The sequence below is a fragment of the Microcebus murinus genome, chromosome 8, assembly GCF_040939455.1.
Source record: "Microcebus murinus isolate Inina chromosome 8, M.murinus_Inina_mat1.0, whole genome shotgun sequence".
NCBI classification, from domain to species: Eukaryota; Metazoa; Chordata; class Mammalia; order Primates; family Cheirogaleidae; genus Microcebus; species Microcebus murinus.
In genome coordinates, this window is record NC_134111.1 from 19,879,186 (window position 1) to 21,030,200 (window position 1,151,015).

General features: G+C 37.5%; 1 protein-coding gene and 1 pseudogene across 1 annotated transcript; one reads left to right on the forward strand and one right to left on the reverse strand.

Moving 5' to 3' along the window:
* Window positions 1–33,580: 33,580 nt before the first annotated feature.
* Window positions 33,581–886,394, forward strand: THSD7B (thrombospondin type 1 domain containing 7B). Its single transcript, XM_076005495.1, has 29 exons — window positions 33,581–33,743; window positions 151,914–152,087; window positions 306,277–307,087; window positions 348,621–348,869; window positions 364,821–364,990; window positions 412,535–412,690; window positions 421,228–421,425; window positions 488,683–488,874; window positions 490,495–490,729; window positions 499,118–499,233; window positions 531,499–531,628; window positions 534,451–534,554; window positions 658,483–658,677; window positions 665,274–665,537; window positions 696,705–696,883; window positions 772,279–772,284; window positions 791,079–791,212; window positions 797,735–797,885; window positions 832,344–832,485; window positions 834,561–834,676; window positions 836,851–836,968; window positions 850,012–850,157; window positions 866,298–866,457; window positions 867,766–867,939; window positions 868,041–868,136; window positions 870,472–870,554; window positions 872,788–872,980; window positions 876,775–876,862; window positions 885,208–886,394. Exons 2-29 carry the CDS (start codon window positions 151,949–151,951, stop codon window positions 885,287–885,289), a joined length of 4,827 nt encoding a protein of 1,608 aa, XP_075861610.1. The 5' UTR covers window positions 33,581–33,743; window positions 151,914–151,948; the 3' UTR covers window positions 885,290–886,394.
* A 57,128-nt stretch (window positions 886,395–943,522) lies between these two features.
* LOC105857616 (hepatitis A virus cellular receptor 1 pseudogene) lies at window positions 943,523–944,478 on the reverse strand (annotated as a pseudogene).
* Between the last annotated feature and the right edge of the window lie 206,537 nt (window positions 944,479–1,151,015).

Genomic DNA, 1,151,015 nt, shown 5'->3' on the forward strand with positions numbered 1-1,151,015 from the left:
TAACAGTCTTTCAAGCTATATTTTGGAAGGAGTGGCTTGTAAACTTATGCTATTTAAGTAATGACATATACATCTGAATTAATAGCCATTTCAGATACATAAGTCAATACCTGATTATAGACCATCCCCACCATTCTTGCACCTCAGCAGGTCTGCCTCTCCTGGCCTCTTTGTTAGGAGCATCCCTGCGGATGGCTGCTTGACTTCCGAGCCCTGAATGACTGCAGAGTATTCTTCCACCAAGAGATAGAATTAGTCATCAGAATTGTTTCAGGGTTCCTCTCATTCAGATAACACTTGCCTAAAACAGAAAAATTAAAGTTAGGACTGCATTTTTCATTTTGTAAGACAAAGAGCATCAAGTTACATTTCGGTTGTAAAAATAATTGAATAACAATATATTTTTTAAAAAGCACAAAACGCTAAAAAACACATCTCCCAACAGCACTTGCTATTAAAGAATCTGCATATCTGCTTGTTTTTATCCAACAAGCTCAGTAGTTTAGTATATTCTGCTAAGAGAATGTTTAAATTTTTAACAATTTGTATAGTTACCTCATGGTCTACATAATCCTCCTCTTACTATGCCAATAGGTATTATAAAAGCATATCAACTGTAAATTAGAATTAGTCATAAATGAAATCTGATTTGTCACCTAATAGGCACTAAAAACATAATTTTCATGTAATTCTGGGCCCTAATGTCATAACAGCCACCAACTAAACCAATCAACATTTTCACAGGGATATTGCCTACAGAGATACCATCTAAAAACTTGCCTATTGTTGAAGACAACTGGATGGTGGACATTTTTTAAAATTAAAAGATAAAATAATGAGTAAGGCTTTTTGTTATTGTTGTTTAAGAATGAACACACGCACTTGGGAATGCATGAAATTGCTTTGAGGGATCTGAGATTCAGGACAAACCTCTCATAACACCCTTGATTTCTCATGGTTCAGCTGTTCTCTCTCCTTTTCTTGTGTGTAAATAAACAAATATTCATCCAAACAAGGACAAACAGAGGTTATTTACTCAGAGCTTGCTATAGGAAAAGAGTCAGCCACCATCACTTGTGTTTCGTAGAGACTCAAAGGCAGGAAGAACGGTGGGAAAACTTTATGGTGGAAAAAAAGAGATGATTTCAGGTATGCTCTGATTAGAAGTTGTTGGCTTGAGGAAGTTTATGGTGAGCAAAGTAAAAGTAGAGTATCTTATGTGATAGGTTTGAGGAGCATATTTGGCTCTTTCTGGTTAGTTCTGTGTCAGAAGAGGGAACAAAACATAGGAAAACCAGCAGTCATTGGTCAAGTCCTGACCAGCCTGGGCTGACTCCTGCAGAGGATGTAGTTTGGCTTTCTGAACTTTTTGCTGTAGAAGCTTTGAATGTCTTGCATGGAAGGTGAGGCTCATCTCTTTCCCTACACAGAGTGGCAGCATTCCTACAGCAGAGAGCCACAAAGCTGTCTGTTTGGGGGTGAGGAAAAAGGTTCTATCTTGAGCCCATTTTGGTAGAGAGCCACAGGGCAGGAATTTTCCACTGCCCTCAGCTACATTGTGGGCTGGAGGTAAATGACAGCGTGTAAACTGAAAGTCACCAGCCCCAGGACAGGGGTGTGGTAGGGAGGTGGATCATATTTATGCCTACCCAGGTTGTGGAGCTGGTGCAGTCTCCTCATCCCACCCTGGCAGAGACCGCAGCACATTTCACCGTGAGCTCCTCCCATGATGGATAACAGACTTAAACCTAAGGCATGAAACCATAAGAATTTTAGCAGAAAATGTTGGAAAAACTCTTATAGACACAGCCTAGGCAAAGAATTTATGAAGAAGACCCCAAAAGCAATCATTCCATTTCTTTTCTAAGATACCTCTTGAAATATTTTGTCCAACTCAAATGTTTCCCAGAGTGTCCACTGAAGGCGCAAATCGTCTTGGTCAAGTTATGCCTTTTAGAAAGGCAGGTGTAAGGATTAGGATTATAAGGAGAGTATGTTTAGGAAGGAGCACTTTTTCCTGGAAGAGGAGAAGATTTAGTTTTAGACAACCTGATGAGACTGGCAATAGTTGGAAGAAAAGCGATGCTTGTGCACTATGCCTAGGGCACCCAACATGATGGTTGTCCTCCTTCAAATGCAGCCCCAGCAACCCATGCCCCAGCCAGCAGAAAACCAGAAATAATGATCTATCTGGATCAAAGCCAGGGTCTCAGGACAAAAAAAATATCAACAAAAGGAGAATCTCATCTGGTTTCTTTGGTGATGCACAGCAAAGATTGCCCACATTGGTGCCAGTCAGGTGAGAGCCAAACACATCGCAGCCTGTGAGACCAGTTCAAACAACACAGGCTCATGGAGCCTACTCCTGTGTCTTAGATTGCAATTCTCCTTCTTATAAAAAACAGCAGTTTTAGACAGTGTGACATCTGGAAGTACAAAAGAGAGCAAAAGGGGTGAAAACACATGTCCTGATTCCAGGAAGGATACCAAACAAATGGCAACCATAACAAAACCCTGCTACCAAAAGGAGAATAAATAGCTGAGGGACAATGTTTAAAGAACAATGTTGGGTTCTCTGCCCTGTTTTCTTAAAGGACTAAACACCACACATTCTCTAGCTCGTCGATATTTATGAGGTGTATACACTTTATTCTGGATCATCAATTTTTCCTGCTCTACTGGATCATTCCAATCAGCAGATAAACATGTGACAATATTTCCCATATTTTAAGAAGTCCTGAAATGTATATTACACACACACTCCCATAGTAGAATTCCATTCTTCTGTTCCTTGAAAAAAAATCATCAAAGTATGTTGCATCTCCCAACTTTTTCCCTACTCAACTTTAATCACACTCCTTCCCTATCTCTTGAACCCATTCTAACCCAGCTTCCTTCTGCACCACTTCTGCAAGTCTACCTTTGTCAGGGTCACCAGTGACCTCCATGTTGCTAGATCCAATCTTAAAGCCTCCCTTTGCTCCACCTCTCAGCAGGATTTGGCCCAGCTGATCAGTTTTTCCTTCTTGAAACTCTTTCATAAACTTTCAACAAACCTTTCTTTCTTAGTTCTTCTATCTCCTAGTACTTCTTGTTCTTACTTGTTTTCTTCTTAGCTGTCAGACATTTAAATAAATATGGCCCCAGGGCTTGGTCTTTTCTCATCCCCTATCTAGCTATACTTGCAACCTGAAATGATCTCGTTGGTCTTAATGGCTTAAAATAACATTATATACTATTGTCTCTCACATTGGTATTTATTGTCTGTACCTCTGTATCTAACAATAGGTGGATACTTAATCATTTTTATGTGCAATTGGCACCAAAAACTAAACATGAACAAAAGATTTCAGTAATAGGCTTTCTTCCTTGAATGTGCTTCTCCCACACATTTCCCCAGATCAGCCAAGGACAAGCTTATCCTAGCCACTCAAACCAGAAACTTCAGCATCCTCCTTGATGCACTTGTTCTCCCACTCCACCCCAAACTCATAAGCAAATCCTGTTGGCTCTATCTCTGAAATATATACAGAACCAGACACTTATCATCATCTCCACTGTTACTACCTGGACAGTGGCAGCAGCCTCCAACCTGGTCTTTCTACTTCCATTCTTGCCTCCTTACAATCTAGTTTTCATTCAACAGCCAGAATGATTGTATGAAATCTAAATCAGATTATGCCACTCCCCTCAGAAAGCTCAGAAAAGGCTCCTCAGCTCACTAAGAATAAAAGCCAAAGTCCTTACAGTGGCTCATAGTCTGGTCACCAGGCCATTTTGACCTCATCACCTAGAACTCTACTCTTACTTACTCCACTCCAAACACTCTGCATGCTTTGATGTTCTTTAAACGTGCTAGGCACGACCTAACCTCAGGGCCTTTGCACTTGCTCTCTCAACTTAAAATATTCTTCTACCAGATATCTGCATGCTTTATATCTCTGCTTCCTTCAGATCTCTCCACAAATGTCACCTTGTCAACAAAGCCTTTCCTGTCTAATCTGCTTAAAATAGTGACTACTCCCATCTCCACTGCTCTGAATCACTCTCTATTTTATAAGGCTATACACTTCTCTGATTAGTTTCCCCAGTAGAACTTCTCACCATTTGTCATACTGGCTATTTGCCTCATTTATGTTTGTCTTCCATCCCTAGAATGTAAGCTCCATGAAGGCATGGATGTTGGTATGTTTTGTGCTACATCTCTATGCTCACAACAGTCTCTGGTACAGAGCAGGTGTTTGACTTTTATTAAATGAGTTAATGGAAACATTATCTAAATAAAAGTATTTAATAAGTGCCTGTTAGGCGACACTGTTATTATGTCAAATATTCTGGCAGATCCAAAAGGAATAGAAACAGTCAGTGTAGAATTGTCAAAAAAATTTTTTTCAAGGCTAGGGAATGATTGAGCCTTAGCTTGACTACAAATGCTGTAGAAATTCAGAGGAAGAAAATATTTTAAAGCTTAGCTTAGTCAAGAAGGACTTTACAGAGGGTGGAAAAGGGGCCGGACAAGTATCTCGATGTTGAGGGAGAGGAGACCAACAGAGATAGAAAATATCTGCCATGATCAGCCATCCGGAGTGATTAAGACCTAAAATTGGATAGGCAGGGATTCGGTGGAGGCATGGAGCCACAGTCCTTAATAGTCGAAAGCTTTGGCTTTAGCATTCACAGGGTAAACAGTAAAGGCTTCTTCTCTGAGTCATTCTTTGTTAATTCATTTGTTCATTCTCCCTAGTAATTTACTGAATATTTATTGTTTATTCAGTATTATGCATATATCGAAAATAGTATGATTTTTGGAAGCTTTTACAAGCCAATTGGAGAGAGAGAGAAAAAATCATACGCTTGTAAGGCAGTCTAGTAAAAGCACAAGGTGGCTTATAATTACATGCCTAATGACTAGCTAGTCAACATCTATCTGTTTCTGGTTCAAGTGTCTTATGGTTCACTGTGTTATTAACAGAGATAACATTGCCTGCATCACAGTACTTCTGTGGCTTACATGAACCATCATATAACAAAGTACTGTGTATACTGTGAAATGCTACTCAAAAGTTTATTAATGCTACCTGGAAGTGCAGGGAGGGTAAATGATGTCAGAGCTTATATGAAAAATTATGAAGCTTGAGAATCATTAATATGAAGATTTTTAGAGTTAACCAATTTAAAACTGTGGAGGAAAGGTAGAAAATACAGAATTTGTACATTTCAGAAAGGGCAAATAGAACATTTCAAACTGAGAAGCCAGTGAAATTCTACCCCTTTTTTTGAGTAATTTTGGAGAAAATGCGTTATTTAAAGTCCTCCCATGATATCACAGTCAATAGGTTCCATTATTTTTAAAAAGCCTGTTAAGCAAAATTGCTATTGGTGCAGCACTTCTTAGTTATTTTCTCCCTTCTCTGCTAGAAGGGAGTTTAGTTGCTAGTGTCATCCTCCTGGCTGAACTTGGGCTTCCCCTAAGCTGCTACCTTTCTGATGGCACCTTCTTCCAAAATGCATATATTTGCAAGAATTACCCCTCAGGGGAAATTGTCATTACCTGAGAGAGCAAGCTATGGGAACCCATTTTCTCTTTTTTATCAACAAAGTTAGATTGCATAGATTTTTTTTTCATTTTCAAGAATTGATGAAATAGGAAAAAAGAAGCACTTAAATTTTAGGAGAAAGAAATAGAATAAAACTTTTTAAAGCTTGAGAAAGTTCAAAGCGGAAAAGGGTAGGGGCATTATGACACATACTCTTTTAAAGTATTGATTTTTCTTTTTCTAAATTGATCTGAAAGCATGACAAACGTTTACTCCAACACACAATACGGTATTAAAAAACTCAAATGTCAGGATGAAAGTCTGATGGGCTGCAACCTTGGTGGAAGGAAGGATAAAATATATCATGTGACCCGGGACTCCTGAAAATGCCTTATTTTTCTCTTTTTGCCTTTTTTGTCTTCATTTATTCACTTCAATTCCATTCACCCAGAGAAGAGGAAGAAAGAAGCCATTTCTACTATTAACATTGCAAACAAAACTTTGCTACCCTTCAGTAAGGGAATTCTTTTTTCTCTTTGTTTAAGTAGGAATGAACAAACTTGTTAATATTGTACCTTAATTACTCTTTCAGTAATAGATGTTCAATCATCAGGCATCTACTTAAAGGTGATGATTCAGCACTCTGTGGAATCAAAGGGCAGCCATGCCATGCTAAATAGTTTCTCTTGCAGACCTCACAAAGGTTCTTTGCACCCCAGAATGTATTGATTTCCTTAGATGTGCTAATTTAGCAGTTCTCTGGTTTAAAGACCATAATTACAACACAATGCACGACCTGTGGATACAGGCTTATTGCAAGGAGAAAAACTTTTGCTCTCAATTTATTATCAGCAAATGTACACATTTTTTTCTGCAAATGTTAGTTATAAATCTCCCTTATGAACCCACAGCCTCTGTTATTATAGTCTTTTATTAATAAACTGAACAATTTTATATACTGTTAATGAGTTAGAGCTTATCTCTTGCTCTTTTTTATGGTTAAAATGTGCTAGAGACCTGGACAATTTATCTAAGCATGTGAGTGACTAAGGTACATGGTACTTTTAGTAATTAGGTTCCATCTATCTCTATTTTCACTGATGAGAAAATGTTACACTTGATTTTCTCATTTTCATAGCTGCATCAGAGTTCAGAGAAAACAAATCAAACATAGTAATATGATAATAGAGCTGAATTATAGAGCATCTTCACTATAAGTGGATTTTTACTGCATTCTGTGTACACTGTGTTTTTGAAACACTTACTAAGACGTGAGGAATAAATTAGGTTGTTTTTTGTTTTCTTTTGGAATACTAATTTTATTTATGGCACATCTGCCTGTTTGGAAATGTTTGCTCCCTTGCCACTCTATGTCTATTTTTTTTTTTTAAGAATCAATTGCATACCTATCACATACTGTATACTGTGCAAAGAACTTCCACTTTATCTTATCTATTTAACTACATCATAAAGTGGTACAAGGGTGCTCATGGAGGGTGTGTGTGTGTGTGTGTGTGTGTGTGTGTGTGTGTGTATGTGTGTGTGTGTGCTGCCCTCTACTGGACTTGATTTCTAAACATTGTAAGTATTTAGGAGATTTTTTTTTTTGGTGGGGGAGAAAGGTGAAAGAAACTCCAGGGAGGACTACATTTGTTTATATTACCTATAAATTCCTTGGGAGTTGGCATTGGACTTTATATGGCCCAGGAATCCCAGAGTCCAGTACAGCACCTTCTACACAGCAGGTGATCAATAACTGTTAAGTAAATAAGTTAAGTAACTTATCAGAATTTCTTTTTTCCCTGATAGATGCCTCTACAGGTATTTAACCTAAAGAACATTGCCTCAATCTTAGAATCTATAATAGACTTGAAAAGAAAAGTAACATAGATTATTAGAGACAGGGTAGGTAGGTACGTAGATAAAACCCCACATTTTGAATAACTAACTTCCTTTGTCAAATGTCGAAATTAATAATTTGGTAACCTACAGTTAGGGATCCAAAGGCAGGAGGAAGGATAGCTGCTTAAGATTTCCCCCAAGTGAACAAGAACTTGAGACATGGATTTGTCTATGAGTAAAGAAAATATATCAAGGGGAGAGATTGGCCTTTCATCAAATACCTTGCACTTCAATCATTTGGCATTTTTCACCTTCTAAAACCCAGCCAACAGACAAGTAAGAGGAAAGGTCATTTAAGGGTATGCTCTAGGAGAAAAAAGAACAGTGTAGGAGAGATGGCTATTTGCCTACTGAAATCCATTTGTAGCATTCATATTATGAGATTTTTAGCTGGAAAATAGCTACCCAGCCAGGGACTGAATTTCCCAATCCTCCTTGCATCTCAGTATGGTCTTCTGGCTATGCCAGTCACAAACTGGAATGCGAATGAAAGTGACCAGTGCCACCTCTGACCCAAGACACTAACCTTGTGCATCCCTTCCCCCCATTCTTTCCCTTTCCACTGGTGGGAGCTGAGAGCATCAAGGCACAAGCCATAAGGAGTCTAGCAACCTACCTACTGCCCTCCAGCAGCAGAAGAAACCCTAGTGAAAAAGAAACTTTTTTGTATTAAGCCTCAGGATTTGTTTGTTACCGCAGCTGGCATTGCTCACTAATACCAACCGACGTAAATTCAATATATTCTTCCAGATTAACAAGGCAGAAACATACATCTTTTAGGAGGAGGGCCAAATAAAATACTTAAAACTAAAACAACCACTTTGCTGACTTATCCTGAAGACACATACCTTAGGGGTTTCTAACAGCTAGGATAGCCCTGCGGCCTGGACTGGGCATTCATTTGGTCTGTCACTCAAGTAGTGATGGCTGCAAACAGAAAGGGCAGAGTCTATGGACACACAAAATATATGACGTGGATACACCAGTGCCTTGCTTGGTCCTAACAACAGGAAGGCAGATGGGGAGGGCAGGTGGAACTCACAAGAGACAAGTGGGAAATTAATGCTCTATTTTTATGCTAATTCATTGCAGAAAAGCTAGGTTTTACTATCCTTAGATAGCTGACTCTCCACAAAAAATTCAGCACCTTTATCTTCAATGGACAACACACCAGTTGTTTTCAGTACAGTCTTGATTAATTATTTAATTAGTTCATTTGTTATCTTCATCCATTTGTAGTAAATGACCATATTTGATTATGTATTATAATAGACCTAATACTGTGAGAAAAACCTGATACTGTGCTTGGCCGAATGTAGCTGAGGGGTCTCAGAGGAGATGTCTGGACCCAGGCTGTATGCAAAACAGCACCTAATAATGAGCTAGATTATAATGGAGTTTGGATGTTTGCACTTTAGGTCCTGCTGTTATCATCCTATTTTCATAAATGATCTTTGCATTTTTTAATGGAAAAAAGTGTACATAAAAACTCACTTGTTGGGTTAGAAGGTGCTCAAAGGTATTATCTTTCTCTTCCTCTTCTTGTTCATGTTTTATTGTACATTTGCCCAGGGGCTATTGAACAAGATCATGTTTATTAATCCAATAAAGAAGTATGTGTAATGATGATCATTTACTCCTGACCTATAAGAAATAGGTACTTACTTTATTGGTGTAATGAAGTTTTATAGTTTCAGAATTTCTTTGCTCTTTAATTCCTCTTAGAGTCCTGAGTTTTCAGTTTTAAAAAATAAAAAGAGCACATTGATACAAATCCACACTTCCAGCATCTTGGCCTTTGCATAGCTTTTTGAAATTCTCCTCCTGTTTGTGTTTTCATTTTCTGGCTCACTAAGATGTTTCTTGTTGGAATTTTGCTTTATCAAACACTGCTTGAGATAAACTGGCCAATTGCTAGATCAGAGGAATCTTTTTATCATTTGTAGATCTGAATTATCATGGGTTATAATAAGATTTGACCTGTAGACACAGGCAGAAATGTGTTCATGATAGCTTTGTTGTAGTTCTGCCTGGAGGCAAAGTTATAAACCAGATAACCTCCTGAGGTTCCCTATAACTCCATAATTCCACCATCCTAATCTCCTTGAGTGAATCCAACATTTTTATTCCTCTTTGAAGATACTAGTGTTCTGTGCTTTGAAAATATGTTTCTCTTTGTTCTTTTGACGCTTCTCTGGTATCAACCAAAGAACAAAGTAGAAAGTTTTAGGAAATTTGTGAGCATGAGGCCTGTGTTATTTTTCTGAAAAGAAGTGGGAAGATGGAATGGATCTGTGGTTTCCAAAATTTATTCCAATTGGATTTAATTCGATGAACAAATATTGAGTCTATTTGGCAGGCACCGTACTAGGATGCGATATATCAACTACAAAACTGGGGAAATAGGGTCTGGCTTATTTCACAGGTTTGTTGAAAAGATGAAATGTGATCACAAGTATATCCAGCACTTGGCACATAGAACGCCTTCAATAAACAGCAGCTAGTCTTGTCAGTATTAGGAAGTATCTGGGCAATCTGAAAGCACTTTGAAATGTAATGCTTTGTTAATGTCAGGTTTTTAATGCCTTACAGAGTGCTGTTCTGAACAGTTGAACAGCACTGCATGGAAGATAATGCTGACAGTCTCCAGCAGGTTTGGGTTGGAATCCTACTTATATGGTCACTACATCACTCTGTCGATTTTCTCATGTAGGACTGTTACTTTTCTAAGTGAAGTAACTAGCTCATGGCAGGCTTGCATTCAAAGGTTATGATTATTCATGGTTATGATTATTATATGATTATATGATTATTATAGTCTAGATGTCTTAGGCTGAGTCCTCTTCAAAGCAGCTGGAGTCAGTGTGGAGTACAGGTAGATGATTTGGAAAGTGACTTCAGGCAGTAAGAGTGGGGGATGGGAAAATGGAAGAGAGAAGCAGGGAAACAAATAAAAGTGACTGAGCTGGCCACTGCTACAAGTGACATGTTTCCTCTCACCAGAACCTTCTGGAGACCCTTGTGAAGTATGTCTTAAAATTGAGACTGGGGCTTGGGCTTGCACTGAAGGCATGGCATTGGCGTAGTCAGGTTGCACCCAAAGGAAGCAAACTGGTCAGAAGACCAGTTGTCACAGTGGCCAAAGCAAGTGGTGGGATCCAGAGAATAAGCAGTGTGGGTGGAGGTGTCATATAGGTTGAGGGACATACGAGAGATGAACAAGGCAGTCACATTGCTTGCCAAGCTGGGAAGATCACACACACACATGCAGAATATAAAATGCATTTACAGGAATTGATAACTATATTTCAAGTGCAAATTCAGGCATCAGTTGGGCATAGTAGGCATGTTTCATTTGTTTTTGCTGCACATTCTTTGAACTCTGTTCTCATATCGCACCAGCTGTTGGAGTTTGGGGAAATAAAAAGAACACACAGAAGGTTCCCAACTTTGAAATTTAATAAAAACTGTGGGAGTAGATCATTTTTGCTGTCTCTCCCCACTTTCTAATATTGTATAAACCATTCTCCTAAAGCAGAATTCCAAGAACAGAATGTCTTGGATTTAAGTTGGTGAGCAAGTCTTTAACTAGAGGAAAATGAAATATAGATGTCTTGAATTGTAGCTATATTCAGAATAGAGCTCTCTTTACAACTTTTTTGAACCAAAAGATTGTTTAATCTTTACCATCTAATGGAAAATGATTTTGGAGAGAGAGAGGGAGAGATGTCTTCTATTCTATTCCCCATAGTTATTAGAGTTCACATTTATAACATTTTTTTTCCTTTCCAGAAAAAAAAACTTTTATTCACCTGTAAGAATAACCAGTTCAATATTAGCCTCAGCAGGTTTCCTGGTAAGCTGCTATAAAGAACTTCTATATTTCTATAAAGTCTATGAGTGTGCTGGCAGGTACTTTGGGCACTGGAAACAGCATCCTCAATGAGGGAAAATTTGAGACTGTCATGCAACTGTAATTCAGCTTTGTTTTGAACATAATATAAAATGAGTAAAGATTCACTCTAATAAGATATGCTCATCATTTAGGGAACAATATATTCAAACATATGATTACAGATGGCCCCCTATTTATGTGATGGTTCAACTTATGCTTTTTGGACTTTACGATGGTGCAAAAGTGTGATGCATTCAGTAGAAATGGTACTTCTAATTTTGAATTTTGATCTTTTCCCAGGCTAGTGATACATGGCATGATAACTCTCTTGCAATGCTGGAAAGAGGAAAAGCCATTCTGTTTTTCACTTTCAACACACTATTCAACAAATCACAAGAGATATTTAACACTTTGTTACTAATATAAAATAAGGTTTATATTAGATGATTTTGCTCAACTGTAGGCTAAAGTAAGTATTCTGAGCATGTTTAAGGTAGGCTAGCCTAAGCTATGATGTTCAATAGGTTAGGGGTATTAAATGTGCTTTTGACTTATGATATTTTCAACTTCTGATGGATTTTGGGGACATAACCCCATCATAAGTTGAGAGGCATCTGAATACCTCTGAGTAGGCAGTATATGTGACCTAAACAATTAAAAAGTCACGGTCCTTTATCACTTAGTGAAAATTTTAAAGTGACAAGTTATTATTTAGTGAGAATTTAAGAACTCAGGATTGGCTGAAAATAGTGAATGAAAACTTTCATTTATTTTTTAAATGTTTTGTCACAATTTAAATGGTATTTTTAGTAACATAAGCAACAAAAGGAAAGGAAATTGTGATTTCAAGATACCTAATTCTTGAGTTATTTTGTGACTTATGTATCACTAATTTAGACAATGTTTTTATCAAGAAATCATATGTATGTGTTAAAGATAACATGCTTTACTTTTACAGCATTCATTTATGCTTAATTTAAAGTTAAAATTTCTATATATTCATATTTAATCAAAATATCTATGAGTATCATTGCCATATATTAATGAATAAGAGTTTTTCTTTTTTAAACTGATTATGATTGAAGATTCTAATTTCCACTAAATGTCTGTACTTAAAAAAAATCTGCCATGACAAGATTATAGTTAATATTTTAGAGATTCTTTCCCCAAAATATATAAAAATCATCAATCATATCATAGGTTTTCTTTGACTAAGATGAGGGATTGAGCTATCAAAAAAGATGGGTATAAATTAACTCTTAATTAGGAAGATACTAATTTAAATTCTATAGTTGTGTTAATGGAAAACTGATAGAACACATTTAACTTAAGCAATTGGGTCTTGTCTATACCAAGTCATCTTTTGTCTTTCTCCTAATTACTAGAATCCCCATGCAAAACTCAGAAATTAAATCAGAAGATGAAATACTGAAATAAGTCTTTTATTGTTGTGGCTTGAAAAGGGGAAACAGTTTTCCGATTCTTGCAATAATGAGTCAGAATCCTTATTTTAAGAAGATGAAATGAAATATTTTGAATAAAATGCTGACTGAATTAATGCCATTTCTTGAGTTAATCAACAGTGCCCATGTCAGCACAGAATTATCTGTTTATCTCTTTTAACTGAAATAATTTGTCACTTCTTCCAACAACAGATTTAAGGGATTTTTAAGGTCAAAATGATGAAAGACAAATCTTGTATATATTCATTATATAACCATTGGCACTGAATTTTCCACTGTATTGACTAACTGACCTAATTAACAGCTAGGTTTCGAATTTTGCCTACATAGGGTGACCTTCCAAGTACAGTCCATACATGGAGAATGAAAGGCCGGGCAGTGTCCCAAGACATTTACTTTATGTGAGGACATGGTCCTATTTTGGTGGAAAGCTAGATCCTTTCCTTTAATGTCGCTAATTGTGTCTAAGATTGTGTTCTCCTTTTATTTTGGAAACATTGCTGCTTGTTATGTATCTATAAACACCTGGGAAATGACATTTTTACAAATAAGAATTACACTCCCTTGGGAGATAAAGATTGGTCAGAAAACCTTTCACTCCTATCATTTTGGAGTGAAGCCTGAGTGTACCGTTAGCCTCATTTCAAGGGCTGTGTCTCTACATGTGAGGATAGCAAATAAAATATTTAAATGGTATTTTTGGAGACTTTCACATATTTTAATATTTTTTTTATCTCTTCTTTCAGACAAAACATCTGAACCAATGAATGCAGATGCTCTCTTAAATTGGGCCAATTTAGAAGCTGAGCCACATAGTTTCGCAGTGAACTTATAGATTAAAAGAAGTACAGTATTGTGTTTTCCTCTGGCACTACTTGTAGAGGTTTCATCTCCCTTCAGACCCATGTCTACGTGTCAGGAATTGGGTATCAGTTGGCTGTTATCAACTCTCTTAGAAGGATTCATTAATTTTATAACACAACATCCTTTACAATGAATAGTTCTGCAAACAGGGAGCTTCGTTATTTTGTTGGGCTCGAGCCTGCTTGGCATGCTGCAGGATTCTTTGGGAATAGAGTTTTGCAGGACGAGACGATTCCCATTTTCAATAACCCATGCATCTGTTCGTGCAGCGTCATCAGTAAAGCAAATAATAAACCACTCTCAAGAAAACCTATAAAAGGCTCTCCTCCCCATCCCGAGTTGAAGAATAATCCTCCCAAAGATCCACTCTTATCTGGCCCCGTAAAACAGTGCAAGTAAATTATTGTGGCTATTAACCAGTCAAATCATAGAAGGAGAATTGAAAAAGATGCCTGAGCTGACACATTTGGGGAGACTTGGCTTTAAATCCTAAATGTTGGAAATGTTATTTAATTTCTCTGAACCATAGTTTCCATGTCAGTAAAATAGGGACAATAATGGCTTCCTAGTAGAACTGACATAAAATTTGCATGAGATAATATATGTAATGCGTCAATATACACTATCAATTATTGCTTGATATTGCAGTCAGTAGTTTTATCAGTTAGAATACTTACTGCTTTAAGTAATGAAAATCCAATTTGAATGGCTTAATAAGATAATTTATATGTCACATAACAAGAAGTCTGTAGGCACAGTGGGCCCAAGGTTGGTGATTTCAATGGGACAGTCATGCCCAAAGAGATCCAGGTCCTTCCAATTTTCCCCTCAACCATTCTGAATATTCTCCTTGGGCTAACTTCCTTCACAGATCACAGGTGGTTTGTTTAGTTTAAGGTTTTATATCTTCATCAAGAAATGTCCACAGCCATAAAATGGGGCTTTTTAGCCTAGTATCATCTCTTGTAATTGTTCAGAAACCCATGTAGGAGCCATCCAGCTCCCTCATCAGTAATGTGACTAGAATAATGTCCCATGTTATATCTCTGCCCCCCAGTCACTGGAAAGACGATGGAATCATCATGATTAGTGTAGACGAGGCATGATAATTGGTATAGACCAGACATGATTTGTCCCCTGGTTCTGGTGCTGGAGATGGGGTAGGCACCTGGACATACCTACCCGATGGAAATCTGGGTACTATTAGCAATACTTAAAGAGAAATAGTTGGTAGACAGGCAACCAACAGTGTCTGTTACACCATTATTATCCTAAACTTCACCCTAGACTTTTCCTGGTAGCAAACGCTGAGAGAACATAAAAGTTGCTCCTTGTAAGGTGTAAGTTGCATTGGAGGAGAAGAGATTGGAAGCAGACTCTAACAAAGTCTTACATGGCATACAGCAGTGCTTCTCAAACTTTAATGTGCATGCAAAAATCACTTGGGGGTCTTATTAAAATGCAAATTCTAATACAGTGGTCTGGGGTAGTGCTGAGGCTCTGCATTTCTAGAAGCTTTCAGACAATGCTGCTAATGTTGTTATGAAGATCACACTTTGGGTAGTAAAGGCACAGACCGCATGTGATGCTAGATGTGTAGGAAGAGTGAAATCTGGATCATTCTGGAGTGCTGCCCAGAGGTGGCAGGATACTGTGTGGGCCCTCAAGCTTGTAGGATTTAGATAGATACAGAAGACAAAATATAATACGTTTTGGGATCTTTTATGAAAACACATTTGTTAAATTGATAATGCAAGTAAAATAATGTGGCTACAGATCCACACCTAAGGATGCGGTTCATGCTCTCTGGGGGATGGGCGTGCTTGTCTGGCGGCCCAAAGGCAATTTATGTAACCAAAGCATTTGTACCCCTGTAATACTCTCAGATAAAAAAAAATAAACAAATAAGTAAAAAATAAATTTGAAAAAATAAATAAATAAATAAAAATTAAAAAAAAAAAACCACATATCAAAACAGAGTGTAAGTTTTCTGGATTAAATATCAGGCACACTGTGCCAGAAAGCCATGGCTCTTAGGGTTACCTACTCTTCTTTTCTTTGCTTTAATGCATGAGAAAAGAAGAGACATGGTGACAGTACATCTGTGTCCCAGAGCAGAATAGCAAGCTAAAAGAAGTGGCCGGGATTTGGATATATTTTCACAAATGGGAGTCGGCTTTTGCCTAAAAATAGATTAATCTCTTTGGGTTTTTTTTTTTATATTCTTTACTCCTATAATCAAACAATCAAAACAAAACTATATCCCTATCTTAATGGTTGCACTTTTCCTTTCTTAATGCTATTTGTTTTGTGGATTAGTCAAGTGAGTTCTTAGAAAATCAAGAATGCATTGAGGAAAACTGAAGAAAATAAGGGATATGTTCCTAGAAAGTATGCATGTACATACATGGATAAAAATATGATTATAACAGTAGCTGTTGACCAGTCAATAGGGCCATTGAGGCAGCATGTTGATATTCCTGAGTTATAATGATGTGATTTTTCTTTTGGGGGTGTAACTGGAGATTCCCTGAGAGCTCAAGAACAATAAAGCTATAAAAAATTAAAAGGGAGAGAAGACAATTATGGAATGTCATTGATTACACAGCTAATTTGCAGACTATTACTTGAGAAGCATTCCTATCTTCCCTGCGAAGGGCGAAAGGCTGGTGGTTAGGAATATCAGGGATGATATTTCATTTTTACATGGATGAAAATGAACAGCAATAAGGAGTGAAGAGATCCTAGCCCCAAATTTTGGATTCTTCTGCATTTGGTGGCTTGTACTCTGGAACACTACATTTTACTATTATGCAATGCTGTTGATCAGATGAACAAAGAATAGGATTGGGTAATCAAAATAAATTGAGCATGAGGAAGGGGATGCTAGCTCAGGCAATACTATGAATTAACAATCTGGTTCTCTGGTTCTTGGACCCACCTAATTCCTGGGGGTGGGGTGGGCTCAGGAATGGAGCCCAGGGAATATGCACCTTTAAAAGCCTTCCTGGCTGATTCTCATAGAGCCCTCTCTCCCCAAGTTGGAGGACATCACATTTGGAAACACTGGGAACCATCTTTTAAGATCCAATTCAACTCCCAGATCGTATGATTTTAATACAACAGTTAGGGCGGTGATTTAGGAATAGCGAATGATTGAAAGGAAAATTATTTAGATAACCATAACAATAATATTCTTCAATTATTAGTTTACTGTTAAATGGTTTTCACAGTGGTTGGGCTCAAGGATTTGCCTCAATCTTACTACAGCTCACCTTTGCCTTTGGGAATGGCCACCCATCAGCGCAAAGCTGATGTGGAGGCATAGAGGAGAGAGAAACCACTTTATTTGCACTCACAGATCCTGGTCTGCGTTTATTCAAGCACAATTAAAAACAGTAGGGTTTCGCTGTTAACATTTGGTAAAGCTCACAAAAGATTGTTATTTTGTTTATTGCTTTGAAAAGTCTGTGGGGGAGGAAGCATGTTTTGATGAAAGCATTGTCTTAAATCTCCAAATGTGAAATTGTGTGTGGCTTATGCATCAGAGTGTTGGTTCTGAAGCACTTTGTGGTCAACTCTGAGGGCCAGCTGGGAGTAGGAACTCTTTTTTCACCTCTTGTTCATTAGACGCTGTACATGTGTTTCTTGAAAGGATGGAAGTCTTTTCTTAAAAGATGTTGTTGAAGTCTTGCATTTTGGTGGTGCTTTTGCCTTATGGACTGATAAAAAAGTGTTCTAGAAGTTTGAATTTAGGAAAATCCATGCAAATCTCATCAGGTGGGTGAGCTTTCTCTATACTTGTGCCTTTAAACCAGGCCAATCCCTGGTCCACACAGCTGGCACCCAGATGCAAGGAGGTTGGCTGTCCTGGCTGGTTTATGTTTGTGACAATTATCCTATTCCCCACCCTCCAGCCCGGCCCTCCCATCCCAGGTGTGTTAACTCCTTTCCCCTCTACACCATGCCTGTATTTACCTGGCCGTGTGCCTTCTGCCTGTGTCTTCCACTCTTCATTTTGAGGACTGAGTTAGAATTAGAATTTGTTTTTTCCCCTCTTTTTTAGACCCAGATTGTGCTTGCCTTCTGATTGTATCTGCTACTCCAGATGACCATCTACTGAAGAAAATTCCGGTCCCTAATATTATGTCACTGCTGTGTCTGTCCTTCTTCCTCCCTCCCCTGCCAACCCCCAAACACCTTCCTAACATTTTCTCCCTGTGCCTGTGCCTGAAGACTAGACTGGTTTCTGGGATCCGTCTTATTGAAAACCTCTCACAGGGTGGTAGAGTTAACGGTATAACTCACTACCTCTCAAACTTCAATGTGCAGATGACTCACCTGGGGACCTTATTAAAATGCAGATTCTATTCCAGTAGATCTGGGGAGGGGGCTTTTCTAAGAAGCTCCTAGGTGATGCGGTGCTGCTGGCCTGCAGACCACATTTTATGTAGCAAGGTATAAGTGATCCCAGAGGCAATATAATATAGAGCAGGGGGTTTTAACCTTTGTGCTGTTGACAACCAAGGGTGGGTTATTCTTTGTTGTGGGGGGCTGTTTTGTGCATTATAGGGTGCTTAGTAATATCCCTGGCTTCTACCTGCTACATGCCAGTAGTATTCTTCTCTCCCAGCTTTGACGACCAAAACTATCTTCAGACATTGCCAAACATCCCCTGGGGGGTAAAACCACTCTAGGGGTTTATAACCACTGGTACAGAGATTGTCATCAGGGACTCTGGATTAGAATGCTTGGATTCAAATTCTGGCTCACCAACTTACTGGATGTGTAGCCTTCGGCAATTTGCTTTTCCCTGCCTTAGTTTTCTCCTATAAAATGGGGCTAGTAATATCTACATTAGATATTTATCGGGTTACTGAGAGGATTAAATGATTAAATATTCACGAAGTGCTTAGAGATATATGCAGGTGAGTACCTGGAAATCAATAAACATTATCAACATTTTACTCTGTACTGGCCTTTTCATTAAAGGATACTAATTTACTGTCTGCTAATATACTTTGATCAATCAAAAGAAAATACATTTTACATATTCATGAATTAATGCAAGGTAGTTTATTTACTTATCTAGATAAAGAATGGAAAAATAGCTCATTAAAAACGCATCTTGGCATTTTGTATTGACTCAATTTAGTTAATTACAATCCAATATTCAACACCTAATTAATTCCACTTGAACCTTATATAACAATGGAGTGTGGGAAGGTGTAGCATGCCTATGTATCTGACTCCTACCGGAGCAGCATCTAATCTCCATCCAATTCAAGGAATTCTGAGACCTGGATAATAGAACCACATCCCGCAAACCTTCTCCTAAGATTGGGCATTAGTTATTTCTGTAAAGTCTTAGGGTTTAACATCTTGGGGTGTATTTGATTGTTTTTTGCTTCTGTGGTGGGAGAAGGGGATATAAAAAAAAAAAAGACCATAAATTTTTGCTACATTGGGACTAAAGCTACCCAATGAAGACCCAAGGAGATTCAGACTAGTGGCCGGAAGATAGGGGTGAAACCAGCCTGCCAGACGTAGCATTTCAAATTTGAGATATATGGCCTGTAGGTTGGTCTGAAACCCAAAGACCCTGCAGAGGAATATGGCAGGGTTAACAGAGCTGGCCTCGAGTTAGCTGGATTTTAGTCTCAAGTATACCTCTAACAAATCTGTGACCTCTAACGAGTTTGTGACAAGTCCCCAAACCTCTCTGGGCCACCTCATGGCTGCTCCAGTATAAATTAATCCTTCCAGTGACCTGGAACCTGTCGGACACAGAGCTTCCCTGCCCCTCACCCCCGTAGGACTGAATAAGCCCTGCTGAGTGTTGACTTGCCCCCTGGCCCGTCTCTCAGAGCCCGCTGCCCACACCCCTTCTAGTTACCATAAGTATAATCATATTTTCCAAGTTCATAGGGGTATGATTTATTTCATCATGACCCTATGTGCAGCGCCTAATTAATGCCACCTGTCTGCTTGGTGGGATTTTTTTTTTTTTTAGGAAGAATCTTGCTTCTAATTGTCAATGCTTTTGCCAGGATGGCAAATAGTTCACTTTGAATAACACTATCAATTATGATATTCGGATTATTTCCTCTTAATCATATGCTATCATTGGCTTTGTGCATAGCTTTCCGAGTAAGAGTTGTTTAGACTTTACAGGTCTCTGTGAGACAGCTAGGCTTATGGAATGAGAAAGCGCAGCATTATGACCGTACTTATGCTTAGAGCATTTCTATGTGGTGATAGAATAGCTGGTCATTTCAGTGGAAAAAGTCCACTGGTATTTGGTTTTATGTGAATCAAAACAAACAGATGAATAGATAAAATTTGAAATTGTTGATTGAATTTTTCACTCGATGTCACTGCATTGGATGTCTAAGCAAAACTGAAGTGAGCTTCACAGCAGTCTTCTTTGTTGTCCGGTCATATTCACGTCCAGCCAACAGCTGCTAAGTGCTTACAGTGTCCTGAGCACTGTGGTAGGCACATTTTGTGCATTATCTTGACTTGGTCCTCATTCCAAAACAGTATATTCGTATTCTCCCCTCCTCATTTTGTTGCTGAGTAAATAGAGGTCTAGAGAGATTTAGCATCTTGTCCAGGGTCACAGGGCTAGTAAGCAATGGAGCCAATGTTAAAACTAAGTAGACTTCAGAGCTCTTACTCATGACGCTATCTCTTATCAAGATTTATGCATAATTTTATTTTAAAACATTCTCAGTATTCACACTCTAGATGACACTAGCTACATTCTGAATGTGTTAAATGGAATTTCCCTGGTACTTTTGGTTGAAGAATTATACAATTCACATAAGAAACAAATAAACACATTTTGCTTGTATATCACTGGCACATTGCCCAATCTCATTATCTGTTGACATTTTGGACTTATCTTTCTTTAATAGAATACTATGCTTGCTATCTGTTTTCATTGTTACAGCAAGAGAAGACCAATTTGCTACTCTACCGACTACTTTTTTTTTTTTTTCTTACTTATTAAAATGACTGTAAATCCAGAGCTGGTAAAACGTGTCAGATTGATAGCACTGCTCTAGGAAGCCACAGAAAGGAAGTGTAAATTCTTTCCTCACTTCCTGCCAATAATCTCCCACTAAAACCTGGAGGGTGCATTTTTAGAAAGGAGAGACTAATTCATGGTCTGAGGCCATTACTCTAAAATTTCTTTGAAAGCTCCAGTAAGGAAGTGAAGCGTCCACTAAAGTAAAGTGGAGTTAAATCCTTTAGACTTGTAACGATGAAAAGAGAAAGCACATTGGGAAACATGGCTTCGTATTTATTAATCAGCGTGGTGAGTATATTTTTACCTTTAAGACTAGTGGTAGTGTCATGAAGAGTTTCTTAAGGCTTGAGAGGAGTTAACCAGGATGGAGAGCCATTCTCAGATCACTGTGATTTGGACTGTAAGAAGTAAGGATGTTTGTACTGAAGAAGAGAATACCGGGGGATCTATCATAATTATCCTAAAATATTTGAAGATCTATCATGTTAATAATGATGATATTACTAATGAAATCTACTCTTTATTGGCACCTCCAGGTGCTCGTTGCACACTATCACACGCAATTGCCACAACAACCTGAAGCATTATGTACTATTTCCATCCCCATTTTACAGATGAGGAAATAGAGTTTCAGAGATTGAGAACCTGGTCCCAAGTTCACAATGCTGGTTTGTGGTGGAGTCAGGACCTAAAGAAGCTCTGTCTGCTTTTTGAGCCCTTTCTCTCAACCACCACACATAGTCTCTTTGTGAACGAAGGCTTAGGTTGATTCTTATTCCATTCAGCTTGTCAGAGCACATCCATGACTAATGGGTAAAAGTTACAGGATGGCATATTTAAGCTCACTATATCTAAATTTAAAGTGAGTACATTTGCAGCCATCTATTTTCCACGTTAAAGGATGTGGAATTTATTCTCTGGGCAGTAGTAGTAAGTCACAGGAGGGCTTTTAAGTAAGAGTGTATTTGATTTGGAGAAGGTGGGGAAAATAAGATATGATTATTATCTTACCACAAGATCGTTGTAATAGTCTAGGCAAAAGATGATGGAATCTGGACTTTGGGCAGAGGATGAAGGGACAGTGTATGGGAAACATATTTCAGAGGCAGCTGAGAGGTAGGCAGGAGGGACTGCTGATCAGCTGGATGTGATGGGTGAGGCAAAGAAAGAGTCAGGGGCGATTCTGAGATTTCAGCTTAGGCAATGGAGGGAGTGCCCAGTGACACTATTAACCCACATATGTTATAAAGGAGAGACTGATTCAGGGTCCTGGAGAAGAAGTAACGCATTGACTTGCTGAGTTTGAGGTGCCTGTGCAGCATGGAGGCAAAGATACAGCTTGGGAAGTTAGAAATGAGTCTAAAGTTCAAGGGAAAGGTCAGAGCCAGAGATAAAGTTTGGGCCACTCAAGTTAGAGCTGTGGGATGGATGGACACTCCCAAGGGGCATGTGGAGCCAGAAGACTGGAGGGACAAGGAGGACCATTCACAGAGTTGTTGTGTCTGTTCCAACCATTTAGCAGGTGGTTGCTGGTGGAGGAGAACCACAAAGAGAAAATTAGATAATCAAGCCTCAAATCACAAGAGAACATGTTGGGTGTTTTTTTTTTTTTTTTTTTTTTTGAGATTATCTGCTAAATAACACAATCTGTGGGCAGCTGAACATTTCCAGTCTTCTTATACAAAAGGCTCCCAATAGGACAGAATCCTTAGAAACTGGTTCCAGGAACCACAATGTGGGCTGGTATTCTTAAGACCTCTTCCCTTCCCCTCCCACTGCTTCCCACCATTCTTCACTCTGACCATTTGGGAACTGACCCACTTTTCAAATTATGGTTTGCTAACATTCTTACATTCTCAACAACTTTCCTGTGCTAATACCATGCTTGAAGTGTGATAAAATACATTGAGAAGGCATTAGATTTTTGTAGGGTGTTTTTGCTTTTGTTTATATAAGAGGCCGAAACCATTTCTTTTTCCTTTTATCTTCTTACTCACTTTTCTTCAACGACAGGTGGAACGGTAAAAGGGCCATCTCACATGTTTTCTTCCCTTTTCTATTTCATGACAATCTGTGTGACCTTGTATAAGACACTTCAGCTGTCTGGGGGTCAACTTTCCTTATCTTTTAAATACAGGAATTGGACTATATTTTCTCTGAAGTCCCTTTCAGCTCAAAAATTTTGTGATTCCATAATTCAAGCTCTGCACATAAATGCCATTTAAATGTCATTGGTTAGATCACCAAAAGGCTAATAATTGTATAATCAAGGATAGATCAAATACCATTGCAATAAGGTTCCTCAAAGATTGAAATAGTCCTCTTTAGAGGAATGAAATCAAAAGAATTTTTTTTCCTGAGGTCAAAATCTCCATCTTGGTGTGAGCTTTAATTAAATTAAATCCTGAGAAATTTAGACTGGAAACATAGAATGGACCCCTCCCTCCCCTGGCTGACTCTAAAGGTTACAAAATAATAGAACATGTTCTTTGGAAAATGTATAGATTTTACGAAAGGCGAATAACTAACTTGATGAGAAGGTTGTAGCCCTAAGCTACCACTTAAAGTGGATGAATCTAGCTAGAGAGTCTATTTTGACAAATAAAGACACAGAGGTTGGCCTGGACGGGATAGGATGTTGTCCTTAAACGGCTGACAGCAGTTTTACCTGAGAGATGGACCAGGCCATGGTTGACATGGAAAGCAAATTGTCTAAGTAAGAAAATCAATGCTGAGTGACACTCCTGGTGAGAGGGCTAAAGGAAGGCCATCAACAAGAAGTCAAATCAAAGGGTCAGTGATGGGGAGAATCAGGGGCAAGTTGAGACGCAAGGTGTGGGAATATTTGCAGGGAAAGCCATGCTGCACAAAGGTTGGTACACCATGAGGGCCTTTCTTTGTATGGCTGCAGCCACCTGTCTTGAGAAGCCATCCAGAGCCAGACTCCAGAAGATAAACTGGGCTCTTCAGGGCTCTGGGTACCCTCGGTTTAGGGAGAGGAGGATGCTAAGGAAATTGAAGTCTTTCCCTCTTTGAGGGCTCTAGAAATTGGGCCAATGGTGCATACGGGTGACATGATGTGTGATATTGAGATGTACGTATACATTACAGCACCTGAACTTTCTATGTGTTTTGGTGGACTTGGAAACAGACCCTCAGGTCAATCCTGTCTTCCATCTTGTCACTTCCCTGCCCTCCCCAACACACCTTGGGTGAGTCATCTCCTTCCAGAACAGTGACAGCCATCACCAAAATTGAGAACTCAGTGTGACAAAAGGGCTGTTTTCCCAGTTCTCTGGCAACATAATATAAAAGTTCACCACATCAGGCACATCATCTTAATCACCAGGATCAAAAGAACCTTTACGTGTGACAAGTAGCTGCCTCCTGAGTTAACTTCTTCCTTCTGATTGGCAAGGAGAAGACTGCAAATCACCAACACTCAGATGATCACTTCACTGCTTTATTTCTTCAGATATGTCTCCATGTGTTGCAAATACAGATTTCAGCAAGAGTCTTTTGTGCTAAAAGGATATATGAAAGGAAGCCAATGCTCACTCTTAAAATAAAGGTGAGAACGAGCAAGAGTGCCAGGGTTTGGAAGAGAATGTGTTTCTTTGGTCCGGGTTTATTAAGCACCTACTCTGTGCCTGGCACCGTTTCTTTAGACACTGGGGGTACAAGAGTGGACACGCACACAAAGTGTGGCTCTAATTGAGCTTATGGTCGAGTGGATAAATAAATGCAGAAATAGAAAAATGTCACGCAGTGACAAGTATCATACAAAGAACCAAGGAGGGGGATGTGATAGAGAGTGACTGGAGGCTAACTTATTTAGGTGTCTAGAAATAGACACCTCTCTGATACAATGACATTAACTCTGAGGTCTGAATGATGAAAGAGAGGAAGCTGCATGCAGGTTTGGGGGTGAGTGGTCCAGGCACAGCACAGAGTTGGTGCGAAGGCCCTAAAGCCACCTCGAAATCGGCATGCAACTGCCGGGCGCGGTGGCTCACGCCTGTAATCCTAGCTCTTTGGGAGGCTGAGGCGGGTGGATCATTTGAGCTCAGGAGTTCGAAACCAGCCTGAGCAAGAGCGAGACCCCGTCTCTACTATAAATAGAAAGAAATTAATTGGCCAATTAATATATATAGAAAAAAATTAGCCGGGCATGGTGGTGCATGCCTGTAGTCCCTGCTACTCGGGAGGCTGAGGCAGCAGGATTGCTTGAGCCCAGGAGTTTGAGGTTGCTGTGAGCCAGGCTGATGCCACGGCACTCACTCTAGCCTGGCAACAAAGTGAGACTCTGTCTCAAAAAAAAAAAAAAAAAAAAAGAAAGAAATTGGCATGCAAGGCTGTAGTTCAGCGATGACAGAGTAGAGAAGTAGATGACTTATCTGAGAAAAATAAGGGCCAGATCACATAATTTGGAATTTATTCTAAGTTTATTTATTCTAAGTGGGAAATCATTGGAGGGTTTTAAGCAAGAAAATGAATTTATCCAATATACACTTTGAAAAGATCACTCTGGCTGCCACTTGGAAAATGGATTGCATAAGGACAGGACTATAAGAAAGGATGTAAGTTACTGCTACCACCCACCATGAACGATGACCATGGCTTAGATCAGAGCAGTGGCAATAGAAATAGAGAGAAGTGGATGCATGTGGGATTTATTTTGGGGGTAGATCTAACAGAACTAGTTATGTCCATGTGGGTAGACTGATAGAAAGAAAGCATGATGTGCAATTCCTGGAGTTTGAGGTTGAGCAGAATAAGTGTTCAGTTTGAAGTATATGTGTGATGTCAAAAAAGACATCAAGCAAGTACCTGGTTATAGAGTTGGAGCACAGAGGAATGCCCAGTCCTGGTGTGGCAGAGACAGTTACTGCTCACTGCATATCCACATGGTCTCTCATATTTGTAACCACCCTGCATTTTGGTGGAGTCACATGACTAGTTCTGGCCAATGGGCTATGTGCCACTTTGGACTGAAGCATAGTAAAAGGAATTTGAGATTTTCTATGATCTCTCTGCTACCACAGAGACCAGCGATATCCCAGATGGCAAAACCCTTTCAACCTAGGTCCCTGAATAGGTTATGTGAAGCAAAGTCATAATTTCCTCTGCTATCCTGTGTTAGTCATACAGGATGAAAGAGAAATAAACTTTCTGTGTTATGCCACTGAGATTTGGGGGATTAATTTGTTACTGTAGCACAACTTAGCTTATACTGATTACTATAGCCTCAGAAATGGATTAGGTATTGTCTATAGAAGGATATTCCCTAAAATCATGGGAATGGTTATATTCATTTAAGGAAAAAGTGTGCATGGAGAGGAAAGGAGAACCCAGCCTAGAACTCTAATGTGCTCTAACACTAAAGTTGGTCAGAAGAGAAAAGGAAGGGTTGTGTGATGGCTGGAAAGCTAAGAGAAGATGAGGTGTAAGAACAGGATTCTCAGTGTTGAAGTGCTGAGTTATTTGCGCAGATGGGATGATTCTATAGCATGCATGGATGTCACAATTGCAGTTGTGTTTTCCCTACACTATAGTTGTGAGAGACTTAGAATTAAGTCATGACTGGAGCACAACATGCCAAAAATGGGACATTTATAAATAAACTATTTCAAGCCACCAAGTCACAGAAACCTGAGGAAGTTTTTTTTTTTTTTTTTTTTTCTGGCTTTGAATTCAGACATATGCAGACAGGTTCAACCTGTCAAGCTTTTTCTGATTTACTCCAGTCTAGGTTAGATGCTCCTCCTTGGGTCTTCTACCATGTTCAGAGGATGCCTCTAAGGCTTGTGGTATATTGCAATTTAAGTGTCTGTTTCCTCAGATAATAATCTCCTTCAGGACTCTCCCCAGCATTTACAGTGGTGTCTGCCACAAAGCAGATTCTTAGTCAGTGTTTGTTCAATGAGCAAACAGTCTTGCCTGGCACCTGGCAAGATCACCTCCCACAAACATAAGGTGATAAGTGTTTCTATTAACATCACATGACCAAAGGAAGCCTATATCTCTTGTTCAGATTCTTTGCACATCACGGTCTATCCACAAGTACTTACTGAGTGCCTGCTGGGTACCAAAAGTTGTGGCACTGGAAGAAAAAAAGGAAGTATCTATCTTAGTCTCTACCTTCAAGGAACTAGCAATGCAGTTAAGAGGACTAGGCTAATGGCTATGAAACCATTAGAGAACGGTAGGAGATGGTGTACCATTAATTGAAAAGCTGAATGGTGCAAACAATGAGCATTAAAGGAATTTGATAAAGAGAAGACATAGACAAATTTGAAATAAAATGAGATCTAGGAAAATGTTTTAGAGGAGGTGGGACTTTGATGGGAGGTAAGATCTGCAAGGCTGGGGAGAGAGACAAGATGAGGACCTGAATCAGAGCTCACTGACTGTGAGGGGGCAGTGAGGGGACTCCTGAGACCAGAGCACCGGGCATTTATTGTGCAGTGATGACAGACATCCATGGGAAGGTATGGTGGGGCCAGATTAGGAAGGATCCCAAAACTCAGTGTGGCAGTAACTTATGCTGTTCACTCATTCATTCAATCATTCGATGTTTATTGAGAGCTCACAATATGCCAGGCACTGTTGTAAGTACTGAGGGTGTGTGTGTGTGTGTGTGTGTGTTTGTGTGTAGAGCCCTGCCCTCATGGGGCTTATATTCTTGATAAGAGGTTGGATGGTAAACATTGAAACAATTACATAGCAAAATTTCAGATTGTAATAAATGCTATGAAAAAACTAAGACAAAGAGATACATAGAGATGGAACATTCTATTTTCTCCAAGGGGAAGTCAGGGAAGGTTTTTCTGTGGAGCTGATGTTTATGAATGGACTCACATAAAGTGACCAGATGAAGACAATTGTAGGTTCCTGGAAATCAAAGCGATATGACAGAGTATTTTAGGAAAATGATGCATAATATAGAGAATGGTAGAGAGTCAATGAGGTAGCAGCAAGAAAAATGGCATAATTCAGAATCTAAGAAGAATATATAGAAAGCTTCAGTTACAAGGGTTTCTTTTATATGTTTTCTTTTCAACATCAAATACATTGGGTTTTCCCCCTTAGATAATTGAGTACTATAGTTTAAATGATTAAGAAGAGGCCGGGCGCGGTGGCTCACGCCTGTCATCCTAGCACTCTTGGAGGCCGAGGCGGGAGGATCGCTCAAGGTCAGGAGTTCGAAACCAGCCTGAGCAAGACCCCGTCTCTACCATAAAAATAGAAAGAAATTAATTGGCCAACAAATATATATAATATAAAAATGAGCTGGGCATGGTGGTTCGTGCCTGTAGTCCCAGCTACTCGGGAGGCTGGGGCAGGAGGATCGCTTGAGCCCAGGAGTTGGAGGTTGCTGTGAGCGAGGCTGACGCCACGGCACTCACTCTAGCCTGGGCAAGAAAGCGAGACTCTGTCTCAAAAAAAAAAAAAAATTAAATGATTAAGAAATAAAACTTTAAAAAGGATCTTCTCTTTGTTCCACCCTTCATACCTCACTCATGACACGGTAGCTTGCGATCCATTGACAACAGCATCGTTTTTTAATGTTTCCTATCCTTTGTACCCGTGAAGGAAACTGCTGTCCATCAGATAGGCTGGTGTCCTTGGAAAACAGAGAAACGGAATATACAGGCTCTCTTGCTCATCTCATCAAAGTCAGGCCTATGAGAATTGTGTGGCTTTGTTCCCAGTAGAAGAGGATTAAGGTTGCCAAATCTTTGGATAATAACAAGCTCCAATCTACATAACACCTGGTCTTTACAAACCAAGTCATTATGAATGCAATCCAAGTTGTCACTCCAGGGGTTTTATTATTTCCACATTAGTTGGAGTGTCTTACATATATGGAAGTTGCCTGCCCATGTTCCCTTACATCGTGTGGATTGAGTGATTGCCTCTCCTTTCTTTGCTTTGGTTTGGTAACGTTAGAGAGCAGTGGGGAAGAAGGGATCATTGCACTCCAGATCTCCTGGTCAGTAACTATTATTGGAGGATGAGCATTAAAATAACTTAGATAACGCCGGGCATTGCAGAAGGAGTGGGAATTTTTAGGACAGGGATCAGAGGAAAAGGTCCCGGAGCTGGTCAAATGGGGGCTCATCACCGTTCATCCTCTCCACATGCTATTATGACAAGAAGACAGAGCCAGGATCCACTGGCTGAGATAAAGAATTTAGGATCTGGGACCTTGAGGTACATAACTGGTTGGTCAAACCTGGGGAGAGGTGGGAAGGCAAAAGTGGAAATGAAGGAATGACCAGGGCTCCTAAATATCCACCAGGCCCCTCTGGTTCTCTCCCTTTCCATTAAGCCACCATCATTTCTTGCCTGGATCATGGGTCTCCCTTTTACATTTTTGCCATTTTCTTGGTTTCTACACAGCACTAGGGTGATCTTTCAGAAGTCTAAATCAGATCCTGTTGCTCAGAGAGTTGAAACCACCCACTGGCTCACAAGGACTTGCCACTCTGCCCCTGCCTGTCTTTCTTACCGTGCTTCATGGCCGTCTTCCCCAGGCTCACCACTCTTTGGCTAAGTTGGCCCCTGATGGATTCCTTACGTGCCAAGCTCTCCCAGCCACAGGGTCTTTGGTCATATATCCATCTTCTCCCCCTTTCTTAGATGATGCCTACTTATATGATATGCACCATATCTCAGTAGTTAAAAACGCACACACTAGTGCCAGACTGCCTGGCCAAATTTCTAGCTTTTCTACTTATCAGCTATGTGACTTTGAATAAGTTGCTTAAACTCTATTCCTCATTTGTCAAATGGAGTTGATAACAGTGTCTGCCTTGTGGGGTAGTTATGAGGATTAAGTTACATGTATAAAGGATTTAGCCCATTGCCTAATATCTAGAAAAATCTCAGTCAGTGTTACGTCTCATCATCCTTTGGGTCTCAGCCTAAATATCTGAGAGATCATGCCTGACTTTGACCCTTCGTTCCCCCTCCCCTCTCCTGAATTCCTTTTTCAAAGAACTCATTTTTTTTTTCTTTTCATGCTATATGTTTATAATCATTTGAACACCTCTTTGTTTATCATTCCCTATTAGACCATAAACTTCACGAGGGCAAAGACTCCGTCCACGGTATCACTGAATAACCAACAGCGAGTGCAAAGCCAGGCACAATTGGGCTGATGGTTCAGAACTAAGTTTGTGAGAGCTGCTGAGAGTCTGCTGGGAAAACATTGACGCCTCACAGGGACTGAGCTGGCCAGAAGCCAACGGAGTTCCACTATACTACTTTGCAAGACATTATCTTTACGTTGTATTTTAAGATGTTGACACATCAAAATCAAATTACTGGACCAAGCTCAAAACTTACATTTATGTGCCAGGTTTAAATGCTCTTTTTTGGCAGAAAAGAAAAAAACGTTCAGATTTACCATAGAATCTCATCCAACCTGGAACTGGCCTGAATGAATTGTGTAAATGAGACAATCATGGTTCTTTTTCTTCTTTCCCCTTTTTCCTTTTTTTTTTTTTTTGTCACCCAAAGTGACTGAATATTTGACTCAATTCACTGCTTCAGTAGATGGGCTATTGCAGATCTGGGCAGTGACTTCCTGGTGGCAAGTCCAAGATAGTGGATCATGTTTGCATTTCTCACTCCTGTTTTCAATTGGGCTTCATTATCTACATGCCTTCTTTAGCTCTTATTTGTTTAATGCTACTGCTTGTTTATTTCATTTCCATAACATTTTCCTATCCAAGCTTGTTAGATTGTATGAGGAACATTGTGCTCAGACAGAGCAATGGCAAACACACACGACAGCAACAAAAAAATGAAAATTTAAACTCCAACAGTACTTGGCTAGCATAGGGTTACTTTCCTCTGTGGTTTTCCTTTGGTTCCCACTAGAGACCTAATCCCAACAGAATTTCTCCTCCCACCCTCTCTCCTCTTCCCATGTACTTTTGTTTTGTTCATACTCATTGGAAGTGTGGTGGTGATTGGGGCCTTTGCCGTCTGTTTGTGCAGGGTAATGGGAATTTCTAATCTCTAGCATATTTTCTATCCCTGAAGCATTAATCTATTCCTTACACATAATGATGCCACCTATTTTTGAAGGTTGCCTTCTTCCAAATCCTTTCTTTGTTCATTTATTTTGTAAAATTTCTGTCCTCCTCTTACAGTCTTCATTATCAACACCTCTTTCCCTGCCTATGTTGCCCTTTTAATGTTTCTAACCTAATCTAGATTTTTAAGGGCAGTGCTTTTATTAAGAAGCAAAGCTGATAAGCAACTAATATTATCAGCAAAATATGCATTTAAAACATAAATTGGGAGTTTGAGCTAGGACTAGAAATAGAAAGTGAGAAGAATGAGTCTTATGCCTGCATTTTCCTTCTACCATTTTTGTATGTAATTGCATGACGTCAGATAAAGTTCAGACATCTGACACACCTTGACTATACTGAAATACTTGTTATTGGCAGTGCCTTAGTAAAAAGTGACTGTTCTGTATTTTAAAGTAGTCAAATGTACCAATGCTTATTATTCAAGATTCTTTGTATTTTAGAAATTATTTAGATTTCATTCTTAACAATTACTACTTTTTTATTTTAAGAAGCCCAATGTATAGAACATAATTGCCATGTAACTATTATCTCATATCCTAGATTCAAAAACTAGGAGACCAAATATAAACAATACCTCAGAAGAGAAAAGTTGTGTTTTAAGAGTCAAAGTATTCTAATGAATATAAGTGATCACTGACATAGAGCAAGGCATTAATGAGAATGGACCAGCAAACAAAATCAGAATGCATGTTGAAATCAAATTGCCAGCCAAAAAAAAAAAAAAAATATATATATATATATACACACACACATATATATCATTGTCTCTGAAGAGTTAGTAACTACCAACATGTCCATAAGTGACATACTGACAAGTTGTCCTTGATATCTTCTTTCCAGATGGATTGCAAACACAAGTCTTTCCACCATATGGATGTATGTGCCTGGGATGCAGCCTGAAAATGCAGCATTGATTCTGGGCAAACTGAAACCTGGGAAGCGTGGGTGTAACAGTCAGGAAAACAGCAATATTCTTCTTTGGCTGTTGTTCCTAAAGTTACTTAAACGAGACTCATTGGCTATTGATCTGTATATATTGAGATTACAATAAAACATAATGGACCTGTTTCTCTTTCCCCAGACTTACAGAATTGGCATTATATCTCTGGGGAGTAATAAATCATGTTCTTAGATTTGGGGAAATATTCTGGGATCTGGATGGCAGCTGACTTATTTTTAAGACAGTGATGTCAGAAAGAAAAGCATAGCCCAGAATGTGACTGCAGTGCTCACTGGGAGAATAGTGGCTGGTGTTTAAAATATTAAGCAAGGCTTTCCCGCTTTCAGAACCCATCCTACAGCAAGCTGGGTTGCAGCCCCTCACCAACGCATACATTTTCCTTTACAATGACACTTAAATTCTTTTGAATTTTTTTTTTCTGTGACAGATCCTAGCTGCTCTATTTATCTCTTTAGTCTGATTTGTGCTATGACATCAAGCTTTAATTTTGTCATTATTATTTTGCTTCTTTGTAAGCACCCATAGTGTGCCAGACATTGGATAAAATAGAAAAGATACAATCTCTGCCGTCGCTGGGCTCACGCATTTAAAGAGATATGACAGGCAAAATATCCTGTAATTGGCAATAGATAGTCCTCCTGCTTTCTTCCCTTCTCCCTTTTGAAGCAACTTCATCTCTCTGAACAAGCCTAAGAAGTTCCCTTGATCAAAGGTGTCGAAAACCAGTAGGGTTTGGAACAAGTGTCAGAGAGTAAGCAAATGACTTTGTGAGCTGTGATTCTGCTCCTCGTCTGCCCACGTGCTCTCTGAGTGCTCCGTGCACTCCAGCCTCACCTGGGCGGACTTGGACTCTTCACCTCCTGCACAGCCTCTGGCATCAGCTACCCGGGAGCCTAAGGCGCTCTTTCCCGCACCTCCCCACCCCCTCGCCCCAGGACTGCAGAACCCTAAAACAAGAGTCCCCAGAGCTAGGGGCTTTTCTAGACTCTGGCCGGCGAGGGCTGATAGCCACTGGGAGTCCCTCAACAGGGGGATGTCCAGGCAGGTACGGACCGAGCTCCCGGTTTTCCGGAGTCAAACCAATGTCTCCCTTTCTCTCTGCCCCACACATCCCGCTAGGATCTTCTTTGTCTTTTTTCCTAGTAACACCGAAGCCCTGTCGTGCCCGGGGACTGCAGAGGAACGCCTGGTCATCCGGACCGCGCGGGATGGCCCAGGGTGTGCGTGCTTTATGGTACGTGTCCGAGTGTTCTCGCGCGTGTGCGTGCGTGCCGGGGAGGCTTGTAAAACGGGGGCCTAGAGCACCCCCAACCTCTCTTCCGCTTTTTCTCCCAACACTTCGTGGACCCCTGGGGTGCTCGCCCCTCTCCGCAGCACTCGGCGGCTTGGGTACCCCAGACTCAGCTCAGCTGGGCAGTCCCCCTCACCCAGGCCGCACTCGCACCCCGAAGCTTCAAAGTTGCGGCAAACAGTTGCGGGGAGCCGGGGAGCGGAGGTCGAGGCCAGCGCGCCCGCGGCTGCTCGCGGCGGAGCCGGCAGAGCCCGGGGGTCCGGCGGCGCGCGCCGAGGCGGGGGAGACGGCGGGGCGGGGGAGGGGAGGGGAGGGGACGGGAGGGGAGGGGAAGGGGAGTGGAAGGGAGGGGCGCCGGGGAGCAGCTGCCGGGGGAGGCGAGGCGCAAGGTGGCTCCCCGCGGCCCCGAGCCCCGCGGCTCCGGGGACGCACCAGGCAGCCAATGGCTGCGCAGAGGTGTACAGCAGATGGCGTCCGACTGCGCGGTTCCTTCCTCCTCCTCCTCCTCTTCCTCCTCCTCCTCCTCCTCCTCCTCCTTCAGTGCTGAGGAGCCAGAGTCGCCGCCGGGTTGCCAGACGCTGGAATGGGTGGTCTCCCGACACGCACCACCATCTTTCTTGCGCTCGGGAAGCTCGGGGCTCGGCGGCTCCCAGAGGCTCCGGCGGCAGCTCCGGCGAGGCGGGTGAGTGCGACCGCGCCGAGCCCCGGGCGGGCGACGCGGGGCCCCCTGGCCGGCGGCGAGGGCGCGAGGTGGCGGCGGCCGGGGCTGGGGGCGCGCCACCCGCACAGACTTTGCTCTTTCCTGGCCGGGCAGCCTCCGTCGCCCCTTCTCCCAGCCAGACGCGAGAACTTGGGAGCGGAGCTTCGCGGACGCCTCTGGCTTGGGGCTGCGGGGAGCGGAGGCTGCCCGGGGCGCAGTGTGCGGAGACCCTCCGGGCGGCCGGGGGACACCCCACACGGCGACTTGGGCAGGGACCTCGGGCAGCCAGACTGAGCCTTGGGGTCGGGGCGGCAGGAGCGCCGTTCCTTCCACCTCCAGCTTGCTTTGCGGGGTGCTGCTGACGGGAGGCAGGGGTCCCCCATCCTGTGCGGGGAGTCTCGCAGGAGGAGCCCGAGACCGGAGGGCGGGGAGTTCTGCGGGCTTTGCAAACAGGTTGACGGAGGGGTCCCTTTCGGTAGCGCTGATGGCGAGATCTGCGCGTGGGCGCCCAGTGCCCGTGGAGGATAGCTGAGCAAGCCTAGAAGTTTTGCAGCTTCCCCTGATTTATCAGTGAAGTGTCAGGAGGCTGCAGCAACAGTTTAAATTTTCACTGCCCCTGAGGAGGGCGAGGGGCGAGCTGGGAAGAATGGGACTCGCGGGTCGGACGTGGCATCAGGCTGTTTATCAAGAGAAAACTGGGAGCAGGGCATGAGAGTCCGAGGGGCAAAGAGGAGGACGCTCGTATTTTCTAAGGCTTCGCTCATCGGCACCTGTCACCTTTCCTCTTACCTGTCCCTCACTATTAAAGTTATTCGAATATGCAAATGAACCCTTGCTCTTTGGCAACCGCGTATTTTGAGTTTTTGAAGTTGGAAAACTTGGGGGTCAGGTGTTCAGGAGGGGACGTTAAATTCTGTCACTCTCTTTTTAAATACAGGCAAATAAAAACATTTTTTTTTTAAAGTGGAGTGGCATATGATCTAATGGTACTTTCCTTTTTCTTTTTGGAATCCCTGAGCTCTGTGAGCATCCCATAAGATGGGATCCAATTACCATTGCATAAGATGCGATTCAATTTTGTACAGTCAAGGTGGAGTTCTACTAACATTGTGGGACGCTGGCGTATTCCGTGGAAGACACTAGAGTTCTTTGGTGCTCTGTTCATTTGCTGGGGTGGTCTACTGGTAGCCTCCTCCTTTAAGTCCATTCGTGTTCTTTAAATGACAGTCTGACCGGAGGAGGCTGCCTGGTGTTTCTCAGCTGTTCACCTATGGGTGCTCTGTTATCATGGAAATGGTAACCCATGCAGGCAGGGCTCATGCCAACCAGGCTGTGGGGTGTGTGTGTGTGTGTGTGTGTGTGTGTGTGTGTTTGGAGTTTCCTTTTGACAGAGAGTCTTTGGATGTCAGAGTGGTCCAGTTATCTCCCTGGCAGCGTGCAGGCAATCTGGGTTTGTTAAGTTACAGGAAGGAGGTGATCTCCAGGGAAGTTTTTTTTTGTGCTCTTGACTATAATACTCAGCAGTTGGGTAAGGCTTCCTGAAAGCCATTTAGGGTGTTACTAACCAAAAATCAAGTCCTGTTCAGTGGTGAGTGGAAGCTCATGTCTTTGTGGGATAAAAAGCTATATAAAAAGTCCCAGTCTTGAGGCCTCAGTTTGATGCACTGCTGTTTTTAAATCTCAATGCCATTAATAATGGGAGCCTTCTTTTAAAACTTATTGTGGCAAGTTCTCTGTTTTCTGTGGGTGGATGAGCCAACCGTTTAGATTCCTTGGAATTGGCTTCTTTCTTTCCTTGGGCATTTTGGTTTTTTATCTACCTGCTGAGAGTTGAAGATTGAAAACTCTTTTACATGTAAATTTAAGTGAAAAAAGAATTATGAAGGTAATTCTTCTGACCCTGTAGCAACATACCTGGAGACTTCTAGAATAATTTGTAATTGTTAGCTTTAAAAATGTGGGGTAGTCTTGCACATCAGCACAGGAGGTCCAGCAGCCCTGAACACCTACAAACCAGAGTTCTGGAAATTCGAGATTAAAGGGTTGGAGATGTGTGGTCCATACAAGGGCTGTCTACTGCTAGTGGACTTTGATGGTCTGTTTTGAGGGCTCATAATACAATGGGCTCACTTTATTTCTACTTTAATATGTAAATCAATACTAGAAAAATGATCTTTAGCATGTTTCTTAATCCCCCCCCTCACTACCCCAGTTTTTTTTTTTTTTTTTACCAAAGTTGCTGTGCTTGTTAAAGAGTTGAAAAGCTAAGAAACAGGAACACTGTCAGACAGGTAGAAAATAATTACTGATCATAAAAACAGTATAAACACAGACTCTGCTGTTTGAGAATTGACATTAATAAATTGGTAAGGAGCGGTATGTTTCTGTTCTCTGCTGAGTGTGCCTTTTGAGAGAAAGTCAAGGAAATAAAGAAAAATGGTACTGCTAAAATGTACTTCATCAGAAAGGCTATTAAGGACCTTGCCTACTTGCTGCAGATACTATTTCTGAAGGAATAATTCTTTTATTAATATCTGCAAAAAAGTTTGTCCTTAAATAATAGACTAAAAAAGCAGAATAAAAAGACAGGAGTTAAGTTAATAAAAGAAGAGTGTCCAAACAAGAAAAATTTTAAGGCATGTCAACTTATTTTAATTATACTTCACAAATTGAAGCTGGAGTCATATGATTCCTTCAAAGAAAAAAAATCTTGCCTAAACTGCAATTTTGCTGTTCTGTACACCTTTAGAAAGATTAGACATTAAAGTAATAACATTGCTTCAAAAGTTTGAATAGAATGATGAAGAATAGTTGACTGGTCCTATTGAATTAAAAGTCAAAATGACAAATGATACAATATATTAAGTACACAATTAAGACAAACAGTTTAAAGGATTCTAACTAGTGCCAACTATAGCATTTGATGGGGAAAGAAAGAACAGCACCATTAACAACAAAGATTGAGAGATGTTCTACAGACAAAGTGTTGAAGGATGGGGCTTTGAATAACTGTTGGGTGTTACAGTATCAAAAACTATTTACATGAGTTACTTAGATATGTTTTTGGATATTTGAGTATAGATTGCACATAAATGCTTTATGTTTTCAAAAGAAGGCATTGCCCAGTGTATAACTATAATAGAAGCTGCTGCATTTACTTTAACACCAGGCAGCTCCCTATATATATATAACACAGGTCCTTAATTTAGAGCTGTTAACGAGATTAATATCTAAGTGATAATTAACACATTAAACCTGTGAACGCAAAAGGATTTTCAACTCCACTTTTAATTCTAGAAATTTACTATTGTGAGTCTGAGTGGGATCTGTAGTTTAGCAGGTCTGAAATCAGAGCCACCCTTGCTTCAAGATGATAAACGTTTTATTCAGCCTTTAAAATTTCCCCATTAATTGAGATTGTTTTGTTGATGTTTCTAGTAGGATGTTCATGGGTGGTTATTCGTAATGCCTGACAGTGGCAACTGATGAAACCAAGCTAAGGAGGATTAGGTACAATTTCCCGTCGTATGTTATGTGTTTCCAGACTGAGAAGGAAATAGGAATCTCAGGCATTGAATTTCAATACTAATGCTTTCATTCTGAGATGTGTTATCTGGAGTGGGCTAGTTATACATAATATAGATACATAGTTATTTTTCCAGTGCCCAGTCCACCAGTGATTTATTATGAGCATTCTGTAGCTACTAGATGAAACATTTCATTTGAAAGGGAAAACAGAATATTAGTGAAATCCGATCATTCTATATTTTCTGGTAAAATTTCGAAACCAACTCTAGAGATGTTGTAGAATAGAGTTTTACTGCTGGTGGGGACTCAGTTTTATTGCAGGTGGAGACTTGAATATAAGCTTGGTTTGTAAGCAGAACAATTAGACCATCTGACACATACAGGAACTATTAATACTACATTCTAAGAGTGTGTATTTGCTGTTGTGAAGAATGAAACAGTACATTTAAAAGCATCACTAAATTCATATTAGCTTTTGGTTACTAGGTATTTTTTTAATTAATGGATTTTAAAAGTACAACTCAGCTGTGATGTGGAAATCAGTAGAATTTTTTGAAGTTAAAAAAAGAGAACCTCATACTAGTAAAGGGTAGACATTGACCTAGATGTGGGGATCCGTGAAAATGTGAAAATCTTTCCTCTATGGGAAGAAAAAAAAAGCTATCATTGTTTAACTTAGGTATTTTGCAGCAAGGGACACGATGCTTGCTTTTGATTTTGCCTCTCTAGGCATATTTTAATTATGAGCCTCTTGTAATTAAATATGCTGTAGCTAAAAACAGAATCCTAAGTAACTAATGCACAAACAATTCTTCAATGCCTTGACTGGGAAGAAGCTCGTTGCTGTGTTCCACTTGCCTGCATGAGGGTTGGCTGCTGATTTGTGTCCTAGTGTTATGTTAGCGAACAGCTCATTACTTCTGGAAGAATCACAACATTGAGGAAAGCTCTAAACTTCGTGGTGGTTAGGCACGATTGCCTTGGTCTTAGATTGTAGTTTTGTAGTAATGCATATGTTAATTTTGGGTCCTTTCAGATGCTTATTTTTAAAAGCATACCATGTAGTCTGCATACATGAAAGATTTTAATTATAAGAAGACTAAGGCTTGCAGTAATCTCCTCTTGCAGAGTTTGCTTCTGGGCTCTCCTCTATTGATTTCTGCCTTTTGTGCTTACGTTAGACATATTCAGGGAAATTTGGCCAGTGTGCATTGATGTAGACTTGGTGGTGAAAATATTGAAATATTTGTGTACTAATAGGTAAGTGGGTATTGTTCTGAGCTCCCTGAAGGTCTCACTATCACCCCAGTTTTATAGGCCATTCCCCCGATACCCCTTAGATCACATCTCAGTATAGCCACTAAGTGTCACCTACCTGCTATGGCAAGGGGGCCTTGGGACTCACTCTAGGGATCTTGATAGAAGCTGTTCTGATTGGTTTGTGCCTGAGCCCTAGTAGTTGTAAATATTTTTGATATTATCCCTTGATATTTTTATTTATAACAAGAATGGATGAAACCATTGGCATTATCAAGTAGTTGAACTTGAGATCTGCTTACATTTACATTTTGATTTTCTCTAATATTCATATCTGTTAAAAACACTTAAATATTATTATGTTTATATTACTTAAGAGTCCAAAAGGTATTAAGATGCTTTTCCACTGAGTCGTCAATTCGTATAAAGCCATTCTACCTTCAGTTTAATTATTTTCTTAGAAAATATAAAATAAGAATATTTAGTCATAGTACTGGTAAAAAGCAGAGCCCAAATTTCTAACCCAGGTCATCTGCCACAACTATGAATTCTACCCCACAACTGTCTCAGACCACATAATTAAAATGCATGTATGTGGGAGTAGTTCAGCAAGGATTTTTCTTTAGGGGAGAAAGTAATTATTTTTTTTCCATCTCCATTTCTAGTTTTCAGAATTAACTCAATTTATTTCATATCGACTTCCATTCGTTTTTGTGATTAAATATTGTTAATAGGGCTTCATTTCATCTGAACGGACCCATTCTATGACCTGGAATATCTTCTGGCTAACTACAGGGAGGCATGTTGATGACTTCTGCAGACTCTTTGAGGAAAATTCTTTGGTGCTTTCTTCTGTATCTCTTCTAGCTAAAACTAAACCCAAGCACTACTTGCTTCGCCTTGAGAAACACAACTTAAATTATGCTTCTTTCAGTCGGGCATGGTGGCTCATGCCTGTAATCCTAGCACTCTTGGGAGGCCGAGACTGGCAGATCACTTGAGCACAGGGGTTCCAGACCAGGCTGAGCAAGAGTGAGACCCTGTTTCTACTAAAAATAGAAAAATATTAGCTGGGTATGGTGACACACAGCTGTAGTCCCAGCTACTCAGGAGGTTGAGGCAGGAGGATCACTTGAACCCAGGAGTTTGAGGCTGCTGTGAGCTAGGCTTATCCCATGGCACTCTAGCCCAGGCAACAGAGCAAGACTGTCTCAAAAAAAAAAAAAATGCCTCTTTCTTGAACAGAAAAAATAGTATTCCAGATCCTACATCAGTTTAACTTATGCCTGTCATTAATTTCTTTTTATCTACCTTTTTCTTCTATCAGGCCTATCTCTTTAAATTCACCCACAGGACTCACACCTATTTAAAGTGGCCAAAAATGCAGCTTTCTTCACCTCCTCTGTCCCCAGTTATCCACATTCTATTAGTCAAGATCCAGTTCTAATTATACTTCCACTGAGCTTTCTCTGATTATGCCAAATCACAAAGCCCTCTCTCTGTCCGAACAACTCAGGTGGTAAATTCTAATTTTAATGTTTGATTGAATCTATTTTCTTATTAGCATCTACATGTAGAGTTCTGATGGTAAAGGATTTGGCGGGGTGCAGTGGCTCACATCTGTAATCTCAACATGTTGGGAGGATGAGGCGGGAGGATCGCATGAGCCCAGAGTTCAAGACAAGCCTAGGCAAAATATTGAGACCCCATCTCTACAAAAAATTAAAAAAAGATTTAGCCAGGTGTGGTGGTGTGTACCTGTAGTCCCTGCTACTCAGGAGGCTGAGGCAAGAGGGTCTCTTGAGCTAGAGTTCAAGGTTGCGGTGAGCTCTAATTGCACCACTGCACTCCAGCCTGGGTAACAGAGTGAGACCCTGCCTCTAAAAATAAAGGATTTTAACAGGAAAGGGTACCACTTTCTACTGAGAATCCTGGAAAATATTGGAGAGGAGTTGATGGGGATTAGGGGCCTGGGTTATAACAGTTGTTCAGAGGTCTGTAAGGTAAGGCTTAACAGTATTCAGGGAGGCAATAAAAACGACTACTAATTATTGATTCCTACAACATGCTGCATACAAAGGTAGGTGCATTAGAACTAGTAAGTCTAATCCTCATGATAATGTTGCAAAATGAGTACTTTTATTTATTCCTATTTTTTATACTAGAAAACAGAGGCTGAGGGACCTCCATACCTTGTCTAAGGCTGATGCATCTGGTAAAGCACAGAGCCAAGGTCTATATCCAGTCTCTTGGACTGTAAGGCCCGTTCTGCTTCTGTTAAATCAGACTGCCCTAGAGCCTGAAGTTTTGGTCAGCGATTTCACTCTTAAACTCTGCTGGACTTTCTCCAAAATGGAAGAGCACACACACTCCCCTACTGCCAGAAACTCTACAGACAATGGAGGTGACTGACAGGAAGAGGATTGCTGAGTCATTTCTACTGGGTAGAAGTGTCATTTGGAAATATGGAAAAAGCTGCATTTTGCATTGGCACAGACCTTGTGTGTGAAGATTACAATATCTTAGAATTGTAAAGAGCCTGACATATTCACGTATAAAAGTGTTGGCTTCCTGAGGAACCACTGGAAGATTCAGAACATTCAGACATGTATAGGAAATTCACATCTTGTTTCTTTTTATTAATGGCTTATCACTGGGACAGAACTCTTCTGCCAACTAGGCAAAGCATTAGCTTTTGAAATTGGCATGAGGAGCAGGAAAAGGGGAAAATTAGTTTTTGGATGTGAGTGGGGGTTGATTGGTGGTGGCCTTGGTTACACTGCTACCCAGTTGGGTGGGTGGCCTTGTCTGTCCTCTTTGCTCCCTGTGTATACCAACAGGAAATGTTCTTGGTCAAAGGGGACAACTTTTTCAAGACGAGAAGGGCTGTTCTTCGGTCAAGCATGTGTGAGAAATCACATTTCTGAAGATCTGTGTTTTAAAAAGTGTTTTCATGGGTCGGCAGGAAGTCTCTTGACATGAACTTCCATGGGAGTGTATCATAAACCCATTTCTTAACAATTTCTATAGAGATAGAGTGCTGGAATCTGACCAGTTCTCTCTTTGCCTCAGGCAGAATCATATAGAAAGCAGCTCAGAAGAGTCTAAGTCATAAAGAGATTTTTACTCATTCCAGGAATGAACTTTTTCACGTTCAGGGCTGTCTAGAAATGCGATAGGCTGTCTCAAGGAAATGTGAGTTCCCTGTCTTTGGGAGTATGCAAGCAGAGGGTGAGCAACTGTATGTCAGGGTGTTCTGCAAAGAGGATGTGTGCTTTGGATATTAATAGCTGAGATTTATTGAACATATACTATGTGCCAGATATGCTGTTCTACGTGGATTAACTTATGAAATCCTCTCAGAAAGCTTATGAAGTTGGTTGTATTCTTATTTTCACTTTACAGATGCAGAAGCAGTAAGTGACTTGTCCCTGGTCAGGATCTGCATCCAGACAGTCTGATTCTAGCTGAGCACTGCTCAATAGAAACAGAACGTGAACCACAGACACAAGTCATATATACAATCTTATATTTTCTAGTATCTGCATTAAAGAAGAAAAAAATTGAAATTAATTTCAATAATCTATCTTATTAACCCAATGTATCTAGAATATTGTCATTTCAATATGTATTGATTATGAAAAGTTATTAATGTGATGTTTTAGATCTTTGATGTATTATGTTTCTGAAGCCCCATTTGTATTTTCCCCTTACAACCCCATCTCATGGCATCTCAGACTAGCCATGTTTCAAGTGCTCGATAGCCACACATGGCAGGTGGCCACCGTGTTGGACATGTCTAGAATCCAGACTATTCACAATTCTACCTCCTCTATTGACAAAAGAAGGTTTACTTCCAATGTTTACACTGTTAGTCTTTGCATACGTGAGGCCATTCATCTACTTGTTAATTTTGCCCTTAAATCCCAGCATGAATAATCTCTTTAAAAAGCTTAAAACACTTCCATGACTTCTCTCAGGAGCACATTTACTTTCAAAACCTGTAAGACAGGAAGATTTGTCTGTGTCTCATCTATTCAAAACTGACTCCCGTATACCTTTCATTTGTGAAGATAAAGGACATCTGGCTTTCTTCCACTTTATAATTATTTGTGCACATTATAAACTCACCTCACCCTTGTTGTTTCCAGGCCAAGTAATCCAAGTTTCTTTTATCTTTCTATTTTTTATATTTATTGGTTTTGCTAGTGTGTATGTGTAGCCTGATGCGTATGAAATGGACATATCTCAGAATCTGCTTATCTCCGGTGAGCATGAGAAGGGAAACAGAAATAACCTTTAACTAAGATGAAATCTAACCAATTTTTCTAATTTACACTTGATGTGTATTTCTCAGCTGTCTTTTACTATATGCTTGTCATGAAGACTGTGGTCAGAAATGACATGCAGCCCACCAAAGTGATATTTCTGATCAAATGGTAGTAATTTTTTGGTAGGTTTGATTCCTTCTTGGCAGGTAGCATTCTTAGTGACCTGAAGGGCTTTTCTCAAGTTGAATTTCTGACAGTAACCGACCCTCTGGGCTGTGACATGTTTCAATTGAAAAAACAGAATGTGACAAGCCTTGCATTGCGTGGAACATATAAAAAAAAAACTTCTGTGTTTCCTTTGTGAATGCAACCTCTATTCAGCTATACATGACAATGTGAAACATTTTAATAATTTCCAGTCTCTTTTGGTGGGGGGCATATTACACAGGTAGCTTAAATCTGGCTTTAGTTACTTATTTAAAAAATATTAAGAACAAGGCTTCTGTTAGAAAGAAAAATTCTAAGCTTTACTGGGAGGAATTTCCTTGTGGAAACTGACTGTAAGGATATGTCATCTAATGCTGTGTGCATGATTATTAGATATTTCGCTTGGATTACAGAGAGTTGGTGGAATAAAAACATAATGCAGTGGGCATGATACAGTCCCAGTGAAGCGCTTCTTGTAGTTTTTTTTTTTTTTTTTTTTTTTAATCACTAAGCAGTTTTCACACACAGCAAGAAAGACAAACTAATGTAAAGTGCAAGATGCATTTGTTTGTAAGCTATATGAATAAATTCATAGAGTATTTATTGAGCACCTACTGTGTCCATGGCATAGAGTAGATAAAAGCAAGTATAGGATATCATCCCCAATTTCTAGGAATTTACGGTTTACCTGAGGATATGTGAAATGTACATCCTCTGCCTTTGGCAAAGCCAAATCACTTTATTTATATACGTCTATCTCTCTTACGAAGTATCAGCTTCATAAAAGCAGAGAATGCATCTTGCTCATATGAGGAGCTTCTCTTACAGAGACTGACTATACAACAGATAATGTGTTGAATTAAATGAAAGAGGTATGTTAATTTTATTTACACATGTGGATTAAAACATAGATGTAGTGCCATATTTACTGTGAGACCATCTATGTAAAATTTACATTTTTAATAGTGAAGACAAATAGAATCTAATCCCAATCCTTTTTCTACTCTACTGGCTGGATTGACTCTGCTCCCTCCATTTGGTGACTTCTAACATCCCAGCTGCACTAGAAAAAGATTATGTTCACCTGAAGGGAGGAAGAGAATGTGGACCTCTGTTGTCAACATGCCAGGGTCCTATTGGGATTTGCCCTTAGTCACAAACTCCTTCGGTATAAAAACAAATTGATTTGGTTCAGTGGGTGAAGAACCTTATCATTCAGTCACACTAAGTAATCCTTGGAAGTATGCATATGGGAGGTGGGGAGCGCAGCTGGATAAAAGTGTGTTTGCATATGCCTGCATAGGACTCCCAATGTCTCCTGAAGAATACAGTGCTAAACAATACCAGGACGACCACTTAATACTGGTGAGCAAAAACAATCAGCTAAAAATGAGCCAAGTTATGTAACCTGCAGAGGTGGAGCCCCCTTTGAATGCTCCATCAAGTGCATAGAATATGCTGCATTGCTAGTTTGGCTATTGGAGCCAGTTACAGAAGAGTGGACATAAACAGTGAGGGCAGCAGATCATCAGGAAGGTATTTCTTTAGCATTTTACAGGCAAGAAGTTCAATATACTTCGATAGATAAATCTTTCTAGCCCACTGGGTTCCCCAAGGCAAATTTAGCCAATGGTTATTATGTACTGCTTGTCTACAGTGTGCAGTATATGCACCATGTCTGACCCAGTCAGGGTGCACAGGAATACCCAAGAATTGGCCATGCCCTTAGGAATTTTCATGGAGTTTCTGTGGACATACAAGAAAAGCAGAAGGATGCTTCAGGGGTAAAAATGGAATCTGTAGAGTTTTATAGGTGAGTAGATTCAGTAGGGAAAGGATCTGGGCTCCCTGTCTACCTGTTTGTTTCTGACCCACTTTTCCCAACATTGTTTCTGATGCTGGGTGATATGCTAGTTTTTAAAATGGGTTATTTATATTCTCTATAATATAAGATCTCATTTCTTGTAGTGTTTCGAAGTCTCAGTCTTAAGAAACCTCTTCAAGTGTAATTAAAAACAACAGCAGCAGCAGCAATAACAACACCTTCTACAGCCTGGCAGTGCAGGCATCTCTGGTTTACTGGTCCACATAAAACTTGATAGCATTCTCAAACTCTGTGTTTTGAAAACTTGTGATGCTCACAGCACAGGCTAAATAAAGAGAGACCCAAAGCCTTATAATCCAAGGTAAACAGTTTTGTCCTGGCATGTGGCAGTGTGTGGTGGGGAAATGTACACAGGGACAGAATTATCCATTGATTTGGCAATGAGGTTGGCAAGCGTAGATGTTTAGTAAATGCCTACAAGATGAAAGCACCTGAAATAGCAAAGCAGTTATTCAGCCCCAACAACTGAAAGCTAAGAGAGGCTCAGAATAGTATAAAATCATTTATGCTGTGAAGGCGTAGGAAGTGAATAAAGGCTGGTGGAAATTTGGGAGGGCATACACGTGCGCGTGTGCACACGTACACACAACACACACACACATACACAAACCAAAAGAACACATATATTTGAATGATAGGAAAGTGAATCCAAGATGAGAAATAACAGGAAAAGAGGAATGAAGAGGAGGCAAACAATTCATCTGAAAGGGAAAAAACATTCTTAGCTGTTGGTACTAGACTTGTGTGCAGAAATATCATTTTTGAAACCAAAAATATAAGATGATTAAAAGGAGTAGAGGGAAAGAAAACACGTTGCTCCCCAAGTTTAATCAGTTGCAAAAGTGGGAGAGATCTGTATAACTCAATCTGATTGTCCATTCTCTTGGATTTAGAGAAACTTTATGAACAAGAGCAAGAACAAATGAGAGAGAAATGAAACAGTAGGTGATAGATAGTGAAATTTAATACTATTTATAATGTACCGTCAGAAGTTCATGCATAGTACATGCAAGCCCAAGACTTTCCCATTTAAAACAAAGCATCTGCTACTGACTTCCTTTCCAGTTACTTCTTCATCTCTTTCCTTACTTTCAAATTCGAGCTTCTGAAACTAGTAGAACTTTGTCAGGGTCTCCAGTTTGCACAAACTCTTAGTGCACCCAGGCTGGATTCTTTCATAAACTGTTCCAGCTAAAATGGTTCTGACCAAAGTCACGAATTGCTTCTCAGTTGTCAAATCCAATGGACATTTTTCAGTCTCTATTTACTGTGATGATTAAAAGAAGAATCTTAGTATATTAGAGGAGCCAAGAATTGATTGGCAAAGTTCCTGTGATTCTACCATTTTGATTCTCTCTGTTAAAGCTGCCAAAATAACTACTGATGATTTAGACAAGGAAAATGAGTAATTTTGGACTAAATTTAAACTGAAAAAGATTGGAATATATGACAAATTTTTGCCAAAAAGGATAGCTCCATGATAAAGTGGAAATTGGAATATTGGCCTTTGGAAATGGGGTAAACATAGGGGTAAATAAAGGGAAATTTAATTAAGATTTATTAGGAGAAAATATAACAATGCTTTATGGAAGATACCCTGTTAACTCTGTAGGGAATCAGGGGAAATGTTGCCTGGAATGCAGACACGTTCTTCTACCTAGAGGACTTTGGAGCCAAAAAGTTAAAAGTGGCGAAGTTTTAAAGAAGTTCATAAAGATGAACCTGCACTCAGACACAGATGCCCTTATGAGCACCAAACATTTACTGATCCAGAGTGTGAAGAGAATGAAGGGTGTGCTTGTAGAATATTCTGGTTGACAGCATTACCACTGAAATCATCTTTCCAAGAGCACCTGGAAATTTCCAAGAGGATTATCTTTGAATAGTTCTACATTTCTTTGCTTTCACTCTCCTCATTTTGCCAGATTAATCTGCTTCCTTCACCTTGCTTTACTGCTCAGACTCTGTCATTAAGTCCGCATAGTCTAGACTGGCATTCAGAGTCTTATACTTTGAGCGCTCGTTACTTCTCGTACTTAAGTTTTCTACCGTTTTCTTCTATAGCCCCCTTCCATAGATCATCCGTGGCAGCTACACTTGACCCTGGAACACAGTCTGTGTGCTTCCTCCTCCTGTGACTCACTTCAAGTTCTGGTGTCTCTTCTGCCCTTCACTGTAGCTAATTCATTCCATCCTAGCTGAACGCCCAGGCTCCCACCCCACCCACCCATGGGAGATCCAGCCTTCCACAACTTTTCTCCAAGAATCCATCAATTTTCTGCCCAGGAACTCATACCAAAGCCAAGCCAAGCCAGAGGCTCTGCAGTTCTGTGAGAAATGTTCTGATGTACCTTTTAAAAAACCTCTGTCACCTATCTAAAAAATGCTGCTTGGGTTTCTCAGTTAAATTCTTAGATGTTTACAGACTCGAGGTTTATTCCATATTAAATTTTATTTTTTTAGTTTGGTCACAAACTGCCACTTTAAGGAAATTCAAGAGATGGGAGAGGCTTGGCGCAGTGGCTCATGCCAGGATTACAGTAATCCTAGCACTCTGGGAGGCCGAGGTAGGAGGATCACTTGAGCTCAGGAGTTCGAGACCAGCCTGACCAAGAGTGAGACCCTGTCTCTACTAAAGATAGAAAAATTAGCTGGGTATGGTGGCGAACACCTATGGTCCCAGTTACTCTGGAGGCTGAAGCAGGAGCGTCATTTGAGCCCAGGAGTTTGAGGTTGCTGTGAGCTAGGCTGATGCCATGACACTCTAGCCCAGGCAACAGAGCCAGACTCTTGTCTCAGAAAACAAAGAAAAAAAAATAAAAAAATAAAAATAAAAAAATAAAGAAAAAAGAGAAAAAAAAAGAGATTGGAGAGACTGAAGTGGAGAAATGGTAGGTCAGTCCTTTTAAAAGAGAAAAGATGCACTAATGTCACTACAGCCATTAGGAACAGACATTTATTAAACACCTGCCCTGGGCCTTTAAGTCAGCTCTAAGATCAGAGATGAATCCGGATGCTCTGCAGGGAGATTTATCTGGAGAAAAAGAACGCATCAGCTCATTTTTAAAAGAGACTCGGGCCATCAAAATCATCCCCAAAGTACCCTTTCAAATCCAACAAGTCAAGCAAAACTATGGTTAATGATATACTTGTGTTTATCAGAGCTGGCATTAAGTAAAATTTATAATACTTTCGAGTTTATATTTGAGTTTTATTTTTGTGCTGTGTATATAGACTTGAGTATATTGGATCCCATTACATGATTCTACATAATTATTATTTCTTGTTAAGGATACTTCTGTTATATTAAATGGCTACCAGGGTTTCTTGTGATTTGTGTTTGTTTTGTGATATGTTATTGATTGTATGTGTGTGTGTATAGATGTTTGGGTGTGTGTTCATTTGAATGCCAAGTCCTTGATCAAGAAAACAACCTCTAATTATAATTTATAATACTTTCCCTTTGGGAAATATAATCTAATTTATGACCCAGTTTCTCAGGACACTTTAGAGCAGAAAGAAAAGTGTCTTTGTTGGTATGTGGCATTTCTATAAATATTGTTATATCGTAGCTTAATTTATGTTCTGCTATTTCTTATGAGTATTGTAACTGCTTTAAGGCCCCAATTGTATTATATTTGGATTGTCTCCATTATGCTCAGCACATTACTATGTATACAGTAGGAGTTAATTTAAGCATTTTAAAAATGAATCATATTAGAGTAAGAAAAAAAATCTTGGAAACTTCACTGAATAGAGGTTAATCTTGCTTTGATGATTTAGAGTTCCTTTAGGAACTTGGGAGTAGTCCCAGAAACACTAAGAAAATCAATTACCATTGAATGGCACTATAAATTCTGTTTGTTTAACTTTTCTGGGGTTTTAGACATGTAATAAATGGGATTTTACTATAAATAGGAATAGATACACATACACACTGACTCATTCAGCCTACAACAATCCTATGGAAGAATGCAAATAAACTGGTTATTGATGCAAATAGGTCTAGTCCTGTAGAGTAGTTGATGTCAAGCCTGCTGAAAAAGGTCTTGTATTTAGAATACAATGCACAGAAGTTATGGGCGAGAAAAGGAGTCTGACCTGAATCTTGGTAAAATTTAAAGGCCAGAGGTGAAGGAAGGAATTGGCCAAGGCTGCAGATTGGCTGTCCACCACGGATATGGAGGGCTTTGTGTGTGTGTGTGTGTGTGTGTGTGTGTACGCGCACGTTTCTTTGCCTTAGTCTGCTTTGTGTTGCTAGAGCAGAATACAACAGACTGGGTAATTATAGAGAACAGGAAGTTATTGTCTCACAGTGCCAGAGTCTGTGAAGTGCAATATCTGGCAGGTTCGGTCTTTGGTTCCAGGATGGCGCCTCATTGCTGTGTCCTCTGGGAGGAGGAGAATAGTGGCCTCATATGGCAGAAGAGCAGGAGAGAGAACTCACCCCTGAAAGCCCTTTTTATAGCAGCACCCATTCATTCATGAAGGCTCTGCCCTTATGCCCTAAACACCTCCCAATAAGGCCCTGCCTCTAAATACTGTCATATTAGAGGTTAGGATTTCAGCATATGAATTTTGGGGAGACACAGTCATTCACGCCATAAGGAAATGAGTATGTCTGTGTGTGTGTGTGGGGGGGGACTTTTCTCTTTTTACCTTCGGTCTCCCCCTAATTAAATTTCATTTCCTTTATGTAGAGTGAGCAGATTGCAGTTTTCACCAGTGATCACCTTTCTCTAGTGTCTACATTTGACTTGCTTTTCATTTCCACTTTATATGTGTCTTTCAAATACGTACTTTTTGAATCAAGTGCTTAAACAAGTCTTTTAGATCATCCAAAATCTGATCTCTTTATATGGGCATTTAAATACAGAGGCATTTATTGCTTTTTATGCTATTCATTGAACAATAATCCAGGTGGCAGTTTATTAGTGCTCCTCAAAATTCCAGAGAGGTGCAAAATAGGTCCACACTTCTACCTATAATTAAAGAGTTAAATAATTAGAAAAGGGGGGGGGTAGCCATTCTGAAAGTTAACATTGATGCCCCTATGCACATGATGAATATGAATGGACATATAAAGAGTGTGAGTAAAATGCTTCATGAAATGTGTGTATATAAAAAAGCAATATTTTAAAATCACCCTATGATTTCTTGCACTGTGATTTTAAATATGCATGTGTAAAGATTAATAACTTAAATTTTTATAAGTAGATGTTTTCAACCTGGTAAATATTGTCAAAAAGTGTGTGTGTCTGTGTGTAGCTATTTGAGTTGGCCCTACATAATTTAATTTGCATTTGATCAGTGAGAAAAACGGGCCTTGTGTTATATTTGCCCTCCTTATCACTTTCTCTGGAGACTTGTCTACATGTCTAGCTGGCTCCCGCTAGTCTACTGTGGCCCCTCACCCCTTCCCATGCCTGGCAGGCTCTCCAGGCAGCCCCTGCCTACCACTCTAGCCCTCTGGCCTCCTCTCAGCCTCACTCCTGTCTCTCAGTTCTCCCGCTGCCCCACTCTGGCCTTCCTGCAGTTCCTTCAAACTAGGCCCTGCCCCCTCTAGCCCACCATTCTTCTCTCCTAATATATGGTGTCATAGAGCCATTGCTCTTTCCTTCAGTGTTTGTTTTGTTACAATGTGACATATGCCTTTTTGAAAACCACCATGCTATGCAAAATTGCACAATGAAATACACAGGGCAATGGGAAAAGGGGGTAGAGGACGCAGCCTTCACAGTCTTCCCCAGGGACACATTAAATAAAAGAACGGGAACTAATACAAAATGGTAGTCTGTTTTTTGCACATGTAAAACAGTTAAGAAATGCCTAACTACATCAATAAATAAACGTGGTATTTTATCTCGAAAAAGATCTGAAGTGCGTTAGTGGAAGTGGGCTTTGGAAAAGCTGCTTGTGAGTTGGGAAGTGGTGGGGGAGGCTTATCTGAAATGTGTGCCAGGGTTGTAGCACCAGCTGGGTGTGGCTCAAGGTGAACCGAGGTCCCAGAAGAGGTATGTGCTTCTGTTCCATTTGTGTATTAATATCTGGCTCTGTTCAGCCGGATGCAGATTTTTGTGTGTTTTTTGTGTGTTTCACCTGGGAGATTTTCCCAGGTGAAATTGCTGCATAAGCAAACATGAAATCATATTATGCTCTAGAAGTAAAGAGTAGAATAGTGGCTACCAGAGGCTGGGGTGGCTAGAAAGGAGGAGGAGATGGGGAGATGTTGGTCAAAGGATACATAATCACAGTTTGAAAGGAGGGATAAATTTCAAGAGATCTGTTATACACCAAGGGGACTATAGTTCCTAATGATATATTTGTCTTGTTGAAAAATGTAAAGAGAGTGGATGTTATGTGCTCTTACCACAAAAGTGATAACTATGAGAGGTTATAAATGCATTTGTTAATTAATTAGATTTAACCATTCCACAATGTATAGGTACTTCAAAACATCATGCAGTACATGATAAAAACATGCAATGTTATTTGTCAATTTAAAAAGAAAGAAAAACGACAGAAAATAGAGGAATGATAACATTCCACAGAGAAAAAAAATCATATTATGCTCAAACTGTTGCCTAATATATCAATTTCATGTTTTCAAAACAAGTTCCCTAGCAGAACTGACTGCACACTGTTGTAAACCTGCACTCGTTTTCGTGATATTCCATGAATGCCTGTCTTCCCTGTTAGACTTAGACACTGTGAAGGCCACTTTTGCCTTTGGTTGTCTTTGTAGCCTAATCATCTAGCACGCTGTCTGGCACTTGAAAAATGAATGAATGAATCTTTGTGTCCATTCTGAACTCATCTGTTGTCTCAGGACCCCTTCTGCTTGCTGCATATACACTGTGAGTGAAAGGGCTAATGGCTGGTTATGGCTTAGTGTATTGTGTACCTAGAGAATAAAATCTTGGGGTGGTTTCTTCATGAATTATCCACGTGGCCCCTGAATCAGGCAGAATTGAGCTGGGAAAACAGAGTACTTGCCAAGTCGTTCAGTGAAGGGAATTCGAGATGGGTACTCGTTCCAAAGGTGTTTTTGAGAATTGAAAAGCCCAGAGGTGATGGCGAAGCAATTCAGGGTTCAGCTACAGCAGGAAGCTGCCACCGCTCTGGGGCTGGAGAGACCAGCGAAGGAGGTGGCATTACCAGAGCCCAAGGCGGGGAACCCTCAAGAGGGACCTGGAAGGAAGGAACCATGAAGGGGTCACAACAACTGCTGCAAAATGCTGCCCTAAGAGAGCGAGAGAGGCTGAAATACATGAGCTTCCCCTGCCCTCCCACCCCCAGTCTCCTGCCAGGACCCTCCCATTGGAAGAACTTAATCAGAAGCCAGTTTTAGCAGGAGAGTGTGGGCACTGAAGATTGCAGGAATCCTCCCACAGAGGGGCCACTCTGTTTCATCACCTCCTTTTCAACAAATCAGCTAATCCATGGTGTCAGTGCTGCTGTAAGAACCACTCTGGGACAGGCTTCTTCATCAGTTTGATAAGAGAAATGCATGGCAGTTAGGACTTTAATTAGAGTTTTCTTGAGAGAACTTACTGGTTAATGGGTTATTTATGTTAAAAGTGTGAAGTGTAGGCCACCTAGAGCCAGTGAACCGGAGGGGGTGTTCCGAGAATGTGTGTCATGAGGGAACTTCTTTTCCTAATGAGTCATAATGTGAAATATTTTCTTTTTTTTTTAAAAGTGAAGTCTCTCTCAAGCTTCAAGCCACAGCGGCAATGTGGTGCGTCTCACCTTTACCCTAGCTTATTTTCCTTGTGGTTTTTAGGCGATTTTGTCATCCAGAAATTATATTTCCAGCTGAATATTAAAGTATTCTCCAGGGCAAAACAAAAGTAATCAAAACAGAGCTTTTACAAATAATGATTTTGATCACTGATTCTGCCTGAAATGGAGAACATCTTTCTACTTGGACTGCCTTTTTATTTGCTTCATTCCTTGTATCTTTTAGCTTAACAATGCTACAGAAATGGCTAGCACAGTTTTTTTCTTTGTAAGATATTAAAGGGCTTAGGTTATTAAAAAATATCTATATTGTAGGCTCCATTCTTTGTTATCATTTTTGTAAAATATGTGGAAGAAAATTTAAGATGAATAAATAAGAGGCTTTTAAATCATTGGCTAATTCATTCTTTCAAGGAGAAAGTGTTTATTATAATACAAAATGAAATTTATTTTTAATAAATGTATCTTAAATTTCTAAAAATTTGATTTTTTTCCTATCTACTAATATTTAATTCTGAACTTCAAAGGCATTGTATGCAAGATACTTTTTTATCCTTAGTCTATAAAACTGTCATCATGATGAAATACTTGTTAACCTCTCCTCTGTTAGTAGTACTTGAAGTACAATTTACAAGGCAAGTTACAGTGACATGCACTGGCTCTGTAAACAGGGATAAATTATTATACTAGCTACAATATTTTTAAGCCACATACTTAAGAGTGCCAATAGGTAAATTTCTTAATTTTTTCTCTTGTATATCAATCTCTATTTTTGTAATGCCATTCAGCCTAATGGCAGAAAATGTAATCTGAGCTAATTATAGATTAACTTCATCACTTTTTTTTTTTTTTCTCTTTCAGTTCTGAATATCACTCTCACCTTTCTCCCCTGGATAACAGCTGTTGTGGGCGAGGTCTCTGGCCCTGTGCAGTCTGCCGTGGCCCAGCTGGCATCCTATGGGGTGGAAAAGCCTTTGCTGGTCCTTGCACATTGCTAGCCTTCCCTGTCCTGACCTCTGCAGCATATCACAGTCCCCACTGGCGCTCTCTTCATTACGTCCACCTCGCCCTGCCTGTGGCACCCCCCCCCCTGTCGCTGGGAGACCCTTTCCCTGTGCATCACAGCCCTGCCCCTCCTGGTAGCTCCCCTGCTTCCTCAGGTGGGAGCTGGTGAGGCAGTGTAGCCCTTCTCTGCTTAGCCCCTTGTTGCTGTCACTTCCCTGCCATGTGGCCCAGGGCAGCATGGAGACAGGGAGATGTGGTGACAGGGTCCATTCACTACTTCTGAAGGCCCAGAAAGAAGGCAAGACATGGCTCTGATTGCTCTCCACCACCCCCTCTCTCAGAAACCCTTTAAACTTGTCCACTCTGTTTCAAACACTCATATAAGACCAATTTGTCAACTCAAAAGTCAAGGACTTGAGATTTCTGTTTTCTGATTATCTTAGGAACTTCCCCTTGAGGCAATGAGCAATTCATTCAGTAGAGGTCCTGGGGGGTGGGGGGGAAGACCTCACTGTCCAAGTTCAGGTAATCAACAAAGCTGGATGAGGATGCCTCAGTCAATACTCAGTACACTCCTAAAATGATATAGTGTAAACTCCTGGGAGCCCACTTTCTCATCTGCAGAAAAGAATTTATAATATCCAGTTTGTAAGGTTATTGTGATGATTAAATGCAACAGATTAGGTCAAGTGCCAAGCCTGACGACCATTCTCCAAAATTAGTCCTTTTCCCTATACTTCTCCCCTCTCCTCTGTAGCTTAGATGCAGAAGTTGTTTTAACTGAGGTAGATACACAGGATAAAATAAAATTGGTTAACCAACTCAAGACTGTAATTCAAAGTATTACCCCTGTAACCACATTGAAGCAAAGCCATTAAAAAAACAGTCTTGTATTATTACAGAGGCAGTACATATGCAGTGCAGAAAATTAGACAATACTGATAAGTAGAAATAAGAAAAAAAAATAGTTGTATTCCAACATGTAGAGATAGCAGTTTTAAAACTTTAGTGTATATTCACTTGATCTCTCTCTTTCTGCCTGTATATGTATATGGATGTGTAAATTTATAAATTAAATTTTCATCTCATTTAGTACCAAAGTATATTCACATTTCCCTAGTTGTTCCCAAAATGTCTTTTTCCCTGGTTGTTCCCAAAATGTCTTTCACTGCTGTTTATCCCAACTAGCATCCAAAAAAGGACTGCTTCTGTTTGTTACGTCCCTTAACATTTCTTTTCACCAAGAACTACTTATTTCTTAGTATTGTTGCCTTGTCGAAGAGACCTGTCTGGTTGTCCTGTTGAAATATCTCAACCTGGTTTTGTTTGATTGCTTTTTCAACGCATTGTTTGGATTGCTCCTTTTTTATTTACGGATTTTGTTAACTGGATGTTTTACTTAAAATGTTTATCCACAAAAATCTGGGGCTGGAGTGCGTCATTGGCAATTCTGTACACTTCGATTGCTTCATGTCAGAATATGCACAGTCTTGGTGATAGCACTCTAATGCTTCCATTGTGCAGTTAACATACTTCCCCTCTGTCTAGAAAGTAATGCATTGCAGGGTTATTTTGGTTATTACATGAATATCTAATTTCTTGTCAACCATTCACCTATAGTTTTAGCACCAATTAAAATAGAGAAAGGTATTTTGGATTAAAAAATGGTTAAGTATATTATAGGGACGGACATTGGCATGGCATATTTTAAAATGGGGGTGGCTATATTAGCTTTGTCTGTTCAGGTTAGCAAGGTGGTCAGATTTTAGTCATCTTTGCATGAGGCATATCTTGGTGGCCAAGACACACAGGATTGCCAGAAGTATCAAGAACTGAGCCTAAAGTTCAGAAGAAAGTGTAGGATGATTTTAACAAAGAATACTTTTGAGTCTGTGTCTGAGATGAGTGTAAGGGGGAGAGTTAAAGTTTAAAAATGGTAGAATTCATAATCCAGTGTTACTCAGAAAATTTAAAGCACCCTAAAGATGAAATCCAAGAAGCTTCAAAAATTGAAGTTGGAGGACTTTTTTTTTCAAGGAAAGTCTTGAGTTGGAATATTTTTTCCTTTATATCTGTATAGTATACTTTTGATTAAGTACCCGAATTTTATGAGCTCTGACAATTTTTTCATAAGCCCTCTCTTTTTAGCTCTCTAGGTGTAAATTATTCTTTTCTGTTCGCCAGGAGTAAATTACCCTGTGCTCTGGCACAGTGACTATTTCTGAGACTGCTGGGAGGATTAGATGGTAGTGGATTCTTAAAGAATTTCAAGGTCTGGTTTTTAGAAACAGGTTGCTTTGTAATGTTGCCTAGAGTGTAAGTTTACAAAAGGTACCTTACTTGGCTGGTCTGTTTGTCCCCTCATATGTCAAGATTCAAAATCCCTTGGAGAATTGGAGTGGAATCTGAAGTTTGCCCTGGCAAATATAAATATTTGTGGTTTTAGAGGGTATGATAGATTGTATTCTTACCTTATCATTCATTGATTATTAGAAATATATTACTGTCCCTTGTTCGAGGAGCCTCCTGTACAGAGCTTGGCCTGTGACTTCCTTTATCTTATGAAATGTGAGTGATCTTTCCAAGCGGAAGTTCTCGGAGCCATTGCGTGGTTCTACTAATGCTTTTTTCCTCTTCTTCCCTGAGACTCGCGTGTCTAAGAAAGAGCCTGTGCTTTTTCAACCTGGCTCTCAGATTTGTGATGGATGTGTAGCCTATGTGAGGAATGAAAATGTGGTTGAAAGCCACTATGATTTTATTTTATTCATTAATGCAGCATAACTTAACCTAAACTGACTGAAACAGAGGACAAATGAGATATGGGAAGATAAGGCAGGGTTGTGCTGAAGCCAACTGGAAGGTAAGGTTCAGAAATTGAAGGCACTAGGATTTTCATTTCAATTTTGTGATTCGATGAAGTAAGCTGCCAAACCAGTATGGGGTTAAAATGCGCATTGGGAGAGATCTTAAGCTACTTGAGTTATGCCTGACACTACACATCACAATTGATTGTAAGAATGAGAAACGATTTCCTCTAATGTGGAGCATGGTTCTTCTTTGAAGTTAATACTAGTGGTCTGTTGGAATAGTTAGCCAAAAGTGAGCTGGGACTTTTTAATTATTTTTCTTCCAGATATGCTATTTGAGATAGTTATGCGAATTGCAATGTCACATTGTGAAATAACACAATCTGTTGCTTTTATAGTCACACAAATTAATTTTCAACTGAAATATAAATGTCAGATGATGTATGTCTTATTCAGCTTAGGAAAAAAAAATCCTTTATATTTGATTTTTTTTTTCCTTAGGAGAAAACATGCTTAAAATAAACGGTGAGAGCTATGAATTGAGAGGAGAAACCATTCTCTCTTCAATCAAATTAATTTCTCAGAACAGAAGCAGGGTAAATACTCCTGCTGAAGTGTGTGCCTTAATTACAAACCTTAAGTTTTATGGCTCAGTTTAAGCATCTAAACCTGTGCAGCATGCCTCAAGTTAGCTGAGTTATCTACTAGGTGATTGTAAATCATTATTTTGCATAAGGGTAGTTTATATAAAAATTAAAAATTAGAGACACGTCCCTTACTGCCTCTCCTGGTTAAATGAAATTGATCTTCAAAAGGATGTTCTTTTCAGCAGATCATTTGCTATGTGTTGGCAGTTTCTAGATACAGGTTCTTCAGGCAATCAAGAAACAGAGAAGAGGGTCTATAATTCATAATTCAAATTTAGCCTTTAGATTAACTTCATTAGTATGCAGTTGATTAGGAGGTATGTGTTTATTAGATGAAATGACCTCTAGATTTGCATATTCAGTACAAAATTAGGTTCTTGGAGACGTAAGGATGTTTAAAATCACTATTTAAAGGGATATTATTGCCAAGATTGAATAATTAAAATTATAACAGTTTGGTTTTAAAAGTTTTTATAGTTTTTGAAATTGCTTCCAGGCCATTTCTTTCTATATTTCTGTCCTCAGCAAAAAGTAATCTTTTTAACATTAAAAAAAAGGTGAATGCAAATTTCCTAATCCTAAAGAACTGATGATCACTACTTAGTTTTGTTTTTAATTTTTTTTTTTTTTTAGTTTTTATCAATACATAAGAGATGTACAAATTTTCGGGTTACCTGTGACAATTTAATGCATTAATATAACATGCAAAGATCAAATCAGAAAAAAAAGATCAAATCAGAGTAACTGAAATATCCATCACCTTAAATATTTATTTTTTCTTTATGCTAGGAACATTTGAATTGTTCTCTTTTAGCTATTTTGAAATGTACAATAAATAATTTCAGTTTAGTTCCCTAAGCACCTTCTGTGTGTCAGTCACTGGTGACGCAAAGATTAAAAGATTCGCTCTTGGCCGGGCGCGGTGGCTCACGCCTGTAATCCTAGCTCTCTGGGAGGCCGAGGCGGGCGGATTGCTCGAGGTCAGGAGTTCAAAACCAGCCTGAGCAAGAGCGAGACCCCGTCTCTACTATAAATAGAAAGAAATTAATTGGCCAACTAATATATATACAAAAAATTAGCCGGGCATGGTGGTGCATGCCTGTAGTCCCAGCTACTTGGGAGGCTGAGGCAGGAGGATCACTTGAGCCCAGGAGTTTGAGGTTGCTGTGAGCTAGGCTGACGCCACGGCACTCACTCTAGCCTGTGCAACAAAGCGAGACTCTGTCTCAAAAAAAAAAAAAAAAAAAAAAAAAAGATTCGCTCTTTACCCTCAGCAGGCTTAAAACCTAATCAAGGAGATAGTTGCTTTAAAAATAAGCAAGGTAGCTTGGTATGTGACATTACGGGAGTATTATAGAGGAGAGGGCAATTAATTCTATTATGAGGAATTAAGGAAAGATGAATAAAATATTGTGAAAACTAATTTTAATTCCAAGATGGGCTTTTGTGTCTAAGCAGCAACACAGTTAAGGTGGACATCATAAAAAACTTTGTCTAGGGGATAGTTTAGAGAATGAGGAATATGTTACTTCTTAAATTCCCAGTCCTTATAGCATGTGATGTTGTGTGAACAAGAGATCCTTCAGTTTTAAGTGACAGAAAGGATAGGGCCCTCTGCAGAGGTATCTTAGTCTCTTTTAAATTTCCCAGATGTCCTGGCAAAGGGATGTAACATTGTTTTCAGGGCCTTACCAAATTCCTGTCCAACCCTCTGTGTTTCGGGGTGTGTGTGTGTGTGTGTGTGTGTGTGTGTATTATACATTCCCCTTGCTCTGGGTTTCTTTGGGATTAGGCTTTTGAAACTCAGCTCCCCTTTCTCACTCCTCATTTTTGATAAATTATAAATTCCCCACAGGTAATAAACTCTATGGGCTTAATGGGAGAAAGAGTAGAGAACAGAAGAAAATGTAGAAGGGAAAAAAAACCTCTTACTTAATATCTCAAAATATTAAAATAGTATCTGGCCTCTTTTATTGAACTAGATATTAAAGATCCAGATTTCAATTCTATAACATATCATATTTGTTCATCAAGTTGCAGTGAAACCCTGCCTTCTTTATGAGGCTTTTATTAATAATTTAAGTCACAATGATCTCCACTTCTATTGCAAATTTTTATGACATTTACATGTCATTGCAGGTAATAGAGCTTTCAATTATATATTGCCTTCTATCTTGTTTTCCTGTTATTTGTGTTAAAACATTTTCTCCCACAAAAACATGAAAGTCCATGGAGATTTCAAGGACTGAGATTTATACTTATCTCCACTATGATAGCATATTGGTAATGGTAAAAATGCTACTTAGCGCATCTATTAATAGCTTTACATTGGATAATCTATCTACCTAAATCCAGATCTATCCGTAGGTCTTCCAAAGACAGAATACGGATCAACAAAAAGAGCAAATAAAACCACAGCAAAACAGAGGGACCAAGGGCACTACAAACTCCAAATTGCCTCTAAATAGAGAAACACAGAAAAGAGGACAAAGGAAACAGGATGGTTGATGGAAACACAGAAAATACTCACTTACAAGAGAGAAAGTATCCCATTGATTGGAGGGCTTAGGAGGAGTTCTGAGACTTGGTAGACCAGAGTGCTGGGTACCGGAGAATTAACCCTTTGCACTCTCTTTCTTTTTTCTCAATTCCTCTATTCTACTCAGGATTTAATTTTTTAATTACCCCAGATTTTACAAAGCGCAGCAGTAGAATAAAAAACTACAGTTTATTTTTATACAAACTTATTTATTTGGATTTTTTAATATTTCAAATTATTGATACATTCAAAGAGTAATTTTAATCTCTATAATTTTTGCTAACCGTGTCGAGTCACACTCGACATCCAAGTGCAAAGGGTTAAAAGGGAACGAACTTGAATGGTTGTGAGACCTGACCCGGCCAACCCAAGAAAGCATTACAAAAACTGGTGGGGAAGGGTGACTGGGCTAGTAGAGCTCCCATTGGATCCTTGGTGATATTGGGAGAGAAAGAAGAAAGAGGGTAAAAATGAAGGATCCTACAGAAACAAAAGAAAATCATAAAATCAAAAGATGTAGCAACTCCTAGGTTCCTCTGCCTCCCTCCAAAAAAACTCCACTTCTTCATGCCAGTAGACAGTGCAGAAACCTGATAAGGTGTAGTCATACAACCATCTCCATAATTCAGTTATTTTAACTATATCAAAACAGCAGGTTTATTGTTTTTGTAATATAACAATTTTGTTGAGATGCAGTTCACATACTACTCAGTTCACCCATTTAAACTGTACAATTCAGTAGTTTTTAGTATATTCACAAAGTTGTGCAGCCGTCAACACAATAAATTTTAAAACATTTTCATCACCTAAAAGGAAACCCCATGCTCATTAACAGTCACTCCTCATTTCTCCCCAACCCCTCCCTGATTCCCATCCCTGGGTAACCCTAATCTACTTTCTGTTCCTATAGATTTGCCTATTCTGGACATTTCATATAAATAGAATTATACCATTTATGATCTTTTGTGACTGACTTCTTTCACTTAGCATAATGTTTTCAAGGTAGATCTGTGTTCATCCGTATGTATCAGTACTTCATTGCTTTTTAGTGTCCAGTAATATTCCATTGCATTAATATACCAGTTTTTTTTTTCATTGGTTGATGGACATTTGGTTGTTTCTGCTTTCTTGGTTATTATGAATAATGCTGCTAGCAACATTCATACACAGTCTTTGTGTGGACATGTTTTCATTTTTCTTGGGTATATACCTAGGAGTGCAATTGCTGAATCATATGGTAACTGTATATTTAATCTTCTGAAGAATTGTTAGACTGTTTTCCAGAGCACCTTTGCATCTCCCCCAGCGGTATACCAAGGTTTCAGTTTCCCTACATCCTTGTCAATCTTTGTTTTTATGTGTCTTTTTGATCCTAGTGGGTATGAAGTGGTATCTTACTTGCTTTTGATTTGTACTTTCCTGATGTCTTATGATATTGAATGTCTTTGCATGTCACAGCTTAGGGTTGGAACACTTCCATTACCCCTCAAACGTTCCTTTGCAAGGAACTGAAAAAGCAACACAGTGAATTATTCCAACTATATGACATTTGGGAAAAGCAAAGTAATGGAGACAGTAAAAAGATCAGTGGTTGCCAGGGTAGGCGCTGGGGGAGGAGGCAGGGATTAGTAGATGGGACCAGAAAATTCTTAGGGCAGTGAAACTACTGGCTCTGAAACTGTAATGGTGGATACCTGCCATCATACATTTGTAAAAACCCATGAAATGTTTCCATATCTTTGCAGTTGTGAATTGTGCTGCTGTAAACATTCGAGTGCAGATGTCTTTTTTATAGAACGTCTTTTAGTGCTTTTGGGCAGATGCCCAGTAATGAGGTTGCTGAATCAAATGGTAGACCTACTTGTATCTCTTTGAGGTGTCTCCATATTGCTTTCCACAGAGGTTGTACTAGTTTGCAGTCCCACTGGCAGTGTATGAATGTTCCTATCTCTTTGCATCCACGCCAACATTTATTGTTTGGGGACTTTTTGATAAAGGCCATTCTCACTGGAGATAAGTGATATCTCATTGTGGTTTTGATTTGCATTTCCCTGATGATTAGAGATGTTAAACATTTTCTCATATGTTTGTTAGTCATTAGTCTATCTTCTTTTGAAAAGTTTCTGTTCATGTCCTTTGCCCACTGGTGATCTAGCACCTCTTGTATTATCCCGGATAGAGCTGGAACCCATTCTACTGAGTGAAGTATCCCGAGGATGGAGAAACAAGCACCACATGTGCTCACCATCAGATTGGTTTTAACTGATCAACAATTAAGAGGACATATAGTAATAACATTCATCAGCTGTCGGGCAGATGGGAGGGGAGGAGGGGATAGGTATATACATATATAATGAGTGCGGTGTGCACTGTCTGGGGGACGGACATGCTTGAAGCTCTGACTTGGGTGGGGCAAAGGGCAATATACGCGTAACCTAAACATTATACTCCCGTAATGTGCTGAAATTTTAAAAAAAAACTCATGAAATGTATAACTCCACGAGTGAACCCTAATGTAAACTAAGTACTTTGAGTGATAAGGATGTGTCACTCTAAGTTCATCGATGTTGACAAATGTACCACTGTAGGTGCAATGTTGATAGTGGGGTGTCTGTTCTGTGCTTGTGTGGAGGCAGCAGATATATGGAAACTCTGTACTTTTCCCTCAATTGCTGTGAATCTAAGACTTCTCTAAAAAATAAAGTCTATTTTAAAAAAGTTCCTCTATGCTTATTTTCCAAATTAATCCCTCTCTGTGTTTATTTTATTTCATATTTTTATTTCGGCATATTATGGGGGTACAAATTTTAAGCTTTCAAAAAATGCCCTTTCCCCCCTCCCCTCACAAGTCTGAGTTTCCAGCCTCTTTGTGTTTATAAATCTCCATTTCAAACCCAAGCAAACATCAATCTTTTGCCTATCTCCATAGTAATACTGTCTATCCTGAAAATCTTATATCAATGGAATCATATGTTTGAAACATAGTGTTTTGTGTCAGACTTCTTTTTCTTATCAGTATGTTTTTGAAATTTATCCATGTTACTGCATGTATCGGTAGTAAATTCCTTTGTATTGCCGAATAGTATTCCATTATGTGGCTTTATCACATTTGATCATGCTTTCACCATTTAAAAGCCATTGAATGCAAACTAGTACAGCCTTTGTGGAAAGTAATATGGAGATACCTCAAAGAACTACAAGTAGAACTAACTACCATTTGATATAGCAGTCCCATTACTGGGCATCTACCCAAAAGAACAAAAGACATTCTATAAAAGAAATCTGCACTAGAATGTTTATAGTAGCACATTTCGCAATTGCAAAGATGTGGAAAGTGCCTGTCAATACATGAGTGGATTAATAAAATGTGGCATATGTATAGCATGGAGTTCTATTTAGCCACAAAAGACAGTGGTGATCCAGCACCTTTTGTATTATCCCGGATAGAGCTGGAACCCATTCTACTAAGTGAAGTATCACAAGAATGGAAAACCAAGCACCACATGTACTCACCATCAAATTGGTAATAACTGACTTAACTGACCAACACTTAAGTGCACGTATAGTAGTAGTAACACTCATTGGGTGTCCGCAGGTGGGAATGGAGAGAAGGAGATGGGTATATTCACACCTAATGGATGCGGTGCGCACTGTCTAGGGGATGGACACGCTTGAAGCTCTGGTGGGGCAAAGGCAATATATGTAACCTAAACATTTATACCCCCGTAATATGCTGAAATAAAAAAAAAAAGCCATTTGGATCGTTTCCAGTTCTTGACTACTGTGAGTAATGCTGGTATAAACATTTGGGTATAAGTCTTTTTGTGTGGGCATATATTTTCATTTCCCTTGAGTAAGTATATCAGTGGAATTGCTGTATTTTAGGGTAGCGTATGTTTAACTTTTAAGCAACTGCTAAACTCCTTACTAAAGTAGCAGTCCTATTTTGCATTCTTACCAGTAATGTATGGAGTTTTCCCTTTCCCTGTATCCTTGCCAATACTTGCTAATGTCCATCATTTTGATATTAGTCATTCTTGTGGGTAGGTAGTGGTATCTTATTTTGGTTTTAATTTACATTTTCTTGGTGACTAATGATGTTGAGCATCTTTTCATGTGCTCATTTTCTACTTGTATATTTACTTTTATAAAGTGTTTATTCAAATCTTTTGCCCATTTTAAAAGTTGTTTGTACTTTTATTATATATTTACAAGAGTTTATATATCACCAATAGAGGTCCTTTAAAACATACCTATTTCATAAATTTTTTCCCAGTATGTGATTTATCTTTTCCTTTGCTTTACAGTATCTTTTGAAGAGGAAATTATTTAACTTTGATACACTAAAGCTCACAAATTTTGTCTTTTTCATGTTACATTGATTGACTGTTAAATGTTAGATCAGTCTTGCATCACTGGAACAATGTTGTATCATCCATTTTTATATATTGCTGCATTTCATTTGCTGATATTTTCTTTAGAATTTTTGTCTTTATGTTCATGAGGGATAATTGTCTGTAATTTTTTTTCTTGTAATATCCTTTTAGTTATCAAGATTATCCTAGCCTCATAAAATAAATTGGAAGGTATTTTCACTTTATTTATTCCATAAGGGAATATATTTAAATTTGATATTGTTTCTTTCTTAAATGTTTGGGGGTACTCATTTGTAAAGCCTTTTGGACTTGTGGAAAGATTTTTAATTATGGATTGAGATTTTTATTATATTTTCATAAATTCTGATAATTTGTATTTTTTAGTGAATTTATCCCTTTCATTTAAGTTGACAGATTTATTGCTATACATTTGCTCCTAATATTCTCTTATCATCTTTTTGTGTGTAGTGATGACCTCACTAATTCCTGATATGTGTGCTTTGTGTTTTCTTTCTCTTATTCAGTTTTGCTAAGCAAGACTATGAAAATATTTTACAAATCTTTTCAAAGAAAGTCTTTGACTATATTGAATTGTATATATCCGGCTTTCAGTTTCATTAATTTTTATCTTATCTTTCTTATTTCCTTTTTATACTTTCTCAAGCTTCAATTTTCTGTTCTTTTCCATTAGACAGAAGCTTAGATAACTGATCTTCCACCTTTATACTTTTCTAATATATATATGTAAGGCTAAAATTTCCCTCTTAGCACTGCTTTAGCTACATTCTATAAGTTTTGGTTTTCATTCACTTAAAATGTTTTGTAATTTCCATTGTTTTCCTATTTTCCCTTTTAGAAGTATATTATTCAATTTTCAAATAGTTGGTAGATTTTTCTAGATATCTTTCTGCTTTTTATATCTAACTTAATTCCACTCGGGTCAGAGTACATAATCTATATAATTCAGTACATTGGAATTTGTTGAGTTTTGTTTTATGACCAAATACATAATTTATTTTGGAAAAGTTCGATATGCACTTGAAAAGAGTGCTGATTCCGCAATTATTGGGTATTATTATTGTATATACTTTTTACTGGGTCAGTTAAGCTAATCATGTTCTTCAGATCTTCTACATCTTTATAGATTTTTTGTCTGACATTCTTTCAATTCTTGAGAGAAGGTTGTTACAGTCTGTAATGAAGGCAGTGGATTTGTCTAGTTCTCTTATTTCTCACAACAAAAAATTTAGGGCTTCCATGTCTTCCAGTTAAACTGACACTTTTATACTTATAAAACATCCCTATTAACCTATAGTAAAAGTGCTTGTCAAAGAGTCTATTTTGTCTAGTATTAATATAGCCACACATACTTTCTTTTGGTTAATATTTGCTTGATGTGTCTTTTACCATCCTTTACCTTTAAGTTACTTTTTATTCTTATATTTAAGATGTTTTTCTTAAACTCAACTGCATTAGCTTCATATTGCTGCTGTAACAAACTATTACAACATGCTGGCTTAAAATAGCATAAATTTATTTTCTTACAGTACTAGAGGTTAAGATTACAAAATGGGTCTCACTGGGCTAAAGTCAAGGTGGCAGCAGGGTTGTATTCCTTTTGGTGTCTCAAGGGGAGAATCTGTTTTCTTGCATTTTACGACTTCTAGAGGCTGTCTATGTTCCTTGGCTCATGTCTTAGCCAGTTGAGTCTTCTCATGCTGCATCAATCTGTTGCTGACTCTCTTGCATCCCTCTTTCACTAATAAGAACTCTTATAATTACATTGGTTCCACCTGGATAATCCAAGATAATCTTCCTGTTTGAAGACCCTTAAATTTAATCACACCTGCAAAGTCCCATTTGCCATGTGAAGTAACATATTCACAGGTTCTGGGAATTAGGACATGGGCATCTTAGTGGGTGCCATTACCTTGCCTACCCACACCAGCGCATAATTAGATATTGTTATTTTTATCTACTCTGACAATTTTTGGCTTTTAATTTGATTGTCTGTTCATTTACGTATAATACAATTAATGGCACAGATGAGTTCACATCTACCATCTTTATTTTATGTTTGATGTATTTGTTATTTATTCTCCTCTAAACCTCTCTCTCCTGCCTTTCTGTGGATTAAACAAGTATTTTATTATTCTATTTTTTCTCTTGTAATCTTTTTAGTTATATGCATAGTTTTATGATTTTTTTGTGGTTACCTTAGAGATTTCAGTATGCACACTTATTATAGTACATTTTGAATTGTTTTTGTCACCTACATTTTTTAAACTCCTTGTATGCTAACTCTAATACCTGGATCATATGTGAGTCTGCTTCTATTTGTTCTCCCTCTGATTATCAGTCTCATTTACATATTGAATACACACACATAATATCTTACTCTCATTTACTCTCATCTTGCCTTGAAAGTGTTCTTTCCTGTCTGAAATTTCAGTTCTTGTAGGCTTTACTGCTTCTACAGGTTTTTGATGCTTTTCAAAGTATGATTTCTGAAATTTATCCCTCTTTTTTTTTAAGTCATTTCAGTAGGACCTCTACAGGTTGCCATGACTACTACAACCATCCTAAAAGCACACCACAGGAAATGTTATTTATGAGGGAGAAAAGTTAAAGAAACTGGCATAGAGCAAGGCAGGCAGATTGTTAGGGACACTGGCCCAACCTGAGAAGTGGCATTCACTGGTTTTTAAAGGCACTTTGCCTTTTGTTTTTCCATGATTCTAGTCATTCATTCATGGCAAGGTTTGTGAAGTTTGACATTGTATGGAACCTATTGGGGACTGTGGAGCTTTAACTGTAGATTATATGCTCATCTAATTCACTCAACTCTGAGGGGTTCTGGTTGGAGACTAGCCTAGTTCTACCAAGGTCCCATTTAAATCTTTGCAAAACAAGTTATGAAAGCTGGGTGTTACCTATAGATGGCAGTAGAGAGTCATTCAGGTGTGATCAAATCTAATTCTGGATTTTAAGAGATTAATTTCTGAATTATGGAATCAAATATTCCCCAGTATTTCAGCCTCTGTGCTTCTTATAAAATTTGGGATTTTTGAGTTTCTTTGAAGTCAATGTTTATTTAGGTTTGGAAAGAGTACCTTTGAAGTTATAGGCATGTCATAATATAAATTCCATCAAGACTGAGGTCATGAACTTATCTTTCTCCTTAAAAAGCTTCTTTTTTTTTCTTATAGTAATTTAACATCATAAATAGAACTTTGCTTCTATATTTAAATAAATATAAGTATCTGCATATGGTAGTGAGTACTTGGCAATGTCATTTCCTTGTGAGAAGGTGTTGATGCTTTGAAACAAGCATCCCTTGGTATCAGGCTAAATGCCCTTGTTTGAATGAAAAAAACTGAAGGAGAAAGATAAATGAAGAGCAAATAATGAAATGTCCTCCTGTGCAGGACATTTATGAAGAAACCATAGGTAAACTTTGGAAGAGTTTGGCAGAATATAACATTATCCATTTTACTGGCCAAGACATTGATACTGTATTTGATGACACACACACACACAGACACAAAGGAACTGAAGACTCATTTTTTTAAAGAAACAATAATTAGCAATAAGTGAAATGTCTGGTAAATTTTGTTTACTTGGACCTTTCATGGATAATGCAGTGGTGCTTCTATGTGTCACTAACCTTCAGATACTGCAACCGGTTATCGAGAGAAGGTGAGAAATTTTGTTTTTGGGAAATTATTCAAGTCTTGGATGGTTGGTTTATATACTTTTCATCCCCTTCTGCTCCTCAGTCAAGGGAAAGATTTAAATAAACACTTTAACTCTCTCAAGGCCATGAGTCACTAACGCACACAAATTAAATAACCTTTCTACGTTTTGAGTGAATGGACTTAAAAACATTTGGAGAGGGCATAAGTCTTTCCAGAGGCAACTCCATGTGAATGAATAAACTCAGAGCAGATGTCTGCCTACTGAAGTCTTAATAGTGCAAGTGAAACTCCACGGAAAGACCATGGAATAGGGCTTAGTCAAAATGAGCTTGCTCATGTGTTGAAAACGTTCAGGCCATTGATTAGACACAGCGCTTGTTCATGATCTTTCTGAGACTGGTGAGATGGAAAGCAATACAATTTTGCACACATTTTAATCATTTTTATTGAGTGTTGGCACTTGCATTTTCCTGAACCGTTAGGGGGGCATTTCATGGTTTACTTTGTCTTTTCATTTGTCTTTCCCCTTCATTTTTTTCATTCATACAAGGCATTTAGCCTGATACCAAGGGATGCTTGTTTCAAAGCATCAACCCCTTCTTATAAGGAAATGCCATTGCCAAGTACTCCCTACCATATGAAAATACTTGTAGTTATTTAAACTTAAAACTTTTACATAGGGTTTGTTGCATTCGTGCATCAAGTGGCCTGGTGGATTTTCTGTTATGTTTGGATTTTCTGTCATCTCCAAACTTTTGTTTGGAGATGATTTATATATAAAACAAATTACTTCCTTGCTATTACGATTATAGACAACTTATCCAGCCAAATTATACATTCCAGTAGATTTATTCTTTCTCCCCTATGACCATTTCCTACTAGAATTATCATTTCTTGGGGCCCTATCTGATACTCAAGGATGCCTATTGGTTGACACAGTACACTGAGCTCTGAAATTATGCTTTTCCTCCAAGTGCGATTTATTCAGTTTGACTATTTTCCCTCCCTCCCTATTAGAATAACAGGATTCACAGTCTGGATACCTCAATCTTGCATGTTTTTTCTTCTTCCTTATTATATATATTAGAATTTGCCTGGATTTCTTTTGATGGCAGAATGGGTTTTACTGGCTCCTAACCACTTGGGAACAGTTCCTTGAAAACTTTGTGTTCAGTTCTTTGGTTTCTTTGCAGGGTTACAATGTGATAGGGATTGCTTTAGATGCCATAGATTGGATTCTGAAGCGGGGGGATGTGGTAGGTAGGGAAAGATCTCAGTGTTCCTTATTAGAGTCACTAAGAGCATGTGGGTGGGACAGGTCTTCTTGTAATAAGGCTATTTTGCATATTACAGAATGGTTAATATCCTTGTCACCTCCCTATGTTCTAAATGATAGTTTCTACCTTTTCTCAATCAAAAACGACTACACATATTTCCAAAAGGTCCCCTCAAGAGGTGGCACTGTTTCAGATTGAGAACCACTGACATGGTGTCAACACTGTACCAAAACCAAAACCAAAACCAAAACCAAACTAAACCCACCAAACTGGCCAGTAAACATTTTTACTCTTTTGCAAAATCATTACTGATTAAAGCCACACATACTATAACTACTCTCTGTGGAACTTAGTTAAAACAACATAATTATTTGAATGCTATTTACCCAGCCAATTTCCTTTGAAAACTCAAATTTCCATAAACATTGACCAAAGAGGCAATAGAACCAGTTAATAATGCCTTCTTTTTGATTTTGTAGTCTACGCACACTTTCTAACTTCTTTTAGGCCTTGCCTAGAGACTAACTTGCCAATTTTTGGCATCTTGCCCTAGTAGAGTTTCATATAGCTGCTTTCATAGTGAATCTATAGATTTTTCTGGATTCATCAGAAGACTCCCTTTGCAGGCTTAATGCTGCCTTTCCTGATGAGAGAACTGTTTTTTTCTGCCTTCCTTTACTAACTGGTAATAATATCTTCCATCTAGACTTGCCATGTACATTAGTTCTCAATACCCCTCTGTTAGCTGAATAAGAAACATGTTAGCTCTGAATAAGAAAAATGATTTATTTTCCTATAGCAAAAAAAAAAAAATGTTGGCTGGCCGTGGGCTTTTACTCTAATGTCATTACTGCTTTACACTGCAATAATCCATTTTCCTAGCACAAAATGCATTTTGGAAATGTTTTGGGAGATTGAAAAAATAATCTTAACATTTAAGTTTCACAAATTTTAAAAATATTTCTTTTTGAACATTTATTTATTTTATTTTGGTGATAAAAATATCTTTATATGTTCATCGATAGTTTCTATAGATTGCACTGTTTTTGTAATCTGATTTCACCTTCAAATCCATTGACCTGTGTTCCAAGCATGACTATAATTTAATTCAGGTCATTTCAGTTACATTACAAGTCATTACCTCCTTTCTAGTCAATCGGCATTTGATTTTTTGAAGTCAATTTGTAATTGCAAAGGGTGTTTGACTATACACACACACACACGCAGATATGCAAACACACATTTATGTGTATACCACACATTCATTCTTTTGTCACTGTGAGGTGCTGCCCCTGAATCAGTGTTACTTTGAAAGAAATAGAACTTTCAGGGATTTGAATATCACCTTTTCAGTGGGATCAATATGAAATTTTATATGAATTATTCTGAAGATGCACTTTCTTATTTTACATATCTTATACATACAAGGGCATCACCATTATTCTGTATCCCAAGAAGGGTCACTTTGGTTTTACTTCCGCCCTCAGTAACATGGACATGATTGAATAATTATGCACATGAAGTAGCTATTTCAATATCCCTGTAAGTAAGTCATTGAAATAGGAACACCTATTATCTATCCCCTTGAGATATGTGTTCACTCTAGGTGCAATAAGAAATATTCTGATTTGTAGTGGTCCACAGAAAATTGATTGCATTTGAAAAAACAATTTTATATACTGCGATTTAAGGAAACCTGAACCTGTCAGTATCTGAACTCTCACATTATTTCTAGTATTGATTAGATTCTATAATACTTTACATAGTATATACTTAAAATAGTTTTCGACTTCAGGACCGCCAAAATTAGTCCAGTTGTGATATTTGCATCAGCTTCAAGTATTTTTACAATAACTCTATTTTGTGACTTCCTCCTTTTGGCAGGTAGTTAAGCATCACATTAAGGGACATTGGCTCTTGGCTTAGGCTACCTGGATTTGAAATTTATCTGTATCATCTCATGGCTTATTGCACCTCTTTATGACTTACATTCAGTATCTATCAGTAGGTGATGACTATGTTACGGTATGTTCCCTGCAAAGTGAGTTGTAGTGTAGTATGACTTGTGGCTGCCAAATCTGAATAGAAAGCTTAAAACTAGCAACCAAAGCACCCATTCTGGATGCTTTTATCTGCTAATCAGTACAGCCAAGAGAAATGTATTATTCAACTTGTATCAAACCTGCTAACATTGTTATATTTTATGAAATAAAATGTTTTCAGGATGAGTCATTTTTCAAGTACATGCATATTTGTGTAGGCTTCCATAATTTTTTCTTGTGATAGTATCTTGACATTGGGGATGAGAGATCAGGTGTTTTTGGGAGCTGTAAGAGAGAAAGAGAGACAAGACAGAGAGAGAGAGAGAGGGCCGAGAGAGAGAGAAAGACTGAGAAATCAACTTTCCAGATTTTCTTCTCCTAAACTTTCTTGCTTTCCAGATAGCCCAGAACTTTTGTGGATCTGGAAGATTTTCCTTGTTCCTATTTTTGTTTTTGCCTAAGTGGTTTCCAGGGCTGATCACCAGCTCACCATTAAAACTCGTATTTATCCTTTAAAACAACCCATCGAGAGCCACCTCTATCATGAAGCCTTTTCTGACTTTCCCAGGTAGACCTAGAGTTTTTCCTCTTAGTCCTCCTTCACCCTCTGAACATACGTCTGTTCTAAGAATAGTCCTAAGTCTTGGTGGTTTGCATATTTGCCTCCCCAAATAATTTATCACCTGGAAGGCAGAGATGTTTATTCTGGTGAATGATGTAACTTGCAGTACAATTGGCCATGACCCCTGAGCATCAGGGACACAAAAATTTTAGATCTAAAAGAAATCTTAAATTTTTTTTTCAGTTAAGATTTCTTATTTTACATATGAGAAAAACTGAGGACCTCTAATGTTCTATTTCCATTTTGTAGACTTGGTTGTGTGTAGAATCCTTTGAGATGGCATTGGATAGATATGTTTAGGATAGAATCCATTTCAAGAAAGAGAGATGGTAGGGGTAGTCTGGCTCATCCCCAAGCTTCTTAGTAAGGCCTATTATGGCCCCAGCCTGATGTGGTTGTGACTCTCTCTTTAAACAAGGTTCAGACAGTTCATTCTTCCTCCTTCCACTCTCTGTTCCAATATGTTTTGATTAGCATGTATATTAGAAGAAAAATGGTGGTAGATCAAGGGAAGGGCCCATTAAAGAGGCTCTAACAAGTGTAAGAGAGTGTTTTGAAAATGAGGAGGATGGTTTGAATAGTATTGGAATGCAGTTGGCAAGCCAGTGGAGTTGTGTCTGAGGGCAGGATGTGATTGTGCAGCTGTGAGTGGCTAAAACGAAGGCAGTAATTTTCAGCACATGCTGTGATCTGGAGTGCTAGAACTAAGAGGAGACTTCAGGGAAGGAGATGATAGCATCTTAAACCAGAGCGTTATTTCATTCCGGTTGCATAATGTAGACATGGCGGTTAAACTGTTATTGTAGAGAGATGGCTTATGCATATTTAGCAAGCTGCTTATATTGAAATGAGTGGTTGTTACAATGATACAAATGCATGTGTGGCTTCTGAACAGTTAATAATTGTTTAATAAGCAATTCCTTGTAAATCTCCCCAAGTCATTGTAATTCTGGTAGAGATGGATTATTCTTCCCCATTATTAGGGACAGAATAAGAAATAACTAGTAATGAGGAAAACACTTTAAATATAAGGGGAACATTAATGGGGTAAACTGCCAATTAGCATCACAAGAAATTTTCAAAGCTGACAGAAATGTACCGTGAGAATAGCAGAGGCAATATAATCCCATGGATCCTTGGAGAATTAACTTCCTTTTATTTCCAAATAGATTTTTAGCAATATATGTACAGTGAAGGCAAACAGGAAAGCTACACTGTAGAAAGGGAGCCAGAAGATTTTGGCTGAAGTACTGAATTCTTTTATATTGTAACATGAGCAGTGAACATAGCTTCTCTTGACTGCAGAAATGTACAGAGCAGGCATAAAAGTGAACCTGTCCCCCAGTCATTTCTCCTAAAAGGATAACAAAATAGTCAACAAACAAAATGCTGTAACTGCTTTTAGATAACCTGATGTTGTAGTCCTTCTGGTATCCCTACATATGTAATATTGACTATAATGCCTTTAAAATGATTTATGAATCACACTTATATATGTGTGTGAGTATTTGATCAAAGCTTTTGCACCCAAGAGTGGGCAAAACCTACTATAATTTGTCTACAATGAAATATTAAGCAGCCCACTAAATATTTAATTCCCCTGCTGAACTATACAAGAGAATGGTTTAGAAATGTGAGACCTTCTACACTTAGAGGGACACTTGCTATATAACCAAATGAATTATTAACACCATTATTACATTATTATTTAGATCTTTATTATCACCTAATGATGGGTAGGCTAGGAAAATTTTGTCTGCAACAAATAGAGCTAATATCTAACAACAGAGTCAATAATATTTTTCAAAGAGTAAATCTAAGCTCATAAAAATTCTGAGCCACGGTGGAGATCAAGGAAAAGATGCTTATTTATAAAAACATTTGATAAATTCTCCAGTAACATTTCGATATTATGGATTCCCTTGTATGGATCAAGTCATATTCCTCAAATATAAATACATATATATATATATATATATATATATATAAACAATATCAAATTAAAGCAAACAATTCTCTGTTGATTTGTTCTGTCCAAATTTTCTGTAAGTATATGATAAATTAACAGAAGGAACATTCAAGATGACAAAAAGAAAGAAGCAACAAATTCACTACCAAAAACCTAATACAGCTATTGTGATTGAATCTTAAACTTGATGCTGACTTTCCCAGCAATCAAGGCCAGGAGGCATATTAGGATTGGTTGCAAAATTCTTGTTATCAGGAAGAAGGGAACATGTCAATTTTTTAAAGGTAAATATCTGCACTAAATTCTAAAAGAAATTTTTACATAGGACTATGGGTAGAGAACTTTGGGGATTATGAAAGTTAAATGTCCACCATGGCTATTTTATAGAAAAAGCAGAGGCAAGTTTTACCTGGCTGTCTAACAGAGAATAAGAAAATTATAGATAAAATATAGATAAAATATTAAAGGTTAGCTTATAATATAAGATTATATATTTATAGTAAACAAAGTTCTCCAGAGAAACAGAACCAATAGGATATATCTATGTCTATATCTATACCTACAACTATTTGTATCTATATCTATCTATATCTAAGAAGAGATTTATTATAGGAGTTGGTTTATGTAGTTTTGGAGGCCGAAAAGTCTAACAATCTGCCATCAGCAAGCTGAAGGACATGCAAAGCTAGAGGTGTAATTCACTTTGAATCCATAGGCCTGAGAATTGGGAGGCAATGGTGTAAGGCCCAGTCTAAGTTTGAAAACCCAAGAACCAGGATTGCCAGTGTCTGAGGGCAGGATAAGATGGATGTCTCAACTCAAGCTGAGAGCAAATTCACCCTTCTATTGTCTTTTTGTTCTATTCAGGCCTGTGTTAATCCATTTTGCACTGGGCAATTTATAAACAAAAGAGGTATATTTGGCCCATGGTTCTACGGCCTGCACAGGGAGTATGGCACCAGCATCTGCTCCTGGTGAGAACTTCAGGGAGCTTCCAATCAAGGCAGAAGGTGAAGGAGGAGCAGGCGTGTCACATGGTGAGAGGAGCAAGAGGTGGAGGAGGTGGTGCCAGGCTCTTTTAAACAACCAGCTCTTGAGTGAACCAATCATGTGAGAACTCACTCATTATCTTGGGGAGGGCACCAAGCTATTCATTAGGGATCTGCCCCTCCTCCCATGACCCAAACACCTCCCACCAGGTCCCATTTCTACCACTAGAGATCAAATTTCAACGTGAGATTGGGAGGAGCCAAATATCCAAATCACATCAAGGCCCTCAGTGGACTGGATGATGCCCACTGACAATGGTAAAGACCATTTACCTTGTTCAGCTCCTCAATTCAAATGCTAGTCTCTTGTGGAAACACCCTCACAGGCATACCCAGAAATAATGCTTTCCGGGGCATCTCTTAGCCCAATCAAGTTGACACACAAAATCAACATCAAAATCCTGCTATGTAAAGCTGGATATGATATGGTCCCTGAAGGAAATGTGGTGCATTGGAAAGAGCTTGTTCTGTGAACACTGCTTTGGTTATTTATAGCTGTGTGATCTTCAGCAGTGCAAGTATCTTTCTATGTTTGGTTTCCTCACCTGCAAAAATCTTCCACTTAGAGTTATTATCAAGGTGTAGTGAATTAATGTGTACGTGTAGAGGCTGAAGCTTAATTTAAGGTTAATTCATTTTTTCATTCTTGAGCACCAATGCTATAAATGAATGTACTGCCACTCTCTCACACACACATACACACATGCACATACACCTTTTTCATTTGAGATTTCTCCTTAAAGATGTTAGTGCTGGAGAAAATGGAGCTTTTTTTTTTTAAATTAAGTTTAAGGCATGAAGATCAGTATGAATATAAAAAGTTAGTTTAGGGGCAGTTTCAGTAACATTATGGTGTTTTGTACGGTCGTCAGCCAGAGTGTGAAGATCTCGGGCATTGTTCTCTGAAAGACTGTATGGAAGAGGAGGGTCTGGGTCATATTTCCAACATACAACGTGGAGCTCCTAAGTTATCTGCATTCTGTTTCTTTTATTTATTTATTTATTTATTATTTTTTATTTTAGCGTATTATAGGGGTACAAGTGTTAAGGTTACTTATATTGCCCATGCCCCACTCTCCCCTAGAGTAAGAGCTTCAAGCATGTCCATCCCCCAAACGTTGCACATCATACTTGTTGTGGTTGTATATACCCATCCCCTCCTCCCCCCTCTCACCGTCCCGACACCTGATAAATGTTACTCCTATGTGTCCACTTAAGTGTTGATCTGTTAATATCAATTTGCTGGTGAGTACTTGTGGTGCTTCTTGAAGTAACTTTTTTGGTTTGGGTGCTTCAAAAACCTCCTTTAAAAAAAAACTTTGCTTCATCATTAAGATCGGGTCATGTTGCTTCTAGAGAGTAATAAGTGTAACTCTTTTGGGGCCTTGGGATCACATCACATTTTACTTTTTGTTCTAGGGAAATGGTGCCCCCTACAGTCACTAAGCGGAAATGGTGGTCTTGGAGTTGAGCAGTGCAAGTCCTCTTTTGGGCTAGTGGCTAAACAAACTTAAGTTAGAACTGGATGATGTCCACACAGCAGACTGTTAAACTGAGCTAGACCTTCACGGACTTAGGACACGATTGCTCTTCTTTTTTTTATATTTCAGGAAATTATGGAGGTACAAACATTTTGATTGCTCTTCTTTTCCTCACCCTGAAGGCTGAAAATATGTGTGATTCCATGCAGTCCTTATCTTTATTGCTCTTGGGAGGGACTGATCAATTAACAAGCATTGTCTGTTATCAGTCTTCTTCAACTGATAAAACTTCTATTGGAGTAGACTTCTGTATATGTGGCAGTTAGACAAATCAATGACCACACTTCAATCTTCTTCATGTTCATTTTTATTATAATCAGAGGGGAAAACACAGCACGTAAAAACAGCATTTGTATGTCTCCAACTATGGGATGGGAGAGAGGATCTGTTTTGTGCCTCTGAATGGAGACAGCCCATAATGGCCACGGTGAGAATGGACCGTCCTGAGTCCAGCTCAGAGTCAGTTGTAGTTGTGTGTGGGAGGACCAGCTAGTCAGTTTCCCTTTGGCATTGAAGAGCTGTTGCTAGCTTCTCCTAATCCCTTCTTCCCTCTCATTTATCTTGTTATGAGATCTGGGAAACAGAACCATATTGGCTGTATCTTTAGGTTTTTTGCCCATCGGCTTCTGATTGGGTTTGGCCAGTGCGGGCTGGTGTGCTGTGAGAAAAGTAAAAGTTGGAGTCTCTTAATTCCCCTAACTTTCTCCCTGTGGGGTCTATAGCTTCTGCTAAGTGGCTGTCTTCACCTCGTTCTTTTTATAAGCCTTTGGCTCTGTCTTCTGGTCCCTTGGGTCATAGCAAAAGCTCTGCTGCTACTAGTTTCAGGGTACTGCACTATTCTTTGTGGCTTTTTCACACCCAGCCAGCACCTTTGTAAATAATACCTTTACTGCACTCTCTTCATATTGCCCAATTAGAGTATGCCATCTGTTTCTGCCAGGACCTTGGACTGCTGTAGTTATTTAGTGCTGGTGCCCACTTAGAGGGTGGGAGCCCCCGAGGGAGATTCAGGCTGCTAATAAATATGTCTAAATATAACTTGGCCAAAGCATGGCAAAAGTTGACTCTTGTTCTCTTGCAGGTCATAATGCTGAAACTACTTCTTCAGGATTGTGGGATTAAATGTTTTTAAAAATCTTTTTCAGCTCATGATATTTTAGACTTTAGGAATGATATCATGGGAGTTAGAACAGTGTACTAGATAGAGTGTGGGCTAGGAAAACACAGGTTTAAATTTCACCCCCTCCCCCCCCACCACCCCCTGCCACCCAGATGCGTGGCTCTAGGCACATTATATAATCTTTACTTCTTTGTCTGTAAAATATGAAAATAACACTTGACTCTTAGGGCTGTTATGAGGCTCAAAAAGACAAAATATGGAAACTACCAAGTGTAGCATGTGTACGTTTAGGAGAATTAATAAATGATAATGAGAGACGACACAGCTTAGCAAGAGGACAGAGAAATATTTTATATTTAGTTTTGTTATTTTTTAAATAAACTTTAATTTTAGAATAGTTTTAGAGTTATAGAAGAGATGCAGAGATAGTACAAAGAATTCCCATATGCCCAGCACCCAGTTTTCCCTACTGGGACAGCTTGTGTCACTGTGGTACATTTATGACAACTAATGAACAAATACCAATCTACTATTTATTAACTAAATTCTATACTTTATTCTTATTTCATTAGTTGTTTCCTAATGTCCTTTTCCTGTTCCAGGATCCCATCTGGGATATCATATTACATTTAGTCTTCTTGTCTAACGGGTGGTGACAGTTTCTCAGACTTTCCTTGTTTTTGATGATCTTGACAATTTTGAGGAGTTAATAGAGATTTTGTAGAATGTTTTTTATTTTGGGTTTGCCTGATATTTTCCTCGTGGTTAGACTGGGGTTTTTGGGAGGAAGACCACAGAGATGAAGTGCTCTTCTCAGCACAATATACAAGGGTATGTACACTGTCAATATGGCTCATTCTGCTGGTGTTTGCCTTTTAACCTCCACGACTTGCTGAGGGAGTGTTTCCCAGGTTTCTCCATTGTAAAGTAACTGCCTTTATTTCCTCCTTTTCTAGACTGTGCTGTTTGGTCAAGGCACTAAGCATAGCCCAGACTTAAGGGCTTAAAAGTTATGCTCCATCTCCCGGAGAAGAGGAAAATTTACATAAATTATTTGGAATTTTTCTGTACAGTTTTTTTCTTCTCCCTCACTTATTTATTTATTCTAACATTTATTTACATCAGTATGAAGTCATAACTATTTACCTTATCCTTTGGGTTATTATACAATAGTGTGTTATTTACTTTTTGTTCACATTATTCCAACTTTGGCCATTGGGTGTTCTTTCAGTTGGCTTCTCCTGTGTGCTCTGACATACCCGGGTCATTTTGGTTTTGAGCATTTCCTTGTTTTCTGGCACTGTAAGATGTTTCTAGCACATCTTGTATATTTCCTGGCCTAGTTCTAGGACCAGCCATTTCTCCTGGAAACCCTTGTTCCTACTGTTGGAAAACAGTATTGGAAACTAAGTTCTGGACACTAGATATGCTCTTTGCCACTGTGGTGTCATTGCTTCTGGACCCTCTGCATAGAGTTATACAGTTATGCATAGAGTTATGCATAGTTATGCATATATGCATAGAGTGCATAGAGTTAGGAAATATATGTATGTATATACTATCCATAGTAAGCTATACATGATTTCCTCCTGATATCTACAGTTCTGACCTGTGACCTCATGTTTTATTCCAGCCTCCTCCTTTGCTTTCCTGTAATCTCCTACTCCAGTAATGAGAAGCCATCCAGGTACTTACTTGTTCAATCCAGTTACACAGGTACGGTGCTTTTAGCATCATCAACTTGCACCCCCATAAGAAGCAACTTTCCCACTGTGATACGACACTGTGCTTATGTGCAGGCCCTTCTGTCTTTAGTCTTCTAGTTTTCAGTCATTTCTAAAGTTACTATGGTCAGTGCTTCTTTATCCCCACATTGTTCAGTGAGGTTATGAACTATGTTTGTAATAGAGTTAGGTTCTTTTGTCCATCTCATTCTGGGTTACCACCCCCTCCTGATTTATTTTTTTTCTTTTTTTCCCTGTGCATTTAGTTTCACTCTTTGTACTGTAAAGTTATATAGGTTTCTGTAAATGTATAGTTTTGTGGATCCACCATTCCAGTTTTAGTTCCACTGCTCTAAAACCCTCCCTGTGTTCCCCTTATTCTTCAAGTTTCTAGCTTCTCCCTCACAAATCCCTGGCAGCCTCTGATCTGTTTCTGCCTATAGTTTTTGCCTTCACTAGCATGTCTTATAAATGAAATTGTAGAGTATATGTCCTTCCCGGACTGGATTCTTTCATTTAGCAGTGTGCATTCAAAATTCATCCACATTGTTGCACTCGTTCATAGCTTGTTTCTTTTCATCACTATGGTATCATCCATTGTATGGATGGACTGTAGTTTGTTTATTGAAGATGTGTGTCCTTCACCTATGGCAGGACATCTAGGTTGCATCTAGGTTTTGGGTGATTATTAATAAAGCCATTATAAATTTTTCTGTGCAGGTTTTTGTGGGACGTATGTTTTCAAATCAATTGGGTAAATGGCTAGGCATGTAACTTTCCAAGTGGCTGTATCATCTTGCATTCCCACTGGCAGTGAATGAGAGTTCTTGTTGCTCCACCTCCTCATTAGCACTTGTAATTACTGATTCTTTTCATCCCTAGAAATACAAATATCTAAATTTAAACACATGTAATTTTTATGTTTAAACTATTCTATAGCTTCTGGCAACAGTTAAAGCTACCTAGGAGCATTTGGTCTTTTACAGCTCTGTCCCCGCATGCTGGAGGCTTGCCAGGTTACTTGTCAACTAGGGCTCATTTTCTTTCAGAAGTGAGAAGTGTGTAAATTATCTTTTTAAGGTCCATAAAAACAAGTTTGGATACTTGCCTAAGCCACTGTTCATTAGAAGCACCAGTTTCATATATTCACTTGTTCATCAAATATTTATTGAATACCTACGACATGCTGGGCTTGGGGACGGAGCAGTGAAATAAATAAATGACAGTCTCCTTGCAGTTATGGAGCTTCCATTTGTAGGGGAGAGCATTTTTTTCATATTAAAATATAATATGACATAATGCGATGTGATATAATATATAAAGTAGTGATAAATATCATGATCAAATCAAAGCAGGGTCTAGGCATCTCGAGAACAGGAGTTGCAAGGGAGAGTGGGAGTGATCAGGGAAGGGCTAAGAAGATGGTGAGCAGGGATCTGAATAGGGTGAGGGAATGAGCCAGGGAGATGTCCCAGGGGATAAACATTGCAGATAGAGGGAAGAGTCGCGGTGGATGCCCTGAAGTGGCAGTGTGCTTGCCATATTTGAGGAACAATGAGAAGCCCAGTGGCTGGAGCTGAGTAAGTGAGGGTGGTCGAATATGAGGCTAGAGAGAGGGTCGGAGCTCTGTCTTGTTGGAGTTGGCCCACCAGTGCTTTTCAAACTGTAATGTGCCTAGACCTCACATGGGAATCTTGTTACAGTGCAGACTCTGATTCCCTAGGTCTGGGGAGGCCATGAGATTCTGCATTTCTAATAAGCTCATGGGTGATAGAACTACTGCTGGTCTGTGGATCACATGGTGAATAGCAACGTTGGAGACTCTGGTCAGGGTTTTATTCTGAATGAGACTAAATGTCTTAGGAGGATTCTTAGCCTGGGAATGATATGATGGGACTGAAAATTTTTAAGGCTATCATGTAGAGAATCCTCGGTGTAAGTGAGGAAGAAAGTGCAGAGAATGGCTAGGAGCCTACTGTTGCAGTCTTGGTGAAAGATTTGGGTGTTTGGACTTGGATGGTGGTGTTGACAGTAATAAGAAAAGTGCCAGCCGGCACAGTTGCATAGTTTGTGCACTGCCCAAGGTGCTCACAGAGTAGGCACAATGAACTGGCAATCTAGCTACATTCCACTTGCTAAGCCATTCATTTTATGATTCATCAGCCCAGAAGGGGTGCTGTTTTTGCAATTCCTCCTCCCAGAAGCTAAGGAGTCACTTTTTATAATTATGCAAAGGCAGGGTGCATGCTGGCTGGGCACTGGGTAGGAAGTGGTTGGATTTAGTTTAGGAGACTGGGTAGTTAACATGTAGAGAAGGCAAGTGTGACAAATGCCTTTCTGTCTCAGTTTTCACTTGCGCTGTCATGTGCTGCTGCCTGAGTTCATGGCCCATGAAAGCTTTTCCTGGAAAGTCGTGCAGCCACAGAGGAGCTGAGCTGAACTTTGAATTTTCCAGAGAGTAGTCTTTCAAAGAAATTGCTCTTGCCAGAGGAGATGGAAAACAGACCTAAGTCATTTGTTTTCAGGCTTCTCTCTGTGAACAGATAGAAGTGAAATTTCTTTTAAAATGTCTCTACACAACTATAAAAGTGGTCACTAAGTGTAAAAAGAGAGAGTCATAGATACCTCTGCCAGTTCCCAAACTGAATCTGGTAGTTAATCTCCCTCTCCCCATTGCAAAAATGGTCTGAAGATATGTTGTGTCCGAAAAGTGAAACTATAACATAAAAAAGATATATGTTCTGTAGCTGCTGAAATGGTGTGGTTTCTCTGAGAATGTCTTAATCAAGCTGGTTCTTGGATGTGGGTTGGGTTTCTTTACTAAATGTTGCTTTAACCTTATGGGTTTTCTGGTGTGCAGTGGCCTCCATACATGAATGTTTAGTTGCTATGTCCTTAGGCACTCTATGCTATAATTAGCTTGTATGCTGCTTTTACTTACTGATGTTAACATAGTCAATTCCTTGTGGACCAGGCATTGGCATGGTGCCAAACCTATTTGAAAGATATAGAAATAAAATATGATGACCTTGGGCTGGTCATGCTCCTGGCATGGATTGAGTTCCTTTATGGGGAATCATATTGGACTTGTACCCCTACATTAAACATGGGGTGATAGAGCTTGCTGATAGGCTAGTGAGCTATATTTATCAGCCCTGAACCCTTGGTTTTATTTTATTTATTTATTTACTTATTTCTTGGTAATTTTTTTTTTTTTTTGGTAGAGATGGGATCTTGCTATGTTGCCCAGGCTGGTCTTGAACTCCTGGCCTGAAGCTATCCTCCTGCCTTGGCCTCCCAGAGTGCTGGGATTACAGGTGTGACCTACCACGCCTGGCCAACACATGGTTTTTAAAAAAAACAGTTGAATAAATGGAAACCAGCTCAACAGAAGTTGGCGATGCAGTGAGTTCTTGATGGCGGGAGTCATAGCGAGTCTCATTCACAGCTTGAGGCCCCTGAGGAGGATGTGTTCAGGCTCTGCACAAGAACGAGGGGTGCTGATAGCCTCCTCCACGGTGTTCCCCATGGCTGAATCTTTCAGATCTGGTCTGGACTCTGGGATTTCCCTTCATTGGACTAGACTATCTTCTTTTGGTTGAAAGTGAGGAATTTATTTTAAAAACTCACTAAATGGATGTAGAGAGTAGCACTTACCCCATTTTTGAACCCCCAGGCCTTAGAATAAGTGTACAGTACCCGGTAGGTAAAAAACTGTCAAGTAAAATAGTAGAGAAATGAGGGTGAGAACTTAATTCCCTTCTTACTTTGGAGCTCTGCCCTCTGTCTTCTTGGAATGGTTTATTATCTAGATCATAGACCATTCGTTTACTACTTTAGATTATAAATTAATTAGGAATTATTTATTTATTGTGAACACTTATTTTCCTCAACTCTCTTCTGGCTCATTAGCTTATCATTATTGTGAAAACATTTTATTTTGAAGAAAGCAGGATATTCATACACTAAGGTTAAGCTTGGAATAAACATTTCAGTGGCTGAACAATGTTTAAAATCTTCCATCATTGAAACATCAGGAAATTTTACGCAAGGCTTATGTTTTCTGTGTCTGTTGAAATGTTTCCAGATGACAACACAGGGGCCTCATTTGCACATGGTGACCATCAGCATGTGCTCAGTAGTAGCTGTCCTTTCTGGAAAGATGTGTGCTCTTCAAGTTCCCACCGTCCTCTGTACTCATTGATGTTACCTGCTTGATCTCCATAGATGTTGAATTTAGAGTCCTCTGATCTGAACAATGAATTCCTCCAAGACTGTGTTTGCAGTCCAGAATTTAGTTCCAACTCCAATCTGAATTAACATAAAATGAAATATTAAGTGCAATAGAAAGCAAATTACTTGATTAGAGCAATATTTCTCAAACTACTTAGGATCATGTGAATCATGTTTGAGTGATTAATTCATTCCAACCAATAAGTAATTTTGCCTTTAAAATAAAAATTCGAAAGCTCATTCTGGTTGCTGGAGCACACGTTGAATACACTAGGTTATTTCAGCCTAGAAATGGTGATTTTGTTTTCTCGTTTAATTGCCCAGCATCTTGCCATATTGTTTGCATAATGATTGTCATGAAACATTTTAATTGTATATCCAGTAAATTATCTAAAAAGAATATAAAAAATTTACAGTATTAATTCTTAGTTGACCTGAAGCTTGATAATTAACAATAAGCTATCATATTGGGTTCTTTGTATTAATAATATTAAAAGCACATTATGATTCTCTAGCTTATGTTATTCTGATAAGACTTTGGTAAGGTAGTTGTATGCTAAAGCTTAGAAGCTGAGCAAAATAGCAATGGAAATAATAATAATCATTACTATTAATATTTATTGATAAGTCTCCATGTGCCAGCATAATGCTAAATACTTCGTATACATTATCTTACTACTCATCAAAACAATTTAAAGAAATAGCCACTAATATGTTCACTTTCTAGATAAAGAGACTGATAAAGAGACTTTAAGCAATCTGCAGTAGGTCACACACAAATAGACGGCAGAGTTGAATTTAGCCTCAGGCCTGTCTCACTTAGAGGTTGCCACAGTAAGCATTCTAAGTATAAACTATGAATAAATAACAGTACTAGGCTCCACAGCCAAACATAATTAAGGATACCATTGTTTTTAGGACTGTAGTAAGCTTTGCTCTAAAAGCACATTATTTTTGGAAGTTCACATAGGCAGTCGTTGCTGGGCAAATATTAACCTGTCTACATATATCTGGTGACACAAATGAGCAATACTACTTTGCATTTGTCCAGCAGTAAGTTAAATTCTTCCACCTATTGTTAAATCATTTGATTTACAAGATAAAATAATATGATTGGATCAAAGTAATAAGCATGTCTTATTTACCACATTTTCTTCTGTTTAATTACTTTTCTTCTTTTTAATTAATATCCTTTCTGAGTTCTCATACTTTTTTTGCTTCTGTTTGATGAATATGCAATGATTTTTTCCCAGCATGGCTACATCAATCTGGAGGAAAAATATTGACCTATATGTCAAATAATCTTTCTTTTTTATTATTACTCTTAATTAAAGCCATTTAACCTGACCTCGGACCTGCTGTGACTTACTTAGACACCGCTGTGCATTCAAACCCTTTGGATTAGCCCCACAGTGTGACTACAAAGCTCATGTTGGCTGGAAAGTTAATGATGGGTACTTCTTATTTCCCAAGAGAAGGAAAAATGGAGTGACTGCTCTTTGAGATGACTTAAACACACACGCAGAATTGACAAATGGCTTGACTGTGTTTACACTGATATTAGTTAGCAAACCACCGAAGATTTTCAGCTACTAATTTCAAGTTTGAACCCCCACAGCTTTGAACTTCAACTACAAAATTGCAAATAAAAATTATGAAAATGCCATAATTCAATGTACTTGATATTCTGTCATTTTTTTTCAGTGAGCTCCACGAATCAATACAATTTCTCAGAATGATGTTTTGTTGTTTCCAGAAACACAGTAGGAAATGATAGCCATGTTCTTTAAAGTCAGATTGCCGGCTGTATTATTTAATGAGGATGATTAGGTTAGTTCTCCGCTTCTGACTCTGTACAATTTCTCTTTCAGATTTCATTAATTTTTGTGTTATCTTTCTCAGTTTAGAGAGGGTTTTTCTCTTTTGAATCTCAAAAATTTTGAGTTAAGTGATCCGATTTTACATATGAAGAACTATGTCTCAGCGAAGTAACACAGTGACCTGCTTTCCTAGCTTCACAGTGGCTGTCTGGTGACCTCAGGATTTCTGACTCAGGCTCTTGTAAGTTTCAGTATCTCCCAGTGTTCTGTTGCATGAACCACCTGTCAGGAACTTTGACTTTTATTTTTCCTGGATCTTTGAACTCGGTCAGAATTCCCTTAGAGTAATTACTGAGTAACCATTACACAAACTACATAAATTGCTTCGTTCCTGGATGAAGATATCTAAATTCCCATAGAAAATGAAAACAGGCTTTTAATGGGAAGTAGTGGAAAACTTAGCTTCAGAATGGACTGGCTGGTAATTACGCACGTGTAATTAAATGACACCATTACAGTTCTGTTTATATCTCTTTCTTAAAACATTGTTTTTTGATAAGATTCATGTTTTTATTGCCCTAGTAAGTAATTTTTTTTTTGTATATACAAAGAAATCTTCAGGGGAAAATAGTATCAACACTTGGATCTTTGATCATTGGTTTATATGGCAGCAGTAAAATTGCCAACTGTGATGGTCTAAAACAGGGGTTGGCAAACTATGGATGGTGGCCATATGTGGCCTACTACCTGTTTTTATATGGCTCTTGTTTTTACAGTGTTTTTTATACTTCCAGATAGTTGAAGAGAAATCAAAAGAAGAATAATACTTTTTGACATGTGAAATTACATCACATTCACATTTTAGTGTTCATGAATACAGTTTTATTGGAATACAGCCACATTCATTCATTTATGTATCATATGGCTATTTTTGCATTAGAATGACAGCGTTAAGTTGTTGTGACAGATGGTATGGCCCAACAAATCCCAAAATATTTGCTCTCTGGCTCTCTACAATAAAAGTTTGCTGACTCTTGCTCTAAAGGAAACTTACAGGAAAGCATAACTGTATTGTTTTAAATATACCTTTTATTATCCAAATAAATGGCTGTTGCCTTTTGCATTTTGGAGAGAAGCAGTGTAGGATTTATCGATCTAGAATGAGAATTGACTTGTGTAGGCCAGTCAGGCAAAGGGATGGTAAACTTTTGGCCTCTTCCAAAATATGCTTCTCATCCAGCCTTCCATGATTCTTGGTACTTGATTTGGGTTAAGACATTGTTTTTCTTGATAGACTATGTTAAACAATACCCAGATCACCTATCAGCGTGCATTAAGCTGGCATTTCCCATGTGTTTCCTATCAGAATCGATAACAATGGTATAAATAGATGAGATAGTTTGTTAAGTGCTTTTTTTCCTCCTTTGATATGTATTCATTTTAAGGTATATCAGAAAAAATAATTAGAATATTAAACCCATGATTTCATGGATGAGCCTAAAATACTAAAATAAAAACATGAGCTAATATAACAAAGAAACAGAGTAATAGACAATATAAAAGTTGGCAAATATCATGAACTTAATAAGCAAATTACAAAAGTTTGGAACACACTACTTAAATTCAAACCAATGAGCTTATGAGTTGAGTTAGAAGATCCGGGGCATGTCAAAGACACACAGAGGTAAATTTTGACGAAAGTGATGAGATGAGGACATGCCCACCTGAAAGTGAGGTTCTTATATCCAGTGTGGAGAGAGCCTCCAGGAGGGATTTAAGGATTTGGTTTGGAATTATTGGAATGTGGGAAAAGCATTTTTTCTGCCTCATACTCTTTAGAGTTTTTTTCAGACAGGTATTATGTGCAGTCCTTACATTATGGGAATTTGAGAAACTTGGAAAGTATCTTCTGATAAGTGTCTGTTACATACATACACATTTTATGAAGTGGAGAATATTCTACTTTTTTATTTGGTATACTGCTTTAATAGTATATTGTTTAAGGCTGTTTTAAGATGATTTCATAGTCTTGAAAACTATGTTTTTTTTATTTTAAAAAGTTTAAGGACTACAAGTAAGTTTTTTTATGTGGATGAATTGTATCATGCTGAAATCAGGGTTTTCAGTGCACCCATCACCAGAATAGTGTATGTTGTAAGTAGATTTTTATCCCCCACCCACCTCTTACCCTTCTTCCTTCTTAGTTTCCAATGTCCATTGCAGCTCTTTATGACCATATATATCCTTTGTTTAGCTCCCACTTATAAGTGAGAACATATGGTATCCGTTTTTCCATTTCTGAGATAGTTCACTTAGGATAATGGTCTCCAGTTCCATCCAAGTTACTGTAAAAGACATTATTTCGTTCCTTTTTTATGGCTGAATAGTATACATGTGCATGTATGTGTATACATGTGCATGTATGTGTGTGTGTGTATACATATATACACCACATTTTCTTTATCCACTCATTAGTTGATGAGCACTTAGGTTGATTCCATATCTTTGCAATTGTGCATTGTGCTGTGATAAACACTTTGGTGCAGGTATCTTTTTAATAAAATGACTTCTTTTCCTTTGGGTAGATACCCAGTAGCGAGATTGATGGATTGAATGGTAAGTTTACTTGTAGTTCTTTGAGGAATTTCCATACTGCTTTCCATGGTGGTTGAATAAATTTATGTTCCCACCAATAGTGTATATGCATTCCCTTTTCACTGTAGCCATATCAACAACTATTGTTTTTTGACTTTTTGATAATGACAGTTCTGACAAGCGTAAGTTGATATGTCATTGTGATTTTAATTTGGATTTCTCTGATAGTGATGTTGAGCATTTTTTATGTTTATTGGCCGTTTCTCTCTATTTTTCTGAGAAGAGTCTATTCATGCTGTTTGCTCACTTTTTGATGGGATCATTTTAATTCTTGCTGAGTTGTTTGAGTTCTTTGTACATTCTGGATGTTAGCCCTTTGTTGGATGTATAGTTTTCAAATATTTTCTCTCATTCTGTAGATTGTCTGTTTACTGTGTTGATTATTTTCTTTCCTGTGAAGTAACTTTTTATTTTAATTAAGACCCACTTATTTATTTTTGTTGTTGCTGTATTTGCTTTTGGAGTCTTACTCATACATTCTTTGCCTAGGCCAATGTCTAGAAGAATATTTCTTATATTTCTTTTAGAACTTTTATAGTTTCAGGTCTTACATTTAAGTCTGTAATACATCTTGAGTTAATTTTTGTATATGGTTAGAGTTAGGGATCCTGTTGCATTCTCCTGCATGTGGCTACCTGATTGTCCTAGCAGCATTTATTGAATGGACATTCTGTTCCCAGTATATGTTTTTGTTTGCCTTTTTAAAAATCAGGTATCATAGCTATATGGTTTTATTTGTGGTTTCTCTATTCAGTTCCATTGGTCTGTGTCTACCTTTATAGAAGCTATATGGTTTTATTTGTGGTTTCTCTATTCAGTTCCATTGGTCTGTGTCTACCTTTATAGAAGTACCATGCTGTTTGGGTTACGATAGCCTTGTAGCATAATTTGAAGTCAGGTAATATGATACATCCACATTTATTGTTTTTGGTTAGGATTGCTTTGGATATTTGGGGTCTTTTTTGATTTCATCTGTAATTTAGGATTTTTTTTTAGATCTGTGAGATGTTTCTAATTTTCATGGGAATTGTATTGAATCTGTAAATCACTTTGGGCAGTAGACATTTTAACAATATTGATTCTTCTAATCCATGGGATGTTTTTGCATTTTTTTGTGTCATTTATGATTTCTTTCATTCAGCTTTTATAATTCTTCTTGTAGAAATCTTTCACCTCCTTGTTTAAGTATATTCCTAGGTATTTTATTTTCTTGGTTATTATTATAAGTGGTATTGAGTTCTTGATTTGTTGTTGCTGTTGGGAGAGTTCTTATTAATGTTTTGATCTTATTAGTCTTTATTGGTCTGTTCAGGGTTTCTATTTCTTTGTCATTCAGACTTGAGAGTTATGTGTTTCCAAAATTTACTCATTTCCTCTAGATTTTCTAATTTGGGTGCATAGAGATTTTCATTGTAATTATAGAGATATTTTGTATTTCTGTGATATCAGTTGTAATGTCTCCTTTTGCATTTCTGATTGAGCTTATTTGAGTCCTTTCTCTTCTTTTTTTGGTTAATCTAGCTAGAAGTCTATTGATTTTATTTATCTTTTCAAAGAATTTACTTTTTTGTTTCATTGATGCTTTGTAATTTTTTTTGTTTCCATTTTGTTTACTTTTGTTCTGAGCTTTGTTCTTTCTTTTCTTCTGATAGCTTTTTCTAGTTCCTTGAGTTGTGACATTAGGTTATTAATTTGAGATCTTTCTGTCTTTTTGATGTAAGCATTAAGGCTATGAACTTGCCTCTTAACATTTTTTATCTGCATCTCATAGATTTTTGGATGTTTGTGTTATGTTTATTGTTCAGTTTGAGAAATCTTTTGGTTTCCATTTTAATTTTTTCATTGACCCCAGGACTGTCCACCAATAGGTTGTTTAATTTTCATGACTTTGCGTACATTTGAAAGTTCCTCTTAGAATTGATTGCTGGTTGTATTCCACTGTGATCTGAGAAGATACATAGAATGATTGCAGTTTTTCTGAATTTGCTGATACTTCTTTTATAGGCTAACATATGATCTATCTTGGAAAATATCCCATGTGCTGATGAGAAGAATGGATATCCTATAGTTTTTGGCTAGGATGTTCTATAGATATCTGTTAGGTCCATTTGTTCTGGAATCCCAATTATGTCCAGTGTTTCTTTGTTGATCTTCTGCCTGATTGGTCCAGTTCTGTCAATGGAATATTGAAAGGCTGGCAATTATGATGCTGCTGTTTATATCTTTGCTTAGGTCTAGTAGAATTTGTTTTATGAATCTAAGACCTCCTCTGTTTGGCGTATATATATTTAGGATTGTTATATCTTCTTGCTGAATTGCTCCCCTTATCATTATATAATGACCATCTATTTTTTATCATTGTTGATGTAAAGTCTATTTTTTTCTGATAAGAGATGGCTACTCCTGCTTGCTTTTGGTTTCCATATTTTTTCCCATCTTTTTATTTTGAGTCTATAAGAATCTTTGTGAGTTAGGTGGGTTTCTTGATGACAGCATATAATGCAGGTGTGTTTTTTCATTCATTCAGCCAGTCTATACCTTTTAAATGAAACACTGAGACCATTTACATTCAATGTTAATATTGATGTGTGAGATACCACTCTGTTCATCACGTTGAATGATGCTTAGTTGCTTTGTTTTTTCCCTTGTGTTACTGTTTTATAAGAGTTGTGAACATTAACTATTTGGTGTTTTTACATTGGTAGGTGTTGATTTTTCTGTTCTGTGTATAGAGTGCTTTTAAGCATTTTCTTTAAGGGTATGTTTAGTGGTGACAAATTCCCTTTAGTCTTTGCTTGTCTGGGAAAGACTTTATTTCTTCTTCATTTATGAAACATAGTTTTGCAGGATACAGAATTCTTGTTGGGCAGTTATTCTGTTTAAGAAGACTAAAAATGGGACCCCAATCTCTTCTGGTTTGAAAGGTCTCTGCTGAGAAGTCTGCTGTTAGTCTAATGCATTTTCCTTTGTAAGTAGCTTATTGCTTTCATCTCACAGCTTGTAGGCTTTTCTCCTTCACTTTGACTTTGGTCAGGTTGATGACTGCATATCCTGATAATGTCCTGTTTGGTGAATGTTCTAGGTGTTTGATAATCACCTTGTATCTGGATGTCTCAACCTCTAACAATACCACGGTAGTTTTCCTCTTTTATTTTCTTAAATAGGTTTTCCGTGCTTATTGCTTTTTCTCCTTCCTCAGGCATACCTATAATTCTTACCTTAGTTGTGTAATACCATATTTCTCGCAGTGATTGCTCATTCCTATTTCTTCTTTTCCCCACATTTTTTATTGACTGAATTACATTGAAATCTTTGTCTTCAAGCTCTGAAATTCTTTCTTCTGCTTGGTCTAATCTATTGCTAAAGCTTTCTGCTATATTTTGAAATTCCCTAAATGACTCTTTCATTTCTTTAAACTCTGTTATCTCTTTTATAATGTTATATATCTCTTTATTGAATTTTGTATTCATGTCCTGAATTATCTTTTTAGTTTATTTGAGATGATTTTCTACCCTCTCCTCAATTCCATTCATATTACTTGCCATCCATAATCTGAATTCCATATCTGTCATTTCAACAATTTCCTTTTGGTTGGAATTTATTACTGGAGAGCTATTGATCCTTTGTGGGTGTCTAGAAAGCCTGTTTTTTTTCATGTTGCCAGAGTTGTTATACCGGTTCCTTCTCATCTGAGTTCTCTTCTCTTGGCTGTAAACAGATAGCAGTTATGGTACACCTGTTCTCCTCTGCTGGGACCTCTGTTGCTCGGTGAAGATAGGGGTGGGTCCCTGGATGGCATGTTTGGGTCCTACTCCAGAAGCTTGACCAAGCAGGAGAGGTGCAGATGCATCATGAGCCTTTAACACTGCTGCTGTGCTGTGTCTCCACTGTTCGCCTGTGGTTGTCATCAAGCAGCTGTGGCAGGGCCAGCCCCTTGTACAAGGTGCACATTCAAGGTTGGGCTACCTGGCAGGAAAGGGCCTGCATGGAGGATGGAGGAGGTCCACTTGGGCAAACATGGGGCTGGACGTGTGGTTGGGGCAAAGTAAGTGCAGGGCATAGAGGGCCTGTAGGGTAGTGTGGGCCTGAAGAGTGGGCCCATGGGGTCACATCTCATGCTCATGGTGGAGAAGGACCTTAGGATAGAGTGGACCTGCGGGGCAGGTACCTTTGTGGGATGGAGCAGGTCCACAGAGTGCGATGCTCATGTGGGCAGACCAGGGCAGCTGTGGTGCTAGGCACATTGGCAGGGCAGGGTGTGATGCCTGGGGTGCTTGTGTGGGATGGTGCAGGTCTCTGGCGTGTAATCTGCCTGGATCCAAAGGTGTGCTGTGCTGGTATCCCCGCTTAGGGCCTCCCAGGTGGCAGTGGTGTCCAGATACCTCGACAGTGAGTGACAGGTGCCAAGGGCTGTGGGCACACAGGAGGTGCAGTTGAGTGGGATCACCCAGGCCACAGTTGCTGATGCTGAGCCCATGGTTTTCTGTTCTGCCCAGGTCCATCAGTGGCGCTGTGGGTGCACGTCATTTTCCCATGGGACATGCAGGAGCACCAGGCGTCCCCGCACCTTCCCCTCCTGGCATTGGCAGGGGAGATGGCAGAAGTAGTGTTCCAGGATTGGGGGTTACAGTGGCACCAGCCACAGTACCCAGGGCTTGCAAGCCAGCTGTCCCTTGTCTCTGGATGCAGCTGTACAGCCTCCAGTCAGGTCTCTATATTAATCTAGAGGCCTGTTGAGGTGGAGAGATCCTTTCATCAGTCTAGTTGCCATATCATCAGGAAAAGCATGGAGCCTGTGATTCTCTCCTCTGTCCCTTTCCATGTGTGGGTACCTTCCCTAAGTACCTCTGGTCCTGCTGAGCAGGTCGTCCTACTTCCCGGCTCTTCACTTCACTCCCGCCTCCTCCCCATGGATTCCTGGTGCGCTCGCTCAGGTGTTCGATCTCGGGTGGGTGTCTATTACCACTTTCAATGCTCTGTGCAAGAGCTGCATTGTTTTGGCCCTCCCCTCTTAAAAACTGTGATTTTAATAGCTGCATAGGATTCCATTGCATGAGGTGCTATATAGTTAACCAGTTCTCTATTCTTGAATATTGTTTTGTTTGGCTATTATAAATAACACTGGGATAAACAACCTTCATCCTTGGTTACATTTCTGACAATTTCCTTAGGATAGATATTTACAGAGTCCTTTGGGTTAAAGAGTATACATGTTAGTAAGACTTACTATGTAATAGCAATTGAGCTCCAGAAAGATTGCACAAATTTACATTTCTACTGGGAATGTACGTGAATGCTGTGCTTATTTGTTTGCTTATTTATTTATTCTTATATCTATATTCTTATGCCCCTAAAAATTTTATAATTTTTTAAATATAGGACTAGCACATTTCCGATGAATATTTTACTCAAAGATTTAATTATCTGTTTGTGTGGTGAATAGGAATCTTTATTCCATTGTTTTCCATAAGGTATTGCTGACATATCAAGAAAGCATCATTTTTAATAAATTTCCTATATGACCATATTGGTGAACTCTTATTCTAAAAGTATGTCAATTGATTCTTTTAGTTTGCATTTAGACAACAGAGAGGTTAGAGTAGAATCTAGGTGTGAAAATCTTTAATTTTCCTCATTGTATGTGAAGATGCACATAAAAGCCTCTATTGGTCCATTCTTATCTGAGCCAAAAAACAACATGCTAAAAAGACCTAATTTGGATAAATAAAACTGAATTAATCTGCCAGTTTGAATGCTTCCTTTTAAGAGTAGAACTTTTAGAAATACTAAGGTTTTTGTTTGGTGTTACTTGTCAAATTTGTTTTTAAAAAAGAGAGTAATGTGTTTTACTAGAAAAAAATGCAGAAGAATTGTGTTCAGCATTACAAAGAACCTGAAATGGGTTTGGAAATGACTACAATCCTTTGCTTCTTTTAGCTTAAAACAGAATTTATGTTTTAATTTAGTTCTTCAGCCTCTATGTGAAATTGTTTAACATGAACGTTAAGGCCAATGGTATAATAAAATGCCACTGATTCCTCATTTCTAATTTTTTTTTCATTTAGCAATGTCCATTGGCTTTCAAATAAGTTGATTTTTAGGGAACTGGATTTGGCTTCTTATGGCTGTAATAAAATTATGCTGTTATAAAGGAGAATTGTCATTTTAGGTACTATCAGACTTTTATGTTCTCAATATCCTGGCATCTCAGTGGAGAATTAGGTATTTATGCCCGGGTGAAAGCAGATTTAATGAACATGAAAACCACTGCCTTTACTCTTTCAACGCTTTCTCCATATTTGTCATGTAAAACCCACTGAGAAACTGTGTGTTTAATACTTTTTTTTTGTTGTTGTTGCTTATTTCATCTCAATCCTCCAGTGTCAGCACTGGGAACAAAAGGATCCAAGCTAGTGTCCTTGAAAAAATTTATAATGGACCAAAAAAACAACAACAAAAAAAATTCAGACAAATTATCATTTATCAGGGGGTTTTAAAAGTCAAGATCATTATCATTTTTTTTAAGGAAACAAAGTATGATTATGTAAACACAGTAATAGTGCGTATCGATTATTTTTTCTGCTTGTTACATCTTCTTCCTTTCTTCAGAATTAGCATATTTGGAGATCATTTCCCTTCTTCAGAATTAGCATATTTGGAGATCATTTCCTCGTTGTGTCTTGGGGTGGGATTGCGTGTGTCAGGGTGGATTTGTGATCCAGACCTTGTCAACCCAAACACCCTCCTCCCTCTTCCCCCCAGCCTCCATCCCTAGGGATTTACTCAGGCATAGTAGACAGGAGCCGGGCAATGTCCAGGAACCTTGTTCTCAGGACTTGTTCTCAATCTCTTGGGGAAGAAGCACTTGCTTTCCCTGGGATGACTAGAGACTGGACCTGCCCTGGCCATCTGAGTCACCACCTGGGGAGAAGAGCTGGAAAGGTACCTGGAACCTTGCTTTCACCCCCCCCCCCCCCACCCTCTAATACAGTTGAGCCTGAAATGAGCTCTATTATTGATGTCAAATTATACCGACCAAAACATTTTCTTCCACTTTCCCCACTTTTAAATTCACTTTAGTTTGGGGAGTGTTTTGGTCAGCTGTAAAGGAAAGAATCCTGAGAAATCTACTTTCCTCTTTGCACATTTCAGCTCTAGCCACACTGGCTCTTTGATGTCTCTTAAACATAACAGGCACCTCCGGCCACTTGCATGTACTAGGCTTTCTGTCTGGAAAGCTCTTCCCTTCCCCGAGTTCTGGCACTTACCTCTTTAAATCCTAGCTCAAATGTCCACTCCTCAATGAGGCATTTCCTGACTATCCTATTTAAAATGGAAGCACACCCACCCACCCATAAGCTCTCTTCAACTTCCTTCTGGAACACTAAATACTTTATTTTCTGTTCATTGTCAGTATTCCTCTGCCACTGCTCAATCCTTGGAGGAAGAGTTTCTGTGATATTCCTGGCACCTCAAATAGTGCTGGACAGGGTGGGAGCTCAGTTAATATTTGTTGAACTGTATATAAAAGTGGTAGCTAATTTCTCCAGGGATTACTTATTTACAAGGGGGAAAATGATAACTTATGCAGTAAAATAACCCGGAGGACACCATCTCAACCCAGTGATGGAAGTCAGTACTCGTAACAGTGGGGCAAAGTGATATCACATACCTGCTGATGTGAGGCGCTGAGAAGAATACAGCATGACTTCCGTTATCTTGCCACAAAATGCAAGGAAACATGAGAATATATCTCATAAGTCCAACACAAGGGATAGTCTACAAAGTAACTGTCTTGTTATTCGTCAAGAATACTGATAATATAAATGAAAAAGAAAGGCTGATGGGCATGGTGGTGCATACCTGTAGTCCCAGCTACTCAGGAGAGGTTGCAGTGAGCGATGATGATGCCACTGCACTCTAGCCTGGGTGACAGAGCAAGATTCTGTCTCAAAAAACAAAAACAAAAACAAAAAAAACAAAAACAAAAAAGCAAAAAACCAAGGCTGAGAAACTTTCTGGATTAAAGGAAACAGAAGAAACATGGTAAACAAATAAAACATGTGATCCTGGATTAGAAAAAATTGCTATGAAGGTCATTATTGGGATAATTGAAAGAATTTGAATATGGACTGTATATTAAATAACAAGAGCATATCAATGTCAAATTCCTGAATTTGAAAATAATGCTGGGATTATATAAGATAATATCCTTGTTCTTATAAAGTACATGTTGAAGGTTTTGAAGGAAAACATGATGCAACTTTCAAAAATTTTGGCACTAATACATCTGCACCCGAATGTTTATGGCAGCACAATTCACTATTGCAAGGACGTGGAAACAACCCAAGTGCCTGTCAATTCATGAGTGGATTATTAAAATTTGGTATATGTTTACAATGGAATATTACTCAATTCTAAGAAACGACAGTGAGCTAGCACTGCTTATATTATCTTGGATTGAGCTTAAGCCCATTATCCAAAGTGAGGTGACACAAGATCGGAAGAATGGGCTCCACATGGACTCGCCATCAAATTGGTACTGACTGATTAACACTATGGGGCTCACATGGTGGTGGTGTTCACCAGGGATTCGGGGGTTGGGAGGGTAGACCCATATCTAAGGGATGTGGTGAGCATTGTGGAGGGGGAGGGCATACCTCTGACCCTAGCTAGGAAGAGGCAAAGATATAAAATGCAACCAAAATGTTTGTACTCTCATATTCTCTTGAAATAAAAGAAAATTTTGGCAGTATTTATATTTGTGTCTGTATATATATCTATATCTCTATTTGTGTTTGTATCTATAAGAGAGGGAGAGAGAGGCAAAAAAGCAAATGCTGCAACATATTAGTAAATAGAGAATTTAGGCAAAGGGTAAATGAAAATTCATTTCATTAAAAAAACAACTTACAGATAAATTGTAAGAATAATATTAAGTGGGACCATATGAAATTACCAATACTTGACCATTTTCATTTAAAAAAAATGACAATTTTGTATGCTTCATCTAATAATATTGTAACTTTTCTATAAATTTGATTTTTTAAATGAAAAATTTTTTAAAAAGAAAGCAAATGTGGTAGATATGAATGGACAATCTTTGCTGAGTAATGTGTTTATGTGGATCATTTTTTTTCCCAATAATTTTTATCAGCTCAACTTTTTAAACTCCCATTCCAGTGTACTTGCTGAGGGAAAGAAAGAAAGAGGATGCAAAGTTGCCAGTTAGTGGCTTCTCAGTGTCTCCTGATCATTTTGTCATATTTGATATTCGTTTATCATCAGTTTGAGACTCCAAAGTCCATCCTGTGTAGTAGTTCAGAGCTCCCTGGGCGTGGCTGCTCAAGAGTGTGTCTGCTGAGACCGGCCCACGTGGACTACGTTCTCTCCCCGCTCTCTCTCTTCCCTGTCCAGTTTCTGAAACAGCTTGTGGCTGGCTAGGGTAGGAGGTAATCATGGCTGATGAGTGGGGAAAGCATCCTTTTTTGTGATTGACAAGCACAGCAGCTGGAATTGGTGGAGCAGGTCCCTTTCTTGATCATCACTTGCTTCTCTGGCTGGTGCTGGAGGTCCACGGCCTTGGCCTCTGCCAAGTCTCCTTGCTCTGTTTGGCTGGTGTCTACTGTGAGCTTCTCCTGCCTTGGAGTTCTCAGCACAGGCAATGTGTGTGCTCTACTCTAGCTCCAAACTCAGTGGCCTCTGAGGGAGCCTTCACATCCTTTTAAAACCTTCTACCAGTGACATGTGCCACAGCCCAACTTTGACTATGAATTTGTGTTGCAAACTTTAGGAAGGCAGAACCTTGCAGGGTGCATAGGACCTGGCAAGACTTCAGTGAATGTGTGTTGTCTACAGAGAACACAACAAATTATATGAGGACATGAATGACCAGGAACATAGTGAGATGGGGGCAGGGTGCTCTGGATCATGGCTCAAGACTAATCACCCTACTTACAAGCTCCTCTGAAGTGGAGAATGAACCATAGTCCCACTAGACAGGACAGAGTAACTAGAGCATAATTGGAGGATGACTTGGGAGTCACAAAGGAAGTTCAGCCGTCTTCCTTTTTGTATTTCTCTAAATGATGTAGAGACCTGTGCACTTCCATTCTCAGCGAGTTGATTGCTCAGAGTTATGGGGACTGTCACACTGAGAACTCCTCCAGACTGGTCTCCGGGAAACACACTTTTATTTCAGCAAAGAATCCCCTAGGCTGTGTGTGTACTGAAATATAAAAGCCAAGGCGTATCACTACTTCTGGAAGTTATTGTAGGCCTATGCTGAGACTGAGTCCTGTTGCTGCTGGTGTTGTGAGACCACCTTGGCAAAAACTCCTGGTCTCTCTCTGAAGGACAGATGAGTATAAATCACTCCTTTAAGCACCAAACACTGAGTCCCAAGATCAGCAAAGCAAACTTGTGAAATAGGCATTATTTCTCCATTTTACAGATGAAGAAACTGAGACTTAGAGAAGTCAGTTGTCTAATTACCTTCTATGGCAGGGTTTTGACTCTGGCTGTGATTGATTCCAAGTCGTTTGCTTTTAAGCCCAGTCTCCAAATATGCATAATTATGTCTAATAACGGAAGGGGGCAATGTCCTGTGGAAGGAACTAGCGGAAGATGGCTCAGGGCACATGTTTTCCTGTGCCTGACATCACTGTGGAGCATGTTTAAAAGGGAGACACCTACTTCCCTTCCACACATCGTGATTCAGTGGATGGAATGGAGAATCTAACATTTTTAAAAGCACCCCATATAATTCTGATGTCCTACCTGGTCCTAGAAAGTTAACTGGATTTAGCTATAAACATTAATGAAATTGTTTATTCTAAGTAAACATATGAATTCTAACTTATTTTTTGGAGTGCTGATGGGGACCTTTCCTTGATGAAGTTTGGGGTTTAATTACAAGACGGTTATTATCAGTAAGCACCTGTTTTATATTTCTTTTATGACTTGGGTAGTATTTAGAGCAGTGATAGGCATAATACATGCTTTCTGGTTAGTTGGTTATTTAATGTGGAAGAGATGTGTTATCATCTGGAAGAGGGACATTAACATGTAGGATATTCTTACATAAGATGATTTTTCAAAGATAAAGGCAAAGAGATAATGAATAACCAAGGAGAATGGGGCTTTTAGTACTAACATCCGGAAATTCCTCGACTATTCCACGACGTGGACCATTAAAGTTCTGATTTGAAGACATCCAGCTGCTAAAGAACAGTTTAGTACTTTCTCCCTCAATTTTGGTTCCATTTTCTTTTTTCTTGTGACAGATGGCACTTGCTTTGGTTAGCAGAAAATAGATGATATTTGTTTTAAAAGGCCTAGCTGATGACACAAGACCACCTCCTTGCAATGATCAGTTAACCTCTTTCTCATCTCTTTTTTTGCTTCATCAGGTCTTCTGTGTCTTTTGCCAATAACATCTTTTAATTTTTTTTTCATTGTTTAAACTTGTGTCTCCACATATTTGCTTCTATATATTTAAAATCTGGCCTAATTTTTACTTTTCACGGTATTCCCATTTACTCTTAATTCTCCACAAAGATCTCATCTTAGCCAATTTATTACTTGGGCAAAATTTTCTTTTCTAAAATTCATTTTTACTATCTTCCCGATTTTTCTCTTCATTTTCTTGGCATTTAGCGTCAGTTACTGTGTTGTTGCTTCTAAAGAACCAAAGTTGCGTGTATATACCAAAGAAATTCCTCTGTGATTCTTAGCTAAATTAACTAAGAATGTTAGGGTAAGTCCCTTCCTTTGAATGTCCCTGTTGTTAGGAAACTGACCAAGACACAGCAAAAATAGATCTGATGAACTGTGGCTGGATTCTCTATCAGATTTTATGGTAAGATGTTTCTGCCACGAGCATGATGATCATAGTTGAAAAAAGTAATTGCTACTATGTATCAGTACCTACTATGACTCAGACATGGTACTAAACATTTTACACCTGTTACTCCTTTATTCCTTGCAACAATGTACTGAGCTTAGTACTCATTTGTTCCTGTTTTACAGGTGAGGAAACTGAGGTCCAAAGAAATTAAGAAACCTTCCCAAAGTTACAAAAGCAGTAAGTGGTGTAGCAAAATTTGAATGTAGACAAATGCTTTTGTCCTTTCTCCACCTAAAAAAATGTTTTCTAAATAATATTTTTGGAATTTGTATTCTTTTGTCATTTATATAAGCTTCCTTTGATTATTTGATATTTTCTGAGGTTAAGAGCCTTTTTTTGTTCGTATCCTCAAAATGATTGTCTGTTATGTTAGCTAGGAAGCTCAGTTTTGGATCCATTTAACATATAAACCCGAAAGTTATCTTTTTTTTTAAAGGACTGTTCCGGGAATGTTGACAAATCATTTTATGTGGCTGGGCTTCAGTATTTTAAGTGTACCAAATATAATCAGTGTTTGACTGATTAAATATGTTACTTGCAAAATATTTTATTAAGTTTGCAAACTCTAATACATGGCCTGCTGTCCTGTTTCTGATGGCTGAGGGTGGATGTGGAAACTTTTAATACATGGAGTGTCTTTTCTTTGCTGATAGATGTTTCTGTAAAAAATGGAGAAGGTGATGAGATCAGAATCAACTGTGTTTCTTATGCAGAACCAGTGCTTGAGATGCATGCTAAATCCCCAGCTATGCATCTCATTAACTTGCCTAGCAGTTGGAGATCTGCATACTGACTTTGAGAATATTTCATTACTGTATTTTTCTAAGGGAGGCTTTACATTTGCCAAAGAACTGACAAGATATGTGTCTCTGTAACTCAACTAGTTTTATATTATGATCAATATGAAAGATTGCTTCTGATTACCTGGGGATGTCATGAAACTGTTCAGATGTATTAAGTTTCTGGTTTATTTTCTAATTGACTGGATCCTGTAAAATTTAGGAAAAGGAAGTACATTGAAGAAAATTTTAAAATGCTGTTTCTTTTTACTCAGTTTTTTTTTCCTTTAAAAAAATCTATGTCCAGTATTGCCATGTAATGTTTGTAACAATTTAGAAGAAAAATGAAAAGACAATTCTCCTCATTTTACAGTTGACAAAATATAAAGGAAAACAAGATAGTTTTCTATTGCTGCTATAACAAATTACCGCACATTTAATGGCTTAAAACAAATTTATTATCTTACAGGAAAATCATGGTGTTAGCAGGACTCTGTTCCTTTCTAGAGACCCTGGAGGAGAATCTCTTATTTTTTCCACGTTCTAGAGGCTGTTTGTATTCTTTGGCGCGTGGGCCCTTCCTCCATCTTCAAAGCTTGCAACAATAGTCTCATCCCTCCCATACTTTCGATCTCTCTTTTTTCTTTCCTCTCATCTTTTTAACCCAGCTAGGAGGAGTTCTCTGCTTTTAAGGACTCATTTATTAGATTGAGCTCGCTTTGATTATCCAAGATGATCTCCCCATCTCAAAGTCTTTCGCCTCCTTAGCATGTGTACTGTTTTTTTCTGCCATTAAGGTCACATATTCACGGGTTCTGGGGATTAGGATGTTGACATCTTTTGAGAGGTGGGGGCACTGTTGTGCCTACCACAGGTTCTCCAATGTCATGATTGAAAAAGGGCTCATTATACCTAAGTGTTAGTCTCACCCTTGTCATTAAGAAATTATGTACTCTGAAGTAGACTTTCTGAAATATGAAATAGTTCATAATTATTTAATTGGACATAGGTTTCCAGAAATGGCAGATATGAAATAAGGAGTCTCTGTTTAATAAGAAACTGGGTCCCTGGGGTTCCTGTTTGGGGGATTTGTTATTGCCCTCTGTGGTTTAACCCTGTTTTATGCCTTTGGTATAGCTCCCGAATAAACTGTAAGCATCTTGAAAGAGGTAAATCTGACTTGTCTTCTCTTCCCTAAAGTGTTCTGCTCAGTGCTCAGTCTGTGGTTTCCTGTTCATTTGTTGATTGCTGTTAAAAACGCTCTTTGATTCCTGAGTAATTCCAATTGGACTGGCTCAAGGAACATTGGTTAAAGGCTCAGCTTGCATTTTCCAGCTTCAGCTTCTTTCTTCCTCTCTCCCATTCCAGGTCACACCGCCCCTTCTGTCCTCCCATGGAAGGTACAGGGAGGCTTTTGTCCTAACAAGATCTGCTGTTAAATTCTTCACTCATGATGCCTGGCAAAATGTGTTTATTTGCATTCTATTGGTCATTAAAGCCACCAAAGAGAGAGGTGATGAAATTTCAGATGCAACTAGTAAATAAAAGGAATTTCTTCACATTAAGGCCTTCCTGGTGGTCCCCAAATCACACTCCACTTACCTCTTTTCTCCACACTGGAAGATGTCTCTGTCTCCATATGATCAGTGATGAAGCAAGAGTGATCTGACATATTTCAGCAATAGTGTTGAGCATAGACTCTAACTCTGGGTGGACTTAGTGATTAGTTGGTTAATTATATATTTATATCCCCACTTCTTTGAGGATAGGATTTCTGACTTTTCCTATAAAAGAGCACTGATGAATATAAACATAAAATTAGAAAACCAGAACAAATGCAGGAAGAGAAAATATGCTAAATATTAATGTAGTCCATATAGTTCCTATGCTTAGCAATCTGATTTGACCTTATGGTCACCACAGCAAAAAGAGAATCACTGAGGTCACTGGTTCCTCTGGCAATGTTGGGTCAGCTCCAGACTCTTGCAGAATTTCTGACCCAGTGATTTTTTTTTTTTTTTTTTTTGAATCTCTCATTGACGTAGAATACTCGGCATAACATAGAGTGTGTACAATATCCAAGATAGTTAGAAAACTCACATTTAGGGTATTCTGGTGTCCAGTCTAGGTAGGTCAGCATCCTGAAAAGAAGGATGAGTAGGTAGTTCTGACCTGTGTGGGACAAACAGAGAACAAGACCATGTATGGCTTTAGGCAGCAAGGAGAGAGAAACTTGAGTTTAGTTCTTTCGGCCAGGGCGACAATTCATCTGTACACTAGAGGATGAAAGTGAAGTCTCATTTGAGGAAAGAATAACTCAGTGTCTCTCAGATGGCTGCCTCTCTTGACACAGTACCACTGCAGTTTAGTGGAGCTTGATAGTGGGGTGACAAAAGCCAGAAAGGACTTCCCAGCCTCAGACAGTGAAATGAAAACAAAGGCAAAAGCTCTCACGGTGCTATGGGCATGTCCTGGTCTGCTTGCTTTAGAGGAAGATACAGGTACATTTCCTGAGTTGATACTTATAAAGGTGTAGCCATTAGTTATCAGTAGAAAGACATGAGACAGTTATGGTAAAAGGGGTGTGTGTTTGTGTGTGTGAAAGAGAGAGAGAGACAGAGACAGAGAGAGAGAGAGAGAGAGAGAGAGAGAGAGAGAGAGAGAGAGAGAGAGAGAAAGAGAAAGAGGAAGAGAGAGAGAGAGATTGGTTAAAGGGGCAAAAGAAGCAGCTTATTTTGTGCTTTATTTCAGATTTCAAGAATTGGATTTAGCTCATTTCCTACCTTGATTATTGAGAGACAGTTTTAGTAAATGATCTGAAGGGTGTGTGTGTGTATTTTGTTTGTGGATATAACATAAGAGCCATGAAAATGCTACCAGCTGAGTGGGGATTGACACGCACTTGTACTCTACTGTCTTCCTCCCTTGACCTCCAGGTCTTCATTCTACTCTTATCTTTCACCTGGCTCCTCATTCCACCTACAGTAATTTCGAGGTCTCCCATAATCTTCATGTTTCTAAACTCAAAAGTCCTCATCATATTTAACCTGTCAAGAGCATTCCCTTATCCTGCTCTGAATAGCCTTTTCTGTGTTCCCTTTTCAGTAAATGGCACCATCATTCCTTCTGTTATGCAAATCAGAAACCTAGGAGCTATTCTTGACCACTACTTTTTCCTGGGACCCATATCCATTACTCCAGCAAATGTGGTCATCTTTCCCTCCTGCCTCCCCACATCTACCACCCTAGCTGAACATGTCATCATTTCTTACTTGATCCGTGCAGCTGTCTCTGAGATATCTCCCCGTGTACATTCCCGTCTTGCTCTATTCTCTTCCCCACACAGTGGACAGAAATGTACATATGGCGAGATATTGTTTCAAACTGAGACTGCTACCATGGCCTATAAGGCCTTGCATGTCTGGTCTTGCTTTTTCTCAAGCATCATCCTGTGCTCCTTGTTATTTGCATTCTAGCCACATGGCCTTCTTTCAATTCCTCAGACTTGAGAAGCACATAATTGCCACAGGGCCTTTGCACATACTGCACACTCAGACTGCAGTATTCTTTCCTTTTCTCTTTCACCTGGATAATGCCTTTTTGTCCTTAGATTTTAGCATGAATGTAACTTCTTCTGGGACGTTTCCTCTGAGATTTTTTTTTTTTTACTAGGTTCTTTGCTTCTTTTATCTCTCACATAGCAGCATGGGCCTCTCCTGTCCATGCCTGTCTCCTACCAGACTATAAGCTAAATGAGAGCAGGAATTATGCTTGTTTTTGCACCTCGTACAGAGTATGTACTCAGTAAATATTTTTTGAATGAGCATAATCCTACTTTCTCTCTATAAGCTATTCAGACCTGCATGAAACTCTCCTTTTTCAAGGCTACTCTAGCATTCATCACTTACGTGTGAGTATTCCTTTGTTCTCTTTCTTGTTGTGTTTTAGTGTTTTCTTCTTACTAGATAGTAAGTTCGGTAAGGGCAGATTGTAAGTTCTTTGAGGACAAGGAGCATTTTTATGCTTTAAAAAGGTCCTTTGGAGTGCTCAGAATGCTTTTGAGCACATAGCAGGTTTCGAACCAAGACTCGAGGATCAATTTACTTTTGTTCATACGTATGTGGAAGTTCAACCATAACCTTTTGCACATGGCATCTCTTTTCTGGGCTTTTTCCTCCAGCCTACTCAGATATGAAACAGGTTGGGACAGATGAGAGGTGGAAGTAGAACGGAACCCTAGAGAACATAAGCTTCAACTCCTTACCTGTCATATCAGGAAATTGAGACCCAGAAAGGAGAGACTCTCCCATTACACAGGGCAGGTGTGCAGTCAGTTGTACCAGGCTGCACAAACTAATTAGAAGAAAAGCTGTGGCCATCAATTTTCTCCCCTGACTCCAGGCCCATTGTTCTTTGTTGGGTTGTCTCATTTAAATTGGGGGAAGAAAGATTAAGCACTCGTTAATATGATGCGGAGCATGTGCTGGGAATCAAAATTAATAGGGGCAGGGAAAGCCAGGAAGATCCTGAGAGGAAATATGGGTCTGTGGGTGAAGCCAGGTGGAGCAGGGATGTGTTATATATTTGGCTAAAACCATTATCTAGAATTTATTTTTGTTTCAAGCATATACATTGTCTCTATTTTCCTTATGCCTTCCTGCTTTAATCTTTATAAAATAATTATACATTAAAACATCCCTTTAAAAAATATCCTTTTCCCTCCTTTTATCTTTTTTGTATTTTTATTATATAAGCTCTAAGTTGTGACCCTCCAGGGTATCGTGGTCTGTAACTGTGAGCAGTGGGGTGTGTGGCTTAGTTTATGTTCGTACACAAGTCTGGTGGCTTTTCCTCACAGTCCTCATACTTGTACTTTTCCTGGGTGCCAGATGTCATGTTCCTTCTCTGTGCCCCAATGTGTGCACGTGCACAGACGCACACCTGAATGTGCACAAACAAAGGCTGAACCGAAGAGAAATACTGTGACATATGGTACCTGGAAAACCAGTCTCAATAACAGATCTGTAATCAAGGGTGCAGATGTTTAGTATTTGACAAATGAAGTTTTTTATGTAAAACTGTTTTAGTACATTAAGTTAAAAGATGGAAAATTAGCTGCATACTGTAATGAACATTTTCTTCCATTGGAAAGGAATAAAATGAGAAACTTAACCAAACAAATAAGTTAGGCCCCCAGTGATCCTCTGAATATGTTTTTCCGAGTACTCAGATTTCATTTTTATTGCCTCCTGGGGGTTCTTTTCTTCTACCTTCATTATTTAGCATACACAGATAGTGCATTAAGGTGTTCTGAGTTTTGTTAACCTTAAAGTATTTGGAAATAGAGTTTCTATAGGAGCCTGTAATGTTTTCTTTCTCTAATGTTGAACTTTACTAGAAATATAAATTTTTTTCTTCTCTCTACTTTTTCAGACTTTTCTGTTACCCATTTTCTCCTAGTTTCTAGAACCTCTTTCCCCTTCTAAACACCTTTACTTAGATATTTCAAATGGATAATGGCCTATTCTTCAAATATGTTTCATTGTCTATATCACTGTCATTAAATTTAGTTCTATATACAATTTGGCACTTAGTTATCCCCTGTCCAGAATTGCTCCTTGTTTAATGTGTGCTATTCTTTTACTCCACCTAGATTGTAAATCCCTTGAAATTAGGAGTTAGATTATAGGGTACGTGATCCATAAATACCCCTTGATTCCTTTTAGATTGTTTTTAGAAAAGGAAGGAGGTGCACTGCTTAGCAGAAGATGACATATGTGGATCAATTATAAGTACATAAAATGATAATCAACTGGTAATTGCCATCAATAAAATGATTTGGTACTTCTCTCAATCTTTTGGAACTGGGCCATCTATATCCTAGTTTGCCTTATTTTGTTGGTGCTCTGGAGTTCTTGGCCTGCAGAATAATATTCTTTTGCCATATTCACTTTACCAATGGATTTTTTTTGTCCTCTTTTCATTAGAGGCAACTCAAAATGTATTTCCTAATAGTATCTTTGTATTAAGGAGAAATAGGATCTGAGTTAAAGATGATTATATTTAGTATTTAATATTTGTACAATATTTTCTTTCATCTTCTTATTTGACCCTGACAACAACCTGATCTCATAGTAGGCAGGCATTTATAGTCTTAGTTCACGAGTGAGGCATATAGGTGTTGAATAGCAAAGCTTGAGCTCCAGTCCAGTCATTTGGTGTCAGATCCGCTGGGCTTCCCACATACATTGTGTCTTTGGTAGAGTAACTAATGTGTAAGTGGACACTGTTGTGTTTGAAGCTGTATAAAGAAGTAATCTCCAAAGTACATGACGAAGGCATTTCTTTATGGTGAAGACATGCACCGTTACAATATTTTGTCTAGTGGCACAAATTTGATCAGAAAGACATGGACATCAGCTGTTTGAGGATTTGCCAAAGGGTGTTGTACCAAGGAAAGGCCCAGGAGTTAGAGCCAAATGATTTTGGAAGCTCTAAGAAAATTTAAGGCCCTACCAGATATTACCCTTTGGGAGTATGCTCGTTGATCTTGGCAAATGATCCTCGCTATACCACTTTCTTATTCTGCCCTAGCCCACTTATATAAAGCTTATCCTTCCTTGAGGCCTAGCGCAGTCCTCCTGTATGGGCTTCTTTTGTGTTTCTCAGAACACTGGGATCTCTTCTTTTCAGGAAACTCCTACAATAGTTGTCTGCCATGCTCATTTATCACTTAGCAAATGTGTTAGCTTAATTTTTTTTTTTTAATAAATGCTCTGCTTCCTCAACTAGATGTAAGGTCTCTTGAGGATGGAACCATGCTTATTCTTTTTTGTATTGCCAGTTTGACCGCAGTTCCTTATACATACTGGGCTATAATAAATACTGGTATATAATAAATACTGGTATATACTAGGCTATAATACATACTGAGATATGTATTAGTCAGGGTTCTCCAGAGAGAAACAGAACCAATAGAATATCTGTATATCTATCATCTATCTGGGAACATGAAGTTGCTCCCATGGCTAATATATACATACATACAAAGAGAGAGGGAGAGAGAGAGAGAGAAAGAGAGAGAGAGAAAAAATTGATTTATTATGACATTGGCTCACTTTATTATAGAGAATGAGAAGTTCCATCTGCAAGCTGGAGACCTGAGAAAGCTGGTGATATAGCTTAGTCTGAGTCTGAAAGCCGGAGAACGAGGGGAGCTGTTGGGGTAAGTCTCAGTCTGAGGGCAGGAGAAGACCGATGTCCCAGCTCATGCACTCAGGCAGAAGGGTGCACTCTCCCTTTTTCTGCCTTTTCTTCTACTCAGGACCTCAATGGATTGGAGGATGCCCACCCGTGTTGCAGAGGCCAGTCTACTTTACTAAACCCACTGATGTAAATGCTAATCCTGTCCAGAAGCACCCTCACAGACATATCCAGAAATAACGTTTAAATTGGGCACCCATGTCCCAGTCAAATTGACACATAAGATTATCACAAGATGGTGCTGTTCCTAGTGGCCTTAATCACTTTGCTTTTGGCCATCCCAGTTATTGATACCATGTTTAAAAAATAAATATCATTTGCCTTGCATATAGCCTATGACAGGTGCTGTGCTGGTTTCCTGTGGTACTAGGAAGTTAAATAGCTTGCCTGAAGTTACCAAGTAAGTAGCAGAGTTGGGATGCATTCTTTCTTCTGCCATACTGAGTCTTGAGCCTGGCCTGTGTTCATCCTCTAGATATACTTTAGTCTCGGATTTGCTTTTGCCATTTGCCTGGGAATATTGATAGCCAGACAAAAATTTGTAGCGTTTCCAGATAAAACTATCACTCTTCTAAAGATCTCTTAATGGACTTTGTTTGTAGTGGGTAGTTGTCATACTGGTAGAAATTAATACCCTAATAAGTTTAAAAGTAAAGGGCAATTATGTGCCTAGATCTTGATTATTACTAGGAACTTTTTTTTTTTTTAACAATTAGCAATTTGATACTTTTGATGACATATCTCTTTCCTTTTTATATTTAAGGTAATAAATAGAGCTGATCTCAGCTGGGTGAACTATGACAGGTCTTATGTTTAAAGTGTGGGTCTTATGATTTAAAGAAATTTGTATTGAATATCATCAAACATATTCTACTTTGTTGTGTTACTTTTGTGTATACAAGGTCACATTTCTGAAAACTGCCGATTTGGAGCCTAGTTTATAGAAGGGGTTGTTTTTCACTCAGGAAAAGTGCAAAAGGCCAAGTAGAATAATTTTGACCATCATTCAGCATCTTTCCTTCTCATATGCCATAGGTCTCCTCTCTCAGTTCTTGATAAAGGCAAGGAAATGAAAAAGGTTTGAGATCAGAGGGGAAGAAGTTTGTTTAGATGTGGATAATCACTTTAGCTCGTAAAATCATAAAATTCATTAAAATTAAAATAATAAAAATATTCAGTAAAATTTTTACTTGTCTAAACTGCATAGCATAGCCTCTAAATTCCCAGAGATTTGTTTTTTATGAGGTTTATTTGTGAAATTTTGGAGTTTAATAGTTTAGCCAGAACCCCTATCAGAACTTTTTCCTGTTGAGAAGTTGTTCCTTTGACTGAAATGTAGCCAGTAAATAGCAGTGAAAATATTGAAATATTTTCATATTGGTTGGTAAATGTCACTACCCTGACCTGCTGAAATGTCTCATAATCCAAGGTTAATATCTAGTGCAGTAGAGGCCACCAAGAACCCTGCTCCTGGGCAGCATCCATCCTATTGGTGGTGAAGTGTTCTGGGTGTCACCTTTGGCTGTTCCTGCACAGTCTCTCTGCCATCAAATGGGCAAAGTTGGGTAGCTCAAGTGGCTGTGACACTTTGTCAAGCTGAGAGCTGACTTTTGAGTGCTATTTGACAGATATGCTCCAATTTAAATTAGTAGTGGAGTCTTCTAATTTGTAAATACCATTCCTTCCAAACACCCCATTTATCTAGGCAACAGTCAATGGGACAATGCTTGTTTTTGCTTTCTTGTTTTGTTACTAGCATTGTTTCCCAAGGATATGCATAAAGGTTGCTTATGACTGTGTGAGGTAAGGGTGGAGTTCTCAGAATTTTAAGCTGGAGGTGTCTAGGATTGAGGAATAGAGGCTTGGTGTCTGAGCGTAGGTAGCAACACAGGCCATAAATTGTGAAGTGCTTTGACTCCAGGATTTATTAAAAGAAGTTGTTCGTGTGATACAAGTACAATAGTAGTAATTGCGGTAGGAACAGTAGCAGGTAGCACTGATTGGCTTATAGTGCATGCACAATTGGCCTCTGGAAAATGCCAAATTGATGTCTACTAATAAATCTATTTACCTTCTGCATTTTATGTAATCATAAAATGTTTTAAATAATTAATGAAACAAGGTTGGATATAAATTAATGTTCAAATGTACCCATTGTCTAATTTTATCCTCATAAAACTAATGAGAAAGGTCCTACTCCCTGTATTTTACAAAGATTAAGTGGCTTGTTAGAAGCCAGATGCATCTGAGTGGTGGAGCTAAAGCTTAGGCTTTGATCTGCCTCTAAAGCCCTTGTATAACTCCGTCCACTTCTGCTCTCATGCTAGGATACCTTCCAGTTGTCAGGACCCCATCTCCATGCAGAGCTTAATTTTAAATGAGACTTTTTATTTTTTAAAATTTATTTATTTAAGATGTATTTTGAGAGAGAGTCTCCCTGTGTTACCCAGCTAGAGTATAGTGGTGTGATCATAGCTCACAGCAACCTCAAACTCCTATGCTCAAGTGATCCTCCTGCCTCAGCCCCTTCAGTAGCTGGGACTACAGGCATGTGCCACCATGCCTGGCTAATTTTTCTAGCTTTTGTAGAGACGGGGGTCTCACCCTTGCTCAGGCTGGTCTTGAACTCCTCATCTCAAGGGATCCTCCCACCTAAGCCTCCCAGAGTGCTAGGATTATAGGTATAAGCCCACTGCACCCTGGCCCTAAATAAGAGACTTCTAAAGTTACAGAAGATTTCCAGGTCCTGAAACAAACCAAAACAAAACACCTCTTTAAATATAAAAAATGAAGACTATATTTGCTGTGTTTTCTCATTGTTCATAAAATGAGAGAGGAGGAGTAGGATGATATTTTGAGCTTTTTAATTGAGTTCAGGTATAAGTCTCTGGTGACTGCTAAGCTATATTTTCCTTAGTTATTGAAATGAGATTGTTAACATTAGCTTGCCTCATAGGAGATGTTATTGAATGTTGAGAAACTTTTAAATTAGGAATATTGATGATATAAATTATCGTGATGCAGAATGTGAATGCATTACATTTTGCAGCTCTGAGGAGGCTCTGGCTGTAATATCTGTCCCTCCATTGATGTCAGGAGTAGATTAGGCTCTTTGGCAAGTTGACTTGTGACCCATTCTCCCTTTTCACTCTGTGGGAAACCTTTTGAGTTATATCCTTAGTTTTCTTCGGGAGTAACTCTTTAATCTGTAATTTATTTTAGCATCTTCATGCTAAGTTATGAAGAATAGCTAAAATACTATCTCTTAGCCTTTCTGTTTCTCCACAAACAGTGGAGAGATAAAAGACTCAGATACATTATTCCTTGTTGAAAAAAATACTGTGCTTCCTGAATGTTCCATGCTCCAAGAAGAGAAACTGGTGCACATTTTGGTTGTTAGATAAAGGACTGAATCTGTCCCTGATATTGATAAAAGTACACAGAGGTTTGAGTTGCATAAGCACAGAGAAAATAACTGAGAATTAATGTCTGTTTATCTTTGCTTTCGGGGAAGAAATTAAACTAATCTCATCAAAGTTATTTAGGAAGTTTCTGACTGTACTCTTTAATCTTTGTTTCAGAAAACAGCATACTGCATTATTAGAAAGGAGATCATTGCATGTGGGAAGAACATTCAGCTGGTGTCTGTTTTCAAATATGAAATTAAAGAATTTGAAGTTAATTTCAGAGCTGAAGAAAACTGCTAGTCAAAACAGCGTAGGCCATTTTGGAAATGTTATTGCATTGTTTAAAACATATTTATTGAAAAATGTGTATATGAGCTTCTGTACATCCTATGAGTGTAATCACACACGAAAATTTCACTGATGCTGAGCTCCAGCTTCAAACTGGACAAAGGGACTTGAGGGTGTTAATTTAATCTCCTTTTTGTAGTTGGTCCATACCCAACTCTTGCTAGAGTTGGGAAGAGAGAGTCGAGAAGTCTTTTTCCATCTTCACTGTCAAGAGGTGCACATGTATGCACACACCCCTGTGGTATTTTAGCTTCGTATTGTCTAGTCCTGTGGCTAGGAGAGATGAGATTCATTAGTGTGTATGGAGTCCATTTTTGAATATATTACAATAATTAGTAAAACCGCTCTGCAACCTAATATCCTTCCTATGTTGACCTCTGAACATTTAAGTGTTCCAGGGCTCAGTTCTTGGACCACTCCATTTACCTAACTACACTCATAGCACTCACTCCTTGGGTGACTTCATCCAGTCCCAGGGCTTGAAATGCCATCTGCATGCTGAGAATGTCCATATTTTTATTTTCAGTCTCAGTAGCTCTTGAATTTCAGACTTTTGTGTCTACTGTCTACTGTCTCTCTTTGAGTGTCTAAAGTCATCTCACACCTAGTACGCCTGAAATGATAGCTATTGATTTCTAACCCCCACACACCCTCCCTGTTCTTGCTCCTCTCTCAACTTCCCCATTTTTCCAGTGGTGCTACCATTTATCCAGTTGCCCAGGCCAAAAAACCTTGGGATTATTCTTGAACTTTCTCATTTTCTTCCATTTCACTTTGATCCATTAGCAAGTCCTGTCAGCTGCACTTTCAAAATATATTCCAAATGTATCCCAAAATAAATCCCCAAAAGTCCACTGCTATCTTCCTAGATTCTACTGGGTTCATCTTTCCAAAGGCTCTCTGTGTCCACTCTCAAACCCAATGATGGCCTGTATTCCATGCTTTGTATTCAGAGTGAATCATTGAAAATACATAACCAATCTTGCTAACTCCTGTCTTCTAAAGGTTTCCTGTCTCTCTAAGAATTAAATCTTAAGAGCTTCCTATGGCCTGCATGGTCTGCCATGGTCTGGTCATTCACTGCCTGTGGCTCTTGCTTCATTTTCTACCACTCTTCTACACCCACCTCATTCACTCTGCTCTAGCAATAGCTGCCCTCTGGCCAACCGGGGGCCTCAGGGCCTCTGCTTATAAGGCTCTTTTATCTAGATATAGGCATAGCTCACTCCTTCCCCTCATTTAGAAATCTGTACTCTTCTTCCCAATTCCTGCAAGCCTTCCTTTCTAATGTCATTCAGAGTAACTCACTCTATCTGAAATAGCAACTCTGCCGCTCTCTATTCTTGCTTAAAGTTTCATAGCACTTCTCATTACCTGGAGCGATATTGGTTATTTCACTTGTTCATTCATTATCTGTGTCCTTGACAAGTGTGGAAGCTCCATTTGGACGTGGCATTGTGTGTGTTATTCACTGCTGTCTCCAGAAATGTCTAGCATATGACGAGTGAATGAATAAATGATGCAATTACATTCACATTTTCCCTTTATATCCTTACCCAGTCTCCAGTCTTCATCTTGTGATGGTTTAAACTGTTTCTTTATATCCATCTTACATTGCTGTGAATACTCAACAGTATCCTGGTCCTTTTAGAATAAAGGATGTGTTACTTAGGAAGCAGTCAAAAGAGCAAAATGGACTCAGGCATAGGGCTTGGAAAGAGACAAATGTGGGTTAAATGCTGGCTGTCTGATTGCTAACTTTGTGATTTTTTTTGGAATATTTGTTTCATTTTTCTTGATCTCATTTTCCTCATTTGTAAACTGAGGATAATGGCATCACACCATATGTTTGTTATGAAGAGTAGATAAAATCACATATGTAGAGCTCTTCGTTTAGAATTAATGATCAGATATGGTATTAGCTTTCATCCTAAATAATTATGTAAACTGATTTTTTGGTGATAAAAACATTGATATCAAGTGACCACATTTGTCCATCTTTTTTGTCTGATGATCTGGATGTGATTCTGGTTTTCTTAGGATTCTTGGGATGGGATTCTAATTTGGGTACAGAGGGAAAGAAGGGGCACAGTTTGCTTGGCCATCCCTGAATGAGAAGAGTCATGTTTTGGGTTTAGGGACACTAAGGGAAGTTTCTCTTTTATCATTTAAATATGTGTTAATAGCAGGGTCAATATTTAAGCCACTACAAATGAAGCTGTGCAATAAATGTCGATTTGGAATTTTCTATAATTGATCTCATCTTGCTCGCAAGTGTTGCTCCACTGGGCACTAGGGGCCTGGGGGAACATAAACTTACTATTAACAATTAAGGGCACAATAGTGTCTTTGGTAAAAAAAAAAAGACATATTTTGGGCATTTAATTTTTTTGCTTATAAATATCCAGCTTTCCAGAGTTTCTCTCTCTTCCCTGTCCTCCTTCCCAAGATTGGGTCCTTGAATAAAGAGAAACTAAGAGGTTGACAAACTAACGTCCAGGTCTTTGTTGGTGTCTTGATGGGGTGTGGCCGTTTTGGTCTGACCCTGAATGTCAGGCACTGTACCTGTACAGGTGTTCTAGGCCTGACCTTCAAGTTTTTGGGCACCATGCTGGCACTCACTGCCGAAATCTATTTTTTTCTCAATTATAAAATCTCAATATGTTGCTTGAAGTCTCTACATGCACAGCTACCTTGTTCTTCAAGCCCAGGTTTCTTTAGTTTTCTGCATTCTCTTCAGTACCTGGAAAGCCTTGCGTGGTGGGGAGTATATTAATTAGGACCTGCCAGCTGCTTTTGCTTCCTCTTGCTGGATGGTCAGAGCTCAGGGAGAGAATGCTGTAGTCCACCGCCTAGAAACCTTTGTCATATATGTCTAAACTACCCTTGAAGCAGTATCACACGCTCCTGTTCCATATTGGACAGAGCAGTCGACAAGGGCATTTGCAGACTTTCCTTGACTATGCTTTGAGGGGCAAAGATCCAGCCACCCTCACACTGGGCTTTTCTCATAAACGCGAGGGTTTCTACCACACCTACCTCTTCTCTACTGCCTGAGGGTCACTGTGGCTGAGAGGATGCTCTTTCTATGACTTGCTTCTCTCGCGCACTCGCTCTCTCCTAGCCTCTGCTAATGAGCAATGGGAGAGAACTTCTGCTTCTTGGCCGGTGGGAGCTTCATATCCTCCATCCCCAGCATGCCGTGGCTTATAGGAAAACTCTACGATCTGGGTTCAACATGCTTACTTTAGATATATAAATAGGGAGTATTATAGTAATAATAATTATGATTTTTTTAAAAAAAGAAACCACCTCAGAGCTTTTTCTTTAGCTACAAACTCTGACCTTCCAGATTATTGTCTCACTAGGTTCTCATTAACTTTAGGCTTTGAGACCCAGAGTCTAGCATTGACCTCTTTTGCTTTAGGCACAACCTCCCCCCCACAGCCCCCCGTCCCCAGTCCAGGAGACACCTGACCATCACAGTGGAGGGTGTAAAGGGAAAAGACTTTCCAAGAGAAAACCAATGTCTCTCTTTAACCTATTGCTAACATTATTGCATTGAAATGTTTTACAGTTCCCTTTTCCTGCTGGTGTGTTGGGGCCTGATGTTCGTCTAGATCATGCCTGTTTATGTTGGTCTTGCTAATTCATGATTTTTATCCAAGAAATCAAGCAACCCTGGACAGAGACATGTGCTTGAGTTGAGGCAATGGGCTCTGAAGTGGTATCCCTTATATACCATTTCAAGGTTATGGATTCAATAGGCATTTACTGAATACCAGCTACGTGCCTGACATTTTATAATGGTCTAGGAATATTAAATTGAAATGACATAGATTTTTGCCTTAAGGAGAACCCAGTTTAGTAAAGGAAACAGAAAAATAAGTACAAGACAAATTGATATCATATAACTGTAGGAGGATATGAAAGAATACAGAGGAGGAAATTGCCAGTTCTCTTGGGTGGTTGCAGAGCAGGTCAGGGAAGGGTCTCTGAGGAAGTTACCACCACTGAGCTGGGGGTCAAAGAACAGCTTGGCAGCCAAGCAGAAGGAGAGTGCACCAGCAAAGGCATTGAGGCAAACCTCGTGTGCCACAAAAGATGTATGTGGTCGGGAATTGGAAGTTTCAGGAATTGGCTGAAAATCAGATTGTCAAAGTAAACAGAGTCCAGATCAACAAAGGCCTTCGATGTTTTGAAAAAGAGCTTGAATTTTATCCCAAAGATGGGGGTCATTGGAGGATTTTAAACACAGAAGGGGTATGATACAAACTCTATTCCAGGGAACTTGCTCTGGATGTTGAGTGGAGAATTGATTAGAAGGAAACGAGCCTGCTGGAAACCAAGTAGGTTCTGGCAAAAGATGATGGGGGAAAGAGAAAATATATTAATATATAAAGTCAAGAGGCTTACGCTAAGCAGAGTGACAGGACAGGTGATTAGGGTTGTGGGGAATGGGAGGGAAAATATGGAATGACTCCAGATTTTTTGGTTTATCTGACTGGGTAGTTGGTGGTGCTACCAAAGGAGAGGAATATGGCAAGAAGAGTTTCCTGAACTATCTTCAGTGCAGCTAGCATTTACTGAGCACTTGTCATGTGCCACGCTCTTTGCATTCACTACCCTTAGGTAATGCTTCCAGCAGCTCCGTGAGATAAGAATCATCACTACCCTCATTTTACATACCAGGAAGTGGAGCTCCCAGAGGATAGATCTTTGTCCACAATCACACAGTGGGGGGTGTCTGAGCCAAGACTTGAACCCGGTCTGTCTGACTCCATAGTCTGCTTACAATATATTTTAAATTTATACATTTAATGTTTAATATAATTCAACTTTATGTGTAATATGCATTCATTATAGAAATGAAAAAAGATATAAAAGCAGGAAAAGAAGAAATGTTGATCAGAGTCTTACCACACAAAAAGCCAAGTCTTGACTTTATTGTGCTGGTAAACTTGAACTTCCAAGTGGGGCTGGGGGAGTTGGAGACGTCTACAGGTTACACAGCTGGGGATATTCTAGATGGTTGCTTATGAGTCAGACTAGCAGTCAGAGCTAGAGTTCACATATTTGGGAATCATCAGTGGATAGGTGATAAGTAAACTGTAGAAATGAAGAAAAGAAAACCAAACTTAATTATTGCAACTGTGTGGATCTTGACCTTACACAAAGAAAATAAAAATTTTCCATTTTGGTTGAAGAAATGAAAGGCTGAGTTGTATGTAAGCAGATTTGCACAGAATCTTATATATACTAGCGTGAGAACAAACTATTAGTGATTCTGGAAATTTCTCCTCTTTTCTTCACCATGTTTGCTTGTTGTTACTATGTCAATGTCTTCTGCTTTACCAATAATGAGACCTAAGTCCTCCTAGCAGGCTAATTGAACTATAAAAATGACACTCTGAGGCAGCTGAGTCTGTGGAAACATGAATTTATCAAATAAAGGGATTTAAAGACAATTGTTTTTAAAGAATATCTTGCACTCTGTGTTATCACTTACTTTTTCATCCGAACGATCTCTGCGTTCTTGGGAAAATACTAGCATTTATCATTGTTAAGTTGGAAAAAAGAACTGCACTGGGTCATTTTATAGGTGTCAAAAGCTACACAGGAAGTAGAGAACACCATGAGGTACTAACAGTGTGAAACAGTATGTGTTCCTTGTACCTTGTCCAAAAATAATTGACTCATTAATCTCAACTACATCAATCTGGCCCCATTATGAGGGTCAAAGATAGGTTAATTCTAATAAGTAGATGAGTATCAGCTCACAGATAGGCATGCATTTAACAGATATTATCTTAGCAAGAGAGCAATAATTAGAAAAATTATTTAGTGAGGTGAACTCAGGAAAATGCCATTGCGAAAGCCTTCGTTTCCACCTCAGGTTTATCAGGAGGAAAAAAAAAAAGCAAAAAACCTGAGCTATGTTCTGAAAACTGACATTTAGAAGTAAAGCACAAAGTGAATTTCTTTTCACTTTGGGAAAACGTTTTATGAAGATTATAAACAAAACACTTTCATTAAGGAGCAGTAATTTCACCTAAACCACAGAACAGTTGGGGTGAAGAAATGCAAGGATTTGACATGAGAGTGCTGTGGCTTTGATTCCTGACTCTGTCACTTCACTATTTGACTTTGAGCAAGGAAGTTAATCTTTACAGATTTCTGTCTCTTTCTTTGTGAAGTGGGACAACAATCTATTTCTCAGACTTATTTTAGGAGTCGAACAATAAAATGTATGTGAAAGCATCAAAAACAATTCTTCATGTGCTGTAATTGTTCCGTAAATGTTCTCCTCTTCTGAATAATGAAGTCTAATCAGGTACTGACTGGTATAGTCTTCCTTTCCAGAAAAACGTTATTGTAATTTTGAAGTTGAGCAAAATAACTGCTCACTCATACCAAGTGGTTTCTTTCTTTTTGCTTCTTTCCTTTGCTTCTGACTAAGACATTGCTTTCTTTTTCTTTCATTTAACTTAACAGATAAAAGCACTGTTTATACTTCCATTGTCAAGGGTAATCATTCATTTGAAGTAAGGCAATGTCCCATTGTTATAGTTATTGGTGTCTATTGGGGGGAAAGTTAGAATTTTATTAAGTCTGCTCAAACATTACATTTCTTACATTTCCCAAGAGGAATCCTAGCTTATCTAAAATTCGCTCTGATGATATTTATATTAAGATGCTTATCCCTCATCATGGAATCATATTCATGAATGCCCCATTGTTCATTTCTCTTGCATCATAACCATTCCATATTCATGGAGAAGCCATAAAAAAGAAGAAAAAATATTAAATAAAACCATCTGAACCTTCAAGAGAAAAGCATAGTAATGAGAATCTACCATATGCCGTGTACTTTCTTAGGGGTGGAATGTGATAAATAAGACAGTCACTGTCATACCCTGTGGAAAAGATAGGCATGTGAAGAACCAGTGGTGAACCCACTCCTATCCTGGAGGCAAGCATCTATTTTGATAATCCATGTGCAGTAGCTTATTACTTGGTTTGCAGATAAAAGGTGCATATTTTAGTAAGGCTGTTTCTCTGTACTGGGAAGGTGAGGAAGGGTCCCAAATAGAGCACCCTGAGAGTTTCGAGGTGGCTGCTTCTCCGATGTAGTGTAAAATGGTTGGGTTCTGAGATACCCTTTGTAGTTCTCCTAGGTGCACCCTATCCTTTGAACACTGGGGATTTATTTCAGCTTGCATGATTTCACGATCCAACAGCTAGTCACTGTCCCCAGCTGTGGGGGCAATGTGTGCCATAGTAATGGAGAGTCCTCCACTGTGGATTTCAAACCGTGCGTTGAGGGGCCAGAGGCCTCTCTGGAGCAGAAAGCACTGTGCTTCCACCCCCTTTGGGCAGAGCTCCATGATTTTGATCTTTTTTTTTTTTTTACATATTGGGCTTCTGCATGTGGTTATGTTCCTGAGAGTTCAGTCAGGCAAACCAGAATCATTCTAGATACTTCAAATGGAGGGAATTTAACACAGGGGTTGTGAACATAGGTGATGCAAGAGCTCAGAAGCCAAACACGGGACAGCGTGGTAACTATGGGGTAACAGCTGAAAGCTACTGCCATTCCTAGGCCTGGAGGAACAAGGGAGGGAGAGGTGTTGACACAGCCCAGGAACTGGGGTCACCTGTTGGAAGTGGAATGACAGCTGGCCTGCCTATTCCTGCCTATTGGGTGCTGAATCTACACAGGGAAGGAGTTTTGCCCCAAGGGAAAGGCCACCCAACAGAGAGCTGGGGAGAGAGACATTTCCCGGCTTCTCCCTTCTCCTGCTCTCTAAACTTCTTTTGGCGCCTCCTAGTGGCCATAGCTAGCAAAGGAATCAGACTTGTGAAAGATCACTTGAAGGAGAAGGGCTGAGATTGGATTTGAGTGCAAACAGGTGGTGACCACTGAGGCAGACATGGAGATGAGCCCTCCTTCAATAGGAGGGATTAGCAGGATGCTGTTGACAAATAGCCTCCAGCTTTCAGCTCCTTTGATCTGTCTCAGGTACTGCTTCCTTGAGGTCATGCCCGATTCAGGGCAGCCCACCTCTGGTGACTGAGCTAGGAGAACGTATAAAATTCTGGCCATCGGAGTGCAAGGTGGCACCACTCTAACAAGCAGTATTCGCCCCAAAGCTCCAAGGTGAGTTGGCCAAGACTTGACAAGCCTGAATTGCAGTTCACCTTCTCTTTCTGCCCTCTTCCCCCTTCTTCCTTTCACAAGTGTTGATACCTAGTGAATGTCTTGCACCACAAACTCCATTTCAGCATCTTTTTCTGGATAACTTGGAGTTGGACAGAGACACGCTTATCAACTCAAACCTGGACATGATCCAGGGCAGAGAGAGAAAAGAACATGCTTTGGATCTGAGAGAGGATACAGGATTATAATTCTTTTTACAGGTTAGAGAAAAGGCAGAGACCCTTGTGCATAGAGCAGCTGGGCATGTCATCACAGAGTAGGTGAAGCATTGGGAGATTTGAATAGTGGGTAGCAGCGAAGGGTGGATTCTGGAAGAGATGGAGAGCTTAATCAAAGATGTAACATGGGAATTATGCCCAGTGGAAGAGGTAGTGCAAAAATTTAGGACCTGGCCTTGATACTACATTCCATTCCAGGGAGGGACGAGAAGCCTTGATAAGTGAAAGAAGTTTTTCTTTTTAACTTTGCAGCATCTGGGAAACATATTTCTCAGTGTGGTGGAAAGAGGCATACAGATTTTTAAATAAGCTTTCTAACAAGATTCTGTATCCTGGGTCATTTTTTTTGTGCCCTGTAAAAACCTTTAATCACAAAAGCATAATTGAGCCAAGTAGAAGTCAGTGCTTAAATACAAATTCTTTTTATTTTCTGGAGTTTAGAATTAGAAAGGTAGAACATCAGAAAGGCCCTATTATAAGCAGTGACAGGATGGAAGGCTCTGTGTTTGACCTATTGTGAACTTTGGTTTAAAAAGCAGTTGAGGTAAGAGGCGCTTTTTTGTTTCTTCTAGATTAGATTTAGGCAGTCTGTCAACATGAATTTGAAGAGAGAAGTGTCATCAAAAGTTATTTCTGAACATTTGGAAGCTTAAATTGAAAGTTCTCACTAATTTCTTTGCCGATTATGTAGCTCCTATGACATGTTGTTTACATGAAAGGAGTATTAACCATTCCTGTTATTGGCCACAGTGTAGTATGAATGGCCTGATAAGAGGACCCTGGTAAGTGGAGGAGGTAGTCAGACCTCTTCCTGTCGCTGCCTCTCACCTGGGCTCAGGGATGACTCTTTAGACTTCCTGAGACCAACTAGGAATTTCCTGTTTTTGTTGATGAGGGATGCTTAACACTAGGGGCCAAATCAAGAGTGAAGGGTCTTCCTGATGAAATGAGGCCTTTGTTGCATTTTTCAACGGCCACATCCATGGTGATCTGGCTTGAGACATTGGGCTTCCCAAGTCACTGCCTCTTCTGAGAAGGCTCTGAATATGATGGCTAAGGAGAAACCGGGTACTGAGCAAATGTCTGAAAGCCACTCTTTTTTTTTTTTTTTTTTTTGAGACAGAGTCTCGCTTTGTTGTCCAGGCTAGAGTGAGTGCCGTGGCGTCAGCCTAGCTCACAGCAACCTCAAACTCCTGGGCTCGAGTGATCCTTCTGCCTCAGCCTCCCGAGTAGCTGGGACTACAGGCATGCGCCACCATGCCCGGCTAATTTTTTATATATATATCAGTTGGCCAATTAATTTCTTTCTATTTTTATAGTAGAGACGGGGTCTCGCTCTTGCTCAGGCTGGTTTTGAACTCCTGACCTTGAGCAATCCGCCCGCCTCGGCCTCCCAAGAGCTAGGATTACAGGCGTGAGCCACAGCGCCCGGCCGAGCCACTCTTAAGATTCTGTCTCATGCTTAGTGTTATGTGGGAGAGGAGCCATAACTAGGAAATGTGATCATTCCGTTCGTTAAAGAAAAGAAAACACTTTCTGATGCAGTAATTTGATAATAAAATTTATATATTGCAAGAAGCAGGAGCAACACCCCAATACCTACCTGATTTTCTTTAGTTATAAGGCTGATGCTAAATAATTAACATGAGAATTGTTTATAGATGCCCTTATTTTATTGAAAAGCACTCTGTGATTTCATTTTAACCTTACTTAGTAATTCACACAGAGTGCAAGCAACAAAGGCATCATCATAATTATACATTGAAAATTGCCCTACTAGGATATAATGTTTTTGCTCATATAACAGAATTCAGCAAGAACATGACCAGAACTTGGTATGTGGAGAAGAAAATGACCCGTTGAAGCACCATATGGGTTTTACGATACACAGATTTCTATATTAACTTTAGGACAGCATTAGAATTTACTAGCAACTCTCTTTCCTAGGATATCCTATTGATGTGCAATAAATATCAACAATAAAAATAATGGTGAAAAGCTGAGAGTTCATCTTTATACCTGCTGCTGGGTCTGTATGTCATCATATGGGTTATTTAGAGTTTATGTAAACCTTTGCTCTGGACTTGAGAGACATATTTGAAAATCTTTCATTGAACATAATTTTTATATATTTTTTTCCTGTGTAGAAGAATTTTACTGCTGGATTAAAGGTGGGAATGAAGGTGTCTTGTGAACACATCTTCATTTGGATGGCAATAAATGGAATCACTTTGATTTGAAATAAATTCTCCAAATAAACTTGGAAGGCTGCTACTCTATTCTGCTATTGACCAAGGTGCCACTCTGTTAGTAAAGTCTTGAAGAAGTGAGAATAAGCACAGAATGAGAAAGTCTGAGTTGGTCAGTGAGATCTGAGAGTGGCAAACTTTCCATGATGGAAAAGAACATGCATTGAGGATTGATTGATTTCAGTTCCATCTAGAACTCTCTGCAAAGCAGTCCTTGGAACCAGGAAGCCTCTTTCTGCTGGGAAGGGACTATAGTTTCAGAGGGGAAAAGATATGCTGGAGGGTTTGGGGGTGATTTCTGTCTCCTGGAGCAAAGGGAATGGGCATTCTTGGGATGGGCACCATGAATTTCTGAGAAAGTCTTGAGTAGCCAGAAAGAGGTGAATATACGAGGTCTGTCCAATAATTATCCAGCCATGTAATAGGAAAAATAGAGACATTTATTTAAGCAGATATAAGATACAAGAAACACTGTACACAAGACAATGACACCTCAGTCCCCTTCAAAGTAGGCACCTTGGGACCTCACCCAGTTCTCCCGGAGTCTCTCAACTTAACCTGTACACATTCAACATTTTCAGGTGTTCTGCTCGTTGAGGCCTTCCAGAACATGGATCATTTTCAATAGCTCCTTGACTATCTTTGAAGTGTTGTGCCACACTTTTATTTGCACTGCACCACATTGCATCATCACTGAAAGTCTTCTGAATCATCTGAATAGTTTCCATGGAGGAATGTTCAAGCTTATTGCAAAATTTGATGCAGATTCGTTGCTCTGCTTGCACAGTCATTTTGGCTGCAATGGCCACACAGTACACATGCTCACTCAATAGCGTCTAGCGCCCCACGGATTAGTACAGTGATGTTGTCATTGTTCACGCATGCATATTACAGTACACTCGCCTTGGCTGCCAGGTTACTTTGATGTCCTGCAAACCATTCTTGTTATATTAACAATGGCTGTATACTTTCTGGGCAGACCTCGTATGTCTGGGATTAGTGTTAACTTGGAAATGGTTAAAATATACAGTTGTGGTTTTTCATATGCAGTATATTAATGTTTCTTTAAGAGATTTCTCTCTAGTCACTCTGAAGAAGAGATGAATGTATGTGATTGTTGGCTGATTGTCAGTAGTGACAAAGAATCCTTGAGCATGATGAGGTCTCTGTGTCAGTGCTCACCAAGTCTCGCCCTTCAAAACCAGGTCAAAGACCATGGAAGCAGATCTTTGGTTTTTGAGATTCTCACGTATTTCTTTTATTTTTACCTTATACTTTGGTAGGGTTCTATCTCTACTTCGAGCTTTTATTTAGTTTGAGTAAATACATTAGAAGCAAAAGATGTGGAATTCTAAAACCATGCATCACAACTTAGCTTTATTCCTCTCTTGGTACAGGAAAACCTTTGCTAAGATTCCAGTTGTGTATTCATCTCACCCTACACTGTCTATCACTTTTGAGGTGGAGGGGACCAAAAAGATCTTCATGTGGAACCTCCTCCTCTGTGTTTTGAAGCACTTTGTGCAAATCCAGAGACGATTATTTCTAGCATCACAGATATAAGGGACCTTAGAGGTTTTTGATATAGGCTGCCAGCCAATGTACAGATTCCTTACTTGTACAGTGCCCCTCTGCCAGGTATGGTCAGAACACTGGGCTCTTCTCAAGATTTGGAAACTGTGGATTTACTGTTGTGCAACCCAGTGTATCTCAGATTTTTGCATGCATTTGAATCACCTGGAAGGCTGTGCAACACAGATTGCTGGGCTTCACTTCTGAAGTTTTAGATTCAGTAGGTTTGGGATGGGGCCCTAGAATTTGCATTTCTAACAAGTTTCCAGGTGGTGTTGTTATGCTGCAGATCCAGAGACCATACTTTGACAATCAGTGATATAATCTGTAGTTTTGGATGGTTTCTGAGATTTGAAAACTAACCAAAGAACATATAATAAAAAGACAGATGCTAAATTAAGTATACAATATAAATTCTAATAACTTTTTCAAGATGCTTCTCATTTGAAAAATCTTAATTTTAGGTTTTATTATGATTCTCTGAATGTATTTGTTGAGGGCAATGAAGACTTAAGACCTAAGCATTTATTGTTTCTTTTTATTCAGTTTTTGCCCAGAAGTGAGTAAGTCTGTCAATCATTTTGAGAAAGCTGTAGGGGTTTTAGTTATGCAAAGTTTTATTGAGAGTGAAATGTTCTTATTCTCTTGAAAGTTTGTGCAGAGACACATTAGATTTAACAAGACTTGAAGTGTTTTTAAAATTCATAATTAATTTCTTACTCTGTGATCATAAATTCCCAATTTCTTCTCCTCTTCTCTTTTTTTCCTCTCAGTTTTTAGAGATAGATAATATTGACAATAACAATAACAACAACAATAGAAGCTACTGTTCATTGAGTGCCTGTTTAGGCCAAGCACTTTAATTTATGATATCTCTGAGTCTTCCAATAACTTTGCAAGTTATGTTTTGTTATTCCCACTTCCCAGATGGAGGAGATTGATGCTGAGAAATGTCACCTGATTAATTCAAAGCTATGTGCAATATGCTATTTTAGGTTGTAAAGACTTGCATTTTCTTCATTACAAAATACATTTCTCTCCACCACAGATGATATATCTGGTTTTGAAGCATTTTGTCTTTGTATACATCAATATTGCTTGAAGGAAGTTTAAGGGACTAATATATCGAGTGCCCACTAGGTACCATGCATTTTATATATGTTATTTCATTTATTCCCCACTATACTCTCCATGTGAAGTATTATTGACCTCTCATTATTAGGATGAGAATTTTAAAACTTTGAGAAGGTGAAGGAACTTATCTAAATAACTCGGGTTGGAATATTTAAACCCAAGACTTTCTGCCTCTTAAGACTTTACTCTGTTCAAGACACCAAAATGCTTCCCTAAGCCTTGAAATGGTCTTATCTTAAATGCTATTAAAGTTGATAATTGTTGTGGTTCCCCTAACCATGGTCAGACTTACTCTTAGGCAGAACAGAGAGACTTCTTGCTAGAGAAACTTGAGGTGTACAAGGAAGTCCTGCCCTCACTCTAGCTCCCTAGTAAAACATGTTGGGGCTGGGGAGCCCGATATTTGCCCATTAGTGTTTCATAACTACAAATACAGCCTCCATTTCTCCAATTGTCTTCTGCAAATGTGTCCACCCCTGGGTGGGAATAATGCACTAAAACACTCTCCCAGATTGCATTTCATTCTCTACAGAAATAAGCAGAATGAGCTTTAAAAAATTGTTTGCATATTTTTTGTTATAGAATATTAGATACATACAGAAAGGTAAAGCAAATGCTTTAACTTCTATGTATATACCACTTAGCTTTATCAAATCTTTAGTTTTTTAAATATTTGCTTTAAAAGTTTTTTTTTTAATATCCTAATATTTCTTTTTCACTGGAAGCCTCTTATATTCTTTGTCTCAAACCCATTCTTCCCCACCTCTCTGCTGAGTTAAGCACTAGCCTTTATTTGGTGTTTTTAATAATTCTAATATGTATTTTAATACTATCACTGCTTATATACATTTATAAAATATATCATATTGGTCGATGTTTTTAAAGTTTACTTAAATGGTTTGATACTTTATGTATCATTCTGCAACTTGTTTCTTTACTCAATCTTATATATTTTTTGAGATTTGTCTGTGTTGATAAATGTAATTTTAGCTTATTGATTTTTACAGCTATATAATGCTGTATTGTATAAGTACGCTAAAAATGATTTATCCCTTCTCTTTAGTGGTCATTTAGGCTGTTTCCATATTATGCTATGGAAACTGTGTGTGTATGTGTTTGTGAATATTCTGGTACATACTTCCCAGAAACAAAGACACTGTCTTTTTTTTGCTACTCTACCTCCTTTATAATCAGAAAATCAACATTGATACACTATTATCCATCTTACTAACCTCACTCAAATTTCACCATCTGTCCTATCAATGTCTCTTATTCCTTTGTGGTCCAGATGCAATCTAGGATCATGTGTTGCATTTAGATGTCAGGTCTCAGTAGTCTCTTTCAATTTGGAACAGTTCCTCCATCTTTCTCTCTTTCTAACATCCTTGAGAGAGTTTTAAAGAGTACAGGCCTTTATTCTGTAGGATAATCCTTAATGTGGGCATATCCAGTGCTTACCCATGAGCAAACTCAGGCCACAAATTCTTGGCAGGATACCATAGAAATGATTCTACGTTCTTCTCACTGCATAACATCAGAAAGTACACACTGACCCATTAAACATGGTGATCAAGATGGTATCTCTGAGTTTCCTACCTCTAAAATGACCTCTTTTTCTTTGTGTCTGAATAACATTCTGTGGGGAGATATTACTATATTATGCCAAACCTATACTTATCAGGCTTGGCATTCATTGATGCCTCCTCCTTGTATTAACGACTACTCTCCTGATTGCCAAATGATTATCCAGTTCCATCACTCTTTCTAAATTTGCAGATTAGCATTCTGCTGTGAGAAAGAATTCTCCCTTCTCCTGCATCATTTATTTAATTATATCAGCATGGACTCACGGATTCCTATTTTATTCAACAGGGTGTAATCTCTGTCCCACCCACTCTTTGAGTACTTCCTTACTTTCTGGCATAACTACATGCTGTAGGCTCATCTTATCATTTTGTACCATTCCTAACCCAGCTTGGAATCAGATCAGCTATTTTTCCTGGAGCATGGTATTTCAAGACCACATCAGGTTACTTAATGTGTTCATTTGCTCATTGCTATGGGAATGTCATAGCTTCTAGTTTTTCTTAGGAAATAGAGTAGGGGGAACTACACACACAGACATCACACATACACTCCCATGTGTACCTACATCTATAACTATATATATATATATATGTATATATATGTATAATATCCTATGAATTTGTACCAACACTCTCAATTCCAATTGATACTTCAGGATTCTTTGTAGTCTTCCTTTTATTTATGTTTGTAAATCCCTTCATAGATAGTGAGAAATGGCTGTCATTATCTTTCATATATTCACTTCTTTGCTCAGTTAACACATTTGTTCAATTACTCACCTTTCTAGCCCCTTTTCTCCCCCATCAGGTGACATTCTCATGTGTCCCCTCCTCTGCCTTGTCCCACTTGACCTGTACACATCACCACGGCCTCAGCATAGCACCCACTCTCCCACGGCTCTGTTTGCCAAGGCTGTAGGGATAGGAAGGAAAGATGGGGAGTTGGAAAAGGAAGATGTGAAAGAAAAGGCAGCTAGATTACTTTTACTGAGAAGTAGTTCAACAGTTTTTTTCCTCTTTCTTTACATACTCCTCTCTGCCCAGGGTTTTATTTTGACATTTTGTGCTCTCAGCTCATGATGGCATTGTGGATGTGAGATATTTAGCCATGGATGCAGGGGGCACCTGGTTTTAGTTCTTGGTTGCTGGTATCTGTATCATCTCTCTTCTCTGTGTATGTATTTTTTATATATGTTTTCTATAAGCCATTTGCCCAGGTGATGGTCAGCAGAAGTGTTTGTTTTGTTTTTTAAATTTCTTTTTTAAGTATAGGAAGCTCTTTCTTAGGCACTGGCTTCATATAATTAGGCTCAGTGTGGTCTGCTGTATTATGTAAAATATTTTTAGTTTCCCTTCTGCATCTGATGAACTTGTGGCTGCTTCTGCCTACTTCCTAAGATGTCGTGGCCCATTTACAGGATGGAGGATGAACACAGAACATAAAACACAAATGCAGAACACAAAGAAAAACGCAGACACACGTACAAATGGTTGACTCAAGTAATAATACACCGGGTCAGTTTTATTTTTGTACTCTAAAAAGATTAAAGTTAGTTCCTTGTGTGTAACCACCCAGGCGTGGCAGCGATAGCCATAAATTCCAGAATCCATAGCCTTAGGGAAGCAGATATCCCCTGACTCAGAATTTCAAGGTGGTTGCTCTAGGAACTAGGCATAGATAAAGGATCGAGATTAGCAAGGATGGGCAAGGTGAGCCACAGGGGGCATTTCTCATCCCCAGCTTTTCTTAGGATAATCCCCTAAGATCTTTGGATGAACCCCGGCCACTGTGCCTGGCTTAGGTCGCCCCTCCCTTGAGGGTTCTTACCCGTCATTGACTAACCAGCCATCTTATGGGGTGTTTATCGTGTGGCCTCCAGACCCCTAATGCTGTGGGCCGGGGTGGCTCAGCTTGCTTACTTGCAGCTCAGGTCCTTTGTTATGCCTCTAGGCAACACCTCTAGGTCCTTATCACAAGGACCTTGTCTGGAACAGATTACTTTCAAACACTCTGGGCAGAACGCCTACATTACTCACTAACTTTAATTCTTAAACTAGGAAAATATATGTCAGTCCTGTACACTAAGATGGGACTCAGAATGCTGATGACTTTAGCCTTTCTCACTGTTCACTTATTGAGGTATGTCTCTTTGAATTTTTGCGTATTTATTTGTGTATTTTTCCTATTTGGATTTTATTTATATGTATATAGTGAAGAGTTGGTGCATCTTGACTAAAATTTTGAGTATATTTTTCTCCATTATACATCTTATAGATAGATCATATCATCTTCCTCCCATCCCCCCACAATCCTATCACTTAAAATCTTGGAATGACTTCCTATTATCTTAGAAGAAATCCAAACTACTTACCATGACTTTAAATGACCTATATGATCTGGCACCTGCCTCTTTCCATTTACCCTTCTTTCATTACTCTCTCCATCATTCATTACAATCCAACCTCAATGAGCACCTTTTTGCTCTCACAGACCCCACGCGCAGACTCTCCTTGTGGCCTTGGCAATAGCTTAACTCTCCCCTCTGCCTGGATTACCCCTCTCCCTTCCCCAGATCTTCACATGGCTGGTTCCTTCTTATCATTCAAGTCCCAACTCAAATGCCACCTTCTCAAGGGAGTTTTTCCCATATACCTCCTAAGTCCAAACTCCCATCATCACTTTTTGTTGCATCACCCTCATATTTCTTTCAGAAATAATTTATCATTTATCACTTTCAGAAAGAATTTTGCATATTTGTTCACTTCTTAATCTCTTCCATGTCACTGAAGGGCAGGGCACTTCTGTTCTTGGACTGTCACTGACATACTGTAGACTCAGGCTTGTTGAGTGAATGAATGAATGAATGATTCCCACATTACGAAGAGGGAACCAGATGAATGAACATGAGCATTTAGAGAGCTGGGAGGGCTCATTTGTAAGGAGAGCTTGAGGGGTCTTTCAAAACATACCCGACTGCCTTTTTAACAGGCTGGGGCCAGCTCTTGCTTATTATATCTCACCAAAGGGCTCTTATTATTGCATTCAGTGTCATGATTCTTTTTCAGATTTTCTTTAAAATGACTTTTAATGTTAATGCTAAATCCTCTCTTGAACTTAGGTCAATTTACTTAGTTCTTGATGAGAAATTTCACTCAATTATAATGAGCTAGATGTTTGAGTGGGGTTCAGACTTCCTGTTAATTGTTTTTTTTTGAATCTTCATTTTAATATTTTCTTCTCTTCAGAGAGAGAAAGAAAAGGAGAGATCTAAGATCCAAGATTTTAGAAATGACCTTTCTGAAATGTACTTAATTTTACTCTTCTTACTTTTCATTCTTTTAGAATAGAGACCTAGATTGGCTTCTATAGGTGATGGTTTCAACAGTTTTCATTTCATTTTGACTATTTGCATTTCAACGGTATCAGAAATGTGGTTTAGCCGCTATAAAAAAAAATCATTTGGTGTATAACCATTAAATTAAAACTTAAATTGGCATTATTGATTTTACAGTGCCACCAATTTGGAAATGTGAGTTCATGCAATTATGCGATCAAGTTTAACAACGAGCAAAATGACATGCCCTTGTATTGCTAGGGTCAGGCTCTCTGTGTGACACTCGGCATGTCCGCTCTGGGCTCAGGCATGGGCTGGATCCCATTGGGCCCATCCTCCCAAGGCAGACCTCGTGCTTATGTTTCCACCAGTGCAGCAGTAGGTGGCTGAAAGTGGCAGCAGCTTGTACTGCTTTGTTCCATAACCCTGAAAGTGTTAAAACAGACATCCATTTTCCAAGTTGTTTAGGCACCTTACGTTTTTCTTCCCCCTTTGTTTAATTTTGCCGTGGGATCTATCCTACTGAATGCCTCTAATGTGTTTCTATAGCTTTGTAAAATTTGATAATTTATATCACTCATTGTTTATATGAGTGAATTTAAGCTTACTTAAAACAAATACAGTGCTATCAAGTGGAAACAGAAACATGTATCTGGAGGAGTGATTCGAAGGTCCAGATCTGGGTTGCTAAATTCGCGTAAGATGAGTCCAACAATATCTCACATAATGCCAGCTGCTCGGGAGGCTGAGGTGGGAGGATTGCTTGAGGTCAGGAGTTCAAGAACAGCCTGGGCAAAACATAGCAAGACCTCATCTCTAAAAAAAAATGATAAAAATTAGGCATGGTGGCATGACCATGTAGTTCCAGTTACTGGGGAGGCTGAGGCAGAAGGTTTGCTTGAGCCTAGGAGTTGGAGACTAGAGTAGCTATGATTGTGCCACAGCACCCCAGCCTGTGTGACAGTGCAAAACCCAGTCTCTAAAAACAAACAGTGAAATAAACCGATGGGATTCATGTCTTTCATGACAATTGTTTTCTATTGTTGAACATTGCTATATCATCTTCCCTCTGTCTAAACTAAATCCTGTCTCCTGTACCTGCAGTTTAAACTATTTCTTGTTCTTCTAGCATCTGTAGAGAATAGCTGTTTGCTTCCTTTGTCTGTCAACTACCCATTGTATTGCTGGAAGGTTTATATTTATGCCCTGGCTGCCTTTTTTAAATTCTGAAATATTTGTAGTTTCTGTAGTCTTTCTTCTTAAGCCTAGTAACTGAACTCTTTATTTTGGATGGGAGGAAGCATTACAAACAGATGTCTTAAAACCATAATTGAACACAGTGTTAGAGGAAAATAATTAAGGATGCAAGTGAACAGAGATTAGTTATTTAGATATGTTAATTAAAATAATTTTAAAGTGATTATTAAATGAATATCGTTCTAGTTTTGGGCACTGCATTTTCACTAAGATTTCAAAATCTTTCCTTTTGGAGATTGAAAATGGCTAGTTAGACAAAAATGAACAAATAAGATCCATTTAAAACAGGATCTATAGGTCTATCCAGTGTGGGAGTTGTAGATCTGCTGGAATGTGGTGCATTCCAGGCTTTTCTCGAGTTATTATTGCTGTTGTCTATTCATTCCACACGATATAAGGCTAATGGTCCTTCACATTTTTGTCCATTTCCAGATCATCCTTGGGCATCCTGTGAAATACTTAGGTAATACATCAAAAATATGTTCTTTTACACAATATACACTGTTTAGATAGTGATACTTTGTTTGACAGTAGCTCCTGCCAGCACCGTATTTTATTTATATGATATAAAATAGTGATGCCATTGTGAACACATAGTTTCAAAAGTCCAATCCATTTGTGTTATTATTTTTATATTCCTTTCAAATATGTATTGGAATGCTACACTGGGAAATTGACCTAATATTTCCAGGTGATCAAGTACTCTTTTCCCTCCCATTATCCGAATTGCTCTTGCCACCCGGTGTGAAAATGGAGAAAACTTACACTGACGTTCCATAATATCTTCCCATGGTGCGCTGTTATTGAATTATTTCCAGGTGGATGGGACAGATGTTCATCAAGTCGCTCCTGGCTTGCACTGTTAATTGAACCATAATGGGAGTGACAGCAGGGAAGGACAAATTACCCGGAGTAGAAATACAATTTGAACTCTGGGTTCCCATGACCTTTCTGGAAATGTTGTTGGGCTGGTAATTCCTGTTTCATTCTCATACAATGGAAGGGATATGAGATTGTTTCTACAATGATATATAAACAAACTAATGTCTTCTGAAATTAGTTGTATCTTACTCTTGACACCTGTTATCAATCAGCTTGTTATCTCTTTAACTGCGAAGTGTTAACAGGTTACTAAATCAGGAGTCATAAGTCCTAACTATGAATCATGTCTTTAGAGAAGTCATTTAATCTTGATGAGCCATCATTTCATCATTTGCAAAAGGCGCAAACATTACCAATTTTAAAGTGTCTAAAAATGAGGCCTTTTACTTGCCCATGAATATTTTTTTTTTTGCAAGGAGATAAGTACTATGCATGTACAAGGCCACTAGTTAAGGGACTGTTTTAAATGTTGCTTAACTAGAATTAAAAATTTTAAATAATTTAATTTGATGCAGAGAAGATGGACTGGAAGTTGGCCAAGTTTAACAAGCCTCTGATGTGCTAATTAATAGATGAGGACTACGGTAACCAACAGTTAAAGAAGAAGCTACTCTAAGAATAGAAGAATTTGCAAAGTTCCCAGAGATGAGTTCTGAGGAAGAGTGAGTGGCAGCCATCAAATAAGACAGGCTATAAAGGCACTGAGTGGAGCAGTGGCATGGCTGGGAAGGCAAGCCCCTGTCTGTGTGTATCATCCAAGAAGGAAGACTGAGTGTTCAAGTATGTGTGGCCACAGGGTGTTCTGTGTTCATTAGAAACAGCCTTCCCACAAGTCCTTTGCCATTTTTTTAAGAGGAGTGTTATAGCCCCAAAAGAAAGTCCAGAACTACAAGTGTCAGGAAAGAAGGGAAGGAAGAGCTGAGGTACGTTAGCTGAACACTAGTGGGATGTGACTGCAGGACTGACTGTCAGTCTCCCACGGTGTGTCAGCCAGTGAAGGGAGCAGAGAGCAGCCGAGCCATTCCAGAAACTAGTATTGGAAGAGGTAAGTGTGGAGCCCCGTTTAAGATTGGAGTGGGTTGGAGAAGACAATTTGTGCTTTATTTGAGGAGTCGAGGGCAGCAGCGTGGAAGGCCAGGGAAGTGGAGTGAGGGAGAACTCAAAGGAGACAGAGGTGTGAGAGGAGGACACATGTTTGTTGATGGTGGTGCAGCCCTTGGTCTCCTCTAGTCACGTTCATACCACCTCATCAACCTCAGACTCCTTGTTGGTAATGCCTCCCAAATTTACCTCACCAGCTCAGTGCTTTCCCCTGAACTACAGACTTGTTGATACAATTTCCTACCTGCTGTTTCTACTTGGGTGCATTATAATACATTGAATATATATATGATGAAATGTATATATATACACATTTCAACCTTAATATCCGAAACTGAACTCCTGCCATCCCTCCTTCCTCAAATGTGTTCCTCTTACTTGACAGCCTTCCCCACCTGTTAAATTGCTTATGTCTAGAATCTCAAAGTGATCCTTGATTCTTTTTTCTTACTCACATCTCATCCATTCAGCAAATCTTGTTGTTACTGCCTTGAAAATATTTCTAGAACTTTAATAATTCTTCCCATTGCCATTCATAATTGCATCATATTCAGGCTCTTGGTGTCTATATTTTCCCCTTCTAAGTCTATTCTTAGCACAACAGACAAAGAGATCCTGCTAAAATGTAAGTCACATGATGTCACTCTTCTGTTCAACATAGTCCAGTAGCTCCCCATCTTACTTAGAGTAAAAGCCGCAGTTATTATAGTGGTCTGTAAGGGCCTTAGGTCTACTTTGTGGCTTTTCTGAAATCCTTATTTCTGTTTCTCTTCTTGTTCTCACTGGCTTCCCTGCCTCAGGACCTGGGCACTAATTGTCACTTCCTCCTGGAACAGTTTCCCAGATAGCTGCACAGCGCACCCCTTATCCGTGTCAAGTTTATTTTGTTTACTGCTGTATTCTTTGCAACAAAAACAATACTTGGTATATAGGAGGCACTGACTAAAGGTGTATTGAGAGAATTAATTACCTCGAATTAGAATGTGGGCCAGAAGGCTGGCAATGTGGGTAGCATGGGCAGGGTTTGGCGAAGAAGTGAGATGGACCTATTATTTTGTGTGAGGCGAAAGTCTAATTTTAGGATTTCATTATTTTGTGGTTCACCCTCTATAATAGTTTATTCCACTTATTTCTTAGCCTTATAATCTGGTGTCTCTGAACTTTCTTTAGATTCTTAGTTCAATTCATAGTTACTGAGCATCTACCATGTGTCAGATATTGTGGTGAGTGCTTAAGATTTTTTATCTCATTTAGGACAACTCCACAATAAATGTTTGTATTAGGCATTACATTCTCATTTTGCAGTGGGAGCCAGCAGAGTTTCAGAAGGATGTGCCCAGAGTCACAGAGCAAGCCTAGGGAAGATGAAGACTTGAATTTCGTTCTTGTAGTTTTGCATCTGATTTGCTCCATGCTGCAGTCTTTAATCCACCAGCACAATACTGAAGTGTCTATTCTGTAGGAGTCACCATTATTGACTGTCCCCTTTTACCTTCTTCCTTTTGGGAAGGACATCTAGAGAAATTGAAAGAACCTAAGTGTAAACCTCAGTCGTTTACTCTTGTCTAACAAATTATTCCAGAATTTAGTAGCTTAAAAGAACAATAAGCATTTGTTATCTCACAGAGTCTCTGTGGGTCTGCAGGCTGGGAGCTGCTTGGCTGGGTGGTTCTGCCTCAGGGTGTCTCATGAGGTGCAACGCAGACATCAGCCTGGGCTGCAGTCTTCTGATGGCGTGATCAAGGCTGGAGGATGTCCTTCCAAGGGGACTCACACACAAGCCTGGCGCATTGGTGCTGGTTGTTGGCAGGAGGCCTCAGTTCTCTGCCATGTGGACTCAGTAGGGTTGCTGGAGTATCCTCGGGACATGGCAGCTGGTGTTCCTCGGAGTGAGTGATCCAGAGAGTGGGAGGCAAAAGCTGGAATATCGTTTATGACCACACAAGGTGTAGGTATTGGGAGCTGGGGATGGTCAGAAGCCATGCAGGTGGCTGGCCACTGTAGTCTGCCATGTTCCCCGTCACCCTGAGCTTTCCCACTTGCACGTGCACTTCTGGCCCTCCAGGGTCTCAGCATGTAGCATCAGCTGGATGTCTAGAATCCCATCATCTAAATCAGGTCTGGCTATTATTACTTTTATTTCACAAAATCTTGCTGTTTTACAACCATTGCTACCTATAAAGTCATTTTTTCCTCTACTTTGCTGGACACTGGGCATCTAATAAGTATTGATTAAGTGTCTCTCTGTGTGAGGCACAGAGCTAGGAGTATGGAAAGAATGATAAGGCAGGATGTTGAGCATCATGGACCTCACAGTCCAAAGGGTGAAAGGGATGCATAAATGATTATCACACAACTTACTTTAGGATCCTGAATTGGGGAGTGAATAACTCTGTCCCGATGAGCTAGAGGAACCCCCATACATGAGATGCTGTTTATACCAGTCCTCCCTAGAAGAGATAGCATGAGCAAAATCTGCTTCTTTCTCGTGGATGTGAACAGGCTACTCTTAGCCTCCCACTCTTTCTGCATCACATTCTCTCACATAGAGAACGTACCCTATTTTCTACTGCCATGGACTTAACTACCAACTTAATAGGCCTGTTTTCCAAATCCATTGCTTACTGAGTAAAATCAGAAGCTTTCACATTTCAGATCTTTTACCATGTGGCCTCAATCTACATTTAAAGCTTGATCTCTGACTTCAGCATTTTAATCCATGCCATTCCCTTGCTTGCTCTTCCATGTGTTTTCCCATGCCCCAACCTTGCCTAACATCTCCTCCTCTTTCAGAGTCTTTTCCTTGAAATCATTCTAGGAGTACGTAGGACACCCACGCTCTGTTGTGGGAAATTGGCACTTACGTAGGCTACTTTGTGAATTAAATCTTGACTTATTGCATGTCTGGTGATGGGCAGTTAGTTGGCAAGCACCCTGACATGAGGGGCTTGTGCAGTCTTTCTTGTTTACACCTGAGCCCGGCACTCTAGTTTGTCTCTGTATTCCTGCTTTTTAACTATTTGATGGTGGCAATGGGTGATATGACATATAATATTAGAGGAGGAGCATCATGAGATTCTGTTCACTGTGTTGCTGAGACTTAATATCATGCAGTTAGGTGTGTGGCAGATTTTAACTGCATCCAAGGGACCATCCAGATCTTTTTCACTGGAAATTCATCTAATATTAAATGAAATCAGCTGGCAGTTAGCTGGTGCAGGGACTACCACTGTGCTAGAATTTGGCCTCCGTTCTTAGAATGAACAGCCAATTGGAGCAGAGAATATTGGGAGGAGAAGGTATCACAATGGCTTTTGGTTGGTTTAGCGTCTTAGGAAGAGGGTTCCATGGCTGGCACAGCTATCAGGGGTGGCAAAGGAAGGCAGAGAGGGGTAGACATCTCCATCTCCATTCGAACTGAAGCTTTCATTATTGAACACGGGAGCAGCTTCAATAAAAATAAATCAAACTGATAGTAACTTCTTGAAAGGGGCAAACCATTTACATTTATTTTAATTTTCATGATAAAAGACATAAAAGTTATACGGCAACATGCCTTGATTATTTATGTGGGACCATGAAACCCAGGGTCTGCTTCCTGTGCAGCTGCAGGCATTGCCATTACAAGCTGATGGTGACACCATGCTTAGACGAGCTTTTAGGAGAACAGCGAAGCGGGAAGCCAGTCCCCTCTTTGCTACTTGGAAAAGAAATGGCTACATGGGGAAACAACACTATTTTTACAGTAGTCATTAAAGTTTCTTTTGCAGCAGATTATTTTCCTTCCTGGGAAAAACATCATTTCGCTGACAAATTGCCAAAATCCACACAGTGCAGTGAAATGGCCTTGCTGAGTTGGCTTCTCCAAGCAGGCGGCAGATGCTTCTTAAGGGCTCAATATGTACTCAGAACTGTGCCCCATTTGGTGTTGGGACACACAGTGTGTTCTCTAGGTTTTCTTTTAAAAGAAAAAAAAAAATCTGTAAAATAAAAGTAGTCTGAATTGCACATGGTAATTAAAAAAATTTTTGAAGCTTGGAAAAGTAAGAGGAAGAAGAATAAAATGTCTTGTATTTCTATCATGCAAATACAACTAACTTTTTTTTGTATATTTCTTCCAAAAATTTTAATATATAGATTCTGCTCATAATTTAAGTAAAATATGATATTGAGGTTTTATTCAACTTGTCATAATCCATTTCTTAAAATCCTGTTCCACGTTTTTATAATCTTTGTAACTGCATAATATGGCTACAGAATACTTAATTGAGAAGACACAACAAAATCATTTTCTTACAATAGACATTTAGGTTACTGCCTTGCTATTAATAATTAATATTATAATGTGTTTAATTAAAATTAATAATAAGCCCTGATATGAACACTTGTGTGCACAGGTTTTTATTTATTTATTTTCTTTCTGAATTTGAGATTATCTTTAGGGCAGTCAGCAGTTATTGCTCTGTCCAAATCCTCTTTACCTGGCCAGGTACTGTGGAGGCTGACTGCTGGTGGCCCATAGCCTCACCCTCCTCAGAGAACTGCCCGTTGTGTCCTGGAGGTGTGTTTGGGAAACGGGCCATTTTGGTGAAGGATATGGAAGGCATGCTCAGTGGAGAATGGTTGAGATAGCTGGACGTGTTTAGCCCGTAAAAAGGGAGACTTGGAGTTTCAGCATGTGGCAGAAAGATGAGACATACTGTAGCTGTAATTATAAAGAGAAGAGTTAGGATCAAAGGCTTTAGACTAAGAAAGGAAAACAGTTATTTCAATTTGAGATGTGCATGCTAATATTTGAAACTATCCAAAACTAGAATGGGCTTCTTTGTGGGGCATTGAATTAATTCCTTGTCATTGGAAGGAAGAGAATTCAATTAGAGTACTAGAGAGTATTCAATTAGAGTATTAGAGAAACTTTGAGTTATAGAGGCCTCTTCCAACAGTCTTTTAATTCCTTGATCCTTCAAGTGTTTGTGTCAGTGCTATCAGTATTCTCTTTTATGTTTCAACACTGACCTCAACATTCATTTCTTCTTGTGCTTGTGAGTTACAAGACTCATAAAGAGTTTCTCTAGAGGAAGAGGAGGAAGGTTTAGAAAAACAATGGCATGAACTGAAAATGGTTGAGGAGAAGATAACATCCTCAGTTAGGAAGATATCCCTGGAAGTTGACATCACCAGTTAAAGATGGTGTTTTCTCATGAGACCATTGATCCTCTGTAAGGATCACTGTACTGCATTTTTTAAAAATAATGACAAAGATGTGTTGGAGTGCATCATCCCTCTTTGTCTAAGACTGTTCAGCACTCCCACTCCGAGAGTGGGAGTGACAAGCATTTTTAAAGCAGGTGGAGGATTAAGGTGCAGCTGTAGCCACAAAACAAAGTCAGAAATGACCGACCAGGTGACATATTGTGTTACTTTTTGTCCCATAAATTTACAATTCCATTCAAGTGTGATTTGATCGGCTTGGATGAGGCACTTTACCTCTGGTTCCCCAAAAGTATTATCAACACCTATGAAGTGGGTGTGATTATCAATTTGCCAGAGTTGTACCCAATGTGGGAACAAGTAAGATTTCTTTTTTTAAACACTTGTGAGAGTGTCTGTTTCACTCTTGTCATTTACCTAGTTCTCCATAAGCTTACTTGGTGTTTATGCTAATTCGCTTAGATTGTGTTATTTTTGTTTTAATGCTTTTAAGAAGTTTCTGATATTTCTTTCTTCTCTCTCAGACTCACTCCTTTGTTTCCACGGATATCTCTTCCTGACCTTCAGACCTCTGAGCATTATTTTTCTTCTCCTAACTGACAGAGGTCATGTCAGTATTCCTGTTAATAAAATATCATGTCTGTAGGAAGTCCTAATTTGAACTTTAGTAGAAAATGACTATATTACAGCATGTTGTTTTTAATGGCCCAGGTCCTTTGAAACCATCCTGAAATTCATTCACTCTTAATTCTGAAAAAAAAATGAGTGATTATTTGAAGAAATTGTAAGGCATCTGACATTCTAATACTGTTAGTCTAGGGAATATGACTGATTTATTTTCTTTAAGAACTTTGCCTAATCATTAATTAAGGCTTACTTACCAACACATCTGCTTGGCATTTCATTTTTCATGTGCTGCCACAGTTAGAAAAGTATTCTTCTCTTCTGAAGCCTTAAGAGATCTTCCAGCACCGTGCTTATTGGTGCTCACTTTAGTTTTGGAATTAGCAACAGTCCACAAAGTGTTTGCTACAAAAGGTGTAATGTTGATAGGGTGAATAGAAAAAAGTTAAGTATCTAAAAAAATCTGTGGGAAATGGAATTTTGCAATGTTTTGGGAGGAACATAATTGGTAATCGATTTTCCGTATGTGTTTGAGGTTTCTAGCTTTCCTAGGCCAATTCTCTTTTGTTCATTGTTATGTTATGATATCATGATCTATTATTAGAATAAAATTTATCTTGCTCTACCTATTCACTTCATTCAATCCTTCACTTATTAAACATCTACTGGGTTTTGATGTTGGGCCTCAGGCCTCGAATACAAGATGCAGAGAATACAGCCCCTGACTTCTGGGAACAGGTTCTTATTTAGACTCTGCAGAGCCCACAGGAATATTGTTGAGGCTTTGAAAATGCACGTCTTTCACATGGTAGTATCCCAGGTAAATAATTGTGTTCATGCCAGGAATAAAGTTGCAGACAAACTATTCCCTTGGCTATCCCTGGTGAACTACTGCTAATTCAGTGGACACTGTGATCGTCGCTGTTGGCTTCTTCACCTTCTTCTGAAGCTGGTGGGTTTCCACGAAGTGTGGAGCTACCTACTTCAAGTGTGGCTCGCCAAGGACAGCATGCAAACAAATAAATGCTTTTCAGTTCTCCACAGTTCTTCAGTGGACCTTCCTTCTCCTTCATACCCATTTTATTTTATTTTATTTTTTTGCCCTCATACCTGAGAGTGAAAGGTTTAAACATACTTTGCAGAGTGGAATAGTTTCAAAGAATATATTGTATAGTAAATAGTTTTAATGAACTGAGGGTAACTGTAATATCATTTCACAGAAGAGATCCATCCTACTGCTGTTTAATTAAAATCTTTCTGCTGATGGAAAGTTCTCTCTCTGGTGTTTTCTTTAATGCATTCATGATGCATCTGTCTGGGATCCCTTGCTAGAGATATCTTTCATTATAATCCACTTATCTAAGTTTGTAATTAAACATCTAAATGTAAAATTTCCAGTGGTAAATGCCAGGATACCCGGTGAAATTTTCTTCTTTCTTTGAGAGGAATCACTCTTTGAAAATTTTGATTTTGTGTTTTGGCCAGTGTATCATTTTAAAAGTATTTGTGTGTATACACACATTTTACTAGTGTGATATAGTAATGAAGATGAAGAGTGGATTTTTTAATTTAGTATCATTAATTTTTGCCTGTTTCTGTAAAACGGGAAGTAGGTAGTATTGATTGAATGAATGTATTGCCATTTTTTTTTTTTTTTTCATTTAAGGTATACACTTTAATTTTAAACTATTTTGAGAATATTACTATGTAAAATGAAAGTTAAAACACTGGAGTAGAATAATGATGAATGAGTCTGTGCTTCCCCATAAATAACATGCATCCTGTCTCTGCACCAACAAAAACTGGACCTGGTGGGTCACAGTCAACGACGAGGCAGCCCGATGTTTCAGATCAACGGAGGCACTTCAGGGTTATCTTCAAAGTCTGGGTCTTCATCACCGGGTATAATTTTGGGTTCAGATACCAATCTTTTGTGTGTGTGTTTTTTCTCTTGAACGATGTTAGTCACATCAGGAAATGAATGCTTGCTAGGATCCACTTCTAGTTTTTCAATGCGTTTGCTTCTTGAGCTTGTATTGCCATTTTTAAAGGTAGAAAAATGGTAAATGAAATACACTTCAAGATAACTGTCTTCAGGCTTTGTTGATCTATTTAAAACATACAGACACACATACACACCACACACACACACAACCTTAAAGAAGTTAGTGGAAAGGATAATATAATCTATTTTCCATTGGCCAAACATGTTCTTGTAACTTTCCTCGGAATTTATGCAATAAAAAAAGAATCTGAAAATATCTTTTGCATTTCAACTTAATTTGGAGTGTTCTCTTTCAGATAGCATTCCATTCTTTTGGGTAGAAGAGATAACACAGAATGAAGGTAAATTCTATCGAATCTCCTGGGCAACTTATTAATGGTCAGTGTCTAGCCATAATAAATGAAAACTTATAAAAGATAATAGAAGAGACTGCTAAAAAATTGTATGAGCTAATAAACATGTTATTATTTTCATGTCAACTGCGGATATATTTTTCAATAAGTTTCTTTGCAACAGTAGATGCATAATTAATCAAGAGAACGCAAAGCTCTATTTACAGTTTAACCAGATAATTCTCCTGACATTAAATATTTAGAATCTTACATTGAAGAAAATATTAATGAGTAATTAAGTATTTTTTTTAATTTTAAAGGTTAACAGCATTTGAGAAGAGAATGTTTTCTTGTTAACACATTCTGGTTATTCTGAATTCTTATAAAGCTCTTTAGATTACTGTTAAATATAAGCCCACATGAAATCACTCTGCCTCTCTACATCATTCGTGTGTGTGTGTGTGTGTGTGTGTGTGTGTGTGTAGTTTTGGTAAAAAGAGGTTATCTGACTCTTTCCTGCACCTTCAAGCAGAAAGGACTGTAGACTAAGATCATTAGGTATCTATTTTTTTTTTTTCTGAAAATATCTACAGAAAGTGATTGGGTCAATTTTATTGCTGTTTCTAGAAGTTAAGGTTTTCAAATGGAATGCATTTTCTTTTTATAATTAACCAAAGCTCCTCAAAACAGGATATTATATAGGTTCTATTTTTTTCTTTAGTGATTGCTTTTTTTTTTTCTCTTCTTTTTGATGAGGCGGGGATGGGTCTCACTGTTTTGCTCATGCTGGTCACAAACTCCAGGGCTCTAACGATCCTTTTGCCTCAGCCTCCTGAGTAACTGGGATTACAGGTGCATGCCACCACACCAGGCTTTATGTTATGTTTTTTCATATTATTTCTATTAAACAATTTAACTTACATTTTTTCTACTTTTTAAAAAGAGAGCCTCTCACTTGAGGATTTTTAAAGTATAAACCATGTATAACTTTCTCTATTTTTCTGATCTTTTGGGGGTGGTGGAGTGGGATGTTTGTAACTTATTTATAAGAGGGAGAAATGTTTTTTTTATTTCCCATACAGTGGCATACGTACTAAATTAACTTTACAAAGTGCAAAGCAGAGAATTCAGAGACTTAAACCAAGAGAAGTTTCTGTAGTTATTAGAAGTTTACTATGAGCCTGTGCAAAACTTCATTTAAATGCTATTTAAGAGATAACCTACTGCTGTTCTCAATTTAAATACTTTCTACTTTTCTGTAAACTGAATAAATTATAGTGGCCATTAAAGTTAAAATGCCAAAAACACATTTTAGTCAATGTGGTTTTTTTTTTACCCTAAATGCAAAGATTAGGAACCTGACAACGACTTTTATTGAAGCAGAACAGCATTCGGTAGTGACAGTAGCTACCCTTGAATGATAACGCAAAGAAGGTCCTAAGATGAGAAGTAGGAAGTCACACATTTTAGAAACCATTCTTTTTGAGTGAATTTTGCTTTCCTTGATTCCGTAATTTTATTCCTTTCCCACAAGAGGCATATCATTTGGTATGTGGGAGCCATTTTGTGCTTTAAAAAGTAAATAGTAAATTGTCCCTTGTAAAACACTTGGAAATATATTCTTTATAAAATGGACATCAGCACCTTCAGCTGTATCTTACATCATAGCAGATACTGATAGTTCTGAGTGTTGAATTAAGACCCCATTACCTTCGCGTTTGGATTTACTACCTATGTTCCCAGCGTTAAGATTATAGAAATGATTTTTCAAATGTTTTGAAATAGTCTAATTTTTCAGGTTGATGGGCCTTTCTACCCATTTCCTCCCATTGTATGCTAAAGCTTCTTCATTAAAAGTATGGCCCAACATCAAGAAAACTTAACTAGAAAAAAAATTTTTTTAAGTTGACTCAGTAATCCTTGCATTTGTTTAGCAAATCTTTATCAAACATCTGTTTTCCAGGCAATAGACTAGGCACTGGGCATGTCACCGTAAACAAGATAAAGCGCTTAGCTGCTACTAGAGGACATGAAAATAAACAAATGAGCCAATAGATATACACTGAATTGTTGGATATTGACCTTTTGTAAGTGTTACAAACAAAAAACAACAAACAAATGTGAAGGGGACAGGGGGATCTCACCTGTGCAGAAGAGAGGGTCTGGGAAGGCCTTTGAGCAGGGTGAAGTGAGAAGCAAGCCACGTGGACAGGAAGAACAGCAGTGCAAGGTCCCCCGGGAATGTGCGTCTTCCAGGAACAAGAAAGAGGCCTGCATGTCTGGGGCAGAGGAGTGAGTGGAGGATGATAAGAAAGAGGAAGGAGAAGGGGCAAAATCCAACCAGCAGAAGTTTTTATATTTTATTCTGTGATCAGAAGCCACTAGGAAATGTCGAGGAGGAAAATATATTTTTTTCCATCCTAAAGATTACTCTGGATTTTCTGCAGAGCATGCATAGGACGAGACCAAGAGTAGAAGCAGGACAAGCAGATAGGAGGCTGTTAGAGCAGCTCAGGTGAGAAATGATGTGGTTTGCACTAGAAAGGTCGTGGCTTGAAACCAGGTAGCTTGTCAACCAGTTTTGCGCATGGATTGATTTTCAGATGTGACAGAGAGAAAGGATTTCAGGAAGACTGCTGGGCTTCTGGCCTGGTGAAGTGGGATGCCACTGTTAGGATGGGGTCGCTGAGGGGAGATCTGGGCCGTGGGCTCTGCAGGGGGATGAAGAGCTCTGTTCCATGTGTTACATGTGGGTGCCGATCAGACAGGGCGTGGAGAGGTCCGGGGGTAAGTTGGATGTATGTGTTCAGGGGAGAGATCAGGGCTGGAGATAAGCAAATGGCTACAGAAAAATGGGAATCATAAAGTATGTTACCGTGTTTCCCCGAAAATAAGACAAGGTCTTATATTTATTTTTCCTCAAGAAGACACCCTAGGGCTTATTTTCAGGGGATGAGTTATTTTTTTAAGTACGGTACAACAATCTACATTTATTCAAATATAGTTAAATCATTTTCTTCTGGAACATCATTATAACTCTCCAAACCCTGAATTCCACCCTGAATTTCTTGCAACTCTATTTCCTTTAGAACCATTGGCCCCGATCTGTCATGTCGAGCAATAGAGCTCTCATGGGGCAGATGAGAAGGGCTGCTCGTCTTCTCTGCTGCTCCCGGGAGGAAATGCATGGGTTGTGCAGATACGCTGCGTAGCCACGCCCATCACTAGGGCTTATTTTCAGGGTAGGACTTATATTGCGCAAATGCTTAGAAATCCTGCTAGGGCTTATTTTATGGGTAGGTCTTATTTTCGGGGAAATACGGTACTTAAAACTGTGGGATTACATAGCTTCATCTGGACAGTGAAACAGTACTAGAAAAAGAAAAAAGAAGGAGTCTGAAGACAGAGTCAGAGCTACACCAATGTGGAGTCAACATGAGAAGGGCACAGGAAATGGAGGCTGGGAAGAAGTGGCCAGTGAGAAATAAAACAAAATGACCAGAGGCTGATGTGTCCATCCCAAGTGAAGAAAGTGATGAAGAAGGAGAGAGCAGGGGAAGATTTGAGCAACAGCTGGGAACACTAGGGAGTAAGGGGGAGGTGATTTCTTAGAAGTGATGACAAGGTGGGTCTAACACTGTACGAATGTGTCTGTGATACCTTCCGAATCAGGGAGGGCTTGGCAACTGCAGAGAAGGAAGCTGCATAAATATGTTCTTACTTTAGACTGTCAAATGAACAGATTCGTTCTCATTGGGGGAGCTGAGGCAGTTTACCAGCATAATTACTACTTTTCTCTGGTAAGCGGCCTCAGATCCCCTAATGAGATCAAGCCTGTCCATATAATTGACTTCTATGTAATTGCCATCATAAATGAAACACCCCTTTCTTCACTGGAATGACACTTATGAAAAGTGACAAGAGATGCAGATACTGTGTTTTTCTTTGAGTGAGACTTGTGTTGCCTGAAGAAGCCAATATGGGGAACAAACCAACCTCGCCTTCGTGGAAACAGGACTGTCTGTATCCAGGTTCAGCAGGGTGCTAGAGGAACGCCTAGCTCACGCGGCTCACACAAACACACACAGATGTTTATAAATAGACCCGCTGCACCTAGTGACATCAATATTGTGGGACTTAGAGTAGCTTTTTGCTCATGTAGCAGAAAGCACATAAACATGGCTTAGAAACAAAGTGGTTTATTTTTATCACAAAACAGAAAGTTCGGAAGTTGACAATCTAGACAGTTGCTGCAGCTCTGTGATGGTGTCTCTGAGTCTCAGGTTTCCTCTGTGTCCCCACACCCCGTCCTTAGTGAGTGGCATTCACCCTCATGGTTTCAGATGGATCTGGCACTTCCAGCTATGGTATTTATGCCAATGAGGTCAATGGCAAGAGGTCACACTTTCTTTCTGGGGGGTTTGTATTTTTATTGGATAAGGGAAATTTCCACACTCCTGACGCTTCTGCCTACAAACCATTGGCCAGAATCGTGTCATATGGCTGCTCTAGCTGCAAGGGGATTTGTGATTTTTCTTTCTTTTTAAAAAATCAGGGCAATGTGGACATCATAAAAAAAAATAGCATTTCTAGAAGTCAGGAAGAATCTAGCAATATCATAGCTACCAAATTGTAGTTTTGAAGGTTTCACAAAACCTATTTCAACCCCTCTTTCTATCTGTTGGGTCCTGTGGCAAAAGTTTGTTAAAATTTTTTTAATAAAATTTTAACAAAAGGTCGGTAAAATATTTGTGAGGACTTCTGGCACAATTTTCTGTCGCTTCACTACACGATGCAAAGCTACTGCAATTATTAATACAGCAAACCAAAAACCATGTGAGTGTATATTTTTACTTCACGTGTTCACACACCATGTGCTGACATTTGACACAATTTAGAATTCGTCAGTTTCCTGCAGAAAAAGGTAAAGCTGGGGTCTGCAGAGGGAGGTGCGTAGTGGAAGAGGCTGGTGATTCAAAGGCCCGATAAAGTTATGAAACTTCGTGTCATCTCGAGGCCAGAGGTTACTTTCTCATAAAATAGAGATGATAATACCTATTTTCTCCTTCACAGGGTCAGTGTGAATCTTTAATGGGGCTTTTGGTACAGAGAGCTTTTAGCTCTTCAGAAATACGGCACCAAGTCACAAGATTGGGAGGCTGAAAAATCATCTTCCATTCCTTGCTGCAGGGCAGGATTGCATTCCAACCCTTCCTTAAATATTGTTGGAGTAGGGTTTTTCTGACTTTTGGGAGAACAATGACAAGAGTAACAATGACAACCCTTCGGTGAGCTGTCAGGATACAGGGGCAGGCACTCATCTATGCACTTCTCACCCATTATTTTGTTCCACTCTTAGCCCCTAAGGGTTACTGAATCACTGTCCTCTTCCTTTTGTAGATGAGGACCCTCAGGCTCTAAAGTCAGTAACCTACTAGGGTTCACAGAATGCTGTAATAAGCAGATGGGCTTGTGGCATCAGGACTGTTTTGTGACCACGTTTTGACACTTGCTGAGGTGACGATGGAATACTGATGTAACATCCTCAGTGATCAGTGTCTTTTACATCCGAAAACTGGGAATATTTGCTCATTGTGAGGATTAAGCGAAATGATATGCTATAAATTGCTTTGTACAGGATGCTGAAAGAACCCACATAAGATTGTAAAGAATCTACACTTCCCAGGATATGAAAAATGGGTCGTGTTGATCAAGTTACAATGCTCATCTCTCTTGTTTCAGAGAAAGACCACTGAGGTCACTTGCAAACAATTTACTTCCTTTGTGACCTTGGCTTGTCACCGAATGCTCCATGCCTCAGTTTCCTCATCTTTAAAGTGGGGCATGATATGAACAACTACTTTATAAGGCTGCAGTGAGCATTAAATGAAGTACTTGTCAATATTTCGTGTATAGTAGCATATAGTAAACAGATTACGGAAGACGAAACGGAATGCAGACTGTTGCAATAAGACATCATTATTAGCCCATTGACCGCCCATCGTTACTGCGCCATTGTCTCCGTGGGGTTACCGTGAGATGGCACCATGAGGACGCGCATCATAGCAGTTGCCTTTTCTCCCACTCATTGCTGTTCCTTCAGGCTGAAAGCAAATTGGAACGATTTTTATTTTATTTTTTAAGTTTTGTACCTTTTAAATATTCAAGGGCTTCAACAAGAATGCATTTAAGAGAAAATGAAATGCATATGAAGTGTAAGGCACATTTTTCATTGTTTGAATGGCCTTTCAATGATTAGAAAACTGAGGCTAAAAGGAGAAACTGTGTTTTTTATTTCTCTCAGTATTCATCAGTTTAGAGCTCACCTTGCAAATACATTTTGGATGCTGAGATATATAGTAAATAAGAGGATTTGGAAACTCAACGACCTTCACGATATAAATTATTCATACCATCGTGGGTAGCACATGTTGCCTGCATAATATATTTTTTTATCGTAGTTATAGCACTTTCATTTGTGTTATACAAACAGAGGAGTGGAATCTCTAATTGTTTCTTGTCCTCTCATTTTGTTTATAATGAACTCTTGGGTGGCTTCCCAAGTTATAGATACAAGAATGACTCCCAGTATCTAACAAGGCATAATTTAGTGAGTTTCAGGCATTTGGGGGAAAGAGAGGCAGCATGGAGAAGAGAAAGACAAACCTGTGTTCAGATTCCATCCTGTACTTTTCATGAGAGTCTCATTTTATGTACTGAGTAAAGTGTGCAGTGTGACTGATGGCGGAAGCTTCATCAAAGCCAGTTTCCTATTCTCTGCCATCAAATTTCTTAGAAAAAACAAAATAATGAGTTATAAAGGTTATAGGTAATGCAAATACCAAAAATGTGTGGAATTGTTATTTTAGGAGTAAGATTGCTAAGGCATTCTAAATTGAGATGCTTTCGATCATTCTCTAAGGTCTGTATTCCAGATTGTTTTTGATCAAGATCAGTGTTAGGTTTCTTACTGGCTCTTTGCCTTGTTAGTCAGTGAGAGCCATGAGATATGGTGACCACAGGAGTCCAGTAGGTTCTCCAAGCCATTTTGAGTGTTGCATCCTAGCTTAGGTAAGCACAGAAGGAGACTTAAAGGCATGAGGTCACTTTGCAGAGTCAATAGGTGGCTTTAAATGCTGAGGGTGCCTTACAGGAGCAACTGTAGGCACATTCATAGGAACCTTTGCTAAGACAATATCAGCGTGGTGATTGCAATTAATTGTTGTTGCAATTAAGATATAAAGATTGATGTGAAATTAAAAGTATGTATGAACCCTTGGCTAATCATTCTGCCTCATGTATGGTCTGTTTGGAACTCATAATCCCTTTACATTTCTTTTTGGCTTCCCACTTCTAGCCATTTGGAGTAGAGCAAATATGCTTTTGGTCTTCCTTTTCTTTTTACATTTCAATGACTTGAATATGTTTTTAGATATGCTGCATGCTTGTCTCCCACTAGTGTGGATGCGCAAAATCATCTCCTGCATCCTAGTGATTTTGTGTCATGGAAAAGAGTGGTCTCAGTAGAAAACTGGTCCTGTTAGCTATTACCTTACTAACTTCAGAAATAATAGCTTAGGATTAACTACCCTACAATATAATGATGACTTAAAAGTCATCATTATATTGTAGGGTAGTTAATCCTAAGCTATTATTTCTTCTAACACACAATTGACTTAGACCCATTGTTATATAGAAGGCTGTCTCGTTTGCTCCAAGTGGTATATTTTTCAACTAATTTGCTTCGTAGGAAGTTATTTTGCTTTGGAGGAACTTTCACCAGAAAGTTATATTGTTTTATGTGGACATTATGTAGATATTTTTCAACTGCCATAATGGAATAATTGATAATAAGGTCTTTTGTAAAATGTCCGGACTAAAGACTTTGTATTGAATCTATATAATGCAGAACTAGTCACCCATTTGTGTGTGAGTGTGTGTGTGTGTGTGTGTGTATGTAGAAAATAATAGCCTGGCTTCAGTCCCCTTTCAGCAGAAGTGTAGTGACCATCCATTGAGAGAAAAAAAATGAGACAGACTTTAAAGTATCATGATACAATTGTTAGTCCATTTCCTGTTGTATTATATCATAAAGTATGTGAACTTGGCATTGTCAATGTGAGATATCCATAGTTTAATGTGTGTGTATATGTATGTGTGCACAGAAGTGTCTCATTTAACGGGCCTTAATTCACATCATAAGCAGATACCAACATCCATGGGAGCATGAGAGTGGGAGTTGAAGTTTCAGCGCTTCTAGCTAGAAGAGGGGCATCTTCCTACAAAAACCCACACCTGACCCCGTGGGCTTGTTTACTCAGCAGAGTAGTCACTGGGAAACACATATGCCGGTGGCTGCAGTCTGTCCCTGTGCACCCTGCATGGTGGAGCTCTTCCGCAGCTCTCACTCTGACTGTGGCTCCATCTCCTCACCTGGAGAATGAGAGGAGGGTGCAGAGTGTGCTTTGTGCTGGAGATGTGTGTGTCTGTGAATCTGCACACGTGCACATGGGCTAGAGTGGGCCCGTATGTATGCACAGCCAGATCTGCTGTCCAGTGGGGTTCTGAGAAAGGACTCATGGCCAGAACAATTCAGGTTCTATCATAGTATAGTAACTTAAAAATATTTTTACGTGAGAAGGGGCTACCTCTGTCTGCTTCACACGAAAATATCTTATGAGCTAGTAATGGCCTTAGAATAAACTCTAATTTAGTTTCCATGTTGCACAACCTTTTAGCAAAAGCACAGTTGTGGTAAATCCTATTCTTGGATGGTTGCTCCAAGGAAATGTGGCCAGTTCAGTTCTCTAGGCAAGAGGTTTTATAATTGTGTGTAGTATTGCCCCAAGGGTTCCATGGAATTATTTAACAGGCTGCTCTTGGAGAGAAACACTCAAGCAATTTGAGCCTTACCCTATTTCAGCTAGAGCACTCCACTGTTAGTCTTCTCACTATTGGTGTGCAATGTAGAAGTTTGGAGAAAAGTTTTGGGTTGATTTTCAAAGTATTTTCTTCGTCCTTAGATTAAGGCAGGCCATAGGAGAGCTAGGTATGAAACTTCATTGCTTGACTCCTTGTCGAATAACTTTTACTGATTTGTACTTTGCCACTGTATCCTTGGGGCATTCTAGAAGTACCATGAGACTCTGCTGCAGACAATTTGCTGTTGTCTGTTTTATTTTATGAAGTACCATGTTCATTGCTCAGCACATCATCTGTATTTATGAGGACTCCTGGGCTAAATTCCATCAGTGCTTGAGAGCAGGGCAACAGCTTCTCCTGGAAAAGAAAAAAAAAAAAAAAAGAAGGTATAATTTAATCTTATGCACATGGGGATTACAGTAGCTATTTCTTTTCTTTGGCCATTAGGAAGCTCATAGTCAGATTTACCATCCACCTTTAGCAATTTTGTGGGTATATATTTAGGGGCAATAACTTCTACCCTTGAGATTCTTTTCACTGTTCCATACTTTTACCCCCTTGGAACTACATCTTTTATATTTTTCATAATAAATATATTGTAGCGAGTTATTTCAGATATCTTTCATTCCAGGAAGAATTTTCTTATTATCTTTTTGGAAAATGTACCTGGATATCTGGTGGGCACAACAGACTTAATTTATTCTAAAGTAAATTCTTTTTGTCTTCCTTTTCAAACATGCCATCTCCCTGTTTCCCATCATTGGTAAAGGGGGCTTATCAGTTCAGGCATCTGAGCTTGCATTCTTGATGTCATTTTCATCTTCTTCCCTTACATAGCACATCTAACTGGTAACCAAATCCTTTTAATCTTGCCTCTGCATCACTCTCAAATCTCCCGTGATCCTTTCAGTCACCAATACTTGCCTAGGCAACTATTTCACTTGCTTCCTAACTGGCCTCAATTTCTCTAGCATCATCTATTAGTAAACCATTATGCACACTGATCCCAGTTTTTTAAGTCTTTTACTCCTCTGTGATTCTTATTGTTACTATTTACAGTGAAGTATTTACACGAGAAGCCCAAATCCCCTATATGACGTTCAAAGTTCTTCATAATTTAGCCCCCAATTTATGTATTAAATCTCATCTCCATCCATTCCTCCCTCCCCTTTCTGTCCTTCACAGCAATCACTGGTCCCCAAACACAAAATGCATTTCAACGCCTCGTTGGTCTCTCTGCCTGAAATGCCCTTCTTGACTCCTTACAGTCCTTATATTCCCCCAAGGCTCCTCTCCAATATTATCCTGTGTGAGGTTTTCCTCTCTTTTTTCTTAGGACTAAGGAACTAATTGCCTTGCCCTCAATCTTTCCTTCCCACTTTCTTAATATCACTATTAGAGCATTCCATGCCCTATTTTGGACTTTGTTATGTGTGTGTATCTCTTTCCCCAAATCATAAGCTCCTCAAGGAATTTGGCTGAGTAGAAGGGAGGCAATATACCAGGCATCTGCCACTCTGCTTTTAAAAATAAGAGTAAACTGACTGAGGGACTTTGACATCTGTAGAATTGATGATGCCTTCAGTGGGTAAGGATTGAAAATGTGGCTAATTAACTGCTGACCTGCAAATGTTAAAATTATATGTACTATCTTCATGGTAATGGAAAATGGTCAATACCATCATAAAAAAGGTTCTAGCAGTCAAAGTGAGTTTTTATCATTTTTGTACAGAAGAAACTTACCTGATTTTCTTCTTCTTCTTCTTTTTTTTTTTTCTTTTAGGTGTAGGCAAGTTAAAAGGCTGAAAAATCTGAAGAATGTTTCCAAAGAGTACTCTTGCTGTCACTTGCTGGGTATGGAGGAGCATGAGGAAGCTATTTCTATTGCTGTCTCTTTTGCTGCCCCATGCAGCTCATTTGGAAGGCAAAAAGGATAATCAGTTCACCTGGAAACCAGGTAGGAATGCCCTGGCTGTTCCTTTGTCCCGTTTTCATTAATGAGAAGAATATTCTTTATCTCCTTGTTCTTATTTGTGGAGTAGTGGGAAACATCTAGAGAGGAAAAATAGGCTGTCTTTATTATGCAGTGTACATGTGATTCTCACTCTTGCATAATTGTCTCTCCCATCCGTGATGCTTGTTATCCTCCTGAATTTTCATGTTGTTGTCAATTAAAGTTATGATTTCCATAGTTACATCTACTTGTCCTTTGTCAAATATTTCACCACTGTGCAGCACACTTGTAGCAAAAATGACATCTGAATTTAGCTTGTATCCTCAGGCTAAGAATGCTTTGGACCCGTTTTGTATGTCTCTTTCTTTCAGGGTTCAAAATACTTAGCTATATGCAGCATAGATCTTGTGTATCTAGGTTTGGGGGCATGAAAAATTATCCTAAGCACTTTGCTCATTAGTTGTGACTAAGAAGTTGCCTTAATGTATTTTGAGACCCTTAGTTACCTCATATGCGATCCCTTTATGTATAAGAGTAATTTGAGCTGAGGTTTGGCGGCTTATGTATAACATACGTTCCTCTCTAAATACTTCCTTAATTTGGCTGTGGAAAAGATCTGTTAAATTTACTTTCAAAGTCTAATAATTTATTAACTTAAATTATGAACCTTGAACATCTTGGCTCTTTGTATCACTGATGCTTTTCTTTGCTCTGGATTTTAATTTTCTTAAAGTTTCAGAATCAGATCATTTAAAATATTTATTACTGTTTCAAGAGTCCTTTCTTGCAAATACAGATAACTTATGCACTTAATATCTTGGAGTTGGAAAATGTGATGTTGTAGAAGATCTATGGTCCTCAAAGAGTTTTCATTTTGGTCTCATCATCTGTAAATTAAATAGACTGCAAACGTATTGTGTCACCATGGAAATATGTACAAAAGCGATATTTGTAATATTTAAATGACTGCAAAAATGAAAGTGAATTATGCTCTAAAGTATATTAAGTGAAAAAACCCAGCACCATTAGAGATACAGTCTGGAGGAAATTTAATTGCATTAAAGCCCCTATAAATTAATTTAATTGTGAGCTCCAATATCACATAAGGGATTTGCATTTTTTTTCCTCACAGTAGTTTTAAGAAGCTTTGGAGATAGTCCTGAAAGTGAATGTTTCATTTCTGCGTTGCGGTTATTTTGTTTTCATCACAAAAGACAAACATTTTATCAAGTCAAAATAAGCACATTTTTATGACTATCCTCTTGTCTAGCGTTCCCCCTTAAAATGCAATTAATATGGCAAGTAGCAAAATTGAAGCACAGTGAGATGTATTAGGAAAATGGGCTTATTTTGAAGTGAACTTATAAATAAGAATGCTTTTCTAAAAATAGGTCATTGGGACAAGATGGTGAGAACCAACTCTGTAGTTGTAAAAGTGAGAATCCTTTTCATCATGTATATCCCATGGTTTAAAATGAGCATTAAATCACTACTCTCATTTCCCCTGGTATTCATTGCTTCGTTCCCTCTTTACAATGCCTTTGAAAAGGTAATAATATACATTTTTCCCATTTAGTTTTGCTATTAAACCAAACTACTTGTATATGACCTATACTTTGAAAGTAGAAAAAAATTTAAAGGCACAAAATTAAAAGCAGAAGTCCAGATGTATTTCACTTTCCAATCCCTGTTGTATCCTTCAGAAATTTTTCTTGTACATATAAGAGCACCTTTATACTTATTTGCGTACATAAATCACACACAGTACACATACATATCCACATATAATTATGGTTATTAATTAGGTTTTGCAAAGAAAGAAATGGCACATGCAAAGTAGGTAATTGAGAGTTTAATAAAAGGACTATTTACGAAAGTGGGCAAATGGGAGCAGGGCTTAGGGACAGCAGCAAGGGACTGTGCCAGTGCCTCTGGGTGAAATCAGTTGGGAGTCTTCACAGCTCCTAGGCTGGTAGGACCCAGGAGAAAGACTGGTTCCTGGAGTGGGAAAGACAACTTGATGCATAGGATGCATGATAGATGCAGTGACCTTTAGAGGGATACAACTGCCAGCAGTGAAAAATAGGAAGGGGGCCAGGGGAATGAAAGGCCCCACCCTACTTCCCTTCTGTCCTCAGGTCTCCTGCCAGGGCTCCCATTGGGTAAATCCAACCCAAAGCCACAAGGCAAGGGAGTGCATTGTTATATCAAGACAGGTGAACTTCTTGGGCAGTAAGCAGGTTGGAGAATGATGGATCTGAAAATATTTACTTTATTCCTATATGCACGTATGTATATATACACACACACATGTTTCCTATAGGTGGAATCATACTCTGCATTCTTTTTTGCAGCTCGCTCTTATCATATAATGATGTCTTGATGAATATTACATTTTAGTGAACATAGGTCAACTGCATGTTTTAATGATGGCATAGTATTCTTTTGTACTTTTATTCAATAATTTATTTAACTAGTCCCCCATTGCTTTATCTTTTCTTCCCCTATTGCTTGGCATTTCAGCGGTTTCTAGTTTTTTTGTTTTGTTTTGTTTTGTTTTTTTTGCTATTATAAATAATGCTGGCATGAATGCAACATTATTTTAAAGGTAAGCAACAGATCGATTTGAGGATCATATCCCTTGAGGCAACTCTGGGCCATCACCTTCAAAGACAACCTCAACATCTTAGATCTGTTTATTTATGGATGAGTTTATTACGTTTTATTTTTTTAACCATATTGCAGTTGAAATGAGCTGTATTTTGAGAGTGTGTTATTAAATCCAGTGATTCAGGTCCACCTTAATCTGGAATTTGAACAGATTTCCATGGAGACCCGGAGAACTATACTTTATTTTAGAAACCCAGAAACCATTCTGTAGGTTTAGATTGTAGTTGCCAATCACTGAAGCTCTTTTGCTGGTCTCTATTGCTTTCCCCCCTGATTCAGTAAGTTACATGTTTGTCAACCTCTTGTGAAGCAGAAGCATTTCCAGGTGAGTCCTGGCATTGGAAAAACAATGGATTGAAAGATAATAAGTGAACGACATATTAAGTTTCTAAGGATTTCTGCACAGAGAGAGTGTCTGGTGAATGGGGTAGTTGATCTGGCAAGGCTGTTGAATGCCTGTCATTGTGATAAGATCCTCCAGTCTATATTTAGGGTCAGGCAGTCTGTCATCTACGCCAAGAAAGACGGACCTGTCGGCAAGGTTACGAGATAAGGAATAGTGTTGTTTGTTGTTCAGAGTTTAAATATGTGGCCGTTCATGCCTGTCTGTTTTGTAGAGGTGAACAGATCATGATCTCTGACACCGCAGTAATTAGTGGGAATCTCTTAAAAAATTCCTCAGTTTTGGTTTTAAGAGGTTCACTCATTCTAATGAGGCTCACTGAGTTCTTCCTCTGTGCCAGGCATGGTGACAAGCCTGTGAGGTACATTGTTTGAGAATAAAGCAGGCAAATCCTCGGTCCTCCTAGAGAGGCAAATAAACATGAACAGTAGTTAGACGGAGAGTATGTTACATGGTGGCCCATGCTGGGGAGGAGAGACATGGCCAGGGAGAGGGATATACACTGGTAGGGTGAGACTAGAAGTTTAAGGAGCTTGTTCACAGGATGCCTCATTGAGGAAGTACATTTGAGTAAAGACCTGAAGAAAGGAAGGGCGCCAGCCATGGGGATATTGAGGTAAAGAACATTCCAGGTAAGGGGAACAGGAAGGGCAAAGGGCCTGAGGCAGGAGTGTGTGGGGCATGCTTGAGGACCAGAGTGGGGACTAGCATGTGGAACAGAGTGAACATGGGAAGGAGATAGGAGGGAGGTCAGAGAGGCAACATGGCTCACACCAGGTATGTCCTCATAGGTTGAAATAAGATTTTGGCATTTACTCCATGTGAGTTTGGATACCACTGGCACTTTTGGAGAGAGACATGATCTGACTTTCTTTTCAACAAGGTTTGAAGAGGACCCTTGCAGATGGCCAGTTGAGAAGAGCATGGCAGGGAGGCCAGTTAGAAGGCTCCTGCAGAAATAAAGAGGAGGGTGATGACAATAGCTTGAATCAAGGTCATGGCAGGGAAGGTGGGAGAAGGGGTTGAGTTGTGGATGTATTTAAGAGTGACCTTGCCCTGCAGTGGATATTTGGCAATGTCTGGAGACATTTATCGTTGTCACAGTAGGGGGTGCTACTGCAATCTGTTGGGTAGAAGCCAGTGATGCTACTAAATATCCTAAAATGCACAGGATAGCTCCCTACAACAAAAAATTATCAAGTCCCCAAATGTCAGTAGTGCCTAGATTGAGAAACCCTGATGTCAGGTAAAGCCATCAGGATTTCCTGATATGAGGTGGGAGGGAAAGAGACACAAGGAGATGCTGACTTAGCCCTGAGCAGATGGAAGAGGAACTGCCATCATTTAAGATGGGCTGACTGTCAGGAAGCTGGGATAGAGGGAGTGTTAGGAGGTCAGTATTGGGCACGCTAAATTTTCGATCCTGATAGGAATTCATGTGGAAGTGTTGTTGAAAAAGTTGGACACATGGGATCTGAATTCAGGAGAGAGATTTCTGCTAGAGATATAAATTTGGGAGCCACTACCAAGGAGGTAGAATTTACATAGGTAGCCTTAGAGATCAAGAGGTGGGCTTGAAATTTGCGATCCTGAATATGTAGAGGATACAATTCTAATATACTTCCTTTTGTGAGCCAAATGACATTTTAAAAAATTATTGTGATAAACTACACATAACATAAACTTTGCCATTTTATCCATTTTAAAGGATGCAATTTAGTGATATTGAGTACACCATAGTGTGGTAGAGCCATCATCACTATCTAGTTCTGGAACATATTTTAGCACCCTCAAATTACATTTTGCAAAAGAGGTTATAAAAAGATTGGAAAACAAGTTTTGTTTTGAATAATAAGGCATGAAAGAAAAAAAAAACCTTCATGTTTGTTTCTTCATAACAGGCTTTTTTAATAGCCTTAAGTCATCCTAAGAGATCACTGTAGCATGGTAGAAAGAGCTAAAGCTTTGGACACAGGTAGACCTACATTCAAATCCTTCATGCCTAAGGGTACGAAGTTATTTATCCTTATTTTTGAGCCTTATATATTCATCTGAAAATAAAGCTAATAATACACGTGTTTTGAGAATTAAGTTACACAATATATTGAAATGCCTAATGTGTAGTGGCTACTCAATAACTCTTCGCTACTATTTCTATCATTATTATATAATAATTTCATGTTTAAAATATTTATTTTTGCTTTTATGTTATATGATTTTTGTTTGTTTGTTTGTTTGTTTTCAGACAGAGTCTTGCTCTTTTGCCAGGGCTAGAGTGCAGTGGCATCATCAGAGCTCACTGCAACCTCCAACTCTTGGTCTCAAGCGATCCTGCTGCCTCAGCCTCCACGCCTGGCTAATTTTTTCTATTTTTAGTGGAGATGGGATCTTGCTCTTGCTGAAGCTGGTCTCAAACTCCTGACCTCAAGTGATCCTGTCGCCTTGGCCTCCCAGAGTGCTAAGATCATAGGCATGAGCCACTAGAACCTGGCCTCAATTTTTTTTATACTTTTCTTCCTTAGAAGAAAGGAAAGATGGGGAGAATGTTTGACAGCTATATGAACTTTATTAATAAATGGTCATAAATTATTTTACTGACTTTTTAGGTCTATAACTTTCTTTCTATATGCCAGACTCTTGGAAAGTTTCAATTTCAGTAGCTCCTGCTCGATGAATAGAAAGAGTGAGAATAATGATCTATGTTCTAAGAACTAAGTAGATAAGTTGGAATTAATCTTTCAGGAAAAAAGAGATTATGAAAATTGCATTGCATAAGGAATAAAGTATCTTACATATGTTAATATTTAATTGTAGCTTAAATAATAATGTTTCCAGTATTGAAAGTACCTTAAGGAAAAATTGCATTATATTTATTATACATATATATTAAAGTTTAAGAATTTTAGAGAAAATAAAATTTTCCTAGGAAAGAACTATTTTTTAAAATATGTGCTAGAAGTCCACAAACTATTTCTTCTGGGAATTTGATTATATTGAACTCATTTTAATTACTTCTATGGATATTAGTTTATCTAAGAGGCATGTGTGTAATATACTCTCAATAGTGTTAAATCTGTGATATCAAAGAGTATAGACATATATGGCATGGGGATCACTACTAAAATTTTAATTATTTTTTCTTAGAGACCACAAGCACTAATTTTATAATGCTCCCAATAAGTCAGAGAAAAATCTGTGTTACCTAAATAACACAAAATAAATTACTCTGCTATTGTTTTTTCTAAATTGTCCTAAAATGTAGGCTTATAAGGACAGGGTACTTTGCTGGTTCTTTCACTGAATATATTCCAAATACCTAGAACATAAATAACTTTTGCATGATATTAATATATCCCCAGCACATTAAGTAAAATGTGGGAGAGGGGTGCTGTCTTTGGGTGTGTTTGTGTGTGTGCACATGTGTTTAGGGGGATTGAGAAGTGAGAAGATGAAAAAGTATGACCCATGTTATTCTAGAGCTTGATGTATATGTTGAGAGAATATAAAATGACTGAAAACCAAAGTCAAACAAATAAGTAAGGGATTCATATTTTCATGTTGCTTGGTCATGGTACTATTGCTGATCCTTGTTGGAAAGATATTGAACTCATTTTTTAAGAGACAGAATAGGTACACAGTTAAAAATTTAAATATTATTCCAGTCCTTATGATGAGATATTATAGTTTGATTACACCTCCCAGTTTGATTCTACTGAGGCAACCAGTTTTAAGTCTTTTTGCTGTTTATTATAAATATTCACCTTCATATTTCTGAGTAATATGCTCATATGCTCATTGTGGATATTTTCTTGATTTATATATATATATTAGTTTCTATTGAGTTTCTGTTATGTTAGTTGAGGATTTATCTCTCATCTGTTTGCCCCTCCTCTTCTAAAGAATTTTAAACGTCTTGCTCTATTGTGTTATAGCTTCCAGTGTTGTTACTGAGAAGTTTGATGTTATTCTGATCTCATCAATTTGCATGACTCCCAAGCCTTCCAGAGTATAAATTGCATAGTTGTATAAATTGCAAGCATGAATTGGGATTTTGTTGCTGTTACTATACTATTCTGTAGGCACCTAATCTTCAGCTTCCTTTACATTGCCAAGTGGCTAAGAGCACCTTTGTCTGCTCTTCATATTGCAAAATTTGTCTCTTGTCTTCTTCACTTCTACCTCTTATCTTATTGTTCTCTTGTCTTTTTACACCTCTTATTGAGTTATATCTTTTAATGGCTTTGCTATCATTTCAGTAGAGTATTAGGAGGGAGTGAAAATATATACACACTAATGGGAAATCTTCTCCTTTACTTTTTTTAATCACTTCTACCAGATGGTATTTTTTTTTTTTTGTATGTGTGGAATAGAATAGCATGTTGACGTGGGTTCATTTTGTGGTGATTGATTCAGTTATTTTCTTTGAGAACATGCTACAAAATCCATCCATAATACAATTATAATAAAATCTGTCCATAATAAACTTATGGCCACCACACTTTGCCTGCTTTAAAACTTTAAAAACCCTGATGCAAATGTTCATTGGCTATAAATGATTGGGGGTTGAATTGAGCTACTAGATTGGCCATTGAGGTATGGGAAAGATTTCTGTCTGGTGATTAGAATATCGACGGAGAAATTCCTCTATGGCACCTGGATTATCTGCCTTCACTTTTTTCTTCCATGGTTGGATTTTGATATGTAACTTAAGTTTGAATTATAATTAACCAGGAAATATAGGTCTCTATGCAAAGAAGTAAGACAGTTAAAGTTCAAAACAAGTCAGAACTATGCAAGTGGGATTGAAACATGAATTGAAGACTAAATGACAGTATTATGAATTCATAAAGCAACCTGAAAAGTTTACCTTGTAAACATCCTTATGGTCATGACTTTAGGTGCTATTATAAAGCACAGTCAATCTTGATTGGAATCAATTTTTTAAAAAAAATACACCTTCCCATGGGTTCCTTATGGGTTTATTCTTTTCATTCAGTTATTTTGATATTTCAACAAAGTTCCCAAAACTTCATAGCTACAGATGACATCTGTTCTATAGACATTAGTGCCACAGATGATATCTGAGAGTCAAAACAGAAATAGTTCAAAAGGTATATACATTTAACACCACTCACATTTACTTTCTTTCAATAATATGTACTATTAAAGCTTATTTTCTTAGCAAACCTATAAATATGAGTTAGCCATCTCATCCTTTTGTTTCTTTTCTTTTAGAGTTACTATGGGAAAAACTGTGGATCTTGTAGAAAATCTGTGATATTATTGCCCCCTTACATTGATAATCCCCCCCCCCCAAATGCATAGTTTTATCTTCCAATAGTAGATTTGATTCATGAATACACTTGACAGCAAAAGTAACACAATAGATGGTAAGAATAACATATGGAATTTTTTTTTGTACAGTTTTCCCTCTGGGTTAATAATTTTTTCATTGAATGCAGCTGCTCAAAGATTTCTATTGCTAAGTATGCATACTATGTTGAAAAGGAGTGCTGCATTTTTAATATTTTTTAGAAAACTACTTTGAGACTTAATCACTTAGCTGTATTTGTACAGAACTTTGGACCATTTTCAAATGCTGATGCTTGTAAATAATAAAGGAGCTGACACTACATACGGGGTAAGGTGGTAGAGTAGTTTGGAACGTACTCTGAAATCAGACTGTCTGGGTTTTAAGCCAAGATGTGTGTGACTTTGAGCAAGTTCTTTAACTTTATGCCTCTACCTTCTCATCAGGAAAATGGGAACAAAGGAGAAAAACTATGTAAAACCTAGTTGATATTCTATAGAATATACTCAAACTAAATTTTCCATACTCAAAGTACACATTCCATGCTCAAAGTCAGATCAAGCACTTAAATAATGCTACTTTATATCACTGATAAATGGGTGTTACTTGAAGAGACTTATTCTCTGTCCCTCCACCTTCTGACATATAGACCATAATGCAGTTTGGATATTATAAGCATATGCTTAATAATAATTTTATCAGTTTTTACAGAGTCATTAAATATTCTTTTTGGGCACTTTAAAGTTTATTTTCTAAGAAAAGTATTTTTAAAATTTCTATCTTATTACATATTTCTAGTGGTATTCTTCATGTACCTTAGCTATTTCAAATATTGGACCTCTAATGTTTTCCCCTGATATTTTCATTCATAAAACTCTACTTTCTTGTTTTCAAAGCAAGAGCTATGGGATTATATCTAGATATAATCCCATATAATCCCACGTTACCAGGCAGGATGTAGTCTCCAAGATTTCTTAGAGCTGGCCTGCTTGATCAAACTCAGGTTTGAGCTTAGATGGGCACATACCATTGACTTCTTCCATTTTAAGCTTGAAATGCAGGGAAAAAAAGAGTGTAACATCTTTATATTTGGTAATAAGTTCAAAAATTACTATGTTACAGTAACTTTTATTTAGCCTACATGGGCCTCACAATGGTCCTGGGATGTTGTAGGTAGGACAGGGATCTTAATTTATATTACAATTGAAGAAACTGAGTTTGAATAGCATGGATATGTGATAGAACTAACACTTGGCTAGTGTCGTTTCACTGCTTGAGTTTTCATTATGACAGGTCTTAGGTTTTTCTCTTTTGAAGCTATGAATTTAGAACTGCTTATGATGTTGCCATTCTCCAAAGAGAATCTCAGGAGCCAAAAAGGTTATCACTTTTTATGTTTCCTTAGATTTCATGTTAATTGGTTACCATTTTGGGTGCCTGATGATCCAGATGAACAAATGTTTTGTGCCAAGTGGGGAGACTCCTCTTTTATGGCATTCTACACTGACACCCTCTAGTAATTGTTAGCCTGAAAGACTGGCTATTTTTTAAACAACTTTATTAATTTATAATTTATATACACATACACACACATACACACACACACACACACACATATATATATATATATGTATATACAATTTGCTCATTTAAAATGTATAATTCATTTGTTTTTGATACACTTACCAAGTTGTGCAACTCATCACCATAATCTAATTTTAAATAATTTTCGTCACCTTAATGAAATCCTGCATGCCCATTTATATTTAATCCTTGGTCCCACCTCCAGCTCAGGCAACCACTATTCTATTTTCTGTCTTTATAAATTGCCATCTCTGGATATTTCATTTAAAGAAAATGATACAGTATTGGTCTTTTGTGACTGGCTTCTTTCATTTCACATAATGCTTTTGAGGTCATCCATATTAGAGCATATATTAGTGTTTAATTCCTTTGTATTATTGATTAGTATTCCATTGTATAGATATAGCAGATTTTAAAAAACCCATTCACAAGTTGATGGACAGTTGTATTGCTTTTACTTTTTGTCTACTACTGATAATGCTGTTATGAGCATACTGTAAAAATTTTGGTATAGACATGTGCTTTCATTTTTCTTGGGAGTGAAATTGTTGGGGTTTATGGCAAAAAAACCACATGTTTAACTTTTTAAGAAATGCAAACTATTTTTCAACGTGGCTGAACCATTTGACATTTTCACCAGCAATATATAAGAGTCCTTTTTCTCCATATTCTTGCTAACATTTGTTATTGTTTGTCTTTTTTATTATAGTTATTTTAATGGGTGTAAAATAGTTTCTCATTATGGATTTGATTTGCCTTTCACTAATGACTATATCTTTACAAGTATGTATTAAACACTTGTATATTTTCTTTGGTGAAATATCTATGCAAATATTTTTGCATCTTTATATTAGATTCTTTGTCTTCTTATTAGTGAATTTCAAGAGTTCTTTGAATGTTCTGGATGTAAGTCCTGTATTGGTTGAGAGTTTTGAAAATATTTTCTCTCAGTATGTAATTTGTCTTTTCAGTTTTTATGGTGTTTTCTGAACTACAAAAGTTTTGTATTCTGATGTAGTCCAGTTTACCAATCTGAAAATGTATGAATTATATTTTTGGTCCTATGTCTAAGAAATCTTTGCCTTATTCTAGGTCTCAAAGATTTTCTCCCATGTTTTTTTCTAAAATTTTCATAGTTTTAGATCTTACATTTAAGTCTGTGATCTATTTTTAATTAATTTTTTTTATGGTATGAATAAAGGTCTAAGTTCAATTTTTTTGCATGTGGATATTCAATTGTACCAGGATAATCTGTTATAAAACTATGGAAATTTCTCATTGAATTGTCTTGGCAACTTTGTTGAAAATCAGTTGACCATAAATATAGGGGCTTGTTTCTGAACTGTCTATTCTGTTCCATTGATCTCTTCATCTATCCTTCAGCCAGTATTATACTGTCCTGATAACTGTAGCATTATAAGAAGTTTGAAATTGGGAAGTGAAATTCCTCTGACTTCATTCTTTTTTAAAAAGTTTCTTTTGCTACTTTCTTTTTCATTTCCATTTCCATTTTAGGATGTCACAATTTCTGTGTAAAAGTCTGATGAAATGTTAATAGGGATTGTGTTAAATCTGTAGATCAATTTAGAGAGAATTACTCTCTTAATGATTTTGAGTCTTTAAGTCCATGAACATGGAATGTCTTACCATTTCTTTAATTTCTCCCAGCAATGTTTTGTAATTTTCAGAATGCAAACCTTGAAGTTCTTTTGTTAAATTTATTCATAAGTATTTTTAGTCATCTTGCATGGAGTTGTTTTCTTAATTTCCTTTTTAGTTTTTTGATTTCTGTAGCAAAGAAATGTAATAAATTTTTAAAAACATAGATCTTGTATCTTGCAATGATTAGTTATTAAGTTTATCATTCAGCGATTAAGCTAGTCTATGCTTAAAATTGATATTTGGGAGATTTGTAGATTTTTCTGGACTTTTTGAATATTAAATGTAGGAGTAAAACTTAATTCCAGTACTCTCTGCCTAATTGAAACTGGCAGTGTGCTAAAACTCACTTGAAATGTAAAATGGGAAACTGAGACTTTTAATAATCATTGCTACCTCTTATGTCCAGAAGGCCACTCCTAGACCCTTATCATGGCAAGAGACATTTTTTCCAGCACAAAAATCAATATAGCAAATACCATTTAAAGTACCAGTGAACTATAAGAAAAATACCCTTAGTTAAATGAACAGACTATTAAGAGATAGCAGGAGCTGGCCAGGGTCTTTTAGCTTATATTGTTGAGAGTACCTGGTTCAAATACGAACGAGGTATTGCTTTTCTATTTCTTAAAATCTTTGTTTAGAGATAAATCCTGTAGCCTATCACTAGTGCTCACAAATTCTAAGCCCTTGGGATTTAAATGTCTTGTTTTTCTTTTAATATTATTTGTATTGTCTATTATTATATGCTTAAGTAGCTACTAGTTATCATTCAGCTATAAGGTGCATGATAAATGCCTATTGTATCCTTAAATGTGATTTTAAAATGGTATTTTTACACTGTAACTTTTCGTCTGGGAGCACATATCCGATTTTATAAGGCAAGTCAATTGGACAATGTATTTTAGTTAACATAAGTGGGTTTTGTACTTTAGTTTCCAGTGAAGCACAGCTATATTTAGCTCCCCTAAATGGTGCAAGGTTTCATAAAGTTCAAAAAGTTACAAGTAGATGGGACTCTTGTTCATTGCATTTCAGAGTGTTTATGTTACAGTTTTTGTAAGTGGGGTTCCTAAAATTAGTGGTGGGAAAATTTAAGGATTATAAATGGGCATTCATGTGTATGATACTTACCAGCATTTATGTTAATTTAAGTTCAGAGAACCAGATGGATTCTGATACTGCTACCCAGAATATTTATGTCAAGTATTACAAGCTGATTTTAAGATTCAATCAAAGAATAATTTAAGCAAAGTATAAATTTTGTAGTTGTTAACATGCTGATAATATGCCAGTGTATACTTAGCTGGCAGCTTTGGTAGTGCAGCCTCCTGCTCATAGCATGTCTTGTTTGGCTAGTCATGAAAAATCACTTTTCAAATTAGAACTTAATAAAAACTTCCCTGCTCTGAACACTAAGTTCCACTCCCTGTGCGATTAGTGGTTTCATTTCTTTCTCAGCAGTTGGGTAATGATTATGGTTCCAGATGCAGCGAGAGTGATAAAGAGATTGATTAATTTCACTTGAAAGGGCATATGTTCAAAGAGAATCCAATTGGAACACCATGAATGAGGCTCTGACATCTTTGCAGCCCAGAGTCGTAGGTACGCTTACTGGGAGTCCGACTGATGCTGAGAGTAGGCTCTTTGCACCAATGCTACTGATCCACTTGGTCCATAAAATACTGGGTCGTGCTCATACCCAGTGTGTACATGTATGAGTGTGTGTGTGTGCTCTTGTTGCTTCTCTCTTTGTAGTAAGTTATTTGTGACAGCTAAAAGGGTTCCTTTGGATCCTTTACCTTAGGGATGCTTTCAAGATATGTCTTGTCATTGATCAATAGAACCAAAGTCGCCTCTGAATCATGGCTTAATTTAGAATACATTACACACACACACACACACACACACACACACGCACACAGCATATATCCACACGACAAAACAAAACCTCTATTTTAGTTTGAAAAAAACATTTTAAGTATTATAGCAAAGTGAACATATAGAAAGACTTTCTATTACATTTTATAAAAGACAAAAAAAAGGATCTTCTGTTTTCTACGTTTAATGCTTTATCAGCTTACATTTATTTGGTACTTCATATTTGCAGGGAACACTTTTTATCATAAATGTTTTTTTTAATGTACCACTCCCTTTCATTTTTGTGCATTATGTAACCTTTACAACAAATATTTTATGACAATTTTGAAGTGATTCAAAACTTACTTTTTCAGACAAAAATGTTAATATCCATAAAAAATGATGGGCTTCATTTTGATGAAAGAAAGATAAGGATGCACAGCCAATTTTAGTGTGAAGCTTGAACTTAGTGAATTTTGCTTGTGAGTCTATAAATGAGTGGATGGGTATATGTTCCTAAATAAACAAAATTCATGTACCTTCCATTTGGAAAGTGTCTCATGTACAAATCTCTATTGTCAAGTGTGAGGTTAGAAAATTACATAAATATATTATATTTAGAAAACTGTCATCATAACCGTTCTCTTGGTTTTTCTGTAATCCAGAAAAATGTTCTTAGTCCTTGGATTTTCTGATTGTTTTACTAGAAAAGAGAAGTTTTGATCTGAAAAATGTCTTAGGTTCTTTTTCCTGCCTTCATCCTGGAATCTTAAGATTCTATTCGTGTAGCAAATAGTACTTGGGTGGTTATTCTATGTCACATGCTGTTCTGCTTCTGTTTCCAAGTAGGAGGGCTGTCCTATAATAGTCCAAGTAGACCATGGCCCATGAAGACCTGTTCTTAAAGAGCACCAAGAAGAATTTCCCTCTACATTATATTGATGGAAACCTTAGATGTTTTAAAAATATTTTCTTTCCTCAATGCTTCTAAGTCTTTAAACCTCTAGAACACTATCAGAGAAAGCCCATGTGCTCCTAATCGTTAAATTCTGAAGTAGACAATAAGATCACTAGAGGCTGGTAATGAGATGAATGGAGAGGAGAAGTTTGAGAAGAATTTCATAGCTATTTAAACACTCCTCACCCGCTTAGGTCAAATTTTTAAAAATGATTGGGGGAAGTGACTTTAACTCCTTTAACTCCTTTTGATATTTTGAAGACATTTCCATTAGAGTGAACTTTGACACGGAGAAATTCCCCCAGAGAGTTTTATTTATAACAAACAAAAAAGGAACTATGTGTTCTCACTGGGGTTTTTTACAAATCAAGGGTACTTTTAAAAAGTTTTTTTTTTTTTTTTTTTTTTTGAGAAGCATCTTGTATTCGGTATAAAAGCCAAAGATGCGTTAAAATGTAGGCTTCACCCTCTCTTACTTGTCTTTGTTAGACTTTCTGATTTGTTTGCCCTTGATTGATTTTGAAATAGACAAGCCAGCTTTCAAACCAGAGAATGATTTAATTATTACAGAACCCAAGGCCTAAAAATCAGATTTGAGGGTATGTCGAAACAGTGTTCAGAACGAATTAGTGAATGAATAGATGCAGAGTAATATGGCACCGATACCTGACACTCCTATCTGGCCTAACAGCAGTGCATTTTCCTGAAGGTCTTCACCTCTGAATGTCAGAGGGTTAAATTTAATGATGCCACTTAATCTGGGGTGAGTACACTTAAGTCGCGTAATGCAAGTGCGGAGATTGTTAAAGAGTCTAAAAGCTTAGAAAATGGAGGAAAGGACAAATGCAGGATATATTGAATTTTATCGGCTAGATAGGGACCGTGTTTTAAGGGTGATTCAAGTCGCAATCTGAACTTTGATGCCAGGACGGACACCAGAGATCGGCGAAAGTGCAATTTATTTTTGAACAGTTTCAAAGGCCATTATAATTGTTTGGATCATTATGAAAGAGATGTTTAAGCCAGTGGTTTCATGGGATTTTCAAGCTGGAAGAGCCCTTGAGATCGGTAAACATGGCCTCTTCATTAACGAGGGCCAGGAAGGCAGTTCGGAGGACAGAGACAAGACTGGAACATGTGCCCTCTGAGTGTACCCTTCCCTCCCTGCTCCAAGTGCAGTTCACTTCCTGTTTCTACATAGGCTGATGGTCGCAGGGCTGGGGGCGCAGAGCCTGGCAGGAGGGAGCTGGTGGTGGGCTTTCATGGCACACATTCCACTTTTTGTAATCTAAAGAGTAGAAGGTCATTAAAAAATGGGAGCCAACATCAAGATGCTTAGGAGAGGTCTCAGTCAAGAGAAAGAACAGATAAAAAAAATACAGCAGAGATGTCCACAGTGACCTGCCAGAAGGTCAGGATTCCTGAGCCCTCATTGGATACAGGAGAAGCACCTGAGAGTCTGGACCAGCACCCGCAGCAGCTCTGGAACCTGGTACAAAGAAGCAGACACTCCAGTATATTTAGACGGGAGAAAACTTCATTTTAAAATCAGCGCCAAGAATGACCAACATTACAAGTTAGTCCAGCAGGGAGGCATTTTGAGGTTGAATGAAAGTGGCACGTGTCCAGCTTTGTTCTTGCCCGTGTGTGAGGTTAGGTGGTTGGTTGTGCGTCCTCTCTGGGCCCTAGTGCATTACATCCCTTCCCTCACTCATTTGGTGGACATTAACATTGCATTTATTATGACCCTTGCCACATAATGGAAAATAGGGTTACTGATAGCTACTCCAGGAGGTGTTTTTGTAAAATATGAAATTAGATAACATATTAAAACACTTAGTACTGTGCCTGGCATATGTTAACTGCTCTGTAGCAGATAGAATTGTTGCTGGTGTTGAACTGCTGGCACAGGGAGACCATGTGTCTAGCTGGGGGAAATGAGTAAGGCAATCTGGCATGAAAAAGGGGGGGGGAAAGAAATGGTTATGGGGAGATAACATGGTTTTGAAAGTAGTCTTTCCCTGATACTGGGAGGTAATTTTTTGGCTTTGTATTGTTTTTGTTATTTGCTTTCTTGCCTTTGGAATACTTTTTAGTTTTTAATTGAAGAAGAGAGTAAAGTATCTTAAAATACATTTCCTTCATGTCCATCTCAAAGGTGGTGCAGCTACAGAGCTGGGCTATGGACAGGGTGGACATCTTTCACCCCACTCCACCCCAGCCCTCCCTCCTGGGTGACAGAGGCACATGGAAGGCCAGCACCCCACCTCCACCCATACACACACTGATCTAAAGGGTCAGTGATTCTGAGTTGCAAAAATGGAAGGAGCCTGGCCTCCAGCTCATATCACAGGGCTGGTGTGCTGGGCTGGTGCCTCCAGCAAGGTTGGGCATATTTGTTAAGAAAACAATAAGGCATGAGGCCTCCCCTATGCTCCCAGCACAGTGGCCTGGGCCACCACCTTACACAAGACCCTGTACCCACTTGTTGGGTCTTAGGATGGGTGGCAGAAGGAACAGGAACTTTCAAAGGACTTCTCAGTATCCAGTAAAGTCTCTCTGTGGTATATATGTGTGTGTGTGTGTGTGTGTGTGTGTCTGAGCAGAGCCAGCAGCATGATTTTTGGAAGCCTTAAAGCCAATGACCCAACCTGCAGTCCTGGTTATGTCCCCACATGGTCCCAAAGGATGGGGATGGTAAGAATAAGCATTTTATGGGAGAGAAAACATGTTTCCCTCTCCTGTAATTCAATACCATTTGGTATGGGGTGAGAGTACCAGGCAGCCTCAGCAGAGGTGGGAAGAGGGGAAAGTGGTACCATGGAGTGAAGGCACATGCCTGGGGCCTCCTGCCAGAGGCAGAGGAAACCCGTACTGGGGCTGGCCTGAGTGGTACGAGGAGGTGTCTGAATGAATGGACCATGGTGATTCTTGAGATGGAGGCAGGTGCAGAGAAGGGGAGCCAGTGGCCGAACTCGGTGGGTCAGCAGTAGTGTGCAGTGCTGAGGGTTCTTTCCCACCTCTGCTCTGGAAGAGTTCACACTCAGATGTCCTTCCTGGGATGGCTCTGGTGGAGATGGGGAATGATCTGGTATGGCCACAGAAGGGCTTCCTCTTCCTCTGCCTTGAGTGGCTGCAGACGTATTATGGGCTAAGGGGCTGTGGGAAAACCCCATGCTCACAAGGATTGGAGCCAATGTGCTTGGGGGCTGGCCGAGGCATCCTGTCTCATGCCAGGTGCCATATCTTCCCTGGTCAGGACACTGAGGGGACAGACAGCTGGTATGAGGCCATGATGGTGCATCCCAGTTGGGCAGAAGCAATGAGTGGTATGGAGACCACCAGGAACATCCATGGTCTCACTGGGAGATAATTTTGAAAGAAATGAAATAAGTTGGACAAAGGAGATAGAGAAGGCTGAGAGTTAGTAAAAAAAGAGAGAGAAAAATAAGAAAATTGTTTGCTTCTAGAAGTGTTGCATGTCCCATTGGGTGTAACTTTTTGTTGTTTATATTTATCTGAGAATTTCAGTGTCTGTTCCACACACTCATACAAAGCTGGAGCTGGTGTAGTCTCCCGTTTTTCAACTGAGGAAAATGAATCTGTAGGAGGGGAATTGAATCATTCATTGGCTACATCTTTGGCCTTCACCTTCACATTTACTATCCAACGTGATCCTCATAGGAACCCCATGGGCTATGTAAGGATCTTACTCTCCTTGTGCATGTGAGTTGCTTAAGACAACACAGGAAATAATTGGTAAAAGTCAAATTAGAATCCAGCTTTCTAGATAATTAGTTGAGCACTTTTATTATCATTCTACTTAGTTTAGTAGTGCAATCTTGCCAAACTTCACTCTGCCTTCATTTTTTCAATCGACGGTCAGATATTTATGAAGCATTTTCCATGTTACTTACCGTGTCTTAGGCCTTGAGGATACAGTGATGATTCCCTCTTTCTCCACTCAGGGACTTTACTATACAGTTAGTAAGGCAGCACAGAAATAGGCAGTCACAGAGAGGAAAACTAATAGAGATATCTCAAAAGCATTAGAATACAAAGATTATATGAGAAATATTGTTTTGAACAATGAGAAGGAACTGTAATAGCTTTGTATAGCAAGTGTTCCATTAAGTGCTATGCTGTTTATGTATTGGAAAGACCATGACATTGGTTCTAAATTAATAGGCAGATTTGTAGTCATCCTCTTTAATTATAATAGTGCTTATTCTCATCGCTAAGCTTTGGTAGAATGTTCTGGTATCTAATACAATATTGTATGTCAGGAATAGTGTATCACTTTTGGTTGTAGGCGGATACACCAATGATAACCAACAATTCAAGGCAAGTACATCATTAGACTTGGAGACAAATGGTCATTATGGATAATCTAAAATTGAGGGAGCATGTGGTCTTGTGTGAAAACAGAACCCCAGAGACAGTGAGATGGAAGAAGACAGTTGGGGCTAGCATTGGAGCCTCTGCTTATATTGTGGAGCGTTGTGGCTCTGAGTCTTGAATACCTGGTGGGGGTACTCACAGTTTACAGCTGAATCAGCTGTGATGTTTTGCTTGCCCCGGCAGCCCCAGGAGTATAGATGGGTTCTTAGCGGTGAAATAACGTAGTCTCAACATTCCAACCATTCAACCTGGTCTTCTCTGTCTTTCAGGCCATCTGCTTTGCTTTCTGTGATCCCTTTTCTTGTTTTCTCTGCGTTTCTTAATAGGGTCCTTGAAAAATATTCCATATTTCCTACTTTATTCTGTTTGCTTTGTTTGGAGTGAATTTTTAAGGTAATCTGAGGTTCAGAGTGAGCTGTTAGTGTGCAGCCACAGGCAGATAACCCTTTATGAGAGGTTCCTAACTTTAGAATACCTACTCTTACAAAGTGAGTTTTGAATAATGCTTAGAAAGAAAGAGAATATAGGTGTTTGTGTTTTAGTATATATGTGTGTGTTATGTATGTGTGGTGTGTGCATCTATTTCTTATCTATATCTATCTACCTATTGAGAGAAAATAAGAGGGGGAAGAGGAAATGCACACCTTAATTTAATATTTTTGTACTTAACAAAACTTCCCTAGTGGAATATAAGGATTTACTGGAGAGCAGGGTGGGATCAAATAAAAGAAACTTGAGTTTCTTAAGGTCATTTTTATATTTTTAAATTTGTTGATTATGCTAACAGAAAAGCAAGAGAATGAATACACCGAAATAGTAATTTTGTATAATGATATATTTGACTTGGAAGTTCTAATGTCACTTTTTCAGAGTCCTTCACTGTTTTCTGTTTAGGAAATAAAAAATTAAAAGGTTACTCTGCATATATAATAGAAGAGAGGAATAAATATGGCATGAATAATAGTGATCCTTTCAGTGATCTTTTTAATCTTTCTATCAAATAATTACAAAAGTAATCTATGGCATTGTTAGTTTAGTTTTAAAATGAAAATAAAATAATGTTAAAATTATTATTAGACTTTGTAGAGAGCATCAAACTGAACAAACTATTGTATACAATTAAAAGTAAGTTAAATACTTATGGATTCCTTACACTTTAAGGCATCATTTTTAGAGATGTTTTCTCAATAAGAAATTATTCGTTAAAAATTGACACTAAAGGAGACATGGTGCAAAATCAGTCACCAATGTCTATTTACTAAATCAGTTACAAAGTAGAAACTATTGTGTTTCAAATTTTAAGTGAAAATTTAAATTTTATTATTTTCTAATCTGTACAGATGGGTACGATTCAGTCTACCTACATTGGATGAAAGAAATTTGATAACCAAGAGACAACATATAAAACAAAACCAGAATATGATAAATAAAAACCATGAAATAGCTAATTGATTTAATGTCTAAACGATTAAAACTGTTATTATCTTAATAATATTTATACATCATCCATTTAGTTCCATTAACTGTTTTAGGCATGTATTAAAAATCTCCTACTTCTTCAAGTGTGAGACTTTTTATTTTGTTTCGTTTAAGAGAAACTAGAGTAATAATTATGGTCTTGGATACTGACGAATTGGTTTTCTCTCCTTTTGAAAAGGCAACTGCTGTATATTACTGGCCTACAAAGATTTCAATTTGAAGGTTTGTGTTTTTCCTTCTCAAGCTGAAAAATACATGTCACCAACATTAAACAGTAGGATGTTTCCTTTGGTGCAGTATTTTAGGTGATAGTGATGACACTAATAGCAGAGGAAATTTGACATAGACAGCTATAACAGATGAAAAAAACATTTATCTGAAGTTTTTATATTTGCCTGAAGTTTTAGTATCTTAAAGTTCTTAAAATTGAGTGATTTACATTTCATTTAATCTTTTTGGGGAATTTATTTGACAGCTTTGATTTAAAAACACTTCATGTTTTTTAATAGTTTTAATATTTTTGTAGAGCAATGTTGAGTATGGCTGCCACAATTTGCTTCCTAGAGCTTATTTTAAATCTCAAGAGCTACATTAAGATACTGTGTCATGTGCAAAATTAGTAGATAAAACAAATCTTATTAAAAATTCTCACATGATGTGCTAGAAATAATAGCAGCAATGACAATATTTATGTTTGTTGACCAGTACTTAGATTCCTGATTGCTTTTACATTCTTTATTTCACTGAATCTTCACAAAAAACCATGAGGTTATTATTGTCACATTACATCTGAGGAAACTGAGTCACATAGTGATGTGAGTAGCAGAAGTGGAATTTGAACTAGAATACCATTGGTAATAGACTTGTGTTCCTACACAATTGCTTTACAAAATGGGATACTGAGTATCCAGGTGGGATTTAATATGACTGGAGTCCATCAGGTACCTTGGAATCTCATTTAGAGGAGACGGCATTCCTTGGGAGCCCATGTCTATACATCAGCCATCTTCATTAGAGTTTGCACACTCTTGCATTCATTATTGAATGGACAGTTAAAGGAAAACAGAATTTTGAATGAATATAATCACAGCTCAGGTAATTGGGTTGACTACATCAACAACTAGCTGCAGACTGAGTGAATTTGAGTTTTCTTTATGTGGAAGAAGTAGGACATTTTGAGGCATAGTTATTGAGGATTATGTTTTCTGAGTAAATAAAAGTAAAACAAAGTTTAACAAGTAAACTTATGGGAACAATAGGGCAGATTAATTAAAAGTGGCCTACCCTAGAAAGTCTACTAGAATTGTCACTTTCAGCTTGTGACACCCGAGACAAGGACTGGAATGAGATGTGGAGCTCTAGATGCCTGAAATGGCAAGAGGGAAGGGAAGATGTTGGAAAAATGAGGGGTGCAGCATGAGAAATGAGGCAGAGGAAAGGACTTGGGGCAACAGCAGAGAAGTTTCCTTGCTTTATGGATCACTGATGATGGCTTGTGCTCTATTGTTGGTACTTCTAGAATGGAAGCCCTCTGAGGCCAAGGCCATTTCTTATTCATCTTTGTATGTTTTTCCCTCAAAGTTTTGATTCCAGAGTCTCGCTTAGTTTTGAGCTCCATAAATGTATAGTAAATAGAGGAATGAATGCATGGCAAAATACACAGTTGACTTTTGAAAATCCAACTTGAGCTTCTGTTTATCTGAGAAACCCAGAATACTAATCAGGATGTATCTAAAATATAGTCCAAGATTATATTGGAGATAAAGGAGAAAAGTGGATGGGATTGTTAATTGAGGGCCTGTGAACATGCCCCAAACGATGTTCAAAATGACAAAATTGGTAGACTCCACATGATGCTTCAGTATTTGTGATGTGGCCAAACTACTTATATAATTTTCTTTTGTTGTTGATTGTTTTGTTTTGGTTTCTGTTATTGCTACTGTTCAGTTTTCTTTACTATTTCCTTGGGGGTGAGCACAAATTATTGGCATAATGGGATGACATGCTGAGAACCCTGAGAGTAGAGTAGCACAGGAATGTGGTTGGCAAACAGAGAAGAAAGAGTGATTTTACATATATATATTTAGAATATATACAGACTGTGGGGCCCTTCTGGGGTGTGTGGGGAGATCTCCCCTGGTTTGAGCTCCTTTCAAGAAGATGTGCACTGTCTGGGGGATGGTCACACTTGAAGCTCTGACTTGAGGGGAGAGGGGGGCAAGGGCATTATACATAACCTTAAAACTTGTACCCCCATAATATGCTGAAATAAATTAAAAAAAAAGAATGGCACTTAGGTTAGGTTTCAGGAATCTTGGAGCAGTTTCATGGAGACAGAGGAGTGTGATAGCGTGTCATCTGTCTATGGAGTGACTCTGCCAGTAGGGAGAAAACAGCTTGGACGACAGGCAGCTGGAACTGGGTAGAGACAGAGCACCATGCTAAGAACACCCTGTTAAACAAAAGGGCCGAGCAGGAGAGGAGCCCAGAAAGAATGAAGAAGGTTCAGAGAAGGGCTGAGAAAGGTCAGCATATGGATGGTTCTGGAAGTGGCCCTGTCCATAGTAGTGTCATTCTCGAGAGTAGCACACTTTTAGGAACCGGGGGCTGTGTTCTGAGAGGGCTTAGTCACCCTCATGTGGGATTTTATGATATCGTATAAAGTTGGGAATCTACAGTAATTAAGTTGAAACTCAAGAATGTTTTCTTATTTAAAAAATGTCTTGTTTCCTAACATGCACACGGATTTTGCGGTCATTGATTTCGTATGGACATAACAATTAAGCCTGAAAATTCATGGCCTGAAGGCATTAGTGAATATCATGAAAATATTTATTTATTCAAAAGCTTTTCTTAAGACATGGAGGAGAATCAAAGCACTTTGCATATATGAGCAATTCAGGGGTTATGAGTATGGATTTTGTAAACATTCAAATGTGAATTTGAATGCTGGTTCTGCCATTTGTTAATTATGCAGTTTGGGGCCCGTTTTCTAATTTCCCTAAGCCTTACTTTATGTATAAAATCAGGCTTTAAGGTACCTTAATTAGAAGGGAATTATGAAGATCAAGTGAGATAATACATAGATCATCATGCTTTTGTTCAGTAGCTATTTCATACTAAGGCATGATGCTGAAATTGCTTGGGAGATATTAATTTTGGTCAGCAAAGGCAACTTTAAGGTCGCCTTTTGGCCAAGGCACATATTACTCCTTCCTCTAACAGCAGACAAATTCATGTTTTGCTCTTGGAAATCTTTAATGTTTATAACCACTGAGAACATTTGGAGTGATGATTATGTTGATATGACCCATATTCACATTTAAATTGCTCTTTAAATGCCATTCATTAATAATTCTTTGATCATCTTTGTGTTTAACAAAATTGATAAAATTGCTTTCACTGTTTCTTTCTAATACAAACCTTTTGGCGTTCCTCTGGAGATTTTATTGATAAACTCTCCCTTAAGCATACATCCAAATTAAATGTGAGAACCTGCAGCTAAAAGAAATTGCTTTAAGGCAGTGATTCACTAGGATGAAAAATCAATAGCAGTTTCATTAAGCAAGGAAAGATAGTTTAGACATCCTCCTACCTAGCCTTCTTCATATTGAAAAAAAAAAGGATCAATTGTTGATGATGTCTTTCCTTTTAGATATAATGTTCATATCTTAGTTACATGGCTGCTGTATAGCAAGATTGTACGTGGCCCTTCAAATCCGCTGAGTTCCTTGAATAGAGCTAGTCTTTGCATTTTGAAATATTGACACTCATTCAAAGCACAATGTCTTTAAAAATGCATGCCATGCAGAGCCTGCTACAAGTGAGCACTTTACAGCCACAAAATCCTACTAATATATTCAAATTAGTTAAATTGCAAACTTTTTTCTAAATATATGCTTCAATTCATTCTTCCTTTCCATCTACTGCTTGGTTGATAGCTAGATAGGAGGATGAACAGATGGTTGGATGGGTGGATTGATGGACATAGGTGGAAGGCAGGAAGGGAGAGAGGAAGGAGGAAACAGAGAAAGGAATTAAAGAGTTTAGCACAGTGATACTTGTGTGTCTAGTAGTATGCCTTACAGCTGTATGACTCTGGGAAGTTGATTCAAGCTATCTCTGCCTCAGTTTTATCACCTGTAAAAAGGTTCTAATAATAGTTACTGCCTCTGAAGACTGTGGAAATTCAAATGAGTTAAGTGAAAGGTTGAGATCGGTATCTGACACACGATAAGTACTATGTAACTATATAATTTTGAGCTATATTATTAGTAACATTATTGAAAAAAGATAAAGATATAGGTAAGGTAAATACAATGAAAATTTTAAGATGACATTTTAGACTAGAACAATTCAAGATAAAAATAATTGCATTTTTTTTTTTTTTTTTTTTTAATTATTTTTTTTTATTTTGGCATATTATGGGGGTACAGATTTTAAGGTTTCAATAAATGCCCATTTCCCCCCCTCCCCCCAAAAGTCTGAGTCTCCATCATGACCATCCCCCAGATGGTGCACATCTCACTCACTATGTATGTATATACCCGCCCCCCTCCCCCCTCCCACCTGCCCAATACCCTATTACTGTAGCACCTATGTGTCCACTTAGGTGCTACTCAGTTAATACCAGTTTGCTGGAGAATATATCTGGTGCTTGTTTTTCCATTCTTGGGATACTTCACTTAGTAGTATGGGTTCCAGCTCTAACCAGGAAAATATAAGGTGTGCTATATCACCATTGTTTCTTAGAGCTGAATAGTACTCCATGGTGTACATATACCACATTTTATTAATCCATTCTTTGATTGATGGGCACTTGGGCTGTTTCCAAAGCCTTGCAATTATGAATTGTGCTGCTATAAACATTCGAGTGCAGGTGTCTTTTTTGTAGAGTGTCACTGGATCATTTGGGTAGATGCCCAGCAATGGGATTGCTGGATCAAATGGTAGATTCACTTGTATCGCTTTAAGGTATCTCCATATTGCTTTCCACAGAGGTTGAACTAGTTTGCAGTCCCACCAGCAGTGTAGGAGTGTTCCTCTCTCTCCGCAACCACGCCAGCATTTATTGTTTGGAGATTTTTTGATAAAGGCCATTCTCACTGGGGTTAAGTGATATCTCATTGTGGTTTTGATTTGCATTTCCCTGATGATTAGAGATGTTGAGCATTTCTTCATATGTTTGTTGGCCATCCTTCTGTCTTCTTTAGAAAAATTTCTGTTCAAGTCCTTTGCCCACTTTTTAATGGGGTTATTTGATTTTTTCTTCCTAATTTTCGTGAGTTCTAAGTATATTCTAGTTATCAGTCCCTTATCGGATGCATAGGATGCAAAAATTTTCTCCCATTCTGTAGGTTGTCTGTTTACTTTCATGACTATTTCTTTGGCTGTGCAGAAGCTTTGTAGTTTGATCATGTCCCATTTATTTATTTTTGTTGCTGCTGTGATTGCCTTTGGGGACTTCTTCATAAACTCTTTGCCCAGGCCGATGTCTAGGAGAGTGTTTCCAACTTTTTCCTCTAGAGTTCTAATAGTTTCATATCTTAGGTTTAAGTCTGTTATCCAGCGTGAGTTGGTTTTTGTGAGAGGTGAAAGGTGTGGGTCCTGTTTTAGCCTTCTACAGGTGGCTATCCAGTTTTCCCAGCACCATTTATTGAAGAGGGATTCTTTTCCCCAGCGTATGTTTTTGTCTGCTTTGTCAAAGATGAGACGGCTATATGAGATTGGTTTTATATCAGGATTCTCACATCTGTTCCACTGGTCAATATTCCTGTTTTTGTGCCAATACCATATTGTTTTAATTACTACAGCTTTGTAGTATAGTTTAATATCTGGCATATTAATGCCTCCCATTTTGTTTTTGTTGCCTAGAATTGCTCTTGATATTCGGGGTCTTCTTTGGTTCCATACGAAGTGTAAAATTATTTTTTCTATATCTGTGAAGAATGCTGATGGGATTTTAATAGGTATTGCATTGAATCTGTAGATCAGTTTGGGTAGTATAGACATTTTGACGATATTGAGTCTGCCGATCCACGAGCATGGTATGGATTTCCATCTGTTTACATCCTCTGCTATTTCCTTCCTCAGTGTTTCATAGTTCTCCCTGTAGAGGTCTTTTACCTCTTTGGTTAAATATATTCCTAGGTACTTTAATTTCTTTGTTGCTATTGTGAAGGGAATTGAGTCTTTGATTTGGTTCTCAATTAGATTGTTGTTGGCGTATATGAATGCCTCTGATTTCTGTGTATTAATTTTGTATCCTGAGACTTTACTAAATTCATTGATCAGTTCCAGGAGTTTCTTGGTTGAATCCTTGGGGTTTTCTAGATACAATATCATATCATCAGCAAACAGTGAAAGTTTGATCTCTTCTGCCCCTATTTGGATACCTTTGATTCCATTTTCCTGTCTGATTGCTGTAGCCAAGACTTCCAGCACTATGTTGAATAGAAGTGGAGATAGTGGGCAGCCTTGTCTGGTTCCAGTTCTAAGTGGGAATGATTTCAGTCTTTCCCCATTCAGTATGATGTTGGCTACGGGTCTGTCATATATGGCTTGTATCATTTTTAGGTATGTCCCTTCTATGCCTATTTTCTTAAGTGTTCGTATCATGAAAGGGTGTTGAATTTTGTCAAAAGCTTTTTCTGCATCTATTGAAAGAATCATGTGGTCTTTGTTTTTGCTTCTGTTGATGTGGTGAATTGCATTTATAGATTTACGTATGTTGAACCATCCCTGCATCCCTGGGATGAAGCCCACTTGGTCGTGGTGGATTATTTTTTTGATAAGTGTCTGGATTCGGTTAGCTAAGATTTTGTTGAAAATTTTTGCATCTATATTCATTAGGGATATTGGTCTGTAGTTTTCTTTTTTTGTTGCATCCTTTCCTGGTTTTGGTATCAGAGTAATATTCGCTTCATAAAAGGTGTCGGGGAGGTTTCCGTTCTTCTCGATGTTGTGGAATAGTTTCTGCAAGATAGGTACTAGTTCTTCTTTGTAAGTATGGTAAAATTCAGGTGTGAAGCCATCTGGACCGGGACTTTTCTTTTTAGGGAGATTTTTAATTGCTATTTCTATTTCAGCTGTTGAGATTGGTCTGTTCAGGGAATCTATTTCTTCCTGGTTGAGCCTAGGGAGGCTGTGTGTTTCTAGAAATTTGTCCATTTCCTCCACATTTTCCAGTTTGTGTGCATAAAGATTTTTGTAGTATTCATAAATTGTATCTTGTATCTCTTTGGGATCAGTTGTGATATCTCCTTTTTCATTCCTGATGGAGCTTATTAGAGATTTCTCTTTTCTGCTTTTCGTTAGCTTAGCCAATGGCGTGTCAATTTTGTTTATTTTTTCAAAGAACCAACTTTTTGTTTTATTAATCTCCTGAATAGCTTTCCTGTTTTCAATTTCGTTTAGTTCTGATTTGATCTTGTTGATTTCACTTCTTCTGCTGGGTTTGGGGTTGGTCTGTTCTTCTTTTTCCAGCTCTTTGAGTCGTTTCATTAGATTGTCTATTTGTGATCTTCTTGCCTTTTGGTTATAGGCATTTATGGAGATAAACTTTCCTCTCAGAACTGCTTTAGCTGTGTCCCAGAGGAGTTGATAACTTGTCTCACCATTGTCGTTTTCTTCATAGAAGTTTTTTATTTCCGTCTTGATTTCTTCATTTACGAAGTAATCATTTAGTAGGAGGTTGTTTAATTTCCACGTTTTTGTGTAGAAATGTGAGTTTCTGTTAGGGTTGATTTCTAGTTTTATTCCACTGTGATCTGAGAAAGTACATGGTATGATTTCTATTTTTTTAAATTTCTTGAGATTTTCTTTATGTCCTAGGATATGGTCAATCTTAGAGAATGTCCCGTGAGCTGATGAGAAGAACGTATATTCAGTGGATTTTGGGTAGAATGTTCTGTAGATGTCTGTCAGACCCAATTGTTCTAGAGTTTTGTTTAAGTCCATTATTTCTTTATGAATTTTCTGTTTGGAGGATCTGTCTCGTGCCGTCAGTGGGGTGTTGAAATCTCCGGCGATTATGGAGTTGCTATTAATCCATTTGCTTAGCTCCAGTAAGGTTTGCTTTATGAATCTGGGTGCACCTAAGTTGGGTGCATATATATTTAAAATTGTTATCTCCTCTTGTTGGACTGTGCCCTTCACCATTATATAATGACCCTCTTTGTCTTTTACTACTTTTGTTGGTTTAAAAACTAAATCGTCTGAAATTAGAACTGCCACACCAGCCTTCTTTTGGTTTCTATTTGCTTGGAATATTGATCTCCACCCTTTTATTTTTAGTCTATGTGCATCCTTGCAGGTTAAATGTGTTTCCTGAAGACAGCATATACTTGGCCTGTATTTTCTTATCCATTCAGCCAGCCTATGTCTCTTGAGTGGAGAGTTTAAGCCATTCACATTTATTGAGAGAACTGATAGGTAAGGTAGATTACTGATCATTCTGTTGGGTTGGATGTTGTTGCTATGATTTCTGTCTTGAGCCATTGTAATATCTGGCCTTTAATATCTTTGGGTTTTGGTTGTTTTTATATCCGTGGATTATTATTATGATGTTCCGTGCGTAACGCTGTTTTAAGTACTTCTTGTAGGGCTGGTCTTGTCTTGGTGAATTCTCTGAGCCTTTGCTTGTCTGAGAATGTTTTTATTTCTCCTTCATATATGAAGCTTAGTTTTGCAGGGAATAATATTCTAGGCTGGGCATTGTTTTGTTTCAAAAGAGTGAGAATGGGGCCCCAGTCTCTCCTTGCTTGTAAAGTCTCATTAGAGAAGTCTGATGTTATTCGAATTGGCTTTCCCTTGTATGTCACTTGCTTCTTTTGTCTTACAGCTCTTAGAAGGGCCTCTTTAGTTGATACTTTGGTCAGTCTGATGACTGCATGACGTGACGTCTTCCTGTTTGCATTGAATCTCCCAGGGGTCCTCTGGGCTTCTTGAACTTGTATATCGAGATTTTGAGCAAGGCCTGGGAAATTTTCCTCTATTATATCTTCAAAAAGCTTGTCCAGCCCTTGAGTGTTGTCTTCCTCCCCTTCGGCTAAACCTATGACCCTCACGTTAGGTTTTTTCACATAATCCCACAGCTCTTGTAGGCTTTGGTCTTTTCTCTTGTTTCTCTGCTGTATTTCTGTGACTGATTTATTTAATTGGAAGGTGTTATCTTCAAGCTCTGAGATTCTTTCTTCTGCTTGATCTACCCTGTTCTTGAGACTTTCCACAGTATTTTGTAGTTCTCTGAGTTGATTCTTCATCTCCAGGACTTCGGTTAAAGTTTTCTTCACTGTGTCAATCTCTTTGTTGAACCTTTGTTCCATTTCTTGGAGGTTTTTTGTGTTTTCTTGGTGTTGGTTATTGAGTTGTTGTTGCAGCTGGGTGAGTGTTCTTATGATCCACATACGAAATTCCTTTTCTGTCATATTGGTTGCCTGATTTTGGTCGGTGTCTGTTTCTAGGGGGCTGGTGCTCCTCCTTGGGGGTGTGTTTTCCGTTTGGTTCTTCATATTTCCTGAGTTCTTTCGCTGACTTCTTCCCATGTCGATCAGTTGTTGTTTCTTTCCTTAGGTTATTGTTTGGGTATTCGCACACCTTGTTTAGTTTCTGAGGCGTTAGGTGGTGCCTGTGGGTGAAATTGGACCACTCCCTGTATATTGAGTCAGTGGATGCCGTGGAAAGGCTGTGCAAGATGCCGCCCCTGTCAGTAGGTGGCGTTTGCTTGGAGGAACAGGCTATGGTGTTGATTTTGAGTCCTGTTATCAGCTCTCGTTCTGGGCGGAGCTGGGTTGGGTAAGCCTGCCCTCAGGCCGTTAGCAGGGGTCAAAGTTCTGTTCTCAGCTTACAGGGAAAGCTGTCAGGGCAGGGCTGGAATGGTCCCACTCAGCCAGAAAGTCTGGAGGTGGGGGTGGGGCTGTCTGAGACCCGCAGTCTGCAGCAGGCCTCGCTTCTTTCCACCCTCCCCAACTCTGCAGCTACTCCTGGGCCTCTGCCAGCAGGCCAGACCACAAGCCACCAGGCCTCCCCGGACTGTGGTGCCGGCGGGGAGGTTCCCTGCACAGGAACGCCACCTGGGTTGGGCGCACGGCCTCCTCCTGGGAGGAGGGTTGCCCTCTAGGACGCTGATCCGCCCCTGGAGGCACACAGCCCTCAGTAGGCTGTTCGCGTATAATCCTTCTGTGCCCGGGGCAATGCTAGCCCTCGGTGCAGGGGATCTGGTCTGCAGGTCCGACCTCTGGGTCCCAGAGTTCAAACTGTATTCCCACCAGGGAGAGGATTTCCGGTCCTAATTCACCCACAGGGAGCCCAAGCTGGATCTATGTCTCTCAGCCTCTGAGTCGGCACCGTTTTCCTGGGAACACGGTGCCAGCAGCACCTGGGAGGGCGGGCGGGGTCCCAAACGGGAAGGTCCCGTTCCCTGGAGGTGCCTCCGGCTGGTGGCTGTATTGTCTCTCTGGGCAGCCGCGGGTAGGGTCGGCGGAGGGGAGGAGGAGGCAATATGGCGCCTGCCGCGCGGCTCGGGTCTGTGCACAAGGAGGTGCCCGGAGGAAGTTGGGAACCTGGTGCCACGTCTGCTACAGGCTCACCGTTGGCAAGCGGCGGCAGTCTCTGGGCTGATGTCCGCAGGTCTCTCCACCCACTGGGGAGCCCACCAGCAGTCCCGAATGCAGGAGAGGGGAAACGGCAATTCCACCTACCCTTGCCGCTGGTCTCCGGGCTGCTCCGGTGGTCTCAGCCTCCAGTTCTCCTCCGCAGCCTCCTCCCGTGGAGTCTCCCGGGGTCTCAGGTACCCCTCCTTCCGGCCCTTGTCCGCTGTATGCTCGTCTTCTTGCTTCTTTCCTCTAGTTTCTGCTAGAATTGGTCTTTTCTGTAGAGACCCTCTGTCTGGCGGTGTTATTCCAAAATAATTGCATTTTTAGCTGGAAAAAGCATAAAGGTGGCCTTTGAGTTATCTTAGATGGGGGTTGAACTGTTTGAGCAATGAAATACCCTAAACAGAAAGTGGTTTTATCTATGAGGGAGGATCTTAGGCAGAGTGGGACCATATTCATGCAATAGAGCGAGATACCACCCTTTTCAAGGTATTTTGGTATTCATGATTGCTCTGAAATGAGTTAAGGGACTTAAAAAGAAGTCTTTCCAAAGCAAGGTGAAATGGTTTTTGACAATGTAGAAATAATCAGGGGACTCAGTCCAAAGATAGAGACAGAACTTTATCATAAATTGCTGCACCTCCTGTATCAGGTGTAAATGTGGTTCTGTGATGTTATTTCTCCTGTGATAGCAGTGGCAGCATAAGTATGCAAGAGTTTTCCAGAAACTTTTTTATAAAATACTATTTCAAACTGTCAAGAGTTTAACTAGCCCCACCAGCCTTTACTTACCCCATTTCCCTCTAGACCTGTGAGATTCATTCAGTAATACCTAAGCACAATTGCTAATATTGGCTAATTTTTCTTAACATGCAGGCAGTGTTTCCAAATGCTTTTTATGGATTTGTGTATTCTTTTGCCACACGTGGATTGTTAAGAGGTTGGTGCTGTTAGTGTTTCAGTTTTATATGAAGACACTGAAGCACAGAGAGCTTAAGTACCTAGCCCAAAGTTATACAGCAAGTTGGTGGCAGATCCAAGGTTCAAACCCTTTCTGATTCCAGAGCCTGAGTCCTAAACCAGTGCCTTATACATTAAGTGCTTAATATTTTTGAATGATTATAATGTATTATAGTATTAAATATAGCAAAGAAAAGAGAAAGATTTCTACTTAACCTGACAGTTCATTTCCAGGTTTTCAGGTTTGTGTTAAGTGCCTGTACTTGAAGTATGTTTTAAAACAACTGTAGAGATAACTGATCATCACATTTCCTTCATGAGATGGAAAGGAGATGAAGTTGCTTTCTTTACTAATTTCTTAATTGCTTTTTGTTTTTTGAATCCACTTAAAGTTACCAAAAAAGGGGAAAAAAGTGCTGGAAGAGAGTTTTTCAGTGTGTTTATTACTTTATTAGATGTGGGAATGTTTTGATTGTCTGTGGCCCATGGGGAATTGAGTGGCGAGTAGGGGAAGAGCATGTGCTAACCTCTACCATGATCAACAATGCATATATTTGTGTTTGCTGGTACAAATTGAACTTTTTGGCCTTTAAAGGACTTGGTGGCTGCATGCAGCAGACATGGTAAAAATAGTGTCATTCATGGAGTGCCCACCAGGCCAGATAGACTTGTTAAATTACATCCACTCATTTCCTCACAACAGCAATGCAAAGGAAACTTGCTTACTCCTGGTATCTCTGGTGAGAAGAGCCAGGCATTAAGAAGTTCAGAATTTTGCTCAAAGTCAAACACAGCTTGTGAGCAACTGCACTCAGGCTTGAACTCCTGTCTCTGGGCCTTCTGCCCATTTTCCACCATCCACAGGGGGGGATTATTGTAGTCCAAGTGTGTGATCTAGAAAATCCCCACTGCTTCTCTCTGGCCATGAAATGCAGCTTCCAGATGGTGTAGTTTTTTGGAGTCTCTTACTTTCCCCTTGCTGCCTTTTTGACCCAGGGAGATAGGTGAACAGAATGAAGAGTGCTTGGCCACCGCACCTGCCTCTGCTTCTGTTCTCGTAGGTCAGGAGGGAAGAGGCAAATAACACATAGTGGCTTACAGTGTAAAAGGACCTGAATCTTGATAGTAGTTGTCTTGAGTCAATAGTTGCATTCTTTAGTCATGACACTGCACTTCTCTGAATAGACCTCAGGACCCTATGTATAAAAGAGACAGTTAGAGCTACTCAGCCTATGTCACAGACAGCATTATTGTGAGGCTCTAAAAAGAAAGCGTGTAAAAATATCTAGAAAAACAGCATTCAAATTAACACTGGTTTTATTGGTCTCATATAGGAGCCAGTTTATTTGGGTAAATAATTACTCTGAGGAACATTTTTGCCGACGATGTGATTTTTACAAATGATGAAATTATCCAATCTCGAACTTTGCAGCACAAAAACCAACCCCCCCCCCCCGTTAAATTGGTATGAAATCTTCAGCTTGGAATGTTGGTATTACCATTCGCCTAGCTCCAGTTAGTAAATGGAAGTAGACTCACACTGCAGCAGCATCTGTAAATATCATTTAGTTTATCAAAATAGCATACTTTACTGGGTTCTTTCGGCAGGAATGGGCAGAGCTGATTTCTGCGTGGTTTTGTCTGTGGACTCACAAAGCCAGCTCTTGTCTAATTGAGTCAGTGAGTCAGCTTACGTTTATTGAGCTCCCAGCTGGGGGTGGGGTAGAACGAGGCATTTTAACCAGAATTGAGCATCTGCTCAGTGCTTAAGTAGCATGAGCCTCCAGACTCTGGCTGGCCTAATGGACTCTCTACCGCATCTCTGCTATTGAACAGTGATTAGTATACAGATTGGGACATATTTGGTTTCAGTTCAGTCTGTTTCCACAGATGAGGCCCGTGTATGATCACATCATATAAATTATTTAAGGTGCAGAGTCTATGTAACCTGAGCCATAAGTAAAAGTTGGCCCACCGTCTGTTCTGTCACCCTGGAGGACTCTTTATTTTCCAAAGGAAATAGTCCATCTTGTGAACTGACATCATTAGAGTCATAAAAATTCAAATGCGCCTTGAGCGATTTCTTTACTTTGGCATAAAGTCTCAAGTACAATATCCAAAAGCTTAACATCTTTTAACTGAAATATAATGGCTTAGGGTTAGGGAAAGACATTTCTAGAACACTAATTGCAGTTCCAGAACTGTATGATTAGTTGTAATAGGAAGAAATGTGAGCCTGTAAATTGCATTAATTTTCACTGACTCTGAAAAGTTTTTTTTTTTTTTTGCATTTGTGAATTTGGTTTGATTATAAATACATTTTGTCCTGGATTTTGGAGGGAGGGCATGAAATGGACTACAAAGTTATTCTGGTACATTCCTTTTAGTTTGTATGTGAAGAGTATCAGGTCTAGAAATAAAATTGACATCTTAGAAGACTGCATAGTTACAATTAGAACCCAGGTCACCTGGCTTCTGATGGAGAAACCTTTCTGTTTCATAATCTCCTGCCACACAATCCTATTTTAGTAAAGAATCAAAGCCTAAGTCTCTTTCATTTTCATTTGCCCACTCTGGTTTCAGTGAGTTGGAAATGGAAAAGCAAAAGGAGAACTCAATCCATCTCTCCTTTCCTCTTGTTGAATCACCTTGCCAAATATAGTTGCTACGTACTGTCTATTCTTATCCTTGTCTGGGTAAGACCTGTTCCCTGAGCCTGTCCTTCTTATTTTTCCTGAATGCATGTAATGAAGACGTTGGGGCAAGCTGTGGCAAGCGACAGCATCCCTGGAGTTAAAAGTCTGATAGTTACAGACCCGCTGCTAAAGGATTTGTAACGAGGGAAGGATAACAACAGAAAGTGCCCAGAACTTCCTTATTCTTCTCTGTGACAGGAGATCGGAATTAGAGCTGCCAGCCCAGACTGGCTTTTCCAATGTCAGGAAGGAACCTGGCCTCTTCAGTGATTTTCCAGAAGTGCAAGTTTAAATTGGCTACCCCATTTGAGAAAAATATCTAGATTCGATCAATGGAGTTAAAGGGGGCATTAGTTTCTTCAATTTGATGTCTTTGCTTTCTCTCTATATACGGTGCTATTCCTTAGATCTGGGTGAGTAAAGTAGACAGTTCCTCTGAGCCCTGGGAGCCCTGGGCATGAACAGCGAGAGTGATGCTGATGGGGAGACTTGCCATTCTCTTCGTGGATGCGTTTGCTCCCCTGGTCTTCCCCGTTAGGCACTCAATTTAGAACTCCTTTAAAAAGTGGCCTTAGTTCTAGCTCCTTAAAGTGGTGCTCCCCAAGCCCCAAAGCGAAACAATTTCCAAAATGATGAATTCCTTAGAAATGCATGTCGTTTAAGAGAGCAGCAGTAAATAATTGGCAATTCAGTAGCTTTAGACCTTTTCACTGTCTCAAAGCTCTTGACTAAAGATGGCAATCATATAAAACAACCACGAAAGAAATAGGTGCCTAAAACACTAATGCCATGGAGTGTATTTTTTCTTCTTCCAGAATATATTCTTGATTATTCCTTGGTAATGAGGACTAGCCTCAGGCGATCCTGAAGCAGGCAATATTTTTTCTAGTGTTTCTCTCCCTTTCTTGTCCACCGTTCTTACCTTGCAGTGATCTGCTTTTTGGGAGACCGACTTGCTTCATTCTGATGACCCAGATCAAATTATGTTAATGACTCTTTACAATCTCAGTTGCTTCTCATAGAAATGTTTACCTTCCAATAGATTTATTCTAAATGTGTAACATCTTAGCCCAAACGACTAAATCTATGATTGTGGCAGGCAGTCCTGTCCAAGAAGTTTAGGGGACTTTTCCCTCTGGACACCCACAAAGAATATCACATTTGCAGGCCTCTTACTATGCTTATGTACAAACCTACTTCTGTAAATATAGTGGGTTTTATTTTCTTCTATAGTTGAGCCATAGGCTAGGTAAGATATGCTAAACTAAGGTAGGTAGATAACACAGTGTGATTATGAAGCAGGTAGGATGCTTGGTGTTTGTTCCAGATACTACTATTTTTTGTTTTAGAGATAATTTATTGCTCTGTTAGCCAGGTTGGAGTGCAGTGGTGTGATCCAACTCCTGGGCTCAAGTGATCCTTTAGCCTCAGCCCCCTAAGTAGCTAGGGCTACGGATGCCTACCACCACACCTGGTTAATGTTACTTATTTTTTGTGTAGAGATGAGGTCTCACTATGTTGCCCAGGCTGGTGTTGAACTCTTGGCCTCAAGCTATCCTTCTGCCTTGGCTACCCAAAAAGCTGGGATTACAGGTGTGAACCACTGCCTGCAGCCCCAGATGTTACTAACTATTGACAGTACTGCCTTAAGGAGTAGTTGGGAATTTCAATTTAGCATTCCCTTGATTTTTAGGGTTTTTTTAGATTCGTAACATTTCCTTTAATTATATAATTAATTAGCATGTTAATGGAAAAATCATTAGATGGTAGAATTCATAAAGCCTCTGTTGTTGCAAATAATCATTTGCAAAACACAGTACTGTCGTTTTAATTACAGTCAGCGGAGCAATTGGGCCAAACTGCACTCTGTCCCTAGATTGCAAGAGCTCAGATGTCGCCTGTCTTTCTGACTGGTTATCACTTTGCACAGAGGTGGCTAATTTCCTTAGAAACGTCCCAAGCCATAAAGATAGGTCAGAGAAGATAGAGCCTGGGATTGCTTTTGTGCTTTTTAGCATTCATTTCTCCTTAGTTTTTACTGTCTAACCTCAGGTATGCTTTTTCTAAACATTAGCAAAGGAATAAAACGCCCTAGTGTTCTCTGAAATGTCCTCTTATTTGCTCTTTGCTGTTTGGCCTCATGATTCTCTACTGCCTGCCTCCACCTCGTGCACATGAGTACCCAAGCCCAAGGTGACTGTGCCTAGAGTCAGCTTTAACTTAATTCCCGCTTAGCTGCCTGTCCCACCATGGGAACCCAGTATGGATAGTCACTGTAGCCATCTTCCCTGACCAGAGGGGATTTATGCCCACAATATTACATCATATCATATAATTATATATTATAATTTTTGCCCCTTCTTTTCCCACCTGATTCTCCTGAAAACAAGCCCTGCCTACCCAGCCCCCCTTGATCAATTTCTCTTGGCTGGATATCTTGCTATTTCCATCTTTCTGAAGGTCATGGAAAGAGGAAGGGAGGTGTGTTTAAAAAGCCACATAATGTTGGAGGGAGCATACAGTTGACCATGGTGTAATTTCCCATTGATAATCCTTTCAGTCTAGCAACCAGACATTGTACCTGAAAAATGCAATATGCCTCCTCTTCTCCACGTTACCATTTTCAGCTTCTCCAAGGAGTTGGAAATGCAGATATGAGACATATATTCAGTTTGTTGTTCTTGACTGATGAAGTCTTGTTTGCTGTATTTCACTTTTAACGTAGATAATCTTGATAAAATTATATGTTCCTGTAAAATAAAACCCCATAAAATAAAATAAAATAATAAAATAAAAAACTCTTTTCCATGACTAATCTCTATTTCAGTCAAACTAACTATAGCTCATTTTTTTCTATAAAAACAACAAAGCCAAACATTCACCCCTGTTATTCTCATGTCAGAGACCAGTGATGCCCTGCAACACTTTCTTCATCTCCAAGTGCCATTCCTCTGTAAGCTCGTGCAGTTTATGTGCATGTGGATATGCAATTGTGTTGTTTTTCCAATCGTTTTTATTGTGGTGAAAATAATATTAAATTTAAATATTAAATTTACTGTCTTAACAATTTCTAAGTGTATATTTCAGTAGTGTTAAGTATATTCACATCGTTATGCACCAGATCTCTAGAACTTTTCCATCTTGTAACCCTGAAACTCTTTACCCACTAAACACTAATTCTCCCTCTTACCTCCCCCAAGACCTGGGTAACCAACTTTCCACTTTTTTTTTTTTAATTTTTTTCTTTTTTCTTTTAGCATATTATGGAGGTATAAATGTTTAGGTTATGTATTTTGCCCTTGTCCCACCGGAGTCAGAGCTTCAAGCGTGTCTGTATCCCAGATGGTGTGCATCGCATTCATTATGTATGTATATATTCATCCTGTCCTCCTACCTCTCGTCTGCCCAACACCTGATGAATGTTATTACTGTATGTGCGCTTAAATGTTGATCAGTTAAAACCAATTTGATGGTGAGTACATGTGGTGCTTGTTTTTCCATTCTTGTGATTAGTAGAATGGGTTCCAGCTCTATCCAGGATAATGCAAGAGGTGTTATATCACCATTGTTTCTTATGGCTGAGTAGAACTCCATGGTATACATACACCACATTTATTAATCCACTCATGTATTGATGGGCACTTGGGTTGATTGTACATCTTTGCAATTGTGAATTGTGCTGCTATAAACATTCTAGTGCAGATGTCATTTTTATAGAATGTCTTTTGTTCTTTTGGGTAGATGCCCAGTAATGGGACTGCTATATCAAATGATAGTTCTACCTGTATCTCTTTGAGGTATCTCCATATTACTTTCCACAGAGGCTGTACTAGTTTGCAGTCCCACCAGCAGTGTATGAGTGTTCCTATATCCCCTCATCTACCCTAACATTTATTGTTTTGGGACTTTTGTTTCTACAATTATGACTACTTTAGATACTTCATATGGGTGAATTCATATAATATGTGTCCCTTTTGACTGGCTCTTTTGTCCTTTTTGATGCTATGATAAATGGAATTGTTTTCTTAATTTCCTTTTTAAATTGATCTTTGTTAGTGCATAGAAATGCAACTGATTTTTGCATGTTGATTTTGTATCTTGCAACTTTGATGAAATCATTTATTAGTTATACAGTTTTTTTATAGAGTCTTTAGGCCTTTCTATTAAATAAATACACAATAATGTCATCTGAAAACAGAGACAATTTTACTTCTTCTTTTATAATTTGTGTATTTTATTACTTTTTCTTGCCAATTGGCTGGCTGGTACTTCCGGTACTATGTTGAATAGTAGTGGTGAGAATGAGCATCCTTGCTTTCTTCCTGACCTTAGAGTAAATGTTTTCAATCTTTAACCACTGAGTATGATATCAGCAGTGGACTTTTTATTTGTGGCTTTTATTATGTTGAGGTTCTTTCCTTCTATTCCTATTATAGTTTGTTGAGTATTTTTAATCATAAAAGGATGTTGAATTTTTTCAAATGCTTTTCCTGCATCAATTGAAATGATCATGTGTTGTTTGTCCTTTATTCTGTTAATATGGTTTATTACATTGATTGATTTTTCATGTGTTGAACCATCCTTGCATTATAGATGTAAATACCTCTTGGTCATGGTGTATTATCCTTTTAATGTTCTGCTGAAGTTGGTTTGCTAGTATTTTTCTCATAATTTTGCATTGATATTAATAAAGGATATTAGTTTGCAGCTTTCTTCTTTTGTTGTGTGTCTGCCTAATTTTGATTTCACAGTAAATTAGCTTCATAAAATGAGTTCTAAGTATTCCCTTCTCTTTAATTACTTGGAAAAGTTTGAGGAGGATTGGTGTCAATTTTCTTTTAAGTATTTTTTTTTTTTTTTTTTTTTGAGACAGTGTCTCGCTTTCTTGCCTAGGCTAGAGTGAGTGCCGTGGCGTCAGCCTAGCTCACAGCAACCTCAAACTCCTGGGCTCAAGTGATCCTCCTGCCTCAGCCTCCCGAGTAGCTGGGACTACAGGCACAAGCCACCATGCCCGGCTGATTTTTATATATATATATATATATATTAGTTGGCCAATTAATTTCTTTCTATTTTTATGGTAGAGACGGGGTCTCGCTCAGGTTGGTTTTGAACTCCTGACCTCGAGCAATCCGCCCGCCTCGGCCTCCCAGAGTGCTAGGATTACAGGCGTGAGCCACCACGCCCGGCCTCTTTTAAGTATTTTTCTTTAAGTATTTTGGAGAATTCTTCAGTGAAGCCATTTGGTCCAGGGCTTTACTTAGTTGGACAATTTTTAATTACTATTTCAGTCTCCTTACTAGTTATGCAATTGTTTATATTAGTGACAAAATTTTCTAAATATTTTAGAAACACACATATTTTACTGATACTATCAGTGAAAGAAATTATATGACAATATTTCTCTAAAAGTATAAAATAATTTAGGAATGCTATGCAGAATATTGCAAGTTTCTTCTAGTACTATCTCTCTTTCCTCCTCTCTGCAAAAATCTTCTTGATCAACTTTACCAAGAAGACAACAAACAACCACAGCACAAATCAGGCAAAACTTCCCTTCACCCTCACAGTTTCCTTGCCAGTGCATTTTCTGAATATGCATTCTTCCCTGCTTTCTCCCATGTCTGGGGCAGATCCCTCATACAGTTTGGATCTCATTCCTTTCCCTGGATTCTCCATCCCTTCTTGGTTAACTTGCTCCAATAAGTAGTCTTACTTTCTTCTTATATTGGCTTTCTCTCTCTGTCTCTCTCCCTCTTTCCCTGTTTGTCTCTCAGCTTATCCTCTTCATCTCTTATTAAAATGCTTTTCTTGTCCACCTTAATTTGCCTCTATTTTCCTGCTGGTCTTTCTGCAGTCAAACTGTGAAAGGCTGTGGTAGAAAGTGCAAGCTGGTGGCGTGGTTCTAGAACAGTATGGATTCAATAGTTTGCTCCAGCACTCCCTTGCCATGGGATGTTAGGAAGTTAATATAAACCTCTGTAGTCTTTGTTTTTTCCTTTCAAATAAGGATAGTGACAATAAGAACAATAATGATAATACTTCCCTTGTAAGGTGGGGATTGCAAAGATTATAAAACATACATGTGGGTCTTTATCTTCTTTGATTTTTATGATGCGTTGGACGTTTTTCTTCCTGAAATTGTTTCATCTCTTGAAAATATTTTTTTCTAATTTTCTTCCTACATTTCTGGCCACTTCTTCTTTCCTCTTGGTGAGCTCCTTTCTTTCACCTGCCCTTTAGTGCTTTTATTCCTCAGGGGTTTGTCATCAATGCTTTTCTTCTCCCTGTGCCCATGTTATTTAAATTCTCTCTCACTCTGAAGCACAGTTGTATTTTTGATCTTCGTTTGGGTTATAGAATGTATACATGGGAGATACACATACACACACACACACACAGTCCCAAATTTCTTCTGAAATCAAAATGTTCTTGTGGCCTGCGGATCTCCCTGGGTGTTGCATAGTGACCTTGAATTCAACTGGTGTCGCAGCAGCTCCAAAATGCTTTTCTGTCCACTGTACTCACTATTTCTGTGATTGCTATGAAATCCCTTGAGCCAGGCTGGTTGTATAAATAGACAGTTCATCACCCCAGCTACCACTCACTTTGCCCCTTCCCCTGGTCTGCGTCTTATACGGTCCTGTAATTTCTCCATGGTTTTCAAGTGAATTTCTATCTTATTGCTTTTAGATGGTCTTCTTGTCTCCAACTTTGGAATCAGTTCAGTTATCTTATAATATATAAACTTGTTTCTGTTCTCTGTTTAAAATCCTTTAGTAATTCTCTATCAGTTTTAGGATATAATCTGAATTCCTTTGTGCACCAAAAAGACTCTGTGATTTGTCTTTTGCCTCAGCTTTATATTCTGTCTTCTGTCACATACAGTTTTGAGCAATATAGAACTACTTGTCCCCCCAGGAAAGTGCATCTCTCTTCCTTGCCAGTTTTTTTTTTCCTGTCCTTCCCTCCCATTCTCTCCTCCCTGTCTTGCTCCCTCCTTTCCTGTCTCTTTCTCTCTTTCTTTCTGACTTTCTCTTTATCTTTATGTAATTAACTTGTTTTAGTCTTTTAAGAACAGCCAAAACATCACCCGCCAAGTGAGTTCTTTCTTCTTCCCTCGCCTCACACTCACACACACACACACACACACACACACACACACACACACACACTGGGTTGCAATAGGCCTGCCTCAGTGGGGCAGGCAGATCTGCTGACCTCCAGGGCAGTTGTCTTTTCATTGTTGTGCACCCTAAGGAATGGTTTGAGTTCCAGGCAAATTGACTTTTGGAATACTAACAAGAGAATTTTCCTCTGCTGCCACACCACTAGAACATACATCTTTTGACATTTAGATAATGTTGTGGATTTCTTATTAAATAATTGGCTTCAGGGATGAAGCTCTTGTTCAGTATTGAACAGATAAGGTCACTTGTGTACCTAGCGAAGAGCCTAATTTTATCAAACGGCAGGACATTTAGTTAGCATTTCTGAGGAATGGGTGTTTCCTTCTGAGAAAGGTTGGCATGAACTAAAGTAAATTTTACCTCTGGGGAATGAAATCCTCTTTAGTTCAAGCTGGTATTCTATTGGCTGATGACAGGTATTGATAAAAGAAAAACAGTGCCTAGGAGTGCAAGAATGTTAACAAGGGTGAAGATTTTCCTGCTCAATTTTTGACACCAGATATATCACAATTGTTTCTCCTTAAGGGATGGTCACCAAGTTAAAGCCTTTTGATTATCTGTCAAGACACATTAGATTATATCCATTCTTAACATGATTGGTCTCTCCAGGTCTGGAAGTCAGGAGGCAGAAAGGTAGGAAAGGGACACAGGAGAACGTGTTTTTACCTATGAAAGTCAGCTTCGATCTGATATTTTCACAATTTAGCTTAAAAATAGTTGTATAGTTTTTTTTTAATACAGATGCTCTTCAACTTACAGTGAGGTCATTAAAGGTTGAAAATAGTGTAAGCTGAAAATGTGTACCCTTAAGCTACTGAACATCATTGCTTAGCCTAGCCCTAAATGTACTCAGAAGGCTTATGTTAGCCTATAGTTCGTCAAAATCACCTATTCTAATGCCTATTTTATAATAAAGTGTTGAATAGCTCATGTAATTTATTGAACCCTGTACCAAAAGTGAAAAACAGAATGGTTGTATGGGACGCAAAGTACAGTTTCTACTATATATGTATTACTTTTGCACCATCCTCAAGTTGAAGAAATCATAAATCATCCTAACTGTAGATCTCTGTATTTTTAAGCATTTGTATAGCATTTGTTTTATAAGTTTAACCCATTGCATCCTGCGTTTGACATTATTGTAATCCAATTTTAATCGTATGTTAACAAGATTATGCGACTGTATCCCTCCTAGACCCTAAAGGATACATATTTAATAGTGTAGGTTTGAAGAGGTGATCTTGATATGAAAGGGTGATCATTTCTTTTGGTTATTGATTTATACAGAAAATAATCATATTTTGCATACAAATTTAAATACCCAGAATTCATAATTGAATTACATGCTTCTTATTTTTATTTGAGGAAGTCTAACATAAAAGATTCATACGGAAGAAAACACTAAAATATTTTTTAAAAGAAACCATAAAAACAAGTTTATTACATATTTTTAGGAACCCATCTCAAATATATCTACAGAGTGGATTGTTAGAAGAGTCATAGACTATAATACATGTGTAAAGAGAAAAAAAAGCTATTGAAAAAATCATACTTCTCCTTTTTCTCTTTATTTTAATTATAAAAAATCATGAAAATTGTTCTATAAACATGAGCGAGTTAAAAAATAGTACCAGAGTATTAGTTACTAGAGAAACAGAAATGAAATTTGAGGATAAGATTTATCATCTTCTCACTTTAATTTGTACTCCTGCTGTACTGTAAATGTAATAACCATCAACATGAAAAATGTAACAGATTGATAATACCATTGAGTTTTAATTAAACCACTGAAATGAAAAGGAACCAGATGGATAACTGGGAAATGTAGTTATCCTTTATGCAATGTGCAGGATTGCCCGTTTGTTCTGTTTCTTATAAATTAAATACTCTGCCCAAAATAGTGCCACATCAGAAGATTTACTAAAAATTAATCATTTAAGTTTGTAAAACAGATGGTTGTTTTAGTTTATCCAATTTAGTCTTAAGACACTTATCACTCTAAATCAGCATCAGTGATTGTTCCCTTCCTGTCCCTGTCCACTATGACTTCCCTTTTCTGTGGCTTTATACGTAAATAAATCAGTAGTACTAAAGTATGTACATCTACAAAATCATTGGTCTGGTGTATTGGCTTCAAAATGTTAGGTTTTGCCATGTCTTTTCTTAGTAGGCTTTAGGTTCTGTGAATTCATAAGTTTAAAAAAAAATGAAGTAGTACTCTTAGAAACCATTCAGGTGGAAAGTTTTCGTCACTCCTCAAAATAACCACCACTGACATCAGCTCAGTTAAGGCGTGGAGAAGTGGTACTATTTTCTTATCAACTTGATGGAAGGCTGAATTGGCTACTTAAGATGCAGGAGTTAAGATGTTCAGATGTTTTAGGAGATGGTTGCTGGTGTCCACGGCTGCAGACTGCTGGCTTATTTGTGAACCAGAACACCAGGTCTCCCCTACGGGACAGTTGCATGCAATGAAACTGTTGTAAACATGTGTACATTTCCAATTTCTGACTCCTGTGTCACATGACCATGCGAAAATGACCTTTACCCAGTAGCCGAACGGGACTTAAATGTTGAATTAGAAACATAACATTTTCATGACAGCTACAGAGAAATGAGACAGATGAGTTTAATCACCAAGAAATTCTGTTTGTTTTTATACTAGGGTTAACTATTTAGGGTATGGAGGGAGATGGTTCTTGGACAGCAAAAAACATGAAAATCAAGTGTTTGTTGTTAAGTGTGCATTATGACTGGCACTGGGAGGAAGAGATTTCTAAAACATTTCTGTACTTTCTAGGTATTTATGGAGAAATGGAGAAATGGCAGAACAAATAGGAAATGATAAATTATTATATAATTGATTCCTCTGGATACTATAAGAATTCAAAGAAGGGAGAGAATTTATAAAAACAAGACAGAATTGGAGCATTAGACTGCAATGAATTATTGGTATTTGGAGCAGACAGAGTAGACCATTTTAGGTAATAAGATTGGCATAATCAGAGGCCTGGAGGAGAATGATTATGACATGATCAGAGAATATTAAGTATCCTGGAAGAATGCTTCATCTTAAGGAATAGTAGCAGGTAAGGTTGTCCAGATAAGGGAGGGCCAGCCATTGAAGGAGGTTTAAGGCTAAATGACAGAGGTTTGATCTCTTTTGACAGGCCACACAAAACCATTTTTGGTTCTTGAGCCTAAAAGTGAAAAGATAGTGGTGAGAAAATGAATACAAAGGTGGTACCTAGCTCAAAAATGATTGCAGCGTCTGGACTGATAGATTTAGTTGAGAAATGAATAATGATTTGTGACTTGAGAGACATGTTGGAGTGTATCAGTTCTGGAGAGTGAAGAATCTAAGATGCTGATGTGGTCTTGTATAAGCAGGTATCTGTGTCTACTTAGGCTGCCTGCCCAGCCTCTTGGGCTGAGACCTGTGCCCTTCAGTCCTGGCTCAGGCTGGCTCAGTATAGCACTGCATTCCCTAGAGCAATTTGTCTAGCAATGAGTGTTTAACGGTGGGCCAATAAGAGTGCTGTCTCAGAAATTTTTTTGGTTGTTTTGGTTAGAAAGAGTCCTGTTTTTCCAGTGGTCATGAAGCCATGAAGCTGTAAGACCAGATCTGTCTGCCACGATTGTTACAGCTTCATGGGGCAGCCAGCCTAAGAGAGTGAAGCCTGAATGGAAAAACATGCAGTGATCAGATCAACAACTAAGGAGTTGGAGGGAAATATATGCATACATGTGTGTTTGAATATCTATGTGTGCATACATACATGCATGCTTTGGTAGAGCCCTAGATTATAAGTCTGACGAACCACATTTTACAGATGAGAAAATTATTGCTCAGGAAATCCAGCAATACGGTTCAAGGTTAAGTAGCTACTTACAAGGCGGATTAGGAATCAAAACCTAAGTTGGTTTGGTTCCAAACCAGTGCTCTTTTCTCTTTATGAGCTTGCCTCTCGTCATGGTGGTGGTAGAGGATCTTGTTCCACGTTTGGGGTAATGCCAATTATATTAATTGCACTTTCTTAATCTTTGCTTTCATGCTGGGAGGCTGTATTCTTGGCAAACACAGCCAATGTAGCTCTGCTCTGTGCTGTGGGAAAATGACCTTTTTTCCTTCATGTCCATGTGATTCTCAGTTGTATGAAGTATGGAAAGCTTTACCTCCTAGTAAAAGTGTCACAAAGAGTGTTTAGTCAAACACTAGCCAATAAAAATCTATATAACCCATATTATAGTCCATAATATAATCCATGTTAACAACGAAAAAACTAGACAGTTATTGTTGCCGAAAGAAAGAAGCAGGAAAGTGAAACTAGGACTAGAGTTTAATTTATAACACTTCTAATATATAGGCACATTTGGTTACAAGGTTTTAATAAATAGGAGGAAACAGTTGTGGAGATTTCAAATGATATTTTAGGCCACTTTTCAAATAATGTAATGTAAACAGTAATAGTTCTGATATTTTTTCAATTCCATTTCACTGGATATAACATTTTTAAAATTACTTGTAATATAGATACACCTGGTTCTGATATTTATTTCGATTACATTGGTGGCTTTCCTTTTTCTTGGTATTGTTAGAGCCCATTTTAAGCCTCTTTGGTATAATTTTCTATAGCCCTACCATTAGAAATAGTGATAACACTTATCACTATTGATAAGAATTATCAATAGTAATTATTGGTGATTTACCTGAACTTGAGCCCTAAACTCAACAGCTGATTTTTAGCTCATCGTAGAGATTGAAGAGTGAGATGGAAAGAAGAAAGGTAAGGAAAGAGGTAGATGTTTATTTTCCTAAAAAAAATTACTGGAAGGTGGAAGAGATATAAAATAATTAAAAAAATGGATAGTTAGACATGTGAATTAATCTGAAAATGGATCCTTGAGGTGGAAGTACTTGAGTCAGGGCAGGAAATTATGGAAACAGCGAAAATACAGTTTGCCCTTAAAAAAACCCAGGGTTAGGAATGCCAGCCCCCTGCAAAGTTGAAAGTCCACGCGTAACTTCTGACTCCCCCCAAACTTAATTACTAATAGTCTGCTGTTGACTGGAAGCCTTACCTATAACATAACAGTCAATTATCACATATTTTGTATGTTGGATGTATTATATCCTGTATTCTTATAATAAAGTAAGCTAGAGAAAAGAAAACATGAATAAAATCATAAGGAAGAAAAAAATGTATTTATTATCCATCGAATGGAAGTGGATCATCATAGAGGTCTTCATCCTTTTCTGCACATTGAATAAATAGGCTGAGGAGCATGAAGGTGGGTGTTGGTCTTGCTGTCTCGTGGGAGGCAGAGGTGGAAGAAAATAAGTGGACCTGCAGGGTTCAAATCCATGTTGCTCAAGGGTCAATTGTATAGTGTGAATTTGTGGAGTGGGAGGAGAAATACAATGAAAAGAATGCACGGGGTGCAGTAGTCCCCTTTTCTGGCCACAAGGAGTTGGTAATGTCCCAGAGAAGACTGAAAGGCATCAGAGGCAGTAGGGAAGACTCGGGTGTAGATAAAGCATTCGTCGTCATCATTGAGAATGGTTAAAAGAAAGGAAGGTGATATTTATAAATCTGGTTTCTGCTCTTCGGGGAGTATCTAACATCAGACTTTATTCAGGGGGTGATTTCTCCATCTTTAATACACAGCTTTACATAGATTCTTTTCCTTTTCTTCCTTTTTTTCTTTTTTGTTCACCATTTGACTGTTTCATTGTTCTTTAATACATTCTCAAGTAGGTTGGCCTTGGAAAATAAAAGATAATCCAGACCTGCTCACTCTGTTGCCTCTGGGCTAGAGTGCCATTGGCTTTAGCCTAGCTCACAGCAACCTCAAACTCCTGGGCTTAAGCAATCCTACTGCCTTAGCTTCCTGAGTAGCTGGGACTACAGGCATGCGCCACCATGCCCAGCTAATTTTTTCTATATATCTATTAGTTGGCCAATTAATTTCTTTCTATTTATAGTAGAGACAGGGTCTCACTCTTGCTCAGGCTGGTTTTGAACTCCTGACCTGGAGCAATCCGCCTGCCTCAGCCTCCCAGAGTGCTAGGATTACAGGCCTGAGCCACCACGCCCGGCCCAACTGGCTTTTTTTTTTTTTTTAATTGATGATCTTAATTACATCATTGTCTTTCTGTGATCAGTTTCTTTCTCTCTTCTTGTCTCTCCCTTGGTTTGCTCCCTACTCCTGTCTTTCAGGATTATCACAGAAATGAAGATTTTACTCTACTCTCTTTTCGTATTCTAATGCTGAATTGTCTTAACCTAGTTGATATTGAACCTTACTGAACATTTTAACCAGTTCCTAATCTCTTCTACTGATCTAAAGTGGCAGGTAAATAAGAAACAAGTGTGAAACCACATGGACCCTTCAAATCCATAGCTATTTAGGTTGTGCTATTAACTGAGGCTCCCAAGCCAGAAGTGTATTCATTTCCCCTCTTTGGAGATTCATCAATTCAGAAACTCAGACAGTTTGTCAGGCAGCCTTTCTCTCCAAGCCCTGTTCACACAAAAGGCATTAGTCTAATTAAATTAGGGGCTATTAAATCCACAAATTAGCATACAAAGTTGGAAAAATCAATATCTTATTAGTTTCAAAACCTTTTATCTAACTCCTTTTGAGTTTTCTTCAGAAAGTTTTTGTAGTAAATGACATGAAAATTGATTTAAAGCTTTCCAAAAATCAGTGATCAATAATTGTTTTCTAGTCACGGAGAAATTCATTAACTTCTATGCTTATTGGATTGCCACATATTCTTATTGAACTCTCTTCTAATCACCACATTATTCTTGGCCGAAAACACATTAGCTATAAAAATTCATGAAATGAAAAACATAACGTTATAAAGACTTTGTTTAGGTATAGTAGTTAATGGATTGTGCAGAACAGTGGAACACTCTCTCATTTCCAGTAAAAATAAATTTATATCTTCCATTGTTTTATACTTAAACATGGATAACTTCACTGCTTTATCATTGCATAAACAAATTGTTGCCAAATGAATTTGTAGACACACAGTATTTCTATTTGTTTGACAAGATGTAGGAAGCTCAGCACCTTCTGTAGAGGGAGATAGACAACAATTGTATATGCACTAGGGGACCTGTATTTTTATTTTTTAAATTTTTATTTATTATTTATTATTATTTCAAAATATTAAGAGGGTACAGATGTTTTAGGTTACATGGATCACTTTTGTAATGCTTAAGTCCCACCTATAGGTATGCCCATCATCCAAATAGTGTTCATTGTACCCATTAGATAGATTTTTGCCTCCCCCTTCCCCCTCTCCCCTGCTTGATTTCCACTGAGATTTACTTCCCTCTGTGTACATGTGTGCTCATTGGTTAGTTCCAGTTTAATAGTGAGTACATCTGGCATTAGCTTTTCCATTCTTGAGATACTTCACTTAGGAAAATGGTCTCAAGTTCTATCCAGATTGTTGCAAAAGGTGTTTATTCATCTTTTTAATGGATGAGTAGTACTCCATGGTATACATATACCACATTTTATCAATCCACTCATGAATTGATGGGCACTTGGGTTGATTCTTCATCTTTGCAATTGTGCATTGTGCTGCTATAAACATTCAAGTGCAGGTGTCTTTTTGATGACAAGTCCTCTTTTCCTTTGGGTAGATATCCAATAGTTGCTAGATAGAATGGTAGGTCTACCTTTAGTTTTTTGAGAAATCTCCCTACTCTTTTCCAAAAGGGTTATACTATTTTGCAGTGCCACCAACAGTGTATAAGTGTTTCTTTCTCTCTGCATGCATGGCAACATGTATTGTTTTTGGATTTTTTAATAAAAGCCATTCTAACTGAGGTAAGGTGATAACTCATTGTGGTTTAATTTACATTTTCCTGATAATTAATGGGACATTGAATATTTTTTCATATGTTTATTGGCCATTTGTCTTTCTTCTTTTGAGAAACTTCTGTTCATGTCTTTTAATCACTTTTTAATAGGGTTATTTGTTTTTTTCTCTCTGATTTGGTTGAGCTCTTTGTAAATTCTGGATATTAACTCTTTATCAGATGCGTAGCTTGTGAATATTTTCTCCCATTCTGTAGATTGTCTGCACTGTTGTTTCCTTAGCTGTGCAGAAGCTTTTTAGTTTAATCAAATGCCATTTATTCATTTTTGTTGTTGCCATGATTGCCACTGGGTTCTTAGTCATAAATTCTTTGCCTAGGCCAATATCTAGAAGTTTTTCCTACATTGTCCTTTTGAATTCTTATGGTTTCATGCCTTAGATTTAAGTTTTTATCGATCTTGAATTACTTTTTGTGAGTAATGATAGGTAGAGGTTTCATTCTTTTGCATGTGGCTATGCAATTTTGCTAGCACCATTTTTAGAACAGGACTTCTTTTCCCCAGTGTACATTATTGTCTGCTTTATCGAAGATTGGTTGGTTGTAGGCAGATAGTTTTATATCTGTTCCATTCCATCGGTCTATGTCTCTATTTTCGTATGAACACCATGTTATTTTGGTTATTATAGCCTTGTAAAGAAATTATTGGTCAGCACTAATTTTAGAAAATAAATGTACTCTAGCAGCAAGAAATTAGGCATACCTAACGCATTTTGGCATATAATTTTCCTTTTTTTAAATGTATTTAAAATTTTAATCATTTTAACTGATAACAAAATTTCTATCATTTAATTTGTAAAAATTTTATGTTATTTGTATTAAAATTTCGGTTTTCTAAATCACGTCAGAGTTTTAGCTAGTGAATAGATATATTAATACTAATTTATAATTCTTTAATTCTAAAGCATTTAAGAAACTTTTAAAATTAAGGTAAATGAGGTAAATGTAAAAGTTGTTTGCATTTTTACAAGATAAAACTGCAGTATTTATGAGGAATATGATCATGAGGATAGGTTTATAGATTGCAAGGCAATTAGAAGTTGATATTTAGACTTAAAAGTATCTAGGGACTTTTAAGAAATGATTCAGTTATAAAACTGTCTTCTTTTCTGTGTTCTAACTTCAGTTAATATTTGTATTTATGTAGAACTCTACTTTTTATTTCTTTAACCTTTCTTGATTGGCTTTTGAATCAAATAGACTTGTTTGAATGTTGATTTCACTAGTTTCCAAGGGTAGGGAACGTTACTACACTTTTCTCAGCCTTAGCTTTTTTGTGTACATGATACATACGGGTCATTAAATCTTCAACATGGTATTATAGTGAGTAGTCAATGAAGGGAATCTGTAGGGGGTGTTTAGCATGTGCTAATGCAGAATAGTTAAGTTATTATTATTTTGTCATTTTTATTCTCCATCATGCAGGGAATAAAACTGGATAGAATATATAGAGTATATCCTAAGATCCACCCATTGCTACTTACTTTAAGCCATTTGTGTATCAACAGAATGGGTAGGTTTCAGAACAAGTGTTTTTTAACTTGATGAAAAAATTTCATGGGTTAAAAGATAATTAGATACATTGTGAACCAAGTGTTATTTCTCCAGTATGAGGACATCAGATTGTGACTAGTATCATTCACTCTTTCCAGAGCCATGATGACTGCATACCAAGTCTGTCACACTCTGGAGGCACCTAAGAACATGGCGGAAGAGAAGAAAGAGTGTGCTTTGTGAAGAATGCCAGTGGGGGGTGTGGTGGGGTGCAGAGTCTAGAGACAGTGATGGCCAGGTGTTTTTTGGGTATATGCTAACTTATTTATTAGATCTAAGAATCATTATATAAAAGATAATTTTGAAGACCCTTTTGTGACAATAATGGTCAATGCCCTCTTCCATCATTTTTTTTAAACAAGTTTATTGATATAAAATTTATATACCATAAAATTTACCTACATAAAATAGTCAATTCAATGGTTTTCACAAAATTCACAAAGTTATACAACCATATTTTAATTTGAGAATTTTCCTAACAAAAAAGCAACCTCATACTTATTAGCAGTCATACCCTGTTCTCTCCAAACTGCAGGCTTGGATAACCACTAATCCACTTTCTATCACTTCCCTCACTTTTAAGCCTTTCTTCTCAATTTCCTCGGATTAGAATTTCTACTCGAGCCACTCTGGTTGACTGAGGTTCTCTAGTACGTGTGTTTTACTTGGGCATTTCTGCCTTTTCATCCCATCATCTGCTTCCCCCACCCCTGACTTGCTAACTCTGCCTTTCTCATGTTCTACCTGTGCAGACCCAATGAATCTCGGCTCAAATCACATCTTCTCTATGTTGTTGCTGACGTCTCAGGTGAAATTGTTGCTGACATCTCAGGTGAATTGCTGAACTTGGATTGCCCTGTTGACAAGCATACTTTGTACTGTGTTTTGTCAACTGTTCTTCTGTCTTAAACTGAAATCTTACTTAGTTATTCATGTGTTGACATTATCTTCCCAGATTAATTACGGGATACTTGACCCGCATGTATCCTACTGAGTATTGAACAGTGACTTGTACAGAGTTGATATTTAATAAAATTTTGTTGATTTTTATCTCAAAGCATGAATTAACATTTTTGTTTCTTTACAAATTTGAGAATATTATGAGGGTGCAAATATTTTGATTGCATGTGTTGCCTTTGCATTGCCTAAGTCAGAGCTACAAGTGTGCCAGTCCCCTAGACAGTGTGCTCCATACTCATTGGTTGTGAATATACCCATCCTCTCCACTCCCCTCCACCCTCCCCTTCCTGGCACCCAACGAATATTACTTCCATGTGAGTACCTAAGTATTGATCAGTTAGTACCAATTTGATGACGAGTACATGTGGTGCTTGCTTTTCCATTCTTGTGATTCTTCACTTTGAAGAATGGGCTCTAGCTCCATCCAGGACAATACAAGAGGTATTTGTTCACCATTCTTTTTATGGTTGAGTAGTGTACTACATGGTATACACATACCACATTTTATTAATCTACTCATGTGTTGATGGACACTTGGTATGTTCCCACATCTTTGCAATTGTGAATTGTGCTGCTATAAACATCTAAGTGTCGATGTCATTTATAAAATGACTTTTCCCCCTTTGGGTACATGTCGGGTAGTGGGATTGCTGGATCAAATGGTAGTTCTATTTTTAGTTCTTTGAGGTATCTACATATTACTTTTCATAGAGGTTGTAATAATTTGCAGCCCCACCAGCAGTGTAAGAGTGTTCTTATCTTTGTATGGAAACAGAGAAGACCCCATATAGTCAACACAATCTTAAGCAAAAACAATAAATTGGGAGGCATCAGTCTATCAGACTTCAAGCTATACTACAAGGCTATAGTAAGTAAAACAGCATTTCAATGGCACAAGAACAGATATATAAACATTTGGAAGAGGACTGAGAACCTAGATCTAAAACCATCCTCATATTGTCATCTAATCTTTGACAAAGCAGACAAAATATACATTGGGGAAAAGAATTCCTATTTAATAGATGGTGCTGGGAAAATTGTATAGCCACACGCAGAAGATTGAAACTGGATCTGCATCTCTCACTTCTCACAAAAATCAACTCAGTGGATTGGATAACAGACTTAAACCTAAGACATGAAACCATAAGAATTCTAGAAGAAAATGTTGGAAAAACTTTTACAGAGATCGGTCTAGACAAAGAATTTATGAAGAAGACTCCAAAAGCAATCACAGCAGCAATAAAAATAAATGAATGGGACCCAATCAAATTAAAAACTTCAGCATAGCCAAGGAAACTATCATTAGAGCGAATAGACAACCTACAGAATGGGAGAAAGTGTTTGCATGCTACACATCAGATACAGGGCTGATAACTAGAATCTATATAGAACTTAGGAAAACCAAGAAAAAATCAAACAACCCTATCAAAAGTGGACAAGGATATGAACAGAAACTTCACAAAAGAAGGCAGAATAATGGCCAATAAACATATAAAAAATTGATCAACATCTCTGATCATCAGGGGAATGCAAATCAAAACCACAATGAAATATCACTTAACTCCAGTGAGAATGGCTTTTATCAAAAAGTCCCAAAACAACAAATGCTGGCGTACATGAATTACTATCAATTGTCATTTCTATTCACTTATCTGCTTGATACAGTTGCCAAAATTTGGCTGAAAGTCATCTTCACTTTCTTGTCATGAAAGATCTGCTTCTTGGACATATGGTGAATACTTCTTGTGCAGAAAGAGCTATGTCCTCCTTTGCAATTGAAGAGATCTTGAGTTGAACTGGAATACATAGTTGAGTACAGCAATTTTTTTATTTTGTATTGAATAAATCAAATACTTTCCATGGTTAAGTGTGTGATCTTAGGTAGGTGCAACTCACCTGAGTAGGGCTTGTCTTAGGATATACTCTTCTTATATCACATTTTTGTACAGGTTCTATCAGGGTGAAGGAGAATAAGAACACTTTGAGAAGTATAGGAAGTCCAACAAAGAGTAGGGGGTACAAGAAGAGGGTGAGAAATCTAACTTCATTTGACTTAAGCTGTGCCTTGGAATTGGCATCTTTGTGCACACTGCAGAGGATGCTGTTGCAGGTTGTTTTTAGATCACACCTGGAGAAAAAGTGCCCATCCTTTCTAAATAGCTGATTGTCAGATTTTTAAGGGAGTCAATGCTGAAAGGAAGGAAAATAAGCCTGGGTCACTGAACAACCAAGAACGCTAAGGTAGGAGGGGAAGAGAAAGGGAAAAATGTAAAACCCAGATACTGAGGAGCTGGAGATAAGTGACATAAATTAGTTTATGTTTATCCTGAATTGGGGAAGGGTGATCAATTGTGTTTCCTGCCCCCCTTGTTTTAAAACACTAAAATCTTAACAGTGAGCCTTTCCCATTCCACCCCAAATATAATATCTTTATTTATTTCCCTATATTCTGTGTATATATCTATATTTCATGTGTTTAGATTTTATTCAGATACTTGTATTACATAATATCTGAAAAAGAATAATATTTTCTTTTAGTTGGAGTCGATGATAATATAATGTTCTGTGCTTTTGTTGTAGCAGAGATTAGAATGTGTATTGGGACACATTTTCCCTTTTTGTACCACACTGCAACCCTGGAGAAGTTGCATTTCACGCTGTAATGTGTGGACAGAGCTTTTGAAAGGAAAAACCAGATGAGGACCCAATTGACAATGTCCCCTTTGTGTCTATATCTGTGTTAGAGTAATTTCATGAATAAACCAATCTTGAATTTGTGTAGTATCACAGCAGTGACTGCCAAAATAGAATATTTGTTCTCATGTAGACTCTAGAATTAATGGAGGAAAAAAGGAAAATAATACAACCCTCACTGCTGTAGAAATTAAGATATATTATGTAACGTGAACATAGTAATGACAGGGGACTTACATAACTCCTTTGCTACTTGTTGAGTCTCTCTTGTCTGCTAGCCTACCTGGCCGTGCAAAACAAGATCCTATGGCATCTGTCCTAAGCATATCTTTCTTTCAAGCAGATTTCAATAAAAGCAAATTCCCCATCCCTTTCATTGGTTGCATCATTTGTCTGGATTTGTGGGCCTGTATTTCTGTTTCATCTGGCCTTGACTTGGTTCCCTTGTTCACTCCCCAAGTCCAATCCATCATTAGTTATGTAGAGAATTTCTTCAAATTACCTTTACGTTCCCATTGCTCCCACCCTAGCAACAGCCTCCAATTTATTCTCTGCTCTCTTGATATGTTCTTCTCCATCAATGCTGAAATGAATGATCTTGGATTAACTTTCCCCGAAAACACAGAAGCTAACATGTCAGCATGCTACGGGAATTTAATTTTTTTTCTTCATTACTTGTAATAAATAATTCCATTTACCATCACCTGACATACTGGCCTTTACAGCCTTATTATCTTATGACCATGTTTTCTAGTATAATTCCTTCTCGGGTTGGATTTTCCTTTCACCATGAGTATGCTGTACATATTCCCAATCAGGAATCATTCCCTGAGCCTTTGCTCATCTTGTCTCCTCCATGAAGCCTTCTTTTTTTCTATGACCCACAGCAATAGATTTTTCTCTTTTCTGAATGGTGTATATATTATCCTTTTACTATAACTCTTATTAAGTGTTGTATTTGCATATCACCCCTAAACACTTTGTTTCACTCTCTTTGCTTCACAGGCATGAATTATATCCTTAACACTGGAATCCACGTTTTGAATGTGCACCATCTATCACTAGGAATCTCTAGGCGAAAGAATTCTGATTCTCTCTAAACCTCCCCACTTCCCCCTACCCCACCACAACCTCAAGTACCCAGTGGTAACACAGAGTATTTATTTTCATATACAAGAGGCAGCACTTTTTAATAAGTGTAACCACTATTTTAGCTAGGAAGTCTTTCCTTCTGTATCATAAATAGGATCTGTAAAAGTAACCTCCAACTAAGTTTTTTTTTTTTTTTGATACATTCTTAATGTTGGTGATTATATGTAGCTAAGAGGAAATCTTTCTTCTACCAGGGGAAGTATTTGAGGCTTTGTTGCTTTCTATTTATTGTTGTGTTTTCAGGTTTTCCCTTGTTCTCTCTCTTTGTTTAAAGGCAAAGAGAGAGAGAGTGAGGGATGGCATAGACATGATGGGTAGTTGGAAATATTCGGTTAATTGAGGTGTTTGATGAATTATTGAGATTATGTTCTTCTCATAGTGTGTAGCCTCTGATGTATTAAATATATATTTTTTACTTCCTTAAGCACATAAGTATAAGGGAAGCACATTTCAAATGATTTTCCAAATGTATAAAAATGCTTTCATAAGCAATGCTACCTTTTATAACAACAGCAACAAAAATCTGTCAAATGCCAGTCAGGGGTTGAGTTGCCATTTAGGTTACCTGTGGTGGATAGATTCCCCGGAGAACAGAAAGCTTAATCTAAGGATGTGTGATGACAGGCCACCCTGACCAGAGATTATCCAATTTTCAGATTATTTTAGTTTATCTCTCTCTTTTCTGTCTGTCATTGCCCCTGGTCACTTCCCTGAGAAGAAACTCTTCCATCTAATACAGGTGAGGTCTCACAGGTTGTGGATCCTAAGGTGCATATAAAGTAGGTATCAGATTAATTTCTGTAGATCTCGTGGGACTTCTGTAGATTGTTTTTACATTATTTTGACTCTGCATTTAATAATTGAAGCTTCTTGTTTTTTCTTGAGACTGTAAATTTGGAAACTTAATATTCCAACGTAGATCATTCCCAAGTATATCTCCCCCTGCTGTGCTCCAACTTGCAGAGCAGGTGTCTGTGTCATCTGTATGGGGGTGTCCTGCAGGCACTTCACACTGACATATCTGCAGTGGGCCTGTCACCTTCACACCTGACCGTCCCGTCTTTCCACGTCAACAGTGACACCATCCGCTTTCTGCGTTTAGATGAGTATCTTCTTCTTCCTTGTAAAATAAGCCTTATTACCTAACAAGTGCTCCTGTTACCTTAAAAAAAAAGTTTTTTATTCTTTTAATGACAAACTAGCATGGTATGGGTCACAAACCGTTGATTGAATGTATGAAATCCATCATTACTGCCTACTTGCCATAGATTGACTTTTTTTGAAAATGTAAGTTGCACATGTCAGGCACCTGCTCACAAACCTTGAGTGACTCTCATTCATTGTCTGTAGAAAAATTGAGATTCCTTGCTTGGCAAGCAAGGCTCTTAAAATCTAGAACCATGTAGTATTCTTATGTCTTGTTACTGTCTCATTAGACAAAATTGACTCTCATGGTTGACGGAATGGGACTCCACTGCCTGTACCTCCTTCTCTTGGCTCCTATACCATATTGCCATATGTGTATATGCATATATATGACATACACATTAAAAATTGGGGGAAAATGCCATGGAAATAAAGGTAAGAAAAACATTATTTCTAGCTTGGTGATATTAGGAAAGTTTACTGAAAAAAACCAGTATTTGCATATGACATATATATGAATATATACACATAATATCCATACATGTACCTGCATATACATGTACATACATATATATGCATGCATGTATATATGCATAATAAAAACAGGTTACATTTGGAAGATTAATTGAGCACTTATGATATATTTCACTCAATGCTAAGAGCTTTGCAGACGTTTTTCTAATTTAATCATCACAAAAATTCTAAGGCAACATGTGGATTACTTTTTATGTGAAAAGATATGTTCCAGATCTATGAAAACATGGAGAAAACATGGAGAATTTAAGACTATTCCTGTAAAACCTTGTAGGTTTTTTTTTTTACTATGTTGTAATAGTATAGATATAACTTAGAATTCACTGAGTCTGTTGGCTTGGAAATTATTTTGTTTTGCTAAAAATATTTGGATGGTTCATATTACTTGGATATTTTGAACATTCTAAGACCTTATTGTACTCTTTCATTTACATAATTCGACTTAGCACAGATACCTATCGCTACTGGACTGTAGTAGTAACTGAATGTAATTTGAGTGGGTGGAAAAGAATCAGGAACACATCCTCTCATGTTCTGTAGAATCACAGTGGAGTCACATCATGTGTGAATTTAGCTTATGCCAGGTCAAGCATACAGTCTTCGTGACAAAAACTTTACAGGGAAAAATAGCAGATTAAGCAGTACATGCAATTCTGCTAACCCTTCCCTTCTGTGATCATATATCCTGGACTAAACTTGAGAAAGAAAGTTTGATTCTGCTGTGCTGCATTGCTCTTCATCACTTCGCCTCTCTTGATGGGATCTTATATTAACAGATAATGCATTTCTGCTTAACGGGGCCCAGAAGCAGAATCGACTATTTCATGTGTTGCTTAACTGAAGAAATAGAGATCTGTTCCCCAAATGGAGGAAAAGCTAGCTATTTTGGACTTACTGAAATCTACTGTGTGAATAATGTGTCACTGTGGTAGCTTTTAAATTCATTTTCCAAAGTTGCGTTTTGCTAGACATTATTTCTGCCTTACGCACTAGTTTTAGAACCTTGTTCCTTCATAAGATGCAATATCTATCACTGCATGTCTGGTTGTCAGGGGATTTGGCCTGTGTCCATTTCTGAGGGGCTTCCTAAACCTTACCTCTTCTCAGTCAGAAAGGGATTTGGAAAGCTAGAAGCAAGCTGGTGGACTATTATGGTCATTATTAGAGCCAACTGCCAAAGATTCCTCACTGTCTGCCACTCTGCCTTCCACGCTTTTGTGACCCTTTGGAAGTGAGTGTGGCTCTGAGACTTGCCTTTTCCACAAAATGCAAGTCTCAGCAGGGGAAAAGCTTTAAGAGTAATTGTGTGATTTTCTAAATTATTATTTTTTTTCTGCTTTAGCCTTTATGTGAGAATAGACTCAGGGTCCCTCTCAGCCTGGTTCCTTTGTTAAGAATGATGTAAAAGAAAGCCTCAGATTAAATGCACGTCAGACCACTTAGATTTGTCGTTTTAAGTCACTGAGACTTGGAGGGTTGTTTGTTGCTGCAGCATACCCTATACTACCCTGACTGATAGACCTAGGTTCTGCAGTTCACTACCTTCCAAGGTGGCTGCTGTAGTGCTCTGTGCTTCTCACTCCCACTTCTGTTAGTCACACTAGGAGTTCCCAATATTGGCTCATGTTAGAATCACCAGTGGAATTAAAAATGTTCTACAGGGGCAACAACGTCAGGGTTTCCAATGTAATTGGCCTTTGATGAGGCCTGAGAATCTGCATTTTTATTTTTACACTTTTTATTCAGAATACTATGGGGGTACAAATGTTTTGGTTACATGGGTTGTTTATGCACTGCTTGAGGCAAAATTATAAGTGTGCTCATCATGCAGTGTACATCCGTGGTCCCCAACCCCAAGACCACAACCAGTACCAGTCCATGGTCTCTTAGGGACCAGGCTGCAGAACTCCACTGCCCCTTACACCCCCGTTGGAGGAAAAATGGTCTTCCATGAAACTTAGAATATGGGGTGGGTGGAAGGGGAGCACAGCAGAAGGTGAGCAGTCGGCGAGTAAGCACACAAGTAAAGCTTTATCTGTATTTACAGCTACTCTTCATTGCTGGCACCACCACTTGAGCTCTGCCTCCTTCACCCCACCCCCATCTGTGGAAAAAATTGCCTTCCAGGAAACTGGTCCCTGGTGCCAAAATGTTGGGGACCACTGGTGTACATGGTACCCATTAGGTATGATTTCACCCATTCCATCCACCCCTCTCCTACTTGCTTGATTTCCATTGAGTTTTGCTTCCATCTGTGGACATAAGTGTTGTTCAGTTAAGTTCCAATTTAATAGTGAGTAAATGTGGTGTTTGTTTCTCCATTCTTATGATACTTCACTTAAAACAGGGGTCCTCAAACTTTTTAAACAGGGGGCCAGTTCACTGTCCCTCAGGCTGTTGGAGAGTGCGCACTGTGGGCCTGGGATGAGTTGGCTGCTAAGCAGGATAGGCAGCGGGGGCAAAAATACCTGGAGGGCCGGATAAATGTGCTAGGTGGCCCTCATGTGGCCTGTGGGCCGTAGTTTGAGGATGCCTGACTTAAAAGGATGGTCTCCAATTCCATCCAGGTTGTTATTGTATTAGTTCACCATATTTTTTTTTAATGCTTGGCTTGTACTCCGTGGTATACATACACCACATTTTATTAGTCCACTGATGAATTGATGGGCACTTGGGTTGATTCCACATCTTTGCAATTGTGAATTGTGCTGCTGTAAACATTCAAGTGCAGATGTCTTTTTGATAAAATGACCTTTTTTCCTTTGGGTAAATACCCAGTAGTGGGATTGCTGGATCAAATGGTAGGCCTACTTTTAGTTCTTTGCGGTATCTCCATACTACTCTCCATAGAGGTTGTTCTAGTTGTAGTCCCACCAAGTGCATAAATGTTCCTTTCTCTCCACATCCATGCCAACATCTATTATTTTGGGACTTTTTGATAAAAGACATTCTCACTGGGGTTAGATGATATCTCATTGTGGTTTTGATTTGCATTTCCCTGATGATTAGTGATGGTGAACATTTTTTGATATGTTTACTGGCCATTAATCTATCTTCATTTGAAAAGTTTCTGTTCTTGTCTTTTGCCGAGCTTTTAATAGGGTTATTTGTTTTTTTCTTGCTTATTTGCTTAAGTTCTTTGTAAATTCCAGATATTAGCTCTTTATCATATGTGTAGCCTACGAATATTTTTCTCCCATTCTGTAGGTTGTCTGTTTGCTCTGTTGATTGTTTCCTTAGCTGTGCAGAAGCTTTTTAGATTGAGCAAATCCCATTTATTAATTTTTCTTGCTGCCATGATTGCTAATTTCTTTAGTGAATTTTTCATTCATTTCCTATGTTATTATTGTGGTTTCTTTGTGTTGGTTTTCCATTTTGCCTTGTATGTCATTAAGCTTCCTTATAATTCAAATTTGGAATTCTGAAATAACCTGTCATTTCAATATTTTCATTTTGGTTGTTGTCCCTTGGTAAAGAGTTGTTGTTTCTTTTCAGGCATGACTTTTCACTCTGATTTTTCATACTTCTAGAGTTCTTTTGCTGATTCCTTCCCATCTGGCCTTTTGATCCAGTCCTGAATAAGTGGGCCTGGCTTGCAGACCTGCCCCCAGGTCCTCAAAGATCAAGTACTTGACTGTTCCAGAGAGAAGAGTGCTGGTTATGAGTTGCCTATGGGATGCTCATGCAGGTTTGATGATCCTCTTGGGTTGCCTTTGTGCTGCTGTCTTCACCTCTTCCCAGCAGTGTGAATTGTGTTAGGTCCCCCAGATTAATCTCCAATATGGGGGATGGTACTTCTGAGTATGAATCAGTCATCCCTTGTTTGCTTGAGTTGGGTGACAGTAGGATGCACCATAGAGTTGTTCTCCCTGTCATTGGTTAATGTTTGTAGGGTAGAGCCAGCTGCTGAGATGTTCTTTTTTGCCCATGGCAGACTCTGGTCCCCTGGATGAAGTACTTGAGTGTCCCTAGCTTTAGGAGGAGAAACTGCGAAGCTCCCAAGGGGTTGCTTGGTCTCCACCACCACTGAGATGGAGGAAGGGGCAAGGCAGATCATGGCTAGAATGTGGGAACCTGAAAGGCTTTGCAAAGCCTCTGCAGGCTCAAAAAATGCTTCCCTAGTCACTCGGGGAGCTGCTGGTAGGAGGGTCTGGATGGGCTCACCAACCAGGAGGGCTGATCAGGGGGAGGGGCCTGAATGCTGAGTGCTAAGGCACCAGGCTGGGATCCTTCCTCCCTTATCCAGTAGCATAGTTTTTCTGTAAGAAGGGATGGGTGCTCCCTCAAATTGTGACTCCATGGACCACTTCAGCACACTCTTGTCAGTTTAGTCCACATGTTCCCCATCACCACTTGAGTCCAGCTCTCAAACCTGCCCCTGGTGTGTATGTCTGACCCAGTAGTGTGCATTGCCATGAAACGCTGGTGGGCAGAGAGTTCCAAAGTTGTGCACCCTTGTTTTACAGCCAGTTTTTGGAGGAAGAGCTGTGGATCCTTCTTTCTATCTGAGTACATTTGTCTGTAGCATGTGCCTGCTGAAAAAAAAATGGCCACTCATGAATTTCTTGGCACAAACTGCTCTCCCTGTTGTAATGAATGGGGAAGGGGTCACAGCAACAGGTCAGCTGGTGCCTGAGTATGAGGTGTTCAGTTGCCATGGAACCAAGAAAGGCTGTTGCTCTCCAAATGCCACACCCTTATCCAATATGGCAGTTCTCCAATGTGGGGAGGAGTGGGTGGGCATGTTCCCAGATCCCTGTTCCTCAGCACCCCACTGCACACTCCCATTGAATATGTCCACTTCCTTGCCACCTGAGTCCAGCTTCCAGTCTTCTCTCCTGTGTCCCCCTGAACCCATCTCATGTCCAGGGTAAACTGAGGCTGGCTTGCCTTTCTGAGCTGCCAGTGTGTGAGCCTGCAGGATGTTTCCAAATTGTTCACCCTTGTTCCTTCACAAGATCTCAACAGGAAAAGGTGTGGGTCTACTTTCTGAGGAAACCTCAGCCTGCGATGTTTGCCCATCAGAGAGGAGAGGCAGCTCTTCGCAAACTTTTTGGCTCTAACTACACCCTCAGTTGTACTGGGTGGGGCTACTGCTCCTGGACAGCGTGAGCTCATACTGCTTTCTCAGTTGCAGTGCTTAGAGAATGTGGGGTGGGGAGGGTGTCTGGATGGGAGAAAGCTGGCCTCTTGTGGCACTCTGCCCCCAGGGCTGTCCCACTTGGGCTGCCCAAAGTCCTGGGATTCACTAGTTCACCCCACTATTCCATATTTGCCACTGTGTCTGGGCTTGGTAGAAAATACTTCAGTATGCTTAGTGTCCTGCTGTTCACTGAAGGCATTTATGAGGAGGAGGGGAATCCCCCCTTACCGTTTCCCTGGGCTCCGAGCTTCTCTGGGTTTCATCCCTGCTGATATCTTCTCCTTTTTCTCTTCTTACTTCTTGGCTTCATAGTTTTCTCCTTTAAGTCCCCAGCCATTTCTGACTTCTCTCTCTGTGGTCCACAGCTGAGCTGCAACTCTTCTCCCCTGTCCTCTGTCCAATATCCTGTCTCTGTTGTGATGATCCGACAAGCACTGTTTGCAGTAGGCCATCTTGCCCAAATCTTCCTGATATTTCTTGAGAATCTGCATTTTTAAAAGCTCCCCAAGATGATGCTAATATTCTGGCAGAGTTGGGATCCACTGGTCCAAAAGTAGGCTGCTTTACTAGACTTTCTGCTTTACTGTCTATCCTTGTGATGAAAGTACTTGAAGTCTGATTCTTAATATTATAATTAAGCTCAGAGGTGGTAAATTTACCTTTGATGATATCTGAATTATTTAATTAATCAGTAAAACTACTCGTGGAAGGTCTCACCCCCACCCTACTATCACCATTAAAAAAAGATGATTGGATTCGAAGGATCAAGTGGATGGAAAGGATGAAATCTTCAAGTGCAAATGGTGGTGTTCACTACTACTGTTTTGCATGTTCCCATCAATTATTTTCAAAGTTCCTTTCAGGGACACTGAAAAAAGACTTCTGTCCCATGGTTGTGTGATATTCTCTTAATGTTGAAGAAGGGAACGAATCCATAACTCCTTTTTTTGTTTCTTATGAGAGTATGTCATGTTTTAGGCAGGAGATGGGGAGGGATACATAGAGGTTGCACTTATGTTAAAAGCTCCCATATGTGGTGGCTGCACTGAAAACTACTTTAGAAAAACTCCCTGTTTAGATAATTGAGAGGTTCCCACCAATGGTTCACTTTTCAGTGCTTGCACCTACAGACCTGGGAGGGTCAGGAGAGGATGAGGTGCAGGTAGAAAGCCCGGTAGGTGTTTATTAAAGCAGGTGTAAATATAGCAGGTGTCATGGAACCCTATTGAGAATCTATCTACCTGGTGGTGAAGCATGCATTTGAGAGCTGGCCTTCCAGAGATAAATCTATTGAATAATTTAAGGCTGAGAAACACCAAGAATATTCTCTCTCTCTCTCTCTTTCCTCCATCCCCTTTCTTCTCATTTGTTTACCCCATGCACACACACACTTGCACATATGCCCACCCCCTCCATTTAACTAGTTTTATGATTATTGTTTCCTAAATATTTATTTAGGTAAAAATATAAGTATACTTCTAATGTAACAAACTCTACTGAACTATCTAATTTTTTAAAATCAGGAGATGTTATTAAATTTCATTTGTTTAATCTAAACTCCATTCGTAGCCAGTAGATCTGGGAAAAACCAGCTAACGTCTAGCTCCTTTTGTAGTGAATAAACTAGAAGGAAAATGTTACATGACTCCAAAAGGAGAGGAGAGGATTTATTTAAATTTTCTTACTCAACTTTCTCTCTGACTTATATCCTTCATATTTTTCCACTACTACCAGAGATAGAGAATGATTTTATATTGGGGGAGATAGTTGAATACTTTTGATGGGTTTTTGTGTTGAGATTTTTAAGATAGGGTAGTCATGAACATTATAGTTACTAGCTCTTGGTCAGAAAAATGAACTTTCAAAATGGTCAATCTAATAACAAACCAGCTTTCTGTGCCATCTACAAGGTAGGTAATTTATCATCAACATATATGCTTTTAACATCTAATGTGTTTTAAATGAAAAGGGACTCAAAAAATAAAACAAAATCACTTGTATTGAACTCATTGAAATCACATCAATAAAACGTATTTCACTAGGTCATGGTATGGAAATAGCTTTGGAATTTAGATTATACTTTGTCAAGTTAATTGTTTTAATGAGATTCTTCCTGCACTTTAATATGAGCAGTGTATTGTGTAGCTTCCATTTCTCAGTTTCCATCAAAAATATAAATGCAGTGAAAGACATAGTCTGGGCAGAAGACTTTCTTGTGTGTGTGTGTTGTTTTCTTGCTAGTGTAGATTATTGAATCTCATTTTCCTAGAAATATCTGAGATAATGAGCACAGGCTTGTTCAGTTGCAGAGGACTTATCTTTGGATAATTTTTTTAATCCCAATAATTACAGTAAATCATCTAAGAGATCCAAACTCATTTTAATATTTTTAATCTTTGTGAATTACTATGTAATATGCATGATTTACAAGCACCTCTAAAGTGGTTCTCAAAGCACCTATAATTTATATTGTGTTTTATGTTGAGTATGGTAACAAAAGCTATTATTCTTTTAATGTCTTGACTGGTCCTCTACAGTCAGGTACAAAGATCTTGAACCCATTTCACATTTGACCTTGGTTCTCTAGCGACACTCTTGAAGGACATTAAGATAGTGGGTTACCTTCCCTCATGTATATCTGATATTTGCTATTAATGGTAATAAAAATTCATAAACCACTTAGAATTACAGTTTCACATGGATTCTTTCAAAGCAAATGCGTATGGTAATTTATACCCTCACCCAAATGGTATATGACCCATGTGATAAATTCTCAGGAAAATAAATAAAGACTAAGGTAAAAAAAATAAGTATGTAAAGTTATGTTGGTTACAGGGCAAGAGACACCATTTGTTACTGATTCAATAAAAAGTAGCAGAATATTTTGTAGAATAATATCTACATACGAAAGTATGTAGATAAAAAAACTAAAATAAACATAGTCATTGACTTTCATTTATCGTTTTTAACTTGTACTTTGAGAACAAATGAATGGACACAGGGGTGTCTCCTTATAGAGATGAAAATTTACTCTTAGGCTAATTCTGTAGGGAAGACAAACTGGTTTATTGGGCTTCAAGGCTAGCTGTCTCCTTTGAAGACACTGTTGCTTAATCCGATTATTAGTTTCAAAGGACACATTAAGCTATTTTAAAGAACAACTATTTTCATCTTCAAGACTTCTCCGCAGATGAGGCTACAGTATTTACTACCTAAGTAATAAAGGACTCAAACAGAGAAACAGTAAGAAGGAATTATCTATCTTTATACTTAAGCTTTTCTTCTACATGCAGAGATTATTTCTAGGGTTATTTCATTATTATGCCACTTATGTACAAATGTGTGAAAGCCATTAAGAAGGGTTCACGTGGGTCAAGTTTAAATGGAGCATCACAATGGAAAGAGAAATGACCCCAGAGTTACTCCACCATCTTCATGCATTAACGGAACATCACCTCCCTCACAAATTAATCTCATCAGTCCTAAAACACGTGCAAACAAAATGTCTGCCAATAAGTATCTATTCCTAAAACACCAGTAAGTCCTAATCCTTAAATAGCTTTTTTATTCTCCTCTGAGAGTCTCAATGGACATTTTCTTGTTTACCATGCTCACTCCTCTATCAGGGACTGAGAGTTACTAAACTTGCCCAGATTTCTAAAGTTCAAATTGAAGAGTATAAGCTATTTGCTTAATGACAAATGTGTCAGGAATTACAGCCTCACCCTCCAGTCATCTGAATGGTAATATGCCCCGAGATTTCATTTTAGAATCACATTCTAGGTAATGAGAGGAGTTAGGTGGTTCATTCACTCAAAAATTACTTATTGGATTATTTATTGACACTGCTAGGTGCTGGGGACATGGGCAGGATCCCTGAAGTCATTGAGTTTGCAATAGAGTAATCAGTTATTTAAAAAAATCATTATACTATTCATTATGAGTCTCAATTGTGCTCCCAAAGAGAAAAAAATGGGCTACTGTAGAAGTTTAATGGGAGATAGTGATCTGGTTTGGAAGTCTGGAAGAATTCCCTAAGGAGGTGATGTTTAAGCTGAGATTTGAAGAAACCCATCAAAGAGTAGCCAGGTGAGAAAAGGTAAAGTGTTTTGTAAATCTTCCTTGGCCATCTCATCTCATAGTGATTTTCCTCTCCATTTGATGTATTGACCAGTTAGTTAGTGTCTCTGCCTTGTTTTTAAGACATCACACAAGAGCATTTCTGTTTTTTGTCTTTTATTGTTTCTCTTGACTCCTGTCGTAGGCTGTAAGAGAATGAATTTCTGGGTTCTTAGGCTTCAACTTGCAGTGTCCATATATACGGTCTCTCTCTTTCTCTCTCTCTCTTTCTCTCTATGTGTGTGCATATGTGTATTCATTTACTTTGCTGAGTATTTGCATATGGGTGTCTTGTAGTACTTGTTTATTTCGACAGTCTCTGGAGTTAAAATATTTTACTTTTTATCAATAGATTGTAATCTTGCTTTCTTAACTGTTTGGATCCCTTGAGTCTACATATTTGAGTTGAATTTTATCAGAGGGATCCCAGGAGACTGTAACGGAGGTGAAGAAAAGACCAGTCACACTGATGACATAGAAATGATGGATTACTACTCAGCCGTAACAAACAATGGGGAACTAGCACCTCTTATGATAATATCCCGGATGGAGCTGGAGCCCATTTTCAAAGTGAAGTATCACAAGAATGGAAAAACGAACATCACATGCACTCACTATTAAAATAATACTAATTGATCAACACTAATGTGCATATAATGGGAAGTAACATTCATAGGGTGTCAGGCTGGTGGGAGGGGAGAGGAAAGAGATGGGTAAATTCACACCTAATGGATGTGGTGCACACTTTCTGGGGTATGGACACACTTGTATCTCTGACTTGGGTGGTGCGAAGTTAATATATGTAACCAAAGTGTTTGTATCCCCGTAATATTCTGAAATAAAATAAGAAAGAAAGAAAAAAGAAATGAGGATCACTCTTGACCTTAACTGAGCCACAGTTTGGGGTACTGTGCCTTGGTTTAAAATCAAAGACTTAGCAATAAAATTGTGTGCAATTTAAAGTGATTTCCAGATAGCTCTTATATATTGGGTCACCTTGATAGAGCTGGTGTATAAATGGAAATTTAGAGAACTGTTGTTTGCCCAGATCTTTAACTGAGCAAGTTTCAGCCCATAATATCAAATAGTTGTAACTTAATTTAGAAAATCACCTGGCTAAATTAGCCTCACTCCAGAGGAGAATTGGATTTGATATGACTAACATAATCTATTCCGTATAGATTCTTCCTATGTGTTAATAATAGCTTCTCAAGCTCCTTAAAAAGCAAATTCTCAGAGAAACAGATATGCCACTTTAGGAAATTTAGTCACAGACTCAGCCATCAGAGTTCTTTTAAAGTTGTAGTTTTCTATTTTTTTAAAAAAAGAGTTAATATCAATTTCGTTTAGGGTGTGAGTTTTCTTATATTTTAATCTGAATTTTCAGATTCTAAATTGGTGTAGAAATTTCTAGAAGGTTTTGTATGGAGTATGTGAACGTAAAAGCAGGGCAAAAGTGAAGGCATTTCATCCACAGAGGCAGCAGAAGAAAGGAATATAGCAACTACATGTTTTCTTTCTTTCATCAAAAAAGTTAGGGCTCTTACTCTCAGGCAGTAGAAATTTAATAAATCAGGCATGGAGTAAGATTAAATTTGCCCTAAATTCTTTAAATATGTAAGGAGGCCAGCCTCATGAGTCCTGAACTAAACCTTTGATCTCAAAGGCACTTTGGAAAGCAGACATGACTGATTTTTAACTTTGTGTCAGCAAAATAAATTATTTAGCAGCCTGCAATGCCAGTTTGGCCCTGAGTGAGAATGGATCTTACTCTGGCTGAAATGGAAAATGTGGTGGCAGTGTTTTGTAAATCTGGGAGAGACCCCTTGCCTGTTTGTGCCTGGAAGCATGACAAGTTTTTTTTCTGTAGGTCTGGGCAGCAGCCCCACCTCTCTCTTTTACCTAGCAAAGTGCTCTTCCATGGTTAGTGTCCCATAAATATTTTATTCGGCTTATTTAGTGGCCATCTGAGGTCTGGCCCATCCAGTATCCATTGCCTCTTCCTCTGGTGACAGTGGCTCAAACTGCCACTGCTTTCCTCAGATTGTGTTCCAGAAGGGCTCCCCTCCTGGGTCCAGGGTTGGAGGCAAGTGCCTATGCCTGGCCAATCAGTGCCTTTGGGTCCCCTTATTGGTTCATTTAGTTATTCTGGGGCCTTGAGTTGATGTCACCAGAGAGAGACTTGTTTTTCCCATCAAGGATTGATTCTGAGGAGGACACAGGGCGATGGCTGCCGGCAGCCATCTTGCTGCCACATGTAGCCCAAGACTGAGCCAACATGGAGGGGAGCGGGGCTGACAGATGATGCCCTCAGGGCACTAGATTAACCCAGAGTCCTGCTGCAGCCATTTAGCCATTTCATTTCATAAGGCAATATTATCTTTTTTTCTCTTAAATTGCCTTGACTAGTTTAATTATCATTATTAGCATCATTTTCTTTTTTAAAGTTGTAGCAGGAAGAGCCCTGACAAGTGCAGTTTCACTCTGTGGCTGAAGCATTTCGTTTTCTTTGTTGTTGTATTCAATGAAACCTCCTGAGTTTTGTGTTTTGTATCTCAATTAAAGCACTCTGCATAATGTGGTAGAAATAATCTGGTCGTGTACACATTTTAGTACTTCATTTGGTATCATAGCTTATCGCTTTGTAGATAAAAGTGTGAAAAATTTGAGACACATGATAGTTGACAGCTAGAGGGACTCTTGACTAATTGAAAGACTGTACTCAAATTGTGAGGATTAAAGTTGCAATGTTAACATGATACTATTAATAGCTGCTCACAGTGCCTTAGTATCCGAAAGCTGGTCAGCGTTTTCCTTGGCCTCTTGAAGTTAGCATTAATGGAGGTATTTATTAGTTGGACACAAAGCTGAACGTGGTGATTAATATTTTGCATATTTAAATAAGGCTATGCAAAGGTCTCCAATAACTGGAATAATTGTATGTAACAGGATGGAATTTAGAAGACTTCTCCTTTTCTATAATGGCACATACTGATAAGATTTGTCAAGCCTATTTTTCTTTTTAATTGTATGACTTTTAATACATTGACCAAAACAAATTAATATTCCTATCTTAATTAATTTACTTTGTGGAAACAAGTTCAAATGTAGAAGTAATGAATAAGGAGATAAGAAGAGATAGGAATAAAGATATTTTGAAGTTTATCAAAATGCAAATATTGGAAACTCATTTTTTTTTAACAAAAAGCCAAAAAAAAAGGTAACTTTAAAGATTTCTATAAGTAAGGATCTATAGTTGTGTCCTTCAAATAAACTTCCACGTACATGAGCGCAGGATGAGGGATGTGTGGTTATCAGGGCACTAGGAAAGCAATTTAGTGGTTTTAATTGATTGCAAGCAAATATGATTTAACAACCTGGTGTACCAGAAAATATGATTTAACAACCTGGTGTACCAGCCAAAATGGTTAATTTGAACACATTGATTCAGATGTAGGCCAGTTTAATCCAGATAGAAAACTCCAAACGCAGGAGGTAATAGTCAACTTTTATTCTGAGATGACATGGCCACATCTCAAGAATCAGATTGCTTTTGGCACGTACTTGAGGGATACTAACAACAGGGTAGGTTTCAGAGGAAAGGGGAACAAGGGTGAGAAGACCTGCCACTATTCTGGGGGAACTGGGGAGGTTTGCTTTAGAGGAAGAAAGACTCCAGACTATTGGAATGACATTTCTGTGGGCGAGCGAGTTACTGTTTTCTGAGCAGTGTTGGAGAGCACTCCTGGGCCTGGTTTGAGGGAGGCAGATTTCAGCTTATTAGACCAAACTTATTAGCTCAAACAGCTTATTTGACCTCTACTGCCATCGGACAACTTATTAGACCAAGCAGTCTAATAGTCAGAACTGCCCCAAAGTGGGCTGAATTTTATCTAGAGAGGCACTTTCAGACCTCTGAGTTCCTTGTTCACTCTTAAATGGAATCCACTTCTTAGAAATGGGACAGAGGGGGCTCAGACAGATGACCCTCAGAGAGGACAGTAAAGGCGGTGGGTGGGGGGTGGGGGTGGTGGAGAGGGAAAGCGTGCCTGACTTTCAGGATTCTCTCCAGCCTGGGATTCCAAGGGTTTCAGTGTGTAATTGGTTCCAAGTGGTGCTAGAGGCAGAGCCACAAGGACACTTCAGAGACTAGGCACTACCCGGGGAGCACAAGCCATCCTAGAGCCAGGAGCTACTTGGTGTAATACAGTTCCAACAAGTTTGCTTCTGTCATGATGACTTTCTTAATAATTTCCTGCTTCTTTGTCTGATAGTGCAGCATTTGTGGATGTCGATTGTGAAACGGCACTCACGTCCTTCCTATTTTTTCTTGTCATAGAATTTCTTATTCTGTGAATTTACAATTTCACTTTTGCCCCGAAACCCAGCTTCTGTAGAAACTTAATACTTTCCACATCCTCTGACAGTCACCTGGTTATCAAAGCCCTCATTTCATGAACTTTTTTAAATATCACATTTGGTTTGATCAGAGAAATCATCTTGAATTTCCTTGTTGATTTTTTTTTTTTTTAAGCAGGGTTGGCTGAATTTCCAATTAGTTAAAGTCTTTATTCCTCCTTAGCCAAATGTTTTTCAGCCTAAAATCTGGGCGACTAGAAATAGAATAGAAATCTAAGGGCTGGGTGTTTATGCCCACCCTATACCTCCAGAGATATATAGCCAAGATCATTAGGGGGGATTCCTTTTCCTATTTGGTTAAAATAATTGTGATATTTATCCTCAACTAGAGCTGAGAACTGGCAAAATAGAGACACCCCGGAGGGAGACTTCAGAGATAGGAATCAGAGAGTGAGTTGAAAGGGAAGAACCAGGGCACTAGACAGGAGGAATGAGTGCTGGAATCAGAGTTACAATGCACACCTGGATTCAGAATTAAGAGCTTAACTACTCAAAGTTCAAAGTTAGGGAGTTCTGGGTTGTTTGTGTTTGGAGCAATAGTGCTGGGAGTGAAAGGCCCATCTCTCGGGTGCTCAATGGGAATGTTCTTGTGGTGGATCAGGCCTGGAGTGCAGTCGTCTCTAAAGTCTCTTCCAAACATAAAGTTTCTGTAGTCTTTGTTCATCATTGACAGTGACCGTGGGATAACTTTGGGAGGGGAACATGCGCATGGGCTTGTTTAGCTTCACTCCATTCTTTGAAATGGATAACCTCAAAGTTGTTTCTAAGAAGTGTTTTTCAAACAACCTCTTTAACATGCAGGCGCTAGTGTCACTCCTTCCCTATCCAACAAGGTTCCTGTGTTGAATCTCCTTATATAGAGAAGTTCTGGAGCTGCCACTGTCACTTATGGTCTTATAGAGAGAAGAATGGGGCATGAAATGTGGGCTTTCAGGGAAAGAAAAACACTGATGTTTGAAAATGTGAGACCAGGAACATTTTAGACAGTTTTCAGGTAAAAGTGAAGATTTCGGTTTCTGATGGAAAGCTTTTATATTAACTTTCAGGTATAATTGGTGTATATATATATTTTTCAATTAAGATAGTAACACTGTGAGGGAATGCTTAGAATGGATCATTCCTGCCTGGGCTCTGTGCCCCGTGCTATGGAGGGCTTCATGCATATGCATGCCCAACTGGAAACCAGGAGGAACTTATTTTCATGAATTTATTGCTTCTTTAGCTTAAAGAAGATAAATTACCACAGAGAAGCAGAGTCATATGGGCTCCGCATGAACAAGGGAATGTGATGGTCTCTGGAATAGTGGAAGAGAGTAGAAGCCTCATGCAACTTTAAGTTACTTACCATATCAGCAAGGGAATTGGGAACTAAGGAAAATGACCTTAAGAGCATAAAATGATTTCTTAGATTTCGTAATATTCGCATCTGTGGTAGGCAGACTAATGCCTCCCATCACCACCAAAGATGCCCACATCCTAATGCCCAGAACTTAAAAATATGTTGGATTACATTCAAAAGTGAATTGAGGTTGCTAATCAACTGACCCTGAGATGAAGATTACCCTGGATTTTGTGGATGGGCCCAGTGTAGTACCCAGGGGCCCCTTAGGAGTGGAAGAGGGAGGCAGAGCGTCAGAATCATGCAGCCCAAGACAGACTTGCCAGGCTGCCGCTGGCTTTGCATATGGAAAAGAGCCACAAGCCAAAGAATGCAGGTGGCCTCTAAGATGCTGGAAAAGGCAAGGAAACAGATTCTATTTTAGAGCCTCCGGAAGGAATGCAGCCCTGCCAACACCTTGAGTTCAGCCCAGTGAGACCCATTGCAGACTTTTGACCTCTAGAACTGGAAGCTAATACATTTGTCTTGTTTTAAGGCACACGTTTTGTAGTAATTGGTTACAGAGGCAATAGGAAATTAATACACTTGTATGTAAATCTGTTGTTTCTTCAAAATCATGGCAATAAACATTCTAAAAGTGAAGAAGACCTTGCTTTGGGAAGGAGTTGGGCTGGCAATACCCTCCTCCACCATCTGCCTGGATGGAAAGGAGAAGGGAAGTGTCTCCAAAGCACCTGGCTCACGTCCACCCCTGTGAACGGAGAAAACAGTTTCTGAGGACAGGTGGGTAGAAGAAAGGGATGATATCGCACTTTAGAAACTACTCTGAGTCTTTAGTGTAGAGTTATACAAAAAATGTCAGTAAAATGATTTCAAGTACTGGAGAAAATGATACATATTTTGCTGAGGAATATACTTCATAAAGATAAGGGATCTATTGCTTTTCTTATGGGAATAAAAGTTTGTGGGGTCCTTTTTTTCCCCAGTTGTAAAACATATGTACAGTTTGAAAGAAGGAAAATAAAACCTAAGATTTCAATTTTGACCATGAAATATTTATTTCGAAATCTAAGTTTTTGTTGTTTGTTTAGATAAGAGGATCAAAGGAAAAGTCCAAATGAAATGGCACATGTAGATTACATTTCTGTTTCTAAATATTATATATACTCCAGAGATGGATGCAATAGGTCAAAATACTGCATTTTGATGAGTAAGAACTACACAATTAAAACTATAGTCAGGCCAGGGGTGATGGCTTATTCTTGTAATCCCAGCAGTTTGGGAAGTCAAGGCAAGAAGATAGCTTGAGGCCAGGAGTTTGAGACCAGTCTGGGCAACATAATGAGACCCCATCTCTACAATAAAATTTAAAAATTAGCAGGTTGTGATGGTGCACACCTGTAGTCCCAGCTATACGGGAGGCTGAGGCAGGAGGATGGCTTTTTGAGCCCAGGAGTTTGAGGTTGCAGTGAGCTACAATCATGCCATTGTATTCCAGCCTGGGCGACAGACAGAGACCCTGTCTTAAAACAACAACAACAATGAACTATGTACAGAGACAAATATATGAATAGTCAAATATTCACCATCTCTTTCCTGGCTCTACTCTCTGGAAAAATTTGGGTTGGCTTGTTTGGCACTGAATACTTTCTAACTGTACCTTTCCTGCCCCCTACCCTTCCAACTCATTTTGCAGAAGAATGGGAGAAGACATGATGGGCAATTTGCATTGGAAAGGCTCATTGATTACTCCAAAGGAGTGGAAAAAATATAGAAAACAGAAGAGGGAAATTAAAAGGAGAAAGCAGAGCCCATGTCATGAAAAAATTTTGACTGGGAGAGTTGTGAGCAGTACATTGTGCTGAAAAGTTTCAGGGGATTCTCTGGGTGAGAGAGTTAGTGAGAAGAAAGAGAAAGTGGCATTTCTGTGTTTTGAACTGGATCTCCCTGAATGTCCGTTAAGAGACAAACCATTCCTTTCCATAATTAGACTTTATGTGTGTGTTTTTTAATGAGCTAAAATCATGAGACTATGCCACATGAAACCCTGCTATTTATTTGGGTTACAACTCCATGCAGCGGTGTGTGATCACTTGGTAGAAAACATTGCTAGTCATATTGGTTAAACCCAACTCTTCATCCACCATACAGTTGCACCATTGCAACTTAGCATAGCTGGGGAAGATTGTACAACTTCATTGCTGAATGTTGTTACTTTAAACTCCTTATCACAAATTTCCCATAGGTATGTAGTAGTACCTAGAGATTCTGTCACATTTCCTTAGTAAATTCACATTTTCATGCCCCAGACAATTGTTTCACATATCCACCCTTAAATCTTCAGCAGACTCAATGATCCTTTCGTTAAGAGATGAGTAAGAGAGAATTTTGCCTTATCTTCAGCCAATGAGCATCTATACTAGGCCCCCTGCCTTTCACAATGGGGGAACCATCTTTAATTCTTTCTAGGGTTGTTCCCAACCTAGTGCACCAGAATTTGTGCACACACACCCCTGGACTTCTCAAGAGAATTACTTCACTAACTACCCCCTTCTTTGTTATTATCAACATCTTTCCCTCTGATATATCTCCCATCTCAAAACAAAACAATAACAGAAACATCTCTCCAGCTATCATCCCATTTCTCTTCTCCTGTATATAGCAAATGTCCCTATAAGGGTTGTTCATACTTGCCATCTAATCGAAACCCCCTCCCTACCCACTAAAAGTTTTATCCGGTTCGTTTCCCCCCCCCACACACTGCTTATTTAAAATTGCTCTTGCGAAGCTCATCTTCCAAAATCCAGTTGTCAGGTGTCTGTCCTTATATTATCTCAGCTTTCATGTAGCACCGTTAATAATGCACCCTTTCCACTTGGTTTTCAGGACATCCCCCTATATCAACCCTATTCTAGGCACTGGAGCTCAGAACAAATAAATAGACATATATCCTCTCTCTCATGGAGTTTACATCTAGACAGATAATAAGCAAATATAAATGAGTAACACATAGAGTGAAGTGATGGGTTTTAATAGAACCTGGGGATGGAAAAAGAGTTCTGAGGGTCACAATTTTGAATAGGAGGTTAGAGAAGATGGCATTGGAAGGAAGACCTTGTAGGAGAGGATGGAGCAAGCCATGAGGGGAGGAGTGTTCTGGGTAGAGGGGACAAGTGCAGAGCTCTTGCCTCCCAATGTGTCTTCACACACTCTGTGTTAATAAAACTGCTTTCCTGAAGTTCACCAGTGACTTTGATTGTCAATGGAGTTTCCAAGGCCCTTTCTCTTTTCGTTTCTCCTTGACTTCTCTGTTGCATTGAGCTCTATTAGTCTTTTTTCAATTATTTGTTTTTCTTACTGTCCAGTTGAGATAATCTGTTTTTTTCTTTTGTTTCTGACTTTTTATTGTGTTGTCATTTTTGAATAGTTCCTTTTCTTCCCACCTATAACTTGTGATTTGTTATGCTTTCCTTTATAATTCTTTTTCTGTCTTCTTAAGTCAAAGTGCCTGTTGCGGTATATCACATGTGGTAGGTGCGCTCAATACATGTTTTTTTTTTTTTTTATAAATTCTTTAGAAATCTTATCTAGTTCCAGTTCTCACTTCTCTGCACACACATATTAGTTCTTCTGCTGACCTTTTTTCCTGAGTAAATGCTCTGATTTTCCAAGACCATATTGGGCTTCTTTGCTTGATTAGTCAGCTTCTGTCTTACCTTCCCAGTGCTTAAAATTGAACTTATGCCTCTCCCCCGATGTCCCCATCCTGGCTACCTTCTTTCTCCCAGTGGTGTCAAGGATCTTGCTGTCTAGACTTCAAACCTCAGAGCTGGTTTTAGCTTTTTCCTCTCCCTCCAATCCATTTAATATTAATTCTTCCTAAACAACATTTCTTGAATCAGTTTCTTCATTTTTATTTCTACTGCCACATTTTAGATCATGCCTTTATCTCTTTTGTGTGTTGACCACTATGGAGGCATGGTCTCTCAGCCCTGTTCTTTATCTTTTGTTTGTTTCCTTAGCTCCTATTCACTGATGAAAATATCTGGCTCCATTCTGTGCTGCCTTTGCTGTTCTTCTTATTCTACCCAGACTAGTCTGTTTGCTGTTCTCTGAATATACTATTTATATTAAGCACTTTCCCTGACTGGAAATACTTTTTTTCCTTTCTAAGTCCTATATGTGTTCGAAGACACAGACAAAAGAAAGACTAGTTGGGAATGGCTCTCTCTTATGTTTCTTTCCTTTCTTTCCTTTCTTCCCTTTCTTCCCTTTCTTTCCTTTCTTTCCTTTCTTCCCTTTCTTCCCTTTCTTCCCTTTCTTCCCTTCCCTTCCCTTCCCTTCCCTTCCCTTCCCTTCCCTTCCCTTCCCTTCCCTTCCCTTCCCTTCCCTTCCCTTCCCTTCCCTTCCCTTCCCTTCCCTTCCCTTCCCTTCCCTTCCCTTCCCTTCCCTTCCCTTCCCTTCCCTTCCCTTCCCTTCCCTTCCCTTCCCTTCCCTTCCCTTCCCTTCCCTTCCCTTCCCTCCCCTCCCCTCCCCTCCCCTCCCCTCCCCTCCCCTCCCCTCCCCTCCCCTCCCCTCCCCTCCCCTCCCCCCCTTTCTCTCTCTCTCTCTCTCTCTCTCTCTCCTCTCTCTATCTCTCCTCCTTCCTCCTCCCCTACTAAAGTCTGTATCATTCATCATCTTTGCAACTGATTCAGCCTTGCCTTTTATTTAGCTGCCATTCCATTTAGGTGCCTGGTATCTTCAGTTAAATTGTAAGCTTCCTAGGGAAGAGAAGGCTGCCTATATCTTACTGTGTCCTCTGCAGTGCTAGTGCTCAGTATGGTACCTTGCAGGTGGGAGGCCCTGAGAAGAGCATTTCTTGGTTGGCTGTTTGAAATAAACAGTTGCCATGATATTAAATTCTGAGCAAGTATTTCAGGCCTGTTGGATGTCTCTACATGGATGGCACAGAGAGGTGTTAAACTCAAAATGGCCAGCCGTTCCTATCATCTTCCCTGCCTTTTTCCTGCTAGACTCGCTCACCTTCCTCTGTTGTCACTCTCTGTTAAATGGTGTATTTATCTTACCAGTTGCCTGAATAAAATCTTGAAGACATCTTCATTTCTTCCTCTTCTATTTTTTTATGCCATCCAATCACTCACCAAATTCTATTAATTCTACCTCCGCTGTGCCAACTCTCAGTCCTGTTCTGTCCTGCCCCTCTGCCACTGTTGCAGACTCATGTCCTTTCTCCAGAGTTGTTGAGATAGCCTCTCCCTCTGCTTGGGAGATGTTTTTTTCTCCCAGTCTTTTGCCATATTCATGCATTTCAAAATATTTATGTATTTACTTTATTTTATGTTGGTAGATATACTTACAAAAAATACATAGAGATGCAATTTTGAATAATAATTGTAAAGTGAGCCCCGATCCAACAGCCTGGGCTTAGAAATAGCATATTGCCTGTACTCCCAACGTATCTCTTCTTTGTCACAATCTATTCCATCTTACCCCGAGGAAAGCACTTTCCCTGATGTTTGTAGTAATGTCTTCATTTCTTTTCTTTACAGTTATTGCTGATGGATGCCTCCCCCAAAGAAAATAGCTTAGTTTTGAACTTTATGTAAACTTTATGTAAATGAAATTATACTGTAGATGGATCTTCCCTGATTTGCTTCTTTCACTCCACATTGTGTTTCTTAGACTCATCCATATAGTGTCATGTTGTGGTGTGTTTTTATTGCTGTAGAGCCTTCTATTGAATGAATATTTCACAATTTGTTTATCCATTCTGTTATTAATGGACATTTGGATTGTTTCCATTTTTATTATTACAGACACTGCTGCTCTGAACATTTTATGAATGTACCATAATGTGGATATGCATGAGATAGTGTGGGATTTGTATCTAGGAGTGGATTGGTTGGGCATAGATACCTTCAATCCACTATTAATGACAAGCTCTTTTCCAAAGTGATGAAAACAGTTTGCATTCCCATTAGCATTATATGAGTGTATATATTATTCCATATCCTAATTGTATGTGCTATCATTAGGCTTTTAAAAAATTTTGTTTTTGCTGTTGTTGTTGTGTGTGTATGTATTTATGTATGTTTAAAGGTATCTTAGTAATTTTAATTTGAATTTTTAAAATTACACATGTGGTAGGTGTGGTTGAGGATAGTGAGGTTGAGGATCTTTTCATATTTATTGTCCATTTAGATTTCCTTTTTGTTAAATGCCTGTTCAAGCCTTTTTGTCCTTCTTTATTTTGTTTTCTCTTTATTTCTTATTGGTTGGTAGGGATCCTAATACATTCCTTGGATGAATCCTCCATTGGTTAGGAATGATGCAAGTGTATATTCTTGCTATGTCTGTATTTTCATTTTCTTTGTGATGTCTTCTAAAAATAGAAGTTCTTAATTTGAATGTTTACAACATCCATAATTTATAGTCAGTGCTCTTAGGATCTCATTTAAGAAATCCTCTCCTACCCTGAGGTTATACAGACATTTTCCTATATTATTTTCTAAGAGGTTTTAATATTTGGATCTTTATTCCCTCTTTGGTATTTGTTTATGCTGTTAGAAGGCAATAGCTTTTTAACTCTTTTAAAAGGTTTTCTCTTTAGTTTCTCTCCCCTCCCATTTATCTAACACTTTGAAACCCAAATCACATCCCTAAAACACAACTTGGATAGTTAGCAAATGAAAAGTATGTAGCATGTTACCCAGCACACAGTAAGAATTAACTAACTAAATAAAAAAATATTAATAGTACTCAACTGCCTAGAGAAAGCATTTCAGCATTTTTATCCTAAAATTTAAGATATTGCTTGGGTGAACCCAATCTACATTTGCAAAATTTTCACTCATCTTTTGAGCTCATACAACATGTCAGCTATGGGTCTGCTTGCCATTGTACTAACGACTCTTGTTTTGATCTCCTTACCTCTATGCTTTAGACTTCTTGGACTTTTCTTTGGAAGCTCTCCTTAACCTGTTTTTCTATCCAATTCTGAAATTCTAAAGTCCTTTACCTTTTGTAAAATCTAGTTCATTCTCAAAGTGCACTAAGCTCACAGTACTTTGTTTTTTATCTTAGCATATGGTTAATGGTGTATCTCTATTGCTAGACTTACCTCTTGGTAATACCATGAAACATAGATCTTTCATTAACATTAATTATGCCTGTGTCTCTCTCTTCAGTACATTATGAACTATTTTGGAGCAAGTATTTAATCTTAATAATTTTTGAATTTTACAAAGCATCAAACATAAAATCTAAAACTATTTTTGAATCATTTTGTTTATCGATTCATCCTTTATTTTTCTTTTTAAAGATGGCTTTAAACTCTTTTAAAGCTGTCAACTAATTTAAGAGTAGGTTTTTGCAAAAATAATGAAAGCATAAAGAAAGAAATGAAAACTCTGAGTTCTAACTTGTTCCTTTGCTTTTGGAACACATCAGACAAGAGATAGAAGATTTTTCTTTATAGAAACTGAATGATTTCAGAAGACATAGAAGTACCAGTTTGTGGGGACCTTAAGCCTCCCTTAAAAAGCTACTACCTGATCACCATAAGTGAAGGCCACCAATTTACAAGCTTCCAATCAGCTCTTCAGTGTTTCATGAGTAATCTAATTAGATAAATAAGGATCACCATACATTTGATGGAGGCCTCCAATATGAAAGTCATAAACTAGAACAAAAAAAAAACCCCATATATCTACAAATGGAACTTGAAGGAAATAGAGCCAATGCTGTAAGAAAGAAAATATTAAAAAATAATTTCTTGAGAAAAATAAGAGAAAATATTTCATCTATTAAACAAGGTCAGGATGCTTTAAAAATATGGACACTGTGAAGATATCAATGTGCTCTAGAAAATTAAAAATAAAATAGAGGAAAAAATATCAAATGAAAGTTTGGATGAATTTGAAGACTGCTCAGAACCAAATAAACAAAAAACAAAGAAAAAGACAGAAAAGAAAAGGAAGAATCTAAGAAAGTATATTAATTTATAATATAAGAAATATATGAACATTAAAATATCAATATGAAAGGGCCAACATTTGATAAGCAGTATTTTCAGAAACACAGAACAGAAAAAGAAGATAGAAACATAATCAAATAAATAATATAAAAAATTCCCAGAATTGAAATGCATCAATATTGAAAGATTCTACCAAGGTCTAGCTCAGTAAATGAAAAGAAACAAATCTATTCTTCAGTACAAATCATAATTTACAGAATATCAAAAACAAAGAAAACATCGTAGAATTTTTCAGAGAGAGAGAGAGAAAACCCAGCTTATGTACAAAGTACTGGGAATAAAGATGATGTTGGATTTCTGGATAACAAGTTTGGAAGTTGTAAGGTATGCATCAAGTCTTTTAAAATTCTAAGCAGATGGTTAATCAGCCTTAAATGTGGATTAAAGACATTATCATACTTCCATATTTTGAGAATTAACTTTTTCTAGGAAGCAATTAAACAATGTGTTCCAACAAAACAGTAGAATAGACCAAGAAAGCAGAGACTACTAGAAAATATTTTCTACCTAAATAAAGAGAAAAACATGAAATCCAGACACAAAGGATCTAAAATAGGCAGGAATAAGACAAAGGGAGTTTCCAGGAGATCTGTGATGGGAAGTTACAGAACTGTAAATGTGCAGCAGGCCTGCAAAAGAAAGGAGAACCCCAAGAGGGAGCTCCTTAATTTAAAAATGCATTGATCGATTATTAGATTTATTTATGGAGACTGTACATCTTAGTTTTCTGAGTACAGTCCTGATTTATGCATATGGTTCTGGCATAATCATTGATAACACATACTTTCATTCTCAGAAGTAGCACAGGTAGAATATTAAATTACACAGTCACCCTGGACATGTTGTGCCATGTGAAAAATTGCATTGAAATGTTGCATTGAAAGTCTCCTATGGTGTAACAAGGAATAACTATAGGCAGAAAGCAATCTAAGCAAATGAAAAACGAGGCACATTTTTAATTCCAAGGAGCACTAAATATTATGTAGAAAAGCAAATGTAATTATTGTTTATCACTGAAAGAACTTACATAGATACAGAACACAAACAATGAATCATTGATTTAACCAAAAAATACATATATACATAATATATAATAAAATTATATTGGATGGTAGAGAAAATAACTGAGGGCTTTTAAAGATATATTCAACTACAACAGGAAATGCCAACTGAATTTAAATATAAATGTTATATCATATCTTACATAATAAGAAGTTTAGAGATAGGAAGCTGCAGCCACAGTGCTGGCAGGGCTTGGGCTCCACATCTATATGAATATTTAGCTGTTCTTTCTGCTCATTTGGCTTATCCTCAAGCAGAAGACAAGATAGCTGTAGAAGTTCCAATATTTCATGCTGTTATGATAAAATCTAGACAGAGAAAGCAAATCAACTCTTCTAATATCTCTGTCTTATTATGTAGGAAACCTTTCCCAGTAGCTCTCCAGCTGACTTTCCTCAAGTCTCTATGATGAGGGTTAGTTACATACCTACTCCTAAAACCAATCCCTGTCAAGGAAAATGGACTACCATGATGGTCTTAGACCAAGGGTGGATGTTGGGTAGGCTGCCAACAAGTTCTAAGCTTGGGATAGGAAGTGTTCAGGAGCAGTGATAGATATGTTCTCATCCACCTAAGAAGTTAGTAGATCATGTCTAATACTGATGAGTCAGAATATAGAAATATAAGTATATTATTTAGAAAGTGGTGGTTAATAACAGCAGAGATTAAAAACAAGGCAAAAGCGGTTGCTCTGGCTAACACAGAGGAAGTGGAGAAACAAGGTTTTAACTTTCATTATATTAATATCTTTCAGCGTTATTTGATGTTTTAAACAATGTACATGTATTCGTTAAAATATTATTTACAAAATAAAATCATGCATTTTAAATCTAATTTCATGTTTTAAAGTAAGAGCACTATATTCCATAATAGTTTTCACATACATTTAGTCAACTCTTTATTTTACATAATTTATACATTTAGTTTGTTGAAAATTTTTACTGTTGCAAATCAGGAAGGGTAATCCTTGATTCATTTAAAATGCTTAGACATACTTATAAATAGGACAGAAACTTGGGTTTAAGGCAGGTTATTATCAGGAAGTGCTAAAGGATTGAAATGCTGGCTCTCAAATGTTGCATCACGTATGAATCACCTGGAGTGGTTTTATAAAATCTCAATGCTTAGACTGTACCCCAGACCAGCTAAGTCAAAACATTTTTGTGGGGGTGGGGCAGCTACACAATCTTGGGTTTACCTGGAAAACTCTTCCAGTGATCTAGTGGATACCAAAGTTTGAAAATCATTGGATTCAGAAAGGTTCTTTTCCTTCCCTCCACACCCTCCAAAAATTAAACCATGATTTAAAAACAGTTGATATGTTTATAGTGTACATTTAATCAAGATTAGAATTATATCATTTCTCATAGTTATGATTCTCCTCTTAACAGCTTTCATTTCCAGTGTTGCCTTGTCTCTCACTCCCTTACTCCCTGCTCCTGTGCCTCTGGACAAGGAATTTTAGGAAGCACAGAGGTTATCATTGGGGGATATTGTTTCTTTCTTCTTTCCTTACTTTGTATTATAACCAGCCTTCTCATTCTTCTGCAGGAGCACAGGATGTACTGCCTTCTACTGTTCATTCTGAATTGTGTGCATACTTAAGTGACCTTGCTTTCCTTTCAAATGTATAATTAATATCTCATCTACTTTTATACTGTTCGTATTTGGAGTTCTTTCACTTAGTCTAATGACTCTTGCTTTTCAATCTGGAAGATTTTTTTTTTTTTTACTTTTACATTCTACTTCAGCAAATAGGTTAAGTTTAGAGACTAAATGTCTTTGGTTTTCTTTTTCTCCACTTTTTTTCTTATAATGGAGTTTTATTTTAAATCAGTATTTGTCATTATAGGAGAAGGAAAATTCATCATTTTCAAAAATTATTTGTGAAAATGGATTTCTAAGTCTTCAATGTATTCCTTCTATGATTGTACCAGTAAGAAAAGTGTATTCAATTTACTTTTTTGATCAAAACCAAACTTGACGAATACATTGCACTGCTATGCCATCTGTAGCAAGCTGTCGTAATTACCCATCTGTTTCAAATTGCTGTTTTGCTAGTACATTCTTGTATTTGGTGTTTTGCATAATTAAGTTCATTAAAGTAAAACCCTTGAGTTTTAATATTTAGGGTAATATTTTTGAACTCTGGTGTTTTGGAGAGTACAAGTCAGTGTGTGGAGTTTTAATGAAAGCATATATTTTTTTCTCACTAACTTAAATTAATTTGAGACATAGTTTTTAAAAACTAAACTATCATGAGATAATGCATTATATAACCTCATACTTCAAAAGATTTTATACTTGTAATGAAAGTTAGGCTAAAAGCAACTGATTAAGTAATGATGGTTTAGATTATGCTTTTTCTCATTATGCTTTATGTGAGAATTTTAATGAACGTTCATCTGACTATGACATTTATTTTCATCTTGTTATTGATAATTGCTTCCTGCATGGCATATTGTTAATATCTATACTATTTCAGTATTCTTAGGACTCTAAAATGTTTTATATATCAATAGTTTGTGCCAAAATGTAGTGTTTTACTTTTATAAAAATTTTTCTACATTACAGTTTGCATTGGGATAATATGTAAAAGAGTGAACTTAATTTTCTTAGGTAAAATTTGCTGGTTAAGGAACTTGAGATTCTAAAGTTCATTCAGAATGGAGATTTTATAGTTGATAGATGACTCTCTCTTGGTGGCCTTAGCTTGTGAATGATGCCAAGTGCTGGGGCTGAGGCTTCTATGGTGACCCCTCCTTCCCGTCCCAAACATAGGTTGCTGAGATGATGAAAGGGAGCAGGATACTGGACAAGGAGAGAGCAGCACTACATGCTGCTCGGGGTCCTGTGCTGTGTGCCTGGTAGTTGTGAGGGCTCGCCCTCCACCTTAACTTTGGTATTTGGTAATTTAAATAATCTGCACGAATGTGTTTTTTATTGTTTTTTTTTTTTTTTCTTTTGCTTCATTATTAACCTGGCTGGTCTCTTCATTTTATTTTATTTTATTTATTTATTTATTTTTTTTGAGACAGAGTCTCACTTTGTTGCCCAGGCTAGAGTGAGTGCCGTGGCATCAGCCTGGCTCACAGCAACCTCAATCTCCGGGGCTCAGCGATCCTACTGCCTCAGCCTCCCGAGTAGCTGGGACTACAGGCATGCGCCACCATGCCCGGCTAATTTTTTGTATATATATATTTTAGTTGGTCAATTAATTTATTTCTATTTTTGGTAGAGACGGGGTCTCGCTCAGGTTGGTTTCGAACTCCTGACCTTGAGCAATCCGCCCGCCTCGGCCTCCCAAAGTGCTAGGATTACAGGCGTGAGCCACCACGCCCGGCCGTCCCTTCATTTTTTAGTTTAATTCTATTCTCACCATCTCTGCTTTGAGGGTAGGTATGTGTCCTCTCCCTGGGTACTCTTAGGCCTGGAGTGTTCTCATCCACCCTGCGGTTTGGCCTGCAGAGGCCTGGGTTCCACATTAGTACCGCCATCCCTGCCACATCTTATGCTTATACTTCAGTGAATCTCGACTGAGTGCCTTTTTTAAATTCACTGTACAAGTTTCCTCTTCATTGTCACCTTCTCTGGAAAACCCCATCTGACTCCCCCAGGCTGAGTAGGGACCCTCTGCCCGCTCAAGTCTGCACATCACACCCATGTGACAGCACTTTCCACCCCATCTTGTAATCACTGGCTTACCAACCTCTCTTGCTGATCGGCCTGTGATCCCCCTCCCTGGGAGGACTTGGTGTTGCCTGTTTGCTGTCTAGTGTCATCACACTGCCGGGCTCTGGAAGAGCGCTTGCTTGAGAACCACTGTGCAGGAGGCCCTGGGTGAATTTCTAGGGAGACCAGGACGAATGTGATGCTGTTTTGCCCTCAAGGAACTCACAGCCTCCTTAGGGAGAAAGACACACAAACCACAGACTGTGACAGCTATTCGTTTAAAAGCTGTAGCCAAGAAATGTGCCATGGTAGAGTGAATAAATAGCATGTTGTATACATGATGTAGTGGGTGGAATGTGGTAAATCCTTCCTTTCGGAAACTTGCAGTTTTCTGACCTGGACTTCATGAGGGTGGTTAGTGTATGAGGGCTGTCCAGAAAAAAATTACATTAACGATGGCTGGGTACTTTCTGGACAGCCCTTGTATATCATAGCCATATGGAGTGGGAAATTTCTGGACATTCCAAACCCTTCAATCAATGAAATCGATGAAGATTAATTGAGCACTGAATAGACAGGCTGGAGTGTTTTGCAAGATGCAAAGTATAAGCATAGTTTCTGCCCTTATGGTAGTAACCGTCAGATGGGAAGATACGACATGAAGGCCAGAAAGTAAGATTTAAAAAAGGAGAGAGAGGGAGAAAATGTTTGATAAGCACCAACAAGGAAGTCTGTGATGAATTACCAAGTGGACAATAGTGCTATAAGGTTCATACTCTCCCATTTCAGTAGTTCTTATCTGTCCATTCCCATCTTACGGAATGGTCTAGCTATAAAGTATGTAACATGAACAAGCATGTAGAAAAGCAAATACCATGGGCCTCTACATGTAGAGCTAGCTGGGATGTTTCACCTGGGCTTCTTAAGAAAACGTCAAGCAGCACTGGTGTTGCCATGATTTTTTTCAGAATCCGATTAGTGTTCATTATCTGAGAACATGAATCACAGGACAGATAACCATACCTGCCAATAGTGACAACTGTGCCTTTGTAAACTATCATCCCTGAAAGTTTATTTCTGTCACTCTGTCGGCTCCCGCTGGTAAGGAAGTGTGACTCTAAGGACAGCTTATAATTCTGGAAACAGAACCAGTGCTGTTTCACTGTCCTGACAATTTGTTTAGTGGGTTTTGGGAATAACTTGGTGCCATCTCAGAGTCCTGCAGAGATGTTGGTGACAGCAGAAGTGTTGATTAGGAGTTATTCAGCCACCTCAGATTCGGCACCTAATCTGTGACAGCACCATGGTGCTATCTAATCTCACTATCTTTTGGCAACACTGAGAGGTAGTTATCAATACCTCTAATTTGCAGATGAGGACACTCAGACTCCCAAGCATTCAAGCGGCATTCCAATATGTCTCATATCTAGATTTGTCACAGCTGTCACATACATGCTAGCAAATAAAATAGATCCCTTCTTTTGATTGTGCAGAGTTGTTTAGCCAGGGCAGAGGACTGTGACTTACTTGGGAAAGTATATCACATCTATAGTCATTCTGTGGTGGAAAGCCATGGGGGTTGTTGTTCTTTTCTTTACTGCATTGATGAATGACATGCTTTTAACGACATAAAGAATAGAATGAAAACAATAATAAAAAAAGTTATCCATAAATGGGACAGGAACAACATAGAAAAGAAGTCAGGCATGAAAGGATGGATTCAAGGTGAGAAATAATGGCCACATTTTCACTACAGGAAGAGAGGGATGAGGCAGCTGTGGAGATTGAAAATGTGATGTTAGGAAGGGGGTGACTGAGAAAGGCCAGAGCACTGTGCTTAAGGAAGCCCCTCCTTCTCCCCAGCCTTTCTTGCTGCAAGACATAGACTCCGACTGTTGCTTCAGACCGGTGTCATTTTGACTTGGCTTGGATTATTCTCTCAGTAGTTCACATAACCTAGTACTTGGGTCCTTTTACATTTGGCCAAGTGCTAAAGTTTGTGCCAAAGATTTTATATCTAGTCACTCTTTCTGTTTGACAAAAAGGATGAAAGAAGTAATGACACATTATTTTTGGTGTGAACACTACCCTTCTGGGAGCTTTCGGTAGTATTATCAAGCCAAGAATCCTCCACATCTTTAGATTAAGAAGAAGAAGGAAGAGAAAAAATACAATTTTTATATGGAATTTCACCTTGAAACTGAACGCCAGAGGAAATCAGATTAAGTCCAAAGATTTCACTTAACAAAACTAAGCTTTACTGAGATATAATTTGCAATCCATAAAATTCATCCAATTTGATAATATTTAATAGATTTACTGAGTTGTTCAAACATCTCTACAATCCATTTTTAAAATACATCCATCCCCCTTTACTATAGAATTTACTATAGAGTTGTTCAAACATCTCTACAATCCATTCTTAAAATATATCCATCCCCCTTAACTATAAAAGGGCACCAGGGATGCCCTTTTATAGTTAACCCTCTTTCTCACCTTCAGCTTCGAGCAACCAGTAATTTACTTTAGATCTTTGTGGATTTGCCAAAGACTTTATTTTAAGAAAAGCAAGTTGGGCCATGAAATTCTTAGGTTGGATTTTGGTGTCTTTGGCGTCAGAGGTGGGGTATGTATGCTAATATGAGCTCAGGTACTTCAGCCTGAAATTTGTCTTTTGATTTTTACTAATTATTGAAGAAAGTGACCTTGGCAGTAGAAGAAGTGACCTGAAGTCACTTCCAGATCTGCCAGAGAGAGTTGAATTATTTTTTAAAAGTAGTTTGAAATGGTTTTATCCTTTTTCTGACCATTGCGTGACCTCAGGTGGTCTTATGTGGGAAGATTGGCCCCCACTGATGTGTAAGTAAACTGGTTCCATGTGTGAGGAGTTTCCAGTGAAGACTGTCATTAGAGTGGTTACATGCTGGAGTTTTCTCCTCACCCTCTGAAAATATTTCTATTTTCCAAAGAAATATGTTCATTATTTGGAGAAGCCTCTCATGGATTTCCAACTCTGGGTGTTTGAGTTTTTACCACCAGCAATACCTTGTTTTTTGTTTTCCATTCCAAATCTGCTCCATTCCTGCTAAGTCAAGATCAAGTCTGTCATTTACAATGTCCAAGGAGGCTTCACTGCCCAGGTAACTCCACCTTCGCTCACTCCTCCATTGCACTAGCATTTGTCATTTTGAGCTTGGTTCTAAGGATAAGAATACAGGTGTGAATAAGAAATACAATGTCTGTTCCTCAAAATTTTACATTTTCGTAGGGAGAGAGAAATAATAAAGCAAAAAATAAGGTAAGTTCAGACAGATAAGTCGATGATAATTAAAGCAGGTTGTTGTGGTAGGAATGATTGGTGTGGTTAATATAGATCGGGTGATAAGGAGAAAGTCCCTATGGGGAGATGGACATGTCCTCTGAGACTTGAGTCACACAACGGAGTCAGCCATGTGATAATTCGTTAGACAGGTATTCCAAGTGCAGGACACAGCAAGTGCCAAGGCAGGAGGAAATGGGCATGAGCATGATGTGTTTGAATGACAGCAATGTCAGCATGGCTGCATTTCAGGAAGGGGGAAGTGATCCAAGATGAGGTCAGAGAGGCTGAGACCCATGCAAGGGCATTTGGAATTTATTCTAAGTGCAGTAGGCAGCCAATGAGGGAAGAGGTAGTGATATGATCAGACATCCACTTAATTCAGATGACTGTAAGTGCTGGGAGTAAAACCAAGGTGTGTGGGAGGAAGCTGGGGGATCCATTTGGAGGTGCTAATGACAGTGGCTATTACTAGGACCTTAATGCATCTCAGTGGTTTCACACATGTTAATTCTTAACTGGATGCTTTCTTTCATTACTCTTTGTGCATCTGTCCTCCTAGTGATGTGTTTTCTGCTTTCTTTCCTTTTTTTTTTTTTTAATAGTCCCTGTTGAATTTTCTAACCTAAGTGATGTTGACTTTAAATCATCAAATTAGAAATGTCCTTAGAAATAATTTAGTGCAATCCCCTCATTTTAAAACAGAGGCAACGGAGGTCAAGCGGGAAATCAGCGACATTTTTGAGTTTACACATCTAGCGAATGGCAGAGCCAGAGTAGAACTCAGAACTCTTCATCGATTGCTTTTTCCACTAATGTCCTGCCTGGTTTATGAACTTGTTTTTTTGTCTTCTGTAATGTGAGGGGCAGATATCCTGTCAGATAGATTGGCTGTTGGGAAAAGTGGCTGGAGCTAATAGAACAAGGTGGAGTCGATCATCATGTCAGCCCAAGGTGATCAAGACGCCTACGCAGGGGTGGCAGAGAGTCAGGAAATCGACAGGACTTTAAAAGGTCAGAGTGATGAAGACAGCAGATGGACAGAGCTGTAGGGGGGATCGCCAGGCAGGGAGCAGATGAACCTGAGACTGTTTGCGGGCATCACAGGACAGTCAGCAGATGGGCTGTGCCGCCATGTGGGGTGAGAAGTACTGTCATTGACACTAATTACTCATGATGGAGGTGCTTTGCAAAACATGGGGGGAAATGGCCTTATTTCATAGGACAGTCACTGTAACAGCGGACAAGCTCACAACAGCTTTCTACATTAAATACACTAAATGGAGGAACCAGGGAAATATTTGCAGTTTGCTCTTTTCCTTCCCTAATACCTTGTTTGAGATGAAGATACTGATTAGGACACGCCACAGTGCCCGGCCAATGGCATTTCTTCTGAGCACTGAGCATTTTCACAAATTAAAATTCCCCTTGCAAGTAAAATATTCAGAAGTGAAGCAATGCATAACATAACAGATGAGGTGGTTTTGTAGCACAAATCAGCAGGTAAACCAGGAGAATATGTCGGAAAGACATCAAAACTGTCACATAGTCTCTGCTATCTGCTAGCATAGTTGCATACCTCACCCCCACACCCCGGAAAAAAAAAAGAAAAAAAAAAGAAAGCAAAATGGTTATATGTTAAATAAAAGGGGTCCAAAAAATGAGGTTGAAGGTTTAATAGGAAGGCTATACATTTTGGCCTCATCAGAAAGTACTAGGTAGATAATTTAGCATTTTAAGTAAAGAGGGTTTTTTTTGTTTGTTTTTTTTTCTTTTTTCTTTTTGCAGCAATTATGTGTCATACACAGTGCTGGGTTTGGTGCTGGAACATTGAGCAAGACAGGATCTCAAATCTCAAATAGCTCACCATTTAGTCAGAGAGCATGCATGCAAAATGATTCTAACATAACTGCTATTGTGGAGGGAAGTAAAAAGAGCTTTGATGACATGAATGATAAGCTTCAAGATGTGATGATAAGAAGAATAAGAAATTAAATAAAAATATGAAGGTCAACCATGATTTAGAGAAAGATATATTGGCTAAATGATATATTTGGAGGAATAAAAGGTCTGTACTTTGGTTATTTTTGTGTTGGGAGTCACTGACACTCACGAGTGTGCATTGGGGAGGGGGATATTTCTCCCGGCTTCTGAAAGAGTGTCACTTTGGCTGCAGTGTAGCAAAACATTAAATGTTAGCTGGGTGCTTCCCAAAGCATCTGAGTAGCCAGAGAGTTGGGTAAATAGAGTGCCGTACGTCAATTTGCTTGTAAGTTCTTTCGTTTGCTGTTCATTTATAAAGACAACAAGAATTAGGGATTCTTCATAGCTTTATTGTTTGCATTCTGTCCTCATAGCCAATTCTTTCATCCCATTAATTTTTCTTCTGCTTCGCTTCTTTTCTTCATATTCTTTTATTTCCTCACCACTGCCCCAAGGCTAAATTAAATTTGTCAAGAGTATTTTGCAGTGTAACTCAGGTTCATAAACTTTGAGTGCCAAACTGCAACTGTTTGGTTTTCACAATTTTCAGAAGCTTGTCTGGCCCTGAAACAAGACTTCTTATTTGGTTTTTGGCTTTCTCCATTCGTCACTTTCCCATAATAAAAATTACAGAGTCCCCTACAGCAGTCACATAAGCTACAGAGTCACATTCATGAAAACAAATTAAAATTTTATCCTCATTGTCTCTCTTGCCCAACATGCCAATATATAACTTTATTTCAGAGTTGGAAAAAATAATTTAGTTGATTGATATAGCAATAAAGAGGCATTTCAGATCAACCAAGATACAAAGCTTGACTAAACTGTCTTTGTTTCACAATAATCTTTCTCCTGAAGTTACGAAGACCTTAATTAAGTGACTGAAGTATGGTACATAACATTTTTTTTCTTTTAGAAAAACTTGGACTGATCGAAGCCTGTTACTGATTTGAAGGAGTTTCTATCTTAAAATGTCATTTTGGTTTTGTGGAAATCACGGGAACCAATTTAGCTGTTTGTTCTTGTTATTCCAGATGTATGTGTGTCCTGTTGTGAGTTCCCCCAGGAACAGATCCAAAGACCTTGAGTGCAAAGTGTTTACTTGGAAAGTACAGGAAAAACCTATCGGGGATGAAGAAGTGATGCACAAGAGAAAAAGCAGCCAAAAGGGTGAACCATTAAACCAGCATTACAGTGGGGGCCTGGAGCTTGGCTCAGAGGGCAGACTCTGGGAAACAATGGAGAGAATACACAGCTGAGGCACAAAGGAGGGAGGACAGTTGTACACAAGTATCAGATGTTGGTTGAAAACTACCCTGTCCCTGGTTGAGTCTTTGGCACTTGTGGCCTGCCCTGTAGTAGAACATCCTGGCAACTCACCTGTCCATCATTCCAAGAACAAAAAGCAGCTATTGGCAATTTTAAGTCAGCCTAACAACAGCACATATAATGATTCCACGACTGTCGATGGGCTTTTGTTACAATTTCTTTGTCCAACTTTATATTATCTGAAGAACCGAGGGACAGAGAGAACACAGTTAAATTCTACAATCTTTGCTCTCTTTTTCAGTTCTGTCTTTCCCCCTTGTCAATAGTCTAACCAAGAGATTTTAGTTCCCACATCTTTCTACTCATGTTCTTGCACCAAGAGAAATACTCAGACAATGAAATGGTGGACAGAATGAGGAGAAACAAAGCTACCTGAATGATTCATAAACTGGAGAAGACCATGAGTAATTAAGTGTTGTCAATGCAGGCCTTTGCAACCAAGAGGGTGCTTTAGACCTTTCGGATGTGTATGAAAACAAATCATCTAGTGCTTGTATCACTGTCATTATTAATGTCACACATTTAGTAGGCATCTCCATTTGGATATGACACTTTCAGGAAGTATAAAAGGCAAGTCAAACCGGTGTGCTCCTTTCCCCAGGAATCTAGAATCCAAAACAGACACAGAAATGGAAAGAAAATCATAGTCCAGAGTGTACAAAGTGAAATACTCCCAAGGGCTATGAAGGTAGAATGAATGAGAAAGGAAGCCAGGTGTACTATGACAAATAGTAAGTGACACTCAGCATTGTGGTCAAGAATACATTAAATAACAGTGAGTGGTAGAGCCTTCAGTAAAATGGAGAGCTGGAGCTGCACCTAGAGTGGAGAGGTTGGTCACCATGTGGGGATGCAGGCCCAGTGGTTGTGCATCAATCAGACTCTCCACGGTAGGCACATAGATGTTCATGTGACATTGTCAAATGTTTTAAATGAGTAGGTATTTCATACACGTTAAAACACTCTGTGACCCTAATCTATCAAAGCTAAATAAAACACATTTGCTGCCCGTATGCAGCATGTGGGCCAAGTTTGATTGGAGAACTCTTAACACAGTGAGATTATGAATACCAGATAAGTTCCATTGCCAAAGGTGGAGTTGTGTGTGTTTGTGTCTGTGTGCACATGTGTGCATGTCAGAGAGAGGGAGAGAGAGAGAGAGAGAGAGAGAGAGAGAGAGAGAGAGAGAGAGAATATCACCTGATGCTCTCATAATGAATACGAATATATATGCATTTATATATGTATATATATGCATATATATGTATTATGCAAAACAATGAGGAAAATATAGTTTCAGAGATGATGAGAGAGGAATAGTAGAGATATCTGTTTTTTATATACTTCAGCTATTTCATTTGTACTCTCTCTTTAAGGCCAACTACACTATTGCCACATCATCAACACCTTGCCTTTATAAGAAAAGATTGTTGCAGGAGAGATTTGCTTGGTAGATAGGTGGATATGGAGAGAAAGGCATGGTAAACTAGGGCTGGGGTAAGGTAAGAGATTTACACTGCTCATTTTGTAAGAGAGAGGGAAACAGAGAGGTTTGCAAGGACTTTGGATTGTAGCTTGAGAATCTAAGAAAGCATATACTGAATATTCCTAGGTGCTGAGTGCTGGGATAAGTGGTTTGCCTGTGTTATGTCATTTAACACCTACAAAACCTTGTGTGGTGTGAAGAAACCATTTTAGAAAAGAGAAAACATATCCCTTAACATATACATGTACACCAAGTTTAAATAACTTGCTCCACATTATATAGGTAATACACATCAGTACCCAGGTTCCAATACAGATCGCCCTTCTTAAAGTATGTATATATGACAGCCCTGGACATTAGGTTTTTAAGCAATTAATATAGTCTGCGCTTTTCTAAAAGTGGGAAAATAGATACTAACTTGCATTTGTGTGTGGTATTCCTATTGGAACCACAATTTGATAAGTATTACTTGATTTTGGGATCTGCAGATGGAGCATATGCCTTTCGTGATGACTGAGCTAGCCTGACTCTGCATTACTCCCACGATTCATTTCTCTCCTGTAATCTTTCTAAAAGGTTAGCTAAATTTCAGAGCAAGGCATTAATCCATCAAAACACACCTCAAGTGATTCAAAGCTGGCTCCTGGAGCAATAGAGGAGGATCAATCTTACCCAACCCAGAACTCCATGGCTAAGAACGGCTGTCTCAGAGCAAACGCAGGGGCTGGGACCAGAAAGTGGAAATGGAGGTTTGCCAGGAGATGCGGAATATGTTCTGCCAGCAAAGCAGGAAAACCTGAGATGGTGTGGAAGGAGTTGGGGCAAGGGAGATGGACAGATGGAGAGTCAGAATGCGTAAGACCACAGAGGGACTCAGGGACCAACCAACCAGCCTCCCTGAGACATCATAGAGAAAGCAATGAGACTTTCTCACTTCTTGCTTCTTTTGGATAAATTCTTCCTGCCTCTATTTCTATTCTATTTGCCTGATTCTTCCAATAGATGCCCGTTTTTAATTTAAAATAATCTGAGCATGTTTATATTCCTTGAAATGGAAAATCCCCCCATTAAGGGGGCATTTCTTGAGGAAGTATGATATGAATCAATATGGAAGGCATAATTTTTCTCTTGGAGACAGGGGAATAAGATGGACAAATAACTACTTCTGTTGACTTCCTCATCTTAAGGAGATAAAAATCTCACCCTGACCTCACCTAAGAGAGAGAGAGGTAGTTGTTACCTGCCTTTGTCCTTCTCATTTAAGAGAAAAAATGAGAAAAGTTTGTTGAAAATAGAATTCTAATGCCATATTGAAACATATTTCCCTGGGTTATTCATTTTCAATGCTAGGGCTTATTTATTGATGGGTGGAATGAGGACAGAGTATATACCATCGTTGAGCTCACAGTCAATAGCAGTGTGTCCTACAGTAGAATTTTTTTAACCTCATCCCTTGATCCACTAATGGATTTTTCTCCTAAAGGTTTTAAGGGATCGTCTTCATTTATTTTTACTTCATCTCACATAAAATTTTGTATCTCTTTATAGAGACATATAATTTAAAGAGGTAAGAGTGTTATTTGCAGTTATGCAAATTTTTTGTCTTAATCCTGTGTGTGTTGACACCTCCGCAGAGGTGCTGCTGTAGCAGTAATTTGTGTTTTCCCTGATCTGTCTGTGAGCATCAGGCTAGCAGACTGGAAGAAGTTACTCCACAATTTTATAGGTAATTGCAAAAGACATAGAAACCTATTTTGATTTACCAATAAATGAGTCAGACTGTGTTTTTAACATATGATTTAGAAACACACTAGAAACCCAAATTAGTACTTTTAATAAAATAATTTAATTATTAATCAATCAACGTGCATTGAGTACCCTTGGAAAGAGCATGCTGGATGCCAAAATAAATATATCTATCTGCAAGGAAGTATAAATAAATGATTGAGAGAGCTGTCTTTTAATTATCCTAATGAAATACTATATTGTCTTTGATGTTGGAGTGAATTGGAAACACTTATAAACTGTGGACTCGAGTGATTGGAGAGTCTTTTATCTTTATTGAATTCATTTTTAAGGGGTAATAGAAATTATTTTTTCTTAAATGCATATTGCCGAACATTTATATTATTTTGTCTATTCTTTATCAATGGAAACACAGTCCAATAATATAATTGATATCTCTTTGAATCTACGGCCTTCTTACAGTACCTCCAAATTAGTCCTAGTAGCATCAAAGATTATTATGAAGTTGAGGAAGAAATAGATTGTGCTGAGTCTGTATGGAGCTGGGAATAATTCCTGGTATGGAAAACCATTCCTTTTTTCTTCCTCCCCTTTCTTCTACTTAATCTCCTCCTAACCCTCCTTCTTCTTTTCTTCCTTCTTTAGTCAAAATCCTACTTGTGAAATTGTGGGGTTTTTTTGACATTTACTTTATTTTTATAGAATTAGGTTATAAATGTAAGGTAAAACAAACATGCTTGAGATATTTGTTCCATTGAGGATTAAAAGTATAAAATATCTTATACAAATTATATACTTGATTTTGTATAGATAATTGTATCTTAGAATTTATGGTGATAACATTTTAAAAATTTAAACCAAACACAATTTTTTTAAGTACCTTCATCCATTGATGCTCAAATTCAGCCATTTTGGAAAATGGAAAACAGGTACCACCGGAAGGGGGAAGAGGATGTGACAAAGCCCTTAAGTTTCTGAAAACAGAAGAATAGAGGTGAGAGAGACTGAGGAGGTAGAAGCAAGCCATCTTACACTTTTGTCGGACTTTCCTCCCTCCAGTTACAGCAGAGTTAAAAGTGCTTAGTGTTGGAGAGGGCATGAGTTAATGACTCCTTGCCTAGTCTGATTGCTTAATGTCATGGAAATGATTCAGAGGTTCCCTGTGATTTGGGGGGATGCAGAAGGAAGCTGAGCTGAAAGCCAGGAGCCCCACGGCATAGGCTGTCAGATGCTCCACTTGAGCCAGAGTTGAGTAGGGGGACATGGCTGAAACCCAAAGACTTCCTCATGCCAGGGAGGGCTGAGGCAGGGCAGAGTCTGCAAGGGAAGATAACCTGGCCTGGACTAACTTAGCGAAAAACCCAAGAATTCGCCAATTACACCATAACAGGCCACTGAGCAAGGATCAGGACACGATTAGACCAGCTGGAGACACTCTTCAAAGACACACTAAAAAACCAAAGACTCCACTTAATTGCCATGGCATCACCTAAGCTTTTTGCTACACTTAAGATGCCATTTTGGGGAGAGGAAGCATTAGAAACCCTGAAAGCCTATAATTTATCCTTAAAAGATAGAGTTTACCTCCTAAAGTAATCCTTTAAATGGAAGGAGACTAAAAGACCAGAAGAAAAAAAAAAGGAAGAAAAGACAAAAATACCTTTATTAGCAAATTTAAGTGTTTTTTTCCCCACTTGGTTTCAGTGGGGATAGGAATATGCTTTTCTGTACATTTGAGTATAGCAAAATAAATATCAACCCATGAGTCACACCAAAATTGATAAGGATGGCTGCTTCTTTGTTTCTTGTCTCATCTGTGGGAGGGATGGGAAGGGCATTACTGATGTCAGAGGCTGGAAGGTATTTGTAAAATTTTACTGAGGAATTAGACTTTAAGCATAAAGCTTCACAGTATCAAATTATGTAGAGCATTGGGCTTCACTAACACCCTTTTGAGAATGAAAGAATTTTCTAGCTGCAGAACAGAGAATGTCCTTGCAGAAATGTACAAATTTGCTTTCATTTAGTACTTAGATCACTCAAGAATACTGCAGGTGGTGGTTACTTTCCAGACGATGAGAATCTCAGATCTCAGGTTTTCAAGTTCTGAGTCTAAAGTTATTTCTAGAAGCATAAACATAAGCGTGAGAAACTTAAAAACACACTTGGAAAATGGGTAAGAGAAGTAATTAGAGGCATCTCTTTTCTCATCATCTGCTGTTTCATGCTCCTTGAAATAATACCTAGTACACACATGCAAACACACGCAAACACACACACACACACACACACACACACACACACACACACACACACACTTCTACTTTCCTTTTATCCAAGTCTCAAGCATGGGTGAAGATCCCGTTGAAGATTTGCCTCCTTGGGCCAGGTGCGGTGGCTCACACCTGTAATCCTAGCACTCTGGGAGGCCAAGGCGGGAGGATCGTGTGAGCTCAGGAGTTCGAGACCGGCTCCGAGCAAGAGGGAGACCCCATCTCTACCAAAAATAGAAAAAATTAGCTGGGCATGGTGGCACTTGCCTGGAGTCCCAGCTACTCGGGAGGCTGAGGCAGAAGGATTGCTTGAGCCCAGGAGTTTGAGGTTGCTGTGAGCTAGGCTGACGCCATGGCACTCTAGCTGGGACAACAGAGTGAGACTCTTTTTGTCTCAAAAAAAAAAAAAAAAAAAAAAAAAGATTTGCCTCCTTATTGAAGTTTTAGCCAAATACTCCCATCTCCTTCCTTTCAACACCTATTTTCTGGATTCCTTATTTAGAGACTACTTGTATTTTGCTTTTAATTATCAATAGTTTAATGAGAGCTTAGTGTTTCCTCAGGAAAGATTTTAAACCCCGTAAAGATAAGCAACCTTGGCTTGTGATCTTATCTTGCTCTTCCGGGTACAAAGGAGATAACTAATACTTAGTAACTAAACTGAAAGCCATGTAACTATTCCTAATAAATAGCACATTGTTTCAGAAATTTTTGCTGAATCCTTTTAGTCACGTCTGCTAAGTCATGGATTTCTTCATGTTCAGTGAAAGGCAGAAGATGATGAACTTGTGTGTTGACTGAAGAAAAGGAAAGCTAGGAAGGTTTGGGATAAAAATTGTGCAGAATGATAGATTTAAGTCAGAGATCTTTTATTTTTTCAAGCATGGTAGTGATTTTGATTTATCCCTTTTTTGCATCAATATGAACTTCACTGAACTCACTCTGGAAATTTTGAAAAATTATGGCAGCAGGTAAGGGATTAGTTAATTCCCTAAATCTAAAAGTCTGTTCCCTACCCTCCTAGCATATGATTTTGGCATCTGTCTCACCAGCAAGCTGCTATGAATCTGCAACATTGTGAGGAGAAACTCACAATATTTAAGAAATATGAACATACTGTTTAGGTTACATTTTTCAAATATTGCACCTCCCCCTTAATGTCTGACTAAAACCCAGCTGGAAAGTAATTTTGGTACAGTAGAAGTTGTAAGCCAATTTGTATTTTTCAAGTTTTGCTTTAAGGCTCAGTCAAGAGAATCCATCCTGAGCTAACGTGTTCAATTTGGCACTTTTTGGAAATGGATGGAGAGCCATTAGAGTTCCAAATCTAATTGAGTGAAATATTCCAGGCATTTTAGTGTGGATTCCAATTCCAATGGAGAAATTTCATTAGACAGTTCAAACGTTAAGAAAAATTACCTTTACTGCCTTTTCATAAATTGCAATAGGAATGTCTAACCGAAGATATTGGCTACCAGTTTCTCTCCAGGAGGGTTAAATCATTTCAAGGCTTATGGAGCAAACACAGAGTTAGGATATAAATATACAAAAGAAAAGTACAGTTGCTATTATGCTCTGAAATTTGCAAAGCAGCAATATTGACTAAGTCCCTCTTCCCTTTCCCTCCCTTGTTTTTTCCTAGGTTGAAGAAACCTTGCCTAACTGTTCAAAATTTAAGGGGACTATAACTGAATTTTATGTGATCTAAAATTGTAGATTTCCCATCACACAGAATTTAAGTGGGAAGCTGTGTTGACATTATAGAACCTACAGTGTCTTGAAGTCTTTTCATGCTTAATCTCATTAAGAAATCACATATTTTAATATGCATCTTAATTGTGATTGCATAAATATCTTTAGCATTTAAAAAGGAAAACTGAGCCCAGGGGGGTTCATTATTAACACTGTTATTATGTTCTTAGTGTACTCATGAAACTGTTTGGTAATGCACCCATAATTTATTTTTATTATATATTTTGGAAGCATTGTTAGAGGTTAATTGGCTCTATATTTTACAAGTTTGCATCACTAATACCAATAAAAATCTGTTTATATTGTTCTTTTGGGATTCTGATTGTGTTAGGGAATGATTAGTCTTAATTAAGTTCTGTAGACTGTACTAATTACAATCAAATACATCTTCACATAAAAATGTGAAATTGTGCCAAAGTAAATGCATTTTTGATCATTAATTGGAGAACTACTAGGCACACCTTTGCAGATGTTTTAATTTTATTTTTTTATTTTTAGTTACTAGAAGGCAACCTCACCAATAAGCCACTGCATTTCGAAAGGGTGCCTCTCACAGTTATAACAGAAGCCCTCTAGTTAATTATAAATTTGAGTGATGTTTCCTTCTTTTACTCCTCATGAGAACTGAAGTATCCTCAGCTGTTCCTCATCGACCCTCCAGGTAGTAATATTATGTTTACATTGTAGAATAAAAACAAGAGGCTGAAGGTTTTAAGAGCAGGTGTTCTATTATGTTGCCTCATTTAACTTTTATGCACTGCATTTTTTTTCATGTTTTACATTTCCCTGATTTCTTTTTAATGCTGTGGATTCATTTGGACCCTCTTGTGTGAGGTGATAATGATACTTCTCTCTGTACTTCCCTGGTGTGGCGATGACTGATGACCAGTATCCTTTGCCCTCAGCACCTAACTTTTTAATAGTCTCGCATACTAGTAGCACTGGATAAACAGGATAAAAGTCACAATTTCTGGGCACTTACATCTTTTTCTGCCCCCTTGTAGGAAGCACTAAATGAGATCATGCCTTTAAAACACAGTATGGTTCCTGATGCAAGGAAGGGTTCAGTAAATGTTAACTAAGATAATAATTATTGTTAGGATTGCATTGCATTTGGTACCTTTGGAAGTCCGTTTTTAGACCAATTAATTGGTTTTAAGCTCAGGAGGAAGAAAGTATTTCATCAAAATTCTCCAACAATTTCACTTCCTTTTCTACACTCATCCTGCTTGGAGATTCTTCGACTGTGGAAACTAGAACTATTGCAGAAGCCAAACTTTCTGGACTGTTTCAATGACCGTGAAATGCCCATTTTGATGCAGTACTAAAGGCCCCGATTCAGAAATAATGTTCAAATCTTTGACCATTTATCTATGTGTAGCTTCAACCTATTTTTTCTAACCCACCTACTCATTCGTTTTCTCACAGCCACTTACATTTCTCTCCTATTTATCAACCCAAGAGCTGTTTTTCTACTTTTCTGACTTTGAATTGGATTTCATTTTCTTTGTTCTCTTATGTTCAACTCTTTATCTTTTTGCCTTAAAAACTTTTTTTTGCTTACTCTTCAGATACTCTCTTCATGATTTTATTCCTATATAATTTTCTGGCTGTTGTCCTGTCTTCAGTTGAGCTACTGGTTTCCAAGACCCTACCTTCTTTCCCATCTCATTACTGACATTTCTCTCTGAGTCCACATTCCAGCCAAGCAGGTGGGAATTTTGCCTTAGACACATGACTCTTTTGTGTCTAGCTTTGGGGTTTTGTACACGACTTTTGCCTTGCCTGAAATTACTCTTTGATGATCTGTCAATAGTCCATTCATCTCCTTAGCTTTGAATTCCACATCAGAATTTCTTTCAAGAATCTTTTACACCCAGAGTATGGGGTATGCTTCCTCACCAAACTAGAATCATGGAGTACGCTAAGTATCACTAGCAGTGTGTAGTAAAGCTCCTTATGTTACAAGAGAGACAACTGAGGTCCAGAGTGGGTCACCTGAGCTGCCCAAGATTACAAGACCTTCAATGGCAGAGTAGGGGAGTAGGACCTGGGTGATTTCAAATCCCATGCTATTTACCTTGCACCTGTTCTATCTCAGCAAACAAAATTGGATTTCCCCTTTGATATCTTAGGAGTTTTTTAAAGAAAGCTTTCCTCATGTATGGGCCTTTTTACTCTCTCAGTTTTTAAATAAGAGCTTAGGAAACAGGGACCACATCTCCTTGCATTTACTCTTTGTATTCTATCATCATCTATAACATCTAACACAAATTGGATTCTCAACAGAGTTTCACGAATACTTGTTAAATATCATTGTCTACATCACTGTAGCATGTATATTTTCTGTTTCCTGTATTAATTTATATACATTTGATTTTATATCATTGTTCCCATTTCTTTTTCTTTTTTCTTTTATGTCTTACTTATTTCTCCACTTCCCATTACTATAAAAATTATATTTGTGTCATATTAATTTTCTCTTTTTTGCTCAATTTTTTCTTATACTTTTCATATCATAACTAGATTTTAGTTAGAAAAAATTACATAGTTAATGTCTATTTTTTTAGTGGTTAGGCAGCTAAAACCAATAAACAAGGGTGTCAATGATTGCTGAAGTCACTGAGCTTTATATAGTATCTGAATAAATTGACCCTGCAAATACTAACTCAAGTCTTTTATCCAGTTGACTGCAGTTACCTCATGAACTTTTCAAATGTTTGACACTTCACTGGGATATCGCTTCATTTATTATTAATAGTTTGTAGGTCAGTGAACATATATAGTTACATGGTGATCTGCCCCATGGGAGAAATTGAACTAGATGCTGCGTTTCTGTGTTGGTGGAATGGGAAGACCCACAGGTGACTTTTAAAAAATATATACCATACAATACTTAGAGGCATATTTTGATTGTTTGGAATCATACTCCTTTAAAGCAATTATGAAAGGAAGTGAAAATTTTGCTAAAGAAAGTGAGAATAACATTCCAGGATTGAGAAGGGGCATGATTAACTCTTCAGTGAGAAAGAAGCAGGTTACCAAATTTTTCCGCTTTTAACTAAAATTAGAGAGAGGATTATGGAGATTAGAGTGGTATAACAATAGAAGAGTTGCTGAAATACTTGAAGTCAGTGACTAAGAATCTTCCATTTGAAATAAAGAGGAAATTAAGGTGTGGCAGCTAGCCGTTGAGATGCAAACTCATTAAATGAAATGTCCCCTTCCTTTGCAGGGCTGGAAAGATTCTGACTTGCATATGAATCTCTTTAAAACATCTTCTCCTGATGACCATCTTCTCCTGGAAAGACTCTTTAAGAGCACCTAGCTACTGTGTACCTATCTGTGTTAAACCTGTCTTTGCATTTGTCAGCTCATCAGTCATCACAGCTAATTCTTAGGCAAACAGTATGAGTTTCGTCTTATACAGATAAGGGAAAAAGAGTCACAAAGTATTGAAGTAATGTGACCATAGTTATGCAATGCGGTAGATCCAGGATCCGAACCTGACATTTGTCTGACTTTATAGCACTTTAACGTTTCCTATACTATATTACTTCTTGATGTTAAAAATATTGTATGTATTTTATGAATTCTAATCACAAGACCCTAACCTGTCTGTCTTCTTCCACTGATGCCTAAGAAGTGCTCTTCCCTCCCCACCACTGCCTCCTGAAAGTAATTGAGCATTAAGTTGCAGAGTTACAACTCTGCCTTAGTGTCTTGATTATGAAAAGGTACAAAGTTTCTGAGAAAATCAATATTAATTGATAATTATGTATGAAATTATTTTTGTCATCAGTCAAAGAAAGAAATGTCATATGATGAGGATTCAGAGATGGCTTTTGTAAAATGAAAATTGTGTGCATTTATTCATTCATAGACAGGGCTGCTGACTTTTATCCACCTTCCTCCCCATTCCCCTGCTCTATGACACACACACACACACACACACACACACACACACACACACACACACACTCATCATTCCAGGAGAACATAAGATTATGTGACTAAAGCTCTTCATTCTATAAATCACATTGTTCTTAAAGAAACAGCTGCTTATTACTTTACAGGTTCATGGAGGTTACTAAAATCTTTCAATATGCCTCCTATGATTTAAAAAAGTCAGTGAAGTACAAAAGAACATACTGTCTTGTAGGAAAAAGTGCTTATCTGACTCAGATAATTTGTCTTTTCAAAATTATGGTCCTACACCACCAAAAATTGAAGAAATCTAGTTCTAAAATCACAATGACAGTCTTTTTTGTGTTTAGAGAAATGTTATGACAATGTCGATACTATCTTCAGATTCTGTTGAAATAACCAGCCAGCTATGTGGACAGTTTATTGAACTCAAATATTCGACTGAAATTTCTCCGTTTCCTTGAGAACGTTTACTCTCAACAATGTAGGGGTCTTCATTTTGTTAGCATTTTATAATGATTTGAAATATATTCATGAATTCGTGGAATTTTCATTGTAAAATATATTTCATCTTCTTTAGATCATTTCTATTCTAAATATCCATGAATAGTTAAACCATTGTTATTAGTCTATTTATTTTGAAGTTGGATATCGTATAAGGTACCATTTACTCATGCATGAATAAATTTCATAACTTCTCTTACTTTTTGTAAAATATTTTTATACAATATAAAGTCTTGTTACATAAATAAATGTAACTACTCCAGAAATCCTGATGAAATATGTACCTGTATTATATTTCAGAAGAGACCCTCTTCTGCCAGTCCTTTAAAACATTATTTGCTATAAACCTGGAGAGCTGGAATATTGGCAGGATTTTTAAATGAAAATGTGGTTTCAGTGCTCAACCAAGTTATTTTACCAATCATTTTCTTCTTGAGCCACCAAATGTTTGTGCATGAGTCAGCTGAGGGAGTTGAAAGGTTCTGAAATCTGCCATAGCATGTCTGTTGTTTTATGTTTCAATTCCCTAAGGAAAAGAAATGTAGGGTATGATACAGAAAATATCATCTGCTGTCTTTTCTCCCTGGGGAAATAGCTCTGCCTCGCCATCAGTGAAACTGCCCATCCTTTACTTTGTTTGACTGGCACCTTGTGACTTTTCCTATCAGTGGAGTTGTGAGATGTTATAATACTTGCAGATCAGACTGCATGTGTTAGTATGACTGTGGGAGGAAGTTAAGACATCTTAATAGAAGTAATTGTATACCTATATTGTCGGCTACTGTATGTCATAATTGCTTCTGCAGTTGCCAAGTTTCATGAATTTAACGTTAGCCAATTAATTTGGCTTCTATTGTAGAAAAAACTGAACCTAAAATCTAGACTTTTCAATTATACAAAGAAGAGGAAGAAAAGCTTATTTTTCTAGATTCTTTTGTATGTATTTCAAATAGCAGAGTCATTTTGCATTGTTAGGTGAAGTTTCATTTTCTAAAGATTTAATTTCTGTCTCTGCCTTAAAATTAAATTAAAAATAATAAGTCCTTGAATAAATCACATGGTTTTGGATATTACCAGAGTGAGGAGAGAACCCATTTAACATTTTATGTTTATATGTGCATATATAGAGAATATATATACGTGTGGGTATGTTTACATGCACACACCGTATTTACAGTAAATCATGACTGTTATATCTTTTCAAATTATTAAGAAGAGTGATCTGAACCAACAACAAAGTTGAGTAGAAAACCATTTTCATACGTTTAAATACTAAAGCAATCATAACTAACTCAAAACATGTGCAACCAGAAGTCCCATCTGAGCTGTTTTAATAACTGTAGGGGGTGTGTGAGAATTGTGTACATTTGGTTGTGACATGAGCTGGAATTTGTGTACAGGAGGTTAAAGAACTCGTTTTGTAATACTCTTTCTACTGGTTTGTTTGACATATCACATCCCTCCTATAGTGCCCATCCATCCTCCACTATCAATGCTGAAAGAGAAAATGTGGTTCATTTCCCTATATCCTCTTAAAATTAGCATGACATAGCTAAATAATTCAATATTTACCTCAACCTAGATTAACACTACAACAAATTTGAATTAACTGAATATTGTATATCTCATTTCATATTTGTTGAACATAACACATCTGGCAAAGTGTTTTCTTATGGAAAATACTCTCATACCAAGGGGCAAATTTTGCATTTTCTATTCTTTGATATTCTCTATATCCATACAGTTTTAAAATATTTCTCATCTTATCAGGGATTTGAATATTTTTGAACCAGTGCTAACATGTCACTCTATGAAACTATGATGTCAAAACTGGAACATAAAAAATTTAAAGAGAATTTTTCTATGATAAAAATGTAATTTTTTTCAATATTCAAATCAATATTGTGCAGAACACTTTCTCTCTAGCTACCTAGATGACAAGCAAATTAATCTTATGGTCTTTATAGTTTTGAAGGTATTGCATTCAAATCTATTAGGGTAACTAAAAAACTTCCATGTCACATCATTGTATATGACTAACAGTGGAAATTTGGATGCAAATAGACATTTCTGAGTGTAAATGAGTAGGCTGTCTCAGTTTTAAGATAGTAAATATTCATATTGTAAAAATAGACAGTAGTGAATGAAGCTATAGTTAAATCAAACATTTGTTGCTTTAAGGGAGAGGCTTTGTGGGCAGCTTAAATTATGCCAGAGAATATTTAGACAGCTAAAATATATACTAATTATCATAGGAATGTTTAAATTGCACTATGAAGCATTTTAGCAATTAAAAGTTTCCTGTGGATTTGAATCGCATTAACGTCTAATAGAGATAGATGACTGTCTAATGGAGAAATGAAGGCAGGAGCTCTGTGTGAAAAACCAGAGGTGCCTACTTTAATATATTTCTATAGCAGAGAATAAACAACTCAGGAAGAAAGTACAAGCTGATGGAAGATAGTTTGTAAAATTTGCGTCCGTGAGAGATAAATGAAGTTTGTGGCCTGGTCAGACCTAGATTCTATACTTGGACCATTAACTATTGCAAGGTTACAATGCAGTGAGGTAAGAATTGCAGAGATAGTCTTTTGCCATTTTGGTGGTAGCATAAACAAGCAGAAATTAGGGCATACACCAATAGTAATGTTTCTATAGAGATCCTGTTGCCAATGGAAAACTTGAGCAAAGAACTCTGTATGATGAATTCATTAGGCCAGAGTCTTTTTATTTAACTATGCATCATCTAACTACCACTTTAATTCCAGGTCAATTGATGTTATCATTAGTTCTTTGAATATCTATAAAACAAATATCCATCATGAAATATGGAATGATATGTGGACCGCTTTTCTGAGCATGATTGATATTAGTTGGCTCGGTTTCAGCACTAATTAGTTGGAGGATTCAGCTATGCAGATAAATTTTATATGATGTCAAGGCTATAAGACCTAACGGTTTCCTATCTTGTCTATTCTCTACTAGCAAAGGCCTGAATAAATGTTATATAATCAGAAAAAGACTGTATTCTAGGTTGGACTGGATCAGGAAAGTACCCTCTGGCCAAAATTTCCATTTGCGACAGGAAGCAAAAAGCCCTTTCTGAATTGTGCAGCCCTTGTAGTGCATTGTTAAACGGTTTAATGATAGAGGAGTGGATGGAAATGCGTCTTAATGAGAACGTCCTCTGGCACACCGTGAGTTGAACATGTGGAAACAAATTAATTTAAGAGGTCCTTTTTTTTTTTTTTTTGAAAAAAGTTAAATAAAAAAATAAGGAAATCAGTTTTAACTAAAGAGAAACTATAAAACAAATCATTCATCCTTAAGAGTACATTGTGTCTTCAGATGTCAGCCAGTAAAATATCTTCATTAGCTGTTATGAAAACGGAATTTATGACCTAATGGACAACCCAAAGTGTTTTGCATAGTTTTTTGGTGAAAGTAAGTTCTCTCAGAATAAGATTAAGTTTGACTATACTGTTGTGTTTTCTTTCATGTGGCTGATTTCTCGGGTATGTGTGTGAACATCTGTGTGTGTGTGTTTCCATTTAACGTAAAGAGATAAGGACTCCTGTTTTCTAGAAGTGTTTAATCTTATAGAAACCCTTATATTTCCATGGACATCACAATTTGTTGAACATTTTTCTTTTACATAAATGTGGAGAGTATAATAAGAAAAAATCCTTGTCTGTGAAGGAGATAGTGCCAGTTCATAAATTGTGCCTGTTGTTAACCACTTGGGGACGTAAGTGACCTTAAAGTGTTTTATTTTCATTCTTTCATTTTTGAATGAAGTCCTTTGTTCCACATACATGTACAGACTATGGTGTAATTTCTGTTATTTGAAACATCAGCTGGGTCTGTTCTGTAAAGGTTGACATAAAAATGCTTTGACAGTCTTTAAACCCAATTTGCCACGTGGGGCTCTTTTGTTCTGCAGACAGAAAGGAACGGAATAAATTAAAAATCATTGGGAGTAAATTCGCTAAGTCTTTGGGGCTATGTGATACCTGGCACCAACATTTAAAATACAGATTAATTACGACGTAAGATTGACACTGAGTGTCACAGAGTAAGGGTGGGGAACTGTGGTTGGCCTCTGGTGATGCTCTTACCCAGTGCTACTGGGGCATCTTAGACATTGTCCACTATGGCACTTACTGTGTTCCATTGTTACTGTTTGCCTGGTTTGAATCCTTGAGGGAAGGAATCCTTTTTGATCTTTAGGTCTACAGCAGTGTTTTTCAGTCTCAGTGCCATCGACTCTTTGAACCAGATAATTCTTCATGGTGGGAAGCTGTGTCATGCCTCTTAGCATGCTTGCAGCTCATCTGGTCTCTACCCACTAAATGCCACAAAATCCTCCTTCCTCAATTCATGTTAATCAAGAATGTCTCCAGACATTTTCAAATGTCCCCCGGTGGATCAACTCCATGTATGGCACACAACTGATATTTAGTAAACACTTTCTGAAGAAATATATGCAGCTACTGCTGCAGCATAAAATAATAAACATTAATAATACCTTTACCAGAAAATCTGGAAATGTGTCCTGGATTCAGATGGGTTCTGAAAGTGTTATTTGGTCATTTCCAAGTGGGAGAGCAGACCTATTTCCCAAACCTATTTCTGTTATTGAATTCTGAATACATTTCGGTGACTTCCCTTTCTCCCCCTACCCTCATGCCTCCCATCCTTCCCACACCTCAACTCTAGGACTTATAACTGTGCAGGGCTGGCTTACCACTGACAAAAACTCATCTCACTGTGTAGACACCTTCAGTTCATTTTGACTGGAGGAGATGTGTAATCCATTACGATCAGACACAGAGCCCTGCACGGAAGCCCTCACAGCCAGCAGAAGCAGAAGAAACCAGACATTGGCAGAGTGAGGACTGGGCTCCAGTTTTGTGTGTGTGCTGCAGTAGTCACACTGTGTTGTGTTAAACTTCATGATTAGGCAGTCTGTATATGCTTACAAGAATCTCATCACCTCTCAACTACATGACTTGGAACAATTCTGCTAAATTCTAGGACCTGCTGTTTTCTCACTGATAAAATTGAGATAACAGTACTATCTATCTCCCCTGACACTGTCATGGCTCTCTGCTGTGCTCTCCCCTCTTACTCTCAACATTGTGTATTGGAAGGCTGTCACACTCAGTTACAATTATTGTTTCCACTGCCTGCCATTCTTGGTTAGCCTGCCAGGTGTGCAGGGGGCAGGCTCATGTCTGTCTGTCTCACCGTGGCCTTCACCACAATGCCCACATGTTATTTTTCCAATGAAGGGACTGAAGTATTCTGTAATAGTGTACACTATACAAATGTGACCATCATTTATTTGTTCAATAAACATTTAATGAATGCCCATTTTTCAAAGCCCACTTGGGACACTCTCTGGATCCAAGAATACAGCAGGTAATAGATGAGACAAAGTCCCTTCCCTCAGGGAGCTGGCATTCTGGTGGGCCGGCCATTCAGTAAGAATTGGAATAGTTATCCATCTATCTATTTAATTTCAGGTAGTTGTAAGTGGGCAAATGTTATGAAAAAAATATAGCAGAGTGGCATGAGAGCGATGAAGAGTGTCAAGGAAAAGCCTCTCAGGAAGTAATTAACATCATAATTTTTATCATTATCATGATTAACATTATCATCAAGGTGATCTTATTAGCCTTTCATTAGTAGAATTCGTACTTTGATTCATCTTCCTAATAGTGATTCTGAACTATTTACATTCTCTGACCTGGTTCCCCTTGAGACTCATAGTGGGAAGTATAAGACTTCCTAGGGCTGGGGTTAGATCATTTTGCTTTGAAATAGAGATTTTGACACTACAGTGGATCAAACCCATGACCTTAATCCAGCCAGTCTGCACTTGAGCCCCTCTATAGGAAGGCTTTCTCTCTGAAGGCTTATATGTCATTTGTTTCCTAAATAGCCCCCTCTCCCCCTTTTATCTCTCTCAGTTGGTATAAAGAAAGCAACTTTAGTGAGCTATTTTAAATCCTTTTATAAGCTCTTCCTATAAGAGGGTTTGTCAACCTTAGCACTTTGGACATTTGGGGCTAGATAATTCTTTGTTGTGGGGGGCTGGTCTGTGTGTTGTCAGAAATTTAGCAGCATCGCTGACCTGTACCCACAAGATGCCAATAGCACCCCATCTCCAGCTGTAACAATCATGTCCCCAGACATCACTGAATGTTTCCTGGAGGGCAAAGTTGGCTCTGGCTGAAAACCTCTGCCTTCCCAGCCGTAGTGCAGTGTCTCCTACAGGTGTGTTTGCAGACCCCACCTGTGTCTGCTTGTGTGGCACCCAAGCTCTTCTCCAGTGGTTTGAATCCCATCCATCCTTTGGGACCCAGATAGACCCACGCCTATTGCATAAAGCCTCCTATAAGCACCAGAACCTCTTCCATCTCTTCCACTTATGAATTCATATCGGGATTCGTTAGTTTAAGCACTGCTGTCTTCATCCATTAGCTGAGCCCACTGTTGTTTATGGAAAGGACCACATCTTTCTATTTCGACTAGGTTATAAATTCTTCAAAAGGAGAAGCCATGCTTTGGCCACCATGTATCTTCATAGAGCACCTAGAAAATACTTGGAATAAGGACACTCATTAACTAAGTAATGGGTTAAATTTAGCACCGGCAATCCTAGTCACAAAAAAATTCACTGAAAGCCCCACCTTCAGTCAGGGGAAGTGATAGATGATATGAACTGTATAGCCTTCATAACAATCAGTCGTTTTGGAAAATTGTGTTTTTTATAAATGTACTTTATAATTCAATTGTAACTAATACCATGGAGGTTCAGTACTGATATTGGTGGAACTGAGTTTTATAGAACTACTTTTTCTAAAAGAAGACATCCTAAGGTGATCCAGAAGTTAGAGAATCAGACCACTTTAAGTATATAGTAGCAACAAGACTTCAGCAACAAGTCCCTTCAGCAGCAAGACTCTGCCTAATTGCTAGCTCTGTATGCGAAAGATGGTTACATAATCTCCTAAGATAAGACCCTGAACTTGATCGTTTTTGGTAACAAGGTCTTTTGAGGGGAATATATGGAAAGGGGCATTCATTCAGTTAAATCAAATATGTGTCTTTCTAGAAGTTGATGGCTTGGTTTAACGCTTGAAATGAAGTTTAATAGGTTAATAGAAAAGAATGCACATTGAATTCTTTCTCTGCCCAAATAACAACTTGTTATTCAGCGTGTATCTAGTTGTCCAGTAAGTTCAGTGCTCGTGTGGCATTCAGGCAATTATTGAACACTGGAGAACCAAATTCAAGGTCCTTTCAGTGACATTTGAGAAGTGTAGGATAACCACAGCTTTCTAACGTCACATGCCAGCAGCTCAGGTTTCCCTGTGTGTGTTCACTGCACTTATGCATAGCAATCTTTCTGCTTTTATTTGCACATTTAAAGGACTGCTCAGGGATTATGGAAACCTCGACCTGTCTCATGCTCTCTCAAAAATAATTTTTTTTAAATAGTAAAGCTGACTTTATTTTTTTTCCAAATATAATGATTGGATATAAACTACCTAGGGTATAGACTTATCTGAGAGATGGCTATTTGGTGAGGGATTCATGCATCAAACTCTACACTTATTCAGATACATTCATTTTAGTTGGTTAGGATAAATCCAGATGAAAAGAGTATTTATTAAATTCTTTGTGAGTTTACAGAGGTCATAACATATTGACTATCTTATATGCCACCTGCTCTACATGTAGCAAATGAATCCTGGACACAAGCTTTTATGAGATTTCGCTATAGAGAATACTCTTTTGGGGAACTGACACCCCCCAGACTGTTCTTTAAGGCCCATTCTCCATTCCCCACCCTCTGCCTGCCTCCAGGAGGGCTCCAGGAGCCAGGCTGGTGCATGTGACCTGCCTCCTCTGGGGCAGAAATGGGCCAACCCGGTGAGCTCCCAGGAGTTAGGAATCGAGAGCCACAGAAAGCAGTCAGGCTCTGCTAGTAACTAATGAAACGTACCCTGGGATTTGCGGGGAGCCACAGTCCATCACCTTCCTGCTGGAAAAGCAGAGGATGTGGAGGCAGGTGCGAGGCAGAGAGACACAGGCAAGGAGAGAGCGGTGGCTTTCTGCAGCTTTCTAGTTTCCGGCTTCCGTTCCCTTGGGAGACCTGACTGCACGTCCGACCATCAGGTTCTGCGTCATCCTGCTGACCCTTCATGTCATCCTCTTTTGCTTTTGTGCCAGTTGGCTGGATTTCTGTCACCAACAGAGCCTTGACCAAATAAATAAATAAATAAATAAATAAATAAATAAATAAATAAATAAATAAGTTTTGCCTGTTTTCCTGGTGAGAAAAATGGAGATCCAAGTCACTAGCAGCACACCCAGGATGGCGTAGCTAGGACGTGGTGGGGATGGGCTACTAAGCCGGGCGCTCAGCATTCATGTGTCTCTGCCACTGCTCGAGTGGTCTGGCTGCCATCAATCAGCACAGTGCGGCGACCTGTAACTAGTGTTCGCAGAATAAATGTGCTGTGAACGGTCTTGTGCTTGGGCATGTGTGTGATGGTGGCCCCTTCCTGGGTGCTGCTGTGTGTGTCTACAGCTGGGCTCGTGGCTTCAGCCTCATGTTTTCCACTTGCAGGCCGGGATTGACTACTCTCTGCTGCTTTTTTGCACAGCAGCTCGGAGCCGTGTCTGTTTACTCACAGCCGTTCCCTCAGCTTAGAGTTCTCGAGTTTTATCAACCAGGGAGTACTTTTATTTGGTCCATTAAAGTTTAAATACCTGTCTTAGTCAAGAGCCTCCGATCCAGGCTGCTCAGCATTGGCCTGTCGGGGGTTGGCCTGTTCTTCATGGCCCTGACCAACAGCTGCCTTGTCTCACCCATGAACTGCTCCACTGTTCGCTCAAGGATTGTCCCTCCACGGTGAGACCTCTGCCTCCCTCATATGTTCCTCGCAAGTCACTGCCTCTCTTGCTTTCTGTATACCTGCAGTTTCCTTCACCACGTCGTGAGGCTCCCTCTCCTTGTGTCTGTAGGTTTGAGCGTGCTGTTTCCCCAACCTGGAACACTTCCCCTCCGCCTCACCTGCCTGTCTCTTCCTCACTCCTGGGGATTCCTGTTTATCCTCGCTCCCTCTGAGAGGCCTGCCCCGGCCCCTCAGCTTGGTTCTGTCCCCTTGAATCCATTTTTGTCTCATAGTCCCTGCATCGTAACGCTTCTCACCACTTAGTAAAATTGCTTTTAAAGTGTCCGTATCCTTTATTAAACTATAGACTCCTGGGGGCAATGACCACATCTCTTCCTTACTCTTGTGTACCTGGAGCCCATCACAAATGGTGGTACAGAATAATAATAACGATAACTAACATAGAAGACATGAGTCTTAATCTAAGCGCCAGATATTCAAGAAATAAGGCCTTTATGTATTTCTATGAGTCAATATTATTTTATTTTATTTGTTTTATTTTATTTTATTATGTTACGTTATTGAGACAAGGTCCCTTGCTCTGTTGCCCAGGCTGGAGTGCAGTGGCACTAATGTAGCTCACGGCAGCTACATGAGTTGGGCTCAAGAGATTCTCTCACATCAGCCTCCTCAGTAGCTAAGACTACAAGCATGAGCTACCATGCCCAGCTAATTTTTTTTTTAAATTTTTTGTAGAGATGGGGTCTTGCTATGTTGCCCAGGCTGGTGTCTAACTACTGACCTCAAGCTTTCCTCCTACCTTAGCCTCCTAAAGCTATGAGATTCAGGCATGAACCACCCCACCCAGAGTAGTCAATATTATTTTTTGACTCTGACTTACTCTGGTGGACGGTTGAGAAATTCAACCTGATTAGCCTGGGGGGACTCTCTCCTACTTTGGTTGAGCCACAGTATTGGGGCCTTTCTAATAATTACTTCTGTGTCCACAGAGGTTACTGCTGAGATATCCATTGTCTCAGCAGCTTTCTGCAGCTTCAGGGGCGTGGATAGAACAAGATCACTGGGGAGGAGCGGCACCTCGAGGCTTCTGGGCCCATCTCCCTTGACATGATGTATTCACATTTCATGTGAAACTCCATGTGAATTTTATTCTGCCTTGACATACCCTATTTCATGCTTTGAAGGTGATACCTGCCTCTCTGGGTGCATCAGTGTTATATTTTGAAACCAAAGCCCTCTCCTCCAGCATCACCCCTTACTTTAAAGAGACTCTTTCTAAACTTGGGAAACTCCTTCTCACCTCCTGCTTTTCTGGCTGTTTATCTCTTGTCTAAACACAACTCTGTCTTTCGAAAGTAGACTTTCATGTCCTACAAATTTCAGAAGAGGAACTGGAGGCACATAGAACTCAGTTTCCCTTTCCTCGTGAGGAGGGAGGGTTTAATGAACAAAACCTCCCAGGAGTTGAAAAGAAATGGCAATATTTGGGTTCCTTTCTTCTAGTGCAGAAGTGAATGGTGAAAACAGAATAATTGAATTTGCATAATAAAAGAGTCTGAATGTTCCTATCTTGCTATGCTAACATTTGTTGAATGCTTACTATGTGTTAGACACTGTGCTAAATACTTCACATGGAAAAAAATACTTCACATTTCATCCTTACAAGAAAGAACACTTTGGGGTAGGCAATAATTTCATATATGAAGAAAAGGAGGCTAAGAGGAGTCAAGTCACATTGTAAGGTCACATATGAGGATTCCAGCCCAGCCAGCCTGACTTCAGAGCCTGCAGTCTCACTTCCTCTGCTGTTTCCCTCCCAAAGACTGATGGAGGTTTGTGGATGAATAATTAGGTAAAAGAAGAGACCCTTGAATGCTTTGCTAACCTAACAAATAATAAAGGTGAATTGTGGGAGATATTTTTGACAAATGTCATCTGCTGCTGTCTCTGTCAAACTGCATCTTTTAGAGGGCTGTGACTTTGAATAGTGGTGTGTATATTTTCACTCACTTGACTGTGGAACCTATTGCCACCGCACACACCTTTCTGTGAAGTCTGCTCCACAAAGCTCCTAGCAGGGGTCAGGCAGGTGATAGTTATTTTCTCATTCTATCTGTTGTTTAATTATCACAACAATTATCAAGGCTTATTTCCTTAAGACAACTTTCCATATATGAACCAGGATATACACTTTGAGAAAATTAAGTGGTTTATAAAGAGTATTAAATGTTAATGCACATGATTGTAGTACTGCAGTGTGAATTAGACCACAAATCTGTAGATGAACTTCTTAAGTAGGAAACCACTGGTGTTTCATAGCAGCCTCTGTATTAATCAAGTGCATAGTGTAAATACTTTTGCAAAGTGCTCTTAACTACTGAGATTGATAAGAAAGAGAGTGCAGGTTTATAATTGTTTGTCCAAAATTCCCTGGGGCCAAATCCTTTTCAAAATACAGATGCTTTACAGTTTTCCAAATGTAATATGGTGCATATATGTTGTATGCTACAGAACACCCCCAGTGCCGAATATAAGAATTTCCACTGCAGAATATAAGAATTTCCACTGCAGAATATAAAAATATTCACTCCAAGTGTCAATTTCTATGAGATTTAGCTACCAATGTAGATCAGGTTTTGCCCTCAAATGAGTTGCAAAAAATATATTTTTTTAATTTTTAGAGTTTTTTTTTTTTTTTTTTTTGTATTGTAGGTTTATCTACTATTCTTCATCAGAAGGAAAACAACAACAAAAACAGGATAGTAACTTGAGGTGGAACTGGAACTGGAGTTGGAAAAAGGAGCTTCTTTGTTCTCTCTTTTTCGGGAAAACTTAATTTGCAGGAGGTAGAACCAATTTTGGAAAGAGATTGAGAAAGAGACATGTGCCCTTTGAGAGAAGGGGAGGGAAAGGACCATTATCAGGCAGGACGAGGGGAGGAGAAGTTGGCTCCCGGGAGATGGAAAGGAGCCAGGGCATGGGCGTGCAGGTCTGGTGACCTGGTTTTCATGGCATCATGGAAGAAGCCAGTATCACCTGCTCAGTGTCTGTATTTGGGTTAGAAATGGCAAATGCAGATGTATGAAACAGACTTTCAAGCCAAAGTGAGAATGTAGCTGTAGCACAGACTCCTGACTTGCACTCTTTGGTGTCAGGAATGTCAGGACATCCTCTGTCCTCTGTCTCTCATGCCGGCTTCATTAGTCCTACAGGTTTGTGGGTCCTGGAATCAATGCCACCTGATGCCTTATTCTGTAAGAGGCTTCCTTGCGCTTTTCAATTCTAGTTTGAAAAGTTGTACAAAACCATTTGTAACTTTTTAAGATCTCATCAAAAAGAATACCCAGTTTCTTTTTATTTAAATTCTGAAAAATCAGTTTCAAAATTAGTTTGCACCATTATACAATTTCCAAAGGTTCTTTTATATAAGACATAATCAAAGAAATTATTAGCATCTGTGAGGCTGAGGGAACGACACCTTTTGTCTTGTTTTTATTTTAAGTTTCTTTGGAGTAGATCCTTCTCTTTTCTGAGTCGAGCTCTGATCTTTTTTTAGCACCTTTAGATGTACATTGCTTTTGCTGTGTGTTGAGAAAGCAAGTCTTCGATTTTTTTTTAAAGCCAATAATCTATCCTTAAATATAAGGAAAATATAAGGTAAATAAATTTTGTTTTATTTTAGAATGAAATATTAAATTCAAAAATAAATTATAGATATAATTTTAAACTTTAGAACAGATTTCAATCAGAAGTATATTGCAAAATAAGAGAACAAATTATAATTCCATGTAGACATAATAAAATTTTTAAGATTTCAAAATAATGATTTATTTGTTGGTAATGAGATTACAAAGATGTTAGCAAAGAAACCTAGTAAGAGCACAGAAGTACTGAGAACGAATTGAGATAATCTCTGTAAATGTACATATTTATATCCTAAACCTTGGAAAATTCTGGAAAAACACAAGGATTCACCAGCACATATTTCATTCACTCTCATAATTTGTTTGATACTGTTATTGAACAAAATATAGCTTCTGGAAACTCCACTGTACACTTATAAGTGCAACTTACAGATTTGCAGGAAATTCGATTTGCATAGCACAAGACATGCCGTGCAGCAAGAAAGCAAATAGAATAGGATCCATTATTTCTGTAAACTCAAACATATATTATTTTGGTAACTGAGATGACATCATATTGACCACTATTAGCTAACTAATTTAATCATTAATATTTAAAAAATAACAAAAGTACATCATTGTTATTTGGCATATTGCTATCCCATTTCCAATGTTTTCTTTCTATTCAGTTCTCTGTTTGTGAACTATTGGTGATTTCTTCTTATTGTTTATAAAACTCTACACAGACTCTTTCCTTTGCAAACTTACTGGGCTGTTTTTTTCTTTTTATGTTTCCATTATCTTGGCATTGCCATAAGCTCATCTGGCTAAACATTTTAGTCTAAGCCCAATTCTCTCTACTTCTTCCTTGTTTCTGTCCCCTCTTCCAGTAAGTCACTGAATATTTTATTCATTTTTAAGGAATACTTTTCAAATACATTCTTGTCATAGTTATGAAGTCCTGCTCCTTCTAGTGCATCCTCCATGTACCCTCTGCATGACATCTCCTCTGGGGACACCTGCCAGCTCCTGACACCCTCCACCTGCCTGTGTCCTAACCAGGGTTCCATCTTCGGTGCTCCCTAAAACCCTGCTGTGAGTTACAGTGTTTTTCTGTAGTTGTTGGCTTATTTGATGCTCTCCACCATTCTACTGAAAACTCTTATTTATGTCTGCAGTTTCAGTACAATGCTTGGTACTCAGTATACACTTGAATAAATGAAAGAGGTGCCCATGTAGTGTGATCATCATCTGCTTAAAAATCCTTTTGTGGCTCTCAGCACAGAATAACTTCCAGCTTCTGCATGTGACAGGGCAAACCCTTATAACCTGCCCTTGACTGTGTTTCTAGCATGCCACTGTACTATTCTGAACACTCTGTGGACTTTTATAATTCCTTGCCTTTGCACATGTGTTTGTTTCTGTCTAGAATTTATGGTCGCACATTCCCACATCTCCACCCCGGGCCTTTGTCCAGGCCCTTCCCACCTGGTAAGTTGCAAATCCACTGTAAGTACAGGATCTTTGTGAAAGCTGATAATTCTCTGTACATGTGTTAACCAAAGGCACTTATGGGATTTTATTGTGAGCACCTGTAATTTATTATCTATTATGTCCTTAGAGCCAAGCTCAGTGCCTGGCATCTATCAGATCTCTGTAAATGTGATTTGATTAAGTGGCTATGCCCTGAGTTAATAGAATAGTGTGGGGATAAAAGCACAGGTTCGGGAGACAGAAAAAAAAATAGTTTGAATACTGGCTCTGAAGGTTACCCTCTGTGTGACCTTTAAAAGCAGCTCTGATCCTCAGTTTACTTGTCTGTAAATAGGGATAATGATTCCTGCCCAAGGTTTGTCAGGCTTCAGTTAGGGTGCATGAAAATGCCAGGCACAGCAACATACAGTTGCCCAGTGAATGGCAGCTGTTATTATTAGCAGCTGGGGCAGTCCAGCAGCAGGTAAGATCGCTTACAGCCGGGTTGCATTTCCAGGCAGTATGGTTTTAACTGGATGATAAAGGGGGAATGAGACCCTAATAAAAATAAATGGAAGAAGTGTCATTCTAGGGGCAGAGGGAGTGGCAGAAGCGAGGGTATAGGGGCAATGCAAGCCCTGTTCTTACGGAATTGAGTGGATCAGTGTGAGTGTAGCATGGTGGCACATAAAGCCCAGAGTCAGAAAGGCCCGGATGCTGGAGTACTTGAATGCTAGACAGAGAGGCTGCTGACTTCTTTCCAGCCCCGCTAACCTGCTGCACTCCCTTTAGAAAATTGTTCCTGTTTGTTTTCTCCCAACCTGTTCCAGTCGTTCTCCATTTAAAAAAAAGCATAGCTCACCCAAGCCCTACTGGTGGGAGCATACATGCAAGTAGCACAGCAAACTGTGCCAGGAGCCCCATTATCTCACTGAGAAGCAAATCATAGCAGTCACGACTGGGAGCAGAACCCCCGGAACCCTGCACAGCCTTCCCCAGAGCGCCACTGGCAGAAAGTATCCCTACCTGCCTACGGTGACCCTTCTGTGCTCGGGAGGCAGCCAGAAGCACGAAGGAGTGCTGCAAGCACTCCTTCCCTTCGCCTCTGGGTTGTCTGCCTGTCTTCCAGTTTCATTTGTCAACTTGTCAAAGACAGGGGCTTTCTCTGCTGTGAACTGGGGCCATCACTGCTCATTATCATACTAAACTCCATTGTTCATACAGAAATAGAGGTTGGTAGGGAAAGCTGTAATCTAAAATTATTCACTTTTATTTATTTTATTCATTTTTTTTTTTAAAAAGAAGACAGTTTAAGAAGGAAATGTACATTTTATCCAGCAGACAACATCATGTTAATTGGCTGAGGAACTGTCTAGAGAACAATGCATCTCTATAAGCAGTTTGTCACAACTGGTTAGTTCTTAATACCATGGAGGCTTCATTACTACTTTTGGAACTGCAGAGTTTTTAGAGTAGAAATGTGTTTCTTTGTAGGAAGTGTGCTCTCTGGGAGTAGTTTTGTGTAGCCATTTTCTTGTCTAATGGCTCAAATTTAGCTATATTTTTAGCCATTCTGGCTCTAAAAGAGGACCGAAAGCTACTCTATCCAACGCTTCAGCCACTAGCCACATATGGCTATTGAGCACTTTTTGTGTGACGAGTATGACTAAGGATTGCATTTCTAGTTTTATGTAAGTTTAATTTGGATTTAAAAACTGTCATTTGGTTCAGTTACTGGAAAACTTTCAGTTATTGGAGAAAATTGGTTATTTGAATCTCCTTTAAAAAAATTAAACTCTCTTATAGATTTACATGCAATTATAAGAAATAATGCGGAGAGATTTCATGTATCTTTTGCCCAGTTTCTCTCCTGTTTCTATCTTGCAAAACTATAGTGCAGTGTCACTACCATGATATTGACATTGATATAGTGGGATCCAGGCATTTCCATCATTACAAGGATCCATCATGTGCCCTTTTATAGTCAAACCTGCATCCCCCATCCCTGACTCCTGGCAACCACCAATCTGTTCTCCATTTCTATAATTTTATCATTTCAGAAATGTTATATAAGTGGAATCATACAGTAGATATTTTTTTGAGCCTGGTTTCTTTTACTCAATGCATTTTAAATGCATCTGTGTTGTTATATGTATCAATAATTTGTTCTTCTTTATTGCTGAGTAATTTTCCATAGTATGTCTGGACCACAGTTGTTCAAATATTTATCTATTGAACAACATCTGTGTTTTATCTGGTTTGGGGCTATTGCCAATAAAACTATGATGAATGCTTGTGTACAGGTTTTTGCGTGAACTACATTTGTATTTAACCGGGATAAATTCCCAAGAGTGCAGTTGCTGCATCATATGATAGTTGCATGTTCAGCTTTATAAGAAACTGCCAAACTGTTTTTAGAGTGGCTGTACCACTTTGCATTTGCACCAGTAATGCATGAATGAACCAGTTTCTTTGCACCCTCACCAGCATTTAGTATTGTAACTATTTTTTGTTTTATCAATTCTGGTAGGTATGTAGTGTAAATCTAATTTTTCAACTGCAAATTTTATGAAATCTACACATAAGTATTTGTAATGAAAATTTGACATCCAAAATTAGATGTACTGTAAGTATAAAATACATACTGAGTTTTGAAGACATAATCAATAGTTTTTAATATTGGTAACATATTGAAGGGATTATAGAATACATTGGCTTAAATAAAATATATTTACTTTCACCTGTCCCTTTTTACTTTTTTCTTTTGATATGACTACTGGAAAATGTAAAATTACATATCAGATCGCACTGTATTCTATTGGGCAGTGCTGGTCTGGACTATAATGATCACTGAAACTAACGGGGCCTCTGGATAGGGGGCCTTGTTTTATTTAGTGCAGAAGACAGCAAACGTACTCTCTGGAAGGCCAGCAGCTCATAAATATTTTAGATTTTTGGGGCCATAAAGTTTCTGTTGCAACTACTCAACTCTGCTGTTGTAGCACAGAACCAACTGTACAATCTTAAATGAATGAGCATGGCTGCATTTCAAGAAAATTATTTACAAAAATGGGCAGCATGCCCAAGGTCCCTGGTTTGCCAATCCCTAGTATTATGAATATAAACGAACACACAAGCAAAAGTACACTTGGCTCTATCAGATTGGCTCTGTCAGATGTGCTCCAATCAATAAACAAGAAAACACTCCAGGTATTTCAACAGAAGGAATTTAATAGGGAATTGTTTACATAGAAGATGAAAAAGCTGAGAAGCTAAACAAGGGATGGTAAACCATCCAAGAAATTAACAGTCAGTAGAAGCTGCTATTATTCCTAGATTTAGAGGGACAATGAGAGGGAGCAGGGGTGTTTTTAGAGTTTATCTGGAGAGTCCTGTTGGAGACTGCCAGTCAGGGTCTGGGACTGCAGAAGGAATAGGTCCAGCGGGACCAGATGCTGGAGGAGTCCAGTAGCTGCCAGGATTTCTCTTTGCTTCCTGCTATTCAGTCTTCTGCCTGTGCCTTGAAGGGGATGAACCTATATTAGGAAGGGAATCTGGGAAATGTAGTTCTATGCAATTCAGAGCAGAGCCCAGAAAGCGTGGGGAAAAATCTGAGAGCAATGTCATTTTAGTCAACAGATTAAAGCTAAAGTTAAAGGGAAGCAAGGAACTTTCAGGTAGCCTGGTGGCCAAGAACAAAAGCATTTTGTGTAGTGTATCTCCTTCCTTTTACGGGGACTCTTTTTCAGTAGTTTTACCATTTAATCCCTCAGGGAAAAGGGTTAGTTAAAAAAGAATAAGATAAAAGGCCGGAGGACCAGAGTCCTCAGATGGAGTTATCAGTCCTGTCAGTGAATCATCAGGAGCATGGGAGATGTGGTGGCAGTGATGGAATGTTAGCTGGCAGTTTGCAGCTCCAGGAAGTGTGACATTTTTTCCCTCTGGGTATGAGCCACCTACATAATAAGAGATTGGAAAATGGGAAAACAAGATTTCACTTCAAATCCAACAAATGGACGAGACATTTTTCTCCCTTCTAGTTTTTTTTTTTTTTTTCTCTTCTTCTCTTTCTGTCTTTAAGGTAAAATCTCTATTTTGCTTCAATCTGTTCCTGAGTTCAAGGAGCTAGGTTGGAAGGTGTCAAAGAAAAGGTCCTTTATTATAAAACATTCTTGTCTTTGAAGTGACATTCATCCATTGAAAATTCCCTCCCTGGGTCCTTATTGTATCCTGTGTAGATGCTTTACAGACATTTATTTTATTTTATTTCTTTTTATTTCAAAATATTAAGGGGGTACAAATGTTTTGGTTACATGGATACATTGTATAATGCTGAAGTCAGGGCTTTTAGTGTGCCTGTCATCAGAATAGTGTTCATTGTACCAAAAAGGAACATTTTTACCCCTCAAACTCTCCCACCCTCCCCTCTTCTTGGTTTCCAAAGTCCTTTACAGGCCGGGCGTGGTGGCTTACGCCTGTAATCCTAACACTCTGTGAGGCCGAGGTGGGCAGATTGCTCAAGGTCAGGAGTTCGAAACCAGCCTGAGCAAGAGTGAGACCCCGTCTCTACCATAAATAGAAAGAAATTAATTGGCCAACTAATATATATAGAAAAAAATTAGCCGGGCATGGTGGTGCATGCCTGTAGTCCCAGCTACTCGGGATGCTGAGGCAGCAAGATCGCTTGAGCCCAGGATTTTGAGGTTGCTGTGAGCTAGGCTGACGCCACGGCACTCACTCTAGCCTGGGCAACAAAGGAGACTCTCTCAAAAAAAAAAAAAAAAACACCAAAAAACCCCACAAAGTCCTTTACACCTCTTTGTGCCCATGTGTGGCCATACCTTTTAGCTTTGGCTTAAGAGTGAGAACATGTGTTGTTTGTTTTTCCATTGCTGAGATACTTTACTTAGGGTAATGGTTTCCAGTTCCATCCAATTTTCTGCAAGAGACATTATTTCCGTCCTTTTTATGGCTGAGTAGTACTCTGTGGTATGTATATACCACATTTTCTTTATCCGTTCATTAGTTGATGGACACATAGAGTGACTCCACACCTTTGCAATTGTGAATTGTGCTGTGATAAACACTCTGGTGCAGGTGTCTTTTGGATAAAATGACTTCTCTTCCTTAGGGTCGGTACCCAGCAGCAGGATTGCTGGGTCAAATGGTAACTTCACTTTTATTTCTCTGAGGAATCTCCGTAGTGTTTTCCATAGATGTTGTACTAGTTTGCAGTCTCACCAACAGTGTGTAAGAGTTTCGTTTCTTCTGCATCCACACCAGCATCTATTATTTTTCATCTTTTTAATAATGGCCATCTGACAGCAGTATGGTGATATCTTGTTGTGGTATTAATTTTCATTTCTCTGATGTTGAACATTTCTATATGTTTATTGGACATTTATCTTTCTTTGAAAAACTTCTGTTTCTGTCTTTTGCCCGCTGTTTGATGGGATTGTTTTATTCTCGCTGATTTGTTTGAGTTCTTTGTAGATTCTGGATATCAGCCCTTTGTGAGATGTATAGCTTGCAATACTTTCTCACCTTCTGTAGATTGTCAGTTAATTCTGTTGATTAAAAAACTGTGCAGAAGCCTTTTAATTTAATTAAGTCTTATTTATTTATTTTTGTTGTTGCTGTATTTGCCTTTGGGGTCTTGGTCATAAATTCTTTGGGTAGGCCAGTGTCTTTAAGATTTTTTCCTACTTTTTTTCCTATACAATTATTTTTTTTCTAGATCTGTGAAATATGATGTTGGTATTTTGATAGAAAGTGCATTGAATCTTAAATCACTTTGGGCAGGATGGGCATTTTAATGATGTTGATTCTACCAGTCTATGAGCATGGGATGTTTTTCCATTTGTTTATGTCACCTGTGATTTCTTTCATCAGTGTTTTGTAGTTCTCCTTGTAGAGATCTATCACCTCCGCGGTTAAATATATTCCCAGGTATTTTATTTTCTTGGTAACCATTATAAATGGTATTGAGTCCTCGATTTGACTCTGAGCTTGAGTGTTATTAGAGTATAGAAATGCTACTGATTTATGTCCATCTGTTTTGTAACCTGATACTTTGCTGAATTTATTTATCAATTATAGTGGGGAGTCTTTAGGGTTTTCTAGATATAAGATCATATTGTCAGGAAACAGGGATAGTTTGACTTCCTCTTTCCTGATTTGGTCCTTTATGTCTTTCTGTTGGCTGATTGCTCTGGCTAGGACTTCTAGTACTATATTGAATTGAAGTGATGACAGTGGAACCCTTGTCTTTACAGACATTTCTAACATTTACTCATTTGTGTTTGTTGTATGAGAGAAACTCCTTTCCCTTTTCTTTATGTTTCTATGTGGGTAACATTCCTGGATTGAGGACCTGTCACCTTACTCCCTCCTCAGGAGAATATGCCAACCTTAACCGACTAATAATGCATTTGGGAGAAGAATCTATGCATGTGTGGCTTAGGCTGTGTAGATTCTTTCTCAGAAAGCATGTATTGGAATCTGCCCTCCATGATAGGCTTAGGGACTTCCTTACAGAGTTGGCATGCTTTTGTTCAAAGGTGCCTGTTGCAGGGAGGGAAGTGAGGATTATCATTATTAGTATTATTAGTATTACTTAGCTGAGGATGTACAATTCTATGATATAGTCAGCATTAGCAATTACAAAAGTAGTTTTTAGATCTCCTTACAACTGATTCCTGGATTTGTTTCACAGTTGATTTCAAATTTAGGAGAAGTGGGGTGTTATGTATTTATTCGGTCCCTCAAAAACCTTCAAAATTAGTATCTTCTCCCATTAGAATAGGGGCTACTGATATATATTAGCATATTTATATTAAAAATTGGTATTTAATACATAGTCCATGTCAAGTACTGTGATAAAAGTACACACACACACACGCGCGCACATGCACACAGTTTCTATTTTTCCTATACGTAGTCAACTTAATATCCCCCAGTTTTCCTCATTTCATCAAATAACACCTCTATCCACTTAGGTTTTCAGGCCAAATATATAAGTATCATTGGCCTTTTTTTTTTTTACCCATAATATCTCATCCATATGCAAAACCTTTCAGGTCTAGCACCAAGATATATCCCAATCTGACCACATATCAACATCTACACCCCTCCCTTCTAACCAGCCATGATTATGTCATTGCCAGAGTCCTGCAGTGGCCTCCCATCTGATCTCATTCTGACATCTTGCCTACCCAGAGTCATTCCTTATGCAGCAGCCAGCAGGATGAACCTGATCATTTATGCCACTGTTTTGCTTAGAAACTCTTCTTCTGAGAGTTTCCTGTTAGAGTTCAAACCTACCCAATCTTCTCACCAAGCCAGGAAAACCCAAATATCATTTCCTCCTGCCTCTCTCCCTTTTCTCACTATGCTGCCCTTACTCTGGCTGTTTTGCTTTTATAAAAAGCATAAAATTGGCCTGTATTGTAAGAGTTTTGTATGAGTTGTAATTTTTGCCCAAAATGCTTCTTCCACAAATTTTGCCAGACTTCTTTCTCAGCTGAAATGTAACTTCTTCAGAGAAGGCTTATTTGATCCTCCTGTCTCAGTGAATGATCCCAGCTCATTGGGCTATGGCTCTATCCATCACCCTGTTTCATTTTATTTCTGTTTCACTACTTGGAATCTTATGTGTTGGTGTGGGCTTTTTAGGGTAGGCTAGGTTGTGGTGACAAAATAGACAGATGCTCAAAGAGTCCACTAATTCTACTACCATAGAAGTTACTTATTGCTCATGTTCAGAATAAGTATTCTTAGTTGGCAGACAGCTCTCCTCCCCATGAGGATTCAGCATCCTAGATGCCTTTTAGCTTGTGCCTCTGCTATTCTCTAGAGTCTATAGTTAGCAGAAGGGGAAAATGAGTATGTAGGAAGAATGCTCACTTCTTAAAATCATTAGCCCAGAACCGATACGTATCACTTCTACTCAAATTCTTTTGGTAATAACTCATCATGCGGCTTCATCTACTTGCAAGAAGGTGGGGTTAATAGGGCATAGAATTCCTGACTGGCAGGCTACAAACCACCAATAATAATATACTATTGAAGGAGAGGAGCAGATTATGTTGGACACTGGCCATCTCTGCCTCATCTACTCTTCTGAATGCAAATTTCTGTGCATAACCTTTTTCATACATAAAGAACACACTGTCATCCTCCCCAACCGAGACAGCTAAAGTCCCATTCAGATGCTGCTTCCCTCTCAAAGTCCAGAATCTCTGAGTAATGCTCAGTCCTTTCCATGGGGTCCACTTGTGTGTGATTCCTTATGTTCTGATGACTCGATTACAAGATGAACTGTCATTCTTCCATTCCAACTGTCCATAAAATGACAGAACAGGGATAGCATGAGTACTGGACAATTCGCATTGGGAAAAGGGAACATTGAGAAACACATAGCTGTCAACAGTCCAGAGCAATGATGGAAACTTTGGGACAGGGATTGTGAAAACTCTCTGCTTTTCCAGTGGAGGAAATTCTTGATTAGAACCCAGTTCACATGTGGGAGGAACTCTGTGGTTCTTTGCTTTGCCCTCCAAGGAGTTATTTCTTGTATTCACACCCAGTGAAGTTTCCTTCACGGCCAAATCTGGAGTGAGCTTTGGGAAGTATTCTTCTTTGGAGGTTGTACGACTTCTGTACTTTGCTTCTTGCTCATGAAACTTTGGGATATGAAGGATTGCTTTAAGGATCTGGGAGTACAGGGCTTGTTTTTTCTTTCTAGGATCATGGTTTCTTTGGCAGTAAATTTTTTCTCAAAATTTATTAGATTTTTTGATCTGTTTGTTTCCTGTCAGTGTTGCATATTTATTCTCTTCTCCAGGTATTTCCCATACATCCCTCCTTTTGGGCCTCCTTTGCTTTTTTGCTCCCTCAAAGCCATGGCCCTCACCCTCCGCCTCGTGGCCTCATGGTCACCTGAAATAATATGTGGTGGTTGATAAGCAACACTCATAACTTTATTTTTGCTTCCAGCTAAATCTATTTGTTTAAATAATAATTTTTAATAAGCATTTGTCCTCATTTTTCAGTATTATCTCCTGATTTTTAGGATCATTGATCATTTGTATTTTCCATCCCATCAATTTCCTTAATTTCTGTCAACTTTTCCCTGAGCTTATCAGTGTTTTACAATACATTTGAAAAAGCAGCAGCTATAAGCCAACAAAAACTAATCCTCCAAAGTCAAACTCCCTGGAGCTATGGGTTCAGTATGTGCTTGGTCAGCCTTAACCGTTATTGTAGGCTATAGTGTTCCTAAATATTTTGTAACTGTATGAAGTGGATTTTCATATTTCTAGCCTGTGACCTATGTCCCATGCCGCTTACTTCTTGGCCATTAAATCAATGACACATACTTGTCATTGTATTCGTGGTAGCACCCAAATCAAGGTACAGCTTGTTGTATTCATGGTAGCACCCAAATCAAGGTACAGCTTTCTGTATTGTTTAGGATAGTGCTAGCTGCTATAACAAATAGATCTCAGTATATGGCAAAGCCCGTAGATGCCTATTTGGAACTCACAGAGAAGTCCAGGCAGGTCTTCCTAGTTGGCATGTGTCTTTTCTCCAAGTAGTGATTTGGAAACTCAAACATCCTCCATATGGATGCTCCTCTATTCTGTAGGACTTTATTATCATCTACGTCTAGGTCAAAGAAGGAGAAAGAAAAGAGGGATTACACCACACACTGATTCCTTGAAGCCTTTGCCCCCTCAAAATACAAATCTTTTTTTTTTTTTTTTTTTTTTGAGACAGAGTCTCACTTTGTTGCCCAGGCTAGAGTGAGTGCCATGGCGTCAGCCTAGCTCACAGCAACCTCAAACTCCTGGGCTCAAGCAATCCTGCTGCCTCAGCCTCCCAAGTAGCTGGGACTACAGGCATTCGCCACCATGCCCGGCTAATTTTTTGTATATATATTTTTAGTTGGCCAATTAATTTCTTTCTATTTATAGTAGAGACGGGGTCTCGCTCTTGCTCAGGCTGGTTTCGAACTCCTGACCTCGAGCAATCCGCCCGCCTCGGCCTCCCAGAGAGCTAGGATTACAGGCGTGAGCCACCGCGCCCGGCCAAAATACAAATCTTTTAAACTCACATTCTGTTGGCAAAAAGTGGTCACATGGCCATATCTACATGCATGCAGAGCTGTAGCAGAAATGTGTGTGTGTGCATGTGTGTGCTTAAGTTTCTATCTTAATTAAAATATAAGTTCTAAGATCCCAGGAACTGTTCTGCTCATTCACTGGCATATTCTTAGGGCATAGAGTAATGTCTTGCTTAGAGTAGGCACTCAATAAATATTTGTAGAATGAAGGACTGTATGATTAGTAATGAACACTCTGGGGTTCATAACCCTGACTTTGGCACTCATTGACCTTATAAACTCAGAATACTTGCCTCAATTTCCCCACCATCAAGGGAAAAATCATATTATCTATTTCATAAAGTGAGGGTTAAATGAGATAGTGTATGAATATTGCTTAGCAAAGTTCCCAGCAAATAGTGAGCATTCAACAAATGTTAGCTAATTTTCTTCTTATTATTCTGGTTATTATGCATATATGTCTACACATCTGCTCCATACTGTGAAATTTTGAGGATGATTATTATAAACAGAGTTTCACCTCTGGAATTTAAACCAGTTTCATCATTAACGTGGTTGTTTTTGGACCTAACTAGGAGTTTAATGTCAAAACAATTCACTGGTCTGGATTCATAAGCTTAGAGGATTGTATTCCATCCTGAGGCGAATGGAGAGACTGGAGCATATGTAACGTTATACACTGTGCTCAGACAGTCCTGCTGGTAGAATCATATGACAAATGTCAGGAATCCTTGTTATCCTGGAAACTGGGTGTGAAGGAAATGGCTCATGGATGAAATTTCATAGGAAATATAAATTATTGACAAGTTTATCAATGGAATCAGCTGCCTTAATAAAAGATGCCATAGAAGGGAAATTTCACTGATGTTCCAGAATGCAGATATTATGTTGTATCTGCCTCACTATGGGCAACACATTTAGGAAATGAGAAAACTTCCAAATTTTCAATTATTCAGTGAATGTTTATTTAACACCTCCCATTTTGCAGTCACTGAGCTAGGCACTGGGATTACAGCGATGAGCTGAACAGAGAGGTTACTGTCAATCAGATACATGAACAATTAAACGAGGCAGTGGCATGTCAGGGGATAAGTGTGCCATCACAGGAAGGAGCCCAGCGTGCCAGGGACTCTGGGCTCCAGGAGGGCACTGACCACAGCTGTGGGATCCTGGGGGTTTCCCAGGGACAATCGTACCTACGTTCTTCCTGGAAAAATAAATAGGAAGTAGTCAGGTTAAGGATGCTTTGGCTCTTTCTGATGACCCAACATTGATTTATTTGTTTTATATTTGGCTACATTAGAAGACATCGAAAAATTTATAGGTAAACATGTAAGTTTCCCATATCCCACCAACCAAAGAAAACCACTGTTAATATTCTAGTTTATTTTAAATCTTTGTAAAATTTTATATAATTGAATATATAAAGTGTATGTAAATATTTTTCTATTTTGTCACTTGGAATATAAGCGTTTTCCAGTGTCTTTGTAAGTATTGTTTTAATGGGTACAAGATATCCCATTTTTAGCATAGATCCAATCCTTACCCTATTGTTGTACATTTAGATTGTTTCCATTTTTCACATTTCAAATATCACTGGGAATTAATATTTTATCTTAAATACAAAGATATGCAAACATACTTGTGATAATATAATAAAGCCTACATCTCCTGAGGATAGCCTGAAAAGTGAAATTAAGGAAGAATTAATTTTCCTTGCCCACTGTAACTACAAAAGTAAAATCTTCTGATATTAGATCATCTCTCTAGATCACTCTTCCTAGAGTCAGTGTCCCAGTGAGTGTTCCCCTTATTAAGTGATCCAAGGGATTCTTAAAATTGCTGGTCAGTATTGAAACAGTTTACTGTGGGGTTTTTTCAGAGCCCTCCGTCTGCCAAGGTGCATAGTTTATCTACAAGAGAGGAGGTATATCACTATGTTGTGATTTCCAATGCTATTTGATCGTGGCACCCTGTTTATATAGAACTTCTGGTAGGACTAGTGTTCCATGGAGTATAACTTTAGAAATAATTGTTTTATTAATATTATAACTTTGAGTAGCTTGTCGCTGGTCGAAAGATCGTATTAACAGTAGCTAAGATGGGAAGAGGTATGTCTTAATTCAACTTATATTGGTCAAATGTTTTCTCCGTTTAATGATGCTACACCTCATGGGGCACATGGTGGAATATGAGAAAAAGTTCCTGTCCTCAAGGGTTTTTTAGTATGTCACATGTATCAAAGTAATGTGTGTGTGTATATAGGGGTGTGCATGCATTAGTGCTTGAGAGTAGAGAAGGGTGGGGAGTATAAATACAAATGCAAAATTTGTCTATATTTTATACAGACCACAATAAATAATAAATACTCCAAGAAAGGAACATGCAAGATACTTAGAGAAAGGAGATCTCACAGCTCACTGAAGGGCTTCGGAAAACATTTTATAACATACAAATAGGTGTAAGGATGTTTCCTTTGGAGTTCTTCATGTTTAAGGATATGAAATTTGAGGTAGGGCTTATCCGGAGTATATTCAGACATGAGTCAGCAGAGTGTGGCCTACTGGTCAGGAGTTTGGAAAGCTGTGGGTGTAGATCCGAACTCCACAATTCCGAAGCTGTGTGATCTTGAACGAATACTGTTACCTTGCCAGGTCCCAGCTGTCCACAAGGAGATGATCAGTGTGTTGTGAGGATTTAGTGATAATGTATTTTGAGGACTATACTCAATAAATACCAGGTTGTAGTTCTTGTCACTGCTCTTATTGGATTAATAGTTCATATTTATACTTGTGTACCTTACAAAACTAGAGTGAAATTTAAAGCAGCAAAAAACATAGGCATATCACTACCAATTCTCTGTAAGACTAGCCTCTTGTTTTTAGTGGACACCTTGTATTTTGTCATGCTTTGCCTCAGAGACAGTATGGCAGGGAGAAAACCAGACTGTAATCTGCATGAAGCCAACGACATGTAACTTTTGTTCACCAGCACATACCTAGTTGGCTAGCAAAGTACCTAGCTCCTAGCTTTGATACTGCCCTTGCTACTACATCACATTCCCTTACCCCTGTGTTATGTCACTGGCCAAGCATTGTATGCTTTTCAGTGAGCTTGGGGAGGATCTGAAAATCCTTCTTAACACGGCCCTCCAAGAGCACCCTGATAATAGAGTGAAGTTGGGGCATGAGGTCAAGAAGATATTTGCCATTTTTTGTTGATATTTAATTTAGTCAGGCCTTTTGTCTGGCATGCAGGTCCCTGACTTGGACATGCTGGTCTTCCAAAATAGATTACATTTCCTCAAGGACAGGGACCTTCCCTATCTTACCCATCTCTGTATATGTTAATACTTGCACCCAATACTGTGCCAGGCACATAACCGGTGCTCAGGAAGTATTCTTTGAGTCTGTAAGGGAATGAGTGGTTCCTAGTCAGTGACATAACCCATAATATTTGGTGTCAATCTCAGATATTCCCCCAAAAGGAAAAGGCATCTCCAGTGGATGTTCACCAACATTCCAGAGGTACCTTATGCTTTTATAGGGTGTGCCAAAAGTCGCCATACATAGGGAAAATGGGAAGTTGCAGCTAAATGTACCTTTATTTACAAAGTATTCATTACAAAATTTAAAAAAAAATGTTTCCTTTATATGGAGAGTTTTGGGACATCATGTACAACAGCCTCTTGACTACCTTGTATGTATTAGGACACAGTACAAGTAGCTTTTTCTCATAATTAATACAGAAGTTGTTCTAGGCAGGCCCTGGTTGGCCTCAAGTCCTGATAATAGTAGACCTGAGGTTTTTCTTATATAACATAAGTGATATATTTCTGAAAAATTGCTTGGAGGGTAGATTTCAAAAATCAGATTATAGTTTAAGTGAGTATTGGATCCATTTAATAGATCATTGACAGTAAATAAAAATATCATGTAGTATGTCCAGTACACCTTTAATTTGTTATTTTTATAATTCTGATTTTCATGTCTATTAAAATTAAGATCATGTTGCACCATTGGGGATAAACTACACAGGATAGCTGGAATTTTTAGAGGTTTTGAATTTTTTTCTCTTTATATACTTTTAACGGCCATTCAGATGGAAATGATTTTGAAATATCTTCATGCTTCTGTGCCTTGTTAAGCAGAAGATATTGTGCAGAATTTAATTTTTTTCCAGTGATTACAGTTCACTTTTATGTGGAACAGCTAATATTTGCTAAAATTTAATTGCCTCAGTTAGTTATCACTTGGTAACAAATACTCCCAAACTCAGTGGCCTAAAACAATAAAATTTTATTACTGTGTGCATGTCTACATGTCAGTTAGGTAGATCTGCTTATGTCTGTGGGGCCCCACTGAACTGGGTTGAATGTGCTCTCACAGCTCCGGGCAGCTAGGGTCTTCTAGAAGGTGGTTGCTCTAAGGTGATTGTGTTACAGCTAGTGTTACAACGAGTGGTCCTGGAGGACAAACCAAACGGCACACAGAGAGTCATAGAATCAAAGTTTATTCACCTGCAGGCTCACAGGGGCCTTGCCACCAAATTCTAAGCGCTGTCTACCTGACCTTTCCCACCTTTATTAAGTTGGGGTAGTTGGAAGGGTAGGATATCAGGTATAGGTTAGTTGATGTGTCAAGTGATAGGTTAATATTATGCTGATGCCAGGCAATAGACTAGTTGATGGGCCAAGTAACAGGTAAGTATTATGTTGATGTGGGTCTTCCATGAGGGGTGGGGGTCTCCGGAGCCTGATGGCCAAGTAATAGATGGGGGTTTCCCTTATCAGTTGTAACTTGTGTGATGCATCTCTGCTCCATGTGTTCTCTCATCCTCCAGCAGGCTAGCCCAGGCTGTTCCCATGGCAGTGGCAAGGTTCTAACACAGTGAGCAGGAGTGCACAGGTCTCTCGAAGCCTCTCTCAAAACTGACAAGACACTTACACTGCATACTTTTGACCAAATGAGTGAAGAGGTTGTTAGCCTCATTTCAGGGGATGGAGAAGTAGACTGCTCATCCTGATGGAATTGCTGCAAAGTCCCATTGCAAGGGGTGTAGCGCAGAAAGGGTTGACCATTTGGAGCTCTTTCTTGCAGACAATCTACTGCAACACCCTCAAGGAAGAAAGAGCTCCAGTACTCTCAGCCCCTGATGCTAATTAGTCTCAGACTGCTGGGAACTTTGAGCTCTATTGTTTGCCTTTTTTGGAGGTATGTGAGCCTCCTTTCTTATCCTCAGGCTATTTGTGTTATCTTTGCTGTTGATGTACCTGCTTCTAACAGCCCTTTAGCCATACTCTTCTCTCTTTTCCCATTTTACTTTGACTAATTTGCTTAGAATACAATCGACCAACATCTGTTAGGGATTGTGTAAAGTAATTCTCAGTAATTTCTGTGGCACAAGGAGCTTTCCTATTTGTGATGCATTTTTGTTGCTTGGAAACTTAATTTTTTGCTAGCAGAAGATATTGTTGAGACGTGTGTTTCCAGATGGCTAGAGTGAGGTTCTAGGTATGAGATATGTCACGATTTTGTTTTGTCATAAGTGACAGCATCTTGTGCTGTACATAGTAAGTTCCAAGGGAGAGGACAGGGATAGTGCTCCTAGTTTTTTTTTGTTTGTTTGTTTGTTTGTTTTTTGCCATTCTGTCCTCAGGTCCTAGCATCTCCTCACAATAGTTAGGATGAGTGAATAAATGCAATGATGATTTGTAGTAGCTCTAAACCCAGGAAGACTTGTGAAAATCCCCAGTGCTCTCTGTGTTCTAGAAAAGTAGTGCAGGCAATACTTTCCTGCCTCTGAGGGGTATTACAAGGATTAACTAATGTCAGGAAAGGGCTTTGATATGCCTAGATGAAGGGCATCCCATAACTATAATATTTTATTGTTATAATACTATAAAATGCTTTTTGGGACATATAGCTTACATATTTTCCATAAAATTAATCCATAAATCATGGACAAAATGTATCAAATCCAAAAGCAATAGCTTTGACCTTAGAATTGCTGCAGCGGTAGTTTGATGATATACTACCTACTACATCAGCAGTACTTTAAGGTACATAAAATGTGCTTCCATATATTCAAAATGTGCAAACACTTAAAACAAATGACTGGGTGCTTTAAAAAAAAAAGAAGATTAAATGAAAATGACTCAGAGTTTGTCATATGGAATATAAGTGTTTTTAAGACATTTTCATGAATGCTGCAATTTTTAGTTATTTTCACTAACTCACGTGAAATATTTGCTATTCATATCAAAATGTTCCGTAGAACTACTTTACAATTTCCTTCTTTGAAAGGTAATTTTTGTTTCCTCATGCTTCCTGCTTAATAGCCATATACAAATGTCTGCAGAGCTTTTAATGAAATGTCAGCGTACATAATCTTTTTGTTACATCTTTGTTTTATGTCACCATGGAAAATATAATACTTGCAAATTTTTTTTAAAAAAATACTCATTTCTTCTCAGTTATACTATTAAATTTATGAGTAACTATCTGCAAATGAGGGAACTGTTTTATCATTACCTTTGTTGCCAAAAACTGGTTGTACTTGAAGAAACTATTACAGCTTTATAAATAAGATTTTCAGAAGCATAAAAAGACATACCTGTCACAAGCAGATTCTTGCTTAAATAAGGCTGTTTTCAAATCCCTCCGTTTTTTCGTGGTGCCTGCAAAAGCACATTATTTTGCAAGCATTAAATCAGAATGGTGTGTGCATTCCTTTCTCAGAGGGATTTAGCCAAGTAGGGGAATATCACTGAAAGGGTATCTCTATCACAGATGTAAGGTAACCTTTAAATATTTGCATAGTGTAATACCAGGCATCAGGTTTAGAGGGGTGGTTACTCACCCCTGCTGGATTCCCAGTCTACCCTCACAGTGGCTACGCTGAACATGTCTGCTTATCTCCTATTTTATTGAGAAGGTCAAGGCCATTTGACATGAATTCCTTTAACTACTTTCTTCTCAGAAATTGCTCACATCACCCCCATTCTCTCCTCCTTCTCTGAGAAGAAAGTATAGTTATCAAACTCTGCTATCCAAGAAACATCCAGTTTTCTGATTCAGTATTTCTAAAGCCTTTGTATATTCACTGGCATAGCCAGTTTATAATTCTTTGCATTAATGGTATTTTTTACTAAGCCATCTTTTCCTAGGGGATTCTATGCAATCTGAGCAGAGATGCATCTTAAATATCTATATCTGCCATTTCTGTTATAATTCCGACATTGACGTTTTGTATGGAGTAGTTACTTAATACTGAATTGAACGAAGTTTATAGATGTTAGCACTGTTTTATAGTACTTAATATTGATTGAATATTTTGTATAGGTGGGTACTGTTCCAACTCTGAATATTTCATGCTTATATATTTAAATGATCTAAATATAAGCGGACACTAGATTCTTAGACTAGTGAAGAGCCATATGAAAATGGAGGTCATGGTTTTTGAACTGAGTATATATGTGTATGTACATATACATATTCATATACATGCACCCCCCTCACATACACATATATAGAGTTAGATTTTGATTAGGGCATGTTGTGAATACTGTACCTTTGTTTTAAAAATGCAGGCCTTTATGAATTTGGTTTATTTTTCCATGTAAATACAGTGTGCTGTTTTTATTTTTTCACACCTCTGTGTCTAAGAGAAGGTCTTATTTTTATTTCCCAACAGGTCTCAACCTGGGGAGAAAAAAATCACAGTTCTACTTTTTTTCTCTTTCTCTTCCTCTCTTAAGAAAATAAATATGGATTTATGTGGCTAAAGTACCTTCTGAGCTAACAAGTCATATCTTAAGATTGTTTTTTTTCTCACTTTTCTGATTGTGTGACAAGGTGGTATAAACAGTGTAGTTTGTATTAGCTGCTTGTCTTACAGAAAGTATGCAGAAAGGGTTTTGAGAGGACATTAAAAATAACTTTAGGAGCATTAAAAAGAATGTTTTAAGTCAGGGATGGTGGATAAATGGAATCAGTGTTGGTCATGTCAACTATGAAGAGGAGAATCCCAAATGTTCTTATTTATGTGCTAATATTATCATCTCATTTAAAGTTTAACAAAAATAAAAATGTTTTGTTAGTCTCTTCCTTTGGAGAACCAATGAGATTATCATTATCATTATTATTTGCTTGCAAAATTTTAACCCAAGATACAATGCTAATCCATGGTATTTCATTTCGCAATGCATATTCGGTCTAGTATAGTAGTTATCACTTTGTAATTTAAGGGTCTGTATGTCCTTAAAAATGTCCTCTTACAAGAATGTTTCTGATTTGTGAAGATCTAGGAGTGAAAAGTGAACTATTTGACATTTTCTCTAAGAGATTTTTAATCATCTTATTAAAACCTCTTCATTCAAAATAACTACACAAAAGGGGTTGAGTCACGTGAAATGGTCACGTTCAAACCTGTCTGATAAAAAAGAATGACTTCTCTGTGCTGTGCAGCAGGTCTTCACTGCCCTCTCATGGAAAATCCACACTGCTGATGACCCTGGTCTCTTTCCTTGGACAAGAGCCACCACTGCCCTTGGCCACTACCAGGCATCATTGCTGGACCCTTTTTCAAGGTCCTTCGGACTTAGACTAGATTGGGCAGCTGGGTTATGTTTAATTTGTATTAAATTAGTTGGGGAATTAAATTAGTTGTATTATTTTTAAGTTGTGTTTTGGTAGGGAAGATAAGATTAATCATTTTAAGGATGTTGATAAGCAGGGTCCATTTAATGGAGGGGAAGGCACCCTATTGCCTCTGGCAATGGCCCTGCAGAATAGGGTTAAGGAAGCAACGCTCACTCCACAACTACCATTTGTACTGTCCAGCCCTGCTCTGCATAGCAGGCTGCAGCTGGCTGTTAACGCCGTTGTGAAGGTGGCAGAATCTGCTTTGCTTCTCTGTAGGATATAAAGGTGAGAGTAAGTTATAAGCCTGGGGTCACCCAGCTAGAAAGTGGAACAGCCACAGTGCAAATCCAGGCTGTCTGATTCCAAAGTCTAGAGAACTGAATGAGGAAGGTAAAGTGGACTTTTATGAAGTAGCAGTGAAATGAACGAAGATGGATTGTTCTGAAAATTTGTTTATTTGAAGATTAATAAAAATGGAGGGTGGGTGAAACACAATTATATATGCATTACTTTGTGCAGCCAGGAGTTACAGTTAGCATGCTCAATATACATCAGTGGTACTTCTGTTCTTCTTTAAGATACACACTCTAAAGTTGTGGAACACAGGGTTGGGGGTTGAGCTTTTGAGTCACTGTCCTGGGTCTCCCCTGTATGACTGCTGGGTCCTGATAGGTCATGTGGGTTTTGTGTTATAGAATGGAAAAGTCACCCCCTCCTAGCCAGGATGAAATGATGTAGTGCTTATCGGTGGTTCTCAACTGTGGTGATTTTGTCCTGCAGGGGACACTTGGCAATAGCTGGAGACATTTTTGATTGCCATGACTGGGGACGGGTTTGGTGCTACTGCCATTGGAAGGGTGGGGCCAAGGTTGCTGCTAAACACCCTGCCATGCACAGGACATCTCTTTACAACAAGGAATTATCTGGCCCCCAATGTTAAAAGTGCCAAACTTGAGAAATTCTTGTGTAAATCAAGAGCCCAGCAACGGATACTTTTTTCCCACCTGGACCTGTTATTCATTCAGGACTCTCCATCTGCCAGACACTGTGTCGAGATCTTTCCTTACATCATCCTTGCCCCCACAAGCCTACAAGATGAAATGATTGAAGATCAGAGAAAAAAGTGTCTTGCTCAAGGTCACAGAGTGCTGAATGGCAAAATCAAGATTTGGACTAAAGCCTGCATAGCTCCAAAGCGCTTTCTACAAACTTGCCTTCTCTGTTTAAAGTATTTTCTGCCATTGATTCTTTGCTTTAGATATTTGGAAGAACAAATGAATGTAAGCATTTAAGGCTAATTCATCAGACACGGGGAGCAGAGCCTGCCGACTCTATTGTGTTTCTGTCCATAGTACTGTGCTCAGCTGGTCAGGGGGTGTTGGTTTCTGGTTGTAGCTGACTGCCGCTATCGAACCTGCGCTTCTTCCCTACTGCCTACTCAGGCCTGGCTTTCAGATCACTGACAAATGTTCGCATCCGTAATCATCACCCCCGTAGTTGAGCAAAAGGTTTGGCAGCACTGTGAGTGATGCTCTGCTTTCACTGCTCATTGTAATTGCCTCAAGGAAGAAGCAGGTCACAGAGGAATAGTGGAGTGTTTGATTCCCAAAGGAACTCTTCAGTGAGAACTACAAGGGCTGGACAATGCATACAAATGTGCTCCAATGGAAAGGCGGGCAGGAGCTGTGTGACAGCCAGCCCTCACAGGCTGAGTGTGAAAGCTGACTGTGATTCTTCCTTTCCTCCAGGGGAACAGTCCAAGAGGTAGCATTCCTTTTTTCTGGGACCCAGTAGGGGGGCACTCAGTGTACCCCATGCTTTGGATGGTCAGCCAGGAAAAAGTGGAGAAGAGAGAGAGACTTGCTGGAACTACACCTGTCTTGAACTTAGTAAAAGAAAACCTCGAGTAAATCCTCATATAGATTAGGAAGTGTGGACTTCAGTTACTTCAAAGTGGTATGAGCTTTGATAGTGTTTCATTGGGATAAGAATTATACGGTACTCAGGCTAATTCTCTGAAATCACAAGGGGAATAAATAGTTCTAACAGCATGTTACAGTAAGTTGGTACCCAGGGAGTAGAATGTTATGGTCAACATTAAATTTCCATAGCTGGACCATGATTTCAGTATTGATTTTTGGAGAACAAGGATATAATAGAGTATAGCTCACTCTAAAATAACAATGAGTGTAAGTTAATCTTTTTGTGGATGTTCCAGAAGTGTCTCTCTGTGTTTCATCAGTTTTTGCTCTGCGTGGTCTCTGGGTGGAGAAAGAACTAAAATTACTTAAATGTTGGATATCAGTGCCTTCCTGTTTTATTCAGAAGCACAGTATTTTAAGGAGAATAGTTGTCCATTTGTTTGTGTAGAAGGAGGAGAAGGAAGACTCCTTGAGGTTGTTGATGGGATGGAATAAGTAGATAAGCAGGATTTTTGGTCTTTAAGGTGATGCATATTAGAGGTGGCTATTGAGATGTATTAACAAAAATATACTAAGATGGAATACTATAATACTTTAAAACAGAATCGGCTGGCAACACACATATATGTATGCACACATCATATACATATATAATATATACTATGGTTATATAATATTTAACATACTGTATATATCATATTATATATCTATACATGAAATACATGATACATGTATAGTAATGTAAAAAGTATATGATACATAAGAAACAGAATTGACTTAAATATATGTAATGTATTAATATAATATTTATATTATACATTTAACATAATATATGATATAATTATATTAATATATAAGCCAATTGTACTTATTCTGTATTATTATAGAATACAGAATTCATGTAATGTTCTTGGGATAGCATACAGAGTTAGTAATGCTGTGTTCTAAAATTGGAATCGATGATTACATTGCTATAATTCACTAATGTGTGGCCGATAAAATACATCTTGTCATATCCTGAAGTGAAACCCCAGCACAGCACAAGCTATGTTTGAAATGATGTAGAAAATCTGAACTTAGACGTCGTGCTAGACTCTTTTATTTGTCTGTGAATTAGAGACATGTTCAAGGGTTGTTCCGAATTAGCTTGTGTCTTTACAACATTCAGCCTTGTCACTATTCTATGCAATTTGATCTTATGTCTCAGGGCCTTGAAAATTGCTCTGCTAACACCTAAGAAGCATGGTGAGCTCTGCTGGGCATTTTACATCCATCCTTCTTCATTGTGAACATGTGGCAGATCTCAAACTTCTTCTGTGTTCTTTGTTTTGTAGTTTTGTGTGTTCATATCCTGTGAAGGATGTAAGTGGATTGGAAGTTAGATGCTAACCTAAACTTACGAGATATGGACACCAAAATTAAAATTATATAAAAATGTTTTCATCTTATGTTATCTTTAATCATTGAGGTTAAAGAAAAAAGATCAACTACCTCATCTAAAACAGGAAAGCATCTTGCAGGCAAAATATTTTGTTGTTATTTGACCTCTAGTAAAAGCGTTACATAGGGAAACAAGTTTGTGAATCTTTGCACAGTAAGAATAAACTTTGAGGATCACAGTGTGTATTAAAAGCCTGGAGGAGTCCTTCAAAAAACAGAAACTTAAATTTAATTTAACCCTGTATTGTTCCCAAATTTATGTGACAACAGAGACGCTCCTTTCTTACTGATCTCAGAGGGTGCAGGGCTTCTATTGGAAGCATTTGGGGAAATCCCGAATGATGTCATGTTATCTTCTTGGGATAGGTTGAGATGATTCGTCCAGGAATGGCAGGGGACAGCGTACTACTCTCCTGTCCCCAAGAACTTCTAAAACCCAGCATTTTCTTTTCAATAGTCTGCGAGCTAACATTGAGTCTAGCAAGTGATTAATGCTACCTTATCATAATTATTATTTTCATTATGTAAATGTGGAGTCGCCGTATAGCTCAAATGACATTTCTTCAATTCACTTTCTTTGCAAGCTGGATTCTCACAAAGCACGCTGGTGAATTCCAATCATGCAGGGGCTAAAAGGAGTTCACACAGGCTGCAGGCCACTGCTGTGTGTCACCTAGCTAGCCAAGGGTAATGAGGATGGATTTTCTCAGTGCACTATTGAGCGAAGGCCTGCATGTCCCGTGGGGCTGTCAGCCCCTGGGCCGGTGGGGGATGCATTTATTATTGCAGCACTTCTCTTATTCCCTTTCATTATTACATGTAGTTGGGATTATTGTAGTGGGTACTCGTTGTAGCTAAAAAATGTTAAGTGTGCATAAAATATGATTTTCTTTGCTTTCCTTTAACTTAGCTTGATTATTTATTTTGAGCCCTTTCTACCACCAGGGTCACTGGTATTGCTTTCCTGTGGCTAGTCCACCTTTCTTTACTTGTCAGTTCACGCTGCTCACTGCTTAGAGGGCCCTTATTCCTGATGGGCTGGCTGGGGATTCTTCCAGAACTTCTGGGCCCCACTTGGTCTTTACGGTAATTTCTCACCATCCTGAGCCCTTGGATCCTACAGAGTGCTCAGTGGCCTTGGCCTGCTCTGCCTGGATGCCCGAGGCAGCCGTTCACTTTCTGAGGAAGCAGGTACAGGGCCTGTCACTGACAACGATGTCTCCATTCTTAGCACTTTTGCTCCGGGGACAAGAAGAGCAGAGCAGAGAGGAAGGGTTTTTTTTTTTTTAATTTTTTAAAGCTTTTATCATTTATTTATTTATTTATTTATTTTCTGATGAATGAGCCGGGAGGGAGGTATGAAGCAGGGGAGGAAGATCCTATCCTCAGAAATACCCAACAAAACCCACCTAATGGGCCAGGCTGCTGGCCGCACAACAGCCAGGGGCTTGCCCGGCTACGTTCACTTCTTGCCTTATTACATTTCTTTTATGAGAACACGAACATGGGACACAGATGAGCCACTTGAAAGGGGAAAGGGGGAAAGAGAACTAACTGCCTGGAGGAAGAAAATAATTGCATAGATTAATACTTTAAAAACGTCTCCCCACTGCCTTCTCCTAAGAAATATTTGTGTTTTTGTAAACAAAATATACTTCTTACACATGTTTCTGCGATCCTCCAAGCACGCATGAAGGTGGGTGCCCGGTCTCTGGCCCACACTCCACTCTTCAGAATAATAATCTCGCTGAAAGCCCCGCTAGGGTGTGAACGTGAAGACATCTTCTGCAGGATCTTCCAGGTTTTAGCTAGGAGCCTGCATCCTGGCAGATTTCTTGCTGCTGCTGCTGGGGTTGCCCTCAGCTTTGGATGTTTATTCATCAGGAAAGGAGGGCGTATATGAACAGCCTCAAAGCACATCTCTCCAGGCTCTCGCCTTCTTAGATATTTTCCTGGATATTGGAGAATGTGATCATGTTAACCATCTCTAAAAAGATTACATTCACCCTCTTTTCATTCCTTCTGACAATTTTCCTGAAAATATCCAGGGAGTTTGAGGCATCTGGGAATTCTTGTTAAGATGAATCTACTTTGTAAGGCTGCTTTAAGAATTACATGACATGATTGCTATAAAGTGTCCAGTATAATATTTGGTGCATTGCTGGTACTGTTATTATGACGAACGTGTGACCACCATAATAAATTCATCTCCTGCCACTTTTTAGTTTTGCTGGCACGGTAGTTATCCTTATCAGAAGGGGGATATATTCTAAGACTTCCAGTGGATGCCTGAAAGGGCAGATAGTACCAAACTCTATATATGCATTGTTTTTTTCCTATGCATACATAACTCTGATAAAGTTTAATTTATAAATTAGGCATAATAAGAGATTAACAACAATAGCTACTAATTAAAATAGAACAATTATAATAATATACTATAATAAAAGTTATGTTAATGTGGCCTCTCTTCCTCTCTCTCACAAAAGACCTTATTGTACTGTACTCGCCTTTCTTCTTGTGCTGATGCGAGATGATACACTGCCTACACATAAAGTGAGGTGAATGAAGAAGGCATTGTGATGTAGCATTTGGCTGCCATTGCCCCTCTGAATTTCAGAATCTGTGCAGTTATCCCTAGTAAATGGCTTGGTGGTGCTTGTTTCATGGGATCCCTTGCTGGAGGCTTCATATAGGCTCAGTGCTTTCTGGTACAATGTGCTGTTGTCATTAGAACACGTTTCTGTTCGTGTTTTCCACCCACAAATTTAATGACTTTCCCATCTCAAGTAAGCGCTTAACATGAACTATGGCCATAGCTTTTGCAGTTTGAGTTACGATAGCAAAACTAGCTTGAATTCTTTTCCTTTTCGCCAATTTTGTGGGTAGAAGATTTGGTTCCTACCATGGATCTGAGCAACCTCATCATATGATTTTCTTCCTTTCCTTATCGATTTGAGAACTTTCACCTTTTCACTTAAAGGGAGCACTTTATGGATTTTCTTTGGCATATCCAAATTACCGGCATCACCACTCTTGCACTTTGAGACTATTATGAAGTAAAATGAGGGTTACTTGAATACAAGCACTGTGAATCTGTGACAGTCAGTCTGACAATTGAGACAGCTACTAAGTGACTAACTGGCAGGTAGGACACACAAAGTGGATCCCCTGGACAAAGGGAGGATTCATGTTCCAGGCTGGGTGGTGTGGGATGGGGTGAGAATTTATCACACTACTTAGAACTTAAGAATTATTTAGTTCTGGAATTTTTCATTTGCTATCTTGGGATTGTAATTTACCACCAGGAACTGAAATCTTGGAAAGCAAAACCATGGATAAGAGCAGACTACTGTAGTAAGCTGCTGTAATAGAATCTGAAATGTAACTGTCATTTATTTACATTCTTTGAGAAAAAAAAAATAACATTTTCCTCTTTGAGTGAGGTTCCTGGATTGCTATGATTAGAGCTATGCCTGAGATGAAAGGTATTTGTGTAAACTTGGATACTTCAGTATAGTAACATGCTAGATATGAGAAGACTGGACACGCCCTCGCTGAATTCCATGGGTTTTATGGAGTCTGGCAAGAAAGGGTCCACAGAGTTACAACAAAGAGCAATGGCCATCGCAAATGGCCTTGTGAAAAATAGTATTTAAAAATTCTGTAAGGTACTGTTATTGGAGGTTTCTTCCTCTAAGTATAAGCTAAGGAAACACACAAAGGAAACTTTTTTTTTTTGAGACAGAGTCTCGCTTTGTTGTCCAGGCTAGAGTGAGTGCCGTGGCGTCAGCCTAGCTCACAGCAACCTCAAACTCCTGGGCTTGAGTGATCCTTCTGCCTCAGCCTCCCGAGTAGCTGGGACTACAGGCATGCGCCACCATGCCCGGCTAATTTTTTATATATATATCAGTTGGCCAATTAATTTCTTTCTATTTATAGTAGAGACGGGGTCTCGCTCTTGCTCAGGCTGGTTTTGAACTCCTGACCTTGAGCAATCCGCCCGCCTCGGCCTCCCAAGAGCTAGGATTACAGGCGTGAGCCACAGCGCCCGGCCTAAAGGAAACTTTTGTCTTTAACTTTTTCTTCATTTTGAAAAAAATTGTCAACCCATTAGTGTGGTGAGTTTCCAGTGTTAACATTACTCCTAACTATATTTGAACATAATTTTGCTTTCTACCATGCTGTTTGTTCTAGCTTCAGTAAGGTGCAATATTGATTAAATCTTTATTGTATGCCAAGCCTTGGGCTAGTGCTGGGAATAGAGTGGTGAACAGAACCAAAATGTTTCTGCCATCATAGAGTTTAAAGTCGGGTAGGAGAGATGAGCATTAAACAATGAATGATGCAGTTACATCTGAATTGCAAGAGTGAATGCTTTGTAGGAGAATAAAGTGCTGTCAGAGCATAGGGAAGAATTCCTTTATGGAAGTGCTCTAAGATCTGAAGGGTGAGTAGGAATTAACTTTATTGAGCTCAAAGGGGCAGCGGGTGTGACTTGGTTTAAGAGAGAGTCCACGTGGCTGCCCCAGAATGGGAGGAAGCGTGGCACACGGGAGGAACCACACCGTGGCCTACATGACAGGAGAGCAGCGAGTGAGGGTGGATGGCCCAGGCAGTCAGGATACTATGGGGTCCCAATCAGGTAGGCACTTGAATGTCATATTAAGAATTTTGTTTTTCTTCATTCTGAGAGAACAGGTAGCTCTTGGTGAGCTTTTAGCATGGAAATGACATGCAGATGACATGTTGTACTCAAAGTTATAGAAATTTGAATGATCGTAAGAGAAAGATGGTCTGGCCTAAGGTGAAGCATGGGCACGTTAGAATGATGTTTAGGAGGTAAAGCTGGTGGATGTCTGATTAGATTTGATCTTTGCAAATCTTCATGACAGCCTTCAGCACGCTCATTAGGCTATATGGGGTAAAGAGGTGCTGTTAGTTGTTTCTAGATAAAAAAGTAGCATTGCGATTATGCCACGATACTGCTGTTTCTCAGATTTTTAAAAAATAACTTGGAAGTTATTTTCCAGACAAGAGTGGAGTCTTCAAATAGTCTTAAAATTGCTATTTTAAACCAGAAATAATTGTTCCTTTGAAAAAAATAAGATGGACTAAATGTTCTGTCCACCAAAATGCGGCTAGTGCTTTGTTCCCTCTCACTGGTACATCATAGGAATCTCTGCTACAAGAAAGAGAGAAGTATTTGTAACTGTTATAATGATGGTTTTCTTGAAGTTAAGAAAAATATTATCTTGGGTATGCCTTTGTACAATTTTTAGCCCAGGCACAATTAATTCTTGAGTTGTTTAATGGTGAATGAAATGTTTGGATGCCATCCGCTCTTTTGTCTTATGTATTTTTAAAGCCTGTGTGCGTAGTCCCAACGTTCCTGCCTTTCCTTGACCTCTAGTAGACAACACAAAGGAAGGCCTCCTTTATCAAGCCCAACATTTATTGATCATTCGCTGTATAAATAGAACTTTATTCTCATTTTTTCATAAGGGACACAGCTTAAAACTTTTAGCCTCCCAAGCACGTGTTCCTGTTTGCTTTCTGTGTGATATAAAGGAAACCGATCTCTGGCCCTCCTGAAGTGTCTGTCGTCCATGCCTAGGCGCTCTGTAAGCTAGGGGAGAAAAGTCCTTCAGTGATATATTGTGAGATGCACCTGCTTTCTGTTTCTGGCTTGCTCACCATGGGCTTTTCCATTTAACTGATGCAAAACAACCAATGAATGATTTTCTTCCGCCTCTTCAGTGAATCCAGAAGGCTTAGCTGAAGCATTCATTGTAAGTAAAGTCAAAGTTGAGTGGAGCCATATATATGGGATGTGAACAGCCCATAAATATCTCTTGACAAGTAGCAGAGGCACAGGAGTTCTGAGGCCATTCTCTAAACCAGGCCACTGAGCTGGGACAGAGACAGAGGAAGGAGGTTTGGGTAGCAGAGGAGTGGCAGGGCCCTCAGCCTCTCCGCACTAGCTGCTCTCAAAACAGATTGCCTTCTAAATATATTTCATCTAATGGGCTTTCCAAGCCTCCATTTGCTCAAGGGATATCACAGCTAAAAATAGTTGAAGTGCAATTGTTGTGGAAAAGGTTTAGGGTAAGATAGAGCTGGAGAAGGCTTCTGAGCTGTTTATCTTGAGCAGGTTCTTTGATCTCACACATTGATGTTCTCATCTGGCAAAGCAGAACAATGTCAATAATGCATGTTTGGTATTGGGGAGATGATAGTAGGTGTCAAAAAAATGGCACCTGTTACTATAATTGCTATATTTATTATAGGGACACATAATTTCTGCTTGGTGCCTGGGGGTTCCTTGTTGTGTTACCTTGAACTTTGCAGGATGTATGTGAGCAGTAGCTTAGTCCATGTTCTCCAGCATGCAAAGACAGGACGCAGCCCATTTCACATAACAAATCGTGCAGGGCGCCTGGTGGCAGCTGTCCCGATGAGGCTGAAAAATCTCAGCATTAACAGGCAGTCTGTTGCTTGTGTTATATGAGTTTTTATGTAATTTCTACTTAGTTCATTCTGTCTTATCCTCTCTTCCCTCCCCCACACCTTATGTCGCAATCATTTACAGAGCCTTTATTCTTCCCTTGCAGTCTTAGAACTGTCATAATAGTGGCCAGTGTGATAAGTGTATCAAGATCACTGGTCTGGGTGTTGGGAAATGGAATTGTCTGATTTCTGCTCCATATGATTGTATGACCTTGGGCAAGTCATTGAGTTTTACTAGGCTTTATATTTTCCTGTGAAAACTGTAGGCTGTAAGATTCCCTTTCCACTCCTATATTCTAGAAGGGTAGCAGGATGTGGGTTTTAGTGATCCTAAAAGACCCACTTATGTCAGAGTGCCATGAAGCATATGAGGTTTTAGGCTTTAGACTCTTTAGAAAGTAGAATTCAAACCAGAAATATTGATAAACAATTTCTAAAGGGTGGTCTCCTGTCTCTGTGATGTTTGCATTAGCTGATGAGTTGTTCAGATATATTTCTAATCTGTCTTGCTGTTGAGCTACTTTTAATGGATGTTCTAGCCACTGGCGACTAATAATTTGTAATCGAAAATGATAAGTAACAGAGGCACTTTGCTTTTCAGTTAGAGGCATCTGTCCACAAAGATGAAATGGATTTACCATGTGCTATTAGTGCCAAGCAAAAACACAATCACACAGAAAGAGCTGGAAATGTTAGCAACAATGCTAACACTTAATCGAGGTATGAATATTATGTCCACACGCTCTGTGGTGGCTGTGTATGGCATCATGAAAATAAAATTGTATTTTGTAGCTCTTAACTTTTGCTGGTAAATTTTTCTAATTTTTTCTAAAGAGATTTATTGGAATACTTTAACACACAATATCCTTCAGGCCATGAATGTGTTTTTTGAAAAGAATTTAAGTATTAATGATGGATTATTTTTTATTATAAAAAGTGTAATGGAATTTTCCTAACAAAATGCAACAGAGTTCAAATTCCTTCTCATTTATTTTTTTTATTCTTTATGTTTTCTATATTTTTAAAAATATTATCTGGTGCTTAACTAAATAATGGATATATCTAATGAGCAGGTTTTCTTTGGGAGTTTAGAAAGTATTGAGTGGCTTTGTGCATCCTCCGATGTTTGAAGTTATTGATTATCATGATAGATTTATAAATATAGACTAGAAAACTCTCATTTCTTCTTGTTTCCATATGTGTGCCTGCCTCCAGGGCTCCTTCCCAACTTCTGCTTTGCTGTTTTAGATCTGGTAAGCTCCGGAAAGCCAAAGCATTAAGATTATTAATACTGTGTATAAAGTAAGTGTGGAAAGACCTAAAAAAGGAATCAAAGGCCCTCTTCTTGAGTAAAGTGGCATTATATTTAGTGCACAGATTTGGTAAGAGATATGTAATGCCTTATTTAGTTGTATTTTCCCAGGACCTAATACATTACCTCCCAAATAGCAGGTAATGGATAATTGTTGTTTTAAAGAATGAATGCTCAGATGCCATTTTTTATCTTTCCTTGGGTTCTGAGATATATTTTATTTTTAAGTTCTGAAAAAGAAATTTAATTGTTATGGATACATAACAGTTGTATATCTTTAGAGAGTACATGTGATGTTTCTATATAGGCATACAATGTGAATTAATCAAATCAGGGTATCCATTACCTCAGGCATTAATCATTTTTTTCTGTTAGGAGCATTCCAATTCTACTCTTTTAGTTATTTTAAAGTATACCTAACTTATTGCTGATTGTAGTTACTTTGTTGTGCTATCAAATATTGCTCATTCTAACTTTTTAGCTATATTCTTGTACCCATTAATTATCCTCACTTCATCCTCTCCTCCCCACTATACTTCCCATCCTCCAATAACCATCATTGTACTCGCTGTCTCCATGAGATCAATTGTTTGTAATTTACCTCCCACATATGAATGAGAACATGTGAAATTTGTCTTTCTGTGCCTGGCTTATTTCACTTAACATAATGTTCTCCAGTTCCATCCATGTTGATGCCAGTGGCAATATTTTATTTTTTTGTGGGTATATAATATTTCATTGTGTATATATGTACCACAACTTCTTTATCCATTTATCCATGTATAGACACCAAAGTTGATTCCAAATCTTGGCAATTATAAATAGTGCTGCAATAAACAAGGCAGTGCAGATATGTTTTCAATATACTGAATTCTCCTCCTTTGGATATATATATACCTAGCAGTGAGACTCCTGGGTCATTCAATTTCCAGTGTTTTGAGGAACCTCCATGCTGTTCTCTGTAGTGGTTGCACTAGTTTACATTCCCTCCAACAGTGTATAGGGGTTCCCCTTTCTCCACATCCTTTCTAGCATTTGTTATTCCCTATCTTTTTGGTAAAAGCCATTTGAACTGGGGTGAGATGGTATCTCATCATAGTTCTGATTTGAATTTCTCTGATGACTTACTGATGTTGAGCATTTTTTCATCTTAGATATATTTTATTTTATTTTATTTTATTTTATTTATTTATTTATTTATTTTTTTTTTGAGACAGAGTCTCACTTTGTTGCCCAGGCTAGAGTGAGTGCCGTGGCGTCAGCCTGGCTCACAGCAACCTCAATCTCCGGGGCTCAGTGATCCTTCTGCCTCAGCCTCCCGAGTAGCTGGGACTACAGGCATGTGCCACCATGCCCGGCTAATTTTTTTTTGTATATATATTTTTAGTTGGTCAATTACTTTCTTTCTATTTTTGGTATAGACGGGGTCTCACTCAGGCTGGTTTCGAACTCCTGACCTTGAGCAATCCGCCCCCCTTGGCCTCCCAAAGTGCTAGGATTACAGGCGTGAGCCACCGCGCCCGGCTATCTTAGATATATTTTAGAAAGTGAAGTTTCTTAGATAATTGTCTGCCATATACGAGAGGTATTACTTTAATTATTCCATAGTTGATGTGTAAACTTTTTGAGAAGTGAAAGTTACTACTACATCAATTTCTTGAAGGTGAGGCAACTTACAGGTAAGTCAATATGTTGTTTTAAATTAGATTTTGTAATTCTGAGGTTCATGAGTGCTGCGGTATAGTAATTACCCACAAATAATTTGCTTAAGTTGCTAAAGCTCTGCATTATTATTCATGTCATCCCTCAACCCTCTTGCCCAAGTTAAAAAGAAAACAATGTCAGGATAATAAAAGCTGTGCCTGGGAAAAATGTATAGTAAAGCAAACATCTCTTCCTATTGCATGGTATTAAATCAGAGTTGTCACTTCCAAAATTGGCCAGTACTGTGCAAAAACTATGGGGAGTGTGTCTATTCTCTCTGTCCTCCAGAGCCCCCTCCTTCTTTTGTTGTAGGCATCTTAGTGAACGCCACACCTAGAGTTCAGCCATCCAGCATGTTGTTGTAAATGTGATGATTTAAATTGGGTAATCCATTCATCTAAAGTAATCCAGTTAAGGGTAACTTAATTAAGAGAATAAAATCTGCCAGCGCTTTTCTGCTTCTAGAAGAATATTGCATTAGAGTGTTCACATATTCACACTTCCTGCAAAAAATACAGTCAGGGAAAAATGAGAAATCTCAGTCTTCAATTTGAATGTGACCTGAGAACTCATCAATGCTACCCTTCCGTGTCCAAAGAATTTACCTCTAAGACAAAACTTTAACCTGTTAGTTAAAACTGATATGGCACAGTGGTCCCCAACACTTTTGGCTCCAGGGACGACTGGTTTTATGGAAAACAATTTTTCCATGGGTGGGGTTGGGGGAGGCAGAGCTCAGGTGGTGATGCCAGGGGTGGAGAGCCCCTGTAAATACAAATGAGGCTTCGCTACCTAGTTTACCACTCACCTCCTGCTGTACGCCCCACCCCCCACCCCTTCCTAAGTTCCATGGAAAACAATTTTTCCATGGGTGGGGTGGGGGGAGGCAGAGCTCAGGTGGTGATGCCAGGGGTGGAGAGCCCCTGTAAATACAAATGAGGCTTCACTACCCAGTTTGCCACTCACCTCCTGCTGTGTGCCCCGCCCCCCACCTCTTCCTAAGTTCCATGGAAAACAATTTTTCCACTGACCAGGGTTGGGGGGCGGTGGTGGAGCCAGCTCTGTGGCCCAGTCCCTAACAGGGCCTGGACTTATACCAGTCCGAGGCCCTGGGAAAATACTTAGTTTATTTGAAAGCAACTGTATTTCTCTCACAGAATGTGTAGTACGTTGCAGATATTAATGGATGACATTTTTATTTAATGTTGGCCCAGGTAAACATACACAGAACAACTATTCTCGTTACATCAATGTTTTCCAAAATTACCGCCAGCATGAGTCTTAGTTTAGAGCTGCATTGCATGAGTAATTAAACTTTTATTCCTTCAGTTGTTCTAAATTTTGTTTTATTTTTATTACTTGGTGCCTGTTTTTCCGCGAGACATATAAAATGATTGTTATTTAAAAACATGGGTTTCTTATTTTTTTTAGATTATTTATTATATATTCTAAATATAATCAGCTTTTATGTATGTGGTAAATTTGAAGGTGATATTCTTTTTTATTCATGCAACTGCTCACATTTTTAATCCGTTCTTCTATTTTTGAATTTGAAAAAGGGATGTAAGATTTCTCAAAGTGCAGGTCACATTTGACTTCGATATGCATGTTTTTTTTTTTTTTGAAATGGCAAAACCCCTCAGGGCTGTGTGATTTTTCACTCATGTGTGTATCGAAAGTTCATCGACAAATACAACTACATAAATCATGGAATACATTTTCTTTCCATGCCTGAGAAATGCAAATTGTTATAGGTCAATTGTTGAAAGGTCTTGTCTCCATTTTGTACATCTTGTTTGTAATTTGTTTTTCATTTATTCCATGCCTACACAATTAACTTTTCATTTGATTGTTATTTATATGTTCTGTGTTTTTCAATTGTCCCCAAAGTTTGCTTTAATATGAAGAGGAACCATTCTCCCTTGACTGTGCCTTCCTAAAGGTATTAATTTCCTTAAATGAGCATGTGTCTTATTTCATAAGAGCTGCTGCCCTCAATTTCTAGAGGAACAGGGAGAGAAATTCATTGCTTACATGGCTATGTTCTACTGATGTCTGAAGGAATGCTAACCAACAAATAGGAGATCATGGTTAAGCTAAGAAACAGATCTGCAATGGCAGCAATTTTAATTTCTTAATTATTACACCTTGTATTCCAGTCATGAAGGAAAAATTTTGCTATTTCTTACAACCCTGCACTTGATCTTAATCAAAAAGCCTAGAAGCAATTATTTGATAAAATTCTGCGTAGATGGAGAATGCAAAAAACTAAAGGAAGAATAGTAATTTATAAAGTTTAAAATAGTAATGATTTCAAATAACAAAAACAAGTATCTTAACTATTTTGAAAGTAAGTGAAGAACACTATTAAAATAAGAAGAAAATGTCTTAATTAAATGCTTTAAAAGTAGAAACAGGATCACTTGGATAATTTTCTAAATGAATTAAATGTAAGATTAACTTTTGAAAATTGATTAGAAATCACTCAATTTTTCTGATCTTACTTTCTCTAATCCACACAAAAATCCTGAGTGGAAATTGTGTGTGTGTATAATACCTAAACAGATAGAGATAAACTGATAGCCATTATTAAAAAACCCACAGTGCTTTACAAAAAAGTTTCCTTTAGTTTTATGCAGTAACTATTTTATATAATTCAAGACTGATTTTAGATTTTTAGAAGTTTTCTGCAGTTGTATATGTTTTTGAGAAACAGTGTTATTTTTTTGGGGGGGGGGGTAATAAAAAAAAATTGCATGTATAGCCTGACATGAAGAACAGTGGATAAATGTCGCGCCCGCCTCGCCAGCAAGGAAGACGCGGCAACTGGAGTTCTTCTGACAGTGCTTTAATGGGGTTCCCTTTAGACTTACATGATGCGGAAGACCCAGCCCGGCAGCACGCAGGCTGCTATATACCCTAGAAGCACAACCCCTAAGCTGGGATAGGCCGCTCAGCTGTCGAGCCGCCAAAGCATTGGTCCATAGTAGGATCCTTCATTTGCATGCTTGCGCCACAGGGTAACCGACAATTGCGCGTGCGCTGAACTTGTTTACTGCTCTAGGCAAAGCCGGAAACAGGCGCCATCTTGAATGGCGTTGACACCGCGCCCCACAGATAAATACTTAAACAGCTCTGGAACATGCAATCTATTGCCAAGAATGCTGGGTTTATGCAACCAGAACAGGAATGTGCAGGACAACTGAGATGACCATGTACATTAGAACCAGAAACGAGTGTCCTGCTAAAGGGACAGATCTATATCGTGCCATGTGACCCCAAATACAGATACTTGCATCTGTGGCGATGCACGTGCCTCTTCCTAAGTGCATGTGACTGAGCACATGTCTGCTGTTTCTACAAATGTAAGGAATGGGGATGGAAATAGTTTCCTCAAAGTGATTAAATGGCATCTGGGGCAACTGATCAGATTTGGGGAAAGAGAGAGAGAAAGTACTTTATTTCTCTTGAATGTGTAAATTAATATACTTCCCAGTGTGTGAAGTGCCTTTATGATCGTCACAGTTGTGGTATACGGACCAAAGTTACCTAGTTAAGCTGATAAAAGTTATCAGATTACATATTTAAGTAAAGTGAAAGGGAGGAAACTTTTTTTTTTTTTTCATTGACACAAAATGTGATTATTTGCTGTCCTTGTGAAAAGATTTATGATCAACCTTCTGGATAAGGCCAGCTGGTGTGTCTGTAGAGTAGATGCAAAAAATGTGATAAACTTTAATGGGCAGCTCCCTCATCTGTCCATTTCTTGGAGTTTCCCTCCCCCCAAAAAAACCTATTTAGTTAATTAAAAGATTGGGCATATTACAGGCTAATGTTGGAAAACTTACCTGGAGTCAACACACATCAGAAAGCAAGCTGAGCACACTTTGAGGGCTCCAGGGGCAGAATTTCCATAGGCAGTTCGGTGCTGCCGCTTCTTTGACTACCTTACATTTTTTTTTCTGCATCAAATTTTCTTTTAATGAAATTTGCTCTAGAAGTACTAAACAAAACTGAGGAAAAATACTGGGAAAATGAAAATGAAGTTATGTTTTTAAACATGTTTCTCTTCTGAGCTTCTTAATGTATGAGCTGACGGATTGGAAATATGAGAAATCCTACTATATTAAAATCCTGGCTTTAGGAATTTTGTTTTAGATGAAACACTGCCTAAGTAGAAAGTGCTAATATTGAGTTAGATATGTAGGTTTGGGGACATACTAATTATAATGGTACTGACCATTTAACTGACCATTTATTAAATGTGTATTGTTTACTTGACACCACATTAGATCTCAGAACAACTTTACCAGTCAGCTTTACCTTATATATACATATACATATGTATATATGTATATATGTGTATATATATGTATATATATGTCTGTGTGTGTATATATATATATATATATATATATATATATGTAAAGAAGTAAGCCTTAGAAAGTCAAGGTAATTTGTTCAAGTTTTTATTGCTGGTAAGAGATAGAATGGGTATTTCAACAAAAGCAAACATTTTTTTCTTCTTCTTAGTTATATCTGAAGTATGAAGAGTCTGCATTCTTAACCATTAAATTATATTGTCTCTGTTCCATCAAAATTAGTACTTTTGTGCTGGTTGTGTTGGGAAGTGTGTTAATGCACCTTGTCATCTCTGAGTAATTGACATCCTTGTTTTTCCGCCTGTAGGTCCCTGGGGAAGGTGCACAGGAGACTGTGGGCCGGGAGGAGTCCAGAGCCGGGCAGTGTGGTGTTTTCACGTCGAAGGGTGGACAAGTCACCTGTCTAACTGTGATGAGAGCAACAGGCCTCCGAAGGAAAGAAGCTGCTTCCGAGTCTGCGACTGGCACAGTGACCTCTTCCGGTGGGAGGTGTCTGATTGGCACCGCTGCGTGCTGGTTCCTTACGCCCACGGCGAAGTGAAGCCTCGGACTGCAGAGTGCGTGATGGCTCAGCACGGCCTGCAGCACCGCACGGTGCACTGTGTTCAGAAGTTGAACAGAAGCATGGTTGCGAATGAAATATGCGAACACTTTGCCCCTCAGCCCCCTGCAGAACAAGCTTGCCTCATTCCTTGCCCCCGGGACTGCGTCGTGTCTGAGTTCTCACCGTGGTCCAAGTGTAGCAAGGGATGCGGCAGGAAACTGCAGCACAGAACGCGTGCGGTCATCGCTCCCCCGCTCTACGGGGGTTTGCAATGTCCCAATCTGACTGAGTCGAGAGCCTGTGATGCTCCCACGACCTGTCCTCTCGGGGAGGAGGAATATACTTTTAGCCTTAAAGTTGGACCGTGGAGTAAATGTAGACTGCCTCATCTTAAAGAAATTAACCTAAGTGGAAGAACTGTCCTGGATTTTAGCTCTGATTCAAATGAGCAAGTCACCTTTCGGCATCAGAGTTACAAAGCACATCACCATTCCAAGTCCTGGGCCATAGAGATAGGGTATCAAACTCGGCAGGTGTGGTGTACCAGGAGTGATGGACAAAATGCTGTGTTAAGGTAGGAGGACTTCCGTGCTTATATCTTTAATTTCCTTAAAATATTTTATAGTGAAATTTTATAAAACTTCTTTATGATTTTATACAAATGGAAAATTATAGTCGGGTTTGTAATTTGGGTTGTTAGAAGTTTATTTTTTAATTTCAGCATATTATAGGGATACAATGTTAAGGTTACGTATATTGCCCATGCCCCTCTCCCCCCTCGAGTCAGAGCTTCAAGCATGACCATCCCACAAATGTTGCACATCTCATTCATTATGTTTGTTTATACCCATCCCCTCCTCCCCCCCTCACCTGCCCGACACCCGATAAATGTTTATTCCTATATGCCCACTGAGGTGTTGATCTGTTAATACCAATTTGCTGGTGAGTACATGTGGTGCTTGTTTTTCCATTCTTGAGATACTTCACTTAGTAGAATGGGCTCCAGTTCTATACAGGAAAATACAAGAGGTGCTATATCACCATTGTTTCTTAAAGCTGAGTAGTACTCCATGGTATACATATACCACATTTTATTAATCCACTCATGTATTGTTGGGCACATGGGTTGTTTCCACAACTTTGCAATTGTGAATTGTGCTGCTATAAACATTTGAGTGCAGGTGTCTTTTTATAGAGTGTCATTTGATCTTTTGGGTAGATGCCCAGTAGTGGAATGGCTGGATCAAATGGTAGATCTACTTGTATCTCTTTGAGGTATCTCCATATTGCTTTCTACAGAGGTTGAACTAGTTTGCAGTCCCACCAGCAGTGTAGGAGTGTTCCTCTCTCTCTACATCCATGCCAACATTTATCGTTTGAGGACTTATTGATAAAGGTCATTCTTACTGGAGATAAGTGATATCTCACTGCAGTTTTGATTTGCATTTCCCTGATGATTAGAGATGTTGAGCATTTTTTCATATGTTTGTTGGCCTTTATTCTGTCTTCTTTTGAAAAATTTCTGTTCATGTCCTTTGCCCATTTTTTGATAAGGTTATTTGATTTTTCCTTGCTGATTTTCCTGAGTTCTAAATAAATTCTAGTTACCAGCCCTTTATCGGATGTGTAGCTTGCGAAAATTTTCTCCCATTCTGTGGGCTGTCTGTTTGCTCTCTTGACAGTTTCTTTGGGTGTGCAGAAGCTGTTTGATTTGATCAGGTCCCATTTATTTATTTTTGTTGCTGCTGTGATTGCCTTTGGGGTCTTCTTCATAAATTCTTTGCCTAGGCCAATGTCTAGAAGAGTATTTCCAACGTTTTCCTCTAGCATTCTAATAGTTTCACACCTAAGGTTCAAGTCTGTTACCCAGCATAAGTTGATTTTTATGAGAGATGAAAGATGTGGGTCCTGTTTCTACATGTGGTCCAGTCTTCTACATGTGGCTTTCCAGTTTTCCCAGCATCATTTATTGAATAAGGATTCTTTCCCCCAGTGTATGTTTTTGTCTGCTTTGTCAAAGATTAGTTGGCTATATGAGAATGGTTCTATATCTGGGTTCTCGGTTCTGTTCCACTGGTCAATGTCCCTGTTCTTGTGCCATTCACATGCTGTTTTAATTACTATAGCCTTGAGGTGTAGTTTGAAGTCTGGTAAATTGATACCTCCTATTTTGTTTTTATTGCCTAGGATTGATTTTGCTATACGGGGTCTTCTCTGGTTCCAAAGGAAGCATAAAATTATTTTTTCTATATCTGTGAAAAATGATGATGGTATTTTAATAGGAATTGCATTGACTCTGTAGGTCACTTTGGTTAGTATAGACAATTTAACAATGTTGACTCTGCCAACCCATGAGCATGGTATATTCTTCCACCTGTTTACATCCTCTGCTATTTCCTTCTTCAGTGTTTCATAGTTCCCCCTGTAGAGGTCTTTTACCTCCTTAGTTAAATATGTTCCTAGGTACTTTATTTTCTTTGTTGCTATTTTGAAGGGAATTGAGTCTTTGATTTGGGTCTCACTTTTACTGTTGTTGGCGTATATGAATGCCTCTGATTTCTGTGTATTGATTTTGTATCCCGAGACTTTACCAAATTCATTTATCAATTCAAGGAGTCTTTTGGTTGAATCTTTGGGGTTTCCTGGGTATAATATCATGTCATCAGCAAAGAGTAAGGGTTTGATCTCTATTTTGTTGAGCATTCTTATCATAAAAGGGTGTTGAATTTTGTTAAATGTTTTTTCTGCGTCTATTGAGAGGCTCATATGGTCTTTGTTTTTGCTTCTGTTTATGTGGTGAATTACATTTATAGATTTGCATATGTTGAACCATCCCTGCATCCCTGGGATGAAGCCCACTTGGTTGTGATGGATTTTTTTCTTGACAAGCACCTGGATTCGATTGGCTAGGATTTTGTTGAGAATTTTTCCATCTATATAACTAAGGGATATTGTTCTGTAGTTTTCTTTTTTTGTGGCATCCTTTCCTGGCTTTGGTATCAGGATTATGTTCACTTCATAAAATGTGTTAGAGAGGTTTCCATCCTTCTCTATGCTATGGAATAATTTCTGCAGGATAGTCACCAGTTCTTCTTTGTAGGTGTGGTAAAATTTGAGTGTGAAACCATCTGGTCCAGGACTTTTCGTTTTAGGAAGGTTTTTTATTGCTGTTTCAATTTCAGTACTTGATATTGGTCTGTTCAGGAATTTTATTTCTTCCTGGTTGAGCCTAGGGAGGCTGTGTGTTTCTAATAAATTGTCCATTTCCTCCACATTTCCAGTTTGTGTGCATAGAGGTTTTTGTAGTATTCATAAATTATATCTTGTATCTCTGTGCCATTCGTTATAATTTCTCCTTATTGTTCCTGATGGAGCTTATTAGAGATTTTTGTTTTCTCCTTTTCGTTAGTCTAGCCAAAAGTCTGTCAATTTTGTTTATTTTTTCAAAGAAACAACTTTTTGTTTTATTAATCTTCCATATAGTTTCCCTGTTGTCAATTTCGTTGAGTTCTGATTTATCTTAATGATTTCACTTCTTCTGCTGGGTTTCAGGTTGGTCTGTTCTTTGTTTTCCAGCTCTTTGAGATGATTCATTAGTTGTCTATTTGTGATCTTTTCAACTTTTGGATGTAGGCATTTATGGAAAGAAACTTTCCTCTCAGGACTGCTCAAGCTGTGTCCCATAGGTTTTGATAACTTGTGTCTCCTTTGTCATTTGGTTCAAAGAATCTTTTGATTTCCATCTTGATTTCATCATTTATGAAGTAAGTGATCATGCAGCAGAAGGTTGTTTAGTTTCCATGACTTTGTGTAGAAATGAGAGTTCCTGTTAGGGTTGATTTCTACATTTGTTCTATTTTGATCTGAAAAGATACATGGTATAATTTCTATTTTTTAAAATTGTTTGAGACATGCTTTGTGTCCTAGGATATGTTTAGTCTTAGAGCATGACCCATGAACTGATGGGAAGAACGTATATTCAGTGCTTTTAGGGCACAATGTTATCTCAATAAATGTGAGTGGCTTGAACTCCCCACTCAAGAGATATAGGCTGGCTGAATGGATAAAAAAAATACAAGCCAAGTATCTGCTGCCTTCAGGATACACATCTAACCTGCAAGGATGCAGTTAGATTAAAGGTAAAGGGGTGGAGAACAATATTTCAAGCAAACGGAAGCCAAAAGAAAGCTGGTATGGTGGTGCTGATTACAGATAACTTAGTTTTTAAATCAACAAAAGTAATAAAAGACAAAGAAGGTCACTATATAATGGTGAAGGGTACAGTTCAACAAGAAGAGATGACAATTCCAAATATATATGCACCCAACCTAGGTGCACCCAGATTCATAAAGCAAACTCTATTTGATCTAAACAAATGTATAAACAAAAACACCATAATAGTTGGAGACTTTAACATCCTACTGACAGCACAGGACAGATTCTCCAAATAGAAAATCAACAAAGAAATAATGGACTTAAACAGAACTCTAGAACAAATGGACCTGAATGACATTTAAATTGTAGTTCTTAAATGGGAGCATTGGTATATTTCTTAGTTTCTTCCAAATTAAGAAGCCTTTCAAAAGTATTTAAATTACCAAACAATATAATACTCATCTTTAGAATTAATCATTATCATCAGTTGCTGCTTTTTGGGATCCACAGCTGGCTGGGACATGCCCAGAAGACTACCACTGCTGTTTATGAACAAAGTAACATGATGATTGTTTTCTTTTTCCATTTGACTTCACAAATGAGCATGTTTTATCTTTGATGCTTCATTTTTATTTATGCCACATGCAATTGGCAATTCCATTGGACAGTGATTTGTGGCTTTTTATTGCCTACCTCTGTGATGCTTAAAAGATTAAGCAAATGATTTGTGCAATTTGTTTGAATGTGTGTGTGGGATTCTGTACAAACATTACTTTTTTTAAATATTCCATACTGTATTGCTGCGTTTAGCATTACATAGAATCTTTTCATTTCATTTTCTTTGCTTGTTTTTGCCATGTTACTCTTCTTTTCTTTAATAGACTTTATTTTTTAGATCAGTTTTAAGCTTACAGAAAAATCGAGGGAAGGTACAGAGTTTCCATATACCTACTCACTCTCCCCAACACACGGTTTCTCCTATTACTAACATCTTGCATTAATGCGGTACTTTTTAAATCCAGGCTGTCTTATTCACTCAATGTTTGTGTCCCCCTCCAAATTCGTATGTTGAAATTCTAACCCTGCATGTGATGTTATTAGAAGGCTTGAGGCCTTCAAGAGGTAATTGGGTCATGAAAGTGGAGTCCTCCCTTGTAAGAAGAGACTTGAGAACTTCCTCTCACTTTCTTTCCACTAAGTGAGGATACAATGTGAAGTCTGTGACCCCAAGGAGAGACCTCACCAGAATCAGACCATGCTGGTACCCTGGTCTCTGACTTCTAGCCCCCCAAAGGGTGAGAAATACATTTCTTTGGTTTCTAAGCCATCAGTCTATGGTGCTTTGTTACAGCAGCCCAGTTGACTAAGGCGACCTGTTATAAACTAAACAAAATGCCATAGATGAGGGCCTTAAACAAGAGAAATGCATTTCTACAGTTTTGGAGTCTGGAAAGTCCAAAATGAAGATGCAGGTTGATTTAATTCTTGATGAAGACTCTCTTCCTGGCTTGCAGATGGATATCTTCTTGCTTTGTCCTCACATGGTGGGAGAGGGGGAGAGAGCATATGCTGTTGTGTACCTTCTTACAAGGGCACTGATCCCCTCATGAGGGCTCCACTCCCATAACCTGAGTACATTTCAAAGCCCTATCTCCAAATTTGAGGTTAGAGTTTCAACATCTCAATTTTGGAGGAACACAATTCTGTCCACAGCAGTTATATTATTTACAATTGATGAATCAATGTTGTTACCATAGTTTACATTAGTATTCACTATTTGTATTGTACATTTTGAGTTTAATGAATGTCTGATGACATGCACCCACCATTTCAATATCATGCAGAATAGTTTCACTGCCATAAATAACCCTTGTGGTCCATCTACTGAGCCTTCTCTCCCTCCCCCAGAACTCCTGGCAACCACTGATAATTTTACAGGGACTTTCTCTAGAGTTTTGCCTTGTAACCCTTTGCACTCAGATGTCGAGTGTGACTCGATACGGTTAGCAAAAATTATAGAGATTAAAATTACTCTTTGAATGTATTAATAATTTGAAATATAAAAAAATCCAAATAAATAAGTTTGTATGAAAAGAAACTCCAGTTTTTTATTCTACTGCCACGCTTTGTAAAATCTGGGGTATTTAAAAAATTAAATCCCGAGTGAAAGGAATCGAGAAAAAAAGCAAGCGAGTGCAAAGGGTTAAAACATGCCATATAGAGTCATACAGTATGTAGCCTTTTCTGATTGACTTCTTTTACTTAGAAAAAAGCATTTAAGTTTCCTGCAAGTTTAACTTGATAGCTTATTTCTCTTTATCACTGAATAATATTCCATTTTGTGGTTATCTGTCCACAAAATGGAAATAATATTCCATTTTGTGTGTTATCTGACAGCTTATCTGTCCATCTATTGAGGAACATCTTGGCTGCTTCTAAGTTTTGACAATTATGAATAAAGCTTCTATGAAGATTCATGTGTATACTTTTTGTGAACTTAAGCTTTCAACTCATTTGGGTAAATATTAAGGAGTACAATGGCTATATCGTATGGTACGGGTGTGTTTAGTTTTTTAAGAAACTGCCAAAGTATCTCCAAAGTGGCTTGTACCATTTGCATTCCTACCAGCAATAAATAAGAATTTCTATTGCTGCACATCGCCAGCATTTGTTGTTGTCAGTGTTTTGGATTTTTGCCATTCTAATACTTGTGTAGTGGTATTTTGTTGATTTAAATTTTAATTCCTTAATGACATATCTTTTCATACACTTGTTTGTCATCTGCATGTCTTCGTTGATGAGATCTAATTAGATTTTTTGCCTATTTTTAATTGTTTTCTCATTGTTGAGTTTTAAGTGTTCTTTGATTATTTTTTTTTTTCAGTCTATGGTTTGTCTTTTTTTCTTAACAATGTCTTTCAAGAGAGAAGAAGTCTTTTTTTTTTTTTTTGCACTTATTTTTTTTTTTAATTATTTTTTTTATTTTGGCATATTATGGGGGTACAGAATTTAAGGTTTCAATAAATGCCCATTTCCCCCCTCCCCCCAAAAGTCTGAGTCTCCATCATGACCATCCCCCAGATGGTGCACATCTCACTCACTATGTATGTATATACCCGCCCCCTCCCCCCTCCCACCTGCCCAATACCCTATTACTGTAGCACCTATGTGTCCACTTAGGTGCTACTCAGTTAATACCAGTTTGCTGGAGAATATATCTGGTGCTTGTTTTTCCAATCTTGGGATACTTCACTTAGTAGTATGGGTTCCAGCTCTAACCAGGAAAATATAAGGTGTGCTATATCACCATTGTTTCTTAGAGCTGAATAGTACTCCATGGTATACATATACCACATTTTATTAATCCATTCTTTGATTGATGGGCACTTGGGCTGTTTCCACAGCCTTGCAATTATGAATTGTGCTGCTATAAACATTCGAGTGCAGGTGTCTTTTTTGTAGAGTGTCACTGGATCATTTGGGTAGATGCCCAGCAATGGGATTGCTGGATCAAATGGTAGATTCACTTGTATCGCTTTAAGGTATCTCCATATTGCTTTCCACAGAGGTTGAACTAGTTTGCAGTCCCACCAACAGTGTAGGAGTGTTCCTCTCTCTCCACAACCACGCCAGCATTTATTATTTGGAGATTTTTTGATAAAGGCCATTCTCACTGGGGTTAAGTGATATCTCATTGTGGTTTTGATTTGCATTTCCCTGATGATTAGGGATGTTGAGCATTTCTTCATATGTTTGTTGGCCATTCTTCTGTCTTCTTTAGAAAAATTTCTGTTCAAGTCCTTTGCCCACTTTTTAATGGGGTTATTTGATTTTTTCTTCCTAATTTTCGTGAGTTCTAAGTATATTCTAGTTATCAGTCCCTTATCGGATGCATAGGATGCAAAAATTTTCTCCCATTCTGTAGGTTGTCTGTTTACTTTCATGACTATTTCTTTGGCTGTGCAGAAGCTTTGTAGTTTGATCATGTCCCATTTATTTATTTTTGTTGCTGCTGTGATTGCCTTTGGGGACTTCTTCATAAACTCTTTGCCAAGGCCGATGTCTAGGAGAGTGTTTCCAACTTTTTCCTGTAGAGTTCTAATAGTTTCATATCTTAGGTTTAAGTCTGTTATCCAGCGTGAGTTGGTTTTTGTGAGAGGTGAAAGGTGTGGGTCCTGTTTTAGCCTTCTACAGGTGGCTATCCAGTTTTCCCAGCACCATTTATTGAAGAGGGATTCTTTTCCCCAGCGTATGTTTTTGTCTGCTTTGCCAAAGATGAGATGGCTATATGAGGATGGTTTTATATCAGGATTCTCACATCTGTTCCACTGGTCTATATTCCTGTTTTTGTGCCAATACCATATTGTTTTAATTACTACAGCTTTGTAGTATAGTTTGATATCTGGCATATTGATGCCTCCCATTTTGTTTTTGTTGCCTAGAATTGCTCTTGATATTCGGGGTCTTCTTTGGTTCCATACGAAGCGTAAAATTATTTTTTCTATATCTGTGAAGAATGTTGATGGGATTTTAATAGGTATTGCATTGAATCTGTAGATCAGTTTGGGTAGTATAGACATTTTGATGATATTGAGTCTGCCGATCCACGAGCATGGTATGGATTTCCATCTGTTTACATCCTCTGCTATTTCCTTCCTCAGTGTTTCATAGTTCTCCCTGTAGAGGTCTTTTACCTCTTTGGTTAAATATATTCCTAGGTACTTTAATTTCTTTGTTGCTATTGTGAAGGGAATTGAGTCTTTGATTTGGTTCTCAATTAGATTGTTGTTGGCGTATATGAATGCCTCTGATTTCTGTGTATTGATTTTGTATCCTGAGACTTTACTAAATTCATTGATCAGTTCCAGGAGTTTCTTGGTTGAATCCTTGGGGTTTTCTAGATACAATATCATATCATCAGCAAACAGTGAAAGTTTGATCTCTTCTGCCCCTATTTGGATACCTTTGATTCCATTTTCCTGTCTGATTGCTGTAGCCAAGACTTCCAGCACTATGTTGAACAGAAGTGGAGATAGTGGGCAGCCTTGTCTGGTTCCAGTTCTAAGTGGGAATGATTTCAATCTTTCCCCATTCAGTATGATGTTGGCTATGGGTCTGTCATATATGGCTTGTATCATTTTTAGGTATGTCCCTTCTATGCCTATTTTCTTAAGTGTTCGTATCATGAAAGGGTGTTGAATTTTGTCAAAAGCTTTTTCTGCATCTATTGAAAGAATCATGTGGTCTTTGTTTTTGCTTCTGTTTATGTGGTGAATTGCGTTTATAGATTTACGTATGTTGAACCATCCCTGCATCCCTGGGATGAAGCCCACTTGGTCGTGGTGGATTATTTTTTTGATAAGTGTCTGTATTCGGTTAGCTAAGATTTTGTTGAAAATTTTTGCATCTATATTCATTAGGGATATTGGTCTGTATTTTCTTTTTTTGTTGCATCCTTTCCTGGTTTTGGTATCAGAGTAATATTCGCTTCATAAAAGGTGTCGGGGAGGTTTCCGTTCTTCTCGATGTTGTGGAATAGTTTCTGCAAGATAGGTACTAGTTCTTCTTTGTAAGTATGGTAAAATTCAGGTGTGAAGCCATCTGGACCGGGACTTTTCTTTTTAGGGAGATTTTTAATTGCTGTTTCTATTTCAGCTGTTGAGATTGGTCTGTTCAGGGAATCTATTTCTTCCTGGTTGAGCCTAGGGAGGCTGTGTGTTTCTAGAAATTTGTCCATTTCCTCCACATTTTCCAGTTTGTGTGCATAAAGATTTTTGTAGTATTCATGAATTGTATCTTATATCTCTTTGGGATCAGTTGTGATATCACCTTTTTTATTCCTGATGGAGCTTATTAGAGATTTCTCTTTTCTGCTTTTCATTAGCTTAGCCAATGGCGTGTCAATCTTGTTTATTTTTTCAAAGAACCAACTTTTTGTTTTATTAATCTCCTGAATAGCTTTCCTGTTTTCAATTTCGTTTAGTTCTGATTTGATCTTGTTGATTTCGCTTCTTCTGCTGGGTTTGGGGTTGGTCTGTTCTTTTTTTTCCAGCTCTTTGAGTCGTTTCATTAGATTGTCTATTTGTGATCTTCTTGCCTTTTGGTTATAGGCATTTATGGAGATAAACTTTCCTCTCAGAACTGCTTTAGCTGTGTCCCAGAGGAGTTGATAACTTGTCTCTCCATTGTCGTTTTCTTCATAGAAGTTTTTTATTTCCGTCTTGATTTCTTCATTTACGAAGTAATCATTTAGTAGGAGGTTGTTTAATTTCCACGTTTTTGTGTAGAAATGTGAGTTTCTGTTAGGGTTGATTTCTAGTTTTATTCCACTGTGGTCTGAGAAGGTACATGGTATGATTTCTATTTTTTTAAATTTCTTGAGATTTTCTTTGTGTCCTAGGATATGGTCAATCTTAGAGAATGTCCCGTGAGCTGATGAGAAGAACGTATATTCAGTGGATTTTGGGTAGAATGTTCTGTAGATGTCTGTCAGACCCAATTGTTCTAGAGTTTTGTTTAAGTCCCTTATTTCTTTATTAATTTTCTGTTTGGAGGATCTGTCTCGTGCCGTCAGTGGGGTGTTGAAATCCCCGGCGATTATGGAGTTGCTATTAATCCATTTGCTTAGCTCCAGTAAGGTTTGCTTTATGAATCTGGGTGCACCTAAGTTGGGTGCATATATATTTAAAATTGTTATCTCTTCTTGTTGGACTGTGCCCTTCACCATTATATAATGACCCTCTTTGTCTTTTACTACTTTTGTTGGTTTAAAAACTACATCGTCTGAAATTAGAACTGCCACACCGGCCTTCTTTTGGCTTCTATTTGCTTGGAATATTGATCTCCACCCTTTTATTTTTAGTCTATGTGCATCCTTGCAGGTTAAATGTGTTTCCTGAAGACAGCATATACTTGGCCTGTATTTTCTTATCCATTCAGCCAGCCTATGTCTCTTGAGTGGAGAGTTTAAGCCATTCACATTTATTGAGGGAACTGATAGGTAAGGTAGATTACTGATCATTCTGTTGGGTTGGATGTTGTTGCTATGATTTCTGTCTTGAGCCATTGTAATATCTGGCCTTTAATATCTTTGGGTTTTGGTTGTTTTTATATCCGTGGATTATTATTTTGATGTTCCGTGCATAACGCTGTTTTAAGTACTTCTTGTAGGGCTGGTCTTGTCTTGGTGAATTCTCTGAGCCTTTGCTTGTCTGAGAATGTTTTTATTTCTCCTTCATATATGAAGCTCAGTTTTGCAGGGAATAATATTCTAGGCTGGGCATTGTTTTGTTTCAAAAGAGTGAGAATGGGGCCCCAGTCTCTCCTTGCTTGTAAAGTCTCATTAGAGAAGTCTGATGTTATTCGAATTGGCTTTCCCTTGTATGTCACTTGCTTCTTTTGTCTTACAGCTCTTAGAAGGGCCTCTTTAGTTGATACTTTGGTCAGTCTGATGACTGCATGACGTGACGTCTTCCTGTTTGCATTGAATCTCCCAGGGGTCCTCTGGGCTTCTTGAACTTGTATATCGTGATTTTGAGCAAGGCCTGGGAAATTTTCCTCTATTATATCTTCAAAAAGCTTGTCCAGCCCTTGAGTGTTGTCTTCCTCCCCTTCGGCTAAACCTATGACCCTCACGTTAGGTTTTTTCACATAATCCCACAGCTCTTGTAGGCTTTGGTCTTTTCTCTTGTTTCCCTGCTGTATTTCTGTGACCGATTTATTTAATTGGAAGGTGTTATCTTCAAGCTCTGAGATTCTTTCTTCTGCTTGATCTACCCTGTTCTTGAGACTTTCCACAGTATTTTGTAGTTCTCTGAGTTGATTCTTCATCTCCAGGACTTCGGTTAAAGTTTTCTTCACTGTGTCAATCTCTTTGTTGAACCTTTGTTCCATTTCTTGGAGGTTTTTTGTGTTTTCTTGGTGTTGGTTATTGAGTTGTTGTTGCAGCTGGGTGAGTGTTCTTATGATCCACATACGAAATTCCTTTTCTGTCATATTGGTTGCCTGATTTTGGTCGGTGTCCGTTTCTAGGGGGCTGGTGCTCCTCCTTGGGGGTGTGTTTTCCGTTTGGTTCTTCATATTTCCTGAGTTCTTACGCTGATTTCTTCCCATGTCGATCAGTTGTTGTTTCTTTCCTTAGGTTATTGTTTGGGTATTCACACACCTTGTTTAGTTTCTGAGGCGTTAGGTGGTGCCTGTGGGTGAAATTGGACCACTCCCTGTATATTGAGTCAGTGGATGCCGTGGAAAGGCTGTGCAAGATGCCGTCCCTGTCAGTAGGTGGCGTTTGCTTGGAGGAACAGGCTATGGTGTTGATTTTGAGTCCTGTTATCAGCTCTCGTTCTGGGCGGAGCTGGGTTGGATAAGCCTGCCCTCAGGCCGTTAGCAGGGGTCAAAGTTCTGATCTCAGCTTCCAGGAAAGCTGTCAGGGCGGGGCTGGAATGGTTCCGCTCAGCCAGAAAGTCTGGGTGTGGGGGTGGGGCTGTCTGAGACCCGCAGTCTGCAGCAGGCCTCGCTTCTTTCCACCCTCCCCAACTCTGCAGCTACTCCTGGGCCTCTGCCAGCAGGCCAGACCACAAGCCACCCGGCCTCCCCGGACTGTGGTGCCGGTGGGGAGGTTCCCTGCACAGGAATGCCACCTGGGTTGGGCGTAAGGCCTCCTCCTGGGAGGAGGGTTGCCCTCTAGGACGCCGATCCGCCCCTGGAGGCACACAGCCCTCAGTAGGCTGTTCACGTATAACCCTTCTGTGCCCCGGGCAATGCTAGCCCTCGGTGCAGGGGATCTGGTCTGCAGGTCTGACCTCTGGGTCCCAGAGTTCAAACTGTATTCCCACCAGGGAGAGGATTTCCGGTCCTAATTCACCCACAGGGAGCCCAAGCTGGGTCTATGTCTCTCAGCCTCTGAGTCGGCACCGTTTTCCTGGGAACACGGTGCCAGCAGCACCTGGGAGGGCGGGCGGGGTCCCAAACGGGAAGGTCCAGTTCCCTGGAGGTGCCTCCGGCTGGTGGCTGTATTGTCTCTCTGGGCAGCCGCGGGTAGGGTCGGCGGAGGGGAGGAGGAGGCAATATGGCGCCTGCCGCGCGGCTCGGGTCCGTGCACACGGAGGTGCCCGGAGGAAGTTGGGAACCTGGTGCCACGTCTGCTACAGGCTTACCGTTGGCAGGCGGCGGCAGTCTCTGGGCTGATGTCCGCAGGTCTCTCCACCCGCTGGGGAGCCCACCAGCAGTCCCGAATGCAGGGGAGGGGAAACAGCAGATCCACCTACACTTGCCGCTGGTCTCCGGGCTGCTCCGGTGGTCTCAGCCTCCAGTTCTCCTCCGCAGCCTCCTCCCGTGGAGTCTCCCGGGGTCTCAGGTACCCCTCCTTCCGGCCCTTGTCTGCTGTATGCTCGTCTTCTTGCTTCTTTCCTCTAGTTTCTGCTAGAATCGGTCTTTTCTGCAGAGACCCTCTGTCTGGCGGTGTTATTCGTCCGCCATCTTGCTCCGCCCCCCGAGAAGAAGTCTTTAATATTAATGAAGTACAGCTTCTCAATATGTCTCTGAAGGATCATTCTTTTGGTGTTGCATTTAGAAAAAAATAATCATCAAACCCAAAGTCAACTAGATTTTTCTCTTACATTTTCTTCTAGGGGTTTAATGGCTTTGTGTATTACGTTTAGGTCTATGATTCCTTTTGACATTTTGAGGTGTGTTTTTTTTTTTTTTTTTTTTTTGGTGAACAGTGGAAGATCTGTGTCTGTATTCTTTTATTTTTGCATCTGTGTGATATATCCAATTGTTCCAGCATCATTTATTGAAAAGAATGTCCTTTTTCTATTGAATTACCTATGCTCCTTTGCCAAAGATCAGTTGACTATGTTTATATGGGTCTATTTCTTTGCCTTCTACATTTAGGTTATTGATCTATCTAGCTATTCTTTGTCAGTAACACACCATTTTGAGCAATTGTAGCTTTATAGTAAATCTTAAAGTAGAATAGTTTCAGTCTTCCTAATTTGTTCTCTGTTATTGTGTTGGATGTTCTGTGTCTTTTGCCTTTTCATATGAACTTTAGAACTACTTTTTGATATCTGCAAAATAAATTGCCAAGGGTTTGATTGGGATTGCATATAATGTATAGATCAATTTGGAAAGAACTAATATTTTGATAATATTGAGTCTTCCTATTCAGGTACATGGATATCTCTCCATTTATTTAAATATTTTTAAAATTTTTAAAATTTTTTCTCAGAATCTTATAATTTTTTCATGTAGATCTTTTTATATACTATGTTAGATTTATATATCTAATTTTTTTGGTGCTAACATATATAGTATTGTGTTTTTAATTTTAAATTCCAATTGTTCATTGCTGGTATATAAGAAAACAACTTTCATGTATTAACTTTATGTCCTTCAACCTTATTATATTTGTTTATTATCCGTGGATTTTTGTTGCTTTTGTTGATTCTTTGGGATTATCTACATAAACAATCATGCAATCTGCAAAAAAAATAAGTTATTTCTTCCTTTCCAATCTGAATATGTTTTCTTTCCTTGAATTACTATATTAGCTAGGACGTCTAGTAAAATGTTGAATAGAAGGAGGAGTGTTGAGAAGGGACATTTCTTGCTTTGTACTGGGAAAGAATCTGGTCTATGGCCATTAAGTATAACATATTGCTAACTGTAGGGTTTCTTTGTGTATATTCTTTATTCTGTCAGGGAAGCCCCCCTCTACTTCTAGTTTGCTGAGAATTTTTATCATAAATAAATATTAGATTTTGTCATATACTTCACATCTATTGTTATGATTATATGATTTTTTCTTTAGCCTGTTGATTTGATGTTTTATGTTAACTGAATAACAAATATTGAACCAGGCTTATATTAAATATATATGGAGTAAATCCTGCTTGGTTGTGTTGTGTAATTCCATATAGTGTTGGATTTGATCTGCTAGTATTTAGTTAAGAATGTTTGCAACTATGTCTATGAGAGATGTTGATCTTATTTGTTCTTACTTGTAATGTTTTTGTCTGTTTGTGATATTTGGGTAATGCTGCCCTTATGGGATGAGTTGGGAAATGTCTTAGTTTTGCATTGCTATAAAGGAAAAACCTGAGGCTGGATAATTTATAAAGAAAATAAATTTATTTGGCTCATGGTTCTGCAGACTGTACAAGCATGGCACCAGCATCTTCTTCTGGTAGAAGGCTTTAGGGAGCTTCTAATCAAGGTGCAAGGTGAACGGGGAGTAGGTGTGTCACATGTCAAGAGAGGGAGCAAGAGAGAGTCCATGCTCTTTTAAACAACCGGCTCTCATGTGAACTAATAGAACAAGAACTCAAAAGTCCAAAGTCTCATCTGAGAATCAAGGCAAATTCCTTCTATGAGCCTGTAAAATCAAAAACAAGTTATTAATTTCTGAGACACAATGGTGGTACAGGCACTGGGTAAACACTCCCATTCCAAAAGGGACAAATTGGCCAAAAGAAAGGGGCAACAGGCCCCATGCAAGTCCAAACCTCAGCAGGGCAGACATTAAATCTTATAGCTCCAAAATAATCCCCCTTGACTCTATGTCCTGCATCTTAGGCACACTGGTGTGTTTGGGTAAGGGCTGCTTTGAAGCTTCAGGCAGCCTTGTCCCCATGGTTTTGCTGAGCACTGTCCGTGTGGCTTTTTTCATGGGTTGGAGTCGGGTGCTTGTAGCTTTTCCAGGCTGAAGGTGCATGCTGCTGGTGGCTCCACCATTGTGGGGTCCAGAAGGCAGTAATCCCTTCCTACAGCTCCTTTTAAGCAGTGTCACAGTGGGGACTTAATGTGAGAGCTCCAGTCCCACATTTCCCCTTGGCATTTCCTCAGTTGATTTTTCTCTGAGGGGTCTACACTCATGGCAAGCTTCTGCATGGGCACCCAGGCTTTCCCATGCATCCTCTGAAGTCTAGTTGGAAGTTGCCAAGCCTGCACCACTCTTGCATTCTGTGTACCTGCAAACCAAATACCACAAGGACACCACAAAGGCATATGGCTTGTGCCTTCTGAAGTGGTGGCCAGAGGTGTACTAGGGCCCTTTGAGGCAAGGTTGGAGCTGGGGCAGCTGGGATGGGGGGGCATAGCATTCCAAGGTGGTATTGGGTAGCAGTGCTCTGGACCTGGCACTTGAAACTGATCTGTCCTCCTAGGACTTTGGGGCTGTGACAGGAGGCATGGCCTGGAAAATTTCTGAAATGCCTTTGGAGACTTTTCTCTATAGCTTTGATTAGTACCTGGCTCCCTTTTAGTCATGCCAATCTCTCTAGGGAGTAGTTACTCCACAGCCTGCCGGGATTCCTCTCCTGAAAATGCTCTTTCCTTCTCTACCATGTGGCCAGGCTGTGAATTTCCCAAATTTTTACACTCTGCTTCTTTTTTAAATATAAGTTCCAACTTTAGGTCATTTCTTTGCCCCTATACCTGATCATAGGCTGTTAATAACAACATGCCGCTTCTCATTTCTTGAGTGCTTTGTTGCTTAGAAATTTCTTCCACCAGATACCCCGGGCCATTACTATTAATTTTTGGTCTACCACAAAGACTAGGGCATGGATTCAGACCTATTTGTATTATAGATTTCTTCTTGTGTGAGTTTGGTAGATTTTGGCTTTCAAGGAGTTGGTTCAGTTCCTCTAGGAGGTTATAATATTTTGAGGTTTATAGTTATTCCTAATATCCCTTTAGTATCATTTTAATATCTTTGAGATTATTAATGGTGACCCTTCTTTTATTTCTCATATTAATAATTTGTATCTTTTTTTTCGTTGTTAAGCTGACTAAAGTTTATCAATTTTATTGGTTTTTTCAAAGAATCAACTTTTGCTTTTGTTGATTTCCTTTATTGATTTCCTGTTTCCAATTTCATTGATTTTTGGCTCTAATTGTTATTATTTATTTTCTTCTATTTACTTTAGATGTAATTGCTCTTCTTTTTCTAGTTTCCTAAGGTAGAAACTTTGGATATTGATCTTATATATCTTTCTTGTTTTCTAATATATGCATTCAATGTTATAAATTTCCCCCAAGAACTACTTTCTCTGCATTCCATAAATTTTGATAATTTTCATTTTTATTTTCACTTAGTTAAAAATATTTTTCTATTTATCTTGAGATTTTTTTCTTTGACTTACATCTTATTTAGGAATATATTTTTTAATCTCTGTGTATTTTGGTATTCTCCATTTGTCTTTCTGTTATTGATTTTTAATTTAATTCCATTGTGTTTGGGAGAAATACTATTTCTTAGTTTTATCAAGGTGTGTTTTACACTCCATAAATGTGGTCAATCTTGATGAATATTTTATTGAAAAGAACATGCATTCTGCTGTTGTTGGATGAAGTATTCTATAAATGTCAATTAGATCCAGTTGATTGATGGTGCTGTTCAATTCAACTATGTTTTTACTGATTTTCTGCCTGATGGATCTGTCCATTACAGATAGAGAAGTGTTGAAGTCTCCAATTATAGTAAGGATTTGTCTCTTTCTCTTTGCAGTCATAATAGCATTTGCTTCATGGATTTTGACACTCTGTGTTGTTAGGTGTATATATATTAAGGATGGCTATAGAATGATACTGTTTATTATTAGGTACTGCCCCTCTTAATCCCTGACAGTTTTCTATGCTGTAAATTCTCCATTGTCTGGAATTGTCATAACTACTATAAGCTTTTCTTGATTAGTGTTAGCACAGTATATCTTTGTCTACCCCAGTGCTTTAAATTTGTCTGTGTATTTATAGTAAAAGTGGGTTTCTTATAGGCTAAATATAGTTGGATCTTGTTTTTTTACTTACTCTGACAGTCTATCTTTTAACTGGTGTATTTATACCCTTGACACTTAAAGTCATTATTTATGCAGTTGGATTAATAGCTACCCTGTTTACTACTACTATTTTTCATCCATTTCCCTTGTTTTGTGTTTCTTTTTTGCCTTCCTTTCTGATTTTAATTGAAAATTTTATATTAGCCCATTTTCTGTCTCTCTTAACATATCAATTATATACTTTTCTTAAACCTTTTTTGGTGGTTTCCCTTCAGTTTCAATATATATTTATAACTAATCAAAATCCACTTTCAAATAACACCATAAACTTTAAAGGAAGTGTAAGTACCTTACAATATAGTATTCCCAATCTGTTCCTCCCATCCCTATAACATTGTTATCATTAATTTTAGTTATCCATAACCTATAATCACCAAATACATTGTTGACATTATTATTTTTCAACAAATTATTATCTATTACCTCAAGAATACAAAAAAGTAAAAAAAAAAATAAATTCCTTCTTCAGTGGTAATTTTGTATATTTTTAGATCTAAATTTTTAGATCTAAATTACCTATATCATTTTTCTTCTCTCTGAAGGACTTAACATTTTTTTACAAAGCAAGTCTACTAGTGAACAATACCCTCAATTTTGTTTGATGAAGTCTTTATTTCTCCTTCAGTTTTGAAGGATAATTTCACTGGACATAGAATTGAGGTTGGTGGGTTTTTTTCTTTCAATACCATACTATCAGAGGGAAGAACACCACCAAGGCCATATAGAAACATCCAGTGATTGTCCCTCTGCAAGAACATCTAATTCAACAATTATCCATGAAAGGAAGCACCTTCAGAAGAACCAAAAATCGTTTGAACAATCATACTACCTGGTTTTAACGTTATGTCAGGAAAGAGGCACTAAAGAGAGCAAAAAAGACAGCCTGGCATTGCCTGTGCCACCCCTCCCCCATCTGCTGGGAGTGCTGTGCCAGCCTGTGGGGCAGAGAGAGAATCTATGTGCCCGTGGGAGGGAGAGTGAAGTGATTGTGGGGCTTTGAATCAAAACTCAGGGCCCCTGGCACAGGGGACCACAGCACAGGGCAGAATTCTGATGGTGCCCATGGAGGGAGCATTTTGACCAGCCTGGCCAGAGGGAAATTCTCTGCCCTGAAGCCTGAGTTTCCACCAGCCTCACCACCAGGAGACAAAAAATAGCAGCCTGGGGCCTGGACAAAATTCATAAGGCACTCATGCCACAAGGGCTGTAGTTTGTGCTCAATTTCTGTGACCATGCTGGCTTGGAGACAATGGACTTAGCGTGCACATGACACAGTGAGACACCAGTGATGGTGGCCAAGCCAGTACTTGTGTCATCCCTCCCCCAACTATAGGCATCATGGCTCAGGGAGAGTCTTCCACTTGAGGAAAGAGAAGAGCTCAGAGGACTTTGTTTTGCAACTTGGGTACCAACTGGGCCACAGTAAAATAAAGTACCAAACAGACTCCTGAGGTCCTTGTGTCCAGCCCTGAGTTCCTGGATGGTATTTCTGGATCCAAACTGGGCCAGAAGCAAGCATGCTGCTTTGAAGGGAAGGACCCAGTCCTGGCAGAATTGGCTATGAGGGAGTGTCCATGTTACTCCTCCACCAACTTCAGCAGTCCAGCACAGAGAGTAAGGAAAGAGAGTGAAAGACTTTGCCCAGTAATCCAGGGAATTCTCTTGTATCTTACCCAAGGACATCAAGGTGTTATCACCAGGAATCTGCAAGAGTCACAACATTACTGGATTTGGGGCACCCCTAACACTTAATACAGCTGCAGTGACCAGAGACATAGACCACGACACTTAATTCCCTTTGAGTATCTGGAAAGCTTTCTCAAGAACGACTGGTTCAAATAAGCCCAGATTGTAAAGATTCAAATAAATACCTAACTCTTTAGTGCCCAGACATCAATGAATATGCACGAGCAGCATCAAGAACATCTTGGAAGACATAACCTCACCAAAGGAACTAAATAAGGTACCAGTGACCAATCTTAGAGTGATGCAGATAGGTGACCTTTTAGACAAAGAATTCCTAATAGCTTTTTTGAACAAGCTCAATGAACTTCAAAATAACACAGAGAAGAAATTCAGAAACTTATCAAATAAATTTAACAAAGAGATTGAAATAACAACAAAAGAAATCAAGCAGAACTTCTATAGCTTAAGAATTCAGTTGACAAACTGAGAAATGCATCAGAGTCTCTCAACAGCAGAATTGACCAAGCAGAAGAAAGACTTAGTGAGCTGGAAGATAGGATATTTGAAAGAGTCAGAAGAAAAAAAGAAAAAAAGAATAAATAAGAATGAAACACACTTACAAGATCTAGAAAATAGTCCCCAAAAGCAAATCTAAGAGTTATTGGCGTTAAAGAAGAGGGATAGAGAGAGAGTGATTGGGGTAGAAAGTTTATTCAAAGAAATAATAATAGAGAACTTTCCAAACCTACAGAATGATATAAATATTCAGATATAGTAGGGACATAGAATATCAAGTAGATTTAACCCAAGAAAGGATACCTTAAGGCATTTAATAATCTCTCAGTGTTCACAGATAAAGAAAAGGTCCTAAGGAAAGCAAGAAAAAAGAAAAAAATATACCGTATAAAGGACCTCCTATACATCTGACAGCAGACTTCTTAGTGGAAACCTTACAGGCCAGGCAGAGTCACATGACATATTCAAAGTGCTGAAGGATAAAAACCTTAAGCCTAGAATATTATATACTGAAAAAATGCCCTTCAAACATGAATGAGAAATAAAGACTGTATCAGAAAAACGAAAGCTGGGGGATTTCATGAACACCAGACCTGTCCTGCGAGAAATGCTAAAAGGAGCTCCTCAATCTTAGTGAAAAGAACATTAATGAACAATAAGAAATCACTGAAGACATGCAACTCACTGGTAACAGTAAGGGCACAAATGCAGCATACTCTATTTCTGTAATTGTAGTGTATAAACCACTTATATCTTGAGTAGGAAGAGTAAAAGACAAACCTATCAAAATACAACAACTTTTTGAAAGATAGATAGTATAAAAAAGATATGGATAGAAAAACAAAAAGTTTAAAAGTGAGTAGGAATGGAGCTAAATGGTAGAATTTCTAGATTTCTCTTCACTTGTTTATTTGTTAATAAGCAGAGTTGTCATGTGTTTAAAATAATTGGTTATAAAATGTTTGTGCACATGTCATGGCAACCTCAAATCTAGAAACCTACAATAGATACATGTAAAATAAAAAGCAAGAAATTAAAACGCACTTCCAGAGAAAATTACTTTTAATGAAGGAAGACTGGAAGTAAGAAAGAAAGAGAGGACCACAAAACAACCAGAAATTTAATAACAACTTGGCAGTAGTAAAGTCCTTACTTACCAATAACAACATTGAATGTGAATGGACTAAACTCTCAAGCACTACATGTACTCACCAGCAAATTGGTATTAACGGATCAACACCTCAGTGGACATATAGGAACAACATTTATCGGGTGTTGGGCAGGTGGGAGGAGAGGGGAGGGGATGGGTATATATTAAACACAATGAGTGAGATGTGTGATGTTTGGAAGATGGTCATGCTTTAGGCTCTGACTAAAGGGGGGAAGGGGGGATGGGCAATATATGTAACCTTAACATTTTTACCCCCATAATACATTAAAATAAATTTAAAAAGACAGGGTGGCTGAATGGATAAAACAAGAGCCAATGATATGGTGTCTGCAAGAAACACATTTCACTTATAAAGAAACACAATTCATTTATAAAGAAACAAATAGACTGAAAATAAAGGTATGGAAAAAGATATTCCATGAAAATTAAAACAGAGCAGCAGTAGCTATACTTCTATCAGATAAAATAGATTTGAAGATAAAAACTATAAAAAGAGACAAAGAAGAAACCCAAAACCTGACTAAACCAATAACCAGTAATAATATAGAAGCAGCAATAAAAATTCTCCCATTGAAGAAAAGCCCACAATCTGGTGGCTTCACTGATAAATTCTACCAAACAGTCAAAACAACAACAACAACAACAACAACAACAACAAAAACAATACTAATACAAATACTACTTAAACTATTTTAAAAAACTGAGGAGGTAGGGATATTCCCAAGCTCATTCTAAAAGGCCTGTATCATCCTGATACTTTAACTAGACAAAGATACAAGTAATAAAGGAAACTGTAGTCCAATATCCCTAATGAACATAGATGCAAAAATTCCCAACAAAATACTAGCAAAGCAAATTCAACAATACATTAAAACATTGTTCATATGATCAAGTGGGATTCATCCCAGGGATACAAGGATGGTTCCACAGACACCAATCAATCAATGTGATACATCATATCAACAGAATAAAGGAGAAAAACTATGTGATCATTTCAATTGATGCTGAAAAAACACATTTGATAAAATTCAACATCCCTTCATGATAAAAATTCTCAAAAACTTGGGTAATGAAGGAACTTAGGTCAACACAATAAAAGCCATATCTGACAGACCCACAGCTAGTATCATACTGAATGGAGAAAAACTGAAAGCCTTTTTTCCGAGATCAGGAACAAGACAAGGACGCCCACTTTCACCACTGCTATTCAACATAGTACTGGATGTTCTAGCTAGAGCAATTAGATGAGAGAAAGAAATAATGGGCATTCAGATTGGAAAGGAAGAAATCAATGTATCCTTCTTTGCAGACAATATGATCTTATATTTAAAGAAACCTAAAGACTTCACCCAAAAAGCTATTACAACTGAAAAATTCAGTAAAGTTGCAAGATTCAATTCCATACTATCTTGCTGCTTGCATAGTTTCTGAAGAGAAGTCTAATGTAATTCTCATCCTTAGGAATAAGAAGCCATAGATAGGTTTTTTCCCCCGTTGGCTTCTTCACATTTTTTTTTGTCTTTGTGCAGTTTAAATATAATATGCCCAGAAGTAAATTCATTGATATTTACCCCTGAGCTATCTGTATCTGTTGTTTGGTGTCTACCATTAATTTGGGGGAATTCTCAGCCATTATTCCTTGAAGCATTTCTTTTTTTTTTTCCTCTCATTTTCTTTCTTTATTTCTTATTATATGTATCTCACACCATTTGTAATTGTACCACAGGTCTTCAATATTCTGGTCTTTCCATTGTTTTTTTTTTTTCCTTTTTGTATTTCAGTTTTAGTAGTTTCTATTAACATTTCTTCAAGCTCACTGGTTCTTTCCCAGTCTCTATCCAGTCTATTAATGAGCCCAACAGAAGTACTTTTCTTTCTGCTACAATGCTTTTGATTTCTATTATTTTCTTTTGATTCTTTCTTGGAGTTTCTGTCTCTTTACCATATCCATCTGTTCTTGCATATTGTCCACTTTTTCCATTGGAACCTTTAGTATATTAAGCATAATTATTTTACTTGCACAGTCTGACAATGCCAAAATCGGTGTCATATCTGAGTCTGGATTAGATGCTTATTCTGTCTTTTCAAGCTGTTTCTTGTTTGTATGTGTGTGCATGTGTGTGTATTATTTTGCTAAAATCTGGACACATTGCACTGGGCAATAGGAACTGAAGTAAATAGGCCTTTAGTGTGAAGTTGTACGTTCTCCTTACTTGCAGTTACGCTGTGTTTGCTATAATTAGAGGTGTCAGAGTCTAAACATTTTGTCTAGTGTCTGTTTTTGTTTGATTTTCTTGTATTTTTCCTTTTCTATTGTCTTTGCATTTCCTTAGAGACTTCTTTCTCAATAAAGCCAGAAACAAGCAATTCTTTCTGTGGTAAACCGCTTATATTATGCGGGAGCCCTATTAATAATGTGCTAAGTTTTGCAGTAGGGGCAAAATTCTTAGCCCTATGATTAGGTTCCAATATTTATGAAGCATGTGTCTCTTGATGGTGACCTTCATAAGTGCTTTTCAGTTTCTCCTTTCCCTTCACTCCTAACTTATGTAAGGCAAGAAGGTGAGAGGGGCTGGAGTTGGGTATTTTCCTTCTTCAGTGTCAGTTAGAGTTTAGTAAAATCCCAGTTGGCGAGGCTACGGTAAGATAGTAATAATTTCCTTAAAGGACAGGCCTTATTAAGGAAAACAGCATTCTTTTGGTATATTTCCAAATGTGTGCCTTCCCTTCCCATGCTTAAAGCATGACCTTCACTCTGAGGACCTGGCAGTGCTGCTGGAGGTATAACTCACAAAACTGCAGTCTCCTCCAGGGCTGCCTGCCTCACCCCTTAGAATTTTTAACTATTGAACTTGCCCACACTGAGCCTCCAGTAATTTTTCAATCATAGTTTAAGTTTTCCTACCCTGGCACTGGCTCTACTAGTGGTTTCTATACCTGCTTTTCTTTCACTAAGTTGTGATTCCATGTATCTGTCTGTTTGTCTCTCTGATTTTGGAGGTAGCCATGTGCCTTGTGACTTCAGTTCTCTGATAGGTCTAAGAAGAGTTACTGATTTTGAGTTTGTTTAGCTTTTTTCTTATTGTGAGGATAAGAGTGACAACTACGAAGCTTCTTATGTGCCACAGTGGAAAGCAGAAGTTGCCATGGTCCCTTTTTCATTTTAGACAGCATGTTGACCCCAAATACCTTTGTTTACATTGCTGTGTTGCATTGTCATGAAATCTATGAAGCTCATTCCATTTAGTCATCAAAAGGATTATGAAGTGATTCATATACTATTATGAAGTGACTCATTTACTATCATGAAATGATTAGGTTACTAGAAAAATATGGTGTTAAGTGGGGACATTTCCATTTCTGTTTCTCCAAGTTTAACTGCCAAAACCAAAATGTTGCTCTTTACGGCTGTGTGATCACATGGCTGACAATGTTGTCTCATTTCTATCTAACCTGATGAACTATGTTGGTATAGTCTACTAGGATTTTTGCTAAAAAGGCTCAAATTCATCTCTGAAAAGTGACATTTTCTTTTCGTGGATTTGATGCATTCAGAAAAACATTAATATCTTTGTGCATCTATGGATTTCTAGGGTGAAATTTAACGTTTCCCTTAATCATTATAATTTATCCTAAAGTGCAGATTCCTTTCACTGTGTATTTGTGTCTTACTGCAGACCTATTTCCTTTCGGTAGTCTCTGTGAGACTGTAGGGACCAGGGGCATTCTGTTGCCTCTGTTTTGATTGTGGCTGCTGTTGGTTGTCGTGTCATTTTGAGTAGGAAGAGCTTGCCTTTACTTCCATAATACAAGCCTCTGTTTGTGTCATGCTGAAAGTCACTTTCGCAATCTAGGACAGCACAGAGCTTTAATTAATGCCCTTTACTCACTATCGCATTGATTACTGTGACTTTTGATAATCACCTCAAGCGATTTTCCCTTCACAGTTATATCTGCAATGTGGTAGGCAGTTGTATTACTCTTGGTGCTGCTCTGCTCTCTCATCATCGATTTGCCTCTTGGGCTTAAAGATCTTTTGCTTTTACTTGTCTCATTGCACATCCTAATTTTTCTTTTATTTTGACAGGAGTTTCTCTGAGGTTCCATTATTACATTTAAAAATAGCTGTCAGACAGTCTGTTCATCATTCTTTCTCATATATCAATGATGCTGTCATTGACTTTTTATAATACCGTAACTTGTGAAATGAAATAGTCTTCTCTATTTAGCTTTTGTTTTTGTTTCACCTTGTTTCTTTTTTTTGTTTGTTTAGAGTCAAAGTGCATCTGAGTTAAGAAATCTGAGCTATAGACTAGGCAGGGTGTTCATATGAATAAGAAATTGATTCATATTTATTGCTTGGATGAGTAAAAATCAGATGAATAGGTTTTACATTTACTTGATTATACAGGAACATTTGGTGTGGGCAATCTTTTAAGACCTGTGATTACTTGGTACATGTTAACATGCTTTCAATTCTCAGACCAGTTTAGTTAAATAAATACACTGTGATTTCCCCATAAAGGCATACCTGAAGGTTAATAAATTTTAAGACTATAAAAAAAATCATCTCTATAGCTCACACCTTTTTGTTACTGTTTGTTTTTCATCTCAACTACTAAAGTAGATTTGGAAATAAATTTTACATTCTTATTCCTCCCCAAACAGAAATAAATGTAGACCCCCAAGCAATACAAATCTTTTTCATAATTTGTTCTTTGAAAATAGTAGAAAATATATATATTTTATATATATATATATATATATTTTTTTTTTCCTTAGGTTGGTGGAAATGGGAATAAAGGACATTTTCTCTTTCTTTTTCTGGTTCATTTCCAGATATAAATTTTATTTCACTCTTCTCAGCATATTGATTTAATTTTATGTTTGAAAGTATTATACATTAACATGTTTCTAAAAGTCAAATGCGTACATAGTTATACTCAGAGGACTGTCACTCCTTCCTCTATACCTGCATCCCATGCCTTCTACCCCTTGACAATCTCTAACCTTAACCAACTTCCTTATTTTCAAGTTTATCCTCATGCTTCTTTGTACTTTCTTATTTTCTCTTCTTTCTTACACAAGAGGTAGCACATCATATAATCTCTTTTGAATTTTTGCACTCGATATTATTTCCTTGAATTAGTTTATATCAATTACTCAGATTCTTCCTATTCTTTTTTACAATATCATAGTACTTGGTTGTGTGTGTGCAGCCATAGTTTATTTGAACAAATTCCTATGCTTGGATATTTAGGTAGTTGCCAATAATTTTCCATGGCAAATATTTTTTCAATGAATTAACATCTGCACTTGTATTTTGGTATTGTTGGAGGTATATCTTCAGGATAAATTCCCAGAAATGTGATGGCTGGATAAAAAGATAAATGCATACAAGTTTTATCAGATATTGCCAAATTCTCTTTCATGTTAGTGGTGAGAGAAATGGTATCATAGATTTTCAGGTGTGAGAAATGGTATCATAGATTTCCAAGTAGGCATTTCTTTTAATATATATGAATTTGAACATATGCTCATATATTTAGGGATCATATTTATAGGCCTTCTTGTGAATTGTTTATGTAGTTTTCCTGTATTTCTATAGGAAATTTTGTCTTTGCCTTTATTTTCAAATCTTTGTATTTAGAGACATCAGTCTGGTGTGATATATATTGCAAATATTTTTCTCAGTTGGGCATTTGTGTTTTGACTTTGCTTATGGAGATTTTTGCCATGTAGAAATTTTTAAATTAACTTTGTACATAATCAAATTTATAAATCATTTCTTTTATTGCCTTTGGAATTTTAATCATGGTTAGAAAGCCTTTTTCAACAGCCAGCTTAAGTTTATCCATACTTTCACCAAGTGTGTGCATAATTTTAGTTTTTACATTTGAATCTTTGATGAATTTGGACTGTGTGTGGTGTGAAGAATGGATCTAATCATATATTTTTTCTAAAAGTCTTTCCAGTGTGCCAGCCAATATCATAAATTACAAAGATTCTCTCTCTTTTCCCTGTGATTGCGATAACATCTTTATTACATATCAGATATCTATGTATATTTTGGTTTTGTTACTGCACTTTTATTCCATTTGCACCACTCTTTATGAGTTCCACACTATTGTAATTAGAGAGGTCTCACCAGTATATTTTATATTTTATAGGGCTAGTCCCTCCTAATAGCTACCCTTTACCTGCATTTCCTAGCTATTTTTGTAAGCTAATTTTTCCTTACAAAGTTTAGGATCAATTTGTCTAGCTCCATAAACAAGCTTATTGGAATTTTTTTGTGCTTACACTAAATTTATAAAAAAAAAAAACTTAGAAAAACTTAAAATCTTGATAATTTTGAGATGTCCTAACCCAAAAACAAGCTACTTATATTCATTTGTGTCTAGTCTATTTTGGGGCCTATTTGGAGTGTTGTATATTTTTCTTTATGGGGACCTTGAACACTTCTTATTGTTTTCTTAAGTATTTTATATTATTGTTGCTATTGTGGATGGGGTTTTATCATCAATTTTATTCTCTAAGTGGTTATTAGAGAACACTATTGATTTATGCATGCTGATTTTATAAAATGCTAATGTCTTCAATTCTTTTATTATTTGGGTTTTTATCATTTAGTCTTTAGTAATTTTCAAATACAATGTCATGTTAGAGAATAGAGAAGTTTTATTTCTTTTTTTACGATTCGTATGCCCCTAATTGTTTTCTCTAGTTTAATGCATTGAGTCCAGGAAAACATCAACTATTAGTGAAGACAGTGAACATTCTTACCTTTCCCCTCATAACACTGGAAATGCCTCCAGGGCTTCCCCATTAAGTAAAATTCTGGTTTTAGGATTGAGGTATTTATTAGTTTCCTATCACTGCTCTAAGAAATTGCCACAAATTTAGTGGCTCAAAACAACACATTTATTATCACATAGTTTCAGAAGTCTGGATTGCACTGAAATAAGATGGAGTTGTTTGCAGGGTTGCATTTATTTTGGAGGCTCCTGTGCAGAATCTGCTTCTTTGCCTTTTCTAGCTTCCCCAGGCTGTTGCATTCTTTGCCCAGCAGTGTGATTTCTTCAAATCTCTCTCTGATTCTGATCCTCCTCCTAAATCCCTCTTTCACTTAAAAGTAACTCTGTGATTACATTGGGCCCACCTGGATAATCCAGGATCACCTCCCATCTTAAAATCCTTAATCACATTTTCAAAGTACCTTTTGCCATTTAAAGTAACACCTTCACAGGTTGTGGGGATTAGACCTTTTGTGGGGTGGAAGGGAACAGTATTCTGCTTGTCATGATGTGTGTGTGTGTGTGTGTGTGTGTGTGTGTGTGTGTGTGTGTGTGTCTTTGATCATATTAAGGGAATATCCATCCATTCCTGTTTTGTTTTGTTCTTTTCAGAGTTTGTATTAAGAATGGATGTTGAATTTTATCAAAGGTTTTTTCAGCATCTTTGGAGATAATCACCTGATTTTTATCTTTCGACCATTAATATGGTGAATTACATCAACATCTTTTCTAATGGTGATCTGCATTTCTAATATATTCTCTGCTATGTTGTTTTCTTGTTGGTCTCTTTATCAGTTTGAGATATTATAATTATACTTGCATCATAAAAGGAACGTGGCCATTTTTCTTCACTTTCTTTGTCCAGAATAATTTATATAGCATTAGGACTATGTGGTTACTAAATATTCGGGAGAATTTTTTGTGTGTAATCATCTGGACCTAATGCATTTTTTTGGTGAAGTATTTCTTTGGGCACTCTCTATTCATGCTAATGTTAGTTTTGTTCTGTTTATGCTGGGGTAAGTTTTGGTCAACTATAATCTTAAGAGAAATGATTCATTTCCTCTAAATTTTCAAATTTATTTGGATTGATGTATATAATTTATCGAGTTTTAATCTACACTATTTTTTCATATATATTTATATATGTGTGTGTTTTTCTCTCCAGTTGTTTTTTAAAAGTATTTAGTAGTTTACCTATTTTGTTCATTTTTAACAAAATTTTGGTTTATTAATTTGGTTTTCTGTTTTTATGTTCTCTATATCATTAATTTCTGTATTTTTCCTTATCGTTTAGTTCTTTATGCTTCCTTTTTTATTTTATTCTTTTCCCAACTTTTTAAATTTAGGAGATTTTATTTATTTTCATTTTTACTAATATATGTATTTAGGGCCGTTAGTTTTTCTCTGATTACTGCTTTAAACAAATCCTCTAAATTCTTACGTTGTGTTTTATCATGCTTTTTTCAAAAATTCTGTAGTTTTTTTCCTTTTACACAAGATTTGTTTAATGCAGGCTATTTTGATTTCCAGATAGAAAGGCCATTTGTTATTTTTGTTTGTTTCATTTTTAGCTTCTGGTTTTATTGCATTATAAGCAAAAGTGTTGTTTATAATATTCATACTTTATAGAACCTACTGATTTTTTTGTGTTAGAATTTATGATCAATATTTGTAAATGTTGCATATACACTTGAGAAGAAGATGTATTCTCTAATTATTGGTGCAAATTGTTTAATATGTGTGTACATTATTGATTACTATCTATAGGTTTTTTATAATCTTTAATATTTTTTCATTAACTTGCCTTTTACTTAAAATAGTTGTTAAATTCACCTATTATTAGTGTGTTTCTATTTTTCCTACATCTTATATGTTTTTCTACACATGGTTATGTTTTATTTGGTGCATACTCAAAACCTCTATTTCTTCATTGTGAAATGTAAACTTTAACATTCTAAAGTGCTCTTACTCATCTCTTGCAATGCTTTTTGTCTTAAATTTTAATTTGTCTGATATTAGGATTGCATAACACACATTCTTATTCTTTTATATTTGCCTGATAAATAAAGTACTTAGGAAGTACCTAGGAATATATTTAACTAAGGAGGAAGAAGGAAATAGCAGAGGATGTAAACAGGTGGAAGAATATACCATGCTCATGGGTCTGCAGAATCAACATTGTTAAAATGTCTATACTACCCAAGGTGACCTACAGAGTCAGTGCAATCCCTATCAAAACACTATCATCATTTTTCACAGATATAGAAAAAATAATTTTGCGCTTTGTATGGAACCAGAGAAGACCCCATATAGCAAAATCAATCCTAGGCAATAAAAACAAAATAGGAGGTATCAATCTACCAGACTTCAAACTATACTACAAGGCTATAGTAATCAAAACATCTTGTGACTGGCACAAGAACAGGGACATTGACCAGTGGAACAGAACCGATAACCCAGATATAAAACCAAAAACATACACTGGGGGAAAGAATCCTTATTCAATAAATGGTGCTGGGAAAACTAGATAGCCACATGTAGAAGACTGAAACAAGACCCACACCTTTCACCTCTCATAAAAATCAACTCATGCTGGGTAACAGACTTGAACTTCAGGTGTGAAACTATGAGAATTCTAGAGGAAAATGTTGGAAATACTCTTCTAGACATGGGCCTAGGCAAAGAATTTATGAAGAAGACCCCAAAGGCAATCACAGCAGCAACAAAAATAAATAAATGGGACCTGATCAAATCAAAAAGCGTCTGCACAGCCAAATAAACTGTCAAGAGAGCAAACAGACAACCACAGAGAAAATTTTCGCAAGCTACACATCCGATAAAGGGCTGATAACTAGAATTTATTTAGAACTCAGGAAAATCAGCAAGGGAAAAATCAAACAACCCTATCGAAAAATGGGCAAAGGACATGAACAGAAATTTTTCAAAAGAAGACAGAATAAAGGCCAACAAACATATGAAAAAATCCTCAACATCTCTAATCATCAGGGAAATGCAAATCAAAACTGCAATGAGATATCACATATCTCCAGTAAGAATGGCCTTTATCAAAAAGTTCCTAAGCAATAAATGTTGGTGTGGATGCGGAGAGATAGGAACACTCCTACACTGCTGGTGGGACTGCAAACTAGTTCAGCCTCTGTGGAAAGCAATATGGAGATACCTGAAAGCGATACAAGTAGATCTACCGTTTGATCCAGAAATTCCACTACTGGGCATCTACCCAAAAGATCAAAAGTCACTTTATGAAAAAGACACCTGCACTTGAATGTTTATAGCAGCACAATTCACTATTGGAAAGTTGTGGAAACAACCCAAGTGTCCATCAATTCATGAGTGGATTATTAAAATGTGGTATATGTATACAATGGAGTACTATTCCAGCTTTAAGAAACAATGGTGATATAGCACCTCTGTATTTTCCTGGATAGAGCTGGAACCCATTCTACTAAGTGAAGTATCTCAAGAATGGAAAAAGAAGCACCACATGCACTCACCAGCAAATTAACAGATCAACACCTGAGTGGACATGTAGGAATAACATTTATCAGGTGTCGGGCAGTTGGGAGGGGGCAGGAGGAGATGGGTATTTACAAACACCATGAGTGAGATGTGCAACGTTTGCGGGATGGTCACACTTGAAGCTCTGACTCGAGGTGGGGGGTGCATGGGCAATATACGTAACCTTAACATTTGTACCCCCATAATATGCTGAAATAAAAAAAATCTTTGTCTATTTCTTTGGTTTTAGCTTTTTTGAACTACTACATTTTAGTTGTGTCTCTTATATTTGTTATAAGCATGGAGCTTACTTTATAAGTCAATATAGACACCAAATTTCATTTAATAAATGAATTAGCCTTATTTATATTTATTGATATAAATATCTTTGGTGTCAATTCTTTTATATTAGTTTATATTGTAGTTTATATTATATTACAGTGTGTATAATGTGATATTTACTAGTTTATTTGCTGTATACTTTTTGCTTTTTAAGGATTTAATTTTTTGGTATTTAGGAATGCTTACATCTATACTTTAGAAGTTACTTTCATAATTAACACAATTTATAGTTTCTTTAACTTCCTCACCTTTTCTAACCTAATGTATTACTATGTGTTATACCAGTTTTAAATGATTCCCACCTATTACTTATAATCTTATATTACCATTTCCATTATCTCTCTCTTCTACTTCCATATTGTAGGTGAATTCATTCTGCTTTGTCAGAGCATGTAATATTTACGTATTATTTTTCTACCCATGCCTCCATCCTTATTGTAATTTTAGATCTACAATTATATATTTCAAATGCTGTACTCATTTTGCCAAAATATCCCCAGTTGTTTTTGATTGAATGAAGATCACTTTCCAGTAGATTCTTCGGGAAAGTATTAACAACAATATATATTATTTCCTGAGTTTGGGAGATTCAAAACTGAAGAACTGTTTAGCTTGATAGAATATTCTTGGTTCACATTTTCTTTTTGTTTTTCTTAAAAATGCTACTCCATTGCAGCCTTGATTTGTATGCTGTTTTTGAGAAGATTGTTGTGAGTTTTTCAAGTTTTGCATTTTTAAGTTATTTCATTTTTTTTTTCTGAAAAACTTGTTTTTTTCCCTTAATTTTGAAATCTATTTGTTGTGTTAGTATATGCTATAGAGTTGATTGTTCTGGGTCATATTTCCATGGTATGTGGTAGGTCCTTTTTATGTATAAATTAAGGTCTGCTTTTCTTCTTGGAAATTTTGGGGGGTATTATATTTTTGAACAATACTTTGATCAAGTGTTTTGATACTCTTTATCAGGGAGATATACACACACATATATGTTGGGATATTTTTTATTTCATCTACTTTCTCTGAATCACCTTACTTTTTTCTTTATTTTACCTTATTTAACTTAGCATATTTTTCTACTTTTATTCAGTGTTTTCACTGAATTTGTTATGTTGTCATTTCAATCTGTTCATTCTTAGGCATCTTGTAATTCATAATTCTTTTTAGGATGATGTTTTCTTCTTTTTTTTCCTGAGTTCAATCAACTCATTTTATTTATTTCAGGTTTTTGCCCATTTTGACCTCAACTTTGAATTTCTTATTCAAGGTATTTTCCCCTCTTAACATCTTCACAATTGTGAATTGTGCTGCTATATACATTCTAGTGCAGATGTCTTTTTTATGGAATGTCTTTTCTTTGAATATATGATTATCTCCCAAATAAATGCTTCTCCATGACAGCCACTTCCATAACCATATACCTTCCAGGCTGTTCTCTGTATCTGTACTAAACTGTATTCTTCATTTTGAAGTTATTGATGAAATGATTACTTCTAGAAATGATTTTGTCTGTGCTTCCTGTAAGTCTTTTAGTCCTGTGTTTTCTTTTCGTGGAATCTCTTAACACTCTCTCCTTCTCTGCTTTCCACACCCACTGGGTTGCATCCATAATGGGTAATCCATTAGGTTTTTCCACTTACATATAATTTGAAGAGGAGTGTGTGTGTGTGTGTGTGTGTGTGTGTGTGTGTGTGTGTGTATGTGTGTGTGTGTGTTCATATTCTGTCTCCAGTTCATATTTTGGGGGGTCATAGTGACAGAGGAATTTCATGGTCAGGCAACTACCATTGTTTTCCAAATCTCAAGTTAAGATAGCTTTTTTTCTTTCGAATTGTAGCTGGGGGGCAGATCTTATAAATTTAAGTGTGTAACAAGCTGTAAATTTAATCTTGGCCGTTCTATAATTTTGCTGTGTAACCATTAGGAAATCGCTCGTCCTTTTTGGGCCTCAGTTTTCTTCCCTATAAAGTGAAGGTAGTGGCAAAGACCTTCAGATGATTGCTGGTATTGCTTTTATCTCTAAGCAGTTACACATGCATTCACAAATATGTACCTACATATCATTCTTAGTACTCTGTCTAAGAAATTTGGAGAAGATAAAATCTGTTTTATTTTGAGACTTGCACTGCATTTTAAATCTCTGTTGAATAATGTTTTCTAGTGACAGAAAATGATCATAATCCTAAAAACATTCCATTTTGATATAACATCACACTCAAGGATATTTCTTGTCAAGAATTTAATATCTCAGTATATCTGTGTGTTTATCTCTATATCTGTAGAACAATCTCTCTCTTGCACAGAAGCAGCTGAACAGCATATTTAAAACATAATTCCATACTGCTATTTTAGCTTTAGTACATGATGTTAGGTTTATTACCTATTGAAAAGTTTAAAATTGTATAAATCAAGATAAGAAATTAAGAGGCATTTTAATAGTGCAGTTTTATTTTGTTGAGAATGTGAAAGAAAAAGGGTATAAAACTCAAGCAGTAACTCCCCCACTCCCCCCAACTAGTCTTACATACTAACCTTAGGTAAACATTGTTTTTTGCCAAATAAGACATAAGTTACCTCAGGTTAATTTGGCCAAGAAAGGTTAGAGAGAAAAGGAAACTTGTATACTCTTTCAGTTAAATTTCTCAGTGATCCTTAATACTGTTTCTCAGTAATTTAAAATTGCTTTTAACGTTTCAAATCTTTCAGACAACACTTTAAAAACTCTGCTTATTCAAATATCTTTGCTAAATCTTATATTGCAATAAATGACAATGCTCATTTTTTCGTCTGGCTTCTAAAAAGTCAGGGGTTTTACATAAACCTTGATATATACATGTTTCCTTTCTTCAAATTATCATTCTCATAGTTTTTCCTGATTTTTCTGTTAGTATGACTGGTGGCAGACTGATGCTACTAGTTTGGAGTCAAAATCATTAAAAATAATAGTATACATTCTACCTGATTTCCCAAATAGATTCTCTTTTAAGTATATCTCAGTTTTGGTTCATTTCTCTTCATTTTTCCATTTGCATTTTATTCCTTGGTATTATTTTTGTGATGTGATCTTGCAAACATTCCTTGAGTTAGAATCTGTAAGCTCTACAAGCAATTGCTCCCTTATTATTATGCTGTAATTTGGGTAAGCTGCTACCATATGGATAGCAGTGTTTTTGTTAAATAATTGGAATAACCGTGATTTTAAATGGCCCACTGTTTTATTAAGAGTTTGCAAGGTACTTTCTTACTTGCAATTTCATTGCTATAAAAAGTTACTTTTTAAGTGTATAGTATATTTTGGAAGTATTAAGTTCTATGGACAAATATTACGTGATTTAGAACAAAATTAGTAGAAATGGAAATACATTCACAATTAAGGACTTTACTCATATGTTTTTAATTACTTCTAATTAGTATTTTCTGCATATGTATGACAGAGTTAGCTCTCTAGGAATATGTTAATTTATATATTGGATCATTATGTGGCTTTAGCAAACCTTTGTGTTACATAAATTTTCAGGTTTCCAGCTGAACATGGTAAAATGAACACAAACATTTATGTTTGTTGTATTCTGGAACACTGCTTAAATGACAGTAATTTTAAAAAGGCATAAACTATTAAGGAAAAACATAATGGGGACGTGTATAACAGCTGAAAGGAAAAGTAAACAAATTTGGATAACTGAAAAGCAGAGAAAGGAGTGATAATTCACCTAGCAGAGCGGAAAAAGTAGAAAGCTTTTCTTTAGTTGTAAGTTCTGCAAGAAACAATTCAATTTATATGGAAATAATTGGATTAGATACTAATCTATACATTTATCATGCTTTTGCTTCTTCCACGATACATTGGAAGATATTTCACTCTCTTCTTTGCAGTTACATTGGAGCTGTTTGACTGAGATCTGGCCAAAGGCATGTGGGCAGAAGAAACATAAGCCCCTTCTAGGCTAAAGTCATACATTACCTTGGGCTACCCTCCTGCCCTCTCTTTCCTTTTTAAATGTGAATTTATACGCCACATATTCTAGATAGTGAAACTATAAGGTGGACACAACCTGGATCCTTAAGTCTTCAGTTAGAGGATTGCCCTCTGGGAGATTTGAATAACTTTCATCACACTTTATGTAAAAGGAAAATAAACACTTATTTTGATAAAACATTGAGATTCCAGGATTTATTACCACAATATAGCCTATTCTATTCTGACAAATATAAAATTATTAGAAGGGTTAGGGATTAAATAGGTGGTTAAGTAACTGAACACAAATGTGTTCAATGGTCCTAAAATTTACCCCCTTACCTGCAGAAGATAGTGGAATTATGAAATATCATACTGTGACTTTCAGGTTAAGTGAAAACGCATGCAGAGTTTCTGAGAGGGCCCTGACAGCAGGTCCCTTTCTCGAGATCACAAAGCTACCATCCAGGTCTACACACATGAACCAATAGATAGGCTCCTTCTATCTTGGGAGAAAAGTAAACTAGCAAGTAAAGACTGATGGAGACCAGAATTTGAGGAGTTCCAGTAAAATGGCCTGGTCCTGGCATAATCAGCCAGTGATAATGTTTACCACAGGATGAGCCCCACCTGTGATCAAAGAGCTTCCTATCTGTGTTTGCGGTGCCTCACTCTAATCCCTGATAGCAAAGGATCATCTGGGATTTAAGCTAAATCCAACATGAAACAGTGAGACCAAAATAAACAGGAATCGGGAACTCAGAATAGAATGAGATAATGTGGGGAGCAAGAAATAAGGCTAACAAAAGTTTCAATTAATATTGTCAAAGACATGAGATGAAATATTGCAGTTATGAAATAAAACCAGGATAATATTTAAAAGGAGTAATGAATAACTGAAATTGTGGACATTAAAAAATCTGATTGTAAAATATGTTAAAAATCAATAAAATTTGGAAGATAATTTTGGGGAAATCACTTGGAAAGAAGAAAAAACACAAAAAATAGGGCACAGATATCAGACCATTATATAGGTTAAATATCTGACAGATGATGGTTCTATAAAAGGAGGACATAAAACACCATACATGAAAATGGGTATCAAACTGATGACTTAAATATGAAGTGGAAAAGTATACAATTTTCTGGTTGAAAAAGTATGAAAGTATAACTATGACATTGGAATAGGGGGAAAAATCTTAAGTGTGGCATTAAAAAATGCACACCATAAGGGGAAAGATTGAGCAAGAAATTTAAAAAATACGTACCACAAAAAGATACCATAAACAAAAGTAAAAATCAAATTATAAGAAAAGATTTGTATCATATAAAACCAACAGGTTACTGTTTAGGATCTAATATATATGCCTATATATCTATTTATTGTTGACATCTGTCTGTATATATATATATATATACACACACTATGTATGTGAGTGTACTTCTTAAACGCAATAGGGAAAAATACAGGTAAGAAGGCTAAAAGATAAAAAGTCTTGAAATAAGGAGAATTATTTTCTGTGATCTTTCTGGCAGCTCTAGAGGAGAAACCATTTCTTTGTCTTTTCCAGCTTCTAGAGTCTGTCCACACTTGTTGGTCTATGGCCTTGCTTCACTCCAATCTCCAAGCATCTGGCATTATGTTTCCTTCTCTGACTTGATACTTCTGCCTCCCTCTTATAAAGATGCTGTGATTACACTGAGTCTGCCTGGATACTCCAGAATCATCTCCCATCTCAGCATCCTTAATCACAATCTGCAAAGTCCCTTTTGCCATATAAGGCAGCACATTCATGGATTCCAAGGATTAGGATGTTGGCATCTTTAGGGGGTTCATTGCTTAGCACACCAAAATGGGCAAACATATGGGCTGATTTGCAGAATAGGAAATGTGAGTGGTCACTAAAGATGTGAAAAGAACATCAAGCTCTGTGGTAATCTGGGACATGAATGCATTATCTCAACAGTTTAAAAAAATAAGCCTGATGATACCAAGAGATGGAAGGATGTTGGAAAGGAGAAATTGGACACTACTCAACACAGTCACTTGTATAAATATTTGTGGCTCAAGTCTGGGCTGTAATACTAGGGGAAATCTCTCTTACATGTGTAACACACAGAGACATACATGTACAAGGAGGTTCAATATATGATCCCATGAAACTGCAAGAAGTTGAGCACAAAGGGCCTACTCACTGAGCAATGAATAAATAAATTATCATGTTCCCATATACCAGAATATTACACAGTAATAAAAATGAATGAATACTGTCTGCATTTATGGACATGGGTAGACCTAGGCATTACAATATTAAGTAAGGAAAATATTTTTCATAGGAATACATACAATAAAACAATATTTGAGTGAAATTAAAAATATATATATGTATAGAAAACAATGCTATGTACTGTATATATATACAAGTATACATCTTCAGTTAAAGTGTAAAACATTTATACTTTTATATATTATATTTCTTTTAAGTCTGAAATAATACGAATCAACTTGAGGATAGCAGCCGTGTCTGGGGAGAGAGAAATGAAATCAGTATTGCAAAAACACAGGAGATTTCACCTGCATGTGTAATTTTTTACTTATTTAAGGAAATCTGAACCAAATGTTAGTCTTTCCTAGGAAGGTATGGAGGTACTTATTATATTACCCTACTTTTCTGTATGTTTGACATATTTTATATCACTGTAAAGTAGTGGTAACTGAAGTGATAATGAATTGGAGGCACTTTACTGCTGAATTTTATTTTATAAGAGTTTCTGCCCTTATTTGGGAATAAAGAGACTTCCTTACATTTCCAGGGAAAGTAAGAATTTCTAGAATAATTTTTGAGTTCCAAAATTTCCCATTATAGTTGAATACTTGTGAAGTCATTTGTAAATGACAACATGCTCTATAAATGTCAAGGAGGTAAAATTACCACAGCATCTCGTTTTAAAAAGACAAATCAAGAGTACAGGTCTATTTCATTAAGAAGGCAAACCATCTTTTATGAAAGGATCAATTGCCATTTCTGCATGTGGGCAAAAATCTTTGCTGTGGGCGTTGGTTTGTAAGTTGATTCCATTTGCATTGAAGGTTGCCACAACTCGGGAGGGGGAGGAGTTGAGTAGATCACGTTTTATTATTATTTTTCTTTCTGCTGATAATGAAACTAAGCAGCCAAGAGATTAGGTTGTACTATTATATTGCGATGCCAAAATCAGGATCCAGATATTTCCGATTCACCCTTTAGTGTTCCCTCCACTACTACAGAAAATGGAATCTCACTGATCAAATTAGACCAGAGTCCAACGTGGTACCTTTTATTATTATTATTATTATTATTATTATTATTATTATTATTATTATTTTAACCAAGAAGGAGGGCTAGTGAAAATACTGTTGGAAATATTTAATCAATGGGACATAAGCCATTTCTTGGCAAGAAAACAAGAATTAGGAGCCTTTTCCAAGAATATAAAAGCCCTAATTAATCCCTGCAACTCGTGCTTTTACTGTTGGAGACTTATTATCTGTTGTCCTGGTCAGGTAGGGAAGGTCAGTGTGGGAAGGATGAGCAACATAGAGTGCAAGCTGGCAGATGGGGAGAAACCGACCACCACTTCACTTGTAGACAGAGAATGAAATGCCGTGGGGACATTCTTTACCAAGGGAAGAACAAAATCCATCTTGGAAATTAAAACTCATTTTCTGAAAGCATATACAAGTTGAAACACTTTATTAAATTTCTGTATTAGTTTGCTCCAGCTGCTTTGATGAGGTACCACAGACTAGATGACTCAAACAACAAAAATTTATTTCCTCACAGTCTGGAAACTGGAAATCCAAAATCAAAGTGTTGGCAGGGGTCCTTTTTTTTTTTTTTTTATCGAAGCCTCTCTCCTTGGTTTGTAGATGGCCTCCTTCTCCCTGTCTGGGCATGATCTTTCCTCTGTGTGTGCCTGTATGCCAGTTTCCTCTTATATGGACCAGTGGTACTGGATTAGGGCCTACCCTAATGCCTCCTATTAACCTAAGTGTATCTTTAAAGACCCTATTTCCAAATATAGTTGCATTCTGAGGTCCTGGGAGTTAGGACTTGACCGTACCAATTTTGGAAGGATGCAACTCAGCCCTTTCAAAAGGTCAAAATCTAGCAACTTCTTAATCCACAGCTTTCTGTTGTGTCACCCAACAGAAGGTTGTGGCCCCTCCCCTCCCCTCCTGCAATGAGGGTGGCATTGCATTCTGTATTAGGTGGGGTGTTTTCAGGAGAGGTTCCTCCTAGTGTGTTTTGATCCCAGGCCCCAAAATGCCACAGCGGATGGAACAATGATAATGATATACTGCCCTTTCCATTTTGAAGGGATCAATATGATCTAAATAGATTTGTTTTTTAAAAAATAAAATATTGGACCAAAGGTTTGTCTTATCTTAATTTATACTTTTCTCTATGAACACCACATTAACTCTCAGTGTGGGATGTAAATATTTAAATCTCACTATAAATTGAATCATCAATATGGCCAAATATGAGAATGTTTTATTGTCCACTGCACACTGTCTTCTATGAGTGGTAGCTCCCCTATCTATTAATACACATTTTTCCAAGTTAGAAACCTGGAGACAATTTAAGACGTCTCCCTTTTTTTTGACCACGTAGAGAGGAACCATTACCAAAGCCTAAGTCAGTATTTGAACATTGACCCTTTCTGTAGTTTACATTCCTATCAATATCATCCTTTTCCTCCCAAAGTAATGGGTGCCTTTGACTCAATAAAGGAAGGGCTGATAACAAAGAAGGGAAAAAAGAAAAGAATGCCAGTACATATTTGAAATGTTGTCTTCCAGTGTGTGTCTAACTGACTTCCTCCACTTGAAATTATTTAATACCCGATTAAAACCAACCTCCTTAGCCCATGACATGAAGCCTTTCCAGACCTACATTTGAAGAACCCATACACCTCATATCCATATACTTTCTTCTTCACACTTTCTGCTTCAGCCAAACAAATTGGCCTACACGTTTTCCCAGTGGTGTACTTCTTAAACATTTACCAAGTAGTTCTTAGGGGTCAGAGTGAGAGGGCTTGATTTGGAGTGTTTGCCAATTTCTGTAGTGTAAATACCCCCGTCTTGGCCAATTTTAAGCTTACCTGAAGTCAAGTTGCTTGCATATTCCTGAAAATGTAACTATTGGCTCTTGTGAGCCAGTACAGCTAATTCCAGTATACCACTGGTTCCCATCCCCAGGAGGTATTATTTCAAGGCTTTGGATATGCTATTCTTTTGACTTAGGATAATGTTCCCACTGTGCCTGAGAAGCTCCCATTAATTTTTTAAAAATGCAGCTCAGGTGTCCCTTTCTCTGAGCACCCACCTGCCTTCCCAGGTGATTCATCACTGCCTCATCAGTGCTTTTCCTCATCATTGTAAAAGCTCTGCTGTTTAGTTCATCACATTATCACATTATCTTATCTTTTTATTTATTTCCCTATTTCCCAATTAGACTGTGAGCACTTGATTGCACACACATTTTGCAGATGAGGAAATTGATGCTCAGAGCCTAACAAAGTGGGGAAACATAATATCACTTTTTTTTTTTATATAGCCCAGTTTTTACAAGACTGGCTAGGTTAATATACTAAAGCTTTCATTTGCCTTTGTTTGACACTAGATAAATGGTTTAGCCTTCCAGAGCTTAAGTTTTCTTACCTGCAAAGTAGAGATAATAAAATGTAAACGTATAAGCGTGTTGTGAGATAGTGTCTGTGAAGTGAAGCACAATTGTGCCACCTGGAAAACAGTCAAGAGATGGTAGTCGTAGGCTATATCATCGGTGACAGCACCCTAGAAGGACCTGCGTTATCTCCGATAATGCTGCTGCTGATGGACCCATCTTACGTGTGTGTCTTGCTAGAGTGAAACAGCTTCACTGTTTTAGATGAAATAGACTGCACATTCTTAAAATATTATGTCCTCCAATATTTTATCATGGTGTCTCTAAGATTTTTTAAAGTCTTATTTAATACTTAGATTTCAGGCTTTTTTTTTCTTATAGTAGACTCTTTCATATGTTGGTTGCATCCGCTAATCTATGGCCTCCTGTTTTCTACTTCTGTTCTTTCAGCCTTTGTATGCAAGACTCCTTCCCAGTGACTGTTCAGTCCTGCATCATGCCAAAAGACTGCGAAACCTCCGAGTGGTCTTCCTGGAGCCCCTGCTCCAAGACATGTCGTTCAGGGAATCTCATGCCAGGATTTAGGAGCAGGAGCCGGAATGTGAAGCACATGGCTATTGGAGGTGGAAAGGGGTGCCCTGAACTTCTTGAGAAAGAGGCCTGCATTATTGAAGAAGGACTTCTGCAGCAATGTCCCAGGTATTGCGCATTCTGTGGTATATTTTAATATATAACTGCATTTGATGTGATGAAAGAAATATTAACAGTAGTAAAAGTATCCATGACTCATATTTATTATATTTTCACTCAGTATAGAAGTTCTATGCTTAGCAGTATAGGATAGTGGGTTAAGATCATGGGCTTTGTCGACAACTCCCTGGGTTCAAGTCCTGTTTCTGTGACTTTCTAATTTTATGAATTCCATCAAATTACTTAATTCCAGTGTCTTAGTTTCCTAGAAGTGCTTACTTCATCCAGTGCTTGGCACATAGTAAATACTCAGTAACCATTAGTTATTATTACCTGACACAACATACTTACATTCTTACAGCAACCTAAGAAGCCACTGATAGAATTTTAATTTTGCAAATGAGGCCATAAATGCTCAAAGAGTATAAATACTTCCTGAAGTTATATAGGCACTGAGTGATAGTACCCTGATTCTAACTCAGCTCTGTCTTCACATTTCTCTGCCACTCTGTGGCATTGTTTCTATTCCAGACTTCCCAGGGAGCCAGAGAATATTGGAAAATGTGTTACCATCCATTAATAGCTGTATTTTAACATCTCGATATTGGTTATATTTTGCCCGGCTCTGTAGCCCCAGGTAAAAGCCTCCGGTGTATTTTCCTTTGTTGTTAGCTCACAGCAGGCCCAGTCTGATAATGACAGAAGTCTGTTAGCAATGAACTTGTGGCAATGAATGCTGGACAGCTGCCTTGAACTATATCAGATAAACCTGTAGCTATTTCAGATAGACATTTTCTATAGTCTCTCGGATCCTCTAAGAATACAGAATCATTTCCTCAGCAAAAAATAAATAAAATGAAGCAAAAAACAGTTTGTTGTATGAATCGATCATTTGGTGATGTGTGAGGAGTAGGTGGGTTGAAAATCCAACAGGTGTTGATGGGCTGAAGCCTGGCTCTTCCTGAATCCTGACACGATGTGTGTATTGGAAAGACAGGTTTCTGTTGTCAGATTTCTCACCACTCTCACTCCCCGACTCCATGACTGGATTGAAAACACTGCTTACATACCGATAATTCATTTTTTACTAAAATGACACCTTTAGCTTCTTATTCCTAACCTCCAAGGCAGAGAATATAAATACAGTTCATTGTCCTTTACACATTAACTCGCAGTCTCACCGAATCCTTCCTTGTTGTGTTAAATATGTGTCTAGTCTTACAAAACACTAATTTTGGAGCAAACAGAGGCCTGGAAATGACATAACTCTGGGGTCTCTGTCCCTTTTGACATTGGATATAACTGGACTAAAATTGTATCTCCTTCACTTAGTAGCTGTGTGACTTTGAACAAGCTGTACAACTCTAAGATATTTCCCTTTTCAGGAGAATGTGTCTAATAATACTGCCTGCGTTGCAAGATGGAATGGTGGGGTGCTGGGCATGTAAAATACCAGGCCCAGTGTATAGCATATAGGAGGCATTACAAGAACAATGGCCATGATTGTTGCTGTTTGCATGTGTTTGTTTCCTCCTGGAAGAGACTCCCTCCTTTCCTCGGCCAGCATACCAAAGTAATTTCATGGGGCAGAAATATCTCTTCTGGGTAATTTGGAAATATTTTTTTCCTATGGAAGTATACTTCAGAAGGGTTCTCAATGGTAGGCAGGAAGGACTCAAATCTGGGTTTCATGATGACCTTGACATTGGTTCCTTTGCCTTTCATTTTTTTTCATGGAATAGATAATAATCACTTCCTGATTTTTCCAAAAGTTTGTTGATTTATAGACATCCTTCTGTTTTCTTTGTTAATAACCATTAAAATACTCTTGGAAGTCAGGGTTGTATCTTCCTGAGAATGCTGAGAAAGTTGAGCTATATCTACGTTTGTTAAACAATGCCTACCACCTTTTATTATCTACCATTGGCCAATAATTATAAGAGAGTTATAAATTAACTAAATATAAAGAATATTTTGTTTTCTTTTTTTGTTGTGTCCTTTTCTGGCTTTGGTATCAAGGTGATACTGGCTTTGTAGAATGAGTTGGGAAGGATTCCATCCTTCTCAATGTTATGGAATAATTCTGCAATATGGGTACCAACTCTTCTTTGTAGGTCTGGTAAAATTCATCTGTGAATCCATCTGGTCCAGAGGTTTTTTGTTGGAAGATTTTTTTTATTACTGCTTCAATTTCATTCCTAGATATTGGTCTGTTCAGGAGTTTTATGTCTTCCTGATTGGGTCTTGGGAGGTTGTATATGTCTAGGAATTTGTCCATTTCCTCTACTTTTTTGAGTATATGTGCACAGAGATTTTAATAGTATTCACAGATGATATTTTGTATTTCTGTGGTAGCAGTTGTAATGTCTCCTTTTTCATTTCTGATTGAGCTCATTTGATTCCTTCTCTCCTACTCCTGGTTCATTTAGCAAGAGGCCTATCGATTTTGTTTATCTTTACAAAGAACCAACTTTCTGTTCATTGATCCTTTGTATTTCTTGTTTGTTTGTTTTTCATTTCATTTAGTTCTGCTCTGACCTTAGTTATTTCTTTTCTTCTGCTGGCTTTGGGTTTATTTTGCTCTTCCTTTTCTAGCTCCTTGAGATGTGTCATTAGATTGTTAATTTGTGATCTTTCTATCTTTTTGATGTAGGCAATTTAAGGCTATGAGTTTTCCCTTTATGATTGCTTTTACTGGATACCATAGATTTTGATAACCTGTGTTCCCTCTGTCATTCAGTTCAAGGAATCTTTTGATTTTCTTCTTAATTTCATCATTGAGCCAATAATCATTCAGAAGCAAGTTGTTTAATTTCCGTGACTTTGTGTAGAATTGAGTGTTTCTCTTGGAGTTTATTTCTAGTTTTATTACACTGTGGTCTGAGAAGATACATGGTATGATTTCAGTTTTTTTGAATTTTTTGCAACATGTTTTGTGGCCTAAAATATGAGCAATATTAGAGGATGTTTCACGTGCTGATGAGAAGAACGTATATTCAGTAGTTTGGGGGTAAAATGTTCTATAAAAGTCTGTCAGGCCCAATTGTTCTGGAGTCCAGTTTAAGTCCAGTGTTTCTTTTTTATTTTCTGCTTGGATGATTACGAATATAAATGCAAAAATCCTCAAAAAATACCAGCAAACTTAATTCAACAGCACATTTAAAAAATAATTCACCATGAACAAGTGGGTTTCATACCAGGGATTCCTTGATGGTTCAACATACATAAATCAATAAATGTGATTCACCACATAAACTGAAGCAAAAACAAAGACTGTATGATCATCTCAATAGATGCAGAAAAAGCATTTGACAAAATTCAGCACCTTTTCATGATAAAAACCCTCAACAAAATTGGCATAGAAGAAAAATATCTGAATATTATAAATGCCATATATGGCAAACCCACAGCCAAGATTATACTGAATGGGGAAAAGTTGAAAGCACTCCTACTAAGAACTGGAATAACATAACAATGCCCACTGTCACCACTCCTATTCAACATTGTTCTGGAAGTCCTAGCCAGAGCAGTCATGCAAGAGAAAGAAATAAAGTATATCTAAATTTGGAAAAAAGAGGTCAAACTATTGCTTTTTGCTGATGATATGATCATATGTCTAAAAAACCCCAAAGACTCTACCAAGAAACTCATGACTGATAAATTCAACAAAGTCTCAGGTTACAAACTCAGTGTACACAAATAGGTAGCATCCCTATACACCAATAATAAGCAAGCTGAGAGTCAAAGCAAAGACTCAATGCCATTCACAATAGCTACAAAGAAAATAAAATACCTAGGATTATATACTTAACCAATGGGATGAAGGATCTCTACAAAAAGAATGAGGAAAAACTGCAGAAAGAAAACACAGGTGACACAAACAAATGGAAAAATATATCATTCTCATGGATGGCAGAATCAACATTGTTAAAATGTCCATACTACCCAAAGTGATTTACAAATTCAATGCAATCTCCATTAAAGTACCATCATATTTCGCAGATATAGAAATAATAATTCTGTGCTTTATTTGGAACCAGAGAATAGCTGGAATGCCAAAGCAATCTTAAGCAAAAGAACAAATCTGGAGGTATCACATTACCAGACAGGGTAATTATCCTACAAGAGTATACTAACCAAAACAGCATTGTATTGGCACAAAAATAGAGACTTAGACCAATGGAACAGAACAGAGAATCCAGATATAAAACCATCCACATACAGCCAACTGATCTTTGACAAAGAAGGCAACAATATATCCTAGGAAAAGAAGCCCTATTTAATAAATGGTGCTTGGAAAATTGCATAGCCACATGCAGAAGAATGAAATAGGATCCATATCTCTCACCACTCATAAAAATTTATTCAAGATGGATAAATGTAAAGCATGAAACCATAAGAATTCTAGAAGTAAATGCTGGAAAAATTCTTCTAGATATAGGCCTAGGCAAAGAATTTATGAAGATGACCCCAAGGGCAATCACAGCATCAACAAAAATAAGTAAATGAGACTGGATTAAATTACAAAGCTTCTGCACAGTCAAGGAAAACAATCAACAGAGTGAATAGACAACCTACAGAATGGGAGTAAATATTTGTATGCTACACATCCGATAAAGGGTTAATAACCAGAATCTACAAAGAACTCAAGCAAATCATCAAGGTAAAAACAAACAACTTCATTAAAAAGTGGGCTAAACTCATGAACAGAAGCTTTTCAGAAGAAGAAAGGCTAATGGCCAATACACATATGAAAAAAATGCTCACTGTCAGTAATCATCTGGGAAATGCAAATTATAACACAATGAGATATCACCTTACCCCTCTTAAAATGGCTCTTATTAAAAAATCCAAGAACAAAAGATGTTATCATGCATGCAGAGTGAAAGGAACACGTAAGCGCTATTGATGGGACTTCAAATTAGTACAGCCTCTATGGAAAACAGCATGAGGATTCCTCAAAGAACTAAAAGTACACCTATCATTTGATCCAGCAGTTTCACTACTGGGTATTTACCCAAAGGAAAAGAAGCCATTTTTTTCCCAAAAGACACTTGCACACAAATGTTTATTTCAAACAATTCATAGTTGCAAAGGTGTGGAATCAACCCAAGTGCCCATCAGTGGATTAACAAAATATGGTATATGTGTACCATGAAATACTATTCCACCATGAAGAAGGATGAATTGAGGCCTTTTGCAACAATTTGGATTGAACCAGAGACTATTATCCTAAGTGAAGTATCTGAACAATGAAAAAAACAAACACCACGTGTACTCGCTATTAAATTGGAACTAACCAATGAGCACACCTGTGCAGAGAAGGAAATAAAACTCAGTGGAAATCAAGCAGGTGGGAGGGGGGATGGGTTACAACCTACCTAATGAGTACAATGAACACTATCTGGGTGATGGACACACTTAGAACCCTGACTGAAGCATAACGAAATTGATACAATTAAACAAAAACATTTGTACTCCCATAAAGTTTTGGAAATCATAAAAAAACCCTGAATACTTAGAGTACCTAGGGTTTGTCATTCACTTTTGAGAGTTAAATGGGTATAAATTGGTATTGTCAAGATTGAAACACAGGTTCACTCTGAATTCAATATTCTTTCCATTTCATTACACTGACTCTCATGATAGAAACAGTGAAGATATACACTATGATGAGGGTATATATATATATATATATACAAATACACATGCATTCACATGCATCATTTTTTTCTGGCAAAATAATGTGGCATAGTAATAATTCAAGATGTGTTTAAGATGAGTTTTTATATTGATCTTGATTGAACCTTAATGTCTGAAAATAGAGGCTGACAAACTTCATTGGCAATGAACACTACCCTTTATTTCTACTGTTGAAAATGTTGCTGAGTTTGACATTAAAAAAAAAAAAAAATTAAATGGTGACTCTGTAGGGAATAGGAGTCTTGGAGAATTCACGGAAATTCTAACCAATGTTTCCTAGAAAGAATGATGTGTTATAATGATTCCACTTGGTTGCGGGAAGGAGAATGAATAAATAACAGCAACTAAATTAACATCAGCTGACATTGTTATTTGTCTGAAATCTGGGCTGTGGCCTCTACCACAGGAAAGCATAAAGGTTATGTGCTAACTTTCATTTCTAATGTTATGTCTGTGATTAAAATTCATTGTGAACAAGGGAAATGGAAATAAAAATCTATTAGGGAACAAAAATGCCCCTTTCTCTTTTCCCAGAGCTCATGAGCAAATCATCCAGATCAAGCAATTTAGTTCACCTTATTTCTTCCCAGCAGGAGCTGTATACATTTCTGTGACCCTTCCTAGTGTTTTGTTTTTTAAACTTTTTAGACTACTGTTTGACTTTTACCCTTCCACCATTTCTGCTGTAGGCGCTGTGTTCATTCATTTAATAAATATATTAATACACTGAGCTCTTGCTATCTGTGAAACACTATGTTAAGCACTAGGGATACTTCAGCATACAAAACAGACCAAATTCTCCCCCCCCCCCCATGGAACCTAAATTTAAGTGAAAATACACCAGCTAAATAACATAAATAATTTATATACTTGGTGCATGAGCTTTGGAAAAAAATGATACATTAAAGCAAGGTAAAGGGGGAGGCCTCTGGAATGCTATGCTGGGGTGTCAGCACAGATTGCAGAATTAAACAGGATCATTAGAAAAACCTTCTTTGAACAAACATGATTTGAGGCGTGGGGTGTTTAAAGGAAGTGAGTAAATTAACTTTTCAGGGAAATAGGAGAAAAATATTTTATGAACAGAGTATAGATACAGTGTTCTAGTCCCTGTATACTATAATAATATTCTTTAGTTGCATAGCTTTGGGGACAACTTTCTTACCAGCAGAGTGCCACTGTCAAGGGAATTATTGCCAAGAGGAACCCATTCTAGAAACACTGCCTGGGATGATAACACTTTGGAAGGTGCCTTGGGGCAACTAACTTGACCTGAAAGCAGATAGAGACCAGTCTGTGTTAAGCTAACTTGGGAAATTTTAGAACTACCTGGGAGTTAGCATTTTGTAGCCTTAAGTTCGTTTCAAAGGTGTAGTTTATGACTAAGACACGTATAGACCCCAAGAAACTCCTTCTTTCATTCTACTTGTATTTTTGTGCCACTCCCTGACTCCAACATAACACTAACCACTCACAATGGATGTTATGGGGTGTGGAATGGGCATGGGAGAGACAGGATGAATCTGCTTGTCACTTGCCACCTTTGCCCTTGGTGTGGTCATCCCCTGTCACTGGGCATCATGAAGAGAGATAAGTTGCAGATATAAGATATCTTGTCCCTTGAGAACTTTCCTGTGTCCTGATTAACATCTAAAGTAATAGATCCTACATCTCAACAAAGGGGAAGGTAAAAAGCATTCTAACACCATAAGGGATGAGGCCACCCTGTTTACTAGAAGGACAAAGAAAGACAAAGGACACAGGGGCTGTGATATTGTAAATGCTTCATGTCAGGGAGCTGAGACACGACCTGCTTCTGCAGCGGCTATGAGTCAAGATCCTTTGTGCTTTAGTAGAGGGCCCCATTCTGGCGGAGAACACTGTAACACGCAAGGATATTGAAAAAACATCAACTGCAGACATCTTTCTTAGAAGTGACACCTCAGATGACCTGCCAGCAACTTCTACCACCCCACCGGGAGGCAACAGTTTTCATGTGAAAATGGCTGTTCTGTCTCTTAAATGATCGTTTAGAGTTTGAAATCGAATATAAGACAGCACTATTAAATGTTGGCAGTGACCATTGCAGAGTAAAATTCTTAAGAAAATCTCAAGGCAGAAGCTGCATGGCTGATAGTGTTACATAGTCTGTGTGATGTTGCTATACAGAAAAGCCAATTTGTAAAATATCGTTTCAATACTCTGGTCTGGCACTGAATAGATGGGCTCTTTTAATCCATCCCTCTTTTTGTTCTGAGATGTATGAATTTATTCTTATCATGGGTAGGCTAGAGATCTTTCACAAGAAGTCTGTGAACTCATGCTGAGAGATCTATCTGGGCACCCTGCCTCCCACTTTGATTTGCTTATACAACAAGCCCCTGACAGCAACCTGATTCTCCCTAAAATATTTTTGGAGGCATTGAACCCAATTTTAGATTTTTCTAGATATAATTCTTCTTCCTTGAGAAAATCCTCCGAATTAGTTGATGGATTTTTGTAGATGAATATTGAAGCCAGGGAAAGTGCTAAGGAAGAGGATGGTGGATGAACGCTTGGCTTGGTTGCTTGCTTCCTTTGCCTGTTGAAACAGAGTGATGTGTTGTGAAGGAATACTTGTCCAACACATGCTTTGGCCTGCCGCTGTGTTAACTACTGGATAACTCAAACAACAGAAGACTTACAGTCTGTGTTTGCTTAGTTTATTCATCTTAAGAATCTTGTGTAATATACTCTTTCAAAACCGGATCACCCAGAACACTATTACTATTCCTTCTAAGAGTGTTTAAGAGTTGGTAGTGTTCCCACGCATAGTCTCACACGTGTAGATGTGACTATTTTGTTTGTTTGGTTTTTCCTCTACTTTAGAGAGGGTAGCACCTAACAAAATGCCTGGCTTGTAGTAAATGCTCACTAAACATTGAGTGGATGGAGGAATGCATGCTCAGATGTAGGGCAGTTCCAGAACAGTATTATACACAGAGTACTTTATTCCACGCTCACACTTATTATGTAATGTAGGTGATGAATCAGAGGCATTTTTTTTTTTCATAAAGAGAAACTGAAATTGGCGCCATCTAAGAGATAAAATAATAACATCTACCCAAGGGCAGGAATGGATCCACAGAGCTTGCGATGGTCCTAAATAGTCACCATGCCCCTGCTAATACTGTGTCTGGTTTTCCAGATAAAAAGTCTCTGTTGTCATTGTTTATAGGGGTTGCTTCAAAAAGAGTGAGCAATAGGATCCCAGTCTGAATTTGTGAAAGTTTCCCTTTTAGCAGTCATGTCACCTATCATGTCTCTTAAATCTTCTCTCATTGATTTTCTATCACAGCCCCTAATGCACTACACATAGTAGGAACTCAAAAAATGGTTTTCAAATAAACTAACAGATCTTTAATTTTTTTTTTTAATTAAGCAAGTTTTCTTCAGCAAATTAGGAGCAAAGGGGTCGTCATGACCTTGAGCCCTCAGGGAAAATTGTTTTAGAAAAGAAGCAACAGTTTCAAAGATTCTGGAAATTGTTTCAAAAGGAAACTGATACCTTTATTTTGGGTCTGTCAGTTACTGGTGCATATTGTTTCATGAGTCCCCATTGTGCCACTTTAATTCTTCCTGGATGGAAGATTTGTCTCCCAGTTAGTGCAGAAAGTTAACGTACTGCTAAGTGCTGTGCGTAGCGATACAAGTCTATTAATAATACATATGTGGAGTTTGGCTAGCAAAGCCATCTGCTGAAGAGCAAAGAGCTTTGCACTTCAGCATAGCTTTCCATAATCAATAGTCCCACTCTATCCAATAAAAAATTACTAGAGCGTAAAATGTACAAAGCTTGATCAGTTCCCTTTATTTTGGTCATCTGTTCAGTGAAAAATGACAAGTTAATTCTTTTCTAAATGCATTTACAACTTTAAAGGGACAACAGACATTATCATAAATTAGCCATGCTGCAGTACGCTGATTTTTAATGTACACATGCATTTAATTTAAATACCTTGCACTAGGGTTTAAATTCCAAGAGTGTTTGCAAATCTATACATGCTCAGTCAAAACACGACTGTTAACTAATCCAATTATTCTTTCAATCTGTCATCATGAAATCACTTAAAATTCTATTTTATGTTGCTTTTCTTTAAATCTAAACCTTTAGAAGAAAGAGAAAAGAAACCCACACTTTATAAGCAAGTCTAAGCCTTATAAGGTGACAAAGCTTAGAAGCCAGATAATAGAGGGTGCTGTGAAGCCGTGATGGTCCTGGTTCTATTTTAAGAATAGTCACTAAATGTGTCCACTTCTCTAATCTTGGCTCTGCTAATTTAGGATATCTCTACTCATTGCTTTACAGCAATGAATTTTTCCCTCCTTTGTCTACCTTTCTTCCCACAATTTAGCGACCAGTTTAATTGTGGGATTCCTTAGATTGGACAAAGTTACTCTCAGGAAGCCAGCTACCTGAGTTATTTAATTCCAAGGCATAAAGCAAGCTTTTCTAATCCAAAATTTGTTTCCTGTCTTACTCGATGAGAATATATATAGTTCCACAGCTAGAAAATTCCTTTCTTTGATTTAATCTCAATTTCTTCTTTTAACCTCCATAAACCTCCTGAGAAGGATAACATGTTAAATCTTAATCTTTCTACCTTATGTGAGTACATTCAATGGCCATTTCCTAAAAGTGGACTTAAATTTTAGAGAAAACATGAAGAAATTTGGCAATGGCTCACAGGCTTGGGGAGAAAAGTTCTAAAAGTAGATTCTAGGAGGTAAATAAAGAAAAACTGAATGTCACAGTTACAATAATAACACATGGTTACCCTGATGTCTGGGATTTGGTCCCCTTTCCTGGGCTATCTCAGCTAGGAATTCAGTGCCAAGAAATTGTGATGCTCATACATGGGTCAAAAGAAAATATGGAATCTTTTATCACTCCTCTGTTTCTTTCATATCCCATGTCTAATCCATTGGAAGTTTGTCTCCGACTTCAAAATACATCCGGAATCTGATCACTTTTCACTACCTTCACTACAACTGCTGCCATTGAAGCCGCCATCATCTCTTCAACACTGGCAAAGGCCTCCAAACTTGTCTCACTCCTTTTACCTCCCCTACCATCCCTCAGCCGCCGGGGTGATCCTTTAAAACTTAAATTGCATCATCATTTTACCGCTCTTACCAAAACTTTTGAACAATTCGTCAGCACACTTGGGATAACACTCACAGTCCATACTCCAGTCTACATGGCTCCCTGTATCCTGGCTCTTGACGACTCCTATTTCCTATCTCTGCCTCCCCTCACCCCTGGATCCACCTGTGCCTAACCACGTTAGCTTCTGTGCTGTTCCTAGGCAGTACTGAACACTGTACCATTCTGGGACCTTTGAAAGCGCTATTCTTTAATGTCCCAGCAAGACTTCTTGTCCGCCTAGCCTAGTGCTCACTCCCTCATTTTCTTCAGGACTCTGAGAACTTTGCACCATGGCACTGAAATAGCTTTCTTTGTCCATGACTGCGATGTCGTGTCATGTATTGATGCATTTGTGTCTGTCTGTCCCACCGGAAAGTATTCTCCCGAGGTCAGGGGCTTTGTCTCGCTCTCTGCTGTGCGTATTTATTGTCTGAAATCATCCTGGGCACATCATAACAACTCAAGAGTTACCTGCTGATGGCAAGGATGAGTGGACGCATGGGTGAGGGAGTTGTTCACGTACCATTTGGGCAGGCCTATTTCTTTTTCTAGTGGCACCTACTGTTTAGCTCCCTTCTGGCTTCAATCTCTCATACATATCTTTATCTTAACTAAAATGTCCTTGTCGGAGTTTCTCCCTGTGAATTCGGTATTTCAGTTACTAGCACTCCCCTTCTCAGAGGTTTGGCTCTTCAGAGTGGCTGGCAGTGACTCTCTCACCAGTAGCAGGGACATCAGAGTTGTTTCTATGTGAATGGAGGGCAGGTGTTTCTAACGTTTAGAGCGGCTAGGGAACAATGTGGGGAATTCGATTTTTAGGTCTTAAAAAGGCATTCCTCTTCAAAAAGTTGTCTTCTGCACCTTTATTGGGAACTTGAATTTTCACAATTAGAGATTACTTGTCTTTTGTTTCTCTTTTAACTTGCAATCATAGTCATGTGCTGTATAACAAGGTTTCTGTCAAACATGGACTCCATATACAAGGGTCCCATAAGCTATAATACTGTATTTTTACTGTACCTTTTTTTTCCTGAAAACCCTTTAAGGTCCAATGCTGGACCTTTTTTATGTTTAAATATGTTTAGATACACAAATATCATTGTGTTACAATTGCCTACAGTATTTAATACAGTAACATGCTACATAGGTTTGTAGCTGATGAACGATAAATTATACCAACCAGTCTAGGTGTGTAGTAGGCTACCCAACTAGGTTTGTGTAAGTACTGTGCACTCTAGGATGTTTGCACAATGATGAAATTGCTTAATGACACATTTCTTTGAATGTGTCCCCTCCTCTTTCTCCTGAAAGTCCTAAGATTTGACCCTGTGTGACCACAGTGTTCTAATTATGAAAATATTCTCAACACATTTGTGTTTGTGATGGAGAAAAAAAAAGTTATTTTGGTAGCTTGAAATATTATTGGTCAGTTGTCACTGACAATATCACCGTCACTGACAATATCATCATCCCTAAGAGAGGAATGTTTTTGTTTCAGTCTACAACACATTTCCTCAGACCAAGACCAACATATACTTGTCCTTGTAATGGCTGGACAGGTAGCTACCTATTGTCTACTGAAATTGCATTTTATACCACCTGATCAAGCTTCAGATGTGTTTGCCATTTACTGTTTTAATCTACCAGAGTGTCATTTTATTAAGAAAAAATATGCTTTGGCATCTGATACAACTGGCTTTGTATCCTGCTCCTCCACTTACTTATATGATCTTGGAAGAGTTACTTGCTCTTTATGCCAATTCTTCCATCTGTAAAAGGAGAAATCATATTTTCTTTCTAGGGTTGTTGCACGATTACATGAAGCAATGCACCTCAATCCATCAGTGCAGCGCCTGGAATACGGTGAGCCAGCAGAACATGCTGGCTGATGGTTTTGCTACCTGGGAGATCTACCATGATACCCTATTAGCTCAGATAAATTAATGGCTTGTTTATTTTGTTTGACCAGGTCTTTGAAAAAGCAAATTGATTCTACACACTCACCTTGGTAAGGGGCTGTGAGCACTGACTTATTTCTTTCATTCCATGGGCATCTACTGGAGGCATTTCCACAGCCAGTTTTGAAGTGCTGCTGCCCCGTAAGAGGTACGACTCTGGCCTTTGAGACTCGCCACATTCCCCTCCTAAACGGGAGGACAAAATGAGGTTGTGTTGAAAGGAATCAGAGTTGGGAGACCAGGAGTTGAAAAGGCCTGGTCTTTGACGCGGGCTTAGCCATTAAAGCGAGTGTCTCAGGCATCAGGAAGCCAAGTTTTCCGGAGGCTGGAGGACTATCACTGTAACAACTTCTAAAGGAGAAAGGGAGCAGCGTTTAGCTTAGCAGCCTCCTTTGATTTGTTATTCTGTCAGATCCTACAGACACTTTCTCAGGTTGGTGCAGCTCAGGATGTTCAGATTTCATGGCTGCCGGGTGATTTGTGACTAAACATAGATAGGGCTTTTGAAAAAAAATAAAGAAAAAAAAAAGGATGAGCAAAGACTATGAAAAGACCCATATTTTTAAAAAGGAATATAGAAGTCCTTTATTGGTGTGCTTTTTCCCTCTGCCTCTAGCTGGGTTGGTGTTTTCTCTGAGGTGGTAAACAACAGCAATCATGATGAATGTCTTCCATTTCTTTAAACGATTTGTCATTTGCCTATGAATGAAAGTTGGGTGTTTTTGGTGAATGAGCTACCAACCAGACTTTTTGTACCTTATATAAAACTATAGTCATTAAACATTTCTTTTCTATTTTTCCCCATAATGACTTCCAAAATTCCTCCATTACTAATTCTTATAGGGTCATGATAAATTAATTGGCAAAAGCAATTTATACAGCATGGCCCATTCTTTTCAAACAAGCAAACCAATTACTGCGACTTGCCATAATTCTAAACTTTATGCGTCTTTTATGCTCTTTGCTGAACTTTGCTTGCTGGAACCTAGACTGTGGCGATCTTGGATCTCTAATATCAGGACTTTTGATGAAGTCAGTGAAATCCTCGTTGATAAACTGCTGTGTGTGTCCTTTGTCTGCAGTGGACAAAGGGCACATGCGGAAAGACATAAGCAGAAGGGGAATTGGAATTTAGTGAACATTTGTTATTCGGCAGGTTCAGTGTTTGGCATTGTTATCTCAATTGCACAGGTGGGAAAACTGACCTGGGCCAAAGTCTTACAGCTACAAAGAGGTGAGGCTGAGCTTCAAACCAGGTCGGCTTGACTGTAAAGCATCCTGTCATCTATGCCACACCACCCCCTTCTGCTTGTCTTATTTTCTAACTATATCATAGGAGTCTTTGAGTCAGCTATTCCATCTGATCCCTCTCCTTAATAGCAGGAGAGCTCTTCTCTTAGGGAGCCCTTGGAAGAAGAGGATTTGAAAGGAGTATTTGGTAACCATCTGCCCCAATTTGCCCCTACTTCATGATATTTTGCCATGGAATAGAGAACTACTTGTGCCCGGAGACTCAGAAACCAGAGGGCCAAGCCCTCTGCTTAAATGACTGCGGAGTATAGACTGGTGTGAGAAGAAAAGCTTTCAGAGCCTCTGCTCTGGAAAGGAACTCTGTCACTGAGGATAATTGAACTTCTCGCCATCTCTCATATTCAGGAATTAGGCACGTATTTTGTTGTCTACATTCCCCTGGCATGAGCAGCACCTGAACTCTGCACTCCAAACTCTTGCCTGGCCCACTGACTAATTTTTAAGCCTGGGGGGAAAAAAGCCAAGTGAAAATTAAGTAGTGAAGTCGAGGGAGAAAAATCGTGTTACAACAAACCCCAAAGGATTGTCCAAATCCTTTTTCTACAATGGGCTTTTCATGAGACTAATGATTCTCGGCTGATTCGTAGCTTGGGAGCTTTTAAAAATGATGACGTTCATTGTGAGGAATTTAGTCACTATTAGGTTTCTTAGAGATTTGCTTTCTTATTTTGGTGTCTATTACTTGATTTCGATTTTACTCTAGTTTCTATAAAGCTAGGGTCTTGGTAACATATGATTATTTTTTATTGCTGTTTTTTCTTTTTCTTTTAAATAATCACAATGCTGAGAGATTTTTTTTTTCAACACGAAATGGGAACAGCAGATATGAGAATGTTCTTAAGTTTTATTTGTTATTCCAGAAATTAATGAGTCTCTTGGTATTTGTGTGAATGCTGTAGGGTTATATTAATGCTGTGAGCTTAAGGAATGCTATAATCATGCACAAAAAGAAATTATATCTGAAATAATTCTGCAGGTATGCATGTAATGGTGTGATAGTTATTTTGTGTTCTGTAACATACATACAAACTCCATTGTGTTTCCCCCTCTTATTTGTGTGTGTGTGTGTATATGTGTGTGTATCTATGTGTATTAAAGTATTTCTTAACTAGCTATAAATAAGGAAGATGCATTCCTAAGTCAGTTAAATAACAGCATGGATGCGTATGTAAAAATGTATTAATCACTTAAATATAGTGTCACAGTGTTAAATCATTTTTAGTATGTATACTTTGATCCTAATGGCAAGGAGTCAAATGGACAGAAAGTTTTCTATATGAAGAAGATTGAAAAGTTGGAAGTCATCTCTGTCTACATAAAATAATAAATTTACAACTTAACACATTTATACACTATCCTACTATAGCTATCCTATTAAGAAAGGCAGACTTTCACACAAAGCCATCTGGAAGTCTGCGAAGTGAAACCCCATGACATGTTTGGCTGCCGTGAATTAAACTCCTTGGATTTCCAACTCCTTCCTCTAATCCTTCACTGTCCTCCAGCTTCAAGGCTAGACCCACCCACTGTTTATCCATGTCACCTTCCTCCACCCACTGTTTATCCATGTCACCTTCCTTCAGTCTGTTCATCCTGTCCTATCTAGTACCATCATGGGCTTCTGGGAGTTTTTCTAGGAAATAAAAGGGATTTAGTAATTCAAAACTAGTAGACTTCTTTATTCACAGGCAGTGATTTGCCCCTAGAAAGACAGATTGTCAATTGAGGTCATGACTTTAAGTTTTTTATAGAATTGTATATTTTCCTTACTTCTTCTTTTAAATAAATCAAATCACACAGGTATTCCTGGAGAACGTCCGAATGGAAAGAGTGCCAAGCCTCTCTCCTCCTGGAGCAGCACGACCCCCACTGGCATGTGACAGGACCCGTGTGTGGCGGTGGCATCCAGACCCGGGAGGTGTACTGTGCCCAGAGCAGACCAGCGGCTGCCACGCCGAGGGCCAAGGAAGGTAGGCAGCCGGTTCTGAGCCAGATGGTGTTGCTGGTTGGAAGGAAAACTACCTCCCGCTCTCCTCGTAGTCTTCTTGGTATAGCAGACACTTAGCGTTCACAGATTTAATATTAGTTCCGTCAATCATTTGCAAACCACCCCTAAGTTCCACTTTTAGCTTGTTGGGATAGTTAGAAAAAAAAGTTGTAGTAATAATAATATGTGTCTCCAAAGAGTCGCCGTGAAAGTTAAACAAGAAGATGTACCTAAGGTGTGTAGCACAACGAGTGCTCCAAGCCAAGGGTCTGATGTGCTGGAGTGAGCCTGTTAGTAATGAATGGATTGCATTCTTTGTGTGTGTGTGTTTTCTCAAAGGAGTTTTTGTATGGGAATTTGTGGATGTGGGGGATTTCTACAGACATATCCATTTTAAACAACAAGGATCCACTGTTTTATTGCCAAATTTTAATTTTTCTGAAGAAGAAGGATGAGGAGGAGAAAAAGATGGAGAAAGCAGCAGCTTCCCCCATGATAAGCTGTCTAGTGGACAGGCTCAGTCCCTGCATTGTCCATTTGTTTCGGGGTTTGGGACAGCGGTAGCATAGAGAGACGGGGGAACGCTCAGATTTATTTAAGTCGATCGACTGAAAGTCAGGAGTGGACAATAATGCTTCCACTCTAGAAGAGTCTGTGGCCTGTTCCAGCCACACTGGAGAACACACGCAGTGCCTGTTGCAGAAGCGGTAAAGGGTGCGTGTTTGCCTGGGCTGGCCAAGTGTGAGTGTGCATTTCTGCCGTGGCCTTTGGTTAGGAAGGCGAGATGCAAGTTATCTTGCTATGGTAATAGCATCTGTTTTATTCTGTAAAGCTTTTCAAGCTGGGTATCTTTGTTTGTGACATGGTTTCTCAGAGTTCCAGAGGCATCCATGTGACCCTAGCCTCAGATTGATGCACCTCATGGCATCATCTTTACAGGGTCCTTAGCATTTTGCTTCAACAACTGAAGTTAAAGGGATAGAATTTACAGGGGATAGAATTATTTTAAAAAGTAACAGTTAAATTTTCTTCTTTCTCTTTCTTCACTTTTGGAAAATGACAATTTATACACTTTCTGGATAAAATATGAGTATGTTTATGCCTCTTAATCGGGAGAAACAGAATTTAGGTAGAAATCTTCAGATTACACTTTCAAACCTTGGTGATCATTCCATCCCAGCTCCTCTCTTTTTCCCTTTTACTATGGTCTGCATTTCTAGGGTCTTCAGGGATCAGCAAATAAATAAACATTTTTATAGAATTGATGTATTATGATCTGCCTATTTTCAGCTTTAACTTTTAATTTTTCTATTGAAATTTTCATCTTTCTAAAGTTTCTTTTGTAAAAATAGCTTTTCTTAGGGATCACTTATTACTAAACTTTCTTTTCCTCAACCTTAAACTTTCCAGCTTTTGAAATAGAAATATACCAAGCAGGAAGATTGTAATTAGAAAGTAGAAAAAAGGTGTTCTAGAGTAGGGAAAGAATTAGAAGCTCCATGGTGAGGGGCGGGTAGATAGAGAATGGGTGTTAATTGCAGATTTAACAGCTTATTAAGCCCTGGTACAATCTGCTCCAAGCATCTGAAGAAAAGAAAAATGTCTTAGGCCAAGGCACACCTCAAAATTAATGCTTGAGTTCACAGGGAAACAGAAAATACTTAGCAAGTCCTAAGTCCGATAGCCCAGTTCTTGGCAGGGGGAGGCTAGAGACATGGGGTCAAGATGTAAACACACCTTTGTGTAGTGTGATCATGTATGTGCTGTTGTACAAAGCTGAATGTAGTGAGTAAAACTATGTTGGATAATATAGCCATATAGCACAGCCACCTTAAAGTCACGGGATAGCTTGCTACTTACTTTCGTAGTTGTTATGAAAGGTGGTTTTTGCTCTTGTGTGGAAGTGAACCAGCCGGATTGCTAACCCATTACTTTCCTTTCTTATAAATGCTTTCATTTCTTACTGTTATCTTTTATAGATATATCTTGACAATGAGAGTTTCTTCTTGGTCCTCATTAAAAACGAGAGAACAATTTAATTCCTATTGTAAGGGACCAGCCAGTGGTGTATGCCCAATTAATTTGGCCAAATTTAAATATTTCTAACATTTCTGCTGATACAGTAACAAAGGCCAAAATTGGTGACATTCTTTGCATTTCAGTTTCTGTGAACATCAGCTTTTTATTATGATGATGATGATGATGTTAGATATTTTGGAGGGAGAAGGCATTTTAGTAGCATTGATTTTGGAAATGCCTTTCTCGGTCACAATTGACTTTCTCGTAAGGTTAATTTTCCTTTAGACTCAAGGATCACTCTGTTCATTCTCTGGAGTGTAATTGCTTGAATTTGCTTTCCAGAAAAATCCCACCATCGCTGTGAGCTAACTGCTTTGCTCTCCAAGAATTTGATCTTATAGAAATTTACAATCTTGGGTGGGAGGGAAGCTTCATTTCCATGGATCATTCACACAATAGAATGCAATAGGATTTCTAGATGCCAGAATTGAAAAATTAACTAAATAAAAAGGATGCTAATTACCTCCCAAGGGACTCCAAATCTCCTGGCCTAGGCTGAATCCTGACATTGATGCTGTTCTGTTGATTCCTTACCTTTGGTGATATCCCATTCACCATTTGACTTCAATTCATGGTGTTGACAGGACAAGCATAATGACACCTGTGGCATATTTACCTGACACCGTTGTTCAATGTCCACGTGATATTTTAAAATGTAGCCAGTATAGTAATGTGACAGTCAACTTGAGAAGTATTACCAGTGATATTAGCCAACCGAATAGAATTGTGAGTGCAAATATAGGGGACTGTTTATGATTTTTGTTTAGCAGTTATTATTTTCAAGAGAATTGTGTTTCTCTTTTATATTTCAGAAGCATCAGCAAAAGCGATGCTTACTCGTCAATCCAAAAGCTTGGATGTGGTAAGGCTAATTTCTTCTTGTGCTTTTCTCAAATGTGATTAAAGCCACTAAACCTGAATTCAAGGGTCATGTCTCAGAAAGTAGGACATGAAACAAGGAAGGCAGCTTCAAAATCTAGTAAAGAGCAGGGAATATTTATTCCCTTTATTATAATGTAGCCCAAAGACTGGGGTATCAACAAATATGGAGTCAAACGACATAGAAGTAGAATGGATTCATATTGTGAAGCAAAAGAAAAATAAAAAAAACAACAAAGTCAAAAAATCAGAAAAAGGTTTTGGTGTCATGATATTTAAGCAGAACACTGCTTGTATTTTTTTTTAAAATATATATTGCAGATTCATTATTTGGCATCACATGGACACAGCTATGTTAAGAATGGGGCACAATTTAGGTTTTAATTGTTAAATTCTTTAGTTGCCCCCTCCACCCTATTAAGAATGTCTTTGTCATGCTCTTCCCAGAGCTGTCAATAAGAGGGAACATGAACAGATAAGGGAACATGTCCCAGAATGCCAAGTATTATAGTGGATGTAGGGAGACATAATATGTTTTGTGTTCTGGGTTTTAATTCTGGGTTGGAAACAACTTTGATAAACCACTTAAATGTTGTATCCATCTTCTAAATCATTAACTTGATTTAAAATATATTGCTTTAGTGAGTAAAAGTGGATGACAGTCAAACATTCCTTTTTTCTTTCTCAAAAATAGTTTATGTACCAGCTGTGGTTTAGCCTATGCACTAAGCACTCCTGTCATGAAGGTGTCCCTGATAATTTATAGTCTTTTAATTGGAAGAGTAATTGAACTAATAGTTATGCTATAGTGTCTTAAGTCTCGTGATCACTTCATATACAAAATGGTTCAATCCATGTAATGATGACCAGGAGTAATCTCCATAGAGAAAGTAATGCTTGAAGTGAGTTTGGGGTCAATAGCAAAACATATTCTATGTAAGTGGAACACATGGAGAGGAACAGCGAGGTTTGTGTTCAGTGGCAGCTTGTGCACTGGTTTGAGGAGAGCTCAGGAAATAAAGAAGTTACCTCTCGAGACACTGGAAAAGTAGGTCTTCCGTGATATTCTGAAGTTAAGACTTTCTTTTTGAGAGTATGAGTGTTCACTACAGCCTTTATTTCCCTACTGCAGGCTTTTAAGCAGAGAAGAAATCCTATATCTTTAGCTGTATATAAGAATGTAAAAATGTTAGTTCGATAAGAAAATTCTCATGAGTAATTATGTCCCATGTGCAGATGTATCTGATTACCTAAGCAGGTTTTGAGACATGAAATAAAGTAATTCACATTCTGAACAGATTAACAGGTTTCTTAAGGGGCAATTGGAGGAGATATTCCACCATCATTTGAGAGACTGGAAATGACATTTACCTGTCTTTAAAAACTGGTATTAAAATCAATAAACTCATTTGGGTGTGAGAATAAGGTGTCAGGAAAGTAGAGCACCGGGAACTTCCTTTAGTATCGAACATTAGAGGAGAAACGAGACTGTTTAAGTCAGGTTACAACATTTTCTCTTGCTTTCTGCTAACAGAGAAGCAGAGATAACTGAATAAAATAATCTTTGCTAATTAACAGCAAGATATTGGATGATAGTTCACATGAGACCAAGAGAGAGAAGGCCCTAGGCTTTTCATCTTTCTACCTTGGAAACATCTTCAATTACTAGAATCATAGGTGTAGGAGAAAGTCAGCAAAGGGTGGCAGAAGGTAGTCAACAGGCAGGTCTCTGGACACTTCACCTGCCATAACCAGAGATAGAAAGGAGTAGCAGGGGAGAGAATGGGGGGAGGAGGTGAGTGAAAGCAGCTGGTTGCTCCTATTTTTATCAATGAGGAGGAAAAGAAGAAGAAGGAGGAGGAGAAAAAGAAGAGGAAGAAGAGGAGAGGCAGAAGGAAGAAGAAGTAAAAGGAAACTTATTATTAAGTCAAACTTTTGGGGATCTTTCTGTTCCATCTGAACCTACAAACTGTGTAGGATAGAGTTTGGGATTTGAAAACACATTTGTCTGTAGGTTATAATACAGGATCCTAGATTTTACAGATGCTCCAGATCACTGGTATTGACTCCATCTCCTTTTCAAGTGAGAATGCCACACGGCCACCCAGGCTGGTTGTAGGAAACCTTGTTTACAAAATTGTTGTCTGTAGATGGAATGACCAAGGAGAGTTGGTGAAAGTCACAATGTGTATCTCATTTTTTAATCCCTACATTTTTGCAGAGGCAAACATAGATCATATAGGAATGTAGTTTAAATATTCTCCCTAAAAGTATAAAGCTGAGAAAAGTTTAGAAAAAGAAGAGAAGGAACAGTGAATACTTAGATACAACTAGGTTGAGAAAAGTTTAGACTGACATTGGTTTCTATTGGTTCTGTTTTATTGCATTTGTATCTCAGTTTAGTGATTTTTTAATCAACTGTAACAAACATCTTAGTGTGATATAGCAAATGTTTATTGAATTACTGTGCTTAGAAAAAATATTGAAGAGATCCTACTTTAAGTGTTCATTAAATCATCAGGCTGTTCTTGACATTAAAATTTTCCTAATTTATTTAGCTCATGGTATAATTCATATGATTTAAACAAGAGCAGAAGAGAGCTTCCCTGGATAAATGAGAGAGGGAGGGTATTTGAGGAGAAAGCCTTGCATCGTGTCAGGGTTACTCCTGGGAAAAATAAATGGTATTTATTTTTGTGTTAAAACAGCCTTTTTTGGATGATGTGTGGGTCCTTCTTAATGTGATCTCCTAAAGAGGAAGAACACATGCTCTTCTTTGTGCAATGTGTTATATATGTCTTCAGAATTAACATAACTAAATTGATAATTCAATACTGTGTGTTACTGAAGCCAAAGCATGTGACATCATGGAGGAAGATGATTGTGGAGGACCTAGATCTAGACATGAATTTGGATTTTCCCAATGGTTTTACCAGTATTGCTCCAGCTTTCCTAACGCTGTAGCACTAAGTCCACACTCCGGTAGCACATCACTTTCTGCCTGGTTTCTAGCCATTATTATCATTGTCTCTGTCACTCAGTAGGAGGTAGAGGCCCTTGAAGGTTGTGTTTGGAAATCTTTGTATTCCCAAGTGCCAGCGCCCATTAGGATAAAGGCAAATGGGAAATGCTTCTGGAATTGGAAACTCCTCAAATATGGAAAACGGAAATGTTGTTGAATTCTTCTTGCCTTTTGGATAGCATAGAGAAAGGAATTGTTTTACTATTGACCAAACCAGGATGATGTATTATCTGTATGCCAGCATTTCATGCCAAAGCCAGGAGGTCTAGAGGGTCTGGAATATGATCAGATAAACCAGGAGATGTGACAATCATGGAGTGATGAGATGGTATATGGAGAAAGACTGGGAGGAAGGCAAAGGAGAAAACAGCATTGGGGATGGGGGGCAGAGAGATCAGCTTGAGCTGAAAGGTAGCTTTGCCCTGGGGTCTGGGCCCATGACAATGCTGATTGATTTCTAAATAATTTCCGGAGTTAAATATTTCCATCTATTGTTCTCCAGAGAAAACCTGATCATAAAACTATGAATGGTTTCAAATTGTTCATTTCTGTCAATCTTACTTTGATCTCTTTAGCAGTTAAACAAATAACTACAGAAATAAGTTCCTCCAGAGAAAATGGAAATTTTAGGGAGGAACAGATTAAACCATTGGGCTGTGAGGGTTTCTGGAGAAGAAAGATTTTACCTGGGTCTTAAAAGAAGGGCTGTTTCATACAAGTGTTCATGCAATGGGGGCGGCATCTCAGGTGAAGCAATCCAGGTGAGAAAGTGGAAAATCATAGAACATAGTTGGAATAAAACTGATAATCGAGCTGGACATGAATACAGGGTGGACGAAGGAAAGGACTTAGGGCAGAGGGGTGGAATGGTAGGCTATGATCTTAGGCCTTATGATGATCAGATCATGAGGTTGTAGGAATGGAACTGTGAGCTCCTCCCTTCCTGTCCAACGCTCTGAGCTACAACAATACCAAACATCGTTTGCAGTCTGTGCCTTTGGAGCCCGTTTCTCTCTGCCCTCTGCCCCCTATCCTAAGGTCACTTTCATGTCCCCCACCCTCACTAACTTACCTCCAGCTCCGACCTGTCACCTTGATAATCCCTACTTAGAAACTGCCTCATCTGGGAACCCTTTGAGGTGACAAAAGTATCTCCACTCCTTAGATCCTATAGTGTTTTATCTCGCTGCATTGTAATTTATGTGTGTGTGTGTGCGTGTGTGTGCCACCTGTCAGGCTGCTGTGCAAGTTTATGAGGTCAGGGTCCACATCTCTATTATTTGCTACCATCTCTCCAGCACTTGGCATAGTATCTGGCACATAAAAGATGCTCATATTGAATTCAAGCCTTACGGACCTTCTCATATTCCTCTTTCCACCTTCTTTCTTTCTCTCTATCCATGCTCTGTGGTTTAACCATTTCATCTCCCCTCATAGACTATAAAGATGTTGCCAGTCCACTTCCAGACTTGGATGAAACACCGTGTTGTGCTACGTGGGGTCTGGGTCCTGCGTGGCAGCTGAGCAGCTGGATGCTGCAATCAGAAAGGCACAACCTGCAAGTGTGGGGGACTGGCTCACTATGGAGTGAACCTTGACCAGTGGAAAACAGGATTTGGGAGGGAGCCAGGCCATCCTCAGTGCACCTGTAGATACTCCCGCATGCAGTTTCTTCGTGCAGTCCTTCCAGAGAGATCCTGTTTGCCGGCAACACAGATCTGCGGAGTGTTTGCCGTATGTCTTTGTGGCTTTGATGTGAAACGGTTAGTCTGCCCAGTAGCACATCCCACGGCGTTGCTTCATCATTTCTTTGCTTTGTTCTTGTTGTTTCTCACTGTCACCGTCTCCAGGCCTTGCAACTTTCCAGTTAAGTATTATCACCCAAATTCTCATTATAGGCTTTACTTTCTAGAAGACTTCAGCACCAATGACATTTGGTGAATATGTGTTGAAAGAATGAGGCACATTGCTTTAAGGATTTATTGAAATCAATGAAACATAATATAGGCCTGAGGTCTGTGAACACTGTAAGCAACTCTTCTTTCTCTTCTTCCTTCATTCTCCTTCTCTTTTTTCGCCCTCAACCTTATTTTACCTCCATTTCTTTTATATATTTTCTCTTTCTCATCATCTCAATTTTTTTTTTTGTTTCTTTTCCCTCCTTACTCCTTTCATTTTGTATAAATTTGAGAGGAGAAAGAGTTTTAGTAATTGCGGTAGACTTCACAGCAGTTAGCACATTGCCTGGCAAAAAGCAGATATGAACATAATACATGTTTCTTGAACAAAAGAATATAAACCTCTGCATATAGTCTTACCATTTAGTCTTAGGCATTTCTTTTCACTTTGGGACAGCTTTCCTCTTCATTCCATTGTTCACATACACCTGCACTTCATTAAAGAACAGTTAAGTTCTTTTTTTCAGAGTAGAGATTGCACTGGAAAAACACGCCGAGACTACTGCATTTACAGTCTTTAGTTGAATGTCTTGCTCAACTTCATTTTGTCAGGTGGACTGGATTTTTCTCAAATATCAAGCCAAGAGGTAATGAGGTTCCTCTTGGCAGTGCAATTTCTGAAACAAAGTTATTGCTTCCAAACCTATTTCTCCAGCCCCGTTGAGTATGTGAATGCACCGGTAAGTAAGATACAGAAGAAATATCCACTTACTGCCCAGACCTTCCTGCAGAAAAGTTTCCGAACATTATCACCAACTTATTCTTGTATTTTGCATTTCTCCATGTTCTAGTTTAAATTTTTCATCAGGTTCTGTTCTCAAGAGGGAACAGTCACTGAGTAAGATCTCCATGTACTTATGAATAGTGAAATGACTGCTTGTGTCTTCTGGCCATTTTTGTCATGCACACTGGGGACAGGATTGATTCCTATGTCAAGAGAGAGGCCAGAAAACCAGCTGAACTGTGATGCCACCTCGAATTCCAAGATTCTGTGTGTCTCCATGGGGATATATACTTGTAGCTCATTTTATACTTCTAAGATCTGTTTTTCTTTTTTGAAAGTAAATGTTTACATACAAGTAAAACTGTATGTATTTATGATGTACAACATGATGTTTTGATATATGCATACATTGAGGAATGTCTAAAATAAGCTATTTTATATATATATATATATATATATATATATATCCTCATACCACATACTTCTCATTTTTTTGTGGTGAGAACATTTAAAACATGCTGTCTTAGCAATTTTCAAATATACAGTATATTTTTATTAACTATAGTCACCAGTTTACAATAGATATTTTTAACTTATTCCTCCTAAAATCTGCTTTTCTAAGACTTTAATTATATCTGTGACTCTTGGTGACCTTTACTTAAGTTATATCAATTCTTTCTAGGTTTGGAACTCAGTTCTGGAGATAGCTATTTCCGTTTGAATAATCTATAGGCATTTTAAATTCAATTTTCCTTGTATTGGACTCTTCATCATATTCTTCACACCCGTATCAGAGGCTTCTCTATTGTTCTAAAATTCAGGAAACCCCCTCTCTTCCTGCCAAGTGCTTAAGCTAGAAACCTAGGAAATGTCCAGTGTAATTCACTGTTCTTTTCCACTTTGCCCACATTTAATCTATCACCAAACTCTGTTAAATCCACCTCCAAATATAATGTGGTTATTCTATTTATTTATTTCCACTATCTCCACTTCTAGCACTATTTCTCGTATGTGCTACGATTATACTTTCCTAACTGATTTCCATCCTTCAACTCGTACCTCTTTTAAATAGAGGGGACATGATTCATGTGGTTCAGCACATGGGCTTTGCAGACAGACTACCTCTGTCCAGATCCTCACTCTTTCACTTACAAGCTGTGTAATCCTGGATGAGTTAATTAATCTCTTTTGCCTTCAGTTTCCTCATCTGTCAAATGAACATAATGATAATCCCTAGCTCATAGGGGTGCTGTGAGGATTAAATGAACACACACACACACACACACACACACACCAATTAGAACAGAGCCTTATATAATAAACACTTAATAATTATTAGCTGTTATTAGTTTTCTTCTTGACACTCCTGCCAAAGCAGTCTTACAAGAAAAATTATCTGAGTATATCATCCCCATGCAAAATGATTTCAGCAGTTTCTCCTGAACTCAAACTTTTTAACATTACTCACAAGGTTTTGTATGAGCTGGCCCTTGCCTACATATCCACAACAAACATTCTCCATTCTCCCTTACACTCATTCGAGCCACCCTGTGTGGCCTTGGGCAAGTTAGTTAAGCTTTCTGTGCATGAGTTTCCATTTGGTGGTTAGAAAGGTAGCCTTGCATCACCCAGGCAGCAGAAAGCTGACAATTATGGGCAAGAACTTGCATGTCTTGTTTCAAAACTGGCATACTTTGACAGTCCACTGAGGAGACTAGTCATTGTGGTCCAGTCTCAATGCAGAGGAGTGAGGGTAGGTAAGAGTTCTTGCAAAATGTGTCCCCTGGTTGGGCAGCCACTTTCCAGTAAGAACTTAACACTTTGGAAGGGAAGCACAGATTTTTGAGAGGCAGCTAGCTGTCTCTTCCACAGGCAGTATTTTCTGTTATACCTATGTATTGGTTTCCTATTGCTGTTGCATCAATTTGCCACTAACATAGGGCTTAAAACAACACAAATTCATTATCTTATACTTATGTAAATCAGAGGTCCAAAATGGACCTCCTTGGGCCAAAGTGAGGGTATTGTCAGGGCTGTGTTCCTTCTGGAAGCTCTGGGGGAGCATCTTTTCCTTGCCTGTCCAAACTTGAGAGGTTCCCTTATTCTTTGGCTCATGACTTCTTCCTCCAACATCAAAGTCAACAGCACAGCAGCTTCAAATCTCTTTCAGACTATAACTCTTCTGCCTCCCTCTTCCATTTACAAAGACCTTTAAGATTGCATTGGGGCCACCCAGATAATCCAGGACAGGGTAGTCTCCTTCTATGAAGGTCAAATTATTAACAACCTTCACTCTATCTGCAACTTAAATTCCCCATTGCCAGGTAACTCAACATATTTAAAGGTTCCAACAAGTAAGATGTGGACATTCTGGGTGGCCATTATTCTGCTTACCCAAATTTCTTTTCTTTCTTTTGAGAAGACAATGAATAGTTGGGGCTTATTAAAATTAAACAAGATGGTAGCCCTATGACTATATGGAATATGTGGTACGATGTGAAAGTCAAATACACAGGCCCAATAAGGTTAGTAATTAAGAGCATAGGCTCTGAAATGGGGATTCTCAGGGTTGAGTACTGGCTTCTCTATTTCCTGGTTGTGTGATGTTGGGCAAGTCATACAGCCTAAATTTCCAGTTTTCTCATCTCTAAAATGGAGATAACAATAGAGTTGTCAGGATTATATGAGACGATACATATTTAAGGGGAAAAATCATAGCATAATGCCTGACACATAGTAAGCAGTCAGTAAGCACAAGGTATCTCTCTTGGGGAGTAGGGAGCACTAAAGATTTTTTAATGTGCATTCACACATTTGTTGCAGCCCTGCCATAGACTAGACACTGTGCCAAAATTAGGGACAGAAAGAGGAACAAATCATCTGACACCTAAATGTCAGGAGGGCAAAATCAATTTTGAGAGAGAAACATACAAGGAATTACATGAGTGTAATATGATGAATGTTATATTCCAGGTGTGTGGAAAGTAGTTTTTCAAATGCAAGATTAAACAATAAGCAGCTGGAAGAGGGAAGAAATAGGACCTTTTAAAATTTCTGTTAAAATGAAAATACTTCAGTTTCTTTGTCTGGAAAATTAGGAAGTTAGAATATAATCCAATAGGTAAGTTTCTCTCAGTAATAAAATTATGTGATCTATTCCCTCTGGGAAGAGGGAAAATTAAAAATAGTTGAGCCGTTCGTTACTAGAGCATGGCCCAAGCACTGTCCTGGGCACGTTACTGCCTTGCATATGGTATGGGTGCAGATGAGGGCTCACTGCATATACTCTTTATCAGTTAACATCTACTTGAGATTAAGGGGCTACTTTATGAATCCTGAAACTGTGGTGTGCATTCAGAAGTGACTGATAACAGATTTGGTACTGTACTAAGAATTCATATATCAGCATCCCATTCAAAATATCCCAGATGATTTTACTGTAAGAAGTCCACAAACTACAATTTAAGAGACATTTTGATACAACAATTTGATAAAGAAAAAATGTAATAGGTGAAGCTTTTGGAATAGGTATAGTAGAGTATGTGGCTAAATTTTTGACTTTTTCAAAGAATTTCCCAGAGTTAAGTTATTTAATTGAAATGGTGAGTCACAAAATGACTCTCCAGGATTCCTTTGAACACAAATAGAGAGTTAAGAAACAGGCAATTCTAGGGAGTTATGCAAAGGCCATTGTAGGAAGAGCTGTTTGTAAGCTTATATATGAATAACTGTTACATACACATATTAACAACTATAGAGGGTCTAAGATATGTCCCTACTTGTAAGATAACATGTTAGTTAGCCTGGCAGTTTCAGCATTTCTAGTGGAAACTATGAGACTTGTTGATCAGAGACAAAGGACAGTTTATTACTCATAACAATCTCAATAGCCAAAGTATTATCATTTATACCAGTTTTGAGAGCCCTAGTTCCAACAGTAAAACACGATGAAGGCCATCACATGATGCCTGTGTATATAGTGCATTGGGTGACAAGAGAGGGGCAGTGAGTTTTAGAAACCCCAGTCTTCTATAAGGGAGCTGGGAGTAAACCTGAACAATCTTGGGCTCAGAGAGTAACATTATATCTCTCTTCCAAGACTATTTACTATACGAACATCCTTGAACAGATAATCTGGAGATACAATTGTCAATATCTCAGATCACAAAATATGTTGAAATATGACAGACTCATGGAGTTTTGTCTCCTAATGAACACACAAACACATATACACACATACATACACGTGTGTGTTAATGTATCCCTTTCCATGAAAAATGTAACTATCATAATTGTATCTAGTGAGTGATCTGCTGGTTTTTCAGTTATAATCAGGAACTGTTATCTCTACTATTAATATATGAAACAATAAAATACCCACATCTTTGAGTAAAATTGGTTTCCCACGTAAAGGAGTTTAGGTATTTCCTTCTAGTATTAATACACCAGAAGGCAATTATTATAACCAAACTATGAAAGCAAAAGATTATTTTATTTAGAAAGTGAGTACGCCCACTTCTTGGAAATTTGTTACATTTCCTTGAATCAAATGGATATTGCAGAGATGCTGAGATATGGATGTGTGGGTTCCTCTAAGAATTTATTAAGGGTAGAGAGATAAATATATAACAGATTGGCTTCTGCTGAGGAAACTCTTGAGGTGTGAAACAAAATGATCTTGCTGCAGTTTTTGGCCTGTAGAGCTGATATTCTGGAAATTCTACTGCAGATAATTTAAAGTTTGCATCTAAAGATGAATCACCTCCTATTGATCTCAAGGTAACTAAACTTTCCTTTTGTTTTAATCCCTGAGAATTTAGCAAAGGTTGCTAAATGGAACATATGTGCTCTTAGGAAATTATAATTATTTCATAGCATTTTAGAGTGTGGAAATTATGAGTAAATAAAAACAATTTCTATTATTATGAAGGTTTTTTTAAAGAGTAATTTTGTTGTTTTGGCTTTTTCCTGAGGAAAAGTTGTCCAAACAACCTAATTTCATATAACTCTGCTTTTTCTCATGGTCCTATTGCCTTTATTCTCTATAACTCTCAGTCGATACAGGCATACCCAAAGATGTTGTGGGTTGAGTTCCAGACCATTGCAATAAAGTGAATACTGCAAAGAATCAAGTCATATAAATTTTTTGGTTTCCCAGTGCATATAAAATTATGCTTACACTATACTATAGTCTATTAATGTGCCTGCTATGTCTTAAAAACAATTTGCATACCTTATTTCAAAAATACTTTATAGCTAAAAAATGCTAATGATTATCTGAGCCTTTAGAGAGTTTCAATCTTTTTTGCTGGTGGAGTTTTTTGCCTCCATGTTAATGGCTGGTGAATGATCAGGGGGAAGTTGCTGAAAGTTGGGGTGGCTGTGGCAATTCCACAAAGTAAGACAACAGGGAAATTTGGCATATTGATGGACTCTTCCTTTCATAAAAAGATTACTCTGTAGCATGCGACGCTGTTTGATAGCATTTTACCCACAGTAGAACTTTTTTCAAAATTGGAGTCAATCCTCTCAAACCCTGCCACTGCATTATCAACTAAGTTTATGTAATACTCTAAATCCTTTGTTGTCATTTTGACAGCATTCACAGCATCTTCACCAGGGACAACTTTCACTGCAAGAAACCACGTTCTTTGCTCATCCGTAAGAAGCAACTCCTCATCTGTGTAAGTTTTTTTCAGGAGATTGCTGCAATTCAGTTGTATCTTCAAGCTTTACTTCTAACTCTATTTCTATTGCTCTTTCCACCACATCTGCAGTTACTTCCTCCACTGAGGTCTTGAATTGTCATCCATGAAGGTTGGAATCCACTTCTTCCAAACTTCTGTTAATGCTGCGATTTTGACCTCCTTTCATCAATTACAAAGGTTCTTAAAGGGAACTAGAATGATAAAGCCTTTCTAGAAGGTTTTTCAAGTTACTTTTCCCAGATCCATCTGAAGAATCACCATCTATGACAGCTATAGCCTTACACAGTGTATTTCTTAAAAAAGACTTGAAAGTCAAAATTACTCCTTGATCTATGAGCTGCAGAATGGATGTTGTGCTAGCAAGCATGAAAACAACATTAACCTCCTTGTACATCTCTATCGTAGCTCTTTGGTGACTAGGTGTACTGTCAGTGAGCAGTGATATTTTGAGATGAATATTTTTTCTCAGTAGTAGGTCTCAAAAGTTGACTTAAAATATTCAGTGAAGCATGCTGTAAACAGATGTGCTGACATCCAAGCTTTGTTTTTCTCTTTAGAGTGACTAGGTAGAGTAGATTTAGCATAGTTCTTAAGGGCACTAGGATTTCCAGAACGGTAAATGAGCATTGGCTTCAACTTAACATCTACATCAGCTGCATTAGCCCCTAACAAAGAGTCAGCCTGCCCTTAGAAATTTTGAAGCCATGCATGGACTTCTCGTCTCTAGTAAGAAAGTCCTAGATGCATCTTCTTTCGCTATAAGGCTGTTTCATCTATATTGAAAATCTTTTGTTTCATGTATCCACCTTCAAAGCAATGATCTTAGCTATATCTTCTGGAAAAGTTACATATCAGCATTTGCTGCCTTATCTTGCACTTTTGTGTTATGGAGATGGCTTCTTTCCTTAAACCTCATGAACCCACCTCTGCTAGCTTCAAACTTTTCTTCTGCAGCTTCCTCACTCTCAGCCTTCATAGAATCGGGCCTTGCTCTGGATTAGTCTTATGCTTAATATGGGAATGTTGTGGTTGGTTTGATCTTCTATCCAAACAACTGAAACTTTCTCCATATCAGCAATAAGGCTGCTGCACTTTGTTATCATTCATGTGTTCACTGGAGTAGCACTTTTAATTTCCCTCAAAAACTTTTCCTTTGCTTTCACAACTTGGCTAATTGTTTGGCACAAGAGGCCTAACTTTCAGCTTATCTTGGCTTTCAACATGCCTTCCTTACTATGCTTAATCATTTCTAGCTTTTGATTTAAAGTAAGAGACGTGCAACACTCTTCCTTTCACTTGAACACTCAGAGGCCATTGTAGGGTTATTAATTGGCATAATTTTGATATTATTGTGTCTCAAGGAATAGAGAGGCCCAAGGAGAGAGAGAGAAATGGAGGAATGGCTGGTTGGTAAAGCAGTCAGAACACACACACATTTATAAAATTTGCCATTTTATTTGGGCATGGTTTATTGGACCCTAAAACAATTTTAATAGTAACATAAAGATCACTGATCATAGATCACTATAACAGACCTGACAATAATGAAAAAATGTGAAATATTGGAGGAATTATCAAAAGCTGACACAGAGACATGAAGTGAGCACATGCTGTTGGAAAAAATGGTGCTGAGAGACTTGTTTGACACAGGGTTGCCACGGACCTTCAATTTGTAAAAAATGCAATACCTGAGAAGTGCAACCTAGTGACGTGCAGTAAAATGAGATATACCTGTATTTAATGTCTGCTAGCTGTGCTGAGGAGGCTGGTATTTTAGTACATCAGCTGCATGCCCCAATTTGGTTCCAGTATTTTACGGGAGAAGAATATGCACACTAATTTATAGTGGACACACCATAAATACTGTTGCTGGTAACATATTTGGACACCTATTAGTTGTGGGTTAAGTAGAGATAATCATCATTACTTTCTGAGAAAATGAAATTAAGAAGGAAGAAACATAGTAATTAGGTGAATGGCATTGTAATTTTGTCTGTATTGCTCATGATGTTGCTTACCTTGTGTAGATAGGTGAGTTAACCCATTTTGGCTTCCAATTTGTCATTTTTGAAGGTGGGGTCATATAATGTATTTATTCTCATCTCATAGGTATATTAAACACCAGTTTACTTTATTAAGCACTAATTAATGCAGAGAAACATTGATATAAAGTAGTTACATTCTAAAGAAAATTTATGTAAATGTAATACTCTCTTTTCTTATTATTTGTAATGTTTTATTTTACTGGAATAGAATGGATTGGGAACAATACAGGTTCTTTATTTCCCCCAAATTCTATATCTGTAATTTTTTTGTTGTTGTTAGTTAGGATATATTGTCAAATTGATGAGACCCTTATGTGTATGGTAGAGTAGATAGAGCTTACAACCATATCTGTCATTTTTAAGACTAACTTCGACAAAATAAACTCTAATTATTTGTTGATTTAATAATATCTTTATTCATTTATCTACTTAGGTGAAGAGGAATTATTATTTCATCTAAGGTTTAAACAAATGGGATTTTAGAACTGAGGAGGATTTAAGTATCATTTAAGCAGCAATTATCAACAACGCTTGTGAAACCAATCGCCTATGCTATTTGCTAAACATATTACTTCCTGGGCTCCTCTCCTGGCAGTTCTTATTCAGCAAATTTAATATGCAGCCTGGAAATGTGAAAATTTGTATCACACAGCAGGCGATACTTACCAACCGGGAAGGTTAGGAAAGACTGACATAATCCAATATTTTTGTGACAAGATGTGCAAATTGAGACCTGTAGTAGTTGAAACTTGCCTACATTCTTAGTATTGGTCAGTTGCAGACCTAAAGTCCACGCCTTCAAGTAGTAACACCTGGGCCAGTTCTCTATTCATTTCCCTGACCTGAAAGTTAATGTGCTTACGAAACATGTACTGTCCCTACTAAATTGTACTGTTTTCCCCCTCCACACACACTAATTTACTCGATAGTCTAATTTCTTCCCCACTAAATTTGGCAACTATTCCAATTTTAGGGGTTGGAAGGCAGCTCCAGGAATCAAAAAAGTTCCTATAAGAACCTGTTTCCAAGGAAAATAACTTTAGTTGGCAGAGCTCAGTGTGGAGTCTGCAGCTTTAGTCTCAAAGCTTGTAATGACTTGCTAACACTAGACTTTCTGCATTTCTGTTTCCTTGTTGATTGTTATATATTATATAAGCCACATGCCTTTTCTTCATGACCTTGAAGAAAACTCCTATTGTGATAATTCTTTGTTAAAGATCCTTGAAAATCTGTAACCTTTTATAAAGACAAAAAATATTTATTATTTTTACTCAGCTTCCAAATTACATGGGTGGAATTAAAGCTTAAAAGATATGGTGGCTCTTAAGACTTTTCTCCTGATTTCTCTTTCCTCTTCCCTTAGCAGAGGGGACAATGCTGTACAGTGTCATTGCTGCAGTCAACATACTTCACTTATCTTTTCCTCTCAGATGTAGGACTTCTTCTTAAAGGAGCTTTATTTTCTTATTTTGCAAATCCTATTTCGAGTATCATGTAATACTTTTTAACTCAACCCCACACAGTGGTTTCCTTATACCATTTATAATTTTGGGCTTTTGTTACCTACCTTTTGAACCGTGTGTGTTATAGGGTGGGACGATCCTAGCAGAGGGCAGATAACAGAATATGTCTGGGAGCTTTGATGTTTATCCAGAGGATTGTCAAAGCCAGGAAAAACAGGTCCTTTTGAACTCAAGTAAGGAGCCACATAGGGAGGGACTGGGGACCGAGGGGAGGAGAGAACAAGGGCCCGGGGCACAGAACTGGCAGATGGGTGCTGCTCCTAACTAATTTGGGGTATGGGCACATGAGGTGGATTTAGAGGGCCTGGAATGGGACAGTCACTGAAAAGACATGTAATGCATGGCTACTTTGTTAACATGTTTTAATAATTAATGTAGCCCTACCCTATTTCTTCAAAGGGCTGTACTACATTATCATTTAATCTCCATAATTAGCACAATCCCCACTTTTTGCCCAACCCCACCTCCTTTTTTAAAGAATCCATGCACATGTTTGCTTTGGGGATTATTATTATTATTTTTTTGACAGGAGAGTAATGGAGTAGACCTTTTCTATTGGTAAAGTAAGGAAACTTTCTTATTTGTGTTAAGATATTATTAGTATTAGATATATCATTATACTGATATATCAATATATCAGTATTAGATATATTAATATTACATAGTATCAATATATTAACTTTGCCCATTAAGATATTAAGTAACTGTCTTTCAGTTCCAAAGTAACCCTTCTCTTCTCTATGGAGGTAAAAGCTAGAAGTCGAGGTATAACCGTAACACTGTCCTTGTGATCATTTCTGTTATCTTCACTAAGATAGTGGAATCATGTTGTCCACAATTTGAAAGAACTGGATTCTCTGGTGCAAACCCCTCTCAGACATAGTGATTTTCACTGGGAGAGTTCCAAATTTGTGGCTTCAAGTTACATGCTAGTGATGAGTAATTCATTATTCTACAAAGTTGCAATTATTACATAGACTTTTACCTTATAGAGAATTGCCTTTTTAAAATTTCCATCCTTTTCTCCCAGTTCTGTGCTTACAAGCTACATAAAATTTAACTATTTTTTTTGGTATAAAAACACTTCAAAAATGTAAAGGCATCTATGCTTTATACTTTACATTTTCTTTTTATACCAAACACATACAGTCTTCTACTTTTTTCTCATGGGTTATATTTTCATACTCTTTTACATAACGGATGATTAATGGCCTCTAATCATCTCATAATAAAGTATGATTTCCTTTTTCTGTGGTTACTGTCTATTTAAAAATACCCCATTGAATTTTGCCTGGGATTATTATCACACTGAATACACTGTGGAATCTAGCCTCTTTCCATTTTTGAATAACTGTGCAAAATTGGTTCATTTTCTCTCTCTACCTCCTTACCCCAAATTCCGTCTGTACTAAGGTTCCAAGAAATCTTTTTAAAACACCCTAAAGGGATGGAGTTCCTTTGTGTGAGGTTGAGGAGTGGGAATGTTAATGGGATTTATAGATATGCAAATTCTGAAAAAGAGGAGGTAGAGCAATTGGAACCCAAACTTCTCTATAAAGGAAAGTAAAAGGGAATTCCACCTCTGCCATGCAGATGTGGGAGGTGAACTGGTTTTTCCTCTAGAATATTTTCATGAGTATATAAATTATCCAGGAGTCTTTGAAAACGCAGATTCTGAGTCAATAAGTGTGAAGTCAAGACCCTGCATGTCTAATCAGCTCCCTGAAGATGCTCCAGTGTCGCTCCATGGACCACATTTTGAACTGTTACCATCCAGTAGAAACTGAATGTGAGCCACAGATGTGAGCTACATATGGAATTGTAAGTTTTCTAGCAGCCACATGAGAAAATGCAAAAAGATAAAAAGAAATAGGTGAAATTAATTCTTAAAATATATTTTCTTTAACCTAATATATGGTAATACATTATCATTTCAAGATTCAATCAATGTAAAAATAATTAATGACATATTGTTAATTTTTTTTAGAACTAAGTATTTGATATTTGTATATATTTTAAACTCATGGCCCATCTCCTATTGGACTAGCCACACTTCAGGGGCTCCAAAGCCACATGTGGCTCCACGGCTACTGGCTACCATACTGGACAGTGCAGCTCTAGGTCTGGAGATATGGCTCTCTCCAAACCTGAAAATAACACAAATAACTAAAATTCGTTGAGTGCTTAGTTTGTGCAAGGACTCCTATGAGATGTAAGTGCCGTATAAACGCTTCAGATAAATCATCTCATAAGATCCCTACAATATCACAGTCAAGTCTAAGCAACATTATTATGCCCATTATACACAGGGAGAAAGTGAGGCTTGGAGCTGGCAGTAACTGGCATGAAGTCACAGTGGCAGGGCCAGGATTCAGATCTAGAATCTGACCCTGGAGCCTATGCTGTTACCCACTGCTCCAGAGCAGAGGGCACTCTGAAGGAAGCAAGTCATTCCTGACCTTGAGTTTTAAATTTATTTTCATGCGATGCAGTTTTCTTATGGTATCTTTAAACATTTAGTACAGTTGATTTCTTCCTACAGTTCAGCAGCAGTGGCCTTGGATTGACAGTAATTTAGGTCGGTGGGGATGCGAGGGGTACTCTGTAAAAACCTGAAGTGGGCCCGAGTGTCACCAGGAGCAGCATCCAAAGGATGAAGAGGATGGAGAGTGCCTCAGGCCATGCACTGGCACTCTGGGGTATCTTCAAACACATCCCAAGGGGCGAGGGGTGAGGACTCAACAGATTTTGTTTGTATACCAAAGGGAAACAGCACGCCTGTGGCCTCCTTTCCTGTCTCAACAGTGGGTGGGGTATTGGTTATATAAAGTTCCTCTCTATTCTGGAGTATACATTCTCTGTAGCAAGAGGCTCAATTTTGGCTGGGCATGGTGGCTCATGCCTGTAATCCTAGAACTCTAGGAGGCCGAGGAGGGAGGATCACTTGAGTCCAGTAGTTCAAGACCAGCCTGAGCAAGAGTGAGACCCGTCTCTACTATAAATAGAAAAATTAGCTGGGCATAGTGGCACACATCTGTAGTCCCAGCTACTCGGGCCACTGAGGCAGAAGAAATGCTTGAGCCCAGGAGTTTGAGGTTTCTGTGAGCTAGGCTGATGCCACGGCACTCTCTCCCAGGTGACAGAGCAAGACTCCCTCTCCAAAAAAAAAAGAGGGGGCTCAATTTTATTTTGAAAAACTACGCAATCTCTTTGCCTACTTTAAATTTTGATTTCCTCCTATCCAAGTTGTTTGTATCCTTTTCAGATGTTTAACAGGATTTCAGTAATAGTAGCAACAAAGAGAGTCTGAAATGTAAATTACTGCCTGGTGCCTAAGAGGTCAGGCACAGAATTCTGCCCTCAGACTCTGCCGTGTCCCTGATAGCTGTGTGACCTAGACAAGGACACGTCCTCTATGAACCTCAGTTTCTTCTGAGCCTAGAGTAAGGCTGATAGTAGTACTGGCTTCACAAGGCTGTTGTAAGCATCATATAAAATAGTAAACATAAAATGCTTAGCTTAGCACCTTCCCTTTAAAAAATAATCAATAAACATTAACTCTTAAATTATTGTTGCCATTCTTGCCCTTATATCTCATTATTCTATTCACATAAGCTGAAGAGTCATCCAGTCCCTTTACTGATTTTTCTTACCATACACTTTTAAAGTGCCCCTTCCCCTCTCTTGTCTTTCTTTAGCATTTTTGCAGGTCCAATTCATTCTAAGCTTTAGCCCTTGTGCCATGATTACAGTGCCATTCTGAAGTCACTAATGTCTGCTCTTGGCTCTGTCTTCCTCTTTCTAAATATGTGCAATTCCTTGTGCTCATTAAAGAACTCCCTGTGCAGCCAATGAGCCATCCTTTCAAACTTCCTTCTATTCAATCCACTTTGGTATTCCTGCAAATTGGCGATCAAAATTCCTTTTGTGGGGAGGCTATATCTTAAATTCCTTCCTAAGTGATTTAGCCAATGGCTTTTCTCTGACCCTTTGGAACTTGCATTTGTAGTCTAGGATGCAAGTCTAGCTCAGCTCTGTGTGTCAAAAACCCCAAAGGAACTGAAAGAGAAACCAAGGAGAGGCTGAACCACCCATGGTTGGTCCCCACTCTTGACCCATTTCCATTCTGATAATAAAACTCATTTTATGAACGCAGTCTCCAAATACAGCTCCATGGACACAACAATTTCACAAGAAATGGAAGTTTTCCTAAAGATTTGAGGAAAGAAAGGAAGAGTTACATCCTACATCAAACAATTCACCTTAATAATATCCCTCACTAGGCCATCAGACACACGGTTCTTCCTCAATACCATCCTCCAAACCCCCATTTTCTGGTGGCCTCTTTATATCCTTTTCTTGTTTAAACTCAAAACTTTCTTCTTCTTTTTTTTTTTTTAGCCAATTCAACTCTTTTTATGTTAATAATACTACATTTAGCAATCAAAGTTTGAGAGTTAGAAAAACAGTGACTATATATTGTCAATAAGTAGGACTGCAGGGGACAGCATCTCAGTTAATCCCACTCAAATTGCTTTCTGCTAATGCTCTCATCATGTCTGTGTGATCGGCAGATAACTCTGCACTTGTTAGAATTTGTTTTATGATAGCAGCTCCTTTCCCTACTTGCTCTATAATGTCAGGTATAAATATTTCATCAATAGAATTTCCAGATGTTCTGCTTTTAGTTGAATGACATTTTTATAAAGTATCTGAACAGCTTAAATCCTCATTTTACCTTATTACCTTAATATTGTGTGATTTTTTTTATTGAGGTGTAATTTACAAACAGTAAAATGTTCAAATGCTAAGTACATATTTTGTTGGGTTCATATCAAGACTCAAATACTTGCAAACCCCAGAAAGTTTCCTTCTGCCCCTTTCCAGTTGTCCTATTTCTCCTCCATTCCCAACCTCCATCAGAAACATCCATTTGTCTCTTTTCTATTACCTTAGGTTAATTTAGCCTGTTCTAGGATTTTTCATAAATGGTATGTGAGGTCATGAGCTGCATAGTAAGTTTTAGTCAACGACAAACCACATATGTGATGGGGTCCCATAGGATTGATTATAATGCTGTATTTTTACTGTAACTTTTCAATGTTCAGATATACTTAAATACACCTGCAAATCTTGCTATTATTTACAGTATCCTACTTACCTTGTTTGTTACATTTCTACTTTCATTCTAAAGCATGTCATTTCCCATACTGTTCCCAAGTATTTACTCCTGTGTCTTGCTGAGCACATCTTACGATTGGAATTTTTCCTGTTCTATTTTTAGACATCCCTTTATCCATCTATTCCATTTTTTAAGTTTATATTGGTCTTTTTCTTTTCCTTCCTTTCACTGTCAGCTTGGAGTATATCCTATAATTATGTGATGAGTGTTAACTGCTGTGTTAATATGCAGCCTCTACTGAATGGACATGTTGTTGTCAATTGTGAGTCAGCAGGGTATGTGCATGGAATTATTTTCAAATGTTAATAATATTAAATAGATTGCACTTAGTCATCCCAATTCTCCTAGCAGAACATCTGAGAAGTTCTTCTGCTAATAAATTTCATCTCTGAAAACTCTGAGTAAACAATGAAAGGATCTGCGATTCTGGATCTAAAGGAACACTTTTATGAGGCAATTTGGATGTAGTGCAGAGCCAAAGCGATATGGACGTGAATCCACTCATTGGCTAGCGCTGCAGTGGGACCATGGAGGCTCCCAATCAAAGTAGGTATTAGGAAGATTAAGGAGAAGGAGAAAGAAGAGGATTTTTTTCTTTCTATTTTTAATCATTTGAATGCTGGATATAGATTCGTAAACTGTCCACACCAAGCCTGTAATGATTTGCCTGGCATCGGGCCAGAATTTTTGGATGGCAGGAGAATTAGATCCTTCAGACTATCCAGATATTGCATTTGCCTTCACGATCCACTGTGAGATGCTCTAGGCAGCCCTCTGCAGTAGCAACACTCCTGCTGAGATTCCGCCCCTGGCTATGTATTCCTTTGGCTTAAGAAAAACTGCCTTTAAATGCAGGTATCCCTAGTGAAAAGGTAACACATTCTGTCAAATGCTATCTGATATTTTGTGTCAATGATCTGAATTAGTTTAATGAGACTATCTTCCATATAGTTTTTACTTTTTCAATTGGCTTTTGTTCATAAAATGTTATTATAAAAATTTATATAGTGAATATGTAGTGCAAACATTAAAAAAAATAATTAGAGGCTGCTTCAAGAATCTCAGGGATAGTTCTTAAAAATAATTTAGCATTATAATTGTTATATAGTTATTGTATATGAATTGGCATAAATATTTTCTGGTCTAATTTTGTGCATATACCACACACACAGACACACCCTCCATACTTACATCTAAATATGCATGCAGTATATTTTTCTGCAACTTGCCTTTGTCACTTGATTTTCCATGATAGGATATATATATATATGTATATATATATATATATATATATATAGTATATATATGTACTATATATATATATACACTATATATATATCCCTCATTATAACAATTGCTGAATGTCCATGGTATAGATGAGTTTAATAAATTTAATCATCTTCCTTTAGAAGGACATTTTGAAAAATTTTTTCTTATAACAAATAATGTGTAGGAGAACAGCAAACTATCCTCAAATAATGTTAAGGTGAACATGATTCTATACCTTTGTTTAAATGATAGTATTTTAATGTGATTCCTTGAAGTAGCATTATTCAATTTGTGCACTTCAAATTTTAATAGATACTACCACAATTTCTTCCAAAAATGCAGTGCAATTTAAATTTCATTAACAGTGTCTGAGCATGCCAGTTTCTTCATTCCCCTGCCAGTACTACATATTTTCATTATTCTACATATTTTTGCCAACTGGATAAGAGAGAATGGGAATCTCACTCTTTAAAGTTTATTTCCAAGATCATTAGTGAGAACTTATTCATCCAACAAATATTTATTGAACTTCCACAGTATGCTAGGAACTGTTTTAGGTACTTGGAATATAGCAATAAACATAGCAGTCAAAGTCTCTTTTGTAGTATTGCATTCTGATGAGAAGAGAGAGAAAATGGATCATTTAACAAAAAGTAAATATCTAAAGCTGATAAGTGCTATGAAGAAAAATAAAGCAGGCTAAGAGAAGAGGTATTAATAAAGGAATGAGAGAGAAAATATACTGCTTCAAAAAGAGAAGTCAGAAAAGTTCTTTCTGAAGAGGTGATATTTGAGTAGAAACTTAAGTAAAGTAAGAGAGTGAAACCCTGACTGCCTGGGAAAGGAGTGTTGTAGGCAGAGAAAAAAATACAAATGCAAAGGCCCAGGACAAAAGTGTGCTTGGATTGTTCTCCAAAACAGCAAAGAATTTCCCACGTGGAGAAATATGAGGCAGGGAGGAGAGGAAGGAGGGGAGCCTGATAGTTGGCCCCTGACCAGAGCCAGATGACTCAGGGATGTGTTGGCCAAGGCTAGGATTTGAGATTTAGTTGAGTGACATAAGATGCCAGATTTCTCTGAGCATCACCACAGCCCAGTGGTGGACCAAGGGCAGGGCAATGCCAGCAGTAAGCCTGGGGGCAGGCACAGGGTGCATTGTCTATAGAGAATTTATAAACTATAATCAGACCAATCAGAAAAAATACAGAACAGATTAGTAACTGCCTGGGGTTAGTGATGGGAGGGGATGGGTGTAGCTGTAAAGAGGTAGCACAGAGAGCCCTGTGGTCATGGACCAGTTCTGTATCTTGGTTGGGGTACTGGTTACATGAATTTGCATAGGTCATAAAATTGCATGGAAACACATACACACACACACACTCATACACACACGCCTACACACACACACACGATTGCATGTACAATTGGTAAAAGTTGAATAAGCTCTCTAGATTGTACCAAAGTTAATTTCCTGGTTTAGGTACTCTACTCTGATTATGCGAGATATTATTATGTGGGAAACTTGGTGAAAAGTACAAGGGACCTTCATGCATTTTTTTTTCTAAGTTCCTATGAATCTGTAATTACTTCAAAATAAAAAGTAAAAAAAAAGAAAAATAAGTTGATACCATTTGCAGGCGATTCTTAATAAATCAGAGATAATATACTCCTCTTTTGGGGCAGGCCACTCTTAGTGCTCTATTCTTGGTGCTCACAGTTACAGCCTAGAATTTAAGTTTAATGTTTTTTGTTATCACTCTTATCTCCTAAACAGTGACATAGTAATTACAGTAAATTGAAGTTTCAACATAAATGAAGCCATAGGTTTGTTTTAACTATTACCCAAACCTCCCTACATATATGTAGTTGTTTTTACAGATGACACTCCATACTTTAATAAATAAGATTTCAACAGTATTCTTTGACCAGAGAAAGAATTGTTACAAAATGTAGTAGATAATTTTTTTAAGTAAACATAAAGGGCGTATCTTTCTTTTGTGCTGCTATAACAGAATACCACTGACTGTGCAATTTATAATAAGCTGAAATTTATTGTCTCACTGTCCTGGAGGCTGAGAAGTCCAATATTGAAGTGCCAACATCTAGTGAGTGTCATCTTGCTGTGGCACAAGATGACAGAACTTGGAGAAGGTATCACATGGCACAAGGGCAGAGACGGAGAGAGCACAAGGTGGGGCCACTCCCTACACAATGAACCACTCTTGTGATAATGACGTTAGTCTACTTACCTGTTAAAGATCCTACTTCTCAATACCATCACAATGACAATTACATTTTGGCATGAGTTTTGGAGGGGCAAGCATTCAAACCATACAGGAAGACTTTGAGAAATTAAAGATGATTTTAAGCCCATATTATACCATCTTATAAATTCTTACAGTTTTTATTTGGTGTTCTCAGATTTTCTAGATAATAATCATATATTAATATAAACATTAATGTTTACTTTTTCTTATTTAATATTTATAACTTTTATGTATTTTCCTAGGAAATGTGATTTCCTAGGAAATTTAGTATAACGTTAGGCCATAGCATGTTAGCTGGCATCCTTTCCTTGTTTGTAAGTTAAATATTTAGATTTTTTTCAATTCTAATTATGATTTGGTATGATTTATGTTTGATGGTATTTATTAAGAGGGTTTTTCTTTCCGTGTTTGTTTTGAAGATTTGGGTGTTTAATTACTAATGGCTGTGAAATTTATGTATGTAGGTATGTGTGTGTGTGTATCTATGTATCTATATATATTATGTATGTATATACACACATGCACACACAGAATGATGGAGATGAATTTTTGAATTTCTTCCCTCAATCTATTCATGTAGTAAGTTACATTAACAGATATCCTTGCATTTTTTGGGAAAAAAAATCTAGTGTCCTATCAAGGTATGTATAATTGCCAAAAAGCAGCAAAAAGATCCCGCATACCTGGGATCTTACAAAATGAGCCATGATATAAAAAAAAGCAAGAAGCAATTACATAATTCATGTTTATGTCCAGATTATTCCAGCCTCTTGCATATTACCTCACCATGCCCCTGATCTTTTTCTTCTGTGAATATTCACCTCATGCACAATTGGCACTATGCATGGTGACGCCTAGTTACATTCCTGCGTTTTAATACTGCCTAGATTTTATGTGTAAATCTAATTCTTCCATTCACATTATAAACTCACCAAGATGTGGGATCATGGAGTCTCTTCTCTGGGACTTTGTAACAGCGTCTAGAAAAAAGGGTGGTCGTTAAAACCTGCTTTGCCTTGAGGAACAGCAGTAGGTAGAAGGGGGATTTTGTAATTTGCCACTTTTATTACAATTGCGGCTCAGCTGACATGCCTTGGTCTGTGTTAGGGAGGTACTTTCTGCTTCCAGAATATTTCCTTTTATGAAGAATGTATTTTTTCCTTTCTAAATTACACTGCTTATTGCTAAGAGGTTACAAAAGGTAAGTGGCCTGATGTGGGCACTTTCACGCTGTTTCTATTTAAATTTTCGGAGTTTGGTGTCATTAACAAATACATTTAACTTTCTGACCTTTAATGCATACCTCTATTAACCTCATTCTTAGTTCCACCAGTCATTTTTCATTTTGTGTCTTAGTATCTCGTTTCTAATAAACTACACTGGTTAATCTCTGACCATAAGACTCTGTTACTGATTAGTTTTTCCATATACTGTGCTTCAATTGATGTGGGATGACTTTTTTTTTTCTTTTTTGACCAGTCACCTGAATTTTTTTATCTTTTATACACATCTGATGTATCTCTTAGTTTTTTTTCTTCGAAATGTTTAATTCACTTTAAAACAATTCACAGGAATTTATGACTTTGGATGGCTTCTAATTTGGAGATAGAACTTTTAAACCCACCTGACTCTACAGGTACTTACTGTTTAAGATTGTACATGGGCAGGACCACGGGCAGCATGGATTGAGTCAGTCATCAGATAAATTAGAAAACGTCACCCCTCTGTGGGGAGGTATTAGAAAGAGATGTCTTTCTGGGCATAGACTAGAGGGAACAGCTTGACAGAAGAGAAAGGGCTGGATTTTAGGCCTACCTTGCCCCATTGGTGAGGTGAACTTTTGCAGGTTGAACTCGTATGAACATATGTGGGACCCTGTATATCAGAATTTTCAGGCAGCTACAATAGTCTTTCAACTGTACATCAAATCTTTGCTACCAAACTCTTGTCTCTTTTATTTGGTATCAGGATTAAAAACTCACAACTAACAGATGCTGTGAGCTTTGTAGAGGGGACGGGCATGCCTCTAATCCTCGCTTGGGTGAGGCAAAGACATAAAATGTAACCAAAATGTTTGTACCCTCATAATATCCTGAAATAAAAATTTAAAAAAATGAATTCATACAACCACATTAATTAATTTATATATTTATTCAATATTGTTGAACGCTGACTGTCTGCTTGTCAGTATCAGAGGAGCTAGAGTTAAAATGTTTAGCAGGACAGAGAGAGTGTCTGATTCTAGATTACAGGGGAGATTTAATTTAATGCATGTGTTCTTATTTAAGTATCTACACAGTCTACATAGCCTTTCATTGTAGTTAGAATGTTTATTTCAAGCTGCTTATTGACAAAAAGTCTTGTCCTTTTTTTTTTTTTTTCTTGGTGACTGGAAACATGCTAATAAAGATTGTCTGACAGAAGTAAATAATCCAGTCTTAACAACAGGGTTTTTGTGCACTAATTGGGAGGGAGCAGAAATACCCATTTCATGAAGAAGAAAGTCATCATAAAGGATAAAATGAAAGAATATGAAGTATAGGAGTGATGGGGGTATAACAGGCTTAATCATGTTTGTTTTGTTTTTTTTTTTAATTTAACTAGAGGCAGCATAAATGAGTGAACTAAGCATCTAGATAGGGAATTTTAAGTTGATTTTAACACTATCTATTGATCTTGGATAAGTCATATGACCACTGTAGGACTTGATTTTCTCATCTGTAAAAATAGGATATTGTGTAAGATATAATTAAGATCATTCCATTCTAAGATTCCAGAGGGGAGCCCATCTCTGAGGGGAAAGGTAGGCCACCATTATATTTTGGGTCAGGCTACTCTTTGAAATGAGCTCTTTGAGACACAGAGATTCCTTAGACCATGCAAGTGTCAACTCAGAGAATTCTCTTTTTCCCTGAAAACGTAGCATTGCATGTCAATTTTGATCATTATAGACCTAAAATAAAATTATAGATGAAAGATGTCTCATATAATTAGTTGACAATCAGTGTTTAGTAGAGGGGCCAACGTTGATGATTCCCTGGTGGTCTGCAACATGGGGTCAAGTAAAGCAGGAATGGGAGTCTATGACCTGTTGGGCCAGATTGGAGGCCAGATGGTTGTGGGGAGGTGATGCTGATGGTTCTCACATGAAGTGCTTCATCGTTACATGCAACCCCTCACAGGCAGCCTCCAAGGGCTGGCTGACTTTTATGCCAAGTCGAGTTCTCCACTGTAAAGATCTTGAGCTGCCAAAGGTCTGAATATGATCTGAGCTTCATTGATTTGAACAAAACAGTAATTATTAGAGCACACGAATTAATAAAGTATAAATGTTAAAAAATAAAGTGATTGCTGCAGCTATATCTTTTTTTATGCCATAAAGAGTCTGTATTACTTTGAAAAATTCAATTCAGCTGCCCTTTTAAAATTAGGTAATAACACTTCCAGAATTAATGCTTATTTGCATTTAAAAACCTATAAATATATCCATGCTGGCTTTTAATATAAAATCATCAAACTGCATATTTAAATGATATAATTTTTATTGTCTCATTAGTTTCGATACTTGGCCTCTTAAGTGAAAACTTCAAGAAGACAATTGTAATATTTTAAAATATGCATAATTGTTCTCCTTACTTTATAACCTAATTTGCTCTGATAATTTACATTTATGTGAAACATTAAAGAGTATACAATTTCTCAAGACAGTCTTACAACACAACTGCTATTTGAGCGAAAGAAAAAATTTGAAAATGGTTGGCAGAAGATGGCTGACTAGAAAGACATCGGTTGCCAGGTTTTCTCAGAAAGAAGAAAAAGTTTTAGACAACAAAAAGGTAGATCAGGTGTTATTCTGAGAGAAAAGTGCCAGAACCTATCAGAGATTTCATGGGAAGAAGTTGCAGAGCAGAAAAAGAAGGAGTAAGATATGAGCAGAGATCAACTGGCCAGAAACTTGAAGCCCTGAGGAAACAGTACATGGGGGGTGTTGCTTCTTCTTGTCTCATATCTCTGGAAATCAGCAGGCTCCCAAGCTGCTAGAAAGTTTTTCTAGTGTGACAATCCCAAAAGCTACTGCCACCAGTGAACTGGAAGCTTTCTGAAAACAAAGCAACAGGCTGCCAGTTCCCTCAGGGTCACTCCCTGTCACCACAGACCTAAGCTGAAACTGCAGGCACCATATTGCATTCCTCTGTTCTCCCCAGGGAACTTCAGCTCTTCAGTTTTTGTGTTGTTTGTTTCCACACAAACATTTCCCAACTGTGGCCCAGATTACAAACTCCATAGGGGCTGGTGGGTCCCAGGGGATCTGTGTGATTCCCAAAGCTTGGACATTCTGGGTGGGCTGCCTTCTGGGGAGGACAGAGACAACCAGAGTGCCAGCTGACCTCCATCCAGATTCTATTCCTTCCCTGCCACTCTCCCACCCACTGCTGCCTAATGGCACGAGTGCCCCATGGGACCATTGAGCTGAGACTCCTGAGGTAGCTACTTCCCCTCTGTTGGTTCATCCACTACAGCAAGGCTCCTATAGAGAGTGGCACTCACACATTTCCTCTTAAACACCTGGGATAGACCAAAGAGTGCTCAGACTGTGAGCTCCCTGACCACCAGCTGTCCCCTGTGCTACTTGCTCAGCTGCTTCAGCAGAGCAGGGAATAGCCCAAAGGAGAGGAACATTAAACCTGCTTGAGCACTCCATGGACAACTCGGGACCAGCACATTTCTGCCTGGCACTATCAAAGATTGAACATGGGGGACCAGAGGACAGGCCCACAGGCCAGCTCTCTCATAGTCCCAGAACTTAATTGTGTTGCTTGGAGGCACAGTGGGGAGATTTGTAAACTAATCTTGGGAGGCAAGGGAGCTCACATGGGCAGAACTGAAATGAGAGTGCAATGTGGGTCCAAGCCACAGTGTACATGTGGAACACCCCTCCCTTCACAGGAAGGCGATGCTTTTGCACCAGGGTGGAATTCTAGACAGGAACGCTCCCAGCCTGCAGCACCATTGCTGGGGAGCTCAGCTAGTTCAAGCTCCTGACTGTGGCCATACAATGAAAGGAGACTTTAGGGAAGGGGAGGAGGGAAAAGAGCTAACCCATTGCACTCAGCTACACTATGAATCCCAGACAACCTATCTTCCATGAGCAAACCTTATGGTTTCAGATGTTTCAGCCCCTCCCTGGGGGCTTTCCCCAGAGGTCTGGGAGCAGACCCTCAAATCCTGCTGAGACAGCTCTTGTGCCTGCCTTTGTAGGGCCTGTCTTCAGCTCTGATCTAGCCCTGACTAGCTTCACTCCTCCACCCACATCTGTTGTGCTGGAGAATAAGAAGTCTTTTGGGAGCTCCAGGGCCCTGCCCCTCACCTAGGGCATTGAAGTACTGCTTCTGAGGGTCTAGAGCCTGTGACTACAGGCTCCAAAAAACAACACTGCAGTTGAGTCTTTCCAGTGAGTGCCACTTACTGACAGGGAGGAAACTTCTATAGCCCATTACAACATTTACTGACACAATCATACAGGTTGTGGCTGATTCTTATCCACAAGCACCACCTGCTGTCTCAGAGATTAAACTGTTATTAAACCTTTATATCCCAACATAATTCACAGTGTTAAGAATTGCGCAGGGCTGGAAAAATAAAGGATTTAAAATACCTCCATCTTTTCTCTTCAAAAAGAGACAGGGAATCTGCCCACATACATAATACCTCACCACTACAGCCTACAAATAACTAGTAATTGAAAAAACCACCACACCAAAGATATCTATAACCAAGGCATCCATCCAGAGCCTCGCCCCCCATGAAAGCACCCACAAACAAAGCCAAAGTTTTTTACCCAACATATGGTACAGACACATCCTTAAGAGTAAGGCAGTACATATCCCCATCTAAACAAAAGGAAATACAAAAACAAGAAGTAACAGCTGCTTTAGATGAGAAGAAATCAGAATTAAAACTCCAGAAATATGAAAAATCAGAGTGATAGCATACCCCCAAAGGAGCAGACCAGATCTCTATCAGTGCATTCCAAGAAAAATGAAAATATTGAAGTGATAGATAAAGAATTCCAAATATGGATTGTAAGGGAGCACAAAGAAATCCAAGAGAAAATGGAAAACCAACTCAAAGAAACCAGAAGTCAATTCAAGAAATGATTGAAAAATTCATTAAAGAGATTAACATATTACAAAAAAATAGAACTTGTCAAAATGAAAAATTTATTTCAGGAAATATAAAACACAGTAGAAAGCTTTCAGAATAGACTAGATCAGGTAGAAGAAAGCATTTTAGAGATTGAAGAGAACTCTTTCTATTTAATCCAGTCAGTCAAAAATAAAGAACAAAGAATCAAGAAGAATGAACAAAGTCTATGAGAAATACAGGAGTATGTAAACTAGCCAAATATAATAATCATAGACATCCCTGAGCATGAAGAAAAAAGCACAAGGTCTGGAAAACCTATTTGAGTGAATAATTGGGAAAAACTTTCCTGATCTTGCCAGAGACATTGAAGTACAAGAAAGTCCATGAACTCATGGAGATTCATCACCAAGACATATAGTCATAAGACTGGACAAAGTCAACACAAAGTAGGAACTCCTATGAGCTGTGAAGTGAAAACATCAAGTATCTTACAAAGTAAAACCCATCAGGCTAACTACAGACTTCCCAATGGAGAATTTATAAGCTAGAAGGGATTGGGGCCCCATCTTCAGTCTACTTTTAAATTTAAAAATATATATATATATATATTATTTTGAGATAGGGCCTCACTCTGTCACCTGGGCTAGAGTACAGTGGTGCCATCATAGCTCACTGCAACCTCTAACTCCTGGGCTCAAGGGATCCTCCTGCTTGAGTCTCCCCAGTAGCTGGGACTCTAGGCACATGCCACAACACCCAGCTATTTTTTTTTGTAGACACACACACATACACACACCTATGGATTACTACTCAGCCATAAAAATAAATAAAGTAATGTCTTTTGCAGCAATTTGATGGAATGACAGATAATTAGACTTGGTGAAATATCTCAAGAATGGAAAAACAAACATCACATACTCTCTGTAATAATTTGGATCTAATCAATGGTCACACATTAACACAGAAAGAAGTAAAAGTCACTGGAAATGAAGAAAGGGGGAGGAGAGGAGGTGAGGGATAAAAACTTACCTAACAGGTACAACGAACACTGTTTGGGTGATGGATACACTGATAGCCCTGACTCAAGCATTATAATACTATCCATGTTTCAAAACATTTGTGCCCCCTGAATCTTTTGACATAAAATAAAAATTCATAAGATCCTGTAGCATATCTTTTATTTATTTTTTTTTATTTTTTTTTTTACTTAAACTATATTTTAAAAATTATAATGTTTTTCACTTCAAAATAATGTGCCTAATATAATTTTATTTTATTTTTTTTAAGCTTTTTTTTTAATTTTTTTTATTTTGGCATATTATGGGGGTACAGATTTTAAGGTTTCAGTAAATGCCCATTTCCCCCCCTCCCCCCAAAAGTCTGAGTCTCCATCATGACCATCCCCCAGATGGTGCACATCTCACTCATTATGTATGTATATACCCGCCCCCCTCCCCCCTCCCACCTGCCCAATACCCTATTACTGTAGTACCTATGTGTCCACTTAGGTGCTACTCAGTTAATACCAGTTTGCTGGAGAATATATCTGGTGCTTGTTTTTCCATTCTTGGGATACTTCACTTAGTAGTATGGATTCCAGCTCTAACCAGGAAAATATAAGATGTGCTATATCACCATTGTTTCTTAGAGCTGAATAGTACTCCATGGTATACATATACCACATTTTATTAATCCATTCTTGGATGGATGGGCACTTGGGCTGTTTCCACAGCCTTACAATTATGAATTGTGCTGCTATAAACATTCGAGTGCAGGTGTCTTTTTTGTAGAGTGTCATTGGATCATTTGGGTAGATGCCCAGCAATGGGATTGCTGGATCAAATGGTAGATTCACTTGTATCGCTTTAAGGTATCTCCATATTGCTTTCCACAGAGGTTGAACTAGTTTGCAGTCCCACCAGCAGTGTAGGAGTGTTCCTCTCTCTCCGCAACCACGCCAGCATTTATTGTTTGGAGATTTTTTGATAAAGGCCATTCTCACTGGGGTTAAGTGATATCTCATTGTGGTTTTGATTTGCATTTCCCTGATGATTAGAGATGTTGAGCATTTCTTCATATGTTTGTTGGCCATTCTTCTGTCTTCTTTAGAAAAATTTCTGTTCAAGTCCTTTGCCCACTTTTTGATGGGGTTATTTGATTTTTTCTTCCTAATTTTCGTGAGTTCTAAGTATATTCTAGTTATCAGTCCCTTATCGGATGCATAGGATGCAAAAATTTTCTCCCATTCTGTAGGTTGTCTGTTTACTTTCATGACTATTTCTTTGGCTGTGCAGAAGCTTTGTAGTTTGATCATGTCCCATTTATTTATTTTTGTTGCTGCTGTGATTGCCTTTAATCATCCATATTCCTCACATACATTAGCATTACACCAAAATATAGTATATCTTATTGGCTAGTGTATTATATCCCATTTTTATTTCATTATAATAATAATAGCAGTATATATATTTCAACTTCAAGCAAAACACAGATATTGGCAATCACTGTGGTCAAATTAAAAAGCTTCCAGCCTACAGCCATGGTGATGCACAATGAATCCAAGAATTTCACATATTGAACTTGGAAGAATCTAACATGGTGATAAAGAGGGAAACCTGTCATCACAGTGTCTGGGTTTTAGTCTTGCCACTGCCAATTACAAATTATAGAACTTTGGACAGATTTGTTAAACTTTAATTGTTCCTTTGGAAACTGGAGATACTGGTAGTACTTATCTCTTACTGCTGTTTTACTAATTGAATTGGAATATACTTGGAAATTGCTCAGCACACCAAGTGTTCAATATGTGTTCAATTCCATGAGTTCTCAAATGGGGTGATGCCACCCCCAATGGGACAAAAATTTGTTCTTAGGGTGAAATAAAATCTTGTACTTTATATATATAAAGCACAAAGATACATACAGCACATATGCAGATATAGAGTATATTTGTAGTCTGAAAATGTCATGAAGAATGATGGGACAATTAGTGAAAGAATGTTTACAAAGAGTACTTAGCAGATAACGAAAGAAAGGTGAGAAACACTGTTATCAGATCTGTTTATTTCATTGAAGCTCAATTGCTAAGACATTCACCCAGTTTATATAGGTAGTGATAGACTCTCAGTGTAATGGCTTTTTAGTGATGATATTTTGCTAATTGTCTTTTAACAGTCATACTCCATAAATTATTCAGAAGACTGACTCCTCAGTCTGATAATGATAAGGATTTCAGAAAATATACATCCTGTCAGCTGTTCTATTCCACTGTCAGCTGTTCTATTCCAAGTTCTGACCCAGTGCCCCTGATGTGGGTCTGTGATAGGTTCCGTTGGTTTAGAAAGGTTGGAAGCTCCTAATTTAGAATATTGGCCTTGACATAGTGAAGAGCTATACAAAGTAGCACTTGTAATCTATGACTGGGCCAGGAAGGAAGGAGCTTCCATCCAGTTTTGCAATGCAGGGGTTATGTGTCTCCTCATACAAAAGAATGAACTAATCTGCATTTTTAATATCATGATGCAAGGTCACGTTCCTGTCACTGCTTAGGGACCTGGTGAATCCCATGAGCCTTTCTTTGAAGGTGAATTAACTTGTTCAGTCTAAAATGATTAGCAAATTCAAAGTAGCATATGCTAACAAGGACATCAAGTACAGTGAGGCTTTCAATTTCCCTTCCTTTAAAAACAAGATGGTGTGCATATGTATTTTAGAGACACATAGTTCTTTCTTGAACCTCCAAAATAATCACCCCACAACCCCTGCTCTCTGTTCTTTAGAAAAAGCTTTAAGCTTTGGAGTTTGATGCTGTTCTTGGAGAACTATGTTATTTTGGAGAATAAGGATTTCCCTTGTTACTATTATTAGAAATTTCCATTCAGTTATCACCAGGTTGAGTTACTCACATTCTAAAAGAACCTAGGTGAACATACATCTTGCTGGGTTCTCCCCCAGTGGGCTCAGAGGGCATCTTGTGATCTTGTGACCAAAACTGAAACCTGGGAGCTCCACCACTGCTCCTCAGCACTTTCTTCTTCATAGCTCTTTTTGATCCTATCCCCTCCTCCCAGACATCCCTATTTCAACCATGTCTTTGTATTTTTTTTCACTATGAAAATGCTTTAAGGTGGTGTCTGTACAGCATGTGATATCAAGACAGGAAGAACAGCAAGTGCACATGCAGTGAGACGTGGCTATCAGAACAGGCATCCTTCTTCAAGCATCCTTCTTCCTTCACATTCTTGCTCATTAGCCTTAGGGATGTTTTACTATCTCGCCTGGCCTTTCTCAGTTGATAAGAAGAAAGAATTTGTGCTGGTGAGAATACAGGCATACCCTGCTTAACAGTAGGGATCAGTTTTGAGAAATGCATTGTTAGGCTCTTTATTTGCTGTGTGAACATCACACAGACCTAGATGGTATAGCCTACTACACTCCTAGGCTATATCGTATAGCCTATTGCTCCTAGGCTGCAAACCTGTACAACATATTGCTCTGCTGAATACTGTAGGCAGCTGTAACACAGTGGTAAGTATTTATGTATCTAAACATACATCAAAAAATGTCATAACAGATAAAAAAAAATAGTACACCTGTATAGTTCACTTACCATGAATAGAGTTTGCAGGACTGGAAGTTATGCTAGGTGAGTCAGTGAGTGAGTGGTGAGTGAATGTCAAGGCCTAGGACATTACTGTACACTACTGTAGACTTTATGAACACTGTTACTTTTAGGTTACATTAAAGTTATAAAAATAATATTTTTATTTCTTCAATAATAAGTTAACCCTAGTTTACTATAAAATTTTCACATCATAAACTTTAATTTTTTTGAGTTTTTGATTTCTTCTTCCTAACACTTAGCTTAAAACCTAAACACATTGTATAGCTGTACAAAAATATTGTTTTTCTTTATATCCTAATTCTGTAAGATTTTTATATTTTTGAATTTAAATATTTTTTAACTTTTTAAAGTTTTTTATTGTTAAAAACTAAGACGCTAACACACAAATGTCAGCCTATGCCTACACAGGGTCAGGATCATGAATATCAGTGTCTTCCATGTTCATATCTTGGCCCACTGGAAAGTCTTCAGGGGCAATAACAGGTATGGACCTGTCAACTCCTATGATAACAATGACTTCTGGAATTACCTCCTGAAGGACCTGTCTGAGGCTGTTTTACAGTTCTTTTTATATATATAAGTAGAAAGAATACACTGTAAAATAAAACAATATAGTATAGTGCATACACTAACCAGTGACGTAGTATGGTTATAGTATGGTCACTGGTTAGTGACATAGGCATTTATTATCATTACAAACTGTTATTTACTATACATAATAATTGTGTGTGCTACACTTTTATATGCCTGGCAGCAGAGTAAGTTTGTTTACGAGCATCACACCAAAAACATGTGAGCAATGCATTGTGCTGTGACATTGCAATGGCTGTGATGTTAACAGGCAATAGGAATTTTTCAGCTCCTTTATTTTTGGGGGAGGGCAGGGGAGAATGCTCCTTTATATTCTTATGGGATCACCATCATATATGCAGTCTGTCATTTGGCACATGACTTTATTTGTACCTGGTGGAGATGGAGCTTTGCATCCAGTTGCTGCTCCTTCCCCAGTTCAAAGCTATCTTAATGGTTTCTTTGGTCATTCTTTGCACTTTAATTAAAACTTAAGGAGTTCAGTTGCTTATAATGAATTCTTTGTACATGTATAGGAATGGCCCTTAAACTAAATTTTAAAATGAAAATAGTTATTATAAAAGAATTTCATTCACTCTCTCAAACCTTTATAAATAATTGTAAGTACCTTTCAGAATTACCACAAAAATACTCACCTGGCTCCTTCTCTTCCTTTAACATCAGTTATACCTTTTCTGAGGTTTAGATTTTGGTGATATTTTTAAAACTATTTTTTCTATTTTATCTCTTTTCAATTTTTTTTTGAGACAAAGTCTCACTCTATTGCCTAGGCTAGAGTGCAGTGGCATCACCATAGCTCACTGCAACCCCAAACTCCTGGCCTTAAGCAATCATCCTGCCTCAGCATCCCAAGAAGCTGGGCCTATAGGAGATCGGCTCACCACCACCCCCAGATAATTTTTGCATTCTTTTTTCTTTCAAAATATTTAGGGGGTACAAACCATGTTTTGTACAACCATGTTTTTGGTTACATGGATTACTTTTGTAATAGTTAAGTCACAGCTATAAGTGTGCCCATCACCTAAATAGTGTTCACTGTACCCATAAGGGTCTCCCTCTTGCTCAGGCTGGTCTTGAATACCTGACTTCAAGTGATCCTCCCATCTTGGCCTACAAGAGTGCTAGGATTATACCATGAGCCACTGCACCCTGCCTCATTTCAGGTATTTTTTGAAAGTAGACATGAAGTTCAGTTATTTTTTCCTAATTAATTATTACTACAATAGCAGATGTTTTTTCTGTCTTAATTTTTCTTGTAAATAAAAAAATCATTGTGTAGCACATAGGCATTGTCTTCAAGCTCTGAGATTCTTTCCTCTGTGTGGCCCATCCTATTCTTAAGGGTTTCCACTTGGTTTTTAGTTCCCTGAAGGCCTCTTTCATTTCTGGTATTTCTGTTTGGTTCTTTTGTAATATTTCAATTTCTTTAGAGGATTTTTCCTGCATTGTTCTTGTGGTTTCTTTGCATTGGGTTTCTATTTTCTTTTCAATTCCATTGAGATTTCTTACAATCCATATTTGGAATTCTTCCTCCATCATTTGAATCATTTCATTTAAGTTGGTATCCGTTGCTGAGGATCTAATGATTTCTTTTGGGAGTGACTTGCACCACATGTACTCATCATCAAATGGTACTAACTGATCAACACTAAGATGTTTACATGATAGGAATATTCATTGGGTGCTGGTTAGGTGGGAGGGGGTTGGGGTGGGCAAACTCACAACTAATGGGTGTGGAGGACACTGTATGGGGGAAGGGCACACTTGTAGCCCTGGCTTGGGTGAGGCAAAGCCATTATACGTAACCAAAATGTTTGTACTCCCATAATAATTCTGGGGAAAAAAAAGCTGACAAAAGATTTCTTAAAATACAGAATTCTCTTTCTTAAAATACAGAAAACTCTTAGAAACAACTCTTAGAATGCACTATATTATATATAAATTATATCTCAATAAAGTTGATTTAAAAAAATAAATAGATGTATAAAATAATATTAAAGAATACAGGCTTTTAAGATACCCCAAATTTGTCATTTATGAGCCTTGTCATTTGAAGCAAGTAATTTATCCTCAGTTATCTCTTTTATAAAATGGGAATGATAATTGTACCTACCTCAGAGAGATTGTATGATTAAATGAGAAATCACATTCAAGGGCTTAGCATAGTACATAAAACCAAGTGGGTTTTCAATGAGTCTTAGCCATTATCACCAGCATTAGTTAGTTAAATAGGCATTTGTGGTCATTCCTGGGAACACTTGCTCTCATTTAGCTGTTGTCAATGTTTCTATGGAAAAAATGAATTCTGAGTTGCAAAGTGCTGAGTACAAGGAGGGCTCCTGGACTAATATAATACCCTTTTGAAAGCTGCACTTCCCTGACATTGTATATTTCTGCCCTTGACATCTCTGGAGATAACTCTTTTACCTGCCTGTCTGCCTTTTCACTTTTTTTCTTTGCCTGACCACTTCCCCGTCTCTCCCTTACCTCCTTTCCCTTCTGTCTCCTCAATCATGGTACTTTTAACTCTGCGAAGTGTAAAAGATGTCACTTAAAACAGTTATTCATTCCATATCCTCCTCTCAGCTCTGAGCCAAAAGTCTAAGAAATAATCAGAAAAAAAAAAATTCCAAAAAGGAACAAAGGATAGAACATATAATAATAGCAACAGCTGAATATAGGGTTGACGTCTATTTTTTGGTAATTATGTGAGTGTTAGTATGGATTCTGATTGCTTTCTAAAATTTTATGCATACTTCACTTATTTTGCTATCATTTTTCTTCTGAAGATTATTTTTCCATTTTTGTCTATAGTGTTGTTAGTCTGTGTCATTAGGAAAATCACTAGTTGGTATTCATTTTCTAATTGGCTATATGAAATGAATGAAATCTGGAAAACTTTTTGATATGTGGCCAAATTTCACATAATTATTTCTAATTGCAGGAATTATTTTTAGATATTAAATCTGCTGTACATACACACATATCCTCCTGCCAAATTGTATTGCACGGTACTTTGCCAAGAGAGTCACAATATGGCTAAAATTAAGCTTTATTAGGTATAACAGGATGAGATGTGATTTAATTCTTTAAGCTGCCTGTAAGTGCTAGAAGACAGATTTTATTCTACCCACTAAGTTAAAAGAATAATGAGTTAATTTGCGAATCCCAATGGCAAAAGGCAACAGAAATAATACATGAAGATTCCTGAAGGAAAATAGCCTTATGGGTAAAATTGTAATAGTATTTATCTTTGTCCTTCAACCATTTGACTCCTTCAGTCTGTGGAAGAGACCTATTTATTTTAGCAGTAGGTGGATTGAGTTTCTGCCAAGTCAGTGTACTCTCTAAATGAATATGTCAGAGGCAATATTGTTTCTCAAAAATCATATAGAAAGCAGCATTTTTGCATAAGTAGGCTCTTTCATTAGTTTTGAATGAAGTTTGAACAATTGCTGTTGCTATTATGGTTGTTTTTTGGAGAGCCCATGGAATGAAGAAGTCCTGAGTTCTTGAGTCAGGATTTCCTTTGGGGTTTATAGTGCCTGCATTTGATTTGGAAAATTGAAATGAATATAACTTCTTTATCTAACTCTTTTATGGAAGTTGATGTTATACTGGAAATTAAATATCTTATTTAAAAACTCAAGGAGAATGTTTTATTGTTAGGGTGACTTAGGTACCCATAAGATAGAAAGCAGGCAAAATGATCCAGGTTTTGGGGAGCCCAGGAAGTAGCATTACCTTTATTTTCTTTTCATCTCTACCTCCTTGAAAATGCCGAGAACAAAATCAATATCTGTAACTAATTCCTCTACCATCTTCAAGATACTTCTTCCTGTCCTAAAGGAAAGGTGAGCTCCATTATGCCATGGCAGAATTACCTCAAACACTTTCAGAATTTTGAAAGGATGGCTTGATTTTTCATACAATGATAGATATACTAAAAAATAAGAAAGTGCCAATGACGGTTGTAATAAGTCTTTTTTACTTGAAGCAAATATAACTCTTTGTTTATAAACTACAGAAGAATACATGGTTTTTAATTATAATTAATTAAATATTATTATTATGCAATTTCATTTTAATTTCTTTTTTTAAAAGTTAAAAAGCATTGAAATTTACACCTTACAAAATGGTCATCAGTGGATGTGGGGAATGATACACTCTTATTAGAATCTTTGGCAACTTAATTTATTTCTGGGTTAATTCAAATTAGTTTGGATTACAACTTGATTTAATTCCAAAGAATAAAATTTGAAGGTACTCATTTTTCTTTACAATGGCAGTCACATGCTAATGATCACAGCAGGCATTTTTCTTCTTAATTATAATTCATTTTGACTGAATTTGTATGCTCATCTGAAATCACCTTGTCATTAAGGAAAATCATGAACTTTGTTCATTTCAAGAATTAAGAACAGTTTTTTTTTTTTTTTAAACATTAAGCATACAACTCACCCTGCATATTTTTCCTCTTGTTAATTAACATTCTGTTCATGGGGTAATTCATTATTTAAGGCAACTTTGCAATCGTTACTAGCAGACTTTAACATTTCTTGTAACGCAGGTCAATTTAATAATTTCATATTGCAAATGAAAAATTCCAGGTCAGACACCAAAATATCCAATTAATGAGTATTGTGTATATATAATCACTTATAATACTGTGATATTTGTTAGCATTTAGAAAGATGCTGCTATGCCGTGATCTGGATTTGTCCAAATTGTATGTTATTTTGACTCTTTAACACCGTGGCCATGAGGAATCTCTACGGGGACTACTAACATTGTTGCCTAGAAAATCTGAACAGCCTCTGAGACCTTGGATAATAGCTTATCTAGTCAGGCAGTTGGTCAGTGCAGGAGTGGCAGGAGTGGCAGAAGGCTCCAAGGTGACATGGTCTAAGAGGCGTCTGGAGACAAGTACAGACCTGCACTGATTAGAGCAGGGACTCACTGCATTAGGGAAGACAGCGTTAATTCATACAAATAAAGTCGTTTCAGGCAGCAGTTTCAGAAGAAGGAGTGCAGGTGAATAGAAAAGCAGCAATTCTTACTATTCGTCATGGAGAGAGTTTGGCCGAGGAGAAACAAGGATTCATCAGAGAGTAAACTGCATACACCTTCCAACTCCAGGTGACTGAGGGAATCCTTCACACCACCTCCCTCCTGTGATAATGTTATTTCACGGTGAATAATCATAAACAAAAAAAGTAAATAGTCATTTGAAGTGTAACAAATTTTGATCTCACTACTTCTTTTTTGGTGGGGAAAGTCTGAGGAAGTGGTTGGAGTTTTGCACTAGCAAGGAAAGAGGGGAAAGATTTTCTTTTTTTTTTTTTTTTTTTTTTTTGTCTAAAGGTATGAAGGGTTTAATGGGTTAAATTTATTTAAAGGGACTGTAGGATTTATGGGCACTTTGGATCTGTCCTGTCCCTGGCTGCCTCCAGTTCTGGTCACTGTGATTCATGAACAAAATAGCCTTGGTACAAATTGCCTCATCTGTCCTGTCTGATGCTTTCATTCCATGGAAGCAGGACCAGGAAGGACAGGTGGAGGTGAGCTGGCCACTTGGGACAAGGCTCGCTCTTGCCCTGCTCTGGACTGGCTGAATGAACCACTTGAAGTCTTCGGAGCTTGATTTTTCAGTAAACTTGATGAAATAAGCTAAATTAGCTCTAAAGCTCCCTCTAGCTCTAACAGTCAATAGGTGTAGAAATATCCTGTGCTCACTCTTCTCAGGAAGGTGACTCACTAAGTGGTCTGAAGCTGGTAAGTGCTTTGTGACTTACTCATGATTTATTTCTAGAACCGATTTAGCCTGGGGTGGGAGTAGAGGGTCTGTGTTAGGGATAGGTTGACCCAGCACATCGATTCAGTGCCTAAGTGAAGCGTCTTAGACATGTCACCAGGGACAGGAAGAATTTATTGATATGGATTAAGATTCACTGTCCATCAAAGCAGCAGGTGCAGCGGAGACGTGACTGCTCTGACAAATGGTCTCTCTCCTACCCCTGGGTTGCCAATATGTCACTTAGTAGTCCCCAGAGAAGTCTCTCCCTGCTCATTTCCCACAAACCATGTCCTTCCTACTTTCCAGTCTGAGGAGTACCATTAGTTCTGATGTTCACCAGTCAGCTAATTGACAGTTAAGTATTTATCAAAGGGGACCTCGAGGGACTTAACCCCACAACCCTAGTAATCTTCAGAAGTCCTCCAAAAATAAGCCAAATAAGCATAATACCTTTGTCGAAACAGTGTCCTTGACGAATGCCACTTCAGGACACGTCCCCCAGTCTCTTTCTAGCTGCACTGCCACCTGGAATCCTTTTCTGCACAGGCATCCTGGGGGCATCAGATGAGCTTCCATGAGAGCCATTGTGTGCCTGGGAGTTGCGCTGGTGGGGCCGGTAGTTTTAACTGCAGGGTGCAACACCAAGCAGGGAGGTTGTGGCAGCAGCTGTCTGCTGTGTCATGGGGCTGAGAGGTTTGGGGTATCTTCTGAGCACTGGTCGCCAGGCTCTCAAGTCTGTGTCATGTTGGAGGGGAGACTGTCATGGCAAGGGACAAGGGACAGCAGTGTGGCTTTCTAGTCTTGTTAAGGCTCGTGGACTCGTCTATGATTAGTGTCAACTTGCGCGGGAGTATGGACTCCATGAGGGCAGAGACCTTGTGTGTTTTACTTGCTGTTGTGGCTTCAGCACCTGGCACAGTGTTGACACGTGGTTCCTGTGCACCAGTTACCAACCAGTCTGGATCCAGGGAGACAGGAGAGCAAGTTACATGGAGCACATTTATTACTTACAGATAGGCTGTATGGGACAACAGAAGCCTGGGATGCGTTGTGAGCTGGTCCCACCAAAGCACAGAAGGCTGCCCAGGGCAGGTGGGGGTTTCTGCTGTGCACACCCCACTTGCACCACAGATGAGGAACCCCGGAAAATGGCTCACCCTGAGTGATATACCTTGAGGGAAATGTGACATGCTGGGCTAAAGTGTTGAAGGGCATCTTGTTTGGAGGGGCTGGAATGGTGCCTTGGCTGTTTGGGCCAGCTTCCATTTGATCTCAGGATGTTGCATTTCTAGCTCATTCTATAGGTATTCTTGAGAACTACAAGAAAGAAAAAGGAGAGAACTGCCTGGGTCTGAGATTACCCAGAGAAGTGCCCTGCACGTGGTATGGGTGTAATATAGGTTGGATGACTAGTAAGGAGACCAGGTAGGGCTGTGTTTAAGAGGAAAGACTCCAGAGCCAGACTGCCTGGATCCAAATCCCAGGCCCACTACTTACTAGCTGGGGATGTGGTTATAGGAGCGAACATTTCTGTGCCTCAGTTTTCTCCTTTTAAAACTAGAGATAATAATAACACATATCTGAAAGGCAAATTATGCAGGCTAAATATATTAATGTTTATAAGATGGTTATAATATGCAATATATATTGCATATATGTATTATATATATTGCATATTATATATATATTGCATATATATTATATGCAATATAAATATTTAATAAATAACTAGATTAACCAGCTTACATATCACACTCCATCATTATCAAGGTTTAGTTTCTAGAACTGAAGTTAGAGTTTGTGAGAACATACGGTATGGGACCAGACCGAGACTCACTTTTGCCTTAAGACATCCAGTTATGCAGCTTTCTACCCATATGGAGCTCTGACACACCTCTTTCCATCAACCCTGTTAATATGCTACTTGACTTACCCTTTTAGACTGAGAGCTCCTTGTAACCAGACACCTCCCAAGAGTGCCTGATTTAGATGGATGCGCAGAGGTTTGGAGTGAATGCACACTTTGCTCAAGGAGTGGCTGTCTTGTGTGCCTTGTCTTCTTTACTCCTGGGGACCGGGTCACAAAACCCTCCCCATTGTTCAGGTCCTTCTTTATGGATGGTTCATCAGTTCATATGCACATCCCCAGTTCTGGTCACTCCAGCTCCTCATGCCACTCTTGTCATTTCTAGCACAATCTTTGTTTTCACATCCTGTCCTTAGCCTCCCTGGGCAACCCCTATGCTTTCCCTTAATATCTGTTCTCTCTTTCTTTCTCTGTCCCCCTCTGCATGGCTTGCAAAATTTAATATTTATGTTGGCAATCTTGCTTTGCCCTTGCCTATTTTAAGACAGGTCAAATCCTTTTGGTAAACTGGAACAGAATTAATTGTAAATAAAACATTATTATTATTATTTTCTTTCACGCTCTCTTTTTCTCTTCCCCCCCCATAAGCAGCTCAAGCTGCCTCATTGTTCATTAGAAACACGTTTTCCCCCCATGGGTTATGACTTTGTCATGACAACATTTTTTGATTTTGCTGTTGTTTTTGTTTGTGTTCAAAGTTCTGCTGGTCAGAGCTGCGAGTGACTGTCGCCTTTACCAGATTTGACCCTTACACATTTGTTGAGGGTGGGGAAGCAAAGTGGATGGTATGATTCACCTCCTTTCACACAAGTCTCCACCAGGGAGGCATTCCTAATCCGCTCAGCTGGATGGGAACAATATATAGGAAATATTTAGACAATAGTACAAGCTAGTCTGTAAGATGGTATCTTCTGGACTTTAACCATTTGATCAAAAACTCTGGATTGCTCCAAAGCCTTCTGAATATGGAGTCACTCTGTGCAACAGGAGTTAGTTATGCATTTGGCTGTTCATTGAGTGTGTCATTTTTAAGTATTGCTGTCCTAACTCCTAGTATGTTGTAATCTCCACAAGGTCAGGATTTTGTCTTCTCCTTCGTCTGTGTCATCTCGGGGTGCTCAGAATGGGTGTGCACACAGAGGACACTTGGTGCATGTCACTGATGGGGAGACACTTGCTGCCTCCTGAAGTGACCCCGCCCTGACCCCACTTTTGAGTGCAGGTGCACGCCAGAAAGAGTAGGGAGCTGCTAGTTTTGTCATCTCCAGGCGGAGCCTTGGGCCTCTGGATGGCGTCCCTAATGAGACTGATTTCCAGGGGCCGGTTCTGCGGTCACAGATCCTGAATTTTCTCCCCACTCTAAGAACCATTTTTCTTCTGCATCTCCGCCAGCTCCGCCCCTCCAGGGAGCCACAGCAGCAGATTGCTTATGTTAAACACTCCACCTCAGGGGTTCGATTTTGATTTTTTCACAGTGACCTAGTCATTTATACAGTCGAGATAGACTCATCTTGAAACTTCACAAAGCCGTTTAATTTTTTTTCAAAAAAGTCGTAACTCTAGATAATTTGTATCTGTGATATTTCCAGTTCTAGGATTCCCAGGGAATACTTCGGCGAAGCAGGAATTTTAAGTACCTGCCCTTTGCCTCTGTCTTCTTTGCCTTTCCTCACCCAAAATACTAACGGTGTGGAGCCAAGCAATGCATAGTAAGGGGTGTTGATATTTCACTTGCATACAAGTGAAATATCTTATCCATAAAGCTGGTGTGGGCAAAGGAGACATGCAAATAAAGACAGAAACAATGCTAAGGATGACACGGGCCATTTTCTCTGTGTCCTTCAGTCTCTAGACCTGTGGAACAGACATTGTGCGTGGGACCTGCCCCTGCAGCCTCTCAGCTCTGTAACGTCCCTTGCTCTACCGACTGCATAGTGTCGTCCTGGTCCGCGTGGGGCCCGTGCGTCCACGAAAACTGCCGTGATCCTCAGGGGAGAAAAGGTGAGTGCCCTGTTTGTGTGCTCTTCGTTTGCTTCCAGTGTACAAACATTTATTCTGGTTGCTAAGTCGCTGATTAAGCCTCCTTAAGACAATATTTGTTTGTGAAATTTAGATAAGCAGCTCAAGCCTGACAGTATTCGTTTGTTAGGGAGGCAACTGGGGACATTCCTGTGGAGCGCAGGATTCGACCTTGATTAGCCTTTAAGTTAGGCTCGTAGCTAATGAAGTGACTATTACTCTATTTGGCATAGCTTAGTGCTTTTATATATAATGGCTATACTGCGGAAATTAGACACGATTTCTACGATCACACCAGAATGCAACTGTTTTTGCATACCTATTTATTTGTAGATTTCCACATTTAACATCTGATGTTATGTTTTTGATTTTTACAAGGGACGTTATGTGTATTGTTTACTTTTTGATGTTGTCCTCGGCAGGCCTAAAGAAAAATCTTCAGCCTTATTATTCCTGTTTAATTTTGTAGGCCTCTGTGGCCTTGTTTTCTTTGGTTTGCGGTGAAGATGCACATTTTCATCTTCAAAAGTTTATTTCCAGTGATATCTTGTCTTCTCTTTCATTGACCCTTTAGTTTCTCCTGATATTGTGTTCCCTTAAATAACAGTGCCAAAAGGAAATATTTTCTTTACCAAGAGAAATGAAACCCAGGGATATTCTGGAAGCAAGGTTGTATTTGCCGAGCGATAATCCTAGTTACTGCATGCAGAGAAAGAATACATGGCCAAGCGCTCGATGCCACCATGCTGTCGTGCCCAGCACTCTGCTCACAGCTTAACGCCACATCCATCTGAAAACCCACATTTCAGTAATCCCCAGAGTGCTCGTATACACACATGGGGTCACACACCCATGTCCCTGGGCTTTTATTCTGACCCTTGTTCTAAGGTAGAAAGGAAGATGTGTGTTGAGTCTCAGGCCAGGAAGAAACTAACTTTCAGTCTTTTACTAAATCAGAAATCTGGATCTCAGCGGAGACCGGGGAGGATGGGGTGGCGCTTGTGCAGTTCTCTTATACAGTGTAACCAGAGCTCCTGTCCCCCAGGCCTCTTCAGTTTATGGACACAGATAAGTTCCCATTAAAACTAATACCCACAGTCTTGTGATCCACACATGTATAATCAGACCTCGGAAGTTGCTTGTCCTTGCCTATGAGACGCTCAGGGTGGCCTACATGTTCTTAGAACCAGTCCTCTTATGTTCCACCTGTGCCACTCCTGTTTATGTCACTGTCTGGAAAATCACATGAGGTTGGACAGAGGCTCCCAGTCACCGTGGCTGTGGCTGTCCAGGCTGCCACAGCGTTGGTGCATGAAGTGCTGCCTCCAAAGCTGTAGCACCCACACCAGACCAAGTTGACCTCATATTATTTGGGATACTTTTGGGCATAGGTGACATACAGCTAAAACAGAAGGGAAGATAGGACCACATCCAAAAGTATGAAAAAGGCCAAAATATGTCAGTCTCTTTCTCTCATTTTTCGTCCCCCTTTCCAATTCTCTCTCTCCAGCTCTTGATCCTACTTTTCACTGTATTAGGTTCCATTTAAGGCAATACATAAAGTAGACAGAAATGTCTTCCCCAATAGTTCCAAGAGGAGTCCTGGAATTGAATCTTACTGGCTGTTTTGTGCCATGTGCTCCTCCCCGAACCACCTGTTCCAACTGGCAGCAGGGGTGGGTACTATAAGAAAGTAGAAGCAGTTCTGAGGGAAGACTTAGTAGATGTTTATGGCATAGATGTTTATTAAATGCTTTTGTCCTCTTTTTTCTGAGCCAAAGGTTCTCTACAGCAATTCAGAGAATGCTCCTTTTCCCAATTTTGTGTTGCACTTTTGTCCATTAAGCCCAAAGTTTTACAAAACTCATGTGAAAAACTGCTCCTTTAAGTTTTGTTCTGTCTTCCTTTTCCATATAACTCAGAATTGGCCCATGGAACCCAACTAGGAAACTCACAACATTCTGCTCCTCCATTTGCCCCAAGTTGCTTTTATGCCAGACTTTCTCCTCATTGGCCCCTATTTCTCTACAGTACTAGTCAACTCTAGCAAATACACCTCAGTCTATCATTCATTATACACCACCTGTTGGGTGGTGTGCATTGTGTCCTCCAAAAAGATGCATTCAAATCCTAACCCTGGTGCCTGTGAATGTAACGTTACTTGGAAATAGGGTCATTGCAGAGGTAGTTAAGTGAAGATGGGGTCACACTAGATGAGGGTAGGCTCTGGTCCAGTGACTGATGTCCTTATAAGAAAAGAGGGATTTGAACACAGAGACATGCCCAGAGAGGAGGGTGCCATGTGAGGACACTGAGACGCAGAAGACAAAAGGAGAAGTCTATGTGAAGATGGCGGCAGACATTGGCAGAAATGCCCCTCCAAGAAGAGGAACGCCAAGGATCGCCAGCCACCACCAGAAATTAGGAGAGAGACCTGCAACTGATCCTTCCCTGAAGCCTTCACAGGGAGGATGGCCCTGGAGACATCTTGGTCTCAGTATTCCAGCCTACACAACTGTCAGGCAATACAATTCTAAAGTGCCCAGTTTGTGGCACTTTGTTACAGCAGCCCTAGGAAACCAATGCACCACCCAACTTGCCGTCAGCAGTTAGGCTCCATAAAGGATATGGTACTTCATAAAATGACACAAGTGTAAAGAAGTAAAGCAACTTGTGTAAACCCCCACACTGATTTAGTTGTGGCCAAGCCTGTACCAGGACAAGGTTTCCTATCTCCTCATTTCAGTGTGCCTCCAGACACTAGGCTTCCTTGGTTCATTTCCTCCATGGGCCTAAAGAAGTTTGGACCAAGGTGCAAGCCAGCCCTGTGTACCACCCTGGACAGTGTGAACTGTTACCTAAACCATTACCCTTGAGAGCAAATCATTGATCCGAAGTAGGAGAGCAGGAGTTGGGTGTCAGATACATCTTACTGCCAGTTCATCTCCATCAAAGAAGTGGGAAAGGAGACTGCAATTGTTGGAGTTGTGGGAGGGAGGGAGGGAGGTTGTGCCAAGAAACCCTTAAGAGCACCAGAATAGGGGAGGGGAGTGTTTTGCCCCCAACAACAATATTGTAAAGGGAGGCTCAGCCTATGGGGCCCAAGGAAAGGGTGGAGGCAGTAGAACCTCTTACCTGAGATGGTAGCGTCTCCACAGCCTCACATAGAGATTTGGGGCATGTTTGGATCGATAAGAGTCAGCCTCTGTTTTATAGAGACCACACTGAGGCTCAAGGCCCCACCCTCCACAACAAGTAGTCACAGGCAGTAGAGAAGGTAAGCTTCCATGATTGTTATTCAGGTCTGGGAGTTTGCTATTTTATAAACGCTTCCCAGGAGCAGAGAGAATTTTGGTGTTTAAGGTCTTGCTAAAACCTGTCAGTGCCACCTACCTAGAATCCCTCTTGGGAGGAATTAAGAGTAGAGTTTTCCCTCTAGAGAAATGATTCTGTGCCTACAAGGAGTCCAGGCGTGTTGTGATGATGATCAGTAATCTTGTTATTTCTACTGACGTATGAGCGTGAGGTCTGAGATCCCCTCAGAGTCACTGACTGGCGCAAACTAAATGTAGTTTAAGATTCCGTGGAGGCTGGGGTACACAGGCAAGTGCATTAAGCATTACAAAATTCTGGATGTAAGCAGGGGTGTTTATCCTCACGTTTGAATTTCTTACTCTCAAATACATTGATTGAACCCCCTAGCAGAAATCTAGGACATTTATACTTTCCTAAATATCTCATACTCTTAAAAAAAAAAAAATATATATATATATATATATATATATATATATATATATATATATATACACATACACAGACACACATACACACGCAAAGAAAAGTGAAGGAATGGGGGGAAATAAGCAAACAACAGCAAAATATAAATGTGGAAAGTTGGAGATAATTCCTTTTTCCTCCTCGTTAGTCATTCCCAGTTATCGTGTTATTACTTCAGTATGTTCCCTTTGTTAACGTACAAAAAAATAGTAGAGAGGAATGGGAAAGTAGGAAATGTTTTATTACCCAATAGGAGAAATTAGTTATTATGGAAATTGTCTTCACATGATTTTTATACTTAGAAACTCTTCAATCAGGCATGATCTAAGGCGTGTGGCTGTCAGCTACTCAGCACACATCAGAAAATCAGACAGGGCACACAATCCTCGCACCCTTCCATCGCGTTGGTGACAGCCAGACAAGGCGAACGGTGCTGGGCAGGTTTGTGCTTGTCAGGTGAAGCTGGAATACCTTTCAGAGGAATTTAAATTGGATCAGGTTTCATCCTTTATTGCTTTATCTTTGAGACACTCATAATTAGAGTCTATGAAAGAGAACTGGCCTTAAAAAAATCCAATAGACAAACTCTACTTATAGATGTGATGCATTTTTGAAAAATTCTTCTTGATACGTAGACACATATTTCTATGCCATCCTTGCCCCTTTCAGACATATTTTAGAAAAACAACCTTGCCCACATAAGTTGCTCTAAGGGGGGATTCGATGCCGTCTTCTCTAAGTGGTATCACAATAGCTGGCTGCTTACCTGGTAGGAATTCAAGGATTCCTTTCCTTTTCCAATACTGTATTGTCTTCAATCATAGCACCCAAGTTCCTAAACATTTCCATACAGGAAGACATTTTGAAACTGAGAACCATGATTATTGTTTGAAGGCAGTGTTTTCTGTTCTTAAATAAATTTAGATAACACGCTAACGTTGGAAAATATTGACATGTTTTTGATATTACATGATAATTAACAGGGAAGATTTCCATTTTCCAACTTTGCCTCCTAGAAAGGCTCCATGTTTAATGAGAAGTCTACAAAATCATTTTCCTTTAGTGATGATAATATGTATTTGAAGAGATAGTTTTTTCTTTTTCTTTTTTCCCCCCATGTCTCTGTGTTTTGGGGCAAGTAGGGGGTTGTGCCTACTTCTCATTCTGAGCATGGGGGGTTCTCATGCAGAAGTCACCCCATTGGTGTGTCTTTTTATTTCCTGTATTCACAGCAGGCTGCAAACTAATAACAATACCATACAATGCTCCCCCTGCAGGAATGGTTGTTGATTTCTAAAGAGTTGGAAGCAAAGTTTCAATCTGCTCAGGTTCTCTGACGGAGTTGTTACTCAGCATCCAGGGCCGCCAGAGAGGAAGAGCAAATGGGACTCATAAGCTGGAATAAGCTCCTGTCATCTTTGCTTAACCTGCCGGATATTCCTTAAGTCCGTCCCAGTGGAATCAGCATAAAGACACGACGTTGCCTGTGGATAGCTCTGTGCAAGCTCATGTGGGCACTTCCGTTCACTGACATTGCAGAAATGCTGTTCTCAGGCCTGGAAGAATCCTCCCGAGACTCCTTTAATTTTTCCATGGATTCAGTTAAAAACACTGACCCCTCTGCTGCCATCTGCTCTTTCTCCTTTTCTCTCCCTAACCCACTATTTGCTCTTTCCTAATTGTCTGCAGTAGAATTATACATTAAACCATAATTCCTGGGGTCCTAGGGGAAAAAAAAAAAGAATCCTTGCAGATAGTAGTTTCACTAAAGGTGAGTTGAATCTATGGCTAGAAAGTGATTATTATAACTCTCTTTTGCTACGCAGTGACTAAAATTTCAATATCTATTCTGTTTACCTTTAGTTTAAGGGGATGATCAAAGTGGTACCTTTCAGTTACCCTTTATAAAGTGGGGCTTAAGTGCAACATACACAGGGGCTGCCTTTAATCCTTTCTTGAGAGGAAGCAGTGACTCTATCAGACCTCTGCTGATTTTTACATCCATCGATTTAATCAGTGATGTGCTTTTGGAAAAATAATAAAGTGCCATCTTCATTTTCACATATGTAAAATGGGAATAGTAACTTTTGAAAATGTTTTGAGGATTTATTAATTTAGAATAGTAAAAATAAAGTGGCTGTCCCTGTCTTGGTAAAGGTAGATCCTTGGTTAACCAATGTGCCTTTTTCCTTTGCTGGGTTATACGTTCTGAGAAGGGGACATGTGTGCTTTCCCTTCCTCATGTGGCTTCCCACAGTATAGGACAGTGGTGTGCACATGGTGGTTAATGCTTTTGGAATGATACTCTCTGATTAATACGGAATTCAGTAAGTGAGGGTGAGTGGTTGGCTGGCCCAGCCACCGTGGACTTGGCTGTTGTATATCTTTCCAAACAGAAGCACCTGGAGGAAGCCTGATGCCTATTGCAGGCATCAATGCCAAATGCGTGATTAAAGTTAAGTGCTAGCAAGAGAATGCAAGATTTTTGTTTTATGCTGAGCTTGTGGTATGATTTGATCCCTGTTGGAGTCAGGACAAGGGCACTACAAATGAAAGACTGAAAGAATTTATTGATTGAGGAGATGTAATCTATAGATTTATGGCCAGATGGATGCAACTTGATTTACGGAGGGAAACTGTGCATACCCCTCAATGGCATTAACCTCCAGGTAAGGGAACACCCAGAATCCTTTGGTAAAGACTGCTAAGTTTCTGTGCTTAACTGTGAGTGGGGTTGTCAAACAATGTAAATCATGGGGATCCATCCCACATCTTGCTTAAAGATAAAATCTCAACAAGCACAAACGTAAGACGATAAATAAGCAGCATACAGATATTACATGTAACAATAGAGGCTATTTAAGTTGTGCAGCAGTGAGAACTCAGAGGTCATTGTAGTTTGGTGTTCATCAAGTGTAGTTTAGAGCCCTGTTTGTTCTCTGTCTCGCTTCTGAGGTGGCCAGAAAGAGATCTGAGCCCTCCTTTCTGTGAAATTTGACTAGTTAATGATGTAGACTTGGAGGTATGAAGCAGGGCTGAAGCCATCCTTTTTCTTTCTTTTTTTTAAATTGCCCCTGACCTTAACATTCCTGATACCATGAGAGTGCAGTCCCTGGGAAGAATGATGCCTTCCTATAAGTATCTGATCCTTACAGTAAGAGTCTAAGAGTCTCTTTTAAAGGAAGTCTGTGGTTTACCCTAGACCAAGAAAACACGAATAAAGCATGTAAGACCGTTAATATAAAATATTTGCCCATCCCTGAACTATTCTAAGCAAGCTCAGCTTGCTCTTGTGTCCAGAAACCATGAGTCCATTGTGTCCTAGGCTCCTTGGCTGTGCCCCTTAAGAGGAGCCAGTCTTTTTCCAGCTCCACTTTGAGGTGTGTAACCTTTTGTGTTGTTATCATCAGTGGCAAAACTGTAAGAGAGATGTTATCTCTCATGTTCCCTAACTTGTTCTTCTCCTCTCTCCTGTGGGAGCGATAGTGGGTATAGAACTCTCATTCTGGCAATTGAACGCTCTACTCTCCTATCAAAGTCTCTCCTTTTCTTTACTCAGTCCAAGGGATAAATGAATAATAATTCCTTAAAATCTTACTCATGCAAAAATATTGGTTTCATTAATAAAAAAAAAATACTTAAAGGAAATAAATCTGTTGATTGCATTTGGAGTATAAACAATGGGAGATAAGAGATGAGATCCATAGGAGGTAGACATAGCCTTTAGAAATGGTATGTCGTAAGGGCCAGAAATTGGGAACCCAGACTAAAGAGTTTAATCTGGTTCTATTTTAGGTCATTTGGTTTTTTAGAAACATAAATGAGTTTCTATCATTTAAAAATAGATTTTATATAAAAAACAAAACACAACTTAGATTTCTTGTTTCTTAGACCAAATTGGAAAGTCTGTTAACAGGGGTCCATGTTCTCTCATGGCAAATGTCAGTGGAAGCTGAAGAGCAGCCAAGCATTTCAGAGCAAGCCCACCTTTCACCACCGACCCCCTACAGTCAGTGGTTGGCCCATTGCCCTGGATGTCTACCTGCTGGACTCCTGTTCATTTGCGTTTGTGACACTGTAGGCCCATAGCATGTAAGACCCATTTATGTGCTTATTATGGTCTCTGGCTGATGGGACTTTGGGGCTTTAGTCCCACAGTAAATATATTTTTAATGAAATAACAGACCAGGGGCCCATGTCTAGCCAGGGTGGAGAATGAAGTCCAAAAGATATTGCCTTTATAGGGCAGGCTGATGTGTAAGTCTCAGTGAAGCGATGGAGGGAAATCTCAGAGTAGGAAGCTGTGAACTGTCAGGCATCAAGAATATACCAAAGTGTAGATGTATTTTCAACTTAGTGCAGTGAAACAAGAATGTCAAAAAAATAACGGCAAAAGAAAAATGCCTATTTATGCTTAGGCCATTTCTGTAGGTCTTCATGTATTTTTACTGGTTTATTGATACCATTGGACTTATACAACTTACTATTCCATTTAATTATGTTTGGCCTCCAAACCCTAGGTTGTAAACTCTTGGAAGCCATATTTCCTGCCCTCATTTTTCCCATTTTATTTCTTATTTTCTACTTCTCATGCCTTCACTTCACACAAAATAAAACACATCAAAATAATACATGCTTTAGAGCAATTCAAACTCAGATAAAACTTTCATCTCTTACCCACCTGTTACTTTTTTTTCCCTTTAGTGGCCAAGAATGGTGACTCTTGTTATCTTTTCCTTTAGGATTTAGATCCCGGCAGCGCCATGTCCTCATGGAATCCACGGGGCCTGCGGGGCACTGTCCTCATTTGGTGGAGTCAGTTCCTTGTGAGGATCCAATATGCTACCGGTGGCTGGCATCAGAAGGGATCTGTATCCCTGATCACGGAAAATGTGGCCTGGGACATCGCATATTGAAGGCCATCTGCCAGGATGACCGAGGTATGGCCCAGTGACACACTAGAGGTGTTAAGCCACGTCAACCAAATATCATATTGCTTATCTCTTAACAGGTCATTGTCATGAGGGAGAGAAACACAGCCCTTCCTATCCTGGAATATTTATGTTTAAGTCAAGTGACACATTGCTGAAAGACGATTGCCATAACTTAATATGGGGCCATGTACTCCATGACAGAATAACACTATTTGGTTGTGCCTGAATGTGATACAGCCAACCTAGAGATTTCTCGGGAGATTTTAATTTCTCAAGACAAATAGAAAACAAATCTCCTGGATAGTCTTCAACTTATCAATACAAAATGAGTTCAGGTCAATATATAATGTGACTTCATATACTACAAACAAAAACTACCTTGTAAATATTCTAGAGCTGCAACTCCATCAAGTTAAATAATAATTAAAAAAACTGTTATTTTTTCATTTATATAACATTGGATTAGCATCAGCTCTAGACATAATAGCAACATTTCGAAAGAACCATTTTATATGTAAGTTGTCAAGATTTACAAAACTAACAATGATGTCTTTCCTTGAACACCAACCATCTAGTATAATGGTTGTTTGAAATGAAGGGTGATTTAGAAAATATGTAAGTAACGTGGAAATGAGAATAGTGACATATAAAACCTTTATCCTAGAGTTTTAAAAAAATTCAGCCTCTTAGAAGAATATAGAGTGTGTCTATTAATCAGTTTTGGAACGAGAAACCCCATTTATAATGCTCTTGGTATGTGGGGTGAATGTTTTGACTTATGCAGCTAAGTAATCCATTGAACAGAAGGAAATTACAAAGCGAGTTCAGAATGGATAACAGCATTCACGCAGGGTTAGAATACAGCAAAGTATTTCCTTCCTTTTTCTTCCTCTCTCCCTCTCCCTCCTTTCCTCCTTCCTTCATTTCTTCTTTTCTTTTGTCTTTTTAATCACTACCACAATTAGGCAAATATAAATTTTATCAAGTGATACAACTGGTTACCTCTAGAAACCAGGTGGCTGTTTAATTAGAGGGCAATGACAGCTTGTATTAGCTACAGCAGATATTTAAAACTTCTAATACCGACTACTTCTAATATTAACAAATGATTTTTGAATTGTGCTAATATACATGCAATTTAGTAACAGAGATCAGTTTTGTATTACTTTTCTTTGTGTGATACTGTGATTTATAATAAGAAATATTTTTTTGATTTTTTTTTTTTTTTTGTCCCTGGTTCCTGGCCAGAGCTCCTAAAAACCTTGTCATTTCCAGAGCTATAGGGTTGCTAGGAGAATCTTTTGTTCTAATATTTGGTCTTTGATTCTGGTTCCTGACACAGGTCCTAAATCCCTTAGAATTTCCTGGGTGATAGAAGCATCTTTTCTTCTAATGAGGCAGCTCTTGGTGGGCTCCTATATGGGAGTTGGTCACCAGAAAGACCAAGCCATGATTAGAAGTTTGGAACTTTCAGGCCAGGCTTGGAGACTCACGCCTGTAATCCTAGCACTCTGGGAGGCTGAGGCAGGCGGATTGCTCGAGGTCAGGAGTTCGAAACCAGCCTGAGCAAGAGCGAGACCTCGTCTCTACTATAAATAGAAAGTAATTAATTGGCTAACTAATATATATATAGAAAAAATTAGCCGGGCATGGTGGCGTATGCTTGTAGTCCCAGCTACTCAAGAGGCTGAAGCAGAAGGATTGCTTGAGCCCAGGAGTTTGAGGTTGCTGTGAGTTAGGCTGACGCCAGGGCACTCACTCTAGCCTGGGCAACAAAGTGGAAACTCTGTCTCAAAAAAAAAAAAAAAAAAAAAAAAAGAAGTTTGGAACTTTCAGCCCCAGTTCTCATTCCATGGAAAGAAGACAGAAGACAGAGGTGGGAATTGAGTTAATAATTGGACATGCCTACATAATGAAGTCTTCATAAAAATTACTTAACTATGGGGTTCAGAGAGCTTCTGGGTTACTGAACATGTGGAGGTATCTGGAGGGTGGAATACCCTAGAAAGGGCATAGCAGCTCCATCCCCCATTCCCCATACTGTTTATCTGTCTTCTTTGTATTATCTTTTATAATAAACCAGTAAGCATAAGTCAAGTGTTTCCCTGAGTTCGTTAGATGTCCTAGCAAATTATGGAACCCGAGTAGGGTGTTGTAGGAACCCCAATTTATATCCATGGGTCTGAAGCACAGAAGACAACCTGGGGGTTATGATTGGCATCTGAAGTGAGGGGCATTCTTGCGGAACTGAGCCCTTAACCTACGGGATCTGATGTTAACTCCAGACAGAGTGAAAACTGAGTTAATCTGTAGGACATCCAGGTTGTGTTGGAGAATTGCTTGGTACAAGGAAAGATCTGCTCTTCTGGTCGCAGAAGTGTTATGTGTTGAGTGTGGTGCAATAAGTGAAGTACAGAGGTTTAAAAACATGAGACCTAGAGTCAGACAGTTTGGAATTTCAACTCTGCTACTCACCTGTTAGATGATCTCAGGACAATTATTTAATTTGTTTCCAGTTTAATAGCAAGTACATGTGGTGTTTGTTTTTCCATTCTTGGGATAATTCACTTAGGATAATGGTCTCCAGTTTCATCCAAATTTTTTCAAAAGGCATTATTAATACATCCTTTTTATGGCTGAGTAGTACTCCATGGTATACATATACCGCATTTTGTTAATCCACTCATGAAATGATTTGCACTTGAGATGATTCCAAAGTGCAGGTGTCTTTTTGATAAAAGGACTTTTTTATCATTTGAGAAGATACCCTATAGTGGGATTGTTGGATAGAATGATAGGTTTAGTTCTTTGAGGAATCTCCATGACGTTTTCCATAGAGGTTGTACTAATTTGCAGTCCCACCAATAGTGTATAAGTCTTCCTTTCTCTGTATCCACGCCAACATCTGTTGTTTTGAACTTTTTTATAAAAGCCATTCTAAAAGGGGTAGATGATATCTCATTGTGGTTTTAATTTGCAGTTCCCTGATGATTAGTCACATTGACCATTTTTTCATGTTTATTGACCATTTTTCTATCTTCTTTTAAAAAGCTTCTGTTCAGGTGTTTTGCCCACTTTGTAATGGGGTTGTTTTTATCTTTTCTTAATGATTTGCTTGAGTTTTTTGTAGATTCTGGGTATTAGCTCTTTAATAGAAGTATAGCTTGCAAATACTTCCCCCTATTCTGTAGGTTGTCTGTTTGCCCTGTTGATTGTTTCCTTAGCTATGCAGAAGCTTTTCAGTTTAATCAAATCCCATTTATTTATTTTTGTTGTTGCTGTGATTGTCATTGAGTCTTAGTATAAATTCTTTGCATAGGCTGATATCTTGAAGATTTTTCCCACATTTTCCTCTAGAATTTGACCTAACTGATGAGCACACATGTGCACAGAGAAGTGTAAAACTTAGTGGAAATCAAGGAGAAGGGAAGAGGGGAGGAGCAAAAACCTATTTAATGGTATAATGATCACTATTTGGGTGATGGGCACTCTTATAGCCATGGCTCAAGCATTACAAGAGAGATCCATCTAAGTAAAACCATGTGTACCCCCTTAATAAAAGAAATAAAAATGCTGAAATTAAAAAAAAAAGGCTGAGTGGGAAGAAAGAGATACTGTCCCTGATGTCAAGAAGTTTTGTAATGTCTTGTTTGCAGAGAGCTATGTAATCAAATAATCCCCTTACTAAATATGTAATTACAAAGAAAATTAAAAAAAATAACTTGGATGCATCCTTTCGTTCAGCTGTCAAGTGAAGTAGTAAAACCTGCCTCTCACTCTCAAGACTGTGAGAGTTAAATTATATAAAAGTGATTAGTGAAGTACCAGATACATAACCATTTAAAACAATCTATAAACTTATTTCACCTATATTTCACATTTATTATTGTACTGTGTCCTGAGAAAATTGTACAAAGAGCATTCTTTTACAAAATGAAAATAATAATGGGGGTTAGGAAAAACATAAGAACTTTTTCCTCCCAACCTCTAGCAGAGGAAGCAGGAAGATTATTTGTGCAGTTACCGTGTTTCCCCGAAAATAAGACAGGGTCTTATATTTATTTTTCCTCAAGAAGACACGCTAAGGCTTATTTTCAGGGGATGTGTTATTTTTTTTAAGTACGGTACAACATGCTACATTTATTCAAATATAGTTAAGTCGTCTTCTTCTGGAACATCATCATAACTCTCCAAACCTTGAATTCCATCCTGAATTTCTTGCAACTCTATTTCCTTTAGAACCATTGGCCCCACTCTCTCGTGTCGAGCAATAGAGCTGTCATGGGGCAGATGAGAAGGGCTGCTCATCTTTTTTACCGCTCCGCGACAAAATGCATGGGTTGTGCAGATACACTGTGTAGCCATGCTCATCACTAGGTCTTATCTTTCGGGGTAGGGCTTATATTGTGCAAATGCCTAGAAATCCTTCTAGGGCTTATTTTATGGGTAGGTCTTATTTTCAGGGAAACATGGTAGAACCCAGTGAGAAATGACTATCCTGCTCTGTCATCTCATAGCAGGTATTGGAAGGTTGTCACAATATATTATGTTCATTGGGCTAGGAACTTCTTTCACAATATATGCTGTGCTTTGTGCAATAATTATAGAAGTATCAACTTTACCATTTTATTTACTTTTTATTTTTTATTATTCTTACTTTTACTTTATTCTTATTTTATTTTATTTTATTTTTATTTCAGCATATTATGGGAATACAAATGTTAAGACATATTATGTTAAAATATATGTTACATATATTACCATTTTATAGTAGTTTTAAAGCTTTATTGCTTATTACCAGGAAATGACTACTTTTCAGTTATTGACCTACGTCATCGACTTCTGTGGGGAGAAGTACGAATTAATACTTGTCCTTATCAGCTCCGTGAAGTCTCTGTGGTAGTTAAATACCTGGGTGACCCCCGGGTTGGGCGTTGGGCAGCAGCTGCAGTTGTTAGTGCAGGATGTTGTCCTCATAATGGCTGCAACAGGCTTTTGTCCAGTGAGAAAGTGAAAATGTGGTCTGGTTGCACTTTGTGAGATTGAGCTTCTGTGTGATTCTGTGTGATTGATGATGTAGGTCTGGCAGAGAAGTGTTCCTGTTGAAGTGATCAGGGTCTTCCCATAGCTACAGAAATTGACCTAGCTGTGGACTCTCGTTGCAATGCCTGGAGAAAGAAAGTTTTGAGACATGCTCTCCTGTGACCTTTTTCTTATAACATTCAATAGGTTTTTTTGTGTTTTTTTTTTTCTTTATCACTCTGAGTTTATTAGTTGTTTCATAGGCCCTTTATTTAGAATTAAATGGATAAGGTCAAACAAAATATGCTATTTTTGATTTTTAAAAAATACCCTCATATTAAATCCAATCAGACTTGAGGCCTACTATAATTTGAAAGAGTGACTTGTTTTGTCTACCATTTTTAGGATTTTCCATGTTGACTGACTCCAGATATCCCACGTACAGATGTATTGGGAAACAGAACAAAACCAAACAAAAAAAAACATTTAACATCCCTGCAAAATATCATGTTCCCTTCAGATTGGGGAGCCAAGAGCTTTCTGTATAACCTGATCAGGATTCCGTAGACTTGACACTGTCTTGTTGGGTGTTCCTTTTGCTGTTAGGAAGACATATTTTTCTTTCCCAGAAGTTTGTTTGGACCATTATCTTGGAAACTTCAAAAATACATAATCTATGTCATATTGAAGCTGGGAAGTAACTGGAAACAGCAATTTTTGATATGCCTAAACCTTTGGATTAGTCTAAGCATGTGATCTTCTTTGGACTACCTGAGATACAAGTAGTCATCTACGAATTTCTATAGCTGTCTCTGCTTTGTTCTACTCTCTACTTTGATTTATTAGTGATATGTTCAATCAGTGCCACTGAAGCTCCTATTTCTTACTCAAGCCTGTGATTGTAGCAAACAACGTGCTAGTCAGTGATATTTATTTTGAGGAGGAAAATTGCATAATAAATTATATGAATGAGTATTCTGATTTGGAATCTGATTTTCAAGTCTCTGATCGGTGATCAGCTTTGATTTCTCTCCTCTGTACAACGTCTTATCATTGTGTGGGTCAATACACATTAGCTGAGCACAGGTTATTCCTGTCCCATTGGCAGGTCTGTTTCCTCATTTCAAAGGAAGCATTTGAAATGTAAATGGAGAGAGTAAAAAATTTGAGCCCAACATATTTTTCCTTTAGATTATCATTGTATTAGGTTTATTCATTGTATTTAAACTTTGATTCTCAAACATGTAAGTGGTTCATTGTTGCCAGGTTTCACAGGCAATTGATGAAGGTATACTAGTATGTGATATCCTCATGGAGCAGGTTGGGAAAGCCCCGCATAATAATGCTGGAGCAGTGGACAGTGATCCCGATGGATGGCAAGTGACCACTATGCATCATCTTTCATGGGTCCATAATGCACAATGGGCAGGGTCATTGGATAAACACCCATCTTCCTGCTGGAGCAGTCAGACCTCCAGCACTCACCACGTGCTTTGCCCCTTTATTTGCCCAATAGGCTATCTGGAGGGAAAAGTGTTTATTTCAGCAAACATCTTTATTCAGAGAGAATGCAGCACAGATTTTGTACTTATAGAAAGCAAATACCCACACTGGTGAAAAGTGTAAAAGATTGAGAAGAGCAAAGTTCACATGGAGATAGTGGAGTCAGAGTTCTCCAGCATTGCCACAAACACCCTCTTGCATACAAGGTTTCTTATTATAACAGTTGCACTATACTTTTTCTTTTTCTTTTTTTTTGAGACAGAGTCTCGTTTTGTTGCCCAGGCTAGAGTGAGTGCCGTGGCGTCAGCCTAGCTCACAGCAACCTCAAACTCCTGGGCTCAAGCCATCCTCCTGAGATCCTCCTGCCTCAGCCAGCCTCCCAAGTAGCTGAGACTACAGGCATCCACCACCATGCCCAGCTAATTTTTTCTATATATATTAGTTGGCCAATTAATTTCTTTCTATTTATAGTAGAGACGGGGGGGGGGGGGGTCTCGCTCTTGCTAATGCTGGTTTCGAACTCCTGACCTCGAGCAATATGCCCACCTCGGCCTCCCAGAGTGCTAAGATTACAGGCGTGAGCCACCACGCCCGGCCGTGCACTAGACATTTTCTATGCAAATATTTTCTTAAGTGCTGTATGTATTTGCACGGCATGAGGCATGATTTCCCATCATTAAGGTGACTTTGCTTTCATTTAAAGGGTATATTTCTAGGAGTACTTGTCTTGCATCATTAACCTCGAACAATACAAGAATGTTACCTTTAATCTTGGCTAAAATGGCATGCACTTGTAAGCTATAACAACTTAACTACCTTTTTAAGGAGAACTTCAGTTGGTGGAAAAGCCTGCTAGAATAATCACTTACCTGAGTTGGATTAAACATTATTTTAATATTTTTAAATCTATGATTGGAGTTAGAAGTTTTGTATTGTTTGTTTATTTTTAGATCTCAAAACATGTTCTTTGGCTTACCTGTGAGAATAATGTCAAACTCCATTGAAATAGAAATTATTTATTGGAATCTTTTGTGATTCACCAGAATTCTAAATAGAACCCCTTTTATGTTTATTTTCTAAACCTTTTGATTATGTTATATCTTGTGTTGTTAACAAGTGTTGCTTTACTTCTTCTCTGTATGTATTTTCTTTGCCTTATAAGACTTTTTATTAATAAATGCTATTTCAGCACAATATGTGATTTCTTATATTTGGGGAAGAAAGAGGAACAGATTATTCTTCATGTATTTCTTTTCCACATAAGTGTATTCCTACAGTGAATCAACTTATTAAAGACACAAACTTAGAGCCACCACTGAGGATACCAGAGGCTCTGAAATAAAGTTCAAATGCAGACTTTCTAAAAGTTTTGATCTTGGTTGAAATAAGCATGCAGTTTATTAAGATGTGCATTTTGGAAAGGATAATACTAATTGTTTTTTTTTTTTTTTAAAAAGAAAGTAACTATCATTTTTTTCTTATACTATCAATTTTTTATTTATTTCTATTTTGACTAGGAAAAAAAAAAAACACTTCCCTTTGCATAAGGATGGAAATCTTGTCTTGCCAACATCTTGCCAACTTTTGAGAGAGATCAGAGAAGGGAAGAATTAACATGGGCATGCATTTACATTATTTAGTGCAGATTCAGAGAAATGGCCTTTGGAATAGACTTAGTGGATTGTATAATAGCAGGCACTGTTGTTTCCTGCCCAGATCCCCTTGGCCATTTACAACTTCTGTGTGTGTCAACCTGAAATTCCAACTGACATCACCTGTGTCTCTTTGACTGAGGAATTTATCTGGCAACTACAGCCTTGCTAGGGAATTAACAGTGCCATGGAGCAGCTGTCAATCAATGATTGAGAATAGGTGTAAACATACCCACCTTCCCGCTTCTCAGTTGGAATAACCTTGGGCTATAAGTTCATTGCTGTTTCCTACTCTCCTAGTGAAATGAAGCTCCACTTCTCATGGTGATAACTTATTTGATTAAACACCCTTTATCAGCCTCCTCCCTTTCCTGTCTCACTTCCCCAGTCTTTTACTGGTTCCCTGGTATTACCTGTCCAAGAATCTTTATCACAGAGTTTCATTTTGATACAGCTCAAACTAAAACAAGGACGCTTGGAAAGGTATTTAGTTGATCCGCTCTTGTAGGTGATACAAGATCCAATTCAAATCATACCATATCCATTATAGTTTTTAAAGAATCTCCTCCCAAGGAAGAAATGATAAAATCATTCATGAGAGCTCATTCAGTATTTTGAACAACTCTCACTATTTATTAATTATTTGGCAATATCCAAAGGGCTTCAATATACTGATTCTGTCTTCCCTGTGAAAACATAAGAAATGTAATTGAAGCCCATTTATTTCCTATTAGGCAATCTAGGTAAAATACACCTTCATCCTGAATCTAGGTTTTTAGCAATTGAGTCATTTATGACCCTTCTGGGAGAGGACTAGGTTATTCATATTTTCATTTAGTATTCGATTCCAAGGTATATCAGAAGGTCTCTGAAGAACAAGAGAAATAGACCTCTTTTGGATGTTAAGGTGATTATTTATTAGTGTTAGGTGAATTGGATAGAAGTGTTGGGGGAACATGTAGCTCTAACTCATTTGTTCTAGATCAGTGGTTCTAAAATTACTAGATATCAGCATCACCTGGAGGCCTTGTGAAAACACACATTTCTGGCCCTCGCTCCAGAACTTCTGATCCAGTAAGTCTGGAATGGGTCTCAAGAATGTGTATTTCTGACAAGTTCCCAGGTGATGCTGATGGTCCTGGTCCAGGGACCAGACTTTGCGAAACACTGTTCCAGGCCATTGAGAGCAGATGGACAGGCTCACAATGCCACCTACAACAGGGGCAGCACTGGGCTAGGACAGTGCAATGCCTGCCTCACAATTAATCAAGATCAAGGGTCGCGTGGGTTCTGATTTGTTTCTTGTTTCCTGCTGGAGAAGTTATTCTTGAAATCCACAAAATATATCACTGAATTTCTAGAAGCAAGCAGCAGTGAGTAAATATTCCTTTATTTCTTTATTTTACCTTGATGGATTACTAAAAGATCAAATAGTGGAAAACAATAGTGTTCTCTTGCAGAAACAGAAGACATAATATGTGAGATGAGTTATTTAGGTTTAGAGGAGAGGATTTTCATTTTCAGCAAGCTGTCTTTTTCAGACCACCGACAGGTAGCAGTTTGGTATCAGTGTCCTTACTGAAGGAGGTATGGTGATGACAAATATGTTGTATTAAATTTTGAAATGAACCTGACATTGCAGTTGAAAGTGCCAATAAGATCAAGCTGTGCTATTCACGCTACAGGAATCAGACTGCAAAGGAGATTAAATTAGAAAGTTCCTGTGGCCAAGTTCCTCATTCCCTTTCATTTAGTTGTCTTGCAGTGAAATTAAAGATGAAACTCTAATAATGTTTGGCAATGAGGGAGACCAAAAGAGAAAAATAAAGACTCGTTCTAATCAGAGTTTCCCCATCCATGTTTGATGGGAAGGTGGGGAGTAGATGTAAACTGGTGAATCAATTTAAATGCTAAAGAGAGAGGAACTGCAATGCGGCTTTAAATATATTTACTGTATGTTGACTGTTGATAAACAGGTATTGTATTTTGAATTACTTTCTCTTTGCACCGTGCTGCATACCTAGACGTTATAAGATAGCTTTCCTCTTTTTTCTATTTTAAAAGGTTCCTAAATAAATGACTGTATTCCCATCACTACCCCACCAGTATTTCACAATCAGACTAAACATAGTCTGATTTTTCCAGGTTTTAATATTTAGAAATAGGTTAGAGTAAATTGCTTCCTGAATGTGCCTGTGTCTCTCATAGAAAGGCTGTCTCCCTTTTCTATCTCCTCTGAAATTCTTTTTAGGGCATTTTGGGCATTTTAGGCATTCCACACAATTTAAGAAGTAAAATGAGTCATAGATTGTACAAATACTTCAAAATGTAGCTCATGGGATTTAATGTTCTGCCTAACCTTTCAGTGGGACTTAATGTGAGATTTTTACCCTGCCATTACTTTCAACTCCCTCCCCTGCGGATGTGCTCGAAGTTTCCCTATTCCATTGTGTATTGCACTCTAATGTCAATAACAGGGATTAGTTATAGCGTTAGTCACAAGGATAAAATTTTGTTTTTTTTTATTCTGAAAACTATTTTAAAGTAGTATTTGGCTATTTCATATGACCTCTGGCTGATGTCTATTGTGATGGCATCTACCAATTTGCCCTCTATATAGGCATAGGAAAAGCAGAGAACACAGATTAAAACTCATTTCCAGTGTGAAGGTAATTTTCACTGTGAGAATGGCCAATATAACTAGATAAGCAATACCATCAGAAGCTCACCTGTGCTGTACCCATTTGAGTGTTTTTAGGAAAATAGAGTAAAATAAAACTCTCCTTGAAAGGCCCATCCATCCCATGAGAAATCAATTAGAAGAAAATTTTACTTAATTTGGTAATCAAATATGTTTAGAATTACTAAATCGAAGTAATACATACATATATCAAAATTGATTAATGAATCAAAATTAAGAATTCATAGTGTGTAACACTTTGTGCTGTGCTGTTCATTCCATACTTACTCAATTGAATGTCTGCTATGCTCAAAGAAATGTATAATCTTCTATGGAAAGATATCTAAGAAGTAGAAATTAATTTTTTCCTTAGATTAAATTATATATTTTCTTTCAAAGAAACATTAAGGGGAAAACATGAGTTGAATTATTAACAGTTAGGACTATCTTTTGACTATGATACTTCTCTTACTTCATAGGTAGGTTTCAACCAACAAGCACCTGGAAAATCCATAGCTCACAATAAGTACTGCCTCTGCCTGTTACCTCTATGATAATTTGCTTCCATAGTCAAGATCATGTTCCCCTGCGTGAGATGCTCATCCTCTTCTTCCTTTGCCTAATTCTTACTCATCATTTAAAATCTTGAATTGTCACACCTGTAATCCTAGCACTTTGGGAGGCTAAGGTGGGAGGATTGCTTGATGTGAGGAGTTCAAGACCAGTCTGGGCAACATAGCAAGACCCCATCTCTACAAAAAATGGAAAAACCCTAACCCTAACCCTAACCCAAACTGGACTGTGTGCCAGTGTGGTGGTGCACATCTATAGTCCCAGCTACCTGGGAGGCTGAAATAGGAGGATGGCTTGAGCCCAGAAGTTTGAGGTTGCAGTGAGCAATGATGTTGCCATTGCAGTCTAGCCAGGATAATAGAGCGAGACCCTATCTCAAAACAAACAAACAAACTTGGATCAGTGTCCTTCAGGAAGCTTCTCCTCTACTCTCACCCTGACTATTTTACACTGTTCTAGAATCTCAAGTTAATATTATGGTCACCCCCTGCCCTGGATTGTTTGTCCCAAACACTTATGATAATTCTATTTCCTTGATAGGTGATTAGTTCAGAAATGTGTAGGGTTAAATCTGTTCAGACCAACATGATGTGAGAAGAGGGACTTGGGCAAAGAAGGTTGTTGTTTTATCTACTGTGATCCATCTTATTGTCAACAGGATATGTGGCTTCAGGATGAAGGCAATATTGTGTATGGTAGGACAGAGATGGAAAGATACTCTAGGTCCTGGAAGACATTGTTGAGTCCCTTGTGGCCCGTTTACAGGATGGAGGATGAACACAGAACTTAAAACACAAACGCAGAACACAAAGAAAAACGCGGACACACAGACAGATGGTTGACTCGAGTAATAATACACCGGGTCAGTTTTATTTTTATACTCTAAAAGAGTAAAGTTAGTTCCTTGTACGTACCCACCCAAGAGTGGCAGCGATAGCTATAAATTCCAGAATGGGTAGCCTTAGGGAAGCAGACGTCCCCTGACTCAAAATTTCAAGGTGGTTGCTCTAGGCACTAGGCATAGATAAAGGACTGAGATTAGCAAGGATGGGCAAGGTGAGCCACAGGGGGCATTTCTCATCCCCAGCTTCTTTTAGGGTGACCCCCTAATATCTTTGGCTGAACCCCTGTGGCTGTGCTGGCTTAGGTCACCCCTCCCTTGAGGGGTCTTACCTGTCATTGACTAACCAGCCATCTTATGGGTTGTACGCAGCAATCACAGGAACAATATGTTTATCGTGTGGCCTCCAGACCCCTAGTGCCATGGAGCGGGGTAGCTCAGCTTGCTTACTTGCAGCTCAGGTCCTTTGTTATGCCTCTAGGCAATAGCCTTGTTTATCACAAGGACCTTGTCTGGAACAGATTACTTTCAAACACTCTGGGCAGAACACGTACATTACTCACTAACTTTAATTCTTAAACTAGAAAAATATGTCAGTCCCCTACAGTCCCTGAATCAACAGCACTGGCTGTTCTGTAAAACAATGCATTCCCTTACTGCTAAAGCCAGTCTCTCTATCAGAGTGTGTGTCAGCTGCTGCAGAAATCATCCTAATTGACAGAGTGCCCATCTTCTGTGTTCTCATAATACTTTGTAATTCAGTTATCAATAAATTTACCACATTTTATTGAAATTATCTGCTCACTTCTGTTTTTTCCTGTTTGACTCTTAGCTTCTCAAGAGCAAAAGCCTTCACTTATTCATGGTTTTATTCTTGGCATGATGTCAGAATGTCTGGTATATTAAGGTATATTCAATAAGTGTTTATAGAACTTAAGAGAGTTATTTCAATTGATTCACACAACAGCCCAATTGGGAATTGCCATTATTACTCCAGTTTTACTGATGAGAAAATTTTAGGCCAGAGATGTTGATGGCCTGGAGTCACTCGACTAGCAATTTCTGACTTCAGAAGCTTGAACTCCATTTCTAGGACTCCAAACCAATGTTTGTTCTACTTCATCAATGTCATTGAATGCCTATCATATGTAGTAACAACTACATTGATAGTTCCCTGTTGCAGACCCATGCAATAACTTTCATTTGTTAAGACGTTATTCTTTTAAGTCAGACTTAGCCTGAGATTCACCCTCAATGCAGCACAAAAGACAGTTATGCCAATTCACAGGCGTAGGCCAGTGAAGCCTATTCCTACCCCCACACTGAGCATGTTGCCTCTGTTTTCCCTAGTAGAAGCTATGAGCAAAAGAGAGCTCACCTGGTGCAATGAAAACATAAAGCCCACACACGTTTTCTCCTGGCACAGAGTGTATTCAAGTTAGATATATAGTCGTTATCTGGCTTTCCCTGGCAACTGTAGTTCTAATCTTGAACATACTCAGACAGCTAAGCAGCATACAAATTATTCATCAGACTGGATTGGGCGAGAGAAGCAGATTCTCCGAAAAAGGAGATATGCGAAATCATAAAGAAGGAGGTAGGAAACAGCTATTTAGGGACAAACAGCTTTCACTCCTTCATAGTAGGGGTATTCCTAGAGGGCAGGGATAGCAGAGCTGCCAATAACACCATACTGTGAAGTTTTAGGAATTTTGGTAAAAAGAAAGCAAAATTCTATGCACAAAAGTGGCCTTTCCTATTACATCAGAGTTTATTAAAATATACTTAAATAAAGGTTCATTGAGAAGGGGATGTAGTTTCTCCATATTATTCCAGAAGGCAAGCAAACAGGTGGAAATTAAAGCCTGACTAATGTTGGCCTAGCATGAGAATACATATTTTAGCTCTCCAGCAACAGTGAGTATTGAGCTCATGACATAGGAGGCATTTTCCCAGAGGTCCAGGAACAGCTCTGAGGGTTCTTACAGAATAATCGCCACACATATCCACAGATGTGGGTAGCTCTGCAGACTACGGTCGCCATTTTGAACAGGGCAATTCTTTATTGTTCTCCATCATCTTACAATTAAGGATATTTAGCATCTCCGCCTCTCTCCCTTGAATTGGCAGACATGTCCCCTCATCATCATGTCAGACAAAACGTCCCAACGTGTTTCAGTTGTCCCAGGAGGAGTGGCATTGCTCCTGATGAAAAATCACAGTCAAGGAGAGGTCCAGAGCCTCTCCTGACTTATCAAGTAAAGGTTATATTTTTTCAAATAATCACTTTTAGTAAATGTTAATAATCAAAATTAATTTAGAATTAATTAAGGAAATTTGCAGTATATTTCGAATGCGTGAAAATTCAAAGATAAAATAAGATCATGCTGCAAGTGAAGATTTGAGACTTCAGGTAAATAGAAAAACTCATTTATCTGGAAGGGCCACTCTGCAGCATCTTGACTGATAAGGTTTCTTTCTTTATAATGTATCAAAGAATATAAGAGCATGATATGAAAGAGGAAGGGTGACTTCCTCTTTAGAGGACTATTACAAACATACTGATGTTTGTTTATTGAGATAAGTAGGACCCTGTGCTTTAGGAACTTGGCAGGAAACATAGTCGCAAAATAATTTCCATCCAGTATTTATCACAAGCACAGCTGATAGAAACAATATAAGTCCAGATATTCTGAAATATTTCCTTAGGTTAATTCAGGCTGGAGAGACCTGTTTGCCTGAAGAACATGGTATTGACAACTTACAGAATTCCTTTTACAGAATTGTTTACTGCTGTGATGTCAGCTGCCTACAGTGTGTGAGGTTATAAGATTCTTCGATGACACTCATTGTCATTTCCTCAAAAGGTACAAGATTTAGGGTCTTTCCGTTGTGTGTTTCAGCATCCTGCATGACGATCGGTAGCAGAAACGCCAGTCACTCCAAGACTGAGCATACTTGCCCATACTTGCCCGTGTTCTGATCATTTAGCCGGCTTGGGTTGCATGCACTCTGAAATTGTACTGTTGAGTGGACTTCCAGACTGCATCCCTCCTGGATTCATTTTATGATCTTTCTCTTATTTCTGCCTACTTCCTGCAATACGAGTGTCATCTTGTATGTTGTGTATCATCTTTGTTTCACCACTTGCTGGTTGTGTGACATTGAGTAAGTTACTGATCTTGACATCTCACTTTTCTTGTGATAAATGGAAATTAGAATAGGACCTATGTTGTAAATTTGATGTAGATAATTGATTTAATCTATGTCAGGTTCTTAAAACACTTCCTTTCATATGATCACTGCTGTAAAAATGTTAGATGGTATCTTTGTAATTATTATCTTTCATTTTATAAAAATAAGCTTTCTCAAATGCTATATAATATAGATTGAATTTGTGGTATAAATTAATGAAAATGATAACTAACTTTAGGCAAATGATCGATCTCTCAGAGGCCTAGTTTCCAGACTCGTGGTTATAAGGATACTATTTTGTAAGACTTTAACTTTTTTTTTCCTTTTTTCTTTTAAAAACTTTAGACTTGCAGGGAAATCAAAGAGTCACAGAAACAGTACAAAGAGTTCCCTTGTACTTTACACACACTTTCCCAGTGTTAACAGCTCTCATAGCCATGGTTCAATGATCAAGAAGTAGAAACTAACACTGGTATGATAGAGCTTACTTTGAGGATTAAATAAGATAATATAGAAGCTTAGTGGAAGATCTGGCAGCTATTTTGATTTTCCTGGATCTTGATCTTTTCTGCAAGAGTAATGTCTGATAATCTTCAGTCAGTCTAGATGTTTGAAAGCATTATTTACAAATGATGATTGAAAAAGAATTAGGACTTTTGGACTGGAAGGTACAGGTATAGCCCAAGGTTTAGGCTTAGATCACATTCTTGAAAGGAATGATTTCTATTTTTTTAATTAATTAAAGAAAATGCCTTGGTAACAGCACAGTTACTATAAATCCTGGTATATGCTTCTGGTAATAGGGAGAAAACTTAATGGCCTCAGGCTCTGATAGTATTGTGAGCCAAGCAGCTATGTGATGGACCATAATTATAACCAATGTCAAAACAAGGGGCCCAAGCATTGATGGATATAGGTCTTTACATGCAATAGGAAAGAACGTCTATGGAAAATCAATTTCATTGCTGTGAAAAATGACTCATTGTCATTCCTAACATTTTACTTTGGGCTGATTTCATTTTTAGAGTTCAAATTTGTTTACGGTGTGCAATAAGGATGAAAAATGCTTGTGTTCTCTAGTTGTTTCGATTAAAGATAATGGAAACTACCATTTATATACTACTTTACACTTTCAAAACGCTTACTTTCACTTACATTATTTCATTTTACTCCTCGCAACAGCCCCGCATGGCAGTCAGGGATTGGGGCTCTCACAGTTCTGGAGGCTGGGAGTCCAAGGTCAAGGCACCAGCAGGTTCAAGGGCTGGTGTGGGGCAGTCTCTGCTTGTGAGATGGTGCCTTGTTGCTGCATGTCCTCACATGGCAAAGAGCAGAAGAGGAAACACGGGCAGAACTCTGCATGAAGCCTCTTTTATAAGAGCCTTAATCCCATCTGAGAAGGAGGAGCCCTCATAACCTAATCACCTCTTAAAGGCCCCACCTTTTAACACTATCACATTGGCCGTTAAGTTTCAACACAAGAAGTTTGGAGGGTACACAGTCAAACTACAGCAGTGGCTTACTCCCATTTTATGACAGAGGAGATTGAGGACAGATAGGTTATTAACCCTTTGCACTCACTTGCTTTTTTCTCGATTCCTTTATTCTACTAGGGATTTAATTTTTTAAATACCCCAGATTTTACAAAGCGTGGCAGTAGAGTAAAAAACTGGAGTTTTTTTTTTTCATACAAACTTATTTATTCGGATTTTTTTGTATTTCAAATTATTGATACATTCAAAGAGTAATTTTAATCTCTATAATTTTTGCTAACCCTGTCGAGTCACACTCGACATCCGAGTGCAAAGGGTTAAGACTTGCCTGAGGTCACAAGACAAGCACTTGTGCTGTCTTCTAACTCCTGAACTAGTATATTTGCAAGGTCTTAGCTACTGAATCCTGGCATTCTGTATAGAAACATGGCGTTGCGACAGCTACTATTCAACAATGCAATTTATGTATCTGAAAAATTGACTAATATTTCTATCCCATATGCAATTTAGGGCAAAAACTTTTAAATACACATCTATATATCCATCTATGTCTATACGATCTATATCTATGCTTATGTTTGTATCCATATTTAGCTACTGCTAAAACTCTGTTTCCCTGGACCAATATCTTCAAGAAAAGAAAGAAAAGTCAGGGAACCAAAGGAAAGGCAAAAGGGTAGTATGCCCTCTGCACTAGAAACCTATTGTTAAGGCGTAGATGAGTATCCATGGGCCAACACTAACTTGAAATTTATCTGGAGGTGATGATAGTCATTTGGGAATATGAGGCTTCATTCCACTTTCCCAATGTGAAATTATCGGGAAAAGTTTTTTATTCTCTTTTGAATTATGTGTACTTAGTTACAGTCACAGTTCAACAACTTTTACCTTTTTTTGTGTGTTTTTTGTGTGTTTTGTCATTCCCTCGTGGACTTGTATTGTAACAAATAGTGTGGAGCTACATTATGGAGAACAAAGATAACGTGAGCAATCAAATGCTTTAGGTATCCCCAAGAAGGAGCCCCAGAAATGGTTCCCCAAAAAGAAGCTCTAGAAATGGCAAAAAGAAATGTTCTTTTTACCTAGAAAATAACAAACTCCCTACAATAATATAGATATAAAAATAAAACTTTTTATGGAGAAAATCTATGGGGTCTTTCTAGCCTCAGGGCTGGCTGTGAAGTTTTATCTCTGGTGCCTTTTTAAAACTGTTTGGAAAAGCCAGGTGGCATAAGTGATTGGATAAAAAGAGTAGAAACATGCTTTCCTGTGTCATCTTCCTATTCTTTCACTAGGAGAGGGCATTTGAAGTCATTTTCGTCTCAGTGAAAGTGTGGTCAGTGCCAAACCTTTGACATTGGGTAGCTCTTGCCCCAAGGAACTGAGCTGTGAGGCCAGAGGCAACTGTGGGGACTGGTGGCCTGGCTTCTCCAGGGCTAAAATGAGCAGGGGGCTTGTGAACTAGCCGGAGTGTGGCTGTGCTGTGGGTCAGGAAGGAACGGCCTGCCTATTCCCCGGGAGATTTGTGTGTTGCACACAATGACCCACCAAACAGACCGCGATGTGCTGGTTTTGTACAAAGCTTAAGAGCAGCACTTCTTTTTTATGGTTTAGAGTGCAGGGAGCGTTTTGAATTCTCAATTACTTCCTTTTGGCTGAAGTTCTGTCCTGAAACTGTGATAGTAATCTTGAATAAATGTATTAGAACTGTGCACAATAAGCTTCACAGTTTAAGCAATCATATCCCTGATCCTTGTGTTATCGGAGGCTAGAAACCCAAGACCTGTCAATATTATTTTGGGAGGGCTGAGCAAAATGACCACCACTACTAGCACCACAGACAAGGCAAGAGAATCCTAAGGAAGGGAGTTGCCACTGTGGTGAAACAAGTATATTCTTGTTTATTTTGCATTATCTTCGATGATTAGATAATATCTTGTGTTGATCAGATTAGAGTGTTCAACCAGGATTTACTTTGCTGTGTAGTTCATTGCTTCTCAGTTTGGTTAATTTGTTTTAATTACCTTTAATTTTCTCTGAAATGTTTTCCCCATCTACATTCTCTCCTACCAGTATATATACTCTGAGATTTTAATGACAAATTTGAAAAGAAAAATACTTTGTTTGCTTCCCATGGGGAATCCTCAAGAGATGGAAAGACCAGCTGCAGACAGTACAAGACAGGTTTTACTGTTAATCCTGTGTGAACAAGGTAGCACAATGTCTGACACGTGGTAGGCACCCCGATATTTGTTGAATGAGCTAAAGGAGCTCTAAATCTACTTAAAAACAAGGTAGAAATTATAAGATTTAATAGCTGCAAGAAACTTAGGCATTGAATTTAACCCTGTAATTATCTTGAGATTCAATGGTGTTTGCTTTTTTTAAAGAGAGGTGGTGCTGAGACCAGAATCCATTCACCTTGCAGCCTGCCAAGTGCTCTTTCTCCCACTCCATTATCAGCAAATGGATATTCCATTTGTCAGAGCAGTGCCACCTTTAATGTGCCTGCTTCTATGAATTGGAGCACTCTGGGTAGACCCTGTATCTGGAAGTCTTCTATCCCATTCATTTAACAGAGCATTTCCCAAATTGCGTTCCATCGACATTAGTTCCAAGGATTCCTAATGAATACCCTGGGAAAATAGATCCTCTGGCTAAATAAAAATGGCAAATACTGCATACGTTATCTCTCTTATGGAAATCTATGATAGACATTACCATAGAAAGTACCCTAAGAAGAACACCTTTGAAGGAGCCTGCTTAATTGTGTTTCCTTGGGAGCTTCCTAGAATCAATTGAGCATTGAGTACTTTATTTGTAACATGCATACTGACACTTTGTAAGACAGTATTCCCAGGGATAATGGTTTAGGAATTGCTGTCATCTAACTTCCAGGTTCAGCCTAGTGTTACCCAACACTCTGCAGTCCTTGGGAGCTACCTCTGCTTTCCATGGTGTGATGAACCTGAAGACAGACATGGGCACTTGTTTTAAGTTACTGCAAAGACATGAGTTCTACCAGGCACTATCAGAAACATATATTGTACTGAAGTTTTCATAGGAAAGATGGAGACAGAGTTTTGCATAGAGCGATCATTCACCCTGTTTGGTCAGGAAAACTCAGTTTATTTAAATTGTCTTGCCATCATGAATGCCAATTCTTTTCAATCTCAGAAATGCCCTTGTCTGGACACATGGTCATTCTCCCCAGGCCATCTCTACCGTATTTCTCACTGTATTTCTCATCAACCACCGTATTCTCATCAGCCACCGTATTTCTCATCAACCCATTATCTCCTTTGGCAGCCAATTCCTATCTCATCTTCTTCATGTCCCCCAACACTACATTCAGTCCCAACTTCTTCTCCTGCTACTGCTTTGTTTTGCAGAGTTGTCCTCTATTTATGTGAAACCCAAGGAAGTTGAGAGGCAGGTCCTTGTTGCCAGAGGTGAGGTTTCAGAAATTCTTGACAGGGAGGTGGTTTCTCCCTACCAAAGAATTTTCATACTTGTTGCCAAGAACCTATGAGGGAAATAATCAGAGTGTTTAAAAAAAAAATCCTTTCTATAAATGGGTCCTGCAACTTAGTCCCCACCCTGTGCTTGTCCACACCCATTATGATGTCCACTCTAGGCCCTGCTCTTTCTCAGGGCCTGTAGGGTCACCATTTAGGAGACCACAAGGCCAACATCATTTGTGGCCTGAACCCTGCAGAGCTCAGGTTCAAGTCTGCTCCATCCACTGGGTCCTCAAGACTTTTCACACTGGCTTTCTGGTTGCTTCTCTCCCTCCTTCTATGTGCCATGGTACCATGTTCTGCATTGCAGGTAGAGCCTTCTCTGACTCTGCTGCTCCCTTCTCCTATTTCACAGCCACTTGTTACTACACAGCTTCACACTTACCTGCTCACCTGTGTATTCTAGGTTGAGCTTCCTTCTTCTAATATGTGCTCCTTGAAAATAGAAACTGTCTTAGTAATTCTAAATTGTCTTCCATGCCTAGCACATCGTAAGATCCGTACAAGGTATTTTAGGTATTATCTAGATTGGCCCTTAAACATGTTCAGTGACTTGTGGAAGGTCACCCATTTGTGAGAGGCCAATGCAGGTTTCCAGGAAGAATTGTTGGCTATTAATAATAAGAGGGGAGTGCCCTATAATTAAGGCTCTGCAGATCCAGATTATTACAGGCTTGTGCTGGGTTTGGCTAAGTAGGAAATTCCTGCCACTTATTTTATCCTCAGTGTTCCCCATAGGCAAGAGCATGGAGATGATGGCTTGACGTGAGGGTTACATGAGATGATGCATATGCCATGTGCTATTCAGAATCTGGGACATACCAGGCTCTTGGTTCATTATAGTTAGTCTCAATTGTTTTATTGCTGGTTTTCATTTCTTTTATGTTCAAATGGCTTGAATAACTGAAGCAAGCTGCCCGACTTTGGGCAGCTTATGCTGTAAAATCGGCATCATAACATCTGCTCTGAGTTGTCTCCAAGGAGAGTTGGGAGCATGGGATTGCCATGGCGACAAGGATTCTGCCAGACCCACCGGCAGCAAAGGCGCTTGCTCTTGTTCTGAACCCGCTGACTTTGATGACACTTGGCAAAAGTATCTTTGGCTGTTTGCAGCCTTAGTTTCTGTGCTGCATGGTCCCTCTGGTCATCTTTTCCTGGGCTTTCATGGGTCAGAGTGACAACGTCAGTATTGAATATTGGCTGAGCATCCCCATGTGCTGGTAAAAGCACATATGCATGCTTAACAACAGAATTCTGAAAAGGAAATGATTTGCAACTAAGAATGTCAGGTAAGCACATTTATGATAAGCATAGTTTTTTTTTTTTTTTTTTTCAGGGCTTTTAGGGGATTGTACCTTTTCCCTCATGTGGAGAGTTGATGGGACGTGCTCCCTGTCAGCTGTCACGGCTGCTCTGGGATACGGCTGCCCGGTGACAGCCTGGCGGCTGTTTGCTGGCAGCGGATTGCTGTATATCTCCGCAGGGCAGACCATTTATCACAGGGCTAAGCCAGGGGTGGGAGATCCTGCAAGTTCACAGCCACGCTGCTGCCGACAGGCCATCACCCAAGCCAAGCCGCCCTCTACAGTGTGCCCTTGCCCTTACCCAAGGCCCTGGGCCCAGGCATTCTTTCTATCTTGAAATGCCTCCAGCAGGGTCTGCCCAGTCTGCAGAGATGCCAACGATAACCCCTGCAGGTGACATCACTCTTCCCGAGAATGACAAGCAGGTATGAAAGCACAAAGATCGCTGCCCTTGGTACCTTTCCCAAGTATTTATTCAACAAAATACTTCTTGCCCTTTAGTGTCAGGATGTACCATTCCCTTCTTCACTTTATCCTCTCCACACCGGTTTGCTACTACAAAATGTCACTGTGTTTCTTCTATAGCCCATGTATAATTTTATTTTCAAAAGTTTATGTAAATGTCCTAGTTATTACTTGGCATTTCCATTGTTCCCTTTGCTGCATCCTCAAAACTCAGGTGGGATCTAAGTAAGGGGCTTAGACTGAGATTAGGGGCTGCCTGTCTGCTTGGAAATGGCCTGGTGCGAGAGTAGGAACCCAGCGATTGTCCAGTCCTGCTGCTTTTCTTACAAGATGTCTGGGTATAATGTTTGATAAGCTACTTGGGGTTCACTGAATTTATGCTTCCTCTTGCCTCTGGGCTTTTCCTCAACACTGTACCATCTGCCTGGAGCATACCCTATTCCACACCCCCCTGGCTGCCCACCCACCTTCACCCAGGCAGTCATTCACCTTACGGGCTGTCTCCTCCAGGAAGGTCTCTCTGACCCCTCACTGAATTGAGTATCCCCAAATATTCCCCCATCGCTACCAGTGCACAGTCTTACACAGCCCTGTTTATGCAGATATAGATTATGTTGTATACAATGGATACATTATAAATTATATTGTATATTGTATATGAATTATATTGTATACAATGGGCCTACCATTTTGTTATGGGCATTTTATGGATTTGTTCTGTGAAGTTTGGATTCAATCAAAAGGCCACACTCAGGGATCCAGAAGGCCACTTGTGGCCCCAAGGCCAGCTTAGCATGGGGTGGTAAATGTTCATTCACCCATCTACCCCTTGAGCCCCTTCAGAGTTCAGTCCTTCTCCCAGGACTTACTAGACCTATGCATTGTGCAGCAACTGCTGAGTCCTCATGTTGCCACGGGAGTTAAATATTTGGAATATCACACTTACGTGTGTGAATGTATGTAGGTGTGTGTGCGCACACACAATATACACACTCCTGACAATTCATAATTGTATAAATGTATGGAATACAAAGTGATGCTATAATTTATAAATACAATGTGGAATAATCAATCTAGTTAACATATCCATCACCTCATATACTTTACATTTTTTTTTGTGGTGAGAACATTTGAAATACACACTATTAGCAATTGTGGAATGTACAATACTCTGTTATTAAATTTATTCACCATGCATGAGAGAATGGTAAAGGTAGAAACAGAAGTGACAGGGAAAATCTAATTGGTAAGAAACTCTCTAGAGGTAGTAGACCCAGATTCTGTAGGAAATGAATGACTGCAGATGCTCTTGGCAGATACTCTGTTGCACATTGTGAGAAGCATTGGACTCTCAAAACAGGAGCAGATTCCTATAAATTCAAGAATTTGTTGTTTCCAGGAATGTTATTTTGTAAACTGAAAGATAAAAGTCAGACCAACAAGGATGCATACAAAACTTCTGACCTGCATGTCTTGAAGCTTTAATACTGTCTTAGACCTACACGGCAAGTCACAGAAATAAACTTGTGCATCCTAGATAATTCCAACTCTGGACTTCGGGTCCACTTCTGGTCCTCTTAGCTATTTGACATTAGATGTGAGTCTGAATTTTCAGTCTTAGGTTTCTCATGCAGAAATGGTCTCATCTCACAGGCTTCTTGTAAAGATTAAATGAGGCAATAGCCAAGGCCATCCATGTAGGCCATCTAAAATTGACACTCCCAACTTCTCCTCCAAACACAGTAAGGAAAGATGAGAGCAAATAAAAGTGCGTAAAATCCACTATCTCAGCATAAGTGGAAGACAGAGATGATGACCCAACTTCTACTTACATTAAGTAGAAAAATAAACACCAAATCCAGTGACCTATCTCTTGCACTCCCTTCCTCTAGAGAGTGAAAGGGTAGTTGCGTGGTGGGGAGAAGGGGTAACGCTGTAGCAAAGAGAGAGCAGGGAGCCAGCAGCAGCCCTAAAGTTGACCCAAAGCCACCCTAAGGGAAAAAAAAGGCCACCCTGCATACGAAGAGGCTTACCTAATAGTTTCTTGTGATGTTTTCATAATTCTTTCTGATTAAAGAGTTATTTTCTCCATGTTATTGCTTGTTTCTTATGTCACGGGTAAAAGGTTATCACTTTTAATATGAACTTTTTTAGAGTGAGGTAAAAGATAAGAAAAATCAATATAAAACTTGGAAAAAGCATGAACAGGTGATTCACAAAACAATTTATAAATGGGTTTTAAAAATGTAAAAATTTGTTCAGCTTTACTCATGATGAAAATGAAAACTACGCTGAGATGTGATTTCTCACCTATCAAACTGGCACATGTTAAAAAGGATGATAACACATTCTAGTGGGAAAACAAACATCTCTACACATTGAACAATAAATATTGGTATTGACCCGTTATGGGGTGAAATTTGGAAATATGCAGTGAAACTGTATATACTTTTGCATTTTGATTTGTCATTCCCATTTAGAGGTATTTATCCAGAAGATGCACCCCAACATTATGAAAAGAAATATACGTGAAGTTATTCATTGTGGCATTGTTTGTGATTGCAAAATATTGATAACTAAATGCTCGTACACAGAAGAGTGGTTGAAGGGAGAATGGTTGAATAAACTATGATACATCCACACACTAAATTACATTGCAGCTGTAGAAAAAGAACGAGGACGATCTTATGAACCAATATAGATTGATTTCCAGGATATATTGGTCAATGAAAAATACAAAATGCAAGAAAGTTACTATATTGTGCTACCTTTTATGCAGGAAACACTAAAAAAGCACAGAAAGAAAATCACAGAACTGAGTAGGATCGGATTCCTACAGTGTGTGAGTAGGAATTGGGTAGAAAGTGTAGAGGGAACTGGGGGAGAGGCAGTTGTAGTGAGTGACTTTGGTGAATGTACTTTTTTATAGGCCTGATTTTTAGAACCATGCTAATGTTTCACATGTACAAAAAAGAAAAGAAAGTTCATAAAGATGGAGGTGTGGCTGTTAAAAAAAAATAGAAATAAATAAGTGGAATGTATTTTAAATGAATAACCATAATCACAATGAAGTAAAGAGTGCAAAAGTAACCCAAGTAACTCTTCAACAGTATTTGAATTATATGGCCTCAAGCAAAAGGTGAACAAACAAACTAACAAACTGAAGATATATTGAACTCTGATTCCCTAATAAGAACTCTTCTTTGTGGGGGCATGAGTTAACGATTCTGTCACTACTTCTCATTCATTCTGTGAGCCAGATTTTGTACTGTTGAAGAAGTGAATTTGAAATATGGAAAGGGGAAATAATGAAATGAACCCTGTGGTTTTAGTTTAGGACTGGTGATATCTGTGAAATCATGGTGATAGATAAATAGTGTAAAAAATGCATACAGTGACTCCTGGCTTTGGCTCTAACATGTAAAGAGGTTAGAAGTCTTTACTCACATATTTAAAACAAAAAAGCTTGAAAAATTGAAAATCAGTGTGTTTTCTTGACCTATCAGAGAACTGAAGTCTTAGAGGAAATTGTCATTCTGACATCTAGAGAGACAGGTAAATCCACAGATACATAACAACACAGATACATAACAATGAGAACTGTGTACGGTGAGCAGAAACTGTTGGAGCTATAAACTAGTAGGAACATATAAATGTTAGGTCATTAAATATGAAATGTCCAATTTCAAATCAAAAGACTAATTTATTATCTCTCAAACAAGAAGCAGTACAATTAATCAAAGTATGTGCCTAAGCTATCAACACAGTTTTGACATCTTGATGGTAGCTTGTTTATGCCAGTAGCAAAGAAGCCTGGAGAGCAAGTGACGATGAAACATGAAAGGTGTTTTCCACAGCTTGTTGAGAATTGAATATTTTTCTTTGCAAGAAGTGGTCCAAAGCCTGGAAGAAGTGGTAGTCAGTTGGCTCAAGGTCTGGTGAATACAATGGATGACAGAGAGTTTCCAAGTCCAGCTTCTGTAGTTTGAGCAACATTGTTTGTGCAGCATGTGGTCTAGCATTGTCTTGCAAGAGGATTGGCCTGTCTCTGTTGACCAATATCATCTGTTAATAGCAATCATCCTCATCATTTTGCCTAGTTGGTTGCAGTAGACATCTGCTGTAATCGATTGACTAGGTTTCATGAAGCTGATAATACCAGCAATGGACCACCCAACAGATGCCATTAGCTTTTCTTGATAAATATTTGGTTTTAGATTGTGTTTTGTCACCTCGCTGGTATCCAGCCATTGTGACAAAAACTTGCAGTTGTCAAAAAGAATCCATTTTTCATCAAATGTAACAATATGGTGTAGAAATGGTTTGCCTTTATGTCATGACAGCAAAGAAAGGCAAGCTTTGAGGCTATTTCTCTTCAGGTTCTTGTTTAATTCATGTATAACCCGTCCAGCTTCTTTGCCCATTTATTTCAAATGGTCCGATATTGCTGGAATAGTAACATCAAACCTTGCTGCTAACTCATGTGTAGGTTGAGATGGATTCCGTTCCATTGCAACTTTCAGCTCGTCATCATCCACCTTCATCTCAGCTCGACCATATGGCTCATTTTCAAGATTAAAATTACCAGAACAGAATTTATGAAGCCATCGATGTCCTGTTTGTTCGTTAGCCACATCCTTGCCAAATACTTTGTTGATATTTTGAGCTGACTGTGCAGCATTGGTTCCATGATGAAACTCACATTTGAAAATAACACAGATTTTTGACTTATCCATGGTTTCACAAGAATTCCTCTAAAAAAAACTTTGAAAGATAATCCCAAGCAAAGCCACGTGTTTGAAAGAATGATATACCTTCACGATACAAATGAAACAAGAAATCTCAAAGTGAAATGTCAGAGATATCAACTGTCAAACTTATTACTTAAGGAAATTGGACCTTTCACACTTAATAACCCAAATAGTAATTTTGACAAATTGCTAGAGGCAGAGCATGGATGAGCTTGACAATGAGAAACTCCCAGGAGCCAATGTCTTACAGGCTGTGTGCACATTTTGATGGGCATTCCCTTCATGAACACTATGTTAGTCCATTTTATGTTGCTATAAAGGAAATGCCTGAAGTAACTTATAAAGAAAAGAAGTTTCGTTGGCTCACAATTCTTCAGTCTATACAAGAAGCATGGCACCAGCCTCTGCTTCTGATTAGGGATTTAGGGAGCTTCTAATCAAGGTGGAAGGTAAAAGGGGAGTAGGTGGCAAGAGAGGGAGCAGGAGCGAGATCTCACATGAACTAGTACAGTGAGAAGTCACCCATTATCATGGGGAGGGCACCACACCAAGCCATTCATGAAGGATCCACTCCCATGACCCAAGCACCTCCTGCTGTCCCCACCTTTAATATTGGGAATCAGGTTTCAACATGGGACTTGGAGAAGCCAAACATTCAAACCATATCAAACCCCATCAAAATCTCACAGTGAACATGTGAGAAAATTCCTCTCCTGGCTCTAAGACGAAGAGAGGTAGAATAACAATTGTTAAATGTCAAATATTCTTTATTACAAAGAGTTACTTTCCCTGGAAAAGGACTTTACTGTAGCGCAATTTTGAAATTTATCCCAACCAGGCAAAGGGAATCCCCCCTACTCTAGACCTGTCTCTTACCTAAGTGGAAAGTTTAAGATATGGGGCATAGTCAACAGAGGTCAGGGCTTCAAGGAAATACTTTGGGAATACTCAAGCCAGGGAAGAGGGAAGAGGATTGGTGGGGAGATACAGCTCTATAGAAGTACTGTGAAGGTCATCACACTCCCCAGCTACAGGACCATTATAAGATTGAGATCTAATTATTAGATTATGGAACACTGGCCCTCCTAGGGACCTTACCACTATACCAGCAGGGCTCCGGTATATTAAAAGTGGATCGTAAGTGAAAGAGATGCAAGACACAGACTCTCCGAGAAGGAGTCCATAGGAAAGTCCAAAGTCAAGAAGGGAGACTTGACAAAATCAAGAACACTGGAAGAAATTGAAGCCTTTGATATTTATACTTACCATCAAAATTAAACACAGCCCACTTTTATGCAGATTACATTAACCCCCATAACAAAATTCTCTTTACCTCATTTCTTATTTCCTGATACATTTCAAACTTTCAACAAAAATTACAAGTTATGACAAAAGCAAGGTAAAATCATACTCAGAAGAAGCAAAGCATCTATTAATTAGAACCAGTTCCAGATATGACACAGATGGTGGAATTATCAGACAGGGGATTTAAAGTAACAATGATTAAACTTTCAAGAGCTCTAGAGGAAAAAGTAGCAACTTGCAAGGACAGTTGAGCAATGTAAGAAAGGATCAAGTGGAAGTGCTGTAAATAATAAAACCACCATAAAAAAATGAAGAAGGAGCCTTTTGATGGGCTTATTAGTAGACTCGACACAGCCTAGTAAAAAATCCAGTTAGTTTAAAGATAAAGCAACAGAAAATTCCCAAAATGAAATGAAAAGAGAAAAAAGAATGAGAAAGGTGGAGCAAAACATCCAAAACTGTGTGACAGTTCCCAAAGGTATAACATCCATGTGATTGGGATAGCAGGAAGAGAAAAAGAAAAGGAAAAAAAAAAAAAATGGAGTAGTTTAGGAAGTTCAAGAACATGTCAGAATAAATACGAAAATAAACAACCACCACAACAACAAACAAACAAACAAACAAAAAATACACTTTGGCATATCATATATAAAGCGCCAAAAACTGAAAACAAGGAGAAAATCCATAGGAGAAACTTATTTTTAATTATTTAGGATCCTAGGTTAGAATTCAATCTGTGACAAAATAATCTAACTGTATTACAAATGTGTGTGATTACACCACTGAACAACATGAGGGGAACCTTGGAAATATTGGAAAATGTATAAGGGTAAAAGGAGCTGTACATAAGCAACTCCACGTTATAAGGTTGTTTCCTACATGTAGGAGTATAGGTTAACAATTCTGAAACCTATATGCATGTATACTAGTACTGGGACAACTAAGTGGATGATGGATGGTGGGCACTAAGTTTCTCACTGTTAGAGTGGAAGGTTATAGATAAGGAAGAAGAAAAGGCTAGTGTGATCCATGTGCTAATAGGTTAGAATTGGAGATCCTATTATAGTATGAACACATGCTTTGCTTAATATAGATACAGATGAATATGTGTGTGTGTGTATGTGTGTGTGTGTATGTATATATATATGTATATATATATATATATATATATATATATATATATATATATAAACATTTGTAGGTATGTGTATATACATGGGTTACTATAGACACATGTGTATCTTTGCCCTGTCAGCTAAGAGGACCTAGAAACGACAACATGGCAGCAGCAACGAGCATGCCTAGTACTCAGACCTTGGTTCTGATTACCATTATTCAATAAAAGGAACCAGGGCTCATTGGAAAAATGACTGATAATAAGAATGGGGTAGAAAATGTATACGATGACCCTTATAATGCTAGAATATAAGAAAGTGCTACACAGTCTCTTATGCACACATACACGCGCACACACGTATAATGTGGTTATGTCAAAGGGGCACAGACGCTAACTGAAAGAGCTCTCAATGGCCAATGTACTTTGAGCAACAAAATATATAAAGTAGTATGATATAATAAAAATGATAAATATCCATGTGTCTATACTAATATAATTAAGTGATTGAATTTATTTAAATGAGGGAGCACAGACCAGTCTCCTCTGCAGAAGAATTCCAAGTAACTTATGTAGACACTCTGCACTCCAGGAGGTGGTGCATACCTTCCCATCTCTCAAATGTGAGCTGTGTGCACATTGACTTTCTTCTAGAATATACTAGGGAAAGGGGGAAGATGAAAACTTTTCAGAGGAGAGACCTAAAAACCCTACCTTAGCCCTGCGATTGTGATTATGATCAACAGTAATAAGTTATATTGATAGTATTTATATACTGTTGATATGAGGTAATGAGCAGAACATTTGATCTCTGCCCATAAACTCTGCCCCAATCTTGAGGAAGAGATCAGACAAAACCAACTGGAAGAAAATTCTATAATATGCCTGGTTAGTATTCCTTAAAACTATCAAGGTCATGAGAAACACAGAAAGTCTGAGAACTGTTACAGCCAAAAGGAGCTACAAGAGACATAATAACTAAATATAATGTGCTACTTTGGATGGGATCCTGAATCCCTTAGGTAAAAACTAAGGGAATCTGGAAAAAAAATGTATGGACTTTATTTAATAAAGTATCAATATTGGTTCATTAAATTGTGTTAAATGTAAGTTGTGAATCATAAGGGAAATCGTTTATAGAGTGCGTGGTAACTCTTTAGGGAATTCACAACATTCTTTACATCTAAAATTCTCTTAAATAAAAACTTTATTTAAAAACTGTAAAAAGCAAAACACTGCATACGTATATGTATGTGTGTGTGTGTGTGTGTGTGCATGTGTATATGTGTGTCAAGCTATTTTTCAGCTCTCCCTGAGAAAGTCGAGAAACAGTGATACCTCAGTAGCAACAAGCATCCCTAAAGTCTCTCTCTTGGTTTCTAAATATCATTTGCCACTAAAATGACCCTGGGCTCCTTGGAAAAATAGCTGAGTCCAGGTGTGGGCTAGGGAAAGGAGAAGATAAAGAAAAGGTGAGCTTGGAACATCTTTACGTGCTAAAAATTAAGAAAATATTCAAAGAATGTTGAAGATATAACAAAAGGGTACTGAAGCCACTTTGAAGGAGTCTCTACTGGATAAATCTTGGACAATGTGAGCTTCAAAGAAATAATATTTAACTATTAAAATCCATTGAATAAAGTATAAATCTGCTTTGATATTAATATATAAATGAATAAATGACTAAATAAATGGGGAGAAGGGAAAGCTGGTGCTTGCATTAGAAAGGCAACTAATAAATATGGAATGAATGACAGTTAGAAAATCACTATTTGCAACCACCATGATTATTGAGTCAGGCAGGAATCATCAATGAATGTTAACACTAGTGGATAAATGTTTGAGGAGGAGCAAGATATTTACCTAATCTGAAAGGATATACCCAGAGGATATGTTTTAATAACAAAGGGTAGAATGGTAACTTCGCAAAGAGAAAGTTACCAGACAGTACTTTAACTGATACAGGTTAAGCATTTCAAAATTGAAAATCCAAAATCTGAAATGTTCCAAAATCTGAAAGTTTTTGAGTGCTGACAGATGAGGATGACTCTGTTAACACGGCAGAAAAAGTGCCCATAGAGAAAATGGTGAAAATATGTGATGGATTTAATGGAAGGACTAGAGGTGCACACATTCATAGCAGAATAAGAAATCATGTCAGTTTATAAAATCAAAGAGAGACTTCTGAGACAAAAAACATCATTAATGAAGCAGATGACTTTGGAGGAAACATTTTAAAAAGTCAGCCAATAGAACGCGTCCTCATCCCTAGAGAACCCACTTCTTGGTTCCTCAACTGCTTCTGATGTTTCTTCTCACCTAGAAAAATGAAATACAGTACACAGTAAACGTTTAATCAAAGCACAGCACTGTAGGTGGAGACTGGAAGCCTGCCATTGTTTTCTGTTGCTGTTTAACACCTGGCGATGCTACTGTGATGCTTAGTTACCTCAAACACTTTATTTTCTCACTGCATTAATGGTATGTCATCTTTGTTACTGTTAAGTATGTGTGAATAAATGTAATAAAATGATTGCTTGTTAGTAGCATAGCATATAAATTAAGTCAGGAATGATGGTGATGCTAAACAACCATGGACTGTCCACATGGGTGGCTGAGATAGTGACACCTTTGCTTTCTTTTGGCTCAAGGTACACACATTTTGTTTCATGCACAAAATTATTAAAATATTGTATAAAGTTATTGAGACTGTGTGTGTAAGCTATATATGAAACAGAAATGAATTTGGGTTTAGACTGGGTCCTATCCCCAAGACATTTCGTTATGTATATGCGCATATTCCAAGATTTACAAAAATCCCAAATTGGAAACACTTCTCGTCCCAGGCATTTGAAATAAGGGTTATTGAACCTGTGATCAAAGATCAGCAGTAAGGGGGCTACTGCACAGCACATTATTATGCACAGCACATTATTATTCCTCTTGTTATTATGCACTAAGAAGAACTCTGCATCAGTTCTGTGGCACTCCTGCCAAAGGTATGTGCGTACCTGATTCTGAATCTAATGATGAGGAAATATGTAATGTAATCATGAAGAAACATCGGACAAACCCAGATTGGGGGCATTGTGCAAAATAACTTCAAAAATGTCAGTCATGCAATACACAGAAAGACTGAGGGAGTCTTTCAGATTAAAGGAGAAAAAGGGCCATGGCAACTGAATGCAAATGATGACACATAATTTTGGGTTTGCCATAGAGGGTGTGATGGGATTAACTGACAAAATCTGAGAAAAGATGTGGAAATTGGATGCTAGTGTGGTTTTCAGTATTAAGTTCTATTGCTTACGTAGTAACTTAGGAGAAGGAGAGGGAGGACAGAAGAGGTTGGAGAAGAGAGAAATGTGAATAATCCCAGTTTACTGTGAGGTAAAATAAAACCTTCAGGCATCTTCTTGACTGATATTCAGGAATATTTTGTTTTATTCTTCCAACTTTTATATAGGTTTGAAATCAGGTAAAAATTAACAAAAAATAAGTTGAAATAAAGATTAAGTGAGGTGATCTGAATAAATCACCACCAGATGTGCCAATTAAAAGGCTTTTGTTAGAAGAAATAGACACCAGACTTGACGAGAGAAGTTGAGGTACTGTGAAACGGGGAGCTATCACAGGTTTGAATAGAAGATGCCAGAGTAAGTCCTAAGTTTTATGACGATGAAATGGAGAGGCATGAAGTAGTATAGTTGTCACTTCAGAAATGCTCTAACTGGAAGGGGCAGGAGGAATCTGTTCTTGGTGTTTGGGTGCTTAGAAATAACATGGAAACAGAATTGGCATTCTCTTCTCATAATCTTAGGGCATTAGCAGTTTATTCAGAGAGTTTAGTACACATTTTTGTGAAAGCTGAAACTTCATGATTCCCTTGAGTGTGGGAAATGCCCATTATAGCCATGAGAGTAAGACTTTGTCTTCAGGGTCATTGATGGACAGTCACATCCCTAATCAATCCAATGACCTGGGCCATTTCTCATTCAGCACACACTCATGCACACGAGTTGCTGAATTCAGTTTTTATTTTCAAAGTGTAGTAAGTACATCCTTCATGCCTCTGTTTCTACTCCATCTTTCTGCCTGCCTGGTCTTCAATTATTTAGCTCCAACTTTTCATTACTTCTTCACCAAAGGGGGAAAAAAAAAGAGAAACAGAAATACTAATGAGTCTATATAGTCATTTATCAGAAATTCTTCAGAGGCGTTATGGGTCTAGAAATCAATGGGATTGGTGAGTTTCTCTTGCCCTCATTTATTTTCTTCCTTCTGGGATTTCTCTCTCTGCTGCCTGCCTCCTTCCTCAATTTTAAAAAGAGAAGATGAGAGTTTTATTTTCTTTTTATCTTTCAATAGTATAACCTATAACGTCATCCTTTAACCTTTGAAGGGTAGAGCCCGACACTCAGAGAGGAGTGACTATGTTTAATTAAAATCTGTTTCCTGAGAGTAAATGTGAAAATGCTTTACTACAGTTTAACTTTTCCCCAGTTCCTCCCCAACGTAGAAACTGCACTTGGAAGACACTTTTTTAAGTAAAAGAGATTCAGGGGTTTTAACTACTAATTTTTAACCACCTGAATGGTGACCCAAAAACGTTCCCCTACCCCTTCACTGCATATGTGCATTGTGTGTGGTAAAAAATGTGGTTGGAAAAAAGCTGGGGGTGAGAACTCTACATGTATAAATGGGAATGTACATCCCGATTAACTTCTCATTTCTGTGGATTCTCATTAAATGGCTGTGTTTCTGATCACAAACCTTTATGCCATAATATATTGGTAAGTGATCAGTTAAACATAAAAATAATTGGAAGATATTTTGGTGGTTTTCTTCTTTTTTTCTTTGAGACCAATAATTTTAATTACCTTATTGTTACTCTTTTATTCCCATTATTTGAGTATTATGATACCTTTGGGGGGAGTATTATCATGGTTTTGCTTAAGATCTTTGAATAAGGGAACTTGAATATCTCGGATTTGAATTATTCCTATGAAATTAACAATCAGAAGAGTAGATGCTGTTAAGACTTCTTGCCACAAGTGTGGGGGGGGGGCAGAGCTGAACTACACAGCGTCTCCCTCAGAGTCCTTGTGTGTGAGCTGCAGTGTAATTGGGTAAATAATGGTGTTGCCCTTCCATTCTACAAGTAGGTTGGTTGTATTAAGTAATTTTCCATGTCTAATTTTTCACTGACAATGGTGAACAGGTTTTAAGACAACATGTTTTAAGAACAGTACTTTTCTCAGGCTATTTTCATTTCTTTTCTTCCATAGAAGATATATTAAAAGAGAATATGATGTGTGTGTGTGGGGGGGGTATGATTTTATAACTTTAAAATATGCAGTATAAAATTTATGTATATTGCAAATACTTTAATAATATTTATATAAAATATAAATAAGTTCTTTTCTCAAAGCCTCTTTCCACTTGCTCCCTCTCTCTAGTCCCAATAATTAATAAAGTTTGGGGTATTAATTTGATACTTTAAATCTTTTCATATATACATATAAATATACATTCATTTATGTATATTTGTCCTGTATTGAAATGCAGGGCATATTAGCTAATTCCTTTTAGTTGATCTCCAAGGATCTGATATATAATACTTGGTTTTAATAGTGCTCATCCTGAAATGACTGTGAAAGCTAATTCCAATTCTCATTTCATGAAGTGGAGAAAAAAAACACGCTATGATGAATATCTCTAAAATAATTTTGATAAAAAATGCCACATTGCATCCTTGCTTTTGATAAGCAAGGATAATTTATTTCCCCATATCGGATCTTTAAAATTATACTCTGTGTGCTGCTTAACTAAGAGAAATACACAAATATGAGAATTTTGCATTACACTTTTGAACTTTATTTCATAATGGGTTTTAATAGAGAAAATGAAAAATCTGAAGGTAGTGTAAAATATTTTCTAAAGTCTAGGTGGCTAGAATGATTAATGAGAAAACAATGCTGGTGGCCAACTATTTCCAGAGATGCCACTGAGATTTGAGAAGAAACAGCTTCAAAAACTGACTAGACTGTTGCAGAATCTTCACATAATTACGTCCTTTTAATTCCTCAAGGAGCACTGGAAACTTGAATATTTTTCAATCTTTAATGATTTTTCCTTTACTTAAATCCTTATATCTGTACCACCACATTCCTCCTTAGATATTTCAGACATATATATTTTTTTCTCTGTGAAGTCTATAAATTATTCAAGGGCATGGCTGTGCTTCTTATTCTTTTATATGCATATACCTTACTCATTCCCACCCAACTGGCATATGATATGAATGCTTTGTAAGTGCTTGTGGAATTAATAAAAGAAAGAAATCAGTTTAGATTTGAATCTCCACTTGAATACACTTTATTGTAGCATTATATACATAATTTATGTAAATACTTTAAATTTAATGTTTACGTTGTTTTAGACCAAATGTCACATTTTTTTTTTTTCTTGGTTTCTCAGGAACTGACTTATAAAATGAGTTTATCTTGTTTATTTTTAAAAAGCATTTTCATACAGTATAGTATGCATATGGAAATTGGCATAAATCATAAATTCATGGAAATAAATGGGACATTCCCAACTACCCAGGATCCCTCCTTCTGCCCTATTGCAGTCACATATACCAAGAAAACCACTCTTTTACCTTGTAACATCCTCGTCTGGTGTTGCCTGTTTTTGAACTTTACATAGATATAGTCTATTTTCACATAAGTTTGTTTCTAAGATTCGTTTATGTTGAATATTAGTGATGAAAGTATGTGCAGTTCTTTTTTATTGCTAATTGGCATTCCATTGTTTGAATGTAATAGATTTATTTATCAATTCCTTTTTGATGATGTTTTCTGTGTGTGTCTATGTTGCATTTACTCCTTAGTATGAAGGACAGTGTTCTTTCTTATTAAAGGCTATATTCTAGTGTGTGCGTGTGTGTGTGTGTGTGTGTGTGTGTGTGTGTATGCCACATTTTCTTTATTTATTGATCAATTGATGGACACTTAGCTTGCTTTTATATCTTGGCTATTGTGAATAATACTGCAATGAACATGGGAATGCAGGTATCTCCTGGAAGTACTGATTTCGATATCTTTGGATGTGTATCCAATAGTACTGAAGATTGCTGGATCATATGGTAATTTTGTTTGTTGATTTTTTTGAGGAATCTCCATAGTGTTTTCTATAATAGCTATGCTAATTTACATTTCTACCAACAATGTATGTATATAGATGTGTGTGTGTGTTTATCAAAACATCATGTTGTACCCCATCAATATATACAATCATTGGTCAATTTAAAAAAATTAGAAAATAAAAACAAACCTGCCGGGCGCGGTGGCTCACGCCTGTAATCCTAGCTCTCTGGGAGGCCGAGGCGGGCGGATTGCTCGAGGTCAGGAGTTCGAAACCAGCCTGAGCAAGAGCGAGACCCCGTCTCTACTATAAATAGAAAGAAATTAATTGGCCAACTAATATATATACAAAAAAATTAGCCGGGCATGGTGGCGAATGCCTGTAGTCCCAGCTACTTGGGAGGCTGAGGCAGGAGGATTGCTTGAGCCCAGGAGTTTGAGGTTGCTGTGAGCTAGGCTGACGCCACGGCACTCACTCTAGCCTGGGCAACAAAGCGAGACTCTGTCTCAAAAAAAAAAAAAAAAAAAAAACAAACCAAAACCATTTCTGAAGTGTCTGTACCAATTAAGACCGCACCCTGGTGGCAGTGCGTGAGAGCGTGAGGTGCCACACGCCATTTTCAGCCTTGGTGCTGTCCGTTTTTTTCCTTTTAGTCACTCAGGGTACGTGAGTAGCAGGATCTCATTTGTGATTTAACTGGAGTTTTTCTGATGACTAAAGGGACTGAACCCTTTTCATATCTTTATCAGCCATATGCATATCTCTTCTGTAATAGTCCTGCTCAAATGTTTGCCCAGTTTTCTGGTGTCTCTCTGCCTTTTTCTTGTTAATCTCTAAGAGTACTCGGTTCTCCATATATTCTTGATCTGGGTCCTTTGTTTCATACAATCTTTTCTTCTATTCTGTATTGTGCAATTTCACTTTCATAACAATATAGTTTAAGGAAGAGAAATGTTTTTATTTCCATATGGGAAAATAGCTATAATTTTCCTTGAAGGATTCTGATTTTCAGAGTGAGTGCATGCATGACTTTCTTTTTATTATCTTTCTTGGGCATTTTAATAGGTTGAAAAATGGTTTTCCAAAAGATGTCCACATCAAATCCTGAGAACCTGTGAATGTTATCTTATTTGGGAAAGGGGTGTTTGCAGATGTGATTAAGTATTTGAGATGAGAAGATAATTTTAGAACACAGCAAATAGGCTGTACCTGCCATCCCAAGAATCCTTGTAAGAGAGAAGAGGAAAAGACAGATACTCAGAAGAGAGGACACAAAAAGGAGAAGGTGATGTAAAAAGACAGGAGTGGAGCAAAGAAAGATGTGACCACAAGCGGGGAGTGAGGACCACTGCAGAAGCCGGGGGGAGGCAGGGAACAGATTCCTCCCCCCTGCAGCCCTGCCAACATCTCAATTTCAGACTCTGGTCTCCAGAACTGTGAGAAAATAAGGTTCTCTTGTTTTAAGCACCAAACTTGTAGTAATTTGTCATAGTCGCTCTAGGAAATAAATACATGTTTCATAGGGTTTCTTAAGTTGATGGCTTCATGAGTTTGGCCCAGATTCACACCAAGAATCAGCAAATGCCCTGTGGACAGAGAGGCAGCAGATTGTAGTCCAGTCTCTGCAATTTCATCTCTCTGGGGTCTTGATCTCCAGATTCCTATTTGACTCAACAATTTTCCTATATCTTCAGATAGATAAATTGATAGAGGGATTGATAAACAGCTGATGGGTAGATAATAGATAGAGGGATAGATAGATGATAAATATGCAGAGAGATGATAGAGATAGCTAAGTAGATTATGGATAGAGAAATAGGTATATAGATGATAGATGGGTAGATAGATGCATGATAGATAGTAGATGGATGGATGGACACACAGATATTGATAATGGATAGACAGACAGACAGCATTTTCTTTGACTTTTTTAGTTGTTCTCAGGGGGATTGTTGGTGTTTTTCAAGCTATTTCATCATAGCCCAAAGCAGAAGTCTGATATGAAGTTTGTTTTTTAATTGAGAATTTGCCTACATTTTTCCTAAATTTACTTTTTTTCTCTAAGTAAAGAGATAATAACTGTTCCTAAATCTTAGAGAAATTGCTCCCTGGTCTAGAGTATGAAGCAGTGAATAGAACAAGAAACACCCATCTTTCTTATTAGCATTTCAAAAGCCTGAAACAAAGTTGCTTTTTGTGATTTATTTTTTTCCTGAGTAAGACAATAGTAACTGTGCAAAATTTTCTGTCATTAACATACATGTAAGAGGGCAAGGGCAGCTAATTCAAATCTTTTTTTTAATTTTTTATATTTTTGAGACAGACTCTTACTCTGTTGCCCAGGCTAGAGTGCCTTGGCATCAGCCTAGCTCACAGCAACCTCAAACTCCTGGGCTCCAGTGATCTTCCTGCATGAGCCTCCCAAGTAGCTGGGACTACAGGCATGGACCACCATGCCCAGCTAATTTTATATGTGTGTGTGTGTGTGTGTGTGTGTGTGTGTGTGTGTGTATATATATATATATATATATATATATAGTTGTCCAGCTAATTCCTTTCTATTTTTTTAGTAGAGACAGGGTCTCGCTCTTGCTCAGGCTGGTCTTGAACTCCAGATCTTGAGCGATCCTCCCGCTTCGACTTCCCAGAGTGCTAGGATTACAGGCGTGAGCCACCACGCCTGGCCTAATTCAAATCTTAATGAACTACATTTCTTGAGATATCACTGGTGGAATGGCAAATAAATAATATCTAATTTTATTTACTTATTTATTTACACATGGAATAGACTTTATTCATGCATCTGGTTCTACCTAATACTCCATCTTTCTTTTATATTGAGAGAAGAGATAAGGGAGATTTTTTTTAAAAAATTCATTATTTTGTTAATAGTTGAAAATGTAATTTATTAGCAGTTGCAAGGTTTGCTTAATGTGCTTAAGAACTAAGTTAGCTGATAATGACATTGGGAGTTTTAAGACATATCAACAAGAAATAAAATGTGCTTGTGTGTGTGTTAAAAAGAATCTTTGAACTTTAGAAAATAGGATAATGTGCACTGTATTTCTCACTTTGAACTGCTGCTGATCGAACTCAAAATATTGAACAGGAACTTACAAACATTTATCATCACACACACATACACACACACACACACACACCCACACCCTTTAGTGTGAACTTTGCTCCTCAGAAAACTCTGAGGCATGATACCATATGTCTGTAATACATTACCACCCCTCACAGGCAACATTTTCCTTGTCAGGTGAGAGCATGCAGACTACTCAACGAGAAATATGAGTGTGTGAAAGAAACATAGCCATAGACAATCTCCAGGGGAAAGGAACAGTTTAAGCTGCAAAGAAATTAGCATCAAATGTTTCTCAGATTGACAAGGTGATGATTGCAATAGAATGACAGGTAAGAGGTCTGCTGTTCAGTCCTCTGGGGGTTCTATGAAAAGGCAATCTGTTGCATGGCACCTGAGGTAGGCACCATGGAAGTAAGTTCCCAATCTGTTAGAGTGGCACTTTTATTTAAAGGATAATAAAATAAAGAAGAAAAAAAAAAAACGTTGCTTCAGGGTTCTTCTAAATTAATTTAAGAAATGCATACATCAAACTCTTAATGAAAGGACAGAACATAAAAGTTGAGTTTTTCTTTTATTTACTTGTCTTTCAGTTGAGAATGTCAAGTTAGGATCAGGAAGATGGTGGTGTATATTATTTTCCCCTGATGGGGTAATCTTTAGATTTCTATATTTTCTGTGTTGCAGTAAATCTGTTAATTTTTATTAGGGCTCTATTGCACATCACTTTACCTGCTGTTCAGTTGTCTAAGTGTGACTGAGGTCTGAGATTAAAGACAAAGCCTTTTTGAGAAATTCCAGTTGACATTCAATAGTTGATTTTTTTAAAGAAAATCATTTCAGAAATGAGACATTTTCATTTAGAAATGCACATATATTAGTAATGTATATTTATATGAACATATATTTCTTTAGTATGTGTGTGGCTTTGTGAAGACATATTGCCTATGTGGAATATATCAAGAAGTCAAGAATAAACTATCTTAAGGAGTTATACTTGAAAAGTATCATTTTTCATAGATTCTGATGTAGCAATGTCATATAGATATTTAGCCAATTTAGTGAAAGAAAACAAATCACTAAAACATATTGGCATTTTTATGACTATGAAAAGATTAACAAAATTTGGAGTCTAGGAACATCAGTAAGCAGGTAACAAAAAGCTTCGTCATTGTGGACTACTGGATCTGAATATAACACCCAATTACTGTGTGACAGGCTATGTTAAAATACAGCCCAAATGGATAATCTAACAGGTGTCTTCTACCAACCTCATCTACGTCTTTGTTGACTCTGGGTAAACCCAGGCCAAATCTTCCATGTCTCAATTCCTGACGGAGGGAAGATAGCAGGATGCTTCCAAATACCATTTTCAAATGCCATTTTTATTGTTGGTTGAAGTATCAATGATGGTGAAAAAACTGTAGATTTTTTTTTAGAGAACATTCTTGGAAATTGTAAAAGTTGTCATTAGATATTTAAAAGACTGTCATGTAGAACATGTGTTAAACTTGTTCTCTATGTTCCCAAAGGAACTTCAGAAAATCCCAAAGATACTCTGACTATAAATGAATGGAATTTACAAGAAATTATTTTAGTCAACTTAGTTGAGATCTAAGTTCATTGCCACTGCGAAAGTTCAAGCAAGGACAGGCCACTTGCTGGGATGCTGTCAGGAAATTAATGAAACAAATGGTTAGATTCAATCCTTTAATTATGCAATTTTTGTTTTTTGTTTTGTTTTGTTTTTCTTTTTTTCTTTTGGAAAATAGGAAAGAGCTATTTCCTCGTTGTTATCACTGAGTTGAGTAGATGTGAGACCTCTACAATAAGACCCTTAACATCACTCTCCAATTTGGAAGCTCTACAATTTCCTCCAAGTTTGTCCCTTTCTACAAAAATGAGGGCGAATAGAAACAACTTTATATTTAAAGTTTCTAGGGCCCTGGAGAGCCCTACTTTTAACTTCAGATATTTTTGCATTTAACATCATGTGCATCTTAAGTCCCAGGGAAGTGATTCTACAACAGTTGCACATTTATGTTACAGTAGTTTGCATTAATTCAGACCCTACCTTCTCTTCTAATACATTATTTATCATTGTGTTAAGAATAAGAATAAGAATAAGGCCAGGCACGGTGGCTCACGCCTGTAATCCTAGCACTTTGGGAGGCCAAGACGGGCGGATTGCTCAAGGTCAGGAGTTCGAAACCAGCCTGAGTGAGACCCCATCTACCAAAAATAGAAAGAAATTAATTGGCCAACTAAAAAATATATATATACAAAAAATTAGCCGGGCATGGTGGCTCATGCCTGTAGTCCCAGCTACTTGGGAGTCTGAGGCAGTAGGATTGCTGAGCCCAGGAGTTTGAGGTTGCTGTGAGCCAGGCTGACGCTACGGCACTCACTCTAGCCTGGGCAACAAAGTGAGACTCTGTCTCAAAAAAAAAAAACAGGCCGGGCACGGTGGCTCACGCCTGTAATCCTAGCTCTTGGGAGGCTGAGGCGGGTGGATTGCTCAAGGTCAGGAGTTCAAAACCAGCCTGAGCAAGAGCGAGACCCCATCTCTACTATAAATAGAAAGAAATTAATTGGCCAACTGATATATATATAAAAAAATTAGCCGGGCATGGTGGCGCATGCCTGTAGTCCCAGCTACTCGGGAGGCTGAGGCAGAAGGATCGCTCGAGCCCAGGAGTTTGAGGTTGCTGTGAGCTAGGCTGACGCCACGGCACTCACTCTAGCCTGGGCAACAAACCGAGACTCTGTCTCAAAAAAAAAAAAAAAAAAAAAAAAAAACCAAAAAAAAAGAATAAGAATAATGTCAGTGATAAATTGTTGCAGCCTATTTCTACATATTGACACTATGGACTAACTTATTTCCTTCCATTATTTGAGTAAATTGACAATAAAAATCTGTGCTTCCTCTGACAAAAATAGTAGTTTATATTTCCAGCAAAAATCCTCCTTCTGTTTTTTTTTTATCTTCATGTCTCCTTCCCTCCCTCTTCCCTCCCTCCCTCCCTCCCTCCCTCCCTCCCTCCCTCCCTCCCTCCCTCCCTCCCTCCCTCCCTTCCTTCCTTCCTTCCTTCCTTCCTTCCTTCCTTCCTTCCTTCCTTCCTTCCCTCCCTCCCTTTTTGGAGGCAGAGTATTTTATTTTTAGTGGGTGATTCTTATACAACTGTTGAATTCTCAGTGTAGCCATCTTACAACTGTATCTTTTAATTCTTGACACTACTCTGGGAAGTAAGAGGACTCATTTTATTCTGGGGATCAGGACACTGTGGTTATGAGAGGTTAAATGACTTGCCTAAGGGCATGCATCTAGTATCTGGTACAAACTAAACAGGGAAATGGTCTTGACTTTCAACAATATAACTAATGGAGGAGAAACAATAAACTTAATTGAAATATGTTTAAAGTCACAAACACGTAATCATATGTAGCCAGCTGCCACTCAGAAGTTTTTAGCTCTGACTTCATATTAGAATTACTTGTCAAGCTTTTAAAAAAACATAAATGGGCTCTATGGCCAAACACTGATTTAACTGGATTTGGACTGAGTCTTATCATCAGGATTTTGTTTTAAAGATTTTCAGGTGACTCCAATATGCAAACAGGACTGAGAACCACTGCTCCCTGTGTAAGAACTGAACAAGCCATGCACGAATGGCATAAGATCATGGAGGGTTTTGCTTAGAAAAGTCACAGATGGGGAAAAGAGGCATGTTTTGCAGTAATGTATTTGAGTGAAGGCAATGATATGTTCTGTTTAACTTTATTAGAGAGTCACTATTCATAGACACACTGTTTGCTGAGACCAGGTATTTGAAATTAAATAATGCAAGCAGAATAATAAATGCAATTCCGTGGTTGGAACTGTGAATAAAAATTAATATATTGAAAGAAATAAAAGCAATTAGATAAGGAAGGATTTCATCTAATTAAAGCAAGAATGTGTACTCCTTGTGGGGTTTTAAAGAAGGATATGAATTGATCAGATGGGGAGGTTATCACTGTTTTTCTAGAAAGGAAAGTTCAGAGAGGAGAGAGGATGTTGATAACAGGAAATATTTTTTAAAAGTTATTTATTCATTCGGCCGGGCGCGGTGGCTCACGCCTGTAATCCTAGCTCTCTGGGAGGCCGAGGCGGGTGGATTGCTCGAGGTCGGGAGTTCGAAACCAGCCTGAGCAAGAGCGAGACCCCGTCTCTACTATAAATAGAAAGAAACTAATTGGCCAACTAATATATATAGAAAAAATTAGCCGGGCATGGTGGCTCATGCCTGTAGTCCCAGCTACTTGGGAGGCTGAGACAGAAGGATCGCTTGAGCCTCAGGAGTTTGAGGTTGCTGTGAGCTAGGCTGACGCCATGGCACTCACTCTAGCCTAGGCAACAAAGCGAGACTCTGTCTCAAAAAAAAAAAAAAAAAAAAAAAGTTATTTATTCATTTAAATTTCAGAATATTATGGGGGTACAAACATTTTGGTTACATAAGTTGCTTTTGTGCTATTTGAGTCAAGGTTTTAAGTGTGTCCATCCCCCAGATAGTGTGCATTGTACCCTTGAATCTGTTAGGTGTAAATTTATCCATACATTCCTCTCCTCTCACATTTGATTTCCTATGAATGTTATTTCCATATGTGCACATAAATGTTGATTGATTAGTTCCAATTTAATGGTGAGTACATGTGGTATTTGTTTTTCCATTCTTGTGATACTTCCCTTAGAAGATTGGTCTTCCTTTCCATCCAGGTTAATACAAAAGATATTAGTTCACCATTTATTTGTCTGGCATAGTAGTACTCCATGGTATAATATACCACATGTTATTAATCCATTTATGTATTGATGGGCACTTGAGTTGTTTCCACTTCTTTGCAATTGTGAATTGTGCTGCTAGAAACATTCAAGTGTAGATATCTTTTTTATAGAGCGTCTTTTTCCCCCCTTTGGGTAAATACTCAGTAGTGGGATTGCTGTATCAAATGGTGGTTCTACTTTTAGTTCTTTGAGGTATTTCCATACTAGTTTCCATAGATGTTGTACTAGTTTGCAGTCCCACCAGCAGTGTATGAGTGTTCGTATCTCTCCCTATCCACACCAACATTTGTTGTTTGGGGACTTTTTGATAAAAGCCATTTTCGCTGGAGTTAAGTGATATCTCATTGTGGTTTTGATTCGCATTTCCCTGACGATTAGAGACGTTAAGCATTTTTTCATATGTTTGTTGGCCATTAGTCTATTTTCTTTTTAATAGGCAATTTTGTACCATGTCTATAGGAATGAAGAGAAAACTATAAGATTTAAAAGTCAGTAGAGGCAATGCTGGAGAATACATCTACTATTCAGGGCCCCCTACTGTGTTCTCGATGCTTTTTATGTTAACAACTCAGTACATCTCAATAAAATCTATTTGAACATTTTATTACAATGAGGAAGCTGAGCTCAGAAAATTTAAATTATTTGCTCAAGGCCAGAAGATTGAAAATGTGCGACAATTTTGTAAATGTGTGATGTTGTTATTGCTCACATCTAGGTCTTTCTGGTCCAAAGCTTGGCACATTCACTACATCCCATTTCTGTCAAGCCCTGCTGCCATATTAAGGACATATGTTATAAAGAACCATCAGTTACTCAAGAGCTATTGAATTAATATAGGTGACACAACAGGTGGCAACAAATTTCTAGACACCATTTTGCTATTAATCTTTTGACCACCAGAGCATAAGTCAAAGAGTTTGCAGGAAGAAGACCATGTCATTAAAGCATGCAGCATAAAAACAGGTGGAAATAAGAGAAATGCAGTGACCTGTAAGGACAGGCAGTCAGCATGACTTCAGTAATGCACCTGAGAGAGGGCATCAGATTGAATCATTTGGACAGCTGGTGAGGGATGTCACTTAAATGGATAATGAGCAAAAACACAAGGGCAGAAACCTGGCCTGTATGTTTCTCCTGAGGTCAGTAAGTTCCTACTCATTCAAACCTCCCTTTCTTTTCCACCTCTTCCATGAAGCCTTTCCTGACCTCAGCTCACATTATTGATCACATTCTCCTTTATGCTATCATTAACACCTCTCAAATGCCTATGTTATAACATTGATCAAATAAATCTTTGCTTACGTAACCAACTCCACTAGATTCTGACCCTCTTCAAGAAAACAACCATGCTTTAATTATCCTTGAATCCATAGCTTCTGACATAGGATATTTTCTTCCATTAAAAATGAATGGATTAAAAAAGAGAAATAAATGGATTAATGAATGGCTTGAGTTCACTCTTTTCACTAGTGACCAGGTCCCACAGGGTGCCAGATTCATGGTCAAAAACACAGGTCAAAATAAAAAGTTTAAGATTTTATTTTTAATGGAAATTTCTTTTAATAAAGTATTTTAGCACGTAGCATTCATTCCAGATGGGAAAATTGGATAATGAGCAATTAAATGACCTAGCTAAGCATGCATGTTAAATTAACATTGAAAGTCAAATGATTAAACCAAGATTCTCCATTTCTTTAAAAAGAAAGAGCAAAAAAAATACAAGTAGCAATTACATTGCTTATCTGGAAATAATGTAATTACTGTTATATCTATGAATTTTTTTTTAAAAATGTGGTTATATTTGTGTTTATATATTGTAACCCCCTTTGTTTAATATTAAAATTTAAGAACTTATACCAGATACTATTGGATTTTGTCAAATGATCAAATTGCTACAATAAGGCTCAAACAATTTATTTGATTTACACACAATTCTAATTACTTGGAAGGTAGATAAATGACAAGGGATCAAGTATTTAAATGTAAGAAATGTGAACGTTACTGTAACTTGGCATGTGGTGTGGGCTGAATTGTGTTTCTTCAAAATTCCTATTTAGAAGTCATAACCTCTATTGCTTCAGAACGTGACCATATTTGGAAACTGGCCTTTAAAGGGTGATGAAGTTAAAATCAGGCTGTTAGAGTAAGCTTTATTTGAATCGAATCTGATTGGTGGCTTATAAATAGAGGGAGTTTAGAAACACAAAGGAGCACAGGGGTCAGGGGAGGGTTGCACACACAAGAAGAAAGGCCAGTGAGGATACACCAAAAGGTGGCCATCAGCAAGCCGTGGAGAGAGGTCTCAAGAGAAACCTAACCTGCCAACACTGACACCCTGATCTTGAACTTCCAGCCGCAGAACTGTAAGAAAATCAATTTAAACTACTCAGTATATAGACTTTTGTTATAACACCCATAGCAAACTAAGACAGAATGAGGTTAATTTTCCTTCTGAATGATGCTGCATAATCTAGGTTCTTCATTGTCCATTAAGCTTTCACTTTTTGGCATTTAAGTAGCTATTACCACTAAGTAATCAATAAACATAAGTAGATCATGCCTAACCTTGTAGACGTATAATATTAAAAATTCTGCCACATGTAGTTGGGAAAAATTGTTTAATTGGTTCAGAGATATATGAGGAAAACAAGTACTCTATAAAATTATGTTAAAACACATGCATTCATTTAAAATCACCTATTGAGGCTGATTGAGGCTCTTAATCATGTAGGAGCCTATATATTTTTTTCTATTCAACTTTAAACATTCCAAACATTCAAGGATAAATCTCTTTGTAAACTACCTATAAGTCACTGTCGAATCTTCACAAACTTTGGGAGAATTTTGTAAGAAATCACTAGGCCAACTTAGTATGATGTATAGTAATACATTTAAACTGCAATTAAGCAGAGATGAGAGGAATATCAAAGACTACAGCAATAAACATTCATTTCACCTGAAAGTGTTTAATATTTCTCTGGTACCACTTTCAGTTTCACTTTTGCATTATGCCATTTAATGAGATTGTGTTCTAGTTAAAGTTTAAAAAAAGTTATTTCAGAAGATAGAATTTAGCCCTCTAGGTATATCAGGCTTTTGAATGTCATATGGCTTTTGAACTCTTTATCTATCTTTCATTTATTCTGAATAATTGTTAGAATAAATCATTTGAGGAAAAAGGAGAACTTATTCATAATATAGTTGTTTCTTCCAAACTTTGATCCTTTGCAGGAATGTTAAATATTCTTTCCTAGTTACATTTTTTTGGCTTTTCCTTTTTCTGGAGTTTAGCATATTGTTAAAGTGAACATTCATTGAGAACCTATTGTTGCAAGACACTTTCCTGGCTCTAGTGTTTCAAAGACATCAGAGTGGCCTCAAATATCTTTCACTTCAGCTTAGGAGATGAGATTTACATAAGCTGAAATAGATAGTGGCCATGAGAAAGAGTATTTTGTGGTTTGACTGTCTGGTTATTTTGTTCACAGAATTAGACATTGAGCCATGAAGCATAGCCCATTTAAAATGAACCCAGATGACATGTGTATTACTTCACCAGACTCCATCCCTCCTACATATTCACATACACACACACTCACACACGCACACACACACACACACACATGAATATGTCATAGTTGTGCTCTCTCACTATCTCACACAAGATTTTCTCAATAGAGCCAGTGTTTTATATGAAAAATGAAAAAATATTAAATTATTTGAAAACTCTACATTGTATAATATTCATTTTCAATCAATTTATTTTAATATTATAATAATGTACCTTAACTCTTTAGCTAAATTTTAGTGTTGAATTTATAAATGATCACAGTACGAAGATCTGCGTATAATGGCTAACTGACTAGGAGCAACCCAGTTATTTTTCTCTTGCCTAAGATTCCTTGTCAAAATAAGACCACTAATGCCTCTAATAATACAATAGTGCTGATTGTTTGACTCAAGATATGTGAAATTGCTTGGTGAACAACTAAGTGTTCCATAAGTATGTATTTTTTTATTGTTGCCATTGCAATTATGATTTCCAAGTGGCTTTTATGTCATTTATGGAAGCAACTGCCTATTATTAGACTATGGAAAGAAAATCTAGGAATGAAAATCAGCTCCCTTTTTTCATTTACTGAATAAGTATTTATCAAGTGCATACTCTGAGCCAGGTTCAGTGCTGGGAGTGAGGATGCATACCATAATGAGAAAAAGAGGAACGATTCTGCCATCTGCCATCTCAGAGTTAAATAAACAAAGGAGTAATTCTAACATTAATCGGAACATTCATATATTCATGTAAAATCACACCAGTATTTGTGGTGATATCTTCTTATATGTTCTTGCAAAGTCAAAACTTTCATTAAATACTGAATTTTATTAAATATTTTTTAAATACTACATTTTATGTAAAACTATGGTACCTTTTGGGTTCAACACCTGTGGCTTCTCATATCTTTGATTAAGGTCAGTTTTCAGCTTTTGTTTGTTCTTTGCAGATACCGTAGTTTCATAGGTGGTTCATAGGAATTCACTTTATGATGAGTGGATTTTTTATTAATTATATTCTCAAAGTCATTGTCTCCAAAAACATTTCAGATCACCTCAATAGTACAGAATCACCTATCCCATCAGAATTATGAAAAGCCTTCCTAAGAAAACTCTTTACCAATATTGGTGAGATTTGACAGTGCTTGAAAATTATTCAAGGCTTAATTTGATTTGTCAAGATTTTTGTCCAACTGAGTACTTATACATGTGTCCAATAGAAATAGTATGCAGAATAACTTTAAAGCAAATTAAACCATGGCCAAATGGGGCTAATTGGCTTTCAAAGTGGGATGTATTGGGAGCTGATATACTTGAAGGTAGGCCCCATCTCTAAGGCATTTTCTTTATACAAAGAATGTCATTTTTGACCTGTAACTTACAGTTCAAGAATTTCATTGCTTTGGGCAATTCATAGTCAATCATGAAAATAAAGCATTTTTAGGATGAGGATTGCATCTGTTTAATAAGTAGAAAGATGCACTGAGTTTTAAGGATGGCTCCAGGGACATAACCAAAATGATATTAATATAAAGATTAGGGTGGGGAAAGGACAGCAATGGTGTGAAATCATGGCTCAGGAATCAAAATAAGAACTGGAACACTGTCTCTGAGAGTTGATACCTTGATAAAGGTTCAAGAACAGGAATGTATGTAGTTCAACTCAGTCCCAGATTGATGGCACCTGCCTAAGCAGCAGTTGTTCCAAATTCTTTAAGCTGATGTCTATATTCTTGAAAAAATGTTTCAGATAAACTTTATCAGGCATATAATGTTCTTGAAAGCCTGATTTGGAGGAAGCTGTGAGATAATTTGAAATACCTGAAGAATACTAAGTATATTGGGAGCACACTAGCATTTGTCCTTTGGCCTCAAAAGTTCAAGTGACTTTTAAAATGTATATTCCATTGTTAATTAGCTAGCTAGCTAGATATCAGATAGCTATCTGACACATCTTCAGTATATCTGATGTTATGTTTCACTAACTCCCACCATTTTCATATTTTACTATTAGCATATAATTATATATAATATGTTATTATGTTATGAAATAGGCATATATAATATATGCTTATATACCATATGTTGTATATATTTTCTACTATATACTATATTATGCTGTAGTGCCCATTATAAGATATATACTATATTTACTATTAGTTAATATAATTAGGTTTACCTATGTAATATATGGTTATATATATAATAGAATATTAAGTTATATTAATATTAGGTTATATATAGTATATAACATAATAAGCTATGTATAATAATTTATTTAGTAGTATATAGTATATATAGTTTTCATATATTAGCAGATAATAATATATACTTATTAATAATATAAATTATTATTTGTTAATAATTTAAAAAAAAAATAAGTGGCAAGGCAGAGAATTGATTCCTTATTCCCAATGTTCTCCAAGCAAGCTTGGGCTGCTAAAACACATGATAATGAACCCACTTTGAAATCTTGATTTTGGTCCTTGAAGCCTCAGGCAGCCTTGGGACCAGGAATTCTTCCCATGCTCATTTAAAGCAAAGTAGGTAACAGCTACTGGGTGCTGACAAATTGGCAGGTAGAATAGATCACAAAGCCAGGCCCTGAACACCCTGGTTAGGCCGGTTAGGCTCACCCTGGCCATTCCATTAACTGCATAATAATGTGATTTTATATTTCATGCACATGAAAGTTTTAGAATCTACTTACTGTGTTAGAGTGGAGCTTTAATGTTGATAAGCTGAGTTTGTGTTCTGTTTACTGTTTTAATGTCTAAGATCACAATTTATTTTATAGGATATAACAGAACTAAACTCAGTGCTATTCAAAATTAAATGAGATTGCATTTTCAACTTTCAAAAGTATATATAAAAGTCTCACCTCCTATTCAAATGTAATGTTTTCAAACTAAAACCTAAAGTTAAACCAAAAATTCTCAGCCCGTTTTATTTGCTCACACTTGTCACACAAACATAGTGTCTTAATTAAACAAATATATTAACACAGTTTAAAAATAGTTCTTTTTGTTGTGCATAATTACTATAATTGCATACATATAGATATATATGCATATAAGAACACATTTATATATTATCTAGATGTATATACTATACATCCTTTCAGAGAATGATGAAAGCCTTTGTTTAATATATTTTGCTTCCTAGAATGTATAGAAAATCAGGTTAGTTCCAATAGAAAGAAAAATGAGCAAGAATATTGACAATAATCTAACATTGAAAACTGTATTATATTTCTTAATGTTTCCTTTGTAGTAAAATTCAGAATGCCACATAATAATAATAATAATATGTTTTGTTCTGAGACTGAATTTGAATGTTTTAGGTGGGAGGAAAAGAGATACACTAATAAGTTGAATGTTCTGATTCTAGCTAATCACTCTATCCTATAGATTTCATGTGTTAATGGCAGTATATATGCTCTTCTCATATATGCTGTTTTCCTTTCTGAGAAATAAGAATCACTAAACACTGTCACTATACCTATTTATGTACTTTCACCTGGATTTTCCTTCTGTTTACTATCTTCCTTATGTTTAGAACATGAGGTTGCTGGTGTCCAGGTCCCATGGACCAAATGGAAAGAGAGCTATTAAAATAAGAATATGGGCTCTAATAAAGATCGCTAGCAAGGCATGTAATAAATAGGCAAATTATAAAAGTCATACTTTTGGTAGAAAGTAAAGAGAGATTTAAGCATTTTAACAGAAACTTTTCTTGTCCTTTTCTACAAAAGCTACAGATTCCAAAACAGGTTATATGGACTCTAAAACTGGGAAAGGAGTCATTTGAAATAAGCCATTCTGTGGGGAGCCGCATGCTTGCCTGGGGAGCTACCGCCATGGGAGGAAACCTGTTGATAGGGAAGTTAAGACATTGCAATAAATTGAAAAAATGATGATCTAATAAAGATGACTACCTAGACAATCTTTATTTATTTATTTATCTTGAAGACTACTTGGACTCATCTCTAAATTCTGCAGGGGGCCCACACATACACTTTGGAAGGATTGTATCAAGATATTGGTCATATTTGTTGTGTTCTTTTATATATTAATCATTATGAATGGGCTCTTTAACTGCCTTTGAACAAGTGGAAATGGTATTTCTGAATTTTGAATATGTCTTCCCTAAAATACTGAAAGTAATTTATCAGGAAAAGAGTCTAGGAAATTATGCATTCCTTAAATAGGTTTTTAGATTAAACTATGAGATAGGCTCAGAAGTACATAAAGATAGTGAAATTCTATTTGCAATGTCAGTGTTTCAATATTTTATGAAATTAGCAAAGCTTTATTGTATTTTCTGCCTGGGTACTCAATTGAATAAAAGGCATAATAAATAAGAATTCAAAGGCAGAATTTTGTTCGGGGGGAAAATAAATTAGAAACAGTAATGCAATCATGCTTATATATATTTTATGAATTTCATGCATTCTGTATTTGGAAGTTTGTCAAGATATGCTTGGGTTTTAAAATATAGATTAACACTGAAAGTTTTAATATTTTTCTGTTTACATAGTTATTCCTTTGCACACATAAGTATAAAAAAATCTGCCAGAAGCACTTGTCAGGATATTCTCCCCCATTATAATAACTGAATAGTAAAGAGAATTGAAGAATAGTTTCTAAGAAATATTCCTAAGAAACAATATTGCTTTCTCTAACTCTAGGGCTTTCTATATTTTCAGGCAAGTTTATTACACATACTCTTCTTCCATTTTTACATCTATGTTTGGAAGAATGGATTGAAATTATTTTTGACAGGCTTGAGATTTTAAGTAAAGCAATGAATAAGGAAAATAGAACAGATTTCCCTTTCCACATTGCTGAAATTTTATATATATGAAATTATAGGGACTTCCATAAAAACCTGGCTATAAACACTGTGTGATTACTTTTGAGTCTGAAAGAAGTGCTCCATGGTGCACACATGTGCAAGGATGAGTTTGGCACACTCAGCAAAGATCTCCTAAGTCAGCTCAGCTTTGGCTGGATGTACAAGATGGGAGGGTGATTAAGCTTTCACAGTTTGTGAAATTTCAAAGAGGAAAAAAATGTGGTTTCCTGAGCTTTGGCTGATCTCCAACCTAAAATAGGAAAGTCACCTGAGGCCAGGTCTGGAAGCAGAGTGATGCATGAGAGGCTCAGGCTGCCAATGCCAGTATTCGTATTTTTAAGAATGCTCAAATAACACTGTCTAGTTTACCTCTCCAATTGCCTTGGGGCAGGTTTCCTCCTGTATCTTCCCAGAGTATATATGTAAAGGGAATTTAGCTCCTTTGTGATTATTTGACTACCTTCTTCCTTGGCACTTTCAGTCATTTTTTGATAACCTACATGAGAACTCCTTTTGTAAAATGTTCCTTTTGCCATGGCCCTCCTCTGCCATCCAGCATTGCTTCTCACATCTCCCTCTGAGGAAATGCATGCTAATGTATATTACCCCAAGTGGTATAAGCTTACTGGACAGGTAAATCCACTGCCGAAACAAGCACATGGACAAATCAGAGGGTATTTTGCAAAGCTTTGCATAAAGCTTTTTGGTATGACCATGATTTTCTACATTCTTCCCTACTTCTCTCTTACGCTAGAATAGTCTCTGAGACTTGATTGTATTACCAATGAATTTATGGAAAATCTAAAGGCATTGAAAGATATTGGTAGACGTTTGTCATCATCATCACTAACCCATATTGAGTACTTACTATTTGCCTGTTACCATAATGTTGCTTCATGTAATCATGACATAATTCCTGTGATATATTGATAGGAATTGTTATTCACATATTTAGATGAGGAAGTCAACAGAGATGAAATAAGTTACCTAGAGACACGCAATTTGGAAGGGAAGACTAGAATTCAAACCCAGGTCTCCCTGCTTCTAAACCAATGTTTTTACCAACATGCATAGTAGCAGAACCTTCATGGAATATATTAATGTTAGTATATTCCTAAGGCATTTAACATTTTCCTCAATTTGTGCTAACTCTATGGAAGCCAAAAATACTAAAACATCTGTTCAGCTCAATTATGCTCATTTCGATTCAGTTGGGATTTATCGAGTACTTACTATGGCTGAGGTGCTCTTCCAGAAATTGAGGATCCGGGAATACATAAGATATATTATTTTCTCTAGCCAAGGAAGTAATATAATGGGTTAAAAACTTAAGACATTACACAACTTTAAATTTCTTAAGCAGATGTTTCTCTCCATTTATTATGTCTCAGGAAGGAATGCCTATGAACAAATAACCCAATAAGTGTTAGTTTAACTGCCTAGAAGGATTAGAAAAGTATTCTTTTAACCAGTAAGCCAGTTATAATAAGATAAATGATCAGAAATATCTAATGTTCTTAAATTGTTTCCAAAGAAACCATGCCTTGCAGGCAATAAATGTCAACATGATTATTAATGATATAATTAAGGATTTAACCTCCTAAGTAAAGAAGACATCTAATAAAATAGTATTTATTTCATAGAATAAGAACATCTTTCTGTTTCAATGCAGAAGAAAAAGGAGTACACAGATTTCAAACATCTGTATCCTTCCTCTTTTATTATGCTGAGCATACAACTTTAATTAAATGGCACTATTACTATTAGGAAGTGTTGGGTAGAACTTGACAAGAATATAAAGCAATGGCTGGAGTTTTGAAACCTTTGCTTAAGTTTACTCCTTGTGTTTTGAAATATCTCATCATACATTTTATTTATATTTAAATGTTTCCTAAGTTAAAATGTTGATTTTTTTTTCTGAATTATATAGAATTGACTAGAAAAATGGCAATGCCACTCTGAATTTAGTAATGAGTAAATCAGTTTGGAGAAGATAGACAAATAGAGATAGGGTTTATTCTTCTTTAGAATTCATTCAATCACAAAGAGTTATCAATATCAGTCTTAAGATAGTACTAATGACATATACTATGTAAAAGAAAATTACAGAAAAAAATATCTATATATTCATTGATGTCATCATTAATTTAGGTGTTATTATGTATGTAAATTTTCAATTAACGTAAGTTTAGAATAAATATGAACTTTAGGATCATTCCTTCAGTATTTATTCTTTTGCCATTCTATTTTTCTAATTATTATCTTTCTGACATTTATTTAGAGGGGTTTTATTATTTTTTTTTACATCTATCTTATATTACCAAAGACTGAACTAAGCTTTTAAAAGCTGTCTGTTTTCTGTTTGGATCTCAAATTCTGATGGCTAAGAAACATATTCTCAGCATTAGTTTATGTAATGCCTGGTCTACGGTATTGTAATCCTGTATCTGAACTTAATTTGTGAAACAAATTAGAAAAGCAGTATATATTCATTATTTCAGAATCTTAATTAGTTTTCAACATTTTGATGAGAAAATTATATGGCATGATTCTCCCCTAGTTCACCACTGCAAACTTTTCAGCGTAGCTATGTGGTTTGTTGTTTTTATTATGCCTCTTCAATATAGTACAAAACTAGTCATTAGACCCCTGCCATGTTCTGCAAAATTGAATAGGAACAGATGAATAGCCAGGGGATCAGGCATGGGAAAAAGACATCAACAACACTTTTTAAAGGGAAACACGATCGTTATCCTGTGAGAATTACACAATCAGTGATATTTGCCTGCTGTAAAGTGTTCTGTTTTTGTAGGTTTCTTCTTCAGTACAAGAATTCTTAGATGTTGGTGAACTCTACCTATTTTTCATAAATCCCCAAATGGGCAGGAACAAGAACTGGCAGTATCCTGATTGCTATAGTGGCAGGCACGAGATGTAGACAAAAAAAAAAAAAAAAAAAAAGAAGAAGAAGAAGAGGTACCTACCAAGTAAAGAAAAAGGCAAACTTATCTTGCCTTTCTTGTACTTTATTCAAAATCAAGCTTCCCAGAGGCCTGAGCTTAAAAATTTGTTAGAGTAAAAATAGTTTGCCATGGTCTGTAACTTTCAATATGTTACTATCACAATTTATGTCACAGAAACTATTATATTGACTCTCGTGTTGCAGCAGGCTCCTTTCTTAGGGTTTTACGTGTATCAGTTGGTTTAATTCCTACAATAACCTAGGGGAAGAGGAGTGCTATGAAATAGGTACTCTTGTCATCAGAGTCCCACCCTCTCGAGTAGAAGTCGTCACTGTACAGATGAAAACACTGGGACAGAGAGCAGTTAAATATTAGCAAATAATTGCTAGAGGCAGGATTAGAACCCAGGCAGTTTATCTTCAGAATCCATTATGTTTTACTGCCTCTTGGTTAATATTAGGGTTAGAAACTTGACCTGTAGGGATTAGGGAGGAATAATATGAAAGCATAAGATGATTTATTGCCTTAAGTAGACTAAGCATCTTTCCCTTTACTTTGCATTTACTTCTTCATTCAAAATTTCTGGGATCTACTGTGTGGCTGACATTGTGTCAGATGATTGATGCAATATTATAAAAAATCATGTCTCATCTTCATAGATGGTACATTATACTATATAGATACTATGTAAGTGTTTTAACCAGATGATTTCAATTGAATCATAAGTTGTCAGGATCTTACAATACTGAACTCTTAATTATTATACCAGTAAATATTTGCCATGGAAAAACTGTGCTTGAGAACCACATGTGAAAAACTAGTGTTGATGTCATATGCTAGCACACACTGTTTGGAAAATTCACTCTATTATCAAAAATTATAAAATTCTATGTCTTAATAAATTTCAACTTTTTTGTGGCAAGCAATGTATTTTCTGTTCTTTCCTGAATCTTTGTCTTTTTAAAAGCAAACTGAATATAGCACCAAAGTTCAATCCATAAAGGAAAAAATTTAGTGAAATTAAAACTTTTTCTCTGCAGAAAACACTGTTAAGAAAATGAAAAGAAAAACTATAGACTGTGAAAATACATTTCCAAATCACATGTGACAATTTCTTTCTAGAATATATAAAGAACTTTCAAAACTCAACAATTTAAAAAACAAACATCTCAATGGAAAAAAAAAAAAATAAGCCAAAGATTTGAAAAGAACCTTTGACAAAAATCTGTACAGATGAAACATAAGCACATGCAAAGTTGCTCAACATTATTACTCATCAATAAAATGCAAATTAAAAATACAGTGTAATATCACCAAACACCTATAAGAATGACAAAATTTCAATAAAGGACAAAAAGTCAATAAAAAACCAAAAATAAACTGGTTATACCAAGTACTGGTAAGGGTGCAGAACAAGTGGAACTTTCATATTTTGCTCATGGAAAGGCAAAATAATACAGTTTGGGAAACAGTTTGGCAGTTCTTACAAAAGCTACACTTACCAAATGACACAGCAATTTCACTCTTAGTTATTTACCCAAGAGAAATGAAAACTTATATTCACACCAAAGCCTGTTTAGCAGCTTTATGCATAATCACCAAAACCTGGAAACAACCCAAATGTCCTTCAGCAGGAGAATGGATAAACAAAATGCATCCATAAACATCCGTAGGATGCAACACTTCTCAACAACCAAAGGAATGAATTATTCATAGAGACAGCAACATGGACAAACCTAAAGTGCACTTTGTTAAGTGGAAGAAGTAAGACCCAAAAGGATGCAGACTGTATAATATTATATATGTGACATTCTGAGGGGAGAAAAGCAAAGCTATAGGGACAGAGAACAGCTCAGTGGTTACAACTGGGGCAAAGGATCAACTAGTGGAGCAGCACAAGGGAATTTTGGGGGTGACAGAATTGTCCTGTATCGTGATTTTGGTGGTGGATAAAAGACTGCATTTGGCAGAAACCATAGAACTATACAACATGAAAAGTGAATTGTATTAGAAAGCTACTGGCAATGATAAATAATATTGGGGAAAAGCCAATTGGCAACTGTTTTCTACCAAGAACCTCAGTCAAGTTTGTATCCCTCAACTTTGTTTTTCCATTTTTAGAAATTTATTCTTAGGAAGGTAATCAGTGATATGGTCAAGAATATTCTTTGTAGTATTATTTATTACAGAGAATTGAAAACATCTTAATTGTGCAATTATAGTGAAGTAGTTAAGTAAACTAGGATACATTGCCTATGTACCGAATAAAAAATGTTTCTGAAGATTAGTTATAGAGACAAATGACTATTCTTTAGTGATGCGTTATCAGTTTACTCTATTGACTTACCCAGTTTAACTTAAAAGTATTGATTTTTCAAATATTTAAGAAATTTATAGATACGTTTATCTTATCTAGATATACCTTTTCTGCAAAATCTTTGTCTGCATACTAGCTGGATAGCTAAATAGCTCAATGGAATGAGTAATATTATTTCTGACTTTGTAATCCTTTCAGTTCCTCTTATGTTTTTCTATCTAAGACAAAATTAGTGTAGAGAAGATAGATAGTATCTTTGACCCAAATAATTTTTCTATTTGGTATGTCCTTTACCCCCATTTTCGCCAATAATACAAAGCCACATTATATATAAATGGTACTTGCAATTTTCTAAATATTATTTTACATTAGCCTCTTTGATCTGTCATCAGTCCCAATAATATAGTCAGGGTTCAAACTACTGCAGCTCCTCTCACCTATTGCAGGTATCTTAAACCTAAAGAAGCTTAACAATTTTCCAAGGTCACATTTTGATAGGTGTCAAAGGCAGAACTGAAATCCAGATGTCACATCTCCTCATCAAATATTCTGTTATAATGCACTATTTATTTGTTCCAAGATTTCCCTTTTGAAGTAGTACTTCCTACATTACAAAGGTCACTTATTTATTCCATGATTATTATTCTGGATTCATCTTTTTAAAATTATACAGAGTCTCTTTATAAACCTCTCATGAGAAACAAAGTTTCCACATTTAAGTAGATGTCATCAGATCATATTTTGAGATATTACCAGTGTGCGTTTCTCTTCTATGCCTTCTTGGACAAGACTCCCTCCCCTTGTTGATTTCAGGGGCATTTGCTGTGTTTGAAAAAATTAAGATTATTTATTACACACCTCAAATACAGACAGAAAAGAGTCAGTGCCACAAAATGGAAACTTGAAGCTCTTGTCAGTAATAATAATCCCTAAAATCAGGCATTTATATGCAAGAGCCAGGCATACAGGAGAAAAGTGCTTTGTAAATTTTAAATAGCTTCCTTCAAATATCAAGAAGGAAGGGCAAAGGACTCAGAAGGCAGAGTGTTAGCCTAAGCCAGGATCTTACCTTGGCCAGCTTCCTGGGTCAGAAGAGAGGAGTCTGGGGAGGATGTAGAAAAGAGAGTAGTTGGTGATGGTCCTTGGCACCCCCTCATTCTCCCGGTGAAATACTGGGCTGAGAAAATGAAAACTATGGACATTTGGGTAGATTAAAGGAAAATGGACAGCAGAGAAAATGGTGTACTGTGTTTAGGCACAGACTGGGCCTGAGCTAGCTGCTACCCACCCTCCTAACCAAATTTCCTAGGCCCATTTATGATGTGGGGGCGATACTGTAATTGCTATATGCCCCGTGTGAGATGTTGAAGCGTTGACTGTCCCTGGCTGCTGGAACTGGCTTAGATTCAGGTATAGATGAGTGTAAAGTATGTGGACCAGAAAAGTACAAACTGTGTCATGGACCCTAGACATTAGCAGTGGAGGCAAGTGTACCTTCAAACTCTGGGGAATGACACACAAAGAGCAATTTGATGGAAATAGCTCTGTTAGAACCAGCAAAATTCACAGGAGAGTATGCAGTGGTGATATACACACATTTGTCTGACTTCCAGCTGCTGCACAAAGAGAAAGAAAGAGGCGAGGGGAGAAACATGGACACCCTGAGACTAACTCTGAAAAGATTTAGTTTTATCATGTGATGCTAAATTATTAATACTTTAAATTGATATCTTCTTACCCTACTGTCATCCGCCCCCAACTACCAAGCTGAAATCAGGGCTTGTGACCACGTCGATGTCATGTTTAGGAAAAACATTTTTTATTACACACTCAAGTCATAGTAAGTAATTTCAGACTTTTTACACACACATAAAATAGTGGTTACTTGTCCCTGGTGTGTATGACTGGACCTAGGGAAATGCAACATTTCGGCAGTAAGACATTTTGTTAAATTTTGCATGATTCTTTCTGAGCAACTATAGTTTGCTCTTAAATCGCAGTCTGTTTCTGTTCTTTTGCCTCTTCTCTCTCCCCGAATAACATGTAATATACAGTAGTTATGCAGTAAAGGTGTGAAAATTCATACAGTTATCTGCCTTTCCACTAGATGGAGCCTTACGTAGCCAGGTACAGCAGCTGTCCTGAGAAAGAAGAAGACACAAGGCACGAGTATCAATAGAGGATAGGGGATCATGATTAGGAAACAGGCTCTGGAGTTAGGTAGCTCATGTCCAAATCCAAGCTCCACCAATTACTTGTGTTTGTTTTTGCACAAGTTATTTAACTTATCCAAGACTCAGTGTCTTCATCCACAAAGTGGGCATAGTGATAGTTCCCACCCCATAAGACTGTTGTGAAGTTTAAATGAATTGATGCAGGTAACTAGTAGCAGGTAACTTGCAGCAGAAACTAGTATCTACTAGGTGTTATGTATGTGTTTACTGTTATTAATGCTTTGAGAGTTAGATGAGCTAATACTTGCAGACTATAACAATATCATGCTGGATACATTCTAGGTGATCAAAGTGTTAGCTGCTATTATCGTATTATCCTATGCTGAGGAACATGAGATAGCTGTTCAGTTCAATAAGCTCCTGAAACAAAAAGCTCATCTGCCACATAGATGCAATTTGTTCTAGCTTCTGGCCTTTATGGACATGTTTATCTTGGAAATATTGTTTTCTTTTTCTCAGCTGTTATTATTTGTTACCTGAAGTATTATATTTTTAGTGTTTCTCATGGGTTTTCCTACCATGTTCATTTTAGCTTTTACTGTCTTTTCTTTTATCAGCTCATCAGGAGTTTCATCGTTTGCCACTTTGTGAGCATCTTTATATCATTATTGTATTTTTTGCCAGTGTTTGTGGCATTTATCTCATCATACATTGTACTGTTGTTGCTGAATGTCCCTCCTTTGCTCTTCCCTATTTGGCCTTACGCTCTATCTGTCCTCTCCATCTCTCCATTCTAAACTCTTTTTGAACTGCTTATCTTTTCTATTTTTGTGAAGCATTGTCGGATTCTGTCTCATCCCATGATGTACTTCCAGGGTAATAAAGGTACCCACTCTTTTGGGCTTACTCCCTCCGATGCTAGATTTACTGATGAGCTGACAGTGAATTGTATAGAGTCCCTTCTTTGTGGTTTGGTATTAGCTAAAAGTAATGTAAATAGAAAGACATACGTAAGATACAAACCAGTAAGTGACACAACCCGTAATGGGTAAGAATGTAGCTTGTAACATCTTACGGATCTGTTTTCCAGGTAGAGCTTTGACAGGAGGTGTGTAAATAAACTTCCAACATGTTTTTTAACCTCTCCCTGCCTCAGGCATAACTATGGTGCCAAACTAATGATGTTAATATGAATATTCAATAAAACACTACATGTAATGTGGTTAGCTAGAATCTAGCCCACCGTAAGCTTTCCCAAATATCATTATTTTATTGCCAGCGATGTTGTTTTCGTTATTACTAATATAATACTTAACATCAAGTTTCTTTGTCTTCCTATATGTGTAACCCAAATGGACAAATAAGCTTCAAATTCTGACATGAGTAAGCAGAGACATTAATTGTGTCGCTGGCAATATTAGGCTGTTGTAAATAGCTTCTGTTTTGCCCTTAGCTTTTATACCGTATTTTATTGGTTTGGGTTTAAAATATAAACATTTTCTTAACTTATTAGGCTCTCAGTCCAGAAGTGGCCAGGGGCTGCTTGCATTTGAGGTAATATTTAGATTTTAAAAAATGGAATTAATGCATATGAATTCCACTAAATTTGCAATGTACTGTCTGTTGACATCTTACTCAGCTGTCGGCAAGCATTTAATCAACATTTATTGGCATTCTTTTCTGAGATTTAAATAGGACATAAAATTTTATGACATGTAGAGTATTTTCAATAACTGTTTCATTATTTTCCATAGATAGTGTAATAGTAAACAGGAGGAAATACCAATAAAGTACCCAGTATGCATTATTTTTGGAGGAGTAAGGTAGTTTGAAGTTTCTGTCATAACAAAATACTGGTTTACTTTTCAGATCATATTGTAGATTTGTGGATGTCTGGGTTTTTCTGTCTTTCTCTTTCTATTTTGACCATATCTTTATTTTCTCTTTTCTCTTTTAGGACATCTGTAGTCTAGTGTCAGAAACTAAAAATTATGGACTGTGTTGTTTGTTCATTGTTATAAAAGATATATGGTAGCTTATAATAATAAATTCTAGTTCTTTAGAGGTTGCAAGCAAAGCAATGCCACAGGATATAAAAAATAGCATATGCATGGGTTAAATATTAGTTTGATATAGAAAGCTTAATCTCTGATAATTGTATCAGTGTTCAATTTATGTGGTTGTTTGACCAGTGGCCACAGAGAATTTGTCATGAGCTATTTGTACCTTATTTTTAAGTAGTATAGACATTTGAACTGGTAAAAGAAACATTCTTAAAGAATCTTGAGTATAAGTTCAAGAATCTTTGTCTTGTCTAAGTACATTTTGTTTTAGCTGGGAATGGGGAGGTGTTGGAATCGTAGTGTGAACTGTAGCCAGGACCTCGTCATCTGGCTTTCTGTGCCACAGTCCCCAGAATCACAAGCAAACAAAATCGAGTGGTGAACATGACTCCAGAATTCCACTGCTAGGCACATTCTCAAAATAATTGACAACAGATACTCAAACAAGTACATGTGTAAGCATGTTCATAACAGCCCTATTCATAATAGCCAAAATACGGAAACAGCCCAAATGTCCATCCACAGATGAATAAACAAATTCTGGTTTATACATGTAGCGGAATGTTATCCAGTCATAAAATTGAATGCAGTTACTGAAACATGCTTCAGTGTGGAAGAACCTTCAAAATATTATGCTAAGCTAAAGAAGCCAGACACAAAAAGTCATGAATTATATGTTTTCCATTGACATGAAATATTCAAAAATAAATAAATCCATGGAGACAGTATGTAAATTGGTGGTTTACAGAGGCCGAGGGGAAGATGTAACAGGGATAAGCATTTAAATGGGTTCAGGGCTTTCCTTTGGCATGATTAAAATATGTTGTAACTAGACTGAGGGGGTAGTTCACCATAGTGTACTAGGCAGCATGGAAGTGCTCACTTTGGCTAACTTTATCTTAGGTGACTTTCACCATATTAAACTATTTAAACAAATACTAAGCGATGTGGTCAAAGCAGCTCCATATTCCTTGTTCCCAGAATCCCAACCAGTTTAAATGAATCTCCGCAAGGAGAGAACACGGAGTTTGCCTTGACTGATCCTAAGGAATCTGGTGAGGGCTGGGAGTAATGTTAGAGAGTCTTCTAAAAAGATGAATTCAATTTCCCTCTTAAATATATTCCATTTTATTATGACATTAGATTATCAGAGCTTGTGAAAATCATTTTTAATAGCTAAGCTCTTCTGTGCCACGTCCTGTTTTATTTTTCACGCTTGCCTGAGATTTCAGTTGGTCTCATTGACTCATCCAAGAAAATAAAAACGGGAAAGCGTAAATGCCCCTCTTTTGAGATGAGTTCTCTCTGTGCAGTGGGAAGGTAATTATACCAATGGAGACGGGCATATGAGGTTATTCAGGCTCAAATGCTTTATTTTTGGCTTTGAAATGGTTTAGGCTAGCCAACCATATCAATACAATGGTCTGGATAATGATAGATATTCTTTATATTTTATGTGAACCAATCTGTGAAGTTGTTTGTAAACAAATATGAATGTAACACAAGCGCTATCCATGGGTATGACATAAATATCTAGATTTTTTCAGATGAAGAAGGCTGTTAGTCTTCTGTTGTATATGTCTTTGCAAACAACATTTTTTAAGGTTGCTGTACATTGAGAGCCTGCTATATGTTAGATACCTTGATACTAATGTTGCATAAGCTATTTTGAATCCTTTGAATATTTCTGAAAGGTAAATGTTATTATTTCATTATTGCAAATGAGATAACTGAGGTTCAAAGAAGTTAAGTGATATCCTCAAGAGGGTAAGTGTTGGTGGCTAGGATCTTAAGACACTTAACCTTGCCTGACTAGGACACCTTCCAGCTAGGAACCCATCGTACAGCTTGTCTTTTGCAAGATTTCTTATAAAATAGCTCACCCCAAAATTGCAGGCTCTTCTTATGAGTATTAGTTTGATTTCCCTAAAGAATCCCTGAACTGTTTGGTCACTTTGCTGAATTAGCCTGTATAGACAAGCTGCCAAAATGTTGGTGGGAATATTGACGTTTAACTGCACCAAGGAAATAGGAATATCAGTTTGTATGAAAGTTTAGGTTTTAAAAAAGTATTCAGACACCAGAAATGGATACTGAGGGCACTGAATGTGTGATGATAGGGAGGATGTTAAATCTGGGTCATGGAAAATGAGAGCAAATGGGAATTTAAGGAAGGCAGAGATATAACAAAACTTGTGTTTTGTTATAATAATAATATAATAATAAATAATAATTTATTATATGTAATAATCTAGATCATTCAGGATTTGACATCAAATGACTCTTTCAACATGGGGTTTCTCTTATCATGCACCTTCAGTATTGTCTTCCAAATCCCTTGTACTTTCTTACCTATTCCTTTGTTGACCCTTCCATTGCCTGAAGTCCCCTCCATCACTGCCACCAATTTTCTCCTTTCCCTTTGTCGAAAGGTTCCATGCCATACCCCCAGAGATCCCTCTCTTCCCTGAACTACTACAGTATTTTCTATTTAAATCACCCAGTTGCAACTTAACATTTAGTTTTGGACTTGATTTTATTTTTATGTTTTAATATCTCATATCTATCATTAATCATGTGATCTAGGGAGATAAATAATAGTAACCTCATCTATTTTTATTCCATCATGTGAGTTGGACATAGTATGTGATTATCAAGTAGCAGTACTTGATAATTTTATAATTCTTTAAAAGAGGGTTTTCTCAAGCATATTCATAAAAATGCCATTTCTGGAAGTGAAATGCTCCACAAAAAGGATGGCCCTTGATCAAATAAGGCCGAAAAGCACTGTATCACATTTCTCTCCCAGGAAATTTACAGTATATATATTGGCATTTTCAATGCGCTGAAGGGTTCTTCAATAATGAGACCAGTTTTACTCTTTTTAACCTAGCACTACTCAACTTGCCCCTACTTTTATTCATAAGACCCCCTTGAATATCTTATTCCTCAAAATATCCTTTGCAAGACATTGCTTTGAAATGTTTTGTGTAACAATTATGCCAATAATATTCACAAGTGTGGAAATTAAATTTTGTTTAGGTGTAGGTTGGGCATTTTGTTTGGCCTGCCTGCTTCTATACTTAGAAAACTGATATCCTGTAGCTGTATTGTGTGTGTGTGTGTGTGTGTGTGTGTGTGTGTGTGTGTGTGTGTGTACGCAGTGTGGACTTAACCTGAAAATATATTGAAACTGAAAAGAGAATGATTGGAACTGGTCTTTCGGGTTGCTTATCTGCTAGAATCTCTATTACTTCTCATAATATGCTTGAAAAGTTTTATTTGTACCTCAAGGGCAATGAGCCTGGCCTCATTTACAAATATGAATGCAGATATTAGCCATGCACTATCTTCTCCTTCAGGCAGTCTTGCTGACTGTCAGCTTGTTTTATTTACTTCTTCTTCAGAAGAATATCCACCTCCTTGGAATTAGATACAGCATGGTTAATGGGAAAAGCAGAAGTTTTAGAGTCAGAGAATTTGGATTTGATCCCCAGATCAGGCCTGTGTGACCATGAGCAAGCTTTTCCTCTAAGCCTCTGACTCCTAGTCTCTGAGAAGAGATGGATCACATCTGCTATTGAGAGTTTCCTATGAGGACTCAATACCATATGCTGAACCTGAGTAATGTATGCACAACATGGTGCCCGGCACAAAGGCAATGCTTAATAAATACTAGTCCCCTTGCAGTTATTTTTTGCATCAGCCAGCTCACAACAGGAGAATTCCAAAGCCATAAAGTCATGCAGACAGAACTGCTTCTCTGCAGTCACTGCCATTCCACAATTTACATTGTTATTTCAAACGACAAATACTGTCGTTCTTCTTTGTGTCCTCTGATTTTATGAGCAGACTATGAATGGAGGGAATAGTAAGAGTAGAATTATTATCTATAAAGAAGAATATTTGAATTATAAAAATAGCAAATAAATAACCTCAAAAGAGAGTTTAAAAAAATAATTGTAATCATATGAGATTTGGAGAAGTATCTTCGAAATGATCCCTTTAGTCTTTACATCTGTTAATTATAAAAGACCATCCCTCATTTTTTTTTGTAGATTTTTCTTTTTGAAAAATATTATACTTTGATATGATATCAAGTGACTATAAATGGTATTTATAGAAAGGCACTAGGGCAAGAGCAAAATTAGGAATCCTTGATATACATGTGTGTTTGTGCCATATTTTTGAGTATACTTGTTTTTTGGCTCAGCATTTCATTAGACTGTTCCAAGGGGGAATAATAATTGTAGGAAACTTCAGACTAGATGCCAAATTTTATGTCAATGTATTATATAATTTTAGCCACAAGCCCATTTCAATTTTAGTTTTCAGTTATTTACCACTACACACAAAGAGCACAAAGAGTTATCATGTAATAATGCAGTTTAAGGGATGTGAATGCACCCAAAAGAAAATTAGAATGAAAAACATCCTTTTTTACAGGGTAGATAAGAATGTTCAAGATAAATTGTGTTTCTCAGGCCAACTACATTTCAATATATACTTGTTACATATGGCTGTCGAAAATATGTTGGTCATGACTATCTCCAACCACCCAAGGCAAATTGTCCAACCACCCTGGCCAACTTTGTCCTTATGAAGGATGGCAATTGGGAGTTTTGCTATAATATCTACCTTTCTAAATACCAAATTATCTTCTGGAAGTTTTTCTTGACATAAATATTATGAATGGATGAAGAAACCATCATTTTTTTGTACTTTGTTGGTTTAGACATCTGGTGAATTCTTCTAAGCTAACCTGAAATAATAGAGAAAGCAATGAATCTGAATGTTCCTTGGACTGGCCTCGATTATGCATTAATCAGCATCTGTCTTGATCTGGTTGATTACAGGAGAAGATGTCTCTGGGAGTCTCTGCCCAATACCTCCTCCTCCTGAACGAATGGTTTGTGAAATTCCCTGCCGGATGGATTGTGTGGTGAGCGAGTGGACAGAATGGTCATCCTGTTCCCAGTCCTGTTCAAGTAAAAACTCAGATGGGAAACAGACCCGGTCAAGAACTATCTTAGCATTGGCTGGAGAAGGTGAGTATCAGAAAAGGTTTCAACTGTGTATTCAATAGCTCAACTGTTGTCATTTTTCCGCCATAGGAGATGGAGAAGTTTATATTGCAAAAAGAGCCACACATAGGGGATATCTCTATTTCCTGAATCCAACTTAACAATTTCATTTCCATGCATACTATTTTTTTTTAACCATCTAGTTTATCTGGGCTGGGTTTACATATTCACATGAATTGCTCTAACTTGTACCTATGCATGGGCAATCGGATGCTATTTTTAATATACTTCTTAAAGAAGAAAGCAGAGTTTGGTTGATACACATCCAGTTTCAGATAGCTTGTGCAGTTGTGAACATAAGTGGAATATATCTGGTGAAAAGAGCTCCAAATTAGAAACCAGGAGACATGGCTTCTTGAGCAGAAGCTGCCACTAACGTCTTTCAGCTGTCGGATCTGTAAAACCTGGTTTCCTGTTCTGTCATGCGGGCATTCTGGAGGTGGGGGACGTGAAGCCTGTGAAGATGGCTTTGAAGAATCTAAAAAGTGCTTAGGGAATATAAGCAGGTGACATCAAAACAAATTAGAGGAGCAGCTGTTCCTATCATTTATAGTGATAGTCTCTGTCCCCAGTTGCGTATATAATTTCTTTCATGGCCTCCCTTGTCTCTGTCTGCCCTGGGCTCAGTTAGAACAGCAGGGCAGTGTGGTCACTGGCTGTGAGGAACTCCTTTTTAAATAGGATTCTCTTCTTTGATCCTGAGAAATGGGGGCAGGGTCAAGATAAATGAAGATTTTCATATTCTTAAAGGGTAGTCACTTCCCTCACTTGTCTTTTATATTTTTGAAAGGAGAAAAAAGTCAGTAGTATTTAAGTGAGAGGAAAAAATCAAGAATAACAAAACCAAGGTCACAAATCTTGGGCATCTGGCCCACTGAATAAAACATTATAGTGTGAAAGAGTAGAAAAAGGTCAATACTTTAGATAAATGCCACTTTTTGCATGGATACAAAAATGTGGGAAAAAAGGATAGTAATGAAATTTGATTGTCTGACTTACCCAAGAGTGTAAACATGCACATCTGTCTGGTCTCCCTGCCAGCGGATAGCACATTGCCAGGTATTATTTCAGAGTTTAAGGATGGGCTCTCTCCTGCCAAACTTTAATAGATATTTCTGGATTTCTCAAGTTGCAGTAAAATGCACTGCTTGATACAGGATGGGTGTCTTAAAATGGCTTTCTGAGAAAAAAATAATGCTTCTCTTACTAAAGGAAGTCTGTGTATAAGCAGAGTGTGTGTGTGTGTGTGTGTGTGTGTGAGTGAGTGCATATGTGTGTGTGTCTGTGCTCAATATAATAATCTCTTCAAAGTCATGGACTAATTATTTTTTTTTTTTTTTTTTTTTTTTTTTTTTTTTTTCTTTGCTAACTACAGTGAAAATGAAAGTCATGGACTAATTATATGTAGGCACAGCACCATTTTTTTAAAAGTAGATTTCTTTGGAGTTTGTCTCAGAGAGACATGCCCCAGAGACGAGCAGTAGTGTCAATTAATTTTATAATTTAAATGCATATATACCAAAAGCAAGAACAACAATAACAACATGAACAACTATGTGTTCTCTTTGATTTTATTCTTTGCAGGTGGAAAACCATGTCCCCCTAGTCAGGCCCTCCAAGAATATCGTTCATGCAATGACCATTCCTGTATGCAGCTTTACTGGGAGACATCACCGTGGGGCCCCTGCTCTGAAGACACATTTGTAACTGCCCTTAATGCGACCATTGGCTGGAATGGAGAAGCTACATGTGGTGTGGGCATTCAGACCCGGAAGGTCTTCTGTGTCAAGAGCCATGTCAGACAAGTGATGACCAAAAGGTATTATCTGTCTACCACTGAAAGTGCATTTGATTATTGCATAGTTGAATATTTTTAGTTGAAGGCATTCAATGAAACACCTGATACACATGGGTCTGTTGTTGTTTGATTCTAAAGACTAAAGTAAAGCATGCATCTCAAACAAAGATAAGCACAGTTATAGTATGTATCACTAGTGCATTTACAATATATGCATTAGTTAATGGATAAAAATAATGTCCACAAATATCAAATGCATTTGAATAATCAAACAAGTTGTCTAGTGCTGGTCACAGTAATTTTTAGTCTTCTCAAATTACATAAAGAATAGGTCAACATAAAGGTAGTTTCTGCACTTTGTATTATAGGACTGTATCTTACTGCTCGGTGGACTCCACAGGTAAGTGGAGTGAGCAGATAAATCCATACTACCACTTTAATTATACTAATTCATGACTTCAAGTAGGTTACAATATCATGCATGCTATACTGTCTGCACATGGAGATATAAATTTTTTTAAAGGAAGTAGAAAAATATGGTCATGGGATATGAAGATATAGATATCAAGAAGAGTCAAAAACAACTGCAAGTGAGCTGTGGGAGTTTCATCTCTAGAGCCAATGAGGAGCTCTGTCTCTTCCTGAAGTTTATAAGGGAATGCTTGCAAAAAGAAAACAAATGGGTTCTGTGCAGTATACAGAGATTGTTCTGTCCATAGGGATCGCCAGTGACCATTTTTGCAGGCTGCACCTTAGCGGTGGGTCACCAGGATGGGCTGGTGTAAGTTTTGATCTAGTGTCATAAGTTAGCCAACTTGGAGTCCTTCCCTAGGAATTCTCAAGCTGGAAGAATGAAATGCTCTCTCCCTTCTGCTCTCGATACTCCATGCATATGAGCTGAGAGTTGCTAAGACATGATCAGGGCTGGTGGAAAAAGCAAGAGGAGAGAATGAAGCTGATGCTCAGAAAGAAGCAGAAACAGAGTCATCACAAATCTTGGCAGTGTCAAGCACTAATCCCATCCCCTGTAACTATACCCTTGCCCTTTCTGGCAAAATAGGCAAATGCATTCACTCTTCTGCTTAACTCAATATAACATGCGTTTCTGTCGTGAGCAACTCAGATACCTCAATAATTTAATCTGGGAACCATGTTGAAGAGCTCTGGGTGTTTTCCACACTGCCATGGAAGCCACTCAGGCTGTGTATAAGGAAAGTCATAAAAACTCAGTCAAGGGAAATGAACTGCTTATGGCAGAAATGATGGGCAGACACTGCCCAGTGCTGGTGTTGGGATATCTGATGAGCCAATGGTTCTGCAAATACACATGAGGATAACTGTGACTGGGAGTCAAGCATAGCCAGGAAGACATCTCACCTCTCTCTCCTCCTAAATACAATTATCTTCATATGTATTTGCAAAATCATCTGCAAACACACTCTTTTGTGCAGTGTTTGACATGCTGTTTTCCATAAACATTTCTGGAATGTATGAATGAACTAGACTTGAGTGTGGGGGAAGTGATAGAGATTGACAAGGATTGAATATGAAGAGCGGAACAGAAAAAGCTGTTATTTATCTTTGCTTCAAGAAAAAATATTTAATCTTCCATGATAAATTTTGGTAAAGGGGACTATCTTGAAGAGTAATGAACAGATCATACATGTGATCTGCTCTTATTAATTCATAAATGTTGTTTCTGCTCTAACACCTGACTGTACGTTGGCTGTGATGTTTTTCAGAACATCAACTGTGTCAGTTGTATTTTTCAACATGCCCGGTACCCATAACACAACATGGACTGATTAGATCAATAAATAAATGGAAGTTATAGACAAATATGGATAATAACATTTTGCATCATGTGGTTCAGGTGGTAACTTAATTCATGAGATTATGGCAAAAATCCTAAAAAGTTTTATAAAGGTATTATGCAGACATGAGAACGCCTTTTTATTTGCAGCCTGGATAATGTTTATTTTTTTGACCTGAATTGTTAACTACTTAAAAATATGCATGAAATATTAGGGTCAATATAAAAGTAAAAATAAATATGGCCTAGGTGTAGGAGTAAAGTCTACATAAAATGCAGCAAACTATTATTATTTATAGTGATGAGAAAATTTAGCATGCCTGAAGTCTGATCTCTCTCCCACAAAATTTTTCAGCTCTGAACCACAATAGGAAAAATCTACCTGACATGGATATAATTTGTTTATTTCTCAACAAACGGGAATTAGAATTGAGACTGATGCACAGTGAATCAATTATCTCATTTTAAAGGGCTATTTGGTTAGAGAGAGTTACATGTTCAAATAGCCATCTAATTCCTCTTCTATCCTCATAATTACTTTCAATAACTAATTTTTCTAAAGGTCTCTGAGCACATCAGCTTACTCAAAGGTGAATTTAAAGATGTTTTGAGACCAAAAAAAAATAATAATAATAATCAAAATCACAGGACCAGAAGTTTGCAGTTTAAAGCATAATTCGTAAACTAATATGCATGTTTTTGAAAATTTACATAAAATATTACATCTTTTTCTTTGATGCAGTTTACCAGCACAGAAAAATCAATGGCACAGATGTTTTCCCTAACAAACACACACACAAACACACACACACACACATACACACATAAAGGTGCTGCTAATTACTTTAGGCACTATTAATGAGGCTGGAGACATAACAACCGAGTTTTAATTCTTACTGTATGTCTCCAAACAACCCGTCTAAACATGAGCAGGCTGCATTGACTTTAGTAAAGTTAATTAAAATTCTTGAGGTTAATGAGATTAATTGAGCTAAGAAAATAATTCTTTGTGTCCAGTGAAGCACCCAGGGAGATTATGAGCTATAGAAAGCACCCTTTGCTTTGGCCCACAACATATCTTTTTTTTCTTTGTCATGTGAAAATCATTCCAATGGGAAAAGATCCCTTGTCACATATGAAATTCTTGGGGTGGGAGTAGAAAAAAATAGAACCAGGAAAGGAAGAAGAAAATATCCTAAAGAAAGACTGGGCCTTCAGGATAGAGAGAAGGAAGCAGGTCTCCATGGAATGGGTGGGATAAAATAATGTATTTTATCTCTAAACCCACTACACTGAGATGCATAGAGTTTCCTGCTCGTTCTTGCATCCCTGGGTTGGTGCTTTGGTTTCCACTTAATTGTATAGGTGAGAATGTTACCATTGTACGAGTAATAGAACTGATCATATCAGAAAATGAGAACTAGCTAGGGCACAGCTGGACTAGAGTAAGAGCTTGTTGGGATATTCTTGGAGTTGTGTTTGTTTTTATTTCACTATTCAGTTTTTTCCCCCCTCAGTGGCAATGTACAGAACAAATAATAAAGATTGAGAACACACGACTCAAAGCCTTTCAAACTTCCTGATAAGGCACTTTCAGCCCTTAATATGAAAACACCTGGCATTTTGTGAGATATAGTAATAAATAGCTCCATTTAAACATTTAATGTTTAAAAAGTTGGCAGGTCTGCCCCATCTATCTGAGTGAGATGAATATGCCTGTTCCTGGGTCAGAAGACTGATCAAGGAGATGGAGCATTGTGTGTCTGAATCTTGATTATGGAGGCATAACTGAAGAATAGCAGGTCTTTGTAGCTCAATTTGATGCATTTCAGCACAGTGCTTATAAACAGCCGAAGCCTACTGTGTGGCCAAGAGACAAGAGTTATAGAACATTCCAGTGCAAGTCCAGGAAAATATATATACTGAGATAGAATGCATTCCCCTTTTATGGACAGCGTTGCCAATGCAAGATCACAGTGTTATGTGAAAAGCAGTAAGTTAAATTATGACAAAAGACAAAGAGCCATATATGCTTGCTAACTAAAATGTGAGTCTCTATGCTTCTCTGGGTTTCAAGGCTTCAATTTTGTTGTGGAAATGGCTGGAGAAATAAGCCTAATATCCCCCAGAGTTTGTCTTCAGGCCTCAATAACATGGAATACTATTCAATCATGCACTTACTGTTACTAAATATTTACACTGAGCTAAGATCTGGCATTTTTAAGTCACAATGTAAAATGAAATTCCACCAAAGCATTCAAAATAAGTGTGTGTACAGCATGTGCATTTGTGTACACACACAGACAACAAAACAGCAGCACAAAAAATGTCAAAGCCTTTTGTTGTCAGTGATAATATAGTGAGGCAGAAAACAAACCTCACGGTTTTTAGAAGTAGGGGAGCATGTAAGTTGCTAATATTCAAACACGGTATTTTTGAGACTAAGAGAACGTTTATTTAAATTGGAAATGAGATGATGCATGAAGAGGTAAACACATGTGGATAAATAGGAAGAGGAAGTCCAACCCCCGAGGACAAGGTAAACTTTGTTGGCAGAAGAAATGACAAAAAGACAATTTCACTGGCGAGAGAATATGTGGCCTTTATCAGACAAGAAATCACTAGCATTTCCAAGAAAGTCCTCAGTTCATTGCTTCTGTAAAAGCACTGTAACCTAAGCTTGACCTTTGTCATTGAGGAATGATACAGTTTCTCTCTGGTGGACTTAAGGGAAGAGCAGGAGAGAGAAAGGGGCCATACCATCCATGGGAGCTGGCATTATTCCCAGTGAGTGTTTATTGTGACTGATACTAATAAAGGGTCAATAAAGGAGGCATGACCAGTTCCTTTAAGGAAGTTCACACCTACTTACTCCTAATTGGAGTGGATCAAGTTCCTGCCATATGAGCAATCCTCTACAGAATGGCTGGAGTCTGGCACCACAGATATCCCTAGTCTGTTTTATGATTGCATGAGCGAGTGTTGGGGAGGGTCCGTGGGGTGGGGGTGGGGAGCATGCATGACCCACTGAGCACAGGGAAGTCGCCATCACTCAGGTTGTGCTTTCCTTTCCGGACACAGACCAGCAGAGGCTGGAGAGCAGTTAGAATAGATGACAGTTCAATTTATTTTTAGTAGACCTCAGAGTATAAATAAAGGACTTGGGGATGATTTTAGTGTCTTTTTTTCCCTTTTGTTATCTTGACTAAAGTATGGCATAAATTTTCCTGACCAGAGTAGCTTGTTTAAATAACACTATATCCTCATAAAGACACTCTTCTTTCTTTCTATTGTTATACTCACGTAATTGATCTGTTTGGTAGATGGTTTGTGTGTGTGTGTGTGTGTGTGTGTGTTAAGGATGGTTAATAATAGTGCCATTAATAAGAATTAATTTATTGAGTGTTTTTTCTGTGAGTATATACATTTTTCATTTTAATTAATTTCTTATCAAAGCATTGCATGTTCCACAGTAGAAATAAAATAATACACAGGGACTGGTGATGGAGAGCAGTTGGTTCCCAGTCATTCCCTGCTCCAATTCCCAAAGTCAGCTACTTTTTAACAGTTGCTGTGTTTTCTCTCTCTCTCTCTCTCTCTCTCTCTCAATCTTTTGACTGAGTAAGCTTTCACCTGGTTTATGTAATAATAAATAGGTGAACAATGAGAGCTTTAGTCTCTCACCCCTCCCTTCCTCCTACATCGTCACTGTCAACCACTTTATTGGTTTCTTTTTTTTTTTTAATTTCTTTTTTTGATTTTAGCATATTATGGGGGTAAAAATGTTTAGGTTACATATATTGCCTTTGCCCCACCCGAGTCAGAGCTTCAAGTGTGTCCATCCCCCAGATGGTGTGCACCACACCCATTAGGTGTGTGTATACCTATCCTCCCTCCCCCTCCCACCTGCCCTACACTTTATTGGTTTCTTATCCACCTCCACTGGATCTTTATGGCAATGGAAATGAACACAAGTATAAATGATTATCCTTTCTCCCTTTCTAGTGTTTACCTTGTAACTCTAAATGGTGTATATTTTCACACACCATTCATATATCTCTGCCTTCATCAATGTAAAATAGTCATTTTTTGACTTGCTCCCATGAAAGTATAAAGCTTATCTCATTTCCACTAACTCTTGCTGGCTTAGCCTCCTGAGTGTGACTAGGACTACAGGGGAACACCATCACACCCAGCCATTTTTTGTTTGTTTGTTTTTTCTTTTCTTTTTCTTTTTTTTTTCTGTAGAGGTGAGGTCTCCCTATGTTGCCCAGGCTGTCTTCTTGAACCTCTGGCCTCAAACGATCCTCCTACCTTGGTCTCTCAAAGTGTCTAGGATTACAGCCATGAGCCACTGTGCCCAGCCACATTAATATTAATACTTTTTAATTTTTCACACACAAATACTATATCATTTTATACTAATTTTTAAATTTTAATTAATATGGACACATGATAGTAGTATGTATTCATAGGGTACACATGATGTTCTGATATAGGCATACAGCATGTAACAATCAAATCAGGGTGGTTGGGATATCCATCACTTGAAACTTTTATCGTTAATACTTGTGACTAACATTCTTAGAACCTTTGTCTTAGTTCGAGTTGCTATAATAAGAATATCATAGACTGGGGGGCTTAAACAACATTTATCTCTCACTGTGCTGAAGGCTAGAAGTCCCAGGTCAGGGAGACTGCATGATTGGGGTCCAGTGAAGGCCTCTTCCTGGTTAGCTGATGACGGCTTCTTGCTGTATCTTCACACAGAGGAGAGCAGAGAGGAAGCCAGCTCCCTCATGTCTCCTCTCGTAAGGACAACAGTGACATTCATGAGCACTCCACCTCTGGATCTAATTACCTCCCGAAGGTCATTACATTGGGGGTTAGGTATCAACTTATGAATTTTCAGGGGAAACAAAAATCCTGTTCATAATGACATTGTTTCTAATTTCATTTGTTCAGATCAACTCTGTGAACACCTGCTTTGGTGGATGATGACAGTCTCCACCCTCTCTCCTTCCCCTTCCATCTTTCATCCTATACCCACTGCATCTTTATCTTACTGTGGCAAGAGTGATATTTTGTGCCAAAGCCAAATTCAGCCTCCCACCCTTTGCTTATGCTTTGTTTCTAAACTATTAAAATTATGAAAATGCCTTCATTTGCATATAAAATGTCTGATTATAAATTATAAAAACGTCTAATGACAGTCAGATTCTTCTCTCTTCTTAGATGCCCTATTTTTCTTCCCTTTTCCCCCAACTATTAGTAGTTTCTTCTCTACCTCTTTCTTTGGGTTTGAAATATAGACAATCCCTGTATTTGCAGTTGGTCAGTTTGTATACACTTGGTGGATTTTTTCACTGTGAATTGTCCTCCTTTTGTCAACTCTGTGATATTAGTCCATTATTTCCTTGTTAATTTTTTCTCCTTCCTTTTCTGTGTTTTGTCCTACTGGAAGTCTGTTATTTCCTATTTAAACTTGCTAGGCTGGTGTCTGTTGTATCATAATTATTTTCAAGTGCTCTGTTTCCATGTGGCTTTGTGTCCGTTACTTGTCATTTCTGTACTCAGTGTATCATCCGAGAATGAAGATAATCTGCTACAGGACTGACTGAAAGAATGTAGGCAAAACTTAGCTCGGCATTGGCTATCTGACTCAGAGCTCATGTCATCAAGCTTTATACAATGCATCTCCATTCTTTGTAAGAAACTTATGGGGAACAATTTAGAAACCAAATACACGCTGCAAAATGCTTCTTATTTTTCTTCTTATTGTATCACTGTTGTAGAAAATAATAAATGTGGTTTTTAGCCCTGTGTACTAATGAAAACAGGCATTCAAACAAACACAGAAAAACTTGCTTGCTATTTTCTGATACTTTAGTTCTTCCAAGTGCTTGTGAATCTGTTGACTATTTATATTGCTTTCCTCCCAAGTGTGGACATTGAGTTAATTAACAGCAAAATAGCAGAATTGATACCTTTCTCTTGTTAATCCTAGTTACTGTATTTGTTATTTTCAGGCTGTCATATTTTGCATACTCTAACTCATCAGTCTAAGTGTTCTTTAGAAATACCTGCCAATTATTTAGATGTTTTAGAGTTCTGTTAATGATCAAAGAGACATAATATTTTTAAATGAGCTTCAGTAATTTTTGTTTTCCAATATATCCATATATTACTTTTTATTGTCCTCTTCCTTCTGTAGGGTCTCACTAATTTTTATATTACTTCCAATAAAACTGTTTTAAAACAATTCTTCAGTTTGTTTATTTAAAAAAATGAAATGTTATTTGAATTGATGGTGAGACACTTTCTTGTCACTTGTCTTTCATCCGTTTTAGGGATCGTTTTTTTCTCTGGTCTCATGAAAAGTATTTTGGTCTCTGGATCAAAAGGGCTGGTCTGCTTCAGCCTCTCCTCTGGCTGTAAGCACTTGGGCAAGTAGCTTCATCTCCCTGGGTCTTTCTTCCCTCATCTATAAAAGGAACAGGAAGGTCTTGATATTTCCTGTTCTAAAATCCCATAGTTCTGTGTTAAACCACTTACTTTTTCCAAGAGGCATTGACATGGTCTCTTTACATTGGCAGATGTCCAGATTCTACTCGGCCCGAAACTGTGCGCCCCTGTTTCCTTCCGTGCAGAAGAGACTGTATTGTGACTGCTTTCAGTGAGTGGACGCCCTGCCCAAGGTTGTGCCAGGCAGGTAAGTGGATGCTGCTTTCTTAGTGCTTTCTTTCCTAACCATCTGATTACCTCTGCACCACTGAATAAGGGAGAGATTATGGAATGCGAGCACCCTTCTTTTCCATTTGCATGTCATCCTGGAAACAAGGTTGGCAAAAGTTTGTAAATGTAGTTGTGTATTTCCAGATCAATCAGAACTTGGAAGGGAGAACATATTCAGTTATTACATGTCATAATTTCACTGGTATGTATTGCAGGAGTACTCATCCTCTCTGTTGACTATTTTGAACATTCGTTCCAGGGTGATTCCTTATAAAGCATCATCACTACCACAGTTTCTATATGGCCTCCATGTGCTTGGAGTCTGATCCCAGGCACAGTCATTAGAATATAAAGCTTAAATACTATACTTACATCATTGAGACATACATATATATATATATATATATGTATATATACATATATATATATATATATATACACATAAGCATAAACACATGGGAAAACAAGAGTAGATACATTTTAAAAAGTTGAACAAATACAGAAATTAGCAAAATAAGATGTATATATTTTTTTCTTAATGGTGATGCTTTATGTACCTGGGTGTATTTGGAGGGCTATGATCCTAATACTTAACTTAATACTTAGGTCCTAGATGAACACACAGGGGTGCTTTAGCAAAGTGATCCTCTTTCTTGGAATAGATCTTTTTCCCCAAGAGTATTGCAATTTCTTGATGAACTAGTCCATGTGAAGATACAATTATACCTTGTCCCAAAATTCCATTTTGGCCTAAGATCCAGGGTGAATAACTTGCTCCCTCTTCCCTAGTCTCATATGCTAACATTGGGTCTTTGGGTCTTACCATTGCCATGGTAAATAAATAAATAAATAAATAACATTCCAGTGCTTTGAAAACATTTTGCTAAGTGAAAGGAGCCAGTCACAAAAAGATCACATATTTTATGCTTTCATTTACAGGAAACTTCCAAAATAGGCAAATATATAGATGCAGAAAGTAGACTAGTGGTTGCCCAGGACCAGGGGGATGGAAAGATAGATAAAGCAGTGATCTCTAAAGGGTGCTTTCTTTGTGAGATTATAAAAATATCCCTAAATCACCAATGGTGATGGCTGCACGTAAAACCATTGAGTTGTGTACTATAAACAAGTGGGTTGTATGACATGTGGATTATATCTCAATAATGCTATTTAAAAAGAAGAAAAAGCCAATCCAACAAAAGGAAGCTCTGCCTAGGGCAGGGCAAAGGTAATATTTGTAACCTAAACAGTTGTATCCCTGTAATATGCTGAAATAAAAAAAAAATTAAAAGTAAAATAAAAAAATTAAAAAAAAAGAATTTGAAAGAAAAAGAAGAGAAAAGAAAAAAGAAAAGAAAAGAAAAGGAAGGACAGAAAGAGTATTAACCCAGGTGCCCAGAGTTGAGTGGGTCCCATCCACTCCATCCTGGCCATCCCGCCATCTTTCAGTGGTCATGTCTCCAGCAGGGCATGGCTCTCTATTGCCCTATCAGTCTCTGGAAGAGAGGAGAAGGAAGAATGCAATTTCACAGAGGGAGAACCTGTCAGTTATTGGGAGCATTAGCACCTTTCCTTGAATAATTCCAGCTCTGTGTATCTAGGATCCCTCAAATTCCCTTTGACTCGCACATCTATATAGCATCACCTCGTCAGAAGGTATGGCAGGTATTGACACAGATCTGATAGTCATTCAAACTACCTCTCCATGATCGGAAACAGGGTAGTGGCAACTGTTGAAGATTATTATCACTGATGTCTTATATTACAATGGTGGGGCACCTGCATAAAGTTTTGTGACTGTGCCATGTCATCTTTCTAGTGATCTTTTGTCACATAATTAATATAGTGGCATCCAATGAGGTTTGCTTATGGATGGAGTCAGATATAAATATATTGAATAAGAAAAAGCTTTGAAAATACAGTGAGTTGTTTATCTGATCTTTTGAGGGATGTGAACAACAGTGTCTTCTAAAAACTTCCACATTTTTTTTTCTTGAGTGAAGATCCAAAGTCAATGTAATGGATGAACAGGGTCTGTTGAATAGCCGGGGTAATATCATTTCCAGACAGAGTAAGATATAAAAGCTACTGTCTACTGTCTCTATTCTGAACCATTTGAAAGACAATGTCTAAGAGGCTGAGTTTTAGAATTTTAATGGTAATATATGTAGAAAAAAATCAGGTTCTTAAATATTGAAAAAATGCAAGAGGATGATATAATCAGTAATGATGGAGTTTTATTGAGGTTCAGCTATTTCTTTTAGTTTCTTATTCACGAGTTCAGCATAAGTCCTCTGTTAAATGGTTATAAGAAAATAGAAGACTGAATTTTAAAGAATACCCTATTGTCAACCAGAACTTGGTTGGAGCTATTGAAGTCCCTTGATTCTTAGGCAAGCAGATTAGTTTTGTTGAGCTGGTGCACCTGGTGACCAGAGACTACTTCAGACACTGCTATTCTGTGTATTGTACATTCAAGAAAATTCTCTTTACTGCCTGAGAGTTTTTTACTAGCATTGGCTAAAGGTAGAGGAATCACAGGGCATGTAAAATAATTGCTCTTCAAACAACTTTAAATTTTACTCCAATTTCCAGAGATTCAATTAGTTGTTTAAACAGTTGGCATTGTTATGAAAATAGTTCTAAGTCTCTGTGGTCTTTTCTTGCCTCCAACTTTTCAAGCCTAGATAATTCTTTTCACAGCTTGGCAGCCAGGGACCTGGAGGAGTAAAGATTCAATTTTCAGATTTCTCCCAGCTTTCCACTTCAATCCTATTTACCCTCACATTTAGTTTATACCTCGAGAGCAAGATATTATTAAATAACCATGGGTTAATTAGGACGCACTATGCGAGGGGGAGGATTTTGGAGGCAATGGTACCTCTAAACCTATGGTTCTCAAACTTTATTGCATTCAAATCACCTGGAAGCATTTATTAATATTCAGATTTCCAGCTCCATGACTAGAAATTCTGATTCAATAGCCATGGGATCAATGGGTCCTAGAAATTTGCAGTTGTAAGAAGCTATAAGCCCTGAATGATGACCCTTTCTCCCTCATTCTGAAGGTAAAGGGCCATAGATCCATGCATAAACCTTGCTTTACCTCTGGGCATTTGGTCTTTTTATCAGCTCCTTGAATGCTTCATGTTCTACTTAGTTCAAGAGGCTATAGATTGGGGTGCAAGTACAGTGATGCTGGAGCCAGGTGGCTGAGGTTGGACTTCCAGGTTTGCCCTGTGACAGATATTACTTAATCTCTTTGCCTCAGTTTTCTCTTTTGTAAAATGGAGTTAATAAGAACACCTGCCTAGAGGAAAAGCCCTTACACCTCCTTCTGACACGGAGTAGGCACTGGGCAAGTGTCTGTCTAGGTGTTCAGAGCCTTTGCACCTGCTGTGTATGAGGCTGGCACTCTCTGCAACTGCCCCTCTTTCCTGGGCCCTCAGCCTTTGCATCTGCACAGACCTGCCTTTGCCCTGGAAGTCTGCTCTTATCTCCCAGACTACCCTCCCTCATCCACCCCGTTAAGTAGATCATTCCACGGCATCCTACACATCCCCTTTATGAACTCATCATACCTATCTTTATTGTTGTCCCTGCTAGATTTTAAGTCCACAAATGCAGGAACCACTTCTTCCATCTTCATTGATGCATCCTCTAAACCCAGCATAGTATGGGGCATATAATTGCCACTCAGCACATATTTTTTGAATGTACAGATGTGCTGTAAAGAGATAGAAGGGAGTGCATTTAAATGTAGGCAGTGGATATTCAGTTCTTGAGAGTGAACTTCAACAGATACTTTGTGAAATGGTGTTCCAGGACAGTACTTCTCAAACTTAAAAATGCATATAAGTCCCCTGGAGATCTTCTGCATCACAGATTCTAATTCAGTATGCCTGTATGGGGCCTGGAATGGTACCTTTCTATAAACTCCCAGGTGATACCTATATTTTGGGTATAAAGCTCTGGGTAGGGTGGGATTCATTAGAAATTTTGGAGCAAGGCAATGTCTATCAAAATTGTACAGTAAGAAGCATGAGTCAGGGACAAATCAGCAAGTGGGGACACAGTTGGGGTGGGGGTGGAGTGGAGAAATGTGGTTTAACCCAAACTGAGGGATTAGGAAAAATGTTCCAGAAGGAGGATGGGCCTGAACAAGTGGAAATCTCAACAAATGAGGACAGAGGGATGCTGTTTTTTTTTTTTTTTTTTTTGCATCAGTGGCTTCATTTTGGGTCTTCAGAGTTGAGAAGAATTTACATCCATGGTTCCCAAACATGGCTGCACAATGGTATCACTTGGAGATCTCTAAAATACACTGTTGTTTGGATTCTGCTCCCAGCCATTCTCATTTAATATATTGGTGGCATAACCAGGAAATCACAGGATTATGTAAATCCCAAACCAAATCCATTCTAAACCTCTCGGAAAGCCAAGCTGGTTCCGGGGGCCCAAGTGCACCAGCACTGATTTGTGCCTTAGCAATGGGTGAGCTGCGTCAGGTTTCACTTTGTCCCGGCTAGGTTCTTGAGCTAAATCCTAAGACTGAAAGGTATTTTTCAAGCCATGAACAATCTCTGGTTAGTAGCCAGCCATGTTGCTTGTCTTCTTCCTCTTCTTTTTCTGAGTCTCTCTTTAAAGGAATAAGATAATCCCACCTTTTTCTAAGCAAACCAAAGATCTAGCAAGCTTTGTCTCTGTTGTTACCGCTCTAATTTTTAAATCCCTGTAATAAATTAACCAAACGATCAAGAACCATTTCTTGACACTTTTTGTGCTATTTTCTCCTATTCTTTCTTTAGCCTGTAAAGCACATGCCTGCCTGAAGTATTGAATGTTGTTTGGTTACCAATAGCAGCAGTTTGCTTATTGCAATGTTTCTCAGCCCCGCTGAATTTTGTCAATGTACAGATGTCTGAGACTCATCCCAGCCCACCTCAGTTTGATGAATTTCAAACGGAATTTCATCAGTTTGAAAGGACATCTTCAATATTAAAACTCTCCATAGGTGACTCTTGTAAGTGGTAGAGAATGAGAAATACTCACTTAGAGCTTAATATTTTACGATATGTCTTCGCATACATTTTAACCTACTACAAGAGATCATTGATAATTGTTTGCCTGGGTAGCGTTGGAAATTAATGATCTTGGCCACTGCTTTCATCAGTATCATACTTCATGTTTTTATGTTAAGGTCACAAATCAATGCTATATTTTCAATATTTAATTATATGAAGTTTCAAACATATACATAAATCAACACAATGTTAACATGAAGTATTAATGATTAATGCAATATACTTTTGTATGGTGATGGCTACACAAAGCAAGTATCAACTCACAGACACTATCATCTTTTTTATACTAGCCGTTATCACCCCTTCCACCCTCAATGAACTAATTGAAGTAATTTCTATATATGTCTACTATTCATACTTTATGGGAAGGAAGAATATGACAGAGGTAAAGTTATTAGACTGAAGATAAAAAGTGGCATATTCAAAATAGAATATTCATCAGAATATTCCTAGGAGCCATGGAGCTAATGATTAATTATTTGTCAGTCTCAATAATTGGAGGCTGAGGGAGTTCCTTTAACTTTTATCTCTAAGGGGTGAGCTAGATAGCAGTGCTAAGGTAACAAAAAAGCCAATGGCAAACCGTTGCTGGGAATTGGTAGGAGACCTCATTTTGTGGTATCCATTTCCTCCTATGTCAACCCACCTGGTGTCATGCTTGAGTTTTCAGTATCAACAAGTCGTTTTTTTTTAAACACCTAGGTGTAGTGTAGAATAGATTCTTGAGTTTAGCGTCCTCGATTCAAATCTCATATTTTCATAGAATTCATTTTAAATTTGCTGTGTTTTCATTTCTTCCATTCCAAAATGAGATAACATTAGTATCCACTTCAAAGAGCTGTTATAAGGAGATTAGGATGCATGGAACTGTGCCAGGTACATAGAAATGGATGATGATGATGATGATGACGACGAGGACGATGACAATGGCAATGATATTAAGAGTTCCTTCAGGTCAGAGGACTTATATTATGTTGGTGTCCTTCAGTATGAACTCCTCCATATGTTGGTATTATGGCACTTGTTTCCATGTCCGTATTTTCCTTGTACACACTGTAATCTCTAGAGACTAGGAATCTTCAATTCCATTAATAAATGTCCAGTGCTTTAGACAGTGTCTGGCATATGAGGAGCATTCAGTAATTGTTGAATGAATGAATAAAGGGACGCTAAATCTTTTCCCCAATCACTTCTAATTCTTAAAGATTTTGGTTTCATGTAGATTAAATCATGGCATTAACAGATTTTTCCACAGATCCAGGACAATTAGGCAATTAGTCATTCCCAATATCAAAGAAGTCAAAAATAACCTGTCCTGGACATCAGAATTTTGCCCACTCAAATGCATACCAGCACCACCCTCCCTCTTTACTTTCCCTTTGCAAGCATACACGGCTCTCCTTCTCCCCACAGACCTATCTGCACCTTTGCCAATCTAGGCATTAAAAAATAAAAGGCTAATCCATTCCCAAATCATGAAGGATCTGCTGTATTTGAATAGCACAGTCTCTAAGCCTGGAATCTTGGCCCAAAAAATGATGTTGAAGGCAATCTTATGCCTTGTTCTTCCTTGAGAAAGTGACTTCACCTAAATCTCTTCTCTAAATTTTGGCTAATGTTGTATTTTCCAAAGTGTTTTTGAAAAATTAAATAAAGTAAGATGTAAAGCTCACATATATGTCTCTAGTCCCAACCCTGGTACATGAGTGCAGGTACCTTTGTCTTTTTTAGGTGACACTGGGTGTGATTTGCTTCCTTCAGTCTATAATTTAAAGTCCATAGATCACTACATGGACCTAGTACTCAATAAATATTCCCGATAATTTAGTAGGAGGAATGACAAACATTTGGGCTTGTAGAGATTACAGTTCTCAATCATATTCCTGCCAAACTGAAGAGTTCTGCTGATAAAATTCATATAAGTCACTTTCTTCCAATTCATAGGGGGGGGGGAAGTTAATGATTAAAATTCTCTCAATTAAAAATTCTTTTATTTTTTTTTTTCTCCAATGTGTTCTACTTAAATTATGGCATCCTCTTCCTATCTCTATTAAAACCCAGTAAAAGATGTTATCAGCTTTAGTTAAAAACAAACAAACAAGAAAGGACATACTATCAGAGTCCCATAACCATATCTGCTCATAGAACTCTTGGTTGGTGTGACTTACATTTCTCCTTCAGAGTAAATATTAATCCAAGTCATATCTGATGGAGCATTTTCAGTCCAAACTCCTTCCTCCCACCCCATTACTCTCTCTTCCTTCTGGAGCAGAAATTGATGTATATTCAGACAGATCTGGAGTCCACAATATCATTGGCTGAATTCTTCTTAACCTCCTACAGTGGCCCCAGGAGGTAAGTCCAATCACACATGACTAACAGGTGAGGAACGCCAGGCTCAGAAAGTTGAAGTAACTGCTCCAAGGATGCTCAGTATGTTAAAATCAGAGCAAGGCTGAAATCCAGGTTTCTCTGACTCTCACACTTCTGTTTTCATCCTATGACAACAAGCTACTTGCCAAGTCCATAGGCACAGATGATCTTTTTCATTCTCTATTAGTAAGTCAAGAATGCTAATGAAGCCCAGTACCTGTGAGGTAGGCTTTGCACGCTATAGATCACATATTACTTTGACATGTGAAATGTCATAGACTGTTCAGGATAGACTGATGATAAAGGAAAAATTGTTTTGTCAGTCCTGCTCCAGAGATGAGGCAACCGACTCCTCAGGGGAAGCAATTGTGCACGGGTGGCCCAAAAGGAGCAAAGACCAAGTCAGGAAACCCAGCATATAAACTTGCTAGCTACAGTGTACAGTTACAGAAAGGCAAGCTAGACAAGGTTAACTCTTATCACTGAAAGGCTTTAACTTCAACCTAGCTTTGCATCCTATCACATTTATAATATCTATAATTTATTGATACACATTACCCTATTTCATTCTTTTTATTTATTTTTAAAGTGTTATTTTTAGTTTTAAATGACAAATGATAATTTTATATATTTATGGGGTATAATGCAATATTTTGGTACTTATATACATGGTAGAATGAGTAAATCAAGCTATTTAACATATCTATGACTTCACCTGACTATTAATAATAATAATAGTAAATAATAATTAATAATAATGTGTATTTCAAAATTGCAAAAAGAGTAGATTTAAAATATTTTTACTGCCCTATGTAATTCCTATCTCAATCTTACATAGGAAGAACTATTACTCCATTTTACATTAGAGGAAATAAGAGGCTTAAAGATAGAGCCCAAGATTGCAAAACTGATGAATGTAAAAGCTATGTGGAATCCTAAGCTCTTAACCACTTGTTTAGCAACCAACATTTACTGAACGATCACTGGGTTCCAGGCACTGTGCTAGAGATGCCGCATGTATACACACAGAATGGTGCATGAAATCGACACACATCTCTCCAGTCCAGAGAGAGACCATCTAGCCAGGGAAGATAGAGGTAGTGAACACATAGCTAAGTGAACATACAGTTAAAAATGTAGTATGTGCTATGCAGAAGGTCAGGGTACTATGAGAAGGTAAGAAGAAAAATCTAATTTTCCCCTGTGCCTAGACTGTTTCTTTCTTTATCTCCCCTACTTGTCAAAATCTTACCAAGGCCTCAATCCTTGCCTCCTCTAGAATTAGTCCTGATCTTTCTGTGGGAAATAAGCACTTCTCCCTCTGAAGTCTCATAACTCAGTCTGAATTGTTTGTATTTTGGCTATTGTTAAAGTGTTTTGTGTCCCTCAGAAGGAAAGTGAACGCCTTGAGGGCTGAAACTTTGGCCTTTTCAGTTTTCGGTCCCTGAAGTACCCAGTAATAAACTTAAGACACAAATATTAATAGATGCTAGTGAGGACCAGTAGATGCTAGTAAGACCCATTGCTAAAAGGGCAGCTGGTCTACCTTCACAGCTCAGTTTCTCCCATAATAATCTGTGTCGCTCAAGGCAGTAACATATCATGATGACGCTGGCCACAGAATGTGTGGCACTTTGAGAATCCAGTCTCTGTGGTTTCCTGGCAAAGGTTGTCAAAAGGGAAATGTATTCCATCCTTTTAATTCATTTTTATTTACTTATTCATCCATCAGTCTATTATTTGCAATAAAATCATATGAATATCTCGGGGAAGCAAAGGCCATTTAGTTGTTAATTCTTTAAAGTCGTTTTTTCCCTGGAACTTCACGTTTCAACAGAGGTTACCAACTGAGGTACAGGTTACTGTTTCAGCAGTATCGATATAGGAAATGCAATACAGGGTTTCTTAGGATTTCTTTTTTGATAAATCCTAAGGCTATAAGGTCGAAATGGAAAATTGTGGTCATGTGCAATCTTTCACAGCCTTTTGCTGACCCAAGGGTGAAACTTAGAATAATTGGAACAGGTTTTTGAAAGTGTGGCCCAGAGACATTCAGCTCAGAACTACATTGTATGCTTGTTACAACCCTAAGAGACTCTGATTTCAAAATCTGAAATGCAGTCTGAAAACTGACATTTCTAAACAAATTTCCTAAGACACACTAAAGTATGAAAACCACTGTATAGGACAAACATTTAATAAGAAATGTGTGACAAGCACTTACTATATTATTCTAATTAAGTCTATTTTGGTTTTTAAGGGTCAAAGGCGTTTTAGGCACATTAGGTAAAAAGGGGTTTGTTGGGAGGTTGTAACAGGAGCTTTCTCTCACTGATCTCCAAACATAAGAAATAATAACCCATCTGGGCATTATGGGAATTGGAGCAGCCAACAGGAACTGAGGCTCCATTGTACATCTCTCAGGGCTTGTGTGGTTCCTCCTGTCTCTGCTTTTCTGCATCTGATGCCCTGCCCCTTCCCCTGCACTGCCTCAGAATCTCTCCACCCTTAAAACCAGCAGCAACAGAGCCCCAGAACAGCTGCCCAGTCCCTACTCTACAAAAGTTTTTAACTCAAGCGCTGAACATTGACAGAAACTTCCGTTGTTACTCTTTATTCAACTAACCAAGACAGAGAAACTGGTGGTGCCCCAGTTTGTACTTTTGTACCAGGTCCCTCGGTCCCTCAGCAACCTGGGAGTGCAGCTCCCCAGCTCAGAGAGCCTTCTGGAAGGGGAGGGCAGTGGTTCCTGAAGGCAGCAGGGCTTGAGCATGGAGCATCCCCGCAGAGAGGGCCTGGAGTTCAGGCGTGGAGGTTGGCCTTCCCAAGTCGCTCAAGCCCAGCTCTTTGGAGGGAGTTCAGAATCTGACTCATCCCTCTCTGGTCACCCTACCAGCCCTTGTGGGTGGTGAACTACTGGCAGAGACCAGTGTGTTTCTAACCAAAGGCCACCGTTTTGGCACTTCACAGCTTCGGTTTGGGAAAGAGCTGTTGTAAATTAAGTGGAAATATAGAAAAGGAAAATGAAGCTCCAGAGAATACAAACACAGTAGAATTAACACCTTCATTAGGAGTAGAAACTGAGAGGAGAGAGAAACCACTCACCCTGAGTATGTCCTGGCTCAGATATTTTACTTCAAACAAAATATGCAGTCTGTGCACTTAGATGTGTATCCAAATACCTTGGCTGTGATTCCTACCAATAGTCCGTGATAAAAAAATGTTGTCTTGGTTGTCTGATAAAATAAACCAACATACCAAACAAAACCAAACAAATACAAAAGAAGGCAAAAATAACCAAATGTAGGTAGGTTTAGTGTGTGGAGGTCTGTTCTTTATGCCTGAAAGCTCAGGTTATACCTTCTTAGTTTATATCGAATAGTTATTTTAAAGCACTATTAATTTCCTTCATTCAGTAGCCAACCTACATTATCGTAAATAAATTCTGTGGCACACATGGATATTCAGAGTGATTTATTGTTGGCAGTGGTGGCACAAATCTATGTTCCTTTGGATGTGAATGTTCTTTCTTTTCAAAATGCTTTTACTTCTGGCTGATTTCATTCTTATATCTCTAGAAATCTCTGTGGACAACACAATATGATCCTTATTTGTCTATAGAGGTAAATGAGTTGTTTTTCAGAAACCAAGGTATCAATTCTAATTAGGAGTTTATTTTTAGACTTTTGATATCCTTTCTAAGAGGAAATTGAATAAATTAGTTTTGATTTACCTGGGGTGTTTCTTTAAGTTTATGAAATAATCTTCTTCAATTAAAAAGCATAAATTAATTATTTTTTACTTCCTTGGCTTTGGTCCCATTTTAATATGATTTTAAATTAGAGTATGGTTTCCAGAGGTTTTTGACTCACTGGATTAGCTAATATGATGGTAGATTTATAAACTGTTTAATTTGTATTAATATAAAAAGCCTGGAGTTAGAAGTGGAGTTAAACGTTGGGATCTTAATATGTCAATTCAAAACTCCAGGTTTTATAAGAACAGCAAATAATTTATGTAAGGTAACTAATATATAGACGCTATTAAATTCATACTCAAAATGCAATAGATTGCTCATGGTTTAAACGAACAATTTTTAAGTGTCTCCTAATACAAAACTCAGCCCTGGATAGTCTGCCAATCTCTTGAAGTTGCTTCAAAATTAAGTTGTTACCTATAAATGGTTCAGATAGAATATCTATTGAGTGATATGTTTTCAGTGATAAGGAATAAAATATCCAAAAGTAAGTATGCTAGGAATGACAGACTCTCTTCCATTTTAAATCTTTCCAATTTGAATTTAATTTGCTGATACCTAAAGTATGCTTATCATAACTCTATTTTGAGATCTTACAGATATCCAAAGTAGAAATGCAGATCACACAAATGTGGTAACAGGTTCTGTTGGAAGTGTGATAATTTCTAAGTTGGCCAACAATGTCCTGTCTAATTGCTGAGTGACCACAATGGTTTCAAATGGTATTTGATTTTATTTACATAGCACTTAATTATATTCTGTCTTCACCTTCCCAGGTATAGTGGGATGAGCTTGACTTTGACCTCTAGAATCTAACAGACTGGTAATGGACTCCTGGTGTTGCCACTTTTTAGCTATGTGTTTTGAAATTTAGTTAACCTCTCTGAAACTCTATATGCTCAGTTGTAACATAGATATTACACCTGTATTGCCACATAGGTATAACATCTATAGGACAACTTACTTCGTAGGATTTTCTTATCCCTTGCCAGGAGGTTAGCTCAGCAACAGCTGCTCAATATGTGGTAGTTCCCTCCTTGTCCTCCATAATGTATTTTGTTTCTCTCAAATAAGTTTTAGGATCCACAAGTACTCAAGCTTAAGCCATAAACGTTGTGAATTTTAGAAACAGAATATGCTTAGAACTGTGTGTATATGGGGAGAGAGAATGAGTGAGAGAGAGAGAGATTCTTATTCTTATAGTGGAGCAATAATGGGAGCTTAGTAAATTTACATTGAAATAAATTACATGGAATATGAAATACATGACCAAGAGATCATACATGGACTTGGGCTTTGAAGAGTCTTTTAGCCACCCATCTTCCCTCCACTCAAAATCGGAAGCAACTGAGAGTTAATCGAACAGAAGGAGAACAAAATGTCAGCTGATTCTCAACCTCAGAATTAGACAGACTTTCCTAACTAGTCACAGCCCATGCTGGACGGCTATAAACTCTTCTTGTGTGATGACAGGTGAGAATAGAGCAGAGTATGCGCAACTTCTGAGCAGATGTACCCCAAAGAACGAAATGGAGAGAGAAATTAGAGCCACATGGATCCACTTCTTGCTGCCAAAGTCATGATTCAGATGCCACTCAGCCTTCCTGAAGGAGACGTAGGTGAGGGAGGTCGAGAGAGTCCAGGGATGAGGAAGACTATGGAATGCATCTCCTTGCACATCAGGAGGGCTCCATCCTCATTGTCTGGTGCTGTGCGACTTCGTGAATCCACTTCCTGCCTTCACTGCCTCCTTTCCTTCCCTCTAGCTATCCTGGCTTCCTTTCTGACCAAGCTTATTCCATCTTGTTCAGACTTTCACTTGCTGTATCTTCTTCCTGAAAAGCTCTCCTTCTAGCCCTTTGTTTGGGTGCCTTATGATCCAACACTTTGTTTTACGTTCAAACATGATCTCCTGAAAGAGCCTTTCTCTAAGAATGTTTTTGAAAATCCCTCCCTACTCCTTTCTCACTATGCTATATTATTTTCTCCTAACCCTTTCTCCTTACCATTATCCTGACTAGAATATAAACTTCATGTCTTTTTCACTGTTAAACGTGTTGAATAGGGGCTGCCACAAAGTAAGTGCTTCAATATTATTGAATGAATGATAATGATGAGTGTATCATTAATTCAGTAAACCATTTTGTAGGGCTTGCTATATACCAAGTTTTATGCCAACTGCTTGTTACATTATGATGAATAAAATGAGGTTACTTTAGTCAAGGGGCTTTTATATAGGGGATTCAGGTACGGAAACTCATGTTTTCTCTAACAGGAATGAGCACAGGGGATTATGGAGACAGAGAAGAGGGGGTCTTGTTCTAGCTAAGTGATTGGGGAAGATGTGATCAAAACAACAAGAGTTGGTAGACCAGGAGTTGCCAGGCAAACAAGGCATAGAAGTTTATAGGTAACAAGCTGCAGACGGGATGTGGGAGCAGAAGCTTGGTGGTGTGAGAGCACATTGTAATTGAATTAGTTACAGGCAGCCCGTAATGCTTGGGATGCATAACCCATATGGGGGAATGATAAGAAGTAAAGCTAGAGAGATATGCAACAGCCAGCTCATGATGGGATGTATGCCATTTGAGGAGTTTGGACCTTATCTGGAATTCTGGTGGAATTTAAATTTTAAGCATGGGTGTGATAAAATCACATTTGTGTTTTAGAAAAATAAAATAGGACAGGAAATATTGAGGTTAGATAACGTTGGAAACCAGTGAGAAAATTAGGGGACTATTCAATTATCTGGGCAAGAAGAATATTTCAGTTCAATTATCTGGGCAAGAAGAATGTTTTCTTGAATAGAAAAATATGAATCATAGGTGTCTTAGTCCATTTTCTGTTACTTATAACAGAATACTTTATAAGGTAATTTATGAAGAAATAAAATTGATTTCTTGCTGTTCTAGGGGCTATGAGGGCCCAGGTCTAAGGGGTCAATCTGGTGAGAGCCTTCTTGCTGATGGGGCCTCTTTGTATGCATAGTCCAAAGGTGGTGTGGGCCATCACACAGTGAGAGAGCTGAGTGTACTAGCTCAGGTCTCTCTTCCTATTTTTATGAAGCCACTGGTTATACTCCCATGATAATAGCCCACTAATTTATTAATTTATTAATCTATTAATCCATGAATGGATTGATCCATTTATGAGAGCAGAGTCCTCATGATCCAATTACTTCTAAATACTGCCACATTGAAGCTTAAAGTTCAGCATGAGTTTTGGAGGGGACAAATATTCAAACCATAGCAATAGGTAAGCACATCAATTACCATAACTCAACATTATTTAATGGTGTGTCTTCATGACCCAGACTGCACTGAGTTCTTCACCCATCTCGTGGAGTTCACATAACTGGATGAATATGCAAATGTTCTCTCTTTCTCAAGGGATTTAAGAGAAACAATAGTCAGCAATTGTCAGAAAGGTAGCAAGGCACAAACCCTTCTCAGTAACCTCTCCTGAGTATGTGCTTCCACGGAGTAAAATCATCCCGAAGACCCAAAGGATCTCACTAATCCCCCAAATTCCCGTGTATTCTTATCAGGATCAGTGACATAATTTGAGGGTCTTCTGTAAAATGAAAAGGTGGAGTCCCTTGATTAATAATAATTTCATGACAGGTGCCACAGAACCTGAAGCCTTCTGATTGCCTGCACAGATCACATTCTCATGGTGCTGCTCCAGTCCTCATTCACTTTCTTCAGGGGCCAGGATCCTAACTGGCTTTGGGTTGTGATTCCTGAGCAGAGTTGCCATATCCAGTGACCAGCACATTAACCCAGATTATTTGATTAGATTTCAATTCTTCAGCTGAGAACATCCAAGGACTGCAGGGAATAGGACTGAGGAGAGGTACATTTTGGTGATAGGCAATGAAGCAGAATGCACACTCTGGACTCAGACTGCTCAGGTGTCAAGCCCTCCCACCACTTACTGGATCCTGGGACAAAATACAAAACCTCTCCATGCCTTCATTTTATCCTACCTGCAAAACAGGAATGACAAGAGTAACTGTGTTCTATGGTGGGTATGAGGGAAAAATGAATTAATTCCTGCATGTAAAGCACTTGCTAAGTGGCTGAAACAGTTGAGTTGTTTTTCTTATTGTTTTTTTTTTTTTTTATTTTGGCATATTATGGGGGTACAGATTTTAAGGTTTCAATAAATGCCCATTCCCCCCGACATAATTTCTTATTGATTTGAAGATTATATTTTCCATATTAAACTTTGTTGGTTACATGTAGTACAATTATCACCATTCAGGGTGCAGTTTGTCATTTGATAAGCAGAAATGCTTAATTTTAATGTAGTTGAATTTATCATATTTTATGATTTTTATTTTTTGTATTCTAAGATACTTTTTCCTGTCCCAACGTTATAAAGATATTATCCCATCCTTTTCTCCTGAAACTTTTACATCTGTCTTTAAAAATCCATTTCTTAATATTTGGCATTAGGTAAGAATCCAGTTTATTTTCCTGTGTGGGAAAGCTCACCTCCTTGCCCCTCATTTCTTGTCTTCTCTCTCAGAGATGCAGACACTCTTGTCCCCTTTGCTCTATCTGGTGGAATTTGGCTATGGACTGTTTGCTATGCCTCAACCTCTCTTTCACTAGGTCTTACATAGATGACTCCCTACCTCCTTCAAGTTTTCACTCAGATATTCCCTCCTCATTGAGGCTTTTGAAGTTTAAAATTACAACACCCTTTCCCTCTCCACACAAATGCACACAAAAACACATACACACACCGGCACACATTCCATGCTCTTGTTTTATTTTTTTTTTTGTACAACATTTAATTACCACATGAAACACTAAATATTTCCCTTATTTATTTCAAATTGTCTTTCTCTCTCTCCTAGATGAAAGGTCCTTGAGGACAGGAATACTTTTTTTTTCTTATGTTTTGCTGTAGTCTCAATTTTTAGAACAGTATCTCCTCCTTAGAAGATTTCAATATTCTTCTTCCAGGACACCTATAAATAGTTTGTGTCTTGGGTTTTCTTCTTCCAAAGAGAACAATGTGAATTCCAACTCCACAGATATATTAATAAAAGATATCTGTCCAGGACGTCTTTGAGTGATGTCTCTCTTTTTTTCTGTTCCTCCTATAAGAGTCAAGGCCACGACAGACAAGCACCCCTACTGTTTCTCTCTGTTGGAGCAGGTTTTTTCCTAGTATACCCAGCAAGGGATTCAAGCTTTGTTTGTGTGTGTATGTGTTGAGTCTCTGACCAAACCCCACTCTGTGCTCTGGCCACAGGCCCTGCCTCCTGGTTCCTGACTTACCCTATCCATTAAAACCCAGGCTCTTGCCACCAGTAACAGAGAATTTTTCCCAAGGGCCAGTGCTCCAAAAATATTTCCTCACGTTCTTTCTTTTTTGGCCAAATATTTAGAAAATATTCTAGAAACATTTCAATGAGAATTGAAAGGGAAACAAAAATAAAAGGGAGAGGAAACTTTAGGACATGCCAACTAATTATAGTCCAAATGACAGTTGGGTATTTATTAATAATGAGAAGAATTGATATTAACATGTTACTGTGATACTATGTTTAAAAAAGATTGTTTTAAAAGGAGCCCTTATCTTTTAACTCTTTGTACTCGAATGTCAAGTGTGACTCGACACGGTTAGCAAAAATTATAGAGATTAAAATTACTCTTTGAATGTATCAATAATTTGAACTATAAAAAAATCCAAATAAATAAGTTCATATGAAAAGAAACTCCAGTTTTTTTCTTCTACTGCCATGCTTTGTAAAATCTGGGGTATTTAAAAAATTAAATCCCGAGTAGAATAAAGGAATCGAGAATAAAGCAAGCGAGTGCAAAGGGTTAAAAATCTATTCTGAAATGTTTACATAAGAATGACATGCTATTCTTTTAGCTCAGGGGTCCTCAAACTATGGCCTGCGGGCCACACACAGCTCCCTGAGGACATTTATCCAGCCCGCCCGGTGTTTTTGCCACTGCTGCCTGTCCTGCTTAGCAGCCGACAGGTCCAGGGCCCACAGTGCGCATGTGTGGAATGTGCGCCGCACTCTCCAACGGCCCTCCAAGGGTCTGCAGTGAACGGCCCACTGTTTAAAATGTTTGAGGACCCCTTTTTTGGCTGATCTGGATGTGTGTGAGTGGGTAGGGGTATAAAAGAAACAAGTTTGGCCACATGCTGATAATTATTGAAGCTGGAAGGCATGTACATTAAGTTCATTTGATATGTTTGGAAACTTCTAAAATTAAAAAATAAAAAACGTGATGAATTTTAAATTGAATTAAGAAACAAACTCCTTCAGCATTCTAATGGCCCTGTGTCAGGAGAGTTTCTCTAGGCATATAATCTTGTATATTGTTAGAGATGAATCTCTACATCTTCCCATTTGAGAAAAAAAAATGAGATAGCTCCATGTTCATTCAGTTATGATTTTCATTCCTTCATCCTTTTATTCACTCAGTAATTGTTCATGATTTATGATGCCTACTAAGTTTTCAGCACGAAGAGGCAAAAAGTCAGGTACAATGGTACACACCATGGCACAAACAATGGTACACATGGTACAAACAATGGTACACACCATGGCACTTTGTAGAGGAATAGGAACACTGGGAGAAGGCTGTTAGGCTGAGTGCAGGTGTGAAAAGATTTCTTGAAAGAGCAGACCCTCTGCTCAGTCTCAAAAAAGCAGAGGAGTTATCTAGGTGAAGAGAGAAGAAATGTGCTTAACCCACCCCTACACTAACCTGGACACCAACTTTTCCATACTTACTGGATGCCAAACTCTGAACTTGCAACTTTACATTCCGTTACCTAATTAGTCTCCCTCAAAGCCCCATAATAGGGTATTCTTATTATTGCCCTTTGAGGCATCAGGAAATAAGTAATTTTTCCAAGTTCACAGACCTTGGATTCCAGATTGACTGATTCTAAAAGCCATGTTATTACAACAACACTAACTAAGCCAAGAAAGGAATTTTGAAAGCTAGCCACTTTATGTTGAGGGTGCAAAAATAATGAGAGCAAGACACCAGGGATTCGGGGTGGGGAGGCCACATCTTAAGGATGTGGCGAGCATTGTGGAGGGGAAGGAAATACCTCTAACCCTTCTTAGGGAGAGGCAAAGAAATGCAATGTAACCAAAATGTCAAAAAACAACAAACATTTTATCGAGTGGGGGGCAGGTGGGAGGGGGGAGGAGGAGAAGGGGGTATGCTTACATACTTATATAATGGGTGTGGTGTGCACCAACTGGGGGTTGGACACGCTTGAAGCGCTGGCACAGAGGGGAGGAGAGGTGGCAGGGGCAATATATGTAACCCCAACAATATTTGTACCCCCATAATATAATGAAATAAAAGGAGTAAAAAAAAAAAAAGACAAGCGATAACATGTACCTCATGCATAAAAAGGATAATTGAGAGTCTTTATCTACTTTGTGCTAAAATTCATAGTTAATAATAAAAAAACCTCAATTCTAATTGGTTTATGTCCAAAGAGTTATTTCCTTTAACCATGTCTTACAACTATCTTCAAAACAAGACCTTTAGTGTCACAACCGGTATTTAATATCTGAGTGATTCACCATACCTCACATTCATGAAATCCAGCTTTTCCATGTAGGCATGTCCAGGAAGGACATTGAAAAATGTTTGCAGCAAAAGCCCAGGGTTTATGTGGTTGAGCCACGGTGAGTGATGGCGGGTTTAGAGCAAGGCAAGCTCCGTGACAGCAAGTGGCCAAAAGATAGATACACTTCACTCTCCCTTAAGAATTGAGGATCTGAGCATCCCAGTCTACTCCTGTGCCCTGTGTGAGTTGAGTCCTTACTCTACGATGACGCATAAGTTTGGAAGCCCTTCTGCCCTATAGCTATCAGCACAATGGTAGGCCTGAATAGCTTTCTTTTATGCCCTTGAAGCCATAAAGCTTTAATAGGGTTGGCCAACATGATTATTTTTAAAGAGTTTTTCTAATATATCATGCAGTATTTATATAAGCCTACTAATGATGACAGCGTCCTGAGCTTATATCTTGGGTGACATTTGGACCCCCCAAACCTGTCTGTCTACTGTGCAATTTGGTGTTCTGGTGTATTTTCAGTCTTAATGCTGTAGGAGAACTTTAAAGAGCCCTGTAACAGGCAGCCACTGGACACTTCCTCTGTTAAAATGAAAGGGAGTTGGGATGGGGGAAAAAATAAATCCCTGTCATTTCAGCACACATTGGCAAGAAGAAAAGACAAGTGCAACTCATCATTATAAATGACATTGTTAACCCTCTTTGTTTATAGTACACATTTCCAATTATACCCATTATGATGTACTTAACTAGAGGGCAAGCATTTTTGAAATGTGTTGAGAGCAGTAATGATTTAACTGGCGTCCATTTGTTTTCTGTTGCTTGGTTAAGCACGCTGCGTTGTCTTTTTCCTCTTGTACACATTGGATGAATGAGAGACACTGCTTTAATTGTGCTAAATTAGCGGTTCTTTGCCCTGGGGATTTTTAAAAATATACTATTATTGTTTGGCCATCACCCACTCGAGATTCTCATTTAATTAGTTTGGGTTGCAGGACATTAGGAGTTTGAAAAAGCATCCCTGAAATTCTGATATACAGCCTGGATTGAAGACAGTGAGATCAGCTATGTGTGACTTCAGTTGTGATATGTAGAGAGTGAGAGACAAGTTCATGCACAAAGAAGGTGACTATTCGATCACATTAGCTTTCTAAATTAGTGATGTTTTAGGAATAGCAATGGTTGGGGATAGAAAGAGAGTCAATTGGAAATAGCCTCTGGAAATTTAGAACCACACTCTAGGCTTCTACGAATGTGTTGTACCTATCATAGAGAGAAAATATTCATTTGTCTCTGTCTCTTATCTTGGATAGTTTATGCAGATATAAACACGAGTCGCTCCTTCTGAAGTCTATGTTAAGGGCCTGCATATAAAACATTTAAATGCACTGATATATATATATATATATCTCATTTGCAAAAATTTTAAATCCCATTTAATTAGGCATCCCTAACAGCTGTCCTGTGAATTGGCTCAGCAGTATTACCCACACAGGACAAGTAAGAAAATTGAAGCTCTAAAAGGTTAAGTGTATTGCCCAAGGTCATTCAGCAATTCAGTAATGAGCTGGGATTAGAAATCAGAGCCCTGGAGGTCTTGTCGGTTGCCAGATCCAGTAAATTTGGCTTCTGTTGCGAAATGAATGATGCGTTTGGGAATGTAAGTATGTAGAATACATATTCTTCAGGCCACATTTCAAGTCGAAAGAAGCATTTCGATATCCTGGAGCCTATTTTCAACATTCCTAGAAAGTTTAGCAGAAGAGCTTTGCAATTTTGCTCAATTTCATCAGCATAGAGATAGATAGTGTCTTTACCTCAGTGTTCATTTGGAAGTACTTCAAGTTCAGGCTGGGAGGGAATTCCAGGGGAGGATGCTGCTCTTGATGTATCTGCTGTTTATATGGAATACCAAGATGAATAGGAAGGAAGTTTATAAAAACTGGCTACTCATGGTCCTTCTAAGGCATTGCGTTTTTCACTACTTAGGCCTTCATTTCTCCTTGAACAAAGAGAGCATACTGGATTGATGGCCTTTGGATAGTAAATACAAAGTTTATAGTATCATTTATGAATGCTTATGAAACTATAAAGAACTTTTACATTATTATCTATCTGTCAAGTTTCACTTCTGCTGCACTGGGGAGATTTAATAATGCATGTATGTACATTTCAGTATAATACCCAGCTTCTAGGTAAGTTGCCTACATATAGCAGACACCTGATAAATATTTATTGATGATGACAACACTGTTTGTCGTAAATGCTTCCCTCTGAGAACTCAGAGTCACAGGTTTAAAGTTGAAGAAACTTGGGCTGCCTGATATAATACCATCTTTGTCTATCGCATTGATTGACTCAGAAACAGACTTCTTAATGACAGTTTGGAATTTTTGCCAAGTGCAAGTTGTTTTCCTCTCATGTTAGTGATCCTCTTTGAGTAAGCACTAGGTTTTTTTTTGTTGTTGTTATATAGCACCTATTTGTAATGTGTCTATCATAATAACATATATAAAGTAACTTTAGTCAGTTATCTTTATGTAGGCCCTAGCCCAGAGGTGGGGAATATTTTCATGCTGGAAGGCCACATTAATTTAGCTATGATCAAATAAGGCCGCATTCAAGAAACTTCAATTAGATATACTTAAAAAGGTACATTATTTTGTAAAAAAATCTACTACGTACTTAATAATTTTAAAAGATGAAAAGTATTTGTTAATTTTAAAGTTAACTAACCTTTTAATGACTTTATTGTGTCTGTATTTTGTTGGAAAGCATTTGAATATTTGGTTGCCTCATAGAGGTCCACAGTTTCAATTGATCCTCTAGCTGGGTACCAATCATTGGTGATTTTAAGCGTGTTTTGATTTGGGTTAGGTCAGATAATGTAGATTCACAGCAATAAGTGGTTGAAGAGAAAGAAAGCATTTTTCAGCCTTGTTGCTGAAGGCCTGGGTATTCTACTGCAGTTTTCCATATTTCAATTGGATCTTTCTTAGCATCAAGCAATGACTTTAAAATGTCCTGGATCGAGCTTAAGCCCATTATTCAAAGTGAGGTGACACAAGATCAGAATAATGGGCTCCACATGTACTCACCATCACATTGGTACTGGCTGATTATCACTGTGGTGCTCAAAGGGTGGTGGTGTTCACCAGAGATTCAGGGGGTGGGGGGATAGACCGACATCTGAGGGATGTGGCGAACATTGTGGAGGGGAAGGGCATACCTCTAAACTTTGCTAAGTAAAGGCAAAGTTATAAAATCTAACCAAAATGTTATAAAAAACCAAAACAAAACACATTTATCGGGTGTCTGGCAGGTGGGTGGGGAGGGGATGGGCTTATATATATACATTATAGGTGCATTGTGCATTGTCGGGGGCATGGGCATGCTTAAAGCTCTGACTCAAGGGGGGAAGGAAGGCAATAGCAATGTATGTAACCTTAACATTTGTACCCCCATATTATGTTGAAATAAAATAAATAGGAAAAAATATATATAGATGTGTGTCATATCACAGTTCTCTAATAAAATCCAAACTTAAATTTTTTTTTAAAAAAAAAACATTACCTACCGAGAGCTCAATCAATTCATCTGTAGTTCTTTAGGTGCCTTGGTGGTATCAACTAACGAGGCTGAAATGCTGATTTGTGTGTGATGTCGTGATTCTCAACATCAGTGAATCTTTTATTGTATTCTCCAATTAATAGGTCTATAATAGCTGCGTATTCTTTAAATGATTCACATATATCATCCTGCTTATCAATGACCTTTGCTAACTGGAGAAAATTTTCATCCAGATTGTCTTTTTGGAGAAATGCTTTGAAGAAAAAGATAGCTTTTTTTTTAATTGTTTTGATTTTTTGCCACATGTCATATATGGACTTAGTTTGCCTTGCAAAAAAATATTCAAGTCATTTTGATTTGACATGATATCACATAGAAATGCTGCATTCCTGTAGAAATCTTTCAATAATTCACATTGCTGATTCTGTTGTTTACAAAATTTAACTATCTGTTAAATTTCACTATTTGTTAAAATTTTATCTGATAAAATTTTGGCTAACAACTGTCCCTACAATAGCCAACACACTTTAGAATGGTATGACAAATTCACACTGAATAACTCATCTTTCAACTTTAGCATGTTATGAAACTGAGAATGCTGTGTTTCTTTTGCACAAATATAGTTAACAATACTTATAACTTGTCACAAAGTGTCACTTAAAGTAGTAGCTTTAGCACAGAGATTTTGCTGATGCCAAATACAATGAAAAAGAATGACAGTATGTTAATATCTGTGCAATAAACCCTTCGTATCTTCCTATCATGGAAGGTTCACCATCTGTATGTATACTCATTAAATTTACCAAATTCAGTCCAATTTCATGACATTTCTCTTGAGAGTTGTTGAAGATATCTATTCTGTTCTGTTCTCAAGAGTGCCCAAAGGGAGCAACTCTTCATAGCAAAGAAAATCTTCTGTTATGACCCAAATGAAGTATAAAACCTGTGCCATCAGTAGTATCCATTGATTCATCCAAAGTGATTGAATAATATGTATTTTCCTTTTGCATGAAGTTGTTCTGTTAAGTTGAAGACTAATTTATGCTGCCAAATCAGTTATGGTTCTCCTTGAAAAAGACAAGCTGTTTGTACTTTGAAATGTTATTGGGGTCTAAGCATCCTACAACTTGGACAATGCATTCATTCACAATTTCTGCATCACTAAAATTGGCTTCCGTTTTTCCCAAGCATATAAGCCACTTTACAAGTTGCTTCATTTGGCATTGTTTATAGGTCTTATTGCTGCTTGAAAAATTGCCTTTGCTTTTGCTTTTCATCTTTTATTTTTGCAATACAAACTTTCACACCTCTTCCTCTAATTTAAAATATTTGCGGTCCTTATGAGTGTTATAATGCTTGATAAGCACTGGATTTCCTTGATGTTGATATTTCAGTACCACAAAGCAAACAAATCATCTTATCTTTAGCAGGAACAAGATAATATTGCAATATTGCAAGATAATATTTAATTCTCATTAAAAAATCTGTTTTATTCCTTCAGCATTCTCTTGGTCTTCTTTGACATGATGGGCAGTTAAGCAGACAGAATTAAAAACTAATGTCAAGCTGTGCAACTATTCACAAATTCCACTTCAAACAGAAACACAGTGCACTGTTGTCAAAAGCTGATAACAGACTGGCGTACTTAACCCCCATAAACTCTCGCCAACCAGCCTCATGCAGTAGTGGCACCAGTCAGGCAGGGGGAGTTAGGAATAAATCATGAGCATAGCTGCTATCAATTTAGCACCTTATGGCTCACTAATGTTCTAATTGTGCTGGTCAGTCTGGAAGGATCATTTTGTTAAAACTTATTTTATTCTTTGGTGTTTTAAATATGTTCATTTGGAAAATAAAATAAAAATATAAAAGACAAAACGTATTAATCAAAATTGAAGGATTTGTTCTGTAAAATTTGGATTCAGTCAAAATGCCATACTTAAGGACCAAGAAGGCCTTAAGGCTGCAGGTTCTCCACTCTATCTTATACTCTCCTTTCCCTTTAATTTAATGATTTATGAGCAAGTGTGTTTGTGCACAAAACAGTCCTTTTCAGATACACGAATGGCTATCTCAAGCAGAATTCTGTGGCCATGAATAAAAGGGTCCAGTGATCAGATTGAAAAGAGTGATGGTATTTGTCTGAGTGATCATATAATTTTTCATATGAACTAAGACATTTCTGAGAGTGAATGAAGGAATTATTAATATTTAAGCCAGGATAACAGGCATTAACCAGGACTTCTCTGAGCAAACATGTCATTTTATTAGTCCATGTTCCTTTCCAATTATATGACAAGGTGGTTGTAGGTACTTATTGCCTTGCAATTTTAGTTTAATTAACCAGGAACATGGAATGGTTTTAAGCCACTAGTGTTTTACTCCAAGATGTACAGAGCATGAAAGAGACCCAGCTTTGAATGGAAGGCTGGTTTGTCAATTAAAAAAAAAAGAAAATAGAGAAGACTCAACTATTAAAACCTTTACTGTTATTTTTCTATTTTAAATTTTATTTTATTTTTAAATTGACCTATAATAATTGTGCGTATTTATGGAGTACATAGTGGTGTTTCCATATGTATAAAGTATAGTGATCAATATACCACATTTTCTTTTTCCATTCATCTGTTGTTGAATACCTAGGTTAATTCCATATCTTGGCTATTTTGAATAGTGCTGTAATAAACATGGGGATGCAGATGTCTCACAATATGTTGATGTCAAGTGCCTAGTAGTGGAATTTCTGGATTATATGATGGTTACATTTATAGATTTTTGAGAAACTACCATACTTTTCTTCATAGTGGTTGTACTAGTTTACATTCCTCCCAAATAGTGTATAAGAATTCCCTTTCTCCACATCCTCACTCTCATTTATTATTTATTTTATTTTTTGTTTTGTGATAATCACCATCTTAACTGGGGGGAGATGATACTTCATTGTGGTTTTGATTTGCATTTCCTTAATGATTAATGCTCTTGAGCATTTAAAAAAATATATTTGTTGGTCATTTGTATACCTTCTTTGGAGAACTGTCTGTTCAGATCATTTGCCTATTTTTTAAATCAGATTGTTTGTTTTTTCCTTTTGAGATGTTTGAGTATGTTGTGTATTCTGGATATTAATGGTCTGTCAAATGAATAGTTAATCTTTCTCTTCTTCTTCTTTCATAAACTCACATTACACCAGAGAAAATGTCCTTCATCATGCAGTGTGTACATGCTTTACATGCAGTATTGAGTGTAGTGCTCACAGCAATTATAAGAACTGGAAACTTTTCATTGGTCTGCTTTACAGCTTAGGCAGATACAGCTTAGTAAGGTTAAAGGAATGGCCTGAAGTCTGACAGGTATTAAGGTTGTAACTCAACCCCAGTAAATATTTAATGCATGGCTGTTTATAGGACATGAATCTTAAAATGCCATTGGTATCATCCTTTTGCTTCAAAAGTGAGTATAGAGGAATCACCGACAGAGGTTTAGTTTTGTTTTTGAATGATGAATTGGATGTATAAGTAGGGAGAAGGAACGAGAGCCCCAGGATGAGAACCAAGAATTACCAGATGATAAGCCTGGAAGAATATTGGTGTCCTGAAGCATAATATATCACTGAAGTCTAATCAGTAGTGGGGATATTTCAGAAACAACGGAAAGCCCTAGAGGTCAGTTTTTTAAGAATCTTCTAGTCAGAATTCTGTAGGTTGTTGCTAAAAAAACTGCCATGCATTGCTGATACAGAACCGTGCTTTATCTACTTAGCACATTTACTTTCCTCCTGGATCCCTCTCATCCCCCACCCGTGTACTTATCTCCAGCCGTGTTTCTTCTATAAACCAGTGCCTGTGTTCACCCCATTCTACCACACCTTTGCTTTTCACTTACTTTCACATTTTAGATCAGTTACAAACTTAGGGAGAGAATTCTTTATTCTAAATCATTCACTGAATAACTCTCAACACTCCTGACAGTTCAGGTCAGTGTGATGTGCCCCAGCTTACCTAGCTGCAAATCACCAAAGGTTCTCTTTACAAACTTATTTCTTCCACCTTTGCTACTGTCTTTCCGGGGAAGACTGATATATAGACTGACCTTCACACACACATACACACAAAAAATCTGTAAATACCTCTGGGTTTGTAGCCCACTCATATATATCCTGTGTTAAATATGGTTCTTAATTTTTAAATTGCCATCTTCTCCAAATGTTACTTCTTTCGACTATAATTAATAACTTAAGTTTAATTATGCCTGATGGCTTAGTGATGATAAAATATGCATAAATCAAAACTGAATTTAAAGTAGCTGTTTATTAGTCATAATCATGCTTGAGCAATCATTTATGTTTGCAAACAGGCACTTTAATTTATTGTTATTTTTCATAGGCCTAATAAAGATGGAAGCACCACCCACAAAACCCTACAGATGTGATGTGGTTTTGTTTTTTTTCTGTTTTTTTTGTTTGATTGTTTTGACACTGAAGCCTTCTGCAACAGGATGCTATTGAAGAAATGCTTAGAAAGGAAAAATCATTCCTTTGGAATAGCAAGAGCAACAGTGATGCAAACTCCTCCCCTTGGCATGCCCCTCTGTTTCTCTTCATCCTACCATAAAGTCTCTTTTAATTGAAATATCACGGGGTTTGATGTCTGTCTAGCACAATTTCATTGTAGGTAGGTGAGTTTGAGCAAATTATGCCACCCTCCGTTTTCTTATCTGTGAAATGGGAACAATAATAATACCAATTTCATAAGGCAATGTAATTAAAATGAAATAGCATACGTGAAATGCACAGAAGTGGATCTGGTATAGATTAAGGTGAAAATTTCTGGACACTTTTAATGTGCTTTACAGACACATGTGATCCAAATGTCTTCTACCTGCAAAGCCACTGACCTCCCCTCTTTATCTACTTTCCAGACATCATTTTTGTGTGTGTATTTAACAGAAAAGGAGGCGTTATTTCACATCACTTCCTGAGAAGTCCACTTGGCCTTTGTTCAGCCTCTCTTTTCTGGCTTCTTTTGTTGCTAGTTACTCTTTGATTTGTTGAATTTTTCTTATTCCTTAATAGAAAACTGCCACCCTCATGCTGGCTTCAAAGTTGAGTTGGAGTGAGAAGAGTACTGGCTGCTTCATCCCAACTGTGCATGCTGCCTGCCTTTGCGTTTCCCATAACACCACTAAATCAAGTCTGTCAGGGGTGACAGATTCTGCTGTCGGTTTGGCTATAATTTGAGGTACTTACATCACAGAGAAAGGAAAAATCCTTTAAGACCAAATGCTAAATATGACCATTGCATGTTCCAGGAAACACGCGCACACACACACAGAAACTCTTAATAGATATTTTACACACCCTGGCATTGTTTCCTTAGCTCAAGATCCTCCCTTAACTCCAGCTCTTTCTTCAAAAACATACACATTTTTCTTCATATCTGTATAGTACCAATCAGCTTCCCCTCTGGAAAATCTTACTTCAATGCTAAATGTTTATTTCACCATAGAATTCATCCTTGTTAACCTCGACCTAAACATCTGTAGGGCATAAAAATGAATGCAACTATTTTTCTCAAACTTTGCACTATTTGACCTGCAGTCACACCATAAAAGACAGAATACCTGTGTGTGTGACCGGGTATTGTGTGTGTATGGTATGTACATGCGTGTGCATGTGCAGGGTGTAAGAAAGAAGCATTGGTCCATGCTGTAGGTCTACTCCCTCTTTAGTGTCTCTCTCTTCATGTGAGGTGAAGGCACACCTTTCATTTTTTTCTATTGTCTTCAGTCTTTATTTACAGTCTTCTAAGATAATATTTAGACAGCACACACACACAAATTCACAGTCCTGTACACATTGTCAGGACACACAATAATTTTCAGAGTAAATACAGTGTAATTAAAATTAATTGGGAATGGGAAAAGGAACTTTTTCCTAAAGGCATAATTATTGTTCCTACCCAAATGAAGGTAGCTTTTTATTAATATATTATTATGCAGAATTATTTTCGTTATACTTTTTTTCTTTTTAAGCTCCTGTTTCTAATTTCCTCACAGACTCTTAACTACATTTTAAAAGGGAGCAATTTTAGCACTCCCTCTGCCGCATTGCAGCATCTCTTCTTTGACTTTATTGGTATGTCCTGGCAGGAAACAGGTGGCCCACTCCAATGAGACACCTGAGAAGAATTTAATGAAGGGACTATTTTCAAAGGAGTGAGCAGTGTTAAGGTGAATGAACAGGGGTCATGGTTCAGTGCCTGGGATAGTGACAATCAGGAACTTTGAAGTTGGTGGAGAAAGCAGCAGTTAATGAAACCAAAAGAAAGTAGCTGTAGGCAAGTGCCACTCCATCAGAACCGTGGCTTTTGTTTGAGGTAGGCAGACAACTGGAGGTGATCCAGGGAATCTAATTTGGTGGAATAAATACCCTCATCTCTTGTCCTCTCCTCTTGTGCTCTTTTTTCCTTCCATTGTGTGCCCCTTTTCCCCATTGGCCAAACCCAAACAGAAGCCAATGGGCAAGGGGCCCCCAGGGAGGTCCTTCAACAGGTAGTTTACTGGGTAGAAAGCAGTTGAAAGAAGGGCGAATAAGGGATCTGGGGAGCAAATAGATTAGACCTTGTATATCCATCTGCTCAACTTCTAGTTCAAGGCCTTGAGATATACAAAAGTGTTGCTCTCCCCTCCTTCTCAGGATCTCATAAAAAAAATCATAGAAAAGGAATTTTAAAAGCTCTAATTTATTCTCAAAAACCAAAAGAGAGGACTGTCGGTGCATGAGAAATGGTTTTTATGGAAGACAGACCATTAATGGATAAGAGTGAAGAGTAGAGAAATTTGTGCCATGGCATGGGGAACTGTGACCTAACTTAGCAGGAAGGTGCATGGCTATCAGAGAGAAATCTCATCCACCCAGGGGGATTCTGCAAGGTCATGGTGGCTGGTCTGGCAGAGGACAGAGGGAAGGAGTAGGACTAAAAAATATAGATTATTTAAAGACTTTAAATAACCGGTAGAAGTGTAAAAATAGCAACGCAATTACAGAAGACTGAAAGATTATGCAAAGTAAATTCTCATCATTATAGCAGAAAGTCAATAAATAATGTCTAAATTTCATAAATCAAGAAGTATTGACATAAGCACATTATCTATCGATCTGTAGGTAACCAGAGAAGAACTAAATACAGAAACAGGTAAAAGTGTTTCCTCTGAAAAGGAGGAAAGGGAGTAGAGGAACTTGGGTGGTGAGTCAGTTGCTTCTCACTGTAAGTCTCTAGTATTAATGATTTTCCAGAAACTATGTGCAAATAAAAATTTAATAAATCTTCTTTTTTCTCCTGTTGTTTTACTTCATTTAATTGACTGGCTTTTTCTATAATTTAACTTCTTTATGTGATCAGGGCCATTGCTTATCCCAAACCTACCAATTAATTCCACTTTCTCCTGTACTTTTCCTTCCTTTATAACCTTCACATTTCTCTCCCCTTCTCCCTCACCTCCCCATGTTCACACACCCAGAGCCACACTTCCACAACTGTCCTTCTGAGTGTAGCTACCTGTCTTTCTCTGTAATTCCTCACACTCTAATGTCTCAGTGCCTTTTCTCAAACTATTTCCTTGACCTGCAATGGCTTCATCATATATATATTTCTATCTTCATGAGCTCTCTTTGGTTTACAAAGTCAAAAATGAATACTCTTTCTTCTATACTCCCCCAACACTGCATCCCTGACACTGTTTACACTCTGCAATGTATTTTAACTAGTTCTGCTATATCTGCCTTTTCTTGCTGCTTAATTTTAAGTTCTGTTGGTAAGAGATTTGTATCTGCGCATCTAGTACAAATAGTATATCTTGCACATAGTGATGGAGATAGCAATTGGTTTGTGTTGCTGTTGTTGATGCAGAAGGCATCTAAAGATTGTGAAACGAGTACCCCAACACATTAAAGAAAACATCACCTTTTTGTTAATTGAGGTTTCTGTTAATACATCTACTTCTTAGCAAAATCATGAAGTAAAGAATATTTTGTTCTTTCCCAATTTTAGTGCCTCTTCCCTTATTCCAATTATTTATATATTGGTTATGAAGCTATGAGGAATAAGATATCTAATAAATTAATATCCATAGTTAATTAGGTTTACAGTGTATTAATTTTTATATATGTGCTTCCTTTATGAAAAGCAGAATAGAGAGGGTGGTGCCTTACTTAAAAGAGCAAAAGAGTGAATTGCTAATAATAAAACTCTAGGGCTTTCAGCTTTTGTTTGGGGATCAAAGTGGGTTTCTAGGGTCCCTCAGATCATTCTATAAAACTTTCATGCCATTGGTAATGTAGATTCTATTTAGGTTATTAAAAGTGGAATGTCAGATTTCCTTAAGTACTATTAATAAATTTGACAATTGATATCTCTGACATTTCACTTTGACACTTCTTGGATTTTAGTATCATTATTATTATTATTTATTGCGAACCTACGTCCTCATTCTTTCTAATGCACATTTTAGCTCGTGATTATCTTTCAAAATTTTCTGAGAGCAATTTTTGTGAAACCATGGAAAAGTAAAAAATTCATGTTATTTTGAATATGAGTTCCATTGTGGAACTAATGCAGCAGACAGCTCAAATTATCGACGAAGTGTTTGGGAAGGATTTGGCTAATGAATGCACAGTACATAGATGGTTTGAGAAGTTCCATTCTGGTGATTTTAATCTTGAAAATGAGCCATGTGCGTGACCTGAGACCAGAGTAGATAATGGTGAGCTAAAAACTGTCATGGAAGCGAATCCATCCCCACCTATGTGTGAATTAGCAGCAAGGTTTGACACTACTATTCCAACAATATTAGACTATTTGAAACAAATGGGCAAGGTAAATAAGCTGAATAGATTGGTATCGCATAGATTAAACAAGCATCAGAAGAGAAATTGTCTCGAAGCTTGCTTTTCTTTGCTGTCAGGACATAAAGATGGACCATTTCTACACCATATTGTGATGTGTGATGGAAAAATGGATTATTTTTGATAATTGCAAGCATTCAGGATAATGATTGGATACAGATTAAGTGCTGAAACAGTCCAAAACCTAATATTCATTTAAAAAAGCTAATGGGTGGTCCAGTGCTGGTATTACCCACTACAGCTTCATGAGACCTTGTCCATTGATTACAGCAGATGTCTACTGCAACCAGTAGGAGAAAACGATGAGGATGCTTATGATTAAGCCACTAATATTGGTCAATAGAGACAGACCAATCCTCTTGGAGATCATGTGTCACAAAAAACAATGCTGCTCCAGCTAGAAAGCTGGACTTGGAAACTCTGTGTCATCCACCATATTCACCACACCTTGTACCTACTGACTACCACTTCTTCCAGGCTTTGGACCACTTCTTTCAAGGAAAATAATCCAATTCTCAGCAGTCTTTGGAAAAGGCCTTTCGTGATTTCATCGCCACTTGCTCTCTAGGGTTCTTTGCTGCTGGCATAAACAAGCTACCGTTAAGATGGCAAAACTCTGTCCATAGTTTAGGCATCTACTTTGATTAATTGTACTGCTTCTTGTTTGAGATATAATAAAGATTTGATTCAAAATTGGATGTTTCATATTTAATGACCTAATAATCAACTTAAAACACATCATGACAGTGGGAAACAATTGTATTTGAAATCATAATCATTAAGTTTGGCGTGTTTATCTCACAAAGGTCAGATGGAGCACTAACTCTTGGTCTTTGCATGTTATTCTCATTTTGTAAGTTGTCTTTCCACATGTGCTTACTTTACCTCTTTTTTTCTCCATTTGCTGTTATTTGTAGATTTTGCTCTGCATCAACAGAAAGGGTCACAATAACTTTCTTTTTTTTTTAATTTCAGGAAATACCACAATAAAACAGTCTCGATACAGAATTATCATCCAAGAAGCAGCCAATGGTGGCCAAGAATGCCCAGATACCTTATTTGAAGAGAGAGAGTGTGAAGATGTCTCATTGTGCCCTATATATCGGTAATCAGTTACCTTTTAAAATTATCATTAGATTTTACTATAAATCGTATCCTATTTTCTTTCATATATTATATGGTTATTTAGTGAAAAATCAGAAGAGGTAATGTTGTATATCTTCAAATACTTCAATGTTTTCCCTTCTTAACTAGATTATATCTGGAAGGAATAAAGACTATGACAGTCTAATTAACAGGGGAAAACAAACAAACAAACATGTTTGACTGTAACTGGGCTGCTTGATTTATGTCACTTAGTCAATCGGAATGAGATCTTTACCCAGGGGGAGGATCACACATGGGCTCACACACACACACACACATACACACACACACACATACACACACACGCACACACAGGAGGTAACTTAGTCTCATTCTATTGCTCTCATTTTAAAACCTTTAATCAAGAATTAAGAACACAAATTTACTTCCTTAATAATGGTTTATTTTAATTAAAATGTCTTTGGTTTCCAATTTTTATCATATACACATTTTCAAGAACCTTCTAATTAAGAAAAAGTTTAATCAATGGATAAAATATTTAAAACAAAAAGAAAATGAGTAAATTTTAAACTATATATGTCTCCTATATATTCTCTCTTGGCAAATCAGTGACTGTTATTTATAAAAAACAATACCTGAGGTTTCTGTGATTAGTCATAAACTTCTATTTATTTAACATTTGGTAGTTTTAAATTTGACTGAAATATTGCTTAAAAGTATATTTGGATTAATTTCAGTCATTCTTGGGTTTTACTGATTTGTGAGACTAATTCATGGTCTTAAAGTAATATAGTTTTATCAACACAGTTAAAAATGTCTTTAGTATAAAGCTCAGTGTTTTTCCTGATTATAATATTTGAGAAACTGTTTCTTAAAACTCTAAAATTCAAGTGTTAATTTATTCAGGGTAATATAAGTTCTTTTCTTTTATAAACTTTGAAGGTGGCATTGAAGAAGTCTGAATTGATATCAATTTTATCATCATTTATTTCTATAGTTTCTATCCAATGACCAATTTTGGGAGGATGTAGCTAAATACTGGGACCATGCCCAGACTACCAGTTTTTTCTCACTAACCACAGAGTCATTGTGGAAACATTGTCTGTATTCATCCCTTTGTGCCATGTTCAAATATTGAAACTTCTTAGCCCATCAAAAGAGCTCTCAAGGAAAATATCCAAGTGAAAAAATATTAGCCAAATCAAATATTATTAGATATCAAATATTTTTATGAACCCAGGGCTATTATCATCAGATAAAATCCTAGAAATGATTAGTGGGACCTTCCACTCTATCATCCACTCTCTTTCCTCTCCTGTCGCACTTCAATTTAGCCACTCAAGTTTGAACTGGTTCCCATCATGACCTCCTGCCACTTTCCCCAGGAACGGCTTCTGCTGTGTATGAATCAGATCATTGTATCTTCTCCTGATGTGTAGTTCAGAATGTACCCAAGTTACCAGCATGATTCTCTGCTTCTTGTAAAACATCCTTGAATTTTGAGCAACATGGTTCCAATTTAGATTTTGCTTTCCCCTTCATTGACATGTTAGGGAGGAAGTTTTTCTAAGAAGTAAGTTAACATAGGCTTTTATCGTCTTCTGATTCTTCTTTCTGACTCCATGAAGATGACACCTTCATATGTTTACCAAATTAAAGCAGAAGAAAAAATGTCTTTTTAATGTGTCCTGTGAGTTTCCCCCAATACATTAAGTAAGTAAGACAGCCTGGGAGACTTTATCCCTATGTTGAATTGGAATGAGGTATAACCAAGAGTCCAGAGACTTACCTGGCCTGTCCTAACTTGTACAATCTGGGACATACCATTTAATCTCTCTGAGCCCAGGTTTAACATCCTAAAATTCCAAATTTCACAAGGAACTTCTGAAAATTCATTCCTTACCTTTCAGTCTCTGCAACAAGCAAACAGAGATTGAATTACTTGGTCTCATTTTAGTCAAGAAAGCCTATGTAAATTCAATGTAAGGAATCTGAATGATCTATCCTAGTTGAAAAGTTGGACTAAGAAATCATAGTGAAGAGACAAGTTTAAGGACAGAAGACATAGTCTGTCCTGTGAGTCATAAAAATAAGGAGTTTTGTGACCCCGGAAAGGAAAAACAGTGGGAATCCAGAAGACTTCCTCAAAGACTGTTTCCTATGAGAAAGAAATCATGGTATTTTACAGAAGAAGGTCCATCCTCTTCCCTAAGATGAACTATCAGATAAGATAGATCCTATATTCTCTTTTCTCCCTTTACTCCATAACCTATTGAGATATTTGAGTTACTTCAAAGTCCTAGGAAGCAACCTATAACAATAGGAGTAGAATATCAAGTGTAAAATGTTTGCACCTGATACATCTGCTCTAAAGGGGGAAAAGAAAAAGGTTTGCACCTGAAACTTTTGAAAGTTCAAACGTCGATTCTCTAATGCTCCGATGAGATATAGAAATGTTCTCACACTTTTTAATTATATGTTTTAAACAACTTTAAATTCATAAACAGCTACAACCTCTCAGATTGTCCTGTGATTCTAATACTTTTTTGTTGCTACTTTTCTATATTAACTAAGGTTTATGTACAAAATGTCCAAATTCTAAAAAATGGAATTACTGTCTTAGCCATGAATCTGGGACAGGGTGGACTTGTCACCCTCGTACTTTTGCAGGGCTTGATTTTATGACATTGGTTTCACATCTATTTTCATTGAATTACTGTACTTATGGATTTTTTTTAATCTTAAACTTATCTATTTGGGGTATTTTTTTGCATGTTTATGGTGGTGAAATTGCTAGCCCACTGTTCTTTGTAATCATAGGTGGAAGCCACAGAAATGGAGCCCTTGTATATTAGTGCCAGAGTCAGTCAGGCAGGGAATAACGGGCACCCGGGAAGCCTGTGGAAAGGGGTTGCAAACGAGAGGTAAGAGGATTTTTAAACAGTTTTTCTATTAATATGTAATTTAAAGTTATATTATCCTTATATGTTGCTTATTTTTATATTTGAATAAGTTGTGATATTATTGCATTGGAGTGTTTATATTTATTAGCCTTTGAGTTTAATTAGACCATCTTTTAACTATAACCAATTAGTGCACCCAAGGACTAAAGCAATGTAAGCACATGTCTGTTCTCAGTTGTACCTTACCCCATTGCTGATGATTCAGATGCATGCTGAAGAAAGACATGAGGGATATGTCAAGACTAGACACAACAAAATACATTGTAATTTTTAGGTGCTAATTTAATATTCGTTGATGAATGAAAGATAACTGAATGAATTAACTAATCTTAATGGTCATGGCTTAAATATAATTGTGATAAACACACTATATATCATATATATAAAATGCATAAAAAGGAACTATTAAAATTTCTGGAAGACATGTGAATGAGGTTCTGGATCTGAGTAGAAGTTCCTTTTATCATCAATGTCTAGACGGTTTGGGAAATCTCTGAAAAGACCACAGAGAATCATCAGACTGCTCAGTTTTTTGCACAGTTCATTCATAATCCAGGTGCCAATGTTCTGAGGCTTGATAAGAAGTGCTTTATTCTCAAAATCTGACCACTTTGTTGCCAAAGGGTTGTATGTATCAAAATTATATTTTGTGAGACAAAATCCATTATAATGATTTCATAATTATGTTATTTTACAAGGCATATTTAAAATTAAGTTTATCTTCCTGTTGTATAGGTTATAATTTGGAAATGATGTTCCTGTCAAAACATTTATAGATGAATTTGATTGACCAGGTAGTTTGATTCAGGACTGCTATAAGGATCTACAGTGACTTTGTATAAATTGTAAGAAGGGGCCACTTCCTTATGGCATTTTACTTCCATATATCACAAAATTGTAGTAATATGATCTTGTCACTATAAGACTCTTGCCTACTTTCTGTTAGAAAATTTCTATAAAATAGCTAGATCAGCAATATTTACTGTATAAATGAAACCCTTTAAAAACGCATCTTTATGCAGTGAATAATTTAACTCCAAATGGGACCTGGACTTTTTGCTACTCTCTGATACTAGACTATCATATTGGTCATTTTTTATTACAAAACCATTTAGTAAGTTCGCAGAAATTTTGCTCCTAAATGATGTAGAATCTTCACAGAAAAGGCAAGATATCATCTGCCTTAGAAGGATTCTTCTTTGAGTTTCAATTTAAATAGATTTCTAGCTGGAAACCTGATAGTTCTTTAGACTAAGCCAGTGACCTACTTGAGTTTTTCCTAAATTAGATACCAACACTTGAAAATTCTCGATGTTTGGCTGGTGGGCAATTTGCACTTTTAAAGGACTCGGTTGGGTTTCTGATTTAAAATAATAAAGGAAAGACGTTTCTACCCCATCTTGTCTCTAAAATTACTTAAAAACCATCAAATAAAATAGTAAACAGTAATAATAAATTAACCTCCAATGAGATCAATCCCCTTTATAAAATCACTTCAAAGAACAGAGAGTATCAGGTCTTAATAAAAGTATATGTTTTAAAGTGATGATTTATTTAATATTCAAAGTGATCATGTAAGTAAATGCATTACAAAGGTCTGAAAAAGCTAGTTCTAGGAAGGAATGTCAGCCTGGGGGAGGAAGGAAGAGGAAAAGGGGGACTCTCCTGTCTTACACTGTATGGAGAAGTTTCTTCTGTTTGCATTTCTTGCTGGCTTTCACAGGCAGAGTCTTCTTTCTCCATGCATTTTTGTGGCTTGAATTGTAGATTGCAAGAATATATGTCCACATCTTAATCCCCACAACCTGTGCATATGATTTTATTTGTAAAAGGGCCTTTGTAGATGTAATCAATTTAAGAATTTTGAGATAAAATCATACTGGATTATCTCAGTGGACCCTAAAGCCAATGACAAGTGTTTTGATAAGACACAGAAGAAAACAGAGAACATTGAAGTGATGCAGCCAGAAGCCAAGGGACATCTGACTCTCTCAGAAGCTAGAAGATGCAAAGAAATATGCTTACCTTACAGCCTTGGGAGTGTGGCCCTGCTGACATCTTGATTTCAGACTTTTGGCCTCCAGACTGTAATAGAATAAATGTCTGTTGTTTCCAGCCACCAATGTATGGCAGGTTTTTATGGCAGCCCTAGGAAACTAATATACTATCATCATTATCATCTTCATCATCATCATTGTTATTTCCAGAGACAAGTTCTTGCTGTGTTGCCCAGGCTGGAGTGCATTGGCTGTTCACAGGTGTGATCATGGTGTATTACAACCTGGAAATCCTGGGATCAAGTGACCCTCTTGCTTCAGCCTCCCAATTAGCTAGGAATACAGGAATGTGCCACTATGCCAGGGTACATTTTTTTTACTTGGAAGTTCTCATTCTACTCCTACAAGCAATCTCATCCATGGGAATTCTTTGAGGATTGTTATTGAGCTCCCCTAGAAGGGGTTTGTCTGTGTTTGTTTCATCCATTCCCAGAGAAGCTCTATTAATCTGGAAAAACTTGAAATTTAATTTTCTCTTTAAGGATTGTTTGTATCACAAAGGGATCATGAACTCAGATCATAATGTCATGGGAAAGCCAGTTTGAGGTTCTAAATTCCATGAGAGATTCTTTCCTCTTGCCATCCAATGCTGTTTTAGAATTATCAGTGGCCTTCCTGAGGCCTTTAGCTTGGCAAGTTTATTTCTGGCTAGTCCATCCCTAAACACTGAGGGTTTTGTTCTCATTGCTTCTAGTGTGGGAATTTTAAAAGATTTTCCATAGAAGACCTTAGATTTTTTTCCTCCTGTGCATTATGAAGTCAATGAAGTAGAAACTGAGGTCTCCAATATTTGATAGAAACTCTCCGGATAAAAGTTGTCTTTCTTGGTTACCTTGCAGGATCTCATGCTTTCACTTTGTTTTGGGCTTTATGGGTTCTTTTCTTTTGGACCAGCCCAGCAATGCATTTAGAAGATATACATTTTATCTAATGTTTTTGTCTTTTTCATTGAAAGGCTCTTTTAGGATTTCTAAGCCAGAAACAGAAGTAAAATTCGTCTTATTTCATTGTGTCTGTGTTGCTGACCTGATTGATTAGTTCACAGTTAAGAATTAATTTGTGTAACACTCTTTTAATCATAAAAGATGAACATGAAGAGAGTAGAAAAGCATGTAGAATTACACCTGTAGCTAAACATCTATACCATCTCCAAGAGACAGGGATTTGGGTTCCATTATCTGAGTCGTCTCATACTTCACGGAGACCCGGGTGTTATTTCTTCCCAGTCTCTTGTGGTTAATTTGATTTAGATTTTATGGAAAAATAATAAGAAAAAAAAACTTAAATATTCTAATACACTTTTAAGAAACTTCCCTTAAGAGGGTAAAACTTTAGTAGCTAAAAAAAAAAAAGAGAAAAAGTGAAGATGCTAGCATTCCCTAGAGAGGAAGTGAATTTGTCTATAGACTGATTTCTATTTTGCTATCCACAGTGACTACTTTAAAATTAACTTAATGGATTTTCCAGTATTTTTCTTTGGACAGTACTGTCTTCCCATTCATCAGCTTGTGAGTATACTCTACCAGCAGAAAGATTTGACATCTATGGCACTGTAATGGATACAGAGTTAATATTGGAGATCGAAGTAATCTTATTTAAGATATCCTTGAATTCCTTGAAGTACCTGCATTCTCTTTTTGGTTTATTTTCACTGAACAATGTTTAGGTCTACCAAAGGAGGCAGATCTCTAATCACTGTCAAATCTTTTCTTCTCCCTTAATCAGTTTTTGTCACAGTGAAGGCTCGATCTCCTTACATAATAGTTTTGATGGAAGCTATGTTTTGGGTTTTTTTGCATTCAAGGAATCTGCTTAAAATAAATGTATTTTCTGTAAAAAAAAATAGGCAAAATAATCCACTTCCAAAATAAATCCTAGATTATCTTTTTTTTTTAAAAAAAGGATGGAGTTAGAAATAGGTAGGAAGAAGGCAAGAAAAATGAAGATCTGAATACATAATAACACAACAATCAATAATACCTAGTCTTCAAAAATGAAAATTGATAAGAAATATATTTTGGGGCATGTTTGCCATTTTATCAAGATATGCTTTATTTCACACACTATTTTATAATCAAATTGTTTCTCTAAAGCTTTTAATATGTGCTGAATCTTTAAAAATTGATCTAATTTCCAAGATTATATAAGTTATATAAACTATACATCCACATAAAATGAAGGCAAGCAAATAAATGACGAGATGGATTCAGAAGAAACTATTCATATTGTAGATCTGAATACTCTAATTTTGTGAGCAAAAATGGTTCTTCTCCAGTTACCAGTTACGTTGTCTTCATGTGGAGATGATTTACCACTTCCGTACAAGCGTCCACTATAGTCACAGATGAACGCGCACAGTGACTTTAGCCAATAGCCGTGATAAGACTTTTCTAATTTTTCATTTATCAAAATAAAATTGTGAATGTTTAAAAATAATGTAATGAAAACATATATGTATATGTTACCTATTCTGATTTACATTACAAGTAAAGCTGCCTGTAAAGTAAAACAAGCTTTCAGTGCTTTAAAGCTTTCCTCATCACACAAGAGCACGAGGGATTCGTCGTCAGTGCGCAGCACAAACTGTCGTGTGGAAGATGAGTGCAGCTGTGGGCCAGGTTTCGTGGCCGGTGAGAGCTGTACTGAAGTGGTTACAGATAAAGACGTTAATTCAACAGCAGCTCATCAGCCAACTTTTGTCTAGAAAACACAAAGACATACAGCAAAAACACACACTTTGAAATAAAGAAATCGTTATGGCCTATGAAATGTCAAGACAGCCAATCAGCCAGTCATGGTCTTTTTTCTGCTGCCAAGCAGTCTTGCATTTAGGAGACAAAGAAGTTACCTCTGGAAAACTGGACTTTTATTCTCCAGATGGAGGAAGTTCACAGTCATTTAACCCTGTAGCTGCACAGGTTTGTTCTCTGTCACATTCCTCTACATACACCACAAACAAAGAGTCGTTTCAGCAGATTCAGAAAGGAAGACGAATATACAGGTTTGAACTGTGACTGAGCAACAGACCCAAATAGAGATAGTTATAGCCTTTTTGATTTCTAAATAAAAATATTTTTATTTTTGGTGTGGAAGGAGGAGGGGAAAGGTTTTCTGGACAGGAAAGTGGAGAAGATTCTTCTATTGACTTCAAGATTTTGGACAAAAATGAGCTACCTTATCCATGAGCTGTTGGCATTTCTAGAAGAGAACAGGGAGCAACTGTAGTTGACCTCGCTCAGGTACCTCTTCTGCAGGTGTAACTGTTTTATAAATGAGTGAAAACTTGACAGTAACTTTTCTGTGGATTTGAAGAAGGGAGGGCATGACTCCACTTCCCAAATTAATGTACTTGGGTTTCTGACGCAGGCAAGAAGCAAATGCGTATCTAAAAACACCATTTTCAGTAACTTTTATGGCATCATTTTTAATAACCATGTTCATCTCATAGGAAAAAGTGATCAGACCCCAATATTCTTTGCATTAAAGATTATTCTTGGGAGGAATTCTAACTTCAGTTCTGACATCAACACCAGAATAAACTATTGGAAGGCATAATATTCTTTATTTATTAACACCTGATATAAAATGATTGGTTATAAATATTTTAAAGAACTTTATAAACATCTCTCCTAAATATTATGATTTTTAAAGTACATAAATAAAGATCGGATTAAAATGTAGAAATTAAATCAACAGTGTATAGCACTCTCTAAATTAAAATATCCTCATATTATAACACAATAATGAGTTTTATAATACTGTAGGCACCAGTTTTGAGAGTTAAGTGTTAAATTCAGAGCAAATATTGTGTTTTAATGTAAGTGAATAATGATTCTGGGAGGTATTTTTCATTTTCTTTGCATGTTTTAGGGTAGGATTATCTTTGTGGCTGTAGGTAAAATATGCACATTTTTTAAATTGGTAAAAAATTAAAAATAAATATTAAAGGAGATGAGCAACCTAAGGCATGATACTTTAGGAATGCAATGTTAAGTAACATGCAGATTTAGACATGTCTTGTGCCTGTCTCCCATTTTTAACATAATAAGCTATAACACAAAGGACAGAGTAACCCATCCTTCCACCTCCACCCCACCCACATCCCAGCAGGTATTTCACTGATGAAATGGATGTTGGGGTTGAGGATGGGTGGGGGTAATATTTTTTCAATTGATGAATGCAGTCATTTGCAAAACTCAGAGCAAGAAATTTCTCTTCTGGCTACATGGTTCTCAGTTACAGAACTCTCTTGCCTTCAGAATGCAAATGTGAATTTCAAAGTCTACTGCAAACTGTAAATGTAATAGGATTATCTGTCCCTCGTCCATGACCAAAATTCCGTCTCTTCAAATAGATGTGAAAACCCTAGCTTCCCTTAACAATTGGATTACTGAGGTCAAGGTTTCTGTTTATCCCAGGTGCCATCTCAGGATTGCATAAGAAGCATGCAATGTTTGTACATTTTTATTAGCATTTCTAAAGAGAACACAAACACCAACACTCATTCTAGGTAGCACAAAAAGAAAGAGGAGACTGCACTTGCTCTAGAGGCTCTAAAAACTATCAGAGAAGAGTCAAAATAGCTTCACCAGTACTTTGAATTCAAACAGATAGAAAAGTTGCAGTACAGTGCCTTTTTAGGCCAACCATTTTATGAAGGATTTACATTGTGGGAAAACAAAAACAAATTACTCTTTCAACTGCGTTTGGGGAATGAGAATTTAAAACCTACCTACTATAGTCAATTAAACTTAACGAGTACTTAAAAGTATCTGCCTCTGGCCGGGCGCGGTGGCTCACGCCTGTAATCCTAGCACTCTGGGAGGCTGAGGCGGGCGGATTGCTCGAGGTCGGGAGTTCGAAACCAGCCTGAGTGAGACCCCGTCTCTACTAAAAATAAGAAATTAATTGACCAACTAAAAGTATATATACAAAAAAATTAGCTGGGCATGGTGGTGCATGCCTGTAGTCCCAGCTACTCGGGAGGCTAGGCAGGAGGATCGCTTGAGCCCAGGAGTTTGAGGTTGCTGTGAGCTAGGCTGACGCCACGGCACTCACTCTAGCCTGGGCAACAAAAGTGAGACTCTGTCTCAAAAAAAAAAAAAAAAAAAAAAAAAAAAGTATCTGCCTCATAGAAGGATATGAAAAATAGGAACTGAAAGTGGGAAGGTTAGGGGTTTATGAAGGTATTGTAATATACCAGGAAGGGTTTTGAAAGCCTACACTAGAAGAGTGACATTGGGAATAGATTAGAAGAAATACACATAAAATGAATTTTAAGAAATAAAATTCTTTCATAGCCAATTTTATATATGGGACAAAGTATTGTGGTGGATTGAAAGGATACAATGTGGTTTTTAAGCCAATAAGAATGAGACAATATTGACATAAAACATTGACATAAAAGTTGCCATAAAAATACACAGTACATACAGACACACACGTAGAGACAGGGGGACAGAGTATTTAAATACTCAAGAATAATCATTTCTAGAAACATTACATATATTTTGGACTCATCTGCTTAAAGATTATAGGTGGGGCCAATTTTTACCCAGAGAAAACACGGAGAAAACATGGAGGTCTAAGACATAGAGAAAATCAGGCGTAATGAAAAGAATGTTCCTTCCCTTTGAAATGTAGGCACCTTGGTTCAAATCGTGGTTTTTTTCACACCCTACTTGTGTGAGGTTGGTTGTACTTAATCCTTCTGGGCCTCAATTTTCCTGTCTAGAAAGGGGATAATAATTCTAATTTCTCGATGTATCTTTATCAGTGCTTGTATTTGCTCAGAAATCCTCTTTTTGTCAAGCCTTGGAGGATAGCAACACTTAGAAGTCAGGAAGAATATGAATATTACAAAACTTATTTTTTAAAGTAAATGAGTGGGAATTATTGGAGAAATTCATTGGTTACTTGAAAAACAGGTGGTGTTCTGTGACAAAATTATTTTCTGTTTAGAACTCGTCAGTATAGAATTGCCTTCAATATTAAAGGCTTTTAGAATTGCTATAATGAAGAAATCTATTACTTTTTTTAAGTAACCGAGTTTTCTCAAACTTTTTTGTCTATAACATTTTTAGCACAAAATACCACCTAACATCTTAATGCTAGTAAGAAATGTAGGTATCATGGTAGCATGAAAATCACACGGGGGAATATTTAAAAACATATGTGTGTGGTAGTATCTAATCTATTTTTTAAAATAATTATATAAAAAAAGACAGAAGAAAGGATTTGGCAATTGAGTGGACATAGTTGAGTATCCAGAGTCTAGTCTCAACAAAGTAATTGTAGTTTTTCTAAAAAAATCATAATTTGAGGACCAAGGGCTAAGAGGAAACAAACATTGACTAGATGATCTTATAGAACATGTTTCAAATAAAACCAGGAAACAAATAGCATTATAGCTCTGGATTCAAATAGCAAAAATAGGACTTCCCCATACCAGTATGAAGACAAAAGAGAAATAAATGTAGTGAGAAAATATTGAGACTGTTAGAGAGGGAAGAAACACCTGAGTGAGCATGATTCTGGAGATAGGGGGGATGTCACTGAATATAGAGGTGAATTCAGCAGTTGGAAAGAAGAAAGTCTTTTTTTCTGTCTTCTAAACTCCAAGGGGAAATACCATCACACAGGTTCAAGGGCAGTGACGAAGAAAGATAAAAGACCTTTTATCAAATGGCTTAATGTCCATAGAAACCTCTTTCCTTGTAATTTCCCATGGTTATCTAATTTTAAACCCAATAATCTCTTTTTAGCCTGCACAAATTTCCTTTCTGAGAGTCCTTACCTCTCCTATTTTGTAGGTTTCTCTTGGTGCTCACTGCACCTCCCTCATGCTCAGGTCCCAAATCTCTGAACCTGGCTTCTTTTCTTCTACTCAGCCCTTACATGGGTATCATTTTTCGTGGTTCTCCTTTTTGCTTTTGTCTTTTTCATCTATAATGTCTCCCCAGATCCTCCCAACTCTTTCCAGGATTTAAACTCTTGAGATAACCCCCAGGGATTCAAGGGATGCAAAAGAAATACCTCTCTCAACTCCAGGCTCAGAATATTCGCCTGCTGAAAATTCACTCTGTAGGCCATATACAGATAGCTCAAATTCATTGTTTCTAAATGTGAACTTATTTTCAATCTCAAGGAGTTGTGTCTTCACCTATGCATTAACAGGGATAATCAGCCTAGGAATCCTGTCTGTTTTGTCTTGATAAGGCTCCAAAGTCTCTTCTCTCTTTTCTAGGTCACTGTAGACATCTACCTGGGGATTGTAGCACACACACACACACACACACACACACACACATACACACACACACACCCCCCACCCCCAATGCTCTCCCTGTTTCCAGGTACATTTCCTACAATCTTTAGCAAGTTCTGAAGCCAGGGTCATCTGTGTAGAGTAAGTCTCGCACACCTGCTCAAGAATTTTCAGTGGCTGTCCTTTTCCATTCAAAGTTTTCTCACGTGCCCTGGATGACTTCCTGAGATCATATGCCATTCCACTTTTCTCACTGCTGTCTCCCAGATTCCTGGTCCATTGGCCATTGTTCAGGCATTACCCATAATCCACAAAACACGCGCCAACTCTTGGTTTCTCTTCACCTAAGAAATCTTACTGCAGTTTTTAGGACCCTATGTCCTGTCCTGGTCCCATCTCAGATATTACCTCCTTCTCCAAATAATTCCATTCTCCCAGTTGCAGTCAGTTCTTAGTATATACTTCCAAATTCCTTACACTTGGTGTTTTGCATTTATATTGTACATTCATTTTATATCCGAATGTTCCCTTATTAGATTTTTTTTAGTTCCCCAAATGCAAAGAATAGACCTTATTTATCTTTATTTCCGTAATGCCCCAAATATTCCTACATTACATACATAACAGTTACCCAATAAAAGTTTACTGAGTAAATATTAATCTGCGTGCCAGTATGGGAAGTTCAGAACTTTGGAAAAAGTGTTATGAACAAAAATAACACATAGTGAATGTATGATTTCATTCTGGAAAGTCTAATACAGAAATTATAACACATCAGAATTACTATGATAAAACACTTTTTCTATGCTTAAATCAAGTAATGGAAAAAAGAACTGTGCTTATGAGAGTTTAATCTCCTGGAGAGTAGAGGCTGTATCAGTTTTACTCACCTGTGTACATATTTTACAAATTGCTTCAATAGTATATTTCTAGTGAAAGAAAAATGAGATGATAAAATATTATGCAACCTGATTCTATAATGCTGAGATCATGAATTGAATTTATATAATTTATCAGTTACCACTCTATGAATTTACATGAGAGTATTTTGTCTCTTGCTGTAACAGAGTGGGCCAAAGTTGTTGCTTCCCTTTCTCTAGAGCAATATGTTTTCAAACATGGGTGAATTTCCCCCCCAAGGACATTTGGCAACATCTGGAGACATTTTTGATGGTCACTACTGAGTGTTACTGGCATAGCTGTGGAACATCTATAGTGCTGAGATTGAGAATCTCTGCTTCTAGAACCAGAAATGGAGTGTTAGCCTCACTTTCTTATGATTAAACAAATCCAATTTGAAAATATCTTTTAATTTTCAGGACTACTCAAAATGCTTCCTACACCTACGTTATTTCTTACAACTTAGGCCCATTGTTAATAGCATAACTAATTGGTTAACTGTGTGTATAGCTATAAATTAATTGCAAATGCATTTTAATCTGGATTAATGCTAAAAACACTTTCCCCAGAATCATTTTTTTCAACATGTGGATCCAGGGCACTTCAGAATTTACAATTGGATGGTGGATGGTAATATGACAGTTGCAAAACTGCAAACTCGTAATGAAATTCTGAAATACTTGTGTAGACTGAAAAATTGAGTACCGTGCCATCTTATTAGCAACTTCCCTTGGAAGTCCAGGTTTTGGAGTGACACGTGTGATATAATTATAGTCCACATAAAGAGCTGCTTATTTTGTGTTTATATTTTAGACCCTACTAAGTTTAATTTGTATGGGTATTATTGAAACAATCCAATCTACTGTTAACACAGTTATATTTAATAAGTACTTTTTCTTCCTTATATTATCAGAAAAATAATTTTGTCTCCATGGAGGTTGTTATCTACTAATATTTTTTTCCAAGTTAGGCCATTTTTTTCCTAATACTAACTAAAGACCCTCGCCCTTTCATTAACTCCCAACAGCAATATTATCTGCCCAGTTATCTTTAATTACTCTAGGCCACTTCTTCCTCATGACCTTGCTATGCCTTGACCTTTCTGTGTCTAGTATGACTTGCTCTTTAGTTATTTCATCTTGTGGGTTATATTTGTACATTAATACTCCCTGCCTCCACCAATAATCCAGTCTTGGAAGTTGAGTTTTCTTCATTCTTGCTGGAACTATGAATATGAATCAAATTGCATGCTCCATCCTTGCCAAGAAATAGGCAGCATCGTTTCCCAGCCAGTCCTTAAGGCTCTCGTTTCCTGGATTTTGAATATTAAACTGAGTGAGTCAAGGTGGTGCTTTTAGTCAAATCTTCATGCTATTCAGACTCAAGAACTGCCCTAGTTTTTGTTTTTGACATGTAGTCATTTATTCTCCTGTGAAATACCTTATATCATTTTTCTCTTCTTTCTTTCTCCATCTTTTTACTAGTATACCAACATTAATTGTAATTTTAAACCCTTAACTGATAAAAAATTAGTATTCCCAACTTGTTATTCCTATATTCCCTATTCAAAAGAATGGCATCACTGTAGAACTATTTTAGAATATTCCCCCTTCTTAACCAATTACCTTTTATTAAGCAGAAGATCTTACAGATTCTACCCCAAATCTGTTCTCTCTCTTCTTACTGTGGCCAATTAGTTCAATAATTCATCATCTCACCTGGACTGTTATATTAATCTCCAAATCTATACCTGATATTTCTAAATAATTATTAGATAATCATTAAATAATTATTATTCAATATCATTATTAAATAATTACAAATTCTATTATTATTAAATATATAATTATTATTAAATAATTATACTAAAATCAATATTTCCTTATATCACTACATGTTTAATATTTTTAATACATTCCTATGTACTTATAAAACATGAAATAGAGGGCTATTCATGATCTGGCCCCTGTATTTCATTTCTTACCTCACCTGACCCTACCCCTCCAATACCTAATTCACGTTTACACTTAATGTCTTGAAATGGTCAGTCTTCTCTCTGCTTTACCTAAAGTCTTCATGGTGCTTTCAGAATAGGAGTTTCTCACATGGTATACTTCTTTCATCCTTTTTTAGTGCTGAGTTGTAATTGTTGGTTAATTTATCTATCTCTCCTATTGGTTTTTAAAATACCTGTGGGCAGAAATTGTGTTTCATTAATTTTTGTACACCCTGCACAGTGGTCCCACCTTAAACATAGTTTTGTTTGTCACCATTTTAGTTTCCTGTGGTATGGTACAAAAGGATATTTTAAGAAAGAGAGAGACCACATTAATAACTTTTATTGTAATAAATTGTTATAATTTTTCTATTATTATTTTTGTTAATCTCTTACTGAGCCTAATTTATAAATTAAACTTTATCATAGGTATGTATGTACAAGAAAAAACATAGTATGTATAGAGTTTGGTACTATCTGCTGATTCAGACATTTACTGGGGGTGTTGGAACATATCCCCCATGGATAAGGAAGATACTGCACAGAGTATCTGGCATATTCTAGATACTCAATAGATATCAGGAAAATAAATGCCATGCTGTTTATCTTTTCTTGTGGTCACAGAATTTTAGCTAACGTTGACTTTTAAAAAACGTTTCATTGTGAGCATTTTTTCATATGTTTGTTGGCCATTAGTCTATCTTCTTTTGAAAAGTTTCTGTTCATGTCTTTTGCCCACTTTTTGATAGGGACTTGTTTCATTTTCTTCTTGCTGATTTTCCTTAGTTCTATATGGATTCTAGTTATCAGCCCTTTCTACTAAGTGAAGTATCTCAAGAATGGAAAAACAAGCACTACATGTACTCACCATCAAATTGGTATTAACTGATTGACACTTAAGTGCACATGTAGTAGTAACATTCATTGGCTGTCAGGCAGGTGGGAGGAGGAGGAGGAGGAGGGGATGTTCACACCTAGTGGATGCAGTGCACACCGTCTGGGGGATGGACACACTTGAATCTCTGACTTGGGTGGGGCCAAGGGAACATACGTAACCGAAACATTTATACCCTCATAATATGCTGAAATAAAAAAAAAATTAAAATTAAAAAAAACACAAAACTTTTCAATATGGAGAATTTCAAATATACCACTCATGCACGTACCTATACATATACCGGTGTTCAATACAAACATACTACTTTCATGTTTAACTTTTTCTCTCTCCTTCCATCTGTATCACTGCTGACACTTGCTCACTTGTCTCAGATATAATTTCTTAGGTGGGCTTGTAATTGGCTCCATTTTCTTCTCATGTTTTTGTTGGAGTCATTACAGAATAGCAGCAGGGCCTGTTTTAACCAAAACAGTAGCACAACCAGGAATATCATAATAACGAATGCTAAAGATATAATCTAAACAATTTGTCAATTGAATAAATATTTATTTTTTCATTTTACCTAGTGTATAGTCCTGTATTAGAATGACAGATTCATAATCTCTTCCTCTGAAATATATTATACAAATGCACCTATTTTTTCATTGACTCTGTTCTCTTTATATGATTTCTGTGGAAGTTTTCAACTTTGCTGAAGATTGTTCCTCCATCTATCAAACAGCACAGCATGCCAGTCTTAAAGATAACATTTTACCCTACTGAAATGAGAAAATCTTCACAGCTAGTAGAATTTCTCTGCTTATATTTTCTTAAATGATGAGGTTCATAGTGATTAATTTGTTTTCATTAATATCTGAGATCCCAAAGCATTTTATTTTTTTAATCTGTATTTTTTTCTCCTTTTATTTCATCATATTATGGGGGTACAAATATTGTTAGAGTTACATATATTGCCTCTGTTGCCCCTCCCTCCCCCCTTTGTTAACTGAGATGGATTAGGTTTTGCAAATTCATGTCCTGTATGATCTGACCTCTTCCACTCACTGAGGATTGAGTTACATTAATTTTTTTTGTTATGGTACATGTTTGATGGTTATAACTAAGTAATTGTATAGTACTTAATAAGTACTATTAAGTACTTATTGCCTTTGATTGGGTACCCAATCAATGGCATCCAGTGTGTGGCATTGATAACATTGCCTTTTTCATTTTTGTCTCTACGGCTTATTATTATTATTATTATTATTATTATTTTTATTTCGGCATATTATGGAGGTACAGATTTTAAGGTTTCAATAAATGCCCATTTCCCCCCCTCCCCCCAAAAGTCTGAGTCTCCATCATGACCATCCCCCAGATGGTGCACATCTCACTCATTATGTATGTATATACCCGCCCCCCTCCCCCCTCCCCCCTGCCCAATACCCTATTACTGTAGTACCTATGTGTCCACTTAGGTGCTACTCAGTTAATACCAGTTTGCTGGTGAGTATATGTGGTGCTTGTTTTTCCATTCTTGGGATACTTCACTTAGTAGTATGGGTTACAGCTCTAACCAGGAAAATACAAGATGTGCTATATCACCGTTGTCTCTTAGAGCTGAATAGTACTCCATGGTATACACATACCACATTTTATTAATCCATTCTTGGATTCATGGGCACTTGGGCTGTTTCCACAGCCTTGCAATTATGAATTGTGCTGCTATAAACATTCGAGTGCAGGTGTCTTTTTTGTAGAGTGTCATTGGATCATTTGGGTAGATGCCCAGCAATGGGATTGCTGGATCAAATGGTAGATTCACTTGTATCGCTTTAAGGTATCTCCATATTGCTTTCCACAGAGGTTGAACTAGTTTGCAGTCCCACCAGCAGTGTAGGAGTGTTCCTCTCTCTCCGCAACCACGCTTATTATTTTTTAATACTTGTATTTGTACATCCTCATTTAGACTTCTTGTCTTTTTAAAAGAATTATAGATGTGAGAGTTGGAGGGGACCTCCCAAACTAATGATCATTAAGTAATTTGACCTTCTTGGTTAACCCAGAAGTTCAAAAGTCAATTTTCCATTTTTCTCCTGTTGTAAGTGGATCACAATTCTTTGGGGGAAAAATCCATTTGAGTTGAAAATGACTTTTTTTAAACATATTCTATATCACAATTTTTATATGCTCTCTATTGACCCATAAGCCTCTAGTCTATGAAGATAATTTGTTATATGTTGTTTGAAAATGTATTGTCATTTCTATAGTGTTCTACTAGAATTTTTTGATAGTCTTCATCAGCTAACTTATTGCAATTAAAGGTTATATTTTTGCTTTCCTAAAAATTTATGTCCTAAAAATCATCTGATGTTACCTTTTTAGTTATAATGCCTCAATTTGCTACCCAAACTAACACAGAACTTTCTAAAAAATAGAGGTATCCCTCAATGTGAGGAGCTAAGCTGTGAGTGACTAAGTTTCCACTAACAGGAGTATTAAAGCTAGGCAGTTATCTATCAGGAATGCTGTAGAAAGCACTCATCTCTATTTCAGGTTCTGGGATTGAGAGCCATGTAATTACCAGAGACTATAAACTAATAATGCTAGGTAGGATTTTAAAGCATTTTTTGCTACTGAGTTTTAATAAAGGTTGATTAGCTCCAATACTACAATGGGAATGCTAAATGGCAGTTTCTACAATTAAATGCTATGCACATGTAGGGTCAGATAAATTGCAGATATTTTTGAAAACCTCCTCAACTCCCTTATCCTCATCCTTGGAAGCAAAAACAGCACAGAAATGGGAGTGAGTGGGGTAAAGAATAAAGCTCCTACTAGCTGAGCCTCCATCTGGTTTAGGAAGATAGTCTCCAGGTGTAAGCTCCAGTGACGAGGAAATCAGGGGGATTGTGGCTTCCTTGCTCATGATCAATCCATTCTGATACACTCAATCTCCTCAACCAAAAACACGTCTCCAAAATTAGTTCTCAATAACTGGCATAACAGATTCAAATATTTGGCTCATGTTACTGCTTTGCCTTTTTAATTTTTGTCTCCACTGCTTATTTTTTAATGCTTGGTTTTGTGCATTCTTGCATAGATTTTTTGGATGTGGAGTTTTTACAGGACTTCTGAAAATATCTGTTAGGACCACCCCACTGCCCTACCATTCTTTCCCCAGCCTTCCTCACATATTTTATAGGGAAGCATACAAGTTTGGCATGGCAAAATTTGGGCATTAAAAAAAAAAAACAAAACAACAACACAAATTCCAGGTATGAAATACTCAGATAGCTGAAAAGGAGTAAATTAGTCATCAAAACATGATTCTATAAATATGGCAACTTCTATATTTAAGCAGAATTCCTTAATGACAGAGTAAGTGACCTTGAGTTGGTGCGGAACATCACTTGCCCTGAACGCAAAGTGCCTATCTTCTATAACACAGATGATATTCTATAGGAATTTTGTTAAACTAATTTGGTGTAGACTTTTCTTTACACATGAATAAATATGTGATGTACTATAACAGGTATTGATTTTACTTTATGCTATTGGAAAGATTATATTCAGGTTTTTAAGATCAAGAAATCTCAGAGGACACGATAAAGATAACATGATAACACGTCAGTGCAATGACAAGCTTATTTATTAAGAGATAGAAAGATTTTGGGAAACTTATATCTTATTGAAAACAACAAACTATTATCACACTTTTAAAAACACCTAAATTTGCGGGCTTAACCAGCTGTTCATCTTAAACATTATACCTATTTTTAACTTTGAATAGTTACTCTTGCCTCACGGGTTTTTCTCTATTCCGTATAGGAAATTGATTTTGCACAAGTGAATGATATGATTTTTAAACTTTCTCTCTGTATAGATTTGTTATATTTTTGAGAAATTGCTTTTAAACCATAAAACACGATATCATACGCAATCTTTTCTATCTTTTCTCTCAATTGGGCAATAAAGTATTGAGTAATATTCCTTATAGGAGAATTGCTGTGTCTCACTGTTCTGTGCTTGATGAAAATATTGTATCTACTTTATGGAATGAATAGGAGCAGGTTAAGGTTGATTATGATTTTTCAAAAATCTGTTTCTGGGATGGAATTGTTCCCCTGCATGTTATGTGCTAAGGGAAATCAAATAGGAATTTCATTATATTTAGCATTTATAAACTTAATGCTATTTTAATTGCTTCTTATTCCAACTCGTCCCTACCCCCTGCAAGTTTCTAAACCAAAAAAAAAAAAGAATGTTAATTTATTCCAACTAAAAAATCCATACTTACATAGCAATATCATTTAATCAGCTATAATGAAGAACTGAACCCAGGCGGGTTATTTTGTAATTGACAAAAGGTTATGAATATTTAGAAGCCGATATTCCTTTTTTTTTCTTTGAATGATAATGTATGATACGTCATCTCTATTTCATCTACTGTTTTAGTGCCATGTGTTTGTATATGTATATGAATGTGTGTGTTTCCTATGCAATGGTTATGCGTTTGTACATTCACAGGGAAAGTTAAATGTTCAAAATTTATTATCAAATATATGTGGAATAGAGGAAATAAGTGTCCCCAACATGTAATTTATACTGCCTAAAAAATCTAGAGATGGATGATAGACATTCTATAAAAAAAACCATCTGCACTAGAATGTTTATAGCAGCACAATTTACAATCGCAAAGATGTGGAAACAACCCAAGAGCCTATCAATACATGAGTGGATTAATAAAATGTGGTATATGTATACCATGGAGTCCTACTCAGCTACAAAAAACAATGGTGATCTAGCACCTCTTGTATTATCCTGTCTAGAGCTGGAGCCCATTCTATTAAGTGAAGTATCACAAGAATGGAAAAACAAGCACCACATGTACTCACCATCCAGTTGGTATTAACTGATCAATACTTAAGTGCACATATAGTAGTAATATTCACTGGGTCAGGAAGGTGTGTGGGGGGAGGAGGGGGTGGATATATTCATACCTAATGAGTGTGGTGTGCACTGTCTAGGGGATGGACTTGCTTGAAGCTCTGACTAGGGTGGGGCAAAGGCAATATATGTAACCTAAACATTTGTTACCCCCATAATATGCTGAAATAAAAAAAAAAGAAAAAAAGAAAAAAGAAAAGAAAAAGAATTCAGGAGAACCTGGCATAACTGTAATAGAAGTCACATGCTGGAAAAAAGAAAAGCAAAATCAGCCAAGGTAAAGCATTCATGCCTCTGATAAGGAAGAGATGAGTAACTGATTTGATATTGGAATATGGGAAAAGTAAGAGAATGGTCAAACAAGCATATATGGGAAGAAAACTTGAAAGCACCCTTGTAGTGACTAGACTGAAGAAAGTAGGCGACAAGACAGGCCAGTGGGGAAAGAAATGGCAGGAGTCATGTGGAAAACATGGAAACTCTAGAAACCACTTTGGTCCCAGAGGTGGGGGAGGAGGGAGGAAGTGGATAAAGTATTTGCTCCTGTGCTAGCTGTGAAGTTCCTTATTGCAATTCTCATCACTGACAAAAGGAAATAAAATCATTTTACAGTTGGAACTTATAACCTTTCTCATAATTCATAAATGATATAAAAATCTCCCTCCCACTGGCTCTTTAAAACAAAATCATGCTGCCCAGCACTGCATCACAGCTGGCCCGTTGATGTTTATGATGGGTGTTCATCCAACTGTCCTGGCTTCCTTTGGACTGCTGCTCTTGCCATTTCCATTTCTGCTCTGGACTGCATAAGCTTACGGTACTTGCTTCTGGTTCTTTCTAGCATGATTGTTTGGTTATTCCTTCACTGACATGTCCATTAATTGAACAAATATATAATGATCACCTACTATATCATAAACACAAGTTGTAGATACTGAAGTATAGTAATACAGGAAATTAAAATCCTATACCTTCTGTAATTTATATCATGTTGGAAGGGAAAAGATGATCAACAAAATAAATGGCATATGATGTCTGATGGTGACCATTGCTGCGGAGAAATAAGAATCAGGAGAGGAGTACAGAGAATGCAAGAGTGAGGTGACAAGATTGGTTCAGTTTTAAATATGTTGACCAGGGAGGCTCCTGTTAAGAAAGTGACATTTGAGGAAACACTTAAGGGACAGGGGAGCGTGAATGATGCTTATGTCTAGGAAATATAAAAGTCCCAAGACACTAAAGAGCTTTTTGCATTCAGGGAACAGCCAAAGGCAGTGAACCTTGAACAGAAAAGGCCAGGAGGAGAAGAGAGGGAGAGGCCAGAAAGGTGGGGGAGAGGAAACAAACTGTGTCAAGTGTTATGAGCACTTCTGATTTTGACTCTGAGTGGGATGGGCGACCACTGAAGGTTTTATACCGAAGACTGATATATGATTTACATGGCTTTCTAGTGGATAATAGTCTATATGTAGAAGGACACAGCAAGGACACCAATTAGGAGGATACTGGGACCATCCAGGGAATGACAATGGTGACTCAGACCAAAGTGCTACCATTAGAGGTAAGAAATGGTCAGATTTGCAAATGGTTTGAGAGCATGATTTATGGGATTTATAAATGTTATGAGAGAATGGTTATCCTAGAATGACTGGAGATATAATTTGGAGAGTCATCACCACATAGTTGATATTGAAACCATGGGAACAGATGAGATTGTGGAGGCATTGTCTGTAACTAGGGAAGAGTCTCAGGACTGTGTCAAGGCTAAGACATGGAGAAATGACAAATAACTGGCAAAGGAGAAGAGGCCAGTGGTGTAGGGAAGAAAACCAGGAGAGCGTGGAGTGTTGGACACCAAGAGAAGGAAATGCTTCAAGGAGGGAGATGGAATGACAAACTGTGCTACATGTTGCTGAAAGGGTTGGAGAATTGTCCATAAGATCCAACACCTTGGAGGTCATTGTTGAACTTGACAAGAGCAGATGTACAAAGGTGGGGAGCGATTACAAAAGCATGATTGCCATGGGTTCAAGAGAGAATTGGAGATAGCAACTGTGGGAAATCAGAAAAAAACCTTGTGACAGGTTTTGATGTGAAGGGGATAGAAAAGTAGGCAGTAGCTGGTAGAAGGGGAGTACAGTGAAGGGAATATTTTTTTTTTGTTTGCTCCTTTGCTTTGTTTTGTTTCTAATATTGGAAAAATATAATAGCCAAAGGCAATGATCCTGTCGAGAGAGAAACTCATCATGAATAAGGAAGAAAGAAATGCTGAAAGGATTTTCCTAAAAGCAAGAGGGGGTGAATTTTATTTTTTATACTTTGTGTATTAAAATTGAAGTTATGACAATTAAAAAATGAAAAGAAAAACAGTACAGTATAAGTGCACGCTTCCACTTCATTCCTCCCACCACAATCTCTGCTTCTTAAGTAAACTCAAAAGTAACTTGGTGTGTATTTCTCCTTACATGCAGGTGCAAATATCCACAGACACAAAGAGAGGCACTTCTAAAATATAGATTCATATTGTATTGCAACCTTTGCAATTTCATTTAACATTAATAATGCAAATATATTTCCATAATATGTAGAAGTTCCTCATTTTTTCTTTAAGCATACTTAATATTTTCCTCTGATTATAAAAATTGCTACATACTGGCTAAAATATTTGGAAAAAACTTCCACAATATAGGGGTAAAATACATTTTTTTCTCAACTCACTTCTCCAAATTTAACAGAATAAAAAGAAATAGGAATGAACATGGGAGATTTACTGAAGTCCAAATGCTTTATTTTATTTTCAATTTTTAGTCCTCAAAGATTCATCTAGGCTTCATAAAAAAGTTGAGGGATACATTAAGAAGTTGAGGCTATCACTTGTAACTTTGTGTATTTCTTAATGGCCATAAGTTTATTTGCATACTAATACCTGGTCAGTTCTCTCCTCAGAATCATAATGCAACGCTTATGTCTAAACACTAAGCTAAACCTTTCTGAATATATAAATTAACAAATTCCAAAAATATCTTTGAAGTACTGACCACGTGGTAGGCGTTATTTTAGGAAACTGAGATGTACTAGTGGCCAGTGCAGGTGAAGCCTTTGCAGGGCACTAGCAGAACTTATATTTATTTTAAAAACAAGATCAAACTTTCCTATATTAATCTAGATATCGAGATAATACTAGTTCTGTTCATCTAAAGGCAGAATTCCTATTAGTGTCAAAAGATTTTTTAGGAAAAATATACATCATACAGTAGCCATTTCACTTAATACTTGTTATAAATTAAATAAAAATTGCAAATCACACGTGACTTCATACTCTCAGTAGGCACCCTCATCATTCTGCAATTTCTTCACTAGTACATGTGCGCTATTGTTTTTCCAGAAAACTCTGATATATTCTGTTATGTGCCTTGTTACACCATGATTAGCTTGTTTCATCTATGAACCATCGCTCTCTGTAGAAATATTTTCTTTTCCCAGACTTTCCATTTTTGTTTGTTTATTTGCTTAACAAAAGATGGTATGTAGTTTTCTTAGCAACAGTGCATCATGATTTATAATGTAAACTGTATACATATAATTCATAATAATACTTCCAGGATATTCATGATATAGTCTGCTAAATGGTGAATGCCATTTTCCTGAAGAAATATCCATGGGCTTTTCTAGACCTGCTGCATGATTATAAAATAGGACCTGAACTTAGGTTTAGTTCTGTTTCCTTTCTCTTGGATTTATATTTAATTTTATTTAGGTTATTTTTCAGGGGTCCTGAGGTGGTAAATTTTCTGAGAATCTTATGTGTTCAAGAATGGTTTTATTCTGCCCTTAAACTGAAATGACAGTTTGATTGAATATGGAATGCTGGCTTTAAAATAATTTTTTCCCTATGGTGCAGGTCAGAAATCTTATGCCAATCAGGCATCCGTTGTATCAGTCAGGATCAACTAGAGAATCACAACCAGTATGAGATGTGAATTTGTTATAGGCACTTGGCTTACACATCTGTTGAAATTGGTTCATCAGTCTCTACAAGGCTGACAACAGTTTCTGCATTTGATGCTGAAGCTTGGAGTCTACAGGACAGGCAGTCAGGAAGAGACTTTCACAGCTAAGCTGGACCCCACAAGCACTAGTTGGAACCCAGGAGGATGCATTGAAGCTCATGTCCATTCTTGCTGTGTTTGACCTTGCTTAGGAGGGTATCCTGAAGAAGGTGGGACCTCTGTCAGAGTTAATCACACACCTTGGAGTCCAAGAATGTATAGGAAAATGGAAGGGAAGGTAGCAATGGAAAATGAAAGGAATGGAGCAGTTGTATGCTTAGCTACTGCTCCAGGCCTAGGAGGCAAGTCAGCAGATCAGCAGCAAATGTATATGAACTCTAAAATGGCTGCTGCCTTCCATACCCCTCTCAAATCTCCAAGAATCTCTCTTCTGACCTATTCTAGCCTGAAATAGATTCATGCATTGCTTCATGATGGGGATACTTTCTGGGAGATGTTTCATTGGCGATTCTGTTGTGTGAACATCATAGAGTGTACTTACACAAACCTAGATGGCACAGCCTACTACACACCTAGGGTCTATGGTATAGCCCTGTATGGCATAGCTATATGGTATGCTACACAAACCTGTACAGCATGTTACTGTGCTGAATAGTGTAAGCAATGGTAACACGATGGTAAGTATTTGCATATCTAAACATAGAAAAAATACAATAAAAATATGACATTAAATATAAAAATGGAACACCTCTATAAGTCACTTATCATGAGTGGAGCTTGCAGGACTGGGAGTTGTTCTGGGAGAGTCAGTGAGGGAGTGGTGAGTGAATGTGAAGTCTTGGGGCATTACTGCACACTTTTAAACCACTGGAGGCTCAATAGGTTTGCTTACACAACATCACCATGAACATGTGCATAATACATTGGGCTATGATGTTAGGATGTCACTAGGCAATAGCTCCATTATAATCTTACTGGACCACTGGAAGCATATGCAGTCCATCATTAACTGACTCAAAAGTTGTTATCTGGCACATGACTACTTACAAATAATGGGATTCTGGAAAATGTAATGCAGACTAGCCAGTTTGACACATTACAGATCCATCACACTTATACTTTTTTAGGTAGCCTGTTTTTCATTTGTTTGTTTGTTTTACCCTGGGCATTCTAAGAATCTGCATTTATTTATTTATTTTTTATTTCAGAATATTACAGGGGTACAAATGCTTTGGTTACATATATTGTCTTTATACCGCTCAATTCAGAGCTATAAGCATGACCAACTCCCAGACGTTGTGTGCTCTACCCATTAGGTGTGAATTTACCCATCCCCTCTGCCCCCTTCCCACCTACCAACACCCAATGAATGTTACTTTCATGTGTGTACAATAGTGTTGAACAATTAGTACCGATTTGATAGTTAGTACATGTGGTGCTTGTTTTTCCATTCTTGTGATACTTCACTTTCAAGAACTGGCTCCAGCTTTTTCTCTGGATAATATAAGAGGAGCTGATTCACCATTGTTTCTTGTGGCTGAGTAGCACTCCATGATATACATATACCACATTTTATTAATCCACTCATGTGTTGATGGGCACTTGAGTTGTTGCCACATCTTTGCAATTATAAATTGTGCTGCTATAAACATTCTAGTCCAGATGTCTTTTTTTACTTTGGGTAAATACTTAGCAGTAGAATTACTTTTAGCTCTTTGAGGTATCTCCATATAACTTTCCATAGAGGTTGTACTAGTTTACAGTCCCACCAGCAGTATAAGAGTGTTCCCATTGTCTCTGCATCCACGCCAACATTTGTTGTTTTGTGACTTTTTGATAAAAGTCATTCTCATTGGAGTTAAGTGATATCTCATTGTGGTTTTGATTTGCATTTCCCTGATGACTAGAGATGTTGAGCATTTTTTCATGTTTTTCGGCAATTAGCCTGTCTTCTTTTGAAAAGTTTTTGTACATGTCCTTTGCCCACATTTTAATGGGTTTATTTGATTTTTTTCTTGCTGATTTTCCTGAGTTCTATACAGATTCTAGATATCAGCCCTTTGTTGGATGTGTAACATGCAAATATTTTCTCCCATTCTGTAGGTTGTGTATTAGCTCTGTTTTTGTGCCATTTTTTATTCCATTTTCTCCCAAATTTTAAGATTTTTTTTTGCCTTGGATTTCCAAAATTTTAGAAGAGTTTATCAGTGTGTTTATCATCAACATCATCATTCTCTTTATTGTTTATATTATTAGACATATGATATTTTGTTCTTAATTTAATTTTTCCTCCATACTTAATGGACATAATATTAAGACTTACCTGTCTCTATAGTGAAAAAGAATATCATAGTATTTGTATACTTTTCTTTCCATTTTTTTCTGTGATATCTTCACACTGACATTTATCTCTTATACTTACCTTGTACACCTTGATTTTTGTCTTATTGTCCATCTCTTTCTTTTTCCCTTTGAAGAATGTTTTTATTTTATTGTCCAGATAGGTTTTTAGGGATTGTTTATTCTATTTTAACATTTCTTAAATTCTAATAATGTCTTTCTCACTTTCAGATTTTTTTTTATTCCAAAAGAATAATGAAGACTAGATAGGTAGAACAAACAACAGTATTTCGAGTAAGAGCCTCTTTTTTTAAAATTGGTTCAGTGTACTCTTAAATCTTTGAGAACAGGATTAGTTTGAATTCTCCTCTACAGTCTGCATTATCTCTGTTCATCTTATTCTTTTTCTTTTAAGCTGCTGGTTTTCCACATATGTCTTGGGATTCTTGGTTGTTCATTTATATTTGTAGTTAAAGGACTAGTTCGAAACATGGGCTTCTGCGCAGCTTTACAAAATAGGCGTATCACCTGAAAGGGAAGAACTACTCTGGGATAGGCACCTCTTTCAGGACCTACAACATAAACAGACCCTTTGGATCCATGAGATAAGGATTTCAAGTTGGTTTGGGCCTTCCTAACATCTCTGATGTTGGCGCTACCAGTACACCTGTGAGGGGGTCCTATTCACCCCTCCTACCACAGACCACCTTCAGCCAGAGTGACACCCAGACCTCCCACTGTGAGAGGGACCATTCAGTGGTCACCTGCAGGAAAAGACCAAAAGACACACTGAACTTTCTAGGAACATGTCTTGACAACCCAGGAATGTTAGGAAGTTCTTAATCCATGTGAATTTCCACTTTATCCTCAATCCGAAGGTGAAATTCATTTACCTTCTGAAGATACATTAGAAAAGCTATAGAATGCTTTGGATAAATTGCACCGTTATTTATTTGGGTGTGGAAATGGGAATGTCAAATGCCAAATGCTAGATGTGAAATGTGCCCCTAAGAACACTGTCAGGCTTCCACTCCTGAGAAATCAAACAGCTATTTTTATGAAGGGCGAAAAGCGATGTTCATGCACCACTGATAATCATTTTCTATTACGTGTACAATTTGGACACTGGCATAAATGGAATTTATGTTGCACAAGCATAAATTGTGAACTTCTGAGAGTAAACTATAGGATTAGCATGTATTTTAGGATTTATCATACTTTACTTTGATGCCTTTGATAGCCAGGCAACTCCAGAAGCTCATCAACAGCGATGTTTCTCTGGAGACTTTGCAATAGAATGAGGAGTTTTAGAGCTCACTCACGGGAGCTGCTACCACCTGACAAGAAGAAAGAACTCCTCTGGCAAGGAGGCAGGGGTGCAAATAAGACAAGCATTTCCTACCATACAAGCTCTTTATCAATCTACCCCGGTGCTCTCATCCCGTAATTATGTGTGATACACCATAAAAGGAAGAGTTGAGGCTTCCTGTTCTCCTTTCCTCCAAGTATTAAATTAACACCTTCTTGTTGCTACAACCTGCCCCTAGAAAGTCGCACGTGGGTACACTCATGCTCACACACTCATACCAGAGTCCTAGTGATGATGAAGGTGGCTCTGCCCTATTTGAGCTCCAAGCAGAAAAGATCACCAGGAATAAGGCAGCAGGCATTTTCCAGCAGTGTGTGAGGATTTTTTTTTGCAGCTGTGAGCTTCCTCATTAGGTTCCAGACCAGCTTAGTTGATGCTTAGGCTTCTTTCATCTATGAATAAGATCTTGTGGAAGCAAGTCTAAGCTTTTAAGTTGTGTAGGAGCCTTATAAGTAATGGAGTACCCGTGATGTATGCCACTTTAAGAAGGCATATTTTAGACATCATTCAGAATCATTACCAACAGTCGATATATCCCTAAATTGTCCATTAGCACACACTAACACGTAGTTATCAATTTACAGATATCAGGCAAGCAATGATTTTTTCCTCACTTTATGTATTTATATGATATTTCCTGGTTTCCAAAATATAATTTGCTTTATGATTATAAGATTGTATACATTTAAAAAAAAATCCCGTTGTTTCCCAGAGTTCATTGAGAAAAGTTTATAATAAAAACCACTGAAAATTTCACCAGCCTGAAGAAATCACTGATAAATTTACATTTTAGTGAACAATCTTCCAACATCTTTTTATACATATGCACATAGAAGCACACCTGCTTCATTTCCTTCCTAATAATTTGCAGACATATCTAAAAGTTCTTGTATTATTGAAACAAAACTGTACCTGAGAAGAAAGGGGCCAGTGTGGTGGACTAGAAGTAGCCTGCATATGTTGCTCTCTGGGAGAGGATCAAAAACTGCAGGTAGATTCCCACCTACAGATGTACCCTCTTACAGAGACCATTGGGAATCATCAGAGAACTGACAGAAGAGAGAGTGAAGGAGATGGGGATGGGGCATCCTATTCACCAAGATGGGAAGGTACCTGGGGGAGACTCCTACTTGTAGAGAAGGGATAGATAAAGGAGAGAGTCCCAGGGCCCCAGGCTCCCTGCACAGACTCTGTGACTTGAGTTGTGTGGGGCCCACCACCCCATCATCACAGGCCTCTGTGCTGATCAGGGAACTGCTTGGAGAACATAGAGTGGATGTGCATCAGAGAGTGGGCTTCACAGGGACCCACTGGCTTTGGTTCCTGGGTGGTGCAGCTGACATCACTCTGAGCTCTCAGGTCTGGAGCTCCCATGGCCCCATGGTCCTGCACCATGACCAGTGGAACAAGTCCCTCATCCCATGCAGTCCTATGACAAAGCCCTCGCCTCCATGGACACAGGTGTCAAGAGCAGGTCCATGCCCCCACAGACACATCCACGAACCAGCAGGCCATGCCCACTGGTCCTGCATTCCAACTGGATGAACAAGCCCCCAGGCCCTGCTTGCCATGTGGATGTACACACCCCCAGAGACATGAGCACTATGTAGTGGGCCACACCCTTAACCTGATGTGCCAACTGGCTGGCCACACTTATACAGTCATGCATAGAGTGCAGTGGGCCATGCCACTTGGTTTTGTGCAATTTCCAGCAGGCCACACACCTGTGGAATCACACAATGCCATGCCTGCAGTCTGGCTTTCTGCCATGGACTTGCTAGCCACAAGCTGGCCCCCACCATGTACCACCATTATGCCTAGACCTATCTGGAGCAAAGGCACACAGCCGAGATACTTCTAACCACCACCTAGATAGCTTTGCCAAACAGCTACTCCCACCACTGTGGAGACACCTGGGCAGAGCAATCACCACAACTGTCCGCCTCAGTGAAAAGGAACCCACTCAGCCCCTGCCTGAGTTTTCAACGGTAAACTAAGGACCAACTCACCACTCAATACCAAGATGCCCCTGCACTGGCCCAGGTCCCCCAACTGCCCAGGCACTGGTCAAGGTCCCATGATAATCCAGGCATGAGCCAAGGTCATGCCGCCTGCCTCAGTGCAGAGAGTCCTGCGCAGGCCCCTGCCTGAGCTTCCAGCAGTGGTTTGGAGATCAATATGCCAATCTGAGTGAATAACCCCTAGCATCAGCTTGGATTGTGACAATCATAGGCGATCAAGACAACACAAGAGAATAACTGTGTTATAGGCTCTCAGTGCATCTGCCCAGTTAACCCTCTGGAGTAGGACACAAAAGGATTACAAAGTAGGAGAGTGCCCAGCAATGGAGAACAGGTGTGCTGACAACCTGTCAGCCCTCGGCTGAGAGAAGAAGTTTCAGATAAGAAGAGCCTAGCAAAAAAATTCTGGCAACTTAAAATTCCCAAAGGACTACAATACAGCTATAGCAATGGACCCCAAACAAAAGGAAATTGCTGAAATGTCAGAAATGGAATTCAGGGAATTCAGAATAGAGATGGCAAATAAGATGAATGGAATTAAAGAGAAAGTTGAAAACCAGCACAAAGTTGCCAAAAAAAAAAAAAAAAGTTTCATATATAAATGAAAAAAAAAAAAAAAAGTAAACTAACTGAAGAGATAGACAACATAGGAAAGGATGTAATAGAACCTGAAAGAAATGAAAGAGTCATTTAGGGAATTACAAAATGCAACAAATCCTTCATTAAAATGATTTATTCTGTAAAATTTGGATTCAGTCAAAAGGCCACACTCAAATACCCAGAAGGCCACATGTGGCCCCAAGGCTGCAGGTTCCATACTCCAAAGAAGAAAGAATCTCAGAGCTTGAAGACAAGGCTTTCAAACTAACCCAGTCAAACAAAGATGCAGAATAAATAATAAGGAAGACTGAACAGTCACTCAGAGAAATATGGGAGTATGTGAAAGAAGCCAATATATTCATATAATTATAGGTATCTATGAGAGAGAAAAATAAGAAACAAAAATCATGGAAAGCCTTTTCGAGGGAATTATTAAGGAGAACTTCCCTAGTATCACCAGAGATTCAGATATCCAGATACAAGATTGTCATGAAACACCAGGAAGATTCATAGCAAATAGGATATCCCCACAACACATGATCATCAACCTGACCAAATTCAAAATGAGGGGAAAAAATTACAAGCTGCTAGATGAAAGCAACAACTAAGGTACAAAGGAAAACCCATTAGGTCAACAGTAGAATTTTTGGCAGAGACCTAATAAGGCAGATGGAATTGGAAGGCCATTAATAATCTTTTTAAATAGAACAACTGCCAGCCAAGAATTTTGTATCCTTCAATACTAGGTTTAATAAACATGGAGAAATAAAGACATTTCCAGATAAGCAAACACTAAGGGAATTTGTCACTACTAGACCCACCCTATAGGAAATGCTCAGAAGTGCATTATATGCTGGGCACAGTGGCTCATGCCTGTAATCCTAGCCCTATAGAAAGCCAAGGTAGGAGGACTGCTTGAACTGAGGAGTTTGAGACCAGTCTGTGCAATAGCAAGACCTCATCTCTTCGAAAAATAGAAAAATTAGTTGGGCATAGTGGCATGCACATATAGTTTCAGCCACTGGGGAGTCTGAGGCAGGAGGATAGCTTGAGCCCAGCAATTCAAGGTTGTAGTGAGTTCTGATTATGCCATAGCACTCTAGCCTGGGCAACAGAGAAAGACTTTACCTCAAAAAAAAAAAAAAAATGGAAAAAGAAAAAGTGCATTGATGCTGGGTTAGATGTAGCTATTTTAAATTAGTCAATATTGATAACATCATATAGTTATATTTTTATCTTCTGTAAACTAACTTTATTACTTAAGATTGTTTCCATTATAATAATAGGAAATTATTTACTCAAATATTAACTCTAATTATAACTCAAATAAGGCTAATTACAAAAATTGGGACCTTACTGTCTCACGCAACTGAAAAATTTAGGGTGTAGATTTTGCTTCAAGCATGACTGAATCTGGGGATTCAAATGATCACGGCCTGGGTTTTCTTCTTGGCTCTACAGCCCAGTGCACTGGCTTTATTTTCCAGCCATCCCTGTCCACGAGGACCTTCCTCCTGGTCCAGGCTTAACAACCACAGGAGAATGAAAACTTTTTCTTTACAATGATTTTAGCCAACCATTGTAAAGAAAAAAAAAATTTTTTTTATTTCCGATGAGAAAATTTTATTTGTGAACAATATTGACGATATCGGGCCATCCCAGGTGACCATAATCACCACATTCATTAACATTTATTGGGAGCTCACGGTCGCCCAGCGCTGTTCTAAGTCCTTTATTCAGATTCACCTGTTGAATCCCCATGACCACTCCATTATCATCGCCCAGTTTATGGTTGAGAAAACAGAAAGGTAAAGTGACTTGCCTGAGGTCACACAGCTAGCAAGGGGTGCAGCTGGAGATGGCCCCCAGGAGTGTGTGTAGACCATGCTTTTAACACTCTGCCCAAATGCCTCTGAGATGATTGGGAGGCTCAGTGCATCTGCAAACCGAATGAACTAAGAAATGTCCAGGTATTAAGACTTAATGTCCTTATTTGGAATCATGTCCTTGAACCAATCACCGCTACTCTGAGGATAAGCCGGAGTCTAGTACCCACCGCAGGAGGTGCAGTGTAGTGCCAAGCTTAGCTCAGATACATTTACTCAAGCTGAGGACTGAACTAGTCGGTCCCGCCTTCCCTAAAATCCAACCTGCTAATACAGAGGACAGAGAGAAGTACACAGTGGACAACAATAACATTGGAAAGCCACAAGCCAACATTATTCAAATTTCTGTAACTGCTTCTAGCAGACACAGCATAGGATTTGAAATCTAATTATCTGAAGTTTGTCTTTACACGTAAGAGCTGGGTAACCTTGATTTTAACCATCTAACCCCTTTGCCCCCCAGTTTTCCCATCTCTGAAACAGGAATAGCTTCTCTCAAAGGCTGTTCTGAAGAATTAATTGTATCACATGGCAAGGTATATCGTTGGCATATCTAGAAATAATACTCCTTAAGCAGAATTTTGTAATGGAAGTTGTTTACCCATCTTACTGTTTCTGCCCTAAAGTCTTTACTCGGAGTGTAATACCTCCTACAAGGTATTTTTGTATACTCTCTGTAACCCCGTGAAGAACAGAGTGTTCTACAACTTGAGGTTTTTTTGAAGACAAAAAATTCGGGGGGCAGTTAAAATGACAGTAGCGTATGTGTGTATTTCTATGAAGGGCATGCAGTGAGTCCCAGAGCCAGCTCCTTTTCACTAAGGTGCTTGTATTAATATAATACCCACGCAGCTTTGAAAGTGTTCTGTTTTCTACTCTTCTTCCAAATTTTGAAATGTCTCCTGTGTCTTATCTCATGCGATCTGTACCATGATGTCCACCTCCAGCCTCAAAACTCTTCTAACAATCTGCAGAGCAATGTTAAATTTGTTTTTCTCTTATTCAGAGCACCTGTTCAAAATGTGAAAATGCGCTCACTCAAAGCTTATAGAACCAGTGCTCATATGTTGGTTTCTATGGAAGGTTTTTCTTGCCTGCAGTGTGCTCTGCAAAGGGCTGGCTTTCTTCTTCACGTGATAATGAACATGGCTGCATGGTGCTAACAACAGCTGTAACCCTCACCTGAGGCTGAAACAACGACTCCTTCCGCTTGTCTGCTGTGGCCATGGAGGAGCGGTTCAAAGTGCCCTTGGCAGAAAGAGCTCTGTCTTGTTAGGAATCCCTCAGTCAATAGCGTTGTGACACTTTCTGCGTCACAGTATTTACATGCCAGAGCCCCTTTAAGCTGGACCATTGCTGTTTAATCACTTCATGTTCAATATCGCGTGGACGACAAAAGCACTTCCTAAAGTTCAAAGCACTGCAAAGATGCTATCACGGCTATTGCTGCTGTTTTCTCAGAAGATCTACTCGACCTATTTATCAGTTTGGATTTTTCATATCAGACAATGTGGTGTAGGGTTCTAGTGGTCTGCAAAACTGCACAATTTTATTTTTTTTCCTTTTTCCTAAAAACAGAAACTTGACTTTTATAGCTGTGCCCTGCTTAAAAAATACTGTTTCTCAAATATTCTTAAAACCAGAGGTGGTAAATATGTTAAAAGCAGGAACTATTGAGTAGAGCGTCTAGGAAATACCTTTAAATGTGGCTGTCCGGCTTGCCCTTCTCTTCTTGCTCTTGCCTGGCTCATAGATGAGACTGCTGGAGCTCCGGCTGCCATCTTGTGACTCTGAAGATGGAAGCACGTACTGGGCATTACAGAGCAGAAATACAGAAAGATCCTAGGGGAGCTGCTCTGTCATCCTTGGAGCATTTGTCACTAGATTTGCTTTAAAAGAGAGAATAAAGTTGTAAGTGATTCAATGTGTTTCAGCCACTATAGTTTGATTTCTGTTATTAGCAGCTGAATTTAATTCCTAACTGATGTACCCTCATACCTTTTTTTTCTTGTCATAGTAACCATATTGAGCATATGAACTCACTAATGGATAAAGATATCATAATTGTGATTATTGCATTGTACCCCAGTTCATATATTCTAATATTGTAGGTATATTTAACTACATGTGTCCATGTATCTTATTACATAGCACAGCATTGTTAATAACTTTTTGCCTACTGTACTATACTTATACAAGAAAAAGTTTGCCCTTTTTCTCTAAAAAGAACCATCTAATTTTATTTAAAAAGTCTGTTTTGAAATCACATCCCTTTAGTAATATTTATTAGTCTTTGATTAAGTAAGTAGCATTAAATGTAGAATTTGTCCTTGATGATGCCTTTTCAAATTTTGAATTCCTCTCTGGTGATTTAGGCCATGTAGAAGACAAACATAAAATGTGGACTAGTGTCAGGGTTATAATTAAACCCAGAGTTCAGGGTCATGGTTTTCATATTTAAATGGAAGAATAAGTTTTATTATATTTCATACCCACAGGCTGTACTGTGAATTCGCCAACCATCTTAAAAGCTAGACCAAGGTAGACCGGAAGGAGGTGCGTTCAAACTAGAACAAAGTGATTAATCTTTCTCTGTGCGTGGCTTTGGACCAGCTCTTCTTTACCTTGAACGCCCTTGTCCTTCTTCTTCTTTACCTGATAAAATCTGACATCCTCAAAGCCCAGACCAGATGACACTTTTCCTGTGAAGTCTTTCCAAATTCAGCGACAGAATTATTCCTTCCTTTCTCTAGCTTCCCAGAGCAAGCAGCAAATGCATTTGGGATCGCACAGAAAACCCCTGACTTTGGGCTTGTGCATGCCTTGGACAAGTTACTTAATTTCGTTAAGCTTTAAGTTTCATTTTAAAAATAATGATAATACCTATGCTATAAATGAGCTGTGAGATAAATGAAAGTAATTATATAAGGTCTTCACAAAGTAGTCAGCCCATATTTAACCCTCGAATTTTAGAATTTTTCATCATCCTTCTTTTCTTCATTAGTCTTACTTAGGAAAATTATTCTTTCCAGTTTAGCACTGAACATATGATGTAGTTGAGAGGATTATGTCCATTTAGCTATAGGCTAAATTACATATAGTGTGGAATAGGAAAATTTTCTTACTCATCTTTGACTACCTTGGACCTAAATAGTAAATAGCACATTTATTGAACTTAGCAAATCTAAAAATAAGTATCTTTTTAATTAATGAATTATGAATTAATGAATTGTTAATGAATGAACAATTAATGAATTGCTAATGAATTGTTAATGCCTTCTGCTTTATATATGAAAATCCTTCCAATACATTCTGAGCTATTATAGAAGTTTTGTGCTAATGAATCCACATGTTCTTATCTGGTCATCTACTCTAGAAGTGATGAGAATGCCTTACCATCATAGTAAATAAAATTAACTCCTCCAGATTGGGATGGTATCCATAATTCTGGCTTCATTAGTTTGGCACATCAACAGCTAAACCAACCAATCACAGGCACTGTAAGAATGAGGCAACATGGTAATCTTAATGTGTAAAGTAGATTCTTCCAGACCAAAATGTATGCAAAGTGGTTGGCAATAGGACAATAAGGCTCTCAAGGGCTTTAAATGAACATTCTGGGATGGCAAGCAGTACATCCCTTTCAATAACCACCTAAGAAATACAAATATTCCAACCATATTGTGTTGTTTTAGTCCATGCTGAATTTCATGGAGTATAAATTCTTGTCCAATCTAAGCACATCTGTTCATAATAATTAACTTCTGTGCCTTGTGAGCAAAAAAGCAGCATCAGCTATATAGTGAGATGCATTGGCTTTATTTCTGTTTGTCATAATGATTCATTGAGACATTATGGGGAAGCAGATGCTTTTTATGCACTCCAAGACTCTGCATTGTGGCTGCCTTTGCACTGCCATTACTCCTCATATGTTGAATTAAGCAGGGTTTTAAGGTTGTAGAGCATTAAGGTTGTCAAGCATTAATACCACTGTGGGAATATAATTTTGAAACCTTAAAAAGTCATTTGCTCATTCCAAAACTCAGCTCCTTTTTCCTCCCTGGTGTGAGATCATAATTTAACCTCTAATCTCAAATCTGAGTGGAAGCTCTTATAAAGTTGCAAATCATTAGACTGGAAGTTCCTGTGAAAACTTAAATTCCAGCCCCAGATCGACCACCTTCTCTGTCAAAGACAGGTAATAACACTTTCCCAGTAGAGATGCTGTGATGATTAAAGTGAAATTATATGAGTAGAGGACATAGCAGGAAGCCTGACATATAGCAATGATAACAACTTGTCACAGTTACTTTTCGGGCCTTGGCCTTGTTCTAAATCTTTATATGGATTGTTGTATTCCATCCTCAAGAAATCCTATGAAGTGGGTACTACTATTGCACTCATTTTGGATATGAAGAGACTGAATCCTAAAGACATTAACTTTACTGAGATCATCCATCAAGATAATGTGAAACCAGGATTCAGGCCCATTTGCTCTGAGTCCAGAGCTGGCCTCCTTAACTCTGCCCTTCTTCACTCCATAAATACTAGTTGACAAATCTTTGACTAAAGCTGACACAAAAGCAGATTTTGACCTTGAGTTGAGATTTGATCAGACAGTGGTTAATACCATAATTTAGGTAGAGTATAATAGGTATCCTAGAATACCCTCTAGCTCTCTCTGATTTCCAGACTTGCGACATCTCTGTTTGTCACAGAGCCTCACCTTCTCGCCTTACAGGTACGGAAACTTAGTTTTAATTGGTGTAGGGTGACACGGAGGAGAAGACGTTTCCATAAGCCCATCTAGAATATTGTCTGGGATTCCTACAGCTTTTGCCAAAGGAAGTCATTCCAAAGCACCTATTGACAGGGCAGCCCTCACGTGATGACTTTTGTTGCTCTTTAGGTCCATATTCCTGACTCCTGGGCAAGTTCCCTGGCCCAAGCCAGTCAACAGATAGTGCGATAGGAACTCAAGGAATGTGATGATAAAGGAGTCAAGGAGGCTACGATGGATGATGTCCTATCTGAAATTTTGAATGAGAAAAACTGTGAGTGAGCAGAAACCATAGGGTTAAAAAAAGAGTCTACATAAACAAGTGAAAAAAATATAAATAACAACACAGGTGACAGAGTGTAGACTGGAACAAATAGGAAGGAGGAGGCCAAGATAGCATGACAGAGACACCATTCTGCCACCAGCAAGGGGACTGGTGGCCTGACCTTCTGGCTGCCAAGGACCCTAATTCTTTTCTCTGACTAGAAGCTCCGTGTTCGAAGTCCCTTGTATTCCTAAGAAGTCTTTCTCCCTTAGTGCCCGGCATCATAACCTCACAGCATTCTCCCATTCTCCATTGAGATATTGGGAGACACTCTTTTATTTTCAATCAAAAACAAAAAGTAAAATGTCTACTCTTCACTTGCTATGCTGGGAGGTAGGGTGGTATTAAAGAGAGAATTTTGGCTGCATGCAGCTCTGGGCTTGAATCTCTTTTTTGACACTTATTAGCTATGGAGGGTGAGGGGTTAGCTATTTTGATTAAGTACTAGCGACTAGGTGAGTGTTTAGTCTCTTGTTTATGTGAATGAATCTGACTGGAAACCTGATGACAAATTTGTCTTCAAGCCAAACTGGCAAGAGAAAAACTGCAGTGAATTGGTAATTTTGAAAGATATTAATTCCATAAATTTTACAGATGAATATTCATCATTTTATATGAGAAAATTTAGGAAGATGAATGAGATTCTATTTGACAAGAATAAGTGTTCTGGCTCTAGCAAAACAAGATGCCATATTATTGTCAGCAGTAATACCTTTCATTTATTTCCATGTTTTCCCTAAGTCATAATCATTTTGAAAGTGAATTTTAAATAGGAAAATACATCATTCTCTGAGGCTCAGAGCAATGATCACTGGAGACTTAGACTATCTTTTCCCCCATTGTCAAAACTCTGGCTTGGAATATGATATGTTTCAGGAATATGATATGTTTCAGGGGCAAAAGCGATAGATTAACCTGGGAAATTAGCACATAGTGCAATTTGCATTTTACTTATCGTACTATCTTGCAATATGTACATCTCTGTTTCCTAAGTACCCAGACAGAGACCAAGCCCTTTATTATACACTGCCCTTGAACCTAGTATAGTATAGTTGGGCACACAGTTGGCACTCAATGTTTGTTCAATGAAAAAATGAAATAATGATACTACATCTCTTCCCTAATGAGTGATGCAGCCATGGTTGCATCTGCAATACTTTAATTAATATTACTGACAAGAAAAATGTATCACTAATCAGTCATTAGTGATATTAATGTTTATTTCATTGAAGGAGAAATTGCTATGTATTTTTGATCTCATTCATTCATTGCTTTGAATTTTACTAGGCACTTTATAACATAAAAACCTCTGTAGTTCTTACCCTCAAAATTATAGCTAAAAGAGATGAAAAGTACAAGATAACTAACAGGCATACTATTTTGAGTGCTTGCTGATTTCTCGTATTGATTCTCATAGCAAAGTTTTTCACCTGTGGGTAACAATGGATAATTTAAGGGAAAAAAAGTATATTTTTTATAAAGAAATAAAAGTTAAAAAATTACTTTTTCTATAAACCAGGGGAAATACTAATCAAATCAAGAATAAAAAAAAAATAGTAGTAGATTGGTTAAAAGAAAGGATCAAGAGGACAAATTAAAATTAGGAGGCAGAATAAAATCAAAACTCCATGTTACTGACCCTTCTCCAAAGGACTTTCTCCCAGGAGGAAGAAAGCCTCAGACCTTGAGTCAGCTTGATCAATGCATGCTTCCACCTTGTGAATGGAGGTCAGGAAACTCCATTTCATACTTAACTGCATTCAACTGGTTGTTCAGTGTCCATGATACAATATGACAGATTTCCTTGAATTCAGTGTTTTATTTCCAATCCCGCCTGTGACTTTGCCATAGGCGTTGGCCTTACACTGTGCATCTATTCCAGATGTTGTTGCAGTAGAAAGTCACTGGGTGGGGAGACCAACAAATGTATGAAAAAATGCTCAACATCTCTAATCATCAGAAAAATGCAAATCAAAACCACAATGAGATATCACTTATCTCCAGTGTGAATGGCCTTTATTAACAAGTCCCAAAACAATAAATGTTGGCGTGGATGTGGAGAGCCAAGAACACTCCTACACTGCTGGTGGGACTGCAAACTAGTTTAACCTCTGTGGAAATCAATATGGAGATACCTTAAAGCCATACTAGCGGATCTACCATTTGACCCAGCAATCCCGTTACTGGGCATCTACCCAAAAGAACAAAAGTCACTCTATGAAAAAGACACCTGCACTCAAATGTTCATAGCAACACAATTCACAATTGCAAAGATGTGGAAACAACCCAAGTGCCCATTGATACATGAGTGGATTAATAAAATGTGGTATGTGTATACCATGGAGTACTATTCAGCTCTAAGAAACAATGGTGATATAGCACCTCTTGTATTTTCCTGGCTAGAGCTGGAACCCATTCTATTAAGTGAAGTATCCCAAGAATGGAAAAACAAGCACCACATGTACTCACCAGCAAATTGGTATTAACTGATCAACACCTAAGTGGACATATAAGAATAACATTTATCGGGTGTCGGGCAGGTGGGGGGATTGGTATATACATACATAATGAGTGAGATGTGCAGTGTTTGGGGGATGGTCACGCTTGAAGCTCTGACTCGAGGGGGGACAAGGGCAATATACCTAACCTTAACATTGTACCCCCATAATATGCTGAATAAAATAAATGAATAAAAAATAAAAATTAAAAGAAAAAAAGAAATCATTTTTCTGAATTCTGGCTCTCTTCCCCACCTTCTCTTTTTAAAAAGAGCCGGTCACAGACAGAAGCTCTACATCTGAGGCAGGGAGAAGGAAAGCTCTCAACTGAAGTGAACACAAGCCCTTATCTTTTACCTGGGCTTGCTTTTCAGCTGTAGGTTTCTTTTAATTGTTCCTTTTTTGCTTGCTCTGAAAAAGAGCAAGGACAGCAATGAAAGCAGGTTGAAAATCCCTCTACTCAGCAAAATGGCACTGCAGAGGAAACCTGGGGGTGGGCTTCCTCAGACCTGCACTCTTTCACATATGAGTTGCCTGACTGTGGTGGAATTATTTATCCGTCATCAGCTTCATGATCTATAAAATGGTAAGGGAGATAACACAACTTGGAGCTGTTTTGAGAGCTAAGTGAGCTAATCCACACACACACACACACACACACACACAAAAAAAAAAAAATACATTTCTCACAGTGCCTGACACTCAACACATGCTACTAAGTTTAATAAATGTAAAATGGGATGCCACCTATTTCTTAGGTGGCCTTTCTTTTTTTTAATTTTTACTTTTTATTCATTTTTTAGCATATTATAGGGGTACAAATGTTAACGTTAGGTACATTTCCCTTGCCCTCCCCACCCTCCTCGAGTCAGAGCTTCAAGTGTGACCATCCCCCAGTTGGTACACATCACACTCATTATGTATGTATATACCCATTGCCCCCACCTGCCCAGATAGTTGATAGAATGAAGTGTGATAATATAAATAAATTTGGAGGGATGTTTTTTGCTGCCAGTGATTTAAAACCCCACTCAAATTATTCTACTATGCAGACTTAGTGTCTGCTTCCCTTTTTTTCTGATTCTTTTGATTCTCTACTGAGCCATCTTCATTTTCTGGCTTCCCCAGGGCTTTACAATCCCAGACTTAACATTCCTGTGTTGCCGTAACATCCAAAGGATAAGAAAGCATATCTTCCCAGTGCCCTCACTTAAGTGTGAGCATTTTTCCTAGGAGCCCTCAGAAATTTTCCCTCATCTACATTGACTTGGATTGGTTCACAGTCTCATTCCAGAACCAATCTTGTTGACAGGGGGATATCAGAAATGGATGAGCTTAAGTTTGAATTCTTGACTCAATGTATATTTTAGATGCATCAAGACATCCTCTACCACTGGTGAGAGATCTAGCTTTTATTGAGATGTGTGATCATAGTGAGGAGGGGTAGACACCCAAAGGAAAATAGGGTTCTTTTCAGAAGGGGAAGAGTGAATGAATAATGCATAAAAATGAGCAGCATTATAACAATATATGAACATGCCTACATCTGTGCCTGGGATGTAATTGATGCTTAATGTAGATTACTTTCTTTACCATCCATCCTTTCTTCTCTTGGTTTTACCACAAGAGCTCTTAAGCACCCCTCATCTTTAAAAATGTATAAACATGCAAGAAATGAAAACTTGACCTAGTAACAACTAAATTTAACTAAAGAAATTTCAAAAGAGATTATATAAAACCATTTATATTTCTAAAAGTGGTAGCCTGAATGCCTGACAGAGGAACAGTGGTTCTGTTTCTGTTAAAATCATGAAATCTAGCTATAGTCCTACATCCCTGTTTTCCTCCACTTTTCTTCTTAGGAAGAAGAGCTATCAGTCCAAGGCATTGATTTGGCTCTATCAGATATAGAGCCATTTGGAGATATCAAAATAAATAGAAGACTCTGGAATGAACATTTTTTGGGAACTTAAAATACAGTTGACAAAATTGGATGTACACAAGTGAAAATGACTTCAGTCTTTACAAAATAGCAAGCATACTAGCACAAATCAGTATAAGAATGTCAGAAAAATGCACCTCCTCTGTTGATAAATGCAGTTAAAAAATAGAAGTTAAAAAGGCTGTTTGTCAATCTGTTAACTCATATTTCTACATGTGTTCTATTTCTTTGTAAACACAAGACTTTCAAAAAGTATAAAATGGAAAGCAGTTTTATACACACAGCAGCTATACTTAAGTGTGTTTCATGATAAATGTTTAAGTATGAAAATAATAAATGCATAAAATCTTTTTGTGGGTCAATGCTGGAACACTTAAGCTTGTTGATTCTTTCCTGGAAAACACATTTATCCACATATTTAATGGCTTTCTTTCTATTTGACTAAACCATCTTTCCTCCGTTAGTGGTGAATAGTTATTTGTCATCTCCCAGGGAGAGCTGAGTGTGATTTTTGCAGCATTAGCACATTGTCTTACTGAAGTTCCTAATTTAAAGAGCAGACCTGTGTTATAGGGAGCTGGGACAGTTGGACTAAGTGAGCATCTGACAAGCCCAGGCCAAACCCCAGACATTCAGTGACATCTGCTGAGTACTGTAGATCTCCTTATTGGTCTTGCCTGATGCTATATTAAAGAATTGATTGGTTAACTTTGATTTGTTACTGTTAATATGAGAAGTGCCTTATTATAATGGTTTTTACTAATATTAATAATATGATACCAACGAGTGGAGATTTGGTATCGTTTTACTATGATTAGTTAATCCAACCTCTAACTGATACTTTTCCTATGACATCTCTCTCCTCTTTCTTCCATTCTCTCTTCTCTTCTCCCTCTTCATTTTCTCTCCTTCTCCTCTGCCCTTGCTCTCCATCTCTCCTTCCCTTTTAGTCTCTTCTTTTCTCTGCTTACACTTCTTCATTCCCTTTGGACTCCTCAATCTTTCCTCCTTTCTCTCCTACCCTTCCCAATCATTAAATATTTATCACAAGCATATCATAGATAAATCAATACAAATGAGTGAGGCAATTATTTAATATTTATAGCACATAGTTTTAAGTAAGCTCTGCCTTTGAAATCTGTGAGGTAAAAAAAAAAGATATTTTCAAGCAATAGTTCAAGAATTATTAGAGAATGAGATTAGTTACATTTTCTAGTCACAGATATGTATGTCTTTTTATCAAAATAGCTAAACAGTCTTAATTAATTATTTTAAGTAAAAGCTGTCAAAGTCTACAGATGTGCCTTTTGGAGTTTCCAATTATTCTTCAGGGACCTTTTTGTGAAAGGTATGTTGACATTTCAAAAAGCAGATAGCTCAAGTTGACATTTTTTTCACAGCTGGATAAATTTTCTAGACACCACTGAGGCAAAGAATTGCAAAGCTGTTACAATATCTCTCCCTTATTGATATGGGGAATTTGGCTTTCTAATCAGATTTTTGCAGATAATTGGCATGTTTCGCTGCTTTTCCTTTACAAGAGGGACATAGTTCCATGAAATTTGACATCTTATTCTTAGATAAACACATATGAGTCAAGTCTATTAGATAAAGAGAACATATTATTTAAAAAATATAGTTGGAAAAATGGCTAATTTTTTATTGAATTTATTTTACCCCATAAGAGTTTGTCTACTGAAGATTTGGCAATGTACATAAATCAGGAGCATTTCTATATACCAATAACAGTCAAGCTGAATGTCAAATCAAGGACTCAATACCATTCACAATAGCTATAATACAAAGAAAATAAAATACCTAGGAATATACGTAACCAAGGATGTGAAAGATCTCTACAAAGAGATCTATGAAGCACTGAGGAAAGAAATCACAGAGGTCACAAACAAATGAAAAAATGTATTATGCCCATGGACCAATAGAATCAACATTGTTAAAATGTCCATGTTACTCAAAGTGATTTACAGACTCAGACTTAATACAACCCCTATCAAAATACTAATTTCATACTTCAGAGATCTAGAAAAAATTGATTCCACATTTTGCTGCAAACAAGAAAAAAGCTCAAATAACCAAAGCAATCTTAAGCAAAAAGAACAAATCTGGAAGCATTTCATTACCAGACTTCAAATTATACTACAAGACTATAGTAACTAAAACAGCATGATATTGGCCCAAAAATAGAGACATAGACCAGCAGAATACAGAATAAAGAACCCAGATATAAAACTATCCGCATACAGGCAATGGATTTTTGACAAAGCAGACAGCAATATACACTGGAAAAAAGAAACCCTATTCAATAAATGGTGCTGGGAAAATTGGATGGCCACATTCAGAAGAATGAAACAGAACCCCTATCTTTCACCACTCACAAAAATTAATTCAAGACGTATAAAACATTTAAATGGAAAGCATGAAACTATAAGAGTTCTAGAAGGAAACATAGGAAAAATACTTTTAGATGTCAGCCTAGGAAAATGATTTATGACTAAGACCCTAATGGCAATTATAGAAACAACAAAAATTCATAAATGGGATTTGATTAAACTAAAAAGCTTCTGCACAGCTGAAAAATAATCAACGAGTAAATAGACAACCTACAGAATGGGAGACAATATTTGTAAACTATAAATCCGATAAAGGGCTAATATCCATAATCTACAAAGAACTCAAGTAAATCAGCAAAAAAAAAATTATAAAGTGGGCAAAGACATGAATAGAAAGAAATAGACAAATGGCCCTATTAATATTTTGAAATTTAAAAAAAATTGGCAAACAAACAAAAATCTCATTTATGAACAAATATTGCCACAGGTTTCTAGTAGCAATGGACTTTTGGTTGCTCTCTTATGCCAAGGCTTATTTGTATTAAAACTCATGTAGAATACTGAAATTTATTTTAAAACATTTAATTAAATGTTAGACAGGATACTAGTAATTAGCCTCTTGTTTTAATTTTACTGCTGTGACAAACATATCAACAAAACTAAACCTCTTTATTCTCAACCTAAATCATGAATCAAGGAAACATAGCAACAGAATGTATTCTAGTAGCAGTTATATTTTTTCTTTCGAAAATGGACATCAGCAGGCTGGTGTTTTGTCTACTGATGCATGACTGGTTTTACTATTCTGCACCACACATTCCCAAATCCTTTTAACGCAGAAAGTTTCAGCAAGCAACGAAATGAGTTAAGTGATCCTATAGCATTCAATTGTATGTATCCAAGAACATACATCCAATTGTATGCATCAAGTTAACATAAATTGCCCAGAGAATTTTTGGGAGGCTCTGTCTGGTAGAGGAAATAGCTGTGCAAGTGGAGAGATAGATGAATGCAAGCTAGGCATTTAGAAATCATCTTGGACACCTAATACCCCTTCATCCCAAGCCTAGTTAACTGGTTCTGACACATCTATTTAATGCCTCCTCAGGGTGCTCAAATTATCTTCATCTCCACCACCAGCGGTGTGGTTCCAAATAGCATTTCAATCCTTTCTTCACTCTGCAGACCAAATGATCTTTTAAGCATAGAAATCTAATGATATCAGTTGTTTACTTAAAACCCTTCAATGATTTTCCTTTACTCTTAGAACAAAAGCACAGTCCCTTCCATGGATGGCAGCAGTCCTATTCCTTTCCAGGCAAGGAAAGCCCTTTTCTTCCCCAGTCCATGCTCCACCCACACCAGTCTGTTTTCATTTCTTAAAACATGTGTTGCTGTCTTCAACCTCAGGCCCTTTGCACATCTCCCCCTTCATCCTGAAATGCTTTCTTCATTAGGGGCAACTTCTTTTTCCTCTAGACTGCTAAGATCTCCCCATGAAACCTTGCATCTTTATAGCACTTCTCACAACTTTCACTTTGGATCCGCATGATTAGTTGATTAATATCCATTCGTTAATGATGGGATAAAACCAGACTATAAGCTCCACAATAACCAAATTACAAACTAATGTCTGGTGTTCCTACCCTGATTCCCCAGTATCTAGGATAATGTTTAAGAATCCTGCAGTGTGCATACATAAATAAATAACTGTCCACTTTGGAAGGAAAATAGAAAAGGGTAGATATAAAATTCAATTTTGGTAGAGGCCGACTGGAATTCCAATCTTGGCTTCCTTGCTAACCATGTAACCTTGGTTAAATTGCATAATCTTTTATGAACTCCGTTTCCAACAGAGTTAATAATGTATGTTATACATAGTGATTATAAAGATTATATTATATAATGTCTCCTAATAAAATTATTGCCGTTAATATCATGTCACTAATATTATATTTAAATCTCTGTTAATATTGCATTACTCAATATTCTCATTTCCCTTAAGGGAAAATTATAGCAAGCTAGCCAAAAGTGCAGTTAGTACGATGCCAAAAAGGCACTCTCTTATTGTTGAGTATTTCTTTGAATCTGTTTAGAGCCATCAGAGATCAGGAATTGAACATTATTTCCTTCTGGAGGGCTTCCACAGTGTCTTTTCTTAAGTATGCAACCACTCAGAATATTGTGAGTGATGACATAACAAGCATGCAATGGACAAAAAAAAAATAATGCTAAAATATCACTCTTCTCAGAATGCAACATCCTGAAATGAGTAAGGAAAAAAACGCTTTAATAAAAATGTATTTATTTTGCAATTGCAACTGTTTGAAATTCAAGAAAATTTTTAAAAATATTTGCAAAAAATAATGGCTGTTTAATCAGTAAATTCTCAGAATTTTCAGGGTTGCTCTCCTGACTAAATTAAATCTTGAATTTTCATGTCTTGGAGTGTTTCTACAGGTATATAAGTAGCTTCTGTGCTTCCATCAGTTGGTCGTCCTTGATTATATTACTCAACATGCACTTAGACTGTGCCAGACACCATTGAATATATAAAAAAAATATAGTTATTGCATGTAAAGAAATTATTGTTGAATTGAGAAAGTAATATTCCCATCTGGATTAAAAAGAAAGGCAGACAAAATGTAAAATTTCATGGCAAAGACAACTAGAAAGAAGAGAGCCAGCAAGAGAGGTCCATGGAGACTGTGTTTTTTTTGTTTTTCATTTTTGTGACTTTTTCTAAGAAAGGGAACTTTCTCTGGACAGCTCGAGGTACACCATTCTCTCCTGATGTCCAGACGCTTTCTCTTCATTCCCTATCCTTAGTTTGCACTTTGTGCCACTGCTTGGAAACTTTCTCTTCTCTATTAGCCCTGGTTTCCTCCTGCTACATCATCCCAATGCCAGAGTAGCTATAGTAGGAAAAGCAGGAAATGCTCAGGGATGTTGGTATAAGATAGCAAAGAATTTACAAGCTCATTTTGCAAATGGGCAAAGAGTAGATATTTTTGATTTTGCAGATCGTATGGTTTCTGTCTCAACTACTCAATTTTGCCATTTAGTGTGATAGCAACCCTAGACAATAGGTGGACAAGTGGGTGTGATTGCAATCCCGTAAAAATTTTTCTTTTTTTTTTCTTTTAATGGCCAAGATTTGACCTACAGGCTATGGTGTGCCGATCCCTATTCAAAACCATCTCTCTCTCTTTTTTTTTTTTTACATCAATGCTAGTGGCCACAAAAGGAGGAAAGGAGAGAAGTACATTTGGAAAATTATGTTCCACTGCCATTGTTCTTTCTTCCCTCCTTCCTCAGCTCTTCCCAGCCCAGCATGCAGAGGAGTTAGAAGGTATATGGAGAGAAACAAAGGAAGTGATGGGAGGGAGGAGAGTTCTGCCTCTGTTCTACACCCCACTTCCACACCCCAAGCCTTATGTCCTTTCTGTCACCCTCAAAAGTTGTGCCAAATTCTCCCTGACCTTTCAGCTCGATAGCTTAATTCCTCTGCATACTCCCCTACCCAAACCCTCCACCTCTTCCCACCCTCCATCCCCACTCCCCTGTGACCTCTGCCCCAGTAAGTCAGGAACAGAGACACGGACCAGGTCAGGACATCTGGTAAGGACATGTGCTCCTGGTATTCCAAGGGCATTTCTGAAAGCATTTTGTCCATGTAGATGCTATCAGGAAAGAGAGTTAAATACGATTAGAGTTCAACTAACTAGATTTCTATAGCCTACCCCAGGAACTTTTTATTTCTATGGAAAAATATGACAGTTATTTTGGAGATTTGAATTAATGACTGCATATGAACTTTTAGATTGCAACCATCTGCAAGATAAAAACTACCTGGTGATCTTACTTAAGCCAAGAATTACCTAGTGCTTGGATTTTATGAGTGCTCACAGATAAGATGATGAAAGCACTAACTGTTAATTTTAAGTGGCCAAGGAAAGAGTCCTTTCCATGGGCCTTAAAAAAAGTATCTGATCTTGCTCTTCCTCTTTCCATGAAGTGTTGTTGAAACAGCACAGAACAGATTAGCAACTGATGCACTGATTCCTGCTTCTTTCATTTTAACCTTTCTTTTATTGCCCCCTCTCGGAAGTATTTTTTTTCTCATCCACATTCCTGCCAAAGTTAATAGTTCATGCTCACAACCTCTGAATAAATCATCAACAGTTGGCGATAATACTGGTTTGGGGAGAGAAAGAATGTTTGGCATGCATTGCAGCAGTTAGACAGATTGGAATCAGTTTAGGACAGAGGGGGTAATAAGGTGGTTGTGAGTTGTAGTTATTGCCCTTCAGTGCACTTTGAGTAAATAGATCAAATGCTGGTTTCAAAGATAGCAGCAGCCTAAGAAAGGCCAGAATATTGATTTTAAGTGATTTTACCTGCGCAGAGAATGGTGATTAGGATTCCAGCTAAAGCACATTCAGAAGGCAAAGTTTCTTGGATTGTAAGTCAAGAATATTGCCCTAGCAGTTTGAAATGTTTGTTTTTCGCCTCCTTTTCTTTTGTTTCAGTAGTTTATTTTCTCTACTGACTTATTTATTTATGTGTTTGCTTAATTGTCTTGTGGATTCATTCTGACGGCAAGATGTTCCACTAGAGAATCATTGATGAATATTATTTAATAACCTTAATTTTCAAAGAAAGCAGATGATTACTAGTTAGCGAAATGTAAAAGTTTATAGATTAATTAAAAGTTAAGTGCTGTTTTCTTAAGACAGTAGAATAGGAAAGTCCTCAATTAACAATACTAAACTGTCAGGGGAGCCATTAATCATGAGGATTAGATTGTAAAAAATATTCAAGGTGATTTTATATATTTGGGGCTATTTATGGTTTAATATTTATGCCTGATGTTAAGAAAATTAACTGCCTGCCAAAGCTGCAATATATAGTGCTGATGCAGGAAAAGCTAATAAGTGATCTGCCTCCTCCCCAACCTGTTGTCTTCTGAAGCTGTACTTAGAATCGGATGAAGGCATCAGTCTGACTTCACCTCAGCCCATGTAAGTTTAGTGTTTATTCTTTCAACTCCTGGTCTGATATGTTGTGAAGAGTGGACAGGATTAGTGTGAAAGCCAAAGATTCACCTTGTGCTTCAGAAGATACTTTACAGAGATGGTATTAGAGAGAAACTTCAGCATCCTTCCCTTCCATCTTCTTCCTCTGGAATGGGTTGCCTATCAAACCAAAATCAAGACATATGTGAAGGTCAGCAGAGAAACTGCAGTAACAACAGCTCTTTTCATGGGCTTGCTCCTTGTGCTGGGAACAAGAGGAGCTGCAATGACCTTGAACACAGGACAGGCAATCAAGTTATGAAGCTATGTTCCCAGAAAGAAGACCACAAAACAGTGTTTGTCAACCTTGAGTTATATATTAACTTTTTCTTATATTTCGAACATTTTATTGAAGCATTGCATACATAAAAGTTTAGTATTATTTTAAAACATTTTTAGTAACAACCATTTAAATGTCTGTTCTTTAAGAATAAAATGAAGCAAGTTTAAGATCGTAACTTCAATCCTCCTTCACACCAATTTTTTGTGTATCAACTTTATATTTACTTTCTGTTAAAATACTTTAGAACTCACAAAAAAGTTGCAATATAATATTTTCTTATATACCAGCCTCCCCTGTTGCTAATATCTTACATAATAAAAATAATGCAATTATCTAAACCACAAAATTAGCACTGATATGGTAATAATACATTAATAATCTGCAGACTGTATTCAAATTTTACCAGCTTTGTCCCACTAGTTTTCTTTTGTTTTGATTTTCTGGTCTAAGAGGCAGTCCAGGATTCCACATCACATTTAGTTGTGTGCATTCTTAGTTTCCCTCATTCTGGGACAGTTCTTCAGTCTTTATCCCTGGGGACCCTGACAATTGCAAAAATCACTCCTCATTTACCTCATAGCGTGTTTCTCATCAACATGTCTTATTACAGGTTAATGTTGATCACTTTGTTAATGCGATGTAGGAAATTTTTCTCCATTGTGAATTGACAGTTTTTCTCTTATAACTAATAAATATTATGTGGCAAGTTACTTTGAGACTACAAAAATATCTGGTTTCTTATCCTTTTGCTCATTAATTTTAGTAACCATCAACAATTCTCACCAGCAAAATGTATAAATACGGTATTTGTCAAATAGTGATTATCAACTTCTATTACTCTTACCTTTTGTCAATTGGAATACTACTAAAAGAAATAATTGTTTCTTCTTTGCCCTTATTTATTTATTCAATTATTTATAGCAGGATGGACTCATGGACAGTGATTTTACTGTATGAGTCATAATCTATTTTTATCATTATTTTCTTGCTCAAATTCTCCCAAATTTGGCCACTGGGAACTTCTTTATTTTGGTTCTCTATAATAACATTTTGTAAGAGGAAAAAATATATTCTTACAGATGGTGCTTTGGTCATTTAATGCTATATAATCAATAACCCCAAAACTTAGGGGTTGAGACAACATTGTATTATTAGTTTTCATGCTTCTGGGAGTTGAGTGTCTCAGTGTGACGGTTCTCACTTATCCCTCGAACAGTTGCAGTCAGACAGTGCCTGAAGCTGTGCTGAAGCCTTCTTTAGTTACATGTATGCAACAGCTGGGGCTAGTCTGTTTTTTCTTTCTCTTCATAATCTCTCCAATTGGCTAGGTGGGCTTCCTTATATTAGCGAAGATTCAGAATAGTTGGACATTTTACATGGTAGGTAGTTTCTACCAGATCAAGTGCTCCAACAGACCCAGGTGGAAACTACAAGGCTCCTAATGACCAAGCCTCAGATGTCCTAGATCATTGCTTCTGCCAAGTTCTATTGACCAAATCAGTTATTGTCCAGTGGATTTGGAGTTGGGAGGTAGAAGGACTGGCTTACTTTCAGTGGGGGGGGATGGCCTGACCAAAAGGGAGAGAAGACATTCATGATGACATCTTAGAGAAAAACTACTATACACATCTAGTGTTGATATAAATTAGTTTAATTTAAATGCCACTTATGAGTCTACATATCTAAAACTAAGGAAATAGTCTTTGTTTTACATGCTTATGAATTATAAAGTAATACAAGTTGAGTGCAAGAGGAATTTTTTTTTTAAAAAAGCCATATAATTCAAATTAACAGTATTAATTTGATAGTTGATGCTTCATTGAAGCCAAAATGCTGCCTAGGATGTGCTACTGGATGTTGTAGAGAAGGTTTTTAATCTGACACACCAAAACCTCATCCTTTAATCAATTACATAGCCTCTGTGTATACTGCACATTATGAAATCTTTTGCTGATGGAGGAAGATAAAAAGGAAGGACAGAAAATGTAGCAAAGTTCATGGCTCTGGAGGTTAATTGTTCTTTAGAGATTTTATTAGGGTTCCCTAGCATCTGACATTTGTCCTTTCCATGATTCTATAACAAATTGGCTACCCATGTGTACTCATAGATATCATATATAATAGATACACGATCTCTACTCTCAAGGAAACTATAATCTATTTTTCTGTAGCATAAAGAAGTACCAGCCTAAACTTTCTGTTAGAAATGGACAATTTTTTTTTCTGAAAAAGTATCTTTCGAAGACAAATTAAAGACTGACCCAAAGTACTTTTCTTCCAAGAACTGTGTCATCAGTCAGAGTCCTGTGCAATTAGAAATGCAGTCCTTCTGCTCAGACAAATAAGCACAACTGTTTCTGTCAGATGGTGAGCATCTAGTGCATCCAGAAATCACTGGAGCAGGTGTGTTTGTGTGAGATGCAAAAATAACTAGAGACAGCAAATGAGTACAAGCTCCTTCATGCTCTACTGAGTGCTATGGGAAAAGGAAAAAAATCAGAGTATCAACAGAAATTCTTTTTAGCCATTCTTGGAAATATGAGAATGAACAAAACAGAGAGAAAAGCACAGTACAATGAAGGGATGGATTGGAAGCTAAACAGGATTCCCCAATTCCTAAATTGAATAATAATAATTTAAAAAAAGAAATGCACGCCATATGTGGTTTGGGGTTTGGGGACATATATAAGGCAGCCATTGTTAATAAATTCATATTTCATTGAATTAAGTCACATTTATTTGTTTTTGTTATTGCTATATTTGCCTTTAGGGTCTTAGTCATAAATTTTTTTGCCTAGGTCGATATGTAAAAGAGTTTTTCATATATTTTCTTCTAGAATTTGTATGGTTTCATGCCTTACATTTAAGTCTTTAACCTATCCTGAATTAATTTTTATATATGACAAAAGATAAGGATCTTGTGTCATTATTCTTCTGTGGCTATCCAGTTTTCCCAGCACCATTTATTGAATGGGCTTCATTTCTCCAGTTTATGTTGTTGTCTGCTTTGTCAAAGATAAGGTAGATTGTAGATAGATGGTTTTATTTCTGGGTTCTCTATTCTGTTCCATTGGTCTATGTCTCTACTTTTATACCAGTACAATGCTGTTAGATTTCTATAGCCTTGTAGTATAATTTGAAGTCTGGCAATGTGATGTCTACAGATTTGTTCTTTTTACTTAAGATTGCTTTGGCTATTCAGGCCCTTTTTTTATTCCAAATGAAGATTAGGATTACATCTTCTAGATCTGACAACTACCAGATTGTCTTCCAAAGCAGTTGTATCATTTTACATTCCCACTGCTGTGTATGAGGGTCCTAATTTCTCCACATTGTCAACAGTACTTGTTATTATATGTCTTTTTTATTATAGTCATCTTAGTGGGTGTGATGTGGTATCACATTGTGGTTTCGATTTGTATTTCTCTGATGGCTAATGATGTTGAACATCTCATATGCTCCTTGTCCATTTATATACCTTCTTTGGAGAAATGTCTGTTCATATCTTTTGCCCATTTTTTGTATTATTTGTTTTTTGTGTTATTGAATTGTAAGAGTTCTTTATATTAATATATTCTGATATATATTCAGATATTCAGAATATCTCTTATTAGGTAAATGATTTGCAATATTTTCTCCCATTCTCTGTGTTTGTGCACTTGCTTGTATCCTTTGAAGCACAAAAGTTTTTAATTTTGAAGTTCAATTTATCTGGTTTTTTTTATTATTTTCATTACTTGTGCTTTTGGTATCACAACTAAGCAACAGCTTATTTAAGGTCACAAAGATCTATTCCTGTATTTTCTTCTAAGAATTTTTTCATTTTAGCCTTTATATGTTGGTCTTTAATCTATTTTGAGATCACCGTTGTATATGGTATAAGAGAGGGATCCAGTTTCATTATCTTGCATGTGAATATGCAGTTGTCCGTGTACCATTTGTTGAAAGACTGCTTTTCTCCATTGAATTGTCTTGGCACCTTTGTTGAAAATCAGTTGACCATAAATGTGAAGGTTTATTTACGTTCCCTGAATTCTATTGGATTGATCTATATGTCTATCTTTATGCCAGCATTACACTGTCTTGATTATGGTTGTTTTGTAATAAGTTTTGAAATTTAAAAATAAATAAATAAATGTAGACTTACATCATTCAATTCATCACTCACTAAATTCAATTCATCATTCACTAAATCATTCAATCCAGCAATCCCACTGCTGTGTATCTTGCCAAAGGAAATGAAGTCATTTTATCAAAAGACACCTGCACTTGAATGTTTACCACAGTGCAATTCACAACTGCGAAGATGTGAAATCAACCTAAGTGCCCCACAATTCCTGATTGGATAAAGAAAATGTGACACGCATACACACACATACACACACACACACACACACACACACACACCATGGAGCACTACTCAGCCATGAAAAGCAATGAAATAATGTCATTTACATCAATGTGGAGTGAACTGGAGACCGTTATCCTGAGTGAAGCATCTTAGGAATGGAAAACCAAACACCATATGTTCTCACTAATAAGTGGGATCTAATAGATGGGTACACGAGGGCAGAAAGCAATATAAATGACATGAGAAACCAAGAAGAAGGGAGGTTAGGAAGGTGGGCATGGGATGAAAACTTACCTATTGGGTACCACAAACACTAATCTGGTGATGGGCACATCATATGCCCTGACGTAAGCATTATACTGGATATTCATGTAACAAAAACACTTTTACATGTTTAAATCTTTTTACACCCGTTACATGTTTTTAAACCTTTAAATGTTTTGAAATAAATAAGTCTTGAAATGACGGTAATAAAGAAAAGTGCTTTGAGCTAAGTGATTATCATGATGTAACTCTAGAAGAGAGACCAACCCCCTGGGGAAGCAGCCATAGGAGTTTTATTAGGCTTTGGTAAGGAAGGGGACAGGAGATAGATAGGGAAGGAGTTGCTTTTTGTTATTGTTTTGATCTTTTTCCCCTCAATTCTACACAGACATCTCTCTCTCTTTTCTGCCTATTCCTATTTCTTTAGCTTTTTCTTGCTGTCCAGTTTAACAATGTGGAGAGCCATCTTTGAGTTGAAGAAAGAGAAAAGAGAATGAGCTTTTTTTTCCCCCGTCTAGGACTGAACTGGCATTTAATCTCATTTTCTCTACTTACTAGGGAAATATAAAGGTGATGTTTGGCAGGCTGCCTCATCTGCTGATTACCCAGTTTTCTTTTCTCTAGTGTGAAGGTCCAGTAATTCCGTCATAGGATTGTTTTGCTATAGAAACTTACTAGTCAATGTCTGATACATTGGAGATAAACATCATATAGAATGTATCATTGTGATTTATAGTCAATAAAAGTTGAAATCACTCTTTTTTCTATAGATATTTTATCTTCAACTGAGATTTTACTTCCTACACTTTAATCAAATAGATACAAATCTAAAATATATTCTATATATTGTATAATTTAAGGAGAATTCAGGCTTCACTAAAATTTTTAAGTTTCAGAAGAAATATATCTTGAAACTCATGCACAAGGGATGTAAATTGTTTAGAAGAACTTCAGAGGAGAATGTTTTTTATTGTAAATTGACAAATTTAGAATAGTGTAAATTTATGGAGTACCAAGCGATGTTATGATTTAGGAATATAAAGTGGAATAATTAAATCAAGACAGTTAACATATCCATCATCTGAAATACTTAACAATTCTTTGTGGTGAGGACAGTAGAAATTTACTCTCAGCATTTGAAATGTACAGTACTCTATTATTAATTATATTCATCACACTGTGCAAGAGAACTAAAAAAAAGACTGATATTCCTTCTGTTTTACTGAGATTTTGTACCCTTTTATCATTATCTTCCCATTCCCACTAGCCCCCAGCCTCAGAAATCGCCATTCTCCTGTCTGTTTCTATGAGTTTGATTATTTTAGATGCCATGTACACGTGAGAACTAGTAGTGTTTTTATCTTTCTGTGCCTGGCTTATTTCGCTTAACATAATATTCTCCACTTCCATTTACATTATTGCAAATGACAGAATATCCTTCTTTTTTAAGTCTGAATAGTATTCCATTGTGTACATATACCACATTATTTTCTTTATTCATCTGTTGTTGATGGACATCTGTTGTTGATTTTACAACTTGGTTATTATGAATATTGGTGCAATCAACGTGGAAGTGCAGAAATCTTTTTAACTAACTGACTTTAAATCTTTTGTGTAAATGTCCAGAATTGCTGAGTCCCATGATAATTCTGGTTTCAGTTTTTTTGAGGAACTTCCACGTAGTTTCCTTAATGGCTGTATCACTGTAATTTTCATTCCTACCAACAGTGTGTGTCTCCTTTGTTCCACATCCTCACCAACACTTGTTGTTTTTAGTCTTTTTGACAGTAGTCATTCTGACAGGTGTGAGAGGATATCTCATTGTGGTTTTAATTTGCATTTCCCTAATGATTACTGATATTGAGCATTTTTTCATATATCTATTAGGCATTTTTAAGTTTTCTTTTAAGAAATGTCTTTTCAAGTCCCTTGTTTATTTTTTTCATTGTTTTTTGTTTTGCTTTGTTTTTCTTGCTATTGAGTCGTTTAAGCTCCTTATATATTTTATTTTATTTATTTATTTAATTTTTTTTTTTTTTGAGACAGAGTCTCGCTTTGTTGCCCAAGCTAGAGTGAGTGCCGTGGCGTCAGCCTAGCTCACAACAACCTCAAACTCCTGGGCTCAAGCAATCCTACTGCCTCAGCCTCCCGAGTAGCTGGGACTACAGGCATGCGCCACCATGCCCGGCCAATTTTTTTCTATATATATTAGTTGGCCAATTAATTTCTTTCTATTTATAGTAGAGACAGGGTCTCGCTCTTGCTCAGGCTGGTTTCGAACTCCTGACCTCAAGCAGTCCGCCCGCCTAGCCTCCCAGAGTGCTAGGATTACAGGCGTGAGCCACCGCGCCCGGCCATAAGCTCCTTATATATTTTAGATATTAAGCCCTTATCGGATATATGGCTGGCAAATATTTTCTCTCAGTCCATAGGTTGTCCCTGCTGTTGTTTTCTTTGCTGTGCAGAGGTTTTTAGTTTGATATATCTCATTTGTCTATTTTTGGTGTTTTGGCTTGTGCTTTTGGGGCCAAATACAAAAAAAAAATTCATTGCCAATATTGTATAGTTTTGTTCCCTGTGTTCTGTTCTAGTAGTTTTACATTATCTGGTTTTATGTTTAGGTTTTTAATCCAATTTGAGTTGATTTTTGTATATTGTATGGGATAAACTTCCAATTTTATTCTTCTGCATTTAGATATCCAGTTTTCCTAACACCATTTATTGAAGAGACTGTTCTTTTCCTATTGCATATTCTTAGCACTTTTATCAAAAATCAATTGACTGCACATGCATGGGTTCATTTCTGGGTTCTTTATTCTGTTCTTTATTCTGCTTTTTGCCAGTGACATGCTGTTTTAATTACTATAGCCTTGTAATATAGTTTGAAGTTAGGTAGTGTAAAGCCTCTAGCTTTGTCTTTTTTGCTCATGATTGCCTTGGCTAATTGTTTTGTTGTTTTGGGGGGGATTTTTTGTATGATTTGTTTTGTTTTCTTGTTCTATATGAATTTTAGTATATATTTTTTCTATTTTTGTGAATGTCATTAGAATTTTGATAGAGATTGCATTTAATCTGTAGATTTCTTTAGATAGTATGGACATTTTAACAAAATTCTTCTTAAGTAATAAATGTAAATTTTTACATTTATTTGTATTCATTCATTCATTTATTCAATTGATTTCTTCAATGTTTTACATTTTTCACTATATAGGTCTTTCAGTTCCTTGGTTAAGTTTATTCCTAAGTATTTTTTTTTTTCTTTTGTGGTTATTGTAAATGGAATTGTCCTCTTGAATTTTCTTCTGGATAGTTTGTTGTTAGTGCATAGAAATGCTACTGATTTTTGTATGTTAATTTTGTATTCTGTAACTTTACTCTATTTGTTTATAAGTTCTAACAGTTTTTTGGTGGAGTCTATAGGGCTTTCTATATATTATGTCATCAGCAAACAGTAACAATTTTGTTTCTTTTGTTCCTGTTTGGATACCTTTTATTTCTTTCTCTTGCCTAATTACTCCAGCGACAACTTACTTCCAGTACTAGGTTGAAGAGAGGTAGCTAGAATAGGCATCCATGCCTTGTTCCAGATCTTAGAAAGGCTTTCAGTTTTTCACTGTTGAATGTAATGTTAGCTATGGGATTCTCATATAAGGCTTTTATTGTGTATAGGTACATTCCTTCTACACCTAATTTGGTGAGAGTTTTATCATGAAATGTTGTTGAGTTTTGTTAAATGCCTTTTTTTATATCTAAGGAAATGATTATATGGTTTTTGTTTTTCTTTCTATTAATGTGATATATCATATTTATTGATTTGCTTATGATGAACCATCCTTGAATCCCAGTGTTAAATCCTACTTGGTGATGGGGGATGATTATTTTAATGTGATGCTGAATTCAATTTGCAAATTTTTGGTTGAGTGTTTTTAATCTATGTTTATTTAAAGATACTGGCCTGCAATTTCCTTTTCTTCCAATGCCCTTGTCTGACTTTGTTATCTGGGTAATGCTGGCTTCACAAAAGCTTTTGGATGTATTCCTTCCTATTTGATGTTTTTGGAAGGGTTTTAGAAGAACTGGTATTAGTTCTTCTTTAGCTGTTTGGTAGAACTCAGCCATGAAACCATCAAATCCTGGAATTTTCTTTGTTGGGAGACTTTTTGTTGCTGATTGAATCACCTTACTCCTTATGGCCTGTTCAGATTTTCCATTTCTTCATGATTCAGTCTTGGTAGGTTGTATGTATCTATGAATTTGTTTATTTCTTCTAGGTTATCCAATTTGTTGATGTATAATAGTTTATAGTAGTTTCTTATGATCCTTTGTATTTATGTGGTTTCATTTGTAATGTCTGAGAGAATTTTTTAGGTAACTCAAGTGTTAGCCTGAACAGGGTTTCTCAACATAGGCATTATTGACATTTTGGGCAAGATAACTCTTGTTGTGCATCACTGTCCTATGCCAATGCAGGATTTTACACTCTTTGTCCCCAGACTAACTGCCACCCAGTCATTGTGACCACCAAAAGCTCTACTTCTCATTTTTAAATTCTACCTAGAGAAGCACTATTACTTCCAGTTGAGAAACTCTGTACTAGAGAATATGTTTATTTATTTGTTTTAGAAGTGAACATATTTCCATATATTAGGCTGAGCACATGCTATATAGTATAGAGCTCCCACACGTTTATTCTTAAATATTATAAAAAGGTAATTTAATTAATGTATAACTTCATTCTTTTCAATGCACTAAGCCCTTTGTGCACCAGAAATGGATAACATAAAGCATTAGATAGGTCATGGAAACACTGATCTGAAATACATATGTTGGTTTTGTTGAGGTGACCTAATAAACACAAAATTTGTCATCCTAACCATTTTTTTAATTTCAAAATATTACAGGATACAAATGTTTTTTTGCATGCATTGATTTGATAACTCTTGACTCTTATGCTTGAGTCAGGGTTATAAGTGTGCCATCACACATACAGTATTCACTGTATCCATTAGGCAGGGTTTTGCCCATCCCCCCTCCTTGATTTCCACTGAGTTTTACTTCCCTCTGTTCACAGGTGTGTTCATTGATTAGTTCTAATTTCATAGTAAGTATCTGTTTTTTTGTTTGTTTGTTTTTTCCCATTCTTTAGATACTTCACTTAGGGTAATTAGTGGTCCCAGCTACATCCAAATTGTTGCAAAAGGCCTTAATTCATCCTTCATCCTTCATTGTGGAGTAGTATTCCAGTATACATATAAGACATTTTGCTAATCCACTCATGATTTGATGGGCACTTGGGTTGATTGCACAACTTTGCAATTGTGAATTGTGCTGCAGTAAACATTCGAGTGCAGGAGTCTTTTTGATGAAATGAGTTATTTTCCTTTGGATAAATACCCTGTACTGGGATTGTTGGATCAAATGGTAAGTCTACTTTTAGTTCTTTGAAAAATTTTCATATTGTTTTTCATAGATGTTGTACTAATTTGAAGTCCCACCAATAGTTTTTAAGTGTTCCTTTCACTCTGCATCCACACCAGCATCTATTGTTTTTGGACTATTTAATGAAAGCCATTCTAACTGGGGCAAAGTGATATTTCATTGTGGTTTTAATTTGCATTTCCCTGATAATTAGTGATATTCAGCATTTTTTCATATGTTTATTGGCCATTTGTCTATCTAACAGAAGCTTTTGAAAGCTTCTGTTCATGCCTTTTGCTCTCTTTATAATGGGTTTTTTTTTCTTGCTGATATGCTTGAGTTCTTTGTAGATTCTGGTTATTAGCCCTTTATTGAATATATAGCATGCAAATACTTTCTCCCATTCTGTAGGTTGTATATTTGTTCTGTTGATTGTTTCCTTGGTTGTGCAGAAGCTTTTTAATTTAATTAAGCCCCATTTATCTATTTTTGTTGTTGCTATGAGTGCCCTTGGGGTCTTCCTCATAAATTCTTTGGCTAGGCCAATATCTAGAAGAGTTTTTTCCAACATTTCCTACTAGATTTTTTTATGGTTTCATGTCTTACATTAAAGTGTATTTATCCATCTTGAATTAATTTTTGTGAATGGTGAGAGATATGGATCTTGATTCATTCTTCTGCATGTGGCATTCTATAAAGCCACTATCACCTTAATCCCAAAGGCAGGAAAATGACACAACAACAACAAGAAAGAAAACTACAGACCAATATCCTTTATGAATATAGATGCAAAAAGTCTCAAAAAAATACTAGGAAACCAAATTCAACAGCACGTCAATAATAATAATAATAACAATAATAATAATCCACCATGACCAAGTGGGCTTCATCCTAGGGATGCAAGGATGTTCTACATACATAAATCAATAAATGTGATTCACCATATAAACAGAAGCAAAAACAAAGACCATATAATCATCTCAATAGATGCAGAAGAACCATTTGACAAAATTTAACACCCTTTCATGATAAAAACCCTCAAAAATCTAGGCATAAAGGGAACATATCTCAAAATTATAAAAGCTGCATATGACAAACCCATAGCCAGCATCTTAGTGAATGGGGAAAAGTTGAAAACATTCCCTCTAAGAACTGGAATGAGACAAGTTGGCCAGTGTCACCACTTCTTTTCAACATAGTTCTGGAAGTCCTCGCCAGAGCAATTAGGCAAGAGAAAGAAATAAAATGTATCCAAATCAAGAAATAGGAGGTCACACTCTCACTTTTTGCTGATGATATGATCTTATATCTAAAAAACCCCAAAGGCTCCACCAAGAGACTCCTAGAATTGATAAATAAATTCAGCAAGATTTCAGGTTACAAAATCAATGTACACAAATCTGTAGCATCCCTATACACCAGTAACAGTCAAGCTGAGAGTCAAATCAAAGAGCCAATACCATTCACAATAGCTACAAAGAAAATAAAATACTTAGGAATATATTTAACCAAGAAGGTGAAATATCTCTACAAAGAGAACTATGAATCCCTGAGGAAAGAAATCTCAGATGACACAAACAAATGGAAAAACACATCATGCTGATGGATCAGCAGAGTCAACATTGTTAAAATGTCCATACTACCCAAAGTGGTTTGCAAATTCAGTACAATACCCATCAAAATACCCACATCATATTTCACAGATCTATAAAAAATATTTCTCTGCTTTTTTTGGTATGTGAAAAGAGCTCAAATAGCCAAAGCAATCTTAAGCAAAAAGAACAAGTTTGGAGGCATCACCTTACCAGACTTCAACTTATACTACAAGGCTATAGTAAACAAGACAACATGGTATTAACACAAGCATAGAGACATAGACCAATGGAACAGAACAGAGAACCCAGATACGAAACCATCCACATATACCCAACTGATCTTTGACAAAGCAGACAACAATATGCACTGGAGAAAAGAAGCCCTGTTCAATAAATGGTGTTGTGAACATTGGATAGCCACACACAGAAGAATGAAACATCGTAACCATTTTTAAATATATAGTATGTTGGGTTAATTATGTGTACATTGTTATGCAAGAAATCTCTGAACTTTTTAATTTTGCATAACTGAAACTCCATGGCCACTAAAGCTTTGTATTTCTTTTCTCCTCTCCCCTCAGTCCCTGGTAACCATCATTCTATTTTCTATTTCTAAGAGTTTGTCTATTTTAGATAGCTCATAGAAGTGAAATCTTACAGCATTTTCTTTTTTGTGTGTCTGGCTTATTTCACTTGGCATGATATCCTCAAGAGTCATCCATGTTGTGATATATCACAGTATTTTCTTTTTTCTTAACACTGAATAATATTCCATTGTATGTATATACTGCATTTTCTTTTTCTATTCATCCACTGAAGGACATTCAGGTGGTTTCTACTTGTCTATTGTGAATAATGCTGCGACAAATATAGGTGCACAAATATCTCTTCAAAATCCTGTTTTCAATTCTTTTGGATAAAAACCCAGAAGCGGAATTGCTGGGTCATATGGTAGTTCATGTTTAACTTTTTGAGCAACCTCCATACTGTTTTCCATAGTTGCGGCACCATTTTTTATCCCTACCAACAGTGCACAAACATTCCAGTAGCTTCATATTCTCACCAACCCTGATTTTTTTCCATGGAGCCTGAAATACTTACTTTCTGTCCTTTTAAAGGAAATAAAAAAAGGGTCTAACTCCTGCTTGGCAATAAAGAACAAAAATATTTAGCTAAGGTATTTAAATATATGTCAACTTTGACAATGTACAACTATGGGAGCAGATGTTGAGACAAAAGGAAAAAGGAGTCATGCAGGTCAATATGGAAAAGCTAATGCCCTCACCTTACAGAGTGATTTAAGAGACATTTCTGTGAGTAGCTATGAATTAAATGCTACCATAATTAGAGGTAAGTAGTATTCCATTAATGAATAAATCAGTGGTATGCTATAGAAGTTACAGTTATGGATGCTAAGACTTTAAAACCAGAAGCCAGAAACAATAGAAAGTGTGAGTGCTGTGAGCTGCAGTGATGGTACAGAGTCCTGGGGGAAGAGAAAGCTACTTTTCACTAATCTAATTTATAATGACTTACATTAGTGGATATTCAATTCAGAAAAATAACAAGAAAAGGAGCCATAGATCATAAGGAAGAAACACTGGGCTTAGATTTCCCTCTTGGCTCAGTTATTGTCTAATTGTATGAATTTCAGCAGGTCTCATTACCACATGACCCTTAGTTTCCTCACTTGAACTTGGTCTCTATGATTGAATTTGGACTTGTAAAAATGCTGGGACTTTTTCAACTCCTTAATTTAGGACTGGAAACTTACAGAGTGACTTAACAAGAATGATTTACATGAAAATACTTCTTAATGCTCATGCTTAGATGTCTATCTCTAAAGCATTAAAATTAGAGACAATTATTATGATCATATCACAGGAAGAAATTATGCAACTCTATTATACTGTACCCTAAATTTAATGTGGGCTTTATTTTCAAAAAACATAGCATTATTAGAAGAAATCTAGAGCAGCGTTTCACAGTAGCTGCACTTAGATTGAATCATTAATCATTTGTTTGTGTTAATTCAACAGTGTGGAAAAGTCTGTACAGCGGCATTTGAACTGCCTTAAATGCTCTAATGTGAAGAAGAAAGCTATTATTAAAGAACCAAATGTAAAATTTCATGATTATCCAGTTGATATAGACACTCAACAAAAAGATATGATTTTAATATCAACAGTAGATTCTCTAGATTCAGGTTACACAACGTGGTGTCAAAAGCCAAGTATGATTTAGTAACTAAAATGCAATTGTTTGCCAGTGAATGCCTAGTGAGAATATCCATAGCTGCAAGGCCAAATGTTCAGATTCATGCTTTTTTTGTCTTTTCTCTCTTTTTTTTCTTTTTTTATTTTCTGAGAGCTGTTAATCATATGCCCTCAATATGCGGTGTTCAATCCATTTTGTTAGCCTTTTATCATTTTAAGCAGTTACAGATTATGTCTCCATGGAGTATGCTAGAAATGTCCTTATGTTGCACCAGCCCATGCTTTATGAGATAAACGAATGAGTAATTCAAGCTTTGTAGCAGGTTTGTGTGTCACATAAGAGCTCAGTAATAATTTTTGAATTGTCTACCAATGCACATTAAATCAAAGTGTCTATTTGAAACAGTAGTAGTATTTCATGAGTTGTGTAGAACAGTTCCTTATCCTATCTCTACGAACTCTTTTATTTTTTCCTTTTTGGCTTTACTAGGATGATGGGGGTGTAAGGTACAAAAGTTTAACTTAATGTTGAAGTCAAGGTCAAGGCACTGGAATCTAAATGCTGGATTTTTCATTCCTATTGTCTTGAAAGTTTAGTAAGTTATGCATGTAGATAGCACATCCCTGGCTGACTGGCTATTGCTATTTACTTTTCCTGAGGCTTTAGAAAGTGATAATCTATGTTTTGAAAAAATCAATAACATTACTTCATTATGAAATAATATTTTTCTGGCCCTCTAACACAGGGATTTCCTGAATGTAAATGTGTTTGCATCATGTGTGTGAGTGTATGTGTGTGTATGTGTGTGCATGCATATGTAACTATTTCTAAAGACTGGAATAAAGTTAGATAAGGTCGGTGATACATTTTTTTCCTGTGGCAAAACTGTTTATTTGACTCTATGATCAAAGTGGGAAATGTCTTCAGAAGCATCCATTCGAACCTATTGCTTTGGGAAATCACGTATAAGCAATCATGGGCATCTTCAAATCAAACTAACTAATGTTCCCTTTGGAGACATTATTTTGTGATTTTTTAACAGCATTTTTACCCATTTGTCATTTCTTCATGGAAAAAATGATCATGAAAAGGAATATTATTAATTTATGATGCTGATTACATTCCATTTCAGCTGATTAAAGCCAGCTGGGAAACAGTACCCTGATGCTGTTTATAAGAATCACGACTGGCATGTGCAAAGTTCATAAAAATCCTTAGCAATTTGTTAAATAATGTGCCAGGTGATAGCTATATGTTTGTAATATTTTAGAAAGTTTGATCTTTCATTCATCAACCTTTCAATTACCTTAAAAACTTATGCCCTAAGGGCAAAGCTGTCTTATCTACTTATAGTTGTTACAAACTCTGTTTCCAGTTACAGTTTCAAAGTAGGCTATTTCTGTTGACTGCTGTGTTCAACATTTTATTGAGAGCATTTTTCTTTGACTCTTGAATACCTAACTTGTGATAATTATTTCAAATTTTTATTCTTGCTCTCATTTTTTAATGAGCTCATTTTTTCCCCAGAATTTTGCTCAATAATCAGCCAGTGACAACTATAATATGCTAAAGTTATAACATCAGAAGAATCAATAGAGATTAAGAGGGAAAAATGCCCTTTAATGGTATTTATCTTGTGTGCTAAATCCCAGATAAATTATAAGGTATGGCAATTGCCAATCATAATTTGCTAGACTTAGTTTCTAATAGTTCTATTATGAAACACACAGGGGCTAGAGACGGTGATATTGCTATCAAGCATCACTGTACAAATGTCTTGACTAATAAGATTTAGCTATCTCTTATTAATTTACTTTTAAAAAGAAGTGCTGCTTGATAATGTGCCACGTATCAAGGTATTCGGAAAAGAATAGAGAACAAAATGTATTTTGCTATTCTTAGGGGTTTTTTTGTTTGTTTTGTTTTGTTTTGTTTTGTTTTGTTTTGTTTTGAGACAGAGTCTTACTTTGTTGCCCAAGCTAGAGTACCATGGTGTCAGCCTAGCTCACAGCAACCTCAAATTCCTGGGCTCAAGCAATCCTGCTGCCTCAGCCTCCCTAGTAGCTAGAACTATAGGCATGCACCACCATGCCCAGCTCCTTATGGGTCTTTTAACATAATGCTGAAGTTATATACTAGACAAATATTTATAAAAATAATCAATTCATCTGCTGATAAGCATTACAAAGGAAAAATTCAGAGTACAATGAATGAGCTTAATAAGGCTAAAGAATCCTTGAAGGTTTTCTTGAGGAAGTATAACTTAAACCAAGACTGAATGAAGGGAATTTGATCATGAATAGGAAAAGGGGTATTTCCAACAAAGGGAATACTGTGTGTAAATCTGTCTGTAAAGATGTTCAGTGCATTGGAATAATAGAGATAGAAACGTGGTTAAATAAGAGCTAGCAATGGAGAGAGTCAGAGAGTGGTACAAAGTAAAGCTGCATCAGTAAGTGGGGAGGGAACCTTGATCACGTAGGAGAGTGTAAGCCTCATTACTGTATTTAGATATTATGATAAAAGCAATACAACCATTGCAGAGTGTTAAGTTGGAGAGTTGTGTGATTAGATTTATCACCCTGGCAGCAACATGGAGAATCAGTTGAGGAGAGTGGGGAGGACCATTGGATTAAGAGAAACCAAGCAAGAGCCTATTTTCTGTAAACCAGAGAAGATGTGCCAGTAGTTTTGATTATCAAGATGCCACTGGAGATGGAGAGTAAAGGATGTGCTGAAGAGCTGTCTGAAAAGAAAAATGCTAAAGATTAATCGGATATTGAAGTAAAAAGAGAGAAGTATCCAAGAAAACACCCAGGTTTCTGGTTTGAGCAACAACAGCATTGGTGGGGATTCCACTCACTGAGTTAGCCATGAAAGGGGAGCAGGACACAGAAAAGATGCTTCATTCAATTTTGGACATGCAAAGTTTGAAAATCCTGAAAAAAAAAACAGCCTAGTGGAAGATGTCTAGTAGACAGCTAGAGCCAAGTGGAAATGTCTTGGGTTCAGATTCAATCCTGGTAGCCATTCATAGCACCGTTGGCAATTGAGTCCTTAGGATTGAATGAGATCCACCAGTCTCAAAGAGAAGGAGAATGTCTAGAGAGAAGTGATCAAGGCTTAACACCATGTCATGAGGAACTCCAACCTTTAAAGGTCAAGTGGCAAAACAAGGTATGAGTTTTAGGTGTCATTTAATAACAAATATAATTAGCAAAATATGCTTAATATAGAACATTAAAGTCACACATTCAGTATATTTTTATCATCATCAATACAATCCTATATTTTCAACAGGATAAATAAAGTATTTCTGACTTCAGGCAAGTCATAGCTTCTAAAGCTCCAGTTAATTGTTGGCAAAATCAAAGACAGCTAAACGGTCTATGCGTAGGCAGAGTAGGTTAGCACTTGCGCAGACATTTCTATAAGGATAATTTCCAACTAGATAGAAAACAGAGTTCTGATAGAATGAGGCAATAGATGAGTGAGTCTTGATAGAGTTCAGGAAATAGTTCAAATGTAGATTACCAGGGTGAGGCTCTGAGTAGCGTCCAGCACGAGGACACTGGGCATATGAGATTAGAGGGAAGACACTGATGTCAATAAGACATCTAGGAGATGGAAACGCTTGGAGATCAATTTTACCAACGGGAATTTTAATTCAAGGATAGTTTTTAAATTAATATGGGTAGATTTCTTCTAGTCCTCCCTAAAACCATAAAGCACTAAATAGTTGCATTGTTCATTCTATCGCAAAGCAATTCTTTACTTTAAAAAATTGTAAAGGAAAGAGAGAGAGAAAAAAAACAAAAACAAAAAAACCACCTTTATGTAATTGTAAAGGAAGGATGAAGCCTGAGTGCTGGCCAAGACAAAATTGAGATCCTACGTTTACCCACTTTTCTCATCTGCCTGTGAGATCCTAAGAGGAGTTAATGGGTGCATGGTTGACATGGGATGAATCATGACTGCTTCTGAAAGTCCTCATGCCTAATTGTGTCTCTTTTTAAGGAGGGACAAAATTTCCTCCCCCCCCCCCCAAAAAAAAAAAACCAGCTTGGTCATTTCAGTTGCTGTTGGGCCTTCAACAATCCAAGTTGGTTCATGGATTGAGCCACTTAATCCTCTTGGCTTTAGAAATAATTTAATCAGTCCTAATTTTAAAGTTATCATCCCATGGTTTATGAGATTTACCTGGAGTGGTTACAAGGATTCAAATTTCCTGGTGTGACTTTGGCCTTCTCCTGAGACAAATGTCCACCAATGGTTCTTGACAGGTGAATTGCTGAGTACTGTTATGATGGATCCCTGACGCTGCCTGCAAACTATGGACCAGATATGAGGGTTCCAGTTAAAACTAACTGGCGTAGTGCTTCCCAAACTATAGTTATGGTTACGCTCTTTATGGAAATGTTTTAAAAGGTTTAGAAGGAGAAAAAGTATTAAGAAAAAAGCAAAGTCCTACCTTTAAAATAAATTCCTTTGTTAAGCAGAGTTAATCAGGTTTTCACTTTTAGTTGAACATTTTAGAGCCTTTAACACTTCCATATGTATTGTAAGTTTCTAAAAGATGGATTCGGTATGCATTTTTTTCTAACTTTCTTTTTTTATGGTAGAATGAGCGCTGCTGAACATTTCCTAGAATTAGTGCTTCCTGGAATACAGTAGAAATGTTGAGTTGGCCATAAAAGAGCGTAGGCACTTCTTAATTGGCCTATTTTGGAATTCTGCTCAATTAAGATATTCTGTACTAGGTAGTGACTAATTGACTCAGTCAGATTCTCATTTTTGAAAATTCAGAGTGACAGTGTTGGAGAAAAGTCACAAGTAAGTGGAGATATGGAAAGTAAGAAAAGTAGAGTAAAAAAAAAAAAGAAAGAACTAGATAATGAAGATGGTGGAATCGCCAATTTGGGGAGAAACAGATAATCTCTTCTGAGAGTTTATCAAGATGCATCAGTTACCAGAGGTACTCTTAGATCATTCCTGCTGCCACTTGGATTGTGAATGATGGTTAACCCTGGCCCAGCTCTCCTTGAGGCCCAGTGATAGAGCTATGGACAGTGGTCAATGCATCACAGCTTCCCTCTGCATCCTTCTCTGACCTAACCAACCCCTGTTTCTTTTCTTTGCAACCTAAAGTGTTGACTCTGTATAACATCCTGGACAATGGCAGAGATTCCTTCAAAGAACAACAGAGTACAAAAAGAGGCAGGTATCATTCTTCCTTAAAGCTCACTGTGGTATTAGGTTGTTTGTTTTCATATCTGACATTCTTTTAAGATATTTAGCAGTAAGAATAAACTTGTATTTATCCCTTTCATATTTCTAGACAAGACTTTGTCGATGAATGCAATTTGAATAAAATAATCTTATGCCTTTTCTGCCAAGTATAATAGAAGTTTCAACTACACAAAAGCTTTCCTTCTAACCTTTCAGAATATTATACCATCTTTATTTTACATACTTCAGGAGATTTCATATGTGATTGAAAAAAAAGGCAGAGTAAGCTTTGGAAAAATTGGTAAGCTGTAGTTACAGAAAAAAAAATCACATTTATGTCAATCTCTGTGTCACTTTTTATTAGAGAAAGGCAATCTTCAAACCATCTGGCCCACTTTGCTAGTCTCCCAGCTGAGTCTGATGTCTGATCTTTCTCTGTCTCAGACTAATCCTGTTTGTAACTACATGGCTGGCCCTCCAGGCAGAGCTGGTATTTCTCTCCTCTGTACTTCCAATGACAACTATGTATGCATCTCCACTAAAACACTTCATTACATTGTTATTATAGTTATGCGTTTATATATTTGTCTTTCCCATGAGATCATGAGAGTCTTAAGGCCCAGAGTACTGTCTTATTTGTATTTGTATCCCCATGGCATCACAGATGTGGAATGCATGAATATGATTAATACAGCCAAAAATAAAAAACAACTCTTTGGATATCTTAACAATTCTGGTAAATGAGTAATGAACAATGTTTTACTTTTTAAAATCCCTCTTTTAAAAAGGAAAGAAAACTGATCAAATGACCTGTAAGTATTCTGTTGGATAGAGCAATAACTTATAACATTATTCATAGTCTAGCCAAATGGATGGATTTTTCTTTAATACTCATGTATTCAAATCATTCCCTAAATAATACAAAAATAACATAATGTTAAATTTAGTTTCTTTCTTTTATAGATATCCAAGTAATAATTTTATAATTTTCTCTTTAAGTAATAATAGAGTACATCTGGCAGATAGGAAATAGCCTCAAGTTAACAGTTTTGCATATAAGTTCTATAGTCACTTTTGACTGGGTCATTGAGCAGTTGCCTTTATGGTTATGTATTATAATAGAAAACCTGTAGTAATCCTATGTATCATTTTGTATTATGAAATTTGGAATCAAGGTGGGGCTACTTTTGTTCAAGAACAAGCTCATAAACTCAGTCCTATTTTGATTGAAATTTGAATTTAGGTCCCTCTGTGTATCTGAGCAGCCATTTTTTTTCCTACATTTTGATCACTTAATCAAAAGAGAATATTCTGAATCCATTTTCATTTTGCCTACAATTAACAGTGAGGCTTCAAGCAGATGTTATGAGAGATTGGAAATAACTGCTAAATAAAAAAAAATAGCAAGGGACTGCTGCAGTCTAGCAAGGAAATGGCAAAGTAAACAGCCAAATAAAAGCAAAATTTAGTAAGCATCCACTGTGAGTATCTTTTAATAGCTTTATTTGGAATGATTCAGGTTTTGATGGTTTTTGAAAAGAATAATCATGAATGAAATTCAGACCTCGAATGTTATGGTTTTTAAAAAAGAGCCACAAACTTTAAGGCCTTTTAAGAGCTTAATATTCTTGTGCTGGGTTTTATTTTTGTTGAAGCCAGAGCAATAAAAATAAACCAGTTGCCATCACTTCTAACATTGAAATGTGGATGGTCATTTAAATACCACAAAGCCAGAAGAGCAGAATGGCCCATTGAAACTGTGCTGCAAAATAAGTAACATTATATGCCTGATATTTATTTTACAAAGAAATAAATGAGGCGATCATAAATAGGGATATTTCAATAAGAATAAAGAATTTCTTTTGTAAATTTACATTGTAACACTTCTATATTCTTCTAAAAGTATCTTAATATATGATAAAAAGTATAAGGAATGTCAATTCACTGTCCAGATAAATAAATATTTCTTTGTATAGATCTGGGAAGGGACTAGAGTGGGGACACTTGTATGCAATCTCCAATTCAGGAGTGCTTTTAAAATAAGCATGCATTTCCAAAGAGTTGCAAATGTAGTCACACCATGTACTTTTCTAATTAATCGATCTCCTGGGAAGACAGTATGACTAGTGGTTCAGAGCTCAGTCTCTGGAGCCAGACTGCCTGGCTTTTAGTTCTATCTCTGCCATGTAACACCTACTTGGATTTAGGAAGTTAATTAACCTTTCTTTGCCCCTGTTTCCTCCTCCATCAAATGAGAATGGCAATAGATGCCTACTTTAGAATGTGCAGAACAGTACCTGACACATAGTAAGTAAGCACTCAGTAAAGTTTAGCTAGCACTATGCTTTGTTGCCCATCTGTCATGTGCTGTTCCTTTCTGAGAACCATAGGCATGGCAGTGAGCCATGCACATCTGAACAGGGAGAAAGTGGGCATCTGTGAAGTCCACTAAAGCCCTAACTTCTCGTTGATGCAGGCAACTGCTGTTGAAGGCTACTCTGCTGTGGTGTTCATCACCATTGAGTGTCACTAGTTCACCAAAGTTCTTTGTGTCAAAACAGTTCCACCAGTGCTAGTGTGGATTTTGGGTAAAGTTGTACCATGGTGGGTACCAAATGTGCATATATTTATGGTAAGTAAATTTTATTTCTCACATATTTCCACATCTCGGGGCTATTCATGCGCCATTCAGGGCTGACTCCATGATCCATCACCTCATGGACCAGAACTTCCACCTCCCTCCTGTCCTTAGGAATCTACCTTAAAAATTAGGTATCTTTTCCCTTTAAGTTCCCAAACACCAAACATCTGCAAATATCCCTTTTGGAGCCTAAACGACCAAGATGCTCTCTGTTGCCTCTGAAGAAAAGCTGTCTTTAAGTCCAAAAGAATATTTGTGGTAGACTGTTCATGTGTCCCAATGAATCTCAGATCTTGATATCCATGTCCTTGGTATGGTCCTCTCCAACACTGATTCTGTGCTTGCCCCTGTGACTAGCTTTGGCTAACAGGAAATCAACAAACATGACACGAGCATAGATTTGATGAGCACTTGCCCACTAGAGCTTGTCCTCTTAGGGAAGCTGTCCCCATCATATGAGGCAGTCTGTCTGGACACCATGTGCAAGAGCACATGGAAAAGGAGCCCAATGGCCCCACTGTGACACCTCAGCCCAGCCTCCAGCTAACCCTCAAGCTGAATACATTCCTTAGGTGAGCCCAGGCAAAACCAGAGGAAATATCCAGGCAGTCCACACTTGCTTTACGCCTTTATCTGGGGTAGTTTGTATGCAGCAAGAGATAATTGATACAATGCCAATGCTACTATTTCAAGCTGAACTACTTTCCAATACCTATCTGAAGTGAAGACACACACACACACACACACACACACACACACACACACACACACACACACACACATACTCTCTTTTACTGTCTGGTAGCAGATATTGTTATACTTGGCTTGGAAACATGTACTCATAGGAAGCACAATATCTAGCACAATTTATATTGGTCAAACATACTAATGATATTACATATGTATGATTTACTATATCAATGATTTAGTAAATACCCAGCAAAAGATTTTACTGGGTATTAAGGAAAGCTCCTCTTAAGGAAAACATGTGAAAAAAATTAAATGGATATTTACAATTAAACATCTTCAAATGCAAATATACATCAGAGATATGTGTTTCCCACTTGGAAGCAGCTAAGTGTACTGCAGTGATTGCATACTGTTATGTTTGGTGGTCGTAGGTTTACATTTTGTCATTTCCATGTATTAGTTGTTGTTTTATTATTATTATTATTATGGGAGAAATAATAGGCTTTTCTGAGCTTTAGTTTCTTTACTTACAAACCAAAGACTGTATTATCTCATTTATAGGATTGTTATAAGTAGTAGACAATGATTACATAAAGCATGTAGTAAAATGCTGGGCCTCAATGTATTAGTATTAATAATTATTCTATATAGTCTGCCTTCTCTCTTCTTGCCATTACCAGTTTTCAGTTTTGAGGCAATCTAGACATACTTTAAATGAATCCCCTGGAAAGACCTGCTGTTTGAAAATGAAATTTGGAAAAAAAAATGGATAGTCTAACTTGTCTCTCTCTTTTGAGGACTACACATGACCAGTACCTATAGCCCGCTCACTCATCACCCATCCACAAATGTCAAGACATTGATCAACAATGGTACAGGATGAGACAAGAGTGATGACGAAATTTCAATAGCCCATGTGGTTATGACCCTGGACAGAGCAGCAATGTTCATTTTGTCTGCATCTCACTTCATACTTGTTAGGTCATTTCCAATGGACAGTGATGCTTAGCCCCGTGTTTCATGTAGTCCCCTTCTGTGTTTGCATTTTAATCTTACCACTTGTTCGGGTTTCAGAGCAAAATACGTCTCCATTTATTCTCTCCTACCTTTGTCTGACACTTCCTCTGTTTATGGTGATTTTATTTTTCTCTTTTCTTTTTTTTTTGCTTAAGTGCACATTTGTTCCCTCAGGTACCAATCCTGACATGATACTTCTTTCAAATATCTTAAAACACATAAGATGAGTGCCCTTTGTAGGGTAGAAGATTCTTCAGTCGGTTGTATTTGTTTATTTTCTAAAAGGGATTATAAGATTCCTGCTCAAAATTCCTCATGAATACATTCCCTGAAAAGACACATTTTTTTTTTTAAATTGCTAACCAAGGCGCTAATGAGAACCTTATTTGTCTTTCTCTTGTTTCATAAATTGATTCAAAATAGAGCTGACCTTTCAATCTCGTGTAATAGCATCTGCGAGAGCATTTTTGGTCATGATTAAGGGCTGATTTCATTTGCAGACACTAGATGAGATATGAACTTATTACAACTACTCAGAGGACAAAAAATGTTTATTTAAGGCTGCACATGAATATGCCAAATTAATTTAACATAATATCTTAAATATGCCAAGCCTGTTATTGTTACATGAAAGATAGATAGCATCAAAGGATACAAGGGGAAGCCATTCTGGAGAATGACTCTCAGATAAGCACCCTTATGGCAGCTTCCATGACCTCCTGCATTCTTCTTCTGGTGTTAGTTGTCACCACATGGAGGTTCCAGGGAAGCCAGTTGGAGAATGATCTGGAGTCACTTGCAGACTTGTTGAAATAGATGTCATATCTTATAATTTGAATCCATTTCAGTGTCAAACACAATATTTCACATTTAGAAGGTGATTAGTGCATACTTATTTAATGGTTGACTATTTTATCATGGCTTTAGTAACTTTACTTTTCCAATTTGGTTGTCAGCTTTTACAAATGGTTCATATTAGTGTCTTTGGTTGTGAATGTTTGGGTTTGTGGGTTCTCTACAGATATTTTTTCCCTTTAGAGACCAGAGCCCTTACTAGGGCATCAGAGGCCTTCTATAATTTTGTGTTTGCTAACTTTTACAGTCATATTTCCTACAGGAACTTTTTGCTTTCATCCAAGGAGAGCTAATTGGCTGGGCCATTTCCTCCCTATAGAATGTTCTCCTTCTCCCTATTATCAGGTAAAATTGCATTCCTCATTCAAGGTCCTGGGAAGGCACTACCTCAAGCAGCATTTCAGCATGAGGTGTTGGGGGGTTCCAATGGGGGTGGACAGATTTTGGCTGAGTACATTTGAAAAACAGACCTAGTAGGGCTTAGAGCCAGAACACAGAAAATCTAGCTTTATCTTAAACTGGTATGAGAGTTAAACTATGCAAAAGGGAGTCAAAATGTCAAGGCATCTTGGAGGAGGTGAAATCTAGAGAGGTTCTGATGAAGTACAAGTGTGGCCTTACCAAAGAAGAGCATGAAGAGGGGCATGGCATGGCATCAGAGTAGATGCTCACTCAAGGAGGGCGGTAGGATAGATTTGGCAGATGCTACAAACAGGCTCTTGGACTTTTGTCTGGTCTCGACTTACTCCAGACCTGTATTTTAAAAGAGAATGATAGCCTGTGGGCTACTGTGACATTGCACAATTGCTAGAACATTCATTTCTCTCCGGGGCACCTTGAAATTTCAGATAATACATTCCTCACTAGGTATGTGCTTTGATATATGCATGTCATATCTCTCCTGCTGTCCTATAAGGTCCTGTGTCAGGGAGTTTGTGCCATACTCATCTTTGTGTACTTCCCTCAGTTCTCCAACCACACATTCACAAACACATACACACTCCCAAGACAGGTGGTATTCAAAATACCTTTATTGAAGTAATGAGAGAATCAATGAATAAGTGATTCACTTGGATGACGGCCACACCTTTAGCTGGGACTCAAGCATTACAAAAGTGATCCATGTAACCTAAAACATTTGTATTTTAATATTTTGAAAGAGTAGAAAACAAAATTAGAAAGAAAAGAAAAGAAAATTGGCATTTCTTGTTGGTAGAGTTTTAGAAAAGTTCAAGATCTAGTTATTCTGAAATGGCAAACAATATCATGAAGTTACTGGTACCATTTTGTATAACATATGGCGTACATATATATATATGAACAGGCTGAGAAACCCTGCATTAGAGTAATATTAATTTGAATTTAGTGATTTGATAGTTTTGTTTAAATTTAATTTATAAAAAATATGGTTTTACATTTCATTAAGAGCAATATGATTAATTTTATACCTAGCTTATTAGTTGTATATATATTCAGTATTATCCTAAAATAATTGTCAACATTGGATGGTCATGACAATTTTTTTCTTAATACAAATGTGACAAAAACTGCTCTGCAGAAACTATGCTGTTTTTGTCTTCTTTTTAAAAAAAATAACTTAATATGAAATCTTATAAGAATAAAATTAAGCTTAAAATAAATCTATCAGGACCACATTAAATGAGCAACTGCTGTATTTTTTTTTTAGGCTTAAGTAATCACTACTATTTTTTTTATTTCAAAAAATGAAATAAATGGTTCAAATGTTTCTGGTTACATGGATCACTATTGTAATACTTGAATCAGGACTACAGTGTGCCCATCACTCAAATAGTATTCATTGTACTGGTCAGGTAGTTTTTCACTCATCCCCTAATCACCCCACCTGGTTAATTTCCACTGAGTTTTACTTCTCTCTGTGCACATGCATGCTCATTAGTTAGTTCCAGTTTAATAGCCAGTACATGTGGTATGTGTTTTTCTATTCTTTAGATACTTCACTAAGGACAGTGGTCTCTGGTTCCATCCAAATTGTTCCAAAAGGTATTAATCCATCCTTTTTATGGCTTAGTAATACTCCATGGTATACATATATCACATTTGTCAATCCACTCATGATTCAATGGGCAACTGGGTTTGCAACTGTGAATTGTGCTGCAATAAACATTTTAGTGCAGATGTCTTTTTGATAAAATTACTTCTCTCCCTTTGGGTAAATATCCAATAGTGGGGTTGCTGGGTCAAGATAGGTCTACTTTTAGATCTTTGAGGAATATCCACATTGTTTTTTATAGATGTTGTACTGATTTGTAGTCCCATGAACAGTGTATAAGAGTTGTCTACATCTACACCAACATCTATCATTTTTGGTCTTTTTAATAAAAGATATACTAACTGGGATAAGGTGATAGTTCACTGTGGTTTTATTTTGCATTTCACTGATGATTAGTGACATCGAGTATTTTTTTTAGATGTTTATTGGCCATTTGTCTATCTTCTTTTGAAAAGCTGCTGTCTGTGTCTTTTGTCCACTTTATAATGGGGTTATTTTTTTTTTTCCTGATGTGCTTGAATTCTTTGTAGATTCTGGATATTAGCCCTTTATCAGATGTGTAGCTTGCAAATATTTTCTGCCATTTTGTACGTTGTACATTTACTTTGTTGATTATTTTCTTAGCTATGCAGAGCTTTTTTGCTTTTTTAATTTAATCAACTCCCATTTATTTATTTTTGTTATTGCTGTAATTTCCATTGGCATCTTAGTCATAAGTTCTTTGACTAGCCTGATATCTAGAAGGGTTTTTACTTACATTTTCCTTTAGAATTATTATGGTTTCATGTCTTACGTTTAAGTCTTTTGTCCATATTGAATTAACTTATGTGAGGGGTGAGAGATATGGATCCTATTTCATTCTTCTGCATGTGGCTATCCAATTTTCCCAGCACTATTTACTGAAAAGAGATTATTTTCCCCACTGTATGTTGTTCTCTGCTTTGTCAAAAATCAGTTAGCTATATGTGGAGCATTATATATCTTGGATCTCCATTCTCTCCCTTTGGTCTATGTTTCTGTTTTTTTGTGCCAACACCACACTGTTTTAGTTACAATATAGCCTGGTAATGTAGTTTGAGGTCTGGTAATGTGATGCTTCCAGATTTATTATTTTTGCTGAAGGTTGTTTTTGCTCTCCAGGCTCATTTTTGGTTCCAAATGAAGTGTAACATTATTTTTTCTAGGTCTGTGAAATGTGATGTTGATATGTTTATGGGGGTTACATTGAATCTGAAAATTCAATATTGGTACTATGGGCATTTTAATAATGTTGATTCTACTGATCCATGTGCATGATGTGTTTTTCCATTTGTTTGTGTCATCTAAATTTTTTTGTTCTCAGTGTTTCATAGTTCTCTTTGTAGAGATCTTTCACCTCCTTGGTTAAATATATCTCTAGGTATATTATCTTCTTTGTAACTATTGTGAATAGTACTGGGTCTTTGATTTGACTCTCAGCTTGACTGCTATTGATGTATAGAAATGCTACTGGTTTCTCTACATTGATATTGTAGTCTGAGGCTTTGCTGAATTTATTTATCAATACCAGGAGTCTCTTAGTGAAATCCTCATGGTTTTATAGGTATAAGATCATATCATCAGCAAAAAGAGATAGTTTGATCTCCTATTTTCTGGTTTGGATGCTCTTTATTTCTTTATATTGCCTGACTGCTCTGGCTAGTACTTCTAGCAGTATGTTGAATAGAAATGGTGACAGTGGCCACCGTTGTCTTGTTCCAGCTCTTAGTGGGAATGCTTTCAGCATTTCACCATTCAGTATAATGTTGGCTGTGGGTTTGACCTATATGGCTTTTATAATTTTGAGATATATTCCTTCTATGCCTAGTTTGTTAAGGTCCCTTGAGCACTTCTTTTGCTGAATGCCATAGAGTGTGATAGTTTGTGTACCCTTTGTCATTCAGTTGAAGGAATCTTTTGATTTCCACCTTAATTTAATTCTTGACTTAGCAGCAGGCTGTTCATTTTACATGACTTTGTATATAATTGAATATTTCTCTTGGAATTGATTTCTAGTTTTGTTGGGCTATGGTCTGAGAGGAAACATGGTATGATTTTTATTTTTTTTTGAATTGGGTAAGACGTGTTTTATGGCTTAAAATGTGATCATTCTTGGAGAATGTTCCATGTACTGAAAAGAAGAATGTATATTTAGTACTTTGGGGGTAAAATGTTCTATAAATATCCATTAGGCCCATTTGTTCTAGAGTACCACTTAAGTTCAGTGTTTCTTTCTTTGTTTTCTGCTGGGATGATCTCTCCAGTTCTATGAGTGGAGTGATGAAGTCCCCAGCAATTACAATGCTGCTGTTTATTTCTTTGCTTAGATCTGGTATAATTTGCTTTAGGAATCTTGGCGCTCCTGTGGTAGGTACATAAATATTTGGGAATGTTATTTATTCTTATTGAATCGCTTCATTTACCATTGCATAATATAATGACCATCTTTGTCATTCTTTGCTATTGTTGATTTAAAGTCAGTTTTATCTGATAGAAGAATGACTACACCTGCTTTTTTTTGGTTTCCATTTACGTGGAATTTTTTTTTCAGTCCCTTCCTCTTTAGTCTGTCTAAGTCTTTTGGGATTATATGTGTTTTTCTGGAGACAGCAGATCATTTGGTTGGTGTTTTGTTTTGTTTTGTTTTGTTTTATCCTTTCAGTCAGACTCCGTCTCTGGATTTGGGTATTCAGACTATTCACATTGATTGATAAAATTGATATGTGGGATTTTGTTCAGCATGTTGGGTATTACCTTATTGCTCTGTTTTACCTCTTTAGCTATTGTATTATATGCACTATAGGATGGTTTTACACTGGTGGGTGACTATTGTGGTGATCCATGTACAATGCAGTTCTGATTATTTCCTGCAGGGCAGGTCTGGTCATGACAAATTCCTTAAGTGTTTCCTTATCCAGAAAAGTCTTTTTTCTCCTTCATATATGAAACTTAGTTGTTCAGGATACTAAATTCTAGGCTGGCAGTTCTTCTATTTAAAAAGACCTAAGGTGGGGCCTTAATCCCCTCTGAATTGTCAGGTCTTGGTTGAGAATTCTGCAGTTAGCTTGATGGGTTTTCCTTTGTAAATTACTTGATATTTTCACATCACAGCTCACAGGAGTTCTAGTTTTGTATTGACTTTGGACAGTCTTATAAATATATGTCTTGATGATTGTCTCTTTGCAATGAGTTTCCAGGTGTTCACGGAGCTTCTGATACCTGGATGTCTAAGTCTTCGGGAAGACCAGGGAAGTTATCCTCAATTGTTTCCTCAAATAGGTTTTCTAATCATTTGTATTTTCTTTTTTCACCCTCATAGATGCCTATGATTCTTATATTTGACTTATATTTGACCCTTTTACATAACCCCATATTTCTTAGAGGCTTTGTTCATTCTTCTTAATTCTCTGTTCTTTATTTTTGACTAAGTTCATTCAAAAGAGTTTCTTCAGGCTCTGAAATTCTTTTTTCTGACTGTTCTTGTATATTCTTAAAGCTTTCCACTGTGTTTTGTATTTCCTTAAATGAATTTTTCATTTTTAGAAGTTCTATTCTTTTTTTAGGACACAATTAAAATTTGCTTTAAATATTTCTTTGGGGAAGGGGACACCACATTTCTAAGCAATTAAGAGAAACGTTTTTACAGTCCAGGAGTCTTTTATTTTGTACATATCTTCTATCATGAATTTGTAGGGAATGTGTTCCAGCAGCTCAGGCTCCTTTCCATTGCTTCTCACAAAGTGTGCTGTTCTGGATGGAGCAGGCTGGCACTTCAGTTGAACCCAGGTAACTTTATTTTTGGCTTCCTTCTTTTTATGGTCATTTTCCTTCACACATTTCAGGAAGCTATCTTGGCTCTTAGAGTGCTTAATATGCTCAATATGCACATTAATCTTCCTGGCAAGAATCTTGCCCCTAACTTGTTTGTTTACAATAGTGCCAACAGCATGCTGGGTAACATTGTAGATTCTTCCAGTTTTGCCATGGTAACATTTGTGGGACATGCCTTTTTGAACAGTAGCCATTCCCTTGATGTCTACAATATCGTCTTTCTTGTAGATTCACATGTGTTGCCAAAGAAACAATTCTATGTTTTCTAAAAGGCCTAGAGAACATGTATCAGGTGCTTTTCCTCTTTCCCTCTGTGTTCATAATTTTGGCAAATTACTGGAAGATGGCTGCTCCAGCCAAAAAGTTTTGTTTGTTTCTTTGTTTTAATATGTTTGTCTCTAGTAATTTTTTTTTTTCATTTCCTGAATTGATTTTCTGGTTTCTTTGAGTTGTTTTTCCATTTTCTCTTGGATTTTATTGAGCTTCTTTACAATCCATATTTGGAATTCTTTATTTGTCATTTCCATATTTTTATTTTGGTTGAGATTCATTGTTAGAGACCTGGTATTCCCTTTTGGGAGTGTCCTTTTGGTCTGATTTTTTATACTTCCTTAGTTCTTGCACTTCGTCCTTCTCATGTGGATAAGCTTTCACTTCTTATTTTTGGATTTTCTTTTGATTAGAAGGAGATTTCCCCCATTCCCACATAGGAGTGTGTCTATAGCATAGGTTGGATAAGATCCTTTGACTTTGTGGCTGCTTTTAAGGGGATCTAGGTTCTGGGGGGAAACCTTGGTTACAGCTATCCTTCCTGTGGAGGTTTTCTCAATTACTAACTGTTTGTAGGCTGTAGCAGCAATGAGCTCTGTACATGGGCAGATTCCCTGTCTCTTGTTGATGAGGGAGGATGGAGGTCTTTGAAATCCTTTATCTTTCCCCTGCCCTGTGGTCTTCTTAACAGTGTGTATTGTATTTGCACACCGAGTTTAATCCCTGAGGCAGAATATGGTGCCAGAATGTGAGATTCAACAACATCTTGTATGACTGAGTCAGTAAACATTGTGAAGGGCAGTGCAAATTGACCTCCCTACTGATAGTAGGTGGTGCTTACCAGAATGAGCTAGTTGCAGTGTTGTTTTGGGTACCTGTGACTGGCTCTTGTCCCTCAGCAGAAGCACTCAAATGCTCCATATGTTGGGTGGAGCCCTGGAACTTCTAGGTAAGTCCTTGTTCTCCACCACAGCAGAGGTAGGTAGGGGAGTGGGACTGGTGGGGCTGAGTTGGGTGAGCCTGTCCTCAGGCTCTACAAAAGGTGACAAAGTGGCTGTTTTTCCAGGGGTCAAATGTCCATTCCTGGGCTGCTGGTGAAAACATATAGGGAGAGGCTGAAGTGGTCCCACTGGCCAGAAAATCTGCTTGTTGGCAAGTGACCATCTGAGGTCCACAATCTGGCTCTCTGGAGTGGGTTTTGCTCTTTTCCCCTCTCCCCTTCTCTGTAGGTTCCCTGAAGCAGCTTCTAGCTGTCAGGAGCTCAAACTAAATGAGCTGCACAGCAATGGCACTGAGGGCTAAGGGTTTCCCTGTCCAGGATCACCATCAGCTGAAAGTGAGGTCTTCTTGTGGGGGAAAGGATGTTCCACGAGTGTGCTATAACTGGGGCCCACACTGCCCTCTCTTTTCATTTCTGCCTATAAGGGCTCCCTTGGCTCCAAAGACTAATTCACAAATCTCCCTTCCATGCCCCCAAGCAACACGCCTATGTCCTGAGGATAAGGGATCTGGCCTGTGGGCCTATCCCCTAGTCCCTGAAGATCAATCCCTGACTGTGCCAGGGGGATGTGTGCTGGTCCCAAGTTGCCTGTGGGGTACTCAAGCAGGTTTGAAGTCCCTCTGCTTCTGGGTGTGCCCTTCTCTGATGGAGCAGTTGGTTAAGCAGCACTGGGGAGGGCCAGTGAGCTAGGAACTCATAATCAGAGCAACACTTAGTCTACTGCAATTCTTTTTTTTTTTTTTTTTTTTTTTTTTTTTATTTGAGATAGAGTCTCGCTTTGTTGCCCAGGCTAGAGTGAGTGCCGTGGTGTCAGCCTAGCTCACAGCAACCTCAAACTCCTGGGCTCAAGCAATCCTGCTGCCTTTGCCTCCTGAGTAGCTGGGACTATAGGAATGCATCACCATGCCCAGCTAATTTTTTTCTATATATATATTAGTTGGCCAATTAATTTCTTTCTATTTATAATAGAGACAGGGTCTCGCTCTTGCTCAGGCTGGTTTCGAACTCCTGACCTCCGGCATTCCGCCCACCTCGGCCTCCCAGAGTGCCAGGATTACAGGCGTGAGCCACCGCACCTGGCCAGTCTGCTGCAATTCTTTAAGAGGAAAGGTGTGAGCTCCAGTCTGTGTGGAAGCCTTGGTGTGGTGGATGCACTAACAGGGGAAGCAGGCACTCCTGAGAGCCCTGCCTTAATTGTCTTTTAACAGCCACAGCTGGGGGAGGGAAAGGGGAGAAAAATAATCTGAATGAAGGAAAGCTAGCATTCTGCTCATCTCTGTCCCTCTCTCTGGACAACAGCCTGCCTGAGATGTCCAGACTCTAGGATCACACAGATCCCCAGAGACCTACCAGTTCTTGTGGCTCCTACAGTCTGAGCCAGAGTCAGGAAATGTTTGTGGGGGAAAGTGGCATGAAAACTGAGGGACTGAAAATCCCTGGGAAGGACAAAGTTGCACAGTGTGTGGAGAAGCACTATGGTGTCTGTAGTATCAGAAAGTGGCCCCAGGGGCTGGCAGCCTGGTAGTTTGTCCTCAAGAAGTTCCAGTTTGCTAGCAGCAGCAGCAAAGGCTCATGAAGGTAGAAAGGCTCTCCAGCCACTTGGAGGCCTACAGACTGCCAAAGATGTGAGGGAGGGAGAAACACACCCATCCACCTCCACTTTTGCTGGACTTCAAGCATCTCAGGGATTGATCTCATCTTTTTTTTCTTGCATCTTCTTTTTCTGCTCCACAACTTCTTCCTATGGAATCTTGGGTAGGTTCTGGCACTTTTCCCTTAGAATTATGCCCAATGAAGGTCTGTTTCTTTGTTTGCTGGTTTTACATCTAAAACTTTTCCTTCTGTGTGAGGCTATCTGACAGCTGATGTATCTGGTCAGGCATCTTTTCTGCACCAATACTAAAAATTAGCAATTAACTTGCCAAACAAGGGCATATAGAAGTGTATGAACATTTTTAATGAATGTAACAGTATTCTTAGAAGCATTGGTTTACAATATGTGAAATATGGGATCAAATGACTACAGAAAGCTTGAGTTCTTGGCCAGACACAGTTGGCCGAAAGGTTTATCATTTTTAAGCCTCAAATTCCTCTTTTCTGAAATAGAGGTAATGCTGTGCCTTATGTAGGCAGGCAGAATTTGGGGAAGGATCAAGTGAGAGAATATCTATGGACATTTCTTGGTAAATTATCAAGTGTCACACAGATGTTACATTTCATTTTATTGATGTGTAAATTTATTGAGGAGGTTAGGTAATAGTTCTTTGATGATTTACTTTTTTCAGATCTTGCAAAGTTTTACAAAAAAGGAATATCAAAGGCCTAGTTTTTCTCCTTTTATTTTACTAATTATATGCCAATGATATATTTTGAGACAGAGATATATTAGAAGGAGATGTAATAAACAGGAGAGATATAAAGAAACACTTTCTGAAATATTAATTGCAATAAGTTTTAAAATATTTCTTGGGTATTTATATAATGTAATTAGAGCAAAATATTGACATTTTTGTAGATTTGTTCAGTCTTCAAATGTAATAGTAAAATACAACATTTCCATAACTATTTTTCTACTTTTATTTCTTTACTATAATCTATATCATAATATTTTTCTTCCAAAAATTTTTTGAACTCTTTCTGAAGTCAGCATTGACAGAAATACTTCAAAAAATATAGAAGGAGGATTTTTATTTTGCCTGTTTTCTTCTAATACAATTATATTTCATCTACATAGTTACTGTGTACTCATGTCAGAATTAATCCATTTGGGCAGATAAATAAAATAGAAAATGAGTAGCCATTTCTTTTTCTTCTGGTTTGAAATCTTCTCTTGGTATCCATCCTTTAGGTAGCTAAATTACATAGTACTGTGTTGTAACTGGTGTGGTAGTTAACTAACATAGTCCTTAGAGAGGCTGTGCAGCACAAAACCATATAGGGTAGCAAGATATTTGGATGATAGATCTACTTCTTATTTTAATTACTTGCCCCAGCTTAGGCAAGCACCTTAAGTTTCTGAACTTTAGTTTCCTCGTGTATAAAAGGAGATAGTTGGCAGAAATCAGAGTCACAGACATGGAGCAGGTCACACAAATGTGTTATTAGTGTAGGAGTAATGCAATTGGCAATGATGGGACTTGTATAAAATTATAGCTATGACCGTTATCCAATATATGTTTTCAAAGTATTTTTAATTCAGTGCACACACAGAAAAGCAAGTCTGCAGGCTAATTCAAAGGGCTACCGGTTTTTAGCCCTTGGAATTAAGCATCTCTTAGTGTTCTTCCAGCTTTAAAGTTCTGTAACATGTCTAACCTGCATCAGTTGGTTTGGGTTGCCATAACAAAATATCATAGATTAAGTGGTTTAAACAACACAAATTTGTTTTTTCACACTTCTGGAGGCTGGAAGTCTGAGGTCAGGGTGCCCGTATGTTTGAGTTGTGGTGAAGAACCTCTTTTTGACTTGCAGATAGATACCTTCTCATTATGCCTACATAGCCTTTCCTCAGGGCATGCACTCAGAGAGAGAGAGAGAGACAGAGACAGAGAGAGATCTTCCTCTTTTTATAAGGACATTAATCTCATCATTTGGGCCCTATTCTTATAACCCAGTTTAAACTTAATTACCTCCCAGTGGTGCCCTTTCCAAATACCATTACTTTGGGATTTAGGGATTCAACATACAGATTTTAGGAGACACAAATTTTCAGTTCTAACCTATTCAGTCTTGTCTTTCTGAAAATCCAAGAAAGAGTGAGTTTTGTAGTTAAAGTCTAAAAGACGCAGGGTCACTTTCCTTGATGGAGTTGGTTGAGAAAGAATAAAGGACTTGCTATATCTGAGATTATGCAGAGAATATAGGGCCCACTGTTTTTTTGTCTCTGTTATTGAAAGAAAAAGAAACTAACTTTCAAAATTAAAGTATATATAAAACAAAAATTATCTGTAAACTAACCTAAATTTCTAGATTAAAAAAAAGTTACAGAATTTTGAGATTTCATATCAAAAGATTAAGTAATTTTTTCTTCTATTTTCCTCTTCATTTTTCTTCTTAAAAAAAGTGTGAATCAGTAATTTAGGCATTTAGTCAAACCTTTTGGTTTTCTGCTAGCTCTGTAAAAACTGTATCATAGATAAGATTCTGTCTTTTTCAGCTAGCTTACGTTTAATTTTTTGTAAGGATCACACATCAATTCAGTTTATGTCAATACAAATTCATCTTTTCATTGATATCATATTCAAATGTCTGGGTACTTTTCAGATATATTTTTGTTGTGTTAATTTGGAAAATCAGAATTGAAGATTATAGAACCAAGGGTATCTCACTGTTAAAAAAACAGATGTGGTCTAAGTTTCCACAATTTGGAAAATAAATTTAAAAGAAAACTAAGTAATTTTCATCTCAACCCATGAGATATAAAACTGTGTCTTAGCTTTATCTTGATTCTTTAATTCCCAGTTCTCCCCTACTCAGAAAATGTTTTCATTATGTTACTTGCATTTGGTATCCTCACCACAAAAAGATTGCCATCATGTAATTTTCAGAATCCTCAATCATATTTAAGTAAAACAATCTTAGAGCTATGCTTGGAATTTCTTGGACTCGGTCTCATTTTAATATAATTTGCTGAGTCTTCTTGGTTTCATTTACAATGGTTCAGCTTTTCCAAGTAAACAGACTCCTAGGAGAGTTGAATGTTAATAGTACCCAAATGTGTTAAAGTAAAGAACATTTTTTACCATGTTCACACAAGGCTACCAACTGATTTTTTTCAGTTACTTTGATTTGAACTTACCACTGCTCCTTCCTAATTTTTTTTTTTTTTAAAGAAACAACTTTAGACAATATTTGGCATTACATCCTTTTTCCCCACAAGGTTACACAGTTTTAGAAGGAAGCAGATGCCTCGCAGTTGCTAATGAGTTTATCTTGGCTGAGAATAAAATGAGATTATTTTGGCTTGAGTTTGTTAATTGCTGTCAGCAGTCTTTCAAATTGATTTCTGGCATTATTTGCTTTAGCGGGCAGCAGTTTGGAGGAGTGGCGATGCCCTCAATACCAGAATTCATGCCTACTGCTTTGAATTTGCACTAGACTGTTTCTTTTTGACTTATGAAATCAAAAGGAGGCAGAAATTAATGCTACTCTCCTAGAAATGGGGAAAGAGAAACATGCAGATAAAATTTAAGATGATCTTTGAGGCTGAGTGTCCTGAAAGGGACAGAATAGTTTTAACTAAGGAAAGTGAACCCAGAGCTACAAAGTAATCCTCTGCCTTTGCCTCTCCATTGCATCTCAATAACAATTCCCCTCTCTTGCAGGCCATGGTGTTTCCAGCTAGTTCATCTCTCTTTATGAGCTAATAACCATTATAATTCATCCTCATCATATCGACTCTACTATCAGCAGACTTTTCTCTGTGTCTTATAATTTCTTCTTCTGGAGATTAAAAATAAATTACATCACCCATCTGACTAACCTCCTTCCCAACCAACCAACCCTTTAAGCTGCCAAGGACTAGGTTTCTTTTGTGTGTTTTTCCTTTGTAATACTTAATAGAGCACTTGGCACATAGTAAGCCATTAATAAATGAAATAACTGAATAGCTGTCTCTCTTATTTTCACAAAGTTGAGAAAAAATCTGCTCCTTTTTGCTGTGTCATTTTTGCTGAGAAAAATAAATAGATGGAATATCTGGAAGGCTGAAATACAAAATTATGCTGCATTGTATGTTATTGATAAAAGGAGGAGAATTGGAAAATTGCTTATAAAGAATGCATCTATGATATAGAATCCAGTATTTGATTTGCCATACTATTTTATGTACTTGGAATAGTATTTTAAAGATGTTGGACTTAATCTGTTTCATTCATTCACTCATTCATTTTAATTTTAGTTTTATTTTTGTTCAAATGTATACATGCCCATACTTTGAAAGTGTAGTATACATTCTATAACAAGAATGAAAAATTAAAATAGTTCTATGATATTTGCCTCCCTTTGCCCTTCCAAAGTCAACTACTTTCAATTAGTTTTAGCTGATTCTGATGTTTTTAAACTGTACCTTGAAAAAATATATTTTGTGACTTGTTATATTTTCTGATTTAAGCATTATATTTTGTTTCCCCACTGTAAATAATAAGGATTTAGAACTTGTCTCACCCTGTCCTCACTATGCATGTCCATTTCTCTTATTCCTCAATAGTTATAATGTAATTTTATTACATCAACATATTCAGTGTTTATATTGATACAGCTGTATAGATGTTTTTAAAAGCCTTACAATGGGTAAGTAAATTATGGTAATTTTTTCTCTTTACCATGCAAGATTTTGTTATCCCTGGAGTTATTAATTGTCTAGATTTTTTTCTTTGCTTTGTTTTTCATCCTCTCATCATTATAAAAACAAACTAAGCCCTCTGCTAATTGAGTAAATATTTTCTCAATATGATCAGATCCATGAGTTTATATTTTTGACCTATTGAATCTGGACTCAATCTCGGTATTTAGTGTATGTCTATCATCCTTGGGATCTCTCTTCAACGTCATCCTGTCTTCTTATTCTATTGCCTGGTCTTCTTTGGTTCATTCTCTTTCAGTGAATTACATCCCATCCTTTTGCAGTTTCCTGAGAAAAGATATGGAAGTAAGATTGTCATAAAAATAAATATCTGGAAATAATCTCCATTCTGTTCTCAACTTGAATGATAATTTGGTGAGCTATAAAATCTAAGTTGGACACAATTTTCCTTCAGAATTTTTGCAGAAATTTTCCTGATAGATATCAGTAGAGACAAGAACTCAGGAAAATCAACAAGAAAAAATCAAACAACCCTATCCAAAAGTAGGCAAAGGGCATGAACAGAAACTTTCGAAAAGAAGACGGAAGAATGGCCAAGAAACATGCGAAAAAATGCTCAACATCTCTAATCATCAGGGAAATGCAAATCAAAACCACAATGAGATATCACTTATCTCCAATGAGAATGGCCCTTATTAACAAGTGCCAAAACAATATAAATGTTGACATGGATGTGGAGAGATAAGAACACTTCTACATTGCTGGTGGGACTGAAAACTAGTTCAGCCTCTGTGGAAAGCAATATGGAGATACCTTAAAGTGATACAATGATACAAGTGGATCTACCTTCGATACAGCAATGCTATTACTGGGCATCTACCCAAAAGAACAAAATTCACTCTATGAAAAAGACACCTGCACTTGAATGTTTATAGCAGCACAATTCACAATCGCAAAGATGTGGGAACAACCAAAGTGCCCATCAATACATGAGCGGATTAATAAAATGCGGCATATGTATACCATGGAGTACTACTCAGCTATAAGAAACAAGGGTGATATAGCACCTCTTGTATTTTCCTGGCTAGAGCTGGAACCCATTCTATTAAGTGAAGTATCCCAAGAATGGAAAAACAAGCACCACATGTACTCACAGCAAATTGGTATTAACTGATCAACACCTCAGTGGACATGTAGGAATAACATTTATCGGATGTCGGGCAGGTGGGCGGAGAGGGGATAGGCATATACATACATAATGAATGCGATGCGCACAACTGGGGGATGGACATGCTGGAGGCTCTGACTCGAGGGGGGAGGGAGGGCAAGGGCAATATACATAACCTTAACATTTGTACCCCCAGAATATGCTGGAAAAAATTTTAAAAATTAAAAAAAGAGATCAGAAATTATCAGATCGTTGTCCCCATTGTTCTGAAATCTTATTAAGATGTAACCTCCTAAGGATCTATTTTAATTGTATTGATTGGACATTCAGAGAGACCTTTTAATTTACAAGTGTATATTCATGAAGATTTTGTAAATTATTTTTTAATGACTTCTACCCCCTGAAAATGTTTATTCTCCAATTCTAGAACTTCTAAAATCTGGAATTAAACCTCCTTGGTGGGTTTTCTATTTTTTTCTCTTAGTTTCCCTCTATTTGTGTTTTAACTCTACTTCAGAGACATTCTCTTGACTTAAGCTTACACTTTGTTGCATTATTCTTTTAACTTTTATTTTGCTTAATTTCTGCAATATTTGTATTTGCCAAGTCTTCTTTTTATCAAAATATTCACTACTGGTTTCATTATTTAGATCTCTCTATTTTCAATATAATGTTTTTAGTGCTAGTCTTTCATTTTCAAAGTTTTCTCTCTCTTAACAATATTTTAATGTGTTCCAACTTGTACTTATGTCAGACACTGTCCTTAGGTATCTGGCAATTTTTTGGTTTCTGTCTCTTTTTAGAAGTGAAGAGAAAAACATAAATTATATGAGTTCGTCTGGTCAGGCTAGCTCAAGAGTAGGGTGGGCTGGCTGGGGTGTTCAGCTGGGAAGCTTCTCATGAAAACATAGGTGGGTCTTTCTTCTTGTACTGCCTCAGTTTCCCAAAGAAATGTTTTAAATTGTTGGCCTGAAGGGGAAAGACCTGATTATGAATGTTCTGGGAGTTGAGATAGAAAAGAAGGTGAGCGGCCTCAGCATTCAGTATCTTAATGGAAAAAGACCAAAACTCTGTAAAATAATTTAAAGAGGTTTATTCTGAGCTGAATGTGTGTGACCAGGCTGGAGCTCACGGACTCAAGAGGTCCCAAGAATATGTTCCCAGAGAAGTTGAGTTATAGTTTGATTTTATACATTCATGGAGACAGGAATTACACATAAGGCTCTAAGTTAATATGTGGAGGGCATGCATTGGTTTGACTCCAAAAAGAAGGACATTATCAAAGCAGGGGATTGTGTGTTAACAGGTAATAAGATTTATTACATGGGTAAATAATTTGTTATTAAATAATTCATTATTTATTTATTTAATAATCTATTTATAATTTAATAATTGTTAATAATGTATTTACCTAGGTTTAAAGATTCTTTGATTTATAATTGGTCCAAGAAATGAAGCATTGTTTAAAGCCTTGGAATGATTTTTTTTCTTTTCTTTATCTAAAAAAAATTAAGAGGGCACAATTTTTTTTTTACACAGATAGCTTTTATACTGCTTAAGCCAGGGCTGTAAGTGTACCCATCACCTGAATAGTATTTGTTATACCTATTAAGTAAGTTTTTACTCTTCCCCTCTCTTGATTTCCAATGATTTGTGACTCTTTCTGTGCCCATCAATTAGTTCCAAATTATTGGAGAGTGCATGTGGTTTTTGCTTTTCCATTCTTGAGATACTTCACTTAGGATAATGGGCTCCAGTTACATCCAAATTGCTGCAAAAGACATTACTGCATTTCTTTTTATGGGTGAGTAGTACTTCATGGTATATGTATACCACATTTTGTTAATCCACTCATGAATTGAATTGATGGCAAAATGGGTTGATTCCAGTCCTTGCAGTGTGAGTAGTACTTCATGGTATATGTATACCACATTTTGTTGATCCACTCATGAAATGAATTAATGGGAAAATGGGTTGATTCCACATCTTTGCAGTATAAATTGTGCTACAATAAAAATTCAAGTGCAGTTGTCGTTTTGATAAAATGACTTCTTTTCCTTTAGGTGGATACCCAATAGTGGAATTGCTTGATCGAATGTTAGTTGTACTTTTTAGTTATTTGAGAAAATTCCAAACTGTTTTTCATAGAAGTTGTACTAATTTGCAGTCCCACCAACAGTATATAAGTCTTCCTTTCTCTCTGCATGCCCACCAGGATCTATAGGACTTCTTAATGAAAGTGATAGTGCAGGAGTAAGGTGATATCTCCTTATAGTTTTAATTTGCACTTCCCTGATAATTAGTGATGTTAAGCATTGATTCATATGTTTATTGGCAATTTTCTGTCTTCTTTTGGAAAGTTTCTGTTCATGTTTTTGACCACTTTTTAATGCTTTTTTTTCTTATTCATTAGTTTAAGATCATTGTAGATTATAGATAGTATGCCTTTAATGGATGTATAGCTTGGGAATATTTTCTCCAATTTGATATGCTGTTTATTTGCTCTACTGATTATTTCCTTTGCTATACAGAGCTTTTTATTTAATCAAGTCTCATTTACTTATTTTTGTCATTACTATAATTGCCACGGGGGTCTTAGTCATAAATTCTTTGCCTAGGCTGAAATCTAGGAAAGTTTTTCATACATTTCCTTCTTGAATTTCTATGGTTTCATACATTTCATTTAAATTTTTTATCCATCATGGAGTAATTTTTGTGAGTGGTGAGAGATAGGGTTCTTGTTTCATTCTTCCACATATGGCTATCCAGTTTTCCCAGCACCATTTATCAAATAGAGATTGTTTCCTCAGTGTATGTTTTCTGCTTTGTCAAAAATCAGTTGTTTGTAGGTAGATGGTTTTATATCTGGGTTCTCCATACTGTTTCATTGATCTATATCTCTATCTTTGTGCCTATAAAATGCTGTTTTGGTTACTATAGCCTTGTAGTATAAGTTGAAGTCTGGTAATGTGACACCTCCAGATTTGTTCTTTTTATCTAAGATTGCTTTGGCTATTCAGGCATTTTTATTGTTTTTATTTTTTTGGTTGCGAACAAAGAATGGAATTATATTTGTTTTTATTTTACATCTGTGAAATATGATGTTGGCATTTTGATGGGTATTGCATTGAATATGTAAATTATTTTGAGTAGTATGGACATTTTAACTATTTTTATTCTACCAATACATGAACATGATATATTTTCCATTTCTTTGTATCTTCTGTGATTTCTTTCCTCAGTGTTTCATAGTTCCCCTTATAGAGATCTCTCACTTCCTTGGTTTAGTATATTCCTAAGTATTTTCCTTGTAGCTATTGTGGATGATATTGAGTCTTTGATTTGATTCTCCACTTTATTGTTATTGGTATATAGAAATGGTACTAATTGGTACCATAGTAAATGGTACTATTGTGTACACTGATTTTGTTACCTGAGACTTCGATGAATTTATTTATCAACTCCAGGGGTCTCTTAATGAAATTCTTTTGGTTTTCTAGGCATAAGATCATGTTGTCAGCAAAAAAGATGTAGTTTGACCTCTTATTTTCTGGTTTGGATGCCCTTTATTTCTTTCTATTGCCTGATTGCTCTGGCTAGTACTTCCAACACTATGTTGAATACAAATGATGACAGTGGGCACCCTTGTCTTGTTCCAGTTCTTAGTGGGAATGCTTTCAGCATTTCCCCATTCAGTGTAATGTTGGTGGTGGGTTTGTCATATTTATCCTTTATAATTTTGAGATATGTTTCTTCTATGCCTAGTTTGTTGAAGGTTTTTAATAATGAAAAGATACTAGATTTTGTTGAATGCCTTTTCTGCATCTTTTGAAATGATCATATGGTCTTTGTGTATGCTCATTTTATATGATGAATCCCATTTATTAGTTTATTTATGTTGAACCATCCTTGCACCCTTGGAATGAAGCCCACTCTGTCATGGTGGGTCATTTTTTTGATGTGCTGTTGAATTCTCTTTGGTAGTATTTATAGAAGACTTTTGTATCTATATTCATAAGAGATATTGGTCTGTAGTTTTATTTTTATGTTGTGTCCTTTCCTGGTTTTGTTACCAAGGCAATATTGACTTCATGTGATGGGTTGGGGAGGAATCTCTCCTTCTTGATATTATGGAATAATTTCTGCAGTAGAGGAAACAGCTCTTCTTTGTAGGTCTGATAGAATTTGGCTGTGAATCCATCTGGTTCAGAATTTTTTTTTTATTGGAAATTTTTGTTATTATTGTTCATATCATACTGCTTGTTATTGGTCTGTTCAGGAGTTCTATTTCTTTCTGATTGAGTCTTGGGAGGTTGTTTCTAGGAATTTGTCTGTGTCCTCCATGTTTTCTAGTTTTTGTACGTAGAGATTTTCTTATTTATTTATTTATTTATGATGTTTTGTATTTATGTTGTATCTGATGTAATGTGTCCACTTTCTATCTGATTGAGCATACTTGGGTCCTTTCTCTTCTCTTCCTGGTTAATCTTGCAAGAGGTCTACCGATTTTTTTTATCTTTTCAAAGAAACAGTTTTTGTTTCATTGATCCTTTGTATTGTTTTGTTTTTTTTTTTTTATAATTATTTTTTTTATTTTGGTATATTATAGGGGTACAGATTTTAAGGTTTCAATAAATGCCCATTTCCCCCCCTCCCCCCAAAAGTCTGAGTCTCCATCATGACCATCCCCCAGATGGTGCACATCTCACTCACTATGTATGTATATACCCGCCCCCCTCCCCCCTCCCACCTGCCCAATACCCTATTACTGTAGCACCTATGTGTCCATGATCCTTTGTATTGTTTTTTGTTGTTGTTGTTTTTGTTTTGTTTTCCATTTAATTTGATTCTGCTCTGATCTTTCTTTCTTCCTTTCTTTTCTTTCTTTCTTTCTCTCTCTCTCTCTCTCTCTTTCTTTCTTTCTTTCCTTATCTTTCTTATCTTTCCTTTCCTGGCTTTGGATTTGATTTTCTCTTCTTCCTTTTCTAATTCCTTGAGAGTGACATTAGGTTTTTAATTTATGATATTTCAGTCTTTTTATTTTGTTTTTATTTCAGCATATTATGGGGGTACAAATGTCTAGGTTATGTATATTGCTCTTGCCCCACCCAAGTCAGAGCTTCAAGCGTGTCCATCCCCCAGACAGTACACACTGCACCCTTTAGGTGTGTATATACCCATGCCCTCCTCCCCCCACCATCTGCCCAACACCTGACGAATGTTATTACTATATGTGCACTTAAGTGTTGATCAGTTAAAACCAATTTGATGGTGAGTATATGCGGTGCTTGTTTTTCCATTCTTGGGATACTTCACTTAGTAGATAGAGTGGGTTCCAGCTCTATCCAGGATGATACAAGAGGTGCTACATCACCATTGTTTTTTGTGGCTGAATAGAACTTCATGGTATACATAACACATTTTATCAAACCATTCATGTATTGTTGGGTACTTGAGTTGTTTCCACATATTTGCAATTGTGAATTGTGCTGCTATAAACATTCTTGAGTGCAGATGTCTTTTTTATATAATCTCTTTTGTTCGTTTGGGTAGATCACCAGTAATGGGATTGCTGGATCAAATGGTAATTCTATGTGTATCTCTTTGAGGTATCTCCATATTACTTTCCACAGAGATTGTACTAGTTTGAGGTCCCACCAGCAGCATATGAGTGTTCCTATCTCTCTGAAACCATGCCAACATTTATTGTGTTGGGACTTTTTGATAAAAGTCATTCTCACTGGAGATAAGTGACATCTCATTGTGGTTTTGATTTTCATTTCCCTGATGATTAGAGATGTTGAGCATTTTTCATATGTTTCTGTCTTTTTGATGTAGGCTTTTACAGCCATGGATTTTCCCCTGAGGACTGCTTTTGTTGAATCCCATAGATTTTGATAGCTTTTGTCTCCTTTGTCATTATGTTTGAGGAATCTTTTGATTACATCTTAATATCATTATTGACCAAATAATTATTCATCAGCAGGTTGTTTCATATCCATGCCTTTGTGTAGACTTCAGTGTTTATCTTGGCATTGATTTCTAGTTTTATTCCAGTGTGGTCTGAGAAGATACATGGTATAATTTTGATTTTGTTTAATTTGTTGAGACATGCTTTGTGGCTTAAGATGTGATCAATCTTGGATAATGTTCTATATGCTGATGAGAAGAAGGTATATTCAGTAGGTTTGGGGTACAATGTTCTTAAAATATCTGTTAGATCCATTTGTTCTAGAGCCATGTTTAAGTCCAGTGTTTATTTATTTTCTGCTTTGATGATCTTTCCAGCTCTATCAGTGTGGTGTTGAAGTTCCTTGCATTTACAATGCTGCCATTTATCTTTTTGCTTAGAATTAGTAGAATTTGTTTTAGGAATCTAGGACTAGGAGTTCCTATGTTAGTTGCATATATATTTAGGATAGTTATATCTTCTTATTGAATTACTCCCTTTATCCTTATATAATGACCAGCATTGTCTTTACCATTATTGATTTAAAGGCAATTATAACTCATATTAGAATGAGAACATTTTTTTCTCTTTTGTTTTTTGTTTATGTGCAATATTTTTTTTCCATCCCTTCACATGAACCTTTGTGATTCCTTTTGGGTTACATATGTTTTATGTAGACATCAGATAACTTTCTTTTTTTTTTTTTTTTTTTTTTTTTGAGACAGAGTCTCACTTTGTTGTCCAGGCTAGAGTGAGTGCCGTGGCGTCAGCCTAGCTCACAGCAACCTCAAACTCCTGGGCTCAAGCAATCCTGCTGTCTCAGCCTCCCGAGTAGCTGGGACTACAGGCATGCGCCACTATGCCCGGCTAATTTTTTATATATATATATCAGTTGGCCAATTAATTTCTTTCTGTTTATAGTAGAGACGGGGTCTCGCTCTTGCTCAGGCTGGTTTTGAACTCCTGACCTTGAGCAATCCGCCCGCCTCGGCCTCCCAAGAGCTAGGATTACAGGCGTGAGCCACAGCGCCCGGCCAGATAACTTTCTTGTATTTTCTCATCCATTCAGCCAGCCTATGTCTCTTGAGTGGGCCATTCAGACCATTAATATTCAGTGATAGAGTTGATATTTGAGATGATGTTCTGTTCATCACATTGAGTCATACATTATTGCTTCATTTACCCTCTTGTGATATATTTTTTTATATGAGCTGTTTTCTTTAGCTTTTTGGTTATTTTACATTAATGGGTTTATATTATGCTGACCCATGTATAATGTAGTTCTGAGTATTTCCTGTGGGGCAGGTCTGGTCATGACAAATTCCCTTAGTGTTTGTTTCTCTGGAAATGACTTCATTTCTTGTTCATATATGAAGTTATTTTTGTAGGATACAAAGTTCCAGGCTGGAAGTTTTTCTGTTTAAGAAGACTAAAGATAGGGCTCCAATCCCTTCTGACTTATAAGAGCTCCACTGAGAAGTCTGTGTTTATTCTGATAGGTTTTCCTTTGTATGTCATTTGATATTTTTGCCTCACAGCTCACAGGCACTTTATTTTGTGTTGACTTCGGCTAATCTGATGACTATGTTTCTTGGCAATTTCCTGTTTAAAATCAACTCCCAGGTGTTTGATAAGTTTCTTGTACCTGGATGTCTAAATGTCTAGCAAGACCAGGGAAGTTATCCTTAATTATTCCCTCAAATAGGTTGTTCAGAGTTGTGCTTTTTCTTGTTCACCTTCAAGGATGCCTATGATCTTCTATTTGGCCATTTTACATAATCCCATATTTCTCATTAGCTTTGTTCATTTCTCTTGATTCTTTGTTCTTTATTTTTGACTGACTTGGTTATAACTTGGTGTTATATGCAAACTTTAAATTCTTTCTTCTGCATTTTCCAGTCTATTCTTAAAGCTTTCCACTATGTTTTGTATCACTTGAAATGCATTTTTCATTTCTAGAAATTCTATTTTTTAATATGTCTATCTCTTTAGTAATTTTTTAATTCATTTCCTGAATTATTTTTCTGCTTTCTTTGAGTTGGTTTTCTCCTTTCTCTTGAATTTTATTGAGCTTCTTTATAATCCATATTTGGAATTCTTTACTGTCTTAAATATTTTCATTTTGGTTGGGATCCAGTGCTAGAGAGCTGGTGTTCCCTTTTGGAGGTGTCCTTTCCCTCTGATTTTTCATATTCTCAGAGTTCTTGCACTGATTCCTTATCATCTGGAGCAGCTATAGCTTCTTGGTTTGGGATTTTTCTTTTTTCTTTCTTTTTTTTTTTTTTTTGATGGAGCCTTTTCCCCCCTTCACTTTTAAATGTATTTCTGTAGTATATGTTGGATAAGAATATTTCCCTGTACCTTATGGGTGCTTTGATGGGAGTCTAGGTTCTTGATGGAGACCTTGGTTATAGATATCCTTAGTTTGGTGGTTTTCTCAGTTCCCAGTTATTTGTGGGCTATAGCACTGGTGAACAATGTGTGTGGGCAATTTCCTTGGCTCTTGTTGATGAGGAAAGCTGATGATCTTTGAAATCCTTTCTCTTTCCTCAGCCCACTAATCTTCGTAAAAGCATGAATTATGTTGGGATGCCTAGTTTAATCTCTGAGACAGTAGGTGGTGCTTATGGGTAAGAGTCAACCATGCCCTATATGACTGAGTCAGTCAATATTATAAAGCACCGTAGAAATTGTCCTCCCTGCAAGTAGCTGACACTTGCAAGAATGAGCCAGCTGCAGTGTTATTTTGGGGGACCTTTGACTGGCTCCAGCTTCTGAGCAGAAGCACTCAAAGGTCCCAGGTGATTTGTGAGACCCTGGGGCTCCTAGGGGACTACTTGTTCTCCACCACACAGATGTGGGTGGAGGAGTGAAGCTGGGCAGGGCTGGGTCTGGTGAGCTTGCCTCAGGCTCTACAAAGACAAGGAAGAGAGCTCTCTTAGCATGAGTTGAGGGCCACTCCCAGGCTTCTAGGGAAATCCACAAGCTTGAGGCTGATGCCACCCCACCAAACCCCATGTGGGAAAGTCTGCTTATGTGGGACGGTCTGTCTCAGATTCACAGGTGTGGGTTTTGCTCTTCTGTCCCTCCCCTGCTTTGAGGTCTCCTTTCAACATCTGGCCACAGGCAAGAGCTCAAATTAGCTGAGCTCATCAACAGTGGCACACTTTGGGCTGGGAGTTTCCATGTCCAGGATTCCGCCCTTGCCGAGAGCTCAGCTTTCTTGTGGGGAGAGAGGTGCTGCATGAGTGTGCGGGGGCTGGGACCCACACTGCACTCTCCTCTCAGTTCTGTCCGTGTGGGCTCCCTTGCTCCCAAGATGAATTCACAACTCTTCCCTCCACACCTCCTAGCAACACAATGAGTGTCGGGGACAGGGATCTGGCCTGCAGGCCTATCCTCATGTCCCCCAGGTTAAATCTCTGACTGTGCCAGGGAGAAGCGTGCTGGTCCTGAGTTGCTCATGGAAAGCTCAAGTAGGTTTGATGTTCCTCCACTTTGGGGTGTGCCCTGCTCTGCTTGAGCAGCCAGGCAGGCAGCACAGAGGAAGGCCAGCGGACAGAAAGCTCATAGTCTGAGCTCTTCTTGGTCTGCCTCAGGTCTTTAAGAGAAAAGGTGTGAGCCCCACTCTCCATGGAAGCCTCAGTGTGGTAGGTGCACCAACAGTGGGGAAAAAACAGCTTCTGAGAGTCGTGGCTCGATTGTGTCTGTTGGCAGCAGTGGGCAGGGGAGGGGCAGGGCAGGAAAAGAGTCTGAATGAAGAGAAGCTAGCACTCTGGTCGTCTTTGTCCCTCTTTCTTGAATGCAGTCCACATGGACTAGCCAAGCTCTGGGGCCACACAGATCCCCCAGGACCCACCAGCTCCTGTGGCTCCTGCTGTCTGGTCCAGAATTGGGAAATCTTTGTCCGGGGACAAGTGACATGAGAACCGAGGGGCTGAAGCTCCCTGGGGGTGTATAAAGGCACACAGTGGAGAAGCAATATGGCACCTGCCACCTAAGCTTGGGCCTGCAGTGACAGGAAGTGACCCTGAGGGGGCTGGTAGCCTGGTGCTTTGTCCTCAAGAAGCTCCCAGTTTATTGTCACCAACAGCTTCTGGCTTTGTGGGGTAGAAAGGCTCTCCAGCATTTTTGGAATCTGCTAATTCCAGAAGTTTAAGACAGGGGTCCTCAAACTTTTTAAATAGGGGGCCAGTTCACTGTCCCTCAGACCATTGGAGGGCCGCACTATAGTTTAAAAAAACAATGAACAAATTCCTATGCACACTGCACATATCTTATTTTGAAGTAAAAAAAAAAAAAAACGGACAAAAACACCCACATGTGGCCCACTGGCCATAGTTTGAGGATGCCTGGTTTAAGGGAAAGAGAAACAAAGCCTCCACCTACCCTTTTTGCTGGTCTAAGACTTGGAATATTTTAATTTAAGATAAGGATGTGTTAATCAGAGACAAGCCACTGGACATTTAGGGAAATTCAAGTGATCTGTTAAGTAAATTGATGGCCTATAGGTGTGGTTTAAGTTTTGTCTTGTATAGCCTTAGGGCTGTTGATGATTTAGCATCTTATTATTACAAAGAATATCCCCAAGAATAGAAGGAGTCAAGATGAGGTGTGTCTAGCCCTTTTTCTCATGGCTGGCAACTCAGCTTTAGGGTATTTCTGGGATCCTCTTGGCCAAGAGGGGATACATTTAGTCAGCTGGGGGGCTAAGATTTTGTTTTAGTTCAAAAGTAGGATCACTATCAAGTAATCCTCTACACTATTTCCTCCACCTCCACCTTAGTCTGGAGAGCCTATGATGTACTTATTTTAACCTCAGTCTTTTGGAAAGAGAAAGGGAAGGCCAATATCCTAGCTGTGTGTGTGTGTGTGTGTGTGTGTGTGTGTGTGTGTGTGTTTGTGTGTGTGTGTGAGAGAGAGAGAGAGACAGAGAGAGAGAGACAGAGAGAGAGGCAGAGAGAGAGAGTGAGAGAGAGAGAGAGAGAGATCTGACCTTTGTAACACAGGGGTATTTCTGATTTTTTTAAAGCACACCCCTTCCCTCTATTCAACTTCATTTCTAGAGATTCTGTGATGTAAATCAGATTCATCCTTGATTTTTTCTGTTTTCTGCCTTAAAATCTAATATTTTCTTTAGTCTGTTTTACCTCTTTACCATTGATTTACAGCTTCTGAGACCACAACGGTGTTTTGTTCTTTCCTCCTCTCTTTGTCCTTAATATGTGAAGGACTTAAAGTTTTAGTAAGCTCCCAGGAGGAATTGGAAGTGTATTCAAGTTTCCACTCTGAGCCATGGAAGTTCAACTAAATTATATTTGTTATGCCAAATGCCTTCCTAAGCGAGGTATGGATTTTTTTTTAACCAAAATTGTAGACTATTTTCCACCATGTATTAGCATGCTGTGTGTATTTAACATGTCACTAAGTGAAATAAAAACAAAATAATTATGCATAAATGCTTGCTTTAGTACCAGCTGGCTATGCTAATCTTGCAAGTTCTCAATAGAACTATGGATTACAACAGTACACATGAGAATGCTTTGAACATGCTTGTACCCATAATGTATTCATGCAGCCTTAGCGCTGGAAGAAACCCAGATCATCCAGGTCCAACTCCTTCACTATAAATACATTTGAGTCTTCATAAGCCTCACCCAGTGGGTTGTGCAGCTATCATCGGTAAAGCCAGAGCCATACTCACTCTCCCTACTGGCCATGTTGCCTCCTCAGGTTGTGCTTGGGCACTGGTCATTGGCATGGAGCTCTCTGACTGAAGACAAGTTCCAGTTGGGTGCTGTGAGGACTTGAAGCACATACGTAGACTATGGTATTGTCAGAAGATCTGGTTTCTTGCCTAGTTACCTCTGCTAATATGAATCATCCAGGTGGCCTGTACCACCTCAAAGTAGTCATTGAGGTGTATGACTACCACAACGTAGTCAAATGTATAAATTGAATATTGTTAGCCACACTAAGGTCAATCACTTTTTCAATGAAATTAAGTCAAGTTCCTGACTTCAAGAACTTATAACTGGTAAGACATTTAAAAGCAGTTTTAACCTTAACTCAGCTAATTTTAATAAAATTACTATACACAAGAAATTGGAGGTCATTTGCTTTTCAAACATACATCACTTTAAGCAAATTCAGTCTCACATAAGCACAATTGTTGTTTATATTGAAAAATGAATCTTTGAGGTTAAACACTATTATTCTGGATGGAAAGCCCTTCAATAGCAGGCTTCCTTATTGCCTTCAAATAAATTCATTTCTTTCACGTTTTTTGCATACAGCTTTTCAGGAATCCATCTACATATTAAATGAAGTGGGTTGTTCTTTATTGAAAAGTGTTGAGCAAGATGCTAAGCTGGCGAATATATATAGTACATAAGGACTACAATATGATCCTCTGAATCCACAATTACTCACACTTTTATTATAGGATTTTATTAGTTTGAAATTCTGGAACAGAATTAAAGTGCAATAAATTTGTTTTTCATAAAGGATGTAACAAATGCATGGTCTCCAGAGAGACCAAGAGGATGTGGGGATGAATAAACATAATTTCAGCAGCACCTTGGCAGAGTCTATGAAGCAGGAGAGCAAACAAAATGAAAACAAATGCCTCCTTGACATGGCATCAGCTTTGTACATAGCAGACAATATATTATAATGATGGCTATTATGACTTCATGTAAAGCATGAGTATTCAGTAGTGATCTACAAAGAAAAACTCATTTGTAGAAAAAGGAAAGTTCCTTAGAAGGTGTTTTCTTTTTCTCTCTCTCTCTCTTTTTTTATTTCAGCATATTATGGGGGTACAAGTGTTAAGGTTACTTATATTGCCCATGCCCCCCTCCTTCCTCGAGTCAGAGCTTCAAGCGTGACCATCCCCCAAACACTGCACATCTCACTCATTATGTTTGTATATGCCCATTCCCTCCTCCCCCCTCCCAGCCACCCGACACCCGATAAGTGTTACTCCTATATGTCCACTTAGGTGTTGATCTGTTAATACCAATTTGCTGGTGAGTACATGTGGTGCTTGTTTTTCCATTCTCAAGATACTTCACTTAGTGGAATGGGTTCCAGCTCTAGCCAGGAAAATACAAGAGGTGCTATATCACCATTGTTTCTTAGAGCTGAATAGTACTCCATGGTATACATATACCACATTTTATTAATCCACTCATGTATTGATGGGAACTTGGGTTGTTTCCACAACTTTGCAATTGTGAATCGTGCTGCTATAAACATTCGAGTGCAGGCGTCTTTTTTGTAGAGTGTCATTTGATCTTTTGGGTGTTTTAAGTAGCTAGATCCACAAGAAAATGTAGTATACTTTGTTGGCAAGTGGGAGAAATGAATGTGGGTATTATGTTGATTTATTGTTTCTCTGTACCAATGAGATAATTAATATCTTGGGTCTTTGCAGTTGTTTTTCAATAGAGAACACCAAATTATTGCTAAATTCAAGTTTCACATTTCATTTGTTACTTAGTTACTGTTACTAGAATGATTATATGACACAAAGTTTAGCTTCCTGATAAATGATGCAGCATTCATTACCCAGATAGCCTATTTCATGGCAGATTTAGTTAGGATTTCAGTTGTACACAGGCTTTTTAAGTGTCTTACCTCTCATACTCCACGAATGAGTACATTTTTAAAAATCTATAATTATTTGCTGCAGTGATTTGGCTTAACTCCTCCCTGTACCTTTATGTGAAGTGCAGCAGGTGACTAAAGCACCATCCATCTGTCAAACCCAGAGCAACTGTTAAAAATTACCCAGCCCATTTTTTTTCTCTTGATTTGGAAGTTAGTTGCACAACAGCTGTTTGCAGAGATACAGGTGAAACTTATGTAAATACTGCCATATTCCTTCAAAACTGGAATAAATCACACACATACAGTGTGTGAATTAGCATATTTATTCTTTCAGACCTGCCAAATATGCATTTTCCTTGTACATGTACATAAAATAGGAGTTTAAGGAGCATAAAGCTTCTAGCATATTGCATAGTTATTGGCAATAGTCTGTAGAATGAAGTTATGTATGCATTTTTTCAAATATATAAAAGAAATGCCAAAAACTTTTATACAATTTGAATTGAAGACTTCATGCAGCATAAGACACAAAATTCAAATGTGAGTGATACTTCTTAAGGAATCTTATCTGATGTCTTTTGGTGGCTGTTAGAAAAATGACTTGGAAATACCAGAAAGCATCTTCTCATTAGCTTATACTGCTAATGAAGCCATGACATAGAAATAAGGAAGGAAAAAGAACACATATTTATAAGGGGAGTTAGATGATTTTTTTACCTGACAAATTTTTAAAACAGGATAAGAAATGAACGTTAACCACCACTCAGTGCTTATATATTCTAAATACATTCAAATGCAATTGAGTCTTAGATATTTATATATTTTGTTGTTTTTTCCCTACATAGTGGAAATTGGGTATTCTGTAGATTATGAGCTCTCTTAGGGCAGAAATTCTGTTTACATTATTGCTGTGTTTCAGAGTTCAACTGACTCTATCCTCCAAATAGTGTTCTGCAAAATTCTAATTTGATAAATTTGACACCACAGAAAGTCCATATATTTTTCTTAATGGGGGACAAAATTTAAAAATAAAACTTTGCAGGTCATAACATTTGAAAAGTGCTATACATTAATGACAAAATATTAATTCCTTATTCATGACCACATTCTATTTATGAAAGTTAATATAAATGGTTTTGAGCATAAATTTTGAGAGAACAATTTCTTTGCTAACTGATAAATGCTTATGAGTTCCAGGATTTCTGGAAATGCAGCATCTAATTGACATGGCTTTGTGACGTGATGTTTGAGTTCGTTTTTAAAAATACATTTATTTATGTAAGTTTCAGAATATACAAATCATGAATTTTTATAGCAGCTTTGTTGAGATAAAAGTCAGCCTTTAAAATGTACTATTTGGTGATTTTTAGTATATCCACTAAATGGAGTTGTGCAACCATCTCCACTATCTAATTCTAGAACATTTTCATCACTCCCAAAAGAAGCACATATCCATTAGCAGTCATTGCCCATTGAACTCTTTTTAATGGCAGAAAGTCAACTGAGATAAATGGAGCTACTCTAAGGTGTTGTAAAACCAGGGAGAGAATCACTGATCTATAAAAACAAAGCATAGTTGCAATGAAAGCTCCTTCATATTCATTGTCATGTCTTAATTTATATGATTGCTGTCAAATGACTTGCTGAATGTGAAGATTTATAATGGTTTTCTTCAATACAGACTTTAACATTTCTCTATAGAAGGAAGGACTCAGAGGGGTATTCTAAATGGCCTGAGTGGCTAAGGGACTCCTTTTGAAGCTAAGTTTGCACAGTGTGTCCTCTGTTTCTATTCAGAGTGTATATTTATTTGGTCTAGTGTAGGGGAAGGAGTGGTTGGGGATTAAGAAACTTCTCTTGCAGCCTTTTGAACAACCAAGCTACTTTTTGTACTTATATATTTATTTTGGGTGGTTTCATGATGGTTTATGGAGAGTATTAGGCTTCCAGACCACTGGTTGTCATGTAAACATCTTCCTCAAGGCTACACTTTGTCCTAACAATTTAATGCTTTTCTTTCTTGGATTTAGGATTCCCAATAATCCTAACTCCTTTTCCACTCTAGTCCTTGAAAGTCTTCACTCTACTTGTCTGAAAATACTTGATTTTCTGACTTGACTAGGAAGTTAAGTTGCTGCACCTGTGATTCCCACGCCCTCCAACCACGCCCCAAATGCAGGCTGATCCTGATTACTTTGCTTCCAACCATGGTTGGGTGACTTGGCCACAGTTCCTAGCATTCCCTTAAGGAATTGGCCACACCAGATCAGCATCCTGAGTTTAAGATCTCCCTCCTTCCTCTCATGTGAATCACACATGTATTAGCTATTCTTCACATCTAATGTATGAACTGTTTGCAATTTTACTTTATTCTTTTTGTCCCTGAAATTCTTATTCTTGTCAGTGTTTTTAAGTGAGGAGTCAAATACATCAAAGCCATAAGTCCTGTCTGTGTAATTTCTCTGGTTATTTAAGAACACAGAGGGCCCCAGGACTCAACATATACCTTGCAATAAAGCGAAGGGGCATTTTTCAATTGTGCAAATTCTGATATAGTATTAGAATCCAAATAAAGTGCTCCCAGGTTACATAGGGACTAAAAATACATTGCTGCTACTTTACTAGTCATTTCTTATTTAAAAACTGTTTTCTGAGAGGGCAATAATAATTGGGGAATATATTTCCAACATGCTAAATAAGTTGTATCTTTCCATAAGCAAGCTTATAATTGGGCTCCTGCAGCCACACAGCTTCGCATATGGTACTTATGAGTCAATTAAAGCACCCTAACAAGCAATTACGAGTTTATTGTTTAATTCAATTTCCACAACTCATGCTGTTCCCACTCAAAAGTTGCATGTATGTCAGACAGCATGCAATCATAAGCGCACACTTTCCTCAAACACTAGTTTGAAGAATGGGGCCTCCAGACACTGTGCTCCCACACGCTGCATGCTACAAATACGAGGGGAGAATGAAAGCACTTTGGATATGGCAAGAACAGGCTTTAACTTGCAAATCAATTTATTAATATTTGGATAACAGCAAGTAAAAATGTACCCTCTTCTACTTACAATTGTCATAGACATGGAATTGCTAGGACATTCATTCTCTCAGTGAATTACAATATGTAGAGTGGTAGGTTAGTTTAGCTCAAGAGATTGAAGTCCAAGGGGAAGAGCTGGGGCTGGGGGTTCATTTTTGAGTGAGGAAATTGGCTTGGTGAGGCCAGGGTGACCCTGGTCTCCATGCCTGGAAAATGCCAGTGCCGGATGGCCCCTTCCCTGTTCCTATTTTGCTACTGAGGCTGTTGTCTCTACCCCACACAACCGTGCTCCACCTGGTGGAGAGAATTTGAGCAACCTTTCCCCTTCCCTGCAGTATGAGTAACGAGGCACAGGTAAGCTGGGAAGAATCTGTTCCAAACAGCATCCCAGTGACAATGGCGATGTTCTTCCTAACCCTGGCAGGCTCTTGCCTCTGGAGCGCAGAAAGTAGTGTGGGAATGGCCCAGGGCTGCCATCATTTCTTGTAGACAGTTCAGAGCACATGTGCCTACAGTAGAGTGAACAAGACACATTTTCTGTGAAGGAGAGCATAGAGTTAGCCTTCTTTTCCAGATATAGGCCTTTCTCTTCCTTCTAGCTATTCTCACTCCCTTCTCAGTACCAGTATTCTTCTGAAGAGATTCTCCTTTCATTTATTCAAAAGCCAACAGTTGCACCATGATAGTTGGATGGATGGAGGCGGCTTTGCAGAAGCAGAGAGACACGAGAAAGAGATGTGAAGACAACACAGTGCTAGCTTTGAGGACGGAGGAAGGGGCTGTGAGCAAGGGATGCAGGCAGCCGTTGGAAGCTGGACAGGGCAAGGGAACAGATTCTCCCCTAGGGCCTCCAAAGGGAACCAGTCCTGCTGCCACCTAGACTTTAGCCTGGTGAAACTGATTTTGAATTTCTGACCCACAGAACTACAAAAGAATAAATTTCTGTTTTTGTAAACTGCTCAATTTGTGGGTCATTTGTTATAGCGGCAACAGGAAACTAAGACACCCTCGCTAAGACACCCTCGAAACAAGTTAGCATTAAAATAATCTCATGGAGCTTTCCTTATACTAAAGGACCAATGGTGTTGAGCTATCCGGCAAAGCATCTAAGTCCTTTAGCACCTGATACCCAGCCTCTCCCTCCAGACACATGGACCAGATGGAACAGAGAAGAGACTGGGGGAGGGAGGGAAGTGGTGCAGAAGGAAAGGGTGTCATGGTTTCCCCTGACTCAAGACTGATGTTCTACAAGTAGAGTTTGATGAAGGAAACAGAAGGAAGTTGAAGGGTGTCTTCTCCTTTTCTTGTTCAGAACTCTGGGCAGAAAGGCTCTACATGGACCCACTTCAACATTGCATGGGCCCCATCAGAGTGCAATCCTTGGCCTGGGGTGACTAGGCAGAAGGGGTCTTTACTGGCTCTTCAGGTGCTCTCTGAGTTTTCCTGGCTAGAGTCTCCAGAAGTTGCACCATGCCCTGCCCAAGGAGGGTGTGCTAGCTGATGGCTGTGGCTTGCAGGCTTAGCAGGAGAGCCTAACCTGGACATCCTGGGCCACTCATCGCAGCTGAACTGACAGATAGGAAATCAATCAGAGTACTTCAGCCTGAGACTTTAGCAGTGGATGTCACCAGGGCAAGCATTCACCAGGTGGGCAAGGGTCACTCTTAGTGCAGAGGCTTCTGAAGGACCCTCATGCAGATCCAAGGCCCCTGCTGGCTGCCACAGACACCCAGATACCATCTTGGGAGGAGAAGGGGAATTGCTGAAAGAGAGACTATACATTTACCTGAAAAGAACTATTTTAAACAAAACAAAACAAAACAAAAAAACTAATTATAATGGCCATAATAGTGTTAATTGGCATTTTTACCTTTCCTGATTATCTAGTAGGAAGGGCGCTCTTAAGAAAGATTATATCAGTTCATAATGAAATAATTGCAGTGGAGTGTAGTTCTGCCCTTAAACTTGGCACGAGGGTCCCTGCCCTGGCCTCCATGCCTTAAAGGGCCTTGCTCTGGTCTTTTTCCAGGCAAGAGGTATGGGAGGGAGACAGGCATGCTACCAGAGCCCGTGCCTTCCGACCCAGCCCCATGTCTAAAGTCTGCCCTGGACTCAGCACCCTGGAATTACTGTCCAATGGCCCTGACTAGCTTCCAGGGCTGTCAGGGTCCTCTCCCCCAGAGTCTTACATCTGAGCGAAGCTTGCACAGACTATATGTATAATCCCAGGCCAAAGAATAGACAACAGGCGGTCAATTTGTGACTTTAGCATTGGAGGATCGGTTACAGCGTCCATGCATATGTGCAAGAAGGACCCTTCTGAGACAGAACTGAGCTGAGAGTGAGAAGAGAAGGGGGCAGACCAGGGACCTTATGCTGTGCCACATTCCAACCTGAAACTCCAAGTCATCCAATAATTCTTTCTTGAAATCTGGCTTTCAAGTCATTATGAAAGTGTATTTGTGAAGGTGGGAAAATAGAACTGATTTATTACACCTTTTTAAATTTTAATTATAACCTTTAACTCTTTGGACTTGTGGCTGTGACCTCCACGTGTAGTCTAACCCTGGCCCCCCACTGGTGTGGGCAGCTTCTGGCACAATATCATTAAATTACAGACACCCAACATGTAAGAAGTGTTATAAGTCTTATAAAAGTGGAATGTGAAGGGTCTTGCAGAGTAGCAAGAGCAGGAATCCAGCCCATCATATTGCTTGTTTTTCTGCTAAGATGTCTCTGTGTTCCATGCACCTGCACCCCCAACCCAGTTCATGCCATTTTCACTGGACACTTCCTACTCACCATTTATGTGCCATTCCTTCCAGAAAGCGTCCACTGACTGTCCAGTGCCCAGGGTCCCAGTGCTGTGCTTTTGATGCCCCCTGAGTGTACTGAAATCTTTTTTCTGTGTTTCTTTCGCCTGTGTATCCCAGGCCATTGGCGTAGGGCCTGACATAGAACACACTGTGGGAACATTGGTTTAGTTGGTGTCCAGCCCCTTGGATCCTTGATGTGCATGTAAATTGAGTCCTGTAGCTGAACTGAGATAGTCCGCTATTGCAGGACAGCAAGATTTATAGACAGAGCCCTTCAATTTTTCCAGCATGCCACCCTTATTTCCTGGAAATCATGACCTCTTGAAAGAAATTCTTTCTCCCCTTTTCCTTCCTCTATTACAGTTGAACACTGGTCAGAATCAACTTCAGGAAAGTAATTTTGGTGTCCTTGGTGAAGGTGATGAGCAAAGACAGATCTGAAATAGCAGGCTCCATTCTTATTTAGTCTCCCCAGGGAGAACATTATCATTTCTTATCATAAGGCCAGTAACCCCTGCCCCTCTTCATACCATAATTGAAAAGAAGAAAAACTTATCACAGCATGTGTGACTATCAAAGTTTAGAGGTGATAGGGGACAGAAAGACCAGCCGCTTAGTGCAGTTAATAATCTGCTGATTGTAGTCATCATTTAAACTTAAGTGGGCTGCCTGACTATCTTACATTAACAGCAATTCTTCAAAAAAAAAAAAAATAACTGCGAGACACACTGAGAATTCATTCATACAGGTCCTGGATTTGTTTCTTTTGCTAAATTCTCAATAATTTTACATTTCATGTCAGAGCATTCCTTTTCATGCTGCTGGAACTGAAAAGAATCAGATAACAGGGGGAAGCAATCAGTAACTCTTCTCCCCACTCTGACCTTCCCTGTTCAGTGCCTTTCTCTCAGGGATCGTCTTCTGCAGCAATTAAGAATAAGATGAGGTAACTGAACTCAATTCAACGTGTTATGTACCTTGTTAGACACTTTGAATAGGAAAATGTGACCTCGGGCATCACGGAGACTTTTAGAGGGTTTAGGTCACCCTAACACACCCACTGGCCAGGTCCTCTTGTCTCAGTGGCTTGGCTCAAACACCTGTTTCCCTGCCATTCTTGGCGAGCTTCCTGTCCAGAGCTTAAGATAGCTAAATTTCAAACAACACCCAGTAATGTGGTGTTATAGAGCCATTGGAATAATTTCACCTGGAAGTATGGTTTTCCTCCAGTAAAGACATTATTCCACGTTTAATAAATGAAATGTAATTAAGCATTGAGTTGCCTTTCCCCTTAGACCAGGGATCCTCAAACTTTTTAAACGGGGCCAGTTCACTGTCCCCCAGACCATTGGAGGGGCGGACTATAGTTTAAAAAAAAAACTATGTACAAATTCCTATGCACACTGCACATATCTTATTTTGAAGGAAAAAAACAAATGGGCAAAAACACCCGAATGTGGCCCGCGGGCCGTAGTTTGAGGACGCCTGCCTTAGACAATTCAGTTCAGGTAGAAATAAATATACAACAGGAAGAATCTGTAGTAAATGTCTCCCCATTTTTAGTGGAAAGATCTTTCTCATGGGTATAAAATACTACTTGAAATTCTCAAAAGCACCAAAAGGGAAATCTTCTCTTGAGATTGTGGCTTACAAGATCTGAAGGACCCAGGACACTGAGTTCAACTAAATGGCAGATGTGCGACAGATAAATTCTCTGTAATGACTTATTTTTCCCTTCCCACCCATTACCCATCCTTTTCATTCAAGACTGCAGTGCCTGATTTTCCCTTCTACACCAGTTTCCCCACTCATTATCACCACTAGGGAAACTACAGTATTGTACTACTTTTGTCTGTCTACCTACCTGTCACTCCTTTTACTGTGGCCACCCAGAAGCCAGATCATTTGTACGTATTTGTATATATGTGTGTAAACACACACACACACAATTCATGTGTAATTGCTATGAGTTGAGGCTGCTGACCTCAAATTTATAATTCAAGAGAGCCTCTAGTCATACTTCTTAAGGTTCAGGAGGATTTTGGTGGAATTTGGAAAATTCTTCCTGTTCCAAGAACCAACACAAGTGATGGTGAGCTCTTTCTTGCCATTTCTTACATTTCAATTCTGATAGCATTTCCATAAAAATACAAAAATCTCAGGACTCATGGGCTAACCTACTAAGTGTTTAGTTTTGTGCTAAGCACTTCATCTGTATCCATTTATCATATTATGTAGGTATTATTATCCCGTTTCCCAGATGAGTTGAGTCTTAAAAGAGTTTACATAAGTTGTCAAAGGCAACAATAAAAAGAAAAAAAAAACCGGAGTGTCATGCTTTAAAAAATGTATTAATATATAATATTTTTACATGTGATATTTTGTTATGTGCATAGAATGTGTAATGATTAAGTCAGGATATCCATCACCTCCAGTATTTATCATTGCTATGTGTTGGGAACATTTCAAGTCCTCTCTTCTAGCTGTTTTGAAATATAGAATACATTGTTGTTAACTACAGTCACTCCTTTCTGCCATTCAATATTAGAACTCCTTCTAACTGTATGTTTGTACCCATTAACCAACCTGTCTTCATCTTCTTCCTCCCCACCCATCCAAGCCTTTGGTATCTATCATTCTACTCTCTACTCCATGAGATCAACTTTTTTGGCTCCTACATATGAATGAGAACATGCAAAGTTTGTCTTTCCCAGTGCCTGGCTTATGTTACTTAATGTAATGATCTCCAGGTTCCCCCGTGTGGCTGCGAATGACAGGATTTCATTCTCTTTATGGCTGAGTGGTATTCCATTGTATGTATAAATCATGTTTTCTTTAATCCATTCATGAGTTGATAGACACTTGAGTTGATTTCATATCTTTGCTATTGTGTGAGTAGTGTTACAATAAACATGGGATTGCAGGTACAACTTTGATGTAGTGATTTCCTTCCCTTTGAATAAATACCCAGTAGTGGGATTACTGGATCTATTTTTAGTTTTTTTGAAAAATCTCCATACTGTTTTCCATAATGCCTGTACTGATTTTCATTCCCACAACAGTGTATAAGCATTCCCTTTTTTCTGCATCCTCTCCAGCATGTGTTATTAATATTTTTTGTCTTTTTATGGTAACCATTCCAATTGGGGTAAGATGATATCTTATTGTGGTTTTGACTAGCATCTCCCTCATAATTAGTGATGTTAAGCATCTTTTCATATACTTGTTGGCTATTTGTGTGTCTTCTTTTGAGAATTGTCTATTCAATCCTTGACCCATTTAAATGGAATTTTGGGGGTTTTTGCTGTTGAATTGAGTTGGTTGTATATTCAGGATATAATTCCCTTCTTGGATAAATAGTTTGCAAATATCTCCTCCCATTAAAAAGAATGTATCTTCACTATATTGATTGTGTTCTTTGCTGTACAGAACATTTTTTATTTTATATAGTCCCATTTTGCGTATTTTTCTTTTTGTGGTCTGTGCTTTTGAGGTCTTATCCATGAAATTCTTGCTTAGACCATGTCCTATAGTGTTTGCCATATTTTTTTTCTAGTAGTTTTATAGTTTGGGGTCTTAAGTTTAGGTCTTTAACCCATTTTGAATTGATTTTTGTATATTATGAAAGATAGGGACCTAGTTTCATTCTGCTTATGGTTTTCCCAGTACCATTTATTAAATAAGGTGTCGTTTCCCCAACATGTGTTTTTTGCACCTCTGTTGAAGTCAGTTGGCTGTGAATATATGGATTTATCTTGGCTTTCTGTTCAGGTCCATTGATTTATGTTTCTATTTCTATAACAACACCATGCTGTTTGGTTACTATAGCCTTGCAATATATTTTAAAGTTAGGTCGTGCCTTTGTTCTCTTTGCTCAGGATTGCCTGGGCTCTTTTTGTCTATCTGGGCTCTGTTTTGGTTCCATACATATTTTGGAATTCTGTTTTCTATTTCTTTGAAAAATGTCAATGGTATTTTGAGAGAGATTGCATCGAAACTGTAGATTGTTTTGGATAGAATGATCAGTTTTGAAATATTAACTCTTCTGATCCTTGAGCATGGGATGTCTTGCCATTGGCATGTGTCTTCTTCAATTTCTTTCATTGGTGTTTTGTAGGTTTCCTTGTAGAGGTCTTTCATCTCCTTGGTTCAATTTATTTCTATATATTTTATTTTTTATAGGTATTGTAAATGAGATTGTCTTGTTGGTTTATTTTTTAGTTAGTTCATTATTGATATAAAAAGGCTACTGATTTTTGTATGTTGGTTTTGTATCTTGCAACTTTACTGAATCTGTTTATCAGATCTAAGAGTTTTTTGGAGGAGACTTTAGGTTTTTCTAAATATAAGATCATGTCATCTGCAGAGAGGGAAAATTTGACATCTTTTTTTTCCAATTTAGATGCCTTCTATTTCTTGCTCTTGTCTGATTTTCTTGCTCTGGCTAGGACTTCCTGTACTAGGTTGAATAGGAGTGATGACAGTGGACTTCCTTGTCTTGTTCCAGTTCTTATATGGAAGGCCTTCAATTTTTATCCATTCAGTATGGTGTTAGCTGAGGGTTTGTCATACATGGCCTTTATTATGTTGGGGTGAAGTCTGTTCCTTCTATGCCTAGTTTTTTGAGAGTTTTGTCATGAAGGGATGTTGAATTTTATCAAATGCTTTTTCCACATCTCTTGGGATGATCATATTGTTTTTTCCTTTATTCTATTGATGTAATGTATCATGTTTATTGATTTGGATACGTTTAATCATCCTTGTATCCCTAGGATAAATACTAGTTGATCATAGTGTATTATCTTTTTGATGTGCTGTTAGAATTGGTTTGCTAATATATTGTTGAAGATTTTTGTGTTTATGCTTACCAGAGATATTTGCCTGTAGTGTTTTGTTGTTGTTGTTCTTGTTGTGTCCTTATCTGATTTTAGTATCAGGGTAATGCTGGCTCCATAGGATGAATTAGGGAAAATTACCTCCTCTTGCATTTTTATGGAATAAAGTGAGGAAATTTGTATTCTTTCTTATTATTAGTTTGGTAGCATTTAGCAGCAAAGCCAATCTGTCTTGAACTTTTCATTATGGGGAGACTTTTAATTAGTGATTCACTCTCATTACTTGCTTGGTCTGTTCAAATTTTCTGTCCTTCATGATTTAGTCTCGGTTGGCTGTATGTGTCCAGGAAAGTATCCATCCATTTCCTCTCAGTTTTCCACTATGGTAGCATAAAGTTGTTTGTAATAATCTCTGATAATCTATTGTATTCCTGTGGCATCAGTTTTATCATCTCCTTTTTCATTTCTAATTTTGTTTGTTGAGTCTTTTCTCTTTTTATCTTCGTTAATCTAGTTAGCAGTTTATTAAGTTTATTTATCATATCATATCAAAAAACCAACTGTTTGTTTCAATGATCCTTTGTATAGCCTATTTTTTTTTTAGTCTATTTTGTTTAGTTCTGCTCTGATCTTTATTATTTCTTTTAATTTTGGATTTGGGTTTTTTCTTGCTTTTCTAAATCCTTATGGTACATTGTTAAATTGTGTATTTGAAATATTTTTACTTTTTTTAAATAGACATTTATTGCTATAAACTTCCTTCCTAGCACAGTTTTTGCTGTATCCCATAGGTTTGGGTTATGTTTTGCTTCTGTTTTCATTTTTTTCAAGAAATTTTTTTATCTCATTCTTAGTCTCTTCATTGATCTGAAGTTCACTTAGGAGCACATTGTTTAATCTCCATGTACTTGTTAATGATTTATAGTTTTATTCCATTGTGGTCTGAGAAAATACTTGGTATGATCTTGATTTTTTAAGATATTGAAACCTGTTTTGTGGCCTAACATATGATCTATCCTTGAAAATGTTCCATGTGCTAATGAGAAGAAGGTGTATTCAGCAGTTGTTGTATAAAATTTTCCATAGTTCTGTGTCCAGTCCATTTGATTTAAGTGAAGTTTAAATACATTGTTTGTTAATTCTCTGTCTAGATGATCTGTCTAATGCTGAGAATGGAGGGTTGAAGTCCCTAACTAGTATTGTATTGGAGTCTATCTCTCTCTCTAGATCTATTAGTATTTTCTTTATATATCTGGGTGTTCTAATGTTAGTTGCATATACATTTAGAATCGTTGCATCCTCTTACTAAATTGGTCCCATTATCAGTATGTAACGACCTTCTCTATCTCTTTTTTACTGGTTTGTACTTAAAGTCTTATGTAAGTATAGCTATTCTTTCTCACTTTATGTTTTCATTTGTGTAGAATATCTTTTTTCCACCACTTTACATTCAGTCTACGTGTGTCTTTACAGGTGAAGTGAGTTTCTTGTAGGCAACATTAAGTGGATTCATGTTTTTTTAATCCATTGAGCCAGTGGAAAATTTAATCTGTTTACATTCCTGGTTATTACTAATATGTAAGGACTATATCCTCTCATGCTGTTAATTGTTTTTTGTTGTTTTCTTTATCCTTTGTTTCTTTCTGTCTTTCTTATAATTCATCATTGCAGCTTGGTGATGTTCTGTTGTGGTAACATTTGAGTTCTTTCTCTCCTCCTTTCTGTACTTGCTTTATCAGTGAGATTTATACTTTCATATCTTTTTATGGTGGTAAATATGGTCCTTTCATTTCCAGGTGTCAGAATCTCTCAAGCATTCTTGTACAAAAAGTGTAGTAGTGATGGATTTCCTCATTTTCACTTCTGTAGGACCAAATTTGTTTCTCCTTCATTTAGTAAAGATAACTTTTTTTTTTTTTTTTGGCATAGTGTTCTTGGTTGCCAGTCATTTTTCTTTCAGCGCTTTGAATATATCATTTCATTCTTTCCTGGCCTTTATGTATTTGCTGAGAAATCCACTACTATTCTGATAGGGGCTTTTTTATATGTGATTAGACACTTTTCTCTTTCTGTTTTTATCATTTTCTCATTGTCTTTGAATTTTGACAATTTGACTATAATATGCTATGGAGAAGACATTTTTGGGTTGTATCTACTTGGTGTTTTCTGAATTTCCTATATCTAAATGTCTAACTTTTTTGCTAGATTTGGGAAGTTTTCATAAATTATTTTGTTAAATAGAACGTTTATGCCCTTGGGTTTCTCTTCCCTTTCTAGAACACCCAAAATTCAAATATTTGATCACTTTACAGTGTCCCATATGTCACATAGGAATTCTTCATTTTCTTTTTAATTTCAGAATATTTTGAAGGTATAAATGTTTTGTTAACACAGATTGCTTTTGTATTGCTTGAGTCAAAGTTATAATAAGTGTTCTCATCACCCAAATAGTGTACACTGTACCTATTAGGTATAATTTCAGCTATCCTCTCTTCCCCCACAACCTACATGATTTCCATTGAGTTTTATTTCCATCTGTGCACATGAGTGTAGATCATTTAGTTACAATTTAATAGCAAGTACATGTGGTATTTGATTCTCCATTCTTCTGCTACTTAGGAGAATGGTTTCCTAGATTGTTGCAAAAGATATTAATTCATTTTTTAATGGCTGAGTAGTACTCCATGGTATACTTATACCACATTTTATTAATCTACTCGTGTATTGATGGGCAATTGGGTTGATTCCACATCTTTGTGATTGTGAACTGTACTGCAGTAAACACTCAAGTGCAAGTGTCTTTTTGTTAAAATGACTTCTTTTCCTTTGGGTAAATACCTATTAGTGGGATTGCTAGATCAAATGGTAGGTCTCCTTTTAGTTCTTTGAGAAATCTCCATACTATTTTCCATAGAGATTGCACTAGTTTGCAGTCCCAACTACAATGTATAAATGTTCCTTTCTCTCCACATCCATGCAAGCATCTATTATTTTGGGAAATTTTGATAACAGCCATTCTTATTGGGATTAAGTGATATCTCATTGCAGTTTTTATTTGTATTTCTCTAATTGATTAGTGATGTTGAGAATTTTTTTCATATATGTATTGGCCATTAGTCTATCTTCTTTTGAAAAGATTCTGTTCATGTCTTTTTCCAACTTTTTAATGGAGTTTTTTGATTTTTTCCTTGATGACTTGCTTCAGTGCATTGTAGATTCTGGTTATTAGCCCTTTATCAGATGTGTAGTTTGCAAATATTTGCTCCCACTCTTTAGGTTGTCTGTTTGCTCTGTTGTTTCCTTGGCTGTGCAGAAGCTTTCTAATTGGATCAAGTCTCATTTATTTATTCTTGTTGCTGTGATTGCCCTTGAAGTCTTCTTCATAAATTCTTTGCCTAGGCCAATATCTAGAAGAGTTTTTCTAATATTTTCTCCAACAGTTATTATGGTTTCATGTCTTAGATTTAAGTCTGTGATCCCTTTTGAATTAATATTTGTCAGTGGTGAAATATAGGGATCCTGTTTCATTCTTCTGCATGTGGCTATCCAACTTTCCCAGCACCATTTATTGAATAGAAATTATTTTCCCCAGTGTATGTTATCTGCTTTGTCAAAGATCAGTTGGTTGTAGGGTAGTTTTATATCTGGGTTTCTTGTTATGTTCCTTTGATTTATGTCTCTATTTTTGTGCAATTTCCATGCTGTTTTGGTTACTGTAGCTATATAGCATAGTTTAAAGCCTGTTAAAATGATGCCTCCAGATTTGTTCCTTTTGCTTAAGTTTGCTTTGGCTATTTGGTCTCTTTGCAGGTTCCACAATGGGCATAGAATTATTATTTCTTTATCTATAAAAATGATGTTGCTATATTGATGGGGATTACATTGAATCTGTAAATCACTTTCTGTAGTACGGACATTTTAACAATGTTGATTCTGCTGATCCTTGAGCATGGTATGTTTTTCCCTTTGTTTGCATCATCTGCAATTTCCTTCCTCAGTGATTGATAGTTCTCTTTGTAGAGATCTTTCAGCTCCTTGGATAAACAGATTCCTAGGTATTTTATCTTATTTGTAGATATGGTGAAAGGTATTGAGTCTTTGATTCTCAGCTTGACTATTGGTGTATAGGAATGCTACTGATTTGTATACATTGATTTTGTAGACCGAAACTTTGCTGAATTTATTTATTAATTGTAGGAGTCTCTTGGTGGAATACTTGGGGTTTTGTAGATATAATATCATATTATCAGTAAAGGGCAATAGTTAGACCTACTCTTTCCCCAATTGGGTATGCTTAACTTCTTTCTCTTACCTGATTACTCTGTCTAGGATTTCTAGCACTATGTTAAATGGAAGTGATAACAGTGGGAATCTGTGTCCTGTTCCAGTTCTGAGTGGGAATGCTTTCAACTTTTCTCTATTCAGTATGATGTTGGCTGTGGGTTTGTCATATAAGGCTTTTATAATTTTGAGATATATTCTATCTATGCCTATTTTGATAAGAGTTGTTATCATTAAAGGGTGCTTAATTTTGTCAAATGCTTTTTCTGTAGCTATTGAGATAATCATATGGTCTTTGTTTTTGCTTCTGTTTATGTGCTGAATCACATGTATGGATTTATGTATGTTGAACCATTCTTGCATTCCTGGGGTTGGTCATGATGGATTATTTTTTTGATGTTCTGCTGAATTTGGTTTGCCAGAATTTTATTGAGGGTTTTTGCATCTACATTCATAAGGGATATTGGTCTGTAATTTCATTTTTTGTTGCTGTGTTTTTTCCTGGCTTTGGTATCAAGGGGATACTGGCTTTGTAGAATGAGTTGTGGAGAATTCTTTCTTCTCAATATCATGCAATATTTTTTACAGTATGGATATTAGCTCTTCTTTGTACATGGGATGTTGTGTGTTTCCAGGAATTTGACCAGTTCCTCCACATTTTCTAGTTTAAGTGCATAGAGATTTTTATAGTATTCACAGATGATATTTTGTACTTCTGTGGTATCCATTATTATATCTCCTTTTTCATATCTGATTGAGTTTACTTGGGTCCTTTCTTTTATATTTCTGGTTAATCTAGTGAAAAGTACATCAATTTTGTTTATGTCTTCCAAGAACCAGGTTTTTATTTCATTAATCTTTTGTTTTATGTCTTGTTTTTTATTTCATTTAGTTCTGCTCTGACCTTAGTAATTTCTTCTGCTGAGTTTAGGTTTGATTTTATGTTTTCTTGAGATGATTCATTATATTGTTTATTTGTGATCTTTCTTTCTTTTTGATGTAGGCATTTAAGGCCAAGAATTTTCCCCTTAGGACTTTTTGCTGTATCCCACAGATTTTGATAACTTGTGTCCGCTGTGTCATTTAGTTGGAGGAATATTTTGATTTCCACCTTAATTTCCCCCTTGACCCAATAATCATTCAGCAGTAGGTTGTTTAATTTCCATGACTCTGTGTAGAATTGGATGTTCCTGTTGTAGTTGATCTCTAATTTTACTCCACTATGGTCTGAGACATTACAAAGTATCGTTTCTATTTTGTTGAAATTGTTGAGGCATGTTTTGTACCCTATGTTGTGATCAATCTTAGGGAATATTCCAGGTGCTGATCAGAAGAACGTATATTCAGTAGTTTGGGGGTAGAATGCTTTGTAATGTTTGTTACGTTTATTTTCTCTAGAGTCTTATTTAAGTCCGATGTTTGTTTATTTTCTTCTTAGAGGATTTTTCCAGTTTTGTCAGTGTGGTGTTGAAGTCCCTAGAAATTAGGATGTTGCTATTTATCACTTTGTTTAGATTTAGTAAGGTTTGTTTGATGAATCTGGGTGTACCTGTATTAGGTTCATACACACTTAGTATTCTTCTATCATCTTGATAAGTGTTCCTTTTACACTTATATAATGAACACTTTTGTTTTTCTTTACGTTTGTTGATTTTCTGCCTATGTTATCTGTTACGAGAATGGCTCCACCTGCTTTATTTTGTTTTTCATTTGCATTGAATATTTTTTTCATCCTTTCACCTTGAGTTTGAATGACTCTTTGTGGGTTAATAGTATTTCCTGGAGACAGCAAATACTCGGCTTGTAGTTTTTATCCAATCAGCCAGCCTATTTTTCTTGAGTGGGGAATTCAAGCTGTTCATTTTTATTGAAAGAATTAATAAGTGGAATGCATTTATGTTCATCCTGTTGGGTAGAACCTTATTGATTTGCTTTAACTCTTCAACCATTATTTTATATGGGCTCTGAGCTTTAGCTTTTTGGTGATTTTACACTGATGGATTTCTGTTGTGTTGATTGATGTATAATGCAGATCTGAGTACTTCCTGCAGGGCAGTCTGGTCTTGACAAATTTCCTCAATGTTTGCCTGTATGAAAAAGTTTGTATTTCTCCCTTATATAAGAACCTTAATTTTTCAGGATACAGAATTCTAGGCTGGCCATTATTCTGTTTAAGAAGACTTAAGATGTGGTCCCAATGCCTTCTGGCTTGTAAGGTCTACATTGAGAAGTCAGCATTTAGCCTTCTGAGTTTTCTTTTGTAAGTTACCTGTTGTTTTTGCATTACAACTAACAGGAGTTCCTCCTTCATGTTAACTTTGCCTAGTGTGATGAATATGTGATATGGTGATTGCCTCTTTGCAATGAGTCTGCCAGGGGTTCATTGAGTTAAGAAACTCAATTAAGAAATTGAATTAAGAAACTCAATACCTAGACATCTAAATTTCTAGTAAAAGCAAGTAAGTTTTCCTCAATTATTCCCTCAAATACATTTTCCAACCCTTGTGTTTCTTCTTCACCCTCAGGATGCCCATAATTCTTATATTTGGCCTCTTTACATAATCCCATATTTATTGTGGAATTCGATGTTTCCTCTTAATTCTCTATTCTTTATCTTTTTGACTGACTCACTTACTTCAAAGGTGTTGTCTCTAAGCTCTGAGATTCTTTCTTCTTCCTGGTCTAGCCTATTCATAAGACTTTCCACTGTGTTTTGTATTTCTTTGAATGAATTTTTCATTTCCAGAAGTTCTAGATGGTTTTTTCAAAAATAATTCTCTATTTTTAGTGAATTTTTCTTTTTTGTGATTTCTTTGTGTTGGTTTTCCATGTTTACTTATATTTCATTGAATTTACTTATAATCCATATTTGAAATTCTTTATCTGTCATTTTAATATTCTGTGTTTGGTAGGTATTCATTGCTAGAGAGATGGTAGTCCCTTTTGGGGGTGACCTTTTGTTCTGACTTTTCATACTTGTAGAGTTCTTTTGCTGATTCCTTCTCATACTGAGCAGTTGTTGCTTCTTATTTTTGTATTTTTCTTTTGTTTATGTAGAGCTTATTTCCCTCCCCTTACTTATACAGTGGTGTTTGTAGCATATGTTGGGTATGAACTTCGGTTTTGCTTGTGGGTCCTTTGATAGTGATCTAGGGTCTGGGTGGATGCTTTGATTATAGATATCCTTGGTGCACTGGTTTTCTCAGTTGCTAGATTTATATAGGCTGTAGGAGTTGTGAGCTATGTAAGTAGGCATATTGTCTGTCTCTTGTTGATGAGGGAGGATGGAGGTCTTTCAGATCCTTTCTCTTTCCTCAGCCCTGTGGCCTTCTTGACAGTATAAATTGTAATGGCATGCCCAGTTTAATCTCTGAGACAATAAGTAGTTCTTATGGGTGAGAATCAACCACACCCTGTATGAATGAATCAGTAAATGCTGTAAAGACTATGCAAATTAACCTCCCTGTCATGATGGTGCTTGTTAGAAGGAACAAATTGCAGTGTTATGTTTTGGGTCCTATGCCCTGCTCTAGTCTCTCAGGAGAAGCACTCAAATTCCCTAGTTTGTGGGTAGAGCCCTGGAACTTTACCTGAGTCCTTATTCTCTGCTACAGCAGAGGCAGGTGGTAGAGTTTGGCTGGCGGGGTCTGGGTTGGATAAGCTTGCCCTTAGGCTGCACAAAAGCTGACAAGTTGTCTGTTTCAGCAGGGCTCAAAGATATGTTCCCAGCTTTTGGACAAATCCACCAGTTAGGGGCTAAAGTGTCCCCACCCAACCTGAGAGCCCACCTGTGGAGGTGGACTATCTGAGATTCATGATCTGGCAGTCTGGAGTGAGCCTGGCTTGTCTCCACCCTCCCCTGTTCGTATTTTCTCTTTTGTCTAAAATTTCTCCTCCTTACTGAGATGCTCTGGCAGCTGGTGTCTCTGGTCAGCCATCTTGGTGAATGTATATCATTCTTTTTGACTTTTTTTTTCATCTGACAGAGCTATTTTGAAAGTGTCTTCAAGTTCTGGTATTCTTTCTCCTGCTTTATCTAGTCTATTGGCCAAGCTCTTGAATGAATTTTTTATTTCATTCATCAGATTCTTCAGTTCTAATATTTCTGTTTGGTTCTTTTTAATCACATCTATCTCATCGGTGCATTCTCATTTATAACATAAATTGTTCTGATTTCTTTGTATAGTTTATCTGTGTTCTTCTTTATGTCACTGAGCTTCTTTCATATCAAAAGGTTGAATTGTTATTCTGGCACTACATAAACTTCTTTTTCATTGGAATCTATGGCTGGAGAATTATTGTGTACCTTTGGAGGTGTCGTATCTCTTTGCTTTTTCAAATTACGTCAGCACATCTGGTGTAACAGTTGCTTCCTCCAATTTTTTAGATTGGCTTTTATAGGGGAAGACTTTTCTGAAGATATATCTATGGTGTTGGTTGGATAGGGCACTTTAGTTTTTATTCTTGGTGCATGCAGCAATGTAATCTCCTTACGATTTTTTCAGCTATGAACAGCTTTAGTTATTCCTGTGATTTCCTCCATGGCTAGGCTGCAGTTATTAATGGAGGCTGTGGTGAAGTTTTGCTGGGAATGGTGATGCCACCTGGGGCTGTCCTCTGACCCACCCCCCAATGTGGTGCCCATGAGTGCAGGCTGCATTTGGTGGGTCTGGGTGATCCTCAGGCCCCCTGGTGTAATACAAGGGTGGTGGCAGCAGTGATTGGGCCTGCTGTTGCTGCAAGACAGGGGTTGTTTTCAGTGGCTGTAGCCCCAGGTAGGCCAGTAAGTTTCAGGCTCTGAGGAGCATGAGCTTTGACTCCCTTTGTACTGAGGACAGCCTTCCTGGTTTGCTGCGCTGCCCATTCTTGAGAGTCCGGGATATTGTTTGCACTGGACTCTCGGGGACCCTGCTGCTCCACTGGGTCCAGCCAGCATCATACCACTGCAGCCCTCCTGGTGCATGTGGAAAGATGTTGGTAGGGTTCTAGGGATACAGAAATGCAGGTGCTATTAGGTCCCAGGCCAGAATGCACTTTGGTAGGGTCAGGCTCTGAAAATGGTACCCTATTGCAGCTGCCTTAAACTCACAGGGTGAGTGGCATCCATTGTGAGTTCCTTCTTTGGAGCAATGCTGTTACACAGTCTCCAGGCAGCTCCCTATTCTAGTCTCAGGGCCAGTGAGGGTCAAGGGACTTTTTAATGGCTAGTGTTGCAGGAGTCTGTGGTGGGATTAGGACCTGATGGGGATTTCTCACTTGCCCTTTCCCTGTACTGGGCCCTCTCTAGACTCCCAGTCAATCCCAGCCTAGCCAGCTGTCTTGCTTCCCTCTTATTCTGTGTTTCTGGCGTTTCCTGTAACTTCTCTGTTGAATTCCGGTGTTCTCTCTTAGATGCTCTATTTAAAGTGTGATTATCTACTTGCTATTATGGTTCTTCCTTATGGAGGAGGCACATGCCCTTCATGGACTTCTAATTCTCTGCTGTGCACAGGAGCTTTTCCCAGCCTTTACTCCCCCATCTATATCCTTCCCCAGCCTCTTCCTTCCCAGGATTTCCCATCTATGCTTGCCCTGACTTTTATCCCTTGCCACAGGTGGCTGCAGCGAGTATATTCGCTTTGAGATGCTTCTGATAAACAGGCTGGGGAAGCCGCTTCAGTCAGGAGAAACAGAGGCCAGACCATCTGTGATTCTGTGAGCCAACAGACAGGTGAAAAGACAGAATCACAATTAAACATACAATTAAACACACAATCACAATGAATTCAAGTAATAAATTGAATATTTTTTAATTAATTAATTCTTTGTTTTGTTTTTTTAATTTTTTTGTTTATTTCAGCCTATTACAGGGCTACAATTGTTGAGGTTACGTATATTGCCTTTGCCCCACCCGAGTCAGAGCTTCAAGCGTATCTGTCCCCCAGACAGTGTGCACCTTAGCTGTGCGTGTGTGTGTGTGTGTATAAATCCCCTCCTCCCCCCTCCCATCTCCCTGACACCCAGTGAATGTTATTACTATATATGCTCTTAAGTGTTGATCAGTTAATACCAACTTGAGGGTGAGTATACATGGAGCTTGTTTTTCCATTCTTATGATACTTCACTTAGTAGAATGGGCTCCAGCTCTATCCAGGATAATACAAGAGGTGCTAGATCACCATTGTTTTCTGTGGCTGAGTAGAACTCCATGTTATACACACACACACACACACACACACACACACACACACACACACCACATTTTATTAATCCACTCATGTACTGTTGGGCACTTGGATTGTTTCCATATCTTTGCAACTGTGAATTGTGCTGCTATAAACCTTCTAGTGCAGCTGTCTTTTTCATAGAATTTCTTTTGTTCTTTCGGATAGATGCCCCGTAATGGGATTGCTGAATCCAATAGTAGTTCTCATCGTAGGTCTTTGTGGTATCTCCATATTACTTATTACAGAGGTTGTACTAGTTTGCAGTCACACCAGCAGTGTATGAGTGTTTCTATCTCTCCGCATCCACACCAACATTTATTATTTTGGGTTTCCATCAAGATTGCTGAGGTCCTCAGGCTAATGTGGTTGATTTGTGAAACTTCGTGCTCCAACTTTGCATGCATTCTGTGGCATGTAGAGACCTCAGATGTCTGTATTAGACTGTTCTACAATACCCACTTGTACAGGAGTACAAAATCATTTGTTATACACAACTCTATTAATGCAGTGAATGTGTCATATTTACCTTCATAAATGCAGTGTATTCTAATTTAGATAGTTTGTAGAACTTCAAGATATCATTGAGCCTGCATTTATCATAAGTTTCAAATTCTAAACTTACTCAAAAAATCAAAGAAAATGAATAAAATATTAAAATATTAAAAATTAAAAATTTAAAATAATTTCTAAACTTTAAAAAATATCTTCTCATTTCTATACATTTAGAGGTTTAAATTCCAAATAGCTATGCTGTTTAAAAATATTTAAAATGTCTCTTCATGTTATGCAGATGACAATGTTGTCATCTTTAATAAAAATTAACTTGGCAAGATAAAAGTTCTCTAAATTGACTCTAAATTGGTTATCTAAATATTCAATTCCAATTGTACCCTACTTAAGATAAAGTATCTTGCTATATTCACCATTAATGGATGCAACATTCCCAACAAAGAAAACGCAGGTGATGTTGGCTTAATGTGAGATGGAATTTATTCCTAGGATGTGTATAAAAACAAAAACAAAAAATATTCAACATGAATTACTATGTCCACCTGCCACAGAGCAGATGTGCAAACTGGAAAGTATTGTGTTTGTATCCATTGTCATCCTAGCTAATTCCTTCGCCCTAAAGCATTAGATGGGTTTGGCTTTCATGAGTTCTAAAGAAAAAACAGATGTGTGGTATTCAGATAGACTTTGTCCTCTGTTGTGCACAGAATATAGAAATAAATTCAGAATTAGAAGAATAAATAAGAAGAATGGAGACCTGAAAGGAGCCCCTATGTGCACTTACTCTGTAATTAGAGAAGCTTATATTGATATAAAGAGTTCCTAACAACATTTATCCCAAACTGTAGTCTTTTTATCCCTTGTCACATGTCAGATTATAAAGAGCTGTAATAAAAATGATCCTAAGCTATGGTTTCTTTAGGATGATGAGCTCAGCAAATATCCTTTAACACACACCATGTCTAACAGCATCTTGCCAAGTATGGATAGTCAATGGAGAGGCTGGGAAGAATTCTGTGAGACACTTAAAGACAAAAATATTCTCAGACTTCTTGCCCAGAGATACTGATATAGCAGGTCTGAAGTAATGCCATGCAATTTGTGTATTCTCATAGACATTCGTGGTTAGGAATCAGCTTAGAAGAGTAGTTCTCAGCTGGGGCAATTATGACACCCAAGGGACATTTGGCAATGTCTGGAGACATTCTTGGTTGTCACAACTTGGAAGGAGCATGTACTACTGGCACCTAATGGGTAGGCACCAGGGCAAAGATGCTGCTAAGTATCTTATCATGCACATGACTTACACACCTTCACACAAAATGTCCAATCTAAAATTTCAATAGTGCCAGAGTAGAGAAATGTCAATCTATAGAATATAATCACACATCCTTAGAGTCCATAATTAGCCAATGTGCATAAAAAGATTCACCAAAATATCATGCATTCATAGTCAAATAAAAATAAATGGCATTAGTCAGAAGAATTGAATAAAAAATTAAAGCAAAAATTTTATAAATGTTTTACCTCAAGATAATTAGTTATTTGATGGTATGACTAGAGACATCCTAGTTGTAAAAGTATGTGAGGGAAACTTTGAAAAGTTCTCTGCAACTGATGAGATACTTGTAATGGGAATTATCTTAGTAGATTATGCCTGTGCTTGAAAAAAATGATTTAAATTTTAACTGATCCCTTAAGTATTAATAAGTAGAAGAAATTTTATTTATTGACAACAGAGATGCCTTTTTAAATACTGTGAAGTAAAAATAGGAATAATTCTATAAGTGCCATCTAACCAGCAAATAGAAGTCATATCTAGGAAGAGTCCATATGATTTTTTTAAATGTGTTTTCTTTTTTCCTATTTTTGTCCTCATCTTATTCTCTCCTACAGATTTTCTTTCCTAGTTTTGTATTATCCTTAGAGATCAGATGTGCAGGACCTGTACAATAAATTACTGGAAATTATTTTGGTTGCTGTCAATGCAAGGTTTAGATTAATAATGAAACCAATTAAATCCTCAAATACCTCCTATGGCAACAATAAAAATTTAATTTACAGAGAGAAATAAGGTTAGCTGGGTTGAACACCATGTGTGATCACAGTGAGACCCAGATTTTCAAACATATTTTGTCAAAGAGCCAGCAACTGACTGATTTAATCAAAATGATAACAAAAGAATACATGTTTATTTTTTTCAGCCATCTCCTGCATCTCTGATGATAACCAGCCAGCAGAAATGATGGAATGCCTCAAGCAGGCAAGTGGCATGCCTCCCCTTGTTCAGGAATGCATGGTCCCATGTCGAGAAGACTGCACCTTCACTGCTTGGTCCAAGTTTACACCCTGTTCTGCAAATTGTGAAGCCACCCAAAGTAGGCGACGACAGCTCACAGGTAGGGTGTGGTTTTTCATTCTTTACCTTCAGACAAGCCATACATCTCTGAACTTAAGCTCCACCAGGTCTTTCCCACTCCCTGTACCCCAATACATGTCCTCAACACCTAGAGCAATGCCTGGTCCATAATATGTACTCAGTTAATAGTTGTGCACTGAATGAAAGATGTGAGCCATTTTTGGCTATTAAGTTCATTTCTATATAGTTTTCTAATCTTTGTAGTCATAAAAGGCATTTTATCCACCAACTTCTTTGGAGTAGTTAATGGCACGGTTTCTGGTGTTTTGTCATGCCAGGATCTCAGCAAGCTTGAAAGCAGTCACTGATTTGGAAAGAACGTCAAAAGCAGATCTAACCTACATCGTTGTTTTTTTTGCCATTACCTCATAAGCAATTTGACATTTTTAAATTTTAGTACTGTAAGACAAAGATCATATTACATGTACAGATTCTGCTTCGTGGTGTATTATTATCAGTTCTGTTTACATCTGCAAAATTTAATGGAAATTAAAGCAACTACTAGCTTAATTGAAGTCCTGGAGCAGTTTTTGCATGCAATATACAAATAATTGATGCAGTAGTGTATTACACTACTTGTCTAGATAAATTTGCCACAACTTCTCTTAACTTTATATGTATTTGTATATACAGAAAACTTAATTCAGCAATTGGAGAACCAAAAGAAAAATGCCAGAATAATCTCTTAAATAAGAAAATTGGTGTTGACATTGAAGAATTAAGTGCAGATGACCACTTGTTCTCATGAGCAATTCAAATGCTATTAATAATTCTCTTGGTTCAGAGACCCCTTTGTCTGAATGCATTGCTTACCTGATCACATTTTAAATGTAAATCACTGTAATAGATTTACTTAATTGACTAGAGCATTTAACAGGATTTAGGCACACAAACTGAGAGCTCATTTGTAAATGTAGGTGAAATGTATAATCACAGATTAAAACAAATAAGATATGCTGTACTTGTGCTCACTCTCTCACAAAATATTTGTGCATATATAATTTTATACAACATTGGTTATATTTGTAAGGCAAAACAAATTTCCTATAGAGAAACAATACAATGGAAAAGACTGTGTGGAGTAATTTGAAATTCAAGGGCCAATTTAATGAAACTCTGTATGAACATACATAATGTGTCCAAAGCCATTATCCTACCAAGTCTTCATAGTTTTGACATAAGAGATTATTTCTACTAGAGGGAAAGGAAGTTTTTAATTAGTGGCCAGTTTCTTTTTTCTCTCTTGAAAATTTGCTAATGCTATTTTGCACCTGCAAAATGAGAATGGAAATGATTGAAAATCCTAAAGTACTTAATCATTTTACAACCAGCACAGTTTGTGTTATGCATTATTAAAACTCTAATGAATTTGACTTTTATTTAAAATATACTTTTTTTAAATTATATATATATTTTTTATTTCAGCATATTATGGGGGTACAGATTTTAAGGTTTCAATAAATGCCCATTTCCCCCCCTCCCCCCAAAAGTCTGAGTCTCCATCATGACCATCCCCCAGATGGTGCACATCTCACTCATTATGTATGTATATACCTACCCCCCTCCCCCCTCCCACCTGCCCAATACTCTATTACTGTAGTACCTATGTGTCCACTTAGGTGCTACTCAGTTAATACCAGTTTGCTGGAGAATATATCTGGTGCTTGTTTTTCCATTCTTGGGGTACTTCACTTAGTAGTATGGGTTCCAGCTCTAACCAGGAAAATATAAGATGTGCTATATCACCATTGTTTCTTAGAGCTGAATAGTACTCCATGGTATACATATACCACATTTTATTAATCCATTCTTGGATTGATGGGCACGTGGGCTGTTTCCACAGCCTTGCAATTATGAATTGTGCTGCTATAAACATTCGAGTGCAGGTGTCTTTTTTGTAGAGTGTCATTGGATCATTTGGGTAGATGCCCAGCAATGGGATTGCTGGATCAAATGGTAGATTCAGTTGTATCGCTTTAAGATATCTCCATATTGCTTTCCACAGAGGTTGAACTAGTTTGCAGTCCCACCAGCAGTGTAGGAGTGTTCCTCTTTCTCTGCAACCATGCCAGCATTTATTGTTTGGAGATTTTTTGATAAAGGCCATTCTCACTGGGGTTATATAAATATTGAAGAATGGTTGTATATTTTTCTACAAACTCTAACCCAAGAATTACTCATACTAAAAGACTGCTTGGAATTTCTTTTCTAAATCATTAACTGATATACTTTTAGATGGCTAATTTGTCTTTGTGTCTTCTTGTCTAGGAGATACCAAAACAATTGATTGATTTCATGAGATACATGAGCTGTAAAAAAAAAAAAAAACCAGTAAAATGAATCATTTAGTATCTTTGTTGAAAAAAATAAATCCTTGTAGTGAATTGAAATTTTTCCACTTTTCAAGACTTAATTTTTATTGACATGAAACTAATGTTTGCATTTTGATATCCTCTGTGTAATTTGATAGTAATAAACAATCTCTAACATGAATAGTGATAAAAGCCTTGAACTCAAACTCTAAAGCCACGTGACTCTTTCTCTCTTCAACACAGACACATACAGAGAAGAGTGTAAGTCACAAATAAAAGCCATTCTATTGAATATCAGGCCATCTAGAGTATTTATCTTTCCTTTTTTTATTTTTAATAAGAGGTTTTAATTCATTATCTGGGTATCATGTGTGTTATCCCCAGATTATAAAATCACAGATTTTAGCCTGAGAGGTTATTAAAGCAGTTGTTTATACAATGCTGAAAATAATCAAGTCATTTAATCTGTCCAGGTTTTATATATATTATATATACAATGCAATATGTAAATATATATTCAAAATAAGTAGATAACTAATACACATTCTGACTTAAGGGAAAAACATCCTTAGAGTTGTACTAGGGATTGATTTTTTAGTACCAGCTAGTTCTGAATCCAAAGGTTAATGTTGGTTTTGATTAAACTGTAATCAATGTTAAGGACCACTGATAATTTGTTTCTTATTGTGAGAACCATTTCTACATTAACTAACTTGCGCAAATCCTTCCTCAGACCAGTGAATCCATGTAATTAAGAAGGATATCACAAAGTAGAGACAGAATATATTTGTACAGAATATCTGTTCTGCTAGTAACTTCCAGTAGATGAACATGTTTTTCTTTTTTTCCTCCCCTTTCTCCTTTTCCTTCTTTCTTCCTTCCTCTTTCCCTTTTTCGTTTTGCTTTACAACTTCCTTTTCTCAATTATTCAATGAATATTTTTTGTTTACCACTTAATGTAATAGGCCTTGGAACTACCACAAGGTAGTAAATAGATATGATCTTAACTTAGCAGAGCTTATGGTAGATTTTTACTATAGATAATTGAAACACAGTATAGTATCTGCTATAGTAGCCGATGTGTTGGGTGCTACAATAGTTTCCTATTGTTGTTGTAATAAAATTGCCCATTTGAAAACCACATAGATTTATTAATTCACAGTTCCGTAGGGCTGCAGTCTGACTCGGGTTTCCCAGAACTAAAGACTAGATATTGGCTGCATTCCTTTCTGGAGGCTTTGGGAGAGAATTCATTCCCTCTGTTTTCAAGCTTGCAGAGGCTGCCTGTACCCCTTGGCTCATGGTCCTTTCTTCGATCTCCAAAGCCAGTAGCATCGCATCTTTCTAACTGTTCTTCCATGTTCAAGGATGGCTTTTGGAGGCAGTAACCTATTGGTTTGGACCAAGGAGGCATTAACTAGGGCTAAGAAGGGAAGGAAGAACTAGTGGAAATTTCTGGAGTAACATATGCAAAGGCCCGAAGCCAAACGAGTAATTTCTAGGAAATGAAGGATGCTCAGTATGACTGCATTGGAACATAGCAGAGGCAGACTGGTGCAGTATAGGCAGGAGGCAGATACTGATGGGCTCAGATCTATGGGCCTTGACAACTGAGGTGAGGAGTCTGAGCTATGGTTAGCCAATGATGGATTTTAAGTAGACAAACAATGTGATCAGATTTACACCTTTGAAAGTGGGCTCTGACTCCAGTGTGGTGTACAGCTTGAAAGGAGTGAGGTACTGTGGCAATATGATCTTGGAGGAAGCTGTCACAGTAATTTAAGCTGGAGATTTGAAGTGGGGCTAAATATGAGTGATATTCCAGTTGCAATGGAAACAAATAGGCTTGTTCAAAAGATAACAATCTCTTGAACATCATTTGAAGTAATATAATCATATGAAGTAATATATTTTCTTCATTAAATCAGAGGTAGGGGGTTCAACAAAATGTTCAAGAAATTCCAGTTTTTGACTTGTTGATGTTGGTGGAATTGGAGAATGCAGGGGAGAAAAGGTTGTAGCATGGCTTCTGCCACATTGGGTTTGATTGGTTCTTTAGGTGTAGATTTTCAGTTTATGGCTCAGAAGCTTGAGCAAGAAATCTGTGATGAAGATAATAATTTGTGATTGAAGAAATGTAGATAGTAATTTAAACGCTTCAAGTGGGTGAAGATTTAGGATCCAGGAGAGAAGAGAACCTAAGGTGGGATCCTGAGGAGCCCCATAAGTTGAGAGAGGTAAAGAGGAAGAAGAATTCATGAAATAAGCAAATAAATAATATGTGGACAAAGGGATAGTGTGGCATGGGGTGAGAATGAAGGACAGAAACACAGAATATGTGTCATAGAACTTGAAAAGGTTATTTCAAGAATGAGGATGTAGACAACAAATTGTACTATCATTGAGTGATCAAGTCTAAAAGATAGTCGAGGGTTTTGTTTCTTCTTTTTTTTATTTCAGCATATTATGGGGGTACAAATGTTTAGGTTACATATATTGCCCTTGCCTCCCCCTCTCCCCCAAGTCAGAGCTTTAAGCGTGTCCATCCCCCAGACGGTGCGCATCGCACTCATTATTTATGTATGTACCCATCCCCTTCTACCCCCTCCCATCTTCTTGATGCCCAATAAATGTTATTCCTATATGTGCACTTAGGTGTTGATTAGTGAAACCGGTTTGCTGGTGAGTACATGTAGTACTTATCTTTCCATTCTTGTGATACTTCACTTAGTAGAATGGGTTCCAGCTCTATCCAGGATAATACAAGAGGTGCTACATCACCATTGTTTGTTTCTTCTTGTTGTTGTTAATGTTTGTTTGCCTTATCACTTTGTTGAAAGTGGTGTGAAGGAATAGACTCAGTATTCAGGGTTAAGTGAGTTGAGAAAACAGTGTAAACTGAAGAAATGAATACGGGGGGTTCAATAGTACTTTATGGAAGTTTGGGAAGAGTAGAGACTTGGACATACTAAATGCTGATAGGAAGGAACCAATCACCACCCACTGTATGTCTCTCACCCTGTGATGGAGGCTTTGCTTCCCAAACTTAGCCTAAGTGTCCCTAGCAGTAGAGGCAAGTGAATACTTCCTCCCAGAGGGACAGAAGTATGGTGAAGCTACTGCCAGAATAATTTCAGTTCCTGCAGCAATCCTGCTTATTGACTGTGGACACAAGCATCAAGGCACACCATCCAGCCAGTCACCCAGTTGACAATTGTAGAATTGTGTGTGATGCAAACCGTCTGACAATGAGAAAGTAGCCCGTGCGTCATGTTGTATCAGACATTTCCAAAGCAGCCATAAACACTGGGAATAGAACAATAAAGCTGCCTACAATTTTTATAACCAGGCGTGACTCTAGCTAATGACTACTGAGGGAGCAAAAGGTAGAATTATTAGATCTACAAAAATTTTCAGTCATCTAGAGGAAGTGTGTTGGCGGGAACATTGAATCAAGTTACAGGCTGACCTAGAATCCACTAAAGAGGATTATCAGGTGTTCACAGCTGCATTGTCTTACTCAAAGCTGGGCTCACAGCTGAAAGGTCCCTCAAGGTGAACCGGTAAGGTAAAGTCATGTTCTAAAATGCTTAAGTTAAAAGGGTCTCTCAAAGTGAAAGTCATAGCTCTTTCTCCGATAAAATTTTCCAACATGATTTGATCATTTATTTCAATTTATTATTTGTGTCAACATTTGGGAGCTGCCTGATAGCAGGGACAAAAATAAGCTCAGCTTTGTCCATCTCACACTCCAAGGGACCTGTACTCTCACTCCAAGGCCATTGTAAGGGAGGGTATCATTTTGCTTCTTGAATAAATAAAACTCGGTTTTTAAAAAGTTGAAGAAAAAGGGAATAAATTACTACTTAGACCTTTTTGTTGGTTTCCCTGGCAACTTATTAGTTTCAAGGAGAATGAAGACAAGGAAATCAATCTCTATCAGTAAACTATAGAGAAAATAATATTAAATAAATTAACAAGAATTTTCTAGCTTTTGAGCCACTGTAGCAAACATCTTCTAAGTATTTTGTGCCATTCATGAAATCATTTTCTATTGTCTTTCAATTTAACTTGAATTTCACAGTTACCCTGGGAGTTGCTTTCATTGTCCTAGGATTTACTTTCATGGATGACAAAAAAGAGTGGGAAAAAAAAGGCTTTATTTTATTTAACGTTTAATATTCTAAGAGTTTGAAAACATGAGTGACTTTTTAACAAAATAGCAGGTATGAGATTAATGTATCAGTGTCTCTTGTTGGAACAGGGAAAAGCAGAAAGAAGGAGAAATGCCAGGATGCTGACCTGTACCCTCTGGTGGAGACAGAAGTGTGTCCTTGTGATGCGTTTGTATCCCAACCTTATGGAAATTGGTCAGATTGCATCCTTCCAGAAGGCAGAAGGGAGCCTCAGCGAGGACTGCGGGTGCAAGGAGACAGCAGAGAGTGTGGAGAAGGCATGCGCTTCCGAGCGGTAGCTTGCTCTGATAAAAATGGAAGACCTGTTGACCCCTCACACTGCAGCAGCTCTGGTAAGGAGATGGATGAGAATGTTGACACAGCTCAGGAGCTTTTTCTGTCTCAGGTCTATAATTAGTAGCTTTGTTGTATAATAATTGTTTTAGCTCTCGTTTGTCAGTAACACCGTGCCTCTCACAACAGGTGGGCATATAAAATGCACACATCTGTATCTCAGTGACTATCTGCAATGTGATGGTTTTGGATCCTTGACTCACCACATTCTATACTTCATCTTTGTTTATTGGCCACTTGTTTGTTTACTGGTGGTGTGCATGACTGCTTTCTACTTCACTGAGAAAGCCAAAGTCTAGTGCAAATGAATATATCTTATGCTGTTTTGCTGTTATGACCGTATACACAGAAGGCATCAGACCTCGAATTTCTTCTAAGGTAGTTGACAAAATACTAATGAAAACATTGATTTTTAAATGTTTTACAATACAAGGTGCAGGTACACCCAAGTTAATAGAATAAAGCTGTAGGAAAAATAAGAAGCAATCTGGGAGAGTTTTGTGAGATGTTAGAAGACAGTTCTTGAACCTTAGTTGGAAGAATTTGAAAGATTTGGGTGAATGGAGACAGGAATGAAGGTTAAGTACAGCTGGGATGAACGCTGGTGGAAAGGCTGAATTAATTATAGCTTATGAATTTCCTGTTCTGTTTTTCTTCTCTCACTACCTTTTTTATTTTAAGACTAAACAGTTGAGGAGTTTTACAGAGTACTATGGAGAGAATTCATGTTTGACTGGGAAACTTTGGAAACAAGTGGATAGGTTTTGGTCTTACTCATCAGGTTTTATGTACTATTAATAATAAGCTATCTCAGTAATACCAGGAATGGCAATTTGCATTCGGTTCTAATGTGCAAGTCAGGTACATAATAGTTCTTTATTGCTAATGTATTAGCTCATCTTTATTTCAGATATACCCATAGCATTATATGAATGCAATTTAATAATGTTTAATTAGTTCCATCCTTGCTCTATGTATGCTTCCTAGGTTAGCTTCTATTAATTGTTTTAAGTGAGTTGACTCCCAGAAACATTAAACATATCATAAGCAATTAATAGACCCATTTTAACATGACTATAATCTTTGTTCTTCAGCTTCTATGTGCATATTGGTTTATTTATCCATTTATTTTTAAAATCTATATATTGAACATCTGCTATGTACTTGGGCTGATATGATTTGGGTGTACAGTTATGGGGAAATTGGGAATGCATAGATTTTATGACTGGCAGATAGAAATAAATGAATGAAAAGAATTTTAAATCTTGGTCAGCTCTGAGGATGCTGGATAGAAAGTCTTCAGATGACTTTAGGGAAGTCCTCACTGAAGTGACATCAGTCTGAAATGTGAAGGATGAGAAGGAGGCGGCCAGGTGCAAAGTGCATAGCAAGGCCACCGCACTTAGTGGGATGTCCAGAAAATGAAAGGCAGCAAAGATGTTCTAGGAAAAAAATAAAAGAAGCTCTGTAGTTTGAGTATAAGGAGTGAGGGGACAGCTTTGTAAAGGAAGGTTGAAGAAGAAGGCAGGATCTTATGAGACAAGCCAAGTATTATTGTGGATCTAATTTAAGTCATCAGCTGGGAAGTGAGGTAGGTAATGTGACCCAATTTAGCCTTTTTAAAGATTGCTTTTGGCTACTGTCTGTAGAATGGCTTGAAAGGGGAAATTACCAGAAAACTAGAAAACTAGTGCAGTTAGTCAAGATAAGACACGATGGTGAGTTAGGCTAGGGAAATGAAAATAAAAAAATAGAGAAGTAGTTTTAAGATATAATTTGTGTATAGAATTAATAAGATTATTCCAAATGCAAATCATCTTTTTTACATACTATCATTTATTTCTAATTTTGCATAGATTTATGGAAGGTTTAATTTAGAAGATAATCATTTCAGATTAGAAATGAAAATCTGTTCAAGGAAGATGCAACATCTGTAACTTAAACCAATTTGCAGTGCAATAGCAAAACCTAGCAGGGAATCTAAAATATTTTCACCAAATGAAAATAGTGCTTTAATCAAGATTCACTATAGGCTCATAACTTTTATTATATTTGTGTTAAGATACTTTTACAGAACACCTTTTCAAGAAAAGTGAGGTTTTATTGTTTCTTTTTTAATACCAAGAGAAAATACCCCATTGTCACCTCTAGAGACATGATACATAGCCATCGATCAAAGGAAAAGAAAAAACTTTTAATTGTCACTAATGAAGCCATCATTTTTAAAAAAAAAAATTTTGAGACAGAGTCTCTCTCTCTCTATTGCCCTGGCTTTAGTGCAGTGATGTCATAATACCTCACTGCAACCTCAAACTCCTGGGCTCAAGCAGTCCTCCTGCTTCAGCCTCCCAGAGTGCTAGGATTATGGGCTGTGCCCAGCCTGTAATTCTTTTATATAGTCATGAATTAACATGCCATTGAGAATTCTATTTTCATCATGGACAAACTGATGTTCAGCGTGGTGACCTGTATCTTGTTTTCCTAATAAGAATGGTGATTGCTAAGCCCTTACATGGACTTTGTCTTCTATTTGCATTTGGAAGTCCTCAAGATGACACTGGGAGACTTCCTCCTGAGGATGGTTATTGTTATTCCTCATGCTGAGGTGTAAGGCCCCTGTGGTACACAGACCTGTGGGAGCACAACTCAGTACATTCTGAATGACCCATTCTTGTGGATTCCATGGATGGTTCAAACCACAGATAATCACAGCCACATCTGTTTGACTCTGGGAATATCACAGGAAAGACAAATATTAAACTTGTGCTTCATTAAAAAAAAACAACTTAAAAATGGAATTTGTGCCTATTGTCCTATCAGCCACTGTTGTTTCCTAATACGTCCCGTCACTGCCTCATGCAAAAGTGTTTGATGTATTTTCCGTCTGTGTGACAGCCGGCCATATGTTGACTGGGACTACCTAGTTTGCCAAAATTAAGATGCTTGAGGTGAGTTACTCCCAACTATGCCTCTTATCTCAGTGATGTTTTTCGTCAATGAGCAAGGAAAAAAATACTCCCCCAGCCCGACACACTGCATTTTCTCTCTCCCTGGTCCTGCCTTTATCTCTCCTTGGTCCTGCCTTTATCTCTCCCTTCATCCAGGTCTCTGCTCAATATCCCCCCAGAGCACATCTTTGTGACCCTTCTAATAAAGTCACCCTCCTCATCACTTCCTAGTCCCCTTACCTGTCTACATTTGCTGTTGTAGCACTTAACCACCAACTGACATATTATATATTTATGTTTTTGAAATCGTTGCTTATTAACTCTCTCCCTCCACTAGAGAATAATATTCCAAGAGAGTGGATACTTGTTTTCCTTTCTTTCATTTTCTTCAACTGCTGTATGTACAGCACAAAGAATAGTGCCTGAAAGTTAGTATGCATTCAAAACATATTTTTAAAAACATGACTGATCATCAGGACTTAGTAATTTTGTCTCCTAAGAATCTCTCAATCTTTTCCCTTTGCTTTTGCTATCCACTGCGCCTAGCAGTAGGTGTTTGACTGTTCTGTCTTGACGTATCCACCTGATACCTATCACACCAAGAGCCGTCAGCCATCCCACTGACGTGCAACCGTGACCACGCCACGAGCCGGCTTGCAATCTTCCCTGGTCTCCCCTTTACATAGCAGCTTCTTCAGACCCTCAAGGGCTTCCCTGAGTGTGAGTGTGTAGTCTACCTGGCAAGCCTCATTCTCTGGGATAAGATCAGGTGCTGCCCGTTGCAGGAAGCACATCCCCTTCTTCTATTTTGCTTCTTTTTAGTAAAATTTCCACATATAAATAGATTTTTATTTCTCTTACTAAATTGAGAGTTCATTGACATTCAGGACTGAATCATGTTCATTTTTGCACCTCCAGTGCCTAACACAGAGTCTGGCCTAATGCAGGCTCTCTCTAGATGTCATCTGGATGAATAAAAAGGCTAGTTTAGATATGACAAGAGTCCACACACATATACAGCTTCTGAAGTGTGTGTGTGTACGTGTGTGTGTGCATGTGTTTTAACAGCCTTTTGGGAAGAACAGCTGTGTATAACAAAAGCCAATCCATAGAGAAACCACCTGTGCAATACAGACAAAAAACGCAGAAAATCTTGTCCTGTTTTACCCTTGATATACACTTTGGGAATAGAGAAAATGAAATGACATAGTTACAAGTGGATAAGCAATGCTTTTGAAAGGATGAAAGAATGCAGAAAAAACAACTTTCTAAGTGATTCAGTGATAAGCGTGAATAAATGTTAATTCATCAAATTATAAAGTGAAAATGTAATGTTTTATATGTGATTCCAGATAAATCATAATTGATTTTGATAAGCAGTTAAAATGTTTTAGCCCTCATAATATCCTGAAATAAAAATAAATTAAAAAAATATATCATCTAGATATAATTTAGCATTTGCAGCTTAGGTATTGCAATTTCATTAATTTGCTGTCATACATAAGAAGACATGATAGACAAAATAATAATCATCATAATAATCTAAAGAATCTCTAAAGAATAAATATCATTTACATGTTTACAAACACTAGGAAAAAAGTGAATATAATATTAACGCATTTAGAAAGTTTATATTACCTGTATGTGTGTTCAATTTTATATAATTGAAATATTTGTGCTACAACTACATATGAACAAGTTTATTTTGGCGGAGCTGGGAGAATATACTCAGCGATTGAAAGTTCAATGTTTATTAGCCAAAGTGATTAAGAGAGTATTTTATAAAGTGACCCAGCAAAGATTTGTGAATCTCAAAGATCAGACAAACTTTTTAAACTACTGTGAGCCCTCCCCATAAGTCTACTGCATGGAAAGGACCTGAATAATTGTATGCCACCTTCTCTTGCAGAAAGAAATGGAAACTGTTTAGTCATCTGCAGTTCTTGCCAAATGACCCATTTCCTAAATCTTCTATACCTTTATATTTCCTGAGACATTGAAAGGCTCTTCAATTCACCATTTGAGGAGAATTAATAGTGTCTGGGCCAAGGAAATTTAAATTTGACAGGATGAAGATATGTTTGTGTGTTTTTCATGTTGCGATTTTGCCTCTTTTGCTTGTTTGTCTTAATACGGTTGTTGATACAAACTTCATACGGTATTGCTGCTTTAGAGATGTTTCTCTCTTCTGTCCACTTTTCTTCATCCTCATTGCTCTGTCTTAGTTCAGGCTGCTGCACCTTTCTCACAGGTTGGCTGCAGGGCCCACTGTCCTCAGTCCCTCCTGCTGCCACCCTTTCTCCCATTTCAATGACGGGAGTCTTTCCAGAGAGCAAATCTGATTATCACTCTGATAGATTTTAAACTGTCAGTGGCAACCCATTGCCCAGCCCCCTTACCATGGGATACAAGGCCTTTCATGATTTTACCCTCCTTTTAAATGTTTTAAATCATATGTAATAGCAGTACATAATTGGGGGGTACATGTGATAATTTGATACATTCGTATAATCATATCATGGTAATTGGGATGATCATCACCTTAAATTTTTATCTTTTCTTTATGCTAGGGACATACAAATTGTTCTAGCTGTTTTGAAATGTGCAATCAATTTATGTTAATATAGGCACCCTACTGATCTGTTGAACACCAGATTTTATTTCTTCTATCTAAGTGTGTATTTGTACCTATTAATCAGCTGCTCCTCATGCCTACCCACTACAATTCCCAGCCTCTGGTGACCACCAGTCTGCTCTCTGTCTTCCCGAAATGCCCTTCCTTAGCTCTCACATATGAATGAGAACATCTGATATCTCTCTTTCTGTGCTTGACTTATTTCCATTTCCATCCATGTTGCTGCAAATGACAGGATTTCATTCTTTTTATGGCTGAATAATATTCCATTGTGTATATATACCACTGCATTTTCTTTATTCATCCATCGATGGGCACTTTTTGTATATTGTAAATAGTGCTGTGATCAACATGGGTATGTAGATATCTCTTCCATACATTGATTTTCTTTCTCTTGGATATGTATCAGCAGTGGGTTTGTTCGATCATATGCTAGTTCTAGTTTTAGTTTTTTGAGGAACTTCTGTACTGTTTTCCATAGTGGTTGTATTAATTTACATTCAAACCAACGGTGTGCAAGGGTTCCCCTCTCTCATACCCTCATCAGTGTATGTTATTCCCTATCTTTTTGATAAAAGCCATTCTAACTGGGGTAAGATGATGTCTCATTGTGGTTTTGATTTTACTCTGCTTTAAACCCTAAAGCTTCATCCCTCATCCACCCCATTCTGGACTCCAATAGTCTCAGGTTCTTGCTTATCTCAATACATACCATTCACTTTCAGGAAGCTTTTGCCTTCTGTACCTATAAACTTTCCTCCAGATGTGACTTTAATTCCCCCCCACCTTGCAACCTAATTCTCAGATTGACTCCTAATAATCTTTCTGGATTTCCATAAGAAATGTCACCCTCATTAAAAAAAACAGAGACCATCTTTCCAGGTACCCCTTCTTCAACCATTAGAACTCATCAGATACTGAACATATCTGCCTTATGTCCCTTACCAAGATGCAGGTCCCCAATCCTGGTGCATCTCTTATTTTTCCTCCATTGTTGCTAGTCTATCCTGTCACCGAGGGCGGTGTGCTCCTTGAAGGATGGACTGTGTCTACCTCATCACACTGTCATCACAAACACCAGGCAAAGTTTCACCACATCATATGTCCTCAATAATAGTTCACAAAATACATGCCTAAATAATTGTAATCTACATATGTGTATTTCTTCCTTATGGTTGCTATAACAAAACTGCAAATTTGGTGGCTGTAAAATAATACACATTTCTACTTGTAGCTCTACCTCAAAGAGCTACAAGTAGAACTACCATTTGATCCAGCAATCCCATTACTGGGCATATACCCAGAGGAACAAGAGACATTCTATAAAAAAAATACATCTACACTAGAATGTTTATAGCAGCACAATTCACAATTGCAAATACGTAGAAACAACCCAAGTGCCCATCAATACATGAGTGGATTAATAAAATGTGGTGTGTATACACACACACACACACACACACACACACACCATGGAGTTCTACTCAGCCACAAAAAATAATGGTGATCTAGCACCTCTTATATTATCCTGGATAGAGCTGGAGCCCATTCTACTTAAGTGAAGTATCACAAGAATGGAAAAACAAGCACCATATATACTCACCATCAAATTGATATTAACTGATCAACACTTAAGTGCACATATTGTAGTAAAATTGATCAGGTGTTGGGCAGGTGGAAGGGAGGAAGAGGGGATGAGGTATATACACACCTAATGAGTGCAGTGCACACCGTCTGGGTGATGCACACGCTTGAAGCTCTGACTCGGGTAGGGCAAAGGCAATATATGTAACCTAAACATTTGTACCCCCATAATATGCTGAAATAAATAAAAGAAAAAAAACCACACACGTTTATTCCCTCATAGTACTAAACGCCAGAAGTCCAAAATCAGTTTTGCTAGGCTATGTAAAGTTTTACTAGGTTGTCCTGTGTGCACAACCGGGAACTAATTTCCCATCTCCATATCCTTCATTTAATTACATCTGCAAAGTCCCTTTTGACAAAAAGGGTAACATTTACAGGTCCCAAGGATTGGGACCTAGATATCTTTGGGGCAATTATTAAACCTACCATGATATGTGAAGAAGGCTGTCATGTTTTTAAAGATAGACTCTTTAAAGATGTATTAATAAAAAAGAATTTTAAATTTCTATCAAGTATTAGAAGCCTTCACATAGTGTTATTTTCTTGTGTTTTTTTTTTAATATGTAATATCTACACGTGGGAATTTATGGGAACAACTGACATTATTATCTGGAAAATTATTAGGCAATATATTGTTGGCTATAATGTTGTAATGACGAATGTAAATAGGGTTTTGGTTATTTCCTTGAATAAGAATATATGGAATCAGTATTCCTTTCACTTTTATTTTGTTTTTTACTGGATATGGGGTATCCCCTTGTCTCGAGGTCACATATTCACCTTATCTCATTTATTTATTATGTTATGCTTTCTAATTCCAACCTATTTAACAGTTGCTAGTAACAAGGGCTTACTGATAAGATCTCATCTTTGACAAAGGAGACAAAAACATACACTGGGGAAAGGAATCCTTATTCAGTAAATGGTGCTGGGAAAATTAGATAGCCACATATAGAAGACTGAAACAGCAACTGCACCTCTCATCTCTCACAAAAATCAATTCACAGTGGATAACAGACTTTAAGGCATGAAACTATGAGAATTCTAGGAGAAAATGTTGATAAAACTCTTATAGACATTGACCCAGGGAAAGAATTTATGGAGAAGACCCCAAAGACAATTATAGCAAAAACAAAAATAAATAAATGAGACCTGATCCAATTGAAAAGCTTCTGTACATACTAGGAAACTGTCATGGTAACAAACAGACAACCTGCAAAATGGGACACATTTTGCATGCTACACATTCAATAAAGGGCCAATAACTAGAATCTACATAGAACTCAAGAAAATCAGCAAGAAAAAAAATCAAACAACCCTAGTAAAAAGTAGGCAATAGACATGAACAGAAATTTTCATAAGAAGAAAGACTAATGGTCAAGAAACATATGAAAAATTGCTCAACATCTCTAATCACCGGGGAAATGCATATCAAAATCACAATAAAATATCACTTAACTCCAGTGAGAATGGCCTTCATCAGAAAGTCCTAAAACAATAAATATGGTATGGACGCCGAGAGATAGGAATACTCATACACTGCTAGTGGGACTGCAAACTAGTACAACCTCTATGGAAAGTAATATGGAGATACCTCAAAGAGCTACATATAGAACTACCATTTAATCCAGCAATGCCATTACTAGGTATCTACCCAAAAGAACAAAAGACATTCTACTATGTGCAGTATCACAAGAATGGAAAAACAGGCACCACCTGTACTCACCATCAAATTGGTATTAACTGATCAACACTTACATGCACAGATAGTAATAACCTTCATCAGGTGTTAGGCAGGTGAGAGGGGGTTATGGGGATGGGTAAATTCACACTTAATGGGTGCAGTACACACCGTCTATGGGATGGACACACTCGAAGCTCTGACTTGGATGGGCAAAGGCAATATATATAATCTAAAAATTTGTACCCCTGCAATATGCTGAAATAATAAAAATAAGCTCTCTAACACTGTTGGCAGTGATATTTTGGGTATAACACCAAAAACACAGGCAACAAAAGCAAAAATAAGGAAGTGTGACCATGTCAAACTAAAAAGTTTCTAGGTAACAAATGAAACAACCAACAAAATGAAGAGGTAATCCACAGAATGGGAGAAAATATTTTCAAAGCATATTTCTAATAATGGATTAATATCCAAATTATTTGTAGAATTCATACAACTCAACAGTTAATAACAAATAATCTGATTGAAAAATGGACAAAGGACCCGAAGAGGCCTTTTTCTAATGAACAAATGCCCAACTGGTATATGAAAAGTTGCTCAACCTCATTAATTATCCAACAGATGCAAATGAAAACCACAATATGATATCACCTTATAGCTATTTCAATGTCTGCTATCAAAAAGTCAAAAGATAACAAGTGTTGGTGAGATGTAGAGAGAAGAGAACCCTTATACATGTGTGGTAGGAATATAAATTGATTCAGCTGTTATGAACAATAGTATGGAAGGTCCTAAGTCAATTCAAAGTAGATCTAACATATGATCAAGCAATCGGACTTCTGTGTTTCTATCCAATGAAATAAAATCACTCTCGTAAAAGGTTCATTGCAGTATGATTCACAACAGCCAAGATATGGAAACAGCCTAAGCATCTGTTGACAGATTAATGGATAAAATGAATAAAATAATTTTGTTGCACATGTATTTGTGTGTATATGTACAAATATATATGTATATAACATATACATATATATTATATATATGATGAAACATTATATGACTTTACAAAAGAAAGAAATTCTTCCATTTGCAACAATATGGATGACCTGGAGGGCATTAGGCTAAGTGAAATAAATTAGATACAGAAAGACAAATACTACATCACATTTATATATGCACTCTAAAGAAGTCAAACTCATGAAAACAGAAAGTAGATGAGTGGCTGCTAGGGGTTAGTGTTAGAGTAAATGAGGAGATGTTGATCAAAGGGTACAAATTTGCAGTTTTAAGATAAGTAGTAATGTATACCAACGTACATCGCAGTGACTACAGTTGATAATAATATATACTTGAATTTCTCTAAGAGAGTGAATCTTAAGGACTGTTACCACACACATACAAAATGGTAACTTTGTGATGTGAAGGATGAAGGATGTGATATTTAGCTTGATGGAAATAATTTCATAACATATGTGAATATCAAAATATCACATTGTGATATTTAAAAGTATTTTAAAGTGTCGTGTCAAAATATGACACTGCACATGTCAAATATATGTAATTTCTATTTGTCAATTAGACCTCAATATAGCTAAAAAATACATAAAGACAATATGCAGAATGGGAGAATATATTTGGAAATGATATATCTGATAAGGGTCTTGTATATAGACTATATGAAGAATTCTTATAAGCTAACAAAAAACAGTATTTGTCTTTTTATTGTTGAAACATGATCCAAGGATCTAAATAGGCATTTCTCCAAAGAAAATACCAAAAAAAAGGCCAATAAGCATATGAAAAGATGCTCAGTATCCTTAGTCATTAAGAAAATGCAAACCTAAAACCCAGTGAAATACCACTGCTTACCCACTAGTATGGCTATAATCAAAAAGATAAAAAACAAGTATTGGCAAGGATGTGAAGAAATTGGAACTCTTCCACATTGCTGGTGGGAATGTAAAATGATTCAGCTGCTTTCAAAACTGTTTGGCAGTTCCTCAAAAAGGTAAACATAGAGCTACCACGTGCCCCAACAGGGATGAAATATACACCCAAGAGAAATGAAAACATACATTCACATAAAAATGTGTACACAAATGTTTAGTAGCATCACTCATTATATCCAGAGACGTAAAAAAAATCCATATTTTTATCAACTAAAATGAATTTTAAAATGCAGCCTATACATGTATTACTAGGCAATTAAAAGAATGAAATACTAATATCTCCTTCAATATAGATAAATCTTGATACAATTATACTAAGTGAAAGAAATCAATTGCAAAAGATCATGTAATGTATGATTCTATTTACATGAAATGTCCAGAACAACCAAATCTATTGCTGTGATTCGAATGGATGTGTCTCTCCAAAATTCATATGTTGAAACTTAATCATCAACACAATAGTATTAAGAATGGGGCCTTTAGGAGGTGATTAGGTTATGAGGGTTCCACCCTCATGAATAGGATTAGTGCCCTTATGAAAGGGTTTGAAGGAACGTGTTTGTCCCTGGAGGGACACAGCAAGAAGGTCGTTTATGGAGAACTGTCCCGCCCCAGACACTAAATCTGCCAGCATACTGATCTTGGGCTTCCCAGCCTCCAGAACTGAGAGAAACAAATTTCTATTGTTTACGAAGTACCCAGGCTGAGGTACTTAGTGAAGCAGGAAAAAACTAAGACATCTGTAGAGACAGAATTTAGATTAGTGGTTGCCTAGTACTGGGGGAGAGAAAACTGTGGGAGTGTGGGTAAGACTGCTAATGGATATGGGGTTTCTTTCTGGGGTGATGGAAATGTTCTAAAATTGTGGTAATAGTTGTACAACTCTGTCGATATACCAAAAAAACATTGAATTTTACATTTCTAATGAATGAATTTGATGTGAATTATATCTCAGTAAAGCTGTTTGAATTAAAAATCATTTTTCAGATCTAATGAAGAATTTTAATAATTTAAAAGAAAAGTTTGGTGCAAATATATATAAAAATAAAACACATCTATGTATGTATTATATATACATATAATATACATGTGTATCCGTGCATATACATATACATACACATACATTCACACATATATCTAAAATATTGATACTACTGATTTTGACTCATTTGGAGGATTTTCTGGAGAATGATAAGAATAGACTTGTAAATTAATTAAATGTGAAGCATGCCAGAAGAAAAATCCGAATGAAGTATTCCGTTAAGACAGTGATAAATTCTGGGATGGTTTCAGGTTTCAGGAATAGCACCTCATAGAAGGGGAATATTTAATCTGAATCTTAAAGGAGAAAATAATACATTATGGTTTGGTAATATTGACTGGTCTTTCGTGATTAAAGTATATGTAGGTCCTAGAAGACTAGGTTGGAAATGTGGGTTGGAGTTAAACCTCTTTAGGAACTTACGCTGAAGAGACTTTGTTATTCGAGGTAGTTTTTCCCCCTCAAACTTGAGTAATGTTTGAACTTGTTTTTTAAGAGATTCATGTCTAACAGAACTCCAATGTTAACTAAAATTAGTTTTATGATAAAATTACTTAAGTATGTAGTAACATAAAAGTAAGCATAACCCCCTTACGCTTAGGAGACAGCTCTATGAGCTGAAAGATACACAATATTTTAAATATTAAATTTTGAAATTGTCCTATGAAAAATATCTGCAGGCGCCTGCATAACTCAGCTTTAGGCCAATAATCCTCAACCTTTTTACTTTGATGACGTATTTACCCAATAAAGTTTATCCTGAACACACCCATCAGAAAGGGACTTTGCCCAAGGACTGCCCCATGGATAAGATTTCTTGCCTGGGGGTGAGAGGAACCCAGGAGCAAGGGCCCTCACTCACCTTTCTCTCTCCCACTGATTCTGCAAAATCTCAAACTGTCTGGACACTACAGCTTAGAAACCAGGGGCCCTAAGCAGGGCTGTGATAGAGTCCATATGTACTTTAGAAAGGTAATTCTGGCTTCAGGATTGGGGTTGGATTAGATAAAAGTAAAATTAAAGGTAGAAAAACCAGCCGGAAGAGAGTGACCATAGTCCCTGTGAGATCGGAAACAGGGGGCGACCTCGAGGATTGGGCGGGAAGACACTGGAAGTGCAGCGACACAGTGGGTTGGGGAATAATTTTAAAACTGAGCTGGTAATAAATGGTGACATTAACAAGGGTAAATATCAAGCTTGTGAGTGGAAAATGAAGAACTCAGTTTTTAGACAATTTGAGAACTGAGCGGGCAAATTATTAGAAATGTTGAACACACACACACACACACCTGAAAATATTTGATTGAAGTCAGGAGAAAGAAATTTCTGTAGTTATAGCTTTGGGATATATATTTTAGAATAGCTTATATATAGGCAGCAAGGTAGGTGATAAGAATGATGTTGACAACGGGAAATGACGACTTCAGACAGAACTCTAGGAAACGTTATTATCTGACATGTTTGTGGTGGAATTTGCTAAAACCGCCTCACTGACAAGAGAAGCTTATTACTAGAAAAGTCAGATGAATAATTCTAAAATCGGAAAGATCTTTATTTTTTAAGTCTAAATGGAGCTTCCTTCACCCGTGGGTTCCACATTCACTTTATTAATTACAAATTAAATCTAAAATATTGCCTGCATAAGAGCTTTTCAAAAGTTTGAAAATACTTGTATCACCTCCTCCACTTAAAAATGTTTTTTTTCTAGGCTCCATATTGAGAGTTTTTTTGTATTCTGACATATATGACACTTTCTCACCTTTTTCGTCATTGTGCTTGTTTTTCTCCAATATGCTTTCATTTGGCAATAAGCACTTAAATGATAGTAAAGGGAACATAGTGTCCCAATGTCCTTTTCAACCACGCATTTCACGGACCATATGCTCCAACCAGGCTGGACTTCCTCCCACTGTTCCCCACGCACCTTCTGTCCTTCCAAGACTCCGTTCCTTTGCCTATGTTCTTTCCTCAGTTTGGTGTCATTTTTCTCTTTAAGGTGAACTTCTTCTCATTTTTGAACCCTGACTTAAGTAAGTTACTTCAGAAAACAACTTTTCCCCACCTTCACTAAGCTGTTTTTGTATTCTCACAGAAATTTAGTCATACCTTCATGTGGAATATGATTTACATTAGGCTTTATCTCTTTGTGTGTCTTTCTCCCCTTCCAGATTGTTAGTCCTTAATTCTTGGCTCATTTACTCATTCATGGAGGACATATTTATTGGACACCTGTGATGTGCCCAAAACTATGTTGCACCTTGGCTATATAGTGTTAGAAAAAACAGATGTGATCTCTGGGCAGTGTAGTAGTTGAGAGAGATATCAAGAAAATATACACACAGAATATGTCATTTCAAATTGCCCTAAGGCCTCTGAGCAAAAAGGATAAAGGTCCTATGAGATAATAAGAAGGATGAAAGGGCATCATTTAAGGTGGAGAATCAGGGAACACCACTCTAGAGAATAAAATGTGATCTAAGACGTGAAGGACAAGCAGATGTAGATGTATAATAGGCAAAAAAAATATTCCTTAGGACAGAGTTAATGCTCAAAAAATGTCTCTTGCACAAATAGGAATACAATATTTGCAATATTGTATTGCCTTTTCCCACTGTCTTTGGGCCATTTTAATGCTATTTTTGTGCATGTTTTGTATTGTTCTATAAACCATCTTAAATAAATACTTCTCAGTAAATAACATCTGCATTACACTAAATAAAGTGCATAATTTAATTTGTATAGTAACTATTGATCCATTTTCAGTTTGCAGTCAAAAGACTCTCAAAGTCTGCTTTTTAGGAACTGCTATAAAGTTGTGCATTCCCCATTCTGAGTATATATGTTCAGTTACTCTTTGGGTACCATAATATGGAACTTTGCTTTTACCTGTATGCCCTTTGTTATTCTTAGTTGCAGCTCATTATTCCAGTTTTCAAAGGGTTCTAAATCTTGATTCTGACATCCAACATATTAACTATAACTCTCAGCTTTATATCATCCACAAATTTGATAAGCATGCCATCTGTGTCTTTATCCAAGTTGTTAATCAAAATGCCGGACAAAATAGGACCAAGCATTTCCCCTGCAGCATTCAGTTGCAGAGAAATCTCTCTCAGGATGGCACTGATCCATTAATCAGCATTGTTTGGATAGCTACCAAAATCCATCTAGCTCCTTGCATTGGTTTATAAGGGTATCAGGAGTTTTTTTCCAATTCCTTTCTACCTATAGCATCCCCTTCTTTCTTCTCTACCAGGATATAAACCCACCAAAAAAGAAATTAAAACAGTTTATCTGAGTTAATCAAAATTAGCCCATTTTGATACGTGATACCTACTTCTTTATTGAAATATCCACAAGCTTTTTAATAGTATGTTCATGAATTTTGGTCAGAATCAGGCACTACCATAGATTTGTGTTAATCTTCTATGGCATGATCCTCTCAGGCAAAGCTCAGCACGCTGGGCAAAGATAATGTCTTGATGGCTTGAAACCCAGACCAAGTTACACAACTTCCAAGGAGAATGGGTCTCTTACCAGCTCAATGTTTCTTTCAGGTGGTGATGCTGTTCAGTAGGCAGGCATGACAATGTAGGTATGTAACTGCAGGATATATATCCTACACTGATTGCAACTGAGCCTGTGCTTTACTGTGTTTGTTTTCCATATTGTGTGTGTTGATCTACAGATAATGGTGGCTACAATGATTGTTCCTTAATTTCTGCTGGTATTTCTCCTTAGGATGAATTGTACATTCTCTCCTCTTGGTTTGAGTCTTGTTCTCAGATTTATACTTTGACCTGTCCACTTGTCCTCCCTGCCTTTCAAGTCAAGGTTGCCTTAAGCCCTATAGTGCATTAGAGCTGCAAAACATTTTTTCTGTCTTTAAGATGTACCCGATCATTTGCCAATAGGCCCATTATTGGCAAAAATGCCCCCAAAACTTAACTGTAATCTTCAGTACTATCTGCACTAAAAACACTTCACTTCTATGCATTTCTTTCTTTTCTTTCTTAAAATATTCTTTCAGAAAAAACAAAACAAAACAAAATGGAAAAACACAATAATACAACCTGTGTTCCCCCAAGTCCTTCATCTAGATATCAATATCTAAGTCCCAGGAGCTACATTCCAGGTTTCTCATCAGTTACATTTCTTCCTACGTATATTATTCAATGTAAGTGGCAATCAATTAATTTGATAAGTTTGACAACTTTTTCTTGAATATTAGAGCCATGCTTGAGGAAAGTGAGTGGAAAGGTAGCAACTTTTTGGGTATATGCTATGTGTTAGTCACTCTACTGGGAACTTGTGTTATTTCATGACATCTGTTTACCAGGAATAAAAACCTCAGGTCCCACAAAAGTCATTCTTGATGTGAGAAGAAACTAAAGTATTTTAAATCTTTGCAGATTCTTAATGTAATACAAAGTAGTGGAATGATGGATCATCATGCACAGAGATCTTACAAATACTGATTTTTTTTGATTGTGGTCCCACCCAATGTACAGTGCAGGAATTGGAGCAAGAGAAAACTAACAGTTACCTTGTAAGTCATAATACTAATTTTCTGTGTCCTTATATTTTACATCTCAAGTTGAACCGAAGTGTTTTATCACCTCCCTGGGCACTGTTCTCTGTGGAGGGCCTAAGCAAACTGAGATATTATTAGGCTATCTTTAATTTTAAACAATGAGGAAACACTAAAGTGGTCTCTGGTATGGGGGCCCATTGATGGGTACGTGGAAAGGCTAAGGAAGCAAAGAGAACCTCCTCTGTTCCAGGGGGAAGTACACAGGGGCTCCTGGTTCTACTCTCTGCTATGGCTCCTATTCTGCTGTTCCTGTGACTCCATCTTTGGTTCTCCTGATTTTGCTTGACTTTCCACTTGAGTTTCTATCCTAATCTTCCATTTCCTCCCCTGCATCGACCACCTTTTCTGTGTCTCACATTTAAACTTCCCTGAGAGAGGATCTGAGTTACTGCACACTCTTGTCTCCAGTCCATGCACATCCTTTTTTTTATTTTTAATTCAGTTTTATAATTTTCACTTTTACTCTGTATCTCCAATCCTGTCAGCCTCTCTCATATTTAATTTATAACTTTCCAGCCTGCTTTGAATCTGTTCATATTAATGTATATGTGTTCCTGATGTATACATATGAATGAATGTATATGATTATTTAGATTGTGTTTTAATTTACATTTAAAATATATATCTATCTTAGTTTTTTGTGAAAAACAATGATAGCTAACATTTCTTGAGCATTTATAATATGCTATACCTTTCTCTAAGTGCTCTGTTTATTAACTAACTTATCCTTATATCAATAGTATCAGTTAGATATGATTATTATTCCCATGTTATAGATTAGGAAATCAAGGAACAAAGAGGTTAAAGAACTTGTACAATACTGCCATACTAGAAATGTCAGAGCCTGTTTTGATTAGGAGACAGGCTCTGGAACTGAATTTCATGAATGAAAAACAGACTCTGACATTCCTACTTGGACAATCTTGGGCAAGAACAGTAACAAAAAGTGTAGAAACATGGCTGGGTGCGATGGTTCACACCTGTAATTCTAGCACTCTGGGAGGCCAAGGCAGGAGATTGCCTGAGGCCAGGAGTTCAAGACAGCCTGAGTAAGAGTGAGACTCATTTCTACAAAAATTAGAAAAATTAGCCAAGCATGGTGGCTTGTACTTGTAGTCCCAGCTACTTGGGAGGCTGAGGCAGGAGAATTACTTGAGCCCAGGAGTTTGAGGTCGCAGTGAGCTATGATGACATCACTGCACTGCAGCCCAAGCAACAGAGCCAAACTTTGTCAAGGAAGGGAGGGAAGGAGGGAGGGAGGGAGGGAGGGAGGAAGGAAGGAAGGAAGGAAGGAAGGAAGGAAGGAAGGAAGGAAGGAAGGAAGGAAGGAAGGAAGGAAGGAAGGAAGGAAGGAAGGAATTGTACCCTTGACATGCTTTCAGATTTTGAGTTTTATATGTGAAATCAAAGTCAGAACCAAATTTATATCTCTGTGGCCTGTATATGGTGTCTTTTAATTTTGCATACATCTAGGTATGGATTGGTTTCTCCTGATTATTTCCAACAACAGCAAAACAAAAATTCATACCCTAAAATACAGTAATTGGTACTATAGTATCTCAATTTTCTTGAATGATGACTCCCAAAGATTTTATCTGATTGTTTCTTTTTCTGAGTCATCTTTTGGTGTATGAGAAACATGAATGCAAAGTACATTCTAACTCCAGATGGAATAATTCAGCACTTTCCTGGACCAGAGCTATACTTCTAATATACACAGCTATAGCCTCAGCTTCCTAAACTCTGATTTGACAGACAGCATAAAATAATCTTGCATATGAAAACCTTTACTAATCACATTGTCCTTTAACCCCCAACCCCCATTCAGGGTTGGGGAAACTGCAGCCTCCTGATTTCAAGACTGTTGTTTTATAAGCACCAAAGGAGCAGGAAAAGCTTCATCTTTCTCTGCTGCAACCCTTTTAATAAAAAAATTTGTTCTGTAAAATTTGAAGTCAATCAGAAGGCCACACTTCAGAACCTAGAAGGCCACGTGTGGCCTTAAGGCAGCAGGTTCCCCATCCCTGACTGCTGCTCAAAGTTCATCTCTAGGGACATGATGATTGCAAAGAGATCCCTGTGAAGCCAAGAGGAGGAGGCAAAACAAAAGAAACTGTCTTCAACACTCCCTGAATTATATCTCCACTTGGGGAAATCAGTACAATGCATTGAACATTGTGAAATTATAGAATTTCATGCGCCATAATGGTACATGGAAGGAACAGATTATGGACGTCCTTGTGAGTCATTTCAAAGACCTTGGATTTTAGTATAGGAGCAGGAGAGGGAACACAGGAAGAGGAACCTGATGGGCCAGGGTCAGGGGATGATAATGATTTCGATGTAGGTGCTTTTCTTTAAGGTATCATGACCTCATCCCCATCCATAGTGACCTTCAGGCTCTGTGTGTTCACAGGCACTGTTGATTTCCATATACCAAGTGTTAATTGTTTCCTGCTATATTTGTTTGATTAACAAATAGACAAAAATTCACATGAGCATCTACTCTTCCCTGCATGCCACAGAGGTTTTGTTTGTTTGTTTGTTTTTATTTCAGCATATTATGGGGGTACAAATGTTAAGGTTACGTATATTGCCCATGTCCCCCCTCCCCCCTCGAGTCAGAGCTTCAAGCGTGACCACCCCCCAAACGTTGCACATCTCACTCATTATGCTTGTATATACCCATCCCCTCCTCCCTTCTCCCACCTGCCCAACACCCCATAGATGTTATTCCTGTATGTCCACTTAGGTGTTGATCTGTTAATACCACAGAGGTTTTGACCTCAAGGAGAAAACATCATCCTTGGGAAGACTCAAGATGTTGGACCTTTTATTGTGTGGCATTGCTGAGGATGAAACTGTCTTCCTACCTCCCACTTCCATCTCATACACTGAAGATGATGTTGTGCTTTCTTTATTGGAGAACAGTAATAGGAGCAGCAGTGGCTAATCTCTTGCTCTATTCTTCTCATCCATAGAACAATTCTTTGAAGTAGGTGTGATAATTACCTCCATTTTGCAATGAACAAATTGAAGTGTGAAGAGGCACAAATAGTAACCACAAGTAATATGAGTCCTGGTTCATTTTGAACTTAGGTCTTTCGAATTCCTAAGCCTATACTAGTATTATTCACCCAAGCACTAAGCCTCTCTAAAACAAACAGCTCATTATCACTTATCGAAGACTCAATGCATGGTCAATACACGTTAGTGCTCTTAATTTGATCCGTATAATAATCTTATGCAGTAGGTACTATTATCCCCATTTTTCAGATCAGATATCGCAAGTGTTTTCTATAAAGATGTGGATAGTATATATTTTTAACTTTGTGAGCCATACTGTCTCTGTCACCTCTGCTATTGCCATATGAAAGCAGCAGCCATACGCAATGCTTAAACAAATTGGATGTGGCTCAGCCTCAGTAAAATGGTATTTACAAAAATAGAAAGAGGCAGAATTTGAACTTTGGGCCATAGTTTGTCGATCCTTGCTGTAGGTGATAAAATTGAAGCTTACAGTATTTAGGCAGCTCATGCTGAAGTGGGCATCATGCCTAGGTCAGTCAGAATGATGTTAATGGCTGGACTCTCATCCCTGTGTTACATTATCTTTTTTATTATAAACTTCATTCTTCTCTCTGGTAGGTTGAATTATGTCCTCCCAAAAGATATGTGGAAGTCTTAACCTCCAGTACCTGTGCATATGTACTTATTTGCAAATAATCTTCAAAGATTTGGTTAAGTTAAGGAAATTGAGATGAAATCATCCTAGGTTTAAGGTGGGCTCTAAATCCAGTGATTGGTGCTCTCATAAGAGAAAAGAGAGATTTGAGACACAGACACAAAGGGAAGCCACTATGTGAAGATGAAGACAGAAATTGGAGGCATGAACACCAGGAGCTGCCAGAAACTGGAAAAGGCAAGAAACCATTACCTCCTATAAACTTTAGAGGGAGCACATCCCTGCCAACGCCTTCATTTCAGACTTCTGGAATGTTCCAATATGGAGTCACAGTACATTATGAGAGAACTATGAGAGAATAAGTTTTCCTTGTTTAAGCTACCAAGTTTCTACTAATTTGTTATGACAACCCTAGGAGACTAATAAACTCTCTTTTTTTCTGTTGCTTTTTGTGTTTTCTTCAGTGGTATATTTTGGTTGCTCTTGATACTTTTTTCTGGTTTAAAAGGCTTTCTGTCTGTGTGAATTAGGATTATCCACAGTGCCTTGACACTTCTATTAGTGTAACTAGGAGACTGCTGGCTATTTAAGTTTTCTTAAAGAATAAAATTAAATAAATTTTAAATAAAATTAAATGTCTCAACTTCTTTTATTCCTTTAGTAGGCTATCATTAAATATCATTAAATAAAATCATAGGATAACTATTTGTTATTTGAAGACAAGAGAAGCCTAAATGAAAATCTCTGGATTAGATAATGCACAATCCATTAGAAAACAAAGTTCTTGGTAATAGAACAAATTCACCATTACCAGCATGCTATATAAATCAAAACTGGGAGTCATATTTTTTTCTTTTCTTTTTTTTATTTCAGCATATTATGAGGGTACAGATTTTAAGGTTTCAATAAATGCCCTTCCCCCCTACCCCCACAAGTCTGAGTTTCCAGCATGGGAGTCATATTTAATTGTACACTTTGGCAATAGTTCAAAGGTTTTTACAGTAACTTGTAAGGAGTTTAATGTACTGTGAATTCATTCTAGCACATTGATTTTTGTATTATCTCAGTGAAAGGTGCAGTTCTTTGGCAAAAGCAAACTTTCAGAAGTAAATTTTCTTCATCATGTAATCCATATTCTGATTATATTTCATTGTTTATGAATACAAGTCATTGTCTACTGACCCAAGAGTCTATCAGAGACAAAAAATAGAGTTTCATGTCTTAAGTTTGTTGTGTACACCCTTTTTCATATTGGGAACCTTGTTGTATGCCATGGAGCTCTTTGGGGGAACCTGGCTCTGAATGAAGAATGCTTCCATGTACCTCATTCTAGATGTTTATGCTATTGTAGATACTCATGAGATCTCCAGTTGCCACTTTTAGGAATTGTGTTGAAATGCTGGTGTGCTAATATATAGTATTCTGATGGCAGTAGAAGTCATTCCACGTAATGAAACTTAAACTTCTTTCACTTGCATGATACTCTTCCAAATGATTGCATCTAAATATGCATTAGTATTTTTGTATTTTTTCTAAAGAATGACTCCTTCATTACATAATTTCAGAGCCCACACTCAAAGCTCCATCATCGGCTGGTAGCACAGAGGATGGTCCCTCCTCAAGGCTTCAGGCTAGATGGATGTTTCTAGCTCGACTCTTCATAGGTCCCTTCATACTATGAGTAGGGTGAGCCTGACAGGTGAGGGTCTCTGTATCTTCCACCTTCCTCTCCAATAAGAGCAGCGCTGCCCTTATCTGGTTTATATTGGACTTATGAGAAAGCGTGTGCTTTGTTTTAGTTGGGGAGGAAATCTTTACTTTAGGGACTGTAGAAGACTGTGAAGGCACATTTCTTCTGAAGAAGCCAATTGTTTGATTCCAGCCAATTATTGCTCTGCTAGCATGAGAACTCAGGTGTCCCCAGATCATACACATTTTCAGAAAGAGAAGCCAGAAATCTTTATTTTCATCTGAAATCTTCCAATTTTGAACCATTGGCATCAAACTAAATATATAAATAAATAAGCAACTAAATAAGCAGGTAGACAATAAATAAACCCACTGTGCTAGTCCAACATATGGCAGGATTCAGGTCAGAGTTCCCTTAGGAACCAGGAGGGAATAAAGCAAAAAAGAACAGAAACTCTTTTCTTACAAGCTGTTAATATATATTTCCGAATCCCATGGGACACATAGAGGCATCTATGTACTCATAAACTGACTATTGCAGATTCTTAGGATTAATTATATCAGGCCTGTCTTCATAGTTGGAAATGAAGCTGCTATTTAAAGAGCAGATTCATTGGCAATTTTGAAGATAGTCATTTCCATTTAGATAGTATATTAGTCATGTGTACATGTCACAGCTAGTTAATTATAAGTAATATTCTATCATGTTTCACTATATTGTTTTCTAGCAACATACATATCTATTTTTTATTTCATTTAGAGGAGTTTTAGCCTAAGGCCACCCTAGGAATTGTCACTTAACTTCTCAGTTTTCCAAACATCTCTTAACCAGTACTCTCATGCTCTCTCTTCTTCAATCCAACAGTACACCCAAATTAATATCAGAATTCTTAATCAGTTTTCTGAACCCTTCCAGCATGACCTCCCAGTCTGGCCCCAAACTGATGTACCCAAATTTAAACTCTCTCCAAACTCAAATTCTGGTATGGAAGATTTCTCTGTTGACTTGTACACATTTTGGATTAATTCGCATCTCTTCTTAATTTAATTGGTGGTTTTTTCCCTGCCTAGATTGCCTTCTACATGCTTGTCCACTTATCAAAATTCTGTTAAGTTAGATCATGATATACATAGAGTTGTGCTTTAGGGATAGTAATATGGCAGCTGATCAGACAGGGAATGGTTCTAAAGGAAGAAATGGAGACCTGGAGTCCAGTTACAGGGCCATTATAAAAGGCCAACTGAGAGATATTCAGTGTCTGTCCTTGGTTGGTAGTAGAAAACTTGGAAAGACAGAGAAGGAATCAAATGATTTACTGACCCAAAACAGAATCTCACATTTTGTCAATGTGATCCTGACCTTTAATTTACATGGAAATGATCTGGAATCAGAAATGACACCTAGATTTGAAAAATTATGGCCCTATAATTTTTCTGCTAAAACATCTTTGCTGAATTATATTCTCTATTAATCACTAGTCCTAAAAACATGATAAAGAAGGAACATTTTCCTTGTGCTGTATGGCTTTTAGTAGTGGTGAAATATTAGTATGTCATTTATACTGGATGTTAATTCCCACCCTCCTGCAAAAGTTCTACTATTAATACTTATGTTTTTTGACCCTTAGGGCATTGTAAGGAATTCCAAAGAGAAATATTGTTGCATTTTTATTTTTACAGAAAGAAATTGAACTATTGAGATTTAATATTTTATCCCACATCAAAAAAGGTTAGGCTTTAATTTATAATCCCTATTGCAAGTTCTTTTTAAAATAATATATTATAAATTTTCCTGAAACACATACATAGGCTCAACTTTTGCAAAGTCACATTCTCATGTAATTCAGACCATGCTAAGTGGTGATGTAGTTTAATCTTATTTTCTGAGGACGTTTTGTAGAGATTCTCAAAATATTGTAAATATTTGTTCCATGGTGCTCTTTATTTCATCTCTGGAGATACTCTTTGTTGTGCCAAGGTTGATCTATCTGGATGGGATAGGTGATGTCATAGGAACAAATGAAACAGACAATTTCAAAGTCTCAGTGGTTAAAAGCCACAGGGATCCCTCACTATCATGTTCATCTTGGGGTCAGTGGAGGCTCTCTGCTCCACATCATCTTCAGTCCGGGACCCTGGCTGACTGAGCAACCACTGTCTGAAACATTGTTGGATCCTGTGGCACAGGGAAAGAAAACGTATGGCAAATCATGATCCAGCTCTTAAAGTTTGCACCAAGAAGTGAAATTTCACTTCTGCACACATTTCATTGAGTAACTCAAGTTATATGATAACACCAAACTTCAAGGTTATAAAGTGCAATCATACCATGTGTCCAAGAACAGAACCTGAAATATGTGGGGAATCGCCTGATGAATGAAAGACATGCTCGGAGATCAACTTTTAAGAAATTTTAAAGGGAATGCAAAGTGCAAAGACTATGGTGTATTTAAGGTGAAATTCTCACAAGGCAAGAAGATGTATTGAGAGGATTTCATATAGGCCCTGGAAACCAAAGTTATAAGAACTACTCAGTAAGATTGGCTTATCAACAACCTGTTTGTCTTTATAGTGTAGGAAATGCCAAATTTATTATGTGATCAAAGCAATCAGTCACTTTAATTTTAACAGCGCTTATTTGTAGTAATGAGAGAAATCGCTTGTGTATGTACAGTCCTAATTGAATAGTTCATATTGTTGTGTGTCTTGTATTCCATTTGTCCCTAATATCCTCGACATCTGCAAAGGAAAAACAAAATCTATTTTCTCTGCTTGAAGGAAACTGCCACAAGGGAGTTAATACTGAAACTCTGTGTACATGAACAACTGGAGATAGCATTTTCATTAAATAGCCTGGATTATTCAATTTAAAAGATCAGTTCTTTATATGATTTGGTTGTTTGATTAAGCTAACACTGATATGTTTAGTTGTAATAAGTGAACCAGGTCCAGCAAATAGTCAGAAACCTGTGTCCACCATAGTAAATACACTTCACAAGAATTTCTTAGAAAATTAAAGCCAGAATCCATTCATGTTATCTCAGATTGTCGTAGAACTTGTATGTATTATTTGCTTCATATAACTTATATAGTTGTTTATATACAAGATTTCCCCCCACATTTATAAGACTGATCACTTCTAAAATATGAATTACTTCAAAGGCAGAGTTGATTCTCTAGCTTGTTACTCCTGCACTAAAGAGAACATTCTAGAACCATAATTTTTGTCTACTTGATAGTGATCTGGTTTTCCCAGTCATGTCTGGGGCTGACTTCCCTTTCTATTTCGGACTATAAAATGAAGCTTTTGGCCTAGATGACCTTAAGTAACTCATCTACATCAAAAATAAAATATACCAGTGATTTACATTTTTAGTTAAGGAAACTGGTTGACACTTAAATGATTTTTCTGGGTGGATGCAATAAAATTTAATAAATAATTTTGGTACCAAAAAATGAGTTTTAAGGAACCAAGAAAACTTATTTGTCAATAAATTGTTTGGACTTTGTGTAACTTCTAAATCGGCTACATTTCAGATATCTTATTATATTGTGGGTCCAAATGAAATACTTTGTTATTTGTAATATTAATACATTAACATCATTTTATAATATTTAACATTGTTTTTTGTTTCCTGATGAGTATTTATATAATGCAGTCAAAATATTTTCTACAAATAGAGAGTATTTTCAAAAACCTACTTTTAATAATTCAAAATTTAAAAAAAGAGAAGTAACAGTAATTTAGGTACTTTTCAATGATCCGTTCTCAGGCCCCACACAAACCTAAACAGGGTTGGGAGCATCTTTAAGAGCATGTAACTACTATTCATGAACAGTATTTCCAAGTCAGAATATAGATTCACTAAGGCAATCTGACAACCGTATTGTTTTTTATTTACATCACATGCTAATATATTGAGCTTTTTAAATAAATGTTTAACACTGTCCAGTATTTCCTTGATAGCAATAGTAAAGTATTGATCTAACTTCTCAAATTATCTTGCAAATTATCTTTGGACCAATGCCAAAATATTTGTCCTAGTTTTTCCCCCCACATATCCGAAACTAATACCCTTTAAACCAATCTAACTTTAATCACCAGATACTTTTCAGTATGGTACATCTTTACTAGATAAATAGAAAAAAAAGTAAATTCTAGTAGTACATATAGATGGAAAAGTATATATCCATCTGCAAAAAAATGAAACCAGACCCCTATCTCACAGCATATACAAAATCACATCAAAATGGCTTAAAGATTTAGAAAATTAAAGCCAGAATCCATTCATGTTATCTCAGATTGTCGTAGAACTTGTATGTATTATTTGCTTCATATAACTTATATAGTGGTTTATATACAAAATTCCCCCCACATTTATAAGACTGATCACTTCTAAAATATGAAGACCAGAAACTACTAGAAATGGAAACCAGAAACTACTAGAAGGAAACATTGGAGAAATGCTTCAGGGCATTGGTCTGGGCAAATATTTCTTGAGTAAGACCTCAAAAGCACAGGTAACCAGAGTAAAATTTGGCAAATGGGATCACATCAAGCTAAAAAGCTTCTGCACAGCAATAGAAACAGCAAAGTCAAGAGACTACCTGCAAAATGGGAAAAGCATTTGTAAACTATTCATTCGACAATAGATCAATAACCAGAATATATAAGAAACTCAAACAACTCAATATCAAAAAACCAAATAATTGAGTTAAAAAATGAGCAAAATACTTGAACAGACATTTCTCAAAAGAAGATCTACAAGTGGCCAAAAAGTAAATGAAAAAATACCCGTAACTAATCATTAGGGAAATACAAATCAAAACCACAGTGAGATATTGTCTCTCTCTACTTAAAATGACTATCATCAAAAATCCAAAAGCTAATAAATGCTAGCGAGGATGCAGAGAAAGAAAAAGGCACATAATACTGTTGGTGGGAATACAAATTAGTACAGTCAGTATGAAAAACACTTTGAAGGTTTCTCAAAAAACTAAAAATATAACAACCATATGACCCAGCAGTTCCACTGCTAGGTATATATCCAAAAGAAAGGAAATCAGTATATAGAAGAGATATCTAGACTCCCATGTTTATTGCGTCACTATGCACAATAGTCAAGATATGGAATCAACCTAAGTGTCCATTAGTGGATGAATGGATAAAGAAAATGCAGTATATATACACAATGGAATATTATTTGGCCATAAAAAGAATGAAATCTTGTCATTTGCAGCAACATGGATAGAACTGGAGGTCATTATGTTAAGTGAAACAAGCCAGGCACAGAAAGACAAATATGACATTTTTGTCTCCCATATGTGGGAGCTGAAGAATTGATCTCAGGAAGGTAGTGAATACAATGGTGGTTACCAGAAGCTGAGAAGGGTCATGGAGAAGGGGTAAAGAAGACAGACTGGTTAATGATTACAAAAACACAGTTAGATAGAAGGCACAAGATCTAGAGTTCAATTGCAAAGTAAAGAGACTATAGTTAACAATAATTTACTGTATATTTCAAAATAGCTAAAAGAAAAAATATGAAATGTTTCCAACACAAAGAAATGATAAATGTTTGAGATGATGGATATCCCAATTAGCAGATTTGATCATTACACATTGTATGCTTATATGAAGATATCATATGTATCTCATAAATACATGCAACTATTATGTTTTCTTCTTTCACATCCTCCAAAACTAGATTTTATTAGGAGAAAAATGTGTTTATAATTGAATAATGGAGGTAAAAATTCTCACAAAGTAATATCCTTATAAGCGGTTTCATTAATGAGACCACCTTATTAAGAGAACTTTGTTTATACCTATATCCATTTCACTAACCCAAAGATTTGAATATTGGGGGACTAGTGATATAGATTGAAAAGTAATTTCATTCCAGGTTTCTGGGATTCAATTCTATTTGGCAGGTCATTAAATAAATATTTTTGGTTATAAAATGGATAGACATAGATAGAGTTAATTCTATTTGGTCCATCTTTATCCATAATAGAATTTTTTGAGCACCTACTATGTGTATAAAATTATTAATACAATGTTGGATGTATGCCCTGCTGATAATTCTGTAATGAATACTTTACAACAAATTTCATATGCATGCAGATAAGTAAAATAGAACACTAAACTGTCCCTAGGCCAAATAATATGATGGCCCAAGCAATGTATTTTGCAATTGAATTGTAGTGTAAAATACTTTTTGATAGAAAAACTCCTTCTTGTATGGTAATTAGGTTTAGATTTATAAATGTTGCCAGTGAAATGTTACCTATGTGGGGTCAGCCATTCTGTGACATATTTTACAGAAATGAGTTTTTAAAACATTAGTGAGACTTCTATAGTCAACAATTAGAATTCCCATACAGCAGGTTAACTTTGTTGATAGTCATATTTGATCATAATCTGTTTTCAAAAACTTTAAGTATTAAGTATGTAGATAAAACTAATCCTTTCAAATATGAGATAGGTATAAGAATATGCAAGTAATAATATTTCTCACTGTGGACTTTCCTTTGGGGTATAGTGTAGCAGGAAAATAATTTTCCTGAAAAATAAATGTCACTGTTGCTTATTCCTGTTGAATTTCAAAATTATTTTATACTCATTGAGTTTATGACCTTGACTTTTGTGGAGATCCTCTGGGTTTACTTCTTATCATGGGTAAAGAAAAAAAAAAGTATTGCTAGAGGCTTGCTAATTAAAATTCTTCAATATGCAAGTACAGATGAGAATGATTTAAGATCTCATTCAATTAAGAGGGCATCTACTTCAAAATTTGCTTTTAAATAGGGTCCATATAGACACTCAAATATTTAAAGTTTATTTATATGAAATCTCCTGGAATTTCAGATTTACTAATGTGAAGTATACCTGCCATGAGTTGAATCCCACCTAATTTCTAGCCCTACTCTTTTCATTTGGTAGCTAATGAAAGCATTTTGTGACTCAGTTTATTAAGTTAATAATGCACAACTAAGTAATGCTTGTGGCCTCTCTTTAATTCCTTATTTAGCTTTTACCAATACTGAATTGGTGATCAAAGCTCCTTAGAAATGACTGTAGAACTAAAATTATGCTGAATAACAGAGAATTCGTCTTTTAACAATCTCAATTGGAGCATTTTTTTTTTTTCAATTCCAAAAGAATGTTTCCTGATGACTCTCTGAGCTTGTGTATTCTCTCTTGTCAATGAGTACTGTTTGGGAAATTTGAAATCATTGTAATATAATCCAAGAGAAATAGAAATATAAAATGGGGAGCAAGGAGAGACAGAGAGAAAGAGCTGAAGACATGAAGAGATACCAGGTGGAGGGGAATTATGTGCCTTGTATAGGAAAATGGTTGCCTTTTCATTTTAATATGGAGACAGAAGAAAAATGATGGGAATGCATACAGGCATATTCACAGGAAATCAAAGGAGTTCTCATCTATTTCTTTCTATTTTTCTGGGAAGAAAAAGTGAGGTCTTAGAAATTTGAAAATATTAATAGATGGAGAAGGTTTAAAAGAGCTGTTATCCTGAAGGAGACTAAGAAAGCAAACTCAGAAGAATGACCAGGCTGTGTGAGAAATTGGTTGAAGATAGACTTATGCATAAAAGTGTCACCAGTGTGATATTAGCATATTCTTCATCTCTGCTTGGTAGTCTTGCTTTAAACAGAGAGAGAAGACAGACTGATCTCCGTCTGAAATTTTGACAACCTGGCATGGCAGAAGATCACTGGGACGAGGTGGTCAACTACACTGGCAAGAGAGTGGTTGAGTAATGAACCAGGGAGGCTAAGATCATTAGGAAAATAATTCAGTTTTCATGAGCAAAGGCATAGTACTATTGGAGAAGATGAAGTAGTTTGTATAGATAAAATTCAAAATAGAATAGAGGGAAAGGCAGGAGGGAAAACAAGGTAGGGAGGTGGTATTCAGCCTGGACTGTACATTGGAATCACCTAGGGATGTTTAAAAAGCTCCCTCTGGGTTTTGACAGAATTCATCTCCATGCAGCCATAAGACTCAGGTTGCTGGCCTCTTGCTGGCTGGCTGCCAGGGACTGCCCCCAGGTTCCAGAGGCCACTCACATTCCCCTGCCATGTGGCCACGTCATTGGCATTTCATAGCATGGCTATACACTTCTTCAAGGCCAGCAGGAGAAGCTCTCTCTGTAGGAAAAGGACCCCATCCCTCTTTTAAGGGTTTTTACCTGGTTAAGTGAAACCCACTCAAGATAATCTCCTTCTGATTAAGTCACACTGATCAACTGATTTGGCATGGTGATTATATCTGTATATTCGTCACCTTTGCCATATACCATAACCTAATAATGGGAGTGGCATCCCATTATATTCACAGTTTCTGCCTAAAATGAAGCAGGAGAGATTATACAGGCACTGACACAGGGTACAGGAAATAGATGGTTTTGCAGTTAATTGAGATAAGGAATGCAAGAGAATTAGAATGTTTTAGGAGATTGATGATCTCAGTTTTAGAAACGCTGAATCTGGGGTGATTGAGCATCCAATTAGAGTGGTTCAGTAGATGGCATAGAATTCACTAGAGACATCAGCATTGAAGGCACATATTTGATAGTCATCAGTAGAGGTGATTGTTAAAACAATGATGTTATCTAGGAAAGACTGTAGCAAGAAGTGGGCTGAAGATATGAACAAGACCAAGAAAAGCTAGAATTTCTGGAGCTATACTTCAACCCATATCTCTTGATTCCAGTGCAATGTCTCATTATACAACTTTTGACCACTCCTCTATTTTCTTCTTCCTAATTTGTGGTCCATTCTATGACCCTCTCCCACCCTCAAGTCACACTACTGGAAGTCAGAATCAACATCTTTCTTAGCGAAAGCCTTGCAGATCATAGACTGATAGGAAAGATTAACTCTATTCTCCCTGTTTCAGACAGTGAATTGTAGGAATTGTAGAATAGGGAGCACAAAGCCTAGTGAAGGGAGGTGGTACCTTCTTTAGCCACAAATGCTTCATTTCTTCTTCTCAGAAACCAGAACTAACTGTATACTCTTTCTGGTTCCTTCCACCCAGAATTGCCTATAAAGTAAGTGAAATGGCACAGATTTGGATGCAGATTTCATCATATTTATCTATCTCTTAAAGTTTTGGTCTGTTTATCTGAGTAGAAAATTATTGAAGCCACTATAGCAATATCATGAAGAAATCTGAGCTGTGATAGTGGAAAGAGGAAGTGAATTTGATCAGTACGCTTTGACCGGACTTTCCTCCCTTCTCTTAAATCTTTTTCTTTCAGGTTACATTCAAGAAAAATGTGTCATCCCCTGTCCATTTGATTGCAAGTTAAGTGATTGGTCTAGCTGGGGGTCTTGCAGTTCATCTTGTGGGATTGGAGTGAAAATTCGATCCAAATGGCTAAAAGAAAAGCCTTACAATGGAGGTCGACCATGTCCCAAGCTGGATCTCAAGAATCAGGTAAAGTACATGCAGCAACAATAAAAAGCTAAAAAACTGCCCCATTATTATTTCCTGTTGAAATTTTATTATTATCTTTTGTTAGTATCTCATGAAAAATTATCACAAGCTCAGGTTTAAGAGGACAGAAATTAAGATTAATGAATTAGTAATAGAAGCTTTGCCTTCTCCTGGGTAATGCCAATACCAACTTAGTATCTTTAGCAATAATAATATTTAGAAAATCAAATCCAATTGATTTTTAAATGCTCTTGAAGTATAATTTAATATTACAAAGGTTATACATATATATATATTTGAAATATAAATAATAATGCTGGGAGAAAATCTATTACTTAGTGGCCATATAATTAATGGGATTGAAGTGAAAATTCAACCCAAATGGCTAGAAGAAAAACCTTGCAATGGAGGTTCACATGTCCCAAACTGGATCTCAAGAATCAAGTAAAGTGTGTGAAGCAAAAATAAGAAGCTGAAAAACTGTCCCCATTATTATTTCAAAGCTGGTGTTCTATTTTTCTTTCCCCTGACTCTTTATCCTAATTTTTTTCATTCTCAATCTTGCCAATCTTTCCACAACTCTTTAAGTCTTTTTTGACCTGTTTTTCTGTTTTCTGAAAAGTTATAGCTATTTTCATAAATGAAACTCTAATGGATACCTTTCCATCTGATAAAATTACCATCCTAAATAATCAAAGTTGATTGGAGTATTCCAGTTGACTATACCCATATAACAGAGTCTAAGATTTAGTTTAGAATTATAATAAAGAACTCAAATTTCTCCTATGATTGCATACTGATTATTAGATTAGGACCGATACTTCACTTTGTAAAAATTCAATTGAATAGGTGAAGCACAGATGATGATAGTTAAAAATTCTTTTTTCTTAGAGAGGTGAAGTGTGTCTCATATGAGCATGTAGAGCCTTTGTCATTGGGAAACTCTTAACAGAAGAGCTACAAAGCCTTCTATTACTAATTCTATTGTATTAACTTCTGTGGTCTTAACCCCATTTTTATCAGACTTGGTACAGCTTCTTTAATATAAGGAAATCCCATACATCTATTCTTAATTAATTTTAATAGCATGTCTAGTACTGCTTAGACTTAAAGATTATGTGTTAAGACCAATATCTCTAGGTATTTTTTTCTAAGTTTTTGTAAAATACATATAACTCACTGAAATAAAAAATTGTCATTCCAGCAAGATATATGTAAGTTCTAAGACAGGGATAGTTATTATGTTAGTCTTGGTTTTTAAGCTTATGTGGCAAAATAATGGCCATATTTTCTCCCTTCAAAGAAAATGTAAACTTTTTAGGGAAAACAAAACAGAGGACTGTAAAATCAACATAAAGGTTGCAAGAAAACCCCACAAGTACAGAAGTTTGGTGGAGGGAAGAGTGAGATATGATTATTGCAATCAGAACAGAGATAGTCTGATGAATAAGCCTTATAAAGAAAGGAGCAATACAGGTTTATGGTCAGGAGGAAGAAGGTCAGGTGAACACTGTGTGTGAAGACTGTTTGACCATCCGTAGGGTATTTTCCAGGCATTTAAAATGGAAGAGAACTACTAAGCATATATATTATAGTTATCAATAATGTATGAAAATTCTTATTATATCTTCCTCAAAGCCTTCAATGAAAGGTAAACATTTATAACACTAGTGTTAAATACAAATTTTAATATGCTACTTTTATGAACTAGGAAATTATCAAGGGACTGGAAGGACTTCATTTGAGCACAGACTTTAAGAGTATATCCTCAGCATTGTCAGCAAAGACAAATATATAGAAAATTAAGATAATGGTACTTGGATGTCTGTTGTGACTTACAGGAAGCTTGTTCTAAACACTTAAATGACATATAAAACTTAAACTCTTGAGAAGCAATACAAGCTCAAAATGAAATCCAAGTTCAAGAATAATTTAGATAAATTCAATAACTGAAAATTAAGTGAAGATAGGCCTGGCTGTAGTGAATATTTCTAATTTTTGAGATTAAGATGGGAATTGTAGCTTTTCAAAGACATTTGTATTTTGTGATGCTCAGAAATGAGTCCTGAGTTTTAGTGATCAGAAATAGAATTTAGTATGTGTTTATTCTGACATAATGAGGTTTCCAATATCTATCATGTATGTGGCTAAATTAAACTTGAATCAAAAAATTTCACTTCAATCTATACTTTATATGCATTTTAAAAAATTTATTTTTGTTGTAAATTGATAAATTGTAGCTGTATATATTTGGGGGGGTAAAAAATAATGTTATGGTTTATGAATACATTGTGGAATAATTAAATTAAGCTAATTAACATATCACCACCTCAAATTTTCTGTGGTGAGATCATTTGAAATTTACTCTATTACCAATTTTCAAATGTATAATATACTATTAACTATATTTACCATGCTGTGTAATAGATCTCAATTGACAAAAAATGGCCAGGAGCCATGGCTCAACGCATATAATCCTAGCTACTTGGGAGGCTGAGGGAGGAGAATCGCCTGAGTCAAGGAGTTCTCGGCTGCACTGAGCTGTGATCCTGCCATGGCACTCTAGCCTAGCTGGCAGAACAAGACCCTGTCTCAAAAACAAGAACAAAAAAAACAAATAGCAACAACAACAACAAAAAACAACCACAAACTTATTTCTGCTGTGTAAATGAGGGTTTGTACCCTTTGACCACCCATACCCCCATTCTCTCCACTTCCCAGCTTCTGATAGCCACCATTCTACTCCACGCTGTTTCTATAACTTCAATAGTTTAGATTCCACATAAAGTAAGAACATGAGGTATTTTTATTTCTGTGCCTGACTCATTTCACTTAGCATGTTTTCCAATTCCGTCTATGTCCCAAATGACAGAATTTCTTTCTTTTTAAAGGCTGAATAGTATCCTGTTGTGTATATATACCACATTATGCGTTCATCTGTTGATGGACGCAGGTTGATTATATAACTTGGCTACTGTGGATGGTGTTGCAATGAACATGGGATCGCAGATATATCATCAGCATATTGATTTCAAATATTTTGGGTAAATACTCAGAAGTGGGATTTCTGATCATATGATAATTCTATTTTTAGTTTTTTGAGGAACCTCCATACAGTTTTCCATATGGCTGTACCAATTTACATTTCCACAGTGTGTAACGGTTTCCTTTTCTCCACATATACTTTATATCTTAACATAAGTTAATTGATCAGGACAATAAGTAATAAGCCCTCTCTCTCACTCATAAGTCTGTCTGTGAGTGGCAAGGGAAAATACCACTGTGAAAAATCCTAAATTTAAAAGAAATTCTCCTCACAGAAATTCATTCTCTAAAACAAGTACACTTATATCTGTACATATATTTGTAGAAAGACATCTGTGGTGAAATTATTATATACTTGCTTATATATATATATATATATATATATATATATATATATATATAATAGTAGAATTCTATTTGTATTTGTGCTATACTGTATATAGAGCTTTTATGGAAGTTACTCATATTTTCTTAATTCAGCTTATAAAAAATGGTTGTCAGCAGTTTTCATCAGTTGATAATACTCCCCAGCTTCTATTATTTATGACATTTCTTCTTTAGAACGGGCTACTGTTTGTTTCTATAAACCAGATTTGTGGTAGAAGTTGTTTTTGTGAAGTTCATCTCCCTTCTAATTTATTTTTATGTTTCTATTTATTTTCTTGTTGTTGGAACCAGATTAATACCCTTTAGCCTATTCACCCACAAGTAAGAGCTTAAAAAACAAGTAACCAAATTATATTATTCTATTAAGAGAGGCATTTATCGTTAGTACCTGAGCATGAGAGTAATATATGTGAAATTGAGCATAAAATAATGTTCATAAAAAATTGAATTTTCATGTGTGTTTGTGTCTATGTAAATGTCAATATACCTGCATATACTTATTCATTCTCCCCCTTTGATTCTCTTTAGAACATGAGTTCTTTTTGAGGGCAAGTGCTGTCTTTAACTTCAGCAACTCATTCTAGTCCCTAGTACAATATCTTGTGGGTTGTCAAACTGTATTAAGTAGCCTTCTCTCTGGATGAGTGGGTGCCTAGTTCCATAGAAATAAACAAATGTATCAGAACTCTGGTTTCTTGTGCTGTGATTTGTCATTAGAATTCTCAAAAACATGACTTCTTCTAGAAGAAAGAAATAAGAACCTCCAAATTCATATTGCCCAAAGAGAATCTTTCAAGGTATACCTGAAAAATCTTGTGTGTTTGGATCCCCATTGAAATCTAACACAGCAATATAAATGGAAACATTGCTAATATGTACACAGCTCATAAATCGGTCTAACTCTGTTAGTGAAATCAATATTTATAATATTTCATAAAAAGCCTCCCTTTTAAACCAAAACCTATCAACATGGCTCTTTCTGTAGAAGTGCCTAAGTGAGACAGCATCACTTGAATGGCTTTCCACTAAGTATATTTGCGTTGCTAAATAGCTGAGCATGCAGCTTGTCCAAAGCTCATATCTAGGCATAAAACATCTTCTAAATAGTTTATTGGATAATCAGATCAGTTGGCTGATGCCCTTGACTCTGCTTTCCATAATAAAATACATAATATATTTTAATTTTTTACAGTCCGTAATGTGTTGAGTGGATTTAAGTGCTTTTGTATTGTATATTTTTGCCATTTTTGTCTTTTGAAATGCTGCCTGATGGAAGATTAAATATAAGGACATTAAAGTCCCATTGGGTTTACATTTCCCTGTATGAATTCTTCACACAATTGAAGCCAAGGGAGTTCCAGAAAACTATATTTTGTTTATAAGTTGCAAAGCAGTGTGTTCACAATTTGTTTGAATAAAAATCTTATTATGGAGATATATTACATGCACTTTTAAAAAAATACATGCTATTTAAATGCTTTTCTGAAAGAGTTTTGATTATGTTTGCAACTGAATGAGAAGATATAAACTACATTTGTGTGTTCTCTAGAAACAATTGCTATTTTAAAGGTGTGTCTTCGCCCCAAAGAAAGTTGCTCTAAATTTGGAAATAATGAGTATAATGCATTTTATTTTTCATAGCAAGGTAATAATGTTTTTAATAATGCTTTCTTTCCAAAGATACACAGATATAGCCTAGTATGAACATTTCTTCCTTAGAAGATGACTTTTGAGGTGAGAAAATGTTTCTATGGAGAAATAGCTTGTGCTCATTTTGATACTACTTCATTAACTATTAGCAGCGTGTTAGGATGTGGAAATAGAATAACATTCATTCTATTTGAATGCTTATCTACTCAAAAAAATATAGCCATACTTAAGGTTTAATTTGATTTAATCAATTTTGGCTTCTTGCTTCTTGTCAACCAACCTAACCTGATTCCCACTGATCCTGACCTAGACCAAATCATTCCTGGCAGAGTGCTGTTCACTTTGGACTTAGTACTTTGGCAGGAGCCCCAGACTTTACTGGAGCAAGAAGACTTCTTCCTGAGCTCTGACCTGGAAGGCAGCCCAAACTGATCTATGATTAAGCACATTCAGATATACTGATCTTGCATGGGGAGGGAAAGTTTGTGGCTGTACCTCTGATAAGAACTTGTTTTAAATATGATATATCACATGCCATAGAATTAAAGGCTGCAGAGTGATTTATTGCTCAGGGTTATTTGGGAAGACGTAATAGAGGCAGAAACTCCTAAAACATTTCTCCCCTCTGACATATTAGTTATCCCAAAGCCCAGATACACAGCACCCTGGCTCAGAGGCAGCATGAAATGGCTCCTAAGCGCTGGAGTTCTTCTGTTTCTGTACTCCATGCCTGTCTGCTGGCCCCAACTCTGTGCTCTCAAGTTGTGACATTGCACTAATGGAGCTGAGTGGAGCCAAAAACAAAGGCAATTTTTCTTTCTCACTCTTGCATTGTCGCCATCTCCAAGAAAAATTGCATTTTCTTCTCAAGAGATTTCTCTCCCCCAACATTTGCATCCATGCACACTCTATTCTCTGCCATTCCAAAGTACTACCCCTTAGGCTCGTTAAAATCCTTTGAAACTTTGATCATTATTCTTGAGAGCTGTCAGAACCATCATGAAAATCAATTTTCCCAGATCTGTTGTCCACTCACTTTTATATTATACTGTGTTTTTTTAACACTGGGTATTGCCACTCTGCACATACCAAACTCGCTTTTAGTTGTTCGTCTAGATGTTCACTGTGCACCTCTAGAATGTTCTCCACTACCCTGGCTTGGCAAATGTCCCCAAAGCTGTCCCTAGGCAGGGTTTTCAGGATTGGCTGGAGCCAGCTGATAAAATTGTGAAGCCAGCAAATGTCAAATTTTGCCTTTGGAAGGTTTTCACTGTCCTCCCACACCTCATGTTATTCCTAGCCCCTTAACTCCTAAAGCCCTGAAATATTAGATAACATTATTTCCTGTGATTTCAACAGGAAAAATAACATCATCTGTGTTTGCAATTTTGCAAGACTGTCTTCTTAACCAAGTACTTCAAGGAGAAATTCCTAAGTACTTTTCTAGAAAAAAAAATATGAGCAGAATTTACTTTTTCATATTTCTTCTGAATCAGTCTATCATTTAAGCTTTTCAGTACAGGATGGAGAATCCCTTCCTCCTTGAAAGCATTGACAGAATACAGATCTGACTTTTACCATGAGCATGAATTTTCTATACTAAACATAGTTGTTAGAAAATTAAACCCAAACTGATGGGAGTGCAGCATCTTCTTAAAATTATGAAAAAATAATAACTGCTTTAAGATCACTTGAGAATAAAATTCTAAGTGGCATTCTCCACTTCTTTGCACTTTTTTTTCCAAGCTTTATCCCAATGTTAAAGTACCAGAAAACAAGTGACCTAGGTCCTGTCACAGGACCCTGCAGAAAAGCAATTATTGAATGGCAATATATTTTTTTCTACATGACTTAAGATTCAAGTTAAAAATAGAAGCCTAAGTCTTTTGAAATCTGGAGTTTATCGTTCATACCATTATTGATCATAAGAAAAGAAAAACCTCTGGGATTAGAAGGAGGCTGTTACAAAAACAGTTTCCCAGGTCCATGCTCCACAGTTAGAGTGGGTCCAGAAATGTTGTTTTGTTGTTTTTTTGTTTTGTTTTGTTTTTTTTAAAAAAAGATCGGGGGTGGGGTTTGCTGGTTCTCCTGATCAGCCAGGTTTGTGAACACTGCCAGAGTTGAGATTCTTGCCTAGTGCTGAATTAAGCCCTAGAAAAAATTTTCTGTGAAGTTGACTTAGCCTGCCCTTTTTAATTCAAACAGTGAAAGTAGCCACTACTGGTTTCCATACTGTCATACCCAAAGCAAATCTGTAAGGACCCTTCCATTTTACTAAGGAGACTAAGGTTTAGAGGTGAATAATAGCTTGTCCAGTTTCACCCTCTGTTATATTAAGTGGTTAAGACTTAATCAGATCTGGGGTCAAATTGAGTCTTTCTGAGTCTCAATTTCACAATCTGTCAAATGGGCGTAACAGAGACAACTACTTCATAAGCTTATTATGAATATTAAATAAGATAAAATAAATATAAACTTCTTATTTCATTGCTTGGCACATAATAAATACTTGATAAATGTTGAGCATGATCATTTTTCCTTGGTGTCTGAAATGTAATTTCTGTTTCCACATCAATTTACTTTTATCTATATCATATTGCTTTTTAAAACTAAATTATGCATATTGCTCCTCTTTCTGTATTTATTTACTAAAACATTTGAAGTCAAATAATTTACTTGCAATGACTCAGCTTAAAAGCTGCTGTCACTGCTTCCTGTATGGGAGGTGTGTTTCATTCTATTTTTAAACATATTATTTGGTATTGCATTAAACATATTATTTGGTATTGTCTCCCAAATAGCTGGGACTATAGGCACACTCCACCAAACCCAGCTACTCTTATATTATTACGTTATTTTATTTTATGTACTTTATTATTTTATGGTATATACCACATTTTATCTATTTTATTATCGACAGGCATTTCAGTTATTTCCAGTTGGGGCTATTACAAAGAACACTGCAATGACCATTCTTGTGCACGTCTTTTGCTACACATATGTGTGCATTTCTGTTCAGTGCATACCTAAGAGTAGAATTCCTAAGTCATGGGATATGCGTATACTAAACTTCAGTACATAATTGGCATTTCATTTTAACTTGTTCACTATCTCAGGTCTTCCTAAATACAGACAGTAGATAATTCCAGATAATGACTTGAAATATGACTTGTCATCGTGAAAAGAGGTGTAAAAGCCACATGGGTACCTTAAATGTTTATCTCAGGACCTCTTCGTAGAACAGCATATGATTACTCCTGAGTCACATAACTTTCCAAACAGAAAAAGTGCATGAGCACTACTTTCTGGCTGGGCTCTGCTCACCTCTCTCCAAAATAATCTTCATAACCACCATGTTTCCTCTGTCTCTGATCTCCTTCCCTCCTCTCCAATCTATCCTTGATACAGCAACCTTAATCATGCTTACAATTTCGCAAGGTTCCTTATCGCCTTCAGAATGAAGTACAAACTATGTGGTACAGTCTGTAAGACATTTAAGGATCTGAACACAGTACATTTCTCTGCGCTCACAGGCATGCTCACACAGTAGGGCCGCGGGCCAGGGAAGCTGCTGCAGAGGCAGCAGGGCCACTTCTGTCTTTTCCTCTCCTCAGCAGAACTCATCAAGGCTTTCTCCTAAAAAAATGAGAGGTTCATGGTCTCAGGCTGGTCATATAAATCTATTGATTAATATCAAATATGATGTCTTTTAATGGAAATTATCTTTCGATTCACTTTACAAGTCACCAGATAGTCTTTAATCAAAGTAGATACAGTAGTCCCCCCTTATCCTCATTTCTGTTTTCCCCAGTTTCAATTACCCATGGTCAACCACAGGTGGAAAATATTAAATGGAATATTCCAGAAATAATCTGTAAATTTTAAATTGCATGTTATTCTACATAGGGTGAGGAAATCTCATGGCATCCCACTCTGTCCCAACTGGGATATGAATCATCCCTTTGTCCAGAGTCTCCATGCTGTGGACCCTACTTGCCAGTTACTCATTTGGTAACTCTCTTGGTTATCAGATTATGGAAATAAATAAATAAAAACTCTTTATCTGAGAGATGCAAGCCACTTTAAATTATCAGGCTCAGAGAGGCACTTTAACACTTGTTAAAGTGTAACAAGTCATGTCTCACTCCCTCTTGAGCTAAATAATTACCTCTTGAAGCCCTTGTGATGAAGGCTTTAGTCTGAGTCCAAGTGGCCGTACCTAAAACACCACATACCTTACGGTTCAACAGCGACTAGCCAATCACTAACCAATGTTATTTCTGTAAACCAATGAGAATTCCTGGTGAACAACTTTTGTAACTGCCTCCTCTCCTGATTTGTCCCTTTTTCTTTAAAAACTTGAGCTTCTCCTTCAATCTTAAGAGCACTATCTAGGGCAACCTGGAAGTGTGTTCTGGGGCTTCAGTCCCCAACCTGACCCAAATAAGCTCTCTAGATTAATTTTGCCTCAGCTTCTTCCTTTGGGGGCAACAAAATTGACTGTCCTGGTATCACAACACTTGTGTTCAAGTAATCCTATTTTATTTAGTAATGCCCCTAAAGAGCAAGAATAATGACGCTAAAACAATTTGGATATGCCAAAGAAAAGCCGTATGGTGCTTTCTTTAAGTAAGAAAGGTAAAATTTCTCAATCTAAGCTAAAATTGCTAAAATCTATGATCAGAACAAATCTTCTATCTGCAAAACTGTGAAGAAGGAAAAAGAAATCCATGCGTAGTAATATAGGGTTCGGTACTACTGGTGATTTCAGGCATCCACCAGGAATCTTGGAATGTATCCCCCAAAGATAAGATAAAAACAGTACAGCATTTGGGTTTACTCTATTGCCCTTTCTCTGGGAAATACTCATTAAATTCCTTTTATGTTGGATTAAAATCACGTTCCACTGTCATGTAAATAAAGACCTTGTAAGGCAATAGAGCTGTTGCTTTCTTTCCTAAAAAGAACTCTTTCTCGTAGATGAGAAGGTGCTGGACACTGTGCTTATCACCAATGCTGAAGCCAAGCATGGAACTAATTGCAAAGTCACCTCCAAAGAATGTTTCCAAAGAGCAGAACGGCTGCCCAAAGCCATCTTCTACCCTAATAGATAACAATTTTGTTACCCTTAGAACTGAACATATGTTAATTTGAATCGCGATATTAGGGAAGAAGTTTGAATTGAGCTGACTTCCCAGTGCACTGTTTGTCAAAGGGACAGCCAGCAAGGTCCATGTGGCATAAGCCGCAGGGGCAGCTGTAACACATAGAGGGAAACTGCTCTTGCTTTTCTCTGTTTTGAGAGCAAGGGGATATTGAAGTTATAGTTGGTCCAAAATTTTATATTTAAAGAGGCATTTCATACTTGCATAAGTGTATTCTTTTTTTCTTATTTTTATTCATCATTTATTTATTTATTTTTGTTTTGGCATATAATGGGGGGTACAAATGTTTAGGTTACGTAGATTGCCCTTGACCTCCCCATCAGAGCTTCAAGCGTGTCCATCCCTCAGACGGTGCACACCACACCCATTATGTATGTATGTATACCCATCCCCTCCTCCCCCTCTTCACCGTATTTTTAAATCTTTGCTCAAACTGAACTTCTTAATGTGTCCTACCTGACCACTTTTTATATAACATCCTCCCCCACCAGCCACAACTCCTCCCATTTGCCCATCTTTCGTTTTCCTTTTCCTGCTATATGACTTCCTCATTTTTTTATATTTTTGGCTGTCTCACCACCACACCCACAAAACAGATATACTGCCCAGTTCCCATGACTGCCTTCCAAGCTGACAACAGTGTTGTCTTAGATTAGGTTCTCCCAGAAACAGAGCTGGAGACAAGATTGAAGAACAAGAATTTTATTTCTCAAGTGCAGGCGGCATCATTAGGGAAGTGGATATGAGTGTTACAAAGAAGGGAAGATGCCAGTTAAGAGGTATGTTTTTAAGCCAGGCACCATAGCAGCCAACAAACCTTAAGCCTCTGAGTAACTCTGGGAGACTGTGCAAAGCATCTACCTCAGATTTATCTCCCCCAAAGGGCCAGGGAGCTGAGATATTCATTAGGAAATTTCTGAGAGTCCCTGGTTGAGGGAATGTTAAGTCTATGCACTTTGGATTAAGCATAAGCAGTTTGTTCTAGAAAAAGCCTTTAGACATAGAGATACAGATGCTGGTAGTTGGAATTTGGCTAGAGCACAATGAAAAGTTGCTGTTAGTATTATCCCTGTATGATTAAGAATACCTAGAAGAATCCAAGTTGCTCAATTGGCACTTTTCACTAGGTGTAGTGTGTTGTCTGTGCTGTGTCAAAACCAAATGTGCATGCCTTTTCCAATAAAAATATATTTTACCATAGCCCAGTAGTCAGTTAGATGTGTATTTTGAGTAGTTTGCATTTGAAATAAAATAGATGTATAATCATCACGCTGCGCAATCTCAGGTGGTGTTTCCTGAAACCGATTCCCTGTCCTTTGGAGATGCTGGATCAAGGTGATTGGAAAGATCATCTAGGTGTAAAGACCAAAATACACTCTAATTCATGAGTTAGAAATAACTCCCTCCTTCCTTAACCACCATTAGGCTTTCTTGGCTAAGGCTTAAAACAGAAACCATCTCTCTGGAAAGACTTGCTCCACCACTGATTTCAACCATTCTCGTGACTGCTCCTCCATTTTTGCGGTTTCAACACAACTGACCAGGATTCCTTCCTGATAAGAGACCAGGTGGTTATGGCCAGTCTACTATGTATGCTCAGTGAGGGTTTTCTTGTCCTCAGCTTCACCTTTTGACTTCAGAGGGCTGAAAACTCCACCCTGGGATCATGCGAATGCCACCATTTTTTGAACATGGGTCCCCTGAAGGGGTATGAAGCTCAATTGTGCACGTGCTTGCTTATCCTTTCATAAATATTCATGACTTCTCCTATAGCTTATTAAATATGCTATTTTTGCCACCCTGCTCAGCATAAATTTCTGTTCCCTTTATGATTCCCTGGAATTGCTTGCTTTCAGCTTCTGGCTGAGTCTATGTTTCCCAGTCTACAAGATGGCCAGCCTGTAGGCTGCAACCTTTTATGAGAAATAAAGCTCTCCTTGCCAAATTTATGAACCATGTCATTCTTCAGTTGACACCCTGAATATGTTGAAAAATAAAATATAAGGTATCCTGCAGCCCCATGGTTTGGGGAGGTATGATATAGTGGTAAATGCATTTTCCTTTGCATTATTCAACAAGTATTACAGGTGTATCCTCGTGCTATAAAATTAGGGATATTGGAGGTGTTATGCAGGCAAGTAAAAATGATGTATGATGCGGATGGGAATTTCTTAGCTAACAGTAATTTATTAATGAGTCCTAGTAGCCTTCAAAAAGAGAAGAGGTAACAATAACTGGAATCCAAGGTAATGGTAAACATTTTGGAAAGCAATTTAAACTTAGTGCACTTGTGCCATTATTCATTCATTCTTTCATTTCCTTCAGCACACCCTTATTGAACACCACTGCTCAAAGAGTTTCTACTGGGAGTTGGCACTCACAGAAACCGGAGGGGAGATTGGAAAGGCTGGAAGTGTACGTGATAATGCTCTATGGGCTCATGGCGTTCAAACTGCTTTACCTTTTTCAAAAATGCATGAAACCAGTTGCACTCAATCAGGAAAATTGCCCTTCCTCTCTTCTATTAGAATGATATGCAACTTACCAGAACCTCAGGCTAAATTTGCTTAAATGATAAGGAAATGCAGCACCTGGTATAACAGGAAGTCCAGGGCCCATGGAGGCTTTAGGATGGGCTGGCTTCAGTCTCTCTCTGTGTTATCATCTTCAGCATTGGCTTCAGCCTCCAGTTGTTAGCAAGATGGCTCAGCAGTTTCTAGCCTGGACTCCTGAAGCAGTAATGGCCAGAGGAATGAGAGCAAGTCACTATTTGGGTAGTCTTAGGAATAATGCAGTTTTCCCAGAGCCTCCCCAACTCCTTTAGAGGACATTCCCTCACACCCCATTATCTGAAGTTGGATTTTGTATCCCTTCCTGAACTGATCACTGTGGGGCGGGAAGAACTCGATTAGCTCAAACAAGTGCTTTCCAGCCTTTTATTTTTTCAACTTCATGGCACACAAGGAAATCTATAATGTTTGTCCAGCAAACGGGAATGCACGTTCAAAGCTGCTTATGACAGCAGTGAATGGTCTGAGACCCTGGGATCTATGCAGTGATGACAACCATAATCTCAGTCAAATTCAACATGCATTATGATTCCCTGGTCTGAGAGGGCAGTTCTTCTCAAACTTTATTGTGTCTAAAATCGTGTGACGTATCTTTCTTAAATGCAGACTCTGATAGTGTAGGTCTGGGGAAAAGGAGACAACCTGCAATTCTAACCAGCTTCCAGATGAAGGCAAAGCTGCTGGTCTGCAGAGTATACTTGGAGATGCTAATGCGTACCAGTTGGGAGACTCTTTCATAGCCTAATCACCCAGGGTGGAATGCCTGTGATGAGTGAACCACAGTGTTCACTATGTGCTCTTGATTGTACTCTCTTTCCAACATTTAATTTGATAAAAGTATAATTAGATTTAAGTAAAATTTGGAATCTCCTACTGAGATAGAAAAGTTAAGTAATATTTTTAATCAAATATCAGAGATTTTATTTGTGTTAGGAAATGATACTTTCTCTGTGAGGATATGAGTTGCCTTCGCCAGGAGGCAACTCCCTTAACACCTATGTTTTTGGCAAGGACATCATTCCATTTTTGCAAGTTATTTGGTGTAAACAACCTTCCAGTGCTTCACTCCAGTGATAAATAAGCAGACTCCCAACCAGATAAGCAGTACATTCATACACCACATGTTTCTTCTTCTATTTTCCCTGACCTCTGTCCTCATGCAACTCTTTCTTGGGTTATTTACAAATGACTTGAAGACATACTCAAAGTATGCACATATTAATAAGGGCTCATAAAGCACACTAATGAAGGGAGCCAAGTCTAATAGTTTTAGATTCCTCCAAAATGTTTCAATCTGAGTTAAACCTTCTATAGACTATTCAAAGTTGCAACACCATTTGATAATGCAAGTAACAATAGCAGCTGTCAAGGATAAGGAGAGCTACATATTATTTCTTATAAAAGTAAAGTAAGAGCCCATATTTGTGGAAAAGCAATCCCAGGGAAAATTGTCATTTAAGGAGATTTATGTATTTAGATTTATATGTACAATCGCTCTAAAAGTTTAAAATGCCCCCTGAGGATGATATTAGGTGAGGGTGGAATCTTGGAAAATGCAAAGCAATGAGACATCAAACACTTAAAGCTTTAGTTTAATATGTACAGACCCATGTAGTTATTTGCCAATGCTCTTCTATTTTTTATGAGTCTGTCCTGGTCTGTCCTCTAAACTTGAGGCTGCTAGAAGACAGGTGCCTTGTCTTCTGTTGCCATCATCATTCTCCCAAGGGTTGAGCACTCACAGCCATATCAGTGAAAGTCCATGTGCCCTCCAAACAATAAAAAAAGAAAAGATTTTGTGTGTAGAGGAATAGAACTTTTGACATACTGAAAGTATTATATTCTCTTCTCTGAGTAAATTGAGTCATTGGAGAATAGCGTTAGCATGTGTATTTAGAGGCTTTCTGTTCAGATTCCATTTCAGTCTTACATTAACTGCTCTTATGGCTTTTTCATGGTATTTACATCACCATCTCTATATCAGCCAGAGCTAGAAACTAGACAAGCAGAATCAAGCCCTGGGCTATAGGGTGAAAGGAGGAATGTTTGATTCTGACATTTTGATATATTGGTATGGTTCATTCTTTTCTTTTTGGTGAAAAAGAGATTGGGCTTTTTGTGGACTTCCAAATGGCTAACTCTGTTTCTTTGTCCATTTTTTTAAAAAAATGTTGGTTTGCATGTAGTTGACTGAGGACTTGTCTATATGAAAGTGAAACAAATGACAAGTTCAACAAAATCAAGTGGAAAGAATCCATGAAAAGGGAACATTCAGTGACCTGTCTGTACCTATCTTGATTCTGTCCCCACTCCCTTGGGATTATAGGCATTACAAGATAGGTCCCCTATGTCTAGGAAACCAAACCAGAGAGATAGTTGACTAAAATACTGAGTAATTCTGGGAAGAAAAATTAGTTAACTTAGCTACTTAATTCTAAAGAGGGATAGCAAAGAACTAAGAGAGAGAAACTGAATAGAAACAGCTTTGTGATGTAAAAGTGAAATATGAACATTTTGAATTCAATATATGATCCTCTTTGCAGGAATTACTGTCTGTCATTTGTAATGCACATGATTCAGAACTACTGAAAAATCTTTTCAGGCTTACTACTTAATTAAAAGTAAGTTATGAGCATTTTTAATCTTTCTATAATTTATCTCATGTACAAGTCACGGATTCTCCACAATTCTATTGGCCTTAATCATCAAAAAGTATAGCTATGCTTAAGTACAATCGCTATGCATTCTTTCTCCTCTCCAGCAGATGTTACAAAAGAAACTATCACAGCTGGGGAAAATTGATATTCAAAAGTATAAAACTTGGCAGTGAAAAGATTAATTTTCTGTACTTAATGCCCTTGATTCTTGAAGACTTTAAACTTTCTTCACAGTAAGGGCAGTGGTTTCATTGTCTGGTTGGCAGTGGACAGATGATAACGTTCTGCTCTATTTTACTTTATGATGAACCAAAAAGGACCGGTTGTTTCTCTAATGAGTTTGTAAGAGATGCTTCGATGCTGAAACATTCACTGCATTCTTTGGACTACTATGATGGGGAAGTGAAAAGTAGATTTAACAACTTGCTAAAATTAACACCATTAGAGTGAATGAAGCACTAAAATATATATACCAGATGTTTCAAATGGTTAGATTTGCGAGAAAACACAATTAATTTACATTTTAGTACTAAGTACAAATTTTAATTTATTCTGATTAACTACTTTATAGCCCATCTACAAGACCATTTGAAGGAGTTATGGAAAAGGCCATAAAAGGAGTCATAATCAAGAGATGACACTTTATTGGCATAGAAACAGAAGAGTTTCATGCTTAGTGCCCATATCGCTCAGAAAGGTTCAAGTTTCACTTGCCCAGAACCTATTATTGAATTACAGACCTGGAATCAATATGGGAGGCAGATTAACTCACTTAATTACAACTTGAGCCAAAATCTAATCTCTCTACCGACCAGGTAAATTGTTCTAATTCATGTCCACATCCTTTATATTTACTATCCTTCCTGATCAAAAGTACTAACAGATATCTTGATAAGAATTATTATAAAGGGGACTGGCTAAGTGAAAATTGATGTTTGAGCTCCAAAGCTTTCTCATACATGAAAAAACATTTGAAAGTACCAGTGCTGTTAAAATAATGTGTTGGGTAGTCCTAACATAACGCCTGGTATGTAATAATAGGTAGCCATTGCTGTTAACATCATTATTGATCATATTGCCAGTGAGGATGCTGGTAGAAGGGCTTCAGAAACTCCATGATGTTACAAACTTTCCTCAAGCCCAGATATAATCTAGTACCCACTGGGCAGCTCTAGCTTACAAAGTGCATTATTTAGACTGCTCAGTGGTTGCTATCAGATGTTAATTTTTTAATCAAGTTTTAAAATTAGACATTTTTGCATTAAAATTTGGGTTCCTAAAATCACTTTAAAAATCAGAATGTCTGGCAAACATCAGCTGAATCTGAGAATGCCTGTTCTCTTTAGACAGAATGTACAGCATAATGACCATCGTCCTTCCCTCTCCTGCGAGTCCTCCCTACATCTAGACCAAGCATGAATAGCCAGGCTCATCCCTTAATATTTGTGATCTGAGGACAGAATCCAAATACATACCCACATTTCAAATATTTAATTACTTAAGTTATAAACCGAGCCAACAAACTATTACATGTTTTATCCTCCTAACTTGACAAATATAACCACCCAGAAGGCTAAGTTCAAATTTGGGATTCTCAAAGTTCTGGCTTGGCATGTGGGGTGCCATAGGAAAAGCCCATCTTCAGCCTGTGGTTTGTGCTCCTGCTTTTCCATCCTCTACTCTGTCCCGGGAGCCCTAGTCTACTTGTACGAGCTCCGTCCACTGCAAACACACACCCTATGCCTGCCCCTGAGGCCTGGGCATAATCACGTGGGGGGGGGGCGGTTACAGGCCCACACTCAGGAGGACAAACCTAGGGAAGACACGCAAGTCATCCAAGCAGCTCAAACCCATTTGGCAGAGAATTCTGGGGCCCCGGGCTTGTGAAGTGTGGTCTAGGAACAGGCTGCCTGTGGTATGTCCCCGGATTCTGCAGGTTCTTCACCCATGGGGAGAGGTGCAGCTGGAGAAGGGACAGAAAGAGTTTCTCTGTGCTCAGGGGAAAAGCCAGAAGGCAGTATTGTTGGTGACCATTTAATAAGACATGTGCTATTGCTTTCTTATAGTAGCTTTAAGATGAAGACATTATTCTTGGAATCCAAGTCTCTATCAAAAATGAAAGATAGGAAAATAATGTGGAAGGCTTCAAGAAAGTGAAAAGCGCTTAGTTCTTAGATAGAGATTATTTTACTCATTTATGTCACTTTCCTAGAATCTGCAGGTGTTTGAGTTTAAGGCCCTTGGTTTAGTCATCTTCCTCCTGTCCATATAGTGTGCCTTATTTATGGTTATAAAGTAACTGCTCATGAATATGAATTGCTTGTCTTAATGATAGAGTGTAAGATTTGTGGGACACTTATTAAATTATTACAGTTGAAAAAGAAAAAAAAACTTAATCTAAAAGCCTTTTAGGAAAGTGACTTTAAAATAGCGATCCTTAAACCTTGTGGTTTCAGAATCTTATACACTCTTAAAAATTATTGAAAATCCAGGCTAGGCATGGTGGCTTACACCTGTTATCCCAACACTTTGGGAGGCCGAGGTGAGAGGATCACTTGAGGCCAGGAGTTTGAGATCAGCCTGGGTAACATAGTGAGACCTGTCTATACAACAAATAAGAAAAATTAGCCAGGTCTGGTGGTGAGCACCTGTAGTCTCAGCTACTCTGGAGGTTGAGCTGGGAGGATGGCTTGAGTCCAGGAGTTCAAGGCTGCAGTGAGCTATGATGGTACCACTGCACTCCAGCCTGGGTGACAGAACAAGACCATATCTCTAAAAAATAAATAAAATTATTGAGGATCCAAAACAGCTTCCATTTATATGGCTTAGCTCTATCTATATTCACTGTAATCAAAATTTAAAGTGAGAACTAGAGAAAAGTATTTATTAATTTGTTTAAAAATACACCTCTTGTATTTTCCTGGCTAGAGCTGGAACCCATTTTATTAAGTGAAGTATCCCAAGAATGGAAAAATAAGCACCACATGTACTCACCAGCAAATTGGTATTAACTGATCAACACCTAAGTGGACATAGAGGAATAACATCTATCAGGTGTTGGGCAGGTAGGGGGGAGGGGGTGGGTATGTGCATACATGATGAGTGTGGTGCTCACCGGCTGGGGGGATGGACATGCTTGAAGCTCTGACTTAAGGGGGAGGGGAGGCAAGGGAAATATGCATAGCCTTAACATTTGCACCCCCATAATATGCTGAAATAAATAAATAAATAATAAACATAATTAAAATTAAATCCACTACATACCAACATTAATATGACTTTTATGAAAAATAATTACATATTCCAAAACAAGGAATAGTTTTAAAAAGTGGCATTGTTTTACATTTTTGCAAATTTCTTTGATAACTGAGTTCAAAGAAGATAGCTGAATTCTCATATCTGCTTTTGCATCAGTTTTTTGCAATAGGTTGTTTTAGTGAAATATGTGAAGAAATTGCAGCCTTAGAAAGATATGTAGTTGGAAAAAAAAGGAATATTTTAGTAGAAATTTTTAGGTAGCTTTAGTCTTTGGTACTATCCCAAAATTTGACAAGTGATAGTTTTTCAAAGGTTAGATGAATGTGGAATCTGAAATCATAACAATGCCCTTTCATACTCTGTTACTTAAAAATCCAGTGGGCTCTTAGGCACTCTGAATAAATCTTTAATCCATGCATTATTTTTAACATGATGCATTAGTTATTTGAAAAATATTTGTCCACTAGGTTATGTTGAAATATTGATATAATTCACTACATAGTATAAAAAAATCTTATTTATTAATATCACCAATGACATTATCAGCAAAGTCTATAAGTACTAAGTTCCCAAGTTCATGGTGGCACATACAAGTTTTTTACAATCCCAATTTTTGTTTGAGAGTTTAAATGTTATTATTGCAAACACAAATACTATAAGGTGTTTTCCTTGGAGTGACAGCCTCACTTCATTCATTTTCTGAGAAATTATCTGCTAAACATGGAAGTCTTTATAAGCATAGCTTGTCTGCAAAACATTCTTTTACAGGATAGTGTTGTTCTATAATCCAAGAAGCTAGTTCAGCTTGCAACTCATTCGCTCAAGTGCCTTTTATCAAGAGAACCATCAACCTTCGGCATGCAGCAGAATTGCTTTATGTTCAATTCAAAATTAGTCGTGTAGAATATTATAAAGATGTGTAATTGAGTGTGTAGTAGTGGAGGAGACAATGACTGTTAGTACAGTTTTGTGCCACTCCTTTAGTCGTTTTAAGTACCAGCAGTTTATCCTCCATTGCTTTTGCAACATCATTACGAATGTCATAAGAATAGGAAAAATTTTATTATAATGAAAATAATTTCAACCTATAGACTCTCTGGAATTATCTCAGGACTCCACAGGAGCCTACAGACCACACTTTGAAAACTTTCCTTTAAAGTGGGGGGGGGGGCAGATAACAGAAATGAAACTGCATTTTTCTCTTAGATTTCTCACTTAGTAATAATAAATCCATTAGGAAAACAACTTTAAGAGTTTTTGAAAAGAAGGCTGCCTAATCCCTTTGGCCAGGACTTTCTAAGTTTACATGTTTTACTTTCAGAAAGCCATTTCCACTCCTTACCAGAATTCTTTCTACCGAAGTTTACGTTCGATGTGTTTGTACATATTTTTACCATACCATTCATAATTCCTCTGTATAAATATTGTCCCTAACTTGAGCCTCGGTCTTACTATTTTTGCTTAGTTTAGCTTTTCCACAAACTTATTTTGTGTGCTACTAAGCAGCCTTTCCTGTGAATTCTTTTCTGCTTGTTCCTGTTCACATGTAAGTCATCAGACCTGGAGGAAGCAAATCAAATGGTTTCAGGTATCGCTTGTCAAGTCTGCTCCCTTGGGGTTACCGTTTCTCTACTTTTTCCAGCTTTACCAGTGGCACTTTCTGTCCCCAACATCCCAATGTGGAGACCACATAGAACATGACCAGGAAGTATGGGAAAGCCAGATATCTTACAAGAAGTGTTCCTTTATTTTCCAGTTAGCTTTGCATCAGTTTAAACCTCTGGATCACAGCACAGACATCTCAGGTGACAGTTAAGATTTTTAAAATAGCTACTTGTACTTTCTTGGTCCATATTTTCAAATGCTTCAATCAGTGAGCCTTTCCATTATTGTCTTAAGGTACAAGGGGCCAGGCCAGGAATCCAGCAATCATGTCTTAAAATTCTTATGTATTTATTTATTGTTTAAATCCTGAGCAAGATTAAACTTTCAGAATCCCAACATCCACATCACAATTGGCAACAGTAGTATCAATATTGCATGAAAAGTAATACACAAAAATCACATACCACGGTCTGTGGCATATAATAATCTTCCATAAATGATAGCCACTGTTTAATGTTAATAAATCTTTCTAAATGGGCTTGTATTTCATTTCTACTAACTTTTTCTCTCAGCTTTTCATAATTATGTCCAAGTGTAAGTTTCTCTAGGACTAGTTGTTATTTTACTGAAACTCCAGAAAGAAATGCGCTCTTCTCAGAAAGGCCAGTGCCCTTATATGCTTAAGTGATGTCATTTACTCTCCGCGTGTATTTCTAACAGTCATACTGGAGTCTTCATTCATATTTACTAAGATATACATTCAGTTTTGGGGTCTTTGAAATTACCACTTTTAAGGAACTTTTGGAATGCCCTTTTTAATTGATATATAGTATTTGCACATATTTATGGAGTACATGGGATATTTTGTTACATGCATAGGTAGGATGTGCAAAGTAGGATGATCAAGTCAGGGTACTTAGAGTATCCAATGCCTCTGCTATTTATTATTTCTATATGCTGGGAACATTTCAGTTCCTCTCTTCTACCTACTTTGAAATATACAGTACATTGTTCTTAACTATAGTCACCCTACTCTGCTATCAAACATTAGAACTTATTCTTTCCACCTATGTGTTTTTAACCAATAACCAACCACTCTTCATCCTCTCATTCCCACACACAGACATACCATTCCAGTCTGTAGTAATTAACTCAGTACTTTTGTGAGATCCACTTTTGTAGTTCCCACATATGAGTGAGAACATACAATATTTATGTTTCTATGACTAGCCTATTGGTTTATTTCACTTTACATAATGATCTCCAGTTACATTCATGCTGCTGCACATGACATGACTTCATTCTTTTTATGGACAAATAGTATTCCATTGTGTGTATATATCACATTTTCTATATACATTTGTCCATTGATGGACACTTGGGTTGATTCCATATTTTTACTATTACAAATAGTGCTACAATAGACATGGGAATGCAGGTACCATTTTGCTATACTGTTTTTTTCTTCTTTGGATAAATACTCAATAGTGGAATTGCTGGATTATATAGTAGTTCTATATTTAGGTTTTTGAGAAATCTACGTACTGTTTTCCACAGTGACTATAATAATGTACTAATTTACATTCCCAGCAACAGTGTATAAGAGTTACTTTTTCTCTGCATCCTCACCAATATCTATTTTTTGTCTTTTTAATAATAGACATTCTAACTTTGGTTTTGATTTGCACTTCCCCAATGATTAGTACTGTTGAGCAGTTTTTATATACATGTTGGCCATTTGTATGTCTTCTTTTGTGATATGTCTATTCATATCCTTTGCCCACTTATTAATGGGATTATCACTTTTTTTGCTGTTTTTTGAGTTGTTTGAGTTCTGTATATATTTTGGATATTAATTCCTTCTTGGAGGAATAGTTTGTAAATATTTTCTCTGATTCAACATATGGTATCCTCAATCTGTAGATTGTTTTCTTTGCTGTGCCAAGTGTTTAGTTTCCTATAGTCCCATCTGTCTATTTTTGGTTGTGTTGCCTGCGCTTTTGAGATCTTACCATAAAACATTTGCCTAGACAAATATCCTAAGTTATTTCTCATATGTTTTCTCATGGTAGTTTTATAGTTTCCAGTCTTATGTTTAAGTTGCTAATCCTTCTTGAGTTGATTTTTGGACATGGTGAGAGATAGGTGTCTAGTCTCATTCTTCTGCATAGGACATCCACTTTTCCCAGCACCATTTATTAAAGAAGGTGTTCTTTCCCCAGTTTATGTTTTGGTGCCTTTGTCAAAAATCAGTTAGTTATAAATGCATTGATTTATTTCTGGGTTCTCTATTCTGTTCCATTGGTCTATGTTTCTGGTTTTATACTATTACCATGCTGTTTTGGTTATTACACTCTTGTAATATATTTTAAATCAGGTAGTGTGATGCCTCTAGCTTTGTGGTTCTTGTTCAGGATTGCTTTGACTATTTGTGCTCTTTTTGGTTCCACATGAATTTTATGATTTTTATCTGTTTCTGTGAAAACTGGCATTGCTATTTTAATAGGCATTGCACTAAATCTCTATATTGCTTTGGATAGTATAGCAATTTTAACAATGTTAATTCTTCAGATCCATGAGCATAGCATGGGATGTATTTCCATTTGTTTTTGTCCTGCTAATTATTTTCATCAATGTTTTATAGTTTTCCTTTCAGAAGTTTTTCACCTTCTTAGATAAATTTATTACTATTTTGGCAGCTGTTACACATGGGTTTCCCTTCTAGATTTCTTTCTCAGCTAGTTTGTTATTAGTGTATAGAAACCTTCTAATTTTTGTATGTTGATTTTGCATCCTGTGACTACTGAATTTATTTAGTAGATGTAAGAGCTTTTTGGTGGACTCCTTAGATTTTTCTAGATATAGGATCATGCTATCTACAGAGAAGGATAATTTTGCTTTTTTAAAAATCCAATTTAGATGTCTTTTGTTTTTTCTCTTTCCTGATTGGTCTGGCTAGAACTTATAATTGTATGTTGAATTGGAGTGGTGAGAGTGGGCATCCTTGTCTTGTTCTACTTCTTAGATGAAAGGCAATTTTTGTCCATTCAATATGATGTTAGCTCTGGGCTTCTGAAATATGACCTTTATCATGTTTGAAGCATGTTCCTTCTTTGCCTAATTTGTTGAGAGGATTTATCATGAGAGGATGTTGAATTATATCAAATGCATCTTCTGCATCTACTGAAAAGATCATATAGTTTTTGTCTACATTCCATTGATGTGACGTATCAAATTTATTGATTTATATATATTGAAACATCTTCACTTCTCTGGGATAAATCCCACTTTATCATGGTGTATTATCTTTTTGATGTGCTGTTGAATTTGGTTTTCTAATATTGTGTTGAGGATTTTGTGTCTGTGTTAATCAGGTATATTGGCCAGTACTTTCTTTTTTTGTTGTATTCTTGTCTAGTTTTGGTAATGCTAGCCTTGTAGAATGAGTTAGAGAGAATTCTTTCTTCAACTTTTTGGGATATTTTGAGGACAATTGTTGCTACCTCTTCCTTATAAGTTTGGTAGAATTCACCAGTGAAACCATTTGGTCCTGACTTTTCTTTGTTGGGGGACTTTTCATTACTGATTCAATCTTCTTATCCATTATTATTTTGTTAAGATTTTTTTAATTATTATTTCTTTCTGATTCAATCTTGGTAGCTTGCATGAGTCCATGAATTTATCTATTTCCTCTAGGTTTTCCAGTTTATAGTGTATAATTGTTTGTAATAGGGTCTAATCATCTTTCTCATTTCTAAAGTATCAGTTGTAATATCTCCTTTTTCATTTATGAATTTATATATTTGAATCTTCTCTTTTTTTCTTAGTATAGTGAGTGATATCTAGTTTTTTCTTTTTTATATTTTCAAAAACCAACTTATCATTTTGTTGATCCTTTCTAGGCTCTATTTCTTTTATCGATGCTCCGATCTTTATTATTTATTTCTTTCTACTAATTTTGGGTTTGTTTTGTTCTTGCCTTTCTAACTCATTGAGGTACATTGTTAGGTTGTGTATTTGAAGTCTTTCTGCTTTTTGGATGTAGGTGTTTATTGCTATAAACTTCCCTTTCAGCATTGCTTTTGCTTTATCATTTGGCTTTTAGTGTGTTTTGTTTCAATTTTCATTTATTTGAAGAAATTTTTTGGTATCTTCCTTAATTTATTCCTCAACCCAGGCATGTTTTTAAATTACTATGTATTTGTATAGTTTCCAAAGTTTCTCTTGTTATTGATTCTAGTTTTAATCCATTGTAGTCTGAGAAGAAATGATATAATTTTGGTTTCTAAAATTTTATTAAGACTGTTTTGTGTCTTCACATATGGTGTATCCTGGACAATGTTCTGTGTGCTGATGAAAAGAATGAATATTCTGTTGGATGAAATGTTTTGTAAATGTCTGTTATGAAGACAAATTCAAAAGAATTGGAAGAAGCTCCCTACGTTAGTCTCAGGGCCCATGTGGGTCAAGAAGCTCTCCCATGGCTGGGGTTGTAGGGGCCACGGTGGGAGTGTGGATTGCTGGTGGGTCTTTCACCTACCTTTTCTCCACATGGGGGAGCCTCCCTAGGCTTCCAGCTGATCCTGCTGAGCAGGCTGCCTCATTTCCCTCTTCTTCTTGGCCTTAACTGTTTCCCCTAATTTCACTGTTGAATTCCAGCATTCTTTCTTATGTGATCTATTCAAAGTGTGATTATCTACTTGATATTTTGGTTCTTTGTGAATGAGGTGAGTGCCAGGTGCCTCTAGTCAGCCCTCTTGAAGCCCTTCCCCCTGAGGGAATGTCCTTTATCCTTTGGGATAAGAGCACACCATTGGATTACCATTGTTGATTCTAGAAGGGGTACAACTGACATATGCTTTTATCAGAATTTTAAATCATGGCTATTCTTTCAATATTTACAAAGATTCTGTGGCCTTGTTATCTTATAGAGTTTTGAAAAACTAATTTTGATTTATACTATATTATGTGAATTTGAAATATCTACATAAGACATTTATCAAAGTGCCTATGTAGGTCTCATAAAATTCTGCAATCCAATAATACTTCTAATACTTCTGTTGAAATTATCAGATAATTTTATTAAATTTACATGTAGAGTGATCTGCATTTTGAGCAATTACATTGAAGTTCTATCTTTATTGAGAAAAGATGAGAATTTTCACTTTTGATTAAGCTAAATTACATTTTTCAAGAACCTTCCATTAATTATAACTCAAATAGAGATTTTTCATTAGTGTTCAGAAGAGGCTAAATTTAAGTGCATTAATAAATTAACAAGATTAAAATTTAAACCATGTGAAGGGCTATTGGAAGTTTCTAGAATTTTTGAAAGACAACTTTGTAAATCTGTGAAAATCAAATCAGAATTTAAAAATAATTTCTCCCAGTAGTACTATGTGCAATGGTTTGAATATGTGCATCCCCTCCAAAACTCACGTTAAAACTTAATCCCCAATGCAAACAGTGTTAAGAGGTGGGGCCTTTTGAAAGGTGATTAGTATGGGGGTTCGAGACATCCCCAGTAAAGATAGGGTCCCCTGAAAGACTGTTGCAAGAGATGAGAGAAACAAAGACACAGGCACAGAAATAATAGTTAAGAAATCAGGGAGGTCAGGGGACCCCCAGCACTCCAGTGCCAAGGTGGCAGTGACTGCACCCCAGCACTTGCTTTTCATTCTCTTTGCCATGTTGCAAAATGATCTCATGTGAAAAAATCATGGATACAATGATGAAAGGTTTCGGGGCTCTCCCCCAAATCACAAGGTGTCCTAGCTAATTTCCTTCTCCTTTCTAGAAGTGAAAAACACATAATTCTTCAGTAGGTACAACCCTTTTGATCAAGGTAAACTGATTTTATCCCAAGCTCAAGCTATGTACATGGATATCAATCTTTAACTTAAGTAGCTGTGACCCATTTGATCAAGGAATAAGGAAACTACATGCTTCCCACTGGGAGACTGGCTTGACATTAACTGAGGCATTGTTGAAAGAAAGGGAGAGAAGGAACTTGGCCCAGGGTTCAAACACTATGGAAGCCTTGAGACCCTTCTCCCCGGCTGACATATTTTAATCTACCTCTACAGCCATGAAAAGTTTTCATGGCAGGCTGCCCATGGCTTTTCATGCATGAGACCCCTTAGGCTCTGAGGTTGGAGCATGCTTTGCTGTACTCCCAGATCACTGATTTATGTCCCCCAACTAGGCAGTTAACATTTGCACTTACTTTAGGCTTCTGCTCAGGCAATTCCTTCACCTCCTAACCTCTCACAGCCTCAGACATAGCATCCCTAAGTCCCGGTGGTTTAATCCCATCAATTAGGTCCTTATAAAAGTTTTGAGAGGGTGAGTTCACCCTTTTATCCCTTCTGCCCTGTGGGGACACAGTATTTATCTACTCTGGAGGAAGTAGCCTTCAAGGTATCAGCTGGAAGTGGAGAGCAACCTTCACTAGACACTGGACCTTCTACCACCTTGTTCTTGGACTTCCCAGTCTCCAGAAATGTGAGAAATAAATTTCTTATCATTTATAAATTACCTAGGCTCAAATATTTTGCTATAGTGACACATACAGACTAAGACACGTGCATGTAACTCTTCGGTATCTGTCAAAACACTGAAACTTTCTTTCTTCATACCATGACTTTTGCAGCTCATACAGAAGTATCAGTGTTTGATGTTATAATTTTATATCTGTGACAGTTGTAAGATTCTGTCCAGGCATTAGATAAGGTTATTAGCTAGACACTTTCCAGACTGAATTCTTATAGATAACATCTTCCCTAAGATTACTCCTAGAATGTTGTCATCTGATTATAAATAAAAAGTAACCTTGGAAATCAGGGTCAGCAAGCTGTTTCTATAAAGCATCAAATAGGAGATGTTTTAGGCTTTGCAGGACACATGATTTTTGTCATGATTACTTAGCTCTGTTATATTGCTAATGAGCAATAAGGAAACAGACATGATTATGTTCCAATAAAACTTTATTTATAGAAACAGACAATGGACTGGATTTGCCTTTTGGGATACAATGTGCCAATCCCCGTCCCTTCCCCCAATAAATGAATACTTTCTCAAAATATCTGGAGTTAGGGAAGATATTAAAAATCAGAGATCACATAAATAAAATAGCAGATGCTACTAGCCTTTTCACATATCCAAGGGATCTCAAGAATGATGCATATAAATCTGAATGGTGTAGTCCCTGGGGGCTTTTGGAAATAGCATTCTGTGAGACTGTAGCTATAGGTTAATTTCGATTGGATACAAACTGTTGACTACTCTAATTATTAGTATAGAGTAACGTTTCAACTGTATTTTGCATGTTCATTGAGAAATTCATTGATGTTCTAAGCATAAAGGTAATTGCATATATTCTTATGTTCAAATAATGTTTGGAAACACAGGATTGAAGAAAACTAAATTTGTTTATTTACTGTAGAACTTTATAACGCTTTTAATATGCTTATATGCACTGTGAATTTCCAAGGGGCAGTGCAGAGTGGATATGGCTCATTATTATGTTTCCTCAACTTATTCAATTATAGAACCCCTACTGAGTAAATACAAAAGGTACATGAAACTTAATTTGAAAAATCCTTGTAGAGATAATCCTGGGCTTGGGTATGTCTGACAGCATTCTATAATATAACTGGCCATCTGGCAATGGCTCTCCCAGCTGAAAGGCTCAATACCCACCCAAGGATAACTATTTTTACCCTCAGCTATCATTTAGGATTGATTATTACTATTGCTTTTATTTTCTCAGCTTGTGCACCTCAGAATGACCTTCTCTACCCTAATTGTGTTCCCATTTCTCACCTTGTTTAGGAGCAGAAAAAAGGGCAGATTTCACAAAGATGAACTCAAAGGCAGGAAGGGTATGTGCCCAATGCAGGCTAGGGTCTCCAAAAGATAAGTGAACTGCACTTCACACCCCTGGGACATATAAACATTGCAGTGTCCTCTGGTTTCCAGGAAACAACTTAAAGAGAGGGAAAGAATGAGACACTATAATATGTCAGAGTCATGGGCAAAAGCTATGAGAGTATGTTCTGTTCCACTTAGGACTGAGACTGTGTCCCCAGCAGGATGCCTTGGAACCTACAGTACCTATTCCCCTGGCTCTCTGCTGCCCCAAAACATTTATTCTGGTGTTCTGTGGCTCTCCTGCTCAAGGGAATGATATAATAAATAGTATTAAGAGTTTAAACTAATGAGCAGAATTCTTTACCTGCATTATCTGTTTTAATTCTTGAATTACCCTAGGAGAAATGTACTAATACCATGCCTTTTTATACTTGAAGAAAGTGATTTTCAGGGACAGTTAAGTAATCATCAAAAGTGCATAGCTAGTAAGTCACGGGTCTAAGACTAAAACCCAAGGGAGTTGTCTGCAGAGTCTTAGCTAATACTTCTCTCTAATGATCCAGTGCATAAGGGAACAGAAGCCCCTAATCCCACCTGAAACATTTATTAATCACTGAATATGTTGGGCACTGTGCCAGGAGCAATGCTTTCAGAAGTGAAAATGCTCTAACCATTATTCCGAAGGCACTTACACAGCACCTAGTTCATCGGATTCTGGTTATTGTCTGTTTAGTTTATTTCATTTTGTTTTTTTAGGAAAGGGTTTTTCAGAAGCACTAAGGTGGAGATAATTAATTCTAGCCAACAAAGTTAGGGGAGGTTTCATGGAAGAAGTTAACAATGGGGCTGAGCCTGTAGGATGATTCTAACAAGCAGAAAATGGAAGAAAGGCTTTGTGGGCAGGAGAAAGCACAAAGACCCACAAGCCTCTGGTGAAGGCAGGGAGCAGTGTATTGTTGAGCATAACTGGTTATATAGCCTTAGAAATCATTTCAGAGACAGAATTTATAGGATGTGTTGATGGATTATAACTTGAGGCAGGGAAGACTAAAGAAGAATCATTTTTCCACCTTGCATGGCTAGTGGGATGCTAACACCATTAGTGGACAGAGAACACCTTGAGGGCTGGACACAATGCGATTAGTTCCAGACATGCTTAGTTTGAGGTTCCTTAAGGTGTTTGGCTGCAGATTTCCAATCAATAGTTGAGTATTTAGATTTAAAGCCTGACAAAATGCTCCATACTGGACAGAATGAGTAGGAGCTAAAAATGTGAAATTTCAACTGATACTAGCTTTTATAATATAGTCAGAAGTAACTTATTTCTTATACTTAAAGAATATTATAAAATAAATGCTATTTAATTAACTAGATAAGGTATTCAGATACATACACACACAGATATACCAATATACACAATATATATACTTACTTATATATTATATTTATAACTGCTATATATTACATATTATATAATATTATGTTAATATATGCTATATAATATTTACCAGATTATATAATATATTATGTAATATATTATATGTTATTTATAAAGGAATATATGTGTATCTTCACTTTGAGTTTTAAACCATTGATACAGAAGCAGATTTTTGAAATCTTTGTTAAATTTTGTGAACTGTTTACAATATGAAATATAGAATTTTCAATGATTTATGATGAAATTGGAAGTAGAGGTGCTTGTGACACAAAGTATGTTATTTCACAATTTTTCTTCTGTTACCCTCTCTACTTTTCACATGTATACACAAACATTGTATATTATTCAATATCACCAGTCTTCCGAGATGAAGATGCTAAGATACCCTCTATAAATTTTTGGAGAAGGAAATGTTCTCTTGTGCCTTGCCCGAAAGGAGAGTTACAAATCAGACTAGGATTCAATTTGCAGTTACCAAATGTTAGAGGAGAAAGAACTTTGTCGACCTACAGTTCTACCTCTCCTGCAGAGTGAGCCGCAGGAAGGGTATATGACTTTCCTGGTATGGTGGGCAAATCCAGGAGTAGGATAAAGTCTCTGAGATTCCTAAAGCTGTGCTCATTCTGGATGCTTTACTTTTCTGATTTTAGGGATAAAGTCAAAATTTTGTCCATGCTAAGATAATTTTCTATATTTGTTAATTTTCTCTTCTTGTTGAGCAAAGGAGGAACTCAACATTTTTTCTGGATTGCCTATTATGCTAACAAATAGAAGCAACATAGCAACCAAAAATTTGGTCTAATGTCTCCTCTTCTTAAGAAAATATTAGCCCACCAAATCTCATAGCAAATAGAATAGAGTTAATTAAGTCTTCTTTCTTCTGTGTTTGAATTTAGGCTTAACGACCATAAGTTGTTTTGGTTTAGGTTTTTGTTTTAAGAATTGCATTCATCAAATTAAAGTCCCATGCATAGTTGAAAATTTCTTACAGTAGTGTTAAATTACTGGTGAGTCACTCTGTAGATGGATGATGTGATCCAGATTAATCAAGATTTGAGTGGTTAAAAAGAAAAAATCCTGGATCAGAACCCATCATCATTCCTGATGTGCACACATGCGCACGCGCGTGCACACACACACACACACACACACCCTAAACACATCCTCAATATGGAATATTTTTATATTTTGCTGGCCTGAAATTACTGGCCATATTTTATACCACTCATAGTTTGAGGAGAAAAGCTTCTCATTCTTTTACTGTCTCATTCCCCTATCACTACGTAAGCAGCACTGAATGTGAAGTCCATGAACAACCTTTTTTCCCTCTCTACATGTGGTATCCATCAGGTAGAGAAAACACTGGAGCAACTCAAAAACAATAGCTATTCATTAGAGAAATCCATCCATCGTAGAACTCAATGGTAGTTTGAGATTCACCAAGGACAAATGCAGATACATTAAACAGGACCATATGATCAGAGTAATCACTAAGCTGGCAGGGAGGATGACATTATAAACTATGGTCAAGTGAGTATAGCTAAAACAAGTGTACTGTCTGCCTTTAGTATTTGCCCACTAGAATCCATTCAGCATTCAAAGGATACCCATTAAGTACCAGCTAATAGCAAGCTACTTTGGGTCATAGTGGCCAAGATAGTGAGTTTTTGGAATTTTTTTTTTGATAGATGGTATAGAATGCAGTGTGTAAATTTTAACTATGTTTTATATTAATGACACTTCACTGTTTAAGTTTACAAAGACCATACTTTTAAAAATCTGTTTCTAATAGTGTTAGAAAGTAAGGTAACAGATTTCAATGGGGTGCTACAGCTTTTTTTGGTCTTCTTTTAAGTAGACTTTATTATTTTAGAGAAGTTTTAGGTTTACAGCAAAACTGAGCAGAAGGTACAGAGATTTCCCATATAGCTCCAGCCCACACACAGTCACAGCCTCCCCTACTGCCAGTATCCTCACCACAGTGCTATATTTCTTACAGTTGATGAGCCTACATTGACAAATCATTATTAGTTAAAATCCAAAATCCATAGTTTACATTAGGGGAGTGGGTGTGCGTGTGGGTGTGTATGTGTTTAATTTCTTTTCTTTCTTTTTTTTTTTTTTTTTTTGCTCACTCAGAAATGCTAACACAGCATTGTTGTTGAGAAAGTGATAAATATGCTAATCTTCTGCATGAGAATGTTTATCTTACTGGGGTCTAAAGATCCCCAGGGGATAATGGACATAGTCTAGAAAGCCTATGGCTTGTTTAAAAATATATACATGGATGTATTTATGAGTATGTTTTAATTACATATATAATTCTCATAAAAGGAATAAATTCAAGTACATTCTGGGTTATCCAAATAACCACTTTATATCCCAACATGGTTTCTCAAAACCTTCATTTACATTTGCGTTTCTGTTCACACTAATGGCAAGTAATCACCTAAATGGTATATTTTTAAATCTGCATCTGAAGTTCATAGACTAATGAAGGTTTACAGAATTATTCATGTGACCCCATATCTCTAGGTTAGAGACACATTGACCCAGATTTGAGTACGTTCCATATGCATAACACTGTATAATGAAACTAGAAACTCTTAACAAAACAAAGTGTTAGTAGCCCTTTCTGCTACCCTTGAAGGAATCACACACACACACACACACACACACACACACATTGCTACATATATAAACAAAAAAAATAGTGCTGTTTCCCCCCCATTAACCAGATTTAAAGTGAGCGAAGGAGAGAAAGGTGAAGAGGGAGAAAAAGAAAACCCACTCATCTTTCCAGTAGTCATGGATAAGACTATTAGGAATTATAGGTGTGGTCAGCTTTTTTGACAAGACTATTACTACTTCTGACTTTGTCTATCCATCTGGGTTTATGTAACAGGGACTAGAAAAAAATACATAAAGGCAAATCAAGGGCTCAGTTGTATTTACTTGATGCCCAGCAATGTATTTAACTGCTGCCTTTTACTCCTCTCTTCTCAATATTTTTAACTTCACGGACTATTATTTTGCCATCATGTGGAGATAGATTTGGATGGAGGGTTGGCCAAAGGCTTAGCTGTGGACAAGCTTCTTCATCCAGGCAGCTGGAAGTGAGTTCACTATGTTGGCCACAACTTCAAGCTAAGACCTGTTTCATAGCTTGCTATACTGTGCTATGCTTGAAATTATATTACAGTTGCTTTTTGAAAGATCTTTGCCTTCCTTACTCTAAAGGTAAACCATTTAAGAGTGATAAGCTGGGGAAAAATTCTTGGAAAGTAGTGAATTAAATTGTTCCTAGTTCAGTGTATCACTCTTGTCAATAAGTTTCCAGATTGTTTCTAGTATTCTGCATACCATGATTATGACCTGATTTTATTAAGCAATCAGTGATGTGTTTGATCTTTGCAAAATCTAAAGCTGCTCTTTTTTCCTTCTTTTTTTTTTCTTTAAAGAGTACTATCTCTAATCTGCTCTTGGTTTGAGCTAATCTTTGCATCTCAATAAGGAGGACAAGAGCAATTTCTTGATTAGCTCTATTTTCAACTATGCCCATCCTTTACAGTTTTGCATTTAACCCTGAAATCCTCGTCTGCTTCAGGATACAAGCACATATTCAGTACTAAAGGAACGGAAATAAGACTGTTTGCTCACTTTCAGAATATGTTCCAACCCCTGTTCAGTAGGGCTGGATAACAGCAAAGGGATGGATTTAGGTTTTGAAACTCCGTTTGTTTCCATTTTACACTGATTTTCCAGTGTTCAATATCCTTGCCCACTAAGCACTCATGTGTGCATGTGCCTGCTAGGAGCCTCTTTCCCTCCCTCTCCTATTTTAGTTTATCAGCCTCTCCACCCCCACTCTCGCATCTACTAAACCAACTCTGGGGAAGAAATCGAAATCGTCTGACTTGAAGCAAGTTACACTATTGTGTAAGTAGGTAAGTGGCTGCTAGGCTTATTATTCTCATCTGTCCAACATAATCTGCCTTGCTAAAGAGAAATTCCTAATTCAAGGTTCATAAAGAGGAGGTAGATGGGCTTTGAGCTTTAGAGTCAAGAAGACTTGGGTAGTCATTATGGGCCCCATTTTTTCCTCAGTTTCCTCCTCTTAAAAAGGGTAATAGTTACTTTTCTGCAATCTTGCCAGGATTAAATTAGATGATAGAGCTAAAGCACCACATATAATATCTGACATAAATTAGCAGTTAATGAATAAAACAAGAAATTAGCACTTGAAACAAGGTACACTTTTAACTACTAACATTATAGCAATAAGCTAAGGAAGGTATTTTTGGACAGCAGTTCTTTGTGGTTGTTTTCATATTTCATCCATAGTATTCCTTGAATCTTCCTTCTTTCTCTGGAAAGAGATTTATAGAAAGTTAGGTGCCAAATTTACTAAACCCCCTCCTTTATGTTTTAACAATTGCTTCCTCTAACGATTTGTAAAATGGGTCTTATTATTTTGGCCACAAAGAGGCAGGCTGAATGTCAGCAAGAGATTAATCGTGTTATGTGTAATCTGAGAACATTCTGAGGCTAATGACTCCATTGCAACTCTGTCTTCTGTTGTCCTAAGAGCCCCTTCCTCCCCCTGCCTGCCTGCCCCCCCCCCATTTCACACACTTGGACCTTAAGACAAGAGAAGGCACTCTTGGTTCACAACCTCCACCACAAGGAAAATCCACTATCATCTTCAAATAAAGAATGGATAGTGGTAAAGGCCAGCTCATAATTCCAATTTTACCTTTGGTTTGTGATTGGAGAGAAACAAAGCCACACAGATACAAGCCAAGATGCTGGCAGCCTTTATAGTCTAAATCTTCTAAAAGACAGATATGAGGGATAGCAACATAATGGAGAGGTGTTATCCCCTGCTCTTACTTTCTTTATTTAGCTTTTTATTCTTTCATTTTGATTAGATGCAGTTTAAGAAGAGTGATACCAACCATCAGGAGAAATCTACCTACCATTGGGTATTATATTCTCTGTGTCATTTGGAAAATGATACTGTTAATACCCCAGCTTAGATTTTCACATTTTATAGTACTTTACCTATTTTTATATGGAATCATTGGCACAGTAATTAAATTTGAAGCATGACATTTTTGAATATAAAATTTTACTAGTAAATGAATTGAACAATAGCATATCATTTTCCCAAGAAATCAATCTTCCTGCCTCTTGATTAACCAAGATGCATGAAGGGAGAGCATTTATTATTAAATTTTAAAGCTGTGGTTAACTGAGAGTTATTAATTTAATCTTTGCTATTGAAAATAGCTTTAAATTTATTAGTCTACTACACAGCCTTAGGATATAGCAAATGAAATAAATGAAACGTTCTCTGATGATTACACCCCTTATATTTCCTTAACATCATTATTTTCGTATCTGAGAGTACATTAGATGAAGATTTGTAAGATAGGAGAAGGGACTGCATCAACTATAAAATATTCCTTGGAATTTACTCCTTTAAAAAAATTGATATTTATTGCCAGTTTTTCTTCAAATGTCTTTATTTGTGGGAGTAAAGCATGAAAAAAATGAGGACAAAATTTAGTAGCGATCTTATAATCTAACCAGAACTGAACTTGTGATCATGTGATATATGGACAGGGAATACAATGTTTCCTTATTTTCCTGCCCTTTGTATGGTCTCTTTTAGCAAATAGAAGCAAAATGGTAATCTCATTTTCCTTAGGAAACATTTATAAAATCACTTGACTGTCCCCACCTAACACCCCATATTCTTCCAGAATATTTCTGTTGCCATATGTCTATTTTTAACTTCTTAAGCTATATTTTGCTTCCATAATAATTTTTGTGGCTACCATTTTTTATATCAAGAGAAAATTTTACCTTCTTAGCTTTGTAACCATGACCCTTTATGATCTGACAATATGCCTTTATGGAAACCCTTCCCCCAGTCATCTAGAATTACATTCAAACCTCCTTTCTTTCCCATAAACAGTGCATTTTGCTTAATTCCCACCCTGCCTGCCCAATCCATTTATTCACTCTCTTCCTCTGTAACTCCTACGTGTACTTTAGTACCCTACCCACATTCTGTGTCACCTTCTCTAAGAATGCTGCCCTTTTCGCTATCTTCATCCCAAAGCACATTGAGTGCTACTTTGCATTTGCTGGAATACTGGGATCCTCTCTGTCATTTGTCAGTCACTTACCATAGTGTAATTACTGGCTGTTGTCTGTCTCTCCATATGGTAGCTAGAATCCTTAGCACGGTGCTAAGTACTGTGTATTCAAAATGTTATTTCAGCTGGTTTGGATTTTTTTCCTATTAAGTAGTACCTGGGGAAATGCATAATAAGTTCAGCAAATATACAATTTCAAATTAAATATTATAACACACGGAATAATTTGCAGGTTTAATATTTCCTATAGCCAGGCAATAAGACCATAGGCCTTTTCACCTTTTCTTCTTCCTTTTCTTTAAAAGCAGCTACCTTCTGATCCCCAGGTGTTATAGCTGCTTTACCCACTAGAACGCTTCTCCCTGTTGGTATTGGCAGGAATTTAGATCTTACCTCCTTCAATCCTTCACCCAAAATAATTCCAAAATCCAGGGAGGTTTACTCTGGGTTTTTTTTCCCTGGTCTTTAGAGGAGTGTTCTTCTCTACAAAAATAGCTACTTCTAAGGATGAAACTTCCATCACCCCAAGGGCTATCTTGGGAGAGACTCTGGAATGAGTAAATAAGTAATTTAGAAGAACTAAACCTCATCTCTCATTAAGTGCACAATGGTTGGTACGAGAGCCTGCCTTCAGATCCCAAGCACCCAGCTGCCTCCAACCTCTGCAAATGCCCCCTTACTCAGTAAGCTTCTGAGCAGTGAGTAGTTGTATAACAGAAAGGGACTGTTCACTTTTCAGGAGAAAGAAGTTCTGCTCTACCAGATCTATGATACTTGTTCCAAAAAAAAAAAAAAAAAAAGAATACATGCCCCTTAACTTTTAAATGGCATATTCTGCCCAAACTAACAAACCAAATTATATTTCTGCCCCTTGCAAACCCGCTACATTCATTTGTTAATTTGGGGGTCTTTTTTTTACAAATAATATGGAAATTTTATTTTCCATACTATTCCATATGTCCGTATTTTTCTTTCTAGTGAATTACATTTCAATTTAGGCTTAATTATTTGTTCTTTATCTTTTTTACCCTTATTTTTAAGAATATGATGTGTTCCAAATCAGAGTCAAAAAATTTAAGAGAGCAAAATCTGGAATTGGAGTTGGAGTTGTAGTGTGAAATTGCACAAGTAGAATTCTATGTGATTGTTTGTATGTCCATCGTTTGAAATTCTACAAGTAGAGAGGTATCAAAGAAAGTTAAATTTTTTAAAGCTACCAGAGGCTTTCAAGCTCAGTTAACGAGCTTTCTCATTTTGCAAGGGATGAATAGACTCTAGACTCTATGCTCTTATATGACTTTCCTAAGTTCTTCTACAGCCAAAGAGTGACAGATTTGGGCTAGGACTGGCCTTCTGACAGGCAGATCAATGCATTTTCCACTCCAGCTAATCCCCCACTTTCCACATTTTAAGGATAAACTTAAATCTGACATGTTAATAAGGACTCCCAGCCAAAATGTGTCCCCTCCCACCAGTAGGCACACTTCCTAGCTCTTTTGCATCCTCTTTGTTTTGTGTGATTTTTGTTCTACACTCCCAAATAGACAGACAGCTTTTATTATATGCAGATTTCTCTCATACAGCCAGCTCTTCTAAGTTATTACCAGTTATAATTACCACTGCATTAATAATTTCTCTCCTTCGACTGTACTGTTTAAAAACCACGAGCAATATTTGATCTCTTTTGGCAGCATAAATCTCTGATCCATTTACTTATAAGATAAACTGATGCAATTGAAAAGATTTTAAAGTAATCATTATGTTGTAAATACCCTGTGAGTAGAGGCAGTTTACAAGATGGATTTCATTTCTTTTCATAGAGTTGTGACTTCTCATTACATTTTTTTCTTAAAGATATTTTTTAATTCAACCACAATTTTTTGAATGCCTATAATGTACCTAGCCTTAAGGATATAGAAATTAATAAACCCAGAGGTTATCCTTGGGGAGGTCTAATCATCTAGTTCATGTATTCTGCTGGAGTCAGCAAATTGCCCGAAATCGTAGGCAAAATTTTATGTGATTGTTTGTATGTCCATGTCCATTCTTTTTTTTTTTTTTTTTTTTTTTTTTTTGCCTAGAGAGAAGAGTTGTAATTTTCATTAGGATCTCCAAGGGACTATAATACAAAACAAGGTTAATAAATACTATTAATCCAGGCTACCAGGCTAACTTTTGCCCAAACTGACTGCTGGTTACTTTTTTAGGCTTCTTATGAACGAAACTCTACACACACACACACACACACACACACACACCTACGCATGCACATGCTCACATGTACACACGCACACACACGCGCTCGCATGCTAGCTCTCACTACAATCCTCTTTCTGCTTATTAAAAAAGATAGAGTTCTGGCCGGGCGCTGTGGCTCACGCCTGTAATCCTAGCTCTTGGGAGGCCGAGGCGGGCGGATTGCTCAAGGTCAGGAGTTCAAAACCAGCCTGAGCAAGAGCGAGACCCCGTCTCTACTATAAATAGAAAGAAATTAATTGGCCAACTGATATATATATATAAAAAAAAATTAGCCGGGCATGGTGGCTCATGTCTGTAGTCCCAGCTACCCGGGAGGCTGAGGCAGAAGGATCACGGGAGCCCAGGAGTTTGAGGTTGCTGTGAGCTAGGCTGACGCCACGGCACTCACTCTAGCCTGGGCAACAAAGTGAGACTCTGTCTCAAAAAAAAAAAAAAAAAAAAAAAAAAAAAAAAAAAAGATAGAGTTCTGTTGATTAACATTGATGGTAAAATAACTTTTAATATAATTAATTTTCCTTTCAACTACTTCCTAGCAAAAGAATCTTAGATCCTAAAAACATTTCATGTGTGCCTAAGTTTTTCAATTTGTTGGTAAACTGTATAGAGGTCTCCTAGAATTCATGTCATTAACCATGGTAATTTTAGCCAAATTGCTCCTCTGCCTTGTTTTGAGGCTAGATACAATTCCAAATGTACCAATTGCACATAAGCTTTTCATGATACAGTATAGCCATTTCTTAAAAATTACACACACACACACACACACATATATTTTCTTGAGGAAGAATTTTCTCTGGTATACTGAGAAAAATAGTTTAATTCTTTAAAAACATCCCTGGCAGCAGTATAGCTTAATTCCAACTGGCATAGACTGTTGACTAAAGCTATCTACATGAAATAAAAGCATTATTAAATGGCAGGTAGGTCTCATAACATCTTCAATGGCTCCCATTTTTAAAGTTAAACACATGTGCAACTTTAAGAGAGTAAACTAATACTGGTGTTCATGGAGTGCTGGCTTCGTTTAAAGCTGAAGGATCTCAAATGGATATTTTCTACCAAGAGGAAGCAAAATGTATCTTCTTGCTGAGAATTTAGATTCAATGGTAATTGAATTACTTTCCTTGCAATGCTGGTTGCTAAGCGCTGTCCTAGGACTCACTGCACTTGAGCACCCTGGCTTGACTACCATTGCAATGTAAAGCATCCAAGGCATAAAGAACTTACCCATATAGAAAATGGTGGTACAACAGCTAATATTTTTCGTGGCTTGTTAAATATTTTCAGATAAATATGAAATGAAGTCAATCTAGAGGTTGTTGCATCTTCTCTTTTGCTTCATTAAGGATGCATTTATTTTGAGCTCCCCCACCATGTGCCAAGGTGTCATGTTAGGAACAAGAATAGGATGAATTAAGACTATTTAGTTCAGTATATCATATCTCTGCAAATGGAACAGCTAAGTCTATTTTACATGGAGAAAATATGTTTTTATTGCTCAATTTAATTGATTTTCTAATCAAGAAGCTCTGAGATGTTGGCCATGCCCCTCAGATCTTAGTCCCCTATCCTTAAATGAAAGCACTCAAACAGTTTATCCTATATATCTTCTCAAGTTTAGTAATCTAGAACAGTGGTCCCCAACCCTTTTGGCACCAGGATCCATTTTCATAGAAAACAGTTTTTCCCCACAGACTGGGGAGGGGGCCGGATGTTTTTGGGATGATTCAAGCACATTCCATTTATTGTGCACTTTATTTCTATTATTATCACATTTTAATATATAATGAAAATAATTATACAACTCACCATAGGTTGGGGATCCCTGATCTAGTACAAGATGACCCACCAATCCCAACTCAGAGTTTATTGGCCAGTAACCCATCTTTGGATCTATTGGATGGAGGCATTTTATTGTTGTTGAATTGAAAAGAGAAGTAGAAAGTAGGGGGAAGAGGAGGTCTTAATTGCTTGTTGATTATTTTGTAGTCACTTGTAGCAATCCTTCTTTCAGTCAGAGACAAAGGTAAAAGGGGAGAAGGGATTGTAATTGGCCTCTTCAGTTCGTTATAGGAGGGGAGGGAGGTGAGTATTAAATCCTGAAAATATTACCTTCATGGTAGTACTTGTGACTCTCTGGAAGAGATCAGAAGTATCTAAGGATCTACGTGAGTCATGTTGAGGAAAGAAATAACTCCCCACTTCTTTCAGGAATCCCCTGGTGTTCCAGCCTCTGGAGGATCAGAGAGAGGCAGGCCATGCCCTAAGCATAGATGTGGGTGTGGTCACCATGACCACCAGCAAGGTCACTGCTGAGGCTCCCTCGGGAGGCAGGCTAGGAGGTGCTGGAGCTCATGTGACTGTGACAAAGAGCCTGCCTCACAAGCATCTGTGGGCTCATGTCCAGAAGTACCAGGAAACTTAGAGTAGGCTGGGGACCTCTTGCAGGAGAGGAGTAAATGTGGAGGTCTATTGTGAGTAGATGAGGCAGTATCAGAAAAATCGCAATTATTGGTGCAATGGGACTGATTATACCACAATGGTGAGATCCAGAGGACATTAGCATTTTTAATTTATTCAATTACTGTGTGCAATTCATCTTTTAATATCAATGGCTCATTGTAGAGTAAGATAATATGCAGGACTTGTCTAACCTACAGAATTTTGAGAAATTTTAAATATAGGCACTTGCAGAAAAAAAGGATATGGAAATTTGCAGCCTGGCTAAAGCATGAATGCATTCTAATCAGTGCATAAGCAATAACAACAAAATTATTCCCCCATTGCAACATTTCACTATCTTCTTACAATACATTCCTTTAATTTTGCATCTGTACCCTATTTTTCATTGGAGAATCCATCTCATTTTCTACTTAGAATCTTTCAATATCTTATGCCAAAGAGTAGTACTAAGCTATCAACATTGAAGGGTTTTCCTAAGACTCATGTGTGTTATTTATATTTACATCTGACAAGAACTGAATTGCTTAAGTTCTCACCAATGCCCATCAATGAATATGAGCTATGAAGCTCTTTCAGCTGGTTTTGTGAATAGAGAACGCCAACAATGGAACATGAACTGGAGCAGAAGAAGAATAGCTGAGATATACCATGTACATGTAGTGATTGTAGCTCAAAGAAAAAATACAGGTGAAGCCCCCCCCAACACACACACACATACACACTTGAAGATTATCAGAAATTCTTGGAGGATACTCATCGCATGAGGGTAGATTGGATACCACAATATAGTATCCAAAATCAACCAGGAGAATATTGAAACTATTAATATATAAATCCTAGGGAAATGATAAAGGTAAAGTATTCTAAGTAAAAAGGAATACAGCCTATTTAGAAATATAGGATGATAAGGGACTGTAGCAGTGTCTAATCCCTGATAATGTAGGAAAAACTTAACACACCCAGATGTTTCAAGACACCTACTATTTATCCATGAAGTTCAAAGACCCTCAATTCCAACCAAAGCCTCCCCTTTCCTTAAAGAACCATCACTAGTGAAATCATGACTAATTAAAATACCCACTTTGAAATATCAGAATAAAGAATTAAATATTGAATAATGCAACCCACCTGGGTATATAAGACAGAATAATATCATAACAACCTCATATAAGCTAAGTATAAACTTTGAATCTAAGTTTAAATCTGCCATAGGAAATACAAATCCAAGCAATTATTTGGGTTATTCAGAAACATGCTGTTTTGACTCAATAACAGAGATCTAGACATTTTAGATGTGCATATTCAGGCTGATGGCCTAGTTCACATTTCAGCTTAAGATGGGCCACAGTTTATTCTTTAGCGTTTCCAGGGCCTATGGAGCTGACATAGCAATAAAGCAAATGAGGCAAATAAGAAAAGGTCTAAGTTTTAAGCCAGACACACTTATGTTTGCTTCTCAGCTCTTTCACTTACTACCTGTGCAACCCTGAGAGTCTTTAAACACTCTCTAAAGTCATATTTTAAATCTGTAAAATGAGCATACTAATATGTATTTCTGAGTGTTTCTTTGATAATTAAACAAAATAATATGTGTACACTTCCTAATATGGAATCTGACATTCAGTAAGCACTTGTAACATGCTAGTAAAACATTCCGGGGGCATTTCTAAGCAGTACAGCATACCTGATGAGTGGGTATTTTGTGTCCACTAAGGCCATTCAGTGCCTCCTTACAGTCTGGCTTAGAGCCTAGAACTTGATAATTGCATAAGAAAGGATTGTTGAAAATGTACATTGTGACTATAGACTTGGTGTCTTTCAGGTTTTCTGGATTTAAAAAAAAAAATATGTTAAAGGATAAAGAAAAAGAAACAGGAACAAACTTTTCCAATTTTGTTAGATTTGTAAGATTAAACCTCCCAGTATCTCACACAGGGGTGAAATCAATTGCATGACAGAGCAGTTAACATTTAGAATCACCTTGAATTGTGACATTTATTTTAAAAGGCTGGTTCTGTTAGGAGATAAACCACTTTACCTAGCATCCTTTCATAAAATTGTAGAAATAATGATTTCTGACATCCACCCCACTTTTGGAATAAGGTACAGTTGATACATGAAAGTATTTATTTAATCAACATTGAAGAATATTCATGTATTGGAAAGAAGATGATTATACAATTTAGCAAAATTATCTTTTTTTAGTGGAATATAGGATATTTCTTCCCATGGAGTATTTATAATAAAATACAAACTCAGTAAGTATGGAATGCTGAATGAATTCATTGCTATATTAGAATCATTTCAGTATTACATTGAGGTGTGTTCTGCATCCACTTCTTAAAAAATAATAATTTTGGTAAAGGTGTTTTATTAAAGAGGTCAAAATATATAATATCAATAGAGTTTTTTGGTTAGGTTTTATTCTATCACATGTTATGAAAACGAACCCATAGTTCCACTCATTTTGCTATTATTCATATTAGTTGATATCACTTCAGATTGTTTCAGAAATAGGAAACTTGCCTTAAAGTAGAATGAAAGTAAGAATCACACCCCCCCACAGGAATCACTGATGCATTACCAATGTGATTGCACTTATAAAAACCACTCAAGTAATTTGTGTTTAATTCAAGATTTCCTCCAGAAAATTGCCTATGATTTACTCCTCTAATTGTGGGTTAGCAAGAAAATTAGCATCTCTGAAGCCACAAAAGAGCAGAGGTAAGTTAAATTTAGCGATTAATTGTGAGGGTAGTTACAGAATCCAAGCAGGGCTTTCCCCAGTGAAGGATGTTGAGCTTCCCCTGAATCCAACTGGAAGTGCTTTGTCGGCTGTGGTCTGGCTAATGAATTGAGTAATTTAAGCAGGAAGGGATTAAATGTGCACTGATGATCAATGCACAAGTTAAAAGTGTTGATTTGTCTGCTCTCAGTGTTTATCATAAACCTAAATACAAGAAATTCATAAACCAAAAACTGATGCATAGTGAAACAGTTTAGTATAATTTGAAAATATAGTGGATAATAAAATTAATGATGATGAAGGCATGTTCTATGCATTGAGGATAAGATCTTTGGATTCATTATTTTTCCAGTTAATTATTTAATAATTTTGCAGTTGTTTAATGTTTTTTCATTATAATGCCTTTGAACTTCAGTAGTTACTTTACTAAGTCATACACTTAGATTAGTACTTCACTATGCAACATAAATCCTTAATAATAAATATATAGAAAAAAGGTAGCTACTACACAATAGGTTATATATGTGTGTGCATATATATATATATATATATATATATGTATGTCTATGTGGGTTTGTGATATATGTGTGTGTGTGGAGAGAGAGAGACAGAGACAGAGACAGAGCTGGTAACACACAAAATGAGAAAGAGAGAAAAAGATAAGAAATAACTCTGACATTTGAAATGTAGTACATTGATTCCATTAATGAAACCTCAAGGGCAAAATGAATACAACCTAGCTTCTTGCTAAACTTGACCTTCAAAATCAAGCTACCTTTTTTTGTGAATTAAGACTAAAATGCAGCAAAACCAACTGGCTTGGGCAGCCGAAATTTTCATTACGGCTACAATAAATATTAGCTGGATAAATTTAAATGAATTGGGGTTTTTAATCCTTCAAACAATCCTCACTTTGATTAATCTAGTGCCGAATATATCTTGCCCTCAAATTACCCTTATTTTAAAGCTTACTTCTGTTCAATCTCAGCCCCCTACAATGTCTCTGACTCTATGGGTTATAGCTGGTAATATTTATTTTCAGATTGATGAATGTATAATATTCCTAGAGTACTGCAGAGTATCATGCAAAGTGCATATGTTTACTTGTAATTGGAAAAAAATCCTTTCTTTGTGTAAATGTAGAAGACGCTAATCATTCGTGCATATTATATATATTACATAATACTAGATTGTCAACAGTAAGAAATTGTTCCAAAGAAGCAGCAGGGAGAAATGCATATTTTTAAGCAAAATCTTCATTCTATCGTTGTTGTTTTCAGAGTATGATGTGTACAATTTGAAGCTTGTGCCACACTGTGTATGAAGCAACATGTTATGTGTTGAGGACAGAGACATGAGAAAGTATTTTGAAAATTCTACATTGCTGTACATGCAGATATCATAGTTATGTAATTTTACTTTTATTCCCTTTTAACTGGAAGAATATCCAGTGATGCAGCTCGAGAGTAATATAAAAACAACATGGGGCTTAGTACAAAATAGACCTGCTTTTCCAGATTACCTGCTTCCTTGATGCATAAATTCAACTTCAAGCAATGCGACATCTGTGAACCCTGGCTCCCTTCTCTGTTAAATGGAGCCAACACCCACTTAAGAGTGTAGCAAGGAGAAAATGGGCTCCTGTGGATAATTCACCTAGTGTAGTGATTGTCACTTTATGGTGCTGAACATACTTTTCCCTGAAATTACCATTATTTTTCAAACCACACTGGTCAGTCTCAGTTGTTTACAATGTCTCTGACTCCATGAGTAAAAATTTATAATGTTTATTTTCAGGATGATGAATTGAATTGATAACAATTTCATGAAAAGCATATATGCTCATGCGTGGACTACCATGTAATTGGGAAAAATCCTTTTCCTGTGTGTTTTTGAGAAGACGATAGTCATTATTGCATCTCTCTAATCTAAGACCTACCCATTCTTCCTCAACTCTTATTGTGATGCTAAAGAGGGAGATGTTAGATTAATTCCCTTCCATCCAATCCTTGTAATTTGACTATTTTTCTGAGTGTGCCCAAAATAACAGCAAGTCCAACACCTGTTCTTTAAGCAAGGAGACATATTACCATCATCACCTAAAATGACTATTGATATAATACAAATATGATTGAGCCAAACAAAAATTAGATCCCCATCGAAGACTGATCATTGTTAGTCTTTTCTGTGCAGTCATCGTGGGTCCAGCATCTGCCTGACATTCAGTCTTGGCTCATAACCTCAGGAAAGGATATGTGAGACTGCTGCTTTGCTGGTGAGGCAAGATACAGATCTGTATCCCTGACTGTGTAATGGCAACTCTAACCAGTTCCTTCGTTTGGGTCAGTGTTATAGTTTCTGCAGATCTGGAAGGCTTCCACTTAAAATGGTATAGAGCTCTGTGTTAATCCAGATTGTGCAATAGGCAGATTTCAAGACAGGATTAAAGTGAGAGAAAATAGTACTATGGGGCTGGGAGAGCCACTGCACCAAGATGCAGGTCTGATCTGGAGTGAAGGAAAGAGGAAAGGAAGGAAGGTTGGTGCAAACATTTTAGAATGCAGTTCTAAGATAAATTCAGCACGGCCATTGGAGAGTCCTGAGCCAAACTTGGCTGTCCCACAGTTCCCAAGAATAGCCCTGCATCATGTCTCTGATGTGGTCAGTCACAGGCTGGGAACAGCCGGTGAGAAGCAGGGACCAAGTGGTCCTATTTAAACTTTAATGAGCTTACAAATCACATAGTAATTTGCTAAGATGCAGATTCTGATTCAGTAGGTCTGGGGAGGGACTTGAGATTCTTCAACTCTAACAATCTTCCAGGAGCTACTTATAGGCCCAGCCTGAGGACCACAGGTTGAGTTGCAATGGTAGGGACACTCGGCTATTGGTCAGTTCACATTTGTGGTCCATTACTGCTCATTCACTCGCAGTCAAGGAAACCCAGTTCCACAGAACTTTGGCACCAGCTCAGCTCACAGGCCACCATCCAGTCTATAGACGACTCCTCTGTGTCACCTGGTCATTCCTGAACCACTAATCTATAACCAGCCTTCTGGGATAATGTTGTTTGGAGTGGTGACCTTACATAATGAATAGCCAGTGTTTTTAAATATAGTGTGTTAATAGAAGTACAGCAAGGACAACAGATTAGAAGATAATTAATATGGAAAAGATAGCCTGTGTATTCGCACTTCCCCAGAGGAGGGGCTCTCCATGTTATGGGGGACCACATTGGAAAGCACCAAGATTGGCAGGAAGCAGAGTGAGGGGTAGGGGAACTGTAGCCTTTATTGTGGTTTTCCTGTGGGGAAGGAATGGGTAAGGCAGGGTAACATGTACAGGATTTAGGATTGGCTAGTTTGAATAATTGGTGCAGGGGCTGCCTCTAGTCTGGTGCCTGGCCCTGGGGAGGATGGGGCAGGTAGATGATGGCCCTGAGTGTGAGAGCCTGAGAAAGGACATAGCTGGGGTGTGGGCTCTGCATCGGTCGGTTTGCATTTGAAAAGTGCACCCTGGGGAGGAAAGGTGGTGGTGACAGTGAGGCAGGGTGACTCAGGCCTGTGACCAGGTGGTCCGGAACAAGGTGAGCCCTGCAAGTGCACCTAGGGCGAAGGGTAAAGCCTCACTGCCACATAAGCTAGAGCAAGACTAATACAGCCATTGCCTTTGTGTCAGAAATGAGTCCCGGGCACAAAAAGCCCTTAGATGCCTCTTCAACATAATCATTATCGTTTACACATGGGGAGTTTCTCTCTATCCTGGTTGTGCCCTTGGTAAAACCATTTTTTAGTCAGAATAAGCATCTTCCCTCCTCTTGATTTCTTTAACGTTCCTGAAAAAAAAAGAAAAAAACTTATTCCAACCCTTGGTTCCATAGCAGCCAATTAAAACAACTTTTTTTATTTCTCTGAGTAGACCGAATCTACCTGCCTTTGACTCTGTGTACTTCTGACTCTCAAACGCTGGTGTGTGGAAAGCAAAGGGATGTGGAATTGCTTAGGTAAATACTCAGGAGAGAGGTTCAAAAAAGCCCACAGACAGGCTTATCCATTAGCATTTACGGCATGCAGTGCTTCAGGCAGTGGACATCCTTCTCCCCATATGCATTCTCTTTTTTACAGTGTTCTTTCAAGTTTTGGGATGACCTCATGATGAAAACCTCATTCGGCCTTTTTAGTCTGGGAATGTTCTGGAAGCCACTGTGTGATGACTCAGCTCCAGGGCTTAATTAAATTAAAAAGTTTCTGCACAGCAAAGGAAATAATCATCAGAATAAATAGACAACCTACAGAATAAGAGAAAATATTCTCGAGCTATACATTTGACAAAGGGCTAATATCTAGAATTTATAAGGAACTCAAATCAGCAAGAAAAAAAATCAAACTACCTCATTAAAAAGTGGGCAAAAGACACAAACAGAAGTTCTTCAAAAGAAGACAAATGGCCAACAAACATATGAAAAAATTCTCGACATTGCTAGTCATCAGGAAAATGCAAATTAAAGGTATAATGAGATACTACTGTATCCCTGTCAAAATGATAATTATTAAAAAGTAAAAAAAAAGAACAATAGATACTGGCGTGGGTGCAGAAAGAAAGGAACGCTTATACACTGTTGGTGGGACTACAAATCAGTACAACCTCTATGGAAAACAATATGCAGATTCCTCAAAGAAATAATTGTAAACCATTTGATCTAGCAATCCCACTGCTGGTTATCCATCCAAAGGGAAAGAAGTCATTTTATCAAAAAGACACCTGCAGTCAAATGTTTATTGCAGCACAATTCACAATTGCAAAGACTTGGAATCAACTTTTAAGTGCCCATCAATTCATGAGTGGGTAAAGGAAATGTAGTACATATATACCATGGAGTACTACTCAGCCATAAAAAGGAATGGAATAATGTCTTTTACAGAAACTTGGATGGAACTGGAGATCATTATCCTAGTGATGTATCTTAGGAATGGAAAAACAAACGCATATACCCTCTAATAATTGGGAGCTAAATGATAGGCACTCACCAGCATAAAGAGATGTAAAGGACATTGGAAACCAAGAAGGGGGGAGGTTGGGAGGGGGTGAAGGGTAAAAACTTACCCATTGTGTACATTGACCACTATTCTGGTGATGGGCACACTAAAAACCCAGACTTAGGCATTATACAATGTATCCATGTAACAAAAACATTTATATCCTGCTAATATTTTGAAATAAATAAAAATATCTGAATCAGAAAGGTGATTAAATTTCAAGAAAGGTGAATTAGCAACCTTAAACTCAGCAGATCCACTCATCTCCAGAGGCTCGCAAGAAATAACAATCACATAATTGGTGTTTTCTGAAGAAGGTAGTGTTTACTTTAGTATAACAATACAAGCTCAGCTGGCAGACTCCAGGTGCTTAAAGATATTTGGGAGGGCAGCACAGTACATAATTATATCCTTGAAAGGAAAATAGATAACCCCTCCAGGAATAGAGTATTCTCATTTATACAAAATCTGGCCTGTTTGTCAGCCATCATCTTACAATGACAGCTAGCAATAGGAGAGAAATTACAAAGAGCTCTCACTCCCATGCCAGAAAGTAACCTTCCAGCTTCTCTTCAAACCACAGAAAATAGAGCCACCTCAATACAAAGTCAAAGAATTGCCAACCCCAGGAAGGTCAAACTCTAGTCATGCATTATGGTTCAAGGATTTTTAGAATATAAATCATACCAGAAAGCCCGCTGTCTTTTCCCCTTGGCAACAAATTCTTGTAAAATTGAGGCTCCGTGATAAGAAAATTCTGGAGTAGGGTTTGATGGAATAACCTTAGTTGGGCTCAGATTCAGAACTGCTTTGTCCCTAGCTAGCTTTGCCACTCCAGGCAGGTGGCTTAAACTCCATGAAGTTATAAATCCCCACTTCCTCCCTTGTGGCTTTAATAAGGACCTGAATTAGGGAATAAAGCTACTTGTAGAGTTATAATTACTTTTCAAATAGGAGATTAATTTCCAAACCTGGATTTTGCTTGTTGTGTTCAAATCCACTTTCTATTCTTTTCTTCTTTCTTTCTTCTTACCTCCCTTCTGCTTTCCCTCCCTCTGTCTCTTCTTCTTCACTTCCCTCTTTCTCTCTTCTTTCCTTTTATGTTTTGATTTATGTTGGGTGAAATGGATGTTCCAGAAGGATGATTTGGGCTAAAATAATCACCCGGTCAATATATTGAGTGGATATTTTAGAACCAGGCTCCCTGAGATCAAATCCTTTCTCTACTAAGCGGCTATGTGAACATGAGCAAGTTCCTTAATCTCTCTGTTCATCAGTTTTCTCACCTTTAAAATGTGAAAAAGATAATAGTGTGTACTTCACAAGGTTGTTATAATAATGAAAAAAGTTTATATTTGCAAAATGATTAGAATAGTGACTGGTGTACAGTTAATTGCTGTATTTGTTAAATAAGGTGTTATTTGAAAAGTGACAAGTTATGCTGAACTGAGCTTAGATTCCAGCTGTTTGAAAGAAACTAGTTAAATAGGATTTGTATGCATCCGTTTAGTCTCAGTACTGTCCTTAGATTTGGGCAAGCATAGCTCCCATTCCTTCTCAAGGAATCTTGCATTTGGAGTGCCCTCCTTAATGGAAAATGCCCTGTGCCTAGAATCAGCCAGGGTCAGCAGTATGGCCAGGGCAGGATCTGAGCCTGGGCCTGGAGGTAGCTGGGGCTTTGTCCTGTTTCTGCCTCAGGGCACTCTTTGACCCGCTGTTCCACACAGGGTTAACCAGTGCTCTAAAATGGTCCAGGACTCACCACTGTAAGGTCATTCTGGGTCACCATAGGCAGGTTCTCACTCTGGTTCATGAAGGACAACCTCACCAGTGAATCATTTTCCCTGGCCACAGCAGTCTGTCTTTTTCAGGATTGTATGACATTGGGCTGCCAGAGAGTGCTGACATACTGATTTTGGAGGACTCAACTTGCCTGTATAGACAGCGGCCCCACCAAATATATTTGTCCAGGGCCCTGCACATCTTATGAGAGACCTGTGTAGCCCAGGTCGTCTTTTTGTCTGAGTTTTTCTTTTATTTATTTTGTATGGCTTTATTTATTCACAATAAAATCTGGCCATTGTAAGTATACAGCAAGAAGAGTTTGGGCTTCTACCAGAAGCAAGTTTTAGAACACTTCCATTATCTCAAAATTTTCCCATGCACTCCTTTGCAATCACTCCTGTGATTAAGTGCTTTTACTTTTATGAGTATAATTGTTATAGGTTTATGATTTATTATTCCTTTTCTAATTAAACATGAAATCAAATTCTACAGTAATATTTCTTCTCTTGAAGTCTCTTTTGTCTGGAATTAGTACAGTCATTCTAGCTGTCTTCTATTTATTGTTTGTTTGGTTTAACTTTTTCCATCCCTTTATTTTCTTTTTTCCTTTTAATTTCAAAATATTACAAAGGTTCAAATCTTTTGGTTACATGGATTGCTTTTACAATGCTTGAGTCATGGTTATAAGTGTGCTCGTCACCAGATAGTGTTCATTGTACCTGTTAGGTAAGTTTTCATCCGTCATGTCCCCCACTTGCTTTCCGTTGAGTTTTACTTCCCTGCGTTCATTTTCAATCTATCTGTGTCTGTATGTGGAATTGTGTCTCCTGTTGACATTAAATAGTTGGAGTTTGTTTTTTATCCAGTCTGGAAATCTCTTCTGTCGGATGTATTTAGTGAATTTTCCTTTAATATAATAATAGATATGGCTGGATTTAGATATGGAATTTAGCTTTCTTGTTTTCTATTTCTCTCATTTATTTTTTAATTCCTCTATTCTTCCTTATTATCTCCTATGCTTTTCAATAGACATTTCACCCTCTCTATTGACTTTTTAGCTATATTTATTTTTAAGTGATTACACTAGGAATTATAATATGCATCTTTAATTTATTTATAATCTAATGTAATTAACACTGACTTCTGATAAAATATAGGAACTTTGCACAAGTATAGCTCTATAGTCCCCAAAATGTAATATAATTTTGCTTTACACAATGCTCTCTTAAAGAAGTTTAAAAGAGAGAAATGCATGTTTGCATGTATTATATTTACCCAATATTTACCATTTATAGTACTTTTCATTTTTTCCGATGTAGATAAATTACCATTTGTGTTATTTGTCTTCACCTTAAAGGATTTTTTTAGTGCATTGTATGGTATAATTCTAGCAACAAATTATTTTCGTTTTTTGTTTTGGCTTTTTACTTGGAAAAGCCTTTATTTCACCTTCAGTTTTGAAGAATGATTTTGGTGGATATAAATTTCTTGGTTCATTTTTTGTGTGTGTGTCAGTGATTTGAATGTCATTCCAATGTCTCCTCTGGCTTCCATTCTTTCTGAAGAGAATTCTGCCACTAACCATGTAGTTTTTCTCCCTTTATGTGATTTTTCATTTTTCTCTTGCTGCTTTCAAAATCTTCTCTTTCAAATTTGGTTATCAGGAGTTAGACTATCATGTATCTAGGTGCAGTCTTCTTTGTGTTTATATTTGGGGTTTGTTGAGCTCATTGGATGTATAAGTTAATATTTTTCATCAATTTGGGAAGCTTTGTCCATTGTTTTTTAGAATATTTTTCTTCTTCTTTCCCTCCCTCTTCTTCTGGGACACTGATTGCGTGATTGTTGGAATGCATGATATTGCATTACAGAATCTCTGTTCATTTATTTATCTTAAGCATGTTTTTCTCTCTTCTTCAGATTGGCTATTGTTCCATCTTCAAGTTTGTTTCCTCACTCTTTTCCTTTTTTTTTTTTTTTTTTTTTTGAGACAGGATCTCATCTCACTCTGTCACCCCAACTAAAGTGCAGTGGCATCATTTATAGGTCACTGCAACCTCAAACTCCTAGGTTCAAATGATCCTCCTGCCTCAGCCTCCTGAGTAGCTGGGACTATAGGCGTGCACCACCATACCTGGCTAATGTTTCTATTTTTGGTAGAGATGGGGGTTTTGCTCTTGCTCAAACTGGTCTCAAAGTCCTGTGGTCAAGCAATCCTCCCACCTCAGCCTCCCAAAGTGCTAGGGTTACAAGCGTGAGCCACCACATCCGGCCAATTTTCATATATTTTTTAACTCTTTAAATATACTTTCTTCTAATTCCTTCAATTAGTATTTCCTTAAATTTGAGAAAATTTAGAATAGCTACTTGGAAGTGTTTGCTAAATCCACTCCTACTCAATTTCTATAGACTATTTTTTTTTTCCTCTCTACATGGGTAAATTTTCTGTTTCTTTGCATGACTGGTAATTTATTTTGTGAAAATTGGGCAATGGAGATGATGGAGATTACATGCTGCAGTTACTTTTATGTCCGTTTCGTTTTTGTCTTGTTTTGTTTGTTTTCTGAGGGTTGCTGTGTTTTTTTGTTTTAATAGGCAATTATATTTCCTAGACTTAAATTGCAAATCCTGTCTTCCCAGCAATGGGAAGTTCCTGATGTGTCCATTCAGCATTTGATAGCCTGATTTCCTTGCAGAGTTTTGTGGTCAGCCAATGACATATGCAGAGGTTATATCACGCACAGCCCCCCACCCACCTCTGCAGTAAGGCTTCCATCCTCTGCCACCTGAGCTGTGTGTCAGTTGGCAAACAGACTCACAGACAAAGCAAATCCTTAATTCTCCCTAGGCCTTCAATCTTTACCTAGATCATTACTGTGCCTCACCTGAAGAGAAGTTCAAGAGTAATCCAGGGCTACATGGAGAGTTTATTATTTCAGCTTTTCTGTATCTCCCTAACTTCCAAAATTTCCAACTTAAATTTTTTGTTGCTTTGCCATCAACCCTGAACTGAGACTGCAAACACCAATTGTAAAGCTCCGGGGTTTTGCCACCTGAGATGAAGAATGGGAATGTCCCAGCAATATGGCCATAAAAATCACTATTCTTACAATTCTCAAGTTGTGGCCTACTTTTAGTTATTTTTATATGTCCTAAAGTGATTAATTTTTATATTTTTATGATAATTTTTATATTTTACATTATAAAATATAATTTTTATATTTTTATATGTCCTAAAGTGATCATTTTTAATCATTTTGACCAATTTTAAACTTCTTTTCTCTCATCCAAGTGCTAACCGGGGCTAACCCTGCTTAGCTTCTGATCAGGTGTGTTCAGGGTGGTATGTCCATAGGCCAGTGTTAAACTTGTTTTCTACAGTATAATCACTTGCCTTTCTTATCAAGGCATTATTAAAAGTGACATCCTTCCATTTTATTTTAAATGTTTACATAAATCATTTTATATCATTCATAGAATCAGTATGTATATAACTTTTTTGTTTATTTTTAAATGATTAATAGAAGTTTTTTAAAGGGCCTCATAAATCCTATGATGAAAGATATCATGGATATAAAGATTAACTTGTTCAGGCCCAATTCTAAATCCTTTACGTGTAATAATTGATTATATCTTCACAACTACATACTCCAGTGAGGTGGTGTCATTATTGTCCTCATTTTCCAGACAAATAAGCTAAGCACAGACAAGATAAATGACTTGCCCAAGGTCACCTAGCTACCAGAAGACAGTCAGCATTCCAATTCAGGCAGTCCAGGATAGGGATTATTATACAGTCACTTATTTTGTATATTTAGAGAGATAAACCTAAGAAAATATCAGAAGTTCTCAAGGACTATTATTCACCTTCTAATATTGGCTGAATTATACTAAAATAAAAATGAAAATGTCTAGTCAACACCATTGAAAACCTCTGAAGAATGTACCATACAGATCTCTGATATTTCCTGGTGCCTTCCTCAAACTTTATCACACTAAAGAACTCAAAAAAGTTCCTTAAACCATTGCAGTTTATTTCTCATATTTTTTTTTAACAATGCTGTTTCGTTCTCTAATTAATCTCCCATACTTAGTACAGAGAGCCAATGAGCAGTAGTTTACGTTGAGAGTCCCCATGAATTTTTTGAGGTCAAGAATTTTGGGGTGATAGGAAGGTTTGCTGCAACACGTATCTAAAAGGGCATAGTAAAGTGAATTGTTTAAAAATTGTTGACATTACTATAGGATTGATGTTCTAATTGGAAATTGAGTATCTGGAGAGATACTCAATTAGCATCACATACAAATGTAGGCTTGACCAATTAAGCATGAAAGCAAAGATAAAATCCTCTAATAATTTGTGGTAGGAAAACTATGATCCAAATACTATAAACTAGTTATAAATATATTTTGTGCATTAACAAATTCCAAGCTTTCAATGACTTATAAAGTATACAGTCACATGTTAAATGTAATAAAAATCCTCTAGCATAAATTTGACCAAAAATAATTTAACCAAAATACATAAACATTTCACAAAGAATGATTTTCTTTGCCTTCACTCTTACTCAGGGTACCCTAGAAAACAGATCCTGGGCAAAGTCAGAGCCAGCATGGTGAGGGCTGTTCTGGAACCTGACTTCTTCACCGGTTGTCCAGACAACCAGCAGAATTTGCAGAGGAAGGCAGTGGTGAACACTGGGAATCTCTATGGACAAAACTGAATACTGGGATGCAGGCGATATCCAGACGATCTGAGAGGGGACATAAATTGTTTCAGACACACATATTTTGACAATATCATCCCATTTACCTTTGTGAAATATAATTCGATATGTCTCAAAGTCATAATGCAGTTGCTTTCTATCTCTGTGCCTCACCATATTTCTCTTTTTCTTGCCATTTCTATATCTATCTCTTTTCGTTATTGACAGCATATTCCTGCCAGAGATCAACTGAAAATTGACAAATGCCTCAAAATTGACCTTGCGCCCTCTCTTATTGCTCATATACATGACAGGATATGGGATATATACTGTACTGTATATCTTATCAATTAAAGTCTATGGGGGAAGGATCGGAGAGCTGCTCCATTCATTTAGAGACTTAGAAGGCAATGTTTATTTCCTATATTTTTTATGATTTTACAAATTTGCCATTTATGATTCCAATTTAGAATGAAATACACTTAACATTTTTATAACATCCTTAAAGAGATATTTCCTAACATCAAATATTAAGAGTATCTGAGACTAATAGAACTATAGTTCCAATTTTAACTCTTCTATTTATTAGATCACCCTGGTGAAGTCATTTAACTTTTCTAAGCATAATTTTTTCTCATCTGTAAAGCAGAAATAACAATAACTGCTTGAAGAGTCATTCTGAAAATTAGGTGCATCCATTAGTCATTGTCCGGTCAGAAAATCAACACCAGTCTAGATATTTCAATCAGAGAGAGATTTATCATAGAAAAGTTTCCAATGACATTAAAAGAGCTGGAGAAGGAAAGGGGAAAGGGACATTATCCAGATAGCAGGAAGGAGCTGCCATTCCTGGGCTGATGCCCAACAAGCATTCTTTTTTTTTTTTTTTTTTTTTTTTTTTGAGACAGAGTCTCGCTTTGTTGTCCAGGCTAGAGTGAGTGCCGTGGCGTCAGCCTAGCTCACAGCAACCTCAATCTCCGGGGCTCAGCGATCCTACTGCCTCAGCCTCCCGAGTAGCTGGGACTACAGGCATGCGCCACCATGCCCGGCTAATTTTTTATATATATATATCAATTGGCCAATTAATTTCTTTCTATTTATAGTAGAGACGGGGTCTCGCTCTTGCTCAGGCTGGTTTTGAACTCCTGACCTTGAGCAATCCGCCTGCCTCGGCCTCCCAAGAGCTACGATTACAGGCGTGAGCCACCGCGCCCGGCCCCAACAAGCATTCTTGCTGCTAACACTGAACAGTTATCTTCAGAACCACTGGAACCGTGGCAGGTGGTGTGAGCAAGAGCTGTTGTCTCTTCATTTGCTGGCATGAGGAACCGCTAATTCTAAATGGCATAATTAGCAGAACGTGGGCTCCTGCTGCTGCTGCTATTGTTACCACTATAGGAGGGTCCACCACAAGCAGAATGTGCAATTTCTTACTGATTTGCATTTTGGCTTGAGTGCTTCTGATTGGCAGATGACAACCAGAAACATTGTTGCAAGGAAGGCTGCAAATAGTAGTTTGCGGGCTTCTAGCCCTTGCAGTTTGAGGGTGAATATGGAAGGACAAGTTTGGAGCTAAGGATTAATGAGTAATTGTCTAACACATTAAGAGGAAACAAAAATTAAAGCATCTGTCATAAGGTAGGGATCTTAGTGGCCCTATTTTTATACATTTAGATTTTCTTATAATTTCTTTGAACTCCTTCTTAAACTTGGTTAATAAATACTTAAAATATAAGAACAACAACTTTGCTCGGTCACTGGGACTTTAAAATGAAATATATATCTCAGTTAATGAGTGAATCTCAGTAAAAGAATATCAAAAGTATTCAATGCCTATTGCCATTTCCCTTTCTGACATTGAAAGACAGGGAAACAGATGAAGACATAGAGCCCTAAGGTACGGGAAGTGTTGTCACTGGAATATTGTGAGGGATATGCTAAAAGGTAAAAACTCCTCATTTCTGGTATTGTCCAGTGCCCTTAAAAACCTAAACACATTTTACATTATTTAACAGTTAGGTGAAAAAGCTCTAGATCTGGAGTTAGGATGCTTTCCTCTTTTTGTTTTTCTCACTAATTAGTTGGGTAACATTTAGGAATATATTAATCTGCACAGTGTAGGCTTCTCTTCTTGTATGGAGGAAAAAAATAGTTTGGATTAGTTAATTCCTTTTAGGTCTTGTCCAGCTTTATTCTTCTGTTTCATCAAAATGGTGATGATAATGATAATGACGACTTGTATAACTAATAGAATTGAATTTTTATTGAATGCTAACCGCATGCCAAAAACTAGGATGAGTACGCCGTACATATAATAACCATCATTAATGTGTTTCAAGCACCTGCATTTAATAGAGGAGAAAATTAGGCGGAAGTAAGTGAACTAGTTATTCTGCTTATGTGAGGGCAGCTGAATCCAAAACCGAAACTAATACTCAGTTCTGCATTAAAAGCACTCAATGTATAAGAGAAAGATGCTTGTAAATGCTAGGTAGATTTTATGTCCAAAGCTTCCTAATGTAGGCACTGGTACAACAGGAGCACTCGCAAGAATACTAAGCTCATTTACTTCATTATTTCTGTGTACAGTCCATTCATATGCTGTCTTTTGGTAGAAGGCACTTTTTATCTTCAGCATTCTTATGGCACAGGATATGCACTAGGAAACCAATAAACATGGCAACACTTTATATTAAATTGCAATTCTATATTACCTGCTTTCATAACGCTAGAGTACGATGATATTTCTACAAATTACATTTCATAATTCAATATGCTGGATGAATCATAATTAGTGCTTACAAATTAGCAGTACTTTTTTTAAAAATACACTCGACAAGTTGTTTAAAAGTCGTATTTAGTGAACTGTTGTGGATGAACTCTGTGATCAGGCAGAAGTAAAATATTAGCCTCCTCACTTTTTCTAGTAATTTCTCCGACCCGAGATTAGGGCTAGGGTTGGGGTTGTTTTTGCTGCCTGGTAGTATCACTGGCATGGGGCTAAAATTGCTATAGAGGAGAATGGTCATTTGGGCATTGTCCCTGGGATGATGTGTTATTTGTATCAATTTGTGGGTTATCAAGAGCTTATTCCAGGGATCTCAGGGCTGCAGATTATGAAAATTATACAGTCCTTATTTAATAGGTATTTTATCTTAATTCATTTCATAATACTTTTCTTAATGAAAGTAACAAAACAGATATTTGGTGAACTCTCACTCTGTGCCCACCACCGTGTCTGTGTTACAAACATCACTGAGGCCATCATTGTCAGCAAGAATATTGTACCATAATGGGCAGAGAGATTTCTAAATAAATCATAAGAGATCTTGGGGAATGCAGCACACCCTTGTCTAAGGAAAAGAAAAGACTCGGAGGAAGGAAAAATCACGCTCCCCTCATCTCTTTTTGTCTTCTCTTTAGACTCCTTCTCTTGATCATTCATTTGTCCCTTGCTCATTCATTCGTCCCTTGCTGGCGGGGCTGTGCTGATACAGGGGAAAGAGTTGTTAGTGTCTCAGCCCTGTTTGTGTTCTGTGACCAGACCATGGTTGCAAGAGGTGGTGATGCCAGCTGGCAAGGCCACTTCTGGTAGATCAGGGACAGTGGAGGGGACGCTGGCATCTGGATGGCTTTTGAGGCTTCTCTGACATGCAGGAGTGCTTCTTAGCATATGGTCACTGTGTCACACGGCAGGGCATCAGAGGGCCTGTCACTCACTGGATGTCCACACGGCGATGTAGATTCTTCTGACATTTTTCCCTGAGGTGCTGAGTAACCTCACTCCATGTTCCACATTATTTCTGAGCACAGGAAAAAGAGTGCTCAATTCCCTCCTCATGGGGGTATTGCACAGAAGGATAATCCCACAAGTCCTGCTTGACCCTGCACTTTGTAAGTGTGGACAGCTTCCCAAATGGAGGTAAACTACCCTTGCCTTTGAACTCATCCTGAGGACTGTATGGGGCTGGGCTGTCCTTTTCCAAGGGTGGGACCAGAACACATAAACTCCTCTTGGTGCACTAACTAAGACTCGCCATGGGTGCCCATGGTGAAGCACTGGGCTCCTCTCTGTGTGTAGTCTTGAAAGTCCTGCCAGAGTGCCTCATAGACTCCATGTGTCCTCGTGTAAATGACATCAAGGGGTAGAAGACATAAGGCTTAATGTCTAGCTTTGTGCTTTTTCTTCTGTAACATGAGGAAGTCAGTTAATGTGTCTTAGTTCATTCATCAAAAAGTTAGAATGATAACAACCCAGAAATTCCACAGTAATGACTGCATTGTGTGCATGTCTTTCTTCTCTGTGGTTGACATATTTCTTGCTACAAAGGAGGTGCTTGATGGATGTTTGTTGAATGAATTTCCAGTGAGAGAAAAAAAAGTAATTCAGAGTGTTTCTGTTTTTCTTGTTTTGTTTTGTTTGGCATGGAGAGGGAAGAATAGGGATAGGGCAACTGTGGAATTCTTTACAGTTAGAAACCTTAGTTCCAGCTCCTTTTGCTGTGGACTTTCCACTCCTTTGCATTATTTCACTGAAATTATTATAAATCCAGCTTCATAAGAGCAAACCTACCTACAACTTAATTGAGAACAATGCAGATTTTCATTAGAAATCTCTCAGCAGAGCAGAACAGAGCACTTAGAAATTATAATGTTGTGACACAGTATACACTTGCAACAGATAAATCATTTCTGCATTTAAGACTCTGCCAATTACCACCATTTGTGCTGGGTGATTGCACTCAAGCTAGTTGTTCATCTGTCTGATGGCAAGGATTGCATCTCATTTATCTCTAAATATCTCAAATGGATCGTGGAGGACCTTCCACATAGTGGAAACTAAACAGACATGTATGTTTCGAATTAATATGCTTGAGGATTAGCATTAACATTGCAAATATCACAACATACAAGAACCGGTGTACTTTTCTTAGACCAATACAATGGTATAAATATTATTTCAGATTCACAGATGTAGAAATGGACTATGGATATCATCATTGTTCAGATTATAGGTTGCAGTTGTTACTTTGTTAATAGCCTCTTCCGTCATTGACTCAAAAGTCACTTTTCCACCTCAGTTTCATTTGCTGATATAGTCTTCAGCTGTTTTCCCTGTGTCTGTCATATTTCTCTACAAGATTATCACAGAGGTTTTCAGGCCAGAAACCTCTGTTTCTTCTCACATTTGGAATTTCCCACAATGTCTTGAATCACGGATTTTTAGAGGCAAGAAGAAGTTCAGGAATTATTAAACTCAATCCCACATTTTTGAGACATTTTGTCATTCTTGTGTATTCATACAGAACAGGATGGGTATTGGAAGAACTGATCTGGTAAATATTATCATTTTCAAACTATGCTCGGGTAAGTTTCCCATCTCACTCTGAAAAATTTTAAGAACAATTTGAGATACTTGGAGTATATGGCAGACACAGTTGGTTGCCTTCCCAGTGATTGCCTGCCCAGCAGTCATTCTCTCCATTCCCTTTTTCATGCTCGTGGAACCCAAACGTGTTCAGTCACTGTGTGCCCAGCTCCACTGAGTTAGTGAAGATGGGTCTGAGCAGGCTGTGGTTATTCCATTGTGCTGCTTCAGTGACCTGCTTCTTGCAGTCCCTACTTATAGATCTCTAGGGCACAATCTCTTTTTTAAGCTCTGGGATGGGTTTCAGACACCATCATTTTCTTTCCCCTAAAATCATTATATGATTCTAAATGTGAAGCCGTGGTTGAAAACAACTGCTATAGCATATTCTGAACAAATAGGTTTTAAAAAATGCATTGAGGGGGTTTACGTTTATATAAAGGTAGTTTTTAATAGGTTTTTCCCCATTAAAATATGAATCAATTTCTGGATTTCAACCAACTCTATTTACAGTCTACTAAGTGAAACTGCATATGTGTTTACTGTATTGAAACGCAAACAGCAACAACAGAAAGTCCTGCTGCTTGGAGTTTTGTAGCCCGTCAAAATGTCAAAAGATTTGACATCAAGACCTCATTTTCAAACAATGCCTTGAGATATGAATAGGATATTCAGTAAGGCCTGGAAAATCTCAAGCCTTCTTTGGGGGCAGGGTGTGTTTTCAGTTAGCCTAAGAAACGGAAGTTCCTCATACGGAACTGGTTCTTCACCATCCCTGCCATGGGCCACTGGAAATTGCTGTGTGGCTGGCAGGGCAAGGGGGGCCCTGAGCATGTTAGAGCTCACTGGTCATTTCTCTTTCTTTCCTGTTCACTGCTATTTTGGGTCTAAGCTGTTCTGGAGTGCAAGGTGTCTCATCCCTTCCCCACACTGTCTGGAATAGAAACGCATGCATTTTTAATAGGTGACTGGTGTGCCCTTGTTTCTGTTTGCCAAACCAATATTATAGAGTCTGCTGCCGTGTATTAAATGTTGAACGAGAAACAGCCCTGACTCTCAAGGAACTTAGATTCTGTCTTGTAAGTATTGAGTATGCAGAAAAAGGATCTGTGTTCATAAGTCTGGAAATCGATGTGCACTGGTCTGAGGTGAGCCTTCTAAACTTAGGTTAGCTTGCAGGGAGCAGCCAATCCTCTGGCGACTAACATTCCATGGATATGTGCCTGTCTGGATCAGCAGCTGGTTCACCTCTAACTGCTAGTGGCTTTGCTCATTGGCAGGTACCAGCCATGAAGGTTATTAAATATTTTGAATCTCATCACTGCTCTAGAACTTGTATTTACTTGAACTATGGATGGCATGGTTCCACTTATTGCTGTCCACTCTCTTTTTCACGTGTGCTGGCAGCTGGATTGGAGACCATAAGGAGAGTCCATGCTTCATGTTTCATGAGGTCATTGTTGGGCACTTTTTTTCACCTGTTTTTTTTTTTTTTTTATTTCAGAATATTACATGGGCACAAATGTTTTAGTTACATAAGTTGCTTTTGTACCATTTGAGTTAAAGTTATGTGTTCCCGTCCCCCAGATAGTGTGCATTGTATGCATTAGGTGTGAATTTACCCATCCTCTCCTCCTTCTCTCATCTGCTTGATTTCCGTTGAATTTTACTACCGTAGGTGCACATAAATGTTGATCACTTAGTTCCCATTAAATAGTGAGGACGGGTGGTGTTTGTTTTTCCATTCTTGTGATACTTCCCTTAGGAGCATGGTCTCCAGTTCCATCCAGGTTGGAGTGTCTTTTTTGTTTGTTGATTGGTTTTGTGTTTGATTTACTTTTCTCACATGCTTGGTCTAATCCTTGGTATTTAGTATGATATAAATATTTGTTGTTTGATTAGGGGGTTCAAAGCACCAAGAATAGTGGGACCACACATGAATGTTGTATTCATAGGAGCAGTATGCTCACAAGGGGTGACTTCTGGACATGGACTGCTGCAGAGAAAACAGGAGCCAAACTCCATGGACAATTTATAGCACTCTCTCTCCCTCTCTGATCCCAGACATCCCAGTTCATTCTAACTCTCAGCAGCCCAAGGCCACAACTCCGGTAGGAGCTGCCAGTTCCTAGGTGGCAGCAAAACTCTCTTCCCTTTGACTGTCAGCTTATTAGCATGTCTTCGGGGCATACATTTGATTAGGCAAACCCTTTTCCAAGAACTAGTAACTTATACTTATTTATCCATTTCCCAGCCATGTATAATTCTCTTTTCTCTTGAAAGTCCTAACTGCCACTCAGGGATACATTTTAAAATATGCTGCCGTTATGTGGCTTAAGTAGTGTTCCGCATCTGCAATTTGTTATGTTGATCGATGTGGGCCACGCTTTGCAAACATAATAGTGCAATTTAATTTGTTTAAATATCATTAATACCAATATTTCATAATGTGCCATGCTTGAAAATGGGAATTTTATAGTCAGAAAGTGTAGCAGCTAATGGGAAGAAAGCTGGAGAGCAAAGAGCTCTGGCGAGTTCACACATTTATAAGTATTTAATGAGTCAGAGGGGGCTGGTAAGTAAATGTCTATGTAACCAAATTACTCCCTCTGTTCCTAGCTCTTAATACAGCCATACATCCCCATTTAGGAGTCACATAAAAGCCAGCTTCACCCAGCCCCTGCCACAGTTGGTATGCCAGCCAGCCCCTTTCCTCCCTACTCTATAGTTTCTCTTCCCTTGTGTCTGGGTCATTGTTTCCCTGCTGTGACACTTTAGTTCCAGGTAGTTCACCAACCCTCCCGCCATGACAGCCATGTGGCTGCTTCTTTGCCCCTCTTCTCCCTCCTCCCCCTGGTTTAAGTTCACTCACTGCCTAGAGAGAAGGGGAGAGAGATGTCCCTTACCTCTCTCTCTTTGCCTCGGGGTCTCGAACAGGACACCTGGCACTTGGTGCATTCCCTTCCTAACCTTTTAATCCAGGAGCATTGAGCAAAATCAACTTTTTACAAAAGGAAAACATTCAGTGACCACCTGACTGATTATAATATGTCCATCATTATTATTTGCAAGACACTTTGCTAAGGGCTCAGAATGCAGAGCTGTGACCTCAATGAGCTTTTAGTTTATGGATAAACTGAAATTATAGACATTTTTTTAAGTCTAATTATTTTTTTATCTGTGTAAAAGTTGATTAATTTTAGTATGATGATGTTAATAATAATTGGGGTACACAGTGATAAATATTTTGAATAAAGGAGTCCTGGGGCATAGAGAAGAGGTGTCTTAGAGGTTTGAACTGTGCTTTGAAGAATTAGCAGGTTGAAAATGAACACATATACTCAAGAGAACATAAAATATCACCAAAGAGGAAAATCCCCAGGAATTCTGTACTGCTTATCCAATCTGTAACAAACCACCAAAGAGATAAGTCAGTAAAACCTTCCACCTTCCTTAGAGAAATGAATGATTTTGGAAAGGGAATAAAAAGATATGAATTGCTGGAAGGAAGTATTGATTAAAGGATTAAAAGAACCAATGTACTTTGGCTGAAGAATGATTGTGGCTATATGTGCACACAAATTACTTTAAAGTTTAAAAAAAGTGCTTGAATTTGATTGAACAGTGGATTATTTTGAAAACAAAATAACAGAATTTAGTCAGTTGTTTACAGTATAATCTTATTTGGATAGATTTAATCTACATCAAGATAATGGTGTTGTAGAAATTGGTGTGCGTATATGTGTGTGTGCATGTAAAAACCATCTAAAAACAGATTCCTGTTAAAATAAATTTTCATCTGTGCAGTGGTGTGCCCTAAGGAAATACATAAATTAAGAAAAGTATTACCTAATTCATCCATAAGTTTAATTGATACTGTCAGTAAAAAAAGCCAAGATCAATTACCTTGCTCTTTTGTTTAGCTGAACATTGTGGATATTTGCTACCCTTGCTGGCTCCAACTTGCTTCTTTTTCTTATTCCATCAATCAAATTTTATTTTGAAGAACAATTTGTCCCCTACTTACTGTACGTGACATTTGGGAGGTGTTGAGTCTACGGTGATTCCAAAGGTAAACACAGGACTCCCATGTGGACAACCAGAGCACCAAGTTGCCCTGGTTACAGGGTGGACTCAGCGATGGATCTGTGACTTAATAAGAACTGCAGTGGGTCTTTGACAGAGATTACTAGGAAAAAGAAAAGTGCTTTTTCCGCTGAACATGAACTCTCAAGGATATGAGGCTAGCATTCTGGAGCAAGCCATCTTGCCAAGACCAGTGGAACGGAATACAGAGATGACAAAGAGAAAGCAGCCAAGAGATGGGGAGGGAGAAACTGAGTTCTAGAGTCATTTTCTGATTCCCTGACTCGGTTAGTTCCTAGAGTCCACCATGGACTTTGGAACCATAAGAATCAATACATTCCCATTTTGCTTAAACCAATTGGGCTTGAGTTTTTGTTTGCAATAGAAACAATCCTGATACACACTGAGTAAATAATTTTCAAATTAATATTCAACTTTTTTGGGACTAAAATTGATGTGTGTTGTATTTTACTGCATGCTTTGGAAGTTACATGGCAGTTGTTTGGAAAGGCAACATGGCGAAGGAAACAAAGTCAGATAGCTCTAGATTTTAATCCATATACCTATCACAAAATAAGCATCGTGTGACACTGTAACACTGAGCATGTCATTTCAGCTCTCTGAGCCCTCGTTTCCTCATCTGTGAATAGAGATAGTAATGACTCCCTCACAGGGCTTTTATGACGCTTAAGTGAGACAATATGTTGTGTAAGAAGAAAAGAGTAATGGCTGCTGGAGCATTATGAATCAAACTTACAATATATGGGTGCCTTTACTTATAGATTGCTCGGGTACAATCTCGTTTTATCCAAGAATAGCAGCAACTAACTCACTAACTAAATAAATAAAGCTGTTTGTAATCATCATCGTTAAAATTGACATTCCTTGCCTGATCTAATACTAATATCTCCCCCACTCTGCCTGTTCCATATCCCCTTTAAGTTTCCCCTTTGCATTCAGATGGCATCTATCACAGTTTCTTCTGAGAATATCTTATATCAGAATCACCAGAGATATTAAAAATACAAATTCCCTGACTCCACCATAGACTTAAAATATTAGAGTTTTTAGGAAAGTTCTAGACCTGCTGGCACACAGGATAAGGAACACACTAACTGGCGTGGTATGCAAAGCCATTCACAGCTGGCACTTTCCAGACTCAGCTTCTTACCATCTGCATTCCAGCCACACCAAAAATTCGTGGCATTCCTGGAGCATACAATCCTCTTCAGTCATTAAATTTTCATACATGTAATTATTTTCCCCTGAAAAATCTTTCTCTTCACCTTTAGCAAACTCCTACTTATCACTAGTTATAGAGGTTAAATTAAATATTCCAGGATTCTCCCACTTTTGCAGACACAGTTCTGTTCCTTTCTAAGAAACTTTTCATTTCATGAATTATTTGTTGTACGTGACTGTCACCCTCCTCCCTACCCCAACTTTTTCTGCTGGACTAAGAGCAATCCAGATATGATCATTATTATTTAATGAGGTACTCTGTAGATGTTTGTTGAATAAATAAATGAATGATTTATTGGGATAGGCATTGGGGATATAATCACATATAGGCAAAGTGGGGATTTTCAATGCAATCAGAGAATTAGCTCTTTCACTTAACATTTATTTGAAAACATAAGGCCTACATGTGCTAAGGAACTAATAATTGCCTCAAAGATAAAGGCTTTACCCTGCGTAGAGAAACCTCATAAAGACAGTGAGGTAAGAGTTAAGCCTTGACAGAGAAAAATAAGGAAGTGTTAGAGATAGGCAAGTAAAGTATAGAATGTTCATGGAATCTGGATATTTTAAGGAATTTAGAATCCTCCTAAGAAATTCTTTTTGAAAATAAAAATCCACAGTGCACCTGTTTTCAGAGACACCCTAGAAAACTTCAGAAAATAGAAATTCAAATTGGAAGTCTAAGCTTTCAGACAGGACTATGGTTAAAAAAAAATCATCAGAAAAATTAAACTGTTCTTTAGAGATCATGCCTATATTTCCTGCTGTGGTTGAGATGAGAGATGAGAGTAGTGACATCTGGGTTTATGACGTGACCTCCAACCACATGGCAGTACTTAGAGCAGTGTCTACTTGCCACGTATTTGTAATTTCAGTGACAAGTAGATGATGATCCAGTTAACATTAAAAGGAAAACAAAGAGCTTTTTAAGTCATACATGGGAAAGATTAAATGGAAAGAAGCCTTTTAATTTTTGTTAATTTTTTTTGTTTTGTTTTGTTTTGTTTTGTTTTTGCTCTCTCTAAATATTGACTTAATTGAAAAACAGTTACTGTTAGCACAACATGTTCTGTAGTACACTTGGGAGACTTGGAGTTTAAAAGCTATGCAGGTCTAAAGAAAAAAATCAGCATCCTACTGTTGCTCTAGCAATCAGCTATAGCAATGTGTCTTTCTCATTGAGAGTTTGCAGTAGTTAATTGTTGACTAAATAATAGGTAGAAGACCTCTAGGGATCCCACATGAGTAAGTCATGTTTATAACTGAAACATTTGAACATTGTTTATAGATGCGTGTTTATAGATGACATAAAGCCATTATCAGATACTCTGCTCCCCAAAAGATTCTATGTTCAAATAAATTTTAAGAACATAAATTTTAACTAATTTAAACCTGTTTGTTTAATTCTAGAAGTCTCCAGAAGTCAATTTCTCACAAATATGTTTGCTTATAAATCTTGTAAAAATTGAATGTTTCATGGATTTTCTTTACTTATGAAGATGCCTCAATTTGATCTAATAAACCACTTTTGAGATACTCATGAGGATACTGCTTGACATGGCTAAATCACCAGCCAGGCCCATTGTGTTTCTCAATGACAAGGTGCACTGTCCATACTATAGCCCCTGCGAAGGTTGTCACTGGAGAACAACTGAAATGGGACTAAGCTACAATATAAATGATACTTTCTGGATTTGCAAAATGGCCCTTGAAATGACAACATAACAGAGTTTCGAATCAGCTTGGCCATTGGCCTTGTTTAGATAATTATGCTGTTTTAGCACCAGGCCCTTTCATTGTCCAAGAAAGGAAATTGAACCATCAAGGGGATGCTGCTGCAGACAAAACTGGGAGATCCAAAGAGGCAGCATTAGCGGGGTTCTGGTGACAGCTGTCACAGGCCTCATCTTAGGGGCTAGGACATAGATGCAGGACTCCAGAAGGCCTGGAAAGAATAAACAGGGTCCTGTGAGAAGCAAAGTAGATTAAAGCATATGTGAACAAGTGTAGGACCTATTAGTAAAATTGTGGTAAGTGACAGGACTTGATCCCATGAGGAATATGGCATGAGCCAAGTTGCTAGTATTAGGATATAGAGGAGTACAGGCATCCTTGATCTTTGAATTTCAGTATGTATTAACAATCATCTGGAATAAAGAATACTTTATATTGAACAGTTATCAAATATCCAACCACGCAATATTTGAGATAAGTTTTCTGTCATTACAAAGCATATTCATAACCTGTATCTTCTTATTGTTAAATGGTATGTTTAAAGACTACAAACACATTATTTACATGGCCAGAAAGTAAAACAAAATCACAGTGAGCAAGCTCGTTCTAGTAGGAAAAATATAAGCATTCTATCTCAAAGCAGTAAGGAGCAACCTAGTAAAGAACACCAAAGACAACTTTCCTCTGAAACATAGCATTCAAGTGTACAATATCTGCCTTGCCTGAGCTCTGAAGATCAATAAAGCAGTCTTATCAGAGTATAATGTTTCTACAATTAATGATGGCATTTGGGCTGAATACTGAACTCAAGAAAATATTCTGACACAGTTGCCCTTGCCACATTGCTTTGTTGAACAAAGTATGGGTATGATTCAAGTAAACAATGATCGAGTACAGAGGCAGGCACCCAGCCTAAGGAACTGTTAGTGTAAAATTCAGTTCTTAAGCACTTGAAACCTAGCAGCACTCTCACTTATTGTAATTTTTATGAAAGCTTACTTTTATATCTTATTTTCTGCACTAGAGTTTTTAAAGCAATAATATTACATGGAAATTTACATAATTATACCTTTAATTACCTAATAATTGGCATAATTAAGCAAGAGCTCCCTTGGGAGGATACAACTGACCAGTTACACCTGCAGTGAGCTAATTTCAGGCGCTATTTCTTCATGCATTTTTTTACACCTGCAGTTATATGCAAATACTAAAGGTGAACTTAAGGCAAAGGCATGGATGTGACCCTTTTTCTCTTAGTGTTCATGTGCTTTATACCATTATCTACAGTCTTATGCTTAATTCAGCAGTGCTTTAAATTCTTAGTAGGTAAAGTGTCTTCCTGGAGTGACATGAGACTTTGGGTGAGGTATCCTGCGCACAGAATATTAAATAGTGTTAATATTTCCCAGAGAGGAATGATACCAAGTCTAGGGCTCATAGCCAAATAGAAATGATTAGACTTCTATAAAATCAATAGCAAGAGTATTTGAAAGAATGAGATGTACTTAAATGGAAGAGTTCACTGTAACCATATTTTTAGATTTGAATCTTAAAGAAGTAAGGAGTTCTGATTTACCTAATTTCTTATCAGAATATTGAGAACACAGTAAAAGTTTAATAACTGTTTGATGAATGAATGAACAAGCCTTTCAGTTACTTTCGGACCATTTTGAATCTGCATCTTTGGATGTCACTAGAGCCATCTTGATCAAATGTATTATGCTAGTTCGTCTGTATATCAAACGCCAATAAAGGATGTTTTTCTAAATACACAAAGTTATTACCGACTTGCCTCCTAAAAGAGAAATTCTTTCATGTTTAGTATTACTAATCATTGAAGAAACTGAAAGTAGTCTAATTATAAAAAAGGTAAAACTTTTAGATTGAGAAAAAAGAATTATTCTAGATTATTCTATTTCTATGTGTTTTGTAACTTATTAAATTCCAACAAAAGACATTTAATTTAGATTTAATTTGATGGGATCACAGCCCTTAGGGAAAAATTAACATCTCTAACATCTCTGAGATAAGATTTCCTTATTAGAGAGTGCAAGAAATTAGGTGATTTTCTATAAACAATTAAACTGCTTGGTTAGAGAATGGAGACAAAACATGTTGTTCGTGTCCCTCAGAGTTTGTCTCAAAATACAGAGTTACAGTTGGCTGTCTCTTTGCGTCTTTGTTTCTCTTTCTAGTTCTGTCTCTGTTATTATTTGCAGGGCTTTATGATCCCACTCCTGGATTTTTAATATGAATGATTTAGAAATTCTGTAATAATTGAAAACAAGTCTATCAACTAGGTAGTGAGTGACCACATAGTTATTAGGACAAATATATAATATATACATATATATATATATATATCTTATATGAACACATAATGTGTGAATATATGCATATACTATGTATCTATTTCTTTGTATCTACTTCCATATATGTACATATCCATATAATATCTTATGTAATATATGTTATTTATATATAAATACATAATGATACAGGTATGCATAATGAAATAAAATTTCTTAACAATGTAGCTCTGAAATGTTAGAGAAAACAACTGTTTTAATTTAAATCACCAAATTGACCTTTGGTATAAATTATTCCCTATTGCTAAATTAATTTCTTCAGAATAAATTATTTCTGACTCCTTCCTCTAGTGTCAGAAATGTTCCAATTATTTATAAAATGCCTGTCCAGAATTTTGACCCATAGGAAATATGTAGAATAGAGAAAAGTCTGTTATTTCTATTCTGGTTAAATCTATCTCTCTTCTCTGTATTCACATGAGTGACTTCTTTATCATTATTTTATTAGTTTCAGACTTACCTAAATCTCATAACTCCATTACTTCTCCTTCATCTCAATACCATACTTATTTTTTTAAAAAGTCTCAATCATCATGATATATAGCAGGAAGATAGCAAAGCAATTGGAGCATTTGTTGTTATTATTGCCATTTAGTTGTTTTGGCTAGTTTGTTTTAGAACTTCCCTTCTTAAAAAAGGCTTTGTTTAGTAACCTAGTCTGATGATATGCAAAGCAGTGTATTGTAAATGTATAAATAGCTCTCTGCAAAAGAAGAAAATGATTCCCTAAATAGATTATTATATTTGTTGTAACATATTCATAGCATGTGAGTCCTTAGCCTGGGCTTCCATTGACTGGGCTTTGTAGATTATTGAAATTTCAGAAAGTTGCATATGATTAAAAGGAATCTCGTTACCAGCAATTTGCCACTTAAAATAATGATTTTTTTTTTTACCTGCTTGATTGATTCTCCCTCTTACTACATGGATGCACAAAAAAATCTTTGACTAAGCAATTAATTTGGCAACTACAGTCTTAGGAGCTTTCTTTCTCTAGTATTGCTCTTGTTTATTCTAATATCCCTTTCAAAAAGTATACATTAAATAACTACTCATGCACAAATGTGCTCATGTGCACACACGCACACACATACTCTCTTAATCTCTTAATGGTGCTAGGAAAGGAGCTTATTTTGTTCCAACTTTGATTTTCCACAGTTTGAAACACTGATTATTTTCCTAATCTCTCCATTTCCCCTTTTGCCTTTGATCCGGGTTTATTTCTCCATTTCTAGTTTCAGTACCATAAAATAGAAATAGTTGTCTTTTTTTCTGTCTTCTTACCTATTTATGGAGGGTTTAAGAGGATTAATGAGAATCAGGGTTCCAGCAGCAATGCATCTATTTCAGAGTTGTTGGTGCTATTAAATGGTGTATAGCAATCCCTTTTATGTCATTGTGAGCACAGGTTAGAATCTCATTACCAACTAGATGTTAAACTCAGAAAAATACCATTGATGAGATTTCTGGGCACTGAATTTTTTTTGTCTCATTTAGTCTCTGAGGAGACAGCAAAATATAGGTGCTCTAAGGAAAGAGGAAGTGTGCTTGAGCTGTGCTGTCTTTATTGTATACCTTTTCCATGTGTCTTGAATTGTAAAATGTATATAATACCTAATTCATTCTTATTTCCATGAACTAAATAAAAACATAAGTGCTTGACTTATGGGGAAGTTTTATGTGCTTCATATTAAAATATATACTATCAATATAAGGGTTTCTTTTTCCTTCAAATTTAAAAATTATGTCAAAATACATGCATAGATTTATGAATAATATACATATCATTAGCATCTGTCAGTGAAAAGTATTTTTCTTATGATAGTATCAGGTAACTCATATAAAAGTCATACAATAGCATATCCTTTCATGTGATCTTCTGTTAAAATAGTTAGAATGACTACATATAGCATGCCAATGTTGAATTATAAAATATCACAAGAAAAATAGGCATTCAATCCATACATCCTTCTGGAATTGATGTCTGATTTTTGTCCATTAACATCCTTCTTAATTGCCTAATCATAAACTTCCTTATTTTTCTTAGTTTTTTTCTAAGACATATTTCAAATATTCTTTAGCATTTTATTTAACTTTATGATGCTATAAAAAGGTGTGAATACAGTTGTGGAAATTTTTTAAATATGTAGAACTTGATAACAAACCTCGTTTAGGTGTTCATGGTTAATATTTTATATTCACATTTCCCTAGATAAGCATTCATTATTTATGTAAGTCTATACCATTTCTATCCATTCATGGTAATACACATGGCTGGAAATTCATTATTTGTAGAAGTGCAAGGTATGGCGGTATGTGCTGGAACACGCATGAAAAACAAGCCAAGGTTTTCCTATCTCCTGGTGAGCTGCCTAAATTACAATTTATATTAAATATCAGTGATATTTAATTTCAGGTAATGAATAAATTGAATTATGTGGTGGAACACCTATCCCTATTTATTTAGTGTAGTGAACACATAGACTCCATGTGACATAATATAGCTTCAAAGTATCTTTTTACTAAATTGTCTTAAATTCTGTAGTTAGCAATCTCCACAGTCCTTGCTTAAGACTTTCTACAAGGAGCCTGACATATGAAGAGATTCATGGCACAAACAATTGTTGAGTGCATCCTATGATGCTATTTACTGGGATACAGCTAAGAACAAGGTCGTCAAAAGCTCTCATTTAATGAAGCTGAGGTTCTAGCAAAGGAAATAGATTGCAAAGAAGTAAAAATCTAAATAAATAGTTACAGATAATGATGGCTAATATGAAGAGCATAAAGCAGGGTTGGAGGTTGCAGAATGATCAGGAAGGACTTCTTGCTATGGTGACCTCAGAGGGTACCCAAGAATGCCATTAAGGGGAAGCTGTGGTGGCCTGAAGAAAGAATATTCTAGATAGAACATAGAGTGGGCCACTTGCTTGCTATGATTGAGGAATGATAAGAAAGGTGGTACGCTAGAGGAGATAAGGTATAGGGAAAGTACTGGAGATAATTTTAGAGAAATAGGCAAGCATTGAGTTATTTAGGGCTCAGCAGGCCATGAGGAGGAAAACCATGGGTATGATTCTAAATGTGATAGAAGCCCCTGCATGGTTTTGACTCGCAGCATGAGTTGGCCTGAGCTTGTCTGACGAAGTATGTGCAACAAAGTCCAGTCTCAAAACAGTCTCATACTCATCTAGGGTGATAGAACATATGTAGAAAAGCCAAATCTGGTGCTTTAAAAAACCGTGAATACAGATAATACTATGGATTTTTTTTTTTAATGTGTAAAATTTGATAACAAACCTGCTCATGTTTTTTCATGGTAATATTCTAACCACGCTGTGTCTCAGAAATTCAGAGGACTGCAGAAACACAGATTTGGGAAAATTTAGGGTTAGAGAGAGTAAGATCTAAACTGAGCTTTGAAGAAAAAATAGTATTTAGATATGTGAAAATGGAGTTGTGCCAGTGAAAATTAAGCAGTTTCTGTTTAGGCACAACATTAAAGTTAACATACTAGCAGTATTTTAAAGTTGAAATAGCAAAGGCAGTTTAACTGAAGCCAAGGAGAAAGATTAAGACTTTCTATGGAAGTAAAGTGGTTGAAAAAATTTTGAGCAAGAACATGGCTGGGCGTGGTGGCTCACGCCTGTAATCCTAGCACTCTGGGAGGCCGAGATGGGCGGATTGTTTGAGCTCAGAAGTTCGAGACCAGCCTGAGCAAAAGCAAGACCCCATCTCTACTAAAAAAATAGAAAGAAATGAGCTGGACAACTAAAAATATATAGAGAAAAAATTAGCCAGGCATGGTGGTGCATGCCTGTACTCTCAGCTACTTGGTAGGCTGAGGCAGGAGGTTTGCTTGGGCCCAGGAGTTTGAGGTTGCTGTGAGCTAGGCTGTTGCCATGGCACTCTAGCCCAGGCATCAGAGTGAGACTGTCTCAAAAACAAACAACAACAAAAAGGAACAACAAAGGACTAATCTTATGAAGAAATTATAGGTATTTAACCAGAAATTAAATAATTTTGACACTGAGATTTAAAAAAAGGAAGAATGATATATATAATTTCAGGAAAACAACTGAGTTCATCACAACACATTCAAATTGTCATATCTAATATGATTAATACCTCTTCAGAATGTATCCTTTGGAATTTCAAAGAGATGCTTTTGATTGCTTTCATTTATTGCTCCATAGAAATTTAACCATCCATATCCAAGAAATTACCCATTATTATTCAGTGAGAGAAGTTTTGGCCTTTAATAGTAATAACACATTTGTTATTTTCCAAGCAGATATTTTCTGTGCCAATACAATGAATGAAAATTGAATATTTCTACCCACCCTTCAACTACAGAGCTGCATTCCTGGAACCCTATGTTCTGGAGAGGCCAAAAAATGTGGCTTTTCTACACAAAAACAGGAGTGAAGGAGGTGATACACTCAAGTTTCCGTGGTCATTGATTTAAATTCCAATCCAGAGGCAGTCATCATCAAGATTTAGTAGTAATCTTTAGATGGCACATAAATCATTTCCATAGATATGCTACTATTAAAATAATCATGTGAATATAGTTCATTGATCAGAATTTATTTATTATATCTACCAGATATCATGAAGCAGACATTTCTCTAATATGAAGAATTTTCTTGAGTTTCTTATCACTAAACATTTTTAATGTTTTTATACTGCTATCAAAAGCCAAAGATATTCTTCCTTTGATTAGCCTATAGAGCTTATAACTGGCAAATTATCCATTTTAATAATATTTTTGCAATAGTAAGTCTGGACACTTGCTAAGTTTGTGAAGCTCTGTAGTCTCAATGACTTGTGATTGCAAACAACCATCATTTGCAGATTGTAATAATGATGAGTTAAATATGATTAGAATTCACAAGGCAGCATATATATGGATATTTAATTAATCTAGTACCTAACTTAGTTTCTTCGGAACTATTATTTAAGTTTTCTGATCTGTTTTGTAAAAAATAAAACTTGAATTCAAATTGAAATGGATTTTGGATTTCGGTTATAATTTTTCAGATTTATCTAAATATTTATATTGCCTTCAGACTACATTCATTCATTCATATTTCTACAGATATTTTGGAAATATCTATTCTATACCAGACACTGGGTTGAGTATCGACACAATATTTTTTTTAAATGATACCAGTCCTGCCCTTTGGGACCATATGGTCTAGTTTTAAGATGGCAATAATTAAACTATTACTCAAGTAAGTTCAAAATTAAAATTGTTTCAAGGTTAAGGAAGAAAGAAAGACACATGGTTGGGGGAAAGGGGACAAGTAGGAACAACTGTCATGGAATCCACATTCTAAGAGTTAGTCTGGTCTATAAATGCTGTATCCTTCAAACATAGCAATTCTGTGGCTGTTGCTGTGATTGATAACCTGTGATTATGATACTTCTTAGGAAGTTTAAGTTAAGCTTCAGAGGTTTATTTCATTTCCTTAAGTCCTTGATCTTAGGAATCATCTTTCATAGCCAGAGGACAGTTAGAAAGATACCTTTTTCAGATCCATATGTTCTCTCTTCCCACACAATTGTATGTTTGATATCCACTAGGAGTGAGTATTTTGCTTAAGAAGTGGGAGGGTAACATTCAAATTCTAGCTAAAATGCAGCCATTAATTTTGAATAACCAGGGGAAAGGATTTCTACTTATTTTTTCAATTTTGCATTATTATAGCAGTTCAACTAATACATATATAATTTTCTTTCCCTTTTGCTTATCATGCACTGCTAACATGGACTTCTACAAAGGCTCAGGTTGGTGTTGCAATCTGTTTTGATCTTTACTGTTATCATTTAGTGAAAAGAAGCTTTGATGTTTTCCTTCACAAATCAGCTTTTTTTCTCTTCATAAATTCTGATCAAAACACATGGAAGAAAAAAATCCTCCCACAGAAGAGTCAGTTTCTCATATGTTTCTGCTGAATGAATTTCTTTACTTCAGTGAAAAGACTATTTCAGAAATCCAGAAGATTGATTTATTAATATATCTGCTTAAATTTGCCATGCCTGGCTTATTTTATGATAGGAAGAAAACAATGCTCTGAGATTTCAGAATCAGCGTAATATACCAGGCTCTGAAAAGATTTCTGATATTGAATCTGCTCTATGCTTTCACAATGTATTAGATGGCAGTGGGCATGGTCAATACAGCTCCAAACAGTGCTGAGAATTCCATATGTAGCTTCTCATCCACATGCTGATTTTTCCATCACCAAATTCTTAGTAAATGGTGTTCAGAAAATTGATGACATTTCTTTCCTTGCTCTCCCTCTCTCTCTCTCTCTCTCTGCTTTTTAAAAGCATTAATCTACTTTTAAGATTACATCAATATCTCATATAAATCTCAAGTTCTTTACTTTTATAGTTTTAATAAATCTACATGCTATTCTGTCCACTCCAATTCTTATTTGAAATATTGTTGGTCATATAATAAATAAAAACATCAGTAATGTCTTCAGAGACTACACATAGAGTAGACTGGAGTGATGTTTATTATGCCTTAGGGGCCAAGTGCTAAGTACAGCTAACGTGAGTTTGTCAGTCACAGGAGAATCCGAGTGTTTTTTTATGTGTAGAGTTTTACAAGGACTATAAGGGAAAATAAAATGTCTGGGTAGTTTGAATCCCATGCACTGGGGAGGGTATAAGATGTACAATTTCAAACCTACTCTGCCTTCTACTGTTTGGTGGCTAGATAGCAGACTTTCAGAGACAAGATTTTTATGATGTCATACCTTCTGTTATATTTATAGTTTAAATGCTCACAGTGGCTTATACACATTGGTGTATAAAATTATGATATCATATCCTTGGGACTGGCTCCCATTTCATGCTCTGAACATGTGCAAATAGCTTATATAGAGGATGAATTGGCTAAAATTAAATCTTAATTTTACATTTTCATATTTAACTTCCAAGATTATTATAATGATTTATCAAGATGAATACTTAGAGTCCTACAGAAAAAAACTTTTCTTAGTAGTAATAATGACTTTTTGCTAAGAGGGCTATAGATCATGTGGCATGACACATGCAACTTGGTGGATTGTTTTAGTTTACTGACCCAAAATGTTTCATTGTGTTGACTTAAAGTCATTCCTTTTTTTTAGGTTGAAGATGGTGGACATTCTCCTCCTAATTCAGGACACATTTCCTTCTGAATACCCAAACTTTCTGCTTATTGATTAGTGTATCTTCTTTTTATTTAACTTTATACTAAAAATATCACATTTGAAATTTTCCTCTAAAACATGAACACACAACACAAAAACCAAAAAATTAAAAGTTTTATATAGTTAATAATGTCTTATATAAAATGGACTGTGAGGTATAGAGACAGGGTCAGCAAATATGAGTTTGCAGGCAATAAGGTCTTGTCACAATTGCTCAATTCTGCTATAGCAGCACAAAAGCAGCAATACACAATGCATACATCAATGAGCATGGATGTGACTCAGTAAAACTTGATTTTAAAAAAATAGGCAATGTCAGCAAAAATGGTAGATAAAATATTTCCTAAACTCCTCTCTTGTATAAGAGCATCAAGAATATTGGCAAAACTTGTCAAATTCAAGTTTCTTAGAACTCTGGAAATTAATCAAAGACTCATAGCAATCTCAAGAGCATTTATTCAGGGAAAGATGGTTGAGCCTTGGTAAGAACAGAGCTTTATTGAATTTTAATTTGCCGTTTCCATATCCACAACCTTAGAACCAGTGTAGACTTGAATGAAGCACCCCACAATTGTGGTCAGACAAACAAATGGCATTCTGGAAGCCAGTGGAAAGGGCTGAACAGGATTGGAGCTCCCTCAAAATCCTCACCTTGAAGAATTATTATTTCAACTGTCTGGTGGTTCCCAAGGACTCCACTCATAAGGCTGTCTTTGTTTTACCGTGTTCAGAGCTGACTTAGTATGAACAGCTTTTTACCTGGGGACATGAGTCTAAAACAGTCAGAGGCAATGGTTTAATTTGTGGCTACCTGATATTGTAGATAACAGTTGGGGTAAACAATAGGATAACAAAAAACTTAAAAGGAAAAGCTAGAGAATGAGAGGTCCATAGGGGTTTTCAAAAACCCCGAATATCCCTGGGAATTAGAAGAGTATGCGCACATGTAGGGCTATGCACACAATCAGGAAAGCCCTGGTGAGACTCTAAGCTCTCACCTCAGGCTAACCTTGATGCTCTTTGCAAACAAAAAATGAAGACAAAAGCGGAAGTTATAAATTTCCTAGCCAAATGTTGAATGTGTACTCTAACACATATATACAGGCCCTCCACAAAGACTGGTAAACTTATTAATTCCAGGCATAAAAGGGAATCTTTGTCAAATCATTAGACAAAGACAACATTAGACATGGCAAACAATACATACATCACATAATTAAATAATTAAAAAAGCTAAATAAACAACAATAGCAAATAACCACAATAAGCACTGGGGAAAGGGGAGAATCTGGTTTTCATAGTTTCCATATTATATTATTTTAAATGTTTCCTTTTCAACAAAAAACTGTGAGATATGCAAAATAACATAAGGAATGGACCATGCATAAGAAGCAGTCAGTAGAAACTGTCTCTGAGGAAGCTGAGATGGTAGATTTAACTAGACAAAGATATTGAACCAGCTATTTTAAATATGTTCAAAGAACTAAAGGAAACCATGTCTACAGAATTAATGTATGAGAATGATGTAAAACCAAATAGAAAACATCAATAACCAGATAGAAATTATTAGAACCAATATAATAGATATTTTGGAAGTATAAAGTACAAAAATTGAAATGAAAAATTCACTAGAGAGCTTGAACAACATACTTGGGTAGGCAGAATTAAAGAATCAGTAAACTGGAATATATGTCAATTAAGATTATCTAGTTTAAGGAAGAGAAAGATGAAAGAAAATCAAGAAAAGTGAGTAGAGCCTCAGAAATCTTAGGGATATATCAAGTGTATAAACATTCATATAATGTGAATACCAGAGGAAAGAAATGGTTTAGAAAGGGGCAATAAAGAATATCTGAAAAATAAGGATAAAAAAACTTTCAAAATTTGATGAAAAGCATTACTCTATATATACATTAAAAATCTCAGCAAACTATATAAGATAAATTCAGAGACAACTCCATCTAGACACATCCTAATAAAAACAGTCAAAGTGAAACACATAGAAAATTGAAAGCAGCAAAAGAGAAATAACTTATTAGATACAAATAATCATCAATATCAGGATTAACAGCGGAGTTCTCATTAGAAATCACAGAGGCTAGAAGGCAGTAGAAAAACATATTCAAAGTAGTGAATAAAAAGACTGTTAACCAAGAATTATATATCCAGCAAAAACATTCTTCAAAAATGAAGGAGAAATTAAGAAACTCCCAAATAAAATAAAACAGAGAATTCATTGGTAGCAGGCCAGACCTCCACTAAATACTAAAGAAAATCCTTTAGGCTGAAATGAAAGGATACTAGACAGAAATTTAAATATACATAAAGAAAACAAAGAGCACCTGTAAATATAAATCTAAAGACAATTACATAAGTACAGAACACTCCACCTAAAAACAGCAGGATACACATTCTTCTCAATTGCACATGTGGTTTATCCTGGAGAATACGCCCACAAGTTAGGGCATTTAACAGCTCATTAAAGTTAAAAGGACTGAAGTCAGACAAAATATGCAAGGGAAACAGAATAGACAAAACAATCTTGAAAAAGAAGAACAAAGTTGTAGGACTTACACTTTCCCATTTCAAAGTTTACTATAAAGCTACAATGATCAAGAATGTGTTATACTGACTTAAGGATAGGCCTATAACTCAATGGAATAGAACTGAAAGCCTGGAAAAATCTCATGCATTTATGATCATCTGAGTTCCGACAAGGTTGCTGTATTAGTTTCCTGTTGCTATTATAATAAATTATCACAAATTTAGTGGCTTACAACAAGACAAATTTATTATTTTACAGTCCTGGTGTTGAAGTCCAAATATGTCTCACAGTGCTAAAGTCAAGCTATTAGCAGGAATACTTCCTTCTGGCAACTCAAGGGAAAAAATCTATTCCTTGACTCTTCTAACTTCTAGAAGCTGCCACCATCTGTGGCCACATCTCTTTAATCTCAGCTTTATTTTTCGCATCACCTTCTCCTGTATCTGACCTTTCTGTGATCCTCTTATAAAGATTCTTTTAATTAGATCTTCCCTCACCTAAAATAATCCAGAATAATCTCCCTAACACAAAATTCTTAACCATATTGACAAAGTATTTTTTGGTACATAAAGTAACATTAACAGATTCTAAGGACGAAGATGTGGTCTCTTTGTGGGACCATTGTTCAGCATAACATAGATGCCAAGGAAATTCAATGAAGAAAGATTAAGTCTTTTCAACAAATGGTACTTGGACAACTGGATATCAACATGCAAAGAATGGGCTTGGACCACTCCCTCACATTACATAAAAAATTAATTAAATGTAATCAGAGACCAAAATGTAAGGGCTAAAACTATAAAAGTCATGGAAGAAAACTTTGGTATGAGTCTTTATGATCTTGCATTAGTCAATGGACCCCTAAAGCTCAAGTAACCAAAAATAAAAGAGATCAATAGGACTTTATCAAAATTAAAAACTTTGCAATTCAAAGGACACCATCAAGAAAGTATGAAGGCAACCCAAAAGATGGGAGAAAATATTTGCCAATCATATATGTGATAGAGGTTTACTATTGAGAATATATAAAGAACTCTTACAACTTAATAATAGGAGACAAATAACCTAGTTAATAAAGGGCACAGTATCAAAATAGACAATACTCAAAGATAGGACTTGGAGGAGATAAACAAATTGCCAATAAGCACTTGAAAAAAATGCTCAGATGCTAAAGATTAGTCATGAAGGAAGTATAAATGAAAACCAAGATGAGGTGTTCAAACCGCATGCACAAATATGTTTATATTAAAAAAGGCAATAAGTGTTGTGAAAGATGTAGGGGAATTGTAATTCTCATGCATTGTAGCTGGGAATGTGAAATATTGCAGTAATTTTGGAAAACTATTTGGAAGTTCCTCAAAAAGTAAGCATAGAGTTTCCACATGATCCAGCAATTTCACTCCTAGGTATATAACCAAGACAATTAATAGCATATATTCATGTAAAAACTTGAATATAAATGTTCATAACATTATTAATAGGTGAAAAACCAAAATGTGAAAACAACTCAAATGTTCCATCAAGTGAAGAAGGGGTTAACAAAATGTAGTACATCCATATAATTGAGTACTATTCAGCCATAAAAAATAACGAAATATTTTTTCATGCTATAACATGGATGAACCTTGAAACTATTATGCTAGATGAAAGTAGCCAGATACCAAAGGCCACACATTATATGATTCTATTTATATATAATGTTCAGAATGGGCAAATTCATAGAGGAAGAAATTAGATTAGTGGCTTATTGACAGGCCAGGGGGAAGAAAAAATGGACAGTGACTGCTAATGGGAATGATTTTTCTTTTTAAGATGAGGAAATATTCTGGAATTACAGATGATGGTTATGGTTATACAACTTTGTGACTATATTTTTAGGACACTGAATTTTACACTCAAAAGAGTGAAGTTTATGATACCTAAATTATACCTCATTTTAAAAAAATGAAATCGGGAGCTGTCCAAATTTGGCTCATGGAACACCATTTTCCAACCCCTACACAAGAGAAAAAGATGCATGCCATTTTTATTTATATACTGCCTAAGGAGTAGAACATCAGTAAATGTCTGCTGAATTAACACATGAGCAAAGGAGTAAGTATAAGAGATCTGACTCCAAACTGTTGAAGGTTTGTATAATCTACAATTGTTCTTATCAGATGAGATTTATCTTTAATGAAGAGTAATTTTCATGATATCCATACTCTTCTTTCTATTCCTCATCAACACCTTATACTCTACCTTGTATACAGTAAGTGATTCTTAAATAGATAATGGTTTGATCTTAATTAGGGTCTGTCAGCATAGGCCACTTTATATAAAATTATAAAATTAAAGGCATTTAATTTCATAAAATTATAATATAAATTATAAAATTATAATCAGCTATAAAATGAAAGACATTTCCTTTTTAGGAGGAATCATTTCATACTCAAGAGACATGTAAAAAAATGACATGACTGTGGAATTGCAAATACTTCCTTGTATCTTTATGAGAAATAGAAGTGATATTTTTGGAAGGACTGAGGTTTTTTTTGCAGGCTTAGCTGTTACTGACTGGGCATCTGTTTTCCAGAGCAATGTATCAGGGGCTATGGAGAACGAGAAAGCATAAAAGTTCAAGACATATGTCTTTCTCTTTCAATCACCTCTCCTAGGTTTTGAGAGTGCAATGTTAGCTAGTGTTCATACATTAATGCATAGAAAGAGTAATCTACATGGGAGTGCAGGTGTATTTTTGATGAAGAAAGTGAGGCAGCTGGAATCCATGATGACACAGTTTACTCCCAGCTCCAAAATGTTATCACTCCATGCCTCAGGGCTAATCTTACTCAAAACAAGTGTTACTTGTTACAGTGAACGCTCTCAAAGTTTCTAAAGCTCATCTACCATTGCTGTCATTTTCTTGAAAATGATAAGTATTAATGTCAGGTTATGAAGAGTAAAACTAGACCCCAAGAGTCCCGTAAGTGAGATGCCAGAAAATCAATGGCGGAACCCGAATCAAAACCTTTTTCTCACAGCTTCCTTCATACTGCCCTGTTCACCAGACCACAGATAATCTCTCGCATAGTACAAAGGATCACTTCACCCATCACTGGAATGAAGACATCCCCCCAAAAGGACCATATCATCAATTTAATAGAACCCAACCCAGAAATCCAATAATGAAGGACAGGAATCCAATACAAGTAAAGTACTTGATGCTGCCCATCTCCTAAATTGCTCTGCAGATGCCATTTCATCAATCCAAAGAAGTGTGCTTCCTGCTAAGGAGGAATATTTTAACAGACACACCCCCAAGTGACAAGCCAGCTCAGCTCTAGAACCACAAGCTCTGTACTTCGTAGAGTTCAGTCTACATGCATTTATTATGAGCCTAGCACAAGTTAGGCACATGCCAAATGCTATGTGCAACATGAGATGTGTAAGACATGGTTTCTATCTTCTAAAAATCAAGGTGTCACTGTGAGTGTGACTTCTCATGCCAGCAGGCACTGCCTGCAGCTATGCATGGTGAGTGCTGACCACCTTGATTATTATCTGCCTCTACGGGGGGGAAAAAAGTCAATCCTTTTAGAAATGTGTATGTTTCTCAAATAATTTATGGCATCTTTAATTGAGATAGGAAAGTGAGATAATATTGTCTGATAACTATTATCTGTGTTCAGAGAAATCAGAAATGATTTCAGAAATGACAGAATTTTGAATCCATATAAATCTAAGAAATATAAGAAAGACTGAATTCATTTGGACTTCTGCTTTCTAGAACCATTTAAATCAGGGACTAGATTTAATTCATAAGCAATTAGATTTGAATTATTGATGCATATGCTAAAATTCTTATAAAATTAATAATAAAGTGGGCAAAGTTTTAGCATCATGGTTGGATCTAGATATGTTTTTCAAAAGCATATTGAGATAATATTTTTGCATTCATTTAATCAGTATTTATGTCACTATTGATCACAGAGCATAAACTAGGAACAATGGTATACAAAGTCTTCCTTCCTTCCTTCCTTCCTTCCTTCCTTCCTTCCTTCCTTCCTTCCTTCCTTCCTTCCTTCCTTCCTTCCTTTTTTCTTGATGGAGTTGGGTTTGTTTGTTTGTTGGCAAAAAACCTGGCTTTCCTGGCATGCTTTGTTCTCAGTAAATATCCATAAAAGCTATTATTGGTTGCACACACATGTATATTTATGTTTCAATTTATTACCAAAGCTAAGTGTGTATAAACTTGTCCACTTTATATAAATAGGTTAATTGACCATTCTGTAACACATTTTATGATCTTCTTTATTTATGTTACATGTAGTAATATCAGCTCATGTTATAAGTGGCGTCTACCTTATCATCAAATTCTTTCCTTTGGCCAACAAAATAAAGTTTACTAAAATGGAGGCCAAATATAGGTTGGCCCTAAACTGTCACTTTTTGGCAACAATTGTATTCTCTTTTCATTTTGTGAAAAGCCAAAAAAGGTTTATATCAGTCTTTGTCTCTTCCTTACTGTCTGCCTCAGAGAAAAAAAATGTTTGCAACAAAATATTCTTTGTGCCATAAAGCAATAGCCTTCAATTAGTCCGTAATAAGAGTTTCCAGTTGATAAAATTAGTGTGGAAATCGGAGCCAAGATTCCAATTTATCACCATGTAAGTGAATGGCAGGGGTTCCATTATCCAATCAATTTTGCCTCTCGTTTCTGCAAAGGTCAGGCTGTGCCATCCTTGGTTATAAAATACCACTTCTGGCTCTATGTTCTACTTTAACTTTATCCCAGACACATTAGCTTTGCTATGGTGGGACATACACTGGGAACTCTTATTGTCAAAAGCTATTTTGTGCTGTGCCTGGTGTTGTATTTTAACATGTTAGAGTTCAGTGCAGCCCGAGACCTGCTTTCTCATACATTTAACTTTTCTACAGAAGAAGAACAGTTCACTCTCTGTGTGAGTGTATGTATGTATGCGTGTGCTTGTAACACATAATATCTGTGCAAAAAGTCTGTTTAGGGCTATTTTATAATAATTATTTTCATTTTTCTCTTTCTCCCAAACTACAAATAAGTAATAATTTGTCCATTTTCTTTTGGATAAAATGACACAGTGTTTTCCTCCTCTTTCTCTGACTTAAGTGATAGCAGGATCATTTAGAAATTAGCCAAATTAGGTCTGGAGTCTGCAGACTGTAGTTCTTATGATTTTATTTCTTTTTAAATTAGTCTTTCTAGACAGAATGAAGGCCATTTTTGATGGTTCCTTCTTTTATTATATTCTCTTTCACTTGCTGATAGACTTTGGAATAAGTGATCTGTGAGAACTCTGATGTGTTTCAGAGTAGGCAAGTTCTGTGTGTGGTAATGATTAAGAGACTGTAGCGTGGTGGGCCCAGAGCTCTTACTGTGTAATAAGAAAACTGTGAAAAAGCATTTCTTACCAATTATGGGCTTTCCTTTTGGATGTGATCCTGGACTTTAAGCTTGGCACAGTCTGGGGCCTTGTCTATTGTGAATATTGGTAAGTTTTGAGCAAACCTTGCACAGACTAAATTGCTTTTAAAGTCATACATGGCATCAGATTTATCCTGAGTAAGCCAATGCAAGATGAGATAAAATGGCAAATGTGTTATGAAGAAGTTTTCTTGGCAACTACCCAAGAGTTTCTGCTGCTCTTCTCATTAGCAATACTTCCTGGAACGCAGGGCACTTGGGAAGCAGATGCCTCGTCTTTTTCCTCACAACGCTGTTGGTGAAAAACAGGAAACTTGAGTGTGTCCCTAGGTTCTAGCATATATTAATGTTAAATGATTCCAAAATGTAGCGCGGGTGTTTCAATTGTCTCGTTCTCACTACTGAACCTTGGCGTCTCTTCTTCCTTGCTATGAATTGGAGCTTTGTGAAAATAGTAGTTAGGATGATCATTATTCCATAGCCATAACCTCACACTGAGACCACAGAAAAGTCCTCCTTTCTCAGCTCTCTCTCTCACACACTCCCAGCTCGATCACATTCAAGATGACTTATTTTTCCTCACACTTTTTATGGAATATCTCAGAATGTAAAGCTCAGAAGTCTTAGTGGCCACTTTCATCTACAGATACAATTCTATGTCGTTACATTTTACCATTTGTTTCCCCAGCCGGCTGCACGCTCAGGACTTCGTTCCGTGCACATAATAGCCCTTGTGTGCAGTTCATGAGAATTACATTTAGATTTTGGGTTGTTTGCTTGCTTGATTGACAGATCTCCCAAAGTATAGTAGTTCATATTAGATTAATCCTAACTAGGGCTACTCATCCTTGTCCATGTGTATTTAATAATCCAGGCACACAAATATAGGATTTCTCTGCCTAAAGATTGTGTGCCTTAGATTATATTGTTTCTTTATACAAATACATTTTTTATAATCCAAATTATATGGACTTCCTGGGTATGCCCCATAGGCTTCTACATGCCTTCTCGAATATATTAAAGAGACAGTTGCAGGCATCCTGGAGAACAGGCATAGCAGGAAGCTCTTAACCACTGAGAATAAGAGCGAGTTGTACAGTCCCTTCTCTCAGCAAAAGCTCATAAGATAAGTAAAGGTTTCCCCCCAAGCCTTTATTTCTTACTTAACAAAGGGTTGCAAGATTAGGGCTTAAACTCATTCTCCTGATTTTGATAAATCCCAAACAGCATCAAACACCTTTCTGACTTACCCTTAGGACATTTATTTCTGAGAACTGAGATCCGTTAACCAATTTCTGCTTTAGCCCCACCTTATGCAATAACATATAAAACCCTGGCTGCCTGGCACAAGGTAGAGCCACCTCCCTTTCAGACTCTCTTTTTGTAACAGAGAAAGAAATCTTTCCTCTTTCACCTGATTTTTGATGGTCATATTCTGGGACCCAGACTGATCTTATTTATCTGTTGTCTATCTATCTATCTATCTATCTATCTATCTATCTATCTATCTATCTATCTATCACCAATTCATCCATCCATCCTTGCACTATACTCTAGACAGTATCTCCTAGATGGTAAGGCAGTGATATTTCTCTGATCAGGTTTTCATGGTGCAATCCAACTCCCTCTGAAAAACATAAACTCATTTTAACGGTTTTTTTTTAATTTAATTATGGTGAGAACACTTAGCGTGAGACCCTCTTAACAGATTTTCGGGGCTACAGTGCAGTGTTGCTATCTGTAGGCACAATGTCATACAGCAGAATTTTAGAACTTATTCATTTTGCATGAATGAAATTTTATACCCATTGATTAGCAACTATCCATTTCCCTGACCCAACAGTCCCTGGAAACCACCATTCTATTCTTTGTGTCTATGAGTTTGGCTATTTTAGATACTTTATATAAGTGGAATCATGTAGTATTTGTCCTTCTATGGTTGCCTTATTTTGCTTAGCATAATTATGTCCTCAAGTTTCATCCACAACCTCTTTTGTGAAGATCCATGAATTCAGCTCTTCTGGAATTTTCTGAAAGTATTAATCATAGTTGGCATGATTTTTTTGTTTGTTTGTTTGTTTTTTTTTTTCAGTTGAACTTTACTGATAACTAGGATGTGTTCTATGAAAATCTGAAGGGCCACCATGGCTAGAGTCCCTCGCATGCTGTGAACAATCTGTAAAACCCTCTGTGATTTCTTGCCACAACACAGCATGGCAGTGGCAGGCACCTCCCAGGGTGTTAGAGAAGGCAATTTAGACACTGGAGTGAGTGTCCCTCTGTCATTCTATTTGTCATGATTGTTTTCATAATGCTGTGGTACATAATGTGGGCTTCACAGTTCAACTTGCTCCAAGTTGCCTATGTCAATATGGTCTCTTAGTTCTATTAAGATACACACACACACACACACACACACACACAGATTGTGATCAGTGCTCAGAATGTGTGTGTGTGTGCATGTGTGTATTACTCCTTTCCTTATAGAATATCATGTACTTTATAGGATCTGCACAATAATAATTTATATTGCTAACTGCCCCTTACCATGCAGTTCACTTTAAGAATATGGTTGATTTTCATAGTCACTTAAATAGCACACCATAGGAAATATTTATATAAATCTGTTATGGAGAAATATAAATATAATATTATGCATTGAAAAACTAAGAAATTTCTACTTATTTGCCATTACAAACAATCTAAATACATTAACACAGATATCTGAGCTTTGACCATGGTCTTTGAGATGAGGGCTTTGCACCCTCTTCTAAACACCCTGTGTAAGGGGAGGGTGTTCTATGTGTGGCATCCTCAAAGGAGGCAGGAAGCATGGCAGAGGGGCTGAAGTACATGCATGGCATACAGATGTATTTATTCAGTTGCAGTACTTCTCCTATAAGGAGGAAAATAAGACTGTGGATAACACAGATGGTTTAGCTGTGAGTAGGTGCTGGCCTTGATTTGGAGGACTCCATGCCTAAAAGATCGTCAGTGATATTCAAACCATAGCGAAGGAGTTAAGTGCTATAGACCAGCAGTCCCCAACCTTTTTAGCGCCAGGAACCAGTTTCATGGAAGACAATTTTTCCATGGACCGGGGGTGGGGTGGGAGTTGGGAGTGGAGGTGATGGTTTTGGGATGATTCAAGTGCATTACATTTACTGTGCAGTCAAACCTCTCTGCTAATGATAATCCGTATTTGCACCCACTCCCCAGTGCTAGCGTCACCACTTCAGCTCCACCTCAGATCATCAGACATTAGAGTCTCCCAAGGATTATGCAACCTAGACCCCTCACATGCACAGTTTACAGTAGGGTTTGTGCTCCTATGAGAATGTAATGCTGCCACTGATCTGACAGGAGGCGGAGATTATGTGGTGATGTGAATGATGGGGAAAGGCTATAAATACAGATGAAGCTTTCCTGCTCCCTGCTGCTCACCTCCTGCTGTGAGGCCCAGTTCCTAGCAGACCAAAGACTGGTACCTGGGGTTGAGGACTACAGCTATAGACCATTAGAAAATGAAAGGTAAATAATCCAGAGTTCAGAACTTCTCAGTAAAAAAATATTCTTCAATATTCACTTTCAGAAGTGCTATATTCTATACATGTCTTTGACCTAAACATAAACAGCAATGTGATATTTAGTACACTGCCTTCATATTAGCCAATTTCTTCTATTCTTCATATGCAAAGGCAGCAGTTCCCTGAATTTTCGATATGAGGACCTTGTGCTCTTTGTCATCCTGGATTGGGAAAATGCCTAGCAAGATAAAAGCTAATTCAAAGTCAGCAGTGCTTTCAAATGAAATTAAAGTTTCATTAATCACAGCAATGCCTACTTGACAAGAGATGATACCAACATGTTTCAGATCATGTTATTCATTGAAACTACAGGCAAGGTTTTGTATGTGAATGCATTGGGGGGAGGGTCCTTGCAATAGTGCTGCAGTCCTCAGGGTCTGCACTACTGTTTGCTGGAAAGTACTGTTCTTGGGAGATGGGGAATGCAGCTACCACCGTTGTTATTATTAATATAATGACCTTACCATTGACTTTACAGTCCTACAATTTACTTGTCAATAAATTCTGTAAATAAACCTCATTCAGCATTATTAGGTTCCCTTTTAGGCTTTTAACATCAAAATTGAAAACATATAATGCATATTTAAAACCAGTGGTTATTCCAGGCATGATGTGAATGAAGCTGAGGACATTCTGAAGACCCCTTTTCAGTTGCAGGCTTGAGAACCTGGGTTAAAACTTGCAGTTACCAGCACCCCTGGGGATCGATCACTGGACCCAGAATCTTCAGAAATACCCAACTCCAGATGCTGCCCTCTTTGGGGTACCCACAGCGCAAATGACAGGCATAATTGTTTTTCTGCAGGCACCAATTTTAAAAAGTGTGTGGATATTTTTTTAAAACCCGTTGTCATCACACAAACAATTGCAACATCCACGAGGCCTGCCACTGCTTTAAATATGGAAGTTAGTTTTCTGAGAGACATTTTGACTTTTTGGAATTGTCAAAGGTGTCCCCGGATCTAAAGACTAAGAATAAATTGCTTGTACATTTTTCTATACAAAGTAATAGGCATACTCTAATTTTTATATATAATTTTGAAAATTCTCTTCCTGGTTTTCCTTTTTCAGGAATTTAGAACTACTAGCTTTAGCTTTATCATTAAAAAGATATAATACACCTCTCAGAGCATGGTGATGTGGCTAAACAAACCAAACAGGCAGAGCCCGTGTACCCCTGGCATGTCCAGAGTAGGATTCTCAAGTAATCTCAGTGTGAGCACCAGCTCAGTAATTAGTTTCTTCAAATTTTTAGTTATTTTTCTCTATAAGTAAGGATCATATTAACCTTGTCTAAAGCATGAGTGTGATGACTAAGATTTCAGACATAGAATATGTCATGTAAGCTATGAAGTTCTATACATTATTATTATTATTGTATCTTGTTGACCAGAGATTGCCAATGGGCACAGCTGTACATTTTGTGAGTGTAGTTGCATTAAGACTGAACTTTAGCCTTGCATATGTTACATTGTGCCCAAAGATAAATGCACGATTGACAAAAATGGAAACACAAGTTCTTTGTGTAAATGTGATACTTTCCAGTCAGTCAGAATGAAGGAAAGTATCACTTAGGTGCTGATTGAATAAGAAAAGGGGCAGAATTAGATAAATTGAGAGAGATTATAGCCTGGAGAACCCCTCTGGAAAGAAAGTGTGAGCCATGGACAAGTAAAGAGAGAAAGCATGGACATGTAGCGAAGAGGTAGGAGGAAAGTTCTTTGAATTAGGGGATGAGGATCTTGGACCTGAGCAGAGGCATATTTGCACATTTCGTGTCAAGAGCTCGCAACATTTGGAGAAGAAGAAAGCCCATGTGCTTTGTTGATCTCAGCACTTCTGGAGACCATTTCGTCTCACGTCCAATGGAAGAAATCCTGTCTCTGACTTACCAGGATCTCTGCCCTCCACCTTTGATCTGACTTCCAGGTTCTATTGAGTAGCCACAATGCCCAGCATGGAGGTCTTCAGCCTGAAAGCTTCTACCTGGGTCTTGACAAGCAGCTTCACTGAAGCAAAGGTTTATTGCTACAGAATATCAAAGGCTGAGAATTTTATTTTCTTTCCTTTTCTTTTTTTTTCCCATGGTCATTGTTGCAGGATTATTTGTTTTATTTGAGTCCTTGAACCCTAAGGCTCTGATATATAAGCATGACATCCACGAAGCCCCAGTGAGATCTTGCTTCCACGTTTATGCCAGAGAAGTCAGTCTGTAGCTGTAGAAGCAATATCAGAAAACAGTATTTAGTTAAATTGATCAAGTGCAATGAGTGGAGGCTTATTTAATAAATACCAAAAGATTGACTCAATGAATGAGTTTAATGCTATGACTCTGGAACTGGCAAAATTATGAAAACACAATTCTCCAATGAAGATATAATAAATAGGACTCATTACTGGGAGAATGAAATGTTACCTCTCTCAGAGAATTTAGACTTTTAGTGGCATTTTTTAGCATCTATGGTCCTATTAAACCCTGTTATTTTTTTCCTAATTTGTGCCATTTAGAAATGATTTTCATTTAACTTTCCCATGGCTCATTTCTTTCCTTTAGAACATTTTCATATGATTCTCTGACAAAGTCCATGCTGTAACACATTTCCATTATAAAACTATAATAAGCACCAACTAAACAGCAATATGAAATAGCCAGAGCATAAAAGACTGATGGGAGAAGAAATTGGGCACCTGGGTAGTTAATTTTTATTCCTGAATGCCCTGCTGCCTTTTCGCCTTTTTTGGTCCTCCAGATAAGATTCCTTGCCTGGTGGACAAGGGCTTTCAGGAGACAATTTTCAGAATTCTTAAAAGATAGCCTTTCCTCCCCACAACAAAATCATCAAGCAGCTCCTTTCACTGACACTGTGATTGTTATTCTTCACCCAAGTCCTGTAATGGACAGAAAAGGTTTTCATTTTTGTCCCCTCTTATTGTCCTTTGTGCTTTGTAAAATATCCCTTACCTGTCCCATTGAGTGGGCCTGTTTTCTCTAGAGAATTAAATGAGAGGGATTTAGCAACCTGGGACCCTTCAAAAATTAGTTTCAATTCAACAAATACTTATTGATAGTCTCCCCCAACCCCATGCCTTGTGAAATATAGACATCATGAAAACATAGCCCCTCCCTGCCTAAGATTCACAAGATTTTCTCCTTCATTTGTCTGGTTTTGGTGGGTTTTTTTTCCCCCCTAGTAGATACATAAACAAATGCTGATAGTCCAAGCCTGACTTTGGTTAGGACCAGAAGCATATGTAGGCATGGAGAGTGCAAATTGTGCTTCTCTGAACATATTCTCTCGGTATTATTTAAGGTACAAAGTAGACATATGGTTTTGAGGACTAAGGTGAGAAAAAGAGCTAGTCATGAGAGGGTAAGAAATACATAGAGGAGTCAAGATGATCCCCTACTACCCACAACCTGGCCCAAACCACCACACTGCCTGGCCTGTACATGTGCACCCTGACCTCATAATCTAATTATACATCTGCTTAAAACTGAGACTGTCACTGAGTGCCAAAGAAATGCCAGCTGGGGTCAGGAGCAGAGCCTTGTGTTGGTGATGGGATCTACTTGGGCTTTGAAGGAAGGGTAAGAATTCATCAGCTAGAATGAACAGCATGAGCAATTTTAAAGTGATAGACACATATGGGGAAAAAAGTCAAATAGTTCCATGTGACTGGAGAATCTTCTTTAAGAGGTGCTGTTTTTTACACTTCAGCCAGGAGGGTGGCTGAACATCTTCCTACACAGACCTGCTCCCTATCTTCCAAAAGCTTGGCATTGTAGTTAGTTGCTGTGCTACTGGTGCAGACTGCTGGAGCATATAGAGTAAAAGCAATAAACCAATATATGACCAGCTAGCTGGTCAAATTTTTATACCAAAGGTACATGCAACAGTTTTTTATTTTCAATCTGACATTGTGGCTTTATATGGGAAGGGGGGGGTGAAAATATAAGCTCTTCTTAGTATTGATAGCTTCAGAAAATAATAGTTCTATATCAAAAGGATATCCCAACCATTTGCTCTTAGATTCATGCATAAGATATAGGGAAAATTACTTTCTAAATTTCATTCACCCCCTATTTGTGCAAAGTTCTTTGGCAGAGATACTCTCTTGAATCACATATGAAAACCAGAAAGCTTCATTTAAATTGATATATATTGAAGGGCTTATTGAATGAACCCACAAATTAAATGAAAACATCATTTTCCATGCTACAGTCAAGTTAGCTAAACCCTCAGCTGTCATCAGCTCACTTTCTTAGGATCTTGTTCAATTGGAATCATGTCTTTTCATTTTTATAGATTTTTTTCTTACATCTACTATCCTATGAGTGGTTGGGGCAGACTTTTCTCAGATACAAGTGATCACTGCCTTATTCTAATGTAGGAACTGCTTCTGACCCTTTCATTCCATTCTTGTCAGCATTCACAGCATGAGATGTGATTCTTTTATTACTTAATTCCTTACTTTCCTCACGTGCATATCTACTTCTATTTTCCTGTCTCCTTTCATTTTGCCCTCACATATTTGTTACTTTGTAGTTTCTCTTCTCCTTGAGAGAACCAAGTAGAACCCCATGGTTAAAAATAGTTTCTGACATTATTTACGATTCCTAAGAGGTAGTCTTGCAATCACCTTTTTCTCATTTGATTTCCACCTAACATGCTGACAGTGCTCCAATCCTGTTTTTTGATTATCCTATTACATTGTGCTTTCCTTTGCATTTAGTAAGAACTTACAAGCAATGGTTCTGTTTGGATAGCATTGCCTAGTCATCATTTACAATTTTATGGAATTAGAAAGGCGAGTAGAGGAAAAGACTGGGACTTAAATTATTATTTAAAAGGAAAAGCATTAATTAACTGTTTTGGTAATAGTTTGAACCACTCTTTATCAGCCTGTCTATACCAGAGCCACCTTTGTGATCATGAAGTGTACAGTTTCCTTTTTCTTTCCTAGGGAGAGCGTTGTGCTCATATTGAGGAGTAATGCATTTTAAATGCAGCCTCAAAGAGGCAGACAAACTCAATTGTCTGCCCATTGGGATACAATTTCAGGAAAAAAATCACCACAAACAAATGCATAGGAAATAACTTAAGAATTCATTTACTGTCCTCATTGGTTTTACCATAAAATTGTAAATATTCATAGTCAGTAATAGTGCAGAGCCACTAACAGTTTAGCAGTATTAGTCATGTGGTGTGTGTGTTTTAGCTATGCCCTGAATGAGCCTACAAATAGCTAAATTTATCTGAAGCCACAACACCCAGGAGGCTAAATGATTGCCTGTTAGCATTGATCATTTGGGGGCATAAAAAGAAATTTCCGGTGCAAACAATACCACTTTTCTTATGCATTGTAAGAAACCCTCATATTCAAGAATAATTTTCCTTATATATATTTGTTTCAATTGACATGTTAAAGTACATCTGAGAATACAATATACCATATAATTGAGAGCCGGACCATCTAATAGATGCTGTGTGAGCTCTTTGAGGAAATGAAATGATAATGGAATTCCTATTCTTGGTGCTAGGAAATGACTGTCCTTTTTCCTCCCCTGTGAAAGCACACCATCATATTTTAGTTGATTTCCCCAGTATGCTTCTTTAGGCAAGTCAGTAAATTCAGAAAAGCCAAATATATCTTGCTTTTTGGGAATGTAATTTGGCTATTTGGGCCAGAGTGTAGTTTCTCAGGTTATGTTCAGCAGGCATTACTAAAAGATAGGCTATTTTTCTATAATTTGGATAGTTCCACATAATTTTTTTTTCCTTTCCTGTTCTTGACAGGTGCATGAGGCAGTCCCATGTTACAGTGAGTGCAATCAGTATTCCTGGGTTGTAGAACACTGGTCTTCATGCAAAATCAACAATGAGCTGAGGTCCGTGCGCTGTGGAGGAGGAACACAATCTAGGAAAATCAGGTGTGTGAAAATGGAGAGATTTGGGAAATAAGTGGAAATGGAGCTTATATATTTTTTATAAAAACAACAGTGTTGTTTACCCAAGTACACTCTAATTTTCACACTGTATACCCTGTACCCTGGCTTTTCTCATCTTTGAAATATCCATGGAAGCAAATATACCCTGACTTGCTATGTATATAGTGGGATTCCCTCTGCAATGCAGCTCAATCCTTATTATTTCCTGCAAATGACTTGGGTGGAAAAGCCAATGGCATGAAGCAGGCTGTTATCAACCCACTGATTCACGGCCATCGTTGTTAACAAATTAGGAGATTTCGACTGTGTTGCATTTCTTTTTTGCACTATGGTTAGAACAGTTGGTGCACATTTTCTTGATTTGGGATGTAAACACTTGAAAAATTCAATGTAACCCCCCACAGTTAGCCTTGGAAATTAAAGTCTGAAGATACTTATGAACAGTAGCAATACATTTTAATATAAAAAGAGAGTATCTCTGAAAGAATTTAGTGAATGCTATGTTATTTACTGAAGGAGCCTGTTTAAAGTTTTTGTTTTATAAATACAACAGTGGTAACCAAAGGAAATACTTGGCCTGGGTTTGTCTTGATGGTCTATTTAGAAATTACTTGGGAAGAAAGAAGAATAATTTTCTTACCAACTAAGGATAATGGCAGTGAACAGACCAAAGAAGCAAAAGGAAAAATATTGATACACAATGATTAGTATATAAAATAAATAAGAAAACATAGTATAGTCAACTATTCAATCACATAAGCATGGAGTATCATTTTGCCAGATTTAGGAAGCTCCATTTCAAACATATAGACAGTACCTATATCAGATAACTGCCTATTCAGTTAACTGTTAGATGGATTTGCAAGGCATAGCCCACTTATATGTGTTAATTATTATTCAACATGAGTGAAACTTAGTGTATTCAGTAATTCAGTGTATACCCACCGTTTCTGACAGTCACAGTGTTGCAAAATAACAGGTAGGTATGTTGGAAGAAAGAACTGCTGGCAAAATTATAAAGGCTCTTTTCATTATCAACTCAGGAAAATGGCTAGTAGACAAATTATCTTCCTTTTCATTTGTTCATTGCCCTTTCTTCTGGGACAGATATGCTCAGACTATTGCAAATTTGAAACTTTTATCTCTTTTTTCTTCAAAACCTCTGTCTCCTGTATCTTATTCTCTCACGGTTTTGAAAAATGTCTGACCAATCTAGCTTATAATATGATATGTAAATGAGCTGTGGCATCTCTTAGGCTCATCTCATTCAGGCCTCTTAGAAACATTAAAGAAAAATCTCAGGGGAGAAAGAAAAACTGTGAGGGAATAAATTGCTCCCAACAGAATTATGGGAAGTTGATTGAAGAAAAGACACTTGAACAAGAGGGCCTTTCAGCCATACCTCTCAGGTGAAACCTACAGAGTCTGATACAATAGAAACAACATAGCTACCAAATGTTATTCTGTGAGGCCCTGAAATGTGTCACCCCATCCTCAGAATCCATATGTTGAAGTTCTAAATTCCAATACCTCAGAATGTGGCCATATTTGGAGATAGGATCTTTAAAGAGATAATTCAGGTAAAATGAGGTTATTGGCCTCATGGGCTGTAATCCATTCTGACTGGTGTGTTTCTTAGAAGAGGATGTTACAACCCACACACAAATAGAGGAAAGACCATGTGAAGACACAGGGAGCAGATGGCCATCTACAAGCCAGGAAGAGAAGCCTCAGAAGAAAATAACCCTGATGACACATTGATCTTAGACTTCTAGCCTCCAAACATGTGAGAAAATAAAGTTCAGTTGTTTAAGCCACCTAGTCTGTGGTATTTTATCATGGTAGCTGTCTTTGTCTATGTTCTGTTGCTGTAACAGAATGCACGAGACTTGGTAATTTATAAGAAAATAAGTTTATCAGCTCACTGCTTTAGAGACTGGGAATTCCAATGGCATGGTGGCAGCTTCTGGTGAGGACTTTAGTATTGTGTTATAACATGGTGGAAAGCAGAAGGGCAAGCCATTGTGGGCAAAAGAGACCACAAGAGTGAGCCCAGCTTGCTTTTATCACAATCTGTTCTCTCAGGAGCTAATTCATTCCTGTAAGAATTAACTTACTCCTAGGATAAGGGCATTAATTTATCATAAGGGCTCCACTCTCATGATCCAATCACCTTTTAAAGGCCCCATCTCTTGATACTTTTCCATTGGCTACTAAATTTTCAACACGTCAACTTTTGGGAGACACAGTCAAACCATAACATTCCTGCCATGGACCCACAAAATTCATGTCCGTCTTACATTCAGATTACATTCATTCCAGCCTAATAGGCCCAAAGTCTTAATTCTTTCCAGCACAAACTCAAAAGTTCAAAGTCCAGAGTCTCATCAGATGTGGATGAGAGTCAAGGTGTGATTCATCTCAAGGGCTTGTCAGAATCCTCAGAAAAAATTTCTTCTTGAAACTGCATGCGAAATAGATAATCCTAACAGCCAGTATTCCAGGAAGCTAGTGAAAGAAGTCTGGTGGTGTAGACAGAATGATGCCCTCAAAGATGTCCACATCCTAATCCCTGGAATCTGTGAATGTGTTATCATGGCAAAAGGCAGTTGGCAGCTGTAATCAAGGTAAGGCACCTTGAGATGGAAAGATTTTCCTGGATCATCTGGGTAGGCACAATTAATTCACAAGGGTCCTTAAGAGCAGAAGGGGAGATGAGAAAGAGGAGGCTGTGACTGCAGAAAGAACACACCACGAGACGCAATGCTGCTGCCTTTGGAGATAGAGGAAGGGGCCAGGTGAGGAATATGAGTGTCTTCAGAACCTGGAGAAAACAAGGAGAGAGAGTCTCTCTCCCACCCCACCCTCAGAAGTGCAGCTCTGCCAGCACCTGATACCCTGATGCTAGCCCATGAGACCCAGGTTGGATTTCTATCCACTAAACAAATGAGTTTCTATCCACTTAACAAGTGACCACTGAGTTTGTGGTCATTTTTCCAGTATGTAAACTCTTTCTTAAACCTCTTTCAGGATGGTGTTCTTCACACCCTTACGTGCACCATGTGTTCTCTAGTCCAAAGACCCTTCTGTGACCCTCTCCAGACAATACACCTTCAATCACCTGCAGGGGTCCGGGAGGGACAGCCAGTTAGCTTTGTGGACTAGGGGTGGAGACCTGAGGGCCTAATAACTTCTGAAGTATATTTGCAATAAATATTCCAGTGTTTTAGCCTCCTTTTCATCTCCATTTCCAGACATACTTGGTGCTAGAAACTCTAGAATCTTTCATGTGTTCTATGGTATAAATGGAGTTATTTTCGTTGTTGTCACTTGAAGGCTTAGCCTTCAGCTTTCTCAGATGTGTTAAGGCAGTTGCCACGAAACTTGTTTTTCATTTCTTGTGCTTGTCTTCTCCCATGTTCTTTGTCCTTGTAATGCCTTTCCCTCACCATTATTATTATTAATTATTAATTTGGGTTACAAATTCCTTTCCTATTGCTTTTTTGGCACATGAGGAGTGAACAGGGACTTATACATAGATTCACTGGATGTCATCAACCAGAAGTCTTGCCTCTTCTTTTTCAGTTAAATAAGAAGTGGACATTGGCTGAGAGTGAGCCTGCAGGAAGGAAAGCAATTCCCAATTGTTTAAGTTTGTCTGGGAAAAGACATTTGAGCCATCCCATAGACCCTCCTTCCAGTGCTATTACCGTAGAAGAAATTAGAGTCTGTCGCTGACTCTATACCATGCCCGCCTGTATTAGAAGGCATTACTGACATCCTCTCTGTCTACCATTCTCAGCTAACCTCCTTCATATACTACAACATCCAGCTTTTCATGACTTAGCAGCTCATAAAGCTTGTTTTATTTTTCACCATGTAATAGGCTACTTGGTAATTTTCCTGAAGTTTTCTTTTTCTATTATTTTTTTTTTTTTTTGAGACAGAGTCTCACTTTGTTGCCCAGGCTAGAGTGAGTGCCGTGGCATCAGCCTAGCTCACAGCAACCTCAAACTCCTGGGCTCAAGCAATCCTGCTGCCTCAGCCTCCCGAGTAGCTGGGACTACAGGCATGCGCCACCATGCCCGGCTAATTTTTTCTATATATATTAGTTGGCCAATTAATTTCTTTCTATTTATAATAGAGACGGGGTCTCGCTCTTGCTCAGGCTGGTTTCGAACTCCTGACCTCAAGCAATCCGCCCACCTTGGCCTTCCATAGTGCTAGGATTACAGGCGTGAGCCACTGCGCCTGGCCTTTCTATTTTTAATGTATGTGTAAAAGAAACTCCTAAAGTATGTGGGAAAATTCATTAGCATAGGGAGATTTGGGAAGCTCCAAAAGCACTCCAGCAGAGAGTTCTCCTTGACCTTGACATTGTGTCTGAATTACCAGATCAGCAAATGGCATCATTTATCTCATCATTATTGTCATTTTAATCCTCACCTTTAGCATCATCAGGAGAACAAAGTCCTCATAGCACTAGGGAACCTGTCTGCCCTTTTGTTCAGTTCTGTACCCTGACACTCAGGCAAAGGCCTGGTACATAGGAAGCACTCAAAAATATTTATGATACCAAATGAATCATTATTAACAAGTAATAACTTTGTATACCAACAGCTAGCAAGAGATTTGCGCATAGTAAGTCTTCATTAAATATTGCTAAACAATAATTTTAAAATAAACTTCTAATTGGGATATAATGTTAATACTGAGAAATGTCTGAATCATAGGGGTACAGAGGGATGAATTTTCACAATGTGAACACTTCTGTGTAACCAGCCCAGAGATCAAGAAATGAAAGATTAACAGGACTATCTAGACCTGTATCAGTCCCTCACCATTCCCCCAGGGGTAACCACTCTTCTGTCTTCTGACACCATAGATTAGTATCACCTGTTTTTTAGCTTTATATGAATAGAATCATGCAATATATATATTTTTTTGTGTCTAGCTTCTTTCCTTTGACATTATATTTCATATAACAATAGTTCATGCATTCTTATCACTTTATGGCATTTAACGTGATGAATTTACCAAAATATATTTGTATATTGTACTGCTATTAACATTTGAATTGTTTCTAGTTTTGTTCACTATGAATAGTGTTGCTACGAACATTTTTCAGTCAGTTTTGATTTTTTTGTTTTGGTACACATTTATATGTATTTCTGTGTAAATGGAAGTGGAAGTATTGGGTTACATGATATGTATATGATTAGCTTTATTAAACACTGCCAACCAGTTTTTAAAACAGTTTATGCTTCAACCAGTAGAGTAAGATTTATAGTTGTTCTGCATTCTTGGAAGCCCTTGATATTTTCCACATTTTTTGTTTAATCCATTCTGGCAAATATGTAGTGATAAAACACTTTGATTGACTCATCATCCTTCTTAATAATACCATGATTATCTCATTATTGCCAGCACTTATCTAAAAGGCTAACACAGAGAAGGCCAAGCAGCCCTCATGTGTGCATCTATACTGCCTGCTCAGTTGCTGCATGAAAATACTACCATGTTTCTCCGAAAATAAGACAGGGTCTTATATTTATTTTTCCTCAAGAAGACACCCTAAGGCTTATTTTCAGGGGTTGTGTTATTTTTTTTTAAGTATGGTGCAACAATCTACATTTATTCAAATATAGTTAAGTCATCTTCTTCTGGAACATCATCATAACTCTCCAAATCCCGAATTCCATCCTGAATTTCTTGCGACTCTATTTCCTTTAGAACCATTGGCCCCAACTCTCACATTGAGCAATAGAGCTCTCATGGGGCAAATGAGAAGGGCTGCTAGTTTTCTTTACCGCTCCACGACGAAATGCATGGGTTGTGCAGATACGCTGTGTAGCCACGCTCATCACTAGGTCTTATTTTCCCAGTAGGGCTTATATCGTGCACATGCTTAGAAATCCTGCTAGGGCTTATTTTATGGATAGGTCTTATTTTCGGGGAAACACGGTAGCTCATTGTCTTTGGTTCATGATGGAAAGTATTTTTCATATTACTTTGCCATGACTTTAAAAATGGGTAGGACAAAGATTAGGAAAGTCTAGATGGCGTGAGAAACAAGTTTGGGAAAGGTTTAAGAGAGCCACTGGAAGTATGAAGTCTCTAGCTACTACAAAGAGATGGATTTATTTAGAGGAGCAGAGCCTTCAAGATTTGTTACAGTAAAAGAAATATTCACTCAGTACTGAACCTGAGTAAATGCATTGAAGGTCTCTTGAAACTGAAAGTTCTTCAAGGTCAACCATTGCCTCTAGTCCTTCCATTGTTCTCTCTTGCTCTGTTGAATAAAGGATTCTGTACTGAGTTATCACTCAATAAAGGCCAGCTGTCTGAAGGAGGAAAGTCTTTTCTTCCCCTAATTTCTCTGCTGTCCTTATGTTATATTTAATTATCTTTGAGAAGTCAGTAACTATGATAACATCATAACTATTTTAAATATACTGTCTTCTGTTTTAAGTAATCAAGCTGTCTTGTGACCTTGCCCTACAGGTGTGTGAATACTGCTGACAGCGAAGGTGGAGCAGTGAATAGCAGCCTGTGCAACCAGGATGAGATTCCCCCAGAAACCCAGTCCTGTTCTCTCCTGTGTCCCAATGAATGTGTCATGTCTGAGTGGGGGCTTTGGAGCAAGTGCCCACAGGTAATTTCTCTTCCTTCATCAATGCCTTAATACTCTACTGCTCCTTGCACTGTTGTCCTCTGCACATTCACAGTCCTGCTCTCCAAAACATTCTTCTAGTAACATGGCGAACTAATATTTTTTCTGAGAAAGCCAAAAAGAAAGAAAAAAAAAAGAAAAGAAAAATGTCTGCAAGCAAGACTGAGCAATTTGAAATGCCGGTGGCTCTTTCCAAAGCCTTTATCCTGGGTACATGAACAAGGAAGATGAGCCTATAATGATCACACTAGGATTTGACTGCACACCCACTGTGAAAAGGGTCTTCTTTAGTACCAAATGATGCTCATTATAATCTCTTGGTTCTGTTCCATTTTTATCCTGGCAGAATCAATTAGTGTTAGGAGCTCAACTCCACTGTGCAATTTAGCTTTCTGTTGGTGATAATCTGTTTTCGCCTTTTGCTGTTTTCCCAAAGATGAGGTATTTTTTTTGCCGTGCTTTGACTTCTTCCAAATATCTTTTTTTAAGTCTAAAGTATTTGCCTTCATTTTCCTTTTTTTAAAAAATGAAGATGCAACAGGAATATGGCAAAATAAATATTCTTCAAGAGCATAGTTGAATTTAATATTCCTAGAAGATAAATTCTGATATTTTAAACTTATATTTAAGATGCATAAAAATTGAAAAAAAAAACAGAAAATAGGGATTAGGGACATATTATATGGGTCCAACCATTAGGAAGGAAACATTAGGATTATTTGAATTCAATTGTCATACTGATAATTTGTGAAAAGATTGTGGAAATCTTTGTATAGAAATGGAAAATGTCTTTATAATCAGTTTTAAGATCCTATATTTACAGTTTTAAATCATTGATTCCTTGTTAAATATTACAGCCTTAACTCTGATATTTCTATAATTTTTTGAAAGGGATTTACCTCTGTTGTTATTTTTCTATGTGTCGAGTTGTTTGAGGGCAATACAGTATTAAGATAAAGAGGCACCAATAATGAATAATTTGTAAGAGTGAGATGCTAGGTACTAAGTCATTTATTTTGTGCGTAACTTGAAGATAATGAAAGGTAACATTTATTGACCATTTATTTTGTGCAAGGCACATGCAAGAACTATTCCCTTTGGTCCTTGCACTAATCCTACTCAGATGGTACTATTATTAGGCCATTGTTCTGCTGAAACTAATGTTCAGAAAGCCTAAGTACTTTGCACAAAGTTTCGTATTTAGTAACTGATGAGCTAGTAATGAACCTTATTTTGTCTGGTGAAGCCAGAGCCTTTGCTCTTACATTCTTGGCTCACTTATCTTAGAAGAATTAATGTAGATTAGGCTCAACACTTCTGTTTCTTTAAAATGTAATATTTATTTTAAGAACAAAGTAAGTTGTGTTTATAGCTGTCTGTATGATTATTCCATGACTGAGTATATATATTCACACTTTAAAAAGTGTATTGGAACCCACTCTTTATTAATTAACCTATGGAAGAATTAGCAACCTGAAGTTTAATTACAGGTAAGGTCATGATCTTCCTCACTTCTTTTTTATAATTACTCACAAAAGACTTTATTAAATTCTAATCACTTTGTGATGAAAACATTGCCCTCTTAAGCCAAGGTATCTGGCCACTGGGTTAAAATTTTTATTGTAGGAGCATTTTGCACAAGGTTGTGATGGTTTAGCATTCTGCATTTACTTCTTTTGGGTTTCTATTTTTTTTTTTTTTTTTTTTTTTTGAGACAGAGTCTCACTTTGTTGCCCAGGCTAGAGTGAGTGCCGTGGCGGTCAGCCTGGCTCACAGCAACCTCAATCTCCGGGGCTCAGCGATCCTCCTGCCTCAGCCTCCCGAGTAGCTGGGACTACAGGCATGCGCCACCATGCCCGGCTAATTTTTTGTATATATATTTTTAGTTGGTCAATTAATTTATTTCTATTTTTGGTAGAGACGGGGTCTCGCTCAGGCTGGTTTCGAACTCCTGACCTTGAGCAATCCGCCCGCCTCGGCCTCCCAAAGTGCTAGGATTACAGGCGTGAGCCAGGGTTTCTATTTTTTTATGGTTTGTTTTTCCAAACATAATCATTTTATTTTTGGAGTGTTTAGAAATGGAAGGTAGAGAGAGAATATTTTTAACTCCTTTCATATGTCGAGAAAATGATATGATTACCGGCTTGTCAGCATGAAAGGAGAGGATTGTTCCTCGGGTACCTTCTAACTTATATAATAATAAAAGTTGTGACAATAGCAATAATAACTCATTAAACATATCTCATGTAACCAACACTATGCTGAGAACCACATGGAACTCTACGTTTTATAAAGCTCATCCTTGGTCACTCAGGTCTGTCTGACCAAAATGGCCCTGTGTTTTCTCAGATGCCGTGCCACTCTCTGGTGTAAATGGAGACTTCAAAATGGAAAAAGAAATGACAATCAGGGCTCACACCTGATGATTTTCCCCATCTCTGGATACATTGCATAAGTTGAATAAGTTGCAATATCTTAGCATAATGTCCCGACATCATAGAACCCTAATCAGTACTTGATGATGATGATGATGATGATGATGATTATAGCAAAGGCATGGGCTGGATCATTGTGCCTGAAGTTTAATTAGCACTTCAATGTGCATTCCCTGAGAAAAAGCAGACAATTGTTTTTGTTCTATATACTATGTTCTGATTTAATGTTGGCCATTATTTTACCAAATTCTCCTTTGTATTCTGCACTGTGACATACGTTAATGGAATCAATTCACTATGTTTTGATTTTTTAGCTTTTTCCTGCCAGGGCACTTTAGAGCCAAACACATAAATAAGCTTAATAGATTTTTAAGTATGATTGTTGCAAATTACTTAAACTTCTGAGTTACAGATTCCTTATCAGGAAATGAGGACAATGATTTTCCAGATTGCTTTTTCAGATTGTTTAAGGATTAAAAATAATATGTATAAAATGAACACTAAGAGTGTTACCTAGTACAGGATTGTGAAAAGAACAACAACAACAACAGCAAAAACAAACCCTCCCTCCCCTTATACTGTTTATAGTGAGGTTGGGAAACAGGAGACAGGTGCCAGAGCATTTTCTAAGCTATACAGGAAATATCCTTTCTCATGTGCAAAATAAATCACTACTTGTCCTTACAGAAATAAAATGTCACCTCTGTTATTGAAATATGACCTATGTCTAATTTAGTAGTAGTCTCCAAAAATAAGGCATCAAAAAGTTAACTTTGAATGAATGAGTTATTGACCTGGCAGTGACAGCCAATTGCAAACCATACAGAAGAGCAAACAAGACAAAGGCATTAAAACCATATTGGGATGATTTTAAGACTGTATTGGGAAGAACTGGAGACTATAAATGGATCAAACAAAAACAAACAAAATTCAAGGAGGAATTGGAAGCAAATGGAAAGCTTGTGTTTCATTTTTATTTTATTTATTTATTTTTTTGAGACAGAGTCTCGCTTTGTTGCCCAGGCTAGAGTGAGTGCTATGACGTCAGCCTAGCTCACAGCAACCTCAAACTCCTGGGCTCAAGTAATCCTTCTGCCTCAGCCTCCCGAGTAGCTGGGACTACAGGCATGCGCCACCATGCCTGGCTGATTTATATATATATATATATATATATATTAGTTGGCCAATTAATTTCTTTCTATTTATAGTAGAGATGGGGTCTCGCTCTTGCTCAGGCTGGTTTCGAACTCCTCGAGCAATCCGCCCGCCTCGGCCTCCCAGAGTGCTAGGATTACAGGCGCCCGGCCTTGTTTCATTTATTTCATGTTCTTGTTTTTTCTTCTTTCATAATACACACACATCTGTTTCTTTTCACTTCAACATTCTCACTTTTCTTGAATGCTTTCATGTAGAAGGAAGCTTATGGAATTGTGCATACAATAACCTCCCCAATAGTATATACTCTTGAAAGATGTGTGTATGTGTGTGTAAATACATTCATGTATGTAAGTACATGCACACACAGACAAATATATATACTTATTTAATAACTCAGTATTTATTACCCAATATTCTTATCTAAATAATTTTATCTAAATAATTCTTATCTAAATATATGTTTATCTAAATAATTTTCCAGTTTTTATTCTGATCTTGTCAACTTAAAAATTACTCCAGTGTGTATCATAGAAACATATATTCTTCAAAAGAGGTTTATAAATTTCTACCTTCAGATATCTTGGAACATTTGAAATTGCTTAGCCCCAATGTGTCTGAGAAGAATGTATGGTTGTCTTCATTTATGCTACAAATTCTTACAGAAGTTTTCCATTGAGTAACACAGATTTTCGAATTATGTCTCTCCTTGGAGACTTGCCGAAGAAATTTCTTAAACACTAATATTGATAGGAAGATGGTCTTGGAGATGAATTTTCAAACTGAGATATACTTTGCAGAAGCAAGACTTTGGAAACTGACTCCAGAAAGGTGACTTAGGTTTAGCACACCCATTTGAACTTGGATTCACCTCCAGCTGTATGCATGGCTGAACTGTAGATGGCTAGAACTGTAGCAAGGCATCCCCTCAGACAGTGGGAATTGGAGACTCATTTAACAGTGGTCCAGGGAAAACCTCATGATCAGTGACTCAAATCTTTACATTATCACCAAGACAACCTCTGAAGAAGGATCACAAAGGAAGACTTTACAGGAAACCACATAGAACTTAAGTATTGTGGAATATGGATTCTATCGCAGTCTAAATATTGTGTTTCCAAAATACACCAAATTTTTTCTGAGTTTTATTCTTTATATCTCTAGCTCTTTATGTATGTAGGACACACTACCTGAAGCCAATGCAAAAAGTGCCATTATTCCTTCTGATGAAGACTCTGCTTTAAAAAAGAACGACAAATACATACCAGTTTTCTGATAAATTACCCATAATTAAGCATTTGAGGTTAATAAAAATGCCTTTTTCTGCATTGTGCTCCAGTGTTATCTTGGGGAAAGGGTGTGAGCACTTTATTCCAGATGACTCCGCATTTTCAGCACCTTAGCACCAAATCTGTAAATTGTGTTTCAAGGAAGCAATTTACTCCAATGTCTAGTGCTCAGCTCCAAGCACTTCCCCAACCTCAACTGACAGTCTTCACCATGCAGGTGGCATGGCAAGCCAGAGGAAGAGAATGATGATAATTTTCTACAATCTGGTTGCTTCTATGAAATTGATATTGGCTCTTCTCAGATGACAGTAATTCATTACTCAGGGACTTGCGGAGTATTTTACCTCTGTGTGCAGTGAGAAGTAATATCACTCAGAGCCATTTTTATTTCCAGAACCACATGAGGCATTCTACGAAGTGTGGCTCATTTCATGCATTGGAGCAGCAAATGACAATCTAATAAAAGCAGTCTTTGGGCTGCTCCAGTTTTTGAACTTTAATATGCTTGTTATCATTTTTATACAGTCTGATTTTCTTTGATTCTCAATATCATCAACATGAAATAAAAAATAAGGCTTCCATTGCTCTCAAGCTTCCCCCTCTATCTCTCTTTCCCTTTCTAGCTATACCTCTATCTCTATTTTATAATAGAAATTATAAGTTAGAAAAAATAGTATAATGGGCCCTATACATTGGTCATCCAGCTTTAACAATTATCTACATATGACAAACCTTATTTCATTTATCTCTTCTCCTCCACTTCTCTTCCCTTTTCCTGACTAGAGATTATAAGGCATACTCCACATTTTATATCATGTCATCCATAATATTTCTATAATATATATCTTCCAAGGATATAATGATTAATCACAACAACTAAACATAACCATAATACTTTTTCATACCTTACAAAATTATTATTTTCCAAAAATTAAAAACATGATTTTCACATAATGTATCTAAAAATAATTAATTTGTTAATGATAAGACCAGCATGATTATAAGGGTAGTTCGAAAGAATTGAAGAATACTGAGAACTTTCACTTTTTCAGTGATAGAATACCAATGGATTTATTTGGATTGGATTGGATATATGCTTTCTTTGTAAACAACTTTAAAAAGAACAAATATATAAATCAGACATTGGATGACAAGTAGCATGGGATTATGATCACTGAAGGAGGAAAACCAAGTGAAGTGAGTCTTACAGTTACCAGGGATTTCTGTGTGGAGGCACTTTCTGAATGGTGGTGCAAGAAATGAGACCCCAGCAAGACCATCATGAGGATCTCGAGAACAGAGACTGAAAAGGAGAGGAAGCTGAAATTTGAAGGGCAAAATAGTGAAGACATAGGTGCTAGGTAAAGAAAGAAATCTGTATATCTGTGTGGGGTCTCTTTGAGTTCTTGGCTAAATAGTAATTTCATATGTATGTTGTGAAACTCCAGAGTTCAGGCAAAGAATGACTTCTGAGAAGCTGCACGGTGTACACATTCCAAAGCTCACATAGGTTTAGGAGACATTTCAGTTCTGTGCAGCATAAATAGATATATCTCCTTAACTATTCAGGCCATTAGATAATAGCCCAACAGGGTTATCCCTTAGGAGGAGGGCTATTGAGCCTTAAAGTCTACTGTAAGACTTCTCTAATGAAATTTAAAGACAGATCTCAGAAGGATCAAACTGATCCACAGGTAATTTTACTGATTGTCAAAACAAACTTCAGCACACTCAGATGAAATACAAAACCCCCAAACTTTCAACAATGTACCATTCACAATGTTTAGGAGTGGTTAGTGACTGGAAGGGGGAGCCTGATAGTGGCCTAGGTAGTTCTGGTAATATTTTGTTTGTTTGTTTCTGTTTTATAAGTTGATATTTTGTTTCTTGAGCTCTGATCTGGTTATATTAATATAGATGTTTTCATATTGTGAAAAGTAATTGAGCTGCATTCATATTAGCTATGTTATCTTATACCTAATTACTATATGTATGAAGAGGCAACAAATTATGACCCATAACCAAAAGGAAAATCAGTCAATAGAAGTATAACTAGGAATCTGAAGGCAAGGAATTAAAAATAGCTATAATAAATATTTTAAGTGTTTAAGTATGTTCTAGAACTTGAAGGAAAATATGAATGAACATAATAGGAATGAAATAGAAGATCTTGAAAAGCCCCATATGTAACTTTAGAGATATAAAATACAATAACTGAATTGAAAAATTAACCAAATGAGAAATTTACCAAATGGCAGTAACAGTGCATTAGACTGTGCAGGAGAAAAGATGAGTGAACTTGAAGACAGCAATAAATCACAGAAAGAAAAAAAAAAAAGGAAAACATATGGAGACTAAGTGATCTATAGAACAATGTCAATATTAAGTGGTTTACCATAAATGTAATTGGAGCCTTCAAAAGACAGAAAAATATTTAAACTAATGGCTCAAATTATTTCAAATCTTGGGATGATTACAGTACTCAGAGAATATTACCTGGATCATATAATCCTGGTTGATAATACTCTGGTGACAAAACAGGAAAAAATTCTAGGAGGTCGCAATATTTCCTTAAAAGCAATCTTTCACTTAATCAGTTTATTTTTGAAAAGATAGCACCATGCTTGATTGTGCCTGGTGTAGAGATTCCTTGCTTTACCTTTTGGAATTAATAAGGTTCCATTCTTTATGTAGAGTCAAGGAGAGTGAGCACCGGGCTATACCAAGTAGGCAGAGGCTATATATATGGGAGTGTGGCAGTTAATTTTATGTGTCAACCTGACTGAGCCACAGGGTGTTCAAACACTTGGTCAAACATTATTCTGACTGAGTCTGTCTGTGGGAGTGTTCCCAGATGAGACTAACACTTGAATCAGTAGACTGAGTAAAGTATATTACCCTTTCTGATGTGGGTGGGTCCCATCCAAATAGTTCCATCTTAGTTGCAGATACTAAATATGTATATTTTCTTTATCTGCTCATCAGTTGACAGGTAATTAGATTGATTCCAAATCTTCGCAATTGCGAATTGTGCTGTGATAAACATATGAGTGCAGGTGTCTTTTTGATATAATGACTTACTTCCTTTGAGTATATACCCAACAGTGGGATTGCTGGACCAAACGGTAGGACTATTTTTACTTTGTTGAGGAATCTCCATACTGTTTTCTATAGAGGTTGTACTAATTTACATTCCCACCAACACCATATTAATGTACACTTTTCACCTCATCCATGTCAACATCTGTTGTTTTTTGACTTTTAAACAATGGCCATTTTAAAAGCAACGTGGTATCTCATTGTGCTTTTGATTTGCATTTCCCTTATGATTAGTTATGTTCAGCATTTTTTATGTGTTTTTTGGCCACTTGTATATCTTCTGAAAAAAAAATAGATTCATGTCTTTTATTACCCACTTTTTAATGGGGTTATTTGTTTTTGTTTTGCTGATTTGTTTAAATTCCTTATAGACTCTTGTCAGATGTATACTTTGCAAATAATTGATCCCATTCTATAGATTATCTATTTACTCTGTTGATTATTTCTTTTGCTGTATAGAAACTTTTTTATTTAATTAATTCCATTAATTCATTTTTGGCTTTGTTCTGTTTGCATATAAATTCTTTGCCTAGGCCAATTTCTATAAGAATTTTTTCTAAGTTTTCTTCTAGAATTTTTATAGTTTCATGTCCTACATTCTAATGTATCCAGCTTGAGTTAATTTTTGTATATGGTGGGTCAAACTTTCATTCTTCTGCATGTGGCTAACCAGTATTCCCAGGATCATTTATTAAATAGGGCAGCCTTTCTCTTTTGTGTGTTTTTGTCCACTTTGTCAAATATCCATTGGTTGTAAGTATATTGTTCTATTTCTGGCTTCTCTATTATGTTCCACTGTTCTATGTGCCTACTTTTATACCAGAAAAATACTGTTTTGTTTACTGTAGCCTTGTAGTATTATTATAATTTGAAGTCAGGCAATGTGTTGCCCCTAGATTTATTCTTTTTCCTTACGATTACTTTGGCTATTGGGCTCTTTTTTTATTCTATATCAAAATTTAGGATTATTTTTTTGAAATTCTGTGAGAAATTACATTGTTATTTTGATGGGAATTGCATTGAATCTGAAAATCACTTTGGGCAGTATGCACATTAGCAATATTGATTCTTTTATTCCAGGAGGATGGGATGCATTTCCACTTGTTTGTGTCATCTATAATTCCTTTCATCAGTGTTTTCCAGTTCATTTTGTGGAGATCTTTCACTTCCTTGGTTAAGTTTATTCCTAGGTCTTTCTTTTTCTTTTTTTTTTTTTTTCTTTTTTCCTTTCTTTTTTTTTTTTGTTTTTTTTTATTTTTTTGTTTTTTTGTTTTTGCAGCTATTGTGAATGAAAGTGAGTTCGTATTTTGGTTCTCTGCTTGACTCTTATTAGTGTCTAGAAATGCTGCTGATTTGTGTATATAAATTTTGTTAACTGAGATGTTACCAAATTTATTTATCAATTCTAGCAATCTTATGGAAGAGGCTTTGGGGTTTTCTAGATATAAGATCATATCACCAGCAAAGAGGGATAGTTTGACCTCTTCTTTTTCAATTTAGTTGCCCTTTCTTTCTTTCTCTTGTCTCATTGCTCTGGCTAGGACTTCCAGTGCCATGGTAAATACACATGGTGAAAGTGGACACCCTTGTCTTGTTCCAGTTCCTATGGGGAATGCTTTTAACTTTTCCCCCTTCAGTATGATGTTGGCTGTGGGTTTGTCATATATGGTTGAACCATCCTCACATCCCTAGGATGCAACTCACTTAATAACGGTGAATTATCTTTTTGGTGTCCTGTTGGAGTCAGTTTGCCAGTATTGTGTCGAGGATTTTTACATCTGTTTTCATGAAGAATATTGGTGTAGTTGTTTTTGGGTTTTTTGTTTTTTTCTATTGTATCCTTTTCTGGTTTTGGTATGATGGTGATATTGGCTTCATAGAATGAGTTAGGGAGTATTTCCCTGTTTTGGGATATTATGGGACACTTTAAGTATGATAGGTAGCAGTTCTTTGTTGGTATAGTATAGTTTGGCTGTGGATCCGTCTGGTCTGGGGCTTTTTTGTTGTTGTTGTGAGATGTTTTATTACTGTTTCAATCTCACTGCTTATTATTGGTCTGTGCAGTGTTTCTATTTCTTCGTTATTCAAACTTGGGGGATTGTGTGTTTCAAAAAATTTATCAATTTCCTCTACATTTTCTAATTTGTGTGCACAGAGGTGTTCATAGTTGTCTCAGATGATCTGTTTTAGTGATGCTCTATCAGTTGAGATGTGTCCTGAGCTTATTTGAATACTCTCTCTTCTTTTCTTGGTTAATATAAAGAGTGGTCTATCAATTTTGTTTCTTTTCAAAGACCCAAATATTTGTTTCATTGTTCCTTTGTATCCTTTTTTGGTAAAACCAAAAATGAAATTGGAAATTTCATTAGTTCTGCTCTGGTCTTTGCTATTTCTTATCTTCTGCTAGCTTTTGGTTTAGTTTGTCCTTGTTTTTTTTTTTTTTTTTTTTTTTTTTTAGTTCCTTGAGGAATGACATTAAGTTATTAATTTGTGGTCTTTCTGTCTCTTTTTTGTAGGAATTTAAGGTTATGAAATTCTTTCTTTGCACTGCTTTTCTTATATCCCAGAGATTTTGGTAGCTTGTGTCACCACTGTCATTCAGTTCAAGAAAATTTTATATTTCCATCTCAATATCATCGTTAAACCAACTATCATTCAGCAGCAGTTTGTGTAATTTCCATCTATTTGTGTAGCTTTGAGGGTTCTTTTTGGAATTTATTTCTAGTTTTATTCCACTGTGGTCTGCGAAGATACATGGTATGATTCTGATTTTTTAAAAATTTGCTGAGGCTTGTTTCATTGAAAATATATATTACATAGTTCTAAGGGGAGTCACCAAACAAAAAATCCTGAAAAGCATGAACACATGCTGGATGATATAGCATCCTCAAGGGACAGAGCTGAGGCTGCCTTGCAAGGGGTTTAGTGTTATTTGTTAACTAACTCCAGGGTTTCAGTAATTGGAGGCAGATAACACAGGATTTGAATGTCAGATTAAGAAATTATTTTTGTGTCACCCGTACTTGGAATTAATATGTGTTTTGAAAACCACACACTTCCTAAAAGCATCTATTAAAGATTTTCCTTTAGTTATGCCTCATGTGGCCATGTTCACACAGCATTTTCCGATAGCTCCAAAGAGTAGATAAAGTTCCTGAAATCAGAATCTTATCATTATGGCTAAACATATGCTGATCAAATATCAAGCAGTTATAGCTGTGTCTCAACCTGTATTGAGACATTTTATTTCCACTGAATTAAAATGCATCGACATAAACCAAATTCATCAAAGCACACGCAAATCAAGTTAATGTGAGAGTCGTGTGATGAATCCCTAATATGAATGATTTCTTTGATTTTTCTTCCTTTGTTTCTTCTCTGCTCATTTTTCCCATCTTCCTTCTTCGCCTTCTTTCTCTTCTTCCCCTTCCTCATGTTCCTCCTTCTTTCTTCTTCAAGATTGTTAGAATCATGTAGCCATGTTCCATGATCCAGTAATGGAGTGGACCGATCAGCACATTTTTTTTCCTTTGTTACTATCTATTCCAAAATCTTTTTAAAGGTTTGAAATGAGGTAATTTAGCAGGATGATTATGTATAAATTTCACAGCTGCTAGATAATGTGTATTGCCATAGAAACAATAGAATATGAGAATACATTAACATGTGTTTGTTAATATCATAAAAATTAAAGAACTATAGTCTGGTATTTCACCAAAAACAACACTTCAAAACTTGCATTTCTGGCAGCCAAGGCTCCAAAATCACAGGTATGAGGTAATGTGGTGTGTGGTTTTGACATTTTGTCAGAAGGGAGGTTACTATACTGGAGCATGATTGCAACTAATAAAAATATTATTATTGTCGTGAACAATCAAATATTCATGGAAATGGATTATTGGATACAATCTTTGTTATAACGACATTTAGAATAATGGGATGGTGCCGTATTATCAAACACATGTCATTTACTTATGATTCTCCAACTCTAGAACAATAGTACACTGTGGAACCCTCCAGTGTCCATCAGGCCAAAAAGCATGATCTTTTTAGTGCTTGGAAACAGATTTCTTCGTGTTTGAAAGTCAAGAGCTGTACAAGCTCTCTGTGAAAGTCATTTACTATTCCAAGAAGGCCCAATGGGAAAAAGAGGGGTAAAAAACCTGTTCTTTTGTTAAAAGATGGTGTTATATGCAGATATCTTATCACCATAATGAAATTTATCTGGAGGATAGGAAGAATGGGCTCCTAGTTTGCTGACATGTCTACATAATTATGAGAAATGTCCTGATTGATGACAAAGAGACAGAGAACAACATATAGTCGGAGCAACAGGAGGCATCCCAAGAACAAATGAAATCAATGAAATATATGATGCTTCAAACACATATTGTAATTCGATTTTGTAAAACTCAACTGCTCAAATTTTTAAAATGGCACTATAATTTGCATTGTCCTTTCCTGAAGGAAGCCCTGCAAAGGGTGCATAATTTTGATGGTTACAGTTTAATTATTTTGAATTGGGGCAACTTGTTTTATTGATAAAAGATTAGCTATTAGAATTGTAATTATACTACCTATATCTAGAGCTAGCCCTCACTTTTCATGTCTATAATGTGGTTAGTTAGTAAATATTCCTGAAAGGGTTCCTAAGAGAAATAAATGATAGAACACATAAAAGCTCCCAGTAATTTAGCTCAGGCCTCCCTTTTCCTATCTCCTACTTCTCCCGCTCCCTCACTCAATCTCATCCCTGTTCCTATCTCTCTGTTCCCACTTTATTTCCTTTTTTCTCTCTTTCCTCTCACCCTGCTCTCCCTATTGTGTACATATGCATATATTTATAAAGAACTCAAAAAAAAAAAAACTTGAAAATTATTTTTGTTCTGATGTGGGTAGAGGGCAAATTAAATGAATGACACGGTAGTCTGCCAGATGGTCCATTTCCTGGAATTAACCAATATGCTAAGATACCTCAGAACCTGAAATATATCACAATGCTGCATCTGACAAATCTTGAATATAGGATCTAGAATAAAAGATTTTCTTTTTCATGCTCCAGCAAAATTCAACAAGGAAAGTAGGTTCTTTATCATTCAGGTTCATTGTCATTTAGGACCCAGTCTACAGATTCCTGCCTTGTGCTCCACACTGTTCACTAATTGACAAAATAAAGTGCTTATAGGATAACTAGTAAACATTTACCTTGGCTTATACAGTAAGTTAGAATACGAGCATTTATTAGACAGTTACAACTGTTCAAAACTCACTAGAGATGCATTCACTTTAGTTTAAGCATTTCATGTTTCCATATAAATGGCTTGTTGTGAATAATGTAAATGTGCATCCCTGAGAATAAATTAAATACATTTCCTGATATTGTTAATGTGTTAGAACAGTTGTGTCATAAATCACTTGAATAGCATTTATAGACTACTTTACTCTATCTAGGCCAAGCTTGTAAATATCTATGGAACTCATAATTCAATGATTTGCAGCCCTCTAAAGAAAACCTTAGAGATTTTTCTGTTTTTTTCTCTCTCTCTTCTCCTGTGATATTGACAAACATCTAGTTCAAAGACATTCATTTGAAATGCTTTTATGAAGCTTTACTTTTTAATAGAAGCTGGAGGATTCAGTGTGTAACAACAAGAGCGAATCAGCCAAAAGCATAGGGAGCAACTCCCACTGCACGTAGTTGGGTTATCATTCACGTATCCTTTTTCCTTTGCTACCACATCATGCTCCCTGGGAAAATCAGAAATGCCCTCCAGGACGCTGGCTGTACAAGGAGTGGCAATTTTCCAGTGCCTCTCAGCTTCCTTTGTTCTCTTTCTCCCTACTCCTCCTCCTTTTCCTCTTCTTCTCCTTTATCTCTCTTTCCCTCTTTCTCCCTGTATGTGCAAGGGCGCAAGTACACACACACACACACTCACACACACACGCAGACACATACAGATGAAACACCTGTTATTTTCTAGAAACTGATTCAGGCACATTTTGTCTGCTCTTGCTACCATCAAGTTCATTTAAACTGAGGGTATATCAAAAGCAAAATGGGCATACAGCTTTAGAATCAATATAGATGATGGGTTTCAGTATACAGTCAAGTACCACATTATATTGTGGTCAGTGATTAACCACATTTATGGAGTTAGGTCCCTAAGATTATGATGGAACTGAAAAATTCCTATTGTCTATGTTTACTGTACAATACATTCTACCATTATTTTAGAGCGTGCTCTTTCTACTTATTAAAAAAAAGTTAACTGTAAAACAGCCTCAGGGAGGTTCTTAAGAAAGTGTTCCAGAAGAAGGCATTATTATTATTATAGGAGATGACAGCTCCATGCCTGTCATTGCCCCTGAAAGCCTTCCAGTGGGAAAAGATGTGGAGGTAGGAGACAATGATATTGATGATCCTGACCTTGTGTCAGCCTAGGCTAATGTGTGTGCTTGTGTCTTAGTTTTTAACAAAAAAAGTTTAAAGCCTAAAAAAAGTTAAATAGAAGAGAGCATATTTATGGGTATAAAGAAAGAAAATATTTTTGTAAATCTGTACAACGTGTTTGTGTTTTAAGCTAAGTGTTGTTACAAAGGAGTCAAAAACTTAAAAAAAATAAAAAGTTTATAAAGTAAAAATGTTACAGCAAACTAAGGTTAATTTATTGTTGAACAAAGTTATTTTCAATAAATTTAGTATGGCCTAAAAGTACATTACTTATAAAGTCTGCAGTAGTGTATGGTAGCATCCTATGTTTTCGCATTCACTCACCACTCGCTGGCTGACTCACCCAGAACAACTTCCAGACCTGCAAGCTCCATTCATGGTAAGAGTACAGGTGCACAATTGTTTACCTTCTGTGCTGTATTTTTACTGTACCTTTTCTATGTATAGATATGTTTAGATACACAAATATCATTGTGTTATAACTGTCTACAGTATTCAGTATAGTAACATGCAGTACAGGTTTGTAGTCCGAGAGCAATAAGCCGTACCATCTAGGCTTGTGTGAGTATACTCCGTGATACTCACACAATAATGAAATTGCCTAACAATGCATTTCTTACAATGTATACCTATTGTTAAGTGATGCATGATCTATATCCTTGAAATCATTCTTCTAAGTAGAAGGGAATTTTTAAAAAAGTATTTCTCTGTGTTCAGCCTTTTGTACGCATTATCTCATTTAATACTCACAGTAGAGCATAATTAGCTCTTTTTATCAGTGAAGAATGAGAAAGATACAGAAATGAAATAACTAACCAAACACCTACTACTTGTGGTTGCAAGATTAAAATTTGAAATTGAGCCTAATTCAAAAGCCAATATCTGTATTCTTTCAGCTGCACCTAATTGGTCATAACTGTTGCAAGCTATTTTAATTTTATGAAAATCTATCATGTCTATGCAAAAGAGTTCTCTGAAATTTCACCTCTGTTACCTCTGTGTTTGAGTTTCCAAATTTGCATTGGCCTCCTCCTTCTCACATTTACCTTCACCTCTTCCTGGTCGCTATGGGCCTCCAGGCTAAAATAATACACCATGCTCCTTAAGAGACTACAATTCAAATTATCCTTCAAACATAGTGTCTATTTCCGAGGTGCGTTAATAAAAAGTGGACAATCCTTGTGTCTTGGTCCTGGTTTGTGGTGTTATAACAAAATACCACAGACTGGGTAATTTATAAAGAAATAAAATTTATTTCTCAGAGTTCTGGAGGCTGGGAAGTTCAAGATCAAGATGCCAGCCTCTGGTGAGGGACTTCCTGTTGCATCATTCCACAGTGGAAAGGCAAAGAAAGGTCAGGGCCATAGGGAGCTATTCCTTTCAAAAAGAACCCATTCTTGTGATAATGACAGTAATCCTTTCATGAAGACAGAGCATCCATGGCCTAATTACCCCTTAAAGTTCTCACCTCTCAACAGTATTGCATTGGGTGTTACATTTCCGACACATGAACTTTGGGGTACACATCCAAACCGTGGCACTTTAGAATGGGGATTTTGACTCTGTGCCTCACCTCTGTGTTGAACACCCCCAAAGATCCTACTTCAGCAAACATCAGCCCTTCTTGTGCTCACTGACTCACATTTCAGAATCTGGTTGTCGTCTACTCTGTGCTCTACCAATTTTTAATTTGTTGTTGGTGGCGCTTGATTGAGGTTCAGATGATGCTTTGCTGAACTGTTGTCTCAGGGCACAGTCCAGCGTGAACTGCTCCCTTCCCTGGAGGGCCCTACAACTGCAATATGGATAACACCACTGTGTATTAGCGGAGTGCCTTGTGTTCTTCAAAGTGCTTTCTTTTTTTTTTTTTTTTTCTGAGACAGAGTCTCGCTTTTGCCTAGGCTAGAGTGAATGCCGTGGGATCAGCCTAGCTCACAGCAACCTCAAACTCCTGGGCTCAAGAAATCCTACTGCCTCAGCCTCCCGAGTAGCTGGGACTACAGGCATGCGCCACCATGCCCGGCTAATTCTTTCTATATATATTAGTTGGCCAATGAATTTCTTTCTATTTATAGTAGAGACGGGGTCTCGCTCTTGCTCAGGCTGGTTTTGAACTCCTGACCTGGAGCAATCTGCCCACCTCGGCCTCCCAGAGTGCTAGGATTACAGGCGTGAGCCCTCGTGCCCGGCCCAAAGTGCTTTGAAACTTATCTCACTGCATTGTCTTCACATGACTGTGAATTTTAGAGTGTAAATGTATGAGCGAAGTAACGTGACAGGGAGAAAAGAATTTTATTTCTAAAAGCAGTGACTTTAGATTTTTAAGGAAATAGACTTCTGCCAATATCCCCTTCATAATTACAAGGTGGCTAAAATAGATTCTCTGAATCTCTTTCTTTTTAGGATACCTTTTACATAGGAACATTCAGATAATTGAACAGTGTACTTGGATGACTTTAGCCACCAATATAATTTAGACTGGAGGCTGAGGACTCATCGGCCACTGCTATTAATAATGAAATTATTCTTCTTGGTATTTAATTAATATTTATAGAGGAAGTATTTAAAAACAGTACTAGATGTAGTACTTGACATCCAAGAAAACAGAAAGAAAGGGATATCTACAATTCTGAAACATTCTGATCTCTGTTCTGCTTATTATGTTATGTGACTTCAACAAGTCACTGATATTCTTTGAAGCTCAGTTTGCTGATCTATAAAAGTTAGTGTAATAATTACTTTTTGGAATATCAAATATGATTTTGCTTGGGATTACAGTAGCACCAAAAGTTAGTAATATTAAGTAGGTATGGCGGCGTGCATCTATAGTTCTAGCTACTCAGGAGGCAGAAGCAGGAGTATTGCTTGAGCCCAGGATGTAGTGCACTATGATCACACCTGCGAATAGCCACTGCACTGTAGCCTGGGCAACATAGTGAGACCTTGTCTCTAAAACTTTTAAGAAACAATAATGATCTCAAAAATTTTAAAAAAAACAGAGTTAGAGCCCAAATTCACTTATAATAATAAATATTTCTAATTGCTCATAGATTTCTGAAAGTACATAATTTTCTCTAAGATGTATGGAAAAAGTGAATTTTTCAACTTCTTAAGTAGTAAAAATATAAAATTTTATTTTTTGAAATGACTCAATTCCTCTTTGATCTATGTGAGGCCTATTTTTACTGTTGATAATATTTCATCCTTATGATGGCTATTATTAAAATCTTAGTATCAAACCACTGTATCTTACTAACTTTAAAGCCAAGTGTGTGATCTATATTGCAATTGTGATTTTTATTCCACCTAAAATGTATGTTTCATGTCCAAAAAGGAAAGGCCAGATTTTCACTTTGAATTTTTAACATACATTTATAGTATGAAGGTTATCCTACAAGCCCTTCTTTGCGTTATTTCAACCCTCAAAGTTGGTTATATGGAAAAAGAATGTGAAAATGCATTTACTCCCATGGAGGATCACAGCATCCGTTGCCAGGCAACCTCTCCATAAAATGGCCCATCTGATGCGTAAGAATGGACAGTGATCTATTGCTGAATTTTGTATACACTTAAACTTTTTAAAATGTATGTTTTTCTCCCTAAGTCTTAACATGTTTTCCATTTTGGTTATATGTATTGATTTAAAAATATCTATGAATAATTTTAAGTAAACTGTGATTTCTTAAAGAAGGATGTAATATGTTTTCTTGTATTAGATTTATCATATCACACTAGTATTCCATAGTTCCTCATACTTATCTGTAGGAGTTTTTAAATTTTAAATTATTACATTTATTATACAGTTATTACATAGTAGTGGAGAAAAACAATAATAATTCTGAAATTGCAGATATAAGGCCTATGAGTGCTTTCACCTTCAAATTAGGTTTTAAGTATAGATTTTATAGAGAGCATCTTCCCACCCCACAGATTTATTCCTATTCCAGAAGACCCCTCCCAAAAATGGACCTTCTCAATTTGGTTGCATGCCTTATTTTCCAGATTCTAATTTCTACATTGAAAGGCAAGTACATAGCAATGCTGAGTAAGCCATTGTGGGAAATAAGTTTAAGATTGAGAAACAGCCAAAATACATTGCATTCTCCTTTCTCCCTCTCTCCCTTCACATGTATACACCATGGCACTGGCACTTTGGGCAAGTTGCTTAACCTAAATAAGTCAGGATGATTGGAGTAATAGTGCACAACTCAGAAGGCAGTGTGAGCATTAATGCATGTAAATCATTTAGTGCGGTCTGGTATATTAGCACAAAAATAAATTGTAAATATGATGTTATTTGACCAACATTAAGTGCATGGCATGTAACAGATATTATGTTAGACACTGGGGCTACAACGATGAAGAGCCCTTGTGCTCAAGGAACCTACAGTTTCATGAGGAATGCAGAAAATTCCAATTCAATTTCACCAGAGTAGGAGGTGTGAAAAGAGAAAAAGCAAAGAGTGTCAAGAAAGCATATGTTGGCACATTTCCTAACCCTGGGGAGGATCATCAGAGTTTATCAGGAAGAGGATAGTTCCCTGGAAACCTGAGAGGTGAGTAAGTGATAGGCAAAGTGGAGTAAGGCGGTGATGGGGAAAGAGGATAAAAGAAACAAACAAAGACCTTGTGTGCAGGAGAGCCCAGAGCATCAATGGGCCTGCAATGGGTGGACCCAGATCAGAGTTCCATGAGGGGTTCTCTATGTTCTTAGGCCATGTATACAACTGAATGGCACTTCTTCCACGAGCAGATCAAGTGGCTTTGGATACCCAAGGGTGAGATTTTTGTGAGAGAAAAGAGGCCCTGTATTCCTTGGTGGGAGAGGGACAGTAAGGGTGGAGAGTAAGACCCCAGACATGTTCCAGATGCATCATTTGGCCTCTTTCTTTTGGTATATGGTGGGGTGTGGGAGGGGAGGGGGCACAAATATTAAGACAGAAATGTCAATGAAGTTCCCCCTTTTTACTTTTCTGGGGTCTGGAGAGAGACCCAACACTCCTATACTGTTGGCAGAGACCAAAATTTTTGTCCTGGGATTCTCATTCCAGACAGTGTTCTTTCTGGGACCCCTCACAGGCCAGGAGCCACTTTGGCTTGACTTTATATTTGGTCCTTGAATGACTAGGGCTTAGAGTAAAGAAAGAAAAGTCAGCACGATGTAGGAAGGAAAAGGAGGTGTATGAATGGGATGAAAAGTGAGGGAGGGAAAGTGATTGAGTTGGAGATTAAGAGTTTTGTGTGCCCTCAATTCCAATAACAACTGCCATCTGAGGACCTTCTGGGTGACATATAGATAGTTATAAATGTATGTTTCATTTATTTTATTCATTAGTGTCTCCTGAGTATTGGCGTTCCGGTGCCATTTATATTTCTCTCTTACTGAAAAAGAAATTCCAAATAAACTCAAATTTACATAAAATTTGCACTATCATTTTTAAGTTCACTACATATGCTTTATGTCTGTCTTTTTTTCTAGCTCTAATTCTCTGTATCTACACGGAGCCCCCAGACACACACACACACACACACACACACACACACACACACACACACACACATCTTTTTTTCTGAGGCATTTGAACATCAATTGCAAGCATCATCCCTTTTACCTGCCACTCAAGTCCCAGGGGTGGGGCCCGCTTCTCAGCACTGGCAGCTGCAGCCCACGCCATGCTCACTTCTCAGTTCTTGCTGCAGGAGCCCTCTGCCCACGTGTTCCCCAGTTCTGCAAGCAACAGCCTGAGTTTCCCTAATGCCTAGGACTGGCTTCACTGGGTCCCAGGACAGCACACAGTCTGTTAAAAGCTAGGGTTGAAAATGGCCTCTTACTGTAGCTGCGTAGGTTTCAGAAAGGGTGTGAGACCCAGGGCCAGCTCCCTCCTTGGAGCTGTTCCTTCTCACAGTCTCCCAGTTGCTCCCTAAGTTAGATTCTGAAGGCATAAGGATGTCAAGGTGCTCTCCTGTGGACCACAGAAAGACTTTCACTCAGCGTGTTCCTGTACTGGAGTGTCACTCCATGATCCCGTCCAGTCCCAGCCAAGCAAGCCTAATGTTTGGTGTCTCTTTGTCACTTTTCTGTTGAACTCCTGTGTTCTCCCTTGAATAATGTATTCAAAGGGTGATTGTCTACACACTAGTTTGGTTCTTCTAAGTGGATGAGACACGCATGAAATGCTCCTGGTCAGCCCTCTTGAAAGGAAAAGCCACAACTCCTTAGTTCCACAAAATACCAGTCACAAAGACTATGTGGGAATTATACCTCGCCATTATAAAATCTTCATCCAAACATCCTAGCTAAGCAAAAATATACTGATATTTATGCATCACTCTAACTTCTTCTTAGCAGTGGACCAGCAAAACCCTACCAGTAACATTATATCATCTTGATGATATCATAGCTTTTGCTCCTGCTCTTGTCAGTCCCATTATACTGAGACATGTTTCTGGCCCTTTTCCTTGCAATTAACTCTCTAAATCTGACAAGCCAGGCCTCTGGACTGGGAGCATCTTTTATGAAGCGTGGGCTCTTCAAAGGCAGGCAGCGAACCTTATTCATTGTTCTATCCTTAGTTTGACTCTCGCATTCTTTAGTCTGTGATTTATCTTGCTTTTTGATTAGCTTATAAGCTGCAGAACCTTGTATCTATTCCCTCTCTCCTTCTCCATCTTTAATTACCATTGTCCATGCTGCATTCTTTCCAGGTTACAATAACAACAATCACCATAGAGCTCTGTGATGCGTTGTTTTACCTACTCTCTCACCTCAGCATATTCCACAAGCACCAGCATTTTACAAGTAGAAGGGTTACTGAGGAGCAAATTAGCTTTCTTATATTAAAATCCTGGCAGTGGATCTACTGTGAAGTTGTTATATTCTTTGAGCTTCAATTTTAACATCTGTAAAAAACAAAGATATTAAAAGTACACCTAGCCCAGTGAAAGGTTGAAGTTTCTATGAGATAATAAATGTGGAATGTTCAGCACAGTACCAGCCATGTGTTGATTCACTAAAATGTTTCCTATTGCTATTATTTTGGTGCTAAGACAGCACCCAGAATATGGTATGAAACTCCGTCAGTATCCATTTTCTCTCTCAAAAGACCAGCAGAAGCTATAAGGAGCTAGCCTTCTATGAACAGATTTGCATGTCTTATTGGATCCCTCAAATCTAGGGTAAAACATAGGAACAGAGAAAAGAGATAGTCACACTTTAGGACCTAGGAATCCAAGCCATTGGCCCTTCTAATTGACCACTTTAGTTTACAGTATTTTCATTCTGATTAGTTTTGCCGTGATATCATAGTAAATATTCCTTTGTTGTAACGCTATCTTTTGATTTGTGTAAAATGCATTAGTAATACAACACTTGAAAAACTCTAAACTTCCAGGAATTCAGAGCACCTACATTCATTAATCTCTTTAAACTTATTAAATACCCCCAACCCCTGAGGAGACTAAGTGATAAATCTTCTCTCTATTTGAGCCAATTAATTGGCCAGACTGCCCTTGCAAAGCTTGGGTTGTCACTCACTAATATACCATAGTCTGTTGAAATTTATATGTCAAGTATCTCTTATGGGCATAAGCCTATTCCAGATACTGAAATATCAGCAATCAACAGGATCAAGTTCCAGCCCTCATGGTGCTTACTTTCTAGTGGAGGGGAGAGATATAATTTAAGACAAACAAAACACCCCTAAAAGCACCAATTTAGTATATTACATATCAGTGATAAATGATATGAAGAAGAAAAAATATATATAGTAGGACAAGGGATAACATGGAGAAGTTGTTGATATTATTATGTACCATGGTCAAAGAAGGCCTCTCTAATAGGGTAGCCTTTGAGTGGTGGTGAGCTGAAGGAAGTAAAGGAGCAAATTCTACAGGTACTGGAGGAAGAGCATTATAGGCAGAAGGAACAGCAAGTGCAAGAGCAAAGCTCTGAGGCAAGGGAATGCTTAGAGCTCTCCAGGAACATCAAGGAGGCCAAAGTGGTGAATGGGACAGATTGTGTAGGCAGGAAAAGAGCAGACCATGAGCATCCAGAAGTAGTGCAGGAACAGATTGTGTAGCAGTTTGTAGGCAAAGAAATGGACTTGGTTTTCACTCTAAAAGCTGAGAAACCATTTATAAGGCTGTGGAAGAGAGGAGTTAAGTGCTCTGACTTGCACTATTTTAAAAGGACAATTCTGTCCCCAGAGTTTAACATAATCTGTAGAATGCGAAGAGCAGAGTCAGTTATGAGGTTGCTTTTGTAATCTAAGTGAAAGGTGGTATAGAGTCTTTGAACAGGGTAGGAGTGCAAATGTTGAGAAGTAGATGGATTTTGCTTTTTACTTTGAAAATAAAGCTGAAAATTTGCCCAGGATTTGGTTGTAAGGTGTGAGAAAGATAAAGGAGTCAGAGATGACTTCAAAAGTTTTTTCCTAAACCTTTGGATATCACTGGATTTGCTATTAACAGGTATGGCAAAGAATAGGGGAGGATGCTGGGGATGGGGAAATCAGGAGTTTGTTATTTTACATACAAAGTTGAGAAACAGTGGTTTGAGAACAGTGTTTTAGAAACTAGAATATGCTTGGAATCACCTGGAGGACTCATGAGAACACAGATTGCTGAATTCCAACGCCTGGAGTTGATTTTTGGTTTTCTTTTGTTTGTTTGTTTTAATATGATGTTTTTTATTTCAGAATATTATGGGGGTACAAATGTTTGTATTATAACTATTCACCATATAATTATATTCTAAAAATAATTTTATAGCTATAGAATACTTTATCTTGCATATATATATATATATAGTAATTAATTCAATCAGTCCTTAACTGATGAGCATTTAGGTTATTTCTCTGTTTTTATTATTACATAAGACTGTTGTGAATGATGTGGACATTTTTGTATGGACCTCATGGTTTCCTTATAATATATTTCTGTTACAGAATTGCTTTTGATATAGATTTTCAAATATTTCCTTCTGGGAGATTGCATTGGTGGATACATCCTCAAATGCATGAGGATGTTTTCTGCCCCGGATTTTGACCAATGCTAAAGGCTAATTATTTTAAATTACCATATGGATACATAAAATGAATTCCTAAATTGGTTGATTTTTTTGAAGATGCATCCCACTTTTATTCTAAAATATTTTTAATTTTGTTTGGAATTGAAACATGAAGTTGATGTTATTTGGAATTTCCTGTCCCAGAGAATTATCAATACAGAGAAAATAAGAATATCCTAATATTTTCATGATTCAAGGTTATGCTTTTATCTAAACTGTGACAAGACTGAATTTGTTTTTTCCAGAATTTTTGACTCAGTAGATCTGAGCTGGGGTCCAGTAATTTACATTTCTGACAAGTTCCCAGGTGATGTTAATGCTGCTGGTCTTGAGATTACACTTGGAGAATGACTTTTGTAGTATTGAGAGAGTCCATGGAAGACATGACTAATGTGAAGAAGCCCTGGGTCATTAGAAGAGATGAGTTGAAACATACACTCTAGAACACTTTCTGAATTTTGCCTGCTGGGAACCCTCTTGAGTTCTACCTCCTTCCAATTTAGGGCCAAGATTGATGTGGATTAGCCCATGCCTAAATGGTGAATGGTAGTTTTTGAGTTTCGACTCTACTTCCTATTCTGTCATAAAGAGTCCTGTGAAAAGGAATATTCTAAATATAATTGCTCACCCAATACATGAAGAGTTGACTCAGGCACTCCCTTTTTCTTCCCCTCTGGTCAAGTTCAATTTATCTAGATAGGGTGTGAACACCAGCCTGCTCCCATACCCATTTTTTATGGGAAGGGATATGCTTAAGAAATGAATTTGTCTTACAAGTTTACATTTAAATGTCACATTTATGCTTTGGATCCTATATAATTGAAAATAATGTGAGTTTTCTGGGTATAAACTTAATTTGATAATTCTTTTATCCTGAAATTAATCCTAGTATTTAAAGAAGAAACTAGTTTCTACTCTATAGAGAATTACTCTGGAGAAAAAAAGAGAGTGAATGCCTACCTTTAAAAAGAATTATAGCATATACTTGCCAAACAAAAAACAGACAAACAAACCTGTATAATGAGAGCACAGTTTTATAATAATGATCATGACAGTCTATTTAATGAAGAATTCTTTTGATAAGTATTTTTATTAGATTGGTAGCTTATAAACAATTTTGACCATGACTTACTGTAAGAAATACATTTTATATCACAACACAGCATGCACATAGTTTATGTATGAATATTATATATACTCACAAAAGTTTTATGAAATAATTCTACTCTATCAGTTTTAAAATTTCTGGTTTTGACCCACTAAATTGAGAACCAAAATGACATAGTTGAAAACATGGACTCACAAGACTTGTGGGGTTGGAAACATAGCTTTGCCCCTTTCTAGTTGTGTGATCTTGATGAGATGGCTTAACCTCTCTGCATCCTCGGTAAAATGGGGATAGTAATATATCTACATCATAAGGTAGTTATGAGGATAAAATAAGCTAAAGAACTGAGAACAGTGATTGGCACATAGTAAGCACTATAAAAAATATTAGCTATTAATGTTGTTTTTATAATCCACTAATATGTAATCGCTTGAGGTTTGAAATAACACTTTTTTGGATGGCTAACACTAACTCACTCACCTGCCACCACGTTAACTTAAACACATACAAATTAGTAAATTAATTCTAACTTCCTCAGTGGCAAATATAGTAAGTATATTTTTTGTAGGGAGATGAAATAGTTTCATTTCCTTTTAAAACCCTAGTATGTTCTCTTAAAATGTAACTGTACATCTTTTGGGAAGACAAGGTATAATCTCTTGAAAATCTAACCTATAAAAGGAAAATCCTCCCTGAGATGATGTTTTATTCATTGGTGCAGTGCCTTGCATTTAATGTATTCTCAAAAACTATTTGTTTAAAATGAATGGAAATCTGAATAGAAAAGTCTTCAAGGAGACCAAGTGATTCATATAGATAATTAATGACTTTATAATTTACAAAGAATTTCATATTCATTTATGTTGCTGGAATCTTTAGTCCAAAATGTATTATGTGGATGCTAAACTGATAAATAAACTTTTGAGACTCATGAAGGATCACAATGTACATGTAGTAGTTATGATGTGTAAAAGTAAATAGCTTCAAATTGTAATGATTCAGATGCGATATAATTTTGCCGATCAACTGTAAAACAGTCCTAAGTGGGTTTTTCAGGAGCAGAAAGGATACCGTCTTCCCAACACAGTTCACTCTGGGCTCCAGCCCCATGGCAGGTCTGCCATCTTCAAGCTTAGCTTTCAAAGTCACTGTGGCAATCACTATTCTAGCTCCCTGGGGAGGGTGAAGAGCTTGGAGGACAAGGAGTGGGGTTTAGGATTAGGAGGGAAAGTGTCACACGCAGCCTCCCACTTACCTGTCATTTGTCAGAATTCAGTTGCGTAGTCACACACAACTGCAAAGAAGGCTGGGATATATGGTCCAATCCTGTGCCCAGGAAGAAAAGAGAGAACAATTTTAGTAACTAATAGCAGACTCTGTCAAACATAGTAAAGTCCTACTGCAACAATCTTTCTTTAGCACAGCTTAGCTCAATGTTCCCTTAAATGCATTTGGCTAGCAACCCCTTGTTTTTCTCTCTTGGCACCTATTAACACACTATAGTAAGCAACACACTTCGGAAAAGACTGTTGTCAGGAGACCATCAAATCCCATAATGAAAACAAGCTTAAATTTTCCAAGAATAGTATGAAAGAGATTTTTTTTTTACTTTTTAAATCTGGTGATTATGACACAAATACAGTAAATTGCATGAAACAAATATAAAATTAACTCTTTATCAGGCAAATCCCCTTGTAACAGTCACCTAGGAGGTAGAACCTTCCTAGCTCCCCTAGAAGGAAGAGCTTTACAGCCTTCTCCTAGTTATACCTTTCTCACTCCCCTCAAAAGTAAACTCTGCATTGAATTCTATGATGATCTTTTTCTTATTTCTCCTTATAGATCTATAACCCAAGAGGACCAAATATTATATTAATAACTTAGTCATGCCTTCATATATATCTTCATATATGCCTATATATATATATGTCTTCATATATATCTTTAAATCTCTTTTAATATCTCTTCTCCTCCCATTTCTTTTTTGTTTTCCTTCCTAGTCATTTATTGGTGAAGACAACAGGCCACCTGTCACATAAAAATTCCAGTCTGTCTTTTTGAGAGTTGTATCTCCATGGTGAGGTTTAACAATTCTTTTGTCCTTGAATTTCCTGTAAATTGGGAGTTGGATATAGAAGTGCCATCAATCTTTGGCAGGACTCCTTCATAGAATGTGTGCCCTTCATCAGGAAACACATAATGTATGGTCATCACTTTTCGTGAGCTGAGCATTGATGGTCAATACCTAGACACTTGAGCATTTAGAAGATACAAAATGGCAACATTCCAAGTCTGTCATCCTTCCTCATTTATTTGTGTAACTACTCTATTAGGAGAAATTTTGCCTCATCTGCTATTTAAATACCTAATAATTTGTTTTGTTTAGAGAAGGCAGGAAAGATGCTTATTTACCAGCTTTCAAAATAACTCTTTATTTTAACTCTTTATTTACCAGTTTTCAAAATGTTTTCTTAGCAGTTTTTGCCACCTGTGACTTCCATTGTATCATTATGAAATCATAGATTTAAACAAATTTGATGTGTTTTAATTCTTTTCAGTTATAATCTATATTAATGTCCAGATTGCCCTAGTGCTAATCTTTTTAAATGTGTTCTATACACATTTCAATAAAGATTCTGGTGGTCTTTGTTAGCTTCCTTGCTATATGATATGCCTTGGAATCATCTATTTCTCTAAAAAGTCTTGCCTTATTTCAGTGGAAATGAGTCTTCCGTGCCACAGTAAGAGCTCTAGGGTTACTGGGTTCCACTGCTTCTAGGCACTTCAGTAGGCAGAACTTTGGAATATATATCATTCTTTTATTTTGAAGATGAAATATAAAAATGGGTTCCTACTGATGTTTCCAATTCAAATTCAGAACTATAGGAGTTCACTTAAGTTCTATCTTATATCTATATGTCATTTTTCCATACTAAGAATCGAGTTTATCAAGGGCAATGGAGATAATAGAAATAGAATATATCATAATTAAGACATTTACTTTATTCCACATAACAGAAAGCATTCTCAGAATAATAATACCTACACCATCACCAACATGAGCACTAAAAAATCTTAATATTTTTCACATAAGTTCTCCTCATTCTTTTAAATTTGTGTTTTATCTATATCTTCAGAACATATAGCTCTTGCATCAATTCCACATGTGAAATTGGTTCAGAGTCTTAATATTTATGTCTTTCCAGACATTTTGGGTGTCTAAAACTCAGTCTCCTATAAATAACTAAGAAAGGGCTCACAGAAACAATATTTTTTGGGTTATTGCATGTTATTAACAGTTTAGCTATGATCTTTTATATTTTGTTTTTGATTGATGCATAATTATACATATGTATAGAGTACAGTGTGATGTTTTGATATATGTATACATTATTTAATGATCAAATCAGGGTATTTAGCATATCCATCACCTCATATATTTAACATTTCTTTATGGTGAGAACATTCAAAATTCTCTCTTTTAGCTATTTTGAAATATACAATATAATATTGTTAACCATAATCACCCTAATGTTCACTAGAACACCAGAACTACTTCCTCCTATCTGTAACTTTGCACCAATTGATTAATCTCTCCCCATGTCTTTCTCCCCTTGCCCTCCCCAGCCTCTGGTACCCACTATTCTACTCTCTACTTCTATGGGATCAACTTCTTTAGATTCTACATATGAATAAAATCTGATGATATTTGTCTTTGTGTTCCTGCTTTATTTCACTTAACATAATGTCCTCCAGGTTCATCCATGTTGCTACAAATAATAGGATTTCATTTTCATGTGTGCGTGTGGTTGAATATTAATAGTACTCAATTGTGTATATACACCACATTTTATTTATCCATTCATCCATTGATGGACACGTAAGTTGATTCTCCACATTGGCTAATGCAGATAATTCTGCAATAAACATGGGAATGCAGGTATCTCTTCAACATATTGATTTCATTTCCTTTGGTTATATACCCAGTAGTGTGACTGCTAGATCATATGGAGTTCAATTTTTAATTTTTTGAAGAACTTCTACATTGTTTTTCATAATGACTATACTAGTTACATTCCTTCCTTTCTCTGTGGCACCATTTGTTATATTTTGTCTTTTTTATAATAGCCATTCTAATTGGGGTGAGGTGATTTTGATTTGCACTCCCCTGATGATTGGTATTGGTGAACGTTTTTTCATATACTCATTGGTCATTTGTATGTCTTCTTTGGAGAAATGTCTATTCAGGGCTTTTGCCCATTTATGATCTTTTTAATTAAAAGTCAGCTTTACTAGATATAAAATCCTTGGATCATGGGAGCTTTTTCCCTTGTGTATCTTTATTATATTTCTACATTTTCTTCTGGCATAAAGTTTTCCTGCCAAAAATTTGAATAACAATATGATTTCATTTTATTTATAAACCATCTGGCATTCTTGCCTTGATACTCAAAGAATTTTCTTCTTTAAAACTTAATAATTGTGCTAGGAAATGTCTCATTATTGGTGATTCTAATGGACCATTTCAATAAGTAGTTTCAAGCCTTTTCTTCATTTTTATTGGAAAGTTTTCTTGAATCTTCTTTTTGTTAAGTCCCATGCTCTTTCTTTGGTTTTCTTTTTCATGAAATCCTGTTATATGTATGTGACATTTGTTTTGCCTCACTTTGCTATTTGCCAGTTTTTCTCAAATTCTTTAATCTCTTCTTTAATGTTTTCTATTTCTATTTTTCTTAACTTTTTTGTTTCACTTTAGACATTATTTGTTGTAGTTTTGTTCTTGTATTCTAGTTTCATTTTCATTTTTGAAAACTTTTTTTATTTCCAATTATTTTCTGATTTCTATCACCTGATTTTTTCTGATTCTCACTTATGTTGTTCTTTTATAGCTCATGTCATTTCCTAAATAATTGGTAGCTCTTTGTGAGAGAGTAGTTTCCATCTGTTTTGCATGCCTGTCCTTCTGTTGCACGGCCTAATCTATGGGGTGTTATTCTGCTCCTTACTCTCCTTTCCCTTAGATGACTCTTCAGCAGAATTTGAATTTGATCTCTATTTTTGCTTGTTTTTCTGTGAAATCAATTTCTGTAAACTTTTAGAAGGGAATGTGTTTGAGGATTGTTTTCTCCTCATTTCATTTCATTGCTTCACTTCTCTCTCTCTCTCTCTCTCTCTCTCTCTCTCTCTCTCTCTCTCTCTCTCTCTCTCGTAAACTTTTAGAAGAGAATGTTTGAGGATTGTTTTCTCCTCATTTCATTTCATTGCTTCACTACTCCCTCTCTCTCTCTCTCTCTGAGTGGTCAACAAAAAAAGCAGCTTACTTTGTGAGACTTACTGGTTCCCATTCCCTTCCCCACTTTGCTTACTGGTCCTTTCTTTTCCTTCATTGCTATTTTGCTCAGTTTGGAAATTCTTCACACCTGTTTCTCTTTGGTGTTAATAGAATGGTGGAGGAGGGCAATAGGGTATCCTAGAGGGGAGCTGTTAGATTGTTTCATGATCTCACCAAGGACCTTTTATATTCCCGTTTTTGGACTGTGTAAACTCCTCACAGACTCAGGTTTAATTCTCCATTTTTGTGATCTTGGGTCTGTCAGATGCCCTGTTTTTACCTCTGCTTTCTCCTGTCACATGCTGATATCACACAGGGCTGGTACCTTCAGTCATTGGTCCCACCTGTTCCCAGTGTGGGGTTTGTGGAGATGGGTTTTCACTCAATTGTACTGAGCATATGGTCTATGTGTTTCTTGTTTTGCTCTTCTTATGCACCGTAATGTACAAGAAACGTCTTTTCACTTCTGTGACCATCTCCTCAGAATCTCTGAGGATTGTTTTAAACATGCAAGGCACAAGTAACAATTCTTTAGGCCTAGATTTTTCTCCTCTGGAGATTTTGTCACTCCTTGTTAGCCTTTGAGAGTCAGGATTTCATTTCATTAAAATTTTCCTTATGAAGCAGTTCAGTGTTTTGGTTTTTTTGTGTGTGAACTTTTAACCCTATTTTTCCAAATAAGAAAACCAAAGTTTATGGAGTATAGATCCATTTTTGCCTTTGGAGAGAAACAACAGGGCTACTGACAGTTGGACTAATCTAAACACGTGAAAGACCATCTCAGAGTTATCAGATAAACCCTGTAATGGAATAAAGTCATTGGGTTTCTGTATCTGATAGGAGCTGACAAGTCCAGGCCTTGGATTCATGCTCATCTCCAGACAAGAAATTTGCAGAGTGACTTAAATTCATAGGTAACTGGATTTATCACAGGTTTTATTAAACTGTGATTATTAATAGTTCAGTGATAGTGAGAACAATATCAAATTATACCTCCTTGTTTGGATTTATTTAAAATGCACAAAATATAGACAAATTAATTGAGCATGGTGTTACATGTCTATAGTCCCAGCTACTCAGGAGGCTGAGGCAGGCAGATCACTTGAGCCCAGGAGTTTTAGGTTGCAGCGAGCTATGATGATGCTACTACATTAGTCTAGGTGAGAGAGTGAGACCCTGTCTTTAAAAAAAAAAAAAAAAAAAGGTCTTAGCTAAATTATCTGTCATCTTTTATATGGGTTAATTAAAACTCATGTATCAATATGTTGCATTAACGTAATGATGGATTACATTATTCTGGAAAATTCCATCAAGATTTTATAGGAAATGTATGAGAATTAGAGAAAAGAGTATTCTTTTTACCACATATACAGACCTATGGCAAACTTTTACATTCAGGCAATCTGAGCATAATACAGAGTTGATAACTTGTCTGCTAATGGCAGCTTATAAAAATCCAGTCTTATTTCCCAGGAAGAAACAGATTATTCTACATAACAAATGTTTATTATTTTCTTATTCTGTGCCAGCCATAAGTACTAGGCTCAGAATATCCAAGAAGATTCAAACATAGACTCTCTAAATAGCCTACAGGAAGGAATGCACACAAATCAATATATGTATGAGTGTAGTGGAAATTTCTACTAGACGAGGTGACTCCATTTATTATGGGTCGAAGAATTCCATGGAAGCTCACAGAAGGGACATCTGCTTTCATTTTGAGGGATATAAATACAAGTATTTGGGTCAGGCAAGAGGCTTTTCTTCTGGAGAGAACAAAAGGTTTTAGGGCATAATGTCACGTGGAAGGACGGAACTTAAAGGCAAGTGCTCGTTTGCACAGGTAGTAAGTTAGAAAATCTAGTCTCATTAAGAGGTTTATGTACTAGAAACTAACTTGTTCTTATTGGTCATCTTATTCTCTGGCAAATAATCCTTAGCTCTATAACATCGATCTTTGTAATGAAACTGATCCAAAGTTGACTTTGGGTTAGTTATATCTACAAATCATTTTCCCACTTCTATATTTAGAAAATTGACAGTTATGTCTTTATATAATCACTCTAGAGAAGAGGAGGTCCAGATTTGTATTTGAGGAATCTTAACCCAATAAAAAAAAAATCATGTAGAAAAAAGCCTCCTCTTTCTACTCTTTTTTTCCTATCCCTATCCCCCACCTCTCTTGCAGCCAATTAATTATTTTGTGAACATCCTATAAATAGCTAATAGAGATAAAGAAATCTACGCAAACAAACTAAACTTCCCATAAATAGATAATAAAAAGAAATAAGGAGAAACAGTAGCCTATCAGTTGTTAGCACTACCAGGACAATTTATATCAGGTGAAGTGTAAAATATTGCCTGAGATTAGGTTGGATGGCGTCTGTGGATTTCAGTTACCCATGCTAACCTTTGCCTGTTTCTAAGGATAAAAAGTTAGTAGAAGAGTCACTTACAATGCTGGTTTCTATATATTCATTTCTAGCAATTATCAAAGTCTATATGATACGAATGATGGATAAGGCTCAAGAGGATGATTGAAAACCACGTCAAGCAGACGTAGACATACTGTGAGCTCTAAGAAGGGAAATTCTTAAATCTCATCAAATTATACCCCATCCCTATCCTTTGTCTCCTAGGTTTAGATGAGGATCTAAGGCAGGGTATAAACTACATAAGTGAGTTGTTCAAGGTTACATAGCAGTTTGATCTTTGTGTATGTGTTTTATTTTCTCTTTTATATGATGTCTTAGACTAAGCAGGTACATAAGCCCTTACACACATTCATGTGTTTTAGACATTAATTGATTATAAACTAGAAATGCAGTAGAACACTAATCAGGAGTATTTACCAAGGCAGTTTCATTTCCTTTTATTGACAAATCATTTGTTATTATTTCTCCCCATGAGAACAAGCATTCAAATTAATTGGTAAAATAATAAATAAATTACTCGTGAGCAATTAGCATGGGATTCATGTGCAGATAATTAAGAATAATTGCTGGGTTTCAGTGGCCCTTCTTGATTGTGTAGAGACAATTTGATACATTTAAATGTAAAATTAAAATTACAAGTATTGGCAGATTATCCAAAATACGGAGTCACATGAATAGTAAATGTGTTTCAGTGGTCCAAACTTTTAAAATTAGAAGAAAAATCTGTGGTCTTCTTTTTCGCATATTTCAGTGCAATCCAACATTGTCATTTTGATTCATAGCCAAGATTCGGCATTATGGGTTGTGTTCTTACTACAATATCTGAAAGCATAAAGGAAATAAAAAATGATGACTTGTTGGTCTTAATCCAGAGGCTTTTATTTCTCTTGTGGCTTAAGAATCTATGGGCCTCTTTAGATTTGGGGGTTCTGGAATTGCATATGGTGGACATGTGTAATGGTATTTGTTGAAAATACCCCATGTATAATTTATATCAAGATTTTCAAGGAGTGACATGAGAAGTAGAGGCCATGATCCAACATGTCCTCAATGAGTTTGTAAAGTAAGAGGCAGGGAAATGAAGAAACAAAGAATGACAGTGTAAGGACAGGCACAGCATGTGTGTGTGTGTGTGTGTGTATGTACACACACATATACATGTATATGCATATATGTATATAAATATGTTTAGAAGCAAATCTATAGAGAACTTCCTGAGCATGCGTGGAAAATAGCTCAAAAGAGAAGAGAAGAAACTGGCATTACTAGAGAAAAGACTGTGAAAGAAGTTAGCCTTGATTAGTGTTCTGAAGGGGGTGAAGGACAGGGTTTGGAAAGCAGTTTGTTCCCGTGGGAGGAGCTCAAAGGCCCACTGTGGGTAGACCAGCTGGATGAGATCTGGCAGGCAGGTATACCTGGCTCAACAGCATTGTGTGAGCTGAGGCTATTAGAGAACTTGTGGACCCATCAGTATCGTGACTTTTGCAGTGGATCTTTGGAGTTCACATTTTTACATTAATTTTGCTTAAAGGCAACAGCATGCCCTGAGGGTCAAAGGAGCACCCGAATAAGAAGAAAGTTCTTATATTGGTATACAGGCAATATTGATTTCGTAATTCCCTCTGTATACCTGGTTGCTCTAAGGTTTTAAAAATGATTTTCTCATTAAAGTGTTCTGTGTGATTATTTCTGTTGGACTAGACTATCTGAGGTCACAGGGAAAGTGTCTTTTGTAACTACTCAAAATGTATGGATCTCTTACTTTATAGCAGATTATTAGAGAGTTCAGTGTGCATTTAAATGATGAAAATAGTCTCCATGTGCTTAATTATACATGAGAGGGAGAAATGTAGCCTTCAAGACAACATGGAAAAAGAAAGAGTTATCAAGTGAAAAAAACAATTTACAACAAATCATAGACTGATTTTATTTTCTAAGTATTATGTTTAACACTCTCAACGGTCTCTTCCCCGTAGTTGTTATATATGTACCTACGTGTATACAATTAATCATGAATAATTTATCAACCAACCAGGAGGCTAACTGTGCATGCCCTTTGATTTTCATAGGCATGCGACCCCCACACAATGCAGAGAAGAACTCGTCATCTGCTGAGACCCTCGCTGAGCTCAAGGACATGTGCTGAAGACTCGCAGGTGCGGCCCTGCCTCCTTAATGAAAATTGCTTCCAGTTCCAGTACAATCTAACAGGTACTGTCGAAATCTATGATCTTGTGGTTTGCCCTGAATATTGACTAACGAGGGAATATTTGTGTGTGTTTTCATTCTTGGGATAAAGGTCGGAGAGTAGAATGTGAGTGTGATGCAAAAAGGCTGAGGACTTGATATTTCCAGTATCTGGTTCCAGAATGAAATATACACTCTTGGCGTGTAGATTTAGCAAGACCAAAAGTACAAAATCTGAGTACAAGATCTTAGTACAAAAATCTTTGCACTAAGCGGTGCTTGGGCAATGTTTCAGAGTTATGGTGAATTAAGGCGTGCTAAACTGAAACAAACAAACAAAAGCAAGTAGCAAATGACAGTTTATCATTGAGAGACTAATGTAATGATACTGTCACAGGGTTTTTCTCTTTCACAGCTTTTATTATTTCAGAAAGTCAAACTTGTGATGTACTTTCTCTGTAGGTCTCAGTAAGGATGAATGGCAGGCCTGGCCTTGTCAGGGATGTTTTCAAGGAACTGGGAATCACATCAGCCTCGTTAATTCAGCAGTTACTGACTGCTGAAGTTTTTCCTAGGCACCACAGTCCTAAGCTTCTAAAATCAGTTGCAAAGATCTGCTACTTGCCATTGCCTGCAGCAACAGATATACAGAAAATGCCACAAAATGTGGAACCATGATAAGTCACAGCATTGAATTCAATACTGACAACCAAGCGACCACACACCTGCAGGGGCAAAGCACCCAGCTTCTCTGAAAAAAATTCACCACGGTGGCCACGCTGGCACCGCTGAGATTCCTCACGTAGAAAACCCTGTGTGACTTCTTTGGGGCTGTCCGATTGTCTTTATGGTGAAAGATGACCTTGTGTATTTGTTCTTTTTCTTTAGATAAAATAAAACAATATTTGGTTTTCATAGCAAGTTTTAAGGAATACAATGAAATTTTCTTTATTGGCAGAGCATACCTTTAAAAGACTTATTTTACTACACAGGGTTTGCTATTCCTGTTAAACTCTTAGATCATTTACCAAATATAAAAAAATACCCTTAAAGGGGTTCATATTGTATATGATCAAGGATTTTCCTTTCTACCCATGCCAACAATCAGAGTTTAAGAATCAAATTAATTATGGGATAATTTATTCTATCTCTCCACTGTCTAGTTTGTAGTGCGACTGGCCAAATCTATAAAATCTTCTCTCATGATTGCCTGATTTGAAAAAAAATTAGAGTTCCTGGAGTGCTTCATACAGTTCTGTATGTCTCTCTCTCTCTTTCCTTTATGGGACATCTCTCTTGGCTGCACTGTAACAAAGTGCCAAATGGTTTAGATGGATGGATTTATACTTGAAAACATTTTCAAGTTTTCATCAAAGACTGGTGTCTTAGTCTGTTGAGGTTACTATAACAAATTACCATAGACTTGGTAGCTTACAAACAATAGAAATTTATTTCTCACAGTTGTGAAGGCTGGTAGATTCAGCGTCTGGCCAGGGCCCATTCCTCATAGATGGCACCTTCTTGCCGCGTCCTCACAGGACGGAAGGGACAAGCAGGCTGCCTTGGGGCTCTTATAAAAGGGACTGATCACATGCATAAGGACTCTACCCTCATGATCAAATCACCTCCCAAACCCTCCCCTTCCAACTCCATCACCTCGAGGGTTAGGATTTTAATATATGAATCTGGGGGCGGGGGGGCGCAGAAACCTTTAGAGCATAGCAACTAGCATATGGTTGTTTTCTCTCTCAAAAATCCCCAATAGTTGATTCCAAACTGGTTTTCCTTTACTATCCTGGTTCGTATCTTTCCTCTCCTACCCCAGCCAACTATGAGATGGTTTCTAACAAACCATTTGGCTCTTTATCTCCAGCAAGAAAACTTAGGAAGGTAGCTCACTTTTCCTTGTTTACTTAGTTTTTTGTTTGTTTGTTTGTTTTGCAATAAAAGAATTGTATGATTCTTTCTGAAGCCACTGGGAAATGGTTTTAGGATTATGTATGAAGTACCCTCCACCGATGCAGATAATCAAGGTTTGTTGTATTTTGCTCACGCGGCCATAATTATGAAACTCAGTGTGGGTGATCCTATGCCTATAGAGTGGAGCACGTGCCAGCTGAGTGAAAATGCAACCTGTGGTCAAGGCGTCAGGACCCGCCTGCTAACCTGCGTGCGCAGTGACGGCAAGCCGGTTGCCATGGACCAATGTGAGCAGGTAATGTGGTTGTATTTGTATCTCACATCCATGATTTTGCTTTACTTAATATTGGTCTGCAACCTTTACAATGTTGGGTGGAGATGACAGACTGTTGTTTCCTTTTATCTCAGCTTAGGTTCAGTTGGAGTTAAAGGTACTAATATAGTAGAGTTATAGCTTACTAGTTTGAACTTAGTCAAAATGACCAGGACAGGTCATTTTGTACTGTGGAAAAGGGTTCATGTATACATTTTTTATTACTTCCAAAAACTTATTTAACTGTACTTGGTTTGTCAAACTGTTGACATTGGGCGACTTTAATATTTAGATACGACTCTTTGTGTTGGGAAGGTGATTCATTTGCATATGTAATAAACACTGTACCTTGCATATAAGGTGAACATGGCCACTGAGATTAGAGAATTCTGTTAATTTGCTTAGCAAATGATTGCTAGATAAATAGCACAGTTATTTTTCTTCTCAATCTATGTTGAAATGCCTTTATACCAAGTTTCAAATTAGTGGGTTCTGAATTTTTGTAATTTTATTGCCTCTCCTTGTCTTTCTTTTTTCTTTCTCCTCTCTTTTTCTTTCTCCTTTTCCTTGACACACTGTATGATGTTAGGACAAAATAACTATAGGCATACCTGTTCTAAAGAAGTTGGCATTCCCTTCCCAATGTATAAATAAAAAGCACTAAAAAGGTAGTTTAACAGAAGTAAAGATGCTATCACTCTGTAAGAATCATTGAAACAATCTTTGGAATAAATTGGAAATAGTGAGCCAGTTAACTCATGTTTCTGCAGAAACTTCTTTAACAAACTGGCAAAATAAAGACTGGTGCCATTTCTCCTAAGATAGATGGAGTACATAAGTGGAAATTAAAACAAGGCACAACCTTCCTTGCCTATCCTGCCTTAACTCCATTAGGTATTGTTGCAACATGCTCTGTAAACCAGCGGTACAGCCGTAAACCAGGACACCAACACTGAGACCAGGTAACCTGAGCTCTATTTCCATTGGGGGAAATTCTGAAACTGTCTAACACAGGGCAGAGTGCTGTCTACCGAGTGTCAGTGACTTATTTTGACATGTTATTTCATTTAATCTACCTTTCAGGAAAAAAAAATAAATCAATCACCAATCTATACCTCCAAATAAGTGAAAATATGACATTTAGTATATATAAAAAATATTTTCTCTTGATACAAAGAGAGATATAGACTATTCATTAATAGAAAATAAGTTTCTCTGCTTCCCAAATAACATATGCCCCAAAAAATAGTAATATTTAAAGACTATTGGTTTAAAGAAGTTCCAAATTATTAAGCTAACTAAAATATCCATAGAGCTCCAATGGATAATATATCCCATTGTGGTAATTTCCGTTTTATCCGCTTGGAAATTCATCATGTTATAATCACTAATTTCAGCTTGGTGTATATATTGCTAATATTTAATGTGTTTAATGGCAAAGTTTTTCCAGGTAAGCATACAAATAGTGTGTGATTCCTACAGCAGGGATTTGTATTTATTTTTTCTGTGTGTCTTAGGTGACTTATTATTTTACTAAGATATCTTCTACCCTGACCAATAGAAAATTTGTACATTTTGTCTAGATGCTGGTTTCAGAGATAACAAGAGGAAAATAAGCTATCACCAAATTGTTCCATGGTTAAGACCATGATTGTGTTTTTAGCACATTTGGTCTTTTTTATGGACTTCAGATAAGACATTTATTTTATTAATGTTTTATTCCTATTTTACTTATCTTGCAGCCTCGCTAGCTTTTAGTTTTGGTCCTCTGTGTGTATTTGGCCCGTCCAGAATCCCAAGGTGCCTGAATTTAGCACTGAAGTTTCTTTCTGGACCCCTGCTGTCTGAACAACAGGACTGATCTCTGTGTTATGTGCCCTCCTGCTTTCCCAGCACCCTAATAGCAGGTCTATTCTAGAGTTTAGGATTTTACAGAAAGCAATTTGGGCCAACAAATATTTATTTTGTGAGGTGAGAACAACCATTTTCTATGATTGCCACCAATTTATATAAGAAAGGATACTTCTCTCCCACCAAAATGTGAAAAGGTTATTATCACAGACTAAAGGAGAGAGTCTTCCCCATAAAAGGACAGTTATTTGACTTGATAGTGACACGATTTCTCCAATGAACTCATGTTTCATTGCCATTTGCAGCGTAATTTGGAGAAGCCCCAGAGAATGAGCATCCCCTGCTTGGTGGAATGTGTGGTCAACTGTCAGCTCTCGGGATGGACGGCTTGGACAGAGTGTTCACAGACCTGTGGCCATGGAGGTATTTGGGGTCCCTGTGTTTCCCACTAAATAGTTTAGTCTTTTAAAAACTACTTTCAATGTGCCATAGCTTGATTAAGGTCATAAGGCATGATGGTCAGCCAAAGGCACCATGAAGATGACCTGGGGGACAGGGGAACAGAACCTGGCCTCTTGTCAGTTTGGAAGGGCAAGGCAGAGGTTGAGGAACTGGCCTAAGAATGGCGGCAGATTCCAGAGGAACTGCGGACCTGCTGCAAAATGTATATTTAAAAAGTCATACATTCAACCAGTTGAAAAACGTGTTAGCCTCAGTGGTTTGGGGAAGAAATATGTATTATATAAGTGAAGCTGGCTACTGTGCAGGCAGTGGTTTAACATACTAGACTAAAGGCTTATTTTTCACCCATGTAAACAGAGGGGTAGTTTCTGCTTCAAAAAGTCAATAAAGAACACAGGTTGACAGAAGTTCTGCCACTTTAACATAAGTAAGTTTCTCTGGATGGTAATATCCCCTGGCTCTGTGGGGATTTTTATGGGAAGGGTTAGAAGCAGCGTGCTTTTCTTCTACTATATAGTCTATTAGAAAAAATTTAGTCATATGTCCCCAACTCAATGCAAGATGCCAGGGAAGGAAATGTAGATCCTGGGTGGAGAGTCACTTCTCACCAACAGTGTTACACTATGGAAGAAAGGGAGTATGAATCTTTGATGAACAGATAGTGATCACCATCACAGGGTCCTAGGATCTTACTGGGTAAGTAGTGCACAATGGCAGGGCATGCAGAAGGCAACCAATACTCAGAAGGTAGGAAAATGGAAACAGAGGTAGGCTGGAGTAGGAACCAAAACATGGGTCTATGGAGAAAGCACCAAGGCCATAGCAGGAAAGCACAGATCTCATTAGGATAGAACTCTAGTCCTGATAGAGAGTTATAATTTCTGACAAGGTTAATGTCAGAAATTTGAAGTAGGGACCTAGGGAGAAATACTGGTATATAGTTAGACACTGTCTTAGTCTGTTTCGTGCTGCTATAAAAGAATACCTGAGATTCAGCAATTTATAAAGAAAAGAGGCTTATTTGACTCACAATTCTGGTGGCTGGAAGGTTCAAGACTGGGCAGCTGCATCTGGTGAGGGCTTAATGCTGCTTAAACTCATGGCAGACAGCTGTGTTTCCTTGTGACAGAGCAATCCTGAGTTCCAATGCAAAGTCCCACAATCACTTCACTCTCCCTCCCAGGCACAGGGATTCTCTCTCTACCTGCAGTGCTGGCATGGAGCTGCCAGGGTGGGAAGGGTGGCATAAGCAATGCAAGACTGTCTTCTTGGCCTTCTTTAGAGTCTCTTTCCTTGATATAATGTTAAAGCCAGGTATTTTGATGGCTCATCTGAGTTTTGGTTCTTCTGAAGGTGCTTCCTTGTGTGGATAGTTGCTGAATTTGGTATTTGTGTGGAGGGATGAACACTGGAGGTTTCTATTCAGCCATCTTTCTCCAGCCCCTCCTTGGGTTCCATTCTGGAAGGCTGAATTGTAGCAGTTTATTCGTATATCTCACAAATATACATTGGATGCTTTCTATAGGCACTCTTCGAGGAACTGAGAGTATGCTGTGCGTGCAACAGAGTAAATCCCAGGAAAACAAAGCCCCTTAGTTCATAAACTTAATATTCTAGTGGCAAGATGGATGGTGAGGACAGAGAGAAAGCAAATAAACAAGGAAGTAAACAAAAAACAATGGATGCCAAGTACTATGATGAAACTAAAACTGGCCACGTGACGGGGAGTGAAGGACAAGAGAGTAAAGGCCACTGAGGAGGTGGCATTTATGTCTAAATTGAACAAGGTGGTGGCCTTACTCTTGTAACTGGCGTTTTCTTTGCTAGGCTGCTTAGTGTCAATCTCACGGGCATTTTTGACCACATGTTCCATTCAAGACTCTATGTTAGCACCTTCAGAAAAAATATGAAGACAAGTGTTTTTCTACTTGTATTTATTTCTGTCCAATCTCAATCTTAAAAATAAAATAAATGGAGCAGTGCAAAGAGGAGTAAGACACCCGACCCTTGAATTTGCAAGCATCTGCCCTCTAGACTGCTGAGGCAGCCTTAGCAGTTATACTGGGGGGTTTTTTGTTGTTGTTTTTTTTGTTTATATATATTTTTAGTTGCCCAATTAATTTATTTCTATTTTTTTAGTAGAGACAGCGTCTCGCTCTTGCTCAGGCTAGTTTTGAACTCCTGACCTTAAGTGATCCACCCGCCTCGGCCTCCCAGAGTGCTACGATTACAGGAGTGTGCCACCATGCCCAGCCTTAGCAGTTATATTGTATAAATATTATACCCCACCAGCCCCAAACCTCTCCCCCATTCCAGCCTTCATGCTCCAGTTTGACAGCACTGCTGTTCCTTGCTCCTCTACCACCCCTGTGGTAGATAGTAGTGTTTTTAAAATGAGACAATTCTGTATCTAAATCATGTCTTAATCCTCATCCTCATACTGCACAACCTGAAACAATAAACGAGCAGTGGTAATCCAAAGCAGACATGTGTGGTATGAATGAACTTGTCTCTTAAAAGACTCCAAACTCTGGAGCTGAAAAGATGGGAGACTATCATTTCGGGAAACATCTGCAGCTTGCTTCTTCCGAGCTAGAGTGCCAGCAGCTGTCTTTTGTATGAGCGGCTTTCTTTCTTCCTACTGGTTCTATCAATGGGGCAGAGACCACAAGAAGAGATAGGGTTTATTTAATCATATTAAAGTGGGGAAGCGAGTTACATGGGAGTCAGACTTCAGCAGCTGCAGCTCTCAGCTGACTTCTTTATCAAAGACAAAAGTTCACACAATTACCTCTGTTTATGAATTTACTGAGTTGTCGGGCAAAACCTGATGTGTTGGGCGTCCCTGAGGCTTCCCGGTGAGACACACTTCACCATCAAACCCACAGAACTCCATTGATCTGAGGGGAAATTTTGAAATGAGCTCTTACTTTATTTTTCAAGCATCTGGGTTGCCTCTTTAATGTACACCTGATGCTTGGTATATACTTTCTAATTGTGTTCAAGATTTCAAGGTCAGAACAGTTTGAATCCAATTTATTTCACTTTAGAGAGAGAGACTGAGTCTAAGCTTCCACTAAGGGATCTTTGTAGCTAGATTTCAGAGATCAAAGCCTGTAATAGAAGAGCTTAATATTTGGATTAGTCATGTTTTTTTTGTCTCTTGAATTTTCATCACTTTAGTGGAATGTAGAACTCCGTAGATTTAGCATATCATGAATTATTCATAATTATTTAACCGATAACACTCTAAGAATGCTATTAATCCCAGACTATGATTTTTCCTATTTTTTGTTTTTTAATTCAATGTATACGGCCTTAAAATATTTTATATACTATATAATCTAGCCTACGTCTTGTGTTTCCCAGATGGCATATAATTTTTCTGTCAACTTTAGTCCATAATGAAAAAATAATTTTGTATTAACTTCAAAACACAACAGCTTTGTGATTTCCAGCCTTTTTTTTTGTTTCTTGTAGACTTCAATGGCAAGCTAGTAAGTTTTATTTTTGGCATCGGCATAAAATTTGATCAGTGTAGTATCCTTGATTGGGCAAAGTCTGACAGTTATAACAATTCAGACTTATTTACTGTATCAAGTCATTAGTTCTTGTGGCAAGAGAACAAGAAGCAAGATAGTGGAACGGGAAAAAAAGATAGACTAGACAAGAAACTAGAAGATCTCAGTTTCAGAGCCAGCTCTTCTAATGGCAAGTTGTAGGACTTTGAACTGTTGACTCAATCCTTTGCAGAACTCACTTGCACATTTTTTTATCTATAAAATGATGAAATATTAGAGTGATTACTTTTTAATATCTGTTGGTCAAGGATACAGTTACTGATGCCAGGAGTATGTCAGTAATTCCTCACACTCGTATTATGAAGTATAGACTTAATTTCACAGATGTGTTGATAGGCAATTAAGTTACCTGTCCAAGGTCACAAAACCTGTCAGTTGAGGAGGAAAGAGTTGAACACAAGTCCAGGTGTCTCCAAAGCCCACCTTTGTTCCACTATGCCTCTTTGCCTCTGGCATTTAGTAATCACCCATTGTGTACATGGCCCTGGGTTGGGTGCTATACCACTTTATAAAAATTCTTATAATTTATAGGTATATTTAAAAATAAGCAGAGAATGAGTCTTAAATTGGAACACAAAGGACAGTGAGATATAGTAATGCTTTAAGAAGTCGCTCCGAATTTTAAGCCTCCTAAATGTATTCTTGTCTGACAATCAATAATGTAATAATGTTCATGTCATCTAGTTCGTCTAATAGGAATATAGCTGCCAATCTTAGGGAATGTGTGACTGATGGTTTTCTCTAAAAGAATGGGCAGAGCAGCTCCAAGATTGCCAAAATCACTCTCTCTGACCTTCTTGTGTCCCATGGCGGTTCCTCAGCGTGGGTATTGCAGCTGTTTATAGGTATGTAAAGTGGTCCATAAAGTTGTGCTTATTTTTGATGAGACCGAAATGTGATTGTTGAGACTGGAAGTGAACAGTTAGAATGTATATACACACTCTACCACTGAAAAGTCTGGAGTTCTTTATATCCAAACAAAGCCAAAGGTGCTTGATCTTCTGCCCATAAAAGACCTATCCTGCCCCAGTGATATCATGGTCTATCGTGATGTCTAAAACCATAGTTTTTACTTCCTTGGGTAACTGGCCTCTGCCAGCTGATCCCAGCTGGTATTAGATCCTGTTTCATTCTGGAAAGCCTATGGAATTTTTTATCTTGCCCAAATTGGATGTTCTCTAGAATAAAGGACATTTGGATGCCTGAAGCAATTTTCAGAGAAGCCATAGAATCCCTCTATAGGAGAAACCATGAACTGTAACTCTGAGTGAAGACTCACCATTGCATCTTCCAATCTCTGACAAAGCCAAACACATGCTGAAGAGCTATCTTTAATTGCAGATCAAGACTGTAATTTTTTCTCCACTCTGTTACATTGGAAAATAAGCTTGATCTCAAAATCATGTCCACCAGGATATATATTAAAAATAAATTTTGCACTTAAAATAAAACTTGAATAAAAATTTCAGGTGATATTTGTTAAGAGAAGTAAAAGTATAGTTTAATCACTTTTTAGTAGATGTCTGGCATCAAGAGCCACACAAAATTAATTGAGCATTTTGTATGCAATCTGACTTTCCACTGCTATCATAAATTTACTCTGATTAGTACCCAAAAGCAAATATATAGTTATCATAGGAGAAAGGTGTTAGCGCATAATCTCAAATACTTTTTGCTAAAGAAAGTATGAAGTGTATGAATACAAATAATAAATGTATTGTATTAAGTGCAACTTGCAAATTTGTTCAAATGGCCTCGTAACTAGAGCATGGCATCTGATACCTATGACATGAACCACATCAGATCTGTTGGAAAGCATGTGCTTTTGGAGTAAGACAAATCTTTGTTTCAAACCTTCTATTATAGCTGTATCATTCTGCAAAAATTATTTAAATTCTCTGAGCATAAGTTTTTCACATACTAAATGAGAATATTAACAACTGTGTCTTGATCTCAGCCTAAGACCAGGGTTCTTGTCGAAGTGATTTATTTGGTGCTGGTGGGTGGGAGGTGCTCTCAAAGGAAGGAGTGGGAAGAAAGTAGGAAAAAGAAAGGAAGACAGTTAAGCAAGAATACACTATGTCATCTGAATATCAGACCATATTGTAATTGTTGAATTAATTTAGCCTTTCCATCCATAATGGGGCTACTTTTACAACAATGAAAGGTATCATACAATAAATTGCCTTAACCATAGAAACATATGTAACTAAAATTAGTTAATATATTGAACATGACCATCTAATAATGAGGTTATTGTTAGTATCCCTTTGCTTCTTTTTCATTTATTTTGTCATCTGCTAGTGTTTGCAACTAATATTAGGTGGCATATAACAAAAGCTTAAGAATGAATCCATAGGGGGAAACATTTGAAAGGGAAAACATTTTATTCAATAACCTAATATTTAGCTGGACATCAGGAGAGACCACCATTAACTTTAGTTTAGTGACATTGTACCCTATTCTGCATGGGGTTTGATCTCAAACCCTTATAGATGGGTACACCTACAAGGTTGGCCAACCCTTGTAAATGTTGGTTTCGGGATGTCCATTCCCTGCCAATGATCACACATGTGCTTTGGAAATTTAACTCATATTCAAAAGAAATAACGTCCAGATGGAAAGCCAACCAGTGACAACAATATTCATAAACGTGCTGAAAGCTCAAAGTCACACTGTGGTTATTGCTTTTATGCATCTGTAGTGCTTTAGAGTTTATAAGTATGTTCCTGTAAATTGCTTAGGTATTTTATTTAATAAATAGTTTGTTTCAGGTTAATAGATACCTTCTTCAATGCTCTCGCTATTATTCTTTTATTTCCTTTTCCATTATCTATTATACATATATACTACGCATTGTTTGCCTAGGCCATATCTACATCAACCAGAGCTATTAAAGCTGTAATCTTTAGTTAATGCAATGCCTGTGTCTCAGGGCCACAGAAGAATCACTATTTGAAGCATGCCTCTGTAAAGGGCATGGCGACTGGCTACTTGGATTTGAAAGTATGTGCAGAACAAGGAACCATTGCATTTGACTGATTTGCTTTTCCTGAGTGTATACATTGACAAAGTTTTAGCTAGTTTTGGGGTTTTTTTTTTTTATTGCTTAAAATTTCCTGTATTCATTTTGTCAGTGAATCTTCAGAGTGAAATTTAACTACTGCTGAATTCAATGAGAATGTATCCTGGTGTGCTTAAACCTATATGCTAGTACCAAGATTGGCCTTTCTTTTTTTCTTTTTTTTTTTTTTTTCACAACTAGTATGCTTCAGTATTTTTTTTCTGCATATCTTGCCATGCAATCCTTTTTCTTTCATTGCAAGTAATTGTTGCTAATTTAATAGTAAGCCCAATGTCGCTAGTGCTTATAATGAGGTCCCAATATTCCCCAAGGGAGAATAGGAAAAGGCTCAAAGAGGAGAATTGCTAGCAAATAGCAAACTTACCCTATCATGATTTGCTTCATTATTTAATTGGAAACATATTTTTTGGAGAGTGCCTTTCTCTCTTTTATAAACTGATGAGTACATGAAGAGAGAAAAAGTCAACTTCTGTTCCTTCATTTCATTGGTATTGCACATTAAGCATGTTGTTAATATTCACCATGGAATTCAGGTTCTCAATTGATGCCTATTTCCATATTTTATGCATTCATTTAAAAAGATAAACCCAAGCAAGAGGAGTCCAGAGAGTTTCAAGAAAATTCTTCCACTTTCCTTTGGGAAGCATGAGGATATGTACGGCAGAAAGCTAAACTATTACACTGAGGGCAGAAGGAGTCCAGCCTGAAGTGTAAGGGATTGGTGGGTTGGACTTGGCTAAATAATTATGAATTGCATAGTTGCATTCATTTAATATAGTAAGTTCAATAAAATACAGGAGGGAACGGGTAGTATGCTTTATATATGTATTTCAAGTTTGTTCCAGGGCCAGGTCTAGGAATTGATATGAAAGAGTATTTGTTAAAAAAAATAAACGCTTAAAAATAGAACAAACGTTTAACAAGCACTTACTACATTTTAAATATTCTATAAGTTGCTTTTATGTATTATATTTTTGATTCATGCAACCTATGTGATATATATTCATCTGATACTCTTCACCTGAACCCCCATATTTGTGAGCTCCATAGGAAGCAAAATCCCTCAGAATATCAAAATGTTCACTAATGAACTGATCACTTACAAAACCTTCTCCAGGCAACAAGATTTTTCCATTAATGCACTTGTTCTATCACTGCTCATCAGGGGATTTGTTGGTCTGTCATCTCTAGCTTCAAGTGAAATGTGTACGTACAAAAAAGGGGCTTCAAAATGAGGTGATCTTCACACCAAAGATTAAAGGCAGCCCTTGGGAAAATTGATGAATGGTAACTGAAAGGCCAAAGAATTTATGATCAGGCTGTGAAAGTCAGTCATGAAACAACGGGGTCTTTTTATAGCACAATCATAAAATTATGTAAGAAATATCAATGACTAATTTAGTCTTTGTCCTAATGATGAGTGCATAATTGTAATTATAATCTATATGGTAGCTGATATTAGATAAAATAAAGCCACTTGCATGCTTTTCAGTCACAGGAAAAAAGATCATATTTAAGTATTTTTTTACTACTTATTTAAAATAATTTAATTATAATTTAAAATAGCTGCACTTTGAAGGGGCATTTTCTCCAACATGAACTATCCTCAGATAATAAAGACTTTCTGTTTGCTTGGTTTTATTTTACAGAAGAGAAAATTCATGCTCCAAGCAGTTAAAGTACTTGCATGTAGTCACATCATTTTTACTAGCTGTTAATTTGAGACTACAGACTTTTGATGCCTAGTCCCGGTTTCTTTGCACCATACATCAGCTATTTTTAAATTATCTTCCTCTCATGTTCCATATTACAACATAATTTTACCTTTAACATGATCACAACCTCTACTTCTTTCTCTCTACCATCGAAATTCACCATGACCAAAACAGTTCCTTCAGGCTCCTGCTCTTAAGGGTCCTTGATAAATAAGCACCGCTGAGAAATAGTTGCTGGGTTGACTATTCCGTCTTCTCTAACATTTGAAATTCCAGGTAATATTTACCCACTACCCTAGAAAGTGCTAGCCCCCTTTGTTGATACTGTCTGCATTCCATGTTACTAGATTTTGTATTTATAGAATCAGAATTAGTGAAAGAGTCCTTAATTTGGGGAATAATTTCTCTGGTTATTTAACTTATACATCCAAAATATTCCTGACTTCAAGAGAAATATAAACTTAACTAAAATATATCAAGTATCCCACAGAAATATCAGGTCTGGTAATTTTTTTTACACTTTCATGCATATATTAGCAATATTTTTATGTTGAACTTTAATCAATTAAACACAACAGTATAATTCAAAATGTAGATTTACTATAGATTCCTTGGTTTTAAAAAAAAATTCTTGGTAGTAATAGGCATTGTTTAGAAATCTTATATTTGTGTTTGGATAGCAAATAATAGAGAAATCATATGTCTGTGCTTCCAGTGAATGGTCTTGAGACTTCATTATTTTAAAAAGTAATAGCATCATTATTTTTCCTACCGAATTCATTAGATTTCCTCCACCTTTACGTCCAGCAGAAAATATCTGTCACTTTAACAGAAATAAATAAAATGGTTCTACAGTACTGGCCATCAGCATGCCATCAATTTAAGAACAAGCTTGAAGTTATTTAGTTATAATGAAATAGAGCCTCTTTGGCTACAGTAAAGGTAACGCCACATTGTCATTATTCTTACAAAGATGGATAGAATAAAATTAAGTTATAATTAAATATAAATTATAATGGCATTAGGATCATAAGTATGTAGGTCAAGAGAATAAAGATTCAAGTTATTTTAAAACTAAAGAGTACTTAAGCAAGAATGTAAAATCTTGGGCCAAATGTGTTCGTAAGGCAGGGACATTTCACATGAATGGTGTCTGTTGTGTATGATTTGATCTGAGTGATGCTGAGAAGAACATATATCCTTCCAGATGCATACACTCCACAGCAGGGCTCAGTGCCCGAAGTTGAAGACAGGGTTCTTCCCTAAGCCCATATTAGCATTGGAAGAAATGTTAACACCATCCAAAGTTTCTTTCTTGTCCTTCAACAGCATGGTTAGTACAGGAGCCTAGGAGCAAAACTGCTTTGAATTCTATTTTGCAACCTACAGGATTTTTTTGTTGTGTTGTGTTTTGTTTTGTTTTTACCTCCAACAAGTGACTTAAACTCTCCACACCTCAGTTTCCTCATCTTTAATATGGGAAAATAATAGAATTTTCTTCTTGCGTTGTTATATTAAATGAGTCTGTTCATATAAAGTTTAGAATATTGCCTAGTCCCAGCACATGGCAGCACCTCAATAAATGGTACTAAAAGTTTTATACCATCACACATTTTCAGTTAACATAATATCATGTACATGATTTATGAAAATATAAATTAAACAAATATTTCATTACTGCTTAATATCTACCAAATACCATGTTAGGGATATAAACCTTAAGGAAGTTAGACGCCATTGATCAGAACTGCATAGTTTCCTTCAAGGGTCTCTAATTCAGAGACAATTTGTTTGCCACCAAATCTATGATAATATTCTAGTATTCAGTAACAACAGGTCTAGTCTTCTGAAAGTGTGAGTTATCCTTACTTGTCACTGGGTTTGAGGACATCTGACCATTATTCCTATCCAGGGCTTTCAAATGAATTCTATGTAGAAGTGAAGTCATGCTAGCTTTCCACTTCTCTTGTGATATCAACTCATTGACATCAACTAAAAGCCTGTTTTTATTAGGTTATTAAGTATGGAATGTCTGATTTCTTTAAATACTAAGTTTGACAGTTGATATCTGACATTTCACATTGATACTCCTTGTTTGTTTGTTTGTTTGTTTGTTTTAATTGTGAAGGCGCATCCTTATTCTTTCAAATGCACATTTTGGCTTATAACTATCTTTCCAATATTTTTAGAGCAATTTTTGTGAAACCATGGATAAGTAAAAAATTCATATCATTTTTGAATATGAATTCCATCATGGAACTGCTGCAGTGCAGACAGCTCAAAATCATCAAAAAAGTGTTTGGGAAGGATGTGGCTAATGAATGCACAGTACATCCATGGTTCGAGAAGTTCTATTCTGGTGATTTTAATCTTGAAAATGAGCCATGTGCGTAACCTGAGACCAAGGTGGATAGTAATGAGCTGAAAGCTGTAGTGGAAGTGAATCCATCTCAACCTATGCATGAATTAACAGCAAGGTTTGGCATCATTATCTCAACAATATTGGACCATTTAAAATAAATGGACAAAGTAAAGAAGCTGGATAGATGGGTTCCACGTGAATTAAATGAGAGTCAGAAGAGAAATCGTCTCAAAACTTGGCTTTATTTGGTGTCACAACATAAAGGCAAACCATTTCTACATTGTATTCTTTCATGTGCTGAAAAATGGATTCTTTTTGACAATTGCAAGTGTTCACCACAATGGTTAGATACAGATGAAGTGCGGAAACACAGTTCAAAATCGAATAGTCATTTAAAAAAAAAGCTAGTTATGTTTGTTTGGTGGTCCAGCACTGGTATTATCCACTACAGCTTCATGAAACCTGGTCAGTCAATGACAGCAGAAGTCTACTGCAACCAATTGGATGAAATGATGATGATACTTGCAATTAAGCACCTGAGATTGGTCAATAGAGACAGGCCAATCCCTTTGCAAGACAACGCTCGACCACATGTCGCACAAACAATGCTGCTCAAACTACAGAAGCTGGATTTGAAAACTCTCTGTCATCCACCGTATTCACCAAACCTTGCACCGGCTGACTACCACTTATTCCAGGCTTTGGACCATGGCTGGCAAGGAAAAATACTCAATTCTCAACAAGCTGTGGAAAACGCCTTTTTTTATTTCATTGCCACTTGCTCTCCAGACTTCTTCGCTGCTGGCATAAGAAGCTACCATTAAGATGGCAAAACTGTGTCAATAGTTTAGGCACATGCTTTGATTAACTATACTGCTTCTTGTTTAAGATATAAAAAAAGTAAACTTTTGATTAGAAATGGGACATTTCATATTTAATGACCTAATAACAGCTTTAGCAATATTGTCTCACGTTCTTCTCTCCCTCACTCTCTCTGTTCCAGCCACATTGGCTTCTGTCAGGTGCTCAGACATGTGATACTTCTTTGCATTGCCCCATTCCTTCACGTGCTTCTTCCTCTGTGTGGCTCACACTCTCCACACACCATGTCTGGCTTACACCCCTTCAGATTTCCACATACAGTTCAACTGCTCAGGGCAATGATCTCTGATTCTTTATCAGAATGGACTGCCACCCTGTCACACGCTCCCGTAGAACCCTCTGTTCGTCTTTTAACATTTGGCACAAGTACAGTTTCATAATTAACTTCATAACAACAATGGAAGGGCATCAAGTTCACAGATAACTAACAGCAATGAAATTATATGCACTTAGTACCTCATTAGTAAAAGAGAGTAAAGACAGGAGTGAGTGGGAGAGAAAGAATGAGAATGAAAGTGAGAGAAAGAGAGAAAGAGAAGAATAAACATTTAAATAGTGTAGGTCATTCCATCTACTATTCCACTTGACGAGTTTATGAGCTGATGTCCAAGAGTCAACATAAGATGACAGGGTGGCCCTCCTCTTTCTTCAGCCATTCTTATTGACCAATTGTCTTTCATTGTGGAATGAAATACTAGTATTTGAACATACATCTTTCAAACATCATGATTCCTTCATAAAAGGGAACAACTTTATGTTGTGCTCAGTGAAGAAGGAAAATGGTTCTACATGTCTAGGAAAGTCGATTGTGTCGAATTAATTGAAAGACACTATTGGGACTTTGGGGGTAGCACCTTCCTAGGGAATTTTTCAGGGTAATTTAAATTATGTGCAATTTAAATTTCTTAATTTATAACCTAATAGAAGAAGGAGATGGAAATCTCACTATTTTCGTTTAATGTTTGTAATCCTGCCCTACAGTATAAGGCCTTTGAAGGTAGAAGATACATCTGGCAATTTTATCACTGTCCCCAATACACAGCAGGGTACTGTGATCATACTAGAGCTTGAGAAATATTGTTAAATAAATGAACATTCCACCAGTTTTTACAGGATCCGTCTACTTGGCAACAATGAAAAATTTGGACTTATGAAGACTAAATAAGTAGAATATAGAATTTCAGATCCTGTAAGCATTATTAAAACCTAAATAGCCTGTTATCTCTGTAGAAATCTAATGACAGAAAAACCAAACATGGGACAGGACAGAGTTTAGTGCATTGTAATGGAATCTTACATATGTAAGGCAGCATTCTGTTGTTCATTTCCCTTTCCAAGCCAAACTAACTGAAAAGCTGACACCTCCCTTATCATTTTAGGTCGAATGAGCCGGACTCGATTTATCATTATGCCAACCCAAGGAGAAGGACGGCCATGCCCCACAGAGCTTACCCAGCAGAAAACCTGCCCAGTGACCCCCTGCTACAGCTGGGTCCTTGGCAACTGGTCTGCATGTAAATTGGAGGTAGGTCACGTAATGACACTTAGAGAAATACTTCTCAGTATGTCCAAAGCACTTGTCTGGTCAAACCTACTCGCTGATGGAATAAATTTCACAGCACCAGGGGTCTGGCACAATGTATTTTCGATGCATTGGAGAACATGGAACAATACAGCCAAGTGACTTAACCTCGTGCAGAGGGATATTGCTAGGAAAACAAATAGCCATCCATTAGTCACTGAATATAACAGAGCAGGTCATGGGACTTTTGATAGCTTTGGCATCCTCAAGAATTCTCTGTTATTTTCTTGGCTTGTTGGAAATATCAAAGTATGATTTAATTAGGCAAAACCCTGATGCTTTGAAAATGCACAGCTTGCTTTAGATTGTATTTCTTGAAGAGGCACTTTTAGGCTTAGAAAAATCTTGCATATGGGCAGAAAACCAAGTGTAGGAAAGTTATATTTTAACATTATTACGTGAACCAAGGTTACTACATTTTCCTCAATGATTACTTTTTTTATTGGCCTTAAATATAAATGCCTAGAAACATCAAAATACATCACATACTATGAGCTTTTGCTGGATCAGCAAAGATTCTGTACTGCGTTTTCTGTATGGCTCCTTGCTTAAGAAAAAGCACATTGATTTTCTCTATTTTCTTATCGTACTAGTTTATCCTTCAATTCATGTTACAAGGCATATTTTAATTAGGTAACAATAATTTTGGCTATGCATTAAGAAATCTGCAGAGTATTCCCATGGAGATGTTTAGTGCTCCTGTCAGGATGACATTGCCAGGTAGCATTATTATCTTGCAGAAGTCAAATGCCTATGTATTTTAATAGGTCCCAGAGGAACAAAAATTTGCGGTACACTTGTTCAGTCTCATTTTTACAGAAAATAAGGTAACCATGCTAAGTAACTAATTTGGAAGTAACTTAATGGCTTTAAATATTAATACTTTGCCTACCAGTCTTAAATCTTCCTTCCTAACTATTCAGCAACTTTTAAATGCTGTTTGGAATCCCAATTACAAAAATGGAAAGAATATTTCTCCTTATAGCGGTGATAACTTTGACAGAGGAGAAAAATAAGCGCAAAGAATTCAGGAAGCCATTGCTGGGGAAGAAGAGAAAAGAAAGTTGAAAGAGGACACAAGGTGGGGAGGAGGGAGGGATGAACAGAGAACTGATGACATCTGCACTCCAAGTCTCACAGGCGTACAATTACTACTGTACCTTACTTGTTTTTTCGCACTTTCCTTTTTGTCTTCTCAGTTGTCAGGAGCCTATTTATTTGATAGACAAGTTTGCCAATTTGTCCCATAAAAATATTATGGGAAAATGTCAAATGTAATGTTTTGCTGTCACATGTTGAGCTTTTGTAAGGACCACAGGGACAAGAGTGGCGATGATGACCGTTTTCTGTAGTGGTGCTGGTGATGGGTAGAGGGTTGTGGCATCTATTGGAGATACCCAGTTTTGGAGGCCCCAGAAATCCATAAGAGCAGATGATCAGTTTGTGCCTCCAGAAACTTTAGAGCTCCCTCATATTTCTATACGGGGTTAATCCCACTCACTGACACTTCCAGTGGGGAAGAAACTCTGGAGCTAGACTTAGTCTATGCAAAGCCCTCAATAAACAAGACTATAGTTAATTATTCTAAGGTGGGCACTTAGCCAAAGGGGCTAATCAGTGTTCACCTGAAAATTTAGAATGGAATTGAAGATACTGTTCAAAGATACTGCGATCAGGAGCTCTTAGCTGCCACGTTTTTTTCACCTTGTAGATAAAGTCAGTCACTCAGAAGCAAGAAAACACAAAGACAACACAGAGAAAAGTAGAGACAAAAGAGAAAGGGAATCAGGGCAGCATCTGGGTTGAGTTCTCCTGAGTTCCAGCTGCATTCCTCCTACTTTTCTGGCAATCTAATTATTAACTCCTTGTGACATAGAGAACGCAATACCTTTTTAACAAATTGTCTATTCTTTTTTTTTTTTTTTTTTTAATTATTTTTTTTATTTTGGTATATTATGGGGGTACAGATTTTAAGGTTTCAATAAATGCCCATTTCCTCCCCTCCCCCCAAAAGTCTGAGTCTCCATCATGACCATCCCCCAGATGGTGCACATCTCACTCACTATGTATGTATATACCCGCCCCCCTCCCCCCCCCACCTGCCCAATATCCTATTACTGTAGCACCTATGTGTCCACTTAGGTGCTACTCAGTTAATACCAGTTTGCTGGAGAATATATCTGGTGCTTGTTTTTCCATTCTTGGGATACTTCACTTAGTAGTATGGGTTCCAGCTCTAACCAGGAAAATATAAGGTGTGCTATATCACCATTGTTTCTTAGAGCTGAATAGTACTCCATGGTGTACATATACCACATTTTATTAATCCATTCTTTGATTGATGGGCACTTGGGCTGTTTCCACAGCCTTGCAATTATGAATTGTGCTGCTATAAACATTCGAGTGCAGGTGTCTTTTTTGTAGAGTGTCACTGGATCATTTGGGTAGATGCCCAGCAATGGGATTGCTGGGTCAAATGGTAGATTCACTTGTATCGCTTTAAGGTATCTCCATATTGCTTTCCACAGAGGTTGAACTAGTTTGCAGTCCCACCAGCAGTGTAGGAGTGTTCCTCTCTCTCCGCAACCACGCCAGCATTTATTGTTTGGAGATTTTTTGATAAAGGCCATTCTCACTGGGGTTAAGTGATATCTCATTGTGGTTTTGATTTGCATTTCCCTGATGATTAGAGATGTTGAGCATTTCTTCATATGTTTGTTGGCCATTCTTCTGTCTTCTTTAGAAAAATTTCTGTTCAAGTCCTTTGCCCACTTTTTAATGGGGTTATTTGATTTTTTCTTCCTAATTTTCGTGAGTTCTAAGTATATTCTAGTTATCAGTCCCTTATCGGATGCATAAGATGCAAAAATTTTCTCCCATTCTGTAAGTTGTCTGTTTACTTTCATGACTATTTCTTTGGCTGTGCAGAAGCTTTGTAGCTTGATCATGTCCCATTTATTTATTTTTGTTGCTGCTGTGATTGCCTTTGGGGACTTCTTCATAAACTCTTTGCCCAGGCCGATGTCTAGGAGAGTGTTTCCAACTTTTTCCTCTAGAGTTCTAATAGTTTCATATCTTAGGTTTAAGTCTGTTATCCAGCATGAGTTGGTTTTTGTGAGAGGTGAAAGGTGTGGGTCCTGTTTTAGCCTTCTACAGGTGGCTATCCAGTTTTCCCAGCACCATTTATGGAAGAGAGATTCTTTTCCCCAGCGTATGTTTTTGTCTGCTTTGTCAAAGATGAGATGGCTATATGAGGATGGTTTTATATCAGGATTCTCACATCTGTTCCACTGGTCAATATTCCTGTTTTTGTGCCAATACCATATTGTTTTAATTACTACAGCTTTGTAGTATAGTTTGATATCTGGCATATTAATGCCTCCCATTTTGTTTTTGTTGCCTAGAATTGCTCTTGATATTCGGGGTCTTCTTTGGTTCCATACGAAGCGTAAAATTATTTTTTCTATATCTGTGAAGAATGCTGATGGGATTTTAATAGGTATTGCATTGAATCTGTAGATCAGTTTGGGTAGTATAGACATTTTGATGATATTGAGTCTGCCGATCCACGAGCATGGTATGGATTTCCATCTGTTTACATCCTCTGCTATTTCCTTCCTCAGTGTTTCATAGTTCTCCCTGTAGAGGTCTTTTACCTCTTTGGTTAAATATATTCCTAGGTACTTTAATTTCTTTGTTGCTATTGTGAAGGGAATTGAGTCTTTGATTTGGTTCTCAATTAGATTGTTGTTGGCGTATATGAATGCCTCTGATTTCTGTGTATTGATTTTGTATCCTGAGACTTTACTAAATTCATTGATCAGTTCCAGGAGTTTCTTGGTTGAATCCTTGGGGTTTTCTAGATACAATATCATATCATCAGCAAACAGTGAAAGTTTGATCTCTTCTGCCCCTATTTGGATACCTTTGATTCCATTTTCCTGTCTGATTGCTGTAGCCAAGACTTCCAGCACTATGTTGAACAGAAGTGGAGATAGTGGGCAGCCTTGTCTGGTTCCAGTTCTAAGTGGGAATGATTTCAATCTTTCCCCATTCAGTAGGATGTTGGCTATGGGTCTGTCATATATGGCTTGTATCATTTTTAGGTATGTCCCTTCTATGCCTATTTTCTTAAGTGTTCGTATCATGAAGGGGTGTTGAATTTTGTCAAAAGCTTTTTCTGCATCTATTGAAAGAATCATGTGGTCTTTGTTTTTGCTTCTGTTTATGTGGTGAATTGCATTTATAGATTTACGTATGTTGAACCATCCCTGCATCCCTGGGATGAAGCCCACTTGGTCGTGGTGGATTATTTTTTTGATAAGTGTCTGGATTCGGTTAGCTAAGATTTTGTTGAAAATTTTTGCATCTATATTCATTAGGGATATTGGTCTGTAGTTTTCTTTTTTTGTTGCATCCTTTCCTGGTTTTGGTATCAGAGTAATATTCGCTTCATAAAAGGTGTCGGGGAGGTTTCCGTTCTTCTCGATGTTGTGGAATAGTTTCTGCAAGATAGGTACTAGTTCTTCTTTGTAAGTATGGTAAAATTCAGGTGTGAAGCCATCTGGACCGGGACTTTTCTTTTTAGGGAGATTTTTAATTGCTGTTTCTATTTCAGCTGTTGAGATTGGTCTGTTCAGGGAATCTATTTCTTCCTGGTTGAGCCTAGGGAGGCTGTGTGTTTCTAGAAATTTGTCCATTTCCTCCACATTTTCCAGTTTGTGTGCATAAAGATTTTTGTAGTATTCATAAATTGTATCTTGTATCTCTTTGGGATCAGTTGTGATATCTCCTTTTTTATTCCTGATGGAGCTTATTAGAGATTTCTCTTTTCTGCTTTTCGTTAGCTTAGCCAATGGTGTGTCAATTTTGTTTATTTTTTCAAAGAACCAACTTTTTGTTTTATTAATCTCCTGAATCGCTTTCCTGTTTTCAATTTCGTTTAGTTCTGATTTGATCTTGTTGATTTCTCTTCTTCTGCTGGGTTTGGGGTTGGTCTGTTCTTCTTTTTCCAGCTCTTTGAGTCGTTTCATTAAATTGTCTATTTGTGATCTTCTTGTCTTTTGGTTATAGGCATTTATGGAGATAAACTTTCCTCTCAGAACTGCTTTAGCTGTGTCCCAGAGGAGTTGATAACTTGTCTCTCCATTGTCGTTTTCTTCATAGAAGTTTTTTATTTCCGTCTTGATTTCTTCATTTACGAAGTAATCATTTAGTAGGAGGTTGTTTAATTTCCACGTTTTTGTGTAGAAATGTGAGTTTCTGTTAGGGTTGATTTCTAGTTTTATTCCACTGTGATCTGAGAAGGTACATGGTATGATTTCTATTTTTTTAAATTTCTTGAGATTTTCTTTGTGTCCTAGGATATGGTCAATCTTAGAGAATGTCCCGTGAGCTGATGAGAAGAACGTATATTCAGTGGATTTTGGGTAGAATGTTCTGTAGATGTCTGTCAGACCCAATTGTTCTAGAGTTTTGTTTAAGTCCATTATTTCTTTATTAATTTTCTGTTTGGAGGATCTGTCTCATGCCGTCAGTGGGGTGTTGAAATCCCCGGCGATTATGGAGTTGCTATTAATCCATTTGCTTAGCTCCAGTAAGGTTTGCTTTATGAATCTGGGTGCACCTAAGTTGGGTGCATATATATTTAAAATTGTTATCTCTTCTTGTTGGACTGTGCCCTTCACCATTATATAATGACCCTCTTTGTCTCTTACTACTTTTGTTGGTTTAAAAACTAAATCGTCTGAAATTAGAACTGCCACACCAGCCTTCTTTTGGCTTCTATTTGCTTGGAATATTGATCTCCACCCTTTTATTTTTAGTCTATATGCATCCTTGCAGGTTAGATGTGTTTCCTGAAGACAGCATATACTTGGCCTGTATTTTCTTATCCATTCAGCCAGCCTATGTCTCTTGAGTGGAGAGTTTAAGCCATTCACATTTATTGAGAGAACTGATAGGTAAGGTAGATTACTGATCATTCTGTTGGGTTGGATGTTGTTGCTATGATTTCTGTCTTGAGCCATTGTAATATCTGGCCTTTAATATCTTTGGGTTTTGGTTGTTTTTATATTCGTGGGTTATTTTTATGATGTTCCGTGCATAACGCTGTTTTAAGTACTTCTTGTAGGGCTGGTCTTGTCTTGGTGAATTCTCTGAGCCTTTGCTTGTCTGAGAATGTTTTTATTTCTCCTTCATATACGAAGCTTAGTTTTGCAGGGAATAATATTCTAGGCTGGGCGTTGTTTTGTTTCAAAAGAGTGAGAATGGGGCCCCAGTCTCTTCTTGCTTGTAAAGTCTCATTAGAGAAGTCTGATGTTATTCGAATTGGCTTTCCCTTGTATGTTACTTGCTTCTTTTGTCTTACAGCTCTTAGAAGGGCCTCTTTAGTTGATACTTTGGTTAGTCTGATGACTGCATGTCGTGACGTCTTCCTGTTTGCGTTGAATCTCCCAGGTGTCCTCTGAGCTTCTTGAACTTGTATATCAAGATTTTGAGCAAGGCCTGGGAAATTTTCCTCTATTATATCTTCAAACAGCTTGTCCAACCCTTGAGTGTTGTCTTCTTCCCCTTCCTGTAACCCTATGACCCTCACATTAGGTTTCTTCACATAATCCCACAGCTCTTGTAGGCTTTGCTCTTTTCTCTTGTTTCTCTGCTCTATTTCTGAGACTGATTTATTTAATTGGAGGGTGTTATCTTCAAGCTCTGAGATTCTTTCTTCTGCTTCATCTACCCTGTTCTTGAGACTTTCCACTGTATTTTGTAGTTCCTTGAATTGATTCTTCATTTCCAGGAGTTCGGTTACACTTTTCTTCAATGTGTCTATTTCTTTTCTCATATCCTGGAGATTTTTTGTGGTTTCTTGGTGCTGGTTGTTGAGTTGTTGTTGCAGCTGGGTGAGTGTTCTTATGTTCCACATACGAAATTCCTCTTCTGTCATATTGGTTGCCTGATTTTGGTCGGTGTCCGTTTCTAGGGGGCTGGTGCTCCTCTTTGGGGGTGTGTTTTCCGTTTGGTTCTTCATATTTCCTGAGTTCTTTCGCTGATTTCTTCCCATGTCGATCAGTTGTTGTTTCTTTCCTTTAGGTTATTGTTTGGGTATTCACACACCTTGTTTAGTTTCTGAGGCGTTAGGTGGTGCCTGTGGGTGAAATTGGACCACTCCCTGTATATTGAGTCAGTGGGTGCTGTGGAAAGGCTGTGCAAGATGCCGTCCCTGTCAGTAGGTGGCGTTTGCTTGGAGGAACAGGCTATGGTGTTGATTTTGAGTCCTGTTATCAGCTCTCGTTCTGGGCGGAGCTGAGTTGGGTAAGCCTGCCCTCAGGCCGTTAGCAGGGGTCAAAGTTCTGTTCTCTGCTGTCAGGGCGGGGCTGGAATGGTCCCGCTCAGCCAGAAAGTCTGAGTGTGGGGGTGGGGCTGTCTGAGACCCGCAGTCTGCAGCAGGCCTCGCTTCTTTCCACCCTCCCCAACTCCGCAGCTACTCCTGGGCCTCTGCCAGCAGGCCAGACCACAAGCTACCAGGCCTCCCCGGACTGTGATGCCGGCGGGGAGGTTCCCTGCACAGGAACGCCACCTGGGCTGGGCGCACAGCCTCCTCCTGGGAGGAGGGTTGCCCTCTAGGACGCCGATTCGCCCCTGGAGGCACACAGACCTCAGTAGGCTGTTCACGTATAACCCTTCTGTGCCCCGGGCAATGCTAGCCCTTGGTGCAGGGGATCTGGTCTGCAGGTCCGACCTCTGGGTCCCAGAGTTCAAACTGTATTCCCACCAGGGAGAGGATTTCCGGTCCTAATTCACCCACAGGGAGCCCAAGCTGGGTCTATGTCTCTCAGCCTCTGAGTCGGCACCGTTTTCCTGGGAACAGGGTGCCAGCAGCACCTGGGAGGGCGGGCGGGGTCCCAAACGGGAAGGTCCCGTTCCCTGGAGGTGCCTCCGGCTGGTGGCTGTATTGTCTCTCTGGGCAGCCACGGGTAGGGTCGGCGGAGGGGAGGAGGAGGCAATATGGCGCCTGCCGCACGGCTCGGGTCCGTGCACACGGAGGTGCCCGGAGGAAGTTGGGAACCTGGTGCCACGTCTGCTACAGGCTCACCGTTGGCAGGCGGCGGCAGTCTCTGGGCTGGTGTCCGCAGGTCTCTCCACCCGCTGGGGAGCCCACCAGCAGTCCCGAATGCAGGGGAGGGGAAAGAGCAGATCCACCTACCCTTGCCGCTGGTCTCCGGGCTGCTCCGGTGGTCTCAGCCTCCAGTTCTCCTCCGCAGCCTCCTCCCGTGGAGTCTCCCGGGGTCTCAGGTACCCCTCCTTCCGGCCCTTGTCTGCTGTATGCTCGTCTTCTTGCTTCTTTCCTCTAGTTTCTGCTAGAATCGGTCTTTTCTGCAGAGACCCTCTGTCTGGCAGTGTTATTCGTCCGCCATCTTGCTCCGCCCCTTGTCTATTCTTAAATTTATATATAAGCTTGAGTTTTTGGAATTTCTGATCAAAATACACATGGGCCTTTGCACACAAAGGAAGAACATCTCTTTATATCTGCGTTTCTGCTTTTCCTTGTCCTAGCACATCCTAACCTGCCAAATGCAGGTTGGGAGCTCACCCTCATTCCCTGAGGGTGGTAATGACATTTAGGTGGCCACTTGCCTTCATGAAGTAGTGGCCAATAATAAGAGACACTTGCATGGGGCACGATGGATGTGCCAATTCTGCCACTATATTATGTGGGAAAGGAAGTTTGTATCCTCATGGATCACTTCCTTTTTAGGGTTTCCGATTCTTCCCAAGTTCCTCAGCTGCTAAGATGTATACACCCATATGTTAATAAACTTTCTGGAGGAGGTTAGACTCTGGAGTCTAGCAGCTTTAATTTTGATTATGGTTCTACCAGTTCCTAGCCCTGCAATTTTGGCCAAGTCTCAAAACTCTCCAAACATCTGTTTTCTTATTTATATCGTAGGAGTAGCAATCATACCTATTTTGCTGTATTTTTTGGGGGAGGGGTAGTAATTACATAAGTTATATAAAATGATTAGCATAGTAATTTACATAAATTAAGAGCTCAATAAGTTGTAGTTGATATTATAATTTTTATTAAAACTATGATTATGGTCATTAGCACCATCTGCTCATCCACATCTGGCAGAGTTGCCAATTAAGTGAATACAAAACCTCCATTAATGATCTGGACAGTGGAGACTTATGGTAGTAAGAGAATCTTTGCTCTAAGAAGCCTAGATCTATTTCCAGGCCCTAGTGTATAAAGTCTTTTTAATGTGGGTAAGTGAATGCTTGCTTTATGAATGAAATTATCATTCTAATGCTGATTTCTCTTTATAATGTGGCTATTGCTGTCAAAGGTATAAGAGATTAAGGTTGACTGTGGACTGATCCTAAGGTACATACTAGGAGCATACTGTTGTTTGTCTTGGTTTTTAAAGTGATCCTAGTGTAGGCTTGTTTCCTGTCATTCCTTTATACTCTGTCTCATGGAGTGTCAAAAACACTCTAATCAGTTTTATCTTCTGTTACCTGAGGGTCCAGATATCAGTTCTTTCAAATGTTATACATTCTGCAGTATCTTAGACTTTTCTTTCCAACTACACAAAGTCTGATACTCTATAGCAAAACATACACCTAAACAATTCTGCACTGAATTTATCGTCTACAATAATGTTATGAATAAACCTTCTCTCCCCCCAAATTTTTAATTTACACCTGTTATTCTCCACTCTAGGGTATAAACATTTATAAGAACATTTACTTTGAGTGCATCTACTGTGATTTTCAATTTCCACTTATCTCCAAAAAATGCATTTAGGTTTAAAATTATGCTGCCTTTTCTTTGGATAATTTCACAACAGCTGTAGAAATTATTAAAGCAGTTATGGAATACTGATAAGACAAGTGTGGGCATTGCAATCTTCTGAAGTCTGAATGTTTGTGCCACCACCAAATTTATGTGTCCAAACAACCCCCAATGTGATGGAACTGGGAGGTGATCATGTCATGAGACCTCTGCCATCGTTAATTGGATTAATGGGATTAATGTCTTTATTAAAAAGGCCCAAGGGTGCTCGTTCTCCCCTCCCACCATTTGAAGACACTTAGAATGCACTATCTATGAAGAACTGGCTCTCATCAGATGGTGCCTTGATCTTGGATTTCCTGGACTCCAGAACTGTGACCAATACATTGTTTATAAACAATTTCTATTGTTTATAAATTACCCAGTGTAAGGTGTTTTGTTATAGCAGCCTGAACAGACTAAGACATTGTCTTAGATAAACAAATCATAATTCCCATTAAAATATCTTTATAACAGGGCACAATATCCCCAATTTATCATTATAAATACTTGTATTTATTCTAGAAGCATTCAAATTATTCTAGCTATTTTGAAATATACAGTAGATTTTTTTGGAAGCTGTAGTCACCCTACTGATCTATCAAGCACTAGGCTTTATTTCTTTTACCAAACTACACATTCATACCAATTAATCAACTTGTCTTCATCCTCTCTCCTCACTAACCTTCCCAGCCTTTAGTAACCACCAATCCACTTTCTGTCTTCATTAGATTCACTCTTTTAGGTCCCACATATGAGTGAGCACATCTGACATTTGTCTTTCTGTGCATGGCTTATTTCACCTAAAATAACAAGCTCGAGTTGCATCCATGTTGCTGCAAGTGACAGGACTTCATTCATTTTTTATGGATAAATAAAATGTGATATATATATATCACATTTTCTTTATCCATTCATCGACTGATGGACACTTAGATTAAGTCTCTGTTTTGGCTATTGCGAATAGTACTGCAATAAACAGGAGAGTGCAGATATCTCTTCAATATATTGACTTGTTTCCTTTGGGATACATATATTCAGTAGTGGAATTGCTGGATCACATGGTAGGTCTATTTATAGTTTTCTTGAGGAACATCTATTCAGTTTTATGTAGTGGCTGTACTAATTTACATTCCCACCAACAGTGTATAAGAGTTCTCCTTTCTACACATTCTCACCAGTATTCATTATTTTTCATCTTTTTTAAAAGCCTTTTTAACTAGGGTGAGATGATGGCTCATTGTGGTTTTGATTTGCGTTTCTCTGATGATCACTAATGTTGAGCATTTTTCATATATCATCGGATAGTTGTATATCTTCTTTTGAGAAATATTTATTCATATCTTTTGCCCATGTTTTATTTCGATTATTTGTAGGTTTTTGCTATTGAATTGTATAAGCTCCTTATATAGTCCTTGTCAGATACGTAGCTGGAAAATCTGTGGATTGCCTCTTTGTTAATTGTTTTCTTTGCTGTACAGAAGCTTTTTAGCTTGATGTAATCCCAATTGTCTATTTTTGCTTGTGCTTTTAAGGTCTCACACAAAATATATTTACCCAATCCAATGTCCTGAGCATTTCCTCATATTTTCTTCTAGTAGTTTCATAGTTTCAGGTCTTAGATTTAAGTCTTTAGTCCATTTTGACTTGATTTTTCTGTATGGTGAGATATGGGAGTTTAGTTTCATTCTTTTGCATATAGTTATCCAGTTTTCCCAGCATCATTTATTTTTTTTTTATTTTAGCATATTATGGGGGTACAAATTTTAAGGTTTCAAATAATTTTATTTAAAAATCTTTCCTTTTCCCTATTGTATGTTCTTGACACTTTTATCAAAAAGTAGTTGCCTGTAAATGGGTGGATTTATATCTTTAACATGTTTGGTAGAATTTAGCAGTGAAGCCATCAGGGCCTGAGCTTTTTATTACAGCTTTTATCTCTTTACATATTATTGATTTACTGAGGTTTTCTATTTATTGACATTCAATCTTAATAGGCTGTATTTGTCCAGGAATTTGTCACTTTCTTTGAGGTTTTCCAATTTGTTGATACATAGTTGTTCATAGTAGTCTCCAATGATACTTTGTATTTCTGTAGTCTTAGTTGTTATGTCTTCTTTTTAGTTTCTGATTTTATTTATTTGAGTCTTCTCTCTTTTTTCCTAGTCTAGCTAAAAATGTTTGTTAATTCTTTTTTATATTAAAAAAACTTACTTTTCATTTTTTTGATCTATATTTCTTTTTATTTTTTATTTTTTGGTCTTAATTTCATTTATTGCCATTCTGATATTTATTGTTTATTTCCTTCTACTAATTTTAGGTTTAGTTTGTTTTTGTTTTTCTACTTTCTGGAGGTGCATTGTTAGAGTGTTTATTTGAAATCTTTCTACTTTTTTGATATAGGCATTTATTGCTGTAAACTTCCCTCTTAGTGCTGCTTTTACTATATCCCATAGATTTTGGTATGTTGTATTGTCATTTTCATTTGTTTCAAGAAACTTTGAAATTTTTCTCTTAATAATTTCATTGACTCATTGGTCATTCAGGAGCCAGTTGTTTAATTTCCATGGGTTTTTGTAGTTTCTGAGGTTCCTTTTATTATTGATTTCTAGCTTTCTTCCCTTATGGTCAGAAAATATACTCGATAATACTACTTTTTCTTAATTTGTTGAGACTTGTTTTGGAGACTAAGATTTAGTCTATTCTGGAGTCTATATGTTCTATGTGCTGATGAAATGTGTTCTGCAGCATTTGGAAGCAGTGTTCTGTAAACGTCAGCTAGGCCTTTTTGGTATGGTGTGTATTAGCTCTGATTTTTTTGTTTTTGTTGATAGTCTATCGAGATGATCTGTCCATTACTGAAAGTGGGATGTTGAAGTACTCCAATATTATTGTGTTGCCATCTTTCTCTCTCCCTTTAAGTCTCTTAATGTTTTCTTTACATGCTTGGGAGCTCTGGTGTTGGGTGCAGAGTTATTTATAATGGTTATACCTTATTAATTGACCCCTTTATTATTACATAGTTACTTTCTTTATTTCTTTTTAAAGCCTTTGATTTGTATTTTCTTTCATTTGATATAAGTATAGCTATTCCTGCTCTTGTTTGGTTTGTACCCCTTCACTCTCAGTCTATAGTGTGTCTTTATGGGTGAAGTGAGTTTCTTGTAGGCAGAATATAAATGGGTCTTGTTTCTTTATCCATTCAGCCATTCAGTCATTTTATTTGAAGAATTGAGTCCATTTACCTTCAGTGTTATTGATAAGTAAGGACTTACTACTGACATTTTGTTGCTTATTTTCTGGTTGCTTTGAAACTCCTTTCTTTCTTCTTGTCTTCCTTTGTAGTTAAGCAATTTTCTATATTAATATGTTTTAAGCCATTGCTTTTTATTGTTAGTAATAATTTATTATAGGTTTTTGCATTGTGGTTACCATGAGGCTTTTAAAAATGTCTTGTAGATATAACAAGTTATTTTAAGGATACAACAGCTTATTTTTGATCATAAGGAATAGAAACAAAGAAGAAAAATCTATACTTTAACTTTATCCTCTCTAACAATTTTACTTTTATTCTTCTTAATTTACATATCTTTATTTTACTTATCTCTTAACAGCTTGCTGTTCCTATTATTGTTTTTGATAGATTTGTCTTTTGGCTTCATACTGGAGTTAGAAGTGGATTGCACACCACAATTACAGTATTAGAGTATTCTAGGTTTGTCCCTGCACTTAATTTTACCTCTGGATTTTGTACTTTCAGATGTTTTCCTTTTACATGTTAGTGGGTTGTTGTTGTCGTCGTTTTTTCTTTCAGATTGAAGAACTCCCCTGAGCATTTCTTGTAAGATAGATCTTGTGGTGGTAAATTCCCTCAGCTTTTGTTTGTGAAAAACTTTAGTGTGCCTTCCTATTTGAAGGATAATTTTCTGAGTATAGTATTCTTGGGTGGCAGTTTTTTTATTTACCTTCTGTACTTCGAAAATGTCATTCTGCTCCCACCTAGCCTGCATTATTTCCATTGAGAAGTCTGTTGCCAGATGAATTGAAGCTTCTTTATGTGTTATTTGCTTCTTTTTTTTTCTTTCTTCTATTAAGATTCTTTCTTTTTCTTTGACCTTTGAAAGTTTGATTATTATATGCCTTGTGGTAGTCTTATCTGGGTTTAATCTGTTTGTGGTTCTCTGACCTTGCTGCACCTGGATGTTTATATCTTTCTCAAGATTTGGAAAGTTTTTTTATTTTTATTTCTTTGAATAAACTTTCTAACCCTTGCTGTTGCTCAATTCCCTTTTGAATACTAATAATTTTTAGATTTGGTCTTTTTAGGTAACTGTATCTTGTAGGTGGCCTTTGTTCCTTTTCCTTCTTTTTTCTCCTTTAAATGCATGTTGTCGAATAGCCTTTATTTGAGCTCACTGATTCTTTTATCTGCTTAATCCATTCTGCTGTTGAGAGCTTCTAGTGAAGTTTTCAGTTCAGCAAATGTACTTCTCAGTTCTAAGATTTCTATTTGATTTTCTGTATTATTTCAATCTCTGTGTTAAATTTCTCTGATAAATTTCTGATTTGCTTTTTTGTGCTATCTTTGAATTCACCGAGTTTCCTTAAAACTGCTATTTCGAATTCTTATTCAGAGAGCTCATATATTGCCTTCTTGTTGGGGTCAGTCACTTGTTCCTTACTTTGTCCATTTGAGGAATTTATGGTTCCTTGTTTGCTATTGTGTTTGTCTTTATATTGAAGTATTATTTATTTATTCTGGACTTGTCTGTCTGGCTTGTTTTGGTTTTTCTTGGATAAGTTTGTTTAGAAATTCTTTGTAATTTACCTGTTGATTTTCTATCTTTTTCCCTCTCTATGTTGCTGCCTCCTTTTATGCAGTAGATAGCACCCTAAGCTCAGGTTTGCCTCACTTCTAGGAAACAATCAGAGTGCCACCCGTCCAGAATGGGGAAAGTCCCAAATGGAATATCTCAGTAGGATGGGAAGGCTTGCTGGGGGTTCATGCCCAGGTGACATATGGAACAAATCTCCTATAGTGTCGAGCTGCTAAACAGCCACTCTGAGTTGGCATCTCCTTTGGTTGAGTTACACAGCAGCAGAGTTTTCAAGACTGGGGATTATAGTCCTGCCTTCCCCCCTTTTCCTCTGGCTGTCCTCTGGGATATTTGTTCAAGCACTCCTGATCCTTCCTGTGGGTTTAGGCAGGGACAGGTCTCTTTCCAGGATCCCCAAGATATTGGGGAAGCTGGTTAATCACCTTGATGACACCTTTTCCAATGCAGACACTGTGATTTGGGATAATATTTTCCATGTGCTTAGTGCTGGGCAGATTTGGGCAATGGTAGGCACAGATATGGACATCCAATTCTCTTGTCATCTTCTCAGAGTTTTTCCACTTCTCTGTGACCCTGGGAACTGCCTCAATGAGTTCTGAGATATTGCTGGTGATGGACTCAGCATTATATATTTGTTTCTGGTTTTCCATAGGAGAGAAAGAGAAGTGAAGGCAACTTGCTTCTTTGCCACCATTTTGGAACCAAAGTCCTCTCTGTCAAAAAATTTATAGCAGAAAATCTTTCATCAAGCAGATGGTTGGGCCAGATAACCACTAAGAGCCTTCTAATTTTAAACAGAAGTTTCTGTTTCTGTGAGATGCTGTACAAAAGTCTTCCAATTGCCTACAATATCTGAGTGAGATTGGTATCTGAGTGAAATATCTTCAATGAGTATTATTCAGCACAGAAAACATGCTGGAAAAACAACTTTTTGTGGCAATAGAGAAAAACAAGTGTTTTACTGGAAACCCCAACTTAATCCATATGAGAAAGCACTGAACTCTATAAAAAAGAAAAACAGGCAAAATAAAAGAGAAATGTATGCCCTGTGGCTTTACATGTTCCCATTGGGGGTGGTTATAGATTAGGTCATTGTATCCCTTACACCTAGACAAATTATGTATTGTTTTTCTTTTTTAGTCGATCCTGGCTGAGTTCCAAAATGAATTGTCACATTCTGAGTACATAATTTCCATGGCATAAATTTGCATTTCTACTTCAGTTTCTTTATCAGCTCTGAAAGCATTGCTTGGTGATGCTTTATTGTCAACAGTTGAGAAATTGCTCTGAAAGGAGGAAGCTGCCAAAATATGCAACTCTGGTTTTCTTAGGCAAGAGGTGGCAAGAGCCAAAACTTTGAGATGTTAATTATTCGGGATATTCTGAGGGTGTCTTTTCTTCTCACAGGGTGGAGACTGTGGGGAAGGAGTCCAGGTCCGCAGCCGTTCCTGTGTGGTCCACAGTGGTTTGATATCGCACACAGCTGTCCGTGTGGAGGATGCACTGTGTGGAGAAACCCCCTTTCAAGACAGTGTCCTGAAGCAGCTGTGTTCTGTGCCTTGCCCAGGTATGCAATTCTAGCAACTGGGAGTGTCTCCCATTTTAAGCTTTTTGTTTACTTCTTTGTATTACTTTTTTTTTTTCCTGGAGAAGCTTTATCTCATTAAAATTGAAGTTTTTAATTAACTTTAATTCATTTTTTATTGCATTCATTACTTTGGAATATAACTACTGCTTCAGTGGAGCCAAAGTAGGCAAAAGAAGAAAAATAAAAGCACTGGATTTGGAAATAAGGACTAAGTTACAATCTTGTCTCTACCATTTCACTGGTGTTTTAGCTGGGGCATATAATCTAGCCCTTCTGAGCACTGGTTTCCTCATCTAGAAAATGAGATGATAATACCTAATGCAGCAGCACTTAGCACATTGGCCAGCACTCAAAGAATGTTGACCAAATTTTACTGGATGTATTCTGGGTGCTGGCACAATGGGAACCAGTAAGGCTGTGGGTTTATTAAAGCACTCTGTGAACAGTCACATTGTATTTAAATAGGAAGGTCTTTATTAGTTACATAAAATGTATAAGTTTACTTTAATCTTAGTAACACAGCTTATATTGCATAAATTTAAGGTGGCAATATATCCTTGAAACATATATGTATATGCGTGTATGCACACATGTATGTAAATATACACAAAGATATATACATACACAAATGTGTATATCTGTGTATAATTTATATATAAATTTATTTATTATTTTGTTTAACCTATTTTTATTATTTGTAATTTTTATATAATTTTATATTATAAATTTATGGATTATAAAATTATGTAAAAATTACAAATAATAAAGATAAATTAAGCAACATAAAATAAATAATAAATTAATTTATATATAAATTATATATATGCAGAGAAAGATGTTTAGAGTATTAAATTAAACATTCTTTTAATCCAAAAGATATTTCATTTTAGTGACCTACTTATTCTCTTTTATATGGTTTCTATGAAAATCCAGTTTATGATGTTATGCTGAGCTTTGCAAACTGAGTTACTATAATCTTTACATCTCCCTTTTAAAATTTTTATTATCAGTAGCAGACATATAATATTCTCTAGATGCAACTACTACAATTTGAAGTAAAGTAATGGCAATCTAGTTTTTGGCACTTTCTGGTCAAACTAGATTCAATTGTATATTATTTCATCATTCTTAGGACTTTCTAATTGGAAAATCAGTTAAAATAGAATGTGTTGTATCTAGAACCCACCCATATCACTGCAGATCTCTGCATGAGTCCTGTCCATGAAAATCTTGTCAAGTGCCAGTTTTCATGCTCTTTCTCCCACCCTGTACTGCATGACTGTCCAGGAGACTGTCATTTTACTCAGTGGTCAGAGTGGAGCACGTGTGAATTAACCTGCATCGATGGAAGAAGCTTCGAGACTATGGGCCGCCAATCTAGGTCAAGGACATTTATAATTCAGTCCTTTGAGAACCAAGACAGCTGCCCCCAACAGGTTCTAGAAACACGCCCTTGTACAGGTAACAAGAACAATTTTCAATTCTTTAGCCTTGATTGATCAATGATTATTCTGTTTTTAAGTGAGGTGTAATAAAAGTGCTATTATCGTATTTACTTGCAGGAGGCAAATGTTATCACTATACATGGAAAACAAGTCTTTGGAACAATAATGAACGGACTGTATGGTGCCAACGTTCAGATGGCATTAATGTCACAGGTATTCCTGCCTAACACTCACGTAGACACTTCAAAAAGAGCTCGGAGTGGTGCTGTTTGCGAGAAGAATTAGCTTACAAATAAGTGAGGGATGACTGGGCAGGTGGCTTAGATAATCTTCAGGGCAAATTTTCATTAGATCTTTGCCACTTAGAAAGCACAAAGCACAAATTTTATTTGAAGGCCCATTATATATGAGGCAACTGAAGGAAATAAGCTGAAACGCAACATAATAAAATATACTTAAATATCACGATCTGAGACAAAGACTGAAAAAGATAGATGCTAGTTTAAAACAATTGTCTCTGAAATTTTAAGTCATGTACCTACTCAGTAAAAAGTTCTTGAGGTCATACCTCAACATATATTCCTGAACTAGTATGTCAATGTATATTTAAATGTATATTTTAAAACATACTCAGAAATTGGAATGAAATGGTAAAGACAAAATTAAAAATTAAAATATTGTATGGTACAAAAACCTCTCTTGCTGTAAATTATAAGTGTTTGTATTCATGCACTGAAAGCTTAGTTGTTGAGTATTTTGCTTATCATTATTATTACTTATATAGACTGAGAGAATAGTTCCTCATTCATGTCAGTGGAAACAATTTGATTATACAAATGGTCTTCTCAGTAATTTTAAAGATTTTTAATGCTTTCTTTTTAGAGCAAATGAAATTATCATTGTTTTTACTGAGTATGGGGCTGGCAAAGAGCTCACATGAGGGCTGGGAGAGTGTCTATAGGAATAGAATGATCAGTGCCTCCTTTTTCTTGTTTTCCTGCTCTGGCATTATTGGTATTCCTTTTCATCTGTGGTTTATCCAAACAATAATTTGTTTTAAGCTGCTTGCTTGTCCATTTTGTAAGTTGTTAAAACTAAATATACCCTGCGTTTATCTAGCCAGGAATAGAGAAAGCATCACACCCTGCAATGCTCTGGGAGTTACCACACTGGCCAGGGTCACGCCATCAACTCTCTGCATTGAGTTCCTCGAGCACAGAGTACAACAAACCCGTGGCCACCTGAGGAATAAGCGCAGGTCACCAGTATCATCTGTGAAATAGTATTTGAGCTTAATTTTATTCTTAAACTTAATAAAACACATTTTATAATCTATGTAAATTCCAATATTTTCTCTCCAGTTCCCAAGAGCTGTCCTTCTCCTGAGGTACCCTGCTTTGGAGATCACTGGTTTAAAAAGTAGAAAACTTCCACCTCCCATCACAATTAGTAGCAACAGGACTGTGTGGTTATTGCCACTAACTCCCAAATTATCAATTTCACACCTCAGTGCTAATTCTGAATTGTGAGGTGTTTTTTTTTTTTTTTTTTTTTTTTAATTTCTGTGTGGATTGTTTTATTTTTCAAGTAATAGTGAGAATTTAGCTGCTTCATTCCCAGGGAAAGTGTAGGTCAGACTGTTTCCTACTCTGCCTTAGGCCCAAAGCTATCTACAAAATCATAAACTATAACCAGTTGATAATTATAGTTATCTAAAGGCTAAAATCTATAAATGCAACCAATGCTATATAAATACAGTTTAACTACTGCCCTTGAATAAGTCAACTTGTTAGTAGAATTGTCTCCAGGCTTTCTCCTGTGTGTCTTTTACTACCTAGAATCACCTACTAGTGTGTACATGGTTTTCAGATTATAGAGACATACCTTATGTCATCCTTTTACTCAGAAATACCTACTGAGCAGCTACAAGTACTGTGTCAGATATTCGATTGCCCCTCCTAGAGCTTACACATTTGCTCTTAAAAATAAGTATAGGGTCTGTCTGTGACTTAGTGTGTGTGTATATTCTGCTTGACAAACATTTAAGAATGCTGCTAAAGTATTTGATATCATGATCCCATGAATTGATTATTGGCATTCTTTTAGCATTTACTAGGTTGTTGGAATTGGCCAAGTGCCTAGCTGGGGTGCTCAGGAGCTGGAGCAATACTTACATAGAATGAGTCTTTGAAAGCAGATGTGTTTTCTGCTTCTGAACTTAAATTGAGGTTTCATCAATTCTTTCACTGATCTTGACTCTCATAGACTTTGTCCTCAAGAGTAGCCATATGATAGACTCCCATTGCCACTGAGCAGGTATAAAAACCCTGCTGCAAACACCTATGTCAGAAGAGGCTCCACTTTTAGACATCGCGCCCTGGAGTAATTGATCAAAGAAGACTGGACCACAACCAACAATGGTTGGCTAATGATTGTTAAAAACTAATGCTGTTACCAAGAGTCCAGTGCCAGAGGAAAAAAGTATCAAAAAAATTAAAAATGTTTATCTTAAAGAAATGTGCAAATGATGGTGGGATTTCCTTTGTAGGAGGCTGCTCCCCTCAGGCCCGTCCCGCTGCCATTCGGCAGTGCATTCCCGCCTGCAGAAAACCTTTCTCCTACTGCACACAGGTGAGTCATGGGCTGGAGCCTTCTACAAGTATTTTAATTGCTGTGTTTTACGTGTTCAGTCGGATGTTCTCCTGTCTGCTGCAGCCCAAGCAACAGTTCGATGTGCACACCATACCACCTAGAGGCATTTGCAGGAGTAATCACTGCTATTTATAATTTCCTAGCAGGACCATGTATTAAGAAAAGCAATCTTTTTTTAGTAAATCTGCGTTTATCCAAATCTATCTTTCAGATATCTAATTTATATTATCTCTATTTACCAATAAGTGTTCTTAGTTGATTTATGTCTTCTATTCTTAACCTTTTATACACCTAACCTATTTTGAAAGATAGAAATGCTTTTCATATTTGCTCAGGTTATTGTGTAAAATGTATGACACTATGATTACTGTAGTGTAAGTAAATGTTTAGTTCATTTTAAATAAGCTAAATATATGAGTATAATTAAAAATATGTGTGTGTGTAGATATATATATATATTTGCAAACAGAAATCTTACTCCCATTTATTTTCCCACAACTCCCACCTACCACTGCTCAGGAATTAATGCAAAACATGTAATGTATTCTAATCAATAACATTCATAGTGTGCAGCATATGTATAATTTTAAAAAGTTATGTTATGTTTCTTAAAGAAACAGGCTTCTTTTTAATAGTGTGCTTATTCCAAAACTAATTTGATTAAAAAGAATTCAAGCACTTAATGCTATTTTATGGCTCTTCTATTTCAAGGTGGGTTAAGAGATAGTGGTTAAGCTCGCAGAGGGGAATAGAAAGAAAAGAGGGGAAGAAGATCAGGAACAACTTCATCTGGGCTAACAACATTTGCAGAGTAGAAGTTGTAACCTTTCACCAACTCTCTGCATGCCCTCTTTAATAATATATAAATTACTTTTTTCCTTAAACCCTTGGAACATGTGACTGACTGGTTACAACTTCTTCTCTCTCAGGCTAACAATAGAGAGGCATCTTGAAAAGAGGGTTTTAATAGCTAAGCATATGCAAATTTTCATAATTAGCTCTCTCCATTGAGCACTGTGTGATAAATGCTGAACATTCAACTAAAACTACCTAAAAATATCATTTTCGTATGTCATTATTATATGACTCTCACCTGTACTAAACTCTGGGCAGTTAATTATAACATACGATTTTCTGACCTTTTTTCCTCCGGTAGAAGATTGAGGTGCCTTTATATATTTTCAGTATCCAATTCTCCTCATGAGCCATGTGTCCAGTCAACAAATGATGACCTAAATAGAACTGGCTGATTGATGAGGATTAGCATGAGGCCAGGGTATGTTCAGAAAACTCTAGAAAAATAGATTTAGGTAAGGAGCCATAATGGCAAAATCATAGAGGTTCACGACCGTATGCTTATTCTTTTCTATTCTTCTCTATTTTCTCTATGTTTGGGGCATGAACAGGAGTTACCTTCAGGTTGGATTCCAGAGACAGACAGGAATCTTTATCTATCATGCCTCATCATGGTCAGCTTCTTGGAGATATTCATTGTACATAAAAATGACCAGGAATTCACAGACAAACATAAAGGCACAATGCCAACTAGGGAGGTGGTGTGGTGTGACACTCGAGTTGCTACAAGGAAGAAGTAATTTAGATAGATAACTTCTCTTGGACATGTGTGTTTTTTGCTCCACTTGGGCTGTCCTCCTTGAGTGCAGAAGTAAGCCTAAGAGCAGAGAGATAATGTGGACTAGTTAGTGGTCAATGGTAGAAGATGATGGAGGCATTTAGCAACTGGGGCAGCTATAGACTTCACAGAGCACTTAACACATGAAGATACGTGCATAATCCCTGTTGGTTTGCTTCTCAGTAGGAAGGGCTGGTTGGAGTGAGTGGGTAAGAACCTGAAACAGTTGGGTGGGGGTAGAGTTGAAGATAATTTGATTAAATGCCATAAACATTTCTATAAGCAAGAAAAAGGCATAGTTAATGCATTCTATTCACAAAGAACTGTGATTTCATATTTGGAAGGTGTCAGAATTGTAAACACATTCGAAAAACCTGACAATTTGTTTAAGGGCTCACTTTGGAATTCAAAAAGATGAAAAGATATGTTTGATTTTCATCTCATTGGTAAGTCAGCTGCTCAAAACCCTAAATTGCCATGAAATATAATGCCACAATTAAGTGATTTTAACATTTAGATTGTTCTTTATTCATCTGCACAACTCACTTTGTAACCATAAAAATATCCTTTATGCTATAGGGTGGAGTCTGTGGTTGTGAGACGGGCTACACAGAAATAATGAGATCGAATGGTTTCCTGGATTACTGCATGAAAGTACCAGGCTCAGAGGATAAAAAGGCTGATGTGAAAAATCTTTCTGGGAAAAACATACCTATGAATTCAAAAATACATGATATCTTTAAAGGATGGTCCCTTCAACCACTCGATCCAGGTATGTTTCACTTGTGAGTAAAAAATTCAAATGTTCTCACGGGAGGTTCATATTTTGACTCCTGCTAATGATGGAAAGAATGGAGTGGAAGAAGGAGAAAAGGAAAGAAGGAAGAGGCAATATGGTATACTTTAAAGTTTCTCAAATTTGAGTATTGCATGGTACGTGGTTCCTTTTAAATGTAAAATGTTTTCATGGGTAGCTGAGGATAAGTCTGTCAACCCCACCCTAAGAGACAATGAGTTAAGTAACAAAATATTATCCTTGGAAAATATATTGTAATTGTAAATTATCTCCACAAAATCTATTATAACTAAATTTGTATGTATAGTTGAAATTAAAAGGCAAAAAAAAAAAAATGGAATAGAATCTCAGGAACTTACAAGAAATATCCAGAGACCCTGTCTGGTTTGAGAAACACATGTGAAATGGTAAAGAGCTTCAGTTTCAAAGGCAGTCCGACCTTGCTGGCCCCGTGGCTTAAAACACACCTGTTTTGTGATTAGGCATAGTTTCTTAACTTCTCTGGACCTTGATTTCCTAATTTTAAAATCAATCTAGTAGCACCTGCAGGATTGTTGAGTATTGTGGGGTGTCAGCCCTGTGGGGCTCAGAAATTGGTGCTTATAAAAGACAGGGATGAACATTTATTAGATGCTTTCTGGGTACCTTGTGTTTCTGTGCTGGCTGGTTGTGTCGCATGAATCATCTCATTACATTCTTGCGACTTAATTAGATGTTATCATCCATTTGAGAGATTAGGAAACTGAAAATGGCATTGCAAATTAATTTTACAGCAGCCACATCACCAGCAAGTGACAGAGGAAGGTTTTAAAGGCAGGTCATTAAGGCCTTTACATACCACTGGTCCCTGCTCCCCACCCTGTGAAGTGGGCAGGAGAAAGCAAGAGTCTTTGTGCCCATCACACACACCTCCTCTAGGAAACAGAATGCTGCAAATGGCTGAGCAAAGCGACATAATTGATCGTGCCTGGGAGGTGAAGAGACAAACCTCAGGCAAATATACCCTGGCAACTTTCCTTCCAGACCCTAGGCCTTGGCTGTCCCAGAAGTGCCTTGATGGCGTGTTTAAATGAAGCGAAACCCAGGCCCCAAACAAACCTAGATCTTATTGGTGAAACAAGATTTGTACTCCTCAACTGACTTCTATGAATGACCACCATATCTTATTTGACTTTAGATTGCCTGTGTCTAGGAATACCAAAGATATTTAAAAACAGCTCATTCGTTTTATGACTAAATTAGAAGTAGATTTAAATTTGAGGGAAGCATGATACGAAATGGAGCCAGGTTCATCCATTGCCTGTGGACCCTATTTCAGAAAGAGAATTGAGGTGAGGCCCAGGGCAATGAGTCTTTAAATTCACAAGTGAATCTCTTAACCTTTAATCCATATATGGACTTTGGAGAATCTAACAAAAGCACCAACAATATCACGTGTGTGAGTATACGTGTGTGTCTATGTTTGTGTAGATATATGCACACATGTATATACATACATATGTATATTTACATATAATATTATATACATATATGTATATTTGTGTGCATATATAAATATATATTTAGTCTAAGGAGAGATGCAACCTCTCAGAAAGACTGTTATGCTATCCTAATGTATTTTACCTATCAATTTTTTTTCCTAGGAATTCATTATGCAGTTATATACACATATACTATTATAAAAGAAGTATGTAGATGATACTACATGATTGCTTATTATAGCAAATGAGTGAAAACAACCTAAATGCCCATAAAAATAATAATGGTAAAACAAAAGTATGGTACAACTGTGCAATGGTATCTCATAGGCATACTTTCAAGAGGTAGGCCTGCTTTTATGAACTAGCATGAAAATATTTCCAACCTATATTCTTAAGTGAGTGAAAAAATACAAACCAAAGTGAACACTATGCACCATTTGTGTTTTTTTAAGAAAGGGTATGAATGTGTGTGTGTGTGCTTAGTTGCTTGCATATGCAAAGAAAAACCGAAAAAGATTCACAAGGAGACTGGTAACAGTGACAGCTCTTGTGGAGGAAGATGAGAGGGTGGAGGGAAGACATTTTTCACTACATATATTTTTTAATAGTTTGAAGTTTTTCTGATCCCATAAGTGATTATAAAATGTATATTAATTGTTTTTTTTAAGTAACATAATTTAAACATTGTGGACCACCATGTGCCTTTACGCTGGAGATTTAAAAGCCCTGGATCTTCCCAATGCATCAATTCTATGAGATTTGACGGGCAATGAGATATAAAGTGTGCTCTCACTAGGAAAGACTTTTTTTTTTTTTTTCATTTTATGCCAATGTGAAAACTCAGAACAGGGGGTTTCATCATTAGTTTCAAAGAGACTAGAATCAGAATCAAAGCTTTGGTAAAAAATTTATGACTGTAGAAATATATCATTACTATATTGAACCTCATTCTAAAATCTGATTGAGGCTTGAAAGTGTCCTGTAAGCAAAAACTATAACAGGTAGGCATAACATAATTGAAAGTAATTGTGGTTTTATTCAAAACAAGTGTTGTTTACAATAGATTTTAAATGTTTTTCATCCCATGGAAGCTTTTAGACCAAGATACTGATATGTGTATTTTGGACCTGCAGTTAATTACATTCACATCGTGTAATGAATCTTTCTATGTGTTTCTTTCAGAAAGAAATGCAATTCCTGTGGGACGCTGAGGCATTGCCTTTGTCGGTCCAATTCTAAGATTACTTAGCTATATGCTCACATGAAATAGAGCAAAAAAAAAAAAAAAATTAGATTGCCAGAATCAGCTCCAGTTTCTATCATATGTAAAAGTCAAAACATAAATTATAATATTTGGTTAGTCTATTTTTCTTAACTTTAGTAGATATCAAATATGGAAGAATCTGTACTTGTTCACATGTGGTCATAATTTTACAGTAATTTGGTGAATTGATTAACTTGTTTGTCATGTATTTTTTGTTCACCCAACATCATTCTGGAAGCAAAGCTACTAAAAATGACCATAGTAATTGTCTTTGTGTACAGGGTTGTCTCTCTTAATTATAATTATCTATGTTCTTTTTGTTGTTCTCAAAATATTTTGCAACATTTTTGTATTACATGTATATGACTATAAATACCTTAAAATAAGTTCAAAATGGACTTCCAATTGATTCAATTTTATGAAATTATGATTACCAATGTTTGTTTGGCATTGTGAAGAAATTTGACTATCTGACTGTTATATATTTTACATTTTCGCCTGGTTTTTTTCTCTTCTGACATTTAATAGCTGCCACCAATGGGTATTTCCACATATGCCTATGACTTATACAAGCATCAGAGTTCAGATAAAAATAAAACATTTAGCAAAATAAGTGTTCTAGTGCCATGCAGTTACAACCTAATGTTTTTGAGAGTTAATTTCTAAAAATCAAATAGTAATGCAAATTGTTTATATCATTAAAAGTCCATGAAAAGTAGTACCATGTAATATAATTTAGAGTTTGTTTTTTTCACACAAATAAATTGTAGTAGGAAACCCATATGCCTATGATGTTCCAAGAGAGAAACTTGTCAGTTCTTGATTATATCTGGAAATTTACAGATCATATTAGAACACTGCTATCTTCTGCAGTCATGTGCACAGTTGACTAAGATGCTGGTGTTCATTTCCATTCCAGAACTAATGGTCAGCTTGGGGTTTTTCAGATATTATGTCACCCTATCTCTCCAAATGCTGCAGACTTTCGTATGCTAAGCTTGTTATGTTATCTCTATTTTAAACAGATGGCCGAGTAAAAATTTGGGTTTATGGCGTTTCAGGTGGCGGTTTTCTAATCATGATTTTCCTAGTATTTACTTCCTACCTTATTTGGTAAGTACTAATTAGTAAAAAGTTTATTTTCCATATTTTTGTGGGTAGCATGCTATACTAAAAGAAGGCATATATCAAAATCATTAGTCATTATATTAGGACCCTTAAAGCCACAAATGATCTCCAACTGTAGAACAGCTGTATAGTTGAAATAGAACATCATTTTCTATATTGTTCCTATTTGAAATAACATTTTATAAATTAGGTTTTTTAGTAATAGCAGAAGGTATAAAAGAAAAATCGTTAGGATTTTTCCATATTAGTATTTTGATTTGGATCAGTCTAGTTTTCAGTCTTGACTGTGCATTGACATCACCTATGGACTGATGCTTGAGCCTCACTCCCCAGAGATTCTTATTGAATTAGTCTTGCGTGTGACCGGGTCATCTGGTTGTTTAAAAGCTCCCAGGCAATTCTAATCTTTAGCCAAGGCTTAGAACACTACTTTAGATAATTCTACTTCTTAAATTTTGTTCTTAAATTTTGACTGCTTAGGTTAAACTGACCAGTTGGTTTAATCAACCTGTTAGTGCATTTTAAATAGTAGAGCCAGGTGTTTATCTACATTAAGCAGCTATGAAGGGAAATTAACTGACTGTCAATTCTAAGAACCCGATTTTGTAAGTGACTAATCTCTGAAAATTTATTATTCCCATAAAACAATAGTTCATTGTCTAAAATATATGTGAGTTGATGAGAAGCTTTTGAAAGCAGAAAGAAGTAAATACAATTGAGCTTTGAACAGTGCCGGGATTGGGGCACCGACTCCCCGTGCAGTCTAAAATCCATGTATAACTTTTGACTCTCTAAAAACTTAACTACTAATAGCCTACTGTGGACTATAATATCATACTGTGGACTTACTAATATCATAAATAGTCAACATATTTGTATGTTATATATATATATATAATCTGGTGTATTCTTACAATAAAGTAAGCTAGAAAAAAATGTTACTGAGAAAATAATAAAGAATAGAAAATATATTTACTATTCACTAAGTGGAAGTGGATCATCATAAAGGTCTTCTCCTCATCTTCACATTGAATAGTCTGAGGATGGGGAGGAAAAGGAGGGGTTGGTCTTGCTGTTTTAAGAGTGGCAGAGGCAGAAGAAAATCCGAATATTAAGTGGACCCAGACTTCAAACCCATGTTGTTCAAGAGTCAAATGTACATGTCAGTGTTTTCAAGTGTGCTAAGAATATTGTATTAGCTTTCTAAGCAGAAGTTTCAAAGCTTTTTTTTATGATTTTCATAATATTAAAGTGTTACTTCACTTTTTTTCTCCAAATCAAGATATTTATATGTATCATTTGTCTCCTAGACTATTTCTCTGAGAATTTTTACACAAGGTTTAATCTTGATTCAAATCTGGCCTTTGTATATTTAGAAAATTGGAAAATTCTGTTTCCAAGGCTACCCATGTTTTTAAGTCTTTGCTTTTGGTCAGTGAAAGTCAGTAAAGAAAATAAAACGACTTTAATTCTTTCTGCCACCTACAGTGATAGAAATGGAATCTGTAGAAATTGGATTTCTATCCCACTAACATTTCCACAGTGTTGTAGTGAAAAGTAACATCTTCAGTTAGTCATTCACCCTATGATCAAACGATTTGACTAATTTTATGTCCAAATTGATAAGTTTGGCAAATGTTGCCTAGGTCCAGTCTTAATGAGCATATATGAAGTTGAAAGCTTTGTATGAGGTTCAGAGCTATAGGAAACATTCACTATCAGAAAAGATTTAAAAGGGGGGAGGAAGGTCCTTAAATCACAACAGAAGACATGAAGCTTCAGCAGATAGGAAACTGCTCTCAAAACAATTGTTGGGCCAACACAGTGTCAGGTAATCAGATAGTCTATTGGTCTATAAAAGCTTAGACGAATTCAAGCTGTTAATAGTCACATCCCCAAATCTAGATTCTATGGTTCCCTCTTCCCTCAAACAGCTAAAAGACTAAAAATTAACATGTAGTGACATGTAAGTTTTACCATTTTACTTTTCTCCATTCCCTCTGACCTAAAAACATGTTATCCTGAATCCATTCCTTCAACAACAAACATTTATTAAGGTCCTTTTCTGTATGACTCTAGTTTCTGGGGATTAATGAGGTGTGTCACTTAATTCTGGTAACAAACAATTTTCTAGAGAATTTTTAAATTATAAATCCATGGAGTTTGCCTTTATTTTCAATGATTAAATTACATAAATATTTATGCACATTATTTCTCAAAGCTATTCTTTTCATCCTCAATGCTTTGTCCTTAATAATCCCTCTTTGGGAGTAGCACAATAGCTCTGTACTTGAATTTGTTACACATGCGCTCCTCTGCAGCCTACAACTAGATTAATCTTTCCTAAAACTTAGCTCCGGGTGATCAGCCCTTCTCCTACTCATGCACAAGCAGTGGCTTCCCATGACAGCAAAACTAAAGTCTGTTCTGATTGTCTAGCCAGTCAAGTCTTCCACAGTTGAAGTCCAAACAACTCTTTCAGCTTCACCTTCTACTCAGTCCCTACACCCTGGACAGTCTGACAAGTTGTATAGGCCCAAATATATCTGTCTTCATTTTCTCACTGAGAAAAAGAAAAAAAAGAACTTTTTAAGTAAACTGTTTTGATTTAGATAAATTAGTAAATGTTATACTTTAATATTTAATCAATGTGCTTAATTAAACAGTCCCATCATTAATTATATTTTATATATTAATATAAGATTTCATTATGAAATACTCATTTTCTCTAATGTCATATTCACAACACAGTTTTATTTAATATCCAAATCTATCTTTCAGGTCAGTCACTTTGTCGCTGCTTCAATCTTCCTTTCCACAATCAAATCCAGTTTCTGGTTTGCCATATTCATTCCCACCCAAGTCCTTTGAGATCCAGCACTTTTTTGAATCTGTTTGTGCTCTCATTTCAGAGGTTTCATCCTAACACCCCAGTACCTATCCACATATATTAGGAAAGATGGCCGTTTTATTGGTCCTGTGTGTATATTTGTGATTTCCATTTAAAGAAAAGGTTTTTTGTGTAACAAAGATAGGCACTCATAAGATAAAAGATTTTATAGGGATTGAATATAAGGCTACATCCTCTTGCTAAGGGATAATTTTTTAAGAAGAATAACCTTATCTTTGGCACTCAGAGTCATACCCATTCAATTTCTCAAGGAGGCTTGTGCTTCTAAGGTTTACTCCTTATATTCGATTCATCTAGAATGACCTTTTCATTGCTAGCTATTTGTACTCTACTAGTTCCTCCAAGTCAAACTCAAATCCCAACATTTTCCTTGGTAAACAGTCTGAAATAACTTGTTGATGTCTCCTTTCCTGTGGCATTTACTCCATGCTGGTGTTGTAGTTATTTGTAATATCCTTCTTCTCTCCCAAACCCCAGGGACTTTGGGTGGGGAGAGATAATTACTATGCTTTATTGAATTTTTAGAACATAAATTTGATAAATATTTATTGAACAAATGAATACGTGGATGAATGAAGGAGTACATTAGTAAAAACTGATTTGTTGCCCATGATTTTTAGAAAAGCAGTCTAGGAAAAAAATCTAATATTTATATGTCAAACATAAAGTATTTTATATACATTGCCTTTTTCAATCCCCATAATAATCTAAAGAGGTGTTACTATTACCATTCCCATTTTTAAAAAGTGAGTAATTGATCCTCTGAGAAATTAAATAATTTTTCTGTTAGAGTCAACCCCAGGCTTGCCTCTCCAGAGCACATGCTCTTTCTACTGGTGTTTGAGTTTCCATAGTTGCATTCTCTTCATTAATAGTATCCAAAAAACTCTTTAGACTCATTATCATGTCTACTACTTTCACATTTTTTAGAGGCTTCTTAATTCACAAGTAAAGTAAACTATAGACCTGGGAACAGACCTATTGATATCAAAACACATACCATTTGCTGTTATATATGAGCTGCCTAAAGAAATCCAAATAGATATTTTTCTCACAGTATCTAATTCTATTAAATAGCTTTCAGGAGAGTGAGAGGATGACCGTTTTGGAGATTTTTTTTTTTTTTACTTCCTCTTAAACTAAAAAGCTTAGGATAAGAGAACTGCTATAATATGTCAAGTCTTGGGTGTATACTTCAGAGGAAAGTAATTTATACTAAAACTTGGAAATGCTTTTTAGAAAATATCAAAAAATCATCCTTCTAAAGATGACTTCTTTCAGATGCAATCCTTTGAACATTAGAGTTTGGAGTTTTATAAGTGTTATTGACACCCTAGTTCCCTGGCAATAAATATCCATGGGTCCGCGTAGTGGGGATGACCGCCATGAGCTTATAGGTCACCAGGACGTAGCACCTGGAAGTTACTCCAGATAGTGACTCCCGTTCTGCCTTGCCCAGCACGATTGGGTAATAGATTCTCATTCTTCCCAGATTTGAGAGTGGTACTTCCACTTCCAGAGGCCTGCCTCTCACAAGCAGCTGCCAAAACAAAAGTCGGTCTGTTGCGTTCATCAAACTATTTAATCTCTACGAGCCTAGGGATGAATCCTGGTGGCTCGAATTCAAGAGTGCTGAGAAGTGCCAGCAGTTTCCCTGTCTGCCCACAATAAGCTCACTTTTCTGGCTTAGTACATTTTTCTCCTTTGCTAAAATGCAAATGACCCTAAAAGAGGTCACTTTGGAATGCGTCAGTCAAGGATCTCTCACAGCCAGGGTTACAAAATGGTTTTATCCTTTGTGCCAACTTCAGCGGCAGTGGTGGCTGTCAGGAGTGCTCCATTAGGAAGAGTGATGAGGCTACACCACGGCTCAACAGGAGTGAATCGTGTGATGGATTAGAGGTGTCCACGTGGGCACAGGATGACTGGTGGCGGTGGTGGCCTATATGCCAGGCATTTATGGGTCCTGATTTAGTGAGGGAGGGAGGTGCTCGTACCTTTCCTGATACCAGAGTTGAGGAGGAATAAAAATGAGAAAGAAACATGTCTCTTAAGGAAAGAATGGATACCGGTAGGGGAGAGAGGAAAGGGAGTTGCAGGTTCTAAAGACAAGCCTCCTGGTTGCTGGCTTTGCCTGAGACAGTCCTGCCCCTCAGTTTCACCCCCTGGGACTCTTATTAACTGGCCAGGGGAACTCTGTAAAGCTACAGCTACCTGGCAAAGTACCACGATATTCAGTGACATTTGTGAAATTGTTAATCTTTTCCAAACCATACCACTTCTCAGATCTCACGCATTCATACTTGTGATTTTAGTATCTGTCAATTGAGAGGTTGCACAATTTGAAGAGATGCATAATAGATGAGGCCCTAATCCCAGTGACCCCCAACACACCCCATGGCCCAGAAAGGCCCACAGCATAGCCATGATGAGCCCCTTTTATTTCCAGAGGTGGACATAATTTCCAGAATTCCATACGTGGAAACTGGTATAAACTTATCTGTGTATATTTGGAATAGAATTTTCCACGCTCAGCTCACAGAAGCTGGTCACATTCACTTGTCTTCCAGGTGATACCGTGTTTCCCTGAAAATAAGACAGGGTCTTATATTTATTTTTCCTCAAGAAGACACCTTAGAACTTATTTTCAGGGGATGTGTTATTTTTTTTTAAGTACGGTACAACAATCTACATTTATTCAAGTATAGCTAAGTCGTCTTCTTCTGGAACATCATCATAACTTTCCAAACCCTGAATTCCATCCTGAATTTCTTGCGACTCTATTCCCTTTAGAACCATTGGCCCCAATCTCTTGTGTTGAACAATAGAGCTCTCATGGGGCAGATGAGAAGGGCTGCTTGTCTTCTTTACTGCTCCACAAGGAAATGCACAGGTTGTGCAGATATGCTGCATAGCCACGCCTATCACTAGGTCCTATTTTCAGGGTAGGACTTCTATTACGCAAATCCTTAGAAATTCTGCTCGGGCATATTTTATGGGTAGGTCTTATTTTCGGGGAAACGCAATAGTATTGGCTCTTTATAAAGATCCAGCCGTCTCTAGCCTCTCTCCTGACTCCCAGTTCTCAACTCTCCAATCCCCAGGACTCCCTCATTTCTTTTTGACCAGTAGCTTTTAGCAAATGCCAGTTAAAGGCAGATGGTCAGAAACTGTGCTTGAAAGCTCCTACATTTCTTCCCTCTCTCTTCTTCTCTTGTTCTGGTTCACCACCAAAAAAAAAAAAAAAAAAAAATCCAGGAGAGGTAGGAGGGACAAGACTCCTACTGTCATTTCAGATGAACTTCCTTGTACTCTTTTTTGCCATTAGGACAACCCCCACCATCACCACTACCACCCCCCAGGGTGGATACACAGCTGTCACTTTCAGGCTGTCCCAACCTCTTGTGTGGGTGATGAGCATGCTCAGGACCCCGTTTCAAGCTAGAGCCTGAACCCCTCAATATAATTAGAGGCACTAGAATACACTAATAGGTTAATATAGATAACATTGAATTGGATGTTATTCAGATAATTATGCAATGCCCTTTTGAGAATTGGAAAGGACTTAGAAAGCAGAAAATCAAAGGCTGAGACTCCCTCACACAGGTTCTAAATCATGTTGTTTTGCCTCTGCTCAGCTTCTCTGGTTAAAAGGTGTCTGGCTGCAGCCACACTTAGCACCCAGCAAATCCTCAGTGAGCGCCCATTTCATGCCAGGTGCCAGGGTGGGGGCGCCCAGAGGATCTCTGGTTCCTTTTAGTGGCTTTTTAAAAAATCATTTTTAATTTAGCTCTTTGGCTTCCATGATTTGCTTCAAGATCAAACCAAAAACATAATTAATTTTACCCCTTAAATTAGAACTTGAACATTTAAACAAGGAAGTTTTCCCTGCAACTATTTTAATGTTATCAAATTTTTCAATTACAGTAAAATTCATACAACTTAAAAGTCACCATGTTAACCACTAAGTCAATGCAGCCAGACACAAAAGGCCGCATATGGTATGATTCTATTTACATGAGGTCTCTAGAAGAGGCAAATTTACAGAGACAGAAAGTTGGTTAGTGGTTACCAGGGGCTGAGAGAAGCAGGGGCTGGGGAGAGACTGCTTGGTGCATCTAGAGTTGTCTTTGGGGGTGATGAACATGGACATGAACATGTTCTGAGCTAGATAGTGGCTGCAGGCACACAACATTGTGACTATGCCATGTGTCACTGAATTGCACACATTAAGATGTTTGTTTTTAATTTCAATTAACTCAGAATATAAAAATGTATTCATATATACACACAAAATAGTCATTTCTACCAATCACCCAATGACTGGCTTATATATACAGAGAGTGTGGGAAGCGGTTAAAAGCTTGGGTTTGCATGTCAGATTTCCTTAGAATCCAGGCTCTGGCACTCATTTAGTGACCTGAAAGAAGTTATGTAAACAACCTCTCTAGTCCTTCTCTGTAAACTAGCAATAATCATAATTAATGCCTCCCTATAAGGACTGTTCTGAGATATTTTGCGAGATTTTATGTGAAATGCTCAGCACAGATCTTGGCACTTAGCATGCATCCATTCAGCCATAGATGCTTCTATAAAATACAAGCACAGAAGTTTGGAGATAAGGAGAGAGGTGGCCTCCCCAATGGTAAGACAACCCGCAACAGAACAGGCCCTGAGGAGGGAAGGGCACCGGTGGTGGGGTGAGGGACGTGGGTGGCAGAAGTCAAGCTATACGTATTTGTAGATACAAATTGAGATTCACTCACACTCAGAAACAAGAAATGTAATGCAGGGTGTTTTGCCCCCAGTCTGGGGCATCCCTGTGTGATTTGGGAATGCTATTCAACTTCAGCTTGTCTCTCCATGGGGCAGAAAAGCAGCTCTCTCTGACCTGGCAAAGTTGTGGACGTCAGGTAAAGCAGAGACCGGGTGAGAATGGCTTTGCACAGAGTAGAATTGGTGAGATTTTCCTGACAAGACTCTGGCAACTTGGCAGCTAAGTGTCAGCTTTCAGGCCAGAGCAGAAGCGTGTTTACTTCAAAACAAGAGCAGAGTAAGGCCTGACTGCTCCAGCTGCTGACAATGTTAAGCATCTGTGATGTGGAGGTCACAGGAGCTTAGAAATTAGCAGACAGCAGAGGTCCATGTTGCTGTGTAAAAGAAACAAACGAGAGGAAAATTAGCCCTTCTACCAAGTTCCTTGATTTCACTAAACCATTTTTAAAATTTTTAAAAATGATAGCTTCTCCTTAAAGAGAGTTAGACTGTACAATATTTAAAAAAAAGCAACCCACACATACAGAGAAATGAACATTTTGTCATTTTACCATTTGAATGTCTATACCTCAAAATTGTCTTTGGCAGATGAAACAAGAGTACTGTGATTTTCTTTATCTGAGGAATTCTTTTCCCTTTGCAGCAAGAAGCCAAAACCACATCAAAGCACACCTCCCCAACAGAAGCCTCTGACCTTAGCCTACGATGGAGACTTAGACATGTAACCTGAAAAAGAAATCCAAATGTAGACATCAACTGCCTTAACTGCTTTCTCTTTTGTAGCTCTCAGACTTCTCAGTTTTTTGAGGAATCTCACGACGTGATATATTGGGCAGAATACAAATATTGCAAAAGTAATGTTGCCTCAACTTCACTTGGACATGGAGTCAAGGATTATTAGGTCTGCCATCTTGTTTTCAAGTTGTTTGTGGGTGTGAGTGCTTTATTTTTTTTGGTTTTCCCAAGGGACCTGAAAACCCTTCTCTTCCTGTTTGGAATTGGGAGGAAGAAAACATGAGAGAATTCCCACAGACTTGAGTAAACTTGATCTTCAGCAGCAGAATGACAATCCAGAGGAAAGTCCAATCTAGGCATTTACTGAAAAGGAGGAGTCTGACACTGCATTGTTACGCACTATATTAGTGCAAAGTTTTATTCTTCCCATACTTCAACACTGAGTTTTCTAGAGTTTACATTGGTTTAAAGACTTTCAAATTCGATTGCCTATTTTCATGAACACAGAGAGAATGGGTTACCATTTCAGAAATTCTCTGAGTTTTTACCTTTAAATATTGTATTTTGTTTTATAGCCAGGGGATAATGGCACTTCATGGATTGCATCTACTGAAAATAAGAGAGTGTGTGTAACTGCTGGACTAGATGAAAGCTAGGTGGTTTCTGAATGAAATGTGTACTGAGTGTTAGGATGTACAAATGAAATTGGTGGTTATATTGGAGAATGAGGTAGATTATTTGATTACGAAAACTGTATTTTAACAAAAACTTAGCCATGTAGATAGAGCATTAACCACACACAGTTGTAATTCAGTTTAATGATGACAAACTCTGCTTTTGTAATTTCAATTTTCTTATCTGAATATTTATAAATTCTTTTTTTGAATTATCTGACCTCATTTAATATACATCTCAAACACCAATCCTGTTTGTAGCAAGTCTTGCTTTTATAAGGTTTCAATAATATCTGAAACAACACATTACAAAGCTGAGACCATTTTATGAAGATAATTGTTTGTAATTGTAGATGTTGAAAGTAAAAAGGTGCCATCTTGTGGTATTGACTTGTATTTATAACAAATAAAGTGCTCAAGAGACTGCAATGTTGGCTGTTCTAGATTTATTCACTTTTGAAGTGCCCTTGCTTTGACAAAAACAGTATTAATACCAGTTTTCCAGTGTTACTGTTTTAGGGGTTGACAACTGAAATCACTGACAGAGAAAATGAATCTTACCCTTCAACATCATCAGGTGTACTATGAAATAAGGCCAATCACAATGACATGGAATAGCTTTTAGGGAATATTTAGAGCTCATATAATATTAGAACAAACCACTACAATAATACACACACTGATATGTGAATGATCTGAGAGAATTAAGAACACGGAAATGTTAGAAATGTGAAGCAATGAGCAGAATAGAGGATGTTGTCATTTATGCTGTAACTTCTATTAACCATTTAACATCTAAGTAAGCCCTCCAACTGACTACTTTGTCCAATGGTACCATGATTTTAAAAGGAAAAAAGGTAACCTAAGAGAATAGCTTATTTCAAAAGTATGGTTGAGGAAACAACCCCCAGAGCTGTGTTTTTGTCATTCACTTTAGCTAAGATGTCAGCAGTCTTCTTAGTAGTTCAAGAGAGGCTGCTTTGGAGATCTAACCCTGGCTGTGCCTGTTACTGCTGGTGTCACCCTGGACCAAGAATATAAATTCTCTGTGTCTCAGTTATTTGACCCACAAAATGAAAATAATAAAATTATCTTCCTATTAACGTAGGCATTAATAATAGATATAAAATGCTTAATATTCATCACATATCAGAAGTGCAATAAATAGTATTTATAATTAGTATTCTATAGCACATTCAAAGTTGGGACCCTTAGGTCATTCAAGTTTTTCATGCATTACAGATTCAACAATTATCTATATATTGAATTTGCATAAATATATTAGACTTTCAGCATTCATGACCTTAACAAGTCACCTAAGCTACCTTTCATACTGCACAGTGTAGAAAACAGACTCAAAAACACCAACTGGTTTGCCCCATGATTGTATATAGTAGAAGTCCCAGATAACTAGCTTGCAGAAATACTTGTTAAACATTCAATGGGCTTTTGTATTTTTGAATTAGTTATAGTCATTTAAAATTGAGAGTTTTCACATAAAAGTTTGAAGTTTTGGCTACTCATGAAAACTTAGATCTGATAAAAAAAAAATGCCTCAATCTTTCATGGCAATGATTTTCTGGAACTAAATGTTGGCTTCACTCTTTAGAAGTGACATTCACTCTCATTAATTTAACAAATATATATTATCTATGTAATTCATTTAATTAATTCATTGAATATCTACCAAGTGCTAGATACTACTCCAGGTGCTGAGTGTATGTTGGAAATGTAAAAAGCCCTTCCATGTCTTTTCTCAACTGTACCATCTCAATGAAGCATTCCCCAGTGAGAATTTAATACTGTAATCTACAAGTCTGTAAATTACAGCTCCTGGGCCAGATCACGATAGCTGCCCATTTTTGTAGATAAAGTTTTATTGGAGCACAGCCACTCTCATTCATTAATGGATTGTCTATGGCTGCGTTTGCAGAATTGGGTAGTTGCAAAGAGACTGTATGGCCTGCAAAGTCTACAGTATTATCTGGCCCTCCACAGAAAAGAGTTACTGACACCATTCCTGCTGGTACTCTCAATCCTCTTGAACCTCCCAACTTCCTCTTTTTTTCCATAGCCCAATCACCTCTAATATTCTATTTACTATAAAATTTATTTTATAATTTGTCTATTTTCTCCTTACATTAAGATTTTGACACTATGAGGGCAAAGATCTTAACTTTGCTCACATATGTATCCCAAATGTTTGGAATATGGTAGGTATGCAATGAATGTTTGTAGAATGATTGAATGAGGTTAGAGAAATGAGCAGTACATAGCATGCAATCGAAGAAGCCATGGTGAGGAACTTGTACTTTATTCTAAATCTTATGGGCAGGCTTGGGAGTGTTGTGAGCATAGTAGTGACATGGCGTGATCCAGACTATGGAAGTCTCATGACTTCCTATGCTTCATACCCTGGTTTGGTCAGGCCCATTCATCTGTGTGCCTGGATTGTGCTGCAGATCTTATTCCAGTACATACTCCACGAGTGAGAAATGATTATGGTAATGGAATCTCAAAAAAACAGTGTTTAGTCATTCCACCTCAGAAGATTCTCCTGTGGGCAGAGGCCCCAGGGAGAAACAGGTTTAGTGGATGGACCTGCATAGTCCTTCAATAACATTAAACAGCAAGCTCAATGATTTGGGGACAAAGAAATCTCACGCTAATTTTGCAAGCTTTATGTATTATAATTTTATTCTGCAAAATCGACACAAGATAATCGAGTGTAATCAAAGTACAATAAAACTGAGCTCACCAACTAATATGCTGAGTGGTTTACGAGTGAGCTAAAATAGTCTTCTCCACTTTGGGGTACCCAAAACCTCTCAGTCCATCATAGCCTCATCCATTTACCCAGGGATTTTATAGAATTATTATCATTTTTCTGTACATCCCGTAAGATTAAGCAGCTCTACAATGGGCAAAAATCATAATTTGTTAATGATATTTGTTTTCCCAAAGAGAAGAAAAATCATTAAATTTGTGGCTACTTCTAAAATTATGAGGCTCATGAGAACAATTTGACAAAGTTTACTGAGAATATTCCTATTCTTAATGAATTTATGAACTAGGGAAAAAGCTCATATAAACAGTAAAGGAACAGTGATATGAATGGATGCACAGAGGAAAGCTTGACTCATTGCATCTGGGGGATTAAGGACAGATTTAGGAAGTAACTGGAATCTCGGCTGCACACTGGGAGTAAAGACTTTCTGAAGAGGGTAGAGAGAAAACTAACTGATAATTGGCTAGACATTGCTGCCCCAGATATTCAAGGGAATTTTCACATTCCCTGTGGTAGGGACCAGGACGAGAGTAATTTTCACATTCTCGGATTGATCCAAGAATGAGTTACCAAACCGAAATGTAGCAATTTCTTCATCAAACAGTATGAAATGTTTCCTCATTTACACCTCTGGATGATTGAGCTTCTCAGAATCAAATTACTAGGAGTCTCCCTTAAAGAGTTTTTTCCCATGCCTATGATGGAACAGCCTCATCAGTCCCCCTCCAGAAGTAGAAGTTGTGGATAGCAGTACGTGCTACTCAGCTACCTAATTAAAAAGAGCCTGCCTCGATTAATTGGTGGGTAGAGGCTGGGGAACTGGGGAATATTCAACCAGGGTCTGGGAATCACACACACGCATGAATAAACCAAAATTACTTCCTAGTGTCGCTTTGCTTTTCTTGATTATTCTCAAGGAAAAATCAACAGATTCAAACTGTTCAACAGTGAATAATAACAAAATTTTGTCATTCAGAGATGTGCAAACATCCTTGATTTGCAGAACCCTTAGTATCCCAGTAATTTTTCCATGATGCTCAATAGGCCAAAAGCAATACAACTTAATAACAACTGAAAATACTGTGATAAGTTATATCTTAAGAATTTAGTAACCTTTTGGGGGGAAAAAAGACAATACACATAAGCTAAAAGAAAAAAAAATAACATTTTGATTTCATTTCTAAATAAGCACAGTTACCAAATCACTAGGAGTCTAAGTGGATTTGTAGTACTGGAACTTCTCAATCCTTGGAACCAAATTGGATGCTGCCACCCTCAATTTCCAAATTCATACTGATTTTCATGTACTATTCATTTGTATCGCAGCAATCAATGAAAACTCAGCTTCACAAAGATGTGACATCAAAAGAAATGTAGTGCAATCTAATGTTGAAATATGAACTACCTCAAGCTAGCAGTTCACACCATGTCTGATAAATGCTGCATTTTGCTGTGTTTTCTTCATAAATTTAAAATCTGGTGGATGTAATCCCAAAGACACCACTGATACACAGCCAATCACAGTTGCGTTTCTAAACAGCCATGAATACATCAGAGTTTTAGATATAAATGCCAATTTTCCATGAGCTTGTTTTTCATTTCAGTGATGAAAAACTGCTTGAGACTCATTTTGTGTTGTTGTTATTTTGGTTCCTGAAACTACAGCTTCAATTTATTTCTCAAATCTCCAAATATCTCTCTATCAAGCACTATTGATTTGCTACATATTTAAAAGCACAGAGGGAGAAGTCAAAGGTTTTTCTGTGTGATCAGTCACCCTTAGTAAATATATTCTGTGAAGATACAATTTTTATGGAGAATTTTCTTCAAATGGAGTATTATGCCATCTCTCTCCAAGTTTTCTATTACCAGACCCTTTACCCAAACACTTCTCATTAACGCCTTTTTAACATAACCATATTGATATATGACAAAAAAGTAACAAGGAGACATGTAGTTGGAACAGGAGGTAGGACAAAGCAAGAAGCTGCAGAGAAACTGAAGACATGAAAGTAAAGAATGGAGACACCTTTAGCTGAAGATTATTACATCGTAAGTTGAATGGATCCAAAGCCACTGTGATAAAAAACAATTTACAAAAGTTTTTATTCACAACTGTAAAATTTCTGAGATTATGTATACATGTATGTACACATACATGTGTTTGTATTTTTATGCATTTTGGGGGGAGAACTAAATTCAAGATTATCAAGAAAAGATCTAAGACCACTGAAGAGATAATATGTTCCAGCTCACTACATTGGGTAGGAAATAAATTATTATCCTTATTTTACATATGAAGTTAGGTACTTTGCAAGATGATTCCATTAGTAAATGGCCAACAAACCAACTACAATAGGCCTGAAACTACATAGGGGTTTAATCCCTTTATCAACAGACAAGTTATGATCTGTAATCTTGTAGCCTAAGCAAGGTGAAGAATGGCTACATACCACCTTTCAAACTAAGAAATCATACCATATGTCCATAATGTCAAGTGTGGATATGTGGCCATGCTCCACGGAGAGCCATTGAAGAATCCTGACAGTTATTCTTCTCATTCTTTCATTTTAACAGAATAAGAGGGTATTTCCTCCTAATGGCTTTGTACTGTACCTGCCCTTGGAAGGATAACCCGTTAGCACAATGGGGCTAATTGTCTTCAGGGGAATGGAGAAGATAGGCTGCTTGAAGTGTCAATGGAGAGAGAGAAACAGAGAAATTGAGAGAGAAGGAAGAGGGTACTGGAGCCCATGAGAAAACTAGTGAAGAGTTTCAAGTACTTCTCTTTGTGTACTTGATACAAAGGATAAGAAACATAACATTCAAGGTCCTCATGGAGGCTGTAGGGCTCTGCCCAGAACCAGGGAGCTCCATCTACATCCCATGTTGCCATGCTCAGTTTTTCTGTGTGAATGATTCCAGCTGGAGTTGTGTGATGCTGCATCCCTGATGGTCTTCATAGTTTGTTTGAGAATTTGGAATAACTGCCTCTAATTCCTTAATTTTTAAGATAAATTTATCATATTTTATATATAGGGGATTAAATGGGGAATAAGATAAAGTGTTTAACACTGACACTAGAGTAGCAAATAAACAGAGGCTTAAGAAAAAAAAATTCAGGTCCTATAAATTTATTTTTTGCTCAAAAACTGTATTTTGTTGATTCTAGTCTTTAAACTGAGAATAACTTTATAAGATTTTAAATGTGTCAGTTTTTCATCTGCATTTTGTCTTTCAAACATTATGACAACACACTAGCATCTCGCCTAAGATTCTGAAAGGATAAAAAAGTTTTTAAGTACCAAATAGTAATCCCAACTTTTTTAACTTTGCAGATTTCTCATAAAAACCAATCTTCTGTTCTATCAATTTATAGAAACACTGAATATACACATGACGATATTTGGTGTGTTTTCTTCACTAGGATTGGTTAATCTGACACTAGACTTTATATACTAGTGCCAATTCACTTAGTCCATTTCCCAAAGAAAATGAATAAATTTATAATTAAAGCTTAAAATTTTCATAATTGTACCTCAGTAAAACTCAAAAAATTGAAGGTCAACATTAGTCTTATTTAAGAATAGTTGATATTTCCATGAATCTCTAAGGATAGACTTTTCAGTTTGAAAAAATTGGCAAATATGTGCCTCTTTCTCTAAATAAGTTTAAATAAAAGTTCATTGCAAATATTCATGAAAATCCTAGCAGAGATATACAAAATGAAGATACATGGTTCTGGATTTATTTGAATTCAACTCAAATATAGAATTGATTTTCCTTCCTGGAGTTTTCAGAAATGTACATTATGGCTTTGTTTAGTTAAACTAGTTATGATACTTGTGCCTCTGAAATGCTAATATACCTAAACTCAGGTTCTGTGTTGATTTTGCTTCTTTAGTGGAACAAATTTCAATCCCTTTTCTGCAGAAAACTAAGAGTAGTAGATATTTATGTAGTGTCTCTGTTAATTAAAGCACACTGTTCTCTAGGGGCTGGGTAGGAAGAATGCATTGTGGCTATTTTAAGGAAGGCATTCCCTCATATGAAATATCAGGGCAATAGGGCAGGATACCATATTGCTAGAGGCTATAAAGTAACCTGCTATAATAACATACTCAAAAATAAAAGAAAATCGTGCTCTAAAAATACATTTGGATTCCTTAATGTAACAGAAATGTGACTTCCATCAAATGTTGTGTTAATATCATGCTGATGGTCACCAAGACAGTACAATTACTTCACCTGGTTGGAGGCTGTCATAGCTGTACTCAGCCCATGGTTGATTGGGTTTACTTTACCATAAAAGATTAGCTTTTCATATGACCTTCAGACTCCATCAGTATTCTGCCCACTAGCAAGCCATGGGCTTACAGATCAAGGGACAAAAACCAGCATGTCCCCATTGCTGCTATACTTTCATGCCAGCCCAGTACTCATAGCGAGCAATGACTGTCCCATAAGCAATCCATCAAGAACCCTCTGGACTTCAGGCAGTCATCCCAGAACATGCTCACTAGCTTCCTACTTGGCTTTTGTCTGGTAATTGATCAGTTCCCAAATTTTGAGGGTTTTTGCTTTGTTTTGTTTCATTTAATGGTCATTTTGGTTCTGGTGTTGACACGTGTCACCTAGATACCCATCAAGCCATTTTGGTTGGAATTCCCAACAAATTTACCCTCCTTCATACCAGCATGACTTTGCTGGTTCCTCCACAACCAACACCCAGTCAGCCCATTCAAGTCTACCTTTGAAGAGTGAGATTTCTGACAAGTGTGTGTGTGTCTTTGAAAGACTACACAGGGGGTACAGCAAAGTTTCAAAGTAACTCACAGTTTTATTTACAGCATGGTGTTTAGCTCTTATCTTCAATGTGAGATGGAGCAGCTGACCACAAACACATGAAGTTTTCTTGAGGAACTTTGTCATTTTTACATAGGTAAATGTGTATCTACATAATTCCAGAAAATATACTTCTATCTGTATTATTGATTTATTAACTTTATAAAATAGCAATTGATTTCCATGATATATGAATGATGAGTACTGACCCTGCTGATATATTCTCTTCTTCCCAATTTTTCATATTTATATTATTTTAGATATTCTATCATTTACATTTTAAATTTAAAAATATAGCCAAACCTCTATATCTTCAACAATTATCTTTTGACCCCCTATATTTTACAGTACTAATGTTAATGCTTCTCTCCCCTAGCCCCTCATTCATATGCCACAGTCATTTTTAATGACCAAATAAATATTGTATTCTACTTGTCCAAGCAGCCTATTAGATTATATTTTCTTCACTAGGCATCTAATCCTACAGATGCTTTCTATTATCAAGTACTTAAAACTATGCTCTTTTTGTTTTACTTAATATTTGGGAAGATTCTTTCTCATCCAATTTTTCTGCCTGTGGACTATCTATTGAGAGTTGCTTTTCCCCCTTATGTCATTACATGTCTTAATTACAACATAATTTCTTTTAAACTTATAAATACAGATTATACACTTTAAAGAATTCTTTTTTCTCCAGTCCCCAAATTCCCAGTCATTCATTCTCTTCTCCTGTTTAAACTGGTTATCCTTTAGTTTTGTTAACAGAGATTTCATTCCAAGACTTCCCTTCATTGTTTGACTGGTGGCTCCATGTTTCTTAGCGCCCACAACTTCCCTTTTCTTGGATTATTCTATTATTTTGCTGAAGAACATCCTCAAATCATTTCCTCAGATGAGATACATAAAGAGAAAAACGGTTTGAGTTTTTTTATGTCTGAAGAGACCATATTTCACCTTTATATGGATTGATTCTAGGCTAAAATGGGGGAGGAGGGTTATACAATAATGAAAAGTTATCCTATCAAAAACTGTAACAATCATTTACTAGAACATATTAATAGAGTATCAAATATACAATTTAAAAAATGGACTGAATCACAAAGAGAATTTACTAATATAGTAAAATATTTTTAACATATCTTTTTTAGTTAAAAGGTCACTTAGATAAAAGACAAAATTGTCAGTGCAATTTTGAATCTATAAATTTTGGAACATTGCATCTAACAACCAAAAAATGTATTCATTTCATGTATAGATAAAATAAATAACCACAATTGTAAGTATATTACAAAGAAAACTAAAATAGACATAGAGTTGGAAATTTTCAGAAAAAAATAAAATAAAAAATTAACAAAGCTAAATTGGTTCTTTGAAAATACTGCAAAGCAGATAATCTTCTGGAAAGATTGATCAAGAGAAAAGTTACAAATAAAGTATATCTGGAATAAACAAAAGGGATATATTGCATGGTATAGAGAACAAAATGTAATGGGAATAACATGATCAACTTCATGAGAATGAAATTGATAGCTTATATAAAATTCCCAGAAAGAAAAACTCAAGAAGAAATTGAAAATCTGAACATATTTCTTAATATTAAAGAAATTAAAAAAAAATTCATTTGGTAATTAAATACAATCATATGCAAGAAATAACTGGCCCGGATGGTTTTGCTTATAAGTTCTAGCAAACACTCAAAAAGTAATTCTAAATATTCACAAACTTCTACATGGAGTGGTAGAAAAGCCAATACTTTCCAACTCATTAAATTAGGCTAACATAGCCTTGATACCACAATAAGAAAATATTGCACAATTTATGAAAATTAGTGGCCAGTCTCACTAATGCAATTCTAAAGAAAACATTAACTTTAACTGGCAAAAAATAGAATGATAATTTTGGGATATACCCCAAAATACAAAATGGGCTTATCATTAGATAATTAGAGTAATCAACCACATTAACAGAGTAAAGTAAAAAAAAAAACCCATAATGATTGTCCCAATAAACGCTGAAAAAAAATGATAAAGTGGAACAATTTATGATAAAGCTTTTAATGTAAAAAATAGAAATGATAGAAGAAAAATACTAACCTGATATGGTAGGTAGACTCTAAGATGACCCACAATAATCTTTACCTCCTGGTATTCGTACATTTATGCAATTCCCTGTCAATGAACAAAATTTTAAATAATTGAGTTTAGAGAACTAATTGGCTTTATTAATGATTCATGAACCAAATAGCATCCCATCTGTGAAATAGAAAGGCACTCCCCTGAGCTGAGCAGAACAAGTGAGGTTTCCAGGCAGAAAATGTCTGAAGAAAGCAGAAATAAGGAACAAAAAGTGGATTGGTCGTTTTAAAGTTACTTTCCTTATAGTGTTAAAGTAGAGAGGACCTCCTTATCATCCTGGCTCTGGGTTCCTGGGTCCCTTGGGATTAGTTGCTATGAATCTCCTGTTTTTTTTAAAACTGGCCTGTTTCTAAGTTCAGTTTGATTATGTGGCATCTAGCATGAGTGACTCTATTCTGGATTGATCTGGTCTGTTGAGGTCTAACGCAGAGCTTAGTCCAAAAAAATGACTTCTCATAAATTGTATTTAACCCTTCTTATATTGTACTGGGCTGATCTATGTACCAATAAGATAGTATGGAAATAACAGTGTGTGACTCTCAAGGCTGTCATAAAAGACATTGTCTTTTGCTTTGCTGTCTCCTGGATTGTTCACTCCGAGGTGGGCCACCTACTAAGTGATAAAGGGTACATAAGAAACCTTAGAAAGAGGCCCATGTGGAAAGGATCTGAAATGTCCATCCGACAACCAGTATCACCTTGCCAGCCATATGAATGGACCATTTTGGAAGCCAACACTCCAGTTCAAGTTAGTCCTTCAGATGACCACAGCCTTAGCAGATATTTTGACTACAATTTTATGAGAGACTGCCCCCTACAATCAAGCCAGAATCATACACCTAAAGTGCAACAAAATTCATTATTCACAGTTAATATGTGATTATATATGTTTATTTTTGTTTCAAGCCACAAATTTTTTAAAGTAATTTGTTATATAGCTAAAAATGACCAACCAACACACCTAATAAAATGTTTTTATAAAAACTTACAACACTCATTATATGCAATTATGAAATGTTAGAATATTCACTTTAAATTAGGAACAAAATAAGGAATCCTGATCCCATCATTTGTTTTCAATATCATATTTTAAGAAGTCTTTAGGCAGCCCAATAAGATGGGAGGAGGAGAGTTACAAGAATTATAAAATGAAGAAAAAAATCTTTATCATTATTATTTATAGTTGAAAAGTCTCAATAGATAATGCAAAAGACTTTACAAACTATTAAATTTAATGAGAGGGTTTAGTAATTTTGTCAGATAAGAAGTCATAACATTAATGTCCGTTGCAATTCTTTTTGAAAATTTTATTATTTTTTAATTTATTTTTTAAATAGGTTCTCTCTATGTTACCCAGGCTGATCTGAACTCCTGGCCTCAAGTGATCCTCCCACTCTGGCTTCCCAAAGTGCTGGGACTACAGGCATAAGCCACCATGCCTGGCCCATTGCAAGTCTTTATACCAATAGCAAATAGTTAGAAATGCAATAAAAAAAAAAGATGCCATTTGAAATTTCAATACCAAAAAAGCACTAGGAATAAATTCAACAAGGTACATGTAGGACCTTTTTTGTAAGATAACACTTTATTTAGAGACTATTAACAAAAACTAAAATAAATGGGAATATGTGCTGGATATTTTTCATTTTTTCCTCCAGACCCACTCTCAACTATTCTCCACCAAGAAGAGTTGGATGAATTTATGGACATCAGTGGGCTCCTCGAACTCTTGATTCTGGTAGGTATGAGCCAATGAAGAGCACTGGTAGGGGAGTGGAGAGCAAAAAAAAAAAAGAATATTCAGCTACTGCCTCCCTGCTGGATTGCCATAGAGTGCCTACATTCCTCTAATTAAGGCCACAGCTGCTGTAAGGTGGCTCTCCTTCATCACCAGAGATTCTGCCTCTGGATTCCAGTAACCACTGTCTCTATCTGCCTTCCTTTGCCCTCCAGGCATGTGGCTGTTGATTTTTCCTAGTCCTGCTCATTCATTTAAAAATACTTTTATTAAACTCAAATCAATTACCTTGTGAGAGTAAGCCAATTCTTTTCTGTTTAAACTCTGAATAATAAGTAATTTGGACCAGAGTGACCCCAGGAATGGGACTCTAGGATTGCATTGCTCATATGTTTAAGGAGAGCACAAATTACTTTCTTGTCCTAGAAATTGATGGCATGTAATGGATTCGCAATTACTCATATTAACACTGATGGTGGAACGTTATGGAATGCAAAAGCACAGCAAGACATTGGGAGGTCACCTATGGCCCCCTCATTGCTATATGACAAAAGTGATTATAATGATGTAGAAGAGCCCAAACAAAGAAAAGGAGAAATTAAAGGCCTTGAATGGCAACTCAGACTTTGAATGGATGAAAAATTAGCACACCTGCATGGCAGCTGGTGTCTCAGGATGATTATGGCTGAGATATTAGCCAGGAGCTTGATTGGAAGCATTGAATGTGCATAATGTTGAAATAAAACCACTGGTCTAGAAGGAGTAAAAATCTAAGCTATGAGACAAGGCATTTGAACAGACACATATAACTCTGCGAAATTTAAACCACCAAATTTAAACCACCAAATACTCCTGGAACTCCTCCTTTTTTTTTTTTAAGGGACTAGTCTTCTCCCTGCATAAAAACTTCAGGAAGTTGCATAGCAGGAGATGCTGATTCTTCTCATGACCACTACTTATTTTCTGTACCTTCATAAAGAGAGTTTGATCACAACTTGAAGTATAAGGCGTGGTCCAGAAAATAAAAATATTCACCAAATTTGTTTTGACAGGAGTCTGAAGAGCATTCATATGAGTGGATTCTAGGGATGTCAGACCAAAAATGAAAACATATATACATATATGTCTTAATTAAGCCAAGTTTATTAAGATGAGAATAACCACCTAGGATTCGTGATCCAACATGTTGACTTGAGTGTCTAGGAATCACATTAATAGACATCTAAGTTGCATAACTTAAGCCTAAACTCAATGTTGGACTAGATGTGCTCTACAAGAAGACCAAAGCTCAAGGAGATGGAGTGTTGGAGTACAACTACTTTGAACCTGCTTAGTCACCCACTAACCTTGCCTTTATGGAAAGCACAGTTTGGTGAAGGCCTTCACCAAACCATTAAGAAAGGCATTGGCAAAAGAGCACCAACACCAGTGGTAGTTGACTCTGTAGGTCAGAGATGTCAGTGGGGGATACTTCACTGGAATTGGGTTCCCTATTTTTAATAAGAATAATGAGTTCCTACATACGAAAGGGTATGTTGTAGAACTTAAAGTTCAGCAAGTAATACACACAATTGCCACAAAAATTCACAAGGACAGAGTGGCAATCAGAATATTGACCCATAAGGTGAGGATCTATGGTGATTGTTAATTGCTCACTCAAATAGGTGCAAGGTTTATTCAGTTACTACATTGTATATACAGCCAAAAAATCCTAGGTCTGTTAACAGTCCTGGCTCACTAGAGTAGAGAATTATGATCTCTTACATAGTAGCTAGATCTAAGCCAATTTATGGACCTATAGTCCCTTGACAGAGAATGAGACCCTACAGTGTGACTAGAGCAACATACTTTAAATCATGGGTCATGGGTTGAGCCTCTTCCAGAGATACCTGTGGCCATTTCTCTAGATGTTTTAGCACCACATAAATGTACACACACTGACCTTCTGGACATAATTAAGTACTGGGATTAACTGATGCTAATTCCTAGGTTCTTTAACATGTTTTACAAGTCAAAGAGGGGACTTATGGAGGTCTGGTGATAAGATAGACTACTCACTCCAATCCATATCATAATGAGTCCAATAAAAGCTCAAATCCATTCTGCAGTGATTTACTCTGTCCATGAATTAAGACTTGGTACAGGTATAATGAATATATAGAACATTGGCTTTCAAACATTAGCACTCACAAACACCATCTGAAGGACATTTTAAGATAGATTGCTGGACACTGCTTCCAAAGTCTCTGCTTCAGTACGTCTGGACAGGAGCCCACAGATTTGCACCACTAAGTGTCCACGTGATACTGGTGCCTCTTGTCTGAGGATCATACTTTGAGAGCCGACAGTCCTTGTTCTATGGTTCTGGTAACCAATTGGGTGCTATAACTAAATAATTCTCAAAATATGGTCCCTTTACCCATGGAATGAGGTATTCATTTCTTTTTATCTTGTCTGAATGGTGCAAAAATGAGATGTCTTCTGGTATACATCAGCACAAACAATCAGAAAATGATATTAATTACAGCTGTCTTTCTAGACATGGTATTTTCCTGGAGTGAAACAATGTAGCCCTTGTCACCTAGTATATAGATATTGACTTGACCAATTTTTTCCCCTTATTGCTATCAGCAAAGTTAGTTAGAAGCAATTTTTCTTCACCTATTAGGGGAAACAGTATACTATTATGATCTTGTCATTTGCCAACCCTCATGTTTTCTGCCCATGATGTATTCCAAAGGGAGTTAGATTTTCCTGATTGCCTACAAAATGTTATACTTGTTCATTTTATTGATGGCCTTTTCCTCCTTGTACTTAATGAGTAAGAAACAAAACAAGTGTACCCAAGGGTTGGCAATAAATACCCAAGAAATTCAGAGGCTTGCTACACTGGTGAAGTTTCTGGACCCATTGATCTGTGGCATGCTGGGATTTCTTTTGTAAAATAAAAAGCAACTGCCATAGTTTTTCCCTGCCCAGTAACAGAGAAAAAAATCCAATGGTGGTGATAATCTAAATTTAGGCATAATTATAACCTATTTAAGCTTGCTATTTCAAGGTGTTTATTGGGTTAATTAAAAGCCTCCTGGTTTTGAGTGGGGCCTTGGAGCAAAAAAAAAAAAAGTCTCTGTAGCAAGTACAGGCTGCAGTGCAAGTTGCCCTGTCAGTTGGGACTTATGACCTATAGACATAATCGTTTCAAAAAGATCTGTAGTAGGCAGATGCTGAATAAAGCTTCTAGCAAGCCCCCATAGAAAAACTATAATGCAGACCCTGGGAACCTTGGAGTTGTGTCGTGTCATCTTTGCTCTCTTTCTCTGACAACTGTACTCCATATGAAAAGCACTCCCTGGTGTGCTGCTGGGCTCCATGTATACCCAAGCCTGGGAAACTGCCTGCTAGGTATGTGTTGTCATATAATTTGCCAAATCATAAAATCGAAACATTTTCAGTATCTTTTGCACTGTAAGCTGGAAATAAGATACAGTCCACTAGCAGGTTCAGAGCGTATGGGTAAACTGCACAAGGCTTACTCCTGCACCTTCCCTGTCTCTTATTCATCCTGCTTACAGCCTCACAGAAAGTATCCAAGGATCAGTTAATAGAAAATGAAACAAGGCAGACCAGGGTGATAAATGAATCTACACATTTTCTGCCATGAGCTGCAATGAAGAAAAGAGAAAGTAGAGGTGAAGGGGTCTCTTCCCAATGGGTTGGTTGCTTACTTTACATGAAATAGAGATGGCCTGTAGTAAAGACCAGCACCAATTCATAGGCAATGATGTATGCTGGCTGGTAAGTAAGGGACTGGAAAAGAACAAAACCGAAAAACTGGTGACAGCGAAGTCTCAGAGTGAAGTAAGTTGATAAATGTCTCTGCACGGACTACAGAAATGTCCATGCTCCACATAAATGTCCACCAGAGCATATCCACAACTTATGAAACTGTTATTAATTAGATGGCCAATATCCCTTCTCTGATTTCAATCTGCCCTTTCCATGACACTCTGCTGTTTGCTTAGTGGGCTCTTAACAATGAAACCCTAATGACAGATGGAAGGCTGCACATAGCTCAACAACCTATTGCTATTGTTTTTTTTTTTTCTTTCAGAATATTACAGGGGTACAATTTTTTTGGCTACATTGATTGCTTTTGTACTGCTTGAGACAAAGTTATAAGTGTGTCCATCACCCAGATAGTGTACATTGTACCCGTTAAGTATGATTCACCCATCCCTTTCTCCCCCTACCACCTGCATGATTTCCATTGAGTTACTTCCATCTGTGCACACGAGTGCTTCTCAGTCCGTTCCAATTTAATAGTGAGTACATGTGATGTTTGTTTTCTATTCCTGTGACACTAAGGAGAATGGTCTCTGGTTCCATCCAGATTGTTCCAAAAGGAATTCATTTATCTTTTTTATGGCTGAGTAGAACTCCATGAAATACATGTACCACATTTTATTAATCCACTCATGTATTTTTTTCTTTATTTTATTTTCTTTCTTTATTTTTTTATTTTAGTGTATTTTGGGGGTACAAGAGTTAAGGGTCCTTATATTGCCCATGCGCCCCTCCCCCATCGAGTAAGAGCTTCAGGCATGGGTTGATTCCACATCTTTGCGATTGTGAATTGTGCTGCAATGAATATTCAAGTGCAGGTGTCTTATTGATAAATGTCTTTTTTTCCTTTGGGTAAATACCCAGTAGTGGGATTGCTGCTAGATCAAATGGTAAGCCTGCTTTTAGTTCTTTGAGGAATCTCCATACTATTTTCCGTAGAGGTTGTACTAGTTTGCAGTCCCACCAATGATGTATAAATGTTCCTTTCTTTCTGCATCCATACCAGCATCTATTGTTTTCAGGCTTTTTGATAAAAGCCATTCTCATTGGGGTTAGGCAATATTTCAATGTGTTGTTGTTTTTTTGTATATATTTCAGCATATTATAGGGGTACACATTTTAAGGTTGCGTATAATGCCCTCACCCCCCCTGCTCCCACAAGTCTGAGCTTCAAGTGTGACTATCCCCCAGACGATGAACATCTCACTCATTATGTATGTATATACCTGTTCCCTCCTCTCCCCTTCCACCTGCCCAATACCCAATAAATGTAATTCCTATGTGTCCACTTAGGTGCTGATCAGTTAATACCAATTTGCTGGTGAGTATATGTGGTGCTTGTTTTTCCATTCTTGGAATACTTCACTTAGTAGTATGGGTTCCAGCTCTATCTAGGAAAACACAAGATGCGCTATGTCACCACTGTTTCTTAGAGCTGAATAGTACTCCATGGTATACATATACCACATTTTATTAATCCACTCATGTATTGATGGGCACTTGGATTGTTTCCACAGCTTTGCAATTTTTTGATTTGCATTTCCCTGATGGTTAGAGTGACATTGAACATTTTTTCATATGTTTATTGGCCATTAGTCTATCTTATTTTGAAAAGCTTCTGTTCATGTCTTTTGCCCACTTTTTAATGGGGTTGTTTGATTTTCTTGCTGATTTGTTTGAGTTATTTGTAGATTCTGGTTATAGGCCTTTATCAATGCATAACAGTGAATATTTTTTCCCATTCTGTAGGTTGTGTATTCACTCTGTTGATTGTTTTCTTGGATGCACACAAGTTTTTTAATTTGTTCAGGTCCCATTTATTTATTTTTGTTATTGCTATAACTGCCATTGAGGTCTTCTTCATAAATTCTTTGCCTACACCTATATCTGGAAGAGCTTTTTCAACATATTTTGCATCTTGAGTTAATTTTAGTAAGTGGTGAGTGGTATGGATTCTGTTTCAATCTTCTACATGTGGCTATCCAATTTTCCCAGCACCATTTATTGAATAGGGATTCTTTTCACCAGTGTATGTTTTTGTCTGCATTGTCAAAGATCAGATGGCAATATGTAGATGGTTTTATATCTGGGTTCTCTGTTCTATTCCTTTGGTCTATATCTCTATTTCTGTGCCAGCGCAATGCTGTTTTGGTTACAATAGCCTTGTAGAATAGCTTAATTTCTGGTAAGGTGATACCTCCAATTTTTTTCCTTTTGCTTCAGGTTGCTTTGGCTATTTGGGTTCTTTTCATGTCCCAAACAAAAGCATAGAATTATTTCTTCTAGATCTGAGAAAAATGATGTTGGCATTTCAATGAGGTTTGCATTGAATCTATAAATCACTTTGGGTAGTATGGACATTTTAACAATGTTGATTCCTCTGATCTATGAGCATGATGTTTTTCTTTGGTTAATTGATTTTTCTAATTTTTTAAATTTTGATATAGAATTTATCCAGAAATATTTCTTTTTAAGTTGAAGAATCCCTCCCTTATTCCATGGAACCACACTCATTTGTCAAAATCAAGTAATTACATACAGTGGTTTATTTCTGGACTTTTTAGTTTTGTTGAAGTATTTGTCTATCTTAATCTCATTGTCTTAATAAATGTAGTTTATTCTAAGTCTTAAAATATGGTAAGTCCTCTATCTTCTTTTTTTTTTCAAAAATGGTCTTAGCTCTTCTTCTTCACCCTTTTTCTATAAATTACAGAATAACATTTTCCAACTCTAGAATAAAAAATTTGGAACAATATGGCTAAGAATCCATGGATAAATTTCAGGAGAAATGGCATGTTATTATTCAGACTTACAATTTTTAAGAATAGTATATCTCTCCATTTATTTATAACCATAATTTCTTTCAATAATTTTCAGTGTACAGGTCTTATAAATTGTTATTTAAAAATTATTAAGTATTTTATGAATTTTTGCTGCTATTATAAATGATTGTATTTTCCAATTATTTATTAGTATGCTTATAAGAGAATATTTGACATTCTCTCATGTTTAATTTTAAAATTATTCCCTTTCAAATGAAAAAACAGGACCACATGTACCCACCATCAAATTGGTATTAATTGATCAACATGTATGTGTACATATAGTAGTAACATTCATTGGGTATTGGGCAGGTTCAGAAGGGAGGAGGGGATGGGTATATTCACACCTAATGGGTGCAGCATGCACTATCTGGGGGATGGATATGTTTGTAGCTCTGACTTGGGCCGGACAAAGGAAATATAAGTAACCTAGACTTTGTACCCCTGTATATTCTGAAATAATAAAAAGAAATCTATGCCTTTTCCTCTCTGTGCTTCAGTATAGATAATTTCAAGTGACCTTCTCTGAAGTCTATAACCTTTTTTTCTTCTGTGTGCAGTCTATTTTTAAGACAGTGAAATGAATTATTCACTTCAAACATTGTTATTTCCAGTTCTAGAATTTCTATTTTCTTGCTGAAATTCTTCACCTTTATACTATTATATCTATCTTTTCCTCTAAATTACTTAATTGACTTATAATATTTATTTTTAAATTTTTTGTTTACTAATTTTTACATTTCAGTCATTGATGGTTCTACTTCTTTCAACTTTTTAACATTTTATCAAAAGTCTCATTATCCTACAACTTTGTATGTCTTCTAGCTTTTTACTGTGTGGTGTACATTAGGTATACAATACCAGTAGGCACCCAGTGGATAATAAGTTCTTCCATAAATATATAGGAAAATTTTTTGGACATTGGTGACAATTTGAAAAAACTCATCTCTCCAGTAAATTGTGTATAGCAGCAAAAAGTGGTCTCTTATTTTTCTCATGTATTTTTCATTGTGATTAGTGAAATACCATAAACTTTGAATAACATCATGGGAATGATACTAAGTGCTACTAGTGATGATGGAAGTGCTCCCAGAGAAAAGATATGACATTAAAAGAAAAAGTTGAATTGCTTTGTATGTACCACAGATTGAAGTCTGCAGCTATGATTGTCCACCATTTCCAACAGACAATTCATATTGTAAAAGAACAATGTAAACTTATGGTATGGATAAATATAGTACAGTACTGTAAATGTATTTTCTCTTCCTTATGATTTTCTTGAAATCTTTTCTTTTCTCTGGCTTATCTTATTGTAAGAATTCAGTATATACTACATGTAACATACAAAGTATATATCAATCGACTGTTTATGTTATCAGTAAGGCTTCCAGTCAATAATACACTTTAGTAGTTAAGTTTTGAGAAGTCAAAAGTTATACAAGGATTTTAGATTGTGTGGAGGATCAGAGCCTTTAACGCTGTAAATGCACAAATATATATATTTGTATATGTATATATATATATAAACTATATATCATGTTTCTAGAATATATGAATAATTATTAGGAACCAATAAAAGAAGACAACCCAATAGGAAAATGAACTGAGTAGACAATTTACAAAAGAAAATACCCAAATGTCCAATACACAAAATATTCTAAATTTCTTTAGTCATCAACACATTGAAATTTAAATCACAATGAGACCACAACTCTTCTGCCAAATGACTAAAATAAAAATAAAATTAAAACAAAAGACATCATGGAATGTCAGTAAGAATTTGGCACAATGGGAACCTTCATATAATGTTATTGGGAGTATATAATGGTATAGAAATTTAGACAAATCTTGTGGCAATTTCCACTAAATTGGAATAAAAGCATACCTTATGACTCATTTGATTCATGTCTATTTATTATGGACCTATGTGCAAAGAAAAGATATGTACGAGAAAGAGCATTATTAGTAATATCCTTAAACTAGAAACAAACCAAATGTTTAATTGTGGATTGGATAAAGTGAAATCTATTCATACAATCAAATACCATGCAATGATAATGATGAAAATATGTTTACATGCTACAAGGATTAATTTAAAAAGCACATACAAGTGGTCTCTAACTTATGATGGCTTGCCTTAATATTTTTTGACTTGGCAATGGTACAAAAATGATATTCATTTAGTACACTCCTTAAATTATGAAGTTAAGTCTATGTAAACCCATCATAAATTAAAAATACTGTAAGTCAAAATGTACACTTTCAACTTATGATATTTTTACCTTATGATGGGTTTATCAGGACAAATCCCCATTGAAAGTTGAGGAGTATCTGTAGTAAGCAAAAGAAGTCAGAGACAAGAAAATATATACAGATGTTTCTCAATTTACAATGGGATTATGTCCTGATAATCCCAATGTAAATTGAAAATACTGTAGGTTGAAAATGCATTTGACATGCCTAGCCTACTAAACATCATAGCTTAGCCTACCTTAAACATGCTCTTATAATTGGGCAAAATCATCTGAAGCTTATTTTGCAATGAATGCTAAATATATCATGTAATTTATAGAACACAGTGTTGTACTGGAAGAGAAAAACATAATGGTTGTATGAATACACAAAGTATGATTTCTATTGAATGCATAGATGGGAGATGGACATTCTTGAAGCTCTGACTCAGGTGGGGCAAAGGCAATATATGTAACCTAAACATTTTCACCCCCCTAATATGCTGAAATAAAAACATAAAATAAAATAACAATGAATTCAACAATTAAAATTTTTAAAAAATAAAATAAATATAAGCAAATTTATAGATATAACTTGCTATATTTAGACTTAAAGAAAGTGATACAAATTATCATGTCAAAATATAAGAAAAGTTTTTGATTAAATTCAATATTCATTAATGGTAACAACTGCTAGCAAACTAATACTAAATAAAAATTCCCTTAGCCTAATATAAATCATCTGTCAAAATTATGCATGAGTTATCATTGCTAATGAAGACATATGAGAAGCATAATTGCTAATGGAGACAAATGACATCAGCAAGATGGTGGAATAGGAATCCCCTGGCATCACTTCCCTTACAAAAGTATAACTAGCAGCTATTCATAGACAAGAATACCACCATGAATTCACTGGAATTTGGGGAGAATCAGAAAAATACACTAAGTGTGCAGAAATTAGAAAAGCTGCAACCAGTAAGAGGAATGGTCATCTTAGAGCACATCATCACCTACCACAAGCTGATATAATGCTATTTACAGAGAATTCCCCTGGACAGAAGATTTCTGAGGTAGCAGGAAGAAATTGGCAGCAGATATTTAATTTCCTTACCACTCTGGGAATCTTCCCAGGAAGGCTGCTCCAGTCCCATCTTGTGAAAGCATTGGGAGTGCCAATAGAGCTGAACTACTTGGGGTGAACTGAAGACAGAGCAGGGGTGCTGATTGCAGTGGTTTACATGTAGATGTTAGTGACTGTTCTGCCATCAATCAGTGGGGTTGCCATGCTGAGGAGATGTACTGGTGCCAACACACTGCAGGGAGCATGGCCCATGAGTCTTCTAGGCTAAAGTCCCTGGCAGGTTTTCCAATACAGTTCAAGTGCTCTTGTTTCTAGTACTCACATTAAGTCTTTCCCATACTCAAAAGAGAACGACAGTTCTGTGATTAAGTTCCAGTATAGCATTTAAGCTCTGGTGCTCAACGTTAAGTCTTCTTCAGACTGGAAAACAACTGCAGGTCAGCAACTTAATTCTAGCACAGTGCTTACATCCCAGTGCTCACTATTTTTGTTCCCTAGAACAGAATCAACTGCAGGACAGCAATTAAGTTCTGATATTAAACAGTAAAGGTCTAACACCACCAAAGAACACCTGAAAAAGGTAGAAGAGATGGCTATTCCTCAAACACAGATATTAATGTAAAGACACAAGGATTGTGAAAGATTAGGGAAATATGACATGATCAAAAGAGACCAACAAAGTTCCAGTAATGGACCAAGAAGAAATGAAAATCTATAAAATGACAAAGAATTCAGAGTAATCTTCTTTAAAAAGTTCATGGAATCACAAGAAAATATATATAAAAATTAATTTAAAAATTTGGAAAATAATTCACAAACAAAATGAGAAACTTAGCAAAGAAATAGAAACAATAAAAAATTAAAATCTAGAAAGAAAGAATACAACAGCTGAACTGAATACTGCAGAAAGTTTCAACAGAAGACTTGATCAAATAGAGGAATCAGTGAGCTCAAAGACAAGATATTTGAAATTATTCAAACAGAGGAGCAAAAAGAAAAAAATAATGAAAAGAATGAAAGCCTATGGGAATTATGGGACACAATCAAGTGAACCAACACTCATATAATAGAAGTTCTTTTAGGAGTTGAGAGGGAAAAAAAAAACCAAAAAACACTAAAAAGCGTATCTAAGAAAATAATGGCCAATTTTTTTCCAAATCTGGGGAAGACAACATTCAAGTATAGGAGGTTCAGAGGTCACCAATCAAATATAAACCAAACAGGAATTTCTCAAGGTATATCATAATAAAATCATCAAATATCAAAGGCAAAGATAGAATATGGAAAATAGAGAAAAGAAACATACATATCAAATTCAATGGAGCTTAACATGGCTTTCTGCAAATTTCTCAGCAGAAACTCTGCAGACAAAGAAAGTGAGATGATATATTCAAAGAGCTAAAGAAAAACCCTGCCAATCAAGCATACTGCACGCAACTAAATTTTCCATTAGAATCGTAGGAGAGATAAGGACTTTCACAGACAAACAAAAACTGAGGAAGTTCATCACCATCAGAACTGGCTTGCAAGAAATTCTTCAAGCTGAAAGAAAAGAACACTAATGTAATACAAATACATCTGAAACTGTAAAACTCACTGGCAAAAGTAAGTAAATAGTCAAATTCATAATACTCTAAAAAGGAAACAATGGTATATAAATTATAAAATATGAAAATGTAAAATTGTGACATTAAAAATTCAATTTTTAGCCGGGCGTGGTGGCTCACGCCTGTAATCCTAGCTCTCTGGGAGGCCGAGGCGGGCGGATTGCTCAAGGTCAGGAGTTCAAAACCAGCCTGAGCAAGAGCGAGACCCCATCTCTACTATAAATAGAAAGAAATTAATTGGCCAACTGATATGTATATAAAAAATTAGCCGGGCATGGTGGCGCATGCCTGTAGTCCCAGCTACTCGGGAGGCTGAGGCAGAAGGATCGCTCGAGCCCAGGAGTTTGAGGTTGCTGTGAGCTAGCCTGACGCCACGGCACTCACTCTAGCCTGGACAACAAAGTGAGACTCTGTCTCAAAAAAAAAAAAAAAAAAAAAAAATTCAATTTTTAATGGGAGGAAATAGAATTAAAATATAGGGCTTTTTGTTTTATTTTGTTTTTCTAGTGATCAAAGTTAAGTTGATAGCAGGCTAAAATAACCCGTTCTAACTAGAAGATCTTTTCTGTAATCCTCATGGTAAGCACAAAGCAAAAACAAAACAAAACAAAAAAACAATAAGAGATATATTAAAAATAAAAATCAAGGCATCAAAACATACTACTAGAGAAAATCACAGCCACAAAAGAAGACACTAAGAAAGAAATGAATAAAGGACTTACAAATGTCAATAAAATAATTAACAAAATGGCAATAGTAAGTCCTTACCTATTAATAATCACACTGAGTATAAATGGATTAAATATTCCAATTAAAAGACATAGAGTGACTGCTAAAATGTCCCAATAATATGTTGCCAATAAAATGTCCCAATAATATGCTACAAGAGATTTACTTCTCCTATGAGGATATTCACAGACTGAAAGACTGAAAGTGAAGTGATGGAAAAAAAAATTGATGCAAACATAAGCCAAAAGAGAGCTGGAATAGGAGTAATATCAGATAAAATAGATGTTAAGCCAAAAACTATAAAAAGAGGAAAATAAGGTCATTATATAATGGTAAAGGAATCAATTCAGCAAGAGGATATAACACTTATAAAAGAGCACCCTAAATATAAAAACAAATATTAATAGAGATAGATTGCAATAAAATAATACTAGGGGGCTTCAATATCCCAATTTCAGTAATATTATAGATACATCATCCAGATCAGAAAATCAGCAAAGAAACATTGGACTTAAACTGTACTCTAGACCAAATGGACCCAATAGACATTTAAAGAACATTCCATCCAAGAGCTACTGAATGTATGGTCTTAACTATGCACAGAACATTCCCTGAAACAGATCATATGTTAGACCACAAAACAATCTTAACAAATTTAAGAAGCCTGAAGTCATAACAAATATTTTCTGACCACAGTGGCATAAAATTAGAAGTCAATGGCAGGAGAAGTTCAGAAACCCTACAAATACATCAAAATTAAATAGTATGCTGTTAAATAACCAATGAAGAAATTCAAAGATACATTAGAAGTATTCCCCTTAAAATCAGGAATAAGTCAAGGGTATGCTTATTGAATGTATGATTACTATATAAAGGTTCAATCCCATATCATAAGATAACAAAAGGTAAACACATTCTCATTATTCAAAACAATGGGATTTTAAACATATAAAGGCCAAATCTATGAGCAAATTAAAATTTAAAAAGGAGAAAGTTATTTTTTATATAAACTTATATCCATATATATGCCTTAGAGATTAATATGAAAATTCTATTTCTTCTATTTGATGAGGTCTGACTCACAGAGAATAATAAAATTTCACACGTCATTGAAATATGGCATGTCTTTATCTTTTCCATTTTATCCAGGACATTGTGTGGCTATAACTACTAAGGTACTAGCATGTAAACATACCTACTCAGCAATAAGTCATGCATTAGGTGCTGGAGACATAAAGATGGAATAAATATGTGTCACCCTCAAGGAATTTATAATCTACTATGGAAAAGAAAGATTCATAAAGGATATTGTGTAATAAAATGTTTAGGTAATATTATAAAAGTATGTTCATAATATATTGAAGGCCCAAAGATGCTAATAAGTTTGCCTAGAATGAGTAAGAGATATCTTTACAAAGGATTTGCAGCTAAGATTTTGGATAGATTGAGGAATGGAAATCCAGGTAGAAGAAATAAAGGCAGCATATCATGTAGATATGAGATAGTTGAAGTATTTGGAAACTGTAATTAGAACAGTGTGACAAGAACATAGATATAAGGAGAACCATGGAATAAATCTTTTAAAAGGGGGAAAAAAGAGCTGGATTGTAGAGAGTCACCCATAGTATGATAAGCAATGTAGACATTGACCAAAGGCTGTGAAGATTCATTCAATAGGCTTAAGCAAAACACTCCTCAGATTTGCATTTAAGTAACATAGAATAGAAGGCAGGGTAATAAAGGCAAGGAGCAATAGCTTTGGCAATAAACAAACAAAGAGAATATGAATTGAAGAGATATGTGGATCTGGTTTGAGAAAAAACATAATAAGATAAATTGGAGACATATTTAATATGAGATACCAGTAGGATCACCTGGCCAAGCTCATTAGACCTATAAAGCTGGAAAGGAGGAATCTAAGGCTATTTTTTCCTATTTCCAACACATACTGGGTTAAAAACCTTTCCATGTACACTTCTAATTGACCAAAAGTAATACTTTCATTTAGTTTATTCAAGCCTTATAAGGTATGAAAACATTGCTTTCATGATGGAAGTTTGAGTGAAGATAATTAATTATTTTATGGAAATATGGTACTACACATAGTCAGGTAGGAAATCCTGTGATTGACTCAGATTTTCTGTCTTTTACTAGATAAAAAATCTAAATATATGAGATCCATTGTTTTGAGAGCCAAAAAGAAGCAATTTAATTTTTATGAATGAAATACTTATCAACTAATTTCAATGAAAATTTATTTTCAGTTCAGCTACATCTGACCTAAAATGTTCAATAAAAGATTATTATAATGGCCAATAAATACATATAAGATTTTACTTTTCTTTTTTCTAATTTTCATCTTTCTTAGAAATAATTTCTTGTTCTTTTTCTTTTTTGGCAAATATTTTCTAATAAAACTGCTATTTGATATACTTATTACTTATTTATATTTATATTAAAAATTCTTTCTACCTTTCAGTTGAATTATTAAATACCAACAAAGCTTTTTCATGGCTAACTCAACTTTGTCAGCTTACTTTCTTTTATTAGGATAATCTACCACAAACATCTATTTGTAACAATTTAGATTTTAAAATAGTTTTATATTTCTCCAGTTGATCTTGGATGTTATCTTGGATCACAATGATGCTCTGTATTAATTATCTCTTGGCATTTAAGATGAGTTGATATTTATAACTGATGTATAGAAAAGTATATGGCCAAGATATATTGCAATATCAAAAAAAGCAGTATTTATTAAAATGTGGATACTAAAATGCCTATATGTTGTTATTCTTTTTTTGAGTTGTTTAAATAAAGACCATAAAATATTGTGGTTTCAAAGAATTCAGCATGATAATGATTTTATTCCTATTTTAACACTGAGTAATTATTTGTTTTTATTTTTCCCTGTCAGGTAGAGCATATTTGCATAACTGCATCAAAGTGAAAATATGTATAATAATATGATGTATTTGAGTTCATATCCCAATTGCCTATTCTAAAAACTAAATTTTCATTTTTAGTTGTTTTGGAAAAATAAAATACTTCCTGCCAGTTGGATGAGTGCATCTTCTAGTGTTTACATTTGGAATAACTTTGGCATATTTTATGGAGTATCTCCAACTCACATTAATCCCCCTTTTTGAGGGAACTACCCTTGGCTCCACAAGCATGAGAGCCCAGGAGTCATGTGGCATAAAGTTTTGGTTCTAAAGCCAGATAGCACTCAATATTCATGGGGCCCTCGTCCTGTGGAGCAGCCTGCTGCTTGCTTGGCCTTGAGTCCTTCCTTCAGGCTCTGACTGCCTCCTGCCTGCTTGGTATTGACCCTAGCTTCCAGGTTGGATTGGCCTACCATCTGCACAGCTCTGCTTCTGGCTCAGATGCCCTGCTGGAGGCTCTGCTTTGGCTCCTCCCTAGTCGTGGCTCAGAGGCTCTCACACTGGGGTGCAACGGCTTTGACCTGAGAGGCTTTGGGTGGCTAATTTGTTAGGTCTTGAGTGGAACATGGAGAGCTCTGCAATCCCTGGACCTCTGGAGCTGATCTCTCTGAGCAAATGCTGACAACCCAGGAGCCCATGACAACCATATCTATCTGTTACCTATGTGGGGAGACCCTGGGTAGAGCAATCCACAGAACACCAGCCTCTGTAAAGAGGGTCTCACCTGGCTCCTGACTCAATCATGCTACAAATATATGAAGAGTTCCCAGCAAGGAACAGGAGTCCTTCAAACCTATCAGCCCTGAATTAAAAAGAGGTCTCAGATGGGAAGAAACCAGCAAAAGAACCCTGGCAACATGAAAAATCAAAATAGATCAACACCATCAAGAAATCACAACAGAGCTACATCAGAGAACTCCAACTACAAGGAATTTGTCAAAATGACAGAAATGAAATTCAGAATATGAATATCCAATAAGATGAATGGAATTGAGGAGAAAGTTGAAAACCAACAGAAAGAAGCCCAAAAAATATTTCAGGAAATTAATGAAAAAGTCACTAAAGAAATTGACAAGATTGAGAAGAATATAATAGAACTAAAGAAGTGAAAGAGTCATTTAGGGATTTTCAAAACACAGCAGAAAGTTTCAGCAACAGATTAAACCAAGGAGAAGAAAGAATCTTTGAGCTTGAAGACAAGGCTCTCAAGCTAATCTAATCATTTAAAGAGGCAGAGAAGAGAACAACAAAGGCAGAACAATCACTTAGAGAGATATGGAACTATGAAAAGAAAACAAACATATCAATTATAGGCATCCCTGAGGGAGAAAAAGAAAGTGCTAAAAGCATAGAAATTCTGTTTGAGAGAATTATAGTGAAAAATTTCCCTATTATCATCAGCAATCCAGACATCCAGATATGAGATGGTCATGAAACTCTGGGAGGATTCATAGCAAATAGAACATCTCCAAGTCACATAGTAGTGTACCTGGCCAAAGTCAAAATGAAACAGAAAATTATACAAGCAGCTAGACATAATGAACAAGTGACCTACAAGGGAAAACTGATCAGGATAACAGCAGTGGAAATGCTACAACCCAGAAGGAAGTGGGACACTACCTTCAATGTTTTTAAGCAGAACAACTGCCAGCCTAAAATTTTGTATCCTGCAAAACTAAGTTTCATATATGATGGAAAATTAAGTCTTTTCGAGACAAGCAAATAATGAGGGAATTTGTCAAGAATAGACCTACCCTGCAGAAAGTACACAGAACTGCATTATACATAGATCAGCACAATAGACACTCACTAGTGTAAAATCACTCAAAAACTAAAGGTCAGAGCCCGCTCACCACAATGACTGACGAGGCAAAACAGAGAAATAAAGTTCTACTCAATGGGAAGAACAGAAATCCACTTCACTTACCAATTCTTTCAATCAATGTGAATACCTTCAACTCCCCACTCAAGAGAAATAGGATGACTGAATGAAATGTAAAAAGAAATACAAGGGAATACATCTAACCCACAAGGACTCATTTAAACTCAAGATGAAAGGATGGAAAACAATATTTCATGCAAATGGAAACCAAAAGAAAGTTGATATAGCAGTTCTCATATCATATAACATAGACTTTGAATGAATGAGAGTAAAGAAAGACAAAGATGGTCATTATATAATGATAAAGGGAAAACTCAACAATAAGGCATAAAAATTCTAAATATTTACACACCTAACACTGGTGCACTGAGATTCATAAAGCAAATCCTATTTGATCTAAACAAAATGATAAACAGCAGCACCATGATAGCCAGGGACTTCAACACCCCACTGACAGAACTAAATATATCTTCCAAACAGAAAATAAACAATGGACTTAAACAAAACTGTAGACCAAATGATCTTAACACATTTATACAACATTCTACTCCCAAACCACTAAATACATAGTCCTCTCATCAAGTCTTAGAACATTCTCTAAGATTGATCACATCCTAGGCCGTAAAAGAAGTCCCAACAAATTTTAAAAAATAGAAATTATACTATATATCTTCTCAGACCATAGTGGACTAAAGTTAGAAATCAACTGCAATAGAAATACCCATCTCTATAAAAGGTCATGGAAACCAAACAACCTCCTGGGGAATGATAGTTGGGCAAAGAGGAAATTAAGATGGAAATAAAAATATTATTTGAACAAATTGATAAAGGGGACACAGTTATAAAAATCTGTGGGATACAGCTAAAGCAGTACTGAGATGAAAATTCAGATCCTTAAATGCCTACATAAAAATAAAAGAAAGATCATAAATCAACAATGTAATGATTCATCTCAAGGAACTGGAAAAGGAAGAGCAAACCAATTCCAAGCTCATCATAAGAAAAGAAATGACCAAGATCAGAGCAAAAGTAAATTAAGTTGATAACAAAATAATTATACAAAAGATTAATGAAGTAAAAAATTGGTTCTTTGTAAACATAAATATAATGACAGGCCTCTCACTAGATTAGTCAGAAGCAAAAAAGAAAGAACTCTAATAAGCTCAATCACAAATGTAAAAAGAGAAATCACAACTCATACCATGTAAATACAAAATATCATTTCTGAATACTATAAAAATCTCTATGCATATAAACTTGAAAACATGGAGAAAATGGACAAATTCTTAGTAACACAGAGCCTCTCTAGGCTCAACCAGGAAGGAACAGAATTGCTGAACAGACCAATATCAAGTATAAAAATTAAAGCAGTAATAAAAAATATTCCAACAAAAAATGTCCTAGACCAGATGGTTTTAAACCTGAATTTTACCAGACCTACAAAGAATTGTTACCTATACTGCAGAAATTATTCCATAACATCAACAAGGAAGGGATCCTCCCCAACTCATATTAAGAAGCCAACATCACTTTGATACCAATAGATGGAAAACTTCTCAATAAAATCCCAGCAAACTGAATTCAACTGCTGATCAAAAAAAATAATCCATCATGACAAAGCAGGCTTCATCCCAGAGATGCAGGGATGGTTCAACATATGCAAATCTATAAATGTAATTCACCACATAAATAGAAGTAAAAACAAAGACCATATGATCCTCTCAATAGATACAAAAGAAGCATTCAATACAATTCATCTTCCTTTTATGATAAGAATGCTTAACAAAATAGGCATAGACAGGACTTACCTAAAAATGATAATAGCCATATTTGACAAATCCACAGCCAATGTCACACTGAATGGGGAAAAATTGAAACATTCCCATTTAAAACTGTAACCAGACAAGGTTGCCCTCTATCACCACTTCTATTCAACATAATGCTGGAAGTACTAGCCAGAGCAATCATACAAGATAAGGAAATGAAGGATATCCAAATGGGGGAAGGAGAGGACAAACTATCACTCTTTGCTGACAATATGCTCTTAGATCTAGAAAACCCCAAAAATTCTGCCAAGAGATACTGGAACTGATAGATAAATTCAGCAAAGTCTAAGGTTAACAAAATCAATACACACAAATCAGTAGCATTCATATATGCCAACAACAGACAAGCTGAGAACCAAATCGAATACTCAATACTCTTCACAATAGCAACAAAGAAAATAAAAAACCTAGAAATATATTTAACTAAGCAGGTGAAAGACCTATACAGGGAGAACTATGAAACGCTGAGGAAACAAATAACAGAGGACATAAACAAATGAAAAACAATACCATGCCCATGGATTGGCAAAATCTACATTGTTAAAATGTCTATACTACTCAAAGCAATGTACAGATTTAATGCAATCATTATCAAAACAACAACATCATTTTTTTCAGGTTTAGAAAAAATAATATTACACTTCATATGGAACCAGAGAAGATCCCAAACAGCCAAAGCAATCTTAAGCAAAAAGAACAAATTGCAAGGTATCCATCTACCAGACTTCATGCTATACTACTAGGCTACAATATCCAAAACAGTATGGTACTGGCACAAAAACAGAGATATATACCAATGGAACAGAACTGAGAGAACCCAGATATAAAACCATTCTCATATTGCCATCTGATATTCGACAAAGCAGACAAAAACATACACTGGGGAAAAGAATCCTTATTCAATAAATGGTGCCGGGAAAATTGGATAGCCACACATGGAAGACTGAAACAGGATCTGCACCTCTCATCTCTCACAAAAATCAACTCATGATGGATAACAGACTTAAACCTAAGGCATGAAACTGTAAGAATGCTAGAATAATATGTTGGAAAACTCTTACAGGCATCAGCCTAGGCAAAGAATTTATGAAGAAGACCCTAAAATTAATCACAGCAACAACAAAAATAAATAAATGTGACATAATCAAATCAAAAGCTTCTGCACAGCCAAGGAAACTATCATGAGAGCAAACAGACAGCCTACAGAATGGGAGAAAATATTTTCATGTTACACATCCAATAAAGAGCCAATAACTAGAATCTCTATAGAACTCAGGCAAATCAGCAAGAAAAGAACCAAACAAACTCATTAAAAAGTAAGCAAAAGACATGAACAGATACTTTTCAAAAAAAGACAGACTAATGGACAACAACATATGAAAAATTGGTCGACATCTCTAATCATGAGGGAAATGCAAATCAAACCACAATAATATATCACTTTTCTCCAGTGAGAATGGCCTTTATCAAAAAGTCTCAAAACAACAAATATTAGCATGGATGTAGAGAGTTAGGAACACTCATTCTGCTGCTAGGACTGCAAACTAGTACAACCTCTATGGAAAGTAGAATGGAGATACCTCAAAGAAATAAAAGTAAAACTACCATTTGTTTCAGTAATCCCACTATTGGGTATTTACCCAAAGGGAAAAAAGGCATTCTATAAAAAAGACATCTGCACTCAAATGTCTATAGTAGCACAATTCACAATAGCAAAGATGTGGAAACAATCTAAGTGTCCATCATTACATAAGTGGATTAATAAAATGTGAGATACACACACACACACACACACTATGAACTACCACCCAACCTTGAAATAATGGTGAACTAATACCTCTTGTGTTATCCTGTATGGAGCTGGAGCCCATTCTTCTAAGTGAAGTATCACAAGAATGGAAAAGCAAACATCACATGCACTCACCATTGGTACTAATTGATCAACACTTATGTGCACATATGAAATTAACATTCATCAGGGACGTGGCAGGTTGTATGGGGGAGGAGAAGATGGGTAAATTCACATCTGATTGGTGTGGTATGCTGTCTGGGTGTGGGCACACTTGTAGCTTTGACTTGGCTGGTCCAAAGTCAATTTATGTGACGAAAGCATTTTTACCCCCATAATATTCTGAAATAAAAAATATATGCAAAAATTTTTTTTAAAAAAACTTTTTAAAAGTATTTTAGTTCTTAATTATAAGATGCAGAGGACAAAATGAGATTGCTGAGTAGTCCATTCATGGCAGATCTACCTCAAGTCACCCCCTTCATAAAGACTTCCTTTAAATGCTCAATATTCATAAGTCCTAAATTGCTGCTTATTTGGCTTTCAAAACAATAGATCTCACATATTTAGATTTTCTTGTCCAGTAAAGGAGAGAGACTCTGAGTCCATCACAGGATTTCCTACCTTACCAGCTATATCACCATATTTCCATAAAATAAAAAATTATATTCATTTCAAAAAATTAAGAAGGATCTTTATCTTTGAATATAGTTCAGTACTATTTATTTTATTTTATTTTGATTTTAGCATATTATGGGGGTACAAATTTTAAGGTTTCAATAAATGCCCTTTCCCCCACTCCCCCCACAAGTCTGAGTTTCCAGCATGACCATCCCCCAGATGGTGCACATCTCACTCATTATGTACTATTTCAATTAAATATATTCATCTTTATGTAAAATATCTCTACATTTTCCTCAATTTTCTTACTTTATGATCAATTGGCAGAAGACCTTGGTTTAATGATATTTCTTCACTTTTAGCACCTGTCAGTTCATAGTTGTTGTTGTATTATTAGTTGTTGTTGTATTTATTGTATTTATTATTGTTTTCTCTCTTCCATTAAATGGTATTTTCCTTATACAAAAAAAGTGCCTCTTTTATTCATCTTTGTCCTACCCATCATGCTCAGACAACCCCTAATACAAGTCTTCTATATAGCCAATATTTAGCAATACATTGCTGAAGGCTGTGCTATGCAGTGGCCTGGGGAAAAGTGAGTTATTTTTATTAATTTTTCATTTCATTGCAGGAATGAGTGATAAATAGTTGGGTGTCAAATTTGGGCACACCAAGACTTCTTTTACCTATAATATTCAAATCATTACTACAGGCACTACCAAAAGGAGTTCAACAATAATACAGACTTACACAAAAGCTGATTTCACCAATTATCTTTAAGAATCTAATGATTATCTAGGGGCATTTTGGTAGCCATCAGTGATTACTTGGATTTCCTTTTCAAAGGCATCACTATTTTTCTAGCTTAAATAATTTTAATAGCTCTAGGGTAGACAATAATAACCGTCTTAGAAATAAATTATAGGCTATAAGCATTGTCGCCCCATTTGCATTTGAGATTCATTTGCTGGAATGATCAAGCTGAGTTACAATCGATTGTGGCTGAGGCAGTGTCTGTTTAAGACTTTCAAGGGTTACTTTGATTTGGAAATGGTTTTGAAAGTACAGCAAGAATCTTTCTCTAATAATAATGGGAACTGAGAATATACTTATTATTTTTGCTGACCTGTCGTTCTCATACAGTTCATATAAGCCCTGACTAGGGCATGTCGCACAGCTGAGAGAACCACACACTTTTGCTTTCATTTTGGTGGGTCAGCGTATGACAAGACTTGTATGAGCAGCCTTAACTCTGGGCATCTCTCTGGTTTGGCAAAGAATGAGTCTCAGGAGCTGTGATGCTTCAAGCAGCTGACTACTGGGACTGGAGCAAATTAAGAGACCTCATTCTTTTCTGGGCAAGTGGAGAACCCCAGAGTTTCACATATTTTGAAGACATTATCTAGCCCTATTCAAATATGTTCCATGATTTTTCCTACCAGTGCACATTGCAAATAACAGATCCAACACAGGCAGTTTCTCCAACAGCTCCAAAGAAATACTCTCATATAATGAATTGAATCCATCTCTCTTGACCATTCAATTTCTGCCAATATATGCATTAAATCATCCCTTCAAGGTAATTTGCTTTATAATTATTTGGTGCAGTTAAATTAATCACCCAGAAGCATTACAAAGTAGTTTTTTGTTTTCTTTTTTGCTAGGCACAAAAAAATGGTTTGCAAACTTCCCATTGCCTGTGGTCTGTTCCAGTCCTCTCTTAGCATGTATTCTTACATCCTTTCATTCCACCCACCCACCCAGCCCATTTATGCATGCTCATGATGACCTAGCATGTTGCCATTACTGCCCGAGCTTCCCAAGATCTGTGCTCACTAATGCTCTTTGTTGGTTGTCTTCTCAAGTAATTGAGTCATCATCCTGACCCCCGCCTTGTAGTTGCTTCTTCAGAGAAACTGTCCCCAACCTCTAAGACTAGGTCAGGCAACTCAGTAACATGAAAATGTTCACATTTTAATTATAAGAATAGTAACTTCATTTTTGCTTTTCTCACTAGATTACAAGGTCCTTGTGGGTAGGTGCTTTGCCCCTGCTACTTTGAGATCTATGCCCAACAAATGCCACAACCGTGGGGGTGGCAACACCATTCTTTTCTGTGGAACTGACACCTAGCATATGATGATAGTGCTAAATTTTCCAGGCTAGTCTTTTGAGATGGTAGCAGCTGTGTTAGAGTTTACACAAGCGCCATTGTGGAGCAATGACCGAGATGGTACTATCCCAATCTTACTTGGGCAACTAACCTTGAAACCAAACGTTTTTAGAGTCATGCCTTGACAGCCCCACATGGGTTGCTATTCTGCTGGGAAATAACCTCAAGTCTTACAAAATTATTATTTGGGAGTAGAAACATATGTGCTCCTAGGGAATTTTGGAGATATTTGCCTAGGCAGAATCTTTCAAAGTCTGCATGTTCTTATAAGTCTAAGAAGTAGTAGCAGTGAGCAGAGAGGTTTCGGAAAATTCAAGCAAAGGTGACTTTCTCTAGTGTATTTGTTTGCTAGGGCTGCCATAACAAAATAGCACAATCACAAATTGGTGGCTTAAACCATAGAAATGTATTTTCTCACAGTTCTGAAGGCTGGGAGTCCAAGATCAAGGTGTTGGCAGGTTTGGTTTTTTCTGAAGCCTCTCTCTGTAGCTTGTAAATGGCCACCTTCTCACTGTGTCCTCATCTGGCCTTTTCTCTGAACGCATATCCCTGGTATATCTTCATTTTCTTTCTTTCTTAGGAATGTGGGACTTTCAGTTTTATTTATTTATTTTTAGCTTTACTTTTTTTTTTATTTTAGCGTATGATGGGGGTACAAGTGTTAAGGTTATACATATTGCCCATGCCTCCCCCCCTCGAGTAAGAGCTTCAAGCATGTCCATCCCCCAAATGTTGCACATCTTACTCGTTGTGGTTGTATATTATAAGTACACCAGTAACATTGAATCAGGGCCCCACCCTTATGACTTTATTTAACTTTACCTCTCTAAAAGCCCTGTCTCAAAATACAATCACAGTGGGGTTCAGGGTTTCAACTTATAAATATGGAGAGAGCATAATTCAGTGCAAAATATCTGGTAAATCTTGGGTTACTGTGGTTACATAGGTATCTGCTTTTTCAAAAGAGTGATCTTTAATGTTTTACTTTGACCTTTTATATGTATCTATATATGTAGTACATATTTATATTAAATATCATATACATAAAGATTAATATATAATATTTATATATAAGACTTACCTTGCTGATCTGGACCTCAAAATAAAGTCTGTATTTTGCTGTTAAGTTACATAGTCAGCTTACTTCTAATAGATAGTGTCTATTTTAGGTGAAGCTTTAAGAGGAAATAACATTTCTTATAAAATATCCTTGAAGACATACACATGCAGATAGTTAAATTCTGCTGTACATCATCCATTACATTGAAAGTAATAAAAATATATTGCCAACGTTTGCCACAAGACAGTTCTTACATCTCTGTATATGAAAATTTAGACCTTTATGAACCATTGATATGTCCCTTTATTATGCATTATAATATTTATAGGAAAAAATAAAAGATCAATTATTATTTTGCATTGACCTATCTAAAATTGTTTTAGATGCCAACCAGATGTTATGTCATTTCTTTCTTGTTTTGTCTTCATCTGTAATTTGGGATATTTTCCCAACCTATTTTTGATCCACGTTATTTGCTTTGTATACCATATTGTGAAGCCTGTTTTAGCCACGGCAGAATAAAAAAGCTCAGCCTTACTGAACAAATTTGCTACCTGACAAAGCTGTTGTCTTTCCCGATAGGAGAAGCTCCAATTCCCTGTTTAATGCAATCAGAGGAGGAAGTCTATGAACTGTTTAAGTTGAAATGAAAAACCATAATGACGACGTTTATAACATCTGTCACATTAGATTTGCTTGGTCTATATATCTCTCTCTGGAATAATAGTGATTTATGCAAATTGCTTCTCACTGCAATTTATATCAGTGTAAAGATGCCACCAGATATATGGAGGATTTTATTTGCTTCAATCTGAATATCTGTTTAATTGTATTTGCCAGTAAATGAAAATACTACCCTCTGGCATATCTGTTTAGATATAATGGTTAATTTATTTTTTGGTTTTATAACTTCAGCCTCTTCCACTTGTTAGGTACTTTAAAGCATAACTTTCTCTCTCTTTATTTCTGTAAATGTGTGTATATGTTTACATATATGTATAGATAACATCTTTATGTCACAAATCTGGTAATTACAGTTTCATTACTCCAGAGACCTCGTTGTGTAGTTATCTTTTTTTCTCCTTGTGGAAGAAAGAAGAGACCCAAACCTTACTCTGGCTACTATTAAACTACAACAGTGGTTCCCAGTGTAGGGGAAAGGAGAAATTTCCCTACTCCTAATCCTCAGAGGGTATTTGGTCACTGGAGACATTTTTGGTTATCAAAAGTAGAGGGAGGTGCTGGTAGCATCTAGTGAATAGAGGCTAGGAATGCAGCTAAACATCCTGCAATTCACAAGGCAGTCCCCGCAACAAAATAGCTAGTCCAGAGTTGTGCTCTAGGGTTGATAAATCTAAATTACAGGGTTGATAAATCTTGAATTATGGAACAGTTTCCTTAGTGCAATGGAGTTACATTATCAAGATATGTCTATATAAATCCAGACATTTCCATTAAAAGTAAACAACTTTCAAAAATAGAAAGAGGTCAATTGACCCAAGCACATATTATATAGATGAATTTCCAGGAAATCCAATTGCTTTACCAGTTGTAATTTGGAGTGCTTTACTTGCCTGAGTTCTTCTGGCTGCTTCTATTCTGCCCTCTGCAGGGCAGGGCTTTCCCCAGAGTTGGACAAAGCCCAGTGTGTCCTTGTCCATTTTCTACAGACTCTATTTTCTTTGGAGGAGAAGAGTGAAAGAGGCCCAGGAACTCATCTCCAATCTTGATTTTAGCTTTGCCTCTCTTCTACTGCAATGTCCTCTTTTTCTCTGCCCCTTTCACTACGTTTTCTTCATCCTCCCATTCCTCCCATGCAGCTACCACTCAAGCCTCTGGCACAGAATCTCTATCTTTTCTTCTGAATGTGCTTCTTTAACAATCCCATTTACCTTCTGGTTTCAACAATGATTTCCAGGTGATTATTAACATTGTAATTTAAGCCTCAGAATTTTTTCTGAATTATAGACTTTTTGTTTTCTTGGGCACCAGCTGCTTTGCCCAACTTTATTGCTTTACTTAAAGGCACTTCTCCTAATCTCCTTCAAGCTAACCACCTTCATGTAGTCAGTGCTAAATTATGCAGATTGTGCCTCATATAGCTTCTTCCCATCCAAACTTCTTTTCCAACAGGGGCAGACTCTAGCTGGATTTCTCCTCTTGTCATTCCTGCCTCTACCACTTGCTTGGGCTCTTTTCTCTCCCTTCACAGCTAGCCAGGCCCTTCTCATTTAAATCAGAAGCTGCAAACTAATAAATTATAAGCCAGTTGTGGCCTATGATATGCAGCACTGGTTTCATGATGTTTTAGAAGAAAATATTTAAAAATCACAATGTTTCACAAAAAAATTTACATCCTACTACTTCAGAAAAATGGAAAGTTCTGGCAATAGTGAGCCTGGCATGTTGCCTCCTAGTAATTGGCAGAAGCTGAGTGAGAAGTTGCCATTTTATTTAAATGGAATAGACCACACCACTCTCTAGGGTCTTCCTGATATGGAAATGAAGGTAGTAATCACTATTTAGCATGTATCAGTTTTTGCTTGTTCTTATATTCCCCTTAATACTGGTGTTATCTCACTGGGGTTATTTAGGTGATACCTCATTGTGGTTTTGATTTGCATTACTCTAATAATTAGAGATGTTGAGCATGTTTTTATATGTTTGCTTGCCATTATTCTGTCTTCTTTTGAAAAGCTTCTGTTCATGTCCTTTGCCCATTTATTGATGGAGTTGTTTGATTTTTTTCTTGTTGATTTTTTTGAGTTCTATAGAGTCTTGTTATCAGCCCTTTATCGGATATGTAGACAGCAAATATTTTCTCCCATTCTGTATGTTGTTTATGTGCTCTAATGATAGTTTCCTTGGCTGTGCAAAAGCTTTTTAATTTGATCAGGTCCCATTTATTTATTTTTTTGCTGCTGTGATTGGTTTGGGGGTCTTCTTCATAAATGCTTTGCCTAGGCCGATGTCTGAAAGGATCTTCCCTACATTTTCTTCTAGGATTTTTAAGGTTTCATGCCTTAGCTTTAAGTCTGTTATCCATCATGAATTGATTTTTGTAAGAGGTGAGAGGTGGGGATCCAGTTTCAATCTTCTGCATGTAGTTATCCAGTTGTCCTAGCACCATTTACTGAAAAAAGATTCTTTTCTCCAGTGTATGTTTTTGTTTGCTTTGTCTAAGATTAGATTACCATATGTGGATTTTCCTCTCTGGATTCTCAGTCCTGTCCCAAAAGTCTATATCTTTGTTCTTGTGAGAAAAGAGCATACCTCAAATCATGGTTTGGGTGTGGCAAAGTATAACTTGTAACCAAAATGTTTGTACCCCCCATAATATCCTGAAATTTAAAAAAAATACTGGTGTTATAGTTATTTTATTATAGTATCTATGCAAAGATGGAAAATAAAAGGTAAAATAAAATGACTTTTTATGATTAAGAAGACAAAAAGACATATCACATAAGGTCACTAAAAATTATCATTTTGCAATAAATGGCTGCCAAAGAAATGAATAAAAGTGAATAAGTATTAAGATGTATGGAACTAAATATACTTAACACTCTGTGGAAGGGAATTTCCATATGTTATTTCATTAACTACTCAGCAAATCTCATGAGGTAAGTGATGTTATCTCCATTTAATAGATAAGGCAACTTGGACTCTGAAATAATGAAAAAGTTGCTCACAATCACATGAATATGAAGTCAGTGAGTAGCGGGCCAGGATTCCACTCTGATTGACCTGCTTGAAAAGTCTAAGTCCTTCCCACATTGCCTTATGTAAGTCGCAAATTGGTTAATTCTGTGATTAATTGTGAATGCAGGAAACAGACATCGTTACTAATTATCACAGAGTTAGTGATGTGCTGGCTCAGACAGGCTAATGACAGCCTTTTCCGCACATCTATTCCCAGGTTCACTTCAATGCCATCACATTGGCAGCTTGAAGTCAGCAATGGAGGGACCACAGACACTGGCAAAATTGCCAAAAACTAGGGCTGGTTTTGTTTTGTTTTGTTTTGTTTCTTTTTTGTGGATAACCTGTTGTTAAACATTTACCAGTATAGTCTTTTTAATGAGAAATCTGGACATTCTCGCATTCTAGATTTGGCTCAGAAGAGTTTTATTTTTCATTTACTGGGAAAGCCTCCCCTAATGCTAAGAACCTAAAAGACTGAATATCAGGATTTGGAGAATTAACTTTGTGGTTGATCAGATCTTACCTTAAATCTTTGTCCTGCTACTAGTTATGTAATCTTGGGCAAGTTATTTAATGCCTGTAAGTTTCAGCTTCCTCACCTATAATTAATAGATATGATGATTGTTTTAAGTAAGGTGTAGGGAACAGAGGCAGATACCTTGCTCTCAACCTCACAGGGGCAAGCAAGCCAGGGATTGATGGGGGAGAAATATTTTAACCATCAAAAGTATAATAAAACTGCCCAAAGTAGGAAAATCATTTATACAAATTATGAAACATAATTTATGATTTTATTTTTTCTGTAACAGTAAAAATATTATACAATTTAAATTAGATTACCCTTTTATTCCCCAAACATTTTGGTTAAGCTCTGCTTAAGACACTTGGCTCAAAGGACTGTGAAGAGGATGAAATGAAACAATATCTGTAAAGGGCCAGCACCATGCTTGGCACACATAAAAGATACAGTAAATGGTAACTATTTCTATTAGCCCTGTGGGGAGCATACTTTCTGCTGTTCTTGCAAGAAATCAGAGAATTTTTGTTCATAAGAAAAACAGCTGGGAAAATGTGAACACAAACAACTACCAACTAGCATTTGCTGAAAGAAGCCGCCAACCAGAGAACAGTTAGCTGGAGACAAGGTATGTTGGGCCCCATCAGAAATAAAGGTGAGACTTGCTCATGATTTTTCTCATTGAACCTCACAGCAGGCACTGTGAACCAAACAGAACAAGTCTTTGCCCTCATGGTGTTCACATCCTACATTACACTGGAGTTCAAACTCCTGGAGCCCAAAAATAGTGCTTTATAGGCACTTGTACCCTGCTGAGGATTCAGAACCTTGCTGTGTCTAATACCAAACTTTTAATAGCTGTTCAATATGTATGAGATTAATTAAGGGACACTATGCAATGTTCTTTTGCCAGATTTCTGGGTTTGTGGTTGGTGTTGCAGCAGATGACATATGAAAGCTTTGGAAACTAAGTGAGGGTTTGTGCTGGCTAGAAGGCAAGAGAAGCTTCCAAAGAAGTACTGGGACAGAGAGGAGAAATGTGACTACCAGAGGGAGAAAACCCATGCGGGAAGATCTCGTTTGAAGTGGTGTACAAGAGCATTCTCTGCATGATGTGCAAACTGGTCATCATCTTCTTCCCCACATAAAGCTATATGGATGTCTTTATTACTCAGCAAACCTTTCAAGGCTGGACGTTTGGGATTATAGGGTAAAGTTACTAAATGCTAAGCTTAACCTGCACATAAGCACAAGACAAGAACAGACACTGCAAAGGGAAACATGTTGCAGTAAGTAACCTAAAATGTTTTTCTTGGTTGTTATTGTTTTGTTATATATGCTATGAATTTTCTCTTTGTAATCATGAATTGGGTTGGGTGACCACTTCCCTATTTATTGAGGCTCACCGCTGAGTGCTGGAAGTAGTTTTATCTTGCTATGGCGTATGATGCTAATTGTCATCCAATATCTATTCTCTAATTTTTCCATAAAAACTGAACTCAATTTTAATTGAGTGTGATGATGTGACCAGCTTTCCACTACTTTTTGAAGCTTTCTTTTCAACAAGGTGTGGGTGTGTGAATACTTGACTGCCAAGAAGACATATGCAGGAGTAGTGGATGGAATTTCCAGGAAAATAGTCAGAGGGGAGTTGGCTCCATTCCTCAGCCTCTCTGTTTTTGCTTCTTCCACCTTCTTATTGCCTGTGTTGAAGTTATGATAGCCTGAACACCAGAAGTTATATTTGTCCTTGAAGCAACCTCAAAAATAGAATTCATGTAGTAAAGACACTTGAGCAGAAAACTGAGAGTGAGGTGGCTGAGGAATTCAACAAATCATCTTATGAGCCTGGACAGCCTACCCTTATCTGTTTGTATCTCATTATTCTTTTGAGCTTTCTCTTTTGTGCAATCAAAGTAACCTTAGTTTATACAATCATAATAACCCTTTATAAACTTCCAAAGGCTATTTTTCTTATTATTTTTAAAAATAAGGAATTCTGCTTATAAATGATTCCTAAGTGTTTCTAGAGATTTGTGGTCATTCATGCACTTATGCAATTATTTTCATAATTTCTTATTCATGTTGATTTTATTCACTTAGATAATTTATTCATTTACATGTGTTTAAGTCAATTTTTCGACTTTCCCCCATGATTATTTTGAGTATATTGAAAGAAAAGAAAATGCAGCCGTTGGTAAATATTTAGTTATGTTTGGGGATAAAGTTTTTAAAATTTAATTTTATTGTAGTAAGAACACTTAACATGAGATCTACCCTCTTGAATTTTTAAGTGTACAATACAGTATTGTTAACTATAGGTACAGTGTTATATAGTAGATACCTAGGATTTATTCATCTTGCATAATTGAAACTTTTGCCTGTTGATTAGCTACTCCCTTTTTTTTCCCTACAACCTCACTAATATCTATTATTCTTTTGTCTCTTTAACAATAGCCATTAGGACTGTTATAAGATGATATCTCATTTTTGTTTTATTTGCATTCTCTGATGATTGGTGATATTGAGCATTTGTTATATGTTTGTTGGCCATTTGTGTGTCTTCTTTTGAAGCATGTCTAGTCATGCCTTTGTCCACTTTTTAATGGAATTATTTGGGGTTTTTGGTTAAAATTTTCAATTCCTTGTAAATTCTGAACACTAGTCCCCTGTTAGATGGATAGTTTACAAATATTTTCTCCCATTCAACAGGCTTTCTCTACCCTTTTGAGTATTTCTTTTCCTGTCCTAAAGATTTTTTTTAATTAAGTCCCATTGGCTATTTTTGCTTTTGTTGCCTGTGATTTTGAAGTCTTAGTAAAAAATTATGTACTTAAACCAATGTCCAGAAAAGTTTTCCCTAAGTTTTCTTCTAGTATTTTTATAGTTTTGAGTCTTACGTTTAAGTTGTTAATCCATCTTGAGTTGAATTTTGTATTTGGTGAGAAATAGGAGTCCCCTTAAATTTTTCTGTATCTGACAATTCAATTTCCCAGCATCATTTATTGAAAAGAGTATAGTTTCCTCATTGTATGTTCTTGTCCACTTTGTCAACAATCAGTTGGTGTAAACATGTGGCCTTATTTCTGGGTTCTCTGTTCTGTTTCATTGATCTGTATATTTGTATTTACACTGGTACTATGCTGTTTTGGTTACTATGACCTTGTAATGTAATTTGAAATTAGGTAATGTGATGCCTCCAGCTTTGTTTTGCTTGTTTGTTTTGTTTTTTGTTTTTTTGCTTAGGATTGCTTTGGCTCTTTGTGCTCTTCTGTGCACTGAATCTATAGATTACTTTGGGCAGTATGGTCATTTTAATGATATTAATTCTTCTGCTCTATGAGCATGGGATGTTTTTCATTTGTTTGGGTCATTTATAATTTCTTTCATCAATGTCTCACAGTTTTTCTTGTAGAGATCTACAAAAGTTGCTTCATTGAATATGTGTTCTAACTCTTTCCCAAGGAGAAGCTGGGAGCTGGAGAGTTTCCTTCAAATCATGACATGGGCAGGGGTGAAGATTCCTGCAAGAGGGTGCCTTGAATATCCCTGTAAGCCTCTATGTATCTGGTTTTGTGCTCAGACAGGATACAGAAGCCTTTCAACTAGTTTCTGAATTCTCACAAGGGGACTTTGATTATGAATTATTGCTAATTTTACATGTTTATTGGAGGGAGGGTCTAGGGCTTCTTTTTCTACCATCTTTCTGGTCTGAATTATTATACAATCCAGAAATAGCTGCCAAATTGGTATTCATACTCTCCTTTAATAATAGACTCATTTTGTGAGCAGCAACAAAGGCCTAAAAATAAGCAAGCAAGCTAAAAACAAGCAAGCAAACACAATTGTTCTGCCTTGTCTCATTCTCAAACAGTGACAGCCAAGTTATGCAGTTCTGGTCAATAAGATCTAAGCAGAAGCAATAGAAAGAGCTTTCTGAGAAGCTCCTTTACAGGAGGTAAACTCAACAGGTTCATGCCATTTTACTTATCGCCATTTCCTTTTCTTATATCTGGTGTGAGTATGAAAGCTGGTACTGCAGCAGCCGTCTTAATACCATTAATGAGAAGTCAACAGACTGTCAGGAACCTGAACTCAGATATCTTTGAGCAGCAGGACTGGTGCCTGCAAAGACCAGCCTTCAGACATCTCACTGTGTGATTGGACTCTAAATCCCCAATTTGTTTAAGCTACAGGCCATCAGGAGGACAAGTTCAACCTCTAACAGTTACAAGGCAATAGGGAAAAATAAATAAATAAAAAGTAGATGAAGTATGTGTATTTTAGAAGATGTATCATAAGAGATGATGATTTTTTAAAACTATTTTCAAAACTGCTTTCTGCACTTTTAGTTGAGGTTTGGCAAGATTTCATTTTCCCATTTTCCCTTCAATCATGAGAGAAACAGTAGTCACTTACTCTCTTCTTTTTCTCCCCTTACTTAACAAATATGTTCTTCCCTTAGGGAACTATTTCTCAGCCTCTTACTCCTAGATAATTGAGAAATTGTGTCTCTTTGTTCTTCTTTTTTTTCTTTGCCCTAGTTTCTGACTCTTTTTCTTCAACAACCCATTACTTTCATTCTTTTCTACCTTTCTCCTTTGCTTTTACTTCTTCTTTTATCTTTCCCTCACCTGCATTGCTTTTTTCTTTAATATGTGTTTTTGTCCTATGCATTTTAAAATATATATTACAACTGTTAAAAATTCAATTTTTTTCTCTCTCTCTTTCTTACTACCCCAAATGCTTGGGTTACTGAAATTTTGGAAAATAAAAAAGTAGGCATTTTAGCAGTTTAACAGGCAAACACAATGAGTAATGACTAATATATGTGTGTGTGTGTGTGTGTGTGTGTGTATATACACACACATATTAACATGTACATGTATTTCTGCATGTACTGGTCAGTGTTTTCTTCTTTAGAGAGAGCTTTTGTTAGAAAATAGTAAGAACACATATTATTGGCAACAAAAGAAAAGAAAAGAAAAGCCCTTTTAATACACATTTGGCCCCAGTGATTTTCCTAGCATGACATGCTACTTGCTGGTGTAAAATGCCAATGTATGTACATTATGTATTAATTTTTAAAATTTTATTCCATACCAAATTTAAATTAATTTTCCCTATCTCTATTAAACATGATGTGAGCTATTGAATGTGCTTATTCATTTTAAAATTATTTCTCTAATTCTTTAATGAACTTGACATTGGAAATTTTTCCTATACCTTCTACCTCCAGATCTCTCACAATTTGAAAGTAAAGTAAATAAAAATTGGAATAGCCATTCACCGTCTTCACAGTGATTTGTGTAATAAATGGATCTTGCCGCAAAATACTTGCTTTAGGTAAATCTGGTGGGGAAATGACAGCACTAACAAATTATTTTATTACTTGTTTATAACTTCAAAATCCTTTACCAGGTTTTAGAGATAATTTATGGTTTATTACCTTAGGGTCATTTTATGACAGTGAATGTGGTTTTCCTGACATAAAAATGCCATACAGTAACTAAATGAATATATAATAGGTGTCTCAACCAAAAGAAATGAAAACTTAGTTCTAACGGGCTTGCATTCTGAAGGGAAAATGGTCAAGAAAGTAAATTGAACTGACAAGGTGATGTAAACTGTAGATGGAAGACTGTTACTTCATTAACTTAGCAAAAGACTTTGACCCCTCACAGTATCTGTAATAGTTTAGCAGTGTGAGCTACTTGGCCTCTTTGCTTCAAATGTCATTTTCCTACAGATTTCTGGAAATAGCTTAGCACACCACCAAGTTATCCTGTATGTGACTAGCTAAAGCTGTGTTATGAAAATGCCAAGAGTGGATATTAAGAAGCTTTGTTGCTTCAATTTATTATGGAAAGAAAAGAACACAAAAACAGCAGTATTTCCCCAGTACTGACTGGGTGGGAACCTGTCACTCTCCTCTAACTAGGAGACACATAACGGCACCACGCCATCACACATATTGTCATTGTTAAGAGAAAGCAGAATTCTAAAGGCATTTAATTCAGCCCAGGCACATACCAGGATGCAGGAGCCATGAGAAGTCATAGCAAACACTTTGTGGATCATTCACTCTGTGCCAACCACTAGCATAAGCTTTTTATACGAATCATCTGGTTTACGCTGCATAATAATACTAGTATCCTCCTTTTATGGGCTGAGTAAATAAAGGCAGACAAAAGTTAAGTAAGTTACTTAGAGTCACACCGCAGGTGGCAGAGCTAGAATTTGAACCTATACTGTGTCACTCCAGGACTCTCCTCTTAACAATGGCCAATACATCTTAATTAGGGCTTCCTAAATGCCCGACCTGGAAATTCAGCCTGTTAACTTGCCCATCTGTTCAGCTCCTCCTCCTCAGTCTCTTTAATACCAGCCCTAACACTGAAAGGCTGAGCGCTCCTTTAAATGAAAGGGCACGTAGATTTCTAAGCAGCCAGAAAGTCCTAAGTTTTCTGCTTGATATTTTTAGAAGTGTATTCCTTAGAAGGCTGATCCTTTCCCAGCCCTACAGGACAATTAGAACTTGTCAGCTGAACACGCGGTGCATTATTCTCCCCCTTTAACTCTGTCGCATTTGCGTTTCCTTATCGCAGTCCACAGGCAGTTACTGATCTGATTGTTAAACAGGCACTTTCCCCCTGCTGCTCCTGCCCGCCCGTGCAGGAGCTCTAATCTGTTCCGACCAGTTCAGCTCCATCCATTTTGGGGTGACTGGAGTGACGCCAAGCTGCAAAGGGTCTTTGTGCTCTTTGTCTTCTGCCTCTGACTTCTTCCCTGCTACCCACGGGAGCTTCCGCGGTGCTCTCATCTTTCCCTCCTAGAAATCATGCATCGGGATACGTTTCCTGCCAGGGACCCTGAAAGCAGTCTGAAGCTGCAGCCCTTTTCCTCCTGTGCCCTCCAGGCATCCAGGCCCTTGGAGCAAAACTAAAGCTTGCAGAAACAAACCTGTCTGGTTTTCACAGCCCTTGGAAGCGGCCTCTGTAGACTTGGCAGGGGCTTCCAAAATCACTCTGGAGAGAGGAAGGAGATGCAGGAGGAAAGATAACAGTAAAGTCATTATGCTTCCTCTCCCACTGGTTGCCTCATCAAATCTAGAAAGTGCTAAAGCGATCTATCCAATTAGGCCAGAGAGTTTGCTAGTAGATTCTACCACGCTAAAAAGGGATCTCACTTAGTTTATTATTTCCAGGTTACTTCTTGTTACTAAGCAGGCTGCTAAATTCAATCAAATATTAATATAAAAATAACAGAGTAATTAAGTCAAGCATCTGATAGGCCTATTGCTTTTAGCTAATTGGTATGAAGGAGTTCGGACAATTATTACTTGCATATTAGTCACCTGGACCTGGGGACCAGGTTGCCAGTGATTTTATTTCAGATTGTATCTGGGTGAAATAGCCCGAATTTCTGCTCAAATAATAAGCTATGAACTCTATTAAGAAGTTTCTTTTTGGTCTTTCTTTCTTTCTTTCTTTCTTTCTTTCTTTCTTTCTTTCTTTCTTTCTTTCTTTCTTTCTTTCTTTCTTTCTTCTTTCTTTCTTTCTTTCTTGACACAGTCTCTGTTGCCCAGGCTAGAGTGAGTGCCATGGTCAGCCTAGCTCACAGCAACCTCAAACTCCTGGGCTCAAGCAATCCTCCTGCCTCAGCCTCCCAAGTAGCTGGGACTACATGCATGTGCCACCATGCCCGGCTAATTTTTTCTATAAATAATAGTTGGCCAATTAATTTCTTTATATTTATAGTAGAGATGGGGTCTTGCTCTTGCTCAGGCTGGTTTCGAACTCCTGACCTTGAGCAATCCACCTGCCTCGGCCTCCCAGAGTGCTAGGGTTACAGGCGTGAGCCACCGTGCCGGCCATGAAGTTTATTTTCATTAAACCCTTAAAACTCAAAATGGGGCTGAAGCTCTCCTGATAGCCTGACGTGACAGGAGGCGACAGGAGTGAGAACCCACCGTTCTGTGGAAGCACACCACCTTACACTCAGAAGTTCCCCCAATTTGTTGCTCTCCCTTGTAGAGTGCCAGACTGAGATGAGATACCTCATTTGCCTGTGGTCTTTGGCTTACAACAGTATCTTTCATCTACTTGTAATTTAAATTGGCTACTACACTTTTGCAAATAAAACTAGCATAGGTAGTGAGAGTACAGCTAAGTGCCTTGATGGCATGGAGCTTCACGCTGAAGGTGACCAGCAATGGCTGTATTAAAATGCAAAGGCTGTCACTGAAAGGAAAGGCTGTTAGTCCCTGAATGATCTCATCTACATGCTATGGCTTCTCAGGAGCGGCGAGCACAGGCCCCGTGCACTGTGGTCTTTTTTAAACGATGTAAAGACACTGAAAAGTATATATTTTTTTTCCTTCCTCAAAGGAATAGACATGAATATGAAGGAGAGTGTTTAGGAAATGCATTCATTTTAAGGAAAGTGCTATCCAACTGAGAGGCTGGGATGATAAATGGAGTGAATGTCTGTTTTGTGTCTGTGAATTTACATATTCAAAAGAACCCAGAAGCCCTGAATTTGCTTCCATGAAAAGATGCTAGATGCATGTAGGCTTGGGCTATGAAATGGTATGTCTGTAGGAGAGCCCGCGAGCTGCGGGTTCTGAATACAAGCCTGTAAGAATGTGTCGCATTGAGGCACCTGTCTCTAAATGCTCTTAGAAGTATTGATAATAGAGGCTGAATCTGAAAGTTTGGTCTTGTACAAAGTATGCAATGCCATATTTCTTGGACAGCCCCATACATAATACAGGCCATAGAATAAAAGAGGGAGGCCTCAGGCTACTGCTGCTGAGGCAAAGGCATTATTAGTTTATAAAGGAAGGGTTTTGCTGTCCATGTGCCTGCAGTTAGGAGCCTGTTTTATTGTCCACACTTTATTTTTTTTTAATCTATAACTTAGGGATAGTCAGTGAACTTCTAAAATTCCTTGGCTGGGAATACACCAGCCTATAACCCTATAAGCCTACAGGCCAGAGGTTTTTAGTTGTCTTAATCTCCAATCAACATCAGAGCCCTTAAAAGTGAACATACTAGATGCTGAAGTGGCTTTTTGTCAATGAACTGAGTGGTGTTTCAGATGGATGTGGAAGGGAATTACTGTTCTGGGCATCGTGTCCTGCTCTGACACCTTGGTAAGAATAGAGAACAAGACTCAGCAAATCCAATAGGCTTAATCCTACAGAATGCACTTTTAGACTCTGGCTTCTGAAATTAAACCTGTATTTATTTTACCACTGTATTAGAGTTCTCCAGAGAAACAGACCCAGTAAAGTGTGTGTGTGTGTGTGTGTAGAGTAAATGAGGGGGGCAGAGAGAGAGAAAGAAACAGGAAGAGAGAGATTTTTCCTATGGAATTGATTCTTGAGATCTTGGATCTGACATATCCCAAGATCTGCAGCTGGCAGCCTTGAGACCCAAGTAAAGATGATATTTCAACTTCAGTCCGAAGACAGGGGGAAAAAGAAAAACGAATAAACAAACAAAAAGCAAAGAAAAAGAAACCATATTCCAGTCCCAAAATGGTCAGGTAGGAGGAATTCCCTCTGATTTGAGGGAGGATCGGGCTTTTGTTGCATGTATGGCTTCAGCAGAATGGATGAGGCCCACCAGCATGGGGTGGTGGTGGGGGGGTGCATCTGCTTTCCTCAGTTATCAACTTAAATGTTAAACTCACCCAAAACGCCCAGAATAATGCTTGAACAAGTATTTAGGCACCCTGTGGCTCAGTCAGGTTGACACAAAATTAACTATCACACCACCTATCGGAGAAATTTAACATGTGCTCCAGCCACCCTGTTGAGTGAATACTGCCTCTAGAATGATCTCTCATTTGTGTCTAGCGATCATGTAAGATGATGTTGGAACAAGGAAATGGACAGAGGCCTGGGACCTCATCAATGTTACTGAAAGTGGACTCTGATTATTTTTGTACATGCTCGCTAAGAAATGTTGGTGTGTGTGGGAGGATCTGCTTCTTGCATTATAACCTACTCTCTGGGAGCGACACTGCATGGGAGGAGAGCTACGGCTCTCAGCTGTCTCTAGATGACTGGAGACTGCTCAGTGTCAACCCCAAAGAATCTCATAATTGTGTAATCTCATATTGCATTGGCTTAGGCCAGACTGCAGCACATTTTCAATAAAGCCTCTGTGCAGAAAATGATTTTTTTTCTACAAAGAGATTTCTAAATGCCCTTCCCATCTCAACAGCACTCGGGACAGGACAGATATTGCAGAGAAGACACAGGCGACAGACAGCACAGCCCCAGGCCTCAAGTAGAAAGTAGAGGCTTGCAGAATCCCAAGGCTATTTTTGATAATATTAAAAAAAACAAGAAGTTAGCATTGAGCAGAGGCCATAGTAACAAAATACACTTCTGTGGAAATCAACTGCTGAAAGGCTATCCCACAAGCAAAGAAAGAAACAAAATAAAGCCTTTGGAACCCAAATAAAGAAGCAGGCATTGGAGCGCACACAAAAAGAGAACCCGGAAAAAAGATCAGCGATAGCCCCTTATTGCATTCTCAGAGATCATTATCAGTTCCACGTTTATTGTCTTTTCTTTTGTCCTCCCACATATTCCCCAATTAAAATACCCTCCGTGTTCTCTTAGGGGATGAATGGAAATCATCTTATAAAATCAGAGTCAAGATTCTGGTGCCCAGAGTAGACTAGACAGGTGAGCAGCTGTGAGCCCTGATAAACATAGCACAGGACATGTAATCAAATGCAGGCCTAATGAGGCATAGTTCTGTTCCTGTTACTCTACCAAAGTAAAGAACAATAGTCCAACAAAGAAAATTAATGATGGTTCCAAAGGAATATGTATTTCACTCAAGACTGTACTTTTTTAACCTTCTGGAAACAAAATTTCTGAAATATTTTATATTTACCATTTCTTTGGCTGAAGAGTCCTCAGCAGGGTTGAAAAGTGAAGAAAACTGTAGAATTACTTTATATGTTGCCCGCTTAACTGGCTTTATAATGCAATCCGTGTTTTGAGCCTTAAGAGAGTTGCTTTTGGAAGATACAATAGCTCTAATCAAACTTGCAGTATTTGCTCTGGGAAATCACTATATCCATGTCTAAAATTACATTCAGATGGAGAATAGTAGGTAGTTTCCTCCCTATAATAGTCTTTTGTGTGCTTGACGTCTCTTGTTCAATCTATATTCAGCCTTCTCCTTATTTCTTCATATCTTATCTCCTATGGACAGTTGGGGTTTATTTGGATTATTAATGTCTCTTTTTCAGGGACATTTTTCCCTATGACGCTATTTCTTTTTCTGTTGTGAGCTCATAAAGTTAATCTAAACACAGGGGCACTATTGACATTAAGGGAAATATTTGTTCAGAAGATAACCCCATGAGACATGGGAAAAAAAATTAACCTTCCAGGCAGATTCAAAGAGTCATATTAGTATGAAGATTTTCGTTTTATGAAAAAAATCAAAACAGGTTTGATTTCAGGTGTCATTTTTTTCATAAGTTGGTGATACCAAAGTTGAATATGTTTTTATGTGTGGAATTTATTCCAGGTTCTCAGAAACAGTGAGCATATCTCTGTATATTGAGTTGAGATGGCAAACACACTTTGGGCTTTTTGCATTGTAACTAAATTATATATCTGGAGTTTTATCTCCTCAGCAAGATAAGCTTTTCTATTACATATAAGTCCATATGCAAGAATTGGTAAGATTAGTAAAGAGAAAAAAGCATCTGAGCATTTTGATAGTACTGGCAGGGGAAATACAGCTGATGAATAGGAGAAAAAAACTTTCTGAACAACATTGGTAGAAACTCGATTTCTCTTCTACCGTAAGTTTCTTAGGTTCCGGCTGTTTCTGACAATTCAAGAGATGGGAGCTCTCTGCCCATTCTGGAATCTGCTAAAAAAAAGAAAATCAAATACATGTAACTATATTTATTCTCTTTATAGCAACCACTAAAATCACTGAATTAGCAACAAAAAATCGTTGCTCAATAAAATGTTAATTTGCAAATGCCGCTATAGTAAATCCAAAGTCATTTTTTACCCTTACATCTTATCCTATAAACAATTTGTCATTAATTTCAGGTTTTCTTTCTTCTTTAAAATGTCTGTCAGATTTTATTTTCTTTTTTGTTAGGCCTTAGGATTGCACTGCTGTGTTAACAACAACAATAACAATAAACAACTTTAGTGTGTCTCCCTGCCTCAATCTCTACACTTTGACCGGTAAATATTTGCAGATTAATTTAAGGCTCAAGTTCAGCTATCCCTATTGTCTACGAGAACATAAAGTACAAATTAACTTTATATTTAAAACACATCTCTTGTGAGAAGTAAATAGTTGGGTCTTACTTTTTATCTAAACTGACAAGTTCTGCCTTTTAACTGGAGTCTAGGCAGGGCGCCGTGGCTCATGCCTTCAATCCTAGCACTCTGGGAGACCGAGGCTGACGGAATCTCAAGGTCAGGAGTTTGAAACTAGCCTGAGCAAGAGCGAGACCCCGTCTCTACTAAAAATAGAAAGAAATTAATTGGCCAACTAAAAATATATATGGAAAAAATTAGCCGGGCAGGGTAGCGCATGCCTGTAGTCCCAGCTACTCGGGAGGCGGAGGCGGGAGGATTGCTTAAGCCTAGAGTTTGAAGTTGCTGTGAGCTAGGCTGACACCACAGCACTCTACCCTGGGGAACAGAGTGAGACTCTGTCTCAAAATAATAATAATAATAATAATAATAATTGGAGTCTATATTCCATTTTATGTTAATATGAATGTGTTATATCTGCCACCTGGTATTAGTTTTCTTCTTGGCTCATCTGTTTTTTGTTACTGTTTATTTTTCCTACACAACAGACTGGAAGTTCTGGGGGCCACAAACCGAAAGTAAATCACAGCTGCTAAAGGAGTCATTCTGGTTACTCATGTAGACATCTACAGTAAGGGTTCGGTCTCCGATGAGACTGACTACTTAGACCTGTACTGCTCAGATTGCCACCATTGCTGCCTGGATTCATCATCGCACCAGAAAAGGCAATACTTCTACCAACATAGGTGAGGTAAAAAATAAAGGTCGCTGTGTTTCGGATGCAGAGGTTACTACCACTTGCCCGACTTTTGACCCTGCCAAAAGTTGACTCATTTGTCTTGTGATAAAGGAGACCATATTGTGTAGGGCATAGCTCAGTAGCTCATGGCTCAGTAGCTCAGTAGCTCTCATCCACTCCCATAGATTGACTAGATCACACCTCTGACCTCTCAAGACTAATAGTGGTGCTTTACCACTTGTCTCACTCAATCTTGATATGCTGTTTCTGTTCCTATATAACTGATCGTATTGGGCCACAACTGTGGCCCTTGAAACTGATTTGTGCCATGTATTCAGCCTTCCAGACCAATTGCTGTCTGATAAGTGCTTTTTATCATAAACATTACTTAATAATGAGTTGATTATCAAGGTATTTGATAGGATTTCCACATTCCTTTCCATCCAAATCTAATATTATTGCATGTGCATTGCAACAGCCTCCTTAAAAATTGACTAAACTATTTCTGACTGTGCTTTTAACCTCCTCCTGGTTCACACAGCATAGTAAGGCAGTTTAGTCACTAACTGCAACTGTTCCCAGAAAGGAATCATCTCCTTGTGGCTGTTTCTTTGGTAATAATCAGGACTAAAGGGGTGAGGGGTTATATAAAGCTATCTTGAAAATTCAAGATCTCTCACCAATCATTTCTGGGCATAAAGTGTCATACTTTTCCCTAATGACAAACTCAGGCAATCTTGGTTGGAATACCCTTTTGGTGGCCAAAAGGAGCAAAAGGGATAGAAACTTAATTCTTGTTCAACCACCTGGGTTCTCTTACTGGATCAACATGATCCTAGATCATAGGATCATGACTTCTTTCTTGACAAAATTGTTTTCTGAGTCCCCCTGCAGTGGCCCACCCTTACCAAATCGGGGAACATAATAGGTTTCTGTAAGTTTTATAAAAATGGCCCTTTTATCTCATACTTGACATTTCTGGATGAAAAGTCCAGGTGTAAGCAGGAGATGATTGTGAAAATGGTGACATTACTGATGCTGGAATGGGGCACATTTACTGTGTAGTGGCAGAGTACAACATCCTGTCCTCAGAAGCTAGAACATCTCAGACAAAGGGAGGGACAATGGAAGGAAGTGCATTAATCATTTTTGTTTTACAGGATTGACCCTGGAGTCTTCTTTCACAAAGAAAATGGTCCTGGTTTTGCTCTCCCAAAATATTGTAAGCATTCTAAATTCAGCTGACTGCTTGTTCTACCATACTCCACCAGATATCTGTGACCATGATCACTATCTCCCTTAACCTTACTAAGAAGTCTATTGGAAAAAGTATCCTCTGTGTCTGCCATGTAGAACAGCTGTCAACACATCTGGAGGTCTGCTCTACCCTCACTCTTATAGCCCTTGCTCAGTGTCATGAAGAAAACCAATTCCACCCAACTGGTGGCACAGACAAACAGGGTAGGTTGGACTGACTGCCCTCAAGCAGATTCTCCAAAACAAGAACTTGACTCACCCATTTTAACTGACCTGGACACACAAAGACCTAATGGCCAGACAGGAGATCCTGTAAGGAACCCTGTCAACCTTGGCCTTGACCCATGTAGGATTTACTTTGGGGCGGCTGACAATTATAACCAACACTTTATTTCCAAGGGTACTATGTACATTTGCTTCTTATGTGTAAGCCAGGCATTAACTGACTTCCTCCTAAAAAATATAGTCACTGCACTTTAGAAAACTTTTAAAATATTTAAGAAAAGACCACCAGGAGATCATTTAGCTCTCATATGACTGTGGAAATTTCTCCAAAACCTGGCTACACTCAGTTACTCAGGGGAGATTCCTGGAGAGATAAGTGAGATAAGTGACTCATTATTTAAGCACACCCTGTGAGAAGTTATTCTTACAAGGTGAGTCATCGAAATTTATTCCTAACTTTGTTGAAGTATCAAAAATACCACCTCAGCTCTAGCATGCATTTGGGTCAGCTGTAACTCAAGGGCCAGAGTTGTGATGGGTGGTAGAATTGCCCTAGATATCCTCCTTGTGGGATAAGGTAGAATCTGTATAAAAACTGATACATCTCATTGTACCTAGATTAAGGTTTTGGACCAAGTGGAAAGGTTAATGCAGAAATCCAGTAGGAAAATTACCCCAATTTCTAAGGTAGATCCTGAATTCCATAAGATTCCTGCTTACGGAATTTATTTAGCTGGTTGGGTCCAGCTGGGGAGAATGGTCAATACTGCAGATTGGCCTCCTCCTGCTGCTGTTTGGAGTCCCTGGAGATAGAAGTTTTAAATAAATGATGTATGAAGAAAGTGGTGGAGTTAATCCTAGCCTATCTTATTTAAATTAATGAGAACAGCCAACGGAGTGGCATACTCATGGGGAAATTTACCAGCAGTCAAGACAGAGTAGCAATAAGAGTCACATATTGTTGTGACATAACTCTCCAGGGATCTCTCATATTTCTGTATGTCTTTAAGGAAGGCAGTTACTTCCCTTTATTCTTAACCATCTTTTAAAAGATGTTTGTATAGAGACCAGCCTTGGAAGACAGAGATAGTTTTTTTCCTCTAGATTAAATAGCAAGCTTGTTTACTGTCAAATACAATGAAGATAGCATCTCTTTCTGGAGCAAAAGGCTGATGTGTTTATTGCGCAGTATGAAATATTAGGGTTCTAAGCACAGAGTTCTGTTCCTGCAATACAGCCTACAGCATATGTAATGCTTTCTGGTCCTTTCCACATAGCCCTATGGAAATTGGGACTTGGGTGCCCAGGGCAAAAAAATGCCAATACTCTAGCTATTGCTATTACTATGAGTAATAAACTGTCTATCTTTTCTGAACCGGAAGTCTCATGTAATTTACCAGAATCCATGAAACTGGTGGCAGGCTAACCTGTTAGCTGCAAGTAGAATAAAATCTCAGAGACTTCAGAGTTATTGACAATATAATAAAGTAAAACATTACCCAGCAAGGCTATTACAATTTCTCATACAATAAATACCCTCAGTTTTGGAGATTTTTTGATATAATTTTCTATGCATGTCACAACACTCAGCACAGGGCTGATGTGTAATATAAACTGACAGAGGGATCAGGCAAACTTTTGATAAAATATTATTTACCAGAAGGCCTTAAAATAATGATTCTCAAATATAATTGCATGGTCTAAATAAAATTAATAGCCATTTCTATAATCTTTTTAATGTAATACATGCCAATAAGAACATCAATTCTCATAATCTGAATAAAGTTTTTGCTTAATTTTCCACCCAGCAGATGTCAGCAGTGATCTTGTTGAACTAACAAGGCTAGTTTTGTCTATTTCTTTCTAAAGTTAATTCTTTCCTAATGTATAGAATTTACACTTCAAAAATTCTCATTAGAATTAGAGTTCAATAGTTATACAAAAATTTTGTTAGCATAATAATCCATGACTGCTAAAGATACTATTTTGATATTATGTCAAAAGGCTAATGTTCAAGCTTCATGTATCTAGATGCATTAGCCAGACACTTGAAAGAATTCTCATTTATGGAGAATATACCTGGAATATAATGAGACAATTCCATGAATTTATGTCCTTAAAAATATTTAATTACTTATTTAATCAATAGCATTCTTTCCTTTTCTTTTGTTTTCTTTTTTAGAGGAAATAAAAACCTTTATGGTTTGAAACCCTTGGAAAATCTAAGAAATGTAACACTTGGAGTTATAATATAGAAACATGAAATAATAATGAAATACATGCAAATGAAGTCTTAAATTAGATTTGCTGATTTTTAAGTCCTATTCGCGCCTCTTCTTGACAGCTTTGGGTGGCCAAGACAAAAGTTCATTTCTTCTATTCCCTTTGATAGAGACAGGATGCATGGGGACTTAAGAGAACATGCAATTCTAGCATTCATGTTTGAGAGACAGCACTGCAATGATCAGAAAGATTAATTCAGTTTTAGGATAAAATATTAGGAGTATATTAACAATGAGGTTAACTATACACAGTTTTGAGCTAGACTCTATCCAGTATCACTGACATGTTGGAATACTGCATGAAACAGACATGCAGTATTATACTGCATGTATATATTATACACAGAGAAATAGTCCTTGAGTATGAAAGATGCCTGATAGGGTGATATCTGGTCACAGTCATCTGCAGTGATGGGCACAAAACCTCAAAGAGCACCACTGGGTCTTAATCCGTGACGTAAGGATTATCGTCAATAATGTAGATATTGTCTTCGGCTGGGAGTTGCCTTTCAGCTGCATGTTGCAAAGCTCCAATTTTAGGGTCATTCAATGAAACCATACTTAGTTGTGGCATCTTCTTCCTGATGTAGAAACACTTTTTGGTGATGATAACAACCAAAACAGCAAGCAACACCAAGGCAGAAAGGGAGAGTCCAACATAGAGTCCCTCACTGGTGGCGGTGCTCATCCACATATTTTCTGCTGGGGACACTTGAGTCTGATTGTCATGCCAAAGGCCATCTGAAGACTGTGTCATGGTGCCAGTCCCATCTGTTTTGTAAGAGTCAAATGGTGAAGTGGTGGCCTGGGTCCTTGTTTCCTGCAGTGTTGTAGGCTGGGTTTCTGACGGCTGAGCTGGAGAATGTGACATAGCTACTGGCTTGTGGGTCTGTGTGGGTGATGGCATTGGGGGAGCAGAGGTAGAGGTGCTTGGTGATGATGGAACACTCGTGTCTGTGGCGGTTTAATCTCCAATGATAGGGTGACTTTCACGTCATTGAACCACCCCCTGTGCTCAACATGACAACAGTACAACCCACTGTCAGCCTCAGCTGCATTCTCTATGATCAAAGAGACATTCCCTTTCAAAAGGTCCCCTCTTAGCTCGTAATGATTGTGCTTCTGAAAGGTAGCATGGGACCCATCGGTCCAGACAATTTCATCTGAGCATCCAAATACAGGACATGCCCCTTGGCCCCAGCACATGGACGTGACTGCTCCATCAGCCACTGAGTAGTTCCAATGGAGTGTAACAGGCTGACCCACCACTCCACTCACACAGTAGCAACTATAGTGTCTGTTAGAAGTAGTATGAGGCTTACGATGACCAGGCAAGACTGCATTTTGGGGTCAGCCATAAAGTAAAGAAGAGGTTTACTTTCCAGCTTCTCTTTTACAGGACTCTCTTCTCCCTCTGGATGGAGCTTCCATTAGATTATATTATTACTCAAAATATTGTGTGCCCTTTCCTGTGGTAGGATTATATGGAAGGACTTCAAAAAGCTTATGGAAAAATAAATTAAAATATAAAAATAAAAATACGGACCTTACTTCTGAACATAAGCTTACCAGGTTTAAGATACTTTTGTAAGCCATGACACCAACTGTTTAGTCCATCCCTGAAGAACTGAGGATCCTGGGAATTTAATCATGTCAATGCAGTCCTTCTTACATTATTAGGAGAAGAAAAATGGGTGAAGTGCCCTTTAAAGATATTTTAAGTTTAGGAGACAAAAGAAATCAGGAGAAGACACATCAGGAATGTTAAGTACATGCTTGATGATTTCTCATTGAAACTCTAATGAAACTCACTTTGTTTGATAAGAGGAATGGACAGGAGCTTTGTTGTGGTGGAGAAGGACTCTCTGGTGAAGCTTTCCCATGCATTTTTCTGCTAAAGATTTGCCTAATTTTCTTAATCTACCATTTGATCCAGCAATCCCATTGCTGGGCATCTACCCAAAAGATCCAATGACACTCTACAAAAAAGACACCTGCACTCGAATGTTTATAGCAGCACAATTCATAATTGCAAGGCTGTGGAAACAGCCCAAGTGTCCATCAATCCAAGAATGGATTAATAAAATGTGGTATATGTATACCATGGAGTACTATTCAGCTCTAAGAAACAATGGTGACATAGCACATCTTATATTTTCCTGGTTAGAGCTGGAACCCATACTATTAAGTGAAGTTTCCCAAGAATGGAAAAACAAGCACCACATATACTCACCAGCAAATTGGTATTAACTGAACAGCACCTAAGTGGTCACATAGGTACGACAGTAATAGGGTATTGGGCAGGTGGGAGGGGGGGGAGGGGCAGGTATATACATACATAATGAGTGAGATGTGCACCATCTGGGGGATGGTCATGATGGAGACTCAGACTTTTGGGGGGAGGGGGGAAATGGGCATTTATTGAAACCATAAAATCTGTACCCCCATAATATGCCAAAATAAAAAAAAAACCTACAACGAAGATGCAAAAAATAAAAAGCAATAAATTAAAACACACTACCAGAGAAAATCAGTTTTAACAAAGGAAAACAGGAGGCAAGAAGAGAGAACTGAAAAACAAGCAGAAATCAAACAACAACATGGCAGTAGTAAGTCCTTACCTATTAATAACAAAATTAAATTTTAGTGGACTAAACTCTCTAATCAAAAGACATAGAGTGCCTGAATGGATAACAAAACAAAAGCTAAACATATGTTGTCTACAAGAAACACATTTCACTTTTAAGGACATGCATAGATGAAAATAATGGGATACAAAAAGATATTACATGCAACTAGAAACCACAAAAGAACAGGAGTTGCTATAGTTCTACGAGATAAAATGGATGTCAAGACAAAAGCTGTAAAAAGAGACAAAGAAGATCATTTTATAATGATAAAGGGGTCAATTAAGCAAGAGGATATAATAATTCTAAATATATATGCACCCAACACTGGAGCACCCAGATATATAAAGCAAATATTATCAGAACTAAAGAGAGAGATAGACCTCAATTCAGTAATCTTTGGAGATTTCCACACTCCCCTTTCTGCATTGGACCGTTCATCCAAATAGAAAATCTACCATGAAACATTAGACTTAATCTGCACTATTGAACAAATGGATGTAAGATATATTTACAAAAACATTTCATCCAATAGCTGCAAAATTAATGTTCTATTCTTAGCTCATGGATAGACCATATGTTAGGCCACAAAAAAAGGCTCAAAAATTTCAAATAAACTGAAATTATACCAAGTATTTTCTCTGAACACAATGGAATAAAACTAAAAAGCAATAAAGAGAGGAACATTGAAAACTATTCAAACAAATTGAAATCAAACAATATGCTCCTGAATGGGTCCAGTGGGTCATTGAAGAGAATAAGAAGAAAATTTAAAAATTTCTTGAAACAGATAAGTATGAAAACACTACATATTAAAACCTACAGGATACAGAAAAAGCAGTAATATCAGGAAAGTTTATAGCAGTAAGTGCCTACATCAAAAAAGTAGAAAAGCTTCAAATAAACTACCTAATGATACACCTCAAAGAATTAGAAAAATGAGCAAACCAAACCCAAAATTAATAGAAGAAAAGAAATAACAATAGAGCAGAAATAAATGAAATTGAAACAATATAAAAGAACAATGAAACAAGAAGTTGGCTTTCGAAAAGATAAACAAAATAGGCACACCTTTTGCCAGATTAACTAAGAAAAAAAGAGAGAAGACCCAAATAAATAAAATCAAAGATGAAAAAGGAGACATTACAACTGATACTGCAGAAATCCAATGGATCATTAGAAACTACTAAGAGCAACTATATGCCAATAAATTGGAAAACTTAGAATAAATGGTTCAACTCCTAGACACATAAACCTATGAATATTGAACCAGGAAGAAACAAAAAACCTGAATAAACCAATCACAAGTAAAAAGATGGAAATAGTAAGAAATACTCCCCCTGCAAAGAAAATCCCAGGACCTGATGGTTTCACTACTAAATTCTACCAAGCATTCAAAGAAGAACTAATACCAATCCTACTTAAACTATTCCAAAAAATCAAGGAAAAGGGAAATACTCCCAAACTCATTCTACGAGGCCTATATATCTCCCTGATATCAAAACTAGACAAAGAAACAACAACAATAACAAAAGAAAACTCAGGAAATCAACAAGAAAAAATCAAACTAACCTATTAAAAAGTGGGCAAAGGACATGAACAGAATCTTGTCAAAAGAAGATAGACTAATGGCCAACAAACATATGAAAAGATGTTCAACCTCTCTAATTATCAGGGAAATGCAGTTCAAAACCACAATGAGATATCACTTTTCTCCAGTGAGAATGGCCTTTATCAAAGAATCCCCAAACCATAAATGTTGGTGTGGATGCAAAGAGATAGTTATACTCATACATTGCCGGTGGGACTGCAAACTAGTACCACCTCTGTGGAAAGTAATACAATGATACTTCAAAGAGATACAAGTAGAACTACCATTTGATCCAGCAATCCCATTACTGGGCATCTACCCAAAGGAAAAAAAGACATTCTATAAAAAAGACATCTTCACTAGAATGTGTATAGCAGCACAATTCACAATTGAAAGATGTGGAAACAACCCAAGTGCCCAGCCATATATGAGTGGATTAATAAAATGTGGTATATGAATACCATGGAGTTCTAGTCAGCCACAAAAAACAATGGTAATATAGCACTTCTTATATTAGTCTGGATAGAGCTGGAGCCCATTCTACTAAGTGAAGTGTTACAAGAATAGAAAAACAAGCACCACATGTACTCACCATCAAATTGGTATTAACCGACCAACACTTAAGTACATATGTAGTAGTAACATTCATCGGGTGTTGGGCAGATGGGGGAGGGAAGGAGGGGATGAGTATATTCACATCTAATGGGTGTGGTGTGCACCATTTGGAGGATGGACACACTTGAAGTTCTGATTTGGGTGGGGTAAAGGCAATATATGTAACCTAAACATTTGTACCCCTGTACATTAATAAAAAATTAAAAAATCAAATTAATAATAATAATTAAAAAACCTGTGTGTCTCTGATAAAATTATTTTCACTAAGAGTGCGAAGACTATTCAATGGGGAAAGAATAGGCTTTTAAATAAATGGTGCTGAGACAACCAGAAAACTAGATGCAAAAAATGACAATTGTCATATATTATTGAAATGGTTCGATAAAATACAAATTCATGAGCCTGGTGCTAAGACCCACTACCATCTGGCCCAGATTGTTTTCCCTAATATTATACTGTTCTTTTAGTTAACTTTTATGATATCCCCATATGCATTGAGTGGCTGTACCATGTTCATCCTTGAGTCTCCCCAGGATTTCCACTCAAAATTGGAAACATAATAGAAACTGACATACAAAATTGAATAAATAAAATTTTCACTGTCTTCTTTTTTTCCTCCCACCATTCTATTCTCTTTCCATTCACTGAAATACCTCATTAAAAAAATCCTTCATATTCTTATCTTCACTCAAGGGTTAACTATTGTTAACGGTACAATGCACATACTTCAGAAATAATTTTATACTGCTTCTACGTACATACCTGAACATATAGCAAAATATGTTATTTTCATATTACTGTACTCATATTGTGTGTTTTGTTCACCATCTGTTTCATTTAGGATATGATATATCTCTAATACCAATAATAGCTCTAACTTTTATACCACTTCTTATCAGTTGGGCAACGTTCTAAGTCCCTTGTGGATCGTCTTAATGTAGTCCTCACAAAAACCCTATTAGGTAAGTACTATTACTGTCCATATTTCAGTGATGGAACTGAAGTATGTGGAGTTAAATAAATTTGACCATGTTTGCACAGCTGGAAGATGCAAACCTGAGATGTAAATACAAGTAGTCAAGCCCTTGAGTTCACATTCTTAAGTTTCCCTCTGTTGGCCTACCCCTGGAAAAGCTGGAAAATTTGGAGAAACTTGAAGTCTTTCCATAAAATAGCATGTTTCCTGCTTAATTATTTTATCTATTTCCATCTTTCAAGAGATGGATACATGCACATTTAAGATGAGTCTTTTTTTACTATTTCAATCAATGCCACATGAACATCTTGATAAAATTTATTTTACTGTGTAGAATAAAATAGGGTCAAATTATGTATCTTTTTTTTTTTTACATACAGCCAGAATTTTATTTATTGTATTTATTCATTTATTCATGTGTCTGCCTGTCTACAACATGGTCAGGAACTGTCTTTTATACTGTGCCCAGCCAAGTGACTCTGCTATAGTTTACTAAATGAATGAATACATTCCTAATAAGCTATCTCTTTTATTAATTATTAGCTTATCAAGGGTAAATCAAATAATTCACAAAATTGTGAAGCTCAGATGAATAAACTATAAAATGCTGAGAAATTAAAAGTGCCATATTATTCTCTCTCTTTGTGATTTGATGCAAATCTTTGCAGAATAGATACTTTAAAAATACCTGACCATGTACGTATTCAAAATCCTAAATATTCTTTGATTTCAAAGTCACTGTTTCCTGACTCCTCTCTAAAGGTAAAATGTTTCACATTTTTGGGGGGTTTTTTTGCACTTCATCTTGTTGCAAACTTTCCTCTTTCATTAAATTTCAGATGGTCTTGGAATAGACACTCTAACCTTTGTCTTTTGTATCCTGTCTGCCACTCTGGGTTTGAAAGGAGGACACACTGGGCCACACCACTCCTCGTAGGCTGTGGCACTCCTCCCTGCTACTGCACTTGCACAGCTCACAGTACTGAGATGATTAAAAGGTTTGAGGAATCTGCGAACAGCTGAGCACAGATTTTTTTTGGATGTGCGAACTACTTGTCAAAATTTTATAGTAATTAGGAGCCAAGCAAATAAAAAGGAATGTTGCTTCTCAGAACTTGGTGGAAGTTCAATGTGATGGATATTCCTTTCAAGATTTTTTTAAATGGCCTGAATTCATTAAGAAGACACATAAACTTCACATTCCATTGGTAGAAAAATGCGTTATTTGTGTTGTATCCTAGATCGCGGTGAGCCTGAGACACGAGCCGGTATTTCGAAGTGTGGTGTGTTAAAATGGCTTGCACTTTATCCTCCTTTCATTAAAAAAATAGTCAGTGTCAGATTCACCCTTTCATTGATCTGCCCCTGCATTGCATGTACGCTGCCAAGACCACAGTAGACATGGAGATAAAAGAGCAAACAGCACAGACGCTGCATCAGACCTTGCGGACCCCATAACTTGGTCAGGACATTTTATTGCAATTTTATTTTTGTCATTTACAACTATTATATTTAAACACAATTTTTTAAGCTTCCTGTGACTGACAGCTGCCATCATTCACATAATTATTTATGAGGGAACATTAAGGTTGCTTCCATTCTTTCAGTATTATATTGAATTTGGCTAGAGATTTCTTTATCCTTGAATCTTTATTCATGCTGCAAAAAGAAGAGTTTTGAGGTAAACATTCCGACTTATCACAGGCCTCAATCCAAATTTAACCAAGGCAATCTTTTTTTTTAAGGGAAGCCTTAGATTTTGTATGGCTTTGGCAAAAGAAAATAATTAAAAAACCCAACTAGAAGGTATATGATTTAGGAATCGGTTTTCCTATATTAGGGATATCGAATCTGGTAGCTTCTTATCTATCAGGAGCCTTCTATTTGGTGTCATGTTTATAATTAGGGACCATCAGGTGACATGTTCATTTGCTTTATGTGAATGTAATATAATAGATGCTTTTTCCAGCTTCTGAGGTTCCAGACAAATTGAGCAACTTGAATATTTAAGAAAACTTTAGAAATTCTGGATTGTGATTATAGAATTCTGGATTGTAGAATTCTGGATTGTAGAATTCTGGATTGTGATTATAGAATTCTGGATTGTAGAATTCTGGATTGTGATTGTAGAATCTCTATGATAAGAACTACAAAAAAAAAAAAATAAACAGGACACTGACCATCTTGGAGAGATGCAAGAGCTTGAGGACAATATATAATGAAGATTTAAAATGATCTGGAGTTTAAGGTGCCTTGCCAAGGGAAAGATGGTCCCCACCCTTCCCTGCCTTGACTAGGTGCAACAAATCCTGGAAAACCAGTCTTCTGGTCTGTACCCATTGGAAGGTTCAACTAGCTCATGCAATCCCCAACTGGAAGGAATAAATGCTATTATTCTATTTTTCCTGTTACAAAACTCTCAAGCTATTCCAACTAAGGATACATAGCCTCTCAGCTTAGTTTTGTCTATCTTTTTGCCATTTCCTTCAGGCTGTAGAAAATTGGAAATAACACAGTACCAAACTCTCACTATATCTCATGGTAAAATAGAAAAAAAAATAGAAGAAAGGAAAAGAAAGAAAGCAAAATTATACTAAAAATTGTCTTGTACAAGAGTCTAAAAGTTAACCACCCTCCATCAGAGCAAATAGAATGTGTATACAGAGACTTCCAAAAAGGAGAAAAATAGAAAATAAAGCAATTCTGGTGATTAGGCAAGCCTAAGAAAAGAAATAAAAGGAGGAAGGCAGGAAGAAAAGAAGGCAGAGAGCAAAAGAAGGAGAAAGAAAGGAAGGAAAGGAGCGAGGGAAGGAGGGAGGGAGGAAGGGGAACAGGCACATTGTCTAAAATAATAAATAAGTACATTGGTCCAATTAAGAAATAAATAAAAGTAATAGAATAAAAATCTCAGGAACAGAGAAATTTGTTAACAGACTGCTGTCTAGTACAGTCTAAAGACAAAAGTACAACAAATTTAGTTTAAAGATCTAATTGATCTTTTCTTTGTGATTCTAGAATTGGGCAACACCTCATTGTGTAAACTATAATGAGTATTTCAATGAGCTGAGCAGAAGAGGTTGCCTTTATTGTCAGAAAAGGATGGAAAAAATTAGGAACGAGGAACAAGATGCAGATTTGTCATTTCAAAGTTACTTTCTTTATGGGTTAAACAGAGACTTCCTCCTACACTGTCTCAAGTTGTGACAAGTGGCTCGTTTCAGAGTCCAGTTTGATTACATGGCACAGCACGGTGACTCCATTCTGGTCTGGTCTGGTCTTCCGGGGCTTAGCCCAGGAGACTAGTCCAAAACAATGGCCTCCCATAAACTTTGGTTAACAGTATCATACTCCTTAAATGCAGAAATAAAACCAAGTATTGCATTTATGGTTAAAAACTTAAATGGTAATATTATAAACCAGGTTGACCAGGTAGGAATACCATAATCAAAATCCAGAGAAAAGAGGGAAGAGAATCTACAGGACTGATGAGATTGCTGGTATCCTTCCAAAGCAAAGTCAATAATAGAAATGGCCTAAAATAGAAACAGATAGTTTAAAAAAAAAATCATAATGCCTCCAACCTATACTAAAAGCTTCATAGTATCTTTTTAGAGCCAAAGTTGGAGTTTTTAGGAATAGTGGACATATAGGAAAAACATTTATTGGGGCGTCAGGCAGATGGGAGGGGGAAGGAGGGGATGGGTATATGCATACATAATGAGTGTGATCACTATGTGGGGGATGGATATGCTTGAAGCTCTGACTCGGGGCAGGGGGGGGGAGGGGGGAAAGCAACAACAGGTAACCTAAACATTTGTACTCCCATAATATGCTGAAATAAGAAAAAAAACAGCTATTTGATTTCGATTTTTAACTTTACTTCCAATTTTAAATTTTTTAACTTCAAATAAAATTAAATTTACCTTTTTAAAATTAAAATAGCATGTACTTTATAAATTCTTTTTATACATATTTATATCTGTTCATTTTCATTCATCTGTATATAAATACATAAATATATCTGGATATTTAGAAAGTAACATCCAAATACATCAATAATAAAAATGGATGGATGGTGAGAATTAAATTTCTTTTTAAAACCTACTTCACCTTTATACTTTTTAAAAAATAGATTTTGTTTTTCAGAGCAGTTTTAGGTTCTTAGCAAAATTGAGGGGAAAGTACAGACAATTCCCACATATTCCCTGACCACTCAGACACAGGCTCTATTATTACCAACATCTTGTGGTAGAGTGGTAGATTTGTTACAACTGATCAACCTACATTGAAATCATCATCATACAAACTCCACAGTTTACATTAAGATTCAATTTTGGAGTTGTGCATTCTATGAGTTTTGACATATTGTATGTATCTTAGTTTAATTTGAGTTACTATAACAAAATACTAACAACTGGGTCACATACAAACAACAGAAATTAGTACTTCTCACAATACTGGAAGCTAGAAAGCCCAAGATCAAGGTGCCAATAGACTTGATGTCTGGGAAGGGCCTGTTTTTTTTGTTTGTTTTCAATTTATAAATGGTGTCTTTAACTGTGTCCACGCACAGTGGAAGGGAAAAGACAGCTCTCTGGGGCCACTTTTCTAAAGGCACTAATCTCATTCACTAGGGCTCCACCCTTGTGATTTAATCATCTCGTTAAAGCCTGCTGATATCATCACACTGGTGAATAACATACAAATTTTGAGGGGTTCACAACATTCAGAGTATTGCAAAATTAATTCACCATTATAGTATCACACAGAATAATTTCACTGTCCTAAAAATCTATATTCTACCTATTTTTACCTCCTAGCCTCTGAAAACCACTGATCATTTTACTGTCTCCATAGTTTTGCCTTTTTCAGAATGTCATATAGTTAGAAACACACAGTATGCAGCCTTTTTCAGATTGGCTTCTTTCACTTAGTAATATACACTTAAGTTTCCTTCATGTCTTTTCATGCCTTGATAGCTTATTTCTTTTTAGCTCTGAATAATATTCCATTATCTGAATGTACTGCAAGCGTTTTTTTTATTTATCCATTCATCCACTGAAAGACATCTTGGTAACTCATAAGTTTTGGAAATTACGAATAAAGCTGCTATAAACAACTGTGTGCAGTTTTTTGTGTAGACTCAAGTTTTCAATGCCTTCGGGTGAAATACCAAGGATTGTGATTGCTGGATCAGAAGGATGGGTACATTTAGTTTTGTAAATTGCCCAACTGTCTTTCAATGTAGCTGTAGCATTTTGCATTCCCACCAGCAATGAAAGAGTGCTCCTGTTGCTCCACATCTCTGCCAGCATTTGGTGTTGTCAGTGTTCTGGATTTTAGACATTCTAATAGGTAAGTAGTGGCACTTCATTGTTGTTTTAATTTGCAATTCTCTGATGACATATAGGGTTGAGCATCTTTTCATATGCCCTTGTGCTTTTTTAATTGTCAAAAATTCTATAAAAGTAATTTTCAATCTTATGAAACCAATTGAGTAATATTGACAAAGCAAATACGCCAAGATTTAATAGTGATTAATTTGGAGTAGGAAACATGAATGGTCCTATTTTCTCTTTTGCATTTTTTTTTGTGTTTTTAAATTTCAAACAAGTAATAAAAATGTTTGAGGCAACTATATTTAACCTACTCGGCCTGGCACAGATGACAAGATATAAGTAGGTGTGAGCTAAGGGATATTCCTCCCACTTGCTCATTTTTGTCCTGAATTTTTGAGCTTTATCTCTACCCCTGAGTACATCTTGTCAGAGCCTACAGAGACTAAGAAAACACTTTGACTTGGCATTTCAATGCCACTCATGCCCAACAAGAGATGTGAGAACGTTGTCCTTTCTGGGCCTGGAGGGACTTGGCTTCATTTTATTCAAACTCTAGCAAAGCTGCATTGCAAAAACTGCTCTTCTTATTTTGCAATCTGCTATACTTTTCTTTTCTCTTTCCTACACCATCTTGCTCTTTTTGTAACATTTCTCAATAGCAACAAAAGTGCTAAGGTGATAGTGGGAACTGAGACGTTAGCAAGTGAAATCCTCACGTTAGTCTGTAGGTACAGTGTGGCAGACCTGTCATCAGGACTCAACAGCTGAGGCCACAGAGAGGGTTAGTTCTGGGACATTTCCAATTTTTAGCATTAATCATTTATGATAAGGCTGGGGTTGGGGGGGGGGCAGGACAACTCTGCTTGAAGTCTTAAACACTTGAGAAGCAAAAACAAAGGAGAGAAGACAGAGTAGAGAAAAAAATATGCCCCTAATGGCGTTGGTGAACATGGGCTACTGATACAGGGAGGTCACCGAGAAGATGGCTGCCCTTTGACCCCTGGGTCTTGGGTGGGTGGGGGAGACTTCTCCCTCCTGGTACTTTGCTGTTTAACCCTAGGATGACATAGGTAGTGTCCCAGTGCTTGTTCACTGGAATTCAAGCAGCTTTCTGTTTGATAATTCTTATTGTTTTATATGCTAAGCTAAAGAAATCACCTTGGCAAGACAGAACAACCATGGGAGGATTAAAAGGCCTGGGCCCCAGGCACTACCAACAGCCCAGCAGCGCTCACTGTTTGGAAAAGCACTAAACCCCACCTTAAATGCCTCATCAGAGGCCTGCCGAATCCCAGGCCTTCATAAAATCATAAAGCATCTGCCTCCTAGCTCAGCTTTGGGGGTTGTGGCATCAGGAGACAGACTTGTCCTCACAGTTGAATAGAAATATGTTCCCAGGAAAGGAGAAAGTTTGGAGCTGGATATTCAATTTAGAGACTGGGAAGGACCTTAAGGGTCAGCTTTCCTCGGAAATGTTATGGAACCAGACAGACCTGAGTCAATCAGAAAAGCGATCCTTCTTTCTTGTTTCTTAATGCTCCTAAGGACAGAAAGAGTGTAAATGTCTACGTTAAATAACCAAACAAATATGTTTTTTTCAGCCTTAGAGATTCACCAAAAATGACAGTAATTTAAAACACAAAATGTGGTAGTAGAAAACTATATACAGCTATAGGGTTCCTAAGCCATGACTTATATCTGAGTGGCTTTTGCTGCCTTATTTGACTTCCCTGAGTCTCAGTTTCTTTATTTGTAAAACGGGAATGTCTAGCCTGGAGACTTTTTGGAAGAAATAGAGACAATGAGTGAAACAAACTTGGCCAGGTGGCCAGCACACAGTAGGCACACTATAAATGATGTTTTAAGGGCTATCCATAAATCATTTTTTCAGATCAACACTAATAATTAGCCACTGTTGGAAAAAACGTGCTATTTTAGCCGTGGTCATCACTGGGTTTAAGAATACATAAAAACGATTAATTATTAAGAAGGTACGTGTACAGATATTGGTCCAAAGTTTGCTATCGTCTTAATTTATATGTCAAGTAAGGGATAAGTGTTGCAACACAAATGGAAAGACAAAAAAACTACTAAGAAAAACAGAGAGACTGTTATGACTTGCAAATGGAGACATGAAGTAGCTTCTTAAACCAGTTGGCTTTAGCCTACAGAGAAGGTATGAGGGGCAAGATGGAGGAGCAGAGGGCATCCTCATTTGCAATTTTCTGGCCATTACATACATCATTCTTAATCTCTTATATTCTGTTCTCCCACGGCTACCATACATTTCAGAGGTATAGATAATTTTAGGTTCCAAGAAATCATTGCCCAGATGTGAGAGTATCTGCTCTCAACATCCACGCTTCCTGCTTGGTGCATTCAGTAACATTTCCCCAACACAGGTGAAGAAATCCATGCTGGAGCCAGATCAGAGCTTGCACGTATGGGACAAAAGCCCAGAATATCTCATTACCCTCTAATTGTCATTTGAGTCCAAAGCTTTCCAGAGAGTGGCTCTGCTTCACTCACCAGAACTTCATGCTATAAATGCCTCTGGAATTCACAATTAGAGCAAAAAATTTAAAATGAACAGCTTTAGATTAACTCTGCTTATAAAGGATGCATGCTGTCTACACTTAATGTGGTGTTCATGTTTCCTCTGCAGACATCATCTTCTGAGGGAAGAGTATTTATTATTATTTCATTTTTTACAAATGTACAATTTTTTTCTCAAAGCCTATATCCTGAACTCCAAACTCTTCATAGTTTATATGGTAGGATGGAGAAAAGTACACGTGGAAGAATTTTTCTTCTCATTTTCTTGCTTTTATGGGTGTACATTTTTATTACGTGCATGCATTTATTTTTTCAGAAAATAAATCTGTTAAAATGTATATGACTAAGAACTAATGGTTTTGCTCAGCCATTCTACAAATTTGCTGATCATTTATACCACCATGATCGTAAAGGCAGATTGGCTTAGTTAGGTCTTCAATGTTAGTCATAGGAGTCTTTAAGAAGAAGAATAAATTACTTAATGTATTTAAAACAAATATATTTTTTATTTCAGCATATTACAGGGTACAAACGTTTAGGATACATATATTGCCTTTGCCCGACCTGAGTCAGAGCTTCGAGCATGTCCATCCCCCAGACATTGCACACCACACCTATTAGGTGTGAATATACCTGTCCCCCCACCCCCCTCCCACCTGTCTGACACCTGATGAATGTTACTACTACATGTGCATGTAAATATTGGCCAGTTAATACCAATTCAATAGTGAATACAAATGGTGCTTGTTTTTCCTTTCTTGTGATACTTCACTTAGTAGAATGGGCTCCAGCACTATCCAGGATAATACAAGTGCTGCTAAATCACCTTGTTTTTTGTGGCTGAGTAGAGCTCCATGGTATACATATACCACATTTTATTAATCCACTCATGTATTGGTGGACACTTGGATTGTTTCCACACCTTTGCCATTGTGAACTGTGCTGCTATACACATTCTAGTGCAGATGCCTTTTTTATAGAATGTCTTTTTGTCCTTTGAGTAGATGCCCTATAATGAGATTGCTGGATCAAATGATAGTTCTACTTGTCGCTCTTCGAGATATCTCCATATCATTTTCCACAGAGGTTGTTCTAGTTTGCAGTCCCACCAGCAGTGTATGAGTGTTCCTATCTCTTTGCATCCACACCAACATTTATTGTTTGGGGACTTTTTGATAAAAGCCATTCTCACTGGAGCTAAGTGATATCTCATAGTTTTGAATTGCATTTCCCTGATGATTAGAGATGTTGAGCATTTTTTCATATGTTTGTTGGCCATTAGTATGTCTTCTTTTGAAAAGTTTCTGTTCATGTCCTTTGCCCACTTTTTAATGAGGTTGTTTGATCTTTTCTTGCTGATTTTCCTGAATTCTACATAGATTCTAGTTATCAGCCCTTTATTGGATGTGTAGCCTGCGAATATTTTCTCCCATTCTGTATGTTGTCTGTTTGCCCTTGTGATAGTTTCCCTGGCTGTGCAGAAGCCTTTTAATTTGATCAGGTCCCATTTATTTATTTTTGTTGTTGCTGTGATTGTCTTTGGGATCATCTTCATAAATTCTTTCCCTAGGCCAATGTCTATAAGAGTTTTTCCAACTTTTTCTTTTAGAATTCTTGTAGTTTTATGCCTTAGGTTTAAGTCTGTTATCCACCGTGTGTTGATTTTTGTGGGAGGTGAGTGAGAGGTGCTGATCCTGTTTCAGTTTTCTACATGTGGCTACCCAATTTTCCCAGTACCATTTATTGAATAAGGATTCTATTCCCAGTGTATGTTTTTGTCTGCTTTGTCAAAGATTCCATGGCTATATGAGGACAAACCCACAGCCAACATCATACTGAATGGGGAAAAATTGAAAGCATTTCCACTTAGAACTGGAACTAAGTAAGGTTGCCCTCTATCTTCACTTCTATTCAACACAGTGCTGGAAGTCTTAGCCAGAGCAATCAGACAAAAGAAGGAAATCAAGGGCATCCAACTGGGAACAGAAGAGGTCAAACTATTGCCCTTTGCTAATGATATGATTCTATATCTAAAAAAACTCCAACTATTCTACATCAGAGTACTGGAATAGATAAACAAATTCAGCAAAGTCTCAGGTTACAAAATCAATGAACAGAAATCAGGAGCATTCCTATATGGCAACAGCAGTCAAACTGAGAACCAAATCAAAGACTCAGTACCCTTCACAATAGCAACAAAGAAAATAAAATACCTAGGAATATATTTATCTAAGGAGGTGAAAGACTTCTACAGAGAGAAATACAAAACACTGAGGAAGGAAATAGCAGAGGACGTAAACAGGTGGAAACCCATACCATGCTCATGGGGCAGCAGAATCAACACTGTTAAAATGTCTATACTATCCAAAGTGATCTACAGAGTCAATGAAATTCCTATTAAAATATCAACATCATTTTTCATACATCTAGAAAAAATAATTCTGTGCTTGGTATGGAACAAGAGAAGACCCCATATAGCGAAAGCTATCTTAAGCAAAGAGAACAAATTGTGAGGCATCAATTTAACAAACTTCAACCTATACTACAAGGCTATAGTAACTAAAATATCATGGCACAAGAACAGAGACATAGACCAAGAGAAAAAAATGGAAAATGCAAAATATTCTGCCATGAGAGTACTAGAATAGATAAACAAATTCAGCAAAGTCACAGGTTACAAAATCAATGTTGCAAAATCAATGAACAGAAATCAGTTGCATCCCTATATGGCAACGACAGTCAAACTGAGAACCAAATCAAAGACTCAGTACCCTTCAAAATAGCAACAAAGAAAATAAAATGCCTATATAAATGTTATAGGTATAATGTTTGTTGATGTAAAAGCAACAGACATTTTTTTAGTGTCTTTTCTTTGCCAGCTACTAGAGATGAAGAGGTTAATCAAATTTGGTCCATACTTTCCAGAAGCATACTGTCTGTTGATGATAATAATGCCATTAAGAATAATTCTGACACCACTTCCAGTTGTTGCATTCTTACCAAAGAAGGGCACTGAGCCGAGCTCTGTATTCACATTCTCATATAGAAACGTATGATCAACAAGACAAAGGTAAGTGTTAGTGTCTCGATTTTATAGAAAAAGAATTAAGTCACAGAGATGTAGGGGTGATGGGAAACTTGCCCTTTTCCCTGAACGCCCACTAAAAGATCAACTCACAATTAAGGCAGATTACTAAGAGAAAGGTTTATTTCCCAATACTATACATAAGGGGAGAAATCACAGCGATTACCCGGTATCGCAATGAAGTTCAGATATTTTTACACCTGTGTTTTTGTAGGGGAGGGGAATGTGGAGTATAGGTGATTCTATTTAGGGGTGACCAATGGTGCTAGGGAGGTCAAATGGATAGGGAGACAGAGAGGCTTGTAAATTACTCTCTTTGTAAATTAAATTAACCTGAGAGATAGGTATGGTGTTTAAAATAATTTGGGCCAGGTCTTCTGCTTGCATTTTTTTTATCTTTTTTCCTGCAATATATTGAGAACAGGGAGAGGAAGGGAATTCAATTGCCCCCCTTTTACCTTTTGATCATGTCAGTCTGGTTTATGTAGATAGAGAGAAAGCCCCTTACAGTGCTTTGTTGATCTCAAATGGCCTTTTATTCAAAATAGTCTTTATACCAACGAGTCATATTTTGGTGTGAAATTTCCTGAGCTCCTTCATTCCCCCTGTCTGCAACTTCCCTAGAAGTTTCACACATTAAAAGTTGTGTTGGTAGCTGTGGAGAGAGAGATCAGGTCTAGTAACAAGAGATCTGAAAAGAGAGACAAGAACATAAATTATAATGAGAATGAATAAGCAGAAAATAGCACATTTCCCCAAACTCCATTGAACCAATCTCCCCTTCCTGGGAATAGATCAGACCAACAGAATGGTTTTGCTTCGTTAACCTGATGGAGAATATCTGTCTTGTCTTTTAAGAGGTGTGGATCAGTCTCTACCTGCCCTGACTGGTTAATGTGGAAACAGTCTTCTTCACCAATGACTGCACAAGCTCCTCCCTGTTGAGCTGCCAACGCATCCAGGACCTGGCTATTTTGAAATACAACTGAGGCTAGGCTGTTGACTCCTGACTGAAGTGCTCACAATGCTTGCGTGATGATATCGAACTCTTGTTCTATTATCACAGAGACATTTAAAACTGCCCTTTTAATCTCATAAATCCCAAATGCTGGATTAACAGTCCCGAGCACTGAAAAGAACTTTGGATTGTGGTATACAACTGGGTTTTCTAAAACATCACGTCTTGTATGTCTGTGTGGTTATCACTTTATGAATGAAAGTGCCCGGGTTTGTAATTCGGCTGGCATTTAAAGTGGAGTACTTGGTAACAGACAATGTCAGATAACCAAGTCCACAGCATCCTGACCATCTAGGTGGGAACCACTTGTATACTTTATTACCATATAAGGTAAAAAGACAAGTGTTATTTACAGATAGGGTCAGGTTGAAACCTGACCAAACTCCATCCGGAGTTTGCTGTGACTATTTTTCTTTATTGGCACTTTTACATCTCCAGTTGTCATGTGTCCCTGTCAGTCTGTGGGAGCAGAGAAGGTTGAGAAATATTTGGTATAAAAGGCCTTTGGTCTGGTCCAGCAGCTATAGGGCTTGGTTCTGTCACCGAACCACGTTGGTCCAGACTTTTAGTCTATCCATATGCAATCTTTAGTGTCTGGCAACTTAACGAGGGGAGAGAGTGAAATAGCCCAGGTTGCACAGGCCTGGCCTGTGAACTGCCCATAACATCTGGCGATTTGGCAACCACTGACATTATGAGGGTAAATGTCAGCACCATTATGACCTTTGTAAGAGGGGTGAGAATGCCATCTGTGGAATCAAACCATAGAGTAATGATCACAGTATTGTCCTCATATGTCACCTAGAAAAGATCCAGCATCATCCCAGTTTTCAATGTGGAGGGAAACATTCCTCTCTAGTGACTTAACCTGGGTGAAAGATAGTTTTTGAGTTTCCACAGAGGATTTTCTGCGTCCACTTGAGTCACCACCAGGAGAAGCAGCATGATGTTTCTTTTCTGGCTGTGGATGCCACATCTTGTCACACATCCATTTTCCAAACTGGGTCTACCAGGCACTTACATCGACAGAAATAAAAATGAATTTGGCTTCCTTTGCATGATCTAGATATTGGCATAACCAGCAATTAAATTGATTAGTCAGAGTGGCCAGAGTTTGAAAGACTGGTGCAAAAGAATGCCTGCTTTGAGCCTGACCTGCTGGAGAAAACAGTAAGGGTTAGTAAGAGCCAGGCACAATTTGAAAGAAGAGTCATATTGGAAAGATTAAAAGAGAGAATGGGATAGATTGAGGCAGTCTCCTATCAACTTTCAATGTGTAATTGTTGAAAGGGCATAAAAGAAGAAGAGCTTAAAATGAATTTTTTGAGGGTTCGGGGGAGGTAAGAGGGAAAAAACAGTTTAGATTTTAAAAACAGGGTTTCTTGATCCACGATCTTGGGAAAAGCTTGTCACTGAAAACTTGGCACTTGTCCTTGAGGCCAAATCAGAAGAATGAGGACAAGTGGTTTGGGGAGGAGGAAATAGAAGTTTTATTACTTTGCCAGCAAAGGAGGAAAAATGGTAGAACTTATCTCAAAATCCAAATTTCCTGAACATAAGCAGTTATACAGAGCTTTTAAAGGGAGGGCCACTCAGTTCTAGGCTATTAGCTTTAACTATTCTATTAATAATTGTCCTATCTTTGGCAAAGACAAAGCCTATGAACTCTGCCAGCTACCCACCTAGGGAGCCGGTGCTGCCTGGAATGGCTAAGTTATCTCTTTTAACAAAGGACTTAACCTGCCTCAGGGATGCAGGCCAGGCTGCAGTTCCCCAAAAGAGTGGGGGGAGTTTTAAAGAGAAAGAAAATATATATATTTTTCTCTTCAAACCCTTCCCTCTGCTACAAGTTGCCTACTTGGTGAAGACAGCTGCTTCAGGGGCTTGGGAGCTGGCCCTATAAATCCTTACTTTCAGGTCACCAGTAGGGGTATTCCTCCAATTGTCTCGGTGTAGTTTGGCATGGCTCATGTGAATCCAGGAGAATTTTTCTTTTATTTTTATGGCAGAGTATGTGGTTAACAGTATCTCATAAGGGCCTTCTCAGTGGGGTGACAGTACATGTCTTCTTCTAAAAACTTTGACATATATACAATCCCCTGATTGAAAGGGATGGCAAAGCTTGTCAGGTGGCACAGGCCATGCTCCTTCCACCTGTTGATGACATGCTCCAAGCATATTAGTTGACACCTGTATATAGATAATCATGGTATCAAATTGTTCACTTAGATCTCCATAATATTCAGTCATCCCTGGAATAGGAGGTTTAGAGGTGCCAATAGGCATGGGGTGACCAAACACTATTTCAAAAGGCATTAATCCATGTCCCCTATTTGGGGTGTTACAGATTTTTAGAAGGGCCAAAGGTAATGCTTCTGACCATTTAAATCCAGTGTTCTGACAGACTTTTGCCAAAGTCCTCTTTATATCTAGATTTTCACCTTCCACTTGCCCTGAGGATTGGGAATGATATGGGGTATGAAATTGTAATGAGTACCCCAGAGGCTTTGTAAGCAAGTGGTTTATTTCTGCCATAAAACGAGTCCCTGGATGTGATTCAGTCCATAAAGGAATGCCAAAGCGAGGAATGATCTCAGTTCCTAATTTCTTTAGCACTGCTGTAGCATCTGTATGTCTGGTCAGGTAGCATTCAGTCCATCCACTAAACATGCAAGCAATAACCAAGCAGTGAGAAAAGCCTAAAGGTGCGGGTAAATCTATAAAATCGATTTGGAATGCCACAAAGTATAATGTGGGTCATTGGGGGCTTCCTGGAGAGTGTCAGTTTCCTCCAGAGATTTGGTGAGATTTATAAATAGTGCACTGGGAAATAATTTGGTCAGGGATTTTGTAGATCTCAGGGCAGTACCAACTATTTTTTAGTTCCTTAATGATCCCCTTTTTGTATGTATGTCCCATTTGATAGGAGATAAGTGTAAGTCAAAAAGTTAAAAGAAAAGGGAATACAAGGATTCCATTTGGCCCAATATATAATCCATCTGATAATTGTTTAGCACCACTTTGTATCCACCTATCGTTTTTGGACTGTGGGTCCTGACGATTAATAATATCAGACAGGGATAAGGGCAAGGTAATAAATTGAGTGGAAAAGGGATAGGGAGGGCCATTTTTGGCTGCATATTTAGCAGCCCTGGCAGAGCTATAATTTCCTAGAGATACGGTATGTGTTTCTTTAGTGTGAGCTGGGCAATGAACAATAGTGATCTTAGAAGGAAGGTGAAAGGCTTGGAATAGGGGAGCAATTATAGGTGCATTGGCAACAGGAGTGCCAGCAGACGTTAAGAAACCACGAGATTTCTAAATCATGCCAACTGCATGGCAGACCTCGAAAGCATATTTGGAGTCTGTGTAAAGAGTGGCAGTTTTATTCTTTTGTTAATGTGTAAGCTCTACTGAGAGCTATAAGTTCAGCAGCTTGTGCTGATTTTACTGTAGGCAGAGAGCATGCCTCCAGGGTTTTATGTGGGGAAGCTATAACATAGCCAGTTATTAACTTCCTTTGAAATCACGTTTGCAAGAGCCGTCACAAAAGAGGCGTAAGTCTGGGTTGCCTAAAGGAATGTCCGAAAGATCCTCTCATGGTTCTGAAACCATATGGACAGCTGCAAGGCAATCATGTGAAATAGAGTGGGGGTCTCCACCATCAGGGGGAGGTGGGAGGGCAGCTGGATTTAAAGTGTTATAACAGTATAAAACGAAAGCTTTTTTTTCAATGCTTTTTGATCTCAAATGGCCTTTAATTCAAAATATTCTTTATACCGAGGTTTCATATTTGGGGTGAACTTTCCTGAACTCATTCAGAAAGGTTAAATAAATATCGCAGCATGTTTTAAAGTGTATGTTTTATTATTATTCAGGTATGGTGAGGCCACCAGATCAGGAAATGACTGCCTTTGGAAGGACAATGTTACTCATCGATCCCAAGAGGAGGGGGCACAGCCTGCCATGCGGGGCCACCTGCAGAAGCACCAGGGCGGGTCCGGAGGCTGAGAGAGCAGGAGGAAAGTGGGAGAGAGAGCTGTTGTGTCTTTCATGGGAAGCAATGGGCAAGGCAGGGTAAGCAGGCTAAGCAGGTCTAGGATGGTCTAGTCTGAAAAATTTCCACAGGCTCTGGGTTGTGGGGCTGTCCTAAGTTGTCTGGTACCTGGCCCTGAGCTGAACAAATTTGAGGAAATAATTGCCTGAAGTGTAAGAACCTGATAGTGGAGGTGACTGGGGACTCCGGGCTCTGGATTGGTTAGTTGCACATAAAAGGCATGCTTAAAGGGGAGGGCTTCACTGTCTCTGGGAATTGGCTAACCCTGGAAGGGTTAAAACATCAAAACATCAAAAACACATGGTTAATACACAAGGTCACAGAGCTAATAATTGACAGAAACAGAATTCGAATCTAGGTCTGACAACGGAGTAATCGATCCCTTAATGATCCTGCTACACCTCTCTAGAGGTGTCAGCAAATCCACTGGAAAATATTTTCCTTTTTAAAAAAAGAAAAAAGAAAAAATGGAAGAGACTATTCCAGCAAAGAGTTTGCAAACCAGAGAGATGTAGCCTTCAGTACCAAACAAATATGAGAACAAAGAGAGGCTTGGTCTTTTATAGAGAAAATTCCCACCCAGGTTCCCACTCTGGTCAGTTTGCAAATGAGGGATGCAAACTCACTTAGTTCTGATTGGTTGCCATTGAGTTCTGATTGGTCCACACAGGTCAAAGTCTATTGGTTGATTCGGGTGATGTAAACTGAAACAGAGAGCCATGAATTTCCCAAGGTTAAGGGAGCATGAGAGTTTTGGGGGAACTCAGAGTATGTGAGCGACATTTAGTCAGCAAATGGCCCCTTGGTTCTATTTTGAATTTAGACCCAGTTCGCCACTCAGGATCCACCTTGAAGGATTGGCTCTTTCAGAGATCACAGAGAAATGCCTTAGTTATCCTTCCAATTGACTCCATGTGAAGGCCTCCACTCAGCGATAAGACAGGATGCTAGTTTAACATTTACACCTATTGATATGGTTTGGATGTTCGGCCCTTCCAGATTGCATGTTGAGATTTGACCCCCAGTGTTGGGGGTGGGGCCTGGAGGGAGGTGTTTAGGTCATGGGGTTGGATCCCTCATGAATGGTTCCGTTTCTTCCCCCACTATAACCAGTGAGTTCTTCCTCTATTAGTTCACTCCAGAGCTGGTTGTTTAAAAGAGCCTGGCACCACCTCCTCCCTCTCTTGCACCTGCTCTCCCCAAGTGACAGATCCCGTTTTCCCTTTGCCTTCAGCCTTGCTTGGAAGCTTCCCGAGGCCCTCAATAGAAGCACATGATGCTGCCATGCTTCCTGTGCAGTCTGCAGAACCAGGAGCCAAATACACCCCTGTTCCTTATAAATTACCCAGCCTCAGGTATACCTTTATAGCAAAGCAAAACAGACTAAGGCAGCTATACATTGTTCTTTGTGTCACAAATTCCAGAAACATGAAGATAATGAGTGGGGGCCACATTGTGCAACTTGTGATAACATTCTAGGTAATTTATCACCTAGTCTGAAACATCATGGAAAGAAAGAAAAAACAAAATGCCTTTAAACAATTACCCTCCAGGCATCTGAGCCACTTTTCTTTCTCAATGCTTACCCTGACAATTTGTTTTAGAAATTAGAATACATACTAGCATGGTTTGGGGAGCATAGTAAATAAGCACTATCTTTTTAGAATTATCCAAGAAAGTTCTCCATCTGTGGGATTCTTGTTGGCAGAGAAACATTATCAGATAGTTAATAACCACCTTTTAATGAGGATAATAATAGTGATGATTAGACAAAAAGTACTCAGATGCTTCTGGATAAAGAGCATCCTTTTACTGAATTTCAGGAAATCATAGAAGCATAGCAATTAGACAGAGTGCTAGAAATTATCTACAATCTAGTAAATGATCGTAAAGGGATTAAATGCCTTTAAAAATTGTACTTTAACAACAGCTAATATACAATAAGACTCTTTGCACAATGCCTAGTACAGTACTCTTTTCTTTATCCATATTGTCAGGGTTGATTTGTATGTACATAAAATGGCATCGCATATAAGAATATTATTTGAAGTATGAAAAATATAATTCCCCCTCTATAATTTCTTGTTCTTGTCACTTGGGGCTGGAGATTCCAAATATTAGACTCATTCCATTGGGTTAAGAGAGTGTCTCCTTATAGTTCTTGTTAAAATGCTCACGGCTAGTTTGAGGGGTAGAATCGTGCATGAAACATATCAGTCACAAAGTGAAACAAGGGTTGGGGTCTTCAACCGGGTGCCTGTGGTTTGGTTGTTTCTTTTCATCATAACCCTGTCCTACCATCGGAACTGGTTAGCTGACCCATTCCTCTGAGTATGTAGCCTGAACAGCTGAATAAGTGGTGATGTTATTTACTATTTACCAAAGAGGACAAGGGATTAGGGGTTAGGTTGGGAATTATGGGGCATCAAGAATAATGAACACCAGGGACTATGTTTACAAAAAAACAAAAGAATAATGAACACCAGATCCTATATGGGTTTTATTTCAAAAGTATATGTCCTGACATATTCTTACGCAGTAAAGATCGTTGCTTTTTAAATTAACTTGTCACTGGATCATAGCAGACTAAATATAAAAAGGGGAATGTCAGAGAGGACAGGTATGGCTGAAAATCCAGGACACAGAGTGTGAGGTTTGATGAGGGCATCTCACTTCCTCCTGTCCAAGCTGTTAGCCACAAAGAGTCACACAGGATTCACCACATAATGAGAACTGCAGTCAGAGGGAATTGTGCTGTGATCTTCAGGTGCTGACCAGGAAAGGATGCCCCAGGCAAGGCACCTCAACAGGAGCACTGTGTCTCACAGTTTTGACAGATTACCCAAGAGGATATTAGGCTGAATGTACTTATTTTCCTGAAAGGAAGCTCAGAGGTCTAGATGAGTAGCCAATGTGGGAATGAATATGCTTTTAAATATTTTTTAAAGTAGAGATTATCTGACCTTGCTTTTATATTTATTTTGCAGCCTAGAGAGGCAATATGGTGCAATGGGTAACAGCATGGATTTTGAAACTGAATAGAGGTGTGTTAAAACCCTAGGTCTGAGTAAGTTCCGTAAAGAGTCTTGGAACCACAGACTCCTAATGTGTTAAAATGCATGGAAAAGACCTACCTCAGGTAATGGTTGCAATTTTAAATGAGCTCATACAAGTATTTAGCATGTCACATACATTATTGAAAGTGTTCAATGTGTTGTTTTTGTTATGGTTATGATTGTTTTCTTCCTGATGCTATCAACTTGTTGGTGTTGGATCATTCCGGAAATGTGTATGGACTTGACAGAATGATCTATTCATTAAGTCTAGTTCTTGGTTTCATTTCTATGTGTCATTATTTCATCTGGATTGGCTGCTTGTTTTGGTTTCACCAATACCTAGTGTCCGTAAGGGATAGGGGTTAGTTCATCCTAATTAGCTAATAAATAATTCAGGCTGGTTTCTCATGGTGCTCGCCTCACCTACTTTCTCAATTGTTTGTATTTTGCCTTTGGAGGGAGGCTTGCAAGTATAGTTATGTGAACTAAAATAAAATCTTAAGTCCCCATCCAATGGAATGGATTCTCTCTTGACTCCAGAAATACCCTAAATCTGAGTTGCTGGCCATGAGAAGGGAGATCAGGCAAACCTCATTATGTCCTCCTCCCTTCTTGGAGATGTTCTTTGTAACTCATGAACAGGCCTGAGGCTACATAAGACAAAGCTTAAATCCACAGTTGCAGGTCATCAATATCCTTAACAAATCACTTGAGTCTGGGTATATGTCCAGTGGCTTGTCACTGATTAATAGACTTCCTTATCTTAACTTAAAACAGTCCAAGCCTTTAGACAAAGCTTCATTTCTTTAACCAATTACAAATCAAAGAATCTTTAAACCCACCTATAATTTGTAATGCCCCACTTCCAGATGTCCTGACTTTTTGGGCCAAACCAACCTACACCTTCCATGTATTGATTTGTGACATTATATGTGTAATTCCTTTCTCCCTGAAATGTATAAAAGCAAACTGTAACCCACGGTGAGACTACTTGCTCAAGGAGTATTGGGCATGGCTCTCCATACCATGGTCAAACATATTCAGCTCAGAATAAACCTCTTTAAATTATTTTAGAGAGTTTGGGTTCTTTTCCATTGACCGTGGGAAGATTAGTAATTAAATTAGAAGGTCCATTTAACCCTTACGTGCAGATTTGTCTTTGTAAGGAGGTAAATGTTTTGGGTATGTTACCGAAAGTTTGAAAGTTCAGCACTTGTCCCTGAGGCCACATCAAAAGAATGAGGAAAAGTGGTTTGAGGAGAAGGAAAGGGAGTTTTATTAATTCACTGGCAAATGAAGAGAATGGAGACTCTCATCTTAAAGTGCCATCATCCTTTGTATTAGCAGAAATAATGAGCTTTTAAAGGTGGGTTTTCAGCTTTAGGTGATTGCTGTTTACCTACAATGGAAGACCCTGATGACCCCCATCTCCAGTAGGGCAGGATTTTGTGACCTCTGCCCAGGCAATTCTGTTGAGCGATCTCCTACGGTACAAAGAAACAAAGAACACTCCTCTGCCATTCTGATTACTGGCCTTTGGCAGGGATGCAGGTTTTAGTTTCCAAAAAGGTTGAGCGGTTTGTAAAGAGACGGCTCATAAAACATTTTTTGCTCTTTTTCAGGCTGTTCCCTCTGTTACAGATACACTGTATCAGGAAACAGAACCACTTGGATTCTTTTTCCTGAAATGATAACAAAGCAGATAACATTGGAGTGATCACACTAAGTCTAAAATTGGTGTAAGCTTTGTGTACTTAATGCCAATGAAATAGGATTTCCCTTCTCTTTTAATCCTCTGTTAGGTATTTAACGTCTTGCTTTTTCTTTCTTGGAGCCTAGGTTGTTAAGTGTTCATGTCACTATGAACTCTCTGGCTCTAGGCACTACCAAACTTCTTTTGTATGACTTATTTGTAAGCTATAGTGATGGATGTCTGTTTCTATCTACTCTCCATATGTCTCTTCCCAGATCCTTTTTCCCTCTGCCTTAGAATACTCCTCTCAATGGGTTAGGTGAACCAGGAGGGACCCTGTGGGAAAAGGTGCATTCAACAAAATATTGGCTAATTTGAATTCTTAGAATAATGCGAAAATGCACATTTGCTGATTCTATTGAAGTTAATGTTAATGAGTCAGGAAGTCATTTCAGTTGGTTGCAGCTGAGCTCGACTACTTTTAAGCAAAGGTTAACTCCTCAGTTCTAAGTGTGCATATGGGCCCAGAGCCAGGAAAGGTAGGGATAGATTAGATGAAGGCTTTATAATCAGATAGCATGGGTAGGTGTCTTATTAAGATATGTAGTATATGTAATGATTTGGAGCTTGTTGTAAAATTTCTCTGGGCTATAACATTTCCATGTCCAAAATGTAAGAAATAGGACCTTTGTACTAGACTTTTATTGTTTTTACTTATTTAGAGTTGCCAGATTTAGAGTTCTGGATAGAGGATACCCATTTAAATTTAAACTACAGATGAACAATGAATAATGTTTATTACAAATATGTACTGAGTAATGTGTAATTTTTAGTATAAATATATCCCATGCAATATTTGGGACCACACTAAAAAATTATTCATTGTTCATCTGAAATTCAAATTTAAATGGGTGTCCTTTATTTATCTAGAACTCAATGCTTCTCCTATCCCTCCATTCTCTGATAATTCCTGATGTTTCCCTGGGAAACCACCCCTCCCCCAGTCTATGCCCTATATTTCAAATAGAGTTTCTCTTGCTTAGCACAAATCTGAGCAATAGGATGCAGGTTTGGCCAATTAGGCACAGAATTCTCCTTGTCGCTGTTCTTGTTCAAAGTGGGTTATGTGACTACAGTAGTCCAGCTGAACTCAATCCTGGGACTCGAGAAAGCAACTCTGAAAGACAAATTTACTTTCTGATGGGACTCATGAGCTACAGACATAAGCCAAGAGTTGCTGGCATCTGTTTTGCCAGCAACATGATTTGAGAGACTGCAGGAGGACTGGACTGAACCAGGATGGCACAGTGGAGACTTCACAGTTGGAGAGGGTGAGATTGGGTACTGATGACACTGTCTCAGCTGGACGTGCCTGTGCTTATAGCCAGCACACCCTGCATTTCTGGTTATATGAGTCTTTTAAAAACAACTTTCTTGCTTAAGGCTTTTGGAGTTGGGTTTCTGTTACTTGTAACCAGAAGACTTCTGAAAAATATACAGCATGATCAAATTTTGTGAATACTAGATGAAAAACTATATAAAGAGTTAAACAGAGGGTCTGTCATATATGTTTACCAAATGTCATTCCTTTCTCCCTCCCCACTCCCAATCCCCATAGCATCACACACAAGCCCTGTACCAACACAAACAGTAATATATGAGTAAGCATGGATGGAGTCATTTAAATTTATCCCCCACGAGAAAGAAGCAAGTTAGGGAAAAAAAAACCTCTTAATAACTATGGAGTCAGGCACATGTTTTCTTAATAAAGGAGACTACTACGTTTCACTTCCTTTTCACTTCCTAAGGAGTTAGGCACAATATATAGCAGTTCCTCTCTCAGTATATAAAAAGCAAATGCTTGCTTATCTTGTTGATGAGTAATGGTAAAATAAGAGAAACCTCAATCTTCTTTGACTAATGCAATTTTGCTATGATTATTAGTTGGACTGGGATACTTACTTTCCTAAAAGTTTGTAGGCAAGATGATTATTGGCAAACTAATGCTAACTAGTAAACATTGGGGGAGATAATTGACCTTTAATTTTGCTTGCTGAGATTAAAAAAAAGTATGATACTGTTTGAATCTGTGTTAAAATGTGTGTGTGTGTGTGTGTGTGTGTGTGTGTGTGTGTGTGTGTGTATAACATAATGTAGTTTGGTGTTTCCACTGGTAAATCCAGTGAGAATGCATTCAGGAAAGTTGATCAAACTGGTCTTAGAGTGAGATGTTTAAATATTACAGGTTATAAGGGTAGTGATAATATATTCTGGTGGGTTATAGCGTTGTCCTGGCTTCTTTAGTTACAGTAATTACTTTGTTTTTGTGTTTTGCAATCATGAAGCACAAGCAGTGACTTATAGTCAAGGCTGTGGAGTTACATGAACTTGGAATCAAATCCAGGTCTAATTGCTAGCTTGTGGGCACCAGCAATCACTTTAATCACTCTGATACTCTGCAACTTGTTTAATACAAGGTGGTGTGAAAACTAGAAATAAGGTGCAATGAGTAACTGGCAAAATATCTAGAACAAGGTAGGTACTCACAAAATTATGAGCTACAGAGATAGTTGAACCACAGCTTTGTTGAGTTTTTACAACCTAGTCTCTGAGAAGATGGTTGCCAGATCCATGTGGCAAGTATTCTTCTGTTCTTTTCAAATTCTTTGAAGTTAGAATGTGCTACCACCCACAGGTTCTTCTAGCTACATTTCAAATAATTGTTAGTTCATAATCCCAGGTAGGGAAGTTTATGACACCCTTCGTAATCCCAAAACATCTCTTCTAGTCCCAATTACTTTCTGGTATTTTATTTTGCTTTCTTCCATTTTTTTTTAACCTCTAAGAAGTTAACATTTTAGCTTTGAGTATGATACTTTCTTTTGTGTCTTTGATCCATTCCTATCCCTTACACACATTTAATCAGACATGTACAGTTCTAAATTGTTTACTAGGATACAAGTTGATGGCACCCAGAGAAACTATATCAGGGAAGGCAACACTCAGTTCAAGATAGTGGTGGCAGGCCAGTTATTGGCAAAGGGGATAAAGCACAATTAATAACTAGGGGTTGGTGCTGTGAGTGAAACGCTAGGGTGGGAAATTTAAGGGGGCACTTGGTCTGAGGGTTCCGCCAAAGCAGCACAGGCCCTGAGAATAAATGCCTCCTAAATTGTGGGCCCCAAGGCCTCACTCCCTTCACCCTAGTCCTGGCCCTGAATTGCAACACTAAGTCATATTGGCTGTAAATGTAGAATAGCAATCAAAACTTAGAAAAATAAGCATATTAACTATAACTTGTAGTGAATTATATTAATATTAAAAGACAGTGATAAAATTTACATAAACATGGGATATATACACACACACACACACACACACACATACACGTATAGCATTCTGTTTTTAGGTTATACATTAAATAGTAGTAGGCAAATTTTAGAATTTTTATGGCCAAATTTTAAAAGACATGAATAATGATAGAAACAGTAGCACACATCAACAAAAATGGAGCAAAACAAGTATATCCCCATCTTCATCTCATCATGAATTCAGTGATTTGAAATAAATGTTATATTAAACACTGTGAGGAAATGTAAAGATTCATCCAAGAAAATTATGTACTTTTGAGGATTTTAAAAAAAGTTTTAATAGGAAGTATAGCTCTGATCAGCAGAAGTGAGATGCAGAAGGGACAAAAATAATGTATTAAATCGATTCTCATAAACCTACTCCCTCAAAGAACACAGCTAACATTTATTTTCCACAATGTTGTTATATATGCCTTATTTTACTTACATATAAAGTAAGGAGACTTTTTAAATTTTTTCTAATAAGCTGTTTAAAACACATTTGTAGGTATTAAGATTAGATATTAATTTATGATGCCTTTAAAAGTCTTTCAACTTCTAAAAAACAGTTTCTGGGAATACAAGTACACACATATGCACATATATATATTTTTATAATATATTTCAGCGGCAAATTATTTTACAATTAATCAGCACCATGTGAGGACATACATCTATATTAGTTTTGGCTCTAGGGATTATTTTGGTTCAGCACCATAAGAAAATCATGAGTCTGTAGAAAGAATGGTTTTCAAAGTGGCAAATACATAAATGGTTTTCTAACTTCCTTTGGTTGTCATATAAAGTGTTAATTTTTTCTTGAGATATTGAAATCATAAAACATAGTATTTTCTCTGCTATATTAATTGATTTTACAAATTGGCACATTTCAGAAATTTAGCTTTGTGAATACATTTGAAAAGAAAGAAATGTGAGCATATTTTTAAGGCAATTCTGATAACTTCCTTTCCTAGCAGAGAGAGAGAAAGAAAAAAAAAAATTACTAGTCCAAAACAAATTTAAAAATCAAGGAGTTGATTAGCTGCCCTTTGAGTTTCCAAACCTAAGAGTAATTGGTTGGTCATCCTTCTTCCCTTAAGATTAAGGCTTTGCTATTTTGTTCAGTGCTCAAGGAAAATTTATTATAAATTTCACAGAGCACACACATGAGTCCCCATCACTGCTACTTTCAAGTGGCTTTTTTCCCTTTCAAGTGGCTTCTTTCCCTATACTCACTTTGCACTGTCTCTATCAGACTCCTTGAGGCTAATCTTTGCTGTCAGGTTTGAAGGAGTCCAGGTACTGTGCATTTTCAGCAGCTTACGCTGCATGATGCCAGTTGCCACATACCTGTGGGTGAGATTTGGGGTAGGGATCAGGTAATGTAAGCTTTGCAAAAGAAAGAGTTTTCTGCTGCCTTCTGTTGCTTTGTGTCTTTTGTCTGCCCTTCTCCTTTCTTCTCTTACTGTGTGCTTTTTCCCTTTTCTTTGGAAGAAAGTTTATCTGCTTCTGGGAAAATGCTGAGTGATCTATAGCTGGAAGGGACAGGCAGGTTTTTGATGAAGTCTCAAGTTGTAGCTAGACCTTTTTCACCTGTCACTTGGCACCGAATTTATATACTTCCTAACTGCCGGAGAAGACAGCGAGATGGTCTTTCAGTCAGGTAGAGTGATTTCCTTTAAATGATATTAACCCTCCTCCTTGCTGATGATTAGGAAAAAACAAAAGCAGAGACATTGGTTAGAAAAAGCCAATTCCTGTGCTCACACCAAAACAGGTTAAATGTTCTATTGAGGGAAACTCTTTAGTTTGTCAACTTTTAAAAATGCCCTTCTCCTCTAAATAGTGTTTGTTGGGTTCTGATCCTTATGTTTGTTTGGGGGAATGCTCTTAAAAATTCAAGGACTTCAAAGTGATTAAATTTGTTTCATTATATATCAGATCTTGGACTATCTGGTATAAAAGACAAAGTATTAAACTTGGGTCAGGAATTTTATAACCCAGTTTTGACACTGAAACTAACTCTTTGAAAGGCATTAGAAAAGTTATTTTCCTCTCCTGGGCCTTGGTTGCCTCATCCTTAAATATGGGATTTCAAAATAAATTTCTGTTGCGGCTTAAACATCCCATGAATCCTTGTTATTCTATGTTTAACACTATGAGCAGGGTTCAGAAGAACTGTAAGTCACAGTCATGTCTGGAGGAACCTATAATCCAGTTGTAGGTAAAAGGCTGCCCATGTGAAATAAGAAGTAGAGCACAGATTATATTTTAGACATGATTTGAAAGGAACAGATCATATGGGTCAAAACATTTCAGAAGAGAGAAATCAGCTTGTGCTCAAATGATAGAAGTTTCCTAGGGAGTGTTCAGCTTGGGTTGGGTCTTTAACATAGGTATCAGGTAGATGGATAAAAGGGAAAAGATAATGATAATAGGAATCCAGTGAATGGAAACTGTGGCAGGGACCCAAATTTGAGAGTGGACCTGGTCAATTTGAGTAAGAAGATGGTACAATATAGCTTTGGGTTCAAATGGTAGAAATTTGTTTATTTTGAACTTGCATGTTTAGTTCAGACCATTATAACAGAATACTATAGACTGGGTGGCTTGAGCAATAAACATTTATCTCTCACAGTTCTGGAGGCTGGAAAGTCCAAGATCAGGATGCCAGCATGTTCAGTGTTTGGTGGAGGCCTGCTTGCTGTTTCATAGATGCCCATTTTTTCTTTGTGTCCTCTCATAGTAGAAGGGGCAAAAGAACGAGGGAAAAAGAGAACTCTCTAGGGCCTCTTGAATAAGGGCATTAACTCTCAATGGTTCTATTCTCATGACCTAATCACCTCCCAAAGGCACCATTACATTGGGGGTTAAGATTTCAACATATGAATTTTGGGGTGACATAAACATTCAGTCCATAGCATTAAAGAACTCTTATTTCCAACCTTCTGAACAGGTTTGGATAAGAAACAAACTGGAATATAGGCAGATCATCTGAGCTATCTATATACTTGTATGTGTTATTCACTTCTTAGGAGAGTTTCTCTGTATTACAGCCCACACTCCCTTGCTTCCTCTTTGATTAAATCTTTTCTACCTAAATTCCTCAGAGACTATCCTAGGGACAAAAATTTTATTACTAGAACTAAAGAGTTTATTCCACTCTTTTTAAGACTTCCCAAAGTTTCAGATACAAGGGAAGTTATAGAAAAGTCTAAAGAACAGATCATCTTTCCATCCTCAAATCCCAGAGCACAGTCATTGCATTTGGATTTACTGCCTAATCACACCTTGCCTCATCTTCAGTAATCCATCTGCATCGTGAAGTTCCTTAGGTTATGCACTTGGTTTCCTGTCCTTCAGAATCTTAGGGAACCTCTATTGTTATGACAATTTGGAAGCTCCAATATTGCTGACAGTCTTTAACTGTGGATGCATACCTGGCCTGCCAAGCCCAGAGCCATGAAGCAAACACTGACTCATTTATTTTCATGATTTAGCCACGTAAAATGATATGGTTTGCTTTCTTCCTTTCTCACCCCATTTTATAGATTTTCAAAATTATCCTTTCTACCTGGTAGGGAAGAAGGAAAATTGCTTGAAGATGCTTGAAGTGAGGTCATAGAATCTTACATTAGAAACAAATGGGCAGAAGGAAAGTGTTTGCCTCATCTTTGGGTATCAGACAGGCCAGGGTGGACATCCAGATTTCCTCCCAAAGAGGTAAAGACCTGAGGTCCTTCTCTGAACCAAGACTAAGGGAGGTGAAAACTTTCCAAGCTCTGCCTCATTTAGCTCTGAGGAAACACCCCCTGATGGATGTGGCCCTGTTTGTTTCACATTCCATCTGGCGTTCATTAATTACTGAGAGCAGTAATGATGACTCAAAAGCCATTTTATAAAACAATAAAGTGGAAGATGCTCCACAGAATATGTAATGCCCTCCACATTTATTTTATTCTGCCAGTTTTGAACAGGTGGGTCTATTATGTTTTTTTTGCTATTCGTCTCATATGACTGACTTTCACTCTTGCAACTTTCACAACTTCATGCTAACTGACTAAAAAGGTGCTTAATTAAATGTGTGCTTGGTAATTAGAGAGTTTTCACAAGAGCAAGTACAGATGGAGCAAATGTAATTGAATGGAGGAACATAACAATCCAGTGAGCTTTTATATAGATGTAGAATAGTATGAGCAAGATATTAGGAGACAATCTTAGTAGAATTCTAATAACGGAAGCTATTTTGTCTCCTCTCCTAAAAATTTAATGGTTTAGACTCTTCAGATTCATACTCAACTCAAGGAGGGATGGGAAAACATTTATTCCTAATATATTGGACCATTAGCCAGGAAATCATATGTCCTAGTATGCCTGGGATGGTTTTAGTTCCCACCTTATAGCAGATGATGTTGGTTTCCACCTATAACATCCTGGTGTCCACATTCAAGTTCATGTCTAAGGTGTCCTAGGGCCAGTACCTGTGACTCTCTCTGTAAGGCTTTCTCCAGGCTCAAAAGAAAGGCAGGTAAGAAGTGTATAGTTGTTTATGCCCCTGGGAATGGCCCTCAGACAATGAAAGGTGGAAACTGAGGGATAAATAGTCCAGTTTCTTTCCTCTTTGGGGGATGACTCTGGGTTGTGTTCTAGATTGCTATTCAGAGTTTCTCGGCAGGACTGAGCTCCAGTTCTCCACAGTGGTAACTGGCTGATGCATATCTATTACTGGCTTCCCTTCCTCCCTTGCCTTAGTTCCTTACTCTCCTCTTGATGTTTCTAGGGACACTCTCCCAAGTAAATGGCTCGTTCTCTAATTATTTTCTCCAACTCTGCATCTTGGGGAGGGTACCCCAAGACATGCTTGCTATCACTGGGTAATTTTGAATCCTCCTTTTTCTCTCAGAAGTTTCTTAGTTTAGATATAAATTGAACAGTCATCTGAGTCATTAAAGATCAGGATATATCCTTGCTGGACTTGTCTAACACTGTAGAAAATCTTGCTCTCGTTATTTCAATATTTTGTGTTGAGCCCACAGTTCTGAATAGTCCTTCACTTATTCTTCTTGCAATCTTCCAGGACAAAGATAGCTGGAGTATTCTAGTTCCCCCAGAAACCTCCAGAGAGTTCAACTCATTCCCTTTTTTTGTTTCTATAACATCTTATTTATACATTTATGAATTAAACACTTAGAATAAAACATTACAATTAAAATTTACATAACTGTTTCTTCTACCAGATTGTAAATTCCTTCAGGTCTGAGGGCCGTGGTTTATTTATATTTTATTTTCCGAAGTATTACGTAGTATCTAACATGTTTAAGTGATATTCATTCCATGAGAGAACGAATGAATGAATGAGTTGCATGCCTAAATTCTTGGGTTTATGCCCTTTGGAAATTAGGTCTGGATTTCTGAATTAGGGAAAAAATGCTTACTGAATAACATAATATTTCTTCCTTAAACCCATCTACATTTGCTGGAAAGAAGTTATATAAATAACTGTGGCTCATTTATTGAGTAATATCAAATTTTTCTCTTTGTTAACTCACTAGGTTAGAGATTTACACTTGAAAAAGCAGGCACTGTAGGAGACCAATGACCTCTAAAATATCTTGGGGCAAAATTCCACCCAATGGTTGCTCCGTATTCATATAGTGTGGCCAAAGATTGTGTAAATTCTACTCTCTGGAAATGAATCCCTGGGAAAAGAGAGAAGACAATACATATGCGCATATATAGTTTGACTCCTGAAGAATCCTAAGACATTTCTCCAGTCTCCCATGAAACCTGCCATATACCCCAGTCCTGGAAATACTGGAAGCCTAAATATTTGTCTAGATGAAACGTTGAGGTGCTTTGCCACCCTACATTCCTGAGTATCTTTGAAAAGCTATGTTGCCAAAGGCAACATTTTATACCTCCTGCTTGCAACCTTAAAGAAGCAAACAAAACAGAGAGAGGAGTGGATACATGGGGTGGGCCCAAAGCAAGAGATCGCTGTGTAAAAACAAGTAAAGCACAGGAACAGGAGGCTCATGCTCTGAAACGAGTTCTCTCAATCTCCTTGGCTTTCTGACTTCACATCTGGCTGCTGTAACCCTCAGTTTTCAGCTTTTGCCATCTTGTATCTGAAGGTGCCTTGGCTCACTTGCTTTGTGAAATAATGAGTGCTATTCCTAGTCAGCTTTGGGATTATACTAAGGACCCCAGGGTGCAAAGCTCCTCTTAAACTCAAGACAGGATGATTAAAACAAGGTAGGCACCATGCAGCAGCTGGAGCAGATGGCCAGATCTGCAGCCCTCTCCTGGTGTTAGAGCAGGAGACTAGGAGACAAGGCTGAGACCAGATACAAAGGCTTGCAGAGTGGGTGCAGGTTAAAGTCTAACTAAGGAGTTTTGATAACCACAGACAAGAACTAGCTTCAATCAGCTTGTCAGCTATCTAGGTCACCTTACATGAACTTTGTCTAATTACAATATCATTTGCATTGTGGTTTTAAATTTTCTCTGCCATGAAATCGCCATGACAGTTCTGAAACAATTATATAAAGTATGAAAATGGGAGGGAACCCAATTCTAGAAATTATTACCCAAATTCTTAGTTAAAGCCAATTCCTTTGCCGGGAGCGGTGGCTCACTGTCTGTAATCCTAGCACTCTGGGAGGCCGAGGCGGGTGGATCGCTCAAGGTCAGAAGTTCGAAACTACCCTGAGCAAGAGTGAGACCCGTCTCTACTATAAATAGAAAGAAATTAATTGGCCATCTGATATATAGAGAAAAAAAAATTAGCCGGGCATGGTGGCACATGCCTGTAGTCCCAGCTACTGGGGAGGCTGAGGCAGGAGGATGGCTTGAGCCCAGGAATTTGAGGTTGCTGTGAGCAAGGATGACGCCAGGGCACTCACTCTAGCCTGGGCAATTAAGCCAGACTCTGTCTCAAAACAAACAAACAAACAAACAAAAACAACTCCTTAACCTTGAATATTCCTTTTCTCAGCTAGTAGCACTTCATAAGACCAAAAACCCGTTCCTTTCAGGGCAGCTACTCTGTTCAAGTTCTCTCTCTCTCTCTCTCATAATTTCACTTTCAAACTTTGAATAAAAGCTGTTTCCTTTGACATATGTAGTGCATCCTTAAATTCTTTCCTTAAAACAATCACCAAGAACCTAAAAGAACCTCCACTTAGAAGACAGTAACACTGGGACATGCAGACAGTGACACTCCTCAAGGACTACTAGGGCTTAACGACCTCTATGACACAACTTTCTGTTAACAGCACAGCAGAAATTCTCCTATTTTGAAACTCAACTTTCTCAGATGTGACATGACCCCGGAAGTCATGTAAGCCACACTTTCATGGCTTAAAGGCAAAAAATAAAAAAATAAAAATAAAAAAAAAATATTACCACAATCAAAAGCTGAAAGTCAATAGATAAAACATGGAAGAAATCAACACCCTAATCATGCACAGCAGTCTAAACGTTTTTAAATAGTTTTTCCCTGTATATCATTGTATTTTATTCCCACAATAAATTTATTAAGTGAGAAAGAAAAAGAGGATACTGAGACACAAGTGTTGGTAAGCCATTCAGCTGTTTATTGACTAAGTCAGAAGATGAGTGTTGGAGACTAAGACCCTTCACATTCCAATGACTTGCCCTACGACTTGCCCTAAGCAGGGGCCTCCTCCTCTTCCTGGAAAATAGCACCCAGCCCCCCAGCTATAGTTCCAAGAAGAATGCATTCCATGCCATGCTTGCTCCAGGGCATGCCACCTGCAATTGTTCCCAACCCCCTGCCAGGTTGGGGTTGAGTGATCCATCACAAAGAGCTTCCGGAGCCATTGGGATGCTGATTGGGGCTGATTAGCCCACAGGAAAGCCTCATTATTCCCCCATTCTATTTTTCTGTTTCTACTTCCTTGTTTTCTGTATATAAAACCTACTAAAAATCCAAGTAAAGTAGACCTTGACAATCATTCGCTTGGTCTCGTTTCTTTCTCTCGCTCATCTCTTTCAGGCACGGTCCCCCTCGCCCCCGCGAGTAACAAGGTCCCGCGGGTCGGGACAGATGAGCTCTTTGGTATCTCAGTGTCCTCATAGCACATCGGCAGGCGTCTCCATTGTAGGTCTCTCCCACTCTTCCAGAGAACCACTTCTTCCTTAATCTACTTCCATTAGGCTATAGACACATGTCCCATGTCTGGGCAATTATTATATCCCTTCTCACTGAACAATAGTGATTGGTCCAAGAGGGAGGCATTATTTTTCTTGTTAGATTGTTTACTTTTAGCTTATGACTTTAATTTTTTTTTTTTATGTTTTGCTATCAAATGCTGACAGAGTGCAGCCATCTTTTCACTGGGATTACTAAACTGGTAGCACTAATCTGGAGCTCTTCAGGGTGTCTTCCAAGCACTCGGAGAAATATATCTTCAAAGTGAGAATTTGTTACAAAAGAAAAAAAAAAGAAGAAGAAGAAGACAGAGTAGAATCTGAACCCCTGTTTTAGTCTTTAAAGTGATGTCTTAGTTCTTGCAGCTCTTCCTCAGCCTGGATATCTTTTAAAGCTTCCTAAGCCAATAAATGCTCCCATGTTTGTTGCTGTATTTAAGTTGCTTTCAGTTGTGTTATTCTCCCTTGCAACATCTGACCTATTATGAAGATAAATACATCATCTTCTAGTTAGAGTGCAAAAATGACTCAACCATCCATCAGATTATGGGGCTTAAAAACAGGCATTAGACCAGTGAATTTAGCTAGGAGATGAAGAAGGCAGGGTTACTAGAGTGTATTGAAGGATGTATGTCAAAGACGGTAGCCTTGGCTGGGTGCTGTTGCTCAAGCCTGTAATCCTAGCACTTTGGGAGGCTGAGGTGAGAGGATTGCTTGAGCTCAGGAGTTCAAGACCAGCCTGAGCAAGAGCGAGATCCCATCTCTTCCAAAAATAGAAAAATTAGCTGAGTGCAGTGGTTCACGCTTGTAGTCCCAGCTACCTGGGAGGCTGAGACAGGAGGATCGCTTGAGCCCAGGAGTTTGAGGTTTCAGTGAGCTGTGATGATGCCATTATACTCTAGCCTGGTTGAGAGTGGGAGACTCTACCTTTAAAAAAGAGAGAGAAAGAGAAAGAGAGAGAGCACCTTAAGGACATGCAGGATAGATGGAGGGAAAGGGAGTGGAAGAAGGATGAGGAATGTGTTGGCATCATAGGCTTGAGGACATATTGCAGGCCAGGAAACAGTCTAATGCACACAACTTGGTCAGCTCACAGAAGGGGTCATCTAATAGCTTGCATGCTATACTAGTCTATAAGTACCCAGTAACCAAGTTTACTCTTGAGCCTCTTATGCAGGCACTCCTGAATATTGCTCTCTGTTAGCCAGCCACAGTGCAACTTTTAGTTTACTATTAAAATTCTTCTCCTTGGACAGGGGTAACAACCAGACTTCCTTAACATTGCAAACCCCATGTAAAAATTCAGAGCCCACATAAGCCTGATTGCTTAAGAAAGCACTAGGCTTACTTAAATCCTATTTAAGCAGTCAGGAAATTAAAGACTCAGCAAAGTGGGGATTATCATATTTTGTACTCGTTTAAGCATTCATAAAATCTCTTGACTGCTAGAGGGATCATTGCCTATGAAGTAAAACCACTTGGCTTAGGGAGAGATTGAATGAAGGTAGAAAGTCAGGCACCTTGGTATAAAGCTTGCCTCTGTCACAAAACACTGTGACACATTTTTTAAAGGCACATTTTTTTAAACATGTCAGTTCCAAAGTTGGTTTGGTACATAGAGTCTTCATATTAACAACATATTAGTTCATAGATAGTTGGACCAGAAAGCCCTGGGGGTTGCAAACTGATCTTCACTACCCTAAAGATCATCAGTCTACTCCTACAGATATTTTTTGCTAATCATTCTGCTAGCTCCTGGAGATACCATGGTGTACAAATCATGGTCCATAATGCCATAAAGCTGCTAGTCTAATAAGAAGGAAGATGGCTAAATAAGTAAGAATGATAATGAGAGGAGAGAGTTATGAAGGAGAGGTTTAGAGAATTTAAGGGAAGTTACAGCAGGAGTCTGTAACTAATAACCTAAGGGCAGAGAAGGCTTTCCTTTCAAAATTGATGTTTAATGCAAGAACACAGGGACAAACAGGACCAGCCGAGTGAAAGGGGCCATAGAGAGTATTTCAGGCAGCAAGAACAGTGTGTGTGGGAACAAGGCATGAGAAGGGAGAACACTGGCCCTGGTGGAAACACAATATGTCTATTATGGTTTGGACATAATGTTGGGTGAGGGGAGCCTGGGGGGCAGTGGAACTAGCAGAGTAACTAACATAAATGGATACTCAAAAAAATATGGGGTCAGTTAATGTGTCTAGGATCAGAGCAGTGTTCTATTAGTTAGAAGAATCAAATTCCAATCCCAAGGTTTTCTCACTCAGCCACTCATTCATTAACTGGTCACCAAGAGGCAGATTGCAGAGAGTCTTGAAAATTATTTTAAGGAATTTGGATTATGTGTTTGAAGTTTCTTTGAAATAGCTATCCACCCACCCATCCATTTGCTTTAACAAACATTTATTAAGCTTCTATTGCATGGCAGGCACTGTGGCAGGAATTAGCTTTTAATTAGAGAATAAACTAGGCATAGTTTCTGCCTGTGAAATTTATAGAGAAAGTGGAAGAATGAACAATAAACAAGTGAAGAAACAAACATGTGACATAATTTAAGGGTACAATGAAGGAAAAAACCTTCTTGCAGTGATAGAGGACAACAGCAAAGAACACCTAATTAAGTGAGTAGGAGGGGTTTCTGAGAGGAAGTATATGTAGACTGGAGCTGATAAAGGAAGGATAAGAAGATGGTGGCCATATAGAGAAGATTCTAGGCAAAGAAAGGCTCCTGTGAAGGTCCAGAGATGAGAAATATCTTGAGATGTTTTAAGGTAACAAAGATAATACTTTGGTTAGGGTATAAAGGGAAAGAGAGTGTGTGGTTCAAGGTGAAGTTGAAGGTTTACCAGGTCATGCAGGGGCTTGATATGCAATATTAATGAGTTCAGATTTTATTTCAACAGCAATAAGAAGCCATTGAAAGTTCAAACAGAAAGTTCAAACATGACTCACTATATTATCTTTATGTCTTAGGTTTTAATGATTATCCTAATTGTTATGTAGAGAATAGATTTGCATTATCCGCTCTGGCTGCCATAACAAGATAGCATAAACTGGCTTAAGTGGCTGCTTTTCTCACAGTTCTAGAGGCTGAAAGTCCAAGACCAAGGCTCCAGAAGGGTTGGGTTCTGGTGAGGCCTTTCTTCCTGGCTTGTAGTTGACCAGGTTCTCACTGCATTTTCCTGTGGTCTTTCCTTGTACACCTAAGAAGAGACAAATATCTCTGGCAGCTCTTCTTCTTATAAAGACACTAGTTCTATCAGATCAGAGCCCCATCCTTATGACCTAATTTAACCTCAGTTACCTCCTTAAAGGCCCTACCTCCAAATACAGTCACATTGGGGATCAGGGGCTTCAACATACAAATTTGAAGAAAACATAATTCAGTCCACAAGATTACAGATCAGGAACAGAAAGAGAACAGTATGCTAGGATCACAATTGTGCCTTGATGTGAGTTGTGCTCATGGGTTGGATAGAAGCAGATGAATTCAAGAAATGTTTAGAGGTGGAAACACCAAAACTTGCAGAAGGTTTGTATGTGGGAGGTGGTATTACTACTGAGCTGGGAAAGCCTTGTGGAGGAAAGATTTGTAAGAAGGAAGCAAGAATGCAGTGTAGGAATTGTTATATTTGAAAAATCTTTGAGCCACCAAAATGGAGATGTTTTTTGACATTTGAATATAATAATCTAGAAGTCAGAAAACAGAGATGGAGAGATCTGACAATTTTGGGAATCATTTACATAAAAACTGTTACTGATGACACCAAACTAAAGTATCACTGAGAGAGAACACAGAGTGGGTGGAGCTGATAGTCTTCAGTACACTAACACTTAAAAAATGAAGAGAGAAAAAGTCATCTAAAAAAATAAGAATGAGAAAAAAAACAGAAAGAAAACCAGGAAACAGTGTTGCCAGATGTGGAGAGAGATTTTAAGAGTGGATATCTGTGTCAGGGTCCCCAAGACCACACCCAGGTTCAATGATTCTCTAGGGGGACTCACAAGACTCAAAATATAGTTGTACTTATGATTATGATTATTTATAGGGTAGGAAAGGATACAAAGCAAAACCAGCCAATTTCCAAGGCTCCTCTTCCAGGGGACTCACACAGAACACAGTTAATTTTCCCCAGCCAACAAGTCCTAACAACAAGTATGAAATGTTGCCAACTTGGAAAGCTCGGAAGAGACTCAGAGCTCAGAGTTTTTATTGGGCACCCAATTCCTGGAATGTATGAAAATTCCAGTCTCCCTGAGGGAATTGGGTATTCAGTATAAACCATGTTGTGTGCAGAGGCAGTTTAGGTATAGTTAACCACTCTTTTAAAAAAAGCCATATTGAAGTATAATTTATATACAAAAACACCATACATTTTGAAAATACATGATCTGCAAAGTTTGGACATATGTGTACACCTGTGAAACCATCCCTACAATCAAGGTAATAGATCTATCCATCACCTTCAAAATTTTCTTTGTATCCTTTTGCTATTTTTGGCTTGCTTTTATGATAAGAACACTTAATATGAGATGTACCTTCTAAACATAATACATAAGAATATAATACAATGGTCTTTACTATAGGCACTATACTGTACAGCAGCCTCTAGAGCTAATTGACTTTGCATAACTATAACTATGTACCAATAGCAGAGTAACTCACCATTTTCCATTTGTGTGAGTTTGACAGCTTTGCGTACCTCATATTAGTGAAATCATGCAGCGTCCTTCTGTGCCTGGTTTATTTCACTTAGCATAATATTCTCCAGGTTCATCCATGTCGTCTCAAATGGCAGGATTTCCTTCTTTGTTAAGGCTGAGTAATATTTCATTGTGTGTGTATGTACCACATCTTCTTTATCCATTCATCTGTTTATGAATATTTGGGTTACTTCCATATCTTGTCTATTGTGAACAGTGGAATAGTGCTTCAATGAAAATGGGAGTACAGATACCTCTTTGCAATCCTGATTTCAATAATAATTTCTGGGAATAGGGAGAACCCTCCCCAAATCCAGCTTCCCAGATGCCAGCCAAACAGGCCTTTCTAGGGATAAACAATCAGGTCTGTTTTGTTAAGTCTTTTCTATACAGTGTCAAAGTGTCTGATGCTGTTTATGAAGGTTAAAGCTGGAGAGAACCAAAGATTGTCATTGAATTATGTGACAAGAAAGTTATTCATGATGGTCTAAAAGCAGTTTCCATGCAGGGCAGAGTATGCTAGTGTGTCATGAGTTGAAGCAAACAAGGGTTAAAGAACTGAAGAGAGTCAGTGTAGACCATTCGCAAGAAGACTCAAGTCACCTTATGAAGGTGAGCACAGAGAATGTGGTAGCTACAAGTGAAAGTGGGGTAAAGGGTGTCTTTCTGCTTTTGTTTTTAAAGCAGGAAGTCTGGAACATATTGAAAAACTAGTATGCACACATTGGTAGAGAAAGAGAGGTTGAGGGTACCAAAAAGAAAGAAGAAAATTAAAAGGATGAGAGTTCTGAAGAGGTCTCCAGCGTGCCAGAGGGAAGACTGGCCTTCCACTGGAAGAGGGACTTTCCTGCATTTAGGTGGGAGTCCAGGCAGAATGGATGTGTTCAAGGGGATGGAGATTTCAGGTTTTCATAACAAAAATAGAAATACGTTGTGTTTTTTTTCTGGTAGCATTTTTTTCCTCAGAGAAATAACAGGTTAGATTTTCTGCCGCAATTTCTATGCATGTGGGTATTGGAAGATTAAAGAAAACAGGAGAAAGTTAAGTAGAGGAACACAGTAGGACTGACAGTCTGTTGAATGTTGGAGATCACAAATTTGTAACTGCAATATATGCCTAATCGAGCACTTTCTTTAAAGAAAATTCGAGAAGGAGAAGGTTGATGTTGGGCAGTCAGAGGCACACTATAGTTCAGCTTAGGAAACCGTAAGAACATGATGTGGTTTTGAGAAAACCCTGAAGAGGCAAAAGTGGACAGTAGGGGTGAAGTTGTTTTTTTTAAAGACTCTTTCTGACTTGCCTTTCCTAACTTGTGTCTCAGAGGATGGACCTAGACGTTCAATTCTGTCCAACCATTTTATATGTGCCAGACACATGTTCTGGATGATAGAGATGGAAAATAGAGAAAGATAGTTCTGCATAATAAAATAATCAGAAGTCTCATTTACCACAGTATACAAGAAACAATTTAAAAAATCAAAGAAGTAAAGATGATAAAATCATTTCTTATCTGCTCTCCTATAGGTAACTCAATGCTTTACATTATTTGGAGCTAATATGATACTTTTCTGTAGTTCCCTTGTGACTATATACAAAATAGCCTGGCATTATATTATTCAGAATTTGTTTTGTGACTTCCCTTTCTTCATTATAATGCATCTCACTAATTAGTTATTTTCTTACTCTATAGCCATTCAAGTTTTATTTGTTGGGTTTGTTATAGATAGTGCACATTATAGATGCAATGCAAGGAGTTGCTATTTCCTCTATTTTAATAAACCAAGGCTTTAATGAGGTGTCTGGCTGATACATAGCCCAGAATTTAGAAGAGAAATCAACCCCTCATTTAAAACTGAGGATCTAGACTTTGCTAAAAATGCCACAATACTTTTGGCATTCTGGAATGACAAGAGAACAAAAAGTTATTTTCAACTTTCACTTTATGGTGATGTTATTCTCGAATATGTAGGCATATTCTGATGAAAGCATTTCCATTTTGAACTTAGGGAAAGTCCTGAGTGTAAAAATAAATTGAGAAAGTTATTGTAGCATTTTATTAGTGTTTCTCATTCCATTTTGGCAACCCCCAAAAGGGAAAAATTCTAGAATCAGATGTGTAAAAATTCATGCGGAAGAAATAAATACATCTACAATGACACTGTGTTTATTATCCATGTCACTGACATCCCATGAAGCTATCACAGATTTACCACATTGTGTTTAGCAAATATGTTCCTAAACATTTTAATGCAACAACAATATATTTGGTACCACTGTATGCTAAGAGCTATGCTGCTAACATCTCTATGGAAGATGCAAATAAGCTGTAGTCTCTGCCTCCTGGATTGTAGAGTCTCACTGAGGGAAAAAGAAATGCATGACACAGTTAGAGAGGAGTGTAAGACAGCATCAGCGAGACCCTGAATATGTGGCATAGAAGAGCTTGAGTAGATACAGCCCACTTACTCTGGGCTGTCAAATCCACTTACTATTTCAAGAAGTAGCAGCTCCAGAATAAAGCTCCAGAATATACTCTTCCATGATTGAGCTATTTCCAATTCTGGATTAATCCGTTTTCATTTCCTCACATAAAAATTCTGGGCTAAGTACACACACTGCTAAATGTTGCCTAAAAACTCCATCTGGTTTGATGCCTTCATGAGTGACACTTGTAACTTCTTCTGACTGGAAAGCCATGCCCAATTCTTCAACCTGTTTTGCTCTCCAATTTCTACCCCTTCAAAAAAGTACCTCAAACATCCCTTACTCAGAGATGCTTCTCAGACCCAGCTTGGCTGGATGAGGAAACCCCTTTTTTGTGTTGTTAAAATATATTCATTTGCCTCTGTCCTAGAAATTACCACCTCCCTGGTAGTCTGTATGTTTCCTCAAAGGCAGCATGTCCCCGGTAGCCACCTGTATGCATGCGCGCCATCACCGGCCCCCTAGAATAATGCCTGGCACATAATGGGCCCAATAAAAATGACCTCATAGCTGAATGAAAGGAAACATTTGATGAGGAGACCATTCTAATTAAATGTGACATCAGCCTGTCCATTGTTTCAGAAAGATGGAACAAAGGCATGATGGTCAAAAAGTAGTATGACTTCCGCTAGGGCCCGAGAGGACATAAATCTGATTGTAATAAAGGAATAAAAATGGGCTCTGGGAAAACTAGGATGAATACTATAAATTGTGAAAAAACTATACATCACATAGTTTTGTGGGTGTGTATCTATTATATGCCCATTATTTTAAAATTCATTATCTCATTTACTCCTCAAATAACTTTGTCAAATAAGTTTTGTTACGATAGCTTATAGGCACTGTCTACTTTGAAATTGTCTGAATTCTATCATATATTCTAATTTGATCAATATTTTTATTATAAAAATCACAGGTGCACATGTGGTATTAAATGCAATGGAAAAAGCTATTATGACATTATCATTTCCAATTATTTCACCTGTAACCTCTTTTAATTATTTTTGTTTTTTTATTTCTGATGGTTAACAATACTTTAATAATGTGGATATGAATTCTTTGCTTGATTTATCAACGTAGGATAGTTTTCTTTCCTATAGCTATTGAAGACTAAAAATTCAGCTCACTTATTCTACCAGTAACCAATTATTTCCCTTCATTCTGAGTTTTGCGAGTTATATTATTATTTTCATTCTTTTTTGGTTTTCTTTATAATGCACATAAAATATCTGGACCAATATTTTTTCCATCAACTTTAAACCTAAAACAGAGGAAGATATTTACACCTCTACACTAACCTACACCACTTACCTCCCTCTTTTTCCCTGTATTATTATCTGAGTATCAAGACTTAAGAAAATTATATTTTGGTATAAAACCATAATAATTCAGGTATCTCGATAGTTTGAGATTCTAAAATGCTGAATGCCAATGAATAGTATTAATGTTTTGATTATCCAAATACTACTTTTTAAGAACCAACTAGTATGCTTGAACCCACAGAAAAATATAACTTGACATCATGTAAAATATGCTGAAGAAAAGAGAATCAAGCAACATCAATCAAAATAATTCTCTTTATAAATTTTTTTATCAACTATTCAAAGCATGGCATATTTTGCTTTGCTTTATGTTTTGAGCATCATCTTCTCATACAGCTTTTTGTTTATCTAAGGGTTTCTATCCACATCCCTATTCTCTGGATTAAAAGAAACCATGCCTTCTTTGTGACACAACTGACATTTTCAATCTTTTAAATCATAATATTAGATGAATAAGGTCAGTCTCATGTTTGAGCCATTGTTCCTGGTTCTCTCTTTCCTACCACCAGAACAGCCATGTCTCCCAGAAAGGGGCCTGGATCTTAGGGTGAAGACAGTGTGGAACAAGGGTGCCACCAGCCCACACTTGGCATGTAAATTTAGCATGAGACGTTTTGTTACCTCAGCATCACTTGATCTATTCTGACTGATATGAGATTGATATATATGATTGAGAATTTTTTTGTAATATTGAATTACTATTCTAGCATCCAATGGTTTTGATGAGATGTTTGATGCCAGTTTAATTATTATTTCTTTACTAATTGAGATATATTATCATATTCTATTAGAAAAATTTCAGGGTCTTCTCTTTATCTTTGATGTTTTAAACTTTCCTGAGAATGTGTTTAAGCGTCAATCTTGTTTCATTCATACTTCAATGACAAAGTTTTATCTTTCTTTAGTTACAATAAATTTTCTCTTCTTCCTCCTTCTTTTTTAATTTTTCCCCTCCATGATCTCTAATCTTAACTGAAATCTTCCAGCTTTTAAATCATAATATGGAAATTCTTATTGGATGCAGATTTTCCTACCTTTATATTTCTGATTTCTATCTTATAGCTGTAACTCTCAATTTAATTGGAAATTAAATAAATTACAGTTTGGATATTAATTATGCAAGTCATAAGATAACACCCTACTGGCTGTAAGCTGTGAGTGATTTCCTCAAATTCATTTATCATCTTTTCTTTTTATTTTGTCAATTACAATTTTAGTTTAAGTACTGTCTGTGTTCTCCTAGAGATATTTTTCCCAGCAGTCCTTTTGCAATAAAGATAAATATCTTTTTAATTTTAAAAAAATGAAATTAAAAAAATTTTATTTTCACTAATTTACATGTATTTGCCACTTGATCAGTTGACCTGTGTGTTCATTTTGGTACTTCTGTATCAAGCCATTTGTTTTCCTCAAAAGCCTAGTTGTCTTTAATTTTCCATCATAGTTGTTTCTAAGTTATTGTTTTTTTAAAAAAACAGTAGAATAGCAAATAAAATGGTAGATTTTTTTTGCAGTCTCCAAACTCAGAGAAATCGTATATAAAGGGAATACTTTAAAAAAAATTAAGACTGACATAAAGGTGGAACATACTGTAATCTTGCCTTCTATTGATATTCAATCAGTGATACATATTTTTCCTTTCTAGTTAGATTATGCATTGACAGTGACACAGATGTAAATGTTAGTGTCTTCAATGTCAAATCAAGGAATAGATGCTGTGCATTGGTGCACATGAGGCAAACACAATAAGGGAGGGTAGACCTAGTTCAGTCCCCTCCCACTATACTCACCTCACCAATGAAATGTGAGAAAAGTATAGCTCAAGTGGCATGCTCATCATCCAGTCAAGATGGTGTGACTCTTTCTTCCCCAATGAGTTAGGTATGTGTTACACTGTCAATGCATGTGGATCTCACTATCAGTCTTCCTTCATTCTACATGGTTCTTCCCATATGCAAAGGCAGCTTAAAAATAGCAAATAACAACAGCAACAAAGAAGCAAACACTTGCTGTTAGATGGCTAATGAGGAAGGCTCACATTAGAATTTTCACAGAAAAAATTTATTGATCATATGTTGGTCAACTTATTATTAAAGACATTTTCACATGTCACATGTATGGGTGGTCTTTATACTAGATCATTACAAAAATAAACCTTTGCTATTTTGTAGTTGAGTCTAAACCTACCATATCTTTTTTTTTCTTTTTTTTCTATTTGTTCAGTCCATTCTTTGTTTACTTCCCCCCTCCCTTTTCCCACCATCTATTTAAACAATCGAATATTCATTCCAATTTATCTCCTTTATTGACTTACTAGCTATGCATCTCTGTTTTGTTTTTTAGTAGTTTCACTAGATCTATTGTCCAATAGAACTTTCTGTGGTTATACACTTCCCAACACTATAGTTACATATGGCCATTGTGCCTTTGAAAAGTAGGTTTAAATATAACATCAAATAGACACATATGGCTGTAATATTAGACAGTGAAGCTTGAGGATTACCATGTGTATTATTCTTATTCGAGTCTATCTTTGAATAATTTCACTTCACCTATAGTATAAGAATATGACATCAATGCTATAGGTTTAGGATCCTCCCCACACCCCTTATTCTTGAGCAATTGTCATTGTACATTTTATTTCTACCTATGTCATAAGCCCCTATTATACATTATCATTATTTTTGGTTTAAACACTCATCTTTTAAATATGTATTTAAAATAAAAAGAACTCTTTTACATGTTCTCACATATTTACCATTTCAAGTGATCCTCAGAGTTTTACAAATTTCTACCTGCCTAAAGGACTTTTTAAAACATTTTTTTCAAAGTGAAAATCTGCTGATAATGAATTCCTTTAGCATTTGTATATCTGAAAAAGTGTTTATTTCACCTTTGCTTTTGAAAGTTGTTTCTACTGGGTATAGAACTCTAGATTAACAGTTTTCTTTCAATATTTTAGAAAGGTTGCTCCACTCTCTTCTGGCTTGCATTATTTCTGAGAAGATGTCTGCTGTCACTTAATCTTTGTTCATCTGTACAAATGGTGTTTTTCTTTGGCTACACTTAAGATATTGACTTTATTACTTTATTTACAATTTGACTATGATGTGCCTTGGTGTGTTTTTTTCAGTTTCTTATGTTTAGGGTTGGTTGAGCCTCTTAGATTTGTGAGGTTATAGTTTTCATTAAATTTGGAAAAATTCCAGTATTTCTTCAAATATTTTTCTGTTTCTTCCCCATTATTGTTTTTCTCCTTCAGGGATTCTAATTATAGGTATGTTGTGCCACTTGACATTGTCCCATGGCTTACAGCCTTGCTCACTTTTTAAATCTTTAATCTTTGTTCTCTGCATATTTATTTTGGTAGAGATTCTATTGCTACACTTTAAGTTCACCAATGTCTTTTTTCTGCAAAGTATAATGTGCTGCTAATATTATTCAGTGTACTTTTTGTCTTAACTGTTGTATTTTTCACCTCTAGAAGTTGGATCTTGGTATTTCTTTTATAAATTTTATTTTTCTCTTTAACAAACTTATAATTTCCTTTATATGAATGAACATATGGAATATATTTTTAATAGTTCATTTGATGTTTTTTTAAAAAATGAATTCCATCATCCTTGACATTTTCTGCATCTGTTTCTATTGAATATTTTTTCTCCTTATGGGTCATATTTAACTGCTTTTTTTTCATGCCTAGTAGTTTTTTACTGGATGCCAGACATTGTGAATTTTATATTGAGTGCTGGTTTTTCTTAATTCTTTAAATATTTTGGAGGGATGCAGTTAAGTCAATTGTTTTATTACTTGAGCCTTGCTTTTAAAAATTTATTGGTTTGAGAAAGAACAACCTTTATTCTAGGGCTAACATATCCTACTTCTAAGGTAATACCCTTTTGAAGGCTTCACTTGATGCATATATATTAAGAGTTATTTTCATTCTGGTTGTGAAAATAGTAACAATTTCTGGCCCTGTGTGAGCTATGAGTATTATTAATATTTTTGCCTGATTCTTTCTGATGATTCTTGGTTCAGTCTTGGTAGTTTGTTCACATTTATATCCTGATTAGTACTCAGATAAAGGCCCAGGGAACTCTATGAATATCTTTGGAACTATCTTTCTCTTGAGGATCTTTTATCCCTGGTGTTCTGCCTCACAAATCCAAGTTGCCTTGGCCTTTGTGAATTTCAAATTTGTTCTCGTCAATTCAGGAAAACCCCAAGCTCTACTTTGATTCTCCAGTTGTGATGGTTAATTTTTTGTATTAACTTTTATGAGCCAAGGGATGCCCAGATAGCTAGTGAACTTTATTTCTGTCTATGAAGATGTTCCCAGAAGAGATTAGCATTTGAATTGGTTGATTGATAAAGATCACTCTCACTAATGTGGGTTGATGTCATCCAATCTACTGAGGGCCCCATATAACAAAGAAGTGCAGGAAGGGTAGATTTGCTCTTTCGTCTTGATCTGACAAATCCATCTTCTTCCCTCAGATATTAGAGCTCCTAGTTCTTAGGCCTTCAGATCCTTATACCCATTCTTTAGACTCTTACACCCCCCGCATTATCAAGCCTTAGGGCTCAGAATGATAGTTATACCATTGCTCCCCCTTCCCCTGGTTCTCAGGTGTTTGGATTCACACTGAATAACACCACTAGCTTTCCTTATAATCCAGCTTGCAGACGGCAGATGGTGGGACCTCCAAGCCTCCATGGTTACATGAGCCAATTTCTATAATAAATCCAATCAATCAACTTCTCTCCCCTCTCACCCTCTCCTCTTCCCCTATTCTCTCATCATATATATATATATATATATATATATATATATATATATATATATATATATAATCTTATATTGGTTCTGTTTCTCTGGAGAACCCTGACTAGTATACTCTCTACAATCTTGCCTAAAAACTCTCCTATCAATAGGCTGTGGCTTTCATAGGTCTCCCCTTGTTTCTTTTCTTTCTCTCAAGTGCCACTATTCCTTACTTTCTGCTAATATCTGAAAACTATTGCTTCACATATTTTATCTTAAGTTTAGTTGTTTAAGACAGGGAGATAAATTCAGTTCCCATTTCTCTTGAAAGGATGTAGAAACCTGTGATTTTTAATTGCTTTATGACGGCTTGCATTTGGTCAAAAAAAACTAGCTGTTAAGAATGTGGATATAGGCAGTTTATCTTTCCACCTATTTCTATTTTCAGCTATAATAAATCAATCCAAAGATCACAAATTAAAATATAAAATTTATTTTAAAAAACACCAAACATCTTTGGGGAGAAAAAGGGTAAATATTAGAGGATGTATAGTTTATGTCTAACATCTAGATTGTTTTGACATTACAGCCAGATTTTCACATCCTGTTGACACAGCCTTACTTTACATAAGATGAAAGACCTTTTATCATGAAGACTTCTTCTCAAGTATTCACTCATATTTGAGGCATATTTGAATGTAAAGGACAGTAAAACAGTAAAATAGATGCAGTAGTCCACACGCAGAATTAAGCTGCTTTTTTTGATGAGCAGGCTGGCTAAGAAATGAGGCCCACTGCTCTGCAAAAATTGCTTGAGGGTAATTTAAGTACCAAACACAATCAAATAAAAATATCAGGGCTATTCATTATGTGTCGCTAAGAAAGACAACAAATAAAAACTCATTTTAGAATACTCGCCAGCCATTCAGATTTTGGAGACACATCTCCAATGAGTCAGAATGGCAGAGAAAGGCTGTAGCTGTTCTTTGCATTCAGTAAATCAATGGCTTTTGCAGCCTTTAAAAATCTAAGAAAATCTTTGTGTTAGTTCCGGAAGCCCCAAGCATTTCAGTGGGCCATCTTTTTCTCCATATATACTATTTTACTACACATTTACTGACCACTTCAAGCCAAGAAGTGTGTGCTGACTAATGGGGCACATGATGATGAGCAACAATTTTATTCCTGAAGAATTCTATAATTAAGAAGGGGTTAAAGAAGTATGCCCAACTATTCACGGCCCAAGGCACTATGTGTTCAGTGGCATAAGGATGATCTGAAGAAGAGGAAGAGACTTTTCCTGAATTGCACCTGAGGGACGCTTCCTTAGTGGAGGTAGCTTTAAAAGTAGATGGCAGAAGGTGGGCAGGATGCCACAGGAGGAGACAAGAGTGGCACCATAAGAAATTGATTAATTGGTTACAGTTTGAGCAATTTGGTCTATCCTATTGGGCGTTAGGTAATATTATCTTGAACTCCCAACAGGACAGACCAAATTGCTCCAACTTTACCCAATTAATCAATTTCTTTGATCTGCTACTATATTCCTCCTATATAAACTTCCCTTCATACCCCTTTTCTTGTGTTCTGAAACACATCAAGTTGGGAGCTGCCTGAGTCATGAGTTGCTGTCTGCTCAAATAAGCTTTTTAAAATTTTAATGTGCCAAAGTTTTTATCTTTTAATAGCTCAAAGTCATGCAGCTGGTGAGTAGCAGAGCTGTGATACCACCCAGTGAGTCGAGTCCAAGCATATACATCCTTCATCATGTCACAGTTCTAGAAGAATGGTGCCTACACAGACCAGAGGGTAGCATGGTAAGACATGACCAAATGATATCATTTACTATCTTGCTATGTGCCAGCAGTTTATGGAATAACCTGGTTCAAGCTCTGTTGAACCTTGTTGCAGAATCACAAAAACAAAATTGTCATTGAGGTGGATTTCAGGAAGGATCAGCCTAGGGGTGCTGCAATGACCACACTGCAGCTTCTGCGGACCTGGGGACTGCTGGACTATTGATGAGTGGGCTGAAGCCTTGAAGGCCAGGACCAGTGCTTCTGTGGAGGTGGTTTTAACTACTTGCTCCTTTGTTTCTGTTTTCCCCTGTTGGGAAAATATGACTGAGGAATTAATGAGATGTAGCTCATAAGACCATTATTTTATTGTATAACCCGATATTGCTATATTAAAGACAGAAACAAGAGTTGCAGGGTTTTGCCCTGAATGAATATGTGAACTCAGTGGTTCATTTATCAGAGGCTGCTATCATGGGAAAGCTCTCTAATCCCCGGTAGGGATGTTTTTCAGGAAGGCTTCCCAGTATCTCAAAATCTGTGAGCTTCCCTGTGTCTTGAAAGACAAGGAAGGCAAATATGGCCCACAGGATGGGAGCTGGAGAAAATGAGTGCCCTTTGCCCAGAAATGCTCCCCAGTGGTTATGAACAACTCGTTTTATAGAGATGGGTTTCCTGCACTCTCCTGTCTGTCTACCTTTAAGTCCACAATTACTAATCAAAGAAATATAGAGTCACTATACCTCTTTTGTTATATCTCCATTAATTGACAACTACCTCTTAGAATTTAGAAGTTAGCCCCTGAAAGACTTAGTACCTGTTTGTTCACCTAGATAGATTAGAATCCCTTTGAGAGGACTTTTGACCCTAACCCACTACCTGTATAATTCTGTCTCCCCTAGCAACTGCATTCCCTGATATGCAAATATGTTACCCTGACAACTGGTAATTGATGTCCATGATTATAAAAACCTGTATGAATCTAACCATATTGCTGGATGTTCACAGGGATATGCCAGTCTCCTGAGTGCCCCACTGTGTTATATCTGATCATTTTATATAAAACTATAAACTATCCCTTAGTCTCCATGTATTATTTTATTCTCTCTATTTCCTATCAATTTCCTTATCCTCTGTGGTGATCCCTATCTAAAGAACTTGGCTCCAGTGGGGAGAAATAGCTAATCTCCTCATGAGCCTGCCTCAAATACTTCCCCGCATTCCCCCAAACAGTAGAGAGGCCAAGAGGAACCACATAATTTGTGAGAAGGAGAAGAGAGGATACTGGAGAATAACAGGGGTTTGGGTCTGACTCATTGCTAAACAGGAAAAGGTCCCAATGTCAGGTACAAAAGCCTCTTTCAGTATGAATCAGGGCTTTGCTCCTTGCTTTGAAGCTTAGTACATAGAGGTTTAGCCTGAATCCTACCTAACCCCAGAGAGGCAGCTGCTAGAACCAAAGGGAAGGAAAGATTGTAATCAATACTCCCCAGTCCTCTGGTCCCCACAAGAATACCCTCCCAGGTATCTCTATCTTTCCTGTTTATTAATTCCTTTGAGAAGGGGCATTGCTTGTGACCTTCGTTGAAAAGCTCAGCATTTTTTCTGGGAGAAATTCTACAGTAGTCCATTAGCTGGAGCAGAGTGGGAGGGAGATTGTCTTGGAGGCATTGAAAGGCCTCTGGTTTGGGAGAGGAACTGACCAGGATTTAAATAACTATTCTTACCAGCTCAGAGCCCCAGAGACTTAAACTCCCTGTCCCTCGTTTTGCTGAACTTATGGCCTTCAGAGCCTCTCCACCTGCTCTCTCCTTAATAGCCTACATTCTCTGCCTTTACCATTTTATTGAAGAGGTGTTCACTAAGATTTCTAATAAAATCGTGGAGACCAGGCAGGAAAGCCTGGGTTGCTGCCTTTCCCTGCTGGGAAGTGTGGTGCACATGGAGAAACACTGGTCCTTCCAGTAGGAGCTGGAATAATTCAAAACACTCTGTCTAGATCAGTGGTTCCCAAACTTTGCCACACAGTGGAATTCCCTGGGGAGCCTTAAAAAAAAATGGCTACCTCGTTCCCACTCCCAGACATTCTGATTCAACTAGGGTGGGATGAGCATCAGAATTTTGAAAAGCTCCCCAGAAGATTCTAATATGCAGCAAAGCTTGAGAACCACTAGTATATATCACACCTGGCTCCCCAGGCACTCAGGCAACTGCAATGACATTTTGAATAGGCTGATAAATCTTCAAAAAATCTCAATGCCTGTAACTCTTTGGGATAAAAGTATTTAATAATAGTAGCAGCAGCCTCATTGAGTGCTCAATAGGTAACGAATGTTTCACATCCATTAATTCATGTAACAAAACTTAGGTAGCTATTATTCTTCCAGTTTTATAAATGGGGAATCCGTGGCTCAAATATCTTAAAATGCATGGTCCAAACTTACATGGTGAGTAAGGAATTAAGGCAGGATCTAAACAGGAGGCTCACCCCAACCAGTCTGTTAATTGCTACATCTGACAGTCCCTACCTGCGACCCCCTGTTCTAGATGCTTGAAGAGTAGCTTTGAATGTGTGGCCTTGAGTTGGCCCAGAAAGGCTGAATCCAACAAACATATTTATTCAAGCTGGCCTGCTGGACTTTGTTTGGATCTTGTATGAGGTCATGCTTGTTAGAATGGCCATCCTGACTCCTAAATCTCTTAGCCAATGTGGTCAACAATCAGGCCTGGTCAGCTGGGAACTGAGTTTAGAGGAGACACAGCAGGAGTCTGGGTTCAAACCTATGAGTTTAAAGGAGCTTGGGAAATGTCACCCCAAAATATAAATCCTTGGTATAAAGAGTATTTTGAATTAAAGGCTCTTAGAGATCAGCAGTCCTTGGAAAGGGCTTTGATCATAAAAAACCTCTTTCTTCATAAAAAACCAGATCCATCAAAAAGAACAATGAACTTCCTTTCCTTCCCTATTATCTCAATGTGTTAAGGAAATAAGATGAAGATTGCAATCAGACCTGGCCCAAATAATTTTAAATACAATGCCCATTTCTCAGGTTAATTTAATTTGCAAAGATAATCATTTACAAGTCAACCCCCCCCCCAATCAATCCATTCAATCTTTCAAGTATCTATTCCTCTGCCCTAGTAACCATTTGTCACTCCTAAACAGAATCACCTATATTCCTCATCTCCCCCTCCCACCAACGATAAGGGTATAAAAACTTCTGGACCCCACTGGGATATTGGGTAATCGCTCTGTGATTCTCCCCCGGCACACAGTAAATAAATCTCTTTCTCTAATTAATCTGCCTTATTGTGAACTGATCTTTCAGCAAACCTTCTGGGGTGGGTTCATCCCTACCAGTTCTAAAGGCCAACAGAAGTTTTGGGAGGCAGGAGGTGAAGATTCCTAGAGGGATGCAGGAGGCAGAAAAAAGTCTGTTAATTCAGCAAGTTTTGGTGGATGAGTAAAGGCAGCACAGATGGGGACACAACTTGATTCTAGAACAAACGATGTTCATGTGGAAGGAAACTGCAATCAGAAAAACTGGACTTGATGCAAGAAGAGGAATTTGACAGTCATGGAGATGGATGCATTGACACAGATTTCCTGGCCTTCGTTGTATTCATTTTGTGTGAGAGTGTGATTTGTGTCTAGAGCAACAAAACTTAACTCAATACCATTGTGCGCCAACGCTGGAAATATGTATTTGTGCAGTGTCACCATCTACTGGCTGATACAAAGGACCAAGAGCAGCTGGGAAGACTTTGCAAAAGAAGCACATTGTACTGTCGTGTAAGGGAATAAGCTCTGCAATTAGACGTTTCTGGGCAAGCATGGCCCAAATGCTTGCTAGTTGTGCAACCTAGGCCACGTGGCATAAATTTCTGAGCCTTAGTTTCCTCATCTGCAAAGTGAGGATATGATTAGCTTTCATACAATTTATTGTTGGAATAAGTAAGATAATGGCATAAATGTCTTGTACCATTCTTGGCATACAACGTGAGTTCAACCTGCTCCAGTTTCCTGGCCTTTGAAGGAAACCTAAATATTCCTTTCTAAAATACAGGGGATTGTTGAGCTGAAGAAGGTTCAAATGTAGAGGGACACCCTGTCCCTCCCTCCACTTGCCTGATGGCAGGACAGCAATTTATGAAGACAAAATCTTCCCTCCCTCCTCTCTGTCTTTCCCACTTAATGACAGGCCCTTCATGAGGCTTGCTTATCAGCACAGAGACAGCAGCACCGGAGGATCTAGGAGCAGATTTTACTCTGCCCATACCCTTCCCACATTTTCCTGCCTTTTCAGAAGTCTGAAGATACTCTCTTCTTTGTCTTGTCACTATACAGGATTTATGGCTCTTTGATAAAAATACTGTTTAAGCAAGGCCCCTAAGCCACTGCCTTGAGAGAGAAGTACTTTGAACCGAGACCTCTCCCGTGTGGTGGGAACTGCACGCATTAATAAACTTCTGCTGGTTTTTCTCTTGTTAATCCGACTTTTGTTTTCAGGAGAGTGTCTCAACTAAAAACCTAGGAAAGATAAGAAATTATATTTTCTCCCCTACACTTTTCTATGTCATCTTGTTCTTTTATCTCTGGAATAGAAACATATTAAAACATTTTTATAATACGTAGCAGGTTCAGCATCAGTTAAATTTAAAAGTATTATATGTGATTAAATACAATAATATATGTAAAAGTATTTGAAAATTATAATGTACTAAATGACTCTAAGGTATCATTATTTTAATTACATAATTATACATGATCAGTTCCTATCTCACGGCTCTATTACCTCCTGCTGCTGCCTCTCAAATCTGCATTTCTAGGACAAATCTCTGAAGGCTGCTTCTCCTCAGGGGGACTTTTAAAAATCTCCACTTTGCATTTTCAAAAATGGATTTATCACTTTCCCTCTGAATGTGTCTTCCTCTTTCTGCTTCTTCTATGGGCCCTTTGGAAGAAGTGATCCTCTCTGCATTTATGTGAAGTGGGATCGTCTGTGAATGCAGGTCAGAGTGGCGGCTGAGCTGAGGACAGTTATAGAATCTGAAAGTCGGAATTGAACATTGTGAAGGGCAGAACAGCATATGGTGGATAGAATACGTTCTGGAACCTAGTTGCTTTGGTTCAAATCCAAGCCTCATCTTCTACAAGGTATGTGACCTCAGACAAGCTACCAGACTTCACTGTGCCTCAGTTACCTCACCTGTGAAATGGGGACAGTAATGACAGCACTACCTTTATACGGCCATGGTGATGAGTATATGGCTTAACATAGTTCAACTACTTATGACGCTATCATAATTATTAGCTTGGTGCTGCCTTTATAGCTGCATAGTCTTGGATAAAGTAGGTAAACCTGGAGCCTATCAGCTTTTCTGTGAAGTGGGATAACAGTGCTTGCCTGTTAGAGAATGTGACGACTCAGTGAGAAAGTTAAATTTGCTGCCCAGGAGTTGGAATCATTCCTTAGGTCCATCAGGATCTGGGAAGATGGGGATTGAGTCCCATTGCTTACTGGAGACAGAATATATAGGTGTGGTCCCCTTCTTGCTTCTCCTCCATGTGTCTAGAGTGGTCATGTTACCTGGGGTTCGCCAGTTACTCCTAAATTGGATGCGTTTGGTCAGCTACCTCTGAATTTGGATGTTCACTCTTCATCTTACCTGGAAGCTGGTGGGCAAACGCTTTCTCATTTGCCATCTGCCTGCTTCCATTCCCTCATTATGGGGATTCAAGGTTAGACTCAAGGAAAAGACTTCTGACCTGAGCAAAATGAGTTTTTCACATGGTGGACCCTAGATTACTATAGGACTTGCAGAGAGACCCCACAAAAACCAAGAATAATTTCCCTTCTATTTGCCATGAGCATATTTTCCTGAAACTGATCTAGGTTAAGGTGGGTACCCTAGACTCTGGTTATTATGTTACCATAGGAGGACCCCAATCTCTTCCTGATTTCTAACTGCCATGTGCCCTGGAATTGTTGCTCAGTCTATTTCCATGTGTGATACAGCCAATCAGGCTGGAAAGGGGACATTTCCCTTCTCCCTCAACCATTGGATGTGCTCACCTCCCAAAGCCCATAGGCAATATGACGTGGACAGACTTTCGTACAAACAGGAGCTGTTTCCATGTGAGAGCTTCTGGTGTACGTCCTCCCAATCACATGAGCACAGTGTCCCTGTCAGTTTGGGCTCCCCCCTCTCTGTCACCGCCCCTGTTGTATGGGTCATCTCATGAGCACTGACACCCCCCCCCCAATGCTACTCACTTTCATGATGTCAAAATAGTGGTAACTCCACATTCAGTTGCCTTTCTAGCTGTGACAAAGCTAGACTCATCTTCCTGAAACAACAGTTCTCATGCCTCACTGTGCTGATTCTCCACGGTTCATATGCAGAGGTGAATTTGTCAAGAAGCTAATGAGGCACAAGGTTGAGGGCTACCCACTGGCTGGGGCCCTGGCATTGTATTCACATGGTCATATAATATTGTAAAATAAATAAAAATAAGATATTTTAGCAAAATAAATTCACACTTTCATGTCTTTCTTCTTTGGTTTACTCTTATGTACATGACCCCATGTGTCAGAAGGTGATGGTGTAGTGGGGATATTTTAGATTTATATAACAGGAATTTCAGTTGAGGATACACTGCAATTCAAGTTAGTGGCATCCTTTCTTTTTTTTTTTTTGGTTCATAGTCACATTTTGCTATTATGCTTTTTTCGCTGAATTTTGTGATGTTTTTCAAATGTGTCATTTTTAAAAAAGTATTGTACATGTTATGGGTTATTTCCTTATTTAAAACAATATTCATTTTTTACCTAATTCTGTATGAAAATTTTTATGAGGATCCCCAAAATCATGTAAATTTGAGTTCTCAACAACTTATTCACTGATGCTTACATTTAAAGCAAATACACTAGTTTGGGATTCAAATCCCTCCTATCTGAGCTGTTTATATATTTTTTCCATATTTCCCCAGTCCCCACCACTGTCAGCATGAACTTTCTGCTCCTGTTATTTACTCCCTTCCCCCTTAACATGTCACACATAGTCAGATTTCAAATCCTCTTGTGTGTCTCCAAATTCTATCCATCCTTTTGGCCCTTGCCACGTGCATATCAAGGATAAACACACCAAGGTCACTGTTATTGACTGTTTTTAGTATGACAGGCATTACCCATATGTTATCTTTAGTTCTTGCAGCCACCAAGAGAGGGAGGCCTCACTATGATCATTCTGCAGATGAAGAAACTCTGTGCCATTATCCTGCCCATTGTCACAGAGCACTGAAGCCAGGAGCCAGTATTTGCCACTGCCCTGCAGCAGCAGCTCTTAAAAATGACAACTCCCCCCACATCAGTACAGAGCTACCTCTGACCACAAAGCACAATGGTGTCCACCTTGTAAACAGCCAACTACTGGTGCTGTTATGCAACTCTTTTGTAGACACACTTCTTACTTCCTCCACCTTCCTTCACCCCAACTGGAGTTAACCTGGAAAACCTGGACGAGATCTTATGCTTCCGCTGTACCTTCCTTCGGTAGGGCCCTCCATATGCAGACAAGTTAGAGTTTATTACATCCAGGTACAAATGAATTGCCTAGTTAGAAACTAAGATAAAAGCAATTGGAGGGAATGCTCTTCCCAATTCCAATCATTGGAGTTGGGAAACTATAAGAATAGGAATCTCTGTTTAGATGAATGGAAATATAATATTTTATTACTAGAATAGAAGATAGAAGTTAAAAGAGGCATGTCAGAAATATATTTGAATATACAGTGTCAAAAAATACCATCTAAAAATACTACTCACAGAGAAAAGTAATTCATATGTGTCTTGATACTGACATTTCTGGGTAGGTGATTAGACTGAGAAGAATTTATAGTTTTTAGAAAATAGCTGAAAAATTATGTAGGAATTTTTAAATCAGTTTGAAATTATTAGATATAATATAGCTCAAAACATTTAATCAAATTAATAACCGTAGTTGTGTAGTATGCCAAGCACCATATTAAATATAATACATATTTCATTTTCACTTTTTAAAAAGCCCATGAGGTATATATAATCTTTATTTTACTCTAGAGGAAACATAGGTGGAGGTAGTTCTATAATAACAATCATTGTTAACATTCATCAAGTGCTTCCTACATTCCAGGTAATGTTCTGAGAGTTTTATGCACGTTGATTGCTTAATCCTCACACAATGCTGAGAACAGTACTTGTGAGACAGATACTGCTATCCGCATGTTATAGATGAGATCATTGAGGCCAGGAGATGTTTAAGGCCATGTCAACGTCACATAGCTGGTAAGTGCAGACTGGATTGCAAACCAGGCCATCTACTTTTAGAAACCACCACTCTGCTTAAAATAATGCATCAATTCAGAGAGAGAGTCTTTGAACTTAAGTCTTTTTTTCCCCCAAAGCCTATTCTCTTAGTTATACTATTTCAATCCCCTTTCCAATTACCTTACAAAAGGTTATTAAGCCTTGGCTGGAACCCCTGAATTGCTGGGGGGATTGGCTGCCTCGGGTTTGAAGAAAGTTTATTCTATTTTTGGACAGCTCTGTTAGAAAATTCTTCCTTATACTGAGCTAAACTCTGCTGCCCCATTACCTCTGTGAAGGCAGTGGGTTGGCAGAAAATGGCAGTAGATCCTGGCTGGACAGGAAGGTAAAGGCCAGAGCGTGCTGTGCCTCGAGGCCATGCCAGACCCTGACACTGCTGTGGAGACTGACCCCTGGCACAAACCCAGATGGTAAGACACACCTGGGCTGCACCTGGACAGCAGGTTTTCCACTCGCAGGGCCGGAATTTACTCTCCTCCATCCTGCATTTAACATCGTGGGTTTCTGCTCACCATTCCAAGGTAAAGATGCTTTGGTCTCCCAACTGTGACTTTGAGTATATTAACTAACCCTTTCAGCTTTCCACATTCATCAGTATCTTTATTCAAGTTATTGATAATCTCCCAGGAAAGATCTTACTGGATGGTGCCTAAAAAACAGACTTGAAATTGTTCATCGCCACTATGCTATAGTATTCTTGCCTTGTGATATATTGCCTGTCATTCTCTTCTCCTTCTCTCACCGGACAGTATCCTGGGTGATTCAGCAGCCAAGTGATTACTGGTGAGAAACAGTCAAAACCATAAAACTTGGACTGCTTGTAGCCAGCGAGGCTGTTTCATGGTGTTACACAGGAAATAAAATGGTATTTACGTTTCTGCTTAATGGAGAATCAATATTTAGCTATGACCTAATTGGAAAGTTGTTCTTCGCATGCTAAAAGAAAAAAAAAAGCCATAGATCATAAAGTCTACCCACTGCCACAGCTTTGAGAAGAACACGGAGTTGGCTGGGCAGAACACAGAGCAAATACACGAAGCCAAGATGGGGCAGGGGTGTTGACTAAGAAAGCAAAGACAGGAGCGTTTCCTGGCCCAGGAATAACCCACAGCAAGCAGGCCGGCCCTTGCAGGCTGCAGGAGATAATCGGCTTCGTCTTAGAATCACCAAGTAAAACTTCATTAATTAAAATCTCAACTGTCATTGGCTGTAGTTATAGAGAGGAAAAATTCTCTGCAATTATAATAAAGTTCATGTGTTATATTCGAGATTCGCAGGGCCGCAGGACAGAGAGACAGAGTCACCGAGGCTGTAATTATCAAAAGGAGTTTATTGTCTAGCTCGAGCTAGGGTCCGAGCCCCCAGAGTGCCAGCACAGTAGCCTTTTCTTCGGGCAGGGACCCCCCTTTGTGTGCTAGTGACGTGACCCTTTTATACCTAAGCTGTTTACACACTGGTCACGCATTCGCCCCCACAGTGATTCTTACTTCATTCTGCCCCTGATAGGCTCTAACCTGTTCCGGGTCCTAGCTGAGAGACTTGGGTTTCCTCGTTCCTTTGTCCTTCTCCTCTGCATCCCATAATGTACCCATAATGCCTTGCAGTTAGCAAGCAAGCAGTAAACAGAAGCTGGAAGGTGTCCATTGTGCTTATAGCCCAGTATCTTACACATGATGCCAGGAAGCAATCTTCCCCACCACCTAGGAAGGGCCCAGAGGAAGATATGCCCCACAACAGAAATGAAGAAATTCTGTTCAGAGGAAGAAATAAGGAATTCTGAGCTAAACCAAAACAAAACCATTCCTATCATCATTTCCAACTGACCAAGGATTTCACTAAGTATTAGTAAAAAGAGGAGGAAGTTTAACAGAAGGTGCCATTTATACCTTTTAATTTACTGCATAGTCATTCTCACATTACTTATTTAATAAACTGCATATAATTTTCATTTTTAAATAGCTCATTTGTTTTCTCAAGGTATCTTATTATGAAAAATTAATAATAATAACTTTCCCTGTATCATATCAGAGAGATATCTGGCCCGAGCCAACTCAAACTGGAAATCACATGGGAGACTGGCATTTGTAGCTCTGGGGCCTGACGTGGGCAGGACAGAAAAGCAATCTTGTTTTAGAATGTTGAAAACAGCTTATTCCCAACTAGTTATGCTCCACATTATATTTCCACCTGTACATAGACATAGGTCCAAGCAAAACTTAATTTTGGATAACCCAGTTTGCTTCCCTTCTTGTGATACCTGATGCTTTCAAGCATGCTATCCATTCCAGCACTGTATCCCATCCCAAACTGCATCCTAAGTCTCAGGAATTCTGGGTAATAAATTGTCAATAGTCATAACAGGGATAGTCACAATTTATATGGCACTTAGTATGTGTCCTTTCACTTAAAATGATGACTTTATTCCTTTCCAAGTTCTCATAGTAACTCTCTGACATAGGTTTAATTATATAGATGCTATATTTTAAGAAACTGCAGTTCAAAGACTTTAAGTATCTTTTTCTAAAGTCAAATAGACAAGAGATGGGGGACCCTTTATCAACTTTCTACGATGTAATCTTTTCCATGCTTGGTTCAATGCTTGAATTTTACTACCAATTCCTTTCCAAGTTTTTTGTTTGTTTTCCCTCGTGGGCACCCCCAGCACTGTGATTCTGCTTTCACGCTCAGCCTTTCATGGGCTGCTGCTTGCTCACTCCTCCGCCTCCACAGTGTGCTCTTACTGCCCTGCGTATCTCCAAGGCAGGGTTTGCTGGGCCCAGGGAAAGGATGCAAATGCAAGGCCCACATTGCATTTGTCAAAGTATTTATGGACCAAGCTAGCAAATTGTTTGATAAAATATGTTCACTCCTCCCACCGTGACAAAAATACCTTTATAAACCCCAGGAATTATCAAATTCCTCTTCCAGAATGTTATGGTGCCAGAAGGGGTGAGTCCCAGACCCCAGTGAGCCTCTTCTTTCTGCCTCTCTCCACCTCTGACTCCTTCTGTGTCGCCAAGGGCAACACACATACACTCCTCCCAGGCCTAGACATGTGCTTTCCACCCCAGAGAGGGCAGATAAAGGGAAAAAGCCTGCTGGGGACTTGGGAAAGGGTTCAGGGGCCATTTGGGTAAAGAATTCTGGGATCTGGGACCTGCAGCTAGTTCTGTGGACATGTTCCATTGACCCCATGGACAGCTCATCTCTTGGCAAGGGGCGCACTGAAATTAGTCCTGAGTGGGGTCTTCTTAGGTGGGTCTAAAGACAATATTGCTTGGGATTTCTCCAAATCTTGGCTTCTTTCATTGAAGACCACTGAAGTAATGAAGAACTACTGGGCCAAATGCCAGATGAGTTGCTTTGCAGCAAGTCAAGTTGATCTTTTACAGCTGTCTCCTATACCCCTTTAGAATTGTTTTTTCCCCCCCAAGGATTCATTGCTTTCCTGCAGATATGAGTCATCTATTCCCAGAGGATATAATGTGAAACATTCATTCTCTAGAATATGACACCATTCCCGAGGTACTTCATGTATTTTATTTTAAAAGAGCCTGCAAATTTAACAAAAAATAGATTTACTAATGATAGACTTTCTATCAATGGTAGAAATAAACATGGGGATAGGGATTTTCTTAATATAAATCTGGATTAGTTTCCTAGGGTTAGTATAACAAAAGACCGCATACTCAGTAGCTTAGGACAATAGGGGTTTATTCACTCAGAGTTGTGGCTGTGGGAAGTCTGAAATTAAGGTGTCAGCCGAGTCACCCTCCTTCTGAAGGTTCTAGGAAAGAATGCTGCCTGCTTCTCCCAGCTTCTGGTGGCTCCAGGGATCCCTTCACTTGTGGCCACATCACTCCAATCTCTGCCTCTATCTCACATGGCCTTATCTTCTCTGTCTCAAAACTCCCTCTGCCTTTCTAAGGATATTTGTCATTGGATTTAGAGCCCACCTCAATAATACAGGATGAGTTCATCTCAGGATACTTTGTTACATCTACAGAGACCTTTTTTCCAAATAAGGTCACATTCACAGGTTCTAGGTAGACATACATTTTGGGAGGGGCATTCAACTAACTATCAAATTCCACTGTTTGGGCAATATTCTCCCATCCCCACAAACTGAAAGCAGGTGTAAGAAGGAGGAAATGATAGGCACTGGAGTCCCCATTATGACCTCCTGCCTATGACAAGGGTATGGATGTTAGTGTAGCATCGCAGACCTTGGGAAAGTTGATAATTCTCACGGGAGAAGAAATTCCAATACAATGGAGAGATGGGCAGAGAGCAATCGCATTTGAGAACATGAAGGAAAGCTAATGGCGAGACTTTTTGGAAAGATTTAGCCACACTGAAACAGAGAAAAGAATAAATCATCTCTTCTTACTTTCCAAGGTCCTTTTTTCATCACTAACTTACCTGGAGATGGCATGAATTTAGGGTTCAAAATTTAAATTGTATTCATTTTTCCCCATGCAAGGGAGAAAAAGAGTTATTAATAATTGACTGCTTATTATGTCCTAAGTGTTTTAACTATATTACTTCATTTTCCTTCATAATAGTCCTATAAGGAAGATATTACTATTCATGCCCATTATATAAATGTGCAAACTGAGGCCTTGAGACGTTAAGCAAACTGTAAGGATCTCACAGCTAGGAACCACAGGAGCTGAGGAACACAGAGTCCACGCTCTTTCTAGGACTCCACTGCCCTGGAATCAGTCTAGAACAGCCCTAGCTCTTTAAGTTGACTGTCTTGACATGACTGATTTTCCTCCTGAAACAGCTGTAAAGCATCCTTTTCATTAACAGCCAGAGAAGCTTCGGGATAAGGAAACAGATTTTCTTTTCGCTTACACTATACTGTCATCTAGTGGCCAAATAATCAATGACAGGAGATACCGTTTCTGGTACCTTTGTTTTTTGGCATTGGTATTTAAGTTTTGCTTTTTAAAAACTGCGACCATATCAAAATCCACATCAACTTCCTACCTCTACTCCCGTGTGCACATGTATCTTCTCCTGCATAGATGTACCCAGCCCGGACACGTTTCCTACAGCAGAGAACTGAAAGATTTAGCCCCACCTTCAGCAGTCAGAATAGGATTCCAATCGCCCAGAAGTTAAAATCGCAAGCAAAACACATGCTCCCCTAACCTCCTCCTAATGAAACTATGCTCTCTGGGAGTGATTTAATTGGACAAAAAATGTTAGGAAGCAGTTTACACAACAATGACTTATATATTTGCTTTTAATCATGTTTTCACACCTGGAAACACAGTTTCTGTCCCATCGAAGGTAACGTATGCACTAAACCCGCGGCAGAACTGACTCTGGCCCCGACAGTGCCCAGCACACATGCCGGAGTAAGGTGACACTTTAGGGGACATGACACTGAGCGCCTCTGTGTACATGTGGAACGGGAAGGGGCAGTTCTAATCGCTCTATTACAAAATACGCATTATGAGGCTGTGAGACACCTGTTAGTACTAATACCAATCTCTGTTGGTGCTGTTGTAACAAGTTACCACAAACATAGAAGCGTAAGACAGAACACTTTTATTATCTTACTGTTCTGGAGGTCAGAAGTTTAAAATGGGTCTCACTGGGAGAAAATCCAGTTGTTAGCATGTTGGTTTCTTCTGGAGGCTGTAGGGGAGAGTTTGTTCCCTTGCCTTTTCCAGTCTCTAGAAGCCGCCTGCATTCGTTGACTTGGTGTCTCTTCTTCCGTCTTCAAAATCAGCAACATGGTCCAGTCCTTCTCACGTTGCCATCTTGTTGGTTTACTGTCTATTTTTTCCCTCTTCTACTTTGAAGGACCCTTGTGACTACATGGGGCCCGCTACATTGTGGTAATCCAGGATAATATCCAATCTCCCTAAGGGTAGCTGATTAGCAACCTATTTCCATCTGCTACCTTAATTCCCTTTTGCCATGGAATATAACGTATTCACAGGTTCCAGGGATGAAGACTTGGATGCTTTGGTGAGGTTGGTGGGGCATTTCATGTTTCTGCTTCCTCAACAACCAAGAGAAGGGAAACCTGGACTGGAATGTTTCCTGCTCGGTCATGGTGGCAGTGAGAGAGCCAGGCTCCATCCAGAGCCCTTTTTCCCCTTCTCTCCCTCTCTCCCCACCTTCATATACTGCGGACAGCCTTGTAAACATGGGGATGTGTCTGCTTTTAGCTTCTACCTTCACTTTTTGAAAGCCACATTTAATAGTAGATATGAGCATAGATTCAGACAGACATAAATTCCAATCCCAGATTCCTCCTTAGGTGTGAGAACTTAGCTGTGTTACTGAGCATTTCTAAGCCAGTTTCTTCATCCCTAAAACAGGCATAATATCTTCCTCATAGCATTGTTGCTGGGCTTAAATGAAACATTTCAAAAGAGCACGTGGAAGATGTCGACAATAAAAAAAAACAAACTCTGCAAAAGTTTGTTTTGCAAACTTTTAAAGAGATTTATTCTGAGCCAAATTTGAGGACCATGACCCACCTGGAGCCACTGCCAAGAGGCCTTGGGCAAGTGGACTCGCCGTGGCTGGGTTACAGTTCGGTTTTATACATTTTCAGAGAGACAGGGGTTACAGGCAAAGTCACAAATCAATACATGAGAGGCATACATTGGTTTGGCCCCAAAAAGGTGGGACATCTCCAAGCGGGGGCTTACAGGTTATAGATGGGTTTAAAGATTTCTTGGCTGGCAATTGGCTGAGAGAGTTAGACTTTATCTAGAAGACCAGAAAGGATATGCTTATTTTAAGATAAGGGTGTGAGAATTCTGGGAGGTCCAGACAGGAGGACATTTTAAATTTATGATAGGCGCCTGCTAGGATGCTTTAAGGATGCCTTAAGATGCTTTAAATTTACGAATAGGCACCTGCTAGGATGCTTGAGTTAAGATATTTTAAATTTATGATAGGCATCTTCTAGGATGCTTGAGTTATGATAGGGGCTTCTTATCTTTTAGGTGATGTTAATGCCATACCAGAATCAAGTTGGGAAGTAAACCACCACTTCCTTTGGTTAACAAAAGCCACTTAGTGAGAATTTAGCATTTGTCAGCCTAACCCAGCTGGCCTCCTTCAGAAGGAGTTTTTAGAAAAAGAAAAAGATCAGAGTTTAGTCTTCAAAGAGCACATGGCATATACTAAGACCCCACATTGTCTGGTGGGCGCAGTGGCTCACGCCTGTAATCCTAGCACTCTGGGAGGCCGAGGCGGGTGGATTGCTCGAGGTCAGGAGTTCAAAACCAGCCTGAGCAAGAGCGAGACCCCGTCTGTCTCTACTATAAATAGAAAGAAATTAATTGGCCAGCTAATATATATAGAAAAATTTAGCCGGGCATGGTGGCGCATGCCTGTAGTCCCAGCTACTTGGGAGACTGAGGCAGTAGGATTGCTTGAGCCCAGGAGTTTTAGGTTGCTGTGAGCTAAGCTGACGCCACGGCACTCACTCTAGCCTGGGCAACAAAGTGAGACTCTGTCTCAAAAAAAAAAAGACCCCACATTGTCAAAAGGATATTAACTAAACATCCACCTGAACACTTTGCTGGGTGCCTGGGGGGAAAGGAAAAGGCTGTCTATCCTGAGTTAACTTTCAGTTGATGAGATAAGATTTCATATGTGGAATTAGAGACTGAGACATGCTTTACTGTGAGGCTCCCCTTCTAAAGTGGGTAAATGAAACCTCCCACTATACCTTGTGTATAGGTATAAAAGCTATCCAATCGTACACCTTTAGGTGCAAGTACATTTGAAGAGAATATAAAAGAAGAAAACAATGTTTCCTTCATTCTTTCTTATCCTTCATTTTCTGTAACATGCATACCTAGGTGACTACACTTGTTTCCTAAAGCTGGTTGAGGACATATATATACATATACATGTAAATATACACATACATATACATCTATATATAGAGAGAGAAAGAGAGCACACTACCATATACTTACATATGACATCAAGTTATAGCAAAACCTATTTTATCCCTAATAAGAAAGAAACTTTTGGCAATAAAAGTGAAATGTCTTTAAAAACATCTTAGAATAATAAAATTTATTGTCAAGTAGAAGTTCTGAAAGGATAGATCAAAAAATATATCAGTTACGAGTTACTTATAACCAATGTACTGAAGTTATTAAAAAGCGTGCTTCTAGATAGTCTAAATCTATGTATTCCTTATAATCTTGTTTCATTAATGATTTTACTTAGGGACATGTTCATTAGAAAAAGTAAGTTTTGCAACTGATGTAAAATTTTCTGAATTTGTAGCAGGCAATATGTCTTGAATGCATATCTTATTTTAGGATTTCATATAATTTTCATGTTTATAATTCATGAATTGCTTGAATGTAGGAACTAAAGAGTGAAATTCTATTTTGCACATTAAAAATATAAAAAAGACCCTCAAACCCAAGGTTTTACTTTTACCCTTTCAGTCTTTTTGATTGCCTGAATAGGATCAGAAAACAGAACCCTTCCCTCTGGGCTTATCACAATTTCCTAGAACAAATAGGGAAGATTTGGCCATGACTAGTCCTTCCTGACTTTCTGCCAATGCTCTCACTTAGATGGCAATATTGAGAAAGACCATTACATTTTTACTATGGCCTCAGCTCTACTCCTGATCTCTGTAAACCTCTATAAACCTCTACTTGAGGACTAGAAAACCTAAGACAATATCGCAGTTCTCAGGTTTGCATGAGTTTAATGTTCATTATATACCAGGGACTTTGGCATGAAGACATTAAGAGCAGATTGACAAACCCAACCTGCATCCTGAGTTAAGACTGATGTGGTGGCCAGTGACCGTGGTTTGGGTAACGTGGTGGTTGCAGAGTGTGCGGGCAACTGTTCTTCAGATAGAGTGTTCCGTGGCACTATTGTGAAGATGCCCAGTGCCCCCCTCAGAGAAAGTCATGGAGCTTTACGTTTGAGAATTCTTTCACCCACAGCTCAATGTAAATGCCAAAGCCAGCAGGCTAATTCACTGGGACAAGACTGACAGCCCAGTCCAGTTAGGCAGTGGCTAAGGCCACTCTCCAGCATAAGCTGGAAGTTGGTGTGCACTGCCAGAGAAATGCCAGAAAGGATACACTCAACAATCCATCATACTTTGCTCCTCTATGCTTCATTGGGAACTTTTTAAAAACTGAAGTTGTCTAGAGTTTAGTTTTGAGGTTTTTAGAAAAGGAGCAGCTAATTCATTTCAGAACTTGGTAGATAAATTGAAGTAGTTGGTGATATTTATTTAGTACCTAATAAATGACAAACATTCTACTAGGAAATATGTATATATATATATATGTATATGTATATTTATATACACATTATTTAAAGTACTCAACTACACTATTAGGTGGGTAGAATTAGTAGGTGATGAAACTGAGGCCTAAAGAGCTCAAATGACTTACCTGAGTTTACATGGAGAATGAAGAGGACGGCTGTTGTCCCCCCTCACATCTCTAACCCCTTTGATTGCCACTGTCACATAAGAGCAATGCAGCCAAATATATATAAACAAATATGTCTTAAACAACTTTAATTGGCCCGTCTAGTTTTTATTCAAAGGATCAGTCTCTCTCAGACATAGTTTATCTTTGTCCCCTCTCCAGACTTTGGTCCCCTTCCCCCCCGTCTCCCTGCTAGGATGTGTAACATCGTGACTGTGAGAGGGTCATATTTGGGTTGTTCATGGGATAGATTCTCATTAAGAGCATTCATACTGGGTCAGGGACTGTCATTTTCCCTTTGTTCTGAATTAGATCATCCAGATGATAACAAGTTTATGAAATAAAATAATAATAAACACGTAGACAACCGAATGGATGCAATGATTGTTAAAGTAACCAAGGGGGTGAGACTGGGAGTCAGTAAACTCTTCTCTTTCATCCATTCCAGCAGGCTAGGGGAGGGTGATGGTGTGATCATTTCTATTACATTATGTATCAATTATGACAAAATTTCTTAGTTTACTTTATCAACATACTGAGTTACAATTCTTTCTACTCTATGATTTTTTTTTAATTTCTACAATCAGCAGAAAGAGATTCGTGAGTTTTTGCATCCAGCTTCTGTGACTAAGTCCAATAAATGAAAAGAATTGTTTTGAAGTGGATTCTTAACTTTTTCCCCTTCACTGGCCTAGATTGGAAGTGAAATTCAATTGTACTATTACGTTGCATTTGTCTCTCTTATAATGAGGAGGTGATGAGGAGAAAAGCATTAACAGATAACGAAGCCCAAAATGTATCATAAAATATTAGCTAATACTTTCTCTTTCCTGGTAATAGAGTTTGGGATGGTTTCCCATCTATTCAAGGAGTAGACTACATTAGTTTCAAGGCCATACAATTCAATGTTCTATAATATTCATGAACTCAGTTCTAAGCTAAGGTGCCTATTGCTGCTAAAGCCATTAATTTTTTTTATAATTAAAAAAAAAGCCAAGAATTAACAGTAATTAAATGTCTCTTAGAAAAGGTCAGTGGTACAAGGAAATGGTTAATTACAGTGAAAGATTAAGAAGAAAGTTGGAGAGAACATATTTTTTCAATAACAAAACTGAGTAAAAGCTATCCAAGCAGGGAGATTCACTAATTCATAGCAATTAAGTAGTTAATTAAAAGTCTGTAATTATCTTTGCCACTTCATTAAGAACTCTGTACAGATTTCCCAGTATAACTTGTTGGATACTCTACTTATCTTGGTTATTGGGATTTCATGAGGAAACTACTTTCAAGGTATTAAAAGATTGTCTCATTAAAACTCTGCTCAGCCATCCATGGAAGCATAAGTTGATTCCTAAGAGTCTCCTATTTCTGGGTTTGCTGGTGAACTGTGACTGAAAGGGCACAGGACAACACAAGTAACTTCTAATTCTCAATCACTGGGGTGGATATTCACACACTAGGCATGGCTATGGCCTTATTGCTTACTTATGCTGGAATCTGTTCTTGTTGGCTGTGGGCGTTTGTTCTAATTGGTCTGAGCACATGCTGTATTAGTTTTCAAACATTGTAAAGATCACCTGCTTTGCAAACGGGTGGTGACTTCCAGTATGGAAAAATAAAACCCATAACAAGATACTGACTCCAGGTCTTCTACCTCGGCAACAACATGAGAGCTCAAACTTACTTCAATCTATAACCGCCTAAACCCATGAAGACAAGTTCACAGAAAAGATGGCAAATGCAAAATGGCAGTAGCGCCATCAGTGACTCTATGCTTCTGTATTTCTTTCAGTAGACAGGCCCTGTGATCATAATCAATATTGTCTAAACCTTTTCACAGTGCGCACAAATGTAGGGGCTACAGTGCTATAAATATATGAATAGCAAAATAGTAGAAATTTCAAGCCTCACCAAGTGGTATAGGGAAACAAAGTTAATGGATATATGTGTAACCTCTTAATCCAAATCTGTCTTAGAGTACATTCTCCAAAAATGGTAAGGAATATGAGAGGAGAAGCATTTCCCCATGTCTTTCAGATTGATTACAACCTAATTTTTAATAATGTGTATTGATTCACCAAGTGAATGCACTAGGATATTTTTAACAACCTTTTTATAGTTGGACATTTAGGTGCTCACTTTGGCAGCACATATACTATAGTTGGACATTTAAAAATTTTTGCAATTGAAAACAATCTCACCATGAACATCTGTGCATATAACACTGTTCTGGCATTTTGGGATATTCCTCATCTTAGATTTTTCCACTTGGATTGGTTGGATCAAAAGGTGAAAATTTGTTAAAAAGCCCATTACAAAAGGTCCTTCTCTCCTTATTTATTTTCAACATACTGACAATGGTGAATTACATCTGAAACCTAAGATTAAAGATTTGTCATATTTGTAAAGAAGATGAATGTCATGTTACAAATGTGAAAAAAATCAATGATGAAGAAACTACGGGCCACTGATTTTCAGGTTTTGAGTAGGAATTAAAGCTGTAATTGAGAATTCAAGGAAGAATTTATTATTTTATCAGGAAAAGAATATATAACAGTGTACTTGTGTACAGCTATAAGCAGATGAATTTTGCTGACCTCAATGGTTCATTCATCAACAGAAATAATGAGGCACTGATGGAGAATCAAGGCAGAGGCAGAGGCCAGGTAGGAAAGCTTCTTCAATGTAAGCTAAGGCCTTGGGACTTTATTATCCAGGCAGTTGGGAGAAAAAAAATCAAGATTTCTCAGAACAAGGTTGACATGCAAAAAGGTATTATAGGAATCTATGATTTTTAGGGGTATGGTTTGCAAGCGGTTAAAAATAGCAACAATTTTTTCATATACTTTTTGATCATTGGTATGTCTTTTTTGAGAAAAGTTTATTTGGGTAGGTCCTTTGCCCACATTTTTGTGTGTGTGGGAGGGACAAGTCCTCCCTCTGTCATTGGGGCTGGAGTACATTGGCATCATCATCGCTCACAGCAACCTCAGACTCTCGGAGTCAAGAGATCCTCCTGCCTCAGCTTCCTGAGTAGCTGGGCCTAAAGGTGCATGCCACCACACCTGGCTAATGCCCCTCCCCCCTTTATTTGAGGTATTTGTCTTCTTGCAATTGAGTTGTGAGATCTTTATATATTTTGAATATTAACCCCTTATCCTAGGTATGGTTTGTGCATATTTTCTCCCAGTCTGTAGGTTTTTTTCTTCATTTTGTTGTTTCCTTTGCTATACAAAAGCTTTTTAGCATGATGCAATCTCATTTTTCTATTTTTTTGTTTTGTTTCCTATGCTTTTAGGGTCAAATTAAAAAATCCATTGCCTAGACCCATGTCAAGAAGTTTTTCCCCTGTGTTTTCTTCTAGTGGCTTCATAGTTTTCAGTTCTTATGTTTAAGTCTTTAATCCATTTTGAGTTGATTTTCGTGTATGGTATGATAAAATATTCCCATTTTATTCTTCTTCATGTGGATGTACAATTTTTCCAGCAACATTTATTGAAAAGACTGTTTCTTGTACTATTGTGTGTTCTTGGCCCTTTTGCTGAAAATCAATTGACTGTAAATGTGTGGGTTTATTTATTGGTCTTCTGTCTTGTTCCATTAGTCAATGTCTGTTTTAATACCCATACAACACTGTTTTAATTACTATAGCTTTGTAATATGTTTTAAAATCAGGCAGTGTGATGCCTTTAGCTTTGCTATTTTTCTCAAGATTGTCTTGGCTATGTGTGATCTTTTGTGGTTTCATATGAATTTTAGGATTTTTTTAAATTTCTCTGAAAAAATTACATTGGAATTTTGATAGAGATTGTATTGAATCTGTAGATCATTTTGAATAATATGGACGTTTTAACAATATTAACTATTCTGACCATGGACACAGAATTTCTTTCCACTGTCATCTTCAATTTCTTTCATCAATTTTTTATTGTTTTCAATGTATGGATCTTTCACCACCTTAGGTAAATTTAGTCCTAAATACTCCTTTGTAGCTATTGTTAATGGGATATTTTTTGTTGTTGTTGACTTCTTGTTTGGATAGTTCATTGTTAGTGTTTGGGAATGCTACTGATTTTTGTTTGTTAATTTTGCATCATGCAATTTACTGAATTTGTTTATCAGTACTAACGGTCTTTAGGGTTTTCTCTATATAAGATCACTAATCATTAGGAAAATACAAATTAACATAATGAGATACCATTTCACTCCTGTTAGAATGGCTATTATTAAAACAACGAAAGACAAAAAGAGTTGGCAAGGAGGTTGAGAAAAGTAGAACCTCTATACAATGTTGGTGGGAATGTAAATTAGTAAAGTCATTATGTAAAACTGGATGGAAGGTCTTCAAAAAACGAAAATAGAACTACCATATGATCCAGAAATCCCATATCTGGGTATATATCCAAAGGAAATGAAATCCATATATCAAAGAGATGGCTGCACTCCCCATTTCATTGCAGCGGTTTCACAATAGCAAAGATAGGGATTTAAGCAAAGTATCCATTTATCCATCAGTGGAAATATGGATAAAGGAAATGTGGGAAATATACACCGTGGAATACTATACTGCCTTAAAGAAGGAAATCCTGTCATTTGTGACAGCACAAATGGACGTGGAGAACATTACACTGAGTGCACAGAAAAGGCATAGAAAGACAAAACCACATGATCTCACATATATGTGAAATCTAAAAAAGTCAAAGTCAAAGAAACAGAGTAAAATGCTGATTATCAGAGGCTAGAGGTGAGGAAGGGACAATGAGATGTTGGTCAAACAGTATAAAGTTTAAGTTAGATTGGAGTAATACATTTTTGAGATCTATTGTAGAGCATAGTTAACTATCGTTAACACTAATGTATTGTACATTTCAAAACTGCTTAGAACAGGCGTCCTCAAACTACGGCCCACGGGTCACATGCGGGTGTTTTTGCCCATTTGTTTTTTTACTTCAAAATAAAATACGTGCAGTGTGCATAGAAATTTGTTCATACTTTTTTTAAACTATAGTCCGGCCCTCCGACAGTCTGAGGGACAGTGAACTGGCCCCCTGTTTAAAAAGTTTGAGGATCCCTGGCTTAGAGGCTAAATTTCAAATATTCTTATCATAAAAAGTGACAAGTATATGTGGTGATGGTTATGCTAATTAGCTTGATTTAATCATTCCACATTGCATACATATAGCAAAACATCACATTGTACTCCACAACTGCATACAATTATAATTTCTCTGCTAAAAATAAAAAGTAAATAAAAAAATAGAGACAGCAAAATGCTATAAGTCATTTATTTGTCATTAAGAATCTATAAGTGGCTTGCTATGCAAAAGACAAACACTCAAAAAAAAATAACCATTGGTCTTATTTTATGTTAAGAATGTTAGATTAAATGTAATTATTTTGTGTGCTAAAAATCTTAGATTAAATGTACTTAAAAAATGACAGGTTATAAATTTAAAAATAGTAATTGTTGAAATTTTTTGAGTACTTACTATGTGGTAGGCACTATGTGAAGTGTTTTCCATTCTTCTTCTTATTTAATATCCCTAAATCATATATGGCAGGAACTATGATTAGCTCAAGTATACCAAAGAAATAGCAATTTAAAAGAGGATAAGTCAGTTCCTTATTTCATGCAGGTAATAAGTTACAAAGTCAGGATTTGAACTCTGTTCTGCCTGGCTCCAGAGTATGTACATCTTTTTCTTCAAGTCTGTACACATTCATGACAAGCATGATTTATTTAATAAAAGAACTTTATTACAGTGCAGGCAAGTATGGCTCGAGGGAAAGATGCAAAATAAACTACCAAATTGAAAACAAGAGGAGAGATGAGAATCCAAGGATAACTTCAGGTGTTTGGATATGAGATACAAGGAAAGCAGGAGAATCTCTAATGGAAATAGTAAAAACCAGAGAATAAGCTTGTTTCTAGTAACAAAATAAGTTTTGGGGCTGGGCACAGTGGCTCACACCTGTAATCCTAGCACTCTGGGAGGCTGAGGTGGGAGAATTGCTGGAGCTCAGGAGATCAAGATCAGCCTGAGCAAGGGAGAGACCCTATTGCTGGGGTGTGGTGGCACCTGTAGTCCCAGCTACTCAGGAGGCTGAGGCAGGAGGATCACTTAAGCCCAAGAGTTTGAGGTTTCAGTGAACTATGATGATGCTACTGCACTCTGGCCCAGGTGACAGATGGAGACTCTGTCTCAAAAAAAAAAAAAAGAAGGTTTTAGTTTAACATCAGTAAAACAGTATGGGCAAATTTTGGATTAGAGTCAAATTTTATAATTGTATCCCTTGAGTCTGGCAATTCCCAAAATTATGTTAATATGTGTTAAGAATAGGATGTTCCTAGATGGTGGCTTGACCATAGTCTTTATCTTCTCTTCTTCCTAAGATCATACACAGTGACAATACAACACACAAGTTGGTGAACCAGCTCAACTACTGTGGGTGACAATACAACACACAAGTTGGTGAACCAGCTCAACTACTGTGAGCCTTAGCATCCTGGGTGAAAGATAATCAGCTTCAGTCACATAGAATTTCCCTGACTAATGAGATATAAGATTTCCTTTCCCTTAGTTATTCCTGCTGATTACCAATCCTCCTTCATGTAAACCAAAGATCTCATCAACTTTTCAAATTCCTTGTTCTTAAATATGAACGAAAGCCCCTAAAGCTGCAGACACACAAGAAAACTTGACAATATAAATGCAAAATAAAAAATATATATATAAGTGTAAAATAGGAAGGAAAGAAAGAAATAAGGACAGGCCACCAGAGAAAGTAGACAATTCAAAGAATAGAGGCCTGGAATGGTGGCTCACACCTGTAATCCTAGCACTTTGGGAGGCCAAGGCGGGTGGATCGCTCAAGGTCAGGAGTTGGAAACCAGCCAGAGCAAGAGCGAGACCCCATCTCTACTAAAAATAGAAAGAAATTAATTGGCCAACTAAAAATATATAGAAAAATTTAGCCGGGCATGGTGGCGCATGCCTGTAGTCCCAGCTACTCCGGAGGCTGAGGCAGGAGGATCGCTTGAGCCCAGGAGTTTGAGGTTGCTGTGAGCTAGGCTGACGCCACGGCACTCGGCACTCACTGTAGCCCAGGCAACAGAGTGAGACTCTTGTCTCAAAAAAAAAAAAAAAAGAATAGAAAATAACTTATAAAGAAAAGAAGAAAAGGCAATATTGATCACTGTTCTTAGAGAAAGTCCAGAAGATAGTGCATTTACAGTACCAGCATTATAAACCTGAGAAATCATTTGTTGATATTATTTGTTGAAAAGGAAAGTATTTGGATGAGATATTAATGGTCTGAGGGCTTTTGCCTTGAAAATTGTAATATTAATTGTTCGTATCTTTTTAGAAAACGTCACTGAATGACAGTAGCTGTGACACAACACTGGAGGAGATAGTTTTGATTTAAAGCATTTTTTTTTATCTCAAATTACATACCTAGCAGAGTTCACGGCCCTTCAGATAAGTTTGCAATGACAGGAATCTTAGCTCTACAAACCCCTTGAGAAGCTCTGGATTGGATTCCATGATCCCAGCAGATCTTTCCTAGAGGTACCACCTCTTACAGGACTCACTAGAGGTCTTCCTGGGAGATCTGTAGAAGCACAAGAAGGTTTAAATAATATCCTCATGAAGCAGTCACAGTTCACTAGAACTCACTTATGGGCAATTAATCTACAAAGTAAATATCCTTTATCCTTTGTAGCTATGCTACAAAAATCTATACTGCAAAAGCCAATTACCACTCTGAGTCCTGGTTTCTACCTAAAACATGGGTATAATACTATCTTTGTAGCAAAAAAATGTTAAAAGAATAAATTAAGCACACTGAAAGTGCTTATTATGGCAACTAGCATGCAGAAACTCTATTAGATTGAAGAGAAATTTTTTAAATTTTTTAACATAGGCTTAAAGTAAAATTTGATATAAAAACCAAATCGTCATATATTGATCATCACCAAAAGGTCAATAATAAATACATATTATTTTATTCACCCTAAACAGGTTAAGCTTTATTGAAAACAATCTACGTATACCCCAAATCATCTGTTATTTCATTAGAGAGGTAGACATTAATTTTGAGCAAAAAACCCCCAAACAAATTAAAACTAATATTCAACATAAAATATATGGTTCTCATCATTAAAAAAAGGAGGCTTTAACAATATAAAAACCCAACTTTTTTCTCCAAGTCTGTCGTATTTGAAAAATAATTACTTTATTTCTTTAAATGTAAAATAAAGAAGTGATGATTCATAAGATCTATTAACACTTTGGAACTCAAGCTCTAAATATTTCTAATAATTATTCAATGTAGATAACAAATCTAAATGGAACTTGTCCAAAACATAGATTTTATTTTTCCTAGTTTTAACTTTATAGCTTCTATGAATATTTTGGAACAGAAAATCTACCTTTTGAGCACAATTATAGCATCTCTTGATTAATCATGTAGAGAAAACATTTATGATCTCCATAAAATTTTCCCTGCCTTATAGACTCGGCGATGCTACAGAAAATATCACCAATACTGTAACAACAAAATTTATTGTTGAATATTCTTGGCAAAGTTTCTCAAAATGTTTAACATTAGAGTTACCGTATGACCTAGCAATTCCACTTCAGTATACTCAAGAGAAGTGAAAACATATATCCACACACAAAAACTTGCACAGGGATGATCATAGCAGCATTATTCACAATAACCAAAAAGTAGGAACTGCGCAAATGGCCATCAGCTGATCCAAAGATAAAACAACATGTGGAATATCCATATAATGGACTATCACTTGGCAATAAAAAGGAATGAAGTACTGGTGAATCCTAGAACATGACGAACCTTGAAAATATTATGCTGAGCAAAAGAAGCCCATCACAAAAGACCATATAGTGTTTGTTTCCATTCAGACAAAATGTCTAGAACAGGCAAATTTATAAGGGTAGAAAGTAGATTAATGGTTGTTTAGGGCTACTGGAAAATGGGGAATGGCTGCTAATGGGTATGGCAATTTGGTAGTATCTATCCAATTTTTTAGAGAACATGGATATTTGGACTACAGAGAGAAGGAAAAACCACTAAGGGAGCAGCCGGATTTGAGCCAGGGACGTCTTGATCTGCAGTCAAATCCTCTACCACTGAGTTATACTCCCACACCAGAGAATGTATTTTTTGACTCAGTAATCCACTTTCAGAGATCTTTCACAAAGAAAGAGTACAAATAAACACATGTAACCTATGAGAAGGTTGTTTATTACAGTGTTATTTTCAACAGTGAGACAGTATATCAATTTTGTGGACTATTATGTAGCATTTACAAATTATAATAACATGTACAGAATTGGAAAGGTTCCCAAGACATTTATAGATAGACAAGACGGACATATACAGCATATGCCTTTTATGTGATAACTTGTGTATTATCTATCACAATATACCTATAAAGACATGCCTTTATGTAACATATATATGTAACATACTGTTAACTGAAGATATAACAAGGTTCATAATTTGGAAAGGAGTTTCTCATACAGGCTTGTAGCCTATGTGTGGCCGCTCTGGCAGGCTGGAATGCAGGGCCCCAGGCCACTAGCCAGGAAGTCATGGTGCACACAGACTGGGACAACAAGAAGAGGAATTTATAAGGCGTGTGGGAGTGGCTAAATATACATATTTAATAAGCTGTGGGAGGAGTCATGAATATTCATGAAAATAGAAACTGGTGCCTGTATTAGGGAGGCTGCCCTTTTATGGGATCTGTATTCAGAAATGGTCCCCTTATATGTCAAAAAGGCTAAACAAGGACACTAAAACCCTCTCTGTGCATGCTCCATAGACTGCAGACCTTTAAAACCACTTCCTGGTTGGTTGTCTTCTATTAGGGAATAATGCTGGTCTGGCCTTAGGGAAAAAAGCCTTATGGCCCTTAGCAAGGGAGGGGTAAATAATGCGTGCCTCCTACCTTCCAGTGGGAACTCAGTGTTATGTTTCTCTGGGGTAAAGTTGAAAACAAAAATAAGGTATGTACAGAATGCAAGCACATGGATATGAATATCAGTGCCCAGGCAGGGACTGAAAGAGACCTAGCTAATTGCCAAAGAATGTTTACTTCTGGGGACTGAAGTAGGGTTGGGAAGGGACAAAGAGGGCCTTCAGCATTCTACTCTATATGCTGTGTAGCATTCGAATCTTACAAAATAGTATATATATTCCTATAGTACTCATGTCACTAGAAAGGGAGATTAATGTTTTTAAAATAACTGAAACGAAAGTCCTTTGCTTATTCTAAAGGACTTTTTTAAAAAAGTAAATAGATTAACCCGACATGCTCAAAAATCCAAGCAAGAGGATAAGCTGCATGGCTTCCCTCAACCAATACCAGGTCCCATCGGCCTTTTTGAGAGAGGAGCCAGCACAAGGGAGCTGCGGCTGTAGGTGGGAGAACACAGCCCAGGCAGAGAGGCGACCTCAGGAACACAGAACTGGGTCCACTGCCAACGCTCTCTTCCAGCCAAATGCAAAGAGCAAGTGATACAAGAGCACCATGAAGAAGGGAGGAGAAGGATTAACCAAAGAATGACCAGTGTTATTGCCTATTTTAAGTATAAGGTAGCTAGTGCTTCTAAAATAAACTGATATTTGACACATCACTATGCTGTTCTGGTTGTGTCTTACTTTACCATTGTCATGTAAATATCATTGGAAATAAAATGCAAAATGAGGTGCACTTAACTATTCAAACGTAATGGAAATGTGTTTAAAAGATGCAGGCAGAGTCTCTCTGCAAAAACTGGAATATTTCAGGGAGAATTCACTTGTTTGCTACAGCTAGCATAATTAGAAACCAAAAAGTGATTCTCCCATCTTTGTCATGAAGCAGAAACAATTTTCAGCTGTCCCATTATTCCCCGTGATAAAGAAGACAATATGTAAGCCATAGCTGTATTTTGAAAGGGTCTTTTTTTTTAATTTTTATTTTTTTGAAGCAAGACATTGCTAGATTTGCAATTCAAATGATGTCTGTAGAATAAACCAATAGGCACTCTTCAGGAATCCTAAATATCAGCCAAAAAAAAAAACGATCCAGTGAGGAATGCATTTCCATTGCAAATGAGGATCATTAAATTTGGAAAAAGAGTTCATGTTATTGATTAATCCAAAAAGCACCCATTCTATTATAAATCTAAATATCAACCTATACGTCTTTAAATAAACGTGTAAAATTAGCACCGAATAACAGGGATTCAAAGATTCTTCTCTCAACTTGAGTTTCCCTAGCAAATAATGCATGAATGCCCCCAAGTAGAAGATACAGTCACTTCAGAGCACAGCAACATGAACACACGACGTGGTTGGAGTGTTTGAAGATGAGCAAAAAAGGCCAGTGAGTCTGCAGCAGAATGAGCAAGGGGAGGTAGGTGATACTCCAGGAGGGCAACTGAACAAATCATGCAGGGTCTTGCAGACAGCTTTGGTTTTTATTCTGGGTACAAAACAGCAGAGGCTTCAAGAAGCCTTGCCTGTTTCTGTTTTTACTTACGTTCCTGATATCTGTCTTGAGAAGAGCAGACCCCAGATGGATGCCCTGGGCCCCAGAGCACACTTTCTGATTTTTGTGACTGCTTATCATTGTAAGCCATTGATATTTTGAAGTTGGTTTGTTCCCACAGCATAAACGGAGTAATAGGCTCCCCTCAGCGGTAGGCTTTGTGTGTGCAGGTTATGTGTTTTTGACCTTCTTTTGGATACCCAGTGCCAGCATGGTTCTCATGAAATAGATGTTGAGGAAATGAAATGAGGGTGGTGTTTTAGCTCAGGCTGCTATAACAAAATACCATAGGCCAGGTGGCTTAAACAGGCATTTATTTCTCAGAGTTCTGGAGGCTGGAAAGTTCAAGGTCATGATGCTGTAGATTTGGTTCTTGGTGAGGGCCGTCTTCCTGGCTTGTCTTGCTGTGTCCTCACTGGTGAAGAGAGGAAGATTTGGTGTTGCTCTTCTTATAAAGGCCCTAATCCCTTATGAGGGCTCCACCCCTGTGACTTCATCTAAACCTAATTACTTCCCTGTCCCGGCCCGCGGGACCTTCTCTTACTCGCGGGGGCAAGGGGGACCGTGCCTGAAAGAGATGAGCGAGAGAAAGAAACGAGACCAAGCAAATGGTTGTCAAGGTCTGCTTTACTTAGATTTTTAGTGGGTTTTATAAGCATACAAAAACAAGGAAGTCAAAACAAAACATAGAGTGGTGACGATGAGGCTTGGGTCTGGGTTGATTAGCCCTAATCAGTGTCTTATCAGTATCTTGTTTTTGACTGATTACTCATCTCCAACCGGAACATTTGCAGTCAACACATCCTGGAGCATTCCGTGGTCAGCACGTCATGGACTGCGTTCTTCTTGGAGCTATAGCTGGAATTTTCCAGGGCGAAGTTCGTGCGTAGGACAAGTCATAGGGGAGTTGAGGGTCTTTGAGGGTCCTTGCCTCTAACATCTCCCCCTCTCTTTATTAATATGAGGGAGGTTTATATAAGTGGGTGGAGAGCCTGTCTTAGGCTACGCGATGTGCTTCTGCGACCAGCACCCCAAACATAAGATCTGGCGATTAATGTGAAGGTGAGGCCTCTGTCTTAGGCTATGTAGGTGGCATCCAGCTCCGGCACTTCTGATTATGAAGTGTGCCCCCGGGCATGGACCTACAATATTCCCGTCATGGAGTTACCTCACAGCTGGCGGGGTGTGCACCTGGTACACGGCATCGCGATAATCCCGTCATGGGCGTCTCCACAGCCTTTGGAACCAACTGCGTTCCATGTCTGAGGCAAGGTCTGAGAAATTTAAACCCTCTGTGGCTGAATGGGGAGACTCTGTATGGAGGTCTTCTCTGGAGCCTCTTTGTTCTAGCCGTTGGTGAAGCACGGAGACCGATTTTTGTGTGGCTGCGTCTACCTGCCATGTATAGTTGTAGATCTGATGGATGTTGGTTGCGATGGTGCTCTTGGTCATGACTAGAATCAGGCATAGGAGAGGCAGCACCTTTTTTCGGGGAGTCATTGTAGTTCTGGAAGAGAACAGAATTAAGAATTCTTCTCAGGGGATTCCCTGGGTGGGTTATATAACTTAATCGCTCTCTCTGGTAGCCATCTGGCGTTTTTTGCCTGGGTATCATAGATGCAGGCATGTCCTTTTCCCCATATGAGGACAGGGTCAGGCCCCAGCCATTTGCCTGTAAGCGGCTCCTTCCATAAGGCCTGTGCATAAGTATCCGTGGTGGATGGGTGCCAAAGGCGGTCGGCGGCCGTTTTACCGGCAGTGTCAAAGGTGAGAAAGTTTAAAATGAACAGGGCATGATTAAGCAGGGTTTTGGAATTACCTGTTAAAGGGTACAAAATTCCTCCTCCCGATTGTAGTTTGGAGAGCATATTTTTTAACGTCTGATGAGCTCTCTCTACAATACCTTGGCCCTGAGGGTTGTATGGAATGCCTGTAATATGCTTGATGCCTAACTGAGCACAAAAACTTTTGAAATTGGAGCTGATATACCCCGGGCCATTGTCAGTCTTAATAACTTTAGGCTGAGGGAGGGAGGTGAGACAGGCTATAATATGATTAATAACGTGGCGAGTGGCCTCGCCTGTTTGTAGAGAAGCAAAGATAAATCCACTGCAAGTATCTATAGAGACATGTACATATTTAAGCTTTCCGAAAGGGGGGTAGTGAGTGACATCCATCTGCCAGAGCTCCCCAGGGATCAGGCCGCGAGGGTTGACTCCTAGGTGTGGCTCAGGGAGAAGGGTAAAACAAGCCCTGCATTGGCGGACGATTTCTCTGGCCTGTTCTTTAGTAATGGAGAATTTAAGCCTGAGGGTATGGGCGTTGAGATGGTGTAAATCATGAGCCTGGCGTGCAGCGCAGACAGGATCAACAGTGATATTGTGAACAGCACCTGCAACGCGAGTCGCCTGATCAATAAGATTATTTCCAGCTACTAGAGGCCCAGGAAGGCCACTGTGGGCACGAATATGGCCTATAAAAAAAGGCGCAGAGCGGGAGTGAATGAGTCCTTGTAGTTGCTGGAACATTTGAGTGGTATTGTTGGAGGGCCGAATATGAGGCACAGTTTCTAAAGTGGCGACAGCATGAGCAACATAAGAACTATCAGTATACAAGTTAAATGGTGACTGATCTATGTATTTGAAGACTGCAACTAAGGCTGCTAACTCAACCAGTTGAGCAGAGGAGAATCTAGTGGGAAAACTGCGGACCTGGCCATTAATGCTATAGGCCGCGGTGCCTGAGGAGGATCCGTCAGTAAAGACTAAGATGGCTCCTGGAATGGGGGAGACTCTTGTTTTTTTGGGAAATAGTACAGGTGTCCGATAGAGGAACTGAATTAGTTTATCAGGGGGGTAATGATTATCTAGTTTGCCCTGGAAAGATGTACAGTTAACTGCCCAGTCATCATCAGTCTGTATTAGCCACTGAATTTGGGAAGCATTGTAAGGGAGTATTATGATATCTGGATCTTTTCCAAAAAGCTTAAGGGAGTTTTCTCGCCCCAATCGAATAATCTTAGCTACTAAGTAAGGGTAGGTGGGAAGGACTTTAGGGGAGGAAGCCGATAGGTGAACCCAAAAAAGAGGCTTGCCCTGCCAAAAGAGTCCCGTGGGCGAAAAGGGGGTGGGGAGGACAATGAAGTATAGGTGGGAATCTGGGGAGAAGTAGCCAATGGCCTGGGCATTTATGGCCTGCTCGACTAAATCGAGTGCTTGCTGCCCTTCTTTAGTTAGGGAGCGGGGAGAGGTTGGGTCAGTATTTCCCTGCAGGATGTCAAATAGGGGTTTTAACTGTCCTGTGGTGAGTTTTAAATATGGGCGAAGCCAATTAATGTCGCCTAGAAGACGCTGAAAATCATTAAGGCATTGAAGAGAATCTTTTCTGATCTGTACTTTTTGGGAGAGGACCTTGTTGGGGAATAATTCAAAACCTAGGAACAGGTGAGGGGGGCAGACCTGAATCTTTTCGGGGGACAGGCGGAGGCCTCGAGCTTGTAAGGCCGAGACAACCTGCATAGTAACTTGATGTAAGGTTGCCTCGTCGGCTCCGGCTAAAAGAATGTCATCCATATAATGAATTATATATAGTTGAGGATATTGAATTCTAAAAGAATCAATTGTCTGAGCTACATATTTTTGGCAAAGGGTAGGGCTGTTGGCCATGCCTTGAGGCAATACTCGCCACTGGAAACGCGGGGAGGGTCCTATACAATTTACTACGGGAAGACTGAAGGCGAAGCGCTTACAGTCATCTGGGTGCAATGGTATGGAGAAAAAGCAGTCTTTCAGGTCAATGACTATCTTATAGTAGCCTCTGGGGATAGCTATGGGCGAAGGCAAACCAGGCTGGAGTGCCCCCATGGGAACCATTGTTTGATTAACAGCCCGCAAGTCTTGTAGTAGCCGCCACTTGCCAGTCCTTTTTTGAATGACAAAAATGGGGGTGTTCCATGGTGAAGTAGAGGGCTCTATGTGTCCGGCAGCTAATTGTTCCTGCACCAACGCTGTAGCTGCAGCTAGCTTGTTAGATGGGAGGGTCCACTGATCGATCCAGACAGGTGAGTCACTTTTCCAAGTGATTTTATCTGCCTGAAGTGCAGGGGGATCAATGGCCCTTACAAAAAATGTTCTTTGAACCCTAGTCCTGATCTGTCTGACTTAGGGAGGGTGGTTAAGGGTGCTCTTAGTCCCTGACCCTCTTTACCTAAACCCTGTCCTGGGAGGAATCCCTGTGTAAGCATTTGGCTGGCTACAACTTCATTGGGGCTGCACATAATGACATTCATTTGTGCAAGGATATCACGCCCCCATAAGTTAACAGGCAGGTTTGGGACTACAAAGGGTTGGGTGGTGCCTTTGTTTCCCTCAGGGTCTTCCCATGTTAAAATTTTTGAGCTCTGGAGAGTATTATTAGACTGTCCTATACCTTGTAAGTGTGTAAGTGAAGGCTGCAATGGCCATGATTGGGGCCAGGCGTCCTGGGCAATAACTGTGGAATCGGCGCCAGAATCAAGAAGGCCTTTAAAAAGTTTACCATCTAACTTTAACCACAGGGTGGGTCGTTTTTTGGTGATAGCTTGGACCCAATAAAGATCAGAAGAGCCAGGGCAGGAAGCACCTCGGTTAGAGGTGATGGCTGGGAAGGATGTAGTAAGGGGCAAGGGCAATGCCTGAGCTAAGCGCTGTCCCTTAGAGACACACACAGGGCCTGTAAGCGCACTGGCTAAGATGTTAATCTCCCCGGTAAAATCACTATCTACTATGGAAGGGTGGACTATGAGCCCTGCAAGAGTAGAGGAGGCTCGGCCCAGAATAAAAAAGAACATGTTAGCCGGTGGGGGTCCAAATGAGCCAGTAGGCAAAATTTGGACACCATCTTCAGGTCTTAATATTGTGTCGGAGGAGGCACACAAGTCCACTCCTGCGCTCTTTGTGGTCGCTCGGAGGAGTCTAGGGGTTGGGGATCCTCTTGTCGGCTGTTCCCCGAGGCCGACTGAAATTGAATAGGGCAAGGGGCCCGGGGCTGGCCCCTCAGGCCGTTTCCCGAAAGGGGTGGCAAGGGATTTCCAAGGGCATCGGTCTTAGAACGGCACTCACTAGCCCAATGGTATCCCCTCTTGCAGCGAGGACAGAGGGAGGGGGGCCAGGTTGGCCTGCCTGGTGGTCTACTGAGGTTAGGGGCAGCAGAGGAGGTGGCTAAGGGGCATTGCTTCGCAAAGTGTCCTGGCTGACCACACTTAAAATAGCCTTTCTGTGCCGCAGTGCCTTGAATGGCAGCCCCGACACAAGCTGCACAGCCTGCGACACCTTATGGGCGAAGGGGTCGGCATCATTACACATTCTAATCATGTCATTAAGGTCTTTATTTTTAAGTTTGCCCCTGAGGATGGCCCTGCAAGCACTGTTAGCATTTTCATAGGCCAATTGTTTAATAAGCCTATTATTCTCATCCTCGTGCCCGAGGGTTCGTTCAGCAGACTCTAAAAGCCTGCCCACAAATTCACTAAAGCCCTCTTGAGCTCCCTGGGTGATTTTTGTCAGGGGAGTGAGAACAGATCCCGTAGAGGGAAGTGTTCGCCAGGCGCCGAAAGCGGCTGCGGTGGTCTGAGACAAAAGCCCGATTGGGAGTCCCCTTTGGCGCTGTTCAGTGGCAAACTTCCCTTGTCCGCTAAGTTTTTCAAGGGTCCAAGAGGCAGAATTGGGGTTTTTTAAATTATTAGTAGCCGTAGTTTGACAGCGGTCGAGAAAATCAGCTTTTCATAAGAGGAACTGTCCGCGTGAAAGGACTGCCTGAACCAGCTTGGTCCATTCTCCGGGGAGCAAGTAGCCGCCTCCCGAGGCTGCCTCTAGGAGGGAGTAGGTAAAGGGTGCATTGGGCCCATACGTCCTAACAGCAGAATTTAATTCTTTTAAAGTCTTAAGTTTTAGTCTGCGGAACTCAGTAGGCTCTGCAGTGGGCCCCGGGACTGCCTCCTCTGGGGGGTCATCACTATCACTTTCCCTTTCTCTCCCTTCCGTATCCTCATTATCTGAATCTTGGGGCGGGGACTGGCTCGAAGAAGGGGCGGCAAGGTCTCCTTGCCTATTAGACCTGGTAACTACCGGGAATGCTAGGGCTTTATGGGAGGATTTTAAGGATTTCTTATGTAAGGTGATGTGAGACTGGGCGGTCTCATGACGTGGGTGGCTAATGAAAACCGAATCTTTAAGCGTATCTTGGAGGGAGGACAAGTCTTTGGAAAGCTGGGCAAACTCTTTTTGAAGTTGTAAAACATCCTTTAATTGCATAACCCTTTGACTTAAGTCTTCTTTGGTACGCAAAAGTAAGGGCATTGTAAGGGGAGGTATTAACGAAGGTGCGTAAATCTGGGGCGTGTAAGGAGGCGGCCATTTGGGATCGTAATATTGGACCGCTTCCTCTCCGAGGGTTGCCTCTTCGGCGGGGTCGAGGGACTCTCGGGGGGGATTGTTTTTTGAACACCGGGTAATTAAATGCATGAGGAGCCATAACCTCAGGTAAGGGAGGGTAGAGGGCCTTGGTGTCTGGCCTACTAACCGGGGGCTCGTCTCTAGATGTCTGGAGCTCAACCGATGGGTCTGGAGGGGGCATATTAATACAAACTGAGGGGCAAGGGGAAGGGCATGTTGATCTTTTAGGATTATCAGGGGGGGCCGACCCTTCGGCCGCTTCTAAAGACGTTTTTGAAGCGGACCTCGACACGGGTCGGAGGCAGAATTCTGCTACTGAGAGCAGCTGCTTTTTATTGGGGTCTGAATCTGCCCCTTCAACAATATCTCTGATTAGTCCCCAGTACGAAAAAACAGATCCAGGGACGGCATCTGGGCCCTGACTTAGAAGTAAATCGTTTAAATCTCTACCTACTTTTTGCCATTTGTGTGGGTGAATCTCAGGTCCACCAATAATAAACCAAGGACAAGCACGATCAATGAACACAAAAAACTTTACTAAATCCTTTTTCTTAACTCTAATTCCTCTCTCTCTGAGTGAGGCCTTGAGATCCTTAATAAAAACGGCCTCCTTAGACAATGAATGGCCCATCTCGATGGGGTGACAATGTAAAATTTTACTCACCAGACCGTCGACTCTGTGAGCGGCAGAACGAGGGTCTCTGTAGGGTTTCCTTCGGCCGAAGAGCGCTCCGTGGCGTCACCCGACAAAAGTCCGTACCTCGAGCCCCACGTTGGGCGCCACTTGTCCCGGCCCGCGGGACCTTCTGTTACTCGCGGGGGCAAGGGGGACCGTGCCTGAAAGAGATGAGCGAGAGAAAGAAACGAGACCAAGCAAATGGTTGTCAAGGTCTGCTTTACTTAGATTTTTAGTGGGTTTTATAAGCATACAAAAACAAGGAAGTCAAAACAAAACATAGAGTGGTGACGATGAGGCTTGGGTCTGGGTTGATTAGCCCTAATCAGTGTCTTATCAGTATCTTGTTTTTGACTGATTACTCATCTCCAACCGGAACATTTGCAGTCAACACATCCTGGAGCATTCCGTGGTCAGCACGTCATGGACTGCGTTCTTCTTGGAGCTATAGCTGGAATTTTCCAGGGCGAAGTTCGTGCGTAGGACAAGTCATAGGGGAGTTGAGGGTCTTTGAGGGTCCTTGCCTCTAACACTTCCCAACGGTCCTACCTCCTAATAACATTGTATCAGGGGCTAGAGATTCAATATACAAATTTTGGGAGGACACATTCAGTTCATAGCAGATGATGTGCATCAAAATCAGCTGTAGGGAGCCTAAGCTTGTTAAATTGCTTGGGCCATAACGTCAAGAGCTATCAAACCAGGACCTCTGAGTTTTAAACTCATGCATTTACATTAAATATTATTGACATTAGAAAAGAAATATGTGTTCTTTGTAACAGTGTTGCATGTATACTCCATATATTTTTATCCATATATGTATGCATGCATATATATGTGTGTATGTGCATATATGTATGTATATATTTACACACATCACATACATATGTTTACATAAATGACATTATAACATATGTATTGATTTGTAGCTTTCATATCACATAACAAATTGAAAACATATCTATATGCTGTTTTTCTTATTCCTTTAAAAAGCTGAAAAATATTTTATTATATATCTATACCAGTATGTGTTTAACCAATCTCTTATTGATAATTATTAGATTTTTAGTTTCTAGTTTTTTTGTTCACTTTTTTAAAATAAGTATGCATGTGCATCTCTAGTTGTAATACCTGTAATACAAATTTGTAGACGTAGAATTGCTGTGTCCCAGAGCATTCATGATTTGTATTTCCATAGGGACAGATTGCTCTCCAAAAATTTGTTCCAGTTTTCCATGTTTATTGTTAAAATTTACATCGATCATGAGGATGCATGCTTGTGCTTAAAAACCACTGGATTAACTAGATAGCCACAGAGAAATCTTGGAGTAAGAGGAATACATGTCACATACTTAGCTGGAGGTGATGAAAATGCCACTTTGGTCATGTCATTAGCTTTCTCAGGAATAGATGTCAGTTTAGTAAACTCTTGCCCTGTAATTTTCTGTACTTAGAAGAACATTTTTACCTTTGAACATTAATGGTAACAGATGCAAACATTCTAACCGGACTTCTTCAGTTTTTAGCTTTTGAAAAATAGTCCAGATATAGTGTCCTTTATATCCAAGTGTCAATATACTCAAACTACAGTAAGCCTCACTGAACTGAGATATGGCTCATATCTGATACTTGTTAGATATTAGGGAAATTTTGAATAGAGATTTTAAATATATTTCCTTTTGAAAGGTATTTTATATCTCAAAGTTTTGGGTTAGTACCTTCTTTCAGATAAAAAGTTTAAAATTAATAGCACATGTCCACGTAATGACAAAGGGAAATGAGATGATCACTTTTATTGGAAGCACCAGTCTCCAAAGATGGCAAGACATTATAAATGATTAATCCACTTTTCGCCTATATTTCTTAAATCTGAGGTGTTTAATTTTTGTTGAAGGTATAATACATTGCATTAAATTTTAATTATCTAAGTGACATGATGACCTTGGAATCGTAGTTAAAGGTGCATTAGCCAATATTCGAAGATGTGAGCATCTTGTAAAATAGCATTGTAGGGTAGACTAAGAAAGGTCAAAAATATGATAAATAATCTATTCAATCAACTAGGTTGAAGTTGGATAAAATGGCAATTATACTACAACATCAAATATCATTGCGAAATGAGAACGTTCCCTTGACTAGCACGGCTTACTTTTCTTCTCATTTTATCTTCTCTGACAAGCTGTAATGTGCTGTTTAATGCAAACTAATGGACCATAACAAGTCAGATCAAAGAGCATATTATCAATTCTACTGACTTTATCTGAATTTTGGCCAAGTCATAATAATAGCATTAGATTCCAGGCTGTTAAATACTTTTTTAACAAGATAAAAAAAGATCTTAAAGATCTAATTTAAATTAAAGTAGATAATTTAAAAATAAGGCTCTATATATTCTCTTGTTGGATCATTATCATTATTATCATCATTATTATTATTAGAATATCATCTCATTAATTTAATATCCACTAATTCAGAATTTATTCAAATTAATAAAGAACAAACTACAATAAATCTCCCTATTAACTTAGAAACTCTTCATGAAGAAGAATTTTGGAAAGATGATAGTCTCCTAACTTCAAATTTTACTATGTTATCAAAAACCTCACACAGATTAACAATTAAGATAAATAAAATCTCCCAGAATAGACACCCACATATAACTAGAAGGTAGATAATGCTACAGACTTCAAGCTACATAAAAATGAATGAATAAATAAGCCAGACCATTAGAGTTGAATATCGAGTCCATAAATTCATTGCAAGTCATGTGTAGATTGGACACAGATCCCATCAACTAGGATTGATTAATATGGTCTATCAGGTTGTGTTTCCATATTAAGCAACACCTAATATGGAAGATAAATATAAATGTCACAAGTCATAAATTTAAAAACTCAGAATGAGCAGCGGAGATATGTAAAATGAAAGCTGATAAAAAAAATAAAATAATCTCAAAAAGGAAGAAAAGATGATAGAAATAAAAAGAAGGAAAAAAAAGAAAAACAAAAATAAATAAAGGTAAAAAGTGTCAAGTGAAAGGAATAAATGAGCAAAGAAGATTTGACATTTATATATTTGGGATCCTTGGAAAAGAAAAAAAATTAATAGAAATGGAATAGATATTTAAAGCTATAATTCAAGAAAAGTTTTCTAAAAGAAGACTTGAATGATCAATTCCTGGTTATTTTCTAATTCAATTATTGGCCTTTAAATAAGAAAAAAATTCTCTCAGCCTCAGATAAAGAAAATCAAATCACTTCCAAATGAAAGAAAATTAGGTTGAAATTAGACTTCTCCCTTAACAAAAACATGGAAAGTAATACAACAATAGAGAAATAGTTTTAAGAAACTCTTAAAATTATGATCTAATTATTTTACATGCAGTTTAGTTTTTCCCCAATATCAGGCTATAGGAAAAAAATAATGATAAGCCCTTAAGAACTCTATGAATATTGTTCTCAGGCATTTTTTATATTTTTATTTTATTTCAAGATAATATGAAAGTATGAACATTTTGGTTGCATTTTATATCTTTGCCTCTCCCTAGCAAGGGTTAGAGGTATGCCCTTCCCCTCCACAATGCTTACCACATCCCTCAGATGTGGGTCAACCCCCCCAACCCCCGAATCCCTGGTGAACATCACCACCATTTGAGCATCATAGTGTTAATTAGTCAGTACCAATTTGATGGCGAGTACATGTGGAACCCATTCTTCTGATCTTGTGTCATCTCACTTTGGATAATGGGCTTAAGCTTAATCCAGAATAATATAAGTGGTGCTAGCTCACTGTTGTTTCTTAGAATTGAGTAATATTCCATTGTAAACATATGCCGAATTTTAATAATCCACTCATGAATTAACAGGCACTTGGGTTGTTCCCATGTCCTTGCAATAGTGAATTGTGCTGCCATAAACATTCGGGGCAGATGTCTTTATAATAGAATCTCTTATGCTCTTTTGGGTAGATGCCTAATAATGCTAATGCTGGATAGAAAGGTATTTCTATTTTAAGCTCTTTGAGGCATCTCCAAATTCTTTTCCACAAAGTTGCACTAATTTGCAGTCCCACCAGCAGTGTAAGAGTGTTCCTGTCTCTCCACATCCTCACCAGCATTTGTTGTTTTGTAATTTTTTGATACAGCCAATCTCACTGGGGTTAGGTCCATTTTTTTTTTGAGGAAATTACTAGTAGATAAACATTATCCACTTAAAACATGATTGCAGAAACTGGCAAAATCATTGGCAGAAAGCATTGCATATTTAATTTTAAATTTAAGACTCAAATATAGATAAAGATAGAAGAATATAATGAAGACATAATATGTTCAAACATAAGAAATATAACTTTAAAAAATGGAAGCACAAGAGAGAAAAGAGGAGAGTGAAATAAATTCATTGATTGTTAATCTAAGATAAATGGAAAACAAAAATAGCATTTAAATTGGACAAACCTAATAGTAAAAGTTCAAATTTAAAAAAGAGAACTAACGATGTTATTATATAAAAGTTTACTACAAAATTGCAACTAAAAAAAAAAAAAACCAACAAGAAAAAACACACATAGACTATCCTACATGCCAAATAAAATGTGTATGTGTGTACATACGTATTCACTCAGCTGTTTGAAGGGAGACAGAGTGAAAGTGAGAGTGAGAAAGAAAAAAACAAATCGAGAAAAATCATAATGAATATAACATTAAAAAATCACCAAACTTGGATCAAATAGTAACTATAAATGGGCCTAACACCTCTATTAAGACAAAAAAAAAATTAGTTTTCACACAAAGTCCTAATCTATGCTCTATACAAGAGTAAAATCTAAGCCAAAATGGTTCAGAAGAACTCAAATAAAGGAATGAATAATGTATTCCACGCAAATGCAAACAGCCATAAAAAGGGGCTGTGATTTTGATATCTGAAAACATATAATTCAGGTCAGAAAGCATTAAACTAGATACCAAAACCCCACTATGTAAGGTCATAACTTACAAAGAAGACATAACAATTATCAAGTATAACGTGTCAAACATGATTATATATATTGGATATGTAAGAAATAAAAACATTAAAAATAGGAGATTAAAATACCACTCTCAGTATAAGACAGGTAATTTGGACAAAAAAAATAAGTACACAAAGATCATAAAATTATATCTGATTGATACATATTTAACTTTACACCCCAAATAATAGTAATTGTACCTTCTTTCTAAATGCATAGAGTAGTCATGAGTATTGACCATTTACTAGGAGCAGACAAAACCCAGTAAGTTAAAGTAGAAATAACATCTTAATATTATCTGATATGATCCCCAGAAAATAAGGGGAATAAAGATTTAACTGGAAATGTAAGAACTACATATATGTGGACAAAAATGAATTTGATCAAACCAAATAATATTTTAGAATTATAAAAGTAAATAATAAAAACATTACATATGAGATATAATTAAAGCAATGATCAAAGATAATAATCTTAAATACTTATATAAATAAGTATACTTATATAAATATACTTATATACTTACTAAGTATATATCAATCTAAAATACTTATATCAATAAAAACTAAAAAATTACCATGAGTGAACTGAATATCCAGCTCAAAAGTTTAGACAATGATAGCAAACTATTCTGAAATAAAAAAATAAAACAGAAAAATTTTAACTTAGAAAACAAAAATTAATAAACAGTTACATAAATAAATAATTTTGTCAATGAACAAAAGAGATTTAAAAACAGACTGACCAACAATGTTTGAAAAGGAATGAAATGAGTAGTGGCAAAGTAAATAGTCATTGAAAAAATGAAACATTTAAAGAATTGTAGGAATCTATTTTGCCCAATTCTATGCAAATAATTTTAAAATCTAGATGTAATGGAAAATTTTGTAAAAATATATATTCCTAAAACTGATGTAGTAGAAATGAAAATCTAGCCAGTATAATTTCCTTAAAGGTTTTTTTAAACAATTAATAAAAAGCCCTCCCTGAAAAAAAGCAAACAAAAAAAATAAGCCCTGTTGATTTTACAGGGGAATTCCATCAAACCTTCACAGTTAAAATGTCCACACTGTCTAAAGTAATCTACAGATTCAATAAAATTCCCATCAAAATACCAATGTCATTTTTCACATAATTAAATCTGGGGAATCACGATAGCTGACGTTAAATTATACTATAAGACTACAGTAACCAAAACAGCACAATATTGGTATAAAAGTAGACACACAGACCACCGGAACAGCATAGAGAGCCCAGAAATAAAGTCAAATACCTGCAACCAATTAATCTTCAACAAAGCAAACCAAAACATACTCTGGGAAAAAGGCATCCAATTTCAATAAATGGTGCTGGGAAAATCAGATAGCCTCATGTAGAAGAATGAAACTGGATCCCTATTTCTCATCATACACAAAAATTAACTCCATATGGACTAATGACTTAAAATTAAGACATGAAACCATAAAAATATTAGAAGAAAACCTATGAAAATCTCTTCTGGACATTGGACTAGGTAAACAATTTATGACTAAGATCCCAAAAGCAAATACAACAAAAATAGATAATGAGATTTAATTAAACTACAGAGTTTCTGCTCAGCAAAATAAATAATCAAGGGAGTAAATAACTAACCTGTGGAATGGGAGAAAATGCTTACAAACTATACATCTGACAAAGGACTAGTATTCAGAATCTATAAGGAACTCGAACAAATCAGCATAAAGAATAAAATAAATAACCCCATTAAAAAGTAGGCCAAAGACATGAACAGACATTTTTCAAAAGAGGAGTAACAGATGGCCAAAAAAACACACGAACAAATGCCTAACATCACTAATCATCAGGGAAATGCAAAGTAAAGTCACAATGAGATACCACCTTTCCCCTTTCAGAATGGCCGTTATTAAAAAGTCAAAAAACAATAAATGCTGGCACAGATGCAATGAAAAGGGAATGGTGAGAATGAAAATTAGTACACCCTCTGTGGAAAACAATATGGAGATTTCTCAAAGAATTAAAAGTAGAGCTATCAATCAATCCAGCAATCCCACTACTAGAGATCAGCCCAAACGAAAAGTGGTTTTATAAAAAAGATACATGCAATCACATATTTATCACAGCACTACTCACAATTGCAAAGATATGGAACTAACCTAAGTGCCCACCAAGTGATGAGTAGATACAGAAAATGTGGTATATGTGGAATACTACTCAGCCATGAAAAAGAATGAAATCATGTCTTTTGCAGCAACTTGGATGGAACTGGAGGCCATTATCCTCAGTTAAGTAACCCAGGAACAAAAATTCAAATACCACATATTCTCACTTGTAAGTTGGAGCTAAGCAATGGGTATGCATAATTATACAGACAATGGACATTGGAGCTGCAGAAGGGGAGGCTGAGAGGGGGCTGTGGGATGAAAAATGACCTATTGGGTACAATGTATACTATTCAGATGATGGGTACACTAGAAATCTAGAAGCCTAGACTGCTCTACTACACAATTCATCTATTTAACAAAAAAAATTTGTACTCCCTAAATCAATTGAAAGAATTTTAAAAAAACTCATTAAAATGATTTTCCAAAATCTGGCTGTGTAATATATACCCCCAAAAAAGATAACATTCTAGCTGCTCAAATTATTTCAAATTCTTTTTGGTATTTAAACCTGAAAAAGACTGCATAAAAAATAAAAGCTACATGTATGATAATAAGATGTTACATAGTAAAATATATGCCATGAACTGGATTTATTTCAGAAAGGCAAGATGGCTCAATGTTAGTAAATATATTAATTAAATGCCTCTTTGCTTCTCTGTCTATTCATCTAAAGGACATAACTTTATTTATATATATATATATATATATATGTACACACACATACATACATAACTTCACATATATATGGCAAAACAATATGACTGTATTCATAGAATTTGAACAGGTATCTTTAAAAAAACTGACAAAAATGCCTAATAAAATTCATTCAATGGACAATTTATGAGTATCTAAATGTATATTCTATATACTTATTTATTGGTTTTACATGCACACTTATAATTATTTTTGCAAATAAAATACAGTGATTATAATCTAGAATCTAATAAAAATATTTTCTATCAAATGTAGGCTAATCCTAGTAGGTACATACACTTACCACCTAGATTATGGTTTCTAATACCATCCCCCAATAAGAGGCTCTTCGAAGAAATGGCTGGTTATAGAACTGGGGCAGGAAATATTTAAGATGGGTCTGGAGCATTGTTTCGTGCCAGAATTAAAGAAGTGCACAAAAAGCAAACAAACAAAAACCATCATAAAGGTAGTATGAGTCAGAGGGACTCAGGAGCTAGCCAAAAAAAAGCTCTTAAGAGTCAACTTATGAAACAAAATAAAACAGTATTTGTTTATAACCCAAACTATGCAATAAATATTCATGAGTTGAATGCATAGCTAGATAGATTAATTAACAAACTTATCAATTAATGGAGGAGAAAAAAGACAACTATCCTGTGAAGAATTTGAAATAATTCATGTAGATACTCTTCCCTCAAGGAGGTGGAGCATAACTGTCCACTCTTTTGATGCTCTTTCAGAGTGTAGTATGGACAGATAGGGAAAGTATAACTTTTCAGGAGGAAACCTAACAAACATGCCCTCGACCGGGTCAACATCACGGCCAACATCAACAGGTGTGAGTCATTTTGATAGTATGTACCATGAGAATGGTACTTTATCTCTGTGGACTTCTTCCCCAAAACCCAAAAACTCTGTCTAACCATAAGAAAAATATTAGACAAACCAAAATTGCAGGAAATTATATAATACATCTGCCCAGTACTTCTAAAACTGTCAAGGTCATCAAAAGCAAGGAAAATCTGAAAATATGACACAAGAGGAACCCAAGGCGACATGACATCTAAATATAATGTGATATCCTGGATGGGAACTTGGAGGAGAAAAAAAGACATTACAGAAAAAAAAAAATAGAGAAATCTGAAAAAACTGTGCACTTTAGTTAATATTATGTGAAACAAATGTATCATACTAATATAAAATGTCAATGATAGGGGAGATTGGGTTCAGGGGACATGGAAACTTAACCTTCTTTGCAATTTTTCCATAAATCTAAAGCTGTTTTATAATAGTATTAAAAATCTATTTTAAAAAAAGTAGGTGTGGGGAGTTCATAGCACACGTGACAGAAGTGAAAATTTAAAATCTGTCATTTTATATGATTTTGACTTCTGAACCATGTAGCTGTTTTAGATAGTGAAATAATTAAAAGAGCAAAATAACTGTCTAATGATGAAAAAGTGTGAAGAAATTTGAAATTTCATTTAGTAGTGCTATTCCTAGTAATAATCGCATTATAATTTTGAAACTATTTGAATATTTAGAAATTCTGTCTTGCAGGATAAAGCAAATGAGTACATTTGTTAATGTTATTAGGAGCAAAATTATTCAGTGAATAGGACAAGCGATATAAACATAAATGTAATGTTAAAATTGAATTTTAAATATCACAGTGAAGTCATGATTTTTTTTTTAAGAGACTAGGGTTCACTTTGTTGCCAAGGCTGGCCTCAAACTCTTGAGCTAGAGCTAAACACAGTGGCTTGTGCTTGTCATTCCAGCTATTTGGGAGGCTGAGCAATGAGAAGATTGCTTGAGCCCAGGAGCTCGAGGCTGCAATAGGTTATGATTGTGTCACTGCACTCTAGCCTGGGTGACAGAGTGAGACCCTATCTCTAAAATAATAGAAAAATAAAAAATAAATTAAAAAATATAAAACTGCCAGCCTCAGCCTTCCAATTAGCTGGGACTACTGGAGAGTGTTACCACCTGGCTATGATTTTTAAGAGTGCATTTGTGTAGGTGAGTGTGGGTGTGCTTTTCTTAGCTCAGTGCATGGGAACATTCCAGGGAGAAGTCACAAGCTAGTGGCAATGGGTACAACTAGCACCCAGATATAGTTTCCATATAGCATTCTTACTAAAAAACAATCAGAACTATTGACCAATCCCGTGCCTGGGATAGGGAAAATATAAGGTGAGTCTGGATATCTTAATTTGCATTTAAAAAACTAATAGGAGATTTTTAAAAGGTATAGGAGATACTTTAAAGAACTCCCATTGGTCAGTTTGGTGTCACATAGACATTCAGCAGCAGCAGCAGCAGCTGCAGCACAATTATAGCAATTGTATTTGATTGCAATAAAAAATTATTTCTTAAACTTTACATCTAAATCATAATGTTGGTATAGACTTTTCTGTCTGTATAATTCACAAAGTAAACTGGAATCCTTAACATTTTTTCTCTGATAGACTACATTGATTTCCAGAGAAAAGTTCTATTATCTATCAATTTAATTGCATTATGTTGGAATGTTTGCACACAACAAAGAATACTGATCACTGTTAGCTCCTTTTCATATTAAATCTGAATTAGAAAAATGACTAGCAGGCTAAAATGTTAATATACTGTAATATAGAATACATGGTTTAATTCCAAAGTGTTCTAAGCCATAGTGCTCAAATATGGGAAAAGAAAAATGCTTACCATGTAGGATTATCCTTTTAGCAATTTTGTATTTAAGTCTATACAAGATAATTCTCAAGTTTTTCCTGACATCCCAAACACTAAGAACAGACCCTCAGAACGTTCTTCTGTTACAGCCTTCCTAAAATAGTTGCTGCTTGGCCTTACTTATTTTAATATGACTTTCCAAAGTGAGTAAAGCTGGATACATAAATGTGCCTAAAATCTCCAATGTGTGACTACTGGCTTTTCAACTATGGATGATTTTCCTTTGGCAAACATAACCTCTGCTATTTTTCAGAATTAAATAAACTTCTTGTTTGTTAGTCTTAGAACTTCTCTGAGCCCTGGCTTAAAATAGACCCCCTCTTTTGTTGGGGATATAAATGGGTTATTTGGCTGCTATTGTTTGTGCCATGGGATTACCAGTAGACAAATCCAGGATAGGTTTGTGCACTCCCACTAACCTCAGACATTTACTATTATCGTGATAGTGTTTGGTAGAAAAATCTAAAATCACAGAACATATTTTATTAGCATAGCCCTCATCATTCATACTGAAAAGCTTATCCTTCATTTTGTATATCTTATTTTACTATTATAAAAGTATTTTTAATTTTAACAAACATATCACTATCAATTGCATTTAAAAGACTTTCAGGAATGATGCCAATGAAAATGGCAGAGTAAGGACCCTAAAAAATTCTCATTTCTGTACGAGCAATGAGAAAACTGATAAAGACTGTCAAAATCAACTTTACTAGAACTCTGAAAATTAATTAAGGGCCTGCAGCTACGGTCAAAGTGATTTTCAATCAGAGTGCCTAGACTACTAAATCAGGAAAGCATAATCTTTTCAACAAGTGGTATTGGGACAACTGGATAGCTACATGCAAATGAATAAAGTTGGACCACCAGCAGCTCATATCTTATATAAAATTAACTTAAAATTGATCAAAGACCTAAATGTAAGGGCTAAAAGTATAAACTCTTAGAGGTAAACATAGGTGTAAGTCTTTATAACCTTGGATTAGCATGAGTTTCTTAGATATGCAAACTAAAGTAGAAACAACCAAAGAAAAAATGAATACATTGTACTTCATCACAATTTAAAAAAAAAATTGTGCTTCAAAGAACACTTTTATGGTGGAATGTTTGTGTCCCCCCCAAATTTATGTGTTAAAATCCTACCCTCTAATGTGATGGTATTAGGAGGTGGACATTTGGGAAGTATTTAGGTTTATATGAGGTCATGATGGTGGAGCTTCTATGATGGAATTCATGACCTTATAAGAAGAGGAAGAAATACCAGAGCTTCCTCTCTCTACCATGCAAGGATACACAAGAAGGTACCCTTCTGCATGCCAGGAAGAGAACTAAATCTACTAGCACCTTGATCTTGAACTTTCTAGCCTCTAAAACTCGGAAAAATAAATATTTGTTATTTAAGCCACCCAGCCTATGGTATTTTGGTATAGCAGTCCAAGCTCACTAAGGTAGATACTATCAAGAAAGAGAAGGTGATCCACAGAATGGAATAAAATATTTTCAGATTATATATTTGATAAATCTCTAGTGTTGAGACTATAAAGAGAATCCTTATAATTCAATAATAAATGACATAACTAATTTTTAAAAAGCACAAAGGATTTAGATATATTTCTTCAAAGAAAATATATAACTGGCCACTAAGCACATAAAAAGATGCCTGACATCATTTGTCATTGGGGATATGCAACTTAAAACCACAACGAGATACTAATTCACACTCACTAGGCTAACTAAAACAAAAAAAGATAGATAATAACAAGTGTCAATGAGGATGTGGCAAGATTGGAATACTTACTCATTTCTTGTGCAAAAGCAAAATGATACAGACACTTTGGAAAAGGTTGTCAGTTCATCAAATGGTTAAATATAGATTTACCATATAACCCAATAACTCCATGATTAAGCATATAGTTAGAGTTATATAATATATAACCTACAAAATTAGGTATATAACTAAGAGAAATGAAAGCATATGTCCACACAAAAACTTGTACATGAACATTCATAGTATCATTATTTATAATTATCAAAATGTGGAAAAAAACCCAAATGTTCATCAACTGGTGAATTGGTAGAATGCTATATACATCCAGGCTATAGAATATTGTTTGGTAATAAAAAGGAATGAATCACTGATATCTGCTATAAAATAGATGAACCTTGAAAACATATTAAGTGAAAGAAGCCAGTCACAAAAGACCACACAGTATATGATTTCTTTATGTGATATGGATAGAACAGACAAATTTGTAGAGACAAAAAGTAGATGAGTGGTTGTCTAGGGCTGAGCAGGAGAAGGAAGTAGAGTGGAGAATTGTGGGGTTAGGGCTAAGGGCTGCAGAGAGCATTTCTTTTGGGACAATGAAATGTTCTAACATTGATTTTGGTGATGAATACTCAACTCTATGAATATACTAAAAACCATTGAATTTTACACTTTAAATGTGTGAATTGTCTGATATGTGAATTTTATTTCTATAAAGCAGTTAAAACGAGGGGTGAAGTACTGATATATTGCTGCAGTGTGGATGAACTTTGAAAACATTATAGTAAATGAAAGAAGTCAGACACAAAAGGCCACATATTGTAAGATTCAATTTATATGAAATGTCCAAAATAGACAAATCAATAGAGACAGAAAATAGATTAGCATTGAAAGGGCCCGGGGGAAGGTAGGGACGGGGAGTGACTACTAATGGGCATGGCATTTGTTTCCGGGATGATGAAAATATTCTGGAATTAGACAGTAGTGATGACTGTTTAACTTTGTGAATATGCTATAAATCATTGACTTGTACATTTTGTTAAAAAGAAAATATGTGAGATTTTTCAATTAAAATAAACTGTCAGTTTATAGTGTATATTGCTTAAGTTAATGGTAAGCTTAATTATCCAACCATCTTTTGACTTTTAGTTCCCTTAAGATATTTCAAGTTATCTTTAAGCCAGTTAGGTGAGTCTTTCTAACTAAAGCTCATTAAGCTCTATGGTAAATGGGTAATATTAACATTAATGGATACAAAACATGCTTAATGAACAGAAGATAGGACTCAGGTACCCCTACCATTCACTAACACTATAATGTTTTTGCCCAAAGTTATATTAGCTCTAAATTCAAATATAGAATCTAGTTGAGTCATGAATGCACATTCATGGGCTCTGACTACATCCAGTCAAGCCATTAGGAACTTTGGTGAGAGCAATATTGTACATATACTAATTATCAACTCCCTTGTATTTTGGTAATAAATCTGATGAAAACATTTAAGCAGCCCCAATTATGATAGTATTATTTTAACTGCTACCTCTGAAAGCATAGGTTGAATTGACACACCCAGAGGTGTCTTACATAAAATCTCCCAAAGAACAGTTTATTTGAATATAATCACTAAATCCATATTTTTTTCTCGATCAAATTCACAAAAAATAATTCACATGAATTTTTAACATTTTCAATGATTTGATATAATAGACAATGAGCATTGACAAGCAGTATTAAAGACAGACTAGAAGACTGATTAAAGTGACACTTGGGAATGTTTGGAGATTTTTAAACATTCACTTGACAAGTAACATGAGTTCAAACTAAGTGGAATCTCTGCTTTAGTTTATTGACTTTTATTATCAGTTATAATTATCAGTTAATATTAATCAGTTAATATTAATCAGTTATAATTATCATTTATAATACTGAAAAGGATAAAGATTCCTGTTTCTATTGAGCTTATATTTTAGATGGGGGGTAAAATATAAATAAATATGATAAATAAATAAATTAAATAGTATATTCGAGGTGAGAAATTATATAGAAAAAATTACTGAAGTACAGTTAGTAGAACAGAGTATGCAAGGGAGGCAGTGTGGATGAGCTGCAGTATTAAATACTGTGATCAGAGTAAGCATTTTTTATAAAATGAAAGTTTTATGGAGGTTTCTCAAAAAAAAATTAAAAATAGAACTACCATATGATCCAGTAATCCCTCTCCTGGGTATATATATCCAGAGGAAATAAAGTCAGTATGCTGAAGAAATATCTGCACTCCCACATTCATTGTAACCTTATTCACAATAGTCAAGATATGGATGTAATCTAAGCACCATCAATGAATAAATGGATAAAGAAAAGTGGATTATATACACAAAAGAATACTACTCAGCCTTATAAAGGAAAGAAATTCTGTCACTTGGGACAATATGAATGACCCTGGAGGATGCCATGCTGAATGAAATAAGCCAGGCACAGAAAGAAAAATACAGTATTTCATGATCTCGCTTACACGTTGGAATCTAAAAAAGTTCAATTTATAGGAGCAGAGAGAGTAAAATCGTAGTTACCATGGGCTGGCAAAAGGGTGGGGGTGGGGAGGATTAAAGAGATGTTGGCTACAAAATTTCAGTTAGGAGGAATAAGTTCAAGTGATCTATTGCAAAACATGGTGATTACAGTTAATAACAATGTATTGTATATTTGTAAATTGCAAGAAGAGTACGCAAATAAATGATAAGTTTGTGAGATAATGCATAGGTTAAATAGCTAGATTTAGCCATTCCATAATATAGTCATATTCAAACATCTTCTTGTACACCATAAATGTAAACATTCTTTTATTTGTCAATTAAAATAAATTTTTTAAAAGCTAACATCTATTAATGGGATGGATATAAACAGTTAAAATTAAATAAAGAAAACAAGAAAGGGGAGTTTTACAATGTATTCAAAGGGGTGGGAGGAAAACAATCCTGAAAGAATTACCAGCAGGAGTGAAATCCCCAAGGTGTGGTGAGTGAGTGGGAGTTGGCTCAGAAAAGCTCACTGTCAAATTATGAGGAATTTTGTGAGCTGGTTGTTAAATATAGTTATTATTAAACATTATGTTACATACACTTAAAATTAAATAAGATATATTAAAAACAAAGATAGTATTAACAACTCATCAATTGTTAATTATTTTACTACATTTTATCGTTGACAATCTTGAGGTTATTTACATCTATTCTTTTTCTGTGTGGTGAATGCTACATACTGATGTTCTTCTGTGTATTTCTTCCCAACTCTGTGTTCAAAATTGTCACAATGATAATTTGAAATCTCTAAGAGCGGGAGTATTTATGCCATAGAATTTGGCAAACACTGCAAATCAGGGCTTTATTTCTCATTTTATTAATTATCTAGACATAAGAAAGAGATCGAATGTCATTATACATATTGAACTCTAAAAGTGCATTGTATCCTATTCTTTCGAGATTTTAGTCAACTTCAAATATAGCGTAATCCTTGCTTCTGGGTTAATTTTTCTATAATATAATCATTTTTAAGGGTGTTTGTGAGAGAAGAAGGGACAGGTGAGTAGGATTAGCCTATTAATTTATCTTTAATTCATAGTTTTTTACTATTAGGCATTTATTCTAAGAAAATAATCATAAATGTGCACAGATAGTTATCTAACACTAGCTGTAACACTTTATGCAATAGGAAAAGAATAAAACCACATATGTATTTTTGCAAATTGACTTGGTTGCTAGAATATGTCACATTTCTAAAAAAACATTTGCCATATCATAGAAATATATTTATTGACACAAAAATATTTTAACGGTAGAATGTTGTGATATAAAATAGGTTAAAAACATTACTATAACCCCGATAAATCCAGAGGTTTCATCAGGTCTAAACTGTGAAAGAAATTGCATTTAAAGAAGTAGGGATCAAGTTAATTAAAACACATATAAAATCTATAGTTATCAAAGAACTTTAACAGGTATCAAATTCATCATTCAACAACCAGTTTTATCTCTTTTCCCATTCTCTAAAGTTCTGCAACTGCTTTGGAGCCTCTCACTTGGCAATCTCCACCTCGTTTCCCTCCACTGGGAAAAATGGCTGCAGAATCTACACCAAACGGTTAACAGTAGTTCTTTCTGCAGGGTGATACTGAGTAACTTGATTGTTTTTTTCTTTTCTCTATTTTCTGCTTTTGGAAATAAACATATTTACTTGTTTGATACAATTATCTTTAAGGATACTATACTTTCTGAATTTATGTTTGCATCTGGTAATATGGCTGCTGCTTCACCTGCTGTCTAGATGTGGCTGATTGGCTATTTTTCACAATAACACTAACGCTGTCTCAGAAGATGCATTTGTTTTTCAGATTTTTTCAGAATTGAGGTACTTTTGTCTTTGTTTCAAGTTACTTTAGCTGTCATCAATGAAAAGTTTTTATAAAGCTAATCAAGGACTGTAGATGAGCTTTCATAGGACATTCTTATTTTCTGCTTCAATTCTTTTCTCCATTGTACCATAAATGGCAGCTGACAGATGAATGAAGATCTGTAAATTTCAGCTTTGATTTTTGGAAACCCTCAGTACAAACACAAATGGGAGCTGATGTCTTCCAGGACTTTTTCCTTTTCATGGAAATGATATGGGCTTAAGAGACTATGGTATCATTATTTTTAAGCCAAGTATTACCAAATTTACAGTATCCTTTGCAAATCTGCTCTGAGGAAGAATATATGACTTACTCCTTGCTTTAAAATCCCATTTAGTGGATTTGTTTGATGTAGGTATAGATACACCTCTACTTATAAAATGTGCATTAGCAAATATTTCTTTATATCTCAAATAATTTTAAAAATTTGTTATATAACCCCATTGCTCTTACAATCCCTTCCAGGGAAAATAGTAAGATAATATGTGAGATTAGAAAACCAATCTCACTTCTTTAGGAAAACAATAACTTGGTTGTTACCAATGGCTTGGCTATAGGGTATATGCAAAGTAATATACTTTCACCAACATTATACACTAGGAAATAAATAAATGAATGTCTTCATGGCATTGCAGTTAATTCCCAAACTGGACACATGTGATTGGGGAGTGTGTATGTGTGTATGTCTGTGTGTGGGGAAGAGGTGGAAAGGGATGTCCTTTCTAGGTTTCCCATAGCATTTCCCATTCAGGGATCTCAACCAACAAGGATGTACTGCTGTCTATATATTATTGTTAGAGAAACTTGAGTGTATGGGAGTATTTGCCCAGTTAGTCTCAAAGTGAATCATGTTGAAACAAAATACTAAATGAATGTATTTTGCAACTATCTGCATCAAATAGATAATATGGCCTCTTTAGTTTCATTAAAAAAATCATCCTTCAAACATTAATTCAGTGAGAGTGTCAGTCCTACATATTTGTGACCAATGAAAAGCAAGGAAAAAATAAAAACTATAAAAAGACTGCTGGAATCCAGAGGGTATCATTAAAATGACAATAGAGCCATTGTTAGTGAGAAAGCTATTAAGTAGAAAATTCAAGAACCTGTGTTGAGGGTAAAATTTTTTCTGACACAAGTACCATTAAAACGTAGATGAGGCTACAGAGCATTGAGTAGGGGGATAGAATGTAAAACCAAATTTCAGGGCAAAGGCAGAGACTTTAGTTTACCTGCTGACATAGTGATAAGAAGAAAGTCTTTGTGAAAATTATTATAGAATTCACGTTGCCATCTCAAGTTCAAACTGATAATCACCATGCTCAGGTCAATAACATCAGGAAACTGAGACATTGTTAAAAAGATGTGCTTCCCTTAGAACTCTCCAGAGTAATGGGCAGGCAAAGAAATATGTATAGACCTCATGGTTAATAAAACCTAGAGTATTAATAGTTTATGTTAAATTGGGGATAATCTATCTGTGTATATTATTTAAAATATTTGTAATGTTAAAAGAATTTGTTGTATTAGTTTTGCATTTTCAGCTGCGAGAAAATATGACTATGTTTGTAAACTGAGTTTGGAATATTTATGGAAACTCAGGTCTCCGCTTTTCTTAATTTATTGATTAGATTAATAACATTTCCTATCATGTTTAAGAAATAAAATACATTAAATTTATAAATTCAGTGTAGTATGCTTGAAAGAATGTAAGTTTATAAGCAGAACCACTGGTTGCGGGACATTATCTGGTTAATTTGGGTTAATCAACCATTAATTTTAAATAAAATAAGGTAGACTGCTCTTATTTTTGCTTATTAAAATGTGACTTATAAGTATTTAAAATATCATTGTTAGATGATTTAAAAGGTTTAAGGAAAACTAATTTTTAAGTAAAATTGAATATTAATTTGAATCCCCCAAATATTAAAACTCATGTTAACATGCCACAACTCTTACTATAAATTTGTATACAGCACAGTTGGTGGCTGCCTTCTATCCTTCATCAAGTGTCAGAGAAGTCTATAGTTCTAGATGTTAGTGGGGTGGGAAAGAAGGGACAGAAGGTCCAGGGAAATGGGGTCAGGCAGGAAAATAGCCAGAAAATGTATTGTGGTATTGTGTCTTATGGGGCAGGGAGTGAGTCTCAGAGGAAATCCAAAATTCCTAGCATTCTCTACACCCAACTCCAGCTGTCAACTTAAAGGGAGCTTTCTGAAATCCCTCCTGCATTTTTTTCAAGTTCCAGCCATCCACAAGACCATGAGTCTTCCCTGTCAATATTTAAATCGAAATGGACTATAGCGGTCAGATGGTGCCAAACTACAGCCCAAACCAGCGTGGATTTAGATCACACAGACAAACCACTTGGCCTCCTTATGACTAAATACATGGATTTGAACTAATTAATTCATTAATCTCACATCAATTCAATCTCACATTGTCATAAAATTCAATTTCTACCCTTCAATCACTGTGTTATGTTGGGATTTTACTGTAACTATAAGTGGTTTTTCTTTTATTCTCAAAATTCCACATAAGACATTTTAAAAATTTGCATTAACAGACACTGTTGCCTTATAGAAGATAGAAATTGAACAATATTCCCAACTGTTGTCTGGCTGTGAATTGAACTCAGTACAATTTATCTTGTGCTATTAAGGATGTTAACTTGATCTGTATAATCAATGGTACCTAGATAACATCCCATAAAATTGTTTTGTAACCTAGCCTTTAATAAAGGCAGTAATTTGTTGATAAATACTTTATACCTAAAATATTGAATATACTATACATAGTTTGCTAAATATTTAACATGAATATAAATATGTTTAAAAATTATATATAATATTCACAAATAACTAGTGAAACTGAAACTCTGATACTCAATATCAGTCAATCTCTAGTGTGGGGATGACAATAAAAGTAATTAGGCAAAAGTCATTGTAGCCTTCATCTTCTTTGAGATCAGGTTTTGTTGTATATCAACCTAGAGTAAATAAGTTGTCTCCTGGAAGCAAAGGTGATATGCAAATTATAAGAATTTCCTTGTATATTTCTGTATAGTTATTCAATGTTAAGATCTGATGCAGATGTCTATATACTCCAAATACAATTAATTTTTATGTTTTGATATTTCTATTTCTTTTACTAACTGATTTGTGCTAACCTATACAATACAGTGGGGAGGGGAGGTTATGAGGGAAAACTTCCCTTTCCCAGAAAGTTCACTGAAAGATTAACTTACAATTAAGGAAAATTGGTGAGAGAAAGAGGTTTATTTACCATGTACACAGGGAGAATCACAGAGTGATTACCCAATATCCCAGTAAGGTCTAGAAATTTAAATATCTTCCTTTTAGAGGAGAGGGGGAGGGGAGGAATATAGGTAATTCTATTTAGGGGTAATAAATGGTTGCTAGGGAGGATGAATAGATACCTGGGAGAATGAATTGATGTTGGGAAAGAAATTGACTTGTAAATTAACCTGAGAGGCAGGTATTATATTTTAAAAAGTTTGGGTCAGGTCTGGTTGCATTCTCAACTTTCTTTCCCCCAATATATTGAGATAATAGGGAGGGTAAGGGAAGTTTTTTTAGATGGGCCATCTGGTTTGTGCAGATAGAGGGAAAACTCTTTCCAAGGCTTATTGATTTCTAAGGGCCTTTAGTTCAAAATAGTCTTTATGCAATGGTGTCATATTTTGGGGTAAAATTTCCTAGGCTCCTTCGCAGAAATACACACTTTCTTGTATGCCATGGAATGGCGCAAATGTGTGGCTCTGTGTCACATCTACATACAACAAGATTTTATCACTGAGGCTGAACACTTCTGAGTCTCTCCCCTGGGTTTGTTTCCTATCTCTTTTTTAGATGACCTGTCTCCAAAGGAATCTCTTGCCCTTGGAGCTGAGACTAGTCTGTCTGAACTAGAATCTCATTATGAAGAGATTTCATGCCCTTTACATGCAAATTACAGTAGCTCTGTGATAAAGAATCTTGAAAGTAGGTTCACCACAAGCATGCAACTGTGAAATGCCTGCCAATTTATGTTAACTTGGGCAATGCTGGTTGATTTGACCATCCAATATTCAGTTTAAGGACCCTTAATATATTAGAATACATACTGGCTCACAATGGAAGCTTACAATTTTTTAAATACTATCCACTGGAGGTCCTCATCATACAGGTTGGTCTAACATCTCTAGTGAGAAAATTCAACACCCTTTGCATGCTTGCAATGGGGAAAACACATTGGCAAGAGCTTGTGGTATCAGTCATCTGGTCACCAGTGTGAAAACTAGGACTCCAAACTTAGCAACATCTCTTTAAAAACTCTCTAATATGGGTTTAAGAGGATGTTATCACTTGGTTCTTTTATAAACCCTTGGATTTCATTAAGATATAAATTCCCTTGGTGGCAGCCTGCCAAGTAGAGAGGCCAGAGGAGGAAAATCCTTTAATCAATCGTAATATGACCCAGAGAGCAGACTTGGTCATTGAAACAAATTTTGGAAATAAGCATAGACCTGAACTTGGAGGCCCTTCCTGGGATATATCTTCACAATCTTTTCAATGGCACGCCTCCAGAAAATTTAGCAGTGCCTCATTGGTTTTCTTCTTAGGAAGTTAACAGCAATAAACAGTATTTAAGACGACTGGTAGGCTCATGAAGAAGCTTCATGGAGTTTCAGTGGTAAAATTGGGGGGAATGCACATTTTAAAGTGCTTGTGTTTCTTTCTATGGGGCAGTAATTTAAATTATTATTTTTGTAAAATATTCAAGGTAAAAGAGTCACCAACTTGTATATTAGCAGAACTTATTGAATTTTAGTATTGTGAAACAATATTAGCCAAGCAGAAAGTAAAAGCATTTCTACACAAGAAGTATAAATATCTGTATTAGCAGATAGGCCTCTGATTTTTTTGAGGGGTGTTCCATTTGCTTACTTATAACTAAGAACTTAGAACTTATAAGAACTAAGTTGTAAGTTATAAGAACTTAGTTATAAGTAGTCAAAAATTGTACATTCCTTGAAGGCATAGAGAGTATATAATATCCGAAGAATATTCCAATTACTTACTATTGTGCTATGACCTTTTAGATCTTCACTAAAATCTACTGATTGACAAACTAGAATAGGTCATACTTTTTACAAACTGTATCAGTAATTTTTAGTTGAATAGGTTTGTTTGGCTGTCTTAATGTGAAATTTGCACATGACAGAATGGGATCAGAAAGAAAGTAGGCCTCTTTTGGTCTCTAGAACTACAAAGGAAGAATTGAAACACTGATTCCAAGACCAAAGATTAATCAATTAATAGCCACTCTCTGAACAGATTATATTTAATAAAATGAATATTTTAACTAAATGACGCAAAATGAGTATGACATAATCCCTACCTTCAAGGTGTTGGAAACCCTAGGGCAGATAGGTTCATACTTAGTGGCATGACAGAGAAATACAGGTGCGCACTTACAAGTGACAAAAAATAGATAAGGTAACAGCTTTCAAGGGCTGTGAAAAGTACATGTGCATTAAAACTATTGTTATGTAATAGGGGGAATTGCCAAAACAAATTGAAGATGAATTTTAATTTATTTTTCTTTACTCTATATTCCACATTTCTGATGAGTTTTGTACATCTTTCTCAGTATATATGTAAATATACAACTTTATTCAAATTATCTTTCTCCCTATCCAGAATGACTATCCACACCGAGCAGAAACAAAACAAAACAAAACAAAATAAAACACACACAAAAAACCTTGGCTTTCTGGAATTATAAAGAGGCCAACAGAAATTTTCAGTAACTGCCATTGTAAAAGTAAAGCTACCTGTATTTAAGATGCTCAATCAATGCTGTCTTGAGCACAGGTAGATCTCAGATGATGAGTTTAGTTTAATCAATATTAGTGACAATAAATGAATAATTGTGTGGTGTCTTCACCAGTGTAGACTCAAAGTCCCAGCTTACATGAATTAATTGGTTAATTTAGAAAGTTCTTTCTGAACTCAGTGGTGATAATTGGTTTCTGTAACATGTATTTATTGAATCCTTACAATGCAACAGGTACTGTGCAAGGCATAGGATAGACAGACATGGAGCAAAAAGACAAAATGTTTGTGTAAGGCTGGTGGCAGGGGCCCCCTCCCCTCCCTAGATGGAAAAAGAAAACGCTTAGTGACCTGACCCGCCAAGGACAACTGCCAGGCCCCACTGAGAGGAACCACACCCAGATCTCCACCTGGATTCGCTCCTGGATTCCACAAATACCTCCAGCCCCTCCTATTTCTCAAGGACCATCCAAGGTCACAATAGAGAATCCCCAGCTCTTCCCTCCACAAGTCCCTAGCCCCGCCCAAAGGGTATAAAAGGCCTCAGCCCCTTCAAACTGCAGCGACTTCTGGGGCCCCCCTCTCTTGGGGCCCCAGAACCTCGTCCACAAGTGTATAATAAAGCCACATGGTTTGGCCCCCATTCTTTCTCTCTCTGTGTCTGTCTTTTCACCGCTGCTGAAAAACCTTACAGTTTGCCTTTATTAAATTTATTTTCTAGTGTGAGAGAAAAACACTAAATGGGATAAATATATATAATTAGTGTTAAGCGCTATAGAAAAAAATAAAGCAATACAAAGCAATGATACGTTTATTGGTGAAAGGGTGTTATACTTTTAGACAGAATGGCCATAGAAACCTCACTAAGAAGGTGGCATTAGTGTAAATACTTGGAGGGGAAAAATTATATATTAGTAGATAGATAATGTCATAAATTCCACCAGTGCTTGTGTTAAAAATATAACCAATTTTTTTTTTTTTTTTCTGTTTTGTGAAGGGAGATTGCTAATTCAAACAATTGTTTCTCTGAATTGGCAGTCTCTAAAGTCTTTCAGCAGGTATCTTCTGCATGGCTTTTTGTTCAAAAAATATTGATAATCAACAGCTGTGGCAGTCACTGTGGGTTTGCAAACCCAACACTTATCCTGAATCCTCCTGTCTTTTGCTCACCTCTACATTTAGAGGTTAAAAAATCTCACTACTTCTTTTGGCAGGATTCCATGAAGCTAAAGTACTCCCATACAGGAAGCTGGCTGTTAAGACAGTGTGAACTAAAATTAAATCTTAAGCTGTTTTCCTCAAACCCCAGCTGACTGAATGGACCCCCTCTTGGTCAAGGGGATACCCTAAGACTGAGTTACTGGCAATGAGAAGGGAGGCCAGACATGCCTCATCATGCCCTGTCCCTTCTTGTAGATATCCTTTGTAACTCATTAACAGGCCTAAGGCTATTAAATCTATGCAAGACAGACCTGCAGGTCCTCAATCTACATAACAAATCACTGAGTCTGGGAATATGTCCAGTGGTTTGTCACTGATTAAGGGACTTCTTTATCTTAACTTAAAACATTCCAAGCTTTTAGACAAAGCTTCATTTCTTTAACCAATTACAAATCAAAGAGCCTTTAAACCTGCCTATCACCTGTAAGCCCTATCCTTTGAAATGTTCCACCTTCTGGAGCCAAACCAAAGTATGATTTCCATGTATTGATTTATGACTTTACCTGTAATTCCTGTCTCCCTGAAATGTATAAAACCAAACTGTAACCCAACCACAGCAAGTCTTCTTGCTCAATTCTTCTTTGGATGTGGCACTGGGCCATGGTCCTCAAATTGGGCTCAGAATAAAGCTTTTTAAATTATTTTGTGGAATTTAGATTCCTTTTTATTGACAATGGAAACACTTTTAATTGCCTGAAAGATTCCAGGCTTTGTGTCTCAGTCTTCTTTTTCTTTGTTATGGCCTCGAATGCAGATAAGATACCTGGACTTAAGTAGATATCCTGGACCACAGGATGGCAAGGGTGAAGGAAAGGCCCAAGGAATCTCAGGGACTTTATCCCTGCTACCAAGCTCTTAAACCAATACCAGAAGTTTTGTACACCAGACCTTTGTTTTTTTTGTTGTGTTTATTTTTTTTGTTTTTTGTTGTTTTTTTTTTTGATTCTTTGAGAAAAACACACCCTAACTCATTTGGACTCTTATAAGTTGAATTTTCATTTACTGACAGCTAAATGCTTACCTAACTTTTACAGATAGAAACAGCTAAACCAATGCATTTATGGTATTATGTTTTAATGCACCCCATCATATATAAAAGCCCTTCCAGTGCCTAAGACCCACGTAACTTCCATGGCTCTTTAATTCACAGTACCTTACAAATAATAATAAAAACATCAGTTTCATCTTTTTTTTTTTAATTTAATAACTGTGTTTGATAAGAAACATCTTATTTCAGGGACAACTTTAATCTCACAAAGGAAAAATGGAGTGAAGTACAGATTTAGGAATGTATAATCAAATTCTGATATTAACAGCTAGAGGAAAACTTATTAATATAAATTATTCTTTCAGCCACAAAGAAAAGTTTTCTAGGTCTTGAGAAAATGATATTGATCAGCATCCAATGACACTAAATAAATATGTTATTATGGAATAAGAATGCCATTTCTAAGTGGATCTTGGTCTTTTTCTGTGGACAGAAGTGTAAATTGCCATTCAACTGTAAAGTTATTTAGTAGCTCATGCTTAAAGAAAGCAAATTATAATCACAGATTTGCTGACCCTTATTGGGGAAAAAAAAAATCAAGCTTATTCCTTTGATAAAATTAAAGCATTTATAGTATGAACGATAATGTGATTTGAATTATGCATCCTATGATACAGGAAAATTATACCACATATGCACATACATTTTATCCTTATTTATATATGGTTGGAGAGGGAAGGTCAGAAGGTCTTCCCTTTTCAACCATAACCAGCTTTATCTTCCTCTTACCCTCAGTTTTATTGTCAGAAATATAGGAAAAGTAAGAAGAATCAGATGAATTTTATTTATTATTTGTTTTATTCAATGAATAATATTGCTGCTCTCCAGTTTTCAGAAATTGCCTTCCTAAAGGCATTAAAGTGTTATACTTTAAGTGTGCATTGTAGAACGTATTACAAATAAGACTTTGAGGTAAAATGGCATACTTGGTTATTTATGACTATTTTATAGCCATCTCTAAATTGAAATGTACCTGAAAACATAAACTTTAAAGAATCAATGCAGCCATGAACACATTAAGAGTGTTCTGCACTTTGTTTCTTACTACTGGACTTGGAAAATCTTTTGAAAAACTGTATGTGTTTGTGCACATGAACTCATGTGTATGCTTTATAAGTTTCATGAAATTTAAGTTAACTAGAAATGACAATAACTAAGCCTTCACAATTAAATATGAGTTTTGTCTGTTGTTATTAGGGCCTATTTAAGAAAGAAAGGTTTAAATGCTTAATTTCTGAGATTCTAAGCAGTGGTTTCCGTAGGAGAAGAGCAGTCTATGTAACTATATAAAATTTTTAAAAACCTTCTTAGTCAGTTGTGTTCATCAGTAGCTGATGTAGAGCTCTGTAGAGCAGAGTGTCCCACAACTAACATGTTTACCCTGCCTCTTTTGCCAGTGAGTAAAAATATGTCAGGATAGTGTGTATTTACTAGATATAACTCACTCTCAAAATGAGTCAAGACAACAGTCTGAGAGTTATGAAGCCCAGATGTTCTCTGATGGTTTTGGTATTGACATTACAGCTATCTTTGCAGTAAATTTGCAGTAGGATCAACTGACTGTGTGAAGCTTTAAGTCCACTGCAAACAATAAATGTAGAAATCCTCAATACTGCCTCCCAGGGTTATTTAGAAACTGTTTATGTTTCTTACAAACATATTTAAAATTATTCAAATTCTGGGAGGCCAAGGCAGGAGGATCATTTGAACTCAGGAGTTCAAGACCAGCCTGAGCCAAAAAAAAAAAAAAAAAAAAAAGAAGAAGAAGAAAAATTAGCTAGATGTGGTGGTGTGTGTGTGTAGTCCCAGCTACTCTGCAGGCTGAGCAGGAGGATGGCTTGAGCCCAAGAGTTGGAGGTTGCAGTGAGCTCTGATGATGCTACTGCTCTCTAGTAGGGGTGACAGAGTGAGACTCTGTCTCTAAATAAAATGAAATAAAATAAATAAAATTCCTCAGGTCTAAAATTTTAGTGTGTTTCTAATCACCATATTACTATTATTTGAGTATCAATTAAAACCAATTTCTATGAAGATTCGTATTTTAAATATACAAATACAAGAGTCCTTCCTAAATGTCCATTTTCCTCTTGAAGCTGCTTGCCACTTGTGCTGTTTAGTCTCACTTTTTAGGATTGAATGAAAAGTGGAGAATACTACTTTCACGTGCAAAAACTAAGGTTCTTCTCCCATGGCTGATAGTCAGCAGAGGGATAAGAGTTGGAAAACTGGATCTTAATTTAAATTCTTGTACTCACTATCTCTATGACTTTAAATGAGTCACTTGGATGAATCTCAGCCTCCTCATACTTGAAAATGAAATCAAGGTAATAACATACATTAAAGTACTATTAACATGGCACTCTTAATTATTATGAACAAGGTTTATAATTACTATTCTATTAAGCACTGCATAAATGTGATACAATATTATATTTTTAAGTACTGTACAAATATAAAGTTAAATGATTAATTTGGGAGGGTAGGGAATTTTAAACACATATAGGGTTATTAGATGCAAAGTTTGTCTCCAAACCAAATCTTGTATTCAAAGATTTGAAACAAATGACATTATATTGAAATGGACAGTTCATTTGCCCATGTTATTCTTGGGCAGTAAATTCTATGAGAATTGTCACCATTTTTACCTTAATCACTATTTTATTTTAGTGTCTAGCTTGATGTCTAACATGTAGCAGGCATTAAATACACACACATACACACATTTCATATATATATGTAAAATTGACTTGTTGGATGACTACATGCATGAATAAAAAAAGAAAATCTTTTCTTTTTCTATGCAGATATAGGGGTAGAGGGTGAGAATGAGTGAAAAATTAGGACCAATTGATAGAAGCAAAGAGAAATTAGCAACCCAATTTTTAAAAAAGTTGTTCAAAAAAAATAAATATCTATGTTTGTAATAGACATTTCTTTGTAATAAGACATGTTCAACTGGGGCCATAGGTTCCTTATAATGATGGATATATTAGAAGAACCCACTACACTGGTAGGTGGGTGTTCAAGGTAACACCTATGATCCTTTCTTATGGTCAAACGTAGTTCAAACCACAATTAAAAAAAAACTGTTTGGCTGTTGGATAATTAATATGTTTGAATAAATCAACTGGTCAATTTAGTTAATATAATTTATCCCATAATCCTGTAAACAAATCCAAAGAACATTTTATGAATCAGACACTTTTGCATGACATCTCATGGCATGAAGCAATGTATGAACTTGTGACCCTTGCAAAAACGTAAGTGCTCCCTCGAACCCTTTTATAGGCAATAGTGTAGTTTGCTATTTCCTTAGTGAAACGGAGCTTCCCAAAAAGCATCTGCCTTCTTATCACATGGAATGTGACTAAATATTTTGTGGAAGAATTAACAGGCACCAAAGAGTTAATGAGCATGACCCTTCTTGTCTTTCATGTCTTCAAAAGATCTGCAAAGCCCTTTGCCAACATAAGTTTTCTGGAGGTAAAAGTGGGAGCTGGCTGGCAACAAGCCGAGAGTTAACAGTCATTAGTTCTAAATGCCAAGTAATGGAGCATAACATTTTTCATCAAGAACATCAAGGAGAAATGGTCCTTAAAATATCTACAGCATCAAGTACTGTAAATGAACAATTAACGTGTGATAGACAAGTAAAGTGGGCACACACAGGCTGTTTGCTATGACTACAGTACACTCAGAATTCAGAAGGCATGACACTCTTTTTTTGTTTAGGAAAAGACTTTTATATACATGTGAGGGTTAATTTCTCAAACAGCAGTGCTATGCAGTCCTGGTGAAATGCTTCCTGCAGTGCTATGCAGTCCTGGTGAAATGTGCTGTTAAAAACCACAGACTCATGAAACCAGAGAGATGAAACGAACTTTAGAGATTAACTGTTTTTATCTCAGATTTCAGATGAGAAACCTGAAGCCCAGATTGATTAAGTGGCTTGCATAAAGTCCTGTAGAAAGTTATTAATAGGTCTGTTTGTCCTTATCTCAGGCCAATATACCTCCAATGATAGCATCTCCAACTCATTAAAAGGTTGATATGGTTAATTAAACAATCTAAATGAGCTAAATGCTGTGTTTTAGTACAATAGGGCAAGTTGACCTTGCACATTTATCCTCTTTCCTCCCTCATCTTTCCGAGCTCCCAAAATCCATAACAAAATATTTATTCCACATTGGAAGTAGAGGAAGAGTGCTGGTTGCAAGCCAGACGTATTATGGAATCTTTGTAAGATTTAGTACAGTTGAGATCAGAATGCGGGGAGGGCTGAACAACAGTGAAGAGACATAAAGTGTAAAGTCAAAGTCCAAAAAATACCTGGCAGAACCTAACACCACCATCAGTTTCAGTAGGAAGGTGTTTGGCATAGAGCAGTAGATGAAAAGAAAAAGAAAGAAGCAAGTGGCCAAAAATGTCATTTTTTTAAATATGAAGCACAGCACAGTATTTTATATTTTATGGTTACCTTTTCTGTGAAAGTGTGCAGATTGGAAGTACATGCACCAAGTTCATGATACTGGGACAAGGTAGGGTCTAGTAGCTGAAGACAGAACTCTGGAAAAGACTTTATATTTTTTAATACTCTAAATTTAAAAGGAGTATATATCATACATGTATGTATTTGTGTGAGTGTGTATGTGTTGAGATATACTATCTATAATTCTATATGGTAGTTATAGAGTGTGTTTGAGATTGATTGATAGGAATAAGGATATAAGCTCTGCAGCCAGATTTGCTGAATTTGAATCCGTCTTTTCCTAGCTGTGTGGTTTGGGGCAAGTTACCTAACTTCTCTGAGCTTCTATTTCCTCATCTTAATAATCTGATGATATTAGTACTAACCGTATAGGATTATTGTGAGGATAAAAGTAATTTACGTATTTAAATGTTTAGAACAGTGGCCAGCATATAGCAATTCATACATATTAAATACCACCATCATTTTGTAAATAAAAGAAAAACAACTAGAAGCAAATATGGGAAATATTAATAGTGGTTAATTCTGGTTTGTGAAATATGACTGTATGCTAGCTTGAATTATTATTCACAAATATTCACTGTCTCTTTCAAGGAGAGGATTCGAGTTTATCTCATTCACTTCTTTATCTCATTCACTTCTGTCTTCACCTTACAACTTGCTTTGAGCAATTGAACGTGAGGGAAGTTGGCATGTGTTTTCTGAGCAAAATCTTGAAAAACCAGCATTTCATTCACATTTTCCCCCCTTGCCCCTATGTCTATGATCATGGAAACATGGAGATGGAGCCTCCATCAGCCTGGAACCCTGAGTCACCACAATGGCAAACCTCCTTGCAGCGGGCATGCAGTGTGAGTCAGAGTGAGACTTTTGTGCTTTAAGTCACTGAGAGTTATGTTTTACTTATTATTGTAGTATAGCCCTGCCTATTCTGACAGAGCCAGAGGCATTGACATTGTACTTTTATAGATGTTTAAATTATAACACATTCATGAGACTGGTGTGTTTTTCCTGAGCGAATATAACACTCATGCAATTTTTTTTTTTTTTTTTGCCAGCAAACCTGATTAAGTATCGGGCCATGTCAGATCCACGCTGGGCACTTTTGGGTGCAAAGAAATATGTTTCAGTCTCTGTTCTCAATGTGCGGATAATGTAGGGGGTAGGGGAAGAAGTAGTCATGTGAAAAAATAAATAAATAAAAATATATTGACAACAAGAGACTAAGTGCATTTTCTACATTGGTGTCCAGTATTTTCTTGATATTCAACAGTAAGGACGAGGGGTGTTAGGTGAAGAAGACAGACCAGTTAACCGGGGTTCCCCAGTGGGGCAGACTGGAACTGATTCTGCAAACCTTAGCCTGTTATGCCTTCCAAGGAGAGTGACTGTAAAGAGGAGGCTTGGTGAGGTCTCCTTCGAAAAGAATTGTTGACCAATTGTGCTCCTCTCCTTTCTCTCAACTTCTCCCCCCCCCCACCACCTCAAGATGAGTGACAGCTGCCTCCAAAGGACAGCTCAAAGAGCCATCTGTAGAGACAGAGAGCAGGGCTTGGCTCTTGGCAGAAATCCTCCTGTGACAAGCTGGCCCAAGTGCGCTGTGTTGCAGAGTGAGGGCAGAACGACAATAATAGGATCAGCCTGTAATTCCAGCGTCTAGAGAGACAAAAGCAGTGGGATTTTCCTGTAGAAAGAGTTCATCTCCTGTGGAGAGGTAGCAGAGCTGTAGTCATTTTTTAAGACTCCCAACCCCAGAGGACAGCCCGAGGAGGGGTGAGGTGACTGAGAGAGCCCTCGTGCCGGGTACTGGGGACGCTGTCCGCCAGGGGGCGCTCTGCTCCTGCACGGCCTAGGTACAGAGGGAGGTGTCCTCACAGATTAACCACCCTGGTTTAAAGGGGCAGAATTTGGGAATTTGTCACATGGACTCCAGGCCGGCAAGATATGGCCTTTTCTTCAAATCCTCTCTTAACTCCTGTGCCTGGACTTAAGGAATGCAGCTAGTGATTGGTGAGCATGGAACAAAGGAAGAGAGAATGAGAGTGCACAGGCCCCTCTCTACCCCTTTGCAAGTCTGCAGAACCTCAGATCAACCCGGGGTGTAAGGGGGACGTTGAGGTTAAGGATGCATTTCTGTATCAGACTACTCTTTTTTTTCCCTTTGAAAACATACAATACATAAAGTGAGGAATTCTACATTACAGCTAGATGATGTTTTACATATTGCTACACGTGTGTGACCACCAGCCCCAAAACAGCCACTACTATCCTGACTTCTATCCCCTTAGCTGGCTAACTCTTTTTGAACTCTGCATGAACAGAATTATGCTTCATGAAATCTTTCGTGTCTGGCTTCTTGCCCTCAACATTATGTCTGTTAGTGTCAGCCGGTGGTCACGCAGTCACTTGTATCTTCTTACCGCTATATAGACTTCCATTGTGGGAATGTGTCACCACTGGTTTGTCCATTCCATTGGTGATGGATGGCTTGTTTCAAGGCTTTGACCGTTAAGAATTAAACTACTGTGAACATATTTGTACACGTATTTCTCACAGGTAAACTGCCGAGGGGAGGACATGCCAGGCCACAGAAAACTACATGTCACATAGGTAGTGTTGGGAGCGGCAGTCCCTGATCCAATTTTCCAACCTTGCTCAGCTACATGGGAATGAGCCTTGAGCCTGGAACATTTCTCTACAAGGAGATAAAGAGCTCACAATCTGTTCTGGGTTTGTTGTCTTTCCCTCTTTTAAACTCAGTGTATATATATTCCTTCATTCTGCTTAAGCACATGTATCAATGGCTCCCAGGCAAATCCCAAGCTTTTTGTATTAATATAGTATTTAAACATAATATTTAAATATTACATTCATATAATTATAAATATTATATTTATATAATTATATTATATTTATATAATTATTATATTTAATTTTTATTTATATATTATATTTATATAATATAAAGATTATATTTATAAAATTATATTATATTTATATATAGTTTTTATATATAATTATATAATATTATATAATCATATATAAATGTAATATTTAAATATAATATTTAATATTAATATTTGTATTAATAATTAAGATCCCACAGGGAGTGGGGAGGATAGGAAAGTATTGCAGTATGAAGTGGGATGTCTGCAGCCACATGGCCTAGCTTGGTTGCAAAAGGGGTCCATTGGCCATGGTGGACGGATGCATGGCAAGGAGCTAGACTCTCTCTCATTTTGGTGTAAGTCAATGCTGCACCACTGGAGCATGGTTAGCATGTTGTCTGCTCTTGGTGATCTTGAATCATGCACTGGTGTCTTCCCTGGGACTTATCTGCCAGTTAACCTCAGCCACACTCTGTCATATTCTATCCTGCAGCATAGCCTGACTGCCCAGTGAACAATGATACAAGTAGATCTTACCAAATAATTTTCCTGAGTGGTTGTAAAAATGTATACTGCAATCAGTGGTATCTGAGAATTCCAGTTGCTCTACTTCCTCATTTATTAAATTGTATATTAGTCTTATAAGTTTGAGACATTGTGTAGTGGTGTCTCGTTGCATTTACTCAATACGTAATGATGTTGAGGACTTTTTCATATGCTTATTGACCGTGTGTGTGTGTGTGTGTGTAAGTTACTGTTCTAGTCTTTTGATCATTTTGATCATTCTTATGGGGCTGTTTGTTCATATATATATATATATGATATATATATATATGATATATATATATGATATTTGTGTGTATATATAAACACACCCCAGTACTTTTCTCACTATATGGCAAATTCTTACTTTTGTGAAAGTCTAATGGATCAATTATGGTTAGTTATATTTGCATACTGTTTAGAAAATTTTTTCCTATCACAAGATCATAAAAATAATTTCCTGTGTTCTCTTCTATAGGCTACATTGTTGTGTATTTCTCACTGTGGTTTCTGATCCAGTTAATCTTAGTTTTGCTAATTGCAAACTAATTTTTGTTTAGGGTATGAGGAGAGGTCAAAATACATATTTTTCTTGTAGATATACAAATGATTCAGCACTTTTTATTAAAAAGACCATTTTACACACTGAATTATAATACTGCCATTGTCAAAAATCAAATAACTGTATATTAGAAGGTCAGTTTCTGGACTATGTTCTATTCCATTGTTCTATTTGTCCATGTTTGTTCTAATATTATATGGATTGATTTACTTTAGCTTTACATTAAGTTTTGATATTTCATCATGTAAATCCTCAAACTTTGTTCTTTTTCAAAATTATCTTGGCTAGGAGATCCTTGCTATTTCCAAATACAGTTTTAAAACACTTCAGATATGACTTTTTATTACTTGAAAATGAGGCACTAGGTTCCTGAATGTAACTAGAAAAATTCTATGATCTTTTGAAACTAACCTCCAGGTGTGGGAAAAAAATGTAATAAAAGGAATTTAAAAGTTTGTGGATAAAATAAGTAGCTATTTTTCTACTTCAACTCTACCAAGTCCAGCTTATTCAATAACCAAATTGCAATAACGTAGTAAATATAGAAAGATTGTACATAATTCACTATATATTGGAAGAGGAGGGAAAAATTACAATTGTGTGTGCTGATGAATGTAAAATTTAACTGCATCTTGAGATGTAAATGAATATTCAACAGGAAGAAAGGGGAGAAAAGAACAAAAATGTAAGAGAAATTTATGTGATGGAACAAGATGTAAGGAATATGAAAGAAAATATGGGCACTGTAATCAGTAGTGGTTTATCAAAAGGTAAGGGAAACTGTTCATGTCCCTTGGCTGTTACATTGATGTTCAAAATGAGAACTCAGGCCATATTCAACTCTAGCCTCCCATGTGGTTATCATACTTCTCCATCTTTCCCTGTACTTTCTAACAGAGCAGCATGACTATTAATATTAATAGCATTTCTAATAAATGCTGCAAATCTTAAAGAAAATCCAATTGTGCTCAGCATAATCTGAGAATCCAGAGTATAAAAGCCTATTTTAGAAAAAAATCAAAACCATAATTTTCTAATTCAACATTTATTTTTACAACCTACCATATGTTGGGCACCCTTTTAAATGTTTGGGATACAAGGATCCATAAAACAGGCAAAATCTCTTCCCCTATGTAGCTTCCATTCTAATGAAGAAAACAGACAGTAAACAAGAAAAAAATATATAATAGAGTGTTAGATTGTGATAAGGGCTATGTGGAAAAAATAAAGCATGGTTGAATATAGAATGACACAGTGTGTGTGTGTGTGTGTGTGTGTGTGTGTGTGTGTGTGTGTGTCAGGGGTAGGGGGTATTGTAGTCAGAGAGAAGGCTCAGAAGTGAGAGAAATGCCAACAGACCCACATCAATATCTGGGGTAAGAGAGAATAGCAGGTCAGAGGCCCTAAGGCAGCAAGAGCTGGAAGATTCAGTAAATAGCAATAAAAGTAGTGCAAAAGTGAGAGTGATGGAGGGAAAAGTGGTAGGCAATAGGTCCAAAAGATAAACCGGGCCTAGATTACCTAGGACCCAGAGATACTGGTGAAGACTTTGGGTTTGTTCTTTATGTGATGGGAATCCACTGTAGAATTTGAACAGGAAATGATGGGATCTGGTATCTGTTTTTGGAGAAAAACATTCTGGCTCCTGTTTAGAAAATAACCTGGCATTGGAGTGGTAGAAAAATAATAAGGGAAGTAGAGAAAGTAGTCAGAAGTTATTGCAGTAATTTAGGAGATAGATAATGGAAGCAGAGGTCTGGGGTAGTAGCTACAAAAAAAGGTAGAACTTGATTTAGAATGTATTGCGAGGATAAAGCTGACAGGCTTTGCCAGTGAAATGGATGTGGAGTGTGGGAGAAATGGGGAATCCAGGCTGACTTCTGAACTTGGGGCCTGAACAAATTTGGGGACAGTTACAGTTGATATTTCCGCTAAGATTGAAAGTGAGAGAAAGCATCAGAATCAGGGCAGGGAGGAATCAAAGTTTCTTTCTGTTTGGACTTGTTAAATCTGGGATGTCTAATAGGCATCCCAGTGGAGGTGTTAATTTGGCAGTTAGATATTTGAATCTGGAGAGAGCAGAGAGCTCAAGGCTGAGTATGTTAATTTGGAAATAACCAGGATTTGGATAATATTTAAAGCTATGACATCAGAAGAAATTATCTAGAGAGAACATGTACTTAGAGAACTCTCAATGTTCGGGAAAATAACTTATCCAGAATGTTTCAGGATAAATGAAGTTTCATCTAAAAGACAAACAAGACTCCATCTAGCCAAGTAGAACCAAAGAAAGGGCACAAACGAATCCATCATCTCTCTTGTTTAAGTGGACTGGGTGAATCAGTAAAGGATAAGAATTAAACTCTCAGCATGTGAAGTCAGACAGAACTGAGTTCTAATCAATGTATCTCCCTGCAAGCAAAATGAGCATCTCATCATTTCAAGTCCATGGACTTTCCTGAGAAATAAATGAAAGGATGGATGTCAAGTGCTTAACACAATGGTTGGCACTGCGTTAAGTGCTCAATAAATAGGTGGCAAGGATGACAATGACTACGTTACATTCCTTAATAGGTTCCCTCGTGTGTGTTGGACTTTTAAGCTTGTTTGAGAAAATGAGATCAATTAAAGATCCAAATCTTTAATTTGGAGACTGGGTAGGGAAAAGAAATTCACATGAATTCAAATACATAGGAGGGAATAAAACTAAAATTAGAGTATGAGAATTACACATTTTAATCACAGAGGGAAAGATTTTGTGAGAATAGCATGATTTCATATTCAGACAGCAAGTCTTTGCTAATTCTTTAATTAAAGCAGCGGCAAGAACCACTTTGGAAAAAAATGTTTTTTCGGCAACTATACCTGTGAAGTTTTGAAAGATTGGCACTCAGCAAATTTAGCATCATTTAGTTTTTCATTTCCACACAGTAATTACAAAATTCTGGAGGGAGGACAAAATGTAACACTCTCTGGGAACGAGAAGGAGGGAAGATAATACTTTTGGCCATACTAGATATAATCATTTTTGTACATGCACTTTCAGAAGAGGTCCCATGCTGTGGACTGAAGTTGAAATGGAATACAATAATTATTTCTGGCATTAAATACCCATAGGCGTATTTTTACAACAACATACATTAGTGGATGCCTATCAGACATGTAACAATGTGTGAGTATATTTTAAGAGAATCCTAATGTGACTGGCAAGTAGCAATCAGATTGTTCACAATAATTTCAGACGCAAAATTAAAAAGAGGGTAACATATTTTTACTAAAAAAAATCATATAAAGAGGACCGTGATGCAAAGTTGAGCACTAAAGTGAATCAGGATGAAACATGAGAAGCAATCAGTCCCAACCTTCTCCCAGGTCCTCCCCACTTCTGCCCTTCCCTGGCAGAGGTGAGCTAAAGTTCTTGCCTCCTGGGGAGGAGACAGGAAAGAACAGGGTGCACCAGTGGGAAAATTGCAGGTACTCCCTTTTATGGAAGCAGAAGCTTGAAAATGTGTGCTGTAACTCTTTTACTTTTTATTTTATTTTATTTTATTTTATTTTATTTTATTTTATTTTATTTTATTTTATTTTATTTTATTTCAAATTTGGTCTTGAGGTTTCTCTCTGGAAAAAGGCTATAAACTCTAACTCTGCACTCTCAAGGCTCCAGGGATTCGGCCATGGATGTTTATGATGTGCCTTCCTCGGTGGCCTACTGCCTAAGTGCCCCACCTGTGACCAGGTGTCCCTCTCACAGGAATCATGTTTACACTGGCAGACACCTTGTAGCTCTTGTCTGAACTATGTCCGGTTTATTTCTATGAAGATAACCGCCGACTAGGAGAGCTCTCGCTTGGAAAGAAGTTAGGTCCAGGTGTATCGGATGAGACACAGAAGAGACAACACAACGAAACGCAGGACAGTACAGAAGCAGTTTATTACTTATAGATCCCAGAGAGAAGAGGTCAGCACACCTGGCAGGGCCACCAGGAAGCGGGCAGGTGTTGGGAACACACACACTCAACCAGAACCGAGAGAGAGAGAGCGAGGGATGTATGTGCTGAAGCCTTTATTAGAGCTCAGGGTATTACCTGGGGGTGGGGGGTTTCTCATGGGAGTTTTAATCAGTGGATTTAAAGCAAGCTGGTGTTTGGCTGGGTACGATGGCTCACATGTGTAACCCTGGCATTCTGGGAGGGCAAGGCGGGCATATCGCTCAAGGTCAGGAATTCGAGACCAGCCTGAGCAAGAGCAAGACCCCGTCTCTACTAAAAATCAAAAGAAATTAGCAGGACAACTAAAAATATAGAGAGAAAAAATTAGCTGGGCATGGTGGCACATGCCTACAGTCCCAGCTACCCAGGAGGCTGAGGCTGAGGCAGGAGGATCGCTTGAGCCTAGGAGTTTGAGGCTGCTGTGAGCTAGCCTGATGCCATGGCACTCACTCGAGCCTGGGCAACACAGTGAGACTCTGTCTCAATAAGTAAATAAATAAATAAATAAATAAAGCAAACAAGCAAGCAAGCTGGTGTGAGTTCTGTGGGGTCACACTGTAACAGAGAGGGGGGCACTGCAGCATATCTGTGCCATCCATGGAAGATGTGGGAGTCAGGGGGTGAGTCAAACAGGTTGTATCCAGCTGCCCCATAGGTAAGGTGGTCACCAGGAGGCAACTATAGAAGGCAGATATCTGGGTCAAGAACATTGAGGAGCTGGGAGGAGATAGAGAACTGGAAACGTTTTCAAGGATGACAAAGCCCTGTTTCTTGCATGAGAACGTCCAAGTTATATTCAAAATAAATACCAAGGCAATAAAAAATTATAGGAATTCACTACAGTGGTACCCCATCTTCCAAAAGTCTCAAGTCCAAACTCTCCATATCCAGCTGATAATACGGTGCCAAGTAATCTGGAAATTCCTGGGATTTCTGTTGCTAATCACAAGTTTCCACCCCACTTTATTCAAGATGATCAGGGATCTTCTCGTCTTTATCTTTGTGTCCAAAGTCTGCATTTTATAACACTTAGGTGCTGTCACGGGAAGATGTGTATATGAAACGGCCTTCTCTGGTTTAAGGAGGAAATAGATACAGAACAGCCCTGTCTTTGCTCCGTAGAGCTCCCAGGTGGGACCAGCACACAGTGAGGAGCATATTGCCTATGGGGCTTGGAGTGACTCCAGGCACGCTGAATGCCCCCTAGTTCCCAAACTGCCCTGTTGGAAGAATAGACCTTGATAGCCTTAGTAAGAATTATACATCTGATTGGCTAACTGAAAGCAAAACCATAATAGAATGTGATTGAAGATAGATATGTATTCTCTGGGGGTGGGCTGGGGTCAATGTTTCACTGGGGCAAACAACATCTCACCAGAAGCATGGCCTCAGTAGTTGGAGGCAGCATGAACTCTAGACACTTGGACATTTGGATAATTCACTAGGGACAATGAGAGCCAGAGTTGAAGCTACTCTCTTAAGAATATTTTCTACAAACCAGCACAGGAGGAAAATTTTCTTCTTTCTCATTGTAGTGTATCTTTGGTGAAAGGGGCACACAAATTATGGTAAACTTAAGAATACAACTTAACATTTTAGTAGCTCCATTTGCTTCCAGAAGTAAGGTGGACACATATATATTAGTATGTAGGTCCAAAGATCTTTCTGAATTGGGTGCACACTTACTCCAGATCCACTTAAGTCCAAATGCTTTGTTATTAAACTTTTCATTGTTATAGCATATTCTCTGAATATGATTTACCCAAAGTAATAGTTGCTCAACATTATGAAGAATGCAATGAAATAATAAAGTAATAAATATATATTATAATTATATATTAATATTTATGTCATACATTACATACATATAATATATAATAATCCAAAAACATAATAACATAAAATAGGTATTGTGGACTAGAATATATATTATATATACACATATATGTGTAGTGTAAATGTGCATATAAAAGGAGGAAAAGAAAATGCATTAAAATTATAATAGCGTATGTAGGTGGTGGGATTGTGGTGGCTTAATTTTTCCCATATTTAACTGCTATTATATAAGTTAAATAAATTGTAAAATAACTTCTCTTGTTTACATGGAGGGGTGTAAAACTGGCAGAAGTGGGTGTGATTTAATTCAAGGTCAATACTTCAAACTACAGGGATCCGCTTCCGAGAAAGAGGGCAGGCAGCTCTCACTGCAAGGCGGAGCAAGCTGGGCTCTTGCAGAGGATGAGTTCTAGTCCTCCCCTTGCCAGGCAGTGGGAGTCCGGCTCTGGGCCAGGAACTCCAAGGTCGGGTCTGGAAACTGAGTCTCAGGGGAACGTTCTAAAAAGCAAACCCTTTCCAAGTCTTTCTCCAATGCCACTTTGTCAAATTAGAATGAAATCTGCCCTCCTAGTAGAAACATTATATAAAAACGCAGTCTTGCTGAAGTTAACACTTAAAGTTAGCTTCTCTGACAGCCAATGAAAGAGTCCTACTTTCGGCGTTACTAGCAGTTTCCACGGAGTGGAGCCTGCCTCCCTGCAACGTTCCGCGCCAGCCCGCAGCGACGGAGCCTGTGGCAGCTTTGGCCGCCAGAGGGCGCGCGCACCCAGGCAGACAAAATCTTCAAAGCGCCACGGAACGGTGCTAGGAAGGTGAAACGCAACCATCACTTAAGCTTGCTTTACGTTCTGTGGCTTCAGCATTCCATTTTAGAGCATGTCAGACCTAACTCTGGAGATGTTAAATTTCCAGGTGTCCAAAAAATTGTTACAAGCGGCTTGGAGACATCCCAAACACAAGGTGGGAAGTTACTTCCATCAGAGTCTTGTTGCCTTATTCCTGAATGGGTTTCTCTGCGAAAGCTTCCTTTAGGTACCCACAAATCTCTTGTAATGAGATACAAGTGACCAAAATACTGAAAACTATAAGACATATTCCAACTACGACATTGCAGCTGAAAAGTCAAATATAGGAGGGATATTTGCCCAGCTATAGCAAAGCTGATGTTAATTTGCCTGAGCAATTTAATAAACAGCGATTGTGTGCTGGTATCGGCTAAACATATCATAGACTTTGTATTAAAGTACTTAATTAACGAGGTCTGCTGGTAAGAATGGGAAAGTGGGAGTAGGTGGGTGTTGGCCACAGTTTGGGGCTATGGTTATAAGAACCCGAGGCTAGGATTTGCCATAGAATATTGTTAGCAAAAAAGATACCTGCTTTTCAGTTATATTAATAATTCTCATTAGAATTTTAACTTATTGTTTTTAGCTGTGAAATCCACAGCTGTGTAACTCTGAAAATAATCATTTAACCTCTTTGAAGCTCCATTTTTCTCAAATATATTTAGTCTGCACTCCCAAGACCTCACCTCAAAAGAAACTAAATCTCTTGGGCATGAGCATTTGGACAGGTGCTATTCCCTTCCCGCACACCTGTTGCGTTTCAAAGAGAGAACTTATATAACCTTTTCCCTCATGCATCCTTGGTTTGAAATCTACCTACAAGTAAACTCCTACCTCTTTCTGCCCGTTTCTGATTTCTTTTAGTTATTATTTTTAACCAAATCTATTTTTTCGAACTGCTTTCCATCCACTAAATCTTCCAAATGAGCCTAGTGAATTGTTCTGTACCATTGTGGGAAAAAATAATTTTTTTCCTTAATAAAGTATTACCACACCCATCTAGCATTAAAAAAAAGAGAATAAAAAAAGCGACATTAAAAATAATAAGCATTCATTTCTCTGGCTGTACCTTTGCGGCCTTCAGTGTATCTCCATGGCTACTTTTTGCATCTGTCTTTGAACGTTTCTGGGGAATCTCCCAAATGGGGTCTTCCTCAGGGTCTCCTGCTGCTGTTCTGTGGAGCTGACCCTGCCAGGCTGGTTCGTGCAGTTTCTCACAACTGGTTTTCCACTACAGCTGCCACTAATGTGAGAATCCCCTCTGTGGGCGCCTCCCTTCCACACAGTGGCCCCCTGCTTCCAGGACATGCTGAGTCCTACCACAAAGCATTCCTGGTCTTCCTGGAACCCTCAATTTCCGCAGTAAGCCCGCTTTATCTGAAACATTCCCATGAGGAAGCCCAATGAGTTCCATACCCAAGTGGGCAGACATGCATTTCCGTGTGAACTCTATCCACGCTTCCCCGGATTCCCTCCCGTCCACTTTCCCAGCTATATGTACACATCCTGTAGCTTCTCTGTGCTTTGTTACAATGGCTTGTCCCTGTGACCTTCCTCAGAGGCTGGCCTTGAGCCAGTCCGAGCCCACACACAGAGAGCCCAAATGACTGGCAGCTTAGGTCTGTCTGGAGAAGCCAGTGACTATTGCAAGAGTCTGAAAGCCTGACTCCTTTGCCTTAAAGTGGAGCAAATTCTTGCATAATTTATGGTCTACAGCTCCCCAGAGGATCAGGCTAAGGCTGGGCAGTTGTCTAAAATTGGGCCCTTCTTTGTTTTCCCTTCTCTTCTCTCTTACATTCTTCTCCTGGCTCTTGATAAATCCCTTGCTCATGATCTGAATCTCAGATACTGCTTCTAGCACGCTCGCCTAAGATATTTGGGACCAGGAACATGGGATGGGTTTTGGATGGATGGGATTTTAGAGTGAATTTGCCAGCCAAGTGGCTACGCAGACCCCATCATGGGTGATGTGTGGAAGCTCACAGGCCCCTGGCATGCCAGAGCAGTGCAACTGCCAAGACTTTTCATCTGTGCTGAAATAGGATGACATTATGCGTTGAACTGTATAAACAAAAAAGATGTTGAAGTCCATCACCAGTACCTATGAATGTGATATTTTTTGGAAATGGGGTCTTTGCCAATGATCAAGTTAAAATGAGGTCGTGAAAGTGGACCCTAACTGTTGTCCTTATAATAAAGGGAAATTTGGACACAGAGACATATATGCTTAAAGGAAAGATGGTGTGAAAACACAGGAAGAATGGTACGTACAGGTCAAGGAACAACTGGGGCCACCTGGAGCTAGGGAGGGCCTGGAATGAATTATTCCTCAAGGGCTTCTGAACCAATCCTGCTGACATTTGGATTTTAGACTTCCAGCCTCCAGATACTGGTGGACAATAAATTCTTAGCATTCTGCACTAACCAGTTATGGTCCTGCATTATGGAAGCCCTAGGGCACTAATACAGGTGGGCTTCCGACAGGCGGGATATGCATGCTAGATTGTGGGAAGTACAAGGTAAATGGGGTATGCATACTAGATGGGAAGTACAAGGTAAACAGTAAACAGAAAGGCTGTGGATGGGTTCAGTGATGAGCTGGAAAGGGAAAAGGGCAGACTCCAGCTGGTCAGCTTCAGGCATGACAAGAAAGTCAGAATACTCCCAGACAACTTTGAAAGGGACCCTCTTTTCTACAGCCAGAAGGGACCATGCTAAAGACCAGGACCGGCTATGAGAATAGAGGACCTACAGATAATCCAAGTTTATGTCCTCAGCAGTTCCCCCATGTGATAGCCAGGACCTTGATAATCAAGGAGTGGAATCTTGAGACTTTGAATCAGAACATGTGAGTAGATGCCCTTGAGAAATGTAAACCTGCAGGTGTTCCAGAATCTTCTGGGCTTGCAGAGGGACCACATCTCCCTTGAAGCCAGAGCATCCTTGCTTGAAGACCATAAGCAGGTGTACAAGTGTAAGCAGAAAAGCCTAACGAGAGATTTGTTTTATGGCTTATATTCTTTCTTAGACCTTAAGTCCAATGAGTTTATTACACCTTACACTTCCATCTTTGAGAGAAAGGGGGGAGATATTAATATCCTCACTCCACAAGATTTGTGACAAGCTACTTAATGGATTTGAGTCTCAATTTTCTTATCTGACAAAAAGTGGTTAATGATACTTACCATAATGCATGCAATGTAAAACGACTTCACAGAGAGGGTGCTTGGCAATTATAATCTATTAAATTCTTTCTAGCTGCAAATATTCCTGATTCTAATAATGGATAAGATGTCTACCACCTTGTAAAGAGCCCTGCTGAAAGGTAGCCAGGCAGGGGATATGGAAGGAAGCTTTTCTTTTTATCTCTTTCTTTTTATCCACTGAGAGGGAGGCGAAGTCAACAGCTGTTGAAACAAACAAGCTCACTTAGTGAGTTGAATAATATCAAACTATTGCTCAAATGAAAAGAGCAGCTGGCTTTTTAGCAAGGCGGCATTGTCAAACACACCCTCACGTTTGGGATCATTAGAAATTTACATGGGGTGAATAGCCCTGGAAAACTATATTTACTTTTTCATAAATCATCAGAAAAATGCTAGCATACTCTCAGTGAGAGATGAGAAAAAAAGAAACGCACACACACACACACACACACACACAGCCACTGCTGCTGCAGCAGATGTGTATTTTTCATGTGAATGTGAGGAAAACGGCTGGAAATAAATTTAAGCTTTCCTGAGACAAAGAAGTGGCAGGCATTCAAAGGAAGATAGATGCATAAAGGAAAATGGGGAAGTGAAGCAGAGAAAAATGTGATCTATTTAAAAGCGTAAATTAGTTCAAATGTTTCAGATAGAACTAATTATTCCTAGGCCTGCTAAGAAGTATGACCTCAGAGTGTTAGCATTTTAGACCTAAGAGTATCTAAGCATATGCCTCCAAGTTTTATTAAGTTTATTTTTGTCTGCTTTTAAAAATACAGTACAGAAAGTTTAGAAGACATAACAAGGAAAATTCATAACCTCACAATCTAGTGAAAATTAGATGATAATTATAACAGTATAATTCCTTTTAGTATATATTTTTTATTTTTTTAATTTTTTTAGTATATATTTTTTATTCATTTCAATATAGAGGATATCAAATAGTGTATAATGTTTTGAATCCTGCCTTTGTTATTTAATATTATCTCATGATATTTTTCAATGTCATGCAAAACATTTCATATGCATTATTTTTAATGACTGTACAATATTCCCTGGTATGAATATTCAAAATTACTAATAATTCCCTAAAAATGGAAATTTTGTTTTACTTTTAGTTGTACTATATTGTAAGTATAAAGTTATACAGAAAAAAATTAATTTACTTTTTTAGATTATAAAATTAATATATTACTATGAAAATTTGGAGAATAAAGAAAATTGTAGCAAATCAAAAACAAATTTACCTCCATTTCCTCCCTTCTTAAGTTAACCACTTGTAACATTTTAGTTTGTTTTTGCCAGATTCCGGAAATCTTTCTGCCACCTTTGGCTCTTTCCAGATCTGTCTTTCCTATGCTCTATTGCCTCAATTCTCTGGGACAAAACTGTATCTTAAATTCAATAAATTTCTATAATTATATTTCAGGCTTTGCATAAAACCTGTAAAGGAGATGCTTTCTGGCATTGCATTTCAAACTTATATATAAAAACAGATTTTTGCTATTGCCTTCCAAATTCAGACTTAAAACAGATTTCCAACTTCTTTCACCTGCTGGGCTGGTACCATGTTACCTACTCAATATGCAATACTTATTTCTTTGGGGCCTCAATAGCTCTGTCTATATATTATCTTGTGTCATGTTCTCCTCAAGCAGCCCCTGAGATAAGGTGTCATGTGTAAGTAACTTCCTAAGAAGATGATCTCAGGGAAAAATGGGGAAAGAGAGGGGAGAGCAGGGTAAGGAAGAGGGAGAAGCCAAGCAAGATTGTGATTTTGGACAAAGTACAATTTCAGTCTTATCTAGCTTGGAGGAGCTGGACTTTCAGACACTGGGATCAGTTAGTCATTGCCTAAAGAGCTTCTCGGAGGGCTTAAATGCCCTATGCACCCTACAGAGGTCCTCTGAGATAGTCCCAATTGCAGGCTTTGCGAAGCAAAGCACAGAGCATCCTGCAGAAGTTCACAGAAAGAGCAGAAGGTATTCAGGGTATCTGCAGGTAGTGTCAACAATGTGCACTACTGTGGAGGACTGAATATTTGTGTATCCCCAAATTCATAGACTGAAGCCTAACCCCCACGGTGATGGTTGGAGGTAGGGCCTTGGGGAGGTGATTAGGTCATGAGGATGGAGCCCTCATAAATAGGATTAGTGCCCTCAAATGAGAAAAGATAATCTCTCTCTTTACCATGTGGTGATACAAGAAGACGGCTATCTGCAAACCAGAAAAAAGGCCTTTGCCAGCCATCTAGTCCACTGACACCCTAATCTTGGGCTTCTGGGGCTCTAGAACTGTAAGAAGTAAATTTCTGTTGTTTAAACCATGCAGTCTACAGTTATCTTGTTATAGCAGCCCAAACTGACTAAGACAGTTACATAAGTCAAAATCCTCATTCATGTGTGGATCTGGGCTTTGTGATTTGCATCTCTCATGGCTAGCAGAGGATTCTTTTATCAATGGTGATGTATGTTGAATGTAATCCTATTCAAAGGTTTCATAAAATCAATTTGTTTTTAACCATTTGACAATCAAACTAGTCTTGATTTGAAATCCAAGACAGTTCAATCTTTGTAAACTTTAAGTCTTTCTGTAAGATGACTTAGGCCTCTGTAAAAATTTTAGTAAGTATAAATAAGACATGTAGTTAATGCATGAAGTCTAATGTCATCTATATGTAAGGCAATTGTCAGTGCTAAATTTTCTTGGAAAGATGGCTTTTTAAAAACAGTTATTAGCCGGCTAAAAAATAGAGGCAATTCTATAATTTGTTGGGATGTGAGAATGGCAGTCAGCTATATATCTTTTTCTTCACCTTCTAACATATAGAAAACAAACCTATATTTTCATATGATGATATGGGTTATTAAATGCATAAATAAAAATCTGAAAAGTCCCATCGGATAGGCTTCTGTGTTTCAGTTTAATTAGAAACATTTCTGGAAACCGAGGCCAAAATCAGACTTTCAGATGAAGAGAGGTGATCCCAAGAGGCAGAACTGATATGATTTATTCATCAAAACCCAGAAAGAAAAGCTACAAAATTCTTGGGTTCTCCCCCAAATGGCTTGCAATATGGGGCTGGATGTATAAGTGCATGTTGCGACTGGGCCTACAAAGAGCAAAGGGAAAGAAACTAGATTGAAAAAAAATCTGAGTGAAGCCCCTTTCCTTTTGAGAGGCCTAGTTACCCTCTCCCTAATAATGTGCCCAGTGGTGTGTAGGCATAAAACACAAGCCCCACAAAGTAAATGGGTGTTTAGTGTGAAAATAGCATGAGATTAGACTAGTTCTCTTCCCACTCTCTGACCTGGGAGAGAAGCAAATCTCTACTTTTCTATAAGCGAAAGCTGAAATATTAGGAAAAGAAAAGTAATATTATGCAGCCCCCATATCCCCACATACCCATTTTTCTCCCTGATTTTTATTGATAGCTGATTTGAGATATTCAAGTTCCATAGAAAAATCTAAAACCAGATGAGATTTCATATAACCACAGAAAGCACGGTTTACATATGACTCTTTCTCTGTCTTATACTTTGGTAGCCATACGCTACCAAAGTAAGTTGAATGCAGTGCAGTGGCTATTTATATGAGGCTCCTCAATTAACCTCATAATGTCTCTTTGATATTTAGAGTATAAAACATTCTTCCTGACATGGGACATTGATTTATCATCAACATTGAAAGGAAGTGTTTAAAGTATCAAATTTTATGCAGTGTAGTTATAGTTAATATACAAAAGAAATTAGACACATCAGTTCCAAACTCATTAAGGACCATTTTTGTTAATAGGTTCTTCCTGCATGCCTGAACTTGTTTTCTCTCTCCTTATGCAACACTAGCCCACCAATAAAGTTGAAGACAAAAAACAGAGTGAGAAGCCAACTAGAGACACCTAAATATTCGGGAAGAATAATTTTGTTATATGAGTTTGCACAAGACAGGTCATGGAAAAAAGTGAAGTTGAGTGTTCACCCATGATAGGCAAGTTGAGATATTCAATGAAGTTCTGTGGAGTGTCATCTAAGGCTGTGGTCCCCAATCTCTTGGTACCAGTCCATGGCCTGTTAGGAAATGGGGAACACATCACCGCCAGAGCTCCACACCACGCTCCCGAACCCCAACCCCGGTCCACATGGAAAACTTGTCTTCCATGAAACTGGTCCCTGGCACCAAAAACATTGGGGACCAATGAAATTCTAAGGGATCTGTTATCCTACCAATGTAGAGATCATAGCATCTGAAATACAACCAGTGTCCTTGTCATTCCAGCTTAAAGAGATTTGGCTCACCTGAACAAAGTAGCTTCTGGAACTGATGGCAAATGGGCCAGATATCATTCTTGGGCTTTGTTCAGGTTTTAACAGTGAGTGCAGATGTGGGGGCTTCTCTCCTGTGGGTTGGTGAGGCACCAAATGATAGGAGAACCATACTGGAACAGGGATGAGTACTGCCAAGAAAATTGTCTATCCCAGCAAGAGGCTGGCTTTCAAATATCTGATGGGACATTTGAGAGAATGGCAATATAGGTCTCCTACAAGGTGCTAGATTTCCTGATCCCGAAAAAGTGAAGAAGCTGAATGGGTAAGTGGAGAATTTCATGCATTTGCAGCAAATAGAGTATTTGGAATCCAAAGAGCCAAGAAGCTTCATCCAGGGGCCTCAGCAGGCGCCGAGCAGCCTATAGGGACAAGGCCTCTTTGCCTTGTGCTGTCTCATGTTATTCCAACAATCAGAAGTGAGTTTCAGTGACATAACAAAGAAATGAGAGAGGGACGACCAAGCAGAGCAGTCAGAATACACACACGGCACAATAAATTGCTGGAGAAAAAGAAGAAAACCTAAAACCAAAGGAAATTATGTGAAAAGATCAAGTACAACACACACACACACAGACACACTTAATAAGAAAATATGAGAGTCTATGAAAATATATTTGAAAATCTGGAGTAAATCAGCAAATTCCTAGTTAAGTATCCATTGCGGATTAAAAAATGAGAAACACGTATAGACCAAATGCAATAGAAGAGCTTTGAAAAGTGATTAAGGATATATTATTGGAAAAGGGTCCAGGAAAACTATGAAATGCCTAGTATACGTATTTCAATGTAACATAAATGGCACAGGATCGATATGATTCTCAATCTTTGTTGTACATTGAAGTTACCTGGGGGAGTTTGAAAAGTTCTGATGCCCAAGCTGTACCTCAGACAAAATGAATCAGAATTCTGGGTGTGATTTCCAGGTGCCAGCATTTTTAGAGTGTATGCATAATTCCAATGTGGTATTGAGTTCAAGAGCCACTGGTCTATGTGAAGAAAATTGTAATATTGTGTTGAAGGATGTAATGTAAAATCTAAACAAAACATGAAAGGAGCACACAATCTTTGATGAGAGAGCTTAACTTTGTGATATTGCTCATTTTTCTGAATTAATGTATATTTAATAAAATTCCAATCAGAAACTCAACAACTTTTTTTAATTGGAGAAAAGGATCTTAAAGTGTATATTAAAAATAATTACCATTGCCTAAGAATAGCCAAGAAAAAGATCACGATGACTCATTAGTTATTAGAAAAATATAACATGAATAGTCAGTTCAATATTGTATTTGTATATGAGAGCACAATTAGATGAGTGGAGCATGATAGAGAACCCAGAGGCAGCATCCAGTATATTTGAGATGTAATGAATGATCTATGATGTATTTTTAATTACATGAGAAACGTATTACATAATTTTATTATACATGGTACTGATGCAAATAGATGGGCATCTGGAAGAAAATAAAAGTGGGTCTCCATCTTTTAATACTTACCATAGTAAACTCAAAATTGTTTACCAATTTAAATGTACAGTAAAAGAATAATTGTGTGTATGCATACATATGTAGATTCTCTAGGACTGCAGTCCCCAACCCCTGGGTGGCAGACTGGTAACTGTCATTGGCCTGTTAGGAATAGGTCTGCACAGCAGGAGGTGATCTGGGGTGGGGGTGGGGGTGGGGATGGGGAGGTAGGGGATGGGGCGATCAAGCGAAGCTTCATCTGTATGTATTCACAGCCTCTCCCCATCACTCCCATCACCACCTGAGCTCCACCTCCTGTCAGAGCAGCTATGGCATTAGATTCTCAAAGGAGTGAGAACCCTGTTGTAAATTGTGCATGTGAGGAATCTAGGCTGCAAGCTCCTTATGAGAGTCTAACGTTGAGGCGAGGTGGTGATGCTACTGCCGAGGAGCAGCTGCAAATACAGATTATCATTAGCAGAGAGGTTTGACTGCACAATAAATGTAATGCATTTATTGATCCATCCTGAAACCATCCTCCCTCCACCTTCCATGGAAACATTGTCTTCTATGAAACCGACCCTGGTGTCAAAAAGGTTGGGAACTGCTGTTCTAGGAGACTTCACGTGAGAAACCGGGGTACATGGGACCTTTTGAGCCAGGACGGGTCCATAGCTTCCCTTCTCTATTTTTCTCTGGCAGTCATCTCCATCATGTCCCTTCTTCTCCTTCTTCTTTATCCTTCTCAGTCCCACCAGCCTGTACCTCCAACAGCAGGCTGTTCCCTTCAACTGCTTAGAAATTCTCACCATTTTCAACTTCTCTTCCACCAGAGACTTGGAGCACACAGGAGAAAGTAAATGGGACATAGAATAATCATTCATGTCCTCACACGGCAACCCTCACATGTACCCTCACGGCAACCTGAAGCATCAGGGCATGAACACCATGGTGAGTTTACATCTGTCATTGAACTCTGGTTTCATCCTGACTAAAAGAAGAAATGATTACTGTGCCGACTTTGTTTTGTTTTCTTTATTCACGCAAATAGATTTTTCTCTTTGATTTTTCAGTTGAAAGAAAAATTTTGGGTATATTAAGCTGTTTAATTAGTCTAGAAATTAATTCTGCTAAATTAAAAAATTTCCATGGTAAATCGGTTTTGTATATTGGCTAACCCAGCAGAACGGCCTTTGGGAAATTATATTGATCTTGATGATCAATATATGTATGGTGTCTACATACTAGACACCCAGGCATGCTTTGGGTCTAATTTCTTCTCATATCTAAACAACTGTAAACATTTTATAATGGTGAAAACATAGAGGCTCAGAATTATTTCATTAAGGATTTTTTTCTTTATCAAACACACCAGATTTATATATAAATAAATATATATATATAAAGTGTGTTATATATATATGTGTATATATATAATATATATGTGTGTATATATGTGTGTGTGTTATATATATATATATGTATATATATGTATGTGTGTGTTGCCTCTTCAAAGAATCCCATGGACTTGCCATTGTTGTTTTTAATATTAATATTAGGTTTGTTATTCTCCTCTCAGAAGTTTCCTTAGAGCATATCACAGATTCTGTGAATCTCTTCAATGGTCCTTTCAGACAGTTTGTGCGATTTGGAAATAACAAAAATCATACTGTGTAAATCTGGACAGTCATATAGAATAAGGTCGGGAAAAGTATATATAGTCATATATAGAGTAAAGCTGAAGAATTCTGTTTGTGTGTACCTACATGCATACTAAGTTCGATTTTTTAGATGTCTCAAAAATGACATTTTTTAGATGTCTCAAAATTTATTTTGGGCATAATTCTAAATATGTAATGTTTCTAGGTAATTACATTGAAGCCCACCACTCATTTGGGATAGAACTGTCGTTTTTTTTTTTTTTTTTGGCTAATATACTTGTTATCTGTGTAACACCTTTTAAATACTACATAGAAGCATTAATATCTTTATTTCTCCTTTTAGACCCACATCATTTTTTACCTAAGTCAACCCAATCTGCTCAACAATTCCCCAGGGGCCTTGTTATCTCCAATTTCAGGACACTTTTTCTGTTGCAAATAGCCCAGGCCACAATGGACTCTCCTCAATCCTTTCTCAATCTCTGTCCAGCACTGCCTTTAAGTCTTAACTCTGGATGCCCCTCCAGAGTCTCCTCTCTAGAAAAAGGGGAGTTTTTTCACTTGCAGCAGCACTTGCCCAGGAGATAGCAAAATGAAATGCTGTATTTCATCACAATCGGTCCTAACCAGCTGAAGCTGATTAACCACTAGGGACTTAGAATGACCCCCCCTCCCCAACAAACACACACCCCCCTTGACCTTTTCTGGAACTAATTTTCATAAAACAAAAACAAGGGACTGGTTTATAGATCTTATACAGATCTCAGCCCTATATGAAGTCCCTTTGCCTATTTTTCTTAATATTCCTCTATAGTCAGCTTTCAAAGGGCAGATAATAACTGGATCAAAGAATTGCACCAGAAAAAGGAAACTGAGTCATTCTTCAATAACTCTAGGAAGAAAACAAGATACTCACAATTATGAGGTAGTAAATGCTAATACCATCTATCTCCTTTCATTGTACCTGTCCCCCCACCCCACTTTGGGTTCTTATTCTGCTTTTGTGGCAGAATATCTATAGGAAATTTTTATCCAGGAAAAATATCTGGCAAACCTGATAATATTAAAGCTTCAGAGACTCTAAAGGTGACTACTCTTCTCCTTGATGTACATTTGCATATTCAAAGAAGTTATCTGAGAAGAAAACATCTAACTCAATGGGCTGAAATGCTGCTTGCTATATTTCAGGCTAGGGAGATATTTAATCCAAGGAATCTTTCCACCATGTTCTGTGAAACAGTGTGATGCCTCATGGAAAAACAGCCATAGATTTCTAGACTCAGCATTGCAAAAAACGTTAGAAGTGCTGGCCTGGGGCTGAAAGATGATAGATTAATAACTAATATATATAGACACAATACATAAGAATACCATGTGCACTGCCTGGCCCATAGTAGACATTCAACAAATGTTTCTTTCATTAACTCTTTGCTCCTTCCTCAATCACCCACTTCTTAGAATCCTTGAAAATATTTTACAAATTTTTCAAGTATTAGGAAACTTAAAATAATGTCATATTTAAAGGAGAAATATTAACTGTAGCCAATTTCTGGGCCTAAATGTTTTTAAAATTACGTGATAGAAATCTCTTCATTTTTTAGAAAAACATGGACATATCAGTTACAAACTTTGCTAAATCCTCTCTTCCACATCTGAGGCAATGAAATCCATTGTCTTGGTTAGTTTGAGGATATACTTAACCCATAAACACCAACAGCAAAGTGTAGATTCAGAAATTTGTGTGTATAACTTAAAGATAATATGAAATGCAATATTAAATAATTCCTAAACAAATTATTCAAAGCTCAGTATCTTTTCACACATTTGACATTTTGATTATCATCTTTCTTTTAAAAAATAAGTGAATACAAAAAGGTTAACTAAGTACAGAAGGATAAAAGAGGCCTTTCACAATTTTCCAAGATATGCATCACTTATTTAAAATTAAACAAAATGCTGTTTGTAAAACAAGGCAGAAGGCAAAAGTAAGCTCCTTCATGCATGTCGTCTCTGACTACTATCTAAAGACAAATACTATGACATGATCATAGAATCACTGTAAGAAACATTCGTCCACTGAGGCTACTTCCTCCAGAGGTAAGGTCCAATCTGTGGTCACTTACAATGGGTCAACAACTCAAGACTAGGGGTATGCCTGGCAATTTAAGTGTAAAATTAGATTTCTAGTATTTAATTGCACATCCAAATGTATTCTGCATTTGCCCATTTAATTAATTATGTCTTAATTGAAAACATTTTGCTCATAATGATTTGCTCTAATCTTCTTTTGAATCAAATTACCAAGGGAGAAATTTTGTTTTGGAATTCATTTATAAAAGAGTTTTATTAATATATATATTAAAGAAAAAGTAAAGGTAATGGATTTTCTATCTTCTTAAAAGGAAACGTCTTTCAGCTCCTTAGAGGTGTAAAGGAAAACATTAAAGACATTCCAGATAAGTAATTGGATTTCATTTGAATGAGCATCTAACTTTGGAGATGGGCAGAATGTTCTCTTGTGTTGTACATATGCCCATTATAATACTTGTATAATTAGTCTTTCAGCTACAACTCAGAATCCTGGGTCAGTGCAAAGACCTTGTTTATTTAGAAAAGACAATTCTCTACCAAAGTGGCCCATTAGTCCTAAATTCCAGGAGTACACAGTCTGGTCTACAAATTAAAATAGCTATTTAGAGTCCCTTTATGAAAATTGTGCCTGGTAGGGCACTTCCACAGGCAATGAGATCTCTATTTGCACATCTAGAGCTTCCAGGAAATCAGAGAAGGTGGATTTTGTGTTTTTAGATATGCTACAGTTGATAAACCTTAAGATTCAGGTATTAACAATTGGATAAGCTCTTATATTTCCTGTAATTTTAGCTTTGAAGCCATCCATTAACTTAAAAAATGTGGAGAGGGCTCCCAGTTATGTTTTTTGGACATATAATTGGAAAGAAGTCAGATTAGGCTTTTAAAATTAATGCTATATCATATAAAGTGATTTATATTTCTTACAGTATGCTCAAAGAGGTCAATTTGTGATACACTTGAGAGTCATGGTTCTGAAATTACTGACTTGTGTGTGTAACAATTTAGCTTTAACTTAGCTATTTAATTTAGCATTCATTATAGCTTCTTTTCCATACTGCTACTTGCCCTGAACAAGATGTCATTTCATAAACCCAATTAAACATGGTACTTACTATGGTTTAAATACCAAGACAGATTTAATGTATTGTCCAATTTCACAGATCAGCAACGTTTCTCTTCCTGCATCACTTGCTCATGACAGTAACAGAAGGGAACAGTCCGTGGCAGTGGATGGGCCAGAATTAAACAGTATAAATATTGCTGTCCTGCATGAAGACAATTGAGAATTCTGCACCCAAGATATCAGAGTTGTCTGATAGCCTGTGAAATGAAGACCCCACATATATGAATTTCAGCCTTTTCAAAATCAGGCAGGATGGTTTCTGGAAGGTAAAAATCTTTCAAAATTGTTGAAGTGTTTAGTCCATAAATAAATCAGTGCTGTTTTTATCAATATTTAAGTTGTTTTTTTCCAAGTTGGTACATTTTTCCAATTAGAAGGGACATCGAGTTAATTTGTTTAAATAGTGAGAAGTCAACATGGAACTGTTTTATTCTTGTCTCAAAATGGTCTCTGTCTCACTCTCTTCTCCAACCCAGGCACATGCATCATGATAACCATTGCTAAAAGGTCGCCATGACTATGTCAGATACTGTTGTCTACCCAATAGCCACAAATCCTTATTTCCTTCTTACAGTAGTCATATTTTGCTAAAGTTTTTCTTGTGGCAACAAGTTCACATATCATGGATTCTTCTCCCAATCTGAGAGGATGAGCCACGATTGACTTAATAGGCCATCAATGTTGTGGTAGATTGTATTATTTGTTCATAATTCTTTGTTCCCTCCTCCTCCTTGTCATGCTTTAATGAGAGAAGAAGAGTACTTCTCTGTCTCATTGACTTTTGCTTTGGCTATATGATTGCTTTACCCTCTGGAATGTGGGTAGAAGTAATGGTGTATTTATTGTAAGCAGAACTTTTAAGAAGCTTCATATATTTTTGCACCTCTTACATTCTTGCTTAGCATTATAAACATTAAATACCACAGGTAGTCTCTGCCCTGCAACCTGGATCCAGGAATGAGGGACTTATTTAGCACATGTTAACCTCACCTGTGGTCTGATGTAGAACTGCTAACTGCTGCAACTAATCCATAAAACTCATGAGCAAGAAATGAATGTTTGTTGTTGTAGGTCATTGACTTATTGACATGTTTCTTAAGCATTATTGGAGCAAAGGCTAACTGATACAAATGTAGATGTAATTCCCTTTTGCTTGTAATTGATTTAGAGATAAACAACATTTGTCCCATTCTAGCTAATAGAACGTATTTTGGAAGAATACCAAGGAAGGAGCTTATTAGTAGAATTTTGACATCTGATGAAGCTGGATGGCAAAAAATGTGAACTTTTTTATTTCGTTGACTTTATTGTTTAAAGATATAATTATTGAAGTTGTGATAGTGATTTTATAACTGTGGGGAATTATGTAGGATGAAAATTGAATGTGCTGGGGGTGGCAGAATAAAAAGATAGAGAGAAGCTAGGAGATTGATAACATTGTTGAGCTGCTGTAGGAAACCTGAGAGCTTCCATTTGTGGAGGTCTTGTTATGTAGAAAAATTCAATTACTGTATTGCTTAATTTACTATTAGTAACTCTTCTGTTACTTGAAACCCAATGCAAACAACTGATAATATGTTTCTAGAAATTCACTTTTTTGCACTCTAAGACATGCAGAATATATATATATATAGTATATACTATATATTTTTAAATATAATATATAAATATATAATAAAATATAAATATATATTAATATATTATAAATATAATATAAATATATATAATATAATATAATATAGATTTTTTAAAGCTATTATACTACATAAATTGTATTATTTTTTATTTAAAGATGTAATGTAATATTCCTTTACATTATATCACCCATACATTTTCAATTCAAAGGCATAGTTTATTTATGCGTAGAGTAAATTATGTCTCAATTTTTTAAAGTAACCAACTGCCTGATACTCTAGACATGAATGTACTATGCTTTTTAATTGAATTAGTAAACTGGAAAATCAATGTTAGCTAATATCCAAAAATAAATTTAAAAATATATTAAAAGATAAAAAGTATGAAGGGAAGGTTAAATGACATAGAAGTTATATCCAGAACAATATCCACATAGAAGAGTCATCAAGGGATAAAACAGGGAAAATAGAAAGAAAATACTCAAAGAAATAAAGGAAGAAAACTTTAAAAGGTAGAATAAAGACACACATCCTTTGATGTCACTATCCACTCAAGGCTAAGTTAAATAAATTTTTTTGTAAGGACCCTAAAAGCAGGTATAACTTTTAAGTATGTGTGTGTGCACATGTGTATATACCTAAATATAATTTTTTTTTAAATCACTGATTCAACTATCACATAGATGTATCTAAGAACAAATTTTAAGCTTGGTAAATTTTTACATAGTGAATACAGCCATTTAACTTTCAGTCAAGTCAGGAAATAATACATGATCAGCAACTCTTACCTTGTCTCATGTTTACTACTAATCATTAATCTCTTCTTTTCCCCAAGGGCAACTATTATCTAGGTTTTTCATAGAAAAGATTGATTTTGTCTCAGTATTAAACTTCATATAAATGAAAACCTGGTACATTATTTGTGATATTAACCTATGTTGTTTTATGTATCAATAATACATATTTATTCATTATTCCATAGTATTCCATCTACAAATAGGCCACAGTTTATTTACCCTTTCTCCTCCTGATGGATATTTGGACTGGTTTCAGTTTTTGGTTATTATGAATATGATGCTTTAAATGTTTTTGTCTTTTTTTTTTTTCTTTCAATGGAAATATATGTAGATTTACAGATGGACAGAAAAAATTCTATTTTTTTATCCTGGATATCTGGAGCTTTGACTCTCAGCCAAGTTAACTGCAATGAGATTTAAAATGTGTAATTTGAAGTCAGGAAATATTCCCTGGTGACCTGCAGGGTCAGTTTTTTTTACTAATGGTTTTCAACTGGCTCAATTGGTTTGATGAGCCTAGCTTCATCACAAGATCAAGGAGATATGAAAGGCTTCCTGTGGCTTTCTTCTCTGAGCTCCCCTGAAAGAGGGATTCCTAGCAAAGGACTTTGATGGTTGCATCTGGAGACATGACACACAGTCTCTGTGTGTGAATAAGGGCAGCCCTGAGGAGCCTGCATGTGGGATGTCTTCTGGACTCCAATGCTTGCCTGAACTCTCTTTTGTTTGCTGCATCCTATCCGTTGCCTTTGAATTAAAGACTTATATGAATATTTTCTGCGGAATGTGGTGCTTCCTTTCAAGTATACAAACTTGGGAAACTTTTCAATATGTATACATCTCTATCAAGTATATACCTGGAGTGAATTTGCTGGTTTGTAACCAACATTTGTACTGAGCTTTAGAAGATACAGCCAAGGGTTTCTGAATAGCTGTACCAGATTACGCTCCTAGCAGCAGTGTGTGAATGTTCCCTTTGTACCACGGTCTTGTGATTTGCCATTGGTCTTCTGTTTTTCCCCAATTTATCCAGCTGTAAGCTTTATTTTAATGTTTTTTAAATTTTGAAATAATTTCAAAATTAGATAAAAGTTGCAAGTAAAATACCAAGAAATTTTTTTCTTGCACTATTTGAGAGTGCAAGAAAAAGTTGCTGACCTGTTGCTTAATCACCACCAATACTTTGGGGTATATTTCTTACAAACAGAATTTCTTCTACATTGCCACTACACAACTATTAGCAATGGTTACATTTTCATTAATACACTGCTGCTATCTAATCTTCAGATCCAATTCAAGAACCTGTTGGTCTACACCAAGCTATCCCTATATGTAGTCACTCCTCACTCTTCCCTGGCTCCACCACCTCACGCTTGGCCAATCCCATTCTTGGATGTCATCCTCAGGCTCTGACTCCCTCCCTATGTCACCACCCATTTCACATAGTTGCTCTTCTCATCCTTTCTGGGGTAACTCCATGTGGGCATTCACCCCACCCAGCTCAGTCTCTGACATACCAACCATGCACCACCTCTGTGGTGATGCCCTTTTGATCTTGCTTGGGCTCTCCCACTACTTCTGTGTGGATTCCTTTTATTGTTTGTTGGCTTAAACACCTGGCACCAAATCCTGCTTAGACTCTAATCTAAAATCCCACCCAGAACTGCCTCCTTGTTTTTTTTTTTTTTTTTTTTTTAGACAGAGTTTTGCTCTGTTGCCCTGGATAGAGCATCCTGGCATCATCATAGTTCACTGCAACCTTAAACTGCTGGACTCAAGTGATCCTACTGCTTCACCCTTCCAACTAGCTGGGACTACAGGCATGTACCAACATGCCCAGCTAATTTTTTTCTATTTCTATTTTTAATAGAGATGGGGTCACCCTCTTGCTCAGGCTGGTCTCAAACTCCTGACCTCAAGTTATCCTCCCACCTTGACCTCCCAGAGTGCTAGAATTACAGGTGTGAGCCACTGTGCCTGATCAAAAACTGCCTCTTCCACATGGCCATCCTTTTTATCTCCCTCTTTCTTTCTGAAGCCTGCTTTGTGACACTGCCCTGCATAGGTGCTCTCTTCCTGCTAACCCCTTGGGCTTAGACACCAAATGTGGGAAGATACCTATATCTGGATACTCTCCTCTCCTTGTTTGGATTCTGACACCTTCATGGGGCTGCCTACATGCACTGCAGCTCTTACTGAACTATGGCTTCAATCTACACTAGGCAGCCTTGATATGTAGACACCCTCTTCACCAGTTTGGGCTTCCACCACCTGCTCTGTGCCACCTCGCTGCTCCCTCACATGGAGGCAGATATAGCTCTTGTTCTATCCTATTGAATAAATGATTTTAGGATCAATTGTTATTTATTTATTTATTTTTAATTTTAGCATATTACAGGGGTACAAATGTTTAGGTTATACATATTACCTTTGCCCCACCAGAGTCAGAGCTTCAAGTGTGTCCATCCCCCCGATGGTGTGCACTACACCCATTAGTTGTGAATATACTCATACCCCACTTGTCCAACACCCAATGGATATTACTACTGTATGTACACATAAGTGTTGATCGGTTAATACCAGTTTGATGGTGAGTACATGGGGTGCTTGTTTTTCCATTTTTGTAATACTTAGGAGAATGGGCTCCAGCTCTCTCCAGGATAATACAAGAGGTGCTAGATTTCCATTGTTTTTTGTGGCTTAGTAGAACTCCATGGTACACATAAACCACATTTTATTAATCCACTCATGTATTGATGGGCACTTGGATTGTTTTCATATCTTTGCAATTGTGAATTGTGCTGCTATACACTTTCTAGATGCCTTTTTTAGAGAATGTCTTTTTTTCCTTTGAGTAGATGCCTAATAATGGGATTCCTGGATCAAATGGTAGTTCTATTTGTAGCTCTTTGAAATATCTCTATATTGCTTTCCACAGAAGTTGCACTAGTTTTCAGTCCCACCAGTAGTGTAGGAGTGTTCCTATCTCTCCACATCCATGCTAACATTTATTGTTTAGGGACTTTTTGATAAAGGCAATTCTCACTGGAGATAATGATATCTCATTGTGATTTTGATTTGCATTTCCCTGATGATTAGAGATGTTGAACATTTTTTTCATGTATTTTGTTGCCACTAATCTATCTTCTTTTGGAAAGTTTCTGTTCATGTCCTTTGCTCACTTTTTGATAGCATTGTTTGATTTTTTTTCTTGCTGATTTTCCTGAGTTCTATATCGATTCTAGTTTTCATCCCTTTATCGAATGTGTAGCATGCAAATATTTTCTCCCATTCTTTAGGTTGTCTGTTTGCTCTTGTGATAGTTTCCTTGGCTGTGCAGAAGCTTTTTAATTTGATCAGGTCCCATTTATTTATTTTTGTTGTTGCTGTGATTGCCTTTGGGGTCTTCGTCATAAATTCTTTGCCTAGGCCAATGTTTCCAAAAGTTTTTCCAACATTTTCTTCTAGCATTCTTATAGTTTCACGCCTTAGGTTTAAGTCTGTTATTTACCGTGAGTTGATTTTTGTGAGAGGTGATAGGTGCAGATCCTGTTTTAATCTTCTACATGTGGCTATCTAGTTTTCTCAGTACCACTTATCGAATAAGGATTATTTTCTCCACTGTATGTTTTTGTCTACTTTGTCAAAGATTAGAAGCTATATGAGAATGGTTTTATATATGGGTTCTCAGTTCTGTTCCATTGGTCTATGTCTCTGTTCTTGTGCTAATATTATGCTGTTTTAGTTACTATAGCCTTGGAGTATAGCTTAAAGTCTGGTAAATTGATTCCTCTCCGTTTGTTCTTTTTGTTTAAGATTATTTTTGCTATACAGGGTCTTCTCTGGTTCCATATGAAGCATGGAATTATTTTTGCTAAATCTGAGAAAAATTATGTTGGTATTATAATAGGGATTGCATTGAATCTGTAGATCACTTTGGGTAGTATAGAAATTTTAACAGTGTTGATTCTACCATCCCATGAAAATGGTATGGTTTTCCACCTGTTTATGTCCTCTGCTATTTCCTTCCTCAGTGTTTGGGAGTTCTCCCTGTAGAGGTCTTTCACCTCCTTAGTTAAATAAGAAATGGAAAGGAAAGAAAAAGAAAGAAAGCAAAGGAGTGGGGAAAGGGAAGAGGAAGGGAAAAAGCTCATTTTGATATTAATTTGCAATTTCCTGATTACTGTTTTTGTTGAGCACCTTTCATGAGTTTATTGACTATTTTGATATCCTATTCAGTGAAATACCTTTTTGAAGTTTTTTCCCATTTTTCTAATGGATTATCAGAGTTTATTTTTATTGATTTTTAGGAATTCTTTATATATTTTGGATATGAGACTGCTTCAGTTATCCGTATTGCATATATCTTCTCCCAGTCTTGACTTTGTGATACCTAATTATATATTTTGTTTGTAAGAGGATTCTGAATTTAATGTAGTTCAAATGATATCTTTTTCTTTATGGTTAGTTCTTTTCTTTGCTGTTTCTGTTCATTTTGTTAGAAATCTTATTGTTAGAAATAATTGTTAGAAATCTTAGTAATATCAAAGTCATAAGGATGTTTTCACAGATTACATTATGAAATATTTATTGTTTCTCTTTTTTATTTAGATCTATAATTCAGCTCAAAGTAATTTTTGCAAATGGTGTGCAAAATCAATTTTTATCTTTTTTATTACTGTTAAATTTTTATCTTTTCTTACATAGGAATAACTAGTTCACCATTTATCAAAAAGATCTTCATTTTTTCTACTATTCTATAGTGCCATATTTGTCACAAATCACTTGCGTATATATGTGTTGATCTGTTTCTATTTGCTTAATTCTATTCCCTTGGTCTATTTTCCTGTTGTCAAACACCATGCTATCTTTATCACTGGAGCTTTTTGTGGGGGAGGGAGCTGTTAAACTTTAATTTTGAACTATATTTAAATGTCGACTTACAGAAAATTTGTGAAATACATAGAATTTTCATATACCCCATATTGAGCTTTCTTTAATGTTCTTTAATGTTTTTATACATAACCATATGTATACATAACCATATGTTTTTACATAACCATAGTACAATCATCAAAACAAGAAAATTAATGTTGGTACTGTGCTATTATCTAAGTCATAGTCCTTATTGAAATTTCATCTGTTTTTCCACTAATGTATTTTTTTCTGTTCCAGGATTCTGTTAAGAATCCCAGTATGCATTTTGTGGTCCCATATCCATAGTTTCCTCTAAGCTGTGACAATTTCTTAGTGTCTTTTTTATTGTCTTTTAGAATCTTGCTATCTTTGAAAAATACTGGTTGGTTATTTTGCAGGATGTTCTTCAATCTGGGTTTATCTGCTGCTTTCTTGACTGGATTGAGGATATGCATTTGGGGCAAGAATAATCAGAAGTGATGTGGTCCTTCTTAGTACATGATAGCAGGGGGTATATGATGACTATATGTCTTATTACTGATGGTGTTTGCCTTGATTACTTGGTTAAAGTTGTGTTTCCTGGATTTCTTTACTATAAAGGTCCAATATTGCCCACTGTAGCAGTATATATCTTGGGAAAGATAATTTGAGACAATGTAAATGTTCCTTTTATCACAAACTTTTGCCCACTAATTTGTACATCCATTGGATAGATGGAACTTAACTCTAATGATTATTATTGCAATGATTACCCAATGGAAATGTTCTACCTTATTTTTTCCTTCCACATTTATTAGTTGGAAATTCTCTGTGAGCAAGAGTTGTCTTTTCTCACCATTTATTTATTTATTCAATAATTATTTACTCAATTATTTATATGGGTATAGACACATAGATATTTATTTTATTATATGGAACAAAAATCTGATAATATCATTATTTATTTATTGCTCAAATTGTTTAAGCTTTGGCCATTAGGAACTACTTCAGGATGACTACTGAGTTCTTTCAACAAATACCCATCTTTTTCTTTTCTTTTTTTAAAGCATTTTATTATTTTTTGTGACCACATAATATTCCTGGCTCATCTTGTGTTTTCCCTACTCTAGTCTAGGAATTAACCATTTTCCAAAAGAGTGTTGATTTCTCTTATTGAGAAACGGTATATACAGAGGTCTAGGTGGTAAGTGTTCTGTTAGGGTCTCACTGCTTCTAGTGTCTCTCACTGCACAAAGCTAAGAATCACACACACATATGCTAACCAATGCATACCAGAAGGGTAAAATGATGACATTTTCTTTGAGCAAGGAGGTGGCTATCTTCTCACCTTCTCATCCTTAAAATATCTCTTGAAATCTTAAGAGGTCCAGTAAGAGGTTTGATCTTCTGATTTTACAATGGAAGGTTGGGAACTTTCTGACTCTTGGAATTGTAAACAAATGCCTCCAAAACTAACTCAAAGTATTTCACAAGGAGACTATGATTGGATGTAGCTCTTTGTCTCCTAGAAGAGAGAAGTTATTCTTACTTCTGCTTTGCTAAATAACTGATGTGATAATCTGTGTAGACTTTTTGGTCACTTTTGTATACCTTCCAAGCATGTAAGTCTTAGTAATAAACTATGTTCTCTTTTCTACATTGGTTCAGAAGGGTCTTTTGTTAAAAGGATTTTTTTTACAACAGGATTTTATTTTACAAAAGGATTTTATTTACAACAAATGCACACCTGTATTTCTGTATCTTTCTTTGCTTTAAAGAGATGGATGACTTTGGATGGTTAAACATTGGTGGAAAGGCACTAGAGAAAAAGAATTCAGAAGAAGATAGATTTACAGATTTGGTGGCAGAAAATACAGGGAATCTTCATGTGGGGCTCCAATTATCTCTGAAAAGAAGACAGAAGTCATAAGTTGAGAGTATAATAGATTGGAAGGGGGAAGTTTTGAGGAAAGTAGAATTTTATAAAATGAAAATTGTTGTTGCCAATAGTAGAAAATGGAGTTGATTACAGAACAAAGCATACGCAAATCTGAGGTGTTTCTCAGATGAGTTCTCATTGACGACTGGAGCCATAATCTTTGGTTTCTTTCTAAATCAAGCTGCATTTTGATTCACCTTGGGATCTTTTAAGAAATACTGATTCCTGTATCCCACCCCCAGAGATTCCACTGTAATCGTTCTGCAGTAAGATATCAGCATTCAGATATTAAAGCTCCCCAAGTGATTCTAAAGTGCTCTGAAGATTGAGAACCACAGACCAGATATAACATTCATCCCTTTTATTGTTTGCCATGAAAACCTACCCATGTAAAGTATTTGTGAACATAAGAGAGTTTACTGAAAATTGGAAATCAAGAGTTGAATTGGTAAACACATTTAATCCAATCAAATTTAATTCCGAGTTTTAAAATTTTCCTATGGTCACCCCAAGAACTTGGAACGTACGCTGGGCTTCACCCCACATTGTCTTCAGCCTCAAATCATTTCGCTAACTCCTCTCCACCTCTACCTAATCCTGCCTTTTCACCTGCTTCTTCCTAGTCTGCTTGACTCTGGGAACTAAATCTTCTCCATGATGTAGAATGATTCATCTCCTACTAAAAACCTGGGTGTCCTTTGTTTTCCTCCAGCACGGCCTAGAGTTATTCATCACCTTTGAGAAATTTTAAGAGGCAACAGTCTTGCATATAGTCTGGTTTCCAGAATCAGGACAAAAATCTTATGCTGACTGCAAAGCTCCCAGGGCCCATGAGCTCCTAAGGAATATGTGCCAAGGACTTGCAAGATGAAGATAACATATTCCCTCTTTTCTCATTCTCTCAATAGATAGCTAGTAACAGTCTACCATATCTTAGGCCAAAGCAGGAGAAAAGACAGATGGATAGTAGAGTGTAGTCACTCCAGAGGTTTCACATACACAAAAAATACACAATAGCAATGTCTAAACAAACTAGAGAGTGGGAGAAGAAAGGAATTGAGAGAGTGTTACAAGAAGTGAAGAACCCAAGGCTTTATGCTGGTTTTTCCTGAATCCACATTTATGGAGTTTTAGCATTAGAAAACTGCAAAGGCTGTTAGAGATCATCTGGTCTAATTGTCTACTTTTACAGATGAGGAAACAGAAGTCGAACAGTCTAGGATTTGAACTGCATTGCAGAAGATCTCACAGCAAGTCAGTCAGTGGCAGTGCCAGGATTAAATAGGAGTCTAGATCCATTGTTGACCAGCCAGTGATACCTCCTCGCCATTTAGTTTCTAAGGTTCCATGAGCCCTGCCACAGGAGGGGGCAGGCCAGCAATGAAGCCACTGGCAGCAGTTGGGGCCTAGACCAGCATGGCTTACACTTCTGTTTGCAGAGTGATTGACTCACCTCAGCCCTACCTGTGCACTCCACAATAGCTGTGGAGAAGTCAGGATCTCATTCAAGTCTGCATACCTACAGCATGCAGAATGCAGAAGAGACTGATGAGGGACACTTTTGGAGGGTGGAATGCGAGGGAAGGGCACATTCTGAAAACAGGAAGGAGAATAAGGAAACCAAAATAAGAACCAGTCTAACCAGTATCAGGCTTTTGAATTATAAGGCAAAAATATTCCAAGCATATGGTATAGCTTTGGAAAATGACGTGGTAATGAAGAAGGGCAAATAAGACCAGAAAAATGGTGACTTTGGGACCTTGCATCAGGAAATAAGTGGAGAGACATTTGGGGGAGTATCAGGCAATGACTATATATCTACCATCTGAGGAGGCAACCCACAGAAATTTACAACAGGCCTATTTTTAAAAAATCCAGTTCATATGGAGTTAAGTAAGGGAGGGTAAGATCATTTGTCAACTCGCCATGTTTACAGTTGCTTACAAGCTGACCAAATTGGACAAAAGCATCATCAAATGGGGCTTTTCTAATGTCAGTAACTTTCTCTTTTCCTTTTTACTTACCCACCATGAGGAACTAACATAGAGAAATTGTCTCCATTCAATTAGTTATTTTTACATTTCCCAATTTTCACATTTGCAATTATAACTCAGGAAACTTCTCTGCTTGGAGAAAGATGTTGTTGCATCAAAACAAAACTTTTCCCAAGTGTCCAGTAGTTCATCCAGTAAGCAATTTCTTCATTACACACCAGAGGTCAGTATTGGCTTATTAATTTACATGAGCTATTAATTTTTATTTTTCCAGTTAATAAAAATGAGAAATAAAATACCACAGATCATTGTTATATTAGAGCTTTGGTGTTAGTTCCTTAAGCAAGCATCCTTAAGCAATTATTAAGCATCCTTGAACATTTCTTAAGCCATCATATGGTGGACTTGTATAGATCACAAATGGCTCAGGGAAAAAAAAGAAAGAAAGAAAAAAGGAAAAAAGCCATAACAATGAAGGTGGTCTTTGTTCCTTAGGAAGATGATCTTTGTTCTTTTGGAAGGCATTCCGGGCACATTAATTAAGCAACTTTTACAGGATAGTTATGTGTGAGAAATGTTCAAATTAGCAGTATTGACACACATGATGAAAGCAAATTGAAAAGATAACTATATTGCTTAGAGCCCAGGAAGTAAGAATCTCATTCATATCTGCCTACCTACATACAATACCATATCAATTTTGGATGGCAAAAGTTACAGAAAATTTTGATAAATAAGACAGAGGTCCAGAAGTATAATAATGACTGTGAATACCTACAGAAGTTTAAAGATTAACAGAAAGAAGAAAAGACTACAGGCAAATCAAGCTATCAAGCTGACTGTAGATCCATTAAAGGCTTTCTGCAGGAAGAAAAAACAGATTAGTGTTGTTTTGCTCCAGTTAGCAAGGGGTAGAATTATAGAAATGGAGATTACAACTGCATATGAGATAGAATTTTTGAGACCCCTGCTGTTTCAACATCTTTGCCCAGGATGCCATAGAAACAGTTCCAGCATCAGGTATTGGGATAAACTAGATGAATACTAACATTTTTTACATTCTAAGGGAATGCCAATGCCATGATTGTAATGCCAAAAAATAAATATTCTCATGGATTCCATAAATTTCAAACCTCCTTCCAGGCATATTCTAGGTGCCACCGGCTTTAAGAAGTCTCCCTGAATCCACCAGAACACAGTTTACTCATCGTAAGTTCCTCTAATATTTTGACCATATATTGTTTCTTTTGTCATCATCTGAATCATATTGTACATTTTTGTATTATTTAGCTTTCTGTTGTTATGTCTTATCTAAAAACAAGATTCTTCTTTGAGGAACACATGTTATTGTATCTTCCATAACACTTAGTACGATACAATGGAGTTAGATAGTATTTGTGGAGGGAATCTATTTCTTTATAAAGTAATGAATAAAAACACCCACTTTACCTGCCTTACTGAGTTATTTTGAGGATCGGATGAAATATCGTGTCTGAAAGCACTTTGAAAAGTATAAAGTATTGTACGAATGTAAGGCATTATTATTTCACAGGGAGTTTTCTCAGTTATAACCTTCCATGTCAGCTTGAACGTAATGGCAACTAAGGAACATTTTTTAAAACTTAATCTAAAAAGGAACTTGTCCCTTCTGGGCACAAATTATAAGACTCCTGAAAAAAAATGTTTGTGCATATTTTTTTGTTTGTTTCTAAATAGCATAATGAGCTATGGTCTTTCAGGGAAAATGTTGTTCTGATAGAAGTAATTCACAATGTAGAAAATTGCCCTTGTGTACTTTCAGGAAAGAATTGCAAACAAATGAGCTATTCTGTCTTCTCAAGCAAGGGACCTACCAGGCATGGGTGGCAGCTGTTCAAGTCCATCTGGTCAAGAATTCACTAAGATCATAATGTGAAAGTTGCTCAAATGCAGATTTGCACGACAGCCTGCAAATGTTCCTTTGGAGACAAAATGGTTTCTCAGGCCAATAATCTGCATTTTTAAAAGTCTCTAAATACAGGTTTATGGAATAATTCATAACAGCTTTAAGGAACTATTATGGTACACAAGGAAAGTCATCCATATTGCAGGATAGACTTGTTCTGTTGGCCAGCAAGTATTTGTGTACAGTCTGCCTTGATCAGATCACAATTTTATAAATAGTACTTTGTTCAAGTTTTTATTTAAAATGATTATGGGTACATAATAGTTGTATATCTTTATTGGGTATATGTGATGTTTTGATACAGGCATACAAAGGGAATTAATCAAACCAGGGTAATTGGAGTATCAATCACTTCAGGCATTTATCATTTCTTTGTGTTAGAAGCATCCCAATTCCATTCTTTTAATTATTTTAAAGTCTATCTTAACTTATTGTTGATTGTAGTCACTTTGTTGTGTTGTCAAATATTGTACATTCTAACTATCTAACTATATTTTTGTATCCATCAACCAACCCCACTTTATCCCCCCACCACACTGCCCTTCTCATCCTCTAGTGACCATCATTCTACTGTCTCCATAAGATCGATTGTTTTTAATATTTATCTCCCATATATGAGTAAGAACATGCAAAATTTGTCTTTCTGTGCTTGGCTTATTTCACTTAACATGATGTTCTTCAGTTCCATCCATGTTGTTTCAAATAGCAGTATTTCATTCTTTTTGTGGATATATAATATTCCACTGTATATATGTATCACAATTTCTGTATCCTTTTATCCTTTGATGGACACATAGGTTGATTCCATACCTTGGCTATTGTGAATATTGCTTTAATAAACATGGGAGTGTAGATATCTTTACAATATGCTGAATTCCTATGCTTTAGATATATACCCAACGGTGGGATTTCTGGGTCATATAGTAGTTCTATTTTTAGTTTTCTGAGCCAAGTCCATACTGTTTTCCATAGTGGTTCCACTAACTTACCTTCCCATAAACAGTGTGACATGTTGCCTCTTTTCCTACATTCTCATCTGCATTCATTTTTGCCATTCATTTTTAATAAAAGCCATTTTTACTGGAGTGAGATAACATCTCATTATAGTTTTGATTTGCATTTTTCTCTGATAAGTAATGATGTTGAGCATTATTTCACATACCTGTTGTCCATTTGTGTGTCTTCTTTTGAGAAATTTCTATTCAGATCTTTTGCCCATTTCTTAATGGAATAATTTGATTTTTTCCTATTGAGTTGTTGGAGATCCTAATATGTCCTAGTTATTAATCCTTTGTCAGACAGGTAGTTTGCAAATATTTTCTCCCATTCTGTGGGTTGTTTCTTCACTCTCTTGATTGTTTCCTTTGCTGTGAACAAGCTTTTTAGCTTGATGTTATCCTATTTGTCCAATTTTGCTTTGGTTGCCTGTCCTTCAGGGATATTACTCAAGAAGTCCTTGCCAAGACCAATATTCTGAAGTATTTCGCCAATGTTTTCTTTTGGTAGTTTCATAGTTTCAGGTCTTAGATTTACATCTTTAATCCATTTTGATTTGATTTTTGTATATGGTAAGAGGTAAGGGTCTAGTTTCATTTTTCTACATAAGGATATCCAGTTTTCCCAACACTATTTATCGAAGAGACCATCCTTTCCCCACTGTATATTCCTGGATCTTTGTCAAAGATAAGTTTACTGCAGATGTGTGGATTTATTTATGGTTTCTCTATTCTGGGCCATTGGTCTATGTGTCTGTTTTTATGCCAGTACCATGCTGTTTTGATTACTACAGCTCTAAAGTATAATTTCAAGTCATATAATGTGATTCTTCCAATTTTGTTCTTTGTGCTCACAATTGCTTTGGCTGTTCTGGGTCTTTTGTGGTTCCATCTAAATTTTAAGATTTTCTTTTCTATTTCTACAGAGAATGCCATTGGTATTTTGATGAGGATAGCATTGCATCTGTTGATTGCTTTGGGTAGTATGGACATTTCAACAATATTGATTCTTCCAACCCATGAGCATGGAATATATTTTCATTTTTTGTGTTCCTCTTCAATTTCTTTCATCAAAGTTTTATAGTTTCATTGTAGAGATCTTTCATTTCTTTGGTTAATTTTATTCTTAGGTATTTAAGTTTATTTGTAGCTATTATAAATGGTAATTTTTGGGTGTGATATTTAGGTTTCTCTAGATATGAGACCATATCATCTGTGAGCAAAGATAATTTGACTTCTTCCTTTCCAATTTGGATGTCCTTTATATTTGTCTCTTGTCTGATTGCTCCTGCTGGAACTTGCAGTACCATGTTGAGTAACAGTGGTGCAAATGGCCATCCTTGTCTTCTTCCAGACCTTAGAGGAAAGGCTTTCAGTTTTTACCCATTCAATATGGCACTAGCTATGGATCTGTCATATAAGGCTTTATTGTGTTAAGATAAGTTCCTTCTATACCTTGTTTTTTGAGAGTTTTTATCATGAAGGGATGTTGAATTTTATTGAATGCTCTTTCAACATTAATTGAAATGATCATATGGTTTTGTCCTTCATTCTGTTAGTATGATGTATCACATTGACTGATTTGTGTATGTTGAACCGTCCTTGCATCTTAGGATAAATCCCACTTGATCATGATGAATAATCTTATAAATGTGTTGTTGAATTTGGTTTCTTAGTACTTTGTTGAGGATTTTCGTACCAATCTTTAACAGAGATATTGGCCTCTAGTTTTCTTTTTTTGTTGTGTCTGTGTCTGGTGTTGGTATCAGTGTGGTATAGACCTTGTAGAATGAGTTTGGGAGTATTCCCTCCTCCTTGATTTTTTGGAAAAAGTTTAAGTAAGATTGGTATTAGTTCTTCTTTGAATGCTTGGTAGAATTTGGCAGTAAAGCCATCAGGCTCTGGGATTTTCTTTGATGGGAGACATTTGATTACTGCTTCTATCTCATCACTTATGATTGATTTATTCTAGTTTTGGATTTCTTCCTGGTTCAATCTTGACAGCTTGCATGTGTCTAGGAATTTATCCATTTCTTCTAGCTTTCCAATTTATTGGCATATAGTTGCTCATAGTAGTCTCTAACGATCCTTTGGATTTCTGCACTGTCAGTTGTAATGTCTCTTTTTTCATCTCTGATGTTATTTATTTGGGTCTGTGTTCTTTTCTTTTCTTACTTAGTCTGACTAAAGGTGTGACTATCTTACCTATCTATTAAAAAAACAATTTTTTGTTTTGTTGGTCTTTTGTATTTTTTGAGGCTTCAATTTCATTTTTTATCCTCTAAATTTTATGATTTCTATTCTTCTACTAATTGAGGATTTGGTTTGCTCTTGATTTTCTAGTTCTTTGAAGTGTATCATTAGATCATTTATTTGAAACTTTTTTACTTTTTTGATGTGGGCAGTTATTGCTATAAACTTTCCTATTATTACTGTTTTATCTGTATACTATAGCTTTTGGTATGTTGTGTTTTTACTTGAATTTGTTTCAAGAAATTTTTTAATTTTATTCTTAATTTCTTCATTGATCAACTGATCATTTTAAAGCATATTGTTTAATTTCTGTGTGTTTGTATAGTTTCCAATGTTCCTCTTGTTATTGATTTCTAGCTTTATTCCAGTGTGGTCAGAGAAAATACTTGATATGATTTCAATATTTTTAATTTTGTGAGACTGATTTTGTGGCCCAACATATGGTCTGGTCTTCAGAATGGTCCATTAGCTGAAGAGAAGAACTTGAATTCTGAAGCTGTTGGATGAAACATTTTATAAATATCTATTAGTTTCATTTGGTCTATAGTGCAGATTAAATCCAACATGCCACTGCTGATATTCTGCCTGGATGATCTCACCAATGCTGAAAGTGGAGTGTTGAAGTTTCCCATGATTATTGTATTGGGTTCTATCTCTCCCTTTAGCTCTGATAATACATGCTTTATATATCTGCGTGCTCTGGTGTTGGGTTTGTATGTATTTAGAATTGTTATATCTTCTTACTGACTTGACCCCTTTATTATTATATAATGACCTTATTTGTTTCCTTTATGGTCTTAAAATCGATTTTATCTGATAGAAGTATAGCTATTCCTGCTCTTTTTTTGGTTTCCATTTGCATGGAATAACTTTTTCCTGCCCATTGTTTTCAGTCTATGTGTGTCTTTCTAGGTGAAGTGTTTCTTGCAGGCAATATGTAGATGGCTCTTGTTTTTTTCATCCATTCAGCCACTCTATGTCTTCTGATTGGAACATTTAGTCTGTTCAACTTCAATGTTATTATTGATAGGAAAGGACTTACTGCTGCCATGTTGTTTGATTTCTGGTTGTTTTGTGGTTCTCTCTTTCTTTCTTCCTTCTTTCCTGTCTTCCTTTGTTAAAAGTGATCTTCTCTGATAATTTCTTGCTTTTTACATTTTGTGTATTTGTTGTAAGTTTTTTGATTTGAGGTTACCATGAGGTTTGCAAAAGTCTTTCTATAACCAATTATTTTAAGCATATGACAACAAATAAAGAAGCAAAGAGAAATCTAACAGAAATTCTATCCTCTACCTTTGTTCCCCCAGCTTTTTACCTTTTGTTATTTCCATCCATGTCTTCTTATATTATCTCTCATAAAGTTATTTTTCATAAGCTTTTTATTTAGTCTTCCTACTCCAGATACAAGTGGTTTATACATTGCAATTACAGCACTGGAGTATATTGTATTTATGTCTTTAGTGTTACCTGTGAGTTATATACTTTCAGAAGACATTTTATTGTTCATTATTGTCCTTTTTTTCTGAGATTGAAGAACTCCTTTTAGCATTTCTTGTAGGATAGGTGTGGTGTTGTTGAAAGCCTTCAGCTTTTGTTTGTCTGGAAAAGTCTTTATTTCTCCTTCATGTTTGAAGGATAGTTTTGCAGGATATAGTATTCTAGGGTTAAGGTATTTTTCCTTCAGCACTTTAAATACATCATGCCACTCTTTCCTAGCCTGTAAAGTTTCCACTGAAAAGTTTGTTGCCAGACATTGAAGCTCCTTTATATATATTTTTTCTTTTTTATTGCTTTTCTTGGGATATTTTTCTTGCTTTCCTTAGGATCTTTTCTTTTCTTTTCCTTAGGATCTTTCTTTTACATGATCTCTGGGAGCTTGATTATTAAGTGCCTTGAGGTAGCTTGTTTGGGTTAGCTTAGTGTTCTATGACCTTATTGTACTTGAATATTGATATCCTTCTCTAACTTTGGAAAATTCTCTGTTACTATTTCCTTGAATAAACTTTCTATCCCAATCTCTCTCTCTACTTCTCTCTGTACTAGAGGTGCTGGCATAGCACTACTCGGGAATGAGGGAAGGGTGCTGTAGACAATGCAAAGTTGTGTTTTCTGCCCTCTTCAGTGCCTTTTTCCTTGATGTAATGTTAAAACCAGGTAGTATGATCACTCACCTAATTTTTGGTTCTTCTGAAAGCGCTTGCTTGTGTGGGTGGGTAGTTGTTGTTTGGGTAGAGGAATGATTGCTGGAGGTTTATATTCAGCCACCTTGCTCCACCTACCTCTTCTGTTTTATTATTTTAAGAAAAACCTTGCTGGACAAGATATTGTGAACAAATAGGAATATAATTAGATTTGTGAAACCCCTTGTTAATTTCCAAGTGACATTTCAAACCTTAAATAATACATGCATGCTCATAAATAGGCAGAAAGGAGAAATAACTCAATATTTATAAAAGCTGATCAGTAAATATGAAAATAAGAAAAAGACAGATGATAGAACTATAAACTATCCTAGTGGTATATTTGCATAAGTACTTAAAATATGTTTAGCACTTTAACATGCTTTTCTTGTTGAAATATGAAGGCTAATATGAAGGCTGTTGTGAAGTAGCATGTATATGTTTTATAGATGAGTAAACTGATGTTAAAAGAAGTGAAGTAACTGATTTTCTATTTTCATTATTTCAAAAGCACAACTGAGCAATTAAGAGCATCACTTATTTCTAGTGCCATGGCATCAGAACTATTTGCTACAAGTCTCTGGAGTATCCCATGCACCCACCTCACTACCTTGGAGCACTCTCCTCACCGTGGCCTTCCTACCTTCTCTTAGTCTAGCACCTGTCTCCTCTCTTCAGAATCCTCTTGAAACTTTAGGAAAATTGACTGGGTAGAGATGTTATTTTCAGGCTTTTTTCAGAATTATTCTCCAGTGTGCTAGGGCTGGTTTAGAATTTGGGGAAAGAAGCAACAAAGCTTGGCAAAGTGTCTATTAGTTCTATTAATGTCTACTAGGTTACAGGCACCATGACAATCCCCAATTTCCCGAGGATGTCTTAAGAAATTTCTGATATTCTCATCTCAGACGCAGATGTGCAGCCTTAACAACTCAGAGTGAATTCTGTTTCAGAAGTTCTTAGGCAGCCAGTTATCATTCAGGGAGTTCTAAGGACTGGCCGGTTGTCTCTCCAGTGAGTTAGGAGGTAGGAGGGACATCGTGGTGGCCTTTCCACTGGAAACACAAACTCAAGACCACTCTGCTACTCAGTGGCTATTGTTGACTTTTGAAAGTTGCAGTAGATTTATCACCAGGGTTTCCTTCTACCTGTTCTGACAAACACTGTAGTCAGCTCAGAAAACTCTTACCCCTTCTGGATATCTAGCTCCAGCCAATCAGAAAGGGTGAAATAGAACTGGAGACTTGATTCAGGAGTTCTGGAAAGAGACCAGATTTGGCAACAAACAGACTGCACTGACAGCACTTCATCTTATAGTCATCAGGATCCAGAATAGATCATCTGAGGATAAAGGGAGCAGAAGCCAGTTTCAGAGACTATCTTTTATAACTGACTCCTGTTGGCTTCTTAGGACCAGAATGATTAGTATGGTCTTGGGTGTTCCAGATCAGGCTGCTTCTCTGGGTCTGACTCACTGTTCTCAGAAGGCTACTCTGGGTTCATTGCCAATGTATAATATTAACAAAATGCCTGGAACACAGTAGGGTTTGAGCAAAAGATAGCAGCATGAATACTTGTGGAAGGACAATTGTTTGACCTGTGATACTATGTCACTGTGAGGAAGAGTCTCAGAATTTACTCTTAAAGTATTGTACAGGTTGAGCCTCCCTAATTCAAAAATCCAAAATTTGAAATGCTCCAAAATCCGAAACTTTTTGAGTGCTAACATGATAACCAAAGGTCATACTCATTGGAGCATTTCAGATTTCAGAATATTGGATTAGGGATGTTCAGTATAGATATTCCAAAATTTGAAAATCTTTGAAATCCAAAACATGTCTGGTCCCAGGCATTTTGGATGAGGGATATTCAACCTTTATTTCAATTGTTTGCTTGTTCTCTCTGTCATCTAGAATGAGTTTCTTCAAAATAGAAATTGTGTCTTGTTCATATTGCCATCCCAGTGGCTAATCATTAGTTCTAGACATCCAATAAGCACTCCGTGTTTTCAGAATGAACAAACCAGTTACTTATTGTCATATAGTTCAGGTGAGAAAAATCTGGGATTTGAGAATAGACTCTATAACTGAATAGAATCTGGGTAGATGGATTTCATTTACAGATGTAAACAGAGATGACAACAGCATGTCCAATAGGATCAAGTGATAGCAAGTTTTACTCCAGGTAGGTAGATATAGACAAAGGGTTACAAATGAAGTTTTGGCTTGTCCAAACAGATGGATGGAATATGAGATGATTCATTCTTACAAGAAAAATAGCAAATTGAAATGAGGAGTATCTGCTATTACAGAAGAGGGTCCAAGCCCATGGTCCAGAATCTATTCCTAAGAAGGGCGATGGTAGGTAACCCAAGAAGATCAAGCTGCAGCTCAGTCATCAGACTTGGGTATCTGGGGAACAGGTGACTGAGACTTAGAAACAGATTGAGATCCATTTACCAGAACCAAGGTACTGACTACATGAGAGCAGAGGCAAAGTAAACAGGATCAAACCACAGTTTGGACATGCAGTCAAGTGAGTCTCTCCAGCATGGCTTCAGGATTCATGCTGAAAGTCTAGACAATGGTGAGCCTGAGAGGGGCTTTTGGTGGCCACAGCTTGGGAAGAAAGAGACTCACAGAGATTAGAAACCAGGCTTGAGCTAACATTTGCAATAATGGGTTTGGTTGGCAATGTTCATTCTACTAACAAACACCCATTTAATTCCCTGACGTTTATTTTAAGATGTTTATGGGAGTTAATTTCCTTGGAAATGATTTTTTAAAAACATCCATTATAGAAAATTCTTTTTCTCACTTGGGAACACCTTAGAAAAAAAGTGTGTTATTTGTAAAAGTTGGTACTTGTTGAACTATTACAGAGAGCTGGGAGAAAAAGGCTTCACCAAGTGCCTTCCCCAACTGCGCCTAGCAATTGTATTCTTAAAATAATTACTTGACATATTTATATGTACATCTTTAGTTTAATATCTTACCTAATTGTCCAACAAACTAATTCAATGTTGTTTGTGATGCATTAAATGAACAAAAGATAAACTGGGTAATAGAGAATGCAGAGAGCCTAGTGGCCCATGAAATCACTGGATTTGCAAAGTGATTTCCTTTTCAGTGCTGTGCACTATCAGAGAACAAAATCTGTTGGCAAAGCACTTTAGTGGCAACCAATGGATCAGAATGTAGAGATATTAGGAATGCCACACGGGGTCCAACCAATGGTCCATCCAGGCCAGCCTGTTACAGAGGCAACATGAGAGGACTTGGGGAGAGCAAGGCTGTCTGATGCAGTAGCAGTTTAATAACGTTGGAAGTTATTTAACATATCTTTCTGAAATCGTGTCGGGCACTAACACGTAACTCTGATCTACCATTTTATACAAATACAAATTCCTAGAATTTTTCCCTATAGGTCACCCTCTTTGTGTTAGAGTTCCATAAATGTGATGTCCAATATGTGAAGAGAAAAATAACATTCCCCTGTTGCTACTTGCAGACTTCCAGACATTTCCAACATTTCCTAAAACCTCAAACTGTTACTGACTTTTCAAACTATCCCCATCCCGCTTTTCTCTGCAGTGAGGAGTTCTCAACGTGTGGCTCCCAGACCAGCAGCAGCAGCTGAGAAAGTGTTAGGAATGCAAATTCTCAGGCCTCCCTCTAGACCTGCTGAATGAGAAACTCTGGGGTGGGAACCAGCAACCTGCGTTTTAACAAGCCCTCCAGATAATTCTGAGGCATGCTCAGGATTGAAAATTACTTCTTTGCACACACTAAATTTACCCATTTACCTTCTGACCAAAAACAAACAAACAAACAAACCATATAATTGCATTGGCTTTTTGTTTGATGATTACTTATCTTGATAATTTTTAATTTATCTGATGTTCCTGTTGGTAACAAAACCAATAACAAAAAATTTGAGAATTTGATAAAATGAAATACAAAATGGGAGTGAAGGAGATAACAGTGGCAGTAAAATCAAGAAGTATAAAACAGTTTGGGGCATTTATTTTAGGGGCAGGCATTATACCTCAAAAACTCAATGAGCATCACGTTATAAAAGCACACCCCTAGCTGCTGATTTTAAGTGAAGCCCCTTAAGTCACAAAGAGAGGATTAACTCATTTGCTATATCCAAATCCCCCTGGTCAAAGTATAAGTTATTAAGGCATTGTAGAGACTTTTTAAAAATCAAAATGAAAATAATTGTGTTTCACAAATAATAGAACAGAGATATATGAAATATTTACTTATTTGAATATCTGTAGATACTAGAAACATGTGTCCTTATATTATGCTATTTGTCTTCTTTGAAACACAAAACAGTGTTGCTCATTCGCTTTTAAACATGTTCCAACTGAGGCATAGGACAAGAACGAAGAAGTCTATAATTTTTGATTAAATTTTACAAGGACACTATTTTATATGTTTAATCATCATGGTGGCCATTCTTTACCCATGAAAACTTTTTTTTTTAATTTAAATGCAAACTTCACAATCTTTGCCTTATAGTGAATTTTGTCTCAACATCAATTGAAGTCTGATTCCGTGTTCAGTGGGGGTGTGTGAGGGAGGAACTGTGCACCTGTGCTCTGCTCAGCGTTTCTGGAGTCATAGTGACCAGCACAACACAAATCCTAGACTAGCTGTGGATACCATGGCAGAAAGATTATCTCCCAGAGTCTCCATCAGTGCCCAACCAGATTATTTAGTCAGTCAACTGAGGAATAAAACATTATTAAATTCGAATGGGGAAAAAGAGTTGAAATTTTCTCATATCCTTTTTCATCTACTATGTGACATGTTTTTATCCACTCAGTTGCTCTTCTCTGGATTTCAAAGAGGATTTCCAATCATAAATGTAAAGCAATTCCATCATCAAGCTGTTTGTGTCCTTTACATTTCTGTCTTTGATAATTATATGCTAGTCTCTGAGCAGGAAGATGGTGCCTCTGACCCAACATTCATAATGCATGCGCCTTGAGTTGTTACGTTTTGCTAGAGGAATGAGTTTATACTGATCCAATGCACTTTCTTTCTCCGTCTTCATGGGAACAATAGCACCATCTGCAAGACTGTCACCTGAGTGTGGCTCACTGCTTATACTGAAAATAGAACTGGCGAACCAAGCAGATGTGGAATTCAGCAAAGGCCCTTGCCTTTGTCTCATCAGCAACAGGGACCAGCAAAAGGGAGTAGTCACCCATCATCCACGTAAATAGACACTGCAATTTATGTTTGAAAAAATCCAAAGGACAAAAATGAAGACTACATAGTACCAGAAATCTGCTGCCATGGATACTTGGGTAATAAAAGTTGGAAAACTTGGGAGCTTTGCGATGGCTCGATTGTCAGGAAGAGACTAACAGTGTGTTCTGGTAATAAGAGAACAGGGGAAGAGGATGTCCTGATGATACATAGATTTAAAATGCCACGGAGCATGTTAGGAGGAAGAAAGACAATCCATGGGCTCTAGAGCAAAGGGAGGTAGTTCTGGGAGAACTACAGATACTAGACTTGAGATCCAAGTTTATGATTCACTCAATTTGCTTTTTAGAGACACTTTAAGTATGGAAAATTGAATTTTATTATTATAGGTGGTGCATGTTCACTGTTAACAGAAATTTGTAATACAAAATTAAAAGCCCCTTAAATGAAGGTGGTTTCTTCTTGACACCCCTGTATCATGTTGATGGTTCTTGTGTAAATAGAAACAGTGCCCCTCATAGCTTACAAAAATGTCCTGGGATGTGTGTGTGTGAGTGTGTGTGTGTGTGTAGCTTTTGCTTGTATTCTTGTTTGCTTGTTTTTTGCAAAAAATGGAATGATGATATACATATGGTCCTGAAACTTCTTTCACTGAATATGCATCTTAGAATCTTTATTATTTTTTTATTATTCAAAATAATCCTTTCTAATCTACTGCATGCTTTTCATTAAATAGAGATATCTGATCCTCTATTAAAACCATTTGCATCATTTTGAATTTTGCACTACTGCAATAATTTCACCACATAAAAAATTTCACCTATAACTTTGGGTACACATTTTCGTATTTCTGGTGGAGAAATTTTTGGAAATGGTATTGTTGGATTATAGAACATTAACATCATAATCAATATTCCCAAGTATAGGCACATTTTTGAATCTCCAATTTCATAACTCTCATGAAACATCAACTTTTTCCCTTAATATTACTTTCATTTTAAACTAAATTAGTTATAACTGTTTGGGTGATGAGCACACTTACAACCCTGACTCAAGCATTACAAAAGCGATCCTTAAAACCAAAAACATTAATATCCCTGCAACACTTTGAAATAAAAAAAGAGAGAGAGAAAGAAAAAAAAAAAGAAGCCATAAATATTTCAGTAAGAGGGAGCACAAAACATAAAATATTTTGTTTTGTAATTTATCTATTGAAGAAAAAACAAGAACACTGCGCTTTGGAGATTAAAGAATTGGCCAGACAAGAACACCATGGAGCACACTGTTCTGGACTCTGCCTGTCCACGCTGAGGCTTGAGAGCCTCTGGGAAACTTGGACCATTCTCCAAGAGAGCTGAAAGAAGTCTCATTTATTTATCTTTTTGAATAAAATGTATCAAAGCAACTTATCAAATAGTATAAGAATGTCAAGTTTCCGTTTATAAAACTAGAATAACCTTTCACATAAAGCTGTTCCATGTAACTAAGAGTTCATGAATGTTAGATGTAAGACTATGAAGTCAATGAGATAGCAGGCGATAGTCTCTCACGTGGCACTAGGGTGGCCAGTAGGGAAGGTATGATATCCCAGAATTAGTCGGCCAGGCGGCTGTCTTGTTGGGTGTGACAACCGCACCAGCTCTGACATCAAGATACCCTCCCTCAGGTTTCTTCCCGTTGTCTGGTGCTGAAGCCTGTGCCCATCCATAGCAACCATGACAAAGGTGCACAGGCACGAGTTCCTTCCTTTTCCCCCTCCTTTCCTTTTATCCATCCCTCTGTCCTTCTCCCTGCATATATCCCCAGCTCTTTTCCACATTACCAACAAATGGCAATTGCAGGCCCTGAGGCAAGTACAGATGACCAGGAGGGAGCTTCCGCCCTTGAAAAGCCCATGATCTAGTCAGCAAGGCATCAGACAGCCAGATGATGACGTGATCACACACCTCACACCACTGGAATAAAGAAAACGGGGAGACTCACATTGCTAGGAAGAATCAGGACAGCTTTGCATAGGGCTTGGCAGTTGAGATGTGTCTGGAAGCTCATTCCTTTTGAAAATGGGAAAGGGTAATTGGGGCACATGGGCTGGACCCACAGCCCTGGACTGTGTGTCAAACACAGGCTGTGGCATGGAGAACAGGTGACTTTGGCACTGCCCTGGGTCACTGCCTTCGCTTACTCAGACAGTTTGTACTTCTATCTAAACATGTCACTGCTGGCTGAGTGAAAGAAAATGCCCCTGAAGATTTTTAGGGCAGTGAAACTATTCTTTACCATACTGTAATGTGTGATGGGTGAGATCATGCATTTAGCAAAGTCCATTGAACTGCATAGCACACAGTGAATCCTAAGATAAATTATGGATGTTAGTTAAAATAATATCTCACTATCAGTAGTTCATCAATGTACCACAATGTAAAGTGTTAATAGTAGTGAAAACTGAAGGCTGAGAGACAGTATATAGGAAACCTGTATTTTCTGCTCATTTTTTCTATAAAGCTAAAAAAGATCTAAAATCCAACTTGCATCCCAAATACCCCCATTTCTGGGTCTAGCAATGGATCCTCTGAGATCCTACTATTTCTTTCCACAGTAGAAGGTAGAATGCAGAACAGGAGATAGGGGATTTGACATAACAAACACTTTATTCTGATGGGTAAAAAAAAAATTCTATAAGAGAGTTTTTCTGCCAAAGCACATGTGAAAGGACTTGGCAACATGTGGCAATTCATCTAAGATCAGCAACTTTTTTCTCTGTTTGAATTTGTTGATTTGGAAATTATTTGTCTGGCTCTGCAACTGAATCATCATTTGTTCTACCAGTTTTTCTAAAGTTTCACATGCTGATGCTAGTTAAGAAATAATACATTTTACTCTGTCAACTTTTGCTTACCAATGAGGATCTAAAAGTGTGTTCAGAGGTAATTTGAACAGACTCTTTGAAGATAGTGCATCTTTTAGTAGATCCGCAGAACGGTAAATATAACTTGATAATCATTCCAAACATTTCTTTGCATTGTAAAATTGAATTGGCAGCTTTGCATAATAAAGGGCTAAAATTATGAACCACACAAGATTTGCCTGAAACTTGATTGTTCAGGCTCAAAAATTCTCTACTGAATACTCTTGTGCTTGCTTTTGTATTTATCCATTTTCATGTAACTGCTTACAGCAGACATTTCTTTTTATCTATTTTCATAAAAATAAATTTTAATAAGTATGCCAAAGCCACTCCAGTGCATCCATCATATCACATGTATTATACAAATACGTGTTTTACTGTCGTAATTGACAAGCCAGCATTTATGAACTTCCTTGTTTGTGGCTACATGAGGAGCAGTGTCCCTTTATGGGAAGTAATATTTTATAATCTTTTATTCCTCTCTTTTTTCTCTATGCTTTACAAACTGTTTATAAAATGAGGTGTTTTGGGGGTACAAAATGGGTAATCATCAGAGTAAAAGCATAAGGGACAAAAAAGTGGAGTGAGTCTTTGATTTGGTTCTCACTCAATTCTCTTCAAAATAGCAACACAGAAAATAAAGTACTTTGGAATATATTTAACTAAGGAGGTAAAAGACTTCTATAGGGAGAATTATGAAACACTGAAGAAGGAAATAGCAGAGGACGTAAACAGAAGGAAGAATATACCATGCTCATGGGTCGGCAGAGTCAACATTGTTAAAATGTCTATACTACCCAAAGTGACCTACAGAGTCAATGCAATCTCTAGCAAAATACCATCATCATTTTTCACAGATATAGAAAAAATAATTTTACGCTTCATATGGAACCAGAGAAGACCCTGTATAGCAAAATCAATCCTAGGCAATAAAAACAAAATAGTAGGTATCAATTTACCGGACTTCAAACTATACTACAAGGCTATAGTAATTAAAACAGCTTGTGACTGGCACAAGAACAAGGACATTGACCAGTGGAACAGAACAGAGAACCCAGATATAAAACCATCCTCATATAGCCAACTAATCTTTGACAAAGCAGACAAAAACATACACTGGGGAAAAGAATCCTTATTCAATAAATGGTGCTGGGAAAACTGGATAGCCACATGTAGAAGACTGAAATAAGACCCATACCTTTCACCTCTCACAAAAATCAACTCACACTGGGTAACAGACTTGAACCTTAGGTGTTAAACTATTAGAATCCTAGAATAAAATGTTGGAAATATTCTTCTAGACATCGGCCTAGGCAAAGAATTTATGAAGAAGACCCCAAAGGCAATCACAACAGCAACAAAAATAAACAAATGGGACCTGATGAAATTAAAAAGCTTCTGCACAGCCAAAGAAACTGTCAAGAGAGCAAACAGACAACCCACAGAATGGGAGAAAATTTTCGCAAGCTACACATCTGATAAAGGGCTTATAACTAGAATCTATTTAGAACTCAGGAAAATCAGCAAGGAAAAATCAAACAACTCCATCAAAAAATAGGCAAAGGACATGAACAGAAACTTTTCAAAAGAAGACAGAATAATGGCCAACGAACATATGAAAAAATGTTCAACATCTCCAATCATCAGGGAAATGCAAATCAAAACCACAATGATATATCACTTAACTCCAGTGAGAATGGCCTTTATCACAAAGTCCCCAAACAATAAATGCTGGCATGGATGAGGAGAGATAGGAACACTCCTATATAGCTGGTGGGACTGCAAACTAGTTCAACCTATGTGGAAAGCAATATGGAGATACCTCAAAGTGATACAAGTAGATCTACCATTTGATCCAGCAATTCCACTACTGGGCATCTACCCAAAAGATCAAAAGTCACTTTATGCAAAAGACACCTGCACTCAAATGTTTATAGCAGCACAATTCACAATTGCAAAGCTCTGGAAACAACCCAAGTGTTCATCAATTCATGAGTAGATTAATAAAATGTGGTATATGTATACCATGGAGTACTACTCAGCTTTATGAAACAACAGTGATATAGAACCTCTTGTATATTCCTGGATACAGCTGGAACCCATTCTACTAAGTGAAGTATCTCAAGAATGGAAAACAAGCACCACATGTACTCACCAGCAAATTGGTATTCACAGATCAACACCAAAGTGGACATATAGAAATAACATTTATCGGGTGTTGGGCAGGTGGGAGTGGGGAGGAGGGGATGGGTATATACAACCACAGCGAGAAAGATGTGCAACGTTTGGGGGATGGACACGCTTGAAGCTCTGACTCGAGGGGGGAGAGGCGGCATGGGGAATATAAGTAACCTTAACACTTGTACCCCCATAATATGCTAGAAAAAAAACCAAAAAAAAAAAAAAAAGTGGACTGAGGACCACAGAGTACTTAGGTTTCCTTCTCAAGGTTTTGGGTAAATTTCAGCTCCATGGAAAAGCTTGAGAAGAATCTAGCAAGAGTGAGATTATGAAATGTTACCTTTCCTTAAGTAGGAGTGCTGGAACAGAATTACAAAATTACTGCTTACAGATTTTATTTTCCACTTTCTAATTGAAATTAAGGAATTAAGAAGATGCCAAGAGGGACCCTTAAACCATCTAATCTGTACTCATGGTGCAGATGAGAAAGCTGAGTTGAGTTATTTTGCAAGTTACACACATGTGACATAGAAAATAATAGAAGCTAGGGTTCCAGATGTTCATCTGCTACAACAAACATTTATCAAGCACCTAGTAGGTATAAGGGATCATTTAAACCCACTCCAAAGGATATAAAGTAGAAGAAAACACTCTGCCCTTGGAGAACTCAGAATCTGTATCAAAGGAAGCAATAGAAATATCATTATCTAAAGTGCAAGATCCAATGTGGTTAGTGCCATGAGAGTGATACAAAGATTTAAGAAAGGAAGATAGGATGAAGTTTGGGCCAGCCAGTATGTTTCTTGAAGGAATAGCATTTAATTTGTGATGTAAAGGTGAAATTTCAGTAAAGAAAAATGGGTAAAAAGATGGTAAGCCTGGTGAAGGGAATTTCATTAGCAAGGGCAGGAAAATACATGCTGATCAAGAAGATCTAGTAGTCTCATATGACTGGATTCTAATTCACCTTTATGTTTTTCTGTAATGTCATTCCATGCCTATAAATTTTGGCAATAGTGTAAAGGAACTTGGATATCAAAGTTGGACCAAATTGACTTGTGTTATATAGTAAACCCACTGAAGTCTCTAAGCAGAAAATAACCTGATCACCATCTCTGAGTTTTGAGAACAAAAACTAAATTGTGCATCCTTTATTAAAGTTTGCAATACATTTTGGAAGGAAAGAGGAAAACAGAACTGCCGTGCCCTGACCACTTGTATAATGGATTTGCTCTCAAAGCATACCTTGCCTTTCTCCTGCTTGGCTCTGAACCACAGTCTCACAGTTAGGTTTAGCCAGTGGTGGTGGGGGGGGGGCAGCATCAAAAGGATGAAAGAAAAGGAGAAGCCAGGATATTTCTTCTCATTCTCTGTGCTTAACGCTCCACAGTGGCCACATCTTTCTTCTGGTTCCAATGCCTGTTGTGCAGCCTCTGCCATGGTTCCAGCTGGGCAGCCTCAGCATCTTATGAGAGCTCCTTCTCCATGGCTCCAAATCCCTCTGAGGCCCCAGTTCAGAGAACCTGGCAGTGCCAAAGCCTCCCTTTGAAAGCTCTAGCTCTGGCATAATAGGGACTTCCCGCTGTTGCTAACCTCTGGATGCTTCGCACTTCCTCATTTTACTCTTTCAACCCTTTCAACATAATCCTTATGATATTAAAGATTCATATAAATGGAACGTTAAAAGTGGAACTGTCTTAAGATATAATTAAACACAGGGCCTCAATCAAAGTCATCATGGATCTGTCTCTCCCCATTTTTGGACTCTTCTGGTCTCTCTTTGCCATGTTTGTTTTTAAAGTATCAGGTCAGCTCTTTTCTTTATAGCCAGAAAGATAACTGTTGGGTGACACAAGTCTACATTCTTGTGGCTCATAATCCAGTTGAAAAAGAGATTCTCTTTTGTCCAGAAACCTTGTGTTATATCTCAGGGTTGACCCTGACTGATTTGCTAGAGGGTAGGGATATGAAATTGCATGGCCATGGCTACTGGGGTAGCATGTTGTTATTTCAGCCTCATCTGAGTTTTATTGAGTGAGGAGTAGTGTTCACTCAAAGGAAGGGATACTGAGCAAACAACAAGCATCTAATAGAGTGAGATGCTGAAAATCCTCCACTTACCCCTCCATATCCACTCTGCATCCTTTTCTGACCTGAATTTGCCCAGGAAGCTCACCACTTCAGTCCCTGTTCTCCTGTGTCCTCTGATTTGTTGTTGGGTGCAGGGCATGGAACATACCGCAGGGGATTGGAAGGCAAGGGGAAAGAGCCTTAGGAAAGAGTCTACTCTGTTTCTACCCTGCCAAGGAGTGACTATCCTCAGTGCGGCAGCTCTTGTTGGGCAGTCTCTCCTGCCTACAAGTTCTCCGGTGTTCCAGAAAGAGCTACCACCTGCTCTATCCCTTCAGGCCTGAGAATGGGAAGGGCCTTCACCACCACCAGCCCCTGGGTGCTTCCCTACTCCTGCTAGGTTCCCTTAACTCTGTCCACACCCTCAATGACCTCTTGATTAAACTCCTTTCAGTTACTCTCTTTTAGCATGCCAACTCTCCAAGCCAGGCCCTGGTAGTGACGCGTTAAATGATTAGTCCCACGTCATAGCTCCGACATTTTCAGAAACTTGCTAAAGATCACACCATGATGAGGAGCTGGGATTGGAACTGAACCTCTAGATTGTCTGCCACTAAAGTCTAGATACTAAAATGACAATTTCTCTCCTTTTGACAGATACACAAACCCAGGAAGAGATATGCTGTTTCATTTGCTTTGTCTGCCTATACTCTACCAAGTATGAGGGGTCAGGCAGATGGGGCTTTTGGACCCTACAATCAAATCAGCTTTTAGGTTAAAGAGACAAACAAAATAAGATGGAGAATCCCACCCTACACATTTACAACCTGGTGGCTGGTTCCAGTTTGATTTTTGATAATATATACACTCAATTTCTTATGGTCTGGGAGAAAATGGGCCCGTCATAAACCCATCCAAAGAGTAACTTACAATTTTCATTCTCTATCTTCTCCTCCCCTCCTTATACCTTCCTTAGACTGAATTTCTAGTTAATGCTTGACAGAGTAAAATTCTTGATCCAATTTTTTATAGAAATATATAGTTGTGTGTGAAAGAAAATAGAGGTCTAGAGAAAACTTGATCTCAATGAATTTTAATCCTCTGAGGAAGGTTGGCAATGGAAATGGGAGTCATTGGAGGCACCCTACGTGGTCACCAGCCATGATCGTAAACAGTTCTTTGTTATTTTTAAGTGGGATAATTAGTTGTCATTCTCTACCATAGAATTTGCTTTGGCACCAGATTGATGTACATATAATTCAGCAATATAACAGCTTGTTGTCCACAGCTCCCAGGAACCACAAAAGGCACAAAAATAAATGTGTAGAGTTCTCCAAGCAGCCCTGACATTCAGTGCTAAAGTTCATTCCCTTCCTGCCTCATTTCCATGATATCTCCATACCAAAATTCCCCCCAAAACATTATAGAATTAGAAAGCCTAAGAAGTTAAATAGAAAATAATAGGAAGGGGAAAGCATAATTAATAGCATCGGCAGGAAAGGCAGATAAACTGATTTATCTGAGATTTGACACACCTTGGGATCCAACTTAGCAGAGCAAGAAGGGATGTTGGGTGAGCCATGTCTTGATAAGAGAAAAAGAGAAAAAGAAGTTTCCTGTTCTACAGCAACTATGTGTCTGCACTCATAGTGGTTCAAATATGCAAGAGAAATGAGCAGTGTGGCTTGTGGAAAGAGTCCAATGCAACGAGGCATTTACATGCAGGCAAAGCACAATTTGGGGGAGGGGGGCAAGGAAGACAGAAGCTTTGTTTAATGATAAGGTAACAAACACAGGAATAATATTTATAAAATTATAAAAATCTTGCTTTCTATGCATACACCCCCCCCCCCACAGTTGGGTGGACTTTTCTCCAGGGTACAAATTAACACGGGGTTATTTTGAGGAAAGTTTAGAGCAGAACAAATGAGGATGGACAAGGGCCCTTTGTGGTCGGAGTATGTGCTGTGACAGGGGACATTCTTCTCCATGGTGCTCAGCAATGAGCAGACAGAACATCGACGACCTTGCACTTTCTTCCCCAAAGTTTCAATTACTCCTGAGCCTTCACAACTGGTGAAGATGGACCTTTGTAGAGTGAAACACACTTTGTGGTCTGTGCTTGTTGATTTGTTTTGCTGTTAATCTGCAGGCTCCTTTGCAGTCTATGAACACCTGGAAAATAGGGATGGTGTCTGTTCATCATTTTCTTATTCCTTAGCTCAATGCCGGAACACATAGTAGGCATTTAATAAAGTGAGTTCTGTTAACCTCATTTTTAAATTTTGATTTTTTTTTTCTCCTTGGAAAAAAGACTTATTTAGGTCACACACAAAATACATGTACACTCCAGAAAATTAAAACCAATCAACACCACGCATACACAGGAAAAATCCAATTGATGTAAAAAATAACAATAGTAAGTTAAAGGCAATAAAACACTTATTTATCCTAAATGAAAAAATAAAATAGGAAGAAAACTGAAAGTAAAAGATTAAAACATACAGAAATTATAGGAAAACATAGACTCTCAAAGCATTATTTCACATCTCTATGTCTTGATTTCTTTTCTCCAACAGGATTTCGATCATTCTGCATGTTCTGTTGGCTGCTGATACCATATTTCCTTTTCTAATGAGAATCTCAGCTACTAACCGTAGATGTTCTTTTCACTAAATAAACCCTATTAATCAAATAGAAATTAGTGAAAAACGAAATTAGTGTAGTGGGTTGAATAGTTCCCTCCTTCAATTTATGTTGAAGGAGGGAACCATGTCTTAGAGGGAACTAAGACATGTTGAACCATGTCTTAGTTCATTTGGGTTGCTATAACAAAAATTTTACTATACTGGATAATTTATGAATAATATAAATTTATTGCTCACAGTTCTGGAGCCCAAGAAGTTCAAGATCAAGTCACCCTCGTATTCGGAGTTTGGTGAGGGTTTGTCCTCTGCTTCACAGATGGTGACTTCTTGCTGTATCCTCATGTGGCAGAAAGGGTGAGCAAGGTCCCCAAGCCTCTTTTACAGGGCATGAATCCCCTTCATGAGAGATCTGCCCTTTCCAAAGGCCACGTCTCTTCATATTGCCACATTGGGAATTAGGTTTCACATTCAAAATGTGAATTTTAGGGGAATACAAACATTCAGACCACAGCAACCTAGAACATCCAAATGTAACTTTATTAAAAAAAATAGAGCCTTTGCAGATGTATTTGGTATATATAAGGGATGTTGGGATGAAACCACCCCAAATTTAGGTTGCATACAAAATCTAATGACTGAAGTCTTTATAAGAGAGGGAACACAGATACATAGAGAGGAATAAGGCCATTTGAAGACTGGAGGAGAGGTTGGAGTTAGTGTATCATAAACCAAGAAATGCAAGGAACCATCAGAAACTGGAAGGAGTAGGGAAGGATTAAAGCCTTCTGAGGGAGCGTTTCTCTGTTAACACTTTGATTTTGGATTTTGACCTTTAAAACTGTGAGAGAATACAGTTCTGTTGTTTAACCCACTCAGTTTGTGGTACTTTGCTATGGCTGCCCCAGGAAACTAATAGAGGAGGTTTTGTATTTAACACACTGCAGGACATTAACTTAAGTGGGAAGTCAGATTCTACAGAGAGAGAGTTCCATGAGCCTACGTATTAACATCACATTGAGTATAAACGCTGTAAGTGGGAAATAGGCACTTCCAGTGAGAGCAAATGCCACATTCGAACCGTATTTATGGTTGCTGCGCCAGGGCCTCTTATTCTATGGGGTTCCTCTGAAAACTTTATCATCAGCAACTGTCTGGCTGAGAACAAAGATGACCCATTGCCTCTCTTTTATGTGCATATTTTATATAGTTAAACTAAATAAATGTTAAATTAATAAAAACGATACGAAAGCAATTTCTAAAAATATATATTATTACTCACTTCTTTTAGGTCTTCAATAAGATAATGAAATCCATCAGAAATTCTCAGGTCTGTAGGATTTCATCTTTTTTTAAAAATTTTTTTAATTTTTTTTATTTTGGCATATTATGGGGGTATAGATTTTAAGGTTTCAATAAATACCCTTTCCCCCCCTTCCTCCACAAGTCTGAATCTCCAGCATGACCATCCCCCAGATGGTGCACATCTCACTCATTATGTATGTATATACCCTCCCCCCTCCCCCCTCCCACCTGCCCAATACCCTATTACTGTAGTACCTATGTGTCCACTTAGGTGCTGCTCAGTTAATACCAGTTTGCTGGTGAGTATATATGGTGCTTGTTTTTCCATTCTTGAGATACTTCACTTAGTAGTATGGGTTCCAGCTCTAACCAGGAAAATATAAGGTGTGCTATATCACCATTGTTTCTTAGAGCTGAATAGTACTCCATGGTATACATATACCACATTTTATTAATCCATTCTTGGATTGATGGGCACTTGGGCTGTTTCCACAGCCTTGCAATTATGAATTGTGCTGCTATAAACTGTAGGATTTTATCTTAACACCTCATCATTCTATCAAACAATCGGCTGAGGGAGAACTATTCTGCAGCTTTCCTTAGAAAACCCATTTGGATCCAGCTTCCCAGAGAGTCATTTTTGAGGATTTCAGCCTCTGGGTTATTCCCTGAGAGCATCAGGGATAAAACTATCAGCAACATGAATTGCAGCTCAGGGAATGTTCAGCTGAGACAATTGCTTAGCCCATTAGTGGAAGGCATATAGGACTATCCTTTTGACTCTTACAGTTTTTTTTACAGGCATTGTTTATTAATGTCATCATTTTATACAAGAAAAAAAGGAAAAGAAGATCATGAAAGTTAACTGTCCAGGGTCACACAGCCAGTAAACGATGGAATCAGGTACTGAACCCCACATTGTCTAGCCCCAGAGTCATATGCTCTATTGCTTCCCTCAAAATCTACCTAAATCTGTTTGCTTCATTTCTCCCCTTCTTGTGCTCCAGAAGGGCAAATACCATCTGTCTATTAATAAAAAAATTACTGAGTGCCTACTTTTTGCCAGGAATTGCAAGAGTAAACAGTGGTTCATAATCCAAGCTCAAATAGTGTCTTGGCTGACTAACATTTAATAATTCTTTTACTTCCTTCATTTAGATAGTCTGGTAGGATGACTGGAAGTATTAAGTAATTTCCTTATGTTTTTTACTCTTACTTTTGAGGAGTAAGTTGGCTCTGGGAGTTAAGACAGAGTAAGGAGAAAAGGCAGCATAGCTTTTTAAAGCCTTGTCAAAATCAAAGGTCTCCTGGACATACCTTTGCAGCGCATAACCTGGGAGTGACTTAACAAATGTCTTGTGCCTCCAAGCTTCCTTGTCTTAGTCATTTTTTCATTTGGAAAACAAACTCATGATTCATTAAAATTTGGCACAGTAAATCACCAAAAATTCCACAACAAAACCCTCCTAAATTGGTGGTAGGAAGGAAGCCACAATTAGAAATACATTTTGTCCTACGATAACTTTTACTAATTTTAAGAATTGTGATAAAATACACGTAGCATAAAACTTTTACCATCTTAACCACTTTTAAGTGTACAGTTCAATAGTGTTGAGTATATTCACATTGTTGTACCATCTCCAGAACTTTTCGATCTTGCAAAACTGAAACTCTGTCCTCGTTATAAACAACTCTCCATTCCCTCCTCCTCCCAGCCTCTGATAACCACTATTCTACATTCTCTTTCCATAAATTTGACTACTTTGTATGTTTAGTACTTCATATAAGCAGAATATGTTTAATACTTCAGATAAGCAGTGTGTGTTTTTGTGATTCGTATATTTCACTTAGAATAGTGTTTTCAAGATTTATTTATGTTGTAGAATGTATCAGAGGTTATTCCCTTTTCAGGCAGAATAATATTTCATTGGATGTATATACCACATTTTCTTCATCCATTCATCCATGGGTGGACCCTGGGGTTGCTCCTAATTTTGACTATTGTAAATAATGCTACTGTGGACATAGAGGTACACTCTGCCTACTATTTTTAATCACAATTTAAGCCCTTCCATTTTGAGTAAAGTTCTAAATTAACATAAAATATTTTATTTAGAAATTGAGTCAATACTTTATTTTTAGAAGCAAAAAGAATGACAAAAAGAAATTATTTCTTCTTTGCAGTTCAGAAAGTACCATTGCATAATGTATTTCTACATAAAAGTACTTCTTCTTGCCCAAGATTCCCCCTCCCCCTCCCCTACTGCCACCAATGCCCTGCATTTTTTCTTCAGACTTTTCATTTTTTTAGAAGTGTTAGATGAACTTCCAGAGTACATTGCTGATTTTAGTTGAGTTGTGTGCTGGGAAGTATTAGTCTCCCAGGAAGGAGAAGAGAGCTGATAAGGTAGCATGCACACTCCCAAATCTGTCCCACCAAGAGAATAGTGTTCTGGATTTGGGAGACATGATGCAGAAGGGCAATGATGCTAAATGTCCCTCATGAAGTCATTTCCTGTTCCTATATTCCCCTGCTTTATTGTGGCTCAGAAATAAGAGTTTCTGATTAAGTCTTCTTTTTCATTTTGCTGGGTTGCAATGACTTTAGAATGACTGCCCTACTTACGGATGGTATCTTAGTCCATTTGGGCTGTTATACCAAATTGGCACTGGAGGCTTAGAAATCAAAGATGAAGGTGCTCTCAGAGTTGGTGTCTGGTGAGAGCCCATTTCCTGGTTTATAGATGATGGCTGTCTTCTGTGTCCTCACAGGGTGGAAAGAGCAGGCGATCCTGGTATCTCTTCAGGGAGGGCACTAATGCCATTCACCCTAGTCACCCATGAAAGGCCCCACCTCCTAATACCATCTTATTGGGAGGTGAGGATTTCAGCATGTGAATTTTGGAGGGATGTCAGTCCATTATAGATGGTTTGATGACATAATTCCTACTGTGGTGGTGGAGGCTTTTGGTTGGTATGCCAGCTACTAGATGTGTTGGGTCTTACTCCTCTAGGGGATAAAATTAGTGTTCAAAATGTGGTCCTTCGAGAGAAATGGCCGTTACTATAGCTAATCTTACAAGCATGTCCTTCTCATTTTCCTCCTCCTCCTCTTTCTCCTTTATTATTACAAAATATTTCTATGACTAGTTGAGTGCTATTATTTTCGAGACATAAGATCTAGATAGGCTTTGGAAATCAGAGACAATAGTGTTGTGTTCTAAGACCAGTTGCCTGATGGGATAAGCTGGTTGTCATGAAAGTAAAATGTTTGGTTTATTTGTTTTATTACAGTTTTACCACAAGTAAAGAAACCTTTACATATGTAAATGTAATTCACATTCCTCACAAACACATACATATATCTTATACATGGACTATTTCAATATATCCTCATTTTACAGATGAGTAAACTGAGGCCCCGGTGAATTATGGAACATAATAAACGTTGATGTTTATTAAGTCTTAAAACCACTTCTCCCCCATACATTATCCCCTTTAAAATCATGGATATACATATAAGACAGTTTATTTTCAGTGTTTTTCTGTTGAGCCTGTATTTTTTTGTGGCCAAATAATACACTTACTTTCAAACACCTGTATTCTGCATTGATCCTCCTAATTCTGATCTTCCCTCCATTATCTTTCAAACATGTTTTAAGAATCATATCATTTGGGGCTGGGGATGGTGGCTCACACCTGTAATCCTAACACTCTGGGAGGCCGATGTGGGAGGATCGTTCAAAGTCAGGAGTTTGAAACCAACCTGAGCAAGAGCGAGACCCCATCTCTACTATAAATAGAAAGAAATGAATTGGCCAACTAAAAATATAGAGAAAAAAATTAGCCGGGTATGATGGCGCATGCCTGTAGTCTCAGCTACTCGGGAGGCTGAGGCAGAAGGATTGCTTGAGCCCAGGAGTTCGAGGTTGCTGTGAGCTAGCTGAAGCCACAGCACTCTAGCCTGAGCAGCAGAGTGAGACTTTGTCTCAAAAAAAAAAAAAAAAAAAGAATCATATTGTTTGAATTAGAAAATTATAAATTATTTGGCTACATTTGAAACATGATTTTTCTTAATAAATCTTGGACTGGTACAGACCACATCTGAAAAATGTCACAAATGCGTGAACTCTGTTTCTTTATTTTTTATCTATCACCAATCTGGCCTTATGTTGGAAGCCTCTTCAGACTAAGCCAAGGAAACAATAGGCCTTTATATTGATATGGGGACCTTAATATTGATATGGCGTTTGCACACTTCAAAATATTTCCATACATATTAACCTTGTGGCGATTCTCTGAGCTATGGCAGATAGTATTTCCCTTGTTTTACGGAAGGGATGGTCTGAAACACAGAGAAGGGAAGTGACTGGGCCAAAAGTCTAACCCAGCTAGAGAGTTAAACGATGATCTGGAGTTGGAGCCCAGATCATTCCTGGCTTCTAGTGTTGTACTCTTCCTCCTACTCCCTGCTGTATTCTCAGATTGAAAATAACAAGTTTTTGGTACTTCTCAACCTGGTCAAATCTGTTAAATCTGTATAAAGATGATTTAGCCTTCTTTTGTCTGCTTCCAACTGAACCAAGTGATCCTTTAATCTGTAATTTGGCTTACTGAGTATTAAATAAATTCACTCTTCCTTAAGTGCATGAGTGAATACCCTATGGAGCTGAGCTTCAGTCCTGGGTTATTTATTGTTAATTTAACATCGCCTCTGCTCCCTTCTAAGCTTTTCTCTGGCTTTCAGAAAAATTGGGAGCTACCTTTGCAGAATGCCCTTCCCCTATGGTTACAGTTTGGTATACCAAGAAGAAGTCTCTTGCTGGAGTTTTGGAAGGCTGAAAAGAAGGACGGGCTATCATTTTCTAGAAGTGTTTGTATACACAAATGAGGACAGACATTTCTGCTTCACTGGAAAACCACTCCCTTCATCGTTGCAGACTGTGAACGTTGAAGAGGAATTTCTAAGAGGTCAGGAGTCATGGGCAATGGACAAGGAACCACTCAGTTGGGGCCTGAGGTGGAAGTTATCCACTGTGGTTCCTTGACCTCAGCTTCCTCAGTCTTCCAAAGGGTGTGTAAGCTTCCCGACCACTGCCTGAAACCTTTTTTTTTTTTTTGGCTTATCTAGAGTAACCAATTTTTCTTGAGTAAACTGATTGATATCATTATCCCCATGATAAGTGCTAACATTTTGACTGTGACTTCTATTCCTATTGCTAAGGTATACTTTCAAAAAGGTAAAATTAGAACTCTTATGCAAACATAAGGGATGAACATGTGTCAAGGATTTTGTTCAAGTCATTAATTAATGAGGGAACCAGTTAGATGTTAAGACCAGTTCAAAGAATATTTGAGGAGCTAGGTGTTTATAGACAATTTAGTAAAGAAATATTAGGAAAAGATATTTGGCTTATATATAAAACTGGGTAATATCTTACAAGGCAATACACAAGATCTTTTGGGGTTATATTTTCCACCAAATTAGTTTGCTATCTGTTGAACAAAAATCTACAAGTTAAAGTAAAACTTCTATGACCTTTAATAGGTAGTTTTAAAACTTTTATCACCATCATAATAATTTCCTGTCCACCTGACAATTTATAGACACTATAAATTGTTCTCCAACATGTTCTCTAACAATGTAATTGTTGTAATTGTCCTTTCAACAATTCTGTGAGGTAGATTTTATCACTTATGTTTTTGAGACTTGGACACTGAGCCCTGTGAGCATACCTGACCTGCTCAGGGTCTGGGACTGTGTTACAACCAGGATTTAAATCCAGATTTGAGAACGAATAAGATGTGCAATGTTTGGGGGATGGACATGCTTGAAGCTCTTACTTGAGGGGTGAGGGGACAATGGGCAATATAAATAACCTTAACACTTATACCCCCATAATACGCTAAAACAAAAAAAATAAATAAATCCAGATTTGTTTGACTCTGAGGCCTGTGGTTTCCTACTAGCCCACTATCAACCAATCAATTCAGGTGCTCCTGATCCTCCCCCTTAGTAAACTAATAAAACCAACTTGAGGATTAACTAAGTAGAGAACTAAGCACAGGAACATTACTAGTACTAGTAAAAAATGCTATGACAAAAGATCAACTATAATGAAAAGTAAAAACAGCATAAACTAAGCCATAAACTAAGTAAATCTTAGGTAGAAAGAAAACAGGGGAGGATAAAGGCCTTAGATTATTTAGAAAGAGAAATACATTTGGGAGAGCTTTATCAACCTGGGATTAAAAACCCAAAATTACCATCTGTACCAGGCTTTATTTCACAGCCTGTGATGTGCAAAGTATAAAGTATAAATTGAGTATAAAATGCAAGCTTCCTTCCTTAAATAGGTATCATCCAACAGAGTTTCTCAAACTTGCATAGTGCATGGAACCTACCTGCGGGGAGTGGGGGAGAGAGATCTCTCAGACTCTGAGCCTATGTCCCCTCATCCCAAGGTCTAGAGAATGCAGTGTGAGAGAATCAGGGAGAGTCATGGTAAAATAAGTCTGACCAATTCTGACGTCAGAAGAAGATACATTCTGAGTGTTTCAATTAACATTTTTTTACTATTTGCAATATTCTTATCTCATCCCCAAACAGTATAAAACCAAAATTTTATTGTAGGTTAAAGAAAACAAATTAAAATATGGACAAGAAAGATAAATGAATTAATATGGATAGTGATGGAGACTATAGACTCTGGAGTCAGAATACCTGTGTTCAAATCCTAATTCTTGGGTTGGTCGCTCAACATCTCTGTGCCTCAGTGTCCCAGTCTGTAACACAGGGATAATAAAAATTCTACCGCATAGATTTCTATGAGGATGAAATGAGCTAAGAATCCTAGAATGTTTAAAAAATTGGTGGGGTTAAATCACTACTCTTATTTTTAAAATATCTATGAAAGGAGTGTTAGCATTTAAAAAAAAAATGATCAGGGTAGTAGGCCCTAAGGAATCTTTTGCACTAAGGTAATAAAGTTTACATATAAAAACTCAGCCTGTACACTTTGAGAAAAGGGATATCACACACTTAATTAGCTCTGCTTGGTTTTTGTATTAGAAATGTAAACACTAGCTGTTGTAAGAGATAAAGCCTGGCATCTCGGTGGCTTAACAAAAAAAGAGATTTGTTTTTCATCGTGTAAAATTCAGTCTGCAGCAGGGGTGGGAGTGAGAGTGGGATCTACAGTTGTATGGGTCTGCTCTGGCTGCCATAACAAATTACCATAGATTGCGTGGCTTAAACAACAAAACAATCTTGTATCTCAGTTCTGGAGGCTAGAAGTCCAAGATCAAGGGGCGTCAGAGTTTGTTTCTGGTGAGGGCGCCCTAACTGGCTTGCAGATGGCCGCCCTCTCACTGTGTCCTCATGTGGTCTTTCCTCCATGCTCTCAAGGGAAGGAGGAGAGAGAACACACACTGTGGTGTCTCTGCCTCTAATTATAAAGTCACAGTGCAGTCCAAACAATGGTCTACACAATCTTTTGGACGTCCAGGCTCAAAGAGGATCCACCATCTTCAGCACGGAACTTCCAGGGTCTCCCTAAGTGTCAACGTCCAGCAGCAACAAGGGAAGAGAAAGGTAATTGTGCACAGAAAGGGTAAGGAGCTGAAGTCAGTCATCACTTCTGCCCACGTCCCACTGGCCAGACACAGTACTTGCCACCAAAGTGTGAGGGAAGTTGGGATGTGTAGTCTACACGGTGCCTGGGGGAAAGAAATGAGTTTGGTGAATAGCTGTCCAATCTCCTTCTTGGCCTTTTGTTCTCCAAGACATGGAGAAAAAAAGGCACCTTTTTTTAGCTTTTCCAGAATGTTCTCTAGCCCATGCCATTTGTAAGTTCTTTTCCCAGACTTTTCTCACCTGCCTTTGCCTATGGAGCTATGTGACTCAAGAAGAGTATGGACAATGTGTTCACACAAAAAGGAGGAAGAGTAAGACCACGAACAGTTTGTGTTTTAGCTCTAGAGGATGAGGGAAGGGCCAATGTCTGCCAACTTGAGGATGAATGTGCAGTGAGTAGTGAAAGGCTTGTTCCACCGTGAATGCCTGAGAGGTCTTGAGGTCCTCAGACTGCACATTCGGAGTCACCAGATTTTTGTACAGTATCTCTGCACGTATGAGAAAAGGGTCCCTGTGTATGTTCCATGTTTTCTGTCATGGAAGGAACAAATAGCTAGACAGCTAGGATAAGGACCTAGAAAAAGACAGTGACAAAGTGCAGATATCTTCCTTCCACCTCACTACTACCTTTCCAGGAAACCCCACATAAATCTTGAACACACTGCAAAGCCATGGCTTAGATGTATTTCTCTCTCTCGAGCAAGGAAGCCCCATGTCATCCACCAAGTCACTGGGGCCTTCTCAGGCACCACCCTCTGCATAAGCTACTGGTTGGGTCAGGTATGTAGGGGACCTCCCAGGGCCTCTGAAATCACATGAGAATCCCAGGCTTCCAACAGGGAAGCAGCTGATCTGGCTCTGGGGCTGGGCAAGCAGGATGTGCCGTTGATTCCACTGTGAGAAATTCCCAAGAACCCACTTTCCATCCCCGTTTAATTCTCCCAGAAGAATTAAACTCAGCACTTTCCTTCCTTCCTTCCTTCCTTCCTTCCTTCCTTCCTTCCTTCCTTCCTTCCTTCCTTCCTTCCTTCCTTCCTTCCTTCCTTCCTTCCTTCCTTCCTTCCTTCCTTTTTCTTCTTTAAAGGGAAAAGATGAAAGTCTAATTATTTTCCCACTCATCTCAGTTTAACAGTCTAAAAATTCTAGCTTTTTATTTCCTGAAGACATAAAATTCCACTGTCATTTGAGTTTTCCCCCCATACAGTCCCCTTTACTGTACTTTCAAAGTGAGCCTTTTTTCACCGCCCTGAAGTGCCTTTGTAGGTTGTCAGTAAAAACAAGTTGGCCTCTTGGACTCAGTTGGTTGAGATATGAGTGCACTGAAATGTGTCCAACAGGCCATTGCCAAAGTTGCTGTTTTTCAATTTATGTTTGAACTGGAAGAGTCCAAGGAGAATTCCACTTGTGTAGGTTGCATAAGAGCGGACAAACAAAGCTGAGCTGGATAAAAGTATAAAGAAAATAAGAGAAGCAAAATATGCGATAGAGGCCACAGATACTGTAGTAGAGACCAAGAAGGGGACAAGGTGAAAAGGGGCTGCACATTTATTAAGTGGTTCAGTCCTTCCTGAAAGCTCCACACCGTATCTCCCTCACACAGGTGCAGATTTTGCTTTTAGTTTTACAAAGATTAAAGCAAGAAAGAAGCTGCTTTAAAAACAGGGGGAAAATCAGTTTCAATGCACTGCCTTGTATTATATCCTACTGTGCCTGTTATATGGTCTCTGTATTCTATTATTCTCTTATTGTGCCATAGTAAACACATGCTTATTCCATTGAATTGCTCAGCTCTGCTCTCTCCTCTCCTAATTAAAACAATACTGCATGCCACTTGCTATTACCTCTTAAGCAATCATTATTTTTTTGTGTTTCTTCATTTCTCCAACAAACAGCTCCAAAGATGTAACTTTTAATGGTGAACCCTGTCACATTTGGAGGCACTGCCTGTACTCTTCCCTCAGTTGTGCCATGCTGGTCTTTATACGTATTAAATGGCAATTCTTTCTCTTTTATATCTCCTCATAGGTCCCCATAAGAGTCCCTGAAGACAAAAGGCACATTGCGTACTCAGTATTGATTACATTTCTCTTCCTTCAAATACAAAGCATTACGTGTTTCTACATTCAGAAAAAAAAGGAACTCATGAGTCATCATGGGAAGACCATGACATGTGGATTCAAGCTGATCTGTATTCTAATGCACATTACATTCTTAGCTGTTAAAACTATAGGTAAATTGCTTGACTTTTCTGATCTGTTTCTTTATCTGAAAAATAGCAATACTGACCTTGCAGGGTTGTTCTGGGAATTTAAGGAGACAACACACATGTAGTGGGGTTGCAAATATACTCATATTAGAATCAAATATGGGTGCAGGGGGAATATGGCTTTTTATTGCTCTATGCCTGTTCTAGTCTTTATAAACAAGCACCCCATTGATAGTGGAGGCAATCACGTGATTTTGGTTTGATCCAGGGGAAGTGAGTAGTGATTTTTGTTGAACTTTTGGTTCCCTCTCATACCCAGTGCAGACACTGGGGAGCCAGGGCTCTGTGGTGAACTCATCCTAGCCCATCCTGTGGTCTCCCCACAGAATCACTCTGGGGCCAGGTGGGATATGGCTTCCAGCTAAAGGTCCAGGCTGTTCTAGGGGCCTGTAGCCTCCACCACAGTCTGGCCTGGAAAGGAAACTACTCCTCTGATATTTGCTTGCTGCCCCATACCTATTTCTATGTTTCTATAAAACCTCTGCATTTGATGCATGCTTCTTATGTGGGAAAGTGGGATGAAGAACCTTTTTGGTCTACATTTATCTTTTTTCTTCTTCTGTTTTCCTTAGGATGGAAAGGGGTAAGCTTTTCTTTTATATTCCCTTCCTATTTGAAGGGATCTTTTCCTTTATCATTTATTCCTCATTCCTAACTCCCTTTAAGACTCCAGTCTCATGGTTCAACCCAAATGATGTGGAATTGAATGTGTCTTAGTCCATTCGGGCCACTATTACAAAATATCATGGACTGCATAGCCCATAAATGATAGAAATTGACTTCTCACAGTTCTGGAATCAGCGAAGTCCAAGATTAAGCCACCAGCTGATTCAATGTCTATTGAGAACCCATTTTCTGGTTCATAGATGGTGCCTTCTCACCATGTCCTCACATAATGGAAGAGGTGAGGGGTGTTGCTTGGGTGTCTTTTATAAGAGCACTAATCCCATTCGTAAGTGCTCTGCCCTAATGACCCAATCACCTCCCACAGGCCCTACCTCCTAACATTAGCACCTTGGGAATTAGGATTTGAATATACAAATTTGGGGGGGGGGGACACAAACATTCAGAATATAGCAGGGTGCAAGAAAAGAAATAAGTCCAATCATTAGAAAACTTAAATGAGCAAGTATGTCTAAAACCTGTTATAGATGGAAAACACTTGGTTGGTGCAGAGCTTGGAATCTTGCATGAACTCAGTACAGGTAAACAACATTGTACTATGTGGTCACTTCTGTGAAAAATTCAAGTGTTGCACTTAGAATTGAAAAATTCAAAACATTTTGTAAAACAATCACTGGGCTTATTGTGCTCATTCAACCATTCCACGGAGCTCTGCTAAACCTATCTTGATTAGATAAAGACATCTGTAAAGGTCTTTAAGATGGTTGCTCCACAAGGCTCTAAGTCAGCAATTCCATTGTTAAGCAGCAATGACTCTTGGGGAAGTTTTTCAAGTTAACCTGGATTCCAACTACCTCATGCAAAAGAGAAAGTGTCAACCTCAGAGTGTGTGTTTCTCTCTTCCTGTTTATTTGTGGGTGGCTTCTAGTGATTAGGAAAAAAACCCAAGACGATAAATGCAGCCTGTCAACCACAACAATGTGCCTTTTCAACTTTTGGCTGATCAAGACATGAAAAGGTAATAATTTCCCTACTTTTTATATAAACATAACTGCATATTTTCACAGCTTTGCTTTAAGACTTAAACTACTCCAGCTGATCATAAATTGCCAGGAAATGTCTGCCCAGTCTATCACAGTGTCTTAATTAAGCAAATGCACAGAAATTGTATGGGGGCACAGGCCCATGGAACTCGCCAGGTGTAATGAATTCTGAAGAAGCAGAAGTTATGGACCCCCAGGGTGTGCTAATAATACATATAAGCTGAAGAACAACAGAAATATTTTTTTCTCCTTTCTACTAATCTCTTCCTTTTTAAAAAGGTGGTAACTTTATGATCTTTAAGCCTCAATTTTGGAGTCACTTCCTGCCACTTCCTGGTTTTTTTTTCCACCCTCTACTACATTACTTTCCGATTAGCAAACAGCATTACTATTGTACAAGCCACCTCTGCTATAATTTTCTAGTTATATGTTTGTCTCTCCCAATAAGTTTGTGGCCTTGCCTTGTGGATATTTTATTCATCAAAATATCTCCAAAATTATATAAAATGTCTGGTCCACAGTTATTTCTCAAAAAATGGATTGGTCCAATAATATTTACAAAAATCACCATTTTAAAGCTACCCTGAGCATGTTAGTAACCACAGGAGCAGAGAAGTTACTTACTCTTTATTTTTGTTTTTTGGTTATGAACAGAGTTTTTGGTGAGCAAATCTTCTGTTAATGCACTATCTATTTTTGCCAAGCTGGGAACTAAAACATTTTGAATTGTGTTCTCTGTGGATGCTTGTGTTTCTAATAATTCATTCCTCAGAGGGCTTTACCAGGGGCCTGGGGGCAGAGAGGGGCTCGCTGGTAAACAGCAGATGCCCAGCAGGCCTGAGGCATGTCTGACACATGGATGATGAAGGAGATGGGAAAAGGGGAGCAGCAGCTCCTGCAATGACATATTTAAGAGCCCGAGGAGGTGCATTGCTTTAAAATTACTGATCGTAAGAAATAGTTCCTGCAAATGGGGTGGGGTAGGCGCCCTTCTGTCCACACCAATTCTGTTGGTAAACGCAGAGAAACAGAATTCTCCTTGGGTGCTTGGAGCTCATAGAAATGTCAAGAGTAAAAGGGATGGTGCAGTTGGAATTCCTGTGCAATTTAAAGCTCTCATTTGAAGATGAGAGAAGAAGGAGCCGAGAGCGAGCAGACCGGGGCAACCAGCAGGAATAATATATGGTTCAATAAGTGTCCAAAGTAAGAGAGATGAAATATTCACTGCTTTAGAAAAAGTACAACGCTCATCTCTCTGAGGTCATGGCCTTCCAAGAAGAGATATTTTAGCTGCAATAGATGAGCACTTTCTCCAAGAGGCTGAGGGTTTGGCTTCCTTAATCCTGCAAAAAAAAAAAAAAAAAAAAAAAAAAAGAAAGAAAGAAAAAGAAAAGATAAAAGAAAAAGAAAAAGAAAATGCATCCACTGATGTTCAAAGGGGAAGAGCCTAAGCCTGAACTTACCATAGCAATGACTGCAGAGTTATTTCTTGGAATAAAGTACAGGGATTTATATTCCAAGAGAGGGCATTGGCCATATTTGAAGAAGATCCATTTGGTTAATAATTGCTTAATCTCCTTCCTTTTGAAATTTGAAACAACAAAATCTATTAGTCATGTACTAAGGAAAAGGCAGTGAGGGAGCACAAGAAGGAAGATGCATTCTCTGTCCCAAAAGACCTTATGAGCTTGAGAAGATCGTACAAATAGATGAAAGTCACTGAACAACGGAATATGTGCTTGGCATGGAGTGGGCAATTGGTTAATATCCATATGTATTTCTGCTTAGCTAGTGAACTTTGTGGTCTAGTTACAAGCATTAAGTGCAAAATGACATCAAAAATATGCTCATATCAGACAAAGAGTGAGGCCTGCACTTGGCAGTGTCCCCTCCTCAGGCTACTCTGAGTCCCTGGCGTTTACTGTCACCGTCTTACGTCTCATGAGGCTGCTTTCAGACTCCCACTCATCTGTCCCAACCTTCTCACCCAATTGCTGCAATTCCTGCTTATCTGCCAAAAGAAACTAATCTGTGCAATTGGGAAAGTAAGTAGTAACATACACAAGTGAGATAATGTGTAATGATTTTCCATTTATGCAAGTGGTTGTTCAACTTGAACAAAGAGGGAAGATGCTGCACTTGGAGTCAGCAGTGCAAAGTGATGATCTCTTAGAAGCATGCACCCTTGAGCAGCTCACCAACACACAGAGTCCAGATTCTCTCATCTTTGCAGAGCAAGGATCCCAACTGCAGCATGGGCTTTGCTGGGCCAGTGCTATGGGCCCAGCAGGAATGACAGCCCTGAGCCCACATTGCATGAACAACAGCTTGTTTGGATAGACACGCATGTGTTCCTAGATGTCCCTTATTGGTGAATGTGGGCAAGAGCAATTAGAATGTAAGTTGCAGCCAATTATTTCACCTCATTTGTGACAGTCTCATGACGGCTTGGGAAATGTAGGTTACATATAACAGGAGGGTAATGTAATTTTCCTCCTAAGGTTATTACAAGGATTAACCACCAACTGAAGTGTCCAAGAGAGTCTAGTAATATTGCCCAAATATTTCTCGAGTCTTTTGTTTTGCAACTAAAATTTTCAAGGAAAAACTTTTGTTGATGGTATTAATAAAAGTAGAAGGCTTAACACAAAGGGACATAGTAATTTGGGTTTTGTGTGCTTAACTCCAAGGTGGTGGCCACACACTCCACATTCCTCTAGAGGTGACCCTGGCTGCCAGCTTAACCTCAGAGGTACTGACTCCATCCTGTTTATCTCTGTGTTCTCCACAGCATCTAACAAAGTGGCGTATTGCTCTGGAAGTTCAATATGGACATGCCAAATGAAAGATGAATAAAATTATAATTAGAAGTACATCACAGAAAGGAGCAGCAAGACTAATGAACAGGCAATACTGTGTTCACTGCGGTCTTGTTTAGCAGACACAGTTTGGAAATCTTATGCTCATGGGGTGCGTCGTCAATTAATGAACAGCCAAGTCCTGAGTTCAGGAACAGGAGATGACAATTATAGCTCTGCTTGCTGGTGAGGTGGCTCTTTCATGGGCATGTGAGCTCCGCGTAGAACCTTGGAAATTTCCATTTTAATAAAAACAACCTTGGAGAATCAGAGGAGACAGGAGAATCTGTTCTTTATCCCCGACTGTGTGGCTGTCTCCTGAAATGAGATTTTACCAGCCTGATGCAACATCCTTGTTGCAAGTTTTGTTTGCATTTGCAGACCCCCTCCTAGTGCTCAGTAAAAGAGATCAGACAGAGGCTGTGGGTATTAAACGCTCACCAAGCCTCCTTTCCTGCTGGTCAGAGCATAATTCAATTTTAGTCTTAGGTCAGAGGAAAATGGGTAATTGGGGCAACTTGGTCTCGAGCCAGGCACTTTGTCATATGACTTAGATTCTGAACTCAGATGAACTTGACCTCCCTTGCAAATTCCCTGCCTCCGCCAGACCCAGCACTCTTGTTGTCTCCTTATCACCAATGGCTCTCGCACTCAGCAGCCCACTTTGGGATCTCTCATCATTATTTACTTCTCAATAAACCCACTTACCCGTTTCCCCTTAAACATCTGGCTAAAGATCCCAGTTTTATGCAGTCTTTGCAATCCTTCGTAGCTCTAAATGATAGGATTCTTACTTAATAATTATTTGTGGATTGGCAAGAACTGAATCCCAGTAGTATAGATTTTCTGACTGATATCAAGGCCTTGGCCACAGATGAGCTGGCTCTTCGAAAAGGCAATTTTTTGTTTCAAAATTGTGCATAGAGAGTTGAATCAAAATAACTAAGATCCATGTGTTGAAAACAGTCACAGAATTGCACTGGAGCCCCAAGAGGGCTGGGTGGGAGGGAGACATAGCACGGAACCTATGACAATGCCAAAGGACCTGCACTGGGGGTGAGTGTTCTTGCCACTGCTGTCTTTGGCAGAGGCTGGGGGTTGGTTAGGACAGCCAGAGTCTGAGATAACTCAGTGACACTCTGCCATCCAGAAACCAGAGCTGGCAAAGAGTTAGGACTAGTCTAATACAGTGAGTAGAGGTGGCTGTTCAGCAAAACAGAGACCATTCTGGGAAGGAAAAACTCCTGGTCATCAGGGATTAGAGACCAAGAAAGCAGGGCTGGAGTTAATATCCCAAAGCAACCAGGGAAGGGAATAAATGAAAAATACAATATGCTCTTTTTTAGTTTCCTATGCCTGCTGTAATAAATTACTACAAACTTAGAAACTTAAAACAACATAAATTTATTATCTTATACTTCTGGATGCCAGAAGTCCAGAATAATATCCCACTGAGCTAAAATCAAGGTGTTGGCAGGGCTGTACTTCCTCCTGAAGGCTCTAGAAGAGAATCTATTTTCTTGTGTTTTTCAGCTTCTAGAGACTGTCTGCATTTTCTTGGCATGGTTCCCTTTCATTAAGTCTTTCTCATGATGCCTTCTCTCTGATTCCCTATTCCACTCCCACCACCTTTTTTTTTTTTTTTAGCCTTTTTGCTTTATTTTCAAAGAGATACCCTCAGTTTTATCTTCTAACCCTTCTACTAAATCTTGGCTATTGTATTTACAATTTTCTTTTTCATGGCACCCTGTTCTATGGCTATCATACCTTCTCTTATCCATTTGAGGTTACTAATAGCAGTATTGTTTTGCTTTTCAATCTTTTTTCTTTTTCTTGGACTATCTCTGTTTTCTCCATGTTCTGTATACTCAACCTTAGGCTTACCCAGACATCCTCTTTTGCCTGAGCACGGTGAGACAGTCAGAAGCTACACCCTGGCAAATGTAGAGGAGTCCTCTTTAAAGGAAGGAAAGAGCCCCAGAAACCATGTCTACAAGTTGTCAGTAAATAGATCCTTGGTAAAAGAGCCAACAGATGATGAAACCCACTTGTTGGCAAATACCACCTATTTGTTCTGAGCCCTGTGAAACTTAACCCTTTGCACTTGGATGTCAAGTGTAACTCAACACGGTTAGCAAAAATTATAGAGATTAAAATTACTCTTTGGGAGGGGGGAAATGGGCATTTATTGAAACCTTAAAATCTGTACCCTCATAATATGCCAAAATAAAAAAAAATTACTCTTTGAATGTATCAATAATTTTATATATAAAAAATCCAAATAAATAAGTTTGTATGAAAAGAAAATCCAGTTTTTTATTCTACTGCTCTGCTTTGTAAAATCTGGGATATTTAAAAAATTAAATCCTGAGTAGAATAAAGGAATCGAGAAAAAAGCAAGCGAGTGCAAAGGGTTAAAAGCTCATTGTCCATGGGTGTTACTAACATGCGGACTCCTACATAAACTCTGCATTCATTCCCTAACCCTCACAGCACCTGGTGTCCTCAACGTCTATCACGTGCTTATTCAATTTCTCCCCAAAATTATCCTCCTTGGAGTGAGAGAGAGAGAGAGAGAGACATTGTCTATTCTAGCAGCCACCAACCAAAAGAATATCTGGAATCCATAATTCAAAGACACAATGTCTAATCCTGAGAAGGCCAAAGTGCAGTGAAACTGATACACATTTAAACAGATACATTACATGCTATGGTATGAATGTTTGTGTCTCCTCGAAATTCATATGCTGAGATTGTAACCCCCAAGGTGATGATAGCAGTAGACAGGGGCCTTTGAGATTAGATCATGAAGGAGGAATTCTCCTGAATGGGATTAATACCCATGGAGCTGCCATGCCTCTTCCACCCTGTGTGAGCATAGTGAGAAGTGATATGTTCTCGTGGAAGAGAACAGAGGTCCTCACCAGACACTGAACTTGCCGATGCCTTGATCTGGGACTCTTAGCCTCTAGAACTGTGAGAAATAAATTTCTCTTGTTTATATGACACCCGGCTGATGGTATTTTGTTACAGCAGCTTGAGAGGACTAAGACAATGCACGTTGCTTTGCTAGGAGTATAATGAGGAGTTAAGAAGAATATAATAAGGTGAAACCAAAATGCAATCAGTGATGATACAGAGGGAAAAAATCCTGCTTCTGCCTGGGGAGAGTTCAGGAAGGATTTCTAACATGGATAAGCTTTGCAGTAGGAGTTTCTAGAAGAAATGTATGGGTGACAGGATGGAATTCTCAAGCAGCAGAAAGCATTAAGAAAGGAATCAAGACATCTTAAAATGGTCTGTTGTTCTTTGGAAATTATCAGAAGCTACAGGTGATGGGATGTTGGCTGAGAGAGGAAATTTCATTCTCAGACTCAGGATCATAGCAGTTATGTACCATAGCGCAATGTTGCTTCTGAAAAATACAGCTGTTGACTTATTCCTTGAGCTATTTTCAGGCTGCTCCTTTCTCTATTCTTTCTCACCGTGAGTCTGTCTGCCCACCTATCACTTCCTCTTTCCTTAACAACGGTGCTTGCCATGTCTTCCATCATTTAGGACCTCAGCAGAGAGATCCAGGCTTAAAGTACCAAAGTCAAATAGAGTGCCAGATATGAGGTTTTTTGAATCAAAAGGAAACTGAGAGTAGTAATTAACACGTATGTAACAGGATCTAGTAACCCAAACATATGTAACAGGATCTAGTAACTCAAACATATGTTTCAGGATCTGAAGTTTTAATCCATGTCAGAAGGCTTGCTGGACTGAATTTTGGCTGTGAGTTCCTTCAGGAATCATTAAAGCGTAGGTGTTTGTATCTAGAGGATCTTGATGGGCTAGACATCTTATGGTCTTTAACCCCTGTGCTCTGCAAACTTTGATCTCTGGTATGCCAGGCCAGGGTTCCTTCTATCTGGCTTCTACCCTACTTACATCTGCAGAATCAAGAATAAGCAGGGTTTTTTCCCCTTCCATGGAAGCAGGGTCACAGCCACCAGGTGGCAGCGGCTGTTAAAAGTGAATACAAATCAAGGCTATTCTGTGCTCACTGCTCCTGTTTCCATTCTGGCTGTATTTGAAAACTTTGGCATGTTCTGAAATTTCATCTCATGCATCCAGCTGCATCCTTCTTTTCCAGGGTCAGGCCATTCCTTCAGTTTCCCAAGTTAGAAATTGTGGATTAGTTTTTCCCTTCTAATTCTTTGATTGTGATTATCCAATTAAATTTTACTCCTTACTAAAACACTGCTGTTTTCATATGAATCTTCTCAAGGATTTCAATGGCTTCTTAACAATGACTGAGTAGGAGCCAAACTCTTCATGCTAATAACCAGAGCTCATGACAACCTCAGCCAATCTACCTTTGTATAAGCATAGAATCACATGATGTTGTACTTAGCCAAAAATTGTAGAAATTAAAAACTTACAAATTTGTCATAAAATAATCAATATGCAAATGATCGAATAAAATACACAAATATCAATCAAATTTATCACAATAAATATTTAAAATATCAGTCATTGATATTGTATGTAATTTATATTTATATATAAATATACAAATTTATATAAATGAAAATATAAATCATTGCTCTTCAACCATTTTTATTACTCTGTATCTCTCCACATATAACATACCAAAGGGAAGGAAGTCATTCAAAGCCTACAGGCCTTTGAGGTTTAAAGATTATACATTCTAAAATTTCAGTTTCATATGATAATTTAACCACAGAGCCATGGTATAAAATGGTGCATCCTTCTTGACTAAAACCAGCTGTTTCTTCCATGGGCTAAACTAGCTTATTTCATTCACAACCAGGATACAAATTCTCCAGCTAATTTAAGATTTTATGCTGACAGTAATAATAATTTCATCTTGCATGTATAGAATAATTTATAAAGGCATAAGACAACTTTACTTATATCATTAGAGCCTCACAGGGTATCACTTGAGGTTAACAGAAAACTATTAGTTCTACTTTGCTGAAAGGAGAATTTAATTTTAGTAGAAATAAGATATTTGCCCAAGATGACATGGCTAAGAAGTGGTAGGAATAGCCACTACACTGGGTCTCCAGAACCCAGGTTACAAATATAAGCTGTACAGACTTTGGATGCTGAGAAAATAGCAGGCAGCTGCTATGGTTCTTTACTGCTAGAATCTTCCACCTGAAACTGGAAGACTTGAATCTACCTGGCTCTTTCTTGACATCCAGAGAAAGTCCAGAAAAATTAATGGAATTTAGTAGACATAAAAGAACTTCTTCCCTGCCATCCACATGTAGTTTCCAAACTTATTTTTTTTAATTGTTGTTTTGGCAGCAGAAACCCTTTTTTTATAAGAAAACCTTCAGTCGAGCTGCTCTGATTAAAGGAGAAACCAGGAAACTATAGGTTTGGCGTGACTGTCCCATCCACGTGGCTCCTGAAGTAACTGTAAAACCAAAAGATTCCAAGAAATAAGGTTAGAATTTTTTTCAAAGCACTTGTAGTATTCAAGATCCCTCTCTGTAAGCAACAGAGGCTGGTTCTCGATAATGCAGGCAGAGAGGACATTTATTCCAGTCCTCCAAAGGAAGATCTGTGCTCCTCTCAGATCCTCACGGGGTGGGCGGGGAAGTGGATCTGGGGACGACTTGTTGGAAATAAGCCTGAAATGGCACCCTGGGGTGGGTGTGATGAAGACTCTGCTACCTCGTATCTGGTGCTGTATTTGACCTTGGTGCTATAAAGCCCGTATCTCTCTCTTGAGGTCCTGAGTGATGGAAGACGTGGCAGGCACCATCGTTAAGGAAAGGTGATAGGTGGGCAGACAGACTCACAGTGAGAATGACTAGGAAAAGGAGCAGCCTGAAATAGCTCAAGAAATAGATTAACAACCGTATTTTTCTGAGGCAATGTCATGTTATGCGTGCATAGCTGCTACTGATTTTGGTTCTGAGAATGGAATTTCTTCTCCCAGCCAACATCCCATCACCTGTAACTGCTGATAATTTTCCAAGAACAACAGGCCATTTTAAGATGTTTTGATTCCTTTCTTAATGCTTTCTGCTTCTTGGGAATTCTACCCTGTCACCCATATATTTCTTCTAGAAACCCCTAGTGCAAAGCTTACCCATGATGGAAAGCATGAATCATGCCTCAAGTCAAGATTTTTCATGTTCTAGTCCTGTGATCATGGCCAAGTCACTGTTCTAGATCACAGCTGCCTCATCTGTGAATTGCCAGCAATGCAGGTTGATGGAGTATTAAAGGAGCTAATGGAAGATTACTATAAACTCTAACACTGTTTACAAATATAAGGTGTTATTATTATTATATCCTTGTCTTCTTTCTCTTTAGATTCACAGGGGTCTTGCAAAAAATAAAAAAGTGTCCCCCACCTCAACATCTTTTCTCTGTGAGCCTTTTCCATCAGCACATTGTCCTGACTCTTGGAATGTTTCTTCCTAGGTCTGAATTATTTTCATCATCATGATTAATTTGAAGCCTTGGCTTCCAAAGGTGTGTGTGTAAATGTCAAGTCTACTAGTGGACATGTCTAACCTAAAGCAAGACTGACATAGTTTTTTAAAGTTTCAAAGTTGATAATGCTAATTTGTTTATTAATTTTTTAAATAGAGATAGAGTCTCTCTCTGTTGCCCAGGCTGGAGTGCAGTGGCATGATCATAGCTCACTGCAGCCTTGAACTCTGTGCTCAAGTGATCATCCTGCTTCAGCTTCCCAAGTAGCTAGGACTACAGGTACATGCCACCACCCCCAACTAAGTATTTTTATTTTTTTGTAGCTATGGGGTCTTACTCTGTTGTCCAGGTTGATCTTGAACTCCTGGCCTCAAGTGATCCTCCTGCCTTGGCCTTCTAAAATACTGGGATTATATGCATGAGCCACTGCACTTGGCCTGTTTATTAATTTTTAAAATTTACACATAGTAAAATTCACATTTTTGGGATATACAGTTCTAGGAGCTTTGACAAATGCCATCACCATGTTCAGAATATAGAATAGTGCCATTACTTCCCCAAATCTCCTTCTTGCTACTCCTGTGTAGCTCATTCCTCCCACAAACTTTAATCCTGGAAAGCCACTGATCCGTTCTCATTCCCTACTAGAATTTAAAAATTGGAAATGAAAGTTTGGCAGACGTGGTTTCCCTCTTGCCTCTGCATTGCTTGTGGTCTGGATTTTTGTAGTACTATAGCTTATAGTAATAAAGTTCAGAGAAGAGCTATTGTCTGTCTTCAGAGCCTCCCTATGGTTGTTTCAGCAAATGCTCTCCTGTCTGAGTGCCAGAGGGAGGTCCTGGGGGTGGGGAGAATATATTGTGTTTGCAAAAATGAACAAGATCTCATAGAAAGGCCATTTTCAGCACAGAATTGCAACCCTGGAATAAAATTAAAATCGCTTCTCAATGAGAAACAGCCTTTATTAAAAGTAAGTGCAAATTCTTTCAGGAGAATCCCAGGTTTGATATAACTTTTAATTAAGTTTCTCAAAAGCTGGAGCTCATTTATTCTTCCCTTCGCCTGCCGTCTAGGTGCAGGGCCCTGTATTCGCTGAGACCCTGCTTTGAATTCTAATTCCAGTTTGAGTTTTTAGAGACCCAATTTTGGCTCATTCCATGAGATTTTCTGAAATTATTTTCTTGAATATCATCAATATCTACTTTTTGCCCCCATTTTCACCATGGAAATCTCTCTGCATATGGCTATTAAGAAGGTTAAGCCATCTCCTTTTAATATTGGATTGCACTTAGTATTTTAAAACAAATTAAACAAAACAAACCCCCCACACCAATTAAATTTCAATATGCATTCGTTCTTTATCCTGACTGGAGATAAAAGGGTTTTAAAAATGAACCTTAGAAAATGATTCTATATTGAAACTTTAAAATCTGTACCCCCATAATATGCCGAAACAAAACAATACAAAACAAAACAAAAAAAGAAAATGATTCTAGCAGCAATATTATGAAAACCATGTGAGCTTCTCAGTGTTTATCTGACTAGGGAAAGGCCAAATGTACTGTGAAAAGCGTTAAACAACATTGACTTTTCAACCACCATTTTACTTGGCATCCATACTAAAAACAGGCTAGAAAGCAGGGCATACATTTGTGGGAGGCAAAAATCACTGTGTTTTTTAAAATTTTTCTTTTTTCCCCTTTTTCTTAGTACCATGAAGTTTTGGGGACAAGATAGCTCACAGGTTAATTCAGAATTGCCAAAAAGCAAAATTTCAAACGTTAATCCCACATAGCTTCTCTAACTTTGCCCAGTTTGCATTTCATTGCTGCTAAAACTATACCAGTGGAGATACTAATTTGGACCAGTAGAACAGAGAGACTTTGAAGACGCTTTTGAGTACTTTATGCCTCTGCTTTTAACTATGTGTTTATTGACTATAAATTTCACTTGACAGAACAAAATGCTCTCAGAATTGATAGCTCTGAAATGTAATAGCAATTGTGTTTGCAGGAGGACATCTTCCAACTACTTTAATTGACTGACATCCCCATGTATAATGTCTGATCGTAGAATACATTGAGAAAGGAGCTAGTTCTTTGATAGGTATTGATTATATTTAAAACCAACTCTTAAATTCCTATGTAGGAGATAACAAAATAGACATTGAATATATAGGTCTTTTGTTTTTAATTAGCCATATTGATAAACAGACTTTAATTTTCTACTGCCTGAGAGCATATGGGTAATTACTATGATCCCCTTATGTTTTCCAAATGGTTAGTGTGTCATGTTGGTGTAATCTATGCTTAAAAATGGAAAATAGCTTGGAGTTGGCTTTAGGGAAGGAGGGATACCAAAGAGTAAGAGTATGAGGAACATGGAGCACCAAATGTCTCAGAAATGGCATCCTACTTCCTATCTGACATATTAGCCACAGTCTGTTAACAGTTTTAAACTTAAAGAATCTTAGAATTTTAGAACTGGAGGTGAGATGATGGCATCTAGTTTTCTACCCTTTAAGAAACTTAAACTCAGCTGAATTAGGTTCTTACTCAAAGTCCCACAGGAAGTTGGTAAGCAGAGTAACAGGAAGTGGAAGCCATGGCTACATACTGCTCTGTTTACTGACTTCCTGTGAGTGCGTGAGGAGGAATGGACCACCTCACCCCACTCATGGCCAGCTCTGAAACTTTCAGAGGCAAGAGGAGTCCCAGGTGTCCACTGATGGTCCTTTCTAATGAGCTTACCAAAACCGTGACACATTCCCAAGAAATAGTTTGTGGCCAAATACCCTACTTATAAAACAAAGTCAATCTTCTTAGTGACTGAAGGGGTTAAAAAGTTGAACATTTCAGCTTTTTAAGAGTTCATGAGTGCCAGCCTTTCTTGTACCTGTAGCTATCATAATAACCGCCTTTTATTTTCACTATTTTATTGTGATTATCTAGCATTCAATGAGTATTTAATATGTTCTAGGTATTTTGCTTTATGCTTTTATTTTTTTCTTTTTTAACTCTCACACCAAAATTAATGTATTAATACCATAGTAGGCACTTGTACTAGTCATTGCTTGTATCCTGCTAGATCCATTTCCTGTCCTTCCCCGATCTGTTCGGTATTTCCAGGGGTTGATGCCTAAAAAGTTACAACACCCAAGCTTTCTTACCAACTGATTTTCATCTAGTTTTAATAAAGGGGGAAAACTGGCAGAGAGGAGAGGGTGAGAAGAGGGGCAATTTTGGGTACTTCTGCCCATTTCCTTCTGTTTCAGGCAGCTTCTCCAAGAGTGGCTGTGTCCTTCATTGTTCTAGCTCCTACAAGTTAGCTGTGGCTTCTTGGTGGCACCTTGTTCTGCCTTTGTCCCTCCAGCCACACAGGTCGTAGGACCATCCTGTCCTGGTAGGTTGCTTCACCATTATTGCCATTTGCCTTTTCAGGTCCTCCAACACCTTTATCATAATTTTCTAGTATTAAAATTTCACCTTGGACCACCAGCCATAGATTCTGCCATGTCACTTACACAGCATTATTATCTTCATCCTATTAATGAAGGAACTGAGTGTTGGAGAAGTCTGTCTCGCGTCAGAGAGCTTACTATATGCTACATGCTATGCTGAACACTTGGTACATGTCATTTCATTTAATGAAATGAATAGGAACTCAGTTCTTAGGCTATTTCTTCTTTGTCTTGTCTCTTTCCTTGTTCCCATCCTTAAACATTTCATATAAGCTATATGTCATTAGAATGCCATTGATTACTGTTCTATAGCTATTAACATTATTTGTTAACCCACCCACCCTCTTGCTTCTCAACTAATATTTCCTCTTCTCAAAATATTTCTTCTGAATCATTTGGTTAGGTTTGTCAAACGTCAAATGTCTTTGTTTTATTGTGTATTTGGGGCCCTTTTTTCTGTTTTAAGTTAATTAAAACAAAACCATTATTAACTCCACATTAGTAAAGTGCAATAGAAACAACTATGTCATTAAAAATAATAAGATATGGCATAATTATTAGCTATGTGAGCTTAAGCCACTCACATTGGTAAAATTTGGCTAATAACATTCTATATAAAGTCAACAAACTTCAAAGGTACAGAACTCTATGAATGTATCTATCTTCTATAACTATTTTAGTTTCGTAAGTCTATAATAATTTATCTTTTTAAAAAGATTAAGACATTTATTTAGAACTTCAAGGAGCCTTAAAAATCATCTAGCTTACCATATTTCTAAGTGTTTAAATTTGGGAAAAAGAGAAAATTTAAAGCAGTTATATCATTTACTTAGTAAGAGGCTAAACTTGTATAACACTCTGTTTCCTTGCTTCTACACTTAGGAGGAACTTAGCCAAATGTCCTATGGAAAGCAAGATTCCTGATGTCTGTCATATTTGCCTGAAATTACCAGTTTAATCAAGCTCTAAAATGCTGTGTGTATGATTCCAATCCTCCCCTTGAGACCAAGTTGGGTCATCCTGCCTGCTAATTTTCAAATAAACCAGCAGATCAAGTAAAGCAATCAATTTGTGTGAAATATCTTCTTCCTCCATTCTTCTCAAGTGAAAAGAAAATGGTATTCTTTGAACTATTTCAGTAAGATATTTAAACAATATTGCCATTATCATATACATATGTATTATGCTACTTAGAAGATGGGGCATATAACTAAGGATAAGAAACCAGACAATAAGAACAGTGTTCAGAAGACTAAAGACCAGGGTGAATGAAGCTATCTGAAGAATGCTATCTACAAAAAATGCACCCAGAGGATTTCACTATTGTTTTTTCTTTGCTTTTGTTCATTCGTTTACTTTTTGGGTTAGCACATACAAAGCAAGAAGGATAAACAAGGGGCAGCCTTTGTGTTTTGACCTAGCATAGATGGTATTCTATTAACAGGTGATAGGAAGAATACAGAATTACTCCACTTCTTCTTTGCTCAGTGTTCTGTAACATGGTAAATGGTCTTTATATTGAAATGGTATTGGTGAGAGGCAGTATGGCAACATTTTTAAAACAATTATCCTTGGAATCCAGGCTCTTCTCTTAGGCATTATGTGATCCTGTATAATATATCTGCTCTAAGTCTCACTTGATGATACAATAGTTTCGTTTCCTGAGGGTTAGAAGTATTAAATGAGATAATGTATATAAGGCGCTTTGACACAGTAACAGCTTAACAAAGGCTAGGTAACAGGGGATGGAAGCCCCAAATAGGTAAGAAAATAAATAAGAATTTTAACTTAGACAATCACTTAAGGTCTAGAACTATACCCCAGTGTGCTGAAAGAACTTGTAAAGGAAATAATAATGTCATTGCTGGTAACCTGGAAATCATGGCAAATGATGGATGTGCTAGATTGTTGCTCCAGTTTTTTAAAAAAAGGGAAAGAAGGATTCTCAAGATTTAGTAATTTCAACCAGCCAGCTAGATGTTTTAATCTTCAAAGAAATTCCAGATGCATTATGGATTATGAAACAGATATTCTATAAGCAACTTTAAAAGGAAGTTGTGATTGCAGAAACCAGCATTTAATCAAACAAGTCACGATGAAAGCAACAAGATTTTCGTGTCCTCTCTCTCTCTCTTTTTTTTTATTTTTTTGAGGAGCTGCAAGACTAACCAGAGAAGTACCATAGACATAGTACATCTGCATCTCAAGGAGGTATATGACAAAGGTTTCGTGAACCTTTAAAGTACTAACTTGCATTATGAATATCCAGAGGAAGCTACTGAATATAGCACTTTCTAAATTATTTGACCATTAAATCCATTATTTGCAGAGTACCTAGTAAAATTTGAAAGAACTTTGGTTGTGAAACATTGGGAAACACTAGTCAAAGCACTGACAGTAATGGAGTTTCTACTTGGTGGGCAGCTTTTGAGATATTGTGATTATTTTCAAACACCACTTTTTAAAGGAACACAAGCAAACTAGAATTTTTTCCAAAGAAGGAGACCAGAGAAATGAATTATATAAAGCCATACTGTAAAAGAAATAATTAGGAACTGTAGAAGAGACACCGTGGGGACTGAGGTTGTCCTAAGAGTTGATTTAAAGTTTTAGAGTGAATATTGTATGAAGAAGAAATTAGACTTCCTGTGTTTAGTTTAAGTGATCAGAAATAGAGTACCATCTAGGAGTTACAAGGAAGCAGATTTTTGCTGAATATAAAGATTTTTGCGAGAACACTAGTCCGAGGGTTTCATATACTGGAATTCTACACCAGCCTTGCTACTTCTTAGGCATTTTTGAGCAAAGGACTCAACCTCTCAGAAACTCAGTTTCCTCATCTGTAATATAGGGAAGCTCATGGATGTACTGCAAAGACTAAATCCTATACTAAATTTGAAAAGTTCCGCACAATTCCTGGCACATAGTAAGTGCTCAGTAAATGGAATTATTAGTGCTGTTAGTAACACATAGAGCTGCCCAATGATGAAATGGATGGGGAACATCTGAGAGCAGAGAACATCTCAATAGTGAAAATCTTTAAGCACATTTTTAATCATTAAAAAAAATTTTGAAAGCCTACTGTGGGCAACACATCAGGGAGTGTAGCTGTGACTCAGTTCCTGTATTTATGAGCTAACAATCACATGAGGAGAAGAATAAGTAAGGCAAAAATATTAACAGTAACACAAGGTTGAATGGTTGCAAGAGGCTCAGAAATTAAGAGCACAAGTACTAATTCTTTTGAGGGATATATGGAAGGCTTCACGAAAGGGGTAGCATATGAAGAATGGGAAAATTTTCAGTGGGTGGGGTAAGATGGGAAGCAGCACATTATAGAAGAAGGGACTATTATGAGGGGAGGCCAAAGGCAGGAAAGGATATATGAAGATAAGCAGCATGATTTGAAGGGAATATAGCGGCAAGCCTAGAGGAAAATGGAACATAATTCGAGATAATTATTGGGGCACTCAGAATGGGTTTTGTACTTAATTTGGGGGTCAGTGGGTAAATAAACATTATGAGGGAGAGGAGTGTCTTTATCCAAACTTACTTAAAAAATGAATTTGGAAGGAGCAATAAAATTGGTTAGGATTTGTGATTCCTAGTGCAGTCAGTGAAAAATAAAGAGAATCTCAAGTAGGTTGGAAGCACAGGGAACGGAGAGGAAACCCTCAATGACATATACATGAAGAGCAGACTCCGTGAGAGAGGATCTGACAACAAGCAAGGGAGGTGATGATCTTAAAAGACTGAATTTCATTTAAGAGAGGTTTTAGCACTAGCTTTCCCAAATAAGGTCAAGTGTATATATTCTCAGCAGAATAGCACAGAGTAGACCCTGCTAAACATTTGTTTGATAGATGAATGTATGAAGGAATGAATGATTTGCATTGAACTCCAAAGAGAAATATAGAAGATGGTAAAAGAAGAAGCAAAAGCTTGCAAGAGTCAATTTCAGGAAGGGGAAGCTGGTTGGATAGAGATAGGAGTTGAGAACTAGCAAAGGGAGATCTTATTCCAAATATGTCCATGGGCCAAATCCAGCCCAACATCTGTTTTTGTGCAGCCCATGAGCTAACAATAACTTTTATATTTTTAAATGGTTAAAAAAAATCCAGAGAAGAGTAATATTTTTGTGACATGTGAAAAATGATATAAAACTCAAATTTCAGTGTCCATAAATAAAGCAACAACTATTTTTGTTGTTTAATTTTTGCAAAAATGACAGGCCTAAACTTTGTAAAGGCTATCTATGTCATTCTCATTACAATCCTATGAGATAAAATTTATTCTTCCCATTTTACAGATGAGTACAGGAAAGAGTACATTTCATTTAAGGTCATATAGTCCATTATGGGTAGAGTCACCCACATCAATCTGCCCTTCCAGACTTGGCATTTTCCTCTAGGATAAAAGCACTAGATCTGAGAATAGTAAGACCAAGACATACTTATAAGAAGCTGGGAAATGTTTTGAATTCTTAGAGGACAGTTTTGGAACTTAATCAGAAAAAAGTAACAGCATAAGCACATTTCTAAGAGATTTACATGGGTTAATTCACTTAATCCTTACAACTCATCCATGAGTTAGAAACTATTAATAACAACCCTAGATTGGATAAAGAATGGCCTTCTTAAAGACCATTTCCTAGGTAAAAAAAAAAAAAAAAAAAGCCCAGTATGTGGATTCTCTCAAGCTTTGGGTGCTCTGGAGGGTGATGATAGGTAGGGATAAGGAGAAGGAAGAACAGATGTCTTATCCAGGGGTTTTCCAAGGACTGAACAGATGTTTGGTCTACGATAGGGGGTTTCCAAGCATGGACCAACTAGAAAGAGGCAGAGAAACCATAAAGTGGAGATCTGATCAAGGCCACAAAACGGGGTCTTCAAG

Coding starts and splice junctions, on each gene's coding strand:
- THSD7B (XM_076005495.1), top strand. CDS start 151,949: ATGTTTCCAAAGAGTACTCTTGCTGTCACTTGCTGGGTATGGAGGAGC. Junction 412,691..421,227: donor TGATCCTCAGGGGAGAAAAG/GTGAGTGCCCTG, acceptor CTTTTCCTTTAG/GATTTAGATCCCGGCAGCGC. Junction 836,969..850,011: donor ACAGACCTGTGGCCATGGAG/GTATTTGGGGTC, acceptor TTATCATTTTAG/GTCGAATGAGCCGGACTCGA.